Source organism: Nasonia vitripennis, chromosome 4, assembly GCF_009193385.2.
Source record: "Nasonia vitripennis strain AsymCx chromosome 4, Nvit_psr_1.1, whole genome shotgun sequence".
Lineage (NCBI taxonomy): Eukaryota > Metazoa > Arthropoda > Insecta > Hymenoptera > Pteromalidae > Nasonia > Nasonia vitripennis.
The window spans coordinates 5,203,752-6,331,340 of record NC_045760.1 but is presented as its reverse complement, the minus strand read 5'-3'; the positions used below and the strand labels follow the sequence as shown (position 1 = coordinate 6,331,340).

At 46.1% G+C, this 1,127,589-nt stretch overlaps 78 protein-coding genes, 8 long non-coding RNA genes and 5 other non-coding genes across 182 annotated transcripts; 49 read left to right on the top strand and 42 right to left on the bottom strand.

Annotated features, from left to right (window-relative positions):
• Positions 1-4,490: 4,490 nt before the first annotated feature.
• Positions 4,491-127,302, top strand: LOC100119924 (homeotic protein ultrabithorax-like). Of its 2 annotated transcripts, XM_031928695.2 has the most exons (4): positions 4,491-6,096; positions 46,844-46,885; positions 104,117-104,518; positions 124,347-127,302. In XM_031928695.2, exons 1-3 carry the CDS (start codon positions 5,373-5,375, stop codon positions 104,425-104,427), a joined length of 1,077 nt encoding a protein of 358 aa, XP_031784555.1. In that variant the 5' UTR covers positions 4,491-5,372; the 3' UTR covers positions 104,428-104,518; positions 124,347-127,302. The 2 variants fall into 2 exon arrangements, with proteins under 2 accessions (XP_031784555.1, XP_008205485.2); XM_008207263.4 differs by lacking the exon at positions 46,844-46,885.
• LOC116417150 lies at positions 6,123-18,714 on the bottom strand. Its single transcript, XR_004227423.1, has 5 exons — positions 18,484-18,714; positions 11,036-11,377; positions 10,529-10,641; positions 10,146-10,442; positions 6,123-7,135 (listed from the first exon to the last, which is right to left on the bottom strand). It is a non-coding gene; the product is annotated as an uncharacterized LOC116417150 (long non-coding RNA).
• A 25,258-nt stretch (positions 127,303-152,560) lies between the features above and the next one.
• On the bottom strand, positions 152,561-162,605 carry LOC116417245 (putative uncharacterized protein DDB_G0271982). The gene is made up of 4 exons (XM_031929472.1): positions 162,566-162,605; positions 162,131-162,264; positions 157,283-157,303; positions 152,561-152,656 (listed from the first exon to the last, which is right to left on the bottom strand). The coding sequence occupies exons 1-4, from the start codon at positions 162,603-162,605 to the stop codon at positions 152,561-152,563; spliced, it is 291 nt and encodes a 96-aa protein (XP_031785332.1).
• LOC100118060 (antennapedia-like protein) lies at positions 161,875-286,203 on the top strand. Of its 5 annotated transcripts, none has more exons than XM_031928440.2 (3): positions 161,875-162,702; positions 272,288-274,044; positions 285,041-286,203. In XM_031928440.2, the coding sequence occupies exons 2-3, from the start codon at positions 273,210-273,212 to the stop codon at positions 285,292-285,294; spliced, it is 1,089 nt and encodes a 362-aa protein (XP_031784300.1). In that variant the 5' UTR covers positions 161,875-162,702; positions 272,288-273,209; the 3' UTR covers positions 285,295-286,203. The 5 variants fall into 5 exon arrangements, with proteins under 5 accessions (XP_031784300.1, XP_031784301.1, XP_031784298.1 ...); XM_031928441.2 differs by lacking the exon at positions 161,875-162,702 and adding an exon at positions 225,274-225,624; XM_031928438.1 differs by lacking the exon at positions 161,875-162,702 and adding an exon at positions 243,484-245,521.
• Positions 286,204-286,371: 168 nt separating this feature from the next.
• On the top strand, positions 286,372-300,541 carry LOC107981024. The gene is made up of 3 exons (XR_001729102.3): positions 286,372-295,287; positions 296,078-296,464; positions 299,992-300,541. It is a non-coding gene; the product is annotated as an uncharacterized LOC107981024 (long non-coding RNA).
• A 2,606-nt stretch (positions 300,542-303,147) lies between these two features.
• On the bottom strand, positions 303,148-324,005 carry LOC107981078. Its single transcript, XR_004227480.2, has 2 exons — positions 323,925-324,005; positions 303,148-305,854 (listed from the first exon to the last, which is right to left on the bottom strand). It is a non-coding gene; the product is annotated as an uncharacterized LOC107981078 (long non-coding RNA).
• Positions 324,006-372,873: 48,868 nt separating this feature from the next.
• On the top strand, positions 372,874-375,731 carry LOC100110062 (fushi-tarazu-like). Its single transcript, XM_001603620.3, has 2 exons — positions 372,874-373,974; positions 374,132-375,731. Exons 1-2 carry the CDS (start codon positions 373,185-373,187, stop codon positions 374,686-374,688), a joined length of 1,347 nt encoding a protein of 448 aa, XP_001603670.1. The 5' UTR covers positions 372,874-373,184; the 3' UTR covers positions 374,689-375,731.
• Positions 375,732-381,599: 5,868 nt separating this feature from the next.
• On the top strand, positions 381,600-403,436 carry Scr (sex combs reduced). The gene is made up of 2 exons (NM_001134924.1): positions 381,600-382,467; positions 402,131-403,436. The coding sequence occupies exons 1-2, from the start codon at positions 381,600-381,602 to the stop codon at positions 402,433-402,435; spliced, it is 1,173 nt and encodes a 390-aa protein (NP_001128396.1). The 3' UTR covers positions 402,436-403,436.
• A 13,331-nt stretch (positions 403,437-416,767) lies between these two features.
• Positions 416,768-424,267, top strand: LOC107981081. Of its 2 annotated transcripts, XR_001729165.3 has the most exons (5): positions 416,768-417,093; positions 417,397-417,870; positions 418,037-418,310; positions 422,123-422,483; positions 423,781-423,891. It is a non-coding gene; the product is annotated as an uncharacterized LOC107981081 (long non-coding RNA). The 2 variants fall into 2 exon arrangements; XR_004227482.2 differs by having other exon boundaries at positions 417,397-418,310; positions 423,781-424,267.
• Positions 424,268-424,407: 140 nt separating this feature from the next.
• Positions 424,408-427,112, top strand: LOC116417242. The gene is made up of 4 exons (XM_031929460.1): positions 424,408-424,414; positions 424,489-424,504; positions 424,898-425,141; positions 426,664-427,112. The coding sequence occupies exons 1-4, from the start codon at positions 424,408-424,410 to the stop codon at positions 426,757-426,759; spliced, it is 363 nt and encodes a 120-aa protein (XP_031785320.1). The 3' UTR covers positions 426,760-427,112.
• Mir10 (microRNA mir-10) lies at positions 426,839-426,938 on the top strand. The gene has a single exon (NR_039020.1). It is a non-coding gene; the product is annotated as a microRNA mir-10 (primary transcript).
• A 21,132-nt stretch (positions 427,113-448,244) lies between the features above and the next one.
• Positions 448,245-457,421, top strand: LOC100120050 (homeotic protein deformed). Its single transcript, XM_008207275.3, has 2 exons — positions 448,245-449,106; positions 453,817-457,421. Exons 1-2 carry the CDS (start codon positions 448,245-448,247, stop codon positions 454,530-454,532), a joined length of 1,578 nt encoding a protein of 525 aa, XP_008205497.2. The 3' UTR covers positions 454,533-457,421.
• An 11,259-nt stretch (positions 457,422-468,680) lies between these two features.
• Positions 468,681-479,127, bottom strand: LOC116417166. The gene is made up of 4 exons (XR_004227464.1): positions 479,024-479,127; positions 473,086-473,296; positions 472,996-473,003; positions 468,681-469,069 (listed from the first exon to the last, which is right to left on the bottom strand). It is a non-coding gene; the product is annotated as an uncharacterized LOC116417166 (long non-coding RNA).
• On the bottom strand, positions 468,864-468,982 carry Mir993 (microRNA mir-993). Its single transcript, NR_039048.1, has one exon. It is a non-coding gene; the product is annotated as a microRNA mir-993 (primary transcript).
• Positions 479,128-494,530: 15,403 nt separating the features above from the next.
• On the top strand, positions 494,531-498,120 carry LOC100120081 (putative uncharacterized protein DDB_G0277255). Its single transcript, XM_001603708.5, has 4 exons — positions 494,531-494,760; positions 495,206-496,102; positions 496,827-497,409; positions 497,502-498,120. The coding sequence occupies exons 2-4, from the start codon at positions 495,532-495,534 to the stop codon at positions 497,917-497,919; spliced, it is 1,572 nt and encodes a 523-aa protein (XP_001603758.2). The 5' UTR covers positions 494,531-494,760; positions 495,206-495,531; the 3' UTR covers positions 497,920-498,120.
• Positions 498,121-523,249: 25,129 nt separating this feature from the next.
• LOC100120119 (homeotic protein proboscipedia) lies at positions 523,250-546,092 on the top strand. Its single transcript, XM_001603738.3, has 4 exons — positions 523,250-524,534; positions 541,786-541,928; positions 542,030-543,309; positions 543,381-546,092. Exons 1-4 carry the CDS (start codon positions 523,895-523,897, stop codon positions 544,072-544,074), a joined length of 2,757 nt encoding a protein of 918 aa, XP_001603788.1. The 5' UTR covers positions 523,250-523,894; the 3' UTR covers positions 544,075-546,092.
• Positions 546,093-554,886: 8,794 nt separating this feature from the next.
• On the top strand, positions 554,887-556,842 carry LOC100679339. Of its 2 annotated transcripts, none has more exons than XM_016985381.2 (5): positions 554,887-555,164; positions 555,360-555,563; positions 555,639-555,689; positions 555,765-555,858; positions 555,929-556,842. In XM_016985381.2, exons 1-5 carry the CDS (start codon positions 555,059-555,061, stop codon positions 555,972-555,974), a joined length of 501 nt encoding a protein of 166 aa, XP_016840870.1. In that variant the 5' UTR covers positions 554,887-555,058; the 3' UTR covers positions 555,975-556,842. The 2 variants fall into 2 exon arrangements, with proteins under 2 accessions (XP_016840870.1, XP_003426115.1); XM_003426067.4 differs by having other exon boundaries at positions 554,889-555,164; positions 555,968-556,842.
• Positions 556,113-578,287, top strand: LOC100120176 (homeotic protein labial). Its single transcript, XM_016985380.1, has 3 exons — positions 556,113-556,192; positions 565,421-566,628; positions 575,746-578,287. The coding sequence occupies exons 2-3, from the start codon at positions 565,632-565,634 to the stop codon at positions 576,309-576,311; spliced, it is 1,563 nt and encodes a 520-aa protein (XP_016840869.1). The 5' UTR covers positions 556,113-556,192; positions 565,421-565,631; the 3' UTR covers positions 576,312-578,287.
• A 65-nt stretch (positions 578,288-578,352) lies between these two features.
• On the top strand, positions 578,353-579,067 carry LOC100679449. The gene is made up of 2 exons (XM_003426070.5): positions 578,353-578,710; positions 578,798-579,067. Exons 1-2 carry the CDS (start codon positions 578,594-578,596, stop codon positions 578,993-578,995), a joined length of 315 nt encoding a protein of 104 aa, XP_003426118.1. The 5' UTR covers positions 578,353-578,593; the 3' UTR covers positions 578,996-579,067.
• A 58-nt stretch (positions 579,068-579,125) lies between these two features.
• Positions 579,126-580,891, bottom strand: LOC100118104 (mitochondrial import inner membrane translocase subunit Tim17-B). The gene is made up of 2 exons (XM_003426069.5): positions 580,609-580,891; positions 579,126-579,772 (listed from the first exon to the last, which is right to left on the bottom strand). Exon 2 carries the CDS (start codon positions 579,761-579,763, stop codon positions 579,272-579,274), a length of 492 nt encoding a protein of 163 aa, XP_003426117.1. The 5' UTR covers positions 579,764-579,772; positions 580,609-580,891; the 3' UTR covers positions 579,126-579,271.
• A 251-nt stretch (positions 580,892-581,142) lies between these two features.
• On the top strand, positions 581,143-584,432 carry LOC100118140. Its single transcript, XM_001603345.6, has 4 exons — positions 581,143-581,255; positions 581,509-581,746; positions 581,816-581,899; positions 581,989-584,432. The coding sequence occupies exons 2-4, from the start codon at positions 581,561-581,563 to the stop codon at positions 582,544-582,546; spliced, it is 828 nt and encodes a 275-aa protein (XP_001603395.1). The 5' UTR covers positions 581,143-581,255; positions 581,509-581,560; the 3' UTR covers positions 582,547-584,432.
• On the top strand, positions 583,693-584,289 carry LOC103315970 (speckle-type POZ protein-like). The gene has a single exon (XM_032599056.1). It carries the CDS (start codon positions 583,693-583,695, stop codon positions 584,287-584,289), a length of 597 nt encoding a protein of 198 aa, XP_032454947.1.
• Positions 584,433-584,801: 369 nt separating the features above from the next.
• LOC100120237 (speckle-type POZ protein B-like) lies at positions 584,802-585,538 on the top strand. Its single transcript, XM_008207354.1, has 3 exons — positions 584,802-585,093; positions 585,151-585,352; positions 585,442-585,538. Exons 1-3 carry the CDS (start codon positions 584,802-584,804, stop codon positions 585,536-585,538), a joined length of 591 nt encoding a protein of 196 aa, XP_008205576.1.
• Positions 585,539-587,166: 1,628 nt separating this feature from the next.
• Positions 587,167-590,272, top strand: LOC103315965 (speckle-type POZ protein-like). The gene is made up of 2 exons (XM_016985287.3): positions 587,167-589,102; positions 589,231-590,272. Exon 1 carries the CDS (start codon positions 587,463-587,465, stop codon positions 588,495-588,497), a length of 1,035 nt encoding a protein of 344 aa, XP_016840776.1. The 5' UTR covers positions 587,167-587,462; the 3' UTR covers positions 588,498-589,102; positions 589,231-590,272.
• On the top strand, positions 587,260-591,752 carry LOC100118179 (insulin-like growth factor-binding protein complex acid labile subunit). Its single transcript, XM_001603593.6, has 3 exons — positions 587,260-590,598; positions 590,685-591,074; positions 591,161-591,752. The coding sequence occupies exons 1-3, from the start codon at positions 590,571-590,573 to the stop codon at positions 591,583-591,585; spliced, it is 843 nt and encodes a 280-aa protein (XP_001603643.1). The 5' UTR covers positions 587,260-590,570; the 3' UTR covers positions 591,586-591,752.
• LOC103315971 (speckle-type POZ protein-like) lies at positions 588,939-589,997 on the top strand. Its single transcript, XM_008207355.1, has one exon. The coding sequence runs from the start codon at positions 588,939-588,941 to the stop codon at positions 589,995-589,997; it is 1,059 nt and encodes a 352-aa protein (XP_008205577.1).
• Positions 591,753-592,286: 534 nt separating the features above from the next.
• On the top strand, positions 592,287-593,775 carry LOC100679541 (carboxypeptidase N subunit 2-like). Its single transcript, XM_003426071.5, has 2 exons — positions 592,287-592,867; positions 592,935-593,775. The coding sequence occupies exons 1-2, from the start codon at positions 592,534-592,536 to the stop codon at positions 593,501-593,503; spliced, it is 903 nt and encodes a 300-aa protein (XP_003426119.1). The 5' UTR covers positions 592,287-592,533; the 3' UTR covers positions 593,504-593,775.
• Positions 593,776-594,160: 385 nt separating this feature from the next.
• On the top strand, positions 594,161-595,464 carry LOC107981064. Of its 2 annotated transcripts, none has more exons than XM_016985288.3 (4): positions 594,161-594,446; positions 594,532-594,570; positions 594,980-595,106; positions 595,193-595,464. In XM_016985288.3, exons 1-4 carry the CDS (start codon positions 594,345-594,347, stop codon positions 595,261-595,263), a joined length of 339 nt encoding a protein of 112 aa, XP_016840777.1. In that variant the 5' UTR covers positions 594,161-594,344; the 3' UTR covers positions 595,264-595,464. The 2 variants fall into 2 exon arrangements, 1 of the variants encoding a protein (XP_016840777.1); XR_004344923.1 differs by having other exon boundaries at positions 594,231-594,446; positions 594,696-595,106; positions 595,193-595,460.
• LOC100679235 (protein AAR2 homolog) lies at positions 595,140-599,520 on the bottom strand. 6 transcript variants are annotated; one of them, XM_001603921.4, is made up of 11 exons: positions 599,309-599,520; positions 599,050-599,253; positions 598,679-598,980; positions 598,311-598,600; positions 598,059-598,243; positions 597,851-597,989; positions 597,174-597,741; positions 596,976-597,091; positions 596,734-596,887; positions 596,391-596,663; positions 595,140-596,307 (listed from the first exon to the last, which is right to left on the bottom strand). In XM_001603921.4, the coding sequence occupies exons 7-11, from the start codon at positions 597,359-597,361 to the stop codon at positions 595,899-595,901; spliced, it is 1,140 nt and encodes a 379-aa protein (XP_001603971.1). In that variant the 5' UTR covers positions 597,362-597,741; positions 597,851-597,989; positions 598,059-598,243; positions 598,311-598,600; positions 598,679-598,980; positions 599,050-599,253; positions 599,309-599,520; the 3' UTR covers positions 595,140-595,898. The 6 variants fall into 6 exon arrangements, 5 of the variants coding, with proteins under 5 accessions (XP_001603971.1, XP_031785294.1, XP_032455623.1 ...); XM_032599732.1 differs by lacking the exons at positions 595,140-596,307; positions 596,391-596,663; positions 596,734-596,887; positions 596,976-597,091 and having other exon boundaries at positions 597,338-597,741; positions 599,309-599,515; XR_001729142.2 differs by lacking the exons at positions 595,140-596,307; positions 596,391-596,663; positions 596,734-596,887; positions 596,976-597,091 and having other exon boundaries at positions 597,626-597,741; positions 597,851-597,958; positions 599,309-599,515.
• TRNAV-AAC lies at positions 595,623-595,695 on the top strand. The gene has a single exon. It is a non-coding gene; the product is annotated as a tRNA-Val (tRNA).
• Positions 599,521-599,677: 157 nt separating the features above from the next.
• On the bottom strand, positions 599,678-601,345 carry LOC100679639. 2 transcript variants are annotated; one of them, XM_003426072.4, is made up of 5 exons: positions 600,926-601,345; positions 600,591-600,853; positions 600,339-600,513; positions 600,158-600,262; positions 599,678-600,078 (listed from the first exon to the last, which is right to left on the bottom strand). In XM_003426072.4, exons 1-5 carry the CDS (start codon positions 600,987-600,989, stop codon positions 599,975-599,977), a joined length of 711 nt encoding a protein of 236 aa, XP_003426120.1. In that variant the 5' UTR covers positions 600,990-601,345; the 3' UTR covers positions 599,678-599,974. The 2 variants fall into 2 exon arrangements, with proteins under 2 accessions (XP_003426120.1, XP_008205509.1); XM_008207287.3 differs by having other exon boundaries at positions 600,339-600,447.
• Positions 601,346-601,537: 192 nt separating this feature from the next.
• Positions 601,538-620,444, bottom strand: LOC100120375 (multidrug resistance-associated protein 1). Of its 11 annotated transcripts, none has more exons than XM_016985348.3 (22): positions 619,933-620,444; positions 618,320-618,625; positions 618,054-618,191; positions 617,873-617,980; positions 617,562-617,761; positions 617,353-617,369; positions 617,072-617,270; positions 616,353-616,989; positions 616,134-616,280; positions 615,966-616,050; positions 615,680-615,879; positions 615,105-615,606; positions 614,994-615,002; positions 614,411-614,588; positions 614,209-614,335; positions 613,909-614,128; positions 612,580-612,800; positions 605,280-605,569; positions 604,998-605,124; positions 604,402-604,924; positions 604,066-604,312; positions 601,538-603,983 (listed from the first exon to the last, which is right to left on the bottom strand). In XM_016985348.3, exons 1-22 carry the CDS (start codon positions 619,975-619,977, stop codon positions 603,866-603,868), a joined length of 4,644 nt encoding a protein of 1,547 aa, XP_016840837.1. In that variant the 5' UTR covers positions 619,978-620,444; the 3' UTR covers positions 601,538-603,865. The 11 variants fall into 11 exon arrangements, with proteins under 11 accessions (XP_016840837.1, XP_016840836.1, XP_016840834.1 ...); XM_016985347.3 differs by lacking the exon at positions 612,580-612,800 and adding an exon at positions 611,563-611,783; XM_016985345.3 differs by lacking the exon at positions 612,580-612,800 and adding an exon at positions 610,351-610,571.
• A 2,815-nt stretch (positions 620,445-623,259) lies between these two features.
• Positions 623,260-658,785, top strand: LOC100120402 (protein 4.1 homolog). Of its 6 annotated transcripts, none has more exons than XM_008207290.4 (15): positions 623,260-623,909; positions 645,772-645,937; positions 646,019-646,166; positions 646,238-646,532; positions 646,613-646,951; positions 647,033-647,205; positions 647,344-647,483; positions 648,072-648,152; positions 648,921-649,172; positions 649,483-653,154; positions 653,808-653,915; positions 654,242-654,352; positions 655,060-655,164; positions 656,210-656,419; positions 656,493-658,785. In XM_008207290.4, exons 2-15 carry the CDS (start codon positions 645,785-645,787, stop codon positions 656,670-656,672), a joined length of 5,967 nt encoding a protein of 1,988 aa, XP_008205512.1. In that variant the 5' UTR covers positions 623,260-623,909; positions 645,772-645,784; the 3' UTR covers positions 656,673-658,785. The 6 variants fall into 6 exon arrangements, with proteins under 6 accessions (XP_008205512.1, XP_003426127.1, XP_008205514.1 ...); XM_003426079.5 differs by having other exon boundaries at positions 647,320-647,483; XM_008207292.4 differs by lacking the exon at positions 655,060-655,164 and having other exon boundaries at positions 647,320-647,483.
• On the bottom strand, positions 634,267-634,859 carry LOC116417290. Its single transcript, XR_004227587.1, has 2 exons — positions 634,528-634,859; positions 634,267-634,441 (listed from the first exon to the last, which is right to left on the bottom strand). It is a non-coding gene; the product is annotated as an uncharacterized LOC116417290 (long non-coding RNA).
• On the bottom strand, positions 658,777-660,533 carry LOC100120431 (protein phosphatase 1 regulatory subunit 42-like). 2 transcript variants are annotated; one of them, XM_008207289.4, is made up of 7 exons: positions 660,294-660,533; positions 660,115-660,222; positions 659,744-660,049; positions 659,447-659,681; positions 659,239-659,358; positions 659,026-659,163; positions 658,780-658,955 (listed from the first exon to the last, which is right to left on the bottom strand). In XM_008207289.4, exons 1-7 carry the CDS (start codon positions 660,312-660,314, stop codon positions 658,825-658,827), a joined length of 1,059 nt encoding a protein of 352 aa, XP_008205511.1. In that variant the 5' UTR covers positions 660,315-660,533; the 3' UTR covers positions 658,780-658,824. The 2 variants fall into 2 exon arrangements, with proteins under 2 accessions (XP_016840843.1, XP_008205511.1); XM_016985354.2 differs by having other exon boundaries at positions 658,777-658,955; positions 660,115-660,533.
• A 626-nt stretch (positions 660,534-661,159) lies between these two features.
• LOC100118244 lies at positions 661,160-662,362 on the bottom strand. 3 transcript variants are annotated; one of them, XM_032599728.1, is made up of 4 exons: positions 662,284-662,362; positions 662,025-662,203; positions 661,477-661,644; positions 661,160-661,389 (listed from the first exon to the last, which is right to left on the bottom strand). In XM_032599728.1, exons 3-4 carry the CDS (start codon positions 661,637-661,639, stop codon positions 661,316-661,318), a joined length of 237 nt encoding a protein of 78 aa, XP_032455619.1. In that variant the 5' UTR covers positions 661,640-661,644; positions 662,025-662,203; positions 662,284-662,362; the 3' UTR covers positions 661,160-661,315. The 3 variants fall into 3 exon arrangements, with proteins under 3 accessions (XP_032455619.1, XP_008205515.1, XP_016840703.1); XM_008207293.4 differs by having other exon boundaries at positions 662,025-662,284; XM_016985214.3 differs by lacking the exon at positions 662,284-662,362 and having other exon boundaries at positions 661,719-662,031.
• A 123-nt stretch (positions 662,363-662,485) lies between these two features.
• Positions 662,486-667,613, top strand: LOC100679961 (serine/arginine repetitive matrix protein 2). The gene is made up of 5 exons (XM_003426080.5): positions 662,486-662,766; positions 663,300-663,395; positions 663,477-666,233; positions 666,308-666,443; positions 666,869-667,613. Exons 1-5 carry the CDS (start codon positions 662,742-662,744, stop codon positions 666,963-666,965), a joined length of 3,111 nt encoding a protein of 1,036 aa, XP_003426128.1. The 5' UTR covers positions 662,486-662,741; the 3' UTR covers positions 666,966-667,613.
• A 102-nt stretch (positions 667,614-667,715) lies between these two features.
• Positions 667,716-669,092, top strand: LOC100120480 (diphthine methyl ester synthase). The gene is made up of 3 exons (XM_016985213.3): positions 667,716-668,016; positions 668,228-668,729; positions 668,795-669,092. Exons 1-3 carry the CDS (start codon positions 667,882-667,884, stop codon positions 669,007-669,009), a joined length of 852 nt encoding a protein of 283 aa, XP_016840702.1. The 5' UTR covers positions 667,716-667,881; the 3' UTR covers positions 669,010-669,092.
• Positions 669,093-669,103: 11 nt separating this feature from the next.
• LOC100679261 (titin homolog) lies at positions 669,104-679,829 on the top strand. Of its 3 annotated transcripts, none has more exons than XM_032599718.1 (5): positions 669,104-669,481; positions 669,814-673,646; positions 673,737-673,831; positions 675,172-677,780; positions 678,793-679,829. In XM_032599718.1, the coding sequence occupies exons 2-4, from the start codon at positions 669,839-669,841 to the stop codon at positions 676,306-676,308; spliced, it is 5,040 nt and encodes a 1,679-aa protein (XP_032455609.1). In that variant the 5' UTR covers positions 669,104-669,481; positions 669,814-669,838; the 3' UTR covers positions 676,309-677,780; positions 678,793-679,829. The 3 variants fall into 3 exon arrangements, with proteins under 3 accessions (XP_032455609.1, XP_003426151.2, XP_032455610.1); XM_003426103.5 differs by lacking the exon at positions 678,793-679,829 and adding an exon at positions 677,937-678,147; XM_032599719.1 differs by lacking the exon at positions 678,793-679,829 and adding an exon at positions 677,937-678,147 and having other exon boundaries at positions 675,172-677,857.
• Positions 677,598-678,975, top strand: LOC100120532 (abnormal spindle-like microcephaly-associated protein homolog). The gene is made up of 2 exons (XM_001604118.3): positions 677,598-677,780; positions 678,793-678,975. Exons 1-2 carry the CDS (start codon positions 677,598-677,600, stop codon positions 678,973-678,975), a joined length of 366 nt encoding a protein of 121 aa, XP_001604168.1.
• A 1,830-nt stretch (positions 679,830-681,659) lies between the features above and the next one.
• Positions 681,660-684,398, bottom strand: NV_30142 (neuroparsin-like peptide). Its single transcript, NM_001167724.1, has 3 exons — positions 684,231-684,398; positions 682,316-682,471; positions 681,660-681,857 (listed from the first exon to the last, which is right to left on the bottom strand). The coding sequence occupies exons 1-3, from the start codon at positions 684,396-684,398 to the stop codon at positions 681,660-681,662; spliced, it is 522 nt and encodes a 173-aa protein (NP_001161196.1).
• Positions 683,468-686,189, top strand: LOC100680105 (ERAD-associated E3 ubiquitin-protein ligase HRD1B). The gene is made up of 3 exons (XM_003426082.5): positions 683,468-683,767; positions 684,602-685,001; positions 685,393-686,189. Exons 1-3 carry the CDS (start codon positions 683,731-683,733, stop codon positions 685,889-685,891), a joined length of 936 nt encoding a protein of 311 aa, XP_003426130.1. The 5' UTR covers positions 683,468-683,730; the 3' UTR covers positions 685,892-686,189.
• On the bottom strand, positions 686,138-687,604 carry LOC100120606 (39S ribosomal protein L40, mitochondrial). Its single transcript, XM_001604494.6, has 5 exons — positions 687,248-687,604; positions 687,097-687,180; positions 686,846-687,016; positions 686,566-686,764; positions 686,138-686,488 (listed from the first exon to the last, which is right to left on the bottom strand). The coding sequence occupies exons 1-5, from the start codon at positions 687,280-687,282 to the stop codon at positions 686,366-686,368; spliced, it is 612 nt and encodes a 203-aa protein (XP_001604544.1). The 5' UTR covers positions 687,283-687,604; the 3' UTR covers positions 686,138-686,365.
• LOC100120630 (RNA transcription, translation and transport factor protein) lies at positions 687,088-688,911 on the top strand. The gene is made up of 4 exons (XM_001604201.6): positions 687,088-687,762; positions 687,882-688,103; positions 688,173-688,268; positions 688,363-688,911. The coding sequence occupies exons 1-4, from the start codon at positions 687,702-687,704 to the stop codon at positions 688,725-688,727; spliced, it is 744 nt and encodes a 247-aa protein (XP_001604251.1). The 5' UTR covers positions 687,088-687,701; the 3' UTR covers positions 688,728-688,911.
• LOC100120652 (AN1-type zinc finger protein 2A) lies at positions 688,898-691,607 on the bottom strand. Its single transcript, XM_016985459.3, has 2 exons — positions 691,383-691,607; positions 688,898-691,298 (listed from the first exon to the last, which is right to left on the bottom strand). Exon 2 carries the CDS (start codon positions 691,291-691,293, stop codon positions 690,664-690,666), a length of 630 nt encoding a protein of 209 aa, XP_016840948.1. The 5' UTR covers positions 691,294-691,298; positions 691,383-691,607; the 3' UTR covers positions 688,898-690,663.
• A 269-nt stretch (positions 691,608-691,876) lies between these two features.
• On the bottom strand, positions 691,877-692,468 carry LOC116417258. Its single transcript, XM_031929576.1, has 2 exons — positions 692,150-692,468; positions 691,877-692,077 (listed from the first exon to the last, which is right to left on the bottom strand). Exons 1-2 carry the CDS (start codon positions 692,319-692,321, stop codon positions 692,004-692,006), a joined length of 246 nt encoding a protein of 81 aa, XP_031785436.1. The 5' UTR covers positions 692,322-692,468; the 3' UTR covers positions 691,877-692,003.
• A 147-nt stretch (positions 692,469-692,615) lies between these two features.
• On the bottom strand, positions 692,616-699,960 carry LOC100120677 (bromodomain adjacent to zinc finger domain protein 1A). 4 transcript variants are annotated; one of them, XM_032599721.1, is made up of 14 exons: positions 699,764-699,960; positions 699,511-699,649; positions 699,217-699,431; positions 698,938-699,148; positions 698,628-698,857; positions 697,861-698,534; positions 697,273-697,749; positions 696,727-697,190; positions 695,873-696,646; positions 695,571-695,791; positions 695,325-695,488; positions 694,992-695,099; positions 694,312-694,669; positions 692,616-693,787 (listed from the first exon to the last, which is right to left on the bottom strand). In XM_032599721.1, the coding sequence occupies exons 1-14, from the start codon at positions 699,874-699,876 to the stop codon at positions 693,592-693,594; spliced, it is 4,344 nt and encodes a 1,447-aa protein (XP_032455612.1). In that variant the 5' UTR covers positions 699,877-699,960; the 3' UTR covers positions 692,616-693,591. The 4 variants fall into 4 exon arrangements, with proteins under 4 accessions (XP_032455612.1, XP_016840706.1, XP_016840707.1 ...); XM_016985217.3 differs by having other exon boundaries at positions 692,616-693,775; XM_016985218.3 differs by lacking the exon at positions 694,992-695,099.
• A 255-nt stretch (positions 699,961-700,215) lies between these two features.
• Positions 700,216-705,194, top strand: LOC100118284 (26S proteasome regulatory subunit 4). Of its 2 annotated transcripts, XM_032599726.1 has the most exons (6): positions 700,216-700,514; positions 702,704-702,824; positions 703,149-703,253; positions 703,461-704,409; positions 704,509-704,744; positions 704,825-705,194. In XM_032599726.1, exons 3-6 carry the CDS (start codon positions 703,251-703,253, stop codon positions 704,957-704,959), a joined length of 1,323 nt encoding a protein of 440 aa, XP_032455617.1. In that variant the 5' UTR covers positions 700,216-700,514; positions 702,704-702,824; positions 703,149-703,250; the 3' UTR covers positions 704,960-705,194. The 2 variants fall into 2 exon arrangements, with proteins under 2 accessions (XP_032455617.1, XP_001604655.2); XM_001604605.6 differs by lacking the exon at positions 700,216-700,514 and having other exon boundaries at positions 701,824-702,824.
• Positions 701,163-702,786, bottom strand: LOC100120702 (probable DNA-directed RNA polymerase III subunit RPC6). The gene is made up of 4 exons (XM_001604259.6): positions 702,515-702,786; positions 701,819-702,437; positions 701,579-701,740; positions 701,163-701,503 (listed from the first exon to the last, which is right to left on the bottom strand). The coding sequence occupies exons 1-4, from the start codon at positions 702,571-702,573 to the stop codon at positions 701,426-701,428; spliced, it is 918 nt and encodes a 305-aa protein (XP_001604309.1). The 5' UTR covers positions 702,574-702,786; the 3' UTR covers positions 701,163-701,425.
• Positions 704,973-706,629, bottom strand: LOC100313522 (uncharacterized). 3 transcript variants are annotated; one of them, XM_031928458.2, is made up of 3 exons: positions 706,564-706,629; positions 705,973-706,180; positions 704,973-705,896 (listed from the first exon to the last, which is right to left on the bottom strand). In XM_031928458.2, the coding sequence occupies exons 2-3, from the start codon at positions 706,057-706,059 to the stop codon at positions 705,525-705,527; spliced, it is 459 nt and encodes a 152-aa protein (XP_031784318.1). In that variant the 5' UTR covers positions 706,060-706,180; positions 706,564-706,629; the 3' UTR covers positions 704,973-705,524. The 3 variants fall into 3 exon arrangements, with proteins under 3 accessions (XP_031784318.1, XP_008205428.1, NP_001161252.1); XM_008207206.4 differs by lacking the exon at positions 706,564-706,629 and adding an exon at positions 706,258-706,563; NM_001167780.1 differs by lacking the exon at positions 706,564-706,629 and having other exon boundaries at positions 705,973-706,196.
• A 71-nt stretch (positions 706,630-706,700) lies between these two features.
• On the bottom strand, positions 706,701-710,378 carry LOC100120735 (dihydrolipoyllysine-residue succinyltransferase component of 2-oxoglutarate dehydrogenase complex, mitochondrial). Of its 2 annotated transcripts, none has more exons than XM_001604973.6 (9): positions 709,883-710,378; positions 709,432-709,456; positions 709,292-709,343; positions 709,150-709,223; positions 708,954-709,081; positions 708,538-708,873; positions 708,288-708,463; positions 707,755-708,205; positions 706,701-707,678 (listed from the first exon to the last, which is right to left on the bottom strand). In XM_001604973.6, exons 1-9 carry the CDS (start codon positions 709,955-709,957, stop codon positions 707,544-707,546), a joined length of 1,452 nt encoding a protein of 483 aa, XP_001605023.1. In that variant the 5' UTR covers positions 709,958-710,378; the 3' UTR covers positions 706,701-707,543. The 2 variants fall into 2 exon arrangements, with proteins under 2 accessions (XP_001605023.1, XP_008205526.1); XM_008207304.4 differs by having other exon boundaries at positions 709,150-709,220; positions 709,883-710,184.
• Positions 710,379-710,508: 130 nt separating this feature from the next.
• Ptc (patched) lies at positions 710,509-724,179 on the bottom strand. Of its 5 annotated transcripts, none has more exons than XM_008207197.2 (11): positions 722,907-724,179; positions 719,923-720,115; positions 717,132-717,321; positions 716,971-717,040; positions 716,800-716,894; positions 716,467-716,686; positions 715,102-715,515; positions 713,280-715,022; positions 712,704-713,195; positions 712,482-712,605; positions 710,509-712,357 (listed from the first exon to the last, which is right to left on the bottom strand). In XM_008207197.2, the coding sequence occupies exons 1-11, from the start codon at positions 723,141-723,143 to the stop codon at positions 712,206-712,208; spliced, it is 3,930 nt and encodes a 1,309-aa protein (XP_008205419.1). In that variant the 5' UTR covers positions 723,144-724,179; the 3' UTR covers positions 710,509-712,205. The 5 variants fall into 5 exon arrangements, with proteins under 5 accessions (XP_008205419.1, XP_008205420.1, XP_016840300.1 ...); XM_008207198.2 differs by having other exon boundaries at positions 710,509-712,354; XM_016984811.2 differs by having other exon boundaries at positions 710,509-712,360; positions 722,907-724,178.
• Positions 724,180-728,174: 3,995 nt separating this feature from the next.
• Dcst1 (DC-STAMP domain containing 1) lies at positions 728,175-731,660 on the bottom strand. Its single transcript, NM_001129800.1, has 6 exons — positions 731,265-731,660; positions 730,859-731,074; positions 730,471-730,775; positions 730,211-730,398; positions 729,624-730,150; positions 728,175-728,837 (listed from the first exon to the last, which is right to left on the bottom strand). Exons 1-6 carry the CDS (start codon positions 731,658-731,660, stop codon positions 728,175-728,177), a joined length of 2,295 nt encoding a protein of 764 aa, NP_001123272.1.
• Positions 731,661-737,407: 5,747 nt separating this feature from the next.
• Positions 737,408-742,359, bottom strand: LOC100120782 (transcriptional adapter 2B). Of its 2 annotated transcripts, none has more exons than XR_004344922.1 (9): positions 742,039-742,359; positions 741,817-741,914; positions 741,314-741,373; positions 741,083-741,224; positions 740,557-741,004; positions 740,247-740,478; positions 739,505-739,594; positions 738,905-739,250; positions 737,408-738,830 (listed from the first exon to the last, which is right to left on the bottom strand). XR_004344922.1 is itself a non-coding variant. In XM_031929563.2 (9 exons), exons 1-9 carry the CDS (start codon positions 742,043-742,045, stop codon positions 738,726-738,728), a joined length of 1,488 nt encoding a protein of 495 aa, XP_031785423.1. In that variant the 5' UTR covers positions 742,046-742,359; the 3' UTR covers positions 737,408-738,725. The 2 variants fall into 2 exon arrangements, 1 of the variants encoding a protein (XP_031785423.1); XM_031929563.2 differs by having other exon boundaries at positions 739,505-739,554.
• Positions 742,360-742,431: 72 nt separating this feature from the next.
• Cox7a1 (cytochrome c oxidase subunit VIIa polypeptide 1) lies at positions 742,432-743,482 on the top strand. 2 transcript variants are annotated; one of them, XM_032598816.1, is made up of 4 exons: positions 742,432-742,729; positions 742,848-742,979; positions 743,059-743,205; positions 743,267-743,482. In XM_032598816.1, exons 3-4 carry the CDS (start codon positions 743,059-743,061, stop codon positions 743,405-743,407), a joined length of 288 nt encoding a protein of 95 aa, XP_032454707.1. In that variant the 5' UTR covers positions 742,432-742,729; positions 742,848-742,979; the 3' UTR covers positions 743,408-743,482. The 2 variants fall into 2 exon arrangements, with proteins under 2 accessions (XP_032454707.1, NP_001165816.1); NM_001172345.1 differs by lacking the exon at positions 742,432-742,729 and having other exon boundaries at positions 742,875-742,979.
• On the bottom strand, positions 743,447-747,881 carry LOC100120808 (probable Dol-P-Man:Man(7)GlcNAc(2)-PP-Dol alpha-1,6-mannosyltransferase). The gene is made up of 8 exons (XM_031929560.2): positions 747,563-747,881; positions 747,104-747,236; positions 746,848-747,021; positions 746,621-746,774; positions 746,410-746,554; positions 746,106-746,332; positions 745,779-746,027; positions 743,447-745,704 (listed from the first exon to the last, which is right to left on the bottom strand). The coding sequence occupies exons 1-8, from the start codon at positions 747,686-747,688 to the stop codon at positions 743,910-743,912; spliced, it is 3,003 nt and encodes a 1,000-aa protein (XP_031785420.1). The 5' UTR covers positions 747,689-747,881; the 3' UTR covers positions 743,447-743,909.
• A 162-nt stretch (positions 747,882-748,043) lies between these two features.
• Positions 748,044-758,371, bottom strand: LOC103315966. Of its 3 annotated transcripts, none has more exons than XM_031929558.2 (10): positions 757,941-758,371; positions 757,024-757,104; positions 753,025-753,186; positions 752,413-752,787; positions 752,026-752,336; positions 750,091-751,405; positions 749,876-750,013; positions 749,502-749,686; positions 749,101-749,278; positions 748,044-749,034 (listed from the first exon to the last, which is right to left on the bottom strand). In XM_031929558.2, exons 2-10 carry the CDS (start codon positions 757,054-757,056, stop codon positions 748,732-748,734), a joined length of 3,000 nt encoding a protein of 999 aa, XP_031785418.1. In that variant the 5' UTR covers positions 757,057-757,104; positions 757,941-758,371; the 3' UTR covers positions 748,044-748,731. The 3 variants fall into 3 exon arrangements, with proteins under 3 accessions (XP_031785418.1, XP_031785419.1, XP_031785417.1); XM_031929559.2 differs by lacking the exon at positions 757,941-758,371 and adding an exon at positions 757,253-757,523; XM_031929557.1 differs by lacking the exons at positions 757,024-757,104; positions 757,941-758,371 and adding an exon at positions 754,732-755,435.
• Positions 758,372-760,942: 2,571 nt separating this feature from the next.
• Positions 760,943-857,787, top strand: LOC100120851 (neurexin-1). Of its 8 annotated transcripts, none has more exons than XM_031929553.1 (26): positions 760,943-762,022; positions 767,550-767,600; positions 788,636-788,780; positions 789,500-789,559; positions 791,447-791,590; positions 792,618-792,778; positions 797,023-797,049; positions 802,258-802,416; positions 803,280-803,432; positions 807,684-807,758; positions 812,563-812,670; positions 813,565-813,757; positions 815,985-816,176; positions 817,846-817,989; positions 818,313-818,530; positions 820,587-820,695; positions 825,650-825,972; positions 827,338-827,629; positions 827,714-828,007; positions 828,091-828,269; positions 828,371-828,542; positions 854,146-854,387; positions 854,502-854,625; positions 855,812-855,997; positions 856,892-857,072; positions 857,300-857,787. In XM_031929553.1, the coding sequence occupies exons 1-26, from the start codon at positions 761,414-761,416 to the stop codon at positions 857,736-857,738; spliced, it is 4,980 nt and encodes a 1,659-aa protein (XP_031785413.1). In that variant the 5' UTR covers positions 760,943-761,413; the 3' UTR covers positions 857,739-857,787. The 8 variants fall into 8 exon arrangements, with proteins under 8 accessions (XP_031785413.1, XP_031785411.1, XP_031785412.1 ...); XM_031929551.1 differs by having other exon boundaries at positions 813,565-813,772; XM_031929552.1 differs by having other exon boundaries at positions 760,944-762,022; positions 813,565-813,772; positions 854,502-854,619.
• On the bottom strand, positions 817,275-817,356 carry TRNAS-CGA. Its single transcript has one exon. It is a non-coding gene; the product is annotated as a tRNA-Ser (tRNA).
• Positions 857,788-862,699: 4,912 nt separating the features above from the next.
• LOC100120877 (dedicator of cytokinesis protein 9) lies at positions 862,700-871,821 on the bottom strand. Of its 2 annotated transcripts, XM_032599717.1 has the most exons (27): positions 871,531-871,680; positions 871,341-871,457; positions 871,086-871,255; positions 870,937-871,018; positions 870,422-870,859; positions 869,706-870,343; positions 869,472-869,633; positions 869,313-869,392; positions 868,974-869,227; positions 868,655-868,896; positions 868,473-868,569; positions 868,029-868,400; positions 867,751-867,951; positions 867,530-867,676; positions 867,276-867,462; positions 867,176-867,205; positions 866,601-866,782; positions 866,325-866,506; positions 865,829-866,251; positions 865,446-865,746; positions 865,204-865,363; positions 864,962-865,122; positions 864,550-864,879; positions 864,064-864,468; positions 863,632-863,992; positions 863,258-863,552; positions 862,700-863,178 (listed from the first exon to the last, which is right to left on the bottom strand). In XM_032599717.1, exons 1-27 carry the CDS (start codon positions 871,627-871,629, stop codon positions 862,941-862,943), a joined length of 6,354 nt encoding a protein of 2,117 aa, XP_032455608.1. In that variant the 5' UTR covers positions 871,630-871,680; the 3' UTR covers positions 862,700-862,940. The 2 variants fall into 2 exon arrangements, with proteins under 2 accessions (XP_032455608.1, XP_008205538.1); XM_008207316.4 differs by lacking the exon at positions 867,176-867,205 and having other exon boundaries at positions 862,780-863,178; positions 871,531-871,821.
• LOC100120951 (uncharacterized MFS-type transporter C09D4.1) lies at positions 871,767-893,472 on the top strand. 4 transcript variants are annotated; one of them, XM_031929565.2, is made up of 11 exons: positions 882,324-883,342; positions 885,565-885,814; positions 886,406-886,627; positions 886,697-886,921; positions 887,949-888,090; positions 888,337-888,542; positions 888,624-888,727; positions 888,866-888,976; positions 889,198-892,804; positions 892,871-893,023; positions 893,233-893,472. In XM_031929565.2, exons 2-9 carry the CDS (start codon positions 885,755-885,757, stop codon positions 889,457-889,459), a joined length of 1,332 nt encoding a protein of 443 aa, XP_031785425.1. In that variant the 5' UTR covers positions 882,324-883,342; positions 885,565-885,754; the 3' UTR covers positions 889,460-892,804; positions 892,871-893,023; positions 893,233-893,472. The 4 variants fall into 4 exon arrangements, with proteins under 4 accessions (XP_032455616.1, XP_031785425.1, XP_031785427.1 ...); XM_031929566.2 differs by lacking the exon at positions 882,324-883,342 and adding an exon at positions 883,411-883,677; XM_032599725.1 differs by lacking the exons at positions 882,324-883,342; positions 885,565-885,814 and adding an exon at positions 871,767-872,362.
• A 668-nt stretch (positions 893,473-894,140) lies between these two features.
• Positions 894,141-915,313, top strand: LOC100121050 (la protein homolog). Its single transcript, XM_016984885.3, has 9 exons — positions 894,141-894,409; positions 894,570-894,750; positions 912,851-913,356; positions 913,430-913,780; positions 913,866-914,005; positions 914,089-914,173; positions 914,249-914,485; positions 914,568-914,685; positions 914,904-915,313. The coding sequence occupies exons 3-9, from the start codon at positions 913,129-913,131 to the stop codon at positions 914,987-914,989; spliced, it is 1,245 nt and encodes a 414-aa protein (XP_016840374.1). The 5' UTR covers positions 894,141-894,409; positions 894,570-894,750; positions 912,851-913,128; the 3' UTR covers positions 914,990-915,313.
• LOC100120976 (probable G-protein coupled receptor CG31760) lies at positions 894,809-908,799 on the bottom strand. Of its 4 annotated transcripts, none has more exons than XR_004227554.2 (14): positions 907,501-908,799; positions 905,550-905,733; positions 905,320-905,443; positions 905,079-905,222; positions 904,404-904,604; positions 904,194-904,262; positions 903,259-903,368; positions 899,689-899,903; positions 899,245-899,383; positions 899,053-899,158; positions 898,623-898,793; positions 898,276-898,490; positions 897,543-898,202; positions 894,809-896,411 (listed from the first exon to the last, which is right to left on the bottom strand). XR_004227554.2 is itself a non-coding variant. In XM_016984880.3 (13 exons), exons 1-13 carry the CDS (start codon positions 908,486-908,488, stop codon positions 897,932-897,934), a joined length of 2,937 nt encoding a protein of 978 aa, XP_016840369.1. In that variant the 5' UTR covers positions 908,489-908,799; the 3' UTR covers positions 894,809-897,931. The 4 variants fall into 4 exon arrangements, 2 of the variants coding, with proteins under 2 accessions (XP_016840369.1, XP_016840370.1); XR_004344921.1 differs by having other exon boundaries at positions 898,276-898,466; XM_016984880.3 differs by having other exon boundaries at positions 894,809-898,202.
• LOC116417295 lies at positions 914,757-914,869 on the top strand. Its single transcript, XR_004227599.1, has one exon. It is a non-coding gene; the product is annotated as a small nucleolar RNA U6-53/MBII-28 (small nucleolar RNA).
• A 78-nt stretch (positions 915,314-915,391) lies between the features above and the next one.
• Positions 915,392-918,434, bottom strand: LOC100118395 (adipocyte plasma membrane-associated protein). 2 transcript variants are annotated; one of them, XM_032599724.1, is made up of 6 exons: positions 918,237-918,396; positions 917,952-918,104; positions 917,644-917,766; positions 917,351-917,556; positions 916,984-917,269; positions 915,392-916,898 (listed from the first exon to the last, which is right to left on the bottom strand). In XM_032599724.1, exons 3-6 carry the CDS (start codon positions 917,751-917,753, stop codon positions 915,866-915,868), a joined length of 1,635 nt encoding a protein of 544 aa, XP_032455615.1. In that variant the 5' UTR covers positions 917,754-917,766; positions 917,952-918,104; positions 918,237-918,396; the 3' UTR covers positions 915,392-915,865. The 2 variants fall into 2 exon arrangements, with proteins under 2 accessions (XP_032455615.1, XP_001605615.1); XM_001605565.6 differs by having other exon boundaries at positions 917,952-918,434.
• Positions 918,435-919,047: 613 nt separating this feature from the next.
• LOC100677977 (unconventional prefoldin RPB5 interactor-like protein) lies at positions 919,048-923,044 on the bottom strand. 2 transcript variants are annotated; one of them, XM_032599723.1, is made up of 8 exons: positions 922,907-923,044; positions 922,233-922,432; positions 921,627-921,876; positions 921,206-921,355; positions 920,973-921,120; positions 919,888-920,896; positions 919,661-919,809; positions 919,048-919,570 (listed from the first exon to the last, which is right to left on the bottom strand). In XM_032599723.1, the coding sequence occupies exons 2-7, from the start codon at positions 922,290-922,292 to the stop codon at positions 919,678-919,680; spliced, it is 1,749 nt and encodes a 582-aa protein (XP_032455614.1). In that variant the 5' UTR covers positions 922,293-922,432; positions 922,907-923,044; the 3' UTR covers positions 919,048-919,570; positions 919,661-919,677. The 2 variants fall into 2 exon arrangements, with proteins under 2 accessions (XP_032455614.1, XP_003426138.1); XM_003426090.4 differs by having other exon boundaries at positions 922,233-923,023.
• LOC100118434 (translationally-controlled tumor protein homolog) lies at positions 923,038-924,956 on the top strand. The gene is made up of 5 exons (XM_008207325.4): positions 923,038-923,250; positions 923,591-923,661; positions 923,736-923,923; positions 924,001-924,268; positions 924,608-924,956. Exons 1-4 carry the CDS (start codon positions 923,223-923,225, stop codon positions 924,230-924,232), a joined length of 519 nt encoding a protein of 172 aa, XP_008205547.1. The 5' UTR covers positions 923,038-923,222; the 3' UTR covers positions 924,233-924,268; positions 924,608-924,956.
• LOC100118473 (retinoic acid receptor RXR-alpha-B) lies at positions 924,701-929,560 on the bottom strand. 4 transcript variants are annotated; one of them, XM_003426091.5, is made up of 5 exons: positions 928,971-929,180; positions 927,995-928,841; positions 927,686-927,916; positions 927,437-927,604; positions 924,701-927,366 (listed from the first exon to the last, which is right to left on the bottom strand). In XM_003426091.5, exons 3-5 carry the CDS (start codon positions 927,787-927,789, stop codon positions 926,436-926,438), a joined length of 1,203 nt encoding a protein of 400 aa, XP_003426139.1. In that variant the 5' UTR covers positions 927,790-927,916; positions 927,995-928,841; positions 928,971-929,180; the 3' UTR covers positions 924,701-926,435. The 4 variants fall into 4 exon arrangements, with proteins under 4 accessions (XP_003426139.1, XP_032455618.1, XP_001605819.1 ...); XM_032599727.1 differs by having other exon boundaries at positions 928,975-929,172; XM_001605769.6 differs by having other exon boundaries at positions 925,246-927,366; positions 927,686-927,812; positions 927,960-928,841.
• Positions 929,561-929,762: 202 nt separating this feature from the next.
• On the top strand, positions 929,763-932,049 carry LOC100121099 (solute carrier family 17 (sodium-dependent inorganic phosphate cotransporter)-like). 3 transcript variants are annotated; one of them, XM_031928447.2, is made up of 8 exons: positions 929,763-929,978; positions 930,046-930,238; positions 930,304-930,537; positions 930,626-930,928; positions 931,001-931,152; positions 931,200-931,476; positions 931,538-931,658; positions 931,739-931,852. In XM_031928447.2, the coding sequence occupies exons 1-7, from the start codon at positions 929,833-929,835 to the stop codon at positions 931,622-931,624; spliced, it is 1,392 nt and encodes a 463-aa protein (XP_031784307.1). In that variant the 5' UTR covers positions 929,763-929,832; the 3' UTR covers positions 931,625-931,658; positions 931,739-931,852. The 3 variants fall into 3 exon arrangements, with proteins under 3 accessions (XP_031784307.1, XP_016840301.1, NP_001123273.1); XM_016984812.2 differs by having other exon boundaries at positions 929,777-929,978; positions 930,052-930,238; positions 931,001-931,124; positions 931,739-932,049; NM_001129801.1 differs by having other exon boundaries at positions 929,926-929,978; positions 931,001-931,124; positions 931,739-931,924.
• A 349-nt stretch (positions 932,050-932,398) lies between these two features.
• On the top strand, positions 932,399-934,586 carry LOC100679450 (beta-1,3-galactosyltransferase brn). The gene is made up of 3 exons (XM_031929570.2): positions 932,399-932,643; positions 932,722-933,491; positions 933,573-934,586. Exons 2-3 carry the CDS (start codon positions 932,798-932,800, stop codon positions 934,133-934,135), a joined length of 1,257 nt encoding a protein of 418 aa, XP_031785430.1. The 5' UTR covers positions 932,399-932,643; positions 932,722-932,797; the 3' UTR covers positions 934,136-934,586.
• Positions 934,587-935,587: 1,001 nt separating this feature from the next.
• Positions 935,588-938,984, top strand: Atg4 (autophagy-specific gene 4). Of its 2 annotated transcripts, none has more exon segments than NM_001129802.2 (9): positions 935,588-936,318; positions 936,474-936,645; positions 936,729-937,077; positions 937,172-937,251; positions 937,336-937,487; positions 937,559-937,637; positions 937,710-937,864; positions 937,944-938,115; positions 938,203-938,980. In NM_001129802.2, coding segments are annotated over 9 exon segments (1,218 nt in total). In that variant the 5' UTR covers positions 935,588-936,297; the 3' UTR covers positions 938,241-938,980.
• Positions 938,985-939,055: 71 nt separating this feature from the next.
• On the bottom strand, positions 939,056-942,163 carry LOC100121125 (protein phosphatase 1L). The gene is made up of 9 exons (XM_016984891.3): positions 941,790-942,163; positions 941,416-941,725; positions 940,853-941,089; positions 940,593-940,784; positions 940,229-940,525; positions 939,995-940,157; positions 939,779-939,909; positions 939,390-939,697; positions 939,056-939,318 (listed from the first exon to the last, which is right to left on the bottom strand). The coding sequence occupies exons 2-9, from the start codon at positions 941,449-941,451 to the stop codon at positions 939,237-939,239; spliced, it is 1,446 nt and encodes a 481-aa protein (XP_016840380.2). The 5' UTR covers positions 941,452-941,725; positions 941,790-942,163; the 3' UTR covers positions 939,056-939,236.
• Positions 942,164-942,502: 339 nt separating this feature from the next.
• LOC100121149 (leucine-rich repeat-containing protein 49) lies at positions 942,503-946,302 on the top strand. 2 transcript variants are annotated; one of them, XM_031929561.2, is made up of 8 exons: positions 942,503-942,611; positions 942,714-942,874; positions 942,951-943,300; positions 943,385-943,740; positions 943,816-944,872; positions 944,945-945,318; positions 945,389-945,628; positions 945,713-946,302. In XM_031929561.2, the coding sequence occupies exons 1-8, from the start codon at positions 942,552-942,554 to the stop codon at positions 945,911-945,913; spliced, it is 2,799 nt and encodes a 932-aa protein (XP_031785421.1). In that variant the 5' UTR covers positions 942,503-942,551; the 3' UTR covers positions 945,914-946,302. The 2 variants fall into 2 exon arrangements, with proteins under 2 accessions (XP_031785421.1, XP_008205582.2); XM_008207360.4 differs by having other exon boundaries at positions 943,385-944,872.
• Positions 946,303-946,431: 129 nt separating this feature from the next.
• LOC100121170 (putative GPI-anchor transamidase) lies at positions 946,432-948,686 on the bottom strand. The gene is made up of 4 exons (XM_001604708.5): positions 947,975-948,686; positions 947,290-947,895; positions 947,111-947,221; positions 946,432-947,029 (listed from the first exon to the last, which is right to left on the bottom strand). Exons 1-4 carry the CDS (start codon positions 948,035-948,037, stop codon positions 946,787-946,789), a joined length of 1,023 nt encoding a protein of 340 aa, XP_001604758.1. The 5' UTR covers positions 948,038-948,686; the 3' UTR covers positions 946,432-946,786.
• LOC100121191 (transmembrane protein 179) lies at positions 948,462-950,404 on the top strand. The gene is made up of 3 exons (XM_001605864.6): positions 948,462-948,698; positions 948,774-949,101; positions 949,213-950,404. The coding sequence occupies exons 2-3, from the start codon at positions 948,992-948,994 to the stop codon at positions 949,778-949,780; spliced, it is 678 nt and encodes a 225-aa protein (XP_001605914.1). The 5' UTR covers positions 948,462-948,698; positions 948,774-948,991; the 3' UTR covers positions 949,781-950,404.
• On the bottom strand, positions 949,845-954,142 carry LOC100121214. The gene is made up of 2 exons (XM_001604756.5): positions 953,104-954,142; positions 949,845-950,889 (listed from the first exon to the last, which is right to left on the bottom strand). Exons 1-2 carry the CDS (start codon positions 953,212-953,214, stop codon positions 950,437-950,439), a joined length of 564 nt encoding a protein of 187 aa, XP_001604806.1. The 5' UTR covers positions 953,215-954,142; the 3' UTR covers positions 949,845-950,436.
• A 14-nt stretch (positions 954,143-954,156) lies between these two features.
• LOC100121237 (dimethyladenosine transferase 2, mitochondrial) lies at positions 954,157-956,313 on the bottom strand. Its single transcript, XM_008207331.4, has 5 exons — positions 956,029-956,313; positions 955,160-955,914; positions 954,771-955,075; positions 954,524-954,698; positions 954,157-954,435 (listed from the first exon to the last, which is right to left on the bottom strand). The coding sequence occupies exons 2-5, from the start codon at positions 955,898-955,900 to the stop codon at positions 954,328-954,330; spliced, it is 1,329 nt and encodes a 442-aa protein (XP_008205553.1). The 5' UTR covers positions 955,901-955,914; positions 956,029-956,313; the 3' UTR covers positions 954,157-954,327.
• Positions 956,314-956,489: 176 nt separating this feature from the next.
• Positions 956,490-960,976, bottom strand: LOC100118513 (ATP-dependent RNA helicase DHX8). The gene is made up of 2 exons (XM_008207336.4): positions 960,694-960,976; positions 956,490-960,370 (listed from the first exon to the last, which is right to left on the bottom strand). The coding sequence occupies exon 2, from the start codon at positions 960,334-960,336 to the stop codon at positions 956,608-956,610; it is 3,729 nt and encodes a 1,242-aa protein (XP_008205558.1). The 5' UTR covers positions 960,337-960,370; positions 960,694-960,976; the 3' UTR covers positions 956,490-956,607.
• A 439-nt stretch (positions 960,977-961,415) lies between these two features.
• Positions 961,416-963,568, top strand: LOC100121277 (3'(2'),5'-bisphosphate nucleotidase 1). 3 transcript variants are annotated; one of them, XM_031929550.2, is made up of 6 exons: positions 961,467-961,711; positions 961,824-961,866; positions 962,273-962,656; positions 962,752-962,971; positions 963,055-963,139; positions 963,213-963,568. In XM_031929550.2, exons 3-6 carry the CDS (start codon positions 962,299-962,301, stop codon positions 963,468-963,470), a joined length of 921 nt encoding a protein of 306 aa, XP_031785410.1. In that variant the 5' UTR covers positions 961,467-961,711; positions 961,824-961,866; positions 962,273-962,298; the 3' UTR covers positions 963,471-963,568. The 3 variants fall into 3 exon arrangements, with proteins under 3 accessions (XP_001604882.1, XP_031785410.1, XP_032455592.1); XM_032599701.1 differs by having other exon boundaries at positions 961,488-961,711; positions 961,785-961,866; XM_001604832.6 differs by lacking the exon at positions 961,824-961,866 and having other exon boundaries at positions 961,416-961,711.
• On the bottom strand, positions 963,468-966,425 carry LOC100121299 (4-coumarate--CoA ligase 1). Of its 4 annotated transcripts, none has more exons than XM_008207338.4 (5): positions 966,027-966,425; positions 965,464-965,611; positions 964,406-965,378; positions 963,922-964,335; positions 963,468-963,841 (listed from the first exon to the last, which is right to left on the bottom strand). In XM_008207338.4, the coding sequence occupies exons 2-5, from the start codon at positions 965,581-965,583 to the stop codon at positions 963,720-963,722; spliced, it is 1,629 nt and encodes a 542-aa protein (XP_008205560.1). In that variant the 5' UTR covers positions 965,584-965,611; positions 966,027-966,425; the 3' UTR covers positions 963,468-963,719. The 4 variants fall into 4 exon arrangements, with proteins under 4 accessions (XP_008205560.1, XP_031785409.1, XP_032455585.1 ...); XM_031929549.2 differs by having other exon boundaries at positions 966,134-966,211; XM_032599694.1 differs by lacking the exon at positions 966,027-966,425 and adding an exon at positions 965,902-965,998.
• A 662-nt stretch (positions 966,426-967,087) lies between these two features.
• LOC100679542 (titin) lies at positions 967,088-989,061 on the bottom strand. Of its 4 annotated transcripts, none has more exons than XM_016984893.3 (18): positions 988,185-989,061; positions 985,680-987,392; positions 983,665-985,409; positions 976,089-982,809; positions 975,756-975,998; positions 975,407-975,649; positions 975,101-975,331; positions 974,732-974,980; positions 974,419-974,613; positions 973,854-974,348; positions 973,332-973,532; positions 970,381-973,247; positions 969,450-969,656; positions 969,139-969,255; positions 968,789-969,046; positions 968,579-968,695; positions 968,423-968,494; positions 967,088-968,342 (listed from the first exon to the last, which is right to left on the bottom strand). In XM_016984893.3, exons 2-18 carry the CDS (start codon positions 987,133-987,135, stop codon positions 968,259-968,261), a joined length of 15,501 nt encoding a protein of 5,166 aa, XP_016840382.2. In that variant the 5' UTR covers positions 987,136-987,392; positions 988,185-989,061; the 3' UTR covers positions 967,088-968,258. The 4 variants fall into 4 exon arrangements, with proteins under 4 accessions (XP_016840382.2, XP_016840381.2, XP_032455579.1 ...); XM_016984892.3 differs by having other exon boundaries at positions 988,443-989,061; XM_032599688.1 differs by having other exon boundaries at positions 985,680-987,389; positions 988,185-988,435.
• A 2,251-nt stretch (positions 989,062-991,312) lies between these two features.
• LOC100121354 (synaptosomal-associated protein 25) lies at positions 991,313-1,024,831 on the top strand. Of its 6 annotated transcripts, none has more exons than XM_008207346.4 (7): positions 991,313-991,787; positions 997,730-997,883; positions 998,208-998,249; positions 1,014,321-1,014,369; positions 1,017,037-1,017,154; positions 1,017,805-1,018,078; positions 1,019,689-1,024,831. In XM_008207346.4, the coding sequence occupies exons 2-7, from the start codon at positions 997,785-997,787 to the stop codon at positions 1,019,749-1,019,751; spliced, it is 645 nt and encodes a 214-aa protein (XP_008205568.1). In that variant the 5' UTR covers positions 991,313-991,787; positions 997,730-997,784; the 3' UTR covers positions 1,019,752-1,024,831. The 6 variants fall into 6 exon arrangements, with proteins under 6 accessions (XP_008205568.1, XP_001606157.2, XP_031785193.1 ...); XM_001606107.6 differs by lacking the exon at positions 1,014,321-1,014,369 and adding an exon at positions 1,012,227-1,012,275; XM_031929333.2 differs by lacking the exon at positions 1,014,321-1,014,369 and adding an exon at positions 1,007,977-1,008,025.
• LOC116417234 lies at positions 1,009,305-1,011,233 on the bottom strand. Its single transcript, XR_004227531.2, has 2 exons — positions 1,010,923-1,011,233; positions 1,009,305-1,010,821 (listed from the first exon to the last, which is right to left on the bottom strand). It is a non-coding gene; the product is annotated as an uncharacterized LOC116417234 (long non-coding RNA).
• Positions 1,022,635-1,029,104, bottom strand: LOC103315967 (photoreceptor outer segment membrane glycoprotein 2-like). Its single transcript, XM_031929321.2, has 7 exons — positions 1,028,676-1,029,104; positions 1,028,095-1,028,398; positions 1,027,803-1,028,022; positions 1,027,447-1,027,599; positions 1,026,788-1,027,084; positions 1,026,518-1,026,654; positions 1,022,635-1,026,452 (listed from the first exon to the last, which is right to left on the bottom strand). Exons 1-7 carry the CDS (start codon positions 1,028,980-1,028,982, stop codon positions 1,026,374-1,026,376), a joined length of 1,497 nt encoding a protein of 498 aa, XP_031785181.1. The 5' UTR covers positions 1,028,983-1,029,104; the 3' UTR covers positions 1,022,635-1,026,373.
• Positions 1,029,105-1,029,395: 291 nt separating this feature from the next.
• Positions 1,029,396-1,070,285, bottom strand: LOC100121394 (hypoxia-inducible factor 1-alpha). Of its 3 annotated transcripts, none has more exons than XM_031929307.2 (14): positions 1,069,135-1,070,285; positions 1,056,382-1,056,569; positions 1,053,091-1,053,239; positions 1,052,656-1,052,841; positions 1,051,673-1,051,899; positions 1,051,162-1,051,268; positions 1,048,797-1,048,944; positions 1,036,167-1,036,407; positions 1,035,914-1,036,094; positions 1,035,473-1,035,813; positions 1,034,771-1,035,006; positions 1,034,561-1,034,700; positions 1,034,011-1,034,483; positions 1,029,396-1,032,033 (listed from the first exon to the last, which is right to left on the bottom strand). In XM_031929307.2, exons 1-14 carry the CDS (start codon positions 1,069,149-1,069,151, stop codon positions 1,031,713-1,031,715), a joined length of 2,955 nt encoding a protein of 984 aa, XP_031785167.1. In that variant the 5' UTR covers positions 1,069,152-1,070,285; the 3' UTR covers positions 1,029,396-1,031,712. The 3 variants fall into 3 exon arrangements, with proteins under 3 accessions (XP_031785167.1, XP_016840589.1, XP_032455582.1); XM_016985100.2 differs by lacking the exon at positions 1,069,135-1,070,285 and adding an exon at positions 1,057,721-1,058,256; XM_032599691.1 differs by lacking the exon at positions 1,029,396-1,032,033 and having other exon boundaries at positions 1,032,992-1,034,483.
• A 1,615-nt stretch (positions 1,070,286-1,071,900) lies between these two features.
• LOC100114909 (C3 and PZP-like alpha-2-macroglobulin domain-containing protein 8) lies at positions 1,071,901-1,083,087 on the top strand. 2 transcript variants are annotated; one of them, XM_008213471.4, is made up of 7 exons: positions 1,071,915-1,072,125; positions 1,079,808-1,079,944; positions 1,080,021-1,080,145; positions 1,080,218-1,080,357; positions 1,080,511-1,080,540; positions 1,081,778-1,082,022; positions 1,082,101-1,083,087. In XM_008213471.4, the coding sequence occupies exons 1-7, from the start codon at positions 1,072,116-1,072,118 to the stop codon at positions 1,082,326-1,082,328; spliced, it is 915 nt and encodes a 304-aa protein (XP_008211693.3). In that variant the 5' UTR covers positions 1,071,915-1,072,115; the 3' UTR covers positions 1,082,329-1,083,087. The 2 variants fall into 2 exon arrangements, with proteins under 2 accessions (XP_016840720.2, XP_008211693.3); XM_016985231.3 differs by lacking the exon at positions 1,080,511-1,080,540 and having other exon boundaries at positions 1,071,901-1,072,125.
• Positions 1,083,088-1,083,877: 790 nt separating this feature from the next.
• LOC100678974 lies at positions 1,083,878-1,086,948 on the top strand. The gene is made up of 8 exons (XM_003427484.4): positions 1,083,878-1,084,074; positions 1,084,645-1,084,829; positions 1,084,945-1,085,079; positions 1,085,160-1,085,357; positions 1,085,432-1,085,542; positions 1,085,644-1,085,760; positions 1,085,838-1,085,951; positions 1,086,023-1,086,948. The coding sequence occupies exons 2-8, from the start codon at positions 1,084,662-1,084,664 to the stop codon at positions 1,086,407-1,086,409; spliced, it is 1,230 nt and encodes a 409-aa protein (XP_003427532.1). The 5' UTR covers positions 1,083,878-1,084,074; positions 1,084,645-1,084,661; the 3' UTR covers positions 1,086,410-1,086,948.
• On the bottom strand, positions 1,086,607-1,093,873 carry LOC100679425 (zinc finger protein 62 homolog). The gene is made up of 9 exons (XM_031929444.2): positions 1,093,581-1,093,873; positions 1,093,069-1,093,463; positions 1,092,850-1,092,993; positions 1,092,688-1,092,768; positions 1,092,567-1,092,616; positions 1,091,001-1,092,149; positions 1,090,018-1,090,731; positions 1,088,613-1,089,602; positions 1,086,607-1,088,012 (listed from the first exon to the last, which is right to left on the bottom strand). The coding sequence occupies exons 2-9, from the start codon at positions 1,093,456-1,093,458 to the stop codon at positions 1,087,004-1,087,006; spliced, it is 4,527 nt and encodes a 1,508-aa protein (XP_031785304.1). The 5' UTR covers positions 1,093,459-1,093,463; positions 1,093,581-1,093,873; the 3' UTR covers positions 1,086,607-1,087,003.
• A 117-nt stretch (positions 1,093,874-1,093,990) lies between these two features.
• On the top strand, positions 1,093,991-1,097,661 carry LOC116417233. The gene is made up of 3 exons (XR_004227530.2): positions 1,093,991-1,094,100; positions 1,094,698-1,094,902; positions 1,095,033-1,097,661. It is a non-coding gene; the product is annotated as an uncharacterized LOC116417233 (long non-coding RNA).
• A 13,138-nt stretch (positions 1,097,662-1,110,799) lies between these two features.
• On the top strand, positions 1,110,800-1,123,661 carry LOC103316926 (centrosomal and chromosomal factor-like). The gene has a single exon (XM_031929320.1). It carries the CDS (start codon positions 1,112,092-1,112,094, stop codon positions 1,113,703-1,113,705), a length of 1,614 nt encoding a protein of 537 aa, XP_031785180.1. The 5' UTR covers positions 1,110,800-1,112,091; the 3' UTR covers positions 1,113,706-1,123,661.
• A 667-nt stretch (positions 1,123,662-1,124,328) lies between these two features.
• On the top strand, positions 1,124,329-1,126,291 carry LOC100679019 (mitochondrial intermembrane space import and assembly protein 40-B). 4 transcript variants are annotated; one of them, XM_032599714.1, is made up of 3 exons: positions 1,124,329-1,124,701; positions 1,125,020-1,125,347; positions 1,125,438-1,126,291. In XM_032599714.1, exon 3 carries the CDS (start codon positions 1,125,445-1,125,447, stop codon positions 1,125,913-1,125,915), a length of 471 nt encoding a protein of 156 aa, XP_032455605.1. In that variant the 5' UTR covers positions 1,124,329-1,124,701; positions 1,125,020-1,125,347; positions 1,125,438-1,125,444; the 3' UTR covers positions 1,125,916-1,126,291. The 4 variants fall into 4 exon arrangements, with proteins under 4 accessions (XP_032455605.1, XP_008211177.3, XP_031785195.1 ...); XM_008212955.4 differs by having other exon boundaries at positions 1,124,346-1,124,701; XM_031929335.1 differs by having other exon boundaries at positions 1,124,573-1,124,793.
• Positions 1,126,292-1,127,589: the final 1,298 nt, after the last annotated feature.

Genomic DNA, 1,127,589 nt, shown 5'->3' with positions numbered 1-1,127,589 from the left:
GCGAGAAGAACTGGAAAATTCTGCGCGCTGGGCATTGGAAATTCATTAGGACGCGGGGGCAGCGGCGATTGAAACGTTCCGCAACAACTTTTCGAAATCGAGATACAATTGGGCGAGCCGCTGAACTTGCTTCGATTGTTTCCCTTACGGTGCATTAACTTTTACGATCTGGATATCGAGCAATAGCGACGCGCCGCGGTAGTATACCTTGCTTTGGCACACGCCTCGAAAAGTTACGCAGACTCTACACAGGACTGCTCTCGGGAGAGAGAAAAAAATAACGGAGAAACGCTTGACGGAAGGTTACGCGCGTGTATCAGCCTTGCGAGATTGAAAGAAAAACTTTCTGCTCGGAGAGATTCCGTAAAATTAATCGAGCGGTAAACAAAATCGTGCGTGTCAGCTTCGAACGTCGTGACGAAGGAATGTACGACGACTGATGCAAAAATGTTCGAGTTTGATAAAAGTGTAGTCTGCGATAAAGTAATAAACGGAGACTGCGGGAACAAGATTTCGTGAATAAATCAACTGTTCGATGATGTTTCCTCTTAGATTGCGAGCCTCGCGTCACATGAATGCTGCATTGATGATTCGTATATTTCAGTCGCACGCGCGTTGGTTTCTTGAAAATAATTATATCCGACTTATCTCTTGAGTGACTTGCTTCATGAAAAATTGTTTCAACGTTTCATTTTTATTCACCCGAAAAATCATCGAACTTTGAAGTTATTACAGAGATCAGTAGCTCATTTGAATTTTAATCCTCTTAAAACTGGTACGTTTACTCCAAAAGCAAGACTATACAAAGCCAATAGGTTCTGAATACCCCGTAGGCAAATCGGCAAGAGAGAAAGAAAGAAAGGCCAAACAGTGCGAAGGGATAAGTAGCGAGCCCAGGCTGCTGATCCGCTCGGCTTGAGGCCAGCGCAGCAGCACCAGCACCAGCAGGCATCAACCTCTTAGCAGAATTGGATTGGCGCGTGAAATAAAGACCCCAACTTGTTGGCGGGTTATCTCGGGCTAAGAGGCGCATTAGGCCCATTTTGGGTTAGCCGTCGAAAGCATAGTACACACTGCACTAAAATCGCCCCCCTTTGCCTATAATAATACAACCTCGTCTCATTCGCTCTCTCTCGAGAACGAGCCTCCGCCACTCACGCCTCCGCCATATCCGACACGCGCCTTGCTACACACACACACACACACACACACACACACACATACAGACAGAGAGCCATAAGCTTAAAGGCCCCTGACTTTTACGATTCTGTTCAAGTGGTCATAAAACTCGAGTTTACTGCCGTCATGATTTTCAAGCAAACGGTCTGCCACCTGTCGGAGCCCCTGCATGCGAGAAGATGGGCCCCATTGCCAATTGCCGTCGACGCCTTGTGTATTGTCTCGGAAACAACTCTTTGATCATTAGGCTTGATTATACCCTTCTTGTAGTAGACTGGTGCGCGCGCGTCTCTCTTTCCGTCGGCTCTCCGGTGCAGTGTGGTTGGTGTCCCTTTGCGCTCGGGAGGAGTCCATTCAACGGCTCGCTGCGTGAGCTCGACTTTTACTGCCTACTTTTCCTCGCCCTTTTCCTTTCTATTATTGCCTCTGATTTCGCGCTCGCTACTGCAGCCGGTTGCGCATTTCCTGTTGCGCGATGAAGTTATTAGTTAGAGCCGTTGACGCATCAATTAAATCTCAGCTTCCGTATCAGCCAAAGTGCAGCATCACGATTGCGATAAAATTAATATTCTCACGGCCGCAAAGCCGATGAGAACGACTGCCGTGTGTATGCCGGGTCCGCGGTATGGGCCAATATAAAGTCATGTTTATTTACTCGTCGATATCGTAAAAATCTTTTACGACCGTCATCATTGAAACATCAACTGGATTTTATAACCTCGTACTCGAGCTCTCGGCGCGAAGACAGTTTATCGGTCATTCGCGCAAAATTATAGGTAAACAAAAGGCACGCGCTCGCGTCAAAGCAATGAAAAATGACTTTCTTCGAGTATACATTATGTCCGTCGATATTCACTTTCCGCGCCTCGTATAAGCGGCAGTCAAAAAATCGTAAAATTCTCCCTACCTCTTTTCCACGCGTTATATGCGTATATGAGCAGACAGCGGTCGAAATCGATCTCACTCCTATACGCGGCCGTGGATTTTACGGCCGGCTTTAAAAAAGATTATGCAACGAAGAGATCGAGCGAGTATCGTTAAACATTCAAAGCAACGATTAAGAGAAAGACGACGACGTGCGGGCGAGGCATGGCCGGGTATACGCGGCGGCAAATGGCCGAGCGCCGGGCTTATGATGGGCATTACTCGGCTCGTTATGGAATAATTTACGAGGTGCAAACCGCGGGGGCGATAATCCAACGACATTTACATCCCAATAAACAGTCCGATACAGCGGAGGAGAGAGCTGCTAGAGCAGCGCTCACCCCGTAGTACTCAGCTCTCGCTCGTGTGTGTGTGTGCGTGCGTGCGTGAGTTATACGTACACGGCTGCAGTAGCCGCGGTATGGTATTAGCTATATAGGCGCGCAGCTCTCCTCGTTTTTACGACATTTTAATTGTGCGGAGAGTCTAATTGGCCCGTAAAGCGCCGAGAGCTCGTAAAGCAGTTTACGATAACGCGCTCGCGACTGTGTCTACGCGTTTGCGAAATCTCAGAGAGCTTGCATTCCTTTCGCTCTCCGATAAGTGTCCCGGCCGGCGTCTTCCTCTCTCGCCCGAGGAGTGAACTTTGACTTTGGCTTTATCGAGAAGTGTGCGGAGTGCGTTATCTTTGTTGGTGTTCATAATTAAATTTTTATGAATGTTATTGCTAACGACGCAGTAGGCGGTTATTAATGAGCTTTGCAGATGTACAGTTTTATGGTGCGATAACTGATGAAAATTAAATTACGTGCCACTAAAAATTTAATTTTAAAATATACAATTTTACGAAGTACTGAAAACTGTTCAGGGAAAACGAAACACCCGATATAATCAAAAAAGCAAACAAACCGCACCCGAAATTCATCGGCATGTCGTAAAAGCCACAAAAAAACAGCCAACAGCCCCATACACGCCGACGAGCCTCTCCAGCAGCACACAGAAGCATCTCATTCTAATCCATCGTCCCATACGCGCACGAGTCGAGAGAACGAGAGAGAGAGAGAGAGAGAGAGAGAGAGAGAGAGAGAGAGAGAGAGAGAGAGAGAGAGAGAGAGAGAGAGAGCCCCATCAGCACTGGTATACATACACCTACCCCATAAAAATCTCCCGTAGCGGCCGCTCGTCTAATAAAAAGGCAATCGGACAAAACGCCCGGCACTCAAACGAAACCGCGCGGGCGCGCGCAGTCGATGCTGGTCGTTTGAAAGTCGCGAGGGCTCTGCCAGCGGCCGGTTCGGCCGTCGGCCCAGAGGTGGCGCTGCTCTGCACGCGCGCTGCCGACTATCCAGCTCTGAGGCTCTGGTGTGCTGCCAGGCCAGGCGCGCGCGTGGAGCGGCCGCGCGAGGGCGGGGCTTGAGCCGCAGCCCCCGCAGGGGTGGGGGTAACGGTACCGGCAGCAGTAACGGCTGCTGGTGGGGGGGTTGCAGCGCACTACTTTCGCCGGGCGTAGGAACGCGGCGCGGTACTCGTGACGAATTCAATTCTGATTGGTCCTTAAGCATAACCTCCCCCTTGGCACCTCGCATCTTCGCTCCAAGATCCGCGTTCTCTCTCTCGCGCTCACGTGAGCGCCGTCTTCCACTCCCCCACCCCTTTCGTCGCGCGCCAGCTCCGTCCTGCTCTCTCTCTCTCTCTCTCTCCTCGCGGGCTCCTTATCTGAGAGCGAGCGAGAGAGAAAGAGAGAGAGAGAGAGAGAGAGAGAGAGAGAGAGAGAGAGAGAGAGAGAGCTCGCGGGCTGTACGAATTTAATCCGGCGGCACGTCGTTGAGTTACTAGAGCGCTCTACAGGGGGCTCTCCTGGCCGAGCCGAGAGGAGCGCGAGCGAGCGAGCGAGAGAGAGAGAGAGAGAGAGAGAGAGAGAGAGAGAGAGAGAGAGAGAGAGAGAGAGAGAGAGGCGGTTAGAGAAGGAAGGGAGTTATACAAAGGTGGGACAGAGAGAGAGAGAGAGAGAGAGAGAGAGAGAGAGAGAGAGAGAGAGCGCGCACGCGTTCGCTCGGGTTATCGCGCACGCTATACTCTCGGGCCTTTATAGCGAGCGTGGAGAGGGGCGAGCGGAGAGCGCGCGCACACAGAGACGCAGGCACGCGAGAGAGCGAGAGAGCGAGAAAAAGAGCTCGAGGGGGAGAGAGAAAGAGCGAGCGGAGTATAGGCATCGGAGCAGAGTGTGTGCCGCGCGCATTATACTCCCGTGGCGCGCGCGAGCGAGAAGGAGAAAGGTAGAGTCCGACGGCTCTTTCTCTCTCTCTCTCTCTCTCACTCACTCACTCCGGCTCTGTATACACACGGCGCGAGTAGTGTGGCAGCACACGGGGCGCGAGAAAAGCAGTAGTGTGCCGTGGACCAGCGCACTGGCATACCGTACGGCATTTCGCTCGTATAACGATCCCTCTCTCACTCGCTCTCTTCCCGCATCAGTGTGCGCGCAGCAGCAGCGGCAGCGGCAGCGGCAGCGTTTTATACATACGTACACACACGGAACAGCAGTCTGATTGCGCGCGCGGTGCGGCGGTGCGGCAGTGTTCCTTCCTCGCTCCTACCGCCCCATCAGTCGACGCACGGCTATTGCGGCTGGTGGTGCGTTTTCTCCCAGCGGCTCCTCTCTCTCTCTTTCTCTCTCTCTCTCTCTCTCAGTGCAGTTCGTGCATACGTACGCGCGATTACACAGTGTGCATCCATCGTCGTCGACAGCTCTCAAGGACATACTCACCTCTTCCACGAACAGAGCGATACCAATAACGGGCTATTTAAATCTCGGCGGCAGCAGCTGTCAGCGATCGACGGCGGGCCACGCGCTGGGCTGTCGCGTGCCGGGCAGCTTTTATAGCCCGTCTCATTACCCGCTTTACTGCGTCGTAACGCTTTAACGATCATCGCCGCTCGCCGAGTGTTTTCATCGCGCCTCTGAGCAGAGAGACGAGGACAAGTGGCGAGAGAGAAAGTGGCCATAAACCCCGCGTGCTACTGCTGGTCGAGGATGCTCTCGACGTGAGTCCTTGTGCCGGCGCCTCTCGGTCCCTCTGTTTACTAAGCCAGTGAGTTCGCGTGCGAGCGAAACCTGCGGTGCGCGACCAGATGACTTTTACGGCCCGCTGCCAGTTTGCCGCGCTTTTCGCTCCAGTCTGAGACAGCGCGAGACAGGACAGTCGAGGCGGCTCTCTTCCCGCTGACTCCAGTTCTAGTGCAAGTGATCCAAGATAGCCGGAGTAGCGATGAACTCGTACTTCGAGCAGAGCGCGAGTGGCTTCTACGGGAGCCACCACCACCAGAGCTCGGCCGCGGCCCAGCACCACGACCCGGCCACCGCCGCGGCCTACCGCAGCTTCCCGCTCGGCCTGGGCATGTCGCCCTACGCCAGCAGCCAGCACCACCACCACAGCTCCTCGAGCCTGGGCATACACCCGGGCGGCGGGACGAACACGCGGCCGCCCCAGGACTCGCCGTACGACGCCAGCGTCGCCACGGCCTGCAAGCTCTACTCCTCGACGCCCGAGGCGAGCGGACACAGCACGTCCTCGTACACGGCGGCGGCCGCGGCCGCTAGCAAGGACTGCAAGCAGCAGGAGCAGGCCGTCGCGGCGGCCCACCAGAACGGCTACGCCGCGGTCATGGCGGCCGCGGCGGTCAAGGACGTCTGGCAGACGGCCTCGGCGGTAGCGAGCGGCCAGAGCGGCGCCGGCACCGGGGCCGGCAACTCCGCGGTGGTGCGCCCCTCGGCCTGCACCCCCGAGGGCTCGAGGGTGGGCAGCTACTCGGGCCTGGTGAGCGGCGGCGACGCGGCCTCGAGCCCCGGCAACAACGGCTCGAGCCGCTCGCTCAGCTCCTCCTGGAACACCTGCAGCCTCAACACCTCCGCGACGAGCCAGCCCGTAGCCACGCAGCTACACCAGCAGCCCACCGCCAACCATACCTTCTACCCCTGGATGGCCATAGCAGGTGAGTCTCTCTCTCTCTGATCTTCATTATCATACAAGTGTACACAAGCGCGGCCCGCGAAAGTCGCGTGCGCTGCAGACGGACAGACAGTAGCCGGAGAGCACGTGCTCGCTCGCGCGCGCTGTCTGCTCTCGGTGTGTTTGCGTACATTGTTCGGCTCCCTCTCTCTCTCTCTCTCTCTCTCGCGACTATGTGTGTGTGTACAACGTGTCTTCGCGCCCTTTTCGAGGGTCCGCGCGCGCGGAAATGTTACGGAGCGCCGGGGAGGGCGTGCGTATGAATGCGTATTAAGTGCGCGATACACACACGCGTTGCTGTATTCTCTCTGTTGCCGAGGGGTGAACCTGCCGCGGGAGAAGCCGAGGAGTTAAATTGAGAGGCGGGCGATTTTGCTAAGTCAATTTGCCGAGCCGCGATTTGTTTCGAGCTCGTTGTCCTTTTTTTTTCGTGGCTTATGTCCGTGGTGAGAACGTTACACGAGGGGAGAGAATTAACGCTTGTATACGGAGTTGACAAGTATGCTCGCAGTGGAAGAGTCGCATTATTTTGATGTACTGCATGAATATAAAGTGTATCGAAAAAATCTAATTTTCCCGCGTGGAAAATTCGAACGCGCTGACGCGTCGAAGCGCGATTTTCGACTCCGATTCCCGCACGCAGCGCATTTTCGAGCTCGATTGAAATATACGAGAGCGTTCGTCATGCTTCTCTCTTTCCCTCATTCTCGCTTCGCAAGCGCGCGCGCGCGCGCGAACTTTAGCGTGAATTTATCGGCGCTCCAAACTAAAAATATTCCATCGGCCCTGCCTCCGGATGAATGGACCTTGCGTGAGCGTGCGTGTGTGTTATTCGCCCGGGCCAATAAAGTATAGACCTCTTCTCTCTTGCGAATGCGTCGAGCGTATAGTTGTTTTGCTGCTGTTGCTGGACGAGTCTCTCTCCCTCACTTATGTATACCTGCCTCACCGGCTACTTGCGCCAGCAAGAGGTTTCGAGATAACGAAATCGTTCCGGTAAGGTCGCAGCACTTGCTCGATACCTTGAACAGAAAAAAATAAACTTGGCTGAGTAAAAAGTATAAAGCGGAAAATTTTTACGAGCTACTCGTTTCGAAATCAAATCTGAATAAACGTTGTAGAATTGGGAAATATCGTAGCGTATCATGGGAAAAAAGGAACAGGCGAAAATCTAGATATTCGTAGGTATACCAGACCACGCGACTGTATTAGCCGTATGCGCGAGAGCGACGTGGAGATTTATTCGCGAGCGTGGTTTGACGAGCCCGGGACACACTCGCGTGTGTGTATCGCACACGCGAGACGCATGAAAATCGCGCGCGAGACACGTCGTGCTTTATCGCGTTCCACATATCTCGCGCGAACGCAACTCTTTATCTGCGGGAAAATCAGAGAAAGACTCGACAGGCTCATATGTGTCTGTGTGCATGCATACGCGTGCGCGTGGACCAGTGAAGCACATCGGCGCGGGAACCGCCGTTTCTATACGTAATGAGCGAATTCAAGGTATTACCCGCGGTCTTATTGAAAATTAGCTCTCTATCTCTGTTGAGATGTGTAATAGATTGGGGAAAAGACTGTGGTTAAGGCGGCGTAATTGAAAGCAACGTGCACTGTCACAGAGTGTATAGGCATGTCAGAGGTGTTATTACGGAAGAAATTGACAATCCAGCGCGTCTAACCGTAGCCTGAATTTTACTACTTAATCGCTGTAAACAATGCCGTTGCGTCGCGTATAATTTTTCTGTTGTCGTTCTCCATACACAAAAGCTATGCTATAATCCAACAGCCATCAATTCCACTCCCTTTTACCGCCATACAATCCGCGTTACAAAATGTTTTCTCAGCTCCGAAATCGCGCGAGGGCATTATGCGCAGTGCTTCCTCATCTAACCCCACCCATCAATTTCCCGGATCCGAGCGGTCGCGCGTGCGATATGAATTTCATAGGCGCGAAAAGGGCTCGCAGGCCCAAGAATAGAGTCAAGTGCGTGTAAAATCGGCCGGTATAAGGCACGAGCTCGCGTCTATAATAATGGAGCGAAGAGGGTTCGCCGCGCCGTCGACGTTCCCCGATTAGGGTTCAAGTGGCTCGTCGTCTCGTTCCAGTCTCTCTCTTTCCCTTCGCGCGCGAGCGAGCGCCGCGCGGCCGTGTAGCGGCTTTGACACACATATACACAGAGATGAGAGGCGCACATACGATCACCCCTCCGGAACCCAAATTCCGGCAGCAGTAGTCAGCTGTTCTCTCCCGCAGAATCTAGAGACCGCTTTCAGACTCGTGTAGATATATATAATCATCGGTCGGCCCGACAGAGAGGGCACCGTCTCTCTCTTTATCTTGCTCTCTTGGCTTTGCCTTCTCAGCTGTTCGCTCGTTCTCGGAGTCCGTATGAGATGTTTCGAGTTTTGTTGTCGTAGCTTGAAAAATGTTTCAGGAGAATTGAATGAAAAGTGTTCGCATGAGTTTCTCGTAAATTTTCCTAATCTCTAATTCCTTCAAGAAAAAAATCCGTAATCAATTCTCGAATCTAAAAAGAGTCTCATTCATTACGGCTCTCCCCATCAATATCGAATAAATCTCGCGACAGAGCTTAAAAATCGCGGAGGAAACTCCCCTCGCGCTCCCGTCAATTTATATCCATTAGCGTCAATATTTATGCGCGCATCGCCTCGCCAAAGGAAGAATAAAAAAAATAACGATTTTCGCCTCGGCGATGCGTATCGCGATAAGAATTAATTACGCGCGCTTATCACGCGCGCTCTAGCTCCTACTTTGAAAATCAAAAGGCAAGAGCGATCGCGGCGCGCGTATAAATCTCTCGGTTAATTCGGTTAGTGTCGACGATCGCGCGCTACTGCACATGTACGTACGCGTATCCGGAAAAACGAGTACAACTCCCGCGAGAAATCATGCTGCGGACGCGTTAATATAGACGGAAAGCTTGAATTATCGATCTATCGAACGAAAGCACGCCATACAACACCTTTGCGGAGAACCTGTTCGCTTGTATTTACCCGCGGACGTATACTCGGAGTCATTGACTCAAATCGCGCACTACTGACTCTTCTAGCTATCATCGCGAGTTGGTATAACTCGCGCCGCGAGCACTCAAAGCGAGGATAATCTAATCGAGCCGAAGATCGATCTTCGTTTCTATACACACAGGCGACCGTATAGTCATCGATATCGCCTGCGCGCGTTGATTGTTAATCTCTCGCGGAGCTTTGAGCTTCCGACTGTCGAGGATTGAACTGTTGCACCGAGCTTTGCGGGGGTGTACGTGTACTTGCGTCGCGGCCTGATAAGACGAACGTGCATTACGCGTGCGCGGGTGGTTGCATAATGGCACTGCGAGAAACTCCGATCGATAGCGTTTCTTACGGCCGCGACGGGCATTTAAATCCTTCTCTACTCTGCGTTGTATTATGAATATAAATAGAACGTTTTCGTTGTTGTGACTAAAAAACTTATCGCGGCGAGTTTACGAGCTAATCTATCGATTAATTAAATCTGTGAACGCGTGTGCGTACAGAGCGAATTTATTCGCTCGAGAAAGAGAGATTAGAAGAGGCTGCTTTATCTCGCGCCTATAAATCACGATGGGAAACATCAAAAGAAACGCGAGAAGCAAGAGCTTCTTCTATACGCTTCGATGATAAAATTATTTTTGTCCTGTACGCGCGATCGACGGCTTGTTTATGCAATCATGCAAATGCGCTTCAATAATGATGTGTCGTTGCCCCGCGATTCACGACTCAATCCGATATATTATTAAAGCTATATAACACAGCGCGCAATTTACAACCGCAAACGAGATCAATAAAATTCCCCACGACTCTATTCCAAAAGAATAATCACCACATTAAAAGCTCCTTAATGCAAACCCGTAACATACACTGCACACACAGCGCCATGCGAGAAAGAGACAGACGCGTATTCTCAAATGACCGGGTGTATCCCCGCGCTCCCTTTATCGTCCGGCGAAATCTCGTAAATTTGAATGGCTCGCGTCGAGGCTCGTTTTTTACCTGCGTGCGCTCGCAATGCATCTTTTATCTTCCCTCCCGCTTGCTCCTCTTCCTTTCTTCGCTGGAAATGTTAGAGGAGGCGACCACGGAGAAAATTCGCTTTACTCGTGCGACACAAAGCTGTGCGAGTAGATCACTTTCTCTCACTCTCCGCAGATGTTCCGGCTAGATATTTACGATTTCTCATTGAGCCAAGGGGCGCCGCGCGGTAGACGTCGGCCTGTAGGGTAATTAGAGGGCGGGAGAGCCAGCGTTACCCTGCGCAGTCGTTTCCCTCTTCTGGCGGTGCGTGTATACCTTGGAAAAAAGAGAGCAAAGCGTTAGTCCGTGTGTATGCTTTTTAGGATGCGTTTTAGAAAAGAGAGAGCGTGGCCGAGTTTCACCTTTTTAAAAGGGCATTAACGTGTGTCCTGTGCCCGGCAGCATTGTACTGGATTTAGTCAAGCTAAATGCCAGTGGACTCGTTTTGGTTTGACTGATTTATCGCTGCAAACCCCTTTAAAAATAAAATATCGCAATTTAATGAGCTTATAACTTTGCAAAATCGCGTGCAGTTATGGATTGTAAGACGTTAGCGCATTAGAATTGCACTCTGCTAAAATTAAACGCGAAAAATTATGCACATATTCATTTACTCGATACTTGTATGATATGGCAAAAATGCATAATTCATCGCACTCGCATTACGTCTTTTAACAACGCCAACAGAGATCTCGAATCGCAATCAAACAGTCTACCGCTCTTCATAACGAGAAAGAAGAAACCAAAGCGCGCGGTCGAATCAGTTCCCGCGTAAAAAGCCGCACCACGTGGTTAGCGCGCACGAGGTTTTCAAGTCCCGCCACACGGAGAGAGAGAGAACACGAGAAGCAGAGAGAGGTGTTACGTACCTCGGGGAGTAACTTCGTTCAATATAAACCAGCTACGAAACGGCACTGTAACCGTAACGTTGACGTTTACGACGACGAAATCGCAGCTTGGCTCGTTTCCTCGCCCCCGCCTCCGCGCCATCCCCCTCACGGCACCGGCTCGAGACTGCTGCTGCTGCTACTACTGCTCGTGCACATTCCGCCGATAATGCAGAGACCACTCTCGGCTCGGCTATTTCCCTCCTCCTTCGCTGCTTCTTTTTCTTTCTCGCCTCGCTGCGCGTAGCTTCGTTTTTTTCGCTTCCTACGCCACTGCCTCCGCTGCTGCTGCTTCTGAGTTTCGAGTGGCCGCACGGCGATCATCTGCAATGCGAGTTACATCGTTTAATCATTTAACCAGGCGTAATTTATGGCAATCTTCTTATCGCTATCGGGGGATATTTTTATAATTTTAATGCCGGCGTTTAGATTGCACGGTGGCGGGCTCGTAAAAACGCTGAACAAGTGTACTTTTGCAGCGCTCGATGATAATTTTTCCCGTTAATATTGTGTATACTGGCTGCTCGTCGACTTTTAAAGGTAATTGCCTACTGAACGGATAGCGGGTTATAAAAGCTTATCTAAATCACCTGACAAGCCATACAGTTTTAACTTACATAAACGAATGCAAGCGCCGCCGCTCCAGTTTTTAAGGTTTTACCGCGATAAGTGTATACACACGGAAAGCGACATTTTACGACTGTAAATAGCGCGTAAAGTAATTCTGAGAGTGTATGGAAGAGTAATGGCACGGGAGCCGAATTTCATCAAGGAAGCAAAGTTCAGAGCACACATAAAAATAACATATCCGACTGCACGGCCAGCTATATAGTTTATCATGGAATCTCGGGTGTAATTAATAACTGCAGCCGGCCAGTCCTCGAGGAATCAACTACTCCACGCCATGCGATGAAAGTAACGCTCTCAGGCGCCTGCTCACTAGCGCCCTCCTCTCGGCCCTCGCTTCCCCCCGCCATCTTCTCCCTCTCTATATATGTATACAGCACGCGCGCTATATACGAGGCAGATGAGCAGCAGCAGCGCGCTTCAATCAAAGTAATTGAAAACGACGGAGTAGAGTCGAGAGCTTAGAAAACGAGCCATTTTCGGAATCGAAAACTTTGCATGTGCCGCTGCAGTTTCGACGAGCCGTGTGTATACACACCATCCCTTCGCCGCTCCACTTATACGGCGCCCGGGCAGGGATGGTGTATTAGATGGCCTCGAGATACCTCGCAATCGACTAATTGCCACCGAACATCCGATCGCGCCCGCTCGTCCGTATGCAGTATCTCATGCGCTGCTTCTGTATTGCTTGTAGTGTTTCCGATGTTATGACGAGCACGTGCGCGAGCGATCGGTATTGGAGAGGGGTAGTCGAGGCTCGTGTTTCTTTTTTTTCACGGAGGAGTTGTGCGTGCACACGTGCACGGGTGGAGGAGAAGCGAAATTTATTTTTCGTTGCGGTCTGCGTGATGATGTGTTGAAAATGGCGCTTCGGATATTGCCCCGGAGGAAAATTGATTTTTTTTGGGGGGGATACACACCGTATATCTATAACTTTTTTAGTTCATATACCGAAAGATTGTAGTATACGTAAAAGATGACATCGCATCATCATCTCACTCTTGTGCATCCGTGGATCCACGGCGCGGAATATAGGCGGGTACGCCCGCGATTCGGTGATCGAGTGCAGCCGCATACACACACACACGCGCGCGCGTTCTCTCTCTCGCTCTTTCCGGCCGGCGATTCCTACAAGGCTGCCGGATATACCGTATAGACTTGCGCGCGCTTGACTTACGCGCTCGGTTGTATACGCCCTTTCGGCTTCTCCCGCTGCTACTGCCCGTCCGAAAAACATCCGGCAGTCGCGCCGAAAAATATATAATCTTATGTAGCCCTCGAGGCGCGAGAGCTACCGCAGACACACACAGGCCCAGCTCTCGCATTCATGGGAGCACTTTAACGCGGCGTCGAATCGCTCATTATCTCTCGCTTGCCGCTGCTGCAGCGTGTTGCATATTTTTCTGCGACGCTGCCGGCGAACTCGTCTGATGTTGAGCGTATAGTCCGATCCGTATCGCTTTTGTTCGAGTTTTTGGCTGCGTACGTGGCGAGTGGCTCGTTGATGCGGATAATGAGGCACGAGCGCGCGTGTAATTTATTGGGTATGAAAATTGTTTATTAATTCCGTGAAAGAGAGAGTCTAATGTGATGTCCTTGATTTTTACGATTTTTTTTCTTCCCGTGTGTTTTCGTCGCCGCGGGGGGGGGGGGGGGGGGATTGACGAGGCCGAAATCGCTGCGGGTATAGTGCGTCTTTAATATTCACCGAGGAATGCGCTGTTCTTCTGCTGTACACTCTCGCTGTATACTTAGAGCCTTGCTCCCACTCTCTCGCGTAATTGCGATTGCATTACGACGCGTCGTCGTTTTACAAGGCGAAAAAAATTGATATCAGGTATAGGCTCGAGGACGAGTGCCGGTATATTAAAGAAAATCGAAATCTTGTCGTACGGGAAAAATTCTCCTCATTAAAATAGCACGCAGTTTGATCGCCGTTTAATTGTTTCCGCAGAGCGCGCTTATATACAATTAAAATAAAATATCCACCATTCTCGCGTACATTCAATCCATTAATTAAGCTGGAAAAAGTGCGAGAAAACGAGAAAAACTGCACGCGGTAGTTTTCCTCCAAAGCAGGAAAACTCCAGCCGTCGCGCGATGAATCAGCCGCAGCTCGAAATATTCGTTATACACACTTTCAACAAATCGCGTGATTCGCCTGGCCAACAAGCAAACAAACCTAATTAAACGAATAGAATCGCGCGCGCTCGCAGCAGCGGCGTAACACGCGAAGCCCCGCGGAAATTTGCATAGAGCAATAAGCGTTCGCTCGGAAAAAGAGAAACGCAGTACAGCAGAGTGTGAGGGCCGCCGGCTCGGAAAAGAGGAGCAACAAAAAAAGAGAGAAGGAAGCTAGCGAGCGAGCGAGCCCGTTGAAGCACAGCGCTCGCGAATAAAAACCCATGCATAATCTTTTCCCCGTTTCAGCGAGTTTCTCGCTTGTGTTTTATGGCCGACGCGCGCGCGCGCGAGCTAGAAAACAAACAGAAGCAAAGCGCGCTGCAGCGCCAACAGCGAAACAAAAGTCGCGCGGAAGAGAGCGCTGTGTGTGCTGCAACGCGAAAAAAAGGGAAAAATCAAAAAACAAACGGACTGTGAAAATGCGCCACCCACTCGTGTGTATACTTATAGCTTTCTTCTATGCGTCGCGCGCTATTGCGAATACAATTATACGCGGGCAGCCGTGAGGTTACCTACGCCTTTTCCGTTTGATGGACGAGCCGTTCGCATGAGCTTCCAGCTTTCTCTCCCCTCCAGCGTTATCTGGCTGTTTTGCAAATTTCACGCGGCGACGAGTTATCGCTCGCGCGATTAATTTCCTAGCTGCCGTCTGATTCTCTATCAATTAAGCGGACGCTTCTTTCTGGCGCTGCACCTGACCGATAAAAGAAGCCCGCGTGTGTTGATCGAAGCGAGGAGAGGACGCCGCGTTGCGTGAGCGGAGAGCTTTATTGAAAGATAGTGTAGTTTTTATCTGGAACATCATGTGATCACGAGGCATTTCCGGATTTTACGAGGCTCATAATTTTTATTTGCGCTGATGATTCGGTCTACTTATATATAGAGTGAAGAGCGACCACTTCTTCAAACAGCTGCTTCTATGTCGATTTTGCTGAGAAGGAAGACTGTCAAGATAAAAAAAAATTAGAAAACACGAGCTTCGCATATAAGTACCCACCTAAGCAAGCTTATGTTTATCCCTAATAAGAGGTCGCACACATGCGCACACGAGATCCTTGAGCTCGAGCATTGACATCGTGGGACTTAGCTCGAGGATGAGCAGCAGCATAGTAGCGCAAGTATAATCAGTCAGTGGCGCCTATGCGGTCGCGTCGATACCCATTTATTTGAATTAATATAACAGTAGCCATATCGTATGTGCGCTGCACGAACTGCACGTCGAGTAAATGCCACCGTGCACGTTGTGCCTACTTTTTCCTCCGATAATGCAGCACTTGCTCTCTTTGCGCGTAATTCCCACGGCGTCTTAACTCTCGAGTATACGACGTGTATAGGTACCTATATATTTATAAGTATGCAAAAAAGGGACAGCTACTTCGTCGCCGCGACGCGTTTTCAATTAATGCGAACGCGCGCGCTCGCGAGAATATTATTGCAAATAGATTTCGAAGCTCGTAACTCACGCCGCGGACTTTTTGCGTCTGCCGTCAGGCACGAACCTGCTCTTTCTCTCGTTCGTTATGTTCTGCGGCGGCGAGTCGGAGAGAGAGAGAGAGAGAGAGAGAGAGAGAGCTCGATGGGCGGCCATTACGGCCAGCACCTGCCTGCCTCCTTGGCGACCTGGCTCTAGTAGCCTCGTCCTTCTCTCTTATTGCCCTGACCGCTGCTGCTTTCTTCTCTCCCGACCGTTGCACACACACGTACACACACACACGAGCTCATCTTCGCACTCCATTTTTTCTGCCTGTGTTTTTATTCTTCGTTTTCGCCTCTGTCCCGGCTCTTTTACAGTTGTAATGGGCCTCTGCCTCGGTATATTTAGCTATAATGAAACACTTCTAATTCGCTGCAGTTCTCTCTCTCATTATAAAATCGTAAAGTCGCCGGCGATTCATGCGCGCGTAAACGACTATCGATTATCCGCGGAACCGAGGTTAGAAAAAATTTCAATTTCGCAGCTCGCACCGACGAAGATGAAAAAGTCGTCTTGCGGTGATACGCACTCTCACACCGAGGGGGGTATAAATTTCCTCGCAACTGCGTTATACACTGTCGACGACGTAGCTGCAGTCAACGCCGCGTACATAGCGTTGAATTACCGCCTGCGCGCTGCACCGCCGCCGCTAATGATACAGGATGGACGACGGCTTGTACGCCGCAGCCTAATATCTCCGCGAAGCCGCAATAAATACGTCGGCGCATCATTGCCCGCCGTTCCGTCATAACTTTTGCCGGGCGTATAAGTTAACGCCACCGGAGTTACACACTGTGCGCCTCTATTGCAGCGTTGCACTACTGTCCGCTCTCTCTCTCTCTCTCTCTCTCTCTCTCTCTCTCTCTCGCGATCTCGATGCCGTCGGCTTAATCGCGATACAATGCTCGACGTGCGCAGCGCGCGCGACTCGCATATTGATAGAACGTACAGAGCAGAGCGGAGTTTGATAGATGCGCGACACTTTCGGGAGGGCCGAAAAATTTTTTCGAGCGGGAGGATTGATTGATTTCTTTTTTAATTTAGTTTTTTGTCGGCTCTGTTCATGCGCGGCTGAAACGTGCGCGCGAGAGGCGCAAAGAGATGGATGCGCGGCTCTTTTGTTTCAACTGCGTAGGATTTCGGAATTGCTTCGGAGGTATACTTTTACGCCGATGTACGGAGGGATTTGAATATTTTTCTCGGCAATATATCACTCGAAGACGTAGCGGTATTTCATAAAACGCGCCTTCTCGGCGTCGGCACGTTTTGAAACCGAAAATGTGAAATATGACGTAAATCTCGCTTGTAAAAAAAGGTAACAACTATATGAAAAACGTTGACAGTCGAATTGCGGGTTTATGATCGAATTGTTATACAGCCTCGGTCTTGAAAATTTTTCGATTTTGTGATCGGCCAATTGAGCCTCGGCGGTATACCTGCACAGTCCGAGGGACGCCTCCATTTCCATTCGCCCGTAATAATATCGATTCCAAGGTGAAACCGTCACAAAAAAAGGTAGAGGGACGCGCCCGAGGCTGCAGGTGAAAAACCGTCTTGAAAATTCAAATTCTCAACCTGCGACGGTCGTTACACCGATATACAAAGGTCTGAATCTTTCCTCCAAATCTTCCACTTCCTCATGCCCGTCAATGCCCCGTTTCACTATCGCACACGCTGTTGTATCACATCGCATCTCATCCTTCCTCGCCCCCGAGCCAACCGCCCCGAACCCCGTGCGTCGCATCGCGGCAAATAATACACGCAGGGGAGATCTCTCTCGCGCGCGCGAGTATATAGCCGTAAGGTTACATAAAGCAATCGCATTATGTCGGCGCATCGATCCCGATGCAGTTCCGCCGCGTGCAGTGTAAGTGATTCGCGAACGGTGGATCCTCTCGCGCGTCTTATACCCGCTCATTTGCTCGCTGGACGTGATCCTTTGGCGCAGGTTGTGCCATTCGCTGAGAGCGAGAGAGGGCTGGGAGAAGGAGAAAAGGAGAAGCAAGGAAGGAAATAAGTTTCGGCCAGTGCAGCGCGAGAATGAACTCTGCCGAAAGTTTATTTCATTTTGCGAAGGAGCCGCGCGAGTCATTACTTTTCCATTACGGATTTACCGTTCCGCATTTTTGCGCTCGCGCGCGCATTGTTTTCTCTTTTTTTTCTGCTCTGCGCAGCGTAATTGGATGTGTGCTTAATTGCGCTGCTTTTTTTCTCTGTTGCAGGTAAGCTGGATCACGAGAGCCGTTCGTCTTCTAATTCCACAGGGTTATGTAAGTTACAACGAGCAATTATCCGAATCGGGAGGAGAAACGAGTACCATCGCGGTATCGCGTTACACACGGGCAGCAAAGCCTCGATCGGGTCTTAAAATAATTCCCGATAATGACACAATATCCAAAAGACCTGTACGTATCCGCAGCGCACGAGCGTGTGTGTCTGCGGGCGGTGGGCGAATTTGCATAAATCGTGGCGCACGGAAATCCATCATTCTCGCTCGTTCCCCCTCTCCCTCCGAGATGGGACTCTGTTGCATATGAACGTTCATTAGCGTATACTCGCGCGCGCGTTTCCTCCGCGAGCTTCGCAGTGTCTCTTTTTCCTGCTCTCTCTCTCTCTCTCTCTCTCTCTCTCTCGCTCGCGCGGAGGAACAGGTTTCCCCTAGGAATGCACGCCGGCCGTCGTTTGTTCGATTTACGACCGGTTAAAAGTGGTCTTGCATCTAACCGCACATTATATATTATACCGGAGCAGTCGCGCGCGAGCGCGCGAGAATTGTGAAGTATCACATGTCCGAAGCCGCGCCGCCGCCGCGAAATATCTCCAGATGGAAAATCCGCGAGTAGCTTCCCATAGCTGAATGTGAAGAGAGAGAAAGAGAGAGAGAGAGAGAGAGAGAGAGAGAGAGAGAGAGAGAGAGAGTTACCCAATGATCATTTCAAAACCGCTTCATAACCACACTACGGCCGCTAAGTAGGATATGGCAATTTCGTGAAGCAAATTGCTTATTCGAGACTCTCGCTATATATGTGTGTCACTATGTATAGTTTAGCCGTGCGGCGTGCGAAATTGCGCTTTAATTATTTCGACTATACAATGTTTGCCTTTTCTTCCAGAATATACCTCTATTATACATGCGTGTACTTACGTCATTCGCTACCTCGAACGCCGGCAGGTTATTTTTGAACGCGCAAGCGATTATGATTTATACCGGGAGGGACACGTATGGTTTCCAAGTCTAAATTCTGCGCGATTTCTCCGGAATCGAAATTTGCCAAAACATTCACTGTGTATACTCGAACTGCTCCGAAACGACACTCGAGTGGAAATAACACTCGGAGCAGCTCGTGAACTCGAGCATCAGGTAAAGGAAGGAACCTTCGAAGGAGAGGCGTCGAAAAGAAGTTGCCGTCGTAATTTCGAGCCGCCGCCGCCGCGTCGCCGGTGCAATAAAACTGGCGAATCTCTTCTCGGGGCACGTCCGAAAGCGAGTCCACTACGTGCTCCCTTCTCTGTCTCTGTCTCTCTCTCTCTCTCTCTCTCTCTCTCTCTCTCTCTCTCTCTCTCTCTCTCTCTCTCTCTCTCTCTCCTACTATACACCCATACCGATATACGCGCGCAGGGAACCTCTCGACTGTACAAAGAGGCAGCTCGGACCGTTAGCTTCTTCTTTTTTTGCGGAAAAAGTCATAAAACGCCGGAGAGCTGCCTAAGGCCAGAGAGGACGACAATGGGACATATAACTGTTAAGTTTCGGGCCCGTCGGCCGAAGGTTTTATATTTGCCCGTGAGGCCCCCAGCGGCGGTGTTTCTTGACTATTTTTCGCGGCGGAGGTTCCTCGTCCAGTTCTTCCGCGTCCGTCGCAACGTGACGACTGTCGTCTTCGCTCGACAGCTGATCTCCGTCCCTGTGTGTTTGTGTTTTCTGCTTGTGAATCACTCTACTCGGATAAGATCGATCGGTTTCTCTTATCGGTCCTCATTGCGAGTGTACTTTTGGAGGGCTGTACTCTGGTGTTCTCTCGTGAATCATCGTGTCGTGCTGTGGAATTTTTTGCGCTGATTCATAATACAATTTCTTGTGTACATACTTGTGAAGGTTTGGATTGAAATTAAACAAAGCGGAAAGAAAACGAGTGTTTCCAATTATTCCTAAACCTGCACCTCGTTTGCATCGCAGCGAAAGCTAGATTAAAAACTCGGCCATAACTTATCCGCACTTCCGATATAGCAGGCGAAATCCAATAGTCTCCTCTCTCTCTCGCTCGACTTCTCGCTACGAAACGAAGCCAAAAAGATAACGCGAAAACGAGAGCGTTCCGTCGGATAACGAAAAAAAAAGAAAAAGAAAAGCAGAAAGGTAAGACACAATGGGGAAGTTTCGATTATGCGAGGAACGCGTCGACGAGACGTATACGCGCCGTGTATTTCGAGTTCGCGCGTGTCTGCTCGGCAAGATTTATATCCGCGTACAGGGCGCGCGCGACTCTACTTCGGAAAGAAACGGGTTTCGCAAACGGGATTTGGATCGCTGCTGCTGCTGCTGTGGCTGCCGATAATCGGTTCGAGAGAATCGTCGGCCGGGCCAGGAAGGGTTTCTCTCTGCTCTCGCTTTTCGCGCTCTCGCTTTCTCGTTTCCTCTTCCTCGGGAGAGAAAGAGATAGAGAGAAAGACTGCACCCGGAGGGATAAGAGAGCGCCGGAGCTTCGGCGATGCTGCCCCGATGCGTATCTTGACTCTCGCTTTTTTTCACTGTTTGGATTGTCAGGAGAATCGGGCTTCTTTTTTTGGCGATGATAATTTTCGGCAGATAACTAATTGAATCACTAATCGGCGGGCTCGAGCGCTTTAGGCGAGTTTCATAAATTATTTCGGCCTCAGTGCGTAGCTTCGTTTTTAAAATTACTGTTCGTGAATTTTTTTTCTCCTCGTGTACATTCGAGTGTTTTTAACGCATGAAAACTCGAATTCTCGGCCAAAAACAAAAGGAAAAACTCCCGCGCGTCCATTCCGAGTATACCTATGCGTGAGCGCATGCACACAACGGAGCGTCAGCAGCGGGAGCGCGGTCAGCCCATGACGAGCGTGGAGAGCCTCCTGCGCGCACTTTCCTCTCTCTTTCTTTCTCTCTTCCGAGCTGTAGCAGCAGCAGCGGCGGCGATTGCCTCGCCTCGGTCCGAAGGTGGCCACTTACGTAACAGGTTGGGTGGTCCGAAGGACGGCCGAGACACCTCTGCCGCCATTAGCTGCTTCTTCCATTGTGGCACGCACAGTGCGCGATCGCGCGCGGAAATCGATTGCGCGGGGCCGATTTCGGCGATTATCGAAGCCGTATTATACTACGAGGCTGATGTGCGCGCGCTTGCGTGCAGGTACCCCCGCAGCGACTGCCGGGATTCGAATCTGCCGACGATGCTTCTTATTCGGAGGTCGTAAAAAAAAAAAAATGAGCGAGAGAAGATCGGGATAGCGGAGGGAGTGAGGCCGCTGATATTTATCGGGATTTGTATCGGCTGATTTGAAACATTATATAGTTGGTAATGTGCATAAATTATACCCGGATTCATAAATCCTCATGGGTAACTGCTATTATATACGAGGGCATGAGGTACCCGGCCGTTCCGATCGAGTTCGATGAGTCGCCCGTGTGTGTTTTGAGGAGATGCGGGAATACGGCCAGCTGGTTTTTAGCTGACTGTTATGCATAAATAACGTTCCGAAATTTTTAATTCCTCGCGGCTTTCTCAAATTCCCGTGTACAGGCTATCGGTAGCTCGCGGCCGAGCACGACTGCTGAAATTCGCGACTGCACGTCTTCCTCCCTCTCACTCGCGCACGCGCTCGATATTACTCTCTCATCAGAGCTCGTGGGACTCGCGGTTGCGACCCATTCTCTCACGTTTTTCGCGGCGCCCAGCATACACTCGCCTCCGCGTTGACTGTCCTTTCGCGCTCGAGAGATTTTCGCTCGTGGACATCGCGCTATGCCAGTAGTATAGTGGTGTGCGGTAACAAGGGGGGCTTCACCTCCCCCATAACGTTCTCGCCACCCCTTCCCTTTCTTGCGCGGCGGGTAATGCCAGGGTCTGTCTTTCGCGCTTTTTTTCTCTCTTTCTCTTTCTCTCTCTCTCTCTCTCTCTCTCTCTCTCTCTCTCTCTCTCCGAACCTCGGCAGCGGCGGCATCGCCGCTTGCACCTAGCAATTTTCGATCTCGGAAACTAGAGGGGACCGCTTTGGCTTTGCACGATCTCGGCTTTTACACGTAGCCGCCGCGGCTGCCTCTGAGCAGCTCGCGATGAAAGAGCCGAGAGTTTTGCGCGCGCGGCGTTTTTAGAAAATTGCGAGAGAGGGAGAGAGAGGGAACTCTCGAGAGCAATTTTTTAATCAATACACTATCTTCGCGGGAAGTTTTTCAGTTGCTTTACAGGCGTATAAATACGTTTTATTACCCTCCGAGCGCATTAATACGGTTTACGGTACTTTACGCTACGCCGGTTCTATCAGCTCCTGCATTCATGCTCGATCTTAATTTGTACTCCTTACACATTGCCAGAATAAACTAATAAAGCTCGACGCGCGCGGCGTTCGACCTATCTGAAATCTATTTCTTCCTATGCGCGCTTCCATCCCTCCGACCTCCATTTATCTGCCTCTCCCAGAGAGATGTATCACTTCACGGACGGAAAGCGTCGAAGACGCGCCGTTCAAAAACACACACACATACGAAATGCAAAGCAGCAGCGGCGCACGCGCCCCTCCGTACGCTCTTTAGAGCGGCCGAAAACTGCCGGTGCTTTTATGGCGTCGATCCGTCTTGCGGCGCTAAAACGAGTTCGTGACTCGACATAATGCCACGATAACCCCCGAAACGCCGCTCGGCCAAATGAAAAGATGCTAGGCTTACTCGGTGGGCAATAAAAGCGAGAGAGAGAGAGAGAGAGAGAGAGAAAGAAGACTACGTATACTAATGTGTGTGTCGCGCGCGCGCGCGGGTGAAAAAAAGCAACGGCGTCGAATGTCGGGATTTTGTCTGTGTAGGTGTGCGTGGAGGGGAAGCGATAGTGAAATAAAAAGGAGCATAAACGTCCTCAAAACAAACGTCGTTTTCTTGCTCCTCGGTTTATTTTGAATTTCCCGCCGGTATCTCGTCCCGTTTTAATGGGCTCGACATTCGCACCCCTACTGCCTCAACCCATTAACGACTATTGATGGGATCGCTCGGCACTTTACGCTGTCCTTAGATCTCCCTCGAATGAAAATAATGAAGCTCCGAATGGGAGGAGAGAAAATACCGTTTACACTTAATATTTATCAGAAACGGAGAAGATTGAGAAAATTCCGTTCGTATCGCGATTCGCCATCGACAAATTCTCACCTATGGGAGACAAAAAACCCCGAGCACTTCTTAACAATTTCCTCGGAAAACCCAGCACTTAATTTAAGTACAGTCGCCGGCAGGAATCCCTCGCGCAACAATTTGGCTTCCCCCTCTCTCTCCCTCTCTTATAAATTGATTCAACGATATAGGCCTCTTTGTTAAACCTTCCGCGCGCGCGACGATCTGCACACGGAATCATCGTACTTAAATTCGTCTCATTGTTACTTATATTCTCCGGGAGATTTCCTCGCGTAACCACACATTGCACCAACTGCAGCCGCGAATTACAGAGAAAGGGAGAGACGCTCGTGCGCGGTGTTAGACGAGCCCTTATAGATCCTTTTTCTGCCTTATTATTCGGACGGCGCGCGAAAGAAATTTTCAATAACCTGCAGCAGCAGCGAGGCTTCTTTGATATTCCGACAACGGGGGAGAGAGGCCGGTTCTCATTATACACACGAGTTTATAAGGCGTATATTTTATCGCGCGCGCTCGCGATGCCCGGACTGCAATTTCTCCAGCGCGTAGTTTTTTAGAGCGGTTAACGGCCTGAAATTGTAAACACGGCAATTTGGCCTCCGGTCGAATTGAAAATTCTCGGGGAAATTTCATGCAAATATTCATCGCGCTCTCTCAACATCTAGATATCGATTTTTTCACCTCTTTCGTGTAAAAGTACATTTTAGCTAGCGCGAGAAAACGCAAACGCGCGACACGCGGACACTTTGCGCTGACAAACAGCGATAACTCCCACTTATCGAGTATACGTACGCAAAAAGACAGAAAAAATAAAAAAACAACTCGTCCACTCAGCGCAGCTAGATGTCCACGTCAGATGCGCGTGGTCGTGTTCGCGTATACGTGCACAAAGAGAGATTTCGCGTATAATACTACCACATGCACTGCAGCCGCTGCGCTGCAACGCCATGTCGCGCACAGCGTAGTAACTCAGCTGACACGGGCCGCGCGTGCGCAGCTTACGCTCGCTCGTCGTGGAGAGCCTTGGCTCGTTCTCGTTTTTTTTTGCTCCCAGCTGTCCCTCTCTCGGCGTATAAGTGCTCGCGGTTTGTTACATTATACGTACAATTGAGTAGGGAAAAAGAGACTGCGGGTGAGGAGAGCGACGTTACGCGCATCGGGATTGAGATGGACGACTGGTGTCGATCGTGCATGACAATGCGCTCGCCGCGACTTGATAATCGAGTTTGTCGGCGTTTAACCTTTTTTACTTCGGAAAGATTTTATTTTCGGAAACTTTTCTCCTCGAAATTTATGTAAGATTTCCAAAATCGAAGGTATCGGGAAAAAACTTCCTTCAAGTCCCATAAATTATTTCCCAAAACATACTTTCACCGGGCCCTCCATCTTCTCCTCTCCCTCTGCCGCTCTCTTACATCCATTCGTGCGCCGCGCGGTGTGTTCTCTCCGGGCCGCCGCCACCGAAGCGATCGAAATAATCGACGTTTCGATCCTGTGCGCGCACGAAGGAGTAACTCGCAATCGAAGAAGGACCTTTTCAAGGTCATGCGATGAGTCAGCTGTATACGTATACCGAGATGCCTCGAATCGGATGTATCGATATTCATCGCGCGTTGACGCCATGCATCGACCGCGTGAATTACGAGCGTGGCCGCAATGTCTGATCGAATTATATGAACGACGCGGGTTGGTGATGAGACGCGTATATAATGTATAAATATTCATTAGATCTTCCGTAATTTTGTCGCGCGACATGCTTTCAGTTTTAGGAGTTTTAACTTATCGCCCGCAGCATTAACATAGGCATTTTTCCTTCAATCTGACTTGTCTTTCGTTTGAAATAAATTAAACCGCGGTATACACTTCGAGCTTTGAATAAATTCACTTTCTCGTCGCCGCCGTTAGAGATGTGTGAGTATGCGTAGACATATTTATTTACGTACCTCTAAGACTCTTGATATCGAGCAGAATCTTCAATGGGCTCGATCGACCTTCAGCCCATAGCAATTTTCAAAAGTCATGTTCTCGACCCTGCGGCACACGCACAGCTCGCGTCCCCGTCATTGGAACTTGTTTGTTTCTATGCTTTATGGGTCAAGCGAAGAAGAAGAAGCAGCAGCAGCATACCTATCCGCGCCTTTCTCCTCCTCTCTTTCTCTCGCCTTTCTCCGGAGCGCATCTCTTCTCCGGGCTGCTCCTCCCGATGGCATCACACAAGTAAGGAAGAATTCCCACGTTCGCCCTAGAATGAAACTTGTCCGGAAAATTAGATTCTCGAGCCTATATTTTTTAATACTATTCTTCCTACCGTGTCAGCTGTATAGCACATAGGATATTCCTCTCTCTCTCTCTCTCTCTCTCTCTCTCTCTCTCTCTCTCTCTCTCTCTCTCTCTCTCTCTCTCTCTCTCTAGTTGAAGAAGAAGCAAAGCCGGAAAAAATGGCGGATATCCGGACTCGTGCCTCCGAGGATATACATATTTTTATCTGCGTACGATCGCTATGTAGTTTTCGAGCGGTTCTCGGAAGGAGCTGCCGAAGAAGAGCCGAGCACTAGGGGAGTGTGTATAAGCGTATACACACACAAGTCATTTGCTCACACGCGCCTGTGTGTATAGGTTGGGGAGCATCGAAATTAAAATTCTATCTATGGAAGAATTATACGTCGGAGTGAGCGATCTCGTAAACAACTCGCCTCGCGCGATAACATTATTTTCTCGGCGAATCTGTTATTGCTGCACTGAAAAACACGTCTCGCCTTTGCATTATACGATGATGATCGATTACACCTAGATTTTGCGAATGTAAAATTATACCGTTTACGCGTCTTTATGCTAAAATCCCGGCGCGTAAAAAGTCGTAATGCGATTAGAGACTATTACGGAGAGACTTCACATGATTGTGGTAATAATTCTCGGCTCGACGAGTTGTTGGTATATAACAGTACAGCGAGAACACTCCGTGTTCCAGAAAAGTCGTGGACTGCACCCTAATTACTGACGAAGCTTCACCAGAAATATATATCAAAAGCTTAAACGCCGCGCTATAAATTCCCGGGGCTCCTCGTAAATAGCGATGTGTATTATAATTTCGGGATTTCGAGAGCTGTATGCATGCCCGCTCTTCGTGCAGCTCCGAGTGTATATAGCTTTTTCGAGTCTCCCTCTTTCTCTATAGCGAAGGAAACACCGTTCGGCGCCTTATCTCCGCTTTCACGCCGCGTCAGGAGATTACGCACGTCGCGGCGCTTACACGTAAATTTTCCCGATCGTTTCCTGCTCGCGAGTTAAGGTAGGAAAAAAAAAATACTGAATGGCTCCTCCAGCCCGTGCGCACACACACACGCAGTATAAACGAAAAGAGAGCTAAAGGAGTCGAAAATAAAATTGAAAACGCCGCGGCGCGTATCCGATATTATCTTGCAAGTATATCGTCCGCTAATCGCGATCGGAGAGGAAGCCGAGGCTTGCGCAGCTGCAGTTACCTTACACCCTTCAATCTGCGCTCGCGAGCAAGTGCTACACACGCGGCAGCAGCAGCAGCGGCGGCGGCGTTTGCATGATTGCACGCGACGAATGCCCCCTCGTACTACTATACACGTCGTCTCTTCATCCTTCATCTTGCAGCTACTCGTCCGAGAATACTTGCGCTTCCTTTTGGAGAGCCGAGCTCGAGAGGTTTTCTGCGGCTGGCTCGTTTTTATCCGGTTTGCGACGCGCCCGGATAGAGCATAGCACGTTTGCTCGTTTATCGCCTATTGGACGGTGCTATACGAGAGTCGTGAGGAAATCCGAGACCAATCATGGCTAATCTTTGGCTGGAATAAGGAGGGAAAGAGGTGGACGGTAATAGGCCGATTGATTACACATTAATATGTAAATGACGAGTTTTCGAAAAAATGCTGTATCAGTCTCGGATGTAATTGAAAACTGATGGATTCTCGAATGAAAGAAATTTTAATGTCGCTGTTTAAACGTGTAGGAGGCGATACGAGCGGAACAGCCGTGACCGCTTCGCTGGAAGAGAAGAGGAAGAGAAAGGAGAGGAGGTGGAGAAACGTCCTTTTGCTCGCTTTGGAGATTCCGCCTGAAACTTTTGGATTTCTTCTGACTTACTATACCCGATAACTTTTGTATTTAAACGGAAAAAGTACTATTGTTTCAAGTAAAGTTGAAAAAACAAGTATTTCAAATTAATCCGATGTCGCAAAAGATTAGGCTCGCAAATCCGCAGGGGAGAAATTAGAGATCGCGAGATGCGCAATTAGGATCGCGCGGGCATTTCTGGATTAAGAGCGTGATTTGTGCTGATAAAAAAGAATCGCAGTTGCATAAGTGGCAGCGCGAGCAGTGAGCGCGAGGAGAGGCCGAGGTGGTATTATCAGCACGCGCCGACCTTGTGTGTGTACCCGCTAAATCTACCGAGTGTAATCGCCTTCTCTCTCTCTCTCTCTCTCTCTCTCTCTCTCTCTCTCTCTCTCTCGTGTGTATGCACAAGAAAGCTGCGCGCACGGGGAAAAGGCGCGAGTTTTAATGGCGTTTGTTCAACGCCTTCGAGTATTAGACTCTGTGTGTGTACTGTACAGCGCGTTGTTAATGCCGTTGAATATAAAAGAGATATTATTGTGATTAGCATCGTTGAGTTATTTTGGAAGATGTAGATTTCTCTGATGAGATCACCGATTCATCGATTTATTGACGTCACTATCGGTTACGGTATATTCGCGCTTGCCTATGGGTCTATTCTTTTTTTTTTTTTTTTTTGGACGGACAGTTCGAAGCCACAGTGAATTGTGTATTTCTCGTAATTACGCTATTATATTGGAAAGCCCCTTCCGAATCAAGATTTATAACTACCAATTTTGCCCTCAAAACGTCTCCATTCTCGCGTAAAAAGCCTCTCTCGCAACGAGAATTTATTTCCGGCGTATCATTCGTCGCGTACAACACCACCGTTTAACGTCATGTCTTATTCAGCCAAACACAGAAGGGTCGTAGCACCTCGCACCGAACATCAAGTCGGATATAGACGCGGAAAAAAGGGGAGCATCGGTAGAACGAAATGGCCAACGAAAGAAAGAGAGAGAGGGAGAGGGAACTCGATATTTTACTCTTTCGGTCACAATATTGAGTGCGACTTTGGCTCGCGGAGATTTAGGTGATCTCCCGAACGGCGAAGGGTATAAAAAACGCAGTAGCGCAGCAGCGGAGGGAGAGAGAGAGAGAGAGAGAGAGAGAGAGCTGGAAAAGCGGATATACGACGAGGGGTTACCTCTTCCGAAATTCGCTCTCGGAGCTCCGATACAGACTTTATTAGGACGAAGAAGGAGAGAAAGAGTAGTCCGCCGGCGAATCGAGCGCGCGAACTTCAATCGGCTTTCTCGCGCCCCCGACGACGACGATTTACGTCCGGAAGTTGTTATTGCTGGGCAGTAAATTTTTACACCTCCCGCCGCGCGGATCAAACGTGAATAACTCGGTTAAAACTTGGGGAAACGCCTGACGCATCGGCTCTGCAACTTTTTCTGTAAATCCAAACGGCTGCAGTATCCATATTCAGCTCCGCAAAAACCCTCGATTAACGTGGCAATTCGCGAGGACAGCTAAAAAAGGGGCGACTCGATGAAGAATTAATAATTTTCCCATTACACGTCGATCAACTCTCGGCCGGCCGAACCTGTGCTCGTGTATGTGTATACGCGAGGAATTACGTGAAGACGGACAATGGCTGCGGCAGCGCATCGGTGCGGCTATTACGCTCTGGAGGTCGGACAAGAGTCGGCGCGGCCGTCCCGATAACAATAATTTTTGCGGTTAAACGTTTAAATTGCTACACGACCCGCGGCTTTCTCAGCTCCTTCTCTCCCGCTCGCGCGCTCTCTTATGTGTATACTCTCTCACGCGCGTGTTTTCGTACACGGAATATGCGAGGATTAAAAATTCGCGAATTATAGGGTCATTGTTCACTGTTTTTGCGTTCGGAATCTCAGGATCGTCGTGATGACACCCATCGATCGGCAATTTTAACTCGGCGCAATTTACGGTTTTCCGCGAAGTCTGCACCGTTACGAATGCTGTAAATATACTTCGTACTCGAAAACATCAGCGTCCGCAGCGGTGATCGAAACTTCAAACCACAACGAGTTGCGAAACCACAAGCTTCAAACCGTTTACAAATTAAGATTCAAGCCGCCGCGCCTCTACTAAATTACCCCAGCGCATACTTTCACCGTTTTTCGAAAACGTATAATGTAGAATACCTCGTATACGAGATAGAGAGAATCGACAGCGTGTACTGCAGGTAGCACAACAACAACAACAGCGGCATAGCGCTGAGGTCAGGTTCGTGCGAGCTCACCGCTACGGATTACGTGTAATTTAATTCAGTCAGTCATCACTGATGATTATGTAGTGCACACCGAGTGCATAGCGGCGCTTTAACGCTGCAGGGGCTGCGAGTAAAAAATAAAAAGGTTCAACAATTTTCGTCGGAAAATAATTAATTCGTAAACCCGTGATAACGACGACAGTGTCGGCGGAAGCGTCTATTAAAATTAGGCTAATGGCGATGAAAATAATAATCGAACAACGGCGGAAGTGCGCGCGTGTAATAAGTCACCGCGGCGGCTGACGCCGCGAAATTAAACGCGCTCAAAGGTAGCAGCTGAAGAGGGCGTGAGATAAACTCGATACGATCAGGCGATGACGAGGAGTAGTGGGAGGAGCGGCTTCTTCCGTATACGGTGTGTGCATGGCGTATATGTGTGTATGATATTATATCGTGCGAGATCCCCGTTTGCCGCGGGTTTTCCACCGCAATAAAGTTAGGCATAAGTCACTCATCGTTGCGTCATAAGGTCTCTCCCCCTACCCCGGAGAGCTAGAGCGCGATCCCGCCCTTAGAAAATTCATCGGCTACATCGTTCGGCCATTTGGGCAACGCGCCATCTACCTGCGAGCGGGCCCGCGCGTCCCGCGATTTATGGTTCGGAACATTAGTGTCCTGGTTATTTCGTGAAAAAGGACTCCGACGGAGAGACTGTACTCCCGCCGCCGAGGAACAATTCGACGTCGCTGATCCGGAGGGTCGTCCTTAACAGCGCAGTGCGGCGGCCACTTCCTATATATAGCTTTGTCCTCTTCCCTCTCTGGCTTTTTGCGATGCTCTTTCGTAATCGCTCCGTCCTCGTTCCCGGGCTCTAGACTTGCTCGTCTCTATTGAGCTGTTAACTGCGAAATTATTGCGGCACCACGGTCGTCCTTTTCCTTCGAACTCGGACCCGGCGCCCTCTCTCTCTCTCTCTCTCTCTCTCTCTCTCTCTCTCCGGACAATCGTTTATTGCTCGCTTCGGGAAATATGAAGGACGAGGCGCTTTATGCTTCGGAATTAAAATAGACGCAAAAGTCACTCTCGAGCTTATTTTAAATAAAAGAGCGAGAGCTTTTCCGAGCGCGTAAACCATAAAAGTGAGATTAAAGTGTCGCGGCCGACTGCGCTAAAAATTATCAAAATCGAAAGTATACGCGTAAGCGCATTCGTTTGCCCGAAAAGATCGGGGCGTCGACGCGCGATTCAAATGACGCTGATTTATGGCGCGGCCGCGGTGTATCTGATATTTCGCGTATCGCTGCCTCTTTCTCTCTCTCTCCTCTTCGCATCGCGCGCGAGAGAAAAAAGGAAGGGGGCAAGCAAAATAAACCCGCGGCGGTATAATACGCCGAGCCTCGCGAGACAGAGAGCGAGAGAGAGAAGAGAAGATTAACTAAATTGGCCCTCGGCCCCCGAGACGCAGGAACAACGGGGCTTTCGGTGAAGAAGCCGGTGATTCGGCGGGAGCATAGAGTTAGAGGGCTGCAGCAGCCTCCTTAATTCCTCGCATGAGAGAAGCTAGTCGCGTCCTCGGGCGACGAGAGCCAGCGTATGCTCAGCTTCCAGGGAGATGTATATGCATGCGAAAAGAGCGTCCGTGTGTGTGTATGTGTGTGAGGGAGAAGGGGTACGCTGTATAGAGCCACAGGGGCAATGGAGGATATCAGACATCCTCTTGGTCGGGGGCCGTCTCATTACCTCCGCTTCCCGAAGGTACCACGCTGTGCTTGCAAGTCGTCGTATTATTCCTGTTTTTCAATACGGCTGCCGGGTGCTATGTGCACACGTGGGAGCGCTGCCGCCGCGTTGCCCTCTTGACCGCGTCGTGGATTCTCGCTTTTCGCCTAGAAGCATATTAAACAGACGGATTTTTGAAATTTGTTCTCCGCCTTGCTCGCCGCATCGACTTCTAATTCCTACACACGGCCGAACATTCATTAGGCCTCTCTTGCAAGAAACAAAACTACATCGTCCTACCTCGTGTTATACAACACAAAATTCATAACGAAAATCGATAAAATAAGCCTGTACACATACCTATATATACCTCGCCGACCTTTCTCTTTCCCGGAGCGCGCAGCGTCGGCCACATAGGCAAAGCAGCACACCCAGCGGTGGCCTTTGGTCTCCTCTGCGCGATCTCCCTGCACGTCTCTCGAAAAAATGATGCATGGCGTTACACGCACGCGTTCCACTGCTCGCCGGGCTGCTGCTTCTTTTGCTCCTTCTTCTTCTCCTCTTCCTCTACCTCCGCCTCCATTAGCCGCCGCTGCTGCTGTTGGGCCCTTTCGCTGCGGCCCAAAAATAATCACGACGACGACGACGACGACCCCGCGCGCAACAATAAGAACGAGACTAGAGAGACTATTGCTCTTTTGGCTGCTGCGGTGCTGCATTCCGCGAGAGTATGTGCGCCGTGATACCGGCGGACCACCCCGGCGAAAGCGTTGATCGCTGACTCAGATGGTTCTCGGATTTTTGCGGTTCCGGAGATTTAGGAGCTTGCGCGAGTTACGATGTGTTGACGCGTCGGCTGAAAAGAGAGATGAAAAGTTGGAATGAAATTGGAGGGCAGATCGAACATCGTGAAGTTCGGCAATCTTTCGAAATCCAAATTCGAAATTTCACATCGCACGCACGAAAATACAAGCTTGACCTTCGATCTCGGTCCCTCTTTCTCTCGTCCAGCGATACGCCGCACGCGCTCCAATAAAGCCCGAACTACGGATAGGCTTACCGCAGCTCGGCTCGCTCCAAGAAAAGCTTGGACCCTGCCCAAAACTCGATGCTTGGAGAGCTTCCAAAAAACGGCTAATTAATTGCTTATCCGTGGAAGGAAACAAGCCAAGCTCGTCATTTTCCGCGATACGGCTCTCTCCCTCTCTCTCGGCTTCTTATAATTCCTTATTTGGACTGGGCTTTTTTTCCTCGCCCCCCGAAAATACACTCGACTGCCAAGATAAACCTCGATGCCGCGCTACTAAACGATCAGATCCGTTTATTATCTCGCCTCTCCTGATTAGCCATACGATATACCTAATAATGCACGTCGGTCGTTTTTAGCGCAAAAATATATAAAGTAAAAGCTCGAAAGCGGATGAAAAAATAATTGACGCGCTCGAGTCGTGAAAAGGTCATCCCTAACCTTCGGTCAACCGTCCATAAATCGCTCCGATGCGCGCTCGCTCGCGCACGTGATAAATCCCGCTTGCGCGACCGCACAAGTCTCTCTCTCTCTCTCTCTCCCCAACCTCTCCAGGGCGTTTTGTTGCACTTGCAGCAGAGCGAGAGAGCGAGAGAACGTCCTCTCCCGCGATGCCCACTGACTTTCTCTCTTCCGTATTATTTATAACTCCGCGAGAGCGGCCCGCGCGACTCTACACGATCACGACAATGGGAGATCCACCCGATATGTGCAACCCAGCGCCGCGCGGCTGTACATGCCATTTGAATGTATACCCCCGTGCGTGTGCAGCCGAGCTATACAAGCCTTATACATATATAGGTATATGTATACTTGATACGCGTGTGCGGCTTTTGGCCCCTGCACGCGCGACCGAGTAATTTTAGTCATTTGAATACGTCGCCGGCGGTAGTAGCGCGTGCTGCGACGCTGGTAATACAGCCGCCAACTCTGCGTAATTATATCAATGAAGCAGAAGTGCACGCGAAGCGTCCGGCCTAAGTGAAAAACTGCGGCGCGGTTGCGGCCTTTTTCTTCTGCGATACATCTCTCGCTGCTCCACTCGCGTACGAGGAAATATATCGCGTTAATTCGCATCACGTATAATGGGTAAACGAGATGGCCGCGTGTTTTCACTCGGAGTGTTTATAAGCGCCACATGACCGCATCGAAAGCAAAAGCTTCATGGGAAACCGCTTCGGAAAATGATACACTTGTCTTATTTACATTGAAGCACGTCGCATTAATCGCACCTCGCAGTGATACCCGTTCGATACGCCGCGCGTGTAACAAAGATCGCATAATAGAGCTACCGCTTCTGCAAAATCGACACAGGCTAGCTGCAGGCGCGTTAATGTCGGCGACGGCGGCGCTATGGCATAAATTTGCATCGGCGTATCGCGCGCTCTCTCGGCTCCGTATATAATCATCCACTGCCTTTAAGCGCATTTAACGTCGAGCAGAGATAGAGAGAGAGGGACGCAGCCGCGTTATTCGTAAGGTATAGAAGAGTGAGATAGCCGTCACAATTAACGCTAATAACACAACGCGCGCCGTATACGTTAGCACTACATGAATCGTAATGTCATACACGGCATATTGTATTCGCAATAATAACGATACAGCAACGAGAAAACTGCTTATCTTATTCACCGCACAATCGTAATAATAAACGGCTCGCTCGTTATTTTCTTTTTCGTTATGTCTATATCAACTCTCGCCCGACGGGCAAACGGGAAAGTCCGTCGCGCGCTTGCGCGGACATGTAGTATGCGTGTGCATCCGTTGACTGGCCTGCACCAGGCAGCCACGCGAGTTTTTCAATATCATATCGGTAGATCGCGCGGTAGCCGCGCATATATGCAGGCTGCAGAAGGAAGGCAGCGCAGCATTCATGTGTAAGTCGAGCACGTGCGCATATGCGCGGACACGTGACACGTAACGCAGCGGCTCGCCGCGCGGTGCGGCACACACGCGAGAGCGTTGCTCCCGGTATAAATTATGGCGATTTCTTTCGGCCAGTCAGAGAGAAGGGAGAGAGAGCGCTTGGTTTATGGGATTGCGCCCGTAACATTCGCCGTGACATCAAAGGGCTCACACACGCGGGGCAACAACGCGCAAGAGACTCGAAGAACGTTTCGTTGGACCTTCCTTCCTTCCGTCCTCTTCCTTCCCACCCTCCGCTGCTTCTCCGCGCTGGGTAATGCAGCCGGCTTGTGCATATTTGAACGTGGGTAGGTCTGCTGCTCGTGTTTGCGCGCTCGCGGGTTTGCTGAACGTCCAGTTTACGCCCACTGCTATTTTTCTCGCTCTCTCTCTCTCTCTCTCTCTCTCTCTCTCTCTCTCTCTCTCATCTCGTTAGCCCAAAACGCGCATCTCTCTAAGCGTATAACTGATTTTTCTGCCCTTTTCGCAGCGATATTCGGTGAAAATCCGCTTACGACTCTTCAAAGGCCATTAAGTTAAGGCCGCGCGCGAACGCGAAGCGCAATAAATAAGTGCCAAGACGATTCTTAGGCTGCTGCTGCTGCTGCAGTGTAGAAATCAAGCGCGATAAATAAATCACTCTCGCGGCCTAAAAATTGCCCCTCGAACTCGCGGCTTCGAACAGTTGGCTGCGGATCGTGCAAAGAAACAGTACAATGAGTGGCGAATTATTTATCGCGCGCGAAGCCGCTTGTAATTGCACCGGACCACAATGCGATTCGCACAGAGCGAGTCTTAATGGCGAGTTATTACGCGCAAAGGTCGCAATCCGGCTATCTCGAGAGGTCATGTATACAGCCTTGTAGAGAGTCATTAAGACTCTTTTCGAAGCGCCTTCAAAACAGCAAAGAATCCACGTGGCTGCTTCATAATTTGCCACACGTACATATTCGCGGAGTGTTATGATACGGGGAATATCGAGGGTGAGCCGAGAAGGGAGCCGCGTGTAAGCCTGGGGAAGGTCAGGGATCAGGCGTTGAACGAACAAACGACCGAGGCCCGCGGAATCCCCTCCCGTGTATACCCTCACCGCTGTGTATACACACGACGATGCGACGATATCGGCCCGAAAGCACCGCTCTATTTTACGTTTATGAGCGCTAAATTTCGTGGAGGACGTCGAAGGTACCGCGTAAGCGCGATTTTCGCTCTTTCCGTAACCTGATAGCGCTCCCGGAAAAGAAGTCCCGGTGATGGATGTTTCTCTTTCGCGAATAGAATAAAATAATCGCAAAATCGTATCGAGAGCAAGGAAAAGCCTGAATATTCGTTGGAAAGCCTGCAGGGAGTGGGAAAAAAATTGCGGCGGGGATAAAAATGCCCGCGCAGTAAAGCACGTTTGAATTACGGACGAGGAAGAAGAAACAAATGAGAAAAAGGAGCAAAAGCAGGTGAAACACTCGCGCGAGCGCGCCAGCGGCTGAGGGAATAATAAGGGAGGGTTGAAGAGTCGGAGAGAAAGGATAAAAATAATGCACCAAACCTAGACGGGAAAAAAGAAAAATAATAAAACGCGAAGTCGACTGCGCACGATAAAACAAAGAACGAGGAGAAAGAAAAAGGCAAATCAAGCGACGTAGGAAGATAGGCGAAAGAGAATGAGAAATGGCTGCAAGGAGAAAAAATTCCTTACTCTCTCTCTCTCTGCACCAGTGAATAATTGCAGCCGCTGCTACTCCTGTTGTGTAAAAATTGTAATTAGTTTTTTCCCAGCACTTCGTACTATGTATATTAATGAAACATACGCATCACAAAGTTTTAAATTGAAATAAAACCTCCTTTTCCAAACACACCCCATTGTCGATCACTCAGCCGAGCGAAAAAAAAACGAAGAATGAGCGTTGGCGAGTTTGGTATGCGCGCGAGTGGATGGCCGGCGTCACGCCACGCGCGGGCCCCTCGAAAAATTATGGTCACTGCCGTGAGAAGGACGGCCAAAAGTGAGAGAGGGAAGCAGTACAGCGAGCGAGAATAATATAGCGCCCGCTTGCGGACAGGCCAATTTCGTCGCGGATTAGAAACGCGAGGCAAGGAGCTTCGTTAGTATTAATTGCACGCGCGAAAGAGCGAGACAAGAAGAGAATTGGTCGCCCAGTGCGGCAAATTGATTATGACAGCCGCGCGGCGACGAAAAGACAAAAGACGTGCCGGTAGCGATGGAACGAGTACAACAATGTTGCTGCTTTGTTATCTCTCGGGTAGGTGTTGACGGACGGGTTTTCTGTTTTGGCAGCTGCTGCAGGTGCTTCGAGTTTTGAAACACATTCGCAACAATGTTGCTGAAAATAACGCGAGAGGGGATTTTAAGTATTAATAAGAGTTAAATTTACGAGCGGAGGCATCGACTGCTAATTAAGAGTAGCGATCGAAGTTGATTTATTTTATGCAAAGCCGAGTGCTCAGCACATTGTCTGATGTGCTATCTAGTAAACCACGATTATACGTGACAGTTATGGTTGTAACTTTATTATTTGACTCTAGCGTAGCTTTGTATGCATTTTTCGAATTGAACAGGTTATCTCCGAACGCAACGCATGATAACGCGCATATGTCAACGCGTGCACTTCTGAAGACAAGACAAACGCTAACTTCGACGCAATAAAGTCATGTTCGATAATTGCGCTAATTAAGCCTACGCGCACGCGCACTTCGCGCCGCCGAGTCTGAGCCTTGGAAGTCATTAGATTAAACGACCGGAAGACATTCGTCGAATCCTACTCGTAATCTCTCCGATCGCTCTTGCCTTATTAAAGCAAGAGAGATGGCTAGGCAGGGGCGAACTCGCGATATTATATATAGACCACCGCGTGGTGGGGCGGGTTATGCATACAGCTATGGGGGACGAGTTTCGAAAGGAGTATAAACAGCCATTTGGAAATGACCGAATGGCCTAATGCCGAGGCGGCACTGGGACAATGCCTGGGATGCTACCGACAAGATAACAGCCCCGAAACTCGATTACGCATTCAAAATGCAACATTAAGCGGCTGCTCGCATTATGCTCGCACCTCTTCGCGTCGAATTAACAGCCGTGAGCGTTCACCGCCATCTCATCGCGTCTCGTCTATTAATATAATTAGATCATGTATAGGCATATATGTTCGACTCGCGAGAAGCCGTAAAAAACTAATTAAACACAAGAGGTACAAATGTTGCGGCGGTATTTTTTCTTGTCTACATGTAGCTGCTCACGAAGAGTCGATGGACGTGTGTATCCAGAGGTATTTCCCTGGGGGAGTCCCGGCTACTGCTTATATACCATTGTTCCGACGCGCTCGCGAGCACCTCCGGAGCGAACGGATGTGTTATAAAGCCGCTTCGTATATAATGCCAGCGCGAACAAGCGCGCAATCGTGTTTCGCCGAGTGTCCGGAACTTGACTCTCGCTCTCTCCCTTGCGCGCGCTCTCTCTCCGTCGTATATACGTATATCGAAATTCCTCGCGGCCTACTTTCGCATATAGTACGCGTAAATGTACCTACACGCGCGGCTGACCTTTAAAGGACATCCAACATTGTCGACACCTGGCCAACTTGCAGCGGCGAGCTTTTATCTATGCGATTCGTGCACGCCAAAGAACTAAGACGGTTTGTTCATTGTGTCGTGTCATCTGCTATTCGTCGGGAAGAGCAAACGTTTACGTGAAAAAGAAAAAATTACACAACGCGAGCGCGCGAGAAAAGCAGCGGCTCCAAAAATAAATTCGAAATTCCGTAACTGACGTAACAGCTCGAGTCGAGCCGAGCCCGCTCACGCGCGCAGCGGGCGAAAAAAAGCGAAATAACTCACCGGCTCGGCAAAGAGGTCAGTAGTCTGAATTCCTCTAGGCGGCATCGTCGGGGGGCCACTAAATTCGAGCATGATCGAAGCCCGGGCGAAAGAGCGCCGTATATTACCCGACTGGGCACGCGCATGTGTGTTTCAGTCTCGGGGCGTGTTAATCGGGCCGCGCAGTGTTTAGTCGGGGAGCGACGAGTCTGACCCAACCAAACCCAGCGAGAGCTTCATGTATATACCTTCACACACACGCAGGACAAGAAGAACCGCCAATATCCGAGAGCACGTGGTAGGCTCAAGTGTAAAGCGGCCTCGGGTGTGGCATGCGCGCGAGCTGAGCTGACGCCACCTGCCGGCCGATGCTCGAACTCGCGGAGCAGTGATGGGCGTCGGTAAGGCAGCGCCGCGCGAGGGCGCGACCTGCACGTGAGCGCGCCAAGGGAAGAGAGTATGTACTGGCTATATGTATATAGGTGAAAAGTTGGGGAGAGAGATGGAGGAGGTACTATACGCTTTATTATCGCGAGCTCGCTTATACAGCGCGCGCCGAATCGCTTCATTTTCGTTTTTATGCCCGTCGTCCTCGTCATTTGCCACGCCGCGAGTAATTTTACGAGCGAACGTGAATTATACGCGGGGACGCAATAATATAAAACGCGCCGCGATAATCGCTCCCGGGCATATAATTTTGGCGCCACGGACGATGAGCTCTCGTATAGTTGTAAAGCACACGCGCAGGCCATTGTATATTATAGTACGCGCTCGCGGTTATCGCGCTTTTCAATTAAGCGCCGCGCTGATTGTCTTAATAAAACGAGATTTATCGGGCAAGGCCGACCGGTATAGCCTGAATGCAATCTAAGAATTCAAACGGATGACGACTCGCGGCTCCGTTTGAAGAAGGAGACGTACAAAAAAAAACAACGTGTATACGACGACATAGACGCATCAGCTGATTGTAGAAGGAGCCTGAGGCCTGCACGCACTATAGCAAATCTCGAGGACCGGTATACACGGAGATGCGAGCGCGTAGAGGGAGAAAGCGAGACTAAGGGGGATGCATTCATGGGTCCCATCAGCGCCGCGCGGAGTGAAAGTAGTGCCGCACAGACCGAGGGGCAGGCCCTGGCGTAGCGAGGACCACCCCAGTGGCCATGTTGAAAGCATTATGGTTCTCTCGTGCACACGCACGCTTTCTCTTCAGCCGGGCAGCCCGTTTCTTTCTCATCCGCACAAAGAGGCCCCCCTTTCCAGATGCAAGATCAACGCAGTATCAACGAAAAAAGTTGGGACCGTTAGAGGGTTCCTACGCGCGGGCTAGACGATAGTCTTGAGCTGACTGCGCCGCGAAATGCCACGAAAACACTCGCGTCTCGCGCTATTTTCTGTCGCGTAATTTTGAGTTTGATGAGTAAGTTTGGTGAAATTTCTGTGAGTACTATATTATGCGCTTGGTGAGGATCTCTTCGAGAGTAAGAATGACGCTCGTCGAGCAAATGGTAATACGCAATTAATAATGCATATCTTCTATTAAAATCAACGTTCTAAAAAGACATCACCCGAGTTCATCAAAGTAAGTTTGCTCCCGTAACGGCCTATAAACTCACAGCAGCAGCAGCAGCAGCAGCAGTATAGAGCGCGAGGGCTGTGTAAAAAAGGAATCGACGTTTCGATCGGGGCGTTATCAGCAGCGGGTTTGAGGCGATCGCTCGCTTGGGAGGTCCGGGCGTTATCTAGCCCGGGAACTGCGTGCCTCGCCAACGCACTCGGCCGCGCAGGTATACACCCCCGCGGCGGCTTCGCGAACACGCTAACTAACTAACCGGGCATTTACATTGCTAATTGCCAAGCCTCGTGGCAAGTGGTAATGCGCATATCCTTGACGCAGACAATGCCGCTGAAATTAAGCTTATAAGAGAGAAAATTCATCGATAAGTACCTACATCTCATCCTTTTACTGCCGTATTCGCATTAACGGCGAGGCAATTAAATTCATTCGGCTCTTCCGGTAATAATTGTCTCCTCGCGACACCCTCAAGAATTCGAAAGCGGGCAAGCTCCTGTATATACACCCTCCCGCGCATGGAAGAACGCCAGGACTATAGTACAGTGCAGTATAGGTCCCGAGCGAGAGAAGACACAGGGAGTTTACGACGAGGCGTAAATAACTTCGGCGCGTGTACAGAGAGCGACCCAAGTTTTACGAAAACCCTACTCGCAAGACAAACACGCGGAAGGGATAACGTATGCGCGATAAGAAGGGAAACTCGCTTAATTGAATTCCGCGTAGCCGAGTGAAATGGGGACACGATTGGCTCTCTCCGCGCTGAATTAAGCTGTTTTTTTACCTCCGCGACGTCGATGTATTCCCGATGATAAACCTACGAAGGAAGAGTCGTACCCTTTTCCGCGGGAGAGACGCAAGAAACGCGTCGAGCTTTGGCTAAAAAGCCGAACGAAGAAGCAGCGGCGAGGATAGCTTGCGGTGGGCGCGTCCCTTTATTATACACTCGTGGATCGTCGCTTTCTCTTTCCAGCGCTAGCTTTTCCTTCTTTTCAGCTGCGCGCGCGTGTGTATAACGCTGCAGCCGCCGCTGCGAGGAAACTTGCTTTGGTATATACATATATCTTTCTTTTTGTCGGTTCTCTCTCGCGCTCTGCGTCGCCTGCTGTTGTATATAGAGTATACCGGAGTTTATATAAGAAGTAGGATTTTTCGCTCGGTGTAGGTAAAGTAGCTCGCGCAAAAAGCGCGAGAGACACGAGATGATTAATTGTACTTTTTTGCTCAGGCTTCACCATTATTCCTGAAACGCGCTGCGTACACGGTATGTGTATTCCGATGAAAAACAAATAAAAATGATACAAGTATCGCTGCATGCATGTGCACACGCGAAACACCGCTCGCGTAAACAATTTTCAATGGTCCCCGCGGCAACTCGCGCAGTAAACTTTGGGAAAAGTTTTCTCGCGCACGGTAGAGTAAAAGCACACACAACATTATCGAGTCGGACGATATAGCATCGACGCAGATCGCGTACAGCGAAAGTCCTCCTCGTCGCTCCTCTATACTGAAAGGGACATATAGCGAGAGCGCGCCGAAATGGCTTTCCGTCGTTTTCCAAGCAAACTCGACTCGATGTATACGGCAGCTATTTTTCTCTCCTTTTTGCGCGAGAGCTCATACACAGGCGGACTTTTACGTACAGCCGCGCGCAGAGTATACGTCTGTCCGCATTATAATACACTCACTGCCGCTACTGCTCCTTATGCTCGTCGCCCAAACTCTCCGCCCTTTCGTATATAGCCCAGCACACACATACGCGCGTATAACGGCCGCAGCGTCGCTTGCCAAAATAATATCGATCGTCGCGGCGCGATGCAAAGCTCCGTTGGCCTGACTTACGGCTCGGTCTGCTTTTTCATGGCGCACACGACGTAATACAGCACGACTGCAGCAGCAGCCTATGTGTTTTTGCCGAGAGCGTGGATGTGAAAGAAGACGCCGGCGTTAAGATCGTTTCCCGTCGTCGTCGTCGTCGTCTTATCGTCGATGAAACAGGCTCTATTCAGCCGGAGGGAAATTTAGAGGAGGGAGGACTGTGTGTAAGCCGTTCGCGCTCGACGTAATGCGTACTTCTGCGGCGATTTATCGGGCCAGGAAGTCTTTTGTGTACCCGCTGTGGATATTTCCTCTCTCTTGGACATTATTGTGCGCGCCTCCTTGGATTTATCGTTTTTTTCCCTATCTCTACGGGTCAAGTCCGTTGTTATTAGATTCGCGATACGATTTTTACGCATGAAAAGGCGTCGGGCAAAAACAAACATTACCATATCAATCGGTTTTCCAGTCGAGAAGTCAAACCGAAGTTATAAATATAGCCAAGCGTAGATAAATCTGAAAATACCAAGATCGAATCGACCGGCGCGTGTAACAAAGCATTGTTCCTCTCTCAGCCGCGACCTAAGAGATTGCGCAAATCAGGCCTCAATCATCGAACACTGATCGAGCGTAACGCGTTCCGATCAATGCCTTTCTTCGCGTCCTCGAGGCAGCGCACGATCTCGCGCGGTTGACGTGTCGCGATCCACATCGACTGAACTTGAAATAGATACCGGACTTGGCCTATACAGACCATTAACGATCTCTCGTATACGTCATAGTCGTTGCACAGCCGTTATCTTTGGCATTCGCTTATAAAGCCGCTCTAGAGTTGAGATATTAAAGACCCCGCGCCGTCGTTATAATTGACCGAGTGCCTCTCGCGCATATATAATACGGTTGCGCAAAAACTTTCTACATACAGTGCTCGCGGAAAACGTGACCGCGCGACAAAACAGCCGCGCTGCGCGAGTATAGAGAGCAGAGCGAGAGGAGTAAGCCCACACGTGCGTTATTTTCGCCTAGGTCGACGTTTCCGCGTGCGGCGCCCGGCTTTCCGCGAGGGCTATTTTCGGGTAAAAACAATCGTGACGGTTATCATGCGCGGCCCGCAGGAAATTCACGGCTAGGTTGAAAAACAAAATCGAGAGAGAGTGAGAGAGAGAGAGAGAGAGAGAGAGAGAGAGAGAGTTGAGTGCGGTGTGACGCAATTCCAGCTCGGGTAAACATCAGTTGCGAGCTGTCTATTAATACAGCTTTTCCGCTAAATATTTTGCGGCCGCGGCTCGTTCGGCTTTTCGTAACGGTTTTATGGCTTTTCTGAAACGATTCTGATAAAACGGTAGCTTCGGGAAAGAAGTCACGGGACGCGTACAAGAAGTAACGGGAGAGAAAGAGAGCCAAAGGCACGTCGTTAAACTCGAGGGTGACGTCGCCGCCTGATTAAGGAGGCTCGCGAGGCGCTCAAGAGTATCGCGCCGCGCAACATTGCTCCATTCGACCCTCGAGGGGCTGCTGCCGCACGCGCGAGCAATTATACCGCTGAATTAAGGGCGAGGAAAATTTGGTAATTAGGGGGGGGGGGGGGATCAAAATGGATAAAGTGTACATTATGGCGTTTCTTTTCGCGCTCAGCTCCGCCGAATTTGCCTCGCTGACTTACGAGCGAAACTTTTAATGGCCTCTCTAGTTTTTTATTCGTTCCTCCTAATCAAAGTCGACTTTCGCCGTAAATCTTTACACCGCGCGCGTCTCGATAAACATCCCGACGAACCGAGCATCGAGCAGGTAAATTTCCGGCCGAAAAAGCGCCCCATCGTTCGAGCTCTCTGAGTAGAGCTGCCTTAAAGTCGGCCCGAGCCCGTTTTTCCGCTCAGTCGGCCGGACGCGCACCGTTTCGCCGCCGATTGATCGTGTCGCCGACAACTGTCGACTACTCTCTCTCTCCCTCCGTATAAATATCCACGCACACACGGACAGGCCGAGCGAGCGAGAGAGAGATAGAGATAGAGAGAGAGAGAGAGAGAGAGAGAGAGAGAGAGAGAGAGAGAGAGAGAGAACTACTGCTGCAGCGCAGTGCACCGGCGTAGGGGCTTTACGCGCTGACGCGGCGTTGTCCGTCACTATGGGCGCCGCCATCCCTCCTGCGTGCAGCAGGATGCACCATCGAATAGCGAGCTGCGAGCGCGCGAGACCGGGAATATATATCTCCGTTTGGATTACACACGGCGGACTACTGCGGCAATAGGACACGAGTCCGCGCGCTCGCACGTGGACAGTATAGTGCACTGCGCAGAGGCTCGTGTGATGTAGCTATATAGTATACGTGATGGGAGAGATGGATGACACTGCGGAGAGATAATGTGATGGACAGGTTTCTAGGGGGGTAGCTGCTGGAATGTCGGCTAGTTTTGAGCGTTATTGCAACATCGGAAAATCACGCGCTCGATGGTATATTTTATAGTTCCTCTCTCGCGAGCTTCGATTTTCCGAAGGAATTCGATTTCGCAAAACGTCAGACAGAGAAATCCAGCGGTTCGGCGCTAGCCCGAAGAATTACTGCCTCGCTCCGGAGTGAGCACACAGCAGCAGCAGCGAAAGCCCGACATTGCGATCCGTCAGAGCGAGTAAACCAAAGGCATAAATTTAATAGGTTTCACTCCCTTCTTCGCGAGCTTTATGGCACCGGCGAATTTCCCATTAAATAAACAAGCTCCCGTGTTCATTATACAGCCAGGGGTAGAGGCGAGAGAGGGAGGGCGGGATAGAAAGTCTCCCCTCTCCAATCGGCTCTTTCTCTGCGGCGCAAGAGATACTGTGCTCTGCGCCACCGATGTGCAGCAGCAGCAGCAGCAGCAACACTAGCACGCCCGGATGCGTCTAGGGGCTTAGACCGCGGCTGCGGTTGCCGGCCGGGCTTCTTCCTGCAGCGCACGCCCCGTGTAGCGAAAGTCTGGCTGGGCTGCCGCCGCCGCTGCTGCTGTAATCGTCGGACGTGCTAGCTGTGTATATGTATGTATGTATACAGTACAGGGGGTGGGTTAGGGTTGAGCTACTGGTGCATGCGAAATTAAACATCGCTGCACTGGCGGCGGGTGTGCGCCCGCCGCGGTGTGTAGCAAGTGTACGACCATGAAATTCGATGGATTATGCATCGGAATTTTTTTTTTTAATTATCGCAGGCCGAGAATTATTGTTTACTCTTATACGCGATCAGCAAAGCAGAGAAAGCTATAACGTTACTGCTCGCGTGCGCGATTACAAAAAAGAGTAGCGCTGCGTAAAAGCGAGGGCTCTGAATTATCGCCCGGCAATTAACGTTTTCCGCGAATTCATCAACATAAAACGTTTCGCTCGTTAGCTCTCTCGGGCCCGTATGCGCGCGCGCGCGACGCACAAAAACGTCACTTAATTCAAATGCTCGGAAGCTCCGCCGCTACTGCCGCCGCACAACGAGCCTCTTTTTATTCGCATTCATTAGCGATAATGTTATAATAAACTCTTTCATCGCTCGAGCCGAGCAGTAGACGCGATGCTCCATTTCGCGTTTTCCGCCCACGCAAATATGCGGCTTTCGTCTAGCCCGAGTGAGAGCCGAAATACTGTAACTCCTGCTTGCTGATAATTAGCGCATCCATCAGCCGCAGCAAGCCGCCAGCTAATGCCGATCGTACGTTATCGTTATCAGGGCCTCTCCATTTTGTCGTCCCCTCCACTGTAGTCGCTCTCTCTCTCTCTCTCTCTCTCTCTCTCTCTCTCTCTCTCTCTCTCTCTCTCTCTCTCTCTCATCCCCCGAAAACCAGGCCGTTCGCAACGCCTCGTTCTCCCCTGCCACCCCCTCGTATAACGCTGCAGGTATCGGAACGCGTCGGTAGTAACACTGTCGATACGACCAATAATCTAATAACCGGTCACCGCCAATGCGTCGTAAGTCATAGGTCGACCTGCAGATTTTCCGCGACGCTTGTGCGTCGATCCTACAGCTGCGCAACCCTCCCCTTCTGGATATATTGTCGGTGACCAATAAACGACGCGTTCGATCAATCTACTCTGTAGCCGCTATAAAATTCGTAAAAAGATTTTAAAAAAGCTCGATCTCTTTACGGTCCATAAAAACGTCGGCGAGCGCAATTTATTCCTTTCTCCGATATCAGAGATCGCGCTGAGATTCGACGTCCCGGAGAAAAAGAGCATAAACGCTCTTCGCTTGCGATTCTCACCGGCTCGAAATGAGAGGCATATCTGATTTTCGCCTGCACCGCTGCGCCATTATCGCGATGCGAAAATATTCGGGCGAAACGGATTCGCGCAATGGCCGCGGTGCGCGCTTATACCGTATGCACAGAGATGTCGGCAGGAACGAAACACATCTCCTGACAGCCCCCGACGCCCGAGGGCTATCTACACACGTGCCGCCTGCATGTATGCATCGGAGGTGAACACCTACTTAGATGATATCTCGACGAGCGCTGCAGCGGTGTGGAGATTCGCGATGGAAAATTTCGAAATTCCCTCTACAATCTTCGTTCTGACGAGAAAATAAAAATAATTGCACGTATTATTATACTCGTCTTGAAATTTAGCGCCTCGGCTATACGCAGCCAGTAAACAATCCGAGCGAGAGAGGGATAGAAGGCTAGAGAGGATCAGAGAGGGCTCAGTCGCGTAGTGTGCTATGTATACATACAGCTAGAGTAGGGGGTGGGCACGTATACGCACGCGTATTCGACCACGGCGCAGCGCTGATATAGAACTACTAAACAGGCCATAGATCAGCCGGGTTAGTTATAGCCGTGCTACCCTCGCAAGCTCGCTCCATTGCCGAACCAATTCCCACCGGTGTTCTGGATCATTTGCCGGCCCGCGGCCGAGCTGCTGCGCGAGCGCGATGCGACACACTATGTACGCTGCTGCGCCGCTATCGGACCAATGCACGGCTCCCCCGCGATAAAGCCCCCTGATTTCGGACTTGCTTTTTGGTGTTTTATATGCATATTCGAGACGAGGCGACCACGGAAGAATCTGACGAGATTTTCTTGCGCGTTATCAATACACAATAGCTGTCGTAATAGAAGGTTATAGGGCTTTGTTTGCGCGTGGTTAAATTAGCTGCCCCGCGCGTGTTATCTAATTGCAGCCGGGGGTGGAATTGTATAGAAGAGAAATTTATCGGCGCTGATAAGCTAGATTCTAATTAGATTATGTTTTCGAATCAGAATTATTGCCGACTACGACCGCACGCTGCGCGCGTTTGCTTCTCCGGCAGGCAGGGCAAATATTTTCTTCCCCGTCGCACTACTGCATGCGCGCGTGGCGAAGATATAAACTTGGCTCGCTCCGCACCTCGGGATCAGAGCGTAATCCGCCAGCCGGGAATTTATCATTTCGAAAATAGGCATAAAAGCCTTTGACAAAGTGTATCAATAAACAACGAGCTCGCCGTACACGCACGGACACCTCGAGCGATAGCATTTATTTAAACAAGATAGGAGGTCAGCGATTGAAGCGAGAATAGAAAGACACAGAGCTGCGTCACTTGGAAGTGAAGTTCGCGTGCGCACACGCAGTACGGCGATCGCCAGTATAATCTCGCGGGACTTCAGGCTTTGCTGCTATACGCGGCGGGGATAGAAGATTAAACATTCAACGTATCGCGCTCGGCGCATTTACCGGAGGCCATTTCCAATATTTCGCGCCGGAGCTTTGACTCCGAGAGCGAGATACACGTACTGCACACGCAGACACAGCGCAAAAGCGATTTATCGGGCGCTGTGAAAACGAAAAGTTCTGCCTTCGAATAAAATATTTATTCGTATACGCGGCCTCGTAACGTCTGAATTAAATATCGTGATTTGATACGCGGTCCTTTTTTATGCTGGCGGGAAATGTCATTAAATAATGCAGACTAGCGTACATACGACGATATTTTAAACGAATCCTCTGATTTCTGTTGCAGGTAAGGACGATATGGCTAAGCCGCATTGGACCTGGTTGCAAGGTGAGTTGTGCTTTTTTCGTTGAACCCGACATCATGAAACCACCAAAGACCCGAATATCCTCTCCATCTCTCTCTTCCCTCTACACGCACGTCATATAATACTATAACACAGTCACATATCGAGAAAAATCCCCTTTCCCCCCTTTAAAAATCCCGTCATATGGCAAAAACTGTCCAGCTGTATAAGCGTGCGCTCGCGCAAAACTTTATCTTTTCGAAAGCGCTTAATGTAACTTTAATCTCCGCGCGCGCGCCGGGCCCGAGGCGAATGAAAATTTATAGCCGTTTTTCTCGAATAAAAGCCCAGTCTTGAAGCTCTCTCTCTCTCTCTCTCTCTCTCTCTCTCTCTCTCTCTCTCTCTCTCTCTCTGCTGGCGTCCTCTACTCCGGCTCGCGCAATATGTTTCGAAAAGAGAAAAGAGCGAATCGAGAACGGAAAGAAAGAGAGAGAAAAAATGCGACGCGCAGAGGGAAAATTCTTCATATACGCGTGTGTGTTTCGAGAAATAATATAAGGGATGGATTTCACCCCACATTCTCCGCGGCCCGCTTTCCACGCGCGCGGAAAAACAAAAGGCCAACAGCTGCCGCCACAGCGAGAGGCAATGATTCCGCCATCGCCCTACGTCTATCTGTCCCTTTCTTGCTCTCTTTCGCCTCGTTTTTTGACTTTTTATATATAACACACACATATGCACGATATACCGAGCACGGCGCGGAGAGAAGCAGACTCGCGCGCGTGTGCCTTCGGGGGGTGATCAATAAATATTGGTTCTCGGGGGTGAAATTGGGGGACGGCGGGAGAGAGAGAGAGAGAGAGAGAGAGAGAGAGAGAGAGAGAGAGAGAGGACAGTCGTGCTGCGGTTGCCGCCCCCTTGGACCTCCCCCCCCCCTGGCGTCGCAGCGCACACACTCTCGCGAACGTTATACGGCAAATATAACCACTTCTGCTCGCTAGAACCGATGGAAAATCGCTCACGTACGCGAGCTGCTCTTGTGCAGCGAGAGAGTATGATGTGGCGCGTGTTCTCCTTTCGCGCGACCCATGTCCTCGTGTGCGCAGCATTGTGCACTTGTAGGAGCGTATATGTTGCCTTATGGCTCTCTCTCTCTCTCTCTCTCTCTCTCTCTCTCTCTCTCTCTCTCTCTCTTGGATCGATCAACACATGTCGCTTTCTTATTGCCGCTGCCGCCTTCGTACGTGTTCCTTGTTCGAGCTGTCTGTGTATGAAACGCTGTACGCGACGAAAAATCGAATTAATAAAGCAAGTCAACGAGCGAATTCGAAAGTTCAAGAGACGATCCGCTCGCGGGCATATCTATACGCTTGCGAGCATCGCGTCGCGCCTCTCGGAGCGTGAAATGGCCGAGTTAAGCATCTGCACGGCCCCGGCTCGCGGACCGCTGATCCGTGTAAACGGTCTACCAAAAATCGTTTATTCCCCGCTACTATGCTCCCTACTCCCGCTTCGCTGCGAGGAGCCGACCGAAATAAAGGGATTATCCTGGCCATGATGCGCTCGCGCTATTTCTGAAAACGTGTCCCCGGCAAATAGAAATTCCCGAGCCGCGCGTTTCGTGACTTATGTATGTGTGTGTGTGTGTACTCGCGGGGGGTGTATACAGGAAGGGTGCAGAAGAGGGTTTGATGAGCGCTCGAAGGAGATATCGGCTCGTCGCTCTCTCTCTCTCTCTCTCTCTCTCTCTCTCTCTCTCTCTCTCTCTCTCTCTCTCTCTCCAGTGTGTCGTTTTATTCCTGACGCTATACTGTGAGTGGGGATAAATCCGGGAAACGACCGGCCTGTTGTTCATTTTAAAGTACTTTGGCGTCGCGACGCAGCCTTCGGTAAACCTAAGTGTGTGTATCGGGGGAGGAATTCTTTATGGGGTATCTGAGGAGGATTAGAGAAATTAAAATATACTGTAGTTGTTCGAGGATTAGAGTGTGTTTTGAAATATCGGTCTAAACGCTGCAGGAATTGATTTCGTGATATCGACCAAGCACAATAGCGCTTTATTACAAAAGCAAAATCCTTCGCTCTCAGCCATCGCGCGGAATTTTTTCTCCCGGCGTATCTTGGCACACGGCGGGCAAATCCCAGCGGGGGTGGATTCGGCCAGAATTCGAATGAGGCACGCACGTACTACTAGACCAGTAGACGCGGCGGCAGACAGAGAAAGATGCTTCTCGAGGCGTGAAATGGCTGCGTTAACCACTTGCACGCCGCTCTCTCGCGCGCGCGCGAGATAGAGCGAAAAGAGAGAGAGGGGGGCGGACGTTTTCTACGACCCCCCGGCTCGCGTTCCGAGTGTTTGGAGGCGCAGTGCCCGGTAATATCATCCCGGATCTCCCTCTCTCCCTCTTTCCCTTCTTCTCTTTCTCTCGCGGCGGCGAAGATCTCCGAGAGGTAAGATAAAACTTATGCGCTCCGCTATGCGCGAGGGAGTCGTACATCACGCGCACGACGCGTCTGCGGGGACGAACCTCCTTCCGGCCTCGCTGAGTTATATCTATATATATATTGTACACGGGATGCTGCCTATGTATGTGTGTGTGTACACACCCCGCATAAATATGGCGCTTTGCGCCCGCGTGTGCTCGCTCTCCTCCGCCTCCTTTTTGCTCGCGCCGTTTTCGCGTACGAAAAGCGGCAGCCTCTCAGTTTCGCTATCTCCACGGGAGGAGATTCCATCGAGCGTACTATACGTTATATCATCTTTTCAGATCCCGAGGCTCGATGCAGCGGTTGACGAATATTAAGCCATTACCAATTACGCGACACAGCTGTCCATCCGGTGTCGCTGCGTATACAGTCGGAATTGAGACACAACGATTCGTCGAAAACTACCGCAGTTCCCTCGAGCACGCGATATACGTTATGCACGCACAACAAGAGCGAGAGAGGGCGTGGCGTGAGCCGAGGGCATTATTATTATCTTTCGTGTGCGCAGCGCCGAAGACGTCCGGCGAGTGCAGTGCATACTTGACGGCCTGTTATGTCTCCGCGCGATGAATTACTCGGGAGATCGAGGCGCCGATAGAGGTGTGACGCACGGCGACGATTCGCGAATATACGTTTCATGGCTACTTCAGCTGTGTGAACAGTGCCGCGTAAAAATTTTATTTTTTTTTGCTTTATTATAGCACCGCGCGGTCACATTTTCGAGGAATTAACGAGGATAATTATCGCGCGATTGAAGGCCGCAATGCGTATGCGTGTGTAATTACTGTGCGCGATGGCAATTTCGTCTTTTTTGTCTTGTCGTCTGCGTCGTGTGTAATTACGCACGGCTTCACTTTGCAATTTGGCTGAGAAAGATAAGATCTCGAGTAATTCGACGTGTATATCGTAAAACATAATAATGCCGCGAATTATCTGCGTTTCGACATTGTACACATATTTATTATTAAAAAAAAAGAGAACGACGTTTCGCATATTATTCAAATGAGGAGCGAATTAATAATAAACATAATCCGTCGCGAGGCAGTATATTTTCCCGCGAGAATATATAGCAGAGTCGAGAGGACGAGAGATCAGCGCGATCGGAGTAATTTCCGGGATTTATCGACGGAACTCCGTTAAACCGCTTAAGCGGAATCGACCAAAAAGTCCCTCGGATATGGAAACGCCGAGCGCGCACAGCCGTGTATGTGCGGGGAAAATTCGTCAAACGCCGCTGCAGCAGTGGTAGACGCAACTCGGAGAACTGGCCTCTCTCTCCTCGCGATTCGCTCCGCTACTTTTTTGTCTTTTATCTCAGACAAGCGCGCGGCGGTGGGGAAAGTGCTGAATTTCCAACTCTGAAGGGCCATAAATCCGGCGGAGATTACGCGAGGATTTACAGTCGCCTCCTGCAGTAGTCCTTCGCTCTGACGCGAGAGCGCGCGGGAGAGAGAGAGAGAGAGAGAGAGAGAGAGAGAGAGAGAGAGAGACGGAGAAAGATTCGAGCCAATAAAAATACATCACGGATTATTGCGATCTTTCTCTCTCTCTCTCTCTCTCTCTCTCTCTCTCTCTCTCTCTCTCTCTCTCTCGCTCTCTTTCCGATTTATATATAACGCTCCGCGCGGCGTACGCCCTTGGGGCTATATTGCCAATTGAAGATCCCGACTGCCGGTAGCATCAGTTTTGCGATTTTCGCGACAAAAATGCGCGACCAGATCCTGCCTGCTCGATTTGATTTTGATCTGGACGCAGCTCGTACGCCCGCCTCGATACGTATATATTAGGGGGTGGCTATATAGACACGGGTACAGCAATTCATCGGGATGAGAGCTACGAGCTATAACGTAGTAGTATAGTGGTAGCAGTACACAGCGTCGATGCAAAGGGGTATATGGCGAGGATCGAGGAGGATAACCCCCAGACGTATTATAAACGCACACATAAACATCCCTCGCGCTCGCGCGCGGCGGCGGCAACGGCGTTATCAGTTGTCGGACGCCGGGGCGTCGGATATTGTCGCATCCTCCGTTTGTCTCTCTCTCTCTCTCTCTCTCTCTCTCTCTCTCTCTCTCCACGGCTATCTCTCTCTTACTTTCGCTTCTCTGTATACATACTGGCTTTTGCTCTTCGCGCCGTGTGTTTACAGTATATACATACACATGAGCTCCCGCATGTGTTTGTACCGGAGGGATGGCGGATTATTGTACGGGCGCGAGGGGCGGAAGGAACATTTTTTTCCCTCTAAAATTCAAGCCGAAAATAGACTCGAATGTCTCTTCCTCTGTAGCGTCTAGCTGTAAAATCCTCGATGACCTAAATTCGCTTTTTCCCAGAAGCGAGTCACTTGTAACGACGCAACGGTACATCCATCGGTGTTTGGGTAAGCAGTGCCAAAACGTGTTTCCCATCTCGGAAAATCTCAATATTTGCATGCAGGTATACAGAGCGGATCCGTGACACACGCGAGCGCAGGTATATGCAACGTGCCGAGTCAGCCCCGCAACGTTTTACAGACCGACTACCCTCTTGCGAGTCGCTGTACGGGAGTCTCTTTTTTTACGACCGCGCCGCAATCTCGTTCGGACGACAATTTTCACTTTTTCCGGCGCATTCCGGTACTTTCCTTTTTACAGCCCCGTTCTCGGGGCTAGTGGCGCAGTCGGCCGGCATGAAAAGGGCCTGCTGGAAAACGGTGAAAGTTTTCCCGCTACCCGTGGCGGAGGCGAATGAAAAAATAACAGACACCGAGCGAGAAAGAGAGAGAAAGAGAGAGAGAGAGAGAGAGAGAGAGAGAGAGAGAGAGAGAGAGAAAGTTGGGGACACGATTTTTTTACGACGATTCGCTGCCTTTGTCGCGAGGACGAAAACTTTCTCTAGAAAAAAAATTGGAGATACGCGAGCGACACTTGCGGCGCGGATGGACAGTGTGCTGCAGTCTTAGCTAACGGTCGGAGGAAACGTCGGGAGCTCTGTGGCTGTGTTTATACTCGCGAAGTTCGTTAGCTCCTGAAGTCTTGCGTGTGGAAAATGTGAAGTAAAGAGGTGTGCGCTTCACGTGATCTCGGGCGCGTGTGAAAATCGTACACAGAGTCTTACGGTGTGCTGTTTGTTTTGATAGTCGCTGTGCGCGCGCGTGCTTGAAAAAGTATAATTTCCCTACTGTGGATAACGATTCCGATAACGCGTCGAACGTTGGAGGACTGTCTCTCGGGCCTCATTTGCATGAGCAAATGATAGATCGAGGAGAGATCTGTCAGGGCCGTAAATAAGCATCGAATTAGAATGCGGCAGTAAAGCAAAAGTAATTGGAACGTTATCTTATCTCGTTAAGACCGTTAGCATGAATAAACGGAAGAATACTCGCGTATAGGAGGAAAAAATCTCGATACACTCCCGATGATATAGGGATCGGTGCATTAACATATTATTTCGCTAAAAAAAAAACGCCCCATACATCCCCCGCGCGCATAAAAGAAGTACATTATCTGCGAAGAAGCCATTTTCGTATCCATTTCTCTCTCTCTCTCTCTCTCTCTCTCTCTCACTTACACACAGTCCCAGGAGTGATCCCGGACCTACGCACTAACTTATACAGACAAGTATACACATCTATCTTTAGCTCGTTCCTCTCTCTTGCTCGCTCTCGGGGTTGTAGCGAAAACTTCAAACGAGCGCCAGGGGCCTAGCCCCGATAACATAAATCATGGCGGCCGACGCCCGCGGAATGGAAGTTCGGATCGAGCGACTGCGTGTATGTGTGTACGCGAGTAGTCGACAATCTGCATCCGTAAACTCGATCGCTCGCGCTCCGGTAAATAGTTTTGGAGGCCGTGTGTGCAGTGCATTCCATCAGCTTCGATCGGCCGCGAAACACGCGAGCTTGTATATAACCAAATCGTTCGATGTCACGCGCGCTTGCGGTCTCAACCCGAAAAGTACGACGGGGAATTCGAGAGAGTCGAGGGAAAAAAAGAACGCATTTCGCCTGAGCAAACACGGACTACTTATAAGGGCGCACGCAGAAATTACACGTTGAATAATTCCGTCGGCAGCGGGACGTTCCCAGAGAGAAAAAGAGCGAGAGCTTTAATTGAGACTTCGTTAAAGCAAAATTGCGATGAAGAATGCTACCGGTACTCTCGAAAAATTTATGTGGCGAGATTCGGGGTCCCGGATCGCAGCGAAAAGAGAAAAAAAAAACAGAAAGAAAGAAACCTCATTCGAGGGCCGCTCGCTTGATCGAATCTCGTCGCCGTTGAAAAACACCGTTATCAGACCTCGAGGCTGTACGCAGGTCCCTTTTCAGCCCGCGACGAGCAGCAGCGGTGGGAGAAGAAGAAGGAGGAGGAGGAGCGACGAAAAGAAAAGGAGAAGAACGACGAGCGGGAAAAGAGTAAATTCTTAATACAGTCAGGCCGTTCGATTTTCAGGAGGAATTCGCGGCGCGAGCACGAGTTATCTCCGTCCGATCGTAATTAGAGCCTGCGCGCGCGCAAAGTCTACTTTCGCGAATCACCGCCGGGCGAGCTCGTTCGAGCGGCAATATTACCGTCGACTGCCGAGAGATATTGCGCGCGCTGGAGGGAGGGCGCGACTGCAACAGCAGCAGCAAGAGGTCGAAGGGGCGCCGGAGAGGAGGAGGGAGTCAAAAGAGTTAAGCCGAGGGAACGGGCAGCGCGCAACGAGCAAATAATCGAGTTTAATTGCAAAACCGTCGCGGCATGATTTAATTACGCCGCGCTGCAGCCCGCCCGTGTAAATTCTATCGAACAGCTGAATAAGTGCGCGGTCTGGGTGTCGACGTCGGGAGAGGGCCAGGAAAAAAAATACGCCGTGTTAATTTGCTTCTCTCTCCGAGGATATTTTCGATGCGCGTGCTTTATTGCCCGTTATTACGTTTACGGCATTGACGTCGTTATTACGTTTCGGGGCGCGCGCGGGCGTGAGCGCAATTAAAATATTGTAAATGAAGACGTTGCGACGGCCGGTTTTTTGCCGCTCTCTCTTTTCCGCGTCGATGCGGTAATAAACGCCTCGCGACGACTTTTAATTTAGTACCGTTGACTTTACGATTCCTGAAACTTGTGTAAAAAGCGGAATAGGAATACGCCCGAGTCTCTCGAGAAGTTCGCAGACTTGTTAACCTGAATTGCAATCTTTTAATTATCCCGCGCCGAGCACACAAAAATACAACCGCCGCGTCGCGACAAAAAACTCGTGCTTAAAAACAATAAGAAACAATTAAATAAGTATTCTCGGAGTGTTGGCCTGCGCGAGCACATAATAAACTCCGCATTCTCCCCCCATCCACCAGTTCCTTGTTCGTTCGTTCGTTCCGCACTCCACCGACTATCCGGCGAATAATTAGAGCTAATAAAATCTTCTTGCCCCCGGTCGCGCGTTCTCAAACTCCGGCGCGCGCGCGGCGGCATAAATTCTTCCGCTCGAAAGAACCGCGGCTCTCTCTCTCTCTCTCGCGGGCGCGTTTCTTCCATTCTTCGAGTAAGAATCGCGGCGAGTAAGTTTCTTCGAGTGGACTCGTTTTCCCTCTAGCTGTATACCTATACGTACGTACGTAAGAAGCAGCAGCAGCAGCCACGAGAGGGCCCTTATCTCCGGCTCTCTTTTTGCGCGGCTGCTGCACGCAAAGTCGGGCGACACGGGAGATTCTTCGCCGCTGATATCCTAACTACGCGGACACGCGAACTTAAAGTCGAGAGAGCTTAGATCAATACGGTACGATCCGAGCGTATACACGGGGCCCTTGTATTTATACTCACTCGAGAAGGCGAGTATGGCGGGGGCTTTTCTGCAAGAGACTCGTTATCCCTTTTGCATTTATTACTCGCGCGACAAACTCGACGAGAGAGAGAGAGAGAGAGAGAGCGAGTGGGACACTTCATGTTTAATGCAGGGGAGTGCGCGTGGGGCACGTCAGCGGAGTAAACGGCATAACGTGGGAATCTTATTGGCAGTTTCTGCGCGATATGTGCGAAAAAAGAGCGGAGAGAGTCGTCTCAGTATGCGAGCTTTTATTCGAGGCTCGTTTTTGATCCTCGGCCATTTTCGTAACGCCTTGAAGAAATAGATATACACCTCTGAACGTATTCCAAGGCGACGTTAGCTCGTCATTTTCGAGCGATAAAATTACACAATTCCTCGATACACCGATGAGTGAGTGAGTAGCTTATGAAGAAATAAATCCAGTCTCGAAATAAAGCCTTCTCTCCCGCACACACGCGCACACACACACGCATCTCCCCTTTCCCATTTCGCGGCGCATGTAAATTCATCCACAAATCGCCGAGCTCCCGCTCACAAGCCAGTTCTCTTTTCTCCTCCCTCGCAGCAGCAGCAGCAGGAGGTCAATGTCTCTCGCATCTCCTCTCTCTCTCTCTCTCTCTCTCTCTCGCGAGCACGCGGGCTCCTTAAAATACAGCGCGGCTTCTTCTCCGATATTATTTCTGTCCCGTTCCCGCGGCTCTCTCGGAATATAAATCGAAACAGCAGCAGCAGCAGCCGCAGAGCCTCGTAAATCGCCGAACGAGAGAATTCGCGCGCGCGAGAGAGAGAGAGAGAGAGAGAGAGAGAGAGAGAGTGCGTGCGCGTATTTATTATTGCCGCGCGTGAAGTTTGATAGCGTTACAGCATTGTACCGCGGCCGCCGTAGCCGCGGGGCGTAAAGCTTTGCTGCATTGCGGGGTGGGGCAGCAGCAGTAGCAGCGGCTGATACGAGAGGCATGCAGGGGGTGAACTGAGGGAGTAGTAGTAGTAGCAGCAGTAGTATAGCGAGGCCAAGAGAAAGGGTGCGGGGGAGGAGGAGGAGGCCAGGCGCGCCTGCACCTCATAAACTTAAACCCTAATTAACCGGCGCTACGGCTACTGTTGCACGCGCTGCGCGCGTTCCTCTCTCTACCCTATCCTCTCCGTGTGTATATGCGCGCGTATGCTTCTCGTTCGTATACACACGAACGCACTTTGTCTCGCCGGCTCTCCTGCTTTATATCCAACGCTCTACGCTGCGTGCGTGTTATATGTATTGTAGCGCGTATAGTCGTTTCTTTCCGCGCACGCGTGTTTTTGCCTCGCTGAACGATTATTCTGCATCGTCGCTACTGAATCGAGAGCTTTTTCTGCAGCGCGCGCGAAAAATTAACATTTTTCAACGCTCGCGATTGATTAGCAAAAGCAGCGCGCTATTCTCCAGCGAGCCGGCCGCGCTTGTTTATCGGCAGACTCGGCGTAAATTAGCCCCTCGGCCGCGAAACTATCCTCCGGCGGTGCGGCTTTCGTTTCGCGGCCCGAGAGACTCTCCGAGTTTCGGCCGAAACAAGACGTGGCTTCCTGTACAGCAACAGCGGCACCCGGGGATTCTCTCTACGTACACCGCGCACGCAAAGCCCTCGCTTATGGCTGCGCGTCTCGCGTGGGATTACGAAAGTTGATTGTGCGGTACAAGGCTCGCGCGCGTCTGTGTGTGCGTGTGTGTGGAGCTACAGAGGCTCGCCCAGTTGGATCAGCTCTCTCTCCTGCTTGCGGAGTTTAACGCGCGCCGTGTGTCGCCGCTCGCTTGCACACGTTGCGCGTCTCGTCGCTGGTGTAAGCTTCTAATCTGCGGCCGCGCAGCTGACTTTCGCGCTGTCGAGGTGTCGGGAATTTCTTCGGGTCGCCCCTGGGGTGAGATTATTTTAACATCAAAGAAAACGGCTATTTGGAAATTTCGAAGCTTCTTCACAAAGCCTTTAATCGCCCGGTGCTGAAAGCGCTCTATTTTTATTCCGTATTCCCAGAGAGATTTACGAGATATTTTTGGAGCCACTGTGTGTGTGTGTGTGTGTGTGTGTGTGTTTCCTTCTCTCTCGCACTCAGCGGATAAAATCAACAGAAACTTAAAAATTCACGGACGCGCGCCCGACACGGATATCTCCTCGGATGAATAACTCTCAGCTGTTGAGTAGCCGAACTCTCGATTCGTATTCTGAGTCACTACGTCATCTCGGCCTAGTGACGCATCCCCCCACACGTGAGAGCTTGCAAACTAATTACGAAGCTCCGGAGTCGGACGTGGATTAATTTCATATGCGCGAAACTGCCCGCGCGACCAGTCTCTCTCTTTTGCGATCTTTATCGAAGGAAGTCACATAGCCGAGAGACTACACACATTTCGGAAGGATAAAGCCGAGAGATTTACGATTCCTCGCTCGTCCTCGCGTGTCTCGCAAGTGTCAGCTCTATGCTCGTACATGAGAAAAGGCTGCGGCCAGAGGGCACACACATAGCCGTTGCGCCTCCAGTATACACACATACACACGCATACATATCCAGCGGCAGCAGCAGCAGCGCAACGCGGAGGGAATATTTATGGCCGCTGGAGCTGCGCGCCGCGGAGCTTCGGCTATGGCTGGCTGTACACCAGCCGCGGACGATCGATTCTCGGGAAGATCTTACGCGATACTACTAGCCCTCCCCGTGTCGTCTCCGCGAGGAATTCGAGGGAAAAAAGGCGAGAGGGAAAGAGAGAGCAGAGAGAGAGAGAGAGAGAGAGAGAGAGAGAGAGAGAACCCCGGGAGACTAGGATTTTTTCCTCCGCTCGCGCTCTGCCTCCTACTTCTTCTTCTTCACTCCCGCGACTGCCATGCTGCTGCTCTTGGCTCGAGAAATCAAAAGAATATGGTATATGGGATCGCTTGGAATTGAATTTCGACTGTGTGGACCGTTGCACTTTGTAATGGTATACTTACCGTTGATTGTATTCTACTTCGAGTTAATTTACGCATTCCAAGCAGTAATTCATTCATTAATCTCATTCTCCAAAGAATCCTGCATACGGCTAAAGATAAATTTACCACTTAAATGATAACGTGCTTCATCGATCACAAGCGAATGCATAATTCAACAAAATACAATTAATACATCAAATCAATGGCTCTCGGACTATTCCTCGAGTAAGATACTTACACAGACTAGAGTATACCGAGTGGTGCACTCGCGTCAAAGAGTGCAGCGAGTTCGCAAGAAAAATTCCTACCATCATCAACAACTTTTTCCGCGTCCCGTAATACACCGAGTAAACCGACGCACGCGCACATCGACCGCCATCGCACACGTGTGTACACACAGGCCTAGAGAGAGCCGAAAGAAAACAAGAGAGATCAAGCGGGATGCCATAGACTATATGCAGCGCGGGTAGATCGAGAGAAAGAGAAAAAGACGTTCAAAGAAAGATCAAAGATCCTACGAGTGTGCAGCAACAGGAAGCAAAGAGCGAGAGATAGAGAAGGATCATTGCCGCGCGCCGATGCAGCGACGTATCGCGTTGCACACGTGTGCAGGTGCGCGCAGGGTATATCCTTCCGCGACACTCACACACACACACATGCCATCCGTATACACAATGTGTAGAAAAGCATCCCACAAGGTGCGCGAAAAATCCTCAAGGCTCCCGCGAGAGATATGATCGCAACTGCGATCGATCTCGCAAAAACCTTGAGGACCTTGAGAGAGGAAGCGAACCTTCTATTATATTATACACACATGCGACGCGCGCGCGCACATATACGCACACGCTGCTCTCTGACTCAGCCGCCATTACGCACACTCGAACCCACGCAACGACATCGACTATATATACACACAGCGAGCGACGCTTTCGTCAGGCCCAACAGTGAGACTACGATCGTACCTGTCTCGATAGATCTCAAAAAGATGACGGACCTGTGCGAAATTCCAGCGTAGGCGGATGACGGACATTTTTCAGACACACAGCTGTACCGTGCGTGTTAATACAGGCGAAGGCGGCGCCGGGCGCCGCGCGCGCAGCCAGCAGCACTGGCCGCAACATGGCGACGGGTTATACCCGCGCGCGCGCGCATAAGAGAAAGGCCGCAGAGCAGAGTAGAGCGAGCGAGAGAGAAAGAAAAAGAACCGGTCGATCTCGCCGCGCAGACGCAGCGGCTCTCGCTCCAGGGATCCAAGCGAGTATACAGCACACACAGGGTGGGGCGAGAGAGAGAGAGAGAGAGAGAGAGAGAGAGAGAGAGAGAGAGAGAGAGAGAGAGAGAGAGAGAGCGCGAGCTACGGTGGAGGCAACATGGCCGACGGAGCGTCCGCGTATAGCCGGGGCTAGCTCTCTTTTTTAACCGCGTCTCCTCGTGTTTTCCCTCCGGTTGTGACGGTCGCGCGCGATCCCGAGGACGTCGTCGAGGACGAAGCTCAGGACGATGGCTATGGGCTGCTGCTACAGCCGACGCTGGAGAAAGGACGAACTGGGTTGAAAGGATGCCACGCGAGGCTGCCATCTTAGGGCGAGAGAGACTGATATTCAGCACGTGTGTGTCTGCGCGATGCGATGATGCTCAGCGTCTGTACTCCTATGATGTATGTTTGGTGTTACTTTTTAAGGCGATCTCAGTGTTTTCTATTATTGCTACGTACGTCATGCTGCTTTGAGATTCATAGATAGCTGAGTTTTTATTTGCAGTCGCTGCCTTATGTTTTTGTTGGTTAGGGGTGCCGTGCGCGCGCGAGAGAGAGAGAGAGAGAGAGAGAGAGAGAGAGAACGGCTGCGGACTGTTACTATTGTGCGATTTTTGTTTTGCTAGTGCTTGATTAGGCTGATTAAGTTTGCACGAGGACGAGATGCAGTTTACTTTTTTCAGACTTTTTAATAACAATTAGTGGCACGCTACTGCGAGGTTTCTATTGCACTTAAGATAATGTTTCATTAATATTTTTATGCTGAGCAGTAGCTTGATGTAATACGGCTTGTTTATAATTATATATGATGTAATAAATTATATAATTTAGACAGCCAGCTCATTACGGAATAAAGCTACTTTGCACCTAGCACTTTTGTTATGATGCGGTTTACGTTTTTTACAGCGCGTTAACACTACAGTTATCATCGATTATTCAAACAGATTGCCGCATCGATTGTGGTAAACTAAAACGAACAGTTTTTATCGACGCTGGAGAGGCGAAAACTAATCGTCGGCGTTGAAGCTGTCGACATTAGAAAACATTGTGATTTGTTCATTCAAAGATACCGAGTTGCACGAATTTTATAAAAGCATTTTTCTAATATCAATTAATTCAAAATTATTCAAAACAAGAATGTAAAATCAAAGGAATGAGCCCCAACCGGATGCGATTCAAACGCACAATCCCATTAGCAATAACAGCGGCAATAAATCTACAAAAACGTCTATCCCGCTCATTGTTCAATACACGTTAATTTTTCACCTTTAATTAAAACAACACGAGCCGACCGCAACGAGAAGAGAGATAGAGACAGAGAGAGACAATTAAAAAATCCAGCAATCAAAGGCGGCTCCGGCGAGCAACAATTGAATATTCCCGAGGCGCTCGCATCCGGCGTATCTTGCGTTGTCCTCCATCGAGCCTCTCGTGCCATACACTCTCTCGCATCTGCAAAAATCCCATTGTATAATTACCCGGCGATCGTAAATCTCGGCACTCGTGTCTTTCTCTCTCTCTCTCTCTCTCTCTCTCTCTCTCTCTCTCTCTCTCTCTCTCTCTCTCTCTACACTCTTGTCTGTGCCGTGTGGGTCTGTGCGCGCGGTATATAATTGTACAGTGGAAAACAAAGTCGAGTCGCGTGCCGCAGCGCTGAGTAAGATCGCTACGCCGCGACGTATTTATTGCGACGCAAATAGGTATAATGCTCCTCCCTTTCTCTCTATCAGCGCCGCTGCTGCTGCTCGCGTGATACGGAACAGTGTCCTGGAATCTACGTAACAATCGTACGTGCGAATGTGTGTGTGCGAATGTGTGTGTGTGTGTGCGAACGCCGGTTTCTAACCGCTGATATTTCATTACTGGCGCGCGTATGAGTTCGTGATTTTTGCTCGGCCGCGGCGAGTAGCTCGTAAACTATAAAAGCGAGGGTTCTCGAGAGAGCGAGTGCGCGGGAGGTGATAATTGCTCTATTTCGTATACGAGGCTGATATTCGTTCGTCGATATAGGCTCGTTTCTGATAAAGTTGTCCGGGACTTCTATTGAGTTTGCTTGGTTGTAAATTTCAGTGGGATAAAAATAACGGCTGGGATAAATGAGTGTAACTCCTACGACTTGTACAACAAATTTTAAAGTGTATATTTAGTTGTTTGAAAAAATTTTACAATCGCATGAATACGTGTAGTTGTATCGAAAACGTTATAAGTTAAAGATCAGTTCGAAGCAGTGTTATAAGGTTACAATGCTTGGCGCGTCCCTTGCAGCAGCGGTCCGACGGGCGGCGAACGCCACATTGGCTGGCGTTGCGCGTGCGCGTCCGAGAGCAGCTGCCGTATACATTACAGGCTTGAATTCCATTTTTATTTTCAAAAAAAACGTTCTTCGCATCAAAAGTACTGCATTATGCTAAACGAAAATTAAGTAACCTTCAGCTCATGGTTAAATTAATTTTGATGATTTTAATTGCAAATTTATTTATTTACTTAATTTTACGCACAAAGTGATACATCAACAGTACGCGAATATTGCACTCGGCGTGCTAAACGCTCTGAGTAGATCCTGAAAAGAAGTTTTGGTTAAGTCATTAAGGCAATAATGAAGGGTTTATTGCCCGGGATTACGGACCCTACTCACCAAAACTCGTTATGGCTTCTCTCTGGCCTTATATCCCCGTGCGTTCTTCTTCTTCCTCCCTTGAAGTGCAGAGGCCTATATTCGCGCGATATTACCTCCGGTATTCAAATTATACAATGCGGTTTCGAAATTGTCGGTTCTCAATTCCCAAGTGAAATGGCAAAACATTTCCATCGCGTAAATCGCGATACCGCGTAATCTATCGAAAAATCCCTGCACCACTGGTTTATGCCGTAAAAATTTATGTTTATTCGAAATAAATTGCTTAATTAACACACAAAACCGCAACTCTCGCAATCAAACTTATCTGTGCCTGATGGCATTCCAAAAGCAAAACCGAGATCGACGCGCAGCAGCAGAAAAAAGAATCCCGGCGTGTCTATCTCTCTCGGCCTGTTCATTTATGCGTTAGCCAACGCAACGGAGCGTATCGCACAGCCTCCATAAATCCGCACCTAATTGAAAGATTGATCCGCGGCGTCGGCGTGTTGCCATATAGCGGAACTAAAAGTGCGCTGCCGCTCTCGGGACGATACACGCGCGCTGCTTTGCGAGAGAAACTCACTTAAAACTCGTTAGAGAAATAGAGGAGAGAGACGGCAGCGCAGACTATAATGGATAAAAGCTGATACGTAGAGAAGAGAGGGACCATATAGCTAAGGGACGCGTCGGGCGAGATAAGGGCTCTTCCTTGAGGGGGACTCTCTCGGTATCTAAGAGAGGACCTCGAAATCAATTTGGGAAGCTCGCACAGCCTCTTCTCCACACACACACACCCACACACACGCACACACACGCACACACACACACACACACACACTTACGTGCTTCTATCGATTACCCCGTCCTGTTATTTTTTTTTCTTCTCTACTCCGTCTTTCCTCGATCAGGGCAGTGAAATTGAAAGCTCGTGATTGGCTTTTCAGAGGTGGGAGTCTGTCTCCCAAATCCCTCCCCGCCACAAGGTTTATACATGAAAGAGAGGCGTCATGATAAAAATTTATCGCACGTTAAATTATAGTTTCAACACCTACGAGTCTTCGCGTGCACGCATGCGACTACAGAGAGCTACGAGAGAGCCTATCGCGATTTACCGGCGATGTGTAATTAAATTTTATAATGAACTCTTCGCTCGTCCATAGTTTTGCGCGCCTATGCGCACGTGTATATTATATACGAGAGGGGAGAGTAGATTATTATTATTACTATAAAGCGAACGAGCGCGGCACGCGATTATAGTTCCGACGAAAATTACCGCGCCCCGCATGCGCTGAAAAACTACATGTGTATAATACGTGTACGCTCGCGGTGAAATGTGTAACAACGACGACGACGAGCGACTGTGCGGTGTATATGAGCGCTGCCGCGCAAAATTATGCGTCGCGCTGACTTATCGCCCCGGCGGTATCAGACCGCGCGCGAGCGCACTGAGGTTTTAAAAATTAAAGGGTGCGAGAGAGTCGAGGGACGCGCGCGCTCCTTTCTCTTTGAGTGATACACGACTTAATTGCTTTTCGCTTACGCGCCCGCTCTTCTCTCTCTAATCGTTTGCGTTTTGCGCGCGAGTGTGGCGTGTTTCCTGCTCGTAAAAATATTCAATTTAGATAATACAGAGACGCGACTGTGCACGTACATTAGGCGCCGGGTTATGTTGGAGAAAATATTGTTCGTATTTATAGGCGCGAGGCTAATCAAATGTTTACCGGGCGCGGAGAGACGGAGAGTGAGAGAGAGGAAATGGGATTTAGACTTTATAAACTTCAATTATACCGAAAGCTCGTACACGCGCGCTCGTTATTATTATAGCGCTTGAAAATAGACATAAACAATAAGCGGAGAGCGAGTGCGCATACACGCTCGGCGCGCGTCCGAATGAAAACGTTTGCGCCATTAGCATCGGCGGTAAATCTCGGGGATACGCTTGTAAATCCCGGCTTTTCATTACCTCTCCCATGAAAAATCTCGAAACTCATATTTACACTCGGCCGAATAAAGCACATCCAGGTCGTTACATGCCGTAGGTACACAGCGTGTACGTACGTACACACAGCGCTGCACGATTACCTAATTGCTCGCGGAGCCGCTCGGCGCGTCCATTATCGCATTATCGTTTATAACAAACCCCGGCTCGCTCTCGGAAAGACTTACGTCTTCCTGGATAGATCGCTCATCCGCGCGGGCACGTGTATCGAGAGCGGTAGTACACTCGTTTTTGTTTTTTTTTTAAGGCGAGCGCGTGGGTGCGCGCGTGTACCTACGGCTATACGTACGCGAAACTCGAATGAGAGAGAACAATGTATTACTCTATTTTTTCTATGCGTTATTCCGAGCGCTCGAAGGCCGGCTCTGGACTGTCTCTCGCGGCTCTACTATCCGCGTAGCTGCTGACAAGGATAGAGAGATCAGAGCCGCCTGGTGAAAGAGAGAGAGAGAGAGAGAGGGTGTGCGCGCGTGTGTGTATATACTTTGACGAAAAAAATCGTCGGGGAGAGAGGAAGGGAGGGAGGAGGAGACGGAGAGGAAGCGAGTACATGCATAAGGAGAGGGTCGAGGGAGAAAGAGCCCGAGGGTTCTTCCAGCAGCGCCGTCTTCGCTCTCGCCGCATTGAGTTGTAAAAGCGTTCGGTCTCTCTCTTGGGCTCCGCAGCCGCCGGGCGGCACGCTCGCTTGTGCAAAGGCGGCTACACGCCGCGTGATGAGTGGATGCTGTTCCAGCGTTCCTCTCTTTCAACTCTTTCCTCTCTCGCTCTCGCTCTCCCCCGGTAATGCATGCGTGTTCGTGCGGGTACTTATACTCGCGGCTTGTGTCCCCTCCTCTACACTCATTTCTTTCGTACATGTACAGTGTACACACTGCAGTACGTAGAAAAATGCCGTTTTTCTGCGCGAGAGCGCTGATTGCTCTCGACTCTCTTTGTACTATTTATACTCGTCCTGAAAATTAAGCCATCTCGCGAGCGAGCTCGATAAATAGCCGTCGCGTCTTCCATCCCAGCGGCGAGTATGCCGCTTCGAAAACTCGAAATAAATTCGAGATTCTTGCTTTTTACACGCGTCCCATATCCCGCGTCACTGCGCTCTGCTTTGTGCAGAACTCATGGGACAAAAAATCCACAGCTTGAGATCTCTATATAACGTATACGAGAGTGTCCCTCTAGATCATTTCGAATTCGCTTGAAATGTATCTCCCCCTCGCAGCTCTCGCGCAGAAAAAGAAGCCCGGGAATAATCGAAAAGGGCCGCCGTGCCATCTGCAGAAAAAGAGAGGACGAGATCGAGAACTCGAAATCGTATTCGCGCTGCACGTCCTCTCTCACTCAGCACGCGTGTGTGTGTAACAAGTAGATCGAGTCCCGCAGAAGCCAGACTCGCCGGAGAGAGAGAGAGAGAGTATATCTCGCGGCTGCGAATTTACGGCCTCGTCGGGGCGCCGATTATCGGAGTAATTACGAAAAGCCGATATCTCTTTCGGCACTTTAATGGAGCATTAAATGTATGAACTGGCTCTTCGCGGCAGAAGAGTCGCTCGCAAGATTTGCGCTGACGACCGGCGACGACATTAACATTTAATTATTCCTCGTCGAGGGAGCTTCGGCTTATACCGCGCGTTATCGCAAACGTGTTCATCGAGCAGACTCTCTCGCGGTCTTAACGACGCGCTAGAGTAGTTTTCTCCTCGCTCGCTTGATATTGACTAACGCTCGTATTTCGTCTGCACAGTGTGTACGGGAAATCCTCGGATTCCTGAACCGCGCGTAGGCGTAAATTTATAAGCCTCGTAACTCACCTCCCGGCATCACAGAGAGAGATTCGTTCGCTGAATATAACAGAGCAGTGGGGGGCTTACAGCTCCTTTGAAGTAGCAGCTCGGGCATTAAGATTGCGTGTCCGCCGTTAACGAAAGAGAGATATACAATGCAAATGCGATCAATTATGCAAAGTACATACGTGTACACGGCATGGCCATAATAACGAACGGCCAATCGAATGAAAAGCCCCTCCGCGAATTTTTAATGGATCCTGTGCCCGGGCTCCCGACTAATCAAGACCGCGCCGCTCGATTGATCTATACAAGAGCCGTATACGTGTTGAACACAGCACGCTTGCAATCAGCCAAAAATTCCTCCCGCCTCGCTGTGGCTCTTGATATACACGTCTCCCGGAGGCGACCGCGAAATTAAAGGACGCAGCGAGATGCCGCGCGAGATCGCGCGAAAATCAGGCACCTATATACAGAGGCGTAGTGCGATCATAATCCGAAGCTCACACTACTATGGACCAAGTTTCGGCCTAGGCGTATACACATATTTGTGCACTTGCTCTTTCGAGCTAAGCGAGTAGAGCCAGGTATATACATGCAGGTCGGAGGAGAGGGTGCGATGACGAAGAGGATAAAGAGCGAGAGAGATGCGGGGAACCGGTTATGGGCGAGGCCCTTCGCTTCTCGCTCTTCTTATTATCCCGGCGCGGACTCTCGCTGTGGAAGGGGCAGCTCGGCTTATACCAAGTATGGTGGCAAAGAGGATGATGGGGCACGCAAAGAGCCGCGGCGCAAAAAGAATATAAGGAGAACAGGCCAAGAAGAAGAAGAAGAAAGAGGGCACGTCGCAGCTCGCGTCTCCCCGGCTCTCTCTCTCTCTCTCTCTCTCGCTGCAGAAAGAGGAAAAAGAGGCCGAATAAGCGAGAAAAAAGAGCAGCCGCTCGCGCGCGCGAGTACGAAGGAGTAAAAAAGAAAATGCCGCGGACGAAGGAGGAGAGCGAAGAGAAGGAGGAGGAGGAGGTAAAGAAGCTAAGAAAAAGGAAAGGGGAAGGCGAAGCAGCGCGCGCGGCATGGGATGAGGAATTCTCGTTGGCTTCGCTTCGATGTCTTTATACGCGGGCGCTCTCTTGTATGGCCGTGGGACATATATCTGTCTGGCCTCTCTCTCTCTCTCTCTCTCTCTCTCTCTCTCTCTCTCTCTCTCTCTCTTGCTCTCCGGAGGCGCGCCGCCAAAAAATCAGATCGAGTGTAAAAATCGCATAAACTCGTCCTGGCAGACTCTCGCCGGCGAGCTATGTCCTTCTTTGTTGCAGCGCGCTGCGCACGAGCTCCACCTTAGCCTATATGCTGCGGCATACGCAGCCGGAGAAAGAGGCCGATCACCTCGCGTATATGTTTTCTCGTATTCCACGGCGTTCTCCGTACTCGAAATAGGCGAGAGTCACTTTTTATCGCTCGAGCGTTCGGCTACTTGCTCCTTATCTATCTATCCGCGTTGTACGCTCTTGTACCTCTCGTTGCTCGACGCAGCGGGAGCCGTTGCGCTTGTGTGCCAGACATTAATGAAGAGATCAAGATTAATAAAGGAAAGGCCAGCGATCGTGTATACGCGATTTCTCGTGCCGATCGATGGATCACTCGCACGCGTATTCGTAAATTTCGGAGCTTTTTAAGCTCGCGTTGAAAAGGATGAATTTAGCCAGCGGATACACATAAGCAGCGGCACCTGTTGAGGATGGGATTTCGCAGATGAGCCTCGGTGGCGGCAGCGGCAGGCCATAACCGTAGTAATAACCTCTCCTTCGACGACGTGCACGATGAGGTGAAAAAGAGAGCTCGTTCGGAGAGAGAGAGAGAGAGAGAGAGAGAGAGAGAGAGAGAGAGAGAGAGAGAGAGAGAGAGAGAGAGAGAGAAAACGTTAACGTTTCGCCGCGTCGACTTCATACTCCATACGTTATACCAGCAAGTCTGTGTGTCTACTTGTGCGCTACCATGTCGCGGAGAACGTGAGGCGAAAAGCCAAGTCGCGGGATTTCTCTCGTCGGCATGAAAAATAAAAGGGGAGTCGACCGTTGCGCTCGTTACGCGTAATTGGCGATCGATTATTTTGGAAGCTACTATGGTGATCGATGGGAACTACCTGCGTCGATTCGTATATTGTTACAGCTGAATGTGTAACGCGTGTATCGATTGGGTGATGGCTGCCGATTCTATGAGCCATTCAAGGACACGCGTCGGAATGGTTTTTACGAGGATACATGCGAGAAATTTACGACGGTTGGAACATGGGAGTGGGGATAGAGGAGACACGTCGTTTTAGGAGCCGTCGGAAAGCACTTAACGCGATTTTTATGTCTAGTTGATTGCGATGACTGTCGGAGATTTATTCATCCGTGATTTTTTTTTATTGGCGAAAGGAACGTTTGTACATAAGAGGTTCCTGTCTGATAAGCAGGAGTGGGGGGTCTTTCGTCTGATCTCTTAATTGCTATGAGAATTTTAAAATATACGATTTCATATTCATACCGCGTGGTGTTCGAATGACGTCTAATTCCAAAAATTCCTTCGACGCAAAATATCTCATAAAAGCTCAGAAAAAGTATAAGACAAAAGAAAAGATTCTTGAAAAAATTGTCAATAACAACAACAATGAGGAGCAGCAAAATTTTACGCCAAAGCCTTTCTTCGAATCGTTAAGAAGTCGCGCGAAGCATCCCATTGTATCCCCCCTTTCTCTCGATCCACTTCCCGAGAGAGCGGCGCATCATATAAAATATCACGGCGTACCATACACGGACTCATCTACTTAACGATGCGAGCGCCATTGTTTAGCCGGCGCACGTTCGACAGTATAGTCTCCCTCTCTCGCGGATGTATTATTTATCCGCAAAAGATCGACAAAAACTCTCAAATCCGCTGCCCTCTCGAGTACGGCGGTAGCCCCTGAAAATAATTAGGCTCTGCTAAATAAATCAACATTCGCGCGGCTTTTTTCGCGGCTGGTGCGCGCAAAGAAACTTCGAGAGAGCGCGACCGTTTATATATGGAATTTCGAAGCGGAGCCCTCGCGCATCCCCAAAAGAGAAAACGCGAAAGATTCGTTAACGATTTCGCGTGTTTTCGCGCAAAAAACTTGGCCGAGGCAATTCGCTCTTTGTCCCGCTTTCTCGCTTGCGTTCTCCGAAAAAAAGAATTGCTTATCGTATGAGCGTGTGTGTGTTGGCGAAGCGCTCTCGGCTATACCATACGCGAGCTCTTCTGGCTTTCCGGGTTCGATGCGACGAAGATACTGCGCGCGAGTGTCTTTCTCTCTCTTGTGTGCGGAGGCGAGCCCCAGACTACGGGGAGTCGCCGAGGCAATTATCCGGCTCCCGTAGCCACTCACGGCAGCAGCAGCGACATACGAGAGAGAGAGAGAGAGAGAGAGAGAGAGAGAGACCGAGTCACTCGCCGATGGAGCAGGATGTGCAGAGCGAACATATTCGAGCTAAGAGAGAGAGGGAGAAACGGCAAAGAGCACAACAGCAGCAGCAGCAGTCGTTGTGATGCACCTCCTAACGAGCTCGCTTTGTTTTGCAGCGCACATGCAAGCGCGCGAGAGAGAGCTCTCGAGACTGCGGCTACATGCAGCTCCTATATAGGTATACGACCTACGTGCGCAGAGGCGAGTGGCTCTCTTATAGCGATATAAGGTGGTCGTTTAAAACGGCATCGTAGAAGCAGCTGACCCCATAGAGCCGGAGAGGGTCACCTAAAATCCCCCCGTAACGAGCTTTCATGTCGCTCGCGTGCTCCTGTGTACAATAAAGGATCTAGCTAACCGGGGGTTGACGCACTTGGAGGATCGACGACGAAATCCGTCGAAATTTTATTCACGAGAGCTTGCAAAAAGTACACTCCGTACAGCTCGTTATTTCACGAGTCTCGAGAGCATAAATCAAGCGAAAACACCGTAATTTCTTCATACCTGAGCGAACCCGAAAAAAGCAGATCGAGCTGCATCTGCGGTCAGTGCGCTTCTCTCTCGAAAAAAATTCTCAAGCCTCCAATAACGAGCCGGCCGAAAATCAAGCGTATAATAATACGCTTGTCACTGCAGCAGCGGGGAGAACTCTCGGCGCATTACATAAATCAAGCGACAGTGCAGCCGCATCATGGAACGCCCCGCATAATCGTGAAAAATCGCCTCGTCCAGAGAAAGAAATTCCTCTCGATAGCCGCGCGCGATGTCACCCCCTTCTCCCACTCTCTCCCTCTCTCGGTATTACCTGCCTACGTACATGAAGTGGGCCCTACCGAGAGCGTGAGAAACTGTCCGCACCAGGAGAGCGGGACAGAGAGAGAGAGAGAGAGAGAGAGAGAGAGAGAGAGAGAGAGAGAGAGAGAGAGAGAGATGGCGACACCCGGTATATGCTGCATGAGCTCTCTCATATAAAGATAGGGGATAGGGGGACCGGATCCATACATGGCTACCGAAGGCTCCCTCTTCTCTTCTCTGCTTCTTCTTCTTCTTGCATCGAGAGCTCGCTCGCACGCGCGGACTCTGCGCAGCTCCTCTAAGACGACCCGCGAGACAAGCATCAGCTGCTGCTGTGTTTCCCTTCGCTAATGAGATGGAATTGGAGACGTGGCCGAGATTTTTCTAGAGCTCCTCTCCCCTCCACTAGTTCGCGACATTCCCGCGAGCCGCGGCGGCGATTCTCTTTGATACGAATCGTTTAATTGCGTCCCATTAGCCCTGGACGGGGCCCGTTCCTCTTTCTCTCTACTCCCCCTCCCGAGAGAGAGAGAGAGAGAGAGAGAGAGAGAGAGAGAGAAAGAGCATATAGCGGCACGAAAAAGGGGATCCACCTCCTTCGACTCCCTTTGCTCCTGTCTTTTCACTTACCCTTCAAGCAGCCCAGCAGCTTCTTCTTCTCCTGCGCGCTTCTTCTTCGCTCATCGATTCCACGCGCGCGCGTCCAACTTTTTCTCGCCGCGCGACTTCGTTATACGTGCGGCCGCAGCCGTGCTCCCTTTTTCTGCTCCCTTTCGCGACACGTGAGCCGCGTCCCAATGGCTGATGCCGCCGCCGACGATCCGTCCACTTTTTCCTCCGAAAAGAGCAGCGCGCGCGCTTGATTGGAACGATCCCTCTTTTACTTTATAATCGTCCTCCGCCTCGCTTATTTCGCGAATAAACGCCGCGTCGTTCCTCAAATGGCCGCCAGAGCGTTTCTTCTCTCTCTCTCTCTCTCTCTCGCGTGGCGAGCGGACTCCAATTCTCAACACGTAGCACGTCTTTTCTTCGGCAGCGGAAAAAACCTCGCCGCGGTGCCCGCGCCAAATTGCGCCCTGGAATTCGGGGGACGATGGACGGGGTGCGGCTCCGGAGATTTTATGCTCTGCAACTGGATATAACCCACACACACGCACACACTTTGATTCTGACCGCTTGTAATTCTCTCACTATATGGCTGCTGCTCTCTCGCTCTGTTATGTTTATGTATTGTTATGTGTAGCGCTCGCTCGCAATGCATAAGGGACATGCGTTTATCTGTTGCATATTATAAAGTAGATTAGAGAACCGCTCGAATATTATTATTATTGTTTTACTAATTAACGCCATACATCGATATTCGTCGCTTACCTGCTCTATTATACGGATATCGATTATGACTCTCTGTATAATGCTTGTGATATGACGATTGTGCAATGCGATGAGCCAAGTTTGACGCATAGCGCGTGAAACTTGGCGACTTTGACTATATTGTACGATAGTAGTTACTGCCATTTTCCACTTGCTCCTACGTTCATCCTCTACGCTTCGCCGCCATTTTATTTTACATTTACGCTGCTTACGATTGTTTTGCACTATATACCAAATCTCAGACACCCGACAACTGTGTCTAACCAAATATTTCATTTTTTCTGTTCCAGGTAAGGACTGCATTTGTTATAAATCTGCGTAAACGAGGTACTCGATTCCACCGAGAGAAAGTAAGTCGATTCATCCAAAGTTTTGATTAACGAGTAACGCGCGATCTCGCGCGATCAGCCGCGTAACGGCCTCGATTTCCTATTCCCATAGGCTGTGAATTATGAATTGCAAAGCCGGACGTTTAACGAGTATAGAGAGACTGCGAGCTTCGCGGAATCTTCGGAGCGAAGCGCGACAGCTGGCCATTATGCACGGGGGCTCTCCCCTTTAGAGACGGACACACGCGCACCCCGTTACGAATCGATCATTAGAGGCTCACGGCCTCGTAAATACATCCCGAAGCCTGGCAGCGATCCAGCGCGTCTCCGAAGGCGAATCTCCTAGGCGGCGTCTAATAGAGCCTCCGGTAGCCCGATGCAGCGCTCTCTTCTCTCTCTCTCTCTCTCTCTCTCTCTCTCTCTCTCTCTCTCTCTCTCTCTCTCTCTCTCTCTCTCTCGTGACGTCGCTTACGCGAGAGAGCGGCTAGTGAGGATTTATGCTCCCTTCGAGCGCGCTGCTCTTATACACGTATCGCATCTCCTTCTCTCTCGTGGCAATGGGGATTACATCGCCATAAGCGCAGCTCGTACACAGGAGCGCCGCAGCTCCTTGTATCGCGCGCGGGCTGCAGATGTATACCTATAGATAGCGCGAGGCTATGCTGCCGCTATATAGATACTTTTTTCTCTCTTTCGTGCACGCCTCTGTATGACTATAGCTAGGTGCACCGTGTGTATAGGTGAGAGAAGGCGAGTCGTGCCGCATGAGTTCCGTGACGCTCGCGTTGCTGCAATACGAGCGCGACTGTACTATAGCCCGGGACGCCCGTGACTGCCGGCTATTTCAGCTCTTTTATTCCGCGAGTTCGCGCTCGATTCCGGGAAGCTTCGCGTGTGCTCGCGCGCCTAGCGCTGGCTCGCTCTGTAAATATTGCGCGGATTTTTCTCCCGCCGAGCGGTTCAGTTCGACTTCCGGGTACTCTAATTTTATCTCATCGCGGTTATGGCACCGTGGTATTATTCTATAGATAGCATAATTCTCGACGAATTCGCAACTGGAAAAAAGCGCACGCACGCGTCGGTCGTATAAAGCAGGCGGCTCTCGCGCTGATTTAATTGCCCTCGTCGTATATATTCCGCGTACATAATTCTCGAGAACCCCGGGCCGGCAAACACACAGCCGCGCAGCGAATAGAGAGAGAGAGAGAGAGAGAGAGAGGGACGTGTATAGCCTCATGCGGTGCAGCGGATCGTGTCTTGTACCTCCTCTCCCGCCATTTTTCATACGTCAATATAGATCTTGAGCATGTTGATCACGTACTCGCCGTCGAGGTTTTCATTTGGCCCTTTTTATTTCCCCTCCAGCGAGGAACGAGTTCTGCGCGACACGATCGCCTTATCCGCGCGCTCGAAGATGATGGAGAGCCGGCGGTCCTTTCTCGGAACGAGAGAGGGCCTGTGTGCGCGAATCACGCGACTATGTGTTCACCTATACCTATACAGTTCACACATGCGAGAGAGAGAGAGAGAGAGAGAGAGAGAGAGAGAGAGAGAGGGAGAGGAGAAGCCAGCTTTTAATAAAGTCATTTTCGCGCGTATACCCCCCTTTTAATTAATGCCCCGGCCGGCGAGCGGGCGACGGATAAATAATAATAATTCAGCCGAAAAAATGCCGGAACATCCCTCTCGATGATTATCTGATCGTAAATCCCTGCATAAAGATATCGCGCGAGTAAATTGCGAGTGTGTAGTGTTGCGACGGTGCAGTATACGCGAGAGATATAGGGGGGGTCGAACGCATTTCGGGGTGTATAGGTGTACACTACGCGCGCGAAGGAATACGCCGGACGGGGCGGCAACAGACCAATCACGCGCCGGCTACTAATTTGCCCGGCTCAAACAGCTGCCGTGGTCCGCCGCCTATGCGCTTTTATATGTATAAAACCGAGATCGCGAGAGCTGCGCCGATGGCATCCGCGAAAGAAAGCGCGCTCATACCGAGATTCTTATTTTCTTCTCTCATCCTCGGCCGCCGCCCCTTTTCTGTCGCAAGACTTCTTTTTCTCCTCTCCTTCTCTCCCGATTTCAGCGACTCGGCCGACGGCTCTTCGTTTTTCTCGCGCGAGCGAGCGAGCCACCCTTCGTCGCTCTCCGGACAAAACATTTCTTAATTGGCTTTCTCGAGCGCGCGATGCGAACTCGCTTTCTTTATACGTATCCGATCGGCGACTTTTTTGCCAGGCGACCGGTACCGAGAGAGAGAGAGAGAGAGAGAGAGAGAGAGAGAGAGAGAGAGAGAGAGAGAGAGGACGGCACGAATGTTACGAATTTTTAAGTGCTAATGAGAGAGCCTGTGTGTGCCGGACTTATTTACGTGGCCCTCTGTTACACGTTAAACGGACAAATGAGCCCGCGCGGTAAACGTGTCTCGCGTAAGTGGTGAACGACGCGCGCGGGGAAATCATTTGTTGAAACATAGCGTTAATTGCCAGCAGCGCCGAGGAGATGCAAATTTTCGATGCTTATTTTTCTCCGTTGCGTCAACCAGCAGTCGGGACGGCGTTGGTTTTTTTTTTGTTCGAGACACGAGGCTCGATTTTCGGGAGAAATTTCCGGGGACGTACCCCAATTTTCTCTTCTTTTTTAGAAAGCTACTTTCACCCGCCGCAGACCGTTTTTCCCTTTATACTCTTCGTTTTTTAGACGCTGTACGCGTATAGGGTGTCCCTTTTTTAAATCTCTACCCCGTCGCGCGAGCTGCTTTGTTTTGCCCGACTTTCACTCGGTCTTTAGCTTTAGGCTTTCTCTTCTCTCCTCTTCTCTGCGCGCCGCGTATAGTAATACTACTGTAGGAAAAAAAGAGCAGAGAAAAAGATATAGGTGAGGAAAAATTTATGAGGGTTCGAAAGCGACCACTGACCGCCTGAATCTTTGAAGCTCTCTCGCTTCGATGTAGCCTCTCTCGACCTAATGCCTATAATTTGCTCTGATTACATTGTTCGACGGGGGGCAATTTTTGCGATAGAGCGATTTCGCGTAACAGTAATGCCGATTTGATGATTTTATCAAGAGACTTCTTCACCTCTCCCGCGTTGGGTGTATCCAAAGTTTGCCGAGCAATATAAAAGGCGATCGGTATGCGTTGCATTTCCGAAACTTTGGAATAGTTTAATGAGGGTACGCGGCAGGTCAACGGCCGGCTCGATAATTACTGGTGGCGGTGTCTCTTTATTGGACAATAGATCACACGCTGCTTCGGCCTGGAGTGCGACCCTTCTTCGTCGCACGGGTCTTACTTTAATCACAATGGCTTTAAGAAACATCTGGAAATTAACCCGGGGGTGACCTGCGACCCTGCGGGGGTGCAGCCAGCGCGATTCTTATATGATTGTTATTTGGCTACCGTTCGCCCCGCAGTTTAACGCTTCTTCCCGCTCGAGCTCTCGAAATTCGAATATTCAAAATATTTCCTTGCGTATAACAATAATTGCGTCGAACGATCTAGCAAAACGAATTCAATCACATTACCGTGAGAAATCGCGTGTGTCCCGAGCTTTTTCTCTAAATTATAGCCAATTCCGAAAATGCTCAGCAGCCTGATTTTAGAGCCGACGGTTCTTCCCCTTAGAGAGAAAGCTACACACTCTCGATATCGATGGGCGCCGCGTAATGCCGCAGCGCTATGCAAATCAATCCCTGCCCAACGCGCACTTTACCCAATGATTTATCCCCGGCGCGCAATTCGTTTAAGTGTATCCCGATTTCGGGCTCAGTCCCTCTCCCGTTTATGCGTGTGTGTTTGTTCTCTCGCTCTACATAAGCCGCTGCAGCCACTTAGGCAAGTTGCGAATGCATGGAATAGAAAGGAGAGAAAGAGAGAGAGAGAGACAGCGGCTGCATATACGCCCCTTTCGGCGCGAATTTAAATATAAGTAAAAGGTCTGTGGCACACAATCCCGGAATAGTGTTCGCCTTCTGCAGCTTGATTTGCCTTGCATGAAGCTTAGAAGAAGCGGCGGCGGCCGACTGAATGTCGATCCTCGCAACCCTGGGGCTATCGTCGTTTTTTCGCATCTCTCTTTCCTCTTTTTTTTCTCTCTCTTCCTTTTCAGGTTTACGTATTTCGAGCCCCGCGGGCTTTCTCATAGCCGGAGTGTATATAGATACAGGCGAGTTCCGCCGTAGGCGCCGCGACGCCTCCTACTTCATCGACTTTTTCTTGTTTTCTCAAACAGCCGCCCCCGCGTGCGCTCTGCCCCCTTTTTCCTCGCCTCGCCGTCCCTCTCCTCCTCCTCTTCTTCCTTCTTCTTCTTCTTCTCCCCGTTAGCTCTATCTATCTTTCTCCGAGGGCGTTTTTCTTCGGTGGTTTGTTAGCCCACGAGCTTTCCCTTTGTACGCGAATGATGTGTGGCGCGTCTTCTTATTTATACAGGGCGTGGACGGAGAAAAATTTCACTCGTCGTCAAGTGTTACACGCATGCGAGCCTGCGGATCCGTTAATAAATCTCTCCCCCGACATTTTGTTTTTCCTCGCGGCAGAGGATGTGGCCTGTCCGTTCGTGCGACGAAAATATATATGGATGATATTTTGTTTGAGTTCCCGGCGCCATCGCACGTATAGCTTCTTGGTATACGCACTGGAAAGAAATCATCCGCGAAGAGAGAATAATTAGAGTGAACCGAGAAAAACGACGTCGCCGAGATGATTAATAACAATTTCGCTCGCGAGCATATAACCTGCCCGCCTTGTGATAGCAGACGTAAAGCTTGTTTTCAGGGGTAATCGTTGCGGCGGCGAGTATGTGTAATCGACTGCTATTATTTTTCGTAATTGTGCGCAAAGCTCGGCCGGTCAAGTGTATCGATCGTAACTGCGGCAAAAATATAGCTGTGTTCCCTTATCGCTCGTGCATGATGCACTCGCTCGCGAGAAGTAAAGCACAACCGCTCGGTTCTCGAGCGAATTCGCTTTAACGAAAACGCCCTTAACAATCCACTCCGTTTTGATAAAATTCTCCAAATTAAGCTGTTAAAATGCCCTATAACAGGCTAAAAGTCGGCGCTCGCTCATCCATGAAAAATCATAAACGCAGAGGAAGCTCTTCTTTACCTCCCGACGCACTTAATCGCCGAATCCGTGTTTCTCCGATCGTCGCTACTGCATACAATATAGCTCAACGTCGGCGATCGCGCTCGCGCAGGAAACTCGCACGGCAGCAAATGGCCAGCCGTATAGCCGAGTTAGTCCCGCCTCTCTCTCTCTCTCTCTCTCCGAACAACACGAGTGCACGCTCTGTAAAATCTCCGACGACGACGACGAGTCCTCTCTCCGTGTGTAGCAGCGGTAATTGGAACGACCCCGTTTGACCGCGATAATGGCAAGCGAGCGAGAGCACGAGGATTCTGCTGCTGCTGCCGATCTAAAGTAGCCGTGCGCAATGCTCGTCGCTTCGATCTAACCTTAACGATACGAGAATTTAAGGCAACAAACTCGGCTGTACCAGAGGAGCGTGTAATAGGCGAGCTCGAGAGAGATCGGCTTCTAGTTGGCTAGCTTTACCGGCTGTTTTATCGCTGTTGAGGAAGAGATAATTGCTGGAATTAGAATCGGAATCGGCTTCGGCGCACTCTTTAAATTGAATTAGTCACGGGTGCGACTTTTATAGCGTTTTTTGCTTCGACGATGTGAGAACGCCGCGAGCGAGCAAAGAAATAATACGTGCAAAGTCGGGCTTTTCGCCGCTTCGATCGCGCGGCCCGATCCATATTTTCCCCGCCGCGAAGATCGACGATACCGGAGTCCTTATATATATCCCGTCACCCTTGCGAGAGCCCACGTAGTATACACGAGCGTGCAAGGTGTATGATTTCCGCACATGCGGGAGTCATCCGACTTCGGAGCCGTCAACATTGTTATTCGCGCCTCAATTTATCAAGATCCTTCCTGTGCGCGTGTAGCCGCGGCAGGACGACGTTCTCTCTCTTACCGAGAGCGCGCGGTCCGACTCCTTTCATGTATTTACGAGCGGCGTCCGTTTCCCTCCTCTATATGCGTCCAGCGAGTTCGTAAATCTTGTCATTGTTACGTAAAACGTGAATCGCGGGGAGAGAGACGGCAGCGTGATTTCTAAATCCAGCGAAGAGGGGACTATGCTGACTGCGAGGATGAGACGAGGGAAGCGAGTCAGTGACTCGGCGGACGGCGACGTTTCGTCGATCCCCGCCTGAGATATCGATAAACAGTATGCAACGAGCGGGCCGAGGATTATCTCGTGCGAGCTGCGAGCGGGAAGGAAGGAAGCGGGCATTATATTCAAGTCGATATCTCGATAATTGACACGCGAGAGAGATCCTAATGCCTCAGCCGTGCGGTTGATTAAATTGGAATTTTCGAGGCTTAATGCTTCTCTCTGTCGTCGTGCGTCGGCATTTTTATCATTTTTCGATGCAGCGCGGCTCTTCTCTCTGATGCAGCGACGGATTTATCAAGGGAGACGTGCTTAATTGGCAAGCCTCGCGCCGTGATAGGAATGCTACAAGAATGCGGCGACTTTTTACTCGGCCTTCGAATACCCGAGCGCACTGCATTTTTTCGAGAAAAATATCCGCCCCGTCGTCGTCACGCACGCACCATGTGCATCAGAGGTAACGCGAAACTCTTGAAAAACTCGGCAGATCCCTTTCGTCATAAACTCAGCGGCAGTCTATCTCACCGCGCACTTTTATCGTCGCGCGCCAATATCCCCCGACAAGCCCCCAATTTTATCGACGAAACGGCCGCATTCCGACACGCGAAACCGCAGGAGTCGACAAAAATTTGCCAACATATGGCGTCTCTCTCTCTCTCTCTCTCTCTCTCTCTCTCTCTCTCTCTCTCTCTCTCTCGATCGAACGGCCTCGTGTAATTGGAGAGGCCACTCTCAATCGGGAGTAAGATAATACAGACGCAGCAGTTTCGGTAGCGCACGGCCGGCCGTAAAAAGTGTTTCTCCCCATTCTCTTTCTCTCTCCCTTATACAGCAGATGCACCCGGCGCAGATAAAGCCGAGGGACACGAAAAATAAAAGCTACTCCGCGCGTTTCCGCGAGTAGAGAGCTCGGTCGCCATACTCGCGCAGGTGATCGCTCGCTCGCGCACATTTATTATCGGCAATTTAACTACTTCAACACACACAGCCTGGCCAGGCGATCGTAAATATCCCGTCGCTACCGTACTGCGGCAGCAGCAGCAGTGTCGGAGAACGATCGTCGTCGCGATAGGGATGCACTAGATCGCCGGGCGACTCTCCGCTGCTGATGCGAGAGAGGCGAGAGACAAAGAGGATAGGGAGGTGTCGCTTGTCTCGGCTCTTTGTGTAAATATGGATTTTGTTTATTTATCGGGTTGACGCCATCGAGGTGTTAAAAGCTTACGAATTTCGGAATTATAAACGAGCGAAATTTTCGGACTCGAGCTGACGCCGAGTTACGAGAGCTCACTATCATCTTTATACTTTTTGACGTAATCACTCGTTTCATTTTTAACCCACAGATAATATCGGCTTGTTTAAATTTCGCCAAAGCTGCCACTGCCCCCGACATTTCCACTACTCCGTCGCGTGTGCTGCTGCAGCTAGCCCATACTCCCCGCATCCGGTTGAATTCGCGCATGCAGAAATAGCTATATGCGGCGCTCGCAGACAGATATATACATATATCCTCAGCGAGAGAGAGAGAGAGAGAGAGAGAGAGAGAGCCGGTGCATGATGGTGTGTGCCGTGGTGCGCCGCTGGCGCAGTAACTCCGGAATCCGGGGGGCTTAGTAAGCCGGGCGAGCGCGAGAGCGTCGAGGATCAGTGGGAAACTTCCCGCCGCGGCTTAAAGGCTTGGTGGTTGCTGCCGCCGCCAACTTTTGCGCCTCCCCCCTCTGCCAGCGTTTTAACTCTTTCTCTCTATCCCTCTAGCTGGCTATATAGCTATAGTATTATGCATCTTGCCGAGAGAGTGAGAGAAGCGTTAAATGAGCGCGGCGAGGAGCTATCGCGCGAATTTCGACATGCGTCGCGCCCTATCTACGCCGCGTGCACGCGAGTGCGTTGCGCGCCTCGAGCCTTTTATCATCCGCGCGAATCGTGCGCAGGACGCAAGAGCAACACCTGACGTGTCCCGTCGTATATTCACCGGACGATAGAATCAAACGGCTCCGCAAGAGACAGAGAGAGTCCGAGAGTCATACCAATTAAGAGGCGACCAGCTCTGTGTGCGAGAGAGGAGAGGACGTTGATCCTTCTCTCGTGTGTGCAGCACACTCGGTAGAAGTTTCTTTTTAAGCACAAACTTTGTCCTGGGCAGGTTAGGTGTGTTTAATAATCGGCAAAACTATTGCGCGATTGCGATTGTCGGAAACTGGTTTGGTATCCGTGGGTAATTTCTAGTCGTGTTATGTCTCAATCGCCGTGAATAATGTTCGGTTATCGGCTGTCTGATTGTAGTAGTAGCTCATTGACTCTCGTAATTGCTATACTCTCTGCCACAAAGCTACAATTTTAAACGCGAGCTAGCTTCTATCCTCGTGCCAGAAAGAAAACGTTATCGGTTTCTCGCATCGGTGTACTACTCATGGGGATAAACAATTTTCGTAAAAGTGCACGACTCGCATTCTGCATACTAAACGCGTAATCTCTCTCGGCTGCAACTCGCGTGAATCACGAGCTGGCCAGTATAAATACATCTACGCGCAGAGAGATGTACGCGAACTTAATTCGCGATTCAGCAATTTTCGAATTTCCTCTTGATTTATAAGAATGTCTGAAGTCAGCCGAAAGCTTGATTATCAAGCGCGAATCCGGTTTCTCATCTCGAGACCGGGCTTTTTTCTCGCGAGGAAATTGCGCTAGATGGCCGATAACTCTCAATCGGCGCTCGGCTAGTTTCAATCGCGAGGGCGGCGAGATAAGCCGAGGCGATTCGTCGATGTATACAGACGCGCCCTTTGCCTCTCCTCCTACTCGTCGGGAAGAGAGAGAGAGAGAGAGCCAGTGCATTCGTTGGTGAATTTTCTTCTCCACCCACACGTGCGCTCGACGGGTGCTCGGCCGCGGCCAACCAGAGCCTGTGATTCTTCCTGTGCCCACTTTCTATACGGACATTTTTCACCGACGAACCGTACATCTAAAAGTTTTCAAACGAGATGAAAGCTCGATTCCGCGTCTCGAACGCCGCAGCGGCGCACTTCCCTTCGCGGTATAAATCTACTGACAAACGAGACTTACGGCCGCGGTCTAACAGTACTCTCTCACCGGCTGCGCGAAATATTGTATATTAGATAGGAAATCGCGGAAAAGAAAAGCCGAGATACGAGATATGCCCTCGCGGCGGTATCTTGAAATAGCGAAAAAAAAGAACGATTTCGAAACACGCGGAACATTCCCAGCGCGCGCGGTGTTGTTACTCTCAGCCGCTTTCAACGAGATACGTACATAGAGGTAGAGGCCGTAGGAGGGATACCCCTAATAAAGACATTAATATCGACGTCAGAGCCGCGTATATCTAGATGTAGCGCTGCAGAAAGCGCAACCGCGACGGGAGTGTATGGTATACACAAGAGGGAGAGAAAGAGGAAAAGGGCCGTGCACGGCTCGCTCGCGCGCGCGGAATCACGTTTGGGAATAGATTAGACGGTCACGACTGAAAAAGAGCTGCTCTCGCGCGCGCACCAAGATCATCAATATTTATAGCGGCGTGCTTTGCATGCACACGCTAGACTAGAGAGAGAGAGAGAGAGCCGGCATAGAACACAGTGACTTTTATAATGAATAATATATTCATTTAGATAGGCATCTATACCTGTCACGCCGTGTTCCGCCAGGCTTTTCTCTCGCCGTGGGTCGAGGGAAAATTCAAGGCGGTTATAGTATAAGTACACGGTAGCCGAAAACGACTCGGTGTGTGTGTGTGTGTGTGAATCGATCTTGGAAGTGCGGCGAGTATACGAGTACAAAGATTTTCCTTATAGGTCGTTGACGTCGTATGCGCTATTGTGTGTCCCGTCGCGAGAGCGGAATTTATGAAGAGAACGCGCGGAAAGTCGTACGCGAAATACTTTAAATTGCAGATTTTGCATTCGCCGACGAGACTTACGGTTATTGACTCGCTGCGCTGCGCGGTGGCTACCGTGTGAGAAACTTTTGATCGGTTGTTGTCTAGTCGCTTACAGAGGAGAAAAATGAGCTTCAACGTATAATACACTGTATAAATTGTGTGCTAGCTTTCTTTCTGCATCCAGTTTTACGTAACAAACCGATACGAATTCGGCTGACTCGGAGACTACGACGATGACACACTTTCTTTATATTCGTGTATAATCGAGCGATCTATAACTACGGACACTGTACTCGAGCCATCCAATTACCGAGCATAAACATTTTCCGACGCTGGCACCCTTAACTAACACATATCATCAAAAGCGCGTACCATAAATATACCCACGTTAGAGCTGAGAGAGCCTAGTTCTCCGCCGCCATCGTTATTTAACGAACGGGAAAATTCGTCCACCGGCTCTAATTGAAGCCTACACTGCAGATCGAGGGCTGCCGTTGATCGATCAAAGCGCCGCATCCCGATCCTCGGCAAATTAAATTTTCCCCGTTGCTACTGGGCGCGCTGCGACTATCCGGTGCGATTTTCTCTCTTTCTCTCTCCGCAGAGCAATAACTCACACCCCGCTCGTCCTCCCCTCGCCGCTTCTAATTATATTCGGCGCGTGCAGCGGCAACTTTCCACGGAAAAGCCATCCCCTACTACTCCGCAACTTTCCCGAACTCTCGCTCCGCGCGTTAGCGAAGAAGCGGAAAAAGGGCGCGCCGGAGCTCCAATTGTCTGCGGGCAGCATCCTCCTTCAAAATGAACGACAGATGTTAAGCGCGACGCCGCCATGTCCCGAGCAGTAGAGAGAAAGAGAGAGAGAGAGAGAGAGAGAGAGAGAGAGCGAGAGAGAGAGAGAGAAGATATCCACTGGGACGAGCTGCCGGCCCGCTGGGGTTGCGACATCCCTGCAGCTTTCACTCTCTCTCTATTTCCTTCTTTTCCTCGCTTTTTTCTCCCTTCTTTTCCGCTCCTCCGGAAAAACCGACGACGGAGTACACCTTCGTTTCGAGTTACAGCGTTACACACAATAATACACGAGGACGTGTAACGAGAACGCCCACATCCGGCGCTATTCTCCTGATTAGCGCTCGGTCTCTCTCTTGCGCGGAGGCGGTAGCTTACGATTTGCCAATTTACCCCAAAAACTCGTAAAGTATCGGCCGCTGTCGTTGCGCGGCTAATACAAAGAGAGGATCGCCACTGCCGGTACACACGCAGCGCTGCGGGTACTTTCATATCGGCGATATGCCATATGTGTGCAGTCTCCGCGGCTTCATCCCCTCTCACTGATGCACTTTCATCCCTAATGGCTGCTGTTGTTCTCGCTCTCTCATACACCCGTACACACAGTGCACTGTATACGGGCGGCGGGCTCTTTTGTCATTGGCTGTCTATTCATGCACGCACACAGCTCTCGCGATTGCAATTCCGTAACCAAATTAATCTGTTCCTAGGCCATCAATAATCCGCGTTAATTTGCTGCCCAGGCGCTGAAAGCTCGCTCATGCATGCGCCCGCGCGCTTGTATGTGTGTACAGTGCAGTATATACCGCGGCGGCGAGCGTAGATTGCAGCGCGTACATCAACTTTCCTCTGTGTATTTTTTCGCGCCCCCGCGCGCGCGCTCGATTGCACAGCCAAGATTCGCATAACGTTGCCGATGCTTTACGCTGCGAAAAGTGCGGCGTTCGTAAATTTTAACGAGCTCAATTTCCCGCCAGCGCCGGGCTGTTTGTTTACGAGCTTGCGAATCGTCAATTACACCGGAGGGGGGAGGTTAACAATGTTAATCGCGAGCCGCTCGGCTCTCGTGAAAAATGACGCCCATTATATTCGTTAGGAATTAAACGAAAACAGTGTGTATAGAATCTCATGACAGCGAAAAAAAACACAATTATAGAAGCCGTATTAGTCTCGAGAAGCGCTGATGGCAACTGCGGAAAAGTCGTGTTTGCCGACTATGGCGGCCGCGTATAGTCGTACAACACACAAGCCGCTGCAGTGCGGTGTGCCATCGATTACCCCAGCAGCAGCAGCAGCAGCAGTAGCGCAGCCTTATCTTTCCCTCACACGCACACGCGCCGGGATCGAAATCCCGCAGCCGGTGGCTTCCAAATATTCTCTCGTACATCCCCGAAATTAATATCTGTTAGCTCCAATATCATCTATCGTCAGAAGCGCCTCGGCGTCTTATAGATATAAAAGGCGCTCGCTACTCTCACACAGTGTGTGTACGCAAGTCAGCCCTCCCCATAGGCTTTACTACCCTCGCAGCGCGTAACGCACACGGCAGAGCTTTCTTCCAGCCTCGTTCTCGGGGACATTACGCACCGGGGAAATGTACAAAGGAACAAATTACTCGCGCCCGCGCGTATACGCGCAGCTTTATTAGACGACGTGACTCGAATGCTGGCTGAGGAGAGGAGCATAGTCGGCTCTAGCGCGAGCGTTTGCAACTTATACGTGACTTTATTCGAGAGATTTCGCTGAGCTATCTCCTCGCCATCGGCGACGTGTGCCATTAGAAAATATTAGAACTTTCCTTCTCGACGTCTGTGTATCGCGCTGAGCCCTGCAGCAGCTGAGATCTATGCCTTAATACATCAGGCCCTTTTTTCCCCCCGGTGCAGGATCGAACTCGAGATAAGGAAATTAAAAATATTTATGTACAATGCTTCGTTTCTTTGTATAATATTCAAGAGGCAGAGGACAAATCACGAAATTAACGGTACACGATAAAGCTGATCAAGTGTATCGGGCTGCGTGGAAGAGGAAACGACGGCCTGTATATTTAAGATAATGCCGCCGCTATACGGATAATTTCGCGTTCACCTCCATCAGCTGCTGCAGGGTCGCGTGCCAAATGTGCAGTAGCCCGCCGTCAGAGGATGGATGTCGTGCTGAGCGGGGCACGATTTCAATTTCCTGAACGAGAGCTCAGATCGTTATATTCTCTCCACTGCGCGGACGTTTTTAATCTCGCAATTTGTTTCTCTTCGGCGGCGCGTATACCGCATCAAGCCCGTAATATAATTCACGTAAGTATTTTCGTATTCCGTGCACCGCAGGCCTTCGTCTCTTTTTTGGACTCGACGAAGCCGATGAGGCGATCCTTTGCAATTCATCAGTCGAGCCGAAATTGTCGCGGAAAGGAGAAGCAGGCCGAAAGTTTAATGCGATCGAAGCCGGTCGTGCGCGCGCGTGTGTGTGTGTGTGTGTGTTCGACAACGACGAGGCCCCGATGATGATGATCCGCCATCGCAACTTGGGAGGTCCGCTCTTGATATCCCTCTCCCCTCCCGCCTCACCTGGCCGTCCAACCATTTCTTCTTGTACATGCTCTCCGCTCTCTCTTCCTCCTCACTTCCATCATCCTCTCTCGCTCTTCTCCGCGGGGCTATTCTTCTTTCTCCGCTCACAGCAACCAACCCTCTCCGCTGTATCTCTCCTTCCCTGCCTCTCTCTCTCTCTCTCTCTCTCTCTCTCTCTCTCTCTCTCTCTCTCTCTCTCTCTCTCTCTCTCTCTCTCCTCTGAGCTCACGATCTCTCGCTGCTGCTGCTGCTGGCAGGTAGTGTCTTTATCCTTTTCTCTCTCGTCGACGTCCTTTTCTTTTGCTCGCGAGACGTGCCCATGGGAGTTTCGCGAGTCCCGCAATCATATTTTTTGCATCGGGCCCCCGACTCCGTGCACTGTGTGCGAGTATATGTATATAGAAAATAACAGCAATGAACGGCCTCTTTTGCCGGGCAGTCGCGTCGGGTAATGCGAAGAACTTTCGAGATAATGTCGGCTACGTGATGGAAGCTGGATAAATAGACACGTCGTATATGAAATTGTCGTTCGCGTGGCGAGATGAGAGCGCCGGTGGCGCAGTGTATTCATTACCGGGGAACGAGAATGACGTGACTGCAGTTAGTTCCTACTGAAACGAAGTCCCCGCAAATTAATTCCGCAAACGGTCCCTTTTACTCGAGAGTGGTATAATTCTAGGTCTTTTCAAACGACGCGTTTATAGTTTAGAACAAACACTCGAAATTCTTACACGACAAGTTTCGATCGGCGCGTACAATATCATCTGGCGGCAGCCATGCGCCGTGTAATTTATTCGCCATTACAAATCGATCTCTCCCCCTCCTCTCGCTCGCTGGCATGTCGTACACGTCCCTGCGCATAAACGCCTGCATATAAAAGCCTCCCGTGTCTTTTCCCCGCGATCGTCGCGCACGCGTTGGGCGGGGTAAAGTCGCATCTCTCGCGATGCATCGATAAACGCGCGCGAGAGAGCGGCTGCTCGCGCGCCGGTAATAACCGGCAATTTGCGAGGAGAGGACTTTTAGTTAGGCCGACTCTTTTCCGCGGCGTGTATACACACACTCGCACAGCCTCCGGGATATGATGGCAGGGTAATTGCGGCTGCACGACGTCGACGGCAGGAGGAGGCTGCACTTTGCTGCGCGCAGCTTATTTACCATCGCACCGCGGAGACGAGTATAGCCGCGATAAACGGCGGGCGGCAAGCGGAGAGAGCCCGGAATCAGGGAAAGTAATCACCGGCGTCTGGAAAAATTGATCGTTGTAATATGCGAACATCGAGCTTTTAATTGTTAGTATACGAACAGCAATTTCTGCGCTGACTCCAGAGACGGGCCTTTTTACATCGAGAGTCAGGAATTCGCTGCTAGTTGAACTATTTATACGAGGCTCGTCGCGCTCTTTCATCGTAGAAAAACAGGAGAAGCCGTGCGCGCTCTATAGCACAAAAAATCAGCGACGAACAATCGCTTATACCAGCAGTCTGCGCCGCTAATAGCGTCAGGTTTCGCGGCGGCGCGTCTGTTATACGCTCTGTCGCCGCGTCGTTAAAAGCGCATACGTGTGCCCCTCTGCCAGTGCGTAATACGCGCGCCGAGAGATGTTATATATACTCATCGGTGCGAATCGGCAAAAAGCCTTGTACCGCCGCCGCTTGGCATATCAAGATGCGCAAACACGGCGGCGCAGTATAAGAAGCGGTTGCGGAGCGTCATTGCGGCCGGGGATAATAAACGAAAGAACACAAGAAGGGCCCTTCGCGTATAATGCCGTGTGTGCCACAGTCGAGAGAGTCGTTTTGCGCGCTTGAGTTCCACCTGGGAAAGCGAGAGATTCACGAACTCGGAACGAGATCAAAGCGGCTTCGTTCGCTGCGGCTATGCATGTATATTGTATATGCTTGTGTGTGTGTGTGTGTGTGTGTGTTGCTGTTGAAAACAACGAGTCAGGAAGAAGGGAGAGGGAGACATGTATCCGCGTAATGAATTATTGATTCCGCGTGCGGACTCGCGACTCGCAGTCGCGCATTTGCATTGCTTTATTAAATTCAGATGGGCTTTCTTTCGCGTTCTGTGTTGTACTGCACTGTGCGTTTGGGGCGACGGGAGATCGGATACATATTTGATGTTTTACTTCCATTCTGAATCCATCAAGTCCGGAACTCGAGTCGCCGCGCAACGGTTTCGTGCGTGTGTTATCGGGAATGTTATCGACGCGTGTTATGCGGAATAATAATAGAGTAATTGAGCTGTGCTAAAAAATAACAAACCCGACGCGTGGAATTGTAATTAAAAGTTTCTTGAGCTTTTTAAATTAAACTCAAATAAATGTATAATGAAACAATTAAAAAGTTATCTTCGATCGAGTGAGGCCTGAAATATCTTTATAAGGTGCAGCGCTAAATGTACTGGGCGTGGATAATATAATGACTACCTACCATAAGATCCTCTGCCCTGTATACACGCACACACACACACACTACTGTTCCTCGGGAGATAAATCTTCGCCGAGCCTCCATACACAGGGCTCGAATCGCGTATTAAAACATCTTGATCGAAAAATATATTTACATTTTATTTAAATATTGTTCAACCTATACAGTGTCCAGCACGCTGCATCGGTTATTTGTCCCGAGGATTTTTTGCTCCCTCAACGAAGATGAGTAGTTTCTGTGCCAATAAAACGCGGCTATCTAATCAAAGCTCGCGGAATTGATGGCGTGACATTATCACGTACGGGATCCTCCGGCAGCGAATCGATCAATCGCGCAATTCGGGCCGCGCACGGAGAAAAAAAATGCATTCGAATATAAATTCTGACTTTATCCAGCTGAAAATCTGCTCCGTCAGAAGTATTGCCGCTACGCGAGCCGCAGAGGAATACGTACGATACTCGCTGTATCGAAAACTTTGAAATTCCCGCTCGCTCTCTTCTAAACGGCCGGATAAGGGAGCCTCGCGATATGATTCATGCGCATAAAGGTTCTGGAGTAAATAAACTATTTCAGTCACTATATTACCTTCCCGAGAGCAGAGCAGAGCAGAGAAGTAAATAAACATCTTTTTCGCCCGGGCGACTAATGAAGTATCGTTAAAAATATATAGAGCGCGGATCGTTAGAGAATTCTTCGAACGCCTCGCTCGCTTCCAGCGGCGTATTTCAAAATGGCGTCCTTCGAAAAAAGGTCGCCACGACGAGATGAAGCAAGAGAGCGAGTGAGAGAGAAAGAAAAAAAGAGAAAAGCGAAGAGGCTGAAGCGGGAGGCGAGCTCGTCACGGCAGCCGGTCTACGGGGAGTAATTTTTATTTCTCTCTTTTTTCCCCGCGCGTAAGTGCTCCGCGCCCGGCGCGTCCACCTATTTCTCATAAATTTGAATGAATTTACATGAATTTGAATTTAATGCACCGCCATGCTTTATCGACGCAATTAAGCTTTTAAGCTCGCATTTGCATTAATCCAATGTTTACAATTACGGCCGCGTAGAGACTTCGGAGTATGCTAACTTTTCTCTCTCTCTCTCTCTCTCTCTCTCTCTCTCTCTCTCTCTCTCTCTCTCTCTCTTCTCCTCTCCTTTCTTTCTGCTCTCTATAACTCTTTCTCGCGTGTACGCGCGCGCAGAGGACTCGTTTTTTCGTCTAATTAACCTATGCCTCGCTACAAATTCGAGGCCGGTTGGAGTACGCTGATACTCTCCGCCAACAATGCTCGACTTTGTGCTGAAGACGCTATAAATAAGCCCTTGAGAACCGCGCGAAGTATTTTAACGGCCGAGCGGTGCAGCATTTGTGGTAGTTTTTCCTCTCGGCGCAGCGTGAAGAAATTAAAACTCCTTTTAAAGAGCTACTGGACTACTCAACCCGAGAGGGAAAGAGAGCTACGCATTCGTTAGCTTTTTTACTCTCCTTCGCTGCAGATTTTCTCGGAAAGTTGCCTAACGATCGTTACGTCGTCGGTTTGTGCACACAATGGCTTCCTTATAATCTCTCTTTCGCTCTGACTTTTGGACGTAAATCTCCCAAACGGCCATTGTACAAATATTTATCGTGAATATTCGAAAAATGTCCGGCTGATCGCGGAGGGGCTATCGGGAAAAATTCTTCAAAGCTCTTAAAAACTCGTCCTGAAAAAACCAAAGCAGTTACGAACACCCTGCGCGCGGCTCATTATAAACGCCCACGTCGCGGGGAAGATAGTCGCACGGGCCGAAATCTCAGCGCTGGATTTATGGGGGTGTTCCGTTTCAAAAGCCGCGCGAAAAGGGGGCCGCAGTAGGATAGAAAAGAAGCGACTCGGTATACACATAAGCGAAGAATAATAAGGCGCGAGTGTCGTATCTATGCCACGATCGCCGAAGGTCAACGGCTTAGGGGTCAAGTGGCGATGCTCGCTCTTTGCACACACTAAGCGAAGCTCCGCCATTAAAGATTCTCTCTCGCCGATGTTATGTATCGGCTTAATTAAACTTCACTCGATCTTCCGTCGTAATTGGCCGGCCTCCCCCTCTTTTCTCTCTACCGGAGCCGATCTCTCGTCGTCGTCGCGCATACATACCCCTCGAGTGAGAGAGAGGAGGGACCTGTGCGCCGCAATCGCTCGTCCGCGAGATAAACGCGAAGCAGCAGCAGCAACTCTGTACATTGTGCCGGTGCGCGATAACCGAGCTTGCTGCCGTGGGGATCGATGATAAGGGAAGTACGCGCGCGCTCCGGGCAAAAAAGAAGGAATGTCCGCGGCACGATGCTGTGCCGTTGCTGCCGATCGATCGATAGATCGATTTACGCTTCTTAACGAGCGCCGGTGTATTACGTATGTGTGTATGTGCGCGAGTGGGAGAAATTTTCAGTACACTGTATACACGTGAGAATAGAAATGTTATCGCGAATTTATGCGCGACATCACTATTCATTCGATTAGCGGAAGGCCGCGCCGAGCAACTGAGTGTGTATAATGCGTCGGAGACGGACGCCGCGAGATTCTCTATCTCTCCTCTCTCTCTTTTCTTTATACAGAGAGAGGGGGCTATATAGTAACGACTTTAGCCCGTGGTGCTGTTGCGGCGGAGAGCGCATGTGAGAGATCGCGGCCGCACGACGTCGTGTAAAAAGGCAATGAGCTTCGGTGGGTGGTCGATCATCGCAGCAGCCGTCTGTGTACTTGTTAATCGTTTTAATTTCGCCGGTGCGCTCTCTGCACGACGTCGATTGTCTCTTATTTCACTCGTCGCTGTAGTCCGATGTAGTCCGTACGTGTCTGTAAATTGAACGATTAAATTTCGAAATCAGTTCGAAGGCGATAAAGATGTAGAAATAAAATCAACCGGAAAGGTCAAAATAGCGCAAAACAGCTGCTGCGGGAGTATAAGGGGCGGTCGGTTGGCTAGAAGTCGTCTGAAAACTCGTGCAGCGCAGCGAGTACCGCCCCCCGCGCGGTAATTAAAGTAGCGAGTATTACACGCTCACACAGTGTAGCAGTTCGATCGGATCCTTTACAGCAGTACTGCACTGTATACATATATTTAACACACAGAGCACACAGAGACGTAGAGCGCTTCCTCGAGAGTTGCGAATATAAGCCCCGGCGCCATTGTCGGTATGATTTATGCTGATTAAGACTCTGCCGCGGCGCTTCAGCCCCTCCGCAGCGTTATCGCTTACCTGTGTGCGCATCTCTGTGCAGCGCTCTCGCCCCCGACTTTGCTGCGCGCGAGCTTTCGCACCTAGGCAGCCAGAAGACAGAGGAGAAAAGCGCTTAACTTACTGCGTATCGCGAGAAGCGGGGCTTATACCTATACACGTGTACGGAGAGCTGGACGTGGCAAAAGGGTCCAGCCGCGCTGCTCGCGTACGTGTGCGTATTGTACGTATAGGTGTATAATATAGGGAGCGAGGAGGAGAGGCTGCCGTGTGCCCTATTCAAAGCGGATGATTCAGTGGTCCGCGCACTCGCTCCGCTACAGCAGCCCTGGATAAGATCTCCGGCTCTGCGTTGCCACCGCCGCCTCGTTCGTCTTCTGCTCTCTCCCTTTATAAGCGCGTATAGAGGAGAGAGAAAGAGAGAGAGAGGATCAAACTGTAACTACGTAACAAACCCGCGGTTTCTCTCCTTTTCCACGTTTCTCGCCGCTGCAGCACAGTCGATATTCCCTCTTTCTACCACCACTAGTAGCTCTGCGTGCATAGCAGCCGGAGAAAGAGCAGACTCGCGCAATCTGGTTCAGCGCCTCGGATTCTTCGGCTCTCGAGAGTTCCCTTTTACACACTCGCGCTACGGCCTTATTCTTGTTCTCGCAGCAGCTTTGTGAGCGCGCGCGAGAGAGAGATAGAGAGAGAGAGCCGCTCGCTTTCAATGCTGTTCCTCGCGCTGTTTACCTTGCCGCACGATTCGATTCGAGCACGTGTATTTGATTTAAATAGAGAGTCCCGATCGCCCCGCACACTATATACGCCACGGATTGTTTTACTCACTGGGGGAAATAAACAGCAGGTGTTCTGTATACCTAATGAGCCGCCGCCGAGCCGTTTCTACTTTGTGCTTTGTGCGACTTGTATTTCTCGTTGCGTCGATGAAAGTGTGTATAATGTCTTTGAAAAACGAGCTCGGCTGGCTGAAATTCCCGGCGAAAAAGCGCAACGACGTGAACTGTACGTTACACTCTGGCGTATACAGCTCTGTGTGTAGTCATCGTGGACAAGTCGCCGAGGGAAAAAAAAAGAAGTCGAGAACGAGTTTGACACAGGCGGAGAGGAATTTATCGCTAACGGAAGGATTTAATATGCCAGAAAAGTTGCGACGGCTCGGAACATTTTTGGCAGAGAGAGAGAGAGAGAGGGCAGCGTATATCGCTCCCGCGGATCGCGCCGCGCTGAATGGAGTAGCTTGCGCGCGCGCGAGGAACTAGTTTGCCTCTCTTTCCGAACTTTTCTGATTTATGTGAGTTCATTATTATTTTCGCGCGCGCGCATTCGCGGAATAATCGCGCCCCAAGCTGAATAATGGACGAGCCAATTCTAATTTCTTCGTCTCGCCGCGAGTACAGAGCGAAGAAATAAGCGTCATATCGCGAGTGCGTTCAACTCGCTGGCTTATATTCGAAAAATTACGCAACACCTTGATTTTCGAAGCGAATTGAAACGTTCCGTTATCGGATGCGCTTTCAACGAGGATCGAGCCAAAAGTTCGGCCTGCTCGAGATTCGGGGCCCCTGATTAATTCCCCTTATAATTACGCTTTCAAAGCGAGGCGCGGATCGCAGAACGTTTCAATCGGCCGCTCTCGCGTAATGATCGGTCATTACTATATCCCCTTATACTGACTGCATCGCTCGAATAAGCGAGCCGCGCGAAATTTTCGAAAAAGAGAGGGACCCGCGCACACATAATCACACGGGGCATTTCTCTGCAGCCGAGAGCAAGCGTGATGGCGTCGTTCCTCTCTCTCTCTCTCTCTCTCTCTCTCTCTCTCTCTCTCTCTCTCTCTCTCTCTCTCTCTCTCTCTTGTGGTGGACGAGAACCGGCTCTCATCCCCACCACGGCATAACGCGATCGTCGGCGATACGCGAACCGTGGGCCCCCCGGGGCTCGAGGAGGGCAGCGTGTATACGGCACCATCTTAGCTGTGTGTGTAACTTTTTGCAGCCCTCATTTTCTTGTACTTCGTCCGGCGCGCGGCTCTTTATACGCTTTTAATATCTCTCTTTGTCTCTACTTCAGCATCGTGCGAGATCTGCCCCTTGTGGTTAGAGCCGCCTCTGCGATGTGTACTCTGTACTTCGCTGAAGTGTAGACTTCATTGCGCAAAGTACTACGCCTACCTCTTTATTAAGTTCAATTTTCGTCGTTATTATCGTGTTTAGAGCGAAAATTGAAGTCCGTAATAACGAAGTGAATCGTAATTCCATCTCTCCACGCTGCACACGCTCAACGCGGCAGCGTCTACGTGTTCTTCAGTATCTCCCTCCGATCGGCCTGTTTTCTCCTCGACCGGCTTCGCACACAGCTCGCGGAAAGCTGCTGCCGGGGCCCATGGTGTCGATATCGCTCTCTATAATCCGCCCACGGGGCCCTCGACTCTCGCTTACACACACACACACACACACACACACACACACTGCACGGGCTCGAATTATCAAATCATCTAGCGCCGATACTTGTTAACTCGGCGCGCATATATATACAAGTTAAGTCATTACGCGGGAATGTAGTCGCTCTCGGCGTAATATCCGCGCCGAGAACTAGGTATATCGTGCAGTGGGCTGATTACTCTTTCTCTGTCTTGGTTATCCTTTTATTTTCTTCGATGCAAACTCGGTTTCTACACGCCCTCGCTCTGGATATTAAGAGAAAACGCGATCGTTCTAGTATAGTAGCGCCGGACATTGTCGAGTAATTAATAGGCCTATCTCAAGCGCTTGTTTCTATATTATGCGGGCGCGCTCTGTTTTAACGAGCGCAAAGCAGTTTAAATGGACTTCCGTTCGCGTGTACGCGCTTTATGCAAATGCTCGTTCGGTGTAGTAGTGTAGCAAAAATTCGCCAGCCATTGACAATCCATAAATACGCGCTACGCGAGCTTTACATGAGTCATATGAGGCGAAGAATTATCGTCCCTGCGGTTTCTAGACTGCAGTGTGTGCGTGCATTTCCAAACGCGAGCGTAAATTCAGCCGATCAGCCGATAATTATTCAAATGCCGCTCGCGCGCGAATGGAGACATCATCGTGATATTCGCACCGTGTAGTGCGCCCGTATAGCTATACACGCGAAATCGTGAATTTCGAGATTTCGGCATATCCGGGAAAATTCCTCGGTTAAATCAAGACAAATCGCGCAAAATCCGGCGTAAAAAACAACCGTCGCGTATATTTCCATAGTCCGCTATAAAGCACATGCAGCGCGAGCCGCGGCAAGTGGGAAAAATCGATCGGTTCGCATCAATCCTGCTTTCGACGCGAAACCCAGCAGCAGCAGAATAGCACCCTCGCCAAGCGCATGCAGGTATACTCGCCGGTAGCCTCTCCTCTGTCGACCCGGTTATTTTTAGGCCTCCTCCTTCTCGTTGGCTTTATTACGTTATTCTTATTTCTCTCCCTCTCGTCCCGAGAGCCGGCGTCGCTCGTTTTTTATTTATTCGCTGATACGCTCCAGCGGACCACTCTCCGCGGGATTATCGTGCGCGCACAGCGTGGGGAGAGAGACTGAGAATGAGAAGGAGAGACGAACGACACGCGATGGAAATTAGAGGTCTCGTCGCGCCGGCTTATCTTCCAAACAGGTGACACGTACTCCGCGAGGAGTCTCTCCGAGTGGATTGGATACAGGGAGGGAGAGAGAGAGAGAGAGAAGATTCTTCTTTCTCTGCGGGTCGTCTGGTGCGCGCGGAGCTGTACGGTTTTTCGATCCTCCTACTCGTTTCTTCGCATTCAACGAGAGAGGAAGATACACCGAGAGATTTATAGCGCAAAGATATGTGTGCGTCTGTGTATTTTTTTAAAAGTTTTTTTTCTCTCTTCCGGGGAGAGTCGATGTCATAAAATTAGAGGGTCATCCATCGTCTGATTTATGGGCGCCGAATGGTAATTCTGAGTAACAAAGGAGACGTGCGCGCGTCGCGTCGTGGGTCCTTTTTTCCGAGGTGGAAAAAAGCAGTAAAACATTGACGGTTTGTTTGGAGAGCACTTGAGTGGCCTCATCATTACGGCTTGTAAATCAAGCGGACACATGTTGCCCCTGCCTCATGGTATAGCGCTAAGAAAGCTCTGCTTAACTTCACGGCTATGCAAAAACGAAAATCATACTGACCGCAAACGATTTACTAAATTGAGCACATGCACTTCCGTGCGCGACTTTACTTAACTTCGAGGGGGCAAAAAGAGCGAGAAATCCCGACCGCAAGCCGAGAAGAGAGAGAAAACGAAGAGCAGGGCAACCGAGAGTATATAGTTGGAGAAATAAGGCGGCAATAAAGCATATGTAAAATATATTCTGGAATTCCTTTTTGGACGCTGATATACGGCCGCGCGGCGTATCCGTGTGTCGTCATTGTCGTACTCTTGCTCCTTTCGCTCGAGCGCGAGCAAGACGAACGATTCCCCCGGATATATCTCTTTCACTCGTTATACGGGGGTGTGTACTCTCTCTTCCTCTCTTTTCCTCTCTCTTGCTCGCTCCCTTTGCCCACCTGCGCGGAATGCTGTACATACTCGGGCCTTTGCTTCTCTCCTTCCTTTTAACATCTCGCCTCGTCGTTTTTCTCCCTTTTCTCCGCGCAGAGGGAGAGAGACGACTGTGCAGCAGCGGCAGCAACGCAACGGGCTCTCTTTTTCTCGACATGCTCCTTTTGGGCCAGAGTCGAAGAACGGCTAAGCTGCGCGCTCCGCGCGCGACTGAAATCCTGACTGAGATTTATACGAGCCCCGGCGATACGTGAAAAATATTCTTTTACTCCTCGCGCTCGCGCGCTATACCGGGGAGAGACGTGTCCGGAGAGTGTATTCGAGAGCTCGGCCGCCGAGACAGAGTGATTAATTTATTGGGGCTCGGTTAGCGCCGATATTGGACAGGCCAGCCGGTTGTAAATTATTTTTCGCTGAATTCCCAGTGATTAATTGCCCTCCCCGTTTGCTCGGATTGAAATACCGCCGGTAATTATGCTCTCTGTCTCTCTCGCGAGCTCCATCGGGATAAACACTTCGCCGTGAGTCATATTCGCGAGGAAGAAAAGTGCGGAATTCCTCGGTGTGTATCAACCTGTTTTCGCGAAACGCGGAAGAAATGACTAAAACGACGAATCGTACATCATCTCATCAGAGAATGCAACGGACACTAGACGCGAAAAAAAAGAAACTAGCGCATACGCCATCGAGTGTATAGGGAAAGGGATGGTCTAAGGCGGGGGATGGGGATGACGAGGCGAAGGAAAGAGAAAAAGGCAGCAGGACCGTATCCCAGCGCGCAAAGGAGAGAAAGAGAGAAGAGAAGAGAGAGAGGTGGGGAGCGGTGCGAGGTGTCGCCTTACAACCGGCTCGCTTCGCTTATATACCTACGAAAGCCTCTTTTGCATGCCATCTTCTCCATCATCTACCTTCGCTTGCTCCTTTTGCCTTGCGCGCTTCCCTTCGCCTCTCTCTCCTACTCTTCTTCTTTTCTTTTCTCCTCCTCCATCTGCTTCCTCCCTACTCCTTCCCTCGCCGAGAGAGAGAGAGAGAACTTCAAAATGCGCGAGATGCACCGTCGCGCCTTTGGTCTTTGCATATAATTATATTAGGGTTACCGCGACGGTGAAAATAGCTGGAAGGAAAAAACGAGGAAAACTACGAGTGACGAATTTTACTCGAGACGAAAGCATCTCTCTTCGGAGTATGCATAACGTCGGAAGGAAGGGAGGAGGGCTGCGCTCCGAGATATATGGAGCCCTCTGGGGAAATTTCGACGGAGTCAAAAAAAAGCGTTTGTATCGCCTAGACGGTAAATATTGGGCGAATGCAAATCGAGAGACAACAACTTATTCTGACGCCCGACTAGACAATGCACGTGCGCATGAATACTGAACACCTCGCCGGGCTTATTTACGACAGTAGCCGAAAACTACGCAAGCGCCTCCCGCCGATTAGATTAAAAGTGTATTATACCAACAAAAAAGAATTTAATGCCACTGCGCGTCTAACTTTTTTCCCGCTCTCGCAGTGTGTTAACATTCGCCCAGGGCTCATTTGCATAATCAGCACACACAGACACACAAGCGGATATAAAAACAGCTCATCGAGCCTCAAAGCGTCGTTCGCCAATAAACAAACGATCTTGCGCGCGCGAAATAACCGGTTCGCGGGGAGATCTGCGCGCGTTGACCGGTAGCGGCGTGCGGTGCGATTACGCCGGACAATAAGCGAAATAACGACGCGGCTTTGGCTTGTAATACGATTTCGCGTTGAAAAAAAAATTCGCGGCTCTTTCTCCTCCCGAACACACATACGAATACACAAACGTGTAGGAGGAGTCCTTTCTCGCGGCGTCGTTCTTTCGATGCAAAAATGCGACGCGTATGTGTGTGTATACTTATACACACATCGAGTCAGCTCGCATACACACGCACACAAAGCCGGACCGATATCTTATTCAAGAAAGTTCCATTCGTTCTTCTTATACGCGCGCGGTCGACTTATGCTACGCCCCGCCGGCTACATTCTTGTCCGCGTCGCGCATAACTCCGCGCGATGGTCCGCCAGATTTTTCGTTGGACGGGAGAAAGAGGGAAAGGAATATGTATAAAAGCTGCTGCTGCTACTTCTCCTTTTTCTTCGACTCGTGCAGCTGAGGCGGACGTCGGGGTATTTCCGGCGTTTCTTCGCCGTTGCGTAATGCAGACTCTGTGCGTGTGTATAATGCGAGGCTCCTTTTTCGAAGGGACTTTTCTATGTGACTCCTTCACGGAATACCAATGGAGGGAAGGCACACGTCGTCGGGTTAATTATTTTTGGATGTTTCAATCGACCCGACGGTGTGTCAACGCTTCAGCTGTTGAAAATTTCTAGGAAGAACCTACGGCGTATTGGTGAACTAACTGGAATCCACGAATGATTAATTTTGGACTAAAAAAAGCGTTGTTTTAATCGGCTCCGCTAAATTAAAATCGTATTTCTCAAGTCGTTTGCAGCCCGATGCGTGTTTTCGATTAAAAAGCAAATTTCGGCCCGTAAAAACGTCGAACGAGTGCGCGCGCGAGCACGCGGCCGATAAATCGGTAGATTTAATTTTCTGTTAAAGTCCAATTTAAAGCAACAACACCTTTTGTAATCAGCGCTCTTCTGTGTATATATAGCTCGCGCTAAACGTGCATTATTTTCACGCCAGCCTGCAGCAGCAACCCAGGAATTTCCCTCTCGCATCTCTCGCTAAATTCACGCTCTCGAGTCCATACGCGCGTTTTTAACTGCACAACGCAAGCTTCTATCACTCAGACAAGTATAACAACAATAGCGATAATAAAAGGGAAGAGCCGATGACATGGCTTTGTCCGCGATCGATGTGTGGTATCGATACCTCGACGGCAGCAGCAGCCTTTCACTTTGTAAACGAGCTACAGCCGTTTTTCAAGATCGAGAGATCGGAGCCGCATTAGTGATAAAATGAGACACGACGCTAGTAGTAAGTATACTTCAGCCCTCGTTAGCTCCCGCAGTCTATACGGAGTTGTCTGTATAGGTGCGCTGCAAAAAAAAAAGTCCGACGATGGGATCTTTGCGGTTACGTCGCCTCTAAGTAGCCAAGCACGTTTGCGAGAGAGACGCCGATATACCGTTGCTTAGCTTTGTTTATATCGCGAGGATTAACACCTATGCAGCCGATAGCGAGGTTATAATGTTATCGAATAATATTCCGCATTATTGCGACAGCTATAGTCGCTTGCAGCAGCTGCGGGCTTATTGCGCTCCTCGAAGCCGGCATTCCCGAGACAGAGACACAAGGAAAGACGAAACTCGTTCGCGTGTCGTAATTCTGCGCGACAGCCTCGTCGTCTTCCTCCCTCTCTGGGTGCGCGCGCGCGGTGTTCCGACGGCAGGACTGTGCGGGGAGAAACCGGCGCGCACGCGAGCCTTCTCGCAACAAACTCTCGTGTTTGCGAAGGAGCAAGCGAGAGAGACAGAGAGAGAGAGAGAGAGAGAGAGAGAGAGAGAGAGTTCGGAGACACACGGTATGAGAAACGCGTAGCTACGCAGCGAGCCCGTAGCTCAACTCGGCTGTGTGCTTCCCTCCGCCTCTCGTTCTCCTCCTCCTGCTCTTCCTTCTTCTTCTCTCTCTCTCTCTCTCTCTCTCTCTCTCTCTCTCTCTCGTTCTGGCAGCGGCGCGAGCTAAGGTAGGTAATCCTCTCGGGGGCGTGAGTTACTGCCTGGCGTCCCTCGCTACATTCTTCCCCTTCCCGACGGCCCCCGCCACTCTCTCTCTCTCTCTCTCTCTCTCTCTCTCTCTCTCTCTATCTCTCTCTCTCTCTCTCCTTCTAGTTTCGGAGTCGCTGCTGCTGCTGCTACTTCTTTGGGCTATTTCTTTCGCGCGCGTCTTTAAACTTTTTCCCTCGTTCATCCTCTTTCTTCCTTTGCCGTCTCTCTTTTGGAAAAAGGATTTTCGTCTCTCTTTTTCCCGCCGCGCTTGATCCATGAGAATAAGAAACGCAGCGCGCCGCGAGCTCGCCGAGAGTTATTGGCCTTTCTTTCGCAGTCCTTACTTCCTCGCTAGCGCTGCTATACGCCCCGTTCCGCTCTCTCGCGCGCTTTTTTCCGAGGGAACAGGCTGCAATGTAAACGCGCAGGAGTATGACAAAGTTCAAACCGCTTTACGGCTCCCTCACCTTATCCGCCGAGGAGCTTAAAATCCTCGTTAATCAGTCTGGCGAACTGCTGGAAAATTTCTCCGAATGCAAATAAAATTCGAAAATCCCCCGAAACTTTCTCTTTCTCTCTCTCTCCACCCGCGATTCTTGGTCGCGCCCCTTTCACGCACCGACGCAGCCGGCAAAGAATAAGAATCCGGAGCAGAAAGTTCCCGGGCCACCTCTTCTGTATACGTATATACATAGAGCCCCGAAGAAAAGGGAGGAAGACTTCGCACGCGCGCGAGCGCACAGCTGGAGCAGCAGTAGCAGTTAGTCAGGCGTAATTAATAACTTACGACGGAGTTAACGAGGAAAGCAATGGTACTAGCGCGGTATCGCCGGGCGGTTCCTTAACTAAGGAAGAAGACTACCACGCGGAGGGAAGAATTAAGGAGGCTGCGGGGGTGGGGAGCGGAGACGCGCCCGCCGCCGCCGCCGCTGATGTAATGCCGGCGCATAAATACGTAACGGAGAAAGGGCGAGAGAGAGAGAGAGAGAGAGAGAGAGAGAGAGAGAGAGAGAGAGAGAGAGAGAGAGAGAGAGAGAGAGAGAGCGTAGTCGGTATGTAGAGAGGAGAACTGTTTTAACTAGAAGGGACGCGACGGGAAAATAGTCGAGCTTTGCATATCGATGTCGGCGGGAGAGAGCGAGCGCGCTAGCTTCTCTGGATACTTATAATAAAGCTTCGGGAGGAATTGATGATTGTGCAGTGTATACACTGTAGCGCTGGAGGAAACGCTTAATTCTGCATTTACGGAGTGCGAACTACTCCCCGACATTTATCGCTGTGAAAGTATTATTTTTTTTCTAATGCAATTTGTACTTTTCCTAACAGCCCTATCAGCTTTTATATAATAATATGCCTCTGAAAAAAAAACAGGAGAGCCCTGCGGCAATCAAAAAATTCAAATATTGATGAAAAGCCCGCGATAAATCTCCCTTCAGCTCCGCGCACGGCCGTTATCCAGTAATGTAATTGCCGAACGTCTCCCGATCAATTTTCCATGCACCACTAAAAACACCAGGCAGTATACTACGTCGTAGGCACACAATATCTTACATAATGAAAGCCGACGCGGATAGATGGATTCTCTCCTTGGTAGTCGTCCCCGGCGCGTCTTAATTCAGGGAGAGAGATCTGTAGCTCGAAATTGGCCCGGCAAGAAATTTGTAAGCTCGGCCGATCGCTCGATTTATGACAGCCGCAATGGGGTGTGCACGAGCAAAAACCGCGATACACGCACGCACAGGCAGAGAACTGCTACGACGACGCTGGAGCCAAATCCCGCGAGAGGGCCTTTATATTTCGTTATCTTCCTCTCTCGCTCTATCCCCGGGCAATTCACTTACTTTGATTTGATTGGCTCTCAGGGTGGTATGATCCGCTTTAGCCTTGGAGTAAGAGAGAGAGAGAGAGAGAGAGAGAGAGAGAGAGAGAGAGAGAGAGAGAGAGAGAGAGAGAATCTTCCCTTGGGCCGTGGCATAGAGAGAGGAAAGAAAACGTGTGCGGGTGTAGGGTATGCGCGCTTGGCGCTGCTTGTGTGTACAGATACGCCTCCCCCGCCGGCAATCAACGTATTGGCTTCACTTATTGGACTTGGCGGCGAACTCTGCTGCTGCCCCTGCTGCGGTATCTCCTGTGCGTGTACTTTTACGTGGGGTTGGTCCTTTTCGATGATTGTATACGCGCCATTTCCAATGATTCTTATTGCATGGCGGAGAAGAAACGCGCTATCTCTTCCAATAATACATCGAAACGCTGACTTACCGAAAATATTCAACGCTGCGCGATAAACGCAGCTGTCGCATAAAGGGTATACGATACAAGCTTGCAAATATCTTGCGAGCCCCACTGAATAATCGACTCTCTTGCGGATCGGTCGTTAATTTGCATGCAATGTATTAAAAACGCCGACTCTCAGTCTATGTAATATACATATACATACACCGCGCAGAGTTATCCGTAATCGTTTACGATATCAACCCTCCTCAGCGCCCATTTTCGCGGCAAACGACCGCTCGTAAAGCCGCGGGGAAGCTTCTCTTAATGCCCGAGCGAATTATTCGAACGCGTCGTCGCCACCTCTATATAAATACACACACACACGCCGAGCTGCGGGAATCATTTCGTTCGCGCGAAAAATTCCCAGCCGCGCAAGAAAGATCCCCGCAAAGCCGCAATAAAACAAAAAAGTCTACATTCACACACTCTGGCGCAGCCATTTTTCTTATATCCAGCGTGAAATTCGCGCCACCCCCGCATACGTTCCTATGGCTCCCGTCTCGTCTTACATTCACCCTTGCGCGCGGCGCAATAATAATGCACGCGCGCCGAAGTTTTCTCTCTTCTTCTCCCGCGAGACCTCGACTCGGCTAAAAAAATGTATTATATACGCGGGGGTGTGTCTCGAGTCGAAAAAAGGGGGAGAGAAAGCGGCTCGAGGGCGTAAGCCTCGAAGTGGAGTAGTATCAGAGAGAGAGAAGGTATATAAGGGTGGCGGGACCTGTCACATTTTCTACTTTGCGGAGACGTATGAGGACGGCTTAATTGGGAGTAGAACTCGCTCCCCCGGCCGCTAGACTGCTCTCTCTCTCTCTCTCTCTCTCTCGCTTTTATTTATAAGTTCGGGAGTCTATCGTTGTGCCAGCATCATCCGGAGGGTGCGCCAAGTTTCTCGTTCTCCTTCGCGCGCGGATATGCGGCGAAGGAATAGCTTTGACAAATAACCCTTATAAACAGCGCGCCGTGATAATCTTCCTGCCCTGAAATTGGTTTCTTGTATTATTAGCCCTTAATTTTGTGCGACTAAAGCGACGAGGGTGGCTAAATTCCTCTTTCGAAAAAATACGAGATTAAAGCGACTTCAAGGCGCGAAGAAAGAAACAATGAGTTAGGCGCACTTGATCGCGCGGCGATAATAAACATGACCGCGCGGCCGATATGAACTCCGTACTCGTAATATTTCGCGCGATCCGCACAGAGAGAGGCTCTCGTACGTGCGATTGCGCCGCGCGCGCGTTCCTCTCCGTGCTCTATGGCATTCCACCCTCGCAATTTCGCGTGTACCGCGTGCCAATAACAGATCGGCCTGGATATACCACTGTAAATATGACGGGGCGCGTTCATCGCCTCTCTGCGCTGCACCGCTGGCCACTCCACGGTGATTCGTCTACATTTTTTCGCCCTTTGTTTATATCATGTTTGCGCGTGCCTGACCCTCTCTATCCCTCGCCGCTGAGTTTATGTGCGAGGCCGAGGGACTAGTATATAACGTGTTGCTGTTTTTTACGAGCCGGAGAGCACCTATATGTATATACGTATAGGGACGAGTATTTTTATCGAGTGCCGCGCGATTCAATGCATCGATCTTCGTAGTTTCCTCGTTAAATTACGGAATCACGAGGGTATATTAGTCGCGCGGATAATGGGGGGCCATTGCTTTTCGAGTTCTTCGCGCCGATTTCCGATTCCGCGTGTAGCACTAGCGCAGTATAGCTCCCCTCGTACTCTGTAATTAATTGTTTTAAAAGGGGTGATCGCGCTTCCTTTACGGGCCAATTGATATACGCGCTTTAATATAATGGGATAACGGCCTGGCGCCAGACGGTTCTTTTCGAAATTCCGTTCGTTTGCATTAAAGCAAAAATAATCAACCGCTGATCTACGAGAAAACGCGAGTAAATCTAAAAGCAGAGTGCGATCGCCGAGGAAATTGAAGGGAATAGACGTAATCGCGGCAATAGAGAGGTTTCTCCGAGGGAAAAAAAGTCTAAAAGGGGTAGTGTAGCGCCGGCGGTACAGCCTCGACACACGTGGCCATACGGTCTCTCAATAGCCCGTGGCATGCACCGGCAGGCTCACAAGCTCTCTTTTCCTCTCCGGGCTCGAATCCTCGCGCTCGGGCGCTTTACGAGGCAGTAACGGCCGATAAGGTGAGCGCTCGCTCGCTCGCAGTTCTCCCCCCGTGCCGGTGCGGCTTATTCCGCTACTGCACCCAAGTGGCTGTTCAGAGAGCTATACACGCCCGACACCACACATTTCTCCCGGTCTCTCTCGCTTCGCTCTTTTTCGCACCCGAGAGCCGCGGCCCGTACTGTGCCGTGCCACTTCTTTCTGCGTTTTTTTCTGCCCCGCGCGATATACACTTTATTTAAAACCGTTTGCACTCTCGCCGGGATTTTCGCCGGCTGCGCTAGGTGTACTCAAAAATGTTCGAGCTTTTTTTAAGAAGGACCGCGCGGAGGGCAATTAGAGAAATTGCAGTAGCTCCAATAAAATGTCGAACGGTCCCCCGGATAAAACGTCGAGAATCCGCCATTAGAGTCACGTAAACAAGCCTCGTCCCCGAAAAGACAGAGCCGGGGTATTATAACGAAAGTCCTGGCCTGTGGGTAGTATGTAAAGATCGGCGCTGGCTCGTCCGCTACTCCCAGAGATAATCTCATTGCCATAAATACGGCGAGAAATTAGCCGCGAGGATATTTAGCGCGGCTACTGCACAGAAAGAATAAGAGAGGAGAGAGAGAAAAAAGCTGGAGATCTCTCCCGGTGGAATCGAGCAAACTCCTCCCCGTCGCGTTAATGAGATCGTGTCCTAATGGAGCCGGCGTTATCATTGTCTCCGCAGCAGCACTAAAGTTTTTCTCATTTTTGTTGCAGGAGCGAACGGTTTGCGCAGGCGCGGCCGGCAGACGTACACGCGCTACCAGACTCTCGAGCTCGAGAAGGAATTCCACACGAACCACTACCTCACCAGGCGGAGGCGAATAGAGATGGCCCACGCGCTCTGCCTGACGGAGCGACAGATAAAAATATGGTTCCAGAACAGGCGAATGAAGCTGAAGAAGGAGATACAGGCGATCAAGGAGCTGAACGAGCAGGAGAAGCAGGCTCAGGCGCAAAAGGCGGCGGCGGCTGCGGCCGCGGCGGCAGCGCATCAACAGCAGGGGGGGCCCGATGGGGGCAACTAGGGGTACGCCCTGCACCGGAGCCCCCCCGATCACCCCACGGCCAATCCGCACCACCCTCTGCTAGCAGCCCAGTGTACACAGCTGTATTAAGGTGAGTGACTTCCTGATTTTTTCGCTTCTTCCTCCAATTTATTTCCCTATCCGCTCGGCTTCAGTCGGTCGAATAATCGATTAGATGCCCCATAAACAAGCCGCGTGCGGGGGGAGAAACCCGGTCAGCGGAAAACTAGCGGCGAGTAATAGAAAAGGAAAAAAATTAATCAAGCCTCCCATTGTAGTCGCCGCGATAAAGCCGAGCGCGCGTCTTATCTTCTCGCTCCATGGAAGGACGCGCGGCCCGCACGAAAAGGGGGATCTCCTCCTAGATTTCATCTCGAGCGATCCTTATCGTTTCCGTGTGCTGCGTATACGAGGCGGGGCGTATAGAGAAAAGGAGAAAAATAAAAGAAGCGCTGACTCGAGTCCAGCGGAGCTGAAGCGAAAGTTTTTTTCACGGCGAGTCGCATGTGCTGGATGCGCGTGAGAAGCGAATCTAATGCTATACGGGGTGCACGAAACGGAAGCGGATCGAGAAAAGAAACGCCGTAATGTCATTCCTTCGAGCAACATAACCGACTGAACTAAATTTTTTGCCGCGGAATGGCTTCTTTGTGCACCGCGGGCGCCGCTATGGCGTGCGTTTATGAATGTACTGAGGGAGAGCTAGCGTGTATTATTTATTAACGTGCACCTCTCCGCGCAATTAAAAATAATAACTCGCTTTTTGCCGGGGGATCATTACGAGGCGGCGCTTAAGAAGCGTATGCGGCGACGTCGGGCAAAAAATTCGGCTGCTGAATCGATTTCTCTCTAACGGTTGGGAGCGAAACCATACCGCGTGTGTGTGTGCGCGCGCGTGTGTGTGTGTGTGTGTGTGGCGCAAGGATCGATTTTAAAGCGCACGAGTACAAATTCATAAATTCAGCAAAAACTCTCGCTGCAATTTTCACCTATAAATCACGAGTATAGAACACGGGCTTTTGTTGGAGCGCACACGATCTTAATCTCGAAAGTCTCTCGCGGATATTTTTATTTCTCGCAGTGTTCGTGTTATTGTTAATCCGATCTTCGAGGCATATAAAAGTCCGCGCGCCGTAAATTCCTCGTCCTCGCGCAGCGGCGAGCTATATCTTTACGCTGAATATTTAATAAGGCGCAGACCGCGGGCGAGTGTGTTTTCGTAATTCGTTGAATTATTCCGATCGCGTTTCTCGCGTTAACGGGGAAACTAGTTTAACGCTTCGAGTTTGAAAAAGAGAGAGAGAGAGAGAGAGAGAGAGAGAGCGCTAAGGTTCTTCCGGAGGTATAGCTGCAAAAAAAACACATTCGCTCTCCTTCCTATTTTCATTTCTCGTGGCGCTCTCCAAGCACGACTTCTTCTTCACCACGGGTAATTCGCAAGGCGTGCGTGCGTCTGCTGCAAATCCACGTCCGTTGCATTGGCTCCGTAGTAAAAAAGAAAATTTCACCTATTTTCTTCTCCCCCGCGCGCACCTTTCTCTGCTTTCTCGAGGGGTGGATTCTGTCCCCCGGAGAAAGTAGAAAGTTCGGCTGCAGGTAAAAAGGTCTTTTCTTAGCGACTTATCGCCTTTTAGAATGCGTATTTTGGTTTAGACATTCGTCTCGGAAAAGCGAAGAGCCCTTCGACGCAACGCAGTGTTATATTGAGGGACCGTAAAAAACTGAGCACGCGCCGAGCGTGATTTTCTCTTGCGCGCTGCGGGGACCGTCGTGGGGACACTTGGCATTCTCTGTCCTTTTTTTAGAAAGTTTGGTGGGTCGCCCGCTATCTCGAAAAAGTGTGACGCGAATTCGCGTGGATTTTTTTATGAGGCAACTTTTATTTGAAAATTGCTAGAGCCTGTTGGAAAGAATATTCATGATAAACGGTTCGTTAGTTATATAATTATTGGGTTCGAAATGACACAATTACGCGCTTGGAGTGTGTTGGGCCTGATCATTATGGCCGGTGTGTTTGCATAGTAGTTTTTTAATCTATGCGCGCTTGAAATTTGCATTTCTCCGCCGGCGAGACTGATTTAAATACAAATAGTTTAAATAGCCCGGTAAACACAGTTCCCGCGTGCGTGACGAGGAGATAGTTAGTGTGAATTTCCCTATTAAGACGCCATTAAAATCACTTCCAACGTTCAACAGACTGCAATCTGAGCGTACATTAGCCGCCGTAAAAAGGAAAGCTCGGCTTTGAATCCGCAATAAGCACGAAAGAATCCTCTCAATCTCAATTACAAGCGAGGAGCGTATTTCATTGTTTATACTCGCCGGAGAACGTTTAATAACGCAATAAACACATCAGCGCCCTGCGCGAAACGAAAAAATACCAGTTTGTTTTATTTTCCTCCGCAAAGGAATTATTGCTCGCACATATCGCGCCGTTAAAATGCGATATCCGAGAAGGCTTAATTAGGTTGTAAAATGAGTGACGATAATTCCGGTTATATCTCAAAGAGCGGGGGCCGCGATTATTATACGAGACTCTTTCGTCGAGTCCTTGAGCCCTCTCGCCTTGTGTCGGAAGTGGAACGTCGCTTCCAGATGTTCCCACTCTCTAAAAAAAAAAGAAGTAACGCTTAACTCTCGACAGCTCGACGATAATCTCGTTAGGCTACGAGCTAGAAGCAGAGAAGCCGTTTCACCGTCGGCCGGGAACCAACGCGCTTCCTCCACTGCTGCACCTGAAATACCAGATGCTTTCGTCGAAAAGTAGAAACTTATCACGCGCTGACGTGAAATCGGCGGAAACGTCGCTCGACCACGAAGGTATTTTTTCAACTGCCCGAGCTTCGATACGTGTTGTAACTCAGGCGAGCCACGGCTTTTAAATATGACTCGATTCTCTCGCGACGCGCGTATCTTTCTTCTTGTTTTTCGAATTAATTCCAAAGTTTCTCCCGCGAGTACTCGCGCTGTAGAGATGTCGGAGAGAGAGAGAGAGAGAGGCTCTCTCGATTCTCTTAAAAGCGATCTGCCGCCGGATGGTAAATAACGCCGAGCGGTGCAAAAGAGAAAGAGAAAAATGCCCTAAGGATAGTGCGAACGTTATTTTCGTCGCGACGCGCTGATTCATTTTTTTTTCTGCTCCGGGCTGCGCCATGATTAATCTCGCCTTGACAAAGAAATTTAAAGATACTCTGATTGTAAGTTGTGTAAAGCTCGATTTATCGCGTATGCGTACGGAGTTGTAATAATGCGCGGAGTAAAACAATTATTTATACTGCTGCGCGTTGCGCAATTAATTGAGTTATATTTTTGAGAGAGCATACCTTGGGTCCACAGCCGACGAACGATGAAATATTCCGAGTTTTCGGAACGAGTTTAAAACACCGAAATAAAATTCCCCAAACACAAATGAATCATTCCGGAATACCTGCAGCACCGAAAATATTTCGTTCTTTCAGAACGCGTATTCGGTTTCAGCGAGGAATCTTAATGCATTTTTAATAGACGTTATTTTAAAACGGATTTTTAATTATAGTACCACTTTTAACGCAGTAACGATCTCGATTGTCAGCCAACAAACCATGACTCGCCGAAATCGATGAAAAAAATCCAGCCAATAAATATCCCTCTTAACGCGGCGTAATTGGCTAAACACACCGAGTATCACGTCGTTCGAATAATACAAATATCAGCGAGAACGTATATCCACGGGCTGTATGAAATTTCATCGCACAGTAGCATCACGTATAAGCGCGTTGGATGGAAAAGTAAACGATCGCTGCGGGCGCGCGGAAATTATTCAATGAGTTTAGAGAAACGGCGCGATGTAATGCGCCGGTAGTCGCTTTCGGCTGTATGCGAGCTTTAACGAGCACTATCCGCGCAACGTTCAGTTATCGGCTCGTGTGCAGTGTATAACGAGAGTGTAATGATCGATTCCGATTATGGAGAAACGGCCGTTTCATTAATGCCGGTCGCCGTTTTCTCGCCGAAAGCTACGACGCGCCGAGGCGGAGAAGAAGGAGAACACGAGCGCCGAGCGACGGTAGTTAGTCTCTCTTCTCTCTGTCTGCCGTCGGGAGAAGTTTATGCGCGCGCGGCGAACGAGCTGCCTCGCTGTATCGATTTCCATTTTGTCAATTAAGCTTTAGGGCTTCTTGTTAACTTTTTGCCGCGTTCTCCTCGCGATTCGGCGACGTAACGGTGATTTTTAATTAATTAATTCGTTGGAAAAAATTTCAAGCTTTTTTGCCGCGCTTCCCGGGAGATTTTTCGTGCACTTATACTCTGTGTGCGCCAGTAGGTCCTTTAATAATTCATCGAAGGATATTTGAAATTAAGATTCTCCCGCGAGGCTTTTCGCAGGATTCATTAATGAGAGGAATCGCGCATAAATCTTGATTTGGGGCTACGTACAAATTTGCGTAAAAATCGTCGAACGTGCTTTTTAAAATGAATTGTGCCTTAACTCGGTGAATTAAGGATTCTTGTGTGTAGGAGCTTCCATTTTTTACGGGACGAAATCGCCGCGATGTAAAGTCAGATAAATTGCGATGATAGAGGAAATTAAGATCCTATCGAATGCCTTAATTGCGGATGTTTTTTTATGCACGGAGCGTTGCGGCCATCCTTTTCGTGTACAGTCGTGCGCAGTCCCCGGCTTGATTGAATCCAAGTACGTGCGTAAAATAATTATGCGATGATGAATATGCCGATACGCGCGTTTGATAGAGCCCCAGGCGCATATAGGCAGTTTAATAATTCAAATTTTTTACCTATCAATTTTGACTCGACGTACAACATAAAACTAAACCAGTACATTCAGTATGCGAAGGATTAAAAACATTAGAGTAAAAGTCGTGAGCTCTTAATTTACAACTTGGCACAGCGAGATATTACATACAATGTAACAACCTCAGCAGATTGCACGCAAAAAATATCACCCGCGCCATAAAATCAGTACAAAAAGTGTATAATCCTAAAATACACATGGCAATAACTAAGGCAGGATTGATTTTATAGAGCGTTTAATTGCGGTAAAGGCATTCCACGCTGCGGAACTCAATATATCCATTTTCGAAAATTACGGCGGCATTTAACAAACGACGGGCATAACAGTCGCCGTAAGACATTTGCGCGCGCGAATCGCCGAATGGTCCCGAGCGAAGAGCTCCAGTGAAGGAACCAATCTTTCTCTCTCTCTCCCTCGCGCGAAAGCGCAATAAAAGCTTTTTAACGGCGCTGGGCAGTTATTTATACATATCGCGGCTTTTTGTTGCCGTTTGCGTTATTAACGAGTCAATTTCACGGTCGGACGGCGGTGGCGGCAAAAACCGGGCCCTTTTGGCTGCGCGGGTGCACGTTATGCGATGAGAGGGTTCGTAATTGATTTGTATAGTCCCGATGTATCAATTAACGTCTCCCGGGCACGAACACACACACACACACACACACCCATATGCACGTATGCGCGCACGCAGACTCGTCGACCAAATCAGCCGACACGCTATAAAAGTCGCGCACGGTGGCATAAGATTTGCGGCTAGAGGCCGCCGCCGCCGTTTTCACGGGCTCTTTCTCACTCTATCTATCTCGCCGGTATCGGGCGGTCTCGCTCTCCCCGCGTTATATACGTACACCGGCGCATAAATGCACGCACGATTCAGCGAGGCTATTACAATACGTTAGCAAGAGGTACGGCAGCAGTAGGCCCCGCGCCATCTAGCGGCCGACGACGCATTTAGCGGGGCTTAGTTATGGCTGCTCACCCCCACTCTGCTCGCGCTGGGCGTGGCTTCATCGCCAAGCTGGCCTGCAGGGCGGGTACTAAATACGCGTTTCAGCGGCATACACACAGCGCGCGCGCGTGGGCTCGTTTCGCGCAAATGACAAATATTTACCCTCATTATCACGCTCGCGATTCTCGCGATCAGCCGCCGCGATTTTTGCCGGCGCGCGAAAAAAGTGAGAGAGAGAGAGCTCGCTTGTTTATATACGGCGTATATACTTGCGCCGTCTGCACAGCCGGACGCCGCGCTGTAGACTTCAAACGTCGCGACCGCCGTTTCCTCGTTTCGCGTGCTGCAGACTACGCGCGCTCGCTCGCTTGGGCGCACTACTTTAATTGGCTTTGGCTCGCTGCCAACAGATGGCGACAATGCCCGAGGTCCGGTCCACTGACCGCAGTCGGTATGTATACCTATATATAGAACAAGCCCTCCCTACCTTACCGACCGCTCATCGGTAAATCGTCCACTTTGCGCGGCGTGTATCGCCCGGCGGCACACTTTACTACCCACCAAGCTTGACGTATGGCCTCGTGAGCACGTAGTTCGATGATCGTCCGTAATGCGCTTTATGGTTTGTTTTTATCGACTCTGTGCTGCTTCTTGGCTATGCTCGCTCGCTCTCTCTCTCTCCTTCTTCCCCTACTGCGACTCCCCACCACCTTGGCACACACACACCACGTTTTTCTTTTCTCCTCCCTTGCTGGTCTCTCTCTAGACTTCGGAGCCAGGACCCAGTCCAGTTCACATGCGTACGCGCCGACTGTCGTCTTCGTTCTTTCTCGGCTGCGACTCGAGAGAATTGTCTAGCGCATTTTCGATTTTCCTGCGTAATGCCTTTTAGCCATACATTTGCGTACGCGTGCGCGGCGCTCGATAATAACTCAACGAACCTTAAACTGCTACCGCCGACTTGTTTACGGAGGTGTATATAGGGGGCAGAGGGGGGTGGGCGGGTGGAGCTTTTGCAAAAATATATATGCGCGGGGAAAGAGCGATTATTCACTCGCGCTCGGGAGCCCAATGAAAGCTCGGGCTGCGCTCGCGGATTTATATGCTCGTGCCTGTGCTGCAGAGCGGATCTTGCGTATATAGGTGTGCAGAGCTGCTGCTGCTGCAGAGCGCCGGCGGCAATTGAATTATGCCTAAACGAAATTGGGATACGCGAGAGACACCGATTGCTTCCGAGTTATTTATCGCTCATAGACAGTCATTCGCTAATGGTGCGCTGCACTCGTTTTTCCTTGCTGCGCTTCTCTCCGTTATCATCGAGAGAGTGCGCTTTTTGTTCGGTAAATTGAACTCGTGTAGATTTTTTAACATTTTTGTTTTACTATTATTTTCACGCTGTTCATTGTCATTTCCAAAAAATAAATGAAAGCTTCTTCCAAAGCCATCGATCAAAGCAAAGTACACACGCGTCGCCGGAGATAAAGCCCCGGCAAGTGGCTACTAAAGTAGGCGCGAAACTCCGCATTACGGAGCGTCTCTCTCTCGCGTCATCTCGTCAATCGGGGGAGCGCTGAATACACGTACACGTATACATAGCTCTGCGCGGCACGGCGGCACGCGGATCTTTATCGGTTGTAAAGGAAGACATTTACGATCCATAAAGACGTTGCTGCTGTGGCGAAGCCGGTGCTGTTGCTGCTGCTGGTGCGCGGCTCTGCTCACTCCTACGACCATTACCCCTTCCCGGCGGGCGACTTTCAAGGGCGACTACTGGCACGCGTCCGCCCGGCCAACTGCACAAAGCACAAGAGAGAGAGTGAGAGAGAGAGAGAGAGAGGCGCTCTTGAGATTTACAGGTTACGCTCTCTCGGTAACACCTCGTAAACTTGGCTTAACGACTTTAACCGGGCCTAACTGCTTCCTTCCTGCAATCAAACCCTAACCTGCCCCCTACTGATGCTTGCGCGCCTCCTTCTTTCTATTCTCTCTTTCTGCTTCTGTTCTCCAGGCGTGTCTCTTATATTTTCGGGACACCGATTATCGTCCGCGTGTGCGGTGGCGAAACCGTGAGACTTTCTCGAGAGAGGGCCAGCAGGCAAATAATTTAGATTTTTTGGCCGCGCGAGAGCATGTGTGCAGCGGCGAGGAAACGCGAAAGTCGTTAAAATTCAGCCAAAAATGACATCAGTGCCGGAGCTGAGGACTACCAGCGCTCTGCTACACGGGGAAATTTATGTCTAGTCGGTAAATTTTTTCCTCTCACTGACACTTGATAAATTAATTCCCCGGCGTCGCAGTAGTGTTCTCGCGCAAATTTGACGAGTTGCTTTGGCTTTATTTGAGTAACTTCTTAAGTTTAAATTATTGCCACTCGCCGAAATTTATATTCCCGTATAAATTCTCCCGCTAAAGAGAAAAGCCCCGGTCGCGCACACGCTGACGTATCTACCGACGGATATATAGTTATATCACGTCGGCCTTGACTATGAAGATACCGTGACGCCATCGTAAAATATCTGTGCCGCAAACCGAAAAAGCCGTGGTCATCGATCGCCGCCAACCACGTTCCAATCAGTTTTATAACGCTCCGATTAATCAGCGCATGAGTATAACAGTGCACGTAATTAGCAATACACGAGGCGGTCTATTACCGCACTGATCAGCCCCTATCCGCGCGCATACGATTAATAAGCTTTCCGGCAGTGAAGTATCAATTCAAACTCGATAACGCATTCAAAACATAACGAGCGAGTAAGCGACATTCCCCGAAAAACGACCTCGCCGCGAGATAACCGCGACAATCTCCTCGGCGCGCGGAATGCGCTCGCGCAAGATACATCGACCGCTTTATGATTTGTTTTGATTACGCTTCATTACCATTTCACGCCTTTCGCTGTTTGCGAGAGTGAGAGGGAAAGAGAGGTGCCGCGCTTGTAACGACTGACAGTAAATCCGGCCGTTGATTTTATCGTGACGTTTATGAGCGTCATTATCGGGTGTGATACAGCACGAAGCGCGCGCGCGCTCTAAAGCCTACGCCTTTGCGAAACGGGGGCGGGGTGGAGAGAGAGAGAGAGAGAGAGAGAGAGAGAGAGAGAGAGAGAGAGAGAGAGAGAGAGAGAGAGAGAGAGAGAAAGCGAGAGAGGACGGGCGGCGCGGCAACGGCATGCCTCTGCACAGCTGGTGTGCGTAGTATATGTATAGCTGGGTGTGTTGCGGAGCAGCCGAAAGAGAGACGGAGAGAGAGAGAGAGAGAGAGAGAGAGGGGAGCTTCCGAGTTGAGCGATCGACCGATAGGTTGCGCTCTTATGAATTGTCTCGTTAAATCATTGGTTGCTCGTGTTTGTTGCTGAAATGGAATGTTTATTTTTGTAATATAGGTAAAGGCATTCCTCATAGACAAATTTTGGAAAAGCAGAACTACACAGAAAACTGCAAAAATATTCAATTTCTCCAAACTAATCCGGACGAGAACGAAAACCGCCGAAAAATACATCGAAATCGTGTTTACCAATCCCCCCGGCAACGGAAACGTCCAAAGCCATTCGACTTCCGTGTATATTTCGCATTTCTCTATCTCTCTCTAACTCCCTCTATATCTCTATCCGTGTGCACGCTCGCGCAAAATCGTCCCGGCACGGGCTACGCGAACCATCCCGGCAAAATTCCTGAAATCTGGTTTTCGCACGATGATATTAGCATTTAAAAGCGACTCGCGCTTACACATACACACGTACAGAGAAAGAACAGAGAGCGAGGTCCCGTCTAGCGGCGCCATTGGTCTGCATTTACACAACAATGAGGGGCCGCGCACTCTAAAAACTTCCAGAATCCCCGGAGAGAGAGAGAGCTGCAGCGCGTTGCAGCAGCCCGGCTAGAGTCGAAAAAAGGGAAGAAAGAAGAAAAAAAAAGAACAGAGAAGCGACGTAGGATAAAACGCGTAGGAGTAGGGAGTGAAAAAAAGGCGAGAGAGAGAGAGAGAATGAAAGAGGACAAAAACACGAGCGAAAAGAGAGATGCGATTTCGCATATAACGTAGTGTGTGTAAGATGGTCGTCGTCTTCTGTGTCTCTCTCTCTCTCTCCCGTGTAGTTATAGCTTGGTATACGCAGAGGAACGAGAGAAAAAAAAAGACTCGACGGGGACAGCCAGAGAGTTTGGGTTCTTGGGTCGCTCCACTCCGTCTATCCTCGGCCGCTTTTTTTGTCCCTTTTTTCGACCTCTCTCTCTCGCTCCTCGGCTAGACTCTCGAGCTCTAGCATACGCTCGCGTGGATATTTCTAACATTACGCGGCCCGACTCCGCTCCTTTCCTGCCGAAGCTCGCTGTATAGGCAGCAGCATCTCCCGACGCGACCCCATCCCACGGCGGAGCTGCGCAGGCATAAAAGAGAGAAAGAACGAACAGCGGCAGCATCTGAGCAGCGGAGAATGAGAGAGAACGATGGCGACGCTACTGCGACGTTGCCAAATTATCTTTCTCGCTCTTCTAACCACTTAATATATTCCTCGTGAGAGAGAAGGCGATACTTCGATTGACTGCGCGCGTTCGATCCGATCGCAATGCCTCTTCCTCTTCTGCTGCGTATAGAGCTCCAATGGCCTCGTTCTCTTGTCGGCGGCGATTCATTATGGAGGCATGCCCCCTCGCTTTATTGTGTGCGCCCGCTCGCTGAATTAATTTTTCTCTGAAATCTAATGAAGGATTCTTTGAACGCTGCCAATCACGCGCTGCCGCGATTTGAATTTCGGATCGATTTTTATTGGGCAGGTCATTTTTATTCGAACGCGTATTTAATTGGGCGACTTGAATTTTTTGCGTGCTTGTCAAGTGCCCCATTCCTAAACTTCAAAACGATATTTCAATAGCGAACCTCTATATTAACAATAATCAAAACGCTGTATGCTCGGTGGCACCCTCAACGAACATCAAACAGCGATTCACTTTTTGCCGCATAAAATTCCAGAACAACGTGAATCAGGAGGCCAATTAAAACGTATCCGCTTTAGAGGCGCGTATAGCGAAGACAAGAACATAGCGCGCACATAAATACGAAAGTACGGGCTCTCTCGCTGCAGGGGCAAGGTCCGAGAGAGAGAGAGAGAGAGAGAGAGAGAGAGAGAGAGAGAGAGAGAGAGAGCAGCATAGGGACATTTCGCATTTTCGCGGTCGTTTATTCTGCCCGCGCGAGCTCGCGAGAGGGAGTGAGAGGGAGAAGCGCGACGTCGGACCACCCGTAGGACCATTCTGCTTAGAGTTAAGTGACGCGAGTTTAATGTTTCTCTATAGCGACACTATGCGCGAGGCGCTGCTGCACTCAATAAATATCACTCGTTCAATTTATTGCCTGGCTACTAAGTTACTCGCGACATGCCATTAACACGCGCTCAATCTCTTCTCTCTGCTTTCTCTCTGGCTTTTTGCTCTTGTTCCCTATTATATACAGCGTCGAACGCATTAAATCGTCCCGCGATCTGATGGATATCTTCGAGGCGGGCTTTCGGAATCGAGAGCTGAAAATTTTCGACTAATATCCCGAATTTATCGCTTCGGAATATATTCTCCGTTTAATTTCTGCCGCTGCTGCAGCTCTGCGAGCGAAAACAGGCGAACTCGGGGGGGAAACTACGGAGACGAGGGGTGTACGAGCGTCTAAGGTATGCGCGCGCGCGCGCGAGTGTATAGTGTGCCGGGAGGGTGCGAGAGCTAATTGTGATACACTCCGCGGGGAGTTGGCCCGGGCGTACGTATACACATCCTCCGGCACTATGTGTATACCTTCGTCTTTGCGCGAGAGAACTCGAGAAGAAGAGGAGCGACTCTGCGAACGCGTGTGTGTGTATAGTTAGTTATACGAGTAGCGAGAGGAAGACTAGGCGTGCGCGCACACCGGTGTTTTTCATTTTCTTTATATCACCCTTGACGCTCGTAAAACCATTACCCATGACCGAGAGAGAGAGAGAGAGAGGTTTAGTCTCGCGAGTCTGGGAAAAGAATAAGGAGAGCTTTGATGCGAGTACAGGAGAGAGGAACTTGTGTATCCGTTTCCTTCGCGTGCACTGCTGCTCCGAGAAACCCAATTTCATCTTGCGCTGGTTTGATGGCTGTCTCGCGTGTGCTCGGCAAGAGAAAAACTGATTCCACTGTTTTTGTAAAGGTTCGAAAAAACAAAGCCTCTCTCTCGAGTCGAATTAAAATTACACTGCTACACTGCGCGACTCAAGATTTATCTCGCTTCCTTCAAAATCTATACGTGTCAGCTAAATCAGCTCCGATCTATAAATACGCCATACGGAGTGACACCGAGAATAACAGCCGGCGCACGACAGACAATCCGATGAGCGCCGCCATATCGCTTATATATTTTCGTCCGTCGTCGTCTCTCTCTCTACTCCTAGTGTCATTTGCATATTAATTGCTTCCCTCGATCTCGCACACATGTGCGCGTCCCAAAATGAAGTCTCGCGCGGAAGTCGTCGAACTCGAAGGGGGGTGCAGCCATCGCTTCGTTTTCCAACGACGCCCCGAGGGAGAAATAAACTTTTCTCTTGCGCGATCGGCGATTCCTTGCCGATTCTCGTCTCCTCGCTCGCGACGTTATATATACGACCAATCGGAGGCGAGAACTGCCACTGTTTTCACCGGCTGGTAATTTATTTTCCCGAGACGGATTGCCGCACCCTCGCGCGTCGTCTTCCGTGTTATACTATTTTTCTCTCTCAGCTCCAGTCGCGTTTCCGAGCTAAAAAGAAAACGTCACGTTTCATTAAAAGCTCTCTCTCTCTCTCTCGCGCGCGCGCATGCGCGCGCAAGCCCGGCACCTATAATTTATCGACGTTGGGGAAAAAATCTTCCCAAAGTAGAACGAAACCAGCCAGCCAGCAGCTCTCTCGCGAAAAACAGCGAGGGAGAGAGAGAGAGGGATGGCGTAGCGGTATATAGCGCCGCAGTAGTGGGGGCCAGCGAGAGACAGGAGCGAGGGAACGATCCGTCTCCCTTGGAGATTTATCGAGTAAACAGACGTGCTCAAGTCCATTCTCGAAAATATATTTGCCTAGAGATTTCTGAAAAATATAGTCGACTTTTTTACCGGTTATACGGGCGTTAAATGAATATTCTGTTTATTGAATTTTGCTGAGCCTCCGGATTATTATATTTATACATTGGCACAGGCCGCGTTGAAACAATTAAAAATAGCGCGCTAATTCACACCACTTTGTTACACACGCCATGAACGAGCGAGTTCTTTTCAAAGGGCAAAACATTTTCAGCGACTGCGCGCCTACAAATCACGCTTTTAAAAGTCTTCATTGCTCTCTCGCCCGCTCCCTTCCACTGGTTCTCAGCATTAAATACGAATATTCCCATGTAAATTCACTCCAAAGCGATCCCTCCCCGCGCGGCTCATAATACGCGCGAGATTTCAACGCTCAAGTTTACACTCTCGTAAAAAGCTGCTATCGTAAAAAACGTCAAAAGTAACGAGTCCGCGAGGAGAGGCGAGCGCAAAAACATTGATGAAAATAAACGCCTGTGTAAGACGCTCAGTGCCGCGCGCGCGCGCGCGAGGAATAAAAAGTCGGATAATTAATTAAGCCTTGGAGGTTATTCGTCTTCTCGTCCATTTTCCTTTTTGTATCAAACGCGTTATATTCTCGAGTAACGCGGCGGCCTCCCGAGCATTTTCCACGAAGAATATTCTCGGCTTTTCCGGGCGGTCGTCGTCGCCGTCGTCGCGCTCGAGATTCTCCACGAGGCTAGAAGCAGCAGCAGAAGAAGAAGAAGAAGGTGGAGGCAAGGCGCCCGATCCGTAGATAAGTCACACACACACAGAGCGGTCTGACTCGGTCTAGCGCGCGCGAGTTGGCTATTCGTCTTTTTGTCTTGGGCGCGTCCTCTCTTATTGCTTCTTCCGCCGTGTGCGTGTGTATAGAGCGCAGCATCTCTCTCTCTCTCTCTCCCTCTCTCTCTCTCTCTCTCTCTCTCTCTCTCTCTCTCTCTCTATCACGTTTCTCCGCAGCGCTCGCCCTATCTCCTCTCCTTTTTCCCTTTATCTTGGCTTTGAGCGAGAGAGAGAGAGAGAGAGAGAGAGAGAGAGAGAGAGAGAGAGAGAGAGAGAGATGGAGAGTGGCCAGGCCGATGCATCATCCGCCACGTTCTTCCCGCGGCAACGACTTGGGCATCTCTCTTTCTGTTTCTCTCCTGTTTTTCGATGCTTCTTACCGCCTCCCTTCCCCGTTCGCATGTGCGTCCGACTCTGGCTACGCGGTAGAAATAACCAAAAGGAAAATAAATGTATTCTATATTTAATGGAGTCGAGCGGAATTAAGGCTCGCGCCGATATTAATGAGCGCGCACGCGCCGATTTGCGCTGAGTTATCGCCCTCGACGCTGGAGTTAATGATAACGCTAATAAGAACAATAGGCGTGATGAATTTCGGCGGATTTGGTGTTGAAATAACGCCGTGATCGCGGGTATATTTATTAATTCGACTCCGCATTATTCAAACGAACGTGTTAATCGATACCGACGCGCTCGGAAAAAATCCTCCTGGCAACGTGTCATACAACTCGAGACACGTGCAGCGATCGAAAAACGAAAATTTCTTCCAGTCGAACCGCGAAGCTCGCGTATACACGTTATTCCACTCCTACACACACTCGGCTCTCTCATGTCACGGCGAAACCTCTGGCATCTCGACGGGGCGCCCGCACACAAGTTCCGATCGCGCAGTAGGTGAAAACGTATACAGCGCGCCTATGGCTCCGAGGAATACGTACACGCTCTCGTGTATCTCGGCTCGTACATCACTCCGCGCGATATCGCGAGGGCCGCTGAAAGATACAGATACGTATACGCGGCTCGCATATGAATTGCGATTTTTTCGAAGACGCGCGCAAGCACAAGAGCGTGTAACGAGACAATCAGCGCACGAGGGGTACACCGGATTTTTCCCCCTTTTGCTCGCAAAGACGGCTGAAATGACGGCTCTCGTGTAGCCCAGCTCCTTTTCTCTCCTCCGATTATTCTTTTTCCCGAGCGACGCCTGAACGAAATATGGATCGCGATAAGCCGCAGACGCGCTCGGGCCGTGTACGCGAGGTATCTCTCCGATAAGAAAGTCTATCTCTGGACGACTGGCGTGAACTCGTGGGAGTAGTATAATTTTCGTCCGAAAATCTCTCGCCCGATCGAGTAGAGCAAGTAGATCGCTGCACTTTTTTAATATAAGTCGGCGATGCATCACGATCGCGGAAGCGCCGACGATAAAAAAAAAGTAGCGATCCGGAGGCTCAATTCAGAAAAGTGTCTCATTCACGCGCGCGCGCCAGCGTCGATCGATTTATCGCCCTGCACGCACGCCGGACTCATCTCCATGCCGCGCGCCAATACGTCTCTCCGCTCACACACACAGACTCGGCTCTTTTTTCTCCCTCTCTTTTTCGAGCTGCATCGTTCGGAAAAAAGGTGGCATTCCGGTAATTCGGTCATGGGACTGCGATGCAGCAGCGCGGCGAGGGGGGAGCAAGCGGAATGGTAGGAGGGTACATATCCAGTGCACACAGCGCGAGAGAGAGGGGCGTTCCGACGCGGGGGCACCCCGCATGGGGTAGCTCGCAGCTCGGCCGCGACACCAGAGCCATCTATATCCCCGGAGATTTATGGGCTGCGCTCGCTGCAGCGGCGGCGGCAGCGCACATACATACACACATACATGCAAGCACGCGGCGCGTCGCCGCTGGTGCCCCCTGTCGCGACGCGCTGCAGCACACACACATCCCCGCGGGGGTTAGCTCGCGCGCCGCGCGCGCAATTCGCGCGTTATACGGGCCGACGAATAAAAAGTAAAACACATAGAGGCGCGCCGCCGCCGCCGCCGGACGAGATAGAATGGAAATAAAAGAGAGCGAGCTCGGCTCGGGAGATGTTCGATCTCAATCGGCGCGTTTCTTGAGGTTTCGCGAGGGATTTCCTCTCGCTCTTGCGTGCGTTGTTGCGGCTATACTGTTCTCTCTCGCCGGGTGTAGAGGATGTATATTTCGAGACGAACGTGAGAATTGGATGTGCGTCGAATGATGAATTATTGGCCGCGCGTTTTTGTTTTATAGCGCGGATCCGCGTTATTTATGCGTTTTAGGTGCGCGCGCGCGCAGAACACGCACGTGGAAGGGCTTTTTGATGGCTTAATTTACGAGCGGATGGAGCTTGTTTCGCTCCGCACTCTCGCACTCTATCTTTTTTCTCTGTTAATTTTAATGCGGGAATGTCTTTATAAAAATGATGTAGTGCTTCTTTGAAACTTCGATCGCGCGCCTTTCCTTATATTCCACGTGTGTGTTATACATGCCGCACTGTAAAAAGTATCACAAATACGCGACTACCTTTTCACTTTAATTCGGGCCCGTATTTCATCCGCGTAATTACGGGAAGCGCTCGTACGTATTCATTAGTTTTTCCGAATTTCGTTTTAAACGCTCGTCGGAGCAACTAAATCCGAGCCCGAAAAGTTCTCCCCGACCCGTATAAAACCTTTAGTCGGCGACGACCCTGCGCCGCGCCGTAAAACGATAAAACCGAGCTCGTATACAGCGTAACGGCACTGAAAAATCAACCTCTCGATAATAAAAGAGTTTCTCCCGTGTATACGCGGCGCAAAACAAAAGATCGAAACTTCGCGCGCCGCGACCATATGATCGTCGCGGGTATATCGCTTACGGAGCCGAGGTTTTGCAGCCAGGAGGACGAGAGAACGGCCCCCTCGACGCGGCCGTCCATTCGCACTCGGCGGCGGCAGTAATGTCCGGGCTCGCTCGTCGGGGTGTAGTTACCGTTCTTCCGCTCTCTCGCTCTCTCTCTCTCTCATACTCCGGTGTATAGGTATATACCTAGGCGGCCCGTTATGTGCGCTCTCGCTCGCGTGCGGAGTGTCCCATCCCCCGGCCGGAGGTGGTAGTAGTCGGGCCGCTTTACGAGCAACCTGTGGTAACGAGAGCGATAGATAATAACCGTTGCTCCCTCTCCTCTCCTCTTCTCTCTCTCTCTCTCTCCCTCTGTGTCTCGCACTTTGCCCAGCGCTGCATTATTGTACCTAGCTCTCGTCCCCTGCTCCCTCCCGCTGCACCGGCGGGGCCTCGTCAAAACTTCCGTTACTGTTTTTCCGCCCGGCCTCGCACAACTTCTCTCTCTCGCTTCCTTCTCTTTTGGCAGTTTCGCTAGTACGGCTTTGCATGCAGCTGCGCATGCACCGGCTTTCGGCTGTAGGTGTCTAGCCCGTCGAATTCGCGAGTTATTTGTCGGAAAGTTTCTACGTGCCGGGAGTTTTTGTGCAGTGCGTGCGATGTGGAATTTTGGCGGACGTTTTTAAATGTTTCTATTCGTGTCTTCGAACTCACTCAGTATATCTCGCGTCGTTCCTATCGACAGAGACCCTAAATCGTCTCATAATCCCGCTCGCTTACGTGAAAAAAAAGGAAAGAGCGACCAAAAATATAGAGCCCACGGCCAAATGCAAAGAGAGCAAGCTCTGTCGCAACGAAATCCAGACTTATTGCTGCGGAATTGAAAGGAAGCGAATGCGTCGCTAGGCACTTTTCCGCAGATTCCTCAGAGCAGCAATCCCCCACCCAGTCTACTCTCCGATCTTCAAACGTCATTAAAGCGACGCCGCTTTTACTCTTCTCCTCGCAAGCTCGCCGCCGCGCTGAATTTATGGCGCCGGCTTAAAAAGTCCCGGGCGCTCTTTTGAAAATCCTGATAAATGCGAGACGCGAAACGAAGCCGCGCGCCGGCGCTCTGCGACTGCTGCTGCCGCGAGGCGGGGAAACGCCGAGGCTCGTTCTTCTTCTTTTCCGTCGCTCGCTAGCTCGCGCGCCCGTCTCTAGGCCGAAGAGCAAATAAAATCGCGAGAATATATAAGTTTCTCCCGGGCGCGCTGCGCAAACAAACCCGCGAGGGCGTGTATAGATAGGCCTCGTCTTCAATTGGCTGGATCTAAGCTTGTGTAGCCGGGCGTTTGTTTGCACAGGCGTTTCCGCCTGTCTCGATGACGGCTGCGAAGTCGCTGCTCTCGCGAAAATCGCGCTATCCCGGAGACGTTTTCTCCTTCGTCTTAAGGAGGAGGGCGAAGTTGGCCGCGAAGCTCTCTGAAGTTTGCGCGGGCCGGGCGCTATTGATGCTTTTTTGCTCCCGGAATTATTCATTGCGCAAATAAGATTGTCCTCAGCGGCCATTCGTTTTACTCAACTGCCTCGAGCGCGAGGCGCATTAGTGCGCCTTGAAGTCGCATAAATTAGCCGTGTTTTTCAAAACAAATTCTCCAGTTAATATTTCAGAGTTAGACGTTCAGAGATGAGATTTAATATACTCGATTGTGTAATTCACGCGAATATACGCGAGAAAAAATTCATTCGATCATTCCCGCGCGTAAATCCCGAAAAGTTTACTCTCTCGCGCTTGCGGAAAGAATTTCATTAGATGAAAGGCCATGAGCGGCGGTAGTCAACGACGATGAACTCTCCACTCTCGCTGATGCTCGTCGCTCTGCTCTCCGTTCGAAAAAGGACGAGTACGTATACACAGAGAGCTCTCGGGATAGAAAAGAAGAAAAGAGAGCGCGCACAATGAAGGAGCGATATAATGGCTCGCTAGCGGCGTATATGAAGTCCGACGCCTAACGCAGTCGCGTGCAGTTGCATCGCTCCGTGCGCGCCGGAGCTTTTCGTTGCCCAGAAACGAGCGAAATAAGGCGAACGCGAGAGCGAGAGAAAGAGAGAGAGAGAGAGAGAGAGAGAGAGAGAGAGAGAGAGAGAGAGAGAGAGAGAGAGAGAGATAAGGACGAGTAAATAAAACGAGAGAAGGCGAGCTGAGTCTGGCGCAGCCCGTAGACGGGTTTGCCAAGAGTTGAAAATCTTGCCTCCAGAGCTCCTTCCCGTGTAAGAGAGCGAGAGATGCAGGACAAACAACTTTTTCGCATTGCTCTCTCTCTCTCTCTCTCTCTCCCCGTGGATGAGTTACGGTGTTTCTACTTTCGGGAGGATATTTGGTCGCGGTCCGTTTGGCGCGCCATGCCACGTGAGAGACTCGCAGCGGGACGGAAATAAAAGGAAAAAGGAGAACACACGCGCGCGCGAAAGCGCCGACTTCATCCTCTCTATCTCTCATCTTCGGCTCCGAGAATATCGCTCTGTGTATAGAAATCATAAAAGCAGCATCGAAACTTTTCCTATTTAAATATACATACGCGCGCGCGTGTCCCGGGCTTTTTACTTTTTTACGGGGGCCCGCGCCGCTGAATTATCGACGGCCAGCCGTAAATAACAATCAACCCTGCCGTTACGTGCGCGCGAGCTATTCCGAACGTATGTGCGTCCGTCCGGCTATGCAAACTCGTTAATTTCGCCGGCGAGGCATCGGCTCGATTATTTTTTCATGCCAACGACGATAATTATATTTTATTCACGCATCGATGATCTATCCTGATTATTATTGTACACCGAGGAATGTCATTACGGTGGATAAAAGAGCAGCCTGCCCTCCTGATAAAAATCAGAAACAAACAAACCGCGCGCGTCTCGGCCGAAAGAAAGGACCCGCTAAATTGGCGCTCGCAACACTCTCCTGCAATTCACCCCTTTCGATCGGCGCAGCGACTTTTTGCGAAAGCGAGACAGGCTGCGCACGAACACGAGGCAGTGGCGCAACGTGAGTGTACCGGACAGAACAGCACGTGCGTTCTCGTCGTCCTATTAGAGGGCGAGACCAACGGCAAAAGCTGAACACGCACACAGGCTGCTGCCGTCGGAACGTACCCTATACTGTGGCTCGCTATACTGGACCTTTTTCGCAAAGCTGTCACGGTCGACGTTCAATAATCTCGCTGGAATATTTCATCCGGCGCAGGTTCTCGCCGACGACGATATTCCGTCTTTCTCAGCCCGTGCGGGGGAGGAGAATCTCATTTTATTGCCCGGGAGCGCTTTTTTTGCACCTCAATATGTCTCCGAAAATACAATTTTAGATTATTGCCGAGATCTCGTGAATCTTTATCCTTTTTAGGCTGGGCTGTGAGCGCAGATTGTTTTTTGAGAAATGCTTCCCTCATATGATATATTAACATTTTTTTCTAAATATTACAGCGACTCGGAATACATAATCTCATTTGTCCCCGTTTTATGTTGCAGGTGAGTGGCAGCCAGCAGCAGCCGTTTCTGTAATGCCAAAAAGGTATGGATGTGCGTAACTGTCGATGGTGCGCCTCTCCGCGCGCTTATCGGTTGTGCGGCGAACGGAATATGCTGCACCCGGTGAGTGACGAAGTACCCCGGACTTTCTCCCGTAGCTCGCATCCACTCGCCCTTGAACTAGACTTTTTTCAAACACACCATCACCACCATCACCAACCAACTACTCCAACACCACGTCGGAACGTTAGAAAAAAAAAACAAAATCAGAACGACACCACGTGTGCGAACTTTTTGTGCGAAGCTATACTTTGCTTTGTCTCGTTTAGCATTTTTTGTTGCGACCTTATTTATATATAATAGCTGCGCCGTCGAGAGAAGCCTATGTTTTGTTTGTAATAATCCGGCGTTTCTTTTGTGAATTTCCGGCTAAATCATGGGCGGAGAGCGACCGACGGTCTGTAGTTGCGACTCGAGAGAATCTGGTGCGTCATGCGGCTATTTGTAAACGTATAGAGACTACAAAATGGAGAGAAAGAGAGGAGAGGCTCTGTACCCGCGCGTGAACGAGAGAGGCATGCATTTTTTTACGCAAAGGCAGAACAATGTAGGATAAATCGAACCGGGGGTTGAGGAGGAGCTTGCGGTCCGCGAAGGCGTATATATATAATATATATGATACATAATATATATATATATATATAATTTTGCAAATGTGAAATAACAAAACAATGAAACCTAAAATACGTAAAACTAGAGCTGCAAAAAAGTGAATTCTAGACGTTAAGGTACGTTTCATAGGCTAAGCGAGAAAAATGAAAATTGATCATCCGCGCAAATGCATGTAATAATACGATCGCTGCAATCGAGATGGAAGAAAGAGTGAATAATTGCTTATATATAATTAAAATACACACATGATGATATTATAAATAGTCGTGCGAATCTTGGTGTACAAATTTTGTTCCCTTCTTCTTCTTTTTTATTTTCCGTACTCATTAAGTTTATTATTAATATTATTTTTTATCATTATAAATTTGATATTATTATTATTACGATTAATTATTGTATTTTGCTCTAGAGACGCAATAAAAGTGCAAGTGTGTGCTCGCGGTGTAAGCGTGATGCGTTCCTACGAGCGAGAACACGACGACTGCTGTTGATGTTATATTTTTGTTATTTTATTATATTGCCTATATACGATCCCGAGCCGACGCACGACGCGCCTTCACCGCGAAAAATGCAAGCTTGTGACACAAGAATGATAAATTTAAGTAAAAATTAAGTACTGTACAATTTCTGAAACCGTCGAACCCGCGGTGAAGACGCGTTTCTCGATCGCGATCGTTGAAAAAAATATATATATACAGAGAGACGAATGAATGAGTAAATAAATAAATAAATAAATATATATATATATATTCGTGTTCGAAAATTTTGTTATTATTGTAAAGAGTATGACGATGTATTCGCTCAGTACCTGCAAAGAGGGTAACGAGTTGAAGCGCAGTTCGATTCGAAAATGCCTTCTTTGAGAAATAAAAAAAATAAAAAGAAACCGTAAATAATTGAATCAAGCGAAACGATCTCTTTCTCTCTCTCTCTCTCTCTCTCTCTCTCGACGTGCACCGTACGCGGGTCAATTGAGATATACAATACACAGCTATAAGCAAACGATAACTTCGCTCATACGTACGTTTGTCTTTTTCTGAAAGAAAATAAAAATGGAAAACAAAACAAAGCAAGATTACTATATATTAATATGGTATTCGATCGGATCTGTAAACTCGAAAGTATATAATAAAAGCGGGCGAGAGATGCGACTACGCGCACGATAGATACTTATGTACGTAAACTACGTAGTACCTAAAAAAAGGCAAGAGTATAAAGTTGAAAAAATTAGCTGAAAGAATAAGCAGAAGCCTGATAAAAGTGAACGGGGGCGCCCGCCCCGACTCTACACAGCCGAGTTAAAGTAATTTTATTCTAGTTAGAAAATGTATACGACTAGCGTTTAACTGAGAAGCAAAGAGAGCAGTTATAGAAGCGAGAGGGAGAATATACCTCTTACGCTGATATTACGACGATGAAAAAGTCGCGTCGCTGAAACGTGGCGCGAGCTCAGTATTTCTTAAGAGGAATATGTAATATTAAGAATTATTTATTTTGTGGATCTCCGTGTACGATGAAGAGTTGGAATAAGATAAAGAAAAAAAAATAATAAGAGGAATGTCCGCGCGCTCCACTGTGTACTATACGATTAAATATAATAGGTGACGAGTAGGAGAGGCGCGAGATGATGATGTGTCGTCGCGTTATGTAATATCGCGCGTGAGTACCCGCGCGCGCGCGCGCGCGTAGTGCTATATATATAAATATAAATGATGTAGCCGTGTTTTTCTCTTTTCATACTTTCTTTAATGCGTATAAAACAACAGAAAAAGGGGGAATAAATCTCATTCATTCTCCGATTCGCCCGAGCCTTTTTTAATCGGTCTATTATTATAAATATGTGTGAGAACGTTTTTGATCCCGCTGCGTGGCAAAATTCTCTGTCTCCTTTTATCCTTTGTAATATAGTAGAGAGTACCGTATATACGTAAACGTATATTTAAAAGAATCATAAACGATTTTTTGTCGGCGACGAGTATAAAAAACAAAACCTCGAGGAATCTCTGGACGTGTATTATTATTATTATTATATCATTATTAATGTGTATAACCTGAAGCTCTCCGTTTTTCTCGCTCCGATCGATGACGATGAGGCGATGGAAAGAGCCGTCGTCGGGGTTGGAAAAAGTCGCCGGAACAAAAAATAAAAAAATTATCCTACGGAACGGCTGGCGTTCCGCGATTTTTGTCATTGTAAACATTATACCGATTATACGATTGCTATAAAATGAAAAAAACGAATAAATGCGATTCGAGTGCGAATCATGAGAAAAAAAACAAAAAACATTGGCTTTTTTATTCTTTGCACGCTCGGTCTCGGCCGTGGCTGCAGACGCACCTTTGTTACATGTCCGCCATTTCCTCATCCTTGCCCGTTACCAGTATTTTTACTTTTGATTTGAGTCATGATGCTTGCGCTTATTTTTATTTTTATTCTACTTTGTTATTTACATACAAACCGAGAATGGCTTTCGTTGCTTGCACTACATTTTACTCGAGCGCACGTCGCACACTACACACGAGGTAAGAGTCCCCTGCCGACGGTATAACGTCGAGTGCTACTTACAGCGGTAGTCGAATCTGAGGTGAGCTACTCTCTCTCTCTCTCTCTCTCTCTCTCTCTCTCTCTCTCTCTCTCTCTCTCTTCCTTTCCGACACGCAGAGAAACAGCAACTCTTTCGCGTGGAGAAACTTCTGTTTCTCATCAAAAAGTTGCGGGGTAGAGCGGGCGGGGGTGGCGCATTATTCCAAAACACGCCTTGCCACTTGAGGTACGGCCGTGTCAAGGAAGTTCTTGATCCCTTCCTGCTCTCGCTTTGCGTGTTTCATCCCACGCAGGAAAAACTGCGCGCTGCAGCCAGAGAGAGAGAGAGAGAGAGAGAGAGAGAGAGAGAGAGAGAGAGAGAGAGAGAGAGAGAGAGAGAGAGAGAGAGAGAGAGAGAGAGAGAGAGAGAAAGAGAGAACCAGCGTGGCGTTGTATAACGCAGGATTAACAACCCTCCTTGGAAACTAAGAAATACACCGACTTTTCAGCTGGTGCTTGTATCTTGTAAATTTTAATCATATTTTTATTTGCATTCTTAAGTCAGACGCTGCGCGCGCGAGTGAAAAATTACATCCTCGCGTTTCTGCGCGGGAAATCCGTCTTCGGAAACAACGAGCGTCCGATAATTTTTTACGAGCCGGCCGTAAAATCCGTTCGCAAGAGAAGAACGAGCTCTCTCTCTCGCGGAGATAAGAAGCGCGCGTGATGAACAGCGCGGCTGATTGAATCTCCCGAGCCGTGCGCGTTCGGAAAAAATTTGATCAACGCCTCGAGAGTAATAACCATCAATACAGTCGCTCTGGTCGATTGAGTTGCCGTGCTTTTTATTTCTCTCTCTCCATCCGAAATATCCGGCCGTGTTTTTATGGGGTGAGAAATCGGCCATTTCACGCGCGTTATCTCTCTCCCGGCGACGTTATCAATTTCTCCCTTGGCCTCGTCCGCGGCGCGCATACACAGGGACTATATGCGAGGACAATACGTGCGATGCTCTCTTTACGACTCTTAAAATCACGACGACGACGGAATGTAGTCCGTGCGGTATAACGACTACATACGCTGACCGGAGCAGCTCGTGAGATCCAGGGTCGCGAAAGCTCGCGCAAGCTCACTTCGACGCGCGGCCATAAGTCTCAGCTCGTCGGCTATCCGGGATATTAATATGTTATTGCGGAAAGACGCCCTCATGAAAGTCGACAAGGACGGCAAAAATATGTCTCTTACTCCGCTCGCGTACGCGCTCTCCGTCTCTTATTCTCTTCGGCTTCGTGCCGTCGTTGTCCTATGCCATATAGCTAGAGACGATTGGATCTAGGGGGCGGGGGGGGGGGGGTGGAGACCGTGGGGATGCTTGACTGGATCCGAGGGATGCATGGCCGTGCGCGCACATGTCCGTGTACGCTTGCTTCATCGTCTCTCTTTCTGCTCTGTAGCCTAGAGGGGGCGCCTGACGGGCAGAGGGGGATAAGCTCGGCAGGAATTCAGCAGACGCCATTTGTATTAATGAAGCCGCGCACCGACAATGCTGCTGCGAGCTCGCAAGCTCGATGAATTATGTACCTGCGATCGAACTGCGTATATACGTATACGCCCGCGCGCGCTCGCGGGAAATCGAAGCGGCGTATATAGTATTACAGAGTCGTTGTGGCCCGGGCCGAAAGCGAGAAAAGTTGCGCGCGTTTTCCGGGATGGAAAACTTCGTTTTCGAAGTCGTTGAGCGGGGGGTGGATCGAGGCCGAGGTTGAAGCTTAATTCCGAGGGGTGGGTTTTAGCGGTTGAGCTCGTAAGTTTGTCGATAAATTCGCGGTGTTCGGAAAACATACACGCGTTATTCTTTTTTCAAATCGGAGGCTCTCCCCGTATTCAGAAGCAAAATTATGACGAGTCCTGCGCGGGCTATACCCAACAGATCCGCGCTCGCGGATAAGAAGGGGGTGAAGCAGCAGCAGCAGCAGACTGTACGGCTTAGATATATATAGGAGCGCGCGCAGCTAGGGTGGGCTTTGCAAGACGTAGCGAGCATTCGTCTCGTCGTGGCGGCGCGGATAAAACGAGCGCTTTACTTTGGATTACAGGGGGCGCAATTTACAGCGGGCCAGACACTAGAGCACCTGTTCGTTCGTTCTTGAGGAGATGGAACGCGCGCTGCGGGGAGGGATGGATTTTACCAAGGGTGTGGGAATGGCGTGCTTCGCAGACGTTGCGGTAATTGAATCCCGGTATAAGTGCCGTCGTGTGTATATAGTAGCTGCTATCTCCTCTCTTCTGGCGCTGAATACGTATACGTGAGAGCCGGCTGATCTCGTAAATTCGGCTGCGCGTCGTCTTCTACTTCTTATACCCGCGGCCTTTTTACTCGTCCTCTTATAGCTGTCTCCCATGACTATGCGGGCGTTTGAACTCTCTGTGTGCGCATTATATCACGGATAAGACTGCAGGCTGTATACATAGGTTCGTGCTACGAGCGGACAGCGTCTTTAATTAATTTTTTCAATTAACTCGCGCGTACCCCGTGTCTCCCCTTTCCCCCGCAAACGGTTCGCTCTGGTACTGTAGCGGATGCATCGGTGCGGAAAATTCAGTTCATCCGTTGGCTTTTCGTTTTTTGCGATGTGAATTTTGTCTGTAATATACAGGCATATATTAATTCCTTTTTAACACGGGCAATTAAATCGCAGCACCTGGCGCGTATTTCTAATCCGGATTAATTGTTAACTGGAATTTAAATCATTAGGCCCTTATCCGCAGCGTAGTTTATTATCGAAATAAGCGGAGAGGAAGGCTTAACATACGAGCCTCTCGGCTCAAATGAGCGCGAACAAATATGTTCCTGCCCACTCGCAGCAGCTCCGCCTTCATATAATTACTTCGGTCTCCCCGGCTATATTTGTGTAGGGCACCGTACACGCGCATATTTCGTCAGCTCATTTGCTTATCTAAAAATCCAACCCTTCGCTCTTCCTCTCTACTCTCTCTCTCTCTCTCTCTCTCTCTCTCTCTCTCTCTCTCTCTCTCTCTCTCTCTCTCTCTCTCTCTCTCTCTCTCTCTCTCTGAGCCTTGTCTATTATTTTTCGAGGAGCAATCCTCGCCTCGATTTTTCATCCGCCTCGATCGGACTATCCACACACATAAGCGCATGCACTGCACATTTCGTCGCCGGCGTGTACACGAGGCCGGTTATTAGGCAGCCTCGGTGGCGGCGCTGCGGCACATCCCTCATCTGCGCCGCAGCCTGTATTATGCAACAACGCGGAAACGAACTCCGTAGCAAACTCGCGCTCACACCCTCTTTCTCTCTCTCTCTCTCTCTCTCTCTCTCTCTCTCTCTCTCTCTCTCTCTCTCTCTTCTGCGCGCACTGCGGATAGGACACCGCTGTGGATTTTGCTGGGTATTGTTGCGCGAGCTTCTCTCTCTCTCTCACTCTCTCCCTCTCTCTCTCTCTGGCTGGTGCTGCGCGTTCGAAATAAGTGTAGCCCGTGCAGTTGTAGCCAGGCCGCACACGTAATTCCAGGAGCGCGGTTATTTCGCGCGCTGCGCATACTGAGAAATGAACTGGCCCGCCGGCTTCCCATGGCAATGATGAACGAGCTGCGTTGCCGCCGGAGAGAGCTGCGCGCGGATACAATTTCTTTGCTTAGCTCGGCTACTCAGCTCTCTGTACGCAGGGGTGTGAGGCTTTTTTTAGCTGTACAGTTTGTTCCGCAATTTTACGAATTGAAAATCATCGTCAGATGAATTAGGAAAGAGACACCGAGATCCAGCTCATACGTAGTTGCCTGACCTCCCCCGCGCGTCCGACCGCAGGGCGACGTTCATTCTCGCGGCCGCTTCTTTTATTCACCGGCGGGAGAGGGGGGCGAAAGGGAGCCCCGGAAAGCCTCTAATTTTGTGCGGGTCTATAAAAACGTCGGACGACTTGACGCACGAGGTCCGCTCCAAGTATTTCTCTCCTCTGCAGCGCTGCTACCGGCGAATCAAGACGCCGCCGCGGAATATGCTCCTCTTCGAGCTTAAACACCCGAAAGTCAATGTTTTTGATGTAAATACCAGGCTGGAGATGTGCCTCAGCGACACCTGCAGGGGGAGCTTTGATCTCCTCTTGCGCGAGCGTAGTTAAGACGTCGGCTCTCCACCGGAGGGGGACTTATTAAAATAATTCCACGGCGATGAGTCGGCCGTCTCGCACCTCTTTATTTCTGTCTTTTGCTTGTACCGCGTACTCGCGCGCGATCGTATTGTGTTGACCTTCGTCGCGTCGAGGGAAAGGGAGAGAAAACACTCGCGAGAAGCTAATTATAATATCTCCGCGGTGTGGAAATTTTCGGGCGCACTGAATCATCCGCAACTTCGTACATCTCTCTTTAAATACACGCCGCGCTATCGGCCTCGCGCGCACATACATAATTTGGAGCGCGCTGAATACCGAAATAGAGCCGGGGAAATCGATGTCCCTCTGCGAATCAAGAGAGCTCCTCTCTCTCCCGCATTATAATATCTCGAGCCAAAATTTCGATGTCTCTCCTATAATAATACAGCAACGGCCGCAGTGGTACGTATGCGCGCGGCAGCTAGCTCGTGTCGTCCGGAAGAGAAAAAGCGAGCCTAAGGCTCTTTGGCAGCTGGACCTCGTCCTTGTCGCGCTCGTCGAGTCCTTGCTCTCGCGAGGGTCGAAAACGTGCTGTCTGTATATGTATGTATGCGAAAGGAGGGTGTTCGAGCGTGGAATAATACAAGTGAGGGTAGAGACGCACACGTAAGCGCGAGTCAGGGTGTACGTGAGCCACCCCCTTTGTACCATCCGCGAGTCGCCGCGCAGCCGTCGCCCGCAGATAAATCTTTCCGCCCTCTAATTGGCCTTCCCACCGCCGTTTCCTCGTCTCTCTCTCGCTCTCTCTCTCTCTCTCCGCTGTGCCCGTGCGCGAGCGACCTATTCTTTCGTCGTCGTGTCTCTTTTCTTCGTGGGCACGGCTCCAGGAAAACGTAGCGCTCGCGCGCGATGTCCTTTTCTTCCTAGTGCTGGGTATAGCTCGCAGAGTCCTGTGCACGTCAGCTCGAGCTTTCGCGATTGGCTAGCGCGGGAACGAATTATATTGAAATTGTTAGAGATTATATTGGCCGCGCGGCTGTATTCTCGCGGCTCTACGCTTCTCACGTTAAAAAATTTATTTTCCAGTCGACACACGACCTCGCATCGAGTAATCCACAAAGAAACCGCGCGTGAAAAGCCGATCCCGTGACTAAACGCCTCCCAAAACACACACGCGCTCCTTTCCAGCAATAAAAATCACAAAAGAATCTCGACTAAACAACCTTGCAGCCGTCTTATCTCTCGTACCCATAACACACAGCGCTGAGTTTCAGGTATAGGAGCAAACGTGCAAAACATCCTCCGGCACCTCTCGGCGGGCTCCAGAATACAACACACTGCGCGCGTCTACCTGCTGCGACAATGAAGAGAAGTAGAGCAAACGTGATACGCCTGCCGAAAGAGTCTCCTCTCTTTCTCCGACTTTCTTCCAGCGTGCGCCGCGAAAAATTTTCCTCACAAAGCGCCGCGTACCCGCAAAAAACCTTGAGCAGCCCCGCCGGAGAAATGTATGCGAGGACAAGTGCAGCGTCTCGAAGACAATCGGGAGGACCGAGGCGGCGACGACGATGACCTAACGGGATCGGCTGTTTGCGGAAACGCCGCCTGCGGCCGGCGCGACTTTTATCTCGCTCGCCAAAAAACCTAGCGGGACTTTATTGTCGGGCAAGTCGGGGCTCTTTTGCCGAGCGCTCGCCTTGATTTTTCCAATAGGTGCGATGCGCCCTGGAACCAATGCCGGGTCGTAAATCTTTGAAAGGAGACTGCTCGCATTTTTTTCTTTTTCGTTGGTTTCGTGCGACCTTGGAGGCAGCGATGCTTCCTTTTTGGGTGGACAATTTTTTCGGTGCTACGGATTATTCTGAAACCAAAAATTAAAATAAAAGTCATCGGTTCAATCCCGCCAAAGTCGAAACTCTCCCGAGTGTACGCCAGCAGGCAACTGTGCGTACCGCAGGTCTGATCACAAACCATCCAGCCCTTATTTACGAGCCACCCCGCCGGCGCATATCATTGCCGAGGCTTCAAGGCTGATCACAGGTGCTCGTTTCATCTCGGTGCGCCCTCGTCCATTCTCTCAACGACACAAAAGAGAGCAATAAAATTTCTTCCTTACTGGCGCGCGCTCGCGTAACCAAATATCCTCTCCTCTCTCATTTTCCGTCTCTCGACTATTCATCTCTTCAACTGAGCGCGCGCGCGCGCGCGCCACGTCGTAAATAAGTCGCAGGGAAACGCGATACTCCATGGTGTACACAGTCGAGTGTCTCGCGAAGGGTGAAAAAGAAATGGAGTCTCCTCGCGGAGCGAAGAGAGTTCATCCGGCACATCCCCTATAGCTAGCGCGACGTAGACTAATACAGGAAGGAGCTAGAGGCGCGAGGACGAAACAAAAGGCGCAATAATTGTAGGCGGCCCCTCGGGAGAAAGGGAGAGAGAGAGAGTGAGTTAATAATGACTGGCGAAAGAAGCGGCGCGCCGAGTTAATTTGTAATCGCTTCGCCTTTTTGCTCCCTTCAGCAGTTGTCGCGCTTCTCGGCGGGATTTTCGCGTAGGAGTGTATAGCACACCGAGAATAGACACCAGTAGATATTTCCAACGAAAAGAAGAATAGAGCCCAACCGCTTTCGTGTATTACAATACGTTTTCAAGCGTTCTAATCTTGGTCATTAAACTCGAGTCAACAGCGATTACATTAGCCATACAAATACCTTAAGACGAGAGCTTCCGTGACTGGGAATCCCGCAGCGCGGAAAGGGCGTAAACTCTCCGCAGACCAAAGAGAGAACGGAGTATAGAACGTTGAGTCGAGCGGGGCAAGCGCCATACACGAAGAAAGGGTGTGGGCGGGGGGTCGAAAGTATAAGGCCGAGAGCGGTAGGGAAACCATGATGGTTATGCAGATCGGCCGCGCCGCCGCCGCTGCTGCTGAAAAGGGTAGTGCGGTCGCCTGACAGCGGCATAATAACTCGAGCTGCTCTCTCACTGCGCTGAAATAACGCCAAAATAAAGCATAACCCTTCTTCCGTGGGCGCGCGCGCGCGCTCGCGCAACTAGGATACGTCGGAAAATAGGAGGAGAAAAAATTTGCTTACAATGAAAATAGCATCTGAATTTCAAATATAACCTCTTGAATTAATTCGCCCTCTCCGCAGGGAGCAAAAAGCGAGCGCGACAAAAACGGGCAATCGAGCGCTCTATCGAGGAGCTGCGATGCTGATGAAGTTTTTGAGCGGAGCTCTCTCAGCTCTACCGTATTATTCTTGTGTCTTCTCCACGTATAGCAATCGATTCCTCACTCTCGAGTCCGTCTCTCCGAGCGATACAGCCTATAAACGTATACACACACTCGCCATATCGCCGTCTGGCAGAGTTCTGTCTCGCGCAAAAAAAGCTGGCTGGGTCAGAGAGACCATTTCCCCGGCATCTTGCCAGGCTCTCGACGCCTGGAGGAAAAAGAGGAAAAAATTTTCCGCCGAATCTTCCTCCTCGCCGCCATCGTCGTCGTAGACCGGAAGAGACGAGAGCGAGTCTGCAGAGCGATAGGCGCCGCTTCCTACGCCGTACAACGCGGCCGATGTGATGGATCGCGCGTAGCGAAAGAAAGGGAGAGAGAGAGAGAGGGAAAAATCCGGCATGAAAAGAAGCTGACGAAGGGGGTGAGAATTGTAGAGAGCTAGATAAAAGTATCAAATGGCTTTTTCTTCGCTCGCCTGCTACCGCCGCTCTTGTTGTTGTACGTGACGCTCTTTTTGTTGCCAGAGCAGAAAAGAGAGGCAGAAGTCGAAGCAACATTTGCAAGTTACAGTCGGAGTTTCTCTGAGGTGAGGACGCCATTGTGCGCTTATTGTCATTCAGCCTCAACTTTCTCGAGTAAATAATTTTCGTTGAAAAAAATAAGCTTATTTCGCGCGAACGTAAACTTCAGCATTAGCTCCGGCAACGTCGCATAGATAACCCATCTACTACAAGCCCGCGCAACTGCACTTTTCGGAAGCTACACGGAACGGATCGACGTATACGGCTTATACTTCTCGCTCGCCAACATCGTCGTCGTAGAGAAGACGACGAGAAAATAAGGGGTTGCCGTCGGCGCCGCCTCCCCGTGCTTGGCTTGCAAAGCGACTTCCGTCTCTCTCTCTCTCTCTCTCTCTCTCTCTCTCTCTCTCTCTCTCTCTCTCTCTCTCTCTCTCCGTAAGCTGGCCCCGTATACGCTTTTTTTCCTCACACCAGAGCCATCCCGAACACGCGGTGCCGCAGCGCCCGCGCGACAAAAAAACTAGCGCCGATGTAGCGATTTTCTCGCTCGCTGAGCTCCAGACGGGGGCGTCCATAATATATCTTCGGACTACGCGACCTTATCTGCGCGCAAGCGAGTTCGCCGCCGCCGCCGCCGCCGCCGCTGCTGTTCTCCGATAGACTCGGCTGATATAGCAGCCGACTATTCTTTGCGTCACACCGGATTATATTCGGCCTGTACACGCACACGCGCGGCTGCCTCGGGTCACGGAAAAGCAGTTTCGAAAAAGAAAGAAAAAAAAATAAAATTCTACGGGATACCTGTCGCGCTGCGAGTGATTTAAGACGCGTATACGCGCCGATGCTTTACGAGGGCACACACACACACTCGCGTCAGGTAGATGCTGCGTTTTAGGGGTAAAAAGTTTTCCGAGAGACGCGTACACGCAGACGCGCCGTTTTTCATTCCGAGGACGAGCTTTTCTTCGACGCGTGGGACTCCGAGAGAGAGAGAGAGAGAGAGAGAGAGAGAGAGAGAGAGAGAGAGGTATTCACTCATAGATTTCCAGAGTTTGATAAAGATTAATTGGACTTTCTAGCGCTGTTTATCAAGCCCACCGCGGCTTTTGGATGGGAAAATGATTTGTGGTGACGTTATCGTGCCGCGAGATCCTCTTGCCGAGTTAGATATGTACTAAGGAAACTTTCCGAGTGACTGTGTGTGTTATGTGTGTGTGGATATAAGAAGTTTATTGAGATACGCGGGAGAGTGCTTTTTGTTCGGCCTCGTTTATTTTTCTGAATTATCGCTCATTGATTAATTTCGCCACTGATGAACTTGCTTTGCTAAGTAGGCAAGGATAGAATCGTTTCTAGCGTAAATCATAAGCGATATGTTGTGCAAGAGACTGAATTGAAAATTGAATTCCCTCCAATAAATTCAAACGGATAAGATATTTAATCAAGCATCCGATAACATCGCCGGCTACTTGCTATGTAGGCTCGATTTTTTTTCGTAAAAATAATTTTCTAATGTTCATAATTAATCCGCGCGTTGATAATTCCGCGATAACATTACTCGCCAGTCTCTTAACCACACATTCAAGCCGCGAGGAATAATCACCGCAAAACAAAATATTACGCACTCTTGCATTACACGTAAACCAATCAGCGATAAATCTCGATGCAGCTCCAGCATTAGCGAGCAAATGAAACAGAACGTCGAGCCTTATAAACTCAACGCGCGCGCTAATAACACCGTCTCTACGCGAGCAACTTTTTCCGCGTCTTTTCACACTTGCTCCAGAATCGAGACTCGCGCAGCTCCGAGAAATCGCGCTTTTATTATTCCAAGCCGGATTTTTGTTCGAAATAAGAGTCGCCGACTGCTCTGCGATTCCCAGGAGGTGCGAACGCGAATTAAAGCAGCGGACGCTGTGCCTGTAAAAAAGCTCCGAGATACCTGTTGGCTCTCGCTTTATATAGGAGTAGTATGCGGGGCGACGATCGAGATGACCGATTTCTTTGGCGCCCGCGCGATTACGAAGTAGGCGGCAGGTGCGTAAAGAGCATAACTCGGTTTTCCTGAAATTTCGTCGCGACACTGGATTTTTCTCGATTCTCGGACTCGCTGACTTGATTGCGTAGCGTATACTTTTTATAGTTTCGAATTTATTCATCCGCTCGCTTGGTTTCGGCGAAGAGAAGCAGTAACGCTTGCGAAAAAGTTGCGCACTGGCGATCACTCCCACGGCTGGATGTTTTGTACGAGCTGTATTATACGCCGTCGTCGGTAAACAGAGAAAATGAGAAGGCGGTATATATGTGTGTATGGATACTCGGCTGGGGTGAGTATGGAAGGAAAAAAGCGGCAGTCCGCCCGGCATCAAAAGATATACACACACACACACACACACACACACACACACACACACACACAGGGGCAGAAACGTTACGCGCGCTGAGCGAGTCCTAGCTCCCGGAACTTCCGCTTCCTCTTCCTTCCGGCGTCGGTGGCTCTGATTGACGAGGCAAGTTTTCGACTGTGTGTACACTCTTCCCTCTTCTTGCTGCTCGTATTTGGGTCGGGTTATTCTTCTCTTTCTCCGGCGTTTCCTCTTTTTCGCCGCTTCTTTGCAGCGCGCGTCTTTTAGCGGCGCGAGTATACATCGCGGAGGAGGCGAACTCATGAAAATTTCATGCCGCGAGCGAAAATCGAATTACCGGAGAGAGCGAACGAGTTGCGATACGGAGTTGTCAGAAAAGTTTCGCTACGGAGTTATATCGGCGAAGGCGACTGAGCCGAGACGTCAGAGCGCAGCTGGCTTTGTCCTCGGGGCGAGATGAAGGAGCCTGTTGTTGTTGTTGTGTTGCCTGAAAATTAAAGAAATTTTGATCTCAGGCGAATCAATTTCGCATTAGGAAAAAAGTTAGTAAAACCGAACGTTGTAAAAATTAATACAAGAGAATCGTGAACGCGAGAGCGAATAGTCGGCCATTTTACGACGTGGGGAGAGAGAGAGAACAAGGGTGGAAGAAGTCAGAGTATCTCCCCCCAGCGCCGAGCGTTTTCGAGAGCAGCTGTCGTTACTTTGTCGCTTCTCGGGGCCTACTGCTGTCTCGCTCGCCTAAAAATCCCGGAGGGGAGCGCAAGACCTGAATGAAGGCGCATTGCTCCCCGCTCCGTAGCGTTGTCCGTTTTGCGCCGAGTGGTCTCACTTCCGCGTCCAGTTATAGCTGCGAGCGGGGCCCGACGCGAACGCGCGTCGCTCGTCGTTGCGTGAATCGAGTGCAATATTATTGTCTGTGTGATAGCTTGATCGTTGTTCGTAGTAGCGCTGTGTGAAAGTGAAAATTACACTGCAAAAGCCAATTCCGAGAGGAGCTTCGAACGCGTGGATGAAAAAGGTGAACAATGTAAAAGATAACCATAGGAGCTAGGCGTCTAAACCGAAAAATCTCCTATACATCGATAGGTAGAGAGGCTCGGAAATAAAAAAAAAATGATTCACGAAGGTTCGAGGAATGATAATATACGCATCGGATGAAATATGGAAGCTCGCGGAGCGAAAGTGGCTCGTCGCGCGCGATCCTTCATCGGCACAAAGCCCCGCAAGCGCTCTCCGATAACCACACGTACGCTCTCTCTCTCTCTCTCTCTCTCTCTCTCTCGCGCGCGCGCGCGCGCTCGCTCGCTATTGGAATCTCGATGGGAAAGACGGCCCGGAGATCGGATTTGAGGCTATAGACGCTCCTTATACCCCAAGCTCCTGTCGTCGTCTTCTCTCCATACCTATACGAACACACACACGGCGGCGGCACAAAATGTAGATGGATGAGCCGCAGACTTATGGCCAGCCGCGTAATATCGCATCCCCCCAGAGGGGGTGCAAGCGTCCTATGCTATACGGCACACACACACATGACGCATGGCGATCAGCTGCTGATAGCACGCGCTCGCGCGAGGATTTATTAAAGAGGCATTTACGTGCGCGCTTCGGCTCTTCTTTTTGCGCGTACGTACGTACGTGTGTGTGTGTGTGTGTGAGGTCAAGTCATCTCCGTAGGAAGACGCGGTCGAGGTCTCTATTTTCTTAAGTACCCCCGCGCTCTCTTTCTCCCGGCGCCACTTATCGGCCTAAATAATAGGCCTGTAACTGATGGCTCCGGCCCTTTATCGCGGCGCGGAGCCTCTAACTCGTCGTGCGCGCGCTCGGAAAATATGGAGATAATGAAAGTTGGTGGAATTAACGGGCGCGATCGCGATCAGATGCTTTTGATGTATATATCTTTGTTGCCGCGCGCTCTGTAATTCTGAGTCGTGATTTCCGAATGGAAAAAATTTACGAGGCCGAATCAGCGGCATAATTATAAAAGCACGAATAATGTGTAGCCGAGGGCGCAGTGCGGAAAGTCATTGAAAGAGAGGTTTGTCGGGACGCCGGATGAGTTTCCGCGAGGGGAGAAGAGAAGAGAGCCGGAGTCAGATGAAACGAGCGAATGAAAAAAAGATTGAGAGGAATACGCACACGGCTCGCTAGAGCGCGAGAGCGAGTTAAAAAGAGTATAGAGGATAGGTCAGAGCAGCAGCAGCGGCAGCTCATAGGAGATAGGAATAGAGAGGAAGTGAGTGTGTGTGTGTGTGTGTGAGAGAGAGAGAGAGAGAGAGAGAGACGGGGGCTGCAGTAGAGGCACACGCGGGGGTAGGGATGCCAGAGAGAAGCAGATATATATCCACGGCCATGCGTTACGGGTTCAGCTAAATCCGCCATGATGAATGTGTTGGCGGGAATAAATCCGCAATGCACACCCCCACCCCTTCTCTTCTCTCCTCTCGCTCGCTTCCCTCCTCCGGTCTTTCTCCTCCCGAAAGCTAGCTCTAGCCTCTCGCTCTTGCCGTCTCGCTGTCTTCACCAACCCCCTGCTACTGTGGTATGCAATACCTTTGCAACTTATTATGGTTCCTAAAACATTTCCTTCCAATAAACGCATCTCCCAATCGCAAGCATCCGACGCTGTTGAAAAACACCGTGTCAAACGCCTCTCGCGCAAAAATTTAAAGGCCACTTTGCCAGTCCAAGAGCGAGAGCCTCGCGTCTAAGTTTATCGCGTAGTCCATGCAGCCATTTCGCGACGCATCCAGTGAGCCGCAGCAGTCTAGCAAATCATCCAGACGCGACGTCTGTACGCCTCGCCACCTCGTTATACAGGTATACACGTGTGCACTGAAGCCACGCACCAAGAGAGAGAGAGAGAGAGGACGGACGCGCGAAGTGGTTATAAATTTGCAGCTGCTGCGTGTGCGTACCACAGTCAACTCGGCGTTTAACTCGGCTGCAGCGATCGCCGCTGGATCAGCGCGGGATTTTTCGACAGGGAGAATTGAAAATTTTCCTCCACAGTGGATTGGTCAACGAGGATCTAGAGCTGAAATGACGGATCGCGATCGTAAATCGGTGTACTTATCAAGGCGAAAACAGCTAGTAGTCTCTCGAGCCGGGTGTCGGTGGACGATAGCCAGAGCGCGCGAACCGGCCGGCACCGATAGAGAGAGAGAGAGCCTCTCACACACTGCCGAAGGAGCGGCTGCTCGAACACGCCGGATAATCCACGTGGATTATTGCGGTATCACGTGGCTCCACGCGCTGCCCGAGGAGACACACAGGTACCGCACGTGTATCGCCCGCTAGAGAGAGAGAGAGAGAGAGAGGACTCCATGGAAAGCCGGGGAGGCCGCGATACCCTAATTCCTAAATCTGTCGCCATAAGTCCTCGTTACAATAAATATCCTACCAGCGTCGTCTGGCTATACCTCTCTCTCTCGCTCTCCACTGCGCTGGGGGGCTTTGGTTGGCTCTTTCTCGGCGGTGCAGTGTAGTCGCGCTGCTGTTTTGGATTCTCCGTCTCGCTCGCTCTTGCGGCCGTGAATCTTCATTCAATCGGGCTAATCTCGTCACAGCTGCAGCTTCGCCTTTTTACACCGTCGGTCTTCAGTGAGCTGCAGAAGGGCTTCTCGCGCGGCGATTCTCGGAATGTCCTCGGCGATATGATGCACGACTTTGCACCTGACTTCGCTATCCGGAGACTTAAAGCATGAATTTAGTAATAAAATGCATACTGCCTATTCTCAATATCCCCACATACGGCGGATTCTCCCATAATAAAGCCGTAAACTCATCAGAGGCATCTTGAATATTCCAGCGCGGGGGACGTGATCCGCGCACAGTCCACCCTCTAGGCATATTTTATTCGACGAAATACCAAAGTTAAGTAATTTTCACGCACTCGCTCCGCGTGTTACCATCGGAGAGAAGTTATAGCGATATGATTCGGAGGGTCGCGCGTATACTACGCGGTTAGGTTTAAATATGAGCGAGAGGGGGAAGCGACGAATGAAGGGATTCGTAATTTCGCGCGAGCTTATTGCCACCATTTATTTATCCCTCTCGTCGGTCCTCATTTCATATGCGGATCTCGTGCCGCCGGGCGTCGACTATTTTCATCTCCTCGGCTTATCAGCCGCGGCTTGAATCCAATTTCATCGAACGTTCCGTGCCACCGTTAAAAAAAGGGAAACATTCCTTCGGATTCATCTCAATCGGTCATCGGCTTTCTTCCTGGCGGCGCAACAATGCCTCGTCGTCGTCCCTCCGATATTTATCGCTCATAGAGAATTCCCGCGACGCTCCTGGCGCGTGCTCTCTCTCTCTCTCTCTCTCTCTCTCTCTCTCTCTCTCTCTCTCTCTGTACCGCTGCAGCAGCGAATCCTGCGCCAAACTCCTGAGTGAACGAACGAACGAACGGGGGAGACAGGAGAGGCGGAAGTGACGCCGGCGCCTCGACGGAGCCGCCGCGTGGGCGCCGGTCTCTCTCTCTCTCTTTCTCTCCCGCACTGTGTCTTCGTTATGTCCTGCCGCTGACTACTTCTTTCCTACGGCAACTAATATTTTTGCGGGAGAGACGCGCAGGGGGAGTGAGGATTCTGGCCGCGAGAGCAGAGCGCTTTAAATAAACTTTAGATCTATGCGAAAATTATGGGGAATTATACGCGGAGGATGAGGATTTTTCCGGCGCGACGATTTATCCTCGTGTTTTTGGTATACGGCGCGGCGACTAAAAATAACGTATAGAGTGCCGACGATCAAAATAAAAGAAGCCGCTTCGACGGGCTCGAAAACAAACAGTATTGCAGTGTCGCGCGCGTTTAGAATATCCGGAAGCCAATTAACGTTAATCTATTTATAACACGCGGCGACCTCCTTCAAGCTTAAAAGGACTCGCTCGTACAACCGATCGTCGACAATATCACGTACGCGTCCTTGAATCGTCGATCACGAGCGGAAGTGTCTGGCGCCTTCTCCGAATGCCTGCGTGTCTGCTTCTCACTGGCGCGTAATTTGAAATTCGAATTTTTCGTCACCGCCGGCTGCGCGAATACACGGTGTATACATCGAAACGTGTCATCGGAGTACCGCGGGGGCATATACGCGCGAGTTTGCAATATGTACACGCCAGTGCCGTCGTTTGACGCGCGGAAGATTAACAGCGACTGCGCAGGAGCTCATCCGTCTATCTCGCGGCGCGTGTAATCGCGCGCGCTCGGCTAAGTGCATCGCAGGAGTAATCAGTGATTAATCGAACGCAGGAGGTACACACAGTAAGAATGAGTTGTGAATTTTTATAATTTTTGCGACTTCGTAAAATCCATAAATCCCACGCGCGGGCATAATCATGCTAATGAAGCTATTCCGTCCCATTTAAAACTCGCCTATCATAATCGCTCCACTCGCAAAACAAAGCTCCCGATTCTCCAATTACACAACGCGCATTCCGCCACACCGGTTATTAACGACTAATTATTTATAATGGAACAATGGAATTTTAATTAATAGTTAGGCCACATTAATCACGCGGTATAATTTCGGCTCCGGGTATACCTCTCCGAAAGCCCCTAAATAAAATAGACCCTATACCACACACACAGCAGCGCCCACACCCCAGAGCGCGAGCAATGGAAAGAGAAACCAAGATACAGTCGCACGGCGGCGGGCGCATAGTAGCGAGGCGATAAACGCGAAAGAGGATGCATCGCGTGTATATTACCGGCCTGCGGAGTAATGTGCCCGCGCGCGCTGCATTGCAAAACAGTAGCCGCGTGCACAGGCCAGAAAGAGCGCGTCACGTCTACTGTTATAAACACGTGTGCGTGTGTGTGTGTGTACGCAGGAGAGAGAGAGAGAGAGAGAGAGAGAGAGGCTGCACCGGCTTGTCCACTATCAAGTAAATAATGGCGCATTAAGCTTTTTCATTCGGCTGCCGCCGCGAGAGAGTGCCGCGCATATTCGCGCGACGAGCATTACCGCGAGAGAGTGTTGTGTATAGGTGAGGTAATAGGTTTAGTTGGCGGTGATGCGTTTTACTTTAGTTTTCTTTAATTAAGAGGCACATTCGTGTGAGAAAGCAATGCGTCGGGATTAGATAAAAATTAGCTTCAAAATTAAAAAAAAAGAAGCCAGCGCAGCAGCTGCCGTGAAAAAGAGATCCTGCTCGCGCACGCGAAAACAATTAGCATAAATAAAATTCATTCTTTCTCGCCTCTAAATCAGGCCGCGCCTCCTAAATTCTTTACTTTCCTTCTTTATCTCTCCACTCAAGTCTCTCTCTCTCTCTCTCTCTCTCTCTCTCTCTCTCTCTCTCTCTCTCTCTCGCTTTCCCGGCAGCCGCTGCTTTTCCTTTTTTCCCCCCGCCCGTAGCCAGAAGGGATTTTTATCTGCTTAAAGTACAGACGACGCGCAAGAATGAAGGAGATAGCGGAAAGAGGAGAAAAGAAATAGAAGCCGGATCGCGCAGCTGAGAGAGAGAGAGAGAGAGAGAGAGAGAGAGAGAGAGAGAGAGAGAGTACAGTGGCGCGCGGGAGTGTTATCTGGGTGGCGAGCGAGCGGCTGCACATAAATATTAGGCTGCTCGTTAATGCCTCTTTCTGCACGGGCTACCGGCGTTACGTTTCGCAGTAAGTAAATTACGCGATATGAAATTATTAGTGCCATTAAAGAAATTTATACTCGGCGCGAAAGCTATAATGCACGAGAGCGTTGACGATTTTTCTATTTTATCAGGCGGCGCCTCTCTCTTACACATTTTTTCTTCTCTCCCACCCGATACACGTGGAAGATCTCGCCCTTCGAGTCGAGAGGAGGAATATGAATCCGGGGTGGTGTCCCACACCGCTCGATGTAATGCATTTGCGAGAGAGAAGCCAATTGCCGTCGTTATACGAACGAGCTGACGAACGTTCATGGCGTTTTGATCGTCGCGTGGCTTTGTGTGTATGCGCGAACCCTCGTTGCCCCGTTTAGGAGTCTCGGGGGTTGGAGTCGTCGAGTTTCGATGATGGAGGTTTACCGGAATATTAGCTCGCGTATCGAGGATGAGCGCTTTTGTCTCTCATTGTTCGGGGATTCCGTTTATCGTAATTTTTAATTTTGGGATTGTAAAGGAGTGCGCGTAAAAGCGACTTTACACGGCTTTACATAGGCATTCCGATAAAACTCGTTTAGCAGCTTAATTATGTCACTCCGCGCGCTCCGCATAAATTAGCTGATTCATATAAAAGCAAATGTTTCGAAAGAGTCCGCCCGATAAGATACATAAATTTACTTCGATTTAAATAGCCGATCTTTGCATAAAGACGCGGGCCTCGTCTATTATAAGTTACCTGTATGTTAATTAACGTCCTCAACTACAACCGTTATATCCCGTTCAATTTTATATTATTCTAATCGAAAAATCGCATAAAATTCTCATTGCAACCACACTTTGATAAAACAAGCTCAGGTTCGAGTATACATCTCCGAAAGTTCTAAATTCAAGAAGATCGTAATCTCCCGTAGCGAGCTGCGCAGACTTTCGAGCCTTTCGGCCGTGCGGGCACAACAGGTACTTTATGCGGAAACTCGTTTTCGAAGATCGCGAGCTGTTCTCCTCTCTTGTGCAAGAGATTTTTGAGCCGGACTGTAGGCTACATTCTTGCGCCGCGGGCAAATAAAACGAGCCGACGAAGACAACGTTATTACGGGGAGGCAGTGTGGCTCTCTCGCTCCTGCAGTCATTGCTCATGCCCTGCTTTCTTGTGTACGCGCACCTATTTTCCTCTTCACGCTATAAGCCTCTCGAATTTCTGCCTCTTCGCCTCTACGAATGGCTTGTGGGCCATGGGAGTCTAGTAGGTGAGGAAAAGAGTGAAGCCCATAATTTACGCGTATCTTCCTTGTTACCGAGATAGAGAGGAAGAAGACGCAGAGCTCTCGATAAAAATACAGTTAGCGTCTATTAGTCAACGTCGCGCGGCTGCAGGACGTGTATTAGTCGACGTGAATTTGAATAGTTCTGCGTCGGGGGATATATGGGCGTGAAAAGGCGTTTTCGAGAGTTCCGACATTTTGGAATGTAAAACCGCTCGTGCTATGGTAAATAGTTCTCATCACAAAAGGTGCTATAATCTATAAATTCAAACGTCAGAAAAGTGGCCAGGCAGAATCGCGTACAGGAAAATTAGCGCGTAACGAATAGGTCGAAAGTAGAGCGGTATGTTCTATATCGAAGCTCGAGGGTCCTACACTGCGCCTTTTACACAAAAAGCAATATACGCGGCGGCCCGTGCGCGAGCGCGAGAATAAAGCGCGGGAGTAGGCGGTTACAATGGAGTTGGCAGCGATTCGTGGTCATAGAATCATGGCTGTCTATTCAATGAGCTCGAAAATGGCCCTCTCGCTCCTATACGGATATCTTCGACTCCTAGTTCTATAGCTCTTCGCTCGCGCACTCTTCTTCACCACCCCCTGAACCCTGTGTTTTATGAAGCCTCCTATGCACTGCCCTGTACTCGGGACATATCGTGTTCCGATTTGGTACAGCTCAAAGTGTACAATAAGGCGCAGGTGTGGCGAAGTAATGATTTTTTGGACAAAAAAGGATTCTCGACGTATACCTGAAAATATGCGACGCACAGATCGGGGTGCGGGATATGGACGGATGGGAATTTATAACGTTTAGCCGCGAGAACAGGAATTTACTCTCAAGCTGGAAAAGAAGCGCTATAGCCTAGGACGCGCGGAGGCGACTCTCTCAGAAAAATGTTTTATGGAAATAAGCCGTAATTTATAGGCGTGGAGCTTGAATGGGAAGGAGCATTTGGACCGGACACAACTTCTACGTCTTTGGAGTCTTTGGTTAGATGCGGCATTAAACTCCAGCGTTGAAATGAAGAAGCAACGCCTCATTTCATAGGATCATTCGAGATTTAGAAATTTCTCACGAAAATCCCGCATTCGCTCGTAGAAATTTCCGCAGTGGCCCGAGTCAATACCTGCAATTTTTTCGCAACTTTCTTCCGTCTATAGCTTCCCACACTCGCGAGTTTCCCAACTAAAGGAGCCATACTCGCGCGGCAATAATTTACTCGCTTGCCGCGCGCAAAAGGTGCAGCGTCAGCTACTGAAAATTTGTAAAGTCTAGCTTTCTCTCTCTCTCTCTCTCTCTCTCTCTCTCTCTCTTGCTCTGCCTCCACTGGATGAAAGCTGATACGAGGAGTTTCGCGGCGCAAGGTGGAGGCGCGAGAAGGTGGTAGGGTCGCGCGGGAGGTCAACGAAGGAGTAGTGCAGGAGAGGGATGAAGGTACACGTATAGGGTGCGCTGCGAGGAAAGGGGGTGGACCGAGATGGAACACGGGACACGGAGAGGAGGGGGTAGAGGGCCAAGAGGTTGCCCCCCCATGAATCACGACACAGAGGCTGATTTAGGAGCCCAGAAGTCGCTGCTATGGGTACACTAGCGCTTTTGCCTCCTCTAGCCTCCCTGTAAACTTGTCTCTACTCTATCGGATGCTGGCTTATAGCGCGAGATTTTTATTAGCCTCTGATTAAAGTCAGATCGAGCATTATGACGGCAGAGGCTCAACTCTGCGTCAGTCGGATTCCCGGTATAAGCGATGGATGAGGAATCTGCGCGATAACTCAGCAATTTTCTCGGGAATCCAAAAACGCAGACGTGTTCGCAGATAAATTCGCATTTGTCAAACTCTCTCGGCGATCTTTCACCCGCGACGAATTCGCCTCTCGAAGCAAACAGACGATCCGGCATCTTCCGACTCGGCGCATTTCTAGGAAATAAATAAGCTCATCCAGCCCGCTTGTATCCGAATAAATTCCACGTGCTCCGCCGCCAGGCGTGTATTTTACATTCTCAATTCGGCCTAAAGTGTTACCACGTGGCTTCGGGGGATGATAGCGGCCCTTCCTGTGTGTGTGTTACAGTATATACACACAGCTAACGCACAATCAGGATTCACACGCGGTATGCGAATGAAGGCCGCTTGGATGGAAATCCGATTGGCGTCCGCGCGTGCACTCCGGTATGCGAGAGCGCGATAGAACGAAGAGAGATGGGGGCTAAGTGGGTGGAACAGAGAGAGAGAGAGGGAGGGATGCGGGGGTGCCGCTACTACTGTAAAAGGGAGCGAGCGCAGAGGTGTGCGAGAGAGCGAGTGAGTGAGTAAGTGCGAGTGGCTCGTCGCTTCTCCATTTCAAGCCTAAGCGCGGCTATTCATCAGGATTTCGGCGCGCAGACGTGCTTTATTACTGCTCGCTCGAAATTGCTATCCTACGACTCCATTCCGGCGGCAGCGGCGCTCTCTGTGTGTCCGTGTGTGTGTTACGCGCGTTTTCTCTCTCTCTCTCTCTCTCTCTCTCTCTCTCTCTCTCTCTCGCTTGCTCGCTCGCACGAGTAGCGCAATGCATTAGGCGAGAACCTTATATAAGGCTCGGTCACGCTTCTGCTGATCCAATCCGTTAACCGAGTCGAGCCGAAATTCTCTCTCTCTCTCTCATTCCCCGTTTCCACCTCTAAAGCGAGATCGGACGGCCTATAGCGCGCGAGGGTTATCGATATTTATACGACTGCTAGGCTGGAGATTTTCGAGAATTTCGAGCGACGCCCGGAAAAGGGCTTCTCCTTAACAGAGCTTTCAATTGCTGTTACGGAGCTGTTATTTCGCCGTTTCCACGGGGTGGAAAGGTGGTCGAGCGATTCCGAGGGTGATTTTTTCCACCGGATTTGTCTCGGACCCTGTAAGCGACTAATTTAATTCGAGAACGACATCGGCATTCGAAATCTGAATTTAAACAGAGCCGAGCAAACAAAGAATAATCATCAGGACGGCGACTTATCTAAAAAGCTCCTCCTCCGATCAAAGCGCAATATCTCTTCCCGCAGAACACCCCCACACGAACTGAAATTCCTTATCAGTAAGGACCGTTCGTTTGCTCTAGCTCTCGGCGCTACCACGCCACAACGAGGAAAACAGGGGTGCTGGAAAAAAGCTCCTCTCGCGCAAGCCCCTTCGTGAAATCGCGAGCCGAGATTTCATGCCGCGATATCCGTTCCTTCTCTGGGGTGTGTACACGCGCGTATGCGGAGTATCAGGATTTTTCCCGACGGCCATGACTCAGTGTAGTGTACCGAGTCCCGAGCTGTTCATGCTCCTGCATCATCGGCGAGTAAAAGAGTGGAGGGTGGCACTACTGAGAGGAGGGGGTGTATACGCGGAGAAAGATTGCTCTCGGCTATACACAGCGAGATAGATAGAGAGAGAGAGAGAGAGAGAGAGAGAGAGAGAGAGAGAGAGAGAGAGAGAGAGAGAAGAAAGGCGGCGCCCGCTGGAACGTGTCGCTGCATACGTTTAGACGAGAGAGAAGGAGGCCCCGGGACCTTCCAGAATCTACGAGTTATGTATACGTAATGCACGCGCACCGAGACGACGTTAGCTGCTGCGTCGCACTTACGGAGATAGAATTTACTGAGCGCGATGAAAATAGCTTTACTTATTTTTCGCTGCTGCTGCTCGCGAGAGGAGGGCTTTTAACGAGACAGTTATTTTAAAATCTTGAAGAATCCGCATTGTTTTACGTTTATGCTTTACGAGAGAGAGAGAGAGAGAGGTAGTGCGCGAGAGGGCGAGTCGTTTGTTGCTCGTAAAGAGCTGAGCGATGAGCAGGGAAGAGACGCGTAAGTCTGGAGTGCGGAGATTGATGGCATTTTTTCCCAGAGGAACGAGGACGACGAGTCGTGCTTTTTGCTCAGGATGGATGCAAGCGCTACTCGGAAGTTAATTGCATATCTGGAATAGCCGGATCTGAAAAATTCTCTAAGGAAGATTCAACGTAAAGCGTCGAAAATCAACGTTGCGCATACGTCCGCGTGAAATCGAGCGAAAGGACGACAGATGTGAAATTCCCGATATAACCATATCTCGCGCGTCACGTGGTCTACTGGAGCATCGAAGCATCTCTCCGTGATACTCGAGCTCGGGACTTTAATGTGACAGCCGGCACATTTCGCGGGACAATAAACGCTCGCGATCGACGGCAGCCGCGCAATGGTCCATGCCAAAAATCCTCGCCTATATGTACACGACATATAACGCATGCCAAAAAGATAGGAGAGAAAGAGGGCCGCTTCCTTTATAGAACTGGGTGAAGAATAAGATGCTCAGCTCAGCAGCTCTCCCTCCGAGTGCGTATTTCATGCGCGCGCGACGAGCGGACATTCTGGCGCTGCAGCGCTTGAGTTATCGAAGCGCGACTTTCGCCAAAAAGCTCGGTTTTTGGAAAAGCTCGCCGATAGAAATTCACTCTTACGTGTGTATACAATCTCGCGCTTCCATAAAGACGCGAATTTATACGCGGCAGCGTCGTTTTTGCTGCTTTTAATTACATAAACTTTCGTTTCTTCATTCGCTCGCTCGTTCACGCAATTCCTTTTGTTTGTCGGTTTTCACCGCATGCGGATTTCGCGCTTTGCAGCGAACGATTTAAGCGCGGAGGAGCGCGCGCGAGTTACGAGATCCTCGGGAATTAATCTGCAGGATTGCAGTCGGCGCTGCTATATAGTGCTATACCTACTGCTGCGAGCTGTATGCCCGATTTCACGATTGAGCGAGCGGAGAGAGAGAGAGAGAGAGAGAGGATATCCGCGCCGCGGCTATGGAGAATGCGCTGCGAGTACACTTTGGCTCGATAATCGAGCTGGCTCAGCGTTTTGTTGTTGTGTTTTTTTTTTTTGGAAAATCCCGACCTCCTAGTCCTCGTGCAATAATCACGAGCGCGCAATAATACATCGTATCTGCGCGTTAAGAATTCAAAGCGCGCGTAATTTACAGGAGCCGAACTTGAATTATGGAGGTGGCAGCCCACTACACGCGTTGCCTTTTTCATTTTCCTCCAATTCCATGGGGGTCTCTCTTTCCGAGTAGTATACATCCACGCAACAATGCCCTCATCCGTTTTTCCTCGAGGCAACGGCTTAAATAATCTAACGAGGGCCATTTTTCTGCCTTCAAAGCCGATAGCCGAATCGAAGATAAGCAAATTTACGACGACACACATGATTTTTTCCCGGCGGCTTCGCTGTAGGCTTGCATACTCTCCAAACATCGGCAAGTTTCTCTCGGCTGAGGAAGGAAGTGCTAGGAATGTTAATACGAGCATTATATGATTTATCGATGCGGCATCGAGGGAGGGTTGCTTGCAAAGCCAGCCGGTCTGTGCGTGAGCTGGTGCGGCAAGAAGGTAAGAAAAACGCGGAAAGAGAGAGAGAGAGAGAGAGAGAGAGAGAGAGAGAGAGAGAGAGAGAGAGAGAGAGAGAGAGAGCTACGCGCCTCTCTCACCCCAGTTGCTCTATCTTTTTCCAAGACGCGCGGCGCGGTACTGGCCGAAGAAGAAGAAGGAGGAGGTGGCGGAGGAGGGCGACATTTTTCTTAGCCTCGGCTCTGAGCCGTCGGAGATTTATTTCCGGGTCCCGCAAGACAAATGGCGAGATTGCGTCCAAAATTTTAACAGCGCATTTGGCTGAGCGCACGTACAAGATACTCTCTCCTCCCACGCGCGGCGGGCTTTCTTTTCCTCCCTCTCGCTCTCGAGGGGAGTGTGCGTCGCTGTACAGATACAGAGCATCGAGCAGCCTATACCCACCCCCCCCCTCCTGAGTCGCGGAGAGAAGTTTTCTAGTTACCACCCCTTGCGCGAGCGGGAAGCTCCATCCACGTGAGACATCGGCTTTCTCGTGTGACAGAATCGAGCCGTGAAACGAGATCCGGAGGCAGAGAGACAAGTTTATTCCAATTATTGGACCGCCTTCGGTCTTCCGCGGGCGGACGGCACGGGCAAGCCAAATAACGCACAAACGTATCTATAGTATACACGCTGGGAGGGCAACGCGCGCGACGACGAATTTTTTTACTTCGACGTCGCGACGGAAGGAAGGAGGAAGGGAGGGAGAGGTGGAAAGCAGCAGCAGCAGCAGCTCGATCTAACTTTTCCAACTAGCGATCGTTCCAGGTCCCCGAGCGATAATTTATTACCGTGGCTGTTTTTTCCTCTGGCTCCGAGAGAGAGACTACGTACTTTCCTTGGCTCTGAGCAGCGGAGGACGTCGATCTATGGAGCTTTTTTGTTGGGTGCGCTCGCGCGCCTTTTTTCTGGACTTGCACGTAACTTTTTCAATTTCAATGCGTATAATTGATTAGCCCTCGCTCGTAGCGCGCGCGGCTTTTTCGGGAGCGATTTATTCCGGGCCGTTGATGCAGATCTTTCTCGCGAACGATGATCGCTGATGACAAAGAGAACAAAGTCAATCTAACGGGTCACCGAGCACCGTCACAACGGTACCCCGCACAAGACGCACCGGTGCGTGCCCGGCATTCTGGGCAGCCATTTCTCCAGCGAGATAAATAATATACCGGGGGGGGGGGGTGGTAGCTCGTCACGCGAGAGCGTACACTCATTCGCGTCCTCGTGTACGTACGGCACGAAAATTAGATTCCCTATCTATCAAGCGCGCGGACACACACGCAGCTCTCGGAGGACTCGTCGGGAAAGCCTGGTATACACCCCCCTCGGCTTGATTGCCCCGCCCGTTCGCGCTGCGAGCTGACCTCTCTTCCTGCTTTTGTTGTGTCTCGCGCTCGCGTATTATACACGATTCGTGCGCGAGGGTGGCGTGACCTAATTACTTTCCACGCTCTATTTCCCGCGAGCTGGCTTTCATTATACGCTTTTTCTCTCTCTCTCTCTCTCTCTCTCCGCGTGCGTCGATGTTCGCGCGAGCTTGCGGGATATTTATACGCGACTCGCAGGCGATTCGTCTTGCTTTTGTTTTATATCTCTCTCTCTCTCTCTCTCTCTCTCTCTCTCTCTCTCTCTCTCTCTCTCTCTCTCTCGTGATTACGTTTTTCGATTCTCTCCTATGCGTATACGCACACACGCGTGCTCTTATCGAAGATTATAGCGTGAGGGAAACTCGCGGAGGGTGAGGGAAAATTTATCTCGCGTGTAATGTATATTGAAAGTCAGCCGGCTCGGCGAATGAAAATAAAGTGCTTCGTGCAGTCGAGATGGGCCGGCCTCGCGAGCATGGGGATGAAAGTCCAATGACACTCGGCGCCTCGGGGGACGCGTGGATGCGTGTAAACACACACGGTCTTAATATTCCGCCGCGGAGACAAATGCGAGACGAATGTTTTATTTAACGACTCTGTACACGGCCTTGTGTGTCTCTCTCGCGGCAGAGAAAGCGGTATAACTCTTCGGTCCGCGGGTCCATTAAACTTTCACCACTTTTTAATAGAGTATTGTAACGCTGAGCGGTGTAAGGGGACTGAATTATTTTTCGCTTGTACCTCTCGAAAAATCTAAATATGTTCACCACGAGCTGGAAATAATTTCACGAGAGTGTATAGCAGCGGGCGCATTATCCATTTTGTCGTCGGGGGTAATAATTGGAGCGGCGCTCGTGCAGGTAAATAACGGGCGGCAGAAACGCAATGTCCTCCTGTTCGTACGTAACCCTTTTAGTTCCCTCCCTCGCGCGCACTTTCTCTTTTTCTCTCTCTCTCTCTCTCTCCTATATTCTCATTTGCTCTTTGTGTGTGTTTTACAACTCGTCCGTCGTTTCGCGACCGCTAAACTCGACGAATGATCGGGGAGAGAAGTCTTTTTACGAGCGCGCGTAAATCATCGCGCGCTTTAGACCCGGCGACTTGAGGATCTACGTGCTTTTTCCTTTGCAAGCTCGGCGAGGTTGCTTGCTTAATTCATCCTGAGAGGTTGACGTTTGTTTCTACATTTAGTAAAATTGACGCGTGCGGTGCTAGTTATTTCGAAACAGCCGCAGACAAACTGCAGGAACGAGGTGCGAAACGCATATAGCTCTTCTGGCGCGTCCGTCTCTCTCCAGTCGAAAATGAGCATAGGCAGCCGGCCGTTTGCGGCCAGTGAGAATTAACAGCGCGATACGTCCCAAGTTTCGTTCTCTCTCTCTCTCTCGCGGTATAATGATAAATCTCGCGGCTTAAGCGGTTTAAGCATTCGGATCAGCGCGAGATCTCCCCAATGAATTCTCTCTCTCTCTCGCTCTCGCTCGCGCCCTTACCGAGCTGTATAGTAAAGCGGCAAGAAAACCAGCAGACGCCGAAACTTGGCAGCCGTGTGCGGAACTTTGCGAGTTTCCAGCGAGTCCAGAGAGAGTAGCCCGCATCTTCGGAGGGTTTGACGCGGGTGGGATGTGCGGCCGCAGATGAGCTCGGTGGTAAGACGCAATATGCGCTCGGCGGTCGCGACGAATAACCGGTCGAAGTAACGACGATGGTCAGTTGCTGCTCTCGATGCGAACTCGGTTGAGCCGGGGAGTGAGAAAATTTTCCATTGTGTACACGATCTCTCGCTGAAGTGAAATATCGCGTTGTGTTATTTTAAACTCGCGCGCGCTTTCGGCGTGAAAAACTGGATTTATAGCCCCGAATCCGCACCTGCACAAAGGACTTCTTAATAACGTAATACATCTGGAATCGAAAAAGCCGTGAGTCTCTCTCACACAAAAGATCGCGGGAAAACCCAAAAATCTCTACGGCTGCTCTGCCGCTCGGACATTTTCGAATATAGGTATATCCTACCGCTGCGGTGCTCGCGGACAAAGAGTTTAAAATTTGAATATATATATCCTCGTCGTGGCAATGGCTCCTCGCGCGCACACACACACACACACACACACACAACGGCGCCTCCCACCTCTTTCTCATCTCCACAGAGGGCATCGGCGAGGAAGAAAAAGAGAGGCGTGCAGACACACACATGCGGGTTCATAATATCAAGAGAGAGAGAGAGAGAGAGAGAGAGAGAGAGAGAGAGAGAGAGAGAGAGAGAGAGAGAGAGAAGAAGAAGCAAAGTTCCGTAGTGGTGGACGTTGTGAATGTGCACCGGCGCTGATGCCGCGTTCTGACGCATACGTGGTCATGGACCAGGTATGGCGGCGGCGGCGGCGTGTTGGTAGCGATAAATCATGGGTTACCACATTGTAGCCCAGTAAATCATCGGACGCGGGGAGAACGCGAGAGCTTCCCAGCGTGAAATGAAACGAATTCATCTCTGTCAAGGCCCCCACTACGTGCCCTCTCTCTCTCTCTCCTTTCCTCTCTCACCCCCTATATACCTCTATACGTATACTCGTTCTTTCTCTCTCTCTCTCTCGGGCGTGTGCTATCTCGTCGCGGCGCGAGTTTTGCCCCGCGGCTTTCTCTCTCCTCCTCCCGCAGCCATGTTTTCTATATCCTCCTCACGCACGAGGCTTACGCGCGAGCCGTTGTATTATATCCACTTTTCTAGACCCATACGTGCGTGTCCCCCGATATATGTATGCGTGTCAGGAGCTCCACCCTCTCGTCGCGCGTAACCCCGGACTCGTCTGTATTCGCGGCTTTTCTTCTTCTTCTTCTTCTTCTTCTTCTTCTTCTTCTTCTCGTATTACACAGGCGTCGCCACCCCCCCCCTCCTCCTTTCTTTCCCGCGAGCGTATGTACCGAGGCGCGTATTATCGATCGCGGCTTTGATGAATCGCGTAGGTGGCGGTGGTTTATATTCGCGGCGATCCTTTCGGCGGGAACGATTTTTCTCCCGGGAAGAGAGAGAGAGTGAGAGAGAGAGAGAGAGAGAGAGAGAGAGAGAGAGAGAGAGAGAGCGTCAGGCTGGGAATTGCGTTAACGAATATTTATGCGCCAAGTTCGAAGGGAATTTTTGTTTAATCGTGGATTTTCAAATTTACTGCTGATGCGGATGAATTTGTGGAGTACGCGCGAGCGTAAGTTCGCCGCGCGAAACTTTGCGCCAGCCAGCGGTCTGCGGGAAGCTCGTAAACTTCGGCGGAACTTATTTTTTAATAATTACCATCGCTGTTTGACAGGTTGGCTTACTACGCGCCCTGGAAATTACTCCGTGGCGTGTAAATTTATTCGTTGGTTTTAGAATGCAGTCTGCAAAAATTCGTAAACGAGGCTCGTCGAAGTAGATCATCTTTGTCAAAACGTTCGAGGCGTCGAGAGTAATCTTCGTCCATCCATCGTTTTCAATGCGTATAACGCGCGTGAGGGTATACTAGAGAGAGAGAGAGAGAGACAAATGTGCGTGACACGCTTCGCGCTTTTGACGTACGAGCTTAATATTTACGAGCTTTGAAGTTTATTTATAGTTCGTCGGGTGACAAAAAGTTCATATACGAAAATAATCGCAGTAAATTACCGAGTTAAAAAAACGAAAGAATAAAACAGCGCTTTATCAACGACGACGAGGATAAATCTTCTTAGAAATATATGCATAACAACTCTATTGATAGCGAAATTTTCGAAATCATCGGCGACGATTAAGCAGAAGCGTTACAAAATCTCCGAATAAATCAATTCCTCCTCGGGCAATAAAGCAAAGGCGGGAACGAGACGCGCTTAAACGAAAAAGAAACAAAAGTGCATTTTAACAAGTAAGCTTACAAAACCAACACAGAGCCGCAGAGTCTCGAATTCGGCAAAGAGAAACCGCGCGTATTAATCCAGACAGTCGAGTTATATGAATTATGCCTCTCTGCCAAGTGCGAGTTTCGTGTGTACGCATTTCCCTCTTTCTCTCTTTCTCGAGGCAGAGAGAAAGGAAGTGTAGGCGCTCCCGACGAGGTTCAGGCGTCAGCCGCGCGATATTTATCGTAATTTGATACGAGCGCGAGCGGGCTACGCAAAAGACAAAAAAATTACTGTGTATCGAGCAGATACGGATGTACGAGGGGCTTTGATGCTCGTATAAGCGGCGCGAGATGCTCACAGCCGCGCCTACGTTGTCTTCCCTCCTTCCGCTGCTGTGTGTCTTCTTATTGTGGCTCTCCCCCCGGGAGATGAGGAATTTGCGAGGTCGTCTGATCGGTTCTAACCCTTGACTACTTGAGCAACTCGTTCCCGTCGTATTAAAATTCAATAATGATATCAACTTCAGCGAACTCGAAGTAAGCGTAAATCACGATTTAATTTGAAAAAATAAAACATAGATATCGCCTGCAGCAATGTTTACGCGGCGAACTCGCTCCGCGCGCAGTTCATACATTAGCTATATATGCGCTTTACGTTTTCATCGCATAAATCTGGCGGGGCAAGCGTATGTAGCGATAAATTCGCCAACTGAAAATAATGGGGACTCATTTTGTAAATGGCACGAAACTTCAACCCTTCCTCCCACCCTGCGACCACTGCCTTCTCTACACTCACACACTCACACACACACACACGCGCGCGCATAGCTCTCCGGTTTTCTGCGTATATTTTATGGATGCCGTGACGCATAGCCATCAATATCGCTCTCTCTTTCTGCTCCCGAAAAGCAGCGCACAGACCCTCGCGAGAAAGAAGAAGAAGAAGAGGAAGAGAAGCATCATCCTCGTCGCGATTCCTTATTTTCTTTATCCGCGCTCGCTGCTATAGTATAGCTCGCTCGTGCGAGATATTGCCTCGCGGCGATAACTCAGCGCCAAACCTTCTTCCGCCTTTCTCCATTCTATTCGGGGGTGGCAGCAGCAGAAGAAGAAGAAGAAGAAGAAGAAGAAGAGGAGACTAGGGAGGAGGAGACTCCAATCAGACAACCCTTTCTCGCGCCCTTTCTTCCCCAGCCCCGCGTGTACGGAGAACAGTGTCGGTGAACTCGATAGAAAATCATCCTCTTTTCTACCTCGGCGAACGCGATAATTAAATAGCTTTTCCTGCTTAATTCTGCCTGACGACGAGAGTTATCGATGCGACCGAAGACGAATAAATTTTTCCACGTTTATTATGTGTAATTTCACATCGCGATCGGAATTGGACGAAGCGAGATTATTATTATTATTTTCTCTTGGCGCCGGGCGTACGCTTCCTGTTTACAAAATTAACCCTCTGATTTACGAGCTCGACAGCCGAAAATGCCGCGCGCGGGCTGCTTTGTTTCACGCATCGCAATTCCGAGAATTATTATGTCCTGGCTTGAGAGAGTAGATCTCGAACGAGCGATAACGCCCTCTGCAGGACACGACGCGCAGAGAGCGAGATACGTAGAAATTTTATTTTTATGGAAATCAATCTCATATAAACCGCTGTGATATCTAATTTCGCCCAGCGTGATATGAATTTATGGGCCTTTGCTTTTCTACTAATGACTTATTTCTCGCGCCTGGTGTGAATTATGGGAAAAACAATTTACGACGCTGAATTCGATCTTCTCGATTTTTGTCGTCAAATGAGCTTGTTTCAATGCGCAAACCCACAGATTTTTTTCTACAGAAAACTCGCGCGCATCCAATAAGAGATAAAATTCAGCCCCGGCACGAGGGGGTGTTTATTCCGAAGCCGTCGTCCGGAAGATTGCGCCGCTCGCGCTTTTCACCGTGCTGGCGACTCGTAAGTCGAGCCTGAATGACGGAATTCACGTGGCAGTATAGTCGCAGTACAGCGGCTACAGCGTGAATAGAGCTGGCGGAAGGCCTTCGGAAATTAAACGTCCCAGGCGCTGTGTTCTTTTTTCCTCGCGGCTGTAATGTACGAGCGCAGCGCCCGACAAGCCAGCAGCAGCAGCAGCAGCAGCAGCAGTAGCACTATTACTCTCTCGCTTCTTCTCCGTCTCTGCCATGCTTCTTTTCTTCTTATTTTGTGCGTTTTTTTTTCGTCTCCCGAGACCTCGAGCTTGGCTGAATTTTCGCTGATAAAAGGTCGAGGAATGTCAAAGTATAATCTTGATCGAACTTTAATCCCTGCATATATGCACTGATAGAATCAATCGAATAGTCGCGTCTATATTACGCTCGCTGTTTACCTGTTCGATTCCTCAATAAAAATCGCAGCGTTAATTAATCGCCGGAGCGTTTAATTCACTCCGAATAAACGATATAAACCGTATAGTATCTCGAAGAATGCCCGAGCGTACATAGCTCCGCGATTGCACGCAGAAGCTGCATGTATGAGCGGGAGATATAAAGTTCCGAGCGCAATCGATCGGCTCCAGCCATTTATAGAGTCGCTTGTACGTATCTATAGGTATACACGCACGCGGCGAATCGTAAAGCCACTGCGCAGCTTATATGGGAAATTTCTATGGTATGCACGCAGACTTAGGGAGATCGCACTTGGTATCAGCCTTCGTAGTTCATTTTTCAAGCGGTTCGCGCATTCCGAGGAGAAAAGTTTGTGTGTGATCCGGTTTAGCGCGGCGCGATCGGAGCTACCACGGCACCACACTACGAGAGAGCCTCGTCCGCGGATTTATGGGCTGGGTTCTGTAATCTCGATGTAACTCTCGCGCGAGATTGCAATCGCTTTAATTTAAGGAGATGTTTGCGAAAAAGTCAAATTATGTTTCTTAAGTAGCTGCTTCGATGAGTTATGCGTGCGCGCGGCGGGTTGTGAGATGCAGGTGCGACGTAATCGTTGATTAGATTAATTTTTAGAATACTCATCTCGAGCTTGCAAGCTCGCAACCGTGAAATATTACCATCTCGAGCTATACTTTTGCGGATCAATAAAAAAAAAGAGAAGATCCCCGTTTAGCCATTGTTTCCGTTGGATATCACAAAGACGGGGGTCTTTATTGCCCCGCGGCGCGTAATATGGGACAATGTCAGCCGGCCGGTCGACGCGGAACACTGCACTCGCTCATACACACGGACACACGTACAACGTAGGCTTGTTCTCGAGCACCTGTTGGCGCTCGCGACGATTATGACCGCAATAACATTCCGTCAAACTGCGAACGCGCCCCGGGATCTCGGCGACTATAACCTAACTCCCCTCTTCCTGTACGCCGAGCACATTCGCGTATGCGTATGATATACACGCGCGCGCGCGCGCTTTCACGAGCCACGTGATGATGGCCCTGCTTCATTCGGTTGAATTATTATTTACGTACTTCTGTGACCGACGACATTGAACTTTTTTCGACTTGGCTCTCGGTAGCTTGGAACTGCGATTTTTGCGTTGATTAATAAAATCAATTATTTTCCAATAAAACGCTCGAATGAAATTAATTTTATCGTGCGCAAATTATTTTGAGGTCCTAAATTCACACGACCTGCGCAAAAACAGACTCGGAAAGGAAACGCAAGTAACGCGGGCGCGATTCATTGATTTCACGTCGAGGTCGATATAATTTATCGGCCAATATATCGCCCGCTTGTCGATAGCATTCGCTGCGTCATACGCGCCCGGCATTATAACGGTATCTTCCGCAGAAAAAGCGCGTACATAGAACTACTGCCAAGGTCTTGCTTTCGAATTTTCGAAAATTTTTTTAAAAGGTGATTAGAATCGAATAAAAAAAGCTCGCGATTTAATTAGACGATTCGTCTTGCGGGCTAATTTTTGGATTTAAATTTGAAGTAAGCGCATCGCTCGAGGCCCGCGCGGGGAGAAAGGAGGAAGAAAGAAGGAGATATATGAAGAAGAGAAAGAGAAGAAAGACGAGGGTAAAATTGGTTGGTGCGGTGAAACACAATTTCGTGGCGAAGTTAAGGCGCGAATCCAATTTAAAGTACTAGGCATATAAGAGAGGGAGAGCCGGGATGAGAAAAGGAGACGGGTTGGAAGAATGGGACGATGAGATCGTAGGAAGAGAAAGGAGTGTAAGAAGTGAGGGATGTAATCCGAGTCGATATCAATTACGTAATATATATTAACTAAGTGCATGTTTGTTGAAAATGCTTCACAAAAGCACTCATATAAAAATGTAACGATGCGAAAACTTTCTGTAACCTTCAAAAATATAACCTGAGATCATAATCATGAACATCAAATAGCTGCTGCATGAATGCATAAGCCCGGAGCACGTGGAGTGCGCGCAGCGAAGACAATCTTGGCAGCATATACGTGCATACGAGACAGAGCAACGTGTGCGCGAATCCTCCCGAAGCGAGAGCGCAAGAGAGGTCGCGCCACAAATCACCATTACTCGATGCGTATCGCGACGCTATATAATTATACCTATAACGCCAAGCACCAGGTAATGGCTCAATCCCGCACGTGTACGCGATGATAACCAGTCGCGAGAGAGAAGTTATTGCAGAGAGTTGCAGCGCGCAGCGTCGTCCCTCGAGCGCTTTCTCTCTCCCTCTCCGTCCAATGCTCAGCGCGGGAGATTTGAATTCCCGGCTCGGCATTGGCCGTCGGGCGGTCACGTGGTCCGTTGCGTCATCGACTGCACGCCACGAGGAAAATCGCGGGTTGGAGGCTCGCGCGCGCGCAGCCAGCGGATCTCCTCGTGGAGATGGTAGCGGCGACGGGGCAACAGGCCCACGAGAGCGAGCGAGAGGCCTGCGCCCGTTCGCGGCTCAAGACGCGCGAGCGACGAGGACGGAGCGCTCGTGGATTCCCCTCCGAGCCTCGTCCCTCTCCGCCGCCATTAACAACGCCCTTGCGCATAAATCCCGGGGAGAGCTGGCTGGCTCGACTCTACGTCTCTGTGTGTGTGCGCGACGGTCTCCTCTCTCTCTCTCTCTCTCTCTCTCGCGCTCGCTACACGGTCGTTCGTCTCCTTCCTGTCAGCGCGAACTTCCTATATAACTCTCTCGCTCTCGCGTCTTCTCTCCCCGCCCTCGAGGCCCGCGTGTTTCTCTCTCTCTCTCTCTCTCTCTCTCTCTCTCTCTCTCTCTCTCTCTCTCTCTGTCTCGCTCTACATACTCGCGCGCGAGGGGAACCGCTGTGCAGTGAGCTAGACGAAGATGGAAAACGGCGCACACGTGAAACGGAGCAGCGGGAGGAGAGGGAGCTGCTGCACACGCGAGCATGTGTGCAGAGCAGTTGCCGAGCGAGACGGAAGATCTGAGCTTTGCGATGCTACAGAGCGAGATGGCACACATTCGAGGCGGTGTGTGCGCACCTGAATGAGCCGCGTGCACCGGTAAGAAAGAGCGCGAGCATCGCTGGCGAACGCGTGAAGAAACGAGATCGGGAGACTCACATGTATGTGTGTGCGAACTGGACTCGCGCGCGGAGGAGGAGGAGGTAGAGGACGGTGTACAGGGGGGCGACCGGGGGTTCGAGTCGCTGGAGGAGGTGGCGGCGGAGGAGGGGGTCGACAGCAGCAGCAGCAGCAGCAGCAGCAGCAGTGGTAGCAGCCAGCGCACGAGGAATACGAGTGTATACGGCGGCAGCGGTTGCGGCGGCGTCGGCTGCGGCGGTACACGGCGAGCATAGAGAGCGTTGAGCACAGCAGCAGCAGCAGCAGCAGCAGCACTGCAGCGCCGCGTGGTGGCCCTAGGTGGGGACTATCGGCCGTAAACCATCCGCGGCGCGGCCCCGAACATTTAACTCACGTATTGCCATCCGACAAGTTTGCTTTGGCCCGCGAGAGAGAGAGCGTCACCCGTTGCTCACGAGAGGAGGTACGCTGCGCGTGCGAGGGCCACGTCTCGCTCTCTTTTCCTCTCTCTCCTCTCTCTCTCTCTCTCTCTCTCTCTCTCTCTCTCTCTCTCTCTGCCTTTCTCTCTCTCTGTCTATCTGTCTCTCGTCCGTCTGTTTTCTTCCGTCACTCGCACCTGTGCCCCGTCTCTCGTCATCGTCGCCGGGAGTTGGACGGGGCGCGAGCGCGCGCACCCCTGTGTGCCACCGGTGTGCCGATAACAACGCTGTGCGGGTCCTGTTCCGCGAGACTCCTGATGCTCTGCAGCGTCGACTAGACGTGAACGTCGAGAGAGAGAGAAGGACATGTCACTGAGGTGTTGTTGCCCGAGTTGTTGATCGCACGCAACGCGGCTTTTATATACCAAAGAGACTACTTACGCTTCGTATACCCACTTACGTAAACACAGCGGATGATGCAGCGGCCACAACGGACTCATCTTCGACAGCTTCTGACGGATCGTCGACGTCGTTGAGAGGCACTACACACGACCGGCACAGTAGCAGCTCTTCGCGGAGACAGGACAAGCCGCTACGGTGAGTCGTCATCGATGATCGCGTGCACTGTGAACGATGAGCAATTTCGCGCGCGGATGTTGGTAGGAAAATTAGACTGGGAAAACCTCGAGGTTAAGCGGCCTGTCGGTTCGGTCGGATTTCGAGCGGTTCCGCAGGGTTATTTTGAGGTTACAAAGCGGAATGGGATGGGCGATGGCTGCCGCCGCCGCGCCTGCAGCGTATACACTCGCTGTTGTGGGCTCCCACGTGTTCCGACGGATGGCGAGCGTTCAGCTGTTCGGAGTAGGGGCTTTATTTCTTGCATGGCCGGTTTCTCGGCTAATGAATCCCGCTTTTTTGCGATGAGGTTCGTCCGTGTGTCTGAGAGCTACATTCTACACTCGATTGCAGTGACTTTTGCTGTTTAATTCGCGAGGAAATGACGTAAACAGAGAGGTGGTGGACGGAACAGTTGAGAGAAAAGTTGCCCGCAATGTTTGTGACGTGTGTATTGATGATTGTTGTTGGACAAAGTTACGGAAAATTTGTTAATAATGATGCTTATACATGTGTCGACGTTTGGCAAAAAATTCGATTCGAATCAGGCGATTATTAACGTTGTTATTCGTTGGTTTAGTCGTCGTGTTGTGTACGTATGTGTAGAGCCAGCACAAGTGTGTTATTTTGCTTCGTGCGTTTGTTGTTGTTGTTCTAAATTTATGTTAGCAAATTAAGCGTTATTGTTGCCAAGAATTGAAAGTATTGATCCAATTATTTGCTAAATTCATCATTAAAAATTAGCTTTGTTGAACAATATTAAAGATTTTTACAAACGTTTACTATGTATTAATCACAAATTGATAATTCTCCACAGCTCATAACCCACCTCTGATCTCTTCCCGCGCATACAACTTTCCGCAAACTATCGGGTGCGATAATGCAAGGTCCGGCCTGCATAATCATCGCCTCATTCCCAGCATTAAGCTCAAACGCTGCAAACAAGCAAAACCCTTAATCCGCACTTTCTTCACTCGGTTCGATTCTTCCGCACAATTCTCTCATAATTTAACGAAAAACGCCGCTTCCCTCGCATACACACACGCACACTGTATTCCGATACGATCTTTACGGCTCTCGACGGGTCCCACTCGAAAACCCGGAAGTTCCCGCGGCGGTAGGATGATTTTCCGTCGTCGTCATGGCACCATATAGCTGTATACAGTCCTCGGCTTCTTCTTTCGTGCTTATGGAGCGAGAGGGACAGGGTGGCGGGGGGGGGGGGACGAGACCGACTTGCCCAAGTCGAATTCCGAAAATAAAGCAAATGCGAGCCGGTCGATGCGCGCCGCACCGATGAAATAGAGCCGATTGCGGCGGCCGAACGTCTGACTGAGGCCCATAAATAAGGATCCGAGCGACCGCGACGCGAGGCCTGCAAGCGATGATAAGCGTTCCTTTGCTTCTCTTCTCTATACTTTGCACTATACCGTCCCGCTCGGCTATCGGTTTTGGTTGTACGTTATTACATTCCCGGCTCCTCAACGACTTTGCTGTATTTTTATCAACCGCGCATATTTTTGTTAAAAAAACAACGCTCGATCGCGATCTCTTCCGCGTGGAACGCGCGGCAATACAAGAATACAAGCCAGCCCGACTATATGTGTGTAACGAATAGGTGGCCGACGCCTTGGTCCCCTGCGGCCAGCACGCCGCGGCCATTTCTCATATCAGTATAGCCCGCGACACTTTCGAGAAGTTGGCCGTGCCCTATGGGCGCCGCCGCCGCCGCCGCCGCCGCGACGATGTCAGCCGATGCCCTGGCGTACACCTTTATAGGTATATAGAACGCCGCCGCCGTATGCGTGCGACACCTTGGGAGAGCCAGCCGGTGCCCTCGGGCTAGCAAGATAAGTGACGCCCGAAACTTAACGAACCCGCCCCCGCACTGTGTGCTCGCGATGATAAAGCATGGCCCGTACTCGAACGCCGATAGCGCGGGATATTAAAATGGATGGCGCAGTGAAATGTGTGTCGCTTGACGGACGTTCGACGCATGCTCGAGAGCCAGGTTTGCGTCAGGTCGCGAAGGAAAAAAAGAATCTTCACTTTTTGAACAGGAGAGGGCACTAGTTTACAGCTTCAATTAAAAATTATTCAACGCCATGCAAACTCGACCGCGTTTCGACTAACGAGCTGGGCCGTAGTATCGTTAATCACGCTTGATTTGCAAGTTCACCGCGCTGAAAGCAGTATACGACTGACAGCAGCGGGTGTGTTCTTCGAACAATTTATGAAAGCCGCGGTGTCCCTCTCTCACTCGCTTACTCCCTTTCGGACTCTCGACCCCAACCGCGGTGTCTTTCATTCGGAGATTTTCCGGTTGATTGGCATTTTTCGAGATTCATCTCCACTCCTGCTCTTCGCCATCTTTTTTTCGAAGCTCGTGTGCGTGTTATATACAGTCCGCGTTTAAAAGCGAACGTTTCCCTGGTTGCCTCTCTTGATTAATCGCGATATAAATCATGCCGCGTTGTAAATTACGTTAAAAATAAAGTTTTTCTGATGAATTATTTCCACGAAAGTCCATGCAGTGAATAACGTATTATACATTATTTAAGTTTCCATGAATAATACGACTGAAACCGATCCCCCCGATCGTGATCTACATCTCTTTCAGCGGCTTGATTTAGCTGCGCGCTTAGCATAAAGCAGTTCGCTTTTCTCCATAAAAAATTACACAAAAAAATTGTCTCGTGTCGCTCAATTTTTTTAGTCAAAGGCGGACGATCAGAACAAAAAAAAATCGGTTCGAATAAAACGCGCGTAAATCACCGCGATCTAAAAGAATCCCACGCACGATCGTACGTGTAGATCAAATAAGCGAAGAAAAGAAAAAAAGGTAAACATCGATCAGAGAGAGAGAGAGAGAGAGAGAGAGAGAGAGAGAGAGAGAGAGAGAGAGAGAGAGAGAGAGAGAGAGAGAGAGCAGCTAGCTATGACACGCCGCGTTACATACAGTACACAACGCGAGCTTGTACGTACGTAACGTACCAACACACACGGCCCATCCTTCATTGTAATTGATTCGTAAAGAAAGCGATTTTATCGGTTTCATGAGCCTCGACGTGATGTATCGCGGCGCGCTCACGCTTATACATACTCGCGCCTCCTCCTCGATTGTATCGGGGATCTATCGGAGCTAATTGTAAGTCCGATCGGGCGCCAAAATTTATGCCCTCGTGTGCGCGATGCACGTATGAAGAAAAGGCTCGCGCGCGAACTCGTCAAAAGGCAGAGTACATGACGCCGGCGCTTTGGTTATAGCCCAGAAAAGGACAGGAGAGAAGAGAAGAGAAGAGGCCCCCGACACGATCCGACAATTGGTTAAGAGCGATAATAGAGCAATTCCACTCGCTTTAGAGGAACTTTATGACTCCGCTCGCACCCCGCTGCTATGCCGGCAAGCAAGCGAGCGAGCGAGCGCCGAGAAGAGGGATGAGGCACGCGGAACGGTTATGGCTGCCGGCGGCGCGACGACACCCTCTATACTATACACGCTTGCACGCGCGCTGCTGCTGCTACTGCTGTACACGCCGCGCACACGTATAACATTCACACTCGCTTCTAACGGCCGTGAAATAATTTTTCTGACACTTTGCGCCCTCGAATCGGACGGTATCGCTTGTTCATCTTGATTCGCTGTCAAAACAGTGCAGACGATTCTTTTTTTTGGGACAGACCGTCGGGGGGTCGGTGTCGTCGATGCCCCCGATGCTGTACTGCCGCTGGAAGTATCGCTGACTTATTGCTCGGTATGCGGTGATTTCTTTACGCAGGAATTTTTATCGTCAGATATAAGCGAGTTCACATAACAGGACAACGCGAGAAAGATACAAATGAAGCAATTTAGAATAAGGTCCTAATGTGGACGACCTCGTTGTTGATATCGTACGCCGCTTGTTATATGCAAACGCAATTTAAATCCTAGAAAGCGCCGTAAGTAGGCGCTAATTTTTTCCTTGATTTCTCAGAAATTGTATTCAGAGTGAAAAGGAAGCCTGTACGCGTTATGCGAGAGCGTAAGTGTGTGAGATATTCGAGTACGCGCTGGACGCCGTAACGGCGCACGCGGTTGCCGTCGGAACGAATCGCGCGCCTTCGTATAGTCGAGCACAGCCGGGCGCTTGGTTTGACTGCTTGATGTACTTTTTATCGCTGCTTCGCCATGCTTAGATAAAAATAAATGAGCTTTTTTTCACTGACTGTTTAGCTGTGTATTCGAACACTCTTGAGTTATGGTGGGATGTGCTTTTTTAGTGATTTTCATCGAATGTTCCTTTTAAAAAAAGTAAGATGAAAATTTAATCAAAGACATAGAGAACGCGAGAAAAACTTTTCAGCTCTCAACAAACACTGTAAATATCCGCCAGAATTTCACGCCCAAAATTAAATCCCAAAAAATCACAACCGAGAACGTGCACAAGTTCAAAAACCAGAGCACACACTGTCTCCAAAAAAAAAAAACGTAAATCTTCACCGCACGCAGACCACCGGTGAGTTTCCTCCACACACATACCGATTGTCTATCTCCAAAGAGGCCTAGACAGTTCTGAGGTCACGGAGCATTTGCTTATAAAGCCCATTTCCGAAAACACAAGCCCCGGCTCCCGCGGCGAAAGCGTAGCAAGGCCGTAAATATATATACGAGGGTGCGAAAAGCCAGCAACCGATACGCATTTTCCGGAGCAAGGTCATGCCCCCGCGCGGGATGCATTGCGTCACCTGTGTGCCCCGCTCGCTCTTTTTTCCGCATCAGATCGCTTCCTCGTCTTCCCCCCCGATTCATATACCTGTAGGACTCGCCGGCTACTTTACTGCGCACAACACACAGAGCGAGCGGCCCTGACCGCTCTCGGGCCCGGAGCTGCCCTCGTAAATTACTCCCGGAGGCAATAAAAAAGAAGCGTCGTGCCTATCGCAAAAAGCCAGCTCGGCTAACAAAGTGCGTTAAAACGTAACGGAACGTCGCGCGTGTCCTTCGGGGGAGGGGGGGGGGGATGATGCAGCTACGAGAAGGAGGCGCAAGGTCAGCGCACCGACGACGACTGTGAGCTGCCTCGCTTACGGCTGAGTTTTTAGCAGCGACGGCGGGGCTGTGAGGGAAGAAAGGTGCCCCCGTCGTTTTCCTTTGATGTCCCGAGAATTTCCGCAAACACTCGCGGTTTTCACTCGCTGCAATTCCGAGCTGTACATGTGCGTGTGCGGAGACTTCTTTTTTTGGAGCACATCAGAGACGTCAGTTGCCTGGCGCTGCTGCTCTGCTTTACGCAATATGTGCTGCCGCCGAGAAAGTATAGAGCTCGAGGAAATCTGATTCTGTTTTTGCAAGACTGTATTTTTCTTATTTTACAATAATTTGCCGTACAGTGAAGTATCATCGTCGCGTGGTTGAAATAAAAATACGCGCTTTTCGTGAAGAAACATCGCGTATATTTCACGTGTACTCGCGGATGCGTAATCGCACATTAATTAAAGCCGATTTCAAAACGGCTTATCAAGGCTTTTTGTACACGCCTATACGTGCGTGTGCGCAACGACATAAATTCATCCGCGATTCATCGAGCGACGTCAGCAAAGGAGTCTCTCTCCCTCACCTTATACCTGGGAATTAAAAAAGCTTGAAAAGTCCTTTCGAAATTTCGAGTCGTGTATACAGCGACTTTGTGTGTGCGCGCGAATTTCACTTGATATTATTTATGGTGTTCCGAAACTTAAAATTCCTTACGCAAATTTTGCGCTCGTCGACAGCGCGCCGCGACGTCCAGCCTCGCGGCTGCCTCGAAGGTTAACAATGAGCACACACAAGCAAGCGGCCGCTTGATTTATAAGTTCAACTCTGCGCGCACGAACGACGACGACGAGCAATATTTTGGTTTTAATGCTCGTTTTGGGCCCAAAGGTACGTGTACGGCTTTCCGGATGGGCTGCGAGGTGAACATTGGCGACCGATGATGTCACTGCGGTCTGGCGCTCGTGTGTGGCAATTGTATGTGTAAGGTTTGCAATAACTTTTGCTTATGCATTATTTTGCAAAATACGATTTTTTCTACATGCAAAATCCTACGCACCTCTCTCGATTCCTCGCCATCCGACTAATCTACACGTTTTTCTCCCATGACTCGCAGCATCTTTCTCCCGCGAGATGACACAGAGAGATTGCGATATACCCTACACGTGGTCGTATACAGCAAAAATTCGCCATCAGGTTGTCGCGCCTTTGCTCGCGAAGATGCCTGGAAGATAATGGTATTCAAGCGGCGACGTGCCCAGCCGCTAATGGAGAAGCGGTTCCTACACACAACGCACACTCTCTCCCAAATAAATTTCCAGCCCGGACACGACTAATGATAATTCCAAAGCGTTTTTCTCTCTCTCTCTCCTCCTGCTATCTCCGAGAATTTTAGCCGCTCGGTCGAGGTGTCGAGAATGCGATATTAAGAGTTCCTATTAATAACGCGAAAATTTATTGTTCTATAAGAGAAGCAGCGAGATTTATTATGGATTGCACACGTCGATGTGTGCGCGCTGCTTACACTTATGTACAATCTATTAGGATATTCACTTAATAATGATTTATACGCGCGCGAATCCATCAGTTTCGAGCGCGATAAACTAATTGCTTTTGTTATCTTATTATGTTTCAGGTGAGTAATGGCACTTTGGAGAACAAAATAATTCCGACGAGCAAAGACACAGTCGTCTCAGCAGGTATCGAGTATATTTCCGACTCGCCTTCAGGTGAGAATTCATAAAAATTTAACAACGTCATTTACGCCTTAAAAACGGCTTTCAACGCTCGAAGGAGAAAATTCTCAACGTAAAAATATATTTCCCCCTCATACAGTCGCGCGTAATTATTCAACCCCGTCGAAATTCAGCACACTTCCTACGCGCCGCATACTTGGGCGCAACATCGCGCCGCTTTGAATATTCATCGCGTCGAAGCGGCGCGGCTGCAGCGTCGTATTATTTTCGGCACTCGCGCGCCAGGCGCAAGAATCCGTAACGCGATCGAGATATATCAATTCGTCGCGAGAGAGGAGTTGGCTTTTGAGAAAAGCCGACGACGCTGCTGCCGAGACGTTCATTCGTCATACGCCTTTAACGAGGGTCAATTGCCGTCGTCGCGGAGTGAGAGCCGCCGCCGACGACGGCTCAATGATAACTGGGTCAGCTTTATTCGTCCCCGATTTCGCGCGAGCATATGTGTGTGTGTGTGCGAGAACGGTTAGATTAGGATCTCGCGATGGCGCGCGTGTCCCGCATAAATTCGCCGAGTGTACGCGAAAAGTACAACCGCTTTCGAGACGGTATTACGGTGTTATTTCTTCGCCAGAGTATGACAATCTCATTGTGGAGAGATAATGATGACAAACGGCTCGTCGCAATAGCACTGCTCTTCCGACTTCTATGGGATCGTCGAATCCCGAGTCGACTTTTGAATCTTCCATCTTATAACTATCCGAGTGTGATATCTCCATCACCAGCGAGTCCCCAAAGAAACCAACTCAACCTCTCCCTCCCTCACAACCACAACAAAACGAACAACACCCACAACGATCGATAAACTAAAAAAAGAGCCACTCCGATGTTTATCAGCGCATACACTCCGTCCGGATAGATTTATGCTCGCGGATAATTCTTGCGCGGCGCGCGCTCGAGGGACTGTTCTTCTCTCCCTCTCTCCATCTCAAGTTTGTACACAACGACGCGCGGCTTATGAAGTACGGCGCGCGCTGCATGCGATCGACGAGAAATCGAAACAGGCGTTTTCGGAGCGTGCGCGCGATTGAGTTTGCGCTTATCGCGCGGGGGTTGCTCGATCTTGATCGCGAATGCTCGTGTACGCGAGCCTGTCTGCTTCTTTTTGCGTGTGTAGGAGGTGCTTCGGGCTTGTACGAGCCGCGAGTGTGTAGGTTGGTTATGTAGCTTGATGATTGTTTTGTTCAGTGCGTCAGAGGGAATTGAATGCGCGATTTTTTAGCTTGATATCTTAATAATGCTGTCTGTGTACGGCAGCATTGAAATGTCTGCTAGGGTTGGACCGACACCGCATTCGAATAATTCAATTAATTTACGGTTCGTTGGAATGAGATAGTATAGAACTAGTTGCATGAGCATTTTTTCGGCGATTGTTTCGTTTTCGGCTGAGCTCTATCTGCGTATGATAGTGATGTAATAAATAATCAAGCTGTACAACTCATATAGAATAACTTTCATTCCTATAGCTTATCACTTCGTGATAAGGCAAAATACTCGCAGACCGGTTCTCACGGCGCAACAAATCTCAATTAATCTGGCAAAAATGCGACGAAATATGCGCCTTGTTGTTCTGATTGAGAAAGATCGTGTCTGATAACTAATTTCAGCAGTTGATTCAGATGCAGTTGTAGCATGCGTTGCCCAAGTATCAACAAAGCATTTCTGGTATGAGTAGTGCATCGCTTATATTTATACATTCCGCGTGTAGATTGTGATGAGAGAAAAGAAAAAATGCCTGTATGCCACCTATCTTCACTTACCAGAGACTAATAGAGAGTTGCGAAAAGTTCCAGTGGTGGGGAAACGACCAGTGTCTTTCAGCGCGATTCGATTATAATTGTAAGACCCTATCAAGATAAGACGAGCATCCAAGCTCGCGGGGAAAAATTCAGACAAACGCTGCCGCGCATAATACAATACACAGAGAACATATTCCGCCGCGGCTTTTCCGCGCGCTAAAATCGGTGTTGCCGAATAAACGCGAGCAAAAGCCCCTTCCGACAAAAGGAATAAATTTAACGTGTATAAAGCACCGCCGCTCGCCTTTCTGCGCTAAGCCGCGCAAGTACAGAGATGCATTTGCATACGTGTGTTGTGCCCTCTCTCTCTGCGTATAAGCCCGCTTTACCCGGGGTAGCCGCGCGCTCTGGCTCTCCTGATTAACATGGAAGGCCCTGAAACACCTGCGTCTATGCCTCCCTCTCTCTCTCTCTCTCTCTCTCTCCATCAGTATGTAGCGTATAGTCCAGTTTCTTTGCGAATACAGAGCCTGCAGCGTGGTAAACGCGCCGTATACAACGTGGCTTCATTCCTCTTCGACTACCGGCTCGGCGACGACAAAATATACACAAAGTATTCAAGTGCCCGCGATGATAAAACTGTCCCACGCTAAGCCGGTATAGAGAGCCATTTCACGCCTCTTGAATTATTGATTAAAATCTACGTACGGAGCTACCAGCTCGAGTTTATGTATTTAGGCGGCGCGAGCTGCAGGACCATTATTACCGGCGATTGCCACTGCATCCGATCCAGTTTTACACAAGTCGTCGAGCAGCGCTATAACGGATATACGCTTTTAACGAGAGCGTTAAACCAGATATTAAAATTTTCCAACGCATTATATAGGCGTGTACAAACGACTCGGTATACTTTTCGATTAATTTTCTAATCGATTCGCCGGCAGTAGCCGCTGCGACTTTCATTTATTAATCTCGCTCGCAGCGCGCGCACGATACTATCTGCGAAAATTAGCTGCGTTTTTCCGTCGTTCTTCATTCACCGGCGCTGTGATTTACGAGTTCGGAGAAGCTCGCGCGCGTGTGTATACAAAATTCAAATGAAAATTTGATGCATGTACGAAAACTGAAAACAAACACAGAGCGCGCGTGCATGATTTACGGGCGAGAAGTGTAAAATTTAACCTGTGGCTTTGAACATTTCGTGTCTTCGCGACGTTAACTAATTCCGATAAACCGCTGATAAAGCGAGCAACAAGCCGTAAATTTCATTTTTTTTCCCGCGCGCGCACTCGTACAATCTACCAGGCATTATTCACATTTCAAGATTCCGATGTCGTTCCGTGCAGAAAAAAAAACCTGAACAATACTTTCCAGGTATAGACTTTCCCCCTGGAGACGAGATCGAGAAGCATCACCTGTGCGCTCATTACTCTATCTCTCCCGTGCTCCGGTAATTCCGTGCACCAGCTCCTCTTTCTCCTCTATCTGCCGCGGATAGCCAATAGCAGTGCGACGCGGCCCAACTCGTGGGTGCCTACCTACGACTTTGACCAGCGCGCACGGCGCGCAGGGCATGATTAACGAGGGGGACCCCGCGTGTTGTGCCGCGGATAGTCTCTCTCGCGATAAAGCCGTTAACGATAACGAACTCGAAATGCTCGCTCTCTCTCTCTCTCTCTCTCTCTCTCTCTCTCTCTCTCGCGGGGTAAAGAATACACGACGGGGTATCGATGTCTCTGTCTCGCTCGCGCTGCAAGGACCCTCGCTTTCATTGCGGATTTACGTGCGGTACACGCGAGCCCGTGTATACGTACACCACACACACCTTGCTTCTCTCTCACTCAGGAGAGAGCGAGCACATGGGCGTGTGTGTTTGTACGCGCGAGCGAGCGATCGGTGCAGCAGCTTAATTAAGCGTTTAAGCGATGAAACTGGTTCTCTCTCTCTCTCTCTCTCTTTCTCCGCTGGGACGTTGGCTCTCTTTATTTATTTTCTCTCTCTCCTTGTTCCTGTATACTCGGCTCCTCGACGCGATATCGAGCGTCCGCCTTTCCGAGGAACGTCGTCCGCTTTGCGGAGGCGGTGTGGCTCATAATAACATATACCTGTGTACGAGGAATCGATGAACTTTGATGCGCCATTCCGACTCGCATTCGCGATTGCGCAACGGTTGGGATATAGAAAGGAGGGTGCATACGGCCGCGGAACGAGGACGAGCTGTCGCGCGACAAGTGTTCTGCGGGAAATAATGCGCGGGATCCTCGTTAGCTGTGGAACTCGGCTGTTTACATCGTGGCTTGGTTCTCGTGTTTTTTTCTCTTCTGCATCCGTTACTATGATGAGGCGGATAGTCGTTATCGGGTATCTTTATCCCCGCTGTTCCCTTTCTCTCATTCGGACATTTTAAAAATTGCAACTCTATCCGCCTCGCTCGACGAAGTGTGTTCATAATGGCATGCAAATGCTCATTTTTACAAAATACAGCTACGGGCCATTTAAAATTCAAATGAGCGAGTAATTGATAAAAGTGGCGAATTACAATAGTCCAGACAAAAAAAGAGCGCGAAGCCAAGCCCCGCGTTGTCGTCAAAACGAAAGCGTGGAAATTTCGCAAGGCAAAAAGCTTTTGGATTTTGTAAATATAAGCTTTGCGTAATTCTCGAGCGATATCCTTCCATTGTGCGTTAATGGCGTCGCAGTAGCAGCAGCGCAGCAGCAGCAGTGCAAATATGCAAATACATCTGCGCGCAGCGGCAACAGCGGTATAGCGCGCTGTACACACGAAGCAGCCGGGGGTGCATTAAGGGATTTATACGCCGGTAAACACGCCTCGGTTATTTACGCTGTTTTTTACGTATTGTTGTTTGTTCGCCGGCGCGGCGTATACTGTCTCTCGGCGTTCCTTTTATTGTTGTTTGTAAATTTAATTTTTGTTAGGTTTGCCGCCGGGGGTGGCTTACGTTGTGTATACGAGATCGGTAATTATGGGAGAAAGAAAATCTTTCGAGATCGCAAGTAGCTTTTATTTATCGTTCGAGGAAGCGGGAGTGAATTATTTTCAGTCGAGACGTCGCCTCTCTGTATATAATGAATTTAATAGTCCTTTTTCTATGATGAATAATTCAAGGAGGGGAATGAAAACATTGTTCGTAAAACTCGTGATTTTAATTGACAGTTTACTTGGCCTACAGTTCATTCGGATATAAACACGTAGAAAGTAGAAAACCTATTACACGTCGTCAACGAACGTTCGCAGACCATCGCGCAAAATATACTTTCTAACGAAATTAACGCGTCTTCTAGTTCTCGTTCTGTAAACTCGAGCCTCGACAAGACTGACCTAGCTTTTACGAGTAAAATGTTGTACCTGACAGAACAAGCAACACATTTTGTAACAATAATATCTATGCCCAGTCAAGCGTCAGTCAGCTGATCCTCAATCGCAATTTTTCGCTCGCACCTCGCGGCGATTCCGCCCGGCAATAATACAAAGCAGGCATGACGGAGAAAGTGCGAGAGCTGCGGCTGCTGTTCGCGTATGTATACACATCGCGCGCTTATAATCGCGCGGGATCTGCGCAGAGTCGTATACACTCGCGTCGAGGAGGTAAAAAGCGTCGACGAGAGATAGAGCGAGTGAGAGAGAGAGAGAGAGGCCTTGGAGAGCAAGCGAAGACGGTTCGCTGCGCTCGAGAGGAGCTGCTGCTGCTGCTGCTGTGGTGCAGCGAACGAGCAAGATCGACGTCCGAGATTATCATACTAAGCGATGCTGTCCATGTAACACTTAAAAGGTAAAAAACGAGAGAGACCAAGGTCGAGCGATTTTAAAACTTGTATAAGTTTACGCCATTGCACTCTCCGAGCGACGCGACTTACTGATATCCCGCTATCACAGATGGTAATTCGCGGTGTTGTAGCGGTATCAATGAAGATTCAGTGTCAATCGTGGGTTCGTTATGCTGAAAACGTTCGACGCAGATTTTTTTTCTTCGTTTCGAGATAAAAATCGCGGTAAATATAACATTTTCTCACGCCTGCTCTTATCGGTGATTCATAAACGAGTACGTGTGCGAGAATAAATTAGATTAAAAAAAAAAAAGAAAATTTATGTGACAGTTTTCCGTGTACGGCTAGACAGCAATTTCAATTTTGAACGATACTGTTTGAAAAAAAACTGTTCTCAGAAAAAAATTAAACATTGTAGGCAAAAAAAAGTGCAGTCATAACAAGCGCATACTCCTCGTCGTCGTATAGGTGTAAAGCGAGCGCGATCGACTATGGCAGAGGGGGAGTGGTCAGATGTGTTGGAGCCACCGTTGCTCCGATGCACGTCTCCCTGCCGGCGCGTCTCGCCTGTGCATTATGGCCGCTCGCAGCTCACTTTGACTGTGCATATTTCGTATTTTTTATGTCGACCTTGTTCGATCTGATAATGCTTTCGAAATTCGGCAATTTTTTTTAATTTTCGGCTGTTGTGTATTAAGAATTTAACAACGAAATAAATTGAGGAAATTTTTTTTCTGTATTTTTTCAACAATTCATAAATATTTCACGCATCCAACTTGAAAAAAACAACCCAACGGTTAACTCTTCGATAAAGATTCAACTAAATTCCCTCGCTCTCTCAGCGCACAGCTCGCACCAAACGCGGGCCATAATACGGTACTCTCCCTGTCTTAGGGATTCCCGAGGGACCATATGTATATCCGACCCATATAGAGCGTACAACGCTTTCGAACCCGTATACTAACGCAGGCACACGCGAGTATCGAAAGGCCGGTATACGGCGCACAGGTGCGCGGGAAAAATGTGAGCTCGTGAAAGACGGAGCTGTGGACTGGGTCGCCGAGAGAGTTTTGTTCAGCCCTGGCACTACTCGCTGCTGTATATATATATATATATGTATATATATATATATATATATATATATATATATATATATATATAACGCGACTACGGGCGCCGGCAAGCTTAGAGGAGCAGCCGCGGCAACGGCTGCCGCCGCCGACGTCGTCGCGCGCGCGCGGAATAAACCGGTTCGCGGCACTTTCGTGCCGGCGCGCCATCTTTGTTTCTATCTCTCTTTTCCTCCAGACACACACACACGCTTGGCCGTTGCGCAAAATGACGAGGTGTATTTTTTCCGTGTACCGTTTATCCTTTGCTCAATCACTGTGAAATCTTTATACTCTAGCTTTAAGAAAATCGCCGGTATATTGGGAAATTGTTCGATTTTCTATTGCTCGCATATTTGAAATCGATGCATAAAATGAGAAATGCTTTTACTTGCGAAAGGTGTGTATTCCGGGAACAGAACGCTCTTAGTCTTCTTTCTATACTCACTTATCTCGACACTCACTGAATTGAATCGATCTAATTTATATTCTATCACATCGCGAGTTTCCGAGAAGCTTTAAATCTATATCGAAATAAATTGAGAATGCAAATCGAAAGGCCTGCTGTACCCGCGTCGGTGCAGCGGAAAAATCCTCGAAATTAATTCAAAGCTTACATAAACTTGGACAAAATTCAGGCGTATAATATACGTCGAACGTATATACACACAAGAGCAAAGGGAAAGTTGCGTTGGCGCGAACTCGCACAGAGCGAAAATTATCATCGGCCCTCGTTGAGATGGACATAAATTAATCTTCGAATAAATGCACACACATCTCGGCTGCCGAGATTCCCATCGAAATTGCAAATCGACTTTTCACTGCTCAAATCCTTCTGCAATGCAGTGGCTCGAAACTATTGCTCAATAGTACTATTCCAAAAAATTTCGAAAGATACCGATCGCGCCAAAATATAAAAACAGAAAAAAATCCACTCGTCGCATAAATGACAGCCGGTCGCAGAAAAACATCGAGATTGAACGGTCAATTATGTAATGACCGTTACTCACTCGCGTGGATAGAGAGAGAGAGAGAGAGAGAGAGAGAGAGAGAGAGAGAGAGAGAGAGAGAGAGAGAGAGAGAGATGACTAGCGTGTACATAATGCACGCACAGAGGCGCAGTCGGCGAGGCGTTGCTGCGAGAGATCGGCGGCGTACGTATACGCTCTCGCGCGCCTCTCGAATCGACTTTGAAAACTGGCTATTAGCAATTTCATTCAATTACACGATTCGCGTTTCACCGCGTGCGCGATATTTACACTCGACAGACTCTCTCTCTCTCTCTCTCTCTCTCTCTCTCGAGATAAACCCATACGCTCGCACGACTCATGCGCGGCGGCTTGTGTGTGCCTGTGTATAGAGGCCGAGAGCCGGAATTACGGTAACCTACATCGTGTCAACCTGCGCTACGCTGCCGCTTCCTTTCGCACGTATCAGCGTTATGCGCGTTTGATAAAGACGCGCGCAGCTCCTCCTTTGTTCGTGTACCCGAGCGCGTATGCTTTATGGTGCTGCTGGCACACACACGGGGTGTATATCTGATGTATACGTAGGCGGTAGAGGCGGCCGTAATTATCCTTTGTGGAATTAATCTTATGAATTCCATCCGAACGAGTGGAAGGTATGCCAGAGGTCTCTCTAGCGAGACGACGCGCGGAGATGCTTTCATCTTTATGGAGTTATTTCCTCTCGGCTTTTTCGCTCGGGCTTGCGCTGCTCTTGCTGCTCTTGCTGCTCGAGAGATCGTTTTTATTGTTATCATTCAGTTATACAAGTGTTTAATAGCGGAGCTACGTTGTTTCTTGCATTGTTGTACATCGGCGCTTTCCATATGGATGAGAGAGGCTGCGTGTGCGCGTGCTGTTTGTAGTTTTTTAGCGGCGGCCGATTTCACAGCGAGTAAGCGGGAAAATTACTTATTGTCTTGATATTTTTATTGCACCGGCGCGTTAGAGATCGCTTATCGGGAGCTGTGGCGATTGCGTTTCGGTGTAATGAGAACTTTCTCTCTGCAATTCGTATTTATACAGAAAAATCGGCTCTTGTATGAGATAGAGCCGTTGTAGGTGTCGAGAGATCGACGTGTATACGGAGTAGAAATTTATAGAAGCTGACGTTTTTCAGAGAGTGCAGTTCATTTATCACTTTGTAAAGTAAGACACATGCAGGTAGGACATAAATACGCGGGTCATTAGTCTTCCACGCGGATGAGAGAGAGAGAGAGAGAGAGAGAGAGAGAGAGAGAGAGAGAGAGAGTATGGAGAAAAAATTCGCATTGTATTATCGTGACAATAAACATCGATATTTTATCGGCGTAAGTGCGATATTTATTGCTTTTCATATTTGCCATTTCGTCATATACGCATTTACATACACACGCACACGCAGACTCTGTCTCGCGCGCATATTCATACGGGACATTACTCAACATCGATTGTTTGGCAGCGCGAACAAAGCGTTAAATCCGATGCCACATTCATCTGTATTGCTAATAATCGCGCGCATCCCGTAAAAAGACAATATTATCGCTCTTGCATTAGACTCTCCACGCAACACACCCATCATAACTCAAAACATTATGTCAAGCAATTAATTTGCCGCCTTCGAGCGAGTTGTCTAATGTTCATAAATCTCTGATCCATGTGTTAAACAGCCCATTTCCACCGACGACCCGATCTTCGAGGAGAAACAAGTATATACAAAAAGCCTCGATCGCAGCACTGGCGAAATTAGCCTCACGTACGGGAAGGCCGATTAAAGCTGCGTAACGCGTGCGCGTGCCACTAGAATGCGAATCTTCGCGCGGCGCCCACCGGGTAGTTTCTCTCTCTCTCTCTCTGCTATCCGCGTGTATATAACACGCGCGAAGAGTACATATAAGAGAGAGAACGACGCCATAAAAAGGTTGCTGCACGCAAGCAACGCCGTTGCCATACCGCAGCCCGCATATTAAAATCGCGGCGAGTGCATACTGCACACGATGCGGCAGCGATCAATGTGCTTGCGAAGTAGCGAACGAGATGTATTGGTCGATCATGTGCCGCGATAGGCTTATCGATCCCGTCGGTGTTAATGTGGGAAAATCCTGGGATATATCGATTTCTTTCCGCGGTTCTCACACACGCGCGATAAACACGTCAAACCGCGGTGCTGGGCAAATAAAGCAATAAAGGGCCGGACTCGAGGCGGGCGCAACAATAAAACAGGATTGGAAATTCCTTCGATGCGCGCGTTCAATTAAGATTCAAGGCCGATAAGGCAGAAACTGTACTTTTTGAACAACTTAATTAAATACGGAACGACGCGACTCGCGCCGCCGCAGCGAGAAAGAAAACGGAGGAGAGAGAGAGAGAGAGAGAGAGAGAGAGAGAGAGAGAGAGAAAAAGGAGGAAAGAAACCTACACAAGACCTGACGAGCGTTCGTAAATCTAAAGAATGAAAAATAAAACGAAGCGAAGGTTTAACCTTGCGCCATAGGATTATTATTCCCTCAGCGTATCCGCCCCCTTTAACACGCTGCAGCACATGCAAATATGCTTCCTCCTTGCGCGCGTAGAGCAGAAAATTTCGAGCACATAATCCGAAAAGGACTCGATACTCCCTGTACTCGCTTGTTGTGCACCGCGCGTATAATTCCAGGGCGTCTCGCGATTAAAATCCCATAAAGCTCACGCGGGAGCGTTACACGGGGATTATACCGCGCACGCGTGGACAATGATTCATGGCGCGGTTAATTCGCGACGCTCTCTGCAGAGAGGGCTGCCGCTGAGGTTGAACAAAGTGTGCGTTGTCTATCCATCTCTCTCGCGCCGTCTCTCTCTCTCTCTCTCTCTCTCTCTCTCTCTTCGCTATTCATCTTTCACTAGAGAGTGTGCGCGCGGTTAGGTGAGGCGCGCAAACGTATAATTGCATATTGCACCTTTAACCGGGCGCTGCATGCGCAATACGCCGGATGCTCGCGCGCGATTCTCACGATGAAGATGCGTCTGATTCCCCGAGTGGCTGCTCTCGGGCTTGCAGATTGCTATCTTGCGCGAGCTGCGTGAATTTTGGAGAGGGTTGTGGAGGGTAGATTATATTTCGATTACATATAGTGTGCTGAAACATTTTGCGCGTAGTCCGGCTTTCTCCTCCGAGACAGCGCAAGTGTATAAATATATTCTCGAAAGGCACGTAAGAGTTTATTGTCCTTCGCTTAGCCTTATCTCGGCCGGAGCATACACTGTGTCTCGCGGCGGCTTCGTCGCGCTCTCACAGGCCCACGGCTATTTTTCATCTTCGTCGTCGTCGTTGCCGTGTCTCGCTCGCCCTCTCTTTCTCTCGTCCGGGCCGCCGCCGACACGCAACATGCAGAGAGCGAATCGAGCGCCTAGGCTATATTCACCTGCCAGAGACCGAGGCCGCAACCGGCTTGGCAGCATGTCACCCTCTGCGCGGGTGACTCCTCTCTCTCTCTCTCTCTCTCTCTCTCTCTCTCTCTCTCTCTCTCTCTACTATGCGCTGGTTACTCCTTTTGCTCGGCGAGTCTTGTCACGCCTGATTCTCTCTTATGCTCTGTTCTGCAGCGGTTGCTGCATACTCTGGCCGCTGAATACGGAAGCGTCATCGTCTTCGCTCGACCATATTTTCGTTCGCTCGTTTTGTCGTGTAGAGGTGCTGCGGGCTGAGGGTGAGAATGAATAAAAACTGCGCTACACGACTTAGGTGTAAATGGATTTAAGCATAGCAAGTTTTTTCTCTAGTTAAAAGAGAGCAGAGAGTCGACGACTCCAGTTTTTAGTCAGTCGACTATCCAGTACTGGAAGATAGGATCGAATGTGGGACACGTTCTGTCTGATAGTCGGTTAACTTACTTCGCCGCACTCATTTTCTCGGAATGAGGCGGGGTGTTGAGAAAAAGCAGCGCATGCAGCTCGCCTTTTACAACACACAGCGAAGAATCTCTGGTATTCGCGACTTTTGCAGATTTTCACTCTCGGCATCCACGCATTACTATTCATCGGCCGTGAGTATTCATCGACGACCATACATTCTCGAAGTGTATATTCTATCAGCGGATTATGATACTTTAAAATCTACAAGCGATTCCCCGTACACTTGAGCGACATACATCGGATGCAAACGCTTCGGCGAATCTATATCGAATATACATGCGAAAAGCTTTCTTTTTTCAAACGCATAATTCTCGAAATGCACAGCGCGTATGCAGGGCATTCCCGCCTCTTGCGCGCGGCGCATATGAAGACGTAATTCATTGCTGCGCCTACTCGGGCGGCGTTAGCATATTGCATGAGATATGGCTTGTCCGCGCGACGCGAATCGCTCATCTCGCTCTCTCCCTCCCTCTCTCTCTCTCTCTCTCTCTCTCTCTCTCTCTCTCTCTCTCTCTCTCTCTCTCTCTCTCCGCGAGTGGGCACAATATTTACAGCGCGCCTTGAGCGAGAATGCGCACTGAATAGCTTTAATCGGGCGTGAATTTATGCACATGTGTGTAACATCTCGTCTCGAGAGTCGAGTCCTACGTTAACAATAATCCAATTACGCGCTGCAAAATACACGTGGTTCGCGCGGTTTGATCGTGCATCATTCGGTCGCAAGCGGGGATCGGATTTCATGGATCGCGTTTATCTGATCGATTACAGGAGTGTACCGGCGAGAGCGCGAGATTGATCAAATTTATCGCGCTTCTGGTCTTGCGGATTATAAATTCCGAGTCCGAGTGAATATCCGTTTATTGGCTCTCCCGAAGCTCTTCTCGTATACAGCGTATGAGGTGAAAAAGAGGACAGGACGTCATATCGCTGACGGCAGCTGTTTTTCTCCTCCCTCTGCAGCTCGTCATCGCGCGCGGGACAGCAGTGCGCGCTCTCCCTCCTGTTATAAACTGCCAGAGTCTCGGACTCGCGGAATATACATTCCTTATCCGCAGTCCCAATCTGTCAAGCGCCTCCCACTGGCCGCGAGCAGCGCAAAGAGCTGCGCGTCGCGTCGTCGTTGTTATGTAAATATGGAAAAGGTTGTTGATTCATGCATGAGCCGAGCATGAATCTCTCTCGCGTTGTCTTGTCCGGCGAGCCGTGAAACTGATGCATTCGAATCGCCGCGCGATCCCCCGTTGAGCCCCTCTCTCTCTCTCTCTCTCTCTCTCTCTCTCTCTCTGTGCATGCTCGCGCGGGAGAAGTGGCTACAAGGCCCCGTGTGTCGTCGTCGTCGCCGCCGTCTCTCCGCGCCGTGTGTAAGTACGCGAGGAGAGAGCAATAGACGCTTGCGCTCGAGCGCGAGAGAGAGGACCAATAAAACATTTACCCACGCGAGAGTGTGTACCGCGCCTATATATAAGCAGTTGTGTATGCAAGGGCCCGCCGAGAGATACACTCGCGTTATGTGCGCTCTCGTGCATGCAATTGCAAATATCGCGCGTCGTGCCGCTGCTGCTGTTGCTTTGTATCGGAGCTGCGGAGTGTATACGTGGACGCCGAAGGTGCCGCTTGACGAGCTTTGCTTCTACACGAGATCGTAATACCGCTGTAGTGTCTTTGAGTGTAATTTTTTGATTGTTTTATTTTACGAAAAATTAAAAATAAAAAAAGTCGCCGAGCAAATCCCTTAACTCTCGAAGATGCTTTCTCTCTCTCTCTCTCTCTCTCTCTCTCTCTCTCTCTCTCTCTCTCTCTCTCTCTCCTTGAAAATACGAATAATGGCAGAAATTTGCAAACTGCGCCAACTAGGGAGGTGCGCGCGGAAGAGAAAGGGAAGATCGGGCCGAGCCGCGAGGAGGGTTGAAACAGTGGCGCCGCGCATAAATCAACATTACTCTGTATTAAGGTGAAGTTCGCGGCGGCGCGCAAGCCCCTCTGCGAGTTAACCGCGAAGCAAAGGTGAACACGACTCTCTCGCGCAACAAGGCTGTACACCGCGCACTGTTTAGGCTCTTCACTGAACTTTCGAGTTAATTGCGCGCCGACGCCACTTAGGGATTTTTGCTGTTCCCGGTGTGATGTATGCTGCAACGGGGACTTTGTTTTATTTTGACTGGGCTTACGCTAATTTGGCTGCGAGGGTATGAGAGGCAAGTTTGCATACACTCGCGTTCGCGATCAATTTCCGCTCTCCTCACTGCATGCGCTGCGAATTATCAAAAGATAAGCTCACGGAAAAACTCGCTATTGAGATATAAATTTCGTCGAGGAAAAAAAGGCGTATAACCTTCCTTATCTCTCGTCGGTCCTGTTTTTATCCTGACTATGGAACACTCGAGCCTCGTCAAGGGGAGAAAACGTTAGATTCCAGCATCGGAGAGTGGGCTCTCTATCCTCCGGCGCTTCACCTGATTCCCCTATAATCAAGCCTCGCTCGGCCTCTCGACTTTGTCGTCACGAGAGAGCCGATACGCGGGGAAAAAACTCGGCGCCCCTCGCTTCCTCCTCCGTATAGTCGCGCACGAAACGAAGAGAGCTTTCCCTCGTGCACCCGAGGCCGAAAGGATACACACAGACAGGGAGGAGGAAGGGATCGAGCTCGCGATAACTTGTAGGTGGCGAAGCCAGGGAGAGAGAGAGCTGGAGAGAAAGAGGAAGGGAGAGACGCGCGGGCAAACGGAGGCTGAAGATAGGCAAGACCCAAATCCTTGAGCTTAACTAATACCCGTATGAGTTACGGGCAGCCGCGGCGTCGCCGCTAATTCCGAATAAATATTCGGAATACAGATTATGTTAATCGGCCCCGGGCGGATGCAAATTAGACGCTACACTCGCGCGCGACCAGCCAGAGAGGAGCTCCCTCGCGCTATACGAGTGAGCTATAGAGACGAGAGCGTATAAACGCGTATACGTATGTGTATAGCGAATATAACTGGCCCGCCGCGTCATCTGCCCACGCCGAAGCTTCTTATCTGCGCGCTGTTCCAGCTGACTTTGAGAAACGATCGCCTCCAGGAATTCTCGCGAGCGACGATGATTCGGCGGCACCCTTACGTAACTGGCGCGCGAGAGGTGGAAGTTTCCGATATGCTGAATTAATTCAGCGATTGATTCGGCGTTAGGTGTGCGTGCGAGTAGGTTGTTTTTGAAACACGCTTCCGCGATATACGGCGGGACGTATGAATGAAGCGCGGATGAGGAAAGATTAGGTTTTCGCCTGATTCATAGGCACTCGCGTGTTTCGAAACTATACTAGAAGGGGCTTATCTCCAAAAAAATATCTCAAAATCATTCTCCCAGCCAATTAAAATCATTCTCAAGCTAGCTCACAATCGAAGTAGGAAAAAAACAAATTTCCTCCGCCTCCCTCGCGGACTTAGCATTCATGCCGCGGCTGCGAAAAATACACGAGCTCCAAGAAAAGCTGCACAGGCTTTAATCGAGCAGCCATCTCCGTCTCTCCGGCAACAAAAAGCCATCGATCTCAATAAGAAAAGCCGCGTGACATTTGACGTGCTCTCGCGAAGCGCCTTGCAAATTCCCCGCCATAAGGCGCAGCTCATCTCGCATCGCTCCTCTATATAACAGCAAGAAATCGCGGATTCAAGGCAGCAGCGGCGTGCTCTCATTAGTCATTTCAGATATGCCTGCGATAGCGACGTGCGTGCGCGCGCGTGCATTCTCGGCTCTCCTCTATTTTCTCAGCCCCTGTGTGTGTGTGTGTCTCTCCGCTGCTGCAGTCTTTCTGGAGGATCTCGATTCTGGGATCGAGGCAAAGAAGGCAGAGCCAAGTAGCTGCTGCTATACCGGGGGACGATCAATCAATGTTGGCCGTCCGACGGTAAAACAATACGATGTTGCCTCCATAATTGACGGGAATCCATCATCGGCGTTTCGCCAGAGACGTCCTCTCGCTTTCTATATACCGAGAGTCGAGCGAGCTACATGCGCGCGAGCGCCGCGGACTTTCCTCTCTCTCTCTCTCTCTCTCTCTCTCTCTCTCTCTCTCTCTCTCTCTCTCTCTCTCTCTCTCTCTCTCTGCCTGTGTTTTTCTCGAGGGCGCGCACGCAAGCAAGCAAAAAATCGGCTTTTATGCTAAGTGCAGCGCCGAGACGATGGGCTGTATTTGAATAGAATGTCATTTGGCCGCAGCTCTCGGAGTTTCTTGCGCGTGCGCGCGTGAGTAGTGCTGTGCGGGCTTTTTGTCGAGTTTTCAGAGGACACGACGACGGTCCTTGATTAAGGAATTATCGATGAGGAATTTCGTGCTACCGCCGAAGTCGAGTATCGTTTGGTCGAGCCGCGATTGATACGTTCCGCATCCAATCATTACCGGCGGTTCTTTCGTCTCCCTGCGCCGAAAAGAATTGTAGACTGCATCGGATGCACGCACCTTTTCTCTCGAATCCCCTCCTTGCTCCCTGCTTCGATTTCAAATCATATAATCAGAATCAGCATCCGAGCCGCGCCGTAATCGGAATCGCATGAATAGAGACAATGGGACTAATTCTAATCGAGCGTGCGCGCGTTCACCGTTTCGCGATTTTTGCACGCCGATCTCAATGCACCGCGCAAGCCCCTCTATTTCCTTATATATATATATATATATATATATATATCTGGTCATTCGTCAGTCTTCGTTTCAGGCTCTCTTTCTCTCTCGTCTGCCGACAAACGCGAGCGGGTCCAGCGTGTATGTTCTCTTAAATCGCCTGTCAAGGTGCCAGGCCTCGATAAATATCCGCGCGGCTGACGCGCGCTGCTACCGCGCAGCAGCAGCGTCTGCCGCGATTTGCGACAGGGCGCCGTTAAAAGGTCTTATAGCAGAGAGTCGCTTTCTGATCCGCTGCCGCACGGACGAGATCCTCTCCTCTCGCTCTGTACTGGAGTCACAGTCGTTGCGGCTGCATATTTCCGAAGAACAGAGCCGATCTCAATTTTCCTCTCTCGCTATATCGCACGGGACGACGACGGCTTGTGTAACACGAGAGGCATCCTGAATTATGACTTTCCCAGGCGGAATGTAGCGCTCGCCGCGCGCGGGGAAATTTATGCGACGCTTCGGTTAGACCAAGCTGAAGAAGAAGGCGCTCTTTGTTTTCAACAGTTCTGGCTCGCTGCTGCACGCTGTGCCTTCTTTCGCAGTATCGTTCGCGGATTATAATTAAGGAAGCTTCTCGCCAGCTCCGCCAATTAAAACAATGGATAGGGATGATTTCGAGGTATAAACTCGATTTTAATTTCGCTGTAAACGAGCGATAGAGTCATTACACCGGAATCCGACGATCCGTCCCTGTATTCTCCTCTCGCGAGAAGCCGTCCCCGCGCACGCATTCTAAACTCGGCTGAGGATTATAACAGTTAATCCTCGCGCGCATTGTTTCCATTTTTAACCGCGAATCACGCGACATTTTTTCCTCCAGCGCTCCTTTTACCGTTCACCGTGCGTCCGTATCCCGCTTTGGTAAAACGAATGCGCGTTAACATATAGGCGTGTCGGACAGACACAATTAGAAATAAATTCCGCGGCTGCTAACAAATAGCAGTTTATTCCTTTTGCGTAAAGCTCCAGTCCTTCCGATGCGCCGCGGTTGTTGCGCGAGAGAGATCGTTACCTCGTGCACACGGCGGTGAGAGGGAAAAGTTATATTCGCTGCGATGGTCGAGCCAATTCCGTATGTATGTGGGTACGACGGACACAATGTACCGACGACGACGAGGAGCTCCTGGAAAATAATTCCTTTTTGAGAAACGCCGTTTCGCAAGGCTTTCTTCATCGATATCTTCTGCGTTTGTTTTTCTTCTATTTTCTAATCGAGCAAGCGACTTTGATGGATTTCGTTGTGCAGTATGTCTTTGCATGTACAGAATGAAATAGTATAATAGATTTTTAGGAAACAATCAAGGCTCCAAAAGAGGCACAAATTCGCCGTACAAGGCTAAATTAGAATAAATCCCAACCCAGCGAAGGAAGCAGAGGAGAAGAAGAATTAAAGTGTGCGTTGCACTCACGGCAGCGTGAAAATGCATTTCGATAGTCTGGCCGCCGAAAAAAACAGCCGCGCTCGCATTCTCGGGAAAATGCTCGTAGCGAGACGGAGTCTAACGCAGCTCTCGCGTGCAAATACATTTCCATAACTTTGCATACATGTTTTGATAATTGGAAGCGGCGGCGGCGCCGCCTATTATTAATGGAGCCGCGGTAAGATGGGCGCGAAATATAAGCGCGCAAGAATTAAGAGCGTCGTTAATGCCGCGCGCGCGCGAGCATTGTTTTGTTGCGTTTCCTATATTTTGCATATTATAATACGCAACAAAGCATCGAAAGATTAACCGTGCAGCTGCGCGCTCGCGGTTTAAATAATGCATTCCACTTCGCGGTTTATTGTAAGGCAATATGAACGTCCCGGTTTTGCCATACTCGCGCACGCGCTTTGTTTAGCCGAGTGGAATAGGAGCGCAGCGTTGTAATTTCTGCGAAAATTTTGCCGTCGTGAAGTTGTATAAATTACGCTTCACACTTTTCACTAGCCAAGAGCCAAAGTGTGCGTGTCCGTCGACACGATTGCGAAATTCAATTCAACTTGTAAAAGAGCGGCGCAAGGCATAAATTCAAAAGGCAAAAAGTGCCTCTCGCAATAATTGTTTCGTTTATTATTCGTCCGGTCGATCCTTGATTTCACACAGTACACACAACGTTGTAAATCAAAGGTCCGCTGCGGTAATGGAGATTTAATCTCGATGCACTGCTGCGCGAGCGCAGAAGCCATACAAAAATGCGATCGTTAACTGCGAGAAGTATACGTATAAGTTACGCACACGTGTGTGTGTGTACTCGACGAAGAATCTATATGGAACGACGTCGTAAATCCTACCGAGCGCAGCTTCTTCGGGGCGACATGTTTACCGTAGCCTTTTCGGCGTCTTTTCCCTATTCCTCATTCGGTAAATACCATTAAGAGGCTATATACGCTCGCCGAAAAAGCTTCGCCTCTGGAAAAAGAAACCGCACAGACGCGTACAGAAGTTTCGGTACACATCATACAGGGTATACGTATCGCGCGCCGGCGATATTGCGAGTATAATAATGCGCATGATGCAGTGCCTCCCGAGCGTATTCTTGGCAGCGGAGAGCTATACTCTTGTCTCTTTTCTGCGTTTTCCCCCAAAGAGCGAATGGGTCGAGAGCGATAAGTGCGCGCGAGGCCTCTTCGCTGCACGTACGGCATCGGAGAGGAAGATGTATGTGTGCGCAAAGCGAGAAAGAGAGATACAGCTCCTTTGCCAGAGAGCCGAGGGGGAAAAGCGCGCGAGAGACGTATAGCGATAAGAAAAATGAGAGAGGAGGGAAGAAAAGGCTGCGCTGCTGTACTCGCTCCAAAAAGTCTCCTCTCATCTGGGCCTTTTCTGTATACTCGCGTCTCGACGTCTTCGTCGCCTTATAGCTGGTATATCCGTCGTCGTCCCCGCATTCGAGAGAGAGAGAGAGAGAGAGAGAGAGAGAGAGAGAGAGAGAGAGAGAGAGAGAGAGAGAGAGAGAGCTGAATCAGACTCTCTCGTCGGTTGAAAGAGAGACGGAGGGAATAATGTATAAGATGGCTGGTGCGTTCCGCGGAGAGCAAATATTTGGAGCCTCGCCACTAAAAATTCGAGCGAGCCAACAGACGAGTTGATTTGTTTTTCTCTCGGTCTCTCGCTGCGCCGCTCACCGTTGCTTCTTCGAATTCCTCCCCTCTGCGCCTAGTCGCCTCTCGCTTCTCGCGAATATGAACACGCGCGCGCGTGCTTATCTCTCCTCTAGTCGCTTTTTTTATCTCCCCGCGCCATTTCTCTCTTTCGGCACCGACGTGTCGTCGTCGAACTCTTCCGGAGACGACGCTGCTGAGCAAGCTCTCCACGTCCCTCTTGCCGTTTCTTATGCTGTTTTTTTTGTTGCGCTCGCCTCCCTGCCTCTCTCGAGGACGCGTATTTTATGAAATGCAAATTTTTCTGCTCCCATATCTCATACGCGCGGCTTTATCGAAGTCGCCCGCCGGGGGCGGCTCCGGAATTATTTCGCTTTATCAGCGAGCGACTTCTTCCTTCGAGTCTCGGGCGCGACGTGTTTCTTTTACTATCTGCGTTGCTTGGTCTGGCTGTTCGGCGTCAATTTTAAGGGGGACCTTTCTGAATAGATTTTTTTTAACAAGTGACCTGTATTATTGAGCCCGAAAAAACAAACAAGTCGCCAGAAATACAAACCGACCAAGAAATAGCCGAAGAATATTTTTCCAACAAACAGAGTTATATAGACTTTTGATTTCGTCACGAGTTTATATCTGGAGTATAACGGAACTTCCGTCACCTCGGAAATGGCACACACTCGGTTCTCCGAGCGCGCGAGTGCGGCAAAAAGAAGGAAGACGCACCGCGAGTTATAGAAGGTGGAAAGCGAGGCCTTTGATCGCAGGCGCGCTGCCGTGTCAATGACTGTACACCTACTTCTCTCTCTCTCTCTCTCTCTTCCTCCGCGACTGTGTCTTCGCGGCGCACCCAAGTATATATGCCCATTACCGCTCGGCGTGTAAAAAGAGAGGTAGGAAGCCTCGGTGCGCTCGTGCGCGGCGCGTGAAATTAATTAGTTAATTAAACGCCGCGCGACGACGCTCACTGTCCATCCAATTAAACAGCACACTGCGCGCGAGCCGAGCAAAAGACTATGCCAACTAAACGCGCTTTTCCTATCCTCACCTAATAGCGTCGTCTTCAAAGTGCATATATTTTCGCATCGATTTTGATCTTATTGGCTAGTTTGTTTCCCGTCGGATCTCTCGAGTAATGAACGAATGCTAATGACGAGCTTTTAGATTTATTAATTTAACTGCGATTATTCCATTAAGTCTTCCCGATAAACGATCGTCGATGCCCATATAACATAACAGTAAAACAGCCGTTCGCTAAGAAAAACTCGTTGCAAAACACGTGTAGTAGCTCTCGGGTGTTCGTTAGCGCCTCTGCGCACACAACACGCGGCTATGGGCGCTAACGAACCGATTAATGTGCGCGAGCGCGGTCTCTCCTTCCAGGCGCTTTTTACCATAGCGCGCAACACGCGCTTGTGTCGAGACGTGAGTTATGGCGCGCGGAAGAAGATGATCGCGCGAATCGCTCGTTGCGCGGAGCCCTTTTCTTTGGCACTTTGTCGTCGGGGACACGCGCCGTCCGAGAGGCAGAGGCGTTAATGACTTTTCAACGTTTTTTCGCCGACGCTGATGTAAGCTACTGCGACGAAACGTTTTCATTTCCGCAAACTGCTTTCGTTTGGATCTTGCATCGTTTGAAAAATTCGTTATTCTCTTAATACATAGGCGACTGAAGGTCACAGGAGTGATAACTCAGTCCAAAAAAAACCTCTCCGAGCAACAAATCCCCGTCGATTAGTAACAGCGGCTACCGGTCACACACACTCTCTCCTCCGCAGCCGTGAAATGCGTACCGGACCGAAAAAAGTGCAACACACGCGGATCGCGCTGTGTACAAAAAGGGCGCAGGCGCGCGAATCGCCGGAGCGATTTGTCCCGTCTGTTAATTAGTGAAAAAACGGAGTATGAATCTCGAGCGATCGTATATTACCGCTCTCTCTCTCTCTCTCGCGCGCGCGCGCGCTGCCCGTAATGGATGGGATTACAGCTGCTGTGTTAAATTAAACCGAGAGAGCCGCCGCGTCTCTCTCTATCTCTCTTATTCGCTCGTTCTGCAGCTATATCTACGTGCCCGCGTGCGCGGACGGAAAGAGTGAGAGAGAGAGAGAGAGAGAGAGAGAGAGAGAGAGAGAGAGAGAGAGAGAGAAAGAGAGAAAGATGGACGCTATGCAGCGCAGAGAGAGAGGGCTTCCCCCTTTTGCGGTGTACGTGTGTGTACCCCCGGTGTACAGCGGGTACAGTTAGCTATGCGCACAGCGAAGGAGCTGAACCGCTGCGGATGCCTCTCTTCTTCTTCTTCTGTTCTCTGCCGCTGCCGATCCCCTCGCGGTTCTCCCTCTCTCTACTCATCCTTCGCTCGCTCTCCGTTCCTTAATTGTCTTCTTTCGCGTGCGCCTTCTTCCGCCGCGGACGATTCAATCCCGCTGATCGGCTGTCGATTGCCTTACTGCTCTTCTTGCTGATCCTCTCTATCTCCGACGCTCTTCTCTCTCCTTCTCTGCGTTTTAGATATACGCCGAGCTTTTTTCTGTTTCTCGCGAGAATGTAATTTCATCGCGGCTGAATTATTTTTCGTGCGCGGAGGGGGAAAAACTTGCTGGCGATAAATCGCGCGGAATCTGGCAATACTGTTTTCCTCGGCGCGCAGTCAATGATTAATCAGGAAACAAGCCCATCCATAGCGAGGTACTTAGTCCTCCGCGGGTAATGAATTACGGGATATCCCTCGAGCCGGTACAGAAACCAATCGCTTCCTGACACTCATCCCCCGGCGTCATCGATCAAAATAATTGCTCCACCTCCCAAATAATAAGTCAGAGAGCGCGCTCGTGCGCGTCCGGATTCAATAAGCCGGAAGAAAAACGGCGGCGGTTCCGAAAAACCATACGCACGTAGCAAACACAGCAGCAGCGCGATATCTCTCCGTGACCGGACGGAATGTTTCTTTGTTTTCCGGATCAAAGATCCCGGCGCTGGTGGTCTGCGGGGGCTACGATAGATCACCGCGTTATCTGGAGAGGACAATTAGGCCGCCTCGCGCTCTCTGTCTCTATAGCATCGCCGCTCGCGAGAGAGAGGGAAGAGAGTGAGCCCCGGACAAATCCCCCTTTATCTGTTCGCTGCCCGAGCCGCTCGCCACACTCGCACACGGACGCTGTACACAGCGAATTTTCTTCCGTTGAGCTGCCGCCGCTTGAAAAAAGGGGTTGCAGACGAAGGTGGGGCGCGAGGGAGTGAGAGAGAGAGAGAGAGAGAGAGAGAGAGAGAGAGAGAGAGAGAGAGAGAGAGAGAGAGAGAGAGAGAGCAGTAGCAGCCCGGGAAAAGAAGAAGAAGAAGAAGAAGAGCGAGCTAGCAGCAGCAGCAGGAGCGCGGAGGCAAGGAGAGATAGATTACTCCGCCATTCTTGCAATTTCCCTGTCGTATCGAGGCTCGTAAATTCCCAGTGAAATATGCGAAGGGGCGCCTGGTGCGGGCAGCAGCAGCACGCTGCTCTCTCTCTCTCTCTCTCTCTCTCTCTCTTCTCCGCCACCCTCTCGACCCACCTACAGCCAGCTTGCACCCTATACGCCGCCGCTGCTGCTGAGCGAGCTTCTCTCTCTCGCTCTCGCTCCCCACGTCTTTCTCTTTCGCCCAGTGGTGTGCGCACGTCTAGCAGACGTGCCCGCCGAATCACCTTCGGAGCTTTGGATTTAGACGAGAGAGAGAGAGAGAGCCGATATAAGCTGTACACGCGGGGGCTGGATCGCGTTTCTATACCTATACGCAGACGACGTGTGCGCTGCTTTATTGATTTATGTGCCGCTGGCGCTCATATTGATTTTCGTCGCCTCTTGTATCTATGACTGTAATGGCTCTCTCTCTCTCTCTCTCTCTCTCTAGAGGGGGTGGCCTCTCGCAGGCGAAGCTTCTCGTGAATTTTATTTCTTTTCCGGAAGAAGAGTCGTTGATTTTTATGGCTCGCTTAACATTCAATTTAACCAATTGCGATTATTGCGCGATCACGATCTTCCTCTATGGTGTATAGAAGATTATTATCCTCGGCTCTTCGAGTCCATTATTCTATAAATGGAAATCGAGATCGTATGATCTACCCCGCTGCGGCTATTTTCACTGTTTACCCAGAGTCTATTTCCGAGAGAGAGGGAGCCGCTGTTTTGAAACGACTCCTCGCTGTTATTCGCGAAACAACACCGCCCGCACGTATGCGAGTATCACCGCGGCTCCGCGAAACGCAAACAATTTCGTGTTATATATATTCGAACTCGAATGAAGCTTTTCGCGAGTCCATATAACTCGCCGATGAAAAATCGCGAGCCCGCGAATAAATCTCGCCAAAGCTGCATTATACTCCAGCACGGCTCTTTATAGCGACCCTCCCCCCTAAGACACTTCCGGCACCAAAAGCGCTAAGTATATCATCGCTCAATGAGGTCGTACACTCTGCGAGCCCGGGCGAGAAAAAAGCCAAAGTTAGTTCTGGCTCGTATTAATAGAGAGCACACAGAGCGCTATAATACTCTGTCGATATTTTCGGCCGCGGCGTGAATCACGAATATAATAAAGTTCGCGCGTCGCCCTTTAATTCTCGTTTGCGCGGCCGCAATCAACGCTTTCTCCTCGGGGTCTCCGGAGAGTCGTATGGGCGATGCTGGTCGCGCGCCGATGAAACGAAAGCATTCCGAAATGGCCGCTTGACACATGCGATGTGTATAGTGGCGCGCGTTTAAAAACGCTCTATACGCCCCTCACGGGTGTACTCGAGCTTGCACGAAATTGTGTATCTCCGGCGACTATGTTCGCAGGCCATTCCTTTCGAGTGCGGATGTTTTTCGCTTCTTTTTTTTTCATGCGCTTGGGGGCCAGAGGCTGTATCGTGCGCCGGCCCCCTTATTCTCGTTTCACGCTGTCTTCGTCGCGGTGAAAAACTGCGCTGAGGATGATCGCTGATGAATGGTTCTGTAATATTTTAAATGTGCTTTTAAAACAATATAAAATAGTATTTCAAGAATCAAAGTCGAATAATCCTGAGGATCAAAAAACTAACTTCTTGACACACTTTCAATACAATTACGAACGAACTTCCCTCAGCAATTTTTTTTTTCATTTTATTGCGTGTCACATCTGATATCCTCCCGTCCCCGTCACTTTTCGCAGCCACTTCTCTTGCGTCCGGGTCGACATGCGTTCGTCGGAGCCGTCCATACACGCAGCCGCGCCGTGTCTCGGCTCGACTGCAATTAAATCGTGAAACAAGGGTCGCCGGCTTGAAGGGGGTGTTCAGCGAAGCCTGAAAGCTTTCGGAGGGTCCACGCAGCTGTCGTCCTCGCGCATTGCCAGTCATTTTGTCGATTCCGCTCTCCCTCTCACTCTCTCCGCGCACTATCTCATTTCGTACAGCCGTGTGTGCCTTGGTGAATGATAAAGCCCAGATAAGCAATGGTTGTCTGGCAGCTAGTGTAGCGTGAAAGCCCCGAGCCTGAATAATTCGACACTCTCGCGAGAGGCATAATATAGCGTGGTGTGTAATGTATGAGAAAATGCCTGTCGTATAGAAAAATTCTAATTTTTCGAAAGTCAATTAAGATACAAATGGAGACGTTCGTTTCAAGTGCTCGTAAATTATTTTCCGGAATGGAATGGAGAATAGACGGTGTGTGTGTGTGTTGTTGGGAGACGGATGATAAATCAAGCAGTGAAAATTGCGTGTTTTTTGACTATTTGAATATAAAGCTCGAGCCTCGTGTCTGGCTCTCGTGGGTTCACGGAAAATTTACAGGACGAATCGATAATTTAGCGGATTGGAGGTGCTCTCCCGCACGAAATAGATACGAGAGAGAGGAACCAGCCCGGAATTATATTCCTGGCCTAGTAGTCTATAAGCATAAATTTTGTTGTATCATTGTTGAAAAAGAAAACATTTGTTTTCAATTCGAAAAGCCACTAATCAAGCGAACGTCCGAAGGTCGTCCCGTGGTATAATACGCATGCCTATTACAAGCGCGATCTCGGCGCTTCCCGTTTTAACACGCTAATTACGCGCAATAGTGGTCCAACCTGTTTTTATCGTCTATCGCCCCTCTCCCCTCTTATAATCGGGTTATGAAGACGACAAGCCTCGAGGCCTGCGCTTGCATTATCGACGAAGCTCGCCGCACTTATTAAGCGCCTCTTCTCTCGATCCCCGAGACGATCGCGCGTATTAAGAGAGGACGTCGAGATTTACTCGTTTCGCGAGAAAGAGCCGCAGCCCGATAAATTACATATCGCGCGGTAGCGCCATTCCCCCCACTTTTTGCCCGCGTATTTTTAATATACTCCGGGGACTACTGATTGAAACAGCGAGAGAGCGTCTATAGAGAGGCCTGCGAAGGATCTCTTGAATGAACAAGCTGCCTTATACATAATTTATCGGCTCCGCGATGAAATACAGTTACGGGGCAGCCGAGGGGGTAATTTTTAGTCTGTTCTTCTGATCAATATACGTATCGTTGTTGTTATTCTCCGCGGCGCGGCTTTCTTCGAGGAGTCCGCGGAATCCCGATGGGAATATAACAAGTATGCGCGGACTAATTCTCCTGCGCGAAGCACACTGCAGAAGGTATGATGTTTGCCCTGGCGACTTCATGATGTGCACACGTCAGCCTGGGTATATACGCGAATTTCCCACCATCACTGTGTAACGGACATTCCAGGCAACAGATTTCAGCTTTCGATAGAAAGCCCAGTCACGAACGCGCGTATCTTTGGCAACACGAGTCTTTGGCGTGCGAGCTGTCGAGGGGAAAATTCGAACAACAAGCGAAAAAGAAGAAGAAAAAGCGATAACGCGCAGGGGATCGGCTAAACCAGAAGAAGCGGGAGGGTGTACACGCAAGAAACACGGGGGTGTGCGTTAGTTTGTCGAGTCTCGCGCACAGAGGGATGAAGCAGTGGGAGGCGATAGCAAAGTCTGCGGTGGCAGATAAGAGTGGAATCGGCTCGAGGAGAGAGGGAGTCGAAGTGGCTGCAATTCGACCCCCTATATTTAATTTCGTGCGAGAGAGAGAGAGAGAGAGAGAGAGAGAGAGAGAGAGAGAGAGAGAGAGGGAGAGAAGGATGTAGAAGAGGAAACTGCACGAGTGTGTGTGAGAGAGAGAGAAAGAAGCCTCGTCGTCGTTTAATCTGGACGCGCATTGCCGTCGAGATCCTATCTCGGAGGAATTTATCATTCGATAAATTGCTGCCGCCCCGGTGTATATCAGCCACTTCCGAGAGAAAGAGAGAAGGACTGCGCGCAGGCTTGTCGGTGTGCATACTCGTACCGAGTGTGTGAGAGAGAAGGATGCTTTCTATGGCTGCGACTGTGCGCAACGGCTTGCGGTTAATTGTGAGCGACAAATTAGCCTTGTGGAAGATGACTGCTGGTTTCTCGTTTGAATTTTAAAACTTTTATACAAATAATTAATCCTGTTAATCTAATGAATTCTTTTTTCTCTCTGTTCCAGGTGAGTCAAACAGCTTAGCTGCTATTCCCCGTAACGTAAGTCCAATCTACTAAGCTCTCGCGAATTTTAATAATCTGATTTCTCGATAACCGTTCGAGAAAAGAAAAGATTAACCTACCCAGCGAAATCAAGATTTCTCATATCCAACGCTCGCGTGGTATAGAATAAGCCAAGTCCTCCGTGTCCTCAAGGGAGGATATCGAATTTCGAACGACGAGCGAAATCCATTTCCGCGTTTCGTGTTATGGCGTCGTTGACTTTGCTGCCATTTTCGTGATCGGCTCTATACGTCCATCGCCGGCGCGTATAAACCGATGATCATCGAAACAGCTAGACTATACTCACTTTCGAAAAGCGAAATCGAAAACGACCGCTGACGATATGTAGAAACAATAGTTTGCGCAGTGGGACAACGGCCAGTACAATATTCTGTCACTTATCAAAAATATATTTAGAATTCAATTACTTTTCCAAAAATCTTTCACTACAAAGTCCTTCCTACGCCCATCGCAGCACTCGACCACAAAGTGGCTCTCGCTGCACAAGTTCAGCAAGCTGCTGTAAGGTCTTGCAGCAACGGCTCGGCGCAGTAATTGCTGCTTTATGAATCGTATCCCCCCCTGGCACTCTCGCTCGGCGTTTTCGCGTACAACATTCTGCCGTACACACTCACCCCTTTCGTTCTCTCTCTCTCTCTCTCTCTCTCTCTCTCTCTCTCTCTCTCTCTCTCTCTCTCTCTCTCTCTCCGCCGACACTTAATGCCGTTTCCCACCGCTACTCACTCCATTAAGAGCCCACGCACCGATGGCGGCGGCATACTCGGCTCGTTTCACTCGCACTTTGCGGTTTTCGCGACTCGCCGCTGCTTTGCGGTCGAGAGAGCCTCGCAGTTTTCTTCTACGGTAGCTTGAAGCTTCAGACGATCGAGTAGATCCATTACGGCCTCATTACGGGATTAAGGCGAAGATGGATGACGTGTGCGCGCGCCGCTCAATTGAGGCTTATTTGCCTCGATGCTCGCGAGGAGTTTGCGTATTATGCACGAGACAAATTTTCATATAAAACGCTTTCGCTTTAATCGCATAAGCGCAGATTTGTCGCATGGCCGCGAAATGGATATTCATATTCATCGCGATGTCTCACAAAGACAAATCTCGACGACAGCCCATCCGAGCTCTCCATCATCGTTCATCAGCCGGACGAATCCCCAGACGCCGCGTTGCTACAGCCTCTGTATATACTCCTCCGGGTCGCCGGCCCGGGTGATATAGCACACGCTACACCTTGGCGCGTCGTCTTCTCTACAAGACACAGAGCTGCTCTAGTGTTGCGTAATACACTGCGCCGCGCCATATTATACGCGGGATATAGGGTATCAGGAGGTGGGCACCCCCCGCGAGGTGCGCTCAGGAGTGCTTAATATACTGCTCGTTAGCGAACGACGACGAGGACGACGACGGTGTCTGTGCAGTGTATATATATGTATAGCGAGGCCGAGCCGCGTCAGCGGCGAATTAATCGAGAAGGGCCTTTGGATTATGCGTATTATACGCGGCTATACGGTGTACTGTTGCCGAGGATCGTGAAGAGGGATTTGCTCGGGTTTAATGACGCGTTGATTGATCGGACGCTGATTTGTGTACTGTGTGTTACACTAACTGGCGTTCGACGTTTGACGGCTTTGTGCGGGCGATGCAGAATTTTTGCTCGTTATCGCGCACGAACGATGGAATATAGATAATCGCTGATTTATTTCTTTTGATATATATTTTAACAACTTAACAAACAGACACATAAATTATGCTGGCGTCTAGCGGCGCACCGATATTTTACGCGCGGCTGAAAAGCGGGATCGCGAGAAGCTCGACCGAAAAAAATCCCGCAGACACTATACTGCGCAGCAGAACCGAGAGGTATTCCCGCCTCTTTAAGAAAAGAACGAATAGAGTAAGAGAAAGGACAAAACGAATCAGACTTTTCTAACCTGCTTATAATTGAAAGCGCGCGCGAGGCGCAAGAAACAAAACCGGCGAAAAGAATTTACAGCGGGGAGAGGGTTCCTCGAAAAAATAAAAAAAAAAGTACACACGAGACGAGTGCGCTCGCGGTAAATCAAGGTGCGCGCGAGCCGTCATCTCACGTGCGCTAACACGATTCATTTCGCGTCGCAGCAGAGTGAGAGAGAGAGAGAGAGAGAGAGAGAGAGAGAGAGAGAGAGAGAGAGAGAGAGAGGAGTGTGTTTTGCCATCTCGCGCCTCTCTCGTGGGTAATCGGGCATACATGGAGATTGCGATAAGGCGAGGCCGCCAGCGAGAGGGAGAGAGAGAAAAAGGGCAGGGGAAACGCTCGTCGCGAGAGAGGCGCGCGCTCGCGCAGGTATAATATAAGTAAATGCCGCTCACGGGCAAAAGTGCGGTTGACAAGCGGTGACGAATGGGCCTCTTGCGTATATAGGCTCTCTCTTTCTCTATCCGAGAGCTATGATTGCTTAATTCACATGCGCCGGTCGGTCAAAGCCAAGTCCTCTCCGCTCTTATCGAGATCTATTGCTGCCCGGAATAACAAGCAACAATGAGCGTATGTGTATAATAAGCCTCGCGCTCGTGTATTATATTATGCGGCTGCATGCGCGTATGGGAGACACGGCTATACGTATATTATACTCGATCGAGTCGCGTGTGTGTGAGAGGGAATGAAAAATTTACCGAGCGTCGAGAGCGCTGCGCGCGGCTTGTGTAACTATCGCGCATTCTTGCGCGATAAAAAAGGAACGTTCATCATCGGCCGCGGTGCCGCTGCCGTCGTGGTCGGAAAAAGGGAATTAATTAGCGTGACCTACTGCTGACCCCGCGATCGTCAACTGTTGTCTGTACGATATTATTGCTGCTCGAATTGGTTTATGCATCGCACACCCATAATTTTTAATATTGAAGGAATCTCCGAAATGCCAAAGGTTTGCGTAGAATGGGAGAGAGAACGAAGGACTGTCTCTCGAAAAAAACTCGGACCCTCATTCCTCCATTTGAATTTCAACGAGCGAGCGAATTTTTGCTCCCCCGGGTGTATCGTCGCTTATACCGCCAAATAGTTTCTCTCCTCTCGAGTCCCCGCAGTAAACATTCCAATTTCTCGCTCCAGTACGAATCGCCCTCGACGCGCATACTATAATACAATCTATGCATAAAGAAACTAAGGCGAGAAGAAGCCGCTGCCGTCGCATCGACACAAAAAGAACAAAGCGATGATAATACCCGCTACAAACGAAAAGAGCGAACACAAAAAAAAGAAACCCAGTAGTTCGTGCCCTCGCACGAGCCTTGCATTATATACCCACGGTAGGCATTATATAGTGCATATATCGCGCAGTCTCAGCGCTGCAGCCCTGCATAAATTCACGGGATTCGAGGAGCCCGCGCGACGCCATTCGTCATGCGCGCGCGCGCGCGAGGCCATTGATATATAAACGCTATTAATTTCCACGAAAGGAATTCACCCAGCCGTGAAAAGCAGCAGCAGTAGCAGCTCGACGATGCCTGCTCGAGGCAGATAAAAATCCAGCGCGTATGAGCATCAGCGACGACTGCATACCTCTCTCTCTCTCTCTCTCTCTCTCTCTCTCTCTCTCTCTCTCTTCCACTCGAGAGCTTATTGGCATGCACCCCGGGCCTTTTTTTCTGTTGCAGCGGTGGCGGCGTGCAACCCTAAATTTCCCGCGTCTGAAGTGCCCAGAAATTAGACTCCACCCCTTCGTCGACTTTCCTTTCTTTTCTCTCCAACGTGTGCATTCGTAATGCGAATAGCTTTTCTGACGCGCGTGCAGTATTCGGTTATTTATGGGCGCACGCGTGCTGCGTCTGTCTATTGGTGCAGGCTCGCGGTACAAATTAAAATAAAAGCCGACGCTATACCATTCGGTGGGGCGTGAGGATGGAGGACGCGGGCTTTTCGCATGACGGGGAGAGAAGAATGCTATAGAGAAATGCTGTGTGTGTGTGTGTGTGGATGCAGGGTGAGAGAGGCTTTAAAGCGTGTAGAGAGGATGGCTCTCGCGCGCGATTTGTTCGACGTAATGATTTTTTTATTGTTGGATCAGGTAGTCGCTCGAGAGCGATTATGGCGTTTTAAAGACTGTTTTGGTACTTGTAAATCACCGATGCGTTTTTTATCCTTCCAGTTGGGAAGCCAGTGTGAAACGATAGGGTGTGTTGTGATCGCGATCTGACCATACGTCGCTCTATGTAATTTGCCGTTGACAAACGATTTCGTCTACGAAGCATCGGTAAAATATTTCAAATGCTCAAATTCGAAGAAATTAAAAACGCGTAACCCTCGCGATGAATCAAAGCAGCGGACGATATTTTACGAGCTGTTACGGAGGCGAAAAACATTTATTAACCTAAGAGCCCAGGCTCTCGCTCGCTCGCGTGTAAGCAGAGGAAGACAAGAAACGACAGCGCGCGTGCTCGGGGAATCTTGAGGAGATAAACGCGCCCATCGCATCTCGGCAGGCAGTCATCACCTTAAGAGCTGGTCCTGCGCGCATTCACTAAACGCCTAATGACTATCGCTCGGCCGAGCTCTGCCGGCAAATTAATTTAAAGCACACGGAATATGGGCAATAAAACGAAACGACGCAGAACGAGAGAGAGAGAGAGAGAGAGAGAGAGAGAGAGAGAGAGAGAGAGAGAGAGAGAGAGGAGCTTACCTCCGAATTAGTGTCTCCGCAAGGATGTGCCACGCACACTGAGACACAGAAACGAAGCCACAAATATCTCTGCCCCCCTACCACTAGCAGTAGCAGTGCGTAGATCTCGCGCGAGGATCAGAGCGCGTCAGTAGCCGGTCTTCATTGGTGTGGGAAGTAGGATTAGCAGCGACGCCCCACCCCAGTGTGCCGTAAGGATGCTGCGCGCATAACCCTCCTGCGTGCGTGTGGCTCTAGGCCGTCCCCCCCCCCCTTGACACACGCACACGCACACGTATAGGCAAAAGAGCGAGAGAGAAGAAGAAGCAGCGGTTCGGAGGTGGGGGTCGAGGAAAAAGGGGGCAGGCATAGAGGCTCTCTTCTCGCTCTCTGTGCCTATACGCACACGCATCACGAGCGTTATTCGGGCAACGCACGGCAGGTCCCACGTCCCGGGGTCCACCATAGTAAATCAGACAGTCGCAGGCGGTCCTTCTGATCTATCCACTGCCAAGAGCAGCAGCAGCAGCAGCGGCAACGCACGAAGCAGCGCGCGGAAGGAGAGAAAGAGCGTCTCGGCTCCTCTCCATCAGCTCGACGCACACAGACAGAGAGCGGGGAAAGTTAGCCTCGTAAAGTCGTGGAATAACTCTCTAAGTCACTCTATCTAGTCCCCGGAATCGCTCATGGCTCATAAACGGCTCGTAACTTAGCCCAGAGCGAGAGCGGTGGCACGCGCCTTCTTACTACCACTTTTGCTGTATATACTACACGTATACCGGCTACCAAGGCCTACGTACACGTACTTGCAGTCGTGTTGGTGAGCCGTCCTCGTCGTTCGGGCGCGGACTGGAGAACTGTTGGAGCGAGAATTGAATTCGGCCACTGATCGTCGGATTTTCGAGAGCGGAAAGAAGCGGCAAAAGTGCGCGCAAGTTCGCGGTAAGGGATCGAAGAGCGAGAGAATAGAGAAAAAAGTTTCGCGCGCGAGCAAGTGTGTGTTCAGACGTGAAATAATGCTGTCAACATGACCTTCTGTGTTCTTCGGAGAGGATCAAGGTACGGTTATTTAATGTGTTTGCCTGTCGTGCTACTGTTATGCTCTCTGTGGTGTGCTTTCTATATCGTTTTCACTTTTTTTCTTCAGGCTAAGGTAAAATATACGTTATTGCGTGCGGCTATCGCGACGACTGCCAGACACGCGGCTTATTTGCCCGAAGTGTAAAAATTATTTTTATCCCAATACACGATAAAAATTCAATACGCGACGAATAAAACCCAGAGTAACACGGACAAATAACAGCTCGTTAGCGCATTACCCTCGACACGCGCAGTATAACAGCAAACCCCAAAATTCGCTCTTTACCACCTAATTCGGCGGCCGCAGCGCGCATTTCCCAAATTATAGCGCGCACTCCTTCGATTACACCCGCTAACAACGCCGCGCGTTAAATTTAGAATTAAAGCGCGCTGTTGTTTTAATCAAAATTCACGCTCCCGCACCTCCTGAAAATCGACCGGCGGATTGCACGTGCCGCGCTCCGCTCTCTCTCTCTCTCTCTCTCTCTCTCTCTCTCTCTCTCTCTCTCTCTCTCTCTCTCTCTCTCTCTCTCTACATATAATAAAGCCGGGAAAACGCAGCCAGATCAGCGAAAATGGTCGCGAGTGCATTATGGACGCGCGCGGACATTACGAGAGAGGGAGAGCGCAGTGGTAGCAGCCTTGATTAATGCTCTCGGCGGCGATCGATCTCTCTCGCGCGACCTGCTAATTGCGCCGCGTCATAACTCTCGAAAGCAACCCTCCGCGTCGCCGCGCCTCTCTACTCCCGGCGCGATATATGTGCAGCAGTAGCGCGATACACGTGCATGTACGCGCATACGCGGTGTGTTTTGCGCGCGTGAGAGTATGGAGAGTCGGTGAATGAGAGGCGAGGGTGCACACGCGGTTTATTAAGCTCTAAATTCTTCGGGACAAAAAAGCGCCCGGGCGATCTTTCACCACGGTGGGAGGGAGCTGTGCGCTAGTGGCGCGGGAATTAAATTACACGCGATTCGTCAAAAAGTTTTGACGCCCCTACAGGCTTCGGGATTGTCGTGTGTGCGCGGTGATCTTATTTTTTCGAGGCTCTGCGAGATGTATCCGAAATGAATTTTCTCATGCGTATAGCTCGGTGTTGTTTGTATGTTTAGGAAAATCAGTCGTACACGCCGAGATGACGAGCTGCGCGCCCTCGTATACAAATACGCGCTATAAATAACGCGCTCAAATAAGCGTTAACTCGAAATTGGTCGTATTTTTTCCGGCCTCGCTCTCTTTCTCTCTCTCTCTCTCTCTCTCTCTCTCTCTCTCTCTCTCTCCGTGTTTACAACGCGCTCCGTGTTTTTACGAGCGATTGACGATCAGCAGAGCTGCAGCGCTGCAGCGCGTGTAAACGCGCGGAATTACAGTAATCTACCCTTTTTTTCTCCCTTTCTCTCTCTCTCTCTCTCTTGCGATGGCGTGAGCGGGTAAAATTAGGAAGTCCGCGCGCTCGATGGAGGGTAATGGAAATTTATACGTCCAGCGGATCGCGCGGAGAACTCATTAAAAATGCGCTCGAGTGTGTGCCTGCTCCTCCTTTGAGAAACTACACCGACGCTCTGCTTTATGGGACGCGGGCTCTTTTTACCGGAACTTTGCGCTACGCCCTTGATGGATTCGCGGTAAACATCCTCGCCGTAAAAATTTCCGCGAGCTGCGCACTCTAGCCTCTAAGTCATCCGCTAAAATACTCTATTCGCGCGGGGTAGTTTTAGTGGAAAAAGCGCGCGGTAGAGTGGGCGGGTAAAGAGCTTTATTAGCATTTGTAAATCTCTCCCACATAACTCATCGCTTTAAGGAGTCGAAAGAAAGAAGTGTTGCGGGAGATATCGCGTGCTTGCGGTGTGCCCTGCGGAATTGTTTTCGCGTTTTTATCGCGGACATTAATGGAAGCGCATCTCGAAAAATATCATCAGCCAACCCCGCTAGAGAGAGAGAGAGAGAGAGAGAGAGAAAGAGAGAGAGAGAGAGAGAGAGAGAGAGAGAGAGAGAGAGAGAGAGAGAGAGAGAGAGAGAGAGCGAGGAAAAAAGAAGAAGGAGCAGATAGTAAGAAGTTGCGCTCTCTCGTCGACGCCTATGAGGCATCGGGCGCGCGCTCGCGTTGCAGATAGGAAGAAAAAGAGGGTCGTCGCTTGCTCGCGCGGGCGAATAATAAAAATCACCCCCATAACTCAGGCGGACAAGCCAAAGGGGGGAGGGGGGGAGAAAGCAAGCGCGCGCCTTGAGCTTCTTATCTGGCCACGGTCGAGAGGGTGTGGGTGGGCCGCCGCTGCTGCTGCCGTAGGGGCGGCCTGACATTAGCGTCGCCGCGGCAATTCTCCGCGCTACTTAAGGCAAGCGCGCGTGAGAGCGTCTGCGTCCTTGCTGTCTTTTCTTTTTTTTCTTGGACTTTCTTTCGCCCTTTTTTTTGTCGAGCTTGCCGGGGCGGCTATTTTCTAGTGTACAGAGCGCCTGCTGGTTTATAAGCCAAGTTGCGCATGCGAGAATTTAATGTGAAAATGAAGTTTTATTCTGCTTTTTCGCTCTCTCTCGCTCTCTCTCTCTCTCTCTCTCTCCGCGCTATACTCGCGCTGAAATGTTTATGGGAGATTTGGCGGATGAAATTGTAATGGGGTTGGAAGTTAACGCGCTCGGAAATTCAGATGAAATTTTAAGACACGTACTAATTACGTTCAATTTCATTCAAAATATCCTATCGACGCACGTCAGCTCGCTCGACCGGAGTATATAATCGACTGAACGAAATCACGACTCCGGCAGTCGGAATGAAGCGATACATAAGAAGCGGAGGGCATAAATCAGCGCGCGCGGCGTCGGCGGCAGCTATCTCGCAATTATATCGATAACGGCGAGCCTATCCGGTATCGGTATGCTCGCTCGCGAAGATATCTTCATCCGAGAGTTTGCCCATAACGCGAGCTCTTTGCTAGACGCTATTATCGCGCGAAGCGCAGTGTTTACAAACGTACGCGGTAGTAATTATCCTTCATTTGCCGCCTCCTCTTCTTCCACAACGCATCTATCGACTATTCGTAGTGTGACTCGTTTATCGTTCCCGGAATAAAAATTCGATTCGCTTCACTTCGGCGCATCTCTCAACATAGGTCGTAACTCAGCAGCCGGCGCTCGTCCACCGCAAAAAAATCTGTGTACGTATATATCCTCTGTACACACACTTTGAAAAACACGCACGTAAATTAGGATTTGCCATCGATACTTCCTTCATTCCCATGCCGAATAGCCGCATGACAAACGATTTGTGTACATCGAATCCCTCCGCACACGCACAATATAGCCAATAATGGCTCTCTCTGCGAGCCGCAGGCCGCGTAGCCGCAACGTACCCCACGCCGTTTCCCTAAATATTTATAAAATACGCGCGTAACTCTCCCGAAGCAATAGATCTTGCTTTATGCCTTTTCCCTCTCTCTCTCTCTCTCTCTCTCTCTCTCTCTCTCTCTCTCTCTCTCTCTCTCTCTCTCTCTCTCTCTCTCTTGCAGTACACGCCTCTCTCGATCGCGTGTGAGAGAAAGAAGAGCGCGTAGGAAGAAAGGTGACGTAACAGTCGGGGAAACAGTAAATTTTCACGTGCATTTGTCGTGCAGCAGTACCGAATCGGCCCCACGAAGAACTGCATATAAGAGAGAGAAGGTCCCCAACACACACACACACACTCATTCGGTCTTCTTCTTCTCTTCGTGCGAGCGCGCTCCCGACGGACCGCATTCTTCGCCGCGACGCGCATTGTTCCATCTCCTCCTTTTTTTCGCCTCGTCCTCGTCCCTCTCTCTCACCTCCTCCTTGCGTCGCCGCAGCCTATAATACTCCGACTGCTGCTGGCTTTATAACAAGCTCGACTCTCTTGCAGCCCGCGCACGCGTGTGCCTCGGGATTTTCTGGCCGGCTTTATTTTCTCTCTCTCTCTCTCTCTCTCTCTCTCTCTCTCTCTCGAGTCCGAAAAACGCCTGCGCGGATTTATGGTTTCACGGTTGACCGACTGCGGTCTTCTCTCTCTCTCGCTCCGTTTCGTGTACAAGCGTTGACCTTCGACTGCAGCAGCGGCTCATCGGTGCAGAGGAGAGAAAAAAAGAAGAAGACGAAGAAGAAGGAAGAGAGGGAGAGGCTTATCTGGCTCGCCAATCCCCGAGGATTCGACCTTGCACACCAGAGTATGCAGCATAGCCTGCAGAGCGCGGAAACCTTTTTTTTTCTCGCTTCCCCCCCGCTGCATCGCTGCCCTCTTCTTCCTCTTCCGACATTTTTTTCTCCCACCCGCGCGCCGGCTCTCTTCCCGGACAATAAAGTAGATTGCAGCGAGAGCCTAACGGTCGCAGCGCGGGCCTTTTCATTGAGAGACGCGCGCACGCGATTCGACGGGCAGCTGTCGTCGGAAAAAAATCGTAAAAACATAAGCCAGCTCGTAAAAGGGCCCCGACTCGACTGACTTTTTTTTCTCTCGACTTCCACTTCTCTGTCGCGCGCTGCGAAGCTCGTAAAAATTTACGATCGCTCCTTGACCGCGCTGTGTGTCTCGGCGCATATTTCGCACATGTGGAAATTTTTATTTCATTGAGTCGCTCGAGGAATGCGCGCACGCAGAGGCTTACTTTTTACGAGGGGAATATAATATACGAGGCGTCGTGCAACGCGCGGGAATTTCTTAATTTTTAATTTTATGGTGCGTATTTGTGCATTGGTGAGATTTTTTCGTGACACACTTTTCGACGAATCAATTTTTCCTCGTTGCGAGCACGCGCAAATCCCATCACTCGAGGATAACTGCAGTTTAAGAGCTGCCGACCGAAGGGGAGAGAACTCGGCTCTGCTGTCGATCGTTACGGCGTGTCCCGTCGGCATAATAATGCCCCGGCGCCGACGCATAAAACTCGCACTCTCAGTGTTATACTACACCGCGAGGATTGCCCCTAATATAACGGATGTGTACGTATAACGGGCCACGAGGCGCGAATTTCGGCGGTCGTTTGTCTTCGCCTGTGTATACTGCACTAGCTGATATTTAATTCGTGGGTATGTCTGCTATTGGATTCGAGATTTTGTCGTTTACTCCGCGCGTCGTTATTCAAATGCTCCGCAAAGTAGTTTAAATCTCGCGTTAACGTCCTACATTGCCTCGGAGTTTTTTTTTCGTATTGAAAAAGAGTCTCCGTTAGAGCTGGTTGGCGTGGGAGGGGGGGGGGCTTTTGCATTCTTTCGCTTCTTTGTCAGGATCGATCGCGCTCCGCGCACAGCTGGACTGATTTATAAAGTAAGTTGAATGAGAAAAGTTTTTGTTATCTCTCAAAGGCCAGATACGGATGGAAGTATTCCGAAGTTTCTTTTCCCGCCGCCACCACCGCAAAGTTGAATTTCGAATTTTAATAGATTGTTCTTTATTTCGCTTTTTTCCAACTTTATCTGCCTGATTTACATTTAAATAAAACGGACGCGCGCTCTGTTGTTTTAAGGCAAAAAAGTAGATGCAGTACACTCTTCGGTCTGAATAAATAAAGTTTCTCTCAAGAGCTGCGGAAGAACAATAAAACAAAAGCGACAAATACTTCACAAATATCCGCTGTAAATCGCAATGGCAGCGTCGGGCATGCGTAATCCGACGCGACGTATCCCGAAAAAGGAGCGAAATTAGGGCCCGACGGGAAGCCGCTCTCTGGCTTCTCTGCCGTCGCATCGATTAATCTTTCCTTGCAGCAGCAGCGGCTGAAGAAGTAGCTGCTATACAGCCTCCTCTCTCTCTCTCTCTCCCTCCTCGACATTGGACACGCGTTTCCGGCCCTGCGCATGTATCTCCCGCGGCTGCATTGTCGAATTTGCATGGAGTTTATAACTTCGCCGCTGGGAATATTTTTACAAGAAGAAAAAAATTTTTCGTACAGTATGTATCTGGGTTACGGACCGAGAGCGAGCTCTTAATAAACATATTTATATACGGGTTGATTTCGTCTTAATTTTTCGGAAGGTTGTTAGCGAAACTCGCGCCGGTTAATTATATATTTAAACGTCGCTCTCGCTTGCTTTTTAATTGGCGGATTTATTGGATACGGAAGATAACGCTGTTAATGTTCTCTCCGGAGGAAGAGATTTTTTCTCTCGAGAGCGCATGTAACGCGCGACAGAAAACCAGTTCTGCTATATGGCTCTTCACGCGTGTGTGAGTACGCGAGAAGTGTGTTGAATTGCACAGCGATACGCACGCGAGCGATTAAGTTATTATCTTTTGCGTAATTCGATGAAATAGGTATTTCAAAGGGAATAATTTCCGTGTAAATCTGCCGCCTCGGTATAAAATTAAAAAATCGAGCGTAATTTGTCCGTCTCGCGCGCGCACACGCTTACGTAAAACACACAAGCGAATAATAATTTAATCTCGTTGCAGTACGCGCGCAGTAGAGTATAATGAAGTATTATATACACAGCGAGCTCTCTCAGTTCTCCGAGCTCGGGCAGGCAAGCACGCGCGTCCTCTCTTCGAAATTTCATTCGCAGCAGCGACTCGGTAACCAAGTCCAAAGTAATTAACTCGAGCCATCCCAAAAATTTTCCATTATACTTTGCAACAATTTAAAGGGTCAGCGCGCGCGCATACTGCTCTGAGAAGTTTCCTGCACGGCTCGCTGAGAGACGAAGGTGTATAGGTGTTTGTGTGTGTGTGTGAGCGAGAAAAAAAGAAAGAAGCGCACTTGCGCACACGCGGGTATAATAAAGAGAAGAAGAGGAGAAGGAAGAAGCGGGCGAGAGCGAAGAGTATCGCGCGAAAAAGAGACGGGGAAAGCGCGAGCCCGCGGATTAAAGAGTTATTTGAGTCTCCGAGGTGGCCATAATTCTCCGTGGCTATTCCCGTCTCGCTGTTCCTCTCTCTCTTTCTTTGCTTCCTTTCTCTCTCTCTCTCTCTCTCTCTCTCTCTCTCTCTCTCTCTCTCTCTCTCTCTCTCAGCGCCGCGTATGTTTTGCCCGCGGGGACCCTCTCGCCAACTCGGAATATTTGAAGATTGGGGTGGGTGGCTTCTCATATACATACGAGGTGCTGCATACAAACACACACACACACACACACACTCGAGTCGGGACCCTAGGGGTATACGAGAGCCGTTGCGCCGTGTACACGAGAGGAAGCGAGATAGTCTACTACTACTACGAGCGCATGCACGCAGAGCTGACAGCTGTTCCCTCGGTGGGCCGGCGGCGACGGTGGGGAGGATTCAGCCTAGTCGCGCCCCTTCCATAATGGCTCCCTTTTCTTCCTTCCCCAACCAGCATGGCTGGCCTCTTACTTGCTCCCTACTACTCTCTCGCCTTCGCTCCGTCTCTCTCGCACACTCGCCTAGTCGGCTGTGACGTCACGAAAGAGAGAGGTTCTCTGCGTGTATTCCCCTATATGTGGGTGTGTGTGTGTGCCTGACGTCACAACTGTCTAGCCACGTGACGTAGTCGCAGGTTATAGCGGCGAATGAAGTGTGTGTGTGTGTGTGTGTGCGCGAGCGGTAGATAATTTTACGAGATCGGGGACTTTTATTACCCGGCGGTTTAGCGGCCGCTGGATTTTTACGATGTGTTGATGTTTGCCGAGCTGTTGAATCGGCAGTAAAGCGGAAACGACGTCGATTAATTATCGGCGAGGATTTTTTCTCGCTAGAGTCGATTATCTCATTGAGTTCTCGTGATTTTACGATTTGTTATTGATTTTTTTTAACGAATTTACGGGTTTGAAAATTTATTTCGTATTCACCTAAAATACTGCACATTCAGGCGGGTTATAAATTTGAAATTAACGAAAACGGAGTAATAGCTCTCGCGGCTAAATCCGCGTCTCTCTCTCTCTCTCTCGGCTCCTTGACTAACAGCCGAATGAAACTCGACTGAGCGCAAATTCATTCATCGGATAAAGCGGCACGTAACGTCGTACATGCAAAATACGAGCCACTCGATCGAAACTCTTAAAGTTAAGCTGTATCCGCGCGCGCGGTAGTATCGACGAGGGACCGAGGGTCTCTCGATCGCTATAGAGGGAGAAGAGAAATCACGAGCACATCGATGTGCCTGCTTGGCTTTGCCGCTGCAGTATACCAGACTGAGAAAGAGAGTGTACAAGCTCGATCTAGACTCTCTCTCTCTCTCTCCCTCGCACGCGCGAAACAGCTCCGAACGGTGGCAGCACCGTCAGCGATAGAGGCGGCAATCGTAAAACAAGCGGTTTTACGAGCTGGCCGCGGCGGCGAGAAGCACTGCCGAACGCGAAAGAAGGAAAGAGAGAGAGAGGGAGAGAGAGAGAGAGAGAGAGAGAGAGAGAGAGAGAGAGAGAGAGAGAGAGTAGGACAGGGGTTCGCTTTACGAGCGCATAACAGGCGCGTTTATGGCCGACGATCACATGGCCCGGTCGCATACCTTGGCTGCTACTACCGGGACTGTATAACCAGGTCCCACACCACATAACCCAGTGCGGGGTAAACAAATCGTAAAGCTCGCCGCATCGCCGGCGCTGCTGGATTCACTGACCTCGCACAACCGCTCACACGCACACACACACGAGTGAGCCTCTTCTCTCGCGAGCAGCAGCGGATAGACGGGGGCTGCAGCGTGCTCTCTGGCTCATTTCATTATCGGATTTACGTGCATTGCATAAGGCGCGATTAACGACTTTATCGCGAGCGAGCGAACTCCGACTCACTTTTTTTTACTGTCGCGCGCTCGCTTTAATTGATGTCGAGGAGTGAATCGCTTTCTTTTTTATGCTCGTTTTGATTGGACTTTAATTGATTGGGATCTTTTTTTGCCGGACGATGATTGTTGAGGCACACGTTTCGTTCGAGTTATAATGCGTGCACATGTGACGCGTTTTCTGTGGGTGATATGAATTTCATGGTTATTACATCACTCGTTAATTTCTTTTTAATTTAATTAGGTTGAAATTGATTGAAAAAAGCATTTGAGTAGTATAGTAACAGCCAACGAATAGTACAGTTATTCAGAAGCCTCCGGGTGGGGACGCTAGGTGGCGTAAAGGCACTTTTTCAATTCCCATTATCATTATCCGCGCAATTGGTCTAAATATAGCGGTGCATTGCCTATGCCAAAACGTACGTTGATAACTTCCTTTACAATTTTCTTATATAGAATCACGTGTGTGGTTTTGGGTGTCTTGCCTAATTAACCTCGTGCGTGGCTCTTTCGTACGAAGACTATAAGAAGGTCATCCAACATACATTGCTCTAAAATTAAAAAAAACTTCGAAAAGTCGAATTTTGAGGACTGTCGTTGTAGAACCTGTGAAAAGTAAAAGCTCTTTAGGTCTTTCCTGCCCCTCACGTCGCAGATAAAACGCACTCGTTTTTCATGCAAAATAGTCGGTCGCGCTTGCTGCTTCGCGAAGAAACACGAGCGATAAACGATAATTTTACGAGGAGTACTTGTTCGAGCAAAACGCGGGTGCGGAGAGAGAGAGAGAGAGAGAGAGAGAGAAATTCAGCAGTGGCATTGCCGTCGGGGCAGACGAGAGCGAGTGAAGTGGGGGTAGTCGTATAGCTGGCTGCGCGAGGCTTCTTTCGATCAATGGGCTGCGCGAGTGCGCACGCACATAGCTCTTTCTCTCTCCCTCTCTCGCTCTCTGTGCTCGTCTTTTGCGGTCTTGTTTCGTTTCGCGCGACTCCGCTGTCTCTGTGTGTGTGTATGTGTGTGTGTGTGTGTGTAGTATATTTATATCCATGTGCCGAAATACACACGATACACGTGCGCTTGTAACGCTGTATATACGGGCATTGCCGGGACTACTAGGGATAGGCAGGCCGCAGCCCAGATGCCAGCACTGCTTTATGGCTTCCGAAATGGCTGGCGGCTTCTGACTCTTCGATCGTTTTACGTACGTGTCTTTGGCGTGGCTAAAGAGTACGTCTGACTCGTTCGCTGTGTGCGTGAGATACATAAACGTATGAGGCGCCAGTCGCGCGACCCCATGTAAGCTTCTTTGAACGTCGACGCGTTAGCGACGGGCGGTATGAGACCTATTTACGGTTGCATAAAACAACTTCAAGACTTTTTTGCAATTGGCGGTTTGCATAGACTCCAATCAATTTTTTGTTTGAACGGTTGATTTAAAAAGGCAAACAATGGTTCACCCTCTAAATAAACACCCCAAGCTTGTATGAGTCACGAAACGAGTTTTAAAATTAAAATTCGGTTTACTCCCGAAGATAAAAGACAGAAACTGCGAATAAAAAATTAACACCCCCGTGAAACATCTTGAACACATAAAAGTAACACAAAGCACCCACTCGCCGAGTGGGCTTTTACATTAAGCAGCGCCTGAATTTTTAACGCAACGATTACCAGAAAAAAAAACACACTCGAGAGAGTACATTATAATGTACACACACAGAACGGCGGAATGAAAGGGTTGAGAAATACGTCAGAGAGAGAGACCGCGCGCAGACTTCGGCCAATAAATTCAGGCGTCGTGGTATTTTTTTCATAGCCGTCATTAATATGAGAGTTCCTTTAGATTACTCGCCCCTCTCTCCCTCCTGCGGCCCGGCTCTCTTCCCGAGCTAATCCCGAGAGACACGCGCTATTATTGTAACGGAAGAAATTTCAACTCGCGCGTCTGCGAGAAAGAGAGAAAGAGAGCCTATACACCGCAGCTCTCGAGTTGAAGAAAGAGCGAGAGCTGCGGAATAAGAGAACCGACTCGCTTTCGCGCGCGCACAAGTCAAGAGAGGAAGAAGAAGAAGAAGAGGAGCGAGAGAGAGAACGCGCGCGCGAGCCTCGGGGGGTGATTTATTCGAGTTAATTCCAATTCCATTGGAGCCACGAGGTTACAAGAGAGAGAGAGAGAGAGAGAGAGAGAGAGAGAGAGAGAGAGAGAGAGAGAGAGAGAGAGAGAGAGAGAGAGGAGGACACCGCGGCTCGAGAGGCAAGGAAAAGACCAAGCACAAGCCAGCTGAGTAAAAGAGAGAGAGAGAGAAGAGGAAAGTACGAAGGAGGGAAGAGGGAGACAGAGAGAGCGGACAGCGCTATATAGGCGAGAGGAGGGGGTGGATATTCTTATGCAATTTGCCAGAAAGGTTCAAGAACCCGGGAGATCCCGCAATTTATCTTGCCTTATGTTACGCCGAGCCAAGGCAACGGAAGATAGATGGCGTCACTGCCTCTCTCTCTCTCTCGCTCTAGCTCCCGACCAACCAACCAACCAACCCCCTTCACCCTACCTACCCCCTGCTGCCTCCGCTACTGCTACTGCTACTGCTGCTACCTCACCCCCTCGCTCGCAGCATACAGCAGCTAGTTCGTTCTCTCTCTCTCTCTCTCTCTCTCTCTCTCTCTCTCTCTCTCTCTCGACCACCCCTTCCCCTGGCCAATGAGGAACGACCGCGGTGGCCATCTTGGATGGAGAGTTATTGAACGAAAAAGATGAGTAAGAAACTTGTTATGGGGGTGCGTTGTGTATGCCTTCCTTTCTCTCTCTCTCTCTCTCTCTCTCGCTCGCTCGCTCGCGACTCGGCAAACTCGGCTATCTCTCCTTCGCTCTCGCGGCTCATACTCACACATACTCTTCACGCATGTGTACGTGTATCTCGGGCAAATTCGCATTCTCTCTCTCTCTCTCTCTCTCTCTCTCTCTCTCTCTCTCTCTCTCTCTCGCTCGCTCCTTCTGCGCGTTATCGAAGAAAGAGGGAGACGGATAGATAGCAGCAGCAGCAGTATAGGTGGGAGTGGCTGCCGGGGGTTTGGTGTAGTAGACGTGCGCGCAGGCACAGCGCGCGCTATATTGATCAATTGCTTTGCCGTGCTTTGCGCTACTTTCCACGGGGCTATAAAGTATAGCGCCGCAGCCGAACCGAGAGCTCGAGTATGGGGAGACGGACAGAGAGCCGGAGAGGCGCTGTACCGAGACTAATTATATAACGATCGTGCGCAGCGGACTTTCGGGGCTGGAATGTACGTAACAGCTGAACGAAGGACCGCGAGGACGATGTTTCGGAAGACGCGCGTGCGATCGTTAGCCGGCAAATTAATAGCCTCCGCTGCCGAAGTATTAGCGAGCCTTGTCGCGTCGATGCCTTCTCTTTTTTCCTACTCGAGAGACCTTTGCGGACAATGAGAGGCCGTATACGCTGTAGAATTCTTAGGTGGCTCGAGTTCCAGATGCATGTGTGCGCATCGCGAGGCATCCGACGGCAGACGCGCTAGGAACGCGCTGCTTCGCCGTTGGGAGCACGAGAGGCGCATTTACGTACATTTTTTGGGAGCTACTTCGAAAATGCGCTAAGTCGCCTGGAAATTAAGCGGGTTAAAAATAATAGAAATAAAATAATAGAGAGTATAGGGTGGGCGGGATCGTTCGGAGGATAAGGCTTCATTGTGCCGAAATATCCTCGAAGCCCCGGAGTTGTATTACCGGACGTCAATACGGCAGATTTATGATATCGACCGAGTCAAACCGAAGGAGGGTGATAGTTCTCGACCTGCCTGTCCAATCACGGACGAACTTTTCTATTCCCGTTTTTAAATCCCCTTATTACAATCGTCATCTATTTAAACAAATTCATCGCAAAGCTGCAATCACGGCCAAGAAACTGCGCAGAATACAAGGCGAAAAAGCGTAGTGTTCGAGGCGGTGTGTTTACATTCGTAAATCAGTAGCTAATCGACAAGCGGCCGGCATTCGGATCGAGGAAATAAATTAGCCCGGCTCGCCATAACTTTCGCTAACCTCCTCTCTCGAATCGTGCGCGCAGCTCTTATCCTCACACCACAAATCCACGTCGACTCTTTTCGCTCACTTGTGCGCGCGAGCGGCGCTCTTCACTTATGCCTCGCGCGTCCCAAGTTTATGGGCGCGTGCGGCGGTGGCTTCGAAAGCGAAATTTCGCACGCGAGGGCCGCCGCAGCGCCACAGGCTTTATGTGCGGCAAAATGCGCGTCGATCGTGAGCAGCCTGTCAACGTGTGGATATACCCATAGACACTGCGCGCACGGCGCGTATGTCTAATTAGTCGCTCGGACCCCCCGGCAGAACGAATCTGATACGGGCGGGATGAGCATCCTTCCGCGATCGATTTTATCGCCGATTGTATTCCTATCGTGTATGACGCATGTGTGCTTGTGCGCGCGCCGGCTATACCGGACGAAAACAATAACGCCAGCTCACCGGCATAGCGATGCACACGCGAACGACGCTATATGTATATACCGTATGTACACAGGAGGACGCGCAGTTTCGATGGAGTTGCGCGGGTATAGGAATTGCTCTTGATTGCCTTTGGCATTGAGCCGCGGGTGGAAAGTTATGGAGAACGATCGCTTATGCGGCTGGAGTCTCAGCTGTTATAAAGCTCTGACGTGGGTGTGAATGGTTGTGATTTCGCTCTCCGCAGCACTGGGTTATTGGGTTGATGAATGTTGTCGCATTCTTTGAATTATACGTGCCTTGCATGGTGAGTTTTTGCCGGCCCCGCAGAACACAAAAGCGATTGTAGTATAATTTTCGCTACGACCTCGCGAAATTACGAGCGCAAACAGCAGCTCTCCTACGCCCTTCGTTCAAATCTCGAGCCTTTCCCGCCGCGCCCTTCGTGCCACGACGAACTTGGCGGTTCCTCCGCCGGATGGCGCGCTCCACCCTTCGACCCTCGGCTCCATCTACGGGAATTCCGGCGAACTGTCCGAAGCCCGCGCGCACCACGTGCTCGCTCTCCTCCTCTGCGCAGCTTCTCTCGCGCACGCAGGGGAAGCTGCAGCTGCGCGACGGAAACGGAGAGGTAGGGGAATCCCGGCAGTGCGAGCGAGACGGAGAGAGAGGGAAGAGGGCCGACTCGAGTGGCGGAGGGGATGCCCGCAACGGCGCAGAATCCCATCGATCATTCCCCGCGGTGTTTCACGCGCCGTACAGCACGCGACGGAGAGCCTGCCTTCGGCTCGCCCCTCCCGCCTCGTTCTTCTCTCCACATGGTTCTCCGTTTTTCTCGGGGGGACCACCCCACCCCCGCACACATCCAGCGTGTGCTAGCATGCGCGTGTATATATATATGTATAGGTGTGCGCTCTCCCCCGCCACGCGGCTGACGCGGCCGGGCAATGCCGAGAGACGACGACTATCACGAGGTCTCTCTACCTTCCTCTATTATATTTATGCGCCGGCTCGCGCCCGGGAAGGTTTATGGTTCTCTCTCGCACGCGCGCGCGCTTAGTTCGTTCGCCGCCGCATCATCGCCTGTTGTTCGCCTTCTGTCCACTGTCGTCTGTGATCGTCGCGGTTACTGGTGGTGATGATGTTCGGGAAGCTGTGAACCGATCGCTCGGATCGTTATGAGAAGAGGAAAGATAAAAAAAAATGAGTGATCGCGTCGCGAGGATAAGCCACGTGCCGCGGAGTGCTGCGACGAGTAATGAGTGAGTGCTTTTGGCCGCTCATCCCCACCGCGAGCTGCGACGAGTGAGAAAGAGAGACAGAGCGCAAGAGAGCGAGGGATGCTGCTGGAGCGAAAGTACTGCCGCCGATGACGAACGCCAGAGACTGGTGGCAGATGCGCGGAGAACGTCAGCCGCGCGACACTTCAAGTAGACAAGTCCCGCGTTGATCAGCCGGTTCGTACGATGTCTGCTGTTTATTTTTGGGTTGGTTGTGAAGGGAAGAGTTGCTTGTACAAGGAAACCGATTTTTCGTTTTGATCTTTGAGAAGATTTTTAATTTGAAAAAAAAATTATCTCAATATATACACAAACGTAACCCACCACCAGACTAAATTCAAGCATGTAATTTCTCCGGATCTACATTACACACCTCCTATAATACACGTCGTCCGTCAATCAACTCGGAAAATTCCTCTCGTTCGCCGTCGATCGCACACTACGCGCGCTCCTTAAAGCGCGTTAATGCATAAAACTCGTGCGTGCAGCGCGCGAATCCACGCGTATAATACGCGCTCGCGCACTGCACGCGTATGGATATTGCAGTCGCACCGAGCATAAATCAAAGCGCGCCTACGTACATGCATACGCGAGAGAGAGAGAGAGAGAGAGAGAGAGAGAGAGAGAGAGAGAGAGAGCCTCCGTGTATACGTGTATCTATAGTATAGTATATATAACCATATGTGTGTGTGCAGTCTGTAACGGTACGTAATTTATTGTTTCAGGTAAGTGACGTTGCGGAGCAGCTCCAGGGTCCTCCTGCAGCTTGTGCATCATCCTCCTTTCCTGCGCGCGGGCGCATAATGTAAGCACCTATCAAGCATATTGGGCGACAACAATGTCCAAATGAGAATATCTCGTCCGTTCGTATATAGATACAATTATAATATCCCAGTCGGGGACACGAATGCGAGCATTATGATACCGCTGCGCTGCGCAGCCGAGGGATAGTGAAAGTGTCGCGACGTACATTTATATGCGAGCGCCAGTTATATACGAAGAATATGACGAGTGTGTGATGCAAGCGGGTATTTTTGCCGTTTTCTCTGCTGCTCCACTTACCTATTCGCGCGAACGCGTTTGTATTTCGTATTCCGGTGCGTTAAGATATTTCGGAATGTTTGTGATCGGGGAGAGATATGCATACGCGGAACGCATTCTCGTACGCTCGCGGTCTAGATAAAAATGTCGAATGAATAATTAATGAATGAACGCCGAAACGTACCGGTATCCAGTTTTTTCTTCTTTAAAGTCTGCTCTATACAGGAGACGTGCGAATAGCGTAGAAGGTATGCGTTGGTATTCAAAAATAAATCCAACGCGAAACGATGGTCTATTAATATACCCAACAGGCTTACCATAACAGAAACTTTTCCCGGTAGCTACAAACGATCCTCGTAAACATTCAATTCCACCGCCGTAAAAAGGCGTTACCCGTTGGCGCAACCCGTTCAATTACCCGGAATCGCTCTTCATTCTCCAAAAGCACGAGTGTATCGCTCATAAGCACACATACACAGCTCCTGCATTATACATTCCAATAGGCCGGGCGTCGGTAATGCCACTATATTACCGTAATGGCGTTTTGAGGGCATAAGATAAAGCACGCGTGCGCGAAACGAAGGAAGGAAGAAACCACCTCTCTCTCTCTCTCTCTCTCTCTCTCTCTCTGTCTCTCTCTCGTACACAGGTGTAAACGGGTTTGGAGAGTGTATACAGTACGTGTACGAGCCGCGCGCGGTTATTAGCCGCCATACGTGCACTAACACACTCTCTCTGCTCTTCGCGAGAGGAAGGACGGATGTGTAGGAGAAGAGTAGAGGATGATAAAGAGCGAGAGTAGCAGACGTGCGAGAAAAAGAAGATAGGCGCAGTGGAGGAGGAGGAGGAGGAGGAGAGAGAAATCCTCGTCAACGCGGCCGGATAGAGCCGGCCACACAGCGTCGGCTTGTAAAACACGCGGCGAGATTAAATGCTTCATTAATGTGATTAAAGTAAAAAGCTGCCTGAGTAATGAGCCGCGCTGTGAATCATCCGTGTCCGACGCTCTCGCGAGACTCGCGGGGATTCCCGCCTGACGCTGTTGATGCGCGTAAACGCGTGTGTATCGGTACGGTGTAGGGGATGCTATGTACTACAATGTGGTTGACATTTTTTTTTTTTTTGATTAAATTTTTTCTTGAAATTACAACGTAACGGCGCCGTCGGGTTAATTGTCGGATTCGTCGGTCATTCCGCTGGAATTAACGCTTCTTACGCGGCGAGTTTTTGTTTCGTTGCTGGGAATGGGCCAGACGCGTGTGCAATGCGCGCGCTCGCGCGAGTTACTGGAATTTTAGTGTGCCATTGACACACCGTTAGAAAGAAACTTGTTGCTCGGGGTAATTACTCCAGTTTTCTAAAAATCGTTGGCAGTTTTTAATAAACCCGTGTACGCAGGTCACACTCGTCTAGTTTCTTACTTTCGAAAATTCCAATATACTCGACTCGTGTAAATCCGAGCAAAATTACTAACGAACAATTATCGCGCAAAAAAATCCTCCGCAGTGAAATCATCCGGGGGAGCACATACTATGCGGTTTGACGCATCACAGCCGGAAGCGCGCACGCGGTGCAGTATATAAGAACAGGGTCGTTCGAGGAATCGGCACGAGAGAGCTCTCTTACACGGCGTACCTCCTCTCTTGCCTCCCTTCATTCTTCTCTCTTCGATCCTCTCTTTTTCTCTCGCGGCAAAGAGCCTCGCCGCCGCTAAGGTATAGAGCGAGAGGGAGAGAGAAAGCCTCAGAAGGAACAAGGACGGGATCGAGACCGGTCGCACGGAGCATATACACACCGCTCGCGCGGCTCTTTCTCGCATACCGCAAAAGTCTCTCCCTCTTCTGCAGCAGCAGCAGCAGCAGCAGCAGCTCGGGAACGCTGAATGCAGAGGCTGTGTGTGCCACCTATACATGCACACGTGTAGCATCTCTCGGCGTGTCTCCCCTGCTCTCGAAGAGGCTTAGACATTTTTCCGTTCCCAAGAGTCCGCTCGCGCAGAGACGTATCCCTCGGCCCTCTTTCTCGCGCCCGCAAAGAACGGATTCGAGTTATACGGTACAAGCAGATATAGGCTCGGGGAAGAGCGACAGGGGCGCGTCGGGATATGCAGGGCTATTGTGCCCGATAGAGCTGCCATCGTCTTGCCATACAAACGTCCCCGGCGATTACATATGCCCCGGACGCGCGGATACGTGTGCTTCTCCTCTCCTCCTTCGCTAAATACACGAGCGCGTACATAGGCGCGGGAGGGTGGCAAGTCGCCTCTTCCTCTGTCTCGCGCCTTCGGGACCGATCGGAAATATGCGCACGAGAGAATCGGTTTTATCGGAGAGCCAGCCTCTTCTTCAAAGGAGCCTGCGCTAGCGCGTTTTGTCCTGAAACGCTCGGCGGGTATTGTCATTTCGCTGATTCTTTTGCGCGATGCCGTGTGTCGGTCTCTGCGTGTATAAGTATTGCTGTGCGCGGGATCGAAGCGTGAGAAAGTTATTGTTTCGCTGGAAGTTGCGTGTGTGCTTCTGTATTCACAATGAGCCGGTCTTTTTTAGCCCTCTTCCCTTACGTGTATGTAGATTGTGAGAAAATTATGAACGATTGTTGCTCGGCGTGTGATAAGGAGGAACGGCGGCGGTATAGGCAGCGGGCTCCGTTTGATCTCGACTTTTTTCTCTCTCGACGCGATCTTATTAGCAGGGAGATCCGTTTCCGCGATTTATTTCACGCGAGATTGGAAATTGTTTATAAAGTTTGTGTACGAGATCGATCGGTTTCGTGAGAAATGCCCGAGGAAAACGCGCTGTATAAAATAGGGGTAATTAGTCGCTGGAAAACGCTTCGAGGCCAATTAAATATTCAGGCTAATAAAATAAACGTGTCCGGCATAAACATCCGATAGCAAAAAAAAAAATCTGCAATTCTCCGCTTACCGATACCGATCATAACTGTAAACGCGATTTTCTCGAAATCCCGCATCGCGCGTACACTCTGCAGAAATAAGAGAAAAATCAAGCCGGACACGCGCTCTCGATTTCGCGGCTCCTCGCGGTATACATTCTAGGCTCGTGGCCGCGGTCTCCCCTCGCATCGTCGGCAAAACGCCGCCCCTCCAAGCTGCCGCGCGCGCTGATCGCGAGAAAAAGAAGGAAAGGGAGAAAGAGAGCAAGAAAGAAGGCCTGGCTTTTGCACACTCGCTCTCTCGCGAGTATCCTGACGCAAAGTGCAAGCAGGCAGATGCGATCGGCGATTATGCACTTACGGCGTTAGCCTGCCTCGGCGTACATACCTCCGCGCACACATTTACACGCTCGGCCTGTTCTCTCTCTCTCTCTCTCTCTCTCTCTCTCTCTCTCTCTCTCTCTTTCTCTCTGCAGCGCCATATAACGGCCGGCCGTGCTCGAGAGCAATGCATCTTCGCGGCGTGACATCGAGCTCCGCCACTAATCGCGCGACAATCTTCAACTCGCGCGCGCGCCCACGGAAAGAGTTTGCGCGCTCGCTGCGCGTGTGTGTGTGCGCGCTGCAGCCTTATACTCAGCACGGAGCTGTGGACGAGTGTCCGATATCGTACGAGCGACAATCGTATAATTAGGTGTCCCGACGCCGATGTGCGGCCGCGGGTATACAGACGCACAATATCTTAAGGAGCGAGTGCTCTCGACGACACATTGGCTGTGTGTTGTCTCTCTGCTTCGCGGCACTGCAGGTACATCCTGCAAAGATGTAGGGGGGGGGGGGTCCACTGTGCGTATAGAGAGTGTTGCGAGCGCGTGCGAGAAGTAGCCGCGCGACTGGACGCTTTTTGCGCTATCGGCGCTCATCTCGCAAAAGCGCGAGAGACATTTATGCGCGCGGGGATGTGTGAGTGAAACGGAGTTTTTTATGATTTGTAGTGTTTGTATTTTGGAATCGAATCAAGAGTATTTGCTTTTTAGCTGTAGCGGGTGCCACTTACCGCCTCCGAATATAACCGATCATTACTCCGTATGCCGACTCGTGCAAGCTTCGACCATTGTAATTACGCGGCTCTTATCCTTCCCTCACAGCGTTTGATAATTGCCATTTTATACATACACTGTTGCAAATTTATACTGATTCTCGTATATGATTGCCTCCTCAAGATCACATCTACGGATTGTAGTTTTCGAGCAACAAACAACACGCGAGAAGTCAAAGTCAAAACTAAAGTCGCGAGACAAGAAAAAATCGACCGCGCAGAGAGAACGAGATAATTAATGACGCGGATTCGACTCTGTGTGCACGTATAAGCGGCCTTTTCAATTTATGCGCCGCTGTGCCGGCGAAGAGGAGTGAACGATCACGTGCACATTCGTACGCGTACTCGTTATTCCAGAGAAAGATTTATTCGCGCGAAACAAATTTGTCTGGCGCTTAATAAGCGTCTACTCGGACGATCATCATCTCGTGATAATTAATTTTTAAAGGATTCCTTCACGGTTTATTATTACCGTATTTACTCAGCCAACAAAAGGAATTCTCTACACTCGCTGGTTCATTTTTTCGCGTACAACACACGAGCCGGAATAATTTCGCCGAACAAACTATAAATTCGCCAGAGGCTTGCCAACATCAAGAGCGAATATTCTCATGCCGAAAAAAAGCCAGCGCTCGCGTGCCGAACTAGGCCAAACATGACAGCGGTAGTCAGGGCAACGAAGCTTCCCAACCTCGCATACCCGCGTACATACAGGCAAATCTCTCGAGGGCGTCGAATTTTTCGGCCTTCTCTCGGCCGAAAAAAATGAACTAATTGATCGCGTCGGCGGGAAAAGCCAGTGTGTATGTACAGCGCGTGCGATGGAGAGAGAAAAGGTCGACGTCAAAGTCCATACGCGCAATACATAGCGTGTAGACGTCGCGCCGGTGCTTTTAATGCGCGCGGAGCACGACACACCCCCGCTGTGTTTGTCGCGCTCTCTCGGAACGGAAGGCGAACGTATAAGGACAATCTTGTAAACAGAGTGGTAGACAAGAGGCGCGGTATGACCGAGGGGTGGTTTTACTATAGAATTATACGCTTCTTATTTTTCAATACACCGCACCATTCAATCCAGAGGGTTGAACCAACTGCCGGCGAACGATCGAAATTACCATATACACCGGCGTCGCACGGAATAGGATACCCGCAGCCGCGGTAGTAGTTTCCTATCCGCAACACACCGAGTCCTAAAATTTACCGAATTTCATTTATACAACCGCGAGCAAAAATGGCATTCCGGCTTGCTGGATGTGTCCGAATAAAGTCACGCGATCCCGCGTTGCGGCTAGCTTATACCCTCGAACATGTGATGTATATCTATGTATACGTGCATACACACAGAGCTGCTCACCCTCACCTTATCCGCGCGTGTACCTTCTTCGGGGCGCGACCCTTCCCCGGCGCTTCCTATGATTAACCGTCTGGCCAATGGGAAGCGATCGAGAGCAGGAGGGAGACGAGCGATTTCAATTAGCCGCGAGGCCTGATAAGGCTTGGAAGCCAATTTCTCTCTGTTTTTCCTCTCTCTCTCTCTTTCTTCTCCGTCGTCTATTTTTTTTTTTATTTCCCGGTGCTTTCTCCGACTGCACACAGGTGCGTTTCGTCTGGTATACATTTGTTTTTTTACTCTCTCGGCTATATAGCTGCTCTTGTAATTCGATAGAGGATTAAAATTCATACGCCGAAAACTAAAGCGAACATCGAGTTATCGCAGTCTTCGCGCGCAGAGCACAAACAAAACTACACCCGCGAGTACAAAAGGGCCTCGACCGCGTCCGCCGCCGAATGCGGTAACCGCAGCCGCGAATAGGCGGCATGGCTTATAGCGCAGCTATATAGCTATATACCTTCCTCCGCCTTCACCTGCGCGCATAGATATATAAAGCGACGGCGGCGGCGGCGTCGTGACGCTCCTGCGCCTCAGAGTTACGGCCACAAATCACGCGATTCGTAATTGCTACTATAGCGGAGCGACTGCCGCTGCACGTGTATAGGCTGTACGGCTGTGTTCAGGGGTCGAGGGAAAAAGACTGGAGTAAGAGAGAGAAGAAAAAATGCAACGGCGGCACCCCGCATCGGTTCCGAGAGACGGACTAATACGACGAGTGCGCTGCTTGTACCTGATAGCTCGATGTATAAACATTGATGGCTATCAGATAGGTGGCACGCGCGTGCTGTAATGTCCGGGCAATTTTCGTTTCTCTGAATTTTCTGGAAAAAGAGTAATGACGAGCAGGCAGTCATGTGCGTCGAAGCTTCAATTACATTTGTCGTGAGAAGGATCAGGCATATAGTTTCGTGTAATTGTATGTAGAGTACAGAATTTTTTATTTTAATAAAATAATAAAGTTATTCGAAGCACTCTTCCACTTTTCGGAAAAAATTTCCTTTGTCATAGAATCCAGGATTTATATACGAGGCTCATGTGTTCTTCCCGCATTTCCGTCTCCTCGTTCTTCCGTCCCTTGACCGGCTGGCAGTAGCAGCAGCAGCAGCATCTCGAGGGCGGACCGTTAAAAGCATTCGCCGCTTCTATCCCGCTCGTAATTACAGATATATGGACGCCAGACTTGCGGTTCCGAATCGAAGAACACTTGCCGAAATGAGTCGGAATTGACCAACAAACAATAATGGCTCTCTTTCTCTCTTCTCTCTTCTCTCGCACCCTACTTCGAAAAGGGAAATGCTTCTATGAGTGTAGGGACCCTCGGGGCTCGAAATCAAGAGGAAAAGGGCAGTATAGAGAAAAGAACACAGGGGATAGTGATACGCACAATGGAAATAACCACGAGGCCTTTGTTTTCTCTGAAACGTCAGTGTAGTACTTCGTTGTTTCAATAAAATAGAACGGATAGTATATAACCGATTTTTTTAACGATCCTCCGCGAAAAACAAGATAAAATCAATCAAGACTTATACACGAGTACAGGCCATAACAATCCTTCAGCCGATCGTTTCTAGACTCGCTCAGTACTGCGTATCACAGCGCGAATGTAGCACACGTGTGTGGGTGGCAGCAGGCGAGCCCTCGCCGGGAGGTTTCACTCGCGTACACGCGGGCTTGCCTTCTCTCTCTCTCTCTCTCTCTCTCTCTCTCTCTCTCTCTCTCTCTCTCTCTCTCTCTCCTCTGCGCAGCTATCGCATCAACATCGCACTTCATAACCCTCCCCGCAGCGGAGTTTCTCGATCCGTTACCACGAGCGCACCGCGTGTGAGCTCGCCGAGCTCTACACACGAGAGACTGTTTCCTTCCTTCCGGCCGAGAGCCGCGATCGATCTCTATGCGCCTATTCGCCTAATTTTCCTCTTGTCTATTAGCATTTTCATTTTCAATTTGTGTGTAGTCAGCTCTCAAACTATATTTTCTAAATACCGTATAGACGGAAGATTCTCTCCGCGCGTTAGTTGCACAGAAATAGCTAATCGAATTTAAAAATATTCACCTCCAATTTAGCGTCTATCGCGAAATCTCCCGCGCGAGCATTCATGAATACGAATGCACTCGCAGCAACATCGCATACGCGAATCCGCAATTTGACGAATCGATCCTCATCCTCACCATACAGCATGTATCCGTAAGTATACCGCTTTGATCTCGCACCGATCGGTGATGTCAGTCTCGGGCGTTTCGTAATCTCGAGCGCGCTCGACGATCGGCGACCTTCCCTCGCTCGAGTATACACACACGACTGCTTGTGTATATACCTATATATACATCGCAGCGCACGGGAGTTGCGATCGATCCGAACGCGGCAGCGGCTCGTGAAAGGTAAATCTTATAGCACGCGTTTATACGCGGCGGCGCTATTATCGCTATCGAAGTATAAGCTGCCGCGTTGGCGAGGATATGCACAGTGGTAGCGAGTCGATCGCGAGACGACGATCGATCTGCGTCGCGCGAGATATCCGATTTGTTTCGACGATCACCGCGCGACTCGGCGATTTTTGGCGGAGCCTTAATGCGATTTATTCGGAACGCCGTGTGCTGTGTGCCGCTGATTTATAGCGTTGGGGGTGAGAGATCGAAGCGGAAAATTCGATTTCGCAATTTTGTTTTGGTTCCGTGCAATCGTGTAGCTCCTTGTGAAATACGTCCCGAGAGTGATTTTTAATTGATGTGTGTTATTATCAACAAAGCCCTACAAACATGAAAGGAATCAACGCGCTCTTTCCACGCAGACGCAGGGAGCGATCGTGGTTCAAGGTGAGAACGGACAGAACAGCAGTTTTGTATTAAACTTGAAAAGTGCAGTGCATTCAAAGCAAAAGCAAAACGTATATTTCTGATTACTATGCGAGATCCTCGCCTTGATAGAATTGCTCATTCGATAGCGCGGCAAAAGAGCCGCGAGTGCGTACGCCGCAGCTGCGGTGGCGATTATTCCTACACACGCGCTGAATCGAATGCAGGATGAAATTCCCGTGACCCGGAGAACTTGTGACCATATACGCGCTGCGTTTTGCATACGAGAGAAGAGCGGCGAATCTTTCTTCTTCTTTCCTTTTTAAGCCTTTTTTTCCTCTCGAAATTTTTCTCTCGCTCGCTATTTATCTCCTGGCAGTTTTGAAATTCAAACAATTGTGACCGGGATATTTATCGCGGGCGGACTCGTTCGGAACTCCTTGCTGGAAATTAATCCGCGAGGATTTAGCGGCGAGTCGAATGCGCCTTATGCCCGTGTGGGCGTTGAAAAAAAGGGAGGCTTGAATGAAACGATTAACTGGATATTGTATAGTACAGGCTCTTCTGGGACGGAGTAATTGAAAGGCTCTCTCTCTCTCTCTCTCTCTGCCACCGCGAAATTGAATCTCGATGTGTGTTGCGTTGCGAAATAGTCAATTTTCTTAAAAATAAAAAAAATAATGTTCTTGCGAAAGACGATGCCGTAGCTAATAACATAATTTGCTCTAGCCGAGAGCCGGATCGTGGGTGGCTGCACGACTCGTTCCTGCGTGGCTTAGGATTGGTCGGACGTCTGACAGTTGACGGATGACGAGGCGGCCTTTCGGCCCGGAGAGAGTTCCCCCTTTTACGCCCAGCAGAATTCGCCGCCCTGAGCGCCGCCGCCGCATGCATATATACTATCTTTGTATAATACACTCCGCGTATAGTCTGTGTGTTGCGAGAGCCGCATATCCATTATTTTCTTGATGGCGAAAATATGAAGCGGCCACGGAAGGGGTATAACGGGATTATTAACTGAAATGGGCGCATAACTCACGCGCCTCTTACCTTTTCGGGCGCGCTCGTGTTCGCTTTTTTCTGCGCCTATTCGGGGGATCCCTACCTCGGAATTCATCTATCAAGCCGAGAGAGGGAGAGCGGCATTTTTCGGTCATTAGGCCGTTGTCGTGTAAATTAGTCTGACGCACTGTAATTTCAGCCCGCGAATATTAAAACGCAGCTCCGATGCAATTCATACAAACCCGCTCGGAACACGGCCGTTCCAATTTAGATCGGGATCTCGAAATTGCACTCGGTATATTTATCTAACCTTGATTTCTTTGTCGCGAGAGTGTCTCCGACTAGTTGTCCAAAACTAATCACGAGAAAACTGCTGCTCCGCGCTGGTAGAGAACACTGGCGGCGCTGTTATCGAGATCCGTGATCGCGCGCGCGCTCGGTGTGCCGCCGAGTGCGCCGTCAGATGAGAATCTGGAAGGCATAAGGCAAGACACGTATAAAAGATCGAGCGCGCAAGCACACTTATATACACACGGCTCTCTCTCTCTCTCTCTCTCTCTCTCTCTCTCTCTCTCTCTGTGCGCGCGAGTGTATGTGCGCCAAAGATCTCGAGAAATCTAGCACCATCTTGAGCTACACTTGTCTCCCTCAGCTTATCATACCGATCTTGCAAATTAACGTGACTTTCCAGACTCGAGATTTCCTGAAAGTACACGGGGCATAAATTATTCCGTCTACTAAAAATGTTTAATTACCGCGCGGCGAGAGAGCGAGCGCGAGTCTGGGTGTATTTTTTTCGGGGCAAAAAGTAACTGTTAAAATGTTAGATTTTATTGCGCGACCGTGCACGCGTACACCGCTTGTATTATGAATATACACTTTTCGAGCGCTGAGCTTATCGCGAGCGGAGCGGCTATCAATTATTCCAGCGATTTGTAACAGCTATACTTTGTAGCGCGTAGGTATATCTTTCAAACGACTCTCTAATATTACACCAAAGTTGATTTTTTTTTCAAATTCTCAGAAAATACCAAAGTCTGCAGGAACGATGAGTATCTCCGCGCAGCCGAGTGCAAAAAGCAGATTATTCATTATATCACCTCTCCTGCGCGCTTACGCAGCCGACGAGAGAGAGAGAGAGAGAGAGAGAGAGAGAGAGAGAGAGAGAGAGAGAGAGAGAGAAATACCACGTGGTGCAGCATATCCCGATAAAATCTTTCTCTCTATGCACATACTGCAATAACGTATTACGGTTATACGCGCGCGAGCTAATTGGCCTCGTGCCTTCGCCGAGCGCCTCCTTCTTTTTTGCGAAGGCAAACAAGCGCCGCTGCAAGTTCATGCAAGCGTGGAAGCTATGCGCGCGGACCTCTTCGTCAGATTCCTCTTCTGCAGCCCTTCCGTCGAGACTCTTTTTTCAGCTCGGAGTGTATATGAGTTACAGCCTCCACGGAGAATATTACTACCTGTCCGGAGAAACGGCCGCATCCCTCGATGGAGGCATTATTTATTCGGGCCCTCTGCCCGTAATCGCCGAGACTTCAACCGAGCCCACGTCTTTCTCTCTGGCTCTCCTCTCCCGAGAGGAGCAGCGGTCTCGAGGCTTTGTTCCTGCGAGCAATCGGGAATTTTCGCTCGATCGTAATAACGTGGCTTTAACAGTCCTAATCGGCTGTTTCTCATGCCGACGGTGTATACAATTTCGATCGAGCGAGATCTCGGTTCGCGTGTACGAGGTTTTCGATGTTTTTGACAGATTCCGAGGACTATCATTAGGGGTAATCAATTTTGTCCTGGGAATGTTTCGATCTTTTGCCTGAAAAGGCACCATAAATCGTTGTATATTTTGAAAGAATAGTGAGAGAGAGAGAGAGAAAGAAAAAAGATATCAGCTCTTTCGCGATCAATCGGCGTACGCGTGCTTCCTATCGACAAGAAATCGAGAGAGAAAAAGAGAAAGCTCGATAGCATAGAAACAATCTTCCCTCTTCTTCCTCCATCGCAGTGTGTATCCTATTATATACGTGCATGCGAGGCGCTCGACTCTTTTCCTAATCGTTATTCCATCGATGCGATCGCGATTTCGCGCGCGCACACTGCTATTGCTGCTGTTGAGGTTACTCGTGACTGTTATTCCTCTAATAATAGACTCTAGGCACCTTGGCGTATCAGACCACCCAAATGCACGGCGACGCTTCGACATTAGCCTCACGTTCGAATCGCTTCCATACCGCGAATTCTAGATGCGCGCCCGATGCGTGTCTTTATCTAGGCTATCGATCGTGCTTTCGGTCTGCTGTGATCTGTAATCATAATTTCGGCTAGACGATGCAAAGAGGTGGAGGTATTTTTTTTTTGAATTTGAGAAAAATCGGTTATTGATGGTAATCGCTTGGTGCAAGGGTTATAAGCGGCGATCGCTTCGTTATTTGGCAATTTGTTCGGTTATGCATATAAGGAGACCACCCAAACGCCGATGATATCACCGTACGGCTGAGCGCTTACTCATTCGAGTGGTGGAGGCTGATGGATTGCGAATTCGATATGACGAAAATATAAACACAAGCAACTCCGATACGTTATAAATTATTAAACGAAAACAAAAATATTGACGAGTGCGATAATCGGTAAATGAGGCATCGATAACTTTCTGTTCGAAATTCTAAAACCACCTAGTCGCAGCTCCAAAGTCCCATGGATATGAGCCAGTGTAAACGCTGGCGATCGGCATTGCAAAAACTCGCGGCCGATCGAAAGGCGCGTCGATTGCGAGTGATTGATAAACAGTGCCGCACGCGTCCGCGGGACAAACGCTCGCGGAAAAGGCGACGAGTGTCGACCGCCCGTGGCGCCAATCATCTATATATCGCGCGCGAGTGCAATGCGTGCGTGGTCGGTAAATTGATTAGAACTAGCTGCGACCGACCAGTGTACTACATGCTCCGGCTCTCAAGGTCCTTTTTTCCTCTTTCTCCTTGCGCGCTCGCAGCTGACTGTTAATCGAGAAATCGTTTTGCATTATATAGCTCTCGCGCGACCGAGTAAACAAATGGAATAATTTTCTAGACAATGCGCGCTTCGTCATTAACATTCATCAGACGCTTTGTGATTTATTCATGATTGCATGATTTAAAATTTGAGTTGAATACTTTCATCAAAGAGAAACCTATATCACTGACGCAGAGACGATCCCTGTTTTATCAACAGCCCACCCCGACGCAGCATCCCGCTTGCGCAAGTTCGAATTTCGATTTTCCCGCGGCGCGACGACGCTCCCTCTCTCGCATCTCGGCCGAACCCTTAGCAACGGGATGCTGCGCGGATTCTCTGCCAGATGGCGACTCGGTGTCATTCGTCGGCTCCACTCGCCGAAAATCTTCCCCTCTCGCCCCTCCCCAACTGCCCCCCAAAAGGGGTGGTACACATGCGTGCGCCGTGGGGTAGGGATGCGTCTCTCTCTCTCTCTCTCTCTCTCTCTCCGCCGCAGCGCAGCCGGCGGCGGAAGCTGCGCCTCGGCACTCTGCCTCTCGACTCCCAAGCGCGCGGAACTGATCTCTCTCTCCCGTCTGTGCATGTGTACCTGTACGTGTGTGTGCTTCGTTGTTGCAGCAGATCGGCTATGGCAAAGTGCATAGAATATATACGCGCTCGGATTTATGGGCGACGCTGCCTCGGGGCGATATCGCGCGGCGGCATCTAAAACGATGATTCGCCGTTAAACGCGAGAAGGAGGAAGAGGAGGAGGAAACGCGAGAGAGAGGGAGAAAAAAGAGCGAAGCTGCATAATAGAGTAAATATAGGCCCGAACGCGAAGGAGACTACACAGCGGCGGTGGTGCGCGCCGGGCTGCGCGATTTATAGGTCCACTTAATGTGCCATTGATTCCACGCGCCGCACGAGCTTTATCGCGTATTATAACTTTTCCCGAAGGCGCTTCCTCCTCGGCAAGGGATATGCCAGAGAGAGGAGGTGTATCGTGCGCGCAGACGCCGTCGGGATTTTGACTGATTGTGAGAAAACGACCTCGACTCGAGGAAGGAGTGGACTTTTCTTGCTGCTTTTTTTCATTTTAATTCTATAGGCTCGTATAGATAAATTGGTTAAATTAGCCGGAGGGCTTTTATACACCGTTCGGCGGGGGCTGGGCTCTCTCGTGCGATTATCGTGAATTTTGATTTTTTCGACGCTGCTTAATAGAAACCTCTGTGTGTGGGAAATTGAGAAACGCGATTTTACGCCGAGAGAGGTTGTGCTCGTGCCTTTGGAATCACTCAATCCAACGGTTATTCTCGCGCCGCGATTGATCCGAAATTTTCAATCGGTGTTTATGATTCGTTGCACCATTACGGCACACGTACTCGAAGCAAATTATGCAAAACAGGTACGCGCTGAGCAGTGATTCTACAGCGTACAATTACGCGCAGCGCGTCTAACAAATGAATGAGCGCCTTAATGACTCCTCTAAGCTCTCCATTACTCACGTAAAGCCAGTTGCGAGTGTACATGTTTTGCGCGCACCGTATTCCGACTTATTACGCTCGCAATAACAACGTATATGCAACACGAAGAATACGAGAATAAGCGAAAGAGAAAGGATGCGCTTGCGCTTGCGCATATTAAATCTGCATGAACGATCGGCGTAATTAGCCACACCCGTATAATGTTGTCATCGGATCTTCGTTTATTAACGACGCGTTTAGGGCCTCGGCGAGCCTCCAATAAACAGGAATCGATAATTTATCGCGTCGAGAATGCGCGCGCTCGGCACTCTCTCCCTCTACTCTCGTCCTATACTAATGTAGTTTCCCGCGCTCGCTCTCTCTCTCTCTCTCTCTCTCTCTCTCTCTCTCTCGGTCGCATTTGAATAACAAACGATATGCAAATTTTCGCGTATCCAGCGGTTCGCGACCACCACTGCTTTATGCGTATTTGAACGAAATTGTGCCTTCGACGCTTTGTGTATTTTGCGGACGCCGCGCTACCAGTGTTGCGCGTTCGATGCTCGCTGCAGTCTTCCGTCGGACGGCGTACGTACGGGTATCCGTTGCGGGACTACTGTTGAGGAGAAATTGAAGCGCTGCGCTGTTGCTTTTCTTCGCGCGGGAGCTGGGCGATTGAATCTGTAACAGTAGGAGAGAGAATAATTGTGGATAATGGATGATGCTGATTTTATGTTTTTTTCAGATAAATATACGATAAGAAATAGGTTAGATTTGGATGGCAAACCGACGTCAAATAAATTCACAATATTCTACTTAAAAAAAATCATTCTATGTTCCTGTCTGATAAATTCAGCATTTCCCTTCGCAGAACAATGCAATACTTGGACTGAATCCGAAAGGCGCGTCTCGGCGTTTCAATCTTAAATCCAAGGCTTCGCAACAGCTCCGATAGGCTCGGGTCCCCGAGCGACTTGCGACTACTTGGAAGCGATTTTAATTAAACACGCCCTTCCAATGTTGCGTCTGATTGGGCGAAAACACGCGGCGCAACGAATTCGGCTCTCGCTTCTAAGCTCTCCGCATTATACTTGCGACTAGCTTTGAATTTTTATTCGTCGCTTTGATAAGTCGAAATCCACGGGGGCTTACTTTTGCCCGCGTTTCTAATATATATTTAAATTGCGGTATTAAGCAAAGGTGATCCGATTCGCTGAAATTATACAATGTACACGCTACGATGCACAAGAATACTTCGATTTCTTCGAAAAATTGTTCGCCGTGATTTATCGTTGCCAAGCGAGCGAACAAAACTTTCGCTTTTTTTCATATAATCAGCGTGATATTTGCTCTAGCTCGCAAGCGTATACACGAATGAGACGTATCCGCAGCAATAAATTAGGAATCGAGGACACTAAATCACAGCGTGCGCGAGTTTACCTGAATCCAAATATTTTTCGCGTCCGCTACACACAAGTGTAAATAGCGCTACCCCGAAAACGAGAGCGAAATTTCTATAGAACTTTTTCTTTCTCCTTATACGAAAACTGAAGCAACAGCAGCAGCGGCATATAAATCAACTGTTTAATGCGCACGCGGAGCAAGCGGGAGACATCTCCCTCTACTCCCATTATAAAACTCGATACAAGAGAGCAGCGGTGCAGCGCACGGAATAAGAAATCAAGCCCGAAACTTTTTTCCCGAAAAAAAAGAAGTAGTAGAGAGAAAGTAAAACCGCCGCCTATACGTCCGTCATGGAAAAGTCCGTTCGAGCGCGACTGTGACGAAGGAAGTGTAGGGAGGCGGCAGAAGGCGAACGGGAGTCGCGTCAGGGGGATGATGTCTAAATCTCCCTTTTGCGCTTCACGCTGACTGCCCGCCCGCCGCCCTTTGCTATACTCCGATGGCTACGGTCTTAGAGGTCTGCAGGCTTCCCCCCCCCCCCCCCTCTTCCTTACCTCGTCCTGCTTGCCTGCCCGCTTTCCGGCTTGCCGAGTAGTGGTCGTATAATAGTAGCTTTGAAAAGGGAGGCGCACAGTACAGTCCCGGTGAGAAGTTTCGACTGCGGAGAGGCCCTGACGCCTGCCAGGGGTGTCCATTTCTGTGCGGAGATCGAATTTTCCAGACGAGGATTTATCGGTACGCTCATGCCCCGAGGTGTTGGGTCGAGGTGGATTATGTGATGTAAATCGGGATCATTGAATTTAATTTCCTTGCGGGAGATTGGAGTGAATTTTTTATGTCGATGAACAATTGAGTGGGTACGTCTGTGCGAACAATTTTACAACAATACGTAAATTCTCTGGGTTTGCATGGGTCTACTGGAAAATTGTTTTAAAGTAATTTAAAGAATAAGCTAATGTGCACGATTAGAAATGTATGGAAAAATATAAATAATCGTTGTTATAAATATTACAACTATTGCTAAATCGTTTTGAATTGAGCAGACGGAAAAAGCCAACGGATATCGGCTAAATTACTTTTGCACAAAATAATTCACACAGATCGAGGTGTTGTAAATTAACAACAGCATCCGATCTGCGCTCCAAAAAAAAAATCCATTGACTCCGAAACGTCCAAATCATAAAAGTACAAAATCCCCACACGCTTCCCTTCAAACTTTCCTTAAAACGAACATATCAATAAAAGCAATAAAATCAAGCGCGCGCGTAAGCCATACACCAGCAAATGTCCAAACCCTGCAAATGACCCTCTAAGCGAAGTTGAAAAGAGAGCTGCCAATGTCGCAGGAGACCTCGCCTCTCAAAAATCGGCGCATCTCACAACACAGCGTACGTCTGGCACATGGAGTCGTTGATCGAGCTCGGAATCGATACATAAATATTTACGGCGGCGTTCACGTTACGAGTCATTTCCGTAAATGCGCGGCATCCTCTCTCTCTCTCTCTCTCTCTCTCTCTCTCTCTCTCTCTCTCTCTCTCTCTCTCTTTCTCAAGGCTCTGCGTCTATACCTACAGCATTCAGCGGCTCTCTTCCGCAAAAGGAAGAAGGGCACAAAGATTTAGAGCCCTCGATTTACGTAACAAGCCGAGACGAGCTACGGAGAGAGAAAAAGGGGCTCCGACGGGTCGAAAGGTATAGGCGGTCGGGGTCTTTAGATTTTTATGGAAGTGAAAGTTGCGAGAGGGTCTGCCGATGCAGTTTTCACTCGAGCCGCCGGAAAAATCGGAGCACGCGCTAAACGCGTTTGTATAACAATGCCGCGCGGAGTTTCACTTTTTCCCTACTATATATGCCTCGGGGTGTCGATGCGGAGTGAAAACCAAACGGCCGAAATTAGTAAGCGCTGCGAGCTCCGAGACTCCACATCGTACATCCTGCGGTTTCGTATTTCTATTTTTTTTAATCGTCAGTTGAATAAAAGAGAGATTCGCTCTCGACACGGTAAAGCCCCCGAAATTCCATTTCCAAAGTGTTAATCGGCTGCAATCGCGGGGCCCGGCTTTTTCCCGCTCGTATACACAACGGGAGGAAATTCGCGTGTTTTTCCTGCTCGACTCCTTTTTTCGCGTCCGCTCGCGTTCGTTTCGTCGCCGGCCGGTGCCGCCCACTCGTGCACGTGCATCGTTGAATTCAGCTGCCTCGTTCGGTTCACGAATGAGTTATCGCCCGTCGAGGCTGCTCTTTCATTTCCAGGCTCGCTCGCTGCCGCTGCTGCTGGCGGTGTAGTTCGGCGTATCGCGCGCGCGCGCCGTCAGCAACGTTTTCCCGCCTCGCTCCCCTCGTCGCTTTCGTTTCGTGCTTTACCTCTCTTTCTCTCGCTCTCTTTCACTCTGCGCTCTATACCTTTCCTTCTCTCTATCTCTTTTGCTTGCATGTGTACGCGCGTATGAGCTTCACTCTCGCGCTTCTTTCTCTCTGCGCTTTTTCTGCAGTTTTTAGGCTATTATTTCCACGGCACCTTTGTTCTTATCAATTTTCCGGCATATGAAAGTTCCGAATCAAAATTCTTATTTTCATAAAATTCCAGAAAGCAACTCCAATTACAAGAGAAACACGCATAGCTTTCCCCGGAAATTTTTCAGCCCGCACGCAAGCCTATAATCCCACCAGATAAGCCCCAAAATCATCCGAAAAAGCCCCCAATCAATTTTTTTTCTCTTTCACTCTCTCTCCTTCTCATAACTGCCATCCATCTTGCCTTCCCGCAGCAGCAGCAACTGTTGTGTGTTTCATCCTCCTCTTCCTCCTCTCTCCTTCTCTCCAACCGCTGTATAGCACACGCGGTCCGGTCGTCATTCGGCAGCTATATAGTTGATCAGCGGCAGCAGCCGTCGGCCGTGTATAGTTATAATATCGAGTACACGTATAAGCGAGAAGGGTGCGCCAGCTGCTTCTCCCGAGGCCTCGCCTCGAGAACTTCCACTTCCTCTGCGCTCTGCGCGCGCGCGCGCGCGCGTGTATATTATATCGCGAATTGAACATGCCGAGATAACGATCGCAATGGTCGCGACGATTATCGGGGTAATTTCGGCTACCGGCGATTCTTCATGTCTCCGAGGTGGCTCACTCTTTCTACTCGCGCTGACTTCATTATCGGTTGTCGTTCGCGCGCGCGCTTGATGGACTGCTTTTATTCATCGCCGTGATACGCACTGATATTATAGTGCTCGAATATTTTTCGCTGAATTGAGGGAAAGTTATGCGGTCGTTCTAGTTTGAATGTATTCATAGGGCAGCGGAGAAGCTGCAACGGTCGCATCATTATTTTCGCATTAATTTCCATCAACTCGCGATGCTACATTATGCATGTGCCCAAAAATCAGAGTGCGATGTAACGCAGTGTGAGATCGATCGACGGCCCCGATTGTTACGTAATCGTCGATAAAATATAACGGGCGGCTATTCACTTCCAAAATCAGAAACGGATCTGTGTGCGTTCGTGTGTGTGACCTTCGAGAGTTTGACTGGCATCGGTGTACGTTTTGGCGAGCCGCCAATCTCTGCCGTCGCTTCGTCGCTCTTTCGTCCGCTGCACATGCAACGATAATATCGAGCGATATTCCCTCAGACGTGCGATGCATTTGACCTTTCGCTAACCCTGCGTAGTAGTAGTAGAACTTCAAGAAGTGTCGCTTTGAAAATACCAAATTTCACTGCAAAATATACGTAAAATCGAGCTGCAAGCTCCTAAATTACGTACAGTTAGCAGACGACATTCGGCGAGCGCAGAACATTCGCCCAATGTCGATCAACGCTCGACGCGTAATTTCGAGTATTTCCTGGCGACGATTCGCCCGTCGGCCAGGAATCTCTAATATTCCTTCTGGAGGCTTGACGGCTTGGCAATTTCCTCCTTCTAAAGTTTTCCGGAAGCTAACGCGGGGATCGTTCCCGAGGGAGACGCCGTCGCTGCCGCCGCCGCCGACGACGACGACGACGACGTCTCTCGCCCCTCTCCTCCCTCTCGCCTCTGTCCCCGTTATCCCTGTCTTTCTCTCTTCTCATGCCAGCTCGTCTTCGTCCTCTTTTTTCTTCCCCTCCTCGCTGCGCGTCTTCGTCCTTTTTTCTTGGCTGTTTTCGTCCTGCCTCTGCTTTCTCCGACTTTGACGTTTATTTGTCTTTCGCTTCGGCGACGAAGCGACGCTACTCGCAAACTTGGTGCAGCAATATTTGCGCGAGTATTAAGTTGCCGAGTGCAAGAAGACTGATAGCTAAGTTTCGCGATAGGTAAACACACTACACTCCTCCGCGGCGGCTTTTTTCGGTCGCGGCGATAAATCAGCCGAGTCTTTATCGTTCGAAATTATCGTAACTTTTTCCGTCCGTGAAAATCCCTGCGTTTTTCAATTATTCCGGGGTGAGGTATAAATCAAATCCATCGGGATGAGAAAAATGACTAATCTAACGCCGCGAAAACCACTGTGTATGTACAGGGAAAGAACAAAACAGCGTATATGCCGCCATATTCCTGCCACAAAATCAACACGCGCTGCTTTTATCTTCCTCTTTCTCTCTTTCCCTTTCACTCACGCTTTTGATACATAGCTTTCCCTCGCGCTCTTAGTCACACTCGCCCATACACACATACACGCGTAGTGGTATAGTAGCAGAGGGTGACTTCCAACCGTCGACTCTCTCGCTCCCAAAGAATATGAGCTCGGCGGCTTCGTGCAGCGACAGTCGAGCCTCCGCCTCGAGCACACATACATACACACACACACACACACGAGAGCGTGGCGTCACGGATCCCATTACTGTAATTGCGCATCGATCGCGCGTCTGTCTCGCTCTTATTTTTCGGAATGAAGTTCGGCGCGTGAGATCGAGATCGAAAATTACAGGTTTGCACACGTGGCTCGCTCGCCGCATTGACACTCGCTGCTCGTATATTTCAGTGATCTTTTAATTCTCGTTGGGGAAAATTACCTCGATGTTTTCATTAATTACACGGCGGTCGCTGCTTTCTCGTGATTTTCTGGAAATTTACCCGGGGCGTCGGCTCTCGATGCGCGTCAGGATTTTTCTCGGTTTTTACAACACTTAAAATTTCACGTCCGTTCGCGTAAAAGCGAATTCCCGACATCCCTCGGGGCATCTCCAATTACTCAAAGTCTCCTAAAATTAGACATTCGAAACGCAAACTACTACCATTCTTTTTTCCTACTCTCTCTTGTCTCTCCTTTCCTTTTTCGTAGCAGGTATCGTTCCGTCTCCCTCTCTCTCTCTCTCCGCTCTTTCTAGTTTAAATTGAAAGAGAAAAAAATACAGCAGATAGCGGGGGCGCGCAATCAAGCGGATGCTTTCATTTGAAAGTGCCGGGGGCTAGCTCTCTCTCTCTCTCTCTTTCTCTCTTTCCCCGTCTCTCCCGACTGCGAGCGATCGAAAGCGTTATAGGACGACTATGAGAGAGGGTAAATTGGAATTCCGCGACGCGACGAGAGCTATTCTTCTCCGCGCAGCCTGCCCTTCCAGCTCTTTCCGCCGAGCATCCGTCCATTTTTGTGCGACAGTGCGAGCTAGTCAAGGATAGAAGCTTTTTAATTTGTTTTTGCGCATTCGAAATTTTAAACGAACATCCAATCCGAATAGAGTAGACATTCGCTAGATGCAATGGACACAGAGAAAGTGAAAGTAGGGTTCGAATTTGAGGAAGAGCAAAAAAAAAAAAAAATAAATAATATAACCCCGCTTATACAGAAAAAGAGGGACGCAGACAGAAACGGATAGCGGCGTGCTGCTGCTGCGCGCGCGTGGTATAGGAAGCCGGGAATATTTACTGCCATCTTCTCTCCCGCGAGCTCTTGCTCCTCCACTTACCCGCAGCGAGATTCACTGCGGCGGAGTTGTAAACACCTCTTAACGGTACGAAGATACCATCTCCGGGGCTCTCACTCGCTTGCTCTCCTCTCCAAACGCGTTGTCGCCTTTGACGAGGATTCCGTCGATCGAGCGATAAGCTTTTTCCCTTTTTTTCGAATTTCGCGCGCTTTTTCACATTGGCTATAGAGGCGAGAGAAAGAATGGATAAACGAGCGACTTTTATTATATAGCGGGCGAGAGAGCGTGTTTATGAGCTCGTTCCGATGGCTCTCGTGCCGCCGGGTGCTTTTACGGCCCCGCATATACATGTGTGCGTGTGTGTGTTTACGTAATCGAGCGATTGTAATAAAATGTTATGGGACACCTGTATCGCGCTCTACGCCTTCTCTCGTGTTCCGCGCCCGCTCTCGGGCTATCAGGCCGTTTTTTATGGTTTCTGCGAGCGGCGATGATTCGCGCGTAAAGAGCTGCTAAATGGCTTTATTATCGAGTGCGCTGAGTGAATTTAATACCTCGCATTGATTTAAACGGCCCTTACCGTGATTTACGCAAGTCTCGGGGCGCGTGGTGGAGAACGAAAAAAAAAAATCAATGAAATCGGAAATTCAATTCTCCTCGTGTGCGCGTATGATAAATCGATATCACTTAAGAGCTAGCTAGTATTGGCGAAAAATTTCGGCGTAATATTCTCTCTTTCCATCGTGCGCAACAATAAAAACCGCGCGCACGCACATCACCGCGAACGGCGAATATAAATCCAGCAAAGATGGATGAAAGGCGCGATGGCGTCGGGCGGAGATCCTGAAAAGCCTGGGCTATATGCGCGCGCGTGCGGGGGCGCTAGACGCGCGAGACGTAGAGAGATGTAGAACGAGAGGGACAAATAGAAGGAGAAGGTGAAACCCACTAAATCAATACTCTGCCATCGCTCGCTCGCTCGCGCCGCCGTCGGCTCATCCCCTCTCGCCACTGCTGCTGCTGCTGCCCCCCCCCCCCTATAGCTGCCCCGTGTACGTGTGTGTGTGTGCGTGAGCCGCCCTTCTTTCGCTCGCGCTTCTCGTGGCTCCCCTTTGCTGTGTGTGTGTGTGTGTCTGCGAGCTCTGGGCTCAGGGTCGCGCTGAAATACCGGCTGTATATCCTATAAAATAATTCACGCGCCTACGAGATAAATGCTCGATTTTCGCGGTTTAATGTAATCGACGATCGATTAAACGTTTCTTGGATTAGTCAAATTTTGTATCTTTCGGTGTTTTTGTCGCGCGTATACACTCGAAACGCTCGCGAAGAAACTTTAATTTTCAAAGTTCCGCAGCGCAGCAAACATCCTAGACAAGCGCGGCCTTACTCCACTGTCTGCATCTCTCCTCGTTGATATAACCGGAGCGGCATGCCACCCTTCCTTAGTCCACCCCCGCGCAGCCATCACGGGCTTCTCCTCCGGAGCGAAACTTGCCTGCAGCAGCAGCTCGAAGCTTCTATATACGAGCCGAGTTTCGCTTATATACACAGAGCGAGCTTCTCGCGTTGTGCTCTACGTGTGGGTGTCTAGACTTAGCGAAGGCGCTCTTGAGACGTCGACGCTCGCGCGCGATGTACCGGGAAATGCGAGCCGCGACAGCTATGCAACTGTGCATGTGTAAACTGAGAGAATACGTTTGCGTATATTTTTGCGAGCAATTCTCTTCGAACTCGCAGTGTAAAACGTAGCGCGCAGCCAATTTGCTTCTCAATGCGAACGCGACAATCGATGTCGCGTTGCGAAACGAGAGAACGCGAGATTTTCCCGGCGGCTGCATTCCTCGGAAAACACGCATGACAAAACTTGATCTATTCCTCGGAGCGTACATAGCGCAGCACGTAACGAGTAGCCAATGAATATTAATGAAATCCTTCACAAAGCCGAGGCGCGCGCTGCGCGGAGAAAAAAAGAGGCTGTCGAATCAGAACCGCTGCTCGATCATTGAACAACCTATAGCTATACACAAATACACATCCATCCCGAGGGCATCGACTGCGCAGTTTCCATACGTCTCGTTACTCGAGCGCCTCCTCTCTTTTACTCAGCTTGCGAAAATCCTTGAAGCGAAAACGCTCTATACATCGGCTCGAAAGTAGAAGTGCTGCTGTGTGAGAGAATCGCGCGAATGCTGATTAAGAGCGATTGACGAGTCGATCATGCCACCACCGCAGCGCTGGACTCTGTATACACGAGCTCATACCCATTACACACGACTACGTCACGACGGGAGAGCGAGAGAGGATGAGATGCGACCGCGGCGAATTGGGTCACGTCGGCGGCGGTGGCGTTGCTAGGGCCCCCAGCTCTTACGTAGAGTATACCGTGTATATACATGTGCGCACACGATCGTCGGGCCGATCGTGAGATAGTGTGATGCCTATATAGTCGCTGTTGTCGGCGAGCGATCACGAAGAGAACCGCTGCCGCTTCTACTCGAGGGGAGCTATATATATATATGTATGTGTATAGGCCTACGTAAGCTGAGGTCGGAATTCGCGACAGTCGAGCCGCCGACGAGGATCAGCGCGGCGTCGGCGACAATCCAGCGAATCGTGTTTGATCGCCACGGCCTGTACACGCTCTCTCTCTCTCTCTCTCTCTCTCTCTCTATCCGACTCTGTTATCTCTCTCTATCCCATTTGTGTATGCGTGCGTTTGCTACTCGTCGTCGTTCAGCGAGAGGGACGACGATGCGGAGAGCGACGCGATCATTAGTCCGATGTGTCTCGGGGAGCTTGAGCAATTGAAAATAATTTACTCGCTGTTGTTTTGCAAAGTGGAACGGGCGGCAGCGCTTGATTCTAGATTGATTTTTCTCCGCGGAAAATCGTTTTCTTCGACGCCGCACTCCAGATTGCTCTAGATCTAGATTCGCTGTTGGCGAACAGTTGATTGATTCCAAGGAATAATTTTTTTTTCTAAAAATAAATTTTATCACGAAATATGATTTATGTTGGGTGGGACTGACAGCCAATGCATGAAGCAATTCGAGTGGACCAATCAGGCCGCGGGAGATTTGGAGCGCATGCGTGGAGCGAGCGCGAAGGGGGAACGCGCGACGAGGAGGGGAGACGGACAGCGAATCACGGTCGCGCGTTTCAAATTCAAAGGTTGACAAATTATACCTACTGCGGCGCTCACTTGTGCACCTAAATTTGTTGATAAATTAGATAATATTATAAAATTCGGTTAAAAATACCCTGTCCCACTCGAAGACTGTACTCTCTGCATTCAAAATTGCCAATTAAAATTCAACAGGGGGATCGATCCCCGGTGCAAGTCAAATTTCCGAAAGTCAAAGTCGTTATTAAAAGCCGATCGAATGAAATATCGCTCGAGCGCGCAGCAGACGATAATCGAGCTTGTAAACCCTGCGCATACGTACACACAGGCAGCAAATTAAAGTAGCAGCCGTCGCGTCGATTAGCAAACAAGCGAGGGCCGTCCCTCATATCCTCCGTCATCAGATCATCCAGCCAGCCGCGTCTCTTCTTCGCAACACGCGCGCACCAAGTCAAGCTCGATGGACAACAACAACAGCATAGCAGCAACGACGACGACTCAACGTCTCGGAAAGAAGAAGAAGCAGCACTTGGCCGCGCAAAAAGGCGATAGGACTGATGGAAAGAGGCGCGGCGAGAGGGGAAGTAGTCCAATTACACGGCTGGCGGCTCCTGCTTTGTTTCACGGCCGCTGGACTTTGGCTGAGACTATAATACTACTATACTGTATACTGGACTTCCGCCGCCGCTGCGCAGTTTACTCGTATGTGTGTGACTCGTACGAGGAAACCGCGAGCAGTCTCCGGTTTTTCTCCGCCCGTACGCGTGCGCCTATGCGTCTGGCTCTTTTCTATGTAATGCGCAGCCGCTAATTTCTTGCGCACGTCCGACGTCCTCGAGAAACGATTAAAGCGCTCGCTTCTCTGTAACATAATCCATCTAGCACCGCCCTGGCGGTAGAAAAAAGTGTGCGATCTAATTTAAAGCTAATTACGAGAGCGGCGAAACTCTTTTTGTGCGCCGCTCTCGAGACTAGCAGGCGAGCAGCGGACTCGTTAATTTTTCCTAGTTACCTGTAAATTGAGTACTTTTATTTATTGCGTTCCGGGTAATAAATTCTTATTTTTCTCTTTGTTTGTTTCAGGTAAGAGACTCCCTGGATTCTTTTACTTCTCGAGAGATGCTATTTGTACGCGAGAGAGTTTCTCGGGAGAGCTGCGCGTTCGGGTGACGATGATGATGATGCAGCCGAGTAAGGATGTGTAGAAATTAGTTGTTGGAATTTTCAGGATCAGAGACTCGAGCTATTCATCACCCTCGTGATCAAACATCCACATTTTCCATTACAAATAATAGACTGGATAGGAAAGAGCACCAACTCACTTTTCTCCAGCTACTCGCGGGCTAATCTCCAGCAGTTTATTCCCCGCTCGCGGAGCCCTCATAGTGAGGCGAACTCTCACGTAGAATTTAACGCGGCCAGAATTTACGACGTATCCGCGCTGCTCTCCGTACTCGGGGCGACGAAAGCGGCGCGCGCGCAGGTGGAAAGAGGGAGAGAGCTCTGCGGAGCGGGATCCCCGAGTCGATTTCGTTCGCATCGACGACGCGCGAGCACGACTACGTGTGTTGCTCTCTATCTCCCCGACGCGTACGTGTGAGTTGCTGGAGAGATGCGAGACGGAAATTGCTCCGAGCTGCGTAGCCCCTTGACATTGTAGTTCTGAGGAGCCTCGAGTATACGTACCCGATCGATCGGATGTAATTTACAGGAGCGATAGCAATAAAAATACAGCGGAGAGTCAAGGTGATAACAGCAGAGAGACGCGCGCATAGCCAAAGTGTGAGAAGCGCAGAGCTCGCCGGGCGCGCGAAGCTCGCCCAGCGCAGATTATAGGCTGTCGAGGCGCGCGTGCACGTTCCTATACGTGGCCACTATTTATATCATTTCCTGCCTAGTGAACCGCTGCTGAGCTTTCGAGAGAGATATATCTCCGGCCGCTCTGCAGCTCCCGCGTACTTTTATAAAAGTAGTAACCCGTCCGTCCGTTCGCGCTCCCGGCGTCTGCTGCTACTGCTGTAGGGTTCTCTCTCTCTCTCTCTCTCTCTCTCTCTCTCTCTCTCTCTCTCTCTCTCTCTCTCGCTCTCGCTCTGATAGCTTTACGATGGCCGCGCGCTGAAAGATTGACGGCGGCGCGTCGGATTTTTCGCGCGATTTTCTGCGCTAGTGAGCTTCGTCTGTCGATTCGCCGCCAACGTCGTGCGGAGAGAGTTTTTCGTCGGTGCGTCCGCCGGCTTTTTTCTATTGCCACCGAGTGATCGACTGGCTGAGCCTTATTGCTTCTCGATTTGACGTTCGGGGGTTTAGAGCTCCAGGAGACGGGATTTAAAGCGCGAGCGCGGAATTCGGTATTGTATCGTTTGTTTTCCGACCCACGGAGCGACTACGATTTATCGCGTGTTTTTGGGGGAGGGAGAAACTTTGATTAACAAAAATTTCAGCGGTAAACCAAGCTCGATTCGAGCCAAAATCTTCCTCCGACTGCGTCAAAAGCGTATCCGTCCTTCTATAGACACCCGAAAGCACACGTAAGCCTGATCTCGCCCGCTTTCTCCTCTCGCACACCCGCGCACCGGATCGGAGGGAGAGAGCGTGACGACTACTAGCTCCTCTCTCACCAACACACACACAAGGACGGCGCGTGCGACATTGCATTCTTTCACGAGCAGCGTCGCGCGCGGTGTGAAAAACGCACGCCAGGCCGCAGAAAAGCGAGAAGGATCGAGAGAGAGAGAGAGAGAGAGAGAGAGAGAGAGAGAGAGAGAGAGAAAATACAATAAAGCAGGAACGAGAGAAAGGGCGAGAGAAAACGGGGGCGCGAGGAGGCTCGGCCGGATCGCCGGTGGGGAGGTCGTTACTCGTTCGCAGCGCGTGCGAGCGAGAGCGAGAGAGAGAGAGAGAGAGAGAGAGAGAGAGAGAGAGAGAGAGAAGGCGGCGGTGGCGGTGACGTGGGGGGCATCGCGCAACGCATGTGCACAGGGCGCCGCGCGTCGCGGCGCTTCGGCGGAGGCTGCGAGAATTCGCGGATCACCCAGTCTCGTTGCACATCTCCTCGGGAAGATACGCTCGCGCGCGCGCGCACTCTTCCTCTCGTTCTCTCCTCCGAAGTGTGCCGAATGAGAAAGTTCGTCGTCGTGCTAGGTTCTTTTCTTTTAACCTCGTGCGCGGTCATGTCCATCCCCTCGTGTGCTTAGTGTGTTGTCGGAAAATAGACGAAAAGAGCACCGCCAGAGATCGCAGACGAGTGTCGAATGCCAAGACACGTGCTGCCGCGCGAGAGGCAGAGATAGCGCAGCAGAAAAACAGAGGCCGCTGAGAGAAAGAGAAGAGGCATATTCTCGGGAGAGAGATATGCGAGAGCATGCGTTCCTGGGCAGCTGCCGATGACGGGGAGAAGAAGAGCCTACCAGCGTCTAGGGCCTAGAGAGCCGCGAGCTTATTTTTTTAGATATTTTTGTGCCGCGCAAGGCCGTCGACTGAGAGAGAAAGCTGCGAGTTCGCGAGTGTGAAACGATTATACAGTGTGCTCCGAAGATCGAGGATGACAATGCCCGGATACAGCTAGATTGTGCATCCGTACAGAATCAGCTGGTCGGTGTCCGGCGCTGCAGCTAGAGACGGACCGTCCGTGCTCGAACGAAATCAGAGGGGGTGATGTTGAATGGAGCTTGCAAGCACAGTGCGGTGATAAAAGCAGAAGCAGCAGCAGCAGCAGCAGCAGCGGGCTCGCCGAGGTTGGCAGATGCCGAGGCAAGGAGCTGCAGCCCGGAGGAGCCGCAGACGGTGACGCCGAGTAGGTCGTCGCCGCGACGAGACGACGGAGGCGGTGGTCGTGAGAGTAGCCGTGGGAGTGCTTGCAAAAGGACAGTCGGGAGGAGAAGCGGGCGGAAGCAGCCGCCGCCAGCACGACGGGGCCCGGCTTGGGGCCGGAGAAAGGGCCCCCGCCGTTGCTGCAGCGGGAAATCGAGGAGGCCACGAGCCGCAGCTGCAGCGTAGCAGCGGCCCTGAGAGCAGCCATCATCGCGGCCTCCTGGGGCAAGTGCCGTGGCAGACGAGGTGGTTGTGGTGCCTCACGCAAACGGAGGCGGCGAAAAAAGAGACGGCGCAGGAGGTAGGACTGAACGTTCGGTTATTTATTATTATTTTTTTTTTTTCAAAAGTGCGATCGATGTTATTGATTAGATTGAAGCTGCGATTCGTTAAAACGGCGCCAGCTCGAGTGACGGACGGTTAAATTTCGTACACGGATTATCGTGACGTAAAATCAGCGAACGTCCGGCGGGCTAACGCCTGTGCTGACGTCGTTTGAATTTGCCGAGCCGGAAAAATGCTGTATTGACTAAAAAGCTCGCTCGCGCGAAACGAGAGAGAGAGAGAGAGAGAGAGAGAGAGAGAGAGAGAGAGAGAGAAAACGAGCGCGCAGACCGGCCAATCAGTTTTCTATTAGGCGGATATTTCGATTATTTATAGTTATCCTCTATATCGTTGTTTTCCGTTTTAAATTAAATTCGACTGCACGACGTGCATGTACTGCACGCGAGCCCGGAATATTAATTAGCAAAATTATAATTAGCCCGTGCGCGCGCCTACCTGTCATTTAATTTCGTCCGTCGGATAAAATTACGCGCACTCTGCCTTATCGCGTATTGCCCCGCGGGATAATTAACGAGTGTGTATCGACCCCAACGCGAAAACATATTCGCTGAGTGAATCTTTCCGAAAACGCAAACTCCTCATCGGCAACAAAATTCACATTTTTCAAAAGTCTCTCGAGCACGATGCAGTAGCTTCTATACCCTCCACATACGCGAAATCCTCCGAGAATCCGTCCGCGATACGCGGAATCCTCGCGAGCCGCGTCCGCGTGCCAGAAATGTTCGGTAATTTGCTAACCGCCTCTTAATTGCAATCGTTGTGCACCGCAGTAAGAGCCGGGATTCCGCGAGCAGCGGAGAGACAAAGAGAGACGGCACAAGAACGCGAATTCCCCAGTGTTAAACTATAATTCAGCGGACTTTCTTCTTATGCGAGCAGCAGCAGCGCACGCGCGCCTTTTTCGAGCGCGGCGAATTTAAAGACAAACACACGGGATTCTCCGCTCCCGCGCGCGTGTATGTGCATGTGTGTGTGTGTGTGTGTGTGTACCTACCTCGGAAGTCGTCGCGGCGCCGCTCAGAGAGCGAGCGAACCCGTATGAATTATGTAATTGGTTCGCTGGTGCTTTCGTCGTAAAAAGCCACCGGCCCTATACACACTCCGAGGGCCAAGGTCAAGAGCGTCGTCTTTCGATTTTCTCGTCGTGCGTGAAGTTGTTGGGGAATTATTTATGCGACGAGGCTCTTATCGAGATGATTCGGTTAGTAGTTTTCCTGTAGGGATGATACATTGTAGTGCTAGAATTCTATTAATTTTTCCGTTTCTATTCTTTCCTTTTTATTTTACTTTTAATGATTCGCTCGAGTCGCGACGTACGTGTGCAAACGGCGATGCATCATCCAGGCTCACTGTCACGGGGCGAGTCCTCAAAACAGCCGACTTTACTTTAAAGTGCGATAACACTTGTATGCTCTCACTAATGCTGTTTACAAGTGATTTATGCACAGGTTAACCGATTCCGTAAACACATCGCCGCCGGCTATCATCAATGAGTAGCAATATTTCGATCGATAACAACACAGAGAATCAGCCTTTTCCAACGATTTTAATTAAAATCTAGTAACGCTAAAAATAGCGCACTTTTAAATTTATGTACCTCAATAAGAATAATGATCATTCGTGGGTGTCGGCCATTACACTTTAATCGAGTACACCCCTCTGCACGCACACGCGGAATTAATCAACTTTTCCTGTTGTTATACCGCGCTCACAAAACACGCATCGAGCCAAGTTCACGTGAAATCGGCGTAAGGGGGATTAGAACACGGGATATGGCGGACGTCTTAGTGGCAAGCGTGTCGGTTGGCTGACGAAACCCCCCTCGCGTATGGTTCCTCGGTTGCATTAGTCGAAAAAAAGCTATACACAGGGGGGAGTAGTCGTCATCGGCGGAAATGAAAAGGGGGTACGACGGACGAGGGGGGTGATTGGAAATTTTGACGGGGAGGTAGGCTCGATGGGAGGAGGCTGACTCTGGCTAAAATGTATACGTGTTTGTACGGCCGCGCTATCAATGCCGCGTTAAAGCCGGGAATGTCAAACGTGGATGCATCTGCCGCGTGTATAGTGCTGCACGTATTATCGCGAGCGATACGTCAATTCCAGGCGCGGCTGGCTCGATCATTACGTGGATTGCATTGTTTTGCTGTTTCTTCTATTGTCGATGACGCGTATGCTGATGTATAGTAGAGAGTCTTACAATTGAAAGTCACGTAGTCAGAAGCAAATCCACGATTTCCCAAATTCGATTGTACGTATAGGTATGAATGTCTTTATGGGTACATAAAAGGCCGGCGGCGGTGTCGGCGCGCACAGTCTTATCTCGGCCGTGTCATCATCGCCGTGTAGATGTGGATAGAGAAAGAGCGAGAGACATGTGTGTGCGTTACTCTCCGCGGCGTTATGTGTGCCCACCTGTGCGCGTAGCCTGAAAGCGCGGAAATGCTGATGGGAATCGCGCGCCGGGGTCTATTAAAATGCGCAATATACGAGACTTTAATAGGGGGCTTTTAATTAAAGCCTTACCGCTGCGGAGGAGCGCCTTTTTGTTTCTCTCGCGCTCTCTTCCTCCGCGCAGCCGTCTGCTGCCGCCGCCGTCGGTGTAAGTTTTTCTCTCCTTCGTAGATTCGGTGCTCTCGGACACGTGGAATTAAGGTCTCCTCAGCGTATACTAACGAAAGCAAACAGACCATCGCGTCGTAAATCTCTCTCGCTTCAAAATCAAGACAAGAAAGCAGCTCTATTATATCGGAAGCCGAATCGGCGCATCTCTCGAATAAATCCGCGTGCGGCTTGACAAATAGCTCGTCGGCCACAAAGCTTCTTCAACTCGGGCAGCGCCGGCTGCTGCAACAATTACCCGACACACACACACCGGCTTCTGTGTGCAAGTGTCGCCGTATAACACTAAAACACTCGGTTAAGTGCTCTCTCTCTCTCTCTCTCTCTCTCGGTTGCAGCCTGCCGAGGAGCGAGAGTGAATATAAACGACGTGCCGCGCGCGGCAGTAGTGGTTTTTCACAGGCGATTAACGCGCCTGCTAACAAGATCGCGGCCCGAGATACATGCGTATAAATCTGGCGGCGCGCGGTCGCCCAGGTAAGGCGTGCGCTTTGCTCGTAAAAAAGGAGAGCGAGGAGGAACGGCAAAGGAGAGTTGCTATACATACTGCGGAGAGGAAGAAGAGACGAAGGTTACACAATGGGGGGATGCGTGTCGGTATCGATGAGGTGTGGTTGGTTTGTGGCTTTGTTCCGGATGCTGCGTGCGAGATAGTAGCTGAAAAATAATTAGGGCTGCGGAAGGTTAATGCGCGAGCGCGTAGAGCGCTGTGATGTATGGCCTCGATAGATAGCGCTCTTTTCGCTCGACGATATGCTTTTTTAAAACACTCCGGATCATTCCTTCGTCTATATAGCGTAAATCACGGGCGCGCTGGATTGAATCGTCACTTGCTTTCCAAACACGCGCGTGCGGGCACGGATCGCGCGAAATTCAAACAAGTCGTATACGCGCAGCTCACATAAATTATTCGGGCGCGCTAAAAAGCGGGCCGCTGCAACGGCTAACCCTCCGCGACGAGCTTCTTCTCTAACGGCGTTGTTACGGGCGAAGCTCCGATGTGAAAAAAAAGACAGGGGAGCAGAAAGACGGCTGAAAAGAGCGAGTCTCGAGCTTTTTACTCTCTCTCCCTGCGCCGAGGTCGGGGAAATCGGGGAAAGTTTGCGCAAGCAAGAGAGAGATAGAGAGAGAGAGAGAGAGAGAGAGAGAGAGAGAGAGAGAGAGAGAAAGAGAAGAAACGTGCGCTGCCGGCCGGCGTTGCATTGTGGTGATCCGGGCCAAGGAAAAAAGAAAGTTAAAACCTCGTGAGAGTATTGTTACGTTGCGTCAGCGTGTGTATAAGGGGAAGCTTCCCTTCCGTCCTACGGCTCTCGCTCTTTTCGCCAGCGCAAGCGCGCGCGCGCGTATAATATCGAAATTTATGGCCCTGGCCTTTCTTTCAACTCTGTGTGTGTACACTCGGAGGCCTCTGCGAGAGAGATAGGGGGCCCGAGGCTTCTTCTTCTGCTCCTCGCCACTTCCCTTCTTCTTCTGCTCCTTCCTTATTATGTTTGTCCTCTTTCTTCTGTCCGTCCCTTTTACACGCTGCATTCAGAGCCGCGCGCCGAGTCGAAATTCACTGCACAATAACCAGCGCGGTGACAAAGAAACTCACCCGTGTTATCACTGTTGTGATTGTAATGACGAACAACGATTTTTTTTTTCATATCAACCTGCCCGAAAAATAATTCGAGCTGTACAGCGACGGCCATTCTCGGCCGCGAGCATCCCTCTCGCGCTCGGACGCCTCTCGTGAGCATTTTGTTCGTGCAGCGGTCGTGCCGACGGCCGCGTGTATTTTTATTTCGTTATGCCATCCGGCATAGCCGGCCGAGAGAGGCGTTCCGAGAGAGCAGAGCCAGCAGATAGAAGCAGCAGCAGCAGCGGCAGCGCAGCGACGGCGGAGAGTACCTCTCTTCTTCTCATTTCTCGTATTTTCCATCGCGCATAAATCACGAGCGTGTCGGCGGAAGCGGGAGAGAGAGAGGGAGACAGGACGCGCGCGAGCGCGGCAGCGGACGTGTCACGTGGAAAAGCCCGAGGTTAAAGAAGAAGCGGAGGAGATCCGAGCGACCGCATGGCCGTGTTACGGATTCGAGCGCCCACTCTCTTCTTCTCTCTCCCTCTCTGTCTGACTGTTCTCGTTTTTTTCTCTCTTTCTGCGCGGAATTCTGAAGCCCCGGAGTCTTATTATACGCCCGTTGTGTCTTCTTCTTCTTCTTCTTCTTCTTCTTCTTCTTCTGTACCGTTGTCTTTTTCTTGGCGCTTTTTTGAGCTAGGCTCGCACAGCGGAGAGAGAGATTCCTCGGATTAGCGAGGATTTGCTGCGTGGTCGCTCTGGTTAATTATTTTCCGTTATAATTAAACCAGTGTAGCCGTCTACATCAAAACCAAACTTTTACCACGACCGCGAGAAAATTTGTCTTTTCTTCCGACGAGCTTCCAAAAAACACGAAAGCGTGTGTACAGCAGCTTGTTGGTCGGCTCTTCTTATATTCCACGTGGGCGCTTGCCACTTGATTTATCGAGCTTAAATGCACTCCCACACGAGGGGAAATCGAAAATCCGCAGCGAGCTTGCAAGCTGCACCATTACGCAACACGCGACTCGGGGGTGAGAGAAAAAGAAAACTCCTCGTCGTCGCGCCCGCCGGGCATTGTTTTCGGCCGCGCGTGAACTGCTTAAATTCGAGTTATTTTCGTCGGAGAGAGTGTGTGTTTCTACACAGAGAGCTACGTCGACGCCGAGCGTGCGCTCGCGGCAAGATGGATCGCCCGAGCTTTTCTCTCGGTCGAGCTTTCCGGATGTATCAGCCGCAAGAGTCCTGTTATGGTACTTGTATACTAGCGTATACTTAGACTAATATATCTATATCTCTTATACGTATTATGTGAAAAAAGAGACACCGTGAATAAAGTTCCATAGATTTTCTTATACGCGCGCGTTTCAAAGCGCCCGGTAATTTTAGCAACGACGAACAAAAGAAGGGCGAAACTCTAGGCAATATCAAAGCTCAGAGACAAAGGGACGCGCGGAGGACGGCGCAAGAATCTGTCAGCCGGCGAGAAGCTCTCGAATATAAGGGAAGAACTTGTGCCGCGCGCCTGTACACGCTGTGTGTATAAGGCGAACTTCTCCGAGGCGAGAGCTGGTGGCGCATAGTTCAGGAGAGAGAGAGAGAGAGAGAGAGAGAGAGAGAGAGAGAGAGAGAGAGAGAGAGAGCGCGAGTTGGCGAATACAGCCGCGTTTTCTCTCTCCCGCGGGCAGCGGCAGCCCTGTGACGCCTTCGGGGCGCCGCGCCGTCGTGTCTCGTTATCCGCAGGATTTATGGCGCGCTAATTGCACTGCCGCGCCGCGCTCTTCGGATAACTCGTCGGAGCTTGCGGCTCGCGCTCGATGTGTATACTCGTTTTTTCGGAGACTCGCGCGATGAAAAAAGAGATATCGACTGGAGGAGCAATAGTGTCGGGTTGTACGGACGAGGGATGATGAGCTCGGGCCCGTTAGTTCGAAGGAGTAGAGCCGAGTGCTGTGAAGCGCAGAGGAGAGCTTGCTCTACTTTTCATTTTGATTCGGATTACATCGTCGATGTTAAATACTCGTAAATCGCAATAAGAGTCTTCGCAAGACGAGGGAAAAGTAGCTAAATCACACACTCGTCGAGATGATGATGGGTCTGCGCGCTCATAATGACGGCTTTCCACTTGAGCGCGACTCGCGCCAGTAGCACCGATCATTATCTAAATGACTCTTCGCGCACATACTCCTTTACGCGGCTCTGCCATGCTGTTCCCGGAAAAGCTTATGCGCGCAGCTTTGGAGAATTAGTTCGTAAACGCGCTATTGACAAATTTTTTGCTTTGTTTTGTCTTGCTTTTGAAGTACTCGTATTAAAATTTTTTTGAAAAGATACAAAATAAAATAGCAGTAACTGTAGTATACAAGTTGAACAATGCCGATTCAATGCAACGCACGATCGCATCAGAGTCAGCGGCAGCGGCAGTAGAGGTCGAGAGAGAGAGAGAGAGAGAGAGAGAGAGAGAGAGAGAGAGAGAGAGAGACAGAGAGAGAGAGAGAGAGAGAGCATGTATGTGTACTCGAGTCGAGGACTGCGAGCCGGGGCTACGAGCTCATTGGGTACAGTCGGAAACGGGTCGTCGTCTAGTTGGCCGGTCGGTTATGCTAATGATGCCAGCAGCTCACTCACTCTCTCTCTCTCTCTCTCTCTCTCTCTCTCTCTCTCTCTCTCTCTCTCTCCCTCTCTATCTCTCTCCATCTCTTGTAACAGCACATGCGTGTGTATGTCATGTACACATAGCTAGCACGAATTGCAGGAGGCAGGGCTCATACGCGTCATATTATATGTATATAGCGCGTGTACGAGAGAGGCACCGATTTATTGTTGTAACAGTCGCTTGAACCTATACTGACGTAACGCCGCATTAACTCGATGTCTCAATCGCCGCGCAAAAGACAATCCCGATCGCATACGTGCATTGTTGTGGCTGCAGAAAGCTATATTATATAGGCTTTTCACGTTGTACAGAGCAGTTTTGGACCGGCGTATTTTCTCACCTATGCCTGTTGGGCCTTCTTGGGCATCATTTCTCGCGCGAAGCGGTTGCCAGAAAAAGCGAGTGATAGCGACAAATTCTGAACCGTGCGTACTTTGAAACACTTGTGTTAACGTTTATAAATAGAAAGTCTTGCGGGTGATACGTTCGCGTGAGCCAGATTTTCGTGCTCTTTTTCACTTCGTGCTAAATTCCTCAAATTTTATATCGAGCGCAAAATTAATTTGATATATTCTCAAAGCTAAAAGCCAAACTATAATACAGCAATCCAAATCGAATTTATACGTGCTGGATAGCGTTTCCTGCGAATAGCGGAGAAAAAGGGAAAGTAACTCCAGCAGGAAGTGCGTATAGTTAGGAGATACTTAGATGATTACGGTGTCCGTAAGAGAATCAGCGTAATAGGGGTTCCCCGGGGTGTAGTAAGAATAGCTTCTCTGCCTTCTGGCTGCAATATTTACGAGCGCCATTGCTTATAGAAGAAAAAAAGAGAGAGAGAGAGAGAGGCGCTCAAGTGTGGTGATTTTCACGGACTCGGAGCCGCTTTTCTATTCCGTAGTAGTCTGCACTCCGCTTCATCCGTTACATGTGCGGATGCTGAGATTGACCGGGAATGGATGAGTTGGTCTTTTTTTTTTTTGAGCAAATGAATAAAGTCTTCGGTGTAATCTCTATCGACGTAATTTATGAATCTATAATAAGAAATCGAAATACCCGTGTCACTATTATCAGTATTCTATTTTGTTCGCATTACAATGTCGGGCTTAAAATTAGGTCATTAACTTGAAGTGACTTTCAACTGACAGTGCTTGAACTTTTGTGCTTCTTCAAACAACTCCTATATCCCACCCATCCGAAATTCATATCTATCGCCCGCGTGTGTACACAGTTGTCTATTTCGCCACGAGTTCCAGGTAATCATCGAAAAAAATGACCATTTCATCAAACAAACTCGAAAAGTTTGAGGGTATAGCTTACAGAAAAATTCTCGACCATGCGCTACGGTCGATCCGGTGAAGAAGGAGGGGTCAAACGTACACAGCAGTCTCTCTCTCTCTCTCTCTCTCTCTCTCTCTCTCTCTCTCTCTCTCTCATCCGATCGATCCGTTTGTAACTCCCATAATTTAAAGTTGAAATTATGAGACCGGATGGACGCCGCGCACAGACCCTCTTCATACTCCTGCGCGTCGGCCAGTTGTGCGATGCTCTCGCGCTGCAAGCGCGCAACAAAGGCCGCTCGCGCGCCTCTGCGTGCGTGTGTATGTGTGTGTGTATGTGTATCGAAACGATCGGAACAATCAGTCGTTGCTGCGCGAACAACTGCGCGGCCTTTTTCTCTCTGGTCAGCAGCCACGGCAGCAGGATATCATCTATACATACACGTCTCGCTACTTTTTCACCTATACCTATACACAACGTGTGTAGAGTACACGTGCGGGTGGGGGGAGTGCAAAGGGGTCTTATGGGGGCAGCATATAATTATCGGGACTGTAATGGCCGTCGTAAATCATAGGCGCTTCTCTCCTTCTCTCCGTTTTTCGTTCCCTCGATCGCTGCTGCTTTCCTATCCTCCCTCGAGTCTATATACTGCGGGCCGGCCCACGGAGGAGGATGAATGCGGATGAGAAATCGAGCGAGTCGATTGGATAGAGTCATCACTCGCTCGCGCGCGCACCTCTGCTTCAGGGGCTTATGGGGCCGACTTCTTCTTCTGCTCCTTCTGTGGTGGGTTTGTAGACCATTGGGTCTAGGCGCGATATGGGAACGGACGTTTTTCATTTATTTACTGTACGAACGTTTTGAGAGAGAGGGAATTTTTTTCGGTGTCGGATGAAAGGGCTGCCATGCTATATTACAGCGCTTAATCTTGCGAGACGTATCGTTCCTTCGCGAGATTCCAATTTGAGATCGGTTCCGCCGGCATTTGAATATTCATGGATTGTTCGGCCGATCGCCGGCTATTATTGTTTGTCTGCGAAATTAATTACCCGACGAGCTATTCTAATTTATTTTCGCTCTGTGAACTTTACCATCGAAGCTTCTCTATAGACGCTGTCCAAGCCGTTCACGGTTCACACGAATTATCCAATATACCTCTACGTATACACTGTAGGCCCCGAACAATGAGTCGAATACGTGTGGAGCCTCGTAGGCTTGCGTGTATACAGTTGCTCGCATTCCGAATTAATGTCGGCCGAAACAAAGACGTCAGATAGTACAGCTCCCCACATTTTATTCCGCTGCCGTCGCCGCCGCCGCCGTCGCTGCGTCTGAATGCTGCACGGGCTATAAATATTATTTTTTCCCCGAGACACGCGGCGCGTTTGTTCATTCATTAATTTCCATTCTTTTCGCCATTGTGCGCAGCCGAATTCTGCGCTCGACGAGTGATCTTGTTATTTGTTCGTTTGCCCCGATCGCGTATTGTATTCCAGATCTATTTAACCAATTCAGAGTAGCCACTCTCGCTTCTTCAGGCTTGTTCGTTAACTCGGATATCTCGTATGGCTTCTCCGTCAGCGCGGCAGATGTGTTTCACTCGAAAAAACCTCTCTCGCTCCCGGCTGATGTTCGAAAAAACACCTCTCCTAACTATTTTCGAAAATTCCCTCCGCGCACGGTACGTCTTATTTTCTCAGTGGCTACTTCCTGTCGAGCTCCAGCAGAGAGCAAGCGAGATGGAGAGAGACGTAAGGGGGTTGGTCCAGGCGCTGAAGAGGTGGGCACTGGCTAGCGGAGCGGCAGCTCGTGAGAGTTATGTATGACGGAAGGGGCTGCTGCAGACTCTCTCAATCCGTGCGGCACGCGAATCCGCCGGGCTCCTTCGTATATCAAGTTCGCGGGACTTTTGATTTGCCCCCGTCATTTTTTTTCCTCCCTACCGAGACTCGCTGCTAACCAGCCGAGGGTGGGCTGCTACATACGCTTGACGAGCGAGCGAGAGAGAGAAATAGGAGAGAAGGATAGACGAACGGAGAGAAAGGTCGCGATGGTGGGGAGCAGCGGAGTATAGAAACGAAAACGAAACTGCAAGAGAGAGAAAGAGATAGAGAGAAAGGAGGGGGCAGCATCGAGGGGTTGGGTCGTCGGCGTATAGCGGGGTTGCGCTGACAGCTCCTCGGTATACGCGCGCTTGCGGAGGATACGCTTCTCTGCACACATTCACTCGGGCTCACGCACACGCACGTGTCTCTCTCTCTCTCTCTCTCTCTCTCTCTCGCTCTTTCCTTCCCGCTCCTTTCTCCCGCCACGCGCTTTGTGCGCGCGGCCGTGTTCGCCGGGCTCTCTTTTTCCGTGTGCGCTTATACTAGCCGTATAGTCTCGTCACATTCCGTGCGTAGAGCTCTACGTTTCTGTCTTCACCCGCGAGCGCGAGCGCCGCCACCGCCAGACTCGACTCTGACACACGGCAGAGTCGTCGAGCGCGCGCGCTTCTCTGTTGATGACTGTGTGCCGCACGCACGCGCGCGCGCGAGTGATCGAGTGTTTGTTGCAGTTCTTCTTCTTTTTTTTCCTCGTTCAGCTCTCGCTGCTTTGCATTAAACCGCCGAGGCTCTTGGAGAATGAGGCGGATCTTTTACGCGAGTGATGTGGTGATGCTGGTTCGCGGGACCGGTCACGTGTGACTGTTTTTCTATTTTGTCTTGCGTTGATCGGTTATACGGACTCGAAGTTACGAGTGATTACCAGAGTGGCCATGCCTGTCATTAAGGATAGGCACAAAGCCGAGCAAAGATGAGACCGACGAAAGCTCCTGTCAAGGTAGTTGTTTGCTGCAGCTTCGTGTGAAATCATAGTAGTGTTAAGTGCCGAATTTACTTTGAAAAATTCCGGAGGTACTGTAAAAATTTCATCTCAACTGTCGGCTAAATTGCTCGCGGCTGGCGGCTAAAGGAGCTAACGCGCAAAGTGAGTTCGAAGGTCGCGTAACGCGTCAATCTACCATCACGTGTACCCGTTATCAAACAGGGCCGGTACAGCGCGCGCTCCCGATCGAAAGATTGGCTCCTCGTCGTCGTCGACGATTATTCAACGCCACCTGTGCACACTTAATTGCGCCGGCGCTGCGCGTTTGCACAGGCGGTCGCGAGCTTGCCAACGTCCTTCTTTGCATCATCTCCGCGGTCTTCCATTTTTTCTTTTTTTTTTGCGCGCGTGCCTTGAAGAGAAGCCGCCGCTGTTGCTGCTGAATTCGCGTGATAACGCGGCGAGCGCAGGCGCGTTATCGTGATGAAATTTCTTACAACACGCCGGGGATGCTAATTAGTCTATATAGGTCGCAAGTCGAGGTGTCACGCAGTTTCATTGTGATGGCGCGATGCCCTTGATGTGCGATGCGCCGAATGGACTGCGGGAAGGTCGCGAGTGAATCAGTTTAAGAGAAGGGTGAGTGAGTTTGATAATCGCTGCTTGATTATGCCTGTTATACGTGTACAACTTTGCGCGACATTTTGCTTTTGTTCGGAAAGCTGCGACGATTTCTTCGCGAAGACTGACGGCTTTGAGATTAGTGAGACGATGACTCGATATGGCTTAATCTGTCGGCATTATCTTATTATTTTTGAGGAAAATAATGGCTTTGAATAAATTTACAGTCGATTGAGATCAAACTGCGTTGCGTATAATGTCAATTATACTAGAGCAGGTTAAGTTGTGTGTCAAAATTCTGTTTTAAAAAACGTACGCGAATTCAATATACGGTATAGAAATCCATTAAAAATAAAACGTTGATAATGAGTTTCTGAGAAATAAAAATTTCAAATCGCGCAACCTGAATCAATATTGGTTGGTAGTCTCCTAAATTGGCATTTTTAATTTTTCAAGCTCGGTATCCCAGATTTTTAAGCAAACCTAGAAATAGTATTGCAACACTCCACAGTGTAAAAATACATATTCTACTCAAATAATAGACTTCATTTGAACAGCAAGCCTATTTAATAAAAAAATGTGCAATCGGCTTATTTTAATAAACGATCGAATTTGAAAGTAAGATTAGCTCGATAACAATATACATTGCCCCAATATTTGCCGAACTTTGACGCATCTTCTCCTGATAACGACGAGCAGAGCGTGATCATCTGGACTTCTGATTCTATAGAATCAAGACGAATCCATACCGAGAAATCTGTGTTATATATACTCATCTAACGTATCAAATCACGTGAATTCCAGCAACTCGGATATAAATAGACGAAGCCGCGAAGTGGAGACAACGAACTCTCGATTTTCTTTAAGCTCTCCCGCGATCGATTTCGAAGTTTCGCTGCTCTCGCACACACACGTTCACGCGATTGTTTGTCTTCGGGGAGGAATGGATTCGCAGCTAGGAGACAAATGTGCCGCTAAGCGCGACACCCCCGCATTATCGCCGAGTGAGATCTTAAGTATGGCGCGAGTCGTTAGACGTTTCAGTGGACCTTCTTCCAACGCGTGCTCCACTACTGTGTGGTAGTCTTGTTCTCGGAGGCGAAGAAGACTCATGTCGGATTGCTTCATTAACCTGGCAGTCGGGGCATTTGTCTCTTTTAACACACTCACGCATCCGATGTGTATAACGTCCGAGGCGGATTATTAACGACGGAGTTTAGTTTTTTTCTTCTAAATTTAATATTTTCGACGATGGGAGATATTAATCGCGAGCACTTGATGGAGTGGGATATTAATAGGAATTATAAAATTTATATGCGGAATGGCCCGAATTAGTTACGAAGATTAGAACTTTTCTGGAAGATTACGATCGCGCACGGGTTTTGAATTATTGTTTAGTGTCACGACGGTGTGTGTGTGTGTTTCGAAAAAAAGGAAAAAAAAATTGTAATGCGCATGAAATATCAGAAACCGGAATGCTTTACACGTATACCACAATGGCGACGAGCTTGTAACGAGTTCTCGCAGCGAAATCAAAATGCGCGTCGTTGCACATTGTTACCAAACACGATTTCGCTCGGCGATAATACGCAGAAGCGCGAGCGACGACGAGTTCTCTCCACGTCGCATATAACCGCCGAATTACGTGAACGAAAAGCTAAAATAGGCGAAAAAAGGAATGTCGATCGTTTCCTTGTTTTCGCGCATTTTAATGCGTCAAACATTCATATTCGTCGTGGTGCTCGTGCTGTGAAGGAATTTTTTCTTTTTTATTATTGTATTTTTCATCACGCGTGCATACGCGCGGTTACTTCGGTAAGAGGAAACGAGTTTCTTTCCTGACTCGTATTTTTTCTTTGCCGCTCTTGGAAAGTCACCGGTCGGGAATCCTACTTTGCGGATTCTATTAAAAGCGGTCCGACGGATTCTCTGAAAAAAAAGAAGGAGCCGCCGACCTAATTATGAAGCCGAGAAGCACCGTGGAATATAAATCGGTGTAATTACGTGGCGTTGTGGATGAGTTATGCAAACTGTCTGGTTTCGCAAAACGCTATCGCTCCTCGTATAATTATTTAACAATCGCGTTACGTGTGTAATAACCGAAATCGAAAAAGATAGCAAACGTCGAAGCTGTTTTCATTGGTAATCGTGCTCCGGCAAAATAAGCGACCTCCGAGATTACTATCAGAGTCCACGGGGGGATTGTCCCCTTTTTCTTTCATCGAATCGCCGAAAAGTCGCCTCCACACCGAATCGAACGAGTCGAACTTGATTTTCATCGTCGATAAATCATGAGCGCTCGCGCGACATTCTCTCTCTCTTTCTCTCTCTCTCTCTCTCTCTCTCTCTCTCTCTCTCTCTCTCTCTCTCTCTCCTACGTGTCTGCCATTTCTATACAGTCCGCGCGAGCACAGACAACGAAAATACGGGGCTGCATCGATCGAAGGGAAAAAGGGAATCGAATGCCTCTCTCTTTCTCTCCTTCACGCGCGTGCGGTTGGAAGAGGTGAGATATTTATTGCCGATATCGGCGATTATTTCGATGGAGTTGGCCATTGTGGAAAATCGCGAGGCGTCTTTCCGCGAGCCCACCTTTCATTATCTCTTTTTTCGCTCTCTCGTCTCCACGGCGCTTCTTTTCAATGAGCGCTGCGCAGCCCCCCTTAGAAATTTGAATTATGGTCTCTCCTCGCGCGCCCGCGAGAGAGAGAGAGAGAGAGAGAGAGAGAGAGAGAGAGTGCATAAATCTCCTCAGTGCAGGACGACGACTGGGTGTATGTTTCGGAGGTGGCGCGGGGAATATCTCTCGCGTCGTTTTTGTACACCGGCGGGCTATTGTTGCGCTTGCGGCTCTTTTTGAGCTTTCCCGTCAATCAGGAGAGCTAAGTACGCGTGCGTTATTTATTGCGGGGGAATCGATTAATTTCGTATACAGCGAGGATGTGCGTTACTCCATTGGGTGTGATATTATGGACGGGCTTCATTTTTTACGCTTTGTATTCGTCGATTCGATTGACTGCGTGTAGTGATGTAACGGTAGGGGGCATGTAATTATTGTCCAAAACATGTATCAGTAACGCCATGTCGAGGACGCATAAATCAAAAGTTTTTCTGCGAGCCATATCCCGCTGCTTATCGGCGCCGATGCCTAATGATCCACGAATTAAATCCATTAACTTTTTTCTCCCAGTGTATAACCCTCTCGCGAGCCCTTATCGCATCTCGAAACACATCGCATTTCACAGCTGGTCGACTGTACTCTCCCGTAAATACCAAATCCGTCTCCTCTCTCTCTCTCTCTCTCTCTCTCTCTCTCACTCGCTTGTTTCTTCGGTGGCTTATCGCGATACCCTGATTTAATTAAGCACGAGTCACGCGGCGGGGGGTAAAAGAGGTCAAGCTCGCATAGCGCAGCTCCCTTGGATAAACTTTCGATATTAGACTCTTGCTCTCTTCCTCCTCTTCGCCTCGTCCCTATAGCGCGTCTAGGCTCACCCTCTTTCATCTATACCCGATTACACGGACTTAGTTCGGTGGCGGCGATATCCCGCCCCTGCTAGCTTCTGGCTTTCGCAATTTCTCTTTGTTCGCGTCGATCGAGCGCGTGTATGTGGATAGTCGCGTGGGAGGCTGGCGGGGAAAAATTCGCACTTGCGCCCGGTGATCCACGCTCTTTTGTGGGCCATAAAAGCGCATGAAGATCCGTTTTAAAACTATTTCCTAAGAAATAATGCAGCTATATTCCAAATGGTTGAATTAGGCAAAGTGCGCATCTGTCTGATGCTCGACGATGAAAAAAACAATAATTCTAGCCAACAACGAGGCATAACCTCCTTCCCCGTGTATACACACGCACACACACACACGAGCGCGCGCGCGTATAGCTATATACAGAGATATCCGCGCGGCCATGCATATTCACGAGCGTGTACAAGAGACAGGCCGAAGGGAGCGTCAGCTCTTCCCCCATCCCTCCTTCTCGGCTGCAGAACGTCGCGACGCCTCCTTCCCCTATGCTGACGGCAGCAGCAGCGGCGGCGGCGGCGTCCTTTGTGCTCTTGTCAAGTTGTCAAAGTTACCCCACCCCGGGAGCCCAGCCCGGATCCAATACCCCGCCGTCGGCATATACCCCTCCTCTGCGCTTCCTCTCTCTCTCTCTCTCTCTCTCTCTCTCTCTCTCTCTCTCTCTCTCTCTCTCTCTCTCTCTCTTGAGCTGACTCCACGAGAGGGGATGAAGCCCTCAGGCAGGAGAGAAAAAAAGCGAGAGACGAGAGGAAAAAAGAGGAGCTGGAAGCTTAGAAGAGCAGCTGCAGCTCGTCTCATCGTGCGGGCTATATGGAAGCCAAGAAATCGCGGCCATGCGAATTATATCCTCGTGCGTGTGTGTGCTGCAGCGCGAGGGGAGTACAAGAGAGTTACTTCGAAAGGCAGCGCGACGAATCTCTGTGTCTCCGGGCAAACAAATGAAGCTAATCGACGACTGGGCGCTCTCGAGTATGCGCGCAGGGACTCGACCGCGCGCTCTGTGCAGAAGCAACAAGAGAGAGAGAGAGAGAGAGAGAGAGAGAGAGAGAGAGAGAGAGAGAGAGAGAGGAGGGATGGAATATTTATGGCGGACCGAGAGCGAGAGTAAAGGGTGTTGCGAAGGTGGACTCGAATTTGCACACGACACGATTAGGACTGTGTTTATGTGCCATTGTGCACTCGAGTGCGCTCGGGCTTTGTCGAGCCTACTGTGCAGCTCGAGGATAGGGAAATTTTAAATTTATTACCGCCGAGAGATTATAAGCGCTCTCCGCTGTGCTGCGGATGACTTTTGCTGGTATTTTAATTATCTCTCTCTTTCTCTCTCTCTCTCTCTCTCTCTCTCTCTCTCTCTCTCTCTCTTTGTCGTTCGGGAAAAGTCAGTGCGGGCGCTTCCTTGATTTATTGAGCTGCTTCGAACGGGTTGCAGGTTCGATGGCACTTTGCTTCGCTAATTTTCTATTATACGTTCTTGGGAATAGTGCTATAGCACAGTATCCGAACTCGGATTGTAAAAATGTAGCGGCTAACGCGAGCCTTTGTACAGAATAATCAAGGTTTATAATTAACCCAGCAACTCGGTACTTTTATGCACGCCTTATCGGTCGAACATGCGCGCGCACTTGTAACACTCGCCTCATTCGACTTTCATTTTTCTCGCGACTGTATACCAAGTCTCACGCGAGCCCCGCCGAGCACACGAGTCTTACGCGATTATATAAATTTTTGCAATTTTTCATCTCTTACACGCATCTGCGAGGAATTCGTATGCGAGATAAGAGTTGCCAGGGAAAAATAATTGCTTGTTAACGATAACGCGATAATAACCGAGATGTACAATGGCTTGAGAAGGCTGAGTACACAATTGATTGTGTTTTACATTAGCAAAATAAAATAATAGCTTTAGATGTGAGAAGATATGCTATCTCCATCTTCCGCACAGATCAACACTAGATAAAAATAATAACCATCAACGCACGGCTTTGTAAAAAAAATTCATTGTTCACCTCGTCGCGTCCTAAAACGAAATAATTAGACTCGATTTGCTGGCAAAACTTCTCACGCTCTCGCGTTCCGAGAAACGCGCAAACGAATATTCTTAATTAGCCGTCCAATTTTCACGGACGAAGCGCACTCGTCGCCGTCCGTCGGAAGGAAATTAAAAGAAGAGCAGTAGAAGATGGCTGCACACGCGGCGCGATCGCGTCAAAGATTTAATTAACGCGGCAGCGCTCCGAGCTAGGCGACAATTTTAATTCGAGTCAAAGTCGGCCAATCCCAGAGAGCGTGTATACCCGGCAATTATTTCATCGTTCCTAATGCATCACGCGCGCACTCGGCCCGTAATTTTTGAGGTATGACCGCGCCGAGATAGCCGACACGTGTGCGACTGTACATGGGTGTGCGCTCGTATGACCTTAGCCGACGAGAGGGAGATTTTCGCTCCGGACGTATAACGCCTTAATTAAATTAAAAAGCTCTGCAGCCTGAATTTCAGAGCGTAATTCGAGGAGATTGTTATTATTCTAGCGAAATATTCACGCTGCTAATTAACCGTGACGCTATTTCGAGACTATAATTCATCTAAGCGCACACACATCAGACCACAGTGTATATTGCGCGGTCGTTAAGGCAAAACTATAAATAAAAATAATTAGTTACGAAATTCTTTTGTAGCAGCATATTTTCGGTATACGCAAAAGAGCGCGATAAATTTTAATTAAAAGCCCGCATGGATGCGTATTATAACGATCGCGTATGATGGAGGTGCCACACGGGTACGCGTCTGGCAGGACATACGGCGAGCGCGCGGGAGAAAGAAAAAGCGGGAGAAAGAGCCTCGAAAACGCTGACGCGGGAGATAGAGAGAGCGAGTGAGAGAGAACAAAGACGACGTGGCGGGAAAAAAGGGACGCTTGAAAAAGGGAAAAAGGAGAGCGAGCGCAGGACGGATAAGCCGGAGAAGAGAAAGAGGGAGTAGGAGCTGCCGAATCGATAGTCAAACTTGTAAGAGATAGGATGAAAAGTAGGCTAAACAAAATTGCAAGATAATAACGGACGGAAAGGAAGTTTCAAGTTTAAATTGAGTTTCCAGCCCGAGACGCGTATAATTCCCGGAGTAGCTGTGCGATTCCCGTACCAGGGGATTATTTTTTCACTATACTTCCCTATATATTCTGGCGAGGTGCGAACGCGGAACGATATTCTAAATTAGCTCCACACGATATTAGACTAAAAGAGAACCGGAGCAATAAAAAGCCGAACAAACAATCGAAAAAAGAAACCGCGCCGCGGCACAGAGTATATGGAACTCGCCGAGAGAGAGAATTTCAGAGAGAAACTCGTTCCGTGAGCGGGAGACAGCGTCGCGCGCCGCCGCCGGGGCTGATTTACGAGACGCCGTCAAAACTTTGCACTCCGCCGTGTCTCTCAGGCCCTCTAGCGCGCCAAAATAAAGCTCGTCTCCTATAATTTTAGGGAGAGAGTGCGCAACTTGTCGGGAGTAACGAGATTCGCTGGTGCCGCGCGTCCGGAGCTTAGCGAAAGATTCTCTCGAAAGGTTCTGGAATAATTAGCTAATACGCCGAGAGAGAGAGAGAGAGAGAGAGAGAGAGAGAGAGAGGGAGCGGCCTTGAGGCTGCTCAGTCGAGAGGGAACATTTCTGTGTGATTTGCGAACGATTGCGCAAGAGTGAAGCGGCACTGATTGTGCCTTTCGGAGTGTGTTTGCGCAGCGAGATAATAATGGCGGGTGTATTGAACCGTTATACTTTATCCTAATTTTAAGAAGTTCGAAAGTTTGAATTGCGAATTTACATAAAGAAAGCTATTTAGAGAACGCAGTGGAGCATTAACAATGTCAATGCGCAGCGCAAGAGATGCAATCCACTGCAAAGCCATAAATTTTAATTACGAATCACGCGAATTAAGCTCCGGTACGTCGCAGACGAATAATTAATCGCGGACCATCCCCTCAAAAATGTCTCCGTTTCACAAGACTATAATAGATAAACACATCCACCGGGATCATGCGCGACTATCACGCGAGTCATTGCAGCGCAAGGTCAAGTCTCAGTACGCGTTCGCTCTTAAATTACGAATTATCCCGCAGGCGAGTCGAGTCCTCCTCTGTGCGAAGGTGAAAGGCGACAGGGCGCGTCCCTCTGTGGAAAATAATCATGAATTCCAATTACTCGAGCCAGTGTGCTCTAGAACAGATTCGAGGACCGAGAGAAAGAGTCACGCTTTGCTGAGCGCGCGTAACCTACTACCGATGCTTTACAATAGCGCCCGAATCAGAGCAGCGAATTAGATAACGCGCGCCCTTTTTTCCATCGCTAATTGACGGACATTAGCATCTTACAGGCGGAGCGTGATTTTATTTTTCTTTGTTGGAGATAGATAGAGAGAGAGAGAGAGAGAGAGAGAGAGAGAGAGAGAGAGAGAGAGAGAGAGAGAGAGCAAGCGCGGGAATTTTGAATTTGTTTTAATTGCGCGTCGTAGGCAGTGGCTAACGCTTGTTCTTTACGCGCGTCGGAATCGAGATCTTCATTTGATTTGTGTAGCTTCGCGAAAAGTGCCGGAATGAAGCCATTAAATAATGCTTATATTATGCATTCGGATGTCTCTAATAACTTCAATATAATGGACTTTTAAACGCTGTGTGTGTTATACAATATACATATAGAACTCGCTTGAATAATTCATCGCTCGCGTGTTAAGTTCAAGATCTCACTGCATAATTATTATCTCCTCTTCCGAATAAATATTTATTACACTCGAGCAATTTATTTTATCCGCGAGCATTAATTCTCGATGTTTTTATAATAAGTAGTCCGCGCACAATCCCACAACTATCGGATCGCACCTTGTTCCAACCGAAGATCCAAACCACACACGCACACACGGCCAAAAGCCATCGAGCTTATCATCGCGCGTTACGCAAAATGATCTCGAGCCCGGCACTTGTCGGCTAATCTGAGAATAGCCAAAACTCTTTTCTCCTAAATATGGCTGAGAGGGGAGTCTAGGCTCGGATTAATAGCACAGTTCTCTTTCTCTCTAGCTAGCTCTTAACCTCGTTGGAAAGATATCTCGCAGTTGGCAAGCTTTCAGGCTACGTCATTTCTGACACGACGGCTGCGTGTAGATATCACGTGACCCTCTCGCGATTCGCTCTCTTGGCATACGTATCGTGGCAGCTTTTGCCAGAGCAGCATTTGAAGTCTCGCAGGCTTTGCATTTGCTCCACTATACGCTACGATAAATTTCGCCTAGTTGTGCCCCTCGCTCTCTCTCTCTGTGATGCTCCGCTGCCGTCGGACCGATGATGCTTTGCTTGGCTGTGGACTCGCTGCTCTTGGCTCGAGTGTGTACTTTCCGGGGACGGAAAATAAGTCTCGATTCTCAAAGTTTGAGAAAGTTCGCTAATTCTGCTGATTCCAACGCGATTAACAAAGAGAGCTTCGATTCGACCTTCGCTTATACATTCCAACGTTTTTTTTCAAACTCGTATCATGTGTGTGACACCAGGCGCGGAAAAAACACGTTTCACTTTAAACTTTTTTTCACACGCTGTGCAGTAGGGAACACCCGCGCCGCGTAAGAAGCCTCGAATAGCGCGCGGGAAGTTTTTCCACGGACGGACAGCTCTAGCTGGCGAGCGAGAGGACGAAAAAAAAAGAAAGAGCGAAGGACGCACGAGAGTGAAAAAAGAGAGGCGTCGCGTGAAACTTTTACGACTAGAGCAGCGAGAAAGGGACTTTCCGGTGAAATCCTACGGAGATTCGCCGTGCTGCAGCGCCGGGGAGAAATTCGGCGCGCATACAGCGAGAGAGAGAAAGCGGCGGCTGTTTTGTCCCAGCCAGACAGGCAGAGAAAGAGAGAGAAAAAAAGCGAGGAAGCTTTCCGAAAAAATGTGAAAGTCGAGGATGAGCGCGCGCGCGCGCGCGCAAGGTTACGTCTTGAGAGAAAAGACGCCGCTGCAGCAGCCGGGGTTACAGCAGCAGGTCACTGTGCGAAAGGTGTCAGACTCCCGCTGCGAGTCACGTAAAATTCGAGCAGTGCAGCGGCCGGAAAAGAAAGTTTCTCCCTTCTGAGTATAGCATCTCGGATTCGGTGTATAGATAGGAGCAGTGCGCATGCGAGGGCATCTCTTCATTGGGGAAAAGTCGAGATTTTCGTATTGTGCGCGTGCCCGGTCGTAAATTTTTCCGACAATGCCGAGACGTTGATCTTTCTTCACCGAATGTACAATAACGCGATCGTCCCGAATATAATTACCGTGTAGGCATACCTGCGCAATTTTCGGCCGACGAATTAATAACGGTGTACGAGAATACCGATACCCTCAATCGGCGCTCGGAGAAAAAGAAATGCACGTGCGCGCAGAGATGCGTATATATATATATATATATATATATATATATATATATATATATATAATTAAGCACTGCACCGCTTCTCTATATGCCGACGTTGCAGCCAGAGGCTTGGGAGAGAGAGAGAGAGAGAGAGAGAGAGAGAGAGAGAGAGAGAGAGAGAGAGAGAGAGAGAGCGAGCTTGACATGCGCACGTTTCGCAACGTTACAACATTGTACCGGTCAGCTCTCTCGCTCTTGACGAGTTGGTTCTCTCTCTCTCTTTCTCTCATTCTTGATCGAGATATGGAAATCCGCCAGCGGACCTTTTGCGGACCGGCGCTCTGTGTAGAGAGAGAGAGAGAGAGAGGGGCTTATAGCATGCCTGCAATGTGTATAGCCGGAATTGCAAAACACGCGCGCGCACGATTCCATCCTCTGTTCGAGAAGTGTATTTTTTTTAACTCCGAGCGCGTGAAGTGTTGCACGTGTGGGATGCATTGATAGGTATATGCAGTGCTCTCGTCGAAATACATTTATTTATTTTTTTCTTCCTAAAAAAAGTTTTATTTGGAACGAGCAAGAAGGTTTTTTTTCCCTCGAATCGTGTAATTTATTCATTGAAATACAGAACTGGTTCACTCTCTTGTTCGGAGTAATAACTGCGCGAGTAGTGTCGCATACGAGAAAGAAATTCAAACGAGTTCTCCGCGTTGCGGCTACATCGAACGTTTGAAAGTCAAAATTTCGGCTAACTTTTACATAAACATGCAGCCGTGCGTGTTCCGCTGCTAGGAAATAAAAAACGATTCCCACAACAGCGAACTGTCCACTCTTTATCTCCGAATCTGCGTTTACCGTTACTGTATACCCATATACTCGAGACTTTTAATCTAACTCTCAGCTGATGCGTCGCCGCGTTACACATTCGCGCGCGAAGGGAAGCAGAAGTGCAAAGAGGGAACATTAAAGATGCATCGAGCGTGCCAGAGAAAGATCGAGCCGCGGCATAAGTAAGCCGGCTATAACGCTCGCGTCCTTGCGCAAACTGGTTTTCACGCATAAGCGCGCGGTTCGATTATGCTAATAGCTCACTCGCTCGCACACATTCACGCGCGTGTGCAGTGTATAACAGAATTTCGGCGAACGACCACCGAGGCGGTATCGGCTTTTTATCCCTCCGTTCGAGGATGAGCCGAAATCCGTGAGGATGGTACGGGAGAGTATGTGTGCGTGTATGGGAGAGATGGTTTTTATATGCGTGTGAATCGGGTATTATGTATTTATTACCATAATGTTTGGGTGGAGCGACTTGGCCGCCGCTCTGTTGCGGAAATACCGCGGGATATAAATTTTCGGGAATTTTAGCGGGAGCTTGAATTTTGCCGAGATTCTCGGGGATGTGTACACGACGACGAGAGGAGAACGGAATTTTTATCGCAGCTGCTGCTGCGTTGAGTTTGAGATTCGACCGAACGATTTGGAAAGTGAATTTTGTATCTTCGTCGTATGTGCGATTGTATGAATCATGTATTAAGCGATCCTTGCTTCTTAGTTCACGAAACACAAATAAAAATAAAAATTGAATTTAGATCTTCGGAAAATCGTCGCGTTCAAAAATCCGGGGAACCGTAACTAAACGACACACCAAAAAAAGCCTGGAGTAGGAAGCGCTTACACGTGGGTAGAATGTCGTCGCGTCCGGCGGCCGGCGGGATATTCTCAAAGAATCCAAGGGCCCAAGGTCACGTCTCGTGCGTGCAGCTTTGCGGGATAAGGAATCACACGTATTAGAGCGAGGAGGTAAAAAGAGAGCCCGAAAAAAGGGAGTAGGCTCCCCGAGTCACGTGCTGCCGCTTCTCTCTCTCTCTCTCTCTCTCTCTCTCTCCTTCCGACGGCTAGCGTGCGCCGGGGCTACTTTACGAGGTGCTTGCTTTACGACACCGGCTATCAACGCGCGGCTACCGCCACACACATACACACGAGTTCTCGGCGTCCCATAACTGTCACATCCCATGTGCCGTTTATACCGCCGATAGAAGAGGTCGTATAATACCGCCAACGCGTTTTAGCTCGTCTTCTCTCTCTCTCTCTCCTCTCTCTCGCTCTCTCTCTCTCTCTCTCTCTCGCTCTTCTGCGCGAGCGAGTACATCTTCGTGATATTTACGAAGCACACACGCGCACTCGGCGAGTCGTTTTTACAAGCGTTAAATATCTTTATGATTAATAAAGCCCGCGCGCGAGTGTGCTCGTCGGGAGATTTACGAGAGTTAAATGATGACGTTGGGCCCTCCGAGGAGTGCGGCTGATGCTCTCTCGCGCGCATTCTTTCTTTGCCGGAGCGAGAGTGATCAAGCGCTCGGTATGCTTAATTGTTGAACGCTCGAGTCGATTGCGATGGGAATGGTTTGTTAACCTCGTTTTTGATCTCGAAGTCGGACAGTGCTGGCTGTAGGATTTTATTTTGCTACGTCGAACGTAATTTTTTTTAAGTTATATTTTTGTGTTTCTCGTTTACAATTGTTGATTTCATTAGCAATATATTCCGCAGTCCTTACATTCTCAGAATAGTTCGATAACAACAACGCACAGTCCTAAGGAATAACGATCGATACGCGCAACAGCCTCTTTCACCGTGAATAAATTTTCGTTACGCAAGCCCACGAGACCGCTCGCCTCGTCACAGGCAATTTGGCCCATCACAAAGCCTCGTCGTCGGCTAAAACAAAGGGAATAATTTTTCTAACTGCGCCGCGCTCTCGGCGTTGCGAGGCCATAATAGAGGCCATCATTGTGTCCCGTGACGTCAGACTCGGCTATGGCGTCACGTGACTCCACCCTCTTTTCAATCACCTTAGAGCGGAGAGCCCACCCAGCTGTCAAGTCGGCGCTTACCACGCTCCACCCCATTTTTTCTTCCGGAGTATGGCTGTACAGCATGTCTCTCTCTCTCTCTCTCTCTCTCTCTCTCTCTCTCTCTCTCTCGAAGCGGGCCGATATCGCTATCGCCATCTGTCGAGCGCCGCTCGAAACTTCTTAATCCTTCGGAGTTACCCGATCGACTTATGGGCTTCGTCGAGCCTCCTTGGGATGCCGCCACTTAGCAAGGCCCATTAACGTGTACCGGGTGTACCTTTTCGAAAACTACGAGACCGATGCGTATGCGGACTGCCGAGACTCTCGATGTTTCTAATACTACTTTTAGACTTCGCGGACTGCTGGCTATCTTTAGCTTCTCTCTCTGATGGAGACAAATTTACGCAACTTTCTATAAATAGTTGTATGTATATTTTAGAAATACTCGAGAAAATAATTATATACGTAAATAAATAAATTCATCAACCTTTATACCCTCCAAGAAACATACCGAGCATCAGGCGACCCTAGCAGGGCCAGCCGCGAATAATTATTCGTCGCACGAAATTCCGGTGTACGAACGAACGGCAAAGTTGGATTTGTTTTAGCCCGGAAGCCTACCCAGAGGTTCTCTCCCCCTCTCAAGTCAATGGGTATATAAAGGCAAAGTTGGGAAGCAGCAGCAGCAGCAGCTACTGCCGCAGCAGCAGAATTGAGTTCAAATCCTGGCAAGAGAGAGAGCGAGAGAGAGAGGAGAGAGAGAGAGAGAGAGAGAGAGAGAGAGAGAGAGAGAGAGAGAGAGAGAGAGAGAGAGGAGAGAAGGAGAGGGAGCAAGCGAGAGAAAATTTATACGCGGGACGTATAGCCTCGGCATAGAATCGCTATCGGCGGCCATTCATCAATCCGTGGAATCAATACGCTGGAATTAATGAAAGCGCCGCGCGAACAGCGAGCTAGCGGCCGGAATGTTAATCGCGATCGTCCCGAGCCTCCCGCTCCTCCATGTCCGTGTATATACACATTGCGGGCGGGCGCGCGCGAACTCCCAAGAGTCCTTCCGCCATACACTCACGCGCACACACGTACACCCCCGAAACGCGGCATCCTCTTCGAGCAACAGAGATGGAGATATGTGCAGCGGCGTCAGCCGCGTATACACATACGCAGGTCGTTATATTCTATATTCGAGCGCGAAAGCTCGCTTATCTCTCGCCGTGTGCATGTTTCTTCGCGCGTATACCAGCTCCTCTCTCTCTCTCTCTCTCTCGTGTATACAGCAGCTCGGAGTGTGACAATGGCGAGGGGCATTCAATTTTCGCGCGGGAGCTTATCGTCCTTTTCAATTCATCGAGTTCTTGCCGGCGCAGCCCCGAGTCGCTCGATGCTTGTTTATGGCGCGTTTTCAGACTTTATCGAGACAATGCCAGCGTTTACCGGTGGGGGGGGGGGGGGGGGAGGGGAGTATCGACGCTTCTTGTCGCTTGCTCTGCTGTTATTGGACGGGAGTAAGAGCATCGCAGTGTCGTTTCGAGTTTTGAGTAACAGTTGGCAGCTGGCAGTGACCTGCGGTATCGAGAGAGCCTCGCGTGTCCTGCAGGGAAGGTATACGCAGCTCGAGAAGCAGGATCCATATAGGCGGTCAAGGGCTCTCTGCAGTCGGTAGGGAAGAGTGTTGTCCTTTTTTGCCGTATCGATCGATTTTTCGTATCGACCGGTAATACGCTTTTTCCCGCCGAAAACAAAGCTCTAAAAACCTTCGCTAGGCGCGTCATTCAAGCTCGCTTCACAAAGCGACGCGCCGATCTGCGCTCCAAAAATAATACTCTCCCTCGGCCCGTCCGCACCCTAAAAATATTTACGTAACAACCGACATTCTCCCTGCACATGTAGTGGGCGCAAATCGCGCGTGAAAAGTCGCTCTCCGGCCTTTTGGTTCCTACTCATTACCGGGCGAAAAAAGCGTGAAAGAGTCGCGCCGACAAGGCTCGCTCTCACTGTATTCACAGACTTCTCTTTACTTTTTAGCGAATTCAGCGATCGTTCAAGTCCGCCCACACGGAACGACGTGTCGCGGGTGTGTGTGTACGTACACACATCCTCTCTTTCACGACGATGGCCGTCGGCATGACGGACCGCACGTGGCTCTCTCTCTCTCTCTCTCTTTCGCTATACTCCTCGGGCCCGCTGTCACTCGTCGTCGCGAAACCTTTGCTCTCGCGCAGTCGACGACGAGATCGGCTCGACGCGATATGCGCGTCCAATTAGCCGGGCTCTCGTCGTCGTCGTCTTCGTAATATTATTACACTCGAGAGTCCGGAGCGCGAGATTCCGCACGCAGCTATACACTCTCTCGCGTAATATTATAAGTGATATTGTATTCTACGTGTGTGAACATTTCGTAGAGCCATAATTAACCGGTGCGTCTCGTGTCTGATTACAGGTGCGGCGTAGCGTCGTCAGCGAGCTGGACAGAGGCAGCAGCAGCAGCAGCAGCGGCCCATCGACAGAACGCCTGCAGCGGAGCAGCGATTTTAACTCACGCTGAACGAGCTCGACAACTCCTCGACAACAACAACCCCATCGCATCAGCAGCAGCAGCAGCAGCAGCAGCAGCACCTCGAGAACTCTGACCTAGAGCCAGCGAGAGATCCACGAACGACGTCCCTCCTGCGTGAGCTCCCGACGTTGTTTTGCAAAATATATAAATACAAGTACACACGAACCACTACACACACACAAACAACACACACTTGTACATGAGAAATCCCCCATTCGTGCATACACTTGTACGCATCGCATAGTCCGAGTTATCTAGTGTGCTCCAGTTTTTTGTTGTTGTTACGTATAGTGCGGTGAGAGAGTAAGCGGGAAGATTAATAAGAAGAGCCCAGTGTGATATAAATCAAATGATCATTGTCAGGTGATCCGCAGCAACGCAGTGTGATAGGTATATATATATAAAAGTATATATATAAAAAAAAGATATAAATATAAAGTATATGTATACAGAATAATGTACGGTGTGTCGTGTCCATGAGAGAGAGAAAATTGTCCGAGTGGTGATATATATACACATACGTACCGAGTGTCGTCGCGCGAGTTAAAAAAAAAAGAGTGCATCGAGCGAGTTTTAGTCATCAGACGCAAGCCGAGAGAAAAAGAGTACAAAGGAAACGCAACAAAAAAAAAACAAATACGTAAGAGTTACTAGAGTAAAAAATTGTACAGAAGAGTAAGGCGCGCGAGGAAGAGAAGGAGAGGAGAATTTTCTTCGTGACCAGCAGCAACGATAAGGCCCAAAGCTGTTAGACGAGGAGTGCGCGAGTGACTGGCCGCAGCAGCCACACACACATAGCCATAGCATGAGTTCGTACTTCGCGAATTCGTACATCCCGGATCTGCGCAATGGCGGGGTGGAGCATCCGCATCAGCACCAGCAGCACTACGGCGCGGCGGTCCAGGTGCCCCAGCAGCAGCAGGCCGTGCAGCAGCAGCCCCAGCAGGCGAGCGACCCCTGCGACCCGTCGATGCTGCGCCAAGGCGTGCCGGGCCACCACGGCTACGGGGCCGCGACGGGCCAGCAGCCGGGCATGCCCTACCCCCGCTTCCCGCCCTACGACCGCATGGACATCAGGAACGCGGCCTACTACCAGCAGCAGCAGCAGGAGCACGGCATGGACATGGCCAGCTACCGGGCGAGCTCGCCGAGCGCGGGCATGGCCGGCCTCCACATGGGCCACACGCCGACCCCGGTCAACGGCCACCCCGCCAGCACGCCCATCGTCTACGCGAGCTGCAAGCTCCAAGCGGCGGCGGTCGACCACCAGGGCAGCGTCCTCGACGGGCCCGATAGTCCGCCGCTCGTCGACGCCCAGATGCACCACCAGATGCACCCCCAGCACACGCACATGCAGGCCCAGCAGTCGCACCCCCAGCAGCAGCCCCAGCCTCAAGCGCCTCACCAGCAGGCCCACATGCAACCCCAGCAGACGCAGCAGCAGCACATGATGTACCAGCAGCAGACGCAGCCCCAGCAGCCCCAGCCCGCGGCGATGCACCCCCAGCAGCAGGCCCAGCAGCAGCAGCACCAGGGCGTCGTCGCCTCGCCGCTCGGCCAGCAGCAGCCCGGCACGCCCCAGAGCGCCGCGCCGACGAACCTGCCCAGTCCCCTCTACCCCTGGATGAGGAGTCAGTTTGGTGAGTAGTGCAGTCTATACTATATAATATCGCGCATCCGAGTGCTCGGAAATAGGCGCGATGTCTCCAGCTTTCTACGTAGGCGCGCACGTACGGCAGCCGGCGGCGCGTGCTCGAGTTATTTATTGCCCCGACCTTTTAGCCCGACTCCGCGCCGCGGCTGCCGTGCGTTTCACCACCGCCGCGAACCAGTTTTGCGAGCGCGTTAAAGTTGCGTCGACCACCGGTGCCGAAACTATGGTTACGCTCTCTTTGCACGATTTTCACCTCAACCCCGCATGCGAACGAACTGGATTTTTCGAAAATTGCGCAACGCGCCTTCGAGCAGCGCCCGAATTCCAGCGCGAAGGGCTGCTCGGCTTCAAGGCCGCTTTAATGTATCCCGGTCGGAAATCCCGGCGCGCTGGCTGCGTACCGCATACGAACCGGTGAATGATCCCTCGTCGGCACAATGTATGCAACAGCGGCGAGCCTCGACGCAACGAGCTCCGGGATTTATGGCAGCCATAACGAAGTGATAATAGGCCGGGCTCGTAATTTATACACGCGCAGCTATAGCCAAGCGGCTGCAAGTATCGGCAGGAGAGCCGGTCAAAGAGGTGCACAGGTTGAGGGACCCCCGCTGACTTTGCTCTCATTCCGTCGCTCTCCCCGCTTGCGTCTAAGCCGATGACTCTATGCGCTCGTAACCCGGACGTAATTTACGCTATGAGTGACTCGACGGTTATCCAGAGATTTTCGGGTATAGGTAGTGTCTTGCGACAGCGACGGGGGCTCTCAGTCGCAGTTCGATTTCCGCCGGGGTGAGATATGCGGACGCGAAAGTTTCCGAGTTGCCGATCGTCGTGCGAGTGTTTGCTGCGCGTTCGGTTTCGATCGAAAAGTTTATTTAACTCGGTGCCGAATATTGTGATTAAGTGAGTGCGTTGGTGCTACGAAAAAATTTCTCCGATCACGAGCACCTCGAGGATGAGAAAAATCGGTACGGCATTTCAAGCTCAAACGCGATCCTACGCCACTGCAATTTCCAAATTCGAATCTCCTCAAAGGGAAAACTTCGCTCGTCCCATCTCTCGGCTGCTCTCGGAAGCTGCGGGCCCCGCTAAAAGTGCCCTCCCGGTACACTCGCCGATCGTCGATCCGTATAGGGCCTACATACCGGCAAGCGAGAACGTCTGCACGCATTCCCTGCATAACGACTCTCCCCACACACGGCCCCCCAGTATAAAACCCGCCTCGTCTGCACACACGCCGGTTAGTTCTCACATATACCAACACACCGGCCTTGCCAGTCGAACACCCGTCGAACTCGAGCGGGTTCCTGCATCGGCTCACAGATGTCGGCACCTGGACTTTTAGGACGAAAAACCTGCTTCGATCCGTGTGCGGCCTCACCTTAATTTTGACTGCAGCGTGTATTTTTCGTACATATATACATACCCGGGTAAATTCCTCGGGCAACGCGATAATCGCGAGAATCCCGCGGCGAGACTCTTATTGACCAAGCATCCCCCATGAATTATGCAAAGCCCAATTTCCTCCACGTATCGATGCGCGAGCGCGTGTGTTTATCCGATATACGTGTCGGGGCGAGGTTTTTGGAATCGACCGGTCGTTGCGATGGGTGGCGGTGTTTTTTCTTCTGTTTTCCTGTTTTTATACTTCGCCACGCTATGCTTATCCGAGGTAAATATGTAAACGCGTGGGATAATGCGTGACTGTGTGTGTGTGTGTATATACGTAGCGAAGCGACGGCTTTAATAATTAGCGGATGAACTTCCGAAATGGCTGTTTCACGTGATCGAGGAAGGATTGAGCTTTCTATTTCGGCTCTGTACTGCTGATTCGATTAGGAAATTATTCATGTCATCGAAAAACTCCTGAACACACACTTCTTCGAAAGCAGGAAGCCGCGGCGTTAAAAATCAATCATTTCCCGTGCGCGGCAACGCCCGGCGCGAAACAGCCGCGCACAGAGATATCGCACGTGCCTCCTGTATCCATAACAAATCGTTACTTAACGTGTATTAAAAATCAGATATCCGCTCCGCCTTGTGCTATACACACAACGAATCGACTTTTCCATTAAAATTCACGCCGCTCTCCTTTTTGCGGCCATTTACCTCGACGAGCGAGAAAGGGAAGAAAAGCCTAAACGCGCATTCGAATCGAATCTCCGCCGGCAAAACGAGAAAATAATTTCGCGCCTTATCGCGACGCGATATCGGTTCTCGGGGCTGTAAAGCCGGGGCATTATACAGGCCGGCACGCGAGTCGCCCATTACTCGCGAATACACCCCGGCTATAGATTAATACTTGAAATATACGACGAGCTCGCGGTGTAATTTAACGCGACATGCGCGCACCTATTCCAACTCTATACGCACATGCCGCATGGGGTATAGTGTATAATAATATGCATTAACGACTCTGAGCGCGATGTACAAAAGCGACGACTGTCATTGGGCGCTGACGGACGCTCGAAGAACTGCCCCCCTCGATGATGGACGTCGCCGCGACTGTCATTATGTCGTACTGTACCGCGTTCTCCGTATAATATACCGTAAATAAATCAACAAACGTCGATTTTTTCACATCGAACAGAACTCGATCTCGCGCGTTTAATTTAAATTCGAAAACCCGCGTGGCATTAAAAAATCCGATATCACAGCGAACTGTAAAGGAACCGCGTCGGCGTCTTCTCGCACACACACACACATGCACACATACATACATTTAACACACAGAGCGAGAGCGAGAACCTGCAGCAACAACGGTGCTTTTAATATGCGCGAGATAATTGCGATGTGCTTCGTCGGGAGATTTATGGCATCGCCGCCGCTCTCATAAATATAAGTGCGCGCGAGCTTGGCTCTCTCGAGAAAGCGATATACGATCGGAGCCGCGCGTCGCGGCTACCGTTAACGCGAGCCGCACGGCCGATTTCGCGGATTTCACGGATCCTTCGTATTACACGCGCGCTTTTCATATACATCGTGTTTCTTTCATTTTTTTTATCGTTCGATGCGTTACTTTTCGCGCGCGGATTAATTTTATCGCCGCGCACGCTTATTATTATCATTATTATTACATACGAATAATGAGCTTTCGCGCGCCGTTCTCTCTCTCTCTCTCTCTCTCTCTCTCTCTCTCTCTCGATCGGATATTGAGATTGATATAATTTTTGGTGAAATTTTTCGGCGCGCGCGCGTTTATTAAAAGCGGATTTTTGAAATTTTGGCCTTCGCAGCTCGCTTCGAGAGATTAATCATTATTATTATGTCTGACGCGCTGCTCTCTCGCGTCGTATCGAGAATTATGGTTTGCATTTTTCACGAAGATTGCGTATGCTAAACTTTTGTCAACAGTCGTTATTGGGGTTATTCATTTTTGTCGAATTTTTCATATAGAGAGCAAGCAGGATGATTCAAAGTCGTCCCTTTACAATATTACAGGCCGAAACTTCTCCCAAAAACACAGCGTTCTTCCATTTTCCTCGCATACGCGCGCCGCATACGCATAGCCATCACACGTAAAACCACTCGCGGCGCTGCACCATCTGTCCCTCGGCCAGCAGAGCGGGGCTGCGCACAAAGAAGGAAAAGCGCGGTCGGAACTTCTCCCCCGAAAACTTTCTAAAAATTTTCCCTCGATATTCCATCCCATAATTACAACATCCGCGCGCTCGCAGCCGCTGCTCTATGCTCTCTCTTTCTCTTTCTCCTCTAATTATTTCCTCGTGATTCGGCTGCTGCAGCAGCAAGAGAAAGGATATGGCTGCCGCTGCATCTCTCTTGAGAAAGGGATGACGGGGAGGAGCGAGCGAGAGAGAGAGAGAGAGAGAGAGAGAGAGAGAGAGAGAGAGAGAGAGAGAGAAAATGAGCCGACCTGTGCACGGAAGAGGGCATCGCATTAGAGAGAAAGAGGGAAGAACAAGACGAGGAGCGGCAGACGTAGAAAACGATACACACGCGCGAGGGAGGAGAGAAAGGAGGGGGAGGGACAAATGACGATGATGGATGAGCCGCGCACGAAAAGCTGCCCCGGGAACGTGTGTGCGCACTTCGCTTTTTGAGAGCCGCCATGTCTGCAGCGAGATGCTTTCTTTTTGTTTTTCGACTTTTAATCTTTAACGCTTTTTGAGAGCCGCTTTATCTCTCTGTCCCTTGAGTTCCTGTTTTTTTTCGCCGCCTGTGTTTCTCCAGAAGGAAGCAGCCGTTAATAGCACGTACGCGCCGAATATCTAATTGTGTTCTTTCGGTTCGAAAATAAGCTGACGCCGGAAAGTTTTCGCTGAATCTCGAAAAGTTGAAGAGAAACAAAAAAACTCTCCGATATCCCATAATTCAAAAATTCTCTCGAATTCCAGTAAAACTGATTCGTGGTAAAAATCTCCGGTATTCCGAGGGGCTTTTTCCTATTTTCTCTCTTTCTCTCGGCCTGCCTGCCTGCCTCCAGTCATTCTTCCTCTCCGGCTTTCAGGCAACGCGGCGACTCGCCGCCGCACGCGATATGGCCAGCGAGATATGAGTGCAGCGCTCGCGCGCGCGTGCAGTGAAAGCTTCTTTTTCTCTTTGGCGACGACGACGACGACGACGACGTCTGCCTCGAATTTTTCTCTCTCGCTCTCTTCCCGGGACGAGCCGCGTTACGCTCAGGCGAGCGCGTGTACATATAGGTATATATACGCGCTATCTCTTATTTTCTCTCTACTCGAGCCCCCCTCGCGCGCTCCGTCTCTCTCTCTCATCTTTTTTATACGGTTATCCCTCGTTTCTCGTTTCTCCTTTTTCCCAGAGAACGTCCGGTTCTCTCTCTCTCTCTCTCTCTCTCTCTCTCTCTCTCTCTCTCTCTCTCTCTCTCTCTCTCTTCTCGTCTCCCGCCGCCTCTCGAACAAAAAAGAAACTTTCCTCCTCTATTTGATTCGAAAGCCTGAGCTGCGCGCGCGCGAAAGACAGTGACTGCTTTGTTCGCAAATTTAATTAAGGGGCGCGCAAAGCTCTCTGCTGCTGCTGCTGCCGTTGCTGCAGCGAGAAGAATTTTCAGCCCCGTTTTTACACGGCCTTCTCTTCTTTGTTCAGCCCTCAGCTCTCGCTCTCTCTCTCTCTCTCTCTCTCTCTCTCTCTCTCTCTCTCTCTTGTAGAATCTTTTTGATGAATGCGCGCCCCGGCCCTTAGAGCATAAATAATTCAGAAGATATTAAAATAATGCACGGCTGAGATTTCGACACACACGCAGAGATAGAGAGAAAAAAACACAACGTGTTTACGTATCCGAATAGCGGCGTTTAATGATAATACGAGAGGGCTATTTCTCGTATACGCGCGAGCGTTTATAATAAAGCGATGTTTTGCGCGTGCGACATAAAGTATCAAAGGCTGGGCAGAAATTAAAGGAATCCCTTTGCAGTCGCGCTCGCTGGGACGATGATGGATCTGGTGAGCAGCCCGCGCGCTCACTCTCGCGAGCGAGCGAGAGAGGAGGAAGCAGACGTGAAAGAGGGGCACACGTGTCGCGTCTAAAAATAATTCGCCGCGCGGCGGCCCAAGAGAGCCGCACGTGAAAGGAAGTGCGCGGAGAAAGCTTTTCTCTTCGCTCTCTTTCTTCTTTTCCCGATGTAGGAGGAAACTCGCCCATCGGAAGGCAGGACCGGGCTAGGGTCGTGTGCACGGAGCAGTCGTGCGCCGTGAAAAATGAGAGATCGATCCGCCTCTGAACTTGCGCGTGCAAGCTCGCGCGGCTGCCATCGCGTGTTTTTATCTGGCTTTAACCGCGAGAGCTTGCAAAGAGGGATGCGTAACACACGATAAATTAATAGAAGCTATGCAGTGGTACACGCGTAGGAGAGGTTCGCCGGGCCTAATTGGACCAAGCCGCGCCTTATTAGCGGTTAACATCCGGCTAGCTGTTAATCTGAAAAGTATATCCTGCGTATCCTGTGGCAGCTATCCGATGCTACTCGCCTCCGAGATCGGCAGTGACTTTCATAGACAGAGGGAGAGAGAGAGAGAAAAGTCGCGGCCTATAATAAGCCAGGAGAGTGTGGGCAGCCGATAGGTATACGTGTGTGTTTTGTTCCACCGCGCTTGCCTTGCGCTCCGTTCCTTCGGGTGAGAGAGAGAGAGAGAAAGAGAGAGAGAGAGAATAAGGTAGACCCATAAATCTCTCGACATACTCCAGGGGACATTTGATCCTTGCGTAACCCAACGCCGTTAATTTATTGCCCCGCGTTTAAAGTCACCTTTGTGCAGTGTATACCGTCCGCGAGAAACCAAGTGCGAGAGAGAGAGAGAGAGAGAGAGAGAGAGAGAGAGAGAGAGAGAGAGAGAGAGAGAGAGAGTACGTAGAGGAGAGGAGGCAAAGACAAGGAGAGGCGAGAAAGAGCGCCGATCTCAAACTCCACTCATTTACTCGGATAAACAAGTTTATCTCAAAGCGGGTGAGCTTTTCTCCGAAGCGTCGTCACTACAAAGCTGCAAGAAACAATATGGCGCGTATAATTACCGGCTCTAAAATCGCACGCTCCGAATCTCCACAATTCGCATCGCTCGCACTCGAGAGAACGACACCCGAGAATCTCAGTCTCTCCGCACTGTGTGACCCAGAAGCATTTCTAAAATCCGACGATCCGCCGTGGGCCGCAATAAATTTCAGTCAAACCGCGCATTCTTTCGCGCGTCGTTAATCTTTATCGCACGCGCCGAGCGCTTTTATTGTTAACGAGATAGCTGCTTCCTCGCGTATATTATAAAATGCGTCATCGCTTGTTGGCATACGTCTCTCTCTTGTTTGCCGCGGCCGAGACAATGTTTCCGCTGCTGCACTTGACTCGTCATTAAGATAACGCGACTCTTGAGACGAGCACACTCGAGCGGCTGAATTAATCGCCGTGTTTTGTGGACGACGCGAGTGCCGTATGTCAATAGCACGTGTGAGGAAAATCGATCCTGGAATATATTGTCTCTCAATGAGATTGACGTCAAACACTCATAAATAATGCTGGCTTCTCACAATGCATACAGAGAGCAAAACAGTCGCGAGCGTCGCGAAGATTGATGCCACGAGTCAGTCGGCGTTACGAAAATATATTCCTGGAAAAGAGGAGCGAAGAGTCGCGCAGCGCCACACTGCATCACGCTCTCGCGCAACCTCTTTAATTAACCCCGCGTGTGCAGCTCTCGGCTCTAATCTCGGAGCGAGCGCAAGAGAGAGAGAGAGAGAGAGAGAGAGAGAGAGAGAGAGAGAGAGAGAGAGAGAGAGAGAGAGAGAGAGGTAATAATAATACGCGCGAGACTGTCCGATCCGTCCGCGCACGTCTCTCTGATGGGATTTTAGACTCTGCTATAGCAGTCGGTTTTAGGAGATTCCGCGCGGAGAACGATTTACGAGCGCAACCTCTCGGTTTGCTCTCAGCTCGGATGGTTTATCGCAGTTATCGACTATTTGCTTTTCTAATGCCGGCGGTTTGTAAACACTCGTGCGCAAAAAAATTATTGCAGCTGTAGAGTCGTCGCACTTTTTCTTTGCGACTTTTTAAGCGTCTCTTGATTTACGCCAGTCGTTCAGAGCATCTTCCGGCACGTGTGCGAATCGAATCTCGTCAATGTACTTTCATTTGGGATAAGGTAATTAAACGCGATTGACACGGCTCCCTCGATAGGATTTATTAGCTCGGATCCTTTCTTAAGGTACCCGCCTTTCTCGCGCCCATATTTATGGAATTTCTAATGCCTCTAAATCATTTCGACTCCTGACGTGGTCGTACGCGTACAATGTATATCGGCTCTACTGTAAATATAGTCTGAATAAACATTTCCAAGCTTACGCTTCGACGAATGCGCGCATTATAAAAAGCGGCTTATAATCTCGTAAAAACGTGGGGTATAGAGCTTTCAAAGAGCGCATGCATAATTAATTCTAATTGCCGCCACAGCCAAGACACTTTTCTGCTCGAGAGCTGCAGTGTCTTGACATTCGGAATGTCCGTGTCCCGCTTGATGAATACGTTACCTCGCACCGTACAGATCTTGGTCAATAGCGACGCTGGATCAAGTTTTCCTCGTGTATGCTCAGAGGAAAATCGCATTTTGATTTTACCGAGATTCTTCGAATTCCGAGAATCTCATCGTGGTATACCAATTAGCGTGCTGTATTAGCTTTCCTCTTCCCAAGTTTTCTGGGGCGCGGATAGGCGCTAGAGATAGAGCTCGAACCGAATCAGGGATTCAAGCATATAAGAAAAGAGCTCTCTCTCTCTCTCTCTCACACATTTCTCGGTATTTTTTGTCGCCGCTCTCGACACTCCGGCCTTGTAACCGAAGAAGAAGCGCCTAGAGAGATTGTTAGCCAAGGAGGGAGCCTATAGGGAGATCGGTATGTTGTTAATTTGAGAGAGATAGAGAAGGAGTAGAGACGACGGCCCGAGGGAAGGCTCATACACACACACACACACACACACAGAACGCGTTCCCAGAGAGCCTTTAGCCCAGTTCGCGCTTGCGCCAGGCTATCTTTTTCCCTCTTTCTCCGCTCGCCCTTTCTCCTTCTTCATTTTTTTTCTCCTCTCGGCCGCCGCCGCCGCCGGGAGAAAGAGAGCGATATTCTGAAACCCCGAAGAATCTTCTCCGTCTCGCTCGCTCTTGCGCGTGTAGAGGGAGAGAACCGCCATCCGTCTTCATCGGCCGACAGCGCGACGGGCGGCGTTTGCCTCGAATGCTCACCAAGGAGTTTTCTTCTTCTTCTTCTTTCTTGCAGCTTTTTTCTTCCGCCGACGTCCTTCTTCTCGCCGGCTCATCCCACTCTTCGAATCTCCATGGCGCTGTGGGCGCGCGTATCCAACCCTTTTTTTCGTATTTATATACGTACACGGGCAGGCTTCGCTCCGGCGAGAGTATTATATTATATGCGTGTCATGCGCTGGAAGTTTGTTTGCGTTACAGACGCGTTGCGCAAATACTGTAATTACTCGATTGCGCTGCGTAATTATTGTTCCGAGAATGCGTGTAAGGTCTGCTTTGGTTTGTACGAAGCTCGTGGATTGAAAAACCATCGCGTAATAAGCACGTGTCGACGGACAATGGCTGCGATGGGTGTGATTAAGCCGCGGTGTGATCATACGGAGTTTTGGGTAACGGAAGCTTTACTTAAAATCGCATTACACTCGAAAGAATGTTTTTGATTTTGTAATTTTGTTTTTTTTTATCATCGAATAAATTATCTCTCAGCTTCTCTTCCCAGCAATCGCAAAACGAAATTCGCGAAATCAACATTTTAAAAACTCGTCTTACGCTTCTTCTTCTTCTTCTTCTTCTTCGGCTTTTTCTGCGCATACTCGAAGATTAAACTCGCAGCGGCTCCCCTCTCGGCGCAATTAATATTCCGATTCGAATATAAGACTCTCTCGGAGAATGCGGTCCGATCGCCGAGGCGATAATACGTCATACGCGAGCTCATACGTCCTCGTCGCATTACACGGCTAAATCTCCGAAAAATGGCATTATTCAGTCGGTGCGCGGCGATAAGGATTATATACGCAAAGGCGAGGACGACTCATCGCAAATAAAAGCTCGCGAGGAACAGCTTCTATGCAAATACGCCACGGGGATAAGGAGAATTTCGTTTTTGCAGGTCGCTTTTTTCGTCGAACCGTAAGCGAACACGAGTAACTCCCTGCAGTCTTGGAAACGTCCGCTGTAGTTATATTGATGAGCTGCGATACATTATCGCGGGAATCGCGCTGTTTTGCGATTCGCTCGTAAACTAACACGAGTTAGGATATAAACATTTAACGAAAATTCGCGATTTAGACGACTATAATTCACGAAGTTTGATTTTGTATACGTAAACACGGCTTTGAGCGCAGTATCCTATTTGCAAAACAAAGCGATATTAATGTAAGACAAGCCGCTAAAAATACTTTCCTCGAAAACCGTAACGTCTCGGAAATTTCAACCGTCAAGATTGAGTTGGAGCGAGGAAAAAACGTCGAGAGATAGGAGAGAGAGTGAAAAAAGCATTTCTCGGACTTTTTCTCGGAATATTCGTGAGAGTACGAGATTCGAAAGAGAGCATTATTAATGGGACCTCGGAGGAAGTGACGGCCCAGCGAGGCTCGAAAACACCGAAGAGCGAGAGAAAGAGACGTCGCGCGCATACAGTCGTTGCGTTGGATTCCCCGACTCGTGTCCGCAGCAGCGACTATGATATATAAAGTCCTTGTGGGTCGAATGACGGTAAACAGCGGTAAATAAACGTCCGCGATAGAGGATGACGCCCTCTTACCTGACACTTTCTGAAATCCCACGCTCTTCGAGTCTCGGGAATGTTGCTTCTTTCGAGCGATTGTTTAAAGTATAGTCGAATTCCCTAAATCGGGCGAGCGAAACGCCAGGCTGCTTATAGTGTCCATAGTGATTTGCGCGCGCGGCTGGATGCGAGAGGGTTATTTCTGCCTCGAGTCCAAGAATAATTGTCAATTACGAGGCTCTGATTGAAATGACTTGCAAATTGAATAACCTGTGTTTGCTCTGCGCGGCGTCGGCTGATAAATCGCCTGGCGGTGGCATATTGGTGTTATTGCCAGTTTCTCATACACATAACGTATGTACGTGTGTACGTTTAGACCCACGCGCGCAGGCTCGGATAATTTTAACCGCGTCAGCCGATATCGAGTATTATTATACGTCTTATTAAAAAGCGAGAGTGTGCGTGCCATAATAAGCTTATAAATTATTTTTACCGTCTCTCAACCAGCGCGGATCGTAAATCTTGTCGCGAATCGCTAGAGATAATCAATGATCGCTCGCCAAGTAGCAGCATCGTTACTTTGATCAGCTCTTATAGCTATATCTCATAGGAGTTTAAATTTACGAGCGATTCAACCATCAATCCGCGTTTGCTCTGTAAACGAAATCTCCTCACTCAATTATACATCGAACGATAATATCATTATACGATGATGACTAACGAGAGAACCTTCTTTTCGCTTGTTTTCCAGAGAGGAAGCGTGGCCGGCAGACGTACACGCGATACCAGACCCTCGAGCTCGAGAAGGAGTTCCACTTCAACCGCTACCTGACCAGGCGACGCAGGATCGAGATCGCGCATGCGCTCTGCCTGACCGAGCGCCAGATCAAGATCTGGTTCCAGAACAGGCGCATGAAGTGGAAAAAGGAGACCAAGACGAAGGGCGAGCCGAACTCGGGAGACGGTGACACCGACATCTCGCCCCAGACCTCGCCCCAGGGTTGAGCGCCGCAGACGACGACGACGAGGACGACGGCACCGCGCGCGCAACGTATACGTGAGAAAAACGCAAGAAAAAGAGAGAACTCGAGGTATCTCGTCGCTATAAGCAGAGAACACACCGGCCGTTGCTGATGCCTCCTTTTACTACCTCCTGATTATCCAACCATGTACCCTTCCCCCTCCCCCCCTCCCGAGAAAAAGATATTTAATTCCTTCAACGCGATTATTACTATTATACATGATCCTCGTCCCCAAAACACACAGTTATTGAATACAAACACACACACACAAACGTAAACCGCAATGACGCTTATCTTGTCGTGTTATTAAACAGAATAAAACAAGCTGCTCTTACCAAATACGCGAACGAAGAGATGAGACGGACACGGAGAGAATAATAGAATTTATATTAGTTTCGGAGACCCAAGGCTTTTTTCTACGCGACGCGGACGCACGCGCGTACTACTATAATATTATATACATACGCAGTGTGTGCATAATCGGCGTGCGCCTGTCGGACGGACAGAAAGAAAGAAAGAGAGAGAATAAGTTGCATAATGATATATAGCTACTGCGTGTGTGCGGTGTAGCCGAGAAACAGAGCGAATGGAGTCGATACGGGAATGCGCAATTATTGTAACTAATTGTTTCGAAAATAAGAGAAGGAGGAGGAGGAGGCAAAACGAAAACACTAAAAGATAATAGATCGCATAATGCTAATCAGAACCGCGTTAACCTCCATATATATATTACGTTTAATCGAGTGTAATTTACTAAAGCCTACTTTGAGAGTGCGAGTGCGACACGATGACATTGTGTAACTTAAAGCAGCGCATGAACGTGAGCGAAAGATTCCGCGTGATTGGGTCATGAGAGCTGATGTTGCGATCGACGATGCGAGATTATATTATATATATATATATATATATATATATATATATATATATATATATATATATATATATATATATATATATATATATATATATATATATATATATATATATATATATATATATATATATATATATATATATATATATATATATATATATATATATATATATATATATATATACGATGGAGCGCGCGCGTACAGGGGATACACGATTGGCGCGATGCGATGTGTAGCGAGCGAAGCATAGATGAACGTCCGTATGTGAATCCAAAGGATCCAGAGGAGCAGGAGAGGTTTCATTATTTATTATTATCTTATATATATCGGTCGGCATAATGTAAAACAAAAAATTGAAGATTATTATTAAAGAGAGTACGCGCTTAGGGCGTAAACGTTGCGCGTAGCGTTTCTTTTTTTTGTGCTAGTTGTAGATATATTATTATATATGCAGAAAAGATGATGACGAGAGAGGAATCATGCATTATTATTGCGTCTCTATTTAGCGATATATATAATATATGAATATAGTTAGGACACACCGTTTAGTGTTTTTATTTTATTTTATAATAGGGATGTTTGTTTGTTTTCTTTCCTCGAGCGGAAGAGAATCGAGTCCCAGTTCGACGCGATATTACGCGGTCGCGGTGACTCGACGCGCCACATGGCTTTTCCCGACTGCGCAGCTGCCAAGTCCTCTCACGAGATCACAAACGTTCGAAATTGAAAAAATGCACGGTCAGTCCTATACGAATTACGGGTATAACTATGTATACAAGATTCAAAATCGGTATGCCCGTATGTGGGCTTCAAACCTCTGATGACTCGTGAGAGAAAGAGAGTCTCCGTGTCGGGAAAAGACGCGTCGATTGTATATGATCGTACGGAGCCTGTGGCACGTCGCGTCGCTGCGCTTCGTATGCAAGTCGAATTGAATACGACTCGCGACCTTGATCTCGGTTCCATTGAGTCTTTAGAGAGACGGTAAGAGAGTACGCGCGGGCGTCTGTCGGTATATAACGAGAGCCGATTGAGAGATATTGAGAAGGACTCCTTTGTGCTCTGATTTTCGATGGAAAATTCTCTTTTGGAATTGGCATACCTCGTATTACACACACACTTTGAGAACGAATGACGGACTTGAAGTTACACGGATTCAATGGAGTACAATTCCGTGGAATTGTACTGCACTCGAGCGTCTCTATCAGTCGTTCTCAACTGGCTGCTGTGCAAAGGAGTCCGTCGAGTCGTTCCACAATCGGCCAGAGGATTTATCGACTCACGCCTGCGATTCTCCGTGTAAATAACGCGCGTAGTACGGACGCGAGATAATCGACTGGTCGACCGCGATTGTTCTCTTGTAATAGACTTTTTTTTCTCGTTTTCTCTTATAGAAGAATCGACCCTTAACTGCTTCACGAACACGTGGCTAAGTTACCAACGATACGATCGTACGCTTTTTTTTCTTCTTTTTGTTTTTCATGTAAACGTGAAAATTTCCTATCGCATAAGCAATCTCGTTTATACATTTTTCTTTCTCGTCGAGCTCTTTCTTCTCTTGTCGGGATATTCGGAAGCGCGCGGCACTAAATTGAATGCTCACCTGATAAAATACCACAGACGAACCGTCCGAATATACTGACAAAAGATGCTCTTTTTGATATACGATGATTATTATATACATACATAAACGATGAATAGTGTGTAACGTAAATACGTAAAAACTTCGTGATGATTGCAATTCGAAGAGGAGAGCGGTTTATATATAAATTATATATGTACACAGTCAAGTGAATGATAAGAAAGCAAGAAAGATAACCCGGTGAATATTTCCTGCAGCGTTTCAAAAGTGCCGCGGGGCTTCTTGAATATTGTGTAAGTCGCGAATTTAATCAAATATACGGAATTCTAATATTTACGCTAGTGGTGTAGTGTATATCGAGTATTATTAATCGGTTTTTTGACTTCTTTTGATCTTTTTCTTTATTCTCAAAAAGAAAAGTCGAGTCGGAGGGACAGGGGGGATAACATACAAGACGGCGCTGACGACGATTGGAAACGCATAAACAGTAGGACACGATTAGGGATCCCGAGGTCGCCGATACCGCGCGACGAATACTGTGCTGTGTTGTAAAATTAGTTCGACGCACTTGAAGGTTTTTACTAAACGAGTATATTATACGAAAACGTAAAAAATGAACCAGAGGCGCGTACAGTAAACGATATACGTAATTGAGATAATACATTATTATTATTATATATACACACAGAATAGAGGGCGAATTTTTTCGAGAGACAACGCGAGTTATTGTCCACGCGATCCACGGCTTCGTTAAACAAAAAAAGAATAAAATTATAAAGGTATAAAACGAATGATAATAAAAAAATAATATGTAACGGTGTAATGCATCGAGGAACTGGTGGTACAAATCTGACTCTATACTGATTTCATCGCATCCGTTATGATACAAAATGTTTGAATTATATACGATACACACCGAATAACCTAATTTATGGCGACACGCTTTCTTTCGCGAAAAAAGAAACGATTTTAATATAAAAAATGAAAGAGGAGAAGAAAAACTGTGTATAAAATATTTCCTTTCATGAATGTATATGTAAAAATATATGTATAAATCAAAAAGCAAAAAACTTTCGTATGTATATTACAACATGAACTTTCACTACCCACAGATTTGTCCCAGCTTCCTTACTCCTCGATGTATAGACGCATCACAAACACACATACACACCGATATACGTAAAAATTGTGGTCTAGCGCGACTGCAGCCTTTCTTGCTGAAGAGATTTATTTATATAATTATATTCCACTTTGGTATACAGAGAGAACGGGAGCAATGAACTGTAAAAATGGCAGAGCAAAAAAAAAAGATATGTCCAGCCAAAACAATCCGGAGCTACAGCAATAAACGCACGTTGAAACGAGCCTCGCGTCGATTTTTGATCGAGCGGAGAGGGAGCTGATGCCTCCCCCGCTGTCGATAAATCACGCGTGGCGCACGATGCGTATCACACGCGGCCGGCCCGATGAAAGTGGATAACGCGCTCGCCGGATTTTCAGCTCGTACGCGCGCTCTCCTGGACTTCGTCGGCGCTCATTTTTTTGAAATTTTCTCGAAGCAAACTCGTTCGTCAAAAGGCTATACGTTGAGAGAAAGAGAGAGAGAGAGACACACTCGTCACGAGTGCTAATTGTGCATTAATCAGTCGGCCAATCTATATGGGTCAGTTAATAATGGCATCGAAGTAACGCGCGGGGCGCGGCTGCACGAGACAAAGCCGAGAGAGCGAGAGATTTATAGCCTCCTCGCGCCGTGTTTACTATTGTTGCAACACCTCGTCGTGCGGCAATGCACGCTATATATATATGAAAGCTCGGCTCAAGTGCAGCGCGTGGTGAGCGTAGCTACTCGTGCGCTTCGGATTTTTCGCCTTTGAAATTGCGAGGAAAGAATTTACGTTGAATTTTTTTTAAATTTAAGTTTTCATCCCGAGAGTGTGGGAGACGCGCAGCGCGAAGTTAAAAAAATATCTTATTTTATACCTATAATATAAAACGTGCAATTATCCCGTTTCCTCGGCGTCACCTCGTGGGAGACCGATATGCGATCGTGAGAGGCGAGTCGACGCGGGGCCCGTTGATGATTGCGTTCGCCCGTGCAAAAATTCATGCACATACACACCCCATGTATAGGCATATAAAGAAAACAAAGAGCTCGGCGTTGTATCTCTCGAGTATACGAAAAAAGTTGTAATGAAAAAAGGACTCGAGGAGTATAGTCTCGAAAGAAAAAATAATTGAGAGAAAAAAAAATTGCGAAGAAATTTTGTATCTACTGGATCTTTAATAAAACTATACTTACATTAGGTAAACATGTGAACGCGGTGGAGAGATATGTGTAGGCTTAACTATGTATACATATAGGGGTATAAATGCAAATTATATATTTTATCTCTATTCGTATCTATACCCGCGTATAAAAAAAAGTTGGAAAACTCGATGAATATGACGATATACGTAAACAAAAAAAAAATTAAATAAATAAATAAAGGAAGTACCGTGGATGTGTATGTAGAGTCCGTACGTATAAAGTTTAAACAGAAATTTAGTGCATGCGAGAGAGTGTGAGCGAGAGCGATATGCATTGCCGAAAAGAAAAAGCGAGAAGTGTGTCACTGTAAGCTAGCCCCTTTATTAAGCAAGTAAGCTGTATAACGTCTTCAAACAAAAAAAATCTATACAGATCCTTAACGATTAAGCGAATTAAAATAATAAGAAATCATGTTATAAAAGTCGGTTTCAGCGGGCGGGGGCGATGCGGCGACGAAATCAATTGTTCTGCTGTACTTTATCCGACTCACACACACTTACACATTACAAACTGTCCGGTTTTTCATTGGTGTTATTATATCGATGTCCTGCGGGTCATGCGTTGTATGAAGAAGCGACGAGGAATATCGTGCTCCACGAGACATTATGTATACCTAATTGCGTGAACGCACGATCTTCTCCTCGAGACGAGATTATAGCAGTCAAAAACAAAAATAAAGAAAGAAGGAAATAAGACGAAAGAGAAAAAGAGCGATTAAAGTTAAGTGGATGCGAGGAAAAAGAAGCGTATGAAGAAACGATGAGATCGTGGACGTTTGCTGAGAGATGTAAATACTGTAACGCTATATATAATGATATACCGAGAATTGCCCGCAAAAGCCAAACGAAATGTCTTATGTGTATACAGATGCATATATTATATAATGGTCCGTATAATGATATTATTTAGTTGCGTAGTATTTATTGATACCATATTATTATGTGTTATATTATATACGTGAAAGGGGACACTATTTGTTTTCACCGAAATATGTCTAATAAATATTTTTCACAATTGCAAAACAAAAAAATATCTGAGAAATTCTAAGTATACAATGTTCATGCCCCTCAACACACTATTTTCAAACTTTCTTTCTTTTTCTCTCACACGACTTTTCTTATACATGCGTCCAGATGCCATTCCGATGGAGAAAAACAAAAGAGCAAGAATAAAGATTTGTATACTGTACCAAAAGCGAAAGATTTCTCATTTAATTCTCGACTAATCGGTCAAAAAAGTATATGACCATACGGATATATATAAGTAAGAAGCCACGAGCCTCGTCCTCGCTCGCGCAAACTCCGAAGAGTTCCTGGCCCCCTGTCCTCACGACAGGCGTCATTATGTAGTCGCGTGTATAGTTTATGGCTCGGTAATTTCCCCAATCACCTGATAAAGATTCGTACATTTATCTTTCCGGTATACGAGAGTAAAATGAAAAAAAAGAAGAGAAAAATAAATTATTCTATCACCTGAAAGGAACCCCGAAAATTCATTTCGAGACCTTGATGAGATCACGTTGATCACTCGCGTAATTATAGCCACTTGTTCCAGTAGGAAGTCGCGTCGGATTATCGTCCCAACACACACACACACACACACACACACACACACGCACACGACAGTGTAAATTTGCTATGCGAAACGCCGGGGAAATGTTCAAACGACGAAACGTGATCTCACCAACGGATCTCCGCCGTACGAAGACTGACAAGCCTGAAAATTCGCGCAAACTTGTAATACGGGAAACAAAACCGGTGGCAAAAGTTCACTACCGTCTCCAAAGTAAAAATGTATGATAATATGCTAAACTGCAGAAAAATTAAAATAAATAAATGATGCGAGTACAAGTATAGGACGTCGAAGGTGTCTCACTCAGTATCTCGTTCCTTCCTCTCCACGTGTGCGTGAGAGCCTCAAGGTGCACACTCACACGTTCGCGAAACCGGTTGCCGCTGCATTCTCTCGCGATTATCGGCAGTGGTGAGAGAGTGAGAGTGAGAGAGAGAGAGAGAGAGAGAGAGAGAGAGAGCGAACGGCGAGCCGTCTGACGTCGCGGCATCGAATCGCGTTAACCGCGCGAGCCCACTTCTCCCTTGTATACGATACCGCGTAGGTAAAGTAGGCACCTGTTTAGTATACTTAAAGGGTTAACGAGAGATGAAAGAAACGGTAGAGCGCAGAGATTACTATAAAACTATACGATAACTATTTATTACACGGCGTATCTTTATCTCGGCGTAAACTCGATATTATATTCCCCCACCGGATGAAAAGAGAAAAAAAGTTAGACGAGTATAGTACACATGTATTTACACGGTTCATTCATGACGTAGTCGGATTGTGCAGAGTCACGATGCAAAGTTGTAGTGTAAAAAATGACAATATTGCGTGAGCCGCGACGTTGGGACGAGCCGTTATATGATATCCATCTGTTGGTAGCCTTTGCTTCATTAGAAAGCACTTCTCAATTCGGTTTTTCAAGTTTTCGTAAATACCTTCGACGATCTCGTATGTGAATACTCGCATCAAATCACCGTAAAAATTTGGAGGCCCTTGGCTCTTTTGAAGCTTGAAAAGCACCAGGTGAAGCACTTGCGTATATAGATGAGAGCTTTTCTCGAATACGACGCTGAAATGCATTGGGGAAAATTATACACGACGCGAAAACTGCAAGCCCGCGAGTTTTAACGCTGATCAGTTGCAATTTTTGCCGTCCTTCTATAGCGTATAAAAGTATATATGATATATATGCGTAATTTATAAGTACCAAGGCAAAGGCACTATGTATCGAACGATTGAAAAACCAAAAGCTTTTTTTGACGAATAAAAGAAATTCAGTCGCTATATATTGATTCACCAAAAAAGAAATAAGTACCTAAACAGACGCGCAAAAAGAAAAAAATGATGCGAAGTGGTATAAATAAAGAAAACAAAAGAACTATATGTATAAATATTGCAGATACGAAGAAGGTATATATTATAAAGGTATAAATACGATTATTATTATGATTATCATTATTATTATTACCACACTAAACGAAACGTAAAATTAATTTTGTAGTGTCCAAGCAGCATGTAAACTAAGTGTACACACGTACGAGTATAATGCGTATAAAAAAAGAGAGAAAAAGAGAGAGTACGACGACAAAGACGTACGATGATTGTGTGATTGAGAGGACGAAGGCGGCCAAAAAGTCGCGCGCGATGCTGTATACACATGATATAAGTGAGAAAGAGAAGAAGAGAAAGACACATTCACAGGTGAAAAAAAAGAATGAGAGGAAACACGAACTCACACACAGAAACACACGCGTATAAACACGACGAACGATATGATTTATATGTATTATGGGCGCCGGCAATGGCTATAATGATAAATATAGTATTACCTGCTATTGCGTCGACGAGTCTAAACCATATTGTATTATATATAAGAGTCTGTCCATATTAATAATAATGATATTAATTATAATAACTGTGTTTGAGAACGAGAAATAAAATGTGGTTGAATATGAAAATGAATATACGTGATCTCGTGTGTTGCAAACAATTACATTCACGCATGCATCACATACTTTTCGTTTTTCATTCGTTTTGTTATACAATATATTTTTACTGCTCGAGCATATTCGTTTTACAAGAGAAATCTCGAAGAATCTTGGTCAGTTCGTTCGTTGGCCTCGGGCAACGCGACGAGAGAGGGAGTGCGAATATCAGCGGCCGCGAGTTTCGTCAGGTGGGTATACGGCCCTGGGGGGTCCAGCAGTCTCTCTCTCTCTCTCTCTCTCACTCTTAATCTCGAGTTTGCATTCACACGTTATATCGGCACCGCGGAAGGAACCATTGTATAATCCAAGATGGCCTCCACCTCGGAGAGGATTATTATTGGCTAATACGAGTCGAGAGGCTCCGCCTTGGCTCATGGCTCGTGACGGGATGATTTATTGGCTTTTCTGTCTGTTCGCGTATAACCCGTGCAGCAGCAGCAGAACACGCTGCTGCAGCCTCCTCTCTCCTCTCTCTGTATACCTATCTCTATTCCTCTCCTGCGCCTTGGCTGTGCGCTCGGACTGCCGTGAAGAAGCTCGGAGTCGGTCTGCGCTCGCTTCTGATTGTGACGTCTCGTGCAGGGCTCGCTCTCGATGAACTTTCCATGCACCGCTCTGAGGATGCTGCTCGGAGGCCATTGTTCCCCCGTCATCTGCGTGATGCATTGCGCTGGGACCTATCTTGGATTCTGCGTCAGAAGGAATTTTAGTTTGTTTTATTTTTTGAATTTTTGCCCCGTATCGTTTGCGATTCGCAAAAATTTTAAGTTTGAAAATTCATATAATTTACGTATTACCATATTCGAAATTATTCCAAACTCCGCCAGATATCAAGATCGCCAGCTCTCACGAAAATTGAGAAATATCCTTCCCTTCACTTTATCAGCAAACGATTTCATCCGATTCCGCTTGTCTCTCCCCATCCCATACACTCCGCAGCTCAGCGTATATAATCAATACGCTACATACACATCACTTGTTCCGGCGTATACGTTTTTCGCAAAATCGCGCACGCATCATCATCATCATCATCATCATTTCTCTATACATTCGCTCGGCGATGTATCATTAAATCGCTCGGGCTTATTATATCAGTGGCATCGACTCAACTATTTACCCCCTCCCCCTCCCCCCTCCCTCTCGATATATACATATACATATTTTCAATCTCGCAACTATCGGTTGGCCATCGCCATCGGGGCTCCGCACACGCCCGAGAGATGGGAACACGCAAGAAGAAGAAGAATAAGAAGGAGACGAGGACGAAAAGAGCCAACGTCCGATTACCAACATCGAGAGAGAGAGAGAGAGAGAGAGAGAGAGAGAGAGAGAGAGAGAGAGACCGCTCAACGTCTCATTACGTACTACACGCTCGATATTATCTTCATCAAGACAGCTCCGAAGAAGACGAGTCGAGTCGAGCCGATCCGCCGGTGAAAACAGGTGTCTCGCAAGCCTTGCAGTCCAGCAGCGCAAACTGCGTTATAATACAGCCAGCGCACGTCTGCCCATACGCTGCAGTGTATGGATAGAGCGATCAAGTGCTAGCCCAGAGGATCGCACGATCAAGCGGCTGTAAGCTGATGGAAAGGATGCGCGCGTGTGTACGACGACGAGCTGCTGATGACGACTTTCTGCCTTGGCCTTGGGACGACGCGTAAGTGAAACACAGTCACTTCCTTCGGGAGTATTAATTATAGGATATAATGCTCGCGCGCCTGTATTTTTAGAGCATCGATTATGATTATACGCGTGGCGCGGCCCGGAGGAAATTGAGTGTATAGGTGGAGCTTTTTTTGATGTTGTTTTATATATTGTATAGAAAATTTATAAAGCGATCGTCGGGATATTAATGGGATTAAAGTTTTAATTTCGCTCTCGATGTGATCGAAGAATGGATTTCGAGTGAAACGCGATACGGCTTTGGAATTAGAGAAAAATGCAAATTACGTTTCGTCCTCTCTGCTCGCGGTGTGAGTTTCTGGCCGATAAATCACCGCGGCAGTCGCCAAGAGAGTTCCTTCTTAGCTCGAGTATAATTTTGATTGGAAAAAAGAAGTAATTTCGAATTAAACCGCAATAACATTAAATATAGGCTATACGCGAAGTGTGCGCGCGCGCGTGTGTGTGTGTGTCTCTGTCGTGCAAGATAAATTATACGAGCCGCTACGTGCATAAATCACATTTTAATTGCATCGCGCTCAAGTCAGCTCCGCGCCAGAAGTGAGAGAGGGAGTATATAGTAATAATCGCGAAACAATCTTCGCGAGAGCGGCATGACGCGGAAGTGATTCCCAATTAAACGATTCGCTATATCTCTTTCCGAGCGCGACAAATGTATAATAGCGTCGTAAGAGCATTCGATATTAATTTTTATCCATAAACGATTCAATTGACTGGAGAAAAGTTTCGAATCCTCAGCTCTAATTCGCCCGATATTCTTTCAGCCTCGCAGGTGCAGCAACGGCGGATGGGTAGTGGCACAACCTTACCGCACGTCCTGCACAGCGCAGAGAGGAAGAGCACTGGCTGCTCCACATTTACGCGAGAGCGAGACAGGCTGCAGCCCACGAAGGAGGTGAAACTTACCTAGCGAAGCATAGGCCCTTGCCGCGAAAGGAGAAGAGAGAGAGAGAGAGGACGGCGGTCAGAATTTATGGGCGCTTTATCACTTTTCCGGCCTTGCCTCGCCTCGTCGTCTACTTTAGCGGCCGCCAGTCGACGAGGATTTCGGGATGAACTTTGGCACTAGCACTCGACTACAGCGTAGCACGCAGCGCCGTCTGACCTACAACGAAGCCCGTTGTTCGGTGCACGGGGGATGCACTCGAGAGGTGAGTCGTCTCTCGTCTTTCTTCCCTGTTCTTATAGCAACTTTGGCTTTGTTTATTATTATTTGAGGGGCTTTTGAAATTCGCCGCCACGTGTGAAAGGGATGTTTATCGCGGCCGAAAAATTAATCTCGAACTTTCGATACCATAAACGAAGTATCTCGAACGTGAAAAATCGGAGATACAGATACGAGGTGCGTAATCGCGTATCGATAGAGAGAAAGCACAGATATAGAGCTTATTCGTGTTTCTCTCGCGCGCGCAGTCTTTCCTCCGCGTATACGGCGGAGAGTCGGTCGTTTAGATTTATGAGTCTGCCCTATGGTCGCCGCCGCTGCATGCTAACTCCCCACTTGATCTTTGTATGTGCGGTCGCGTGTCGAGGAGGTTATTCAAGGCCAGCCGCGGTATGCTACTTACGTCGATGGAAAAAACATCGCTTCTTACTCTCTCTCTCTCTCTCTCTCTCTCTTTCGAGATCGTCCAATTTTAATATTTATTAGCCGATTAATCGAGCGCTTTTACGTAACACTTTCTATGCCCCCGTATCTAATGGTTTCTATCGCGCATCGCGCATAATTCAGCGACGATTTGAATACATCAACTCTCTTTTCGAAAAAAGAGCCAAGATACGTAAATCCCTCGCAGCACTCAAGACGAATCAGGCTTTATTATCCACAGCAGTAACCGCCGCAGCAATACAGGTCCTCTTCCCTCTCCCTCCCTCTCTCTGGTCGTTCGTTATGCATGAGCGTCGTTAGCGTTAATAGAGTGTTAACTGTTTCCTCGGCGCTCAACCTCAACCTAGAGGGACGAAAGAGCCTCTGCACCGCTCAATCGCGCGCATACATCTCTCGGCCGCTGCTCCGCGTACTGCAGCGCTCACGTCTGTGTGTATAGTGTATACCTATATGGACGCATCTCGGTGTCCCGCTGCTTTGCAAGCGCATCAATATCCGGCGCGCGGCGCGGTATACAGCGGCGGCAACGTCGCGCGAATGCCAATTCATACCGAAGGTATAATTGAATGGCCCTCGCCGCGCGATTTGTGGAGGCGCGCGCGTATGGGCCGATGAGGCCGCTTTCGTCGGCCGACGCTCGGGATTTATGGGGTTCATGCGGCGCGCACACGCGGATACGTGCAGTATCGTTGGGCTTTTTCAGCGGGATATTCGATCGATACGTAGTAGGGGGTGGCTTTTTCGGGAAAGTGTGTAATGATTTTAATTGGGGGGATCGTTTGTCGTTGCGAATTAAAAGCGCAGAGCGATACCGCTGCCGCTTTTGTGCGTTATAACGAAGAATAAACATTTTGTTACGCTGTCGGAATTCGTTGCAGGCTTTGTCGTCGAGTGTGTAACGCGGGAGGAGCTTTTCATTACAAAAACGCGTTTTACATGAAAATGTCCGCGCGCGCGTTCGATTGCGCGATAAATTATGCGTGGCGTTATTTTACGTGCGTAAATCGTCAGAAAATATTCAATATAAAATTTAAAAATAACGTCGCTTTTACCGCGTATAAAATCTCGAAATCCCATTTTCCCAAGCAGCAGCGGCAGCTAGATAAACAAGCCGGCGAGGCGCAGATACTCGCGAAGAACAAACAGGTTTTTCAGCCTCAAACCACTCGCGCTCCCTCTCACAGCCTCGATAGCGATGCACTTCGCGGCGGCATCATTCGCGCGCGCAGCCAGCAGAGCAGCTCGCGCAAGCACAGAAACGCTGCGAGAGGGTGCGGAGGTCGCCTCCGCCGCCGCCGCCGCCGTTGGATACATAACGTGCCACGGGACATAAATCAATAATATCGCCTACCCCCACTCGTCGGCGGCGCGGCCCTTTCGTCGTCTCTCCCTCTTGCCCCCAAGTTATAAATGTATATAGCTATATAGTAGCGACTCCGGCGTCTCTCTCGCAATCAATGTTCGCGCCGCGGCGTCAGAAATTTTATATAATAGAGGATGAAAGGGAGAGAAAGAGAGGAGAAGCATCCCTGCGAAACGACGCGGTCGAGACTTTTAACTTCGGAGCGGGAGATGAATTATGTCGCGTTTTAACGCTCGGAAGCTAATGTCGCCGCACGTATAGCTGCTCCTTTTTTAGCTTCCGCGTTATATGTGATTTTTCGCGGGATGGAGATTGGACGCGTTCTTTTAGTGAATTTTCATAAATTCGATTCGTATAAGAGTTAAATCAAACAAGCGCGTACAGTTGGACTGTTATTAGATTGTTGGAAAAACTCATTTTCCAAGCGTCATTTCACGTTTCTCCGAGGGATCTAATGTACGCACATGCGTACCAGTTCGAGCGTAAATACCTTTTAATTGAACGTACATTGCGTGTGTAGGAGTGTATATAGTCTATAGTGGGCCGTTCCCCGAGCCGAGAGAGAACTGAGAAATGGCCTAGCCCGAGGATAAATATTACATGTGATTCGAAATTAATAAGTTGCCGACAAAGAAACTTCAAACGTACAATTTTAACGTGTATACTTTCTTCGTTATTTTTTTAAGAAAAATTGCTCTCGCTGTGTGTATATTCAATAAACTCAATTATTTCGAAATACGTTATGATCCGCGTTTGAAAAACGAAGCCGCATATCCCGGCTAAGTAAATCATCTGCGTTGAGCTTACCGACGGCCAGCAGCAGCAGCAGTAAAACCATGAGGGGAAGTAAACTCGCACGGCGTGAAATACATTCTATTTTAAAATGGATATATCGTATCGGAGGCGCGGGTAATTTTTGTATGCATATTGCTCGAATGAAGTGTGTTTTTTGAAATCCAATTACAACAGAGAGGGACGCATTAATCCGAACTCGTAATCGTTCATCATCGCGTGTTATTTCACGCGGAATTCCATCGGTCAAACTTTATTATGTAGGAGAAGGGCTAATCAGAGAAATACCAGAAATACCACTCTGGCGGTATCAGAGCGGAAAAATATATAAATTATATCTAACCTTGAGAAAGGGCTGACGCAAAGTCGACTCTCCGGTTAAATGCAAAAGCTTGTTAGGTCGGATTCGCCGGTATAAGGGTATTACGAAGCAGTCTCGCAATTAGCGGACTCGGCGTACGTATGTATACGTATAAGCATATATAACACGCGATGACGCTCCGCCGACGGTACAGTGTTTTTAACCCTCGGGGGACGCAACGCGCGCTCGGACGGACCCTTTTCCGTCTTTGTTCCTTTTGACTCGCTCCTCTCGCTGTATACAGCCGCGCGGAGAGGATCTCTCGTGGGGCCTGACGCTAAATAATAAAAACTCGCTCGCTCGCGCTCTCGATATACCTTTCGCGCCCCTCGTGGGCACAAAAAGAGGGGACGACGCGAATTGAAAAGTCGAGGAGGAGTGTCGGAGAGTACAGTCCTGTGTGCACGTGCGGCCCGAGAAATAATTGCCTCCGGCGGGCGAAACTTTTAAATTCGATTTATTTTTCATTTTCCGAAAAATTCTTTCCGAGTTCTGTACGCATTTTCTGTGTGTGTACACGTATCGAAGGCAGCTTTTTTCTTCTCTGTTGCAGATTGGCACGATGATGGATGTGGCCGTCCCAGATGGGATGTCGAAGTTTTTCTTCGGCGAACGTAGTTTAATCGAAGAGTGCTACTACTACTACTGCTGGAAAAGGAAATCGAGAGATTTGCATTTGTCTCTCGTGTGCTAGTTAATTTTTTTTCGAACATTCTCGGAGGCGTACGCGTGAATTATTTATGTAACACAAAGCACGATTTCTCGCACGTGCATATGTTAAGCGAGCTGTGCTTATAATACAGCGGGCAGCTTGTTTATGGAGGAAAGAGTGTGAACTCGGTGTGACTCAGTGAGACGGAACATTAAAATTGATGTCTTTCTTCTAGCTGCAACTTGGAACTGCCCGTCACAGCAGAAACAACTGAGCTATGTCCAAGTGTGCGTGAATTTGATTTTCAGAGATTGTTCGTCGAGAAATGTGTATTAATTGATATTTATCCATTTTAATTTTCTCACAGTGTTACACCACTAAAAACTCATCACTCTGTATAAAAGTACTAGAAAAATAAATCATCCTCTCTGGGCAGTAACACAAAAAAAAACAATCGTGTACAGCGTTCTTGCCCTACACAAGAAAAGTCCCATCACGACTCAGCAGCCAACAACAACATCCACGGCTATAACAAAGCAATTAGATCGACATATACGTACACGCGTCTACGTACAACACGTACTTTCTCTCTCTCTCTCTCTCTCTCTCTCTCTCTTTCTCTCTCTCTCTCTCTCTCTCCCTTGTATTTCTCTGCTCTCGGCATCTGAAAAATCGCGAACGCCGTCGCCGTCTCGCATACTTTGCTCTTTTGAAAACTGGCGCCCCGTGTAGGTGTGGGCCTTCGAGTGTGTGCGTACGCGGCCATCAGCCCCCTACTCCCCTTCCACGCGAGCGAGACAGAGGCATCGGTCCCCTTTCGAGAGCGAGAGAGAGGCACAGTCGAGCGCATGATGGTCGTCCGCAGGCGGAGTGGGTCGCTCCGAGGCTGAGCTCCACCCAGCCAATCAGTCAACGTCGCGATCCTCGGTCCGGGACAGGCCGAACCGGTGCGCCGGGACCGCCCCGTCATCCCGAGCGCGCTCAGCCATTGGCTGGCCCATATCTCATCGGGACCATCGACGCCCGCTGCGCGCGCCCCCTTCCCTGCTCGGCTCTCCCCACCACTTTTCCCCGGAGAGAGAGAGAGGGAGAGGCATCGCTATGTGAGCTACAGCCATGTATCGAGCGCGAAATCGCGGAGAGGTGCTGCCGTGAGGTGTTGGCGGCCAAATTGCGTACTAAAACGGTCACTCCGCATCGATTTTTTCGAGAGTCCGGTCGCGCGCGATTACGCGGTTTGCCGATCTTTTTTAGCGCTCCTTTTGCCAGGATTCTGAGTGACCGATCGGGGTGGGGCCCTGGGAGTCTTTTGCACCTTGTGGTCTGGCGTTTTTTTGCTCTTTCGCTGGGACCGGGGGTGATATTCGCGCGAGATAAGCAGCAGAGAGAGAGAGAGAGAGAGAGAGAGAGAGAGAGAGAGAGAGAGAGAGAGAGAGAGCGAGAGAGGTGCTTTGGGAAAGTAATCGGTATACGAACTCTCGGCTGGAGTTTTCTGAATCGTGATTACACCTCGTGCGGTCGTAAAGTCGTTGCTGAGAAAATTGAGCTAAAGAGTTAAGAGAGAGACCTGCACAGGCGGAAACAATTATCCTAGTCAGTGGCTCTGCCGTGGGTAGACAATTGTCGCGCGAGGTAAGTTATGTGTGTATCTGTTTGTTTTGTGTAATGTCTCTCGACACCGTTAGATCTGTCGCGCGAGAAATTGGGACTTGGATTGAGCGAGCTTACTGTATTCTTAAATTTTGAATCTGATGCGCGATGACTTTGAGATTTAGGCGCGTGTAGCGGTACAGGTATTTTGTGCTACTGACATTTTTCACGTCTTCTCACCTATGCTGTTATAATTATTCGTCTTATAATATAGCAATTATAGAAGATGTACTTCTAGTGTAACTTAACTATATAAGATGCTTTTATTTAATTGTTCGTTTTTTTTTGTTAAAATAATATAAAGTTCTATCCTTGAATTTTTTCTCGTTGTTCTATGACAAAAACTTTGCTCCTAACAGAAAAACAGCAAAGTTGCAGCAACTCTAGCGTTCCAACACCCGGTATAACGCGCTTTCGACCGCAAATAAACGAAATAAAACATAAACCATCAATTTAGAAAATTAGATAGCCGTATGAAATTTCAAAAACCGTAAGTTCTAACGATGCCCAGCGACCGCATCCCAAAAGCCGAGAAAGAGAGCCCACGTACTGAGCGGCGCAACGGAAGCGTTTCGTGGGACCGTCGGGAGCCGTCGCGTTGCGCCAAGGCCATAAATTGCTCCAGTTTCGAGAGAGAGAGAGAGAGAGAGAGAGAGAGAGAAAATTCGACCTCCCAAATAGATACCACGTGTGTCGTCCTAGACGATACGTGCACGAAGGCATGCAAATTTTCGAGTGCCCCGCGCTTTCCTAACGAAGAAAGCAGAGCAGGAAATCGGAGAAATGCAGCAGCCACGTCCCTAGTCTTCGGTTACAAAAACCACTCGGCGCTGGCCATGTGGAAAGTTCTGAAAGGAAATTTTTACTATCTCCTTATGCTTTCTCCTCGGGATGCGATTTCCTTCCGAGTCCGTCGCAGGCCTCGTGAAATCCTGGGCAGCAGATGATTCTAAGGCTACTGTCTGCCTGACCACTGCTGATGTGTCTCGCGTGACCTTTATTTTATTTCGTGAAGCTAATGAACACGTCGACGCGCGCGTGATGATTAATAACCGATATGAAAGTAAAGTCCAATAAGTATTTTTCATTATCATCGAAGAAACAATTCATAGAACTAGGACGAGCCATTAAGTTCATGCGTCTCGCTGCTCATCCTTGTAATTTGAAGCGTGATTGATGATTTCTTGATGATTTCCAACACTAAAACTATGGCTGCCTATCTTCGAGATGTCTTTATTAAGCGGTATAGAAAACTATGCGAGCCATTAAAACACATACATATACAGAGTTATCATCGCCAACTGAATCGTTTTTTTTTTTATAAGAGATAAGGGATTTGTATTTTCGGCTCTGGAAGGCTTCATAATTTATTACAAAATTGAAGTTTTGAAAAAAAGAGACGATAACTTTCCAACTTTATTCAAAAATATTTATATTATACCACAGAGTCTCGTACTCCACGAGTACACTACATAAATCACATAAAAAATCACAATTTCAAGTACAACGAAAACAATCAAATTTTTGAAGCACACAGCCAAAAAAGAGCAAAGCTCCAATTACCAGGGCAGAAACAGTTTAATCGCTCGCCGTGTGTGCTCTGCAGCCGCGCGCGCCGCTCAACGGAATTCTGAGCCGATGCCGACGGCACACGGATTTCGACATTACCGCCGCGCGTTCGCTTCTGCGGTGCTCGACGCAATTTACAAAATCACACTTTGATCGCGCTAAATTTACGACTCGTCATAAATCTCTACGCGCTATATCGATCGGCTGCTGCAGGTAGCGCTGCTGAAATTGAATGCTTGGTCGTCGCTTGTAATGAGCAAAAATATATCGGTTATATTCATCGAATTTCATTATTATTACACGGAACTTTAAGGATATCACATAGTATTTTTATAGACTCGTTGCTTACTCGTAATTCGAGTCAAATTCGAACAGCACCTTCCGCACTCTCCTCGCATCGATTCCTCCCTTTCAATTTGAATTTTAATTAAAATTTATATCACTCGTCGTTAGCAGCTGCCACGCGAAATATTACTCTCACGACTGTCGTGCTCCACATCCTACACACGAACGACAGATATAAAAAAACAGCACATCAACATTACGCGCATTTTAACTTCAGCTGCGAATTTGACATCTTAATTAAGAAACGCGTAAAAAGGCGATAACGATCGGCTCTTTCTCTCTCGCTTCTTCGTGCGCACTACGCACACCAATATATTTTCAGCGGAAAGCTGCCGTACGCACGAAAATACCGCGCGTAAGCATATAAGTACATCTCGCGGCGGGTTCTCCGCTTCGCCGGAAATTCGCAAGTGCATAAACCGCCACAGAGCAGCGGCGAATTAAAGGGCGCTACTCGCGGGCAGCGCGTGCTCACCGGCTATAATAACAGTCCGATTAACAAGAAAAGGGCGAGAAAGTTGCGAGCGAGCGAGATAATGCAATTAAAGGACGCGCCGCGCGCGATCGACAGGGCCAGCTTATATTCCGTGCATAATCACTCTATACAGACTTCTTCTTCTACCGGGCATAAACGCGCGCACGGCTTTCTTAATGAACACGCCATAAATCTGGGCCTGCAATCAGTTTTGCCGTGCGCAGCGTCGCGCGCTCACTCGATGCGTAAGGAGATAACATAATTTGAGCTCTGCATGAGTGTGTGTGTGTGTGTGTAGCTGTGCGCGCAACGTATAATACGGCTCCTTCCTGTCGATCCGTGAATTTCGCAGAGCAGCTCGAGCGTTTATTTGCATATTGATCGACTTATCGAGAGAATAAGAGAGAGGGAAGAGGGAAACGAGCTTCGCGTGTCGGCGGCTCTCGATGCAATAGAGAGAGCCCTACACTCGGAAATTTCTTCTTATGGCTTTTATAACGCGACGCTGGAAGCGCGAGTATATAGCCTGCGCGAGCGCGGATTCCTGTTATTATTTAATATGGCTTTCGCACTCGGGGCTTATTAGCTACACACCGCTCGACTTGTGCAATTTACTCGCTGCGAGCAGCTATATAGCGCGGGGCTGCTTATTTTTGACAGTTTTGCAGTCGCTGCAGCGCCGGTGCATGGCTAACTGGCCGGAAAGTTATGGTACGCACGCCTGCGTCGAGCGGGAAGTATTTTATTTAATTTTTTGAGTGTACCTTGTGGAATTCGTTCGTAATTATTGTTATCTACTCGCGACCGCGGCAGCTGTTCTTTGGAAAGTGCTTTATAAAATTGTAATGATAACGTACGCTTATGCAAATCGCGGGAGAAAAGTTTAACGTTCTTCTTGTGTTCTCTCTGTAACCGATTGCAGCTGTGCGAAGACTGTGGTCTCGGAACGAGTAAAAAAATGATTCGCACAGTTTCTAACATTAGTACAGTTCTGAAATCCGATTAAAAGCGATCCATTACGCGTGAAGCACAGTTTCGTAAGATCCATAGATTAATTGTACGGAATTTTTAGCATTTCACGATAAAATCTCCACGAACTTCACGCGAGAGAGAAAGAGAGAAAAAAAAGGGAAACGAGAAGAATTTGAGAAACCTTCCACGCGCCGATTTTTCAGTGTCTTAACAAGCTTTCGTAACACGGTTTTTCATCCGAATCAATACGCCTTCCTACTCCTTTTTCCCTCGCTCGTTTAAAAACCTCCAGCACACATGTACGAACACACACACACATACAAGCTCGCATTGGAGAACACGGCTCGCTCGCACGGGCTCATAAATCGCCTCGCGCCTTGACAATATACTAATCGTGCAGCGAGCGGCGGCCGCGACTCGCGCGGTTAATACAGTTCCTTTAAGCAGCTGCATAGCAGCTCTCTCTCTCGTACCTCATCTCGTAGGTGTTCATCTCGCGCTCTTGGCTTTCGAATCTTTTTTTTTTCATTCGTTTGGTGCCATTAATCAGCCTTCGGCAAGGATGAGAGTCCGTTGTCGTGTGTAGCTCGCTCGCGAGTCCGACAGATTTTTCCCGAGGCTTCGCGAGAGAGGAGACTCGAGTATTTACTCGTTAGTATCTTGCCCCCCCCCCCCCACGCGTCGGCTTTAATTTCGTCCGGATTACGCCGGACGACGAAGCTGTGTTGCTGGATAGAGAGACGGGACGAAATTCTGAAACAGAAATGAACAGTTCTTAGTATATGGTTTAAGCTTTATGACGTGTTTAGTGGTTTACAGAAAATGCCGGCTCGGTACACAATAATTCGGTTCAGCCGCGATAAATCATGGCGCACTATGCGTTGTATACCCGAGGAAAGATCTTGTTACGAGTTTTGAATGCGCCTGTTCAGGGTTAATACAATGGATTCTCTGTGTGGAACTCTAACTCCGTTTATCGAAAAGAAACCACTCTTAAAATTTGCCGTCGACTCGAGGGTGTTTGTTAAACATATAATTTTCAAAAAATTCTAACAGTAAAATAAAATTCCAAACGCGTCGCATCGAAAGCACGTTAAACTGTGCTCCCTTATTATTCAAGCTGTCTATCCCGGATCGATCGTTTCCCTCTCGCAAACACACAGCCCCGCCGCAGCTCACGCATGCACGGCACGTCAAACATCACGCTTGCTCGGCAACAGCAGCAGCCGCGTTTCTTTAAGAAATTCCAAGCGGAAAAACATCAGTCGGGGCATTCTTCATCCGTCGCAGCAGCAGCGAGAGATTTGATTCGAGGCGACACGCGGCGGGGCAACGGAGAGAAAAATACACACGGGCTGCAGCGACATGGGGGATGTGCCTCGGTGTATACGGCAATATCCATGGACGCTCGCACGCATACACACACACACACACACGTATACGAAGGGACGGGAAGGAGAGAGAGCGGGAGAAGGGGGAGAGCCGAGGCCGGAGAGACGGACGATCAATCAAGCCGGGCAGCGCTGCCATGCTTCCACGGACCTCATATCAGCTCCGGCGCAGAGTAAACATTTTTTACTTTGCCACGTTATTAATATTAGTTGCTCTCGCTCTTTTCTCCTTTTTTCCTTCTCCCTCGCGCAGCTCTAGTCCCTCTGTTTTTCTTTTCGTTGCTCTTGTTTTCCCCGCGCTGTATGCTGCTGCGCAGCCCTCTGTGTCTTTTTCCTCGTCGCCGGGAGCCGCCCGCGCGCGAATTTTTTGCGCGTTGTTTTTTTTAAGCGCAGAGGACCTTTTAACGCGATTTCGGTAGCGGTAGGGGCGAAGAGAGACGTTTGCGGAGGAGAGACCGTTGGAGTAATGCAAAGCGCTCGGGCGATTGTTAAGCGGGAGATTATCGCACTCGTGAATAGAGACTTCTGTCGAAAAGCCGAGCTCATCGGCATGCAAAATTATGCGCGGAAATCAGCTTGCAAAATCAATACTGAGTAGCGCCATCCATCATCATCGTCCGCGAGACGTCCTAATAGCCCGTTTTCCCTCTCTCTTACTCGTAATAGGCTTGATCTTTCCGCGCGCAATTCTAAGCAACTGGTCGCGGCCTCAGAGCGAGAATTAGCGATTAATCTCCGACGGGTTCGAGCTAAAAGGTCGAAGAATCTCGAAAAGAAGACCGGCCGACGAAGGAGAAAACGAGAGGGAGACGCAAACGTGCAGTTACACTGCAGACAGAGCCGGGCATTATGCAAACGACGCAACAATTAGAGCGTGTGCTTGCTGCTGCTGCTGCTGCTACTCGACGGTTGATATAATTCGCTGCTCTCGACGAGAGAGTATAGTCGGTGTAATGGCGAGATTCGCGCGCTGCATATATTCAAGCTACTCACGCACGCCCAGATCGCATGTAAATCGGGTTTGAGAGAGGGACGAGTATAAGCACTTCATCGCGCTCGCGCAAGCGGATAAATATTTGAGATGCGCGCGACGCCGGCGTGTGAGAGCCTCGGAGGTAAACGGCCTAAAATTGAAGGATGTCTGACCATCGCTGTAACTTTTCTTTTGCGCGCGTACATGAGGGGTGATTAGTTATTCATGTAATCGATGAAGACATTTGTCAGTCTATTTTTGAATAGCTCTCGCGTGTATAATAGTTAGGAAGTTGCGAAGAGCGAGAAGCTATAAAATTCGGCCATTATTCCTAAGCGCACGAAGTAGAAGTATGGTAAAACGGCGGTGTAAAAAGTCCCGATTCATCGGCGCAGAAGACGTATCGACTGGCAGTTCTGTTAAACAATGCTCATAATCGTTAAATTGATCACTCCGACAACTGTAGCTATCAGCCGAAGCACCGCTCCGAAGCACATCCCATCAACAACTCTGCGCGCAGCCGAGTAGACGGAACCGACGACTATACACACCAGAGCTATCCTTCTCATTTTCCACTTATTTTTGATTTCAGCCAATCTCTCGCGATCTCCTCTCTCGGGGGACAGCGGCGGTCGCGTCTTCGGAAAACAGCTCAATCCGCAGCGGACGTCGCGCGTATGCGATAATCACCTCATCCTCGAATTTCGGCCGGTCCGAGTCGTACTCCTGGGAGAGCCACACACACACTGCTCACGCACGAGGTCCCTCGCTATTTATTTTCCAGGATTTCAGAGTCCGAGGACATTAATCTCACGTCGTCGCACGCGCAAAATTCCGTCTTCCGCAAGTTGGCCTCTACGTACGGGGAAAATCGGCGCAGAGAGCTTAGTCGCGACGGCCTCTCTCTCTCTCTCTCTCTCTCTGACATATGGAGAGAAAGAGAGGGAGAGAGAGTTGCGGATGTACGGTAGCGATGACGCTCTTTCTTCTCGGGCTGGCGGCAGGCTACCGTAAACAAAGAAACTGCCGCGAAAATGTCGCTTTATCAAGCGGGCACGCGACGCAAGTTTCTTCTTGCTTGATTTATGGACGAGTATAGTCTTCTTCTGGCGCGGCGGCAAGGGAAGCAGTGCGCGCCGCGCCGGCAGAGAGAGAGAGAGAGAGAGAGAGAGAGAGAGAGAGAGAGAGAGAGAGAGAGAGAGAGAGGAGATTCGCCCGCGACGTTGGGCTATATAATCGGCTGCAAATAGAATATACCGCCTATTGTGGCCGCTGGCGCCATGTAGGAGCAGCTCTTTTTTTGTCGTATCATTTTTGCAATCCATTAAACTTTAATCAACGCGCTGCGCGTATACACTCTCGCAGCTGAAATTCCAAGGCGATAATTCCTAAAATTAGATCTCGCGCTGAGCGCAGTCGAGAGCGGTTGCGCATTTTACTAGGAAAACGCGCGCGCGCACAATGGTCTTATAAATGGCAACATCGGGACTGCCAGATGAGAGAAGCAACAAAGCTGCGCCTTGGAGTCGACATAAGCTGGAAGGTCTTGTCGCACGCGGACATGCGCCCACTCCCTCGATCGAGAGCGGGAATCTCGTTAATTAAAGCAAAGCAAGACGTCAAAAACGCTACTTTTCGAGCCACCCCTTAATCGGTGTCCGGCCGCAGCGCAACCCTTTTCTCATTGTTTGCCCGCGATTATTATGCGAGAAGAGCGATGGCGGCCCGGCTGCGATGATGAAACGAGCGCGGTCGCTTGACATTCTAATCAACCTTGTTGATTTTTCATCCGGAGGAGTGCTTTATTGCTGTCGTGGGAGAGACGAGTTGATCTCGTTCTTATTGGCTTCTAATTAATGCAAGCCTGTATCGTGAGCAGGTTTGAAGCGTATTTTTCGTGCGAAATTTTTGTTTATCTTCAAAACGAGCGCTTCGCCTCAGGCTCTTCTTTGAAACTTCGTTATAGTCCGCCGACTTTGAGCTCTTATCCCTCGAATCTTCGATTATCGCCTCAGTTATACGAGTCCGAGATTCCTGAAATTCCAAGCTGCATCGATAATTCCGGCATTCCACAGCCTTGTGCGAATGAAAGAAACGACACACGCGTCGTATGACGTATCGACCGTAGCGAAGACAAATACTCGCGGAAGAGGCGTCTCGAGCCTATGAAATAAAGATCAGCTCAATACATATACAGAGGGTGAGGCCGAGCCCCGCGGAGACTACGACTACTACAAGCGCCTCGATATTATTACTATGTAAATCAGCTCTAGCTTCAGCCCGACGCCTACGGTGACAGCCCCCGGGTGAGAGCGGCGTCGGATGGATGTGCCTCGGCAGCTCTTATTAGATATTCCTCCTTCGAGCGAAGCGCGCCCCACAGCCCTGTGCGCTATATAAAAAAGAGAGCTAGTTTTAGCCGCCTCGAGCTCTGGTGCATCGCGCGTTTTGCTAGCTTGATGAGTTTACCCGTAGTGTTCGAATTATTAAAATTTTCCAAAGAAGAAGACGAATCCATTCGTCGGTCAATGTAATACCGCGGAGGAATCCGCATCGAATCACGCCGCCGTGACAAGCCTCCGTAATTTCCCGCAATAATCGCCGAAAATTCCCTTCTCTCTTCTCTCATCGTGTCACTCCTTATACACGCATACACGTACACACTCCGAGAGCCAAAGCAATTCCGGGGGCTCAGGGGGCCGCCGCGGCGCCCTATACTGCAGCGCGACGTCTTTCGCAGCGCAGCAAGAACAAAGAGGGTGGAATATCCCACTCTTCTCTTTCGTTCGGGGGCAGCAGCAGCAGCGGCGGCGGAGTGACTGCCGACATTAGTCCACTGACACCATTGACACTTTTATTAATGACGGCCTCGGGAAACTCCCCCTACGCGCGGATTCGCTCTGCTCGCTGGGATTCGCTACTCTCGCGCCGAGGCGACCTTTTTTTCGGACATCATTGTGCTCTCTCTCTCTCTCGCTGTCTGCGCGGGAAAAACATCGGGGACCTATATAGCGCTCGTCTTTTTCCTACTTGCAGCAGCAGCCGCCATCGTCCGCTGGCTCTCTGTACAGTATTGCTTTTTCCGGGTTTCACGGTTCTTCGTCTCTGTCGCTGATGTCGATAGTGGCCGTCGCTACGTTTCCGAGGCGCATCTGCGCCCCCTCTTTTCTCATTTTGATCGCGGCTGCGAAAAGAAAGAATGTTACACTTTAATTCTCATCACGGAAAGCGCGTGGGGGTCGCTCTCGGCTTGTTTGCGAAAAGATCGAACGAACAGACGCCACCGCGTGGAGGATGAGCCTCGCTCTGACAAATGCGCCGAAAATGTAAATGATTAAGGCATTTTCGAGAGAGAGAGAGAGAGAGAGAGAGAGAGAGAGAGAGAGAGAGAGCTTATCAAGCCGCGGCATCGATAAAATAAAAACTCACTTCGTGACAAATCGATGATACTTTTACAAAGCCCGAGCACGGAGATTCGGGCTCCCGATAATTCCTCGAAAGAAGTTCTACGAGTCCCGCATCACGTTCGACGGATATCTCGAGGCTTTGCGTGAGGGGTCGGGATAAGCGAGCCTTTCGAAGGAAAAATCAAGCTTTGTCATTACACGCGACGCTGTTTCTTATTTCTCAACGATTCTAATGGATCGCACTGCGGCGTAATTAAACGAAAGACAGCGCGAAACTAATCGCCGGCAATCAGCCGTTGAAAAAAGCATCCTCCCATATTCCAGCAGGTGACAGAACAAGCTTGTTTCTAATCAAAGAGCCGTTATACACTGCAGAGAAAAGCCGTCGCAGTAACAAATGCTCGAAAGCGCGTTCTATCAATACTAGCCGATATTTCATTAATCCACACAGACAGGCGCGTAGGAGATCGTTTGTTCCCTCGGATCAGCCGATCGGTCACTCGCCTCTCCGAAAATAGCTCCATACGCGAACAACAAAGAATAGAAAAACATTCACGAGAGCTCGCACAAATCATTTTCCCTGTCTCTCGCCTATTATCCTCGCGCGCACATATAACGAAGCCGAAGCCGAGCGATCATTAAAGAAAGCTTTTCGCCCGGAGCTTTCATTCCGCGCACTGTCGTCGTTCGACATTGAGGAAGGTCGCAGAAGCCAGGAGGCAATATCTGCGTAACAAGCAATATATATACAAGCCAGGAGATCGTCGGCTCGTTTGTAATGACGACGTTTTGATCAGCAGAACGTGCGCGGGATTTCTGTGTATAGCTCGTGTGGTCTTTCTAGGCGCGCCTTGTACAGAGAGAGAGAGAGAGAGAGAGAGAGAGAGAGAGAGAGAGAGAGAGAGAGAGAGAGAGAGAGAGAGAGAGAAAAGAGAGGAAAAAGAGGCGCAGGAGAGCGAAGCGCCCGCGGGGCTTATCCGTGGATTTGTGGCCATCGCCCGTATCGTGCGCCGCCTACTTATGAGACTTATCTCGTCGCGAGCGCGCGAGAGAGCCTTTCACATCCGACTCATGAGCGTCCAATCCGAAGGAGGATCGAGACTCGCTCGCTCTGTCCGGCCGCGGGAGGAGGCGAGCTGCAGGTGAGCCTGTGTGGATGCCCGTATGCGGCGGCGTTCGAGAGAGTAAATTTGCTTCGCGGAAAGTGTTATGCGCGCAGATGCGCGATTACGTGCGGCAGACGTGGTGCTTTCTTTCATTCCATTTTGTGTGATGCAAGAAGTCGAGATTTGATTTTCATGGGATTTATTCGCAACGAAAGCTTGTAGATCTCCTTATTCACCTCGACTCATTAACGGATCTCCTCGTCCGTTTCTTTTTCTTCGAGCGCGTTATGCCTCCGTGATCCTCCTGAGAGAGAGAGAGAGAGAGAGAGAGAGAGAGAGAGAGAGAGAGAGAGAGAGAGCGCGATCGGTATTTATACGCTGCTCCGGAATTTACGTAACACCGTTTGTCGGCGAAGAATTAGGAAGTGCTATTACTATCGGCGATAACGCGCTGGGAGAGGGATAAAATTTATGAAAGCGCGGACAATGAGCGCAGATACAACGAAAGTCGCCGCGGGCCGCGCAACTCAGCTGATCGAAGATTAATGCGGCGTTGCGGAGTACCGTTATACGAGCTTAATAGCGGTACGATCATTTTTTAATTCGGATCGCGCGGCTGAATTCAATCTTTGAATACACACCTTTTCGAAAACGACACCACCGTCGCGTATAGGATAACATCATACAATAATGAATATTTCAAAAGCATGAAAACGCCATATTCCTTCGGAACTTTCCGCACCGAGGTCTAGCCGGATGAAGAATCCGGAGACTCTGCTCCTCTCGGGGGTGGCGAGCGAGAGGGAAAGAAAAAGCCGGCAGAGACGAGCTTCTCCTTCAGAGTTCGCACGCGCGGGCGAGGGGAGGGCTCTGAGTTTTTCTCGTTCCCAGCTTCCGTCTCCCGGGACGCGAGTGAGCGAGCAAGCGAGAGAGAGAGAGAGAGAGAGAGAGAGAGAGAGAGAAAGAGATCTTTTTGCTCTCCGACGGCGGAGGATCAGACGTCCCACTTTATCTTCTCTCTCTCTCTCTCTCTCTCTCTCTCTCTCTCTCTCTCTCTACCGGGTCCCCTCCTCCCGAGCTCGATCACGTATAGGAGGAGCCCCTGCACCGGAGTGACGCGTCGTGGAGGAGCCATTTGTCATCCATCAGCTCTCTCTCTCTCTCTCTCTCTCGCCCTGTGCTCTCTGGCAGATACTGTGCACCGAGCGCGACCTCTGCACCTCTCTTATCTGTCTCTTCCTCTTCTTCTTCTTTGAGAATATTCCTCGCTTTTGTGCGAACGCGCGGCTTCCGAGACGGGGGAGTCGACTATCACGATCCACTCATAATTTCCCCGCGTGAATTTCTTTTCCGCTTTGCGATTATTATGTTTTGCCCGGGCTCTTCCCGAGGAATTTTCAAATTGCGTTCTCCTCCCTCCCTACGACATACCGGTTTTAATACTCAATTTTCTTGTACAATGTTTAAGCAAAGGAACCATGCATCATCGTCCTATTACCACACCGCCGGCGACACGGCAGAAGCGAAAATATTTTCGGTTTCTTCGAATCTACCGGTAAACAATGACCCCGGCCCACTCGAGAGAGAACAGGCGTCACATTCATCCACCGAACTCCTCTCCTTTAGCCAAAGTCGATTTTTCATCCGGCTAATCACACGCGCTCGCGCGCGCGCGCGAGAGAGAGAGAGAGAGAGAGAGAGAGAGAGAGAGAGAGAGAGAAAAACAGCACACTGCATATACCCGCACACAACGATTTTGCCGTTCGTTAAGAAGCAGCGCGAGCGAAAGATCGATGGCCGAGGCGCGCGAGGGTCTCCATCATGAGCGACACGTCAGCCGTTGCTCCGAGAATTCGACTTGATTGCGGGCCACATATTACACACGCCGAGCCACCCGCTACGTCCATCAAGCATCAGCAGGAGAGTCGTCGCATGCCAACAAAGCGCGATGCGTGCACTGCTCGTTATTTAGACGCGTGAGCGCCTTGGCCATAATCGATCTTGCACGCGCGACGCGAGACATCACGCGGCGTTTTTCCGCAGCGGCGTCGCTTGAAAAATCGAGGAGTGCTGGATTTATTGGGATTCCTTCGAGATTGATTTTTCCATTGATGCAGTTGCGAAATTATATATATATATATATATATATATATATATATATATATATATATATATATATATATATCCATTTATATGAAACTAGCCGCGGACTACGCTTCGATATACAAACCAGAGGCTTTTTATCTCTAGCGCTAGCTCGGGTCTGTGTAATGGTAAAAATAAATACCGCGACTTCCTGTGTAAAATATCGCGCTTATCAATTGCGCACACCACTCCCTCGTCTTTTTATTGTATCATACACGTATCTCGACTACTACAGCGCGCGACCGTTAATAGATTCGATATACGATGTCAATTACGGCTTTTTCACAGCCACGAGAGAGATAAATAACACGGCCGTGCGGCTAGCCGCGCACAATCAACTGCGCAGCTTTCGTTTACGCCTCATCGTACTCTCTTCGCGCGATTATAATTGCGCCGTGTATGAGAAAGCCAGAAGGAGGAGGAGAGAGACGATCGGAGCTCGCGATGGCTTTAACCTACTCATTTTCGCCGCCCGTATAAACTATTCATTTATACGGTCCTGTAATTTGCCGTCGCTGGATCATTATCTCGCGCTTTTGGACCCGGTATACACACACCTACACACTCTTTAACCTCGCGCGAAAAACGTGTTTCGAGCGAGAGGGCCATTTTTTTCGCGTGTTCTTTTTGCGCAGAGAGAGAGAGAGAGAGAGAGAGAGAGAGAGAGAGAGAGAAGGTGATTGACTCGCCGATTGGATTGCTTCTCTGGAAGCAAAGCCAGCAGCTGAAACGTTTTAATTTAACAGTTCATTTGTGCGGATCGGCGCACTATTACGCGGTAACGAGCTGTTCGCTTCGCCGAATGCCCTTCTAACTCGCGCGCGATAATGCTCGCCGTGTAAATTACTGTATAAGGAGCGGGTAATTTATGCAAATAAGTGAATAAAATTTAATTAGCTGGGCTCTCGATTTATACGTGCAAGGCTGTTTTAGATCCTCGTACACGAGGTTTTTTCAGTGGGGGAAACGTCAGATCTCATCGTGGTTACGGGGTGTGTATGAATATTTATTAAAAACGAGTAGCCCTCGTCTTAATATCAAATTAACGCTAATAACTTTATTAACAATAGATCGCAAAACTCGCTCGCGCAGAAAAATACCGCACAGGCGAAGGAAGAGCGTACCACAAAAATGGCCGCATCAAATTACTGTCCCATAGGCGTCGTTTTCGATTCTCCGCCGGTGCAGCGCGCTTCGCAGACCGCCATAGGCTCTCACTTAGCTTATTAACGAAATTGCGCGCGAGCGCACGTAATAACTCGCGAGAAAGAGCGCGCAAGCGTACAATTTCGCAAGCATCTGCATAATACGAGCTGCTCTTTTTATTAAGCCTTTGCTTCGTATCCCGAAAGAGCGGTGAGCTCGCTTTTATGTATAAACACGAGAGACGCGATCGCGCGCCTGCTTTTCGACTCGAAATTATACACGCCGTCTAATGTCTTAACTGAGAGCGTTTTCGGAATCATTATCATAATTTCGGTACTTGCAGCGCGCGCGGAGAGAGAGAGAGAGAGAGAGAGAGAGAGAGAGAGAGAGAGAGAGAGAGAGAGAGAGAAGAGTTCGGCGCAATCATCTTTCTGGGTGGCGAATCATTGCGGCTTTTCATCGCGCGGAATTGAGATGTCGAGCGAGGGAACGAGAGGAGAGTTTACGAATGTAAATATAAAAGGAACAACAATAACGCTTTTTGCGAGCGCGCACATCCTTCGACTGAAATTAATAACGTTACATAAGTCTTGATTATCTTGTACCGAAACTTTTTTTGTATCGTCCGACAATTAATGGTGCGCAAAAAATCTAAGTCACCTATCTTCGAATCCCTCGGCGGCGAAACGAGTTTTTTTCTTTATCCTCAGCTCTCGACGTTCTGTTATGACATATACGGAACGAAGGGTCCGGAGAAAGATCCACGAGATAAACTTTACATAATTTAAATAATACAAATGACTCTATGCGCAGCGACTATCCTCGCTGCGAAAAAAAAAAGAAACACGACATCGCGATAGCGAATTTATTCCTCATTATCATGTAAATCTTAATAAAACAATCCATTACGCGCGCTTCTTTTCCTTTTCCGAAGCGATTTTACGATCCACCGCCGCGGATCGAAAGCTTTTTGCCAAATTCAATTTAATCTTGGCGCGTGGGTCGATCCTCGAAAACGAAAGGAAATTTCATTTACAGCAGCTCGAATAGCTCCGGCAAACAAATATATCGCCGGCAATCTCAGACGACGTCGGACGCGTCGTCCCATTCTCTCTCTCGTGCTATGCAAATCCTCTCCGTCGACGTCGTCCTCGTCCGACCCTCAGAGTCTCTCGTCCCTTGGCAAGTCTGGCAGGCAACATGATTAAACACAGAGCGCCGTTGTTCTCTCCGCGTCCCTCTGCCGCGCTTGGAAGTACCCCCCTCTGATACCCAGAATCAGCGACTATCTCGAAAGAGAGGGCAGCATTCAGCGATGCGCGGCTTTAATCACTAGCCGAAACCCACGTGGTCCTCTCTCTCTCTCTCTCTCTCTCCCTCTCTCTCTCTCTCTCTCTCTCTCTCTCTCGCTCTGCCGGCGCTTCCTTTATGCCATTCAATAATACGCCGCCACAACCAGCGCTCTCTCTCTCTTTCTGCCCCTAAATCTCTCATTCCGGCCCCGACAATTTATTAACTGCTTTGTTTTCGTTCCGCCGCCCCTGTGCGAGAGCGCGGAGGGAGAGCGAGTATTTCATTATGCGACGATTATCTTCGCGGCGTTGAAATTTTCGAAAGTCGCGCGCGCTTTTGTCGATACAGGATGCGTGGATTTGATTTATGCTCGGACGTGTGTGTTGTATACGAGTTTTTGCGATACTGGATATACACGGATTTTCTTGCTCGTGAATCGGAGCATAATTTATAATATCCAGTATATAGGTGGAAATAGTTTCGTTGCGCTTTTTGCTATTATACGATTAGCTTAACGATCGCTTAATCGCCGTCTCATCGGCGTAAATTATAATTATCAGCGAACCGGCCGATAGCGCGTACAACTCAATTTCGTACGCCTTTTGGCAAAAGACTCTTGCAATAATACAACGATTCGAAGCTTACAGCACACGCGGAATAGCAGTTCGCGTTATACGTGTTACGCGCTCAGCTCTCTCGCGCGGTGCGCCGCCGCGGTACATCCCCTTATAGCATCACGTTTACGTTTACGAGCAGCACCGCTGACGTTTACGAGCCACCGGCTGACGTACGAGCCACTTGCTGCTGCGTTTGCTTGCTTGCTTTCATTGCTCGCGCTCACGCTCTCTCCCACTCGCTCTTTCTACCGGCATTATACGCTGCTGCTACCCCCTGAGAGAGAGAGAGAGAGAGAGCCGCGAAATGCAACCTTGATTTTCGCCCATTTCCTTTCGACACTCGCCCTGCGGAATCTTTATCTTTCTGGCTCGGACGTTCGCGCATATCGGGCGTTCTGAACGAATTGAATTCTATATACATATACGTGTGTTCTTAGGTCCGATATGTTGTGTGATGTGCTTGCGGTTATGTATACCAGCGAGGACAGGGGAGTCTCGGTTGGAAAACAATGGAATATCGAAGGAAAAAAGTCAATAAACCGACACGACGCCGAGAGCTATACGCGGCTACTACCCTTGGCCCATAAAACATCGTAAACCACCGGGAGGTCTGTATAGTATCCACAAGTAACAAGTGAATGGAAAACTAATGGCGGGGAATTTCTTTATTGCCTCAGTTTTTGTGTCTACTGCGACCCTAATTTGCCTAATTATGCGCGACCGCTAAAAGAAGCTAATTAGCTTTTCACCATTGCTTATTTATCGCCGCGTTATTTATCAGCACCGGGCGATAGATCGCTCCGCGATTAACTCGTACGCGCAGCGAATGGAAAGTTATCCATCAATTTTTGCATCGAAGAGTATAGAACGCACGCCTTAAACTGAAATTCCCGAGATGAAAGCAGCCGACTCTATGGATTCTCGCTGCAGTGCGCGGTTTCCGTTCGAGCGATTTATGGCTCGGAGTCGCATTGTCTTAGACAGTCTCGGTGCGTGTGAAGTGACGTTACGCGAAACTGGGTCACAGCGGCAGCCCCCGGTTTTATAATGGGCCCTAACCTTGGGCCTCGCAATGTACTTCCACGGAACCCGCTTCTGTGCAACGGGAGGCGAAATTTATCGCCGGTAGCTCATGCCGACCGAAGAAGAAAGGAAAGCGTGCTTCTGTCTCTCGATATGCACTTTCCTTCGGCAGCTCAGACCCAACTTCTCGACGAATTGAAAGAGACTACGTACGGGTAATTTATTTTTAGCACCGCGTCGTGAGAGAGTGTAAAAATTAAACGACTCACTCATTGCTCTCGTCGCGCAGTTTTAATGAAGAGACGACAGGTATATCTCGCGTGACGAGGGGCCGCGTCTTCTTGGCTCAGATGATGAGCGCTATGCTAAGGGTTAATTACTCCCTCCGCGTGCGCCAGAAGAGTGAAGCTTGACGAACGCGTCATCATTCCCATCACGTCCGATGATTCGTCGTCGCAGCTCTCGCTCCCTTCGCATCAAGCGGCGCGACACCCTCCATTTTGTCGTTAGCTTCTGTGCGCGGGACGTGAGGACGGGTACAATGCCGTGACGGGCTACATCGCATACGTGCATTGTTTTTCTTTTCTCTCACGTAGCTCGGATATATTTTTCCTCTCGCTCTCTTCTTTTTTGTTAATTTGACAGACTTTTTTTTCATAATGCATATTATACGCGAAACTCATCCAAACTGCAGTTTCTCGTTCAACTTTGATATTTTCCGAAAAGATGGATCGAAATAGCTTCTAAATTTTGGCAATAACGCGCACAGTCCCGTCATCAAATATTCATTTCGAGCGAAATAAATCGAGAGCATCAGTCGAGCCTGCGAGGAAAATCCGAGACACGCCGTTTCAATATTTACAAGCTTACGTACTATACAGTGGCATCATCTTGGCTCTGCGGAAATAAAGCGAATCATCCCCCGCATGTAGACCGATAATCCCAAACGCTCATCGCACGCGTGTGCCGTGTATAATACAGAGTAAGAAAGAGAGTCGTCGAAATGACGCATCGAGGAGGGCTACAAATACACACGGACCCGATGAGATATCGCAGAATCGAGAGATGTTTTCTTTCGCGCAGCAATTTCCACCCCATCATCTGCTCCGTATCTATACACTCGCGCGAAAAAAAGAAGCAGCATCAGCAGGCTGACAAACCAAACAATGAGGGCGCTCCGGCGGCTGCGGTCGGTTTTATTTTTGAAAAATGGAAAAGCGCCGGAAGGGCGGACTTCCTCCCTCTCGCTGCCTCCCTCCCTCTCTCGAATTCTATCTCCCCTATATATATGCCTATATACACACGTTTCTCTCTCGTGCACGCGTTTATATATGTATATATATATATATATATATATATATATATACGTACGCGCGGCTGGATAGTGCTCTCATGATTCATTGCTGCCGCGATGGATGATCCATCTCTTCCCCCGTATATAGCGGCCAGACCAGAATCCAGCTATGGCGGACCGGTCCCGCCGCGGACCTGCTGCGCTATCTTCGTTCCTGCTGCTGCTGCTGGCTTTTACCTATACCAACGTGGATCTCTCTCACCTTTCTCATTCGTCTGTATACGTGTGCGAGTCGGATGGGTTTTTCGTTTTCTTTCGGCTGCGCGATGCTTAATCTACTTATTTTCTTGCCTGAGCCACTACTATATACGCTTTTTCCCATCATCCCGGCGAGAAGTGTGTGATGCCGTGTTATGATGTACGAGCTGGCGGTTAATGATTTTCAGAGCCGATGGTGAGATTTTTCCGAGGAAGACTGTTGAATTTCGAAATCGAATGAGCCATTGTCAATCACCAGCTCCTGGATCCACGAGAGGCTACACATACTGCCGATACCCACGCACATACCGAGGACTCGTCTTTATTTATTCTCTCTCCCGCACTGGACGTATTATTCCCGTGTCTTGTTATTTCCCGCTCTCGAAATTGCAGCAGCAGCAGCAGCAGTCGGGAGAGAGACGATGTTGCAGCGCAGCGCGCGATGTTGCATGTACCAGCGCGACCTGCCGTGCAACTTTTCATCCTCTTCCTTTTGCCGGTGCTGCTGCTGCTGCTGCTCCTTTTCTCCTGCTATCTCTCAAGTGTCGCTGTTTTAACAAGCGAAAAGAAGCAGCTGCTTCTCCTTCCTCTTGTCGAGTATTCGCTTCTCTCTCTCTCTTTCTCTCCTCTCGTTTGCTTTTACTTCTGTTTGCGCGTGAGTTTCCGCAAGAGGAACCGACTGTATAGTCGATAGCTAAACGCGCGAGCGCGGGATATTTCCCCGATGATTAATGCCGACCGCGCTTGCGGAGAGAGTAACGACGATAACCGGCAGTTAGTACGTACTTAGATCGGCAGTTACGCGAGCGCTACGTGCGCAGAGCGGCAGCCGCGACGGGCCGGGCTTTAATAGCTTCGAAGATGATGTTTGAGCGTCTGCTGTTACCTTCCACCGAGATTCTGGGTCCGCAAGCAGGATGAGAAATATTCGAAAAGCTTGCGTTATAAATTTATCATTTGTGCAGGGCTGCTTAAGTGATTTTGTACATTAATTACACCTGTATACACTCCTGTGTATAATCTCTCTCGAATCGCGAGAAATATCTCACGGCGCCGAGGAATATACTCAACGCGTCGATTGATACGCCCGGCGACGGACGACGAGGAGAAGGAAAAAAAGGCCGAATTCTCGCTATTTTCGGCGCTCGTCACACTAGCACAAGACTCATTTGTCCCTCGCGCTCGCGAGAGAGAGAGAGAAAGAGCCCAGGAAAATACGACGGGAATATTTCACTTTTCGTATATAACGCCGCGCGCGCAGGGCTCGACGACAGCGTCGTCGCGACGCCCGTTTCGTCGAAACACACGCACAGCGCGCCTTTATAAATGCGGGGACATTTTTTAAGCCCGGAAAAAACTCGCGCATGCGATGTATATCTGAAAGCCAGCGTCTGTGTGCGGGTCTATGATCGCGAAGGATTCGCTGCGATATGTGCTATGGAAAATGAAGAAAATCGCGGCTTTGAAGTAAAAAGCTTCGCCATATTATTCTATATTATTTCCTCGTCTTTTATTATTCCAACCTCTCATCATCGTCCTCTTTGTGCAGTGTGTCTTACGGCGCACCGCAAAAGAGGCGAGAGTCCTAAATTGAGTTATCCGAATGATTACAGCCTCGCGCAAAGTAAAAGCCTGGACGCGGCGATTATTCGCGCGTTTCGTCATTTTTATACTCGTGGACGCTTACACACATCCTGCGTGTATGCATCTCTCTCTCTCTCTCTCTCTCTCTCTCTCTCTCTCTCTCACTCTGAAAAAGCGTTGCACCTGCGTACGCGCGGACACTTATCGGCGCGAAACGACTGCATCACGATTTTGTTCTAATACTGGTGTTTATATGTAAAATACCGGAACGAGATAATTCGCAGATATCGCGCGATCGTAATCGATTGTAATAAAGTTTAAAGAGGATAAGGCTGCATGGAAATTTCCGAGAGCCTCTCGAATATCCGCGGAGCCGACCGAAGGGATGTGTATTGCCTTTAAGTGTAATAAGCGCGTGCTATCGCTTGAGCGATTTTTTTATTTCGTCGTCGTCATTGCGGCTGTCTTGAAGGCTCTTTAAGCTACATGGTTATTCTTCGTTCGCGAAGGATCATGAAAACGCTCGCTTGATAGAACCATCATTTCTCGCGGCCGGTGATGTGAGATGATTTTTTGCTCGCCCGGCTGCAAAAAGCCCGCGTAAAACTATAACAGTCGTGCTAGCCACGCTGTTCGATCATATGGCGCGAGGTAGGTTCTCTTCTCCGCTGCGGCGTTTTGCGCTTGATTTTTCTACTTCGCGTTCTATGCTTATTACGGCGCGAGAGCGGTTTGAGGAAAGAAAGGCTCTTTATATTACACCTGTGTGTTGTATGCATGGATAAAAAAGTTAGGGTTTTTATAGCTATATACTCGTGGAAAATATTCCGGTCGAGTAATGACCGTGCGGTTTTAATTGAAAAAACTCGAGCAAAAATACGCACAAGACATACACCTCGTTTGCTCGAGCGCCTATATATAAATGTTGCATCAGTTATCGGCGGTTCGATCGCTGAATATAAGCTACCACCCCACAGCTCTCGCGCCGTATCTTCTCCTCTACCAAGAGCGAACGGGTTTCTTTGGCGACGGCATTTTTACGAATTTATCTTATTTAATTGTAAAAAGAAAACAAACCCTAGTATGTATAGCAGAGAAAGGCGCTCGCGCGGAGGGTTAGTTACTTTTCAAAGCCGGACATCGCTCTGATGCAAAAGATAGAAAATAAATAATGGGAAACTCGTTAGAGCGTAGGACACAGAGCAAAGTGATTAATTTTCGAGTAGTTACACAGAGAGCGAAGTGTGTACGGCTGAAAGAGAAGCTGCTGCTGCTTCTAGCTCTCGAGTGAAGTGTGACAAAAATAGACGTTGCGCGCCGCGCCCGTACGCGTTTATTAATAGAAAACGTAGGCCGCTGGCAACGTCGTCCGTCGTTTTAACGAGCCACGACCGCTGAAATGTATCAATTTTTCAGGCGGATTCGACGAACGAAAGCGTTTTCCGCGACTATAGTGGGATGTAGGCGAGGAGACGCTCGGCTGCTGCGATCCGACGGCCGTCGGAGCGCGGCAGCCGCCATTTCGGAGCCGAGAGAGCGCTCGCTCCAGCATCCGTCGCTCCATGACGCGCTGAGGAGATTTGTTTCGTTGATTTTTTATATTCTTTATTGAACGATTCGAATGGAAGTGAGCTTAGAGTGATTCTGGGGCTGGGTACTTTTCGTAGGTGTGCGATGTGAATCTATCGATGATTGATTTTGAAAGAGAGATCGCATTGGGAAAGCGCGAGATTAACGAATTATTCACGTTTCTGGCCGATGAATAAATTGTCCTCGAAGTGAAATTACTTCGAGTGGCTTAGAGCGAAATGCGGGCAAAATTCGGACGATTAAAACGCGTCAAGCCGGTTAATCAAAATTACAGTCTATTCATGCTCGCTATGTGAAAATATGAGCTGTATTAATTTTCCTATATATCTCGATTCAGTTCTTGCGCCGATACTAGCTGCATATTTCGGCCTCTTATGTGCGTTTGCTCTTTGGAAATTATGACGAGCATCGATCACTCGGCTCGTTTTTATGGATACTGCAATCATAACGCCACTTTCTTTAAGTACTCGCTACTACTGTTTCCTTCCCACAGTTCGTAATTGCACTCGCCGACTTGAAAATTTGCTTTTATTGAATACGTGATTTTCGTTGCGAGTAACTCTTAATTTTTCAAAATTTGTTCATCCTGCACCTACGCGAAATTTAGGTAATTTTTGTTGACGACTTCATCCCATCGCCACACGTTTATCGCAATTATTGCTCGATACAATACATCGGACATCCCGTAACTAACCTGCAGCATGCAACAAAGGGAGTAATTTGATTTATGCCTCTATGCGGCAATAAATTTGAAAGAGCTTACGAAATAACTGGCTTACGATTCGCTATAATTTTATTTCAACGACGAAATCATTTCACGCATCGATATTTATCACTAGAATTTTGACACATGAAAACCCGCTATCGAAGACCGTCGAGTAGCCCTCACTCGTCACATGCGCACTTGAAACTTCCAAGACTCGTATCTAAGCACTTGAACATGACGCCTCGACCCATCACCGCCAAGCCCTTATCACACTCAAAACGCCGTCCTACCATATATGCCAGCCAATCTTCTCAAAATTCCCAACAGCTCGGAGATGAAGATCCATTCGCGAAGCCACTGCACTTGCAACTGAGTCAGGTATCTCGGCTACCGAGTCGTCGAACCCCCTTGCGAGGAAGTGAGGAAACCAGAGCGTCCTTGAATCTCGCAATTTGCGTATACGCACAGCGAAGAAGACGCGTTGTGTCCGGCAAGCCTTTGAACGGGGAGCTGCCCTTTCGGCCGTAAATCAGAGCGAGCTCGCAAGGGGTATACGGGCAGAAAGAGAGCATCTCTCTCGCGTTGCGAATTTCAAGGCCTAAAGCGCGCAGGTATAGAGAGAGAGAGAGACCGCGGCTCGTTTCGCATGCAAAGTGCTTGCCGGCCGATTTTCCGAGAGCGCCGCGTATTCTTTTGCACAAACCGACGCAACCCTTATAATGGCCCGAGGAAATTCGACCGGGTTAAACGGCCGACTGTATGCGAAGGTCAGCCGCGTTTGTGCTACAGTTTTGCGGCAAAGGCCGTATACACAGACGTACGCATATAGCCGCACGCTCGTCGGCTCTCGGGCTGTAATTGATGAAAAGCCGATCGGGTTTGCGGATGTGGTCGCTCGCGGGCATTGTGCTCGCGAGAGAGAACGTGTGAGGTCGCCCGTGAAGTTTCAAATTGCCTCGAAGGATGCGTTCGTGATGCGGTTTTTCTCTGCGGAGTTTCACGCGTATATACACGCCGCGAGCGAACGCAGGGCATTGTTGCATCGTCGGCGAAGCGTCGGTCGTGCCGCACAGCATTTTCCAGAGAGACGTGTCCGGTCTAATGGATCGTGGCGAGTTTCTTTTCTGCGCGCGGCCGTGTGCGTAGGATATACTCCTCGAAATGCATTTATCTCGCTTAGATCCGCGCGTATTATACTGCGTGTGGCGGTTGAGAATTTTTATTAACGCTATATTCTGCTTCGAGGAGCGTTTAGTTGCGGTGCTAATGGGAAGAGTGTATAACGAAATTATTCGTTATTTCGGGAGAGGGATAGATGCGATAATTTATATCGTTTTCTCGTTTCGCAGGCCCGAGTCTTGGGGACAGACGTCTGCTTGGTGACCTACACTTCAACAAATGGCGCAATGCAAGAAGCGGAAAATTAGTCTACGAGTTTGGCAGGAACGACTTATCGGCATTGGAGCCTCGCCACGATGCGGAGGCAGATAAACAAGAGTTAACTAGAAACGAGAATTCGCAATTAGTGGATGGTCCGATTTTTACGCACTCGTCCCTAATTTCCACGAGTGTATTTATAAACAGTGTGTATGCACAAAAAGCGCGCAAGCGATTACTGTAATTAGGTAAAAAGTGGAGTCGCATTTTTCACTTCCGCTTATACAAATGCCTCGCATCTCTTGTACGCGTAAATATACATAAAAAGCAATGCAGCAGCTATATGCCAATTAAAATATCGTCACAAAGCGCGGCAATGACGTTTTGCAATGAGCATAATATATTTCTGGCGTTTTACAAGCGGAACAGACAGAAGCTCTCGCTGCAGTATCGTGGCACACGAGAGAGTGTATATAGAAGACAGAGAGCAGTATAAGCAGAGCCGCGTCGGGAAATGGACTTGGATCGAATCCAGGTACAATAGAGGCTCGCGATATTCGCAGGCGTAATAGCGCAGCTAAGTTAAGTCCATCAAGCGTGAGATTCGCTTACTCAGTGCGCTGCCTGTGCTCGACACTGTTTGCCAAACGTGTATATATATATATATATATATTTCCAAGTAGAACATCTGTTAATACACGCGCTTGTGCGAGTCTCTATTTTGGCTTTATTAATAACCCAATTTCACGTGTATATTCGAGAGCAAATGATCGCCGCGCGCTTGTGGAATTGTATATAAAAATTTCACCCGATACATAAATTAGAAAACATTCATCGAACGCGGCTCGTCATTTATCTCGCGAGAGACTATTACACACAGTGTATCCCATTGGAAATCAATATAAAATACTTAAGAACTTGCTCGTCGACAATCTTCGGCTTTCTCGGCTCGCTCGGGGCGAGAATTTCTGTTCGCGGAGGAGAACAAATACACGCGCGCGTCCGTGTGTTGCGCAACACGCCACACAAAGCTTCGTTCCTCAGAAAGGCAGCGCGCGCGTAGACGTTATTAATGAATCGTTGTTTAATATAAACTGTCCGAGTCTCTCAAAAGGCCATCATTCAAAATCGATTTTCCGCGCGCGCTGCATCGAAACGATTAAGCCAAAGGCGCGAAGATCGTCCTCTCTCGGCTCACAAGACCATCAGCAGTCAAAACAAAACGCTCCTGCCGTTAAACATAGCCTTCCAATTGCCTAATAGTGATTGATGGATAAGTAGCCTAATGAATTTTTGCGTTCCTCCAATGCAGCCCTGTCCTCCCACGTTTTCACGGCGTATACACTCACCGGTTGATCGATGGTCGTCACGTCGATGTCGATGTCGCACAATGCGCGCTTTTCGTGTTGCGAAGGCGGTTATTAATACGCTCCTCCGACACACTCTCGTATGCGCGCAGGGGAAGAATCGAGAGACAAGATGGCGAGCGATCGGGAGATGGACCACCTGGCAGGTAGTGGATTTAGAAAAATAAAAAGAAAACACAGCTACAGCGTGGAGAGACCTTGGACGAGAAAAAGGGTCAGACCTCGTATATGTGTGTGTGTGAGGGTGTGCCGACGTGGAGAGAGAGAGAGAGAGGGCATAGAGTTGGTGCAGCGAGTCGTAAATCACCGCCGAGATTATGTGACTTTTCAGGCAGGAATGCGTTGCCGCGCCGCAGTCGTGTACCGCTGCTCCTGATGTGGGATCGTATAAGCGCGCGGACGTGTGTATAAGTGAGAGCTGGATAAGCGCTTTGACCGGTCAAAGGAGCATCGTTAATTACCGAGGAGGATTGTTTCGGCTCGTTAATGTGCTCTTGTGCGCTGGTTGTTATGCGACGAACGTAATCGACTGGTTTTTGGTCTCGACTCTTGGTGAGCTTAATAACGAAAATATCACAAAACTATGAATTTATATTTTCCTCAAAATTCGATACATTACCAATATTTACACTGTACGCGCGATGTACACAGCTATCTCCCACTAATAAAGCCATAAAGTACAGCGCATTACGAAAACACATAAACTAAAACATCTCCCCATATAATACACGCCCGACGCGTAATTCCTCAATCTTTACGACCCAACACACTCGGCACGAAATCACACCAATCAAACGGCCCCGTCCTTCTCGCGCACGAGCTTCGAGTCTGTCGAGGCGCAACAGTAGCTTAATACGCTAATAAAGAAGGAAATAAAAAGGAGCCGGTGCGAACGAGCGGTGTGACATAAGCGGCGTCATAATATCCGTCGTCGGCGCAACACCTCGGCTCTAATCATCGGTTATTTATTTGCGCTACTTAAATAACCATAACGCGCTAATAGTCGGCAATAACGCCGCGCTCGCACACAACAGTCCCGGGATTTATTGATGGGACGTATTTGTTGTCGGCGCGGAAATTCCTTCGGCGACTGCTACTGCTGCAGTTACAAGGATCGTCGCCATCTTTATGTTATACACCGCACGACGAGATCAATTGGCCCACGGGATGACCCTTGCGCGCGACATCGTCATCCGCTCTGCGGCGGAGCTCGCGCGATTATTATTAGCGCGCGGCTTTGGGTGAGCGGGTTATGTTAGAGAGATGCCGCAGGTATACGTATACAAGAGAAATGATCGGGAATTTTTCAGGCGGATGAGCTGAGAGAAAGAGAGAGAGAGAGAGAGAGAGAGAGAGAGAGAGAGAGAGAGAGAGAGAGAGAGAGAGAAGGAAGGTTGAGTCATCGTGTGAATTTCGTTGCGATGGACATTTGGTTTGTGCGCGAGGATGGCAGGTTGCGACTCGACTTTAAAAAGTGGTTCGAGGGAATTATGCTAAACGGCCTCGTCTAATTTGGAATGAATTAGCCGAGCTTTGAATTTATAATGTGTAACGGATTCTGATGCGCGTGTACACATCGTATTATGCACACTGATGCAGGAATGTATAGTATTCATCATTATTTACCGCTTTCGAAATACACCCATTGCGAAATCGCTCCGAAGGCATCGCGCAGTGCCACAATCCCTGGCAAAAATCCCGCTCAACTCAACGAGAAAATTATCACCGCGAATCCATCTCGGCAAATTAAATCACGTTCTTCCACACCAGCCGAGAAAAAAAAGAAATCTTTGTTCAAACCCCACCTCGCTCGCTGCACATGGCTTTTCTAGCGTGAGAATGAGTAATAGCTATTCGTTGTACAGCGGCGGCGGTTGTACGAGAGAGTAATGCAACACCGATCTCCGAATCGATAATCGCGTGGGCGATCGGTATTATAAGAGCCGCGAGGAAAAGGCCGGGCCGATTTTGCCGGGGCCCTGTAGTATTTGTATGTGTATATGAATCGATCGGACCCGCCGTGATGCTGCGCGCGGCAATTTATAATTCGCGCGGGAATTATTAATAAGAAGGACGCGCACGCGTGCGCCGAGGAGAATATATATTATAAAGTAGTAGACGCGCGCGAGTGGGCGGTCGATCGTGGGGTGGGCTGACGCGTTTTTTAGATTACTTTTTTTTTCGAGTTAGTAATAATTTTCACGGTATCGCGGGCGACGAACGGGATTTTCACCGGCCGACCTACATGTTATTGAAAAACGTGACGCCTGTAAAATTCACTTATATCACCGGAAATCACCCTACGAGTCATTCGCGTTGATGTTCTCGCTCATTGCGCAACATCAACAGGTTTCCTTTGATAGCCATTTCCTTGATACACCTCTGCACTACACCGCAGCTCGCTGAGCAATATCGTATCCTTCTGCATCTCTTGCACACACACACATACAGCACTGGTGGGCGTGACCGCGGCGTTAATGATAAATGCAAATGTTTTATATAAATCATTCATTATACTTTCGTTGTGTATTTACAGCCGCGCAGCCGGCGTCGTGCACCGTTTCTGCGCAAAACAAGATTAATCGTACACCATGGCCACGATTGTAATCTGCGGAATAAGAATCATTTATGTTATTTCGCGTGCGATTAATAATAACTCGCCGCTGTAACCCAATTCGATTACATTTACGTTCTCGCAAAAAAACGCGAGATTTAAATTTTCGTGCGTATCTCGCCCCCGCACTGTTCATCATATACATAGTGGCGCAGCCCTTTTTACAGTCGTCCGCCGGAGAGAGAGAGAGAGAGAGAGAGAGAGAGAGAGAGAGAGAGTGAGAGAGAGAAAAAATGACCTCAGGGCAGCAGACAAACACACACCAGCTCCTATACGCATATCCTGCAGCAGCAGCAGCGGAGGCTTTCCGTGGCGGAGTGATTGGTAGCGGCCGTTAGTTTAATCATCGCGCATTAGCCGCCGCGCGCGTGTGTATACCACCGCCCGCCCAATTTCGCTTCTCGGGCTTTCAAGCCTGTGCCGAGCGCACTTTCACCCTCGAATTCCGCGTCGTTCGTTTGCTTTCATTTCTAGCCAGCCTCTCTCTCTTTTCCACCGTGGCTTCCGTTCCATTCATTCGCGCGAGTCGTTTGTCACACGCGCGTGTACGTGTGTGTATAACGACAGATCGCGTCGCGACGAGCTGAAAATCGCGGGAAGAATTCGCGGGAGGGATATAACGCTGCAGAAGCGTGAATTATGACTTTTTGGAGGATGACCCTCTGTGCACACAGACACGGGCGTGCGAGGCTGTCAAGGACGTGTGTACAATAACTGCGGCCGCGAATGACGGGCTTGAAAAAGATGCATCTGTGCAGGGCGCGAATTAATTAATCAATATCAATTATGCTTGTGTGTGTGTGTGTGTGTGGTCGCGAGGACGGATTATCTTGTTGTTCTATATGCGTGTGAGGAATAGTGCGGTGGCATGATCTATTTCGTATCATATTTCGTATAAATTTATCGAAAATTATGCATCGAGACGAAATTGTTTTTCGTCCATGATTCAAGTTCGACTCGTATGCGGGTAATCGAAGATTTCATTTGAGGTAATCTACGAGAGCATGACGTCACCGGCTTGTTTCTCTTTCATTCGAGTCGTGTTATAGCCGGCGTATACGCATAGCGAAGGTTTCGGTATGATAATCTCGCGCTTGTGGGGGGCGTCTGACATTACTATACATCTCATATTGTATCCGCACTCGAGAGCGTGTAAACCTTTTCCTAGTGATTTACGGGCTTGACTTCACTTTCTGGCCCGCGTGCGCGCTATACCTACATACACATATAAGCCTAATCCGTTTAGGAAAAAATCATTTCCCTCGCGTTGCGGAGAGCGAGTAACGTTTATTTTTCAATTAACGCGAACGCTACGCAAGAGCAGTTCGTGAATATTCAACGATACCGATCATTTAACGTTATACGCGAGAAGGAGAACGTCACCGCTTTATCCTCCACTCGGCTCGAAGGAAGCGAATAAATATTTCTCGTTATAGCACATGGAAAGAAGCTGCATTAACCTCGGGCTTTGAGGCTTAGGAAGTCGAGGCGACATGGGGCTCGCGCGAGAAAGAGAAAGAAAGGAAGAACAAGCGGCGAGTATAGAGAGAAAGAGAGCTTCCTGGCCGGGGATTACAAGCCTATAGCGCAAAGGAACCTGCGGAGGATGAAGGCTGGGGCAGGACCTGCGCTATACTTCAGAGGGTGGGAGCAGCAACCAGAGCGAGAGAGAGAGAGGGAGATGGCGGTGAAAGATGAGGAGGTGGCAGCAGCGCAGCCGGAGGAAGAAGAAGAAGAAGAAAAAGAAGAAGCAGCGGCAGCAGGACGAAGCAGGAAAGGGGAAACGAGCGTCATCTGCTGGTTCCCGATCCTCTCTCTCTCTCTCTCTCTCTCTCTCTCTCTCTCTCTCTCTCTCTCTCTCTCTTCGCTGCTGTTGCACGCTGTGTGTATATGTAGAGGAAGAAAAATGTTTCGCCTGGATTTTCGGCCACTGCGGATGCGATACACACAGCCCCTGGCTCCACAACGCAGATTAGGGAGCGGCTTCTCATTATTATTTTTTTTATTTTTCGGCTGCGTGAGTGTACGCGTCTTCTTTAGTTATTCACGGAATCGAGGAGACCGAAATCCGGGCAATCGGATGGCCTCCGCAGCGATTAATCTAATCCACCTTACTTCTCGAGACCACGTCGGACTCTGGATTCTGAGGAGGCAAAACGAATAGGTAGAGCAGAGCGACTCACATACGTGGAATGGAAAATAAAGCGAGAGAGAGAAACGAGGGAAGGGCCTATCCGCACCTCTAAAGAGCGCCGCGATAAATGTTGCGTTAAATTTCGCATACGACTACCGTCCCACCTTGGGTATTTTGCAAGTCCGCCGCAAGGTGAACAGCCCGCCTTCCTTTCGATCGCGTCGCATCGTCACATCTAGTATTTTTCGAGATAAGACACGATTCGAGCGCTATCACGGCAAGACGGCAGCACGGGACATTAGCGCCATATAGCTCTCGAAAGATCTCTCCTGCGGGCGCAAAAGAGAGAAAGGAGAACGGCTGCCGCCGCGAACTCGTCGAGGCCTCGACGAACGAGCGGCGGAGCTAGGCGCGCGCGGCGGCTCACAAAAGCGTGATAAATCGACGACATTAATTCGCATTTTACCTTTGTTTGCGAGCTATACGGAATACAATATTAAATGGAATGGCCGCACAATAGATAATACCCGAGCGCCATCATTTACGCGACGTGTCTGCGCAGAGGAAGAGAGAGAGAGAGATGCTGTTGCGCAGAGTGTAGGCTGATGCTCTCTCGTGCCAAAATCGCGAGGATGCCTGTAAGTTTGTAGCATAGATGTAGGATTGCTCTGGCTTGCGATTGAGTAGAGTATACTATAACAAAGCAGATATAGCATTAGCGGCCCAAGCAGCAGAGCTAACGAGGCTATTTCGGCATAGGTGGCACACCTCTATATACGCAGTCAGCGCGCGGATTCTGATGGGGGAAACGAAGAGCTTCTATGCGCCGCCTATCGTCGGTAGCCAGAAACACGCTGATAGTAAGCGGTGAGGTAATAAGGCTAGTACAAAACTGCTTTGGTTCACGACTAGCTAGCTAATTTCGCATACCCGCCCACGCTGGGTCTTTTTTCTCCCCGTGCCAACAGAGAGCTGAAACCCGAGATAGATTTCGCGCTCGTAGAGAAGTTTGCGGATACATAGTACACAGTAGACGGGCTGATATAGAGAGAAGCGAGGAGAGAGAGAGGGAGGGATCAGTCGCTGCAGATGGTGTTGGCAGCCAGGGTGACGCATGGATTCGATTCCTGGGAGCTCGTGATTCCGCTCGGTTAGCCCCGTGTCACTCCCAGCAAACCCCATTACCCGGCCTTCCTCCACCTCCTCCTGCTCTTGTACACGAGCGGTGCGCATCGCCCCCCTCCTGGTCCGGAATTCGTTTAGTCTGGAAATTGTTTGGTTTTAGCGAGGACTCGATGTTTTTATACCGACATCGGCAACTTTTTTTTCTCCGCAACCTTAATCGCTAAAACTTTGCTATCGCACAGCGACTCTCCTCTATTAACAGCACCAATAGTAATGAATGTCAAAGCGAGTAATCGATCCATAAATCCTGCGCAAACGTTTACAGTTATTTTCAATTATTGTTGCGCGACTCGCACCGCATGCTTACAAACAAGCCAATCTCGCACAATCGCCGGGGAAAAAAAGGCCCGGTATATAACTCATACCATTCCGCGGCCGATAATGAACCGTTACGAGAGAAAAAAAACTCCGCAAATTACATCGAAACCGCGAGAGCTTAGCCAGCGAGTATAACGGTGATGCGCGCCGCGGACGGACAGGCGGATAAACTCGAGTCTATCGATTATAGGCATCTCTCCTCCTTCGGCTTCCCTCACGTTCTCTCTCTCTCTCTCTCTCTCTCTCTCTCCCCCTTGCGGAGGAACGAACGAGCCAACCCCGCGCGTCTATCCATTAGCCACAGCAATGCACAAGTAATTTAATTTGTTACAGGATTTGCGGAATGTTAATGAAAACGCGACCGACAGCACTTGCACTGCGTGTATAAGGGCTGTTCGAGCGATCCCTCGCTCACGTGAATTGATGGGATTTTACGCGCTCGTGATATCGACTCAAAAATCCGTACAATCGTAATAAAGTCAGACGTTTTATCTCCGCGAACCCATTCATCCACACGCTGCGAATATAAAGCGATATCGCGCGCGTGAAAGTAAAAAAAGGGAGAATCGTCAGTCGCTTCGAAATTTCATCGAGCTTTCCACATACGCACACATCTACACCAGCGGTGATAGATTATACGACTCGCGCTAGCGATAAGACAACAAAACGCCGGACAGTCGTCCGCGCACGTGTGAATTCGATATCGAAGCGGCAGAGGGGATGGCCCAGAGAGATAGAGAGACAGACGGAAAGCCAGCGCGCTGTACATGCTCCGGGTAATGGAATCCCTCGCAGAGCGAGCGAGTGGAGGAACGCAATCACGCTGATGCTTCGTCGGAGAAGCCCAAGGCTGCCACGAGGGATTTCCTCGGGGCGCTCATGGCCGCCGCAGATCAGAGAGCGGCCCCCGCACGCATTATTATACCGACTGCTGATTCGAGCCAGCGCGCGCTTTCAATTCGGCGAGCTTTTTTCCGGGCTCTTGGCTTTTTTCTCGAATCGATGCCGTGCTCCGTCGAGTCGAATAACGAAGCGACGGCTGCTGCTGCTGCTCTGGGATTAATGCGCGCGGTGTGTTGGCTTTTGATTCGGCTGTGTACTAGGTTGGGGGAGGGAGATGATCGATGCCGATAAGGAAAGTTTGGAGCTGTATGCTGCGGCTGCGATTGATTTCCGTGAGAAGTTTTTTCGAGTTAAGGGGGAGATTGAATTAATGCAAAATATCGGTGAGATATAGTGTAAAACAAATATTTGCAGCGATTTTCGCACGCCGCTCGGCCTTCAACAAGATGGCTCCTCGCACCGCCGCGAGGCGAGAAAAGCCCTCGACTATTCTCTCTCCTGCGCGAGTCTTCTTATCCTCCGCGAATCTCTCTCTCTCTCTCTCTCTCTCTTCCCAGCTCTATACGGCTCGTCGCGCCGACAGTGCTTTAAAGTCTGTTAGCCCCAGAGAAACTAGCGTGCGAAGCCCATCGCCGAAGAAAATAGTTTATCCAAGTGCGCTGGCGCTGAAAAGCGTAAACCTCTCTCTCTCTCTCTCACTCGCAGCGAGGTAAATCGACGCGAAGCCTGAATTCGTTATACCCCCGACTATTCGCTTCGACGACGACTACGACGAAGACGTTATGCGATAGCGATCTCTCTCCGCGCGCGCATCGAAATAATTTTCGCGCCCTCCCTTATCGCTTCCCACACACACGTGTGTGGGTCCCAGCGGGATTTTAGCGAGCGTATACGTGTGTATAAAGTTTCCTCGCGGCGAAAGTCGCCCGCGGATAAAGCGCAGTTATGAATTTCTTCTTAAGAAATCTCCGCGCGAGGCGGCGAGGAAGTTAAGCGACGAGAGGGATCACGCGGCTGTCCCGTGGATCAAGGGCCTTAGCTCGCAGCTTCCATAATGCTTCGTACGGAGGAAAGTCTCGATATCGGATTTTTCACGCACACACGCGTATAATGCCATTGTAATGCTTCGAGAAGATTTCCGCGTGTCTGTTTACGCGGCGGCTATCCAAACGGGAGATGAGCTTTTTCCTTTCAGACAAAAGAAGGAGCGCGAAATAAAAGCGTCGCCCGGAGGAACGCTTCGCAAGAGGGTGGTGTATAATAGGGGACGAAGCGCACACAGCTATACTCGGTATTCAGTCAGTGACAGTGACGCGCGTGCGAGAGAGATAGACAAAAAGGAAGCTTCGAGGAAAAAACGGAGGAGAGAGAGAGAGAGAGAGAGAGAGAGAGAGAGAGAGAGAGAGAGAGAATAATCAGATATAGAGGCGAGTAGCGTATACGCGCAGGGGATGATGCCGCCGAGACGAGATGCGCGGAGCACACGTATACGCGCGCACACACAAGAGCCGCCATGATATCAGTCTTGCTTGCGCCGACAGTTCGTCATTTGTCAGTGTCGCTGCCATTAATAACTTTGCCATCCCTGTCACTGTGGATAATACGAGTAGGTCTCGCCGTATACGCGCGCGTGTGTGTGTAGCGAGGGCTGTGTGCTATACGTGCATAGAGAGAGAGAGAGAGAGGCAGGGGTGGCCTTCTCTGTCTCGCTCTTCGATTCGGCTTTGAGTTTTCGGGGGGGTAGGCTCGAGTTGAAGGGTACGGCTCGTTAAGGGGACGTCACTCACGTCGCTGTCGCGCCCGTGTGACGACGTGGCCAATGGACTCGCTTTTCGAGACCGCGGGTGCTATGGTATGCAACGTTTACGCCGGGACCTCCATCTTTCTTTGCGACAAGGATTTTCCCGCGGAGGTGTATTCTGCCGAGATTTTCTAAGATATCCTGCGGGCTCTTGTTTGCTTGGGTGGGCTGCTCTTTGCGTTTTAACGGGAATTTTCAAAAAGAACAGAAATATTTTCCATCGCCGTAAAACAACTCCGCATCCATCCATCCGTTCGCCCGAAATAATAAAACAAGGAAAAAATTCCGCGAAGCCAGACGACAGGTTGCGTTCCCGAAAAAATAAAAATAAAAAAAAAGCGCGCGCGAAGGCATGAAATGATTGCACTTGGCAGCTCGGGCTGTCAGCGGCGGTGCGCGACCGCTGCTTTTGTTTATCGCGCGTCGCTGCGGCTGCGAAATTTCGAAGGCTGCAGCGCACAAAATAAAAGCTTTCCATGCGTCTCTCTCTCTCTCTCTCGCATGCACACGTGTACACATACATACACACACGTGGGATGTCGCGTCGCTCGTCGTTATTTCGCGCGACGCGACTACGCGCTCGAGGACGACGCCTGTGTGAGCTATTATATAAGCGGGAGCTCGACGGGCGGCCATTTCAAAAATGAAAAAAGTCAGCTTCGCAGCAGCCCTTTTTTTGCGCTATACGCCGCGTCGTTGTCGTCCCCGTGATATGCCCCCGCGCCGACACGGCTTTTTAATTAGAGCCGCCACAGCGAACCCGGCCACCTGACATCCCGCGGCGCAAGCGCGCAGCCATCCCCTTCATCAAAGTACCATTCTCATTTTGCTCGCGCGAAAGAGAGAGAGAGGAGAGAGGCTCCAAAAAAATTGTATTGCCATGCTCGGGTATTCGCATGGGTGTGAGTCAATTTTTCAATTTCGGGGGAAATTCGTTGGTCTGACGATCTGTACAAACGCTGCTCTCGAGATTGCTTCATTTTCGATGGTGAAAAATCTCTCCAGCGTCGGACGACAAAAAGGTGAAATGCGCCGGATGAAAAGCCATTCAGGTGAATTTCCTTTCAAAGAATATTACACCGAATTATGCGAGACCTTTCACCGGCTTCACGAGCCGTTGAAAGGCTCTCTGCGATTTTGACGAATGCGTCTTCATAATTTCGAAAAGTCAATCCTCCCAAAAGTTAAACACGACGTGCAATTTCCCACAAAGAAAAAAATTCCAACGTCCCTCCTCATTATGCACGCGCTCCGTGAAATCCTTAAACGCTCATCCTTTGGCAGAGCGAAAAATCGGCAAAGCTTTTCCGGGAAGAGTCATCGCTCACGCAAAACCCAACCGCTGCCATCCTTTTTAAGACGAGACAGATCCCTCTGCTCCGGTTACGTTATACACGCGCGCGCATAATACACGCACTCGGCTCTAATGTCCGTGTCCGCATGCACCGGCGTCGAATGTTTACGGTAGTGTACAGCCGCAAAGCTCGACCTTGAGTTCCGCGGCCGGTGCATAGACAAAAGCCGGCCTCATAAATCGCAGCCCGAGGTCAACCCCGTTATACGCGCGCAAAGCCTCCTTTCAGACGCGCCGCTAGACGCTGACGCGGAGGGTTGAAACCGAGAGGAGGCTGCGCGCGCGCTCTTCTTCTTTTCACTCGTCGGCGGCGGCTGCGGTTATATGCATATCTTGCCGAGACACCCTTCACCCGCGCTCCTGCGTGTGTGTGAGCTTGTGTGTCTGTAGGAGAGGGACAATAGTTCCGGGTTCCCATTGAGACGAGCGCCTAGGTGGTCGGATTACGCATAATGCGCCCTTTTGCCGCAACGACTGCGTAGCCTTGGAGGTTTTCGCGGGATTTTTCGTGAAAAGCGAGTGTGTATGGGATACAGGGGTAGGCACAAGGTACGTGCGCGTGGGAGGAGAGCAGCGGCTTACGACTTCCTATTCTTTGTCCTCGTTTTAATTATCGTTCGCTTTGAATTCGTAACGAGAGCAGACTACAACGCGATAGCCGTTTTAAAGCTTCTCTCGCAAAAGACGGATCGCGCGGCGTCATTTTTTCTTCGCTGGCTCGCGGAGAAAGAGCAAAAGCGTCGAACGGAAACTAGCTCGAAGAAATCATCGAAGCTGCAGCGCGCGCCACCCGCAGCTCTCCGTATTCCTTTGACTCGCTGCGGGAAAGAGGGAGAGAAGTTGATAGGCCCGACGGCGCGCGATGAAAATTATTGGCCGCGATTTATCAAGCGCGCCGGGAGCGATTTTCTCGAAATTTTCGCGAGATCGACCGGAAGCGAGGGAGAGTATGTGTGTGTGCGAGCGCAGTGCCCCCCGTCGGTTGCCGCGAAGCTCGCGACGCGGAAACGAAGGGACATAAATTACGCAGCGGCTAGCTGCCGGCCACTTCAGCTATACGGCATACACGACCCCCTCGATATGTGCTGCCCCCTTTTCCTCTCGTACGGGTTTGCTTTTTCTCTCTCTCTCTCTCTCTCTCTCTCTTTCACTCGCTCTTCTTCGGCCATCACATCCACCCCTCTCGGTATTATTAACGATTTTCAATTTCCAGCGGTGCCGGCCCCCTCCCCTCCCTCGCTCTGCCTCTCTCTCTCTCTCTCTCTCGGAGCTTCAGCACTAACAAATTATGCAATTAGGCTCGTCTTTCTCTCTACCCTCTCGGCGCTACTGCTCTCTTTTTCCCTATCTCGACGGCGGCGGCGGCGGTGTTCTCTCTTCTTTGCTCTCTCTCTCTCTCTCTCTCTCTCTCTCTCCGCAGGGGTGTACACGCGGTAGCATGTGCTCTCGTCTAGAGAAAGAGAGAGAGAGAGAGAGAGAGATTCGCAATCAACTTTTTTGCCGGAGCTTTAATCAGTTTTCAGATTAACTTCCGCGGACTCGGCGCCGATTGGTCGCGACTGACGTGAGATAGAAGGAGCGAGGTGTGTGAGCGTTGCGGGGATTAAAAATGAGATGTTTTTGGATGCGCCTCAGGGCAGCCTGATGGATTCGTTCGAGAGTGCGCGCTAATGCCGATGGATTCATTAGGGAGACACGCGGCTTGGTGAGGAAAAATTCTACTGCTGATTGGTCTAATGATCGGCGGAGTGTGTGTGAAAAAAGCCTCATTAACGTCGCGCATTAATCTCTGCGTCTGTATGCTTACAGTAGTTGTAGCTTTTTTTCTGCAAGCGATAATTTTACAACGATAACTTTTTTTTGTAGCTTTACAGAGGGTCGAAAAAAAATAACAGTTTTCGAGCTCTGATAACGACCTATACACCACGCGCGGAACTTTTCAAAACATCGCACTCGCGCGACCCCCGGCCGGCGCACACGCATGATTGACGTAGCCTTAATTAGACAGGCTCGAAAACGTAAATTACGAATCGATACAAGAGCCGCGCGCGCGCGCGTATGCGTGTGCGCGCGATATTTTAATACAGAGAAAACCTCCGCGACGCGTCAGTCGTTGAGCTTGCAATACACGTGTGTCGCTCTCGCTGCTGCCTCTATCATTAGGATCTCATTATTCAAATTTAACTTTTGCATATTTAATCCTCTTTTTCTCTCTCACGGGCGCTTTAGCCTGTATATAAGTATAACCGCGAGCTCCGCCACGGAGATAAAGCATAATAACGCGACTCCTGACAACCTAATGATGATGACCGGCTCTCGAGCCTAGTGTATAATACGGGGTAATGCGAGTCGAGGTGCCATCTTGTCAGTACCAAAATGGACGCGAAACAAGCCTGCCTGTATTATGTACGGAAGGAAGGGGAAAATACTTATGTAATAATATAGTTTGCCTTGCAATATCATATAGTATACCACACCGGGAGATTCCTCGACTTTTTCCTGCAGCGCGGATGCATGCTGGCTTCTCGGAAACGACGCGATGAATAAAACAGCGTTGTTATTATTTTATTATCATTATGTCCCGGGGGTTCGTTTCAATAAAGCCGTCGAGGAAGCTTCCGCGGTTAATTATACGCAAAAATTCAGTTGCGCACGGTTAATAAAATTACTATATCGAGAATTACCCCGTAGGCTTTTTACACCTCCACAACGAGCGCCAAGCGAGTAAAGTGTAGAAATAAAAAATTCGAAAATCCCGCCGTTCCCTCGGAACAATGCGCCACGAACTCGGCTACAAAATCGCCAGCGAGCTGCAGTACTTGAGCTAGGATATCTCTCTCTCTTGCTTTCGCGATCCAGAGCTCGCTCGCTCGCGCACTCGGCCATTACTCAAGCATTCACTCGGTAACGCAATCATACGTCACAAAGGCCTTTCATTTGCAAGCGCATTGTGGAAACCCGGCGATATTAATTGCCGCGGCTCGTTATCCTGCAGCAGCCCTTCAGAGAGGGAGTGCCCTCTCCCTCTCTCCATAGCTCGCTGCAGCAATCCCGCATATTACGTATTCCAAGCTCATGCTTCGGCAGTCCGGAGCTTTCGTCGTATGCACACACACACACACACACCGCACGTGCCGTGTATACGTGTATTCGCGAGACAGCTTGGAAGTCCTGCGTGCGACACATACAAACTCGCCGACTGTCGCTGCTGGAAGACGCCAGCGGATTAGCCTCGCGCGACTGTCGTACTTCTCTCTGTGCTATATACAGGCGGTCTTTGTTGTTATGTAAGCGGAGGGAGAGATGATTTTTCTTCCTCCTTCGCGCGCGCTAGCTTCTTTTTGGCGGGGGAGACGCGCACGTTTGAGGAAAAATGTCAGTTTTGATGGCGCCGCGGAGGGATGCGAGGCGGGAATTTTAATTTCCTGCCGCGAGCGGATGAGCGATTTCACGAGGATGTCACGGATTTCGAGATGAGAAGACTGGGAGTTTAGCGCGGGGGGGGGGGGATAACTCCGTGTGCGTGTTTAGAGGGTGTGTCGCTCTCGAGGAATGCTTTTAATGACGATCATGCTTTCGAGTTTCGGTATGTGTATCGCGAGCGGGTGTGGTTGGAGATTTTATTGATGTTGTTATATACGCTGATGCTCTGATTTGAAAGCAGGTTCATCTTTCCAAACTCTTTAACACACGCCGCATCGTCAAAGGTGGTTTCACGGCCCATCACCGATTTCTGTTTGTACGCTACGCGATGCATCATACACGATTTATTTTGATACGAAAAAAAAAACGATCGTCACAATAAGCACTCTATTTGCCGAGATGAATCCCCGCGTATGAATCAAGCAAACGTACGTCGTATCAACCGACAAGTCCAGGCACACACGCGGACAATAGGCCCTAAACGAACGCGTCGATACTCCTGCACTGGATCGTCGCGGAAGAGAAGAAAAGCGAGGACTCTGCGTGTGCTCTCTCGCAGGAATGAGAATGAAGAATTAGACGAAATCCGTGGTCGGCTTGAAAAATCGCTCCTTCGACGAAACACGTCAAGCTGTCAGTGTCGTTATACGCATACACGCACACTCGGAGCGAGCGAGAGAGAAAAAAGGAGGCGAGGCTGAGAAATGCGCCGCCGTAGAAAAAAAGCCAGAGAGAGAGAGAGAGAGAGAGAGAGAAGTCAAAGATCGGTCGCGCAACTGCACGCGCTCCGCTCATTCCGTTCTCTCTCTCGCCTTTGAATTGAATGATCCTCGTCAGCTCGTCCGTGGGATTCAAAATGGGCTCCATCAGCGAACGGAAAATGGAGGGCGACTTGCAGCTGGGCGTCCTCTCTCACACACGCGCGCGCGAGCGCAACGAAAAAACCGATCGCTTTGACGTTTGATGGATCGGGGTAACAGTGGGGAGAGAGAGAGAGAGAGAGGGTACGTACTGCGCTTTTTCCTCGGTCGCGCGCTAGCCTCGCCTATCTTCTATCCCGTCGAGAGCGGAGAGAGAAGAAGAAGCTGCGCGTTCTCGGTTCCAGGGAAGAACAAAGACATCAACTTGATGGATGCTCGCAGACTCGCAAGCGTCTAAGAGCGCTCATCGCCAGACGAAACACTTCTCTTGTTTTTCCGAGCGCCGCGCAGTTCACTCTCTAAGCGCTATCTCGCTTTTTCTCTCTCTAGCTCGCTCGGGTTTTAGCCTCGGCGCGAGGGTATAGGCTACTCCGTCGCCGTCGTAGTAGCAGCGTCTTCTTCGGAGCCAGCAGCAGCTAGTCGCGCAGGCTCATTGTCAAGTTTTTTCTCACGTTTTCTTCTATCTCGCTCGCCTTTATTTCCTACTTTACTTTCGCATGTAGTCCTCGCTGACAAAGCGGCGAATTTTGTTTGCTATAGGGAACTGATGATGCCGTCGCTATGCGTTGCTTCGAATTGGGTGAAAGTATTAAAACCTTTCGGAAAAGGCAAACAAAGTGATTCTCGCTGTCGAAGCTGTCATCCGGTTGCAGCGGGGGCGCGTGTAATTTATCGGATTAAAAAAGCCAGGTGCAAAACTCGTCGGCAGGTTTAAGCGCGCCTGACAAATAAATACGAGGATATCGTTGTTGTTCAAAGTGCAGCAACGAAACGCGCTTGCTTGCGTACATTCGAACGACAGAGAGCGAGAACTGCTGTACACAATCTCTGCTGTGCGCCGGCTAGTCATCGAGCATTTGTCACACACTGCACAGGGAGCGAGCCGCGCTGGTGCGCGAAGCGCAAAAATCGTAGATAAGATTTCTGCTGTCAGGCTCGCGCGAGGCGATTTATCAATTTGACGCTGAGGACGAAACGACAAGTTGAAATTTGCTTTTTCATCAGCGAGAAACGCGCGCCTGTCTTTACTCATACAACAAAATTTTCGATTCGCCGCATTAATCGCTGCACGAGCGGGCGTGTATACAGTCCCCCGCCGAACGTTGAGCGACGATCCGATATCGGCGCGAGCTTTCGCGCATGAATAAATAAATTCAACTTGCTCCCATGGTGCTACAGGCTGCATACACACTAGACTCGGTGGCGCGCGAAAAGGCGAGGTTCGCCCCGGTGCGCGCGGCGGTCTCGGGGTAATGCGGCGGGCCCACACCGACTATGAGTAATATTGCGGGGCATTTCCAACACCCCCTGAGAGAGCGAGAACGAGAGCAGCCGAGGTGAATGGGATTGGGGGGTGGTGGAAGAGAGCGAGAAAGCGCTCGCTCGCTCGCGCGCGGCAGCGGGCGGAGCACCGATCCATCAGCGTCCCTCCACCCTCGCCTTTCCGCCACTCTCATTTTTCTCCGCGTTCCGCGCTCCATCATTCCGCGTCACATCCGCCCTCTTTCATCCCTCCCCCCTCCCCGCTTCAGCCACCCACCCACCCCCTCTCGCTCTTTGCACACCCCAGCCACCCACCCCCGGCTCGAGCGCGCATTTCCTCCCTCGACGCTGCTCTACTCTCCGGCTCGCGCGCTGTACTTTCTCTCCGGAGAGCTTGCGCGCGCTCGGGAGAAGAGAAAAGAGAGAGAGAGAGAGAAAGAGAGAGCTGCCGCTGATTGCACTTTCCGAATTCATCACGTCGAATCCGATTCCGAGCGCGTAATTATCCTTGTGTGATGTACCCACCCTCATGCAAACGCCGAGAGAGAGAGAGGGAGTGATCGAATTTCTTCGGGACGAGATGGATCATGATTGAAGCGTGTTCCGGGGATGAGCGACCGAGAGGTACAGGCTGTAAAATTACGATTTAATAACGACACCCGCGGTCCACGAAATAAGTAAACGACATTTCCTCCGCTACGCACACACGCGGCAACTTTTAATTAACGACACGACTAACGGCTCGGCAAGCCGCAGGTGACATTAGATTTTTTCACCGTCAATCCCTACACACAAAAACAAACTGGAAATAAACAGCCGATAGGAATCGTGTCGTTTCTTTCCGTTCAGCCCCTTCATTTGCCTTCGAGTTTAATTAGCTCCCGACATCGTCCATAATGGCGAGCAATCAAATTAATAAGCGCGGGCATCCGTTAGTGTATTCGGAATAACGAATGCCATTCGTCTTCTGCGTACCGCCTCCTCTCCGCTCCGCGACGGCTACCGACTATCGTGTATATTCACCGAATATTGCACGCAGGCACGCCATTCACCGGCTTTATTAAACGAAATTAACTCCTTCCTTTGATCCGTGTTCTTTGAAAGTTTGTCAAAAACTTTCGACGCGATATGTTTTTCCGATCGTTAGCAACCGGCAATTATTAGGCTATCGTTGCATATTTTATTTTTAAAGTTCTCCACGAGTTCGTGTACGTAATGTCTTGCTTCATTGTTGTAAGGAAGTATGGTATGAGAAAATTACGTGAAAAAGTCAGCCGGATTTTTCGTTCCGTGCGATACACTTAGTAAATTGGACGCTGCGCAAGAGCACTGCAAAACGCTGCTGCAGGTGTGCGTACATACAAAAGATACAAACATCCCCTGCGCGCACAGCAAAACTAATTTAAACTTTGCTCTCGAAGCCGGTTATTACTCTTTATTGAGGCTGTATATATTGTTTCACAGTAACGATAAGCCTCGCTTAAAAATCAAAACTCTTTAGATTCCGGCACTATACGCTGCGCCTTTCACCAGCGCGTTTTACAATCAGCCTTTTTTATTTACCGCTGCGTGAAATTGAGTTCCTCGCGTGTAAAGGGTTATAAGCGAGGAGTAAAGCAAAAAAAAGTTCGTATAATAACCCAGCGCTCATTGTATACGAAAAGTGTATACTTCGTCAAATTAACATTCTTCTATCGCAAAAAGTCGCGTAATAACAACGCCGCCAGGATTGAAAGATTCGAAAAATTAATAACGTCGGTATTCGCGCTCCCGCGAGTGTGTGTGTGTGTGTGTGTGTGTGTAATTACCTTGGAAACGATTTTCCAGCGACTTTCACACTCCGCTGCTGCTGCAGCCGCGTTACGTGTCGTTCGTTTCTCTATAATACACAATACGCGAACGTTATAAGAAGTCGCTATTACGACAGTTTAATACCGCACGAGCCTTTGGCGCAATATTTCAGCCGCCATAATCAGTGTCTTAGACCGAGCGCATTAAGGGCCGGGGGTATATACACACAGCGTGCTCGAGAGAGAGAGAGAGAGAGAGAGAGAGAGAGAGAGAGAGAGAGAGAAAAAGTAGCCGTACGAGTCCAGCTCTCGCGCGCCGGTGAAACATCAGCTCTCTGGGCCAGTCGTGCGCAGCTCGCGAAGACAAAACAGGCTTCTCTTATTCTCGGAGCTACTTGCGCGCGCTGGCACGGTAATCATCATCAACACATGAACGCTCATCTCGTCGTCGTCGTCGTCGTAGTGGCAGTTGTAGCTGCACCTCGCTATTAGCCCGGGACGATAACCACCGGCAGTAGCGCGCGGGCAAAGTACCATCGCAGCGGTAGCAAGTGCTTCTCATCATGCGCCATCCTTTATGTACCTCCTGGACCCGATGAGTAGTGTGTTCGGAGATACGTCGCAGGAAATGACGTACCGAACTCGGTGCGTGTCGTCGATTATTTTTCGACCGACCGACCGGCTTTTTGCATTCCTCCCTCATTGCGAATTTACAAGTTTTTGCGAGGGGTATTTGCTTATACAAGTACTGCGGGTTATTTGCGATTGGCTGAAAAAACTTACTAACGACATGGCTCGTTACGCTTGATATTCGTGATGCGGTTGATTCTATTATTGCTCTCTTGATCGAGGAAATAATTGTCAACGCATCAATTTACTCGGTGTGGGTATCTCTTCGTGAAGCAATCGAAAACCCTTAGCCGATGAAGCCATCCTCTTCCAGCCACCTAAGTTCCACATTACACTCTCATCATTTACCCAAACGCATCGCGTAATCCCCGGACGAATAAGCCCTGCACTTATCTCCCCCGAAAACAAAAGAGCCGAAAATCAGCTCTGACTAAGCACTAAATTAATTCAAATCCCGCAGCCCATCTTCATCCAATGAAGAAAAGGAAGAGCTCCTTTAAACACGTAATAAGTGCAGACCCTTGCGCACGAGCTGCTGCTGCTGCCGTCGGGGGTCAAGCGGTTACCCAAAATGGCCGGTCGATGCCTCCTCCGCGGCTGCACGTCGTTCGCCGGCCACTAGCTCTGTAATCAAATACGCATTACCGCAAAGCTCCCCCTTCGAACGGCGTCGTCGTCGTCGTCGTCGTCGTTTGTTGCCCCTCCCTTCGCTCGACTATACTGCCGTCGCTGCTGCTGCTGCTGCTGTTGGACTCAACGCCCTCAAACGGCTGGACATCAGCGCGTTTGGACACCCGAGGTAGGATATGCCCGACGCTGTGTAGAGTTGGAAACTATTGCATAAAGAATGCGGATCGTTATGGTCGGGGAGAAAGTTGTCGTCGAGCAGATGGCGCACTTTTTCTTCGTTTTTGGATACGTGTGATGTAATCGATAAGTGGGGGTTTTCGGGGTAGAAGGAAACATAATATCATTTATTTTTATTATTGCGAAAATTTAATAATTATCAATTGTGATAAGAAATAATCAACCGATTCATCGATAGATCAGTAGATGCAGCCGAGATTGTTCAGACGCACACTTAGCAATCGTACGCTGTCTTTAGGCGAGTCCAAAAGCCTCTCTGCATACTCTGCACAATCTCCATCCAGAAGAGAAGAAGAACGACACGAAGAAGCGCACGCAACGCAGTAATCACGATCGCCAGAGAAGGCGGAAAAAGAGATATCGTGTGCGCCGGACAAGAGGCTCCGAGATAAGCATCGCGTGTAGCTGCGGAAAGTGGAGAGAATGAGAGGATCGATGATCTCTCTGTTTCTCGATGATTCCACTCGTGCGCCGCGTGCGCGTGTGTGCGAGTATATAAAAAATGAAGAAACAAAAGGGACCGCGCGTGCGAGCCGGGGAAACTACAAGACCGATCACTATTTATTATAAGGCCGATTTATTTTCCCGCGAGCTCGTTTGTTCGGGGATAATTTATTTAAGGAACGTTTTTTCTTATTTTCTGCTCCTTCGACCGGGCTGCGATATTTTACGAGAAAATTCTCTCGGACGAACGTTAATACCTGGTCAGAGCTATAACTACCCCCTAAGGGTAGAGAAATCTAAGCATCTCTCGCGCAGCCAATCTCACGCTAAATCATCCCCCGCGATTATAAGTCCATCAGCGTCTCCCGAGGACGCTGTTTTTACCCGAGAACACAGCCACAAAGCCCAGTATTCTTGGATTCGCGGTTCTCTCTCCGGAGAGCGATGGCGCGACGCGCGTATAACGTGGACATTTCGTGCATCGCCGCGTGATGGGATTTTAATCGCGCTCGGGGACCATAGCGGCAAGCCTCGCGTGCACCTCGTCAAACTGATTAATTCCGCGTTTCGTGCGCGCGAGCTGAATACACTCCGTTGTTTCGTGATTTCGCTGGATTTCTAGGAAGAGCGAATCATGCGTAAGAAGTGAGAAGCTTCTCGGCGTATTATTACGAGCCGCTGCATCGTGTGTTTTTTGAGAATTTAAAATCGGCGTGTCCCCCCAAAGATCCGATTAATTGTCGGTCGAATTAAGGCCTCGCGGGCATAAATAATTCATGCACGCCGCGTATAAATTTTTAAGCGCTACAACGACGGCGTACACGCTTCGGCTCGTGTTAGCCGCGCCCAAGAAAAACTGCCTGCCGTCGTACACGACAACGCGCGCTTTCGAATTTGAAATGTGCATACAACACAGACACACACTCGTATACACGGCGCTGCACATACAAGCTGCGGAAGACCCTTGAGAGAGATGTCCCTGATCGTTATATCTCCATCTCGGCGGCCGGCGGTAATACATTCGCTCCGCCGCAGCGGCACACTATACTCGGACGCCGCACATGTATGCTGTATACAGGAAGAGAGAGAGAGAGAGAGAGAGAGTGGGACTGAAAGGGGTTGCGCGCGATCTCGTGTCCCTTGGCCGCGTGCCTCGGGTTTCTATACCACTGCTCTGTGTGTACGTCGTCGTCCCACTCCTCTCTCTCTCTCTCTCTCTCTCTCTCTCTTGCTGTGGATTCGCGAGGGAGGGAGAGTCAGGGAGGTTTCTCGTGTTTCATTTCCTGAGCTCCTATATAACTTTGCGCTCAACTCGACACCAGATTAATAACGGCCCCACCTATTCTATATATCCGCGCACGAGATGAGCAACTTTGCCGCTTGTTGTTGTTGCTGCTGCTGTTGTAAGTCTTCTCTCTCTCCCTCTCTCTCTCTCTCTCTCTCTCTCTCTCTCTCTCTCTCTCTCTCTCTCTGCTCTTTTCTCTCGCGGTTGTATACGTTAGAAAGGCTGCTGAGCTTTTTGCGCGAGCGCGCGGACGTGTCGGAATTATTTCCACTTGACCGATGGGCCGAGCACGTCGATTCGCCGTCGCAATGCTTCAGTGGTGTCTAGCGGAAAGCCTCAAGGCAAGAAATAACCGCGCGTTACGGATGTATCACGTCCGCGTTGCGGATTTTCACGCGGAACGATTATTTCTCCCGCGAGAACTGTGCGGAAAGAAGCTTTGGGCTATCCGTTACGCCGGATGTGCTATGCTTTTGAATCCAGGCTTAATTGGCCCTTGAATCTCATCAACTCGGGAGATATTGTGTACTGGGAAGAATAGTTATTTTTTCGCAAGGGAGCCGATAATCGATGCCGGTATTTTTACGCTCCGCGCGTCGCGAGAATGGTAAATCGAAAAAGTAGCGACCGTGGCAGTCGCAGGAGGGAAACAGAAATGCGAAAAGACAAATGCCCGGGCCATCAGTGCAGGAGGCCATTTCTGCCTCATTGTGGACTCCATTTGCGACTCTTAGATTGCCGGTGAAATATCTCGCGACGGCAATGGAAAAATCGCTAACGCAGGGGAACCACCGGCAAAATAAAAGTAGCCGACATTTCTCAGTCCTCTTTCTCTCTCTTGCTCACTCTCTTTCGTTCGGGGGTCCCCAGAGTCGCCCAGCACTAGAGCTATTATCTAGCTGCTCCGCCGAACCTTAGACGGTTCCACACTGTCGGCTTCTCGCTGATTTTTCCACTGTATAAAAGAATTTCGATTTGAAAACGGTTATAGTTCCTGAGGTTTAGAAGCGAGCGAGAACAGCCGACCAGAGAACGAATTTTTTAAAATTGTACGCATTTAAAATAACGCCCTCTCGATTGTTGAACAATCTAATTTTCAGCGAAGAACTCGAAGCGCGATAAATCCATCCAATTCCACGATCAGACATTGTGAATACCACCTTAGAGAAAGCAGCTGGAGCACTCGCCGACTAAGCAGCAGCGAAGCAGCTCGAAAGAAACTTCGGGACATTGATGAAGTCCCCAGCGCTCGCTCGCGACAAATGCCATCCAATTGCTCGCCACCGGCAGTAGTTCCTTATACCCTCTCGCCAAATGCTGCATCTCGGAGCTGTCGCTGCTGCGCACAGCCGTTACCCAGCAGCAGCAGCAGCAGCCGATTTCGCCAGTGTGTTTTTAAGGCACGCGATATCCGCAGTTTGTTACTCGCCGAGCGAGAAAAAATCGGCGGCGATTCGTTATATCAGGAGAGAGAAGCTGCGCAGTAGCCGGGCGCTCTGCTCCTTTTTCTCCTATTAAAATTAAATTCACATACCGTGTCGGCGATTTGTCAGCGAGTAGAGATACGCGCTGCGGCTAATGGAGCGAGAGCACGCGCGAAATACGCGAATCGCAGTTAAAAGGGCAAGAAGAAGAGGAAAGTCGGTAGCTCTGTGTATATAATCCAGGACGATCGACCGAGTGTGTGCGCGGATTCGCTCTTAATGAGCTGCTCGATGATAAACGACGATTCGGGCGCTCCCTGCAGCAGCAGACACATACCTCTCGTCCAGGTGCATTTACCTCGAGCGCTGCGTGTATCCATCCTCTCCCGGTGTCTTCCATTTCTCCGCCGCCGCGTGAAGCCTTCATCTCCGCCTACGATTGCTCAAACTCGCCGCGGCGCCGTAGGAGGAATTCAAAATGGCGAGTCGTAAGTGACAGACATCCATCCTTCGCAGGAGCGCAGTTATTGTATGCCCTCTTGTATTGTATGCGCGGAAGCGAGAAGGGGACGTTTCAATTCTCTCTCTTAGCTCACTGGCGCCAGTATATAGAGGAGCGACGCTTGCTTGCTTTGTCTGCTGCGTGGGATTGCTTTTTGGAGTCGGCGTAATTAAGGTGAAAATTAGATTTCCATCTGCGATCGGCTCGCATGGGAGAAGGAGAGATTTCGGAGAGCTGGTATATACTTTTTGGGCGCGCAAATGCCACTCGACGGAGATGGATTGGGATCAGATGTTGAAGTTAATTTCGGCGGGGAAGAAAAAACGTTCGGGAATCGGACGCCGTGGCGACTGGCGGGTTTTTTTGTTGTATAACGTAATTAGATGGATGTTGATTCGCTCGCTTGACTGTGGATGCCTCGGCTCTCTGCGCGATGGACCGAAAGAAACAAAGTGAGGTCGCCGCTTATGACTGATATCCTTCTGTGACTGTGAAATATTCACTTCTTGCGGGAATGTACTTTTGATATATAAAAAAGAAGTTACGCTATAGATTTTTACAGAGCAACGACAACTAACTCGCGCAAAATAACTCGATGATACGAACGTCTCGCTGCAGCGCCGGGAATGAAGCTATAGACTCATTTGTAGCCGTAACGCCTCGATTTTTCACAATCCTCGGCATCTCTCAATCACCTCGAGTCGCTCGAGAGTCGAACGCGTGATCGCCTCTCCAAAATAAAAGCACATTAGCCCTTTGCTCTCGAGAGACCAGAGCATATGGATTAGTTCCTCAGCTCGCTGAGCGCGCGTATCCATCAATTCCAGGGAGCTGCGACGATCTTGGAAAAAAGAGCTGTCAGTGCAGGAACCCTTGCTTATTATCCACAATCTCTTAATTATCCGCTGTTCAAATTGAAGAACGCTGTTCGCATGCAGATAGAATCGATCTGGGAGAATTCCAAGGTCGGGAACGGCGACGACACGCAGCTTTATAAAGAAGAAGCATAGCGAGGCGGCGTAGCGCAAACTCGCTCTCTCTCTCTCACTGGCATCGAAAAACGGACAAATGTGCCGTTGCTACCTGGGCTCTCGCCGCCGCCGCCGTCTCTCCTTTTTCCCGGAGAGGCGCTCCATCCTTGCATGCCGCGCGTTACGTTATTAATGAGGGTTCGGGAATTATTTGGGAAATGAAAGAACACGCGCCTGCCCTATACCGAAATGACAAATGCAAGGAAACAGGGGGGCAATTTGTACGCGCCACGGCAGCGGCGTATACGCTTTTACTTCTTCTTCTTCTTCTTCCTACTCCTTCGTTCTCTCTCCCTTCTTTTTTCTCTCTATCTCTGCGCCGAGCGGCGCGAGAGAGCTTTCTATGCGGAGCGACTCGAAAAAGTCCGCTTTAATCTACCCGACGACGACGACGACGACGACGACGACGACAACGACGACGACGACGAAGGAGAAGTTTCTCTGTGTGTAAGAGAGGCTGCGCGATCGTTAATGCCGATCATCGGCTTACGATTAAATAATTACCTTCCCACGATAGCCACAGCAGCTGTGTGTGTGTCTAGACCGGGTTTCTTCCAATTATGCAAATGTCAATTGCCCGAGCGAGCGCCCGCGCCTAATTGAATACACTTATGTGTAGTCCAGTTGAAATTTCACTAATGGGCGCGGAAGTGTTTATTGAGCTAGAAATAGCTTCTAATTTTGGCCGTCGGCTTGTTCTTGGAATTGCGAATTTAAGTATTCAGCATTACATTCTCGGCTACTGCTCTTTAGATCCGAAGAGCGCGCGAATGGGTAACGCCGATAATATTATTATTAATATAGCATCGGCATATAAATTATTGCATAGTAGCTCCAATTTCCCACTGCAAATAAGCTCCTCTTGCTCTCCACATGAATATTCCGTCTCCTCCTAGAAAATCCTTTCGACTCCCATAATCGTCGCATAAATTATTCATACTTTATATCGAAAAAGGCCGACACAAGATAAATTTCAAAGAAGTAGTAGCCTCTCCGCTCGCAGATCGAGTCCTCGCCGGTTCAATGAAATTGCGATCTCCACGCTTGTGCCAAGAGAACACGAGGCGGAGAGAGAGAGAGAGAGAGAGAGAAGGTGGAATCTTTTTCGTTCCACTGAATGCAAGCGCATTCATCAAGCGCCGCGGGCGCCTGACGTCTCAATCCACGCGCTTACCTACGCACTAGCTCTCTCCCTCTCTGCGGACACCTACACGTTGCGCAGGCCTATGTAGCCACTAAATGCCTGACATGGACGCTTCGTCTTTTGTGTCGTTGCTGCTGCTGCGTGCGGCCGCGTGAGCAATTGCAGGCGCGAGCGAATGCGCGATACCACGAGCTTCATTGAAATTGACGAATTGATTTTCAGCCGCTGCCTGAGACGCCATTATCCAGGTTTAATTGAACCGCGTCCTCGGCAGCGTGTTTAGAACAGTCGCGGATATTCGTGTTCTTTGTGCGAGTGGGAAAACTTGGATGTGGATGGAGATTGCTTATTTGTGATGATCGAATCCAGATAAGAGGTAAACTAATCAGCCCAAAGCGCAATTAAATTCAGACTTCTCGCTTTGAAAAACGGCCACCTACACGCGTTTAGCTATAAATATAAATTTGCATAAGCAATCAGCGTCGTCGTCGTCGCAGATTACTCCGCGTCCAGCCAATAATCATCCGATACTCTGCTTTCCAGCCCTAATGAGCTGCAGCCGCGTGCATTCTTATCCTTAATGGTCGGCTAACGAGCTCGGACTCTCGAGCCCTCGCAAGCACCAGCAGCGAATCACGCGATAAAGCCAAGCGAGAGCGACTAATAATCAACTCGAGAGCGAGCGAACCTTCTATACAGAAGCTGATGGTAAAGTATATATACCTACTCGTCTCAAGGCTCTACACCGAGAGACATTGTGCGCTGCTCGAAGTCTCGTGGGTGTCGGACTTTCACTGCATAACGCGCGAGGCGATTGGTTAGCGCGCGGCTCCACCCAAAACCCATTAGCGAAAAAGATCTCGCGCCATTTGTACGATCGTCAGCAGCATCTCCCGCTCAGAAAAAAAGCAGCCTCTCTTCCTTAATAAGCCGCGCAGCCTTAATTGCGCGTTCTCGCCTCCTATACATATACCTTGTCTCCGAAGGATCTTTCTCTCTCGACGCGCGGAATAAAAATTGGACATGCCAATCACGCGCGGATATCTCCGACCGCCAGGCTTTTTATGCTGCTGCTTGCGGTGGAATTGGCTGCCGCTTGTAGCTCGTTTTTTATTCTGCGCTGATGTTCTCGCAAGAGCGGAGGTTTTAGGATTAGCTCTGCGGTGAGCTGGCCGGCAGCGGACGAGAAGAGAAATTAATATGAATTTCCGCGCAGGTGAGATTCTGAGAAAGGAGTTTTACGGTGAGTATAGATGGTTATTCTTTCGAAATAATTAAGAAGTGAGCTCTGCGGCCATTGCGTGCGCTTTCGCGAACTATTAATCCCGCTGAGAGGCACTTACCATACGGTTGCTCTCAATGACTCCGTAGTTTGTCACGTGGAACTCAAAATATTTAGGTTTTATTTTCTCGAGTGAATGCGACACCTCGACGCAAAGCACGAAGAGCCTCGCGTATAATAAATAACTTTCTCATGATTCCAAATTGGGTCAACACTGGTCGTCGTGAAAAATCGCGTTGAAAATTCATCCGCTAACTCTCCCAATTAGTCTTTAGTCGCGATGGAAAATATGAAAAATCGCCTGAAAATAACTTTCGAGCGTTATCATTACTCGAACATAGCAAGTAACATGTCCTGTAAATAATGAGCTAACGGCACAAGTCCGCCTCGAGTATACATCTACCAAGCAGTGGAGATGAAAAATTCCCGAACGACGTCCGAGCCGGAAATTTTTCTACAAAACAGTGCACACCTAGCACAGTCTTACCAGTGCCGGCCGTAACTACTGCGCCGATCGCGCTATGCTAGAGTTCTGACGCGCCCGCGCAGGCTCGCTCTCGAGTAAATAGCTAAAGCGAGTTAGACAGCTGTCAAAGTCTCGAGAGCGAGGATTTATCGGCTATATGTGAAGCGCGCTCGGCAAAAGGGCATCGCGTATATATATATAGTATATACAGTATACAGTGCCCGAGCGGGAGAGAGAGACGCCAGGGGGAATCAACTGGCAAGCGAATGGATTTGGATGCGAAATCGGTGGAAGGGACGCGAAAGAGAAGCCCAGGAGAAGAAGGAGAGCACTGATAAATATCCCGCCATTTCTCTTTGTGCTCCCCGGCGAGAGAGAGAGAGAGAGAGAGAGAGAGAGAGAGAGAGAGAGAGAGAGAGAGAGAGCACAAACACACACAGACACAGGGCGGCGGCGCTCCCCGTTTCCAGCGCAGCTACCTAAACCACGCTCTCTCTCTCTCTCTCTCTCTGCCGCCTTATCCGACGTTTCTTCCTCTCGTTATACGCCTGTTCCTCCAGGCCCAGGCGAGACTTTTCTTCTCGTCGGCCTTCTTTTTTTTTCGGATACACACGCACGCCTTCACCTCTATCTCGTTCTCATTTCGGCTTCCAGCTCCTTATCCCCGTCGCGGATCTTCGTCTGCCTGTGCATTTGTCCCCGTCGCTGCTCGTCGTCGTGACTTCTCACCTTATTATTTCACCGCCGCGCGCAGCGGCCCATTATCGCACCGAGATGATTCGCGGCATGCGCGAAAAGGGATAACGAGAGGAGGAACACGCCGTGATCGATCGGGCCCTCGGGACAGACACGAGGACTCGCGCAAAGAGTTTCATATCCCTCCCGACGTGCGAGTGACCTCCATCTGCGCCGGGGTTACGTCAGAGCGAGGAGACCCCTCGTGAGAGAAGAAGCTGGACTCCTCCGGGCGATCGGAGGATTTATACGGAGTACTTCGGATGGTAATTGTTTGCGGTATTTGCCTCTCGTGCCCCGATATCGTTTCGATGAGGTCGGGGCACGACGCGACTTTTCATTTATTACGCAACGCCGGGGAAAAAGACAGCGTGCGCGCGGCGCATTATGCTGTGAAACAAACATTTGTATTTGTATATACGGGGGCCGCGCGTTAATCAAAGCCCGTGGCGGAGCGCGGAACGTATCGCCCGTCGTATATATCCTTCTAATAAGCTCATTAATAAACGTTGGAATTTGCCGCTCTACGAGGGCAAAATAAAATCCGCGGCCTGCAGCAGAGTCGCAGCCGCCGGTAGACTAATTCATAAACACGTGTTACCGCGAGCATCATCAAAATACATCAGTCTCCATCAATTGCGAAAACCATCGCGTTTGTACGTACCTTGCACCGAATAAATCAACCGGCTGCCGCCGCTGGTATTTTTCCTCGCGCAACACGCGCGCGCCTCTCTCGTTTCATCTGAAGCTCCTTGCGTACGCAGGGCCATTTGTCGCGAGGCAGCTCTCGGCCAACATTGAATTATAATTGAAACAATTCTCCGCTCGCGTCCGATCCTTTGTTTAAAAATAAACGGTCGAGACTCGCTCCCAAGTCAAAACAGCAGTGTGCGGCGAGGGCAAAGTTTTTGGAAGAGAGAAACTTGCGCGCGCGAGCAGAGAAGAGTAATAATCCCGTAATAATGTAAGCATAATAAACGAGCCGGCATTAGCTCGGCCGTGCGCGGCAGCTCTCATATTTTCGGCGAGAGCGCGCGGCGCTGACTTTGACGCTAGCATTACTCCAAAGTGCGTTATACATATTGCGGCCGCGCCGCGAAATATATACACAAGCGTATACGGGCGGATGCGCAACCCCTGTAATGCGAGCAACGTACTACGCACCCGAGCTTGCGGTGCGCGCTCTGTATACTCGGTGTATGAATGCGTATTACGCGCGAATTTATAAGTGGCTTTTTCGCGCGTTTCGCTATTTTTACAGCTGCGATCTGTAGATAAGAGCTTCGTATCAGACAGTGCTGAAGAGGGAATCTCGCGAAGATTGCACTTTCATTTCGCGTCTTGATACAGCTGTACTTCGCGAAGCGCGCGCACGCGGTGAACTTTTGAAGCCAGCGCCGCGTGCATTGCTTTCATCAGTGTCGGCACATGCATCTTCCGCGTGAAGCGCGCGTATAAAGCCGGGGACTACTACTACGCGCGGAAAACGCGTCGCGCGAGATTATGAATCTAATTTCTCAGCTGGCTGTATATCCTTGAGACGCGTCGCAGGCGAATTCGGCGAACAAATCGCGGAATATTAAACTTCGCTACGCGCTGAGATTTGAACTAACGCGCTGGATTATAATTTGTTTGATATTGCGGTACTGTGTGCGCGGAGCTTTTAATCGAGTCCTATAGTAATAATGATGTTTACAACATTCGCGAGTAAATATTTTGAAGTAAACCGCTCAAAGTAGCGGTTCGATAAGCGAGTCTAAACGCTAGTGCGACAATTTGATAAACGATGAGTTGGCGGCAACGGCAGCGGAGTAACTGATGGAAAGTGATAACGTAATCAGGTGATAATGTGCCCGCCATATCTCACCCGGCTGGGATCTCAATGACCGAGAGAGTGGCAAAACAGGGTTGAAAGTATACTATCTTCGACGCTCGAAATATTATCAAACGGTATTGTGTCCAGCCGCGATTGTTGAACTCGCGTTCGTCGCAATTTCCGGAAACTCCCCAATCAGCACAACTATTTTTCATGAAAATTCGAAAAAGCAACATCACCCAGAATATCCATTACTCAGCGCACACTCCGCGATCGATCTCCAATCCTCGCCCCATACAGTCATCCAGTCGCATAACCAAAAGCTCGCGCGCGGTCATACGAGAGAGCTGGTACTGCTCGAAATGTGTAATTCAAATGAGTTACGGTCGGTATCGCACTCCTGGGAAGTAGGTGCTAAGCGCTCGAATATGCTGATAGCGAGAGAGAGAGGGTAGCGCACACGCGGAAATCGCGAAAGAGCGACGGCGCGACGGCCCGCGTTTGTAATAGTCCAGGGCCGCCACTCGCGCCAGAGGACGATGAGATGGTGATCGCTCGGCGATGAGCTCTGCGCTACTGCTGATGGTCCCGCTGCTGCTGCTGCTGCTGTGCTCGTATCCGCTTATATTGTCGATGCTCGTGTAATTTCCGCCACAGCCGAGGTAGGTGTGCACGCGGCTGACCGACGAATTACGCGTCCGTCTAGGTTTCAGCTTTTTTTTTCCGGCCGAGATTTTGATGGGAAGCGCTTTGTCGTCGTGATGGAGCAAGCGGGCGTGGAAATTGCTAATTTTATTGAAATCGTCAAACTTTTCGATCGCGATTTCTTTTTTATCAAATATACACCATAAGCAGCAGTCATTTTTCTCGTGTTAGCGTGTGAAAGTACGAGCGCATCGCCAGTCGGCGCGATCGATCAAAAGTCTGCGTGTTTCCAAAGTTTCAGCCGCCGCTTGTGAGATTAACCGGCAAGTAGGAATCCTCGTGGTGAAAAGCGCGAAAAGCGATTTCTCCGGGTTTTAGGGGAGGTTGCGCGCGGGCTATATGGCTCCCAGGCGCCTCGCTTTTCTAATCGCAGCCCATTAAGACGTGCCCTTCTTCCGCGCCCAGCTAATTGCTTCACCCTAATCTTCTTCCAACTTTCTAAACCATCAAGAGAAACTGCACTGGCAGATCTCGCTCTTCCTTAATTTTCTTCTTCTCTTTTTTCTTCTATCCCGCTCTGGACAGCTTCTCAAAGTGAGGAGAGAATAGCTTTGAAGTGGAGCGAATCTTTTCGATATGCGCTTCTGATTTCACGCGCGTAGAGCAGAGGAAGCCGGTGTCATACGTCATTTAGCCGCAGCGCAGCAGCGGCGTTGTTAAGAATAATGGCTGGAATCAGCGGGCGAAGTGGATGATCGATCGAGCGCATGTAGAACAGGATTTCTCTAATTTAATTGTAAATTTCTTCGGTATACAGGATGTAACCTCGGGTATTAAAGAAGGAGGCATTTCGCCTTGAAAAAGTTCGGTTCGCACCTTCGCAAAAATGTCGCTAATCGCCGCGGCGAATCCAACTCGAGATCGAGCCTCGTTAACCGAACAAACTTGGAAAATGTCAGGCGCTCTCTAAGAGATGTAGCCCATTACACCTATACGAGTTCGCTCGCGGCGGAGAAAAGAGCGCCGGGAATTTCCCTAATTATGATCGGCCATTAATCCGACGAGGCGTTATTATTTTAACGCGGAGATATCTGGGCTGCCGCATATACATACAGATACCGGCGCTGGTGGTGACGCTCGACTAATTTGCCCGCGCGCTCTCATAAATAATCGAGCCGCCGCGTGCTCCGGCTGCCTATGCTACGTTTTATAGAATGAAAAATCGTGCTTGCTGCCATCCATCGCTGCTGCTGATCTTCTTTGTTTACGCGGGGAAGGTGATGCTGCTGCTGCAGTGTGCCCGTCGATGGGGCGCTTTTTTTATTAATATGTTTGCGAGGAGATCGATATCTGCGGATGAGTAGCTTGTTAATTAATCGGTGGAGCTGAAAAAGTGGATTTTTATGTGCCGGTGATTGGATATCGATCGCGTTTTGAAAAATAGTACATTGAAGCCTGATATTTATAAGCTGTGTAGGATAATTTTGCAACAATATACGGATAAATCATCTCGAGTAAAATTATGCATCAACGCTAAAATAATTTTGGCAATAATAAACAATCTTCCTAGAAAAATATTTAGTTTCCCGCTCGCAAAAAATAAATATCGATCAGCTCTCGAAAGTGGCGAAAATACTTTGCCTGCGGCCAGCATTAACCACCAACCGATACACGGCCGTCCCCGGTCCGGAGTTATCGACCAGCCGAGCAGCGGTAGCTCTCTGCACCCGCTGACAGCCGAGTTTCGTGGCCCGTCCGACAGATGGCCGTCGTTTAGACGTCGTTTTCAACCCCCTAAGCTCTTCCCTCTCCGTCTATCTTTGCCAAAGTCAGCTTCTCCGTGTCTATCTTGTGGCCAGTAGCGCCGCCACTTCGGCAGACTCTGTAAATTACCGACGCGTTATGGCATCTCATAACTTATAGAACGCGACGCACCTGTATACGTTCGCCGACTGACACTGCGGCTTACTGACAAAATAATAAAATGACGCGATCGTCTCTGTATGGGTGTGTGTGTGTGTGTGTGTGTGTGTGTATTGGAGGGGGGACTGGCACTCATTTCGTCGAAATAGTCGACGTTTTGTCAAGCGACGGAGGGAACCGATAGAGACGTTGGCTCAAGACTCGTTTTTGAGAAATACTTTATGAAGCGCGGAATATTATTTTTTTTTCTACTGTTCGTTGGGGTGCGGTGCGGATTTTAGAAATAGAATGATTTACGCTGACGATTGCAGCGCTGCCGCCGCGGTCAGGGTAAATAAGTCATATCGCATCTGGGCCTTGAAGCTCTGCCGCGAGACGTAATTTTAGTGCGGTACTAAAATTGCAGCAGATCCTCATTATTTGCCAAAGTCAATAAAAGTTCTGCCAGAAATGTTTGAATATCCACCAAGAAACGATTCCAATGTATTAAAATAATATGTTTCACACGCGTTTAATTTTATGCACTCGTTACGCAAAAGCTGCCGCAGCTCGTTTCAAAATAAACGCGCGTTCGCCGTAAAACATCTTGGAGAACGCTAAACTCCTCCGAAAAGAACAACGCGTTAATTAATTAAAATTTTCAATAACGAAGCCACCACGATTAAACTCGCGCGTATAGTAATAAAAGGCTGCAGCTCAGCGCGAAGCGTCATTTACGCTCAAGGATAGCTCGATAAAAAAATATCTCCTCGCTCGATCTACTAATTAGTCACGGGACGATCTTGGCGAAAGGCGTCTCCAGCAGTAGCTGCCACCTCTCGGGGTATACCTCGTGTCCAAGTTCCTGGATCGCTCGGGAGAGAGAGAGAGAGAGAGAGAGAGAGAGAGAGAGAGAGAGAGAGAGAGAGAGAGAGAGAGAGAGAGAGAGAGAGAGAGAGAGAGAGGAGAGAGAGAGAGAGAGAGAGAGAGAGAGAGAGAGAGAGAGAGAGAGAGAGAGAGAGAGAGAGAGAGAGAGAGAGAGAGAGAGAGAGAGAGAGAAACCTCAAGATCCCCGGGAGGCGTCGGAGCGCGCGATGGCTGTAATTCCGAGTCATTACAATTACCGCTAATATCGCAGTCATTAATTAGGCCGGGGTATAAAGAGGCGCGCATTAAGCCAGCCGCGGATATATATAATGGCATTATCGTCGCGGCTCGTCAGCCGTCGACTGCGGATCGCGGATTTCCATGGCTCCGGGCTGCGCAGCAGACTTTCCGCGCGCCGACGGTCCCGCTAACGAAGCGTAATCAGAGGCCATTCGGCTAACAAGTCGAGATTCGTGTTACTTTGTTACGCAAGATTACGCGCCGATAACGTATATACAGTGAGGCTTCCCCCCTCTCTGTGTTTGTCAATAAAAATTTTTTATACGCCTTGTTGAGCTTCCTTACGTGCGAGCCCGGATCTCGTGCATGTGTGTGTGTGGGTGATGTATGAGAGACTGCGCTGATGCTCAGTCTAATTAGTCGACGTTGCTGTTCGCAAGTGTGAGGGTCGTTTGTTGAGGTTTTTAATTGTTAATTATGGATTAATCATTCGAGCGAAAATAAAAATTTCGAATCCATTTCTGGTCTCTACCGTTATGCATAAATTATGCACAAAACGTTAAAAATACTCGTGGAATATTCTTTAAACAGTTCTAGAAAATACCGACGGTTATTCACCGAGTCTGACTCATCCGGCAGTATATTTTTTATGTACACACGTTTTGCGATCGTTCCGACCAACCGATAATAATTTTATGCACAGGCATTACGAAAACACTAGTCGAACGTTCTGACAAATATCTTCATTTTTAGCAACGCACCATATCGCCAGAGATTCGCCGCATTTATCTGAGCACAAAGTGAAATAGCCGTAATTATTTTCAAACGTTATACCATTATCCAATCTGCCATTCAGACTCGAAATTTATCGAACTAAAACAATAAAGTAACATCCCAGTGATTTTGACGGACGGCGAGCATCATCGCGATATCAATCCCGAATTTTCCCAAGAAGACCACACTCGCATACACACTCGAAAAGGAAATGAAGCTTTCCCTTTTTTCTCCGAACGCTCTCCGCGCGAATCATTAATTTCTCGAGCATACAGCATTTGACTGACGTGCGAATATCAGCAACGGCGCGTTTTTTCTCCGACAAAGCGCCTCGAGAGATAAACCGAAGAAAGAGGCGCGAGCGAGAGTTCAACGTATCCGCGCACAGCACGTGGTGATATTATTATGCCACATTGTGTATATCGAGAATAAGAGGGGCCTCTCGTGCGCGCATTGTAAGCGATACGCGCGCGAGAATAAGTGCCGATGAACCTGCGTAGTATTGCTTGTATCTTTTCTTTCGGAGACTGTGTGCTCTGATGGGGAGAGCTGAGAAGCTTTGTCTTCTGAGCTCGATCAGCTGCGATCGTTTAATAAAAATGCGATCGATATTCCATACAAGCGAGTTTGTTTGCGCGACTCGACGCTGCTGCTGCGGAAAGTCGCGAAAGTATTGGGACAGCTTGTTACATTTAATTGAAAATTTACTTGAAAATGATTGATCGTTCGTTGTATGCACGCGAGAGAGCTATTTCAAGAGAGTCGAGAAGAATTTCAGTTTGATTATGCCATCAGCGCAGTACATGCGTTATTGATACGATTATTTCATCAGTGCGCAGTATATCAACAATTTTTTTTCCAGTGATCGCTCGAGTCTAGACCGAATAAATTACGCATTAGTTCCTTGTTTATGAAGTACCGACTTTTCAGAATAAATATTTCGCCGGATTCGTGAATGAGCTGAGCACACTGCATTGAAGAAGGGGTCACAGAACTCGCGGAGATCAAGCGTGAACATCACTGGTCATCTTTCCCTGAATTTTAATCAAACCTCTCTTGCCTCTGCGCTTCTCCTTCCCCGTTACTTCCGTTCGGAATCGCTAAATTGCGTTAGCCCCGCGTGATATACAAGCAAAAGAAAAGACGAAACTCGTGGCTCCGCTAATCGCGTTACGCCCGCATTGTCTTTCAATTAACGGTTTTGCGCCAGTTTTGCTCGAAAAGGCTCTCCACTCCCAATCGATCGAAGCGCGTTAGATCTGGGTGGGCCTTTCACGGTTGCCTGTTTCGGCCTTATTCTTCTCTCGTCTCCTCTCTTTCGACGCTTTTTGTTCCTGGACGTGCTTCGGGATCGGGCAAGTGAATAATTAATTTTCCGTAACGAGGACTCGGTTTCGTCTCCTTTTTGCTCAATTTAATTCGATACGAACACGCGGCAAGAAATTTATAATATTATCTGTATCTGATTACGAGCGAAAAAAAGAGCGCGTCAGTCCCCTTCTATATCCAGATTTCTTCTCGAGCTTTTTCTAAAGTAAGATGCTTTTCTAATGGATCTTAATGTCAAAAGCTTTGTGCTGCAGTTACAGATACGGCTGCTGCAGAGAACGCCAGCACAGAGTCCCGTCAAGGTTTGACACTGAGCACGGCGATTTATCAGAATAAAGTACGCGCCATTAACTCTTCGTGTCCTCACTTTCTATCAGTGCGGCGCGTGGTTTAGCGGAATTTCGCTTTTTTTCGCGGCTGCCTTTGATAGTTCGGTGACTGTTTTAGTCGATGATTGTTAGAACGAATTTCGCAAAAAAAAAAAAAAAATACTGATCTTTAGCTTCGCGAAAATTCTAAACGAAACGAATCGTTTTATTTAAAGCCCGTAGTATCATCGCTCGACCAAATTCACGAAAGCCACGCCTTATTTAAGAATCCCAAGTCCAAACAACCGAAATCGATGTATCCATTCCTCGCGAGTGTGTGTGTTGTGTGTGTGTGTGTGTATCACCCCTAATTCATCAAGTCCGAAAAATTCCATTTATATATTTTCGTAACCGGGTCGCGCATAGCCAGATCCATCGCGCGCCCGTCTCTATAAATAAAGACGCTCCCGCTTACTCTCGAGCCTCTCTCTCTCTCTCTCTTTCGAGTGTAGTATAGAGGAAAATCATGCGGCGACTGCGCAGCGGATAATATACACGCGTGTGTATTACACGTATAAAGTGGGCGCATATGTCGCGTGGCGACATTTGTCGAGTTGAGAGTCGAGCGCCGGATCATATTAATCCGCCGGCTAATGAGCGAGTCGTGCAAAAGCTTCGGATTTTAGGTGGCGGGCAATATTTAACGCGTCTGAGGCCACTTCATCAGCTTCGATATCTCGGCCGGATCAGTTGCGCGAGTGTCTGCAGTCTCGGGGCGAAAATGCGGGATATGCTCGAGAAATTCAACTTGCGGGGATTTAACGAGCTGTTGCTTTGTTTTTTCGGATTCTCGTATATCTATTGATCGCTTGCATTAGTCAATGGAAGTTAGAAAACATGACGACGAGAGAGAAAGAGAGAGAGAGAGACGGGTTTCCTCGAGCGATGATTTTTCACGAGATGCAGCGGTAATTATTCGCTCGAGAAAGTGAAACATCAGTCGGCGTCTCTTTGATACGCTGTATTTTTAACAATCGAAAAGGCGCATACGCATCCGATGTGTATAAATCACAACACTATGGAGAGAGGCAGCAGCGGCGGTGTCGCGCTTTAAAGACCAAAGTTCCGCTCGCTTTGCCCACGAGCTCACCCCCTAAGCCGCTCACGAAATATCGCGAAAATTTGTCAACGCATCCCGTGTATTAATAACTCAAACACTCTCCACGCGTGATCCCCCTCTCTCTCCCGACCTCCCCCAAAATCGCTGTATAAGTATACTCGCGAACTTTCAAAAGACCTCCGTACCAGCTTGGGAACCCATTGAAAATTCGGTGCTTTTGAAGAGCGATTCGCGCAAGAGGGAAGCAAAAAAAAGAAGCCCAGCGATCCGACATTCTTGGTCGCAAAATAAAAAAGCCTCTCGGGAAGGGCTTAGCCCGCGGATTCGGCTACGTTGAAAATAGTCATAGCGAACGGAAGCAACAAATAATGACGTACGCGAGGGCTGCTGCAAACCGCGCGTGCAGCCTTATACTTATACTCTCTCGAGTGCTTATAGGTACGTATACGTATGCAGGAGTAGACGACGTGTGTGTGAGCCGACGCGCCCCATATAATCCCGACGATGTTTTTCGCGCGCGACACGGACGCCTTGAAACGGCCGTTTCGCCGCCGCGCCGGTTTTCATTGTGTGTGCGGTGGGTTATAGCGTGGGGCTATAGATCGGCTGAGGGCCTCGGTCCAAGACAAACTTTCGGATCTGTCGGGCATTGACGATTTATCGCGGCGGCACGTGTCGCGCGGTTATACTGCAGTCGAGACCGAGATGCATATGCGCGTGTGTATGATCTTTCCATCCTCTTTCCCGCGACGACTGCTGTATACGCGAGATTGCCAGGCTGTTGTTCTGTGAAAGGATGAAGATGCGGCTTATTTGCGCGAGTGGCTTTGATGTTGAGACTCTGGCGCGTTATTATATGGCCTGTTTATTAAATTGACGTTTTGACAGATCTTCAGTAGTAGGTATATTATTTGTGTTCCTGAAAACTCTGATGTAACGTGCTTAGCTGGTAAAAATTGTTTTGACATTTAAATTTAAAAATTACGTACTTATTTTCGAATATTTTTCAAGTCAAAATAATTTTATGACCTAACAAGCAGTTTTATCCAATGTCGCATATGAAGCTTTTAATTAGAAAAAACGTTATCACGCGATAAAAAGTCTGCTATATAAGGTTAAATCAAATATTTATTCTTCTCCTACGAATCTAAAAATATACGACTTCCTTTTTATATGTAAATATATCTCTCCGCTTATAAATATGTTAATCTAAGCATGTCTGTATTATAACCTAATTAAACACCCACACCGAATTCAGCCGAAAGAACGATCTCGCCAATCTAATTACCTTAATGAACTGTCAAGAGACAAATTGATAAAAAGACAATACAAGAGCTGCCCATCCCAACATGTAGGGACGAAGGATTGAGTTTGTCTTGCTCGAGTTTGACAGAGGCATTTTTGTGCAGGGACCAGAGGAGAGAGAGGGAGGAAGGACAACGAAAAGACAGGCAGTAGAGTGCGTGCATTGGCGAGTGTGTGTGTCCGCGGTCCGCGGTAATTAATGGGCAGTTTGGCGGTCGGCCGGACAGCTGTCCCCTTTTTTCGACGCGTCGCGCAACGGATGGAATCGCGAGCGCGCGGAAATCGCCGTCCTAAGGCTAGACACGCGGGCTCGCGCAAGAGAACGGAAGGCGGAAAGACCAAGATGGATCGCTTCAGGACGAACTGGACAAGATCAATTGAATTTCTATTTGGACGCATTCGCTCGCCCGCTGCTCTCTTTTGAGATTCTGCTGCGTTTTTCTTCGAGAGTGCTAATCGCATAAAGAATACCATTGGCTTTTATTCAGTTTTGATTACTCTATAGCTGCAAATAATTGAAGTTTCACATTTAACGATTTTTGTATACGATAGACATCCATGTATTTGTAATCTTAGTAAAAATAATGGCAATTTACATTCAAGAATGATATCGTACTGCTAGGAGAAAAATCACCCTCATTCACAGTCAATAACCGATTGCTATTATCAAAAGCTTCCGTTTGTAGTTAAGCAACGGGATACAATAATAAACGTCATACTCACTTGAAGATTAAATGTTCATTACATCTAAGCGAATAGCTGGTATGGTTATCTTGCCGTTGAGCTGTTCATTAAAGTTGCAAGTTTACTAATGAGGCAAACAATGTTTGCTGATTTATATGCTGACATACTCTTATACCAATTTATCATAGAAAAAGACTATAAATATGCGACTATACCTTGATTAATATCGTTGGCATGATTATATAAAATTGTATTTTGCCCAAGCATACACGATATGTAAAATGTTTGAAACGACAGTACAAGGAAAAGAAATATCAGAAAAGTCTATAAAATAGCTTTTAAGTAGCCATTAAAATTGTTATGTATTTGATTGCACTGTGTTAGTATAAATACCTTTGAAAACTGCTGAACTAATAGTGTAGTTGACTGAATATCGGACATTTTTTTCAAAATGTTTCACTTTAACATCACACACTTTATATACTTTGTTTTTGCTTTAACTATTTGTGCCAATCTAGTTGTAAGTGAATTTAATATACTTAATAATTAATATCAAGTGTAGCAATTAGGTTTTTCACATATTTAATGTTTTTGCTTAGAGTAAGACACAGCAAGGTAATGTAGTTAGCACCAAAACTACTGAACGTAACGAACCAGCATCAGATGACCTGCCTAGCATTTGTAAGACGAATCCGTGCTTTTCCCGTGAAGTAGCGGTTCGTTGCAGGGTAAGATTATCCATATATATTTTTAGTCAAATAAATTCTGGCAAATATTCTATTGTTTCAATAATATTATTTCTCACAGAAACATAATTGCCACTTTCCTTGGGAGGACCACTTTAATAATAATCTGAACTTTAACAATTATGGTAAAAAATAAGTAACTGGTAAATACAGATTTACTGTTTATTTTGTAGCACGAAATATAACAAATAAATATAATTCACGTCTATTGTAACCATTTATATTTCATTCCTCTTAAAACCTGTAAGATTATGCACTTTATTTCCCCTTCGATCCTCTATAATTATTGAAGAATACAAATGAACATTCTTATTTTGCCCGTGTCTAAAAGACTCGGTTCATATCAGTGTTATTAATTAATTGACACACGGCCCATACAGTTTTAGCTGCAACTTGGCCACCTTCGACGTATCATTAGAGGCATGATTGTACTGCGACGGCTTTGCACACTAGCAGCGCATCTCTGCAGCCTTCAGACTGCGGGTATATAGGTGCAGAATGCGCTGGTTGAGCTATCCCAAGTTCATTCACGTCAGATGTGAGGCAACCGCGTCATTTATCTGCCCCGCGAGAGCATTCCGACTAACGATGCATTGCCGTCGCTGTTACTGCTGCTGTTGTTGAACTGTTTTGCTGGCCCGTGGCATGCATGCTTTCACTATCATAGTTCAATAGTTGCTTCTCGCATGAAACGCACACGTACTACAGCAGGTGTTTTTATATGCCTTTTTTTACGTCGATAAGATAATAGTTATATTATTTCAGATGCTTGAAAAAATCGATACTCAGTACATCGCAAAATTATTTGTGTACCGTAAACGTAAAAATAACGTTAGTAAGTGCAAAATTTCCCGTTCGGATACTCTCCGCATAACTGTTCCATTAGCTCAGCAGACTCTATACCAGCCCTTTTTGAACTTTCGCTCTCTCTCTCTCTCTCTCTCTCTCTCTCTCTCTCTCTCTCTCTCTCTCTCTCTCTCTCTCTCTCCCTCTCTCGCTTTCGTATACTGCTCAGCAGGGGTAGTGAATCCGTAGCACAGCTCGAAATCGACACGCGCGAGGATCGGCATGAGGAACCGAACGCGCGAGAAAAGAAAGAGAACGACGCTTTGCAGAGAAAACAGAACGGCATAAGGGAGAGTAAGGCGAGCAGCACCATTTATCATAGCTCGCACTGTCGATCTCTCGCTCACTCTCTGGCGTGCATTGATACGAGTGGCGACTGCTGCGGTTCGCCAACGTTGTGACGGCCGGCTGCGCGATCGAACGATGTTTGCTGTGGTGGACTTTTTTTTGTGGCTGATTTTTACAACTGTTTGGTTCTTTCTATTTATTTCTGCAAAATTTTAAAAATTAAATAATTGGAGTTATCTTGTTTAAAGAATAGATCCTCACTAGTTAATATACTTTAGATCTGTTGAAGCTACAATACACTGAAGCTTATACAGAAAATCGTAAAGCGTATTTCTTTCCAGTCAAAACAGACAACTCTCGACCCTTTAAAAGTTCGCACAGATGATCCGCTCAACTCGAGAAGTCTGGTGTTTACAAGTATCGCTGGCCATAGCCCGTCAATATTTATCCTTAGACATTCAATGACGCTTACAAAGTGTTCTCTCGGGGTGTCATAATCTCAGCTGAGCGTGGATTTGAGACACAGCGAGGGAGGGAGGACGTCCTACTGAACTACCTAAGCCGAGGGCCGGCAATGAGGGATAATCCTTTATTGCGCAGCTTCGGTATTCCCCAGACGCGGTTGTCGTTCGTGCCAACAGGACTCACGCGGTGAAAGCGTCTTCCTTTGTATTACTTGTCAAATTATGCGCGGAAAGATGAATTTAAAAGTGCCGCAGAGCTGTCGGCTCTCGAAATCATTAGCTAGAGGTGTATTTTCGAAGCTGTTGGAAAAGAAGGTATCAGCGATGCATTAGGGATAATGATAACTACAATTGTCAAAAGACGAACTCTCCACAGTATTTAAAACACTACAGCCAAATCATAAAAAAAAAATCTCCTTTCCACGAAAACACCCACCACTGCGTAGCGAGCATACTGGCTCGAAACTCGAGCAACAAGTTCTTGCATCGTCAACGTACAAAACCCTCATCCGGATCGATAATTAATTAATCGATCACCGCGCAGCGATCCATCGATAGCCAAAGTGAGACGATAACTTTTGGAGCCAGCTTCTCAACGTCAGTCCGGCCGTCGGCGCAGCGGGGGTCCGCTCGCGCAAGAAATCGCGGATTGACACATGCGCTGCTGCGCAAGAAAAGGAGGCGGATGTCGCGGTCGAGAGACGCATGACCGTAAATAGGTTCATCTCGCCTGTATAGAACGTGTCTCCTAGGTATAATACGCACCAGTTGACGCGCACGCTGCGGGTTCAACACACGGGCGACGTATACTCCTCCGAAAGATTGCTCAGCAGTTTTTGCGCTCCGCCCCGAAACGCCCGTTCGCGTGTTCCGTAAGCTTGCATTAATCTCTCGTGCGTATATGCGATGGCCTACCGCCGTTGATGCAGTGCCGACGACTACTGGATTGGGAGAGCCTTATTTGTTGCTTGATTACTTTTCTCGAGGATCGATTAAGATTCGATTAGTATGTACCGGGGTATATGGCAGTGGACATTGGTTTTATTAGTGCTTGCGATTTATTCTACAACGGTTCTTATTTATACATTCGATCGGTGGACATCTCTTTTTCTTCAGAATAACGATTTCGCGTACGGAGTCAAAAATCGACAGATCGTCACACAGATATGCCCTATCGAGATTTATCGAACTCATGCTCGGCCCCCTCCGTATGACAGAAAATCACACGTGCATTTAGATCTCACACGAGCTTGGGGAGATAAAAACGCGATTTTCGGACAATGGCCAGCTACCGACTTTCACCGCGGAGAGCCTCGCGCTCAACTCAGACGCTAATAAATTGGCGCACTGGATATGTACACGTACGCGCGCTAGCCGAGCACCGCAAACAAAGTATAAATCAATCGAGGCATAATGGTCGAGTGTAGACCGGAATGGAGACACCGTCTGGCTGCCGGCTCTCTCTCTCTCTCTTCGATATTCCCAATTTTCACGAATGGTCGACGCCTATTCCTTTGTCGCCGTGACCTGGACTCTCTCTCTCTCTCTCTTTCTCCCTTCTGCGAGCGTGTTCTCGAAGCTCTGCGGAGCTGCTCTCGCATATGTCGCGCGAGCGAGGGTCCGAGCGTGCCCAGGCTGCTTTTTCCGAGCATTTTTTCTAATGGAGTTATTTTCACGAGCACAGTGCGTTAGAGAGGGGTAAGAGCTGCTGGATAAAAGAGAAAGGATATAAAAGGTTTTGCTTCGATCGAATGAGAAATTGCCGTGATTTTGTGAGGTAATTTTTTTTAATTTTCAGAATTGACTTTTATAATTTTCTAATAATCTCCTTTTCGATGAATTCTGAACTACCGTAGGATTAAAATTTCAACCTCCAGCTTATATAGATGCTTCGCACTTGTACAAACAAAATTAAGGGGACGGATACACCTTAAATCGTCAAAAAAAAAATTGATTTTTTGTTTATATTTTTTCTAAATTGTTTAAAAACGAATTAAACTATTAAATATGTTCAGGTATAATGTAAAAAAATATATAACAATGTTTATATGTGCCATATTATCAGGTATGACATTTCTAAAAAAATTATTTAAAAAGATTTTCTGAAGATAATCAACAAAAATTGTTTTAACAATTTAAAAAGTAACAAATTTTATATTAATATCCAGACAACATTTTTAAATAATATTTTTTTGCAAAACCCCACATTCATCTGGAAACTATATGTGTTTGAAGCATATCTATCAGCATAAAAGTGCCCTTCGAAGCCCAAATCTTAAGTAAGTCTGCGGTAGCTGAAAAATGGAAATTCTGAATTTTGGCTTTCGAAGAAATGCCATACCTGATAATATGGCACATATAAACATTGTTTGATCTTTTTTACATTATACCTGAATATATTTAATAGTTTAATTCATTTTTTAAATAATTAAGAACAAATATAAACAAAAAATTGAATTTTTCATTTTTTGGTAATTTAAGGTGTATCTGTCCCCTTAAAAAAATGTCAACTCCCCGTTCCAACCAATATTTATCTCAAGGTGCACAATCAAGAGATCAATAAATTTCCATTGAAAACACGCCAACTCGGTGTTTTCTTTCCAAATAGAGGAAAAAACTTTCTAAACGGGTTCCCTCGGACATCTCTATCTCAGCTCACAGATCCGCACTTGAAGAGGCCGTGTGCCGCCGCTGACTGCAGGACGACACAAATCAGCGGCTCTCGCTGTGATGTATACACCCGAAAACTGCCAAAGAGTGCCTAAACAAGCGGCTGTAAAAATGTAAACTCCGTCATGGCATAAATCGCTGCATAACGGGAGAGAAAGAGAGAGAGAGAGAGAGAGAGAGAGAGAGAGAGAGAGACAGTTCGCATGTTCGCCTCCACCTCTCCACGTTCCCAGAGCCCTACAACTGAGATGTAAATGCATGACGACGTCGTCCGTCTCTATAGGACAGAAGTACCGCCGTTGCCGTGCTCAGGAGAGAAAGTTTTACAGCATTCGGTGCATTGTGTAAGCGCATCGCCCCTCTTTCTTCGAGTCTGCATCCTTATGCAGGCGCGTGCGCGCGCAAGCGTTTGCGTCGTCGTCTTACCTGATGGATACACAAACTGCTGTTTGAAAAGCAGACAACGAGCCCGTAACTATGATGTTGTTTGGACCAGGTAGAATATAAAAATCGGCACAGGCCGCCGGCGACTGGAGGGGCACGTGGCTGTCAGGGAGGCGCGTGTTCGGTCGGCCGATATTTCCAAAATAGAGTCGTAAAATCGACGAATAGACTGGTATTCCGGACACTCTCGTACCGGAGAGGCAAAAAATCGAGGGGGCAGTAAGTAGGACCTTAGGAGAGGAAACGGTTAAAATTTTTTTCCCTCTCGGAAGTTGTAAATATTGCGATGCGTTTCCAGGTACGCATCGAATGCATTATTTTTTTTTAGCTTCAACCTTGCAGCACACTGACACCGATTTCCCTTTCTAGATCACGTATACCTTCGTAAAGACAGTGTAGGTACAACAAAATAATAAAATTCAATCACTGGTTTTCGATGATCGAAAAAGAAAGAAGCGCACGCAGGACGAGAAGAAAGATCCAAACAAAGCGCGTACGTCAGTGGAAGACGAGGGAATAGTCTTGTGTCGGTGACGTCTCTCTTTCTCCGCGCAGAGAGAGAGAGAGAGAGAGAGAGAGAGAGAGAGAGAGAGAGAGAGCGGTGCCGCTGCCCTGTACCGATGACGATTAATCAAGCCTCCTGCGCGAACCTCCTCTCTCGTCGTCCGTTCATAAACGCGTGCGCGCGCGCCTGCGTGCATTTAGCGATCGTCCGTCCCTTTCTTACTGCCTCCACACACGCGTGGGCCCTTTGGCATTCTCTCGATTCGCCTTCTTTGTCTCTTTGCCGCACTCGCTCTCGTATTTTCATTAATCCCACTTTTCGACGGTCCTTGCGGGAAATCATTTTCTCGATTTATGTACTGCGATCGTTTGAATTTTATTTGTTTCTATAATGCTCTACGCTAATACGTAATTATTATACAAGCTCCAATAAAACAATAATCACCCGTCCGATCCATAAGAAACGATCAACAGCCACGTCGCTTGAACAACGTGTAAATAGCGAAGCGGCCGGTCTGCAGCAGGAGCCAAGAGCGAGGAAGAAAAAAAAACCGTGATTGATGGCCATTCGTCGCCGGCGCTGATGCCGCGCCGTCGATGTCCACGTCGTGGTTCTCTGTGGACACGCGCGGCCGCATTTACGTTTGTATTGCAGAAAGAGAGAACGAGAAACGGAGAGAGAGAGAGTCGTCGTCGCGATATAATTAATAATAATCGCGCGCGCGCGTTCTCGGGGAGAGAGAAAAAGGGAGAGAAAGCACGAAGGGTGCGTTACGAGAGAGAGAGAGAGAGAGAGAGAGAGAGAGAGAGAGAGAGAACGGCTGCTGCTGTACATGGGTGTTTCCGAGGGCGGTGTACGGGAGAGAGTAGACTGACTTCATTTCGACGGTTAGATAATCATTGGGTTATGCGCATTTAGCGGATAAGCGAGTTGCCCTTTTATTTATTGCCTTTGTTCGGCCTGATTGAGCTGTTCACTTTGTCGAGTGTACAAAAGGTGCTTTAAAACCATAACGCCATAAAGCGCGCGCGGGCGCTTTGCTTTTATTTGGGTTGCGTGACAATTTTATGGACGACTGTTTTCGCGGTGGGATTAGCCTGATTTCAATTAGTGTTTTGGGACTGCTCAATTAGTGCGAATTCCTAATTTAGTTTCAATACGAAATTTTGATCGACGATGTTATAACCAAACGAGTGGAGAAAAATATATCACCGAATTTGTTGGATTCAATAACCAGAGCTCTCGGTACCAGCATCCACACTCATCAACCTGATTACATTCAATTCACTATTTAATACCGATCTCCGCCCAAACGACGAGTCTCGACTCTGCAACACGAAAAAAAATCCCAGCTCCGTAAAAAGACCAACCAAGGCGAAAAAAACGCAAAGCAGCCCTTCTCTTTCTCTCGCACACGTACTACCTACACAGAAGTCCGACCCATGCGGGGAAAACCGCTTGCGCGGCACTCCGGGAGCGAGAAAAATCTGGCAGCCCGGCGGCACCGCCGAGCGACAACAATATCGTGAACACATGGTCGCTTGTCCATTGTGCTCGGTCCGCGAGAGGTCCGAGAGAGAAGGGCGAGATATGTACGTGCGCGTGGATTCAATATGGGATCTCTCTCTCTCTCTCTCTCTCTCTCTCTCTCTCTCTCTCTCTCTCTCTCTCTCTCTGTCAATAGTTGCGTTAATAGTGGGAGGGGTATATGTGTATCGGGGGTGGCAGACTCGCGATCCCGACAGCTGATATACAGGGGGCCAGTCGCTGCTGAACCCCCTCCGTTATATGGATTGAACATCGGAGAGAAGCTGCGGCACACGAGCCGCACGCGTACACCCTAGCGGGAGGCGCTTGCCGATCCCCGTACTGTATAGGTGCGAGAAAAAGAGAGACGGGGTAGTAGCAGTATAAGCAGAGTGTCGTGCTCTTTCTCTCGCCCGATGCAGCGGACGCTCCCCTCTCTGAGCGCCTACCCCCTGGCTCTCTCTCTCTCTCTCTCTCTCTCTCTCTCTCTCTCTAGCCGCCTACTCCGCCGGTGCAATAAACCGGTGAAAGTTTTCGGGGACCCATTGGCACGCGCGAACCCCTCGATACTGCCGGCAGCAGCCTACTCTCTTTCTCGGACCCAGGGGCTATATCGTCACGGGGACACAAATCATTTCGCTTCATTGTGCGCTGCTGGATGCACGAGCCCCGAGCCGCTGCTGCTCTCGAGCTGCTCCCGCAGAACCGAGCCGACGTCCAACCTGGTCAACACGCGTGCGAGAGATAGAGCCGTCAACGAGCAAGCCGACGCCTTCGATTCCTGTGCGCGAACAGTGCTTCCTAGTTCCATGTGTCCGTAGTGTGTGAAAATTGTGCGCAGTGTGCCTCAGGAACTCGAAACTCCACCAAAATGACGAGCTCGGTCTACTACCCGAGCAGCGACGCCGGCTACTGGCCCTGCAACTACTCGATGCAGGACGTGTCGAGCTACCAGCAACAGCAGCAGCCCAACTACCTCCAGGAGCCGTATCAGCAGTCCTACAACCCCTACGTCCAGCAGCAGCAGCAGATTCTTCCTCAGCATTACTCCCAACAGCAGCGATCTCCAACCGAGATAGTGACTCGTCAGCCGAGTCCACCGTACGTTGCGCAGCCGAAACCCGAGCCAGAGACAAGCCCACCAAACTCGAGTCTCCTGGAGTCGCTCCTCCGTCACGGAAAGGAAGCCGTGCCGGGGAACTACGTGAACAGTGCCGTGAAGACGAAAACGTCGCCAGTTACAATGTCAGACCCCACGCTCTCGACGTACATCCCGTGCCAGACGCCCCCGTACACGCCAGGATCGTCCTCGTCGGACAGAACGTCGCCGATGACGTCGATTCTCGGGGACTCGCAGGATCGCTTCCCCTGTGCAGCCCAGCAGTCCTCCTCCGTGGCGGCGGCAGGTTTGAATTACCCGCAGCAGAGCTATCCCGGCTACGCGCATGCGCAGAGCGCTTCTGGCTACGGAGCGTTGCACGCTACTTCGCCGGTCTCGCCCAATGCTTCTACGTTCGAGGGACACGGCTCGACTTATGCGAACCCCTATGGGAATAATAACAACAACGTTGTCAAGAAGAACGCTCGCGATGGCAGCGAGTACGAAGACGAACCGATGCCGACGGATTTTCCCTGGATGAAATCGAACTATGGATCTTGTGGTATGTTGTTTGTTTATTTAATTTAAATTTGTAACAATATGTTAGTAGTAAATAGCGTATTAAGCAATTCGCACGTAGAGGTCCAGTATTCGGAGTAGACTATAACAATGTTTATTGCTGTCATCAATTATAAAGTAATTATTTTTCTCCCAAACAGCATTAGACGTGAAACGCTCAGGTCAGAAGCGCACGCGGCAGACGTACACTCGCTACCAGACCCTGGAGCTGGAAAAGGAGTTCCACTTCTGTCGCTATCTGTCTCGCAAGCGGCGCGTCGAAATCGCGCACTCACTCGGCCTGACCGAGCGCCAGATCAAGATCTGGTTTCAGAACAGGCGCATGAAGGCCAAGAAGGACAGCAAACTCGGTTTGAGCTCTCCTGATAACCTCGGCGAAGACGCGTTGAACCCTGGCCTCGTCTCCACCCCCAACGATCAGACTCCGTCGGTAATGAACACCACCACCACCACCACCACCAGCGCGATGCCCCAGAGTAACAGTCTTCCTGAGCAGCAGCAGCAGCAGCAGCAGCTCTATCAGGACTGTCAACTCCAGCGGATGCACCACGGCTACATGAACTATCAGCAGCATCAGCTTCACCAACAGCATCAACTCCCTCACCAGCTCCAGCATCACGGCTACATCGACGCCGATTACCAGAGGGTTTACAAGCATCAGCAAGCGGCGAAGCTTGAGCTTCATACCGGCTCGTGAAACGGGAATTCCGAGCAGCTGACCCCGGTCTCGCTGCGAGTGGCCGGGGCACAGCACCGCCATCGATGATTTATGGCCGGGGCCCAAGCAGCCCACGCCAGGTAGAAGCGCGCGCGCGCGTGCGTACGGCCTTTTTCTCTCTCCCACTCTCTCTCTCTCTCGCTTCGTATATTTATCGTTATGGAACTTGCGTGCGTAGGCGCCTTTCTTCGCAAGTCCTCGAATTATTTCTGCGTTATACTCGGCGCTTCGTAGATTTTTGCGTACGTCATTCCGAAAATATTTTGACGCGAGTCGTTGCGCCGGTGTTATGGATTATCGAAAGGAGCGCGGTGACGTTGGGATTTTCTCTTCGAGTTTACCACGAAAGAGTGTAGAGGCTCGTGTGAATGGGAAAGGCTAATGGCTGTTGGGGGAGTGAGAGTTTTCACGCGTTTTTGGAGAATCATTGAGAAACGTTTCTGGGAATGTAATTCATTAATATGAAATTTTAAAGCCATCGCGTTGATGCTTGCTCGCGAAAATATTGATAAAAAATTAAAAATTTGTTTGATAAAATATTTGCTCTTACGTAATCGAAAAAAATCAACAAACGCTCGAAAAATAAGAAAAAGTCCTTTATTCATTTATCGATATCACAAAGATCTCAGCGGGCAAGCGATCTCATAAAAGTTGCCTCTTGTTCCGAAAAAGAAGGGAAGCGCGCTGCATTCGGGGCGGTTGGAAGTTTGAGGGGTTGCCGCGAAGGGGAACCTCGGGGTGGGGGTCTCCAGCGCGCAGCTGCACGCTATGCCTACCTAGCTCTCTAGCAACACGTCAGGGAAAGAAGATGGCCGTGGGTCGCGAGCGCGCGTCGCGTGGTTTTCGTCGTTAGTTAGGGTTTTTCGAGCGAAATTCGAATTTTGCATTAGAATTAAACGTGCGTGAATCGCTGGCGGTGGTGTAATCGACGAGTGTCTTAGTTCATAGTATTGCACTCGGCCAAAAATTTTTTATTCGTGTACAGGAAAATAATTCAAGTGAGTTGAGCAACGATTGCGAATTGGTTATTTTCGTGCGCGGAAAAATGTTTCAATAACAGCGCGCGTCGATTCGAAAAGATTTACGCAACGCAGTGAGCCTCTCTCTCTCTCTCTCTCTCTCTCTCTTGTGCAATTATTAATGTCAGCGCTCAAGAAAATCATTCGTTAGATGATTTAAGGCGCCTGCGCTCGCGCGATGCCGAGAAAGGGCAAGGAAGTGAAAGTCCGCTGCACACACAGGTACCTGCGCTTACGTACTCGGGAGTTCTTTGATGCTCGCCGCGTGTGAAATCGCGTATAGCTCTTCTCGTGCTTGATCGTACGGCGAATGCAATAAGATGTGTTTTGCAAGGGGAAAAAGAAGACTCGTCGATGTTTTTGCGAGAAATATGCCTTTTTTCAGCGATGAAAAAGCGACGTTATTTCTTAGTAGCGACGTGAGAATATTATATGTTCCTATTAGGTGACTTTTATTTTTGTTGTAAATAATCGAACTTGTGATTGTAAGTGAAGAGGCACAAAATTGCTTGAATGTGTAATGTAGCTTTATACGGAAAAAGTAAATTATTTAGGATACATCTTTGTATTTTTGAAATACCAGCCAAGAGTTATCGCTGAATGTACGGGTATAAAGTTGCATTTTAATATTTGTGCCTTGTATAAATGATAAGTGAATTAATATGCGTATAGTATTATTTTATAGATTTTATTTTCAAACGACAGATAAAAAATGTACAAATTGATAAATATGTAAATAATCGAATAATATCCTAATATTTATATAGAATAAGAATTTATTTTTCACTATCCTAAGTATAAAGCAAACGCGTAGTTAATACTAGATATTTTTATGCAGCCATTCCATGAACTTTACTAGTCCATTAATAAATTATAAAAAGTTTGTAACTATATTTTAGTAAAAGAATATTATATTTTATAGCAAAAATATAAAATTAGTAAATAAATTGATTGATTGTTATGTGTTTTATTACTAAAATGGTAAGTATGAATGTTAAATACTTTATCTTCAAAGCAGAACAATTATTGTAAAATTTTGTAAATGTCAAAGAAAAAAAGACAACAGATTCAGACCTACTATTTGCAAAGCCGTACACACAAAGAATGGAAGGGTCGATATTGTACTTGACTGATAGTTTCCCATAGGCTTGGCAATTTATCATGGCCAGTTCGGGGTCGAGAATTGGTTTACTTTAGCGTCTCGATTGAATTCAATAGTACTTTTCTTTAAATAATTTTGTATAAATTTTGAATTTATATAAAGTCCTTTGGTATTTGTTATGATATACCAACACGTAAATATTTTTCTGTAACAAATAAATTTCAAGACTCGGCAGTGAGCCAGTTATGCGTTTAAAAAAAACTCTTAAAGCATATATCAACATGCAGTAAATGTCAAGATAAATACAAACGCAAGCAAACAAAGTAAGCTAATTAATATTACACAAGCAAAAAATGAAGTCAAAGCATCCTACAAAAAACGTGCCCAATAGATAACAATTATATCAACATAAAATAGCAAGCCCCCTCGGTACAGAAGAAATCTCACACATAATGCAGTTCATCGCAGAAGCACCACATATCCACGCGTGCTTGTATCGGCGGCACGTTTTGTAGGACGTTTGATTCATGAGGATTTCTCTGGATGCACTCGTTTTTTGCGGCCCTCGGCGGCTTTATTAGAAATTCCGATGACGCGGGGACCGCGCGCGCGAGAGCTGCAAATGTACACCGGCACGTACTCGGGCCGGTCACTGGCCGGCGGAACGGTCCAAATGGTCTAATCATGCGGCTTCTTGCTGCCGTTTCTTTCATCTATAGGGAACTGAATTGCGCCAGGTGACGTGGATGACTTCGTTGACGGGCAGAGCCGTGAATGCAAACGGTACCTATATGGCTCTTGCACTGAATCTGTGGTGCGCGGAAAAAAGGGCCGGATATATGGATTGTGCTTATTCAAGGCGACCTTAAAAGGGTTGGATCGTTTCTTTTTTATTTGCTCGCCCGATCTTTCGTGGCCATACACGGTTTGGTTTCGACGCTTATCTGTGAAGCTTTGAATTTTTTGTCATACTGTGTACAGGTAGTCTTGGAAAAAGTATTGCCTCAATGAAAAATCATGAAAATATTCAAATTTCTACTCTCACAAAAAGTAGTTCCAGCGTTGTTCGATAGATGGCGCTTCAAGTTAAAATTCGAAATAGCAAAGAGCTCACAGAATATACATTTACATTTTATTAGGTGCTCTGAATTGTAAACGTGGTAAATTAGAGATTTTCAATTTGTAGACCCAGGACAATAGAGAATTACTAAATTATAATTTATTGCCTCCTATGCAGTTACAGTATCAGCGGTCCAAGCAGAACAAATAAAAGACAGTTTTGGCATAGGTGAGATATATCATGCACTAGGCTTGAATTGGTAAATTTTTGAACTACTTTCTTAGTGTGTTGATAATGACGACTTTCTACTAAAAAAGAAGTAATTAAAAATACATCGAGTTAGCGGTATATATGTTCCTCGTAGAACGTCGGAGAGCCAAAGGGTGCGAGCAACTGTCGAGCAAAGTATGCAGAGAAGGTAGACGACGAAGCAGAGGTGGAGAACGAAAAAGAGAGAGAGAGAGAGAGAGAGACAGGCGCGCGAGTTCGCGGCATGGAGGGGAATCCCCCGTGGCGCGCGAACTGCCGCAGACCGCGAGAGACTACCGGACAGCCGATCGAGGAGGCGGAGGGGGACAGCTTGAACTGGTGGGGGTAGTCGTGCGAGAGTCGCTACTCTGGTGGGGATAGCAAGGAGGCGGGCGCGAGTTTCAATTCAGTCGGTAACCACCACTCTCGCCTCATCTGGTGGACAAAATCCGGACTAAAAGAGGCTATCGCTGTGTACGTAGATCATTCCTAGATCACCGCTGATGCTCGGATGCAGCTGATATTTGTATAAATCTTATGCAATACGAGGATAACCTTTGCGAGGAAATTATGCAAGTTGAGATCGAGGAATCCGATTTTTCTTTCGATTCCGCGTTATTGCAGTCGTGAATATAATTTATAGTGTCGTTTTCATTATTTTATAATCGAAACGATCAATAATAATACTGGTCATACTACTTGAAAGGATCTACAATTTATAAACGTTCTAAATAATTTCAGACATCTGATCGAGATTAAAATTTTATTTCATAGAAAGAGGTATAAGATGAATTTTCAAATTACCAACTACTAAAAATATTAGTAATTCCTGCAGAATTAAAATTTTTTTAGACAACATTACAAATATACACTCCAATTTTTCACAACTCACGTGTTCTGCGCCACTTTTGCAAAAATTCTCTAGGATCCCAGGTCTCAGGGATAGAGGAGAAAGAGAAAGAGAGAGGATGAGGGCTCCGCCTCCTACGGCTGACCTCCTCCTCTCCCCTCTCCGCGTGAACGTGAACCTCTCTCTCTCTCTCTCTAGCCCCCCTTTTACACTTCGCACCTCTCTCTCTCTCTCTCTCTCTCTCTCTCTCTCTCTCTCACTCGCTATCCTGCTCTCGCTTATGCACTACGTCACGCGTATGCAGTAGTACACCAGAGTCACGAATTTCGAACGTCTACTCATCAATTCGATCACCTCTTTTATGAATGCACTATCGTCGCAATTTTCAACTCAAACCTCCTGCGCTTCAGCGGAGCCATTCTCTCCTTTCTATAGAGCTGCGGCTGCGGGGCAACAGGTTTGAATTTATGGGACAATAAAGAGTGCGCGCTGCGTTTGTATACGCGCGCGTGTCTCCGCTATATGTATGTATATTCCATCCCTCGGTGTGTATCTCTTCCGTTTCTGCTGCACTTGTCCGAAGGAAGGCTCTTACAAGACTAACTGCGAGAGGAGGAGCGCGCGGTTTAGGCCGTTCAAGAGGCGCGAGAGTAGAAAGAGAAAGAAAAGGAAGGCAGAGAGAGAGAGAGAGAGAGAGAGAGAGAGAGAGAGAGAGCGGGGCTATCAAACTCTCATAAAACTGTCAGCCGCGACCGCCACCGGTCTGACTTATGCGCTCCCCTCTCTACTTGCACGCGGACAACCCCAGGAAGCACTAGACGAGACTGCGAACTGCAAGGTGCCGTTGCGTCGGATTAGGGATTTTACGACGCCTTCGGGTTGAAAGGATTCGATTATCGAGGCTACTTACTAATTCCGAGTAGTACGGGTAAATTTTCGAGTAGCCGAGGGAAAAGGCACTAATCGCGTGAATCGAGTCCCAAACACACGAAATGAAAATAGAACCAGCGGCTAATCGCGGACCACATCGCGAAGCGCATGATAATCTCGTTGGTGACGTCCGACGAGGATGACCACGTCGAGGTGCAGCAGCAGCGTGTGTGTTGCCTCTTCGGCAAGAAGAACAAGAATAAGAGCACACAGTCCCACTCTTTCTCGCTGACTGTCCCCCACCACCCCGGGAAACTCGGCTGCTTCCCGAATATCTCTCCATTAGCCCCCCTGACGTGCTCTCCCCTCTCCTTCCCCATCTCTCTCTCTCTCTCTTGCTCCAACACACACACACACACACACCCCTCTTCACTCGGCTTGTCACTGTCGGCGAAGCGGGCGGCAGCAGCGGCTACAACATCGGCGCGACGGCGCTCTAGAAGGAAAAAGAAGGAGAGAGCGAGCGAGCAAGCGAGCAAGAGAGAGAACGGGGTTGAAGAATCCGGCGCGCCGGCGAGAGAGACCAATCAAGGTTTGACGAACGACGGGGATTGGTCGTCGTCGCCACTGCCGCGAGAGCGAGCGAGCGAGAGAGAGAGAGAGAGAGAGAGAGAGAGAGAGAGAGAGAGAGAGAGAGAGAGAGAGAGAGAGAACTTCTGACACGCCAGCAGCAGCAGCAGCAGCAGCAGCGCTCGGCACGTGACAGCTACCGCGCGCGAGCAGCAGCAGCAGCAGCAGCACACGCCGGCGGCCTCTGCTAGCTCGCCGAGGATCCGCGAGGCCTGCCTCTCTCAGTACGATACCACCGCCTTCCGCGCACGCATCGCAGTCGCGCGACGAGAGCACGCAACGCATTAACCATTCGCTGCTCCGAGTGGAAGCACCTGTGTGCGCGTCGACGGGAGACGCTTTATACGGACTTTCTTCCTCGGTTCACGCACCCGCAGCTCTCTCGGTTTATTATTATTTTTTTTTTTCATTCGTTCGTTTCCACGAGGACTTGGAGTTGCTCGGTCAAGGACTTTGCTGCGAGTTCACGAGAAGACGTACAGTGTGCCAAAGAGCTGAAGTGAAGAAATCCTGCCCGGATATTTTTTGCTGCGAGTGCACGAAGGGGTTGTTGTTCGCCTGGTAGCAGCGCAGGGGGAGATCCGACAGAGCCTCCGCTCTGCCCCACCGCGAGCTCTCCCTCTCTCTATCTCGTTCGCTAGTGTTTAGACATCGCAGCCGCAGCGCTGTCTTCTCGCAGTCTATAATTGCCGCTCTTCGCTCTGCCGAGCCGAGGTCGTAAAGAAGCGGAAGACAGTTTTATAGCCCTGTGGAAGCACGTGGTGGCGTGCGGCACCTCGCAAAGCACCGCCGACAGATACGCACACACGAGCCCTTCATTATCGAGTCGTTATTACACGGGAGAAAACAGTGTGTACCACTTGACGCCGCGCCGAGGGAGGAATCAGTGACGGGAGCCTGCAGGTTTTGGTGAACACGCGCGAGTTGGACTCGGTGCGGAGATGCCGATCTCCTTGTCGCGCGGCGGTACGTCGTGAGAGATAGCCGTCCCAGTGTCAGATAATCGAGCGACGATGACGCGGCTGCAGACCTAACGAGGCCCCATAGCAAGAACGAGTGAGCAAAGTTCGACAGTTCAGTCCTCCGACGATCACCGCCACAGCAGCAGCCATGAGTTCCTACCAGTTCGTCAACTCGCTCGCGTCCTGCTACGCGAACGCCCAGGCCCAGCAGCAGCAGCAGCAACAGCAGGGCCCTCGGGGCACCGCTGCCTCACCGGGTGAGCCCCTGCAGGCCGCCTCGCCCGCGGCCGGCGCCGACTACTACAATCCGAACACGGCGAGCACGGGCTACCCGACGCCCTGCTACTCACCCCAGCAGCACTACCCGCAGCACCCGTACGCGACCCCGGCCGCGACCATGCAGCACCCCGCGCCCACCGGCATGATCGACTACACGCAGCTCCAGCCCCAGCCCCGGCTCAGCGCCACGGCGACCTCGCAGCACAACCTCCACGCTGCCCAGCAGAACCAGCACCACCAGCAGCACCTCCAGCAGCAGCAGCAGCAGCTGCACCCGGATCCCACGAGTCCGCTGCTGCAGGCCGCTGCGGTGGCGGCAGCGGCAGCGGCGGCCGGAGCCTCGACCTCCAGCTGCAAGTACGCCGAGTCGGTGGCCTCGACGAACGTCGCCTCGCCCCAGGACCTCACCACCTCGACGAACGCGAGAAACAGCCCGGCACCGGGTCTCGGGCCCGGGACCAGCAAGGCCGGTGTCAGCGGACAGCTCACCTCGCCGGCAGGAGGCTCGTCGAGGTCCGCGGCTGCCGCGGCCGCCTCGGCCTCGTCGCCGCCCAGTGGAAGTGGCCGCGGGGGCGAGGGTAGCTCCACGCTGACGACGGCCTCGTCCGCCTCGTCGCCGGCATCCTCGACGTCCAGCACCAGCAGCACCGGCAACAACTCCTCGAACAAGGGCAACGGCTCCGGGGGTAACCCGCCGCAGATCTATCCCTGGATGAAGAGGGTTCACATTGGGCAGAGTGAGTACCGTTTGTTTCTATCCATATGAAGTGTTGCGATGAGTCACTTGAAAAAATTGCCGAACTACCGGTAGTTCAGGCGAGTCGAAAATATTTACGCTGTCCAGGAATTCCGTAGTGTATTTTTGTTTGTTTTTCCGAAACTATAATAGCTCCGTCTTACAGCGACTCGAACGCGCCAATAAATGTAGAATTCTAATTCTCTCGTTATTTGTCCTATATCCAATATATCCATTCATTGTGCGCGAGAACGGCTGATACACTTCGAGACATTAGCATAGCGCGATAGATTGCCGGCGAAATCGTCAGTCGCAAGCAGGTCGCATTAGCAAGAACACAGGTAACTCGAATCGATTAATTTCCGACGCGGCGCCGTGAAAGTTGCGAGATGAAATTGCAGAACGAGGTAAAAATAAATTTACGTAATCCTCACAATGCTCATCGTGCGATTCAGAAATTGCTTGCACAAAGCGCCTTGTAGCATTTCTTTCTCATTACTCAACCGAAGTATAATTAGAATTTGATACTGAGTAATGATCCATTGTTGCGCGCGCCTTTTCGCGCGTCCATTCAAGCGAGACCTCAGAATTTGTAAATATTCAAATCAGCCGCGCAAGCTCGACGATCAAACGCGTCCCCAAAAACTCCATAAATAAGCGCAGCCCTCGAAAAAAATCTCAACTCCGCCCAATGCGCTCTCGAGAACACAAGCACACACGAGCCCTCCCGCTTAGAAATAAAAAAGTCCGCTGCAATAACCGAGCCATTAGCCAATCCTCAGCTTTCGGCACGATCCAAGTGTCTTACATGCACCAGTTGTATAGTCTTTCGCTCTCCCATGAGAAGCCGAGATACGTGAAAAAGAAAAAGTGCAGTACGGGATCCATGTGTGGTCGACTATGCCGCGCGCTCTCTCGCACAAAGAGAAGGAAGTCGCACATGTTCTCGGCGACGGCTGCGGATATTTTTTTCTCAAGCGCGCGAGCGAGATAAAGTCCGCGCGTTTCATGTGCCGTCGCCACACGTCGCTGCCCGTTATTTATACAAAGCGCCGCTGTGCCGCCCATGGAAGCTCTCGATGTTTAAACAAAGTGTGCTCGCGCGCGTGTGGATTGAACATTTTTCGGGAAGAATTAGCATAGAGTATCTCTCGGACCTTCGCCCGGATAAATCACCGGATCAGAGCGGCCGAGCGAGCGCGAGTTCTCCGTCATTTCTCAACGACTATAAATATGCCTGATTGATGGCTGTTTTTGAATATCAACAACCGCGCGCTGCTGCTGTATACCGGGTTTTGTACAGGAAAGATCGTCTCGAGAAATGCGCGGGAGAAGGATGTGATCGGCGAGTGTCTCTTATATCGCACGCGCGAAGAGATGACTCTATGAGGTCACTTTTCGAGCGTATCGAGGGAGAGAGAGAGAGAGCGACGCGGAAGAAAGCCCGTGGTGATGGATTATTGTTTTAGAAAGGCTTAAGACTGCGAGAGCCTGTTGTTTTAGTGTTTCATCGGCTCGCGCGCCTTTTCTCTTCTTTAAATATCGCCGGCCATCAGCTGCTCGCGAATCGCTGAGAAAACTCGCTGTTGTACACGCACAGGCTTTGTTTTTCTTTTGGATTCGAGCGTTTTAAATTTAGCGAACTTTCAGCTACGGAATTACACGGCTTGCTTCAGAGAAAATAGCCGAGCAGCTCGATGTTACACGAGTATACAATAAAGTTCCGCGACATGCTAATCGTCCTCGCGAATACACGACAATGGCTTGATAAGGATAAGCTACGCAACATTTGTTTTCCGTCCTTTGGAGCGCTGTATTACAGTGTATAACATCGTTTATTCTTTCCTTCCCGATGATATTCCCAGGCAGTCTCGCGCGCGCGCAGTCAACGGTCCCAAACGAGAATGTATAACAAATGATCCCAAGGTGTTGATACACATACACAGAACCGCCTGTATCGGCGCACGTATAGACCGAAGAAAAAAAAAACTACCGACTCTCCGAACAATTAATATCTCGACTTAAACATCCATTACGCAACCCGTCACATTACGATTCAAAGTCGATTCTTTAGCGCTCGTTACGCGCCCCCGGAAAAACGAGAGGCCGAGAGAGAGAGAGAGAGAGAGAGAGAGAGAAAAGAAGAAGCCGTTGTTCCGCACACACACACACACACACACACGAGCTCATGAATCTCCTTTCGAGAATCCATCATCGTTCGGGCATTCCGGAGATTCCCGCGTACCGATCTGACCCCGTACGAAATTCGCGAGACGCACACATACGCGCGTCGAAGAAACTGCACCTGCCCCCGCGGTTCAAAGCTATACACAACGCTGAAGATAAGAGAGGGAGAGAGAGAGAGAGAGAGCGTTCACATTAGTCGTCGCGTGATTTACTGCGCGGCCAGTATGATTCAGTCAGCGGGGAATTTGACGAAGAATTAATGGTATTATGATATCGTGTGTAACTCTATGTATATGTGCGCCAGGCCATAAATCAGGGGCCGCATTGTGAGGCCGGGGGGCCCTTTCCTTCGCCGTCCTCGTCGTCGTCGTCGTCGTCTTCGTCCTCCTCATCCTCGCGACTTTCGCCGCTCGCTCGTGTGGGCCTAGAAGGGGATTCGGAGCCCGCTTTGTATGCCCGCGACGAGCTTTTGTGTAAGATCGCGCGACGCTACTTCTTCTTCTTCGCTTCGGCTGTGCATTACGTGGATGTGAAAATATGTGAGAGTTATGTGGGCCTGATTTTACACTCGGGGATTTCGAGAGCGAAGCACTCGACTGATCTCGTCGGAGCGAAAAATTCGAGAGGATTGAGGTGTTACACCGAAGGTTTGATTCTCGTGTATTCTCGAAGCAGATCGCGTGACTGAGTGTGTGCGTGTAATTAGTGTGAAAAATAAGCGTTCATTGGATTCATTATAGAATCGCTGGATTTTCAACACTAAAAAATCTTCTCGACTTCCTTCTCGAAAAACGCTCATTACTAGAATTGCACCATTGTGCTGAAAATCCAGCCTCATCCACAGCGCAATTAAATCGCTCGCGGCTGTAATAATCGCGCGCCGAGACATTTTTTTATTTTCGTTCATACCATCAGCCGCGCACCGCAACAATTTGTCAAAATCCTTGGAAGCTCGAAAAAAAAGCGTCATTACATTTAAAAGCGCCTCGCGCATAGAGTCATTATATTCATAATTTGAAAGCGAAAAAAAGTACGTATAAAATCCGCGCGAGAGCCGCAGAAGCGAGGAAAAATGTGCACATACAATCAACTCTCCTCGGCTCGCTCGCTTGCTTGCGCGGTCACAGAGTTGCGCGCTCGCTCAACGGCTCAATTATATCAGCCATTATACGTGTAATCATGCAATTACGCACGTAATCATGGCGCAGTCCCGATAAAATAAAACTCGCGCGTTGTACACGCTGTGCACAGTATATACGAAAAACGCGAGCTAGCAGCTGTATATAGTGACGAAATAAGAGGTAACACGCGAAGTCTTGGGGAAAAAAAAGTTGCAGAGAAATCGTACATCGAGAGAGTATGCGAAAATAAATATGATATGCGCAAAAGTTCAATTGATTTATCGGCTTTTCCGGCCCGACGATAATATGAGCCGCGCGCGTATAAACGATCTCTCGCTCGTTCTCGCTGGCTCACGAGCAAACAAACTATACTCGCGCACGCGACGATCGGCCGATGCTTTACGAGAATAGTATTCGAGAGCTGTCTCGGGGAAATTTTTTCCCGAGGCCTACTCTCTATTTATAGGGGCAGCGCGTATAAATCAGTATCGCGCGCGCGAGTCTAGCTTATATGAGAGCGTTGAGGGGGAAGACGAAGCGCGAGATGGCGGGAGAAAGGGTTCAGAGGCCAGACGAGATTAAGAGCTGAGAACGATAGCGAGTCTATGTAGTGGGAGAGGAATATACATGTGAGAGAAAGAGTTTGGATTGGAAAACGCTAATTTTCAATTCTCAGGCTCGTGCACTTTTGGCCTCGCGCGCGAGAGAGACGAGAGTTTGTTTTACAAAGACGCGTAAGCGCGCGAGAGATTTGTATTCGGACGCGCGAACGTTCGTTTATTGATTCGTTTCGTAAGATTGTTATCGCAGCGGTGGGATTTAAGGGAAAATACCGATATATTATTGTTGTCGAAGAAGAATGGAATTCCGCATTGCTCGTAATTATAATATACGAGAGGAAATTTTTCGGATAAATTTTGTAAAATATAACGTAATTCCATATCATCCGAGGTCAAAGTAAATGCAGCCGAGCAATCGATATTAATATTTGTTTAAAGCCACCGTCATTACCTTATCCTACATAAACGGACTCGTGCTCGGGATCATACGGCGCAAACCAGTGCTTTAAATAATTTTCGAGAAGCTCCCCCCGCAGCGTTGTACATACAACGCACGTATACACGTCGTCATTGGCGCTGTACACACTGCGGTCGCTTCTCTCTCTCTCTCTCTCTCTCTCTCTCTTAGACATAATTCCGCACCTCGAAAAGCCTGGCTGCAGCGAAGAAAGAAAGATATAATTGCGTAATTACTCGGCGATTCGGGGCCGCTCGCTCGCTCGAGCTGTGTTATATGGAGGGCAAATAAATAGGGAGAGAGAGAGAGGAGGAGGTCGATTTTCGAGGGGCCGTACCAAAGTGGACTGTACGAGAGGGGAGTTGCGGAAGGTGGTTTTCGTTCCGAGGAAGCATAATTACAGGTCGATCGTTTCGCCATAAATAAAAGCCCGCGCGAGCGAGCGAGTCACGAAAGGAGCAGTCGGAGGAGAGGGAAAGCCGACCCCAAGGGTGTGTGCAGTGCAGGATTCTCGTTCTCGCGACTATGTGTATGCGAGAGCGCGTGTATTCCCAAGACGAAGGAAAGATCCCCGCATGTGTGCGTATTACGAAATAAACGCAAGGTCAAGCCCTGCGACAACTGCTGCACATGTGCGATTGGCAATTTTCGAATGCAGGCAAATGGAGCGTGAAAAGTGTCTCAGCCGGCGTTTTTAAAAGTCGGCCGCCGACGAGACGACGCTCCTTTGTTGATATCCCGCCGAGCGAGCAGTTTCTGCCTCTCGGGGGGATGGTTTCTCTTTTATTACACACACGTATACTATGTGCCAGGCAAATCGAGGCTTTTGTGAGAGAGAGAGAGAGAGAGAGAGAGAGAGAGAGAGAGAGAGAGAGAGAGAGATTACGCTCTTTGTTAATACACACACACGCGCGAGAGTACAATCGCGCAATTACTCGATCATATTTTATGTAGAGCAGAAATCACGTCGATTTATCTGCCGATCGTGTTAGCTTGATAAATAGCGCGCCAACAGTTCATTCAAGGCGCCGCTCTCGCGCTGCAGCTTTCCTCGTATAAATGATTTTGCAACGCGAGCCCTCCATACGTTTATTTCATTCCGCGCTAAGTGCTCGGTAACTGCCTATCATTTGCGGCCGGCTCTACAAATCGGTTACGCGGCGTCGCGAGTTGCTAGAAAAAAATCGGCTCTTGGAACCCGTTGCTGAATCTACGGACTTTCATATTCCGGACTTCTCATTACGTGTAGAGGTTTCTCGAAAATTATGCAGGCTACGCTTTTTGCAGCTCGTAATAGTTATGCTAGAACCTGTTCGCTTGAAAAATTCCAGCGCGGAATCGATCGCGACCAATAATTCACTCGCATGAACAATATCGTGACACTTTCTTCGAATTTTGCATATACGCGATGACTAAATCCGCCTCACCTACTTTCCTCCTCTATCTAGCCTTAGCTATATGATTTATCCGCGCCACAATGAACACTCGCGCGTTCGCATACTTTCCTCAAAGCCGCTAATAAACGCCTTTATTATCCGACTCCCGGAGAACGAGAAAGAGGTACGAGGTCGGTACAAACGCAAGCTTCTCTCGGAGCAGAACTGGTTTTCCACACAAGATGCACGACGCGCCGGTGGCTTTTTATCATTCGCGCGAGAAGCGCGGCTCCTCTAGGTGATTTCTATCCTCGATCTCCCGGCGCGTGTTTATGCGTGTCGCCGCCGCGCTCGCGGATGTCCGACGCTAATTGTCCCCCGTGTGTACGCTCATCTTGATAGGGCGCGGGGCTTTTTGTCGAAATTTATAAGGATTTTAAGCGATCATAAAGAGGTGAGCTGGCTCTGTATCTTATACGCGGTGGCGGCGGCGGTGGCCACTGCGCGAGATTTATGAGTGGGAGATCGGTTTATGGGCGCTTCGGAGAGTCGTTTGAGGTGGCGAATACACGTGAATACGGTAGTGTGTAAGCTATGTAAATATACAGTATTTTATACTGCTGCGCGCCGGGCACTTTGCTTTATTGAGTGCTAATCGCTGCGTTATTTATTCGACGGCATTAGCATATTTTTATCTCGTATCGTGGATGGCGACCCTTTTGTAATCTGTGCTCATTAGCATCGCTTTTAATTACTTGTATGAATCCGAAGAATTTATACTTTCATCTCTCGGGAGATTCGGTTGAAGAAAAAAAAATTGGACCTCGCATGTATAAATCTCGAAGATATTTTGAAAATTTATCGAGGCGGAATTTAAGCATTTATAAGTGAATTCGTTTTTAAATACACTATACTCGCGTATACCGAATTCAACACGCCATAAATATACACTCGTGCGACGCTCTTTCACAAGCGTCGCCCGGCTGATCTACGTTCCTTAATTTCGGATTAGATTTATTTCCGAGATCTGATAAAATCGAACCCGTAAAGATTTCAAATTTTTCACCTGACCGCGAACGAGCACTACATAAATCACTTCGTTCTATACGCGCGGCCCTTATGCGATAATTTATTCGGTTTCCAAAATACTAGCTGTATACGGATCAACTCCAACCGCATTTTTCCACGGGATATTAATTTTACGCTCTCGAAATTTCACCGCGTTATACATTCGCAGTCGCAGCGCGTTGCGCAAGGCACACCTTCGGGCGCAACGAATCCTAGTCCGGCGTAATTAATAATTACGGAAAATCCTATGCGTTGAAAAAGAAAAAGCGAAAGAAACCCGTTTTCAAATCCTAGGCATATACCGATGATAATTGCGCAACGCCGCAATCCCGGCCACAAAATCGTCCGGATGGGCCCACATAAATTCTCATTGCGTAGCGTGTGCACCGGGAAGAAGAAGAAGAAGAAGACTCTGACTCTCGAAGTACATTAGAGGAAAAGCGGGCCGCCTGTTGCTGCTCTCGCCATGGGGCTCTCCTTTCTCTCTCTCTCTCTCTCTCTCTCTCTCTCTCTCTCTCTCGCTCCACGTGATCCTGACTCCGCAGACCGCCCCCTTTGGCACACTACAGCCGTGCCGGTATAGCCCCCGAGGTGGTGGAGGCTGGAAATTTACGAGCGCGCTGCGACTTGGAATATCGGCGATCTGTGCTCTGCACTGCGCGAAACAATAATCCTCATTGTCGTCGATGGGTTGAGAGACTTTTTGAGACGTACGACGCTCTCTCGCTCTGTGTGTGTGTGTGTGTGTAGGGAAGTCTGCTCTGCTTTACTTTTGCCGCGCTGATGCGGATCCTTTGTACAGTGAGAGAGGGAGCGGACGGAGATGGGTTGACTTTTGCGAAAAGAGAGCGCAGAGGGTGACACTTTGCGCGCGTCGATAAATCAAATTTCTCAAAGGGGGAGAGAGAGAGAGAGAGAGAGAGAGAGAGAGAGAGAGAGAGAGAGGATGTTTACCTTTGTTGCGGGACTCTTTGAATGGCCAAGCGTAACGTTTGCTTTTCGTAATTCTAGAGCGTTACGCTTCGGGAGAATTAGCTGATGGCTGTTGTCGATGAAGGTTTATGCTGTGTTGAAAAATTTACATTAACGGAGGATCGTTACAAGTATTTTCGAGCAATTTCAAGGGACTCCTTCCGTGATTACAGAAAATTATATTCACTCGCGTGTGTATGCACATTGCGCAGATTGTGATAACTGCTCTTTCAAGATGATAACGACGAGCCAACGAGCTGCACTTTATATAATCGCGTATAATTATATATCTCGTTATAGCCGATCAAAATTCATCCGGCAATTTTACAAGATACACAGACACGCGCGACTTTTACCGTCCGCGCGTACGTCTCTTCGGGGGCAATTATTTTTTCTTACCGAAATTAACTCACGTCGGCCATTAATCGCTGCGAGACTCGTACGTAAATTCCTAAACTAAAACAACGTGAAAAATCGCCGATAAATCCAGACGCCAGCGATATCAACGACATCCTCGCGGAATAACAATACGTCAAGCAACACACAGAAGCGCAATAATTAAGGCAGCGGGATAAATTCCTCCAAAATCTCGGAGAGCCGTGGAAATGCGATTTGCGACGCGCTGGCAGGCTAATTTTACATAAGAAAGCAGCCGCTCGAGAACAGAAAAATCAGTTTTAATCCTAGAGAACAGCCGCGCTCTCGTTCGTAATCTTCCACGTGTCTCTCAAAGCACAGCATATAGCAAGACACGAGCATTGGTTCGTCGCGAGAGCCAGAACTCGCGCGATTAAATCGGAACTCCGTTGCGGCGCGGCGGCGTGACGTAAGCGCGGAGAATCGTTGATCCCACGTGATTTATTCGCCGTCGAGTACAGCTCGTCCCTCTCTTCTTCTCTCTCTCTCTCTCGGCGCGCAAATACTTACTCGCAGCGGCGGCGGCGGCGGCGGCGGCGCGAGTGTGGCGATCGCAGAAGAAGAAGAAGAAGAAGACGCATCCTTGGGTCACGCGAGAGCTACGACGAAGAGGTGAGGAGAAGAGTAACAATCGCCGGATGCTGCGCAGAACAATCGGCGCGAGTCGCGCCGCGCTGCCGTAAGCTGCTGCTGCTGCTTCTTCTTCTTTGGTCTTTTTAGTTATACACGCTGTCTTCGCTTCATTTCTTGTCATGCCCAAGCGGCGATATTTCATGGCTGCGCGTGTCACTCGTCTCGCTAAATCGAAGATTATTTAAATCATTAGTACGTATACGTAAGCGGCGTGAATAATGGCTTTTCATTTCGCTACTCTTTTCCAAAGACGCGTTTTCAATTTGTTTGCAAATGAGAAATATTTCGCCTCGAGTTTATTTATTACTCCGAGTCGCGAAGCCGAACACAAAACGAGTACAGAGACGCAGCTGTAATTTCAACGCTAGAAAAACCGCGCTCACGATAAATTATGCATCTAGCTATATCATTCCGTGATCATTGCACAACCATCCAACGCTATTACCTGCAAAATTCAACTTACACTTCAAAACTCTCGGGTACATAAAAAGTCCGCATAATGCATTAAGCTAAGTGTGCCATAAATTCAATCTCACCGCTGCTCCCATACGTTAAAGTCGCTCCAGTCTCGATCACGAGGAAATCAAGGACGCGCGCACGGCTCCATTCGTATACGGCAAAGGTGGCGTATACACGTGGAGAAGAGTATCATACACGGGGCGGATTCCCCGGCGACCTCGGGAGCCATAAATAAATGCGCGCACGTAAGCGTATACAGCTTTCCCGCGCGCGTCCGTTTAACCAGGAAGAACGCGCCGGACGATCGAGACCGACAGCACAGAGAGCGCAGAGGGCGCGCGGAGGAAAGCTGCTGCTGCTGTTATACTCGGACCACACGCTGACGGCGAAGGAGCAAAACGAGAGCTGCTGTCTTGCGGTTTTCACTTTAGCTTTCGGTATATTGTATGCAAACAATGCTATTTTTCGCGATGGGTGTGGACGAGGTTTTTCAATGAGATATTGGAAAGTTGTGCGCGTCGGAGAATGGAAAAATTTGTCGGCGGGCTCGTCGCTATTATTGTGGAAATTTTTCTCGCTATGGGAGTGATTTATAGAGCAGCCTTACAATAAAACGTGCGAGTCGTTGAAAAATAAAATCACCGGCGTAAAACGTTATCACGCAAACGGCGATCCGATCGACCCTTGAAACTTCGACGGACGAAGAAAAAAAAAGGAAATAGTATAACGCAATAAAACTTTCGCTGCCGCAGAGCCGCGAACTTTTTCACCTTTCCCGCGGCTCGAATCAATTTTTTCGCCGATAAAGCCACCGGTGGGGAATTCCTTCCTCGCGTGCAGCCGACTTATGTTCGTGCACTTGACGCCCACATGATTTGGTTAGGATCGATCGGCAGCCGCTCGATGGACAAGGACGCGTGGGTGGATACTCCTGAAATTTTCGCTCGTTGCGCGATGTTTGATAGGAGGCAAGGAAGGAAGTATGAATGAATCCTCCCGCGCGTATGTTTCGTTTGAAAAGATCACGCACTTGTGTTGTCTTTGGTCGCCTTTCTCTTCGGTCGTGATACACACCATGAGGAGATCGGCACAAGCCAGTTTAGTTAGACCCCGAGTGAGTATTACGCTCCTCGATTCTTTGTATGTATATACCTGATGGACTTGCACACGAAGAGGAAATGATATGATTTATGATGTTTCATTAGCGTTGCTGCATGTGAGAGTGAGTATACGCGAGTTCAAATGTTTCGCTCTCGCCGCTTACATTGCGATCTCGTGTACGAGAATAAATATCAGTCGGGAAATTAATCATCCCTTAAATTTTGTTTTTTAATCTCTCGCAAGATTTTTCAAAAGTTCACATATACTCGAATTAAAATTTCAGTGTACCAGCTAGTACACGAAAAATCCGCTTGAAACGATAATCAAGTTTACACACATACGTGAGAGAGACAGAGAAAGAGAAACGTTCTTTCAGACAGCGAAAGAAAGAGAGAGAACCGAATCAGCGCACAGCTGACTGCGTATTGTTCCCGCTACGTAGGCGAGTCATTAATTTTCCCGCTCTTGTACACGCGTGTGTACGCACCCGACGTTCGAGCGCACGCCACAACGAGGACTCCGATTGATAGTCCTGCGCGAGGAGTTTTGTCCCTCGATTTCTTATCAGGTCTTTATCGGAACAGCTCGCGTATTATGTGTGTCGGTGGATCCGATGCGATCGGTAGCGCTGTTCGAAGATGAGGAATCTCGCATTCTAATTAAAAGAAATCCCTCAAATCAGCTCAGAGACAACACTGTACTCCGCTACACCAAAAACTAAAACGAGGATACGCTCGAGCTAATCCCTCATAATCGTAATGACTTTTAATAGCCGAACGCTCGTCCGATAAGCCTGCGGTCCAACAGCCTCGCGTCTATCGTTAAGAAACGATTAATTATCCGAGCCGCGCATACGCGCAGCAGCGGCGAAAACGTGGACAAAGCGTTACACGAACTCGATGCTCCGGCGATATCTGCACTCGCGAGTCATATACACACAGGCACATCTATATATATTTTAAATATACTATGGGATGGTAATGCATTCTAAGATTGTAGCCCGTGTGTATGTGTGTGCGTCGTGGCGATCGGAGAGCGACCGCAGCCGAGTGATGGATGGAGACACGGGGCATCTATCCCCATTCCCTCTTCTCGATATACACGTGAGCGAAAGAGAGAGAGAGCCATTCCATTGTCGTCTTTCCTCGCTGCTGCTGCTCCTGGTGAGTTCTTCGCTCTTTTCTGTTTTCGTTTCGCTTTTTTGTGCAGATCTCCTCCGTCTCTTTTTCATCGTCTGCTGAGCGCAAAGAGCTGCGCTGCTCCTTGGCATTTTTTGCGCATATGAAATGCCGCTTGTAAAACAAAGGTCCTACATACTATACCAGCAGACTTCTTATGTAGATGCCCTGCTTTTTACCTGGATTTTAAGTAAATATACCGCTAGCGGCCTTGAGCGATTTCGAATATAACTCAACGAGGCGCGTCGAAAGCTCTCGATGAAAACGTAAATAATTAATCAGTGTGTAGAGCGGGAGGGATTTTTTCGAAATAATTCAATTTATTACCTCCCGCGGCGCTCCGATAACACGACGCGCAAAATAAACATGCAGGCGCACTGCATTAAAAACTCTCACTCTCTCTCTCTCTCTCTCCCTCCGTATACGCACTCACAGCGCTCGGCTAGCAGAAAGAAAAATCCATTAAAGTATCTTCCACGTGCATCTCTTTTGTGTCGAGCTCTTTCTCTCTCTCTCTCTCTCTTTCCCTCGCGCGGAGCACTCGGACAGTTATAAATAGATTCAAAAATTATAGCTTTTCAATTTGAATGCCGCGCGCGCGCGCGCGCCCGCGAAGAAGTGTGCTGCGGGGGCGGCGAAAGGGACGGAGAGGAGGAGGAGAGCTTTTATACATGCCGGGAGAGTTCGCGTGCGCGCCCGGCGCCGGGATCATTTGTTATCTCGCGGCGAGCAAGGCTTTCTCTCGGGCTGGAAAGCGAGGGCTCTCTCCTTTTTCGAGGCTTGCTGAGAGAGGGAGCCGAATGTAGGTTTGTTTCGCGGGGACAATTTAAACGGCTTCACAATAATCCCGCGTGTAACCGAATTCAATTAACGCTTGTACCGTGTCGGATATTCTGCAAAGGATTGTCCCCCGAGATTCGGGATAATTCCTTTCTCTCGCCGTGAGAGAAGATGAGATATTGCTGATAGTTATAAACGCCTCGCTCTTTTCTTCGTCTTTGCTATTCTCGCGAAATCGTCGAGGATATTCGGCTATATTCACGCGGTAATATCGGCTTAATCCCTCCGTCATCAAAATTACATACTCCCACCCGAATACCTGCGCGAATGCGCAAATAGCTCCCAAAATTCTCAAAAGTCTCTCGTACCTAAGAATACCGTCGTTGTTTATACGTTCTAAATAATCGGCGCGACTAGAGGAACGTTTCGTAACAGGTGGATATCTCGTCGGGGCTTATATTCGCGCATCGGCGTTTCCGCGAGCGCTCGCGGAATGTCGACAGGTCGTTGATATTATATAGCCTGCAAGCTTGAAGCGCGACTTGAAGGTATAGCCGAGGTAAGAGAGAGAGAGAGAGAGAGAGAGAGAGAGAGAGAGAGAGAGAGAGAGAGAGAGAGAGAAAGAGAGATCTTTGGCCCGCATCGGAAACAGCTGCGAGCTCGGAGAACGATCACAAATCAGAGGAGCAAAGCTATGAATGACGCAAAACACGCCTAGGTAAATTTAAATTGCCCATGGACGCCGAGAGAGATTCGACCGCGACGCTTTGGCGAGCTAATGCGCTCGTAGAGGATACATTCTTTTATTTTTTACGACGGCGCTTTCCTGCTACACTGCCTACAGCTCCTTCTTATTTGGGTCGCGTCCTTCTATTATTCTTTCGTATACATTTCACAATAAACGAAACTTTTGATAACCGAACACGGCGACGTCTTCTCGCATCCATCACCCCCTGCAGGAAAGCCGTCCGCGGTCCTCTGTTTTCGTCGGTGTATACGCCTTCTTATAATCCCACAACGCGCTGCAGAATTTTCTTGCGCGAAATAGCTGGCCCGAAGCCAGGACGCCGAGTTAGCGTCTTCTGCTGCATTATCGCTTTGTCGCTCGGAGAAAGAGAGAATTTCGCAAATCCGTTGTCGCGCGCGCATAAATCCAGTTCTACGCGCTGGCTTCTTATTCTCTCTTTGACCCACCGCACACGCGGGGGCATTCCTCGGATGATTGGGATTTCATGTGGGCTTTTAATAGTGTAACGCGGTTCTCGTATTATGTTTTTAGGAGAAAAATTCAAAATTGCCCATCTTTTCCTCGGGCCTATCCAAGCGATCCGTGTAATCATGTGATTCGCGTATAATAACTCACTCACGACCGCGAACATTCCTCTAAGCGCGCGATAGCGATCTAGAAGAGAATGGCCACAGTTTTAGCAGAGCCGACAAGTTCTATGTGAAAAGGTCAAATAAAAATCTCGGCGAACAACGAGGGGTAATTGCTCGCGATCAATTGAAAATAACTCACTGTCTGAGAATTTTCAACGACGCGCTATATCCTTTTAGCGAGAGCCGCGGCCGCTTATCGAGCTTTTAAATCAAATTAAATCAAACGTTATTGCAATTTACCTGCGGCCCGAGCATTTCACCCGAGAGATTGTTAAAGTCGCAACAATGATCTTACGTAACGACTAATTCTCAATTTTTTCTCTCGATACTAAATTACATACGCCGTAGAAACGAAAACGGCCTCTTCTTCGCACTCGCTCTATACACTCGGCGTACAGCGAGAAATGACTCGATTGGTCGAGCGGCCCCCGAGATCGAGAGACTCGATAAAGGTCCGCGCGCTCCGGCCGCGTATCAGATAACTCGGCTCAGATATGTGTGCCAGAGGTTACACGCAGTGGGCTGTCTCGCAACTCTCTCTCTTTCTCTCTCTCTCTCTCTCTCTACCGCTGCACTGCTGCAGCAAAATTATCGACTAATTCGCGTCTGATATTTTTTTCAACAATGATATCAAATTGAACAAAAGTTATTCGCTGTAACGAAGGAGATTCGTTTGAGGCTCGCGCGCATGGAAATCAATTGATCATCTTATACACTTCCCGTTATTGAATCTTCACGGTCGAACTTGAGAAACTGTGATTAATTGTTTTTTAATATAGAAAGTTCGGTCGACGGAGCCTTGAAAATTGATTTTTTTTCTCTCTTCTCTCTCAATGTCGTGTATATAATACTGCATCGCGCACAATATATCGATGAACTTTAGCGTTGAAAGAAACCGTCGTCGTGTGGATAACAATCGCGTGCACGGAGTTTTCACAATCGTTGACAAAAATAGGCGCGCGGCAACGTTAACAGCGTTTACGTACTCCCGATAGAGATCCGACAAGCGGATAAGAGATTCTCGCGCTTGAAAATACGCGGTGGCATCTGTCGCAACGCGACGTCAGTCCGGAGGAAGCGACGCGAGTCGCAACGTCGAAAAAAAAAACGGAGCACACGGACAAAGACAACAAGTGATGATGTCGCGTATAGACGCTCGTCTATACGAGGTCATCTCGACGAGTATATGTATAAATACGAATTATTTCGTAATTAAAAGGTTTTTTATCATTATTTTAAAACGAAGAATCGCATTGTTTAATATAGTAAGCAAGAACGCAAAACACGTACCTCGCAGGCGTATATATATATATATAGCACACTCACGTACAAGTTCCCCAAAGAGCGCCTACTCGTTCTCTCAATCTCGAATCTTCCGAGTCTTAAGCGCAGGGCCATGTCGCCGTGTCAAAGGCACATCTCGCGCGCGCAATGTCAGTCGTCGTCGTCGTTGTGAGTCAGAGAGACTCTTTTCCGCTATGCCCCCCTTTAACTCTTAATAGAAACGAAACGCCGCGGGTCGGGTATTTCGCATCCAGAAGCTCCGTGTACCAAACTTGTCACTGCCTCTGCTTTGACTGACGCGCTTGTGACCGGGATATAACCTCGCGCGGATGTATGTCCGATCGATTTCGTGCGCTGTTCTTCTTTTTTTATTCTTCATCTTCTTCTTCGAGAGAGAAGAGGCTTATTTTTACCTGATGCTCGCGTGTAGCCGATTCTTATTTTCGGAGAACCACGGGAGTGTTTTTTTTTTTTGCTTCCGCGCCTCGTTTCTGGATCTGCCCACTGGCTTGTTGTTTTCATTGGAGGATCGCTCGTAGGAGTGCCTGAGAAAACACGAGAGATCTTTCAAAATCGACTCGCGACTCCGGCCATTTATAACCCGTTTGTCACAAACACCGCTCACGCTTACAGTGTAATAGCGAAATTGGCTCGGGAGGAGGAAATTTTCACGAGAGGGATAAAAAATTCTCATATATTTTTAGAAAAAGCCGCTCTCGACTCGGTCTTTTTGTTACAACATAATTCGCTAAAAGCCACGGAAATAGGCCGGAATTTCTAAATTAACAATAAAGCGAGATTTCGCACAACTTCGCATTCAAGCTAACCGCGCACCGCAGCAAAAAGCGCGTCGAGAGAAAGGAAGCCCTGTTATAATTCGCTCTTCCGGTTCGCTCGATAATCTCGCAGCAGCCGCGATTCTCGGTATGTGCAAATCCACGCACGCAGAGCTCTCGCGCGATAACGAAAAGTTTTAAGTGCAGCAACGCTCCCGCCGCTGTCGTCGTCGCGCATCAGCGACGCGCGCGATTCATCATCGCCGCCGGCGCACGCAGAAAATTCCCAGCAGCGGCAAATCCTTGTTTTGCGCATTAAAAATGAAGTGCTGAGCTTGGCTACTCGGCTCCTTTTTTCTCGTGCTTACATGCTGCACAGAGAGAGAGAGAGAGAGAGAGAGAGAGAGAGAGAGAGAGAGAGAGAGAGAGAGAGAGAGAGAGAAGGAAGGGAGTGCGCCAAATGTGTGCCTCGGGACGTTAGCGAGCTGCCAACGCGATGGGATAGCGATTAGAGCTTTGACGAGTTTTCTCGAGGAGATGAGTGGCTGTTTGGGGCCACGCGTCGAAGTTTATTTTAAAAGGAGTCGCCGGGCCACATAGCGCGAGTTTGTGAAAGAATGTCGCGCGCTGGCTTGTCTTCTATTTGTAAGCCTCTCGCGTGTGGAATATATCTCGCGCGGCGAGACGCGAAACAGGTTCTTTAAAAGCCGTTTGATGAATGATAAAAATTTTTTGGTCGAAAAATCACGCCCGTTTAATATTAATAGCTATTACGCGCGCTTAAGCATTTTCTGATCCGATCGCTGTAAACCGCGACCGGTGACAAATGAATCGGCACGGCGAGTGTAGCATCAGCGATATTATCAATAATATCCTTTTAATTTTTGTTTTCCCTCAGCGAGCGCGAAATAAAACAGACGCAGAGTTTTGAAAAATCGACAGTCAACACCAAAAGGATCAACAAAGGAGCCTGAAAATAATCGATTCCTCTTGCACAGCAATCGAACTCTCGCGGGCGACCCGTTAGTTTAGGCCGTGGGTGCAGCACACAGCGCGCGCGACGTCGTGTCCGTGAGACACAGGAGGCAATTAATCACCAACATCGTGAATCGTCGTCGTGAGGGGACTTTATACAGCCGCAGATGCTGCCGAAAAAGGCGCCGACCCTCCGATAGTTTGATAGATAATCGGATGGGATATTCTGGCTTCTTTGTGTGTAATTTGCTCGCCAGTGGATTTAGCGTTTTTTATTCGATTCTTAAGTGATAATTTAGAAATGCATAAGATTCATTAGCTCAACTGGAATGTTTAATTCCTTCGTGGCGACGAGATTGTGAGAATTTATGAAAATTAAGCGCTCACGCCAAAAATTTGCTGACCACGTGCTGCTTCACGCACAGAGTCGCAGCTCAGACAGGCGAAAACTATTTGTTAAAAAGTGGCCGCGTCGGAAGCCGGACCGAGTCGGGAGGAAAGCGATAACGCAGTCCAGCAGTCATTAAGCCGTGCACACGCACCCCAATTCGGATCTTTTCTGTCCCAGTACGTTCCCACTCCCTTTACGTGTGTGTACGTACCAGTGGTTTATTTTTCCTCTTGGAATTTCTTTTTTAATTCTTCCTTAATACTGCTACCCCTTCTCAGATTATCTTCAATGCCTCGCACTGGGCTAGGAACACATTGGCGATCTCGCAATTAAACCGAGAACATCATTCAACTATAACACATAAGAATATTCATCTCATAGATCGTTTATACCTTCGATTCACAGCAAATAAAGCACTATAGACGCTCTCCCTCGCATATCCGCCATCTCTCTCTCTCTCTCTCTCTCTCTCTCTCTCTCTCTCTCTCTCACTTCGTATACCTTATCTTTTTTAATATAACCCTCCCCTTTATTCCACTCACGATTCCCTCCTCTTCTCTCTCTCTCTCTCTCTCTCTCTCTCTCTCTCTCTCTCATTTTGTTTCTCCAACCTCTTCCTCCTCCTTCTTCTCTCTAGCGAAGATCTCCGCGCTGCTCGCCAGGCGAGTCTCGCTTTGCGCGAGCTATTAATAGTGCATTCATTATTGCTGTAAATGAGCCGCCTCTTTAATATCCGCGTGCGCGCGAGCAGCACACGACTTCTCCGCTCGCACCCACACGGCCTTTGCAGCGAGTAGAGCTTGTGTGAACGCCGTCTCCGCTCGATTCGCGCATTTGTCACGAGGAGATTTTTTCGTTCGCGACTTTTCCTCACGCCGATGGGAAATTATCGGATGGAGCAGGAAGCTTGTGTGAGCGATTAAAATGCAAATTTTGATGAGGCTGATATTAAGTTTATTAAAAAATCCTGGATTATTCTTTATTCAATGAAACTGCACGAGGAAACTCGTGGCTTCGTGTAAAGCGAGGTGAAAAATGGTAGACCGTTTTATGGGTCAAGCATAACACCTGTTATCGTCGAGCTCGTCCACCAATAATATACGCGCACGGGTATAACGGAAGCGATTCGTTCTCGACTAGTTTACATCCCAATCAGCCGGTTCTCTCTCAGCGAGCATTCAAAATCGCAAATATCCCTCTGTATATTTTACCTCGCGCGATTTCTCCGACATAAATCAAAATCGAGCGTAATGAAGACGCAGCTCGGGAAGAAATTCCGCAAAGAAATCGCATAAATAATCGAGCGCGCAGCTGTACGGAGGAATAACTTTTCGATTTTTTTCCGTTCACCTCCGACGTCAAGCGCGACACATCCTCGCGCCACACAGTAGATACACCGGCCGGGCTCGGCCATTCGCATCGCGCGAAATAACACTTTTAAATGAGTCAACGAGGTTAAACCGGCAATTTGCAGCGGAATTGAGACGCGCATAATAAAGGCGAAACAGCGCGTAGCCGAAAGCCTCTCGACTTTTCTGTATGTGTATATCTAGCTGGTAGCAGCTCGATAGTCATAGCCAATGTAAACCTCGATAAATCGGCGCTGAAACGACGCGTTTCCCACTAGCCTCAAAGACACCCTCGCTTCTTCTCTAGCGGCTCTTCTCCAGATTTATCGCCCGATCCTACTAGCGAGCGTCGTCGAAATTAATTAGATTACGAGCCAGATTCACGAGAAAATCGCGTCACGCGTCGGTTATCGCGGGCATTAGCGACACTCTCGTAAATACTGCACCGCCGCAGCGCTGCGCGTAGGTAATAATAGCGCCGCGAAATTATTTACGGCCCGCAGCGAGCAGAGAGTGTCCCTATGCCAAGTTGAAGTACCGAGCGGCGATTGCTATGCGTTACTTTGAACCTCTTGCGCGCGCGCATTAAGCACGACTCGTTGAAATAATTAACGAGCTCGTCACGCGGACCGAAGGAGCTTCACCATAAGCGAACGTTATCTGTGCCGTATTCATTCGAGTCCACCTGCGTGAGCGCGTGTGTGTATTTATGGAATCACTGCAGCGGAGATCGATAATGCAAATCGGATGAAATCGGTGCCTGGTACAAACAACGACTCGCGCGCGCGGGAGGTTTGATTTTTGTCGCTTCTCTGGGATGTGCCGCTGTGATTTATGACGCGTTCCGCGCCTCCCTTGGCGCCTTCGATAATCATCCTTCGAACGCGGACTGATTAATTCCGCGCGATAAGACGTTCCTCGCGCGAGCGCGGCGGGTAATTGCATTTTGTTGCGCTTGATTCAATCATTGAGGTACAACACACGTAACGCGAGTTTGCGTTATTCGAAAATTCATTAATCTCCGCGCTCGCGATAAAATTAGCTGTGTGAAATGAGCTCGATTAATACGAGCGCCCGATATTGAATGCCGCTGATTAATAGGCCGATTTATTTAATAGCTGCGAGCGCGCGAATGATAAAATATATATATACGACTGCTCGGCAGATGGTTAATCGATTGACTTTTCCATAATGTTCCAGGCACGGTGAACGCGAACGGCGAAACGAAGCGCCAGAGGACCTCGTACACCAGGTACCAGACGCTCGAGCTCGAGAAGGAGTTCCACTTCAACCGCTACCTGACCAGGCGGCGTCGAATCGAGATCGCGCACGCTCTCTGCCTGACCGAGCGCCAGATAAAGATCTGGTTCCAGAACAGGCGCATGAAGTGGAAGAAGGAGCACAAGATGGCCAGCATGAACATCGTGCCGTACCACATGTCGCCCTACGGGCATCCCTACCAGTTCGCCCCGCACCCGGGACAGTTTGCCCATTTGGCCACATAGGACGAGTTCTCGCCCGCCGACCTCGGAGCTCACGCTGTCCGGTTTCCCGGCATGTACGGCGAGCAGAATTTCTAAGCGGAAACTTTTGTTCTTCTTCTCGAACAATCTCATGGCTACGCTCTCTTCTCTTCTCTTCTCTTCTCTTCTCTTGCCTCCTCGCGATCGACTCGGCCTCTTCGACTTTGGCCGTTTTTAAAATCATTGCAGCAATGAGTACACTCGTACACGCACGAGCCAAAGTCGAAAAGGAGGAGACGCGTAGCGCAACGCCCCTCGGCTAAAAAGAGCGATCGAGAAGCACATCCGCGCTCCGGTTTTGCGAATCGCATCGCCGAGAGTAAGAGAGAGAGAGAGAGAGAGAGAGAGAGAACGAAGCCAAAGTTTCTGCCTGCCGTACAGCGCCACACGAGTGGAAAGTGAAAGAAAAAACACGATCCACACACTCACACACCGATAGACTGGACGCGCTCCGAGGGACTCTCGCTCTCGCGCCGCACACTGCCGCTGCCGCTCGTCCACGTAAATTATATATACGCGCGCGAATCGCGAAACGCAAACTGAAATAAAAGTAATAAGGGCGAATCGCGGCCGAGCGTGTCGAGCGCATCGAGAATCCGACTCAGCGGGCGAGGATAACCGAAACTCTAGTGATTAAGCGTATTAGGGAAGTTTATTAGATTATGCATTATATTATAAATAAAGGCAAAGGAGTACGCGGATTTCTTCTCGGCACACTGTATTCTGTACTTTTAGCGAGCTCTCATATGTCTCGATCCTCCGAGAGGATTTTTAACGATATTCGTATAGAAATTATATTGTGGTCTCGTATATATTATCTCATATTGTGTTATACGTTTTCTCCGTTTCTATCTGATGACATTTTTCGCGGAATGTGAGAATCCCTCTTTGAAAAACGCAATAAGTAAATCATAGGTCAGCCCCTTAACGCTCGACTCGAGACCCGCAAGTATTTTCCATGTTTGTAAAAAAGAAAAAGAAAAGTAAAACTAAGGCGATGATCGCGTATGCTTTCGAAAAAAGATTTCAGAGAATATTTATTACATTCGCTGTGCAAATTCTTTCCTCGTCTTGTTATCTCTCTTTTTTTGTTTTTGTATCGTATTATTATTCCCGTGTACTTAAGCGTCTTTCACTGCTGTAATATTATCCTCTTCTTTTCCACTTTCTTATGTACGTCTTATTCCACATACTTCATTTCTCTCTCGCGTTCCCTCAACTCGCACACACACACAGACAGACAGACACCCTTCGTGATAGACTTTCACTATCGTATCTTTACTCCCTATGCATAAAAGCGTGTTTATTTTCCCCCGGAAGTCTGAAATCGAGATTCGATAGATGTTATCGCGTAGATAAATAACGAAGAGGAAATTTACAAATATTATATTATGTATAGAAGAGTATACGAGGAAGAGAGAGAGATAGAGAGAGAGGGAGAGAGAGAGAGCGAGAGTAAGGGGGGGGGGGAAGAAAAGCGGATAACAATGCAATATCTCAATTTATATAATTATAAATATTGATAAATAGGGAAACGTAGTTTCTACCTGCACGATATTATTCTTATTCTTTTGCGATATACATAATAGGACGTAAGGTGCCTGCTAATGCTCAAAGTGTTCTCTTGGCATAATTGATATTTTTTTTCTTCTCGGCGAAAATAATTTAAAAGCCGAGGGCTCGACAAAAGCTCCCGACGATTATACACTATACACAGCCGTAATACTGTATGCGCGAAACGCGACTCCGCACTTATTCTCGTTTTATTATACGTTTATTGCGACTTCTTTCGGCCAGCGAAGCAAAAAAAATTGTACTGTTTGAATGTTATTTACGATTAGAGAGTATTTATATTATGACTTTGTCGATAATTCGTCGTCGTTTGATGCAAAATATGGAAAAAATAACATTGTATGTTGTATATTGAAAAAAAAAAATCAAAGATACGATTGACACACAAAGTTTGTGCTACACGTAGCGTTCATTTGTATACGAAGCGTATGTCTGTGTATCATCCACGATGCCGTTTTTGTTCCGTTCTGCACTCGAAAAGTATACAAGTACGTAAATTATATAAATATAAATATTTAATTAGGGAAAAATGCTGATGTGTATTGTAAATTATACTTTTTCGTCTCCGACTCACGTGCTTCGTCTCTATGTATATCTCTTCAATATACAAGCGCATCATCGCATAGGAAGCCCTGACTTCTTTTTGTGTACACGTGTACAGCCTAACCGCCAATTCCGTGCTTGCTAATGACGCCCAGCCGCAGCTGAGAGACACACGCTCGCGTTTTAATCGTACTCCTAACTACCCTCGTATAGATGATCCACGCGCGAGATACACACTTCGTATTACAACGATTCGTTCTAGCCCTTTGTCGGCCTTTTCTTCCTCTCGTTTCTCTTTTGGGATCTCCTCTCCGCGTACACACATCTGTTTCACTCTAGGTAAACAGTTGGCCATCAGCCCCGTTATACCCATCGAAACGACGATTCGTTAGGTATAGCTACAGCAATACGAGTCCTGCAACGCGCAGAATAAAATGTCGAATTAAAAAATTACGCGATAAAGCCGGCATTAATTCATTTATTCAATCAGCGGCGTAATTAAAACCGGCATGTTCAGTCCGAAGAACAAGCACCCGATTCTAGCGCAAAGTTCGTGAGTACAAGAAAAAGGCGAAGCTAATTGTGTCTCGGTCGGTGGGCACGTGTTGTATAAGAATCGAACTAATTGCAAGACTGCACGAGCAAAGAAGAAATGAGAAATAAAAAACACGTACATGCGAAAAGAAGTCACGACGATCGCGCGAAGGGTCCGCCGCGCGAGGCAGGTGTGCGCGTTGTAAAGAAGAAACGAGCGCGCGACGGAACGAGTAATAATTAATAATAATTATAACGATATTGTTTGAGTATGTTGTAAGACGCATATGTGATATACCGTCTCGCTCTGCGTGCATTCTTAACCATACGCTATACAAGACTATTGCCAGAGAGGAAATGAAAGCAAGTGAGAGAGAGAGAGAGAGAGAGAGAGAGAGAGAGAGAGAGAGAGAGAGAGAGAGAGAGAGATGAAAATTTAATAAACAATTACAACGAGTATGATGAATTACTCTATTGTTTAGTAACGAATAACGTAACGGAGGAGAGTAGAAGAGCGAGTAGGTCGTGTGCGATAAGCAAATTCGGAAGAATACAGGGATCTTTTAACTCATATGCGCGAGCGGTTCAAGCAAATAATGTGTTTCTTTGTAATGATCGAACGAGAGATGAATAATATGCAGAATAAGAAGGAGAAAAAACGATGATTTGTACATAATTATGAAATATGCGATAGATCGACGATGTTATTAATTATTATATTATTATATCGTGCGCCGGACGTCAGAGGAGCGTATGCAAGAGGGAGACAGAGCACATCGGCATCATCTGGAAAAGTACGGATGCGGGGAAAAGCTACTCCTCCGACGCCCGACGCGCTATAACGGTAGATTGTATTTAACAAAAACGAGCGCAGAATTTAAGGGCGATCACGAGTAAATATATATAAACAAGAAAAAAAAATTATATATATATTGCATCGACTTAAAATTATTATACTTGATTATATGGAAAGTGAGTCTGTTATGCTATATATATAAAAATGACTTGGTCCAGTGTTAATATTGTATTTTGTTTGTTTCGTTATGGATTATTTTTTTGTTGTTCACTATACTTATCGCCGCGTGTCGTCAAACACGCGCTTCTGTTCGTACCTAACCAAACCACACACGCGCGCGTGCGCGTCCTAGACAGAGAGCAAGGATCGAAAGGAGAAAAATGAAAAAAATTCTCAGCGAACACCGCTTATCGTCTGCGTTATCGTCGAGTTCGAGCTGTATGTACCTTTTTTTGTCGCTGAATTTTGATTACTCTCTATATAATTGTGACGAAAACGCAGAGAGAAACGCTGCACATCTCAACACACACATATAGAGACGGAAAGGATGAATATATTATACTGTACGAAGGTGTACGTGTCTCGTCATCCCATGCTCACGAGAATATATACACAGTTGCAGGTAAAATGCGCGCAGCCACGCGTTGAATTTAAGCTCAAGAGTATTACGTTCGCGTAGCGTTTTGAGATGTTACTTCATTCCATGTAATATACGTAATAGTCTAACTAAAAAAATACCTACATACTACATCTACGTAACTTAGAGCACCGTACGTGTAAGGCATACAATTATATAAATATAAATATATATATAAATAAATATATATATAATTTAAATTGTAATTATTAAATGGTATGACGTAAAACATCTGAGATATTATTTGTTCTCTCCCTTTAATTAAATATAAGATTTTGTTAATAAAGTACAAAAAGGACGTTTTTATTTACATCAGCTTCACGATTGATAGTTAAGTTTTAACTCGACTCTGGTATACCTTAATTGACTGATTCACTAGCTGTATTACGAAATTGATATGACACTACATGCGGTCACTCGAGGTTATCCCCTTGACTCTATGCAGAAAGTGATATTTAATCGGCCTTTGATGTGCATACATATATTGTTTAATTCGCTAAAAGCAACACGTGCTTTCTCGCGTCTTATTGTCAAATTAAACAGAAAGTTGCATCACGCGCGATATTTTGGCTTCGGTTCAAAAGAATCTCCAAAGATTTAGAACTTAAGAAACGTAGAATCATTTCAAAAATTTTGAAATATTTTTGAGATCGTGCAACATTCTCTCTCGATGATGTACGGCGTTGGTTAATGTAAACAAGACTTAGTCTGTTTTTGAAAATATCTTCTCGGATCCCAAGCCAGCTGGATACCTAATTCCTTGAGTTATATATCATTAGAGTTTCGCTTTTGCTATTACTGTTTGAATTATGCTTCCCATTTTTCGAGAGGAATTTTTAAATAAAACATAGAATTTGCAGTGTGATATTGAGCAATAATAATAATTAATCTCATCATTACTCGAGCACATCTCTGTAAAAAAAGACAACACCCATATCAAAGTTCGATTGAATCGCGTGACACCCATGGGGGGTCCGACTCGTACGACGTCCTTAACGGAGAATGAGTGCGTACAACGAGCGGGAGACAAAGAAAAGAAAAGTCAAGAGAGAGAAAGAAGCGATAAGAAAGAGAAAAGAGCGGGACCAACACTTGGCGGCCTCCGATTAGCCGAGAAGACAGGAGTCAGAAGTCAAGAGGCAAGTCATGGTACCGAAGTGGTTCAAGCTACCGACAATGACTCTGCACACCCGATGGCGGCGAGATTCATCTTAAGCTCACCTTGTTGTTACCAGTTCTGGTACCACGAGACGCGTCGATTCAAAAACGTCTCGCTTTGTACTGATTAACTTTGGACAATGAGACGTCATAATCGACATGCAATTATATTGCAGCGGGAAAAGGAGTTCTTCGCTTTCGCACAAAAGCATATTGTTTGAAAAAAAGTTGACAGCACATGTACTAACATTTCGATACCGATAACCTAATTATTAGTTCGATAAAAAATGCTCTATACTAGTGTATACGATTTTTTATCAAAACTCTCATTGACGTGTCGGTGATAGCAGCTATCCGAAGATACTTTTTTTCGTCTCGAGAGTCAGTGATAAATGCTTTGACACTATCAATAACAAGGACATTAACCTTAACTCTCGCGCGACTCTTCGCGTTGTAAACTCCTGAACGAAATAATTGCAATATAATACAAACATCGGGAGAGCGAGTGCCGAACGATCTCAGCTCGGCCAGAGTTGATTCAACAATGCGCTTTCTTGAAAAACGCGAAAAAAAGGCGAAGAAGAAAGACAGTTCGCGATAAAAGGAGGAAAGGGAGAGCGCGAGGGAAACGTCGAACAGAGCGAGGCAGAGTAAAGTCGGCGGGAAATATCAGAGAGCAGTGTATAGCTGTAGGCATAATACCTCTCGCCTGCCGTCAGTCACTCAGTCAGTCATTGATACCACTGGGTGATTAATGAAGAGTCAAGGTTCGGGATCGCTGTGTGCAGTGAGCGAACGCGAGCTCGGCTTCTCTCTCACTCTCTCGTTTAGTTGCCAATGGAGGGGTCTAGTCCGTCCTTCTCTCTCTCTCTCTCTCTCTCTCTCTCTCTCTCTCTCTCTCTCTCTCTCTCTCTCTCTCTCTCTCTCTCTCTCTCTCTCTCTCTCTCTCTCTCTCTCTCTCTCTCTCTCTCTCTCTCTCTCTCTCTCTCTCTCTCTCTCTCTCTCTGGTTCCCCGTATACTTGGCTCGCGTCGACGACTATCTCTCTCGCGGCGCTTTGGGCTCGCTCGAGTCTGCACGAAGAATGTCGATACCAGTGTACGCTATAGACGACAACGGCGACGATGAAACAACGTTGCTTTTTCCCTCTGTCCTTCTCTCGCCGCCGAGGCAACATCAATTACCGGCCTCATTCCCGGCCACCCTCCTTGGCCGTAAAAAATTGTTACGCTTTAGCGAGAAATTAGGGAATAGCTTGTTAGGTTTTTTTTATTTCATCGGCGGGGTGTACGGAAATTTACAAATTATCCAAATCCATTGATCCAAGAAGTAAAAAGTAATATGTAGAAGTACTTAATACAGCATATGCAATCCTCGCTTGGACTTCTGTCCGGCTGCGAAACGCCATCAGGTTAAGAACATCGCAGCGAAAGAAAGAATAAAAGAGAGAGAGAGAGAGAGAGAGAGAGAGAGAGAGAGAACGGTTTCTCCTGCCGCGAAGCGCCGTCCCTCTTTCGTCCGTCGAACGTCGTGCAGCTCGTGTCCGTCAATCTTGTAAGGTTCTGTCCGCTGCATCAGCGCAGAGCAAGACTTCAGATCGCTCTCGCGTGCGCACTTTTATGTACGAAGCCTGAATAACAAATCTGTCCAATTCACATGTCGACATCAAAGAAGATAATATAAACACTACATCGATACATCGTCTACAAAACCCCGGCTGATGTTTTATTAATGCGTCCTCCATTCCCGACGTTTGGGATTCTCTTGCCGATTCCTCTCGACGCGAGATCGTCTCTGCAGCGAAGGAGGATGTGGACGAAGCGGATCAGGATTGCGTTGAGAGCCGACGAGGATGCTGGAGGTGTTTCCTGCACCTCTGGTGATGATCATCTGGTGAATTCAATAAGGCGTTTAAATGTTATAGGACCAACCGGCGCGTATGTCTTTTAAAAAGATCAAGTCGTTCGGCTTTAATTTATGCAGTTGCGAATCCAGCATCGAGTGCAAAAACCGCGGAGATCGATGCATACATTTTTAGGCTTGTAAATAAATAAAATTTGAATTTACATGCGACGCTCGCTTTGCTTTCTCCAAATTAAACAGTGGCGTGTAAAGAGAAGCCCGCAATCAATTAGACGCAGTCAATTTATGCACGCTTATAGAGGAGAACCGATCAGGAGCTAGTGCAAAAACTTGATTGACAATCACAACTGCGGATATTTCGAAAGACGCCGATTCCTTCGGATGCAGCGCGGTATAATTAGGGATCGGCGAAAGTATACATTACCATTTATAATCTCTTCCGATGCTATTGCTTATTTTATATTGTTTGTAGTACACAACAATTGACAGAGACGTTTCATGCCAGGAGATATAAACATCGAAATAAAGCAATAAAAGAGGGTCATCGACACATCAGCGCTCGTCAAATAAGAAGCCCTGCATCCATTATTCATAAAAATATATTTCTCCGCGACGTCCTTCTAAAAAAAAAGACAAAAGAAAAAAATTGTCTCCACGCACGTCCGCGATCGAGCAAAAAATTAAGCGGCAGCGTCCGCGACGTACACTTATACACACCGAGATATCGCCAGCGCTAAACTAACCCAGTTACGCGCTTACAAGGCGTGCTCCGGCAGCATCGCGGCATAATGAATAATAAGAGGTCGGAAAGTGACGGGCGCGCAAAGAGAGACACGCCGCTGAACACACGCGAGCGGGAGCCGAAGAAGAAAAGCAGACGCGCTCGGGATCAGGAAGAGAAAAAGAGTATAGAGCCGCGCCGCTCGCGAAAAAAAAAGAGGCGCGGCGACGACGACGCCGCGTAAGTGCAGTGCTCTCTTTCTCGCGTAATCGTATGCAGGAATGCAGGAGCCGAGCCGAGGGTTGCGTTCTGTGTGTATAGCTGCAGGGAGGTTCCTTGCGTCGAGTCAACGACGACGACGACAGAAAGGGAAAAGAGAGAAGAGCGCATAATGGAAGGAGAGAGGAGACGATGACGAGAAAGAGGCCCGAAGAAACGGCGAAGGCCAAGCTACTGGACCCGACTGACTGACAGCGCTAACGTGGGAGGCTGCAGTGCGTGTATGCGTCCCCCGACGCTCGGTGCTCATGCACAAAAGAGGGACTTCGTGTACTTAGACTATTATGCGGGACTGTGTGGAGCAGTGGTATAGCTGAGGCTTCTATGCAAATATCGCGATTGACGGATGTATAACGTTAAATACTCTTATAGTCCGGATGTGAAGTATAGCGAGAGCTGCGAGCTTTGCGAGCTTTCTTACGGAGAAAAAATCCCGCGATCTATTAATTATGCCTTGTGTTGAAAGCAGCTGTCTGGAAGGAATTTTAATGATTTTTTTTTGACGAAAATCGATTACGCGTTTTTAATTCGTCACTCGCGGAGCAATGAACAAATTGACTTTACAAATTCGTCAAATAACTCGGGATTCTCGATTTTATTTTCGCACTCGCATCGATCCGATCCCCAGCGAAAGATCAAGTGGCAGCTGGGAAAAAAAATGCCCGAATGTTTAAGAGCGAACACTTGTTAAAGCGGCGTCAGTACTTAGCGCCTTCAGCCAAAAATTAATCACTCCTGACAGCTCTCCCAATGTCATTCGACCTAACACGTTTCCCACTCTGCTGTGCAGTGTCTATAAGCGTCTAACTCTTCTGGTCTAAATTTAAATTCGAGCTCATACGAATTCAGCCAAAAATAAAAAAAAACTACCACATAATACACCTTTCGGCTCGAGCGCAATTTCGCTTTGAAACAGCCGCATAGCGAGGATCCAGACGTCACGTCGATGTAAAAGGAGTGCACGAGGCAAACCTTTGAAACCGGCGCTTTTGCGAGTATATAGGAATCCGTGAAGTGATTTACAAGCGAAACCCGTTTGCACAAAATTTGCGCGAAGGTCGTGAGCGCGCAAATCTAAAGCGCCATTTGCATAGGTTGACCCTTCAATAACTTTACCGCGCAACGCTGTCTCAAGGTCTCGCTCGAGTCTCCGCCTATATTCTCGCAGAAAAGTGAAAAGGGTTTTCGCTTACGTATACGTATACACACGGCTGGACGGCTCTCGGTCCGTTTTACCGTTAGTAATTTAGGGTAACGGAGATCCGAGTGCTCGGGTTTGTATACCTGATCTCCGGGGCGAAGCTGTGCGTTATTGCGTGGCGACTTGCGGAACTCAGCGTAACCCCGAAGCGGCGCGTTTGTATGACTGCGCAATTACCGCTTTATGAGCCGTAAATTACCGCGGGAGTGTTTACAGTTTAGATGCTATGATACCTTTTGTGAGTGTGAGAAGTGCGTAAATACGTCGACTTTGAAGTTGGATTTCGGGATTTACGAGATTAACTCTTTAATTTACGAGTTTTGCTTATGACGTAATGCGAAATGTTAGCTTGAATCGCCCGCTTTACTCTGCGGCTGCAGATTGCTGCTATAAATAGTAGATACGCACGGATCAATTGAATTATAAATTACAATACACATGTCGAGCAAAACGACCACCTGTTGAGAGAGAGAGAGAGAGAGAGAGAGAGAGAGAGAGAATTCAGGGAGAGAGAAGTGCCAGGCGGAAGGGATAAAGGGTGAAGCGGGCCGCCGCTATCTCGTAAATTCCGTTCGCCACACCTCACTCCTGGCGCACACGTTCATGTGTGTGGCGCCACCGCTCCGAGTCTCTCTCTCTCTCTCTCTCTCTCTCTCTCTCTCTCTCTCTCTTTCTCCTAACCGGTCTACATTCGCGTAATTCTCCCGCGACATTTATTTCTTTTACGTCCACGCGCTCTCGTTGTTTCCTGCTATCTCAGCGCACTGCACTGACCGTGTATTTCGGGAATCTGTCGATTCGATATCTCTATTTTGTCTCTGAAAAAGTCGACGCGACTCGATCATAATTAGCCAGAAGCGCGCTTACGTAATAGTGGAAGCTGAATTGAGTAATTAGCCGTTGACGAGCTTTTAATTTTTCCCCGCTGTAGGCGCACTGCGGAAAATTGCGCGAATCTGAATAAGAGACGCGCGCGTGCAGTCTCGTTTATCAGAGCGCTTTATCTAATTGAAAAAATAATGCCTTGATCAATTTGCGCTTTCATCAGGGCACTTTGCACTCGCTCGCGATAAAGCGCAAGGTAACGTTGTCAACCGGAATGGCCTGGTCATTAAGTATATCGCAGAGATAGCTATCTAAAGCACTCGCCTATGTAATAATAAGCCTCGATTAGACTGAGTGCGCGAATTAACGTTTGGAAAGAAAAAAAAAATAAAAATTTCCAAAAAAAAAAAAACAAGAACGTGAGAGCTGATCGACGCGAAAACAATAAACGCCTCTCTCCGCGCGAGTTCTTTTTCCTCTCTTTTCTTTCTCCACCGGCTCCTCTCTTCGTTTTTTCGCCTGCGCTTACAACAGAGCAGAGCAGAGCCCTTTCCGAGTGTGACGAGTGACTCGGAAGCACGTCGACGGCGTAGCCCGGCCTGTCAGCGGCTCGGGCGTATAATAAGGTGGCGAAGTCGCTCGACGTCTACTCTATATAACGCGCGCTGTGGAACGCGAGGAGGGAAATGTGCGCGCGGAAAGCTGGAAACGGCCGCAACGAGTGACGAGAGCACTTTGCTATTTCGCTGCGCCTTTTTCTTCGACCCGTGTACGTATACGCGCCTTATAGAATTATATTATTATACAGCGACGAATTTTTTCCTCATACACGTTGAAAAATGATCCCGAGAGTTTTCCAGCTGATGAATTGACAGTCGGGAGTTTCTGTCTATACGCACCTCTAAAAACACACCTCTCGATCGCGGCGTTTTTATTCTCTTTGAATCAACCCCCCCCCCCCCCCCACACACACACACAGAGGCCTTTGCGCGCATTAGCTAGTCCCCGGCTCTCTCTCTCGTCTTCTCTCTCCGCACTCGAATTCGCCCTCTCTTTAGACCGCGGCGCCGGTATTCACCCCCGCGCGCTAGCTCCTTCTAGCACAGTCGAGGAATTCGAGTTGCTATAAATCTCCCTTGACGGGCGCGATGCCAGGCAGCCAGGCAGACTCGAGCGTCGAACGGGGTGTGCTACTCTGCTGCTGCTGAGCGCAAGTCTCTCTCCCTCTTCTATATACCTTCGCGAGCGAGCGGCAGGCGCGAGGAATTGTAATAGTTTCGCGGCCGAGAGAGGTTAACGCGGCTCTCACTCGGGCTCGCCTCGATGCTTTCTATGCGCGAAGGAGACTCCTCGGAGAATGGGAATAATTGAAAGAATGGAAAAGCCAACAGCTGTGTGGAAAATTCTGAAAATTAATTTGAAAAATAATCGTGAAAGTGATTTTCCGTACAAATTGCCCGAGAGAATCGATTCGGATGTGCGACGCGTGTTACGCAATCTCGTCCGCCACCTACACACGGCGACGATTCAATTGTCCCTCGTATACTCAGACAGTATAGCCGAGAGAAGAAAAAAGCGCGCGGCACTTCTTTTTCTCTCTCTCTCTCTCTCTCTCTCTCTCTCTCTCTCTCTCTCTCTCTCTCTCTCTCTCTCTCTCTCAAGCCGGAAATCGTGCGAATGAAGAAAGGAGCCCGGTTTATCAATCACGCGGTCCGCGCGCACTGACAGGCTAAGATTCGGCAGTAGCGTATACACACAGCTGGACGGGAGAGAAGACTTGGCTATATACACACGCACACAATCGAGGGTCGCGAGCTAGAACACACGAACAGAAGCTTCGCTGCGGCTGTCATTATTTTTCGGGGCTATTCCGATTCTCCCGCGGTTATCAGCCGCGAGATTGCCGATAAGACTGTATAATGTAACGCGTAACGCGCGTGTGGTGTCTGATGCGCCCCTCTCGGATTTATCGTGCGAGCGTATAAGTGCTGTGCGTATAAATTGTTTGTGGTAAGTATAAGCTATAGACGGGGATGGAACACGCGGCTTATCGTGTATTCGGTTAGCTGGTGCGTAAATACGGGCATATCTGACGCGTTTTGTCGATGCCTGATGGATCGAGTGACCTTCTTATTCTCCGCTGAAAGAATAGAGAGACTGATACTCTCGCGCGACGGAATGTGACGATTTATCTTGCACTACATGCATTATCGATGGAGAGAATTATGCGTCGAGAGAAAAAAATCCATAGTCCCAAATTGAAGCGATAAACATATACACTATATTACTGGATGTATTATTTTCGGACACTTTCGGAAATTCGTCAGGGCACTCGGAAAACAATTTTTCAACTCAGCCGCGCGCGGCGGTGTGTCGCGTTCGCTCAGCGCGTCCGAAATCGTGTTGAATAAGCCATAAACGTGACGTACGGCCGCGTTTTTCGCAAGTATATACCATACATCCTGCTTCAGCCGGTGTGTGTATCTCGGAAACGGAAAAAGCCCAGAGGCGCGTTGTTGCTGTCGCTGCTCTCGGCCCGGAATTCGAATAGACAGCGGACACTCGAGCCGAGCTCGACGTCATCTTCAATGAAGCGCGAAAACCGCGCGTGTGTATACACCGCTGCTTCCTCTGGATCTCGAAGCAGCTTATATACACCTCTGCTAGTGTCAGTTTCACGTGCGATCTTGGAAATACTCGTAATCCTGCTTCTGAGAGAGGATATGGTAGGCTATAACAAACGCTATCGAGCTGCGCTCGCCGGATGATCACGCGATGTGACATAGTGGGGCAGCCCTTCTTTTATTCTTTGTATGTGTTTTTTTTTTGTTGTTGTGCAGCGGATACAATTTGCGCCTCGTGCATAACTTGGTCATTACGGCAGGGGATCCGCGCTAATATGCCATCAAATGTCGCTTCCCTCGCGTTGTACTCTCTCGGATATACGCTTTTGGGCTCGCGTGTGATGAACTTGATGGATTGTTTTTTGAAGGCACTTTGTGTATAGTGTTGGCGACGCCTTGAGGTTTTTGTGGATTGGGTAATCGGTCGATCTTGTACGGCCTTGAACAGTATAACATCGTATAGAGGAAGTTTTGAATTTCGTGTAAACTAAAATTATATTGTAAAAATAGTAAAATTAATAAAAGAAGTAAACTTGAGAACAGGAATTATGTTTAAATATTAGCCATTCAAGTCATCCACAGTCCTAAGAAACACGAGTGCCAAGGATAGTCAAATTCATCCAATGAATTATTCATGAGTCCTCGAGGCCGCAAAACTGTGCCATCTACGGGAAAATCTCCAAGTTTTTCACCAAAATCCACGACGACTCCTCGAAAACACTCAGCGCACAAGTTACCAGCCGAAGAGTCACTTTCGAACAGTTTGCCCAGAGCTGCGCCAGGTGGCGCGTCGATCGCCCGGCGGCCATCATGAATCAAATTACACCGTCAGGACTGGAGTAGGGATAAGCCGACAGGCAGGATGACGCGAGGGAGGGACTTGGAAAAGGTTTCAACGGAATAGAGGTGGAGCCGAGTTACCTTCAAGCGATACTGACTCCATCTGCCGACCGGTTTTGTTGATCGGATATTTAGTTTATCGACTCACAGTAAGCTTACCTGTTGCGGCTAATTAGATTGTTGTAGTATTGGCAGTAGACGGAGTATTTTTGTCGATAAAAATACAATGTGTTTATTATATAATACTTTTGTCGAAATCGTGCTTAAACTTATAGTTTTATGGTAATCTATAGTCTTGTTTTACGCGTTAGGTAATCCACAGTTAATAAGGTAGTTTCGGTCGACGATTACCAATAAACTAATTCACCCGCTTCTATAACGAAATTTCTAGGAATGCAACCTCTGGTTATTTGAAAAAAATGCACGCGATAATATGCTGGTTCAATAAACTATAACTTCGCAAAGCCTCTCACCTTTGTGATTTGCATCCGGTAAAAAATCAAGTACCGATCACCGTTTCAACAAAATTCCTGTCCCCGTAACCACCGCTAACTCGCTGCACAATCGACGATCGGAAATCCTCCCGATCTTACCAATAGCCGCCGTCGGCATTCTTGCCCTTCGAGTCTATCCACTTGCCGTCGCTCGCACTCGCGCGCGTTCACCCAATCAGCTCTCTTTTAAACTCTGTATCGCATTCATCCGTTGGTTTCAGCCCAGACAGTGTACGGCGCTCACGCGCCTACTCTACAGGGGGGCAATTGGTGCTTTTATACATACAATTAGCAAATAGTGATAGTACAGTGCCTGGAGCAGTGACTCGAATGTAGGCGATGACGTGGCGCTCCTTAACTCGCATTACGTACGTATACTGACCAATCGCACCTCTCACTTGTGCCGGTGAACCGAGTTCCTTCGATCGTGATTCCTCACGGTGCTCTCAAGTTCAAGGTTATACCGGGGACGTAAAAAGTGAAACTGTATATATTTGTAAGACGAAGAGGATCGACGAGGCGACGTTTGTGCGTAGGATGTCTCGATGATTCAGGTATCGATATAATACTATTATAACAAGTCATTGTAAATGTAATAACTGTGAAAACGGCTGCGATATGAATCTTTCTCGGGATTTTTTCTCTTATCTGACGTGCGATTTATAAGGAAATTTATCGATGCTACAAGAGTAGTGCAACTAGATGACGATATTTTCTGGTCTGGTTCACTATTCAGAAGTCGCAAACAAAAAATAACGTTTAAGCGATTCGAATTTTCCGACGTAAAATCCTACTACTAGAAAGCATCCGCAGGCGGACCATTCAAATTTACGGATTCTCAGGTACATCTTTTCCAGATTTCAATTAAGTCGAAGTGCTGGCTTTATGGCTCCGACTGGAAGCAGCCGAAGCAGAGAACGAGAACCGAGGCTCTTTCTCTCTCTACAAATGGGAGAGAGAGAGAGAGAGAGAGAGAGAGCAAGCGAGAAGGAGAGAAACGCTCTACAGGGACAGATAGAGAGAAAGAGGCGAAATGGTCCTTCCCGTTTCGGTCGTTCTCTCTCTATCGCAGCCGCGCGCGCAGACAGAGCCGAGAGCGGGAGCAGTAGAGTATAGCAGTTCGCGCAGAGCGAGTAGTGGTGGTAACTGTCACCAATGATAATTTATGTTAATGGCAGTTTACACCGGCGCGGCTGGGGTAGAACGCCAGCTACGCGCGAACCGAGAGCAGTAGTCTGCAGGTCGTCGCGACGCCGAGAGGACGCTTCAGACATCTCCTGCATTCTCCAGAGAAGAATACGATCGAGAGAATTTTTTCCATCAACTCGAAGGTATGGAATAAAGAAAAGGAATAAACACGCGGAAGAGAAAGTGGAGGCGCTATACACAGCGGCTCACCCCCGGCATCCCCTGACTTTCGGCTGCGCGGCGGCGGCAATGGCGACGCCCAGCCAGTCTCTCTCTCTCTCTCTCTCTCTCTCTCTCTCTCTCTCACAGGCGAGCGAGGCGCAGACTCGCGCGGCGACGTGCAGCAGCAGCGGCGGAGGAGCAGCAGCCCAGCCTGACGCGGCGTGTATACCTGTACGTGTGTCCCGGATTTTCGGGATCGACATCGGCTGTCTCGCTCAGCGCCGCCGCCGGGACACCCGTTGAATGCCGCCCCCACCCGCATACATGAAATTTCGCGCTAGACGAGCCCGGACTTTCCTACCGACGACATCACCGCTAGCGCGCTTGGGACGTGCATACGAGTATCGTCTGCTACGTGTACGTGAGTATCGATTCTTTTTTGGATACATACTTTCTTTGTGTTTATGTGTCTCGGTGATATGGCGAAGGGATGCGTCGCGTTGGGTGTATGTAAGGGGTAACGTGGTTGGATGTTTTTTAGCTCGCGAAGGGATGACGCTGGGAAGAGAGGATTTTTGGAAGTGAACTTTGAGCTGACACATGCTCTCGAGTGTGTAGTCTGGCGTGCGGTTTTTCGATAAAGATGGCGCTATGAACGGTGTTAGACACTTAGTATTTTGCGCGAGGTTTTTTGTTGTCAATGAGTTGTTTTATTAGAAAATTTCTATCCGTGGGAATTTCGATTCTTCACAGGGTTTTTCATTTTTGCGCACGAGTGAATTATATTTACTAAAGTTTCCAGTTGGTAAAATAGTTTTTCGAGTATCCGTCGATACAGTAAATCCTCGAAATCAATTCAAGCGCTCACGAATCTAATGAAAAATTCTTAATCAATTACAAATCATCCAAAAGAAATGCTCGACCAAATCTCTAAATTTTTCAAATCTTCCCAAAAATTTCAAATTTCAAAATCAAACCACCCACCCTACAGAGCTCAAAAAACTGAAAATCTCATCCCTCTTCGCGAACGCACGATTTTCCAAAGCCCGAAACCGAATAGAATTTTAAAACCCAGCACCGAATGAAAATTCTTCACGCAGACACACTATGTACGAATTTGTAATGGCTGCGCGGCGATTCAACGCCGCCGCGCGTACGAGATGAAATTCACAGGGGTGGCTCCAATATACACACACAGCGAACGAGGGTCAGGAATATATCCATCTGGGGCGTTTATGAGCATGCGCACTAGCATCGTTCAGACGCTCCCATGATTTCTCTCTTTTTCACCAGTGTATCTCGCTACTATCACGTCCCGCAGCTACGGCGTGTAATTAAAAAATTCCGAGCGCCAAATTTATCCAGCAATAGTACAGCACGTCGCGGGCATACGTAATCGTTTTCTACTCGCTCGCGTAAAAAGAGGTGATAATGGCGCGGCGATATTGGCCGATAACTCGCGGGAGTAAATTTTATCAGGTGATTCGTATGTATGAGAAGACTCCGTTTTGGAATATATACGGGCGCGCATAGAGAGAGAGTCTGCGTGCGGCCGAAAACCGGCCATGAGAGGAGCCCCCAATCAAGGATTCACTCCGCCCGCATTCCGTGGCCGACCTTCCGATCCCTAAAACCTGCCGGCGTCTCGTAGTCGCCGGGCAAAAAGCCCATTTTTATGTTAGACCGCGAGCGGAGCAAACGGGAGAAAGAGTAAGAGAGAGAGAGAGAGAGAGAGAGAGAGAGAGAGAGAGAGAGAGAGAGAGAGAGAGTTGATCTATGGCCGAACCAGCTCGCCTTTGATTTTCGAACGAGATATAGCTATTGATCCCGGCCCGGAATCCTTTTTTATTATGCGCGATTTTAATTTATCGCTCGGAGGATATTAAAAGTTTTCATGACTTATCTTTCTATATTGATCTCGTTATTTGGAAAATTGTAGAGCACCTGTTCCATATCCGACCAATAAAATCCCTGCAATGATTCGCAATCACCGATCGATCTCAAATCGTCAACGTTTAAAATCGATTTCCGTACAAAATCGCCATGATGACACTCGAGAAACCGATATTCCCAGTGCGGACCCCCTCTCTAAAAAACCGATCATCGATCAATCTTCCTCTTTCTTGGAACAGTGTCTACGGCCCGGCGCCAGTCGATTATAATTCAATATTATGACTATTCGGAAATCAGGCGCCGATATAAAAGCTCGCGCCGAGCTTTCCAGCTAATGGGCCCCGACCGCGAACACTGCACACATCTATCTTTGTAATAGCAGTAAAGCGCGCATATCCAGCAACAGCAGCAGGTCGCGGTACGGGAGCGGTTAATCGATGTCGAATCGATGGCTGAATGGGGAGAATGACGCGACGAAGTTAGCGGTGATCGATGCGCGCTTCCTCGTCGTTAAACATACGCGTACACATTGCAGAGCAGACGGAAATTGAATTCTAATTTATCGCCCTCTCTCGACGTCTCTTATTCGGCCAACGGTACGTCGAGAAATAATATCGTCGTGTGTACACCCCCGTGATCGATCTTCGTTGCCAAACGCTACACGCGCAAATTGACATCGCGAAATCTATGCACATATGCGTGTATATAGGCTGGTGTGCACAGCGGCGTAATAACTTTCAAAGTCATATGAATTAGCGCGTTTCCGCAACAAGTGACGTGTAGTCAAGCTCCGTGTCCGGGTGCAGCCGCGCGAAAGCGGCTCGTTTATCTCGTTGATGCCTTCGCATATAGCCTGGCTTACAGTCGCTCTATGTGTGTCAAATGCACGCTTCGCTTGCCTCGAAGACAATTCCCGTAGCCGCTGCAAAATTACAAGCGAGTTGCCACTGCTGCCGTTGCAGTGTCTCTGTACTGTTGTCCGTGTTTGCTTACACCCACGATTATCGCGCCGACGAAAAGCGATTTTGCGCAACTGGATATAAGCCTGGTTAGTCAGTGCACGTTTGTCCTTTTGCAGTTGTTGCTATTATTTATGGCGCGATTGTTGTGTATATAGTACGATTGCGCTGGGTCTTTTTTCAGAACTCGTTCGTTCTTGCAAAATCAGCTTCCAAAGCAATCTGTACTGATACCTCTTCGAACGCGGGTCGTTGAATCGTTCGCTCGTAAAGCGTACGTGAAAATCTAGTTTTTTCGAAGTAGCTTTGGCGAATCACGTAAGTTGCTAACTCGCTTGATTACTCAGGCTCGCTTCGTTTTCTCTTAATGGCGCGGTACTTTCGCTTCGGCTCTATTCGAAATTAGATCTTGAAAAAAGTCGCGGCAAGAAATTTACAACTTTGAATGACTTTCGGATTATTCGCGCGGAGATCGTTACCGGCGCACAAAAAATCTGGATTCCATTCCATTACATAAGTTTATCGCGAATGAGCTTCAAAGTTTCGGCAAAAGTAAGCTTCAAGCGTTAAGATAAGAGTGGTCATTTGGCGAGAATCGATCTACTTTTTTTCTTGGAGTCCGTAAAAGAAGCCAGCAGAGTGAAATCGCATGATCGGTCCTTTTCAATGGTTTGGCAAAGATTTCGGCTCTTCTTTATATTATACGCGAGAGGATAGCCGAGTTGGCGCTGAGCCAGGCAGACAGAGCCTGTACTGTCGTAAACTCAGTCGGTGCACTCGCACAGCGTCTGACCTTGAAGCTCGGAGAGATTTTCTCCATTGTTCTCCCGGAAAATCTTGGAATGCGCTCGAACGGAAAATTTCGAGAGACTTCTTCTCGCATTTAAAATACTTATTTTCCGACCGCTTTTTAGTATATGTATGCTTCAGAACGAGCCATAATGAATCGCGCGGACGATTGTGACACGCGGCGAAGAATATTCATTTTTACACCCGAAAAATTCTCCCGACAAATTATGCGCGTAAAAAAGCTCGACCACGAATTTACGATTTCCAACTTATCCAGTAGAATTATAATTTCTCCCCCGCGCGCTATATGGAACCTCTCTCCAGCGCTCTAATAAAATATTTCTCACGCAAGCCGTCGGCGAGAAAAAAAAAGAATTCCACTTCGCTTCACGAGCTCTCCAGTTTGAGCGTAAAAACGTCGCTGCCGCGTGCGCGCAAGAGAGCAGAGAAAGAGCGTAATAACGAAGCCGGAAAAGAGAAAGAGAGAGAGAAGCATAAGAAGAAGATGAAAAGAGAGTCAGCTCGATAAAGAAGAGTTCGTTATGCGACGACGAAATAGAGACGCTACTGACTCGTGTGGCTTTCATTTCAGAGTCACATAAAACGGCGGCGGCGGCGGCGGCGGGGAGCAATCTCGCGCTATGACGAGGGGCGTCCAGAGAGCAGAGCGAGCGAAAGAGAGAGAGAGAGAAAAATACATGCCGGCTGGTGAGCAGATGGTTGCCCCGTTTATTGGTTTATTCGTCGGCTCGGCCCACGTCTCGCAGTCCCCTTTGTGCCGCTGATGCTGCTCTGAAAGAGCGAGAGAGAGAGAGAGAGAGAGAGAGCTGTGTACGCGCGAACTAGGGAGTGCCGTCGTCCGGCCAGGCTATAGTGTGTAGCCCCGCACCTTTTGCCGGCTACTTTTTCCTGCGCAGCGAGGGACCGACCGACCGACCGAGCGTACACGAGAGGTACGTGAGCACAGCAATAAAAATGCTAAATTCCGAGGGATAGAGTCCAATGAAAGTACCTAACGTGTGTAATAATGATATTCCTACGCGCGACCCTCTCTGTACACGAGCGAAGAAATTAAAAACAGTCGACTTTTTACCGGAGCGATTATTTTTCTTGCTCCTTTTTGCGTTTTCTATCTACATCGCTTTTACTCCTCGTTTTATTCGTAGCCGAATATCTCGTCCACTATATACATTTAGTTGTGTAATGCGCAACTACTTCGGGCCATAACTTTTTGTTATCTCGGAACACGGTAGGTTCGCATTGCGGCGGTGGTAGTTTTACGTATGTGTATGTACTAAAGCTACGCCCGCGCGAGCGTGTTCCACCGGTTTTAAAGTCCAAATACACGAAAAACTCAAATTCGATGTTCTTCGCGTGTCCAGTTGCCAAAGATGTGTGATTTATCGCGTGCTTGGCTTCAGTTACACTGGCCTCCGCTGTACATCTACATGTATAGACCTCGAATTCGGCATTCGCTTGTATATACACCTCTCGGATCACGAGGATAACAAGATTCGAGCAGTGTTCTCGCCGTGTATTCGTGAATACTAAAATTCGGCGGATGGCAGTGTCGAGAAGCTCGAATCGTTGCGAAGCACGCTTGAAAAATATCCATTGGCTATTGTACAAGCTCGTGCTGAAATTACAACTGACAATGCATAATAATGGCGCACGCAGTCGTGCATTACCCGTCAGCCGACACACCTAAATATCGGATCAGTCGTCATTGTGCATACAGATTGCGCGCCGAGAGAATAAGAGATGTAGATAGCGCGCAAACCGCATCGTAAACAGCGATGCAACATTGTATAATAGTACCGTTTATTTTACGACTTTTAATTTAACGCAAGAATAGATACGCGGTTAATTTGGCTTGTGCAAAAGGCGGCTAGCGCACGCGATAATACAGGCCTACGTGGTCTATATTCAAGAAGCGTGTTCCATTACAATAACTTTTATAATTAACGATAAATATACTAGCATTGATAGCCGAGTTATGGCAGCGATAAATTCCCCGGCTAATTGCATCGCTACGCGTCTCGAGTAATGATCACGTTGTTTTATCGTTAAAGTTGTTTCTGCATAAACTATCGCCTGCTTGAAAATAATTTAACGGCAAGCATTTCCAATCTCGCGACAAAGCATAAAGCACATCAGAAGTTAATATCTCATCGCGCGCGCGCGCGCAAAAAAAAAAAAAAAAGAACTCGGCTCCAACCAATATATAACTAATGGAACTTTGATTTTCAGGGGCAGACTTACGACAACGCCAACGACGTCGTCGCGGCGGAAAATGCAGTGTATATAGCGTCTGGCGCTCTCAACAGCGAAAATCCCGCCCGACGAAAGCCGCCAGCACCAGCCAGCATCAGCAGCCACCCTCATCCCACCCCCACCCACACACAGACACAAAGCGAGCAACCCTCGCTATGGCGTCGTGGGCGTAAAACGGCGGGTCGATAGGACGACTCCCCACCACGATCTCTCTCACTCACCCCTTTGCTCGATAGCGCCACTATCACCCCCGGACTCTTCTCCATCCCGAGGGAATGAAAATTACACCTCGCCGAGCAGCAGTAAGCAAGCGAGTCCGAAATTTCCACGGGGAGTCGCTCGACGTGTGTGTATGTATATCCATGGACGAGTCCGACGTGTGTTTTGACGCGCGAAGGGGCTGTGTGCAGCGCAGGAGCTCTGGACGCAGGATTATCCGAGAGCCTGGAAAGGATTTAAAAGGCAAGTGGGTGCGTCGACGGCTAATTTGTCGACTTGCCGGATCATCCGGCTAAGATCAGCGAAATGAGAGGATAATCTCGCCCGGTTGTAAAATCCAAGGCTACTGTAGTGTTGTATTAGGAGATAGCGAGAGAAAGACGCATGCTCAGTTGGTAAAGTCAATATTTGGATGCCTCGGGCGAGGATTAAGACGCGACATCGGCTGCGCCGTCTCGTAGAAAGGGAGGAGCGTCGGTAGGTAAGCGACCTGTAATCTTCGGGATAATCGCTTGACTTTTCGACGCTAAGCAGCTTGATGAGTTACACTTGTTTTCGGCAGATCCTCGGATATAGGCTTGACGCGGGGGTGTAAATTTCGCTTTGACTGAGACCTTTTGCACAAGCTCCATTGTATCATAATCTTATACTCGAACAATCGTTTGACAGCGTAAATGTATATTCTTTCCTTTATCAGCGATTCTTTCACACGACACTCAAAAGAAAATTACGTACAATCAAACACTCTTTCCTTTCTCTCCCCGCGCAACTTTTCTCTGCAATATAAAAGCCCGCGTCGGGTCACCCATAGAAAGTAGGCAATCGCGCCAATAGCCCTCGTCCTCGCATTGACTAACGCAAAAATGATTTTCAGGAAGAAGACGCGGCGTCACATTGACCAAGTAAAAGCTCATCGGCCTCGCAGATATAATCCCATAGGAAGCGAGCAAGAAGATCGCAACAAGAAGAAGGAAGCGACGAGGGGTCGAGCGCGCACGACGTCGGCTTATAATACCGCTACGGCGCAACGTATACACATCGACCGAGAGAAAAGAGAAGAAGCGAAAGACCAATATCGGCTGTGTCATCCTCGGCCCGTTAAAGCCACTCTCTCTCAGGTGGTGGTTCCTCCTCGTCCTGGAGACGTATACGGCACACGCGCGCGCCTATATGCACGGCCTATCAATCAATATTGTCGTTGCTGCAGGTGTAATCAGTGCCACCGTGTCGGCCGCTTCTCTCTCTCTCTCTCTCTCTCTCTCTCTCTCTCTCTCTCTCTCTCTCTCTCTCTCTCTCTCTCTCTCTCCTTATTCCTCCTCTTTCTTGCTTTCTTCATCTCTCTGCACCGGAGTGTGACATAACGAACGGGTCAAAGTTGAGGCGGAAAAATTGCTATGCGTGCGCGCGAGATTGTATATTATAGACTGTACAAGGATCGATAGAGCCGGACTTTCTCCAGCGGCGTGCAGAAAAGTTGTTTGCTCGTTTTGCCTTTCTATAGAGCACAGCGTATAATGTATATGTGTCTGTAAGCGCGAGATGCACTCGCGATGTAAATACGCTTTCGACTCTGGTATAGGCTCGTACGTCAATGTAATTGATCGTCGGACTTTTTCTCGAGGTTATTTATTGGTATTTTCCGATGATGATCGAACGCTCGATGGGTATCGAGGTTCGCGCGACGCGTATAATGGACTTTGAAGAAAATACGCCTCGAGCGCGAGTGAATACGCACATGCGGTCGACGTGCGGATACTTTTGCTGAGAGAGAGAGAGAAAGAGATTAGGTCGCTTATTCTTGCCAAAGCTAGTTTTTACTCGCGTTGCGAATGCTCGAAGAATTTTTTAAAAAACCCACGCTTTGTCGCAGTTTTCTACTTTACCGACTGCCTACACAGTTTTAAAAGCTTTGAACGCAAAAGTTTGCTTGGTAACGCCATTTCATCGTGATTTTTCTTGAACATACTTATCTCTTTAAATTCAATGCAGCCATCTTGCTTGATAACTCTCATAGAAATGCACACGAGCAATATAATTCTAAAAGCGTGTAATTTGCTCAGCGCATTTAGCGCAGCTCACATTAACGCGTCTAGCTTTTAACCTGTCAATCACTCGAAGATAAAAATTATAAATATAATCCCGAGGCGCCTAAACCTCGAAGCAGCAGTTAGTTAGCTGAGGGAGTCAGCGCGCGGACTCGAGTGAAAACGTATTACACGCGGCGAGGGGCCTTGACTTTCTTCGATTAGGATCTCGTTCGTGTGCCTCGCGCGAGTCTCGCGGGAATCAGCAAAAACTTCGTCGGTTTAACATGAAAAGAGCCTCGTCTTCCTCAGCAGCTCTCGCGCGAGCTCGCGCAGCGTGTTGGATGACTCGGCGCTATATAAGCTGCGCGCGCCGTCGATTCCCCAATGACTCTGCGGCTTCGGAAAAAATTGCAGTCACGTTGTGCCGCGCACTACTGCCGGAGGCTTGTTTGCCCGTCGGCTAATTTGTACGATGTGAATTTAATGTAAACGCTGTATATACAGTGCCTGGCCGTCACGCCTGCACGCGACAACGTTGCTTATAAGCCGCGTTTGTATCAACAACGTCGACGAGAGGGCTCGTTATGTTAAATTTTTGTTTTTTGCCTTTCAGGGGAGAGCGATCTGCTTATTGATAGGAGATCGATCGAGAGGATACGGAGATCATGATGCGATGATGATACTGGGCCGATATTTTTTTCAAGAGTAAAAAGCTTCGAGCGTCTTACATGGCGCTTGAGAGAAGTGTCAGGCTGGTGATGGCGACTCGAGTGATCCGGATTTAAAGGCCCAGTTAATGCTCTACATCTACCCTGTAGATCCGAATTTGTTTGAAGTCAGGCGACAAATTCGGTTCTAGAGAGGTTTGTGTGGTGCATACAATGCTACATGGTCTGATTAAATTCTAAATTAGCAACGAAATTATGTTGTCGTATTTAGTTTCAAGTTCTTAAAGTACGAAACACTGTTTGAGTTTGGATTTGCGTTTTTACAACTATTTGTAATGGTGTACTGTACAAAATTTTATTCGAGTTTGAACAATAAATATCTATGTAAAGTATATGTCTTTCGTAATTCATTTTCAAACGAGAAACGTTAGCGATGGAAAAAATATTGACTAGAATATTATTGTACAGTGGACTGCCCCACTCGGTCGGTAAAGTAGGTCTGTCTCATATGCTAATAGCATTGAAAAAATGTTAGACATGAATAAGTTTTTAATTTTGAAGAAGCATTTATGTATCTCTTATAAATGCAATCGTAATATACTCGTGCTTCGCAAGAGCAACAAATGCAAATAATTGTTCTTCTAAAAAAAAAAAAAGTATTCAATCATTCTCGATAGTGACCGAACGTCAAATTATTGAATAAAAAAGAATCGTCATTATACTTTCTTACTAGATTAAGGTATTGTTCGCGCGAGCTCCTATGAAGTGCAGTGATGCACAACGATCAAAATACTATTTTTATCGAACGTCGTGCGCGGCGGCTTACGTGTCCGATTTTGACGCATCTCAAAAAGGTAGCACAAGAAAAATATCGGTGAAGATCATTAATTTCGAGAAGTCAGATACATCCGTGACGGGATGCTGCCGATCATGAACTGCGTTATGGCCTGTGACCTACACGTATATACAGAGACTATAAGTACGTGTCAGTCACGACTGCACACTTTCATTGTCCGAGCCGCGCACTGGGCATGTGCAACAAAAAACAAGGTTGTAATAAAGCCCTGGAACAGATTCATTTTGAGATTAAAAAGATAATTAGAAGCGTCGCACGATTTTTCATGCGTTATTATCTGCGACCATCTTGAATTCCTGCGTGTACTGAATTCATTTCGTTCGAGGATCCTCGATACTTTAATACAACCGTACAAAATATCAGTCTACTTGTTTTTCAAAAAGTGTATATAGGAATCGAGAAGCAATTTCAACTAGATGATTGTATGTAGATTTTCCAATCAGTTATGCTACATTTATCTTGAAAATTTTTCAATTTCAAATTACTTAACGAATCGGGTACACTCACGCCAAGAGGCAATAAATATGTTAATTTCCGAGGGAAATTTTTTGAGAAATGTAATTTCAAAAGCGGCTTTCGTTTTGATGCGCGAACTCTTTAACCCTTCTGTAATACTCAAAGAAAGATCATTAATCTCCGATCGAGCAGGAATAATAAAACGACATACCGTATATACTCGCTGTTATGTAATGCAGGTGAGCGCTAATGAAGTGCATACACCGGCGTAATTACAGCTCCAAGCGGACTACCCACTTTTCACGCTTCTGTCTAATGGACAGAAACAGTAATGATCTATGAAACGAAAAAAGGACAGGTATATGCGGTCTTGTCAGGCGGTTTTTAAAAATGGCGCACTCTGCATCAACAAATACGTCTCTCATTTTTCGCTCCAATTTATCCGCGAGAGAAATTAAACACGCTCTGTGTGTGTGTGATTTAACGCAACGGTGTATTTTTCTAACGACCAGCAGGGATTACCTTGCGAATTCTTTTTTTTAAATAAAACTAACAATCGAGTAAAGAGGTTTGGATAAAATTGACTTCGCAACAACAAGACGTTGAACAACTTTTTTTCACAAAAGAGAGAAAAAAGCAACTTTCCTCGACAGTTTCAGGGAGAGAGAGAAAATGTATCGAGCGCACTTTTCTAGTTGCGCGATCCGATAGGTTTCTTGCGACTCCGCGTCTAAATCCACATCTGAGTGTGAGAGAAAATACGGCAAGATTAATGATTTACGTGACAAGGGAAAGAGAGCGAAATAAGAGGGAAGCCAGAGAGAAGAAGCGGGTGGGGGAGGTTGCGCTGCTCCTGCTGCTGCTGCCGCTGCTGCTGCCTGGTCCTGTCGGCTATTCTGAGGGGAGCCGCGGGCGAGGAGTGGAGAGCCAGCCCCGTCTCTCTCTCTCTCTCTCTCTCTCTCTCACTTTCTCTGCGAGAATAGCTCGCTTTTCTCACAAAAATGCCCCCGAAAGCTTCGCCGCCTCGGCTTCCGCGCGCACACGACAAAGGAGAAATAAAAAACGAATTACTTTGCTATAAATTCGGACAATGATTGAATGAAACGGAAAGTTTACGCGCATATACTATTTATATGTACGCGAACGGGGGCAGGTGTTTCGGGATAACAAAAAAATTATTTAAACGCTACTGCCGGTGGATCGAGCCGACAGTATAAAACTCTCGAAATTGAAGTTTGCGCGATAGCATACCCAAGTAGCTATGCAGCCCTTCGGGTGGCCTAACCAGGGATTACGACAAGTTGGAGCATTGAAAAATGAGGCGAACCCGGAGTAAAAGACGGCGGTGCACGCGAGACAGAGACAACAAAAAAATCAAATCGTTTGAAAGTATTCAAATGAGAGACGCGGCATAAGCGTCTCGCTTACGCGTCGTCACGTCGAGAGGTGGGCCGCTTTGCGCGAGGCAAAGGGGTTATATACGTTGCGCTGAAAAGAGAGAGAGAGAGAGACGCGGCTAAACGAGCTCGTCGCGCGCAAACACAGAGCGCGGCAACCCCCGCGGATTCGCGTCTCCGTGACTGATGGCTTCTCCTCGATCACTGCTCAACCGACTCTCGTTCTCTCTGTCTCCTCGTGACGACGACGGCATTTCTGTATGGACAGCAACGGGGGAAGCGATGAGATTGGAGTATGCGGAGGCACGGTTGACGCTATTCGGTACTATGCAGTCACGAGAGGGGCTATATAAGTGTATGTGTGTACGTCCGGAAATGAAATTATGCTAATCTGCAGCAAAATCGGTCAGCGAGATGCGCGCTCGGCCGCGAGAAAGAGCATTATTCTGCGGGTTCTGCGGTCTACGATTGCGGCGCAGGCTTATCAAGTACTTTGGGTATTGTGGAGATTCGACATTTTCTAACGAAGATTGCGTTTGTTCGAAGATTTGATATAATGCCGGTCCCTTAAAATGAAAAATCGAGTGCTGTGACAGAAGACGGCGCGACTATGTGCGCGACGCGCATCGGGTTATATATTATATTATATATACACGAGCTCGGCGCAGCGTGCGTAATTGTAGCTTTTGAATTTCATGCTGGAACCTCGGATTAAAGAGAGTAGAGGTCGGCGTAGATCTGACGGCGCAATATTAATGATAGCCGCGACCGCTGCTCTCGTCCTGTCTCGAATTCCAGCTCGGTTTCTTGTGCACTAGGAGGGAAAAAGAGAGAAGAAGGAGAGAAGGATATATACATAGGAGAAAAAAAGCTCGTCGTGCTACGTATGTGCTCTCGCGAACATAGCCGAGAGCGGCCAGCGCTACAACGCATACTCCGCGCAGGTAATTTTTCCTGATGAAATAGCTTTGATAGATTGACTTATGTGTGGCGATATGTACGACCTGACGTGTGGACCGTGCGCGCGCGGCGATCATTTTCTCTAAATGCGATTCGAAGAAAGATTTCAGACACGAGAGGCTATTACTGTGCCGCCTGGATATTGCTTACGTCGGATAATTGAAATTGTGTGTAACTGTGTATGAGAAACAAAAAAAAAATTACTTGTTGTTGTTGGATTCTCGGTATTGTTAAACACGTGAAGAAGCTTGGGAGGATTCATTAGGACTCGAGAGAAATAGAAAACTAATAGCTTCTCTTAATAGCGTTTACTTCCTCTTCTAGTTTCGGAAATCGGCAGAATAAGCGGAGCACGACGTGCCCTCCCAACTATTACGTTACCGTTTACTGCTATGTGTAGCACATATCGGCTTCTTTCGTCGTAGATCATCAATTATGTGAACGAACGTAATTTATTTTTACACAACACTTTAGACTGAAAATGTCCCAAAATCGGTATGTTGAACACGAAGAATCAGTTTTCAAAGCCATCCGACGTTCTGCTTATACTACAGAGTTAATGCTTTTTTAATTTACTATCCTCGAATCAACTTTTTTGGCTATATGATATATATTTTACTGCTTTCAACAACCCGGGCAAAAAATTCATATAAAATTCATAGATATATCGAATCGTTTTTACACAAGCGGCCATCAAACATTAACGATCACAAAATAATAACACGCAATCATTCAAATCACTCGGTAAATACCGGACAAATGAGTGTAGCTCGATGAAAAAAAAAACAAAATGAACGTAAAGAATCCATACGGAGTAAAATGGCGGCGCGTGATACGGCGTATGAAATTAGTAGGAAAAAGCAATTAATAACCGCGTTTAGAAGCCGCGGTCGGTCGCCATGTTGCTCGAGGAGTGGCCGTCGACTAGACACGCCGGGAGAACGCATTATACGCGCGCCAGAGAAGTAAGGGACCTTTGCCCTCGGGCTATCGTCCTCTCCTTCTCCTCTCCACTATATGCTCCTCTCGATCCTTCGACCACCTGCTGCCCCTTTGATACCGAGCCGCGCGCGCTGAATCCTCATTTGTGGCCTTGTAATCTCGATATTCTCAATTTCCATTGATGAGTGATCTCCGCGCGCGTTTGACGGACCAGACGTTCCGCGGCGGATATCATTTATTATCTTCTTCCTGCGCCGCTGCATTTTTGTTAAAGTTTGTAAAAAATTGAAGGGTTCGTCTCGGGCTTGAATGCTTTTATTTTGTACTCGTGCGCTTGTAATTTCACTTAATTAACACGTTAGAATATGCTGCTTGTGATATTGCGTTCTAGGTTTGGATGGTTTGTTACGGCCCGGTACGAAAGGCAAAGTCATTGTGTACATGGATTTAGAAAAAGATTCTACTCGTGAAAGTGAAAACAAGTTGTGTACACTGAAATAGATTAAGGAAGCTGAATGATGAATTTTGAAATGATGTATTTTACTTTTATAAATTTTCCATGCTATCAAAGTTGCTAATCAAATCATCTGAATGTTCTGCGAGCTCTTGTACAATGCCATTAATAAAATTAAAGTGCATCTATAAATTCTAACGATACCATCCGAAGAACATGACGCATGTTTAAAATACACGAAACGCATTATTAATTGTGGCTCGCAACGTGTCATGGTAAAAATTATGTAAACTTGATTGCTAATCAGCTGCTGCGATAAATACTTCCAAGTATTTTACTATAATGTTCTTTGGAGCTTAAAGAAATTCATGAAATTAAATTATTAATTTCCTCAACTCAAAGCCAAACCAAGCCATATACTATTCTTCACTTTTCAATTAATTTTCTCCCACAACGCAACGTATCACCATAACATATGTATACAAGGCTAACAAATGACGTATCAGCATCGAATGCAAGCACAGCAGATTAATCAGGATCCCTCGTATGAAAATCAAGCATTCCGGTAATTAAGGCCTGCCAGAACAAGCGCCTCGGAGTCACGCCTTTTCATTTATTTCACCGCGCTAAAAGCACACGAATCGATCGGAATATAACGCATCGCAAAGCTCCTCGACTCGACTTAACGATCGTTTCTCTCCCCGCAGCTTTTCCCGACTAAATTCAATGATTACACTCCCTCATCCCGTGAATTCATCTTACGCACGTCATCTGCTCCTCTTATCCGTTTCCCCCTTTTGATCAACGCGTTCCTCTCTCTCTCTCTCTCTCTCTCTCTCTCTCTCTCTCTCTCTCTCTCTCTCTCTCTCTCTCTCTCTCTCTCTCTCTCTCTTGAAGTAATTACGAGGCGACCGGATATCACACACGCGGAGAACGGTACTAATGAAAATCTAGATTGCACGCACTAACGCCGGCCATGGTTTCTCACGTGCGGCAATATAGGAGAGAGAGAGAGAAAGAGGCCTGCGGCACGAGAGCGATCAAAGAGAGACTTTACAAATTGCAGGGAATTACCGGATAATTATCGTGTGCGCACGCGTGCGGGAGAGAGAGAGAGCTCTTCATGCTAATTACGCTGAGTGGATAAATTTTAGTCTTGTTGAATTAACGATTTGCCAGAGCCTACTTCGAACCTAAAGAGAGTGCATTACGCGTTTGCAGTATAATTATCTTCATTAGTCATTTTAGCGGCTCGCTCGCTGATTGTTTTCGTCTTTTCATTAACTTTCCGCTCGCTGTTGTAAAGCTGCGTATTATACACACATACACACGTGGAAGATGAATGTTATCACTGCTTGGACAACAGTCGACAGAGTGGAGTAGTTCGTCATATTGATGTAGCCGACGGAATATAGGTTTGGATAGTCAGCGGATACGCAATTAGCGAAAAGTAATGATTATAGATTGGAAGAATCGAAGTACTCGCGTTACTTCGATTCAAAAGCGTTAAAAGCGCACAGCTGCAAGACTCGACGTTTAGCCAAACAGTCGCAATTCAAACACGTATAAGCACCGCATTTTTAGCCAAAGTCCGATGCCCGTCAGCCAACATCAAACACATTAGGCCAAGCGCGCAAAAGGGGGTTATTCGGAGAAAGGTCGAAAAATCTATTATTACGCTCGCTACGCCCGTGTGTGCGAAGCGGAAGTCCGTCGCGTGTGTGTGTACACAATACGCGTATGTGCGCGCCGGAGAATGCAAGAGAGAGAGAGAGAGAGAGAGAGAGAGAGAGAGAGAGAGAGAGAGAGAGAGAGAAAGAAATGGCTCCCGTTCCGGGGGTGAAAGCAGCAGCAGCCGAGCGACAGCAGCCGTCGAGAGAGAGAAAAGTATAAGCTTTCCTTTTTCCAGCGAACGGGGGCTCTTCTCTTTTCTCTCCCCCCCCCCCTTCCGCGATAGTCGTATCCCCTACCCCGAGGGTGTGGGCTCTCTCCGCGTGTGCAACCCCCCGATCCAACGACGAGAAAGAGAGAGAGAGAGGAACGACGGAACCGAGGAACCGTCGCTTCGCAGCGTGGCATCGCCGAGAGAGAGAGAGAGAGAGAGAACTCGCGGCGCTGCTGCTGCTGCTGCTGCTGCCTAGTCAAACCAAAACTCCGGGGATGATTAATGATCGCGAGCGAGCCGAGCGAATGCCGCTGCCGCCGCTGCCGCCGCTGCTGCTGCTGCTTCAAACAACAAACTTTTCCCAAGGAACGCGAGCACGGGCGAATACAAGAAAAAATATATAAGAAAAGAGGGAACTCTCTTTCTTCGCATCCACCCTTCAAGTCGGAGCTCTAATACCCCGGCCCGGGCTCCTTCACTCTCTGACAGCCTTTCATTTCTTTTCCTCTCGCGCTCGCCTTTCTTCCTTTCTTCCTCGAGCCAAGCGATTCCGCTAGTTTTATTATATGTATAGCTATAGCACACGTAATGTAACATACATTTGAGACGAGCTTGCGCGCGACAGGCTGCGTGCGAGCGCTGCTGCTGCACACGCGAGTGGGAGGAGAGGAAAAAGGGGGCTGAAAAAAATGGTCCCATCGACTCCCCTTGTACTACTGCACAGGCTCTGCTCGTGTATACCAGCGCGAGAGAAAAGCACGTTCGTTGCACGCGATCCAAGTTTTTCTCTCGTTTGTGCGCATCGCTAAATATTCTTTTGAGCTCGGAACTGCACCGCGACGACGACGCGTTCAGAAAGTCGGCTAATTTGTAAGTCATGTGCTCGTTTTTGCCGCGTTGAAAACAGCTGGCATCGTCTTCCTTCGCCTCGTAAACAGATTTTCTCTTGTAGGAGCTGCCTTTGCCGCCGCTGAAAGAGCCCTTCAACCGAGATCGAAAAAAACCTTCTCGTCGCCGCAAAAAACTCGGTCCTTTTTACGCGTACGACTTCGCGTATCCATATACACGAGTATGTACACATAATAGAATCTTCGGATGCAGCGCGCGCGCGCGATAATAAGTCGACCGTTACGCGGCCGAGCTTCTTTTCACACATATGCGCGACGTATAGGCGTACATTCCGAGAGGATGATCGTTTCACCGTCGCGACACGAGCCAGCGAGCGCACATAGACGCGGAGAAAACGCATTACCCGCGCTTTTAAGCTCGCGTATGCGCGGAGAAAAGAGCAGCCGCCGCCGCGGCGCGATAGAGTGCAGAAAGCACTCTAATGGGCATCAACCGTGCGGTGATGTGCTCCGAGATCGCTCGTGCGCGATTATATAGCGGCGGCTTGACGTGCGCGCATCAAGTCCCGCGGAGGCATTCATCATACGGGAGAGAATTTTTTTCTACTCTGGCTTTGCTCGGAATCTCAACCTGTATTACACACAGTTTTGTATCGCCTGGTTAACTCAAGATTAATATACGGCGAAGATTCAAACTCACAAGTATAGAACGTCCACCTTGCGGGTCTCTCCCGAAAAAAGACCGGACATCGCAGAGCCGTCGAAAATTCCGTGCATAATTCTCCTCGTTTTTCCCGTCTGCGCAGGCATCTCTCGCTTTGTTATACAGCAGAAAACGGCTGCAGCAGCAGCAGCGTGTCGATCGAGCACACGCGTGTCCTGGCGCGGAAAAAGCGCCGAGTCATCGATTCGACCGCAGTAGGGAAGCCGGCGGCGGCAGTCGTGTGTCCCGGTGCGCCGTGAGAGATCGAAAAGAACGCGAGTCGAGAGAAAGGAAAGAACTGCGGTGTATACACGTATACCTGTACACAATATTCCGTCAGGATAATGCCGACTTATTAGACAGAGAGAGAGAGGCTACTATTTACGCCCGATTCAGTCTGATGAGCGACATTCGAGAGAGAGATTCGCACTGCAGCGGCGTAATGAGGATCAATCGGCAGCTCTGCTTCTTCTTCTTCTTCTTCTTTTTCGCTGGTGTAAAGGGTGGTAGCTATATAGGTACACATCGGGAGAAAGAGAGAAGAGAGAGAGAGTTGGTTAAAGAGAGAGAGCGAGCGATGACTAATGGCGCCGCGCTCGCAGTCCAGCAAATTGAATTAAACGCGTCTCTAAAGCCGTGACGCTGCGCAACGATGATAAGCCATTCAGTGCATTGGCTCTGATGGCCTGCGCGTTATATATATACGGATGTGATGCGGGAGATCCGTTCGAGCCCTGCAGCGTTTTATTGTTTCGCGCTGATACGCCTGATATATATAGCATACAGAGGCAGCTGGAGATTTCGGATTTACTCTTTTACGGAGGCTGGAAAATAGAGTTTTTTGTTTTTCATCATCAATATCTCGTCGGCATGGAGCCGTTACCGCGAGACATCACATCAGCGTGCGATTAGGAGAGAGCCTCATGCATAGATATTGGAATCGGCGCGGGACCCTCGAGAGATGAAATTTCAAAGTAGGCACCCCTAAACTGCGTTGTATCAATTTCAAAATTGAAAAATGATTATACCATTCGGCAGAAATAAAAAGCGAGATTCCCAAATCATTAGCGCGAATTTCGATTCTCCATCATCAATTCACGCGCGTCTCCGGTAGTTCTCTAAATTCCGAAAACCGCTCACACCTATACGTAGCGCCTCGCCTCTATCCTCGAAAACATCTTCGCGACAAGCCACCACCACCGACGATCACAAAAAAATAAATAAAAAACCAGAATATAGCGGAATGTCTCTCTCCAACACCGCGCGATAATGCATCGTACGCTGTAACGTCGTCGTCGTCTTGGAGAGAATAAGAGAGACAGTCGGACAGATCCGAGCGCTCGTATACCTGTGGCATCGCACTATAGGCTGCATACGAATCTCTCTCTCTCTCTCTCTCTCTCTCTCACTCTCGCTCTATACCTTACGCCGAGGCACATCCATATGCACATCTACACAGTGAAGCGCCTTGAAAAGTTGAGGTCCCCGCGGCTGTGCAGAGGCTTGATTAACGATGCGAGTCACCTCGGCGAGGTGGGTGGCGGCGAGCTGCGCGCATGCCTTTGTGACAGGCCGCGTTTCTCGCGCTCCTGCAGCAGCAGCCACTACTGTTATGCCTCGGATTATTATATCGCGAGAGATATCGTGCGCGAGCTCGTAATATAAAAAGCTATAGCGCGTTTTGGGATATTTCCAATTATATGTAATACGCACGCGATATCGCGGTGAAATGTGTCTCAAAGCACGTCAGTCGCGCGGCTGGCAGACGGACAACCTGCGCTGCGAGATTAGTAAGCATATTTTTTAATAAAATCCTCGCAGCAGAGAGCTGAACGCAAGCTTATGTAAGAAAGCGTAATTATGATGGATTGCCGCTTCGACAGCCTGCTGCCAGCGCGCTGCAAGTGAATCTTCAAAATCAACTTAACAATCTAATCGGGAGTATTTGAATAAAATATTCCGCGCGCGCCGCAGTTGTATTGCAAAGTGCGTACGGATAAGATTTTCACACTCGTATGCGCGATGCCGCAACGACGAGCTTGTATTACGTGCGAACGTTTGCGAAACGCGGCTTGTTCCTGCATTTGAAAGAGAAAAATCATCAACGACGTTTCCAATTACCGAGAAAGCATCGTCTGGACGCCATTATATTCCGGCGATCGTTTCTGGAGCACATGGCGCACCCCCGGATGAAATTGTCTCCTCGTGTGCGTGTATACAGCGCGCAGAGCAAAGGGCAGAAATCTCTCGAGGACCGAATCATCGACGCCAGCGCGCGTAAATTAATCTCCCGGGAGCTGCTCCCGTATATACGGCAGCGAGATGCACTCGAGAGAAATCCCGAAATCAGGCTCACTCTCCGGTTGGAGTCCATTTTGGGAAATGAGATCGGTCCCGCAGGCGGCGAGTCCACAGAGGCGGGTAAAAAGGGACACAAGGGTCGAGAGATGCTGACGAGGGTATACGGTCCATACCACGCGAGCCAAGCGGCTGAGAGCGAGAGTGTGTGTGTGTGTGTGTTCTGTATTGGCAGGCGTGGCTGCGGGGAGCAGACGAGCGACTCGCGCGATTGGCTCGGGAACTCGAGGGCGAGTCGTTCGCTTCCTTTCTTCTTTCCTTCGCTGTATATGTTGGGCTCTCTGCGCTCGACGCTGCTGCAACGACGATGCCTAATGAAATGCGCATTCGCGTATAGATATAGAGGTCGGGAGATTATACGCGGGCCGAGATATTGCAGCAGGAGGAGATTGGCGGGGAGGCTTCGTTATCGAGATTTATCGAGGAGAAAGTTTGATGGTGAAGGATCGTTGCCGATCTTCGACGCTGGCCGAGAGATAGAGCTTTGAAAATTATGTTTTAAGCTGGGTAATGATGAATAAGGAGCGATTACGGAAAAATAAAAAAAGCGTCGGGTTACACCAATTCCGAGAGTGTAAAATCACACGGGCGACATAACGATCATCCTCGAATTAAGTCTCCAAAAGCCTCGAGCGATTCATCAAACACCTCACGCCCTTTCCACGCAATGATAAATCTATCAATTCCTCCAATAAGGCCGAGGCGACATTACGAAGGGCGTCGCACCGATAAAAAAATCTCCGAATGTCAGTTGCTCGCGAAAGACAAGAAAACCCGATAGCTCCCTCCGAACTGATAAGCTCGTTCGCGACTATAAGGGCTGCTGCGCTTGGAGTATAACAAAAAAGAGAGAGAGAGAGAGAGTCCACGCGGAGCAGGAAGTTTTCCGAGGGTAAAGAAGGCTGAAGGGTGACTCGCGCGATTGCAGCTAGCGTCGGCTGGATGGGTGATTGATTTACTTTGAATGATTAAAGAATGCTGCGCGCCGTCGAGCTCTCGCCGTTATAAACGTATATAGAGGAGCGTCGCCGCCGTCGAGGTATGGAATAATAGCGTTCGATAGACTCATCAAACTTTGCTCCTGCGGCGGGCCAAGTTTAAAGTTCTCGCTCAATGGACGCGCCGAGTATAGACAGCCGGGAATTTGAATTCCAATTTTTATGCGCGCGCGCGCGCGCGGAAGATGGATATTTTTTCCTCGGTGAGTTTGAAATAAAAAGAAGAGAGAAAACTTTTTCGTTTTGTTGCTCGAGTACATTCACTCGAAAGCTATATCCTTCATCAGGCGTAGCCCGCACATTTTCTCCAGAAGGAAATCCACCCACGCGGGGGAGTTAAAGCGATGCCACGCGATACCGCTGACTACTGGCCGTGTAGTAAATGCGAAACAACCGCGCAGCGGTGTAGCTGCTACTCAACCGTAAAGGGGTTAAAGTCGAGAAATTTGAATAATTTACAGCTCGCAAATACTAGAGTCAGAGAAAGAGAGAGCAAGATTGCGATCAGCCGTCGGAACCAGCGGGCATTGTGCGGCAAGCGCGTCGGTCAAGGGGCACAATGCGCTCTGCACAACGTCGACGGTAGCCGTGTACCTCTACTTTCCTCTCTCTAGCAGCATAGACTGTCCGCGCAGTCGAAAGGGTTGCTGCTGCCGGGCATTGATTTATGGCGACGGCGAATCGAATTTTTTCACGCAGAGGAACGTGCGCGAGACAGGGACACGGAGAGAAAGCCAGCTGGAGACGAAAATTCGCTAGAAGAAGGGTTTCGCACACTGTGCCCGCGGGAGAGAGAGAGAGTGGAGTGCCTACGAGAGACGCTGAGGAAGTAGGTCAGCGGGAGAGAGAGAGAGAGAGAGAGAGAGAGGTTGCAGCTGGGAAAACGAGAATTTTCGAGTTGCGTTTCGAATTGTTTTTGCTCTCCGAGATATCGTATCAGTGAACATAACACACGCACCGAGTGTATTGAGTTTTTGTGTATACACCATTATTATACTTTCCTGCAGGCGTCGGAGCAGTGAGCACTGACCTCGACACTGGTGCGTAATGTAACATTTTGAATTCGCACTGTTCCCTTTCACTATCGTTCACTGTTCAGCATCTCATATCTGGGTCGGAATGACAACAACATTCACTTTCAAGTTTCACTTGTAAATGTCTGCGTCACGATATCTATACGCTCGCGAGAAATGTACTTTGGCTGCGATATATGTGTCGGATCAATTGTGCGCAAGGCAATGTTCGCTTGATTGAATACACGGGAGAGCGAGGAAGAAAATGCCGATTGCAGTCGAATTATTGAGGAATCGACCTGTTTGCGCCGTTGGCTCGCGGGCAACTGACTTGTCGGGTCTGAATGTTCTCGGCTATGGTTATTTGTTTTAGGTTTTACGACGGCGATAAGTGCGCGTACGCGGAAAAGTAGTTAAACTCGAGGAGACTGAGCAGGCCCCGTGATATTCGAGACTAACGTGAGTAACGAAGTATAAGGCTCGACTGCGCTTTTTTCGTTAGATTGTATTACACACTCGATATTCTTGAAAACGTTCACACGAGTGCGTGCGTCCGAAGCGCAAAATAAAAGCTCGCGCAGCTTCTCGCGAATGCCGCAATACATCCAGCTCAATGCAGCAAAGGAATGGCGGATAGCGGTACTCGTTAACGGATGATTATTGTGCGGCCATCGGTTACGGCTCATCATCAGCTGCTGCAGCAACAAACCTTCCTCTCGCAGTCCCAAGGCGCCAACTATGTCTATATCCTCGCCTCCTCCGCCTCCCGCCGTAAATCTTCAAATTAACAACAAACACCGCAAATTGCTCGACGCATTGAGACGCAAATGAGAGTCAGGCAGTAGTAGAGGTTGCCCTTTTGAAGAAGTTGTGAAAGCGCCGAATCACACGCGGGAATAGGCGGAGCGGGCGCGCGCATCCTTTGACTCCGTGCGTCTATATTAAAACTCCCGGGGGACTTGTAACCCGGGATTTTACGAGATCCAATCCTCCTAATAGCCTATGCCGCTGCATAAGACGTCTTGGAGGATATGCATAGAGCGACTCTCGGTTTCGGAAGGCCTGGTGTTGCTCATGCTGTACAATATTTTCAAAACTTCTCTTCTTTATTATATAGTAGAGTTGACGCCCAGGCTCGTCCCATTAATTGTGTGTACACCCCGAGACTCGATGATTTTGTCCTCGGACAATGAGCCACGGATTACTCGACACGCTGACAAATAAGTCGGAAAGGGTTTAGCTGCTCGATGGGATGGGATTTTCGGCTAAACGGGGATAATAGCGAATAATGCAATTACAGCGGCAGGTATAAGTAGTTTTCGCAATTGTGGGCAGAATGCAGCCACGAAAAAATTCCTTTGGAACAACGGCTTGCTTGTTTCGCCTAATCAGTCAACTAATGCTCACGGAAACACAAGCCTCGGGCACTCGACTCGCGTTTCACGCACCTCCACAAAAGCCGTGTACGACAAGCGTGTACAGGAGTAGTTCATCGATCGTCGGTCATCGCCGATAAAAAAAGCCTCCTTGTGCGTGATGCCACGCGCGCATCGACGGCTATCTTTCGTTCACCAAACCCATACATAACTCTCGTTCGTACCAGCTTGTAGACCAGCGTTTACCACGAGCGAGAGGCATATCTATCCCACGAAAGATACTCGACTCTCTCTCTCTCTCTCTCTCTCTCTCTCTCTCTCTCTCTCTCGAGAAACACGCTCGCGATGCGTTCTTTCCTCGCGGCTCCACTGTCATCTCGAATGATCGTCACTGCAGCGGTACAGCGAGAGAGAGAGAACACAAAGAAGACACATAGAGCGACACAAAAAGGACCTTGTCATTTCTCGCGAGAGGAGAGTATATAAGCTGTGCAGCGAGGCTAATGACAGTGCAACGAGAGCCGGTGCATATTCGCGCGAATAACTCTGCGTCATGCTAACGGAACATCGTCGGCGCAGCAGCGGCCACTTGTCGAAGCGGGCCGACTGCAACGGCAGCGGCACATCACCCCGTGTGCGCGCGCTCGCACAAAGTGAGAGAGAGACGATTACCATCCGAAGGAGGTAACGAGGTTAAGGTCGACTTCCTTCCATCCGTGACCTCGGGCAATTACGAGCCGTGCAGCCATTAGGCGCCTCTCCTCTCTCTGCAACACCACTCTATAGAGCATCGCAGAGCGAGTCGAGAGGAGAACTATTAGAGCGCGTTTTGCATGCGCTGCTGCAAGGGGGTGGCCGCGCACACACATAGCTCAGCCGTCCCTTTTCAGGCGAACAGACGCGCGCTAATGCGCTACTGACCATTGACCCACATACGGATTTTGCGACGGACTAATCGTTCGTCCGCGCAGTTGTGCGCATCGGCTGCGGCGGCGGCTGCTCTAAAGTCAAGGCTACCCGCAGCAGCTTCTGGCTCCGAGAAAGAAGCTGTGTATACGTGCGCAGCGAGTGCAAAGGGATGTCCAAGAGAGAGGCAAAGAAAGGAAAGGAGTGAGAGAGAGAGAGAGAGAGAGAGAGAGAGAGAGAGAGAGAGAGGAGACGCATAGAAGCGCGCAAGAGCCGAGGAACTACTACTAAGATTAATGGTTTCGCATTGTCGGTATTTTTTCAGCCGTTTTAGGAGCACTTTTCAGAAGAGCGCCTCGCTCGCGCGCACGCTCATTTTTCAAAATGTGGACCCGCCGCGCCCCGCACCGAAATCGCGGCTCTGTATACGTAGACAGTAGACACACACGCACACAAGTGAGAGAGACTCGACGCTGCAACAGCAGCCGACTTCGGGCTACTAATGGTTTCGAATTAAACCGGAGCTGAGCGCGTTCGACGCGTGTGTATGTGTGTCGATAGGTATGTAGGCTCTTTCTCTCTCTCTCTCTCTCTCTCTCTCTCTCTCTCTCTCGGCTGTCTTTCACGCGCCGGAGAGTCATGTGAAAAAAATTTCCTCGATGTATATGCCGATTGTGCATTGTGAGCGTACACGAGGTATGCCCTACGTCAATAGCTGCATATTATAGCCGATCGAGGAAAGGGATCAAATATTGTAACATCAGGCGTGGAAGCATTCGTGTGTTTGCGCAACTGCGACGTCGTTAAAACTCGATTCTTCGAGAGGATAAAAATTGCCCGCAACGTATCTATATCGCATCTCTCGAAAAAGAGCTGACGAGAGAGAGAGAGAGAGAGAGAGAGAGAGAGAGAGAGAGAGAGAGAAGCATGAAACGCAAAAACCGAGACACACTGCATTTCATTCCACCTGAGGCGCCGGCTGCCGCTGTATATATAGGTATATCGAGAAAGAGAGCCGCGAAGACGCGCAAGAAAAGTGTACATCCCACGAGAGACGACCCCGCGTCTTCTCTCTCCTCTCGTTTTTGGCGCGAGCCGCGTGACTCAGCGCAATCGACTCTCTCGTCTCTCTGGAGACTCATCGCTTTTACCCTTCGCCACCGACGCCTTTCCAGCGGACGCGACACATGCCTCCGAGCGCTATGTGTATACGAAAATATTTTGAGCCTTTCTCTCTCTCTCTCGAGCGACAAAATGTGCATCTAATTCGTTATCCCTCGAGAGGGACGACTGCATTTGAGGAAGTATAGATGCAGCGCGCGAGGGTCAAATATTTTGGCAATTGTGTGGCGCCGGGAGATAAATCGCCGGCGATCGATCATCCGAGAGTGTATATAAGTGATCGGAGAGCGAAGTGAATCACCGATTTTGTCGGGATATTGTAACGCCCGGTGCGATGAGCTGCTTGTCACAATAAGCGATACGAGTCACGACTGCCGGATTCGAGTCGCGTGTGCTTTTTGTCATGCGGCGCTTTTTTCCCTCGGCCCAAGAGGATAATCATTGCGGCGTTAATTGTTGCGGATTATTGATCGATCGGGGATCATTAACTCTTGTACACTGTTATCTAATGTTCTAGTCGAGTATATGCGCTGTGACAATTAATAAACCATTAGCTGAGGTGTACCGTTGGTTTTATATTTGTGTCTCGATTTTTTCTGGCGACGCGATTGAAATTGGATTTTCGTCGACGAAGAACTCGGAGATTTCTTAATTAAGCAAGTTTTCATTCGCAAAGAAGAAACCGAGCGAGCGATATCAACAAGTTATAACAACTGCTTTAATAAACCGTGAAAGGGATGATAAATCGCGATATCCCCCGCACCTATAAATACGACGACGAGAGACGACTAAAACCAATCCGCGCCGGAGGCTTTTCCTCCGCAGCGCTGAGCGCGTTATTAAAACCTTATATACCCGCTGATGGACTGTTACAAGCATTACCGGTCTGGATTTTGACGTTATACAGCGCCGAAGCTGAAATTTCAAATAGCCACTCGCTTTCATATCGATCTATACCTCTTTCCGTCTCACTTCGGGGGCTCGCTCGCTCGCGCGATCATTATTTTCGTGTCAATCATCCGACTGTCACGGCTATATGCACGACGCAGAGAGAGAGAGAGAGAGAGAGAGAGAGCACCTCCTTCGCTTGTGTTCTCCGTTTTTTTATACGGAGCCTTTTATACTGGAACTTAATTGCCATTTCTACGATTAAATATTAATAACCGATGGGGTAAAAAAGAGCTGCATATGAGATCCGTTGCTTTTGTTCTTTGTGGCTAGTGGATGGACGTGTAAAGATTTATCGATGTAAAATTAATGTAACATTTCTTTGAGATGATACTTTTTTGGTGATGCGCGAGACACCGACGTACCAGAGAATAAACGCTAGAGCAATAATTATAGAATGCACTCTATATTCCGAGTGTAAAAATGAAAGCCTCGCACGTGGAAAATTAATTAGAGCAAAGCCCAAATAGAAACGTCTAATCCAGCTTTTCAATTAATCTCGTCAAACTCTAATACCATTCCACTCCTCCGCAATATTTCCTCCCGCAGCACAAACACATTCCCGCGTATACAGAGAGTCGTGCAGGGGAGCAGCTCGAGGAGAAAAAGACAGGAGTAGCTCAGTACAGCGCGCGGGCGCAATAATAATCAGAATGTGTCGCGTATTAGATCGCATTCCGGAGCGATATGCCGGAGATGGAAAGACTAGTATATACGGAAGGTGGCTCTCTCCCTCTCTCTCTCTCTCTCTCGCGAGTGGGAGAGCTAGAAAGAGAGCGCGAGCGAGGGGGTGTCACGCTGCCGCCGCCGACGACTGCGCCGCGCGCGCGGGGAGAAGTGATTGATCGTGTTTCGCCGGAAGACGCGCGAGCAGCGAAGGGAGAAGACGTGTGCGATGGTATATACGCAGGCGAAGGAGCGAAGCTCTCGCAGAAGCGGCGAAAAAAGGAGCAAAAGAGACGTAATAAGGTGAAAGGGAGCGAGAGCTGCGCGAGCTGAGCTGAGAGAGAGAGGGATGCCTCGAGTGCGAGAGAGAAAGAGATAAGAGGCGCAGATAGTCGCGCGCGACCGCGGAATGCGGAAAAAGAGAGGATGTACGATGTATGCCTGAGAGAGGGAGGAAGTGCCGCCGCCGCCTCTCTGGTGTTGATAGAGACGAACGGAGTGCGTACAGCTATATACTACGGTGAGGAAACGAAAGCTCGAGTACCTCTATACTTCATTTCGTGTGGGAGCTTGGCTTGGTGGCCGATTGTATGGGGTAGGTTTTGTTAGTGCACGTGGCGTGAAGTAGTAGCTTGTGGGACGAGGTATTCGAGCGTTGAATCGCGACGATTTTGCAGGAGCATCGAGCGCTTGAGATGTCGTCAGACTCTGCGTCGGGAAAAGTTTCGAACTTGTCTTATATACTCTGTAGAGAAGGGTGGATGTCTGATATTTCAACTGTCCGGTTTGAAAGCTGAAATTAATGTTGCAATATAGTTAATAAAGGATTCAAAAGGATTCCTCTGCTTCACGAAATAGAGGGAAACATTTTTCATAGCTTGCATAAAATTATCGCACCTTACTCTTGACCTGATAATAATTAGATAAGAAATTGAATAGGTATATCAATAGCACATTTGCTGAGTAACGAATGTTTACATACCATTAGCCAACCATATTTCCAATTCCCGATCCCCTCGGCCGTGTACAACACAATCTATAATACTCGAGCTCTCAGCTCACAAACGGCGCAAACGAATTATCGATTTCACGCTTTAATTTTCATCAAACGGCAAGACGTATTTTAATTGCGACTCCAGCTCTCTTATTAGTCTCCCTCTCTCTCTCTCTCTCTCTCTCTTCTTTCCATTCCGCAGTGATAAATGAACATCGCCTATCTATATACCAGAACAACAACTGGCCACACCGTCGCCTTTGGCTACTAGCACCATAGCTTATACACACGAGATCCTCCTTGCGGAAAATCGATCCTCCATAGACGCGCGCATGATGACGCTCTTCACGAGTCACCAATTTTTCCCTTCTGGCTCGAGTCGATTTATAACTGTTATTCACGGCTGTCTCGGCGCGTACGTACCAAATAACAATCGCCGTGTCTTTTGTGCGCCGCACGCGTTATACGCGCATTGTGCGCGCAGAGCGACCCCGCCTTGATGGCAGCTTTCGCAAGAGCTGCTGCTGCTGCTGATCTCTTGATTTGCGCGAATTTCCCCTCTTTATGTGCGCGCGATGTGCAGCGAAAGAGAGAGGTGTCGTTGATGCTTCGGACGACCTTATGTCGCGCGTACAGAAGTATCGTTTGGAAATGAGAGATCGTTTGGCTGAGAGAGAGAGAGAGAGAGAGAGAGAGAGAGAGAGAGAGACTTGAATTTAATGGTCATCGGCGTTTTTGCGCGTGTGCTACGAGTGGACCGGTAGTCGGTAAACAAATTTAATGATTCGAGATGTGTTTACAGGGACATGAGTTGTTTTTTGGGTACGTTGCTTGTATAAGGGTTGTCATTGACGCAAATATAGTTCTTACTGCTGATGGTGGATAAAAAAGAGAAAAGGAAACTCAAGACAGATATAACAATTTCAAGCGTATTATACGTTCAATCAATTAGAAAAGAATTTCATCGGATATCGAATGTTATATTACGAGGACAAAGCTTGCGAAATCATCCATTTATATCGCATCACCGCGGAGAGCTAATTAAAAAAAAAGCTTACATAGAGCGCGATTTTGTTTACGCGCTTCTCATTGTGTCTATAGCGAGTTAGCCTCCCACGAATTTGCCGCAGAAACTTAATGCGAGCAACGTGTAACATCGTGAGTGTGTGCTTTTCGTGTGCAATGACTGGCAGCTTTATATACACATGTGTATATCCAACGCGTGTCCGCCGACGCACACCGGTGCACGCGCGCTCGTTTCCCTGAGTTAATGTAACAGCGTTCGATAATGTTCAATGCTCTCAACTAAAATTTTGAAAAATCCTCGTTACAACTTCTCAATCGTCTTATACAATCTCAATTTTCATAAACACACAGCCCGGTTGATTCCCTCGGACAGGCCGACTCTTCGCACTCTCTCAACCCGTTACCGATTTCTCTCGTCGCGGCCGCTATCCCCAGCGACTTTTCCCTCTTTCGCGCAAGCCATACACAACTCACACCGCATACACACATTACGAGGAGAGGCGGGCGAGAGAGCGACTCCCCCGTCGACACATCCCAGGAGCCGTATATGTATACAGTCGAGCACAGTCGCGGGTATGCGTGTACCAGGGTATAGGGGTTGGCCTCGCGCGATCGAAGAGCGGAGGTGGGGAGATCTGCAGCCGATGCCGTGGTGGTGGGGCTCGAGCGAAAGAGAGAGAGAGAGAGCCGTGCGCGCAGCAGCTGAGCTGCTGGAGGGAGCCAACCGACTCGACAGACGAGTTTCTGCCGAGCCACGGCGAACCTCTCGCTCTTCGGGCTCTCTTTCTGTTCCTGCGAAGAGTCGTGGACGTATATAGATATACAGGCTTGGCTTCGAAGTGACGTTCAGATCTCGACGGTGTTTTGCAATCCAGGCGAGTCGTTTTATTTTTGAAAACGAACCCAGTGCAAAAGTGCGAATATTCAGCCTCGAACATTGTTTAAAAAATTTAAGGAAGAAACAGTGACACTATCGGCTAATGAACACTCGGTACCAACGGCGTAGATAGATAGATGAAAAGTACGTACTCGAAGTGGTGAACAGTGACGCAGAGAGAGGTGCAGCTCGCGATCGCGAGAAGAAAGTTTAGTGCACCTGCCGCAGGGGGCTCGGAGCGGCGCCACACTCACATGTTGAATGCTCCTGCGGCCATCCATCATGGTTGCGGACGGGCCTCGGCTCTGATTGGCTCGCTGCGCGGTCACGTGCTATGGTAATTGGCCACGAGTGGGCGGGCACCAGCAGCTGGCAGTCGGCCGCTCTCTCAGTCTCCGCTCCCGTGTACTCGTGTGCGCGCACACACACACACACACACACCCAAAGTGCAGCCACGCTGCGCGACGGGAATAGCGCAGTAGCAGCGCGCTCGCGTACTCGCGCGGCGAACAGTTGTGTCTCCCGCGGACTGTCGGTTTTGTTTTTGCGTTCGGAATAATATTCATCGTTATCGTCATCATTGTCAGATATGCAGTGCCGCGTGTGCTAGACCCGTGAGAGCGGAGTCATGTGAAAAGCGGGAGTTTGCGAACGACTCTGTTACAGCCTGGTTACAATCGAGCAAAGGCAGTTCTGCGACGTCGTTTCGGAGCACTCGGACACGCGAGTATAGACTGGAGGATGAGTTCGTTCCTGATGAACCCGTCGACCGGCGGTGGTTACCACCACCAGCACCAGCAGCCGGTGGCACCACACATGGTGGACGTGATGGACCCGAAGTTTCCTCCGAACGAGGAGTACAGCCAGAACAACTACATTCCGTCGAACGGCGCCGACTTCTTCGTCGGCGGTCACCACCTCAACCACCCCCAGTCGCACCAGCTGCAGTACGGTTACCACCAGCACCACCACCAGGCGGCGTCGACGCCCTACGGTGCCGCCTCGGCTGTTCAGCTGAACGGCGGCTACGCCGGCTACGGAGGCTACTACGCGCCCCATCACCCTCATCACCAACACCCCATGCACCACGTGCCCCACCACGCGGTGGGAGCTCTGGCGATGCCTCCGGAGGCTCAGCAACCTCCGCTTACCTGTCCGCCGTCGATGCAGAATCCGCAGCAGCAACAGCAGCCCGTGTCCTCCTCGACGGTTCTCGGCTCGACGGCCCTGTCGCCGTCGCTCATGCAGAACCACGTCCCCCAGGACAATCTTCAGGCTCACGGGCAGACGCAACAACAGCAGCAGCAGCAGCACGAGGGTAACGTTTGCAGTCCCGCGGGATCGGGTTCCATGCATCGCGACAACTCGCCGGAGCTGCAGAACCAGCAACAGAATCAGCATCAGCAGCAGAGTCTACAGGCCACTGGTCAAACGCAGAATCAGCAACAGCATCATCCGGATGATGGCTCGGATCAGGATGACTTGGAGGACGACCAGATGATGGACGGCTCGCCGGGGATGGCCGAGGACGAGGAGGAGGACGAGGAGAACGGCGATCGCGTCATCTATCCTTGGATGAAGAAGATACACGTTGCCGGAGTTGGTGAGTTCTGACGCTGCCTCGAGGTTGATAACGAGATGATTTTTATAAACAAACATAAAAAACCTGTGGACAAATCATTTTTACCAACATTTCCCCATGCTTATTCGAAATATTGCATCAACTCGACGTAACTTTATATAACACTCTCTCGCGCGCGCCTTTAAAAGCTTCCTATACACATAAAAAAGAACCATTCAACTCAATTTCCTTCCAATCTAAAGCAGAATCTATAAAAAGAAGCACATCCAAGTTGCAAAAACATCTCCGAAAAAAATTGATTAGCAAGTGAATAACTCGTTGATTGCGTTCGCCTGCTGGCTGTCATGTACGCACATCGTCTCGCACAGCCTTCCGTCGGACGGCGCAGCTCCGAACACACACACACACATTCACGCCGTCGCGCATTTTCTTCCACGATTGGAGCAATTCCAATGCGGCTGTGCGATTGCGCAAGCACCTCATCTGCATACAAATACAGCTAATCAGACTCGATGATCAGCAGCAGCGTCAGTCTTTCGTCCGCTGCATCACAGAGCGAATCGGCGTTTCAAACTTTTTTCCTCACGTTCCCACGACAACAGAGAGCGAAGGTTAAGAAAATCCTCAAAAACGCGTCGAAGCGCTTCTCCTCTTTTTCTCGTCAACTATACACACCCGCGAGTAAACAGAATGTGCTTAGCAGAGCAAGTTACAAAAGTGGCGGGTTGATTTAAGCGTCGCATTTATCTTACGCCGGCGGCGCTCGGGATCCAGAGGGAAGAATTATGGCTGCGAATCAGCGTCGAAGCACCTTGTTGTCACCTGCTAAGCACTGCGCTCTTCAGAAAAACCGAGAGGTATTAATGTACCGCCATTTTTCACGATCTTCGCGTGTGTTTGTGTGTATAGAGAGGTGTCCCCTGTCGGAGATTCGTAGTCGGCGATTTCGGCTCGGCTTTAATGGAACGGCTGAATAAAAATAGACGAGAAAAAGAGAAAGAAACCTTTCGAGTATAGAGGGACTGTGTTGCGTCGAGACTTCTTGTGCGAGTATGTAGACTCTGCGCGTGACAGTCTCGCGGAATTAGTCACGCCCACGAGTTATTTATTGCTCACTTCGCCGGACCGAGCCGACAAAGTATTTTTTTCTCTCTGCGAGCTATGCCGTCCTCCGCGTGCTTCTAGTCGTGAGGAGGAGAGAGATGTTTGATAGATCGCAACATAAGCACTGGTATATGGTGTATTTTTATGTTATTAATGCTGTTTCTGCATAAATCATATCATCAATCATATAACGCATTTTTATGTCGGTGCGCGGTTTTGAGGCTGTGTTTAATGCATTATATTTTCTCACGTTGCACTCGCGCCGCGGTCATTACGATTTAAACTTGCGGTTATTACAATGTGTATATAATGATAACCCTTGGAATTTACATTTTAATAAGGACTTTAATTATTACTCTGTGTGTGATGAATGTTTACGTTCATTAATTAGCGATCGTTATAGCGCACTATTCCAAGGATGGATTGCGCTTTCTTTTGCGTACAGCTTCTACTTTTTCATCGTCCTGATTACGGCTTTAATATACTGATTCTTCGAGCATAAAAATCATCGGCAGACCTACATCAGAGATATATATTCGCAAAAGCCTGGGTGTCCCAGGACGCAACAGCTCTCACTCTCCCTCCTTCGAGTCTTTCTGAAAACGAAGTTTCGCCTAGTCCAAATTAACAATGCCAAAAATACCGGTCATGTACAGAGAGCCGACAAAAGTCGCTGCTATACAGTATAATACGTGGTGTGTGTTGCACAGGGCTCTATGGGGGCTATTTTGAAAAATATTTTCTGCATCGTAACACTCCTCGGAATTGGCCGGTTGGCTTTGTAATTCCGAGCTTCCCCTCTCCTTTGACCGCGAAAACTGCAGCTCATTCCAACTTGCAACTATTCCCCGTCGTCTATACATATATACGTGTATACGAACGAAACGGTTCGGCATCAGCGGCCCGAGAGGCACGAGGCCTAGATAGGACGTTTGTCCCTAGCCGCTTTGCTATTTCTTGTTTTTCAGGTATACACATCCGATCTGTACACAAAGTTATCGAAATGCCCGATCGATCCGCTCGATTATAGTATACAGCACGAGGGGAGAAATGATTTCGATCGAGATGCCAATATTAAATAACGTTTTATATTCTTGTATCGATTATAATTGGACGTCTGGACGGTATTATTTTGACACGGATTTGGCGAATATTATACACAGCGTTGGCTTTTGTATATTGTCTCGATATCTCGTTGGATAGGGACACGCGGATCTACTGCGCAGGCTCTATTGTGCGAATCTAGGCCGAAGCCTTTATTGTCTTATTTTCCGAATTTGAGTTTGCAACGGGAACGTTCGCTGCTGAGGTCATTTTTGTTAGAAGCTTCTTCCACGCGGAATGTTTGGACTGTGTTGAAAGTCCCTCTCGTTGAGCTCGTTTATACCGTGGATATTTTAACACTTAAGAATTATTACGGAGGATCGAATACTGAATATAGTTTAATAAGCGATTGAGCTAATATTCAGGCCAACTGGGGTTCAACTACACGATGTGTATACGCTCGATCGCTATTTAGAACGTACATCTCGCGTCTGATAAAGCTGCGATTATATTACAGATTTTCTTTTGCAAACGAATATCTCCATGTTCATTTTTCAAAAACGTGTTCCCCACTGCAGATCAAAACATTTTTAAATCTCCGAAGCACGAGGCTGAGCCCGATAATCGCCGTCCACATCGACGAGCAAAGCCAGTAACGTCAGCCATACAGACCGAGAACTTTGATTACGGGATGCGGTTGGTTCGCGCTTCTCTTTCCCTCCGCACACGTTCACACGTACACATCTACACACAGAGTCGCAAGTACGTCAAAGAGCAAGAGCGAGACGAAGCGATATCTCCCCTCGCGATGGCCAGCCAAAGCCTCCGGTTCGAATACGTATGCAAGGAAGGGTCAGCAGCGGCAGCAGCTCTGGAATGGAATGTGCCCGCAGTGATTCGAATCCTACGCGCGCCTCTCTCTGTCCGGCTTGTATTTTACGTGTGCGTCCAGAGAGACAGACCACCGGGCCTTGCTATTCCTCTGTCTTTCTTTTTTTTTTTTTTTTTTTTTTTTTTTTGTTGACTGGATCGGGCTTATTCGTTTTCTGGTGGCACGGAAAAACACGACCCCCCACACAACGGGAGATTACAGGACCGAATCTGTAGATATCGATGACGGTTGGCTGGATACGTATATGTATACGGGTCTCCGGTTCGTTGTCTCTTTGGTTGTTACACAACGAGCCTCTCGTACGGGGACGCTCTTTTCGTTGGCGATGCTCGAGAGGTTGATTGAGAGATTGAGTACCACTATGTAGTGTTTGAAGAGTATAAAAATGACGTTAGTGTGAAAAATCGCGCTCGAACAGCGTTGATGGAACTGTTGGAGGGGAACGATTTTGAAAAATACGCACTTGATTCGCTTTTCTCAAATATAAACTATATCAGATAATACCGGTCGCTTTTCTCATGTCGATTCACTACCAAACGATTCGCCGACGGGCGAATCCATTGTCGCGAGCCTGATACATCCATAATGGCAAGCGCTTTCGTACTCATCGCACAAAAAATTCATTCAGATGCAGGAATTTAAAGTAAAACGGAAACGCGACACGTCGCAAAGTCATCCATTACATCTCTGCCATCGTCTCCGAACACCAAAAACACTTTCCAATCCCCGACGCAAAAAAAAAACAAAACTATTTCGAGAGTAAAATATAAGTGTATATAAAAATCATCTCGCGCGTCTAGACGCCGTCGTTCGCGCGCATTCCGAGCTGATAGCCCATTGTTCCGGGCAATAATAATTGGCTCGTAATCTGCGTTGCTGAGGTAGCCGGTCACCTCACTAATTGAATTTCCGAATTCCCATAAATCATATTTGACACCTCGCTCGGGCTCTCGCGAAGAAACGGGAATGGAAGTAGTAGCCGCTAATAAGGACGGATTTGTGCCTGATACGTGTTCGTCCCCGAGGCATCGCTCGCGCGACATTTTCGCTCGCGTATATGTATATATATTATAATGTATTCATCCCCGCGCGTAACTGATCACCGTGTCGTCGACGTCGTCGTCGCGGGAGTGTCGTCGATTCGGACCACCGGGTTTCTGGTTTTAGGAAGCCAGCAGAAAACGACCAGTCGAACGACGACGATGACAAGTATATACCGAGCAGTAGCTCGAGAGATAGACCGATCCTGATATTGAGGCCAGTTCGGTAGCTTGTTTTCACATCCGCTGCTTTTCCCTCTTCTTCTTTTTCTTAATCCCGTCAGCGCTGCGTGACCCTTTCAGTAGCTCGTCCGCAGATAAGGGAGTATCGCTTCGGGTAAAAAGTAGCCATTAACACGAACTCGAAAGACGACGCATTCCTCCGGAGCCTCGTAATGTGGAGCTTGGTCGTATGGGTATAGCACCAGAGAGTATTCCGTGATGTATTCCGTAGAGATAATATTCTTCGACACCTTCGAGGCTTATAATTTTAAATTTATATACGGCACCTTCTCGCTTATATTATCGTGATACATTTGAAATTCAAATTTCGGGTATGTGCGCAGGAAACTCGAAAACCACGTAATCTCAATAAATTAACGTGCGAAAACCTACCTAACCTAACGAGACCCCGAACTCTGTCTGTTTCAGCGAACGGCTCGTACCAGCCGGGCATGGAGCCGAAGCGCCAGCGCACGGCCTACACGAGGCACCAGATCCTCGAGCTCGAGAAGGAGTTCCACTACAATCGCTACCTGTCCCGTCGTCGTCGCATCGAGATCGCGCACACGCTCGTCCTGACCGAGCGCCAGATCAAGATCTGGTTCCAGAACCGTCGCATGAAGTGGAAGAAGGACAACAAGCTGCCCAACACGAAGAACGTGCGCCGGAAAAACGCGAACGGCCAGGCGCAACCGGCCAAGTCCAGCAAGTCCTCGGCCAGGTCCTCGGCCAAGAGCAACAACAACAGCAGCCAGCGCAAGAACAACAACAACTCGCCCCAGAGCTGCATGGAGAGCAGTCTCGACGGAAGCGTCAGCGGAGGCATGCCGGCTCTCGGGGACGTGCACGACGTGAAACCGCCGGCGACCGACGCGTTCGGTGGTCTGGGCTCGCACATGCCGCCGAACGGCTTCCAGGGTCACCCGGCCGCCGGCGGACAGCACCCGCTGGCGCACCTCCAGGCGCAGCTGAGCCACTGCCACCTCAACGGCATGATGGACCCGACGGCCGGCGGACCCGGCGGTATGCACATGGGCTCGGGTAGCATCAGTCCTCTGGCGCCGGCGAGCACGAGTCCACCGGGGGTGTCGTCCAACATACCTCCGGCGGCGATAAAGTCCGACTACGGCCTCATCGCGCTGTAACGACGGAAGCATCCTTGGAACGAGGACGACTACGTCGTCGAGGAGATCCTGGAGCGGAGCGAGGAGCCTACGGATCGTCGTGGCCGTGAGAAGTAGGAAATGTTTTCTCTTCTCCCGTTCTTTATTTTTTTTAAATCGTTGTTATTTTTTTACTTTTTCTTCCTCCGAATGGTGCGGTAGTAGCGTCGACTGAGAGATGGACAGTTCTAATGGCCGCGGAAAATGCAGATTTTTTCCAGATGCGGTGCGCGCGCGTCGCGGAATAAGTGCATTAATAATGCCGTAGAGCTGCAGCGGCGGCTTATCAGTGAAATGTTTCTTGCGCGGCTCTTGCATTAGCATCAGCTGCCTCGGAACGATTAATCAAAAAATATCTCGCAACTTGGTCTAAATTCGCCGAAGATACTTTTTTTCATGCTCGCCGGCAAGATCGAGAGTCGTTAACCAAGCTTCTTTAGCGGTTTTAATTAATTGCGTTGGGAAATTGGGTGCTCATTGGCTTTGAGTACAATCAATTAAGGAATTAAAAAAAATTGTCTGGTACACGACTAAATAAGGAAAACGCTCACTTCGAGACAACGAACTGTCCATTTCTGACTACAACGCGCGTTCTCTCGTTTCCTTGTTTCTTTTTTTAATGATGACGGAGTAACCCAGTGACGTAACTGGTTATGCGGAATTTGCCAGTCAATAATCGTTAATATGTGCCATTCGTCTATATCGCTGATGTAAAAGAGGAAAGTGCGCGCATTTTGATTTGCATTTCGTTCGTAGCGAGGCGGCTAAGGGAGGAACTTTACATTATGTAATACAATACAGTTACGATGTTTCATTATCATTATTATCTCTATCGTGTAGATTTTCAGATGTTTTTTTTTTATTATTATTATTTCAGAAAAATACGCTCTCTATAAAGACTAAGTTTTGCGATGATTATCCTATTAAGTGATGTACATATAATAATTATGTTAAAACAATGGTGTGTGTATATAATTGTAAAGAGATCGTTAACGCGCGGTGAAATGATGAAAAAAGTGCACTCGTTCACTCATCGTCTATCTTAAGTGTCTAAAAGTGTAAGGCAACAAGAAAGAGAGAGGCATCGATAACACAAAACACGATTCTCTCTTTCTTACGTAAGCCGGTGTCACGAGCGAAAAATCTGACACGGCTGAAGGTATAGTTGCGACAGGTTGTAATAAAAAAAGAAGATTTCACATTTAGCGCTGCCGCTTCTATTATACATATATAAAAAACCATATTGAAATAGCAATAAGTGTAAATCGCGTACGTAGAATATTAAGTGGAGTATTCTATCATTGAAATTGAAGTCGACTTAAGGTAGTTCACCGGAATATTTATTTTCTTAGGATATCGCTCAAACTTTGTTTACATGTTCAATTAAGTGTCCTCTACAACGTGGTATTTTTTTTTACCCCCCCCCCCCCCCAAGCGACATTATTTTCTGAGATATTGAACTTGAAATTTTGTATTTTAACATGGGAAGCCTATACCGAGTCCGAATTTTGAGGACGTTTAGTTGAATTGCGAAGCGAGTTTTCTTAGAATATTTTTTAAAAACTAGCTTATGATGTAAAATAGCAATACAAATCATGGAGAAAAAGTTGGATCGGGCAAGCGAGGCTTTTTTTTAAGATACAACAATTCAAAGTTTTCATCCCATGCTATCAGTATATCTATATAGGTGCGCAGTGTTCCTCTCCCTTACAAGTTTTGAGAGTATTTTGTCTAAACAATTTATATCGCCATTCTAATGTTTGATACTATGAATTGTAAGGTTTTGACATTAGATAACACTGCATAATATCTTAAAAAAGGAATTTTCTAATAAAAACCCTGATTGAGCACCACTGTAGCCGGCGAACGACCTTGAGCTCTGTTACGTTGTTGTGTTCAGAAATATGTATATCATAAGTATGTAGCAATAGGAAAATTCATATACATAGCACACGTATGTTTCAATTTGATAATCGAGGTGAAGTTTTAATTCTATACACTGTATCTTTCGATAACGCTCTGTATGTATATCCCGTTTCACTTTCATTATATTTATTCGAAATATATATTGCCATCTTCGACGTCTGTACTTTAACTGAATGAAACCTTTTCGTAGTATAATTGTACCATTTACATTGCATTATTGAAAAGGTTCGTCGCCTCGAAATTTCATCTAACGCATAAAACCCCTGTGTACATACATTATACTATATACTTTACGAGATGTAGACGTGTCTATATTTTTAACGCAAGCAAAAAAAGAACAAGTGGAATGACAAAACACGAAAGACCAATACGACTCGACGCGCGCGTGGGAAAATATTAGATAGAAGCGCGATACGAGGTAAAAAAGCACATACCGAGATATACCATTTGTATAAGAGAGTAGAAATCAAACGATTCATGCACAGAGTCGCTGTGACGATATACTAAAACAATATTAATTATACTGTACGAAAGTAGCATTTAAGCGAACAAAAATACTAATAAAGGCACGTAATTCTAAAAGTTCTTGTATAAAACAGTCAAGCAAAGACGAAGGCGACGCTCGTGTATGAGACTTATTTGAATTTGCAACGAATACAGAACTCGACTAAAAAGGCGAGCGTCGCTTTAGTCTCCGTTGGCCGACGCTAATTTTAGGCGATTGAATTAAAAGAACAAAAAAAGGTGTACGAGTAAGCAAGTCGTCGTATAAGTGTGACATTGTGTATACTCCTTATCTCTGTGTATATAATACCCTGTATAGTACCGACGATGATCTATAATTATTACCGACCTACGCGATAATGCTTATGTTTATATCGATGAAACCGATAAACACATTATGAAATAAATAAAGAGAGAAAAATACAAACAATGAATAATCAATTCTTCTGTGCTTCATTTCGGACGCTTATATATTTTTATACCTTTCTTTATGTCATATATAGCATTGAATAAATAATGAATTTTTCAGCGTTTGCTTTGGCCGTTGCTCACGCGACAAACGCGATATTCGTTGCATCGCGGCTTGGCTAACGGTGAGTCCCGGCGAGTCGAGATCAATATTCTTGCGTACAAAGGGGGATCGCTTATCGAGGCTTGCTCGCGCGCGCGCGAGAGAGAGAAAGAAAAAAACCAACGGGAGCATGAAAGGGAAAAGGGGATGACTGAGCAACAAAAAGGTCGCTTATATTCGTTGCTGGCTTTTAGCCTATACTATTCTTTTTTTGTTCGCTGTTTAGCGCTTCCTCATATAATTCGTATAGATTTCACGATTTTCGGTTGCAACAAACGCAAAAAAAAACCAACATCATCCCGTGAATCTCCTCCACAGTACAAACCTACACTGCGCGTACATTAGCCGTGTATACAATCTACCTCACACAACTGCGCGTTCGCGTGCCGCACACCTCCCTCAAGATACCGCTATCATCCACCTCGTGTATACCTATATATACTCACGCGATCATCCGCGCAGCTACACGCCTGCGCTCCTCGATACACACACACACACACACATATACATGTACATCGGCAGAGAGAGAGAGAGTCGAGGTGTGTTCGATCCCCCCACGAGAGAGCGGCGCATAGCGAGTATGCGCCCGAAGCGAGCTTTCTCTCGAGAGGGGTGGCTACCGAGAAGCGAATGGGAGACGCCCGGCTCCGGCTTTGCCACCGCCCATAGAACTAGAAAACCAGCGAGAGTAAGGTTGCGCGCGCGATCGAGCGGTTATACATTGCGGCTTCTCTCGCTTCTCTGCTGAAAATGGAGAATATCGCCAGTGTGCGAGGAAAGAAAGAGAGAATGCGGTTGCAGAGCCGCAAAAACTGCGGAGAGAGGATTCGAGTTCAGTCGTTCAGTCTTTCAATTTTTCAGGTTCTCAAGCCCCGAGTGCGGATCTGGCAATGCGCTTTTTCCTTACTTGGAGGGGATTTATCGACGAGGCTTCTGCGAGATTATGATGGATTTTTAGTGTATTTGTGGCTACGGTCTGTATTTTTATCTGCATTGTCTCTTCGAAAGAATTATCGTTTAAATCCAATCGTTGCGGTTTCTCATTCGCATTTACATAATGCATTTTCGCCTCGTCGAAATCTCGCACACACACACCCACGTAAACTCACACACAGCTGCATCGCGTAGCTTTCGCGGGACCTTATTTTCTGCAGCAGCAGCGGCGCTTCATTATCGCCGACAACTTCTTTCAAGACAAATGACGCTGCGGCTCGTTGGTCAGTTCTCGCGCGATATATCCGGCCCGAAGATCTACATACGCGCGCGGTAGCGGCTATACTTACATCTCTTGCCATCCGAGGCAAACGGGTGGTCGTGTCCCGCTGTCGCCCTCGTTATATATATATATATATATATATATATATATATATATATATATTCCTTGCGTATGGTATTATAAGGCGGAGATGAAAAACTGTCACCGTGCAGTCGAATTCGACCACACAATCCGCGGACTCGGAGATAAGATCGCTCGGCGTGTGCAGGTAATTTGGGATCGTTATTATTATGCCACTGATTTTCTGCATGGTCCGCGCGATGGCTATCGGGCGGAAACTCGCGGTTGAGGAGTCACGCTTTTTAGTTGCAATTATCGCGTGAACGATAGTCGTGTTTGGTGAAAAAGAAACTGTCATCTCACCATTCAGCATCCCCTGAAAGTCAACCGAATCAAAAATTGAAATCCGCCCCCGCGTCCGTAATAGATACAAGACAGTAGAAGACGACGACGGAGAGTAGGCGCTAACTCGGCGCGAACGGGGCTTCCCCATTAGGTGTAATTGGGTGGGGGATTAACGAGTCGTGGCTCCATTTATCAGAGCCTGTAATTACGAAGCATCCCCCATCGTTCGCGCGAAACTACACTCTATACTCCCGTATATACGATGTAGTATCTATCCCTCGCTCTCTTGCACACCTCTGGCGTTTGGCGCCCAAGCGCTGACTGACGTCCCCCCGAGGGACGAGTTTCGCGTCGTCGTCGTCGCGCGCGCGCGCGCGAGCTTCACTATACCACGGCTGCTAAAGATAACGGGATGTTTCCTGTCGTCGACCCAGAGGAAATTGGACCTCTCTCGCCTGCCCTCTCCTCGAACCTCAAACAAATGGTTAATTCGTACGCGTTTCGTTACCGCCGCTGCAGTCGGTACGGAAATAGTGCAGCGAGAAATCATTAAAATTTCTAGCGAGCTGAGCCGCATATACACTCTGTACTAATGATACGAGATCGCGCGTCGACGCGCACATGACGTGGGCGGTCCGAAGATGTCGCACACATCATTAAGCGCCGCCGGGAGCTCGACGCGCAGCTATAGAGCTTTGTGTACTTATTTTCGGTGCCGCTCGAACTTGCGGAATCCGCAAGGGAGCAAGGATCGAGCTTTTTGCGGCATTGTAACGTTTTCGGCTAATTGACGAGGAGTTGCTGAAAATGCGCTTAATTGCGTTGCGTCGCGCAAGCTCGAGAGAGAGAGAGAGAGAGAGAGAGAGAGAGAGAGAGAGGGACGAGCGGTTGAAAGACAATTGCCGCTAATTTAACGAGGGAGATCTTAATCGGAACTGCTGGATCAAGAGCGGCTGCAGGAGTTGTTCTCGCGTTCCTCGTACGCGGCGATGGTAATATAATATTGGAGAAGATATAGACTGTGTGCGGGTATAATATAGAGAAATTGAATGTATAGAGTCGCTGCGGAATCCCATCGGTTTAATTCCATTGGGATTGCCTGCCAATCTCGCCTCCTTATAATTCATTAAAATTCTTTTTTGCCCCCTGGAAACGTGATGGATTCTACTTTCAATTTGGCCGAGACCCTGCTGCGACCGTCTCTCTCTCTCTTTCTCTCTCGAAGCTATAACATACCGCGTCTCTTTCTCTCCGCGCAGCTCCCCCCTCTGAATAGCAATGAGACTCGATTGCCGATGCGCGCAATTTCTATTGCGATCGATTATAACGGACGTATTCTTCTCATGTCTCTCATTGCCTTTTTCGATCTTTTTTGAAATCTCTCTTCTTCGAAAAAACTACCCAGTACCCAAAAAGATCGCGGACTCCATAGAGTAACCGCCATAAGACACACAACAGCGAAGAAAGCTCGCTGCCGCAGAAAGAACGAGCGAAGGAAAAGGCAATAGGACTCCGCGGACAGTTGGCCGGGAAAATAGAAGGCGAAACGAGCGCACCGCCGCGAGAAAAGAAGCAGCGGCAGAAGCGAGTTGATGAGAAGAGGGGCAGCAGCAGCAACGACGGCGGGAGGGTTTCCGAAACAGCTCGCCGCTATCTCGACTGATCCGATCAAGATTAATGAACGCCAGCGGTGTATATACGAACCTTTGCTCTTTCTCGCTCGCGCGAGCCGCCCAGTAGACTCTCTTTTTATTCTCAGACTGTATGTGTATAAGTGCGCGCGGCGCGAGTTGCACACGGCAGCTATAATACTCGAGACAGGTATACTGTGTGTGCACCTCGAGTCTAATACTCGCTTTAACTCACTGGGTTATAATATTATACAGAGTTGTTTTTTTTTCAGAGCTGGCAGACTCTCGCGGTGTAATTTACGCGGAGAAGCATATATTATTATACGTATCAGCCGCGAGAAATTACAAGCTCGTGTGTATACCCGCGGGTGAAGGCGCCGCGGTTTTCATTAGCTGCGGTAGCCGGTGAAAATGCGCGCGCTCCGCGTTTTGATTTATTGCTGCGCTATCTAGATTGATTTTCGAAATTTTTACTTTTGATGTACGAGTTTACACATATGCACCGTTATAAAAAAAAAGCAGAGTTCAGTGATCTCCATATGCCGCTGACCGATACAAGTAATTTGCAAACTCGATTTAGTTTATACAAATTTGCGATTACACGCGCCGTTGAACGTTAAAAAGCGCGATTTATTCAATAGTAGCCACGGCAGGAATATTATGACTGCTGATATTAAGCTCCGCGTCCACGCCTCGGCAATAATAAGATCCCTCTCTCTCTCTCTCTCTCTCTCTCTCTCGAGGCCGTCGGAATCGAGCATCAGCGTACCCTACTCGTGATTAATCCCATAATCCCGGCGTTGTCCACTCTAGTTGCGTGCCAGAGAGCCGCGTGTACGTGAGAGAACCTCACTTATGAGCTTCTTCAGCATCCGCTTCCCGAATAAGCCGGCCCTCGTGCGAGCGATGAAGTGACATTGATCCGTACATGATATTTTATTCCTGCGTATAAGACAATGAAAAATACTGTTCTCGCTATTAATAATTATTGAAAAAGTGCCTGTTTTCAGCCAGACCGGCAAAATGTAACGACGCGAGCGCGAGTTGAAGTGCAGGGAATCGCCATTTCAAGGTCTTTCTCTCCTTTTTCTCCTCGAGCAGGAGGCGTCGCTTTTTCAGAGCGGCTTTTTTGCGCCGCTATTTGTTCAATGCCTGTAAAGATCCTGCAGGCACGAGCCATGATTATCCACGCTTTGAGCGATTTAACAAAGCCTTGTGTCATCGCGTAATTCCTCTTCACTTTTTTCTCGCTATTATCATCAGAATTAACGATATAATTCAAGTTTTCTCGAAAAATTCACCCTCGTGACAGTAGATCAGACTTTTGCAAAAAAGATTCGTCGAGCAACAACATATGACAACGGAACAAAGGGAGAAAGCAGCGGGCATCAGCAGCCCGCACACAAGTTATACCCCATTGGAGCATCGAGAGACCCCTCTCTTTCTCTCTTTGTATCCCTTACGCTCTTGCTCTCTCTCCTTTCTACGCTGTAGGAGGCGCAGAGCCGAATTCGTTCCCAGAGCCCTGCCTTTCTCCACAATTCCTAGCAGCGAAGCCTCGCATGGCCGCCATGGCTGGGAGAACGAATTTTCCGAAAAAAAAGCAGAATTTCCTCGATTGAAAATTCCTCTCTCCCTCTCCTCGTTATCCTCAAAAACGAGGCTTGATAGATGCGCGCTTCGAAGCCAAAGTCGCTTAATTGAATTCACACTCAGTCAGTCAGTCGTTCTTAGCTGTGTATACGAACGCGAAGGAATCGCCGAGTCATTGGACGCTGATTTTCTTCGAATTCCCGCATCCGAGGCCCCCGCGCGTTGTCTGGGCTCCGTTGTTCTCTCTAAGCAGCGCTTAATTAATTTATTCAATGCTGGAAACGAGGAACGACGCCACCGCCGCCGCGAGAGACATTTAGGAGGAAATCATTGCGACGACGGTATCCGGCACGGCTAATGCGAGTTTGATGAAATCGTTCCTCGTGTAAACTGCTGAGATTAAGGTGATGATCATGTAGAATCGGAAAGTAAGCGGAATCGTTTATTTACTTTGAGGATAAAATACGAAAATATCTTCGTTCTCCTTTATACCGCAGACTCTGCAAAACAACTTTTTCGCTTCTCCTTCCCCGAAGCGCACATATATAGTATATCTATAGCCAAGTATGAAGGAGGAAGCGTATTTTCCATGATCAAGCGAAAAGTCCGTCTTTGTTCGCCGGCAAGGACGCGTTTATACCGACACACACACTGCAGAGAGCTCGTACACAGAAAAGCACTACCACCAGAGCGCGGTACTCGTGCGGGAGGGCAAAATCAATAACTCGAGCGAGAGAGAGAGAGAGAGAGAGAGAGAGAGAGAGAGAGAGTGGGTGAACCGGCGGCGGTCGCAGGGGGGCCAGAGAGACGAGCGCCGCGCAGAGCTTTTAATCCGAGCGCTCTCGTATAAGAAGACTATACGCGAATGTAGGGCGGGTCCGTGATGCTTGTCAGCGTCCCGCCGTCGCCAGGGACGTCCCGGTCCTCTATCGCTCGCTTCCCTTTTTTCCCCGGCTGATGCTTCTTCTTGCGCGATAGTCTCGAAGATGTCGCGGGTATTTATCGCGTCTGCGGGAAAATCGAGCAGAGGAAAATAATCATTTTTATTATGTATAGTTATAATTTGTGTGCAATACACTTGCATCGCGGGACGATGATAAAATAGAGTGATGCGTTTCTTGCGAAGCGATTTTCTTCGACTCATTGTCGAACTATTCGTTTGCCGCGCGGGAGATCGAATGGATAGACGGAGTTTCCGGTAGCTGTCGGCCGGCGATTTGTACACGTTGATGGGCCAATGTCTCAAGAATATCTGATGTATCGAGGAGACTTATAAACGCCGGGGCTTCTTGAGCGTTATGGAGAACGTTTTAATTGACTTTTTGACGCGCCTCGATTGAGTGGGCACATCATGGGCGGGTATTACACGCGTTTACGAGTCACGCAGATAGCTTATATACGTATTTGTTTCTTTATTATTATCCCATTGCCGGCATACGCTCCTCATTTTCGTACGTGAAAAATCTTCGCGTCGAAAAAATTCATCGACGTGCACAACTTATGTCACCTGGCAGCAGATTAATTATTCAAGCTCTAGCAAGAGAAACGCGACCTATCGCAACGTGACTCGGCATCGAACCGCATCATTACAAACGTTCGAGCCAACGCGTCAGATATCGATCATCGTAACCGCGAGCAGTGGCACATAAAGCTCTCTATCCGCACTTTTTTCATTTTTTCATTCAGCAAGCATCGCACGCACCTCGGGAACGAATTCCATAAGCTCTCGGCCACGAGAACAGCAACTAAAAATTCATTTGTTCGGCTCGACTCCTTCGCGCGTTTAATAATAATCCGCGGCGTTTACTGGCGCACAATAGCCGCTGCGCGAGCGCGAAGAAAGAGCAGCAAGATGAAAGCTTTCTCCGTTCGCCGGCGGCGAGATCGTCGACAGTTGTGCCGGCGGCGGCCGGGTTCTACTTACAGTCCGGGGGTTGCGTGAAATGGAGAGAGAGAGAGAGAGAGAGAGAGAGAGAGAGAGAGAGAGAGAGAGAGAGAGAGAGAGAGAGAGAGAGGAAGAGAGAAAGAAAGAGAGAGACAGGAGGATCGAAGTTGGGCGAGCGAGCGAGACACGCGGAAAAAGGGAGAAAAGAAAGTGCGTTAAAAAGGAGATGGAAAAGGGTGCTGCTATACGTATAGGAAAAGAAAGAGCGAGAGCGAGAGAGAGAGAGAATCGAAGCGAATAAGAGTAGAGAGTGGATCGTGGAACGAGAAGCGAGAGAGAGAGAGAGAGAGAGGGAGCTATATACGAGCGCTGCATGGCTCTCTCGGAGAAAATCATTAATCACCTTCATGTCACGGTGCTAGCACCGCACCGCCAGGGGTACCTTATACCGAGGGTATACAGACTGTGCATCTTCTCTCTCTCTCTCTCTCTCTTCCCCTCCCCTCTTACTCTCCCTCGCTCTGTTTCTTTATACAACTCGGCCGCGGAGATGCGCTCCCGTTCGCGCTGCTGCAGCGCGCGATATGCCACTGCAGTCGGATGCGCGAAGGCGAAAAAACGAGGAACGAGAGCCGCAGAGCCTGTCCCGATATCGCGCGCGTGCATGTGTACGACTGTGTGTATTATACCCCCCAAGAAGAGGATGATAATTCCACGCGAGAGCTGCTCCTATATATGATTCTCATGTTCAATAAGTATATGGCATTACAAACTTGGTAGTAGGCACAACAATGATACTCGATTTTTCAGCGCTGCAGCGTGACTGGAAAGTTTTCATTGACGCGGATATGCGCGCGCACACGAGCTTTGTTGTGTGGAATCGCGATTAGCTTATCTCGATTGCGTAGATGAATCGTTAGATCCTCCGGTGCATATTGTTTGCGTAATTACAGGATCGAACGGATAATCGCGTAATGAAAAAGCATTGTCCTTCAGTAGGTACGAAGAATATTCGCAGTAGCTGTGTAAGACGGTCGATGCGTCGGGGGCAGTAGCTCAACTCAACGGTCTCCCTTTGCCGCGCATACCTGAGCGAGGAGATTGCGCTGGCTACTGGAAATCATAAATAAGTCAGTCATTAGGTTTTAGCATACAGGTAGCTCATAAATTTTTATGACCACGTTGGCGTGCAGCGCTCTATGGGAGCTGCCTCCGGGGAAAGCTACAATGTGCGCGAGCGGCTTATCTCGGCGGAGTTATCGCCAAAGAAATTGCTCGTTGCTTGTTGTTACGAACAAAAGTAATTAATATTTTTATAATACAGTATCCTACCCAAAAATCGCTTATCCCTCTCGATCGCTCATCCTCGCGCATCTTTCGTCAAAGTCATCAACTAGCCTATACCTATTAATTAATTTCTCCTCTCGACTATCATCCACGCTCGCAGTAAGAGAAACGTAGAAACAGAGAGTCGAAGATTACACGCCGTCGCGTAATTTTTCCGCGCGAAACGAGAGAAACCCTACGCGGCAGCAACAAATCATCGACGGATAAATTACAGAGACGCGCAGCGGCGAGGATCATCCATACCGCGCTGGAGGTGCAGATATAGCGTGCGCGAAATCGTATATATAAAGAGAAGCGCGAGCCTAATTATCCCTCGAGCTGCGGAGATGGATATCAGCGGCTGTATACGTATGTACACCCGCAGCGAGAAGGTTGATAGGTCGTCAGTCAAACGCGAAAAGCTACTGCTGCGTTACATTGCGGCGAAAGAAACGCCGGAGTGTAATTAGCTTTTCGGGATGGATTATACGCGTTTTCATCGGTGTGCAAGAGGAAAGTGAATCCGATCGTGTGTGTAACCGACGAATGATTTATTTTTGCTCGGACAAGTGGTTTCTGTTATTCCGCTTTTGGATTGTGGATGGGAGAGGGGACTGATTGACACGCGTGTGCGCTCGTTCGAGGTGTGTGCTATTTGAATAGTTCATTTATTATTACACGAGAGTTGCGTCTCGCCGCGGTTTGTTGTCTATGTAAACAGCTCGTTGGGCTTAAATGGAAAAACTGATTAATTGCGAGAATCTATTTTGCATCACGAGCGAAACGTATACTCGCCGCTGTGTGTTTGATATTCCTCGGTATAATTTATTGTCGTAGCCTATTTGGGAAATCTACGATGCAACGCGTTGTATTTATTTATTTTAAGAAAATATAAGGTATGCGTTGGAAATCAACAATAATACATCCGGCGAAGATTCACTCATCCTTGCACGAAAATAAGAAGTACTTATATACTACTTATGACGTCTCGACGTCAAAACGCAGACGCGAAAAGCGAACGACAGGTGGATGTTTCCGGCGCGTAAGATATTGTTCTCCCGATAAAATTAATAGCAGAACTGAGCCGAGCGATACAACATTAATCCTGCCGTGGCATTAGTGCGGTATAAGCGTGCACGGCACATCGGGCAGGAAAACGCAAGAGAGAGAGAGAGAGAGAGAGAGAGAGAGAGAGAGAGAGAGAGAGAGAGAGAGAGAGAGAATGTAACCGACGGAACGAAGGAAACGAAACGAGAAGCGGATTCCGTGCGTTATGCGGAGAAGTTTGCGCAACCCTCGTGAGAAGAGCTCTAGCCGAGGAGCAGGATATTACCTAGAAAATGGTGGACAGAGCGGAAGACCCTCGGAGATGGGCGGACTCGCGAGTCTGTGTGCTGCAGTAGTGTAGCGGGGATTGGAAATGCTCCAGAATCCAGATGTACGCTTCCGGACATGTGTATGTGATATGCGACCTTGTCGCGTTGCGCTAATTGCATAGTTGCGCGCTGGCCAGCTGTAAACATTCCGGCTGTCGGTATCGCAAAAAGAGGATTTGCTAAAATATTTCTCACCCGAATCTCTTTAAATATAGAGATCCTCGTGGTTTATTTTCGAACTAACTCTTCTCACGGAGCTGTGGGGTTTATTTTTATACAAGTTTTATGAGGATTGGAATCGTAGAAGGCTTATAACGCTCGGGTGTATTATGGCATTGTGAGAGGCGGAAAAAAATGATGGTCAGACTTCCTTAATCATCAGCTTGATATTTTACGCGAGAACCCATGAATAAAAATACGCGTTTAAAAAGCTATTTCGTTACATCGCGATAATTACTCGATTATCCACTTCTACATCGACGGAGGGTACATTACTGGCAAACAGTCGTATCATGACACGTAATCAGCCGCCGCGAAAAGTAAGGTAAGCTAATATAAGTAAGCGTCAAGGGCGATATTACGAGGAAGCCGGTAGTACCAGGAGAACGATAAGGAGACAAGACCATGACAGCTGATGGGGACAGAACTGCGGGGACGACGATCAATATCTGGCGCCATCTTTCGCGACTCCTGATCAAATATTTTACTTGCTCGTTACACACATTCATTTTGCGCCGAGTAAACGTGTTGAAATTTTCATTAGATTTGCTCGTTACAGCGATGTGCTTGTGCGATATTTTTTATTGTTGAAAATGTGACTGTAAGTATCCTGAAATGTACAAAATTTATTCAGTTTTGCATGAATGCATGAATAAAAGAATAGAATTAGACAGAATTGATGCATGTAATAGAATTTTAAAGGGTTTTAAGTTAAAATTTAGTGCGCATTAGTGGTATAATGATTTCAAAATTGGCGCTAAATATTTCGGCCATGCGTCATGCGCAGTAGTCGACTCGATCGGTAATTCTCCTATCACCTCGAAGACATTTCTTGACCTCATACTGAAGCCATCTATTGAAAACCTAACTTACTAAAACTTGTTTTCTCACTATGTAACAAATCACATAAAAAATCAATGGTAAAATACTTTTGTTCGGATGTTATAGTTTTTACTATATTTATCAATGCTTCCAGTAAATAAATCTCATGCTAAAGAAGTGGACAAGTGACGAGATAAAGCAGAGTTCTTCAGTTCAACGATTTTCTTCCTGCATTACTGTTCGAGCTTCTCACTTTCGAGTAAAACCCGGCAGAGGCGCTAGCAACTGGAGGCGAAATGTTTGCTATATTGATCTTTAAACACTTCCGAACTTTGCCTCAAAGTTTAGAATTTATTGCGTCTGCTCCCTAGATAGCAATATAGCGAAAAGTTTTGTATTGCGAATTAACGCGAGGACAGAAAAGTACGAAACATTGCTCGAACTTTGGAACTTTTAATGAATTCGTTAATATTTTCTAATTTGCATTTTAAATTCAGACTGTTTTTGCGTGTTAATAAGCGTTTTGATCAGATATTCTTTTGACGATTAAAAGTATAGTAAATAACTTTGAGCATATCATTTGGAAACGTTCTAAATTTGTGGGACAAACTTACAGGATTCGGATCAGGATTATTTTATAAATAAATTATATAGAATAAATGTATATTTTCGTTCTTTATTCTCTCCAACATAGAATACACAGGACATTTACATCGTTTTATTCTCCAAGCACAACAGCTACATCATCAATTACAGTCGCAGACGTATCTCGGCGATAAGCCGAACTCATTAAGGGGGCGACGGGAGGGATCAGCATCTGCGATAAAGAGTCGCGTGGCATGTCATCCGTAAGATACCTGTAGAGACGAGCTTCTGATATCTACAATTCTACAAAAGCCCGGATCTACAGGGTAGATCACGAATGTGCCTATCTTTCGCAAACACCGTCGTCTCTCGCACCCCTCGCACCATCAGCATCAGCGACGCCTCCGTTGTCGCTGTGTCGTTCTCGTGGCCGTTATCAGCATCAGCGCCACCATGCAACCTGAAATTTGCAACAGTTAGAATTCCCATCAATAACGATATCGCCTTGGCTCTGTACACGCGGAAAAATAGTACAAGAGTCGTCGAGCAAATGTTTGCGTATATGGTTGGGACAACTTGCGTGTAAACAGCGTAACAGCTTAATTTTATATTTACAGTACACAATCTCATTCATCATTCAACAATTTCATATCTCAACTCGATCACACTCGCGAATATCCACCTTGACTTTCGCCGATCTCTTGGACCTATGAAAAAGCCCACCACAGCCGAAGCGACACTTGGCGTCAGCGTCGAGTATGTACATAAAAGGCTGGATAATACGGAGCCGGAGTCGATCCGCGCGTATATACAGTAATAACGTCTATAACAATGCCAGTGTAGCCGGGCACACGTGTCCAGGGGGGGAGAGAACGTGACAACGACGACGAGGTCGATGAAAGCCAGGACGTGACCTGGCATGAACATCCGCGCGATGCTCCTCGAAGGAAGTCACGAATCGTGACCTTCCCTACCTGATCCGACTGCGTATTCCGGATTTAGCGGCTAGTTCCGATTCGCAGCTGCCTTTTTTTCGTTAGAGGGCCAGGGAGACCAGAATCATCCTCTATATATGACACAAACAGCGAAGCCCGAACTTTAAAACTCGACGCGCGCGAGCTTCGTACGCGCAACAAGCGAAAGGAGCGAGCGGGTAATATAAGTGTGTCATCGCGCGCGTTGAAGATGGCGTCCATATCATACATATTCATATAAAATACATAAACGCGTCCATAAAGAGAGAGCCGATCGCGCTCGGAAATTCCCGAGCGCAAGCGTCACTCGACAAGTGCGTATAAGTAAGCGCGACGCGGAGGAGACAGAGAGAAGAAAAGTATGAAAAACTGATACAACACACCAGTCAGGATGTCAGCAGAGTCGAGTCGTCGAGGACAAAGACACGTTGGTAAACTAGACGTTCTTAGCTGAGGGGTCCAAGTTGAAAACTCGCGACAAGCAAGGCAGAACGTAATATCGGCAGCAGTCACTTCTTGTCCTTCGGAAAAGGACGGCCATCGGCGCCGACACGTCGCTGGCGGCGAGAGACGCGCGAGAGAAGAGACGGAATCCCGGAGAGTCGCTCTCGGCAAGTCGCGGGGCGGCGGCGGCGGCGGCGGCGTCTCGTTTCTGCGCGCGCGTCTGCCCGGGATAGAAGAGCGAGTGCGAGAGAGAGAGAGAGGTCTGCGTGTTGGGGGTCGGTTCCTCCGGATTCTGCGACGATTGGACCATCGCCGCCACCACCACTGTACGCAGCTGCACGTGGGGGATGACTCGAGAGACTCAGGGACGTAGTTGCGTGTGTGCGCGAGAGAGGGTTTTTTCGAGGTGCTGATGGCTGGTGGTTCGAGGGCAACTGTTGAGCTTGCGGAAAGTTTGGTATATAGTTTTTGGGATTCTTTTTGGGGATTTAACATGTACGCGGCGCGGAGGCTGTGGGGGTGGAAATTTTCGCGAAAACGAGCTGTTGTTTGTTATGCATAAGTGTTATTTTAGTTTGACAGAATCGTATTACTTTTCGAAAATTGTCTGACCAAACGCGGCATATTATCACTGGTAAATCGCTTATCAACGTCGAACAAAGAAAAAGGCGAGTCTCGAAATCCGGGCACCATCTGCTCCTACCTCCGATCCTGCAACCTCGTCCTCGTTCGGCCGAGCTCGTGCCGTTCCGCTCACCTCTCTCTCTCTCTCTCTCTCTCTCTCTCTCTCTCTCTCTCTCTCTCTCTCTCTCTCTCTCTCTCTCTCTCTCTCTCTCTCTCTACTGTCAACCCCCTTCGACTACATCTCCTCGAACTGGCTACACACTCACACGCGCGAATCTACCCTTGTACACCTCTCTCTCGCGTCTCATCATCTTTTCGCCTTTACTTACACAAATACACACGGAGATAGCGAGTCCAGAACAGGGAAAATCGGGCAGCTCGAGAAATTCAGCCGCGCGCGGCTACACTATACACTCGCTTAGCGAAACTCCCCCTCTACTTTCGTTACTTGCACAGTTTGCCGGCTTATTGATCGGAGTCTGCGGCGGCGGCGGCGGCGGAGTATACACGCGGAGGCTGTGCCACTGGAGCACACCAGAGACTACGACGACGAAGAGGGGATGGATGGCTCTGCGATCGACCGACGCGCGTATCGTCTGGGTGTATATACGTGTATATATGTATGCATGTATGAAGGCGAAAGGCCAATCTCTCGCAGAAAAAAAAAAGAATTGAAAAGGAGAATGGCGTGAGTAATGGCAGCGAAATAATTTCGATCGGACACTCGCCGCGCGCAAGCGAGCGAGCGAGCGATGACAACGCCGATTTTATGGGAGAGTTTACGCGACGGCGACGGCGGATCGGACGAGTGTTTATTTATGGCTGTAATGAGATTTAGTGGCTGGCGTCGATGAGCGTTAACGGCCGCGTTGACGCGATTGTACGAGCTGGGGATTATGCCCTGTCTCTCGCGATCGGACTATGGCGGACGGCGAAATTGATTTTCTTCGTAGTATACCTCGCGTCCTTTTTTTTATGCAACAACAACCTCGTGATTTATTCGACGACGGATGAAGCGATGCACGTGGCAAAGACGAAGAAAAATCCGCGCTCGCGCCGGAGATGAAAAAGCCGCCGCGCGCGGAAGATGACAAAGGAAAATAATACGAGGATAAGGAGTGAAAATGATAAACGAGAAAAACAGAATGCCTCTCTCTTCCAGCAGCGATAAATCCAAGCTCTCTCTCTCTCTCACTCTCTCTCTCTCTCTCTCGCACTTGACTCGTCATAACGTCATCCCTCTTTCCTCTCTCCTCTCGCGGCCGCTTCCGCAGCTCCAATACGTCTTCCTTAGATATGCGATGACGAGTTCCGATATCCCGCCACCGCCCGCGACGTAATTTTTATTCCGCGCACCTTATCAGCCGCGGCGAGCAATAAAAGCCGCGAAGCCATATTTTCGTTTTATTTCTCTTCTCTCTAGTTCGCGATTGGTGGAAGAACGTCGATAACGAAGAGTTGTGTCGCGTATACCACGAGTGTCCTCCTTTTTTTCGGCTTCGCGGGCTCGTTACTCGGAATTTTTATTACCCCACTGGGTACGAGTCCTTATCTCCGGGAACCGCGCGCGTGATTCATATACAATCGCGCGAGTGCGCGAGGGAATGCATGTAACGGAGAGTGAGTCGTGCCAAGTGTACTGCTGGAGGAGAAAGATATCGATGCCGCGCTGTACAGTGCCAAGTGAAAATTGCCGGCTGAATTCAGTTCGTCGTGTTTGTACTATATTGTACAAGTGCGTAAAACGTTATTATAAGACACGCGGAATATGGATCGCGACAGAGCGAACGGCCACACGAGCGATAAACTTTACGCTTCATCGAGGCCAACTAGAGAGAGAAGTATTAAAGCGCACGCAGGCAGAGGAATATAAACCTTATTAGCACTGAAATTTGAACCGGCTGCCGAAACGCTCGCCTGCGACTTTTTACGATTTAAAGCGGATCTGCTCCGAACAAAAGTTGCACAAACCGTCTGCGTTCCCAGACGTCGTTTATGACCTCGCGAAGCTCGTGTACGCCTGTACATGCACACAGCGTGAGAGAGAGAGAGAGAGAGAGAGAGAGAGAGAGAGAGAGAGAGAGAGAGAGCTTGGTTAAAGCCGCGAGTGCCCATTTATTGATTATAACGCCGGAAGCCACTCGCGCAGCGTCCGCTACTGCGCGCCGCGAATTTTCATTCGCGGGGCGGGAAACGCGCACACCGCCACCCGATATGCTTTACGATAATTAAATGAACTCTCCCGAACCGAATGTTTTGAATCCCGATAAATGCCCTGATTTATGCCGCTCGACTCGCGCTCCGAGCTGTATAATTAAATCTCGCGGTTTCGGAAGAGACTCACCGGTTTATCTGAAAGTTCAAAAAGAGTGTAACGGTTACTATAACTTTGTTAAAAAAAAAAAAAATAATAACTCAAAATCGAAATCCATACCTGACGATGCGCTGAACTCGTGCACGAGACGACGGCTACTGCGACTGGAAGGAAGGAAAGGCGAGCTGCGACTGAGCCGAGGCGTATACGTAGAGTGTGCCGATCGTACGTGGAATGCGCGCTCGGCAGAGGAAGCGATGAGCGTCCATCCGGGCGTCGTGATCGGCATAGCGATCGATTTCCTTCGCGCTGTGCCAACCGCTATATACTCCTACGGAATAACATATTTTTATTTTCTCCGCGGCTGCGTCGTATAAAACAGTAATTTCTCTCTAAACTATATACGATAATTTTCTAATTAAAGCGTAGCTATACACCCGACAAATTTAATCAGGCGAAACAATTAAGGGACCATAGCCGCGGCGAGTATCAAGACTCGATGCAAAACACAGGCCGCAGTAGGATCCAGGTAATAAAGGCCGGAGAGCTAATGTTATTGAGATGAGCGCGCATCGGCCACGCAGAGAGAGAGAGAGAGAGAGAGGCGGAGCAGATTTTCCAACAAGGGTTTGCGATTCCGCCCTCGCTCGGAATTTAGCTGTCCTCTTCTCTCTCTCTCTCTCTCTCCAGCTTTTCGCGCAGCTAAATTGAATCGTGCCGGTCGCCCGCGCGACAACCTCTAGCGCGATTATGCTAACGGCGAGCTAATAAAATCCCGAACGGACTGAGGCGGTTGCATTTCTAGCGGCTCTTTTTTTCCGCCTCCTTATACGCGTGCGTAAGCTTAGGCAAGTATGAGTTTGGCTTCAATCGTCTCTAGCGGAGAGTACAGTACCGCTGCGGTGCGCAGGGTAATGAATATTAATTAAACGATAATGAAAATGGCGCTGTTTTCTTCTCTATACCTATATGCGCCTCTGCGGCTGTTAACTCGGATGGGAGAAATTTCGTTCGTCGATCCGCGTTACTTTAATTCTCCGGAAGCTTATTTCGCATCGACATCCCGGCGTGTGCAGTGGTATAAGGTAAACTATTAGGGCGCGTGTATTTCACCGCCTAATTCCACTTATCTATGCAAAGATTTTTCTCCGGGCCGCAATTCCCAGCGGAGTTTATCCGAGTACGAGGACAACAGCAACGACCGCATCGATGTCGCGCATAATATATCTAAAAGCCGAGCGCTCGCAGCCATTTGCGAGCTTTTTCGCTTTGGAAAAAGCTGTGCGTATATAGCATGGTACTGAAAAAGATATACTACGACACCTATAGCAGCCGCGCCTTCATCACTTATTCACCGAAGAAGCTCTCAGGCTCGTTATTCGTTAAAAGCTCGCCGCGGCGAGAAGAAAGCCCGGCTTTTAGGGAATATTCGAAGCGAAAAGAAAAAAAAATGCGCCGACGGGATAATTATCGCAAGTATTATTATAATTCATTCGTTCGGAAGGGCCGCAACAGCAACAGCAGCGCTGCCGCCGCGGCATTAGCACGTAAATTAATGTTCGCCGGTGCTGGATTTGCATAATACGCGTTGATTATTATCCACTTATCATGCGCGGGCTATAGTGCATATTCATCGCTTGCAAATTGAAGCTCATGCCCGCGCGCTTGTGGGTTTTTCAGATTCAAAATTCGAAATCCTTCGGGCGCGACAAGAACGATCGTCGGCGGCGGCACTTATTCCGGATTCAGAAAATTCAGCGGCACTTTAGCCTGTGTACACAGAGAACTTTAGTCGCGCATACGCTGGCTTGTACATACGCGGGTAACTCCTCTCTCGCCAAGAGCAATTCTCGCGACGGCTGTCAGGTCGCATTAATGCAGTCATAAATCACGCGCGCGCCGAGCGCGGAGAGAAGAAAGGAGAGCCCGGGGATTCGCTGAGCGAAGTGCCACAGCAGAGAGAGAGAGAGAGAGAGTCTAGCTGAACCGAAAAGAGAGAGAGAGAGAGAGAGAGAAGATACTATGGCTGACTGACGTCTCGTAGACGCGGTTCCTTGTCGACGTCGGGAAAAGCGTCGCCCCGCAAGTGCAGCTCGAATGGCCGAGAGAAAGATCGACGCGAACCTCCGTCCTCTTATTTTTTTCGAGTAGATTGGAGCGATTCCTATAGTTATTCACGATACCTCGAGATTTCAATTCCGTTGGAACAAGTGTCGTCGAAAGCACAGCGGTGCCGATAACCCCATAACTATACATACCTTCAGCAGCGTCGAGTCTCAGAAGAGAAAACGCGAAAGACGCTCTCTCTCTCTCTCGGATCGAGCGACGTCGCGCGCGGCGAGCTATAGAGCAAAAAAAGTATAGCCGGGCGAGAGGAGCAGAACATTTCCCGGACGTTGACGTAGCTCCCGCGGGGAATTTTCGCGAAAACGGGGGGTCCGACCAACCCTCTATGCTCCACCAGTCGTCGTCGTCTTCTCTCTGTTTCTTTTTCTTTCTCTCTCTCTCTCTCTCTCTCTCTCTCTCTCTCTCTCTCTCTCTCTCTCTCTCTCTCTCTCTCTCTCTCTCTCTCTCCGCACGTCGCATATCTGACGCTCGATGGCGCGCGTCTTACGCTCGAATCCTATACGTCTGCCTCCTTTCGATATACCTATACACACAGCTGGACGCGCGGGCGCTTTTTTCCTTCCCAGGCGCAGTTCGTCCCTCGAGCTCTTTTTATCCCTTCATCAGATACGAAACGGTCAGCGTAAGAAGCGAACTTTCGCCCGCGCGTGTGTGTAGAGAGTGGGAAAGGACGTGGAAAGCTCGAGCTGCCGTGTAAAGGGGATGGGACGGAATGAGAGGGCATTTTTCTCACCGCCGAAGAAAGAACGCTGCGCCGCGGATGGAAAATGCTTGTTTCTATAATTTTTCGCTCCGGCTTCTGCGCGCGTGATTGTCGTGCTCTTATACGTGCCCAAGTGTAAGAGGATCGTCGCTCTCTCTCTCTGCTTTTCGAAATTTATATAGGATTTTCTTTTTGTATGATACAAGATTCATCGCCGAAGATAAGCCGATGTTTATTCGCGCGGATTCGTTTTTTTTTTATTGCACATAATAATATCAGCGAAGCTTTTGAAACGCGCGATAAGCCGAAGGTATATGGAGATAGGTACTCCGAGTCGAGAGAGAGAGAGAGAGAGAGAGAGAGAGAGAGAGAGGAAAATCTAATCATAAGTTCCGATCGAGAGGATAGAAGAGCAGATAAAGCCGCACAGCCGAAAATCAATTTGGCATATTTCACCATAGAAAGTGCCTTATTACACATACCCTCGGCTCTCGTCTCACCGAGCTCATCTTTTCTCGAGCGGCACTTTTTCTTCAATATTTATCAACACAAATCCCGGACTATAACCGCCGAGAGGACCTCCTTCGCATGAGAGAAAAAAACAAAGAGCAGGAAATTTACATACGCTCCTCGCACCGCTTTAAAAAACGCAATTTCCCGCGCTTAAACGAATGTGCGACCGCCTCCCAGGAAGCATAAACGCGCGTGTCATAAACGAATATAATCCCTCTCGCGAAGAATGCGGTCATCGCTGCGAATTTTCCACTTGCGGACATTGTGTCTGCAGCAAGAGAGACATATACACACACAGTATATACGTTGTGCAACAGGAAGTCGTCGTCGCTAAAGAGAGAGAGAGAGAGAGAGCCTGTGTATCCGACTATGGACAGCAGACGTGCGCGCGGTGCTAATAGCCGAGGCACGCGCGAGCGAGCGCTCATACGTCTCCGGAGTTGATTCACGCTTGCCAAGTGGAAGAGGCGCCTATATAGCTCGAGGAAGCGCTGAGCGCGGCGAATTTCACCGTGTGTGCTCGCAATTCCGGAGTGGCTAATCGCACAGGTGGAAGCTAGCGGCCCAGATTTCCGGATGCTTTGAAATTTCTCGCTTCTGATTGTAATCAATAAAAAAAGTCGATGAAATTTTTATAATTCACGTAGACGTCGAAAAATCCAGCCTCGGCTGATGCTCACCGACGGCGTTTCAGGCTGATATTCAGAAAAAGCTACCCGCCGCCTTTTAATTAAAGAGGAACAGCCGCAGGCAAGACAGAGACATCCCACAGGCGGCCAGACGAGTAGAGGCGGCCCTCTCTCTCTCTCCCGCGGAATATGGATAAAAGGTGGAGGGGAAGTTCGCCGGGGTGTACATATAGGAGGGGTTATACACGAATTGAAGACTACGGGGGGTGGCGCTGAAAAGAGGGGCAGCAGCGCAGCGCGCGCGGCAGAGGGTAGTTTTGCGCTCTACCCCCTCGTCGTTTATACATACGGTATACCTATATACCGTACTGTATATATATATATATATATATACAGTATCTACGAAGGGTGATGCCTGCCAGCGAGTTGCGATTCCATCTGGCTTGCCTGCCTGTCTGTCATTCTGATACTGGGCTATGGCAGAATATGTCTGTCGGAGCTGCCGCGGCAGCGCGCGCGCACACACACACACAGAGCGACGGGAGCTGAGCGCGACGATCAATACGTTGCAATCTATACAAAATGGCTGTGTGTGAGTGCGCGGTTCTCTATTTTGACCGCTTGTCTCTCGAGCGAGCGAGCTCTATGTATACGTGTATACAAGAATAGACGTAGGTGTTTATTAGGTACTGAAAAGCTCGAGAGGAGGGATATATTCCGGCGACGCGGACGCGACGCGCGGTTTATGGGTCTTAAAGGGAAGCTGCGAGAGGATTTTTTGAGCGCAGTTGTGCGGAGGCTAAATTTGTGTTATTTAAATTTTGAGTTGAACTTTGCTATAGAATCGATCAGGTGTATCGCGTCGAGAGGAGTAAATAAATTCGGTTGAAAAATTCCGAATAAGCTGTTAAAAATTCATGAAAATATGAGCGAAATGGCGTTTCACACTCAGTTATATGAGGGAGGCATTTTTTTTACAATTTCAAATTTAATGACTGGAATAACCGGTATATTCGTCACATGCTTTCGAACGAGAGCTGAAACAGAACAAAGCGTTATAGTTATTAAAAAAAAAAAATAGAAACTCGTGTTAATAACTTTCGAAATTCGATAAATATTGCTTATTCGCATCCGAAGAATATTCGGAGCGCAGAGGAGATGGTTTGCATGGCGCCACCTCTCATGCCGGCGATATACTACGCTGATCCTTGAGGATTCTAACAGATGGCACCATGTATACCTCCGCCATAAAACTTTTGTGGCCCGCACACGCGCTATTGTTTACAGCACGGATACACCCATCGAATATTTCGAACAAATCAGATGCAGAGAAATATGCATCGCGTCGTAAAAAGGTCACACAGCTCGGTATAAACGCATCGATCCTTTCCTTCCAGCAGCTATATATTTTCCATCGATCACACGTAAAACAACCGTCAGAAACCAAACCATCCTTGAATCACACCAGCGCAACGATAAACTTCCGCAATCCAGCCGAAATCTCGGAGAAATCCGCAGCCGTACGAGTCCCAGACGCAACTAAAACGGCGCGCAGTTTTCCCTCCAACCGGCAATAAAGGGGGATGATCATTTTGAATCCGTGTGCGCACCGAAATTTATGATCCCGCCTTGCGTTCGCCCCTTCGGACACTTATACACAGCCCTTCCCTTTACCGGGCCAGTAGGTGGAAGCAACAGTATATACACACACACACACACACACACACATAGCGAATAAACGGCCGGCCATTAATTTCGCGTTTTGCTCGCGCTCGAGAAGCCCTAGCGCGCTTGCGCGTCGATTTTCCGGCGCCGGATCCGCGAACTTTCCCGCGCGGCTCGCGCTCGCGTGATAAACATCGCGCGATTCCCGCCGGTAAGCGGGCCCGATTTATCGCGAATTTATGCGCGCGGGAGTGAGTTACGCGCGCCTGCGGAATGCAGCCATTGATTGCCGTAAGCGGCGTTTTATTAGACCGCGCCGAGGATTTATACAATCTGGTATATGCGAGATTTTGAAAGCTTCGAAATATAGCTACAAACTAACAACACTGATAGTCGAGACAGAACTACGCGCACGACTTACACAGAGCAGCAGCGATTCCCTTCTCCGCATCTGTCCTCTCCTTCTCCAAGTTCATTACGAGGGCGAGGGGTCCGCGACGTATGCTCCAGGTGGATGATGTTGGCTGCTCGACGGACTGGGATACTATGGTGAGCTCCGGCCGCTCCCCGATCCAGCCAGAAAGACACAGCGTAGAGAGAGAGAGAGAGAGAGAGAGAGAGAGAGAGAGAGAGAATGAGGGGATGCTGTGTAGCCGCTGCTGCTGCTGCTGCTGCATCGCACGCGGGGAAATGATTTATGAGCCCGGGCTCCAGGTATAGGGCGCCCCATTCACCTCTCCTCTACTGTTCTCGCCCTCTCTCTCTCTCTCTCTCTCTCTCTTTCTCTCTTTCTCTGGCTGCTGGTCTGGCCCCGTTGTTGTCCGACGACGTGCCAGTTACCTTATGCCCGCGGGAGTATCGAAAGTTTATACCGGCGCTGCTGGCCCGGTTAGTCGAGTTCCGAGATCGACCTGCCGAGGATCGCGATGCTGCTACCAGCACTCAGCGACGAGGAGGACGACACCGGAGGAGGCGATGGGAGGCTGCGACCGCCGTGAGAAAAAGGATGAGGCTTGAGGATAACGTTTTTCTGACGAAGGTAAATTATCGCTGCGTGTGTGTATTGAATTACCAACAAGCACTGCAATAACGCTTGTCGAGTTTTTTACGCCTCATAACGCGCGCGCGATAATGAAAATTCCCGAGAGGGATAGTTTAATATACGAAATCTCGCGGTTCTCTCTAATGACACGACTCTCGGCTCTCGAGAAAGCGCTGAAAAAAGAGCGCAAAAATGTGTGTATACACACGGAGAAAAATATCGCCCGCGGACACGTAAGAGCTCGCGCACAATGTTATCTCGCGACGCGCGCGAGAGGAAAACGACTGGCGCGAGAAGATACGCGCGCGAGAGGCGAACCGGAAGGTGTATGTACCCGAGTGAGCCTATATCTCGCGTTGCTCCTTTTTCAGCATAACCGCGAGAGATCCAAGACTGCTGATGACGACTCGATTTCGAGAACGGCTTTTTTTTTGTAAAAATCGGATTTGAAAAGTTAATAAGAGCTCGTAAAACGCGCAGGCAAGTTTACGGGCAATAAAGCAAATAACTTTTACGCGAGTCGGGGCCAAAAATTCGCTCTAAATCAGTCAAACGTGCGCCGAGAAGCAATTCTCGCGAGCTCGTGAAAAATTCAACTTTTCTTGAAAAGTCCCGCCGATAAAAAGCTCTCTCCTTACTTTTCTATTTTTGCGCGACTGCTGTACCCGCCTCTCCTTTCTCGCCGCCGCCGCTGCTGCTGGGAAATCGACGAAATTGTCGGAAGCAGGAAGGAGGCAAGGAGGGAAAAAAGGAGGGGAGCAGCAGCGGCAGCAGCAGCGGTAGCTACCCCAAACTATCATCAATCATCAAGAAGCGAGACAATCGAATACTGTGCCCAACCGGAGAACAGCTGTCGCTCTCCGTTGCGCTATGTACCTATGTATACGCATGAGCTCGCTGGCTTATGTGCGAGCGTGTGGCTCACAAAAAACCAGACGATTTTTGAGAGGAGATGCCAGCTCCGTGCATATGTGTAAAGCTGGCCAAGGCCGTGAAATGAATCGGCGAGATTATGATTCGCTGCGGGATTTTCCGACCTATAAATTGTCGGATCACTTCCTCCTAATCGCATTATACCTTTATTCCTGCAACGAAGCTTGAATCCGTGATTCGTGTGCGTTGTAGCTAGTAAATATATACGATTGTTAAAATCTGCAGAAAAAAAAGAAACTGCAGCGATGCATCGCGTTTCTCTGCTCCGCCCATCAAAGCTAGCTCCATATCCAAGAGAAGCAGCGACGGTGACGGCGTTCGTCCATACACATCACCCTATATTACCCTCCTCTGGCCCGCTATATATTCACGTTTCATAAATAACTTTCGTATTACGAAAGAAGAGCGGCGAGAGAGAGAGAGAGAGAGAGAGAGAGAGAGACAGGGAAGGAGAAAAAAATAAAATTTCAATATTACGTCCGATGGCGATATTGCGCGGAGAGAAGAGAGAGAAGCAGAGCAGGACGTGTGATAGATAGACGAACGTTATTGTCTTTATAAAAACATAACCATTTGTTTTGAGAGAACCCCCATATTAAATGCGAGGCCGAGAGTGCGAGAGCTGCTCCTTATTGTGAGAAAAGAAGCAGAAGAGAGTGAGGCTGGCTTGACGGAAGGCGATTTTTCAATTTTGACGTATTCGCCGCTTTGACTCGAGAGGCTATACACTCGAGAGAGAGAGAGAGAGAGAGAGAGCGCCGGCTATACAAATGTGGGTGTATATTGAACTATACCTGGCTCTTGCTTGATGTCCCGTGATTTATTGAATTATTATTTAATATATTCTCGCCCGAGATAATGCCCTTCGGGCTCGGATTTCATTTCACGATGTGTGTACCGAAATAAAAAACGCCAACTTCTTCGAGCGATAAAACGAACGTACGGCGCTCGTGAAAGTCGCGCTTTTCAAAGCAGCAGCGTCAAAACACACCCGACAGCAGTAGCGAATGAGAAAGTTGGATGAGAAATTCAGAGCGCGCGGGAAGGACAGGAATGAAAATATGGAAGCTTCTCTCTCTCTCTCTCTCTCTCTCTCTGCGGCCAGAATTATATTAATAATGCCATACTTTCCTTCCTATCTTTCTCTCGCTCTTCATAGAAGCAGAGCTGGAGAGCCCTCGCGCCGCACCGTTTAATTAAATTTCCGAGAATTTTATATCGCGCGCGCCAGTCGCTCGTTCTTGTCGTTCCCGCGTCAGATCTCCGCGGCGAGCCAATTTCACCTGCCCTCGATTATTAATCATCCGGCAATTATTTAAACTTCTTCTTCTTCGAATTTGGACGGGATTTTTTTGACGAGGATCGGCGCTTGTTATGAAAATTATACGGTGAAAAATGTCGTTGGAAACGGTGTTAATAGAGGAGTGCGAATATTTTCGGTTGGTAAATTTTCTCATCGATTCGGGCGGAAAACTAGAAGTCGGTAAGGTAGGCTGCTCGCTCGGAAAATCCGTTTTACCTGAGGCGGTGCGCGCTCGGCTTAGTTCGGACTGTCGGGCGACAGAGAGCGCTGTGAAATTCGTTTCGGAGGTTTCGGTGCGATGTGCATTATATTGATACGAGGGGTTGATTGTTGATAAAGTTACAAATTTCGAAATATTTATGGAAGACTTGTTTTTCACGAACCATGACACGCTCAACTATACTTACACGTCTACTACATCGAAAAGTCAGTTTCATCATACGACCCGACTACTATACAGTATGTACATATAATTACCTTGAATAGCGTACAGACACATCAATCGACAATTATTTAAATAATCATATCTCCGCAAACAGCCAACAACTGTTTCTATATACTCCGCGCATCGCTTCCGTCCACAAATGCATAGTGTTGAATCGCTGAAAAAGCAAGCCTATATCCACACGCAAACGGAAACAAAGCACCGAGATCATATACAATTTAACTCCCTCTGCATCGGGCGTATAACTACACACCGTCGATTTCCGGCCTGACGTAACTTTACTAAACCTAATTACCTACACACTGCACATACACAATAATATTCCGCGCTTCGCGTCCCACTACTCCAAGACCAAACGGAATTTTCCTGCTTCTGTACAACAACTATATTTACTCGATAGGCACAATACTGTACAGGATACGATGGGAAAACCCGAAAGATACATCGATTCTTCCGCTCCGGAATCCAAGTTTTTCAACTGGCGCGCGCGAACGCTTGGGCTTACAGAGGACCAGCCGCCTCGGGGCCACTTATTTATGCATCTCGTCGTCGAGGAAGAGCCGCGCGCGAGGGATATGATACGCGCGGCCGGGGCTTTTCCGATCGATCTGTGCGCCACGTGCTGAAGTGAGTGACGTGCAAAAAATATATTCCGCCTCGGAGCGTACGTAGAGCGACGCGTGCGTATGTGTGTGTACGGGGAGAGCTTGAATGTGGGTGTACGTATTCGAGCTTTCATCCAGCGCTTATTTTATTCCCTGCTTGTTTCCGTGAAAGCAGACCTGGGCTGTTGTCTACTACTACCGCGCGGCTTTGTACGAAAGCACTTCCTGACGTAATAATTCTGCATTAATGCCTGTGCGTATACGAAGCGATGTGCGGCAGTGTTTACTATTTTATTTATTAACAGCGATATGCAAACGAAACTTCTTACTTGAAGAGCGACGTATTCAATAACGCCCTCGCGAATAATTTCATCAGCGAAATGTATAACCCTACCCCCAAAGCGCCCATATATTTTATTCAGCTATACGCGCGCGCGCGCGCGCGAGGATTATTTAGCGATTGCGGAATAATGAGCTTTCGATATCCTTATAAATATTTATGCCCTTGACGGGTCGATACACCGTCGCACCTTATTCAGCACGTGTCGTTCGAGCGACAAATCAATCGACTGTCAGAATTTTCATCGTTGCTTTTGAAAACCGTAACTAACTTTTTTCGACCGACTCGTATAAGTACACGGAGAGAAATGTATCACGAAAAATCACTATACTGTATACTAAACGGGGAACGAACTCGGACCTATGCAGAAAATTTAGTATGTTTGTGTGAAAATTTACTATACATTTATCAAAAATTGCTATACTAGTATAGTAAAAATTGCAATTCAGCAACAGAAATTCGCCTGTTCACTTACTGCCGCTAGGGGGTGTCTCGTAAACTCCACTAGCAAGTGATGAAAAACTGTTCGGTTAGTATATAAGGAACTTCCAGATCGGAACATTATATATAAATATAAATGCGATTAATCTAGCGATGTGTTGTTAGGTTGCGACATGTGAAATGTGTTATCATATAAGAAGTTCTATGCGATGCGACTTTCGTTCTTAAACTGCGAGATTGAATGTGACAAATAAATAATGAAATTTCTCCCCTCCAACACGCTACAAACATATATAAAAGAAGAAACATTAACAGACGACAAAATGAAAGGGACAAAAATATATTTTTAAAAAGATTTAGTATCCACAAAATTGGGTATGCGGCATAGTAAAAATTGCTATGTAGTATGCTAAAATTTACTACAAGTCGAGTTTGTGACTCTTTTCTATATTGGTATAGTAATTTTTGATGAAAATTGTAGGAATATTTAGTGATACATTTCTCTCCGTGATATACATACAAATCGATCCGGACAAAGCCACAGAATTCGAGTTCACTTTTCCTAGCGCGCACCTTTTTCACCGCTATACTGCTTATCGGTTCCTCCCTCTTTTTCCCCGTCCTTCTGCGCGAACAAATAGGATTTGGAGACGCGACGCTTTTTACCAGGGTATATAGCTAGGCCCTGCAGTCTTGGCGGTAGAGACGCTGTACAAGGTAGTGACACATTGCTCGAGATTGATACGTCGTCGATCACGAGCGTAGGTGTACGTACGTGTGAGTATACGGATACACACGAGGACGTAGACGGATCTCGGATAGTCACGTGGCTGACATCAGGAAAAGAGAGCCGCGCGCGGCCTTAGCCGGCTGTCACCCTATCTGCGTTTCCTGTTTTTATCCCGGCCGCGCGTTCTTCGCTTTTTCGCCGCGCGTTGAGGAAACTGATGCTTTTTCCATTTTATATCTTATACACTGTGTACAGAACTCGCTAAGGAAATTCTAATGCGTAGATGCAAGCGAAATGCAAGTATATGAGCGTCCGGCCGAGCGACACCTTCCTTATATTATGTACCCCCCACCCCCGAGTATATTAGCCCTCATTGAAGCGGTAGAGGGAAAAGAGAGCGCGCCGCACGTTTCCAGCCATCTTTGAATGATGTATGGCGTTGGTTAGGAGGTCGACTCGACTACTGCGGCCATCGCTCAGACTGTACTTACCGGCGTCGCCGCCGCCGCCGACGTCGAGACGACGTCGCGCTACTTTGGCCTGTCTGCTCTGTCTCTTCAGCGCCTGATGCCGTCGCCGCCGTCGTCCTCTCCCCCCTCTCTCTCTCTCTCTCTCTCTCTTTCTCTGTGTACCGTATATAGAGGGGCTGTCTATATACCTACGCGGCCGCTCGAACTTGCGAAATTACTTTTACGCCGGCGCTTTCACGCGCCGCCGAGACACGGGATTCTAATTCCGTAATGCCAAAGTTTCACCGCTCTGCGGGGAAAAGAGGGGCAGAGAGCTGCCGCGCTGGATTTTATTGCAATGTAGAGAGAGAAAGACGGGATCATTGCATTATTCATACACTTTGACATGTGTTTCGGACTATTTTAATCGTTTACGCGCAAAGTTTTTGCGCCTGATGAAGCTCGCGGCTTTTATTGAATTATGCTAATTTTCCAGAGCGCCGCAGACGGCGCTGACGATTGCTATGTTTCTATAAAACGAACGAATGTACGAGATGATCGAAGCTGCCGAAGCTTTTAACTCGTTAAGACCAAAGGAAAACAAGCCGCTGCCGTTAAATGTATCAATCACCCACGAGCCTCGTGACTACACACACACACACACACAGTCTGTCGGCGTCCGTAATCGTTGCCTTATAGCTTCATGACAAACGCTCTCTCGACTCCTCGAGAAAAAAATCAGATTTCGCGACGATAGAAAAATTACACCCATATCGCAGAAAAAAAACCGCACAACACGCGAGACGCCATCAGGGACAGATAAAGATAACGCTGAGTCTGCGAACGTATCATTTGCCGTAATTAGCTTCACATAGGCTACTCTACGGAGCAAAGAGTGCAACGTCGCTATCGGTATAATCAGCGCTAATTGCGGTATACGTCATTTTGCCCCCGAAACATGCGTAGAGAGAAAAATCCGAGACACGCGCACATCCCGTGTAAACGTTGTATATGTGTGTCGTTGTCGTCGCCGAAGTCTATTATAAACGCTGGCGCGCAGATCGGGATCGCTATACATTGGAAAGTCAGACGTCGAGGACGAAAGAGCTGCAGAAGATAGCAAATCATTCCTCGGCGACGTTCGGCAGGTTCGCACGGCGAGTCTTCGCTTATCGTGTGTTTTAATGACTGTATGTCTATGCTACGCTAGATGGGGTGGGTAATTGGCAATTGGCGAGGACGACGAGGCGGCTGACTTATACAGTCGTGTCGTGCATCGGAAAAACTGGAGACTTAATGCTTTTGGGGCGGTCTGCCTCTGTAGATATAACTCTTTAATGCTGTGTTATATTGTACACATTAGCCGAGCTATCGACGAGTCTATCTTTCTTTAAATTGTAACACTTTCGAATCGTTAGAGAACGCGGTGAAAAAAAACACGGAGTAAATTAAAAATATAGAAAATATACATCCTCCCCGAAAAAGAAAATCCATTGATAACAACAAAAAGCTGTCGGGCGGCTCGCGAATAATAGAAAAATAAAAAGGCCCGCAGAGATATACCCTGCGCGCACACACACACACATTACTTCCAGTCGATTGACAAAGACAGAGCGCAGTTCGCGCAGTTCGCACACATAGAGAGCGAGTCGAGGCCGAAAAAGAGAGTCTCGCTCTCGCGCACGGCGCTGGCAGTAGCGTTTCCATATGACGGCCTGTCAATGACAGAGGCCCGCAATCAATAACCGCATCGCGCTTATACACGTATTGCTTCGCACCCCTCGCGCGCGCAGCCCTTTCCCCTCCCCCCTCCCATCTCTCGCCTCTCTGCAACTGTCGCATTTAATATGCGCGCACTCGCGGGCGGGTATGACGGCGCTGTCTTCATTTTGAATCAGTCTGGTCCCTCTCTCTCTCTCTCTCTAATAAAATTTAGAGTCGATTTGTTATAAGCGTTCGATAGCACCGAGCGCTTTATAAAGAGCGGATTCCGAATATAATGAAGCGGCATTCTTGTGTACGCGGAGCGCGGGCTTTTCAAAATGGAGCTCGACGCGAGTGGCGCGGCTGCTCTCTTTGCTATATACGTATAGATCAGTGGCGACCCGCTTTTGTATAATATAATCTGGAAGTTTGACAGCGTCGAGAGAGAGAGAGAGAGAGAGAGAGAGAGAGAGAGAGAGAGAGAGAGAGGCTGAAGGAGACGACGACAGGCGAGAGAGAGAGAGAGAGAGAGAGAGAGAGGAGGGGGTCGTGGGGGGACAAGAGGATTGGTGCGCCGGAATACGGGGAGATAGTAGGCACTAAGCGGCGCAGGGACGACGAGTCTGCGATTTGCGAGGGTGATGCCTCTCGGCGGGAGAGTCTCGCGCTGACGCCGATATTTAGATGGAGAGAAACAGACATTATGCTCTTCCGAGGAGCTTGAACTTTTCAATGCCGCACTCTTTCAACGAGTCAAGCATTTTCCGTGCTTATATTTATAAAAGCCGAAATTTTTAATTTCACGCGAAACGACCATTTTAACAGGCATTTATCTCGCCTTATTCCAATTTCTCTGTCTCTTTCTCCGCACATGCATACAAAGCAAAGGAAAGGTCCCGGCGAGCGTCCGGGGGAGGGTTAACCAAAAGTGGGTGGCAAATTCGGGGGGTCGCCGCTGCAGGCACTAGGGGAAGAGAGAGCGCCGAGCCAACCCCTGCACCGATGACTCGAAAGCTCCTCGCCCGCTCGCGCGACGCGCTATCCCGGAGATAAGATCGCGGAGCGGCCTCCGCAGTCAGGAAATGAAAATCGCGCCGCGGCACTGTTTAATTTAGATAAAAGCATATGTTACACGCCGACGTCGACGCGAGTTTGCCCGCGCCTGTGTAACGGGGGCTATATACCTGCGACAAAGCGAGTTTGTTTAGTCACCGCGTACGCAGCAAGCTTGTTTTGATTTTCGCTGCGTGGCTATGGGAATTACGCTCGATCGATTTCGAGGGTGAAAGGCTTCGATGTAGATTCGAAGCTTTTAATACGATTTTAATGGTAGGTGCGCGTGAATATGCGGCGCTATAAATTTGTCGAGCCGCGAACGACTCGGCTTATTGTCCACGTAATTATACGTACTGTAGAAGTTATAAGAAGTACTACATGTTTTGTAACAGCTTCGTATGCAAGGTCTATTTTGATTCTAATATTGAGTTCATGCGACAATTCACGATGCCCTGGCACGAAAGAATGATGTTGTCTCTTTAACGGCTTCACAGTTCTACAACAATCGTGGCAGCCCATGTGCACACGCGCGATGCGTGATGCCATGCCTGATATCTGCAAACCTGTTTCTTGTTTGATCGGCGTGTATACTTTACTGAAGATAGGCTAGATTCAGCGCATACAATACAAGTATATAATCACTCAAGACGCTGCGTAGTTCGGGAGGCTTTCCACCAACTGACCGTTAGGCTCGTGGCGGGCCCTGTCTGCGGGAGAGCTTCCCATTTCTTCCGCTCTGTGCGCATGCTCGCCCGCGGGATTCTTCTGCAGGGAAAAATACGCAGTACACACGCTCTCTCTCTCTTTCTCACTCACTCACTCTAGTATCGCTTGCCACACCGACGTCTATGCCCACTATACTCTCATAGTGCTCTAATTGCACACCCTTTCACTCCTTTATCAATGTGCGTAAAACCAAAAATGTCACTAGAAACATTCTAGGATAAACATACCAATAAATAGTTTTGCCTATGTAATATACTACACAAATAATATGTAATGAGCGTTTACGTTTTCCGAGTTTTTTCAGATACCCCTATCTGAATTTCTCATCGCCAGAGTTTTTCAGTTACAACTATCTGAATTTCTCTTTCAGATACCAGATAAAAACTGAATTTTCAGATACAAATTCTGTCTGAATTTTTAGACAATTTCTAACAGCGTGGTCAGTGTCTCTGGGGCCGATGAGATCGAAAGAATACAGGATTCTTGTCGATATTTGGCGGAACTGGCTCGAGAGTTGTCGCGACAATAACAATAAAACCGTAGCGCATAACCTCCTGTTGGGCCGCGGTGCTCCGGCGCGGAATAAACATGTTATTTCGTGGTCTGCCGTCTCGAGCGCGAAGAACGACTTTGATCTTAATTTCAAAGAATGTTCGGATCAAGCTCTGTATTGACGATTTGGTAGTAACGAGAGTTTCTTTGTTTTTCGGCGTTGGGGACGAAGCCCTGGACGCGTTTGATCGGGAGCTGATGTATTTTGATCGGATCAATAAAGTCTTTATCAAAATATAAATCACGACGAGTCTTCCTTTACACATGCAGTGTGTGATATTTTTACACAGCTGTATATAAAAGCCGAAATTTCCCAGAGAATAATATATTTAAACCAATAAGAGCACGATTAACAAGTAAAGCCTCGGGGAGTAAAGCCCGCGCGGAGGACATTTATCGAATGCCGAGAGTCTGAAAGATTTGCACGAGCCGATAGAAAACGCAGAGAAAGAGAGCAAGCGCAAAGCCACGGAGAGCGCGCGCACTTTTATACTCGCGGGAGTTTAAAGTTTCGGAAGTTATTTTGACTTTCGCCGCGACTGAAATGCCAGGAGTCGCGTCACGCGAGCCCCTCCACCCCTCGAGGCTTGACGTTTGCGCGTCATCCCCTTATACTCGGCTCTCTATCTGCTCTCCTCCTCTCTACGGCGGCAAAAAAGTTCGCAATCTTATAATAGAAGTTCGCTGAATACAAAATCAGCGAAGACCCTCGCGCAACTTGTATATATACCGTGTAACGGAACGTTCGTAAATAGGAAAAGGGGCAGTGCTTCGCTTTCACCGTGCGGGTATGGGTACACACGGGAGGACGCGTGACTGTTGCTTCCGTAATGACATAATGACGATTGGCATTACGAGAATGCCTCGCGATGATGCGTCGTCCTTTTGTTTCGCGTAGGGGAGATAGTGCAGTTTTGCCCCCGAGACCGGCTACCGTCTGGAGAGAGAGAGAGAGAGCAAACGCCGCGTCATAAATTTTGCGGCTGTCTGTGCACGTAATTAGCGTATTAGCTTAAAGCGAGAGTATCGGTTACAGAATAACAGCCGTCATTGCAGGAGGTAGTGTATATAGAGCTGTTTGCTTGGCATACGTGATTTTCAAGTGAGCTGCATGGAGTATCGCTGCGTGTACAAATATGTGAAAGTTTTCAGGAGGATATTTTCTGGGGAGCTTATTGGAATATAAAGTTTCTCTCGATCATAAAACCTGCGCGCGTTATTACAAATGATTTTTAAAATATGTGCGAATCTACGCGCGCTTGTACAATTACAACGAGTTAACTACGTGCACCATTAACAGTGTCAAATGAACGTCGCACCTCCTTGCGAACGAATTCATTAACACATCAAACGATATTTAAATAGTATACACATTATAGTATACTGGCTGGTTAATTGAGTGCTGGTCTGTTAATTGAGCGACACCTTCGAAGAGTGCCATATTACGATACGCCCAGTTGTATAATTGTAATATAACAAGCAACCGTTCGGCACATAATTTTGCATAAATACGTAACAGCTCATTTACTTTTCTTCGATTAAACGCACTGCGCTATCGTTAAAAAAAAATACTCACTTTGCTAACGAAGCCTTGCAAGTGCCTCAATCCCATCAAGAAGCAATAGCATCGCAGCATCCGAACCCTCCGCAAATCGTGCGAAAAGACGCGACAGCCGAAATAACATCTGATTTACAATGTCACGGCGCTGCACCTGATGACGTCGCGACGCTGCACTTCACTGCACACGACGAGAGATCTTCTCTTAATTTACAGTGGGTGGTATACGCGGGATCTCTCGATAAGGGAAGGTATATAGGTAGAAGGCCGGGTATTCCCGGGGAAATTCGGACCGACCATCGGAGACTGCACGTCGAGACGTCGCCAAACTTATACGGCCTTACCTACTCTAAGCTGTCGCAGTGCAGGATCGGATGAAGATGTAATCCGCGATACAACTTGAGAGATGGCGACTGTCCCCTGCGTCGGCGATCGGGGATGGCCGATGTGCCGAGGACCTGGCTTCGGTTGAGGGCCGAGCAATCGCCGATTTTTTTATTGCCGCCGACGAGTGGATTGGAGTTTTCTTTTATACGGTGACTGGCACCGAGCGTGTGATTTATGAATCGCATTCGCTTGGTGCGTGTTACCAATGATGAGAAGATTATTTGAAATTTTTTAAAATTAATAAAAACACGATAAAAAACGCACAATTCTAAAAATGGTTCCGAGCACTTATCAGTGAAAAAAAACGCATTAGGACAGACGAAAAAAACACGCTATATCGGGCTCATCGATGACTATCGAGGCGTACTATTAGCGTTTCGTCAAAAACACATAACACACACGCTCGATCGACGGGATAATGCCAACGCGTACCGTCCGAGAAATTTGCGTAACGATCCCAATAATGTATACATAATCTCGAGTGAAAATCGAAGGGCTCATTTACAAGCACGCGCGCATTGCCGATTCGTCATAGCAGCGATGCCGCGGCGATACATACACATATTAGTCGTCGTCGCCGTCGTCGAGTCGAACGACGCACTAATGTCTGATATATCGTATCAAAACGAGTTTGCGATTTTTATGGGGTTCCAAGCGTACATGGAGCCGAAAACTCTCGCCGGCCACTTAACTTCGAAATTAGCCTGCTCATTAGCTGCTGTTACGCATAAAAACGTACACTCGTTAAATGAAAGCCAAGCGACTCTGCGTATGACTGTGCGCGTGTATACTTTAACGCTGGCTCACTCTCGAGCTCTCCTGAGCTGTGCGCGTAGAGACAATCGACGTGCGTATATGCGTTTTTCTAATGACATCCTCAGAAGCTATGAAGCTATATATACGAGGTAAAACGACGATGGCCGTAATAGCTTTCCAGATAACGCGATCTTCTTTATATTTTCCGCCTTTTCGTTTGTTGTTTAACAATAGCTATCGATTCCAATTCCGATCGAAGCGATAATCGAGACACCCTTCGGGATTCATCGCGGTGCAATAAAATGCCGACACATAATCGCGCACATCGTCGATCCACCTGTGCGCGGTCAATCCATTACGTGGCAGTCACCCTCTCCGTATATAGTTCGTAGCCCCATTCAACGCGCGGCGGTCATCGAGAGAATAAAACGTCACCGCCTCCGAAAATCAAACCGCACTCAATCCTCGCGACCGACCCCTGTTCCGCAAATCATCGAGCCCTGCGCGCCCACTCCAGATCCCGCACCTTATCGAAACAGCACAAAGATTTCAAGGTCGGGGGTGTCGCATCCCCCGCGCGTTGTCATCGTTATCTGCGTTTATCCCTCACCCCTTCTCTCTCTCTCTCTCTCTCTCTCTCTCTCTCTCTCTCTCTCTCTCACATTGGCCCTCTAACCTCGCGCGCCGCAGCGCTGTCTTGTCGCGGGGCTGTCGGCGGTGCGTATAGCTCAACCCAAGCTAACCGGGGGTCGTCCTCGTCGTAGTCGGTGGCTGCTTGCGCAACGGATGATATATTATCGGAGGCTGTTTGCACTTTGACAACATCGCGCTCGCTCGCTCGCGGGGCATAAAAACGCTGACTCATTTAAAGCGGCCCCCGGGATTGCGTTCCATCTATCTGTCTCGCTCTTTATCTCGCTTCCTCTCTCTCTCTCTCTCTCTCTCTCTCTCTCTCTTCGCGGAGCTTGCAAGCGCACGCGTATATAGCTACGCGGCTGTATATCTATGTATATACATAAGACAGGCAGAGCTCGCGCTTCGTTTTTTCTCGAAGCGAGCGAGCCTCGTGACTCTCTTTTCTTCCGCGCCAACGGCGAGCGGACTCATCCTCTCGGGCCGCAAGCTCTCCTTCTCTCTCTTTCTCCGTTTCTTCTTCTTTTTGCGGCTTTCTTCGTCGGCTTTTTCCTCTCTTTCTCTCTCGAGCTTCCATCGGCCTCTACGCCCCGCTCGCTTGGACTTTTTCCGGAGACCCTACTCCTTCGGTTCTAGCTCTATATCTCTCCGGTCGAGATTCAACGCAGCCCCTTCGACTTTTCTCTCGCTCCCGCTTATAATTGCGATTCTTCCTATAATTTTTATTAAGACTAATTAATTGCAATGGCTTGTATAATTCAGTTCGGTAACTGCGCGTTATTTGCTCGGTCGGCAGCCGCGCGCAAGATAAATTAGTAGACGGGCCCGCGCTCTCTCGAGTTTATTTTTTTTTTGTCTTCTTCTTTTACTTCTTCTTCGCGAGGAAAGTCGGCGGTGTCACCGCGCTGGAATGCTTTTGAATAATCGTTGTTGCTTAACAATTTTAAGTGGTTTCCGCGCACTGCGCGGTTAAACTCCAAAAAAGAATTATACGCATACGCCGTATATCAATCAGTTCCGTTGCCCATATAATCCAGAGAAATCCGTTACCCTTCCGAGAACCAGCTCGATTTTTTGTCAAAGCAACCGGCACAGTGTATATATCAAGCTTAATCATACAGCATCATGCCCCGGCGCTATTTTTCTCGCGTTCGCGCTTCCACGTACATATACAGCCTCGAACCCCCTCTCGACGTTCGCTCTATATAGTAGTAGATCCAAGCCGAGAGCGGAAACGGGATCACGAACAAAAAGTTGATTACTGGAAAAGAATTAGCGGAAGAAATGCGAAACACACACTTGCGCTCGCAACCGAGTGTATCTTGGCTCGCCGATCTTCTCGGAATTTTTTTTTCTTGTTCGCATGAGTGTATCGAGCAGTCGATCGAGAGATGAACTGTAATGCAATAATTTATCCATAGTACACGATAAAAATCACCATCAACCGTAAAACTCGCAGCTCGTCAAGAAAAACTCCGTATGAGCGTATACGCAGACTCGAGCGGCGCGTCTCGGAAAAAAGAGTGACAAATAGAGAAAATGCAATAAGAGCGCGAGAAAAAGTCCCGGGGACGGAAAAACAGACATAAAACTGCAGGCGAAAGAAAAATAGGCACGTCGCTATAAGAACGAGAAAATATACGAGCTATATGTAAGCGAACATATATATATATATATATATATATATATATATATATATATATAAGTGCGAGAGCTACGGCCAAGAAACGTCCTGACAGGATGACGCCGATCAATCTCCCAAGCGCGCGGATCCCGCGCGCGAGAACTCATCTAACCGTCGCTTTTTCCCTCTTATCCTCCTCCTCCCTCTTCTTTCTTTCTTCTTCTTCTCTTCTCTTCTCTTCTCGCCACGTCTCGTCACCCCCGCGGGCAGCGATTGGATTGACAGTCGCGCATCGTCCTCTGGCTTTTTGCCCCGCGGACACTGTACCCTACTCTTTTTTCCCTTTCGCAATCGGCCCTCGGCTATATGCTCCTCTCTCATACACACACGCCAAGGAAAATCCAACGCTTCCTCTTTTTTACTCGTCTTCTTTCAAAATAGTTCGACGCGGCTTATCGGCGCGCGTTGCGAAGTCGATCTTTCCTCAAACGTACGGCTGTGGACTGTGACACGCTGTCAATGTGTATATCGAAACGATGGAATAAGCCCTCGGGCGACACGTCACGATACGGAAGATTGTGAGGGGGGGGGGGGTCTTGAGACAATCGAACGTTTCGGGAGGTGGAATAGATGCCACCGCGCGGCTTTGTCTGTATAAGCCGATGCATAGGTGAAAGCGGAATGCGGAGAGCTGCGGTTTTCGGAAACGACTCCGCGGGCTTAGTTGTCGTCGAATTTTCGAACTTGGAGCAGTCGCGCGATGTGTTTGTAAGCAGAGTTGTGAGCGAGGATAAGTTGGAGGAGTTTTAGTTTCGGAGCTGAGGGCACGTGGCTCGGGAAGTTGTCGGAGCTGTTTGTGCCGCGAGTGAGAGAGGTGAGTAATGTGCGAGTTTTTTAATTTTACGCTAAGACTCGAGTTATTCATAAAATCGGTATCGCAGCTGTCCCAATTTGTCCGAGAAATCAAGCATCATTCATAAAATTATTCATCTTCGAACAAGCAACAGAAAGTAAACAAACGCCCGTACAATCGAAATTATTTATATCATTGGATCAGCTGCAGAACGTAAACAAACGCCTATACCTCTACAGCACGCGTCGGCTCGCTTACACTCATTAGGCCCGGCGCCAATAGCAGCCGATTCCTCTCTCTGAAACTAATGACGCGCAAGATTTACAGTGTCCCATAAAAATGTTCACACCACCAACTCTCCCCGTCTACGGGAAAAGACAAGAAACAGCATCATACAAACATGCCCCTAGCCGAGTAGGCCGCATCTATCCGCATAATCGTAAATCCTCTGCGGGACAATTTTCAGGCGAATCCGAGTGTCCAATCCAGTCTAGACTCGGTCATCCTGCTCACTCCCAGCGAGCGCACACGAGCCATCCCCGGCCGGCGCCATCCACCTGCTGTCGTATACCGATCCCCATCGTCGTTGCGTCGGACAGTCGCCGCACACGCCGCTTTCCAGGGAGGGGGGAGACACAGACATCTCGACGCCGGCTTACCTACAGGTAAATCCCAGAGTTTGGCTCGTTTGCGGATTCGGGCCCAAAGGCGGTCCCTTTGCCGGTTATCAGCCGATCGGCCGATCCCTATTGGCCGACTGGCCCTACAAATTTGCTGCGCTTGCACTGCGAAATGTCAGTTGAGGAGCAAACGAGCAGTCTAGCACAGCCACTCGTGGTAACCACAAGTTCGTCACGTGCCAACGAAAACAGCAGTAGTGCGTCAACTGAACTCGATCCAGCGCCTGGGCAAAGCAGCAGTTGTGAGACGGATTCCCAAGAAGAGAAGAAGATGACTCTTGGAAAGCTAAGCCAACACGCGGTTGCCGTTCACCAGGAGCAGATTAGGAAGGCCGCCTTCGAGGACAACGTCTACCCGATGTCGCCGTCGAGCGTAGACTCGGCCAACTCGGTGTCGAGCTGGCCCGGGTATAACGATCTTGGAACTGCTACGCTAATGCTGCAGCAGCAGAGACAACAACAGCAGCAGCAGCAGCAGCAGCTGATGCAACAGCAACATCAGCAGCAGTACTGGAAAGTCGAGGAGGAAATTAAAAGGATGACTTACGAGCATCAGCAGCAGCAGGCTCCCGTTACTATACCGCAAAGGACTTACGTGAGGGATTCCGACGAGGAACCACCGCTGAAGAAGCAACGCGTTATTGCTGTACGCACCGATACTTCGCCTCTGCCCACTGCTCAAGGTAAGATTTTTATAAATTTTTTTTCACTATTTTCAATATTCTCGAGAACAGATAAAACGGCTGCATTCGTGTCAAGCTTATAGAATCTGAGAATAATAGAAATACACAGACTTGTGCGTCAAAAGATGCCCTGAGGCAAACGTACATTAGAGGCCACACGGAGTTCGAATTCCCGGAGAGCGGGGAGAGTGATATCACGAGCAGTGTCACAACAGCCCGCATCACTATACTGGCCAGTCTTGCAGGACAAAAGATTTCGACATTCCTGAATTCCCCGAAAAGTTCGCTCTCTTATCTCTTTACTCTACTCGCCTTCCAAACATATTTTTTATAAAATTTCGATCTCGGAAAAAATCCGGAAAATAAATCCGGCCTTTTTCCAATTTCGCGGCTTTCCACTCCCCCGCGCGAGAGAGATTACGTTTAAGTAATCGTTTTGCTTGTAAATTCAGGGCGAATCGTTTAATCCGGCGTATCAGTAGCGCGGCACTCGGGGCTTTGAGCCTCGCAGCGGGAACAGAAGCCTCCTCCTGGGATAGCAAGTCTCCCGCTGTGAAATCCTCCGCAAGTTTCGTGCCGCCACCACCGCGACATTAGTGTATATACCTCTCTCGGATTCTCTCACCTTCCTTGAACCATCTGTGCTCTGACGTCTCTGTCGGAAAAAATATTCTCGTTTTTTCATTTTCAATAAGACTGGCTAAATAAATTCCTCTCTTTGCAGTGAGCCAGAGGAAAAGCAGCGGCAAGCGATCCCGCACCGCCTACTCGTCGGTGCAATTGGTCGAGCTGGAAAAGCAGTTCAACCACAACCGTTACCTCTGCCGTCCCCAGCGCATACAGATGGCCGAGAACCTCAAGCTCTCCGAGCGCCAGATCAAGATCTGGTTCCAGAACCGTCGCATGAAGTTCAAGAAGGAGCAAAGTGGACGTGGAAACGGTGCATCTAACAACAATAATAACAACAGCAATAGCAATAATAATATCAACAACAACAACAACAGCAACAACAACAACAATAATAATACCGCATCTAGAACGCCTGAACACCTTAACTCGCCTCTGGAAGGAGCCGATGCTTGCGATCTTCTTCAGGCCAGCAACGCTTCGCCAACGCAGCAGCTTGCACAGCAGCAGCAGCAACAGCAGCCTATTATGAACTGGACGATGCAGCCGAGAGTTGCATCTGTTCCTGAGTATCCTCTGAGCCACCAGGCCAACAGCGAAGCAGTGTCGAGATCTTATGGAAGCTACTTCTTGCCTCAGAGTAGCTCTATGCCGAGCCAGGTCCAATTGCAAGAAACGAGGTAAATATGCGTTTGATATCACTTTTTGAACTTTTTTAAATAAATATGAGAAAATAAAACATCGCTAATCACCGCTTTCACTCGATTTACAGAACCAACTACCCAGAAGCCGATGATACTTTCTTTCCATGCGCCCAGCAAACGAGCTACGCCCCACACACGATCAAACAAGAGGATGAGCTCTTTTCGCAACAGCAGCAACAGTACTGGCAGCCCCAGCAGTGCCAGCCCTGTCCCCAGTACTCGGTGCAGAACTGCAACAACCAGTACAGCCTCGTCGAGCAGACGTCCTCGCAGCCGACCTACTCTATCCAGTCTTCCACGAATACTCAGCAGGATTCGTTTGGATTGAACTCCGTCCTTCCGGAACTCCTGCCTTGGCTCAACCCGGGACCCTACAGTTCTTCGATCGAAACGGCTTCCACAATGTATCGCAACGTGTTCAACGACGAACCGCGCGTTATCGTCGGGGACCTTCCGGAAAGTCAGATTGATCTGACGAATTTGTAAAATTTATACGTTCGCGAATATGACGTAGATCAGAAGTGTTTGGTGAATTGTATACATTGTACAGAATTTTTACATACATTCGTTTTTCTTTTGTATTTTAAGAATATTATTTAGAGTTTATAAATACCAATGTTTGTGTTTGATCGTGTTGAGTCGGCGCTATGCCTTTGTGATGTTCAGCTGAAATTTTATATATATATATATATATATATATATATATATATATATATATATATATATATATATATATATATATATATATATATATATATTATATATATATATATATATATATATAAAATTTAGACAATATTAGTGTAAGTATAAGAGTAAACCGACGCTAGCAAGTTTTAGAATTTACTCTTTTATAAAGTGTAAACCATCGTATTCAACTTTATAATTTAGGAATTTTACAGTTTCGAGATTACGTAGACGATGTAAGTGCCAAAATGAATTAGTTATAGCAGATTTTTATTTTTTGTACATAGATAGATATAGTTTATGATCGACAGACAATGAAAAAATGAATAAATGACAATAAAATTAACATCTACTCGTGTCTTATAAATTCACACAAAAAAATCGTCAGAAATCTGGGTTACCAGTTTACCCGATCCGTCACGATTTCAATAATGATCGAGACTCTAAATTGATTTTTTTTTTGCCCATCTCGACTGGACAAATTACGCTTTTTCCAGTCAAAAAGCGCGCACATTATATCCCGGCAGTCGTTTATACATAGCAGTGCAGTGTAACAGTTTGTTGCGGCTCGTGAGCAGTGATACAGGCTGCGGGGATAAATGCGCGGCGGCGCGTCATACACATGTGCAGCGTGAGAATGCGAATTAACGGAACCGTCCGACTGACCGATCGCACACGGGATTCACAGTTATGAGTCATGCGGAGATTCGATTTTACGCTCGGCGCGGTACGCTGAAGTTTCGCCACACGCTACACGGAGAGAAATGTATCACTAAATATTCCTACAATTTTCATCAAAAATTACTATACAAATATAGTAAAGAGGTCACAAACTCGACTTGTAGTAAATTTTAGCATACGGTATAGTAAAATTTCAAATCATCAAATTTTACTATACTACATAGCAATTTTTACTATACCGCATATCAAATTTTATGGATACTAAATCTTTTTAAAAATATATTTTTGCCCCTTTCATTTTGTCGTCTGTTAATGTTTCTTCTCTTATTTATATTTGCAGCGTGTTGAAGGGGAGAACTTTCATTATTTATTTGTCACATTCAATCTCGTAGTTTATATTTATATATAATGTTCCGATCTGGAAGTTCGTTATATACTAACCGAACAGTTTTTCGTCACTTGCGAGTGGAGTTTACGAGATACCCCATAGCGGCAGTAAGTGAACAGGCAAATTTCTATCGTCGGATTAAATTACGACGTGCAATTTTTACTATACTGGTATAGCAATTTTTGATAAATGTATAGTAAATTTTCACACAAACATACTAAATTTTCTGCATAGGTCGAGCTTGTGCCCCATTAGTATGTCCATTCTCTCAGTGTAGCTCCATTACAGACCTTTACAGTTACGCCGATTTTTCTCGGGGACTTTCTCGTTTTCTTCTGAGAATCGACGTTAGAGAACTGGCGAATGAACGCGTACAATATAGTCGAACCTAGATTAAGAAAGAAAGTTCGGGTCGCGTTGAAAAGTAAAAAAGTCCTCCTCGCTGCAAATAAGCTTCTAATATGCTGCACAGCCCAGTTTTCGGATATATTTGTCAGGGCGGAGTGAAGGGAGAAGGATGATATGAAAGAAAAGTGCGCTGGCATCGCGCTCGGAGCGGCGGCGGCGGCGGCGGCGGCGAGAAGGGAGCGCTATGAGAAAGAGGCATTGAATTCGCGAGAACGCGAGGGGTGGTCGGATCGAGCGGGGCGCGCAAGCTGAAGCGAGAGAGAGAGAGAGAGAGAGAGAGAGAGAGAATCGAGGAGTGGGGTAAGTTTCAGCCATGATTTCCATTCGCCGGCCATCCATCTTGTTTGAGACTGGAAACTGACAGATAGACGTGGATCCGAGTGCCGGTGACGTAGCAAGTCTTCCTGTGTGACGCCTGTATGTAGATATTGTTCGAATTTCTCCACTTAGTTTTGCGCTCTATCTACTTCCGAGCTTTCGCTTGATCGCGTTTTGTTGTCATATTATTCGCCGAGCATTTTCCAGCTTAAGCTGTATTTTCAGAATTTCCAGCGGACGGAGCAAGAAAACGCGAAGAACTCCGGGAGTTTTTTGCCGCCAAAAGAGAGAAAGAGACACGCGCTCGCGTTGAGATTCTTAGCGCGCGGTCGAGAGCCGCAGCGGGTGGAGCGAGCCTTCTCTTTCTGGTTAAAGCGCAGAAAAATTGAAATGGGAAAGGGCAAAGAATGAATAAAGATCAGCAGACGTACACATACAGAGAGCGGAGAAACACACAGCACACGCTCTTGCCGTATAAGCCGTGCGGAGGGTCGACACGTGAGAAGAAGAAAGTCAGCTGGCGTTATACAGGCGAAAGAAGGACGAAAGCGCGAGCTGCTGCTGCACGCCAGTGATATTAGGTAGAAACGCATGAACTTTGATATATTCGAGAAGGGGCTCCCTGCCCTCCCCGACAGGCGCCATACTGCGGCAAGTATCCGAACTATACGTGACCTGCAACTTTCCACTAACACCTACTACTGCGCGCGTATGTGGCGGCACAGCCTGGAGCACGTTCGTTCGATTGTAAATGAGCCGATTTCTCTCTCTCTCGCTTTGACTTTTCGCGCGCACTCGCTGAATATTCAACAATATCTCTCTCTCTCTCTCTCTCTCTCTCTCTCTCTCTCTCTCTCTCTCTCTCTCTCTCTCTCGCTTCTCCGCTTATTTACGCTTTTTTCGCGAAGCTCTTCATGCGCAAGAAGCGGCAAGTTCCCGCGGATCGCAGGCCCGACTTCTCGCGCCTTCGGCGCAGGGGCGTGCAGTTGTGTGTGCCGCTGGCGGAAAACAACGCCGGCTTTCTCTCTCTCTCTCTCTCTCTCTCTCTCTCTCTCTCTCACTCAGCAGCGACTTGGAAAACAAAGCGAGAGAGGGAGAGAGAATCGTCGTTCTCTACCGCGGGAAAAAGAATGAGGGCGCTGTCAGCTGGTGGAAATTATTCTGATTATGCTAATTCCGCAGTTCTGTTCCACTCCTTTAACCTTCCCGGCCGCTCCTCCCACTCTGTATACTCGGCGCTGCCACCACCACCACCACCTACCTCCTGCTTCTGTCTGCGCTATCTTTCAAGCGGAGCGATATTTATAATATATATAGGGTCTCGCGCAGTTTCGAAACTCTTTCGCGCGCGCGATTATATATAGCTCTCCGACTTGCTCTCCAACCCTCCGCGCTTCGATGCAGCGCGGGCGCGTAAACGTACGACTATATGCGGCTGATTGTTAAATTCGAAGTTTTTTCCAACGATATTGACGCGCCGCTAAAATCGAAGAGTATAAACTTGACGAGCTGTCGATAGGACGGTGTGCGCCGTGTTCGATAAAATTTACGAGACAGCTGAATTAAAATTCATGGGCTCTTTTGAAGCGCGTGCAGGGACATTCGCCGCGATCGTAGCTCTAAATTTACCTTCCATTAGAGTCGTATATTAGTCGAGCGACGATTAAGGTTCTCGGAATGGCCAGTTTAAAACGCCCGCGCAGAGCAGAGCAATAAAAATAACGCGTGACTTTTAAGCGCTCTATCTCTAGTCGTTACGTCCAACCCTTTGCGAGATCTTTACATCGCGGGCTATGTGCTCGTGATATTATGGCCCGTTACGATCGGAGTTTTCTTTTAATTGGGACTAATTCGAGCCCTCGCTTCGCTGCATGTTTTCACTGTACATAATCTATGGAACATTATGACTATCGTGACCTTATCCCCATTTCACAAAGTAGCTCGCGCACTCGACTGTATACTCGAAAGCTCTCAACGAGTGCAAACAGCGACTAATGCCATCGGTGACATATGTCCTCTTCGAGCATCATACTTATACGTATATAAGTCAACAATACTATAAATAAAAATTGTAAAAAACAATAAAAATCAATCAGTCAAACCACTGAGAACAGAAAAAAAGATTCATTACACCAGCACTAAAACGTAAATATCTCGCACAAGCCCACTTGCCGCAACAGAGGGCCATTTAGCGCTCGACAAAAGGAACCAAAGCAATTAAACATACGCGCGCGTTCGCGACGTAGGTGGGCGTCAGCTCTCCTCCGCGCAGTAGGCTGCAGCGCTCGACATACACGGTGTGCCCCATACGCGTCGATTAATCATCTCGCGACTGTATTATTTCCAGTTCAAGAGTTGCGCATTTCATTCGCGCTCGGGCATTGTCGAATAAACGCTGCCACCGCTGCTGCTGCTGCTGCTGCTGGGCCTTATTATCCGCGGCTGCACACAATGACGAGTTCTCGCTCTCCTTTATGCAGACAGCTCTCGCTCGGGCGCATAAACATGTCAGAAGGAAATCTCGAGCGAGTCGTCGCCGTCGTCGTTCATCCATCAACGAGCTTCGCTGCTCTATGGGCCGTGAGCTGGTATACACTTCTGCTGCTGCTGCTGCTTTTGGCTCGCGTGAGAGAGGAACCGGTAAAAGCTCGCGAAGGATGAATGTTTAGATGACGCGTCTTTGAGAGTTCTGGGAAGACGTTTCATCAGTCGGGATTACGTTCTGTGCGCTGATCGAATTCAAGTTCACTTCTCTTTCTTATATGCGTGGAAATCCAGTGTCTCTCGAAATTCCAGGACGATTATACGCAACTCGAAGAAACACACGCGCGCGCATCAATCCTCAGCCGCCAGTGTATACAATCGCGAACGATAAATCACGCGGGAAAATCTCGAAACGCAACAGTCGGACAATCGCGCGCGACGGAAAGAAATCCGCGTAGCCGAAAAAAATGCCAATCTTACGAGAGAAGAAAACGGCGCAGGAGGGGTGCGGCTGTTTTGCAGCTTGACGTATGGTTCGGCGCGTCACTGCGGCTCCTAAACGTGACGACAGGGCTAAGACCGGCGCGTCTCTCTCTCTCTCTCTCTCGGCGGCGGCATTGTTGCCAGGGAAATCAGACGAAAAGACGCGATAACTAACCGCATAATAAATGAACTGTTCAACGGAGGGGTATGTGCATCAGCGCTCTTTTCCTGTGTGACGCTGCGCGCGAGCGCGAAGAGAGAAGAGAGAGAGAGAGAGAGAGAGAGAGAGAGAGAGAGAGAGAGAGAGAGAGTTGCTGATAACGCTACGCGGATGTAGATGGTGTTCGCTGTCGTAAGTCGCGCGGCGTGTTCCTGAATCAGCTGAAAACGCTCGTTGACGTAGTAAGCTTGAAAGTATTTTAACATTTGGTTCGAATAATTCTATCTTGTACATAGTTTATGAAAGTTTGAGGAGCCAATAAATTTGAACTTCATTCCCGGTCTGTACGCTCATCATCATCGTCGGGCGGCAGTAAAGATGGCAGGTCGCTTGTGTACGGTATGGAGCAACGACGTTTCGCTTGCTTATACACCGATAAGAAACGTCACGCGAGAGCTACACTGAATGCTTGCGCGGCTGTATGCTGCTCGTATCTCGAGCGACTTTGTGCGAAAAAGCGTCGGGGTATACAAAACGTCGCGCGGACGATGCATTCGATGCTCACTACTTTCCAGCTTGCGATATTTTTTATCCAGGCCTAGTAAAATATTTATTTAAAAGAAGAAGAAGACACTCGGTCGGTTGGAAGCGTCGCTCGTAGAGAAGAAAAAAAAGCGAACATCCCGGCGGGCGCTGCTGCATATCCAGGAGATTTATTAATCGTGGCGGTATAGCCCTTTTCCGGAGCTCGCTCGCCACCCACTAACGGCATAAAAAGCCTAAATCAAGCGCGTGATTCAGTGCGCGAAAAAAGTGACTCCACTCCCCCCCTGCGTTTTCCTCTTCGTATGTAAATACAGCTCGCCTCGTCCTCTCAAGAAAATAGACAGTAAAAAGGGAGAGCTCGTTCGACGTCATTATTTCATTCGACGCGTATACACACCGCCGTATAATTCGCGCAAGAGAAAGAGAGCGAGAGCGAGCTAAAATAATGGTCAACGTTTCCTCCTCGTATTATTTTTCGGGCTGCGCGAGCGCGCGTGGCAGAGCGGAATTTACGGCGAGCGAATGGAAGCAGAAAATTAACGATTCCGCAAGGAAAAGAGGAGGCGGCTGCGGCCGAGTTTTTCTTAGTGTTTTAATATAAATGCGCGTGCTGCACGACTCGACGCGAAAGAGAGAGAGAGAGAGAGAGAGAGAGAGGCCTGATGTATATAGTGCGCTGCAGCGCGGCTTGTTCGCGGCAGTTCGTGCCAGGGCTAAATGAAGAATGAAGCTGAAATTATTTGTTGGAAAACAGTGAAACAGGACGTGGAAACGACACCAAATGGATTTACAGAGCCTGCCGAGCAGGGGGGAGTGTATGTATAAAACACGTCGGCTTTTTAGCTCGCACGACGCTGACTGCCGCACACGCCGAGACCGATTTTAAATGCTCGGAAAATATAATCTAAACGAGTTGGCCCCGTGTGTAAGAAAATATATATTCGAAGAAGGAGAGAGAGAGAGAGAGAGAGAGAAATTTAACAAACGTATCTCCGCGCTGCAGGCATTTTTTACTTTCAGCGCGGTAAAAGTTGCTCTTCGACTCTCTTCTGCAGCTATACGTCTTCCTCATTTATTTTCTCTCTTTTTTCGCCGTAGGAAGCTCTCTCTCTCTCTCTCTCTCTCTCTCCGCGCGCGCACTCTTTTCCATACTGCGGCTTCTTCCTAGCGAGAGAGAGAGAGTGCGATATCACTCGGGGCATTGCTCATTACTCACGGCTCGCGTTATCAGCGAGACTCCCGCTTGCCGCTCCGCAAGGAGAGCACTAAGAGCCCATTGCAGATTTCTTCTTTACCGCCGACGTCGCCAACGACGACGACGACCTCTATCGGGCCGATTTATTTTTGCGGGGGCTTTTTGCTAAGCTCGTTTCGCGCGAACTTTAAGGCATGACCTTTGCCTTGTGTGATATTCTTTTGAAATTTTACATGAAGCAAAGATTGCAAGTAACCGAATTCGGTAGATTATTCATCCCTCCAATTCTTTCTCTCGGACGCGCTACTCATTCACAGCTCGCTATCTCTCCCATTACCAGATTTCGTTAAAGCTCGCGTCTGAATCCTCTCGCGCACTTCCTCCTCTCTCTTTCTCTCTCTGCTCCTCTTCGTTCTTTCTTCCTCCTGGCGCAAAGTCTCTCCGTCGCCGTCTTGCCGATAGATCAATTGACAATGTTAGTACTAGTACGCGCGAAGGGGGGCCGGGGCTGCATTACCGAGTGAGAGAGCGGTGTTACCGCGGGGGCCGTTACTTCGCCCTATCGCGGCGTATCACATTAAATTTACTGCGCCGTTGATAGGAAAGTGGAGCACGCTACTGCGCGCTGCCGCGGATTATCGGCTTCGCTCGACTTGTCTTCCCTCGACAAATTCAATACCGAGAGCGCGCTCTCCGCCCTGCCAGTGTCTTCGCAAGCTTCGCGGTGTATATATTGCTCGCGAAATAAGAATTTGTTGTACGAGCTAATGGCATAGCTCGCTATTAATCGCTCGTGTACGTGATATCTCTCGAGTAGAGGAAGGAAACGAGTGCAGGTGTCGAGGCTCTGAAATCGTGCTGGTCACCGCATCATTAGAGCATGTTCGCGTGTGCCATCGCGCGGATTCTCGCGTTATATCCAAACCCGACAAAAAGCATACACACATGTAACAATGCGCGCGCACAGCTTCTGCCGCGTCATTTCGCTCTTATGTACCCTCTCGAATTCTCTTTTCTTCCCATACGTCCCCGCATACTACAGCTTCGCGTGATTGAGTTGGAAAAGCGAGCGAAAAAAATAAGCCGTCCAAACACTGTCATTCACCGAGGGCGTATCGAATCTCGCCTCACAAAATCGTCAACCTTCGCTCGCCTCTTCCAAAAAGAGTATACATATACGAAAGATGAAAGAAACAGAAGCGGTCGCATCGCCCGCCGCGCGTATCACTCTACATTACGTTTCATTATACCGCGCATTCATCCTCTCGACCTCCACACCCACGCACCTGTATTATAATCCCCGAGTTGAAAGCGCGCGCGCGCCAAGTCTCGGAGCTTTCGCCGAGGCTATGTGTGTGTGTGTCTGTGTGTACACACGTCCTACCTGTCTTCTTCTTACCTACCGCGGCGCGCCGCCAGGGGGGGGGGAAGAAAAGAACCGCGGTGACGCTCCAGCTCTCGAAAGGACCGTGAAACTTGATAAATGATTCGACGAGCCCAAACGCGGACGCGTAATCGTTTTCTTCTCTCCGCGTGTTTCGTGTGTGTGTGTGTGTGTGTGTGTGTGTGTGTGTGTGTATCATCGGGCGATTTTGTTTGTTTAATAATACGCGCATCTCAGCGAGATAATTATGAAATTTGCGCGACTAGGTATACGCAGCTTGATTGATCGTCGGGAGAGGTTTTTCGAGCTTTCCACCCGATAAAATTGTCCGCTATTATGTTCGACACGCAATGAAACAATGTTTTATCACTTCCTCCTCCTGGCCCGATGGCAAGATTAACGAGCGCCGCGCGCAGAGGACAAAAAGCTCGTCTCGGACTATAAGTCACGAAATTAATCTTCGCAATAAATTTCTTGCGGCAAAACAGCCAATAATCGACGACGCTCTATTCCAACGAATCCGCAGGGCATTTAATGAATTTAACATCTCGCCGTAATTACAACCGGAGAGAGAGCAGGCAGGGCCTTTACTTACATATTCCTCTCTCTTGGCGGCGATCGGTCCAGCGAAGAGCGATGATGGGGCCGCGGCGGCGCCTGTTGCTGCACCGATCGCGCGTACGTGCGCAGAGAGCCTTGACTTTGATCCTGAGCTCTCTGTTTGAGCGATGTTCGCGCAGGTACACGGGGGAGGAGCGGGATCCGCACTTGACTAATCGAACGTCAAACGCTAATAAGCAAGCGCTCTCTCTCTCTCTCTCTCTCTCTCTCTCTCTTTCTCCGCTGTCCGGCGCGCGCATTGATTGCTTGATGCTCTTCCCCGGCCAAACCAATTTCGAATCTCTTATACGTTTTTTTTCGCCCCTTCTTTTCATTATCAGTGCGCACGATAATTTACTTAGGATTACAGCGGAGATCGCCAGGAAAAAAGGAAGTAATATCAAAATAAGAGAAAAGATCGTCGCTTACACACACGTTTCGCTTCGCTCGAGGGCCTGCGCAATTTTTCGCGATTCCGCAGCGCTCGTGTTTCTAATTACATAATGACCGCGGCGCACTACTTGCGCGAGCATATCCCGCCGGTTTATTATTCGAGCGCCACCGCTGCGGCAGATGACGAGAAAGAGAGGCTGCGCAGCGAGCTCGTGACGTTTGACAAATATAAGAACGGCCGAGCCGTATCATTACCCATCCCTCGCTCGTCGCTTGCACCGCAAGCGGACATTCGGCCTCGGCTGCGCTGCAGCTCTCTCCCTCTCAAAAACTATACCTTCGCAGCCCCGATCTAATAACGCCGAGGACGCGCCGCCTCATTAGTCAAGCCGCTGCTGCTGCAGAGCCTTACGTGCTTTCTTTCCGACGGCCGTTTCGTTTCTGAAGGACTTTTTGTTGTATATTACACGGAGGTGAGAAGCGTAAGCCGGATTTTCTTTAACGGGAAATCATTCTCTAATCGGTGACGCGATACCAGTTGGCGACTTCGAGTTTGTCCGTCATATAACCGTCCAATAAGAGGCAATCAAGTCGCAAGCTCGGCGATGAATTTCCGAAGAGCGACCTTATACGTATAGATATACAATAAGTAGACACAGAAACGCCGCCTACACTGCTCTCTTCTCACGTCGCTTGATGGATGGGCTCTGCACGTTTTCCGCTTTTCCCCCCCAATTAAACCATCGCATTCGCATCCATAACCGCGTGTCCGATACAAAAGAGAAGGCGACGACGAAGGCGAATTAAATTTCGCAATATGTGTGCAGGCGCGCGGTGTGACGAGAAAAAGAGAGAAAAGTCGTCGGCGTACATGTGTAACGACCGGCGAAATTGAATCTGAATGCGTTGTATGCGCTGACTTTACGAAAGCCCGTGTGTGGTGTATTGGAGTCGAGAGCTTTTTTTGGCGCTGAGGACGTGCGTGCGGTATGGCTTTTATTAGTGGTCGTGATTGAATCGTTAGATTTCGAAGTCTGGTTCTTGGATTCTTGGCGTTTTTGCAGATATACGGACTGGCCTATTTTCTACCACCACCGCACACTATCGTATTATCGATCAGATCGAATCGAGCTTTTTTTAATCAAACGCTGCAAGCAAGCTAAATAAAAAAAGCCAGCAAAGAAAAAAATCCTCCCCATACCCCGTTCTTCCACGGTATATGTATATATAGGTATACGTGATATCCGACACTCGCGGTCCGCCACGTCTCTCCTCGACGTCCATCTCTGCGGTCGGGGGGCGAAATCACGCCTCGGCTCTGGAATTTTATGTAAAATCCGATGCGCCTGTTAGTTTATGCGGGTGGCATACATTGGCGCCGGTTCCACGGACGTGCCTCACGTACCAAGCCCTCGTTTTCTCTGCTGTCTTCTCCTCCTTTTTTCTCTCTCTCTCTCTCTCTCTCTCTCTCTCTCTCTCTCTCTCTCTCTCTCTCTCTCTCTCTCTCTAGCGAACCCTCGGCTATTCAATGCTAACATACAGGAGGGAAAAAATATCTGTCCCTCGGGCGCGTTTTTCGTAAAACGCCGCGCGTGTATCATGATTTTTATGGACTATACGTATATACTCTCTCTTGGGGGCTTGTTATTTGTCGGCGAATGATTTTTCATCGCCTCTCGAGTGCCCTCTTATAAACACAGCGCAGTAACCACATCAGTATCTGTAGAGTGATCTGTTAATCTAAGCTCATTATTCAATGCGCTACTGTATCCATCTCGAGGCGCAACCTACACGGAGATAACGATCCGCGGGTGTATGCCTATATAATGCAAGAAGGAAAGAACGCGTGTAAGGGGCTGCGGTTTTCGCGTGACGGAATCGCGTGTTTATCAGCCTCCCAAACTCTCCTGCGCGCGATGATTCTCTTTATCCGGCCGTAAGTAAGTATATACAAGCCGGAGATCGCCGACTCGGATAAAAAGCTCGAAACTGCGGCGAGTGACCCATGAAAATGAAAAATGATAGCGGCGCACGTCATTGTCCGGGCAACGACGCGCACGCTATGTTTCCTAAGCAGCGCAACTCGCTCGCTCTCTCTCTCTGATCAATATAGGCTGGACAATGGGAGTCGGTGCTGTTGGAAATGAGCTTTTGTATCCGATTTCCAAGTATCAGGCGCGAGACTCGCGAGGATGAAAGCGTATTCATCATTTTTGGAAAGATTCGCGCAGCCAAGAATCCTCTCAGATGCATTATACACAGCTACTTATATTCCCTAAAAGCGAACATCGCTCCGCTGGATTTCTGACTGATTAAAGCCGCGCGGTAATAGCTGCGCCAGCCCTTCCCCCTCTCTCTCTCTCTCTCTCTCTCTCTCTCTCACGATATCGCGATATTTGCATGAGAAATGCATGAAAAGCAGGCTAGCAAGACGCGCGGGAGGGGTATAGCGAAGAAAAGAAAGAGGCATTACAGGAGACGCCGTGTGACTTTGGACGTCGCCGAGGCGGGCCTCCGCTTCTTGCTCCGTATATATTTATATAGAATACTCGCGGAGAGTCGTGAAAAATGATGCGCCGAGAGCACACAGCGAAGTTTTTCGTCGGTGCAGCTAGCGCACATCGGCAATAATTTCGCTCCCGAGATGAAATGCCAGCGGCGGTAGTGGCGCTTCTTTTATTAATATAAAATCTCTGCAGGGCTCCTCGCGATATTGCACATGTGCCCCGAGTATATATACATCGGCCGAATATTCGACGGCCGAGATTGGTTTCTTTTATACCTACATACGCGAGAGGAACATATGCGCGAGAGATGAGACCTGACGTGTGTAGGTATAGACGCGTATCGAATACTCGAGCGATCAGCTCGAGGAAGGAGAGAAGAGGAAGAAGAAGAAACGGTACGGGGAAGGGCTATTGTCTATAATAAAGAGCTGGCCCGACGCGCGACGAGTATCGCGCAGCGCCGGATTCGGAAATGTTGATGGATGACGTCTGACGATGCTGAAAAATTGTGATTGATCGGATGTTGTGTACGTGTATACGTGTGTTGGCTAATAGGGGCAAGGTAGGCGCGCGAACTGCACAACTTTATTTCTGGGTCAACGATCGTAAGTGATGCATTATGTCGCGGCATTGACACTGTGACCCCGTGCGGCGATTCGCGAGAGCTTGGCTTTTATGAGGGATTATGATGTAGTGTTTTTTTTATTTTTATTCAACTTAAAGAATTTGAGAAACCAAGCTCGAAGAGCATGGAGAAGCGCGTATGCAGATAAAAACTTATATCTCGAGACTCTCCAGTCCGTCATGACTAAAACATCGTAAACTCGGGGAGTCTTTCGTTCCTGTATGCTAGTAAAGCATCAGCATAATCTCGCATAAGGGCACAGCGACGGCAGCGAAGAAAAGGCAGAGAGACGGAAGGATCGAAGCGGGACAGCGAGCGGCGCAGGAAAAAAAGGAGGAGTGGAATAGAGAAATGCGCGCCGCTTCGATATGATACAAGACGCTATCGGAGACGAGCGAAGCTTCTCTCTCTCTCTCTCTCTCTCGTGGGGGCTGCTGAAAGGATCGGGATTGGCTCTGAATCGAGGGTCTCGCTGCCGTCAAGTTTCAAGCCATCCAAGCTTTCGACGGCTTTTCGCGCTGAGAGAGAACGTCTTTTCCTGTGCCGTCGCCGTCGTCGTAGTCGTGCCTCAACCCCCTTTTGACTCGGGAATCGATATATATGAGCGACAGCAGACTCTGTGTGTGACGTAAATAGAAAAATGAACTGTCTCTCTCCAATCGTCGCTTTATACGCCGCCGAGAGCGAGGTCTTATCGAAATTTACGCTCTCCCTAGTATCTCGTCCATTCACCTATAGAAGAGCCAATTACGAGAGCCGTATATACAATTTGAGTTCGCTCGAAGAATTAATTCAATCATCGACGGCGATAAAAACGGAGGACCAATCCAGCAGCGCGCTGCAATAACAATGAAAAGAGAACAAATCATCGGGGCTCTCGCAGCTGAAGTTTATGGAGCGGTAAAATCAGTCGTCGAGGCCGAAAGCTGCCCGGGCGGTCAGTTAAAGCCCCAGCAGTCTTCTCTCCCTCGCTTCGTGCGCGGGCGGTGTAGCTTTCGCAAGAGCCTCGACTCGACGAAGCAGCAGCAGCAGCAGCAGCGGCGAGAAGACAAATGAGCCTGAGGTGAGAACTTGCCCGATAAATACCGAAGGCGACACAGCGCTTGACCAGTGGCCCGCCGCGTACAAGAAATACTGCTCCGGAGCCCTTTGAACCCAACCCTCCTCTCTCTCTCTCTCTCTCTCTTTCGCGGCAGTCCCTTTTCTTCTTAACCAAAGCGTATCCACTTAGCGCATTAATTCAGCGAATTTCCTCGGGAATGCCGCTGTGTACACGAGTGTACGCGCTATTAAAGCGCACTTTTCGTTCGCCCGCTATATAGCTATGCTCTCTCGCGTGAATTAAAATCTTTGAGGATATCTCGCGGCGTTTATTTACGACCACGCGTCCGACGCGCCGTAGACTTATTCCACTTGACTTTATATTATATAGAAAAACAGGTTTCAAACCCATCCATAAAGTGACATCTCCTCGTCTCTCTCAGGAATCTCGGTATACATATAGTCTTAAAACGCGCGCGACGTGATTGCTTCAATCAGAGGATTAATTCGTCACGCCGAGTGTAGCTTTGTCGGCGAGCAGCAGACACACGATCAACTATTTGTGCTAATGAATATTGTGTATACGCTAGTACATAGCCAACCGCACCGCGTCGCCATTAATAACATCGGCTCTTCTCTCTCTCTCTCTCTCTCTCTCTCTCTCTCTCTCTCTCTCTCTCTCTCTCTCTCCTCGCTCTCCTGACTTCTCGACTCGCGATACTCGTATACGTATACGCGCGTAACCCGCGAGAGAAGGAGAATCGCGTGCGCGGCTCTTTGAAACGGAGCGCGAGATCGGGCAATCCGTCTTGGCTGGCAGGAAAAAAGCTGGGAATTGAATGCGGCTGCAGAGGGGGGGGGGGGAGGGGAGAGATTTCTTTCGGGGATTAATACGATCTAATGTATTACACGAGCTGCTCTTTTATTAAGTTATTTCTGCGGCTAATAGGCCGCGCGCGTATGTGGAATTGCGACGATAATAGGGATTTTCGAGAGTTGATTTGTTTTTTTCCTTCGGTTATTAATTCTCAACGGCGCGAGAGCTGAACGGACGAATTAAAATGTTTCAAGGTTGCGCAATCCGGAGCTCGCGCGGAGGAAGCGGAAAAATCCAAGACAGCGCAGTGCAGCACAAAGACTCCTGGCAGAAACGCGGATTGGCCCTGACACAAATTACCTCTTTAACGTAGGTTAGCCGGCCGTTTCGTCCGGAGGCGGAAAGATCGAGTGGTCCCCGGGGAGGAAGCGCCGCGCGGCCCGAAGAAAAGAACGTCCGGCAAGAATATAGCTGGCCGTATACAGCTCGCTGTGCTTCTCCGGCTCCTCTGGGCTCTCTCTCTCTCTCTCTCGCACTGACAAATAGATGCACGCGTCGATCGGATAGCCCCTGTGTAGGGGCTGGACGCGACATTGCCGTGAAATAGAAGCTTCCGAATCGCTGTGCCAGCAGATAGGGCGACTATAGTCCTGTTGTTCTCTTTATGCTGTCGTTATAGGGACGATGGATTTTTTAACGATGATTTTTCCATGCCTGCATTGCGTAAGTAAAAGCAACGCGAAAAAAATCTCGGAGAGAGAAACATACACGAGGATAATAAGCGAGTAGCGATACACACTCGTTAACTCAAATTGCAGGCTTCCCAGCGGCGCGAGTAGTAGTCAATGTCACTGTAGACATACGCGATTCTCTCGTGTACGCACCTATACACGCGCGCGCGCGGGGCTGCATAATGACACGTTGCGCGCCGCGTCTCGCATGCATATTCTCGAGCTCGTCTACATAACGACGTCGAAAGAAACGGCGTCACGTCGTCGACGTCCTCGGAAGAATCAGGCTTTTTTCCGCTCCGCGAGCACACACGCCGCTCGTTTTTTGCTTGTACGTGGGTGGTCCTCGCAGCACCTGTGTCGTCTTTCGTCCTGCGCGCGGTCCAAAGACGCGTGATATTTTTATAATTGAAATTAATTGCCGGCCTGTGCGGTGAGCGCGGGAAATTTGAAATTCGGGTCGAGGTGTCTTATCTTTTTAGACAAATTCTAAAATTCGCAGTGTATTATTCCAAAGCACTCGCATCCTATCCGCCGTATAATAATCCAAGGCGCACTTAACGGCTCAGATTATTCTCGAAACAACGAAGCGAGGATCTCTCTCTCTCTCTCTCTCTCTCTCTCTCTCTCTCAAACGATCTCAATTTCCGTGAGAAATAGGAGCTTTTTCTACGTACAAATCGGAATCCATCTTTTCCTGCAGCTCGAAGCGGCGCCTAACAAGCGCTCCTCGAGCGAGTATAGGCGGAAAAAAATGTAGATGAGAGAGAGAGAAAAGATTGCCGGTTTCGGAATCACGAGAGATACTTACGAGCGAGCGGTTGTCGAAGAGGCTTATATGATGAGATCGGCCGGCGCATAATAGAGATCGAGCTGAGGAATATACGCAGCGCAACCGATCATCAAAGTCGCATTTCCAGAGCGTAATGGGTGTGTTTATCCGCTGCTGCGAGAGTAGCAGCATATATAACTTCCATCTACACACAGCGACGAGGACGAGCAGTTTTGTGCGAATATCCTGCGGAATAATTGTCGCGTTATCCTTGAGCCGCCGCGCGGAGGGGAAGGAAAAAAAATGGTGGCAAATCTCCGAAAAGCACGATCGGCGATATAGCACCAATAATCATCGGCCGGAGCGCAATCAGCCCGGAGGCGACGACCAATCAGCCGCCTACTCTGCTCTCTCTCTCTCTCTCTCTCTCTCTCTCTCTCTCTCTCTCTCTCTCTCTCTCTCACCTTCGCGCTGCTCTGTTATTAGATCGTATTATCGCCGCCATGCGGCATGTGTTGGGCGGAGAGTGTGAGAGCCAGTTGGTCAACAGGGCCGAAGATGTCGGCGGAAAGTTTGGACTCCCGAAAGAAAAACAATAAACTTTCGAGCCGCGTCGATGAGAAACGATCGGAAAAGCCGCCCGCCCGAGGGATTCCCGAGTCGAGCTGGCCAAAAACAAGAGAGCCGCCCACGCCTCTCGAATATACACACTCGCTCGCGAAATTCCCCGCCGGCACACGCATACGTTAGCGCGCTAACGGCCTCGAAAATCTGGTTTTCCGTCTCTCGCAGCGCGGGAGAATCAGAAGCAGCGCTACGTCTCTCCGCCTTATACGTATATGTACGGTTTACCAAAGTGGAGCTTATCGCGACTCTCCTCTAATAGAATAGGTATATACCAGCCGCAGCAGGACGACGACGACGACGACGGCGGCGTCTTCCTCTTCTTCTCCTTTTCCCTCGGCACCTTTTGCGCGGGGGTAGGAAGAGGCGGCAACAAAAGGAGCGCGAGGATAAGAAGTACCGCGGGCGAGAGGGCTATATATAGGTATATAGAGCTGCGCAGTAGATATAGACTCGCGCGCGTTTTGCGGCATTCGAATTGCAAATACCGGAATGTTTGCATGTTGTTGTCACCGCGGCGAAACTCTACCCTGCGCGCACGAAGGCGGAGAGCTGCAGAGGAGGGGGTGGGAGGGGGGGGAGAGGGAGAGAAACTCTCCTCGAGAGGAAATGGAGAGGAACCGAGTCGAGTCTCCAGATAAAGACGAATAAAAATAGGCGAGAGAGAGAGAGAGAGAGAGAGAGAGGCCGAGGAGATAGAGCCTCTGCAGGATGGAGACGGCGTTTCCTGCCCGGGGAACATTAGCGCCCTCGATACTCGCTCGCTTGCGCGCCCTTCTGTCTTCCTTCGCGAGCAAACGCTTTTCCTTCGCTTTGTCGCGGCTGTATTTTCCCGCCGACGCTCTCTTATCCTCTTTGCGAGGACGGCTTTTCCGCTCGATGTTTTTTTCTTCCCGCCGCGCGCGGAGATGACAGACATCGCGCGCGATGTCCAAGAGAGCCGAGAAGGTATTTGTGCGTGAAAGGGAGATTCGAAGGTGGTGTATCTTTACTGCCTCTCGAGACAATGAATTTGACGATTCACCCGCGAGTTTTCTGTGTGTACGTGTGCCTGTTTACGATTCGTCGTCGAGAGCGACTTTTGTGGAAGAGAATTTACCTCAATAACAAAGTCACCTGCAAGAAAAAGCCGAAATAACACGGTATCGCTCCCGAATCCCCGAACTTTCAACCCCTTGTACTACAACTCACATACACCCCCTAAAAATAGAAAAAAAAAAGACAAACCCACCCCGAACCCCAGTCCCATTGTCTTGGTCACGAGATCTCTCCACTCGCCCACCGCACACACACACACATACAGGTACACCTCCTCTCCAATAGGCCCATACAGTCGCTTGGCCCTGTTCTCGCGTGCGCCAGCACGTGAGGTGGGCGTACGCCGCGACACGCTCCGTCGATCGCGCCAATCGTACGTTCTCTCTCCTTCGTGTCCAGCTACGCTACTTTGAATTCCCCGCTCTTACTCTCTCCCTCTATACGTGTGTATACACACCGCGATAAAGTCCGCGATCGCTAAGTGCGGCTTCGCGTGCGCTCGGGCTATATCGTGCGCGGCGATCCCTTCAGCGCTATACGAGGAGAGAGAGAGAGAGAGAGAGAGAGAGAGAGAGAGAATAAGAGGAATATTTTAAGACCTAGCGCGTGTGCGCACGTGGTGTTTTATTTTCACGGTAAGAGAGAAAGAGCGATTTTAGCTTCCCTTTTAATAAGCGGCCTCGCGCGACAAGGATCTTCTATTACACACTTTGTAATTACGCGGGGAGGAGAGAGAAGGAGAGGGAATTATACTATACACGGCGAGCCGCTTGATATCGTGAGCCTCTTTTTTCGACGCTCTGAGAGATGGCGCCTAGCTCGATAAAATTCTTTTCTGCGGGGAGGCTTAATGATTTCTGTACAAGGTGGGAATAAGACGGGCGTTACTTTTTTTCCTCCTGTGTGTCGGAGAGGAATAACGACTCGCCGCTTATTCTCGGGCGGATTTTCTAAGTCGCGCGCGAGTAGTGCACTAAATTCCGAGCTAAAGCCCGAGCTTTAGCGAGTATCGCTCGATTGCCTCTTCATCTCTCTATAACTGCTCTTTTGAAATGATTCACTCTAAAAGAACGAAATCAACCGCAAGAAAAACCGTAATAATACACACGCAGCCGTCGCAAGGGCAAATCATAAAAAATGAATCCTCTCACGGATCGGCTACAATGAAGGAAGGAAAAGCGTTTCGCGCATCCCAGGCCATACATAAAAGACCGGCGCCATTATCCGTAGCCTAATAGTCGGTTAATTCGCAGACAATGTACGATGTTTAGTGGCGCGCGGGCCAGCGCCGACTAAATCAATTCATAAAAGAATCGTAATTAGCGGCTCTTTTGTTAGGCGCACCCGCGCGCGCGGGAAAAGGAGTAAGAGGTAAAGAGAGTAAAAGCTCGTCCCGCGCGCCGACGATGCGAAAACTGGAACTTTCTTCTCCTGCCGCCCTCGCGCGCGCGCGCCTATATATATATCGAACGAACAATCATAATGATTCGCGCGTTTCAATGGATTGATAAGAAGCTGCGGCACTTTGAGAATTTTTTTAATCGCCAAGCGCGCAGGGGATAGGTTGAACGGTATTCCGGGAATTTTTGGTTGAATTTTTCAATTTCATTTAACAAAAACAGGATCCTTGATAACTTTATAATTCGTCCTCGCGCGATCATCCGTCATAATTAAATTACGTCCGTAAGATCTTGCATAATTCCGGGATAACAGTTATTATTCTCTGCGTGTCTGTGTGTTGCAGGGGTCAAGACGGCAGTGGCGGCAAAAAAAAAAAAAAAAGCATGGCGGCCAATTAGAAGAGTGTTTTTAATCCCAAAAACTCATCGTCAACGTCTCTCCAGAGACGTATCTTGGAAAGAGCCGCAGCCTGGGCGGAGACTTCCGGCACTCCTTACATCTTCGCCGAGTTTGACGAAGCCACTCTCATTATCCCGAAGGAAATTAAACGCTACGTGCAGGTCTCGAGATTTCTTATACGTTGTGATCTCACTGCGTAATTTCGCCAAAAAATTAAAGAATAAAAAAATCAATGCACAAATAGCTTTATATACATCACAAAAATCGTACGTATTTTTCTTCGAAATACGCGAGCCGACAAAACTCACAGTCAGCTGGCCGAATGACGCTTCCGTTTTTCATCGCGCAGCCTCTAAGCCGACCGCACGTCGCGAAGACAAGCAATTCAGCAACTGTCTGTCGTGTAAGAGCATCAGGCGGAGAGGGCCGATCGATAAATCTAAGCGATAATAGTGATGTTACGAGGAGAGTAATCCCGCGTGCTCTCGAGACAGATAAATGGATCCGAGCAGCTCTCGCTCGCGCGAGTGTTAGGGGACGACTCGCACGGCGGCGAGAAAATTCCCGCGTATCACGACCGGCGAGCGATATACGTAAACACCCACGTGTGTAAGGGGATACACGTATATATAGGCTAATAAGCGCCGAGTCATCGACGTGCTGGTCGGTTATCACGCCAGCCGGACGCTTCTTCATATATTCGTGTAATGTATTGGACGAGAATCGAGGATGTTGCCGTGTACGATGACTGGACTTCCGATTGATCGATATAGTGTATAAAGCGAGGAGTATGCGTCTTCCAGCCGGTTTTCGAACTCAATTTAGAAAAGTTTATCATTACCCACACGTTAACTCCGAGCAGTTACACGATCCCTAACGATCAGCGAAAATCGCGAAAACCACCGACAGCCACAACTCCGGCCGATTTCTCGGCGGGCAAAAGTTATGCTAATAATACGATGGGCTCGCTCGCGGTAAAACCACAAGGTGACGGGAAGCTGGCTTCTGGCTCGACATACGACGTCATTACAGAGCCCGGCGGCGGCGGCGTCTCTTGGCCTAATGTCAGAACGACGGGCTATACTCGCGCACACACCGCACTTTGTGTGATCGCCGCCGCCGCCGCCGCCGCCGCCCCCGGAAACGCGCCGTTGTTGCGTATCTACCTGCGCCAGCAGCGCTCTTAGTAAATGACAGCTTCGGCTCTGTATGAAAAATTGAAGCCAGAAGCGCACCGGGCCTATACACCGCTGCTGCTGCTGCTACTACGGCTGTGTTTACTTAACGTGTGCAGGGAGGTATGAAGTGTATAGTTCTCTTTCTCGATATTGACTCTATTTTCAAGGAACATCGAAAGCCAGAAATAATAGCCCACCTCTATATTCCCGAAAAATTCATTTGGATTCGAACCAGCCGGCAAAAACTTGGAAGCGTCCAATATCCGCGAGAGTCGAAAAATCCTCCCGAGATAATAAGAACTTTTTAAATAAAGCCCCTCGGTCATCAGATATATATCCCCTCTAGTCTCCGACGTAATCGCTCCCAATTTATTTAATCAGACAAAGAAGAAGAAGAAGAAGAAGAGCATGACAGGGGAGTCGAATTCCTGAGGGCAACGCACGACATTCCCATGTATACCTTCCAATCCGCAGAGCATCCACACACGAGCTTTCCAACGAGGAAAAGGCTTGCGAGAGCGCAAGAAAGAAGGATGTACCGGCGGACCAAAACCAAAGATTAATGCGCTGCACTTATGCGCGTGCACTCTCGAGTTCGCAGATTCGTTCTGTCCGCCCGATGATGGAAAAGTCGAGCGGAAAAACGGCCGCCTCGGAGCTGGGACTGTCCTGTCTCGCGTATAGGAAGAGCGGGAGTATATATAAACGACTATCGCTCTATTTTTTGGTCGACGAAATTAATGCGGACTTTGGAGTGCTCCAAAGGAGCTGTTTCAATACGTTTTTCAGGCTTTTAGAGTATAACGCACTGACGGAAGGACTATACTCGCGAGACCTTAATTCGATCATCGATCCATCCCCTGACTAATTCAGTCGCAAACGAACGATTCCAGGACACGGCCTGTGTATTTCACATGCATAATTAAAGCGCGAACGCTCGCTCCTCAAGGAGAAAACGTGTACACAGGCAAACCCTCGGCGATATTATAGAAGAGAAATAAGCCGAGTAGGGCAACACAAGCCCTGCCAAGGCGAGAAATAAGCATCTGGCTGCTATGAAGTATAAAGAGAGCTGCGGCGAGCAGTGTAGCGCGATATCATCCGCAGTTGAATGGTTAATTAAAACCTCAGACTCTACTCGGCTGCGCGCAGCACTTCCCCAACTGTGTATCCGCAAGAAACGCCACCGCCGGTTCGACGAACGCTCTCCTTATATACGATGTATAACTTCTTGCGAAGCCTCGGCTTTTCTATAGAATCATTTTTGCAGTTAACGCGCTATAAACCAACAGCCGAGAAAGCTCGTTAATAACACAATAGCTCGTCGTCGAGTCGAGCCGCTGCATTCCATGTGTCGACGATGTCTCGGAAGGATCCTTTTTTTCGCGTATACACACATGATGCGCGAGAGAAAGGGGAGAAAGAAGAAGAAGAAGCGCAGCAGCGGCAGAAGAAAAGGGAAAAATTTGACACTCGGACCTCTCTCTAACGAGTTCGCTTTCACCCGGTCGTAGAGAGGAGCGAGAGGGAATCGGCAGTATGGCTCTCTCGCTCGCATAGGAAAAACTTGCGACAGGCCGCCGACTACCGGCTGCGCCAGACAGACGTGAATCGTTTTGGCTGCGCGCGGCCTGACGCCCGTTGATTGACAGTCGGCCGAGAGAGAAAGAGAGAGAGGGACGGTGAACGTGCCATGCCAAAATGGCGATGAAAGATGGTTTATTTTTAATTGCTTCGTCGCCTGGTTAAGCAGCTGCGGATGTCGGGCGTCGCGACAGCGAGACGTTTAAAAACTTGCCGATTTGAGATGTACGGAGAGAGGAGAGAGTGAGAGAGTATTTAGAGTACAGCAGCGCCTGGGGACGAGAGAGTTCTCGTGTTTTTACGAGCTGTCTGGGGTGAGATTGCTTGTTATCCGCCTCGTGTGCGACTGTATCACCATAGTGGGCTTATGCAATGGAAATTCGATTTGTTCAATTTTAAGTGAGAGAGAGAGGGACAAGCTATGCTGTGGGTCAATGTCACAGCTGATGCTGATGGTATAACGTTCATTAGGAGTCATTAGGCTATGACCGGAAAGAGAGGAACGGCTGTAACAGTGAAACAATAGTGCGCTAACGCGGCCTGTCAACAGAGCGAATTGGCTCAATATCGGTGTTACGCGGTGTACTATATGCCGATTATTAAATTTAAATTTAAATTGTTTAATCCATCTTGAACCCCCGTGACCTCGATGCGGAGGAAAGAATAAGTTTTAATCTCGACGCGCAATAACTCATATACACTTCTCGAGTCACAGTGAGCCACATCTCGTCTGTGTATGAAATACGCATAGGACTAAACACACACGGGGTAGTAGTCGTTATAATGGGCGCGACATACTCAAAAGGCAATTCGAAATCCATGAATGGCAGCCGCTCCTCCGGCCCACTCTAGCCGCCGTGTATTATACCTGTCGCGGAGATATACTCTCCGTTGCGCTCTAGTGGCTGTATATTGCGAGACGAGCGTCTGTCTTCCGAGGCCCGTCCGCGATGTCAATATATATGCAAACGCCGACATAACGATCTATCGGTACGTAAATATACGGGAGAAGAAGAAGAAGAAGAGGATAGGAATGGGGCTGCGAGTGACGAGGGGGGGGGGGGAAGATGGAAAATACTGCGAGCTGCGCGGGTGATGCCGAGCGTTGATAAAAATTTATTTCTTTGGATTATTTTATGTGATATCTATAAAGATACAAGGGCCGTGTCTTTATTGAAAGCTCGTGTATAGACTTTAAAAGTTTTCCACTCGGCCCGAAAACTGCAATCGGCGGAGTGAGACTGGCGAAAAAAAAGAGACTCGACCGCGCACGGCCGAGATAAAGACCGAGGAAGCTAGAGATATGGAGAATGCAAGAAACCGATGAGAGAAAAAAGCAGTAAGTAGAGGGTGCAGCAGCGGCAGCGGTAGTAGAGAGGATCGAAGAAACACGAGAAGAGAGCGGAGGGTGGTGGGTTCGGCTAAATGGGCGGGGATAAGAGAGATTCCCGAGGAAAGAAGCGGGAGCTCGAAGCTTAATATAAAACTTCATTTCGCAATCGGCGGCAGCGGATGCGCACGAGAGAGAGAGAGAGAGAGAGAGAGAGAGGGGGGGGCTATAGGTAAGAAGGTTATATCTACTGTAGACTGTTCGGATAAAAACAGAGCAGCGGAGAGTAAGGGTATCTTGGAGAGAGAAAAAGAAGAGGCTTGGTATGAGGGAAATTTGCGCCCTCTTTGCTCTATCGTTGAATTGTGTACAAAGTGTGCGCTTAGTGTCGCCGCATCGATTTCGGTAATAAAATATTTGAAAATGTAATAGAACAACTAGTTTTACGTAAAATTTCCTCAAAGTCTCGGTGTATATAATACATAAGAAAAAGCAGCGAAGAATAAGGCGAAGAAACAAGTGCTCCGTAGCGCTGGCGCGCGATGAAACTTTTAATAAATGGTAGAGTCGATATGAAGTATAGGACTTTGACATATCGTGTGTCTGTAATGTATAGTTAAATCTCTGGCGGCAGATGTGGCACTTCACCCGCCGCCCGTTCGCTGTACTCGCTCTCTCCCTATACCTATAGATGTATACAGATATACAGGCGAGAGCAGAGCGTTCGCATTGCAGCGCAGCATCCCCGAATTTCCGAGCGCGAGAGAGAGAGAGAGAGCGGAGAGTGTTCTCCCCCTCCGCGAGGATTCTGCTCTCTTCTCTTCTCTCTCTCTCTCTCTCTCTCTCTCCGCAATCGGAATGAAAATGCAGCTTTATTAAATAATGGCTCGGCGGTGGTGGATTTCATTCCGTTGCGGAGGGATTATTCGACTTTTAATTGGATTAGCCGAGGGAGTCTTTTTTACGTATATATTATCGATCAGCTGACTTATCCTCAAAAGTATAACTTGAAATCAGTATCCGAAAGCGCTAAGTTCACCTACATATTCCAAAACAAAACTGCTGTTCCTTAAACGCCGGTTATACGCTACAACTGCAAACTGCTCAAAAGGTTCGCTATTCCTCCTGCGAGAAACCGTCATCGGCCTGCGCGCACTTCAGGAACGAGGGTAAGTAAAACGTGGTTTTTTGCCGTGGCTCGATGAACTTTTCAATCAAATCGCCTGTCCAAATGAGAGCCTCGCCACAAAGCGGATCAGGGTAATCTGTCATCGAGAGCGTTCCGCGCTGCGCTTCTGCCCATCAACCGGCCTGTCTCCGCTCCACACTGACACACACACACACACACACACACACACAGACAGACAGCCGGCGCAAACCTATTCGCCCCGAGACCGTTAGCCTCTATGCACCGCGCGGCTGCTGGCGCTGTTTTAAATATTAGCTCCGATGGGCGGAGCCCTAAAAATACCGTTCTCTATATGTATTTTTAGACGCGCGTGGAAAATTGCTTTCCGTTGAAAAATTGCGTCGAGCCGCGCCAGTTGCTCTCGCGTGTGCGCGCAGGTGACAAGGTCGCGGCGCTTCTATTTTCGGATACTTTGAGCTTTCCTTGGCCGCCGGTCGAGGATGCACGTGCTTGCGCGAATGGACGTTATTAAGAAAGTGCAACGGATAGTCGCGCGACTCCGAAATGTCGATTGAAAAGCTTCTCGAGATCGTTAATCTCTCGCTCGCGCGATCCTCTAGGCAAACAGCTCTAACAAGCAATCATCTCCTCGAGAGGAGAGAAGAAAGCCTCAGAGATGAGCTTTCTCAAGCTCTCGCGAAAGCCGCAGCGCATCTCACGTACCTGCACCAGAGGCACACACCGAGAACAGCAGCAGCAGCAGCAGCAGCAGCAGCAGCAGGAGAACCGCGTGGCCTCGCACGTGACAGGCATCCCCACCAGGCACGTCTGCGCATCGCTCGCGTCGTCCCGCCCACACTGCGCGTATACTGCTCGCTCTCTCGCTCGCTCTATCTCGAGTCGGCCGCATGCAGCGCTGCCGCGCGGTTCTCTCGCTCGCTCCTCGTATACCTATAACGCTCGCCGCCGACTGCAGTCCGCTCTCCTCGCTGCGGCTACACAGCGCTCTGGTCCCTCTCTCCGCGCCTCCGTCTAGCTGTATAGTTATACGAGGTGCCCTCTCCGCGAGTGAGGCGCGCCGCCTACGTCGGGAGGGCTGAACCGGGCCGGTACCGGCCGCCCATTGGCTCACGATCCGCCGGCGCGCGCGCGCGCCCGCCAACAACAGGGACACGCCATACGGACTGTACACTCTGGTAGTGTCTGCTCGGGGCCGGAGCCAAGCGCGCGTATAGCTGGTACACACTCTCTGCGCTCTCCGCACCAGTCGACCCTTTCTCATCCAGCTTCTGGTATCGGTGTGCGCGATCGGTATCGCGTGTCGGAGTGCTGCTGTCCTCGACGAGTGCGAATCGAAGAAATGCATCGTACATCGACGGAACGAATGATTAATGGGAGTATGGGAGTGGCTTGAGTGATCAGTGAGACATCGGTTGCGGGACAAATTGCGCGACTCCGAGACGATATGCGGGAAATCGGCAGCCTCTGAGAGACCAGAAACTGTAGAGAGGAAAGTGTCATGTGTCTTTGAGCGGTGTGCGATCCTCGAGAAATTTTGATGCGCGGCATTCACCGCGGCATCGAGGAGCCGCTGGCCGTCGGCGTCAACAGCTACTGCGCCTCTCACCTGTACGAGGCCGTGACGAGCAGCCAGCACCACCAGTCCTCCTCGCAGCACCAGCTCCGTCATTGCGAGCCGTCGCATCCGGCACTGCACCAGCAGCTACCACCGACGAGCTACGAGGAGGAGGTTCCGGTGGGTCGAGCCGTAGGAGAGGACGAGAAGACGAGGTCGCCGACGCCGCCAGCCGTCCTGGCTACCGACGGCGGCGGTGGCTTCTGGCTGGCCTCGGTGGCTGCGGGGGCCGGGGTCGGTGCAGTTCTGCCCCCGCACGGGGCCCACCCGGCCGTCATGGACGTCGGGGTCGCCAGCGCCGAGACCGGCTTCATCAGCAGCCAGCCGTCCATGGCCGAGTTCATGACGGCCCTGCCCCAGGGTATACCCGGACCCGAGGCCGGAGCAGGTGCTGCTGCCGGTGTCGTTGGTGCTGCTGGTCCCTTGAGTCCCGGCGCCCATCATCCCGGCGGCTACCACGGCATGATGGACCCGCATGGGGTGCAGGACGCCTCGGGCGTCAACGTGCCCGAGTACCCCTGGATGAAGGAGAAGAAGACCACGAGGAAGAGCAGCCAGCAAGGTAATGTTTGAGCGAATGTCGCGCGTAGGTGCGTTTTCGCTATATTCGCCCAAACTGATTTTCAAGGCTTATTGCAAATGAATATCGGTTTCTTACGTTCTCTGCTTTTGCGGTAACTCGATCTGTTTGGCCGGGTATCCGCACTATAAGCAGAAGCTTATCCCCCACAGTTCGACTTACCGGATTAGTGCATCGTTGACACGATCCGATTTGATGGGATTACCAGCCGGTGTTTGGACACCTCGGTCACTTTTAAATCTACTCTAACAACAAACTTGAAGTAAAATTATATTTTCAAAATTATTTCCCGAAAAACCACACGTGCACACAAATATAAATCACCGAGAATATAAAGGCCAAGTCATCGCGCGGGCTGCGAGTCCAAAGAGCCGCAAAAGGGTTTCCGCACGCACGTGTGTGTCATCGGTCAGCAGTCCCGAAGACGGTAGCAAATCGGCATTATTGAGTCAATTGTTACATCGAGTGTCCCCGTCGATGGGCTACTCTCCCGTTTACGACGGCTTCATTTATATACCATCTCTCTCCGCGCTCTCGCATAGTCCAGCGCCGGCACATTGTGCTCCTCCGCAGGGTGGCCCCGGCTAATGACAATTCTCTGCCACTCCTTGTTCTCTCGCATCCATCTCTCTCTCTCTCTCTCTCCCCTTTCGAGTTCATATAGGTATACACACATCTGCGAAGCATCTCCGGAAAACCGCACATTTCCGCCGACATTTGCAAACATGCGGGGCCACTTTGCCGAGTTCATGAAAGCAAATTAAGAAGTCGGCCCGGTCACGGGCAGCGTGAAAATCGACTCCCCGAGAGACGTGGCGAACACATGGTCGTACGGAAAATTCGGCAGCCCTTTGGGTGCACGAACGGGTGAAGTGTGCATGCTGTAGTGCGGTGGGTGACGATTGCGAGTGTGCCGCCGCCGTCGGATGAGTTATTGTCGAGAGAGTCGGAGCGACGGCTGGCTTCCTCCGGCGATTTCCGGAATTTTCACTAATGCCGACTGGTCAGTGGATGCCTCCGTGCGTTCTGTCGAGGGCTGTCGCATTGGAATAGTCATGGGTTTTATTGAATTATCGCGCGAGTTTGACGCGTGTTTAGGAGGTGGATTCGAGTGTTTCTATAGCCGTTGCGCTACTCTAAAAATACCATGGCTTATCTGGAATCTAGCATTATTTCTAGTGCAAATCGTCGGCGTAATGTACAACATTTATTTTTCACAAGTCAATCACTTATAACGCTATCGTGCATTAGCACACAATGTGCGGACTCGTTTGAAATAAATTTTGATCCTAACTCCGATAAGCATTTTAATGACGAGTAATGAATCAGGTGAACGCAATGACGAATTAGCGCCGCAATAAAGTCTAACACCGGTATCAAGGCCGATTGTCATGTGGCTCTCGTCGCAAGATCTCGAACCTGTATTTACTTATTACTACCTCTTCTTTCTAACGATAAATCCCAATCCCTCAACAATGCGGAGATACCTAAATAATGAACATACGCGTACAGGCCGCGGAAGAAAAAGTGCGACAGAGCCCCATTACTCGCAACCATAAATCCCTAGTCCTCGGCCCCCAAACGAGACGTTTTGTCTCAAGCTCAGCAGCAGCGGCATAACACACACTCTATATCGGCACTTCATAGACGTATTGGCGTGAACGAGAGCACACACTAACCGGCCGATCGTTTTCCGGCAACTTGTTGGCTATTGTCGAGCCATCGAGCTCTCCCATAAATCTGGAGCCCACGGGCCGGACTTCCCTCTCGCATACACACACACACACACACACACACACACGTATACATAACATTCGCTCTCGCGCCTCTCTCTCTCTCTCTCTCTTTCTCTCCAGGGGGAAGTTTATGGGGCACGAGGGTTGTGTCCGCGAGCAGTAGTCGCGAGCTTGCAAATCCGTCGACTACGCCAAGCTCAGCGAGGGAAGATTAAGTGTTTGGCAGAGCAGAGAGAGAGAAGGTTAACCGAGGCATGGCCGGAGCGGTAACACGCGGAATCATCTGTAAATTGAGCGGCCGGCCGTCGTGGCCCATAACTCACGCGGAATCCTCGCTGTGTCCTCTGTACTTTGCTGTGTACGTTGGGCGGTACCGCAGCCGGTGTCCCTGCGCGCGTCAAGCCTTATCGTTCTCTCTCCGCGTGCGCGTTTGGGGGCTGGATAGCTTTTATTTGGTGTCCGAGCGTTTTACGGTGTGGGTGCGAAAGCCGATTGAAAATCCCATCAGCCGCCTGATCAAATCTGCCGATGTGTCTAAACAGCGATCGATCGTCCCTCTGGGTTAAAATATTCCGAAAATAATTATATCCGTACACAGCGACGTTAACGAAGCCGCCGCGCAAGCCAAATGGAGTGTCTGCATCAGGCCTGGCTCTCGTATTAAATTCCAATCTGTAACGTCAACGTTGACGCGCGACGCCTCGCTCGCCCCTGCAATATCCTGCGCGCAAGGCCCAATCTAACGTCTAATCAAGCTCCCGATTATACGTTATTTGCTCGCGACCAGCCGTTCCGCTAGCTCTACAAGCTCGAGCGCAAAAAGGCGCAAGCTCGTTTTTCCGAAGCTTTCCGTATATCTATGTACAGGTCGATACACAACGCCTCGTCGTCTCATCAGTCTTCCAGCTATACTCGCTCTGCTCTTGGAGCGCGCCGATGTGTCAATTAATCCCTGCATCCCCTCGGGGATGGGCGCCTGCATGCACTTGGACGTTTTCTTGGACGAGAGCTTTCGAAGAACACCCCCGCGTATATAGACGACTTTGGTCGAGTCACCCTCCGCAGCGCGCGTATAACACTCCCTCTTTCTAGCTCTATGCGGCTCTAGCTATATAGCTTCCGACGAAATTAATCTTGGGACGTAATGATGGTTACGTATTAAACAAGGGTAGTTTGCCGGGAGGAGAGGCGAAATCTTCATTACCACTTATCGCGCGCGCGATTCTCGAGAATTGGACGAGGCGCGGTGACGTTTTGAGAACGAATCGGCCGCCGGCTTGACGTGATTTATTAGGCTTTGCAAAGGATGTAATAGGAACTTTAGGCTTCGATGCGCTTCTCGCGAGTGTAATTGCCTTTTCGTTCCGATGCATAGGCTTGGCGGTTTTACGTGAGATTTTCGGAGGATCGTAAAACTGCGAGTTTGTTGTGCGCTTAAAAAGTGCTGATTTTGATTTAACCTGGACGAGTGAGATAGCCGAAATTGAATGATAAAAAAGGTCAGGAGGGGAGAGAGGGCAAGGACCGAGTTATCGTGTTCTTGGTTGGTTGGACCCAAATCCAGTGTCCGGTCGCCTAAATCATGCCGGACAGCTCGATGCTCTGCGCGGATAACGCGCGTGCGTCCTCTGCGCACTGAAAAATAGACTCACTGTGGAATCTTTAATTTTCGCTGAATTTAATTTTAAAAATATTCGTTTTATAATTTCGCTTTTCCAGACAAAAATCACCGAAATTTTATTCTCCAAGAAAGTACACTTTCTAATTACATTCAGCTTTTATTAGTTCACAGTCGACGGTTAGGCCAACACCTCGTAAACACTTCCAGCGTATGCAACGCCACGCCGATAAGCATCTGAAATCCTCCTGAACCCGAAAAAAAAGTCTCATTACTCACCGTCTAGTTTTCCCCGAAAACCCCATCTGGCATACGCTTATATGCCACTACATTATACCCAGCAAAAAAAAAAGAAACATCCACGCGCATATGCATCGAAATCCACAGGCGAGAAATAATAAACACGGCTCCAACAAATTGATAATCCGGAAGCCCATAACGGCCTCAGCTCGCGAGAGGAACGAAATCTGTACGGCGGCCCGCGATGTACACTAAAAGAACTTTCCACGCTCGTTGTCGCGCCAAATGGGCCGCTATAAAAGCCCCCGGGGGTGGAAGCCCGCTCTCTGTGTCTTCTCTTTTTTCTCCCCCCAAGCGAGCGCAGCTTCTTCCTTCTTTCTCCCGCGATTTCCGACCTATAGGGGTGCGGCACTAGCTTATGGCGGAGAAGAAGCAGAGGACGAAGGAAAAAAAACGAGCGCAGCAGCCGCGTCGCCCCCTCCGCGCTATATACCATGCGCGCGCATTTAAAATAATAGAAGCTCTTAAAAAATCACTTCCGTCGAGCGAGCGTTCGTGGCTTCGATAAATATCGAAATTTTTTCTTTTCCAAATCAAAATAAAAACCATCCCGTTGTTTCATCAGTCCCGAGTTAATAACGCTCGTCCGGAGCGATTAATAACGTCCGGGGATATAGCGAGAGTATAGAAAAAAAATTTTTTGACGAAACGAATTAAGAAAGTGAAGGAACAGTTTCGAAAGAAAATAATTGTCTTACATACGTTTCCTCCCTTTGTTTCATCGGCCGATCGGCCAGCGCACTCTAAATAGAGCTGCGCGCGGACGAAAATCATCAATCAAAATCCATCGGCACAGAGAGGATCGTCTGCATCTTATTCTCCCCATCCACGTCTCACACTACCATCGAGGAAACTCGCTCACCTCCGTGTATATTGGTTGAAAAAAAAGCGCGGAGAGCCAAAGCGGAAGATCGTCGACGATGCCAGGAACGTAACTAACCGGGGCTCGACGACGCGCGCGCGTTAATAATAATTTTATGCAAATGTTAGAGAGAGAGAAGGAGAAACGAGACGGGGGGTCCGGAAACGGGAACCGCGAGACTGTGGTGGCGACGAAGGGGCGCTTTAGTCAGTCGTAAAAGAGAAGTAGGTGTAAAAATTCACAAAGGAGGACAATATGCGGAGAGAGAGACCTAGATTTGGCGTTGAAGAGGAACGAGAGGTTTTTCGGATCTTATAGAGCGAGCGTTTTACTCTTAATTAGAAGGAATTTTACAGTGTTTTAATCGGTGTACTTTTGTTTCATCGCTCAATAACTAGACGCTGATGCATTTTAATTTATATAATAATAATAATATTCAGCGTGCGATTTTTTACAGCCGAAATAAACCAGCGCAGAGTTTTCATACCTCTCTCTCTCTCTTCGCTCGCGTTTAATTAAACTGCGTCATGCAACGCGGTTTCTTGCGCGCTTTCACTGAATATCACCGAGTTTTCTAATCCCCGAGATCGCATACTGCACTATGTAATTGCTGATCCAATTTCAATCGCAGCTCTTTTCCAAATACGAAAGAAAAAAATCTTGCAGCGATTCATTCCAGTCAACAACGACAATTAAACAGCGGCATATTTTCTCTCTTTCTCTTATGGGGGCATTATCAGCTCGTCGCTGCGGGACTTTTTACGAGCTCTTGACATTTTCTGCCCGAGGAACAAGTTCGTGAGCTCTCTCTCTCTCTCTCTCTCTCTCTCTCTCTCTCTCTCTCTCTCGCTGAAAATCTTTCAGCGTCGTGCTGCAGCGTCTCGGCAGCTGCCGGCTAATTACCCCGCGCAGACGTACCCGCGCGCGTAAAGCCAGCGAAGCGTCTCTTTCTCTCTTCTCACGCGTTATAGTCGTGAAGGTGTTTACGTGGAATATTATTTTTAGTGGGGTTTGTCCCTGTAGCGGATTTTACTAGTAGTTTTCGTTCGATCGATTGATTTGGGCTGACGAAAGTAGGCTCGTTCTACTCGTTGAGTCGGCGTGAAAATCTGAACTTTTACGCACATTCCTATACAAAATAATCGAATCTTCCCTACCTGCCAAACATAGCAGAGTCTCTCTCGGCTTCTTTTGGCACTTCACACACGCAGCGCTGCTACCGCTAACTAGATTTTAAATTTCCGAAGTACAATGCTAATTCGCTCGTGTGCGCGCGGCTTTCATCAACGCTGCGCTCGTGGACACGGTGGTCGAAAATTTTTGCGCGTCTAGCACACAATTCGCTCTCGGCCTCCGAGAGCGAGGTGAACGAACGGAAATGATCAAGAGATGCTCGAGAGCGTGTATATTCGTGTATGTGTGTGTGTACGCGGTAGCAGCAAGCGCGGCGTGCTTTGATCGCCGCGTGACGAGGGACTTTGCATTGAATGCCGGCTTTCTGTGCTTGAATTCTCGCCCGGAATCGTCCCTGGCTATCGACCCTCCGAGCTTTCGAGTCAACCCTCAGGTGTGTCCTATAAAAAGAAATTAATAAACAGCAGAAGAAAGTACGTCGCTGCATCGAATTCGGGCATCAGATGTACACACACAAGCCTGCAGAGTCGCGACGAGAGATAATTAACGCTAATTACCGTCGCGAAAGCCGAGAGAGTGTGCGGCTCAAGGATCGTTATTATACATCTCGAGAGTCGCTGAAAGATTCGCTGAAACGTCACGCGACTCATTGAAGAATGCGTCCAAGATAAAACGCCTCTCTCGCACGTGACATGAAACGCGGGGCGCCCGCGGTATGTACGAAATTAACTTTGATTTTTTTTCTCTTTGACTTTTCCTGCTTTCCTCGTTTATTTTGCAAAAAACAAATAACCACACGCTATACGTGCAGCAGCGAGTGCAGCTCTCCCGAAGGGGCATTAGCGCAGAGTTATTCCGCATACCCCTGGAGCGCGCGCAAAAAATAATTGAAATCGGGCGTATTTATTTTACAAAGCGCGAAGAAAAACCGGTCTACACGGTCACGCTCTCACATCGTCCTCTCTCTCTCTCTCTCTCTCTCTCTCTCTCTCTCTCTGCCGGCGTCGGCGTGTTCAATTTTTCTCTCCCTCTCTTTTCTTCATTTCAAGGGAGATTTCGTTAATAAATGCTTCTCTCTCTCTCTCTCTTTAAACTTTCTCTTTCTCTCCTTCTCTTTAATTTCCTCTCTCTCTCTCTCTCTCTCTCTCTCTCTCTCTCTCTCTCTCTCTCTCTCGCTTGGCTGTATACGCGGTGGCTTCTTATTCTCGCGTTCTCACACAGGCGGAGAGCTGCGGCGAGATTATACGGCACCGCGCGCCGCAGAGAGATGATTTATCAGAGGAGGCCTGACTTACAAGTTCGCGCTGTTTGCTGAGAAACACGTTCATAGCGTGGCGAAGCGATTACACCGAGCGAGCCAGCCTTGCACGAGCATACTGCAAGCGAGTGCAATCATAATGATATGGTCGCACGATCTCTCTCGAGGGCTGCGCAGTGCTGTGTCGGCGCGGGTAAAAGCTGCTTTCTACTCTGTGTGCGCGAGTGTTTATAGGTGCGCGATAAGCGCCGCGTGATTTTTTTTATACGCCCGGCTGGTTCGAGTTTTGCCGGAGTGCAAGTTTTTTTAAAATTAAATTTCGCGATCGGCTTGAAAAATTAAAAATCTACCGCCGACAGTGAATGCACAGACCGAACTCGTGACTATATATACGTACGCGCGGCACGCATTGAATACTAGAGAGACAGAGAGAGAGAGAGAGTGTGTAAGCTTTTATACACGAGCAACGCGATCGATCTTTCGCTGTGCGGGCTCCACATAGCGCGCGAAGAGCGTGACTCGCCGAATCTCCGAAACAGCCGCTCTCTCTCACACACATACACACACACACACACACAAATGTAGGTAGAGAAGAGAGAGAGAGAGTGCGAAGTTCGCGCGGCTGGACGTGCTGACCGAACGCAGGACGGCCGAGCGCCTTTCTGATTGATGATCGCCACTACCGGGCGCATGTTTTTTCTCGGCTCCGTTCCTCTCCGCGCGCGCGCGGATGCTGCAGCCCTCTCCGTGTCAGCGTGTGTGTGTGTGTGTGTGTGTGTGTGCGCGCGCGGCATTTGAGAAAGACTGAGGGAGAGGGAGGTTTTATTCCCGCGCAGCGATTCGCTTGTTTTCCGATGGACTTGGATTTTTCTTTGCGATATGGGTAGACGCGTCGCCGGTGTCTCGGACGAGCTTGTTTTCTTCTGTTCGAGAGAAGAGATCTGTTTGTCAAAATTTCGAATATTGTGACGGAAGCATTCGACACACTTTCGCCAGCGTGTACAAAGTGTAACACGTTCCAATTAAGCGGCTAGGAGCCGCGCGTTATTTTTAAGCGTGAAAAAAGAGCTTTATACCACTTGTCCTCATAAAGAAAAGTGAAAATCCATCATCCGGAATGATTAATAGATCTCACTCCGCGGGCTTGTGAAGAAGAGAATGCCGCGCGCGTGTGCACTAATCGCACTTGTGTAAATACTTTTAAACAAGCGCCGCACACGGGAACATCCATTATTCAAACTGCGCGCGACGACGAGACCTTTTAATTCATACAATAGATATTGATATTGTTAGGATCAAAATCGACGATTCGAAATATCGAAGCCAGCTCCCTCTGAAAAAAAAAAACGGCACGACGGTATATAATGTACACACGCCGAAAGTACACGTCGAAACAAAGTTAAACTGAAATTACTTTTCACGAGGACGAGGGGGGAGGGAGGACGTCGGCAAGTTCAGGGGCTGAAAGAACGTGGAATATTCGAGTAAATTTGAAAGTTCAGAGAACTGATGCCATATTGATTGGCGGCTGGTTAAAGTTGCGCTCGGCTCTGACGGTTCGATGCCCGAGAAACACGATTGGAATAAGCTGCGCGGAAGGGCGAGCGAGAGAGAGGGATGTGTACGCGGTGTACAGAGAAGCGATGATAAGTGACGATGCAAAAAAACACGGCGAACCCCGTGATTCCCGCTCGTCACCTCCATATCAATGCGATTCCCTGTGTATAATATAGCTTGAATTCCGCCTGATTTTCCGTAAAAGGACGACCCACCGAAATAAAATTCAAGAATCTTCGAACGTCCTCCTTCCCTTTATCTCGATAAAAATAACGGCCGCAGTCGTCGAAGCATAACTAACAGCCTCTCGATTCGGAAAACGCGTTTATACTTAACTGGTAATCGAACGGACTTGTTCTATACTCGCAAAAGCTCTCGCGGTCTCATTGAGGAGGGAGGAAGGGGGCGGCGATATTTCTTTTCGACGAGTACCACCACCGCCGCCGCCGTTTTATCTAACAAGGAGCAAATCATTTCCCTATTATTTGCTCGCTATCTCGCGTGTCTGCGCGTACGCTCTCTTCTTTCTTCTTAAATATACGCCGGCGCAGCGCAGCGATTCTTCGTTTTGCGGGGTATACGCTTTCTGGAGGCCATCCAAAAACCTTATCCATTGTCGTATTCCACGCTCGAGAAACGACGACGCCGCCGGGGCACACAGCTCTCGCCACCTGATTTACAAGTATCATTTTCTCTCTCTCTCTCTCTCTCGCTCTCTCTCTCTCCGGAAAAGTATAAAGGATCGCTCTGTTGCCTCTGCTGGGAGTGTGCTTTTTGAATTTTAAATTCAACCCCGCGGCTTTTTGGGTTAATTTGCGATCCAGCCTTAAATACAAGCGCAGAGTTCGAAAATGTAAGAAAAATCACGATGTCGGCGTACAGTGTCCTTCTCAACCCTAATCAGGCAGCAGTTACTCGGAGAGAGGGCACGTGGCGAAGGCATTATACGAACTCGAGTGCGCGCAGAGAAAGGGCTGCGACTCGCGGTCGCTTTAAACAATTATCACGAGAGGGTCTCTCTCCGCGGAGACTGGACACAGAGAGAGAGAGAGAGAGAGAGAGAGAGGGAAAGACACGAGGGTGGTAAGTTATCGCCCCTGGGCTTGCTTAGAACGGTCTGCGGTCCACGCACACTTGACCGGCCGCTTGGGACACGGGATCGACGACGAGGCGGGGTGATTATTGCAGTTTGATATTTTTGCGCCGAGCGCCAACTGTTGCGCGATTTCATTAAAATTTCGTTAAGCTGCACTGAACTCGCGCTCGGTTTTGAAAAATGTCGATGCGTAAAAGTGGCCCGTTCGCCGCTCCCCGCATAAGCGGTCGCCTTGATCCTTACGTATATTGTAGAGCCACCCCTCGCTGCACGTATACGTAAGAATCGGCTGAATATAAAAGGAGCCTCGTAAATCTCAGGCGACTCCCGCGCACAGCGAGTAGTATCCCGACCGAGTGTCCTTTATAGCATTGTTAACAAGTAATGTATGCCCCGGGCCGACGAGTATCCCTCCGCTCGCGCATTTAACATTCTTTAACATTATTATACACATGGCGCCCGTCCAGAGGGTCGTCGCCGCTGCTGCATATAAGTGTGCGGCTGTCCTTCGCGACCCTTTTCCGGCCCAAGTATGTATACGTACACAGCGCGCTTCTATATCTGCTCTTTTTATTGCGCGAAACAAACCCTTTTCTTTCTTGCTGCGCCGCCGCGTTGAATCTAATTTCTTTCCTCGGGCTGCCGCCGCCGCCGCCGGTGTCTCGCAATTTCGTCCTATTCTTTCGTAATTATGAATACGGCCCGGGCGCGAGTTTTAGCGCGAGAAACGGCCGGCCGCCGGCAAGTTGAATTATAGGCTCTCTCTCTCTCTCTCTCTCTCTCTCTCTCTCTCTCTCTCTCTCTCTCTCTCTCTCTCTGCGGCCCTGCACGCTTGCGCCCAAGCGCTTGCAGGCGATGTAATGAATAAATATAATAAAGCGCACCTGCAGGCGCCGCCGCCGGTATAGTCGTCGGCTTTTATTTTGCTGCGGAGAGCGGCTGGATTTATTTTCGGTTTAAGCGCGCCATCGGATTGTTTATGCGTTTAGAATATTTTAACGGGTCGTGTGCGGAGAGTCGTGGGAATTAAGGAGGGAATTTAGGGACGTGAGACGATAAGTGGGATCACGTCGGAAGAGGTGTTTAGGAATGTTCCAACTCTCCGAGCTCATAAAAATGACCAAAAAGCGTGGAAACTACACTCGGCAATTAAAATGATTAACGAAAGCAATCACTTTATCAGGAGTCTAGTGAGAGAGAAGCCGGTCAAGCTCGAACAATTTCAATCGCATCAGAGAGCGGGAGAATTCGATTCCCTCCCGTACACTCGACGTTCGCGCATCGGCTGCTCCTCTATCCCGCGCAAAATCAATCTCGCTTCAAGCCCAAGAGAGTCGGAGTCGCAGCTCCCCGCGCTCTCTCTCTCTCTCTCTCTCTCTGTGTTTACCTAAAACTTCTCTTTCAAGATTCTCGGGAGAAAGAAACGCCCGAGAGGGTGGGGAGAGGTGAAAACTAATTTCTTGATAATTTGCGTTTCGCGAGGGATTCCACCCCCGCTTGTCGGAACTCGCGAAACTTGCGGAGCTGCCTTTCTTTTTATCCGAGAGTGAGAGAGAGAGAGAGCCTCGCGGCTGTGTCGTTCTGTATCAGCGCGAGACTTACGAGTCATTCGCGGCTACGCTTTTTCCAAGAGAGAGAAGAGAAAAAGTGTCGCCGAGCGGTAAAGTTCGTTTTAATCTGCGCCGCGGCCCCGCGCGCGAATTTTCAACTTTCTCCCCGGCTCTTTTCCCCGGGAATGTTTATAATCTCGCGTGCGTGGCTTTCACACGATTCCGCGCAAGCACATCTAAAAATACACCTCATCGCCCCGCAGCCATCGGACGTCCAATCTCGTATCTGCGCGAATTATCGCATTACTCCTTGTATTCACTCATGCAGACGCAGGTCGACCTTCCAATCGTTATCAGCACACGCGCACACAGAGAGCTGGTAAAAAGCCGGAATCGATGCGAAAGCGCAGAAAGAGCGCGCCATGCAAGTTCAACGTCCAGCTGTTTTCCATGCCAACGAGCACAGCTATAGTAGGTGTAGATGCAGAACCTGTACACACGTGTACACAGACAGGTATAGAGGTGCGCGAGGAGTGTGTAGTCCCCCTATCTCTTTCGTTCCCTCGCCCCACCCCGATGATTGCAGGTTGTTGGCCGCGCGGCGCGGCACGCCTCCGAATGAGCACATACACTCGCACCTATACGTACTATACACCTTCTTTCTCTTTCTCCTTATATGCATCAGTCAGTGTATATGCACGAAGCCCATATCCAATTTTCTAGACGGGGAAACCATAATCACAGGTTGCCGCCGCCGCCGCATCGCGTGTCGGCCAAACATGGCCGCGTCGCCTCGCGCACGGACTCGTTTTCTTCCTTCTATTCCTTTTTTTCTCTCTCCCGACGGCTATATATATATATATATGTATACGTGTGCGAGGGAGAACCGTGCGGTATCGATATTTGTCTCTCCTTTTTTTACTCTATTTCGATTTTTAAAGCCGAGCCCGCTTCTTGCGAGGCTCGTCCTTTTTCTGAGAGGAGCTGCAGCAGCAGCCTATGAGAAAGGGCTGCGCTGCTCGAAGCTGTTATTACGGCGAGGAGAGAGATTTTAAACGCTATGCTAATGCCTCTTCGGGGCCGAGGTGCAGCACGTGAAAAATAGCGGCAGGTGGATAATAGCGACGATCTCCGCCGATTTTTTGTTCTCCCTTTTGGAGCTTTTGTATACGTGTGTGCAGCTGGTTTTATTTTGCCGAGGCTGCATGCACGGAGTAATTTTCGACTCGTGCTTTTCGATTTTGCGCGGGGGGGTTCTTCTATAATGGAGTCTTGTCCGTCTACTTTCTAATTCCGTTGCATAAGCTGAGTAGCTTTTCGGTTTTTCGAACGTCGGCTTTAATCGTCGGTTATGTGTATATAGTTCACCAACGAAGCATCGATGTATAAAGCACCGAATTATTTTCAAATCAACCCCCCGTAGTTCCAAGACAACGATCTTTTAAAATTTAATTCGATAAGTATAGGTTCGCAAAATTTATTCACGAATCAACCTCGTATCGATCCATCTTCAAGCCCCTTATCAAAGTAGTATAAAAAAATCAGAGCAGCAATAATTATTTTCGATTAATCCATCAAACTTGAACCCTTTTACCCGCACAGCAAGCCGCGCGCATTCACTCACAACAAAAGCTTCAAGCGCACAATACGCCGGTGTGTGTATTTAAAATTTTCCAAGCGAGCTGCAGCGCACGTAATAACACGCGGATATAAATCACAATAGGTACAACTTCAAAGCGCAGCGATCATTCCACGCAATCAATATTCGATTCCGAAAAAGAAGCTCTTGGGTATACACACACACACACACACACGCGCGCGACTCCATAATAACTCCAATCGGCATATCGTGTTTTGCCTCCATACCCCCAGCCATATATCTTTCATCGGCCCTCGCTCAATTTCTCCGGTAATACACGCGCGTTTCCTCTTGTCTCTCGGCTATAATCTCGCCGACTGCGAGTTGCAGCGGCCCGTGTTAATTGATTACGAGGACGACCTCCACCCCCGCAGCTTTTCCGCGCAGAGAAGTGATATATAGCCCGCGTACACACCGCCGGGGCTTTAAGCCCCCAAGAAGCTCGGTTTTGTGCCGCTGCTGCTTCTCTCGCGTAAATCCGTAATAAGGTTGTTTCGTGTGTTTTCTATACAGATATAGCATATCGCTACGGCTACGAGAGGGGGACGCGAAGCGCTGTATCTATTCCCATGCCGCGTATATAGTCTCGCAGTACTGTGTATTATGGCGCCCCGTCAACCGCTAATTATCCCGAACGGAGCAGCGACTATGCCTTGTTGTTCCATTGTTTTATGAGAGCGAGCCTTTTCGACGTTCCCACTATACCTTCTTATGCGCTGCGAGAAGGTGGTGTATGTATACTCGTTCGACGGCTCATGGACTGGGAAATGCATGAGCGATCGTTGTTGTTTTCTTTGTTCGTTTAATATCGTGTAGAATAATCGAATCGATGATTTTTCGAGATCGAATTTATAAATAACGACGCCATGCCTCGGTAACGGCTAATTAGGTTCGCTTGGACAAAAATTACCCATAATGACGCAGCCTATAACGACCTCCTTCTCAATTACAAAAATGAAAGAAACAAATTTAAACCGAATGATCCGGCTCCGTGGTCAGGATAATTGCCCCAAATCGGGCAATTCGTGTCCAGAAAGAAAAACCTACTCCGTCCATCCGTATTAGAAAAATTAGAATCCACCGGATACGCCCGTACGACACACCGCTATAAATCAAATCCGACTTTAAACGTCCAATCTGCGCGCAATCCCGCATGTGACCGAATTAAGAACAAACCACGAAAATAATCGTAAGGTCGTCCCTTCTGACCGCCGACTCATCGCCTCTCGATTTTCCCTCGCGCGTTTCGCTCGCCGTCGTTTCTTCCCTATACGCCTCCCGTCATTTTTCACGCAAGCGTTTATCCGAGGAAAGAAGTCAGACTTGAGGCGCCTTTTATAGCCGCTTCTTTTGTGCGCCGCTCGCCGTCGAATTTTTCCTCGCCGCGGGGAAACAAAAGACAAATTACAAGCGCGCAGAGCCTTAGCCGCACCTGTGATCCGTCCGAGAGGCGCCAGAAAGCGGTCACTTTGTACTCTGCACCTCGTGCGCGAAGTTGGAAGCATTTTTCTTCAGGGGACTATGCTGCAGCGCGTAAAAGTCGGGCATTTTTCACCCGTCCCTCTCGCAAGGACTGCTGTGTCTTATAATTGCAGGCTTCGACGTTCCTCGTCCACCTGTTTGGTTCTGCAAGGTTTTCCGATCTCTGCGCGAGTGTAGTTAGAGCTCGAGTCGCTCGATGCATAAATGTATGAAGAAGCTCTCCTGATTTCGTTTTAATTCTTCCACACTCTACTTATGGTTACGCGCGAGCTCGGAACGAGCAAAAACTTGGTATATTTTCATCGCAGGACGAGAAAAAAGACGCGCACTGCACGTAAAAACAATATTCGTTACAAATTTCCCGCAACGTCGTGTGTTCTCCCCGGGATCGAGGCATGAAAAATTCAAATAAGGCCCGCAAATTGCAGCGAACTGCGATTACACCTTGTAATTAAGTTAGCTTTTTTTATTTTGATTCGCGACGGCGGAAGTCCCGCGTTGCGGCATCGCGAGCAGCCTAATGATTGACTGCTCGCATGTGTATGTGCGTATAATCAAACTATATACTCCTCTGCGTTTTCGCAACTGTGATGTCTCTTCGATTCGCCTTTGAGCTTTTTTCGAGTCTACCGAAATTCTACACGCGCAGGATGTTTGGTAATGCAAGCGGTTTTTCTTCGAGTTTCCAAATCGAACACAAATCTTCGTAATAACTGTAATAAGCGCCGCTGCGCATGGAAAGCGTTTTTCTCACACACACACACACATACACACACACACACACACACAAGGTTGAGCAATATATAACTCGTAGTTTTCATTCCAGGCGCGATGAAGAAACGCGAAGAATTTTTCATTAGATCCCAATACCTACTCCCGCGTGTGTACAATTCCGTAGCACTTTACATGCCTGAAAAGAATAGGCGTACATCTATATACCGCTCACGCAAAACTACTGTCGTCGTATCTCCAGCGCTGCAGCAGCGAGAAAATACACCTACTATACCCGGCGCATCGAGCGACGGCCGACGGCCGCTGCCTCTGCTGTCGATGATTGAAGGGCCTCTTTCGGCTGGAAAATAGCGCCGCGCCTCTCGAAATATAATCAGCGCCGGTTCGTCAAAAGCTCTCGCGTACATTGTTGTCTCCTCACTCTTGTGTTTCTTTCATTTTCGGAGGCGCTGTGGCGCGATGCTTCCTCGAGGGCTAAAAATACCGCGAGACGGCGAAATTTATTTTCAGTCGAGCTTGCCCGAGCTTCAAGAGAGCGAGTGAGAGGAAAAAAAGTTTAATACGTATAGCCGAGCGAGGGATCCCTCGCAAGGGGTTGACGGCGCCAGTGTCTTTTGGCTCGCGTAATTATGGCTCGCTTCCTACTAGTCTTCTCCTTCTCCGATAAAAAAGATGGATGTCTCAGGGCCGCGAGTGACAGCTGCTTGCTTTTTCGACGATTTCGCGAGGAGGCTTTTTGGAAATATCGTTTTCGAAATCTTTCAGTAGAGCTCTCTGGAGCCGAATTTTTCGAACGATTCGTAAATCGCTGCTGTATTATACGGTCGAGTAAAAACTTATCGCTCGCCATTAATCAAAGCGACGACGACAAGCGGAGCCCGTTATATACGAGTCACCAAAACGCACTGCTTTAAAGCGCGCGTATATTCATCATAATTTCAAACAGACTCGTAGATCCACACACAGGCGCGCTTGGAAGTAACAAAACGCTCCGGATCGAGCTGGCGACAATAGCGAGAGAAAGAGCTATCTTTACGCCCGCGCAGACGTTCCTGTCACTCTTCATTCCGTCGCGAATGTGTCCGACGATCCGTCATCACACTCGCCACACTCTCTCTCTCTCTCTCTCTCTCTCTCGCGCGCGTGTGTTTACGTGCCGATATTTTCGTCGGCTACGCTTATGTTCCAGCAGACTCTCGGAATTTGCTCGCTCGCTCACAAAGAGATTTGTCGTACGTTTACAGAATTCGGCTGAGCCGAAGCTCTAAATGGAAATCGATTTTACCTCGAGCAATCGGCCGAAGTAGCGGAAAAAATCGAGGTACACGGCAGCCGACTTGATTGACAGGCAGCCAATCGCCGGCGGTGAAATGCTGATGAGGTCCGCGTCAGTCATGCGAGCGTCTCCGGCTTCCCCGCCGGGGCTTTTCGGGCTCCAGCCTCTCGTTTCCTCCTTATTTTCTCCTACACGAGCGAGACACCCCCAGCGAGCAGTAACGCATATCCGCTGCTCCGTTCGAGGGAGCCGAGCTTTTTGGAGTATGGTCTCGGTGAAAAAGCGGGCCACACACACATTGTCGCGTGAAAACTGAATTTAACCCTCGTAAAGCAGCGAGTCTTTGGGGATTAAGTTGGCTGAATGCATAAGTAATCGATACGCCGGGGATAATCTGATGTGCGCGGGGGGGGCTGTATACTGTAAACATGTTTTCGCGCATACAATACGCGATGCCGAAAAATATTCATGCACACATGCGCGGAAGAGCTAGGAGGAAAATTAATTACTCTACGTAAAAATATATAAAAATTCCGAGTGGAAAGTGGTCGATAACTTCGCGGGAAGCCCTCGCGGGAGAATACACTCTGTGGGCCGAGAACTTGGCCGCTACTCCCGAGAGCTCTTCTCTCTCTCTCTTGTTATCGCGTTGTCAAGTTTCTTACCGATAACAATTAGGCGGCGCTCCCGCATCGACGCCGACGAGAGATATAACAGCGGCCGAACTTGCCGCCGAACTTTCTGTATAAGGCGAGTCAAGTATCCGCAGAATGTTGGCGCTGCGGCCCTTATACTCGCTCTATATACACTTTCTCCCTAGCGGTCTTGAGAGATGAGTGCGGCAAATAATAACGCGTATAAAAATAAACTTGCACAATCGCATTGTTACGCGTGACACAATATCGCTACTTTAGAGATCGTTAATCAAATCATTGCCGGACAGAAGCCGGGAAGAAAGAGAGAGAGATCTAATCCAAAAATTCTGCTCCACAGAAAACGGCCTGCCCAGGAGATTAAGAACGGCGTACACAAACACCCAGCTATTGGAGCTCGAGAAGGAGTTCCATTTCAATAAGTACCTCTGCCGGCCTCGAAGAATAGAGATCGCGGCGTCGCTCGATCTCACCGAGAGGCAGGTAAGAATGGGCTCAGTCGCCTAAGTTAATCTATCATACTTTCCTCTCGAGGCTCCAGTTCACGATAGAAGAAGAAAACGAAATTTCTAATCTGTTCGCAGGTGAAGGTCTGGTTCCAGAACCGGCGCATGAAGCACAAGCGGCAGACCCTGAGCAAGGACGAGGGCGACGAGAAGGACGGCGGCTCGTCCGACGGCCTGGAGAAGTCCGGCAAGAGCGAGAAGCTGCTCGGGCTGGACGAGGAGGAGAAGAAGAGCTGCCACAACTGTGATATTTCCGGAGTCGGCGACGTCGGCAGCACGTTGTCCGGCGACGTTACCGATCTCGCCTCCGTCCGCGGCTCCGTCGGCGCCAACAGCAACAACAACACCCCCAGCGCCACCAACAACAACAACAACACCGCCGGCTACAACGCCAACAGCAACGGAGCCAGCAGCGTCGGCAGCACCAACAGCGTCTCCAGCACCTTCGACAAGATGATGGTGGACGAGGACTCGCGCTCGCACGACGGCAGCGACGTCACCTCGCCCAGCCTGTCCAGCTCGAAGAAGCTCGACGTGCGGGTGAAGCTCGAGGCCGAGCACAAGAGCCCGAACGCCGGCAAGCAGATCAGCATCAGCAAGAAGTCGCCGTCGAGCGGCGCCGTCGGCAAGGACCTCTGCTCCGTCAGCAGCAACGGCGTGCTCCTGGCCCTGCCCGACTCCACCGTCGGCACGCCGAGCCTGCCGAACCAGCCCGGCTCCTCGACGCGGAGCCTCACGCCCTCCTCTACCCCCGGCACCCCCGCGTCGGTGCAGCTCCAGCAGGGCAGTCCGCTGAACGTCCAGCAGCAGCAGCAGCAGCAGCAGCAGCAACAGCAACACGGAGTCTACATGCAGCGGCCGCGAAGCTCGCCATCCTCCAGCAGCAACAACAGCCTCCTGCACGGCTCGATCTCGCCGCACAGCCGGGCGATGGGCGGCAGCCACTTTCAGCAGAGCGTCTACCACCAGCAGACGTCGGCCGGCGGCATCGACTACAGGAACGGCGTTCAGGTGGCCGGCAGGCAGCAGGTGCCGATCGGCAATCAGCAGCAGGGCGCCTACTGCGCCGGATCTTCGAGGGAGACCGCGGCCGCGTATCATCAGCAGAGGATCTCCTACGGCGCGGAGATGCACCCGCAGTACGCGCGACAGCAGGCGTCCCAGCAGCAGCCGGCGATGGGCCATCGAACCGTCGCGGGCCATCACTCGACGAGGGCCAGCGCCGCGAGGTCCATGTACAACCACCACGGGAGCGTGCAGCAGCAGCAGTTCCATCAGCAGCACAACCAGTACGCCAGCACCGGCGACTACAACGGCTACGCGCAGACCGGCGGCTACCACGCCTCCTACCACGCCAGGTGAGTACGCTGACGTTGATAATGGTAAAATTCGATGTATCGCGAGTGCAATGAGCCGATTCCCGTTCCAGAAGCATGCCGAACGCCAGCAGCGCGGGCTACGGCTCGACGGCGTACCCGGGCACGCCGGAGCACAACAGCAGCGAGGCCTACATGTCGGCGAACAATTACGGCTACCCCGCGGCAGCCGCTTCCTATCACGCCTCGCCCTCCGCCGGCGAGGCCCATCACGCCCACGCGGCGGTCAGCAGCCACCAGACCGGCTACTACGGCGACCTGCACCAGCAGCAGCAGCAGCAGCAGCAGCAACACGCGGCCGACGCGTACCATCAGACGGCCTCGATGCACTCGGCGGGGCTGGACTACAATCAGCCCCGGCAGCCGAGCAATCCCAACAAGTGCGCCGCCGGCTACTACGAGCAGCAACCGCAGCAGCACGTGCACCAGGGCGGCGAGGCCTCGAGCATCCCCGCGAGCTACGTCTCCTCGCCCGACCCCTTCCCGGCAACCACTGCCACGGCCATCGCCGCCGCGACCGCAGCCGTCATCGCTCCCCCCGTCTCCGGGCAGAGCGACTCGGCTGGACAGCAGCCGCACGAGGCCTACTCCGGCTTCGGCAGCTACTACGGCGCCGATCCCCAGCAGCAGCAGCAGCAGCAGCAGCAGCAGCAGCCCCAGGCCGACAACAGCAACAGCTCCTCGGACTTTAACTTCCTGAGCAACCTGGCGAACGACTTCGCGCCCGAGTACTACCAGCTCAGCTGAGTCCACGAGCACGACGTCGTGCAGTCGTCGTCGTCCTCCTCCTCGGCCACCGTCAACCACAACAACAACAACAACAACAACAACAACAACAACAATGGAAGCCACAACACTTGCCAGCAGCAGCTCGACTGGAACGACGAGCAGTACCTGCTCAACGAACTCTACTGACCCAGTGCTCGTTCGGAATCAGTGTCCGGTGCCTCGCGCATCCTGTGATTGTTCTCCAGTGTGATACGTGCAATTTCGCCGCGACCGGATGCGGCCAGCTGTCGCCAAAATCAACAAAGACACTTGTATGATTTTCCTTTTATTTTTTTCCGAGCGCGATTTTCGTTCCAGGTCACACGAGCGCCGCGCGCACGGATACGATGTGATTATGGGCTTTCTTTACGACAACGCATTTGCATCTTAACGCCGTACACAGCCGCGGCGATTTATGGAATCGCAAGCTGCTCGCGGAGATAATCGCGGCCGGAATATTTTTACAGTTTGGATGCAGATGAGCTTGGCTTGAGCTTTTTCTTTCAGCGCCCGTTGCGGCACTGCGAGAGGAGCTTTTAATGGGAATACACTATATACACATATATATATATATATATATATATATATATATATATATATATACATAGGCGCGACGAGAGAATCGCAGAATTTAGCGACCGGCCGCGCGCAATCGGTCGATAGACTATAATATACATAGCTAGAGAGACAATATCAAGATATGCCGCTGCGGAGTATAGTGATTTAATTATGAGACTTTTAATAGAGTATTTCTGATAGTATTGTGCAGGATGTAAAATATAGGAACGAGAATGCGATGTGTATAAATACAAGTGTGGTTGCTTGGACGAGGAGTGCGGGACATACGTGTGAGAAGGAATGAGAGGAGCTTTTTGCTCCGAAAAAATATTTAATAATTTTTCGTTTCATTCCTCTCACTCCTTCTTACGCGAAAGGGCCCTAATTGTAGATACAATAACATGTTCTGTAGTCTCGATTGCGAAACTGTTCATAATAAATAATATATATATATATAGTTTACGGGATATCATTCACGGCAATATTGTAATTCTAGTGCCTGCGCTGTATAAAGGGGGAAGTGTATAATAGTTGTTGCAATAGAGATCCTAACGGAGATTATACTTGCGATATATTGTATATGTTTATTATATCTCTACTAAAATAGTCTCTAGAGTTGCCTGCACGACTTTTTTTATTTTCGAATGTCGAATATTCGAGTCGATTTCTCGACTCGACGCGCGTGTGTGAGAGTTCGTGAGTACGATCGTCGAAAGCGTTATTGTGAGTCTATACGTATTATAAATCTATAGATGATATATCGAAGTGGAGAAAAATAAAAATCCGTAGTTATATACGTAAAAGCCCGTCTCGAACCGTCTCTTTTGTATAAATTATCTACGTCGCCTATAGCTGTTGTTGTTCATACATCGCACACACACACACGTATACATAAACACGAAGAAAACAGCGCTTTAACCCTCCTATAGAGCGAGTTTGAAAACCCTCATTGTAAATACTTGCAAAATACGAGACACACCCACATGCTATAACGTAATATAAATATTATATAAATATAAATGAAAATTAAGCGAATAATATACGTAAGCTGCGTTTTTGAGGTGAATAAGCACGCGTATACGTTAACTCATCGACACACACACACACACACATACATACGCAAACAGTTGTCGGGAATGCATAGCTAGAGAAAGAGAATAGCATAATGTGCGCGCATGATAACGAAACCGAAAGAATACAATGTAATTCACTCTTTCGCAACTTATCGTTCGCTGCGACGATGATGAAACCAAATTCGACGATTATTATAAAAGAAATTTTTGCACTAGTTCCGTATAACGAGGGTTGGAGCGGCTACGACATCTATAACTACATAGATAAACTTAGATAGTCTCCAATATGTTGTACTAAATTTCGATTTGCCTTTATGAAGGCAGAGAAGAATCAATTAAACGCCAGATAAAGCAAAACATAAACGAGTCGAGCTATTCTTATTGCACAACGATTTTTCCATCTATAATGCATTTCTTTGCAGCTGGATCCACTTACACACGTGTCCAGGTATGGGTACACAGGCATATAAACGTCCCGCAAACCGCAGACTCGAATTCTCTCTCTCTCTCTCTCTCTCTCTCTCTCTCTCTCTCTCTCTCTCAAGACAAAAGCCAAAAGAAAGAAGCGCAGCAACAGCAACAGAGGCCACGACGGCAGTAGTATAGTCCGTCGGTACCGCGGCGGCGGTGGTGTGCCGGTGGAGAGTTCGCTTCCTCGGTGACAATGATGGATGAGTGCGTGCTATGCGTGTGAGTCAGCGGCGAGCTGTGTGCCGCCGTCTCTCTCGCTCTCTCCCGTGTACACCTATATATATACATATACGTATACGCACACGGCCTATATCGCCGTCGCCGCGGCTCTCGAGCGCATCTGTGCTCTTCACCCTCGCGCGCACGGACGCATAGACGTAACGCGATCCCCGATTATAGCGTGGATGTGTATACGAAGCTCTGCGCTGCCCCCGCACCGGCTAATTTCGACGCTATTAACTTTTTTTTTTCTCTCTCCTCATATCCTCGCTCGGGGCCAATAACGAGGTTCCATTCCATCCACGAATTTTCCATCGATTAGGCGGCGGTGTACATCGAGCGCTTATTGTCTTGAGGGAACGGCTCGTCGTGCGATGATAAAGGACGAGACGCGCGAGAAAAGTGTAAGTAAGGGTTACGGGTGTGCGCTCACGACCCCTTGCTTGGTCCGGCACTAAGGATAGAGCGAGTCAAGGGTTGGTAAAGAAAGAGAGAGAGAGAGAGAGAGAGAGAGAGAGCCGACGCAAAAGGCGACCATAAATCTTGCCATCGTCGAGGGACGACTCATTCACGCCACTTCACTTTCCGGCCGATATTCAGTGAAAGAGATCCCGGTTAGCGCTAGGTATAAGGGACTCTCGTTTTCCGCGCGCGCACAATGATAACGCGCTGATACAGGGCCTAATCGAGCGTGAAATACGCGGCGTCCGGTATTTCTGCTTTTGGAAAATTGATCGATCTCGTTATGTGACCATTGCACAATACGAGAGCTGCCTCTGACGAGCGGAGGAAAAAATATTTTGATTCATGCGTCGAGCCTGCACCGTTGCGAGATTATTAATTAATACACACGGGCGTATAGGAATAAATCTACACCTCGAAGAGAAAAAAAGGCAGCCGACTACACACTCGTCAAAATATCTGATGAATACCATCAAAAGTCCAATATTTCACCCGCGCGTACGAGGGCGATTCTAATTATAAAGAGAGCTAGAAAATAATTCGAGCGCAGCCCTTCCTCCTCCCTGGCACACGGAGAAATGTTGTTAACGCTTAAACGTTAACAAATGTAGAGCGCGAGCGCGAGCGTTCACGGACAGGTAGATCGAGAGAGAGAGAGAGAGAGAGAGAGAGAGAGAGAGAGAAAGAGTATGACTGAGTGAAGGAAGAAGAAGAAGAAGAAGCGAACCGCTAGTCTCTGCGCCGGCGGCTGCTTTTGAGCTCTCGGTTTGTCATGGTTCGCATGATAGATGGGAGGAAGCGTCTCTCTCGCTCGCTCGCCGAGAGTTAACCTCGGCCATATGTATGCGCGAGTCTGTGTATAATGTAATCCTCTGCCGCGACGAGAGATGATGCGCGCCGCAAATAGAATTTATATACTCGTTTCGAGTTACTCTACGCGCGCGCTACCCCTTGAGAGGGAGTACAGTACGTCTGCTCTGCCACGTTGGGTCAAGTATTATTGCCGCCGAGCGCGCGTTTACGAGGGGTTGAAAGCGGTAGAAATTAATCTTCGATTCTTATACGGGGGATGCTCTAGGTGCAAGGTATTGTGTGTGTGCGTATAAATATAGAGCATGTGTTCTATCGACTGTAGAAAAGTACGAGGTGATTGATTGTTAACCGAGAAAAAAATACGTAAGAAGTATACGCAATACAAGACTCGCCTACGGGGCGAGTTTCTGCAATCGTTAGAGTGATAAGTGACCGGCGGACACGTGAGAACGCGGACGCGAGAGAGAGAGAGAGAGAGAGAGAGAGAGAGTGTCAGTCAGCAAAAGCCGCCTGCGGGTGGATAGTATACAGAGAGAGAGAGAGAGAGTGCAGTACAGCAATATCGCTGGCTGACCTCCCGCCCCCCGTCGACTATCCGTCTCTGAGTCTCGGTAACGCCCCGACGGAACTTGCGCAACGAGTCGCTTTTTATTTCTTCGAAACCTGCATCATTACCCGCGTAGTTTGTTATACACACACACACACACACACAAACACATGGGTGTGGCTGACTTTATCGCAAAACTTGTCGTCATACCAAAGTAAGCGCGCGAATAATTAAATAACCTTGAAGCCGCGACTCACAATAGCGGCGTTATTATCAAAAGCCGTCAATTTTTTGTTCTCTTCCTCGCCCGGCCCACACCAGCTTTTGATACATCGATCGCCGATGACCTTGTAGCTCGCGACTCCGTTACACATTCTTATATACGACTCGTTCCCGAACACACATCCAGCGCTGCGGCGGCATTATAACCCGCCGCGATGAGAGAAGAGCGAGTTCGAAGCCCCTGTATAACGCGCGGGAGGCAGCAGCAGCAGCAGCAGCAGCAGCAGCGACGAACAACGCGTATGTATAAAATGACTAATGATGCCAAAGCTCCGAGGCTGCAAAGTGAAGCGCTCGGAGGCCCATTGATTCGTGCGATGCATAAGTGACACGTCTATCGGCTACCGACGAGAGCCACCAGTCATGCTGAGGTTTTAACTCTTCGCGCGACGAGCGAGTAGCTAAACCCCCAAACTCAACGACGAGGAAGCGCGAGAGCGGGATGATAAACGGCTTGCGCCGGGCCTTTTAACGGGAGCTTATCCCACTGTTATCCACCGCCGCTCTGTATGCGCGCCAGTCGAGTTTCCAGGCCGAGCTTGTGTGTGGGTGTGAATCTAACCGCTGCTGTTTGTGATTTCATCCGCGACGTTTGTTCGAAGACACCTTTCGCTGCGCATGTCGGAGTGAGTCGGCGCGATGATTCTATAACGGAGACTTTTGATGAAAATGAAAAGATTAGCACGCGTTGATTTTACATCGGCAACAAATTCTATCGTACGCACCGTTACTACCTATAACGATCGGATGCTATACGATGCCTGCATGCATCGGGGCAATCAATTCAACAAGTTTTCCAACCCACGTTTCTACCCCACATATCCGCCCCCGCACATTCACGAGGCAATAAAAAAAAAAGGAAAACAAGAAAAGCTCTGCAAATTAGTCAACTTCCCGGACGCTACTCGCCTCCTTTGTCCTATCCATCAGATCGGACAACACGTGTATCGACTGCAGCAGCTCACGCTCTGCTCGAACAGACGGTCAATGAGTCTCCCCCTGCGGCCCGCTCTTACGCTGATCACCCTGCCGTTAAGCATCGCAGTCGTATACACCTATACGACTGCTCCTTGAACATTAATCATTATCCGTAAAACAATATAGATAATTAATACGCGCTTTAACATAATTGGAAACCTACGCGATCCTCCGCATGTGTATATATATATGGAATGGAAATGGTGTATAAGCTGGGCGAGGAGATGCGAGCCGCGCGTAGAACGGTATACAGCCTTGGGTCGATCTATCATTCTCGCGAGCGGTATAAATGTTGTATGGAAGATTCATATGTTGAAGTCTGGAGAGAACCGGCCTGCGATTTGTAAGATTAACTGTGCCATGATTTTAGCGGATGTATACCGCGCGAGCGAGTCGAGTAGACAATTCGTTGGCTTTTATTTTTCGATATTATATTGCGGCTCGGATGAAGCGAGCGCGCAAAAAGAGGAGCCGATGGAAAAATATTTCCGAGAAAAAGAGCATAGCGCGCGAGATATTAAAACGTTAGCGGATCCAATCAACGTCTCTATTTCTCCTATATTCGAGATCCGAAAATTGGGCTGAGAGACAGAACCATTGGAAAGATTAATGTTCGCGCTAATTAGTCTTAGGGTCTATCTCTCTCGGCAGAGACGTGAGTCTTTCACCATTAGTTGTCTCGTGATTTTTGCGATGACAAATAGCATTCGGACTAAATGAAAGCAGAATTAATTTTTCGACGATTAAACTGTAGACACGGCAGATCCATTGTTGCGCGTTTATCGCTGTATTTTACTTGTAAATCGTTCCATGCTTTGACAATCTTATCAATACTTTTGCCAATAGTTTGACAAAAAAATGCTCACGAGAGCGAGCAATCCATTTTCCAAGCGACAAAAGATAAAAGCAGTATATTTACTGAAAAGCTAGCAGCCGGCTGTGATGTAAACCGGTTATCAGTCAGGGATGCGCGAGAAGGTTTGTTTACGTGTGTTAACATGGCGTCGGCCTGTCCTTTCCTTTCCCTACTCCTTCCCGAGGAATGGTTGATTTATAGGCGGAGCATCTGACAGTGGATACCACCCCCGAGTCTCTCCACACAGCTGTTTCGCGCTGTTCTGTAGGGCTGTAAATCACTCGCCACCTATCGCAGCACCCCCTATCCCGCATCTACAAAATTCGTGGAATCCCCTAATGGTTGGATATCGACCGAGAAACCAGGTTTACTCACTGTCGCTTAGTTATCGTCGGACGGTAAAGCAGTTTACTGTCGCATCGGTACTTGGAATGGGAGGGAGAGTTTTATGCGGTTGACGACGCACGGGGCTGCAACCTTATCTCTTTTGAATAACAGGGGTGGCTTTCAATTTACCTTCAATGCATAACGATGAGATGCAGTGTGCATACTGTTTTACGCGCCAGGGTACGCTAGGGGCTGCAGAATGAAATTTGTCGGTCGCACGGTAAATTATTCTTTGCTAATAAAAAAAAAATAATTGTGCATTACTGAAGAATAACAACATTATTATCCTTGTTATACTGGTAATTATTTCAATTTTCTCTCGATATCATTTTTAGCTCAATCTTAACTCTTTCTATAGCAACATTAAAATAGAACATATAGTTCGTAGTGTCTAGTAGCGCAACTAAACGTCCCCTATAGAAAATTCAATTAACTTATACAAGGAAGGGCGCGTCCAGAATCATTTCCGAAATTATCCATTGATCGATCAACATAAGAGCATCGGGCTTATACGCGATCCCACGCGAAGGTCATCAAAATTGACCAGAGCGAATCTCTAAGCCGTATACGAGATCGCCATAGTAGGCGTTCGCCTAATAGAAACTTCTAGAAGTGGCAGCATCTGCAAGAACTACGTATATAAGTACACGAACCCCCTCTTTCCCTTTCAAGGCTACAATAGTGTATAAGAGGGAGGAAAAAAAGATATCCCGAGAGCGAGCGTTGTTGACGCCCGAAAGTCCCGCGATCGATCTTCGTCAGGCTTGATTTCTGCAGCCCTACAGAATCGTCCAACAAATAGAATTGTACGCGGCCCGTCGGAGCTGCTGCTACTGCTGCTGTCCAGCTCGCCTTTTCCAAAAATCTACTCGACAATAGCTTTTCCTTGTCAACGCGCGACCGGTCTCGACCGAACGCGCGCTTTATTATGTGATCCTATCATGGCACGAGAAGTAAAGTCAACAGTGCTCGGCGTGCGGATGAAGAAATCAGCTCGAGGAGAAAGGTATTTTGTAGTGTCGATATGGTAAAAATAATATTATTCTGCACGAATTACGTAATGAGTTATTAACAATGATGCAAGCTCTTTATTATCTAAAATTGCATTTATACGTATATTGGCGCCCTACAGAGCACACTGCGCAGGATAAAAGAGTTTATCACGTAGGAACGATCTGCAGCCGAGGCAGTGGCACAGCGCGAGAGCATGATTGATACTCCGTTCCGGTATTGTTAGCACGTGTATTTACCGACGCGGTCGGGGCTTCAGGCGCTTTAATTAAAACGTACACGTTGATGTACTACTACTACTGCGTTATTAGATATGCGAGAGAGAATGAGATGTGCAGATTCGCCGACACGAGATCGCTCGCTGATCTTACTTCTTCAATTGAATTCTCACAGCGTTAATACGCGCGATCGAGCTACCTTAATTTCCGAAAAGAAATTTCACTTTTTTCAATTTCATAAATCAATAAGATATACTAGAAAAATTTCAGGAAGGATGTAGCCATCATCCTTATACAAGCGAGCCCTACCCCTGCTTTATACACACTGCAGCTTAGTCCAGTGCGTCCCAACCGATCGCGCGCAGGAAAAAAAAACGCTGCAAAAGGAAGAGTCAGCGACGGCAGCAGAAGAATGTCATAGCTAGTTGTTTCTGGACGGCACATAAGGGAGGAGGTAGAGCAACTCTTGGCTGACACCTTTATGATGGATAGCTGCCGGCGCTTGTATACTCGCGGGCCGCGCAGCCACCGTTGCGCGCGCGTGTCGGGACAGACCAACACCGTCCTCCAGGACGCGCCCTGACAGTTTTCTCTCTCTCTCTCTCTCTCTCAAACTCTGGCAAAGCGAGGATCCTGTCGTGCGCACACGCGCGATTCGAAGAACCGAGCGTGAAACCGTTTGCGAGCGCAAGATGCGTGTTCGAGATCTTATTATTCCGACGTCTGTATTTCTTGCCGCTCGTTTTTCTAATTTCGAAGGCCTGTACGTGTGAAAGGGATCTCCGAGCGAGGATTTTTTTCACTCTACGTCTATTCTCGCGTCGACGCGCCGGTGTAATGAAGTCGTTGAATTTATAATAAAAACTCGGCCAGAAAGAGGATGGCGTCGATTTTCCGAGAAAAAAAAAATAAATAAACAAATGATCCGCAGAGCACTGAGCAGAGGCGTATAAAAAAGGTATATAAAAGCGAGAAAAACGGAAGCAGCCCGTGCTGAATCAAGCCAGGGACGGGAGCGTGCTAATGGCTACTGACGTGCAGTTTTGATGGATCGGGTACCAGTCGGTTCTCGCGCGCAGGAATAAAGAGCGCCAGAAAGCCGTGTATATATATATATATATATATAGGTAGTATAGGTACAGAGAGAGAAAGATCTCCCCTCTGCTGTAAACTGAAAACGCGCGCGCTGCAGCTCGAAAAGAATAGGAGAGCGAGAAGAGAGGGCGGCGATCCGTCGGATTTGGTGAAAATGGCGAATTATATTCGGAGCCGCCGTCTACATCTCCCTGTAGAGGCTTATATATACACGCCTCTCGCACCCGCGCCGTTGTCCGCGCGTTGACGTATCTGTCCCCAAGGATATAGACGCTCTCGCGGCCGAGCCCACGATGTATACGTATGCCCGTATGTATTATGCTGGTGCATACTCTCTTTATACCCGGAAGAACGAACTTTATTCGATAATCTTTTATAACGCGCCGAGCTTCGTGTCTTCGATTATTCCCGGTACAAATTTCGCTCGGCCCTTTCAATGCGCGCCGCCGCGAGCTGAGTCATTTTTATTATACATACGGGATCGGAAAATACCACCGTATGAATTTGATTTTATACAGAGAGCGCGGGGATGATTGATAGCGAGGGAGTATTGGCAGTCGATGTTGTGCCGCGGATATAGGATGATGGCCGAGTGCATTATTTTATGATTTTGAAGGATTTTCGAGTGGGGAGCGAGTTTGAAATATTCAAAATCTTCGAAATTACTCCCATCGTGTAAAAGTCAAGAGAGCGTATAAAGCAAACCCGAAAAAACTCAGGGCGTATCAACAACATAGCCCGCAGTCCATTCCGACACGCACGCATTCGTCCCGTCGCCGGGCGTCCGTCGCGCTGTGTTTTTCTCAGGACGCACGAAAACGCCCGTGACTGTACGAATCCTCGGGGAGCAGCGCACAGAAAGTGTAAGGCCGTGTATAAGCAACTCCCCAGGGACGTTCTCGCGCTCTCTGACTGACTTACCTGCGCGAAGGAGGCTCGCGCTGCCGTCGCAGTGAAAGCTTTTGAGGGAAAAAAGCGGCATTCTTTCCTTATCGAACTCACACACCGGCGACCACGACGATGGTTGCAGCTATTTCGGTATCTCGTCTTGGCCGCACATAATTAATCATTGAGTTTCGGAGCTGATCTTGTTGTGTTTTCGAGATAAAAACGCTGGGAGAGAGAGAGAGAGAAGGGACCGAAATCGGGTGGTATTATTGGCAAAAAATCGGTTCCTCTCGGGAGGTCCCTGCTGGCTTCTATTATCTGATGTTTATACGGCTTGTTTGAAAAAGGAAAAGTTGGCGGAATTCGTGGAAATTTCGAGCCTTTATTTTACATCGTAAATACGATAATTCATCTGGTAGTCACTTTTACCGCGACAATCGATAGTTATCTCGTCAGGCACGTCGCGCGCGCGCGCGTTGAATAATCGCGTATGCGCGAGCAATTATATGCATCTATTTAGCATTCGAAGGCTATCGCCACGGGAGCAGAGGTATGACGAATTTTTGTACCGACGATGCATTAAAAAAAAAAAAAAAAGAAACCGGATTATGCTGCCCATCCGGTGCAAACTTTCTCGTGTGTGTGACTCCGCGAAGAATTAATTAGCATCGAGGATTGACAGGCGCGTGCGGCGTTACACCCGAGAAGGAAATCCAGATTATTGCCGAGAGCACGCAAACGATCTGACCCACTGAACATTCTGAAGCGATGTGTATAATACCCAGGCGGAACTTTTCGTGGCTCGAATCTCAATACTTATATCGAAACTTTTAAATCGAAATTTGTAATTCGCGCCTTATGGCAGCTATAGGATTTGGAGTGAGCGAAACAAAAGGCCGGCGGCGCTTCAGTTTGTTTACATCCGCCGGCGCCAAGCCGAGTCGACCGTCAGTTGTTAGCAATTCGCACGCTGCGCATCGAATTCTCGGTTCTCCCGCTTCTCGGTCGAAATAACCGTTGGATACGAAAGGATTTTCTACTACAAAGCACACGCTCATTTCAAGTATTGTTTTGTGAAGCCGCACAGCAACGAACAGAGTCCTAAATGCAGTCGAAAACGGCATTGCGTTCGATATTGAAAAAGCCTCAAAGCATCGATGATACTACTACCAATGAAGGTAGCGTTCCTACTACTACTACCGAAGAAACAGGTAAGTACTGACAATAAAATAATAAGCATCTTTCGAATGCAAAACGTCGTTGCACGTAATTCTTACCGTTCGAATGATACATTACTTGCGTGAATATTTTATAGGTTATCATAATTTAGAACATACAAAATTCATACGTAAGTATCGTGACGGTTTGAAGTAATGGACTACTTACCATTATTGTTACTCCCACAGCACAGTCGGAGAGCAAGCCTGTTGTTGAACGTTCCACAACACCATTGGAGAGCCAGCCTGCTGCTGTTGATGACGATTCCACGGCACTATTAGAGAATAAGCCGGCTTTGAACAATCCGCGTGTGGATGAAGAGGTTTCAAACGGAGACGTTAAAGTTTTGGAGGATGTCAACGGCAGAATTGTCAAATACGACCCAAAACCACGTGAGCATTCGTAGACGACTTTGTTATTCGTTATAATTACACGGAAATACTTTAATCGATCGAAAATGTTTACAGGCATCAGAAAAACTCATATGCGGGCGATCCAGAAGAAGCACAATATAGAAGGTTGGTACGCCTGGCGGTTTGCACACATTGGATGATACAATTATAAGCGTAAAATTTTTTTAAATTTTTGCCTAGATGGGCAGTTGTTGCTGAAGTTTTGGAAGTATGCAAGCGTGCAACGCCAGATGACGAATCTGGTTACATCCAACTTTTTGCGCTCAAAATATAGGTATGCCAATCGTCAAATTATATTTTCAAGCATAACGTAATATTCTAATATAATAAGCGTACACCTGCAGCACAAGTTTCACACGCTCACTCTCGCATACACCTTCCAGCAAATAACCTGGTCTCGAGCAGCATCGTGTAGTATATAAGGACAAGCCGAGCAGAAGGAGCTGGTGAAGTAACTGCGGGCATTTCGGACGCCGTGTATATCCTCGATTCTACAGGCTGCGCACACAGCCCCCTGTCTATCCACGGAGGCTCTCGACGAAGCCTTGGAGACCGTCGAGCGAAAGGAAGATGAGAAGCGGGATGACACGGCCCGGAGAAAATGACAGGTACACGGCTCGAAGCCTCTCTCTCTCTTTCTCTCTCTTGGCCACTGATATCGCGGCCTCGTATCTGAATCCGAGACTCGCGCGCTCGAAGTCGATGTCTCTCGCTCTTCTCGGGGGAACTAACTGCAGCCTCCGTCATCCGCCTGCCAATATGCCCGGCTGTCAACACACGCTGTATTCAATTATAAACTCGCCGTGCCTGTTTAATGACGCGGAAATCCAGGCTCCGAGGAGAGAGAGAGAGAGAGAGAGAGAGAGAGACAGACAGACAGAGTAGAGAGAGTGAGACGAACTGAAGGAGCTGCGTGCTCTGGAAATCCCTCGAGATCGTTATATATAGCTACTCTTGACCTTTTGCCTTATCGCGCTGTCTCCGTCGACGAGCTGTAGCGATACGCGTTCGTTCGTTTTTTTTTCCTTCTTTTTTGTTCTCTGCTCGACTCACTTCCGTTGCGCATTTATTAGCATTGATTATGATGTTTGCTTAGAAGCAAAGTTGTGTAGTTTGTGAAAATCGATTTCTCGGAATATTACTATCTTTTTTGTCATTTTTATACGGTATATCGTAACCAATTAAGATTAATCCAGCGCTGAATTTATTAGTGTGTATCTATACTTTAGCTATAAATAAAATTCGATAAAACACGAAATAACGATCTTTTGCATGAGTATAACAGTAACACGAACGCGAGGTGACGCGAGGCTACTGGTTTTCCAGCGAGAGAGACAGGCGCATAACAAAATAAACCACTCAAAAGCCCGACGCGCGCATCATCGAGAGAATCAGAAATTGCTTTCCAGCGTCATCGCTATCATCCAGAGATACACATGCGGGCTTTCACTAATATAAAGCCGCACCGACAGCCGATTTCCACCGCGCATCCGACTGAGAATCCTTTAATGCTTTCGCTAAGTGAAAAGACTTCTCTGGAAAAAGGGGGACACGTAGTATATACGCAGGCATCGTCTTCTCCGCGAGTTATCTAGCCCGTCAACGTGTCCTCTCTCTATCGGCGGCGCACTACTGACAAGGCGCTCGCGCGCGCGCCTACTCAGCCTGTACAGCACACATCTAAGGCCACATATATGTGTGTGTGTGTGTGTGTGTGTGTATATATAAGACGAGCTCTGGGAACGGCTGGCAGGTCCTGCGCGTCTCCGTGTCACATGGATCACCTTCCGGCTGGATGACTTCTTCTCTCTTGAGAGAGAGAGAGAGAAAGAGAAGTCCGAGAAAAAGATCGCCCGGCTAATGATGAGCGCGGGGGGAAAATGATTAACGCAAGAGAGAATAGGCGCCCCGGATGTCGCTCTCTCTCTCTCTCTCTCTCTCTCTCTCTCTCTCTCTCTCTCTCTCTCTCTCTCTGCGGCTACGACGAGATTCATTCATTAAAAACGAGAAACTGGATTCTCCGTATACGCTACTCTGGATTATTTTCTGGCGTTAATATGGCGTGAATAACCCGTTTCTCTCACTCGCGTGTGTCTATAGGACACATAATATGAGTATAACGAGTCTTCTTGCTCTGCTTACGAAATATTATTCAACTTATGGGATACTCGCCCGCGCGCGAGCGTTATTTAATCCTCGTGTAGTATTTGCCCAACGAATTCCCCCCCTGATTACAGACGACCGATGTCCGCCGCGATAAGCATCTCTCACTATATACATTAGCTTCTTTAGCCAAATGCTTACGGACTTGAGTTTCAATGCGCGCGAAGGGGTGGCGGTGAAAATGTGCTTACGTAATATAGCTGTAGATCGTGAGGTCATTGCGACGGGAATTTCGTTACTTTTTTCGATCCGTCTCGCCGTACGCAGACTTATTGGCGCGTATGCTCGCGTGTGTGCAAAATTGAGAAACGGGTATAATATTATAATACGAAAAGAGTGGAAATTTTCGACGCCCCAAATTGCCTCGTCGGCGGCAGCAGCGGAGGCGCAATATGCGCGAAGGGAGTACGTATAGCGAAAGGGCGTTTGTATATCAGTGGTAATAAAGTTAGCATGTTAATTATGACAGGCTCGTTACCGGCACGTCGCGCGAGAGATATGAAGTGTTAATAAATGGACGCGCGCACGAGGGTTGTTGTATTATACGCGAGAGTGCCCTACGCGCAGCCGGTACCATCCCGTATAACTCTCCATTACTCACCAACAGCTATATATATACACACGGTCGCGCGCCCGAGTTCGCAAAGTTGTCGGTTAATTCGCGTTCGGCCTTTTTCGACGCGGCGTCATATTATCGCCGAAATATCGCGTGAGTTTGGCTACATTTCGTCGTTTCGAGTGAGAAATATATTTCAGGTATTGAATGTGAATCAAAATCGATATCAGTATAAGGTACTCGAAGAAATAACCGATACCGATTCATTTGTTTACATACAACAAATTAATTAAATACGGCTGTAAACGAAGACTTCACGTGCGTAGCATTTTTTCAAAATTCGAATCATCGTCACAATCAATAACAAGCTTTGATTATTCGTCACGATTAATTAACTTCCATCAGCTACTCGAAACAAAAAGACACGCCTGAAACTACTCGGCAAACAAATCACATCGGAGGTGCAGCAGCAGCGCGCAGAAAACTACAGGCTTGAAAAATAAATAAAACACCTATATGTTGCAACGTTTGACCGACGCGAATACGCGTATTAAAAATCGAGTATCAGGATACATCGGCAAAAGGAAAGCGGCGCGTAGAAACACATGCGCGAAATCAAAGATCGACACGAGATTATAACGAGCTCGATGCAGATATCAGCGATCGGCATCGCGATATAGAAACATTCCACTGGCGCGCGTATATCCAAAACGACAACCGGCCGCGCTCACTCTTAGCCTTATCGTTCATGCTCTAGCGATAATTGCGCGCAGGATTAGCTGCCATATAAGCGCGCAGCCGAGTGTGTAGCGAAAAAGAAGAAAGATTTGAATGTATAACCGCGGCGTGAAATCCGAGAGTCTTTATTTCCGCGATATAGCGAGGAATGTTTATAACTCTCGCGAGTGCACTCGAACTGCGCCCGAAAAACAACAACAGTTCGTGTTTCTCTCCTCGTCGGCGCTATACTGTACCTTACACTCTCGGCGGGTTTTTTTTTCGGAAACGCCCTTGTTCTCAATTATTAAGTGGTGCTTTCGTAATTATCGCGTTATCGCAGCTCTCTCTCTCTCTCTCTCTCTCTCTCTCGCGACAAATGTAAGGCTAATTACGCTTATTCGACATTTACGGAGATATGATCTCGGCCCCTCGACGAATGCTTGCTTTTACTAGCTGTACATAGGTATAACACGTTGTGCGAGGTATCGTGATGTTGAAAAAAGAGAGGGCATTGAAGTAGGCATAGTCCGTCGGGGGTTGAAAAGGGGCGCGAGCGACTTTTCGCGGAGTCATCGTCCACCGGATGACCACGTGCCAACTGTCCTTGTTTACAGCCTAGGAGCTGAACTGATGTTTACTCGTGCGCAACTCTTACTCGACAATAATAGCCACAACAAGCTTCATAATATCGTAGATCACGGGTAAATTCGAATCGCGCAACCGCGCCAAAAACTCTCAGTACCCCCGCGCTCAAATATATGTTTGCAAATGTATTCGATTACCGCGTGTTCTCCGTTTCGTCGTCTCCCAACCCCGGCGCGTTATGCACTTGCAGAGAAAGAGAGAGAGAGAGAGAGAGAGAGAGAGAGAGAGAGAGAGAGAGAGAGAGAGAGGCCTGCATCACGGAAAAGAGAGTAGGACATATACACTTATACACACACAACCAGCGCGCGCGTGCAGCAGTAGTTGGAAGCGGAGCAATCGAGCGGTGCGCGCACGAAATGATTGATGACTCCATTGTGAGGGCTGTATATGCTATATCTAGCTGCTACTTCCCGCACCTATGTGTGCTGTGCACGCGTATACATTTCCGTGTGTACGTGCATGTGTGCGGGGAGCAAAAACGGGGAGAGAGAGAGAGAGAGAGAGAGAGAGAGAGAGCTGGACACGCCATTGCCGAAATAGATAGAATTACGGAAAATGGGAAAATCCGACAACAACGTGCGCGAGGAAGATCGATCGGCAGTGCGACGGATAGAGAGTAGCGAGAGCTGCTGCACGGCTCTGGAGATTAGCTCGGATGCTCCGAATGTACGAAGCGGGTGATGGACGCGATGCAGCGATGCTGAGGGTTGATGTTGAAGGCAGCTTCGTTGTGGTGAGATTTGAAATGAGCGAATTAGTTGAAATGTTGAATTTTCATTTTAAATGAATTATCTGCTGACCTTCATGGCAAGGATTAGCGCGTTATCGTTGCATTCAGATTGGAAAGGGTGATGCAACATAATAATCAGTATATAAAAAAGAATAATCAGTATATTCGAATAACAATCGACTCCCCGACTCTCCGATCTCCAGAAACCCACACCTCGGGCGTAACGATTTCCGGGTAGACAGAAGAAGTCAAAATTCGCCGTGTTTACCTTCCCGGCTCATCTCTCCCTAAACCCTAAAATGGAAAAAATAATCTCTCGCCGACGACTCGTCCTCCCGCGCGAGCGCAGGTGGAGTGCCTAGCTTTCAGTGCACAATACAGCCGCAATTATTGTGCGCGCGGGGGAACGTCACGTCTTAAACGATCCCACCAGTGTCTTGTCAGTCAAGCGCGCGCGGTGAGGTCCAACAACGGCTATTCACGCCGAAAATCGTCTCTGTTTACCCTCTGGAAGTGCGCATAATGGGCCGGGCACCTATTGACTTTGAGTTTCCACGAGCTTCTTCTTATGCCTAGTAGTGAGCACGCCTTGTCGGAATGGAAAATAAAGAATCTCAACGAAAAACTCGATTCCCTCGAGGAAGACCTCAACTCTCGATGCTGCAGCGTGTGCATAAAAGTTATACCTCAGCTCCGCCTCGGATATGCTCCTGGACATCCTACTTCGACGGGCGAATCCTTTTCTTCTGGGTTTTCTCGGTATTTCGTTGCTGTCTGTGTAACACCGTAGCTGCTTATTTTTCGGAATGTAAAAAGGGCGCGAATTTCAAACGCGTTATTATAATCGAACGAGATTTAAATCCTAGTAGGTGGCTGTGGGAGCCAAATCGCTTCTGACACTAAAAAGGTGCCAAGTCCAACACACAGTCAGCCTAGCGTACATAATAGAACTACCTTGTTTTGCCGAGTCATTAGCTATGCCGTATACTAATGCTCAAGCGTATATATAGCTGCAAACCGGCTGAAAAAACAAGGCGCAGAATCGCGCGCGCATTATGCAAAATACATTTCGGCCGAAAAACTTCTCTTTCCCAGCCAGATCGAAGCAGGGATCTCTCCAAGAGAAGACTACACGACACAGATCTCGTGAGCGCGAGAGAGAGAGAGAGAGAGAGAGAGAGAGAGAGCCATGGGTGGTTTCTCGCAGATAAAAGAAGCTCAAGCGGCCGCGACGTGACAGTTGCGGCTCGGCATGACAATGCAGGTGCCTCATCCCACGTCAAAACTCAGCGTGGCGCCAAACGAGATTGACCGTAGCGCGCGTGAGACGCTGCAGCGAGGGAAGGAGGAGAAGAAGAAGAAGGGACGAGATCGACTGGTTCGCCAATTGTTTAAGGGGATTAACCCGCAGTTTGCGGCCTGCGAGAATTTATCCGGGCATTAGGTCGAGGATGAGCTCGAATTTGTCCGGATGATCCGCGAGGCGAGATCGGCTGAAGTGCTGTACGGGAGTTATAATTGGATTTGTTATTCTCACTTTTTTCCAAGTTTGCGCCTGTTTTGACGAGAATTCGTGTATATACCCTATTTAGCCCGAAAAAGATTTGTCAACCCGATGACGGACGATCCGCGCGAAGAAAGCGCTAATTAATCCGTAAAAGGGTTTGTAGCAACACGGCACTCGACATTATTGATTTCTCGTACGGCACATCTTCCTATAATGAAATGATTAATGGCCGCTGCCGTATAGCATCGCGCGAGTATACCAATTTGTCGTCGTCGATTCTTTTTTTTTTCCTCGACGACCTGTCATCGTTTCTCTCTATACCGTTCGCGACAATTAGTCATGCGATCGTCAACTCGCTGTAATTACTCAATACACACACACACACACACACACACACACACAGCGTATAGTCTTCATTCTAATGGCAAAAGAACCATTTATCGGTAAGACATCGAGATCTGCTTCCAAATCTGTCGCCACTCCTTTTCCCTCGTGCAGGGCCACGCTGTATAACAATAGCCGAAGAAACGAGTCCCGTCATCCCGGTGCAGTGTAACGCGTGCTCGTCGAGAAAACCTCTCGGAGAATCGCGAGAGGTATAGAGAGAAAAAAAATAACCGCATATGTATCGGGCGAAGATCGGTGAACAATCAAGCGCGCAGCTCTCGCGCGCGTCGAGAGATCGAGATCGGACCGATCATGCAGACCGCAGGTGGCGCCCACGATTACACACCATCGAGCCGAGCTCTCCTCCACCCGTGTATATATATATATATATAGATGTATATATGTATATACAATAACAGCACACGCAGCTATCTCGCGTCGCTCCGAAAGTCTCACGGTGAGGAATGTGTCATCCTGTCAGTGAACTTAAGGGGCTGCGTCAGGACCGATCTCTTCTCTCTTCTTCTATACATACTTTTTCTTCGGAATCTTCGGACTATATATACATACACGGCGCGCGCGCGAACATCTCGTTCGCAGCCATTCGACCACAGAGCTACTTTTTTTTCGTGATCGTTATTGCGCGCCGGGAGCACTTATATATATATACACAGTATGGAGTAGTCTGATCGCTTTATCGCGCGAGCGACCGGGTGTAAGTGTCACCGATCGCGCGAGCAACTGGAAATTCGTGGGGGTCGATTATTTTCGAAACGAGTTGAATATTCATGAGTCACGTGGATATGACACTGCGGGTTTCGAGGGAGAGAGAAGGAATTCTTTTGGATATAGTATATCGTTGTGAACTGTGTGCTGCAGGGTATGAGTTTCGGTTTTTTTTTGTATGTGCAGTAGCTGCGCACTTGCTGCAGGAAAATCGGTTGGACGTCTTTTTGGGTATTTCGAGCAGTCGAGCGGGTATAGACTGCTTTTCACGGCCTACGCGCTTGTTTAGAGTAGCCGCTGCCGTGGAACAAGTTGTTGTAAGTTAAGAAAAATTACGCGATGGAAATAAAACGGCTGCGGTCGTTATACTGACAAGCGATCCAAAAGTCGACTCGTTCTTTGAGTCAACATCGAATCACGTCCCCGCAAGCGCAGCTCAACTCACGATCACATCGTCGAAATCGCTTAAATACCACAATTACATATACACTTCCATAGCGACAAGGCGGGACACCGGCAATTAAAATAGTTATAAAACATTCTTCCCAGTTTCCATCTCACATATCATTTGTCTTCATCACCGGCTCACTAGCATCCTTATGAATAACACGAATGCCTTTCACGTCCGACTCAACGGTCCAACTCCGACATAGTGATCCTATCATCGCCCATATAGCGTCACGCAGCTTCACCTCGAGCTTTCAATCTTCCTCCTCTTCTATATTCCAGCGAGACTATATACCTATACGCGCACGCATCGCACAGCTGTGCGAAAAGCCGCGTTGTATCGATTTCAAATTCTCGAGATTTCGAATCTCGATTGAGCGATCGCCATCCGGGGACGGCTTTTCCACACAGTCCGAGGATACATGGAAGAAGAAAAAAACCGTGAAAAGTCTTGTATATGTATATATAGGTGGCGCCGAATGTAACGCCGAGAAAGAGGCTCGTGCGAGCAGCAGCAGCTGACTACCAAAATCCCCGTGACACACATCCTGACGGGCGCAAGATAGATCTGCGCGCTCCAAGAAAGCGAGAGAGAGAGAGGGGACTTTGCATGCGGCCCATATGTCCCGGGCGTCCCTTATGCGGTACCGGTGCGCGTATTGTCGGCTTGACTTTCCGACGACACGAGGATGATGAATTCGACGAGCGGGTATGGTGTATATAGTCGTCCGACGAGCTGATGCCCCGCGATGCTACTGCCGTTTGGCGAACGGCTGAAAAGTCACAAATTGCTCGATCTTGTATCTGATGCTGAGAGACAGAGAGATCTGGATATCGGTTAGAACAGCTGCGCGCGCGAGAAGATAGCACGGTTTTGGGTGGGAACGACGTGTTTTTTTTCACGTTTGGCTGCTGCTAGCTTTTGAAACGTTTTGTCCGCGTTATTTTTCTGCGTCAACAAACGGCTCCTTAAAATTCGCGCGATAATACAACAACGTATCTGCGCACGAGTGTATTTATAAATTATGATTTTTAATCGCCGCGATAAGATGTGACGATTCGCGCGATAAAATATATTCATCGTTGCAATATATATCGCGTTCGATTCGGCGGTAAAGTGCATTCTCCGAAAGCTTCGCGCGCGAGCGCAGCGAGAAATCTCAATCCAGAATATCGATAACATCGTCGTATACATTATCGTCGATAAAAATCCACCTCTACATCGCCCACAAACAAGACTCGTCCCCGCAAACATCGCAAAACCGGCTGGCATCGATCTCCTATTACCACAGGAGCTGAAATCCAGTCGGAGAGCCGCGGAATCGGTTGATGAACTCGTCAAACGTCGCTTTTAATTAAAAGATCGCGACACGAGCATCGCACAAGAGCTGCAAGAATCGGCTGCAGCAGCAGCTCTCATCTCAGGAGGCGCGGACTGTCTTCTCACTCGCCCCTTCCTCTGTATATAAGAAAACTCGGCTTCGATATTACGCCTCGCGAGTACACACACACACACACACACATGCGCACGGGGCCATAGAGCTACGTGTCAACTGCAGCGAGGGAGATAAAAGAAAAAGGAGGAAAATACATAAAATTCGCGCTCGACTCGCGCGATGATCCATCATGCTGACGCGGTCGAGCCGGAGCCGATTGGCCGCCGGCTCCGCCTCCCGAGCCCGAGCTCCGGGTCACGTGACCGCGGCTGAGCCCGCCCCTGGAGCCGCGGACTGCCCTCCGAGGCTACGCGAGCCGTTGGTGCGACGGAGACGGAGAGCGAGCGAGAGATAGAGAGAGAGAGAGAGAAGGAGAAAGAGTGAGCCAGGCCAGACTCGCTTACCTGCGTCACCTGCGCGCCAGTCCGCTTCGAGCAGTCGACGACGACGGTGTGACTCGAGCCGAACTCTATGCTACCCTCTGACTCGTGCTTTGTGTGATAAGGATTGTTTTCGTAGATAGACTGTTCGTGGATTGCGCAGTGAATCGGCGGGAGATCGTTCGAGTGCTCGGTATAAGAGATGCCGCGCGCTGGCACCATGGACTCGCGCTGAGTTATTTACAAGTGTTATTTACAAGAGGAGCGTGACGTCTGTGATAGTATTTCTCAGCATAGCTACGAAAGACAAATCTGATCGGCCCAGTGGTTAATGCTAATCCGGCGCGAGGATGATGATGATGGACATGGGCATGTACGGTACCTACGGCAAGCCTGACTCCTACCCGAACTACGGCTTCGCCAGCGGTCATCACCACCACCACCACCATCACCAGGCTACCGTCGCTCACCACCACCATCATCACCAGTCCGTCGGACATGTGTCCGTGTCCTCGTCACCGGAGCTCGTGGCCACCGCCGCCGCCGCCGCCGCCGCCGCCGCAGCCCACTACTACCCCCAGACCCCGGCGATCGCCCCGTACTCCTCGAGCAGCCAGAGCACCTCCGAGAACTTCCTCGCGGCGGCGATCGACTCCAGCGCGGCGACGAGCAGCAGTACCCCGCCCCAGAGCTTTTACTCCGCGAGCGGCGCCCCGGTCCTCCACGAGGACGGCACCGCCATCATCTCCTCGGAGAACGGGCTGAGCTACACGAACCTCGACTACGCGAGCGTCTCCTCCTCCTCGTCGTTCGCCTCCCACAGCAGCTGTCCTGCCGATCACCACCAGAGTTACCAGCAGCCCCAGCAGCACGTCTACAGGCCGGAGGAGCAGCACCGGCACCACCTGCACCACCAGGAGCTCCAGCAGCCCCAGCATCACCAGTCTAGTCACGAGTCCAGCGATTATCAGATCAGCCCGAGTTACCTGCACCAGCTGCCCGAAGACTCGCTTCAGCAGCAGCAACACTACGCCCAGACCACCGCCGGCATCAGACAGGATGCCTATCCAGGTCAGCAGCAGCAGCAGCAGCAGCAGCAGCAGCAGCAGCACTTCAAAGAGGAAGCTCCGGACCACACGGTCTACCTCCAGCCGTCTCCCGTCCACGCGGTCCACCCTCACGGTCACATCCACCCCCAGCACCACCATCACCTCCAACCTCACCTCCACCAAACGCAGCCAACACAGCACCACCAGCAGCAGCAAGCACCGCAACAGCAGCAGCAGCAGACGCAAGTACCGACCTACAAGTGGATGCAGGTCAAGAGGAACGTGCCCAAACCAGCCGGTGAGTAGTGTTATACGCCGCTTCTTGCGCGAGTTTAGCGAGCGTGAAATTGGGAGGCGTTTTGTTCTGGCGCGAGCGACGGTTCGCGCGAGTTACGTCGAAAACTCGTTAAGCCGCGCGCGGTGAATTAGGTGCAGCCAGTGGGAGAACCTGCAGAATCATTCAATCAGCTCGGGCTGATGAGACGGAGAAGAGACTCGGGGTTCCGCGAAAAAGCGCGCCTGGGAAGCGCCGATCGCGGAACGGTCGGAAGGTGGGAAGGTTCGTTTCTTGGATCTCGTGGCGTAAGAGCCTTGTGGGACTCGACGATTCCGTCTATGAAGTGAAAAATTCATACAAGCATTATAAGTATACTGGTAATCTTTAATCGCGGTAGCTCGATTCGATAACGAGTGTATAATTTATTGTTCCACCGGATCACTTAAAAATACACCCCGATTATACGATATTCAACTAATATATACGAACGCCTGCGTTGCGGTTATTTGTTATTATATTCTATCTTATCGTTATCGTCAACAGACGTGACAAAACATTAAAATGTCGTGAAAAGTGCGCCGTTATCAGCGGGCATTAAGCTATATGCCGGAATCTGTTGCGAATCTCTCTCTCTCTCTCTCTCTCTCTCTCTCTCTCTCTCTCTCTCTCTCTCTCTCGGCTAAGAGTGTTTCGAAATCCTACACATCCAATATAATAACATCGATTACACGGCGTACAATAACGGGCATCTCGCCTCGCTTCAACGCGATTACAATCTCGACTGTTTTCTCGCGAAGCGCAGTTCTCCTTATACTCGATCGTAAAACCGTCTGTAGAACCTTGTACCACATTCGCGCTCGCGGATTTCCTTTAACTGCGCGCCCTCGACTTCCTTCGACATATCCTACTAGCGGCTCAAACGGCGCAACAGATAAGTCGCGCGCAGCGATGCGCTTACATGCTTGAACGAAAGGGTATGTACATAGATAGATAGCTACGCGTGAAGCAACTCGCGATTCGGAAGCCACGCGCGGCGGCCATAAATCAAACGTGACAAGCGCTTGCCAACTCTCTATCTGTCAGGAGCCGCGCGCTGAACGTTACAATCGCCGTGCGCGACGTTTTAAATGTCTCGGCGCGTAGATTCTTCGATTTATCGTCAAGTCGATAGTTACGTTCGAAATTCTACGTAGCCGTCGCGTGAATTTATCTTGCGCAGAGAGGAAAGTTTGAAAATCGCGCGCGTGTGTGTGTTCCGTAATTCGAATATCAGCCGCGGAGAATCAGTATTGTCATTTCCTGTACTATATTAGTAAGCCTACCTCTGGAGATCGGATCGATCGATCTGCCGATCTTGCGAATCTCGAGTACTTACTTCGCTGAAATATCGTCTCGGTGATAAGCCGTCGGACGACGCAGCAGCCGATAAAAGTATAACGTATACACGCTGTTCGGTGTATTTTTCGGATGCCATGACATACGACGATATTCGATGTTAATTAATGGGATGTACACGCACAATTGTATCGGAGATCGTGATCTGTCGTGCGACGGATTTCGAAAGTATATACGAAATTTTCGTGCATCTCGATGGATCAAAGACAAACGCTTATCTTGGATATTTGAAAAAAGCTCGCTCGCAGTGTGTGTCCGATAATGGAACGCTGATCTGGAGATACGCCGTGAGCGGACTTTTACGCATTTGTATTATGGCTGATACGAAAAGTTATTGGGAATTCGAGCGAAGACGTGGACTTTGTTTTACAGAAAGTTTGGATTTTACGCGGATCTTCTTCCAATCAGGGCTAAAGTATATACGATGTCAAATACAGATCTGAATATAAAACCGTAAATAAAAAGTTATCTCAAGCTCGAAACTACCTGGCATTTCCATCCAACAAAAGAAATATAATAATCAGATGTAATCTACGGCTATGGTATCTCGCATCTGAGATTCGAATGTGATACAAAAGTGACATTAACCCGGAGTCGGTACACGTCACGTTCGTGAACGGAATGATTGGTCAGTGTACATAAAATCAATTAAATCTTTAGAAGGCTCAGCTATGCGCTTATAGTCTTATCTCGACAAGTATACACTCGAAAACTCAACTATTCAGACTCGCGTCTCGCCTTCACTCAAGAAGCGCAAGCGAAAATTTGTTTAAAAAATCTTCCCATCACACGTCGACTTCATCATACGCGTCAAAATTGCCAGTAATTCTCTCTCACTCTCAGCACCAGTTATATCCTCATTTTCCCCGAGCTTATCAACCGTATAATCCCACTCAGGCGTTCTCGTGTCGGCGAAAAAAATGCACCTTTTTATTCCAGCGCACTCATGCGATCGACGGCAATAAAAACGCCGCCGCTTCAGCAGCAGTACACGCGGTATAGTATATTACTACCCGCCGCGCATACAGCTCTCAATTTACTTAATAGCGTCGCGTTAACTGCCAATACGAGCCGGAGCCCCGTATCAGGGCCGAGCACGCGCTTAAAAGCTCATTATAATCGAATTAATAAAACGCCATCGCGCACGGGGGATGATGATGACGGGTACGGTAAGCGCCGACGATCTCACGGCCGGTCCGTTCATTGCGCCTTGACATGCGATAACCCGCCGGCTTTTTCGACTTTATACGGGAGCTTTTTCTCTCCTTTAACCCTTTATACGCGGCAGTCCTTATCTCCGCGTTGTCAACTTGTTGCCCTTTCTGGCTCCTCGCTGGATCATTTCGATGCTTTATCGAGCTCGGGTTACTTTCTTCTTTTTCTCTCAAGCGACTCGTTAATTTTCTACGAAATTTCATCCACTCGCGCCGCTAAACAAATCCGACCCCACCCAGCAGCTCGGGACGGGCAAACATAATGTATATACATAAAGCCGGCGAGACGAGCATAACTACAACAACAAAGCCACCGGGGCGTGGTTATCGGACGAGGCGAAATTTTTCGTAAATTCTGGTTGGCCGCGCGGCTCACAATAGATTCACCCCACCTTCGGCTCCCCTCGATCCCCATGAGCCCTGGGTCCAGAGAGAGAGAGAGAGAGAGAGGCTCGCTCTCGCATTCTCTTCTTCCCCTGTATGGTACACTCGCTGTAGGTTTTTTCTCTCTCTCTCTCTCTCTCTCTCTCTCTCTCTCTCTCTCTCTCTCTCTCTCTCTCTCTCTCTCTCGGTCCACCCTTCGCGCGCGTGCGACGTCCTGTCAGCCGAGAGCGGCCCGATCTATCATACGAAACTCGATTTCTTTTTCCCCGAGAGCGAGGAAGAGTGTGTGTGCGATACTCAATGGCGACGCGAGGCTCCAGCACGCGCGCCGAGGGTGAACCGGATGTGCTTGTCTTCTGCGCGCTCTCGGGCTGACGAGTTCTTTTGAAATCAATACATTTTTCGAAGCGAGGGTGGGGGAGCCGACGCGAAAAGTCGCTGCCGATTGTACGATAAATCGATCGCATTATCGAGAGCAGAAGCTTGAGGAAACTCATTAGGTTATAGAGAAAAAACTCGTTCGATTAGCATTATTCATCGCGACAGAAGTAGGAGGATTTTAAAAGGATAATAATATTATTAAGTACGTGCTAGCTGCGCGGAGAAACTCGAAATTTCTTCCTCTCAATCCGCCGGTTTCTCCGCTGCTTCGTAAACTCGCGGCGAGTCTCGAGTAGCCTTAACACGTGAATTATAACGTAATGACGTCAGCATTTCGCTCTCATAAATGCGCCGAGCTTTACGAGCCTGCACAATCGCGATCGGCGCATGTATACATGTACATAGCCATAAGCAAAGGCTCGACGGTGAGTTTCAGTGTTTGTGCCGTTTCATCGGTTTTACGGGTCATTATATACAGGCTTTGACCTGGAAAGGACTCTTTACTGCCTTGATTTTAAAATAGACTCGCGTAAAGAGCTTTATTACATGGGAGTTATTAGTTAATTAAACGCGAGCTGATGATGGCATAATTCGGTTTCTTGCTATACGAAATAACAAAGTGCTTTAATTCAAATCCAAAACAAAACGGATAGCCAAAGCGGGTTATATTCAAGCCCATATACGCAGTATATACAGTTCACCCCCCGGGCACGTAATAGTTGAATTAAAATTCCATTCCTACCGATCCACTACAGCACCCCCGCGTCCATACGCACAGCCCTGAACTTGGCTCGCTACACACAAACCGCTGCAGGAACAAACGGACGCAGAAGCGAAATGGAGAGCGAGAAGGAAAAAGAAGCATATATACATATATATATATAGTACTGACCGCGTTGCACATAGAGCGACGCGTGAGTGAGCGGCCGATATCTCGAGAGGGGATCTCAGAGGATCGCTCGCGTGTTTCGAGCCGCTGCCCCTTGACTCCGGCATACGTGTGTGTGTGTGTAGCGTGGACGGAGCCGAGAGCTACCCCCCGCGAACAGGCCGTACACGTACAGACACATAGATATATATATATATATATATATATATATATATATATACATATATATATATATAGAGAGAGAGAGAGAGAGTACGTCCACCACGTGTCTCGTCGCGGCTGCGGTGATTTTCATTTCCGCGGCACTTCAGCACGGCCGAGCGTCTCTACTCCGCGCGCTCTTTTCGCCCTCGCCCAGCTGCGCTGCTGCACACACTCAGCTCTGGGTATATGTATGGGTATAACGTAATCGACGACGCACGCAGCCGGAGAGATAGCTCGCGGACGGGGTTTATCGCACGTGTGCGCGCGCGATTATTCTCTCCGGGCTATTTACTTTGAAATGAGTCGAGTATATATATAGTGAAAAAATCGGCTCTTTGTTTATTTATTTCGTGTGTGCGTATAAGCGTTACGAAAGATTCTAGTCCAGCCTGAGTAGCGGTCACGCTATAACGTGTGCGAGTTCAAACGTACAGTCCGCAATAAAAACACTCATTAAACACGTTTTTCGCTCGAACTGACATTTTCCCGCTGTGTCGCGCACGCGCTGATACACGTATACACGCTATATATATATATATATATATACATACATACACTAACTCTCGATATCTAATCATCGGATCGGCTGGAAATTTGTAAAGCATAGCGCGGATTAGCTGTTTCTCGCTGCAGCCACTACTCGTTATGCGCATATTACGTAGATTTCTTTTGCCGCACGTATGCTATACTATTACAAAAAAGTTCAGCTCCACGCGACATCATAATAGCATCAGCGCACGATATAGCCCATCAGCGAATTCCTCTTCGGCCTGAAAAAATCCAGTCCACTCTCGGGAGAAAAAGAGAGATTGATAGATCGACAAATTGATTGTAAGCGCGGCCGTATACACCTCTCTCCCTCGCTCTATATCGAGCTCCTTCATCCGTCGTTATCGCGCTCTCGTGTACTCTCTTTCGGCCGCGTAAGCCCTTGTATACAGATATCGGGGGCCGCTTTACACTCGAAAATCCTCCCCGGATTTTTCGCCAAGACCGTGTTTATATATATATATATATATATATATATATATATATATATATATATATATATAACGGACGCCCCCACGCGATACTCCCCATATCAGCGCACGAATAAGGCAGCTCTAGAGCTCTGACGTGCGCGACCGGTCCTTTTTTCCGATATACCGTGACTCGGAATATTACCTATATCGTAAGGCCATTATGGGCGCGCGGCGTCGAGAGAACACACGAGGACAATAATAATATAACGCCCGCGTGCGCCGCGCGCGGCATTGAAATTACCCGAGAGTTCGAGATCGTCTATCGAGATACGGGCCGAATATTCGCCGCAGCTTTTTCGGTTCTCGTGATGTATATTTTTTTTACGCAAGGATCGATCGCGCGCGCGCGCGCGCGAGATACTTATGCGCTGGATTACGGAGGTAATTTGGTGATTATACGCCGTGTGCGATTTGGGTGGATGTATAGGAGGGAGAATATTTTCTATAAACATATGAGAAATGCGAAAACTGATCGTTGAATCGATAAGTACTTTTCTCGTCTGTGCGTGTACGAAAGAGAGATGGAAAATTACGATGACTCGTAGGATCGAGAGCCGAGATAATACACACCGCAGAGTCGATAATTTAATAAGAATACATTATATACTCCGGATTCCTTATCGCATCGAAATATACCGATCCGCAAGTTCAAAACCAACAAAAATCTCTAGTAGCTTTCGAAAATAATCCATAGTACACACACGACAAATTCCAGAAATAGAAACAAAAAAAAAAAAGAAGAAAGAAATAAGGTCGCCCGTAGATTTCTCGCTACTCGCGTTAACTCCCAGCCGCAGCAGCAGCGGCAGCTTGTACGAGAGCGTGGAAATAATAATATCAAGCAGCGCGCGGCGCGCGAGATTTAATCGGGGACCTTCGAATGAACATGAACTGACTGACATGCACGCGGCGCGAGCGCGCTAGTTTGCGGCATGCGTGTACTGCCCAGCTTCTATATATATATACGTATATACATGTATACACAGCAGCTCAGTCTGTGCCCGCGCGAGAGCCTTATACATTTCGATCTGTTCCCCGTATACACGACGCATCGTCAGCAGCCATCAACGCCTAATTGACTTTATGAAAAAGTAGTGTGACGGCGCTTTAATTAGATTCTCTGCTATACACAGATTTATCGAGAAAAGTGAAATTCCTATGCGGAGGCATGTGTATATTTCCTAGTGGAGGCATCATCGGATTCGAGTCTCGCGCGCGTGCGCCCTCGGGAAAAAGGGCGTCGAAAGCCAATCCGTTGAGCACACACAGAGGATCATCTGCCTCTTGTGCGGCAACGACCCCCGTCGAGAACCGCCGCCGCCGCCGCCGCCGCCGCGCATTATGCAATTCAAATATTATTCAAAGGCTAAAAGCCGCGGGAGCAGCAGATGATGTAAGAAGCCGATGCGGTGTAGCGTTACGAAAGAGACACCTTTGCGTATACGTATGCGGGACCCTTTTTTCGACTGCAGCGTGTTTAAGTACACTTATGGTTATTAAATTCTTGCGGGGTGATTGATAACGCTCGATTATTGCGAGCAGCGAGAAGATCTTGGCTAATTTGATTGCGTGCCTGTCGCTCAATTATTATTATATATAGTGTAATTTACAGAAAAATGGGCTTTTCCTATATTCGAAGCGTCGCCGGAAGACCAGGTGTATTTGATCGCTATCGGATTTCGAGATGCAATCATACGCTCCGACGCAGCCCGTAAACGATGTATATAGTACGTTAGTCGCCTTTTTTATTAGAGCTTTTAAGGTCCTCTCGTGTGTACACACCGAGTATTATGTGCAGTATCAATACGGATCGGTTTACGCAGTGAATAAAAGTGAATAAAATCGTATAGCGATAGTCCCATTGAATTAACAGAGAATCAATGCGCGCGTGAGCAAACATTTCAAAAAGAATTACGCGCGCGGCATGAGATTTGACGTAAAAATATAATAATAAATGGAAAAGCGACGAATCGATATAGCACCTCCCTCACTTGTATGCAGTCCTCAAAAATCATCGCTCGATTTCCTCCTCGCCTAAAAAATAAAAAAAGCATAAAACTCTCGCTAGCCCCAATCAGCATAAATAATCGGCTGCTGCACTCGGTGTGAAATACACCTCCGAAAAAGGCGGCTCGTCTCCTCCTAACGGCTGTAAAAAAAAAACTCACCCGCTCGCGCGCGATTCTCATGCAGAGATTGCGGCCGACGGTCGGAAATTATTTGTCGCGCTGACAAGTGGCCCCGACGAGCGCCGCGATAGCGCTGAGTCAAGCCGTTATATACATATATATGTAGAGTAGAGTGAGAGAGTGCTATATTATACCCAACGGCGGGTTGCAGCACACGGCTGCTAATTATCTTTCACATGCGCGCGCGCGAGTTTCGCAGACACCCTCGCGCGGACACGGCGAAATAAGAGTGTGTGTATGCGGGATGATTATATCGTCAGCGGGAGCTGCTATATACAGGTGCGGCGCGTCTTTATTAAATTTGACGATTTCGAGGAGTCGTCGTCCGTGCGCGTCGAATTGAAATGAAAGAACGGAGGAGCCATCGGTCACTTATGTATAATATATACGTATATAATAGGAGGCGAGATTCGAACTGCTTTTCTTTCGGTCTCCAGCTCTCTCTCTCTCTCTCTCTCTCTCTCTTGGTAAATAATCGAGTTGGACAAGTTCTATTAAGCGCGGCTGCTTTTTTTTGCTGCTTCGCGCTCGTTCATCAATTTAGCCTGATGCGGCTAACGCGCGGGAAAATGCAGAAGCGACTCGAAGAAATGGCTAAAGTCGCGAAAGTGAGAGATGTATAGCTATATAGTTATATAGCCTTGACTTCTTCACCTCGACGCGTTTGTGAGTTTGACGAAATAATGTAATACGGAGGCGTTATAAAGATAAATGCTCGTCGATATTCGTATGTTCCATGGGTAAAAGCTTGGAGTTATCGCCAGCTGCTCGATAATTTATTCGTCGGGAAAACGAAGCGGTCAGTACGATTAATCAACGTTTCAAGGCATATATAATAATTATGACGCACTGTGTAATAAGACACGATCGTGTACTCTTGGAGGAAACCGTTAGGTTATTTTGCTTATACGAGCGACGCAAGACAAGAGCTTCTCCCTCGACCCGGCTCTCTTATCCATTAGGCAAATTGAGGAGCGCGCACATATCTTGCGCGCAAGTGCCGCCTAATTTTCATAATGTCGTCGTCGGGAAAGAAACGACAAGTGCATTAAGCAGCCCGATGAAGTGATCGAAGACTCGAAAATCCGGCGTCATTTCGTTAACGCGTTTTCGCGCCTTAATATATCCCCTAATACCGATATGGCTAAACCGTAATACGTATAGATGCGTAACATGAAGCAATATACCGCTTATACCCTTTCGAAAAGCAAATACGGGAATCGGACAGATTTCCGCTGTGGAACCAGCTGCAACGGATAGGTCAGCGCGCGTGCGGCTGTCCGACGGCTAAGAGACTCTAATCCGCACATATTGCACCGGTCAGTCGATACACCCGCTTTTGACGCAAGGGACGCGCTGACCATCCGAGCAGTCAACCCTTTCGAACGCGTACAATACATTTTTCTTTGTCACAGCGTACTTCGATCTCGATTTAACGCACGCATCCTTTCTCATTCCAGCACCAAAGACGACGGCAGCCGTGGCCGGCGATTTCGGCAGCGCAGCGACGGCCTCTGTCTCGAACGCGGTCTACCCCAGCAGTCTGTCCAGCAGCGGTTGCCTGGGCGGCAGCACCAACCCGGGCAGTCTCAGCCCAGCCGGGGGGATGTCCCTCTCGGTAGCCGCAGCCGCGGCTGGCATGTCCGCCGGCTTCAACAACACCGGCCGCACGAACTTCACCAACAAACAGCTCACCGAGCTCGAGAAGGAGTTCCACTTCAACAAGTACCTGACGCGCGCCCGCCGCATCGAAATCGCCTCGGCTCTCCAGCTGAACGAGACCCAGGTGAAGATCTGGTTCCAGAACCGACGCATGAAGCAGAAGAAGCGCATGAAGGAGGGTCTGATACCAGCCGCCGCCGCCGCCGCCGCGGCAGCGAGCGACGGAGCGACGGGCAGCACGAGGAGCACCAGCAACTCGCCGACCAGCTCGACGACGGGCCTAGACATGGCCATGGGTCTTCACGGCTTCGTCGGCTCGGAAAACAGCCGGGATCCGACGCCACCGAATACCTCCAAGGAATGACGCTACGACTTCGCCGGCTGTTCGTAAGACGAGTGCGCGCGCGAGGGAACTGATGCGAGAATTGACTTTGACATGTGTGACCGAGATGACGAAATGTAGGATGATTTTTTTTTCCTTTCTTTGTGCTGATGATGAAGAACTCGGTCGACGATCGGTTTGGATGTGGGATATCTATACCAGTGAGTTACGTGTCGTATTTATATGCTGTAGATTTGAATTTCTCGTAGAGATAATCGCGATATTCTTATTCGTAGACGTTATGCAGGAACGATTTTGCGCTCTCGGCAACGAAATTCAGGCATTGCAAGGAGAAAAGTGAAAGCAATGATTATTGGTAGCCGAACTACTACACTACCACTTTCACCGATCACTTCGGCCGGAGAAAAACGCGCGAATTGCGTAATCTGCCAATGAAGTGACTATTCGTGGACATTTGAAATGTACAGTTATTATTAATGTGTTGCGTGTACCATAACGTGAGAGGGAGAGAGAGAAAAGAGGAGAATCGAAAGTTTATAAAAACAGCGCTTGGCAAAAACAATGTTGGACGTACACACAATTCTACGCCGCTCCGGCATAGCGTAATCGTTTATGTACGCGAGACATGTAACGACTTTTCGATCATATTTTTATTTATCAATATTGTATAGTGGATTTCCTTGTGTTTTGATGATTCCTTTTTTTGTTTGGTAAAAAATGATTGCTCGCAGCAGTGGTGATATAATGGTCTGCTATGATTTAACTGTGTAAAAAATCTGACGATTCTTTGTGTAAATATTAATTAATAGTTGATGCGAAATAATCGAAAACCTTATATTACAATGCACAATATCGATGTTTCAATACAGATAACTTGCGTGATTTGGTCCCATGCGAGGACGAGCTAGTGACTCTATTACCTACAATATACGTAAACGTATATGATTGCGAGTGCTAAATTTCAGACGCTTCGTTTATTGTACAAATCGAGATTCTGTTGCCGAGTTTTGAAAACAACGCCGATTCGAGCCGTCGCGAGTTTGTTGTATGGTCAATGAGCAAAATAAAAATTTCGTCCCGAAAGTGTTGCCGCCTTGAAACGCTCGAATTACTCGAATAACTATATATACCGATGAAAAATGGTGAACCGATGCTTATACCAAGCCTGTGGAAAAGTCCTGCTCAGAAGACTGTACTACCTATGCTTTCTTTCAAGAGAAAAGTGTTCTTTAATTTAATCGATCCAACAATTATCGTATTCGTTGATATCGACGCTCAACCAAAGAAATAAAGATGATAATGAGCTAGGTGGTAGGATAAATGGGGGAAAAATTATAGCGTAATGTTCTCCAAGAAGAACGGGAGTGATAAGAGTCAAGTAATTGATAAACATCAACTGAAATCACTCAGTGAATAATTTTTATCTATGAAAATACAGCGATATTTTGAAATTGAAATTTAATAATAGCGCGAACCGTTTAAGCTTTGACGTTTTGAAAATGTTCATTGATTTCATCTGTACTTGATCGACGAAGAATTGTGACACTTCGATTGTCAAAATAAAAACTAGCGAACTTGATAAAAGTAATTGGATATCGTAGCTGTATACATAATTTCCATTACACGATGCTCTGTGTATGTATTTATATGTAAATAGGAACCTATGCAAGTGTCGATCCTGAACAGTTTCAATGAGTACTGAGATGGCTTAATTTATGTAGTATGCATTAATAATCTTGTTCTTGTATAAAATATGGAAAAAAAATTCCTCTCTGTAAGGGCTATCGTTTGCTAAGCGTAATAAAAGCATGCATTTGCATAGGAGTCGTTAAGTAAGTAGATTCATAATTCAAAATTAAGTTTCGCCAGAAGCTTCAGTCAGGAATCGAAAGATTCGCACGAGCCTCTGTACCTAAGAATTCCTATTATCGTAAATTATTGATAGAATAATACTTCATGTAGGAGTTATAGAAAAATAAAGTATTATTGCATTTAAATCTGCCGAACAATGCTTATTCCATCATACCTGATTTCTTTTGTCATATCTTAAAAGATTTACTGAGACTTATCTTAAAATAAGTCATCAAGAAACGGCTTTTATTGGAAGTTATAAATATCATTGCGGTTTATCATTCGAATCCATTCAAATTACGCGGTTCGACGACCAAATGGCTGCTCGCGCGAATGTGAATGCGCAGGCGCTATTACTCAGTCGGTACGTCAGAGATCCACTGAATGCTAACCTTTTTTTACCGAATATACAAAAGCGTGAATTCGACAAATGCAGCTTGTAAACATCAGTCATGTCCGAGAAAGATAGCTTAGAAAAATTGTTAATTTACCAGCAAGATCTTCAAACGGAAGAAGAATGCTTGAAGAAAATAATTTCCAAGCTGAATGATCAAGTTCATGCGCTACAAGTTTGTATAAACTATTTTTTTTTTCCATAAGATAGAATGTATACAAATATTTTCTAATAGCATGTAATAAACACATATATTTTGCAGGTTGAACAGCTTCATATTTTGAATGCTATTAATAGAAATACAAACGCTAATGCAACCACTAGTCAATCTTCCTCAAATGGGAACATAGCTGAAATGAATTTGAAAAAAGAAACGGTTGATCCTGTGTCACAAGAACTGGATCTTACGATACCAAATTTCCAAAGCAGTGAAGAGGATGAAGATGATTTTGATGACTAGATAGTGAAATTGAAAAGAATATTTATTACAAATTTTATAACTATAAAAAATAAATTTTTCCAAGAAAATTAAGTATATATTTTAATTTCTTTGCGAAGGATTTTTAAGGATAGTTTAAAAATGACACATCTTAACGCAAAACAATTATTATTAATCTTTCTTAACCTAAGTACTTGATAATCTATACACATTTTCCACTGTTATCAACAAGATTTGTGTTCATTCGTTTTTCGGAATATTTACTCTAAAATAGTAAACCTAAGTATGTCAGAAATTTTACGATGGATAACCTTGTTGAGGTGGACCAAGCTGCGAGGGATCATCGACAACCAGCGAAGGGGGCTTGAATTGTTCTGCAGAAAGTCTTGTGAAAAGAATACCAACTCCTTCAATAAGGGCCAATAAAACTCCTCCAATGATTGCACTACCAGCCATCGCTGGTAAACCATTTCTTGCTGCCAAAATACCTCCAGTAGCAGCACCACTAATGATGGAATTCCAAGGATCTTCCTTTTTCCTGAAGTGAACCAGTGTGCAATCGATTGTTGAGAACATACCTCCCCAAATAGCAAAATTTCCAGCAATTATTGGTGAGCGTTGTTTGATAGCCATCAAACTTCCGGTGAACCTTTTGTTTAAACCACTTGGTGCATTACGGAAACCTTTGATACTTTGAAACACAGCACCTCCTATTGCACCCATAGTGAATGCACCACCACAGTCGTCGACTATCCTCCATGGGCATGGTTCTCTCGCGTATTCCTCCATGTTGGTATTCTATTACAATTACAAATCCAACCATTAAAAAGTTTGAAATATTCCAAGTTATATTACATAACACTATTTCTTATCCCTGACATTCTTGTCATAAATACTTTATTGTTGTAATATTATTGATACTGTGTATAATGAATGGTGTTCAATCAAATTAACTTGAAAACAAAAATAAATTATTTAAAGTTTCATCAATATTGTGACTAATCTAAGGTAATCAATACTTGTTTTATTGAATCAAACAATCTATAAATGCAATCATGCTTTATTTGATCCTTTGAGGTACCTTTGAAAAGCATAATTTACAAGTATCATAGCAAACAATATTGTTTTTGATATTTTAAGAAATGATGAATCAATACTTTATTGAATAAATAAGATATCTAATTGATGAATATAAATTCACATAAACCACTTTTCAATAAGTTAAAAATATCAATTCTAACAATTTACTAATGATTTGCAGCTTCAAAAATACGCTATACTATGCGAAAATCAAATAGAATTAAAAATTGCTCATCAAGTTTCAACAAACAAAAAGTTAAACAAAAAATTCTATCAATTCATATGAACGATTTACGAAAGTAGGTAAGAACACAAGCTTAATACACCATTATCTCTATTATTATTGGTATAAAAATAAATAGAGCACAAATTGCGCAAAAATGCATGCCTAGTTTAATCCAATTCAACATTGATTTCGAAAGTCAATGTTAGGTTAGGATGACGAAAGAATGTGAAATACTTATTGACACCATTGATTTTACACAGATTTTACGACATTAGGTCACTTGATTGCAATCGCACAATATTTTACACTTTGACCAATAAATATTTACCTAATAAACAACACTAAAACTATCTCCCTCGCCAAAGGTAACCCGCAACGTCAGTCACGATGAACAGACACACGATGAAGAACCACTCGAGTCAACGGAGAATTTTTTCTTCTGCAAACTTAGCAATTTTTCATGGTTGGCAAGAAAAATGGATTTCTCATGTGCCGAAAATCATTTACGAATATTTACATAGCTTATAGAATTGGTTTAAAACTCAAAAAATCGGAAATAAATACCGGTCGATTATTTTTGGAAGTTTTGTTTTTTTACGGAGTCGCGAGCACGTGCGCGCAACTGCTTGAAAATCGGCGCGAAATTCAAATAGACCGTACCGTCGATTTCTTTCAAGAAGGTTTCCGATTCGTTCATATGAAGAATTAATCGTCAATAAAGGGTTCCTATCAAATTACAAACATTTGTTTATTAAAATAACGGTTGTTTCAAATTCGAATTTCCACAAGACAGCTGATTTCTTATATGGCCGACGGTAGGCAAGTAGACGCAAACGTTCGAAAATAGAGTGACCGGAGGGATCCAAAAATAAACGTATTGCTCGTTAGTTCGGATCGCGCCTGCATACAGCTCATTCGTAAAGGAACTCTAGCATTCGTTGCTTTTACATCGCGGCTGCTTCTCCAGCGAGTCAAGTAAGTAAATAATTATTCATCTCTACAATTATACGTTATTTCGACAAGTCGTCGAAATTTAGTTTGGTTTTGCCGTTATTTTGGCTTTTATGACTGTGTCTACAAAAATACGCATTGCTCATATTTTCAACTTAAAAATACAACTTTATAAATGACTCGTAGTGGAAAAACAGTCGAGTGTGCGTAACGAACACTCTTGCGCCAAACTTCCAATGCAATAACAATAATAATAAGCTCATCACTCGTTCGACAGAGGTTTTCAATCAAAAAAGCTCAATACATACATAACCGGGTAGAAGAGAAGAATGTCGGAAGCACAGGCCAATCCGAGTAACAACGCTGGCGGTGATTCTGTTGAGGCGAAGAGCGGTTTGCAAGAAAATGCGGAACCTTCGCCAGCTTGTCAACGAATTCCTTTGGAGGAACCTGCTCAAAACGCAGCTTGCCAGATAGAAAGAGGAGCTGGCGGCGATGGATTAAAAATCGAAAAGGTGAAATTTCGTCTTCGATGATGGCATATGTTGCATCGCTCGGCTATAATTAAACTCTCTATATCTCAGGACAATAACGCCAACACGAAGGAGGCGGCCGAAGCTAACAACAACAACGCGGGCACAGTATTCCAGTTGCAAGATGAAGTTTTGGTGAGTGCAATGTAAGGTTATATTATTAATTAATTTTTCAATAATTCAATCATTCAAACCGAGCCGACTGGAATTGAAAAACTTGACAGAAACGAACGCAGGAGCGCGACAGCTTCCGCAAGAAGCTCGAGGAGGCCGAGCGCAAGATCTCCGCCTTGCAATCGACGGCTCAACCAGCCAACAACCTGAGCAACGGCTCCTCGATCCCCGACGAGGGCAGCCTCCGTCGTGAGCTCGACGACCTCAAGTCCAGCCTGGCCCAGACAAAGCTCGTGCTGGACGACCGCGAGCGACGCGTCGCCAACCAAGAGAACCAGATATCGGCTCTGAGCAAGCAGGTGAGCTCGCTGAAGGAGGTCGTCGCCATCACCAAGGACATGCTCAACATTCGCAACATGGAGGTGAAGCACCTGCAGGAGGACGTCGACAAGATGGAGAGCAAGATCACGGCCGAGCGCGAGAGGCACAACTCGATGCTCAACAAGATGGATGCGGCGGTTCGGCTGAACGCCGATCTCAAGAAAGAGTACCAGACGCAGCTGCAGCTCTTCCAGGATCTCAGGGGCAAGTACGAGGAGAAGGTCACTCTGCTAAGCGAGGAGAACAAGTCTTTGGAGTCCGCGGTGCAGGCCCAGCCGGCACAATGACTAGTATACAGGCTCTACAAGTCTGCCAGGAAGAACCCGTGAATGAATATAATTGATAACGTATGATGCATTCGTTGTCTATAATACATATAGGAGAGTTGTTGTTGATTTTTATACGTATACTTATTATCTGGCTTTGTTAGGCATCTTTTTTTTTCTATCCATTGCGATCGTGTGTGTTTGCTTTACAGTGATGAGTTACATCTTCAAATTTATTACATATCGCGCGATGAGGCATCTTTTTACTGGTATACATATATATATATATATATGAGTGATTTTTTACGACATAATAATTTGTATATTTCAACCCGAGCTTTAATATATTAAATTATACGTAAAATGAAAAATTGTCCTCCCGTACGTTCCAATAATTTCTACCTTATACCTTAATACTTGTTTGGTATAATGACAATATTGAATAGGGATTTATTTATATATTCTTTTGAAGCAAATTGAGCATGACTAAACGCGATTATTTCTATTTATATAAAGTAGTAATTTATTTGTATGATACGCGCCTGTTTTCACGCTACATGAGTATTATAGACTTACACCGGCAAAGTGAATTTATCTACGTGTAAATCGCGACGTTTTTGTTTTGAAAACGGTAAAAAGTATTATATCGGAATTATGCGAAATGAACATTGCACAATAACAATTTTTTTGTTCTTTGCTATCATTTAGTGAATTCATTTCTCGAGACATCAAGTACGATTTAAATTAAAGCATCTACTAATAATGTCAAGCGAAGCAAAAGATTGCGGTACGACACGCTTATTAACTGCTAGTGGCACCTATAAGTGGAGTATACAGAATTTCAAGAATTGGTTAAAATCAGATACAATTTGTTCACCTACATTCACGTTCCCGCTCATAAACTCTGCGCCATTTCAATTATATTTACAAAAATCTGCTCAAGAAGGTTATTTGCATATCAGGTTAGAATTGTACTCACAATCACCATCAATTTTCATCACATTTTTTACACAAAAAGGTGCAAAGCGTATGTGTGAACATTCGTCGATACACTCGTTCTATATTGAAGGAACTTATTATTCATACGATCACCAAACATTTCTACATGAATCATCAATATCTGATTTATTATGTGATGATACTTTAACAATATATTGCGAAATCAAAATGCAAAAGAGCGAAATAGCCTCTAAAACCAAAGCTTTACAGAATGTCGACGATCCCAGATTGAAAATTCCAATTGATTTAAAAAATCTTTTAGACAGTGAAACATTCAGTGACATAATAATTATCTCTTCATGTGGAAAGAAGTTTCAAGTGCACAAAAATATATTAGCAGCTCGTAGCACAGTTTTTTCAGCAATGTTAGAGAACAATATGAAAGAGGCAACTGAAAATTTGGTAGAAATAACAGATATAGATGCGGAAACTTTAGAAGAATTACTGCTTTTTATCTACTCTGGAAAGGTAAAGAATATTGAAAGAGCAGCAATAGATCTACTAGCAGCATCTGATAAATATGCAATCGAAGACCTGAAGATTATGTGTGAAAAAGTTCTTGATGCCACTATTGGTTTTGACAATGCAGTTGATGTTTTCGTCCTTGCTGATTTGCATCATGCTGATTTATTGAAACAAAAGGCTTTAAGCTTCATCACAAAGCATTTGAAGATCGTCATGGAAACACCAGCTTTTAAGGCTTTGATGAATGGAACACAGCCACACCTATCCGAGATACTCACAGCTATATCCAAAACTAAATGAGATGATGAAAATTTTTTTAGATTTTTATTTCAAATTTTCAATAGATTTGCAAATTGTAACTGAATTTATGGCATCTATTAATGCCTTATTAGATGTAAAAATGATGTTTGCAAATAAAGTTATATTATTATTCTTTAAAATAACACAGTGAAGTTAAATGGAAATATATAATTTATTTATTTTTCTAACATTCGTCATTTCATTATTGTAAACATTAAAAATGTTTTCCATACAGTGTCACATATATTCAACCCATAGCATAAAAAGGTCAAAGAAAGGTGATGGTAAGGTGAATCTATAACAAGGTACGCATTAGCATTTCCTTATATTTTAATGCGCTGACAGCTAAACCGATAGCTGATTCATATGGATTAGCAGAGCGCACTGGCTATACTTATAACACTTTACTTTCCGCTTGTAAACTCGTGCGGTAATTTAACAAGTCATAGTTTCCGGCACAACTTTTTCCTCGAGCGTAGTTGAAAAGCACAAAATTCAATTCACAATCGAAAATGTCAGTTGCGAACAATAAGTGGGGTCTGACGCAGGTGAAAATTAACAAGTGCAATTACATTTGGACGATAAACAACTTTAGTTACCTGTTAAAACAAGCCGGCGAGGAGCTCAAACCTCCGTGTTTGTCGATAGGCAACGGAAAAGCAGATGAGCCGAGGTGGTGCCTCAGACTCTACCCCAAGGGTATCAACGAGAGCTTCAAAGACTACCTATCGCTGTATTTCTATCGGAACTCTGGAGCCGACTACAGAGTCGAAGGTCGATACGAGCTTTCGCTGCTGAACGAGCGTAAGGAGAAGTTCGTTCACGAGCGCGAAGTGTACCACTAAAAAAAATCTATTCAAGCTGCGGCTTTTCCGGCCTTTGTCAAACGCGAGCTTATCACGGACAAGGCCAACGGCCTTCTGGTGGACGATTCTCTGACATTTCGCTGCGAAATCGCGATGATCGTCGGCAACGTCAGCTTCTCCAGCGAAGACTATGAGTCGTCGAATCGACCCTTTCGCGCTGGTGGACTACAAAGCTTGAGTTCAGACTTTGAGAAAATGTTCTTGAATGAGAGATTCAGTGAAGTCAGCTTGATTACGACGTGTGGGTAAAGACTTTGCGCTCATAAATGCGTACTGTCGGCTATAGGAGTCCGATATTCTCGGCGATGTTCGAGCACGACATGCTGGAGAACAAATTAGCGGCTGTGAAGATAGTGGATGTGGAGCACCACTATTTGATATAATCAAATCACAACGTCCAGCTGTTTACAACTTTTCACACATTATAACATGGGGCAAAATAAATAACTAAAGCTAATAATAAGAAGAAGAAGAAGAATGTCACAAACAAGGATTAAAATATTATGGTTACCAAAGTTTTTTAATTTTTCAAAAAGTCAATGGTTCCCGCTGGAATATCACGTCATCTATAATCAAAATTTTACCACAGAGACTGCGAATAAAACTTTAAATTCTCTCCATGTATATATGTCATAGCCATAGGTCTGGGTTTATCCTGTATGCAGGGAGACTAGCCCGTACGTTTACATTTTTCGTGACTACGAAAGAAGCCAGTTGAGCGTACATAGCTATAAGACATAAGTATTAACATACTCTATATTAACATTAGTATTAACCTATATACATCGCAATAGTGTCACACAGAATCAGTGGAAAATAATTTGTGATAAAGAAAATGAACGAAGAGGTTGTAGCATGCCAGTGGGGCTAACCGAGCAAAAAGTCGTGAAATTTAGCTTCCTGTGGAAGATTAAAAATTTTATCTTCATAGCAAAACCGACAGGAGAGAGATCCAGTCGCCAAATTTCTCGGTAAAACCCGATGACAAAATGCAGTGAAATTTAGAAGTATATCCGTTTGGTAGAAAACATTTCGAAAGTTTTGTTTGTGTTTTTTTTTTGCAGCAGATCTGCAATCAATTTTCCGGTAAAGGTCAACTTTACTCTCTCTCTCTCTCTCTCTCTCTCTCTCTCTCTCTCTCTCTCTCTCTCTCTCTCTCTCTCTCTCTCTCTATCGTAAACAGTAAAAATGAGTTATGCAACAAGAAGAAATTATGGAGTCAATTATCATCGAATTCTACTTACACGGGATCTTATGACTTCATAAAGAGGGATACCGTTACAACAGTTTCTAACGACTTACTAGTAAATGACGTTCTGACAATTTTTTGCGAATTCACTATCTCTAGGGAAATTGTGAATTCCGTAATGAAAGGACAATTACAATAATCGGCAAAATTTAGAACGAGAAGTTTTGGATTTGAAAAAAAAAAACAATTCGAGAACGAATCGTTTTCTGATTTCACCCTAACGGCTCCATGTGGAAAACAGCTTCGTGTGCATAAATTTGTATTGGCGTCGCACGGTCCGGTATTTTCAGCTATGATCAATGGCGATATGAAAGAAAGACGAGATAACGCAGTCGAAATTAAGGAAACGGACTATGCGTCGCTCAAAGAACTGTTGAGATTTATGTATACAGCTAGAGTCAAAAATCTTACGGAGGAATCCGTGGGTGACATTTTAGCAGCCGCGGAAAAATACCAAGTCACCGGATTGAAGAAAATATGCGGAGAGTATCTTTCCGAAAATTTAAAGACTCAAACCGAAAAGTTTATAACATGCCATGCCAATGACGTCGTTAACACCGAAGGATTAAAATCATTGGATGATCAATATTTCATATCTCAAATTCTTTATATGATGGCGATCGAATAAATCGTTCCTTTTAATAATTATACAAACAATCGCATACCGATAAGTGACTCCCTCTATACCTCTAACGAAAACTAAAAAATTTGCTACAGTCAAGGCGCCAAGCACATTGCAATGATACAGTATAATTATAATACGACGTTTATCAGTTGTACAGCGAACTGCCAGCAGTGAATATACATACATGTAAGAAAGCGATTCTTTTGTTCGCCGGGCAATTCCGATGACACATTCGCATCACATCCAGCACACGTATTCCATCCGTTTTTGCAGTTATCTCGATCTTTTGTGTGCGTATAAAAAGACGGTATCGTTTGGAATAAAGACACTCGGGTGATATATTGATATAAGTATTGTGCTCCAGTGCTATATGTGAATTGTGCCAAAATCTAAAAAACTCTGCATTTCTGTAAAAAGTTATTTCGACTTAACGATGAACAAGCCGGTAGTTGCCTACCAGTGGGGTTTTACTGAAGTGAATATGAAGAAATCTAACTTTTTGTGGAAAATCAACAACTACAGTCATATAAGCAAAGATACTGGAGTCATACTTGAATCGCCTCTGTTTTCGCTCGATGCTGATGACGAAACGAAATGGTACTTAGGACTGTACGCGAACGGTTATAATAACTCAAATTACGTAAGCTTGTATTTTATGAACAAATCATCGATTGATTTCCAAGCGGAAGCTGAAGTTACTTTATCCATGTTGGACGCTAATGGAGTTAAATGCAGCAAAAAGAAGATAAAAAAAGAACTAACTAAAGGTAGCGTAAATTCTGTTGGATTTGATTGGTACGTAGAGAAAAGTTATCTCAAGCACGAAGCATACAATCTGATCGTAAATGACGTCCTTACAATTTTTTGCGAGTACACCATCATCACCGACATAGTGAACTCGACGATGCAAGGCTTGCAAAGCCCCAAACTTTTAGAGCAAAAAGCTCTCGAGGCGTTCGAGAGACAGTTCGAATCGGACGAGTTTCACGACTTCACGCTCACGGCTCCCTGTGGAAAGCAACTTCGCGCGCACAAATTTGTGTTGGCTGCCCGAAGCCCGGTATTTTCATCGATGATTATTCGAGATATGAAAGAAAAGAATGAGAACAACGCCAACATAAAAGAAGTGGATTACGCCTCGCTGAGAGAAATGCTGCGCTTTATGTACTCCGCAAAGGTTGAAAATCTCAAAGAATTGGCCGGTGGTGTTCTCGAAGCGGCCCGAAAGTATCAAGTCGACGGATTGAAGGAAGTATGCGAGGAATATCTGTTTAAAAACTTGACCGTCGAAAACGCAGTCGAGACTCTGGCACTCGCTTATCGCTACGAAATAGAGAATTTAAAAGCTCAAGCCAGTAAATTCATCACGTTCCACGCCAAGGAAATAATCGAAACTCCGGAATTTCAATCCGTCGACGAAGCGAATTTGCTGTCAGAGATTATTCGTGTAATCGCTTCTAACAAATAAGTTGCCAATTGTCGATTCTATTTCCATCGCTTTCGCGCATATCAAATTTCTTTTTTGGCTCTTAAAACAAAATGATGGCGCCATCCATACAACTCGCCTAAGCTATAGACACAACAAGTTGCCGGGTTGCCGCCGGTTTCTTTTCTTTTGCTTTTGCTATACCTAACGAGCCACGCAGTGTTTACAGTGTTTGCAGAGCGAGCCGCGGCGCCTGTCATTTTAGTTGTGAGCGTCAGTTTGATCTCGGCAGCACGGCTCTTCAGTTTGGCGTAACCGTTGACGAATATACCTAGTTTCACAGTTTTCTAAAATAATATATACTTATTACCTACACGTTATCAGTGATCACAGGAGAATATAATAATAAGTGACTATAGTGCAAAACGGGAAAAGAGACGTACATATTCAACTCTTATTTCAAGGTTAATCGACATTGATAACATGAATAAGCCATTAGTTGCGGCTGAGTTGGGTTTCACCGAACAACAAATCATGATATCAAGTTATGCGTGGAAAATCAAAAACTTCAGATTTATCAATATGCCGGCTGGAGAGAGGCTTGAATCCCCAACGTTTAACTTGGCTTCTGATAAGACAGTAGACTGGTATTTAGCGTTATATCCATTTGGTATAGATAAGGCTTATAAACACTGCATCAGTGCATCTCTTGGCAATAAATCAAAATCAACCGAGAAGTTTAGCATGGACGTTTCATTTTCGATTTCTGTTCTAGATCGAAAAGGTCAAATCGTTCATAAAAGATCAAAGAATTCAGTAATAAACTCCAACTCATTCAACGGTTTTAACGAATTTCTGGAAAGGCATACTCTTACAGCTGAGAACAGCAACATGTTGATAAACGACGTTCTAACCATACTCTGCGAATTCATTGTAGTAGGCAAGACAGTGAATTATTCGAAACAGGAATACACGAAATACTCCGCAGCTTACAATACAATTTCAAAACGAAAAGTTTTGTTGAACGATATCGAGTGTCAATTGGAGGCCGATAGATTCCACGATTTGACGATCACTGCGCCCTGCGGCACTGAACTCCACGCCCACAAGTTCATGTTGGCAGCACGGAGTCCAGTGTTTCGGGCAATGTTTACCGTAGACATGAAGGAAAAGGCAAACAATGCAGTAAAAATCGAGGATATTACTTACAATGCTCTGAAGGAAATGATACGATTTATGTACACGGCTAAGGTCGAAAACCTCGACACATGCCTGGATGGAGTTTGGATGGCAGCGGAAAAATATCAGATCAGCGGATTAAAGGGCGAGTGTAGAGATTATCTTTTCGATAATTTGAGCATTGACAACGCTGTTAAAACATTGACGTACTGTCATCAATTTCAATTGAACGATTTGAAAGCCTTAACGCATCGATTCATGACATTCCACGCAAAAGATATTGCCAACACTGAGTCATTCAAGTCCATAGATGATCCGGATTTGTTGATGGAAATTGTTCAAAACCTGACTCTTAAATCATAAATAGTTTATTCGATATAATATTAATGTTTAAAACGCGTTACTTTTATGTTTTGTACTTACGTACCTTTACGTTCATGTTCAGCTTGAGTTTTAATCGTTTTCTGTAATACTTGTAATCAACGACGTGTTGAAAAAAAATCAATCAGTTGAAAAATCAAGAAAAGAATATTAAGTATAATCATCCGACATCTACGCTATCGAGATACAACAAGCACATCTCGCAAATTCAAATTCAAAAATGTCGAGAAATAGCAGCAACAAAGCATGTGGGAAAAGTCATCATGCTTTCGAGCAAAGCCCTCCTGGAAAAAAAATTCATCAATCAGATGTTCGAAGCTTCGAGGAACGTCCCTGACAGTGCACACGCGCAGCTGCAACGAGCTTACCATAATCCAACCCAACCACATCCACACGGCACACGGCACACAGCATCGTCGACGGTGATCTCCTTTCATCGCGGCTAGTTAGACGTCGACCTATAAATTGACGGCGGCAAAATCCGAGCTCGTCAGAGAGCGAACACAACAGCAGTAGCTACGTTGCTTCCGAGCGGCGCGCACACCTCTACTGACGATGTCTCGTGCACCGGCTTTGTTCCCAGGTAACGATTATTGCTTTTAAATTGAATTTTAAAATCATAAGCAAGTACTAACCGCAGATTAAAATTTTTGTTTTTGGTAAAAAAAGTGTTGGCACTGTTGCTGGCGTTGGCGATAAATTTCCCAAGCGCGGTAAATGCCGGTTGCTTCCTGGAACGTGGCGTCTCGAATCTTGGCGAGCACGACGCCTACACCTGTCTCCGCAGCAAGGACTTTCAGAAGGACCTGGACCGGTTACCCCTCAACGTCACGAAGCTCGTGAACATCGCCTTCCGGAACAGCGTAGTGCCCAAACTCGAGGCCGACTCCTTGAAGAAGCTCGGTACCAAAGCCCTTGGCCTCAGCATCGTCTACTCCGGCCTTGAGCAGATCCATGACGACGCCTTCCAGGGACTGGCCGAGCTCAAGGGCCTGATTCTCAGGCGCAACCGTATCACCGAGGTCAAGAAGTCCTGGTTCACGAATCTTGGCAAACTTGGTAAGCTATTGAAACAATCGAGCTTTTTTGATTCCAATAACATTTACCGCAATATTGAACGTTAATTTTCTTTCGTCTTATAACAGAAAGCCTCGACCTCAGCGGCAACATGATCCGCCAGTTCGACCCGGCGATCTTCGACCTGACGCCCATGATCCAGGAATTCGAGGTCTCGGAGAACCTGCTGACCAGCTTCGACCTCGACGCGATGAAGAGCAAATGGCCAAAACTGAAGAAGGTCGGTCTCCAGTGGAATCCCTACGACTGGATCCAGGGCATCAAGATCATCGAGTATTCGAACGCCAATCCGAGCTTGGTAAAGAACTCGTACGCCTCGATCGACGGTATCCGCGACACCTACAAACTCGTCAAAGAGTGCATGAACACCATAAGCAAGAAGGACGATCTTACGGAGCTCGACACCTGTCTCCAAGCCAAGCTGACCAAGGCACTCGAAATTCCCAAGATGCTGGAGGGCGAGAAACCAGCTGATCCGGCCAAAACCGCGTAATCGGCTGGCAATCGAAAGGTGACGATGCCTTACGCACGGTGCTTGTATGCTATAATGTATTTCACGGCTGTAAGATGAATTTACGAGAAGTGCTTTAACACATGTATAAAATATCGTAGGCGAGATTTGTGAAACATAAATAAAGATATGTTTAAATTATTTTTAAATCACTGGCCAAGTCATTCGACCAAATTTTCCTATGGTCCTCCAATCGGAAGGTCCTTTTGATGCCAAACAAGCTCAAATTTAAAAGTCACTTCGAACAAATTGAATTGACTACTTGAACTGATTTAGAAAGGTCACTATAAAATCAAAATTCATCTACAACGTAAAACGCAATCGCTACGCTAGAACTGCAATAAAAGACTTATCAAGCGGTGCATCGTTCACAAAGGCCAGGCCATCAAAACATAAATCTCGTCGTCAAATCTCCAGATAATCCGACCATTGTTCGACTGACAAAAAGAAAACCTCCTTGACCTTGATAGCTCGACAGTGCAGGCAGCTCGGTTCTGGCTGCGGGTATGAAAACACAGATGATGGCCCACATACGAGTAGTAATGACAAAATAGCTGGCCTGCCAATGATGGCACAATCACGTTGCAGCCGTATCTCTCGCACCTTCGATATGCGGATCTCCTTGATATGATAATCAGCCCATCGCGGCTGCAAGTAGGTAGTAAATTTTCAAACGCCATTGACGCGCGCTTTCAATCCGTCAATGAGCGGCAATTGCCTATAAACTGCCTCTCGGCTCAATCCAGAAGCATCGCGTACTACCTAGACCCGAGCCCTGCGTACACCGGGCAGTCGTAACCCATCGTCGCTGCTCACTCATCCACAACCGTCCGAGCTTCGTGTCCCTCGTTTGCATTGTGCCGAGAGAGTCAAGTGGCGCATATAAAACCCGGGAGGCTCCTAAGCGTCAGCTCAGTGTACGCGCGAATCATGATCGGTAAAGTGGTAAGCCTCGGCCTCGTGCTGCTGGCGCTGACGGCCCTCGCCGAGGGCTTCTGCTACCGTAAGAACCCGCCAAAGTCCCAGGAGAATGCTGAACAGTTGCTCCAACCTGGCAACTACTCGATCCTGGTTTGCGTCAAGTCGACCGATTTCGCTGCCGATCTCGAGAAGGCGCCCAAGCAGAACATCACCGAGGTCTGGTTCTCCATGTCCAACGTGCCCAAGCTGCAGAACGACGCGTTCGCCAAGTACGCCGAGAAGATCGTCAAGATCGAGATCTGGAGCAGCAAGCTCGCTGAGATCGAGGACGGCGCTCTTAAGGGTAAGTGAAGATTATGAGCTCTAGCAGTATAAGATCCACGCGACTTACCGATCGATCGGTTGCGCAGGCCTCAAGGAGTTGAAGGGTCTGATACTGCCGAGAAACGAACTGACCACCTTGAAAGCCTCCTGGTTCAAGGAAACGCCGAAGCTCCTCGAGCTCAACCTGGCCTTCAACCATCTGCGAACTATCGAGGTGGAGTTCCTGAAGCTGGTCCCAGCCTTGATCAGCCTGGACCTGCGCGGTAACGAGTTGGCCTCGCTACCCGGAGACTTCGCGAAGCAGCTGCCTGCCAGTCTGCGTCGCATCAACATCTTCAACAATCCCTTGAACTACAAGCAGTCGATGGAGATAGTCGAGTGGAGCAAGAACAAGGACGACAAGACGAACGAGTCACGATTGAAGGAGCTGAAGCATGTTTTCAACATGACCAAAATCTGCCTGGACAACAAGACCATCACCGACAAGAGCAACGACGCCATCGACAAGTGTGTCGAGGAACAGATGAACGTTGAGGTTGATCTAGTGGCCAAGAGCACGGCTGTCACCAAGACCACCGCTTCAGCTGCTGCCACTACCGTAGCCGATGCTGCTGCTGCGAGCAGCAATACCACCACTACCACGGTCATGCCTTGAAGATCCCAAGCGAGAGTACTCGAGTTGCGGAGCTTATATGCGGGTCATTAGTTTGCTTGAGCGAGTTGACGCTGGAATGTTGGAGGTTGACGTTCTGTAAAGGGATTTGATATATTGTATTTTTGGTATATCGATTTTGCGCGAGGACTGAACATCCTTCGTAACTGGGCTCTGTTTTTGAAGATCGTCAGAAAAGTAATGCATGAGCTTTTATGTAACGGATTATTTAATACAATAAAATGCGTGATCAAACGACGAATTATATTTTTAGATTTTTAATCGTACGTTGAATTATTCTCTTATGTTCTGTCCCAACCGCTTGTCCTTATCCTACACCGTGTGTCTATTACATAACTTTTATTTGCGAACTTAATTTACGCTTCAATGGAGACTTTCACCAAGAAAATAAGCAATGAACTTCAAGTATAAGAAAAACGTCAAGGGTGCAGTATAAACACTAAATTATAAGTATTACACGCCAATGCTGCAAGCATATTATGGACAAGATACGTAATAAATATGAATTGAATAATATGCAAAGTGCGAAAGTTATGTAAATTAAAAAGCATAAAACAAATTCGCTACTCGTAGTCAGTGATAATTACGAGGAAGTGAAGCTTGATCAAGATCTTATTACGCTGGATTTGCATCACCGGTAGTCGATAATGGACTGGCAACGGGTCACTGGAAATGGTATATAAAACGGGTTGAACACTGCAGCTACCGATAGTCGCTGGAAAATCGCCAGTAGTAAACTTTTGATATCGCTTTACATCTAATCTCGCTGTTACGGATCCATTTCAATTAATAAATAAAAAGTCTCGTACGAAATCCACGCATAATGAGATATACATTTCTTCTCGCAATTCTGATTATATGGGTGACGCTAATCACAGCCGGTCGAAGGCGGCATAGGCCTGACGATGAAAGCCAAGTGCAAACGGTAAATTTGTGAAAATTTTATTGCACTGTGTATGATTAATAAAATGTTATTTATATTAAAAAGCAAACATACCATTGTATTCCAGCGTCCCAGACCGCCAATACCGCATCGTCCTCACCGTCCTGTAAGTACACATTTTTAGTTTTATCTCAATTCTTATGTAAAATCAAATAAAAATTATAAAATGAAATAAAACCCTCACTATGATCCACCAAGTTTAATTAAACTACGTATATTTATTTCTTTTAGCGTCAGAAACGAGAAACAAGAATGGACCCATTCTTTGCTTCTGAACATTTAGACAACCAATTTACTTACATTAGTCAATTTCATAATTTCTAACATTTCATTAAAAATAAAGTATAATATCAATAATATTACTTCGAAAAACAAACACAATTTATCATAAAGTCGCAATTATATTCAAATGTTAGAAAAAAAAAATTATATGAGTAACTTCGTAAAATTATTCAATAACGTATTAGGATACCAGTTAGAAAATACAAAATATAAGAAGAATATGTGTTTTGAAGGAGCCTCAAACGGTGACGGCTACATGTCTCGTGAAAATTTCAGCAAAGCCCAATGGTCAAAAAAAACCTCAACCTGTACAAAAACCCGTTGAACAAGAAATGCCTGTTTCACAAGTGATTTCATCCTGTACGTTTAAATGGATAAAAAACATTTATAAAATTATGTTATGCAATTGATTGCTCAGATTTTTATATCTCGAATTTTCTTTACAGCACCGAAAAAGAAAAAGTTAACGTCGCAGAATTCAAAGTTTCTTCAGAGAATTTCCCTCACAGGACCGTAAATTGAACGTTTTGAATACACTGTAAATAAATTTTATGTATAACGTAGCGTAATATTTTACTATTTATAGTAGATTTGTGTGTATGCAATGAGCGATATTTATGTGATCTCAATATTACTTTTACAAAACATGTGAAAATTGCATATGAATCATGTGCATATTGTAATAAACAATACTATCTTTCTTTTTTTGATAAATAAAATTTCGTTGTATAACGTTTCCATGCTTGACCCATAAGCGGCTGCTTCACTAGCTACTCTACGTATACATGTATATATCAGTGGCGTTGGCGTTCGCATTACACAGTAAGGTTACTGTTACCCAATGAGTCGGACCTGTAAAAGATGCGTCCACAACGCGTTTCCGTGGTGTAGTGGTTATCACATCCGCCTAACACGCGGAAGGTCCCCGGTTCGATCCCGGGCGGAAACATTTTTTGCTTACTTGGAATTTAAACATAAATTTGTTGATATGAAGCCGATATAACCACTTTTTACTTTAATGTATTATAAAAAGTATTTATCTTTTTGAAAATTTTAGTTAAACTATTTTGTAGAAGTATATTCTCATAAATTTTATTTACGTCTTATTGGTATTTTAGTTATAATTTATATTATGATTAAAGATTTCATTAATTAATCTAACGCCACAACAACAGGGGCTTCATCATCATCTTCCTCTTGCAAATCCTTAAAATCCCATAAGAATTTTTTTGTAAGTCTGTCTCTTACCCTTATTGCTAGAGATTTTAATCTATCGTCTACGTTTGTATTTGATTCGATATTAGCAAATAATTTTCTTAAATTATGATAAACAAAATTATTACTAGCTACTATATCACAAAGAACTTCTTCTGGAACATGTGAAAGTTGGATTTCGAGCACATTTAAAAATTCAGAGAATACAGCTCTCTGAGAAGGTATTAATGAATCTGCTTTACAAATCAACGAGACAAGTCCTTTCCAGTGTTCAAAGGCTTCTAAACTTTGACCAGCCAAGAAACACACAAATGATAACTGTAATTCCCCAATGATTTCCATTGGACTAAAAAGCAAGCGTTTTAATTATTTGTTCATAGAAATAAAATCATTTTGTTTCAATATATTCAATATATACAATATACTCACTCTTTTAATTTATTGAGAAGTGTATCTAATGCATAACTGGTATCTAATGAATGTCTTGTGATTTCTGCTGGAGTTGCATCATCGGGATAAAACTTTTGAGGTAGCTCCGAAAGTCTTAGTTCTGTTCCTGGTTTGGGCTTAAGATCTGGTAATAATTCTTGTTCTTTTTCTTCAACCGTAAGACCAGCACCTCGTTTTCTTTTTCTACTTTCAGTTCCTCTTGGTCTTGAAGCATCGTCAAAGTTAACTAGTTCTAGAGCAGAGCGAACAAATCTAAAAATATATAATTTTACATATTAGCGCGTGTAGAAAATGTAAAATCTAATTAGGTATATAAACTCACCCACATACTGGAGAACATCTTTCCACAATTGAATCATCTATTTTATTTGTAAGATCTTTCCATTGATTCCACATATCAAAAGGGTACGGCCCCAAATATCTATCAAGCTCTTTTAAATTAGCTTTTAATCTTTCAACTGTTTCCTCTGGAACAGCTGTAGATTATATATTGAATATTGTATAATTCAATTATATGATAAATGATATTGAACTAGTATTTATGATTATAAATTACATACTTACGCTCAGAACTGAGGTCTTCAAGATTTTTATCCCACCTCTTAACAATAAAGTCTTGACATTTAAAATTACGGAAAAAACCAACTCTTGGTGCTGATTCTCCATATTCATCTGTAGCACTGAAAATTATTGAAATTTGTAGATGAATTTCTCGATATGAAATCTAAATTATTTATTTAAACTAATAAACAAAATATCAACCTGTAATGAACAAAATGAAAGCCAGGTGGAATCATTTTAATTCCTTTAAAATTTTCTCCACTGTTCCAAGATTTAATGTCAATGCCAAAATCTGTTCCAGTTGGTACATCTAGAAGAACTAACGTTCCTCCTTCAAGTAGCAAACGTTTAGCAAGATCTTGATTCATTTCTATACTGTCACTCGACATTTTTTTATTGCAACTTTTATTTACACGAAAAGATAGATTTGTAAACAAACTAGGTATTTGCTTCGGCAAACTCTAAATTTTTAGGTTACCTCCTCAGTCATTTATACCATTAATAGGTGGCGCTAATAAACACCGCGCAATTTTTTCACAATTTAAATTAATAATCTCATGATTACTTTTAATCTAGTTATTAATTTACTTAATTAAATTCGTGTTTTTCAAAATTAATTCAGCAGTATCGATAAAATTATTTAATATTTTAGAGGTATCATTTGGTAACGGGAATTCAAGACACGGAACCCACACTCGTGAATCATCATCGAGAATCTTCAAATGTACAGGTTGCGAAAAAAATATTCCTTGCGGAATGTTGAAAGATCCTGCAAAAACATTAGGTCTATTATCTTTTTTATTTGATAACAAATTCTAGCAAATATGAAAAATGCTTGTCTCTGTAGTATATACATATAACATATTTTTTTTATATACCATCAGATAAGATTCCAAGTGTAATAATTTCATCTCCAATTCTTGTATCATCCTTTTCATACCAAAGTTTTAACACATCACAGATTGCCTTACATTTTTGAAAATCCTCTGTTCTTCCAACATGATACATACATATTGACTTTATAAAGGATAGAAAGATTCATGTAAGTGATATCAAGCAATGTATTGATCAATATAGATCTCATACCTTGCGTTTGGTAAGAGCTTCATGTGGCTTCTTATTAAATGCTAAGTAGAAAAGCCATCTGAGCTCCGAGTATTTGATTCCTAAAGACTGAGCAGAGTCTGTATGAGATGTTAATGCTCGTTTATTAGGAAAGTAAACCAAGTAATTTTGAATAATGTGATGAACATCCACATATTGATTTATACCTGTATTGATAAGCAAAAAGTGTATATTATACACAATTATATTCGTCTATAAAATTTTCTCAAATACCTAAAAATCCCCATACAGGCGGACAACTGATCCCTTTTAAATTTACATCCATTGATTTAATAAAGTCATAAATCATTTCTAGACCATAATGTGCACTAATGACAATAACATTATTTTTATTGATTTTTGGTGCTTCTTTCACTATCACATTTGCACAAAAACAATTTGGTCCCGTAGAACAAAAGATAATTTTCAAATTTGAATTAGCATAAACATTTATTTGCTCTGACAATTCTTTGTATGCATCAGAATTTCTTGATAACCAACTTTCTGTACTTTCCTGTTCATCTCTATAATAAATATATATAAAACTATTCTTACGAAAGTATAGAATATAAATTCAAATACATGATTAACTTGACAAAAACCTGGCTATATGATCTAAAATGATCAAAATGTCACAATTTCCCAATCCATCGGATACATTTTCTAAAATTTGAATTGAGCGTAGTTCACCACCAATTGCTGATGCATCTTTAACTATATCTTTGATTTTGAAAAAATGCCCAGGTGTATCAAAAAGATTAATTTCTATTCCATTTTTACAAATGCCTTTCATTGATGCAAGTTGCATTACTAAATCAGGGCATACTGATCTACCAGCACCTGATATTGTAAAATGAAGAATGTCTAATTGCTCTTTATCATAAACTGATTTAAAATTGTCAGCCTAAAATAAGAGATAAATTTATATTAAAAAAATTTCAACAATCAATTATATTTTCAAAAAAGTAAAAACCAGTAAATAGTCATAATCCAGTGCTTTTTGTTCTGCTTTCGAAAGAACTATATCAATGCCATAGTAAGTATTTATGAATTTTTGAAATTCAAGACTTCCACCAACATAAGTTGGATCCCCACCAAATATACCAGTCTCACGCCAAATCAAAGGTGAACCAGAGTGAGACCATCCATGTGCTTTACACTTGCTTTTCATCCAGCCCTGATAAATTTATGGAAACTTTATTTTTTATAAATAATTAAAAGTACTTGATTACCTCCCAATCACAAGATTTTAAAGCAATTTTCTTCGCAGAAAAATTTGGTAGAACTTGAGATAAACTTTCAATAATAAAACAACTATAAGTAAAAGCACTATCACGTGAAATGCCAGCTACAATAGTTATCATTTCATCTAAATTCATTATATGCTGTTATTTAATTTTAAGCTTAGAAAAAATTAAACTCTGAAGTTAGGAACCATCAAAAAAATATTTGTTCATTTATTATTACATCACTTTCAAAGTAGCATAAAAAATAATATACGTATATTATAAATACTTACAATAAAACATTAAACTAAGTGTAATCCTATACATAAAAATATTTCTAGAATTTGCATACTCATTAATAGGCAAAACTAGATATGTCAATCGTTAACTACTATCACTTTTTTATTTTTTTAAATTTCTTAGAAATGTAAGTATTAATATATACATATCAGTCGTTCTTTTTAATCTAATAAACTAAATATTATAAGAAAATAATTTGTCTTTGAGTACAAAATTAAATCAGTGCAGCTTTCGTCATAAAATGCTCACAAATCTTAAATTATTAACATCCTCGAGTAGCACAGCTATTAGAAACAACAATTATTTGTGCTATAACGAAATAAATAGGCTAGATAAATTCACGTGAATAAAACCTGGATGTACTTGAATATTTTAATCTTCACCATCTGAATCTGAAATATCTGGAAGTCCAATATCATCGTAAGATGGTATTGAGCACTGCATCAATGAATCATAAAGTGAATCTTGCTCAGGATCTAAAAATAAAAAATATAAAATGTAATGGTTATAGAAGTAATTAAACGTTTAACTAGATTCAGAAAATATTTATTATACCAGAAATAAATCCTTCGTCTTCAAGAGAATTTATTGAGTCATCATTACTCCTCACAAGTTTTATTGATGCAAGGTCTTTGTTAAAAATACTCTCCATTTCTTCATCTAAAATTATTATTATTAAATACTGACTGAATAAATTTAAGTTATTGTATCAAAATAATAAGACCATTATCCTTACCCATCAATTTAATTGGATCATAATAGCCAGCTAAGGTTTCTGGTTCTGGATATTTCTTAAGTGGTTTTGGAGTTGCTGGTTTTGCGAATACAAACTCATCTACAACATTCTTCATAATTGGAGATGATATTTTTGGTGATAATTTTTTTGTAGTAATATTTGTGAATGTTTTGCTCTATATGAATAAAATATAATTTAACATCAAAATAGTTGATAAATAAGGTTAAAAAATAATAGATGAGTAATATATACCTTTGGTGTTTTCCATTTTATTGGCGAAAGAGATGGTTTCTTTGAAACATTTGATTTATCTTCTAAATTCATGCAATCCTTTGAAATTTGTTTACTAAATCCAGAACTGGTAGAAACAGATACATTGAGATCTGATTTTGAGCGAATCGAAAGTCCTTTCGGTTTAGTTGGCTGTGGTTGAGCAAATATTTTTAATGGAGTAGATCCAGTTGTTCCAACAGTCTTTAGTTTTGCTAGTTTAAGATTTTGGGATCTCTCTTTACCTATTAAAAAATGTACACTTTACTGTAATCACTTATCTAGTACATGACTTATTGAATATAAAATATATTTACCCTTGTTTAAAGATAAAGAATTACGATTTTCAGACTCACTGAAAATACTAAAATGACTAGCCATTTTGTATCCTTGTTTAATTTATATCTGTGGTGAAATTCACGGAAAATAGAATATCCAGATTTATTTTGTTTAAAATAACTCAATCTTGACGATAATTCTTGTTCGTAAGTATAGGCCCAAAATGTTGAACAATATTAACGATATAACGATCTTCCAACAAATTTTCAACGATCTTCCAACAAATTTTCTCACGATGTAACATGAAGACTTTGCAGAGGAGCAAAATTGTCAACCGCTGTTCACGAGTTTTTGACGACGCTAGGATTTAAATGCCCATACCTTTTCGACCAATGAGAAGAACCGAAAGCAGATGGAAATGTAACAAGCGTGTCTATTGGGTGTGAAGTTCCCTCGCAGCCATTCGATTTCATAACAACACCGTAAACAGCTGTTATTGGTTAGAAAACGATTAGAATTAATTCAGCGCGCACTTTTAAATAGCAAATGAAATAAAAATCTAAAAAAGTTGTATAGGTATGTAAATCATTTTTATCACTAATCTACAATTAATAATTCATCATTGGGATAATAAGTAATTTTAAAACAGATTTAACTTTTGACCTCAAATTTATTAGCATTATTTTCAAAGTAATAAATATTAGTTTTACAATATTCTAGGCCGTAATAAAAAATGTTTTTTTTTATTATACAGGACAAAAAAGTTTGACAAACAAAGCGTATGTTATTACTTTACGGATTTTTCGCTGTTTAACGCTTTACATACTTTTTTTTATGTTCAAACCTGTTAAATACATAATGACAAAGTGCCATACAGTCAGAAGACGCGAAACTTTGCAAAATATAATATTTTAATGTATACAAGGCCACAGTAAAATGATGTTAACTGATTATGTAAGGAATGTATGGTTCAAGTTAAAAATTGAAGTATTCAAATTGAAACGGTAAGGATTACTAGTATGTAAAGTTGTTTTTCGTCGTCGACGCTACCGTCTAAACTCCCGTAATTCTTTTTTCGTGTAATATACATTTTTACAGCACCGTAAAGATGCTGTAGACATCTAGCATTCGTATATCATTCTTACAAAAAGGCACTTATCCCATATATGCGCATGATGCTGCAACTTGTATGCGTCTGGTTTGCTAAACTTTTTTCTTACTGCCTACACATTCGGCTTCACATTATTCAATGCTTGCTTATTTTGTTAATTTTATTTCTTGATGAAAATAAGATGTTAACTATTTTACAGTGTAGTAAAATGCTAGACGATTACAAACCACTTGTTATAACAAAGTTTAAACTTGGAAGCATTATTTACAAAAATGTGCCATTTATTTTTATGGATTATTTAATAGCTCTGAATTTTTAACAACAGTTTCTATGTTTAATCGACAGCTCATAGTAAAATTGCTTTTCTCTTTAGCTTTAAAAGGTATTGTACGGTTGATAAAGGACTTTCAAAGTTTAAACTTTCTTTTGATCATAAGAGAACAGGGATATGTACAGTGCAGGATTTTACAGACGGCACGTTAACGCGGTAATCAATAAATACAAGCGAAGAAAACGTGAATCTCTTCGGAATGATTTTATACTAAAATGTATAGCTTTACGGGGTTTCTTGAACCATCGATAAAATCCTGAACGGAGTTTATATTACTACTTCGCCATTGATATATTTTGAAAAAAATCCTTGCTTTTTTAGTTTAGTTTTGGATTTCCTTAGTTTTATGATTTTCTCAGTTTTAAGTATTATCATTCATTTCTTAACATTTTGTTAAATCAATACAATTACATATATTAACATAATATACATTGAATTCTCTTAAATGTCAAAATATCGGCGTTGCTATAACAAACATATTAATTACGACTATTATTAAGTAACTATTGTTCTTCCCTAGAGTATTTAATGAAAACACTAATTAGAATAATGGGCATACACACTTTCACTAACTTATTAAAAATAATTATTTCAATTCTATTGTGCATTAAACAACAGCACGATAAAAAATTTCAAAAATACAATACATAAATTAAGTAGTGACGTTTCTTCTCTAAAAATGATAAACTTATTTTAAACATTGATTGCTGTATCAACCAAATTTTAATATTACTGAAGATTTTTAAGTATATTTCTGGTTTATAAAAAATTAAGTGCAGTAACTCAAGTACCTCGTATTTCTTAGGCCCAATGTGAACAGTATGAAAAATATAATTTAATTAATAGTTTTTAATTAGCTTTACATTGGGATTGAATGTAAAATAGAAAATTAATCGAAAACTGGAAATGTCGATTAGTTGCGGCATTTTAAATTTTATGCAAGTATTATTGTAAGGTAAGATTAAAAGTGAAAAATATAATACTTTTATCATGGGATTGCGCTGAGAATTAACATCCGCTTATTCATGTAATAGATTTGAAATTCAAATAATCAGATACAACATTACTAATAGACAATCTCAAAAAAAATTAAAATAAAATACATGCACATTAAGTTTTTTTTATATGGTAACGCAAAAATGTTTTCAATACAAATACGTAAACATGAATTTCAATTAAAATAATAAAAAAAGAGCCCAAAAAGTTATATCATTCTTGCAGTCATCTATCATTACATTTTCTAAGCGCAACACACCTACTTGCATTAATAACAATATAACTTGCTTAAAATTGGCAGTAGTTAAAATGACTTGATTTACATACGTGTACATAAGCAAATCTATCATAAAACATTGTTCGAACGAGACTTAAGATCTTGTCTGAAAATTCATAGCCTACAAAACTTCTGAAACAAAGACTTTCGTTTTTAAACCATAAGGATCTTATCTATAATAACGGAACATAGATGTTTGCTATGATTAAAAAGTTTCAGGCAAGATTTTACATTTATTAATTGACGGAACCTACGGGAACGATTTATGATAAAGTTAATCCGGCATCTTTCGCCATACTGTAGAACGCGCTTTCTGGTTTTTGAAGTAATGAGTCGGGCGATTCAAATTCGACAATCGCGCCCTTATCTAAGACAATAACCCTGCAAAAAATGTTTAACATGAATAACTTTCAGTTAGATAAGCGAAAAACTGAGTTAAATATATTACTATTTAAAGTCTTACCTGTCTGAATCGAGAATAGTATTTAGCCTATGAGCAATAGTAAGAACTGTACATTCTTTGAATTCTTCGCGGATTGTCCTTTGAATCAGGTCATCAGTTTCAAGATCAACGGCAGCTGTTGCCTCGTCCAAAATCAGAACTTTAGTTTTTCTAAGCAAAGCTCTTGCTAAACATATCAATTGTCTTTGACCAACGCTCAAGTTATCTCCTCCCTCGGTAACTTCGTGTGATAAACCATTCGGTAAAGCTGAAAATCAAAGTAAAAGTAAGTGAGCATCTAAATAATGAATTAGCTATGCGAGCGTATGTGTAGACATAGAAACCGCAGTAACTTACTTTGAACGAAGTCCTTGAGATGAGCATGAGCAAGCGCTCTCCACAAATCATCGTCGGAACACTTGTTGAAAGGATCCAAATTGAGCCTCAAACTGCCTGAAAATAGTACCGGATCCTGTGGTATGATGGTCAGTCTCGACCTAAGAGTGTGTAAACCGAGCTTGGAAATGTTGATGTTGTCGATGAGAATTTCGCCGCCGGCAGCTTCGATGATGCGGAACAACGCGAGGGTCAGAGAGGATTTGCCGGCTCCGGTTCTTCCGACGATGCCGACCTTCTCACCACCGTTTACACTGAAGGTCAGGCCGTTGAGTACCAAATCAAGTCCTTCCCTGTAGCGAACCTTAAAGTCGTTAAAATCAACGCTGCCGCGCGACGGCCACTCCTTGTCTGGATCGTTTTCCGGTATATCCCAAGCCGCTTCCTGTGGAGTCTCGCCGTACTCCTTTATCCTCTCAACGGCCACGATGTTTGTCTCTACGTCGGATGTCATTCGGACCAGCCAGTTTAGTGTTTGCGTTATCTGTACAAACGATGTATTGTGAGAATCGATATTGTTAAAGATTATCGATATTATAAAACGAAATTGGACTTACTTGTAACGCATAACTGATTGACAGTCCAACGTCACCCGCAGCAACATCTTCTCTGCCAAGTACTGCGAATAGTGCAGCAAAGAAGATTATAAGGTTGCCCACCATTTCCAACCGGATTGCCAACCATCTGCAGAATTGAATTAAAATAAGTCTCAAGACAAGCATCTTATAGATTGCTATAATAATAACTCGAATATCTATTAGAAATCAGTTATAATTTATTTACTTAGAAAAAAAAATAGAAAAAAATCAATGCAATCAATTATAATATTGTTTCTGTACCTGTTAGCAATGATACTAGGATAGTAACAGACTTGGTTGAAATCAACTCGTTTTTCAGATTCTTGTATGAATCTTTCCTGCATGCCATAGGCTCGTATGGTCTGGGCCCCAGTTACCGATTCACCAAAGTGCGAATAAATTGGCGACCTCGAGACCGATTCGAGACGCTTTAGCTGTCGCGAGGTGGCGACATAGAAGCGCTGGATAAAGTAATAAAGTAAGCCTGTCGGGACTATTACGGATATGAAAATTGGCGTACTGTAACTGATGACGACGAGGGTGGCGATCACCTGAAACACAAATTTTGCTTTAAATTTGCCCTTGAGATAGTCTCTGCAAAGAAACAACATTATTTTCATTATTTTAGCGTATTGTCTCGCGAACTCTTTCGCCGGCTCTGTCAAATCATCCAACGTGCTTCCGAGTAAAACGAAAAATTAAAAAAAAAACAACGATATCTTCGCTCTTGAAGAATAATTATGGTTTTTGTAGTGTTTAAAGTGACAAATTTTTAGTATAATAAGTTTTATTTACCCCAAAGCAAAGCGAATTTCATTTTATTTGTGTCAGACGTGTAATTATTCATGAGGTAAAAGGCATTTAATAAGATTGGAATGCCAATGGAATAATGATTCACATTCTCACATATCAAGAACATTTTCATTATTATTGTTGTTATTGTCGTCGTTATTGTATAATCGTTTATTACTACTTAGTTGAGGAGCACTGTATGTATATTTATTAAAATATAAATATTCACACCTAATATAATTTCTTAAAAAATCATCAGAATCTACAATGACGAGTTGCATTCTCTATAAAATAATATAAGAATGATTGAAATGGTCAAATAAATACAGAAATGTGAAAATGTGAAAAATCAAATATCTATGACACTCGTACCCTAATCATATGAACGAAACGTTTGATTGCAGTAGGCTGCCGATATCTTACACATTATGCACAACAGATTTGCATTCAAAGTTTTGTAAATTAAATATATGTGTCATGTATCCAAGTATACTGTAATTAAAAAAAAAATTTTAAATAAAATGCATCATGTGTAAGGTATTACAGATAAATAAGCACGCGTTATGATTTATGACAGTTCCTACACACACACACACACACACACACACACACATATATATATGCGACGATAAAAATAATCAGACGACATTCTATATCTAAAAGCAATATAAGAGCTCTGAAAGTCATATCGATTTCGTAATATTTGCACTAAATTTTTCCGGTGCAAGTGTAGAACTAAGCGCAATCGACTAATAATCGATTAAGCATTATCTGATAACGCTCTTTTTGATTTTAGATGTCGATATATGAATACACATATATATGTGTGTGTGTGTGTGTGTGTGTTACTTATATGGATAACTTAGAACAATATTCCTTTAATAAAAAAAATACTAAGATGAAACAGTGAGATAAGCTTCAAAGCAACTTGAAAGAAAACATCATGCTTTTTGTCTCCAAAATTGTGTAAAAAATGAATGAATGACAAAATGCGTCCTTCCCAAAAAATACAACATATATGTACAACTGAGAATTTCGCCGGCCCACCAACATGTACTTGTGAAAGTCAGTGCTTGTAACGAACAAATGTATTTTTTTATGTACAGACACACACTCTTTAAAAGCCATAATATATAAATACTGCTTACACACAAGGAAAACCAATATGATGGACACAATTATACAATTACTGATTGCTTTCTATTCACGCTCCTTCTAACATATGAAACTCCGAGATATACACATAATCGATGACACGCAAATATCAAACGTCAAAAAAAAAATCCGCCGTACAAAGCACTTTTTAGAGTAAAAAAAGCAAAAATATAACTTAAGAAAATACGATAATAACAATCAAGAATAAAGTAACGCGACTTACGATATATACAATTTTAGAAAACAATCGAGTACGGAAATTTAATGCGCGTTATATTACACAACAATATTCACGTTTAGAACGATCCTGCGTACATTATACAACTCTTTTTTAACAATATTCTAATTTTGTGCGTTTTAGTAGTTATTAATGGCATCTTTTCAATGTAATACGATTAAAATATTTAGTTTGGTAAGTTTATTTAGGTACAATTCATTGAGGATTTTTCAAGCTACGATAATAAGTAGTTCACTTTTTAATAATACACATAACAAAACTACGACATAAAAATAGTTATTCAGTCAGATAAACACTAAAAAATAGCAATACAAAAATACTCAATTTAGAATACGTATACATCTATTCAATTCACGCTTCTTACCAAACACGTTGCATTTGATTATATATAGATTTCTATGAACTTTATTTTGAATTATACTCCTGATACAAAAAAGTTGTTTTCAATGAACTACTAGCATATTCTAAATACATTTTTACAAATTCTATCTTGATTACTAATTCGATTCGTATAAAATGAAATCGCTGTCAACTTTTAAAAAATTGATAAGCCTTCATAAAACTGCCAACTTTTTCCTATCAGGACCTTCAGAGGAGCAAAATTAAATATCATTAAAAAATAACAAAGTAAAAAAGTGCCATCGCATCAATGATCCTGACGATGAATTAATCCAAATAACTACGCATAACGCAATTTGTTGTTCATTATTCACGCTGTTGTTGTCATATGGCTTGCTTGTTAGAATTACCTCGAACGTACAATAGATGGTATCGGAAATTTGTTGGGGGAGAGACGTGTCCAGGACATCGACGTCCTTAGCGAACCTGGAGATAATACGACCGATGGGTGTCGTGTCAAAAAAGGTCAGCGGGGCACGCATCACTCCGCGCAGCATGACGATGTGCATCTGACGTGCGGCCAACCAGCAGCCCAGCTGCGGAGCCAAATCACAGAAAAAGCTCGCCACCGCTACAACATTAGACACGTAGTGCTGGCTGTCATTCTTTATTCCCAATAAGCTTTTTCATTTCTTTTTCATTGTAAACAAATTTCATTTGCGTTTGTCCTCGATTCTCTGATCTTCTATAGCCATTCGAAACACTTTGACGCGACTTGTAGTCGATTATATTTGCAAAAATTTTCTTCGCCTCTGTCTCAGCTTTCGTTTTCGACAAGAGCACAAAAACTGAATTCCAAATTCTTGAGGATCGAGGAAAAAAGTCCGCGCACGAGACTATGACTTATAGAAACTAAATCTTGTACGGCCTACTTAGGTGCTGACGTATAAATACAATTTAAGATCATTTTTAACGGGCGACGGACAGGTACGGGGAGAACAAAGATGTGGAAAAACTAATTGCTTCACCAGACTCAATAGCAATTGGTTGGCTTGAAACATGCTTATTGTTACATTTTCAGATTTGTGACTTTTATTTCTAACTGTCCACACACGTCGGCTCGTGTTCTGCAAGGGGGTGAAGTTTGCTGTGACATGCTACCTTTATGAAGGTGATTCAAAAGAAAGCAAAGGAGGGAATGGGAAAACTGTCACATTTTTGTCAAAACTCATTGAATAACAAAGATCAATCTCATTAAAGTAAAATATCGCTTTCGCGTTCAACACTGAGTTACAGTAAAAATTGTAATTTACAAAATAGATTTTTCACCTCGTACAACGTTTTTCGCTCGAGCAAAACGAGATATCTACACGAGATGAATTATCTACTTTCGCACCAGTTTTGAACAAGATTTGATACCACAAAGGGCCAAAAAATATATCAATTTTTTCTGTGTACCTTTCTGTGTAAAAAAAAAGAAGTAAAAACAAAATATATGACCAAAACAGCCTTTGGTGTTAAACAAAAGTTTATAGTTCAAGACTGATTCATTTTCAAAGCTAATGGGACCAATTTCATTGATATCCAATGAAGTCATGTAGTTGAATAGAATTGCTCTTGTGGAGGAAATCGGTACAAGGTAAGTGTAACTATATAATGAAGGCAGATGAATAGCAGCAGGCATGTGTAAAAACAGGGAGACATTTCCAAGCACAAGCAAGTAATCTTCTACTAATTGACCGTTAACCGTTAAATATTAGTTGTATAATTGTGTCCTTAATTGATTCCAATGAATTTCTTGATTATTCAAAATCCGAGACATTCTTATGTCACTTGAACGACATCAAACCGAAGACGAACTTAACTTATTCAAACTGCTTTTTTATCATGTTTGATCCCTTATAACTATTATCCTAATGTCCAAACTCGACTCATTCCGTAAAGATAATTTAAACATACTATATTCATTCGATTTTTTATTCCATCTTTAAAAACTAAGACAAATAAACTCCAACTCAAAAATATTGGTGCAATTCCAAATGAATGAAAACTTTTTGGTAACAAGCACTTTAAATGAAAGATTGAAAAACAACTGCATCGTAAATAATAGTTTTACAAGCTATGCGATCTATGTAAAAATAAAACAGGTTGCATTGTAAAATCGAAATTCCGTTATTTTTCTACCTTGATTTTAAATTCCCATAATAGCAAGTTCATTAAATGCTACAGGACGTGTCATCACAACCAGGGTTAAAATCATTAATTTTATGCTTACGCTAATTTTAGAACCGTAAAAACACAACAATAAATGTATACATTATCTTAATCAATTTTAATCTTAACAATTTATCGACTGCTAGATTTTGTCATCTAATAATAGTGAATCTATTGCCATTAGATCAATCGGCTCGGTAGAGAATAAATAATACATCAATAAATCGATCAATAATTGATTATAAAACTTTTTTCGCGGCTCTACTGGGAAAGAAAGTTGACAGATTTAATAAAGTGCTGATTATCATCAAGGCTTTGTTGAACTTACCAACAATGTCTTCCATTTAGCACACAAAAAAATGACTGTAATAAGTAAAATACCGCATAGATTCAAGCAAAACCCTGATCACGACAGAACTGAGAAGTCTCTAAAACACAAGACATGAATGCATCTTTGCAAGTTATTTGCACATTGAAGCTTAACATAGCTCAAGTATGTATAATAAAACATAGTAAAGGTAGTTCTTTAGTTTCCTCTTGTGCGCAACACATGATGTTTATATATACTTAAAGACAATCGCGGACGTAGCTTACCCTAAATAAACAGGATAGCCACTGCATAAGCGACATCGGAAGCCTGTTATCCATGGTATCAATATCGGCGCCGAAACGGCTCAATATACGACCGATCGGCACCGTGTCGAACAGGGACATGGGGCCGCGCAATGTGTTGTCTAACGCCTCACGAAACATCACGGCGGACGACCTCAGGGTGCCGATTTGCACCGACAACGAGGCACATATCACGCTCAGTACTGTAACACAACACTGACTTTTCAAAATCCCATCACCTCACGCACACTGCACATTTACTCGTTATATTTTTTTCTTTTTGTCTCTTTTATTCTGATTGAAATATCATTTGTCAATAAGATATATTATATTTGTTAAATGCGAGCGATATGAATGTTAAAAACAATCTAAAGCATTAAACTATTTTTTAGCAAGACTAATATATGTAACATTATTTAATAAAAATGTATATTATATGATCACGTATATAATTAAAATAAGTAAGGGACTTGTAACTATAAAATTAATTTGCACAACCAATATTTACTTTAGATTTTACAAAAGTTTCAGTAAATCTGATATACTTTTCAATGTTTTTGTTAATTGACAGCTTCATCCGATTTGTACAAAATAATTTTTTATCGCTCAAAAAAATCTTATTCACAAACCTAAATGTTAAATAGTTAAAAAGAAATAATTTTATACATATGCATCAAAACTATATCACAAACAAATAAAGCTTATTTTCGTGTACACTGCGACCTTTGACTTTTTTGCAGACTTATACTATTGTTTTAAATACTAATTTATTTTCTGTATACATCGTAACGGAAAGCAATGCATGTATGAGTTGTACTGTTTTGAGTTGCTGTACATATAGAAAAAGCAAATAGCGTCACCTACACCGAAAATTTGTACTCTTGACCACGATTTTTCTTTGTTTATTCGATAAAATTTATAAGATGCAGTGAAAACTTCGTAATTTCTTTCTTTCAGCTAACTGCATAATCGAATCAGCTTTACGACACTGCTAAATGTTACATTGATGCTACAAAAATTCACTGTTCAGTGAGATTTCATAGAATTTATAAAGATTAACTAAATTGTGACATTTATTTCACTGATGAAAAATTATTTGAATTTAGTATGTTCGGTATGTATGTTTGCCGTGCTTTTTTTTTAGAGAATTGACATCGCCATGAAAAAGGAAAGCGCATCAAAAAAGTTGCATACCGAAAAGAAACAAGTGATCCATTGACGTAAAATCATTGGTAAGACGTTGTCAACGGTGTCAACGTCTTTGCCAAGACGATTGAGAATACGACCACTAGGAGTGGTGTCAAAAAATGACATCGTACTGCGAAGAACGTGTGTAATTAATTTTTCAAAAATTCCTTTGGAAGCAATTACAGATCCCAGTGCCACAGTTAACGACACCACAAAGTTGGTCAGGCCTAAAATTATATACAATATGCAAATTCACGGAAGCTGACTAAGATTAAATAAAAAATTATTATAAATGTTTATTATATGAAATCCTATGAAAAAAAAACTTCAAATCAATCATCAAACTTGTTAAATACTATCACATATTACTATTTTCATAATGCGTAATCAATTACGATTACAATCGACTATCGTAAATTTTGTGAGATGTGCTGCTGTGCGCTGAATATGTGAATGCTACTGCGTGCATTTTGTGTTAATAATAATACTGTTAGTACTGCACATGTGTTAAGAAAAAAAAACAAATATACATTAAACTTGACCAATACTTTTCGATTGTGAAAGTGTACAAAACTAGAACTTTTGGGACGTGCTCAGTGATATATGCATCTACTCACTACTCTAATCTAGTTCAGCTTGCCAAGTTAAAAGTTCGTTGTTTTTTGTACTTATTGGTGGACCACTGTTTTCAGCGTTTCGTGTTTTTAGTGGAATAAGTAACGAAATCTTTAAAAATCATCATTCGATCGTGATATCTGAATAGCACGTGTAAAAACGTATTTTCGAAACAAATCTGAAATTAATTTTACGAAACTGAAAGTTGGGATGACTCGTTGAAAATAAATATTTATTTATGACTAAAATGATGATTTCATAGTTGAAACAGTATAGTAACTTATACCACTGTTGCAAAAAGTTACTCTACTTAATTTTCATTTCTCTTTGTTACTTTTATAACCCGACCATAAAACATAAAACTAAAACTAGTGCTCTTTATGTGAGATCTATGAAAGTCCCACGTACCGAAACTAGACAAAATAACCAAGCTTTAATGTTGGGTGGTAAAACGTTGTCTATAATGTCAACATCTTTTCCAAAACGATTTAATATTCTGCCTGATGGAGTAGTATCAAAGAATCCAATCGGAGAGCGCAGTATACCAAACAATAACTTGTAATGTAGTAGGTAACTGCTACGTAGGCAGCCAATAACCATCGTCAATTGCGCAAGAAGCACAAATATTGCTGAAATTCATTTTCAATTTACATTAAGTTGATTTAAGTTTTTTCTTTTGTAGCACGGCAAACGGGATAAAAAATATCTACTTCTATGGCTGCTCACTTTTGTACAAACCATGTTAGTTTAGGATTATTGTAAGCAAGCTTAAATTGATTTACATATGTTAATTTGTTAAATTTTGGCTCAAATATTTGTATTTTGAAATATTGGTAACACAATTTGATCAACAGGATACTCCAGTTTTTTTCTGATATTCTGAAGTTACTTCTAATCAGGCAAGCGATGAATCAATAAATAAATATTAAATGATTTGTGAAATTGTATTGCCAATAACAGAGGGTAGATTAATACACTAATCTCATGTTCTATTTGAAAATAAATGATGAAAGGGTGATATATGCATAACTGATGACAGGACGTCATGCATGAATCAAGACATTAGTTAAAAAAACTAGTAAATGTATCGTCAAAAATAGAGTTCAACAAATATTTCTCAAAAAATGCTACTTATAATTGAACATTCTCAAAAAAATACGATGCTGTAAAGAAACAGAATCAAATGAAATTATAAAAGAAATTTATTTGGAGACACAGCAAACCACACTTGCCCTAGTTTTGAATATTAGTGTGTTATTTAACAAATGCACAGTACTTTATTTCTTTTATTTTGCTGATAGCAAAACACTAATAATCAATGCTCGAATCTATTGCAATGGCAATATAAAAAAAATGTGATTTGTGTTACATGGCTTGTAGAGAATTTGTTATTTAGGTGATGTCCACTAATTCGGCATTTTGAATGCAATTGTAACACTTCACGTACATTTCTAAATTGCCCACATAAAAATATGTTCACAAAAGATTATTTAAGCATATTTGTTTTTTAGATCACGTTATATATAAGCAAATATGTAGTCAATATACACATCAAAGAAAATAGCTGTCATCTGCAGTTTATGTTTTGACGCTTAATCAGTTTCAAGTATATTTTCGTTAAATTTTGTAATACTATAATATTTATTATAAAAAATGATGTGTTTTTAAAAAGCAATTTTAAATGCCCTCTATATTCGTAAAACGTTTCAAAAATGTTAAAATAACTGCAATACATACCTTGTCCTAAACCTAATGCACCATATACACCCAGATATTGATCACGCCCGGCTAGATCAAATGTTCCATTAGCATCTGTAAGGTTGTCACTTGACCATTTACTCAACCATACATTCGAACCAATGCTAAAAGATTGAAAAACTGCATTCATTGCAATAGTAGACAGAGACAGGAACCATCCAATTGATCTCAAATAGTGAGAATAAACTCTCCATTTAACCTGTAAAAAATAAAAATTTGATCAACATTACAACGATTTGCAATTAACTAACAAAATATACGGAGAAAAAATGCACTTACACTACCAGTTTCAGCCTTTTCAGTCTCTATTAATTTCTCTCCTGTTTTGTACTGAATTTGCTCTTTGTCTTTCACACTATTACTGCGTAAAAGACTTCCGGATTGTTGACTGTCAGTTGAGTGTTGTCTACAATAGAAAAAAAAAATAAATAAATTTCGGTATGAAAAATAAATATAAAAAATTAAAAGTTATTGGCATTACCTGCGCAAAGATCCATTTAAAGATTTTCTATCTCCAATAGAACCAGATTCACTGATGCTACCAGAAACTTTTGTTCTTGCTTGATTGATTCTTTGTTGTAATTCTTCAGTACCAATTGTGTTCTCGAGTCGCTGCTTAATCTCTATTAAGTCATCTGTGTTCTCCTCTTCAGTTTGAACTACCATAAATTTTAATTATGAATTGTGAAGTCACAAATTAAAAAGAACAATAAAAATGTATAATAATTCAGGTGAAATCGAAGGTCAAACTCACAGCCATGCGTAAAAATATAAAATATTCTTTTAATTTTTACTGCTTACTATTAATTAATAATTTAAAAAATAATGTTACGTATAATAAAATAAATGGTATGAAATCAAAACAGGATATTTTTCAAAATTAATGGCAAATATTAAAAACGCTATTTAATAGACTAGACACCAAATATTCTAAGCACAAACAACTTTGTTCAATACACTAAGAGATAATTAACGTTATTGGATCATCAAACTAAAAAATATATTTACGATACTGTCACATAATATCGCATAAAAGTTAAACTGCAATTACTTGATCGACTTACGATTTCCAACTTAGTCCCATGAAAAACATATTTACATGTTAATATAAGTAAACTTAAGTTTCAAAATTGAATTATAGTCGTATTGGGAAATTTAATTTAAATAATGTATACCTTCTTGTAAATGTTGCACCAAAAAGTCGGCAAAAGCACCACGTTTCTCTAGAAGTTCTTTGTAAGTACCACATTCAGTTATTTCTCCATCCTTAAGCACAACAATATTGTCCACCTCGGGTAAGTAAGTGATTCCATGAGTAACCAGGATTCTTGTTTTTTTCTTCATAAGTCCACGAGATCCAATAAGATTCTCGAAAATATGTTTTCCGACGTGTGAATCTACAGCACTAAGAGGATCGTCCAAGAAATAGATATCAGAATCATTGTAAACAGCTCTTGCTAAAGAAACTCGTTGTTTTTGTCCGCCCGATAAGTTGATGCCCTTTTCTCCAATTTCCGTCTGATCTCCAGCTGGCAACATTTTAAAATCTGGCGTCAGCGCACAAGCTTCAACGACACGATGGTACAACGCCTTGTCGAGAGGCTTTCCAAAAAGAATGTTATCTTGAAGAGTAGCATTCTGAATCCATGCTTGTTGCGAGACATAAGCGATTGATCCCTACAATAATAGATAAGCCTTATTTTAAGTAAATTTTTATCGTTAAAAATATTTTTAGAAAGAAAAAAATTACTCTTGTATTGACTCGGCCGCTCAGCTTTTCCATTTCCCCAAGTAGAGCAGATATCAAAGAACTCTTCCCTGAACCAACAGTTCCCACAACAGCAACTAATTGTCCTTGCTTGACCTGTAGATTGATGTTTCGTAATACAGGCTTCTCTATATGCTCTGAATCCCATGAAAAGTTACCATTCTCAATGATTAAAGGATTCGCTGAAACGTAACGACATTCAGTATTGTAAACATTTTACATAAGTACCTGTAGTGCTTGAAAATAAAATGAGAGCCAATTAACCTACCTTCCGATTCATCGTGAGTTACATTGTTAGGATCTAATTCTTCGGAATTCATAAATTTGTTTATACGTTTTACAGAAACTGATGCCTGTGAAATAAAAATAATTAGTTAATTAGATTTTGCAAATTTAAATTAAATATAATTATAAAAAAAGCAATTCATAAACTTACTTGAACAACATTGCTAATCATCATAGGTAACATAGATAGCGGGAACCTCAAAATATTAAATAAACTGAGAGAAACAAAAGCTATTTCACTGTTTAATACATTTTTTTCATCGATCAAAACAAACGTAGCAAATGAGACTAAGGACACCTGTAGGATTTATTTAAAGTAAATAATATATTATTATAATCAAATTCAATCTAGAGGGAAAATATTGCATACCAAGAACGGAGCACAAGACCATATAAAACTTGTCCCAGCATTGAGATATGCAGCTTCTTTAAGTACTTTGATTTCTTTGTTCCTAATTTTTAAAATTTGTTCTTCAAAAGATGGTTCCCAAGCGTATAATTTTAAAACTTTTATACCACTTAATACTTCGTTCATCAATTTAACTCGCTCATCTTTATTTTTCATTTGTTTGATTTGCAAATTTCTCACTTTACCGGCAAGCAATGCATTCACAGGAATTAGAATGATCATGACAGCCAAACCAGATAAAACAGAGGGTCCCAAAATCTGCCACAAAAAGTATAATGCCAGAGCAATTTGTAACGGCGCCGACCATATCATGTTTATATACGCTGTCACATCCATGAATCTTTGAGCATCTACAGACATTAAATTGACGATCTCTCCTACAGTGGATTCTTTTCTAGCGGAATTCGACATCCTTAATGCTTTTCTGTAAATGGCTGCTATAAGCGCTGTTCGCATACGCAATCCTACTAAGAACATGCGATGGAAGTACTGTGATAAAACCAGCGTTTGCAATATCGCCGTCAGAAGAAGGAGCACAGCATAAAAATAACCTTTCCACATAGGCTGATTTTTATGCTTCGTGAAGTTGATTAGCAATCTACAAAACAAATAGGTTTTTATGTATAATGATATTTGTATAATGAAATTAAGCTTATTAATAAAGAAGATAATTTGCTTACGACAAAATTTGTGGACTGACAAACGTCATGACATCTTGTAAAACTTTGAGCATGACACCAAACATGAATATAGGACCAAACGCCTTGCAAAGAGGAGGCAGAACGGAAGCAGATTTCTTATTTTTATCATTATTAAAGTCCACTTGACCCGATGATTTTCTGAACATTGCCTTTGCTCCTTGTGTGCTGGAAAAATTTTCTTTACATTAAAAATGCAATATATACAAATTCTATTTCATATTAAGTGCCAAACGTTTCATGGTTAATCAGAGATTACTCACGATCAATCCAAAATTGTCTTGATAGCAAATAAATATATTACACATATATTATAATTGTTATTGCAAAATTTTACTAGTATGCATCTAACGAACATGGTCTTTACTTTAAATAATATTTCAAGTGCTGTTTTTTCATATATGCTTATTTTTTTGTCAAATACAAAGTAGACACCATGTTAACAGACAAATAGAAGATTTAGAAGACTCACTTATCAACTTTTCTAAGACTTTTTAGCCAGTATTTGTCGAATTGAGGTACAATTTCTTTTGCCATGTCCATGGGATTCATAGACCATAAATCTGAAGTCTCCAGGGGATTTTTAAACCCTCTCCATGCTAGTGCATCAAACCAAGAAAAAGTTAGACGAGATGGGAATGAGGCACTCTGCTCTGGACAAGGTTTCTCTACCTATAAATTACGTTTGATTAGAAAAATTGTTTGTAAATAAACTAAATTAAGAAGATATTTATTGAAGATATTAAGAGCTCCTAACAATGTTTATCGTTATGAAGTACTTACAGGTGGATATTCTGAGAATTTTGGTTGTGCATCTACCAAGAAGTTCAGTAGGAACAATATCACCACAATTGGAAAGTATATCATATATGATATAAATTCGTATCCCATCTGAAAAAAGTTTATTGTAAATATGAAAATTAAGAAGACAAAATATTGTAATAACAGTCGGCTTTATATTTACATCGTTATCACTTTTCCTTAATAAGCTTCTGTACTGAACTATACCACATAAACCAAGAGCAAACCAAAACATCCACAACAATCCCGAAGTTTGCATGCCATATTTTTTATTGTAGTATAGCAATACAAGGGCCAAGATCTGTGAATGAAAAAAAAAAAAACATAATATTTTGCCAGTTTTCTGATCTTTATTATGCTAATATTATGTTCTCAAACAGATAATACAGAGTAAATATTGAAGCAAGAATAATAAAATGAATCACTTACAAATGTCAGAAGCTTTACACAAGGTGTAACGTATTCCACATCATAAACTGGATAAAAATCGAAAGTACTGTCTCGTATCGCTGTTACCAAATCCACAATTGTGAGTACAATTAATGCTGATGTAAGTAAGAATTTTGCCACAAAGAGCCATGTTAAAGGAACATTTCTTCTCTTGCTCCTTAGAAGATAGTAAGCTTCGAATGATGAAAATACCCATAAGAAAATGCATGGTGTCCAAATTAGCACTGTCTTTTGAAAACATTCTGTCAGATCTGGATCATCTGTGTACCATGACAAGTTTCGGTCCTATAACAGAAAAATTCATATTGCTTGAATTGATATTTTTTTATTTATCGTTTATCACTCGTAGCTGATAAGTGAGATAAAGTGTTCTGAGACCGAAAACAACGTGAACAGAAATAAAACAAAACATAGATATAGAAAAGCTTCCTCTTCTATTGTGTACAATGATGTTGAGAGCAATTTAGGTTAATTATGTCCAATCATAAGCACAACACTAGCTGCAGAATGATGATTGATCTTCTCACAGAGATTAAAATCTCATGACATAAAACATTTCTATTGATACTACATTGGGCATGGAAATATTGTGAAATAAGAAAAATTTGAGATAAGATAAGGAAATTGATAATAAGCTAGGGTTATATATTAACAACAAAGTGACTGAGGGCATTATTTTTTTCAATTGATATAAGTTTTTTTTTGCGCACATCATATGCTAGCATAGTGCTGAAAATTAAATTTTCTGAGGCTATCGAATCTACATCTTTTATCTCGAAATGAGTTTTGACAAATAAGACTGTTAATGATGACAGTGCTATTTGAGAATACGATAAGAAGCTTAAGGAGCTAATTATGCTATAGACTGTGTAAACACAGTAACCACATCTTTTAGTCAAGATCTGTGAACAACAGGTAAATTCACAATGTTCAGTTGTAAATGAATCGAATTGAAAAGCGGAGTCATGCCCCCATCAACGAGACAGGCCCGATTTAAAAAGTACAGTTAGAAACCGTAACTGATATACTCGGCGCAACCTCTTATACTCAATATATACTCGTACTAGACACGTGGACGGGGTATTTTCTCATCGGCTCGCTCATCGAGCCACCTTCGTTTCTTCGACCGCTGGCCGCATTCCCGGCTATTTCCCGATTTTCTGTCATAATTTTTTCGAAATCTACTCGCGTATAGCGAAGGTCCATTGTCGCATCAGCAGTCCATGTGTGCAGCGAAGCATGCTACCAGGTATATACTTGTGCGGCGATTGGTCTGCGTGGATGCGCGGCCTTTAAAGAGCCCACGCAAACGAAGACCTCGAAGAGAAAGAGCGCGAGAGAGAGAGAGAGAGAGAGAGAGAGAGCCAGAAGAGGAAGTGAAAATATATATAAAAAGGAGCAAGAGGTGCGGGGATCACGCGGTGCAGGCGGCGTCGTCGCAGCAGATGCAGCACCTCGAGAAAAGAAGGGAAAGCTACCTACCTAGCCATGCGAAAAATCGCTTCGGCATCCGCATCATCGACATGCGCTATGTAACCAACTTTCCGCACAGCACAGCACACACACACACGCATACACACACACACACTCACCCAGAACTTAGAGCCGCAAAATTGGTCCATCGTGTGATTCTCCATCTTGCCTGCACATTTATCACTCTGCGCATCTACCCCGTAGTACTCGCGAATACAATCTGGTCAGCAAAGGCTCCGGCGGAGGTATTAACAGGGCTCCGCACTCGGCAGCTCCGTTCTGGCGACTGTCGGACGGCAGTAGAGATACAGCAGCAGCAGCGCGCGCCAGCGAGCGAGAGACTCGCTTACGGTCTACGCTATTATAACGCGAACACACATATACGAGCACTTATACCGCGGCGGCAGGGTTAGAAGAGAAGAGGGAGGAGGGGAGGCACTGCAGAGATGAAAATCGACACACTTTGATCTTCTCTCTCGTTCTCACTCGCACTCGCACACTATGCGAGATGGCCTGATGCCTGCGCGGATCTGACGGGCAGACTGTCGCGCGGGAGAGCTATATAACTTTTGCTCGTGTGCAGTGCTGCCGCGGCACTGCTGGCGCCCCGCTCTCGGCGCGCATAAGCGGCATATAAGAGAGATATATGGTCGCGATGAGGAATTTACAGAGAGGGTGAAGAGAGAGAGAGAGAGAGAGGGGGGCGCGCAGCGCACGCGACGCGGCGACACACGTTGCCGCACAGCTCGCTTTTCTTTGATTCCGCAGCTTCTAATAAAGTAATACCTTCTTTACTGCGGTTTTTTTATAGATAGATAGATAGAGAGAGAGAGAGAGAGAGAGAGAGAGAGAGAGAGAGAGAGAGAGAGAGGTGTTTATCGGCTGACAGCGAGCGCGACGACCGCAATCGTATATAAGAAACGTGTGACTAACTCTCTCGGTGTGCACCTTGCATAAGATCGAGTAAACGTGCGTAAGGATAAGTATATTGTACTCGTATAATGCGGACGAGACGGACTTCATCGTGCCTTTTCGCGTCGAAGCTGTACACTCAATTATATGCTGAGTAACTGGCTTCCGTGTTTTTCGCGTAAACACTGAATTCGGAGAAATGCTTTCGGCCGGATTTATGATATAAATACACAGGCAAGCGCAGAGTTCTGTAAGGATGAGCGCGTTTGAAATAGTTATGGGCTTGAAAGTAAGTATTTAGAGAGTTGAGTTGGTTGGTTAAATCTCTATCTTCTACGCTCCCTAATAGGAGATAAGGTAGGGAAAAAGGCGAACGGACCAGGTACAAAGAATGAAGACAATGCTGAGAGCTGATTGTGACTAGATTGTAATTATTTATGTACAGGATAACTAGGTCTGTTCGACCCGGCGGCCAGGCCGTAACTGATTCACGAAAGTGACAAAGCTTCTATAAAGTATAAGCTCCCCTCGCCCTCGCCACATCGTGGTGCTCCGCTAGGCGGTGCGTCGGGCCGCATGTGGTGGTAGGATGGGACCGCCACAAGTATTCAGCGGACGGATAGAGTCGTTGGTATTACTGCCTTGTCATTCTGTCAAGGCCGTGTTGTCGCAAACTCCCTATACGCTGACATATTAAAGAGAAAAGTCAACGGCTGTTCACGCGAGCGTGGAACACGTTACGTGTCTGCTTGTTTCTGAAACATTGTGTTTCTATGGAACAAAATGTCGTTAAAAAAACGATTTTTCTTTTTCAAGCCGTGTGGAGATTATTTTGCGGGAATTGCGTAACCGAACAAAGAAATACAGTTCAATTTATGCTGATTATTGTAAAAAATTGACCATCGGCTCTTGGCTCCAAATCGGTAATTGCGAAGCGGAAAGTTTGTCGTTGAATTGAGCTGCTTAGTATTTTGAAGTTATTATTTCTCACTTTTCGATAAGAGCGATACGTGTAAAAATTGTAATAATTGCAAATATAAAAGTTTTTTTTTTTATTTTGACTAGTCGAGTATATTGACGACACAAGCTAGATGCTGGGATAAACAAATTTTCATTAAAAAAATAAAATGCATCGTCATTTTCAGGATAGGATGACGTAAGCACATTTTGAAAATCGTGAAAAATATATGAGCCATACCCGCATTACTTCCGTATACTGCTAAGGTCTTATAGATAAATGATTCTCTTTTTCTTAAACACTTGCAATTATCATATTTTTATGTACAAACATGAACTAAAAAATCGGGGCTTTAAAGGCAAATTGTTATACACATTAACGATGCCATTTTACACGAGGCAGGCATCGGCCACGTGATTTGCTACACTTATCAGACATCCTGAGTACCGTGAGCCTTCACAAATATATATAGGATATGTATGTATACATATATGTATTACCTATGTATACTATATATTACGTTGTCATTCTTTTCTATTTATAGACATTATGACATCACAATGAGTCTCATTTTTACAGTTAAGTGTCTTAAATTCGAAAAATCTTCATATTCAAGTATATTTTTCAAGAATTTTGTTATCATGCCCGATATCTATAGGCATCTGAATAACTACTTGATCGCTTCATTATAGCTTGATGGATTAATTTTTTTTTTTTTTTTTTTTCCATAAGATTCTGATTATGGTGAAATTGTTCGGATAACGACTAGTTTCAATACTGTTTGTACATGGTGACCACCATTTGCAAAATTTGTGATATTTTAATTTTGACAAACGTTGGTTGACAATTAATAATAATTGATTAGTATGATCATGTATTCCAGAGAAATACCGTGATCGAGTTGAAAGTGTCGCTTGAAAGATACATCGACTTATCAACAAACGTTTTGCAATACGCGGCACTTATTTCAAAATGCATGCTCGCGTTTACTCGAAAAAAACAAAACGAATCAAAACGCTCTTTTTAAAAATAACGCCTGCGCTGACTGCTACACAAGTTTCCATCGAGCTGTTGCAGATCACCTCAGCGGGTAACCAGGTGCTTTTAGAATAAGTTTTACCGTCGGCGAAAATATTGAAAACTACCAACGACGACCGGTAGATGTCTTCAAACTACCGTAAAAAAAAGAATACGTGATCCACTTTGCCAAGACCATACACTACCGCCACCGAAGCGGAAGCCGTATAAAATTTGATCAAACTTTGATACTCGTTTGTTTCATCTTCGAGCGTTGATTCAACACCACCTCAAGCTTTCATAGCTAGCGAGTTTCTTAGAATCTTCTTACCACGAACCGTATCATTCTAAAAATCGTAACTTCTCCGAAAACCAACAGCTACTATTAAGCCTAGCGTAGCACATCACTCCGCCGACAGTTCGAAATCCGTCCGCTCGAGCGCGCTGCCTCCGAGCGAGCCGTATGGAATTGGAACGCCAGCCGCGCGCGCACACACCTATAATACCCATCCGCGACAGAGAAAAAGCCGAAGGAGCGACAAAGACGGCGCTACGTCAGTTGTTTACGCGTTGTACGAGAGCGAGCGGTGGTGGCGCAGGAGAAAGAAAGAGCGAGCTAGCGCCATATAGCCACTCCACTGGTATAGTCGCGCGGAGCGGGAGAGAGAGAGAGAGAGAGAGAGAGAGAGAGAGAGAGAGAGAGAGAAGTCCAGGCGAGCGAGCGAGTGTAGCAAGCGTGTGCCCTGCCCAGTCTCAGGCATTCCCTCGCGCAGCGCGCATCGGTGCGGCCCTTTCTCGCCTCATCTCTCCCATACACAGACACACGTACACAGATATCCAGACTCCAGCGACTCCTCGTAATCGAATCAGTCGAATTAGCCGGATTATAAAGCTCGACGAGCGGCGCCACGACAACGACGAGCCCACGAAGGAAAGGAGGACGCCGAAGTGCGTCCTTAAGTGAGCTAGGACTGCAGCCGGCCAGCGTACGCCGAAGGAAAGGGCCACGCGCCGTCTGCCACATCGCCGTCATCGAGTGCTTCTTTCTGCCCCGAGAGAGGAGAAGAGCTGCAGTAGTGCCTGTGTAGTAGATAGTAGTAGTAACTAGTGCTCCGGTGTGTACACAACAGCCCAGAGCGGGCGTCGCGCCAGCGCTAACTTTCCATGGCTAACTTGCCGCGGTTCTAACATCTTGGAGAAGCCAAAAAGGTGAGTCTCTCCAACCATCGATATGTGCGTGAGTCTCTGCGCTTCTCAGCCAGTCAGCCTGGGCTGACCGAGAGCGCGAGCATACAGGTGTGCGCGCGTAAATAAGAGAGTAGGGAGTCCGAGAGAGAGAGAGGGACACGAAAAATTATTCAGGTGAGTCTCTTTCGACTCGCTCTTTCGCAACTTCTCGACGGCTCGAGCCAGTGGTTGTCACTACCACCACCGACGGCGAACCTGCACTTGTGTGTATACGTATACATAATGCTCGCCGCGGAGAGCGGCTACAGGCGCGTGAGCGAGGTGAAAACCGCGGCGGTAGCCGCCGTATACATACTTACGCCGCGTCGTATCGTAGTACTACTATGCTCTATCATGGGCGCGACGATGATTCCGTGTGCACACACATATGCACGACGACGCCCGTGTGTTATGTATACAAGCGGGCTTATCTCACCGGCCGATAAGCGTTGCGAAAGGTGCAGCAGCGAGCTCTCGGTTTTTCACCTGTACGTGTACTTATACCACTGCTGCGATTAGTCGTAGACTCGAGGAACGTAGGCAGCTGCTGCAGGCGAGGAAAATCTAGGTGGCGAAAGATAAAACAGTGGTGTATACAGGCGCAGCAGTGCTTGTCTTTCGCGCGATTTTATCAGCCGCGAGTGAATCAGACGTTAGCGCGGAATTGCTCTCGAGTGTAAAAATTCAATTTTCTGCGGAGTTTAGCATAATTCCGATCTTGAGCAGTGTTTCGTCGATTGCATCAGAGGAGAATGTCTGCGTTGTGGACAATAAAACGAGGATGAATTTGATTGACTCATTATTATTCTATGCACATCGACAGCTCGATACCTTCACAATAACGTACGCACTCGCATTTGTCCATCAATTTCGACGCATCCCCGCAGCTACTGCAAACACAGGCAGCCGTCCGTTACATCCCCCAGCAAGCCGGCGAATCCACTCTGTGCGAATCCCGTATCGTAGAGAGCGACATCCCTCTAGGATAAGTTCATTTTCTCCCTACGCAAACTCGCTCGCTGCTCGAAGGGTGAACTCCTCGCGTTGGCTGCTTTTTCCTCCTTTATTCACGGCGCGACCTTTTCCGAATTCCTCGTCGCCATGCACGTCCTTTGTCGCCCGAATTTTCAACTGTGCAGCGGGAAATCGGCCGTCGTCTCTTACACTGCAGAATGAGGTTATAAAACGTGCCGCCGCCGCCGCCGCCGTCGCGCTCTCTGCTGGGAAGCGACTACGCTTTGTTTGATTCACGATGCCGCCTATATACGTGTCACTTTTTTTCGTCGCCGAGGTGTTGATTCTTTAATTCCTGGATTTTTCTCGCTCCGCTTCCGTGAACGGCGTCGAGAAAGTGTCGTTGTTAGGTTGAAAGTAAACCCGTGTGTGCGCGCTCGCGACTAACGAGCGTCGCTTTTAATTAAGGATTGTTAAAATGCAATTAGGCGCGCTGAGTTTTTTTCGCTCCGAGTGCCTTTGAACGATCCGCTTTGTTTTGTTTTGTTTTGATTTTGCATGTCAACCGACTGGTGCGAAGCAGGTGTGTTTTGTGTGTGGATCGCTCAACAAGTGCAGTTTCGATATTCAAAGTATAACAAGAGCGCGCTTTTTGCGCCTTCTGTGTTTACACGTATAGAAGAGATCGATTTCAAATTTATAATGCATTAGTGCGGGAAGGCAACGAACCAATTCGAGGCTTTGTTTGCACGCAAATAGATTTATTCTTGGATAAAGGTTACTTTGGCCCAGGTAATAGCTCTTCGTCTCTCCGCCTCCTTTGGTTCCTTCTTTCTCTAAATAACGACTTCTCGAATGACACTGTGTCTGTGTGCGCTCTTCGTTGCATGTCTTTATTTGTGGCTATACAAAGACACTGTGTGACGTGATACAATTAAATAAGTTTGTCTTCATAATTTTAGATTCTCCGAAATTATGTCTACAATACCAGGAATGCTCTTTCTGCGCTGAGGTGCTTGGAATGCTAGCCGCGTACCCCTATCTAAATATAAGTTAGCAAAAATAATTTCAAAGTTTCCCGGAAAGCGGAAGACCCTTTGTTTATCGTTTGTTTTGGTTAGGAGAGATGCTTGTGTGCAACCTGTCTCGGCGCCTATTACGTCAACTAGTGCTCGGTTCTGCTAATTTTGCCTTCGACTGTGTATAGTTCCAATCGACCAGAGAGTATAATATAGACATGCGGTGCTCAGCATTATGTAAATTGTGAACGATCAGGTGCCGATACAAGCTTTTAATAATTCAACGTGATAATATAACGCTTGCGCAGTTTTTGAGCATCAAACGACTGCCGACGAAAAAAAGAGTATCGCCGCGATTTCCAGTGTTACACAAAGAACGAAATCGCACGAAGGTCGCAAAAAGCATTGTATAGGATCAATGTCAGAGACTCGTTGCGCTAATTTACAATTCTATTGCCTTTCGCTGCAAAAAAGGTATCTAATTACGCAACGAACTGCTTATAAATAGCCTCTACACAAACTCGGACTCTCTTCTATGCGATTAACAATGCAGATCTCCCTCTTCTGCAGTTTTCCTCCACGAAAACGAGAAAATATCTCTGGACCAAAAATCTTCCTTCCAAAAAACGCACGTCACGTAGATAAAGTATTCCATCTCGAGCCTGGATCTAAAAAAAACTAGCCTAAGCGCGTGCCTCGTGCTACTCGCATGCACAATACACACTTATTCTCTCGTCGCACTCGGGCGGTAATCAAAGGCCGGGCGGAGCTTTTGTGCGCCCCATAAACATCCCCTTCCGAGAGAGCGAGCGCGTGTCATCGGGACGAAGAAAAAGCGAGCGACAGAGACGGGGATATAAACGGGATTATAGCGACGGGAGGGAGACACGTCTATAGTAGCGAATGCAGCCTGCGGACAGATGCGTCGATGCGCAACGCCGCCGAGATTCCCAGCAGCCTCTGTGTTCCGCGCTCAATCATATTCGTCTGGCGCTCTAGTCTACTTTGCTGCTGCTGCTGATGCAGTGGTAAGGGCATGATTTTCTTTTTTATGGCTCCGGCTGCGTTTAATTTATAACGGGAGTTATTTTTGGCGAGGGATTTTTGGGGCGTCGGGTGATTCGTCGTGCGATTGAAATAAAATATAACAAAATTCTTGTAATATTCTTTTTCTCTTTTTTCGAGGCAAAACGTCATGCGGAACTGTGAATTTGAAACAAAAGAGCACAGGCTAAAACACATGAGCAGCGAGCACAGAACCCTTTGTCGTCGCATTACGGAATTCATTAAAATGGCATTGTTGTATCTCTAAAGGGATCTTGATTTATTCACGCCTGCAGATCTCCATTTCGATATAACAGCACGAAACGCTTCTTCCATATTAAGCAGCGTTATTTAAACAAATTCTCCGCATACCTCTCAAAAAAAAAAAAAAAAAAACGCGCAAAGCAATAAAGTTTACTGCAAAAAAGTCGTTCATTGAATCAGCCCCGTAATAAATGTTTTTTTCCTGCGTGCACTTATCGCGTCGTTAATCGCAATTCATACGTTTCCCCCATGTCGCGTACGCGCGATAGCTGCTCGCGCGCGAGCTCACTCTTTTTTTGGGCGCGTGCAGCGTATTCTCGTGGGAAGTCAGAGGGCAGTCAAATGGCGCGGGGATTTCGTCGCCTGGCATGTACAAAGAGCTGCGAATGATTTTTACATGTGTATAACGTACACCATGTATCCCAGACGGTCGAAATTACCGCCGTCTCTGCGGAGTCGCGGGAGAGTAATTAAAAGCACTTTGCTATCCTCCGAAGAGTTCGCTCGCGCCTTATGTCTCTTGCATAACGCGTACCCTCGAATTAAAAACAAAAGTGACTGTTATTAAACGCGCTTTCGACGAAATCTAATCCGGCTGATTCTACACAGAGGGCGGAAATGAAAATTCGCGGCAGCGAATGAGGCTATGGGAGAGAGAATTGTGATTTTCAATGGGCCAATCTTCGCATTTAGTGAATTAAATGTCCTCGGATGCCTCTTTGGAAATACAAGAATGCCATCAAGCAGCTATGACGTCAGTCTCGCTTACGCCCAACTATACTACCTATTCGTGAATATAATGTGTATATATAAAGCTAGCCTCGCGAGAGATTCTCTGCATATATGCATCTATATATGCAGCAGTATCGGCGAGTTTGCTTTGTTTTATCGGATCCCGCACAGTTTTACGGATTTGCGCGGTGACTCGTGCGATTTTCAAATGAAAAGAGTATGAAAAGTAATTTTTGGATAATACGTATACCGACTATAATACAGTTAAAATATTATCAGGGCTTGAAATTCAAGCTCAATCTAGTACGATAACCCAAGCCACTTGCAATCAGTGCAATCATTCCCTTAACTAGCCGCACATATTATGCACTCGGCGCAAACTTTCCTCTTGCGTGCTCTACTATACATAAATGCGAACGCTCCTTACGTTACAACCGACGTCGATCACGAGGACACCGCGAAGCAAAAACCGACTCCGAAAATTCGCAGCCGACGAACGCGCGACTATATATGCTAAATTTACAAAACCGGTTTCATTCGCGGCGTCCGAGTTTTACTCGGCCGGTTCCTCTCTCTCTCTCTCTCTCTCTCTCTCTCTCTCTCGTACTCCGATGCGTGCGTATATAGTACGCACGCTATAGTATCGTGTTTGTGTGTAAGGGCCAACATTTTTGCGGTATCGTACGCACGAGCGTTTTCTCATCGATTCGAAGATAGTGTGGGGATGAGTGTGTGGCGCTGGCAGTGAGCCAAAAGTGTATTATAACGCCTCGAGGCTGCAGCAGAGAGAGATTTTTACATGCATCGCACGCATGGAATTTCGCGTGTAAAACGCGTTGCGGGAACTGAACAGTTACGGCTGTAATTATGTCATTGCGATATCGCTGGCGCATTAGTTGGCTTGCTTGCTCTCTAGCGGTTTTTCGCATTGCTGCAGCAGATTTTTCGCCTGTTAGTATTCTCTTTTTATTTTTGCGGTCGTGTGTACGTCTTCGACATTATTACTGTCACATAAGCGTCAACAGGAAACCTGGCCGGGCGTGATTCTCATCGATGCATTTCTCGAGCTGTCGTCATCCGTCCGTGTAGTATGCCAAATGTATATTGATGCGGTCAACGCAACGAATGCTTCTTTATTTTTCGGTCGACGAGAGTTCAAGTTTCGTTCGGTTAAGAAAGGTTTGTTATACAACCGACTATTTTTTTATTGCTCCGAAGAGGTGTCTAAAATGAAACTATACTCGAGTGTGTATAAGAGTGTCCCAGGAATTTTTTCCTCCTATTGTGCAAGAACGTGGATAATCGCCGCGGTGCGCGGAAAATAATGTCTTCGTCAAGAGCATTGTAACAATTATACTCGTTTCTCAACTCCTCTATACAAGAGAGAGAGAGAGAGAGAGAGAGAGAGAGAGAGAGAGAGACGCAGTGGAAGAAAACATCGACATTGTCTCTCATAACACGTAATCCTTTAAATATTACTTTCCCGTCTCTGAATTCCACGGGCTTACGCAGAGGCAAAAAAAAAATGGCAAAATACTGTCCTGCACGAAAACTTAATCCCAAGTCAAAGCAGCAGCAACAGAAAGCTATACGTATAAAAAGGAGCAACGAACGCGAAGGTGTGGTCGCGTCACAGACACACGCGCACACAGTCACTCGGTCTCTCTCTCTCTTTCTCTTTCTCGAGGAGGCGCTACGGCATGACCGCTGCTCGACTCCGCGTCACAATGAACTTGGAGAACGTCGGCGGCGAACCGGACTGCCTACTCTTCTCTCTCTCTCTCTTTATACGCGCGCGTACGCGTATACGCGCCTCTTACCTGTACACTGTATATTGTACGCAACGAGCCGCTGTATACACACACACACACATATATATATATATATATATATATATATATATATAAGCCTACCTCTCGTAACTGTGCTCTGAACGGTATATGCAACGCTCTCTCGCGAGATGATGCGCCGAGGGGTCTGAAGTTGAACTATGACACCAGCCGCGGGCGAGAGCTTGCTTCTTTCCCTTATTTTTATTTCATTTCGCCATGCTGACGTATGAGTCTTTCGTGTGAATAGACGCGCTGCGTCAGAGTGATAGTAGCGTGCGCGCCGTGTGATTATTCATGGTAATTTTCCGGAATCTATAACGGGACATGACGATTATGAATTGTTCCGAGGAAGATGGGCTTTTCAATTTGATGGAAAATTAAGGCCCGTTTTAGTGAGCCAGATAAAAAAACTCGTGCCCACGATATGATGATTAAATTACCTCGATACACTGTTATTATACTACACACGTGTATATTTGCAAACAGCAGAAAATCTTATAGAATCATATGGCACAATCAATTACCCGAGAAGAAAGAAAATAAAGCACACGGCCGCCGTTCGTATATTATCCGGTCGTCGTACCTATACATAAACACTGTACACACACGCTGCTCACAAGACGCGTGATTCGCATCGGCAATTGACGCAGAGCTAGAGCAGCCGCGTGTAATTGACGCTCGTTGTTTTTTTAGCTTTCTTGAGAGGAAGCGCGCGAGAAGAAGCGTAAGAGCTGCGCTGCTCACTAGCATCATCAGCGGAGCAGTGAGTTCAGCTTACTTTGCTCCGTTACTACTGCAGCCAGCTGTGCTGCAACGGAGGGAAACGAGGTCGAGCCTTTGCCAAATTCTTTCACGCGTGCAGCGGTCGCTTTCTTTTCTAGGAATCTTGGGATTAGTTTTTATTGTTTTATACTTGCCCCGTGCTTTTTCATTGTCTACTTGGGAAAGTTTCGAATTGGAAAATTAGTCCTGATGGCTGAGTGTAACGTTTGATGATGATGGGGGAATAATCGAGTGCGCTTTGCGAAGGTTTACAAGCTTTATAGCTATATTGTGAGAAAACTAGTTGTTTTTTTTATCCGTCTGCGATTTCAAACGAGTTTCTGGAATAATTTCAACTTCCATCGATGAGTAACGCTTATTTTTGTTAAACACCATCCAGCTCACGATATACGAATTCATTGAAATTACAAAATCTTCAAACGCGACACAAAAATAATCCCAAGATAATTCTCACAAGCGCAGCAATCCGTTATCCACCACAACGCCCACGATAGATCTACGCAACAAACTCTCCGCTGCAGTCTACGCGCCATACGCGTATTATCAGTCTCTGCAGCTCTCGATAACCCTAATACTTCTCCTGCTGCCGCTATTGCCTACGTGCACGTGCACACTCTTCCCTATACACACTAAAAATTTCACTCTCGAGTATCATAGACCCCCGAAAAAAGCGCACATCCTCTCTCTATTCACCCTCGCACGCGTACACGCAGCGCCAAGTTCTTAAGCTTGCTTCCGCGAAAGCCGGAAGTAACGGGCGCGCGTGTTTCGTGAAAAGAGAACTAGAAGGAGAGGCGTGTCGCGCGCTTGCGCCGGGGCAAGTATATACACAATTTACACAATGAGTCGCGAGGCTCGTGCGCGGAGAGGAGCGTGTACGTAGTCGCGGTGAGCTTTGAGTGCTGTTACTCATCCGAGAGACGTTTTCGATTATTTCTTTCAATTTTTCAACGTACATGATTGCCTATCTGTTATCGAGGTGCGATCGCGTAATAAACGCGTCGCATTAGAAATAATCGAGCGGTGAATCACGTTCCCACAATAAACCTCGAAAAGCGAAACTCGTAAAAAAGCCGCTTCTCCGCTGCAGTCCTGATAAAAATCGACGGTTGTTTGCTCCCGATAATCACCGATCTGTGTATACACCGCGAAGAAAGTCAGAGATAAAAAAACTCATCCTTGCTCTCACCTCTGAATAATAGAAGCTATATAGATGGAACATTAAAAAAAGAGACCGTCGCTCCTCTCGAGCGTGCAGTCTCGTTATCAGAGCAGAGTCCCTATCTATCTATATACGGGCGAGTCATGGAATCACGCTTTAAAGGGAAAACAATGGCCCCCGTGGCGAGAGAGTCTCGGTTCGCTTCGAAATTGGCCGACTGTAGTTCCTTTCGATTTGCATCGAAGCGAGCGGCGACGCGACGCTTCCAGCCAGCGGGTAATTAAAAGCTCGGACTCGCACAGCAGCACGCGCCGCTTCTTCTTTCGGCCCCTTTATTGATTTTCTATTGATCCCTGGCCTCCATAAAAGCCGGATAGTGAATCTGGCGGCTTGATTGAGTTACTTTTGCCTTTAATCTCAATCTCGAGCTCTTTTTGATTAAGCTCGAGCCCACTGCTTTTAGTTTGGAGAAAATGATAAATATACTGACTGAAAAAAGTATTTACCTATATACGTTATTTTCAAAGCCGAGAAAGAGGCGGATTGTCTACGGCGACGAGGCGATTAGTTCGAAAAAAAGAAAACCCTCCATCTGAAAAATAAATGCGGAAAAGCACTTATTCCATCGCAGAGAGAATGGATGCAAAATCTCTTCCTCCTACTTACTATATTACTATTCTCTTCTCTCCTCCTCGTGTCACATCTCATCTCCTGCAGAATCAGCCTGGCTCGCGCCAGGAAACCGAGCTTAATTGAGTTTTCTCTCCTCCTCACCGTCGGTGATGGAGCCGAGAGTTAATTCGCCGCCCCGTCTACTCTCTTTCATTATTCTTTTTTTTTTTTTATTTCTTCTTCTCTTGGTCTCTTTTTTTTCTTCGCGCGCGCGCGTGCCTTTGTACAGCGGCGCGGACAATGCGTCATTTCTCCGGACTTTCTCGAGAGAGAAGGAAGTTAATGAACGCTGTCGCACTTTTACGAGCAAGCAGGCGCAAGCGAGCGGCTGTATAGCTGTGTGTGTGCTCTCGCGACGGAACGTTACTGTACTTCCGGCTTCTATACTCGCTTTGCTGACCGGCCGATATGCGGCGAAGCTTTGAATTTTTGTTTGATGCGTGAGCTTGGTAATTTGCTTTGAATCGGGAATAAAATATTTATTTATACAATTTAACGTATGTGCAATTCTCGCAAATGCGGTTAGGAATTATACCGAGTGATTACTCATGAATAATTCACCTCCAGCTAGCGTAATTAAAAATGTTCTATCAGTGCGCAAAAAGAATAAGTATGTAAAGAGATATCCCCCGCATGAGCCAACGGCATTAGGATCATCGAACTGTATATAGGCAACCCGCTGTCGGGTTACGATGTTTGCACTCCTCGCTCCCGCACTACCGCCCTGCCGAGAGCTGAAACTGTATCCCGATGAATCGAGCAGAATAGGAGTATAGAGGAGGAGGAGGAGGTGAACGCAAAAAAAAGAAAAAAATCGATAGCGCTTAGTCGGTGCTTGCGACGACTGCTGCCGCGCGTGCGGTTTTTCTCCTCGCAACCCCGTGCGTGCACCGGATTATTTAGGCTCGAGCAAGGGGTTGTGCATGGGAAAATTGCGAGGTTTCGTGTGTCAAGAGAGAGAGAGAGAGAGAGAGAGAGAGAGAGAGAGAGAGAGAGAGAGAGAGAGAGAGAGAGAGAGAGAGAGAGAGAGAGAGAGAGAGAGAGAGAGAGAGAGAGAGAGAGAGAGAGCTGAAAGCAAGTGCAGGGGTGCAGCGAATAAAAAAGAGCCATAGCGGTGTTTTCAGCGACTGCGCAAATTACGTGTGTGTTTCGCCAAGCACATACGGCAGTTTCAAAGTTGCAGAATGTATGTACGTGTACGTCGAACCCCTGCCTAAGGCAATTAGAGTTTTAGCGAGGAAGAAGGCAATGATGACTTTTTTCTTTTTAAGAAAATTAAGGGCGATAAAGATAAGGTTGCTGTCGTTCGAGTGCTCTTGCTCGGTGGTTGCTGCGCAATTGTCATTGCGTGCGTGCGCAGCTTTTGAAGGAGGAATGAAGAGCTTTCGCGGGTAGGTTTCGATGATCGGTTCCTGGAAGCGCTTTGAGCTTACATGTCATTTCTGAGCTGATTGCAATACTTATAACGTACAGCAGACTTTTTACAATTATAATCCCCAGCTAGATTGAAGAGGCTCATTTAGATAACCGTGTGTAAATGTTTATTTAACAAAAATACCTATCGCTAATTAAATATTTATTCGGTTAATCATCGTTACGCAAAGCAATAAGGCGCGCGTTAATCGGAAACAAAAGCATATTCGCTCAAACATGTCTCGAGCAAACATTCCCACGGTTGATCGATCATTGAATTACCTCGGGAAAGAATACACTCTGTCGCGAAGACAAGCCGTTTACATAAAAGCCGGAGTGCAGAAGACAAGCCGCCGATGATGGTCGATAATTTCTCAAAGAAGACAAGGTCCCTCGACTAATTTCAGCCGACCAATAAACCCGATGGCTTATTTTTATACTCATATTTTTAAAACTGGCTAAACTGTAGTTTTATCTTCATATATTGATATATTTTTATGACATGTGTACAGTATCTGTATTTCCATGAAACTAATTACCTGCGAAAGCAGCGATCAATTTTCCGTCCCCTCGACGTTAGTCACATTCGCATTAAATATAAGTTATAGTTCTCGAGTTCACTTCCTTCGCATATGTTCGCTGTAAAAAAAAATCTGAGTAAAAAGCAATACTCTAACCTTGTCTAGCGTAACCCACATACAAAGTATATCCTCCCGAGCCTTCACCTATATATAAACACCATCACGAGCCACCGCACCATCGAGCAATCGACCAAATTAATTTCAATCATCCTCTCGTCGTTCCACCAGCGCAGACACTTCCACAGCACACAGCGAACGACACCCACTCCAGAAAAGCTGTCCCGCATGTCGTACACACGCGAAAAACTAAAAAAAAACACACCTGTACATGTACGCACCGGAAACGACCTGCGCGAGGGTTTTCTCTGTGACCACGCGGCGTCGAAACCTTCTTTTTCCCCCTTAGCCGCGCGCTCTCGTCACGCCCACTCGGCACGAAATTATTGTAAATTACGCTTCGTAAATATGTATCCACGTGCATATCGGACGTCCATATAAGTGTACGTGTGTGCGTGGATATAACGTGACGCGACAGTGTTACGTCTGTACGTTATATACGTGTGAGTGACTCATGCTGCTCTCGTCGTATACCTATATAGCGTGGATGTGCTTATGAATGTACAAGAGCGAGGAGGGACCATCAGAGATCAGAAAGAGAGAGGAGTAAAACGTGTATCTCTCGCTGCCGTCTCTTCGTCACTCGGGAGCTTTTTCCTGCTTTTTATTTTTATTTTTCGCGGCGACGCGATCACGAGAGGGATATTTTTAGGAGTAGCGAGTTTTGATTGCAAAAGAGCTTGGTTTTCTGCTCTCTGCAGGTTATTCTTAATGCATTGTGTCACGCCTCGCGGTTGTGTATTATAACAGTTCTCGACGACGACGGAGTATGTGATAACGACGAGGGAAACGTGGCGGAGCATGATATTTGACTGCGGTCCCTCCAATGCTGTAGTTGATATAGCATACACAACACGTGTAATCAAGGCATACGATTATTTGCTTTTCCGCTGCTGCAGTAGTTTCTTTTTCGCAGAATTTTATTTTCATCAATGATTCACAAACGCGAACGTTCGTTTTCAAATCGCTTCTTGGTACATAATGTGTAAGATTAACATTTTTATTTTTCTCGTGAATAATCACTCGAAAACTTTTCTCACCGTTCGCTCTCTCTCTCTCTCTCTCTCTCTCTCTCTCTCTCTCTCTCTCTCTCTCTCTCTCTCTCTCTCTCACAAACGATCCAACTTCCTTTCACGCTAGAACTCGATATCTCGGCAGTCAAGCGATAGCACCTATATATACCGTTAGGCTCACTGCTGCGGCGAACATTTCGACTTCAATTTACGGCCATATCAGGCCCGCAAGTTCTCCCTCATCAGAAAGTCCTGATATAGACAGCCGCTTCCAAAAGCTCGACGGTATTATATTCCACTCTCACGGCGAAGAATCTGAATCGTCGCGCTCAACGTACAAAAGCTCGCGAGTTTGGACAAAAGTGAAATCCGCGATAATTCGGAAGCTATATATAGAGCTTCAGGCGAGTGGAAAAGCCCAGATGGGATATTAACTCCTATTCGCAAGCCCTTTAATCATCGCCTCGCGTCAGAAGCCTCTTGTCCGCGAAAACGTATACACTGCACACGTAGTAGACTATTATATGCTTTCACGGATACTTGACGATACACTCCCGCCCGCCTCGTTAATGAAACGGCGCGACGCGTCGTTTGATTTCGAGCCGACTCGACTCGAAGCTGCGATACTATACCTACACACGGCGTCGCTTCGTTAGTCCCGCAAATGCACGGTGATCGAGTCCTTTGAGTGTTTTCTGCGCTCTGCTTTCTTCTGATGTATGTATATACTATACTACTGCGTTAGGCAGTAGTTAGTTGCTCTTTTTTCCTTCGTGGCAGCGTCAGCATTGATGACAGCTTTGCTGGGGCGATGTGGAATCGTAACGGCGATTGTGCGAGTTAAGTGTATAGAATCTGGACGGAATGATCGTGTATTGATTGTTTTGCCGCATATTGTGTTTAGCTTTTCCTGTGGGAAATAGGGATCAGACATGGATTTGCTATATACATATAAATACTTATATATAGTAGGAAATAGCATAAGAATACGTTATGTATCAATTTTTTGATGATTTTGAAGCATTATCTCTCTATTATGATTTTTGAGAAAACAATAAGGTTATTTTATGTATTAACAATTACATGCTTTTATACATCTATATATATTTTCATCCTTCGCGCCGCCATATTGACCATGTGAGCTCTCAATCGTTTAAACGTATCATTAGCAAACCAAATTTTCAAAACCATATTACTTAACAAATATTGCAGTAAAAATCGTAACTTTTGTACTTTTGTGTAAGATTTATTCTTAACTTTATTTTAAAAGGGGTTTTAAAAATCATGTCTGTTACCTATTGCAATTCTTTTGTCCGGTCGGGTATACATAGAGATGTTTTTGTGTGTATGGATTTTTAATTTCGAAGTAGATGTAGGAATCAGCTAATTTTGTTTTTCCGTTAGAAGCCAAAGTGTGCGCTCGTTAAGGGACTATCCTAAAATGTTTTACTTCGCCGCAGACGAGCAATACACGGCCGAGTTACAAGACGCACTCAATTTCGTTTAAAAGCTGTGTTCTACTTTTTAAGCCAGCATTTGCGTGTTTATCATCGCGTCCCAACGGCTTGCCGCGTACTAAAATCTGAAAAAATACGCCGATGTAAAATCGAAACTGTTTACTCGTAAAACTCGAAGTTTACGACGGAATCGCATTGCGAGCTTTTAGTTTGATTCGATTAAAAAATTATTTTCGTCGTGTAATAGCATATTAACGCCCTTATTAACGATAAAAAGTTTCAGCGATGAAATCTCTTTTTGTGCAGCAATGAAATTTGTTTGTCTTCGATGTAGCCTGCAAAGCTCGCTTTATCTAAAGCGTGCGCGTTTAAAGCAAGAAAAAAAAACTCTTAAATCCGCAATAAAATCAGCGAGGCAAAGAAACATCAAACTTTTCTCCGCTCCCGTATACGTCGTAAAACCATTTTCCGCTTTCTCTCGCGCAACTTCGACACAGCATATCCTATACAGATTCCCGACCTACGGCAGCCTTGAAAGAGCGCTTTCAAACGTGGTTTGTAAACAATTTAATCGATCTCGCCAGACTCCAGAGAAAAACAAAGGCCCTCGAGTTGGTGTCTATATATACACATACATTATACCTTCAGCCGGCTAAAAGGTGATAATAAATCTCGTCTAGCTCTTGACATCGATCAAGACCGGAAAATTGCCGGCGTCTCGAGACGATATCGATCAAACATATACTCGGCTTCTTATACCTCGTCTCCTGTTCTGCTGCTGCACAATACTCGTGCTTCTGCTCGAGACGCTCTTTTTCGCGAGATGAAAATGCGCGCGGCTCCGTTATCGCTCGGCTGTATATAACTGCTGCTGCAGCGGGATTAAATAGCATTCAGAGAGAGGTATATACAGCCAGACGGTGGCATAGTTCGCTTTTTCATTCATATATACCGATGAATACAGGTATATGCATCAGCAGCAGCCCCCGAGAGTAGCCCCAGTGTCAATAAACCTATGCGCTTGCGCATGCTGTGCGTTTTGTGCTTATACTCTTATTTCTGAGCGAATTTCGACGATGCGTATCTCGTACACGTCAGTTGAAGACTCGATGCTATTCTGAGAAGAAGATGAGCTAGTGAAGAGAGGAGAGTGATGCATATGATTCGTATTGGAAAACAATGTGGGCGGGAGCGTTTCCCAGTTGGCTGATATACACGCTTATACTTTATGATTTCGGAAGCGGAGAGAAGACGGAAGAACGGTCAATTTAGCTTCGGGGAATAGCAGTTTTTCGCTTGGTTACTGCGCATACGTCGCTCCCCCGAGTCATATGAAATGCCAGTCTGTTTCCACGCGTTATATTGAATTTTCTGACCTTTCGATTTTATATAAATAGCACACGCTTCGGGAAGGAAGTTGGATGGAAGTTTTTATTTGGACTGCTTGAATAATAGAATTATTATTCGAATCACGTCCTGAGCTGTATACCGTATACGCGGGATGAAAAACGTGAAATTAAAGCTTTCGGCATGTATGTGCCCTCGTAACTTAATTCATCGTGTCGAATTTAAATTAGACCATATCAAACCGTTAATCCCGTGCGTCGCTGCTCGCGCCCACGGTGTACACGCGAGCTCGCACACGCTATATCATGCGCTGGATTTATTACGTATTATACGCAGAAGAAGACGAAGTTTTGCATAAATCGCGAATATTCGTTATTAATTTATGAAGCTAAATAAATGACCACCGCAGCGTGCGCCTACCTCATTTAGCCGAAGATACAAATTTAAAAACTGAAATATTACCGCAACCACGATTAGACGTATGTGCACATCCACTATAAATTGTGTCTCTAACGCCAGCGAAAACCAGAGAAAGCTTCGCGTTTATCACACGCGTGCATAAAACTCCTCCCAATTAAAATAAATTGGCCTTCACACGTCTGTACGCCGTAAAATCTCGCACAAAGGTGCAGCAGCAGTCTCGTACACTCATAGCGCGCTATCTTACCTCGAATAGCCCACAAACGCATCTCAAATCTATCCGTCCAGTCCGAAGCTCGCATAGGCGTGTTCGTCTTCCTTAAAGAGAGGCGTTTCGTGATATATATCACGAGACTTAAAGAGCCGGTTGCTCGTACGCGTGGGCGGGAGAGAATAATCAGGCGACCCTCGCTCATGACGACGACGACGTCGACAATCGCGGCCCTTTTAGCCTGGTATACGCGCGAGCAAAGAAATCGCCTCTTTTTGTGTGTCTCGCGCGAGCCATTAAAAATTTCGAGCGTGTGGGGACGGCTTCTTACCCCGCGCTATGCACTTTATCTCTGCAGTAGCCCGGCGTCTTGACGACCTTTTTAAAAAATTTATGCAAATCCCACGTTGTGTGTAGCGTCGCAATGCGCTACAGGCGAAGTTTCATCGTCTGCATCCTCATTAGTACTTCTTACCGAGTCCGGCTCTTGTTATTTACTATTGACATTGTGTTGGAAGTTTTATTTTGTGAATTTTGCTGTAATTACATTTAATGAATTTTCATTCTTATAACGAGGCTCGAAGGGTCGTTTTTTTCTGGTAGATTTCGGCGTGATAACACACACGTGGAGAAAGGCCTGTGAAAGGAAGATAATGAGATTGACGATACGTGTCTGTTATATAAATAGAAATCGATTTTTTTATCGGTTATTATTTCGTGTGGTGGAAACGTATTTCGTGTGATATTCAAGGATACCGAATCGTACGTTTGGCTCGTGCTAATATACATTATTGATGTGTTTTTGTACGAAATGTATGTGAAATTATAATTACAATTTATGTGCTGGTGATGATTTTTTAATCGATACTATATTCATTGCTGGCGTGTACGCGAGACATTTGCAGTGGTTTTAAGATAGACTATATCGTACTTTAGATTAGAAAGGGTATAGGAGTAATTTTAAAGAAAAAAGATAACCTTGTACTGATAACAATTGTTCGTTGCCATCAGACCATTTCAAACGTTTGGCAAATTCTAAATTGTGTTTTTATAGCTCAGATTCAAATTTAAACTAGCTTCATTGCAATTTGAAGATTGTAAAACACGTAAGCGCACTTACTCTCCTTTTGTCGCCACGTCTTAGCCGTATGAGTAATAATCGTTTGAACGCATCTACATGAGCAATTTGCAATATGGTCTCATGAATGCTACAATTACAATCACATCAAATCATACAGTTCATAAATTTTATCGTTTCCAGGGCCGTATAGTGTAGCTCTCCACTCCATACTATACGAGCTACTTGGCCGATGCTTATTTTTAGCCAGAAATATATTTCCGTCTGAGCGTTGCGTGAGAAATGGCAGAAACAGTTTTGGATCAGTACTTATAGATTTTGACGTATTTGATATCGATAAGCCGACGTAAGACACGGTAATAAAAGACTGATTAATCGAGCTACGATCACAAATGGAGAATAAAAATATCAAGTATGTGCATAACATACATTTTTCAAAATTCAATATCAAGGAAAATGGCAGTACCACATGACGTCAACTTAAACTTTGCTGATATTATGATGTCAGGATGAAGCTATGACATTGGGCAACATCCATAAGTTTTGCTTTTCAAAAGAGTATGAATCTTTGATGAAATGCCAAATAATCAGAACCAAGCAAATTAAACGAAGAATCTTCAAAGATAGCTCGCGGTGATAACACCTTTCAAAGACTGCCTTATCCTCCCAGTTCAGCGCAACTACCACTCCGACCAATTTGAATAATCTCTCCCAAAGCATTTCCCTCTCCTAATCAACCGCAGCCAGCTATACCTGTTCCAGGTATGCAACCCTCTGCTCGTATATCTTTCAAACTAATTCCACCACCCAAACAACGCGCACACGCCTATATTACTATCTCCTTAAGTTCTTCTCGCGCGCACGTATAAAAACGAGCACATTACCTCATCACAAAGGTCGCTGCTGCTGCTGCGGCTCACTCGCTCGCTTTCAGCGATGACGACAGCAGTCGCGCGCCGAATATCTCCATGGCGACGCCCGTCCGCCCGCACTTGCTCGCATCAACGCTTCTTTTTTTTCTGCCTCCGGCGCACGCACGATTAAACCCTCGTATATACGTTATAGAATATAACGTGCGCGATTGTCTTCGCTCAGTGCGCGATTTCCTCTCTTTTCGAGTGTCTTCTTGATTGCTCGATAGAGAATCTCGGGATTTTAGATTGGCCTGATATATATATATATATATAGATACCCGCGCAAGTGAGAGATTTTCGAGCTAATGGCTCGTAATGCAGTGGTGTAGTGATTCGCGTGGAATGGAGTGTGTGATTATCGGATAGGATAGCGGTGTATGGATTTTTGTGGTATAATTCAATTATGCCTCTAATTGAATGCGGTGTGATTTATTAGGCATCGTAATCACGAAAATATAATTACGCGGCTTTGGAGAGTAATTTTCAGTAAAGTAGAAAGCAGCCGACTTTTGAACGGGAACGACACACCCAGCTAAAGTAGTTTGCTTGCGTTATCTATGTATGCACTTTTCAGCCAATTAACCGGACGCCGTCGTTTGTTTACACACTATATATGCCGCTGCGATGTATGACGAGTCTCCGAACCCATCCTCTTTCCTGGTGCGTCTTTTTCTCGAACTCAACTGCGAATACAAGCCAAAAAACACAAATGAGATTACTCCTCCCCGGCGGCAATCTACTTATACGCATCTCTCGATACGAACTAATTTTTCTCCCTCTTATAAATCTCACGAGCATTAGCAGAGCACACGACCGACCTAGTTAAGAGCCCGACCTTGTTTGCGCCGTGTCATAGCCACGCCAGTGTCCGCTTTATGCGCGCTCGCACGTTAACCTATAACAATGAGGCTGCCGCTGCTGCGGATGGGATATGAAAAAAGTCGCGCAATGTTTTTCTAAGAGCTGATGCAGGAGAGGAGGAAGGCATTCCGAGCCGGTGAATGTGTTTGCTGTGCGGCAGTTACGCCCAGTGGACGACGTGAAACGCTTAATGTGCGATTAATTAGGCTGAACTTTTATAATTTCACTCGTGTGATAAATAAATCGATTATTCCTTGAGATAATATTTTATCCACGTTATACGGGAAATGAAGATCCGAGCGCAGTATGTAGGAAAAATCTCGCGTGTCGTTCGCAGCCCAAGATCGGAATGTTAATGACGATCGCGGGCCGGTATGTCCACGGGCTGTAGGTATACACTACGCATAGTAGCCGGTGATTCCCTCTCCGCAATTGATGCTCGCGCGTACGTGCCTCTGGCTGCGGAGCGAGAGAGAGAGAGAGAAGGAGAATTCATACAGGCGAGGCCTCGATCCTATACATTGCATAAGAGCTATGCTACTGCACGGATGTATAATATTCTCCGCGAGCATCGCTTGTGACGCTTTTTGACGGATCGCATTCGAAATTTAATTTGCAGCGCGATTTGTACACGGTGACGTACGTATATTGGGTAGGGATTGGAGAGATTCTATGGGAGATTGCGTGCGCTGCTGCTGGGGTTGTTTGTTCTTGGGTATGGCGTGTGTTAAATTAGTTCGAAAAATCTTGGAATATAGTCATTCCAAGCATATGGTATAGAAGATAATTCTTCAAAATAACGGATAAGCATTTTCAGGCTTTGAATCGTTACTGCGAGATCGTAAATCAGCGTGAACCAAACTTGATTTCAAGTCATCTCCGTAATTCGTGTAATTTCTTAAACAATCAATAAGTTCAAATACCCAAGTTCAAAATTTGATGCAATTTTGCACGCTTATTATCTAGCTGTGCAGTAAGGAAACTATAAGAGAACTAATCATATCAATCCGGCAATCAGTTCCACTAGAATATCCCTGTCTAAACCCTATTACCAGAGCCTTCGCGTCAAAATGGCGAACCTACAGCGTCTATTATCGTCTCTCTCTCTTCTTCGCCTATTCTCTCACCCACGTTTATACACGAACGTGTACAAGCTGCATGCAGTACATCCAAGAAATCACTCCAACGTGTCTCAACGTCTCTCTCGAGGGGACAATTTGCTTAAAGAACGATTTATCGTTTGTCCGTGAAGTGGATTTTTTTCTGCTTTACAACGCACGCACACTGTGTGTGTATACATACAGAAGTGCATGCGCGCGCTCGTCTATTGCACTATGGGCGTCGCATAAAAATTATAATGCGTTACATAATTGAAGTTGTTATCGTGTACCAAGACCATGCGCACGCGCGCAATCCACTTTACTGCGTAGGAGGAGGAGGAGGAGTGCCTTTTGTTGCTACGGTTTTATCGGCTGCAAGCTGCGCTTACATATACGACGGATTCATTGTTGTGATTTTATTCGTTTGATCGCGTTTTGTTTATAACCACGCGCGCAAAACGTTTGTACGAAAATAATGGTTCTCAACGTAACGATATATTCATATACACGGGCATATCGAATCATTGCCTAACGTTTTTTGCACTTCGGCTCTTCTGTCGACACTAACGCCCCTCTCGCGAGACACTCACGTTTTCAGAGCCGCGAAAGTGTGACTAAAGCGTCTCGCGCAGCAAAAAGGTTTCTCATTTAGCCGTACTTTTTTCATGCTATATACGTTCAGTTGTTATCTTGGTAAAATAAAATCGAAGCCGTGTCCCTGCGACTCGCTAACCCGATTGGCACTGATCCGCTCTCGACAAAACTCACATATTCGTCACACATCCCGTTGCTTCGGTTACACGCTGTGAAACTCCTGTTCACGTTTGACAACTGTGTCGTCGTCGATCCGACGAGTCGACGAGTGTGTTGTAGGGAGACACACGAGCAAATGACGGATGTTGGCAAAGTTTTGAAAGCTCGATTAAAACTTTCTCGTATTCTCGATTACGATTACACTTATGTTGTAGCATAGAATAGGCCAGAGAGATATCTCACGCGGTGTGTAAAGTCGGCTGGAAAGTTGGATGCGAAAATTCAAGTGCAGTTGGATGCGATAGCACATATTTATGTGGAACTTTCGTGTGTACAGGCTGATTCATAACTATTCAATTTATATAGAGCGATGGTGTATGTGGTTGGTGGTAACGATGTCGTATCACGTAAGCGTCGCTTTTAAAATACGATCTTTCACGTCTCACCATTATAGCACAAGAGTTTAATTATATTCAAATGCTCCGAGCGTATACGTAGTGACATTAAATTATGATTGACGATGCGCTGATTTTCACTGGAAGCGACGACTAATAAAACTTTTTTTCTTTAACTCTCTTGTACGTTGTTGTTTAGACGACCATTGAACGAATCCTCTCACGAATTTCAAAATCACACGCGAATCAGCAATGTACTACTGAAATTCAAAACCCGCGCGTCTATTTCCTCGGCATGTGTAACGTTTCAAAGCACCATCGTCTCCTGTACAACAAGCGTAAAAATATTATTCCAAGAAGTTTCGTCTTCCGATGCTCCGAATAATCTCGCAATCTCGGCACTTCCAACGACCGATCTAAAAATGGAACATTATAACGAGCAAAGAAAAGAAAGAAATCATGAATGAACTCTTCACCCATCAGTCCACACTACTATCACCCCATTCAACAAAGCATCGATCTATCTCGAAGCGCATAAATCAGCCCCCGGTATCAACTTCCGCAAATGCCCTCTCGGATAAGGCTCATCGTTCCGCTCGAATTTTCGCAGCTGCGAACTGGTTTTCGCGCGTGCAAAAGAGCCATCGACCCTTATACGCGAGCACACACTACGTCCCAAAGACTCCACTGCAGCAGGTCTGGTTACGCGCGTCTTACACACAGCTGCAGCAGCCGGCGGCGATGCGTCTCTATAGTGTGCTCTCTCGAGGAAATATTGATTATTTTCGCACAGCGCACTCTTCTCGCCCCCTCTATGCTCTTCTATATACATCACTGATGCTCTAGTCTTTCTCGCTTTCGCTCTCTTTTATCACTCTCTAGAGTCTCGTCGCGGTCTCCGCAGCAGCTCGAGCATTGTGTAATTTTTATCGCGCTGTACAACCATCGCGTGTCACGCAGTTTTATCTCCGACTGTTTTTTTGCTCGCCTCCGCTTTTTCTTCGCCGCAGTAGCGCATTATTCATGCTGCATATAGCCAGACTCTCTGCTACTTATAAAAATGACGGGTTTCCGCGTCGCGGAATCGCGATCATTCCGTGCATAGCTTTCTGGACACGTATTATGTTCTGTATAGCGTGAGCTTGCTTGCCATTCGCGTGTATTATTTCAGTAGTGCACTGAAAAGACTTTTGCATACTGCACAGTTGGAATTCGACTAATGGAAAAGATGGATTTTTCTTTTATCACCGTCCCCTCACTCTCTCACTTTCTTCGGCGGGTAATGATATAACGGCGGCGAGATCTACTTTTGTTGCGGCGCGGGGGCGTAATACGAAATTGTCATGCGACCTTTCCCGCGGAGCGCGCGTCACGCATGGCGAGCTCGAACGCGCGCGGAGGATCTCGTTCGTGTGAACTTTCCGTATATCGACGTAACACCGAGGGAAAATCGTTTTTAGCCTCGTTTTTTCGACCGCCTACGAGGATTTACCTCCGAGTCGACCTTGCGCCTTCGTGTACCGCGAGCTTTTGAGGGAAAGCTCGCAAGCTTTCGATTTATCGCTAGCGCTTGCTGGGGGATTTATGGGCTTGTTATTCAGCTAATCGTTTATTTTTATGTATACTCGGTCTTGAAGAGAGATGTGTGCCTGTGTGCATTAATTAATTTCGAGCTATTAAAGCGATTGTATGACTAATGATAGGATGCTCTTTGTGTTGCAGTTAAGCGTTGAAAATGCCGGAGGAACGGAAGCCAAGCGTCGGGCCGGCGGAAACGGCGAACGAAAATGGGACCAGCTCGCCCAGCAAGAGTCCGCTCAGCAAGGGCAAGCTTGCCCTCGCGAAGGTCACTCTCCTGGACGGCACCGTTAGAGACTTCAACATCGAGGTGAGTCAGTCGATTCAACTTTTTATTTTAAAAGTTAAGAGGTAATCGACATTATCTCTGATCATTTTACTCTCTTTGCAGAGAAAGGCGAAAGGCTACGAGCTTTTGGATAGAGTATGTCAGAGCATGAATCTTTTGGAGAAAGATTATTTTGGACTGATTTACGAAGACAAATACGATCCTCGCAATTGGCTGGATTTGGAAAAGAGAATCTCAAAGTTCCTAAAACGTACGTATGAAATTCTTTGCCGTTGTAATAGATGATCCAGACAAATATTAATCGTCATCCGCCTTTTCCAGACGAGCCTTGGAAGTTACACTTCGAAGTCAAGTTCTATCCACCCGATCCAGCGCAATTGCAAGAGGATATAACGCGCTATCAGTTGTGCCTGCAAATTAGGAATGATATAATCACAGGGAGATTGCCCTGCTCTTTCGTCACGCATTCCCTTCTCGGCTCCTATCTCGTGCAATCCGAAGTGGGCGATTACGACAAGGAAGAGCATGGCACGACTTACTTGAAAGACTTCAAATTCGCACCCAATCAAACACCCGAGTTGGTCGAGAAGGTTATGGCCCTTCACATAACGCACAAGTAAGTTCTTTCGCTTCTGGATTTTATTGTAAATAGATATGATGAAGATTTTAAACTCATCGATGCGCGTCTCTTTGCAGAGGTCAAACACCTGCCGAAGCTGAACTGCATTACCTTGAGAATGCAAAGAAACTAGCTATGTACGGCATCGATCTCCATCCGGCGAAAGACTCCGAAGGTGTGGATATCACTCTGGGCGTCTGCTCGACGGGATTGTCAGTTTACAGGGACAGACTCAGGATCAACAGGTTCGCATGGCCGAAGATCCTTAAGATTTCTTACAAAAGGCACAATTTCTACATCAAGATCAGACCTGGCGAGTTCGAGCAATTCGAATCGACCATTGGATTCAAGCTAGCGAACCACAGGGCAGCCAAGAAACTCTGGAAAACATGCGTGGAGCATCATACTTTCTTCAGGTGCCACTCACAATTTTATTCGTGCGACTATCGAAATTTATTCACACTCGCGTTCTAATTCTCATTCGTAATGTCTTTTAGGCTCATGAGTCCTGAGCCTGTAAAGAAAGTAGGAATATTGCCTCATCTGGGATCGAATTTCCGATACTCAGGACGAACGCACTACGAAACGAAGAAGACTCCAATCGAAAGACAACCTCCGAAGTTCGAAAGATTCCTCAGCGCACGAAGGCTGACGTCGCGAAGCATGGACAGTAAGTAGACTAAGCAAATTAACCGTCGAATTAGATTTATACGATATTTACCGCAAGTGCCTTATTTAAAATATAACCATGTCAACGGCAACGGTCGCATTAACATTGAAATAGGCTCGTCACAACCTGTGCTTTCAGCTTTAGGTCAACAGAAGAACCTTGAACCCTATAGTTCAGAGCCAAGCAAACGACATACTATGAGTTACGAACCGGAAACGTTGCCTACCATGGAGCATATCGACCAACGACCCAGTCCTATTAAAAAGCAGAAGGAAAAGGTATTACTTTCACACTTTCGAGTCGTAGATTAGGAAAAAAAGAGAAAAGTTTTCTGGTATGATTTAGAGAGCATTTTTTATAATGCAAGATTAATTGAAGCATTTGTTTATTGTCGCGTCCCGATGTTTAAAGAAATGCTGTATTAGGCGGTTTTGCCAATATTAGTAAATATCCAAACACCAATTGGCTCACTTTGGAAATTGTTGAACCTATCGTTTTGATAATTCATATCAAACATTCGTATCGACTCATTATAATCATACAAATATAAGCTCTATGGATTATTAACGCAGGTGACAAAAAAGTTTATAATCGATCATAGCAATGGGAAAAGGACTAAACTTTTTTAACTACACTAAATTTATTAACACCCACTTTTGCACTGTTGATAATTTTATTTCAATTTTCTCACAACACGAGCTTGGAAATTTTATACAAACAATACGCTGTAAATAGTTTATCTATCTTGTCACAAATCAAAGGGAAAGTTCACGTTGCGGTATTTGAATTTTATTAATTTTGCCTGTGCAATCTGTAGGGCTTTAGTCATTTATAACTTATACTGACACATAACTAACACCTAATAGCTCGCACGAAAAACAAGCGCCGGAACGACATCGGCCAGCAGTGCAAGTAGCCTGGAAGGAGAATATGACGCCGGTGGAAAGGTATAGCAGATTACTGAACACCACTGAATCATTCCCATCATGCACCATTCCGTCATCTCGTAATACATATACAAGCCTCTTAGATACTAAATTTTGAGCGAACCATTTGGTGTTTCTATCGTTTATTTCAAAGCATGTTGCAGTATTTCTTTCGTTGTTCTTATTGTTTTGGCTCTGTAACAAATTTAAAAGATTGATGCTACATGTCTATACAGTTAGCATTACTTTTACATTTGTTTCCAAATATTTGTGTACACGATTCACATCTTTGTATTAGATTAATGTTCATCCTATAATCTGTTAATCTTTAGATGGTTTCTTGTTTTGGTGTATCTTTTTCATTTAGTTAACGGTTACTATAAAATTTGGCTTACAATAATGATCTACTTGCGGGAATACCAGGAAATAGTATTTTTACAATATCTGTGATTCTCTTGTAAATATCATATTCTTACCATTCTAACAATCAAGTTCTTTTGTTATACTCTTTACTCTGCGTTATTAATATCTCCGTGACATTGTTTACACAAATAGTAGAAGAGCCTATAAATATACAGTCTTACCATCATCTGTGATGCATGAAAGCACGGCAAATGCGTTGTTTAGATCTATATTTCTTATATTATGATAATTCTATCTATGTTATTTATTTACATAAACGTAGGCAAAAAGAAAACTTGTAATCTTAGATTAGAAATAAGGAGAAGTAGACTGCTTAACGCTTATTGCATGAAGCGACGTGTGATTGTGAATTACTTTACATTGTAGAAACCGGCCGGAGGTATCGCAGTCCTACCGACCGGTAGTCTTTCCAAGAAGAAGAAGGATATTAAAAACGAAAACGAAAAGGAAAACCATAACGATCTCAACAAATCTGACGTAATAAATGATAGCTCGCAACTTGAGAGCATTGACGAAAAGTTGCCCGCGAAAAAGGACGCAAAAAAGAAAGATAAGAAGGGCGATAAGACCCCAGACAAGCCCGAAAAAACTGAAAAGGAAAAGAAGGAGAAGATCAAGGTAAGTTTGTTGGACGCGATACATAGCGTGAAAAATCACACACGGTCTTAGAGTGTTGTCATCGTCGGCAAAGTAGAGCCTCAGTCATCTCATCTCTGACGGATGGAGAGAGAGACATCACCACTAACACATTTTGAGACGTAGTGACACCATCCTTCTGTCAACCCCCTTATACTAACCCCCATCACTCGCGTGGAATGCACCTGTAAAGTCACAACCGCAACGACCCGTTCCTCGCTCATTGTCCTTATTTTTTGACAAAACGAAATGTTTTCTTTTTTTCCATTACTTTTTTCATCATCCACCAAAGAGTCCTGTCAGTGCCTTCGGACTGTTCGGTAAGCGAGACAAGGACGACAAGCAGAAGAAGCAAAAGAAGAACAAGGAGCTCGACGATTCCAAGGACAAGAGCGATCTCGAGTCTGATTTGTCCACCTCCGAAAGGGTCAAGACCCCCGACGAGAAATCCGACGCCGAGAAGTCAAAGACCATCCCCGATAAGCTGGCCTTCACCAAGCCATACGAATACGAAGAGCACGAGTCCTCGCCGACGAAGAAGCGCTTTACGCCTCATGGCTTCACTTATGAAGACAAGCCATCCTCTCCTGGTCCTGAGAATCAGCAGTCGCCCACCTCGGGCAGTCGCAAAGCCACTGGTTTGGCCTTCAACTATGCGCCCGGTGAGAACAAGAAACTCGAGGAACATGCCGAAAAGTTAAAAGCCAAGGAGCCCGAGCAGAAGCAAACTCCGGTAGTCCTTCCTACTCTCACTCCAGTGGGACTGAAAACTCCAGGAATCAACTACGTTGAATCCGCTGGACTGAAGGAACAGCAGAAAGGTGTTGCCCAACCTGCCGCCGTAGCCACGCCTGCGCCGGTGGTGACCAAACCGGTCGTACAGCCTCCAGCACCACCTACCTCGACTCCAGCAGTTCTCGGTAAGGACGCCAAGAGCGCATCTGCAGCGCTTATCAAAGGCGAGGCTAAAGGTCAGGATATCCAAGTAGCGCCCGGTGCTATTATCCCCGGTACCGAGAAGATCGATTCCGATTACCACGTGCTGCCTCTACCCGACGGTTCGCAAATAATCGGCGGCGTTATCTTCACCAAGGAGGGCAAACCTCTGGACCAACACAGTTTGGGCCCTGATGGTTCCCGCGTCATCGACGGTAAAATCTGTTCCAAGGACGGAAAGCCTATTAAGAAAGCTGATTTCGGACCCCACGGCACGCACATTGCCAGCGGCATCATCACCGGCAAAGACGGCAAACCTCTGTACCAGGAAGTCTTGGGAATCGATGGCAACTCTATCAAGAACGGTATCCTCTACGGCCCTGACAACCAGGTTCTAAACCGACGAGGCCTGGGACCAGATCACGCGCTCGTGAAAGATGGTAAGATCGTGAACAAGAATGGCAAGCCCCTGCAGTACAACAAACTGGGAGCTGACGGAACTTACGTAAAAGAAGGCCTGATCTTCGCCCACGACGGCAGACCTCTGACCCAGGGTTCTTATGGAGCCGATGGTAACTACATAGTTGGCGGAATCGTCTGCAAGAACGACGGCAAGCCCCAACAGCAGATCGCCCTGCTGCCCGATGCCACGTACATCAACGACGGTCTTATCTATGGTAGGGACGGAAAACCCCTGGCCAGTGGAGATCTCGGCCACGAGGGACACTACGTTACAGAGGGCAAGGTCTATGCGAAAGATGGTAAACCCGTGAAGCATGTGACCTTTGCCTCCGACGGATCTTCAATCAAGGACGGTGTGGTCTACGGCAAGGACGGTAAGTTCTTGAACCAAGGATCTCTGCTGCCCAACGGTGCGCACCTTCAGAACGGCAAGATCGTTGGAAAGGATGGCAAGGCCATCAAGCATGCATTCTACAAACCTGATGGCAGCTTCGTCAAGGACGGTGTAATTCACGGCAAAGATGGTCGGCCACTTAACCAAATTCCTCTGATCGTGGATGGTGCCTTTGTCAAGAACGGTTTGTTGCACGACAGGAACGGCAAGCTCTTGAACCAGAGTCTCTTCAAGTCTGACAATACTGTCGTCAGGGATGGAGTGATTCTGGACTCGAACGGTGCACCGCTTAAGCAGGCCATTTTGGGGCATGATGGACTGACTATCAAAGACGGAAACGTCATTGGCAAGGACGGCAAGCCGGTCAAGCAAGAGTCTCTTGGCTCGAATGGTAGCTACGCGAAGAAAGGACTAGCGCATTTCAAGTCGGGAAAACTTCTGAATCAGGATAGCCTTCTGCCTGAAGGTCTGGCCATTAAAGACGGCAAAATACTCACAAAGGACGGCAAGCCCATCAAATTCAGTTTCTTCAAGCCCGACGGAAGCTACGTTAAGGACGGCCTAATCTACGGACAAGATGGTAAACCCCTCAATCAATGCTCTACGCTGCCAGGAGACAGCTACATCGCCAACGGCGTTATTTTCGATCACTCGGGTAAGCCCCTGAACCGTGACGTTTTTGGTTCAGACGGCTCCTACGTGGCTGCTGGTCTCATTCACGACAAAGACGGAAAAATCGTAGCCGAAGGCGAGTTTGGACCTGACGGCAATAAAATCAAGAACGGCCTAATTATCGGCAGGGATGGTAAGCCTTTGACGCAAGACGACAATGGTCCCGATGGTATTGCCATCAAAGACGGAAAAATCGTAGATTCTCAAGGACAGCCAAAGAACCAATCGTCCCTATTGCCTGATGGATGCTACATCAGGGATGGAGTTGTATATGACGTGAACGAGCGACCGCTAAAACAAGGTGCCTTTAGAACCGATGAAACCTACATCAGAGATGGCCTTATCTACGGCTGGGGAGGACAGCTGCTGAATGCTGGATCTGCTTTACCTACTGGCTACTATGTAGAAGAGGGACGACTGTTCGGCAAAGACAACCAGCCTCTAAACCACAGCTCGTTCGGATGCGAGGACGGTTACATTCAAAACGGCTTCATTTACAGCAAGGACATGAAGCCTATGAAGCGCGGAACCTTTGGTGACGATGGAAGCTATATTCAGGATGGCTCTATCTACGGTCCCGAGAGGACTCCCCTGAACAAGAGGCTCTCGATTGTTACCATCACCTATTACCGGTACGGACTCGTTTGCGACAAGGATGGCAAACCCATTAAATCAGCTATGTTCAACGAGGACGGTGCGACCATCAAGAATGGGCGAATTTACGATCGCAGTGGCCAGCCCTTGACTCAAAGCAAAGCCAACCCCGACGGTACTATCGTCAAGAACGGTCTAATGCTGGGACCCAACGGAAAGCCACTACTTCAGGGAACTCTGAGCTCCGAGACGTGTTACGTCAAAAACGGAAAGGTTTACGAAGCCAACGGACAGCCCCTGACTCAAGAAGCCTTTGGGCCTGAGGGTCTCAAGGTAGTACAGGGCGTCGTCGTCGATGATGCTGGCAAGCCTTTGAAAAATGCTATCTTTGATGCCGAGGGCAATGCTGTCAAAGACGGAGTAGTCGTTACACCCCAGGGTAAACCACTGGAGAAGCATTACACAACGATCACGATAACAATGATAAAGCGAGGCCTAATCTGCAACAAAGATGGAACACCCGTAGCCAGTGGTACGTTCTCTGAGGATGGCAGCTTCGTGAAGGACGGCAAGGTTTACGAGAAGAATGGAAAACTCAAAAACCAGGAATCGATCGACGATAGCGGTGCCTTCATCAAGGATGGTGTCGTCTATGCCAACAACGGTCAGCCACTGGAAAAAGTGGATGTTGATCTGAGGGATCTGAAAGGTGCTGCACAGAAAATAAACGTGCCAAAACAGAAGAAAGCGGCCGTACCCGTCAGCACGCCAACAATTGTCAAGTCAACCACGAAGCAGTCGGTGATCAAGGATCAGGGAGGTGTTACCCAGAACGTCGAAGAGAGAGTCGAGGATCTGACACCCGGTGGTACCGGAGAGGTTACCGTTTCTACGCATACCAACAAGGTGAAATTTTTTAAAAGAATCATAAAACGCACTTTTCATAAAAAACGAAACAATGTTGACATTGGAAAGAAAGTTCCCGCAATTCATATAGGTAGTAGAGGAGATTCAATTAATTGACTGGTTTCGAGAGTAAACCACACAGTACATGAATTATTGTAAATTTGTATTTTTACGTATTTTATTTGTTTTGAATTTTTTGGTGCTTGAGAATGCTAAGTAAACTGTGTTCTTTAATAATTATTGTATAAATCTTGTATATTTTCTGGTAAATTTTTTCTAATCGTTCTGTAACTTATTCTTTTTTCTTGAATATTTTTGATTTTTTGTCATGCAAAAGCTTGGATGCATGGTTCTTATTGTTTTTATTTTTATTTTTTTTTTCTCTACTAGTATAAACTATACATTTATCATTGTGAAACTGTAGAAAATTATATATAATACGTGAATCTTGATCATAAATCACAAAAATTTCAATCACCATTGTAAACTGTAATCTTGCTAATTATTTTTTATCAGTTACACAGTAAAACTTATAAAAATATAATACATGATAGCAAGTTTTATAGTTGTAACATTGCAAAAGTAGGATCATCACCTTTAGTTATAATCATCATTTGAAACATTGCATTGGTCACAAAGTAGTTGTAATTTAGGCCGAGGCACCTAGTGATGGCACAGCTCCATACATATCAGCTACAGCAGTGACAACTCGAACAGCCACGATGCACGAGGATCTTGAAAAGAACCAGAAGACCAGTCAGGTTCGTTTGTTGAAAATTTGATATCACCATAGATTACTACGTATCGCATAATATGTCGTATATCGTAACGTTCACACTTGTTGATTGTATTTAGTATAAATATAATTGAACAACTTTTCAATATTATTACATTAGTAATTATCGCAAATACCTGGTTAGAAAAGCATATCCTTAATTTTGAAAGTTACCAAAGACCTTTATTTCTGTATTATTATACTATAAAAATACATCATTTTTCTTTTAGATCTTTCGCGCTGAACCCTTAATTTTCTAATCAGGACTTATTTAGTGTAGTTGCTTGTTACCGTTTTTATTTTTTATATTAGGTTGAAGAAAAGACTGTAGCGCACACAACCGCGACCAGCGCCACCAGACAGGAACAGCGCACCGTGACGCAGGAAGTCAGGACTACGAGTCACGTGCAATCCGGAGAACAGGTAATTTTCATACTCTCGCTTTTTAAAGGTATTATATAAAGTGCTCGTAATTTTAAATATACTGAGAGGCATGCGTTGTTGCATTTGATCGTATTTCCGTATATACTTATTGATTAAGTGATTGACTTTCGCTTTGATGTTTTTTTATTCCTACATATATCTTATAAAGTATCAATAAGTGCGTAAGCTGTGTTTTAGGTGTTTTATTGATGTATGATGTTACTGTACTTAATAATAATTTAACAGACTTAACTTTAACAAACTATAAGATCGCAGTAAAACGTTTCCTCATATTATATAGTGTCTTGAATCTGTTTGGTGTAGTGATGAGGGAATCAAATTTTACTGCCATCTTTTTGTAATAACAAACTAAAGCACAAAAGCCAAACACTTTGCTAAATTGATGTAAAAGATTACACACAAAATTCACTTATGAAACTAACGTTTATTAAATGATAACTATGAGAGAGTGGAAATGTTTAATAAGCTGACTGCTTAAAACATCTAGCGTCCATCAAATTAAATTAACGACCATCATTAATAAATCTTGCACGTGTCTAAATTATTAAAAACTTCTCGGTTAGAAAATTACATTATACGAATTCATACATAGCTCAAGTTCGTGAGTTTTTTTATTTTGTCGAATTTTTTTTCTATTTATTCCAACATTTATTTCGACGGCTTGGCTAACGCATTGCATGATGTAGCTGTTTTCACGGCGTCTCAGTACATCCAGTTCGAGCAGTTGCGATTCCGGAACCCCCATCGATCTCGATGACGATCAACAGGCATTCTGCAATCAGTATTATCAGGTAATTTCACCAAACTAACTAATCAGGTGGTATTTATTCATCCGTTGACATTCTGTGATAAAGTACTGTACTTTGGTAGTATTTCAAAGCAAAGTATTGCTAATAGTATTTTCACTAGTTTCTCACCAATTTTTTTTTCATAAAAAATTCATAAGATTTCGTTTTGAGACAAATAACATGATTAAAGGTGAGCAACAGCACATTATAAAAATTCTAATATTCATGTATGATTAGTAAAGTAAATAATTTCACAAAAATGATTCATACGATATAACTAGCTGAATTATTTAAATACATAACAAACACTGACTTCATCAACTCACATACTTAATGTACCATACTACATTGCTTATACCACTGACATCTACTCGTCAACACCCTACAAACACATTTGGAAAAATGAAAATGTCAACTTTAAACAAGAATGGTACAGTATTTGAATGTTAGTATGCAGATGAATATACGAAAATATATATATTTTTTTGTGTAAAATAAGTATATTGCTCTGATTAAGTTACATGGTTACACTCAGCTAAGCAAAAGCTGGGACGTGAGCATTGCACTCAGGTAAGCAATGATTGATCGCTCATAACGGATCAACGATTTTGTGTGCAGTACATACACTTGTTCTATTTATAACCCAGGAACGATAACATATAATTATACATGTATGATTTATTGTGTTCAGTATACTGCCTTGATATAAGCAAATAATGCATGAATTTTATAGAACAATAATAAAATTCAGCAAATCTATTTTGATTTTGATCTTACAATTATCCACAGTGTGAATAGAGTTGTATTATAAAAAAAAATTAATTTTACTGTAATGTACTCATCATACATACATTACAGATAGTCTCACGTGATTTTGCAAAAAACCTGTCACAATCATATATCTATAATTAAGAAAAAAACTAGACCTAGTACCTGGGACAATGAAAACGGAATTTTGACAATTTATAAATGATTAAAAAATATCCATTTTGAAGAGTTGATAAATTGAACATGACTTTATTGAACGATGAATTTTAATGACTTATAGGCAGATCCGGGGGTAATAGTCGCGACTGAGAGCCACGTTTATTCAGCTGAGCCAGAGAATAATGTAACAACGACAACGACGGTGCCATTGGTGGCGACAGAATCAAGGAAGGTAGCTGTCGAAAGCGAAGACGGAAACTACAGCGCAACCGGCGAAATCGTTAGTTCGCAAACCATCTCCAGCAAAACTCGTACTGTTGAAACCATTACAGTAAGTTTTTTCATAACCTTCTTGTTTGTGAATTCCAATATCGGATTGATATAATATAAATGTACCTTTTTAGTACAAAACCGAACGAGATGGAGTTGTGGAAACACGAATGGAACAGAAGATTACGATACAATCCGACGGTGATCCAATTGATCATGACTTAGCCCTAGCAGAAGCTATTAAGCAAGCTACTGCAATGAACCCAGACATGCAAGTCGAGAAAATTGAAATTCAAAAGCAGACAGCGCCGTAATTTTGTAAATCGGAGTAATCATTAATGCATTAGGGTGCCCTGCCTGTAAAATAATAAAAGTGCACGTCTTGATCCGCGAAACTTGACTGACATAAAATAATGTAACTGTAAATCTTATCAATTACGATATGTGTTCATGTTAACTTTTGAAATGTCTAAGAAGAACAATCTTATAACTCACGATCGCGACACTAATAGTAGAATATTGCCAGTTAAAAACATGCGGCAATAATATGTTAGCTTGACTCTTGATTAAAAATCAAGAATATGTGAGCATCTGGTTCTTGACTATATAGAGTTTATATACGAGATCTATAGAAACTGCGTGCATGGCAAACGTGTGAACAATATAATTATATTACCGCATAAACGTACTATGTATACAAGTTGTCAAATGTGATGTATTGGCTTGAGAAATAAAAGCAAACAGGGTGCCCTACGTTTAATACTGAGATGACAAAAATAAAAGACTTTTGCGGACGTGAGCAATAGAATTGCTAGCGCAGCGTTGATATACATAACCATCTGAGAGCATTACTTTAAAATGGATAAAACAAGTGTCGCGATTTAATCCAAGTCCATCTTTTACTTTGTAAATTCGTTCTTCATGCATTAACTCTTCCGAGCTTCAGCATTTTCTTTTAGCATTTTAAAAGTCACTACATGTATTATATCTGTAAGTGACGTGCGAAATCTGATGTGATGAGCGAACGTAACAATTGTAGCTTTGTTACGAAATTGCCTGTATAGTACGATTACTCTGATACAGTAGATATTTTGACACTTAAACAGATATTATATACTGGAGTAAATAAATCTGGATATAAAATATTAATATATTATATATAATTAGGCAATAGGAACCCGTGAATCGACATCTTTTTCAAGAAAATGCATAAAAACAAAAGAAAATATCAAAACAATCCAAAAGTAAGCTTGATAGAGATTGAGGAAATTATGTGGATTTTACTGTTTCATGCAAAATATTAGCTATAACTATTAATTATAATAGATTAATAAATTATAAATACAATTAAATACCAATAGCAATGATGCTTTGGTCAGCGTATATGTCTAAATTTAGCTGTAGAGTGTGTAGCTCTAGGTCTACATATTTTTTAAGATTTTTGTTGATTTAAATATATATTTTACTTTGTTTTTAATGTAATCCATCCATTTGAAGAAGCGGCAAAATTTAACAACCAACTTAATATTCTTTTCACTTTTTATAGTAAAGATTTAAATAAAAAGTTATAAATTGAAAAACAGTTCAAAAATAATAAATATATTTCATGCTGCAAATAAATCTTGTTAACCTGTATTTTAATTGCAATTCTTCTCATATAAGTCATATATTAAGGGTCAGTGCTAATTTCAATATTTTTAAAATTGTTTTGCGCTGTCGATTGGCTGACTGCATAAACTTTGAAAGTATGTAATAGAAATGAGAAGCTTGCATTAAACAAGAAAATAACATACAATTTTGAATGTAAGCCAATCGATCAAATCGCTACCCAGCATCTCCAAAGTGGCCTTTTAGCCTTGCCCCCGGTAAAATAATTACCGAAATGATTTTATATATTCTTCATTCATGTTCTTTTCATAGTAGCACCATTCCGCGTTCGTAGCAATTTTGTATGATAATTATGTATTGTATTATTGAGTTGTATTGTATTTATTAGCTTGCATTTTAGAGATCCTCTCGCTTCATTAAAATAGTTTAAGCGCTGCTACAGTTAAGATTGCTAAAAAGTATTTTATTTTCTGTCATAGCATTTCATTGGACAAGAGTTTTTTATATGTATACTGTGGAGGTAACGATGCCGTTATCGTTAAATGCTGTAAAAACGTCGTTTGTAAGTTTTTACTTTCGTATAGTTTTTGTTTTGTCCTTCATAGATTTTAATAACCTCTATTTTAATAACAATTTATTATGTATCGTAATAGATAACTGTATTAAATAAGAAACCTTTTATTGCGAGACTAATATCTACATTTTGTACGAACATTTTAGAAATCCAGTCTCCCATGTATGCCTTTTTTCTTCATTGTAATATTGTGATTGATTTTTTCTACAACGAGTCTATGAAACTAATAAATCCGATTATACATAGTCAGCTTTTTATTTGTTCTCTTTTACAAGTTTTATTTTTTAAATATATGATGAAAATGCAACGTTCTGCTTGTACGAACAGCTTTTTTGGTTTTTTGAGTCAGTAGGTTTGTTTTTCCAAAACGGTCGCGGCAAAACGTGATTATCTCTTTCTGCTTTTATAGTTGGTACTAAATAAAAAAATTTTAAATCAATATTGCAGTTTCGCTGTCATTATGAGAAAAAATTAAAACGAATTACTTGATTTCCATGACGGAAAAATTTGCGGTTGTGAATCCCCTACTATAGAAATTCCTGAGAATGAAAATTTCGGATTAATATTTTGAAACATTGCCCTTGAAACCGATCTTCTGAAAGCTGGTGGTAAATTCAATGAGCCTAAAATAATGTAAAAGTTATGATTAAGAAACTGCGCAATAATTTAATGAATGGTCAATATAATGATCTACTGACTAGTGATATCTTCGCTTAAAGTCATTTCTACTTTTTTTCGTGATTGTTGAAGTTTTTCCGACTTGAATTTTTGTAAGAAATTCTTTGTGTTATCCGTGATTAACTTTTCATCTAACGTAGCTTTATGTAAAACAAAATACAAATATATACATTAAAATCAACCATAAAATAGAAAATCCGGAGTATACGAAAATTTGGATCAACTTGCTTAAGGAATAACTGTTTGCAATAAGATTTTCTCGATATCTGTGAACTTTCGTTACCGGATTCCCTTGTAAAAATAGATTCTTCAGGCGGTATAATCTACTAACTATTTCAGTTATGTCCTCAATGTCGTCGATTAAGTTATCTTTTGCTTCAAGCGTAATTAATCTTTCGAAATTTTGTAAATCGACCAAAGAAATAATTTTGTTGTCTGAGATATTTAAATACTCGAGACAACCCTTGAAAAGAAGAAAATATTAAGTTTTAATATGTGCATACCTTATTTTACGATTAAATTTACCGATAACGTTCTGACAGTCCTTGGATCAAAGCATAATCTTTCTCCAACGGCTAATCTTTGTTTTTCAATGTGAAGTTCCGAAAGATTCGTTAAATTTTCTAAACCCTCAATCACTGTGATATTGTTGTATCCCAAAAAGAGTTTTTTTAAATTGATCAAATAATCTAAATTTTCAATTTTCATGATTTCATTGTGCTGTAGATAAAGATGCGTTAAGTTTTTCGCAAAATCGAAATTTTCCAGTTTTTCAATGGAGTTTCTTTGAAGATAAATAACTTTCAAATTTTTGCAAACACTAAAATCGTCCTGCATAAAACAAAAACAGTGCGTGAAGCCATGTGTAGTTAATAAAATGAACTTTTTTTACCTACGATTTCATCTATCCATTGTTCGTTCATGAAAAGATGCGTAATTTTTTTCAGGTGATCTTTCTCCATTTCTTTTGTCAAAGATTTACTTGATTGTTGCTGCATACATTTCTTTTTAACCAAAGATGTATTTAATTTAACCATTTTGAATGTCAAACGATTGATAAAATCTTAATAGATACCAGAACTTTATTTGTCAACATCACTTCATTGATCAAACTGGATACAAGAGCTACTCATGAATCCTGTGCGTTATTCTCGTAACCCAAAGCAACCAGGAATACATAATTGAAATTTTACATTTGCATAAACGTTTATATATATACACTATATTTATCGTAAAAGAATCGTAAAAGAAGTTACTAAAAAATGTTAAAAAAATTAAAAAGTCGTGAATTCTTCCCTTGTTATTCATTAAATTTATTGCTTTAGATTAAGATGAAAAATTATTCTAATTTTTTTTTCAACATTATTGATTTTATAATAGTACATTACAATACGTGTGACTTAAATGGTTCTTTTTTACACGGCGCAGTTAGCACCCAAGCGTAGCGAGGGCGCTAAGCGCCGTGTAAAAAAGAACCATTTAAGTTAATAGTCTCGTATAAAATTTTATAGCACAGACTGCTAAAATCCGCAAGTCTCGCTTATTCGTGACTAAAGTAGTCCTTATTTGCACCGTGAGGTTAGCGCACGAGCGTAGCGAGTGTGATAAACACGGTGCAAAAAAGGACTACTTTAGTCACAGAAAGGCGTGACTTAACAGCGGATTTTAGCCTATAAAAATTATATATTTTGAATGACATGCGGTACATCTGTATATATAATTGGATTGTGACGGTCTTAAATTATGACCGTCTCAAATCCAACACTATCGTCACTGATTGACTGATGGTTTCTACTAGATTTCCAATTTTGTTAAGATGAACCTTGGGCTGGAACTACCCAAATTTAAAAAAAAAATTTGGACATTGAGCATAATATTGTACAGCACAATTAAAATCATTTGTAATGGATGTATGTTTTATATAATTAATTTGATAATAAACACTTTCAAAATCAACAGATCTTGATCCTTTATTATCACTCCCGAGACAATAGCAATTTTATTTTAATTTAAAGACAATTACATTTCTCAAGTTGATGTTTTTAACATGATTCTATTTAGGATCATTATTGTACTAGAACTTCAGGAAATATACAATTAATGATGGTCGGCGCCAGAGAATTCTTTTCTATGAATCTCATCCCATTTCTTGACGTTCTCTGGAGAATACGCTGTAGCAAAATAAAATTATATTTCAGTTAACAAGTAGAAATGATGCAATGTATACATTTTTGTATTATTAAAAAGTGTATACTTACACATCTTTTGAATTTTGTAGAAGATTGGTAAGCAGATGATAGTCGAGTAAAGGAAGTACTTGAAAGCCCAACTGTGCTTGTAGTAATGTTTGTATGGGAACTGCGCAATTTTGGCTGAGAGGGTGTAAGGGTATTTCATTGGTCTACTCACTTCGTCAGCCATGTTTACTAAAAACACAAAGTATTTATTAACCTTATCATGTCTCTTTATAGAGAAATCGGTGACCATCATAATGTATTACATAAATCTGTAAGTTGAGGTTAATTTGTGAAACACTTTGGTCTTTGGTCTTAGAAATTACAATTTTACTGGAATCATTTAATTTTGTTTTGACATGACGTTCAGTATGTAAAATTAACTGTATACAGAACTTATTGTCGACATGAACAGATTGAGTACGTGTCTAAATCTTATTATTTATTAAAAATTATGAAAGCATAATTTTTCATTACTTGAACTTGACATTGCGGTGGATATTAAAGTAAAAAAATTAAAAGCAAGCTGTTCGGCAATCTAGTCGTAAAAATAAATGCAAATAAGTACTTACCGGATTCTTTTATTGCAATTTAGCAACAAGAGCAAAATATGGGAAAATTTTTAGGAACTCGCTAGCCAATGATTCGCTGAGATAGGAGAGGGCGAGCCACCATTTGTGATATATCCGACAACGTTCTACATCTACCTACTCCATTTACGTAACCGCTCGGTTGATAAAGTAGTTTATTACTAATAAATGCAAAAATAATTCATAAATTAAGTTGGAAATATAAACCTGTTCGTAACTCTTAAATAAACAAAACAGAAACCTCGTATTCTTTTGCACAGCCAACATCTTATTCCTCATTTTTGGCTTTAATATACCACATTCTTAGACGTTATAAAATGTTCTAATTCCTAAAAACATGGTAAAATAAAATTGCTGCGTAGCGATATACGCAATAGCGAAAGCGTAATATTACGCTATATAAACCCAAAAACTTCTCAAGTGGGTCAGTTTTTCATTGATCGAGTTTCAAAAAACGGTTTGGAATGTTCAGCGGCGCTGTCAGCGCCCCTTTGTGTCTAGTTCAAACTTCAAACGCTTGCGGTTTCCTCCATCCCTCGCTTCATCAGGCAGCTTCTTTTGCCACGGTTATAATAGACTTTATAACGTTCGTTCTCTTGCCGGATCCGCTTGAATAACAGAGAAAACTGATTCCTTCGGGACAGCGGCGCTCGTAGAACAGGTGGAAAGCAGAAAACGGCCCCAAGGAGAGCCGGCAGGATGTCGCCAAGAAGGACAAGGAGAGGTAAAGAGATGCTTTTTTACTTTCGTGTCGCCGGTTCGGAGAAAAATGTTTGGGCGGGCATGGATATACTGTAAACTTAAACATGGCGTGAAATTTGGCGCCTAAACAGAATGCACGAAAACAATACGTGAAACTCGATCACTATTTCGCAGCAAACATGCGATTTTATTACTGAGGCTTCGAGAGGGAATAGCAACTGTGCAGATTGTTGATGCTCGCGGTTATCGAATGCTCGTATCAGCGGTTTTGCGTACATCACAATTCACATGAGAGGCATTACTTACTTACAAACACGCGAGTGTATGACGATTCTGATAAACGTTACTAAAGGTCGGCGTCGGAGTTTTCAACACTTGCGTTACTCTACTTGTTAATTAATACGTCTCATGATTAGGCTGATTTTTATTTGTGAAATGTACTTGCTACATGTAGCAAGAAGATATTATGACTCACATAAGTAAATTATGCTAATTGGGGAATCGATGTAAATATTGTCTATACGTATATGTTTACATAGAATTCGTCAATTTTAGGTACTATAAGGGAAAGTAGTGTCATTGACATATCCGTTGACACTAGTACTAAGTCAGCTAATAAATCAGTTCGAAGTACAAGACGAACTAGAAAAAGTAAGATACTTTAGTCTGTCATTCCTATATAATATACGTGTTAATGTATTGCATACTGTTAACTATTGTCCATATTTATAGATCAAAATGCTAAGGGCTCGGATGAAGAGAATGATAATCCCAGGGAGGTGAATAATTTAACAGATAATGTTACTGCTACTAGTTTTTCAAATGACAGTACATTAAGTACAAGGAAACAAAGAAGGAAAGTCCAAGAGTCGGTATTAAGTCAAGGTATTTCTTTGTCAGTGACTTTAGATGAATCCAAACAGAAAAAAAGTAATTTGAAAACCCCCAATGCCAAGACACAGTCTAAAAGCAGTAAATCTGCAAAGAAAGAAGGTGATTCTCTTATAAGTGAGGATGAATCTTTCAACACTAAAAGCCAAAAGGACAAAAAGAGAGTATTTTATGCAATGGACAATTTGATAAGTGAAGATGAAAGTGTATCGCAAGCATCATCTAGCAAACAAGCAAAATCAAGCAATCGTAGGTCCAAGACACCAAATAAACCATCACCATCTAAAAAGTCAATTACTGTCAAGTCTACAGGCGGCAATGTCACTCCAAAAAGCAGTCCTATAAATGTTTCATTCACACCACATCGGTCAACAAAAACACCGAAAAAGTCTCCTATAAATTTGGGATCTCCCAAGACCCTACCACGCAGTTCTCTGAAACTTCTTAATGTACAAAGAAAGTTGTCTATTACAGATTCACCACCTTCTTCAGAAAATTCTTACAATCTAGTTGAACCACAAGATTCTGCCTCTCCTGCCAACAAGTCTGCAGAGAATACCAGCATGTCTGACAAAAAGTCAAAATCAACCAAAATCAAATCTAATTCTCCTACGTTGAAAATAAGACCAAGATTTTCAAAGTCTCCAAAAATCGTTCTTAAAACTCTGAAAGCAAAATCCAATAAATCACCGAAAAAGTCGCTGAAGGTTTCACCGACAAAATCTGAAAAATCGCCAGCAAAATCTGTAAAGTCACCAGCAAAGTTGTCGACATCACCAAAGAAAGTTGAGAAATCTCCAACAAAAGCTGTTAAATCAACAACAGATACATCTTTTAAAGTCGATGATACATCAAAAGATCTTTCTACAGTAAAAACTAAATTGCCAAAATCTGAATCTCCACAAAAATTTGATAAAACTCCTAAAGCTGATTCATCTTTCAAATCTCAAAAGTCATCATCAGAAAAATTATTTAGGTCACTTCTTAAAGTTCCTTCATCAACGGAATCACGCAAATCGTTTTTAAATACATCATTAAAATCTAAAACATCATCTCTCAGTACATCATTTAAATCCAAAAAATCGCCACTTCTAAACTTGAGTTCAAAGAAGATGCCGAAGATTGTTTTGAATTTAAAGTCTAATAAATCACCATTGAAATCATCTAAAAGTATATCACCATCAAAAGCGAAAAAATCACCCGTAAAAACACCTAAGCTTAAATCATCAATGAAAATGAAAAAATCTCCTAAAAGTGTTTCACCAACAAAGAAACCAAGTACAAATTTGATTTTAAACAAAAGCATATCCCAGGATACATCATTAAGTCCAAGAGTAGTTATAAGTAAGCTTACATCACACACTTCTACACCCGGAATCAAAAGTTCTGTATTAAATATTACAGGAAAACAGCCTAGTATAAATTTAATTCCAATAGATCATAATAATCAACCATCTATACTTCCTGTTAAAAGCCCCAAGTCACCAAAATCTTTGGCAAAGCGATCTACAATCAAATCTGCAACTCCTGCGAAAACTGTTAGAACTTCAATGAGTGCCGCCAAAAAAGTGAATGCAATTAATACACCATCTCATGTTATGGAAAAAAAACTCTTGAATATGCGACCAGCAAAAACTTCAACACCTAGAGACAGAAATATGAAACGTACTCTAACTTTAGCTTCCAATAAAAAAATTACATCACCTAAACAGGTTAGCAAGTCTATAATTCTGAATGGTTCACCTAATTCAAAATCAAAAGTTATCAAACGCTTAAATAATACATCAATTCAAGCAGATAATCCATTATTGGAAGATGAATCAGAACCTTCATTAAATGGTTCTTCACTAATTCATATGAGTGATGTTTTTGACTCTGATAATTCAAAAAATAATAGTACATTTTCAATTGACAAAAGTGATTTAGGTATATCACGTAAAAGGAAATCTATAAACAGCCCAAACATTTCTCAAAAAGGTAATAAAAGTAATACATTTGAAGTGAAAAAGAACGCTTCTAATGAATCAATTAAAGAGATATCAAAAAAAGATAATACGTATGAACTTGAACATCCCAAAACTCCTGCTCTACAGAAGAGAGCCAAAAAACGGACACTAGATGAAGCTGAATTAGGTATAACAGAAGAGCAAGAATCTAAGAAAAGTTGTAGAGTTACTTTTGCCAGTCCTAATTTGGGAAATAAAGTTCGATCAACTGGTATTACCAGGATGGGCACACCAGGTCATGCCATTCAGCAAAAAAAGTCACCAGTATCAGTGAACAAAAACAAGACTCCTGTGAGGAAAGTAGAAGCTAAAAGAAGACTAAGTTCAGTGATGAAATCACATTCAAAAACAGTTGCAAGTACTGTGGAAAAAAGATTGTCACAAATTGCTTCAGTTAATCGTCTTAGCAGACCAAGGGGGATTACAGATTCAGAGAAAAAAGTAGCAAAAACTCCAGTAGCTACAAAAATTCCTAATTTTAAAGAGATTCATCAGAAAAACTTTGCTAAAATGGAATCATTGGTTGATTTAAAAAAGCGTGTTGAACAGCGACATGAAGTTTTAAATACAGCAACGTCTAGTATAAAAAAGAGTGAGTAAAATTACTTGGATTTCAATTTTTTTTATTTTATAAGAATGAAAAATAATTATTTTTTAATTTTTCAGAGAAACCAGTGGAAAGTGTAAAGCCACTTCCTCTTGATTCAACAAATGGTGCTTATAGTAGATTTGGATTTAAGCTGAGAAAGAATGAGGCTGTTGATATAATTTCCAAGAAACAGACTGGTGGTGTAGAATCAAGGTATGCATTTGACATTTAAATTGTAAAATAATGATTAATAATGTATCGTCTTTCTATGCACAAGTATAATAATCACGCTTACTCTTGTGAATATTTTTTAATAATAGAATAGTACATTACGATACGTGTGACTTAAATGGTTCTTTTTTACACGGCGCAGTTAGCACCCGAGTGTAGCGAAGGCGCTAAGCGCTGTCTAAAACTGAACCATTTAAGTCAAGAGTATCGTATAAAATTTTATAGTACAGACTGCTAACATCCGCAAGTATCGCCTATTCGTGACTTAACAGCGGATTTTAGCCACACTGTGCTATAAAAAATCTTTTCTCGATAATATTTGTAACGTGCTAGTTCTCGCATGGATTGTCGGTATGTTACATTGAATACCATTGATAAACATAAAAATAACTTTTGATCTGTTTCAGGGAGAAAAAACGAGAAAATGCCAGAAGTGCTTTGAAAGGTGTACGAATGAACAGGCGGTTTGAATTACAGATGAAATCGCGCATGAAGAACACGTAACAAGAACTGATCTATATTTTTATTTTATTTTTTTTACTATGTAAATACAAAAAACTATTTACAATTTTTCGTACTTCTATTATTGAAGACTTTAAAATTTTTGACTTGAAAACTAAGATATTACCAATATAAGGTAGCTTTTTTTGGGAACAATCAAATTGTGCTAATCATTTAATTTTAGATACAATGTTTTTAGTTTTTTAGTAAGATGAACTTGTGCGTAATAAGTGACTTTGAACATTATAAGATTTTTTTAAAATTGATTTTTCTTTCGACGTGGCAGAATCCTAGAGTGATTTATATACATACTTTACGCATTAGTCTTAGATGTAAAAAATAAATAAGTTTACTTTGTATCTGTTGATAGATTGACTAAGAATTGTAACATGTAAGAAAGTGCATTATATTCTTATCTCAGTAGCACAGTAAAATACTTGTGTACTTGCATGGGAAGTACAATTTTGTTTTTTATAAAAAGTTGATAGAAAATTGAAAAAATATAATGCTCCTGAATTGGTCAAACTATTTTGTGGTATAAATAAAGCCAATTTTAAGAACTCTATCAGTTAAAAGTTGAGGCTGACTGTACATAAATTTAACAGAAACAGATTACTGCAATAAAGCATAAATTGTCAATCAGAAATATAATACTTGTTGTATTTTTCAAAATATCCTAACTTTTTTCAAGCACAAAAAAATATTCCTTCATTATCAAGTGTTGGGATTCGCCAGTAGTAGTAGCGGTGGATCACGTGTCAAAAATGGCGCCTTACCCGCTGGAACGAGAGCGCGAACGAGAGTAAACACCGGTCAGCGCACGTGCTCGCAAACAGTTGATATTGCATACAGCTATTCAAAATATTTTATTGCTCACTGTAAAGGGCTATCTATTCTAAGAAAAAAAAATCAACGAAAAATGTTTTATGTAATAGGTTTGGGTCTGGGTGACGCAAAAGACGTGACAGTAAAAGGTTTGGAAATTATTAAAAAATGCGATCGAGTCTATCTGGAAGCATACACTTCGATTTTGACAGTTGGGAAACAAAAACTTGTAAGTTATTCAAGTCTTTAGATTAAACTTTTTTTTCGGCATAAGCATTTGATATAAGTTTAATTTTAATAAAACGCAAAATAAAAGATTCTAACCTAAGTAAATAAATGGTAAAATATTTGACTCGGCCAAGTTCATTTTTGTGATTTTTTTATTTTATAACACCATTTATAATATTCAAGGTTCTGACTATTATTTATTTTTGACACAGGAAGAATTTTATGGGCGCAGTGTCATTATAGCTGACAGGGAACTTGTTGAAAGTGGAGCAGATGAAATTCTGGAAAACGCAGAGCAACAAGATGTTGCATTCCTAGTTGTTGGTGATCCTTTTGGTGCCACAACTCATACTGATCTAGTATTAAGGGCAAAAGAAAAGAATATAAAAGTTCAAGTTGTTCATAATGCTTCTATCATAAATGCTGTTGGATGCTGTGGCCTTCAACTGTACTCTTACGGAGAAGTAGTTTCAATACCTCTATGGACAGAAACTTGGAAACCAGATAGTTTTTATGATAAAATTATTGAAAATTATCAGAGAGGTTTGCATACTCTTTGTCTATTAGACATAAAAGTCAAGGAGCCAACTCTCGAAAGTATTTTGAAAAAGAAGAAAGTTTATATGCCACCCAAGTTTATGTCAGTAGCGGAAGCAGCAGATCAACTATTGCAAATTATAGAGAATAAGACAAAAGAAAATGAGGACAAATCATGTAAGCAACTATTCATCTATTATAAGTATTTACTGTAATAATAATTTATATGCATTTCTTTATAGCTATTAGCTCTTCAAGTCTTGCTGTCGGACTTGCAAGAGTTGGTTCTGATGATCAAAAGATATTTGTTTGCTCATTGTCTAAAATGAGTAAAGTAGATCTTGGCCCACCACTACATTGTCTTGTTATACCAGGACACAGCCTGCATCCTCTTGAATCAGAATATTTATCCCAGTATGCAGATGACAAAGCTGAACTGGAAAAACTAAATCATTAGGAGACAAAGTAACAGCAAATTTTTTTTTGTATTCAATGCATATAAAATCAAAATGTACTTTGAAAAAAACTTGATGAACGTTACTTTAAGTTATTAAAAAAAATATGTTATAAATACGTACAAGAAAACGCGCGATATCGCATTTATACTTATCGGATTGAAGAGTAGTACGTGTGCGTGTGTGTGAGTGAGTGTTACCGCATTTGCATGTTTGTGTGCGTAACGACTATGGTTCCTGGTTCGCCGTGCCGTCGTCACGCGGCCATAGAAACTACCTAATCGATGGAAAAATATCGATCGACCCTCGGCGAAGGTGAACCTTACCGAAAAGTACGCTCAGTCGAGTAAAGAACTCTCCACCTGTCACGTCGAAATACCAGTCGTCAGCTCGAAATTTCATTTTGCGATTTTTTGCAAGATCCACGTACCTATAGGATTGTGCGTTCTCTTTTCCTAGTTATTAAGCGTAAGGGTATGTCAATATTATTTTAACTTGAGTACAGTGAAAAACTTAATAATTATTATTTTTTTAAAACAAACAATTCCAGTTCGACTATTTTAAATTCGCTATTTTTAGTTTAAAATAAGGTTGAAATATATTGTCGCTTGTTCTGTACATACGAGTAGAAATCGATTTGAAAACAAGTTTTCCGAGTACACGCAATTTAAAAACGCAATCATGCTCGACATTTTCAATATATTGGTGTAGCAAATATAATTTTTTTGCTTCAAGTATTTATCGTGCATGTAAAATATGCATATGAATTCAATTTCAAAATAAATACATTTTTGTGGCATTTTCAGTTCGCTGCCAAGATTGTAGAATAAAATGACAGCAATAATGTACGACTCCAAGCCGAACAATCACATTTTTCTAACTCCTCGAGTACCTCAAGGACTAGCAGCAGCTGTCGAAGGATTGACTCGGGAAGTCATCCGTCATCGCCCAGAAAACATATACATCTTCGCCGCTCATCACTTTGAGAAGCTGTTACGTCTTCGAGAGCAATACGATGACACTCCGGTAAACAAGAACAACATGAAAATTCTCCACGACATGAACGAGACGATAAAGGAGCGACATATCTACCTTGAGTCGAAAGATACGAATAATTATGTTCAGCACAGTGGATGGTCCCTAAACGAGACAGCAAAGGTCTTGGAACGTCATCGAAGTATCTTCGGAGAGAGCAATCAGAAGATCACTACCGAAGAAGTGCGAGAGCTTGCTAATGAGAAAATTTCACCGACATCGAAAATTCCGGTCACCAGTCCCAAGAAGTCGAAAGAAAGATGGTCGGGTATTGAAAATAAGAATATCACAAGTAAATATGCTGCAGCCAGTTCGAGCAGAAGAAGAGAGTCGCCGAGAGTCGGGACGCAAGATTGGCACAGCACTAGTAATAAACACGACAGCAAAACTACTCCGAAAATAATATCCCAAATACCTCTAGCAAAAGATATCAAAACAGAGTTGAAGAAAAATCGGATGAGCAGTAGAGAGAGAAAAAAGAGTGAAGAGAAGAAGATTCAAGTTGCTTGCGAATACAGCAAAGAGACGATAATCGAGAAAACGTCGAGGAGGTCGGTGGAGAAAACCAAGAGAAATTACGAGACTCGAACCGAACAGCGCAAAACCTCCCGAACGGAGGACACCACGAAAAAGAGAACCGAAACTACAGATTCACCGAAGCTCAAAAAATCTTCAAGATCGGTCAGTATGGACCACGTGAAAAACTACGTCGTGCAGAATTTCGTCGGGATGACGAGTTTGGACGAACTTCAAACGCCGAGCTACGTGGAAAAAGTCCAGGAAGTGATCGACGAAACGTCGATGATCATCAAGGAAAAGGTAGAAGCTTTGAAAACCGGCGTCGTCAAAGCATCCCGATCGAAACACTCGAAGAAGGACAGATCTGCTAGTAGTGACGAACATTCGAAAACTTCGACCAAATCCACTGAGAGCGACAAGCAATCGCCTAAAAATGTCGACAATGATAAATCGGAATCCAAGAATTCTGACAATTCGGAAGGCTCAAACGAGTCGAAAATTTCGTTACCAGCAGTAAGGCCACCTTCTTCCAAATCTACATCCAGAAGCTTATCGGCTCGAAGCGATTCCGACGGTTTAGTTTTACCACCGATTTCACCCGAATTCACCAAGTCGGAGAAAGTGAAAGAAGAGTTGGTTCTTCCCGTACTGTCGCCGCCGCGTAGTACCACTACGTCACCCGATGTTCCTGTAAATCCAGTCGTCACAGTCGAAAAACCTGCGGATACGAAGGATGAGAAGAATGCGAAAGATGCGAAGGATGCTAATCACGAGGAAGAATTTCAAGATAGTCTAAACGTAACGCCAGAGCCAAGGGATCCAGATCAGAGGCCGGATTCTCTTGAGACTTCCGAAGTCGTGGACAAGAGCGACAGCAGTGGACACGTCAGTCCTCTCGAGACGTTGAAGGATAAGCTGCTGGAGATCGAGGAGGTGCAAAAACGCATCGAAGGAGTCCTAGATGATACCAAAACTACCGATGAGAAGGCGAACGATGACGCTGGAATCGCTTTGAACATCCAAGATAAACTCTTGAAAATCCACGAGTCGGAGAAGCGAATTGAAAAGATTTTGGATTCGCAATCGGCGGATGCAGATGAACGTAAAACTGATATAGAAAGAAAATTGAAGGAGTTGGAAGACGCCGAGAAGAGAATAGAAAATATTTTCGTTAGCGAAAGCGATAGGGAAAGTTCAAACAAGACAGACGTGATGGTGGTTGAGCAGAAAGACAACGCTATTTTGACAACCAAGAAAATTGAGAAGGAAGGTGACAATGGTCATGAAAAAGAAAGCAGGTCTGCTAGTAATTCAGGAAAAAGCACGCAGAGCATCAAGGAGGAGAAAACTATTCCAACGTCTGCAGTAGACACTCGCGTTCTGTCGCCGCATTCCTACATCCTCACCGAAGGTTCTCCATACGATATTCCAGACTCGGTGACGACCGTGATAATACCCGACAGAAACCCATCTCCAGACTCTGACACTCTCAACATCGAGATAGAAAACGACAAAATTTACACGACGCTCCTATCGTCGAAAGAACTAAAAGAGGTACAAGCGGACGATTTCTCGGCCGAGACATCCGAGGACCAGACGAGCAGTATTCACGACGCTTTCGGCGAACCCGTAGAAGACACAGAGAACGTGGAAACTTCCACCGTCGACGTAGAACTCATGCGCGGCATCAAAGCCAGCCACGACATAATCGTGTCACGCCAAGATCTCGATCTTATACAGGAGGAACGCGACAAGGAGGAGGCAATCGATTCCGAGGACGAGAAAGTTCTAAAAGTCGTCACGAGCTCTCTGGAAGAAATTCTAGACAAAAGCGAAGTGGAGTACGTGTCCAAGGAGGAAATACAGAGCGTCGTGAAAAATGTTCAAAAAGAGGAGCCTGAAGAAAGTTCTCCGGAGGCCGCGAAGACGGGCGAATACGTGTCAACCACCGATGAAACGAAGGAGAGCAGCGCCGACGACAATCTCGTTGAGACCGCGGAAGTCGTCGAAAATTCTCTGGATATCGAGGAAATTACCGCGAGATCGGGTGAGTCGTCCAACGAATTAAAAGAAACCTCCGCGTTGACCGACAGGTCAAGCTTGTCGTTCGATCCAGCCGTGCCCATTGTACCAGAATTGAATTTGGATTCTCTGCCGGACTTGACGATCTCGTCATTCAACATAACCGACGACGAGCAAAAGATCAATCAGACCGAGAGCAAGAAATCAAGCTCGTCGGAGGCTACTCTCAGTTTAACGGACGGAACAAAAGAACTTTCGAGCGACGATAAAAAGTCTCTCGGCGATAAAGAGATGACGAACCTTGAGAAAAACGAAGAACAAACGCGACAATTAGACGACAGCGGTAAACAAGAAAATCGGGAAGCCATGGAGGAGGCTGCAAACGATTCCACAGAAAAATTAGAAAGCACCAGCCAAGTCGTAACAGACGACGTGGCGGAGAAGCTCGAAACGGAAGAGTACGAGAAGCTCGAGAAGATTTTGATATCCAGCGTAGCGGCGGAAGATAAAAAACAAGCGTCCGAAAACACTCATCAGAGTGAGAAAATCGGCCTAGACGAGGCGGCTTCTGAATGGAAAGCTCGGATAGTGAATCATACCGGCGACGACGAGGGCGTGCCAGATGATATTAATAAATTTGTTTGCGACGACGAGAGCGGTGAAAATAAACAAACAATTCAGCAGCAATCGGCGCATCAGAGTGACAATGCAGAATCGTCATCGCGGGTCGATATCGTCGAAAACGAGCAGCAATTGCCCGTTGAGTCGTCGAGTCAATGCACGGACAAGCTGGATGATCTTTCAATCAAGACAAATGCCGATGAAGTCGCGTCGCAGATTGATAATCAGAGCCTCGACACCAGCTCAAAACCAGAAGAAGAAGAAGAAGAAAAAGAAGAAAAAGTCGATGCCGAGAAATCTTCTGGAGACGTTGCCACAAAGGAGGAAACGAGCGACGAGAAGAAGCACTGCTCCATATATGTACCGGAAACGAGCAAGGACCTCAGCACGGAGTCCACCGAGTCGAGCACCTTCATGTCGGCGGCGACCAAGATTCAAGCAGGTAAGGCATTTTTCGTAAAAATAAAGAAAGCGTTATTATTATCCGTGCGAAAAAAAACACATGCAATCATATGTTCCCCGTTATATCAAGGTGTTCGTGGCTTTCTGACGCGGCGTCGCCTGCAGAGCACGCAACGTCGCAGTTCCACTTTGGACAGCGTTCCATCGATCCAGGAGAGCTTTGCGGTGAGTCTCAAGGAATTTCCTTAAGCGACGACTGGCCGCACACGCTATACGTACATTTCCTCGACTACGTGCGTAAATACAGGCCGCTTAAATTCACGCTGATGCAGCGCACGTAGCCCCGAAGGCGTTATTTTCTCAAAGAGGGACGATTTCGAAACTCTCGGCGAATCATCATTACCGTTATTATTATTATTATTATATCGATTGAATAATTCAGGCTATTTCTACGTTATAATAAATTCACGAGAATCTAATTGAAAAGCACTCTGTTCGATTTACCGCGAGAGAGCGACGATGTCGGCTGACGTCACGTATAGGCGCGCGCGCGTACTACACACATGTTAATTTCTATTTCGGTCGGAAGGCCAGGGTAATTTAAAATCGTGGATTTTATTATTTTCGTTGAATGTTTATTGCCTTTTCGCTATATTATTAATTTTTCTCATATCCGCGTGTAGCGCCATTAGCTATACTTTTAATTCAACTCGAGGAAAGTCGCGCACCTGTGTTTGTTTATTTATTTTTTCAAGCTCGATCGTATAGTATAAGGTCGAGTAAATAAAACGCGTGCAGATGCATGTTTATCGCTTTTTCGTTCGGCGCGCGCTGCGCGATTCTTACGAGAGCGACGTTAGGTCGATTCGACGCTGTGTAAGTTTAGTACAAATTGACTGGATTCGGGGGAGAGACAGATGGTACCGTGGGTCGCGCTGTAACTGTTTGCGGCACGCTATCCCACGCTCTATTTTTTTGATGAATTGCGCATAGAACGCCACATGGCATAGCCGCGCATTTTTATGCGATGTTGACTACTGTATTATATGAAGAAAGTTTTTGCTTCGCCTATTAATTTTTCGTTTGATGCCTTCTCGAAGTTTGTATTTTATTTTGTAAAAGGCACGTATAATACAGACGCACAACGACAGAAGCCTGTCTATTTACCCAAGCAGCTAAAATAAAACGAAAGCCGGCGTGAAAGCTGACGATTCAGAAATACCCGTCGACTGGCGACGACTGGCAAGTTCATATACGTTTCATGTCAGCGCGGGAAAAGGCCTCGGCTGAAGAGCAACAGCACGTTTCTGACGTCGTGTAAATTTAACCGGGCGCATCTTGACCTTGTGATTGACAAGCTGATGCGCGCTGCGCATTCGCCCCTCGAGAGTAGCCGTATACCGCACACACTCGCTTTTTGCTGTCTTTCAAAATCCACTTTTGCCAATCGACTGATTTGCTTCATTTTTTCACTACTTATGATCCACTGCAAATAGACACAGAAGCACTACACGTTAAATGACAAAAATGATGAATTTGACTGAATTTTTAAAAAACTTGCTCAGGTCGAAAACTCAACTCCAGCCGAGATTCGGAGCATACCGTCAACGACGCACCTGATACCGATTGTCGAGAGCGCCTCCTCGATATCGGATGCGCGCTCTCGAAAGAAACTCCGACGCGAGGACGCTGTTCAGCGCACGACGCTATCGGTGGAAAACGCCTTCGCGGAAAATCAACTGCAGCACACCGGCGAGTTCCACGACTGCATTCCGCTGCCGGTGCTCGACGCGGCCGGTGTTCTCGCGTTGAAGCTTGCGAGACAACAACAGCAGCAGCAGCAATCCGACAGGTCGGATAACGGCGATGTATCGGTTGTCGAGGAAGTGAAGGACAAGACGAAGGATGACGAAGCCAAGAACGTGGAGCAGCTGCTGGGCAAGATCCTGATGGAACACGCGACGATTCCGGGTCCCACCGCCAAGCTGGGGCCGTTCGTCGACGTGGTACTCTTACCCGGTGACACCGAGGCCATGCTGCAGAACAGCTACCTGAACTTCATAACCAGCGTAGAGGACGTGGCGAACGAGCTCTTCCCGGACCCGCTGATGCGCACGGGAACACCCAAGGGCGTCATCATCGAGGAGATCACAAGCCTAGACGACATCAAGAGCGTTGGTCCGCCCACGGAGAGCGTCAGCTCGGAGATCGAGACCGAGTCCAAGAAGGATGAATCCAGTAGTAAGGAAGCTCCGGCGCAGAACACCGAAAGCTCGGAAATCAAACCAAGCGTGGAGCCTGGAAAAGCTGTAGCCGTGGAGGAACCAGCGAAAACCAAGCCCGAAGCTCAGGAAAAAGAGGAGGTATCGATCTCCACCTCGGAAGAGCCCCTCTCTATGAACATCGACGAGGTACTAGGGCTGGGCGACGAGGACGAAAACTCCCGCAAGCCAGTCCGAGCCATGACCAAGCTCGCCTCGGCAGAGCTCATACCAAGGACGAGCAGCCTTTCGCAGGAGAGCCACTTGAGCGACGAGCGAACCAAGTCACCGGTCACCATGATGCAGATAGCACCAGGTGCGAGCGTCGAGGAAAAGTCCGAGGACAAAAGCACGGATCTGACCGCCAAGGAGGGCAGCAGCACCGAGGAAAAGGAGCAGGAGAGTCCCAATACCCAGAAAAAGTCCAACGACACCGCTTGAATTCCCCGTAGCGTTAGTGTCATCGCGCGTTTACATACTGTATACATTTATTATCTATTCAAATCTGCATAGGCTGTAATCACGGATACCGTTTATCGCATATCGTCTGCATTAGAAATAACGTTTTACACAACGCCGCACTGTCTGCTCCGTAACAAAATCGAATCCGCGGGTAAAAGCCGCCACAGCATCGCAAGCTCGCGTTAACTCCTTATATAAACCGTCGGCGGCGATCGCCCTCGTCTGTCTTTTTTCCTCGCTTCTCTTGCGCGCTCGTGAATCACTCGGCACACAGCGCCGTATTTTTGTACTTACCGCAGCGCGCAGCTTACCCGGCTCGCGCGTTAATTTATAAATACCGTCTGCATTTTTATCGGCCGGCGAATCTTGCGGGCTCCGCGGAATGCGATCGGTATTTCGGTGCTACTTGGCGGCGGCCTATGGACTATGTATACTCGCTTGCGTAATTCGGGTGTGAATGGGGCGGCGAAGCTCTCTCTCTCTCTCTCTCTCTCTCTCTCTCTCTCTCTCTCTCTCTCTCTCTCTCTCTCTCTTGCTCGCAAATTAGTCGCTGGCGGAAATCCCTACTCGCGCAAGCCCGCTCGCGCTCCTCAAAGGCATTTTCATTGACAACGCGTATGTGACGCAAGTCGACATCCCGTATACGTTTATAGGTGCGCGCGATGAGCGCGTATTAATAGCGAGAGCGAGCGCGCCGCCCAGTGTACAGCGGATTTGCGCGTAGCTGCGATTATCCGCGCCGTATAAATAAATGACTGTACTCGCCGAGTCGAGCTTCGAGTTTCTTATATAGCTGTTTACAGCCGAACGGAGAAGAAGAAGTTGGTCGGATCTCGCACGCGCGCGCGAGATGAGTCAGCTGCCGCGGAGATCTCGCTCTCATTTTCTTGTTTGCGCGATTCAATTGAGCGCTGGCGACACAATTGATCCTCGTCATCTCTCTCTCTCTCTCCCGTGAATTGTTCGCGCATATAGTCGGTCTCTCCGATATACGTCATTCGTTTATAAATCGGGAGAGTCGGTGGTCGGTTTTGTTTCTGCCGCTTGCGCGCGCGCGCGCGCGCTGCGGGCGTATGCGTATATAAAAGGAAGCCAAGCGCACGATACAACACACACAAACGCTGTATATTTACTCGCGCGCGAGCAAGCGCAGTTGAGCGAGATAAACGCATGCGCAGAGTCGAGAGCGCGCGGTCCGATAGTTTATCCGAAAAATCATCGACGAGCGCAGTGTAGTAGTGGCGAGCGATCGAGACGTCGAGGCGATCATGTCCGAGGACAAGTCGGTCGAGGAGGTCCAGGGCGCGGACAAAGCTGCGGCTAAGATTCAAGCGGGATTCCGGGGCTACCGGGTGAGGAAGAGGCTTCAGGAGGAGAAAAAGGCCAAGGAGAAGAATCAGAACGACGAGGCGTCCGCCGATTCCGAGGAGGAGTCGCACCAGGACCACATGGTTGGGAGTAGTTTTATTATTTTTCTTATAAGTACCACTGTGCTCGAAACGATCTCTGACAGGCGCCTGTACCAAGTGTGTGTGCGCCTTTTTAATGTCTTGCGGAAAATGTCAAACTCTGGTCACCTCATGTGTGCGTTTTGTGTAAAATTACAGATTTGAGAGGAGGATTTTGCCGGTATGGTGATCATGACTGAAAGAAAGTTCGCTCGCCTAGGCGACTTATGTAAAAAGGAAGATTTTTCTGTATCACGAGATGGTGAATACGATTTGGCGAACTGATATATAAAATAGTCGTGCGGCCTATACACGCACTTGCGGAATATGTATAAAATTAGCAATACACGAAGAGTATATACGTCAGCAAGCTGAGCATTTTTAACTTTTCCCCTGTCTATACATCTATTTTTTTCGCTCTCTCTCTTTTTCGGACACATTTGAACGCCCGCACAGGGCGGTTGACTGACCCGCGCTATGTATAATAATAAATTGAAATCATAAAAAAGACTCGCTAGCGCTTGTTTTTCGTGAGAGAGAACAAGCTTTCGGGCGTCGCGCGTAATTCTCGGAAAATAATGCCTCTAGGCAAGTTAATTATAGTCGCTGCTAAATCAAGTTATCTAACTTGTAGGGGCGAGTATATAGTATATACCTACGAACCAAGTCTCTCGAAAACCGTTCGAGCGCGAATCCTGCACTCGCGCGATTGGCATAAAAAGTAAATACCCTCCGCGCCAACTTGCATGCCCGCGCGTGCGGTAACTATATAGATAACGCACAGGAGCCTCTCGAAGTTTCAACAGTTTATCCATCTCCTCGTCGTAAACCAACGAAATATATTCCTTCTCAAGATGTCTAAATTTAAAGTAGCTTTAGAACAAAGAACCTCACACGTACGCGCACACTCGCTAATTTGCATAGCGCACTACAGAGATCGTTTCGAGCTTGCGCCGTAAAAAAAAAACTCGCTCCACATTCCAATGTCTCACCGTCTCTCTTTCCCTGCACACAGGAGAACAGCAACAAGTCTAACGACGGCCTGTTGGAGGACAAGTCGGCGACCAAGATCCAAGCCGGCATCCGCGGCTACCTGGTGCGGAAACGTCAACAGGCCGAGCAGGCCGCGGCGACGCGGATCCAGGCGGGCTTCCGTGGCTTCAGGACGCGCAAGCTCCTCAAACAGAGCGGCCAGTGACGACGGCGAAGAGTGATGCGATTTAAAGTGCGCGCCCAATGGCACCGACCCAGATACCTGACAGGCCAACTTCCGCCCTGTCTCTATACGTCCGTGTGCGCGCGCGTGTGTACGTTGATAGTTGGCAGCGCGGTCAGGCTGATCACGAGGTGTGCTACTGTTGCGGCCGAAAAAAAAGTATGCGAGGGAATATGGGTGTACTGTGTGTAGAGGTATAATCAATCGCATTTTGGTGGTGGTTTTTCGGAGGTGGTGTGAGTCTGATGTGTAACTCGTATTTTTTTTACATTCTACAGTGTAGCCTGTGTGTCATATGTATTTTAACGTAGGAGGATACGTTTCACGAGAGATAAATTTGTATATTATTTTCTATGATATATATTCCAGAATGCGTGTGTATTTTTAGAGGTTTGAATGATGATATAATGCAATAAATTCTGTTGTTGGTCATTTACGATCGAGATTTTGTACACTGTACTCTTTGTGTGTTTCGGAGAGTAAAGTAGGAGAACAGGCAAGGCCGATTCGTCAAAACTTCTATTATAGGCTATTTTAACGTTTATTTCAATGGCCGCTGAATATCATTGTCTCCGCGCTGGTACAATGAGATTGATTGTGCAAAGGGGAACAGCAGTTTGCGCAACGAGTTTTAACCGTCTCCGCGCGCTAATTAGTGTGTATTCACTGTAATAATGAAACTTGTTTACACGAGTGTTTGATCGATTCTTCAATGTATTTTTATATCCGCGAAATGTTATAGTTTGCTGTCAGTTGGTATATAAGAGGAAATTCCTCGCATATGCGGATTACTCATTAGTTGCATAAATAAACACACTCGTGTGCAATTGTACATACATCATTGTATTTCTGTAATTTCTCGAAAAAGTTTATCAACGTTATTTTTTCCTCTGAATTTATCTCGAAGATAACGTCCATGTCTGCAGATATTTAAATATTTATATTACTCAAACAAACGAAAAATCAATAAACCTATATTTAAATACACTGAATGAGTCAAGTGTTCCGAAATGCACTGATAGTCACAGCCCTTGAAATATTTCCGAGATCTCATAAATCATATTTTAACTAGTGCTATATGCGCGCGCGCGCGCGCGCGAGTCTAGTGCATCGTTCTAAATGAGCTCTACAATTGTGTAAACACACAGCTTAGCCTTCTCTTCCAAGTGTTCGATGGCAGCACTTGTTTCTAAACCATGAAACGTCGTAAAAATTTTAAGCGCTACTCTGTAGTGTGAAACATATATAGAGCTGGTTGTTTGTGCATGAAACGCTGTAAAAATAAATTCATTTCTGCAATACATCTTAATTTTATCATTTCGAGATTCGAAATATGGCAATGAAAGCCCCAATCGAATAATTTACTACATATTGTAAGAGGAAAATAAAAATTCTTAAATCATGCGGCAACTTACATCGCACTGAAAAAAATCTTTGTTTTTCAAGCGAGCGAAATTGTTTCGTGACTGGACTATACCACGATCGAGTATTATTGTTTGTCGTCAAATTCCCCGTCGAGTCTTATCTATTGCGAGTTTATGACTCTTACTTCACTATAATAATTATGAATGAATCTCTATGGAAAAGTAAGAGCAGCGCGCGGTAAACAAGTTCAAATAAAACACTAATAGCCGGACTCTCGCACGACAACATCGACGATAATATATATACGACTCACAGATTTCTGCGGGCCAATTAATAACAAACATGAATTCGATATTTGTAATCGTTTATTTGAAGTATCAAGCTCGAACAAAGAAGCGCCTTTCAAATAATTATACAGTCGAAAAAAAAAAGGTACAATATTTTCGCCAGCGTGAAATTATTATAACTGAACTTATAATAGTTTATATTATATAAATGATGACAAAAAGGATACGTCGGTCGATCGTAAACCGGTACACATGTACAGAGTAGTAATAGCTGTTTTTATATAGTTGTTTTTTGTTTATTTTTTCCTTTATTCATTGATTATAAATGCACACTGGTTGACTAGTCAATTGAGAAAAGCGTTGAATTGCGCGCACGTGGCTTGCACGGCGACAGCGATCGACTGCAATACTGATATCCCCTGAATTCAACTGTGCAACGCCGATATGACTCTTTCTTTCTTCTCTCCGTCTCTTTCACTCTCACTCTACACTTGGACAAGCATCATGGCAAACACATTTGTTTTCACGGCTTGTTTATCGCTCTATCAAATGAAATCGACACAAGCATTAGGCTCGTCTCTTTCTCTCTTTCTCTGGTTCTCCGTTGCAAATCTCACTCACAGCCAGTAAAATGCGCGCGTACATACAATAATAATATTCATCTATATGTATATATGGATGTGTGTGTGTGGGTGTGTGTATGTCAGCCTCGGAGAATTATACATTTACATATAAGTATAACATAAATATTATAACACAAAACTTATATATGCGAGCAGACGGCGCGTCGCACGCAAAAATCATAGCTTCGCTTTTCTTTTTATCACAAAATCGCTATATATGTATATATATATATATATATATATATATATATATCGACGCAACGCAATGATTTTTCATCCTTTACCTATTACTGAGATCTCACGAATGGAATGGAGCAATAAATAAAAATAACGATCAAAATGATAATCATGATCGAAAAATAAGCGATTCCAGCGCAATCGGCCGTGCAGTTTACTTGTCGAGCTGAAGTCCGTGCATGCTGTGGTCCTGGTGGCGCAGCTGCATCTGCTGTTCGAGTATCGGACAGAAGCCGGAGAAGCACTCGAGGGTGTCGATGCTGCAGCCGGTGCACTTGTTGCATCGGCAGTACATGCCGTCACCGCATTCGCCGTACTTGTTGCGCACACCGCCGCACATCTCGCCCGGTCCCTGAAAAACCATGCGAATTTTTTGTTACGCACGTGTGTCTGACTCGATCGAGCGATTTCTACTGGTTTGCAAAACCGAGGCTAACCGGTTTATATATAACGTAAAATTTCGTTTGTAGGCATTATACTCGTATAGCACCGATGGGGCGATTAGGTCGAGGAAACTTTCGACGTTTCTTATGCGGCGGACAAAAATTGACGATTCTAATTCGCACTATTCCAATAGACGGCTTTATTATCGGAAAACTATTTACTTTAAAACTCCCCGACGGCTGGTGACCTTAATCCCAATCTGCGAGAGAGGCTTCTTGGTAGACGCGAAAATTAGCGATAGCGCAAATTGCCGTTTCGCAACATAACTCGCGGCCGAAAGGCCGGCTATAACAAACAATCACCCGAAAAAAAATTTGAGGGAAGAGCCTAAAATTAAAAACAAAAAAAAAAAAAGAAAGAGCTTACCTTGAGACACTCGTCCAGTCCGCACCAGAGCGAATAGGCCGAGCCGTACTTGCACTGTTTGCAGTTGGCTCCGCAACCCTCGCACTCGGATCTCTGCACGGCGCGCTCGATGATCGTCGGATGCCCGAGGAACCTGTCAGCCGAAAGCACGTCGTTCTAAGCGATGATATAAAGCTTTTTTTTTAAAAAATAAAAAATAGTCTACTCACATCGGCAGCGTGTTTAGCAGCAGCAGCAGCACGAGGACTTGGACAGTCTGTGTGGCTCGCATCGTGTTGTCTGGATCTATGGAAGAATGTACACGTGCGTGAGTATATATTCAAATGCGGCGAGTCCTTCCTTGCGCCAGCTTATCCATCTCGCGCGCGCTCCTCCGTCTTCCGAGTCGAACTGCAGCTCCGAAAAGCTCAGCCGGTCTCTCTAGCTCCCTTTCTCTCTCACACGCTTACGCAATAATCTACACTCTCGTCGACTATGCACATATAGGAGAGAGAGAGAGAGAGAGAGAGAGAGAGAGAGAGAGAGAGAGAGAGCGAAAGATAACGAAACACTGACCTGCTATCCGCCGGGGCCTTATCGAGCGGCTTATCGGACCTTTTTTACCTCAAGTGCGTTACCGAGTGAAAGAGGATTTTTAGGCGGCAGAAAGAGATAATTTTGTATTTATAAACGATGAGACTAAAATTTTTCCACGGGGGCCCTTGAGGGAAGAGCTGAACGCGCGGCGGCGGCGATGAGGAAAAGCCAAAGCGCGCGCGCGCGCGAGAGAGAGAGAGAGAGAGAGAGAGAGAGAGAGAGAGAGAGTTAATGAGCCTAGACTATGCGCAAGCTCGCTCGCGGTCCCTCTCCTGGCGAAAATAGCTCCTTTCTGCCCGATTACGCATCTGGGCTAATGACGAGAGAATATCGCGGGTCTCCGCGACGAGTGACGAGCCGTATTACGCTCGAAACTTTTCCTCCTCCGAAATAGCAGCAGCCTATTCCGGACCTTCCACAAAGGACGACTTCCATACGTCTACGAAGCTTCCTTCCTTCCTTCCGAGAGCGCATCGGATAGCCAGAGCTTGCGTCAAGTTACGCGCGCTGTGTAGTGCGGCGTTATATCGCGAGCTTGCGCTTATTAATAGAACGCCGCGCGACGAAGTTCATGCGCCAGAGAGAGCTTTTCGTTTTTCGCGGCTAGTGTCAGCGCGAAATCCGGGCTATCCGCACGTCGATATTTCGGTTCTTACCGATCGCGCCTGTGTTTTATGTATATATACCGATTGTATCGCGATAAAATCGTGTCGGCTTGAGGCGATAGACGCTCGTAGAGAGGAGAGGAACGAGCAGAGCTAGATCGAGTTTTCTAGAAACACCGAGAATATATATACAAGTAGTCGAGAGGAGTCGGAAATTCGCCAAGTTTATCTGCGATGGAGCCTACGCGCAGTCGAGACGCCGAGGTTCAAGGTAGAGCGAGTCGTATAACGATATTGAGTCGATTTTATAATTGACTCTGGCTCTCGATCTCGCAGCGGTATTGCGTTAGCTTGACACGCAAACACACTCGGTGAACTGTGTATACTATACTGTGGGAAAAAAAATCGGTTCTTCATATAGTCCGAACAACGTACAAGTCCAAAGTTTGTTTATCCCCGCGATTTTTGAGCTCGAAATCGTTATTCAATAATTTAACGCGTATTTAACTTTTGTTGTTTTTTTTTTCCTCTCTCTCGAACTTTATAACTTATCTCTCGCGCATAGTTTACATAAACACGCAGCCGTGTATAAAAATAGACCCGAACTTTATCTCCATCAGAAACGTGCGCGCGGCGAAGGGTCGTGTGAGAGTAACCGATAAGAAAGCCAAAATACAGTAAGATATAGGGCTGTATATATGTATATAGAGCGAAGAGAGTTGAAGTAAGCTCACCTTCTGGTCAGAGCTGTCTAGGCCTGGTGCTGTCCTGCGGTGCTGCGGACGTTGTGGAGGAGTCGCTGTTCCGCCGGCCGGTTTTATACCTCCCGCGAGCTCGTTCAAAACTTGCCGAAGGAGTATAAGCGTTGCCATGCAAAAGATGTACAGGGTGTCAGAAGCCATTTCCCCTATAGCGCGTCTCCTCCGGTTAGCCAGTCAGCTCCTTGACTGACAGGCCGTTTATTAGTATGCAAATTCTCAGCTTTCTCTCTCCCCCTCTCTCTCTCGATTAATAATATGACAGCTGCCCTCGCGTCGCTCGCTAGCCTCAGCTTGACCAGTATGAAGCAGCCCCCTGTAAGAAAATTGCGTTTTTCTCCGCGCAGGATCGAGGGTGGCGAGGCGCGTGTTGGCGAGGATGTTCGGCCCGCTCGACCGGGCGGAGAACGGCTTGCTGAAGATGAGAAATTTCTCGGCTATGGCCGAGCAGCTGCTCTTCTTCGTCCTGGCGGACAAGGTGCTGCTGCAGCCGAGACAGAGGATGACCGGCTTGTACAGTCTGATGTTCTACAACGTCATGGCCTACTGCGTAAGCTACGCGAAGGAGCTGGTGAGCAAGGAGGACTGGTCGCCCTACGTCACCCTCACCGAGACCTCGCAGATCAAGCATCTCGCCATGTCCGCCACGAAGATCGTCCTCGAGTGGACCAAGGCCGTCACCTTCGTCGTCACGCTCGCCTTCGCCCTCCTGCTATTCGGACTCGAGCAGGGCCTACAGAATTACAAGTGAGATTCTTATCGGGCGCTGTTATACGATTATACAATATATAGCAATAGGGCTGGATCGGCTTTGCCGACGGATGAGCAGCTGTCGACGATTGACTTTAATGGCCTGATTCGAGCATGACGGGGCTTTGAATAGATTAGGCATTTTTATTAACCCAGAAGATACTCTTGTCAGGCTGCGACACGCTAACGTGCCGGAGTTATAATGAGAGTTTTTGTGAAAAATTGGAATTATTGCTTTATCTAGTTCTTGCGCTGCCAAGTAGTAGCGGTCAGATTTCGGCGAGACGCGCTTAATTTTTTCCTCTATTTGAGAACATTCGATAATTTTTTATAAATATAAATTAGCAGTTTTCGTTGAACTAATCAGCCTTTTTACGTGTTAACGCAGACCATCGATAATCTACACAGTCGTCACCTCGGCCTACTACATGGCAACCGAGAAGGTCTTCATCGACATGTTTGCCAGCGTGCTGCGATTCTTCGAAATCGAAGCCCTGGAGAGCCTCGAAAATCTCTACGGCCCACTGATCCTCCGAGTCTTTACGATAACTCTGTCAACGTTATTTATTCTCCTGATAGTCCCTGTCGTCGTACCCTGGCGTCTGCTCTTCGTCGCGATCTACTTGAACGTTTACCTGAGATCCAAGGAACTGGTACAGACTCACTCGACTGCCCTGAAAAAGGAGTCGGAGATCCTGGCGAGGTACAGACACGCGACTCCCGAGGACATTCAAAATTTCGACGACGTCTGCGCGGTTTGCATATCCCCGATGAAAAGGGCTCGGGTCACGCCCTGTCAGCATCTGTTCCACGCCAGCTGCCTTCGAGAGTGTCTCAAGACTAGCGACTGCTGTCCGATGTGCAAACGATTGCTCGCCTTCGATTGAGAGACGCGTCGAGTGGTCGGCGATTTTTTTCAATTTTCGGCGCTTCTGGACACGCGGTATATCTCTTATACGTACTGCGTGTCGCTCTGTGATATTGTTATACGAAAAGCAGATTTATATCCATTCTCGTACTCGATTGTCGGATCGTTTTTATGATTAAAGCTACGATGAGATGATGTAGTTTTTATTTTGAATTTAGGCTAGGTTAATTATACGCTTGGCGAATCAATAATCAAACGTGTACAATTTCTTTATAATAATATTTAATATATGTATTATAACGAAATGTTTGTATATACAAGGATAATAGTTTTCTTTTTACCCATAAAAAATAAAACGTCGCTAGAAAAGGGTGAGTTGCTTTTCTGGAAATTTATGCAAACTTGAACATTTTTTTTATAGCAAAACTCAATAATTCATGAACCCTCTATTTGTATGCAAATTGTTTCTATTTTCATTATTCAAATTTTTCTATCATGTTTCTCCCTCGTACTTTTTGGTTACATCTTGGTAATCGCCATCTGGAGCTTCAAAGTCTTCTATGGGTGCTGTGTTAAGAGGGCCTTTTCTAGAATATGGCAGCAGATCAGGATCAATCTGCAATTGAAATTCGTCATCAAACATTCATTTTCATTTTTTTCTCATTCTGAAAAAGATTTTGTTGTTTAATATACCTGAATCGCTGCTTCGTAGAGTTCTTCCGACACTTCCTTCAGTTCTGAAATTGCCTTGTCCTGAGCAAACATGTACCTATCTATGAGTCGCAGAGTTTGGTAATGTTGCTTTGTTTTGTACTTATTCCATTCTTTGAATAATGCTGCCCTTTCCTCTAATGTTTCTGTTGTCAAAGCTGGTAAATCTCTTTTTCTTATTCTGGAGAATTGGGGAAATATTGGTTTCTTGTAATTTTATTTACAGTACCTAACAGCAAATGTATGAAAAAAAAATATTTACCCCAATTCCTGTTTCAGTGACATAGGAACCTCCATTTCAAAGATGGGCTTTAGTTGTTGAGCGTGTTTTTGCAACTTTCTAATGAATTTTTCCAATTTTCTTTTCCTACGCTCTTCTTTTGCCCTGATGATTGCTGGATCCATTTTTTTCTTCTTCTTCAATGGTTCTGCACTGTTGAAATAAGTGACAGTTATCTAATGCATATCGCTGAATATGAAAAAATTTTGAAAAATTACAATTATTCAACTTACAATAGAACGTTCGTGACGTTTAAACCTAGAGGTGCACTTGAAGAAATATTTCGAGTTGGAACAAAAACATTGTTCACCGCCAACCTGAATGAACGTCCTCTCATAAATAGTTGCAAAATTAAAATCGATTCAAATAATAAATAAAAAATACCTGGAAAAAGCATTTATAATCCCAGTACTGTACATGTTTTCTTAAAGCTAATATTCAACTAGAATTAACATATAGTTTTTAACTTATGACATCAATAATAACCATTATAACAAAACGAATATCAAAAAGATTTTCAGAATAACGTAACCTCTAAAATCTGTGTGTTTTGCTCACGAGGGATAAAATTTGTCAACTATAAGACATTTGTCCGAATAGATGATAAGTATTATATAAGATAAGATGCTTTACTCTAACTGACGACGGTTGCACTTATCTAACCCCCAAGATATCTCGGATCATCTGTACTTATGTCATCTACGCAAGATAACGAGCAGCCTACAACATTTCAGTCAATTCAGTGCAATTGCCGGATTCGGCTTGCATACTATCAACGAATACTATTTTAGCTAAATTACATACAAATATCAAGCTATTTAGATTAAAAGCACTGAAAATGTTTAAGCGAAAGTTAAAGGCTCTTGACTACTTCGATTGTGACAAGTTTAATGGAAATGGTAACGTATACATCCAACTCCCTAATGGATCTTAACCTGTATATTTTTCAATATATTTGTAATACTTTAAATGCTTGCATACATCTCTCTGATTTTGATTTATTTTTTTCATTATGTAGATCTACAACACGTTAAAAAGTTAGTGCCATGGCTGGAGGATCAAAAAATTCGGCAATATAAAATTGAAGATCGCAAAGACTTACAAAATATCAATTCTGATCAATGGCCAGCAACTTTTGAAAAATATTTAGAAGATGTTGGATGTCTACCTTTTCAAGCTCTTTTGGATAAAGTGGAATGGCTTATAGGTTTAGCAATAAGATTGGAGTTTGAAGATAATTGTGAGTAAATATTTAATTTTGGTATGCAAATGCAAATGGTACAATATTAACATCTTTTCTATTTCTAAGGTGAAAAATACAGGGCAATCACAAGCAGTAATGCAAAAAGTAAACACGAATCTGCTCCCAGTATTAAATCTTCAAATCCGCTAGACAATTTAGATTGTAAGTATTATTATTATTTAACAAAAAAGTAAAAAAAATGCCTATTTGGATTTTGTGCATGAAACTTGTTTACATTTTATTTCTCATTTTACAGTTCAAAGTAATGATTTCAAAGATGGAGTGAATGCATTGGCAAAACTATTAAATATACCTCAACATCCAAATCATCTGATAACGCTGGAAGCATGCAGTAAACTTATTTGTAAAAGACTGAATCCTAATGCAGTACAGAATCCAAATTCTGTAATAGTACGAGGAAAACCATTTCCTATTATGGAAACTGAGGTTGGATATAACATGGGTGATGCAGCATTAAACAAAGCTGCTAAAGTCTTAAGTTTGTTGTATATTCAAGATCTAAGAGATCTTCAAACTAAAATTAATGAAGCCATTGTTAGTGTACAAAGCATCACAGCTAATCCAAAAACAGACACAAAATTAGGCAGAGTAGGAAGATAAATTTATCGTATTTAATTACACTTAAATTAGGTTTTTGTAATATTACCGGAAACTCTCACGGAAAATAGAGTTTTTTACATGGCAGGAGTCCGAATAGACACTTCCAATATTACCACTTAAGTTATTTCACAAATATTGTATAAATTGTGATGGCAATAAAAAACCATTGATAATTTATAAATAATGTTGAACTTTATTTATTTTTATTTATAACCACAATTACATTTCTCCAAATTTAAAAAAAATGTTTGGAATGTACAATAAGTAATGCTCAATCATGTCACAACCTTCTACCTAGCAGATATCCAAGTTTTTAATCTCAGTAATAATAAAAAGATTTGTCTCAGCATTTATCTTAGAGTAGTTTTTTTACAGTATTTATAAGTTATATTACAAAGCAGATCAAAATGACATTGTAAGTTCTTAGTTTCATAAATTAAACATAAGATACTTATTTTACAATATTCGTGAATTATTTTATTTTTTTCATAAGTATACAAATATAAATGAATTATAAATTATTTGTGTGTGTAAATTAATATATGTATGCCTTTGTCATGTTTGTATCATCATTCTTGATTTGTTTAGCTTGTGCATACAGTGAGTAAAATTATTATTTTAATGAGAGATTAAATTGCTTTCTTCTATTACCGCTTGATTGGTAAAGTTTTTGAATTATACAACTTACTAACTTTCTTCTATTATCGCTTGATTGGCAATGTTTTTGAATTATACAAGTATCGTAAAATTGGATAATGATCATTGATATTCTAAGATCTGTTGATCTCACAAATACAAAAATAAAACTGTGAGAATAATAGATTTTATAGCACAGTGTGGCTAAAATACGCTGTTAAGTCACGCCTATCTGTGACTAAAGTAGTCCTTTTTTGCACCGTGTTTATCACACTCGCTACGCACGTGCGCTAACCTCACGGTGCAAATAAGGACTACTTTAGCAGTCTGTGCTATAAAATTTTGAGTGTGTCTCCGCGGCCGATATCGCGTACGCGAAAAAAAATGTAGCGTACGCGCGAAAATTTTAGCGTACGCGAAAACCACAGACAATTTCCCGGAAAAATTTTCGCGTACGCTACTAATCAACCTTTCGCGTGCGCTAAATCTGTCGCGTACGCTAGAAAATCAACTTTTCGCGTACGCTACAATAGTATACTATACCACGGGAGCCGAAAATTGCAATTAAAGTTTGCATTTTGAGGTTAGAGTGGTATAAATGAACTTTTCTTTTTTTTTTTAGCAATTCTTTCGCGTGCGCTAAAGTGCTCCAAATTTTCTTGTATGAAGCGAACGGAGTACTTGTATGAGAGATGGAGCGAGAGATTTTCTTGTTTAGGCAATTCTTTCGCGTACGCTAAAGTGCTCTACATTTCCTATATATAAAAGAAGCAACAAGAGTGACTTATGAAGGATGAATGAAACATCTCTATGTATAAGTACTCCGTTTGCTTCTTATAAGAAAATTTGGAGCACTTTAGCGTACGCGAAAGAATTGCTCTTAAAAATACTAACGTTCCTGAAAAGTTTATATCTAGCGTGCGCGAAAGATCTAGCGTACGCGAAAGGTTGATTTTTCTAGCGTGCGCGACAGATTTAGCGCACGCGAAATTTTCCCGGAAAATTTGTTAGTTGATTTCGCACACGCTACAAAGTTTTCGCGTACGCGATATCGGCCGCGGAGAGACACTCTAAAATTTTATACGATACTCTTGACTTAAATGGTTCAGTTTTACACGGCGCTTAGCGCCCTCGCTACGCTCGGGTGCTAACTGCGCCGTGTAAAAAAGAACCATTTAAGTCACACCTATCGTAATGTACTATTTTTTTATATATTTATGTATCAAGTCTTTTTTTGTCTTTATAAATATAAGCAGAAATCTTTGCCTAGTCAAATTTTTTGGATTATGAAATTTCCAATCTAAGATAATCTACACCTGTCTCGAGTGGCCCAAGGCACTGGCTCCTGCACAGCAGGTCTCTGATGTTCGTCTTGAAGAGAAGCTTGTAATGCTCTAGCAAAAGCTTCATCCTCGCTCATTGTACCTTGAAGACTTTGAAAAGAATTGGAATTGTTCCCACTACTGTTTTGCGCTGGCCTGCTCAAGGCATTCAACCTTTTTTGTCTAATAGATTCTTCTTTTCCCGCACAAGAATGGTCAGTTGGATGTCTATGCTTTAAACAATAATTTTTACCACAGTCTGTACAGTTCACCTGAACTATCTCTTTAATCTTGCAGCCTTTGGACGAACATTTATTGGTGAAAATTTTTCTGCGGCCTTTTCCAAAATCGGACTTGCAGTCGTTGTCAATATGCAAACTCACTGCTAAATCTGGAGGATCACCTCGCTTCGATGGGACTGGAGCATTGCACAATGGACATGTCGGTACTTGCACATCCTTTTTGTATGCACTAGGACAAGTGTGACCCACGTAGGATATGTGGTCGGTACAGAAAATCGATGCACAAGCATCACACTTGAGAGGTAGAATATCTAATCTGTTGCAGGTGTTCTCAGAGCAGTGTTCTCCAAGATTTGGAAATTCCATTGTGCCTAAAGATTCGTGAGAATACAAAAAACACTTAATATCTTGGTGCAATCATTGATTTGTTATGAAGCAAAAAATGAAAGGTTTACCTTATTTATAATTTTCTAAGAGGTAACTAGGTTTCGCTATATGTTAATGATGCAGCAAGGAAGACTTCAACAGACTGAATGCCACGTTAGTATTACGAAAAACTTTATATAGGGAAGGAATACGCACAGCCTTCCACTCCTTGCGTCATGTCATGACTGATCAAAATATGAACATCACAATTCACACATAGTGAAACGACCATGAGATCAGCAACCTACAGGAACACAAACTATAGAACACTATATGAGAGTAAATGCGCAATAGTAGAATAATGAAATCACTACAAAACGCAAACTTACTAAATCATCAAAAAAGAAATATTTTTTACTATTTTGCATGTTTTTTGTTTTTGTTTGCCAACTTTGTTTAAATTTACATGAAACCAACTTAATTTTTTATTTCACTGTGTAGAATTTTTAGGTTTTTATTTTAGAACAGGCCTTGGATCTCTGCTATATCGGTAAAAACGGGATTGAAAGCATCATACACAAAATGCATTTTCAATTGGTTTCTTACGATATTTTTAATATTAATTTATGTTACAATTTTTTATATACATACTTTTTATACAACAAATAAGACAAAAATAATGTAGGTACCACTCATATTCAAGAAAATTTTCAATTCTTATGCTCGAACTGATGCCGAAAAGGTGGTAGGTCTAAAATCCTTGCAACTCCAAGTCCGAAAGTAGCTAAGCAAAAACATACAAGCATGATGAAAATGAACCGTTAAAATAGGATAAACAATTAAGCGCGTTTCTTACTTCCTGCTATACACAGCATAATTGTTTTTCCAACGGTTTTTTGAAGATTTTTGGAATGATATCCGATGTAAAGTCCCGCACCGACTAACCCAGTGCCGCTTACAAGTCTGCAGCTAAAGCATTCTCGATCTCTATTAGACACAATACTGGTTGCCTCTGACAACTTGTCCATGATGGAATTATATAGAAATTATTGCCAAATCCGATGCAAAAGCCTGATAAACAATACCGCACAGGTTATGTAGATAATAGCAGGTATTTATTTGTAGAGTATTCTGATGTAGAAGCGCCTGTTGTAACTATATTTTCGCAGCTAAAAGATTTGTTGGTAAAACAGTGCAACTAGTGAAAAATCTTACTCAAGGCTCGTCTAAAATGAAATTCACCAAATAAAAACCAATAATATTTAAATTAAAATAAAAATGCTAATATCTCAAGAGTAGTGATAATAAAGGATGAAGATCAATTGATTTTGAAGGTGTTTATTACCAAATTAATTGTATAAAACGTACATCCATTACAAATGATCTTAATTGTGCTGTACAAGATAATGCTCAATGTCCAAATTTTTCTTAAAATTTGGGTAGGTCCAGCCCAAGGTTTATCTCAACAAACTTGGAAATGATCAAGTAGATCTTGCATTATGGCAAACTAAGTACTGCTACTATAATAACAATTTGAAAAAGAATCAAAAATCTAAAAACATCCAGTTAATAAGATTCTGTACGAATAGTTCTGGATTTAGTTTTAAAAAATTTAAAGTTTTTTAAATAAAATATAATCTAAAATCTTAGCCTACACGAGCTCACGTACCCAACTCGTGAAGAGATTTAAAAATTTGTTATTAAGACGACAATTGGTATATGAAATATTTTCTCTGATCTACTCTAAGGTGTAAATCTATAGTTAATTGAATAAATAATAATTTATGAATCAAGTGGATCATATAACAATATTATGGACCAATAAGTGTAGAAGTGCTAAATTGGTTACTTAAAGTGGGATGTCATAAATTAAGTCTCCCACACTGGTTCATTTAATAGCAAAGCTATTTGCTGAGAAATCTGAGTTTCATTGAATAATACTTATCTCAGCTAGGCCCAATGAGAAATTTTACGAATCAAACTTGTGCAAAACTATCTAAACATTAAAAATAGCGTTTTGATACAGACTTAATCAGTTTTCAATAATAATAATCTCTACCGATCAGTCAAGCCCTTGTACTTTTAACGATTTATGAACTTTTATAATTTGTTCAAACTAAAATAATTTTTGCTGCAAGATTAACTCCAAGAGTTTGTCTTGTCAATAAACAATCGACTATGCCGATGATTTGCTGCGTTATAATTCACACGATTTGCAACAGAAACTTATTTTAATTCAAGATTTCAAGGAAGGCAAGTCGCTGTATAAATATTACACGATCAGATATAAATCTTATTCTAACTATCGTTCGAATCATTATCATCATCATCATCTTCATCACTGTGCTCCAATCCATTTTGATCACCATTTCTTTGAACTTTTTGTATTTTGACCTGTGGTTGTCGAACGGCATCTTCATTGTAATTGAGATTAAGATCTTTACACTTCTTCTCGAAAAATTTCATTAGCCTCATGCCAGCCCTGAAAACGTAACTAATTAGGTGAAGGTAAAAACATTCTTTTATCCAATGACTCCAGTGTTCGGAAGCCAAAGATTATGCATTTCACCATGAAAGATGCTTATGGACAAATGACTTAACTTATTATACCGACTTCCGTTAGTGCAATCATGCGTCACCCGCTTTATTATAATATGAAATTTTAACAACCCCATTTTTAATTTAGAAGCATGCGCAAATAATAATAAATTAAATGATATTGATGTAACTTAATCGTAATGATGATCAATATGATTGTTATAATTCGATGCCAATGGTGATTTATAAGCACACAATATTTGAATTAATGTCATGCAAGAATTGGCGAACAATGTATTATATGAACATATTATATTCTAAAGCCAAAATAATCAAAGGCACCGTGGAGTTTAATGCAAAGCATTCAACGTGAATTCATATGAAAAATTATGTTAATTGAACACTGAAGATATTTATTACAGACACCTATGAATGGTCTCTGGCGTCCGAACCCAAGCATAAAACAAAAAATTTACTTACTTATACACCTCGCTGTGTTCTGTGTTATACGTTTGGCAATTATCAAAGACCAATAAGCAATCGCTGTAGAATTCTTGGAGAGTGCGATATTCATCATTTTCGAACTTGGTCTTGATAGTGCCAAAATCCATTGGATGAGATATATAGTCATGGTAGTCGGGAACCTCGTCTTTTGTTACAGGTGCCATGAAAGGCCAAGAATCCTTATTTTTCTTGATTTCAGCTAGAAGTTGTGTTAGCAAATGTTTACATCCTTTGACAGTATGCTTTATTTCTTCTTCGTGCTCGATTTCAGCTGCTCTCTTGGCCGCCCTCCTTGTTTGCCTTGGTTGTTCAGTTTCTTCTGAAGCACTACTGTCTGTAAGATTGAAAGAAAAAAAAAAATTAAAAATATAAATATTTTGCAGGAAGTACATTGATTTTATGTATGTATAGTGTGGAAAATGCATTATGAAAAACGTGTAGATGGTTAGATAATTGAATTTAAAAAACTCAACATTTTTGTTAAGACAAATAGTTAGAGTAATTCAAAAAATAAAAAATTCTAGGGTCAGTATTTTCTAAGCTATTATAAATATTTAAAAAATTAGTTATCAGAGTGATTCGCGAATAAAAGGCTAACAGTCTTTCGATGTAATAGCAGAAAATCATGAGTGTAACACGAATATCTTAATACAGACCATCCCAGTCTTTAGATTCTTTACTAAGAAGGCTCTTGGCGAAGCCGTGGATGCGAGAACGTGCCATTGCTGCGGATGATCTTTCTGTCTCTTTATCCTTTTCACGACCTTTTAATAACAACATACCCAAAAGCTAGACCTTATTCTATTCTTTTTTTTCTTCTAAATTTGTTTACAACTATTGTCAGGTATTTTTGCAATTTAAGAACTAAACTTGAATTTGATAAAACGGAAAATGTTACGCTTATACATTTGTACAATATTTTACTCTCATATGGATTCAAGTTTAGTAGTTATCGCGTTCTAGTATTGAGGTTGATGAATGTATATTACCTGGCCTGGGATTACTTTTCCGAGATTTACAAGTATTACAGGACCATCGGCCTCGAGGTGCCCTTGCCAATGGAGGTTCTAGACAATCAGTGTGGAAAAATTTAGAACACATATCGCATTCTATAAGTTTTCCATCACTCTCACAAACTGAACAAAGTTGTGTCCTAAAATCGAAAGTAGTGATATTATTGTTCATATAATGCGCATATTATCAAGTAAAAATTGATGCCAGATCAAAAATCTTACGTTTCATGTTCCATTTCCTCATCTTGATTTTCATCACTATCAGCTTCAGCATCCTCGTCACTCTCCACAACTCGTTTTGCTCGGTTATGTCGAGTTTCTTTTGTAAGCGTTGTATCTTCTTCGATTTCGTCTTCGAATTTTCTCCTCTTTTTCGCTTTTTCTTTTGCTTTGGTTTCCCTGGGTTTACAGAGATGACAGAACCAATCACCAGCTGGTACAGACTAGAATATAAATAATGAAATTTAATGAAAAAATCTTATATTTAAAACAGCATGAGATTTAAATTTGTCGCGTATACTAACGGTCAACTTGGGTTTCAAGCAGTAAAGATGATGGCCCTTATTACATCCATCACAAAGCAGCATATTTTCGGCATCTCGTCGTTTTCGACAGATGCGACATTGTGCATTGAGTGCACTTCTACTCCAAGCAATACTATTGTCCAAGGTATTCAAATGTACAAAAAGTTGAGACCAACTCGTTGATGCCATAAGCGAATGTTCCCATCTGTCTCTGGCTTCTTCACTAGACCATTTTTTATCTTTATCATCGATGCCTAGTGGCTTTTTCAGGTACTTGTGTTCAACAGCATGATATACTTGTAGTATAGCGCACGCCATTTGTTTGATTGCCGTTTGTTGCGTAGAATCTGGTACAGATTCACCTTTTTCTGGCGGACCCAAATATATTCCTGGATCACGGTAAACTTTTGTATGAGAATTACCTGCGTCGGAATCAGGGGTGCCAGACCTACTACTCTTGGTTTCTGTTTTGATTTTATCCACCGAAGTGTTGGCCGAGGAATCAACTGGAGTTTCATTTAAACCGTACACCAATTTGTCGCACTGTTTATCGTACTTGCGAGTGTTAATAGCATTTCTCCACGATTCACGACTATTGACTTTTAACGAGCCCAAACAACCCAACTTAATCTTCTCCTCCAAGTCCAAAAGATAATCGCGTAATGTTTGTTCCAATACATCATCTATTTCCATGTCAGAAGGATAATTACTGTGAGTATTGTCAGCTTTACTTTTTTTCGTGCCTTTGGATGTATCTTTTACTGCTTCAGTAAACTGGAAGAAATATTAGAATGAACTCAATACTTATTCTTTTTTATTTCTAAATAAGCAACAATTATTTGTGGCATACTTACAACTTCTGGATTCAATTTGTGTTTTGGACAATTATTTATAACTGATATCAAACTATCTTTTTCGCGGATAAGATTATTTCTAAGTTCTGATTCACGAATTCCCCTCTCACTGAGTGCATTTATTAATGTATCAATATCTTGTTCGTTGCCATAAAAACTCCACTTGGGACCAGGTCTATTTACATGCACTGGACACTCTTTGCTACCAGTACAAGCCATCAAGCTTTTACGAACATCTTTCTTAACATCTTTACGAGGAGTTTTAACTCCATTTTTATCGGAAAAACTAACTTTTTTAGGGGACTTATTTTTCTTAAAGCTGTTCTCCTTATCGCTACATTCGTCTTCAAATAAATTTTTCAAGTAGGAATATAGTGTACTGGTATCTGAAAGTTCTGGCATATACGGAGTACCCTCTGGTAAACATGTGCCCGACCACAAATCAACGTTTTCCACAAATACACCTGTACATAACGAAAATGTTAGCAAAGAGGAATATGAATAGTAGAATATTAAAATAAAAGTTAAATAATGAAAATTTCGTACCTGGTATAGATAGTAAACGCCAATATTTTCTGAATGCTCTGTCTGTACCTAACAGTACCATCATTTGATCATCCCTTGATGCTAGTTGCAACTCTTTTAATTTTGCTTCATACTCTTCCTTTTTTTTTTCTTCTTTGCAGTTATTTCGTGTTATTTTCTTAGGCTCAGGATCTTCTTCCTCTACTTTGCCTTCTTTTTCTTTTTCTTTTAGTTTTTCTCTTTCTTCTTTTTCTTTCTTTTGTTCAGCAATAATAAAAGATTTTAATTCTTTCTTTGCTTGGAATAACTTTTCGTACCTTTCATCAATAACATCTCTTATAGAGGCAAATGTCAGTAGTTGATTCATTAAGCAAATCACTACAGTTAAGCGATCTTTTAAATCAAATTCACACATATTACGATGACTAAGGGCCCGCAGAATTCGTGGTTTTTCAATTCTCAGCAAAAGTGCAGGATCATCTTGATTTGTATAGCCACCTGAAAATATTTATTTTTTATTTTTATAGGTATATCAACGAACTTAACGATATTTAATTCATACTTGAATAGACGTCCAAGTATGAATAAAATATTTTTCAAGATATTTACCTCTCTGAGAGTATCTCCACTTGGAGGCTGCTTCACTTATACGACCACCAGAACTCAAAAGGTGCTGTCTCAAAATTTCACTCACTGAATAATAATCTAATGCAAGTTCTGATAATTGACATCCTTGGTGAGTTTGACACCAACTCGACGCCATTGTAGCTAACTTAACAGCATCAGCCATAGAAGATACCCTTTGATCAGTATTACTGTCAGTAACTGTTTCTGATGATTCTGCATGAATTTCATCTTCTTCTTCTGCTTGGTGCTTAAAAATGTTGGCGAGAAGTAACTGTACAAGATCATTAAATGTACCAGTGGTTTCTTTTTCAACCATTGCCTTTTCCAAAATTTCAAGGGTGCAGCCACTTGAGAACCAAGTTTTGACTTCAAGCTCATCATGGAAAAATTCCAAAAACTCCAGTATCATGGCAAAATCGCCAAAATTCTCGTTAAGCAAGTCACTTTTTAGGGGAGTTGCTTCAGGAAGAGGTTTAAGATCTTCACACTCCAGATCTTCTCTGGGTTTATTCCATTTTCTGACATAAGCTGCTAAAGCAGCTTGCTTCGTTTTTTCTTCCTTTTTGCGTTCCTTCTTTTCTAGACGCTCTTCTTGTCGTTTTGCTTTTTCTTCCAAAGCTTTTGCTTTCAATTCTTCTTTAAATTTACCATTAAGCCTTGAAAATTAGGAAATTTCAAAATTATTCAGTTAATTAATATTTATATATTTATAAAAAAAAAAATAGTGTTGCTTTATTTCAAATACATACCTGGGTTTCTTATATTTTTTCATGACCATACCAGAATCATTGATTTTCTTTAGAGGATCTGGTTTATTGAAGGCTCTGTGCTTAGATACATCAGAAATAAGAAACTTGTCCAAAGATTCTTGCTTCTGCTTGACTACTTTTCTTGGTTTGGGGGTGAAATCGGGTAGAGGTCCAGCAAACAAAGAATCAAAACGAGTCTTGGTGATTCCGTACTTTTGTAGTACACTTTCCTAAAAAATCAAATAGATAATTTTAATTTTAAATTTTAATTTTTCCAAGTTCTAGAAATGGAAAAACGAAAAACACTCACCTTTACAACCCATACTCCAGCACTATTCTGTTCACAAAGCATTCTGAGGAAGATCTTATTGCGCTCTCTGCTGTATTGCTGTTTCCTCCTACGAACTTGTGATGCCTCCACTATCATGAGTTGGCTAACATCTGCGTCACCACAGTCAAGCTGCTCTACTTCATACCGAAACAGTTTGGCAGGAGGTTGATACTGTCTATCTTGAGGACTTCTACGAGACAAAAAAAAAATTAATCTTGCATTCAATGCATTTCATGAACTTGAAAAACAAGCACTCACTTGGTATTTTCTGCATTGTATGCATTGACCTGAGCTTCATTAGGCTCGATTACTTGCAAAACATGGCATTCACACCAAGAATCCTCTGTGAAGCTAGCTTCAACCATTTCCCCAATGAAGTATCGCTCTCTGGCATACTGGTAAACGTCCTCAATCATTTCTCCAAACGAAGTTCTGGATGTCTTGCTGGCCAAGTAAAGAATCGGAATCCGCAGCTAATAGTTAATAAAGCAAGTAAATAAATCAATAACAATCATCAAAAGATCAATTTGCATCCAGCCAAACATTGTTTACCTCCATTGGAAACTCCTTAAGGCTTTCTTTTGCGTGCTCTTCACATTGTAAGGCTTCCTCGTAAGTCATTCCAGACTTGCCTGTTATGCTGCACGACCATATCATCGAATTGCACAAGATGATTCTCTCGCAAAACTCACTGCAAACAGAGAGGAAAATTGAGTTTAGGAAAAGAAAATAACAAGTGACAGACGAAAACGCGGAGGGGACTGGAAGCGCGCACGGTAGCGTGCGTCGCGGTTATAGCGCTTACTTGTAGTCCTTGAAGATTTCATTGGTGACCGCGCAGTGAAAGACCTCGTCGTCCTCTCGAAAGTCCGAGGAGACGTGCAGCCTTTGAAAAGGCTTCTTCTTGAGCAGCGGCATGCTTTCGATTTACTCAACGGGGAGCCCCGCTCCCGACGACGACGACGATGACGACGTCGTCACACACGCTTTCGGAAATCAATCGGCCTCGACGCGCAGCGCGCCCGAGTACTTTCCTCTCCGCGCACAGCACAGCTATTGGCACTGGCGAATTGCTGTGCTACTACTTACTTGCTGCCTGCTCTACGCGCGAACTTGGCGGCGGCGGCGGCGGCGGCGGCGGCGGTGGCGGCTTGCCGCGCTCGCGCTCACACACGAGTCCAAGTCCAAGTCACGCTCGAGTGCCGCTACTCTACGTCGCCGCGCGAGGATGCCGATCACGCGCGGGGACCGCTGTTTAGTAGACCGCACTCTGAAAAAGCAGCTGCCTCGTACTGTCCATACTCCGCGGAGTGCCGCGCTTTCGTTCACTCACACCTGTGCCAGGCCGATCAGCAGCTGCAGCAGCAGAGCAGAGAGCAACAACGCGCGCACGACTCACACACACATACTACTGCGGAGACTCTGTCTGTACTATATGACTTCTTTCTAATGGCTCTCGCGGCTCGCCGGAGAGTGGGGGCGAGAGTAGTATACTCGCGCTCTTGGCTCCGCGATGCTACTGATGGCCAGAGCTACTGGCAGAACAGCGGAAACAGGTCTGCCACCAATGCTTACGATTCTCCCGCCAGCCGGCCTCTCGACTTGGCCGCTTTCCGCCAATTTTTAAAAGCGCGCTTCTCGGTACACCGTTCGAGTGCGTGCGTGCTCTCGCGTGTCTCGCGGCTCCAGCTGTTCTATTGTTTACTCTGGCGACGTTTGGCGGCTAGTCTGCTACGTTCTGTTCTCGAGAATTTCGACCAACTTTAGATGTCTGTTCGCGGCCGAGCCGACCCTATTGCCGTTTTGTCTTGCACTGAATTGCACAATAGCTCGCACCTACGGAAATGGGATATGATGTGCGTCTCTCACATAATGCACCGCAGAGCCGCCATTGGAGCGTACCAACACTTGAACGATGATCTCGGTCGCGTCGAGATAATTTCGTAGCTGTTTATCGAGTTGACACTCTCGTTGCTTCGACGTAGCGTGAAATTTTCTTTTTCTCGATAAACTGACGATTCGTAGGAATCGCGATCAATTCGTCTCGTTTGGAACGTTGCCGAAGGTGACGCGAGATGAAAATCGCGTGATACGTAAAAATTGAGCGCGCGCTTTTTTTTAATGCTATTGGCAACGCCTGTTGGAATGCTTGGTTTTTAGCGGGAACTCGAGGGCATTACTTCGAGAATTTGAACACTTGGATACTGTCGGTTTGATCGCGAGTTTTATTGCAAAAATCGCAGTAGTTGCAGTCGACGAATACAAATAGCAATACTTCTTGAACGAAATATTCGTGTGTAAACAATAGATTGTTCGTAAAAATTTGTTTTTATCTTTTTCTTCTAACATTTTTTCGTAAATAATAAAACACAAGTTGTTGATAAATTTGTTAATCGTATAAATCAACGCTCACGCACGCATACATAAAATTTAAAAAATAAACTATGTACAAAAAAAATTTTTGTAGCTACATATCCAGCCACTCAGTTATGTATTGGCATTTGAGAGGAGTTGTATCTCCAAAATCACAGCAATTCTTTCTCACCTGCAATGATAAATTACAATGTCATAAACGTTTACAAAATTATTATTGTTGGCAAGCAAAACAGTTCGAACTTACAGGACAGACTCCACAGGAACTTTGTACAAGTCCTGGCGAATTGAGTAAAGGATTGATTGCTCTGTACAAGCTGCTTCCATCGCTTGAGACTGTTCTCTCTACCTTTCCGTCGTAGATTAATGTATTTAAAATCATTTCTAAATCTTCAACACTTAGTTTTACCTAAAAGCAATTTTTATCTTGGATAAGTATTTTTTTAATGAATGCAATCATGCAGAATTGATTGATGAAAGTACTTACTTTACTTATACCTAAATCAGAAATAAACTTCCAGACTTCTTTAGACGAGGCAAAAGTAGCATTCTTCTCGGCAATAGGTCCATTTATATAGTTCTTGGTACTCTCTCGTTTTTGTTCTAAAAATCTATAACACTGTTGGTTTAAAACATCAACAAACTCTGCTTCAAAGTCTTGATCCTGATACCATGCTCCACCGGTTACTGATCTGTCCGGCTCCAAATTGTACAGCATAAATACTTTTTTTTTACTCGCAGCAACAGACTTGACTGCCTTAATGATTTTTTTTGTTTCGAGACTCTTGAGGATTTTGTTCAGTTGAGTTGGCATCAAATTGGATTTGAATCTTATATCTCTGGTCCAAATTCCTTTGTTGCCAGCTTCTTCTATAATGGTATACACAATTCTCTCCTCATTGTCAGCTCCTTTTGCTGTTCTAGCCTTGGTTGGATCTTTTAATTTGTACAACAATGTTTCACCCTGCTTGAAAAGGTCAAAATAACCCTGTGTTAAGAGCTTATTGAGGGATTGTGCTTTCTGAATTGGTGTCAGGTCTGGCATTTCCGTAGAAATGTCTTTATCAGATATACCCTTAGGTTTCCCTTGTGCAAGGTTAATTATCCTGCAATACGATTCAAGAGTTAACAAATAATTTAGTAGATATTTTATCATCACTTGATAATAAAAATAAGTACATACTTTTGGGATATGGCATCATGCTGTTCAGGATTGTTGGCTTGTTCCGAATTTGTATCCATTGTCACGATTTAATGAAATACATCTGATTCAACTATTCATAATATCAAGTAATTGAACTGGACTCCTACAATCCAAATAACCCAATACTTGATTATTCTACAGCCTTTTTTTTCTTGTTTGCCTTTCTAGCGAACCTAACCTATAGATAATCACGTTGACCATCAGCGTGCTGACGGCTGACGGGCAGGGGCAGCATATAATGAGCATCGGCATTACTGATCGGCATGCAGTAACACCTAGTCACCTAGCGGTGAGTTCCAAAAGCGCTATTGTTATGATAAGAACGCAATTAGGCAATTACTTATAATGGAAATTGAAAAAATAGAGAAATTATATATAACAGACATATACGACAAGTTTTAGTTTTTGCACCTTTTCAGAAGCTGGTGAAAAAACTGGAAAAGCCCGCTAAAACATTTTAAAATATTTTCAAGATTTATCTACCTCAATGTAGTTTTGCATCATTATTGTTCTATCCAAGAGCAATAATACAAAAACTATCAAACCGATTTACTACTGTTTCATTACTAAACTTTTTTTTCAAAAATTGTTTTTGTTTGTTCCATTTCGATAGCGGCAATCGCGTTTCGAATCGAAGTATCGAACGAAAAGAAGATGGCGGGCATGATCAGCGAATGACTTTGTGATTTCTACGGCTTGTCAAAACTTTTAAGTAATGGTAAGTAAAATAATTAATAAACACAGTTTTTTAAAATAGATTTAATAGTTTAAATGAATAAGTGTACTTTTAACTATCGAACGGGATTATTTTTATTAGATTTCGTTCGACATTGGAGTAAAACTTTAGAAACAAAAAGTTAACCTAGTTTTGAAATGAAACTGCTCTTGGTTTACTTTTAAAAGTTTATTATCATTTCGTTTTCAGGGTCAGAATCAGTCAGGCCCAGGAGGCGCTGGCGGGGACAAAAAGGATGATAAAGACAAGAAGAAGAAATACGAGCCACCAGTTCCTACAAGAGTTGGAAAGAAGAAGCGTCGCACAAAAGGTCCTGATGCAGCTCTAAAACTACCTCAAGTTACACCTCACACAAGATGCAGACTGAAACTTTTAAAACTTGAACGCATCAAGGACTACCTTCTGATGGAAGAGGAATTCATTAGGAATCAAGAGCGCCTGAAGCCACAGGAAGAGAAAAATGAAGAAGAAAGGTCCAAGGTAGATGACTTGAGAGGAACCCCAATGTCTGTAGGAACATTGGAAGAAATCATTGATGATAATCATGCCATTGTTTCCACCTCTGTTGGTTCAGAACATTACGTTTCTATTCTCTCCTTTGTTGATAAAGATCAACTTGAACCAGGATGTTCAGTACTGCTGAATCATAAAGTTCATGCCGTAGTCGGAGTATTAGGAGATGATACTGATCCAATGGTCACTGTCATGAAGCTAGAAAAGGCTCCACAAGAAACTTATGCTGATATAGGAGGTCTTGATGTCCAAATTCAAGAAATCAAAGAATCAGTTGAGCTTCCAATGACTCACCCAGAGTATTATGAAGAGATGGGTATAAAACCACCCAAAGGAGTTATTTTATATGGTCCTCCTGGTACTGGCAAAACTCTATTAGCAAAAGCAGTGGCTAATCAAACATCTGCAACTTTCCTCAGAGTTGTTGGTTCAGAACTCATTCAGAAATACTTAGGAGATGGACCAAAACTTGTTAGAGAACTTTTCAGAGTTGCTGAAGAGCATGCCCCGTCTATTGTCTTTATTGACGAAATTGATGCTGTTGGAACTAAGCGGTATGACAGCAACAGTGGAGGAGAAAGGGAAATTCAGAGAACTATGCTTGAACTTCTGAATCAACTCGATGGTAAACTTTTTTTTTATTTACTTTTAGTAGTTTTAATCGATTTTGTGATTAAAAAAAAATTCAGGTAATTAATGAATTTTATTATTTCTTATTATTTAGGTTTTGATAGCAGAGGTGATGTTAAAGTAGTCATGGCTACAAATAGAATTGAAACCTTGGATCCTGCACTGATCAGACCTGGCAGGATTGATAGAAAAATTGAGTTCCCATTACCAGATGAGAAGACTAAAAAGAGGATCTTTAGTATACATACTAGTAGAATGACTTTGGCGCCTGATGTTAATCTTACTGAACTGATCATGGCTAAAGATGATTTATCTGGTGCAGATATTAAGGTACAGTATTCAAACTTCAGTTTATGTTTTTTATGCTAAACTTTAATTTTGCAAAAAAAAAAATAAATTTATGATTTCAGGCAATATGTACTGAGGCTGGTCTAATGGCACTGAGAGAGCGTCGTATGAAAGTCACCAGTGAAGACTTCAAAAAGTCAAAGGAGAGTGTGTTATATAGAAAAAAAGAAGGTTCTCCGGAAGGTTTATATTTATAAAAATTCATATTTGTATTTTATATTCGCCAATAATTTTTTTGCAATTATTATTGAAAATATACTCGAAATAAAACGTGATTGAAATTCTTTTATAAAATTGTTACATCAGTCATTTATTAACATTTCGATAACCGAGATTGTACATCTGTATAATTAACAACAAACAAAGCAATCGTTTTCTTTTTCTAATTTTATTGAACAATGCTTAATAAAGTAAAAAAGCTGTAAAAATCAACATTACTCTTGTCTTATTTAATGATAGTTCCTGGATGAAACCTATTAACTTCAAAAAGTAGTCAAAAAGTTATTATTTATATCATATACTAAGGGTTGCAGCATACATTTGCATAATTTACAAAAAATTTAAAAATAGCTTAATTTCATGATATAATTTCCGATACAATAAAAAAAGTGTAAAAATCCATGTCCCAATTCAAGCTTTTAGCAAGTTCCAAGATAAAAAATGACATTATATACATATATTATTAATACAAACAACTTACTTAAACTGTATAATAGAATCGTATAAAAATATGTTATTATTTTTAAATGAAATTGTTTAAAATCACTTATGCAAGTCTAACAAACTAAGGTCAATATTCTGCTCTTGAAATAGAGGATCAAAATAATCTTTTAAAATTTGCAAAATCTTATCTGGATGATCTTTTTGACAATTTTCTATTTCATCTATTGATTGATCGGGAGCTACTGTAGTTCCTTTGCTTTCAATTTCACACAAGTAACATAATCCTTTTTTAGATTTAGACAGAATATTTTCAACTTGAAGAGGAAGCTGAACATCCTTCATCATAGAATTAGCAAGACCCTTATAAACTCCTAAAAGAAATGTAACCCTAAAAGCTTGTTTATAACCTCTATCAAAACCATCTTGAAAAACAGACATTGAGCCATCTTTAATGCCTTCTCTAAATCCAGTCTGAAAGTAGAATTTTATAATTTTAATCATAATGTAAGTATTTAATTATGATTTGAAGAAATCAAAATTGGCTTACTTTGGAGGCAGAGTCTATCACCCTATTCCATGTTTTCGACGCCAATTCCAAAGAATCTTCATCATTATGATCAGTTAAGTTCTCCATGAGGTAGCTCTTATGCAAATTAAACTTGATGCACTAAGTCTGTCACCTGTTATTTAAAAGCAAACCAAACGTGCAGAGCAGGATTCAATCACAGCTGATTTCTCATCTGCTCACGCTAAACCTATAAGTATATATATATATACTCTGTCTCATTGTTGCGTACATATATATAGATATATGATTTGAGAATACTCTAACCTCCATACACCACTATATACTATAATTACTTAGTGGAAAAAAACATTTGAATTAACAGGCAAATGCCATAACTATATGTCGGGGAGGACATATTTGACGTATGACAATTTGTAACGAATGTAATAATTTCATTGAATTTTTCATCAAATTTTTTATTATATTATTAACTATTTGAATCCGGGATTTATGAGTTATTTATGAGAAATCTATAAAGATGCAGATTAAAATTTATCAGTTAATTGATAAAGTAAAATCTACGCCACTTTTTAAAAAAAGTCCATTTATGGCCTTGCCTTGTATACTTACACGTGTATGTTCTAGTCTATGTGATTCTTTTGGCTACCTCATTCTAGTTAACGACAGTCAACAAATATACTATTAGCATTATCTATCGCGATAAAAGCATATATTATAAATAAGTATTTCAATGATGTTAAAAAATGTTTTCAGCAATTTCTTTGTTTTTATTCAGACATAACGTTCACTATATTTGTTATTATAATTTCAAACGGCATTTAATATCGTAGAGTATTTAAGTACAATAAATCCATATTTTTATTCTTTCGTGATCTTTGTGTAATAAGTTGAACGTAGCCTGTTCTCGTTTGTCGATACGTCAACGTATATTGCAATTGTCGTTTAACATTGCTTATTATTTACAATTTTTTATCGAGGAACGTTAGTTTAAAGTGCCCTTTATTTTTAACGGAAAATGTACATACGCATCATACGATCAACTCTTGAAGTTCGAATGAAATTCGGGAAAATAAGTTACAAGGACATGTAATAAGTAATTTTAAGAAATAATGTTTTTATGACAATGATTACAAGTTGGATGATTTTTTGTAATGCTAATAATACATTTTCTAGAATACTGAAATCACTATACTATCATAGACAAATTATTAAAACATCAATGCACAGCTTGATATTTTAAAATTTAGTAGTACGCAGATTATAAAATTAAGTAAAAGTTACATATTGCGACATTTATTTCAGTATTCAAAAAAATGTATTATCAGGCGAAATTAAACATATTTTGATACAGAAATAGTATTAATAAATGAAACAGTTGATTCTAGAATTAATTCCTGCAATTAAAAGTGAAAATTTTTTACTTTCTTTGAATCACAGCTTTATGGTAAAATAATTGATAACGTCCGAGCTTCTGTTGGGAATCTTCTATTGGAGCAAGAAATAAATTATTATGATATGACACTGTACAAGTACGTAATTCTTAAAAAGAGAGGCGCTTGAAGCGATTGCAACAGATGTCTTAGAAGTTTTTAAAGACCAGCTAAAATGATTCTAGGATCTTCCACTGCATCCTTGATTTTTCTCAAGAACATCACAGCTTCACGCCCATCGATTAATCGATGATCGTACGTGAGCGCCACGTACATCATGGGTCGAATAACAACCTGGAACAATACAAAAAATTAGATATTCCAATTTAAAAGTAAGACTATAATGCTTGTTCTAATTTTCGTCTTATACCTGTCCTTTGACAGCAATAGGTCTATCAAAGACACCGTGCATTCCCAGAATGGCACTCTGAGGAGGATTAATAATCGGAGTTCCCATAAGGGATCCGAAAACTCCACCGTTGCTTATCGTGAAGGTGCCGCCGTCCATATCTTCAACTGAAATTTTTCCTTTCCTAGCTTTGTCACCCACAGCAGCCATGGCTATTTCGATCTCAGCAAAGTTCTTATTTTCTACGCTTCGCAGTACAGGCACGACTAGACCTTTTGGTGTGGCTACAGCTACGCTAATATCGACGTAATCTCTGTAAACTATGTCAGTACCGTCGATGACGGCATTGACAACAGGCTGATCTTTTAGAGCATAAGCAGAAGCAGCAATGAATGGACTCATAAAACCTAATTTAAGGCCATACTTCTTCTGGAAGGATTCTTGATTCGATTTACGGAAATCGATCAGGGCGCTGAAAATGTATTTAAATCGTAAATTAATAACAATAAAGTTAAAATATTAAATATATATTTTTAAATTTCGTATATGCTAACCTCATGTCGATTTCATTGAATGTTGTCAACATGGCATTGGTGTTCTGAGCATCCTTCAAACGCTCTGCAATGCGAAGACGCATTCTGTTCATCTTGACTCGCTGTTCAGTTCGGGTGCCGATGATCTCGCGGGTGTAGTCTTGCGGTGGCAGTTGTACTTTTGCACCTTCCAGAGACTTTAGATATTTGTTCATATTAACTTATAGGATAAAATATTTTTTTCTCCATTTTTGTTGCATTCAAATATTACCTGTGCATGTTTGATAGCTGCTACAGGCATGGATGCCTTGGGAGCTTGAGGTGGCGGTGGTGCAGATGCCGGTGGTGGCGGTGGTGGCGGAGGAGCGTGAGATGGTGGTGGTGGAGCTGCAGCAGCTGGTGGTGGTGGTGGAGGTGCTGCTTTTGCTGGTTCGGGAGCCTTTGGTGCCTCAGCTTTTGGAGTTTCAGCTGCTTTTGATGGAGCTGCACCACCAGTAGCACCAACATCAATTTGACACAGTTTAGTTCCAGGAGTTACAGTGTCACCATCCTTTTTGAGAATATTCTTGAGAACTCCAGCAGCAGGGGATGGAACAGGAACCGATGTCTAAAGAAAAATAAAGTTTAGATCGACTGATCATGGAGTAATAGAGTATAACCATAGGTACAATAGTTTGCCTGTCATACTTTGTCAGTTTCGATTTCACACAAAACATCATCCTCCTTCACTTGGTCTCCTTCTTTCTTTTCCCACCTTACATCTCCTTCGCTTATACTGTCGGCAAATGCAGGCACCACGACATCTTTCATCTCCCCTGGCAAATTTATGAAAGTTAGTCACATTCTTCCAGCTGTCATGTAACACTTTTTTGACAATACTTACATAATGACGAAGTTGATTGTATATATCTGGACTGAATACTCCAAGATTGGATCACATGGGGTTTGGTCTGACTGCTGGAAATGAAAGACCATAAGCAAAACTGTCACCTTCTAGCTTAACTAACATTTATTTATAAACTCACTTTTGGACATGTCTGTCCAGAACCCTTTGAGCTCTAACACAAGAAGTTGGCCCTGCAATGACGCATTGATAATTTTAAATTGCATCTATATTAGGCAAATTTTCAGAAAAATTTCTACTCAAATATGCTGGCCAGCTTACCTCCTTGATACAGCGTCCGGACTACCTGTAAAACACAGAAAAAAAATCCGAATGTTTACTTTGATTTCGACATCTCTCGCTGTTATAAAAATAATTGTCCCATTGACAGCAGTCCCGATAAATATGGTGCAAGCGCGATGAGAGCGGCGGCCCTAGCAGAAACTTTTCGTCTAGGTCACGTGCTTCGTAAGGGCGAAAAGTCGGAAAAAAATTGTCTAGTTTTCCAAGCGCGGCATATCGGCAATTTTTCTCCGCCTATTATGTAACGGAGCGCTGGGGGTGTAAATCTTCGCGGTCGCAGGCGTAAACTTCTGTCGAAAGACGGATTTTTTTATCGCGACTCCCGGGTCGTTCGATAGGTGGAAATGCAAGTTATACACCGGGTCAAAGATAGCGAGTGTCTTTCGTTCGTTGCTGCGCAAGAAGTCGGCGACAAGGAGGTGAGCCTTACCTTGGATTGCAGCAAGGTTAGACGTCTCAGGGCGCGTGGGGCGACCCGCGACGAGTTGGAAAGTATTCCGACCATCCTCAGCAGGCAGACACTCGGACTCCGTAGCGCCCGTTCTCGTGACGGAGGGACACAGGCGCACAGCACAGCACACAAAACTGTTCCCGTGCACTATCATATAGCTATGTGCACACACTCTCGATGTGGAGCGACGGGGTGGGGTGCTGCGCTCTCGCTATATATGTATATATTATTGCTCTCTATACTCGCTCTCCTTGTCTTGCACACGTCACTGAGCTTCGCCGAGCTCTCTCTCTCTCTCTCTCTCTCTCTCTCGCGCTTTTCGGTTGCTCACGCGACTCGTCTGATCAGAGCAGTTTTGGAGGTATGTTTCGTTTGCGAGCGCACTGCGTTTTTATCCTTGTCGCGCTTCTTCGCTGACGCTTCCTAAATTTTGTCTTCGAGGAAATGGGAATACACCCGAGGAGAGGTACACGCTCACACTTCGCTGGTCAGTCGCGCGACTTTCGGACTTTGAAATTATGCGCGGTCGAGTGTCACTCGTTCGGGATTGCAAAGTAGTTTCGGGATTATTACGCCCTGGTTTTGCGGTAGTCAATGAAATACAGTTTTTTGTTTTAATATAAATTGTACGTTACATTTATTACAACGTCATTTTATTTATGTACAAAAGAGAAATACGGCCATAAGCGTTAGGAATAAAAGTTGATCCGTACGTTTGGCGCATATAGAATTTCATTTATAGTTTTTAGTCTTAATTTAGGCGGAGTGCACTTGGCTGAGGAATAATTGACTATTTTCCCCTAATTTTATTATTTCGACGCAACGCTTTCTTCATATACATTATCATAGCGATTCTATGATTAGTCTTATCGTATAGGACTTTCTTCTCGTTAAATATCGCACTTACATACTAAGGATTGTATACAAAAATGACTTGACATTACATCAACTTTTCTTATCCGATTTACAATTTTTTTTAATCGAGTTTGTTAAAATAGAAACGAGTAATTTGTTTGTCATACAAAAATGCACATTTTACATCGTACTATGCGTATTATATATCTATCTATATAGGTGAATATATTACATTACATATTTATACATTCTCAGGTGTGCCTAAATGCGCGGTTGGCCACACCTGATCCGATATTCATTTTGTTAAATAATCCATCAACATTACTCTAAGATATTTTTATGGGTACAACATAAATAATTCAAACTTTTTACAATAAGTCGCCCCAAGCGCAAAACTGAGATTTTACAGGATGATGATTTTTTTTTAAATACTCGTGGTATTTAGAGAACGGCATCCTGAATTGTGAGAAACGCAATTCAAGCATCCGACAGTGTAGCACAATTAAAACTTTCCTCACAATTCAAAATAGTTATATAAAGAACTAAAATAAATAATAAATAGATCAAGATTCGTATCTCTGGAATCATTCACTCACACACTGCACATTGATTATTGTTGGCAAAAAATAAATATGGTGCTCGAACTTGACGATTCTTCGCTTTTAAAAAATCGATCGATCTTTTTTATTTGGAATCTACCATAGATGTTAAGCTGGGAGTTTCAAGTAAATCTCACACTGCCATTGGTAACAAATTGAACTAGTTTCGCACCACTCCTTCGCGATTCGCGATAAAAAAACTATGTACAAAAATTGAGACAACCTCAATGTCAAATGCGTTCAAACATTGGCCACTTTATGGACCATGCACGATTTAAAAAATTCAGGAACTTGGATTTGGCCGGCTATTTTTCTAGCTATCCAAGATGACTATCGAACACGAAATCATTTAACCATCTTGAATTGACAAATTTATTCCTAGTCACGTAATACTTTTTGTCGATCAACTAGACATTTTCGTTCGTGTATAAAATTTGTTATAAAAAAAAAAAGAAAAAAATAGAGAGAAGGAGAAAACTCGAGTTTTTCTCGTAACATAATTTAATATTGCAACCGGCTTATCGATTATTCTCTCCCGTCGTAAGAGAAATTTTTAAATGCCAACAGTAAGTACAGGTAACATATTATAAACTATAATAATAATTAATATATGATGCAATTAAAAAACTCGAATTTCCGTTATATTATTTCAGTCGTAAGTTCTCAGCTAAAGTAAGAACGTTTGTATCGTTCAAGTAAGATGCGTTGGTAAAAGTACGCGCAAGTTACTCGAGAAAGCATTAAAATGTTTTTTTTTTTAACTATAACCTAGTCAGCCTTCTGGGTGTTCCCGCTTTGCGCGATATGTAAGTAGCAGCTGCCGGTCGTTTTGCTGCGCAATCTTCCTTTTACTTGCGTTTGCTGTTCGTGTTCGTATCAGAATCCGGTTCAGAACTCGAACCGGAAGACTCGGTCGTATTAACCGAAGTACTGCAACGCGAGCTTCGCCTGCTGCTGGAGCTACTGTGTCGGCATTTCTTACTGCGCTCGACTCCACCTACAACAGTTGTTTTAAATTGTTGATAAAACAACTATTTTTTTGTATAAAATAAATCGAGCAATCACGACAAAAATCAATGAAAAACTTGCGCTTCAAGCTGCTAGTCGTTCGACTTGATACTTACTGGTTAGTGGCGTGTGAACCTCGACCTTGGCGGTGAGAGTGGCAGTGACTTTAGTAGTGATGTGTGACGGTGGTGGAACTGGAGACGTCCGACTAGAGCAACTTGTGTCTGATCCACTGCAGTTCTGTTAGTAGCAAAATAAAAACGCAGAAAAGCACTCGTTAGTTGAATTCGGGAACAAACTTGGGATCACTTAATCTCGTGGGAGCAAATTGTACAAACCTGGTTGCCACACGTTGAGGTCTCGACCTTGACTTCGGGCTGCACAATGATGCAGGACTCCTGCTGGCTGTGCCACGAGTTCGGCTCTTCCGTAATGGTCGTGAGGGACGGCTCGGCATGCAGTCTTGCGTTCTCAATCTTGTGTGGTCTTCTAGGCGGTGCGGGTGGCTTGGACGATGACCGTCGTACAATGGGCGAAGATGGTGGCGTTGGGGTTGATATACGGTCGGGATGTTCGTTCGGTATGACTTCGGCCGACGGGCCTATGAGGGAAAGAAGGATCGGGAAAAAGAACAGGCCGTTGACAAGTCCTACTCCAATCAGGCAAACCAACACCAAAAAGAAGTAACGGACGATGAACTCAAACTCTGAGAAGGCTAACATGAGAACGGCCAGGAGGGTGGTAAGAGCACCGTGAACGACTGGCGCGTACATGTGTTCCAATGCGAGACGGACTCTTCGGTCCCGACTGCCTACGCACGTTACGAAGCTCTGCAAATTGAAAGAAACCAACATTAGTATAAAGCTTACGTTAGAAAATGACTACCAAGTTTACGCAATCAAGCATCAACTTACCAAGCATATGTGGACAGTAAAGTGTACAGAGATACCGACGCTGACGACCAAGAGCACGGCAGGTACCGCGCTTAGCTTGATACCGCAGAGGCCCATGATCCCCAATAACTGAAGCACGACTCCAGCTAGCACAGCGCCGACGAGAATCGCTGCCCAGGCATTCAGCAAGAGTATACCCACAACGATTATACTGGCAATGAGTGCAACCAGGAGGGCGATACCCAGACAGCTTCTCAGATCCATATACTGTTCCCAGAAGATGAAGGGTATCCCGGAGGGAAAGTTGGGCAAACCTTTCTCTTCGAATTTACGGCAGAGCTGGCGCACACTGGTAATAAGTTCAGTGATATCAGCGGTTTCGGTGAGCTTGTGCAAGTAGAACGGCATCTGGGCGTAGGTGATTGGCATGCTCTTGGGAATTTTCAGTTCTTCGTCATCGCCATAGAACCACTGTCGGGGCTGGGGACGAAGGTTGGCTTGAGAGGCACCATACGCAAAAGCGTCGTTCGTGGCCCAAGCGCTCAAATAATTGTAGAACGCTCTGGGATTGATAATACCTTCCGAATTGACTAGGCGAACCTGCGTGATAAGGGACTTGTCAATTGGGTTGTCTACGTGTCCAGTTTGCGCAAGTAGCTTGTAAGCTAATATGCCTTCGTCGCTAGCATTCCTGAACCAGCCCTCAGCATTGAGACAGTTGTTCTTGTAGTCGCGGTCGAAAGATTCTTGAAGATTTCGCAACCAGTCGCGGAAAATGGTAAGCCAGAATTCCGGAAGACCTCCATCGTCATTCTTGATCACGTTCTTAATGCGCATGAATGATTCGTGATAATCGAGAAGTAGCTTTTGATTGTTGGGATACTCAAAGTCTCGGCCCGTTATGGCGAACATGTTGTAGAAGCCAAAGTGTTTAGTCTGCGCAGAGAGGAAGGCGTGCTCATCTGATCTCAGAGGCACGAGGTCCGCGAGGTCGAGTCCGTCATCGAGACGCAAGGCCTGCCAGGTGCTGGCAGTAAGCAGAGCAGCGAGCAGCATGACGCCGATCACTTTAGTGAATGGTCGCGTTACGAACTTGGCGTAATGCTTGGCCACAAGTTGGGTTGGCGAGAAGCTGTAGCAGTCGTTAGAACTAAACCCAGTGAGGGTCTCTTCTTCTCCAGCAAAGCTCTCGTTATTGTTGATTGATGCTAGTTTGCATCTGGAATGCACCTGGGTGCAGGCCTCTTGGGACTCAGAGTCATTGGCTCGCACACAGCACATAATGTCGTACAATCCGGCTCGTCGACGGCGCAGATCGAGACTAATCATTGCCGGGAAAATGAGCAGCATGGCACCCAGGTTAAAGAGTAACAGGACAGCTGCTTGCAGGGAAAAGACGCGCAGCGCCGGTATCGGGATGATGGCTGCAGCAAAGAAGGAAACGACGTTGCAGAGCCCCGTCAAAAGAATTGAAAGTCCGGCGCGCTTGAGGACGACGCCGGTCTGTTGGTTTCTCGGCAAATCATAGACCGAGAGCTCGGCGTAGGTGTGCGTCAGCAGGAACATGTCGTGGATTCCGAGACCAAGGATCAGGAATGGCACGATTTGAGTGCTGGTGGCATTGAAGGGAATGCCGAGAAGGGCGCAAAAGCCCAGTCCAGCTGCAAGCGACGCGATAACCAACATGACACCAGCAATGCCGATACCCGACTGGGACTTGACTCGGTCATTCCAGCGGATCAGCACCACTCCTGCGTAGAGGAACTGAAAATAAAAATTCGAGTTAGAAAAAAAATCCCAGTAGAAAAGAAACAACGAAAGATGGTTACAGTTCGAGACTCACCATGAGGCCAGAGCCAACGATAATCCTGACGAAGGACAGCTCGCTGTACTTTCCGAGGATGTCGTTCATACTGGTAGTACTGAAGGCAAAGAGATTGTACGGCCGGGAGTCGGTAGTATTTTGCTGCAGCTTGACCTGCTTGGTGAATTCCCGCTGCCAGGTCTCGAGGACCTGCGTGGCCTTCTCCTGGGTCCAGTCAGTGTACTTGACCTTGTCGGTATCGACCCTGGCATAGTAGTCGTAGAACTCGCGTTCACCCATGATCTGGATGACGGTCTGGAGGGCGGCAGCACGGGTCAGCTGACCGGTCTTATTATGCTTGGCGCCACCGACGAGCAACTCCTCGGGCCAGTGCATGAACTTGGCGGCGAAGCCGTAGCATCCGCCCGTCAGCTCGGCTCCGATGTCCGGCACCTGTGCAACAAACATAGCAAGCATCGTATTATAGCAGCGGCAATTAAGGCTCGCTCGTCGTATTATTATAGGTCGAATTCATCATCGAAATGAGAATGTAGCGGTAATGGAGCTGCTCGCTCTCTCTCTCTCTCTCTCTCTCTCTCTCTCTCTCTCTCTCTCTCTCTCTCTCTCTCTCTCTCTGTTCCTGCAGCTAATGTATGCCCAAGGTGTGCTCCCTCCCGCTCGCTCTCTCTCTCTCTCTCTCTCTCTCTCTCTCTCCGTCTCCCTCCCGTTCTTCCGCTGCGTGTCCGACCACCGGCGTAGCGCAATAATGACGCACATCTCTCGATTTTATTATTTTAATGCTGAACGCGGCCCACGCGACTCGCATACTCATACGACGACGTCGGCGGCAGCGCGGAGGGAGAGAGAGGAAGAAGAAGCGGGAGGAGCGTCCGGCTTCGCGCAGCCTCGGCTCTTTATTTCATTCAACGTCTTTCTCGCTCCTTCTCTCTCTTTCTCTCGTGTTTCTCGAGGCTCCTCCGATGCACGGGGCCTGCCTTCTCGCTCTTTCGCCCGGCCGACTGGATTATACACGAGCTAGCTGCTGCCGTCTCTAACCGCCTACGGTGGGAAGTCGAGTCAAGTCAAGCAACAACGCGAGCCCATCAACCAAAGCAGCCGGCTCTTTTTTCTCACTATTCTCCTCCCTCCCTCTCTCTCTCTCTCCGCTGCTCTATTCTCGTTGCATAACGAATCCAAGTCCTTTTTTCATTTAGCCCGTGCAAGGCGCGCGTTATAGATACAATTAGCTCGAATCGAGGCGCTCGTAAAGGAACGTTGAATTCACCGGATTACGCGTCATCTTATTATACAGGCTTACCATACCCCGGCCCCATACGTGAGCGGTCATATCAGCCGGCTACTTGCGACGGAAACGTTATGCATAAACATCATCATGTTCCTTACCTGCAGACTGTGCTTGTTGGGCGCGCTTTCCGGGCACTCGGGATCCCGAGGATCCAGACAGGGCTTGTCCAGGTAGCCGTTAGTGATACCCGCTCGCTTCATGTAGTCCTCGAGGATCTTGTAGGAGAAACTGTACTGGGCGAAGCGCTTCTTCATCTCCTCGAGCATGAGCGTGGGGTTCAGGCTCGTCCACTTGAGCGGCTCGTTCCATATGTGGCTCCTAATACAAAAGTCGATATATTCGTAAACACGATCGCAAGAAATTTCGTAACGTCTCTTCCAGGTACGAGCATAATCATCAGAGGGGGAAAAGAAGTCGTGAATGGAACTTACGGTACATAGGCAACATGGGCCCCGAGCATTTTGCTGCCTTCCCAGAAGCAATCGAGGGGTGTGATGATGGCGCAGGGAATGATGTTATCGAAAATCTGCAAAAACAAGGCCAAAAGCGTTACATACAGGGCTGTCGCGGGCAAAAAGAGCCGCTAGGAATCTCGGTCTCACCTTCTCGGTCATGCTATTCTCGAACATCGGTATGCTGGGCTTGTAGCACAGGTCTTTGAGCGTCCAGGAGCTGTACGCAAACAAGTGATCAAGTTAACGCACTGCGCTTTTTCATACAAGTATAAGTATACAAGAAGAAAAGTAAAGCTCAAGGGACTCACGTGTCGAAGAGACTGACGGTGACCTGAGTGGCATTCCTGAGCACCGCGAGATGTTCCTTGAGCGCGGCCGTGTGGAGGATATTGGCCCCGTGATGCTTGGGCGCCTGGATGACGAGCTGGTGCGTCGAGGCCGGGGTCTCTCCAACCGTGTCTGCGATGTACCTGAGCTCGTTCTCGAGTCTGCCGCCCTCTGGAAATTGAAAAATAGCGCACTCGTTAAATTCAATCTTTCGCGCATGTGTGTGCGTGTGTGTGCATATTATACGAAATGAAGGGAAAAAAGCGAGACGAGTCTAGCCGGCTGCGCGTTCGTTCGCTCTCTCTCTCTTGAGGGGGGAAAAAAGAAATAACTCGAGACGCGGCGTATCTGGTCGTTCCGCGGCGGTCCGAGCTGAGACCACCCGAGTCGCCGGCATCGCTCGAAGGTTCTCAACCCTCTCCCTCTTGTCCGCTTCTTCTTCTTCTTCTTCTTCTTCTTCTTCTTCTTCTTCTTCTTCTTCTTCTTCTTCTTCTTCTTCTTCTTCTTCTTCTTCTTCGTCTTCTTCTTCTTCTACTATACACGCTCGGCTCTTCTCGTCACTCCTCGTCCGCGGCGCCGGCTTCCTTCTTCTCTGCCGCCAGAGAGCCGATGCCTCTTGCTTACACAGCCGCCACCGGATGTTTATGGCTCGCGATCGGCCTCTCTTTTATTCTCTCCGCGGTCCCCGATAGTCTTTCCGTTAGGAAAAGTCACTCCATGCTAATGAGAGTGCGCGTGTCCCCCGAGACGGGGAAACGCGCGCGGATTCGCTACGGAGAGCCTACAAGTGAGCTTGATTGCTCCGAAGGAGCACGAGAGCTCAGAGAAAGAGAAAAAGTCGAAAAATGAGCCGAGAGCCGAGGGCTAAGGAATTTCTTGATTTATTATCGAGCCGAGCGACGGGACGTCCCTGTAATTATTTTTCTCGACTGGCCTTCGCATCTCGCTCTCTCTCTCTCTCTCTCTCTCTCTTTCTTACACGCCATACCTACCCTTCCGGCTACTGCGCCGCGCGAGAGCTTGCGCCCGCGCGAGGGATTCCGTTAACGTGTTATTTTTCAAAATTTTCCGACGACAGTGCCGCGGACGCAGGTGTTAGCACGAAGCGCATCCTCCGCTCTCGGCTTTTCCCTGGAAGCGAGTGTAATTGGAAGAGGGAAGCGAGAGACGATCGCACACGCGGAAGCGGCATGTGAAAATACAACGGGGTGTGTGCAGTAGCGAGCGATGCATTTACATTTCCGTTGGAAAAACTGCGCCGAGAAAGGGGCCGAGTCTTTCCAGGAATCCGTCGCTTGAATTTTCAGCAGCGCCGCATGATGCGGCGGCCTTGCCCCTCTCTATCTCTCTCTCTCTCTCTCTCTCTCCCGAGGCTATTTCGGTACAGGGGAACACAAGCTGTGTATAGTCGTCGTCGTCGCGCAACGGGCGGCACGCAAGGAGCGACGGAAAATTAGAAACCCGCATTTTTTGGCTTTGTTTTCTTTTTCCTTTACTTTTCAAGATCCGCGCGCGCTCGCGGTCATTCACCAATGCGGCTTTACGGTGTTTGCGTTCCATCGCCGCCGCCGCCGCCGCCGCGGACTGTGTCACGGTTCTGTGATCATCCACGGCGGCGAACTGGGAGCGCGCAAGCTAGAGAGCGAGAGAGAGAGAGAGAAAGCAACACAAGGAGGGAGAGAGAGAGAGAGACTCAGGCACGCAGGCCCACCGCTGCTCGACTGCCTCGCTGGCGCACGGAGAGCCGAGCGGCCCACCCACGGCGACCATTCACCGGAACCGAGCTCTCCGTCCAATCTCAGTGACGCTCAAACATAACCGAGGGTGAATCTTCGGCTTGTGTATTGGCGTATACAGTCGCGATCTAAATCAAGTTAGGCGGCCGGCGTTTTAACGGGCTTTTCTCAACGGACAGCCTTTACGGCTAATTAATCGGAGCTCGCTGCTTTTCCGCGGACTAGCCAAGCATTTTAATTGGCCGGAGGATTTCGTCCGCTAATTACATCTGGATTGAGTAATTACGACGTGTATCCGCTTTCAAAGAATTTTCCGAAACTCCGCCGCGCGTTCCAAATTGGATGCTCGAAAAACTCCCGACAGTGGGTCTTATCAGTATCCCCGACTCTCTCTTCCTCCGATGGGTGCGCGCGATTTTTGCACGTGGGTTCCGCAGCGGGAAACGGTGTAGCGTTACGAGCTCGTATAAAATTTCATCGGTGCGCAGAGGGCGGCTGAGAGCCACTGCGCGAGAGCGAGAGAAGGCGCGCGGCGGCCGATCGTCCGTCCATACGTCCGTCGGTGCAGCGCAGCAGCAGCAGCAGCCAGCAGCGGCAGCAACAACAACAGATTCCCGGTGGGTCTTTGGACGAGGACGCTTTTCTGAGCGCGCGCGCGCGCGCGCGCGAGCGGTCTCCCCTCGCTCTCTTTCTTTCCTTTTATTCTCTTTCTCCGCCTCGTTCGCTATCTCTCTCGGCAGCATCTCTCTCTCTCTCCGGCTGCAGCTCGCGCGCGCGGCCACGGAGGCCTAATGAAGATGTAAGCAGTCGGCCGGCTCTCTCTCTCTCTCTCGTCCGCTGCATTTCTCTCCGTACTCTATACTCTCCCGTGTGTATGTATACAGTGTTGTTGGAGAGAGAGAGAAGCTCCAGGAGAGGATGCACAGCCCGCATCGCCGGATTTCCGGAGAGTATGTTACCCTATATAGGAGGGTCCACTGTTGGACGCCGTTCGGGGGTAGCAGAATATGGAAGATTCGTAGAAAATAAAACTCACCCTGAATCCATAGTTGGTCGACCTTGGTGTGGAATTGCACGGCCCTCAAGCCCAAGCTGATGGCCGCCAGCACGCAGATCGCCACGAAGAGGACCTTGCCCGCGTTCCTGTAGAGGAAGTAGCCTAATTGGCACAGCTGGTCCTGCAGGCGCGCTCTGACCCACACCGCCCACTTCTGTCCATCGGCCTTGCCCTGTTCAACAACAAATCAACAGCTTGTATTATCGTCATTGTCATTTATTATTGTACAATATATATATGCATATGTGTGTGCGTGTGCGTGTGTGTGTGTGTGTACAGGAGGGAACTTACGCGCATAGGCAGCGACGTCGATTAGCGCGTGCGAGGGCGAGTATCGGATGCCCAAGCTTTTCCACTCAATTAACTTGGCGCGCTCGCGAGTAACCTTAGACGACCGCATGTTGCCGATGCTGAGGACTAGTCCCGTACGCACACACACACACACACACACACACACGCGTATTCTCTCTCTCGCTCTCTCACTCTGGCCCACATGCCCCGCAGCCGTCCTTCCGTCTTACGCGCCGCTCTCTCTCTCTCTCTCCCGCCACCCCCTACTACTCTTCCTTTCTTGACGCTTCTGCTGCTGACCAGAAGGTTCTCTATATACTGCGCGATGCACACGATTTTACCGCAAATTAAACCGACGACTTGGTTTACATCCATTCGCTGCTGGAGAGCTGATCTAAAGAAGGGGATTGTTGACTTTTTTTGCGCATCGCTCGGCGAGTGTGTAAAAGTGAATTGACCGGGTGTACTATACACAGTTGGCGGTTTGTTTTGGATCTTGGGTTATCTTTATTGATTGATAGCCTTTTTCAAGCACAGGCGATAAACAGAGAGTCTGTTACAGTTTTTAAATGCTTTCGCGTTCTGATGTTTGTATACGCGGACGTGTGTGCAGGAGGGAGCGCGGTTGGCGCCGGTTGCTTTTATGCGGTGTATTTTTACGTTTCAGTTTATCAATACGAGCTGGCTTATTGTGGGAAGGTTGAGTTTAATTTTTTCTTTTTCGATCGGTATTGCCGTGGCGCGTTTGAGGTGAAACGTTTATGGCTTGATGTATACACAACTTGGACTGACATATTAATTGAAACTATAGTGAGTGCAGATTTACCGCAAAATCGCGATTCGATAACGGGTGTGCGTCGGTAAGATAGATCCCGTTAAAATGTATGTAACAGCAATGTTATCCTTCCATTCATGATCATTTCAATTAGCGGATCATTGACTGGATGAACATTAATTAAACATTATTAAGTCGAATCTCTCGGGAAAGTATTTACTTAAATTAATATGCGTATTTCTTGATGGAGTGAACGCGCATTGACATTTTATCCGAGAAATGTCGTTGAAAAATAATTAAAATCCATCAAGACAATTTATCGCTTGTTGAATTATTTTGTTAACGATTTTTGGAAATAATATAAAACACGCTCTGTATCTGTTGCCAATAAATCAATAGTTCATCAACAAACTAAATTCTCCAAGTCATAAAATTTCTTTCACACATGATCACGCAGCACCCCTCATCGCTACCGTGTAAACCCATAAACGCATCGTGAATTCGCGCAACATTTAACTCTCGTCAATTGAGTCTCGGAAATCTTTCTCTCTCTCTCTCTCGTTTTGAATAGCTTTTCTCGGACAATGCCAGGAAAATATTTATTCGAAGAAAAGAAGAAGAAGAAGCAACGGCATCCAGTTATATCCCAAAAAGATGTATCGCCGACAGTGTTACTGTACCTATACACAAGTATACTAGCGTGACTGCATTGCTCCGTGTATGGGGACCTTTTTCCTTTTACGTCGTGGCATTACGACCCTGGGCGAGCGCGCCACCACCACCATCATCATCATCATCATCATCATCATCATCATCATCGGTGAAAAAAAGAAGATGCTGCGCGACTTTTCAAGAGACTCTCTTTCGGGCATCATCGGCCAATCGAGCGAGACGGAAGTGAGCAATTGATGCTCTCGTTATATCCATCATCGCGCACGTCCTCAGCTCCGCACACGCGACATTCCCACGCGAAAAGTCGCGAATCGGCGCGCAATCGTCTGCCAAACGTTCGCCGCAGCAGCAGCAGCATCCGAGAGAGAGAGAGAGAAGAAAAAGAGCCCACAGAGAGGAGGAGAGGAGAGAGAGGTGAGGTGAGCGCAGGTAGGTACAACGCTCCAGTCGGGAGAGCGAGAGCGAGAGAGAGAGATAAAAAGTCCCGAGACTTTTGAACTATGGCGCTGGGCGTGTTCATCCCGGGATCCGCATGAAAAGAGCGTCCCGCGGCTTTTTCCAGGCATTTTCCACGGGCTACCGCCGAGCGCGCGCGACCCTCCCCCGCCGCGCGAACACAATGTACACAGTGCGAGGGAGAGAGAGAGAGAGAGAGAGAGAGAGACCTGTTCGTAAATGGCAATTTTCCTCGGAGCTTTCTTGCGCAGCTCTCCTTTGACACTGTGTAGCTGCTGCTGTGTGCGCCGTAAAAACACACTGTGCCGCGCGGCGTTTCATAAGCGCTCTCTCACGACTTTCTCTCCACTCGAGCAGGCAGCGGAGGCAGCTCATGGCCGGGGGTATTTATTATTAGCTAGGAAAGCCTCTCTCGCTGCTCGCACACGTCGTCGGCGCCCTTTAATCTTTCTCGTTGCGTCGCTGCAGCGGCGGTGGCGGTAGCAGCAGCAGCAGCAGCGCCGCGAGAAGAGAGCACGTGTGTCTCTGTGTAAGTGCGTATATATATATGTATATGCGCGCGTGAGGCAGATGCAGCTGTATAATACGCTGCAGGTACCCCCGTGCACGTACGGTGACAGCGACGCTTGGCAGGATGGGTCTTATCGATCGCGAGAGGAGATTTCAATGGCTCTCGCGTTCTACACACGAGTTTTAACAGGCCTGGGGGAGAGAAGCGAGATGACGACGGCGCATAACTATGCGGTATAGAGAAAGAGGTTAAACGTACCTTCTCGATCTGATCGAGAGCGAGCGCGGCGTCGGTCCAGCTGGGCCTGATGTACAGGTCGGTCTCGTGCCTGTGCTTCGGGCCATTTCCGTTCTTCTTAGTCCTAGTTTCCTGCTTCTGCTGATGCTTCTTGTTGCTGCTGCTGGTGCTGGCAACGTTCACCTCCAGGCACTCGGTGGTCGGAGAGGCGGAGGGGCGTCCCGCTAGGATCCCTGTAGGGCCGGACGCAGCGACCATGATTCCTCGTGCATTGGCCCGGCGGGGACTTTTAACCAAGCGGACTTGTCACTGCCGCCACCAGTATACCAGGTATACAATATACCATACAACCGCACACACGCACTCAAGCTGCAGAGAATTATAACCTTCTCTCGCTCTCCCTCTGCGATGTACTAAATACTGCTCGTACGCTGTTGTGAATTACATACGCGCACGCACGTGACGGATAAATCCCAGAGTATAGAGTGTTGTCCTCTGCTCCCTTCACCAGGAGAAGAGAAGAGAAGAAGAAGTAAGATGAACGCTCCGGTGCGCGCGTTGCGCACTGCTTGCAGTTCGGCTCTGCACTGAGTGATGAGAGAATGCCAGAATGCCTCGGCGGCTCGCGAGTCCACCAGTGCCGCGGGCCGCCGCGGTGCTGCTGCTCTTCCCCCACCACCGCGCACTGTACACTGCCTATAGTTCGCGGCGGCAGCAGCGCCGCTCCGACAGTGCCGGCTCCTCTCGCGAGCCCGGTTCAGTACACCCTCGAGCCCGACGGGCCCACGGATTCTTCTTCTCGGGGCTACCCGTGGATACAGCACTGTCGGCGTCGCGCGCGCGTTGCTAGGATACGAGGGCCCGACGGAGGACCACACGCGCGATCTCCTCTCCCCTGACCCCGCGCGCCCCGCTCACGTATACCACCGGGGCCCCGAAAACACGGGCCATGCAGCAGCAGCAGCAGCAGCAGCAGCAGCTCGAGGAAGGAAGAGAGAGAGAGAGCGAGACCGAGAGAAAACAAAGACGCCATGCAGATAAGCGGGACCAATTTTCTTCTTTTTTCTTCTTCTTCAACTCTTCGGAACGCGCGCGCGCCAATTAACCTGGATCATCCGGTTAACAGCTGCAGCGGCGTTTTCACTCGGATCCGAGGAAAATGGCACGAGCGAGCGGCGCAGGTTCAATGAAAACTATACTCTTATGGCGCCGAGTAATTACACGCCATGCGAGAGAGCCCTGCAGGAAGGAGGTAGGTTGTGCTCTGACGACTGTCTTTTATTTCACGAAATTTTCGAGCAATAAATCTCGCTCTCCCCCCCCCCCCATCTCTCTTTCTCCTCTTCCTCCCTTTAACTACCTGCGGCTCTTTCTGCATATTATACGCTCCCCCCGCGAGCGGGAGGGAGAGAAAGAGAGCTCAAGAAAATAAGGTAAATGCTGCTTTTCTGCTGTGTATTACATGTTTACAATTGCAATTACCGATAATTGCCCCCGATGCGGCGTTTTCTCTCTCTCTCTCTCTCTCTCTCTCTCTCTCTCTCTCTCTCTCTCTCTCTCTCTCTCTCTTTCTCTCCGCGGCACACACAAGACCAATGTTTACTCGCGTGTATACACAGCGCGATGCGCCGCTTTTACGAGAGGGAAAATAGTCCGGGTAATTAAATCCGGGCAATTTTCGTTCAGCGAGACTGCAGCAGCACGCGTGACAATTCGAGAACAGCGTGCGGTACGTCACTTAAATACACTTTGTCTGTACGTGTGTGTACAGTATACCGCACGTTAATTATCGCAAACACAAAGCTGCGGTCTCTTCTCTCTCTCTCTCTCTCTCTCTCTTTCTCGAATGGACGTTGATTGCTGTATAATCAAAGCTCTCTCCTTTTCGAGCTGAAGGAGAGCTCGAAAGTTGAGCGCGAGTCGCAGCTTCTTCAAAGGAGATCCCTCGGATTCTCCGAATATAAAGCTTCCCATAAAGGAGCACAAAGAGGGCTGCTGTGCTGCATAGTGTAGGTATTGCGCGGAAGGTGAAAAATATTTACACGCCTCGGCGTTCAGGGAAAACCTGCAGCGCCGCAAAGGGAACGATCAATCTTGTTTAGCATAGAGAGAGAAGAACTCGCACGCTCACTAGGCGTATAATTTTTCGGGAAAAGGCATTCCTTTGAGATTCTTCGGTTTTGTTTGTTTTGGCGGGCCGAACTACGCAGCGCATAGAGCATCGGCAACGGAAAGCGCGCGCGGCGATTAGGCTAAAATGTAAAAAGAAAGGGTGGCTCCTATGCGCAAACAGAGAATCTCTCGGAGGATCAGGTCAACCCACGCTCGGAGCTTGTTCTCTCTCTCTCTCTCTCTCTCTCTCTCTCTCTCTCTCTCTCTCTCTCTCTCTCTCTCTCTCGTTGCATGTTGTCTTGAGAGTAGGTAGGTAGAAAACGGTCGAGCGGCGAATTCCAAGCTTTTCCGGACGAGGATCGCCTGCGTGCATGTGTACTGGGAGACAGGCTTGATAAGGCTCTCTCTCTCTTGCCGCGAGGTGCGGCTCCTCTCGTTGGCAGCAGCAGTGGGAGGGAAGGGGGAAGCGGGAGAGCCGAGTTTACCGAGGAAAGGAGAGAGACCACCCAAGACGATGGGCGCTCTTTCTCTCTCGGCGTGTCGTCGTCGTCGGACGATTTCACGCGTGAAAATAGAAAGAACGCGCGCGGCGCGGCTGTATATTGCCGCTGTTGGGCAGTTTATATACCTTCTCTGCGTGAGAGATTGACAGCAGCAGCGGTAAGAGAGAAAATGGACTGCTGCGGAGCGTTTTCAGAAAGACAGAGGGAGAGAGAGAGAGAGAGCGCGCGCGCTCGCTCTTTGGGTGGTCGGTCGTTCTCTCTCTCTCTCTCTCTCTCTATCTCTCTTCGTGTCTTGCGTAAGCGAGTAGTCGCCGTCGATCATCCTATATGCAATTTCATCGTCGCGTATCTGATTTCGACTTTACCTGCGAACACATCGCGTAGAGCATTGCAGTGTATACAGTGTGCGGAGACTCGCGCGCAAGCGGAGCGAACTAAACTTGCTCGATTGAGCATCACGCGCGCGCGGGCTACCGTTCAAGAGCTGACTACCTATTGTCGCATCGCCGATTTCTTCTCTCCCTCTCTCTCTCTCTCTCCCTTTCGCTCAATATGAAAACAGTGCAGCGCAGCGGCAGCGGAGCAGGCCACCCACGTCGAGCTAAGCCGGGCCCACCCAAGTCGCCGCAGCTACTCGTGTCCGCAGAGCAGAACGAGAGAGGGGCAGCAGAGCAGCACACACACACACACACACACACGGGCACTTGCGCTCTTTTCAAATTAATCCGAGGAGAGGAGAGCGTTGTCCTGCAATTATTGATTGCTCGAGAGCCGGCGTGTCGTCCGCTCTCTCTCTCTCTCTCTCGCGCGATCTGGGTGGTCGCGCGAATCTCTATTCGCCTCGCGGCTTGGGTGGTCTCTCTTTCTCTCTCTCTCTCTCTCTCTCGCTGCTTCTGCTACACGGCGCCTATACACACACACACACAAACATACACACGGGGAGAGAGCGAGAGCGTTTTGCATTTTGACGAGGATGGCGCTTCCCTATCTATTTGTACGTATATACACTACACCCGCGCTGAAAGCTTTACGAGGGCGCGGGTGGTCTTCGCGAATTCTCATTAGTCAACTTTTCTAATAAACGACTAGAGGCCCGTAAACGATCGATATAGCTTGCGCACACACAACACAACACACCCATACACGCGTGCGAGAGGGCCGGACCACCCAGGTCGAGTTCCGAGCAGCAGAGAGAGAGAGAGAGAGAGAGAGAGAGAGAGAGAGAGAAAGAGAGAAAAGAGGTATATGGATATCCGCGCGCTGCTGTTGCTGCTGGCCCATAAACAGCCGGGGACCACCCAAGTCGCCGCGATGCTCGTTCCCCCATCAGCCAAGCCAAGCCCACATCTCACTCGCTCTCTTCTTTTGTTCCTTTACCTACGATACAAGGCACACGTGCGCGCTGTGTGGAAGCGCCGAAAAGTGCGCGTTTGTAAACCTTTTGATTCTTTATTTTTCATATCCTTCTCTTTACAGCACTGATAACGCGGCGCGTGCAGAAATCTACTTTAACGCTACTGCTACGATACTGGAGTGTCCGGTTGCAGATTCCAAGGAGCGCATACTCTACTCGTCCTTGTTGCCGTCTTCGCGAGAGAACGACATCGAGGACTCGCTGTTCTCGGTACTGGCCTTGCCATCTTCCTCGGCGAGTCTGTCCATCTCCTGGGAGTGAAGATAACGCGCCCGATAGTCGCCGGTCGGATCGTACTTCTGCTCGAGCAGGTCCCAATCGTCGGGCCGATTATCGATCAGGTGGTGACTCAGTCGGTCCGAGATGCGCTTCTGCGCTTCGCTACAGCTCGAGCAGTCGGTCGCCAAGGCGTCCGGTAGATTCACTGCAATGATCAAGGCTCGTTATTATTATACGGAGTTGCGCAATCGGTAGTGACACGCGCTGCCAAGAAAGTATTATATAGGTATGAGGAGATTCGATCGAGCCGTGCATTTTATTCTACGATTGTTAGGTAGTATAACGATCCATTTTCGCTTAATTTGCGGAATAAATTGACGAGCGCTTCCGGCGATTTTTCGTATATACCGATCTAATTGCCGCGCGCGGTATTCTTTTTTTTATCTCTTCTTCCCAACGATGTTTCTGGGTGTTCTCCACGCAAGCAATTAGAAAACAGTTACAGGACGTCGTTCTAGGATTGATCGCGCGCGCTTTTAGGAATACTCGGAATACCTTTTTTTTCTTTCTCTCTTCCGAGATCGTTATTCGTATAATGCTCTCTTCTCGGTATATACGTGTATCTCCTCTCGCTGCGCGGAGAGCGTCGATTCGTGTAATTTTAATCAACAGAGTCACATCCGACGATTAATAAAATGTGTACGTACTTTTCAGCTCGGCGGCATCCGGAGAACACGGCTTCCTGTCGAGCAGACAGCCGACGTAGCTGTTGAGAAGTCTCTCGTTGCCGATCACCGACTCGATATCGACGTCGTCGTACTTGGTGGTGTACTTGTGCTCCTCGCCGATGGCCAGGCCGAGGAGGAATAGGAGGCAGCTCGCCCCGAGCCAGCTACTCGTGCTCTTCATGTTGCGTTGTGCTCGAAAACTCGTGAGCGACGTACCTCCCGAGCGCAGCTTTATAGCCCGGATCGTTAGCGATTCGCGTGCGCTAACGAGCTTGATTACAGAGTGATCCCATATAACGCGTAACGAGATCCATCAGTCGTCGTCCTCGTCGTACTCGGTCTCGACGGCCGTTTCCTCGGCTGCGGAGCTGTCCTGCAGCCGATCGCAAGCGAGACAGACCTGTCCTACGTCGGTCCAGCACTCCTCGCAGTAGACGGCGAAGCACTCCGGCGTCTGGCACAGCCTGTGTTCCGGACCACTTCTGGGCTCGGTTTCCCCGCAGACGACGCATCGGCGCCTGGAGCAGGCGAACCTCTGCAGCCATGAGAAGTACTTGGGCCACCTGAGCCTGGCCGTGAGGAAAGGCCTGGACTCGGGCTCGAGCTGGTGCGCCCGAGCGAGTTTAGCCACTCGAGCTCGCGCGAATCGCAGGAAGCCTAGGCGACGGCGCAGCGTCTCGTTGTAGAGGTAGAGCACGCGGCGCTTCTCGCGTTTGCGGTAGAAGAAGGCTGAGATGGAGCGACGGAGACGTTGGCTGTAAGCCTGGCAGAGGAGCATCAGCCAGACAGCCAGGTAACTGCCGTAGATGCGGAAGAGGATGGAACCGGGAAGACGACTCGCTCGAGGAAGACAGGCTTCGTTGGTGACGAAGTTCTTGATGCGACGCTTCACGTTGAAGCCCTTGACTAATCCGCGGACCATCTTGGCTACCACTCCGGCCCCGAGGATCTCGAGCGACATGTCGTGGTGACCTTCCTGGGAGAAGGTGTTTGCAACGAGAGATGTTCGAGTTTCTCTACACCGGGATATTTGTATATAGGCAATAAGCTCCGTAACGATCGAGTTACGCGGAATCGCGCTGGCGCGAGCAAGAGGATTCGCCGATAAATAAGGCATCAACGCTGAGGTGTAATAAACGAAAGGCGGGACTCGCAAGTTTCAAAATACCCCAATACAAACGTTTTTTACCCGCAGTGCTCTCAAGAGATCCGCCTCGGCTATCAACAAGTGCCCATTAAATCGTGTATCCTCAATATAGCGGCTTGTTTCTCTCTCTCTCTCTCTCTCTCTCAGGACTATAAGTACAAGCAAGCAAGTATTTTCTTGTCGAACACAGGCTCGAAATCGCATCGAAATTAATTTTGCCCAAGTACTTGCAACATTCAAATCACTCTCGAGGCGTCCATATGCTGTATTCGCCAAAAAAGGAAGAAGAAGAAAAACGCTGCAGACTCGCCTCTATAGTAAAAGCGTGCGCGCGCGCGCAAACGAGTTTCGAAAGGAAAATTCGAAACCGAAAGACGAGAAGAGGATGATAATTGTCTAATAAACACGAAGAGGGTAATCTCGACGAGGTCCGGCTCGTTGCGAGCGCGAGGCGAAAAATTGCGAAAGCTAATAAAAATTTTTACTGCGCCCGCTCTCTCACAGCACAGCCTATAATATAATATTCCGCTGCCGAGTGTAATTTCGGATTTCAACGATCTCGCGCAGGAATTGCCTGGTACAGGCGGACTGCGTTGCGAAAAAAACAAGTAATACTTGGGTGATTTCGAGGCGCGCGTGACTCCTTACGACGTCGAGAATCTCGAAGAGCAGTCTGTCCAGAATGACGAACATCGAGGCGGTGATGACTTCCAGCAGAAGCTTGGCCGTCTGCCCGAACAAGTTCCTGCGCTCCGTCCTGCTCTGCTCCCAGGCGTAAGGATCGATGAGCTTGGTCCTCTCGAGCTTCTTCAGCGGCAGCAGCGTCAGACTACCCCGAGCTTTCCGTCTGGCGTCGATCTTCCGGAAGTAGGCCGTCATGTAGACGTTGTCGTGCTCGATGTCGCGAAGGTACCTGTACTGGTACCTCGAGGCGTCGAGCAGGATCTTTACGAAGATGACCGAGAGGCAGCGCTTTATGAAGGTCACGAGGCCGTCGAAGAATCGCTTGCGGGCCTCGAAGTCGCGCATCACCCCCGCGGCGACGCGAGCAGCGTCGCTCACACCGACCATCACTTGCTTCGGGCTCATTTTCACGTTGACCTTGACGTCCTTCAGGCTCTCGTTCAGCTTGTCCCGCGTTTCTGGCGTGTAGTTAACGTCCCGTTAAGCGTTATTGCGCGCAGGGAAGAAAAATAGCGTACCTAAAAGGCTGGCGTATCCTTCGCCGATCCCGACGTCGATCTTCCCGTCGGGATTGCAGATCTTCCTGCCGCCGAGTGCCTGCACCAGGTTGCACACGAAGGTGAGCTTCATGGGCCAGCACAGCATCCAGGCGGCGATCCAGGTGACCGTCTCGTAGCACTGGTCGTACGCCTTGCCGAACGACTCTCTGTGTGCGATGTGCGCCGAGTGAATTTTCGCCGTCGCGAGAGAATGTAATAGAAGCGGCTAATCTCGGCACCTGCATCTCTCGGAGCCGTGGCTGAGCTGCTGCTCGCAGCGGGCCGTGATTTTCTCGCGATACTTGGCTTCGTAGTACTCGGCCTCGGTCTCGGCTTGCTCGATCTCTTTGTCCGCCTTATCTCGGATCTCCTGGCTGCGTCTGTCGCTCTCCCCCTGGAGCTCGTCCAGCCGATCGTTCTCCTCCTCGAGCTTCTCGAGCTCGTCCTCGTCCTCGATTTCCCGGGAGATCGGCTCGATCATCTCGCCCACCGACGACAGCGTTCGCTTTATCTCGCCCGCGCTCTCTTGCATGTTCGTCACGGCCTGCGATGTGCTATATTATACTCTATATACATTATCAAAAACTAATCGTCCATTTTTTTTTTCCTGTCAACTATAGTGCGCACCTGGTGGAACGGCCTGAACATCAGGTCGTACTTGGTCTTGGTCAGGTTGAAGGTGAGCTGGCCGCTGCAGGCAAAACTGCGCATGACCTCTTTGGCGTTGTAGGTCAGGTTGAAGACCGGTCCTGCGATTATGTAGCCGAGCACCAGGGCCTTCAGAACGCTGCGACCGGCTCGGCCGAAGAAGCCCGGAATAGTCAGCAGACAGACGCATCGGAACTGCGATAACGATTTTTTTTTTGTCGCTTGATTATTGTACCGGCAACAGGACAAAGAGCAATTCAGCCGAACGTACATGGGCATTATATTGCGCGCATTATGTGTAGCATTACGATTTCGCGCAAAAAGAATGAAGAATAAACAAAAGCGGGGTTATACGAATTGAGGTTATTACGACTAACGACCTTACGTGAAGAGACAATGCGCATCCGAGGGACAGTCCGGCGGTGAACGCGGTCCCGCAGATTAGGCTGGTGTACGGGTTTAATTGCAGATCCTTGATGATAAAGGTGTAGAGGAAAAGTCCCAAAACCGAGCCCAGGAGGAATCCAAAGGCCGTTCGCGCTTTGCGGTGTGTACCGACGGGGTCATAGCAGATGTGGAATAGGGTAGGGAATTTTTTCAGGTAGTACTTCACTAGCTTCTCCTCGTACCGCTCGAGCAGACGTTTGCTCTTCGGCTCGGATTCGCTCGTGGACTTGTTTTTGAGCTTGTTTTTGAACTTGCTCGCGTAGACGCGAGTTTCTTGTAGGATTTTTTTGAACCTGTTGAATAATGCGAGTATCGATCGCGATAACGATGCCATGTCTATAGAGGACTGTTTCGATTCTGGTTTATCCGGGTTTCGTGTACTGGCGTGAAAAAACAATCGGCGATCATATTCACGATTCGTATTCGTCTGTCTCCATAAACATTTATTCTTCGTATTGACGTATTGAAAAAGTTTACTCTTGTAAAATACAGCGCTTACGGCTCATCCGTATGCAAAGCGACAGTATAAAGTTAAAGCGCTTTTAAAGGACTATTCCAAAAACCTTTTTCACCGATTCACAAGCGCGCTCGAAGATTATTTATTTTGCGGTTGCATCATCGTGCACTTCATATCGAAGGCGTAATTAGCATCGAACGAAACTTTTTCATACATCGATCCGACACATTATATCGCCGACCGTTGCATCACGACCAGCTTTTTTTTACAACCGTCGATATAACGCGGGAATATTTACAGTAAAAAATGCCATCATAAATCTTTGATGATGTTTTTTTTATTATTATTTTTTTTTTTTTAACAGCTATTATTTTCACACGGTAACAAAAAGTACAAGACACTTAACGAGAAGCGCGGGAGAATATCATGTTTTTACATTTAATTCAATAAGTAAACATGCTATAAAGCAGCTGGATAGATTATAGTATAATTGAGTGCTCTATCGAAGAAAAGGAGATGGAGGCTTTTCACGTATAATATCGTTCACAGCGCGGGGTATAGTGTGTCTAGACGGGGATTCCGCGTTTCCTGGCCTCGTCGGCGTACTTGGTCCTGTAGACGTTGTCCTTGTCGTACTTGGCCAACACCTGTTCCCAGATATCGGGCTTGTTCTTAGCAATGAAAGTGATGACTTTGTCGGCGCCAGCCTTCTGCTTCTCGCTGCACTTCTCGCAGTTGGTCACCAGAGCGTCGGGAAGGACACCTGTTACGAATGTAAATAAGATCGGTTAGCTTTGAAAGTTAACGAGCTATAATTTGCGAGTCGCGAACTTTTTGAAACAGTAATAGATTGTAATATCGTACGATATTCTAATGGATTAATAATTACATATTTATAAAGATTTCTTGTAGACAAGAACAATATAAATCTTAGAATAAAATTGATGATTTTAATAAAAAGAAAAACTTACGTTTCAGTTCCCTGCCGTCAGGAGTGCATTGGGTGTCCTTGAGCAGGCAGTTGACGTAGGGCTTGAAGAGACGTTCATTCTGGAGGATCTGGTCGACGTCGACGTTGTCGAACTTGGTCGTGTACTTCTCCTCGGCGCTGCAGACAGCGGCGAAGGCGACGCACAGGGCGAGAGCGAGAGTAGTCTTCATAGCTGCCACAAAAGAACAACGATTAGGACAAATTCAACTAGAGCCGCGCACGGAGTGAACGAATCAATTTCCCGAGTTATCCTCGTTTCTCGCACTGTCTCTGTGTTTTGTTATGAGTTTCCAGAAGATTCGAAATTAATGCTGCGAAGATATCGAAAGCTAGGGTACAATCCTTTTAATTAAAAATCGACCAGAGGTCGGCGTTAATTAAGAGGATCGTTGAAAACAATGGACTAGCTACAAAACAAGTTACCGATAGAGATTCTATAGTGTAGATGACAGTGCGGGAGCCGAGAGAAAAAGTCACACAGCCGTGTTATGCTCACCTGAGTATTAGTCGTACAATCAGGTGCAACTACTCAGCAGAGTCCACGACGTGTGCTTATATACGTTCTGACCATGACGTCTTATTACGCAAAAAAGCCCGGAGGCACCGGTGGCGGCAAGCGAGAGTCGCCAAGGTGGGAGTAACTCACGCGGGCATCAACACATACGAGGCCTATACACGCCGCGAACATTTGCAAAACTCGCACGATTACCGCCTGATCCTCGTATACCTTTTTTACGGGGATTTTCAGGATCGAGCATCTGCTTTCGGTTTTCCTCGTACGCTCGCGCTCAAAGTCAAGCGACTCGTTCGTTATCGGTCAATCGATCGCTATTGACTCGTATATGGAATCGGTAATGTAATATTACGGTTTATCGCTTGAAACGATTTAGCATTTTAGCACTTTTTAGTGCTTTTTCCTGTTAAATTTTTTACGAATTATGACGCGCTCGCAAGAAAGTTACTTTGATTAATAATACAGTTTTGAGTCATCGAAGCTTGAAGAGTTACTCGTCGAATACATTAACGACGCATCTTCGCAAAAAAGAGCGAATCCATCAATCGTCCAATCGGTGAAAAAGAAAAGAAACAACCTTTGTTCAAACTCAAGCAAACAACTTGAAAAATCTCTCGCGTATGCGCGTCAGCTTCGTCCTGTAGCCTACGGGTCGCCTGAAGTCAAGGTGCTGCGAGACATTAGATGGAAAAAAACTAGCATTTCAATCCTCGGCTCTCGACTTTTTGGGCAGAGAAGCCCAAAAAACGACGTCGCATTAGTATTCAATGTCCTTCTCGTAAATACACACGCGACGATTCTTTTTCAGTCCTTCCTCTCGAGAGACAATGGGCTACAGGTCGATTACCGCGCGCGATTTTTTTACAAGTTCGTTTTTCGCGCGCGTATGTCCCTATATCGCAGTTCTATGCAAAAAGAACTCTATAGGGTGTAAAAAACGAGCAGCTGGTGTTTTGAGGAAATCGCGCGGGTTTTTCTCGCACCCTCGGTACGTGTATTTACTGCAAGTGACGTAGGCAAAGCAACATAAACAAGCGCTAGATATTATGATGCTACCGGTCGCGTGCGCGAGTATCCCGTCTTTTGCGTCAGAGAGAGAGAGAGAGAGAGGAAACGGGTTCGGTTCAAGAAACGCTCAACACATAAGCCGACCTTTTCTCAATAACGAAACTATAATTGCTATTCTCCTATAAGATTCATACTTCTTTTCGTTACGAGCGTTGTGGAAACAACCACATTTTTTTCTCGTCGATCCTAATAGTTGCGTGAAAAATTAAATCGTCCGCGTGTTTTGACGTTCCTTCGAGATTGATGATAGGAAGCTCGACCGTATAACCGTCAAAATGAAAAAAAAAACCTCGAACGCGTCACGCGGACACACGCGGAAATCAAATTTTGAATGCCATTATGGAAATGGCCGCTTTGTTTTCTATATACGTGAGCAGCTTGTGTTATATCCTAAATTTAAAATCCTGCGCGGACGCGACTCTTCAAATATACATGTATAGGCTCGCTAGACACATACTTCCATATACACAGGCCTTGGATGAATTTACTCTGCGCCGTAAATCACGCGGTAATTAGCGGTGTGTGCATTCTGCTTGAACTTCGCGCGTAGTGTGTTTGTACTGATGGGAAAGAGGCTGAAAGAAGCGATTTCTTCACCGGCGCGTTGTGTCGGCTGAAAAATGTAGGAGCTACACCGTATTAAATTTCCGTAATTGTTGCGACGTTTACTGGTAGTTTCGTTTTTTTTTTAGTCAGTCGAGAACGCTATAACTCACGATAACGATTCGAATTACGACTATACTCCTTCGACAGGACGAGGCACTTAATTATCTCGACGATTATTATTATGCGTTTATTTATCGATCTGCACACACGCGACGTGTATTATTGAGAAAGCGTGTATCCAAACGAAAACTACGGCGGGTTTCTTCGAAATCGAAAATAAAAAGAAAAACACGGCGCAGAGTTCATCAGCCCAAAAATCACGTCTATACCCAGATAACATCTCCGACGGACGGGCATAATCCGGGCGAAGAGAAATAAATAAAATTACACTCGCGCAGCGCGGCGCGCGTCAGCAGAGCGACTGTTTTTCTACATTCACTTTCGTGGAAAACGCTCGCGCGCGGAGCGTATAATATAACTTTGTCACTTCTTTTTTGCGCTCCACTCTCTTTTTTCGCGCATTCGCACGTGTATATGCTTTACATTATAATTTTTAATATTCGGCCAAGTGAGATCATCCGCGAGATATAGCCGTGTTTTTTTCTTCGCTCCTTTACATTGTGTTTTTAATCAGGTCCAGGTCGTCCGGATCGGTCTTTCAGCGCTTTTTATCCTCGAGACACGCGCATCGGCCTAGGCTTTCGTCACTCGCGCGTCCTGCGCATAATTTTTCACTCGCCGGTAGTTTTCCAAGAGAGCCGGACTCGGGACTGTGCATACGTACGAAAAATATTGTACGGCGTTTATTTGTTCGTTTATATACGTATTTATGTACATACGAGCTAAAAGCACTCAACTCATTGCGGGGACATGGGAGGCTGATTACTGTCTTTAGTTGTGCGATGCGCCGCGCGCGTGGAAATGTACGTACGATCTGTTGTGTATACAAATCGAATGGCGTTTATTTGCGGCTGCTTTTTCTCTCTCTTTTTCGTCGCGCGCTGCACCGCGGCGATGTTAATCGAAAGGTCGCGAAAGGCGGCGGATCGGTGCAGCGACAGAAAACAAAACGCTGCCATTGAGGGGCTCGACGCATAATTAGTAACGCGCGATCGAACGAAACTACCATGCTTATGTACTCTTCTCTCTCTGTTTAATTCTGCGTTTGATAAGACTCGAGATAAAAAGCCACAATGCATTCGGCATTTTTCTTACTCGTCTCGTCACATAACTCTGCGCAACTGAATCGTAACATTCTCTCGCGAGACATATTATTTCCTTCTGTGCTCGTCGGCTTGCATGATAAAAAAAACGCTCTCTTTTTTGCCATAGAGCCGTCGCAATTAGTTTGACGAGATCGCACGAGCGTGAATGAGATACCATCTTCCTTTTTTCCCTCTCTCTCTCTCTCTCGTCGCTCTCTTTCTGAGCGGGCTGCATAAAAGTATAAAGGATCCTCGAGTACAAAGGACTGCGCGGAGAGAATTTATTGCGCGGCTCGAGGTTTTTCACTTTGGCGCGTTTTCGCCTTGTCTGCGATGCGCGTGTGCAGGGACTCCTTCTCCAGAGTTGACTGAGAGAGATATGTTTATGCTCTATACCTACGGTCTAACAGAAAATTGAATAAAAAAGGAGGAAGGAGAGAGAAAGACAAGAGGACGATGCGATGAAGGACACGCGCAACGACACATGAGAAATTGTTAATCACGAGGTGAAAGAGATTCTCGCGGTCGGAGATACATCGAAGAGGCGTTCGCTCGAAATTCACGCGCCTGTAAGTATGGGAGACGACATCAATCACCGTATGATTTACGGCTTAGAGCAAACCGGTGTCAAGGCGATAGTCGATCTCGTATTTCTTCTCTTTCTCTCTTTCCTTTAATTTTCGTATAACGCGCGTATCTCTTCTTCTTCTTCTCTCGCTGGCATATAATGTACGCGCGCGGCTCTCTATCCTTCGGCGCGATTATAAATTCGGGGAATCTATTTGTTTTGCTCGACGTATAGCGCAGCGCATATATGCATGGGCGGTCCGTTTGCCCAACCTGGAACTTTTTCGCTTCGTTTTTTCCCTTTTCGCCTCTTCTTCTAAGTCTTCATACGATTTCAACGCGCTCGACGCTGAAAACTTCCTCCTTCGAACCTTGACTCTCGGGGCGTCTTTGGGTTTTTGAAGAATTGCGCCCGCTCGGAAATTAATGTGATATATGTGCGCGAATTCGATCCTGAGAGAGCTGAATGGATTTTTTTGCTCTTCATTGCATAATGAACGAGGTGAGATGGCGGAGTCGAATAATTTTTCCTCTTAGCCGGGCTCATTAATCAATAAGATCCGATGATCAATGGCTTCGAATTTTCGAGCCGCGCGATTGCTTTCCGGAATCTTGAAGCGCTGAATTATTGCGCTGGCGATGAGGATTTCGGAATTATAACAGACACAATTGGTTCGTTTTAACAAAAAAAGTTGTATATTCATAGTTACATACATCAGTAAACCTCTTCGTGTGTAGGTTTCGAATTATGTACAGAATACAAGAAAAAAATTTCGATGAATGCGAAAACCCTTTCGATAGGCGTACTTACTTAAATTAATCACTTACTGTACATAAGCTATTTCGGAGCCACATTTATAAAAAGTAGAAAACTTGAAATTTCGAACAGATCGATTACTCGTGACGGTATAATTTTAATTTTCAATTAAATCAAGTCTTAATGAAACTTAAAGAAAATAAGCAAACTGCTTATCAGCAATTAAATAGTAGTGAAAGAATGTATACATGTTCGCTTTATCACACATCGCATCATTCTTCAATGAATACTATCGTTTACCTCATTTACAGAATTACTTTTTCACATATATATACAAGGTGACTCTACATAATCGATAAATGTTTCGAGACGAGGCAACAACGTGACCAACCAGCAGTATAACTTTAGCCATCTTGAAGGCATTTCTCATATACATCGACATTATACCGTATTCCCCTCATTTTCATTAATTATTAAATTATTTTATGTTTATATACTACAAGAGAAAATCACGAGAAATGGAGTATCTTGGCTAGTCTTATTACTGTTACGCACAGTAAGAGCAAACATGTATTTCTTGTGATTTTAATAAATTATTTACAACTACTTCATACGTGAAGAAAACGTCTTTCTTCAAGTTATAATGCTGATAAAATTAATTCAACTAATTAAGAAGAATTTGTAAATCCTACGTTTATACATACACGTCCAAGCAACGTACTCTATTCAAAGGTTTAATAAATAGTTTAACAATGATTGATTGACTGAAATTTATGCTTTGATTAATTTTAAAAAGAAAATACAAGCTACTATCAAAGTAGCTGTATAACCAAGCTTCCATTTACATGTACAAGTTACTTTACTTTTCACGTTTATAAAACGAAAAACGTGGCTACTACAAGAATACGTTGACACGTTTTTTTTTAATTTTCATAAAACTTTTCAAAAGTACTTTCCAGTAGAATGCTTTGTCGGTAGACGCACTTATCAACAATAGGATAAAATTTTTCATAGAAAAGTATCCTTTCTTTTAACTATACTAGTAATGGAATCAAATATTTACAAAAAAGCAGATTAAAAGTTTACGTTGCGTAATGTGAGATTTAATAAAAATGTTCACCAATTTTAAAACCTGTAATATATGGCGGATATCCTCTTAACATAGTTTGAAGTATGACTTAGCTTAAAGTATGAGTTGACTTAGAAAGAGAGACCTTTAAATTTCGAAAGTGAGTTAATTTGCGGCAATCCAACCGTTGGAGACCAAATAGTTTAGAATTTTACTTTCCGGTTCTGACTGAGGAACTATACTGGATTTCTTATTGCCGTTCAAATATTCCTGTGGAAAAAAATCAAGATTAATGTTTAACTCAAAGAGAGCAAACCAAATACAAAGAAAATTCATTTAATTACCTGTAGTAGAAGTGCTTTTTGTGTAAGGTACTGGGTTGGCTTTAGATCTAGCTGAAGACATAATGATTTTTCCTGTTTGGTTAATAAGTGCGAAGCGGCTTCGACTTCTATATCTCTGGTATCGCTTTCCCCTTGGTTCCCTACTGGCTTTCCCGATGTGAAAGAATTGTTGCCCCTCTCGAAGATTGAGTTTGAATTGGTTGACTGCTGATTTGAGTTGCTATCCTGCTCCCCCCAATGACTGGTTGGAGTCATCGTCCGACTGGTGGTTGAGGAACTGCTGCTGGCTGAGTCTGTTTTTGCAGTGGACTTTCGGTCGATGAAAGAGTAATTTTTTTCTTCGTCTCTGAAATATTTGAAACGAAAAAATATTCGTTTTAGAAGACGACTTTTCATACGCCACTTGAATAGATTTTACCGTATTTGTACTTTGTTCGGCGGCTATTTAATCTGACAGTAATTATTTTTAAAAGAAAGATTTCATGCATAAAATGTTGAAAATGTATGCAACGTAAAAACTAAACATTGATAGTAAAAAAACAAAAATACTTGGATTGAAAGATGAATTTCAGCGATAATGGAACTAGATGAAAAACTCACCTTCTTCTTGAGACTTGGCGGTGCATTGCTTTGGATGACCCACTGCTGCCCTAAGTGAAACGCAAACTGATACAATCTGTTCACAAACGCCTGGCAACACGCACCACAAATAATAGAATTAGTCAATGACAAAGCATAAGCAATTTTTATACGAAAGAAAACCCCTGCTTAGTCATGAGAAATATTTCCATGTTATTGTTTGATTGTTGCGTGTATTGCCGGCTTCTGTTTTAACATATAGTGTACATAATCTAGGCGATAGGAAAAAAATTGATGGCCAATGGAGGTCTGACAATCACCTGAATTGCCTATAAGAATTTCAAGCTATTAAAAACAAATCTCAAGGATGTTTTTCTTTGTAAGTGGTCAGAGAAAAGATGTTTTCTCTCAGAAAAAAACTAGAGATTTGTAATTGGTAAGCCAAAATACGTTTAGAGAATTCGAATGTATGATTGGACCCTCATTGACCACAAAACCATTCCTGGCGCCTAGATTAAAAATTTGATGGCGCGCCGATTGCGATTTGATATAAACAAGTAAGTGATTTATAATAGATAAGACAAAAATGATTGACGAACATATAAAATTAATATTATTAGCTAAAAACAATCGACACATGCAACAACCATTGCCATGAAAGTTTTAGCTAATTTGAACTCAAAAATAATAAATTTAGTTCTATGAAATGACTGGAGGTAAGGCGATAGATTTGCATTCTCTTGTTGTGTAAAAGGTAACTTACAGATTTTTTATCTGACCAATGATCCGCTGCATCTGCTTGTCCTTGAGCCTGGGCCAATACTTGCTCAAAGTGAGTACACTCCTCGTGCTTTGTTATACCGTTTTCTCGATAACGATAAAGTTCTGAAAGACGTAGCCGAAGCTCTCGTTCCCTTTCAAGACTGGTTAGTAACTGTTCATACTCTTGTCCAGTGTAAAATTGCGCAAATACCCTCATGCGCTCCCGAAAGTCTCTGCAGAAAATAAATGACTTTGTTAGCAATACACGTACAAATATTACTTAGCAATAACAAAGGTATGATGGTACATACTTTTCCTCTTTGGTTTGCTTCTTTTTCACACCCTTTTCTTTCCGAGAAGCAGAAAAAAATGCAGACACAAGTTGATAATCTCGAACAACCCGTTTTCTTCTTGCTCTTTCCCTAAGATTATTTGTGTACATGTCAACTTGTGCAAGTTTGAGTGCAATGTCAAGATCATCATCTTCTGCTGGATTTAAAAACAAAGACGACACAAGAGATTCTGCTTCGTGATTGTAATCACGTTCAAAATCATCTCTTTGTGGCATATAACCAAGTTGAGTAGCTTCGTCTGGTGTTATGTCTAAAGGTGGTAAACGTGATGTCAAGTCTGGTGATAAAGGACCATGGTCTAGGGTTGTATGGTCTGTGAGGTTTGGACTATAAGTTTCAATAGAAGGCCAAGTGAATTTTCCAATGTTTCCATCCAGATACCTGGCAATGTATTCATCTTTTGCCTCTGCAAAAAATTTGAGTATAAGACTATCTGTACTCTAGTTATTTGCTAAAAAATAACTATGAAAAGAACGATTCTTACCCTCTGGTGTTCGAGTTTCAATGTGTTTACTGATGTCTTCCCAATTTCCGTAACCATATTGTTCGAAGGCATCCAGTAGCCTGAGATGTTCTCTGGCAGTCCAATTGCCACGTCCGTTGAAGATACTGATCGTACCAGAGTCCTTAAAAATTAAAATAATTCCAAGATGATACCCAATTTTTTAAATCAATCGCATTAATTAAAATTGCTCAAAAGAAACGCTGTACTCACCATAAACTGGTAGGAGTGATCGTTTTTGTGTTGTCCTATTTCTGCTCCAGCAGAAAAACACTGTAGAAACAAAAACACCAAAATTAAAAAAATAACTCAAGTGCACAATTAAATTAAAAAAAAAAAAAAAATCAATCCCGAAATGTAAAAAACAAAAATTCTTTTAAAAAAATGAATGATAACGTCGAGTAAATAAACACTTATTCACAAATAAACACGCAATAGTGCAATCAAGTCACGTGAATGGAGGAAGGGACCGGCGTTTCGAACACTATCGCATACTATAAAGCGTATTTTCCACATATATAGTAAATGTACGTAGGAGTCGATATAGACATGGCACGAGTCATTGGAGAGAGAAGGAAAGCACTATTAGCGGCGCCTCGTACGACGAGCGTATATATATATATATGTGTGTGTGTGTATATGCATATGTATACACATAGCCAAGCCCAATCTTCTCTCTCGCTCTGACACATCGCACGCAGAAGCACTCTTCTCACCTGCAGGCAGAGGTCGAACTCCGGGCACTCGACACACTTGACTCGTAGACCCGAGATATCCTCTTGGCAGTAGGTACAGTTGTACTTGGCGTATAGATCTAGAAGAAAAAACGAATGAGCGAACCTTGTTTAGGTGGGCGTAGCCAACGCGGAAAATCGACCGCGGAACCGCGGCGTCGCTTAGCTCGTATACAGAGTGTATATAGACGCGAAATCACCTACCCGCCATCTTTGTCCTGCGGCGTTCTCTTCCAGAACGATCCGAATCTTGACGTCACCGCATGCCAATCGGCCAACAACTGGGGCCCGGATCGAGCTCTCAAGGCCTCTGGACCCCCGCGAACGCTCCCATTTTCCTTGGAGTCGCCTCTTGCAGCTCAATGTTACGCCGCCGCCTCCGTTTGCGCCGACTTTTCGAGCTCTTGGCCAGCCCTCGGTATATGCGGTGGAAAATATGTTTACCCGTTTCTCCGAATCGAGGCGGTCAGTGCGCATGCTCCAACTACATAGTGCAGTGCAGGAGCAGGGCCCGCAGCAGAGGGCGCACTGGCAGGCGGCAGTAGCGCAGCTATATCCCCCCCCCCCTTCCTCCTCCCCTCGTCTTCCTACTGGTAATGCAGCGTTCTACTAATCCCTGATGGAAGCGTGAATTTCGCCAGCTAACAACGCCCGCATACCAGCAATATAGCCAACCTCAGCTACTTAGCTCTCCCCCCCCCCTCCCTTTGACCGTTACCTCGCGCCGGTTTCAAACTGTCTGTTCTGATTTTACGCTGATTTTTCGAGCTGACTTTTCTTGGAATTTTATATCCTCAGAAGACTTGTCGTTTTATATGAAATATGAGAAAGCAGAGGTTTGACGGTTGGACCCGGGGCGGATGTTTTCCAGCCTTTATCTTGCGTATAACAAAAGGTAAGTGTTATATATTCAAGATAATAATTTGTGGTTTTTTGCAAACATCGACAATGGTAGTCGATGAAGTTGACTAATGATGAATTCCATTATGCGGCATTATTTTGTTTAACCTGAGATTTGGGATAATCTTTCGCAAATGTACACACCATACCTATGCGCGAAAATAAACGGTAATCAAGTGGGAAGAGAGTAATTCGTTAGAAAATAAGTTGTTGAATAAAGGAAATTTGGAGTCTGCATAATTATCGTGAGTTTATTAATGGTCGTTAAAAAGGAAATTCCATCTCGTTCTCTTTATTGTAATGAGGAACATGTTCATTATATAGATGCAGTGCAATAAAACAGTCTTTCAAGTTCTGAAACAAAGATCATTTTATACAAAATCCCTTTTACGCAGCCAGGAAAACCAAGCCAAGTTTGTTGATAAGCCATTTTGGCTCAAAAAGTTCAAATTAAAGCAAGCCGAGATGCAGGTATGGCAAAAAAGAGCTGTAATACATATTGCTACATGTGAACTGTGAACTAATTTTACAGAAAGATGACGATGTTCCAGTTTTCATAAAGAAGGGTTTTTTCGATAAAGTTTTATACAATATCACCTTGGGACTAACTGTGTTTGGACTGTTTTGGTCTGCTAAAGTCCTTCCTGAACTTGACAGCGCTGGCAAAAACTAATCCTAGGTTCGTTGATTTGTGAGAAAAAAAATTCAGTAATGTAATATCAATAAAATATTTTTATTCAAATATTAACATGGTATTTGATAAAAAGTTATAGTTTTATAAGGCACATCTGCATAAGTGATTTTCAGTTCTTTCAATACATTGTGTATTTCAAGTGTTGGATACGTGCTTACACTGACTCAATTCTTGAAAATGTCAATATAACATCAAATTTGTGTTAGGCATGTAACACTATTATCACAGAATCAAGTATATTTACAATGTCTATCATTATAATCTATCATTATAAGTAATTATATTTTGCAATACAAAAATCTATCCCTACTTATTTTTTGTACATTTTCAATATTGCAAGTTCGAAGTCTTTATTTATATTTTAAACTTGCATTTATTACTGACACTTATTGGGATGAAAAGTCAATAATATATTTTTTTTTTCCAAGAGTCAGTAATTTTTGTAAGTCTTGTGATTTCTCAATAATTAGTTTCAAAAAACTCATTCTACTTGAAGATTTGAATTTCCTCTTTTTTGTTGATTTTCTTTAGAATTAATATTTGCAGCTTTAATTTTTTTGTGTGATTGAGATTGTAGCTGATCATCTTTGCGTGTATTACTTAAAGATTCAGTCAATTTGAGCTTTCTTTGTTGAACTAATGTTCTCAATGCCTCATTGAAAAGCATCAGAGTTTCAGAAATAGGCTGTTCTAAATTTAAATTCGTAATATCATCAAATATGGTGTCTTCTTCTGAGACCAATTCTGTTTTCAGTTCTTTAAATAGCTCTAATATTTCTTTCAAGCTTTCTTTTGGATTTCTGGTCCCTTTTTCGTCTTGACTTTTTGAAACATTTTCAGTTTCAGGTAAATTTTTATCATTGGAGTCTTCAGTCAAAATATCTGTTTCATTATCCAACCACGTTTTCAAGATATCTTTATCTTCTGAAACAAAATTATTTTCAAATTCTTTAAATTGATTTATAATATTTCTAATTGTTTCTTTGACATTAGACACTTTTTGATTTTGATTTATTTCGCTCTCAACTGATTCTGCATTGACAGTCTTATCCATTTGTAATATTTTTGTCTTGGGCGGACTCTTCTTTTTTTCTTGGATTATTTTTCTCACTGTTTGTGGCTTATCAGTATTAATGTCAATCTGTACATTACTTTCGGATTTTAATTTTTTCTCATTTTGCTTTTCTTTCATAAGTTTTTTTACTGCATCTTTTACACTTATAGTTTTACGGCCATCGTTCAATATATTTTCTTGAGTATTAATATAATCCTTGCTTGGTTCTTTTTGCTTTTCTTGAGTACTTATACCATCCAGAATTTTTGGCTGCCTATTTTTTACAAGTTTTTTTACTGCATTTTTAATATCATTTAGTTTGATATTATTGTCAGATGATTCTAGTGGTGAATCAATATTGTCTGTTTGTAAATTAGTGGTTTCGTTTTCATTTAATTCAGCATTTTTCTTTTTGTTGATAGTAATGGACTCTTCTGTTACAGTCTTCTTTGTCGTTGACTGCACTATTTTCTTTACAGCAGCTTTGACACTAACAGTTTTTTTGGTAGAATCTAATTTCTCAACTTGCGAAGCAACTATGGTATTATCTGCATTAATTTCATTTTCCTGAGATTTGATATTTGTTTCAAGATTTTCAATCTCTGGTTTTGCTTCACTTTCTTGCAAAGATTGCTTTGGAATTTTTACATTATTGTCATTTGAATTTTCAGATTCTGGAGGAATATTATTAGACGGCGATTCTTGTGGTTCATTATCATCTTGAGCTTGAACATTTGAATTGAAAGTATCTTTTAAATTATTTTTTGAATATAAAATATCGAATATTCCTTCCACTTGTTCATCACTCTCTGTCATGATGATTTTAGATGATTTCTCAATTTCTTCAAAAAGTACCGTTTCTTCATCTATTTCTGAAGAACTGTACATTAAATTTTCATCGTACATCATATTATTCGTATTTTCTGTAATGCTCTCATCATTGGCAATTTCATCTTTATCTTTGGCTCTTTGAGGTTCATAAATTATGTTTTCATTTCTTTTGAGAATGAAAATTGTTGGCTTGGTTTTTATCCTAATAGGAGGAAACATGGAGTTGTAATTGATTTCTATATTCGAATAGGCATCTACCGAGTCCAAAATATAATGAGTTTTCAAGTAAGGTTTGATGTTTGGAGAATATTTGCTTTTGGCTTCAATTAACAAATGTGTAAATTTCAACATCTCTGGGTCATATATTGTCAAGTTTTCTTGCTTTGAATAACTGAAAATAAAAACAATTATCATATTTTAATGCTTTTACTACCTATATTTTATGTGAAAATGCATTTTACTCACATCCATGAGGGATTAGTCTGTGTAAATCTAGAAACTCCTGTTTGTGCGGTCAAAACATCAATATGAACATGAACTGGTGTGGGAGAATCCCTTTCAAGCCTGTGTAATCTAGCTATTGCCTGGCCTCCAGGATAATTTAAACCAGCCAAACATAGCAAGAACATTGAGAACATAGCATTAAAAACTAGATGCCCAACTATAATTAAAGCTAACAGACTATTCCAGGTTGATTTAGCTCTGTTTTCCCATCTGTATTGAGAATGTAAAATGAATACTTTCTTTCTTCAATTTTCATTGGATTTGGTAGTAAAAAAAATTTTAACTTACATGCGGTGGCAAACTACTGCAGCACTGACATTCAGTAGAGGGAATACGTACATTATGAACCTTAATTCTTTGTGTGGCAAAAAAGAAAAAAGAAGAACAAATGCAATAGCAGGTACTGTCAAAATTCTTACTCTAGAATCCCATAGCATTCCTAGTGGCACCAGAAAATATGAAAGTGCCATACCCCTGGGAAGTGCTGAATAGAAATACCATAGAAAAGGTGAAGTCTGAACATTCATTAAGGATGAATAGATGTTTCAATTTATCATAATCAATTTGATAAAAATTTATTTGATAAGGATACACCCCATTCACTACTCTTATTGAGGATGGTATTAAAATATAACACCTCCCCTTCAGGCCATAGTGCTCGTTTCCAGAAATAAGAGTCAACTGTGATAGTCAAACCCAAGAGAAATATCCCAGTGGGTATGATGATTTTCAATGCCCTAGAATAAAAGTATGCATATTTTATCAAAAGTTCAATACTTAAGAAATTCATTTATCAGTCTTACCTTGGTATCGTTAACTTTAAGTAAGCAATATCATAAAGCAAGAATAATCCCAAGAGCATAGCAATTTCTGCTCTAAAGATTATTATAGCTGCTCCTGATGAAAATATGAACAAAACATGATTCTGTTTTAGCCATCCGTATAGAGCCAGTAGGACTGTATAATATAAGCAAAATTGAATCATCAATTTTCTGTGCATAATTTTTATACAAGTCTGCGAATGTCTTACCAAGGGGCATAGCCATTGTATTTGGCAAAGGTCTGCTCAAGTAGTACATAAAGTGATACTGAGTGACAGTGATGATAAGGAACCACTTTGCTAATTTAGCACCAAAAATTGATTGCAAAGCACTTTTATATAATTTCAGAGTTGCTATCACCGTCAAGCCTAGAACAGCTCTTACTGAAAAAAAAAAACAGAAGCAAATTATTTCACAAAATATAGAAATATATTTTTTATTATGCAATGCGAGTCAAACATTTACCAATGTACTGAGAAAAGAATTTATTAAGTTTCCAATATTTGACAGCAGCAACAGCTGGTGAAGCAACGGCTGATATTACTATTGGTCCCAGAAATGTTCTTGGCACCACCCCAGGAAACTCATGATGGTCATACTAAATTGAAAAAAAGTTTTGTGATTATTTTCTTCACGTGGCATTATTTTGCAGATGAAGCTTGTGCAAATATTTACAGAATAATTTGCTACAAATTTTCAAGTCGCAAGCTAGTATCATTGATTGGCAGCATTAGTTAATATTAGTGAAAGAGAGAGAGAGAGAGAGAGAGAGAGAGAGAGCTTCTGAATTTATTATTAGCAGCTTTCTTGAATACAAGCTGGACGTTGAAAACCTGTCGAGTGTAGAGTAAATTTGGCATTCAAAATACACCAAATCTTGGCAAAAGTCATGGCACGCGTCTATATTAATTTGAGACACTTTACCTCGTTTAAATTAGAACCATGATACAAAAGGTCGTGCATAGCTTGGAGATTGAAACTTTCTTCGACTTTGGTGAACGGACAGTAGAGCAAGTGTATCGCCGCTATCAATATCACCAGCTGCTCCATGACTCGAGACTGTTGCGTTCAGCAGTGCAGCATCAAAAGTGTCGGGCAGATCAGTTCGGCATTTGCGTAGAAAAGGAGGAATTTCGAAAGAAACGTGCGTGCGGGTGTGTGACGTTGTTGGAAAAACGGCGATGTGTCTTATCCAGAGCCAAATCCACACACGACGGCGGCACGTCGTCGTCTGCTTCGAAGCGAGCATATGCTGCTCACTTCCCACGACATTGTTGCCAATTTGAAGAAACTCGCGAGGGAAACCGCGTATTCGAAAGTACAAACGCGCGAAATCAATTTTCGTTCTTTTCTTTTTATCGTCGTGATGAGAAGGAGTGTGCGGCGAAAGGACACAAGGCTTGTATATACGAACGCAAAGCAATCATTTATTGTGTGTTATAAACCGATGTATTACGGTCCGAGTATATAAATGCTGTAAAATTAATAAACCGACACGCACGCAATATTATCTCTCAGCAGCAGCAACGTATCAGGCGTACATACCCCAAACTGTGTGTTGTGTTTTATATACTTAGTATCATGAACAGTAAATACATATCTTTACGTTTATTTAGATCACAGGCGTATCAGGACAGTACATAATATGTATATAACAAACTCGGCGCGTGATTTTCTCCATTTATTGGTATATACGTGTAAAATGACACACTCTTCGTTCTAAAACACAAAACTACATACTCGTTTACATTATTGCTCAACTTCGTCCACAATATATCGATCGCGCAACAATGGGATAAAAAAATATATATAATTCAGTTTTTCTCCTTTATTGCATAATGTATCATCGTCGTCGTCGTGAGTTTCAGTCGTATAGCAATAGCACAACACGCGGCAACTTCAAAATTTCTCATCATCTTTTCTTTCTTCACACTCTTTACAACTAAAAGGCGTAAATCGTTATACATCTCGCCACGCCAGTACGAAAATACGGTGCGATGCGCGTGTGTGTGTGTGAGGCAGGCGTTAGTGTTGCGAGGGAGAGATAGAGATAAAGCTTTTTTTTTTATATATATATATATAGTACACAGCGCTCAGCGTCTGGACCTGGGTGGCGCGCGGGGATTGGGCTTGTTGTGCTGCATGTTCGCGCATTTGGGTATGTGTCGTTCGGCCGCGCCTTGATTGAATTTTCGCGAGCAGTGAGGACACTGGATGTAGTCGCTGGTGTCGCTGGGCGGCGGTGGGGGCAGGTCGCTCAATTTGCCGCCGGACGCCAGGTGAGCTTGCATCTGCTTGGCCGAGCGGATCGCGTTTATGAAGTCCTCGTGCTTGCGACGCCAGTTCGACTTGCTCGGTTCCACCGAGGCGGCTGCAGGTTTCGCTGCGGCTTTGCCCTGGTGCGGAATGAACGTTATCGTTATGATTATCAGTTATAAAGTTACGGGTTGAGGATACTGTACCTGTTTTTTGACGGGCTTTTGGACGAAGGACTCGAGTTCGGTGCCCTTGACGCGGTGCGTCAGCGCGTCGAACTGCTTGCGCTTCTTCTGAGAGGTTTTGGCACAGATTTGCTCGTGCAGGCCTATGCGGTCCGTCGCGAAGCGCCGATTGCAAATCTTGCATGTGCTCAGCGAGTCGCTGGGGGAGGGGGGGGGGAAACGTTAATGCATCGTATTATACGCTAATTATAAGCATATCCTTATAGGCGAAACCGGTTATTCTATCTCTCGAGATGCGCAAATACGAATTTTTAATTCTCGTTTATTTCTATTTCTAGTCCGTTGAAAGAAGGCCTGTCTGGCATTTTTTATAGGCTATCATAAGACTCTCAAACAAAACAACGAATGGAAATAACGTTTACTCATTGCTTGCAGCGCTGCCTTTGGACGAAGGCGTTGACCTGGCGGCCGGAGTCGGAGGAGCAGCTTTCGGTTTGCCGGTGGGACGACTGGCTGTGGAGCCATGGCTTCGATTCGTACCTACGCTGGAGTTGGAGGACAGAGACGAGGTCGTCCGTGGCGCCGCAGCGACGTATCCACTTTGCTTCTGCACAGAGGGTAATTTCTTTAAGCTTTTTAGAACCATGTTTAACTCGGCAATTTTTCCCACAGTTTTCCGAAACCAAAATACAAAAGTCGTCTACGGAGAGAGAGTCATGACGATTGCTATAGTCTCTCTCTGTGTGTGTGTGTGTGTGAGCGTGAACGTCGGCGCGAGAGTCGCTTGTTTTTTTACCTCGTCGTTGTCGTCCATGAGGCCGTCGACCGCAGACACTTTGGACTTTCGAGCTGCGGTCGAAAATCCATTTTCCAACTCGCCATTCGAACCGCTCAGTCGGCCCAGAAATTTCAAACTGCCGGACGCTCGGCTCTTCTGCGGAAAGCATCAACGTTTGTTATACACAAAAAACTGAAGAGCTGGAGAGAAAATATGAAGAGAGATATACGTACCTCGGAGAGATTGTCGGGGCTCTTCGAGGAGGGATACGGAGCGACGTTCTTTTTCGCCTTGTAGTCGCTGGTGCTGTTCCTCGTCGTACTGGGGGAAAAGTCATGATTTTTAGGTGTCTGTTCTCGCGAGAAAAGGCTCTTCAATCGGGCCACTCGGCCCTCGCGCGATCTGAAACTCTGGCTTTTTACGGGCGCCGTATCATCATTCTCAGCTGGTCGCGAATTAGACACGAGCAGGATCTTCCTCCTGCAGGCCGGCAGTTTCGTCTTGACCGGAACACGAGCCAACTCTATCGAGTCTCTCGCTTCCAGCAGCTTCTTTCCCCTTCGCGCAAAAGCCCTTTTCGCGGCGACCGGATTCTTTACGTGCCGGTAGGCACTATCCTTTAGCGTTCTTATCGACCAGGCGCTCGTGTGCCGTTCGAATCCCCGTCCGCTGTTCTTTTTTATGGCGTCTTTGCTGCAGAGTCGAAAAGTCGAACGATCCATTTGGCTGTTATCGGGTTCGCGGGTCAGAACCGGTTCCGAGCCGACGATCGAGTCGAAGTGTCGCAGGGCCGACTCTACGGAGTCGTACCTCTGGAAGCTTTCTCGGCCTTGAATCTGCTCGAACATCATGCGCTTCAGCTCGAAGGAAGCTCGTCGAACGCGTTTCGGTCGATTTTCCGCTCGCTTCTCGATTGTCTGATTGGCCACGACGATCTCTTGGTACTCGCTCGGTTGTTCCACTGAGGATTCGCGCTTTCCGCGGATCGACAGCAGACCGTCGCCTTCATCTTCGCTCTGGATGTTTCTCAGCAGTATTTCTCGGCTGGTGGCCGACACCTCGATGGCTTCTCGCGCTGCATCGGATTTGCATAAATCTGAATCGGTAATCGCCGACGTCGACGGCTGTTGTTGTTGGTTGTTGATGTCGGCTTCCGTCGAGCTTTTCTCGGCGGGTTCTGTATTTCCAGCCGCTTCCGCGTTGGCGTTCGACGTTGAGGGAATGCTGTTCTCGATTTTCGTCACTATTTTCCTGACCTTGCCGATCTTGTCGCTGTCGCCGCCGATTTGGCCGAGTTTGCTAGCCTTGCGAATCATTTCGAAAATCAAGGACGTCGATTTCAGAGTGTTCCAGTCCATTTCGCGATCCCAGCTGCCTACAGATTTCGACATTGCGTCCTCCTGCTTCCTCGTGCTATTCTTCGCTGGATTTATCTTACTCAGCGAAGTCGATCTCGGTCTGCCCTCCAGTACGGTCTTCCTGCTCAGAGGCGCCTTCTTTCGGATTTTCAAACTTGCGCTTTTCGTCGTTTTCATGACCGTCGATTGCCTGCGGCATCATCAAAACTCATAATGCATCCGACGCCTGTTAGTCATCATATAGTTTCGTTAGGCGAGCGAGTGACTTGGCCTATTCTCTGCGGACGTTTTAGTAGTCACGCGGCGACACATATATAGAGGATTGGTAGAGCTCACACACTCAAGTTATTGATGATGATGATGCGATGCCCGAATTCGTTCGAGCTGCGCTCGTTCTATTTACACACACATTTTTTATTTCTTATTTTTTTCGGTTCAGCCGTTAATCACCGAGTGGATGACGTATATTTACAGACACATATAGAGCAGCATCGAGTAGACACATATGCGTATACTCCGAGAGAGCTTATTTATATGCATTATGATGCAGCGAGAATGATGATGCTAGCGAGTAGAAAAAACCAGAGTTCCTGATGAGGTAAAATATTAATGTTCGATTCGCCGTGTTAAGAATCGCGACGCATTTTAAAATTATTAAAATACACACATGAGGAGTAAAAAAAATTGTTACAAGCTTTTATATCTTTTCCAGATTCTCGTATACACATGTATGAAATGCGTGCGCAGCAGCAGCAGCAGCAGCGGCAGCAGCGGGAGATAGATTAAAAGAAAATTAAAATCCTGGCTCACCTCGCGCCCGTGGGAATCGCGGGCTTCTTTGTCGCATTGACAGCCGCAGCGACGGCCGCAGTGACGGGTGCCACCGTAGCCGCGGTGAGTGCGTTGCTCTTCCTCGCATTGTTGTTGCTCTTGAGTGCGGCAGCGGTGTTTCGAGGCGGATCGAGGGAAGATCGCCTGCTGCCGAAGTAATTCTCGTCCCCGGGGATATCGTCGCTCTCGATATCGAAATGCCGGCGCTTGTCGACGTCGACCTGGTGAAACTTGGCCAGCAGCCGATTGCGCTCCATCGCCTCGTTATCGATCACCTCGTCTATGTTTATCTGCGCAGATATTCGCTGGAATTGTATTGCGAATTCGAGAGGAAAAAAATAATGCGTAATCGATGGAAGAGCGAACCTCGTAGTGTTTGGCGTGACCGTTGAGCTGTTGTCTAGAAGACTCGTTCGGCTCGTCGTAATCTCCGCGACTGGAGGCGTAGGATTCACGCGTGAAGCTCTCCCGTTGGATGCTCGAGTCCTTGTAGCTGTTGCTGCTGCTGCGACTCGATGCGTAGGATTCGCGCGATACGGCGGCCGCGCGATTATTATTGGCCGCCTGCACCGTCCCGTTCGTTCTCGTCGTGCCTCGTTTCGCGGGCTGCGCATTATTGCGACGGCCGTTTACCGCTTGTCCGGTCGGCTTCTTCTTCGATCGTAAGGGATCCAAGGGGTAGCTCTTGTCGATGCCCTTCACGTTACTCTGCTGTCGCCGCTCCTCGAACAATTGCCTGACCTGGAATAAAATACGCTGTATAAAGACGCTATAGCGCGGACAGTGACCCATATTTGTTTCCGGGTCAAATATGGGAATGGAATATGCTGCGGCGATCGATTGTATAGCTAGCGCGGTTGGACTACTTGTGCTTCTTTGTTGCAGTACAGAATATTTCTATAAACGATATGATGCCATCAAAAGATTTATCGCTTGGATGTAAAGTAAAGTAGCGTGCAAAAAAACTGTGAATCATACACTGCCTGTCGTCGTTATGATGCTATTTTTCCCGGAACCAGTAGACCCATTGGAACCAGCGCTACCCCTTTGCGCGACCTGGTGAGCTCTCTGTTGCTGCTGGTCGTAGAGCTGAAGCAGCTTCTGCTCCTTCTCCTGGAGCTGCTTCTGCTGGAACCGGGCCTGCAAAATGTAAAGCTTGTCGTGAGCCGGTTTCCTGGCCACGATTGGATCGGCTTTCGCACTCCTGGCTATCGCGATCTGCGACATTATCGGCGCGAAATCAAAATCTCCGAGCGTACGTGTGTATACCGCACAGAGCCCCGGGCAGGACTGAGCACCGGTCGCCACAGCAGTCAGACACCGGCGAAGCAACCCCATCGATTTCTGCGCCGGCTAACCTACATCGAGCGAAGACACGAGGTTACTAAACTCATCGGCTATGCACCAAACTAGCGCTACTACTGCGGCTATTCGAACTTTGACCAAAGTTTCTGTACCGGCGTTTCGTTACGCCTAGTGCGTAAATAACTTGCTGTAATTAATTAATAGAAGGCTTAGGTAGCTAATTATTGCGTTTACGAATCGCCGAAGTAAATAAACAATATACGCAACGTCGGCACGTGGAATACATAAATTCGTCGAAAGATTCGCGCGCTCGTCGTCGCAGTTTTGTCACACGTCAGCAACGGTTTTAGCTGTATACTCGGAACTCCGGGAGAAATTACAGTCGGACGCTTGTGACTCATGCTAGGCACTTTTGCTGAACAAATAAACGCTCTCCGTACACAGCGGCTTGGAGAATTAATCGAATTTTATGCTATACCACGTATGATCGTCGGCGTAGCTCATGCTCTATGCATGATAAATAATAAAAATTGCGCGCTTTATAAATAGCGACAAATGTATGCATGACAAATGTGTATCGCGATGAAACGTAATCTGATGGACTATGTGTAACGCCGTCGTGTAAAGAAGCCCGCGCGTTCTATAGCTGCGCTAAACGAGTTGCGACTTCTAGAAATTTCATTAAGTAGACGAGCGATTAATTTAACAACGGCGGAGAGATTTCGTTCGATTTCCATATAACGCGTATTTGATCGGCCGCTACGTTTACCTCGGAAACGCGCGTAAAGGTCGTCGATTAAATCCATCCCAGCCCTGCTCGACGTTCGGCGATGAATTTATTCAAAGGCAGAAAAAAAGTAGGCCAGCCGATAATTTATATAAAGCTCAGAGACGGCTATCCGCGCGATAGTCGCGTTTCTCAGAAGCAGTCCGAGTAATTTACCGCCCGGCTTGTTTGTTTAACAACCATACGCCCCAGTCGATTTATCAGTCTATTTGCAATTACGATCGAGCGAGGCGTGCCGTCGCCGCCGCCGTCGTCGAAATCTTCGTCCGTGTCGAGCTTCCTCGGCTCGTTGCCTCTCCTCGCGCGTATAACATAATAATCCGCTGTACGTGAGCGTGTATATAACCAAGGCGTTTAAGCATCGGAGCTAGCCCGTATCGATCGGGGCGACTTAATGATAGTCCGCGCGCAGCGACGGCGTTGATCGATTATTCGGATGCAAGCAGCCAAATCTGCGCGTCGATTTAGCTCTGCGCTAGTATAAAGGAAACGGATTAGTTGCGCGGAAGGCGATCGCGCGTCGATCTTCCGTCAAGGCTCTTTTCCGAAAATGGTCTCGCGTGTATCGCGTCGTTCTTTTTTTTCAATCTTACCAGCTCTTCGAGATTGGTGCTGCTGTCGGGTGGTGACATGAGCCTCAAATTCTCCATCATCCATTTGCTCTTGGGGTTTAAGGACACACCTGGCGGCGTATCGTAATGCGGTCGGGTTACCATTTAACGGAATAACTCGCGGACGAAAGGTTGCACTATCGCAGTAGAGTATAGGATTATATTATCCCGTGTATCTCATGCGGCCTCGCTCGTAACGATTTTGCAGCAGCAGGAGCATTCTGTTCTCTCGGCGGCTTGTCGCGACGGCGGGCCGCGAGTAACAACGCTCGAGCGAAGCTATCATTTAAACTGCACAGAGCGAGAGAGCAGCGCGGGCTATATCGAGCAAACTGAATTGCGCATCAATCAATCGTTATTGTGGTCCACCGCAATCGAACTTCTCGAGTCTCTCTCTCTCTCTCTCTCTCTCTCTCTCTCTCTCTCTCTCTTCGACTGCTGCTGCTGCTGCTGCGTTTTAATGACTCGGCCACGTGTTCTCGAGGGAGAGAGAGCTGTGTATGTATGTACTATCCAGAAGCGCAGGACACTCCAATTAAATTCGACCGGGGATTTTCCTTATCACGAGTAGACCAAGTGGCACAACACAGGAATAGCACGTCGAGTTGTTTGCCAAGTTCGAACGTAGCGCTCGGAGAGAGCAAAAAGTTGTCAATGAGCTTACAGGACAGAACTGCGCCTCGTTCTCGCAAGCCCTGAAGGAATGTAGTCTGCCTTGCTCTTATCACGCATGCGCTGTATATATGTAAGTACTGTCCATTACACACACGCGAGCAGACACGGTACAGTTACGAGAAGATCGTTAATGCTGCACGAGCTATCGGCGGTGGTGACGGCGGCCGGCACTTGTTGCCATAACGTACATCTATACAGTGTGTTATAACACGCGTGAAAAATCATGAATTTTAACGAGAAATCGTGTATGCGTATGTATGTACAAGGAGGAGACACTGTATACACGTAGCTATACCGCCTGCAGTGTAAAGCTCGCGAGCTTGCGTAACACACGGCCATTCGCGAGCGGAATCGATTTGATCGACATTGGGCGAGTCGGGCGCATATATAAATCTCGTCGGATGTTGAATGGTCGCGGCTCACTTATTCATGGAGGGCGCGTTACGACGGCCTTGCGCACGTGCATCGCGCGAAATGGCTCCTCCTTATTTGTTTTTGTAAACATCGTTACCCGACGATTGTAAATATACACTAAGTATACGTTTAATTTAACGCGATCCTCGGCGTCTAACGAGAAAACGGTATATTCTCGCGCGTTAGCGGATAAATAATTCAGCGTGCAAAATGCGCCTCAATTTGCAGCGGTGTAATTCATTAACGGCTTGCGCGCGCGCGCGCTCGCCTGCCGGGCAATTACGCCGCGGATGAGCATTTAGGCCTGCAATTTGTATCGCGTGCGATGCGTCCATGTAGAATAGCTCGAAACGAGCGCTGTGTGTGCGTATAAAAGTTGACTTTTAAGGATTCACCGAAGGATCCTCAGACATGTAGTCTTGTATTAAAACCGGGCTGCGATCTGCAGCCCACGCAATCGTGTGCGTGCGCAGACTCGCGGCCGTCTCGCCCACGGTTTTTCAAACTCGAATGTATAACAGGCGCGCTTAGTCTGTTGCCAACGGGAGAGATAATTAGCCATGCGGGTGCGATGCCGATTCGAGGTTCCTATGCGCGCAGAGTGTTTAACAGTTGTATGCGCAGTATATACAGCGAGTATAGAACGGAAAAGCCGAGAGCAGTCGCGAAAGAAAGCAGAGAGCGCGCACTAGACGGTGGCAAGATGCAGGAAGTGACGTCAGAGAGCGGCGGCGGCAGCGTGTATATTATGGTTAGCCAAGCAGCCGAGGAAGGTCGCGGTTGACAGGCCAAGCGTCTCTCGGTACCTCAATTTCATTCCACTTCATTCCTCGAGACAGAGAGGAGGGGGAGAAGAGCGAATAATTCAACGATATTGCTATACTTCTCCGGCTAATGTATATTTCGTCGTTGCTTGATTCGATTTCGCGGATTATTATAACGAGGAAGAGATAACCACCTCACGCGCGCGTGTCGCAGCTGACACACCGAGTCGGAGCGCGACTTTGAGATCAAGGCAAGAGAGTTGACACTCTCTCGCCTTGAAACACATTTCGCGCGCGGCAGCTGATCTTGAAGCATTGTTGTCTTCGATCGTATTTTTATTATTCCGCGAAGCGCTGAAAATCCGCAGCCGATTACCATCGCACGTATAACACGTATAGGATATGTTGTGTACACTCTCACCTGTAGTAGCTGAAGCCGCGAGGACGTTGCCATTGTTCGCGGGCGGTACTCCTTCGTGTGGCAGCTCGGCTCCTCTCCCTCCTGAGGGCAGAGAAAAAAATCCCACGATTCAACGTTTCATTACAACACTTCGAAGCTACACAGCTGGCAGAGTTTCTCGCGCTGTATATTGTAAACAAAATTGTAACGAGCCCGAAGCATCGATTTTCATATGTATATGTACACTTACCGCTCGCTCGCTCGTTTATACCAACTCGACGATTATTTAAACGAAAAAGAGCGGCTTTTCACACACGCGGGAGAGCAAACAGTCGCGCGCTTATCCGCGCACAAGATCTTTATACCGAACTTTTCGATCGCCCGGCGAGCTTGCATGTGTGTCACTTATACGTAACGTATATGTATAAATTCACTTATGCTCGAGAGCGTAGAACACGTGTAGTTGTCGCGCACGAGCGGTGCATTATTAACGGCGCCGCGCGCGCTGCGAGTGAATATTAAAGGCGAGTCGGTGCAACTTTAATGAGACAAGCTCTCGAAGTGAATTAAAGCCGTGCGATAGAGCGATCCTTCACTCGAAATAAACACCGCTGCTGCACACACCCGCTGCCTATTCAAAACAGTTTCGTATCGGCAAGACGCAGCGCAGCCGCGTGACTCATAAGACGCGTGACGCAAGCGGTCCCCGACTCGCTCTTTATGGTCAAAAGTTCACAAGTTGTTCGCTCTCGCGCTAGCTGTCTCTCGGCGCGACAAATTACCCGCTGAGAGAACGAGCAAAGTTTTGTTTATACCTGTGCTGCAGTGCAGAGCCTCGTATAATCCGCAGTTTGCAAAATTTTCTTAACTCTATCAAAAAAGAAAGAGCCGCGTGTACGGACACTGTGCGCATAAACGAAAGTATAGCGTGTACCAACCTTATATCGAACGAAAGCGCGCAGCACAATCGTCCTCGCAACGAGAGGACCGGCGTTGTACTGACTTTAACTTGGCTTCTCTCTCTTTTTCTCCTTAGTCCTTCGCGCTCGAGAGGAGCTGCTCTCCTCGCTTCGCGGCGCGCCGTTTGGGAGGGAACACTTGTACACGGCCCACGCACACGCTCGCGCGCGCACTCCGATGTATTGTATATACTCGAAAGAGTGTGCGCATAGAGCGGCGCACTTTCTTCTCTCTCTCTCTCTCGAGAGAGAGAGAGATTTTTGTCAGCGCTAAAAATAACCGTGACTTTTCTCCCCGACGCATCAGCATTGGAAGCCCGGGAAAATTCAAACTATGCCGGGAACTTTGATTATAATATCGTTCGCGCGCGCGGAGGGAGGGGAGAGAAGTAGTTCGGAGAATATTAAGGAAAGAAACGAGAGCGTCCTGTATACCGTGGAATGATGACTAAAGGCGGAAAGTGAGCATCGTATACCAAGTCTCGAGCGTGGGCGACTATATTCGTGTCGTCGGAATATTAAGCGCGCATCGATCAAGTCCCCAAAGCGCTGCTATATCTCCTAGACAACGCGCTTGTGTGGACATTCGCGCGTTGGAAAATTTCACGGAAGGTACCTGACGAGTCGATCGAGCTGCTTGACTCGTCGTTACAAACATTGCACTTTCGATTAAGAGATTACTCGGATCTTCCGGCGGATGGCGCTGCTGTAGCTCGTCCGAGCGCATTGCACCTTTTCCACTTGCGCTGTATACATACATACATGCGCGCGCGTGTACTCTTGGCTGACTAGACTCGTCTTTTATTACTGCGACCCCTACACGTGCGCTTATACCTGTGTGTCATGCTGTAGCTATGTATAAGCTGCTTCTTTTCTCAGCAGAGAGAGAGGCAATCGGGATCAGGTTTGAAAAATTCACTCTCTCGCCAGGTAGACTGCGCGAGAATTTCATCAATTTTTCCTCGAATGCAGAGAGCGCGTGTATGTGTGTTTGCACGACGGAGTTAACGAAGAGCGGTTCGCCGCATCAGATGCGGCTATTTCGACCGACCGCGGGCAGATAATTCGCTCGGCGCATTATTCCTGTTCTGTAATCTTATTCCGCGCTGCGATTAAAAAGCACCGATGCGTGCAGCGTATGCTCCGATTAATATATTAGTTAAAGCAAAATAATTTTAAAAGTTCTTAATCTCGACCCTTTTTTCTCACTGCAGATCTCTTTCTCAAAGTCATCCTTGATCCAGAAAAAGTCGTCGCACGATCGAGCACAAGTCGTCGCAAGTAGTGCGGAAAATCAAACGGAGGAGGATCTCTCTGGACGTGACGGGAAGATCGGAGATGTGTGTTTGCAGCCTTGAAAAAGGACTACTCGTATAAGTGTCATCGATGTCGAATGGCTCGACGCTCTCTCGCGGAGCTGGCGGTAATGCATCTCAATTACGATTATTCCTACGGAACTCGATCACGTCGTAGGTACGTATAGTCGCAGTGTTTGATTAGCGAGTCGAAACGCGTTAATTAAGTGAAATGGTAATTTTTGCAGAGCCGTATACTCTCCTCGACCTGCTGCCGCTAATTTTCATTAAACTTTCATTCGACGTCCTACATCGAGAGGTTGAAGAAAAAAAGGGGAAATTCGATGGATCGGTGATGAATGATTCGTGGGGAGAAAGTTTGCCGCGAGAACAAGATGAATGGCAAGAGTCGAGGTCTATATAAGGAGATAGCGGAAGCTTAGGGACGAGCGAATTGGTGCTGATGTACGTATGTGTGTGTGTGTGTGTGTGTGTGTGTGTGTGTATGGACGAAAGAAGGTGTGCGCAGGCCCCGAGGCCTTCTTGTCGGAATCAGACTTACAGATGAGCTCAATTCTCGAGGTTTTCCGCGGGTCACCCCGAGCTGCAGCAGCTCAGAATGCAGATGTGTCCTAGACGCCAACACTGCAGCATCTACTAAAGCATCTGGGTCAGCGAGCGGAAGTAGCAGTGGCTTTTCAACCGCAGCCCCCCGTGTTTTGTTATACGTCTACTCTCCGCATCATTGTTGCGGCTCTCTCCCCCTCGAGTTTTCCGGCAAACTTACGCGCGCGCTCGCGTCTTATTCTCATCCTTCACTTCTCATCCCGCGTCGGTTCTCCTCTCGCGCGTGAAAACTTTTAGCGAGTAGCCAAAAAGGATTTGCTTTTCTCCCTGTACACACGCGAGAGAGAGAGAGAGAGAGAGAGAGACAGGAATATCTGCATTCGGCTAAATTCTCGATGAATCTCGGCGTTTGAGAGAATTTTTCAATAGCCATAGCCGCGGCGAAATTCCATCGAGTTTCGCTTCTCTATTCACGCGGGAAATACCGGGCTACAGTCCGGAAGTAAATGTCCCGGCGTATACTCTTCGTTATTCATAGCGTTCTCTTCTTTCCGCGCGCGCGAGAGCGAGAGAGAAAGCGGGATGAATAATATGAAGTATCCCTGTTTTTACAACAAACTCGAGCGTCGGGGCAAGAAATTAATTTGAAAAGTTTCCAGTTTCCGCGGAGTTGGCTGTCTTATATCCTCGCGCGCTGTGCAACGAAAAAGCGGCGGCGGCAGCAGCAGCGGAGAGTATCCGTTTTCACTCTCGGCTCGCGTTATGGTACTTGTATATTTTTTTTCCGCCACGATGAACTCGCCGCTGCGACTGCCTTGGACGCTCTCCCGATTCCATTAGTCTCGCCGGTTGCGCGCGTTATAAAATACGCTCCTCAGCTCTCGCGCGGCGAGTATCAAAATGTCTAATTGAAAATAATTGTTCCAGATTGGCTGGAGAAAGCAACGGCAGCAGCAGCAGAAACGCGGATAGCTAAAGAGTCGAGAGGTCGCTGCGGAGAGCGAATCAAGAGGGTTGCGCGAGAGCCAGAGTGCAGAGAGTCCGCGGCGGGGGTCGGGGGATAGGGTGGCCGCGTCTGCGCGGAGGGCAGCACTGGCGGCGGCGGGCTCGACGCAGCGCAGCAGCAGCAGTCCAGACCAGCAGTCGTCGTCGGCGGCTTGGCAAGACAAGCGGGAGGCTCGCGTGCGGAGTGATGCCCAGAGCGCGGTGGTGCTGCCAGCAGGACACGGAACACGACCGCGACGACGAGCCCGAGTCGAATCCGTCCAGGTCGCGGCAGGACAGTCGTTGTTGTGTGTTTGCGCGATACAGTAAGGACTGCCGCACGCGATAACGCGATAGAGCAAGATCTGCCGAGGGGGCCGCAGAGAAAAAATGGGGCGTACGCGAGTAGGCGGCTCGGCAGTGCGCATCGATCGGCAAATAACCTCGTCGCGGCGGCAGTGACGACGCCGAGGAGCAGCAGCAGCGCGGCAGCAGGTTAGGTGCGCGCAGCGACGACACGCGATATGTCGACGGAGGTGGAGTGATCAAGTGTGGACGAGCACGACGACGAGGACGACGAATCGAGAACGAGGCCGTGGTGTAAACATGGGAGAGGGAGGACTCGAGTGGCTACCGCCGCTGCTGCTGCTGCTCTCGATGCAGCTCGGGGCGAGTAGCGGCTTCCTCCTCGACGGCTCGGCCTCGAGTTACGCGCACTTCCCCAAGTGGAACGCCGGCCTCAACGGCAGCCTCGAGCTCGAGTTCAAGACGGAGCAGGGCACGGGCCTGCTGCTCTACACCGACGACGGCGGCACTTACGACTTCTTCGAGGTCAAGCTCGTCGAGAGCGCGCTCCGGCTGCGCTACAACCTGGGCGGCGGGACCCAGCTACTCACCGTCGGCCGGGACCTCGGCGACGGCCACTGGCACAAAGTCCACATAGCCCGCAACAACGAGAACACGACCCTCACTGTCGACGGCGTCGCCGCGACCTCCACGTCGCGGGGCAAGGAGTTCGAGTTCGGCAAGCTGCCCGGCAACTCGGACGTCTACGTCGGCGGGATGCCAAGCTGGTACAACAGCAAGCTCACGCTGCTGGCCCTGCCGAGCGTCATCTTCGAGCCGCGCTTCAACGGCCTCATCAGGAACCTCGTCTACGCCGACGGGGACAACGTGCTGCCGAGGCGGCAGGAGCTCAGGAATCGCGAGCTCAAGGTGAGCGAGTCCTTGCGTACCGACCGAGCTCAATCGTCCTTCACCTTTCCCGCATCCTTGCATGCTCGCGCGATTAATTAATCATCTTTTTGTCCCGCGAGTCCTCCAAGCTTACACGTAAGCGCGCATAACCTCGTCGCAGTCCGCTCCAGCGGCGTCGGCTTCGCACTCGTTATCCCTCGGCAAGCTCAAGCTCCGATGATCCCTCGCTCGCGGTGCATGCGAGATTAGTCAGTGGAGCGTGGCGAGGTTCATTAGCAGCTGACCGATCGAATGGTCGCTTTATCGGCGGAGCAGCGCCGCGAGGCCTTCCTCTCTCTCTCTCTCTCTCTCTCTCTCTCTCTCTCTCTCTCTCTCTCTCTCTCTCTCTCTCTCTCTCTCTCTCAAGTTCAACGAACGCTGAACGAGCTTTTCCGCGGAGGCGGCAAAACACGCTGGGATTTTCCAATAGCCCGTACACGCGTGTATAAAGCAAGGCCATATTGCTCACACTTATAACGAGCCGCAGAGTCTACTCGCGCTGCATCAAACGCAGGCGCTTTTTTCTTCTGTAAAAACCGACGCACACGCGCGTGCAGTGTGTAATCCGGCCGAGGATTAATGTTTTTCGTGACATTTCCGGAATTGCCTGCGCGCGCGTTCCTACTGCAGCCCGCATAGAGCGGATAAAAACGCCGACGCGACGATAAATTCGGGTCGAGCGTTTATATTGCCGCGGCGGAACAACGACGGATTTGAGATAGAGCTGTGTGCGCGCTCATGCTACTGCAGCTGCTGCTGCTGCTGCCGCTTGTTATTGTTGAGCCCGCGATAATACGTCGTTACAGCTGCGCAAAGTGCCGCAAGCTCCGCGCTTCATCGTTATCTCTCTCTCTCTCTCTCTCCCGTCGATTTAATATTCACCGACGAGCCTCGCGCTATGCGAGGTATCGCGCTGTGTATTATATACCGTGCTGTACGGACACTAAAACGCACTGAACTTGCACGGAGTATCGAACAAACACACGCGCGAAGCCTTATTATCATCGTAGCACCTCGGCGCGACGATAAAACGCCTTGTATTTAATGCGGAGCGTAGAGCTTTGCTGATATGCGCACGGATTCTATACACGCGGAGCTTTTGTGTATAGAAGCAATAAGGGTAATACACATTGGCTCCGCGAATTTCGATCGGCTAATCTTTGATCTTTCGGCGGTGCACAGCTTTTTCGTTATTCAATCGTGGCCTGGATTACCATGCTTTGTATTTGCTTCTCTTGAAACGTTATGTATTCCGCGATCGCGCTTGCGTTTCCATCGCTGCTGCTGGCAATGTTTGATTTCGAGGGAAAAGCGCGCGCCTAGCTGCGCTGCTCCGCAATGCTTAAAAGTAATTAAAGTGCCATTTTCGAGGCTCCTTTCCTCATTCAATAAAATGACGCGGCGGCGAGCGCGCACTTTACAGCGGTTCTTTTCACTACGAGGCTAGTGAAGAGCCTTGGATGTTAAATATGTTGTCGACAGAGATTGCCTCTCTCTCTCTCTCTCTCTCTCTCTCTTTCGCTCCGCGCGCTATCTCCAGGTGCATTAAAGTTTCAACTGACGAGCAGACGTCGTCGCTTACGAGCTCGCGCAAATATCGAGCGGCGCGAGGGCCTCCAAAAAGCTGAAAAGTTTCTTAGCTCGAAAGCTCGCATTAGATTCTCCCCTCGTATATACACAAATGTGTATATATGAGGGGTAGGGGGCAGACGAGGAAAAGAGGCCGAGGAAGAGTCGACGCACATATGACTCTATTTCGGCCGGCGCCTTTTTTCCCGTCGCTTCACGCACGAGCGCCGGGCAAAAGTGCTTTATTCACGGTAGCGTCCAGCCTTTGCCAGATAAACTACACTACACTATACTCTCGCCTCGTTCGCTCTCTCTCTCTCTCTCTCTCTCTCTCTCTCTCTCTCTCTCTCTCTCTCTCACTCCGTGCGCGCCATTCGTCGGGAGGCGAAAAGAGAGAGACGAGAGTGTGTATGTACGCTAGGATGGGGAGGGAAAGAGGGGCAAAAAAAAAAAAATACAAACGAGAAAGAGCTTGAGTGCACTGCATACATTGCGTGATACGTCGCGCGCGCGAGCGCGTAAACTCCCAACGACATAACGACGCGGCGGCGCTCGGTTTATACGCGCGAGCACTGATCTCGAAAGAGGAAAGAGCCAGTGGCAGCGCTTATTTCGGCGATTCAGCGCGGTGTGTGTGTGTGTATAATGTTTCGTCGAGATGCCTCTCCCGTAGCGATAACGTTTATGTATATACATTCTCTCTGTGCTATACTGTGACGGGATGATTTTTCGCAGTTATTCCAATTCGACGTTGCAGTTGGCGCGAATCGATTGAATTTCAAATCGCCCTCCGCGCTCTACACACGCGCGAAGCGGCTTTAATAGGGTTGATTTACTTGCGACAATCTTCGCGCGACGAGCCTGCATACCGCGTGTATACATATACTTTCAGCATTACACTGCACGCAAAATCGTTGCCGAAGCGAGGGCCATTTATTTTTTATCGCGCGAGACCGAAACGCCTATATACGAAGAAGAGAAGCGAGGAGAGAAAACATTTATTGCGCCGCGCGCGAGCGGGAGATTTAAAAAAATATGCAGATTCGAGTAATTGCGCTCAAATTGGAAACGTCGATAGGAGTATAGAGAGCGCGCGAGAACGAATGTTTGCAATTTTGAATAGGGTCGTGGCAAGAGAGAGAGAGAGGGGGAAATCGAACTGTCGATCTATCGGATCAACCCGTTTCAATTTGACAAAGGATGCAAATACCGCCGATGCCGAGAGAGAGAGAGAGAGAGAGAGAGAGAGAGAGAGAGAGAGAGAGAGAGAGAGCCAGCGCGATGTACGGCGCTATATGGGCCCGCGGTGTATGTACGAAAATTGAAAAATGTACATATATCCCAAGAAGCGGCTGAGTATAGGCAGAGCGATTCCCGTTGATATATATATAATTCTCCGATTGACAAACTGTCGCGATTCGGAAAAAGTCCGCGGGGAAAACGAACCGTCCACCTTTGTGCGCGCGCGGGGCCATATTTTTTTTCTATTTTTCACTCTCAACTGTTTCGCGATACTAACCCCTGTCAATGCGCGAAACGAGTAAAAGGAAGCTCTGCAGTGGCGGTATTCAGGAGCCAAAGCGGAATGGCATATAACGAAGTAAAGTTTGATCATTTTCCAAAGACTGGCTTTACCCAGCTGTGTGTGTATAGGTTTGCCGGCGCGGTCGTCGATGCTGCACACAGCAGCGCTTTCCTCTGGGACTCTGCGCCGCGAACTTTCGAGTCTGAAATTTGCCGGCGTCCTTTTACACTCTCTACTCTCGAAGATTAACTCAAGCGAGCGATTTATTTTTCATAGGCCAGAGCTCTGAATAACTTATCGTCGTCGGATAACGCGCACGCGAGTGACAATCAAAGCTCGCGCCTGTACGGGAATAGTCTAGCAGAGAGAGAGAGAGAGAGAGAGAGAGAGAGAGAGAGAGCAACTGGTCAATATCGATCTATTCCGCAAAGCTGAAAAGAATCGCCTAATACTTTCTTTTTTCTCTCTGCTGTATACACACTGCACACACAAGCCAAGCCGTTTTTTTTTCTCGCCCGTGTCACTCGCGCTGGGGGAAATTGCCCGACTGCGGAATTACAAAGTAAAATAGGTCGATGCGGGATCACCGGCGCCGTTCCTTCCAATAAAGATTTTCGTTTCCCGCGCGCGGGAGGCGAAGAGAGTTAGCTCGTAAAATTCCGATTCGCTCTCGAGGAAATATAATTTATCAGCTGTTCTCGCGACGCGCGAATGTTAATACCTGTAGAGCGCGACGGTCTATTCTTTTGTGGTGTATGGAAGGGAGTTGACGCGTGGCTTATGAATTATCTCCCGCGCTGATGAATAATTCAGGCCTGTTTACGGCGTCGAACTATTTTCGTCGAACTCGCGGAACTGCCCCGAAGTGGAGAAAGAAAAAGAAGAAAGGAGTGCGAGGGAGTATAGGCAGACGAGGGTATAGGGACTTTAAGATGACGGCTGAAGAACTTAAAGGGTGTAAAGATGTTCAGCGCGCGCTGGCGCGTCTTGGAATATTTATGATCTGGAAAAAGTCGCCGCTGAACTTGCTGCCGAGGCTTTGCATCGGATAAGGGGCATAGCGCGCCGAATTGACTTTTTCACGTGGAAATAGCGAGTGTGTGTCTTTTAATTCTCTCTTTGTATCCCTACGCGTGTATAGGAGAAGTCCCTCGCGGCGCCGTGGAAAATTATGTGCGACAGTTCGTTGCACAGAATTGGCCTTTAAGCACTGTGGAAATTCTCTGTTTTTCCAGTATCCGCGGTGCATGTATACATTCCCTCTGCTTTTCTTTTCCCCAGCAGCTCTCGGTCCCACAGGGCGCAACGGAAGTTCGTAAATTCTCTGCCGGTCGACCTTCGTCCGATCGATCTTTCTCTCTTCCGCACTGTGTAGAGCGTTAGCTCTGCCTTGGGATCGCGCCGAAATCCGACTGGAATATTAAAATTTAACGATTCCCGCGCCTCTAATTTTTTCATATAAATGCTAAGCCGCGATCGCTATCGGCACGAATAAAATTTCACCCGCGGCCGCGGAGATAATTCTTCTAACTGTGTGCGAAATCCGATTTAAAGTATTTCCGGTTCCACGTATATATATATATATATATATGTATTTACGACTTCGGGAGGGATATAGAGGCAGATCGACGTGTGCTGCGTCGCGCGTGCCATAACCCATACAGTTTGTTCGCGTCGTAACGCGCTATTGCTTCGACGGATTCGGGTGTCGATTTCCGGGGCCATTCCGAGATAAAACCACTCGCCCAGCGGCGCTTTGCCTCGTTTTCACAGCTAAGCAAAAGCTGCGGAGTGTGTGTATCTGTGTATAACGTTTGGAGATGTCTGATGATTCTCTAGATGTAAGATTGTGCAAGTGGAGCGACTGAATTTTTTTCCTCCTCCTCTATATGTATAAGGAAAAATCAATATCGCCTGCAGCTGTGTGGAAGAAGACGACGACGACGACGGCGACGACGTCCCTTCCCCCTTTCCTTCGCTGACTGGCTCCCGTCCCTCTGAAAGTTATTAGTCACCCCCTCAGGATGAAGATCATCCTTGGCTGTGTGTAGTTAACGAGATGGAGAGAGAGCGAGCGGGATTGACCTATATCGTGTCATTAATGTTTGACGATATCTTTATCATGCATTCAGGGCAGTGTATTTACGCCGTTTGAACAATTGGATCGCTTTGTAATTTACAGAGCATTTTCGGAGATCGAGTGCGCTCGAAATTAGCGAAATCCGAGCGTAAAAGTCAAAGCTGATTTCCTCTTGCGGATGTTAAAACAAACGCGTTCGCGCCGCTGATTCTGTATATGGAATTGAGCTATATACGTAAACGCATAAAACGAGATTTCGCATTTTCCCGGAAAATCCAGTTGAGTTTAACCAGATGAATGAATATAACGTCAAATTTTTTTTATGTTCACAGTGCGGAGGACTGCCCTGTTCAGACAACGCCATCACGCGGAAAACAGCGAGGGTGAGTCGAGAACTTTCGCTAAACACTTCCGAATTAACCCGCCCAGCAGGCTCAGCACTGACTGAGCAGTTTGCGCTTTTAATTTTCTCGTTAATCAATTAAACGAGTGCGCGGGGGAGAAAAAACCACGCACGTTTATTTCTACAAGCGCATCGGGATTAATCTCTTTCTCTCTACGCGCTGTACACCGTTTTGGCTGTGTATATGAGCGACGACGGCGTTGTGGGTGTTCTTTGCGCGCAGCGCTTGTATAATCGAGTTAGACTCAATCCAATTGTCGGATTCAGCAACAGATCGATACTGCTCGATAATATACGAGCGTCTTACACATACGCGCTGGCGATTACAGCTTGTATTAATCGTTGCTCTCGCACTTCTTCCAGAGACATCGTTAGCGCGTGAAGGGCTTGTACACGACGTATCGCACCAACGCGTGTAATCACAGCTATTCTACGCAGAGACGGATCGGTATTCGCCTGTGGTATTTTATTACTAAACTCTACAATCCATTAAACCGGCACAGAGAGAGAGAGAGAGAGAGAGAGCGTGTAGGCGGCTGAGCGCGAGCTAGTGTGGGAATAAGCGGACGCAGAGCCGGTCATTGCTACCGGCCTATAGCTTCGTATCACGTAACGTACGGCTAGCCTATCGTAAATCCGACTAACGCTCTGCTTCGAAATGTCATTATTCGAAGGCTCAGTCTCGCTTTCAACCGGCGCTCGCTGCTCTCAAACGCATACGTACGCGTGCACGTTCCCGGTGCTTAGTTACACTTTGAGAGCCTCTCTCGATCCCTTTTGATTTTTCGTTTGACCAATTAATCGCGCGCCTCGGCGAAACTCTACACCGCGGACTATATGCCTCCGCGTACAGAAGGCAAATGCGGATGTATTATATTTCGTAGGAGGGTGCGCGTATAAGCCCTTGTAAACAAGAAAAATTCGCTCGACGTATAATGCAGGGGGGGGGGGGGATAAGGCTTTTACGGCTAAAGCCCGCGCTGAAAAGGAAAAAGAAGAGGATGAAGGAGACGCATATGCAAGGCGTGGCGCCGGAGCCGCGAAATCGCGGCAAAGAAATGAAAACGAATTGCCTCGAGGCGAAAGCGTGATTTAACTAATGGTGGGGCGATAAAAGTAGCGGCTTTGTAATAGCGCTGGCGCGCAGTCGTCTATTTCATTTTCGCGGCGCTGTAAGCTTCGGAAAGGCGTGTAGCTCTTGCGCGGCGGCCGGAAATAACAATTTCTCGAAGCTCGTGTGCAGTATATTATGCAAAATTGCTTAATTTCATCGAGAGCGCGAGTACACATGCGCGGTTCATTGACGCGGCTATTGTGTCGCGCAAAAAAGTGCTGAGCCGTGCGAAAAACAAGCTCTCGTCGGACTCTCCGCATTTGAATTTCGACGGCCATTAAGAGTGCGTCGACCCGGTGAAGCCGAGTGCCGCCGAAGACTCTGCACACATATTCAAAGTAGCGCTCGAGCGAATTTTTCGAGAATCAACCTCGACGTTTTCAATACACACAGGCGTAAGCTGTCTGCGCGACTACGTAATATTCGCCGGATCCGCAAGTTTTAAAGGCGATTTGGAAGTTACCCATCAGAGAGAAAGGAACGATTTCAGCGTCAGCTTCTTGTCGACTGCAGACGAGGAAGTTAACGAAATCCTATTATCGAGTCGAGAAAGAAGAAGAAGAGGCTGAAATCGAGAGGCGGTTGTGCATCGCCGCGCGCTATATAGAATATACCGATAATGAATCTTGGGCCGATTTTACGAGCGGCTCGGAGACAGAGGGATACGTTTTTTATGCGCCCCGTAACTCTCGGCCCTCTCGGTGTATAAAGCTATACCGCAAGCCCGGGCGTATATGATATCGATTCGGCGAGAGCACAAAGAGTTGCGATATAACCGTCGAGTATGCTAACGACGATAGGAGTCGTAAAAGCAAGACAACCTCCCTCTCTCTCGCGGTCATTAGCGCGTTTATTCAACGAATGGGAATATTGCTCTCGATCGTGCCAGTAAAACGCGGCTCGAGCCCACTTTCATCGTCGATGGCTAAAAAAGCGCGCGTATGTAACTGTACTACAGAGGGAGAGAGAAACGCGCAATAGCAGTTGCAAACGGCCCGCACACGACACGCACTCGTGACTTACGATCACAAACTATATAGTTGTTCAATAGCTTTGGCAGAGCTGCAGCATCGTAACGAGCAGAAATATGCAACGCTCGAGTTCGATAATCAAAACGGCTCGAGGGCTATAGTTTTGACAACGGCTTTATTAAATCTCCTCCTCGACTATGACGCAAGCTCGCGAGCGCAACGAAGCTCCTTACAATGCAGCGCTAGTGCCACTCTACGTCGGGGAATTTCTGCGATTATCGTGGAAGCAAGCAGTACGGAGGAGACGTTAGACAGCCGTCGAGGAGAAGATTCGATCGCTATTATATACGCTTACGGAGGGTAGAGTAGTAGCGCGAGTTCGAAAACGTCTTGGAAGTATGTGTGCACACTGCAGCAAAGATTCGAGCGATTTGCATAAAGCGCGCCGGCGATGCGTGCGCGCGCGCGCTTACCGCGAGAATAATGCATAACGCCAAGATAACAGACGAGTTAACACAGTGACCCGTGAAATTCGCGCGCGTTAACAATGGGCTCGGGAAATTTTCGCGCTCGGAAAAAGGAAAAGAGGAGGAGGGGGGAAGTTTGCCTTGCTGAAAAGAGCGCGCATTTTTAACGAAGAGAGGAAGAGGGAGGGAGAGAGCCAATCGACGCGGCTTCTTGAGAGCAGAGCAGAGCAGCAGCTCGTCTGAATAGCACTTCCCCGGTGCGAATTCCTTTTCACAGAGCATGTGCTCGATCGATCGCTCGCTCGCTCTCTGAACACTGAAAGTCTGATAGTCGAACAATTGATTGACGTTCCCATTGTTGCCGCGGCGGAACTTGGACGACGTCTTACGGCTCCGTGTCCTTAACTCGGCTACAAGAGGAAATCGCCTCTCGACCTCCTGACTCTCTCTCTCTCTCTCCCCCTCTCTCTCTCTCTCTCTCTCTCTCTTCCAAGAACCAAAGATTGCCCCTGCGCTTTCTCTCCCTCTCTCTCTCTCTCTCTCTCTCGCGGAAAACTCCCTCCTCTATACCGGTGTGTACACACACACACACACACAGCTGCATGTGAATGCACTCTGCGTAGATATAGGGAGTATTTAGACCGTGTCGGGGAAGCACATTATTCGCACGCGAATTTATTCCCGAGAAAAATGGCCGAGAGCTAGCGCAGCAGTTCTCTTGCTCGCTGTATACATACACACAAAAGAGCTGCCGCATGCAACAAGGCAAGCAACGCGATCAGCGTTTAACGGGCGTGTTCTCCACTTTGCCATATAGTCCTATAGCCGCGGAAGGATGCGTATAAAACTCCAGTCAGTCGGGGGAGTTTTAATTTCCTGACGAGAGCACTCCGCAGACGATCGAAAAAGACGGGCTCCCTGTCAGAGGCGACTGGCGGAATTGCCGAGAGAAGGAGAGGGATTGCTTTGAAATTCATAGAGCGAATGTGAGAAAGAGGCTTCGTCCATTATCGGAGCAAATCGGCCGGGATTTTCATTTCGGGGATAAGCGTTTTTCGCTAATGAAAGACGCTTTAAACGAGGCGATAAGGCGAGAATTCGCGCAATATTGTTCTCCGCTCGCGGAAAAGCGAGATCGTGTGAGAGAGAGAGAGAGAGAGAGAGAGAGACACACAGAGGGTATAAGTATTGCAGCGTCTGCGCAAAATCTTTTGAGAGAGAACCCGAGCTCTTCAGCGTCGCTCAAAACAATGGCGCTAGTAAAAGAGAAGCATTAACGGCAAAGAAGGACCTTATAAAGGAACTACGACTTTATACTGCTTTCAACTCCGCCCGCGTTAGTTTCAGCTTTCGCGCAGCTTTCATTCTCTTCGTTTTTACCGCGTTTCTTTCCCAGCCGTCGATTTTTTCCTCTCTCCTCGCTGTAAAACGGATTTCGGCCATTTTTTAACAAACCTTGACTCCATCTCCCTCTTGTTCCGCGAGAGCAGGTCATTACGCTCTCTCGTTATACGAAAGCTGCGCAGCAGCCTCTTTTCGTAAACAATTGCCCGTGAAATTTTCGTTCCGAGGAAAAGTATACGCGACGACGCAAATTGAAACGCTGATGTATACAATGATATACGCGTGTACCGGTGGCGCATAATGCGCGGCTTCTAATTAGCGGCGGGTCTTTGATGTGGCCGTGCTCTCGATTGACCCTATATCTATACGCGTTATGTATCGCGGGCGACTAGAGTTTTTCAAAGCCCTTGTCTCTGGAGCCCCTGTTATATGCATATTACATATTGAGCAAAACATTTTCCCCTCTCGATCCTCGAACAAAAGTAGGTATCCGTATATGTATATTCTATGCGGCGCAAGTGCGCGGGTGAGGGACCTGACGGCTGCACAAAGGGAGAATACATATCCGCGACGCGTCCGTGTGTGCATCGCAGAAGGAGCCGCTTCTCCTTCTTCTTCTAGACTCTTGAAATTCTAACTCAGCCTATCGCTGCCTCTCCAAAGATTTCTCTCGATATTTCGGCTTTGAGCTATGTACGAGTGTGTGTGTGTGTGTGCCACTTTCTTCTCTCTATTTTCCCATCCCTCGCTATTCACTTTTAGCCCGGGGCCATTTTTTCAACTACAAAAGCTTCCTGATGCTTCTGCTCGTCGAAAAGGCGATTGCCGGATGGCGATGTGTATTATATCGATCGCGTGTATCATCGAGCTCCTCTGGAATTATCCCCGTCGGAGAGTACCTGTATGTCTGTGTATTTCGATGCATCTCGACTCTTCTTATATAGACATACAAAAGTGCTCTCCCTTCGAGAGAAGATCAACTTCATCTGATTATACCGGGGGGCTCACGTATTTTAAGCCCAATCCCTTCACCCTGAAAATCCGGTTAAGAGAATGTTTGTATCTATCCCTATCTCTCGCCGCTCTCTTTTTCCCGTTGCTAACTTGATAATGCTTTGTTTTCGATAATTCGATATCCGGCCCTGCTGCAGCAGAGAGAGAGAGAGAGAGAGAGAGAGTACATCTCTTTTTCCTCGCAGAGCTGCTGCTGCCCTCGAAACCCGATCGTCGCTCTCTCCTGGTCGGGGGAAAATTTTTCATTTGGCCGCGCCCGGCAAATGGAATAGAAAAAAGAGTGTACGTATAACCGATATATAGCGAGAGCATATACGCATATCAGCAGATCGTCGAAACGAGTTTTTCACGTGTAGCCCCGGCCGTGTAGGTTCAAACCCACTCACCCAGCCATACTCGCGTATATAGTCGAGAGAGGAGGTGGGACACACAAAGAGGGTAATTGGGAGTAGGATTTGGAGCACGAAAATAATTGGTTTGCTGCAGCCGCGCGCGCTGCACACACACATACACACATCGTTGCGCGAATGTGTCTGCGGTATAGCGCGAGTTTTTCCCTTGTACACCTTATACAGATCCGAGTAGACAAAAGCGAAATATAAAAAAATCGACATCAGCCATTCATCGCACCTCTTCGATTCCGGCGCCGCTACTCCGTTTTATTTCGACCTGTGTGTGTGTATGTGTCTTATAGCCCAGCGCTAGACTCACACAGAGAGAGAGAGAGAGAGAGAGAGAGAGCCGCGGCTCCAACGACGCCGGCGCACCTGCGCACTTATACATGACTGGCTGAATCAATACAATTTCACGCGCCGCGAAGATGCCCGCTTCGCCGTGTGCTGGATGGATTCTTCGACGTGTATAAAAATATATACCCTTATACACAGCTCTTATATCCGGGTATAGAGATCGATCGCTGGCTCGTGTAATGACCGATGCACCGTCGCGTCTGAAGGTACTCGGCTGTGACTACTCGTATAGAACTATGCCGACAGTGTGTAAAGTTCCTCGAGATAGACTCGACGCGGATGATAATATCAGGTGCGCGGCGGCATATGGAGAGAAAAAAAGAGAATCATCGCGCGCGCGCGGCAATATCGATGGAAATATATGGACGAGTGGTAGGCTAGCTCGCGCTTATATTAGCCCCGAAGCAGCGCAGAGAGAAAGCTCAAGCGGTTCTCTCTGTGTTTTGTCTTCTTTTTATCGGGCAATATTAAAGTTTTGACAGGATTCTTTATGGAATAAGTTCGGCCGAGCGCGCCTCTCTCTCTCTCTCTCCGTATATAGCTATGTATATACGCATTCGAATAATAAAAGTCGGCGAAGAAGCGGAGCGAGCGAGCGCGTCGCCCTTTGCATATCCCGTTATATTAATAAAAGGACGCGCGCGATGGCTAGGCGGGTCATCTTTCATTAAAACTTGCGCTCGCCGTGTTCATTCATATTTACGCTGGCTATAGCCGCGCGAGTAGAGCTGCAGTGACGTCGAATGTTGATTGTCTCCTCCTCTGACTGTATACGTGTATACAGAGTCGGCCGTGGTTTTTATTATTATCCGCGTCGTCGTCGTCGTCGTCGTCGTCGCCAACAAGAAGCAAACGACGTGGCGCTGCATTTGCATGCAGAGTGCAAATGGAGTTCGAGGAAGGATATCTGCATATGCGCGATTCTCTGCGTATGTGTGGGTACGTCCTCGCCGGTCAGAGCTATATTCTATATCAGAGCGTATACGTACAGTGGTGTCATATACGATATACGATCGATCGATGACGCACGCATCGCGTATGACGATACTGAGCTCTCCAGCATCTCGCGTAGGCTGACCACGCGCGACTCGTACTACTGGCGCGTGGGACGACGCGACGGTGCATCAGCGTCGTCGCATTGTTGTAAGGAGATGTGTGTGTGTGTGCATTGTATTTTTGGAATATGCGCGCACGATCGAGGCAACGAGGCCACGAGTTATAATACGTACCGCTGCTGCTACGCTTCATCTTCTTCTTTGCCGCGCTGCAACAAACAAGCCGTGCTCGAGTGCCGCGCGCGCACTCGGCACAATTTCATCCGCCCAAACGACACACTCGTCGTTCTCTCGCGCTCGCGCGCCCTGCAAAAACCTCAATTAATTATGCTTACTCGAGCCACTAGCTCTTCCTCCGCTAACAGGTGGCCCCATGCTCCTTGGCCCAGCTCCAGAGCTTCGCTACGCTGCAGGTTTTTACACGCGACAGCAGCAGCAGCAGCTCTTCCGAAGATGATTACGCGCTGCTGCTGCTGCTGCTGCTGCGAAGGCTCTGTGATGTATGTATAGCTATAGGGAAAAGGTATGGTGCGTTTCGGTTCGCAGCAAATTGCCCAACTTTTCCCCTCCTCGGCTGTGGGAACGTAATTTTCGCTTTTTTGGGGGCCAGACGGGGTGTAATAATTTTCCGATTTGATATTTGCGGTCGACGGTGCGAATTCAACGGTGATGTGATGCATTGTACTAACCGGACAAATCACGATATTCAGAACTTTTGTAGCGATAGTGCACATGAATACGAATGTAAAATCCTCGTCGCAAGCTCGGCAAATAGCGAGATAATCGCTCCCGAGAACTTGAACAATAACAGGATCAATTCCAAAGCTCGCGAAACAGCGTAGGAATAATGCATCTCTCGTCCATAAATACAGATTCGCTCGTATATGAAAAGGGAAAAAATCGCACCCCCGGCTGGAAAAATTAATGGATAATCCATGAAAATAGAGCCGCTGCTTTGTTTTTGATTTTGCAGGCGCGTCGATAGAGAGCTCCCTTTGTCTAATCGTCGGATAATCGAGAGAGAAGCCGCACACCGGCCGGCAGAAAGTGCAGATCACGTATATAGAGAGTGAGAGAGAGAGTGGAGAAAGGCCGGGGCGTGTGGCAGCTCAATGAACGTCGATGCGAGACTAATCGGCATAGTTGGCAAGCCGCTGGTGTTACCGTCGGGAATTCGGCTAACCGAGCCCTCCGATCTATACATACGGAATCACACACGAGCCCTCAAGGCTTGCGGCTCTTACACACACACACACACACACACACACACATATACACTAGCGCGAACGAGGCCGCAGACTTTTCTATACACGCGTGTGCCGCCATTAAAAAGTCTAACAAGCGACGGCGACCTGTGCTTGCGAGAGCTTTTTCTTATACTCTAATTATTTCCTCTCGGCATTGTGCCACTCGTAAACATTCCTTGTTTGCGAAAAGATACTCTCGCGCGAGCGCGTGCGGGGGAGGAGAAAAAACGAAAAATTAATTGCAACTGGGTCGCGTGTTTATTATGCATTCTCATACCGCGTCTGCGTATGCGTGCGGGTGTACGTATATATTCAGCTACACGTGCCGTTTCATCGTTCGGTCTCGCTTTGCGTGCATCAGCGTTTGATGGAGAATCATTATTCATGTACGGTGGCCGAAAAAGCTCTGATACACTCGCTGCGTACGACGGTTATCAGCGGCTTTTTCTATACTTTCTCCTCCTGCTTCGATGCACATTTAATGTCATTATTACTCGAGTGTGCAGCGATCGATCGACTCCGCCACGAGCCGATCGGATCGATCCCGTCGATTCGAAAATACCCCAGTTTATTTTTAGTAAACGCCACTCTATCTTTTCTCTACTGAGCGTTTCTCTGAATACTTAAAACGGCGATCGAGTCGTACAACTGTGCCACGCGCGCGCATCACACGAGAGCTGCTCGAAAAGTTGGCGGACGACAAATAAAACGTGCACACACACGCGCGCAGAGGAGGAGGAGTAGGTAGAAGAGTATGTATATATAGAGGAAATTACAGACTACTGCAGCGGAAGGAATGTAGGTCGAAATTCAAAGCGCTGCTGCTGCCGCTGCGCTAAGCAGCCCACGCGCGCGCAGCTCTCTCACGGCAAAGGTCAGCCCGTCCTCCCTATGTGCGTATTATGAAGTATGGCTGCACGCACACATCGGCCTTCGATTTCCCATAAAGCGTTAATTCGCCATTAGGTATTTTTATAATACCCCTTGCGTTATGTTTCTGCTTGGTTATTACAAAAAATCGCTCGATGCCCATAATACCTGCTGTATAATATCGATCGGCACTTTTCTCTCTTTTTTCCTCTCCTTTTAACTCTCTCTCTCTCTCTCTCTCTCTCTCTCGTATTTTGCGCACGGCTGCGTGTAGTAGTTATAATTCTCTCCTGTGCGGCGACGGGTAATTAAATTTCGCCGGCGCTTTTCGCTCGTTAGAGGAATAAATAACGTATACCCAGTGTCTCTCTCTCTCTCTCTCTCTCTCTCTCTCTCTCTCTCTCTCTCGCTCTCCTGTGTATATGGGCAGAGAGAGAAAATAAAACCGCCACGAGCGAGACTTTATTCGCGGTAATTCGGCACGTGTGCTCCGCCGGCGCGCCGACCGAGATAAATTATTATTTGGATGTGCCCCGCGCGGCGCTGTATTAGAGAGCGAGAGAAAGTAAGTCATCGACGGGAACAACACGCGCGGATTTATGTGTTTCCCTCGGTCGATCGGCACAATGCGGGACTCCTATATCTATGTATACATATAACGAACTTTCCAAGAGATCTGCCGCGCGCGCGCGCGCGACACATATACATTATATAGACGGCATACAGCCGCTTCCTATTGTTTGCGGAAGGAAGTCGGGGCATTAGCAGCGACGGATGAAAACGGACCGTGTGCATGTATGTGTACGTATATAAGCATACGCGCGATCGATCGTTATATGGAAGAACTTGTACGCTTATGCACGTGTGCGCATTTTTTCTCTCTCCGGCAGCTCGCTCTGCGATTAAGAAAAGAGAGTAGGTAGACATAAAAGACTACACGCGCGCGTTTGCTTTTCGCGGAAACAAAGCTGCCGAGAGAGAGAGAGAGAGAGAGAGAGAGAGAGAGAGAGAGAGAGAGAGCAAACAATTTAATCAAGCCGTTTGTCCATTCGGCTTCGCGAAAGACGCGCCGCAAAGGACTCGCGGAAAAGAAAAGCTCGCAGCTCTTACTCTCTTTTCCCTCTCCGCGGTGCTGCACCACTGCTGCGGCGGCTATATACGCGTATATACACTATCTCTTCATTCTCTGACCTGGTTTTCTCACTTTGTGTGTTTCGGCGTTGAGGAGCCAAACGTCGTACACGGCACGTACACATCATAGCTATACACACACGCATCGCCGAATATCCTCGAAATCCGCATGGTCACGAAGGCGTTACAGCATAACACGCAACTGCAATATAATGAAATCGCGGGCAGGTGAGAGAGGCTCAAAATCGAATCTCCTCTGACATTTTCATTCCTCCGGCAAATCGATTTCCCGCCGAAAATTCACCTCCTCATAATACAACTTCTTCTCCTCGCTCCGATGTCCTCCGGCTCTATATAAGTATATACACCTATATACGCGTGCAAAGATAAAATCGCACAGGTATAAGAGAGATAAGACAGCGCTGTTGCCGCGCCTCGAGTGAGAGCGCGGGACATTTGAATGTTCGTGTACGTTTTTGCGGGATCGAAGCGAGTCCTGTGCTATAGCCTCTTCTCCCCTCGAGCGAAGTAGCATGGAAATCGCGCTGTCCGAGTACACACACACACACGCGAGCGAGCCCTTGCGAGAGCTTGCGAGTGTATATACGTATATAGTTGTGTGTATAGAAGGGAAAGCTGGCAACGCCGCGCGCGCGGGCGAAGAGGTGGCAGTAGGAGGGTCGAGGGGGGCGCCGATCAATATGGCGACTGGAGAGGGTGTGGCAGGGGATCAAGGGGAAGTTTCGAAACCGCACGACGCCAGGTGTATACGCGCTCGACGCTAGCAGCGGCAGTGGCAGCCACAGAGAGAGCGAGCGAGCGAGTCTGACCTTGAGCTTTTTCTCCGGGAATAAAAGCCGCGCGCTCCACTCTCGCACTCAAAACTCGCACTCTTTGTTTCTGCCTTCTCCAAAGTCCACTGTACTATCTTTCCATCTCTCGAAGTGACTAGTAGCTCGTCGCTACTTTTCTCTTTTGTCATCGCGCGCTCTATATACTCTATAACGTGCGCGAGCTTGCAAGCTCTCTATACATCAGCGAACGCGAGAGACGGCAATGACAATGACGGATCGCTCCATTATGTTTGAGCGTTATATTCGCGCGCTTTTTAAAGCCCACCCCTTTTTTCCTGCCCGTGTATTGTCGAATTCTTTTTCTCGGCTGCGGCGAGCTCGAGCGCGCGCGCGCGCCAAGGCCATTTATCCTGGGAGAGAGAGAGAGAGAGAGAGAGATCCTCCGCGGGGAGTTGGAGCTCTCGCTCTCGCTCAGATAAGTGTAAACTAGACAAGACGTCTTCGCCGGGAAAAGTTTCCAGCGGAAAGAGAAAAAAGCCGAGCCCCCTCTTGTATCCGTACCTCGCCGCCACGCGGGAGAGGAACTCTTAAAGGACAGATTAACTCGGGGTGATGGATGACCTGATAAATCGATAACGCGGCACGTTTATATTAGAAAAACACTGATAAACTGCACTTCCGCGATGGCGCGGCCGAGAGAGAAGGAGAGAGGGAGAAAAAAAGCATTCCGAGGATGACATAAATCAAGCTTCTGTACGGCGTTATTAACCGCGAGCTCACGCGTATATACACACACACACACTGGGCTCCATGTGTGTCTTTCTTAAGATCCGCTTCGTCATCCGGCCGCATCAGCGCAGATAAATCACGAACTTTTCTCTATCCGCAGCCAAAGTCCATAATACGCGACGCACACACGACTCTTAACTCGGTCCTTACAGAGCGCTTTTAATACACCTTCTTGCTTTCTTATATCGCTGTCACCTATAGAAAAACACAGCGCGAGAGATGTATATAGAAGACGTTGAGGTTCACGCGTGATCGATTTCAGATCGAGCGGAAGAGAAAGAGGCAGAGTATATAGCTCTCTCTCTCTCTCTCTCTCTCTCTCGTGCTCGTCAAAGAGTCGCTCGTCCGGATGAATATTGGAGGAGTAAAGGGGGCCAGCCGACGCGCGCGTCTGCGCTTTTCCCGCAGGCTGACTGCTATATAGACGGAGGAGGACGAGAAATCGAGCGATGCGCGGCTGGCATTCCAACGACGCGAAAAACCCACGCGCGCGATTCTTTATTCTCGCGCGCTCGGGAGATGCGCGGCTGCGGCGTATTCTTCTCCTCCTCTCCGAACTTGAGGGATATATTGGCATTCTTGGCGTATTTCCCTCCCCGAGAGAGAACTTTCGTAACGAGCTTGCAAGGAGAGAAGTTTGCGCCTCCATGCAGCCTCGCTGCAGGAACGAGAGAGAGAGAGAGAGAGCCGCAATTTCCCGGACGGATACCGTGCGCGGCGCTAATTTTTCCGATACAGCTCTCGTTCTAATTAGCGGGAAAAATTATACGGCCGGAATTACGTGTGCTGCTGCTGCTACTGCAAGCTCTCCCGGGGGAGATGACCGACTCGCGAAGGACCCGACTATACACAGACGTTAGCTCGTAATCCTGAGGAGTCAATCAGCTCTCGGCAGTTTCTCGCTCGCCTCTCGGCCCCCGCACGTATATATATATATATATATATATATATATATATATATATATAGTTATAGACGCGCGCTTAAGAGGGAGAGAGACACTGTAAGCAGCTTTTGCGCCAATAATCGAGAAAGAGAGAGACTCTTTTCCGCTTCTTTTTTGCTCCTGCCTCGGAAATTTTAATCGACTTTCAATTAGCGCGCGGCAGTCCAACTGATGGCGGCGTTTCGCGGGTTAGACTGATTGCGCCTTGGGGCGCCGGCGGCATTCAACGAGGGGAACAAAGCGCGAGGCCAAGGTGCAGCGCGAGAGCAGCCGAGGAAAATAATCGAGAGAGAGAGAAAGAGAGAGGGAAAGCTCTCTTTGTCGGCGGGAAGACAATGCAAACGCGCGGGAGCGACCTTATGAGCTTTAAATCCTCCGTTCCTTTTTTTCTCTCTCTCTCTCTCTCCTCTTACAGACTATAACGGTGTATATACGATGACGAATGCGTGGGTGAATATTCCCACGCTTTTCTCAAGTATAGCGTCGAAAAGACGCAACTCGATTATACGCGTACATCCGATGCTGGAGAAACTACGCCGGGCGCGTTACACTCGAGATAGAGATAGAGAGAGAAAAAAACGAGAGGGAGATGGAATGGAAGTAATTTCCGGGCTGAAGGAGAGAGAGAGAGAGAGTCTCGGGAAGCGACTGCAGTAAAAATATAATCAACCGGGACGTACACGCGGAGAGATTCAGGGCTCATGACTTGATAACGACGTTACGCTCGAATTCATCATCGTCCCTATGTGCGCGCGAGCGTTTTCGCTTTGCCTCGAGTTTTTCGCTGAAATAAACACTAAGTATACACAAGCTGTCTAGCTGCCACGTATATATATATATCGATTCCCCATTAAGCGCGAAGCAAACAAATACAAATAGTCTAATCCCGCCGATCGGAATTACAAATCGAGTTTTTCCCGCCATTTCTATCGCTCGAGTCGCATGCACAAGACGAATGGCGATTAGCGTCATTCCGTCGTCGCCGCGGCGGGAATTACCGAAGATGCGTCACCGCGATAGTAAAATTCTCGCGATGTATAATTTGTTTTCTTTTTCGTATAAACACGTATACATACAGACATAACGACGCGTTTGTGCCGCGCGCATTTGCAATGCAAAATACACACAGACGGTCGAGCGTAGCAGCAGCGACAACGTAACGACGCGTGTGCCCCCGCATTTCCGCCTGTCATTTGCTCTGTGTTCGTCCCTCTGTACACGTTCTAAGCAGTGCGTCTCTCGCTCGTTTGCATCGGCTAAGAGCACACGTCCGCGTCCCTCTCTGTACCGGCGGCTCGCGCGCAGTAGCGTCGATCATTAATCAAATGAGCCCAATCATTTGCGCCTCTGTCTCCGAGCGACGTGTCTGTTTGTCCGAGCCTCTGCGCGATCAGCGACCGACACAAAGCACCCACACGTCGAATTGAAATCGTTCGGAAATAGTGACGAGATATAAAGTTTATACCTCGAATTCCGAATCTCACCGCTCAAGCGCCCAGGTAAATCCCTCGCGGCTCTCGTATATTAGCATTTATGCAACCGCGCGCGAATACATCAGGATGTATCGAGAAATATCTTTCGTACGGTGTAGCTATCGCTCGGTATAAATGCACATCGGATCCGACGCTTCTCGCTCGCTATGTGCTCGGATGCAGCGATCTAGCTGGCTATAATGTGCATAGATGTGCAGCCGCAAGCCCGGCTATATTTCACAATCTGAGGATTTTTCCATGAGATTGCGCAGTCTCTCTCTCTCTCTCTCTCTCTCTCTCTCTCTCTCTCTCTCTCTCTCTCTCTCTCTATCTCGCGGCGAGAAAAATGGGCCACAAGCTTCTGTTGACAAATATAGCTGATAGGGAAAAAAGACGACGATCGAAGCGACGATGCAGATTTCGACGAGATATTAACGCGAAAACATTTACCCGCTCTCTCCCCGCGCGCATATATTTTTGCCGACAAAACACAGCGCGAGGAGGGATGATAGTCGAGTTTGCGGAGAGACTATAGCCGTGAGGACGTATGCGCCGCATGTGTATAGAGTTGATTCGAGGTAAAACAGCGCGTTTGCAGAGCTGCTAGAGCCAGATAGAGACGCGCGCGGGAGTGTGTACACACGGCAGTTTGCTGAAAAGGTGCTTTAGCTCTCGTATTCTTATCAAGAGACAGTAGAGAGGGAGACAAAAGAGCTGATTCGTCGCGCGCGCGCGAACGCGAGGGGAAATTCAACGCTGCACCGCAGGGGGAAATAAGATAGAGAGATCGTTGTCGCGGCTCAAGGCCGCTGGGCTTCTTAATCTCGCCGCCCCCGAAATTTCCCTACACAAGCGCACACACGTATACACAGTCGAGAGAAAGAGTAGAATCTCACTGCGCATAATTGAGCCAATTAACGTCGCGATGCGCAATGCGAATAAGAGCGAAGAAGGCCGGGTGATTATGAGGCAGCTCTCTCTCTCTCTCTCTCTCTCTCTCTCTCTCTCTCTCTCTCTCTCTCTCTCTCTCTCTCGGAAGAGCTTGCTTTCTCTGGCCCTCGAGGCTTTCCGAGCTAGCGCTGCAACGAGATCGAGTTACGCTCGCGTATAGCCGATAGCGTTGACAGCTGACTCGGCTACTTTCCCGTCTTTTCTGACTCCGCGCGCAATAACTCGTAGCAGCGGTCGTAGAATTTGTCCTCCCTGCCCGCGCTAAGACGAGCCTCTCGCGCGGAATTCGTGTCAAGATTGAATTTGCGCCACTTTGTCCGCCGCGCGCGAGCTCCCATTGTCCGAGCTTTCTTTCTCTTCCTCTACTAGTTCCTCCCGCGGCCAGCGAATACTTTTCTGAATTTTAAATTCCAGACGCGGGCAAATGCCGCGCGCGGCTTTTCTTTGAATTTCAAATTAGCTCGCCTTCGCTCTACGTGTGTCAGTGGAAGAGAGAGAGAGAGAGAGAGAGAGAGAGAGAGGCTGTATTAAATCCTCGCTCTCATGAAAATTTTTCGAGAATTAACTGCCACCGCGCGGTTGTATAATTCATTGAACGTCCACTAAATGTTCTTCCGTGGAGAAATTCCGCGTTGAAAATAAAAGACGGCGCGACGACGACGGTTTCGAGGTAAGAAAGCCGCGAGAGCAGCCAATTTCGGTGAATGCACGAGGCGCTCCGCAAACATACACTGAGAGGAAGAGAGAGAAAAAGAGAAAGAAAATAAGAAGAGGGAAAAAGGGGACAAGAGTAGCCACGCGCGCGGTTTTGCGTTATCAAGAAGAAGACTCATCCGTTCTTGTCTTTGCGGACAGTGGCTCCGAGCTTGCAGCGCAAGGACACAATGACGAAGTCGTCGCTCCAAAAGAAATACCTGTGGAAAGACAGAGAAAGAGAGAGAGAAAAAGTGCGAGGCCCTCGAAAAAGACACAAAGACCGCACGAGAGAGCTCTTGTATCTATATACCTGCCACAAAGAAGCTACCGTTCCGAAGGAGAGAAATGACCGAGACTTACACAAACACACATAGAGAGAGAGAGAGAGAGAGACGGAGTGAAAGATAGCGGCTAATAATAATTGCGCTCGCTTCATTAATCATCGTTTCTTTCGTCCTCTTTCTCCCTTTTTTTATATACCCTCGAGTACTGCACCGACGCGTTTAATTAAAGACCGTCATTGCTCGCGATTCGAAATACGATCTATAATCGCGAAGCAGTAGAAATTATGGATCGTCCTGCTCGCTGGCCATCAAGAGTGAGTTTATTTTGGCCGACACTGATGCTAGATGTGTACACGGTAAAGAGCGAATTCTCTTTTCTCTCTCTCTCTCTCTCTCTCGTTCTCTATTGTACGAGTATAGACCTGTTAATAAAGTATTCCACGCGAGCGTTGCGCTCTCGAGCTTTCAATGTTTAATCAGCCTCCTCGATAATCTCGAGGCTGACATCATTTCAAGACGCGAATAGCCCGCGGAAACTAGGGCGAGCTTTCGGCACACGACTGACGCGAGCTGATTCTTTTTCGCTCATTCGGTTACACGTCGCGAGAGAGAAAAAATTGCGAGCTGTGTAAACGCGTCAGCGTTTGTTGCGCTGCATGCACAGAAAGGATTTTATACCGCGGCCGTCCGGAAGCCAAAAATATTTTGCCAGAAGAATAGTCGCGCGTTTTTCACGGCGTCCGTCTGCTCTCTGATACAATAAACCGTTGCGATAACGGTTTTCTCCTTCGTTTTTTTTGTTTTTAATAATATTTCTGTCCGTCAAAAATTCAGAAAATATGTCCCAATACGGCACGTCACAATATTCGCGTATAGAGACATTCGAAAAAGAAATATACTCACACACATCTGCGCGCGTCCATCAAAAAGCGCGAGCGCAGTAGTACAGGTCAGCGTGTACACGGCCGTTGCTCATCTCTGCAATAAATCGAAGCCATTTCCGAAAGTATACAGCGAGAGCCCCCCGACCACAATGGATTACGCGAAAGAGCCGACGGACTGTGTATCGAGCTATATATAGATATAGAGAGGAAAGTGTACCGCTGTAGGAGGCAAAAAAGTGATAAAGAGCCGCACGCGCTCTCGGCAATAATGCTTCAGATGTGTACAAGCGTTTGCCGCCTCGTTGCTCTCGGCGGAGGCGTTTTTCCGATTTTTCAATAAACGCCGCATACCCCACTGCGTACATCGGGGCATATAACGAGTTTCCCTTGCAAATGCACGCCAAGGAATGCATTGTAGGGATATAGTGTACTCGCACACGTGGACGACGCAACGAGCGACGTGTTCGGAAAATTACGTACGAGTGAGTTAACGAGTTTCTGGCGGGAGTTCAACATGCACACACGTCGGCCTGTAAATACGGAACTATTTATTATTTTGGATGTTGTAGCTGTCTTCGAGTTTTGCTATGTACGCAGCGTAGTGGGTTATTTAGCGGGATGGCATTTTTTAGTGATTTGCTTTCGGAATCGAATTTTTCTTCTCGAAATGAATCTTGCATCGCTCTGAATACTGGAAAAACCCGCCTGAGCCGCGAACTTTGCCTTGTACATGAATTTATGAAAAAAATTCGAAATTCGATAAAACCGTCGGGCGTCAAATCGTCAAAAAAAGTTAGCATTTTTCACATTAAAACCGATCACGTCTCGAGAGAGACATCTCGCTCGCTCGCTTTTTTCCATCCAAAGATCGGAAATCCCACTTTTTTTTTCTCTTCTCCTCCCTTCGGGCGTTGCCGAGCAAGAAGAAGGCGATTCCGAAGCTCGACATGCAGGGAATGGCGTAGCGGAAAACGGTTCTCCTCTGTCGAGAGAGTTTACGGCCTTTTTAGGAGGGAATATTCCAGGGCCGCTGCGCTTGGAAAATAAATATTAACAACGGAGCCCGTAACTCGGCGTATAAATGACAGGCTTCTCGCGCGCAGTTGCATGAATACGCGAAATCGGACTGTATATACATAACGGAGCGCTTGCACGAGGGAGAGAGACCTGATCTCTATATTTCCTCCTTTACGACGCGCGTAAAATCTCAAACTCACTCGTAACGCCAATAGGAATGTGTCGCACTTGCTTTCTCGACTTAACGTCCTCCTCCCGATATCGTCCGCGCAAATCGCGCGCTGCAATGATACTTCTTCTTTCGCGCGTATAAAACTGCTGAATTTTATCATCCTCACGCATACACGAGCGTTAGCTATATGGTGCGCGATCATTCGCGAAACACAAAGGCCGCGCGCGATTTCGACAAGCGCGAGGGCTGTTGTCGGCTGTTATTTTCGATAAATTCAACGCCGGCCATAAATCCCCGGCGCCGCGGTGTGCTGCAGGCGGCGAAAGAGCCCCGGGAACAAGGACGTTTAGACCATTAAGGATCATCGGGCTAATTCTAGGGGGCTCTTGCTGGAGATTACGCCGCACGTTGGAGTCGCTCGCTGCAGCAGTGTGTACTGCAGAGTCTGCTTGTATATCTGTGTGAGCTGAAGAGAGAGAGAGAGAAGCGACGAGCGGAATATTCAACGGGCTGCTCTATATTAACGGCCCTTCACGAGACTTTGGGGAAATCTCAGAGGGACGTTAAACCGCCGCCGCGTCGTTTTCTCTCTCTCTCTCTATCCAGCAGTCGATGCACACAGTAGCACACGTGCGCGCGTCGTCACCTTGAATATCCGTTACTTGTGGTGTTTATGCGCCTGTACATAAGGTGAGAACTGCAACACTGACTTCGCACACTGCTTTTGTTCTCGCGCCGACTTAGAAATTGGCCAAGTTTCGGCTCGCGCGCCGGGAAATTGCGCGACGATTTACGGCCGTCGGACGATTTAGACCTATACACTACTGTATTATACTGCAGCCATCAAAACTCGCGCGCGCTTGTTTCTCACCGAGAAGTGCGTGAACTACTCGTTATACATTACTGGCTTTACTGCAGCTTATTTTTCTCTCAGGAGAGCTCCGATTTTGAATTAGATTTTATTATACGACGAGCGCGCGATTTTCCAAGATATAATAATTCGTCGAGTTATGCGTATATGAATCAATTAAGTCCGTTGCAGCGGGGGAGATTTTATTACGCTAATTATTTATTTACGGCCGCGTCCCCGGCCCGTCGTCGTCGTTCCGTAGAGCAGCTGAGTGGAGTTGCAGGTTCGATAACGACATAAATTATTTCGCGGGCCGGTAAAAATCGAGCGCGGATGTATAAAAGCTTAACGAGGAAAATGGAGTCGCTTGCGCTAATAGGTATGTACTTGGGCTCTCGTTAAAAAAAAGGGTCACGAGCAGCGTTGCGTATACAGCCTGCAAGTTTCTTGCTTTTCGGCCGAAACGGCAACGCAGTGTTGATCAGTTTCTCTCTTTCTCTCACTGCGCGATGGCTCGTAGTTTTATTCGTGCGGGGGAGGCCGAAAAGGTCGGGCGGCGGAAATGACGCTTTATTGATTGATTACCGTGAGCTGATAGCGGAGAATTGCTCCTTTATTCTTTGCTTGCGCGCGCCCGGGATATTGATTTCCATCGCTATACCGGTGAGAGAGAGAGAGAGCTTTTTTATTGGATGAAAAGCTCGGGTACCCCTACGCTTATATGCACTATGCGTCCTCGTCGTCCTCCACAAGCGACTCTTTTTTAATCATTATGCGCCGATTGAGCATTAAAAATACTCGATCCCTATGCGACGAAGTTTACAGACAGCGCGTATCAGAGGCGTCGTGTGCGCTCAATCGGGCTGAATGAGCCGAAAGTGTGATTTAGCTCGTCGAACAAATAAAAGTGTACTACCGGCGCTACGGTGATTTCCCGCAGCCGATCGGCCCGAAGTAATTGAATGAGGCAATAAAAAGGTCCTTCGCCTCTCTCTCTCTCTCTCTCTCTTGCTGTGTCTGCGAAGCACTGCCACTGCTAACGAGATTAGCCCTTTTCCGAACGTAAGATGCGCCGCTCGCGGCGGTCAAGGCCGGTACCTTTCTCTCTCTGCATACATAAGCCGCATCGCGCGCGTCAGGGAGCTTCGGAGTAATTCGTACCCCCGGCAAACAGCGCCACTGCCGCGTTTATTGCTTTAGTTTCCGAGCTTGCGCGAAAACTTCCTCCTAATCCCGCGCGTCACCCGCGGCAAACTCGGCTCGGAGACAAACAAAAAAAGAAGAAGGAACCCGAGTGTAAATTCAGCCTATCACTGCTTCCGTCTAATTTCAGCCGCTCGATGCGCGCGAGTTATAGGCTGATGAATCGGGCCTCGTGTATTGTGGAGCGAAAAGGTGAGCTTTGACAAATAGTCGGGGCGAGGAAACAAGTGGCAGAGCCTCTCCGTCGAGTGAAAAGTCTTATCACACACGGTACATATATGCTATAGTGTGCTGCAGCAGTAGAGTGGCAGCGGTAGAAAGACACACACGTGTCGCCATCTCGAGCGAGTTTAGGGGAACTACGTGACGCGTGCGGAAATGAGCCTGACTGCGAGGAGAATGTGAGCGCGCGCAGTGGGGCTATAGCTATTGAAAACTTTGCGCGCAACTTTGAATGCCAAACAGACCCTAATCGCGTCTGTTTTAATTAAACCCTGGAGAGATTTATTCGGTCCCTTGCTATCTTCTTTCTTTTTTCTCGCCACACCGCGCGCACAAAGGAGAGAGTACCAAATGCGATTTGGCAGGTACACACACACACGCGCGCGCGCGCGCGGAAAAATGACGCGCACGTCCGAGCGCGCGTGAATACACATCGGAGAAGAAACAGTCCCTATTGATCGTCTTGACGCCCGAAGAATTCGGAATGAGTCTAGGCGCGCCTGTTTCGAATTCCGCATTGTCGCCCGGAGAGAGAAGCTAATAAAATATTGCCGCGCGCGTTATCATGCGCCGAAAAGCGTTCGAACTGATCGCTGCCGGGGTCACCGGGTCGCGACCGTCTATAGGCTATATATGTTTTTTGCTGGCTGTCGGCCCGAGCCAAGCCTGAAATTTTTAAGCGTTACACCTGCGCTGATGCTATTTTCTCGCGCAAGTATAAGAAAAATTAGAAGAGCAATTTGGTTATAACGATTCGTTCTCTTCTGTGTTGCAGAGCTTGCGGAATACGACGCCGAACGCAACGGACGCCTGCGAGACACGCGACCCTTGTCAGCACGGGGGCATTTGCATCTCCACCGACAGCGGTCCCTTCTGCGAGTGCCGGACCGGCGACTACGAGGGAATCTACTGCGAGAAAGGTGAGCCTATACTCTTTATTTATATCCATTCACAGACACAAGTGTATGCACACCTGCATGAGCGTTTATTCGATCAGAAATCTATGTACGGAATACGTATACACACACACGCGTATAAGACGAGGTGTACGGAGTGTCAAGTCGTTGCACTCAACTGTACTCGTTAAAAATGGATTCTCTCACAGACGAAGCGGAAGACGGTGCGGCGGCGCTTCTAAGATTGTTGAGTGCTGACCCAGTTTCCGGAGCGGCGCCTTACAGAAATGCCGCATACGAACGAGATGCGCTTATACACACACACACACACACACACACATACACACACACACGTACGATGCGCGATGCCTATAACGATCGGAATCCTCAACTACCATAGCGCATATATGCTGTCGCCGTATATGCGCTACTATACAGTTATATAGAGGGAGGGAGGAGGGAAAATACAATTTTTCGCTAAAATTGCCGCGAGCTCCGCTGGAATTCGAGCTATTCGCGCGAGCTCTCGCGTGTGCCCCGACTTCTGCATTTTCTTATCCGTCTGCTGTCGCATGGGCCACTGTGTGTGTGGGTGTGCATACGTAATCCGAGCGAGAGACGCATGACGCATTTTTGCATACAATCGCTCAATTTCAACGAGAGGCATGGCTTTTTCACTCTCTCACTTTTTTTTTGCCCTCTCTCTGTCTGTTATTTCTTTCTCTTCATCTCGGCGCATGAAGAAGCATGGAGCACGGTTCTGCCGACGGTGAGCGCCGACTATTACTGGTCGAGGGAGTACAGTGAGTTTGTTCATATTCGTTTTACTATATCACCTTTATACGCTATATGTATGCGTAGGCTTGTGTCCGCTTGCGTAGCTGTATATAGAGCCGCCGCTGGTACGCCTGGGTTCGGCATTACCTACAGCCGCCAAAAATATTCCCTTCCTCCGCAGCAACTCGCTTATTAGTGCGCTTTTTCGTCAACTCCCGGGAAATGTTCGCATTTAATATATATAAGCGGGACGAGCTGCTTCCGAAAGAGAAGCGCCTCTATACTCTGACGAAAGTTTCGAGAGCCCGGTGTGTATATACAGCAATATGCACATCACAGGGTGTCTAGTCGCTTTCGGCTCGCTCGTTATGCTGCAGGTTAAAGTTTTTAGGTGGCGCGCGGGATTTATACGCCGGCTACTGCTGCCCCTATACACAGCCTACATTATAAACGGTTATTTTATCGCGCGCGCGCAAGTCGCTGCAGATGTTCCCCGCGCTGCACAGCCGGCACTTTTCTACTACTACTACTACCCCCTACCGGGCTGTACTACGTTCTCTCTCTCTGCGCTGCTAATTAACTTTTTCACGCCGGCCACGGCTCGCTCGAGACAAATCGTTACACGGCCCTCTCCCTCCTGAAAATTAAGACTTGCCATACCGCGCGGAGAGCAAATATTTCTTCGGGCCAACTAACTAACTAACTAACCCTCTTCCGTCTCTCTTTTTTCCATCGCGTCGCTGTCTCCGCGAAATCCGGGTTAAAAAAGCCGCATACGCGCCGTGTGCTATGTATACGTTTATCGACGCTCCGGATAGAGGAGAGTGGAAAATATGGCTGGGGGAAAATATTGTTCTCGGCAATTTTCGGCTGTCGCTTCCGTTGAGCGACGTGTTCGGCTCTGTATTTATATACACTGTACACAGAAGCTAGTGTGAAATAGGCCAACACTCGCCGAGGCGGAGACCTCTGCTTGCGTCCCGGGGGTGTAAAAGTCTTCGCGGCCGTTTAGCGCGTGACGGGCCAAGGAGTAGTAGACAAAGATGATTCCCGATGGAGCTTCGGAGACGGAGAGACACACCGCATACGCCAACCTCTCGCATTAGCATGTATATTGCCGGCGCTGAGTATCGGTATATATACATACAGCGAGCTCAAAGCCGCAGCGCGAATTTTCACACTCCACCGAGCCGCTTTTTTTCTCACATACGTCACCGCTTGGCCGAATCTCGAGTCCGGCGATTAATTACCCCCGATAAGGAGGAGCATTTGTGTTTATCGGCTTCTCAGTGTGCCGATTGATTTGCGGGGCACGCGCGACTGATCGGGAGGAGACTCTCTTTCTCTCTCTCTCTCTCTCGCGCGCGCGCGCGGCGGACACGATAAGAAAGCGGGTGATAGAGTGCGCCGGCCCGGGCGAGTATATCAAAGCCGCTCGTGTGAAAAGTGGCCGATAGAGCCACGTCAAGGGACGCGCGCTCCTCCGATAAGATAAAGTAAAACGTCCGGAAGGAGCCAATCCTCGCGAACGCTTTCAATGGCCGAATTCTATATGTGTGTGTATATATATATAGCTCATTTCGGCGCGATGAATCGATTTCAATCGACGCCGCGTCCGGCTTTCGGCCAGGGAGTACAGCGCGCCATTAAGCCGCGCGCGACATTTTTTCGAGAGAGCTGCGCTTTTGTTTGCCCGGCCCCGCGCGCGTGCGATAACAATGCCGGGGGTGGACAATAATGAGGGCTGCGCGTCTGCATGTATAGCTATGTATATATACGCGTATGTGCGCGCGGAGGTAGTGTAAATAAGAGGCGAGGGAAAAACACGAGCGTAATTATGCGCGCTAGCTCTTGGCGCTCGTCGTTATTATTCTATAAATTGAAGGTAACCCGAGCGCTTCTCTCTGTTGCAGATAAAGCGCCCTCGGAGGCGTCGTTTCGAGGGACCGAGTACCTGACGATAGAGCTCAGCAAGACTGGACCGGTGCACAGCAACCAGGAGGGCATCTTTCTTCAGTTCAAGACCAAACAGGCCAACGGACTGTTGTTCTACTCGGGTGAGTTGCAAGGTGTAATAAAAAATGTAAATTTCCCGACGTTATTCGCGCTAACGCTGCGTTTATTAAAGCGAATATATAAGGTACGCAGCACGTGGTAAACATTTTCCGCCTTATGAGAGCAGCGAGCTAATTATCCCTAATGGCTTTCGTTTTGGAAATTAGAGTTTTCGGCCGTACTTTAGGTCAGAGCTCTTTATATACCTATACAGGTTCGAAAAAGTGCCATCAGACTTTTCGGTCCGGTCGCGTATATAAAGACTCGCCGTTAATTATCCGGAAAATTGATATCGCCCACGCACAGTCGCGCATACAGCTGGCTGCAATTAAGTCACGCCGCGCGCCTCTGCATCTTTTATTACGCGGAGAGGAGATAATTAGTATGCGGTCTCTAGCGCCAAACTATATATACCGTCGGAAGGATTCTTTGCTCCCTCCCGTCTCACGTGTATACGTATACCGTAGAGAAGCGAGTTGCACCGGCTGATTTCGTAAGAGGATCAACGGATTTTCGCGAGAGAGAGAGAGGCGATACCCGCAACACTGCGCCCTCTCGTTGATTGGCTAATTACAAAAGTCCGGCGCGAGAGGATTATTCGTCGGGCTGTTATGTGTGTATACTCTTTTACTTCTGTAAATATAAACCGCTACTGGCTGGTGACGAGTGTCCGCCGTTGATGGAAAATTAATAGCGGCCCTTTCTGCGCGGGCAAGTGAGAGCTTTTTGATTCCGAGGGCATTAGCTCGCTCGCGCTCGCGCGTCATTAATAATTATCGAGTTCGCGAGAGAGCGGGATTATCCCTCCCTGCCTTATCCGCTCGACTGATTAAGACCTCTATATATAGACGCGTTTATTTTTAGTGTAGCGCGTTAAAAGTTAGCTCGACTCCTGTAATGGAAGCGACGTATACCCGGTATTCCCGGAGATTATTCTTTCGCTTCGTATATAATATAATATAAAAGCGTATTAATCGAGTAATGAGCGAGTAATAAGGACGTATTTCGTCCTCTGTCTCTGTGTTACAGGCCACGGACAGGACTATATGACCATATCGCTGAGGGACGGCGGAGCGGCTATTGGAATGACGCTGGCCAATAGCAGGCTCGACCTGCACATCAAACCTACGAGGGTCCGCTTCGACGACAATCAATGGCACAAGATTATCGTTCATCGGAAGGTCCAGGAGGTGGGTAACCTCCATTTCAACGAGACTCTATACTCAGAGAGCAGAATAGCTCCGAAGCGCGCGCAAGCGAGAGACGAATTATCAAGCGCAAAAATTTTCCTCCAGTCCCACTTTTTATGCGGAGCCAGTATAATTCTCGGAAAATTAACTGCTGCGTTTCCCTTATCTTTCGCCGCGTGTATACCTGCAGCTCTCTCTCTCTCTCTCTCTCGCGAGCTTTTTTCCCTCCTATATTTTAAAGGCGAAACGACGTTAAAGTCGGCGTGCACTGTACCTCGCGCGCACGCATTCTTTCGCGCGCGGCGCATACGTAAGAAATATTTAGATTCGAGAAAACAGATTCCGACGAGCGCGACAGCAGCGTAATAACGCATTGCACGCGAGTGTGTGGCTGTGTGTGTGTGGGTGGGTGCACCTGCCGGAGTGGAAATAAAACGCGAGCCCCCAGGTATATAAGAGATTTTTATAGCGCATCGAGTCGAACGGAATTTGCCGAGTGAGAAAAGTCGAGCGATAGAGAAGAAGAGAGCTCGAATTATGGAAGAATATAGAAGGCATAACGAAATCTGCCGAGGAATATATGCGAAATTTCGCTGACATGTAGGATTCGCTCTGCGCGGTGCACGTTTTTTCATCAACTGGGAGATTACTCTTTAATCGCTCGACGGCGGGCCGCTGGGCTGCAGCGTGAACTTTCATTCGGAATGAAAAATTCGTAGCTAAACGTACTTTCGCGCGAGAATTCGCGCGCAGCTGACTTTGATAAATCGTCGAATAAGACTGAAGTATCCCCGACGTGCGCGAGTCGCTTCGGCTATCATAAATCTTTGAAATCTATCGGGTTATGTATGGGCGAGTTTTAGCCTCGCTGCGAAAATATTCCCGCTCTTTTATAATGTAGCGCCGCATCGATTCGCGTCGATAAAACCACTGGATGTAATGTATTATACTCGAGAAAATTTCGTCGCATCTTTCGCATCAAGAAATTACCTCGGAAAAGAAGAAGCAGCAGGTCTTTTCTCCGCGGACCCATCAATTCAGCGCGCCTGGAGTAGGTCAGCAGCCGCTACCTTCGCCGCGCTATTTATCGTATAAATTAAGCGCGATGCATCTTGGCGCAAGATGTATCCCGCCGCGGCGCGGAAAAAGCTCGGGACGAAATTAATGCCCGGCTTATATACACAGGTATATAGCTATGCGGCCGCTGCCGCGGGGGAGAGGAATCGTTAAGGAAAACGTCGAAGAGAAATCTCGAACGACGTGTCTAGACAGCGCCCGAAGGAAGGCGTAGCAGCAAGTTTGACAGTTTCAATCTAGCCGATTCGATATGCAGACGAACTCCCTCGCTTGCTGCTCCCGTTCGCTTCTGTCAAGCTCGAACATTCGAGCCTTTTCTCTTTCTCACGCTCCAATCGCTTCGGCTATCGTATAATATAACGAGAGAACAAAAAGCCATTTTCGCCCAGATGTCAGATTTTTTCTTCTATATCTGTACAAGCAGATCCAGAGGATAATACGAGAGACGATAAGGCGGAAGGGTACGATATCTCTGCTTCTGCCTTTCTTTCTTTCTCTCTCATCCGCTTTATGCAAGATTTATCGTATCCGTCTGGAGAGGGCCGATTATCAGTGGATTATTCTCGGATTTTTGCGCAGCCGCGCACGTCTTATTAGTATTCAGAAAAGAAGCCAGACATCCAAGTCGCGTATCAGGGACCATCGCGTCGGAAGCTGGAAGAAATCGTCGCGGACTTTTTGCCGAGGGAGGCCCTTTGAATTCCCGATCGTAGACTAAATATTTCACGAGAACTCGCATAAAAAGGAATTCGCCGCGCTACGTTGACAGGGAGAATTTCAGGAGCTCTCGCTCAGCAGTGTGTACCTATTTAAACGAATCGAGAGAATCAGCTTACGAAGCGCATCATAAAAAAGCGAACTAGCTCGGGCATAAAGTAGGTTTTTCCACTCGAAGGAATTACCGCTCGCTGCGCGGAGTAGCAGCGGCTCTTGTTCTGCATTGAGCCTCTTAGCGCGCTTTATCAATCCCAGCCTTCTATTATGCGGCTGAAGGAAAAAAGCGCCGGGGCGGCTCTCTTATTTGCTCGAGAGTTTGCGTACCTCTGCTCAATCCACTCGATCTCCGCGCTCGCTTTTATTTATTCGGCGGCCTTTTTTCGCCTCGGCGTTCGAGTAAACATGCAAATCGAACGACAGTTTCGGAAAATGAGAAAGTGCATCGCTTTATACTCCTCTCGATTCGCGACAACGACGACGACGAGGATCGATACACATATAGCCGGCGTGAAAAATTGAACGTCCTTTGAATATTTTCGCGACTGCCGCGAATAAATTATGAGCCGCATTTTCCTCGGGTTATATACGTCCGACCTCTTCCCGTTTGCGAGCTTGTCAATTACTCTTGATTTATCAGGCTCGCGGGTAATAACGACGCGCGGTGTGTCTCTAAGGAGAGAACGAGACAGAAAGAAACGTACACGTGACGGAAAGTGGTTTAATATTTGAAAGAATCTCGCGGGAACGTATTTCATACACATACAGGAGCACGTCGCGCTCGGGTGCAGGTGTGTAGGCAGAGAGAGCTGCAGCCGCAAGCGCGTCGATACGCGTCAGTGCAAAAGGAGAGCTGGCAGACAAGTTGCATTAGCACCGCGTCCATATAAATTGCCATCGGATTGTCATTAGTGTCTCTCGCGTGGGAGAATTTTTATCGCGGCCGAAGATTCATCGACCACCTGCGCCGTAACTTCCATCTATCTATCTATCCATCTATCCCCGATGTGCACGCAGCCCCCGCGAAGACACTCATTCGCGCGTGACGATAAGTGCATCAGCGCGTTATTGCATTGTGTGGGTGTAGCGCCGTGGAAATTCGTTATCGATTCATCGAGGGATTCGTTAAGGGTCTTGACTTGCCAAGTTTCTCGCGCAACTTGCCTCTCTGGCCGCAAAGCCATAAGCTTCGCGTCTTCAATCCTTTGATCTCCCTCGGCATCGTATTTGCCTCGACGGCGTTCTCTCTCTCTCTCTCTCTCTCTCTCTCTCTCTCTATACGCCGCCGCGTCGGAGATTTCCCGTATATACACACACGCGCGCGCTTGGGAGAGAGGAGAGAAACTTGGCTTGTTCCCCGAGGAGAATTTTCACTTGACACGTCTAGTAGCTGCTGCTGCCGTGCGTTTGTCGAGCAACTTTTTCTCGTTGTTAGCGTCGCACGAAGGAGTACACAACTCACACACACGGGCTCGCGTGCGAGGGAAGAATGCAAATGTGCCGTCAAAGCGAAGCGCGTGTAAACTTTAATCTCTCTCTCTCTCTCTCTCCCTCAGTAGCTACTGCTGCGTCTCGAAGAAACAGCAACAGAAGCGTGTAGGTATTAGCTCCTCGCAGCTTCTCACGCATCAGGTTAAAGCTACACCCCCGCGCTGTGTATAATCGAAAAGTCTCGCGCGAGCGGAGAATAATGCTGCAACTGCAGCGCGAATGTTTAAGCGAGCAGTCGAGTGGTCGCGTAATTTTCCCCCTGAGTGTATACACAGTGCGCAGACATATACGTTGGGCTCTATGCAGCGAAAGGCAAGCTGGCGGGGGTGTCTAGACGAGCCTCTCCTTTCGTGCAATAGCTCTCTTAGCGACAGGCAAACGTGCTGTAACGCAAGCGCTCGCAACGATTGCAAGAATCGCACTCGTGTACTTAAGCCTCTTAGCGTTGAGTGAGCAGTTTCTCTCTCGGAATATAAACGCAGCCGCACACAACGAAATTGTCTCGATTCGAGGATTAAAAATGCCACACAGCTCTTCTAAAGAGCAGTTGTACGTATGTACAGAGCTTGTGGTAATTAAACTCACGCTTTGAGCTATCGCGCTCGATGCGAAAAAGGGCTAATTAACACGTTACCCGTCGCACTTTAATTACTTCCTTTAATTACTCGTCGCGCGCCCCGAGAAATGCGTCTCGGATATATGAACAGCTGCTGCTTCAAACGTAGCTTCTGTTTGCGCGCGCGCGTGTACGAGGGCAAGAAAAAAAGCTCCGAATAAACGTCGCCCGAGAGTAAGTACAAGATGCGCGAGCGCGAGGGACCAAGTGAACTAGTTAAACGGACCGAAATTTTAGACGCTCTTTCTGCTCTGCATATTACGGAGGGACTTGAGGAAAGACGGATCTATGATTTTTCTTTTTTTGAAAGATCGTTTTTTAATGCAAGGCATCTTTTGTGTTTCAGATTTCAACGGTAACGAGCTTCTGCAGGGTAAGTTCCAGCGGAGAAATAAAAAGCTCCGACCATCGAGGATCTCGGATATATAAGGGTTGCCACGGTGAAGCATGAGGCGAGCGAGGTCCTCTCTCTCTCTCTCTCTCTCTCGAGAGAGAGAGAGAGAGAGGAGTGAGAGGGGAGGCAAAAAGACGACGTCGTCGACGACAGGTCGGAGCATCACTCGCGGAATCAGATGGCCGAGAGCTTGTTAAAAATGATCGTCATTTATCCCGGACACGCCTCTCGAACCGAGCTTTAAAAAGATAAGAGCAGCGCTCGTGGCTCATATTTATAATCGAACCGAGGAGCGAGAGCACGAGGCTCTTGTTTCTTTCAGCTATTTCAACCGCTGCGAGTCCCGACGACCTTCTCTCGCTCTCTGTCTCTCTCTCTCTCTCTCTCTCTCTCTCTCTCTCTCTCTCTGCAGTCCCCCGAGGGCGCCGAGAGAGATAAAACTCGAGGATTACACTGAAAACTTAAGAGAAATACTCGCGCGATGGAAATTTTCCTCTGCTACGTGACGTCGGGGCTGTTTTTCCAACTAACCGTTCCTCGGCCAAATGAAATCGGCTTGCCTTCTTTTTTTCGTCCTCACTTTTATTATTTCCCGGCCGTGCAGCTCTGTTGTTCCAGGAAGAAGAGAGAGAGAGAGAGAGAGAGAGAGAGAGAGAGAGAGAAGGGTGCCCGAGGAGAAAAAAAGAGGAGAAGCCAGTAGCAGCAGTAGTATAGTAGTATAGTAGCCAGGAAGAAAGAGCGAGGCAAATTAGCGCTCGCGCGCCGCCAGGCCCGTTTTGCCGCCTTATGAAGCTAACGTGATTAAGCGAAAAGCTGATTGGATTGGGGCGAGTGCTTTTTTTCGAGGAGCAGCGGTGCGTTAATGCGATCAAAAGCCGATTAGAGTAATTACGGCGTCTGGTAATCAGCGGGCGACCCACGAAAGTACCTATCGCACTGTACAGTCCGTCGGCATATACATACGACTCTCTTCCGCCGTCATCAATCCTAAAGGTTACACTCGTAATTTCTGTTTGCCGATCGCGCGCGATGCGATGCGACCAATTCCCCGTCCTGTCGTTATACATCCAGCCGACGAGTTGCGCCACTCGATAGAGAGAGAGAGAGAGAGAGAGAGAGAGAGAGAGAGAGAGAGAGAGAGAGAGAGTATCGACGAGAGCCACCACCTCGGGTAATTGCCTCGAGCACGCGACAGAGAAGGCTCATTTCTCGCCAACGACTGGAGTGTGCTGTATAGAGAGCGCGAGAACGAAAAGAAAAAAAAATTTCGTCGAATGCTAATTCCGGACGATTTGTAGCCTCGTTGCAGGCGCTGTCGGTGCCGGGCTGCGAAAATTTCTTTTCCCGGAATTGGCTTATGCATATTACACGCGAGAAAAACACAACGCGCGCGACCTTCGCGAATTGCACCACTCAAATTACGAAAACACGATGCGAGAGAGACGAAAAATGAGCGATGCACGCGACGGCGATAGTATATACACAAGCTGCATAACCGCGGAGAGGATCGATAAGCAATTTACTGATTTCATACTCCTGGGCGAGTGTATTACCGGGCGGAGGGACGAAAATTATGTCAATCGCTGATTGCGTGCGAGCTTTCGCTTCACCTTTTTTAACGGACTACGAGTGGCCGCTTACATGTCTACTGTATAAATATAGCAGTCCGCTCGCTGCATTGATCGCAACTAGTCGCGTGTGCTTGAAGGGAAAACGGAGCTAGCTCGTGGCGTGTACGGGATATATAGTTTGAGAAATTAGAGGAGAGCGCGAAACTTTTCGCCGCGCTCGCAAGTGATTTTTCTACAACACACACACACACACACACACACACACAGGGCTCGCGCGAGAAAAATTTAACGAGCGCTATCTCTTTGAGAGAAGCCGCGCTTGTTTACCAAAGCGCGCCGCGAAAAATCGCCCGAGCTTAGGGGCAGAAAAAGAAGCAGCGCAGAAGCAATTAATTTGCGGGCTCTGCGCATATAGGTATGCACGTAACAGAGCAGACGTAATGAGTGTAGAATCGCGCAGGGGCTGAATGGTGCCGCTTTGGTAAACGAGGTCGAATGTCAGTGTGTATTAATGCACGAATGCGCCGATGTCTGCAGGGCAGGTTGAAGGTACAGCTCGCGCACGGACACATTGATTCTCCTCTACTCCGTATATACGTATATGTAAGGTAGCACACACACACACACACACACACATGTATATAGAGGCAGTGTATTAGGGGCGCCGCGCAGGCCCGATGTAAGGAATGTCGACTCGACCATTACAGGCTGTTAGTAGCTCTCGAGTATACGCTAACTAAGGGCGCGCGTGAAAATTAATGAAACGACTAAGCCCGCGCGCGCGCGCGCGCGATACATCGCTAGTGTAATTTAGCACCTCCGCTGGATCATATACGTTGCCCGCCGCTCCTGCTAATTCGCGCAGTGCGGGCAAATTCACGCCTTACCACCTTGCATAATCGTCTCTCGCCTTTAGTTTACTGCGCTGCGGCCGAAGGAATGCACGTCATCGTCGCGTTGATGTTTTAGTTACCGCGCGAATCTCCTAAGAGCGAGCCGGGAATGTTGTCTTGTCCTCGTTGCTAAGAACTCGCGGACGAGCGTTTGAAGCGGTCGGAAACTCGGTTATGATTAGGACGAGTTGTGAGAGAGTATAAACGCTCGCTAAAAGTTTTTAATTTTCTTCACTTTCTCATTAGACTCGCTGCACTAATGGCCGCGTTGAAGCGACTATTTTTTTACTCGGGCTTTAACTTTTTCATCCTGCGCAGTGTATCACGTTAGAAGTTGCGAGTCTTCCATTCGTTGTACCCAGCGACGAAAGACAATTCTCCGCGAACGCTTCAATTTTTCATTTATCACATCTGCATAATATACAGCGGAGCAAAGGGCAAATCGACTCTCGTCGGCTCTTTAATTATATCCAAAGGTATATAACTACCCGTTTTTCACGATTCCTCCAATTTCCGTCGCACGCAAAGATACTCAAGCAGCGTCGCCGCCGCTACTATCTCATCCGAGGCAGGAAGTGCCTCTCTCTCTCTCTCTCTCACTCTCCTCTCGTTCTTCATAAAAGCCTCTCGCGAGAATATCAAGCAGACGGAAAAAGAAGGCTCGCGCCCGAGAAAGAGAGATAAGAAATTAATGACGTTGACTTATCAAGTCCGTGGAAAGATGCGCGTCCTCGAATGGCCCTCGTATTTCGCGTCGTTTATCTGCAGTCGAGCAGTAGCGTGGGAGAAAAAAGTTGAAACTTCGAGCCTCGAAAGTTTGCCGAGTCGATGAAAATTTCATGACGTTGTAGATATTCCTTTTCGTAGTTACATCCTCCGAGTTTATCTAATAAGGCTTATACGACATTCGAATCGCGGAGCTCTTTCGGCTCCTTACAACCCCCAGGGAACGCGAATCGGGAATGCGGCTGCAATTATATAACGGATTCTAATTTACGTCCGCCGAAAGTATACTGTAATATTAAACGAGAAAAACGCGAGTATCAAGTGCTCTCCCCCAAAGCTAACTCTCTATCTCTTAATTTCATCGCGATGATTACATTCGCTCGCTGGCGACCAAAATCCCGGCCGCTCGCTCTCGTTATATATATATATATATATATTTGTTCGCAACTCTATCTCTCTCTCTCTCTCTCTCTCTCTCGCGCGCGCGTGCACAAAACTGTCCGCAAATCAAATCCAACTCGGCGCTCTCTCTCTCTCCCTCTCGTCCCAAATTAAAAACCGACCCGGCTCGTGCACTCGATTTAATTGAGAAGACGAAGAGATAAGGAGAACGCGGAATCTCGGTCGTAAAAATTATCATCGCGTCGTAAAGAGCGAGAGCGAACAGTGATCAGCGAGTTTAAAATTCGAGTGGGTGTATAATATAACTGCCTACGGTCCGAAAAAGTCAGAGACCGCCGACGCAATGTTTGCGAACAATTACGGAGTTGGGGAAAAAACGCGCAGGAAAATCTCTTCGTTTTTTCTCCGCAGCGGCAGCACGCGCAGCTGTCTAAATGCTAAGTTTATAGTCTCACTAAAACGCCCGCATGATCTCTCTCGCGAAAGGGGTAGAAAGTTTACGGTCGAGGAAGTCGCGCGCACTGGAGATATTCCCGGGCGAGCTGCAGGCTTCTTCTTCCTCCTCTTCCTTCTCTCTTTTGGTGGAAAAAGAAATCGGAAAAATATCGCCGGCGAGAGCTTTTTTCTACTCTCGGCTTCTAAATGAAAGCACTTGGAAAGCTCCGTGAAACAACGCGCGTCCCCCTGCCCTTTTTTTTACTCCACCTAACAATGCAAGCACGCGATGTTTTAATTTATATTCTATTTGTTTATACATGCGAGTCTAGCTTTTTGCCCGTTATGGTGCGTACAAAAGACCGCGCGCGCGCGCGCGCGAGGTTTTGCTTCTCGGGGCCATTAATTACCGCTGTTTTCCCGACGGATTTCAGAATATAACAGCGCCGTCGCCATAACTCAGTCGTCGCGCTCGCGCGAGAGAGAAAGAGCTTGTTTCGCGCAGCTGCCGCGAAATGGAGACTGAAATTAGGCGATTTTTTCTCGGCGGAAAAAACGCCCCGGTAATTATCAGCCGCGCGAGCACGCAATCGATATCGCGTGCGGATTTTCGCGGCTTGTATAGAAGCGGATACGAATAAAGAAAAATCCGTCGCGACGACTACGCAATTAAAAATTTCTGCCGCGACGAGGCGCCAACGAGCACGGAACAAGTCCCCTTGGGCCTTTCGACGCGATTACCCGGCTCTGCAATTATGCCACCGCTCGCAATTAACTTTTTTCCTCCCTCTCGCGCTTTCTCGAGCCTCGCGTCGCATCGGTATAGTGTCTTAGCCCCAGAGAGCACCTGTGGCAGAGCACTACCACTGTATACTCGTCGGCGCATAATTTATAGAGCTCGGGCTGTGTAAACGAATCCGCGCGGCGCTATTAATTAGAAAAATGTCTGTTTTTCCATATTTACAGCACTGGCGCTGCAGCGGAGGATTAATTGGAAGTTGGCTCGAGTCGCGCGCGGGTCAAACTTTTAATTGCGCGTCTTTTCTCCTCCCCGCGCGCGGCAAAAATAGCCGCCTCGCATATCCGAGAGAGAAAGAGAGAGAGAGAGAGAGTTTAGTTTTCCAAAGGAATGAGAGCCTTCTTCTCGCTTCTGATTTCAGCTGTCGGCGACGGTCGACGGACTCTACACCGAGAACGGACACACGGCTGGATCGTTCACCAAACTGGCCAGCGAGAGGCTCTTGGTTGGCGGCGGTGCCGACGCCCGCGCACTACTCGGCTCCAAAGGCATCAACAACTTCGTCGGCTGCTTGCGCAAGGTTATTATGTTATCCTCACTCGGCTGCTGTTTCGAAGAGCTAATTACACCGTCGCTCGAGTATATGCGACGTTTGTTATCGCGTCGCGGCCAGGCCCTTTCTTTATTGCCGCGCAGATAACCAACTTGACGGTAGAATTCGCACTTGTTTTCCGAAGGACCGGAGGCTTTACGAGCGACGCCGTAATTGCGAGCCTGCCGCCGCTTTTCTTCCAGTAAATCAGGCTATTTAGGCCGGTTTTAACGCGCGAGCCGATTCGCGCCCTCGGAAATGTATGCGCCTTTTTTTCTTCGAAGGGCTGATTTTTGTCGAAAGCGCGCGCGCGAGGTAGTTGGAAATTCGTAAAAGTTGCTTTGACTCCGCGAGAGCGGGAAAAGTTCGTATTAATGATGCAACTTTCGCCGGCGTTTGTGTATATCAAAAGAGGAATCCGTTATACGCACCGGCGGAATAGCGAAATCTCGTATATATTTGAAATCTCAAAGCTAAATACGGAATAATAAACCCGGCTCGAAAATTCACTCGAAAGGTTTTCACTTTGCGCGCGAATTTTTTTTCCATTTGGACGACCTCTGCCGCCGCCGCTGAAGAATGTTTAAATACGCAAAGCAACCTACATCGAGTATTAACTTTACAAATGAATGAAGAACGGCGATGTTATTCCAAACAATGCTTGAAATATTCCCTGAATACGTTTATTGCTGGAACTGAAACGTCTATCCCGTTAAAACATTTACGATCTTTGAAAAAAATACGAATATAATTGAATTAAAAACAGGGGTTATATTACCGTACAACGCGGAATTCGATAGCGTCCGAAATTTAAAATTCACAAAATATATACGTAATTTCCCGTTTCACAGGTGGAGTTTCAGGCGGAGGGCGTGCGCATGGAGTTGATCGAAGCAACGAGAAGCGGCGCCGCAGGCACAGCCGCCTGGGGCAAAATGGAGTTCCAGTGTCCGGAGCCCCGGGTGAACGACCCGGTCACCTTCACCACCAGAGACTCGCACCTCGTAAGTGTCCCGGTCTCTCCTACATCTGCACCGCTACGACCCTCACACGCCGACGTGTATATCTGACCGTCTCCAGCACCAGCCCCCCTTTCTCTCTCGACTGACCAAGTCGGCTCTTCTCCTCTATATACTCCACTTCGTATACACGTATACGAGCGAGTCACCTTTCTCTCTTTCACACACCAGCTCCATTCTCTCTCTGGCCTGGCTATTACTATATATAAGAAGAAACGCTTATCCGAACAATTGAATATTACATGAGAGAGCTAGCGTGCCAGTGGTCGTATTTTCGCGCTCTTTTTTCGGGCGCGTGCTACTACAGCTCCCCACACGTCGGCTGCAGCTGCTGCTTTATCGAGCGTTAAGTGTTCCTACATAGCGGGTCGCACAGCTCTCATAATCGTTTGCTGCAATCGCCGAGTAGTTGCAGCAGCAGTCCGACGCGTGCGATAACGAGCTCGTTGCGACGGCGATGCCGGTCGTTCGCTCTGCCGTAACGAGATTGCGAATCGAGACTCTCGGGACGGCCGGGCTTCCACGGACAGTCGCCTCTCTCTCTCTCTCTCTCTCTCTCTCTCTCTCTCTCTCTCTCTCTCTCTCTCTCTCTCTCTCTCTCTCTCTCTCCAGTATCGTTTTCCTATATACACATGTGAGCACGCTAGGAGCGAGTCTATATGCATTATATAAACACCTATACGGTGCCGTCTGCGAAAGAGAGAAGTCGGCCGAGCAGCAAATCGTTCGTGTGTGCATCAGTAAATATATAACCGGCGCGAAATACTCTCTAATTGAGGCATCGATTCGCATTAGCCTTCGTCGTTTAGTCGGGGCTTGTTTTGTAAATTCGCGGCCATTATCGCGAGAGACGCTCCCGTTTCTTCGTGCGGCCTTTGCTCTTTCTCGCTGCACACATAGGCGCACACATACGTGGAGAGAGTGCCGCAGAAGCACCGCAAGGCGGAGGAAAGTTTCGCGCGGGGCTGCTGCTGCAGGAATGCCGCTCCAATTGGCCAAGTTTCTCGCCCGCGAGACTTTTGCTTCCCTTTCCCGATTCAAAGTCGCTCTCGCGACATCGATTCTCGCCGTGATTTCGATTAATATTCTCCTCCTTTCCACACTCGCCGAGAGTTTAAGCCCGGCCTGTGGAACTTGAGCCATTTTGCGATTGGATTTGCAAATATCGGCCGCTGCAAGCTCCCACGTGTGTGTGTATACTCGGGCATACGGAATTCTCGCATGTGAGAAACTTCTGCTTCTCAACGGCTCTACGCGCGTACGTGACGAGCTTGCCAAAAATTCATTTTCGCTCGCTTAGTTTCTCTCTCTCTCTCTCTCTCTCTCTCTCTCTCCTCGCTCGTGGCTATATACGCCTATACGGCCCCGGAGTTAACTTTCGCAACGAGAATTAATGACTGTCCGAACAATGTAAACAATGGCCGTAGGTGTGTGAGGGGGCAAACACAGATGAAGCCTAAGACCGTATAACGAGCAAAAAGGAACTCGCTCACTCCGTGCGAATTAACACATAATAGCCGAGCCGTCGTAAAATCCTATACGTGCGTGAGAGCCGCAGCCACGTGTGGAATGCATCCGACCAATGCAGTACAGCAGCCATCCTCACTCCCTCTCGGTTTATAGATATTTTACGAGGAGACGAAGCACTGCGTATACGCCGTCGCGCCTCGCACTGCCTCTATACTTTACTCCCGCAAGAATTTCCATTCCGAAATTGCGCAATCCAGCACTCGTCGATCGAGAGCCGCACAAGTGACCGCTGCGCGCGTCGTCGTCGTCGTTCTGTTACAGCGAGCTTTTCGCGCGTTTCCTACGAAAATATACATTCGCGGCCGGACGTATAATTCAACAGAGTGGCAAGTAGGTCACCGTGGGGGGCTCTCTCTTTTTTTCTCCCTTTTCCTTGGCGAAACGCGGCGGCAAAGTGCTCCGCTGCTGCAGCCGCCGCGAATCGGAAAGAAGTTCATCCCTTCCCTCCCCGGGCACGTTATAGGTACAGTAGCAGCAGGCCGAGGAGCTTATGCGGTGCACACGCGAGCTCGACTCTCTCTCTCTCTCTCGCGTTACACGTATTAGTCCGCCGTGCTACTCGACCCTTTTTTTGCGCCAGCCCAGGAGCTTTTAACCTGTGTACTTTAAGCCGAACCGCTCGTATTTTAATAGCGCCGCCCGCGCTACCCTACTGCAAAGAGCTGTTTCCTCTTCATTAGTCCATTACACATTCTCTGCAGCAGCGCGAGCGTCTTGCTGTGTTATTTTTTTTTCGCTTTAAACGGCTTGTATCTTCGGCGCAGCTATATCCGCTTTCAATTTTTTACCCGTCGCCTGCTCCGCTGCTACACGCAATTAATCACGAGTTAAATATAAATTAGCCGCGCGCGGATTCGCGAAAAAGCGAGCGCGTGAATCGGAGGTCATTTTTCACGTACGCGAACGCTCGTGTGTATTAAAAAAAAAAAGAGCACCGAATTCGCACTCTCGCAGCGCGTACAAAATTCGAATAGCGTCGCGTACAGTGAAATCAGTCGGGCGATTCATAATAATTAAAAGCCATTAATTCATATTTACGACTCCGTTATACAGCCGCGCGCGCGCAACCGCGAAAATATTTCCCGACGCGAGATTATACCGAGAATATTAATCGGTATTTACGGCGCACAGGTATATTCGTTATCCACGGCGTACAGCGGCATTACGTAGGTATATCTTCGAATTTCCTTTGGAGTTATAGTTCTAGCAAAAAGGAGGAGCGTAAGCGGCGGCGGATTTAGCACGCGCGCGCACACCGCGGAATTCGGCAATCTATGCGCGGAATGCGAGCAGCAGTTGGAGAATCCAAGCGGCGCCGGCGTTGCGCGGCTTAATAAGCAAAACAGCCTCTGGAATTCGGTATAATCCAATTAGCCGAAGACGCGGTGTAAAAGGGGCCTCTCATTTTCGAAATCTCTCAGCTCGTCGTCGCGTCGTTATACGCCGCCGAGTGTGCAATACGAGGGAAATAATCGATAAGCGAGGGAAAGGCAGCTCGTTTAGCCGTTATTACTCGCGAAGAAAGGGAGCGAGGGAGAGAGAGGAAAAATGTCGAGCGAGATTTTTGAGGCCGGAGAAATAGCGCGAGCGCGCGGGGGGGAGGTTAATTAAAGGAACAAAAGAAGGAATCCGAGGACGAGAAAGAGAGAGAGAGAGAGAGAGAGAGAGAGAGAGAGAGAGAGAGAAGCGCCGCTTAATTAAGAGCCAACTTTTACGAGGAATCCGACGAAATGCGGGAGGAAAAGAGATATAAGGAAAAACTTGGGCCGTTCGTTCGGTTTCTCGCAGAGGACTGCAGGCTGGTGTACGCTTTAAAATTCCATTTGCGTGGCTGTATAGAGGTAGAAGGGAAGAGAGAAGAAGGTGTATTGTCGCGACGCCCCGCGGGGGTTCGCGCACGGGTTCGATATCGAGATTCGATTCGACCGCGCGCCGTTAGCGCCATAAACGTGCCGAATCGTTAAACAGACCCTCGCGCCGTTAACTTTACAGTCGTCCCTACGGCTTACAGTGCTAAACAAGCTCGCGCGTATAGGTATGTCTCTGTGTATATCGTATTTTTTCTCTCTCTCTCTCTCTCTCCCTCTCTCTCTCTCTCTCTCTCTCTCTCTGTATGCATTCGCGGTTCGACGACACCTGCGGCGCTCTCGCATTAATTATAGGAATTACGAGGATTTGCCTTAATTAGTTTTACGCGCAGGTAAATTGAGGCTCCCCAATGTTGACCCACTTTTCTCTCGCTCTTTTGGAATCGGCGCGATTAGGTGCGCCTTACGAGCAAAGTTTTGCTAACGAGTAAGCTCTTTTAATTGTGGTAATATATTCATGCATTATTCGATTGTTCGGATGAGCGCAGCAGCTCTCACACTATGTATACTCCATATGCGCACACTTTATGAACCCCCTCAAAGAGCAACGAGTCAGTCGCGGCATTAGCAAGCACAACCACCACCACCACCAGCACGTGGATCTCTTCACCGTCCACGAGCCCTAGGCGTTTTAGTGGATGCGAGCACGAAAAAATTGAAAAAAATAAAAAAAGATTATATACTTTGGAGATGAATATGTAGAACATATGAAGTTGGAGAAATGCCATATCTAAAGAGAAATATATCCATGTTATCTGTGTGTGCTCGTGATCGATGATCTGCTGCGCTGTCCGACACGTACCTTCTCTGTCTCTGTGTGTCGGGGGGTGTGTCGCAGGCGGCATCGGCGACAGTGAACTCTCGGCGACTTCACGGCACCGTGGTCACCTTTACCAGCCCAGAGTCCCACCTGGTAAGCGCCTCCTCTCTCTGAACAAAACCGCAGCTTTCTCCACCAAAAAAAAAAGAATGAGCCGTCGACTGTGTTCTTTGAAAAAAAAGCGAGAGCCTTTTCTGCGGAGGATAGCTCCATTGGCTATCGCTATATGACTGGCCGGCCGTATCTCACTGACAAGCACCTCTGATTGGCTACAACTCACGCGAACTTAGCTTTTAGCGAGGAGCGATATGCACCGTCCCAACCAACCAACCAACCACCAACCGAACCTCGTGTGTGGCTGTATACACACACACGTGTGTCCAACTCTGAGATATACATCGCCCACAGTCCTCCCCCCCTCTCTCTCTCTCTCTCTCTCTCTCTCTCTCTCTCTCTCTCTCTCTCTCTCTCTTTATCTCTGTATCCTCCACACCGCGGCTATTCACCTTCTTTGCTGCTGTGCCGCCGCTCCGCTACGCCTCTGCGCTGCTTTGTCTTCTTTTCCTTCTAGTCTGGAGAACGTGAATAGCCGCAGCAACCGAACCGACGCTCCTCCTACCTTCACTCACTCTCACTATGTACATACACCACGCGGCGCATATATCTATATATGAATATCACCTTATGTATTAGACTACACACACTATATATATATATATAAAACACTGATGTTATCACTATATACACCAGCACATGCACGCAAACTCACTCTATCTCTTGATTTCTCTCTCATCTCATTACTTGATCGCTCGGTGTGTACTATTCGATAACGCCCGCGAAGAAGATAAAGCCTGTATACGTTGGAAATAATAAGTTCCAGATGTTTTCGCTAAATAAAGGAAAAGCCCCGGTAATATCGCGATGGAAAGAAGAGCCTGCAGTGTATTTTTCATTTTGTGCAAACTTTTCTTTTTTCATCTCTCTTTCTGCATACGAGTAACTCGATATTCATACTGCGTATATATACGTACACCGGCAGCGATTCGACGGGAAATTCGGCGTGTTGTCCTGACCCAAATGAACTTGCCCGATATCGAGAGTAAATATTTTTACGAACCATCGACGCCGCTTTTTTTCGCCCATACTCTCATATACTCATCCGTCTGTGCGCGCGAAATGAATGAACCTTCTCTCGCTCTCTTTCTCTCTCTACAGCTCTCTCACAATTTATCTGTATATATCACTGTATATGCGGCGATAACGATCAATTTGTATATGACTAGAACAAGCACCAATTTGCATGCGGAAAATATATCGTCCATATAGTATGAATGGGGGATATACTCACGCTGTGTGCGTGTGTGTGTGTGTGTGCGCGTATGTGTAATATGAAAAGCGCTGCCACAGTATATAATACTAACTGCATGAGTCGACTTGTGAATGGACTTTTTTTCGCAGAACTGATTTTTTGATACATAATGTGCCTTTATTGTATTTTTCTAGTTTTAGGAATACTCGATCAGTACCTACCCTCCTCTGTATGTGTATCATGAAAATAATCGACACGCACATCGTTCTATGCTACAGATATACTATATACGCACATCATGATCGGCGACACGACTACTACTACTACGACCACATTTTATATCTCTATATCTTTATACATCACTATATATTATATACTTCTACGAAACATATCACCTCTCGCGAAAAGGTCGCTCTCAAAATTTTCCGCTCCGAGAATTCTGCACGATGGGGCTCTGGGTATAGGAAGCTGTATCTTCCGCTCCTGGGCTAGCTCTCTTATACATCTACTTTTTTTTTTTTTTGTTACCCCACGTGTGCTGCGAAGAAGTGGACGAGCAGCAGGAAGAAGAAAAAAATCTACTTCTTCCTGCCTCTGTATCTGTCTTATAATACGTTCTATACTCCTCGCTCGTGTCGCGATCGCGACATTACATTATTTTACACTTCCAGCCTCTTCCTCTCTCTTTCTCACTCGTGTGCAGTGCGCGGCACGTACGAGTGGAGGCATCTCTCTCCGCATACTCTACCGGCTCAAAAAGCCGGTTATAAGCCAAGTAGCTCTGCAGCTACTGTGTGACGCTTGTGCATCAGCACCTCTAGTGGAAGAGCTTTACTCCAGTGTCCTACTACCATACACACGTCTCTCTGCTCTGTCTGTCTCTGTATACGTGCTTTCTCCCGGCCCTTCTTTATCAAGCCTATATAATGTATCTACCTTATATACCACTGTGAATGAACTTTATACTATAATTGCACTATGTGGGTGTGCATAGCCCTCTCTCCCTGCATTCGCTCAGTCTATAGACATCACCGCCGATATCACACGCAAGTGTATAGTTCTGCACCGACGGCAATATTCTCACGACTTATTTCTATTATGTATTTATGAAAAAAAAGATGCGACTCACGGAGGTGGTACTGAACCCCTCTATTTCTATCTCTCTCCACTGTATGAATCTTCTATATTGTATATAGACCTGCATCGTGTGCAACAATCCACTGTAAATATTATTTATATATTTATATATATATATAACCACCGACACGTAGATCCTTACTCTCTGATGATGTCTAGTACGATGATAATAATAATAATACAAAATTTCAATTTATACCGTAAGTACAAAGTTTCGAGAGGAAGATTGGATAGCGTTTTATTCGCAAAACGCGGGCGGCAAGAGCGACGCCGGAAGGAAATCGAAGGAGAAAAAGCCCCGGCGCTCATTTCAACGAGCTCTCACCGCGAGCGCATCGAAGGGAAAACAATAATTTTAGCTGCGACCTCGTTTTCCGTATAATACGTTTCCGAGAATACCTCTCGAGGAACGAATATATTCATTCACTGACTGGATTAATATCGGATCCTTACGAAATAATCTACACGCTATATACATACCGCATCAGATGCCTCAAGAGTCCAAAAACAGCAACTGCCAAAACACTACCCGCCCGAGCAAACTTCCAATGGAGATTAATTCGAGCAACTCTCTCTCTCTCTCTCTCCGGCCCGCGGATACATGCTTCGACAGTAAAGGATTCGCCGAGGGATATCCCAAAGGATCTCCAACGCCACCGATACACCTACACGCAGAGCTTATCATTTCAAGCCCGGCGCGGCGTTTTTTTCTTGTACAGCAGCTCACCGACTCTGAATATCCGCGCGCGGCAAGTTTGTAACGACGTTAAACCGCGCAGAAGCTACTCGCGGCCAACTTTTCCTCGTCGAAGCTCCGCATCGCACCACAAAAGCCGCCGCTGCGTGTACAGAGTTGGCTCACTCGCTGCCTTATGTATTAGCCGCTGCTGCTGCTGCTGCTGCTGCTGAAGCAATGATTTCGTGCCGTATATAATGTACACGAGCCTGGATCGATCTGGCTGCGCGGAAAAAGAGTATAGAGCTGCCAGTCGTCCGGGAAAGAGTTTGAATTTCCCATCAAGCCGAGGAAATTCTAAACTTAAAGGCTTATTACTCGGAACTAGACTCGCTAAAGTACCGGCCGGTAACAAGGGAGCATCCGCATCATATACGAGAGAGAAAGAGAGAGTCGGACACTTTTGGATCTCGTTACAAAAAGGGAAACTCGTACGTAGAGAAGAAGAAGAAGAAGAAGAAGAAGAAGAAGAAGAAGAAAGGGGGCGACTAACGGCAAAGTGGGAGCTTTGCTCCCCACGAAAGTCCACTGCGCCTTCAAACACACAAGCTGACCGTCGGAAGAAGCTTTGGCCCCGGAAATCTCGGCGATGCGTATCGACGAGGGCAAACTTCTCGCGAGTGTGTGTACATGTATACAGCTTTGGCTCTCTTGAGACTAATGGCCTACGGAAGATTCCTCGCGGCGATGACGAGGACGGCAAGCCAGCCGCGGAATTAGCAAATAATTTATTTCAGCAAGTAATTTAACTTTTCTAATCGAGGAGGAGCTGCACGTCGATAGGATGATATCCTCCTCTCGAGATGAGCGAAAAACGAGTTTCGAACTGGGTACGGGCCGATCAATCTCGATATTCCTCCGAAATTACTCCTCAAACATAACAAACCTGCAGATAGCGGAGGACCGCGCATATTATATATATAGCTGTGCGCGGGCAAAATGAAAATCTACATACACCCGCAGCATGTATATCTACGAGCCCCGCTCGTAAAAGGGCTAAATGAAAAAGGGGCCGCGCGCCGCGAAATGGAGTCCGCAAACGAGCTCTCTCTCTCTCTCTCTCTCTCTCTCTCTCTCTCTCTCTCTCTCTCTCTCTCTCTCTCTCTCTCCCTCTCGCTGCTGCAGCTCTGCTGCAATTGAATGTGCGCGCGCGGGGCTAGGAATTGGCTGCTGCTGCAGGCGCAGCGTTATATATATATACACCGCAGGAAAGTGCACGTGTCGCTTCGCGCGGATATAGTTAGGCGAGTTAGGCGCGCGAGGAAGAGGACTACGACGACGAAGAGGAGGTAGGAGCAGCTCGCGCATCGCTCAAGTCATTTGGAATACTAATCCGCCGCCGCCTGGGGGATTAGGTAATTCGAGGAGTGAGGAAGAGAGAGAGAGAAGCTCGTTGGTAATTTCGCGACAGGGAAATAAGAGAGATGAGCGGCTTTTTAACGAAATTCCGAGGGATTTGCCGTCGAGAGACAAAGCAATTTGATTACACCGGACGATTAAGGCACTTCTAAGCTGTCCGCGTGTGTGTAGAACGGCGAGCGTAAGTATATGTGTATGCAAGAGGGGGGATGCGATGAGAGATCGCGGAACAAAAAAGTGCATCGTACGATTTTTTCCAGTTCACTTTTCTGCGGATTTAGAGACGGGGCTTCCACAGCTCTCTCCCCGACGCCATGAGATCCCGAGTAAGAGCCCTGCGCTTTTCTTTGTTTCAGGTCCTGCCGCCCTGGAAGGCTGCCAAGTCCGGGAGTATATCTTTTAAAATTCGTACGAACGAGCCCAACGGCTTGGTCATGTATAGTAGAAGCGGAGCGCTCACTCGGGTATGTAAATCATTATTTGAAAACTTTCAACGGCTCCACAACGAAAAAAAAAGCACGCTGGAGGAAGGAACTTTTCACCTATACCTCTGCTCTCGTTCCTTTCCACGCTCGCGTCGTCGTCGTTGTTGTTGTTGTTGTTGTTACATATACCTTGTTCTACGTATTATACGCTAGTCGGTCCGACAGATTGAAATGAAAAAAGTTGACGAAAATTTCATTTTTCGGCCGCGCGCAGCTCGTGTGTATGCGCACAGGCGTCGGTGAAAAATTCCGCGCGCGCGTTTTTTTCTCGTCGTTTTATTTTATAAACACTCTAATGCGATTATCTCGTACACGGCTGACTGGCTCGTCGGCGGCTCCCGAGGCGCGCCCGAACGCGCTTCGCTCTTTTTTGCCTTTTTATCGTCGCGCGCGTGCGAGCGAGTTTCTAGTCGCGCGGCGCGAGCGTTGTTGTTGTCGCTTTTGAAAAAAAGCTTCCGTTGTGTGTACACGCGCAGGTGGAAAAAGTTCCGCAGAGGCGAGGAGTAACGCAATTATAACAATAATACGTAACGCTCGGCGAACAGAGCTCCAGTCGGATTATTATCGCTCGAAATTCGCGGCCGATTCGACTCGATGCCATTAGAAGTTGCGGCTATTTTCGTAGCCGCTTATAGAAATGCGAGCGCGGAATTATAATTTCGCCGTGGTCGAGCCGCCCGGCTCTCCGTGAGTGCGAAAACACGATGGAATCCATTTACCGGTAAAATATACATATGTATAGTGATAATTCCTCTCCAGCTCGAGCGCGCGGGAAGAAGCTTATTTTCAAAGCGACAATGGAAAAAGAGTCCTGCTTACATAGCTGATACCGGGCTGTGCCGTGTGTGCTTTGTTTGTTGAAAAACTACGCAGACGGACCTGTTCGCGTTCGAGATCCTCGGAGGCTACCTGTACCTGCACATGGACCTGGGCGAGGGTCCGCTGAAGGTTCGAGCCTCGGACGAGCGCGTCGACGACGGCACCTGGCACGACGTCGCCCTTCGACGCGTCGAGCGCGAGGGTCGCGTCGTCGTCGACGGCTCGACCTTTGAATTCCGGCCACCGGGTAAGGATGATAACTGCAAGTATCAATGTTTTGTCTATTTTAAAAATCGATCGTGCACCACCACCACATCCTCCCTTACGTAGTGTGGAATGACTCAACTATATCATGTCATCTCACGACCATCGACTACGGCAAGTACTTTCTGGTTTTGTGTTTTTTGTTCTCTCTTTATCTATTCTCTCTATCTACTGGCTCTACTTTATACATACACGAGAGAGCTGATGTGAGGAGCCTCGGGGATAGAAGGATGTGGTATATTATCGACGCTGCAGGTTTCTGCCTTATCCGTGTACGTACATCAGCTTTTTTCGAACTCGCTGCCCATTATATATTGATCGACGCGGCGAACTTCAATCGAGAGAGCGATGAAAACATTCGAGGCTATTTTAAAAATAGCCCCAATTTATTCTGCGACTGCCTGCACTGAGAAACGTGGCCGAGCGGACTTTAGCCGTTAACTTGATCGATCGAACTTGTTCGGGCGGTACAGAATTTGCGAAACTTGAAAATTCTCTGGATGGCAATCGAGTTGTAAAACCGACCCAATTCAATTCACCGATATTTCTAACTTGGCTGAATTCCGCCAATCAATCAGGTTAACGAGTATTCTCTTTTGCGGGGCTCGAAAAAAAAGCTGGCGCGCGATCGTCGGTGAGGCAGAAAAAGATCAATTCTGTATAAATGTTATATTTACTCTCTTTGATAGATAAAACTCATACACGTTCTACCTCTCTGTCGATTATTTATTTATTTATTTATTTATTTATTTATTTAATTATTACTTTTAATTATAACGATCTTATTGTTCCGAAACGATCTCGATGTCCATGTTAACGAGTCCGACTCTGATCCGACGTCATAATCGAGCATTTATCCAGAGCAATCGCTGAACGATTTCCCCGGGACACATCGAGTAGCGGCGCTGCCTTTCCATCACAAGTCGAGCGTGAAGCCGGGCGATAGTAAAAGTTCGTTAATAAAGCTCGATCGATTCGCTCCTCGATCGAGCTCAAATGTAAATCCGCTCGTTAACGAAGTCGCTCGCCGTTATTCCCCTCATTAACGACTCGTCGCGTGCGCGATATCTTCTATCTCGCACCGAAAAAACGATTGCTTCTGGTTACGTATTATAGCAGCGTCGACTCGTCTGACATTACGTGTATATGTATATGTGTATTCTGTTCTGCACTTTGCATTGCCATTCATCTCAACTCCAAAGTGCATATAGACAAGACTCTCTTATTCTCTCATGTACAGCCCGTCACGGCGCTGTATACAATGTTACGTATCTGACCAAAAATAGCAGTGTATACAGTGGCCGTACAGGGCGAGTCGCACAGAACGGGGTAGTGGACGAAAAGAAAAGCTGCCGCTGATGTAAATCTCCAACCGCAGCTCTGGCCTACACTGTATATGCATAGTTGTATGCATTCACGCATCGTCGGCTTCTTTCGCGGCTTCGGTCCAGTGCTCTCTATATCGCGACGGTTTATTACACGTTCGGCCGCACTGCAGCAGTCCGAGAGTACAATACACGGCGGAAGAGAGACGTACGCGCTCATAATTCAGAGGCGGTTACACGCGCTCGAGAAAACAGAGCTTTTTATCGACTACTATAGCTTATACTATGGTGTCGTCGCTGTTTGTCTTAGTCGCGGGATTATTTGCCAAGTCGATACAGCACGTACGAAAATTCCACGAGTCGTGTGTGCGTTCCCTCTCTCCGAAATTCAATTTTACCTTCGGACACACTCGATGTTGACGTTGCTCTCGCGTGTGTCGACTCGCGCTTGCAAGCTCAAGCAAATCGCGAGCTGTTAGAGAGAGAGAGAGAGAGAGAGAGAGAGAGAGAGAGGCGAACGATTGCAGTGGCCGATGAAAAACAACACACATACTGCTGCAGCGAGAGAGTGCGCTAGACTCCTCGTCCCTTTCCAACTTACAAACATATCCTCAAACGAGCGCAAACACGGCCGCGATTCGATTTCCCGCGCTCGTCGTTCAACGAAGCTCGTCGAACGGTGGCGGTCGACGCTCGTTACTCGCGCGCGATAATTCATTTTCGAAATTTCAGCCCCGGGACTGAAAAAAAAAGAGAAAATAAAAGAGCAAACGTTGATTGGCCGACGAGTGTTTGCGGCGGCAATGGATATACATCAGGGATGTACTACGCGCAGAGATACAGAGGTGGGCTAATTTTTGCCTGTTGTGGGCGTGATTTTCACAGGCGACTCGACGCAACTGGACCTCGACGGCCTGCTGTACATCGGCGGTGTCGGCGCCCCGTTCGCACCCCTGACCATGCCACCAGTGCTCTGGACCGGCAGCTTGCGCCAAGGATACGTCGGCTGCATGCGCGACCTCGTCATCAACGGCCAGCCCGTCGACATCGCTGGCTACGCTCAACAGCAGGATTCTGGTGAGAATTAATGTTTTCCGCGCTATACATATATAGCTATACAGGTCTATGCATATAATATTCTCTGCGACTGATGTGTGGGTGTGTGTGTATGCATTATATGTATTATATGTGTACACGGCTTTTAGTTCTGGCGGAATATTCTCGGGAATGTGTATTTTACATATATACTCCAGAGATGCGAAAACGTCGATTTTGATTGGTGTCTGACTGCTGCGTGAATTTTTTATCGAATTTCATAACGCTTGCGCTCGACGTCAATCGGAAGATTGACTTTTCTTGCTTTCGATGCTCCCGATTCATATTTTACTCGGGAGCGATCCATCGGAAGCGACGTGATAATCTTCATCCGATTATTAAAAATAAAATTTCCTCTGCCTCGAAATTACAAAATCTCGTCCGCGAGTGGTTTGTTGCATAAGTAAATAAAAGCCTTTTCAAGGAAAGAATTATATACGCGCGTGAAGAGGAGAGAATAAATGCACTCGTGTATTCCTGTATATCAGAGGTACTAAATTCCCACGCGATAAGGTAGGGACCTACGGTCGGTAAGCTTTTATCTGTAATGCGATTATGTAAAATGGCTTTGTATTCGCTTCTTAGCCTGTACCTCGCGCTCATCTCGCGTGAGATTAACACAGTTGCATATAACAGTACGTGCTTTTAACGTTTTTTTCCCTCCCGCTTTCTACGAACGTGGTCATAATAAATAAACAGTCCGCTGCTATAAACACGTCAAAGTGATTGGATATAGAAAAAAGCGCGCTCGCATGAAAAGCATAATATTGGTTTAGCTGGAAAATGGGGTAAAAATTCGGAACACAATGATTTTCCGGTTTAAAAAAAATGATGTTTTGCTTTTTCATCGAACGCGACATTACATTGTACAAACATCGGAAAATCGAGAGAATAAACGCAAATGAAAATCGAGAGAATAAACGCAAATGAAAATCGAGACGCAACTCAGTCCAGCAAACCGACGAATAAACAAATAAACGCTCGCCTTTAACCGCTTAAAATACACCGGCGAAATTAAAATCCAACGCTCGGAGCGAAGCAGGTGTCGCGCGGGGTCGAAAAAAAGTGATAAAAAAAATTCGCTGCGGACAGGATTCGAACCTGTGCGGGCATAGCCCATCAGATTTCGAGTCTGACTCCTTAACCACTCGGACACCGCAGCTGCGGCGTTGGAACGCTTAGTAGCGCTTGCGGCACTTTCCCGAGGCTCTCGCTCGACTGCGACGCGATGCGCCTGCGTGTACGCCCTCGGCACACGCAAACGCGATCGACTCGAGCGCGCTGGAGCATCGACTTTGATGATTTCTAAAATGTTTCTCTGAATCGAGTCATCGCGATGCATCACAGACGGCGATATATCCCTCTCTGTAATCAGGGTCCGATAAGCCAAGCTCCGAGGCTCACGACAATATTATCCTAATATTATATGCTCAGCGCCTATAATAATCACCCTCATACCTATAGACACGCGCGGAGAGCGAAGCCCCTAATAAGCCTACAGGGCCCGATTCGCGGCTGCAACAATCGATTTCCGCTCCGCTAAAGGCATACCCACGCAGTATATATAGCCGACGTACGACGTCAATAGATTGCGTGGTATACAGAGAGCGTAGTCAGGTAAAATTGAGAGCCGACTAATTGTGCGTTACAGGAGCTGTGCGTCCCGCCTGTCACGTTCAGGGCGCCCACTGCAGTTCCCAGCCGTGCATGCACAACGGCCAATGCGTCGAGGGATGGAACAGATTCCACTGCGATTGCTCAGGCACGGCTTTTACGGGCGCCACTTGCGGCAAGGGTAAGCGAACAAAACAATAACTCTATGGCGTGCAGTACGCGCGCACGCGATGCATATCGGACCTGTCCGTATATACGACGTCGCCTCGCTCAGCGCGATTTACTCGACAGATATTGCTGCAGACTCGTCGGGCAGCTGACCTTTCAAAAAACACCCTCTGCGCGAATACGCCTTATCGACGCCGCGGCTTCTCGTTCGCCTCCCTTCGCGAACTTGAGCTTGAAAAGCTCCGTGATGGCGTTTTATAAATTTGCCGTTACAATAAGGATCCGATTTAACGGGGGTGGATGTATTCAATGCGATTTTTTTTTTGTTATCGACAGACGCCTCGACGCTCTATCTGAACGGCTCGCAGCAGATGACGGCGCTGATGCCGGAAGACTCGAAGACACAGGCGGAGGAGCTAGTCATCAGGTTCAAGACGACGAAGCCACGAGGATTGTTATTGGCCACTAGTCTGGAGAATAGCGTCGATCGACTGCAAATTTCCCTTGAAGACGGCAGCGCCAAAGCCCTCGTACATATCGACCATCAGGAGAAGGTCAGTTTATTTCGAGATGTGTGCGAGCAGTCGAGTTTGGCATCTGGAACGTGTCTTTTTTCATAGAATATGCTTTATAAATTCATGCGCAATAAGGCTTCGTTAACAATCCATCATTGTACGTATGGCTATTGACCGAAGCTCGATTTATATAATAACATCGTCGATTAATCCGATGCTTTCGTATAACCGCGGATCAGTTTCGCAACGAGCGAACAATGTATCCGGATTAAGCTCCTTTGTCCTCAATTATTACCTCGAAATTCGACGACATAACGCCGAAAAATCGCAAATAAACGGCTGAATCTCGAGTTACGGCGAAACGGAAAAAAGGGAAGAATATAACCGCGTACGGCGCGCAATCGCAGGAACAGAAGTGCCGAGTCGAGTACAGCGATTCGGCCGCGGAAAGCTTCGGCGCAGAAATCCTCCCTCGCTCACGAGAGCGAGAGAGTTAAGAGAGTATATATACGAGTAACGCGCGATAAGAGAAGAGGGAGAGAGAGAGAGAGAGAGAGAGAGAACTGCGCGCGTGAGAAACGAACGATATAGAGAGTAGCATATCGGAGGGGGAGCGTAGAGCATTAGCGGTCGGGCCGAGGTAATTTGCGAGAATGTTTCAATCTTGCTACACGGGCTCCCGATAATTGAACGGAATAATTAATACGGGAATGCACTATCGCGATTAGTAGCGCGGACTACTGCGGTCCGTGAACGGCTCGATCGTACCTCGGCCTGAATCGCTCAAACCTGCAAGTCTCTCTCTCTCCGCGTATATCGAATCGTTATTCCCGCTCCGCGATCGAATGCACTTTATTCTTCGCCGCTATACTGCTCTCGATAATTTGATACGCGGACAACGAGATATCGGCAATCCGCGACCATACGGCTATAGTACACGAGTCGTGCATCGACTCTCTAAGCGCGAGTCGCGTCGAAATTGAAAAAGAATCCTGCAGTCCAGTGAACGTCGCCGTGGCGGCCGAAGAAGATCATCGCGCCGAGAACTACGTGACGCGAAAATCGAAGCGCGAGAGATACGTTCGTCGTTCAGCTGCAGCCGCTGCCGCGCGTGAATTATTAGATTAATTTTCGCGGCGCGCAAACAAAGACCGATTGTTTATTCGAGGGCGCGCTCGTTAACGCTGCGTATAGGGACAGATAAGCGCAGGCATAAGTCAGAGAGCGCGTAGCAACAGCGGCGTGACTAACGGATCGGCATTACGCTGCGGCTAATGAGCGCCAGATCGAATCGACCAGGGATTCATTGCTCGTCGGCCTCGAAACGCTCGGGAGGATCCGAAACGACTTTCTTTGCGCGATTTGATTAAACCCGCTCGTCTCTCTCTCTCTCTCTCTCTCTCTCTCTCTCTCTCTCTCTCTCTCTCTCTCTCTCTCTCTCTCTCTCTCTCTCTCTCTGCGCACATAGATGCACACAATGCAGCCCTGCGCCGATGAAACAGCGACACGCTGGCGCGCGTTGTTTACACCGCGAGCTTTTGACGCAACCCGACGTAGTTTGCCAGAGGCGATAATCGCGCGGATGTGTGATTTTATTTGCCGCGATGCACCGAGAGCGATGTATGTGCAGTGTATATCGTCCTTTTTTCCGATCGCCTCCGGCTGCTGCTGCATCGATAATCTCTCTCGCGATGTGATGTATGTACGCGCAGCCGTGATTATTATTCATTGGCGTGGAAATCCTAAATCCTAAATTAATTCCAAAGCTCGCCCTTGGCGATAATGATTTCCGCGCACTCGCACTCGTTTTCGGGACCCAATTGAACGCGGGGAGCCCATAAGTGCAGCTCGTTATACGCATAATGCGCGAGCGATAATTTCATTCTTGCGGACGACGATGTATGTATATTGCGCGCTGCAGATTTTCGATTTGCACTGTGTACACATGCGCTACTCGCTGTGCTGCTGGCTGGCTGGAATTCATTAAAATTATCATATGTGCCACATCGCTGCGGTCGTCGGATTTTGGATTTATATCGCTGGAATGATTATGTAACGTATATGTATACTCATGAGAGCTGTGTCCCTTTTTCAGGTCATCCTCACCGGGCAAGGACTCAACGACGACATGTGGCACACCTTGAGGTTCTCGCGTCGAGCCAATTCCATCAAGTTCCAAGTCGACGATGAGGCTCCGATTGAAGGTACGAAAAAAAGCAACCTTTTATACTCGCAGTTCTCTAGTTCTGGCAGAGTAAACGTGCGCGGGGCCGACATTTGCATGCCAGAGAGAGCCTTTGTTCTGCTGAAATATCGAAAGTGAATAAAATATTTCCGAGAGACAAAGGCGTGGAGAGGAAAAATGTAATATGTATTGGCGCTGTGCGTCGTCTTGAGAATACGGACGAGGTTGAGCTAAAATATATAGGGGAGAGATAAAAAAACGAACGTACAAAAGCGCCGGATCGACTGCTCGCGCGTGCATATAGCCGACCACTTTTGTGCACATCCCGGAATTTTAGCATATTTATTAGTTTCGGGTCAACTTCCCGGCTGCGGCCGCGGCTTCAAAGCTTTTGTGCCGTTTGCCCTTATATATTCCGGAGTTGAAAGCGAGATAGAGGTCGTCGAAATATTTCAAAAGCGTCATTCACGCAGCCGAGTTCGCTGGGAAATTTCTATCTCCCGACCCGCGCGCGTGACTCTTTTTTCAACGGAATGAAATCAGCCGTTATTTTCGCGCGCACGTTTTGTCGACGACGATCAGCTCTAACGGCGAGCTTTTGCAGAAATTAGAAAGAAAAAAATACGGAGATCGACGTTATGTATTTATCGCACGGGCAAGCTGTTGCGATCGGTCGCTCCTCGTCAACGAGATAATTGAGGGCTTGAATATTAGAATCGTCGCCGTTTCGCGGAGTTTCTAGCTCTCCATGCGAAACTTTACGCGACGACGATGTGTCATGCGCGGATAATTTTATCGGCTGCAGCCCGCGAGCTAGAAAGGAAATCATTAATTTTGCCCGCGACGAAGTCATTTTCGGGCCGACAGTATAAACTTTTTGCTAATTGCGGCTAATTAGTTGCGCGAATTAAACTACTTCGAAACTTGGCGAAACCTTCAGCCTTGTGTATACGAATGATGCTCGGAATGGTGTCTTTTACGATTTCGACTAAGCGGCGTTTCATAGCCTGCGTTATTGCTCGTAAATAATGAATTTGGAAGACAATATCTCTAATGTTGAGTATATACATTTGTGAATTGTGCGAAATTTTCGATGAGGAAGTTTCGAGCTTCATAGCTGTTTCAACTTTACGTGCGATTGTTGAAATTGCCTTCGTAAATTTTAAAGCCTTTGACGTCCGCGCATTTTGTAGTTCATTATCATTATTAGAATTTGAACTAAGTGGCAGCTTAAATGAGAAACCTTTCGAGTCAAGCAGATAAACTTTTAATGAACAGGGCTCCGCTATTCATTCAAGAGCATATTTTGGAATCATCTGTAATTCAGAGACGCTTCAGTGCCCTGTAAAAGTTGTGAAAGTCAACGCTTTTCAAAACGTGTTCTATTCTCGTATTTAGATGTAATCTAATTTCACGTCAACGTTAAGAATGCATCGCGATAACGCTGCTCGGAAATTTCAAAAATATCGTATTCGATCACGCGCGATTAAGCACAGCAACGGAGCTCGTTGCTCGAAAGAAACTCTCACCTGCGCAAACTTATCGCTTAGGAAAAAGAGCCCGCGAGAGAAAAGTTTAGATTGGGCCGGTGCGCTCGGACGACAATATAAGAAGGCGAGTAATGAATACAATTCCTCGCTGCTTACCTCTCCTTCTATGCATAAGTTTATTGCCGGCAGCGAACCGAAAACGCTCCGGAGTGAGAGAAAGGAAAAAAGTCGGCCTCGGTTTGTTTGTTCGCCATTCGAACGAGGAGAAAATTGCCGAGTGAGAGAGAGAGAGAGAGAGTATAAAAGGGTAGAGGTGAGAGAGAAAAAAGAAGCAGGAATAAAAGAGCGTCTTCTCGCCGGTCTAGGTATAAAGGTCCGCTCGTGAAAGAGACTAACGGCAAAGTTTAATATCCTTGTGGCGTTCGCAGCGAGTTCCGATTGCTTTTTAATTGACGGAGAAGGAGCTCTCACGCGCGCGAGCGCAGAGTTTCCTATCTCTCCTCCGATGTATAACTGTATAGATGAAGCACTAGAATTCGCATTGTGAATCTTCTCGCGTGTGTGTATAAGCGTATAATAGAGACAAAAAATTAAGTGCAAAGCCCGCCTGTATAGCCTCTTAAAGTAGCTTTTCCAGCTCCGATCCGCGACCATTATCTCGAGTTCAAGCTCCGCGTGCTGGAGGATTACGCCGGGGAGGAAGAAACGAATAGCCGCAGGGATGGGCATAGCTTTATCTAGCTCGTGCGCGCGCGGAAAGGCTAACTCTTACCCTATACATACATATATACGTATATATAAGTGAAAGAATCGGCAGGGCGCGCACTTGCCTTATACTCGAAATTGGCTTAATGTAGAGGAGACGGGATTTACCGGCCGGGATTTGCCGGGGCGATAAGCATTTCTTATTACTCCAAGCGCCCAGCTCCGTTAATGCCGCGCACACGCGAACGCGCGGAAAAATATTCGCCGGTTGGATCTTTGGGCGGAGGCTATATCGTAGACCATAGTCCCCGTCGTTTCAATTAGCATGCACGGGAGGCTTGTACACGACCGGCCATGCAAATGACCGTTTGAACGTGACGCTTCGAAATTCTTATCGCCGTGACGTTTACGTGCGCCCCGACGTAGGTGGTCGATTATTCTTTTGGGAAACTTCCTTTTTTTTTTCAATTCTCCTCTATGACTATAGGCTGGAAATGACGGGTAAACGAGGGCTATACACGTATACGTGTACGTAATTCATCAAATTGTAATATTCCAAAATTGAATTGTGTATACCATACGCGACGATGAAAAATTCTATATACCCATCCGTTACACGTTTATATCCGATATCCATATATACAGTTGCAGATTGCAGCAGACAGCGCAGCGGCATTATCACTCAAAGCGGCGGGCCATTCAGACATAGATAAAACCCGATTCGCCTGCAGTTCCACGGAATAAAAAGGACGCGTCCCTTTTGCGGGCAACCGCGGAGATATGTAACAGCCCGCGACGCGAATGGAATGTACACCGCGCGCATCGCCAAAGGAATAAAACCGCGAACCGGCTGCTGCTGCTGCTGCTGTGCATTCAGTGCGCGAGGGCCGCATATACATAGGGTCGGATTTTCGGCTCGTCATTTATCAGAGAGCCCTCTCGTGCGGGACGGAGCGCATGAATAGGGGATCCGAACTCGATGAGCGGAAGAGTTATTCGCCTGCGATATTTGCAGCTCTATTTTCCATTTCCGAGCAACGCCGTCGCATCGGCTCTCTAACTCTCATTATATCTATTTCCTATCCTGCTTATGCTCTCTCTTGAGTCGTCGGCCACTCCTCCGTTGTATTATTGTGGAATTCAGAGAGAATATCGTATATAACGCTCGATGCGAATTCAAGGCAGTATAAATAATCGCGGAAGGTATCCGCCCCGTTTACGACGTAAGTTGCGCATAAAGCATTGCAGAGGAGGATAAGTTATAAAATTTTTACAACTCCCGCTGTATATAGTACACACGGCGAGATGATAAACGGCGCCTATTATATTCGAGTTTCTGATCGATCGTATAATGCTCGGATAAATTTCGTCGCTCGCGCACAATGCGCGGCCTTTTATTCCTCTCTCCGATAATTGCGCGGCTGCTCCGTGCTCGAAAACATTGGCGCGCGGGTGTAAGCTCGAAAAATATATGTACTATATAGCGCACTGTACGAGAGTTTAAGCGATAGAGGCGCGAGAACGTGCGCGTGGCAAGCTTCCAATTTTTCTCTCTCTCTCTCTCTCTCTCTCTCGGTCCTTTCAATTTCCCGACTATACGCCGCTGCTGCTGGTGCTGGGCGAAAAGTGCCTTCTTCGCGAAATGAGAAAAGGCTCTGGGATAAATCGCAACGCCTTGCAAAAAGCATCGCGAAGTAATAACTCTATAGCGCCGGCTGCAGCGGTAGCACTCACGGCCCTCTCGATGTATATATAGAGAACGACGCGGCCCGAGAGCTTTTAACGGAAAAGCCAGCCGCTGCAGCGCGCGCAGTAATCGCGTTTTGCACGATGAATAAACAAGCGGCCGACCGGAGGCAGATGATGCTGTATACGTCGATGTACACATAGACATATAACGTTGTATACGCGAGAGATGCGCCTTATACGAATGTCTACAGCTATACTACACGGACCTTAGAAAATTTGAAGCCCGCCTGCGCAATATCGATAATGCGATCGGCATACGGCTGGTTTGCCAATCAAGTGTGCAGAGCTCCGGATCAGCCCCATTATATGAGCGGCCGATGCGCGCGCGGAGAGTGTAGCATCAATATTAAGTTAGCCCACGCGGCAATAGCCTAAATTGCTGCTCCATCTCCCGACGCATCGCCGCTGCACATAACAACTCTCGGCTGTACGACGAGCTATAGTTCTCCTGCACACTATGTACGTGTATGCTCGCACAAGGACGAAAGAGGATGACTGGTATACAATGACAAGTAGGTTGTCGCGAAAACTCGCGATAGCACAGTCTCCGCTTGCGAAGCCCCTCGTAAGCCGCGCATAGGTTGTCTCTCGGCAAACAATAGGCCTCGAGCGTACAATGGCAAATTGCAGAGAGACCGGGAGAGAGAGAGAGAGAGAGAGAGAGAGATAGAGAGAGAGAGAGAGTCTGCACACACCGGCCGTATTTTGAGGCAGTAGAGAGAAGGAGGGACTACTGCCGCAAACCACCGCCAAGGCTGCTGCTCCGCTGCTACACACCGAGGCCAATATCGACATTCAATCAAATGACCTAGTCGCTCTCTCTCTCTCTCTCTCTCTCTCTCTCTCTCTCTCTCTCTCTCTCTCTCCCTGCAGATTCGCCGTCTTTGCCGAGAGTAGCTCTCTGATTAGCCACCCGACTCCCTCTGTGTGTGCTCGACGCACAAACATGCCCGATGATGCTCTATGTGTGTGTGTACAGAGAGACAGAGACGCCGATGTGTATACCCCGTGCTTTTCATTAATTTCCAGCCGAGGCGATACTGGGCGAGAAGAACACCCTGGAGTTCCGGACCTTCCACGTCGGCGGCTACCTGCACTCCGGCGAGGAAATCCCACACTTCGTCGGCCAGCTGCAGCAGATCTGGTTCAACGGGTATCCCTATCTCGAGATAGCCAGGAGCGCCGGGACGCATCAGACTTCTCATCAGGGCTACACGCCGATCATCAGGGTCACCGGCAAGTTCGGCAAGCGCAACCACCCGGTCCATCATCCGGTCACCTTCACCTCCAAGCATACCAAAGTCGGCCTACCCGTTCTCAAGGCCTACGTCGAGACCAACATTTACTTTCAGGTATACGCGTATGATTTTTAATTATTAAAACCTATATAACGCTGACGTACATACGGTTATGGGCGACATCAGCGCGCTAAACTCGTCCGGCTTATATTCGCTATTATAATGTTTAATGAGGCCGTGCGGTCGTGCGGCTATCGTCCTACTCCCTCCTATACTTTCAACTTTTCATATCGTCCGCGCGATCTATTGGATTACTGCTCCACTTTCGACGCGCATTAATTTGTTTATTGGATTTTCAAAAGCATATAGCGCGCGTATAGCTTTTATCGCTGTTTTTTTAATCGCGGAATTTCCCCTGGTAGAAACGGTATCCAAATTATTTGTAGTAGTTTTCTTTGTCAGTTTTTGTTACAAGATGTAACGCTTTTTATCCTAGTTCTTTGGCAGTTTTTAGATTGAGTATTCTTAACTATTTTCTTCCGAAGATAGTTGGTGAAATAATACGATTCAGGTGCACGTGGTTAATGGCGATTCTAAGGTTAGAATTGGAAAATCATTACTAGCAGGCTTGTATTCGAGTTTTTTTAACGAAAGTATATAGAATAATGATTTGCATGCGAAAAATCATCCGAAATATTTCGAGCGACCGGGTACTCGAACCCGAGCCCTGCACAAGGATAGCCGCGCGCCTTAGCCAACCGAGCCAAGTAAACGTTGTCATTTGACCAACTATCTTGGGCATTACTTTTCAAAAACAGCTCGATCTAAGAACTGCCAAAGAAATAGGATAAAAAGCGTTACATCTTGTAACAAGAACTGACAAACAAAACTACCAAGTTCTTAGCTTTTTCACCATTTTAAATCGGCCAATTTCTACCAGGGTCACCACCGGAGAAACTCGTATAATTCCGTACAACGACGTGCGCAGTTCCGAAGCGGGCGATGTATATTTTATTCGTTGAAAATTTGAAAATACCCATGGGCTCGTCGAGGAGTTTACTCTTTATTGAATGATGAGAGAAGAAGCTTTTGAAACTTGATAAATCCGCGCTATTGTACGCGAAAACGACGGCGGGCGCGGCCTAACGTAAAACTCGACTCTCTCTCTCTCTCTCTCTCTCGAAGTATGATCAAATTTGTACGACTTTGTGATTCGCGCTTGAGACAGTTTGCCGGCGAGTTTCAGCCAGTAATCGAAGACGCTTGACTTTCGGCTTTGTTAGAAAGTTAGCCAAGTACAGCTTCTGCAATTAGGCGCGCTGCATTCCCGCGCAACCTGCGGTGAATAAAGCTGTGAAAATCTTTAATTACGAAAAGTTTCACGCGCGCTGACGTGTTTTTAACCTCTATATAAGTAACATAAGACTTTATATAACTTTCTCACCGATGTACTAACACGCGCAATTTCATACTTTGCAGTTCAAGACGAGGGAGGCGAATGGACTGATCCTGTACAACGCCGGTCGCGAGCGTGACTTCATAGCCGTGGAACTCGTAAATGGCCACATTCACTACCTCTTCGACTTGGGCGATGGACCGGTGCGACTACGAGATAGCACGAAATCGCGACTTAACGATGGAAAGTGGCATTCAGTCAGTATCGCGAGACCAGCACCCAAGAGGCACACTCTGGCCGTCGACGATCACGTGGCTGTTGCCAATAGTCCGGGAAACAACGAAAATCTTGACTTGGACGGACTCCTTTATATCGGTGCGTACCTATATAAGCACTCTCTTTTATGACTCACTGCGAAAATGGAATTTCCGCTAACATATATGTATTTCTCTTCTCAAGGCGGCGTGGAAAAGGAACAATACTCTCTACTGCCAAAGCCCATTATGAGCCGACATGGTTTCGAGGGATGCTTAGCGTCCTTGGATCTCAGCGGAGAAAGTCCTGATCTCATTTCCGATGCGGTCGTACCGAGTTCCTTAGTAGAGTCTGGATGCGATGCTTATGCTAACCTACATCCGGGCAAAAAGTGCACTCACGACATGTGCGCGAATCACGGGACTTGCGTTCAGCAATGGAACAGTTATACTTGCGACTGTGATATGACTAGCTTTTCCGGGCCAACGTGTTCTGACGGTAAAGCCGAGAAACTTTTATCTCGTACTGGCACAGACACTCAAATTTCAGTACTAATGAGATGACTTTTATTTTTTACACAGAGGCGGTATCATACGAGTTCCGAGCCGAGCGAGGACTGATAACCTACACATTCCCACCTGACAGAAGGCCGGAAATGAAAAGAGATACTTTGGCAGTGGGATTTATTACAACTGTGAGCGATGCTGTGTTACTACGGATAGAATCCGCTTCGAGCAATGATTACCTTGAAATCGAAATTGTAAGTCACACGCATAAATATACATTCACACACACACACACACACACACACACACGATTTCTTTCGACACTTGATATTACAACTCGCTCTCTTATTTTTAGGTGGAAGGAAACGTATTAGCTGTATATAACATGGGAACTAGCGATCATCCGATTGGCGAAATCGGCGTAAAGGTGAACGACAACCAATATCACGTTATTAGATTCACAAGAAGTGGAGCTAACAGCACTCTACAAGTCGACGACTACAATCTGCAATCCAACCATCCACAAGGTAAGTTTGAAAAATTTCGAAACTAACTCTTCTATCGCACCGTTGCAAGAAAAGTAACAGATTATCAAGAAATAATTCAACACCTCAACGAGTCGATTATAAATAAGAACGAAGCTTCTCTGCCAAATGCACATGTTACTCGGACAAGAGCTACCGCAGAACTGACTGCTGCACGAGCCTCGCGTGGGGCTTTTATGCTCTTCGGCTCTGGGAAAGGGAATGAGTTCCGTGGGAACAAGAGCGATTGGGCTCTTCACGAGTCTCAGGGTCGGTATACGCTTTCATTGGTAGGGCGCTGGAGAGACCTTCGTGGGAAAGTAAATTGCATTTTTTGGATGTAGACGCTAAAGTATCTTCGCAAACGAAATAAACATGTGATATTGATCGACGAGTACGATTAATAATTATGTGAGAACTTTAAGGTCTACGGGCTACATGATATTAGCAGATAAAAGCTAATAAAATGAATGTTCCGGTTTATTCGAATCTTTAAAAATGAAAGCATTAAAATTTCAAAAATGTCGGTATATTTAAAGTACCTCTTTAAATTTCATTTTAAAAATTTAACAACTTTTCGACGAATATCTAAAAATAACAAGCATAAATTTGAAAGACCTCATTCCAAGTTGTACATGCACTGCACACACTTTTCAAGTATTCCTATCATTAATATTTTTATATAAACGAACCGCATTGAAATAAACTCGCTTATGAAAACGCGTATTTATTTTGATTTTGCTAGCTATACTCTAAAAGTTGAGAAACGATGTAACATTTATTATTATGCATTATTTCCAATTTCGAACCGTGTTAAAAATATTCGATTACCAACGCTGGTAATAATCAAGAACACCAAAGCGAGAAAAAATTCAGCTTTGTACACACGCAGCCCGCATCTGGACACACTCGTATATATAGGTATAGCATTTCAAAGCCTTGACTTTCGAGCGGATGCACTGTCATTCGTAGGCTTATGGCCGTAGGAATGCTAAACATGCACCGCTGTGACTATATACCGAGTCGCGGGCGGTCCCGAAAATTCCTTCAAAAATAGACCTTCTCTTCTCTCCTGCAAGCCGGATGTTAGAAAGCAAGTTAATTGGCTTCGTCTTTTCATTGGAACCACAAAGTGGTCGTCTTAGCGTGCAGCCGTGCTTAGTCCTTTTGAGCCTCATAAATAATGTTGTAGCCGTGAAATCGAGAAGGTCTTTAAAAGCTGCTTATTCAAATCCAAGAAACCTATCGTCCTTTCCTACAAGCCTGGTTGGAGAAAGCGACATAATTGGTTTCAGATTTTTTTTTCGGTAACTCGAAACATCCCGTTTCCAAGAATACAGCACATCTTTATAAGTATTTCTTCGAAGACCTTTTTTATATTTCGGTAATAAAGTTGCCTTGCAAGCTGGTAAAAGTTGCTATTCGCAATATTTTTGCAGTTAAACGTATTAAACATCGCTTGTAAACTTTTACGGCACGAGCAATCTTGCGACACAGTATAGATAGATTAAATTCGATAAGAGCAATGCAGTATGTCTTTCAAAGTACATACGCTATATTGCAGAAATTCCAAATTTTATTCTCGCTTAATATTCTTCAACGTATATAGGCTCACTTCATGAAGATATCGCTATCGGTTTAAACTCGTTGTCGCCCTTAATTAGTAGCCGACAGCGCGGCGGTTTGCACATTAAATACTATTAACAAGATTACCCTGCACTATGATTTATCACCCGGCGTATTTTGCTTCCGCGTAAACGCATTACAGCCCAGCGCCGTCAAACTCCATAGCCGTATTAATTCATCATCAAGGCGCGGGAAAACCTTCTCTGTATAATAAAACGTGAATTTCCATTTCATACCGATCCGTCGGCCCGAAATTGTCCCCGGCGCATATTTCCATTTCCATTTGGGCTTTTCGAAATACCAATTTCCATTTTCTGTTTCCCTGCTCGGTGTCCTTGCCATGATAGCTTTCCCTTCCGGGGTCAGATTTCACAGTGAAATTTGGGAAAATCGACGAGCCCCTTGCCGTCTATGCTTGCCTATTACAAAAGTAAACAAGTTTACGAAAACGATTACCTTCACAAAGCGCGCGAGATTACGAGCGCATCATCCTCTAACGACGTTCGGTTTTCCCGAGGTAAAAGGAAATCCACGGGGCTTTTCCGCGTCCGAGAATATGCTTACGCCGCACGCAGGGCAACGACGGCGTCTCTTTCGCTATACAACACCATACCGATTTTCCGAAGCGACGACCCCTCTGTAACCCTCACAATTGGGCGTCGCTCGTAGATTTTCCGAGCCGAGAAACCCATCCACGCAGTCATGTTCCCCTAGACTAGGAAAAGCGTCGATGCAGTTTCCCCAACGCACCGACACTGCCCGCACGCGCGCCAGGGGGGAAAAGCGCATTGCACCGGGAAAGAACGACGAGCCGAGGGCGATTTTCCTCATCAAAGGTCAAATTCCTCCGCAGCGCTTTTCTAGTCTCCTAGTAGAGAAAACCTTGAATCGCCGGAAAATGCCCCAAAAATTCGTGAGCTCCGGAAAGCTCAGCCGAAGAGGGTGGGGCGATTTTTCCGAGAGCCAGCTACGAATTTCTACGATCCTAATACAGTCCAAGACGTTAATCCACCTCATTAGACCCCGCGGGGCATTACTTTATGAGCAGCGGGAGTCCGAGTATAAGTATAAGAAAAGATCGATGCGATGCTCCTCCTCGAGACGCTCGTGCATAGTTGAGAGCGCGCTCGTTCAGGTATACGCGCGCGCGCGGACGAAAGTACCAGCAGCGGCGCGCGTATATGGAAGAGAGTGGCGAGCACGGACCCATGGGGAGAAGGGGTCTTCGCAGAGAGTAAGAGAGAGAGAGGCACGCATATACCGGTTTCCTTGTACACTAGAGAGCGGAGAGCGGAGAAGGGACGGGAGATACACATCGGGGGCCTCATCGCTGGCTCTTGCCCACTCATGTCGGCCTGCCACTCGTAGGGGATTTCTCGATCTTCTCCTACGTAATCCCATAGCAACCGGCCTCTTCTAGCCGGCGCATTCTTTTCTAGGAGGAATGCGCCGCTCGTTCGCGCTCCTGCGCGTCTTTTATTCGCGTGCCTGTCTGCCGCCTCCTTCTTCTTCGATGCTCCGCGGCTGGTTCTCGCGCGCTGAGAAAACTCGACTCGCGCGTTCTTGGACACACTCGGGCCTTTATATTCTTATATTGGCCTTCCTTTGGCTATTTTTCCGACGAGCTTTTGCGATATCGAATTAGAGGATAGCCTAACGTGGCTCGTAAAAGTTGAATAATCTCGCAGGGGCCAGCAACGAATTTTAGCAACATAAAGCAGCCGCAGCGGCGATAGAGAAGCGCCAGTAGAGAATTGACACGGGGTGTCTAAACAGCCGGGCGTGCAGCTATAGAGGGGAGAAAGTTTAGCGGGGCTCTCTAAGCCAAGCAAAAGAGATAACACTGCAACAAAGCCTCTATAGCAGCAGCGGCGAGAGCGAAGAGTAGCATCACGCAGCCGCCCCCTGAGAGATCGAGCCGTACGCCGGGCAGCTCGTATAGGGTGAATCTGATTTGATTTAATTAGAATACATTTGCCTGCTTAAAAGTTTCTAGCTCCGCGCGGGTATATCAGCCTGGTAACTAAATTTATCAAATTATGCGTAGAGAGCCGAGGAGAGCAGCGGGTCGCCGCATCGGCATAATAATACCGACGAGCCGCTGCTGCTGGACTGGCCGGTGCTCGAGTACCTATATGTATATACCACTGCTGCGTGAAAGGCCCGGAACGAGATATGGGCGTGGTAGGCTCGGCCCTCCGATTTTTAGGGTGGGTGGCAACGACGACGACGACTACCGCACGCCGCAGGACGAGGACCTCGGCTATATAACGCTCCGAAAACTGTCTGCTCCTTCGCTCTCATGTTCGCCTACTAACAAATCGCACTACTTTACTCAGATTTTTAACCCTTTCGCGCGGCTGACTGAATTATCTGGAGCACGCGTGCGCTGCCTTGAGTCGCTTCGATGTGCGACGAACGAGTAGAACGGGTTGCGTGCGTAGGCGCCGCTTTCGATGCCGATGCGGTCTTCGACGAGCTCCGATGAACGTTGTATGCGTGAGCGTGTAATTTTGAATCGATAATTACAGCTTACGTCGCGACATTGCCGGACTGATACCAGTCGTCGAGTACTTGACCTCCTTCGCGTGTAATCGGACGCATTTTTCACGTAGCACTTGCGAGACTGAGATATCCCAAGGAAGTGTACGAGTTCCTCTGAACTCATACTTCCTTGATCCTAAAGTGGTGCTAGTTTACTCAATACAACCATCAAAAAAGGTCTCTAGGACTGTTATTTCGTCCCCCAGTGCGGAGAGATGCGCGCGTACAGGCTCGCGTCGCTTTGTTGAGTCAGCTGATAAGAGTTTGCCGTCAGTTTCAATAAGTTGGTAGAAATCATTTCTGAAAGTAGCGAGATCGAGCCGAAATAACTTAATGTTTGATATATATTTTTATTAAATCTCTCGATGTAACAACCATACCTACGGACGACTTATGTTACCCTAGTCGGCAAGTAGCACTTCACAGCTGAGATTAGTAATTCTTTGACACGGATTGGACAGAAACCAAGCCCGAAATTTCGTATCGCGATCGGAAATCTTATCTCTTCCCAATCGAAAAATTTCAAGCGCTTCTTCCATTTCTAAACATTTTCTTCGCGCGTGCTTCGCGTTTCGTTATCATTCCATCGCGTCATTTTGTAAATAACGTAAAAATTTGTGTAAATTAATCCATTCAACAATTAAAAACTAACAACGCACACGCTCGGCGTAAAAACTCGATCGCCGAGTAATACTACGCACGCGCGGTAGACCTCGGCAGAAACGAATCCGGGGCCATTTTGTTTGTTATAATAATAACGAGTTATTTAATACGGAGCTCGGAGCAGAGCTGCACAGCTCGGCCTCGCTCCTGCGTTCCTGGTAGCGTGAATCCTCAACTCTTTGTGACGAAGCTAATCCGAAGGGTAACCCTAGATCCGAGGGTTATACGCCGGTCGGGCATTGTGTGTGCGCGTGCAGCTCCCCTCGCTCGCTCTTACTACTATTTAGCCTCCGCGAAATTTGAAGCAAGGAGACTCCTGGTATACTTGCTACCCTGATAAGTTTATGGCCCTGTTGAAACACTTTCAAAAGAGATCCTCTTATGTTTTTCTAATCATAAGCAAATACCTACTGCGCGACTCGGGCTACAATGCTTTCGCGACGCGGGCTTTGCGAAACCGGCGAAAAGCGGCTGCAAAGCGCGTTTTTTTTTTTCATCGAAGCGTCGCTCGATGATCTCGTTAATGGAGTTGGTTCAGGTGTGGACGATCAATGTTGCTGCGACCATTAACATTTTTACAAGCGAATTGTGCAATCGGCAAAAAATGCAGTAGCATAGCCGAAAAAAGTTTCTCCTTCGCGAAAAAAAGTCGCGAAACACATCGAGCATTCAGTTGAAAAAAAGCAATGCTCGACTGAAAAAAAAACGTCCGAAAAACGCGAAGAAGCAACAACAAATCTCTATACTCTGTAGAGGAGTCTGCTGCATCGCGCTGCATAGCTCAGCAGCAGCTGGTGCAGAGCCAAGTCCTACTACCCTGTTCAGTAGAAATTCGAGAGCGTTAGAAACTCTCTAACCCTTTCGCGGGCGCAGCTTGGGGCTGTAGCTTAGCCGGCGCTAGCTTCCATTCGGCCCGCCTCCTATTCCTCCGAGTTCACGAAATTCTCTCTCTCTCTCTCTCTCTCTCTCTCTCTCTCTCTCTCTCTTGCCAGCTGTGTATAGCCGCACACTGTAAACACACGTTCACCACATAGGGGTCCCAGACGCACATCACCCTCGCTCGCTCCCGGGACGTGTACGGAAACGTGTCGAACTGCTCTTCGAACTTTCTACTTCTCTGCTTCATATGTGGAGGCTAACGTGTCCCCAAGCCGCGTGTGCTCTCACATGTGTGGTATTCTGGGCAGACGACGACGACAACGATCCGAAAGCTGTATACACACACATGTGTGTCCGCTGCTCGACGATCGATATACGTAGACGCGGCGGTTGTGCACTGCACGTGGGTGGCCGTCAATTATAAGCGACGCTTTTTTGCTGATTTCCGGCTTATTCTATCGGTACATCCTCTACTGTAGTCAATAATCATGGTATTCGTTTGAAATAAAAGCGTTTATTTATTCAGTAGGCTTTGGCAAATTATAGCTTTGCTGCCGATGAATTTCTGCAGGGCTGATAGATTGTTTGAATCCTATTAAATGATGCACGTATACTATTTTGAAGCAAATACATTTACTGCTTTAATATTGATTATTCATTCAATTATTGAATAGATTCTTGATGAGTTATTGATAGCTTTATGAATTGCTCGATGAATCCTTCTGTTTGCGTATTAAACGTACTTCATGCATCAGTAAGCAATCGCTTTCGTTGTAGAATCATTTATAAAATTTTATTCGTGAATAATAGCACACGAATTTCAGAAATTCACTCTTATCATATAACACCTGCATCGCTCTTCTATTATTTACTTACAATTCGAGGCGTTCGCTTCGTTCGTTTAATAATACATGTGCAAGCTTGAGTGTTTTTTTAACATCCTCTTTTTGGCTTTGCATTTTCAAGGAACTCTTACACCCTATACGACCCTAGTACAAAAGCTCATATCACAAAAGATTTTTTTTCGACGCGGGGGCTTGTGTAGGTTCGAGCGCAGGGGGTTACAAGCGTAGGGGTTGTAAGTATGACGCGCCTCCGCTGATGATACCCGGATGATGGAATACTTAAAATAAACCTGCTTTTTTTTAGAGATAAGTAGGTGACTGCAGTAAAGAATCCTGTAAAATTTTTAAAAAGAAGATTGCATCCGTTCTTTTTCATGGCTATGTACGCTGATACGCGTTCACTTTAAGAGTTTCGCATTTGCATTTACACTTAAGGAGTTTAGTTAATTTTTTAAACCGAATTTCCATGAAAATAATTCTATAAAATCCCTGTTATACACACAGGCGGAATTGAGCGGGAAGTCATTTTGAAAACGACACTTTCACTGTATCACGCATGTAAAAGCCCTTTCCACGCGGCAACTCTTCGCGCGTTCTATTCTCCTATTAGAAACGTCACTTATCTTTCAAGATTTATGCCTATGACACGAAGTGTCTACGAAGACGAGTTTTTGCATCTCCTCCATGGAAATTCCTATCGACGGACGTCTGTCATATCATCCAAGTACCATACATACGCATTCGGCATTCTAGACTCCTAATGATTCGAGCTGGCATCACGGGGCACGCCACCGTTCGCCAAGACGAGTTCTCGAATCCCCGCCTTCGAAATGGCTGTCAAAATCTAAAAGCTACACGTTACGTGCATTTCTAATCTCCTAATGATTCGAGCTGGCTTTACGGGGCACGCCGTCATTCGCGAAGACTAGTTTTCGAATTTCCTTCTACAAAATGACTGTCTGTCAAAATCAAAGATACACGCGTTACTCGCATTCCTAGCCTCCTAATGATTCGAACACGCTTTGCGTGGCGCGACGCCGTTGCTTCGGAATGTGCCAGCTGCGCACGCACGTGATTCGGGCGTCAATGTAGGAGGAAAATTGTGATAGTTATGCTGGGAAAGCCGTTGCAGTTTCTCTGTATCAGTGGTCAGAGTGGTTATGATCGACAACGCGAAATGTCAATGCGATGAAGAAAATCGGGAGCTCAATTGGCTGTGTACTTTACGCGATGCCGAAAGAGTATAATTGACCAAAAACCTAGATAGGTGCAAAATTTATGCCCGTGACACGAGATAACTAGGAAAATTAGTTTCTGCATCTCCTCCGTCGGAATGCCTATCGGAAAACATCTGTCAAAATCTGGTATACCGTATAATACACGCTAGCCGCATTCCTAGACTCCTAATGATTCGTGCTGACATTACGGGGCACTCCGTCGTTGCCTTCGGCTGTTGAGCACAAAATATCTACGAAGACGAGTTTTCGAAGCTCCCTCTTCGAAATTTCTATCTACCGACATCTGACATAATCCGACCTACGTCATACACACACTCGCACTCCTATGCTCCTAATGATTCGAACACGCTTTACGGGACACGTCGACGTTACTCCCAAACATGCCTTCACGCACGTGGTTCACGCGTCAACGCGTAGTTTTTTGAAGTAAACCGAAACTTCAAACTTGTCTTCAAGAAGTAGGAAATCAGACGCTTCAAAGAGCGACGAGAAGCTACGCGAAATAACAGGGTAGTTTAAGGTTTACCCGTAGCTTTCTGTTTCCCTAGTCTCAGCGTTGGTCTGAAATCCAGAATTTAACGCTTCGGTAGTTTCGTGCATTGGTCTTCGACTCGGAGATGTACTTATGCCAAGCGCAGCGGGTGATACATCCGAGAACTGCACAGCTTGAGTTCGCCGCGCAGTAAACTACACCGGCAATTTGCGATCTATACGACTAATGTGCCAGTTCAATTACGTCTACAAGGGCGATAACTGCGCGAATGACACACTATATATTACGATCACCGATCTCCGAGGGTAGTTCGACGCGGTTCGAGGGCTGATGGTCCCTTCGTCCCTCTGCAAGCCTAATACCTCGGGTGTGATTTGACCGACAGCTCGAGCTCGGTTCTCACGCTGTGGCCGGAGGTGGTGCATCGGCTCTCTCTCTCTCTCTCTCTCTCTCTCTCTCTCTCTCTCTCTCTCTCTCTCTCTCTCTCTGTATATATGCGCTTGCCGAAGGGTCGTGGGAGGATTGATCCTCCTTCGCTTTTTTCCTCATAATCATCTCCGGCTTAAGAGGGACCTTTGAACCTCTCTGGAATTTCGTTACCTGTCTCTTCCTCTCTTTCTCTTTCCCGCGGCGCTCGCATGCCGAAAGAAATTTGACCTGTAGCGCGCGCTGAGTGCAAGTCGAGTAATAATTTGTATTTTACGAGAGAAAGAAAGAGAGAGAAAGAGCGTCGAGCCGAAATTCCGAGAATCGGCAGAGATGATCGCACGAATATATAGGTATACACGAGACACTGCGGTGGTGTGCAAAGAAGGCGTTGCGCGCCCTCGAGGGTCGAGGTCGAGGGAAAATCCGTTGGCGTAGGTCTTTGCTTTCGTGGAAGGTCGTCACCGCGGGAACGGAATGTTTGTGTTCAGTGCGTCGCCTATTTCTCAAAGATCAGTCTCGCGAGCCTCGCACGCGCTCGCGCAGTGTGAGAGAGAGAAAGAGAGATTAAAAGCGGCTCGAACGTCACTTTATGGGAACACGAGCTGTCGGCGACGCGCGAGAGCTTTTCGGCCGTGAGAACCGAGTCTTCTCGAGAGAGCAGATCTTCTCAGGCTTACTAGGAGACCAGTCCGATGCAGAAAGCTCTCGTCGGGCTCGAATTATCCCTTTCGCATTTTTTTCTCACATTTCGATGCTTTCGATTTCGAGCCGCCTGTATGACCAACTGCTGTCCCCCTGAATGCCCCCAGCTGACACTTGCATTCACTGGACTAGCAAACTAGCCGTTTCCGTGTTACACGAATGTAACCGCTGCGAGAAGCCATGGGCGTGTATCCGTCCGAATTTCAAGTATTAGCTCGTTTTTTAATTATAGAGCAAATTAAAAATTCCGTCTGGTGCAGAGTATAGTCGGACTGAACGAGCGACTGGTATATCGGAGTCTCGCGAAGCCTCGCGTCGCCTCGTCAGCGCTTTCCGAGAAGTCGAGAGGAGAATCTCGCTTCTCTAGCATTACAATCAAGCCCTATAAAGACGAGATAGCGCACGCGAGTCCGATGACAGTTTGTGCATTTCGTGTCGTTTCCTCTTTCCCCCGGCCTGGTCCATTCGGCGAAGCTCTTCGCGCCTGCTGATCACTTGGTAGGCCTGAGAAAGCGAAGTCTTCTTTCGAAACTCGGTTCTCACGCTTGGAATCTTAGGGGCTCTATCTCTCCCGTGTATATATATACGCGCTCTCTCTCGCTCGCTCGCTCGGTAGCCGTTACTCATTCTTCTTCCCTTACAAGGCTCGAGAGCAGCATCCCCCCCTCCTCTTTTCTCACCGGCTTCTCATTCTCTTTCCGAAAATTCCTGCACTGATAGATTATTCTCCGGCATCCGTGTACCTTGTATTATACGTGCGAGCCGCACAGGTACAAACGGCCGCGGCGGCGGCCTCACAAGGCCATCGCCGCCGTTCACGGATTTCCCAGATCGTTGCTTTTGCTGCAGCGCTTACCTGCGCGACGGCCGCTTTTTTTCTTGCGCTCGCGCGGCGCTTTCGATTTCCATTATGGAGAGCGAACGTCCGTTGAGAGAGAACGTCCCATATTATGCTAACTGCAACGACGACCGGAATTCCTGCAACTGTCATTCCATGGGAACTCGCGACGATTATTCTAGTTTATACGAGAGCTGCATATAATCCGGTGCACTTCCGAATTTCGTTCTTTTTTTCTGTACGAACCCCGTGTGACCGGAAATTTTCGAGAGCTCCGAGAGCGGCGAGGTGATAAACGCTTCCTTCTCAGAGTCGCGAGAAACCGTCGCGTGTGTGTATACGTTGCAGCGATGTGTAAGGCATTTTTCATCTCGGGGACCTGACTCGAGATCGGAATGCGTTTGAATTTCGAGTTACTTGAGAAAAATAACCGAACGTCGTCGCGCGCCGGCTCTCTCGGCTCACGCGTTCCCACGTCTCGTGAGAAACATCCCGCCGGAGACTGATTTTTCTGATCGATCCTTACCAGAGGAACATGTCGCGCGAGGAGCCGGTTTTGCATTTTGGATATTTTGTTGCTACTCTGGGGGGTTGACAAGAATGTTGATACAATATGCAAGCGATGCTTTGAATTATTAATGCTTACCCCGATTGCTGTGAAACGTAAAACGAAGGATTTCCTGTCGCTTATTTAACTCGCGCGCAGAGCGGATGCCTTCATTTAGTTGTAAATAAAAAAAAAATCATCTCTCGTAATGCTGCACACGTGAAATTTAAATGCCCGGTTTAAAGCCCGGCACCCCAGATTTCTCAACTTTTTCTCACAAGTATCGGAGAAGAATAAGCCGAGAGGAAGTGGTGACTTCTGAGAATTTTTACTTTCCAACTCTCGGCCTATTCACCCTACCCTCATTAGCAGGGGACGTTATACCTGCTGCTTAACGACACTATTATTCGTTTATATGTCTACCTGCGTTCGGGGCGACAATTCCATTTTCTAAGATAGAGCCAATGATATTATTCGTACACCAGCCACGCGACACGTGTGCAATTACGTTCGTTGTTAAATAATTCAATGAAACGATGGCCGTTCATTGCCACAGCAATTTATTAATCAAGCATTTCCGGGGTGATAAATAATTGAGCGACATAGACGAAGGTATTCAATGTAGAGAAGATACAAGCCGGGTAGATTGGAGCGAACGTTTTTGAAATTTGATAAATTGCCTCGTTGGTATTTCAATGAAAATTTCATGCCGGCATATTATTCGAAGTTACTGGCTATCCTGGGAGTTTCTCGCTGAGAATGTTACTCCGAGGAATTTGGAGAAGCTCTCAAATATCACATAACCCCGGCAGGAGGGCGTATTGTGTGGGAACTTGGTGCCAGGAAAGGCTTAATTTTCTTCTCACAACTACCAGAGGGACATAAAGCGCAAGGAATGCTTCGATTTTTTAATGAAAAACGAACGAAATTCAAAGTAAAGCCCTTTTATGTAGTCTCACGAGTTACGATTACTAGCTCAAATTTCATGATTGAAATAATTTAATTGTGTTTATTGAAATCTGACGACTGCGATCAATATGTAGGTATCGGCACAACGCTGCGAACGGAATGGGTCGAAGTATCGTATGGTATAATTATGCTGTTTAATTACAAGAGGTGGACATAATTAAAGCTAAATTGTGTACGGCATGTTTTCTGGGGTTTGGATCTTATTTTGAATGTATCTAACAATTCTCGTGTAAATATATGAATGATAATATTTTCAAATATGCGGAATCCGGAAAATATTCATAAATTTATCATAAAATTTTCACAACTCATAATCGCGATAAAGAATTTAATAAATATAAATAAACGCGATAAATAAATAATCACTTCCAGCAGTTCAGCATAGCTATCGCTTATAGGAAATTTCGCACTATAGACTCGGGGCATCATTTTTGTTTGTCTCGTTCAAGAGGGTTCTTATACCTGCTCGGCGGGGACCAATTGGCCGTCTTCGGTAGAAGGCGTGGCCCATCTACCTGCCCAAGGTCCTCTATCTTGAAAACCTCCCGACAACTTTCTCGGCACTCCTGAGTCCCTAATGCAAGCGGTACCAGATTTTTCGACAAGTGTCAATCCTTTCATTTGTTGGTCTCGATCCGCACTGACTTTCACACAATATTCAAAAGAACAAGTGCAAACGGCCTCGTGCCAAACGAGTTCGGCGAGTCATTCCAACGCCCGCCTTGACACTGGAGAACGCGTAAACGCTTGCGGCTTGCCATCTTCGGAGGATGGGCCTCTCCTCCGAGACTTTTCGGTGCATCGGCGACCCCCTTGGTTCCCATAGGATCCTAATCTGGGCCCAAAGAAAATCAACCCTACCGGCCAAAAGGAAAATGTCTTTTTCGTTTCTTTCATTCGTCAACGTCTTGGGGCCCTCTTGAGGCATTCTGCTTGCCGGATGAAAATTCTTCGATTAATTCGCATTCACAATATTCTTCACGCCTCGGGCATTGTGCTTAACTTGCACTTATGACCAAATAAAATAGGATGATCTTTTTATTTGTTGTCATTAGTCCATCCCGATACATTCCCTCCGACACTCTCTTGAGCCGTATTCTTTCTTCGAAATTATACAAGCCTGGTAAGTTGAGGATTTCAAGTTTCCGTTAACAGATTTTTGAAGGCCTCGCTGGTTTGGGGAAAACGATTTTTTCTTTTCTTGAAGACAGCCATTTAGCCACTCAGCTGTAGAATTTTGGGCGCCCGGGCGAAGGTCCCATTCTCAAAATCTCACGACCTCTTGGCCGACTCTGGTTCCTTGGTACAAAATCTTTAACTAATTTGTATTTACAATGCTTTTCACGCCTGCGGATGAAATACGATTAAGTTGTAAAGGGATACCAGGCCTGCGTTTAACCGCAAAGAATTCATCAGCTCGGTCATTGTGACAAATTGAAGAGGATCAGTATTATTAGCTTCTGGTAGGCTTAGGCCTACGTACGAGATACTCTTCTCTCCGTATGCTGACCTGCTCTTCTTGACTCTCGAACAACCTGTGGTGAACACGTTTTGCACTTGTACATACACACCGTACCTTCTTACTCACTCTGGGCTTGTGCGTATTATCAGAATGAACGACTGTTCGTTTAGCTGATAAAGGCTTTTTTTCAGGTATGCTTGATGATGTTAACAAATCAAACTATGGTTATAACATTGTTATACAACTATTTTATTGACAAAAATGTATTTTTTAATTTAATAACTGTACGTGAATCGTTTGAACTAGCTTTTGAAGAAAGCTAGGTGTTCCGAAATAAAATTCACAAAATTATTTTGTTTGCGTTGGATTTTGCACAAGTATTAACAAAATGTTATACAGCTATTAACGCCAGTAGATAATATAATAACAAAAAGTAGAATAGCAATATACGTGCTAGTCATGCAGGAAATCGTAGCTTCGAGTTTTACGGCATTTGAATATAAGTTTCGGTTACGTTTTGCAGTTAAATATTATACATATATCTTTCCGCTCGAACTCAATAACAACATTCAGATTGGGCCGTTTTGGAGTACCAACGCGCAGTTCATGCTGCCCTGTGACGAACTCCGGGAAAAATGACTTTTACTCAGAGAATTCAATGGGTGCAACAGCACTCACAAAGGGGATTATCTGCGAGTAATGACTGTACCCCCCGGGCTCTTGGGCGTCGTTTCAAACCGAGATTTACAACTGGGCCGCTGGCCCTTTTCGAGCTACCTCCGAAATTCTTCTGCTACCCTAAGAGATATGTTTACTAAAGTCATTTTAAAAATTAAAAAGTCATTCAGAAGTGTGAAATAAAATTTTAATGATGCCTAATCCGTGTTGACAGAGCTAGCTGGTGGCCGTATAGTATAGCGTTGCTGATAGTATATTGTACGATGCCGCGATGTGTATAGGATCTGACACATGCGAGCGACGTTTGCTTTGATACACATGTCCGCATACGCGTGTTTCTCGTGTATAGTTTACGTTTACGTGACTGAGCGATAATTTAAATAATTGAACTATTTGTCACGCAAATGCGATGCGGTACAATGCGCCAAAATTCCTCGGTTTTTGAAACACCTTCTTGCATATCCTGTTTTCCTAATGAACTTGTTGACAAAAGACACTTTGAAGAAAAGAAAATTTTACGAGCGTGAAATTGGGTTACAGGATTTACTGACCGCACTCTTTTATTACAGACCGCAGAGTCGACATTCAAAGCCAATCTCACGGCCACCAGTCGTAGAAGACTCTTATCCTCGGAGTTTGGAGCTTCTAATCGATGTTTCTAAATTGCAGTAGCAACAAGCCATATTTGTTTATTTATTGCGAATTCGCGTAAATGTCAATATTGCAAAATACAACTTAACAATGCTGTGCTCTGCATCCCGGTGCTCCATTCCTATTAGTGGCTTTGTCAAGCACCAAATCCTAAGCGGCCTGTCAACGCCTCGATTTATGGCCCAAAGGGCCTGCCTACCTACTCCTGCAGTCAGTCCCGAGTCCCGAGGGAGGGCAACTCACAAGTCCTCCGTATTCGTAGACCTTTCGGTTACTTCCAATTTTCTCTTGCTTTCCTGTTTACAAAATCTTTACAAAGACCACTTTGATGAATAGAAAAGATAAGTGCTGTTGACATAATCCGATTATTGACCTGCTCTTGACTTGGCGTGAAATTTATGATTTTCACACCTGCCTTGTACACGCGCCCAGGCACGGCCATAGTTATACAAGCGTCAAAGCGTTATTTGCGATGCCAGCATGTCAGCATCGATACTACAACGCGAGTAAATAACGCAAAAAGCAACGTCGAAGCTTAACAACATTTTATCAACTTTCCAGCGTTATTTAAACATAGTTTAAAGAAAAAAATCCACTTCCATCGTCCTCCTGCTCGCCTAAGATTTCTGTTTGCTTTGTTGACTTCGAAGAATAGAATCGTAAACGAGGATATAATGAGCGCCTGCTATGCTGGTATATAAATCCCTCCGTGCGGGGGCGTGTACAGGACTCTCTTCCCTACGCTCGGTCATCAGCTCGGCCTTACTTCACTTCCACGCATCTTCTGCTATCCTGCGAAACTTGTTTACAAAAGTCATTTCACTGAATAGAAGTTCAAGTAGCGTGAAATCGTTTTGAATTCCACAGGGCTGACCGCAAGAACTGGTATACGTATGTAAAGGCTCATTATAATGTATGCATCGGAGATCGGCGGCTCTTCGGAAGAGAGCTCCCGAGCTCGGCTGCTTTCCTGATCGAAACCGAGCTCAGTTTCCTCGCGAGTCAGCGTCATCTCATCTACCTTTAATCTCGCGCCCGCTCTTACTCGCTCTTCAGCTATCGCGTAGGAAAACTGCTCGCGCGCGGCGTTCGTTTGCTTTTCTAGGCGTCGTTATCGCTGATAAGCCGAGAACTCGCGCGTATCGCGTAGTTTCCAACTCGCTTGCTCTTCCATACACACGGATAAAACGCGGGCGATCGCAGTTAAGCGTGTAAAAACGCAACGTTGATTGTACTGCAGAGAGCGTCGTCGCTCCGATTGCGGTAATGAGCGGGTGATTTAGAAAAATGCATCGGAGCTACTCCCGCGCTTCGCCGCCGCAGCTCCTCCTCTCTCCTGCAGCCCTGCGAGCCGAGTTTACAAAAGCAATTTTCTCAAATAGAAGCAACTAATCGAGCGTAAAATTGGCCTATTGATCCCCGCTGTGTGTTTGGGCTCCGTAGCCGCACGGCCGCACCAGCAGCACCGGTAGCAAACAATGAGGAGAGAGAGAGGACTCGAGAGAGCCCTACGAACGGACCGGTTCTCCTGGAACATGCTGCCCTGCTAACGAACTAGAGCAATTTGTACTTTTGGTCCCGCCACTGTGAATTCCGAACGTCCCTCTCCAGCGCGAATCCCGAGCGAAAGAAAGCCAGGCCGCCTCGGCCGCTTCGGCGCGAAAGGGTTGAACGCGAGCCGCGAAATGCGCGCGCAGCCCTTCGCGATGGTCGCGAAGGAATGCGCCGTACCTTCTCGCCTCCCATACCTCCCTGCTGCGTGCATTTGCCTTGGATTCCCCATGGGATTCGCGTTCTCACGCTGCCTCTGCTTTCTCTCGCTCTCCGCAACCGCCACTTCGCGCTGCACCGCCGTCAGTGACATTCGACCGTTTAATTGTATACACTTCCACAACCCCGTCGCGCAACGTTTTTCTCGATATTTATCCGTTGCGACTTCCTCTTTTTTCCCCTCGATATACAGTCTCACACTCGCATTCGGCTCGCAGATGGCCGTGGGATTACGGCGACTTGATTGAAATCGAGCGACGCATCTCTTTCTCCGCGCGCGGCCTTGAAAGGCTCTCTCTCTCTCGCGGAGGTCGTATCTGTGTGGGTATGTTACACTGCAACGGCCGAGGCTATGAGAAAGATCCCATAGGTCCCGCGAAGGTCGCGCGCGCGCGCGAGCTAATGCAATGCCGTGAATTTCGCAACAACAACGCGGGGCTGTATCTTGTTCCATTGCCGGATCTCAAACGACTCGGCGATTAAAGTTAACGTATGGTGCAGCTTTCGAACGACCGTAATTTTCGCGATTGATATAGAATAAAGCGTGCGTTCGCGTTATGTATATTATTGATTTATCGGTCGAGGATATTTTCGTATTCCTATATTTATCGCTGTTGAGTAGACTAACAACGTCTAACAGGAACTTTCCTATCTCTCTCTCTCAATCGCTATCCACGTCTATCCAGTTATCGATAACGAAATTCCCAGAGTGCAGCAGTGCACTCTCAAGCGTATCGAAGCCTATGACGTGTAGGTACTATACCCACGCGGCCGGCGTGCGCGAGGAGGTTGCGCAACTCGACGGCGGGGGTGGTTGCGTGTGCTGCAGCACGGCTCAGAGTCGGTACCTCTCACACACACACACACACAGACACATACGGGAGAAGCGTGTATAACATAGAAAGAGAGAAAGAGAGGAGAGAGGGGCAGACATCAGGCGCACCGAGGCAGCTCCTCGGGACTCGTGCACTCCTGGTATTACAAGCGCCATGCGCCTTCGCGGTTTTCCCACGCGCCCTCGCTCGGTTCTCACGCGTCTCTCTCTCTCTCTCTCTCTCTCTCTTGCCGACACGTACGTTATACACACACGGACTCACGCGCGCGCTTGGCTTTCTCACATATTCTCTTTCTCTCTTTTTCTCTCTCCTCGCTGCGGAGCGCTCGGCTTTTTAAACGCTTTCTCACCCTCTCTCCCCCGGCGCGCGCGATCGCCACCTCTGCATTCTTTCCGAGAGCGTTATGACCTTTATTACAACCGGCGCCGATTGTTGTTCGCGGCAATGATTCGCCGGGCTCGTTAGAGCGGCGGCCGCTTTCCTCTATATTGTACTACTCGAGAACGAGATCGTTGGCGAGCGTCGCGCGGCTCCTTATCGCGTCTAAGGTTTCGCGCGCGAAAGCGAAACCGCTCGCCCGCGGAATGCAGAGCGCGAGGCTGCGCTATTTAAAGCGCGGAGGAGGAGTGTGTAAAGGGGGCAGAGAAGTGAGTGGCGGCAGTGCGGAATCTCGAAAATAGTCCAAGATCGCGGAGAGAGAGGGAGAGTTTGGCGGTGGCCAGAGAAGCCGAGCGACGACTTCTTGACTCGGCATGGAGTCCTGGCTGACCAGGGTTTCAATTTCTCGCGTTCCCGGAGACTCTCCCACGGTTCGCTCCCGTGGGAACGATTTAATTGGCTGTGAAGACGCGCCGCTCGCGCCTCTGTGTGTGTGTATATATGCTAGAGACTGCGAGAGCAAGAATCTTATCTCCCTCTCCTCTCGGCGACGCTGATCCTCTCGCAGCATCCCGGAATCTCTCTCTCTCTCTCTCTCTCTCTCTCTCTCTCCCACAGCATCTCCCCTGGGATCTCAGCTCATAATACCTATGCCTAATAAGCATCGATCTTTTCTCCCCAAAACTGGCATATCTGCGAAAAACTCGCGCGAAAAGTCGACTTCCCCGATGCGTGTGCGCGGAGAGAAAGGGCACTGAGAGACAGGATACGTCGGATATTCCCATAAAGGTGAGAGAGAGAGAGAGAGAGAGAGAGAGAGAGAGAGAGAGAGAGCGAGCCGCGAGTGCAATTGTGGGACTCGAGCGTGGGACGATTCCCGTCACTCCCGATCGCCGCCGAATACTTCATTACGCGAGCTTCGACTCGTCCTCTCATTCCCACGGGAACTTGCAGTATGTGTGTGTGTGCGTGTATGTGCAATGCTCGCCGGCGCCTCCTTTGCTCTCGAATCCGGTGCACGCAGGTTTCTTGCCCTCGAAATTCGCACAGGCGCCACGCACCGAAGGGGGGAGGAGGGGACATTTCCATGTAAGTAATGGATCTCGCTTGTATTACAATACGGTCACGCGCTGCGCCGCTCGAAAATAGCCGGGATTCTGGGAGGGAAACCGGAGATTTCAGTGCGTGTGAGCAAGCGAGAGAGAGAGAGAGAGAGAGCCTGGGATACTCGGCGAAATTCCTCCGGCCTTATCGTGAGAATCTTCACAGCTTCAGGGGAAACCGATTCCCAGCCTGACTAGGAGACCAGAGCGCCAGAGCTGGTGGCCCGGGACTCTTCCAATTTACCCCTCGCTCGCTTCTCCGGAGATCCTCCGTCTACCTTGTTCTACATGTCTATCGAGGATATCTTGCCGAATTACCGCTTGATTGGACGCTTCAACAATCGAACCAAGTATTCGACGCTACGGCTAATGCTTCTAACGCGCCGCGACGCTTCGAGAGATCTTCCGCTCTCCCCCGACTGCTTACGGAGTCTCAGAGCTAATCCTAATCCTAATCGCAAAAAGCTCGCTCTTCCGCACCGGAAATCCCCGATATCCCCAAAAAAAGCACATCGGCGACGTTTCAGCGCTAAAACAGCGCGACCTCCACCGCGCATAGGGTACAAACGCTCCGCGACCAGCGTTTGCCTGATAGGTGCCTGATATTCTCGTCGCCGGACTTGCTCTTCAAGTTCAATATCTTCTCACGCTTGGCACACACTCGCGCGTATCTTTCTCTCTCTCTCTGTCTCTCACGCGCACAGCGACTGACCGAACGTCGCCCGCCGAGTCGTGGCTTTTTTTTCGCCGTGAGAAATTCAAGTCTGGGAAAGTTTTCTATATTAGGGCCGCCGCCGCCACCGCCGCCACGTGCTTTCCCACGACTTTCAGATTCTCCGATTGCGGCAGCACACGCGGCTCTCTCTCTCTCTCTCTGCGAATATCCGTTTTCGCACAGTCGAGAGATGATCCCCGAAATTTCGGATGCAGTCCTCGTCTCCGATTATATATTGTAATCAGCGCGCGCTGCATAAGTATATCAAATTATAACGCGCAGTGGGAACGGAAGCTCGAGATTAATCTAATCGCCGAAGTCGAGACCGAGAAAGGGTGTACGATGAGGAGAAAAAAAAGAGAATCTTCCGCGCGCATGATGAGCTTACAGAATAGACTTCTATTCCTTGGGAGAGCGAATAGGCGATAGGTTAGGGCAGAGCCACGCCGAGTGTTTAGAAGCATCAGGCTAGCATGGGACCGCAGCAGATGCTCGGAGAGAGAGAGAGAGAGAGAGAGAGTAAGAGAGACTCGCTCTCCTCCTAGGAGAAGGAAGGAAGGAAGAGGGCCGGCGCTGTACACAGGAAGGAAGGAAGGGACTGGACTATCTCCTCTCATTCGCTCGCGCGCGCGCCATGCTTGCAACGCCCTTTCCTATACACTAGCCGGCGCGCGGCCATACCGTCTTCTTCTCTTCCTCTTCGTCGTCGTCATCGTCGTCGCCGTGCAATTTCGTATCCGCTGATATATTCGGCTGCGTGCGCGCCCCCGTCGATGGGAATCCCCTGTCTTTCCCATACCCGCGCGATAGCTCTCTTTCCCAGCGGCGGCCGCCCTACGTGTGTGTGTGTGAATCGCGGACGTTCCCAAAGCGACTTGTATTTACGCGCCATACACGTGAGAGACTCCCGCACTCGTGCGCGCGGGGCGATGTATATAATACGCGAGGCCGCGTCAAGGCCGCCCATCAATCATCTCGTCGATGAAGCCACTCTCGTGTCCGAGCTACTAGGAGAACAGAGAGCTGCCAGGCCGCACCGGCTCGCGCCTGCGCCCACTTTGATAGGCTACATGTGTACGCGCGTATGTGTGTGTGTGCTAGACCAATGCACATATACTTATATGCAAGTGTGGTGCTCTTATCGCGCTGCGTCGTGTTAGGATTTTTGAAAACGAAATGTCAACGACGCCAAGTGGAACGCGCCGTGGCGATTGTCGCATCGGTGCAAGCGCGCATGTCTGTGAGAACGGCGGCCTTCTCTCGTGTGTACCTATAAACGTAAGAGGAAGTGGGAGAGAGAGAGAGAGAGAGCGGTATTATTAGTGAGAGCTCGCCACGTGCGCGCGATTATACAATAATGCATAATGGGCCTTATTTCGAGAACGACCCTCCGCGCGAGACGTATACGGTACGTGCGGCTCTTGTGCTGCTGCTATATACTGCTGTATTATATGTATGCTCTTTTATTTAACTTTTCTCGCTTGCCGAGCCAGCACTTATCGTAATTAACGAGGGCTCTATTTACTCGTGCGGAATATAATGCAGGATGCTGTTTGAATGCGCTGCTTGTTTTGCACTGGCGCGCGCGAGCTTTGAAATTGCGAAATTGTTGATTTTATGCACTTTAGTGCTGAGTGAAATTTTCTCGGCAATACAGAGGATTCTCTCTGCTTTGAAAAAATATTTTTCATAACAGCGTGCGCGGAGCTCGACTTTAGAGTCATTTGTTTTGGCGCTAAAGTCATCGACTTAGGCACGCTCTCTCACAGCGAACGCGGGAACATTTGAAGCGTGCGTGGGGAAACCTATCCTGTCGCTGTCATTTGTTTTACATATGTATGATTGCGAAATTGTGTATCATTAGTGCAAGACGTCTCGTTTATAACCTATTGGTACCTAACCGAAAAGTAAACATGAGTGATAACAGTTCATGTGATACAGACGATATATCCGATTATGGAAATGAAATTCCACCCGAAATCGCATACCGCAGTGTGACGATCAAGTAGCATCTACTTCTGGAGCAGAAATTACAGTTCATCAACCCAAAAAATCTGTAACAGTTTCGTTAAAAAGAACCAGATTTGATTCAGAAGGTCGAGATGATGATAATGAATCACACGCTGAGGATGAATTTTATCGATTAACCGAAACACAGCAAGCTACATGTGGTTCACCGTTGAAAAAACGTAGACAAAATAGTGATGAAAAAAGCGAACAATCATTTACTATTGAAAGCATCGACAAAAATATTTTTTTTTATTTTAATAATTGTAATGTTACAATTAATGTACATAATCATCATAATTAACTACAATGTACGATACACTATATTTGTGTTTTAGTTTAATATTTTTTGATAAAAGATGTACTAATTTTCCATTAAAAATAATTCATTTTTAAATTTGCAAAAATATTTTAGTTTAGTATAATTACACTCGTATATAGCGAGAATGTGTGATTTAACGAATTTTTTGTATGAATAAGCTTTCACAGGAGCGTGGCCTATTTCGCATTATGAAATAATTTTAATTTGTATAATATACTAATTTAGTATAATGTCGAGCTCCGCGACACTTGTTATGAAAAATAGTATACGCAACTCGTGCGAGAGAAACACGACTTAGCGAACTACCACGCGTGCGTAAATCGTGTTCCCCTCGCACTAGTTGCGTAATGTACTGTTAAAAGTTATATAGGAAACATCTCAAATCGAAATTACACTTTGAATCGAAGCAACGAGTACTCCTTCGACGTTCGGCCTACTCATCGAGCTGCTATTTATAATTTCAGCCCACTAACATCTACGTTACACCCCAGAATAACAAGAGGAAAACCATATCGGCACCAACACCTGATAGGAAATCGATCGTCCGCGGAAATCGAAGCTACATTAATGCAACGATCGACACTGTCCACATAGCAGCGCAGCTGCACTCGGCCCGGTGTGCGGCTCTCTTTCGAAAGCCCGGTGCGGCTCGTGCGTGCGCTATACATATACACGGCGGAGAGGACCCAAGATTAGGCAGTTTTCACCGCTCGCCAGCTTATCGTCCCCTGTTCCACTTTGCCCGAATGCGCCACTTGTCGGAGGGCCAGCTGACGGCGCTGCCTTGACCGACTTTTTCGACGGACCCGGGCGACCCACCTCTCTTCTAAGCATGCTTCCCTGCGACTTTACTTATTAATTTAGATTATGTCGCACAAGAGCTAATTGCCTCAAAAAATAACATTTTAACAAATTCTCGCCCGATCGCCGATCACCGATCCACGCGACCGAGTCGTTAAATCGGCTCGGATATCGATTCGTCTCGCTTTTATAGCCACGATTGTCTTCGAAGTTTCGTTCGCTTTTATTTTTATAGATAAATAAACGTCGAGTCCGACGTATATCACTCGGCGATCGGTATCGAAGGCCGCGTTCCCGATTGCTCCTCGACTTCTGTACAGCCCACAAGAAGTATACGCATACCGATACGTCGTCGATATTACATACAGATTTCGAAAGGAGAGCTCGGCCGTTGACAAATCGAACGTAAAAACGTTTATCGAGCTGCCGGCGTCACGCGTCGTTGACCGATTTCGACAACAACCAGGCCGCACAGCTGCTCTCGCAGCACTTGTGCAGCGGCTGTATATAGAATATACGTATACAGAGAGAAGGCGGAGGAGGAGAGACGAGCTGCGGACAGTTGGTTGGGTCCGCCGACTCGGCGTGTAAACCCAAAGGGCGTGGTCTTGGGGCTCGGCGACAGGCCCCACCCGTTATATACATGTATACAGCCGCGGAAGCGTCGGCGTCGCGTGTACTAAATTACAGCGGCAGCGCCTGCCGCCACATGCTCTCCTAGTCGACTGATACAGTTTATTGGTCTTCTTCAGATCGGAATGCGGCGGAGGCGTGCACGTGTGTCTGCAGCGCGACGAAAGGGGTGAACGAGTAGTGTGCGTTAAGCGCGCGTGAAATGCGACTCGGAGCACCAGCTGCATTTTTATGCATCGCTGTTACGCTTACTATGTTTGCGCTACGAGTGCCGGACGAGCGATCTCGACTGCGCTCGGTGCGCATTTTTCTTTCAGCTGACGCTGCTGCTGATGCGTGCGCTTGCGCATAACGCTTGCTTGCGGAGCGCAGTTTTTTGGGCGGCGATGCGAGCGTATGGTTTGGAAATATTAGGTGTCGAAAGTGAAATCTGATTTTCCGACCTTTCGGCGTACCGATCGCCGATTCGAGGACACGTTGTACTCTGCGCTTTATCGTTCAGCCGCGATCGAAAATGGATTCTGCTTATCAAAGCTTCAGCGGCCTTAATTTCCAGAGCACACGATTCGTTCTATAAAACCTCAAAGCTCGATCTATAAGCGGTAAAAATCGTATACACCGCACTACAGCGATAACGTCGCATTTAAGCGGAGCTATATATATACGAGAGCTAATAGTACTCTGGCGCGTGCTCGAAAGCATTAGAAGCTTCGCAAAAGCGTCGGCGCGGACGAGGCGCTGGCACTCACGAGGCGAGCCTAAATTCAGTGTAACGAAGCCAGCAGCTATTGGCTTCTGCTCGCCTGGTACGACTGTCAGGCGGTCTCATTTTTTCCGGGCTCGACGAAAATTATTGCTCCTCTATATATACTCGCTAGCTGACACGGATAGCCATGTATATACGCCTTTGGAATCGTGTGCCGATATATAATTGCCGTTTAATTTCACTTCATCAGTCGTTCGGACTTTCGAACGAATTACTAGCCATAATCGTTAATCCGTAAATAAATATTCGACGGCAAAATGACCATGTCGCAACGGCCCTTGTCAGGCGGCACACAGATGTATATAGGTATATATCGGTTCTGACACCTATACGTGGGCCGTAAATGGCGATGGCTCTCGGGGCCCCCGCTTTCTCGCTCTCGCTCTCTCTTCCAACCGATTTTTCTAGTTGCTGCACGTTCTAGTCGCCTAGTATAAAAATAGCCGGAATATCGATTTTTTCCGATCAAGATCTTTCGAGAGAGGGCCCGGCGAGCCTCCTCTCCTCGAACCTCCAAGGCCGCCATGGTGGCCTGGTCGATGTCACCGCTCAATTTGCATATCTAAATTCTCGCCCGACGCCCCGGCGCGCTTCTTTTGAAACGTGTACTTTTTGATTGTTTTTTTAACGTACTTTTCGTGACTTTTTTTGCGCTGATCGCTCGGAGCAACAATATAGGTACGGCTGCTGATGCGAAATTCAAAGCAAATCGTATTTTGTTTTCAGCGGCAGCATAAACGAACTCCGATCTGTTTATTATACATCGTATTGTCAATTCGCGTTCCATATACGAAAATAGACCTTATTTTACAACCAATGTTAAGTGAATAATAAAAGGGAGCGAATTAACCATCTTCGCCGTACTAATTTACTCCACCTATAACGAATATTTCAAAACTGTCCATCAAGCGTTTCTAATTGAGCTCTCCGCTAATAATACCGAAAAGGCAACGACAAACGTGATAAGAACTCGCGGCCGAATCACACAAAGGGTTCATCCCTACAGACCACGAGTCATACGAGTCGTCATGCTCGCCTGCTCCCAAAACCGACGAAATTCCGACCTTACAAAGGGAAAGGGCCAGCGGGAGATGCCCAAGGCACGATATACGGTAAAGAAGGAGACCTGCGTTCGGCTTCTTGCTCTTCTCTTTTTTATTCTCTCCGCGAGAGAGTCGAGCGCGCCGAGCACTGACCAATGGTCAATCATGCCAGTTCTCTCTCTCTCTCTCTCTGTCGGTAGTAGCGGAGGGGATACACTATAGCCTCTCGACTCTCATGTTCGCCTGATCCCTGGTCAAACGAAAACATCCGTCAAACAAAGAATCGACAAAAACGTTGATCTGCCTTTTCATGTCGTCTGCAAGTATAGCGGCGGTAGCTGTCCGACCGGTTTGCTCCCTAGTCTTCTTGGGATGATTCGCTTGACTCTGATGATGCCGACGGCGATTAAAGTGAAAGCTATACCTGTAAGCTAGGGTCACAGGTCAGGAGTTTTTTGCGACTTTTGAACAAACCGTATGGTCAATTACGCGTTTGCTAGAGAATGTTTTGAAACGTTGATGTAGCGAGTAATCGATAATCTGTTAATTGAGCAGACACTGCACCGGTAATTAAATTACACCGAACCAACGAGCAACGCGATCGATAGCCAATCTCATTGTACACGTAAAACTAAACATTATGAATTAACTCGCAAACCTCGTTCCAGGTAACCAACACGGGGTCTTCAACAGCCAATCGTCGATCCAAGTGGGCGGCCGATGGAACCGGGGCAAGAGCAGAGTCGACAAGCCCTTCATGGGCATAATGTCGGGCCTGGTGGTAAACGGAGTGCGAATCTTCGAATTGGCAGCGTCGAAAGATAACCGAGTGACGGTGAAAGGCGACGTGCACGTGATGCCGATAGGAAGTCTCGCCGATCGTGCCGCGCCGCTTCAGAGAATGCAGCAGGTAAGGACGATATAGTATATCTCTATATAGTTACTATATAGTCACGATTGTAATCAAGCGGAAAACCTGTCTGCGTGTGACCCATATTCTGATACGAGTAATTTCGTTACGCAGACTCCGGCTTCTGGGTCGCCTGGCGTCGCCGACGACCTGATCTTCTCCGGTGCCGGAAGCGGCTGCGCCGGCGACGACGAGGACGAGAAGTGTACGCCTATTTATGATAATGGTTCCGGTAAGTGTAAGTAAAAGTACTCATCTAACGAATGCCAGACTTTTCTTTATACTGGTGCTATGTTTGTTATACACACTGTTTACGATTATTGCAATTTCCCCTGAATACGGTCTTTTACACGCAATGCATGCGGTGGATGAGAAATCGGCTGTTCGAGTGTTATACAAAACAGCGGCAATCTGCATAAATTTAAAAATTTCCTCCCGCGCTAACGTTTTTATATACAAAAGCAGCGCTTACTCATACTGCGCATTCTTCGAGGTACTTTGCAAAAATTACTCGGAGCAGAGAAATTCCTTTGGAAATTTCTGATATCGCGGGAGGGTGGGGAGGGGGGGGGGGGGATTTTTTGCGAGCAAAAGAGAAAAATTTCGGTAATATACAAGCGCATCGGGAGATGAATTCATGCAGATCGTGTTGCATAATCCCTGGGGCATGAACGAGCCGCACAGCCGTCGCACGCTACCTTTTCCTCTTCATGTTCGCCCGATTGTATCTTCAATTCATTTGCATATTTAGGACCCCGTGTCCGAACACACAGAGACTTCGAGAGCTCATCCTTTCTCTTTCGCATTGTACCTCCTCTCCCGTAATACGTCCCCGGTAAAAAATCTTCTCCGACTGACTAAAAACTGAATTCGATGATCGACGTCTTTTTCAGTCAGTCAAAAATCCCGGCTCAGTCATTCGTCTCTACGCTGATGCCCTGCTCGGCGGCATCTGGAGCACGGATTTAACTCGCGCGCGCGAAATGTAGAGCGTGCGGAGATTATGCATAATTTCTTTGAGTGTTCCAAGGGAAATTTTTCTAAATGTTGCATTTAAAACTTTATTGTAACAAAATGGTAGGAAAGAGATTTTTAAAGAGAAAATAACTCAGGCTTCGTAATTTTGCATATCCTTTTCCCTCGACTAATTGCTGCAGTATTATTATAGTAATAGCAGCTTTGGAAACGGGGTCGGTTATAATTGGAATTTCCCCGTTGGTTTTCAACAAGAGAGAGAAAAAGCTCGTTCGCCGAATCGAAGCTAAGCTCTCATTACGGGGTGCGAATGAAAATCGCCGCATGCCTCCGTCCGAAAATAGCACATATTAAATCCAAAACCAGGCACACACGTCACTACAAAAAGTGTCATTGGAGGAGGGGAGCCTCAGCTGAATATTAATGCGTGAAATTTGTCGATTTTCTAGATGACCTCATCACGCCGGTGTACGTTGCGCCCACGAAGTCGCCCACGGTGACGAGCAAGCCGAAGAGCAGTCACAGCTCGAATCTCCAGGAGAAGAACATCCCCTGCGACGACGAGGAGGAATGCAACGAGGAGGGCTCCGGCGATCCAGGCACGACCGAAGAGATTTTCGTTACCTCGGCCACGGGTGGGTATCTCGCGAGAGGGATGAAAAAATCAGACGGCAGTTCCGCGTATAATCAGCGAACCGCTCGGCACGTGCCCGTCGTATTGATCTTTTGGTCGGTGCAACCTTCCGCCTCCACATTATACATATACGCTCGACTCTCGTCCTCCACTCTCTCTAGCTTCACGCACAATTGTTACTGCATACCTCTCGCGCTCTCTGCCTACGTTGGCTCACTATAGGCTTGTACTGCATGGAATTTGCGGACGGAACGATGGTTCGCGGGGCTTATTGAAATATTGAATTGCAATGGAAGCCGAACCGCAAGAGCGTGGATCAATTTTAAAAGGGAAGCCCTCGTCGCGCGCGCGCTGAATTCGTATTTTAAAATTATCGGCTGATTCGAGGGAGAGGGAGAGGGTGAAAGCTCGCTCTCCAGCGGGCAATCAATAGCTGCGTAGTTATCGCATTCGCGCGCGCGGAAGGGCTGCGTGCATACCAGAATCGTCTTCGATTTTCCGGCGCCATCTTTCTCTCTGGCTGGTTGCGTTGTATGGAGAGAGCGCGCACGTTGCGGGCTCTCTCTGCGCTTGTCAGTGGGTCGCGCGCGCTCGTGGAACGAGAATATGCGGCGCCGCGCGCCGACGACTCGGCCAGTAATGCAGAGCTTTTTGCGGCTTCGCGCGTGTCCCCGTTGTCGCGCGCGCACCTCCGACAAGAGCTGAAAGATATTAGACCCGCCGTCGCCGCTGCTGGCGCATGCAACAAGCGGTTGAGCCGCTAACGGCATAAAGCTCCGCTACTGCTGCCGCTGTCGGGGGGATCAGTGTCCGAGTAGAGCGCGTTATCTCTGCGCGTCCGCCGAGTGCGTGAGTGTGCGCGTAGCCCTTGATTTGAGAGCTTCGTTGCTTGCAGATTCGAGCTCCTCGCTGAGCTACACGACCCAACGCCAGCTATCGTCGACCAGCCAACAGACGAGCAGCAGCACACAGTCGAGCAGCACGACGATAGCTACCACATCGTCGACGGACCTGCAGACCACTGCTTCCACGCAGATCAACGTTTCCAGCAGTTCCATCGAGAGTACTCATTCCAGGTGAGCTTGCGCGTATCTTTTTTTAAACGCATCTACTGCATTAGCGCTCTTGCGGATTTTATATTTACATATCGGAGAATCGATTTCTGCCCTGGACTGCGAGAGCTGATAATTTTACTTTGCTATCGATTCCAGCGTGAAATTAATTTCCGAGATGCTCGGATTAGACGACTCACGTTGAACTTTCTTTCGTACGTAGATTTGCTAACCTAATCGTTGTTTTTCAGTATATTGATCAAAGAGGCGTCGACTAGCAGTACTACCCAGTACACGACCACTTCCAGCACCGAAATGTCGGAGATGCCAACGACGACGAGGATAATCTACACGGTGATGAATATCCCACCGAAGAACACGAACAACAATAACAACAAGCGCATAACATCGGAGACAGCTGAGAACGCCGCGTTGATCATCGGCATCATTGCCGGCGCTCTGATAGCCATAGTCCTGATAATCCTCATAATTCTCAAGTTCAAGAGTCGACCCGAGGCGAATTACAAGATCGACGAGGGCAAGAGCTTCTGTCAGGATCCAAACGCCGCTCTGCTGGGAGGCGCACCGGGCACTGGACAGCCCTACAATGGTGCGCTCAAGAACGGCCAGGGCGGAAGTAAAAACGGTAAGAAACGCGAAATCAAGGACATTAAGGAATGGTACGTGTAAAATACCGGGTTGGAATGAAGCGAGCCAAGACTGACTGTGTTACATATTAAAAAAAAATAAATAAAGAAAATAACAAATGAAAAAAAAAATTAAAGGACAACACGTTATAAAGTTGAAGATACATGCGTAAATACTCAACAATTATATTCGTTGCGCGGTATATTATAGAGAAAATGTCTGTGTGCGTGGTATTAGCGAGAGTGAGTGCGCAAGGGTATGATAGAGAGAGAAAGAGAGAGAGAGAGAGAGTGCGACAGAAGCGGAGAGGGATGAAGAGAGTGCTACGAGCTACTATTATATATATATATATATATATATATATATATATATATATATATATATATATATATATATATATATATATATATATATATATATATATATATATATATATATATATATATATATATGTGGGCATCAAGTCATACATATACCGATGCAAGCGAGAAAGTACGTATTCAGTTCAAGCGAGAAAAAGAGAAGTATACTTCGTGTAGTTGTGACGACAAACTAGGGCATTTTATTTGTCGGAGACGTACACGAGCGTGGTTTCAGTGCTTTTTGTACTGCTCTCTTTTCCGCGCTGTATGTCAAAAGATACGAAGAATTCAGCAGTGTACCTCATAGCCGCGAATTCTTCTCCTTGTAGATACAAAAATAAGCAGTTTGAAAATTAATTGTTGATATGAATTGCGTTGAACATTATTAATTGCTTACGTTGTCGTGTGAGTTATACGTGCACACATTCGAGCAAGCTCATGTACTTGTAGTTGACAACATATTTTGCTGCGGGTCACAAATATGGTTGTATTTGTGTATCTCACGTTTAGAGAGAACTCACACCTAGAATATGTATTCGAAGTCGAGAAGGTACAAAAAAGCATTGAAACTATTGAAACTACATCTGCGATGCGTACGATCCTACTTAGTAATTATGGCATTTATTGTTGTATAAATGATATATAAAACTATTTATAAATTGTGTTATATGTGTACATTGTTTATTGAATTTTAGATTTTATTAAGGCGAGAAAAATTAGAAAAAGGAATGGTTACTGGCATCGTTATCGATATACATAAACATAAACAATACATATATATCGGGGCTATACTACTAATATACATATAAATAAGTAAATGCGATTTCAAGCGACCGAGGCTAACCCGTTATAAAAAAAAATCAAGTTCTGCGTTTGTAGTGCTTGTTTGCTCACACACAGGGAGAGAGTGCAGCATAACGCTATAACAGTAAAAGCGAGTGTAGTGTCTATTAAGTAAATGAAAATTACGCAAGAAAGTCAGAACTGTTCCAATGCACGAATGCCGACCGCACGCATTTATTACAAATGCAATTATGTATAAATAAAGTATTGACTAGGCATATTGAAAAAATGTTCACTTGTTTTCACGTCTAAGTGCTTCTTTTTTTGCGGGATGCCTCAAGCATTAAGCGCTGATTCTAGTTGAACAGTTTAACAAATTTGCTGTAGTAATAGCATTGGCAGATTAAAACAGAAGTTCGCGCGAAAGATAGTCAAAATTTATTTACATAAATTTCGAAATTGACAAGACATCTGTACATAATTAGATGTCTCTAAACAAAGTAAAGTATAAAATTTACTTTTAGATAGATAATTCAGCGTAATTAGTTTTCCGTTCGCATATACATCGTACTTTTACAATTGCAATAGCAATATTAATCTAAAACGTTTATGATTGCTTAGAATTGTTCACTCTTTTAAAATATTTCATTTTTCAAATAACTCATTTGCATTCAAGATCATTTTACGATGTGGCTTGTTAATAACAAATTTTACATACAAGATAAAATAAAAAATTTTTCGAAAGTTACAACAAAAACAATTTTAACGAATTTGTCCAAGCAATAATGATTGATTAATAGTGCAAGCGGTTCGAGCATTATATAGTTAAACTAAAGGCAAAAGACGAACGTGAATGCCGTCTTTGTAAGAACTTGTTGTTTATATTTTTAGAAAATTGTGGAGACAAATGACTGAATGTTTAAGAAAACTTGAAGATCTGTATAACTATGATCATATGACCTTCCTTCTACGGACAAAATTAGTTGCAGTTGTTAACTTTTCGGTCATTTGTCTGATCGATGAAAAGTAAAAAAAAATAATTGTTTTGTAATTCATATGGATGTCAACGTTTTTTTTATAAAGCCATGTCACTTAAGAACGATATAATGAAATTAAGCTACTTGAAAGTTACGCTTTGATGTGCAGAAAGATCGTATAGTTTAAAATTAAAGAAAAAACAAAAAAAGACGTATATGAGAAGACACGGGGACACTGATTCACTCGCATATCAATTGAGAAATTACTAATGAACAAGTACAACGCGTTATTTCGCCACTAATGATAGTGTTTATTGCCTGAACAATTTTCTATAAACATTTTTCTTTACTCTTAAAGTAAAACTGGTTAATGTATTGTAGCACTTTCTCTAGGAAAGCAGTAAAGTTTTCAAAAAATTCAAGTCAAACGCACCAAATTACAATTACTTGACACTCTTTCAATTTTCTTCTCAAATTTGTATTGTGGCACACATGCACTTAAACGATTTTCACGTTGTTCTGTAAGCGATATCTTAACTGCTCGTTCATTGATTGCTCTTTAAAGTATTCAACTAATATGTAATGAGTAACCGTGATTTTTTAGGTTACAAAGTATCAGATTTTTGAAAATTATTACATTTTCACACATCGAGTTTTTATACAAAAAATAATCCAGTCAAATCTTAAAACAAGTTAGCACACGATTTACACAATTTTATGATGATTTTTGAAATAATATAACAGTTATGTTCGACTAAGTCATTTGTCGGTTCTTGACGGTAGACGTACAACTGAATCTTAAAAGTTATTCACCTGTTACGTTTGTAGCACTTATATCACTGTTATTATTATTGTTATTATTATTATTAGTTTATGCGAATCTGCGGATTTTACTTTAACTACTCTATCAACTAACTATTCTAAAATTCTTTATTCAACTGCAAACAACTATTGATTGTAACGCTTGTTGATTACGTATGTTTCTAAACGATTTTTTCTAGGAAAACTTTTTATGAATTTAAAGAAACGCCCTCAGTGAATATAATAATTACACCGACTGCTGATTATTCAAACTGCCGCAGTAAAACTTGACTGCAAAAATCAGAACATATTGATCCAATGAGATGCTGTACTAATTCTTTGCTCTCAATTGACAAATTTTCAAACGCAAAAAATACCTGGTGTAGAGATGTATAAAAAATACTAAGGACTACAATCGCGTGGCTAATTTAGCTCCGATTATCGTCGAGATGCTTATCCTTTACACCTACAATGTTGATGAAAAGTTTCTCGTTGGTGCATCGCATCTTTTATCTGCATATCCCTCAATGTACTGAAAACTGATGTTTGTACTAATTAACTTCTATGCGGTATCTATGAACAGAGATGTTACTCTATACACTTAATCATGCATAACTTGAAATATGAATGTATCGAGTGGACATAAATTGACTAAATATAGAAAAGAAGACCTTGAAATTGAAAATTCTATAGATTTCGAAAAAAAAAAACGTTATTCGTCTTTTCAAACAAACCATAGAACGTTGTTGCCATTATAAAAATATGTTTAGTATAATATCAGTAATAGATTTTTTTTTATAAAATACAGAACGCTCGAAAGAGTTGAATTATCAAGGTCTTCTCAGTCTCACCTATTCCCTTACCCTATTATCAGATTATGGTAAAATAAAAATAAAGAAAATAAACGTAAGGAAAATATGCGCTCAGCCGTACCCAGAGTCGCTAGCTAGATGGAATTATATTTTACATTGTACAGTTACCAAAATCCATGAATGCACTGTATACATAGAAATTATATACGCATTTGAAAAACTTATGTTAGTTATTCCATGAAAAATTGAAGCGATGCGAGAAGAAATTTTATTACTGCTGTACAATCGTGAGTTTCTTCGAAAAAACAACTTTTACAATAATTTAATATTTTAAAATCATTCGAGTATTTGATAAATTTGTTATTTTTCTACAAGTCTAATCATATTTGCATTTGTTAAAAGACCATGCGTATTTCAGCTATCTAAAAAAGAAAGTAATCATTTTTCTTAACTCAATCATATTATAATACAGAAAAACTGAAGTTGTTTTAACAAGCTACTAAAAAATACTTATGCGTAATAAGATACGACACCTATTTAGATTTTTTACATATCAATGAAAAGTAAGAATTTCAAAGCTTCCTATACCTTTTGTTATAACCGATTTAATGATACTCAAATAACTAGTCTGAAATACTTGAGGTAAGTTGTCTCAAACTCAACGCGAAATTACTCTAGCGTAGAGGAATTTAGTTATTGTGATTTTTTAGTGAGCAGTTCTATATTTTCTCTCACTGTTACTTAGTCATTTTTGTTAGTGCTGGCCCCTTTTACTAATTGCTGTGATTGTGTTTGATATACGTATGTAGCTTCCTGCGCCTCGTACTATTAGCGTAATGTACATAACATACATCATTATGTTCCGACACATCGAATAATTTTTGCAGAGGCCGACGAAAAGCTGTGCAACTCCAATTTAATGACGCATACATAAAATACACTGACACTACACGTAAACAACACATGCGTAAACTTGTACACTACATTTCACGCAAATGAATGCACGCGTAAAAAAGGTAATAGAAAGAAAAAGTCATGTAGTGCGTATATATCATAGCCGCATTACAGTAAAAGCCTATTACCAAGGAAAATGGAAAAAATACAGTGACATGTAAATACGATAGAGGTATTAATTGCTACAATTATAATATTACGAATAAAAATTGGAAAATGTAATTGAGTATTCCGCTTATTTTATTCGCTGAACATCCCTATCCTTTTCTATTTCTGTAATAATTTATCGAAAGAATACTATGTACACTGCAGTGTAGACATACAAAATTTGTTTATTAAAGATCGTTTTATTACATTAAATGTTATATAAAAGGGATTTAAGATTATATTGAACTTAACATATAACATCAGTATATTTAACATAAATTTTGAGTTATTTAAAATTAATAGATTTAAACAGTTTAATAAATGCTTTTTAAAAGAATAAAGAATACAATTTTTTCTATGTCCGTATAGACTTGTAAGAAATTCTTAAATATCAGTCTTGATCTTTTGTTAAGCTGTACTAGAATGACTGTTCGTCGTACCGCTAATGGCATTAAAGAGAGCAGCGCTATTGCGCTTAAAGCTCGTGATTTGCTCGTCAGGCCACACTGGTTGTCCCAAAAGAGACGAGAGATTCTGGCAGAAGATCTGATAATTTTCACGTAACACTTCTTGGTATTCGTATTGATCACATGCAATCAGCTTACTATTAATTTGTAAAGCCGTGTAGCAAATTTTAACAAATTCTCTGCAAGAGGTAAAATTATTCAATTAGTCATTGTCATATTAATATAAACTCATAATTATAAAAGACAGTGAATATGTACCTAAAAACATCTTTCAACTCTTGAACTAATTCTTCGGGATACTGATGAGACACCTCAGGATCCAAAAATGCTGAAGCATACGCTAAAGGTCCCGAATTGACCGTTACGCAAACACTTCCTTGCAGCTTCAATTGCAGTTTTTTAGCATCCGCGGGCCCACCGGTCAAAGCAACGTCTTGTAGTTCTTGTACTCTTTGTCTCATTTCATCCAAAGCTACTTGAATTGGACTCAACTCTATAACTCTTTTTTCAACTACTTTAATACGTTTCGTCACGTATGGGAATGAGTATTGTGCTAAAACGTACAATATTAATTAGATTCTTTTGATAAACTTTGGCTATCTAAAAATGAATTATTAATAATGTGATAATACTTGTCAATATCGTTCTTCGTTTCCATTGATCTTTCGGACTTCCTCTGGCTTTATTTCCTTCTTGAGTAAAAGGAATTTCAAACATAAAACAAGATATGTCGTGATTTCGTTCAAACTCAGTCAATCGAACATCTAATTCCATTTCATCAAAATACGGCACGACGTACGTCACTTGTATGTGAGCTATTTTGGGATCTAAATCAGATATTTGAACGGGTCCTGAATCCATAATTAATTTAACATTATCACTTCCAAACTTTTCCGAATAAAGGTTCCGCAAACGTTCGGAGATTTCAGAAAGTGAAGTCACTTTTGGTTCTTTATAAATAAAATCTACTCCATTCTCTTGTTCAAAGTAAGCCTAAAAAGAAAATAGTGATGATAGAACATGGTTACATGCATTTTCTTTAAAAAATGCGGTATTAAACTTACCGAACCGAAGAAAGTAACTTTATAGAATCGCCCAAGTAATCGTTTTCCACTTTTATTGACTTGTACAACTTTGTTACACGCTTGTGTCAGATGGGAGTAGCAATTGGATAAGGCTTGATAGTTTCTCTTTCTTTCGTACATAGGTATTATTAAGCGATATAAATGTCCAAGAGATTCAAATCTTTCTGCTTTATCCAACATTTCAGCACAAGATTCTAATTGTTCTAATAATATATGTTCAGTATAATGGACATCTTGTGCTCCAGCATCTAGTTTAAGACCTTTTTCGTCTCTGGATATATTCTTAGATATTTTATCAAAAGCCTCAGCGCCCCATTCATTCAGCTCTTTCAGTTTCAAATATTCAGCCATTAATGCAGCTATGTGTAATTGACAACAGGCAGCCTATATTTTAGAATATAAATAAATTTTAATAATTCAAATAAGGTAAGAGAAAATGTTTCATAAATGAAATTAAATACTTACTTCTGAATAATTCTCATCTCGTATGTGGTTTCGAGCCATTGTTTCTAACCATGTGTGACGTAATTCTGGCGTACTAGCATAAGAGTTTGCTAAACTGTGTTCAAGATCGAGCAACATTTCTGGATCATTGTTATGATCTCTCATTTGTGCCGTTGCCATCAGTACAGTCCTAATTCTTTTATTTAAATCTTGAACCTCGTGAGGAAAACTAGTACCTTTCATCACCTTATCGGAACAGGCATAACTGTTTATAAGTGAGAGAGATTCTTGAAACCTTGAATTATTCAGACCAATAATGTTTCCCAACATTTGCGAAACCGAAATCATAACCTGGGGTTTCAGAATAAACAAATATGTAAAGACAGTACAGACATCCGTAATTAATTACGTCATATATTGCGTATAATCTTACTTGAAGATGAACTCTTGTCAATCCCTTTCTACTAGTAAACTCAAAATTACTTCGCATAAGTAAATACAACAAAGCACATGATTCTTGTCTAATAGAACTTAATTTACTGTTACAACATCTTAGCAGTTCATAACATAGTCGTCCACAAAGTACAGTATTACCTACAATATACAATAAGAAAACGTAAACTTTTTTCTTTTGTTTATGTCAAATAATGTGCATAAAGTAACATCGGTATTTACCTTGAAATAAAGTTACGGAAAAGTTGTTTAGAAAAGCTCTCAAACTAGCGAAAACGTGTCGAAGTAAATTTTCCGATTGCCCAACTTGCAGGAATGTTAAGTAAACATTCATAACTTGTTGTAAAAGCTGGTTATCCTTGGTACCGTCGAGTAGCAAATCCTACAAAATAATACAATTTTCGTTTTACAAACCTCTCATGAACTTTTAAAAAATGATGTCTTGTAAGGATTGTTCATAGTACCTTAAAATGAAAACTAAACAATCCTAGAGAATCGAGTACAATAAGACCGACTTCAACAGCCAAATTAGCTTGTGTGGTAATGTGATGAAGTTTCTCGTGATTATTTTCTAACAAATTCTCCCTAATATTATTGTGAGGCTGCAGGGTGCCAGTATTAACAGAATTGTCATTGGAAAAGTCAGGTGGTGCCATTCTGGCTGGCAATGTCAAAGATTTGATAGGCCTTAGCTTTGTGATATCTTGTTCAATAACTTTTGGGTATTGTCTTTTTCCGAGATATCGGAAATGATGTAGGCTCAACCTTTCAAAGTACAAAGTGTTGGTAAAGTAATGGAAGAAAGTTAATTAGAAAAATAAAACTTTTAATATCTAATTTTACTTACTCAAGAACTGACAAAAACTTTTGAATTTCGATTTCATTGCATTGTTGCCACCAGAGTATCATTCGATTGTCTTCTAAATATTTGACTATAAATAGGAAGCAAAGTAATATATCTTGCACCTCTAAGGCTTGAAATTTATCACATCTCGACGAAGAAGTAACTGTCTGAGAAATACTAACTGAGCGCGAATGTTTTTTGTGCTTTCTTATTTCATCATTGATATCTGACGACTCACAATTGTAAATAGTAGTCTCTTGAGAAGCATTTGATTGAGTTATGCTAGATGCGGTCGATAAATCAGATTCAATACTTGTGCAAGAATATCCGTTAACCATATCGTGGCCAGCAATAGCCGACAAGTAGGTCGAATCCCTTATATGGGTAGATCCTCGTAATGGAGAAGATTCTATGTGCGGTGAGCATCTGTAAAATTTATAAATGAAAATCAATGTTTGATTGTGAATCGTGGTTATTTATTGTTTACAAAAAAAATTACTTGTGAGGAGTTTTTATAGGAGTACTCGTGGTAGTGGATACGCTGTTTATAATGCTAGTTCTGTTCGCTAAGTTGTGTTGTAAATCATTTTTCAGACTATTTACAGCCTCAAAGCGATCAAGATTTTCTAGTACAATACCCAACCATGGTATATACAAAGACGATATTCTATTTATTCGACCCTTGATAAGTTGAAGAGACAAAAACGAGTGAATATTTAAGATAAGAAAATGCGATGCTATATAAAAGTTTGAGGAATAAAAATGTATAGCTTACCTTATCTTGATACCTATCATCTAATTCATGTTTGGCCAACAAATTTCGTAAAGTAGAAAGAGCTATTTTACGAATGGGAACAATTTCGTTTAAAGATACTTTTACTTGTTTTAATATAAGCCCAACTAGGAAATGATACTTGCAAAAATTATCTGACAAGTAAAACTCAGTATTGGGTATGTCTGAAAAGTAATAAACGTGTTTCATACTCTCGTATTATGCAATTGCACAATCATGATATATAAAAATGTGCAAATACGAATTGATATAGTAAATATAAATGTAGAGTGTGATATTTATAAACTTAAAAAATGCAAAGAGTGTTTTATGCTAAACTTAAATATGAATTGTTCCTTTTCTGGAGGGGGGGGGGGTGATGTATGTACCAACATAACTAAGATTTTGACCATCTACTAGTTAAATAAAAGGAGCTAAATCTAGATAATATTGATTAACTTTTTTTAGTGATATTGCATTCTCTTTTGTGAGTAAACGTGCCATTAAGGTATTTTTTAAAACTATTTACTAATTGAATAAAAATAGCTAACACTGTATGTAAATCAGTATTAACATACCACTGTTATCAAGTTCATCATCGTTTTCTTCTTAAATGTGAATAAATACAGTACGTTTAATATAATATTCGAATAATTGATAAATATAATGTAATTATACCTTTTGTTGCACTCCATGATTGCATTAATGGCAAATTAAAAGAAATAAAATGTTCGTGAGAACATACGATTTGAAGAAAATCAAATTTCATGTCATGTAATGTCCGGGAACCTCCAAAGGCGAATTTTTCCACGTATAAATTAATTAATTTAAAAACGAATCCACGATCCATAAATGTGAGACAACGCTGAAAGAACAAATAAGCTTAGCAAAATTTTTCACTTTCTGATCACTGAGATATATTGATTTTTTACCTTTAAAAATAATGCAAGACTTTTATTAAGAGCATACGTTTCAACTGGTGTTTCCTTATATTTATTCATTATCTGAGGTATGATTAATTGCACAAAAGATTCTATTTGTTTTTGATATTCATTCGTAAATCTTTCAGATCGATGCATCTGTAGTGCGAGAAAATAACGTATTTAACAATTTTCATAGAATCTTTTAAAGAAATATGATTTGATTCTTTTACCTTTATTCGGCCACTTGTTAAAAGATGTTGAGCCATACTTTTAATCATTATATCAAAAAATAGTCCAGAATGGAACATGAATTTATTTACAAGTGACAAATCAGCACTACTTGGTTGTAAGAAAATTGGTAAATATTTAGCAAGTTGTTCGTGAACTGTCAAAGCATCATTATTTTTACTTGCTGGTTGCACAAAAATAAACTAGAACATAAAATTCCATAATAATAATAATATATTAAAGATTTTGATATTTTTCATGTTTTATAACAGTTTTGTACCTTAATGTAGGCCAGCAAAATTTCTTGTCGTCCAGCTTCATGTATTAAATCTATAATGTGAATCAATAATCTAACAATACATTGGTTTACTTCGTCATTGACTTTACTTGTCAATAACGTGAATAAGAGATTTAAAATCGTTGGTAAAAATGTTATAGTAGTTGTTAATTGAATTTCATGTGCAGCTTTTAGTATTTTACAAGTTTCTGAATTCGATGGTATAGCCACGCATGTCGGGTCTATAATTTTTTCAGCATGCGTAAATAGATTGTGCAAGTGTAAATCTTTAGTAAAAACAGTTGAACTCATTTGAACAGAAATTGTAAAAATTGGCTTTTGAGAGTCGATCCACAATATTTCAGGTCCAGCATTCTGAAACATAATATTTTTTCATAAATAATTGATTTTTTTATTAGTTGATTGAATTTTTTAACTTTTACTTACACCTTTCCCTAAACCAAGTGGTTGAATAGATAAATATCCATCAGGTAAATGAGTAGCCACTGGCAAAACTTTTATACTTTCTTCTATGAATGCAAGACTAAATAAAAATAAAAATAATGATGCTTAGTTAGAAGATACATTATTCAATTGCCCTTTATTAAATTAAATTAGATAAAACCTACCGGCCCTTAGTCAATAGTGGCAGCCAAGCATACCCAAGGCAGTTTTCAATTCCATTCTCTTTTTTCTTATTTATATCACAACTTATATGATAAAAAGTAAACAGGAGATGGTGTTTATAGTGAAGTTTCAGTGGTAATCTTATTTTGATTTCTTCGTACCATGATGGTGTTGTGCTATGGTGTAGAACTGGACATGAGATTCTCGAGATTAATAAGGCAGTTCCAGGTCGACCGTAAATACACTAAAACATTCACAATATTTTAAAATCTTGTAATGTGTGGTAAATCAAATAATTAAGGTCACGGAAATAATACTTACTCTTAATGGTTGTGCGTTTTCAGTGTCATTATCCTTCATTTCTACAATGCATGCAATATTTCTAGCTCTACTAAATATCTTTTGTGTATCAAATAACAGATTTTGTGGATATACATATAAATGGTTCGTATATGTTGTGTAAGGATGAACATCTTTCTCAGATGAACTCTCAAATTCTGCTATTTCTAATGTAATATCAGATGATGGTGGTATGGGAAAAGGTTTTAATGTCGCTAAAGACGTCGTTAAAGAATCTAGAATAATCAAGATATTTCGTTTTAAATGACGTTTGAACAGTTATTAAGCACGAGTTTTCGATACTAGCTACTTTCAACTTACTCTCGGGAACTTCTGTGGTTGCTTCAATTTTAATTTTTATCCAGCCAGGTATTATTGTCAATTTATTCAATCTATCAGGCCTGAAACAAATAATTAAGTAGGTCGGTTAGTTTTTTGCTTCAAGATAAAAACAGTTAATGCACATCTTATCAGGCTTACTTTCTATATTCTAAAAGTAATTTTAATAATTCTTCATCTTTCATCTTGTTTCCTTCTTGTCGATAAATTGCTAAGAAATCTGAAGAAGTATCCAATTCGTTACTATACAGCCTAAATAATGGTCTTGCAGACCAAGCAAATGGCATTCTATAACTCCCTAGTCTGTAAAGCATTGAAAATATCGCTTAGTAAGAGTAAAAATAGAGAAAGAAATTTAATATGACATTTAAATACCTTTGGCAACAAGCTTGAACTTGTTTGTGCGCTTTTATACTTATGCGAGGATCTTTTGCTGCTTTTATATACTGTTCACAAGTTTGATAAATACTACCTTGCAAAACCTTTTCTATCCTCACTACAAGAAATATATCTGGATGTGGATTACTTATGCTGAAAATAGCTTGCTTTAACTTGCTAAGCCAGGTAACTGAAATATTTTTTAAATCATCCGGTAATTCTAAACCGTTTTCTTTTGAGCTTTCTTCTAGTTTGATCATATTTTGTACAGATTCATGATTGGTGTCAAAATAAAAATTTTCACTGATTTTTTTGTTATTTCTAGCATCAAATACACTTAATGTCGTGTAGTATGGCTCTACTTGGCACAAAGATTCCTGTTCCTCTATTGGAGCTTGCAACTTAAACTTGATGCTCTCACATTTTACAAATATTCTTTGGTTGAATTGCTCTTTATATGGCTCAATATTGTTTTCATGGACTGATAATGATTTAATATTATGCAAAAGATTCACTTGAAATAAATGCTTCCTGTTCTTCTTCCTAGCCAATGAAATACTAATATCTGTTTCTTGAGAATACCTAATTAACTGTGGATTCATACTCTGTTCTAAACCTTTTAATGTCCCATAAACCTAAAATGCAATACAGTGTGAATTATTCTTGTATTCTTTAATAAATATCTATAATATTGCATTTTGGAGTATACGTACTTGATGTGAATTCACTGTTGATGATTGAGTGTTAGAAGTTTTCTCTAACCAGGCAGCGCACTTTTCCTCTTGCTGTTTATAGTGTTGCAGTACGGTATTTAACTTTGTGACCCAATCCTGCAAATCGTTTTCAGTTTCAGCAGCTAATGTATAAGATTTTTGAGGACCATTCATTTTGAGTTCAAAACAAAATTTTCCTCTTTTTGGATTTCTCACTACTTCTGTACAAAAATCTAAATTAGCAATTTTAACATCTCCTTTCTTCTCATCTTTAAAAAACTCTAATATATATGTGCCATCGACTTGCTGTCGCAAATGGCAAAAGCGTCTCTTGAATGATTTGGATCCCAGATTTGAAAACATACGATCACTGTTTCCAATTTCCGGTCCTTTCATCAAATAACCTTCCTTTGTTATGCCTTCGCGTTTCATAATATCCTGTGGATAATTTCTTCATATAGCTAATAACTTAAGAACTAAAAATAGAATGAAATAATTAAGAAACTAGTATTTACCTCGTCGATTTGATCGACATCTACGTCAATTTCATATATCTCATCTTTTAATTGATCAGTTTTCTCTTCGTTGTAACCATTGCTAAAAAGACACAAGAAATGAATGAATAATGAAACCTTGTACTCATCCAAACAAAAGATTTACATACCGAGGAAGCTCAAGATATGATCCGCTATAAGCTGAATACTTGTAATGTATTGTATTCCAGTCCGAGGAATAACTTTTAATACATTCTTCTGTTAAGAGATTCACTTCCTCCAAGTTTGTTTTGGGTGTAGTCAGGTTGGTTGTACGATACTGCCTAGGCATGACAACATGCTGAAAAAGAAGACCGCGATAAATCTTGGCACCTTGAACTTACACTGACTGCAGGAAATGAGAATCAACAAAAGTGTCATCTTACGGAAACATCATCCGGGGGGTACAACAGCAGCTCTCGCTGGGCATCGTTGTGTAGCAGGGTTTTGTTTTTCTGAATAAAACTTTCATAATCCACAGGTTCCACCAAGTGCAGCTTACTCTGCAAGAAAATCCGCACAAACGTCAAATTTCCCCGACAGCAGCCTGGTGAAAACACGTAAACAGAGCCTTACCTGCACAGTACTTTCACGGACAACCTGCGACACGGTTTCCCGCAGTTGCGCAGCCATTCCGGGTTTCCCCAAGGCTCGCGTGAACTTTCTCTCGCTCATCTTCGCTGCGCTCTACTTCCAAAGTTTCGTTGCGATCCTCACCGGCGTCCACTACTTCCTCTCCTCGTCGTCTTCACGCGTTGCCGACGACGCCGCTCTGCACCGCATATTAGCATGGCATTGACAGTCTCCCATTCACTGGCTAAAAACGAGTCCGTCAACATCAAACAGCCGCACACGACTGACACCGAGGCCTCCTGGGAGCTGAGAGCGCGATAGTGAGTAGTAACCTCGGTATACTATAACGTAAACACACATCAGCCGCAATTGATTCAATACCGTCGCGGCGCGGCTGCGACTTTTTTTTTGTTTGTTTGTGCAGCGCGACTATAACCTATAAAGGTTTAGGGTGCACTCGCAGTAGAATCGCTCGCTCGTTGTTGCGCCCCCGAGTACTCATGCTCCTATACGTTATACCGTGTGCCATGTACTTTTTTGCATCGCGCAAGGACGGACGCGCACAGGATGTTCCAATAATTGCGCCGGACTAGCCGAGGATAAAAATATAAGTAACGATCGCGCTCTCAACCGAGATTCAAATTAAACACGCGAGTGAGATATATATATATGTGTGGTGTGCGTGTGCCTGGCCTTGATAAGTCGCCTCGAGAGCGTTTTTTTTTCGGATAGATCCATCAGCTACGATGTGTTTTTTTCTCAAGTGAGAGAGCGAAGTCGGCAGTCATCTTCAACGCATAAACCTGTTTGGAAAAGAAGATACAAGAGGAATGAGGTAACCGTCTAATTCTGTAATACAAACCGTTTCTCGTTTTTATTCTCAAGTATGCATAGACTTAAATTTACAAATGCACTTTTTTGGGGGAGAGTTTTATACACAAACAAGTATAAAGGAGTATAAAATTCGTCGTGCGAACATTTGATGATTACACTTCCGTCTTGAGTAAATATACTAGCTTACTACTTCGTCTTTCTTTACACTTTCTTTGGAACGCGCCGCAGCCCCTCTCGGAATTCTCGCGACAGGGACCTCGCGGTCAAGCTGTGCAAGTGTAACTGCGTTCGGCGAACGTGAGTCGTCTCGACTTGTTCGTCTCCGCTCTCGGATTTGTACGGCGATGCTTTCTGAGGCTGCGAAACGAAAGCAAAAATTAGTATGAAAATAAGGCAGCTCGGGAGACATTTTTTTTCACGATTTATCTGTCGAAAATTTGCGGAAAGTTACCGTTAAATTATTACTGGCGAGCGACTTTTCCTGAATTTTTTCATTGAACGCCTGGACGATTTTTTTAACCGACGGCAGCGCTATTATCTTATCGTCGATGTTGTCAGCGTCAGCGTCAGCGCAGTCATTACGCTCGACATTGCTGCTTAATGAAGCTTCTAACGGCCTGGAATTTTTCAAAGAGTTCTCCTGCCTGACGCTTCTCGACGTTTTCTTCCTAGCTCTATAACCCTCGGCATTTTTTCCCTTTTTCGGACTGACGTCTCGCGTGTTCTCCTTGCGCTCGCCATTCTCGAAGTAGCTCTTGATCAGCTGAGTGTTCGAGAGGACATTTTTCGGCCGATGGCCATTGGTCAATTCGCTCGGCTGAACTCGTGAGCCCTCGGTAATTTCAATTGGAACGTCTTCGAAATCCCTTGGTTTATCGGGATTCGCGATACTCCTCTGCAATTGATCGTTATGCAATGCGTCAGGCGATATTAGCTCGTTATTGCTGTTTGCTTTGCTGACGTTTTCAATTTCTTCGGAAATTCTCGCGCTATCTGGCGACGAGACTTTATCTTCTTCTCCCAGCGCGTGGAACTCGCTTCCGTTGATTGCCATATCGTAGCTGCTGTAGAGTCGGAAATGGGATGTGAATAATAATAACCGTTGTCTATTTTTAGCCGCATGAATAATAGACGGCGGATGAATTCCGTCGGTTTTACCTTGGCAGAACGGTGGAATAATGCCGTTGGACCAGTCTTTTCTGGATGTTTTCCGTGCTGTAAGGATTGTTCTCGATGGGCACGGCGTTCTGCCACTTTTTGTGCTCCCGATCGGCGATGGAACCTTCGGAAGGGCGTTAATCAGATCTAGGATGGAGGATAAACAGTGAATTGGATAACGATGGATATTATACCTGGCACAGGCGGAGCGAACAAATCGAAATCCTCCACAAAATCGTCATCTGCTCGAGGAAGACCATCGGTATCCCCGTTCATCCGAACAACCTCGCCATTATCGACGCTTCTGCGAAATGATACACTCATCATTGATTGCCTCTGAAATCGATCCGCGAATCAAAGCTCTATACATTACCCGCCAGTTGTTTCCTGCTCCACTGCGTCATCCTGCAGCGATGCGGAAGAAATATTCGCAGCCTCCTGTGCGCCATTGCAACGTCTCCGTGGTACGAGCGTATTGTGTTCTCCGCACTCTCTATCTCTCTGATCCTCTTTGAAAACGTCGTTATTCTCCGCTTGAAATTCAGAAGGCTCCTCCGGAATTTCGCGTTTCAGGGATGAAGAATGGCTGCCGCTGCCGGGCTTGAAATTCGAATTGAAATTTTCATCCGTTGTATTTTCGGCGACGTTGAATAATTTATCTTCGCTCCTCGGGATCGATTTCAAGACGGCGAAGGCGGAGGCTGCAGAGGCCCCGCTCGATTGTGCTCCGTTGCATTCGGCGAATGTATTTTTTATCGTCAGCGCCAAGTCCGTCTCGACTTCGTCGTCGGAATACGTGGAGTATTCCGAGAGGTCGGATGTTTCGTCGATATCTTTGTCGCCTATTAACGCCCTGTACTCGGCGTTTGAATTAGGAACGAACATCGACACGGCCGCTTTCGTCCCGTTACTGTTCCTCTTGCGGAAGTACCAGTTCTCCTTCCAGGAGTGCGGCAGACTGAGGGTCTTCGCGTAGCTCGTGTCGATCTCGTCGTCCTCTAGGAAATCTGAGCATTCTGGAAATATTTTACGGATTGGTACACGTTTATTTATTTATTATTTTTTTCTTTTATCATCAAAGTTGTATCATATTGAACGTACGGTTAATAATATCGATCCCCAGCTCGGGAAATGGCACTCGGTGAGATTTACAAAATTCTAAGTCGTCGTAGGAATCACTCGTTATGTACTTCTCGGTGATGTACGACGCTACCTCCTCGATCCTCTCTTCGTACTGAAAATTTCGATGGCAATGCTTTATTTAGGCCGTTTTTCGCATATAAAATAAAAAAAAAGTCGTAAAAATACCATAAGAGACGAAAGTTCGGACGGTTGCGTCTGAGTGAATTTCGACGCTGCGCTAACGGCTTGCAGATTTTTCCGAGGTAACTCCAAGCCCCTGTCGCAGCTTTGGCTCTGTCCGTCCACTCGACTCGTCTCTGAAGCTTCTAAAAAGCATCGGCGAAAGCGTAAGAACAAGAATATCCAATAGAAAGTCGACGAAATTTTTGTACCAACCGAAAAAGTGATTGTCGGCTTCCTTGAAGTTTAAAACGCTTCCGTTAGCAGTCCGCTCGGATCGGCACTTTGCGATGACCTGAAACGTGATCGATCGAGTAAACAATTGAATTTCAAACTAAGCAGTAGAATGGAATAGTACCTTGTTGGCGATAACCGTGGCGAGAAGATTGTCCTGGCTTTTTCGCGAGAAATCTCGATGCGCATCGTTGCCGGGACCAGAATTCTCCAAGCTCGGCAATCTTTGAACCTCATCCACCGCATGGTCGACGAGTTTGCGAATGGCCGTGTACACAGCGGATTTCGCGTCGGCTGCTGCGTTATCTGCAAAAGTGTAATAGTATGATGTTTTCGTATATGCTAATATTCTATAATCCCTCGAATATGACATTCGGTGATCGATGAATGTTGCAATTTGAGTGGAAGCGTTCAAAATAACAGCGTTCGATTTCAGTAACCAAATCGCAGCTGGTCAAGGTTACTTATCGACTCTTTCGAAATAGTCTCGTCAATTTTTAAGCCATCGCGGCGAAGATTCCAGCGTCGAATAAAAAACATCAGTGGGTTAAGCGCGCGTCTGATATTTCAGGCAGCGAAGGCTGACACCTCTCAACTTATCAATAAATCAGCTCTGTCGGGCATTATTTTCGTCCAAACCGCAAGCCCGATGAAAAAGTTTTCTTTTACGAAACTTTTCGCGCTAATTACCATCTCTCTGAGTGACGATGATGTACACGAAATAAACGACGAGTAGCCCTCCGATCAGCGTCAGAATCTCTTGCATCGTCAGCAGTAGTATAAACATTTATCTCGTTGAATTCACACTCCCACTTCCATCATTTACATGTACCAAAGCACAAACAACTCTATACAGAGTATATCAGTGTCACATTGTTTGCGTCTTTTACCTCCTCCCATCAACCGTCCACTTTTTCCACTTGCCTATCACTGCCACCTATAAACACGCACCGTTTTTACAGAACGATATAGAATTTAGTGGTTACGGAACTGCGCACAGAACCGAGAGCAGAGGCCGCCGGGCGTTTGAAGGCAGATTGAAGCGAATAGCACTCGCGGTGTTTGTCGCGCCGCGCGCGCCGACTCATTTAAGCGGCTTTATCTTACGAAACTCCTATGAAATTTAGTTCTGAGTACATAATCTTCCATGCGACTGATAAGCCCAAGCGGTGTATGCGTATATACCTATGTACGTAACATCGAGGTATTCACGCGCGGAGGAAAAGACAGTATACGTATGGCTGTAAAGAGGCCTACATAATGCCGTACAATTCCGCGTTATGAAATTAAAGCGTAATTCGATTGACTGTAGGGGTTCCAGGAAGTACAGCATCGATTTTTTCGCACATCTCACTTTCACGCACGCGTCTTATAGACATATCCGCACGGTACAATTATCGTACACGTATAATAACAAACCGTACTGCGGCGGGAAGACCGGAAAAACGCTGCTAACGATTACTTATTCGTAAGCGGCGTTTACACACACACACACACACACACACACTCGCAATCGGCCGAATCACTCGCGCGTTGCGCGGCGCAGGATCAGAACGAAATCGCAGCGTGGTCGGATTTTTTGTGCAACAACCGCGCGGCGATACTTTGGATTTGCAACTGGAATATATACTGAATCTTGTACGCACGAGCGCGAGCGAGAGAGAGAGAGAGAGAGAGAGAGAGAGAGAGAGAGAGAGAGAGCGCAAGAGTCTTAAAGTCTCGGCTCGTGTGACGTAATCCACATACGTTTCCAAGGCTTCTCTCACTCTATCTCCGGCTGGTCTCCTTCTCGCTCGTTAGCGACTCCCTCTACTACAGCACTCTCCGCTGCTGCTGCAGGTGCGCAAGATTTGTTACCGCGGGTATACGATGTATACACGACTGCCGGGTTATGTACGAGCTTGTAAATCGCGTCCGGCGCTACATTGGAAATCTGCGAGGGAGAGAAGCTTATCTCGAGGCTTATCGATCGGGCTCTCGCGTCTTATCGATTGACTGCATGGCTCTATAGTGGCGTTTCTACCGCGCAATTATAAGTCGATTACGCCGCGTAGAATAATAATAACAAAGAATTCATGAATAAATTACCTCCGCAGCGTAGTGGGTCAGTCTTCGGGGTAGCCAAGTTTCTTGCGATGTCAGACTCAGAGTTGAGCCTGTCGAAGACGCTGATCCAGCGAGGATTGTTCCGCAGCCAGACTCTGAGCATACATTGTAAACGGACGTGAAGAGAATTTTTAATTGATCGTTTGACGTAAAAAAAAAAATACCTTTGCTGATAGCAGAAGAGACAGCACCAGCCGAGTCGTTGATCCAAGCGCGAGCACTTGTTCTGACAGACACTAGCCCCGCAATCGCAGCATCTGACCGTCCGACTGAGCGCGAGTGGTTTCAGACAACAGGCGCAGCAGCGATTCTCGCTCTTATCAGCGAGGATCGAAGCCACTTTTTTCCTCAGCTTCTTCGACTTTCTCCTGGGCTTCTTTCTCCCTTTAGTCTCTTCTTCCTCCTCACCATTATCCGCTGGTCTGCAACGAATCAACCGGTTAGAATGGCTGAATAAATCGTGCGATTCAAGCTGGCCACCTGAAACTTAATCTTTTAAAGCATATCGTACGTTATCAGTACGAATAAAGGAAAAACTCTTAGTGTTACGTAGAAATGCGCAGATCTTCCTCGCTGGGCGAAATCTCGTTAGGATTATGGAATTAAGAGCGTCCGATAATATAGAGCGCGTCAGAATAGTCAAAGGCACGCGCGGGAATCGTTTTGGCTCAGTAATCGTCCCTATCGAAGAACAAGGAAGCCTCCCTCATTCCGGGACTCTCGTCTTCTCTCTCCGATTCAGCGGTGACCACCTTAACGACCATCACTTCGATCGTTATGAGCAGAAAGATCACCATGAGCGTCGCCAAATTGTATCTCTCCTGACCGCTGACCACCCGGTCGCTCTCCAGCAGCATCGACGTCAGGATGGACGACGCGAAAGCGATCATTGTTTTCCCCCACTGAACAACAACTGAAATTCACCTGCGATACACACTTCGGCGACACTTAATACGCGTAATCCGCAAACATTTTTCGCGCACTCTGCAGTGTCAGCGCTAATGCGCGCACTGAAATTCCTGCGATACTACTGGAATTGTTAAACAACGAAAAAGGACTCGCGATCGGCGCTCACAAGTAGAACACACTGTTACAGCACTGGCCAGATTACGTTATACGCGCTCGGCGATTATGTCAGATTCATCGAGCAGCCGAGCGCTCGATTGTGCAACGCAGATCTTTCAATTCCGCCGCTGCATTTTCAACTTTCTCTTCCAATAAGTCCTCGGTCGAGCTACGCACTGATGCCGATTTGAAATCTAACGTCTCGAAAACTGGAATAGCTGCACGGATGACCATAGAACGTCGAACGAATCGTCGAATTTCGCGCAAAGGAGCAGCCGCGTGCAGCTCGAGCGTCCCGATCGCCGGGCAACTAGTTGGAAAGTGACAGTGCGGTGTTGCGAGCGAGCGAGCGAGCGAAGAAGCCAACGTGGTAGGAGAGTTTGCTCTTATGTCATAACAGCTGCTGTTGGACCGTCTGGCTCGATCCTTACTTTCACTATTTCGGCCCGCGTAATTCGTGCGAACGATCGAGATACAGCGTAACTCGCCGCGCGATGCCTCTATGTATAATGTTTTTGCCTTTACACGTTAAATCGGATAGGACACTCACCTGTCTTCCTCGCGTCCTCCGCATAAGCCTGTTCCGAGAGCGTGGATCCTCATGGATGCAGCAGTGCAGCGCTTTTAGCGCGAAGCATGTTATTGGAGTTATATTTTTTCAAGAGAGAGAGAGAGAGAGTTAAAAATACACAGGCAGAGAACGAGCGAGTGAGGTGTGCGACTCGATGTGGATGAAATAGCCGACTGGCTGCGTGCAACGGTATAACCTTTTTAACAATGAGAGCTGCCTCTCTCGGCGCTTGGATGACTCCCCCTATATGCCATCGGCCAACTGACACACGCCGGAGAGTTTCCGGCTTCCCTTTTGTCGTGCGTGAAACGCCATTGTTTTATAATGCGCCTTTGCTATCGACTATTCTAAACGCTTTCAAGGAGGGGGGGGGCGTATAACGCGACGAGCATCCTAATATCGCCAACGCGCTATTGCTTCTGGTGTCCGTTAGGCTGTATTTATTTCTTCGAGTCATAGCGACTTGGTTTGAAAAGTTGAGTTTATTGGTATTACGTATAGTTTATACTCGAAGAAAATCTAATCTAAAAAATACAGCGTGACGAGGATTTGAACTGATTAGAAAGGAGATCAATCGTATAATCGCGTGCGGTACGCGATGGCTTTATCCAATTAAGATCTTATTAAGATGTAACGCGCGAATGTGTTACGGATGATCCTTATCTGGAAGGTATGTATGTGGCTAACGTTTTGTTTTAAAAATAGTTGTCTTTTTAGGTATCACACGTGGAATCTTACGTCGATTTAGCCGGTCGTATTTTCATTGATATACCAATAATCATCGATCGTTATTCTTTTACGAGCCTCTGACTAACTTCTTCCAGATTTATCGTCGCTTCGGAAATTTCTGCGTGTTTACTGTAATTTTCTCCACTTAATGCGCAATTATCTTTTCAGAGTTTTCAGGAAAATTCTTCAAGTACTAATCATCGTGAAAATGTGCTCGCGCGAACGTGCATCGGATAAACGCTGTAATCGCTTCGCTTGTATTCTCAGGTGATAATGTACCGCGACGACCACTCTATTCATGAGGACTTTTTTGTCTCCGATCCAACTCCAGCAGAAGTCGGGCATCCATTTGAATAAATGCAATTGGCTAATCTAATTAAGAGCTTTCTACACAGACATCGATACGCATACTTAGTCTCACTGGACAATGCCATTTTTTTCGCGGAATATGTATGTCGCGGTAGTTTATTGCTTCAAATATCGTCACGAGTTCATCATCGACGAATACGCGCATGACATAATTCTCATTTAAAAATCGCCCTATCTCGAATCGAGGTTTATTATTTATTTATCAAAGCGTAAATCATTCAATCCGATGCGTTAATTCGATTTTTATTAATTTATGACAGGGGAACAATTTCGTAACCGAAGCCTCGATCGAAATCGAATCGAATCAACCTTCGTGACATTTGCATCGCGAGGGATCGACAGAATAATAACAATAATAATAATAATAATAATAATAATAATAAATTTAGTGCAAGCGACGCAATTTCATCGAGAGGGAGAGGGATTAATTTCAGCTGAGCGCAGTCGAAAATCATGTAGGTCGCGGCTACTTGCACACGCAAATGAGAGCGAGTTTCGGGCGATTCTCTATCGATCGACCGAGCGCAATTGACTCCGTTATAAACGGAGCACACACGGCAGAGCTCTCGTGGAAAATTGAAGTTTTGAAATTGCGCCGGAGAGCCGACTCTTATAATATACGTACATATGACACCTATAAGCTACTCGCCAACGCTTAGCGCAAACACGTATACACATATATCGGCACACGTTTTTTGCGATGTTTAGACTCGCAGCGCGGAACATTGTTGCTCGAGTTGACCGTTCGTCCTGTATACTTTTCAGTGTGTTTCCGCGGCTCTCGCGCTGCAAGTCGCGGTTCGCGCAAAGTTCGCCGCCGTGTTTAATCCTTCTCGGAACCAGCTGGTCCACCGACACACGAAAATCCGCGTTTATCTGCGCTGGTGTAATACGTGCGGCAGATAAAGTATAAGCTTTTATCGCGACGCTCATCAGTAGCCATAAAAAAAAAAAAATAAGCAGCTATAGAGGAAGTGAGAGGGAGAGACGCTGTCTGAAGAATCTTTAATAAAGATGCTAATCAAAGTTCGCGGGTGATAAGAGTCGGCTCGTCGAGACATGAAAAGAGCGAAAATCCGCGATTCCGAGCTTATTCGCTGCGAATGGACGTTGATTTTCGCGTTTGCTTATAAACGGATCCGTAGCCTTATCTCGTAGCGCAATTAATAATCTTCGACGCGAGCGCGTTGTGCAGACAAATAGTGCATCTCTCAGTGCATCGTTCGCCCGACGATCGTCGTAACAGGCATCAAGAGCGCGGTGACCAGTTCGTCGTCGGTGAGTAATTTTCAGTGGCGTTGAGGATCGATTGATTTTAGAACTGAATGTGCGAGTGACTTTTCCGACGAGACTATATAGGATTTGACTATTTGAGAGTCGTCTCTTTTCGATTTTAATCCGGAGACGTTGTACATCATACTCGGAAGTCTGCAATTATATAGAGTCACGTGAAACGGACAGCAGAGGTGCGTGTTGCGTTGTTTGTATCTAGCTTTACGTCATTTTTTATCCTCAACCTTTCGCAAAATTCAACTTCAAAACAGCAGCTCGTGCAGTATAGCGATAATACAAAAACGTCAATGTTGCTTCGAAGCGCGCGTTATATAAATATGTGCTGTGTATAAAAGATAAATATTTTCTTTCGCGTTTCCCGATCGGGAAAGAGGCAAGAAACCGCTGCTCCGCCGAGAGAATGAGTTACGATCGGTTCTTTTTGCGATTATTTACATTTTTGTTTCCCGCTTCGCTCTCGCTTTTTGTAAATTTCACGAATGCACGAAAATTCAAATAGTTCCTCGAAACGTCGAGCTCGGTCGGCATCCGAAGCTCCGGATTATCGACCGGAATCGATTCTCGATCTTGCCGATCTCACCCGGTACATATAATACAACAATAAAAAAGGCGCAAAAACCATTTCATCGCGACGGCCGTGGACGTATTTTCTCCCAATTCACACGCCCACGAGCAATGAGCGTTACAGGGCCGAAAATACAAAGGTCAAGCCAATTACTCTTTTCGCTCTCCGCTTCGGGCTCTGATTTTAACGATCTGAGTGCGCATACACACATCGCTGCAATTCAGCGGCTTTTTTTAGCACTTTCTCAAGAGCGCGAGTGCATTACATAGACGAGAAGAGCGAGACAGAGAAAGCTGCAGCACACGGTATAAGCTAACGACGTGTAAGCGCATATGCAGCTGGCCTGAAAAGAGATTCAACGACCCTTCAATTAGTTCCCCCCGTTTCCGCCGAAATTGATTCCGCCTCTCGCTTTTGCGCATGAGCGCGAAAGCTCTCTCTCTCTCTCTCTCTCTCTCTCTCTCTCTCTCTCTCTTTCGTCACGGTCCATTCTCGACTATAGGTCGCGCGAGTATATAAGGGAGAGAGAAAGACGGCTACTGATAACTCTCGTAAATAGCGCAGCAGAGATCGCACAATAAAACAATGGCCAAGTGCAGCTCGTTGAAAAGCCCTGCATCTGCGCGAGCGACAAGCGGCTGCAGGGAAAAAAGCTTCGTCTGCTGTTCCCTTTGAACTGCGCCTATACTGCTTTTTCAAGCGCTCGTCCCTGCGCAGAAGCAGAAGAGCGGCAGTGTCGCGGGCAGCGCAGCGCCGAGAGACGGTATCTGTATATAGAAGACTAGTAGTCTAGCAGCTGTTCTGCGGGCAGCCGGTCTGCCAGCTCGTCGTCGTCGTCGTCGTCGTCGAGATCGCGCGCGCAGTTGACGTCCGACTCGCGGCCCCTCGTGCAGCCTACTACTGCTCTCTATTGCCATTGTCACGCGCGTACCTACAGACCCATCCACGCGCACACACATACTCTCTGAGCCATACGCGGATTACGTAGACACTCGCAGCAATCGATAGCCGTATACACAGCTATACCTGTATGAACGACTGAATCGACTCTGTGTAATACACACTAGACAGATTCACGCAGACGCGCTTGCAGAGTATACACACATACGTCGGAGCTGGGAGAGCACGTGGACTATACTTACGCATCGTCGCCATATAATACCGCTATATATGTGAGCACTCGAGCGCGAGACGAATGAAAAGAAGACGCTTGTTTGCGCCGAGATTTTGGTGCGGCCCAGCGCGCCGACTGAATTAAAACGATACGTATACACACAGACAGCGCGCGCGAGTCGAGCGACCGAGTAAGAGTGCTCCGCAGCGCGTTTGAGCGATAAAAGAGGGAGAGAGAGAGAGAGAGAGAGAGAACGGCGAGAGTCCACACGCATACATACATCCATAGTACAAAGCCGCGGAGAGAGAGAGAGAGAGAGGGGGGGGGAGAGAGAGGTGGGAGGCGGAAACTATCGCGTCCAATATACTCCAAAGTGCCAAGCTGTATATTTACAAAAGCACACGAATGTTAGCAGCGCGTGATAGGATCGCTCGAGCGAGGCTGCCGACTTGTATTTCATCTCCGTAGCACGAAGGTAAGTCCAAAATTGCTGCTTACACATATACTCGTACATTCTATCCATAGTTCACTCGATCCGTGCAGCTGTGCATCGGACTTCTCTCTCGCTTTTCTGGCATCGCATCTCATCGAAAGCAGACAAAGAGGATCATCGCATTATACGTGTAGAGACGCTGTCTGGGCCGGGACGATAAGAGAATTTCGGAGGATTGCACAGAGCGCTGCGCTGCTTGCTTTTGCGTTTCGCACTAGAGCTGATAAGAGCCAAATGCGCGAATAATTCAACGTCGAGTCGTCGTGATACGCCGCGTGACTGTGTCGTTTGTTTTCACCGGGCTGAGCATTTCGTGTGTAAGTATAACCTACGCGTGTGATAGCCGGTTGTTGATTCGAAGCGCGCTTGAATTGAAAGCTCTCGGGATAGAACGATCGAACGAGATTTGTGAATTAATCAGTGAAGAGCTTGGAGTATACGACAGTGTGCGTATCTATATATACTAAAAGATAACCGAGTGTTTACTACGAATGGGGGGTTTCACCGCGTAACACATCCAGGCTGAAAAAATCGTAATGTGCAATTCGCACGCGGGAAACTGGTAATTCGACTAATCGGCGATCGATCGTCTATAGAATCTCGTAGGTAAACAACTTAGATTCCGCTTGTCTAACAAGTGTATTCCCGAAGCTGCTCAACGGGCCGCTTCTTTTGAAAAACCCTAATACACGCGCAGCTGAATACAGAATCCAATTAGCCGCGGTGAAAAGAGCGAGAAAACATTAATTGTCGCTTATTTTCCGCTGGCCCCAATTTCGAGCGTAGATAGCGCCTCGCGCGATTTTCCATAATGCATTCGAAAGCGCATATAAATGCCGAGATGATTCGATGTTCGTCGAGGATTTTTATTGCGCCTCGTTAAAAAGCTCGCGCGCGATTCATTTCGAACGCTCGTATTGTATTTTCCCGCGCGACTTAATTCGCTCGAATCATATAGTCGTATGGGAATTAGCGAGAGAAAAATCAGCACACGCTACGAGTCTTAGGATATACGCCGATCGCGGCTGTGATAAGCGATATATTCCATCGAAAGTATGTAGTCGAGCTGTACGAATATTTAGTAAAGAATTTCCGAGATAGATAAGACGTCTCTGTTGGCACAAGCTCTCGCGATCGGCTCTCGACTTCAGAAAGGCGAAGTAGTATGCAAACGACGAGCGCGGATAAGATGAATGTCAATTGACACACTCGAGCCTATACTATATAGATATTCTTAATATCGACGCTCTAGGTGTACTCGCGAAGCACTTATTTCTAATAGAAAATTTCCAGCTTTCATATTCGATTAAAAGCCCGAACCCGACGCGAGATATTATATACTACGTGTAATATAGTTCGCGAGCGCGGAGAGAGTTTATTTATATATTCTATCGATTCAAACGCGGCGCCACTCGCTGAATATAGAGCGGAGAAGAGGCGTCGTAAATCGTCGTGTATTTGCCATTCCCAGTGCACACAATACACCGTTTGTACCTCTATATATATATATATATATATATATATGGAAAACTGCGTATACGCTCTAAATATAGATGATAATAGATAAGGACACAAGTGTTTCCTCGATTGTTCGGCGAAGCGCGAAAATACCATGGCATAATGTGGCGCGATGAGAACAAAGGTCGCTTTTAATCTTCAGGGAAAAAGCATATATACGAAAGAGAGACACTCGACGATTACGCTAGAGACTCGAGCAAACATCGCGCCGTCGCGGCGATGCAATCGGGCCGGCTATTACGTTGATCGATTGTTTGAAAAACTCACTACCGACGAGCTTTATCGAATTAATTTCGAGCCCGTTTATTGCCGAGTTCAACGGATCGATCTCGAAATAGCGATATATCCGCGACGTCATTCACGTACTATATAATATATACTTCGAATTCGCGTCGTGTGCGTGTGTGCGATTGGAAAAAGTTGCGGGAGTATAGTCGTTTCTCTCAAACTTTTTTCCCTTGGCTCTTGATTGCTTTCGCTTCATATCGCCGCGAGTTTTCGCCCTCGCGCTTTCACGTGTAGAAAAAACAAATCGATCTCACATTCTCATCCGATATCCTCTTCCGCGAGTGCACCAGCGGCTTCTTATCACGCACTGCATTTTCTCACCGAACCTCAGCTTCGACTTCACTTCAAAGTACACCTAAATTCTATATTAACCGAGACCGGGACCGTTTCTTTTGCAGATTTTCCAGAGTCGAATAAAACTGTGTGTGTCATTGTGCCAAACCAAATAAAAAAAAAAAACTATCCAAGAGAGACTGACATTCGATAGAAAAGTATATAGACTCGAAAAAAAAAAAAAAAACAATATACTCTCATATGCATCGTTATTACTCGAGTCGGCCGTCAGTGTAGAGAGTTTATCGTTGCAAGATGGTTAAGAGTTCCTCAGATTACGTCAAGGCCGTCGAAGGTGGTATACAGCCTACTCAGGTATACATCATACACAAGCACGAAAAGAAAAAGAAGAAGAGAAAATGATATACCCCGCGCGCGTCACTCGACACCCCCGCACTTGTGTGTGTGTGTGTGTGTGTGTATTATTACACACGCGCGCTACTGTACAAAGAAAAGCTGCGCATCTGAAATCGCATAACAATTGCGATCTTTTGTATAGCTGGAGCTTTGATTGCATGCCTTGCCCGGGACGTCGTCGCGAGCACGCTGTGCAAGTCACTTGCCCCAGATGCTCTCTTGTACGTAGTACGTACACGCGGCAGCAGCAGCGATTAAACGTATTGCACTTAAAGTTTCGCTCTCTTGCAGCAATTGCCGTATCGCGCAAAGAGGCCTCGCTCTGCAGATGTCGGCGATGCCGTTTATATTCTCTGAATTTTTTTTTTCCCCCCCTTTTTTCGTTGACTTATGATACTTGTACACGCGGGGCATGATATAATACACTTGTTGAAAGCAAAAATTTGGTCACGTTTATTATTATTTCCTTCTTTGACTTTGAGTTTCGAACCGATTTCTCCTATGACTACACCGATCGTGTACCGATTGTAACTCTTTGGTGGTTCACAGGCGATAGAGACGAAGATCTACAAGCGAAGATGGCTGGTCCTGATAATCTTCGTTCTGTACAGCGCGAGCAACGCTATGCAATGGATACAGTACAGCATCATAACCGATCTAGTCGTCAAGTACTACGACGTCTCGAGTTTCTCAGTCGACATGACCAGTATGATTTACATGATCACCTACATACCCTTTATCTTCCCAGCGAGTTACTTTCTCGACAAATTCGTAAGTATAATACTATTATATACAAGATTTTTTATCGTCAAATTTGTTAAAAAAAAATCTCATCCACAGGGTCTCCGATGGGCCGCGATCCTCGGAGCGCTCGGCACCTGCGCGGGTTCGTGGATTAAGGTCTTCAGCGTCAGTCCGGACAGGTTCTGGGTGTCCTTCGTCGGGCAAACTACGGTCGCCCTGAGCCAGACGTTCATCCTCTCGGTACCAGCGCGTCTGGCAGCCGTTTGGTTCGGACCCGACCAAGTGAGCAGCGCTTGCAGCATAGGAGTCTTCGGTAACCAGGTAAAGTGGCTCCTCCAACTCGATTAATATTCCCAAAGTGGATGGAGTGGAAAATTCAAATTTTTATTTACTATACTCCATCGCACGTGTCTCTCTCTCTCTCTCTCTCTCTCTCTCTCTCTCTCTCTCTCTCTCTCTCTCTCTGCGCGTATACTCGTTGAAATTCGCTGACACGTGTCAGTTGCGGCTGACGCTGCGGTATTCGTTATGTGCGCACATATATGCATATAATAGGCGAAATTACAGCCATTTATAGTTGAAAAAATCGCGGCAAATAAAAACACGGTCGTGACGTCGAGATGGGAAAGCGCGCCCGATTGCACACCCACGAATATATAATAATTTATGACTTATATAGTGCGAGAGCATGCGCGCAGGGGCTCGCCCCCCCCCCCCCCCCACAGGCGCTAGTCATTCAATTTAGCCGTAATGTGCGTGTATTATGCTTAATTGCAAAATTGGTACAGGCGCGCATATGCATGCGCAGAGCCGGATTTGTCAACGAAATCAGCTGAAGCCACAACTACTTTGATTTTCAAATGCCTGACTGATTTAATAACCCGCGATAAAACAATCGACTCCATTATACGCGTGTTTGAACTATATCTTGATTAGCGCGAGTCGAGGAAGTATACAAGCTTATCGTAAAAAGCGCGCGGAATACAAAACTAACGAGTTTATAGATTGGACTAGACAGCTGAGTGTGCAGAGTAAAGGCTACCGGTGTCCATCTATCACGTTGATTGCGCTTTAAATTGTCCTCGCCGCGCCGTTTCAATGAAAAGATTGCTCCGTTTAGTAAGCTCTCGGCGTGTACTCTCATCCGATTTAAAAACGTTTAAACGTCGAGCCTTTCAAAATAACGATAAGCCGCGAGTATAGGGTCGAACACACTGTCATTGAGACTGATTACACGTGTGCGGAGGAATTTTTCCGAGTATGATCCGCCTGATCGTATTTTGACGCAGGAGGAAAGTCGTCGATTTACATTATCGTTTTTCACGCTCAACTTTCTCTTTTTTCCCAGCTCGGAATCGCAATAGGCTTCCTCTTCCCGCCGATGCTCGTGACCAGCAGCGAAGACATCAACGTCATCGGTCAAGGTTTACAGCTGATGTTCTACATAGTCGCTGCAGTCACCTCCGTCATCCTCGGGCTAATCCTCCTGTGTGAGTATATCCTATCTGCAACCCGCGCCGAAACGAAACGCGAAATATAAACGGATTAGCCTCGTTATCGCGTGCAGTTCCTATGTACCTGTATCGCTCGAGTCGGCAAACACGAGAGATTCCATGAAAAAATCTCTCAGGGCCGCGCGGCTTTAGATTAGAAAAAGAAGATTACCACGCGCGCTATTGTTCAGCGGGAGATAAAAAGAGAGGCGTCCGCTGTAGAAGTAAAAATTTCGTCAAAAGTTTTCAAGGACCAGCCACCCCTACCGCCGAGTCCAGCCCAGGCTGTCCAGCGGGAGGTCGACTCGCAGGAGAGCTTTTTCTCATCGATCAAGCGATTGGCCACCAATACCGGCTACCTACTCCTACTGCTCAGCTATGCCATCAACGTCGGCATTTTCTACGCCATCAGCACTCTCCTCAATCAGATTATTCTGAAGCATTTCCCGGTAAGTGTATCGAGAGTATATAACGTATAAGAGAGTCGATATTGCACTTGGGTATATTCACTGAAGTTTTTCTTCCTCAAGGGCCACGGCATGGATGCGGGAAGGATCGGCTTGACTATTGTCTGCGCCGGAATGCTGGGCTCCGTTGTCTGCGGCGTCGTGCTCGATAAGACGCACAAGTTTAAGTAAGTCAGAGAGAGAGAGAGAGAGAGAGAGAGAGAGAGAGAGAGAGAGAATATTTTCCGGTGTTGCGCGCACGAATATTCGGCATTGTTCGCTCTCGGTGTATATAATGGAACGTTTTTGGTGTGCTCTTTTTCTAGGGAGACGACCTTGGGCGTTTACGTATTCTCTTTTCTGGGAATGATACTGTTCAGCTTCACGCTGGATCTGCAGAAGATCGTCGTCGTCTACGTGACCGCGGGACTGTTGGGGTGAGAAAAACACGCTATCGTTATATAAAACTACACAGAGTAAAGACTCGTTTTCTCCAAAGAGCCCGAGCGGTATTTATACGACCTGTTTTAAAGTCTGCATTATCGCGCGACATCGCCCGATAACAGTCTCTTAGCATGCTATATCTCTCTCCTAAGTACGGCTCATCTCTGGAACTTGAAAGCTCTCGTTAAAAAAAGAAAAATATTCCCCAACGCAGATTCTTCATGACGGGCTACCTACCCGTGGGCTTCGAGTTCGCAGCTGAGCTGACCTACCCGGAGCCGGAGGGTACAGCAGCCGGACTCCTCAACGCCATGGTCCAGGTGTTCGGAATAGCGTTCACCACCTTCTACGGCTACCTGATCGGCGTCTGGGGCGACTACTGGGCGAACATCGCTCTCTGTGCCATCCTGTTCGTCGGTGCTCTTCTCACCTACATCATACCCAACGATCTCAGAAGACAGAACGCCAAATTCTAGACTGTAGACTGCGTATAAGGCCGCTTTTAACCAACGTTGCATTCCGTCTTTTTGGGACATTCGTTATTGTATTCCGAGTAGAGGGTATATGTACGTGTACTGCAATTTTCAGTTGATCTAGTCAAGCGATGTGTACAAGTGTTTGCGAGCCGTTTTATTTTTGCTGCGCTGAGAGGGTACAATTTCAACGCTTTTACGAGGTGATGATTATGATGTCGCTCTCTTGTCCTTGTGTCGATATATGTACCTGTATACATAATACCAGAAGAATACTTTTTAATGTCTGTATATCTATACTGTTGAACGATTTCCGACATATCAGTATATGTATATCATAATGCTCTGTACAACCCTTCACGACGAATCTTTTAGGATCTTATATTGTGAATCTGCGATTTTATCTCTGATCAATGCACATATCTCTTAATTCTGTCGTGGAGGGTCGGCGAACTGTAAATGTTATACACGCGTTACAAAAGGAAACCTGTTCTTTTCGCGGAGTAGAGCTGCATTCGAGTTTTATAAAAGTTATATAGTTAACCGTGTTGGCTCTCCGGATTATACACAACGACGGAATACCAGATATGATAGGCTGCAATGTACACACGTAAGTAGTGGGAGAGATCCAATTCGAGTTTAGTTGAAAAGTCGGCATAAAAGTTGTGATAATTTTTACACTTGGCCTAGACGTGGATATATATAATTATAGCTCTTTTAAATATATTATTCGCTGCCAACTATAATTGTTATATATAGATATAATCCATCTAGCGTTTATAAGTACGCACACAAAGTAATCCACCGACAATAAGTAGCGTCTGTAATTTTAGTATTAAATGATTATATCGAGCGTTATTGCGATGTTAGGCTGATGAAAGTATCCGATTATAAGATGGAGAAGGAAAGAGGGAAAAAAAACAAGGTTCTGATCTAGGCATTTTTGCAAAGGACAATACTTGATACGCTTATGCGATGTATTTTACATAGTTGAAATTGTATAAAAAGGCACTTTATTCCTCTTGTGCAAACAGAAAGTTGTAAAAAACTCTATATCTCATGATCGTTTGGCGTTGAAAAGTTTTCGAACTTATACAGCGCGTAAATTGATTACACAGTTGGGCAGGCCGAGGCATCTCCGAAACGCGGAGGCGTAAACCGGACCGAAATAAGTCTGGAACGAGCGAAGTTGGCAGCGAGATAGAGTCTGGACAAAGCCGCACTGCTATAAAAATATTTACTCTCTTTCTGACTGTTCGAAAACACGAAAATACTTTGTTTGTCCAAGAGGGAAAGAGCAGACAACAGAATGTTCGACGCTGTCTGAGTATAAACTTCTGTAGAGATAAGCGAACAATGTATTTATGTAGATTATTATAGATCGTGCAGTTGAAAATAATTGTTGAACAACGAATAGCTGACGTATATATATATAGCGTTAACCGATATGGAGCGAGGAGCTCGGTGATAAACTGACTCGATGTTTTGTCAATTAACCGAAAATTTTGGAAAGTATAACCGCGAAAATTCATATCACTAACTTTACACAAGTACACCGAGTCGCCTTTATCACTGCACGCCCCTTTCCCGGCAGTACAATATTCTATTAACGTTCAATGGAAAGTATATGAATTAATGTAGAACGTTTAATATTATATAATTATACGTTGATGTTATGCCTCTAGGCTTTAGAGAATACTCGAAGAAAAAAGTCATCGCGTTATTTTTATCGTTTGTTTAAAGATGATTTTAAATACGAAAATAAGGCCAAGTATTTGATCAGTGATCATATAGAAAGCCAATCGATCGACTTGTAGACGACGAGGAATTGACTTTTAATTGCGCGAGATAAAAGAGATATAGTGTGCGAAGCCAAATGTATAGTCGAATTTTGAAGGATTTACTCGAAAGTGATTTTGAAAAATTATCAGTTTCCGATGTGTCAAACGGCGATGCTGTTTCGTGAATAGCACAAGAGTGCGCTAAGTAACGTGTAAAAAAGTATCAAAGTCAATTAACACGTTAGCCTATAATAATGCCTAACTGCAAAACTTTGTCCATTCGTAAACAACTCTAACTGTCCGTGTAGACTGACATTATTTGTTCATTCTTTATTCCTCGGACTATAAGCAACAGTAGTACAATAACCTTTTCAGCCCAACTACCTCGAGTATCTAATGAGCACACTATGAATTATTATAGCGTCAAACTACTTGCGGTCTAAATAAGCGCTCCTTCCACAGTACTCACTAACTGTTTGATAATAAGATACCTGTCGATTCTTTCGAATCGTGAGCAATTTTCTAAATCAGCTCTTGAGACAATAACGATATTAATCGTGTATACGATCGCGCTACACATTGTATACTTTTATGCATGTCTTTTATACACTAGATTACTTTATCTTCCATCGCGTTGTTGCGGATTATGAGAATAAGTCGATTAAAATTTCATACCTCGTCGTCTACAACAGATTTCTGATTGATTAGCTTTCTATAAAAATAAAGGATGATTGAGTGTGATCGAATGAGGACTGTTTATATAATGGGACCATAAGTATATCATGCAGGAGTCGTGAATTCTGATGCTAGGTAGGGTGTCGATAATGATGTGATGATATTCGTCATTTTTTTTTCTTTTAATTATATGAAAATATATCACAAAACGAATACGGCCGTTTTTAAATTTTAAGAAAATTACGTAGAGCATAAGTATTTTTATAAACGAAAAAAAGCCACGATGCCATGTACAAAAGAAAACTGTCGTGGTACGTATTTCATTGTTGCGGATTATCTGAGTAGGATTCTGAAAAATTGTTATTATTATATTTTTGATAGAATATATCTTTCATAGAACAACAATTCGGGACGATTTTCTTGCGTTCTTGTTGTTATCTATAAATTTTATGTAAACCTATACATTTTGAAGAAATAAAAATTAGCATGGTGAGGGAATTATAGTTACCTACTTTTTCGAATTTTCATTTCTCCGCACTCTATTGACTATATTGTACATATAACATATAGCCCTCGCGAATACATATAGCTCTAGCCTTGTAAGTCTGCAGAACTTCGCTAAACCTGTCAATATAGCGATGAAGGTTATATTATTCAAATAAGCGGCCAAGCTAATCATGGTCTCATTTCAAGCGCACGCAAACTGTTGATTTAGTGTCATGTTCAAAATTGAAAGTTAATCTTCATCATTATCCAACGCGTTAAATGCCTCATTTCATCCACCCCGGCAACCATGACACTAAAATTGCTTGCCATTACATCCGCGACTGAGGTTAAAAATTGAGGAAATAATTTTGCGTCAACGATATCTCCAAAAATGTCTTTTATATGCGTAAGTGTCTATACCGAATATTTTTACATTCCCTATACTTGGATGAGTTGCTTAATTCAATTTCAGATCCTGGGAATCGTGTTCCAATTGATAATTTTGGTAACATTGAGCGGAACTTTGGTTGCCTTTGCGGCGTTCTCCAATTTGCTCGTTTTTACAATATCCATCGCGACGCCAATTTTCCTGCTAGTAATACGACACACGAGTAAATTTCTATTCGTAAGTAGACGCTGATTTTAAATACTATACAAAAAACGTACGATTACCATTATACACTATTCCTGAAAATCAACGCTGTCCGATTAAAAATCACAATTTAAAAACCAGTCTACATCGATCTTAAAATAGTCGCGGTTATATCTGGGTATTGCGAATAACGCTAACTGCTTCTATATTATCGACGTCAACGAGTTGTTTGCTGTTTGCAGTATTCGGTCAGTCTATTACTCGTGCGGACTCGAAGCGTGCTCAAGCAAATAGATTGTTCCTGGCTAGTTTTCCCATCAGAACCAAATCAAGCAACAATGGTAAACGAGCGCCCATCAAATGAACCAATTGCTACGACTTAACCGAATTACCCTGCAGTTCAAGATGAACTTCGCTTCGAAATGACGCTCTCTATTTAAATTATACAATTATGAGACAATAAAACTAAATTTAGAAGCGCAGTGTACGTGTACATAGAGAGTGACCTTATTTCGTAACCTTTACGTGGAACGACGTTTAGAGAAAACTCATTTATTTTAATTTTGAACTCCCTTTGCATGGCTTGACTTTACAGTAGCGCTGCTCCAATTTTTTGATCCCCTCAGTGTACGGAGAAAATTGAAAGATGTGAAAGAGACGCGCGGAGGCGCATCTACCTCGTGCAATAAAACTACTCTTTGTACCGGAGTTTCGAAAGTAAACTTTGAAATTAAAATGATATACTTGCTAAACAGCTCAAACAAAGAGTAAGTACTGAAGCAGACGACTAAAATTGTATCGTCCAATGGATCCTGTATTGCACAAGTTCGGAACGATAGCGCTACTTTGATCAAGTGAAGCGCTTTTCACGTGAACCATCTTCTTTAAACTCGAGGGGGATTAAGCTCTTTTTCGAGATAATTAAAACGCTAGCAGCTTGTTCGAACTTTTTTTCATAAAAGTTATCTAGCAGTTCGTGAAAAGTTCCTCCCAGAGTTTCATTTTGAAACAAACTCACGTGTATGAAAAATTCAGCAAATTAAATCAGTCGGCTCGGTGCACTTCAGACAATTTTTAAATATAGTTTAGCCTATAAAAATTAGCGAACCGAACAATTCGAATTTTCTTCTATACAACAGTCAATTGTTCTCAATACACTTTCGGCCAACGCGTCAAAATTAGTAAACAAATGTAAATTTTAGTGGTACTCGTCGAAATTAACAAGGTTACATCAAAATTCGCAGTCGATAGGTTTATAAACAATCCATAAAAGTTTTGAATTATTCTCGCTAAATGGAAAGCTTCTGGTCACGTCGTCCACATCAGATGCGTTACTTCGAAGAGGGAGAGCTTGCGCTCTACCTCAAGACAGCCGGCACAGTTCTTCTGGGATGGATCATCGTCTCATCGATATGGCATGTGCGTTCAGAAATGATACAAGTAAAAATAATTCGCTTCCATCGGTCGCACGTGTCTATCGGGTCGAACTCTTTATTTATATTCTTCCTAGAAAATATAAGCAAGCTCGAGATTGATACGTTTTTAACGCGTTCAATAAGCAAATATTTATTTTCGTCAGATCGTACTGGTTCTCTTTGCGCCGGCGGCGGTTAGCGCTCTGGCGGTATTTCTGATATGCCCGACAACTCTGCAGTGGTTTTTCAGCCAATTGGGACCAACTTTCGAGAGCACCACTTCGGCTCTCATGGAGAAATTCGACCTGGCGGCAATCCACATGATGGACTTGCCCTTCAAATGAAGTAAATACATATACGTCTATCATTATTCTGTCGACATAAGCAATAATAACAACATGTATACGGTTTTCAACAATTCACTTTATTCCTTATGCGCACGCGTGTTTAATACGCTCTCAAAATAGCAATATAATAGTATAATGGTCTATAGTTATGTTAGTCGTATGAACACAGCTATGAGGGATTTAAAACACATACCGGTAGAAACGAGAATGTTTCACGTCACTTTTTATTCTTTTATACACAGAAAGTTTTTTCAATAATCAACCTTAATGTTCGGCCCTCGCCCGTTGGCGTATTATTCCCGTTGGAATAACACACGACACGATAAATGCGCATACTTCAAAATGGGATATAATATACGTTACATTATGTTCCATAGGTTATCCGTCCCATATCTTAGAATTTGTTAATTTGGAGCCTTTCGTAGTATCTATTATCAGTACAATAGATTTTTGTACTATTATTATTATACATGACAGAACACCGGTCGTCGTCGTCGAAGTACTTAACGTCCTGCGAGTATTACGTTGCTCTCTCTGATGCAACCACTTTTCTCTTGTTTATTTGTTATAACTATTATAATATTATAAGGTTTTATCATACGATGCGACTGAAGGCCTCGCCCAAATGAGTGCACACGTTATCAAGTATAAAAAAAGCTGCTAAATTGCTTTGGCGGAATATGACTCATTTCGAAAAGAATTCGTCGGGGATATAATTATAAGCTATATATCATTTACATACACAAGTATGCAGCCAGCACAACCAAAAACTGCATTACAGTAGTTTCAAAAACATTAAAATTCATAAAAATTTAGGTCGATATAATATATACGTATCGTTACAAAGCTTCTTCCTCGAGAAGGTGATAAATGCATAATATTAGCTTTTTTTATCTTATAATATATGTTATGTTACATAGGGCTATTAATATAATGTAAGAAGTAAGATTAGTATCATTGTAGGATAAAATTTTCCATATAACTTGTTAGTTAAATAAAGTTTTTGAATTTTTCCGTCAAAATTCGCTATAATGATGCTTTTCAGAACTTTCTTGGTATAGTTTCACCTTATTGCTTCGTTTCAAAAATTTTCAATATGATGTGGCAGAATTCAAATTGTAATATAGATTAAAAAATCTAACAATATCTTGAATGTATCGTAAAAAGACGAGGTAATCGTAGATTCAAAAAATAAAAACGTTTGCCATGCATACTCGCTTTAACAAAATATATATCATCTTTCATTGGTATTTTTCTATGTTAGGAACATGAACGTTAAACTGATTGCAAGCATTTTGTATATCGTATGAAATATATTCTTAAGTTTTTAAAACTTTCTATTGCTGGTATAATTTTTACACTTATTTTTCTTTTAAAAAATCACACATTTACTCACAATTATAAGCTTACGACTATTATCAAATGAATTGAACTGTAAAATGCTGGGTATATAGTCTGACGTTTGCACAACCTTCTCTATAATAACCTGGTGTTCCGACATTTCTATTCTAATTAGTTGACCAACTCATTTTCATAACTTGGCAGCGAGTTTGTTCAATGAAAATCTTATAATTTGATGTCTCAGCGTTTTAACAAGCGTGGAGGATTCAAATGATATGGCCTTCCAGGAACGTAAAATCGAGTACTGGATACTTCATTCTATAACGAAAACGTAATTATCATTTCTCGACCTACAATGCCTGCAACGAAAATCTTGTTTTCAAGTCTTGCAAATATCACAATCTGTACATTTATTTATTTTTTTTTTCTATAGAAGGAATCGATTTTTTCATCGTCATTTTCAATGACCAACTATATATACGAACAAATGAGAAAATCAACGACTTTCACAACCAAGTGTTTTTTAAATCTTTTTTACCATTTTCAACTTTTATATAATATCGTAATTTTCATAAAAACATTTTATATACTATTAGGATTATTTTACGAGCACCAACTGAATTCTCAAAAGATTGGGCACCGATAAAATTCCGTGACTTTGAATATACTCTTACATACGCGTAAACTATGTCGACAGGTGGACGGCTGTAAAAATTTGTGGATGTATTAAAATGGTTTTGGCTGCTGGTTATAAACCGACGAAAATCATTATACGTAACCCTCACGAAACAAATTCGAACGAAGCGTGCCGATCTCGCGTGTTTTCATGAAGAACATAAAACTCTTTTTTTTTCATGATTGGTCAATTTTTGGCTCGTGATATGCATCATCTATCACGTTTAGTTGTAGCCCGATTTTCACCATTTGAGACTTCTTACACGAAATAATACGAGTTCACATGTATATATACTGTTCGTATTTACAATGTATTTACAAGAAATGCAACTTTAGTGTGTTTGTGGCGCTATTTCCGTTAAAATCTCGCTCTGCTTTTTTATCACAATTATATACACATGAAATAATATTTTAACAGTAGACACTGGACAATGCGCATGTATCAAGTAACAATAATAGCGTGCAAGGAGCAATAAGAAATTTCTCTGGTATATCTTTAGCCCGACGAGAGCGAACTGTTTAACTTTTTCCTCCTTCAAGACTGGTATTATTGGACCGGTAAAATTAGACAAATCGATAAACTATCGATAACTATACTCCAGACTCCTCCAATCGCACTCGAGCGCACTTGATACAAGCTTACTGGCAATAAACACTGAATTCAAGCATTGTTTTTTTTTTTTTCAAAATAATCATGATCATCATGCATATTATGAATTTTACCGTACACCTCTATACGTGTATATGATAATATTATATACAACAAGATTTCACCTAAATAACATCGAAATTAAGATGGGCCGTCGGAAGCGTCGTTCTCAAAACTCCGGGAAGCCGCAGTCGTCACAAAATCAATCACCATGTCAGCGATGAAAAGCCACTCAATCTTCATCTCTCTCAGAGCGGAATCCGGAAAAGCACGTTCCCAACCGCGTCGTGTTATGTAAGACTTTCGATGTTGTTTGGTCATCGCAGACTCGGTATTATATTTATTGGTGTTTGTATTTTTTTTCTTTCATTCACTCGTATATATCTCCTTTGGCCTCGCATTTGACTAAATCACTCGAGTGTTTTTCTCTTACTCTCTATTATTATCTGCTCTCAGCATCGTCTTAACAGAGTGTCTATATGGAAGTCATCGGCTAGTGTCCTTAGTCAATCCCTCAAACGGTCACCTCCTCGGAGAATCTCGATTTGTCATCGAGATTAATGACGATGGCGTGCGTCCTCGCGTGGCCGGATTTGCTTCTGCTCCGGTCCTTGCTCTGCTCGTCGCTGCTCTTTGGCGTCGGGGCGATTTCGGGCGTCGTTTCGCTACTTTGCTCCGGCTCCTTGTCTTTGCACTCGTTAACCACCACGACCTCCTTCTCCGTACTCTTGTCGTCGGGTGGCTCCGCCTTGATGGGCGCGTCCGGAGACTTGGAGGCTGCCTCCCTGTATAGAGACAAAATCGATGCGGCTCTCGTTATTATAACGAGACTATACACGGGCGGCTCGAAGCACATACCTGCTGGACTCGTGCTTGAGCTCGTTCTCCTGCAGAGTCCAGGATATGGCGTTGATGGTGGAGAGCTGGGTGCCAGCTCGATTGGCCGCCTCCTGCATCGCCGCGATTTTCTCGACCATGTTACGATTGCCGAGTCTCGCGTTCTTCTCCTTCAGCAGCTCGAGCTGCGTGTACAACCTGCGAAACTCCTCCTGCAACGCAAACGACATACACATCTGCGTATTGAAACGCACACGAGAGCAGAGCGTTATTATTTCAAAGCGAAAGGCCTGTGTGAGCGCTAGGTAAAGTAAAGATCTATTCAGGCGGAGCTGCGCAAAGTATATCGTGACGTCTATCGGCATTACCATCATTCCGTCGCTGTCCTCGGTCAAGTTTGCCTGCTGCAGCGAGATGGAGTTGGTCTGGTTGCTGGTCGCCGGAGCCCGACAGGTCTTGCCGCTGATGAACTTGCTCGTAGTGCCGACAAGTTTGCCGTTAGAGTCGTCCTTCCCGCCACCCCGAAACACCACGTAGGCCTAGACGCGACGACAAGACAAGAGGATAAGAAGAATAAGAAGAATAAGAAAGAATAAAAGAAGAAGTCTGCAGCGAGTTTCCGTACGTTCCAGTTCGCGACAAGTTTGCCGGGAAATTTTCGCGGAAACACCGGGACAACTGGGTCATCTGTGTATCGCGCCCGGCGGGCTGGGACGGGCTGGGACGGGCTGGGACGGGCTGGTTATACACATATATACGATGAATTATTTAACGATCTTGCGCGCGTGCGCTATATACCTTGCTGCCGAAGATTAGGCCGAGCAGAAGGGTGACGGTGAGTTGCGTGTGGCAGAAGAATATGATGTAGAGCAGGTCCGGATTCGCCGGCGACTGTAGGAACAACCTATGGGAGAACCCATAAGAAAGTTTTCGCGTTAACACACTCTAATCATCATCCTAATATTATGGTAAAGTCTGGTAAGAACTCACATGGAGACGTTGAGGAAGACGGAGAGGAGAAATTCATTGTAGATGGCCATGGATATGAATCGGCTCTCGTTGAACTCGGATGGCGCCTTCCTCACGACTATGCAGAGTCGTATGCCCCAGACGAGGAACATCACTTCGACTGTAATCAGAGATACGTTAATCCATCGTCGCGGCGCGCGCAAACATATCCGGCTGTCTTTTCGCTCGATAAACGGCTCGAGTCCATATCAATTTCTCTCCGCTCTGAAAAGTATAGCTTGACTCGCGCATATCTATATAGACCCGTGGAAAAGTCCTCGGAGGGCAATTCTCAAAACGTCGTCTATATGATAATGTGATCTCCTCTCTCTCTCTCTCTCTCTCTCGGCCTATCTCTCCGCGAGCGAGCAGGGAAGAAGAAAGAGAGAAAGAGGGAAAAATTACATAAAATTGTATAAAACTCACGTGTCGTAAAGCTGTGGTCCCACCAGTCGGTCTTGCAGAGGTAAGCCTTGAGGTCGTCGGCTGTGCGGGCGACGATGACGACGGGCGGCGCTACGAGTGTACGTATTCCCAGGAACACGCTGAATACCGTGACGATGATGCCGAGCCGCTTGAGGAGATTCACGTCGGTTATCTTGACGGCCTTGGCCGAGCGGACGCGAAATATCACAGAGATCCTGCAATCAAGCGCGCGCTAGACGTTAACGCCTTCTTCGCTGGCAATAATTCCGGGACTTATGGTTCTCTCTCTCTCTCTCTCTCTCTCTCTCTCTCTCCGCAGAGAGATTCGTTCATACACGCTAAAGTTATACTCGAGAGTCGAACGTACGTCTCCATCATCGCACGCGTCATCGCCGCACGCAACCTCGTTTATATACGTCGTGCGTGTGTGCGCGGGGGAGGAAAAGAAGCAAGGAAATCTTTTCGCCGCGAGTCGATTTGAGTGTTAATAAGAAAGCAGAGAGAGAGAGAGAGAATTACAAATTTAGCAGGCGTTTTTTCCCATAGGCGCGAGCGAGAGCGCCGGAGAAAAGCTCGGAGAAAAGCCATTCTCCAATCGATACATCTGCTCTTATAAGCCGGTCTCGGGCGTAGTATTGAAAAATAAAAGGTCACTAGTAGTAGGCAATGGGCGTGAGCCGAGGAGAGAAAGAGAGATAGAGAGGGAGGAAAGGAAGGAAGGAAGGAAGGAAGGAACGAGCGACGAGAGAGGAATATCGCCAGCTCTATAGAGGGAGAGCAGAGAGCAGGGGTAGCAGGGGAATGCTAAATGGAGCCGAGACAAGTAGGGAGAGAGAGAGAGAGAGAGAGAGAGATAGCTGAAGCTCACGCTCGCGGGGGAGAGATATCCAGCCAGCAAACTAGGATACACGCAAAAGGACGACGTACAACTCGACGCAATTTCGGAAGAGATCCCGGCCCTCTCTGCCATATACTTACTCCATATACGCGCTCTCTAACGGCTCATTCCTTCCGAGCGAGTTCATTAACGATTTTAGCTCCTTATACGCTCGCAGTGAGAGCCTACCTATAGCTATTCGCGGCTCCTATTTACGCGGGCCAGCACGTGCTGCTGCAGTCGAACTTCTCCCACCCGCTCGCGCGAAGATTTGTCTATATCAAAAGCTGCGGTACAAGCTGTCTCTCTCTCTCTCTCTCTCTCTCTCTCTCTCTCTCTCTCTCTCTCTCTCTCTCTCTCGCGCGCGCTAATTCCGCGTCGACCTATACGCAGAGTATTACACACGCGGAGGAAAAAGTCCTTGCGCCGCGACTATATATATATATACTGCGATGCATTGCGGCCGCTAGGGTTAATTTACGTGTGCGACGGACGTTGAAATATGTCCCACCGGATTGAAATCTTCGCGTTTATAGTAGTGACGATTCGGGGGAGAGAGGACGAGATTACCCGTCGCTTGCGCGCGATTTCCGCGTATACTTCCAATTTGCTCTGATGAGGCGAATTTTATTACCGCCGCACTCGTACAGAGGGATCGTTCCAGATAGAGGAGTGTTTCCGAGAGCCGAGCCGTCTTTGACTGGCGCGTTCTTCTTCGCAGTACTGGGATGTCGCTTAAGCTCGCTGAATACTTTTTTTTCCGTTTGTATGAAACAAAGTTGTGTCAACTTTTATTTTAAGTCGTAAAGTGGGAAACGTTACACGCGGGTACGAGATACAGAGTCCACATTGCTCGGAATGCCTTTGTCGAGGTGAAAAAGTTGTTCCGAGAATCGCTCTTTGAATTGGAAGGAAAAACATTTTGCCATTAGGCAAATTATCCATCTAGTCGTAAACGTTTCGAGTTTTCTAGTATAATAGTTATTTAACGTTATATCATCCAAACTTCGAAGTCGATGTTCCCGAGAGGATGATCACGAGTACGGAAATTTGAAATTTGAAATTCGGCGGATTTTCCGATTTATTATGAACAGCAATACCATACACGCACGACGTATATATTTATAATCTGATTTAATTCTATCAAGTATTTGGTAGTTGTTGGATAATGTGAAACAGCGCCCTCGTCGAAAAAGCAACGCACGAGTAATTTTCATTTCTATTAATTAGACTATATAAACGCCGACACAGCGCTGCTAAATTAATTGGACCAATTTCCCGCACCGACGCAGGTATGAATTTTGAAAAATAACATTTAAAAGAGCTCGAGAGCTGGCAACGTATGTATCATAAATTGAAAGTATAGGTATATACATAAAATATATCCGTAAAAATGCGCGGCAAATACGTCGCGTTTATCGGAACAATTTATATCCCGCTGAATTAATGATTTTCCGCGTGTGCGCGCCTTATATAATATGTATCCAAAGTAAAAATGAGAAGCGTTTATTTTACGTTTTGGTAACGACAAAAAGCCGCGGCACATCTCTCTCTCTCTCTCTCTCTCTCTCTCTCTCTCTCTCTCTCTCTCTCTCTCTCTCTCTCTCTCTCTCTGTCTCTCGTCTTTGTCGAGGCGAAATTATTTAATAATTTTCATGTAACATACGCGTAACAGCCGCTTTTAACCGGGAACAAAGAACGTTGATCGTATAATTTCGCTCTTTTCACCGAAAAGCAAACAATGCAGTAGCCTCAAAACAAGCCCGCGAGAGAAAGAGAACAGAAAAGCTAATCTAAATTTTCGCCGAGCGAAACTCGGCGCATATCCAAGCAGCGCGCCGAGTACAGGCTCCCTCGAGACCCAAGATTTAAAGAGCCAACTCAGCGAGTTATATCTATATATGTAGGAGCTAGTAGAATATAGTAGTAGTTTGCGGCTGACCATATGGCCGTCGGCGTTGTCCCCCGCGGGATGACTCGGGCGTCAAATTGCATTACAGTCTTATACGATCTCACAGCTCTCGGCCGACTAATTGATCGAGCCGTAGCCTCGAGCCGTCCGATACTTTTATATCCTCTCCAGCTGTATATCCCCGACCAGCAACTTGGCAATTAAAACTTGAAAATTATTACGCCCTCGACCCGATCCCCTTGATCAGCGCAGACGAATCGTATAATATATACCCTCAAGTCGGCGAGCTGTTTGCTCGAGGGAGTGTCGAGCGTCGCGTATAATGTGTGAGAGAGAGAGAGAGAGAGAGAGAGCCGCGGAGCAAATATATAGCGTTATACTGTGTATCTGTGTGAAAGAGACAACGTGAGAAAATACGTACGGATTTAGAAGAAAATCGATTACAAAACAGCATCGCGTGATGACTTTTTGCTTCTCCTCTGTATAGCTCTGTATACACACGCACGAAAGTTTGAAATTAGCCGAGCAGCAGCAGCCGGTGTGCTTTTTGTCCCGCTAATGCGTGCACAGGCTCTAAAATCGCTGTATAAAAGTATAAGTTGCATCGCGCAAAGAGGCCGCCTCTCGCGCTTACAAGGCTTTTCCGAATTCGAAACTTTCGCCGACGAGCTGAAAAGTTGCGCCAACTTGGTGCCGCGTCGTATTGTTTTTAAAGCAAACTGCACGGAAAAAACAGACGTGCATGCAGTTCCGAGCAATATTGTTATAAACAGAGACTCACCTCCATGTTTTCAGCATGAGAGCACCGTAGGTCAGCGAGAAGCCAATTTCCCGCAGCCAGACTCTCACCGTGCACGTGTATACGTTCGGCTGCGGATACATGACTATAGTCTGCGAACAAGAGGGTGGAGGGTATATAAGATTTTAAAATTCGCTCCGCGACCTCCTCCCCCGCCAGCGCACGATCTATACTTTGTCCGGCCCGCAGTAGTAGAGTTACTTATAGATGTAATATATAGGTATGTCCTGTGAAGCCTATTATCATCCCACACACGGCCACTTTCGCTAATTAGTTTTTATCCCTCGTCGTCGTGCTCTCTCTCTCTCTCTCTCTCTCTCTTAACGAGCTTTCATATAAACGGCACGTGGTCTACATTTTTCATGTATCGCGCGCTGCCGGCGGGTTATCCCCGAATTTTCTGACTGGCTTTTTCTCCTATCTGATGATAATAACGCTTTTGTATAACTTGTGTATAAGTATATACACCCCCCGGCGTGTACAGCCCTGTATTATCAAACGGCGTTTCGTGCAAGCGATACGTGTGCGCGTGTGTGTGCATGAATAATTATGTATTTCGAGGAGCCGCCCGTGACACGCGCGACTGTCGTGATTATTTCACGTGAAATTATAATAAATACGTTACGAAGAGAGTGAGAGCAGCAGCAGCAGCAGCAAACTCGATATTTATTGTCGCACAAACGAGCTCGCGGAGGTGTACAGCATTAATTTGCCAGAGGAAAACCATAACAGAGAGACAGCGCCAGGAGTAATTAAATTACCGCCTCGCCTCGCGAGCGTTATTACTCGCCCGTGCTTCTGGATCAGCTGCTGGAGCTGGAAATTCTGCAATCTACCCATCAACGGCGATTTTATGCGTCGAAAAAATGTCCCTCGTTACATGTATATATGCATGCGCATCGGACACACAGACTCACCGTGCAGTAGATGAAAAAAGCTCCGAGAACGATGACGCGCAGCAGCACCGGACTGGCAGCTCTGACCACCTACACACAGAGAGAGAGAGAGAGAGTGTTTATTAAATTCGGCCGCAGAAAAAAAAACGACAGACTGGTATACGTGAATTATCACACGTATAACACTGTATATAAGGCCTGGTAGAAATTGAAATTCAGCCTCGAAATTACCTTGACATTGCCGTACTTCCACGTGAAGAGCACGACGGCAGGGAGGCACGCGATGACGCAACATTCCAGGATGAGAATAGCTGTTCGCATGAGCCAGTTGAGGGACACGACGCAGGGTGAGCCGTCCTCGCAGGATTCGCAGCCCTCCGCGCAGGGCAGACATTCGAAGACGCCGACCGCGGCGTATTGACTTTCTTTGCCCTGTAAACACACGTACAAGTGGTGTATACAGACCCGTATGTTCTCGCTCTCTTGCGCTCTGTGTGACAAATTGAAACAGCCGCAAGCTATATATATATATATGTGTGCTTCTATCTGGGATATATTGGATCGCGGGATAACGGCTCGATTTTTGGAGGTGGATTACGATTTTTTTTTTTTTTTTTTTGCTACGTGCCTCCTCGAGAGGAACGTGCTTTTGTCAGGCTTGCGAATTCACGAGGCGTCGAAGCTGCGATTATTCAGAGGGATTTCACTCGCAGGCGCCGCGTGACAAGTTCTGCGCGAGCGAATTTTGAGGCGCTGTAAATGTCTTTAAAAATCCGATTCTCTTTTTTACTAAATTGCACGGAATAATTTTCCAACGCGAAGACAAAGGGATCCCCGGGCGCGTTTCCTGATTACTTTATCAACGAACCGATATTATTTTTCAATGTCTCTCGCTAATAACGTTACCAGCATGAGCTTCTCGTACTCCTCCTCGATGACGGTGCCGTTGTAGTACCTCTTGGTGGACTTGGTATCGGGGTAGTAGAAGCCCCTCTTGCAGATGCACCTATAGCTGCCTCTGCGAAATCCCAGTCCGGAAATCGCGACACACTGGAAATTACGCTTGCATTATTGAGCTCGAACGGCTCGATGCAGTAATATATACGTGCTATAACATATAGTAGGGGATCATATTCTATTTCCGAACCTCCGTCGTTCGCTTCTTGCACTTGTCGCTCGCCGCGAATATATTGAGCTGCATCGATCCAGGAGGCAGCGGGCACTGATCGATGTCCACCCTTCGTAAATCGATGTCGATTCCGCTCGTTCCCCTGTAATGAGACACGTATATATGACATATCTTAGGTACCACGTGTCTGTGGCTTCTTGGCAAGCTGCATTATACACTCAACGAAGCAAAGAGCGCTGCACACTCACTTGAAGTAGTAGGTATCGTTGGAGTAGCCGAAAAAGGGCACGGTGTAGGTGAGCATCCAGATGTTGCCGCCCCCGCAATCGTAGTAAGGCTTGGACCATCGGCCGTCCTCGTAGCGCACCGTCAGTATCTCGTCTTCGATTCTTTCCGTGTGGCTGCTCTCGTTGTGCGTGTACGTGTGATAACCTGCAATGCACACACCCTCTGACTATTTTCAAAAGCAGACAGACAGAGATAGGTATTGTATATGGGATTATAACGCACGCGAGGCGTTTCTATACGAGCGCTTATATCCCCCCCCCCTCCCCCGCCGCCGCCGCCGTCGCTGCCCCCGACACAATAGCCTCCAGGAGACAAAGATGCAGTGTGCGGGTGTATATAGCTTCTTATCTCTCTGTGCTCGCGTTTCGCGCCGGGCTTGCGATACATACATAGCGTATCCGCCGTGCGCAGAGCCCTGGGGGTTAAATCCCCTTATACGCGAATGTCACTTTTTTCTTTTTTTTCTTTGTTTCGCCTCACCGACGTGGCGATTAAGGTGTGTAAGTATAGGGCGCGAGATTTACGCCGTGTACGAAATAACAAAGCTGGAACGTCGGTCGTTGTAAAAGTGTAACGCAGCTGAAAAGACTCGTCCGCTGCGTTGAATAATACACTCCGCTGTCGATTCCCCGAAAAAAAAAAAAGTGGGCGCCGCGTTAGTTTTAACGACGCACACCGCGAGCGTCGTCGTTGTTGCGCGCGAGACTATAAGCTGGGTGTGTTATAGGATTTTTTTTTTTAAAACGGGGTTAGCGAATAAAAAAAAAGTAGCTTCTTTTAAGGATGCCGAGAGGTCGGAATTCCCAAGATGTGTAATTTCCCGAGCAGAGGCCCATCGCATTACTCGCATCATCGACTCTTATATACATCGGTACAGCGGCGCTTACCTGTACCTAGTACTACAGAGTGCAGACGTCGAATGACTAATGAAAACCGACCGCGGCATGGCAAAGCGTATAAATTAATATAATTGAAGTGGCCCTGTTTATCGGCGAAAAGCTCAAGCATCAGCTTTCTCTCTCTCTCTTCTATTTGCCAATTTCGATAAAAGGCCGTTCATTTCGAGCGAGGAGCGATTGTGTTTGTACTGCAAAAACACAAAGAGAGAGAGAGAGGGAGAGACGCGTGCAGTTTTAAAGAAGCCAGTCTATCTCTCTCTCTCTCTCTCTCTCTCTTGGGGAAGTAAGTAATTTCGCGGCAACTTAGAGCAGATCGATTCTCGCTCGCTCCGCATGGATTATTCAATGCACGCCTCGAAAGAGAAAGACAGAGCGGAGGCGTTGATGCGTAATCGAGTCGAACCTCATCGACTCTCGATATATCGCGAAGGAAATCTGCTCTAAGCCCGTTACGTAAGATCCGCAGTGCCTGCGCTTATCCTGGTACGATAGCGCGTATACGGAAGCTGGTGAAAGCGTGCATATAATCGACGAGAGCGCACGTGTGTGCGTATATGCTCTCTCGCAATCTGTTGCTGCCGCCGCTGCCCTTTGTCTCGAGCGCGCCCAGATAAAGCTCTCGTACGGCAGCAAAAATCGAAGGTAACAAGTTGCAGCCAAGAGAGAGAGAGGACAAAGGCACAGAGAAGAGCGCCGCGCATAACGACGAGCAATAACGCGCGCGCGCGCGCGCGCGGGGAAACTCAATAGCCCAGAAGAGCGCCAGCGAGCGAGCGAGAGAGAGAGAGAGAGAGAGGGCTAAATTGAAAGCAGAGGGAGAGTTCAAGGCATTCGAGAGAGAAACTGGCGCGCGCGCGCGCGCGAAAAAAACGTAATCGCGGAAACGCTCTCATCGATTCGAGGCTTTAAGCTCTCTCTCTCTCTCTCTCTCTCTCTCTCGGCTAGCGCGCGCGGCGGGTCACACTGCATGATCGATTCCCCAGTGCTCTCATTACGAATAGGCAAATCTTACCGCGACTGAACTGGTTGTAGCTGGCGATCCGGCGCTCGGCGTTCTTCCTCGCGATGTAGAACCACTCGCTGCTGTTGCTCAGGTACTTGTACTCGACCGCTAGGTCCTTCACCAGCACGCCATCCTCGTCTTGCAGTCGATGGGCGAACGGACAGTAGAGCCAGCGCTCGCGGTACTGGAGCTTGTCGTAGCAGTTGCCCGCCGCGAATATGTCCTCGTCGAACTCGACCATGGAGAGGACCGAGGCGTGAAGCAGGTACTCCGAGCCCGACATCACCTCGGGCGCGTACTTCCACAGCCGGGTGAGCATGTTGGCGCGGTTCACCGCGAGGTTCGCCTCCAGTCGGAAACGCTCCTGGGCGTACTGGTCGACGACGCCCTCGCCGAGGTTCAAGTCCGTGCCGGCGGTGCAGTTCTCGCCGAGCAGGTGCTGGTTCTCGATTATCCGGAGGAAGCGGGTCACTATGTCGACCTTGCCGCCGCTGGCTATACCCGGGATGGACTGTTGCTGCTGCTGCTGCTGCTGGATAGCCGCGCTCGAGTTCTCGGCGGACGAGTCCTGCTCGGCGAGCTCGTAGACGGCGCCGCTCGAGTTCCACAGCTCGGACGGCTGGTAGAACATCGGCTGGAGCAGCAGCTCGTCCTCCTCGACGGTGGGCAGGGCCTCGAGCTCGAGGTGCCTGCCGTGGTTGCGGCCCCGGGAGCGTCCGTGCCTTATGCCGAGAGTCGTTTGCTGCTGCTCTTGCACCGCATCGGCTGCAGCACCCTGTTGCGCCTCGTGTTCGCGTAACCTTCGCTCGATGAAGGATGGCCGCTGGTTCTGCTGGTGACGGAGTGGGGCGGCCAGTGTCACCTCCTGCTGCTGCTGGCGCTGCTGTTGTTGTTGTTGTTGTTGTTGTTGTTGTGGTTCCGCGAGCGCGAGATCGAAGGGCGACGAGGACGACAGGAGCAGCAGCTGCAACAGCAGCAGCAGTCGAGCCGTCGTCATGATGACACCAGCCGCGCGGCGGACATCGGCCTGCACTGTAGCTACTTCTCCCACTGATCGACGATGCTGCTGCTGCTGCTGCTGGGCTGCTCAGCTGGGATGCTGCAGCGTCGCGGCCCGAGGCACTGGCGGCCTGCTGCTGCTGCTGCTGCTGCTGCTACTACTACTACTACTACTGCCGCTGCTACTGCTGCTACTCGAGGGCATGTCTCGCGGACGGTCTGCGCTTCTGTGCAAACGCTACGCTGCTGCAGGACGGCTCGCGCGAGACTGCCGAAAGCTCGTACTCCAGCTCCCTGCAGGGGGTTGCGCGACTAGGAGCGCGGCGCGCGCAGATGGCCATTCAAGCGTGTTGCCTGTGTACGTATATATGGTTGGTACCTATGTGACGGCGGCAGAGCGCATGCCCGACTTTTGCGTCCCCAGAACGCCGCACACCAGCCAGCTTCCTGTATATATATATATATATATATATATATATATATATACGCGATGCATCAAAAGCTTATTACGACTTTCGCGGCGCTCGCGAGCGGATTGCAGCTTTCACTTGTGGAAGGCCGTCGACGCCGTCCGCCTACTGTAGCGACTTCTGGCCCCGATACAACGCATCTCGCGCACGTATGCACCTCTAAGGGGACTGCAGGCTCTAATGAACTTGACAATGGCTGCGCGCGCGCGCGCGCTAAATCGGGACGGCGATAGCTCGCACGCGCTTATTGCCCTGTGTGCTATATATGCACGATCCACACATGTAACGCGGGCTACTTATGTGTTACGCCAGCCTATCAAGCGAAATACGAGACGATTATTCAGGCGAGAAAAATTAAGGGATCCTCGCCCGCTGTACATTCTCGGCCAAGCTTAGGGAAAGAAAAAGTTTAATATAAGAGTATACAGCTGCGACAAGAATTTTCGGAGATCAGCTGCTGCCGTTTGCGCGCTTTTTAGTTAAAGGACGCAAAAATAGGCAGGCCTGAACTTTGGGCAGCTGATTTTTTTCGTCATTTCTAATTGAAAGCTGCGCGTGTACACGCTAGCCTTTCTACCCTTCTAATAAACTTTTTGCGAATATAACACTCGCGTACGCACCGGAGTAGAAGTGAAAATTCATGCTCTCGCATCGTTAAACGTCATGCGACGCAATTGACCTGTTTTCCTACCCCTAAGAGCGCGAGCTCGAGCTCCGTAGTTCTAGATGAAATTATATATGAAAAAAAAAAATACAATAAGAATGTTGGATACATGGAAAAAAATTATTGCTATCATCAGCCTACATCAGAGTCTACACACCCGCAGCACCCTCAAGGATCTTATCGATTACTGATCGGAATGTCCAATTAGCCGATTATATTATACAGCCGTGAGATTTTTTTTTTATTTTATTTTGTTTTTCTTACCGTCACCGAGTATATACTGCACGCTTCGGACAATGACAAATTCGCGAGCGCCCGACGCGATTTTTTACTTCATCTATGCAAATAACGACGCATTAGACACGGACAAAGCGCGCAGAGCCGATAACAATAGAGCGACGCTGCTGGGAGTTAAACTCTTATCGAAAAAGGGTTGGCGTGTGTGTGTGTGTGTGTGTAATGAGAAAAGTAATTGGTTTTAGATGAGAAAGAGAGAGAGAGAGAGAAAACGCGAGTTGCTTGTCCTGCGGTTGGACGTATGCTTTTTTTCGACGAACTTTTCGCGTAACTCACGAAGCGTGATATCGATTATCTTTACGGGAGGGAGTATTCCACGAGGGAGCTTCGCCAGGGCATACCTATCGGAGGCGGTTATAAATTAAAAGCTGATACTATATAGGTTTTTAATCAAATGGAATTTTTCTCTCAGCTCTCGCAGCGCTGCTGTAACGCTCGACGAACTATATTGCAGGTGGGAGAGAAGCTTTCAATTTGATGGGTGGGCTAAAATGGAAAGTAAAAATTGATTTGGATACGTGGATGCAGCACAGTATACATAGAGGCGTTTACATCTGCACTCGCTACGCGAAGCAAATACTATTTTCCACACAGGTTTTTTTTTTTAAAGGGTAGCTCAAATTTCACGACCCTTTTCCATAAAAGGCTAACCAGAAACGCGAAAATAAAGTGTCGGCCAAGTGCATGTATGCGATAACCATCCTCGACTGCACTCCACTGCGCTCTTTTTGCCGACTTCGTATGAGAATAAATTTTCAACCTCCTGTGCAGTGCACCGCATGGAATTTCGGTACATCCAATTTTTTCCGCGCGTAAGGGCCGTTCATCCATTTCGAAAAGTTTACGCGCCACGGAAACTTCTCGCACAATAATAATTATTGGTTAAAAAAAAAAACAAAAGATTTTTTTTATGTCCACAATGTGTAATATAGCCGCTAAATATCGAACGTAATCGATGTCGCGATTAGCGCGACACCTCGTTTATCATAATCGCATTTCGATCTAGCACGCATATCGGTTTATTATGCATTATAGCTATGATCTCAATATTCTCGGCATCAGCCTTCATTACCGCGGAAATTCGGACAATAACAAGAGCACGGCACACAACGTCCAGCCGTTATGTTATGACTGCGGCAAAAATGCGGCGAAAATTCGTACGTTATAAATGAATTTTCGCCGCCTTATTAATATACATGGATTGAAAAATAACACCCGTAAACAATCTGCTTAATAAAAATACTTTTATGATTTTTGGATGATTTTAAAAATTAAAAAATTAACGATCAATCCAGTGATTTTAATTATGAACGTTCTGGTAACTGAACATTTCCACAAAGCAAAGAGCCGCTTCATCGAATCGTAAAATGGACATTTTTTAATAACGTAAACCTCATTTTCTATAATTATACGCCAAGCGCATTGATTTAAAGCTTATATTTGAATTAATTGATACTCGACTTCCTGCGATAAATCAGAGTAGGAAGAACTTTTGCAATAATACTTATTATACCGATGCGGACGAATGGCTGGTATAGCAAAACGGCGACTTATAAGCCGTTCCACTTCAGAATCAAACTTTTACGATAAAGTCGCGTTTTCGTCGCTCCGAAATGATAATAACACATCCCACGTATGAAGAGGGCTGTGAAAATTGTTAGCCAGCAATGATTTGTGCCTGAAAATGGCCCCAAGTCTTTTTTGCTATAGGGTACGCGATAAATTCGCGCTTCTCAAAATTTATTGCTCGAGCTATAGTCCAAGCGGCGCATTGAAATATTTTTGCTTTTCGAATAAAGGAAAGATAAGCAAACAATTGCGTGTAATTTACGCGCGCGAACCACTGTATAAACTCGCGTCGTTTAGAGGTATAGCGCGTTATGTAGCGACGAGAATCATACATCTCTGCCTCTCGACAATTCGAGCTGAATAAAAACACAAGAATGTCATACTCGCAACATCAATTACTCCGCTGAAACGTGCGAGAGCTGAAGAGAGGAAAAAACGGTTTTCTTTTCCATTTATCAGCGAGCAAAGCTTTTAAATCTGAAGCCTGAAAAAATCTGAAAAATATTTATAGAAAAGCTCGTTAAAATTGCTAAGCGAGGCCGTCGAGGTGAGAGATTTAAAAAATGGCGGGAAGTGTAGAAAAAAAAAAAATCCAAAGAAAAAGTCATAAATCAGAGTACAACTTCCAGCCCGTTGCCTCCCCCCGCAAGCGTGTTCTCGCCGACCCTCGGCTAGTAAGTCCTATAAAGTATTATGCTTTAACCCAATGCCTGCTGGGATAGCGTATATATCTATATATGTATACTCGCGCTAATGACCGTCTTTACCGCGCTCACCGACATGCGAACGATTATTCATCGGCCTGTGGGTATTTTATTGCATTTTTTACACTTAGGCTGCTACACGCACGTTATGAGCTATTACACATCCGAGAACGTATTATTTCTGCCTATGGGGTGCATAGGTAAATACCTGCGCGTTAGGATACTCCTGTCTGAATAATGCAGGGCCGGAATATTACGGATTAGGACAAAGTGTACCGCGAGTCGACGCTCTGACGCCGCTGCTGCATGTCTATTTTTGCCGTACGTGTTATTAAGTTGTGGATTAATGTTGGATGTATAAAGTGGGAATGTGTAACGAACTTATATTCTTCAACTCTTTACGAGCCATCTTTCGCTGATGTTCATTATTTAACTTCGTTATGTATTCGTAAAATTTATTTCTGTCGCCCTGCAGATGAGCCAATTGCTTTTAAATCGGGAAAATTATAAATAGGTTTTATTAGGAAAAACAAAATACATTTATATTTATATTCATTGCCTTTTTTACTTGCTTACAAATTTAATGTTATAATTTCATGTAAAATTCACCGTTCAAACGGACGCGGCAATCCCACGCATGCGCACTCCCTCGCCAGAAGCTCGCTTGACCGAAGTCACGCCATTGGCTGCGTTACGCTGTCAAAAACACACGGCCGGCGCGACCTCACTTCCGGATTGTTGCTCATGCACGCACACGCTTGCAACGACGGGACCAGAGCAGCTTCTGTCTCAGCGCGTCCACCGAGCGTGATGAAACGGTCGTCAAACCACGTGTAGCATAACGATCCAGTCATTAGCTCTTGAAGCATCAACGCCGTAGCTGTAGCTTTATTCGCAAATATCAAACTGCTTGTTAAATAAACGAGCAAAAACAATGTCTGAGGAGATCAAGAACGACGCCGCGGCGCAACAGGAGGAGACTCCCGCCAAGGAAAACAATGGAGTCGCCGAAGAGGTTAAGTCCGAGGAAAACACTGAAACCGCCGGAGAGGTTAAGTCCGAGGAGAAGCCGGTAGAGAAGAACGGCACCGAGGAAACCTCCGCCGAGGCTAAAACCGAGGTCACCCCCGAGCTCCTGACGAAAATCAAGAAACAAGTCGAGGTAAGTACGACAACGACGCTTTTCTGGTGCAACCCACGCGCACGTGAGCGTAACGCTTCACCTCGTTTTGCAGTTCTATTTCGGCGATGTAAACATGCAGAAGGACAAGTTCCTCATCGAGCAGACAAGACTGGACGAAGGCTGGGTCCCGATGACCGTAATGCTGAACTTCAAAATTTTGGCGTCGCTCAGCAAGGACATCGAGGTAATTCTCAATGCATTGGAGGACAGCGATCTCATCGAGATATCCGAGGACAGAAAGAAAATTCGTCGCTCGCTGGATAAACCCCTGCCTGTGTATAACGACGAGTACAGAAAGGCACAAGAGGCCAGGACTATTTACCTCAAGGGGTTCCCCATGGACTCGACAATCGAGATTCTGAAGAGCCACTTCGAGACCACGGACGACGTTGAGACTATTATCGTAAGTGTCGCCTGTGTACACCGATACCACATGTTGGCTGTGTTTCATCTTCTAATAATAATGGTCTTTCTTTTTTTCCATGCAGATGAGAAGGTACAAAGTAGACAAACAATCTTTTTTCAAGGGATCGATATTTTTGCAATTCAAAACCCTGGAGGCTGCCAAAGCTTTTATGGAGCAAGAATCTGTCAAGTACAAAGACACAGAACTTATCAAAATGTGGTCGTGAGTAGAAAATGAAGTTTATTTTGCTGTATCTTATTTTCAAACATTGTACGTTTCTTTGACATTTGTGTTGGTATTTACAGCGCTGACTATTCGGCTTCGAAAGAAAAGGAAAGGGAAGAGAGGCGCCAAAAGAAGGCTAAGAATCAACTGGATAAAATGGAAAATGTAAGACATTTTCTCATTACCTTGCACATGCAAATATCGTGATTCTTTCACTAATCTCTTCCTTATTTTTTCCAGGCAAAGGGAAATAAAAATAAAGAGCAACACCAGAAATTCAAGGTTCCAAAAGGTTGCGTATTACATATTTCAAATCTGGAAAAATCAATTACCAGGGAAAAAATCAAGAAAGCACTGGCTGAATTGGATAGCGAGGTAGCTTACGTTGATTACAATATCGGAGATATCGAAGGATACATCCGCTTACAAGGCGAGAATTCCGCCGTTGAACTGTTGAAAAAATTGGAAAACAATGTGGTCAGTAATATTTATCCAGTTGCTTAGATTCGCAATGTTGGTGTGTCATTGTCAGATATTCTAAATTTATTTTAATTTTTAGCTGAAAGTCGAAGAGCGCGAATTTCCTTGCAAGCTGCTGGAAGGTGAAGAGGAAGAGACTTACTTGGCTAAGATCCAAGAAAACATGGCTAGTCACAGAGAAAAGCGATCTGATAAAGGTAAGAGTCAACATTTCTTTTTATTTACTTCTATACAGATCATGCATCTTTGCATATTATGAAATATTTTTTTCAAATGATGAATTGCCATGCTAATACTGAGGGATCTCAAGGATCTCGCTGAGTTGAAACTCTCAATAACTGATTTTTTTTTTTAATTTCTTTTAACTATAACTTAATGTATACGTGATTACTAATCCCGAAATTGCTCGTTGCAGGACGTCATCATGGAAGGAAAGGATTCAAGCGACGTCACAGCCCTCACAGAGATGGAAATGCGAAAAGAGCAAACAAAGATAATTAACATTATTTGTTATTACTAAATATTATTTTCCTTGTTAACTGACATTGTAAAAAAATGTTTAACCATACTAAAATTTAGTATTACTAAAAAATACGGAAAACGCAAAATTGAAAACGATCAGTTTTTTTACTGTATTGCGTCAAAATTTTCAATTAGAAGATTGCTTTTTTACTTCTACACTTGTGTTATAACAGACGTTTTATATGATATAAATTTTTTATTTTAGATTGAATACCGCTATTTAATTTGAAGATTAATTATAAAAGTATAATGTAAAAACAACTTGTCGATATCATTTAAATAAATCAGAATATTTTTTATTTACATACGATCTTTTCATAAAACCCTCTTATAGTAAGTATAGATTCCCAATATGTATGTAATAAATAATAACAAAAGGTATTTTTATTAAAAACTTTTATTCTGTAAAAAATAATTATAGATGTTTTATAATCTGACAAACTGGAAAAACTTTTCCACATTAACCCAAATCCTTAACAAAAATAATCGCTTTGTTCAATTAATGCTAATTCCAAAATATTCTACAACATTGTTTGGAATATTTTTAATAAAGTATGGAAGCCTTATCTTTAAGCATCTATTTACATACAGAATAGTTTCATTTTTTCACTCTGGTACACTTTTACACAATACTGGTATGTACCAATTTTAGATGCATATTCCATTGGAATATACCTACAATAATTTCATTATAATTTTTTCTTTTATTCAAAAAATAAATGCGAATTATGTACGTTTCACTTGTTTATTCTAAATGAATGTTCATCACCTGGAAAATAAATGCGAATTATGTACTCTTTGATTCTTCAACCCAATAATTTTAGTACTGTCATCTTGACATAATTTTGTCAGCACTTATTTCTCTGAAGAAGTTTTTTTATCAGGTTGACTAGATTTTTGTTCTTTTGTAGTCTTTTTTGCGTTAGGTTTAGTAGTTGTCTTAGATTCTACTGGTTTAGTAGTAGTTGTCTTTGATTCTACTGGTTTTGCAGTAGTAGTCTTTGATTCCACTGGCTTAGCAGTCGTTGGCCTGGACTCAACTGGCTTAGGAGTCACTGGCTTAGCAGTAGTTGGTTTGGATTCAACTGGCTTAGCAGTAGTTGGTTTAGATTCCACTGGCTTGGGAGTGACTGGTTTGGTTTCAACTGGCTTAGGAGTTGTGGTCGTAGTGCTTGGTTTTGGTTGTTTTTCAGTGTTTGGTACACTATTCTTCTTTACTTGCTCAGTGCTTCTGGTACTTTGGGAATGTTTCTCTTCGACAGCCAAATCTGGGAATGCCTTCTTCAATGGTACTCTAGCAACGTACTCAGCAAACGGTGAGCCCAGCCATAAATATCCATCATGGATATAAGCTGAACTAATACCTGAGATCTTTTCATCAGTACTGTAGGCTGCATCTACTATATTACCCTTATTATTTATTCTCAATACAACAACAGTTTGTGAAGTTAAGCCCTTCATGCTTTCGAATCCTCCAATGAAATGAACGATTTTTTCAGCATAGGGATTGGGATAGTAAGTATTCAAACACTTGAAAGGTGCCTCTATGAGTGCAAGCAGTCTTGCAGCCATACGCCTAATGAATGGATGAGGCATTAAAGATGTAGATATAATGGGATTTTCTGAATCTCCGTAGACAACAAGGCTAACCAAAAATCCATTTCTATTGTCAGAGTGTACATTATCAGGCATTCCTGGGAGACCTTCAACAAAGATCTCGTGTTTACCTGCCTTAGGACCTTTGAGGTGGTATTTGGTAATGCGGGAGGCAATAGTTTCTAAAACAATGACAAAATCTTCATCTTCACTCAGGGCAACACCATTGGCAAATGCCAAGTCTTGGAGTAAAACTTGATTTTTCTTGGTAGCAGCATTGTAACGTATAAGCCTAAAATAAAAGAATACAACAATAGGTAAAAAAGATTTTTTTCTATCATACCACACATTCTTTCAAAAGAGAATATATAACCAACCTTCCAGATGGATTTGACAATGTAGTATAAGATCCATCCTCAAGGCTAAATTCTGTACTCGAGTCAGACCAGTATATATCACCATTACTTGCAATATCCAAAGAGTTAACAATCATTGGAACTTTTCCATCGATTGGCTCTTCCTTGCTAACAAGCTTCTCATATTTGCCTGTTTTTACATTAACTTTGAAAATTCCATAGTAAGCGTCGTTGACAAACAAGACACCTTTCTTGTCGAATTTCAATCCCAGAGGTCTGCCACATTTAGACTCTTGCCAGAGTCCATCTGTAAGTCACGCATATATTTGTCAATGCCACTATTTTATTTGAAATAATTTAAATCCGTGAAGCAGTAATAATTACTCACCGCAGTCTTCTCCGAATTTAACAACAGGTATGAGTTTGTTCTTGGTAACCTTGACTACGTAGCCACCATGGACACCTGTGTAGAGTTCACCGTTGTAAGAAGCGAATGCTTCTGCACCTTTGACCTGCCCTTCGAATAAAAGTTCCGCATTGTTGAGTCTATCATTTACAGCGAGTTTGCCAGTCAGCTCCTTAGGCGCGACGACGCTGCGGAAAAAATGACGTCGCACATTAATCAACGAAACCCAATGCAAAGACCAAAAATCACTTTTAAAAGATAAATTAAACTCGTACCTGTACTCCTCGAACTTGGCATCCGGAGGTATTCCAGGGATGAAGGTGATCGCGGCAAGGAATGCGCCGATGTAAATGACGCTCGTGCCGACGGATTTCAAGTAGCCCATATTGAATGCGTATCTGCGATAAAAGCGGCAAAAAGCGCGAGAGCATATAAGTATATGTAGGTACTGTAATGTATTATGAATAGCGATCGGTCTGGCAAAATCTGCCGAGTCACAAGTCTAAGTTGAACTGTCGCGCGCTCGAAAAATGATCTTTTCGTTATGGTAAGTACCCGTATATAATGAGAGCCCCGCACTTACCTCAGAGACGACGCGGCAGCTCCAGCTCCTCGACTGAACAACGGCGCGGCTGTTGGTTATGGCCGCGCGGTCTTCTCTCGACTCCACTCCTTTCTATTATGTAAATCCGCCGCAGTCGTCGTCGTCGTCGTCGTCGTCACCGAAAGAGCCGATCTAAAATATATTCGCCAATTATGCCACGACGATAATGTATTCGCAGACCCCAACTCGGCAAAGGTCAAGTTTGCGCATGGCGCACTGACTATACACTGTGATACTTTTCTGCCCCCCCCGGTGTATAAGTACTTGTACGTATACTCGCTGTTTGTAAGTATGTGTGAGCAGCCGAGGTTGGCTAATGGATATATAACAGGTTTCTGAGAGTCTGGGTGTGAGTATATAAGTATACTGGTCATTGGTCTTGGACCCGTCGCGCCAAGGAATATTGCGCTGTATACGTGTAACTGGAATCTGATGATGCCTGCGGATGCGCACACATACTTACACACAATCAGCCAGTGCGCGAATAGTTTTTTATACCTGGAATAACAGCTTTTTTTTAGCCGAGTTTTTTTTTTTTTTTTTTTGCTCTCTGGCATTTTTTGGCAATAGGTAGGAAAAAATTCGATCGCTTGGAGTTTTTGGAAACTGCTGTTTAGATTGCTATTTAAAAAACGACACGATGGAAAAAATACGGTTACCGCTATGAGACGATTCGTATACTTAAGTCTAGACTTTTTAGCTACATCTATACGATCGCATGTTTCTTATGGAATGTTCGCGAAAACATAAATCGTCAAAGCGAGATTTATTAAGAAAAGATGAAGGTGCATTTTTGCAATCATATCCAGTGTACAATCACGCAATCTATGAAAAATAAAGATTTGCGGCTGTAATATGAAAAGGAAACATCATCAATGCTCATTTGCATAGAATTAAAATTCAAACCGCCTAATAGTTTTTTTTTTAAGTATACAGTTAATCCGGAAGCGATTGAACGTATAAAAGTTTCTGCGTATTTTTGTACGTTTGTAAGTATTATGCCGTTCTGATGAAAATACATGTGTATAGTCAGCTATTTATAAAAGATTTACGTATGCAAGCAAACATTGTCGGGTAGATCGGCAGGTAAATAATATTATTTGCATCAACGATACAAACATCGCAGTACTAGAAATACGCGATTCGCCGGTAATTAATGATTCTTATACTGCTCGTCAAAGTGCAACGTTGTTAGCACACATGCTCCACTTTGAAGAGTGACCTCTCGCTGTAATAAAAAAAAACTGCGGCCACTTGCTGAGACTGCGAACGGCCGGAAAGATAATGGAAATTAAATACTCTTTCGATTCTTTTTAAACGTTGGACTGATTAGGTTCCAATCGAAGATTATAAAAAAATATGCGCTCATTTTATAACGAATGAAGGGAATTTTTAACAAATATTTCCAACATAATTTCATACTGAACAATAGTTTCAAAGACACTCTTTGATAACATTCCTGTTCTTGAATAGAAATATAGCGACGTTTTTTTTTTCAAGAGAATGAATTTCATTCGAGCATAATTCAGTACCATTGGTATGCTATACTGAATTCAAACAGTTATGTAATCACAGTAACTTAAAATTTGATGCACTACCTAAAATAACGATTACATCATTGAAAACGATTGTAATAAGTAAAAAATAAAGATCTATATTTTGCTCAATAAAGTACTTTGAACACAAACCATAACAAGATTTTACATCATTTTGATATTTTATTCTTCAAGTTTGTCCGTTCGAGCTTAAATCTACTAACTGGCCTTTTCTTAGTTGTTGGCTCATTAGACTCAGTTATTTTATTTTCGGGTTTTCTTTCTTGTATATCTTGAACCACCTAAAATTTTAAAGATTTTTCAACAAAACCATACTTTTTGTTTATGATTGAACTAGAATATCTACCCAAAATACTCACCATATTATACATTGATCTTACAGCACTATCAGGTTCAATCATACTATTGGTTTCGGGCTCTTCTTCTTCTTCTTCCAAAGTCTCAGCTGCTGTTGCAAAATTAGAAGGATAACACCTATCCAAAGGTCTTTTAAGGATTGATTTGGGCTTGCAGAAAATTCTATGAATATCTTGTGGACTTGAAATTATATTTTCAGTACCTTCAAGACTCAAAGAATCTCTTTCAGAATGTTTGAATTCTATTTGTATAATATTATCAACATCATCATCATCATCATTTATGTTTCCAGATTCTGCTGAGCTGCAATTCGTTGTATTTTCTACTTCTGAATCATTATCTTGATCAGAAGAAGGCTTTACTGTAAAATGAGGTTCAGCAAAAGATACCCTTCTCCCTGAACTTTTTGTTTTTCTACTTTCAACATCTGGTTCTGCACTATCCGAATCCTCAAAAGAAAATGTTCTTATACGTCTTCTCTTTTTTCTACTGGTCTCAAATGTGACAGTTTTATGTGTTGATGTACAGGAATCCAATGATACACTTGGTTTTCCCAACATTTTCTGTACCTCATCTTCTTTTATAATAGACACTTCGAATTTCCCGTTTATTTTATTATCCTTCATAACAGGTATAATCCTTTTTTCAACTACTTTTGGTGTTATCTCTGCTATTTCTTTCATCTCTGCTTTCTGTTTAGTTTGGGTTATATCTGATAATTTTACTTGTCTATTTTGATCTATTTGTACAATGGAGCTTAACTTCTTATTATTTGATATACTAGCTACTATTTCTTTTAATACATTACTCTTTTCTTCTTCCTTTTCTGCTATTTTCTCTTTTTCTTTCTCTTCTTCTTTATCTTCTTCTTTTTTCTTTTCTTCTTCTTCTTCTTCTTCTTCTTCTTCTTCTTCTTCTTCTTCATTTTCTCCTTCTTCTGATTGTTCATATTCAGCATCTTCTTCATCTCCTAAACTTGTACCATAAAATTTTTTATGCTCTTCGTCTAATCTATAAATAGTAGAGATAAATTATTATTTGTCTGCATTATAATAGTTACAATAACATGAAGTAGTAACAATTATACCTATTGAACTCGTCAGCCAGTTCTTCTTCAAGTTCTAACTGATCAAGTCTGTTGAACAAATCATCTTCTGTAACAATTTCTACTTTTTCAGTTTCTTTTAATTCAATTAATTTTTTTCTATATTCTTTTTCTCTTTTTCTGTGTTCAACTAACAAAAATGAAAAGAAAAATATATTAATTAATATCATCTAAAAATCATTAGAACTTTCTTGAATAAAAGAATATCACTTTACCTCTCCAGTCTTCTATTTTCTGATCATCCCAATGTTCAATTACTTCCTTACAATCACCTAATTCAAATGCACCATAATCTAATGGTAGCATCTGACGTATTTCATACAAATTTCTTTCCTCCTCATACTTTTGCAACATTTCTTCAGAACCTATTTAAAATCACAATAAGTTAAACAAGTAATTAATCAAAATTTAATGTATTGTATTCATTGAGTAATAAATCTTATAATCCTAAAATAAAAATATCTTGAAACCATGAGGCCACTGTATCATATATATATATATATATATATAGAGAGAGAGAGATAGAACTTATTGCTATACAAACTGATTAGTTCTATAAGATTAGATAAAGTTTGATGTAATTTAGATGTGTCTATTTCTGGCATAAGGAAAAACTGCATTACTACTACTTCTTACGTTTTATCCTACGATTGCATAACTCAATCGCCTGTTGAGCACTGTATTTTACAAAGTATCCATCGCCGATGCAAACAAGTATTTCATTTGTGTGCGTCAATTTTCCCTTCATTAATGCTCGTTTTCCTAAAGGCACCATGCAGTTTAATGTTAACTCATGTACAAGTGTTTGTAATCCTTCAATAATTTTGACATGTTTATCTTTGTATTGCTTCCAAGTTTTGATGTTTTCTTCATTTTGTTGGAGTTTCTGAAAATGAAATAGTTATCTGTGCAATAAAACTGCATATTTCTTAACATCATTTTAAATGCATAATTCTCTTTGAATCTGTTAGAAAGAAATCTCAAGTATTTTTTACACATCATTTTGTATCAGATATGACTGGATTAAAAGTAACCAAAATTACGTGACGACTTAATTTAACTTTATAATTTAACACCTGGCTTTATTTTTAATCTTAATTGAACAGTAATGACAGAACTAAATTTGAAAAAAATAACTCTGACAGGTTATGTAAAACTAAATATAGCAAAACTGTAATTTAATTAAGCAGTAAAAAAGTACAGGACGAACAAATATGAGCCAAAAAAGTATAAGAAATCTACCTGAGAATACACTTGATTCAATAAAACTTGCTGATACGACTTCAGTTTCTCCAATTCCATTGCAACTTAACAATAACACATATACAGCTATCAGTCCATCAGCTGATTTCCAAGCTCTCGCGTTAAAGTAGGGTGGGGTGAATCGCACTTGACTCTCTACAGTATTAATAGAGACACTCGTACGTGCTTTTCATCCAGTGCTGTAATTATGACGTTAGCCGTGTATTCGCTTATTCGCTCGATTCAAAAATTGGGTTTATTAACAATTGACCTATCATCATGATCATGAAAAAACGTCATGGGAAATTCGTATAAAAGTATGGAAAAGTATGGCGTTTGAAATATTTGGCGAGCTTCGATGACCAATGCTAAGGCTTATATGCGCGTTAAGCCGAGTTCATAATGACAAAAGAGCGAGGTATTGTTCGAAAACAGCTGCGAGACACCTTAATGTGGACACTACTGTGCACTTTATTTTATGAAAATTTTGAAAGCAGAGCCGCAAAAACGCGTCCTGTCAGATTTATCTACAAGTTTATCAACCATACATAACAAAGATAACCGATTTAATTCTGCTGATCAAAACAAAGATCAAGTGTCGGAGCACTTTCGGAGCAGCTCCGAAATTACAACTGACATTTGTCGATTTTAAATTTCTTGTCAAGTAGGCTCACTTTTTTCTAATTTCGGTCTATTTGAACCATCAATTAAGCACAAGTTTAATTCAAATAAAAAATTTCCCAAGATATTGTGCACGATTTGTCTCTATACGGAACACCGTACTCGAACTTGTCTCACGTAGTGATCTCCCGGTCCACGGCGTCCGCACGGCCCACGCTGGCGGCCGCTTTGCGACGCTTGAAGTCTCCGTTCCTCTGGTTCCTCATATTCCAATTCTATCCTTTTTCGCCGTTCCTTTCCGGTTGCTTCTTTTGGGTGACTGAGTCGTTTTAGTTTTAGCTCTGATCAAATCTTTTTCCATCTTCCAAAATGAGGATCTACAAGGACATTTTCACAGGTAAAAAAAATCCTACGATTCTGGGCTTGCTCGTGGATGTTGTATTTTTTTTCCTTGCACTTAGAAACCTTTAATTTAAAGAATTTCTTTGACTCCGAAATCTGACTTTTCGTTACATTCTCACTCTATCTGCTATAGTATACCATCTCTCTGTCTCTCTCACTCTCTCGTCTGTCTTATTACCTATTTTTGAGGTTCTGCTATAAACGTTTCGTATGCATTAAAATAATTGCCCTTCCTAAAATGGTAATAATAACTCGATTCACAAGTATATCTGTATAGAGTTGTTGAAATCTGTCACAGCTATGCATCATATTAAAATTGCATATGTTTATTCTAGGAGACGAGATGTTCTCCGACACCTACAAAATGAAGCTGGTGGATGACGTTATCTACGAAGTATACGGCAGGGTAAGCGACTTTTTCTCTACTTTGTTCAAATTTCATACATAGGAATAGTTAATAAACAGTGAAATTAATTTTAGCTGGTCCAACGTAAAGCTGGAGAAATCGAGATTGCCGGATTCAACCCATCTGCTGAGGAGGCTGACGAAGGAACTGATGAGGCAGTCGAATCTGGTGTTGACGTAGTTTTGAACCACAGGTTGCAAGAAACGTATGCCTTTGGTGACAAGAAGTCGTATACCTTGTATCTTAAGGATTACATGAAGAAGTAGGTTATAATTTCAGAGTACGTTGTAGTTTCTCTAGCTTTATAAATAGATTAATGCAACTCTTGTATTTTTCTAGACTTGTAGCCAAGTTAGAAGAGAAAGCTCCCGACCAGGTTGAGGTTTTCAAGACCAACATGAACAAAGTTATGAAGGACATCTTGGGCAGATTTAAGGAACTTCAGTTTTTCACTGGAGAATCCATGGACATCGACGGACTTGTAGCCCTTATGGAATACCGTGACATTGATGGCCAATCTGTACCAGTGCTCATGTTCTTCAAACATGGATTGGAAGAGGAGAAATTCTAATGTATCTTGATTGTGCAACGATTTATCGAAAACTTTGTAAGTAAAATTATAATTGTTTCTCTTAAATTCAGAAATGTATCTTTAGCACTTCACTATCATAAATGATCTTACATTTTTTAAATTACAATTTGTAATAATTTAGAAAAATAAGATCCATTATTTTTTATTAAAAATACATTAATTGTGTTAATTAATTAATGATAAGAAAAAGATCTGACTCTTAAAAGAAAAAAGTATAAATTTCAACGAATAGACAATAATTGTCTTACACTTTGAATTTTTGCAATAATACGTTTATTTAATTTCTATGTATAACTTAATATATACATTATTCTATAATTTTCACTGATTTTATTTTATGTATTTTTATTATAGATAACAAGAATCAAGACTGCTAACTGACTGCGAGGAACCATGAAATTCTGTTCAAGATCTTAAGTGAGCGTTACTTCCAGGATTATACAATAATTTATTTTTTAATGTTATCAATATTTTTATGAAAGTCGATGGTATTGTAAATAATGTTGATGCACAAGTAGAATGTGAAAATCAATGTCCAGCTTTTTATGAAAATTGTGCTCTACAGTTGTGTAATAACTAAAGGCTCAAACAATTTGTCACTCAATATTAAACAATGAGAAAAGGAAGATGGGACAAGAATAAATGATCAAGACAAATCTGCCATGCTGTCAATAGCTATGGAAATAAAAATAATAACTACTTATTTGTTTTTTAATTGAATTGAATCAGTCTAAAATACAACAAAAAATGACAATTTTGTGATTGCAACCGATATTGGTTTTTTTTTTCAAAATATATTTGCTAATTAAATTGATTTTTAGTTCAAAAAGATCCTTTATTATTTTACCTAAATTTAAACCATTTAAAGTTGATCCTTAAAAAAATGATACTATTCCAATTTGTAGAAAGTAAAATGATTTAACGTTAACGAAAAATAAATTATTAATATTTCGATTAAATAGTCATTTATTGGCAATTGAAATAATAAATGGTTTTTATTGTAATCTATAATTTTCTTTATTGTACATTTTACAATTTATTCATTGCTATTTTGAATATAATATTTAGTTTGAACGATAACACTCATAATCTTTCCTTGAATCCTCGATTTTTTAAATTTGTACCTCAATTTGTACATACATGCTTTTCTCAATACCGCGTTATCTTTTTCTATATTCCCTTTATTTAACGTATTATTTTTTCTTAGAAAAATAATACCATGTTGGTAGATGCTATATAAATGAAATTAAAAAAACAAACATATTTTAAGTTTGTATTATTATTTTACAGTTTAGGTACGTTGAATACCTTAAAATTCAAAAGATTATTTTAAAAGAAAGTGGATTTTAAAGTCTCATTTGATGTAAACAAGAAGTCTAATGTAGTTTATTATAAAATAAAACGCATGATTATCTATATTAATAGAAAGTAATAAAAGTCATTAGTGTTTCTCACACGATTTCCATAATATATAAGTTAGAAATCCTTTCACTTTCAGAGGATTAGAGATAAGCCGCCTGTCTTATCTGCTATGCCTATTTTCAAAGGTCCTTTATATCGTAACAAGGTAAAAGATTTAATATTTTTTTTAGCAACAACTTAAATTTAACAATAAATACATGTTTCTCTGGCATTTTAACAGACAATATGACTTTGTTTAAATTCCAATGTCCAAATTGCAATGATAGAATGAAATAACATTTTTCTTTAAAAAAAAAGATCAAAAAGTCCGAAATAAATTATAAAATAAAGTTGAATGTATGTTCGTGTACATTCGAAGCGTAAATTTCTAGTTTAATATTGCAAGCCATTCTGATGACTAATAATGTTTACTAAAGTTAAAAGCACGGAGAAAAATCATAGCAACACCTAATAAAGCGCAATGAACGGATCAAGTACTATGGAAATTGGTTAAATGCATAACAATGGGTTGGAATAGAGGCGAATCATTAGAACTCTGTGGATAAAACTTTGGACACTGTACACGATCTCGCGGGTATTGGCTAACTAAATATCACACGATTCCCATCAGTTTACTAAGCAAGTTAGAGAGGTATCCATTACTATTTTTAATCTCCGTGCGGAGGGGCCTAAAATTACTTAGATGCAACATTGTTGAATATTGTGATTTGACCATGTAGTCTAGACACAAATGAAGAAAAGAGTTGAGAGGATGGAGCAACTAGGAGTCAGAAGGCGCCTCGAGCATATCGGTGAGAAGCTCGTTCAGCGGCAAGTCTCCTAGCAATCGGAAAAAGAAGAGGTGCTCGGTGCACTTGAGGCCAATGGAGCGCAGGGCCGGCAGCCTCAGAAGAAGCTTGGCAAAGCGACCAGGTTCATCGGGTCGGTGGAGCCGCGTATACTCGTCGAGAGCCACGTAAACCTTTTCCCTGAGCATGTCCACCTCTTGATGTGCCTTCAAACCGCGCACCTCAGGGTTGAAGAGGATGATAGCGCGCAAGCAGCCCAGCTCGGTCTTATCCATCTTCATGCTCTTCATTTTGTGCACAAGCTCGGTGAGAACGCGCTCGAAGATAGCGCCGACACCAGCCTGCTGGGCCGAGTTCTTGTGGAGTGTAAACCCCGTCATCAGAATGATACCGTCTTCGATGTCGATCGAGCGATGCGAGAATGCCGCGATCTGCAGCTCGTTCCAGCCGGCACGTAACAGCCGGGCCTGATCTTCGAGGGGTAGAGAAGTGAATTGTGGCAGTCGTTTGGCCCACTCGACCATGTAACGCATCTGTTTGTTATTGTGATTGTCGAATTGCTCGTAGGACGCTTGATTTTCGGCAAGATACTCGAATCGTTTCTCCGCTTCGAGAATCAGCTCGACGGGCATGTCAGCGTGCGAGCTGCTGGTGGAGCTCTCGACGGCTTCGGAGCCAGCAGCTCCACCACCGCCCGCAGCTTCGCGCTCCCGCTCCTTGGTACGTTGGCGTTCTTCCTGCACGGCTTCGCGCTTCATTCCCATCGTCAAACATTTCTGATAACGGCAATACTGGCAGCGGTTTCGCTGTCGCTTATCAATTAGACAGTGTTTCTCTTCTCTGCAGGCATATGTCAGATCTTTGCGAACAGTTCGCTTGAAAAAGCCCTTGCAGCCCTCACAACTGGAAAGTACATACAATTTTAGTTGTGTCCATACAATGAACAATCCCTTGAATATTTGATGTACCATACCTATACACGCCGTAGTGCTTTCCACTCGCACGATCACCACAGATTGAGCAGAGATGTTTGCTGCCAGAGAGTGGATGATTGGGAGGATAAGGCGAGCCTGCGCTTGTTTTGTTTTGACCTCCGGGAGATGTAGTAATCATATTGCTGGGACAACCAAGGTTTAAAGACCTATGTATAAAAACACAGTTTATCAACAATGCGGTCAAAGCATTTAAAAATTATGCATTTCACGCACAATAACAAACTCACCCAGGACTATTAGGACCAGACGGACTGAAGTTGCCAGTATTAATCAATCCAGTATCCGGTTTGATATCAAGAGGACTCTGTGGACCGATGGACGACATTGACATACTGCTGTTGTCAATATTTAATGCTAAAAAAATGTAAAGGACCGTTTAAAGAATGCCTTGCACAACCTCTGCATGTAGACGGTTGAGCACACAAGTGGAATCTATCATATCTTCTACCCCTACACCACTGTAAACAAAGCAAATACCTGCAGATCCGCAGCAGAACTAACCTCTATCATTAGAATCCATTAGAGAAAAGCTTCACCTGCACATATATAACCTGAATCAAGGATCCTCTGAAGAGTCGCTATCCTCTCACAAAGTCCTCACCAGAGCCCAATAATACACTCCACAGCGACGATTATTATCTCCTCTTCTACTCTCTGCAATCGCGACTATCCATCATCACACAGCAGCCACACACACAAACACACACATATACGCGCAAAGGTTCTCTTCTCTGCTCGACCCAGTTTCGGAGTCGACTCCAAGTTCAAGTATGTCCCTCGTTCCTACCAAGCTGCGACGTGTATACGTGTATGTGCAGATAGGGAAGCTGCGACTGGGCTAGGCTCGGAAAAAAATTCAGCAAGTACATAGGCACGTCAAGTCGTCAACATAAATAAACATGGCCGGTGCAGTCAGCAGTGTGTGTCTACTGTATAGACAGTCTACGCAGCTTCGACCTGCACATATAGTAACTGTATGGTCGAAGGTCTACATTAGGCCGTGACGGCGGGAGAACGACAGTTCCATTTGTACCTATTTGTTTCTGAACTCGTATCTTCTGTTGCATCACCAGTTATTAACACCAATTATTGCAGTCTCGCTTTTGTTTTATTTTTCTTGAAAGATAGAACAAATTTTAATTTTTCTGTTTATAGGAACAGCATGTATGTATGCAATTTTAAAAATTGAAGTTTTTGATAACTCTATTGCATCAAGCCATCTCGGACTTGGTATCGATACTAAGTCCGTGTTTAAATGCCAATATCAGGAAGACAGTAGATAAGGAGTGTCAACGCATAATTGAAAACTTACGATATAAGGTGGCGCTCTGATGCGTACATTATTCTATGACGTCATGTTCGCGCATGCGTAGATGCGTCTAACTGCGAAAATATAAAGGATTGAGAAAGACGTATAAAATATCCAAGACTTGAGTACTCTCAAGTACTTATAAGTAGCTTTGTGGGTTTTAATGTGAACCACACCGAAGGGCAGCTAATATAAACTCATACCAACGTTCTATTATCTCGCTGTAGATCCCTCAATTACCCTCTGTTGATGTCCAAGAAAAAAAGGAGAAAGAATAATATCTTAACAATAAATATGTGTCTATTTTCGACGACTTTTCCAACTCAACTTTTCTAGACTTTAGGCTGCTAAATCTGATTTTCGAGAGCTCTCGGTCAAGGAGGCGTTTGCACCTCTCGTGCGCAACTGTTGTATCGTCATGGGTCGATCCTATACATATAAGTATACGAGCTTGGAACGAAGCGACAGGTGGGCAAAGGTTCTCGCGGATGTGAGGCTGTCTTTGTCCGCTGTGTCCTTGAGGGGATCTGACGAATGCGGGCTCTTTAGAATTTCGAGATTAACTTTTGCGGTCGAGTAAAGCTTTGTGTAGCGTAAAAAAATGCACGCGCAACGCATGATATTTATTTTTATTTTTTATTTCTTTTTTTTTGTATGAATATATCGCAATTAATTTTTGATAGCGTAAATAAACTGGATCGTTTTATTTAACGTGATTTTTCTTTGTTCGCGCGTTGCATGTTCCCGATGATATCATTATCTACAGTTAATTATGTACGGTTTAAGCGTCCCGGCAATTTGTTGAGAAAAAAGAAATGATATACCTTGTTAAGATGAAATAAAATAGAATACTGCTCTAAGAATATAGAAAGTCTGTGAGGATTAAAAATAAACTGAGCTCTTAAAAAGTTAAAAAATTGAATCCCTTAACAAGCGTATAAGAGAAGTTTTTTTATTGCGATAAATAAGATAAAGATAAAGATAAAGATGTAATACAGCAACAGTCAGTACGCGCTGACTTTGTTTTTTACAAATTTTTTGTCGGTTTCGTAATTCAAAGTATAGATGATTAGAATCTATAACTCAGTGTCAATTCGTAATCAGCTCCTGTCGCGATCACACATCGGCGCATCAACATTACAAAAATTCGCTTCAATAATGGAAGATAGCAAGATATCCGAAGCGTCGAAAGAGACGATCGCCGTCGACGCGTAAGTTTCAAACTTGAATAAACGTGTTAACATGAAAATAAAAATCCATAAATAATACCGATTTAAGATATAGCTCTCCCTGCGGAAACGACGGAAAAGGTTCGTGCATGTTTCGGCACAAAAGAAGATACCTCGTGGCGGTTTTGGCCTTTTTCGGCTTCTTCATATCCTACATCCTTCGCGTGAACTTGAGCATAGCCATCGTCAAGATGACTTCCAACCGCACGATGACCGACGAGCACGGCGAGCTCCGCCGCTACGTAAGCTAATTAGTCTGATAAAATACGCGAACGACGCACTTTTTGAATAAAAAAAAATATTTAAGGGCCAAGAATTCGACTGGGACACGAAACTACAAGGTCTCATTCTGAGCTCCTTCTTCTACGGCTACATGAGCACCCAACTACTAGGCGGATGGATGGCATCGCGAATAGGCGGCAAAAGGGTGTTCGGCTTCGGAATCGCCGTCACGGCCTTCTTCACGATCCTCACCCCGCCGATAACCAGACACAGCGTCTACCTCTTCATCGCGGTGCGGGTGATCGAGGGAATCTGCGAGGTAGGATGTATAGGATTAAAATTAAAAAAAATAAATAAAAATCCCCAAAACGCCAATTAAATAATGGTACTATAACAATCGTATACAGGGGGTGACGTACCCCTGCATCCACGCGATATGGGCCAACTGGGCGCCACCGCTGGAACGTTCGAAACTGGCGACCCTGGCATTTTCCGGGAGCTTCGTGGGTACGGTGTTCGCGATGCCCGTTTGCGGGATGATGGCCGAACGACTGGGATGGCCGAGTATATTTTACGTGTTCGGGGCATTGGGACTTGTTTGGTACGTCTGTTGGTGCGTCGTGGTCAAGGATCGGCCCGAGGACGACCCCTACATCAGCGACTTCGAGCTCAAGTACATCAAGAGGATGCTTGGGCCAGCTGAGCATCGGGTGCGTTATCACAATTATACATATAGTTTTAAAAGTATTATTTAAGTAAATATGCATCGAATCGTTTGCCAGAGGATTTCGCATCCGTGGAAGGCCATTATCAGCTCTCCAGCGGTTTGGGCCATCATCGCAGCCCACTTCAGCGAGAATTGGGGTTTCTACACGATGCTCACGCAACTGCCCACCTTTATGAACGGTAAAACCATCGAAAACTCTATATCCAGGTATCATATAAAACCTATATATATATACTCATTTGTTCTCTATACAGACGTCCTGAATTTCAAACTCGAAAAAACGGGCTTCCTCTCAGGACTCCCTTACCTAGTGATGGCAATAGTCCTGCAAATTTCGGGCCACCTGGCCGACTACCTGCGCTCGAGGAGAATTTTAACGACGACCCAGGTGCGCAAGCTCTTGAACTGCGGAGCGTTTTTGAGCCAAACGATTTTCATGATCTGCACGGCTTACATCCTAACGCCGACCGGAGCCGTCGCGTGCATCACCGTCGCCGTGGGTCTCGGCGGATTTGCATGGTCTGGATTCAGGTAATTGAATTTCTTTTTCGCTCAATCATACCGCGGCCTTGATATTTCTTTTATATTTCAGCGTCAACTACCTGGATATAGCGCCGAAGCAGGCGAGCGTGATAATGGGAATCGGCAACACGTTCGCGACTCTGCCGGGGATCATTAGCCCACTTATTACGGGATACATCGTTCAGGATAAGGTTGCGAAATATAAGTCGATCGGTATTGATTATTACAATCGGGTGTATAATTTTCGGTTCAATTGTTCGACTATATATAGACGAGCGACGAGTGGCGAGTGGTGTTTCTGTTAGCTGCGCTGGTCTACTTTGTCGGGGCTGTTATTTATGGAGCCTTCGCTTCCGGGGAAAAGCAAACCTGGGCTCTCGAGAACGAACATCGGGATCAGGATCGGGAACTGGAGAACTGCTACGATAATCGGGCGATGGATGTGGATGGTTTATAATTTGTTTGTTTTTTTCGTTTTTTTTCACAAGGCAAAGAGCGAAGCGTTGCAATGATAAATGTATAGAAAATATCGTAGGATCTCATTTGTAAAAAGTTAAATTAATAAATTATTTTGGTACTGCAGTGTCGTTGTTACGACAGCCAATCACATCCCTCTTCAGGATCTAGGACACTGCGGAGAAGGCGAAAAGCGCGAGGCATCAGTCTAGATCAAAAAGCCTCACTTGGTAAATCTTTGGCTGTATTTCAAGACTTATGCATAAAGACAGCTAGTTTCAGTCAAAAACTAGCTTGCGTTCACTATTTTTCTAATCGAGATCCCGCTTTTAGTGAAATTCTTGCGATAAGTAGTCTCTTTTAAATCTGGCGCGCGCATCTCATGATAAGTATATATATATATATATATATATATAGGTGTGTAGTCCGCATGGTCCAACGCGTGCAAATGTAAAACGAGCCTCAGGTACCGACATTTTTAGCGTACAGGTTATGTTGCTAGAACGATGTTATTGTATTTCACTACTGTTTATAAATATACAATGAAATCGATCTTAGTTAGATAATCGTAAAAGACTTTGTGTTTTTTTTATGGAATTCACCGATTTAAATTCAAATTGTAGATTTTTAAAAATAAGTTTTTATAATTGACTTATTAAAATGATTTTAAATTTAATTAGTTATTACCTATGGGTATATGTAGAAGTATAAAATTACAAAGTAAGCCTTAAAAACGTTATTATTAATTGCTAGTTTAAAAAGAAAGCATGACATAACGAATGTCATATATGTTTACAGGTGGTTGTAAATCAATGTTATTTAGATGTTGTGGATAGGAAAGTAAAAATATCACTGATATCGGGACACGGTCAAGATGTATTGTATTTTGAAACCATGCATTCGAACGAGTTTCATATTAATATCTACAATCAAATTAAAGCATATCCTTGCTGGAGTTGGTTTAATTTTCGGTCTTGATTTTTTTGGAGTGTTCACACATATTTTTGAAGTGCCATTTGATGAAAATTTCACCTATCCGTATGAAGGAGATATTCACGAATTTATAGTTTCATTACGTCATAATAAAAAACCAGATGTGCCACCTATTAATGAATACAACTATACATTTGTACATGATATTAGAGACAAATGTTTAGAACCAAGTTCACGTACAATACGTGTAGTGTTTTTGATCAAATCTGCCGTAGAACACTATGAGAGAAGGATGGCTATTAGAAATTCATGGGGCTTTGAGAAAAGGTTTTCTGATGTAGCTTTCAAAACTGTGTTCCTTTTGGGTACGCATTATCATGATCATGAATTGAGGACTAGAGTTAATTCAGAAGCAGTAAAGTATCGGGACATTGTGCAAGCAGACTTTTATGATACATATTACAACAATACTATTAAGACAATGATGGGATTCAAGTGGGCTGTCAACTATTGTTCTAACTCTAAATTTTATATGTTTGTTGATGATGATATGTACATATCTGTTAAAAATGTGTTGAGGTTCTTAAGGAATCCATCTTTATACCCAGAATATTTAAAAGACTCCATAAAATTCAGTAAGAATAGCTTAGTTTCCTTTATATACTTGAATTGAAAGTTAATTTTCCAAAATTATTAAAACGTTATTCTTCTTACAGAGGATCTAGCTCATTTGAAAAATAGATATAGGAGATCAACCATAGAAGATGAGAATAAGGTGAACAATATTAGCAACATCAATAAAACAACTGCAGTTTCAGCAAAAGAGAATGTCAAATTAATAGAAATACCAAAAATGAGAAAAAAACGTCAAGTATTTGATTTTGAATTACCAGATGATGTGAGATTATTTGCTGGCTTTGTTTTTGTTTCCTCTCCTCATAGGCATAAAACTTCAAAATGGTACGTTTCACTGAAAGAATATCCTTATCACTTATGGCCACCGTATGTCACTGCAGGAGCTTATATTTTATCAAGAGAAGCATTACTTGATATGTACTATGCTAGTATGTATACGAAACATTTTAGATTTGATGATATATTTTTGGGTCTAGTTGCAAAGAAGGCTGACATAGAACCTTTTCATTGTGAAGAATTCCATTTTTATAAAAAAGATTACACAAAGTATAATTATAAATACGTTATTAGTTCTCATGGATATGGAAATCCAGAAGAACTTTTGAGAGTCTGGAATGAACAAAAGGCAATGGGTAATGCCTAATATTATTTGCATTTCGTTAAGTTAATGTTTACGCTTTTAGAAAATTCATTTTTCTTGATATTACATTGTAATACAAAATCATCATGCGTTCATAACAATCATGTCCACAAGAACAAATGTGTAAATATATATATATATAATAGACATCTTTAGAGTTATTGCTTATCACAATCGTGTATTAGAAATCTACTATAAAGTGTTAAAATTTATATATATATGATAGCTAATTCAAACTATTTTGGAATAAGTAAAAGTTAATTGAGTATACATTTTACTCAATGTTGTTATTTCTCCTCTATCTCCTTACAATTATAATATAGGTACTGTTTATACTACTTACGTGTTACAAAATCCTTATAGAAATGTATTATGACGTTTGGAAAACGTGAAATGCGAATTCGCAAAAGGATACCTTACTGAAACAAACAAAAAAAGATTTTGATTTTCTATATACATCGTGCTTATTTAACAACTCAAGTTAACCTAAATATAAATACCCTTCTTTCACATCGAGAACAGCGATATTACATCAGATGCGCCTTGCAAAACATCGTTGACAGAAAGAGCACACTTACAATAAGCACAATTCGAATCGAAAAAAGTCAACCGCGAAAGTCGAAACACAGAACAAATTTAGTGGTGGGCGATATTTGCAAAAATATCGATATTTCGTATCGATAGTTATCAAAACCTCAAGTATCGATAACCCTGATATATCATTTACAAAATATCGTAATCGATATTTAAATTATATAAAATTTTTCACAAAAATTTACATTGGTTCTCTTAATTTAAATTACAGTACTACTTTTTGGAAGGCATAGCCAAAAATAACATAAACTGAAAATTTGTTGGCGTACATTGTATTACATTTATTCATTAAAATTGTTTTTGTGTAAATGTAATTATAGGTTCTACTGTACAGTTATTAGTAACCATTAGCACATTCCGACTCCTATCCATACAAGTATACAACACACTACGCAAGTACATAGTACGCATACCTGTACCAAAATCAATATTTTATCATAAATAATTTATTTATACAACATTTATTATTTTAGCGATATTATCGGAAAAAATTGAAAAATATCGATTTAAGTGATATATCGTTCCGCATATATCGATAGAAAAATATCGAATATCGAGACTATTTCTATCGATATTCTAAGTATCGATAAAATATCGCCCGGCCAGCACTGACATGAATGGTCGATGCACTCGGCAGTCTGCAGTCGGCACTTGACTAGACGTCAACCTGTTCAATCCTGTTCCAACATCAGCTGTTTCACCGTTCCGCCACGCTCTCTATCTATATATATGTATATACATATATAGTTATAGCACTGGACCGACGCCCAAATTCATACCGACGGATGGTAAAGCAGTGCGGTGTTGACAGTTGTGTTGTAAGTTTATTGTAGAAAGTCCCAATAAGCTGTCAGTTGTCACGGTCGTTCCTCGCACGATCTCGAGTATTGCGTTTGCTTTGCTTTCCGTATGTCTAGTCCACGTCTCTCTGAATCGTACAAAGAATCAAAGATAAAAGCCAGTCGTATAGTTGTAACTCGTCTACTGCACAACGCGGAGCTATAGACGATAATCCCACGAAATCGCCCTCGAAAATGAGAAATCAGTGATGGAATGAGGTGATAAAAGAACGAAACGAGCATTGCAACTGCACCAAAGTCGAGAAGCATTGTCGGAGCGTGGAAAATGATGCATCAGTAATTGGAGCAGTTCACGTCTTCGAAATTTCGGATTTTGGGAAATGATTCACGGCAATCAGCTCGTTCAACACATGGGCGAGAAAAGTTCGTCAATATTTTGAATACGAAAATCGGAAATCGCTGCTGCACTTCAGACACTGCAAGACTGATAAGTTATTATCAAGAAGTAACCAAGAAAGAAGACACTCCAGCAACATAAGAAAGTGGCTGTCAACACAGAAGGATATATCAACAAATTTCATCGAATAACCAGTGGTTGTTTAACTAAGAGTGCATTGTTTGGTGTCAAACAAAATTAACCGCAATCAGCCTATTCGTAATGCGTTGACAGCCCATCTGCATCTCATATGCTCTGGAGGAGCTTGATTGCAGACAGTTCAAATAAATGAAATTCTTGATTTTTTAATCTTCAAGTACACAGTGCATAATCCAATGTTTTCTAACTTGTTCAAGGTAATTTATTTTGAAGAATTTTCCTACGAGTCATCTTGTCTTAACCTAATTTTAATTGTTGTCTCTAGAAACAAGTTTTATTTACGTTCATTTTACAGGTTTTCCTTAAACTAACGACTTCAGCGGTTAAATCTATTTACTTATTTTTATTACAGTGTTCTGGTGTAATTATTCCACATGAGACGTTAATAAGTCTGCCCGAATTGATATATACAAGGATTGCTATTATGGATAATTTGTTCACGCAAAATTCAGATGAAAGTGAAGATATACCACAAACCGAAAATTCAGTATGGGTATTAGGTAAAAAATATAACGCCAAAAAAGGTAAATACTGCCATCTTGTCAATATTATGAAGTTTTTTGTTATGTATCACAAACTTATCAACGTTTTTTTTCATAATCTCCAGATATAGATGCTATCCGCAGGGATATTAGGTCAAGACTGTGGTTTACCTACAGAAAAGGATTTGTTCCTATTGGAGGATTTGGTTCTACATTTACTTCTGACAAAGGATGGGGCTGCATGTTAAGATGTGGTCAAATGGTACTGGGTCAAGCTTTAATTTCTTTACACTTGGGCAGAGATTGGAGATGGACACCAGAAACAAGAAGTAGTACCTATCTAAACATTTTAAGGAGATTTGAAGATAGAAGAGCTGCTCCATATTCAATTCATCAAATAGCGTTAATGGGAGCATCTGAAGGAAAAGATGTGGGACAGTGGTTTGGTCCCAACACTATTGCCCAAGTATTAAAGTAAGCTGATTTTAAATTTGATAATCAAACATGTCTTATTTTTTAATATCACATTTAAATTTGTAAAATAATTGTTTTCTTTGATCCTTCACAGAAAGTTGGTTGTATATGATGATTGGAGTTCTATTACGATTCATGTTGCTCTAGATAATACATTGGTTGTAAATGATGTTGGTATGTAAGATTATTTATACTTTTTATAAATATTGTAAAGTATTTTTGGACACTTGACAATTTGCTACATTCACAATTTTGTAGTACAACAATGCCGCGTGGAAGGAGCGACAACAGCAGAAGTAGACGGAGAGAAACCATTAAAAGCACCCAGCCAATGGAAACCACTACTGCTTTTGATACCATTAAGATTAGGATTAAACGAAATAAATCCTATATATATTAACGGTCTTAAGGTAAAAATTTATATCGAGTTTATTCAATTTTCAGAAGACAAAGTTATTTTAATTAAAAATAATTCTTTCAGACTTCTTTTCAATTTCCTCAATCTCTAGGTCTAATAGGAGGGAAACCAAGTCATGCTCTATATTTCATAGGATATGTTGGTTGGTATTTACAAGCACAAAGTACTAAAAAAGTATGACATGTAATAATAATCTTGTCTTACATTTTATTAGGTGATGAAGTCATATTCCTAGATCCTCATACCACTCAAAGAGCTGGCAGTGTGGATCAAAAGTCTGATGATAATGAAGCAGAAGTAGATGCTACTTACCACTGTAAAATTGCTAGCCGTATACCAATAACAGGGATGGATCCATCTGTTGCACTGGTTAGTAAAACATAAATTAATTGAATAAATTAGGTGTGTGATGATAAAAACATTATTGATAATCAACGTGATATTTCAGTGTTTCTTCTGTGCCACTGAAAAAGATTTCATGTCTTTATGCAGGCTAATGCAAGATGAACTTATTGGGAATGAAAAACAACCCTTATTTGAATTATGTCAAGAAAGACCAGCAAGCTGGTCTCCAGCTGAAGATGTTGCAGCAGAAGCTCTAGGAGCTACAGCATCAACATGTAAGAACATACTTTTTATTGCGCAAATAGTATATACTAATTATGTAATGCAAATTAACTAATAATACATTATTTGTTAAATTTTAGGGCCCGCATCCGATGAAGGTTTTGAGTTACTTGGTTGACAATCAACAGATTTATAAATTAAAAAATATCTTGCTGTTCAGTACGAAAGTGATTGTACTATTCTATTAATTTGTTACCTTATGAAATTATTGCAAATAGTAATAGTAATAGTTTTAGTGGGATGAAAAAAATAATAAATTTTAATAGAAAAACGAAATAAAATTTTATCGTCTATGACATAACGACACGTTGTTTTTAAAAGATTCAGACAGTTAATAACCACTGTAAAGGAAAAAATGCTTAATTTTTATAAAATACGAATTGTTGAACTATTTTTGAGTTTAGAGAACAGCATATTGATGATGAAAATTTATCTTGATTTGCAAATGTTTTAATTAACTGTGTATATATTTCTTATACTTAAATATTTTAATGCATAATACATTTATCTTTAATATGATATTTATGAAAACTGTAAGCTTCATATAATACAAAAACTGGATTATTGTACACTCCATCAGAAATTGTCTCACGCAAATAAATTTGTATTTTATTGTAAAGTATATCGTACATCATATTATTGAGAAACACATTATCTTTTTTTTATACTTAGTGAAATTCTAATTGTTGCTTCAATGATGTTTGCTAAAGTAAATTTAATTGTATATATAATAAACTATTATTACAAAAGAAATTTTCTACTTTCCATTAATGGATAGAGATCATTAAAAAGAAAACAAATGATGATGCGTTTATCTTGTGATTGTGATTTTGTATGATAATAATAAACGAAAAGTTAGAAATATAATGTATTTCACATTTATTCTTTCCCATAGTGAAATAATATTATTAAGTGATAAAATAACTAATAATATAAATATTAGCCAATATTAAAATAATTTTATTTATGAAAAATAGACAGTTACATGTTACAAAAGTATCAGGCAAAGATTTGTTAACTTTATGAGGTACAAACAATCAATAAAATATGACTAGACCACTTTGCCAAAAAATCCTTGTTTACTATAGTAACTATCTAATAATTATAAATTGTATTAAATTTTATTCAATTTCAACTCTGATATTTTGCGATCCCTCAAATTTATTACAAGAACAGTGATATTATCCAAGGATCCTCTGTAAAAAAAATCATTGATATAAATAAAACAGATTTTTATCAGAATTAAACATCTAAGATAGATGATCACCTGTAATAACTTTGAAGTGTAATGCTTTTGGCTCCAAAATGCGGTTCATTAATGCGTTCTTTTATAAAAGCTATAGCTTCCTCATTTGAAAACGTATCCCATAATCCATCTGATGCTAATACAAGGAACATTGGATTGTGATCATCAAGATCAAAAGTCAAGATATCTGGCTCTGCAATGACCAATTTTTTGTCTTTGAGAGGGTAATCTCCTAACGCTCGTGATGTAGCTAAAATTCCAGCAACCCTCCATACGCCATTAAATGTTACAACACCACCAGCTTTGTTTATTCGATTTCTTTCTCTTTGCTAAAAAAAGTATTTAATAAATTCCCAATGATCCTTGTTACATAGATTATTGCAATTTATAAATCTTATTTCATTGAATACCTGCTGAGGTTTATGATCAAAAGATAAAGGTATTGCATTTCCTTTTCCATCACACATCACTCCTCTAGAATCTCCAACATTTGCTACAATTAATTTGTTACCTTCTAAAATAGCTATTAGAGCAGTAGTACCTAAAAATAAAATGATTATTTTCCTTTGTAACAAGTTGAGCTATTTAAATTACCCTTAATAAGCATCTCAAATATAAAGACTTACCAGCAACATCCATATTTTTCTTAGCAGCATTTACCAACAGTCTATCCACAGCAAGAACTTGATCAGTTAATAATCTGCCATAATTTATTTCACGTCCTTCAATATAGCTAGTCACGTCAATTTTAGGAAGGTTTTCTTTTTCATTCGGTCTACTTGGTCTTACCTGACACAGAAAATATATTGAATATTAGAGTCAATATTTAATTTATGTTAACAAGTTTTTATTCTAAATACCTCTCTTGTAATAGTTTTTGAAATACTGTCTAGTTTTTCAAGTAATTCAGGGTCTGTAATACCAATATTATGTCCTTTGGCATAGTCATCAGTGCTTGAAGTTTTGCGCCATGATTTTTTTCTTTTCATGGCACTTGTTTCAGTCTTCGTATTTTCGTCTTCTTTTTCATTAATTTTCTCATTAATTTCACTTTTTTGAGCATTTTTTGGTACTTTTCCAGTTATGATATCTTTTAACTTAACAACTTGTTCACTGATGCTTGGTATGAGTTTGTCTCGGGCATAGTTTGCTGCAAACTGAAGTTTCACTTCGTAGTATTATGAAATACCATAACAATGTTTTAGACATTCTTTAAATTATTACCTCTCCCCCATGACCATCAAAAATAGCAAAGAGTGAAACACCAGTATTATTTATATCATTATTCACAACAAAACGATCTTCCATATGTGCTCTATGACCTTGTACTGCATAGGCTGCTATATAATCTTGCTTAAATTCCCATCCAAGTTTTTCGACGGAAGAACTGTTTACAAGAAATTGTAATTTAGCTACCTAAAATAAAGTAAAATAATAAATATTTAAAATGAAGAGTCAAATTATAAATAGTTCTAAGATAAAACCTTTGATGTTGTGATTCCGAGTGTATGTTGAATTTTTTCAAACAAAGTTCGGCTCCATGCATCCACAGCTTGCATATATAGAAATATAATGAATATTATTAAGCCAAATACTAGTACTTCAGGTTTAAAAACATATACACGGGCAATCCTCCAAAAATAATTCAAAAATGTGTTGATTCCAGCAGTGGGTATACCCACCGCAAACTTAGACATCAACTTCATATGTGATAAATAAGTCTGAAAAAAAATTTATCCTTAATTTCATACAAATAATATCATTTTTTAGAACATTTTAGATTTAAAAATAAATTTGTTTAAAATCAGTTATATCAACTTTTTATTTTTAACTTAGCTTTTCGTAGAAAATTTAATTTAAATCTCATATTCATAATAGTGAATAGAAAAAAAAAATAGTTTATCAATTAGTAAGTAAATTGAGCTATTTCAAGAAATCTTGGAGTTTTAAAAATAACGTCGATCTAATTTACAAAGAGGCTAACCTCAAAATACGTTAACAACAATGTTCAATTTTCAATACAGTAGATATCGTTAAAATACATTACCTGGTACAGTATTTTATCTTCCAATTCGTCGTCCATATTATAATAATTGCTAAACTATTTAATTAGTTATCTTAGTCGCTGTCCATTGTAATTTGCTAATCTCAGCTGTGCTCCAATATCTTTTTAGTACAATTATAACTCTATAGGATTACTTTTACTGTTGAAAGCCGTGATTACGTGTACTGTCTTTTTTAAAACCGCTATTCAACCAATTAGAGACTTTTTTGGAATGAACAAATTGAATTGTAGATACATATTTTTGTCACAAATTGTACGCAATTTTGTAATTTTGTAACGTCTAGCTCTAGAACTATAAACTGATGATGTAGGCCTTGGATCTAGAAAATACCCTACTGGTTACTACTACTACTTACTAACAATAATATACGCTAGTACTTCCACCAATCGGGATGAAGTGTCTAAGAGATCAATTTTATAAGAACAATATTTATAGCTTTTACATCCCTGTACTATACAACGTTTTATTTCGTTTTAAGGGAACATTGCACAATTAATGATCAGTTGCGTTTTTATCATTTTTCCCCTGCACATTTCGAATTTCACTTGTTGCTTTACGGAATATCAACCTAAAACTCTGCGCAATTACCAATATTTGTTTTTGCTTCTATTTTTGACAAAAAGAATCCGTGGCGTATCAGAGTCATAGGTGTATAATGTAGAACGATCGTTCGAGGAGATCACTTTTCAGGCCTGGCTATATTTTGTATACACCGATATATCTATATTTACATACTGCCGTCTACTGCCACTGATCGTGGCGACTTGTATACAGGTTTGTGTTTTGTGTATTGCAACTAGCAGACGACGTTATTCCACGCGTTGCGATGGCGGGTAACTCTTGAATCGATCAAATATTGTTATTACAATTTACCAGTGGCTCGTTCCAGAGATTACATAGAATTCCGGAAAAATGTACAGGACACATCGTTACTAGGAAATGCAAACGCTAATGTGATCGAAAAACTCGCAATTCAAAGTCTTAGTCAATTAAAGTATAGATAAATATATAACTATATACATGAGTATTAGGTGAATTGAATCACGCGATGTGGAGTGATCCAAACATGAAAGTATCTGATTCTGAAAATTTCCGCATGTATGACTGAAAAAAATCAATGTTCCTCGAGTTATTGGGTTGTGTAATGCCCATAAGCAGTACTAACACAAGTACATCGGTATAATACTTTTCTTTTCACAGATATTGCTTGTGTGCTTTTTGTCATGATTCACACATGGATTTATAGAATGTAAGATTTAATTAAATATAAATATTTCAGAAAAGAAAAACATCATTGTATAGGAGAGGAAAATCTGCCCAAGTTTCAAACAAGGAAGACTGTAAAGAAAGTCAATTCTTAACTATCGCACCAGCCTTACCAGTTTTATCTGGAGCTCCTGTGTTGCAAAAGCTATCTAAACGTTCTTTCAGTACATTTGGGTATATATCAATAGTAAATAGGATATTATGACATTGAAAAATATAAATGCATTACAATTTTAAATGTATGTCACAGATCAACGAGTTCCTCTTGTCAAGCAGAAAATGATCAAGTCGGAGGCTGCAATGTTGTTGCATTGCAACAAACTGAAGAGGGCAAGGCTGTGGTGGCCAGCCGAAGTGCTGCAGAGCGAGAGAAAAATCCTGATAGAATATGCTTGGATAGGAGGGGCTTGACAACATTTCCAAAGATTATCGATGAACCAAAGCTCCGATTAATATCACTTCAGCACAATTTAATATCAAAAATAGAAAGGGAACATCTGACTCAGCTGACTAGATTAGTATTCTTAGACCTATATGATAATCAAATAGATAGATTTTGCAATTTTGACTCACTAGAAAACCTTCGAGTACTGTTGATGGGTGAGAAAATATTTACAAAAATTTTTAATCATATTAATGATCAATACTGCATGTGATATTGATTAAATTTTTGTTGTTTCACAGGTAAAAATAGAATTAAAAAAATTGAAGGTTTGAAGGGACTCACAAAATTAGAAGTTTTAGACTTGCATGGGAATCAGATTATGCAGGTATCGGGATTAGAAGAATTAAATTTATTGAAAGTACTCAACTTGGCTGGTAATAATATAAAAATCATCGGCTACTGTGACTTTCAAGGACTCTCTTCTTTGAAAGAGTTGAACTTGAGACGAAATAAAATAAAGAAACTACTCGGCTTTGAAAACACTCCACAGCTGCAAAAGTTATACCTTAGTTTTAACGACATACAAAAAATTGAAGATATGGGCAGCATAGCAAAAGCATTGCAGATTAGAGAAGTAACGATCGACAACAATCCTGTATGTTCTACTGCTGAGTGTCTGCATTTCCTAGTGTCATATTTGCCAAATCTACAAGTCTTATCTATGATGCAGGTGAACGAACAAATCAGAAGAACAGCAATGGCTTGGAGAACTTCGAAGGAACAATCAAATTCGGCTTTTCTAGATCTTAGTACACAAGTTTGTGTGAACGTGCGCCGAGAGGAGGTAATTTCTAACGCAAAAACTAACTGGGAGCTTCTCAGAACTCAAGCGAAATGCTTCAACAGCAACGCGAGCAAGATGAACACCATCAAAAGTGATCATTTGAGAGGCTTCACTTTCCAGGCGCAATCCAATGCCGTAGACGTCTCGAAGCTAAAAAGCTTGAATAGGTCAAAATCAAAAGACTTTGGAAGCTTATCGCTGATCAACGAAAGCGTCGAGGGCAAAAAGAATTACAGAAAGAGAAGCAGCTCGTCCGACAACCTGCTGCTGAAAATTGGTACCACAAATTCCGTCGACGCTCTCGATTTCAAATTGCCACCGATTCTAGTTCCTATTATCGATAACTTGACGAACAATCAATCGAGCGGAAACTCAGTGATTTCCACAAAAGCAAACTCCTGCACTCAGGACTGCAGCGACTCTTCGAGCAGCGAAGAATCATCCGAGAGCCATCAGAGTCTGAAAAGTGGCTTGAGGAGCCACTTGCTGGTAAAAACAAACGGACGCGCCATGTCAATGGACGGCGATTTGACCAGCATCGATCAGGCTCTGATAATACAGAACAACAAAATTTTCCAAGATGCCAATGCCTTCAAGCAAGATTCTCAGATCAAAGTTCGAGATTTTATAGATAACAAAAGCTTGCAGAATTCGAGTACTCAAGAGAGCGAATCGGAGTATCCGTCGAATAAATCGGTTACCAATCGTACCAAGTTCAATTCGGCATCGAAAGGCAGTAGTTTGGATAGTAACAAGTCGCTCCTGGGCGACTCGAGTAGTTCCTCGATTTCGAGCACTGATAAGAGTAGGATAAGTAGTGCACATTGCAAAAAGATGGTTTACTACAGGAGTAACAGAGCAGCGACGGCTCGAGCGAAACACAAAGCGATACCGATACCCAGTCCTCCGCCTCATCCTCTTCCTCCCAAGGAAAGAGAACAAGGTAATATAAGTTAAAAGACATAATATTTTATAATTTCGTATTCAACGATGACGATCCTATTATTGAATTCAGGCGGAGACTACTTGCTGGAAATCGTGGGACGTTGCTTAAATATTTACGGACAAGGGGCCTTACGTTTTATCGACAAGCAGTGGGATTTGACGAAAGCGAACGAGATAAATTTTGTAAAATTCAACTACGTGCACTTCAATGGCATAGCAGCGATATTGAATAAATTGAAGCATAGGTTTCCAAATGCCGAGCATTTCTTTTTCAAAGAAACGAACATCAGTCATTTGGGACAATTAAACGCGCTCGCCGAGGCGCAAGGACTCAACAGTATACAAATCGAAGCTGAAGGCAATCCTATAATATCGAAAAACTGGAAGGTCTACGCTATCTTCCGATTAGCTCACTGGGGTCTTCAGATAGTTAACGGAACGCAGGTAATCATCAAAATAGTATGAATTTTAAACGTGATCCAAAATGGTTTTAACGGTCGCGCCTATGTCTCAGATCACCGAAGAGAACATAAACGTAGCAAATCAAGAATATTCCGGCCTGATTGACATAGTAATGTGGTCACTGCCTGAAAGTTTATTGCAACCGTTGCTGCATCGACTTCACTTGGAGCGAGTTCAGAAACAGAACGGGGAACAAATAACTGCCAAACAGTTTTTATTTAATAGCGATCCAGCTTTGAGAAATGTCGTTGCTAAAGAGGCTCTACAGTGGCGACGAGGAAACGTAACGCAGGTGGGTGGATTTTTTTCATTTTCGAATGAATAATTGATTATCTTAACACAATGAAAACACAACGGACTAAAATTTTCGTTATAGGACGATCTCATTTGGAGGCACAAAGGAAAAATCCACCTTTCACATTCGATCGAGCAGACTGTCAATGCGATTCAGAAGCTGCAAATCTTGAACACGGAGTGGTCAAGTATTTTGCACGAACTAGTTTATAATATTTTAGACGATTACTCCGACATGTGCGGCTACATGAAACGTTGTATGAGAGATCTCGAGAAAAACTGAAAAAGTCAGCCTATCTCTCCCTTTGCTTATATCTGTTTATCAAATCATTTGATATCTCATTGATTATTCTACAGACTACTCTCAATTGTTACTGTTTTTGTATAAAGTATATTTATCTCAAGTTGATACCTATTAAAATGTAAGTGCAATATTGAGACAAGTAGACTGATTTTCATTTTTACACTATAGAAAAGTTAGTATGCAAAGAACTGACACAATCCAAACTGTTGTTTAATCTCAGCTTATTTTGCAGTGATTACTTTTATGATTATCAAAACTCAATTTGAATCAATTGATTTAGTAATAGAACAATAACTTTTCATTTGAAAATTTTTCTATAATGTATATAGCAATGTCAATTACAATGTTTAATTGATAAATTAATTTATCATTTACAACATTTCTGCAAGAAAAAAAACTTTTCAATGCCATTAAATCCAACAGTTTTAAATTGAATATGTTAACCTTAGTTAATTTATGAACTCATGAGTTCAAAATGATTTAATATCAACAACACATTATGTTAAATACCAAGTTTATACAAAGTATGTTGATGTATAAATCGCAATTCATACATTGTGTTCATAATTTACACAAAGTACATATGTAAAAATTTTGATTATTGAAATATATTATGTATAAACTATTTATTGCTAATGGCTTCACTGATTCGGATATGACTATTTATTTACAAAACACGCATCACGATTGGTTTATCATTTAATGAAAAAAGTTTAGCAAATCACAGATTTACAAAATATAACTTTAAATGAAATAAAATATATATAAAAAATAACAAAGTATATCAATATAACTTTGTTATCTTTTAGTTATAATTTATAAGTTAGCAGCTTTTTAAATGTTTTTTACACACTAACTGTACTGAGCACCACTTGGAAATTGTGGAACAAGTCTGTATTTTTTTCCTGGGTCATCCTTTGAGACAGTTTGGTTACCTAATGAAAAGTCTTCTATTTCTATAATATTAGTAGTAAGTTCAACTGGTCTCAATGACCCAAAGAAATCTGTTACTGGAACAGTTTTTGGATCTCTTCTGAACAAGTCTTCTCGTACTCCCACTGTTGAAAGGCAGTAATGCTTCGGACACACTTTCAACTGTAACATTAAGTATAGAAAAAAAAATTGTATTGTTTGTATGTAATTATTTAAACCTCAATACTGCATATTATTACTTACAAATTCACTCAATGTTTTAGTACTGGAAGGTTCAACAGTCTCGAGGAATTCTAATGCATAATAGGTATAACGATCTATTATGTAAACTCCAATGGCAGGATCAACATGATGCTAAAGTATAATTGAAATTTTTTTAAGATGAACCAATACTAATAAATGATACAAAATATTTAACTTACAGAAAGTGAATCTTCTCCAACAAGACTAGATGCCACTGCTAGAATATTTGGTGAGTAAAACTTCTCATACATGGAACTAGCTTGACATGTATCAACAATAAACAAAATTTCGTGATAACGCCTTTTTTGCCACATTTGCTCCAATGCATCGCTCAGTTCTTGACTAGTTATTTCTTCAGAGTCTTGAAATTTGAGGAAACCGTTACCTCCATGACCAGTCAAATAAATAAGAATATTTGATCCTTCATCTGTCAACAGCTTTTTTGATCTGGGTGTTTCTGGTGCTAATCGACCTGTAAGAAGCCTGACAAAATTTTCAACGGTCACTTCATAACCTCTGTAATCTACTTCCACATCATCACCATAAACGTTTATGTGTTGTTTAATATTATTAAATACTGTTGCAGGCCTTGGGTTTCTAGGATTACATGCCATATCATCAGCAATCATCAAAATTATCTGAGAATCAGGTATACCAAGTCGCTTGACACTTCTGTAAATTGACAAGACATTTGCTACATGTCTATAGTTGAACCAAAATCTTGAAGTATCCACTAGTACTGCCCAGTTATTTGAATGACCTGTTTTGCCAAAGCTCTCTGGAATCTTTACAAAGATCCAATAATTCAACTTGTAAAAATCAATAGTAATAACTTAATTAATTGAACAAAATTTCCATATTTACCTGAAACGAGAGTACACTAATGATCTGTGCTGCCAGTAGGCAGATTATCCAATAGAGATTCATTGTTGATGGTGTTTTTTTTTCGATTGTCTTCGAATTTCAACTAAAAAGCACCATTGTTCACTTTTGTTTTTGATTATTAGAAAAGCCTTGTCCGAGTACGGTTATGTTTGTATGTATGTACAAGAAATGTGATTCTTGAAGGCGATTCTAGCTACTTATATGAACAGTATTTCATACGTATCCACGTCCATCAATTACGTAGAGCTGTTCTAATAGTCTAGTGCATCTTTACAAATTCGTAAATTAACGCAGACCAGGCGTGGAAGACTGCATTTACGCCACTATTGTAAATGCACCTTCATATATATGTATTTACCTAATCTAAAAAGAGATGGAGATAGCTATGTTTTGCCTGTTTCTCTCTTTCTCTTTCACATATATAGGATCTATATCTATATAGATATATATGAGATATAGGTATATACTTTTAGATCGCGCTTGCGCATATCCGCATATTGTTCTGTGTTCTGTCCTTACTCCTTATTCTTATTATACACACTTTGTTCTCTTGTGCTTCAAAACGACGCATTTGTCAACGCAAATAAGACTGTTTATACCATTATAAATCGACAATCCGGTCGAAATATGTAGTTTTGTGCAACAAAGCAGTACTTGACATCTCCGCGCAGTATTATATTAGAACATCTCCGTGGGAGAGTCGGTGAGTATTCGCTATCGCAGTAAAAGAAAAAAACCGAATGACGTTTGACTCATATTCTGATTATCTGGGCGACAGTATGTACGTCGTCGGAAGTGGTACTCTTACAGCTGTGCAGAACTAAAACGGGAGATCGTCATTTCTCTACCGAAAGGATTGAGAAGAGGAAGAGAAGAGGATAACGGAATACTCCGCCCCGTCGTATGGAAGCGACGAGAATTAAGAGATAACGTAACCTTCAAAACCGTGGATCATCTGTCAAACGTCAGGAGTCCGCAAAGAAATCGGAACCAAACATGGCATTCACAAATGTTTTGTTATTGAGTCAAATAGCGGGCTACGTTGTTGCCCTTATTCTATCGCTATGCATTATTGTACCAATGAGTTTGCACCAGGATGAGTTCAGGTAATTCCTTTTTAATTATTTGTTTCGAATTGGTAATTTCAAACAAAGCAAACTAACAAGAATTATAATCGCGCTTTCAAACATTTTCTGACATCTTGTTCCTTTTTAAAGGGGTCACTGTCTTCTGTTCTCCACTGGCAATTGGAGAGAAAGCGATGGCCAGTTTGTTCCTGACTGGGCATCCCAGATGTACTGCAACTACACTATATTTGTTGGTTTGATACTATTCTTGACTGCTGCTGTGCAAATCTATCGGCTGTCTATGCTGATGTACAAAGGAGAGGACAGTTCATTCTTGTCAGCTTTCGTAGATGTCATCACCTCGGTATTCTTGACGAGTATAACTCTTATAGCTGCTGTGATTATAACTCTAGGATTTATGACATGGTGCCAATGTATGACCAAGAGGTTCCCCTCTTGCGAACTGGCAGCAGGTAATGATATTGATAAAGCAGACAATATAGATACAAGTGGCTTCCACATAGAACTAGGAGCAGCTCAATTTGGAACCTGGAGTAGTCTTTCAATTTGGGTGGGCCTGTCTGTGTTTGCTACACTGAAATTGCTGCGGTATCACCAGCTGGAGAACATGAAAGTTTCCATGTACAGGGAAAGACAGAGATTGATCGAGGCTGCGAGTAGTAGCAGTGGCAGCAACAAGCACCCAGAAATTGGTTAAAAATCACAATGTCTTACCAGCGATAATTATTTTTTTAACTAATTTTATTAAGTAATTTCTAATGTTATTTATGAAAAAATTTATTATACTCGAACAAACGATTATAGCGCAGTTATTACTTTACGTTTGGTTGAAGTCATTGTTAGTCGCAAACATATCACTCACGTGACGCTAAACGCGACATCGACGTTTAAGTGCAAATCACATTGCAGCGATGAGACGGATAAAGAGGCGGGAATTATAAACAAACATTGATTAATGACAGAAACGAGATGATTAAAAATATAATACATTTTTTATTTTAGCGAATTTTGTAAACTAACTTTTGTAAATACGCACAGAGCACTCGCGTTATAATTTTTCGAACGTCGTCTCTCTAAAGAAAATTCTCTAAATACAAATCGTCGTCTATATATTAAATATAAATTAAACAAAGGATCTATACATATATATATATATATATATATATATATATATATACCCTTGTATATTTTACAAGTAACTATTTTACAAAGGAGGGAAGTTTTATGTATACTTGTTATTTTACAATCGCAAGTATCGCTTGTTTATACAGTAAAAACGAAATAAATATTTCACAAGAGTGTCAAAAGAAGCAAAAAGAAATACTCGTATTTATTATACTCATACTCCGACTCTCAGAGCACGAGCTTACAGATGCCAAGGTTGTTGCGTCGGCTGCCCTTGGGACAGCTGCGTTTCGGCGCCTCAATGATGACGAAGGGCACGAGGTCGACGGGGATACACTCGAGCTGGAAGGTTGTCTCGTTAACGCCCAGCACACGATCGTTGCCACAAGGTCCACCAGGAGTTCGCAGCTGATGACACAGTCCACCGAAGTGCACGAGACCTTCGCTGCTGCAGGGATTGTTGACGCATCTTGGAATGGTGTCGTTCGGTGCCAGATAGACGTAGTGGTGCAACGGACAAGGACCCTGGAGAAAAGCCTCGTGACAGCTGTCGGTCTTGGGGAAGTAGACGAAGCGCGGCTTGCAGTCGCAGACCCATGTACTTTTCGGACCATCGTCTGGATAGAGCAACATGTTCTCGGGGCACTGGTCTTGGACTTTGACCGGTTTGCGCTCGGTTATCTGCGGAAGATTTAAGAAGAGGGCAAACGTTAGTATTATGGTGTTTTTATTTAATTTAGATTGACAACGAGAAGAAAGCTTCGAAACTTTGTTAGAATCTGTTGATAAATGCGATGTGCAAATTAGCGGGATAACTGCGCAACTGTATTTTCGCGAATCACGTATTCAAGGCTTTCTTGAGGTATTATGTTTGAACAGTTCTCTATCTTTGAATTGCCGGCTGCACTCGCGATCTTAAATAAATTATGCGAGATTGTTTGTATAGGCGGAAGCGCGAATCGGCGCGAAACGTACACAACTGAACACATTTGTGATAAGTATTTTTGAATGAAAGTCACTTGTATGAATCCGCAGATAACTTTTTTTTTTGGTAGATGAACAAGTGTAAGCAATGCATACATTATAATTGTCAGCTGTTGGATATATCGGTAAATCAGTAATTAACGTAACAGAGAGTTAAATAAGAAGCCAAAAGGATATCCAAGTACATGACACATGTAGACGCTATGTAATATCATTTCGAGGGCTTATCTGATATTTTATTGCAATTTTCACATGATTTTTCACTTCGAGTGACAGTAATGATTCCTCTGGGAATCCCAGATTGAAAAAATCGCGTCGAACGGATGTGATCTAATGGGTTAAACACTAGTCTACGTATACACTTCTATACACCTTAATCGTTTTTACTTTAATGCATATTTATATCATTTTCGTCGTAAATTACGTCGAGTTTCGATTGCGTAGTTGTTCTTTTCCTGCTAAGCTCCTCTAATTACTCTGTGTTTATACCTTTCTTATTAAACAAATTTTAGCGCGCCATAGTTTAGCTTGAAATGTAAAAATTCGAATCACTGTGATTTTTCTATTGATTCTTCGATTTATAATTAGCGCAATCACCTAACGTATAATTTGACTACAAAATGCGCGCGAAACATGAATCTATATTTTTTGCAAACGATTCAGTATAATGTATACGCTCATAAATCAGAGGCTTCGGCTAGCTATGCTGAATTTCCAAATTTATAGTTTCTGCATAAAAGCAGGTGAAAACGCTCCTCGTGTTTGCACAGCTTTATATACGAAACTGAAAGAGAAAAAAGACTCGCTTATACAGATACGGGTAAACAGCGACATGTATCGCGCGCTTCGACTATATGGGAAGAGATTCGCCGTTTGCGATTTATCATCCGCTCGAATTAGGTCATAACACACGCTTTTATTTATTATCACAATTGCATATAATGCCGCTCGCGCGCAACGTGTTTCTCGCCGGCGACGACGTTCGCAACGATGCCATTAATTTCAAATGTAGAATTTTCAAAATACAGGCCGCTATAAGATTTCAAGGAAATCTCTGTGCATCTAGAGATTGAGCGCATTCATCGCGTCATTATTAACCTCGGACATTAGGCCTCTATACCATTGTGTGTGCGCGATATTATAAGCGCGCGCTATAATTGGTGCATTTATTGTCTTACGATTTAATAATGCGCGTGAATAATTTTCCATGGAATATTTTTCTGGCGCGCGAGACTATTTATTCCGTATAGTGTTATTTAGCCCGTGCGTCTTAAGAGGAAGCGCCGACGTTATTGCATGTGAATCATTGATTTTGTTTTGGACATGGCTATATCCTTATTTGAATTTTATACGTATACTGATCCTTCGATGATGCATAGGTATATTTACAAGAGCCAGTATAGAGGATTATTCGAACTATATGTTGCAAACGATGAAGTTTTAATATGACAGCGCGTGCAGGTATAGTAATCGCGGCGACTTCTTTTTTTTTGGATGAAATAATCGATTTTTAATAAATTACAGTTTATCGACCCGCCAGATTTCACTCCGGCACTTGTGCAGTTTTCTTTTTCGAAACTACTGTATACACAGCGGCGGCCACATAGAATTTTAAATACTATACAACTTTTCCTCGTAAGCTATATACACACACACACACACGCCGAACGGAATACAATCGCATCTCGCGAATCTTTAGAGATTCAGCACATGTCTGCTCACGATGCATTTATAACTCCGCGCATCGTTTTTATCACGTCGGGTGCTCTCTTTTTTCTCTCATCTCATCGGCGCGATTACCGAGCGATCACAAAACGCTTCCGATAAACGAACTCACCATTCGCTATATGATATACTAATTTACAGACTACAAACAACCGGCGATTCGAAAGTCGAAAAAAATATACTTGCCGGTTCACCGCCGCTGACGTACGCGTTGGAATCGTCGTCGTTCGGGAAGACGATGTCCTGAGCCAAGGCCAGCGTCATCAATGCGCTCATCAGAAGAATCGGGAACTTCATTTCGCTTGCACAAAACACGATCCAGTTACCCGCAACGCGGCCGCGTGAGAGGATCCGATTCGTCGCGCGCGCGAAAAAAACACGCACTCGCAACGCTGTCAAACGCGCGAAGAGTTGTACTTCTTCACGAAAGCTTGTTATTATAGCGAAGTATAGGTACGGCACATGGGACGAGCGATTGGATTTAGTGTATAGGTATATGTCGTATATGTGGCTTTTCTATGCGGCCGATAAGCCGGTGGCGGTGCTTATGTGTAAACGCTTGACCTTGGAAGAGAGAGAGAGAGAGAGAGAGAGACGACCTACGTTCAAGGCAAGCAACGACGTCGTACTGAGAGAGATTCGGCGTCGCAGACGCACTAAAGTCGTTGGCTGATGCGTGAGTCGAGCGGGAGAGAGATCGAGACTGAGATCGAGGAAAAGGATCGCGTGAATTATTCATGAGAGCGCGCGCCGATCATTCGAAAAAGATCCAGCTCTCCCGCGCTTGACCAGCCCGCCAAATCCGAATTCGTCCAATATAATATAATAATTACGTTATTTCGCACGCGAGCCTTATTACACATGCGTATGCTAAGCTTTTGGTGCTCATAAAAGTGGAGACGAATTTTTAGGGAAACACGCTTACATCACCATCGGTGTCTGCTGAGCTGCGTTGAATTTGAAATTGATTTATATTTCTTCAAAGTATCGGCTAAGTCGTGTGTTATGGATTTCATCGTTTTTTTAGAATTATGAAATCTAAGTTTTCTTTCTCATTTACAGCTGATTTGTTTGATACGACTTCAAGTGCGAACGTCGAGTTCATCAACCTCGTGTATATAGCAGGCTTGAATGTATGATGAATATTTGTTACGCCCGTTTCGCTATTTTATGTTTTATAAAGTGGAATAATGACTGTTAAAAATCGAGTTACAATGTATGCAATTAATATGTAACCGATTGACTTCTTATCCAAATGTCAAGTTTTTTTATTATAATTTATAAAAACGTCTCAGTTATTTTCTAGTTAATTACAAAATTTACATTTTACTGGTAAAATCCTTAGTAATTATTTTACAAAAATTGCTTACATAATAAAAGTATATAGAAATGTAGTTCTTTTTTCCTATCTCACACGACTGACGAATACCTCATAGTACTACTGTTGTCTTGAATGTTATCCTTAATCACATTTTCTGGCTCTGGTTCCTCTAATTCGATTTTCTCGTCATCATCCTTCTGCCAAAGTAAATTAAAATGCATTACTTAAAAAACGATCGCAATGTATCATTTGATGAAAATGATATTAATGAGAAATAGATTATACTTTTATGTCATCAACATATCCTGTACTCGGTATAAAATAATTCTCGTCATACTCTGGCCAAGTACGAAAACATTTGTATAGTTCAAAAAGCTGGGTAGGGGACAAATCCTTAAATTTCGTACAAATGTCCAAGTCTAATGCAATCAACTTGGGGCCACAACCAGGGATCCAATTTCTACAACAAGAAGATTATTAAAATTTCTGTGCTAGAAATCATTTGTACAGTTTCAGAAATATTAATACATACTCCATTTCGCTTATAATTTTAATTTTTTTTGACCTCATACAATATTTGAGAAAAAACCAAAATGCTTTCAAATCGTCTTTACTAATCAAATCAAACGTGTTACTTTTGGGCTCTAGTTTAATGACTTGCATTGGTATGTCAATTGAATGGATATTATTTATTAGCTTCTTTTCTGGCCAAGGTGCAAAAGCTTTCCTGGGCACTTCACCAAGACATTTAAATTCAAAAAACAAGTGTAGAAAAATACTCTGCTGATTGTAATATCGCTGTAACTTTTTATCATCTGTGTTACATACTTTTACTCTCTGAAAATACATTAAAATAGAATACATTAATTGGAATATTTACACCAGTTACTAAATCAACCATAATCAATTACAAAAACATACCTCCCAAATTTTTGATGGTAGAATTAAAAAAAAAGTAACTCGCCCGTGCTCATACAATTTTGTTTGTTGAAAAAAATTATGGATTAATAAAGATAAAAAATTTCTGCTTGGGCAAAATGCTATTATTTGTGCACAAGGCTCATTTTCCCATTCATGATATGGTATATCAGTAAGGTAAGTATCGCTAATATCATCACCAGTATGTTTATCAAGAAGTAAAATCATCCATGCATCAAAAAAATTCAATTTCCTTAAATCAAGACGATTATTGTGTTCTGCAATTAATTTTCCTAAGGGGCTCTGTGGACTGTAGAACTTTTCATATTTTTCGTATAAATGGATAGAAGGCACACCAATTTTCAATAATTCCTGAGTTAATAATCCCAAGCCTGGGTTACATTCTATAACAAAAGAAGTATTCTGCATCAAATCTTCTGAGATCATCAAAGCCAGTTCCTTAGCAGTCTTGGGATCAAACAAACACAGTTTTGACGTAGAACTACATTGTTTTCTCAATAACTTCTTTGGTATACTATCCATAAAGTATTCTAAACCAACATCTTTTAAATAATCACGCACTGCAGTGGATACTGAAATATTTTCAGGTGTTTTACTATGCTGTTTCACTTTTTCTGCGACAACTATATCATCATTTGTAAAATACACATTCCGAGCAGTTGTCAGTGACCTTTGAAAATAGCTTGTTCGATTGAAACATAGTAAAAATTTTCTACCTAACATTTTAGTTGATTTATCTGTTACATATGAGCATAAAGAGCAAAAATATAAAAAAATAATTATTTTGAAAATTTATAAAGTAGGATTTGTGACAAAAAACTGAATGAATTACGAATTTTTTTTTAAAGCACCTTATAGCTTTATATATAATCATTGACTCTCGTTGTTTCGTAACTGATTCGTTTCATTCTGTTTAGTCTTGTAAAATAAAATAATAATCGTTGATCAACAAATTTCTTTCTGTTTCACGTGCTTACAACTTTAGTTTTTCTTTTTTTCCTTCGGCACATAGTGCTACCTATCTTTTACTAATGTGTAAGTATACATCAAATGTGCCGATATGAACAAATATTTTGAGGTTAAAACAGAATTCCTATAGGTATAGATATACTGCACAAGAGGGCGACATACACATATATATAATAGTCAAGCCCCTTGAGCCATCTGTTGATGTCTTATGAAAATGAACACGGCGAATAAAATCTTATTCTCTATTCAGGGACAGGGAATTTCTGTATTACCTGTATGGCTGTATATTGTTATAAACTTAAAACTTATATAAACTATAGAAGCAAAATAAAGTATACAAGCAGACATTTAGAAAATGGGTTATTTATTTACATTTATATTACAATGTTGATTCAATTTGATAATTCTAAATTAATTTATATTTTATTATATATCATGATATATAAGTACCATATATACATTTAATTTCTTCGTCTTCGGACTCGAGATATTCGCCAAGCATTAGGTTCTTCATACTTGTTATAGAGGGGTTCAAGTCGCTGATTCTTTTTGAATTTACTTAATTTAGTAGGATCACTAAATTTGAAAAATGCAGGTGCAAATTCAACAAGCCATTTTGGATCAATCGTCGTAACTTCTCTCATGTATTCTTTTGTTGTTTGCACTAACTCATGGTAAACTACCCATTCTGGTTGTCGATTAAACAGTGCACTACTTGGATGAATATATACTACTTGGCTGTCCACAAGTGTGCGATAACCTTCTTGAGGATCTTTCTTAGCAGCATTTCTAAAGAAACCAGAACATACTGCTTTTTGAACCCGAACAGTATTTTTTGCAGCAGAAACAACATCAAGTTTATGCCTGTCCATAATGCCAAGCAATTGCTTACGCACATCTTGAGCCCTTTTAAGTGTCCGAATTTGTACGAAATTCTCATAACACCAAGCATTGCTAAATTTATTATTTCTCCATGAATTATAAACAGCCAAAAGTGTCAAATGATCTCCTTCTGCTTGATTAAATTTGGCTTTTTTCTGATCGGCTAATGCTTGTTTATCCTTCGGTCTGTAAAATACATTTTGAACAGATAGCATGCTGACAATTGTCAATATTTCGTCAGAACACTGTAGATGAACACTCATGATAAGCATTTTTGAAAGATTTGGTTCCAGAGGAAATTCTGCCATTCTTCTGCCAAGACGAGTCAAAAGACCTTCATCATCAAGTGCACTTAGACTATGAAGTGATTCTAAGGCCATAATGAGCGATTCCACTGGTGGGGCATCCATAAAATCAAAGTGTAATAAATCATTGATGCCCATTGTTTTTAGTTGTAGAACTGTAGTAGCTAAATTTGTACGCTGAATTTCTGGCACAGGTGTAGGAAGCATTTCATCCCTGTAAGCTCTTTCTGTGTACAATCTATAGCATTTTCCAGGACCAGTTCTACCAGCTCTACCTGCTCTCTGTTTAGCTGCGGCTTGACTGATCGGAGTAACAATGAGGCTATCCATACCCGTCTTAGAGTTGTATACCTTTTGTTTGACAAAACCTGGATCAACTACATAATAAATGCCGTCAATCGTTAAACTTGTTTCAGCAATGTTAGTTGCAATAACAACTTTTCGAGAACCAGGTGGTGCAGGTTCAAATATTCTTGTTTGCATTTCTGAAGGTAGCGCTGAGTAAACTGGCAATATAATTAATTCTGGAACATCAGGTCCAAGAGTTTTCATGCGTTCATACAAAATTTCACAAGCTGTGTCAATCTCTTCTTGACCAGTAAGAAATAGCAATATGTCACCAGGTGGTTCGCGTAAATGGATTTGCATAACTGTGATAAGTGAAGCATCCAAATAGTCTGTTTCAGGTTCTTTAGTATACATTACTTCTACTTCAAATGTTCTTCCAGGAATTGTGAATATTGGAGCTTTAAAGAAATATTGAGAAAATTTCACTGCATCAAGGGTGGCACTAGTCACAATTAATTTAAGATCTGATCGTCTTCCTACAGCTTGTTTTAGTAACCCAAACAGCACATCAGTATGTATGGTTCTTTCATGAGCTTCATCCAACATTATCACGGAATAAGATTTTAAATCTAAATCCATCAAACATTCTCTTAACAACATACCATCTGTCATGTACTTGATAACAGTTTCAGGACCAGTACAATCTTCGAAACGAATTGTATAACCCACTTCTTGACCAAGACGACAACCAAATTCTTCAGCAACTCTATTTGCCACAGACATTGCAGCAACTCTTCTAGGTTGGGTGCAGCCAATTTTTCCTCTTGATGTAAAACCCATTTCTGCTAAATATTGTGTTATTTGTGTAGTTTTACCTGAACCCGTTTCACCAATAACAATTAAAATTTGATTATCCGTCACAGCTTTAACAAGATCATCTTTTAATTTATAGATGGGCAGACTTTGACGTTGCTCTATTAAACTCAGGTTAGTTTTCTTTCCAAATGAACTCTTTTTACCACCTATAACGTGTTTTTTCCATTCAGGTAAATCCTGTGTTTGTAAGCCAATTCCTCGCATACTAGCAGCTGCAGATGTGGAATTATCAGCATCAGGAAGAGGATCGATCCAATTTTTGTGCTGCCCAGCAGGAAGGGAATCTATTTCTTGTTCTCTTTGCAGCATTTTTTGTTCTCGACGTTCTTTGGCTAAAGCGCTTTGCATCATAGCTGCTTGTGCAAGAGAACCATCAGGATTTTTCACAATCCTAACTGGACTTAAATCACCAAGAGCTCTTCCATGCCCATTCAGGAAAGGAGGCTCTTCTTCTACAAGTTCGATCTCAACATCTTCTTCCTCATCATCCTCTCGTGGTAGAACACCAGTTTCAGTATCAAATTCTGGTAATTCACTTCTGTCAATACAAGATGCTGCAAGCATTTGTTTGATCTCCCACTTTTCAGGTGATGATAACCTTTGTACTCTTTTCTTTGAATACACTTCGTCCTCATCATTATTAGCCTGAAATTCTAGCAGTGATACTGGACGATCTGGATTTCTCAGAACTTGTTCATCTTCTTCCCGTTTACTCAGAACTGGATTTGGATTAAGGTCACATCCACTTTCCTGATCTACATCTTTCATGCTTAATGATACCTTTTGACCAGTGATATTTAAAACTTTCACAAACACTTTTTCACCACGCGTAACAACATCACTAGCATTAACAACTCTTCCTTCTCTTCGAAGTTGAGAAATGTGAACCAATCCTTCCGAGCGTTTACGGAGTCCATCTAGTTGCACAAAACATCCAAAAGGTACTACGTTAGCTACTTTGCCAGTGTAAATTTTTCCAACTTCAAGTTCTTTTAATTCTTCTGAAAAATTAGATCTTGTGTTAGAATAAGATCGTTTCCGCGAATGAGATTCGTCGCGAGAGCTTTCACGTTTTTGTCTAGGACTGCGACTGGATCTTCGTCTGGGACTACGGCTTGATTTCCTCTGTCTAGGGCTGCGACTGGACTTCCGTCTGGGACTCCGGCTCGATTTCCGCCGTCTAGGGCTTCGACTCGACTTCCGCCTAGGACTTCGACTCGACTTTCGTCTAGGACTTCGACTTGACTTTCGTCTAGGACTTCGACTAGACTTTCGCCGTCTAGGGCTTCGACTCGACTTTCGTCTAGGACTACGACTGGACTTTCGTTTTCGACTTCGAACAGAACTATCGTCATCGTTAGATCTGTTTTTCCGTTCAGTTCTATCTTTATCCAAAGAGCGGCTTCTTCTTTCATTTTTTTCAGAAGTTTTTGATCCACCAAGATTCTTAGCATCTAATTGCATTAACATGTCATCCACAACATCACTTATATTCGTGTTTTTGTTGTCAACAACATTTGCTGGCTCCTCATTTGGAAGTGCCAAGGCAGGAAATTTGTAGGCTAAATCATTTTGTTTAGAATTTTCAGGTTTATTTTCTTTTACTTTTTTTGGTTTCATATGCTGAATGATTCTTAATAAATTTGCAATAAATGAGTCTGCAAATTCTGCACCTTTTTGAATCAGTACAGCCTTGAAACTGTCAAATGTATTATTCTCTTCTGATAAATCAATTATAAACTCAGCCAAATCCTTGTCATTAAACCCAAGATGATTTTCCAGTTCTGTGCAGATTTTTGACACCAATGAAAGGTGCTCAAGTTTCTGGACTTCGTCCATGTTTAACGTTTTAATTTTTGGTATTCTCGATCGACTAGAAGAAAAATATAACAAGATTAACCATCACTGTATATGAGGACATGGCATACTTATGTATTTACTGTAAATAGCGTCCGCGTGTTTACTGGAGTTGTATATCTATATATGAAAGTTATATTTGTACATTCTCAATAAAATGATAGCATTTTTTCACAAACAAATAATTTATATTGTAAAATAAGAGAAAACAAAACTAGAGATGTTATATTAAACTTTAAGATAACCAGATAAGCAATCAAGTGAGAAGCACACAGTTATCGGCCGCGGAGACAGACTCTTATATGAAAGCTAGGTTATAGTTGATTCAACAATACTTACATTAAGCCATATGTATTCGCCCAATCAATGAAACTTGAGTTTAGTAAAGGTTTTCTGTCGCAGTAGGCCAAATGGTCAAAATCTTCATTTTGCAATAATATTATATTTACTTATAGGAACGTCACTATCAATGTCCACTTCGTGTTCGCTTCGCTAATCGCTATACCGCACTGCTTACATATGGGCAATATAGGTATATAGGTATTATAAGAGTCATAGGGGGGGGGGGGGATAAATGAGGGCGCTACCGGTCACGCACCCGCAGCCTATACTACCGATAGAGAGACTGAGACTACTGAGAGTGAGAGAAATCCTTCGCAATATATATGTATATATATCCGATCGATCGGGCACCGTCAGAGGGCGCTGAAACCGGTCGCCCAGTTGATACCTATAATAATTGTTTAAAATATAGAAGTCCTGATTAAAAGTTAATTAATTGTTTCAGCTTCTATAATAATATGACGAAGCGACGCGGGATTTTTAAAGATTTGAATGAGCTTAAAAATGCTATCATGCGCAAAATTAGTTAAACGCAATATTCATTAGTTTATTTAAAATTAAAAAATAAATAAAAATATAATATTATTTTCCAATTTTTTATTTTCTTTGTATAAACTTGTATAATTGCAATCAATAATTGTTATTTTTCAATATGATCATCACACACATTATATCTATATACCTACATATATTGAAAATACACTACTTGTATACATATATAGTGTAATAGCTGATAACTATAACCTGCGTGTAATTTATATATAGGTATATGTATAACTAGAAATCAGCTGACTTGAAATTGATTTTCTTTATACACACTCAGACCGAAACATGTAGTGAAGATTGTATTTTTTAAAATCAAGTACTTATAATAATATAATAATAAGGCCTTTAGTTATGGATCTGATCGGCTGAAAGATATATATATATAATTTTAATAATCAGTTGGTATATCGAAATATCACAACAGCATACTGCAGATAACTGTAAAGATTTTCAATTGATATCAAATAAGGTATGTACACAAATATACATACATATACATTTGCGAACACATATATCAACGTGAGATAACGGAAACTTTCCAGTTTTTGACTACTTATGCCGTGTATTATTTTTTGCAACAGAAGTTAGATTATTAATCGATTTTTGCCGTGTTTACTATAGAAGGTACCTATATCATGAACATTGTATTTATTTATAATATTAAAAAAAACGCATTTCATTCATAATTTTGATTATTAAAGATTATTATCTTTATCTGAATTCCAATTTTTTGTATTTTTGTTCTTGTTTGAGTGAGTATTTAATTATAAGAAATACAGCAATGAAAATTTTCTAAAGGCTTACTCAAGCATATCACCTTGAGCCTTTATGGTTTTTGTAATAGCCTTTTCATGGTCTTTTATCCTCAGTAGCTTTTTTGTTACACTATTGTTCTTTTTACATCCAGTGAATAGAATACAAGCTGTTGAAGTTGCCATTGTTGAATTTACCATCAATCATTACACAGTTAATTTGGATCTAGGACTTTGAAGATATTGTATAGAATTTGAAAATCATACTTTTGTTACAGTTAAATTTATCCCATGTTATAAAAAAATGGCACAAAGCGGAGCCCTGATAACACGTCTAGTGGCGTCTTCTGTAACAGCAGCAACAAGAGCTGGTAAAATAATCAGAGATGTAATGAGTCAAGGAGAACTGAATATTGTGGATAAAGGGACAAATGATCTACAAACTGAAGCAGACAGGTCAGCTCAAAGATGTATCGTCACTTCTTTAAGTCAACAATTCCCAGGTGTTACTATCATTGGTGAAGAAGAACCCTCAAACTGTGAAGTACCATCTGACTGGGTCGTCACTGATATGGATCAAGAAGTTTTAAAAGTAACTCTTCCTCAACACTTGGAAAATGCTAAAGCTGAGGATCTTTGTGTTTGGGTAGATCCTTTAGATGGTAAATATTCAGTTCCATACGCAAATTAGTTTTTAAATCAATTTTTAAGTTTTAAGTTTTAAATAGGAAATACTACAAATAAATTCAAATTCCAGGAACTTCTGAATATACTCAAGGCCTTGTGGAGCATGTGACTGTTTTGGTTGGTGTTGCTCTTGGGGATAAAGCGATTGGAGGAGTGATACATCAACCGTATTTTAAAAATTCTGAGAATGGTACCTGGGGTAGAACAATATGGGGAATCGATGGAGTAGGAATCGGAGGTTTTAAACCAATTCCACCTCCTGAAGGAAAACGAATCATAACTACAACACGGTAAATTATGCATCGAAATTATCAACTGTAACTCGTTTGAGTTTTGAAGATTTTTTGATATTAATGAATTCTATTATTTTCAGTTCACATTGTGATAGTACTGTACAAGGTGCTTTAGATGCTTTGCAGTCTGACGAAATATTGAGAGTTGGTGGAGCTGGTCATAAAGTAATAATAAACTACATTCTAAATAAAATAATTCTACCTATTTTTTAAAAAATTATATATTTTCTTTATTTAGGTCATGCTTTTATTGGAGGGAAAAGCTCATGCATATGTTTTTGCTAGTAAAGGTTGCAAAAGATGGGACACTTGTGCTCCTGAGGCTGTGTTGCATTCAGTGGGTGGTACTTTAACTGACCTTCATGGTGAAAGGTATGTTTATAACTCCAAGACAAGTTATCCCAATGTGGGAGGCGTCTTGGCTACAGCTCCAGGCCAACAACATCAGTGGTACCTTGCACGCATTCCAAATGAAATAAAGCAGAGACTAGTGTAAAAACAGTTTTCTACGACAAACTTTATTGCTACAGTAAAAATGGGTGTATATATATTATATATTATACATGTATATAAAGAACAAAATATTTCACTTTAGAACGGTCTTAAAAGCCTTTTTCACTGTCATTGCACTGCCTAAAATAGCAGACACACCTACATATATATAGCCCGTTTAATTGATAAAAATGACTTTCATTTTCTTATTTCATTTCACCGGATTTAAAATTTGTAATTAAAAACAAATTATTTACAATTTAGATTTCAACAATTGCCGCAATTCTCGGCGTAAAATTTTTCCCGATGGATTCTTTGGAATATCTTGTAAAAACCGTACTCCTCCTCGAAGTTTTTTCTGATTTGAGACTCGTTCTGAAGCATAAAATAAATTTCATGTTAGTTGAATAATATTCAGTAATGAATAAAACAATTTCCAATGACGTAGAGCCTACCATTAACATATTTTAGAACGCCATCAGCAGTAACTTTTGCATTTGGTTGTTTGACAACAAATGCAATAGGTAATTCACCAGCTACTTCATCTGGCAAACCTACAACTGCAGCATCCTTGATTTCTGGATGCGTTAATAAAATGGCTTCAAGTTCAGCAGGTGGCACTTGAAAACCTTTATATTTGATAAGCTCTTTTAATCTATCAACAATATAAAAGAAACCATCATCGTCATAATAGCCAACATCTCCAGTGTGCAACCATCCTTCTTCATCTATTGTTGCAGAAGTGGATGTTTTATCTCCACAGTATCCTTTCATTATCAAATCACCTTTGAAGCATAATTCACCTTCTTGATATGGGCCTAAAGTCTTATCTGACCATTTGCCACTGTAATCTACTGGTATAACTTTGCCTGAAATTAAAATATATTAGCTGCTTTCTTAAAAAGTTAAAAAAATCATTATATTATAAATTATATCTACCTAAAACGCCTGGCATTAATCTTCCAGCACTGCCAGGTTTATCACAATTCTCTGGAATCTTTACTACAGTCAAAGTTGTTTCAGTCATTCCATAGCCCTGTCTTATTTCAGGATTATTTAATCTCTTTTTGACTGCATCTTCAATTTCACGAGAAAGTGGAGCTGCTCCACACCAAATAATTTTTACAGATGACAGATCATAATTATCTACAATAGGATGTTTAGCTAAAAATACCATAAGTGGTGGAACCAAACTCAAAACCTGAGTTTTGTATTTTTCAATGGTTTCCAAAAATGCTTCCTCCTTAAACGTGGAAAAAACGATTGCTGTGCTACCAGCTATAATTGAAAAGATAAGAACAGAGAAACAGTAGGCATGGAAGAATGGCAATAGGCATATTATGGTTTGATCTTGCATCGCTATTCCTACAGACCCATCTAGCATAGTTTGTATTGTCGAGAGATAATTTTTATCAGTAAGCATAACTCCTTTAGGCATCCCAGTTGTCCCACTTGAACATAATATGGATACCACATGTTCTGTCACTTTCACATTTGTAACTTGAAAGTTTTCAATATTTTTCGTGGGTATGTTGGAAATCAGTTTCCCAATACTTGGTACATCTACATTTGGCTCTTCTAGCATCAGTATTATAGTTGGAGTCCAGGAAAGTTCTTTAACATAGTTTTTGACAGATTTCAATACTAATGGCGAAACAAAAATAAGTTTTGGCTTTGAAATGTTAATTGTGTGTAAAAATTCCCTCTGCGAATACATAGGATTCAAGGGGCACACTGTTGCACCCACGAAAATAGTTGCACATATCGAAACAGCCCAGCCTAGATTATTTTCACTGCAGATAGCTATTCGGTCGTTCAGTTTGATACCATGATTTCTCAAATAAACAGCTAACTTTTGACTTCGAGTTAGAATGTCTTTATAGGTGAGTTCTTCCCCAGTCTCTTTTTGTATCTGAGGAATTGATTAAAATAGTAGGATTGACACGAACTATTTTATCAAAAGCTTTGGTTCTTAACTTTTTTGTTATAAACATTACCTGAGCAATTTTAGTCCCATGTGTTTCTAGCTGATTATGTATCAGCTGTCCTACGGTCATCTCCTCCGGAAACACGAACAGATAATCCGGTCCACGGAGAATATTAGAACTTTCCTTCATCTTCTCAATTTTTTAATTCCTAAACAATCTAGCAAAAAAAAAACTTAGATAAAATCAACTAACTAAATGGCTTAAATACGTAATTGAATCTCGTCAACTCTCTGCATTACGACTGCATCGAGCATAAGCAGAAGCGTCAAGAAATCATGACTCCGCAATATTCGCAAAGTAAAAATGCCTTTGATAAAAAAAGCAATGTCGGCGATTAAGTCGAGTAGATACCGCTGATTAGTGCTTATATATATAAACAAGCAGCTATAGCAGACGACCGATGAAGCGCAGCGGACGCCACAACGATCGGAATGGAAAGTTATATACCTATACGTTACGTTACGCTTCGTACTTTATGCGTGTATATGTATGTCTCGACTATATATATATATATATATACTGGCTGCCAATCGATCGCAACTTCACAAATGCGTCGAGAAAAAAATACTTACTGGTAGAAAATTCAGAAAAAAAGTTAGCCTTCGCCCGCGTTAATAAGCGCGAGATGACTTAATATTTGCTTTTGGCAAAAGACCGGTTTTGCCGTGTGTATACATACACATACAGTACCGTAGAAGAGAGGCGTGTCGGCCGTTTGTGATGGAAATGATGCGCCGTGCATAGGATTTTCTATGTACCTACAATACATATAAGTATAGGTAATTGACGATTCTGCGCACATACTTCTAGCAGTGTGGAAATTCCGGATTGCTTGGGGGGTTGAGGGTTGCGATCATTTTGATTTTGCCGATTTCACAGCAAGTAATCAGAAATATTTTACGCTTGTCTTATACGGCTGGAAATTTTTCTTTTATCAATGAATGCAAATGATGAAAGGAAAAGAATTTAATTATGTAACTTCAAAAACTTGGTGTAACAATGAAAATAGTCGGTTTTTATGTTAAAAGCGTGTGTGAAATTAAATAAAATTACAATGTAAAACAAATGCAATTGTAAAAAAGTGATAAGCTTGAGGCTTCAGTAAGTAGTTTTATCTTATTATAATTAGTGTATGAATTCACATATGTATGTGCATACATTAACATGTTTTATCAACGTTACAGAGCAGGTAATTAGGTATGGATGGAATTAATTTAAGATAAATAATTAAAGATAATATAAATTTGAATGTGAACGCATTTATTTAAAATATTGTTTAATTTTGGAATTGATACAATTTTTATTCATTCATTAATTTTCATATCTAAAATATACAAATTGTGGAAAAAAAATTATAAAATGAATAAAAATCATGTTTTATAATTAGTTTACAAATCAAACGCGCAATAATGGCTTTAAGAAATGACTTAATAAAATTTCACTTTGATTACTTTAACAAAAATTGTTTACAACATTTACATCAATTAATAAATGTTTATGTGAAATTCCGATATTCATAGCACAAATTTGTACGGTTTAAACTTTATCAAGTTGTCATTCCTTAAGAAACAAACAAACATCTTGCTTGATCGATATATCTACTTATTACTACTAACAAGCAAAAAGTCATGTATAAAAAAAAAACAAATCACTTTGCTTTATTTAGCTTATCTTTTTTACATGTTCTGAAATAATGTAGTTAAACGACTACATTATATAAAATACAACAATGCACGAGCAAATGGTACAAGTCGTCATTTCACATCTACAATGTGCCTCTTTTTCTACTTTTTTAAACTGTATAAAATTCGGATACACATATTATGCCGTCATTGCATCTTGACGAAATTGATTGTTTGCAAACTACAAAACTCGTACTTTGCTGTAGTTCATGCAAAGCCAAATTTTTTCCATTATTATTATTAACGTTGTTCGCAACGTCGAAGCGAAAAACGTTACTTTTTATTATGAAATAAACAGTGTAAATGGAAACGACAAATTTTAAACATACCCACTAACTATGTATATTCAAGTCGACATCATTGATCGCTGCCAAATTACTTGGTATTTCTTTTTCTTGTTTTATTTATGAATCGAAGTATTAACAAAGAACTTATATAAAGCTTTTTTAGTAGTAAAGTGACATTTATAAAAACGTCGTTTTTACGGCCTAGTAACATCGCCCGTTCTTTCGATTTATCGCGTACCGAGGATCTGCCAGTTACTTTGCATTGTATGGATCGCTTCAGTCTCATTCCTACGCTTGGATCCGATTTCGAGAGAACCAAGTCGCAGTTCCGCGATCGCTGTGCAGATCCTCGTATTTGATAAAGTGTAAAAGGAAAAAACATTTCTAAACTCGATTAATTAAATCTATAGATTAAGATTACATTTTATCGCTGCTAAAGTTACATTGGCTAGAATTAAGGGCACCTCGAGATGCGTACTGTATAGTTTACGCCACTGCTTTAAAGTATGATTCGTCCTCCCGATCCCTATCTGTACACTTTGCTCTGTACATGTTTTTTGTTTATCACTATGGTGCGTTATTATTTACATTTTTATAATATCGGTTTCGATTAATTCCTTGCCTTTTGTTATATTCATGTTTTTCTTTTTTTATACACATTTATTTTTACTCATGGAAAACCACTTCTGTTTAATGCCGCTATTTTGCGAGCTATACGACATGCGGCAGTAGTTTTACTTCTTGCCACAGTTGATGCTGGATTAAAATTTCTCTTCCACTGATTTTTTTGTGAAGAGTTTTTAGATGACTAGATTCACTGTCTGCGATATCTTCGTTACAACTGTTCATCCAGCAGTTCCTGTACCTGTTCCGGCATATCCCATACATGTAAATTTTTGTCTTTGCTTCCTGCAATAATCTGTAATGAAAAAATAGTAATTCATTAGAATTTTATTTAGTTTTTATGAAGATATTACATCAAAATTATTTTAATCTCACTTTTCTGTCAACAAGTTCCATACTGAGTAACATATTTCCAGGTCCGGGTATACTGCACACAAGATTGTGAGTCTGTAAAAAAATGAAATTTTAATTATTTTTAAGAATTAATACATATATGTTTCGAAATATAATTATCTGGATTGTATATTTTACCCTCGTGTCAAACACGTAAATATTGCCATCGTAACATCCAGCAAAAAGAAGTTTTTTCGTCAAGCACATACACACAATACCGACGCTTGCATTATATTGTACTAATTGTTCTCCACTCTGTAACGCGAAAATTAAGACCGAATTTTTTTATGTAAAGTCTAAAATTCACATTTTAAGTTCTTATTGTAAATATGCATATGTATTACTCACAATAAAGTCAAAAACTGGAATTGATACACTACTGGTTCCACAATAAATTAAACTGTGATCCCTCAAAAGACTGTAAATAGTGTAGTTTTTCTGTCCGCTTATTGTACGTAAAACGAGTCCCGTAACAGCGTCTCTGATAGTTAATTTTTGATTACGAGAAGCTACTATAAGCACTCGTCTCGCGCCTTCGTTGGTCGCTTTTAGAGCCATTACGGACTTCTCCGAACACTGAATGGAATCTGGTTTTAGATAGCCAGACTAAAACAAGATTAAGTTATAAAATAATCGATTAAACTGAATATTGTACAATTAATTTTTTGTAAAATTCATGATGATCGTTTTTATTATACCTTTATATTAAAACGTGATATACTTCCAGATTTGGTGCCTATAAAAATTGTACCCCAAGATTGGTCCATACACTGAACCGCGCTTCCTACCTCGCTTACTTGCATTTCTAAACTAGTCTGTAAAATAAATTGATTTTAAGTCTTTTATAGGAATCATAAATTAATCATGTAACAATAATTATTAATAGCGTTAATAAAGATAATTAATTTTTTCATATTTATATAGTCATACGTTAAATAATTATAAAATAGTAATTTTTCCTTAATGGATTAATTAAAACTATATTTATATTTAAATACCAAAATCTTACCCTTATATTGTAGCAGCGAAGACTACTGTCTAATGATCCAGAGTAAAGCAGCTCTTTCTTAGTATCGCCAGCATCGAAACGTGCTATACAAAGACATGTCACAGGAGCAGAATGACCTCTGAAGATGTTTAATAGAGTATTGGTGGCAATTTCATAGCGATAAACCGATCCATCTTCACTCGCCGCCAAAAATGTGTCTTCAAAAACCTAAAATACCGTGCGAAATTTTCATCGAACCAAGTTTTTTAATTTTAATTCCAAGTTTTTTGTTAATTACTGCTTGTCACCAAATTATTAACTATTTGTTAATTTTTTTAAATTGCTGTTAATAAAAGTTACGCAAGCTGATAAATTTCTGCGAAATTTTCCTGATCTTTTTTTACGGCTTTACTAAATGTTAATATTGTTCTGTTTAAAAGGATAAGGATAAAGGAGTTTATAATGATTTAAAGCTGGAAATTCTACAAACTCGTGAACTTTTATTAAAAACTATACTACGAACATGCTTCGTAATTTAAAACGTCGATCTACAAATAGTCAAAATGAACATAAAAGAATTTTTTTTGAAAAGGAAACAAAAAATATAACTTTTAGTTTTTCTTTAAGTACGTCAAATAAAGACTTGCTTGCAAAATTTCTACTTAGTAAGAAACAACATTATATTACATATTAAACATTTAAGTTTTATAAACCTATATTAGGTTTTATATTTTACTCTAAATGAGGTTTTGGAGATATCACATCCAGTTATAACTTTAATCGCTTTCATAGTTTGTCACAGTTGTGTTCGGTTTCGTTTTCTTTAATTAAAGTTCGTCACCGTTCAGTTAAGCATTAAAGTTTGTAATTGGTAAATTCAGTGATAAGTTAGTCACTGTCATATTATTATTTTGCTACATTATTTTTTTATCTTGCCAGATGTCTTCTTTACCTTAATATTCAAGATTGGACCCTTGTGATTGGTGTAAGAAGTCCTCTTCGGTTTGTTTTCCTCTGCCTCAACACTTGAACTGGGTTTTTCGGTCTCGCTGCTGGATATTTTTTTGGACATGACCATTTTTTGCACTACTACTTGGGCACTTGCCATTAAAGACTCATTTTCTCGCAGAGTTGCACTTTTCTTTTCTTCGGCAGAAGTATTTGAAATGGAATGGGTGCTGTCAGAAGATGTGATCTCTTTTGATCGGACTTTTTTGGTTAATTCGTCTTTTGGTATTTCTATAACTTCGTCATTAGAAACTGGGATTTCTACGATGTCTTCGTTGTCAATCGGTTCAGAAGAACTTGTTGTTTCTTTATCATCTATTGTAATTTCCTCGATCTTATAATTGCCTCCGATATTGAGTGGTGTGGTTGTGGACTGTATTTCTTTCTCGTCAGCTTTTGTTGAATGCGATTCTTTATCTTCTTCTTCGTTATCATCTGAAGTTTCCATTTCTTTCGAGTTACGTTGCAAGCTTTTCTGTTTAGATTCAGTTACATCCATTTTTTGTTTAGAACGTTGTTTTTTCTCTTTCTTTTTCAAACTCTCAACGCTAGTTTCTCTTTTTGGAGAATCTTTAGGAATTTCTCTCTCTATTTCTTCTTCAATTGGTTTGACAATGGGTTTCGCATTCTTCTTTTTACTCTCTACACTAGCTTCTATTTCAAGATCGACACCGATTTCTTGCTTCAAAATTTCTGCCTTGGATTCTTTATGTTTAAGATTTTTACTGCCTGAAAGAGCCGATTTCAAGTTTCTGATCTTTGATATACCCTCTTTACGCAAAACACTCGGATTAACATTGCAACGAAGCAAAGTATATTTACAGTCTACAATACGAACTTTACATGATCTCATTTCTTCATCCGTTATTGATCGTTTTCTCTTTGCGTTTCGTTTATTCTGCATTTCAATTTGTCGATTTTTAGTAGATTGTCTACCTCGAATCTTCTTCTGTACAGGAACTTCATCGTCGGATTTTTCTTCCTCGATAATTTTTGGAGGACGACCTTTACGTTTCGGTGCAGATTCCTTTCCGTCTACATTTCGAGAATGTCTTTTTCTTGTTATTAAGGGCCGCTTCTCTTCATTAGATCTCTTCCGTTTTCTACCTCTTCCAACCTTAGTCGTTTTTTCGGAATTCTCCTCTTCCTCGTCAGACAGATCAGACTGACTGTCAACTTCTTTCAATTTTGATGATTCCTCAGATGCGCTATCGTTGATGGACTCTTTAGACTTTATTAATTTCTTGGACTGTTTATCATTATCTTCAATAGATTTTTTGCCTTTTACCTTTTGGGGTTTCTCAAATGACTCTGATGTATCGGTAGATTCTTTACGAGTTCTCTTTGCATTTTTTTGAGAAGAAGATTTGGCTGTTTCTTGTTCAGTTGATTTTTTAGATTTTTCAGAATCTGTAATTTCTATCTCATCCCCTGTTTCTTCTGCTTCATTGTCTTTACGAATAATATCAGATTTTTCAGTAGGTTTACTGCTGTTGTCCGTTATTACGTCGATTTCAGATTCCTCATCTGAGATCACTTTATCAGCATCATTCTGTATGGCACTAACATTATTATCGACATCTTTTTCAATTTTATTTGTGTGAACTATGTCTACTTGACTTTGGTCAATATCTTCTTTTTTCGTTTCTTTATCAACATGCTTTTTTGATTCATGTTCTTTGTTAGTTTCTAAAGGTGCGTCAACAACTAATGGCGAAGCGCTTCCCACAGAGGAACTGCAGCTGTCTACAACCTCCTTTGGTAATGGCATGCCTTCATAAGTGAATGGCGCTGTAACTACATCTTCTTTGCAGACATTTTCTTCTGGAGGGAGTTCATTTTCACCGGTATCTTCGATCTTGTCTAAAACAACGTATGGCGAACCTTCGTAAGTAAAAGAATCGTCGAATTCAGGTACATCTTCTCCAGCTATAGATTTATCATCATTGTGTTCTTGCAATTCTTCAGTTGGAAGTTCTTTTTCGTTTAGTGTTTTCTTTGCTGAATCTTTTTCAGATAATTTCAAATCTTTGTCATTTGATATTTTTGTGACTGATTCTGGTTTGTTACTTTCAATTACAGGTTTTTCAGACTCCAGTTCGTCCGTTCCCATGGCTTCATAATCTAATTCTTCTTCCGACAAATCATCTAACTTTGAAACGTCTTTCTTCTTTTCGGAAGTGACTTCACTGGACTTATCAGATGTTAAATCAGCTTTTTTATCATTGTTTGCTTTCTCATTTGTTACAACTTCGTTTTTATCATTCTGCGGTGTGAGCAATTCATTTCTAATGCGCATAACAACAGCATCAATAGCCTCATCAACATGCTTCAAGATTTCTTCTGAAACCTTAGTTTTCGATTTAGTTTTGGACGTTCGTACTATTGATTCATCTTCTTCTTCATCATCAAGTGAAGATAGCTCTGATTCCTCTGCTGGATCTTGCGGGTTTAATATAAACTTTAGTGATTGTTTCTTCATCTTGGATTCTTTTTTAAGTGACTCTTCTAGAAGTGCCAAACCTTTACCCGACGTTTTGGTTTGAGTTGATGTTTGATCGAATACGTCCATAGTACTATCATCTGAATAGATAATAGATTTTTGTCCATCTTTCACTTTTTCTGTATCACTTCGCACAGCAGTCTCGGAATTTGGTTTTGATTCTACAATGGATTTAATTGCATCAGTGGCTGCTGATTTGGTTTTAAGTGCCTGTTTTGCTCTGCTCTTAGGACGTTGGACAGGCTCTTTTTTGAGTTCATCAGTTTTCATTGCTTTAGCTGCTCTACTCTTTGGTCGAGAAACAGGTTCTGAAACAAACAATTTTTTTATTATTAATATATTATTGTTCATGAAAATCAACATCAAAAGTTTGCCCTTATTTGATATTTCACCTTGAGCACCGTCAGCAGTATCTTTTTTCTTATCGACACTTTTAACGCCTTTACCAGCACGACTTTTAGTGCGAGATTCTGTTGATAAAATCGTATCTTGTTTGTCTGTAATTTTACATACTTCTAAGTCATCTTCCGAATCTTCGATTTCGTTTTTAGTATCTTTTTCTATTTTACTGGATAGTTTGATAGTCACATCAACTGGAAAAATTTACAAGAAATTTATTTTACTTTACAAATGCTAATAAATTGCTGAAGTATACTAGAGGTCGGAAATAATATTTTTAAGTTAAAATGACTTCAAGTTATGAAAAATATAATATATGGCTATCAAACAGTAAACTTGACACACACACATACAGTATACACTTTTAAAATATATTTCTATTTTATCCTATTCTTACTGTTTTCAGGTTCGCGGGTATATAAATATGCATTGAAAGTATCTTTATATTAAAGGACCTTTTGAGCCTTGTATGTATTTTAGTAAATATATATATATACAAATAAAATAAAAATTACCTGATTTATCCTTGGATTTTTTTATAGAATCATCATCACTTCCCGATTTTTCTTTCAGATCTTTACCAACTCGACTTTTCGTGCGAGAAATTGGTTTAGGACTGGTCGTACGAGATCGTGTAATACCCTCAACTTCAGAATCACCATCAACAGTAAAGTCTTTGCTAATTTCAGAGACCTCATTAAGAGCGTCTTCCTGCCTTTTCTGAGGTGACTTTTGCTGGACTCCCTGGGACAATTTCTCTGGGGATCTACTCTTTGATTTCTTCTTTTGTTCATCCTCGACACTGGTTGAAGAGTCCCTGGAGGATTTATCCATTCGACTTTTTGGCCGAGACGGTCGTTTAGGACTAACGCTATGTTTACGCGTACTAGCATCTGTCTTTAATTCATCATCTGATTTTTTACCCAATTCTTTATCAGATTTGTTCGTAGTTTCGTGTTTTGCAATCATTTCGCCTACTCTACTTTTGGGTCGACGAGAAACCTCAATTTCTGTAACATACGTTTTATTACTTTCTGAGTACAAGTATTAAAAATTATTTCCTTTTTTTAATCACACTACCTTTTTTATGTTCATCTCCACTATCCAACGATCCTTTTGAAAATTTACCTGCTCTGCTTTTTGGTCTCTGCACTGGTTCATTTTCCATTTCAGAATCACTGTCTTTAACTTTTAACGTCTTGGAAGATTTTTCAGGTGATTTACTTTTGATGATTTTACCAATTCTGCTTTTTGGTCTTTTAGCAGATTCAATTTCTATAAATATTAATTTGTGGATTAAATTAAAAGTTCAGATACAAATTATACAACTTAGCTTAATAAAAAGAACGATTTTCACTAAAACTATTATAATTAAAATAAAATTTATATTTACCCGTTTTGCTGCGACTAGATAGAGATTCAGAATCAGACTTTTTGTCATCATCATTATCACTATCAATCAATCCTTCTGAAAATTTACCCATTCTACTTTTTGGCCTATGGGCTAGTTTAGGACTAGTATTGCGTGTATTACTATTATCTTCAGTATCACTATCTTTATCTATTATAGACTTTGAAGATTTCTCTGGTGATTTACTTTTAACCATTTTTCCAATTCTGCCTTTTGGTTTTTTAGATGATTCTGTATATAAAAGCATTTATATATTAAACACATACAAATTTTAAATAATATATATACACACACACACACACACATATATATATATATATTAATTTAAAAATGTGAAAATGTATAGTTTACCATATTTGCCTCGACTAGATACAGATTCAGAGTCGGACTTCTTTTTATCATCATCCTCACTATCCAACAATCCTTTAGAAAATTTACTGGCTCGACTTTTTGGTCTTTGTATTGATTCACTTTCCATTTCAGCATCACTATCTTTAACTTTTGCAGACTTTGATTTTTCTGTTGATTTGCTTCTGATGGTTTTACCAATCCTGCTTTTTGGCCTTTGAGAAGACTTAGTTTCTACAATAAAACATTGGTAAGTTTCGCGTATCAAAATATGATAAGTATACAAATTATAGCATTAAAAAAATTTACCTGTTTTTCCACGACTAGATACAGATTCAGAGTCAGATTTTCTCTTATCGTCATCATCACTATCAACTGATTCTTTTGAAAGTTTACCCGCTCTACTTTTTGGTCGTGCAATCTTCTTAGGACTAGGACTACGTTTTCGTCGGTTGTCATCATCAGAATTATCATCGGAATCCAAAATTTCTTTGCTTTTATTAGTTTTGGATTTATTCATTTTGCCTATTCTACTTTTAGGTCGTACAGGTTCTAAAAAAGTATTATCACAATTAGAATTTAGATTTCTATTTAACATCTTTGCAAAATATTTTGAAAGATCAAATTAATTTTTTTATCATGATTATGAATTTTTTACCTGTATTTGATTTTTGCTTTTGGTCTTCTTCACTGTCAGAAGATTCTTTAGAAATTTTACTAGCTCTACTCTTAGGACGAGCTGTTTGTTTCATATTCAATTTTAATTTAGTTGCTAAATCAACATCAGAATCATCAGATGAATCTTTTGAAATGACTTTCTCATCATCTTTATCTGATTTAGTTGATGGTTTATGTTTTGCACATTTATCCTTTCTAGTTGGAGAATATTGATTGGATTCAGCTGCTCAAATAACAAAATATTAGTGTACATTTAAAAAAACGTATTACATTAAGTAAGCTTAATATTCTAATTATTATTTTAAGTTCTTACCTGCGGTTGATTTCTTTTTGTGGCTTGTTTTAGCATCAGAATCTTTACCCGATTTGTTAGATACAGTCTCAGACTTAGACAGATGTTCTGGATTAATGTCAGATTCAGATTCGTTAGAAGAATCTTTCGAAGCCTTTTGAAGTCTACTTTTTGGCCGTGAAATAGTTTTAATAGCACTGCTTTCTTTACTACTTTTGTTTAATACCTTGATCTGCTCAGCAGACTCTTTATGCAGTTTAACAGCCTTGCTTTCAGGTGTCACTTTGTGAGGTGATTTTGATTTTTCTGTAGACTGTTCTCTTGAAGCTGAGTGCCTGTGACTGCTGCTGGATCGATCCTTGGACTTCTTTCTTTTCTTTTTCTTGTCTTTACTTTTTTTATCCTTCTTTCTACTTTCACGATTATGTTCAGACTTATCTGTTTCCTGTTCGCTCACACTAGTTTTCTTGTGACGACTGTGGACTTTCTCCGGAGTTTTTTCTTCTTGATTGCTAGTGCTGGTGTCATCTTCAGAAGCATCGTTCGAGGGCTTCTTTCCATGTACATACAGAGGGCTAGTTATCAAGTTTGGCATCATGGGAGTCAGAAAAGAACTAAAAGCTGATCCCATGCTGGATGGCCCAGCCAGTGGATTCATCATCATCATTTGTGATTGCATAACATTTGCCGCCGAATACTTGGGCTCGTTACCATCCTTATTACTGCCCGAATCAAAGCCTTCAGTTTGCATTCTTTGATACAGAGTCATCTTTTCATTTAACAGACACATCATAATCCTATCGATTTCAATCAGTCTTGCGGTCACACTGTCAGCCGTGTTCAATGGACTTGGATTGACAATGTTCATATTCATGAGGTTTGCTAAGCCCATCGTAGTTGGAATCTGAGCCGGAGCATGCTTGTGCTTTGTCTTTTGTTTCTTGTGTATCTTATGTAGTTTCTTATCAGGATCGCGTTTTTTCATCTCGCTCACCATGTGCTCGACGTTATCGGACTTTTCCAACAGAACAAAGGGCTCCTGCTTTTCGGACTCGACTGTGACCTTGGTAGGACTCGTCTTCGACATTTCGTCCTCCACTGGCGCCTCGTTCTCGTCCTTATGTTCCACAGTTTCGGCGATATTCTCCTCGCTTTTCTCGACGCTAGCCGCAACATCGTCACTCGCGGCGATTACCTCAACTTTGGAGTCGGTGCGAATTTCCTTCGTCTTCGACGCACCGCTGTCGCTTGGAGCAGCCGGCGAAACTTTGTCCTCCACGTGACCCGCCATCGTCGCTGGCGCGCTATCACTGATCTTATTTACACTTTTTGCAGGTCTGTACTCCCGTCCGCGCTCTGTTTCCGCAAAAACGTTAGAGTGCACTTTGTCTTCGACACAGGCGGTTTCGACCTCAGGAGTCGATGTCGTTTCCTTCTCGTTGGCGCTCAGCAATTGTTTCGCTTCGGCGTTGACGCTCGTCACCAGGGAACTCGGCATCTCGACCAGGTTGAGCTTCTTGCTGCCGTCTTTGTGCACGTGTATGATCGTAATGGGAGTTTTTAAAATTGTTTCAGAGATCATGGTGGGCCGAGCCCGCGGAGACGTAATTGTTGCCATTCCAACGGCCAGCGAACTTGTGATAGGCTGCGCGCCGTCGGTAGCCGCGCTCTCTGACTTACCGGCTTGTTCGAAAGTTTCGGCGGCAACGCCGACCACGTGTTTGCTCGATGTCACGTCGATAATGTCTGGCTTGGCGTCTGAGTCGAGCAGAAGAAGAGACTTTTCGATCGGGTCGTTGAGATCGACAGCGATCGGGACTTCTTGCTCCAGCATGTCGGCCTCGGAAGCCAGCAACTCGGGTATTTCCTCGGGTTTCGGGTCGCCAAAAACTTCGAGAATCGGCACTAGCTCTTCGATTGGCGCTATTTCTTTGTTCTCCTCGAATTCCTTTGTATTGATATCTTCGGCAGCCGGTGGTGGCGAAGGATTTTTCAGAATGCGGTCGTTCTCTTCGTCCGAGTTCGGTGTTGGCGAGGGATTGTTCTCGTGGTAGAGCAGGTCCTCGTTGTCGAACTCGGGTGGGGAAGGACGTTTCAGCAGGCTCTCGATGTCTTGGATGTCATCGGGTTGTATGGTTTCTTCCGGCTCCGGAGAGAGTGGAGATTCCAGTTCTTGCTCGGGCTTTTGTTCAGTCACAGGCCGAGGCGACGGTTTACAAATAAGAAGGTCATCGTAGTGCGTGTCCAGTTCTAATGCCGATGATACGCTTCCTGAATCTTCTTTTGATTCGCGTGGCTCATGAGAACTTGTTTCTTTCGGTTGAGTTAGAGGTTCTTTGTAGTTTTCAGAGACTTCGTAATCTAAGTGAGGATTTGGTGAATTTGAAATATCTTCGTACATCGGCTCGCACACTTTTTTCACGGGCTCTGGCACTACATTAACTGGCACACTTTCAGGCACGGATTCGTCTTTCTTGTTATCTGTAGAATCAACTTTCAGAGAGTCTAACAGCTCATTAGCTTGCTCAGCGCTGAGTGCCTCTTGAGTATTGTCTGCACTTTTTCCTTGATAAGTTTGTAGATCACGCAAAAGATTCATTGTATCATTTCTCTCCGATTCAGTAGTAATCACTTGACTAACCGGTGGTTCTGGCAAAGATGTTGATTCTTGGGAAATGTCCTCCACGATAAATGCCTCAATGCTGTCGCTTTTAGTTGGTGCCAAAATTTCTATTTGATTTTCATTCTTTAGCAACTGTTTTTCAAGATTGCTAAAATCATGCATAACCGTAGAAGGAAAAGTGGTATTATCATTATTGCTTTGAGATCCATCAATACCACCCACAAAATCGTCACGAGATTTAGAACCCTCTACTTCATCTATAGTTTTTACATCTGACAAATTCGACAGTTCGTTCGATTGCTCCATCAATCCAGCTTCCGGTTTATTATCTTCAACAATTGCTTTGTTCTCTTCTCGATTATTTACAATTAATCTTTCCACTTCAAGATTTTTTACTACGTCATCTTTCACAGATTCACCAACGATACTTTCGTCCATGATTTTCGTATCATCCAGATCTTCGTGATTTGTCGAAGCATCGCGTTCATCATTTTTGTTTATGTTTTCTTTATTTGCCTCCATTTCTTTTTCAAGGGCTTTTCGTGCTTCCTCCCTTTCCTTGAATTCTTCCGTGATCACGTCAACAAAGTCCTTTATCATTACGTCTAAACTTTCACCGTCAACCTCGTCGATAACTTCATCCCCAGACTCGCCCAAAACATTGCTCTTCTTCGAAACAGTTGCTTGCATCATACTCGAAGTAGACGAAGCATCCATGCTCGAAGTCTCTCCAAGATCGAAAATCTTAGAAGGCAACTTGTTCGAGGATTCGTCGGGTGGATTAAATACTGGTACGTCGACGAACGCAGCGGTTGGCCCTGTGGTCACGATTGCGTCAGTTAGCACGTCTTGCAGTGCACTGTCAATCGGGTTAATAGCCTCGACTTCGAGAGCGGCGCATTCGCTAGATAGTTCGATCTCATTGACGGTAAATATGCCATCAGTTTTGAGCTCGTCCTCCTCAGTTATGGTCGCATTCTCGAAGAACGGGTCCTTCAACGAGCAGGGGTTATCGGTACCACCAAGCTCGTCGATGCCGATATCGATGTACTTGTTGATTTCTTCATCCGGAACTGTATCAGGCAATCCGTCACTGGTAAGTATCGGCCCTAGAAGGTCGACCGCTGCTGCATCTGCAGGCACGGCTACCAAAACATCGTTTACGATTTCCATTGGCGTATCGACGACTTCGGTCTCGATGCAGCTGCTGTCAACTGGTATCAAAGCTGTTGCATCTGTCACCACAAGACTGACGTTAGGCGCAAGAACTTGGGCGGCATGAGAATGAGTTAATCGTGGATCTCTAGACTCGAAAACATTGATGTTGTTCGCTGTTTTTTCGCCAGCTACAGTCTTTACTTGAGTGCCAGTAGCGACTGCATCGGCATTTGCATCGGTCGATTTTTCGTCCTTATCCTTAGGCGACTTTAGCTTCATCTCCCTACTGCCTTCAGATTTAATATTCTTGAATTTGTGACCATCAGCTTCGCATGCTTTACAAACTTTTTTCTTCTTTTTCGATTTATCCGAGACTGTTTTATCCGACTTTACTTGCAAATGACCAGCAGCACACTTTTCGGGACTCGATGGCTCTACGTTCGTCGCCTTGGCTGCATCCTCGGCAGCGGGCTTTTTCGAGGATTTCTCTTTAGTTTTTGCAGCATCCTGCAAACTAGTGCGTCTCAATTTTATTGCTGGTTTGACATTGCTTTTGGCAGTAGCAGCTGTTTTTTCGGGTTTAGCTGCAACGTCATTAGTAGTAATTGGTTGTGGTTTATCGATCACACGCTTCTTTGTGGGAATGTTGAGGAGATCATGAGTTAAAGATACAGGATTATTTTCAATCTGCTTGAGTTTTTCCTGTTCCTTCTTTTTTCGCTCGAGTAATCGAGCTTTGTAAGCTTTGATGTCTAATTTCTTTGGCTTATTTGGATCATGCGGCTGTGTACTAGCAGTTTCGCTTTCGTCCTTTTTCTCTGTCGCCTCTTTACTTTCAGCGTTTGCTTCTGCAACAGTATCTGAAACAGGGGTAGCACTGGCAGTTTCGGTCAACTCAAGACTAGCAGTCTTTTCTTCGATGCCTACGATTTTCTTGATAGCTGGGTCAGCGGTTTCCAAATTATGCTTGCATTCTTCTTCGATGCTCTTAAGAACTTCACTTTCAGAATCCTTGGGTTGCTCGTTTGTTTTTGCAGCTACCGGTGCTGCTACTTCGGCTATTTTGATAGAAGTTACCGTTGTTACTTCCGTCGTATTAGTTACTGTTGACTTAGCAGCAGATTCTACAGGTGTTTTTACTGCTTTCTCAGCTACTGGTTTCGTAGGAGCAACAGCAACAGCTGCAGTTGCCTTCGGAGCAGTTGCAGCAGCCTTAGTTTTAACAGTTGCAGCAGTCACAGTTTTTGTCGTTGCAGTAGCTGCCTGTGTCGTCACAATTGAAGATAGAGCGGTTGCTGTTTTTGCAGTAACCAGTTTAGTAACAGGTTGAGCAGCCACCGGAGCTGCTTTAACCGCTGTCTTCACAGTCTTCAATCCTGCTGTTGAGTTCTTCAGTACTGACTGTGTAATTATAGCTGCTGGAGTAACGGCCATAGCTTTAGCCTTGGCTTCTGCTGCTACCTTCTTTGCTATAGTTTTGTCTGATATATCGTGTAGAAGCACTTTGTCCGAGAAGGTAACTTTTCTCACGTGATGCTCGATTTCTCCAGACATTTTCATTTGAGTTTTAGATTTTAGAGGGTATGGTCTTGCAATGCCAGTTTTTCGGACTGACGGTGTATTCTTAAACAACACCGTACGGCCGCCAACGACAGCCAAAGTGGCGGCTACCTCGGGCGCGATATCAGGTTCCTCTTTCACCTCTTTCTTAATCTCGTCTTCAGTAAGCAGCTTTGTAGGCAGATCATCCTCGGAGTCTGAGTCGCTGTTTCTGGAGCGCTTCTTATGTTTCTTACGGCCGTGCTTCTTCTTCTTCTCCTTCTTATCCTTTTTTCTGCGAGCCCGTTTCTTCGCCTTGCGTTCTTTCTGCTTGTTCTTTTCTCGCCATTTACGCTCGATCTCCGCAGCAACTTCATCTCGTATAGTTTCATTGATAGACTTCTTCTTGGCGATCTTTTCGCGTTCTTTGATGACCTTAAGCAGCTGAGTCACGTCCGAGGAGGTCTCATCTTCGCTATCGCTAGATGACGAGGAAGTTGATTCATCCTCGCTGTTGGACGAGTCTCTGCTGGCATGATCGGGTGCTGCTGGCTCAGTATCTTCTGTGAGTTTGAGCGCCTGCATTTTGTTAAACTCGTTGAACGTGGTTTCGAGCTCGCGCTCGAATTCTCCTCTGTCCATTGTCTTTCCGTACTTGGCGTCCCATTCTTCTTTAGTGAGGTTTCTGTATGCGTCTATGTGCTCGCGCTCTTTTCTCATCCATCGTTCCACTACGTCTGTTCCAAAATCTGCGACCTCGCGATTTGTGATCTTAGAACCTCTGTCCTCCGCTGCAGTTGTGCTTGCCGCAGCGGAATTTCCAGATTTGGCTCTCGCAATGCCGGCTGAGAAGATATCGTCCAGATTAAAGGTTCTCTGTTCGTGATGATGATGGTGAGTCTCGGCAGCCTTATTGTTTCGGTCGATACGGCTGGCGAGCCTACCCGCCACACCGCTGGTGGGCGGCTGTGGTGAGGGTGGCTTTGTGGCCTGCCTGACCTTGGCAATACCCGCCGAGAAAATATCATCAATGTCAGCCATGTTGACTACCGGGTTCTCGGTCTTCTCATTAGGAATGTTTACTTTGGCATGCTCGCGCAGAATGTAATCCTGCGTTGCCGTGTACTGATTATATTCTGTGTCTATCTGAGTGGCAGTCGATGTCATATGTGCGCGATAGAGATGGTTACCTGGTTTTATGGCTTGGCGTTGTTTGACAGATTCTTGACGCGCAGCTACGGCTGCTGCGGCCGCTGCCTTCTTCTGTGGTTCGTCGCGAATGACTTTGACAGTGACTTTCCGCTTTTCCTTGTGATGAGGGACCGGGGCTTCAACCTTAGGCTCTTTTTTGCGGCGAATTTCATGATGTACGGGCATCTCGTTTACGACTTCGTGCGCATAGGTAGGGTGCTGTACCTGTACCTGTAATAAATACGTTATCGATCAAGCAGAGTTAAAGACAATTTATCAAAAAAATTTTCAACTTTGGACACTACTTATGACTTTGCCAAAGTTCAAGGTTATTTACGTTTCATTGAACCAATAAATTTTATAAGCTAATTTTATTTTTAAACGTCAAAGCTATTATTCGGTCTGGAGTACCAGATCATCCCTTGCTCTTTAATCTATTTTCAAACAATGCTTCACCTTCCATTGAAACCATGCATTCATACACTCGCAGCACTTAACGGATGTTTACAATTCGAAATCGAAATTATGTAAATCATTTTCTGTAAGCATTAATATTCAACGAAATGCTAACATCTAAACGGAACGTTTGTCCTTATGCAAAAAAAGCTGAAACATTCTCAAATTTGCATCGAAAGAAAAACTAGAGTCTGCGATGCGACGACAAACAATGCAAAAACGATCGAGATGCTTATAAGAGAGATCTGCAGATAAGCGCTGACGCGGCATTGGATCGATGCTGAAAAAAAAATATATTTTCGACGCCGGTTTGAGAACGTTGCAAATAGATCGATTCCCAAAATAACGCGTGCAGTGAAAGTGGCAAGAATTGCGGATGCGAGTATCGCATGAGCGCGCTGGATGATCGCTCCGCGAAAGAAAGAGAGAAACGTTGAATGAGTTTTCAATGACAAACGCGTTGCAATGCAAGTATACTTTCGGTTTTTAATTAGATTCTCTATTGTTGTGAAAAATGTTCCCAAGAAATTAAAATCCGTTGTGATTAAAATTTGATTATCCTATTCATAAAAGAAAGCATATTAATTAATGTAAAAGAAGATAAGAGTATATTCCGACACTATTACGAACCTCAGGCTGCAGAGTAGTTGTGATTCCGAGGTCAGCTAGGCTAACCTGCTCTCCAACGAGTATGGGCTGAGTAATTACCGTCGAAGTCGTAGTTGTCGTCTGGTTTCCCTCAAATTGTAACGGATCCAGCTGTAGTACTTCATTGAGGTGGTGGATAAAGTCCGTAGGCAAATTTTGAATATCCACCGTGGCATTAGGATCCAGCATGGCGTTTAACTGATTCATAAATTCTTCTCGGTCGTATTCCCTGATACGTTCATCTTCGTTGATACGTATTTCCTGGTTAATCGAGCTCTTTTGTTCTTTCACCAGGCGATTCATAGCAATATCGAACTTCCTGAGACTCGAGTGATTCAGCATGTTGCGAATCTCGTTTTTGCTCATCTTAAGGAACCTGTTGATGACGCGATGCTTCCAGGATGCCTCGTTGCCCTCCTTCTTCGGTTTCTTTTCCACTGGTTTGGCGTGCTTCACTGGGGCAGCAACTATTGCAATTTCACTGGGTGATTGGATACTGGTCCCGGGGACGGCTCCTAGCACAGGAACCGTCAGCGGCACAGTAGAGGTTCCTGCTACAAGAGGAAGCGTACTACTCGTCAGCGTCAATGGTACACTAGCCAAAGGCAACGTTGTTGTCTTAGCAATTACTTCGGCGCTATTGAGCAGCTGGGTGTGTCGTAGCAGGTCCTCCGTCGTATGCTTATCCATAAGTATTTGTTGCGAGATCTTCAATATGTCCATACCAGGGATCATTTGTGCTGCCTTCTCAAGAGTAGCTGGTTCAATGCCCAGCGTCGTAGGGGTAGCAGTAACCGTGGATGTTGTTGTCGACACTGGAGCCGTTGCCGTCATGCTAATGATCGGCGTGACCAGCGGTGACTGATGCAGAGAGTCCGTCGTTTGGTAAGTCGATGACGAGATGGGCGCTGTAGCGACTGCGGCAGCGGCTGCCGCCAAAGTCGCAGGGTCCACGACTAGAGAAGCGATCGTACTGGCTATGGGTGCGATCACAGGAGCTACCACAGGCGCGACAACTGGTGCCGCCACTGGTGCGACAATTGAAGCTCCAACTGGGGCGGCAACTGGAGCGGCAACAGGAGCAGCAACAGGAGCGGCAACAGGAGCGGCAACTGGAGCGGCAACTGGAGCAATAATCGGAGCTGCCACAGGTGCAATGGTCGTGGGGACATCTGCAACAGGAGCGGGAACAGATTTTTCTGGCGCGTCATCGTTCATGCTCATAAGTTGTTGTGCAAATTCCATTGCCTCCTGCATCTCTTCCAGTCCATCATCGTCGCCCAAGCTAAGCGTAGGCATGGGAGGCGCCGTTAGCGTACTGCTGCCGGTGAACGGTGGCGGAGGTATAGGCTCCGGATTTGGAATGGGCGGTACGGGCAGCGGTGCCGTGTGACTGACTGGAACAGGCAACGGGTGAACCGGTGGAAAGCCCATCTGCACCGGTGGCACGTAAGCCGGGAAGGTGGGCATCATCGACATTGGTGGTTCGCGGCTCGCGAGCATTAGAGACGAACGCTCGGTCATCGAGAGTCGCGGGTCAAAGATAAGTGGTGGCTGTCGCACTTCCTCTTTCTCTGGAACACTGCTTATTATGGGTCTGCGAGGGTCGAAAGCCGGTGGAGGTTGGAGCACTTCACTACTGTTGGTTAAACTGTGATCAATCGTGCTAGATCCTTTCTTTTTTCCGGGTATAACAGGCGGTGGCTTGCTGAAGTCTGTCGGCAGTTCTGTGTGGAAAACGATTTCGAATTAGTTATTATGATTATTAAATTAGATTGAATGATTACTTGAAAAAATATTTACAATGGCAAGCATTTGAATATTGCTTTATATAATAGTTTTATAAAGAAGGATCATAATTTTTATTATATAACAGTCATAGTACAACTATGTTGTATTAGTTGTATTAGTACATATGATTTTCACACGCAATAGTGAGCAATTTAGGGAATTACAAATAAAGTTTTTCGCACGTTTGAATAAGCGTGAATTCTTACCAGACCAAGGCGTCGAAAGCCTAGGCGTGTACCCCAGGGTCGGTGCATTCGTCGTCGTGAATCCGACCGGTGGTGGACACATCGCAATGGTCGTCGCGCCGGTCGTCGTGGTGACCGTCGTCGTGGTCGTAGTACTCGTTGTGCTGTGACTGGGATCGTAGTAGGAGGTGTGCTCAGAGCTCTGATCTGACTTGGACGACTTTGACGACAGCTTGGATGGGGAGTCGTCTTTGTCCGAGGTCGCTTTCGTCGTCGCCGTAGGTTTGGTTCGCGGCTTCGACGACCCCTCGGCGGAATCACAGATGCTCTCTTTATCCATGCTGTCCTGGGACTTTTCACTGGCACTGACGCTGTTGCCCGCCTGCAACATGTGCATGACGTTATCGAAATCGATAGGGTCCTCGAGCGGAGCCGACGACGTGACCTCCTCGACGTTTGCCACAGTGTGTTCCGCACCGAAATCAGTGTCCAACACATCGAAGGTCATCCCGTAATCGTCCATGTCGGGATTGCCTACACTGTCCACTATGAGATGCTCTTCATCAAAGGGTTCCTTAGAAGATAAGGTAAATTCATTAAAATCAACCTTGTTGGCAGAGTCATCTCTACGGCCAATGTCCTTAATGTCATCGACGGTTAACTTTAACTCCGGAGGATCATGCCTCAGTTCAGGTATACCTGCACTCACACCAATGGCAAAATCTTCTTTGGTAGTGGCAGAATTGCCAGATACACCTTCCGTACCTGAGGTAACGGTTGCCACTCCCAAATCTTTTTCCCAAAAGTTCACTCTCTCCTCCTCTGTGATACACGACAGAGACTTCTTGAGCTTAGCTGCAGTCTCTGTTATCTTCTGTTGACGTTCCTCCTCGGATCCCAATAGTGGCTCCTGAGGCTTCTCAGGAGGAGGCGGCGATGGGCTCTCACTCCGATAGGGGGATCGCCGGCTGGAGGAGTAGGAGTACGGCCTGCCAGGGCCTGGATAGCGCAGGTTGGCTCCCCTGGTGTTGTAGCCCCTACCCCGGTAATTCTGGTAAGGTCTGCCATCTCTGTCGAACTTATCAGACCTGCTGTCCCTATCGGAGCGATGGTCCCTGTCCCTGTCACGGTCCCTGTCCCTGTCTCGGTCCCTGTCTCTGTCCCTGTCAGAGCGGTCCTGGGATCTGTCGGAGAGCCTGTCATTAGAGCTGGTCCTGTCCCACTCGGAGTGGAACGGTCCGGGTCTGGGGTACTTCTGGAACTGCTGCTGCTGATTATTGGGCCGGTTGTTCTGCCGCCATGGTTGGTAGGGCCGGTCGTTGGGACCCCGGTCCCAGCCGTCAGCGGGTCTGCCGTTGTTGCCCCTGCGGTTCTGCTGCTTCACGTTGGGGTGAGAGAAACGGGGTCCGCCGAACCCATTGGCGGTCGGCCTCGTGCGTTGTCCAAAGCCCCGACCACGGTATCCGCCGCTACTCATCACACAGCGTTGTTCTCGAGCTGAGCGTGGCCCAAGGAAAGCTCAGGGCAGAGCTGGGCGCTCCTACCCACAAGTAGCAGTCGGCGGCGGCTTCTCTCTTGCCCGAGCTCGCGAGGACGCGCTCGCTTACGGCATGCTGCGTCCTGGTCGCTCCAGCACTGGCTCGGCTTCGTCGCTCTCGTCGTCTGTCACAGGGCCGCGTCGAGCCAGCTGCTGGCGAGCCCTCGCATTATTGTCGTCCTGAGCCCGTGATTCTGCTGTAACAAAACAAACGCGCGGCAGACGTTAGTTCGCAGTCTCCAGCACTCGTACATAAGCGGCTCCTCTCTCTCGCACTATAGATATACGCGTACTACACACTCGCGCCGTCTCCGTCTATCTATATCAGCTAGCGCACCCGCTCCGATATATTTCGCCGCCGTCTGTCTCTCTCGGCTCCCGTGGAGCTGCTGATGGCTTGCAGGCTTGCGCGCGCGGCCGCGTAGGCGCGATCACGTTTCGACGCCACACGCACACACACACACACACACACACACGGCCGAACGCGAGGAAGTTCCGGAGCACCGGGAGTCAAGTCGTTTTTCCGCGATTGATTCAACGACTCCGCTTTTCACGACGACGTGTGAATAACGCGAAGCGACAGCAGAGACGGCGTTGCATCGTATTTTTAGCCTGCGCGCACCGTATCATTCTCTCTCGCTCGCTCTCCCCCGATCTCGTTTTTTCGCACACAACACGCGCAGCCGCTTCTCTCTCTCTCTCTCTCTCTCTCTCTCTCTCTCTCGCTCTCTCTCGCTCTCTCTCACCCTCGAGTCGTCGTTCACTTCCGCACTGTGGCCAAGACACACAGTGTACCTATGCCTATAAGTATATGTCTATGCACGTAGAACACCGTCCGCTACAGCGGAAGCTATGCGACTATACCCACTCCCTCGGGAGTCACTTGGCTGCAGGCGTCGACGAAGGGCAGATCGAAATCCGCGAGAGAGACCGAGAGTGTACGAGCTGCGAGGGCAGCGGCGCAGTGTGTGCGAGCTGTCTCTTCTAACCTCAAAATGCGCGTTGCTCCTATACATGTACTGCCTCCTCCGCTCGAGATCCAATCCGTTGCATCAGCGGCTACACGACACGAGCTACCTCGTACACGCTGAGCGGGGCTAATTGAGAAAAATGACACTCGCGAGGACTGTTTCGCGAAGACGGAGAGAGAGAGAGAGAAAAAAACTTTCGAAGCACGCACTCTCCGAAATACCGCACGAACATACAAAATCATGCACACACAGTAGCTAGTCTCTTCATCTACTTACTCTGTGTCTCAATAGAGTCCGCGTGTTGTGCGGCGAAGTGGCTTTCCTTCGTTAGCACTCCGCACTGGCGCAACGTATATACTTAGCGATACAAGTACGACGAGTAGTAGGTGGTCGATGCTTGTCGCCTCGACTCCTAGGTGAAAGCTCTCTCTCTCTATCTCTCTCTCTCTCTTTCTCTCTCGAGTACTCTCTGCTCGCCCGCGACTCGCAAGGGCGGCGCAATATCTCTCTCTTTGGCCGAGGGACTCTACAGCGGCTCGCCAGCGAGGACTGAGTCTACATGGAGATCGACGACGCTGTCGCGCGCGCGTTCGATTATTCTCTCCAGACCAGGCTGCTGCACGAGCGAATCGATCCGTCGCAACTTGGTCGCTGCCGCCGCGTGTTTTCCCTCTCAGAGCGCGCCGCTGATAGCCATCGCCATGTTGCTTCGCTGCCGCGAGAGTGCTATAGTGTGCGAGAGAGCTTATGCTGCTGCTGCTGCCGCTGCTGCCGCTATACCAGCAGTCACTCTCCTCTCTTTTTCTCTCCCCCCACTATACGGTTGCCGGTGGCTCACACGAAATCTCCTTTCGTCTGCGCGGCGAGACGGCAGCACCGAACGCAAGGAGATTTCCAGACTGCGTGCGTTTGTGTGAGTATACGTAAGAGAGCAAGAAAGACGGAGAGAGGGAACGCGCAGTTGTCTGCGGAATGAAATCTCTCTCTCTCTCTCTCTCTCTCTCTCTCTCCGACTCGGCGACGTTGCCGTTCATCTCGTTTTCCCGGGTCTCGTCTGCTGATGCCTGCGCCCGTCGCGATGCTTTATTCTTTCTTCAGTGAACGCATCGCACATTACCTATCCATACCTATGCTATGCTACTGCTTAATCAACTCGCGCGATTATCGTGCAGTTACGCGAGTTTGCGAAACGCCCCGCGAGTTCTTGGATACCCGCGTTATATAAACATGAACCGCGGTCGCCGGGAACGGGTTACTTAACGCTTGTTTTCTTTTTTTATTGTTGTCATCCTTCGTACTCGCGTACTGCACGAGCAGCTCTCTTTTTGTTGTTGCAATGCTCGCTTTACTGCAGCTGTAACCGAAGTCGCCGGCTTTTCGAGCTTGTGCCTATATATGTATAGCAGAAAGGGGGATTATACAGTATACATACATAGGTAGTCTGCCCATTGTTTACCGGCCGGGTTGACGTCGGGCAACGTTGCAATCGGTCGCGCGCGCGCGCATGGTGCAGCAATATATACATCGCATTCCCACATATATATACATAATATCTTGTACATACGTTGCTTTTTACCTCGAGTCGCCGCGCTGACGAAATCAACGACGAGAGCGCGGTGCGGTGAAGGTTCCTGCGGGACGTCGTTTTGTGCGGCGCGTGAACAGCAGCAGGGCCCGACCTTCGACTACTTTTGGAGGCTGCTGCTGCTGCTGCTGCTGCTGCTGCTGCTGTTGTATAGAGCCGAAGGCCAATCGTGCGTTATAATGATGAAGCCCCACTAGCGCTCTCGCGCGTATATTCTGACTCATTCGTCACGATTTATTCGAGTGGACGAGAATTATGGCGTTGGATTTCACGCAATCTGGAAGGGCTATCGAGTATTCGCGCTGTATGTTTATTTACTGCTGGGATGCAGGTGATTATACAACGATGCTCAGCGCTACCATAATCATTCGTAATCGGATGAGACTCCGTTGTTGACTTAGCTGCTGGTACTACATATTATTATCGTCACAGCACACTCAGCACTGCTCGAGTTCACCCATAATAACCGCATGAATGAAACAGCTGAGTTGCGCTGCTCTGAAATTTCGAAAATTCCCGCCGTTCCGAGATTTTGCAACGTCGCAGAAAAGTCACTATATAGTTGCCGGCGCTTTGTTCTCTCGCACCGCTAGCTCTTATCGCGCATGTCGCTATATTTTTCCCCGCCTCGTGATGCGGTCTATATATTTATTACCCGCGCAGGCGAGACTGACGTGAGCCGCGCGCAGGTTCCTCTAAGAATGCGTGGACTGACGCGCCTTTCACGTAACTGAGTTATCAGCGATCACTCGTGCGCGCAGGGCTATTTGCTCTTTGACACGACTGATGCAGCGTAGACACATTGTTTGTACGTTGTTGGACATTATGTAAGAGCGGAATAGGTTGCCAGTCTTCGAGCGCTCGGTGTCCGTTATCACCGGCTTCGAGTGTCAGGTTTTTATCATATAATGACGGCGCAGCACTTGTACGTGTGATTACGTAGCTCGAATAGCCGTTGTCACTCTGTTAAACTGTTGGAATATAGTCAATTTTAAACTACGACTAAAATTAAAGAGCTCGAGCGTATCATTAAGGAGAAAAGAATTTTTTCGGTAATCCACGTAAAAATAGTCGAAGCTCTGTGCCAATGGGCGCACCAAAAATAAAAAGAAAAGAATCGGTATAGCCCGCCTATTCCGAACGCCGCAAAAAAAGCAATAAGTATTTCAAATCGAAACTCCCGCTGAAACAGACGGAACGCCGAGCTCAACTGACTTCCCGCAGCCCGACACCTTCCCGCCTTTCCCCGGTGCCCCTCGTGAAAACCGTTAAAAGGTCCCCCTCGAAAACGAGGAAAACTCGTTGTCGCTCCCCTAAAAGGTCATCCCCGTCATCGGTAGCCCGGCAACAATGCAACATCGAGGAAAAACCCGGCGAAAGTCGCGCACACTTCCGGTCAGCTGAGCGACTCGCGCATGCGTGCGCCGCCCCCCGAGGAGAGCGAGCTGTTCCCCCCCACCGAACTTCCGGAGCGAAGCGAAAGGAGTAGAGGTTAGACGCGAGAGAGAGAGAGAGAGAGAGAGAGAGAGTCAGGTGGTGGGGGATCTCGCTCGCTCAGTCTACGTCGAGCGGTGTATCTCTAGCGCTCTCCATAACCTACGAGTCTCTCTCCCTCCGCAGGCAAGTGCACTGTGCAAGTACAGCACGCATACGTTAAAGTACACGCATCGCGGACGTATCGCCGTCCTTGTCCCCCAGTAGAGTATATAGAGTAGAGCCGGAGCTCTCGGGCGCAAGCGCGAATCATCGCCGCCCAGTGAGTGGGTAGCTATAGCGATAATCGCGCACGGAGCCCACACTGTGCACATCGCAGAGTCAGCCCCGCGTGAGGAGTCGGTCTCGCCTACCCGACAACAATAGTGTCCCCGACGTTGGGCTGCTGCCGTCACGTAGCGCACGATATCGCATCGGTGTTACTAGTCAAGAAGAGCCAGAGACACACGTCACGTTTCTCGCAAGAGGAGGAGGAGCAAGTGCAACGTGAGCCGAGCAGCTTTCACCTGGGAGCCGCGCGAGCTTTGAGGAAGGCCCACCAGGTACGCGACCTCCTACGGCCTAGATCCAAATCTTCGCGTACATATTCGTGGGAGTGTGTATGATGCCGTGTATGCGCGAGTGTGTCTGTGTGTGCCAGCAGCCGAAAGCAGTAGCAGCAGGTGAACAAACACAGGAGGAAAGATCGACTCGCAGTGGGCTGCAGTGGGTGGGAAAGATGGTTGACGTGCCTCACGTTGCAGCTAATCTATCGATTTTCCGCCGTCGCCTCGGCACACGCATCCTGCTGCTGCTGCTGCTGCTACTGCTGCTACCATTCTCTCTGTCTCTTTCTCTCGTTCGTTTTACAATCGTCGCTGCAGCGAGTAATTCGCGGCCGACGATTGATCCGCCGAGCTGTCATCGGGCGTGTGCGCGCCGGAGCAACGGTAAACACGGCGCTAAGAGAGCGAGCGAGCGAGCGAGAGAGAGAGAGAGAGAGAGAGAGAGAGAGAAAGAGGAAATGGAGAGCAGTGTGTTGAGGGCAAGGCTGCGATTGTGAATTCGCGAGGGAGCTGTACGCCGATATCTGTCTGTGGGGATCGCGTCCACACTCTCTCTCTCTCTCTCTCTCTCTCTCTCTCTCTCTCTCTCTCTCATCCTGGCGTGTATAACAGGAGGACAGTAGTGAAAACGTGCCGTGTTTATCGAAATTACCTCCTTTTTTTATCGCTGGCGGTAAGTAAGCGAGTCCTGCGATCGGGAGAGCCGCGATGCGGAGAGATAGGACCGTCCCAACTTGGTTGTTGGTAGGGAAGGAATTCGGGAGGCGAATTTACGACGAGTTCTCGTTAGACTTGTATTCGCCGAAAGTGCGTTGATTGTCGGTGAATCATTCCTGGGATTTCGCTCAAGACTCTCAGGTTGTAGTGGATTTAGATGAGGTTCGATGAATTTTGCATCGATTCCGGCTATTTATAGCTTCCTGTGTACACGGGTTATGACTGCGCGGCCCTCTTTTTATAAAAATAATTATCGATCAGCCAGGCAGCTGCGGACAAGCGAAGCGTGAATTTTTTTTCCGCCTCTTTATCGTAAAGTTAACGTTCGAGAGAAACGCTCCTCGTCGAAATGCAAATTGCTGATAAGCGACTGATAAAAATTATAAATATACGTATGCGCGCGTGAGAAAAAAATCAATCTCTAATTCAAGGCCGATAATATTTACAGTAGCGCAAGAGAGAGAGAGAGAGAGCATTGGTATTATTGCAGCGGTTGTGAAACAAAGGAGTTTGAAAAATCGGCGTTCTTTTCGATGTCAGCGAAGGATTTCGAAGTATGACGCCGACCGGCACGCAATCCCGATAATTTTATTATTTTTTATATTTTCGTTTCGCTGAGGCTGTATGCAAATTACTGAGTCACGGGGCTATCGCAGAAATCCCTGCGCAACCGGTTCACTTCTAAAAATACACAATGATTTCCGCCGCGGCAACGTTGTAGCGTAGATCAATATTTATAGACAAGAGCGACTGAGAAAACTGAGCGATTGTATAATCCGCTTGAAGATAAATTGTCTCACAGTCGCGGAAAGCAGTGGCTTTATTATTTTTATTGCGGTATACGCTCGAAATTCCCATATCGAGAAAATAACGCCGTAGCGTACAACGATTCGAGGAGTTTGCTTCACTCACAAAAACTTCAAGGCTGCGTAATGATGCGTTTTGCAAACTCAACGGAGATACATAAAACAGAGCAGTACACGTCGGCGCGATAATTAGCTGCAGCAATTGCTCGTTAAATTTCGAATCGGCTGAGTGTTTGCGCGCGTTATCAGTGTAATTATCAAAACAAGCCCGAATTAATGTTCCCTTCCGTGTGCGGCGCGCAAAAGTCACTCGGTGCGTGAATAAATCTATCGCAGTAGATTCACTCGGAGACTAGCCAGACGCGATTGATTCATCGCGCTCGACGTATCAAAGAACGAAGAGTTTTCCAGCGTAAGTAACAATAGCGTCGATGGTGAAGAAAAAACTTTAGCCTCTATAAATCCGTGCATCATCCCAAGGAGCAGACAACTATCTCACTCCAGTACACAGAGGAGACCGTGAATCATCCTCGGCCAATCTCGCTCGATTCGCGGCGCTACAAATCAAGCTTTCTCTCTCGCAAAAATTTTTACCGACCACTACGCGAATTCGTCCTCTCTCTCTCTCTCTCTCTCTCTCTCTCTCTCTCTCCTCTATATAGACCGCCACAAATTAATGGACGGGAGGATACCTCTCTCTTCCCCTCGAGGTTCGAAGAATTATGGCTGGCTGTGTTTTTGTGTGTGCGTTCGGAAGAAGGGATGATGAGCTCGATCGGTTTACATTTTTCCCTCCTCCTTCTTCTTCCTGGGAAAAGAGTCGCGCGGTTCTGCGAAGAGATACATGTATATTCGGTGTATCGATCCTTGGTTCATACTCTTCCCTCTTTTCCACGACTGCGACTCTCACTGGCAATTCCTCCAATCTCCCGTTTATGCAGGACAAATCGCGTTACAGCTCGAACTTCCGAAAGAAACTTGTATACTCGCTGCACAGTAGTCCGCGCTGTCGATATACCAAGCCTCTCCGCGCAAGATAAGCAAAACGCGCGTAGCGTAAAGGTCGCGCGCGTGGGTGTAGCTCAAGGTCGCCGTGAAGAGAGTCTTTCCATCGGAAAAGTAAACCCCCTCGCCACGAGATTCACGGCCGAATCATCGTCGTATTGCACGAGAGCGCGGCAATCATATTCTCCGGCGGGATCGTCATCGCGAGCGAGATAAACGCGCCGCGCGCAGAGTAGTAGGGGATGTGCTTAAATAATGGTCGATTCACGCGCGCCGGTGACCCTGGCCGCTCGCGCCCCTGACGCGTATGTATACGTTTGTACGTGTACGCGCACGAACGAGCTTTTCGGGGTAGGGGTGGGTGGGGGAGGGGCCTTCGGCTGCTGCGTCGGCCAGGACCTCGATTTCCTTTTATTGCGACCTCCTCGCTCGTTACCGCGCGCGAGTGCGTAGGTGAGCTGGAGAGAGAGAGAGAGAGAGAGAGAGAGAGAGAGAGAGAGAGAGAGAGAGAGAGAGAGAGAGAGAGGTCCTCGTGCACTGCACGAGGGGTGTGAAATTTCACGAGTGCACGCTGACCTATATGTGTATTAATAGCTTTTTCAGGTGTCTCGCGTCTATTAACGAGACGGAACACACCGCCGTTTACTCCCCCCTTTTTGGCGCAACCATCAGCGAGAGGTATAACCTTGAACGGAGTTAAGCTGCGTAAAGCGATCGTTTCGATTGTGCAGCGGCGTTTGTTTCTTTTTCCCCTCGGATCAAAAATAAAGGAAAAAGCTCGCGCGTGACTGCGGAAAATTAAGGGCTGCAGTGTAGGGAATAAAAAAAATTCAACGAGATACCATCTCACGCACGGACGATAAAATAACTCTCGAAGCTTTTATACGAATTAACGCGTCTACGGGACAAAGCTCGGAGCTTGCATGCGCCTATATCTTCAAAGCCTCGATAGCAAGCCCGGCGATTTTAACAACAATTTTTTCGCATCCCCTCGAGCATCAATCATCCCCCTCGGAGCCGAAGCAAAAAAGAAAGAAAAAATTTACTCCCGAAAAGCCAGCGGGGGCTGTAGGGACGCGCGGATCGGCCCTGGACTACTCATGCGCAGCTTTCCCGCAGCAGCCCCTCTCTCTCTCTCTCTCGGAACTCTTTTTTTTCGGCGCGCAGGCCCGGCGCCGCCGCGCGCGACGATTTCCTCCCGCAGTCGCGATCTTCGACCCGTCGCGCGAGCAGCTCTCTTTCGGAATCTTCTCCCGATTCACCGCCGGTAAGTGTAACAAGAGGCTGACGTGTTTCGCCTGGAAACGCAACATCGTGCGTGCGTGTCTGTGTGTGACTGCCTACTATCCTCTCGAAGATTTGAATATACACCGCTGCACCGATAGGAAGATCGTTGCGTGCGACGTACCAGTGGTGGGATCGGCTTTTTTCTCACACGGAGCTTGCGCCTATTTTTAGAGCTTTTTTATCTAAAGCGAAGTAAAGTTACACGATACGCCGAAATTCCACAGAGCTTTCGTCGCGGAGGCCCCTGTACATACACGTATATATCTCGATCGCACGCAAAGCTCTCGGCAAATATATATAAAGGACCGTCGAGTCCGAGGGAAAAGAAGGAGGAGGAGGAGGAGGAGGTCCTCGAGTAAGCCGCAGACACGACGGGGTAAACCTTGAAAGTCGAAAATCCTCTCTCTCTCTCGCCGCCGCCGCCGCGTGTTACACACTCCCCCTCGAACTCTCCGCGGGGGACCTCCCCAAATGGTCGAGCTCCTCCTCCTCTTCTCTCTCTTTCCACAATCCGGGGGCGCGCTTTTTTCGTTTTCCTCCCTCCCCCTCCCCCAACCGCGAGAGATATCCTCGGGAAAAGCGGAGCAGCAGCAGCAGCACGTGGACGGCGCAGCTGCGCAGAGACGTTGGCGGCTGGCCGCCACTATTGATTTTCCCGTCCGCCGTGTAGCTATATGCACGTAAGACGGCCGTATATAGCGTATACTCGCGTGTGTGTGTGTGTCTGTATACACAACCGCCCCTTTCACGCTTAAGCCCTCTCTCTCTCTCTCTCTGACGTAGGACTAGCGCTGCGGCTGATTTTTAGCGCGACGATGACTCGAAATATAAGCTTTGTTTATTTGCCGCCGGCGATAGCGAGAGGAGAACGGATGGGCTGATTAATTATATTGCCCTCTGACACGAGCTACGGCTCTTCCACTCCTTTCCTGCGCGAGTGACTGAGATGCGGAGGGGGCGAGATCGTGTGCGGTCGTTAACGATCTCGCCGCGTCCTTGTGTGCTTTTTTGCGCGAGAGACGCAGCCCTTTTTTTTATCGCTCTCCCCAGCATTGTTCCATTGTCGAATACACGCGGGCGTATCGGGATTATCGGGGCCGACGGGGCGAGAATGGAAAATTATATAGCTGCGCCCTACCCCAGAGGCTGGTGTGTGCAGTTTTTCAATCGATGAAATTTCATTGTTCGGGAGCTTGCGCCAGGGATTTTGAATTGCTCCTGTTTACAAAACTATTCAGATATTATACCGTGTGTATAATAGGCTAAAGAATCCGTGACAAACTTTCCTGGCATCTTTTTTCCTTCGCGGCCCAGCCAACCGATCCGCATGAAAGATTGAACGACGACCCTCGAGTTACGCGAATTAAGATTGCAAGATAATCTTCGCCTGCCTACTCTCGGGCTCCTCATCGCGAACGAGATAAAGCACGACGCGACGAGCTTTTAGCGTTAAATCTTTCGAGTGCGCTGTCGCTTGAAAAATTAAGCCCCGGGACTCGCCGGCTTATATACACAGCGCGTGAATGATTAATTGCAAAAGGCTGTTCTCGACTTTCAACGGCTTTGTGTGTGTGTGTGTGTGTGTGTCTGTTTGAGCGAATCCGATTAGCCGTAAAACCTGAAACGAAACGTCGCAAAAGCGTGTATTATATGTGTGACGAGAGATCGACTAGGAACTTTTCCAACGAAGTGTAACGTAAAGTTTACGTTATTATACGTGTATACCTGCGCTCCCCGTTGTGCCGCTCGAGAAAAGTTCGTTTGTATAAAGGATAGAGATAGTCGAGAGCTTTGATCGCCGGTATGGAAAATTGGATCGAGTGCTCGGAACTCGAAAGTTGGATTGATTCGGCGCGGGGGAAAAAAGTTCTCGCGACTTTCTTCCTTCTCCTCCGCGCTCGTTTTGCGTAATAGCAGCAGTTTTATATTTCCCTCGTTTTTATTGATTCCCCGACGAAATTAATCTACCCTCGATAATCGCGTCGAGAGAAAAGAGCAATAAAAGCTCGTGGTGAAGAGTCATCGAGCTGTAAAAAGCTGTAAACATCCCACGCTCTCTCGTTCGTTCGATCAAATTTCCCTTTGACGATGAGGCCCACTCACGGATTTTTCTTCTGATTTCAGGAGCCGAGCGTCGTCTATCCCCCTGTGAGGCGCAGCAGCAGACGCAGAAACAAGGATGCCCGCACCGACGTCAGCCGCCGGGGCGGCCGAGCCTGGCCCGCCCCGTACCGAGCTCCAGGAGCTCCAGTTCAAGGCCGATCAAACGACCGATGAGGTATGTACAAGCTTGTTTTCTGCTTTTATATCCTTGTCGAACGAAACTTTCATATTAGTTTTCTGCTATAATAATTAATACCTAATGTACCGTGAGAGATTCGATCGTAGCGTCGATTAGCCGACCAGTCGAGAGCAGAGACGGTCGAGCCGATAATGACGCTGTTATGCAACGTAACGCTGGATCTTTTTGAAATTTCGCGCCGTTATACACAGTCGCGTACGCGATGTTGCGCAATGGGACGCAAACGTTCGAGATACCTATATATAGGAGCGAGAGAAGAAGAAAAAAGTCAATAACAATAAAACTTTTCATCTGTTTCAGTCGCTGGAGAGCACGAGGCGTATGCTGGCGCTATGCGAGGAGGTAAGCCAATCCACTTCCATACACAGGCCGCGTTATTGTAGCCATTATTATGGAAAAGAAAGTTTAATAATGAAAAAATGCCCCCAAATGTTATAGCATACGATAATATACAATCTAACGAGTATGTGTAGCCTGGCGTCGCGGACTCGTGCGCGGAAATCGAGCCGCTGCAGAATTAAGCGTCGTCTCGATTTCCGCACACAGTATACCTATATCTACAATCGGAGCTTTTCTTCGCCGCGCGAGAGAGAAAACTAGCAGGAGAAAGGCCGAATATAACAGAAAAGAACAAAAGGAAAGAGAGAAATACGCGCGTTAGGTACATCAACGAGAGTTAGACGCGAACGTCATCGCAGGAGCATCGAGTGTCTGCGCGCGGGCGGCTGTGTGTGTGTGTGTGTGTGTGTGTGTTTAAGAAGAAGAAGAAACGCGAGAGTCAGCATCAGCGACGGACGATGCAGCGGTGGAAGGACGAGCTTTTAGAGAAAGATCAGCAGCCAAGAGGAGGAGGAGAAGGAGGAGGAGGAAAGAGAGCAGCGCAGAGCTTCAAGGCCGGGTCCATTGAGCGAGGCCTGGGCATTGTCGGGGTTGGATTATCGATTGTCAAGGTCGCGCGTGCCGATGCATCGTCCGCCGCCGCCGCTGCTCTCTCTCTCTCTCTCTCTCTCTCTCTCTCTGTCTTTCTCTCTCTCACCTATACACGCACCGAGACCGAGTGGGGTTTCTTCAACACACACACATGCGCGCGCGCGCAGCACCGATTGTGTGCAGCTTCTTCTTCTTTTTTTTTTTTTTTTTTTTTGATGTAGGGGTGTCACCTGGTTCGAGAATTTTTTTATTTGCTATTGCTGGTATCCGTTCTTAACTATGTATACTATATGCGATTGGTGAATTGGTCGAGAGGAATGGGTATAAATCGCGAACGTAGTCGTCGGTCAGTGTTTTATTCGATATAGTACATGCATATACGCATTGTTTCATGTGTTTGTATAGTAATGTTCTCCGAGAGCGAGCCGTTCGAGTATGTATATGGAAACAATGCGTGACAATCGCGTTTCGGAGAAAGGAATTCATTAGGATCCGATTGTCGAGCATTGTCGCTGTAAATTTTCGCCGCGAGGAGCTTTACAATGTGTCATCACACGCACACATTTAGACAAAGTGTATCTGTATTCGTGCATGCATTCGTTGTGTTGTGATACTCTCTAAAAGGACGTAAACGATGTTGGTATATTTATTTAATGATAACTGTATGTGTATTTAACGAGTATATACTATACTATCTATATATTGTACACACGTGTCTGTGTAATCACTGTGTGGAAACTCTACACGTTCTGTGCCTATAAATTCTATACGAATTAAAACAGCACACAATAGCCAGATACGCTTATCGATTATACTCTCCTTCCGACAATTCATCAGTCGCATGTACAGCGAGCAGTCTAAAGAAGAACGATTAACGCCTACGGAACGCGATGCAAGTAGAACGAGCCGAATACGGCCAGACCGAGCGCGCTGTTTTTCGTTAAAAATATCCATCGGAAACAATCGCTCCTCATTCAAGCGACTCGGCTCAGTCAAAACGGAGACCGACAAAAAAGCGGATGAGCCTTTTACAGGCCTTCCCCCTTCGAGATCGATTTTCCAATGAAATTTTCCAGCCAGGCGAGCCGTCGATAGGTATATACACAGGCGATGTAGAGAGATATCGCTGCAGCAGCGAACGAAAGAGGGATAAAAGCAGACGTATGCGATACATATAGCGCGGCTGTGTCTTCGGAACGATGTACGTCCCTTCTTTCCCTCGTCATCTCACTTTTCTCATCCAACTTCGGGTCCTCCTCTCTCTCTCTCTCTTTCTCAAGTTTTTCGTGTAAGCACACACGACGACGAGGAAGGCGAGGATCGCTCGCTCGAGGGTCCAGAGGAGGCCAGCGGAGCGCATTAATGTTTGCACCACCCGAAGCCAGCCTCGAAAGCCTCTCCGTGTATGCGATACACAATGTCTCTCTTTCGCTCTACACCCATTTTAACCCACTTTCTCTCTTCTCTCTCTCTCTCTCTCTCTCTCTCTCTCTCTCTCTTTCTCGTGTGTCGCGTGATGCGATCACCCGTGGCCAGATATACCCCCCCGTGTCAGGATGTCGCTCATTTCACCTTGAACTTTTCACGCCCCGTCTCTCTCGCAGGACATACATTACCCCTACCACTCCTGACCTACACACACACACACACGTTATGCAAACGAGGCGTCTGTCGTGCGCGTATAAACCGGTGCGGATTATACGATTCGCGCGATTTTTTTTCTTCTTTATAGTCGTCCTATGCACTCGCCGAGCTGCAATTATTAACGCGATAAATTCTCGGTCCACGCCGGAGGGGTGAGAACAATGTTAATTCCCGCGAGATTGGAAACTGTTTCCACGTCGGCTGCTGATTAGCGGATACACCGGGCCGAGAGCGCGCGTCCTGATTTACGACCCGGTCATCGTCGAAATTATTGATCGATTTCTGTGTATACGCGCGGCGCGACGATTGCTGTGAATTTATATATATAGGTTGGAGGCTATGTTCGATTGCTTTGCGATGCGTATGGAGGGTAGAATCGAAAAGAGAAAAAAAAATTGTTTTAGAAGGATAGAGGGGCCATTGAACGCGGCTGGGAAAATCGCACTTTCGATCTCCATCTCGCCGTCGCGGCATCATCTCGTCGACGAGCCGCACGGACGACGCGCATGTAAATCGACACCCCAGGCCGTTTACGATCGAGTTTACGACAGACGTTCTCTCTCTCTCTCTCTCTCTCTCTCTCGCACCCTCTATATCCCGCTGTCTCTCTCTTTCTCTCTATACTTTCAATCTATCCGCCAATCAATCTACTGTCTTTCTGTCTGTCTCTAAACCCCAGGACTGCTGTATATTAAACGATATACACCAAGACAAAAAAACTATGTGTGATGTGTGCGTGTGTGTGTGTGTGTGTGTGTGTGTGTGCCTGCCTCCACAGACTCGCATCGACACACTCGAACATGAATGTCCGTCTCTTTTGTCTCTTTTCTTACATACAGAATCGTCTCCACACGACCTAACAACTGTATACAGAGTACATACGCGTGTGTGTGTGTGTGTTTGTGCGTCTATTCGTGTACACGTCGAGCTTGAACATGTACTTTGTGTGTGTGCGAGCTTTCGCTGCTGCATAAAAATGGGCCACGTGTGGGCGCAGCCGCTCGGGAAAGTCAATCAGCCGCAGCGCGCAGAATAGAACCGTCGCAACTTTCTTCCTTTGATATTTCGCAACACTGCGTAATCGGAAAAGATTCTCGATTTTTCCCGGCTTTCCGAACAAACGACGCGAGCACTTTCATTAGCCGCGAGATATTGAGATGTGAGCGCGGTAGAGTTTCGTCTCTCTCTCTCTCTCTCTCTCTCTCTCTCTCGTATGAATTTGACCCTAATCCGGCAAGCTCCGCAGTTCAACGCTTCCTTTGCGATTCTCTCCGCGGAACCTCAGCGGATTTCGGAAACAGATCAATAGCTCCGCCACACATCCACACACACACACACACGCACGAAACGAAATTAATAATTCCCGGCCATAGCTATACACGCCTAAGTAGTACGAATCGGTTACGGCGAGACGCCTCCGAAAACTTCTCGATAATACACCCGCGCCGACGAGCTTAAAATAAAGTAAGGGGGATGAAATATTTGCTCTGGAAATGCAGCGGAAGACAATAGCCTCGGGGCTGTAGCGAAAAAGCAAGTCCAGTAGCGCGCGCGCGCGCGCGTGTGTATTCCGAGAAAAGAATTCCAGAAGACGGCTGCGTCGCTTGGCTTTTATGAGAGCGAGAAAAGAGAGTCTATACGTCGGGGGGAGGAGAGTCAGTGGACCCTCCGGCGATTCTAGGATATTGGCTGAGAGATGCCGACGACGCGATCTCACTCTCGTGCGTGCGCTGCTTTTTTCTTTCCTCTTCTTTTTCTTTATATTCTCGACGTCGGGAAAGTTTCTTTCGAGATTCCTTTCATCTCTTCTCGAGTCGGTGAGAAATGAGATGCGAGGGAAGGTTTTTTTCTTCGGCGCCGAGTGTCTGTATAGAACACGAGATAGGATGTTTCTCTTCGGGGCGAAAATTGAACCGCGAGATTACACATTCAGCGATATTGGCGCGTATTTTATTCAGAGCTCATTTTGCCAGCCCTGAGAATTCGGGGGATATAGGTATATACGCGCGAGATTCGAAATCGAGGCTTTAAAATTTAAATTATAACGGATTCAATTTTACGAGGCGTAAAGCGAGGGCTGGCGATAAAGTTTCCGTAACGACGCCCTGCTTCCACCCCCGCGCGGTGTATAATTGAAAGTTTCAGCTGCGCGCGTTTGAGAAATTATGGATAGAATTAAGTCGAGGGGGGGGGGGGAGAAGCTAGTCGGTCTTATATTGATGATAGGGACGTGATCGAGTGCGTGCGGGCATGTCTGCGAATTTATCATATGGATATGCGTACCGTGTGCCGCGCGTCCCTCGAAGTTCTGCCTGAAAACGTTAATGATTTCGGAATTAACGAGACATTCGCTTATAGGCATGACATTGGGGCTTGCGACGTCGATTCAGCACATGTTATACGCTTTGCCATAGATGTGCAATGACGAATAGAAGTTTTACGTGTATAGACAGCACCGTGTCGTGTGTCGCACACTGTTTTGAAACGCCGCACGCATTATATGTGATGTTCTCTTTCGGTACACTCGCACCGGATCTACTACTCAATTCGAATTTCCCGCGCGAGGATCCACTCTTAATTAAGGCAGTAGACAGGATAATCGACGCGTGTGTAAAAACGCGCCCGAAACGACTAATTAACGCGCTCAACTCGTATATAATTGCCCTCGTGAACGTTTTGGCGCCACCTACACACTAATACATATACATCCAGCGCGTACGTTATCATCGGGATTAATTGCGAGAGATTTATTTTTATCCCCTAATTGCCCGCGCTTTTTCATAGCCTTTTCGACGCTAATTAAAGTACATCTGTTTACTTTCGCTTCTTATTCTTCTTCTTCTTCTTTTTGAACTTTGACGCGATTGGCCGTCTATAAATAAAGCGCGACACTGTCTCTCTGTACATACATACACCCCCGCGACGACGAACCGCAGAGCAATTGATCGAGCCGCGCGTGTGCAGAGACCGATAATTGAACGCGCTACGTTGTATGTCTCTATATACGTCGAACGTTCTCACCGCCGCGTCGTATATTTATAACCCGTTGTGCGGCCGAAACGAAACATTCCGCCGCGCAGAGCCGATGTCCAGCTGATGCGTCATTCGCGCCGAAACTGACCGTTAGCGGCGGGGAACGAAAGAAGCGAATTCCGCGTCGCTGCAGTGTGTAGATTGTATATGAGACCGATCGATGAGTGACTGGGGCTGTGTGTGTGTGTGTGTGTTTTAGTGCAGCGAATGACCCATGTATACTTATAAACTCGTATACTAATCGCGAGCACGTTCAAGCGACATGTATAGACTCGCATATATTCTCTATCTCTCTCTTTCTGTTATACATACTATGTATGTGGCGCCTTGGGCTGCTGGACTGATGCTGGGCATATTATACTAATTATTGTACTAATTGCTGATGCCGCTGTGTCTATAATCTGTCTATACTCTATCTCACTCTCTAACACCTATACATATACTATATATTATACGACTATGACATATTCTATATACTGCTCTATATGCATAAACTACATATACTCTACTATCTGTCTATCTCTCGAAAAACTAAAACGTCACACATCAACACACGACACGATTGTGTGTATATATAGCTCTATACTACTATTATACTACTCTTGAGTGTGTACAACAATTGACACGCAACTGTGTGTATACTATACCTTTATATATATATATAATTTATTTTTCTGTGACGCTGACGTTGCTGTTGCTGTCATTGAGATGTTAGTGGCTGACCTGTCGCGCTGTCTATGTGTTTATTATATATAAAAATAAAATAAATACCTGTGTCTTAAACAAACCAAAAAAAAAAAATTTTTTTTTTGAATCGATCTAACAATGATAAACAAAAAGTAACGAAGCAAAGCTGCTTCAAAGGAGGGAAAAAGGGATGCATTTTTTAAAGAAAAAAAAAGAGGGAAAAAAAGAAAGGACGAAAAAGTCTGAGCACGAAGAGGAGGCGGAGCAGGAGTGGCACGTCGTCGACAACGACGACGACGAGGACGACGACGATCGTCGTACGTGCGAGTGTACAAACGGAGAAAGGATACGGCGAGGGGATGAAAAAAGGAAAGGAAGGCAAGAAGGGCTGTGTATATACACGACGGGCCTTTATCTCGCGCAATGGACCGATGTGTATGTGTGTCTGTGTGTGTGTGCGTGTGTGGAAAACAGTATCGCAGTGTGTATGCGTCCATTTTCTCCCCCCCCCCCCCCTCCCTTGAGCCTCTCCTCATTCCATTAATCGAGGACGCGCACTATAGCTCTCGTTTCCCCCCTTTACTCGCTCATTTTTCAAAATCCTCCTCTTTTCCCGCGCGATCGTGGCGAGCATTTCCGACGAGCAGGCGCACATCTTCGACTCTAATTTTCCGCTTCTGTCTCCTACTCCTTCGCTGCTTTTTTTTTGCGCGCTCGCGATGTCATTACGCTTTATGCGGCGCACGTCCCGGAGACTCTCTCTCGAGTCGTTGGCATATTCGCGCTGCCGAGCTCGACCGATGATATACGATCTCTTGCGAGCGTCGGTATAAATCACGCGATTAACGCGCTGAATCGTCGTATGTATATAATATACGTGACCGAAATTTTCCGCCGCGTTTTTCTTTTCGCTCTTCGATTGCTGAGTATATATCGAGCGGTGGTTACTGTGTGGACTAATTGAGGTCGGTCGCGCGATGTTCGCTGAATAAATTATGTGAACGAATTAAACTTTATGAAAATTGCGGTAATTGCCCCCTGCGTATGTGTAAGAGTCGCGCGCGCGCGCGCGCGACGACTCGACACGCGAGCTGTTATTTTCTATAGTTAACGACTTGACGTGTGCCTTATTCGATAATGGAAAATCGACTCTGCAGCTGCTGCCGTTCGGTACAAGGACGTTATAAATTTCATTCCAATAAATATATAGATATCCGCCCGCGCAGGGGAGAAGAAGAAACGCGAAGGCAGTCTCGAGAGCGAACGTCGTCGTCGTCGTCTACGACGAAATCGATACATCGGATGTATGCAGTCTGTGTATATAGAGCTCGCGTTTTCGGCTCCCCGGGTTTCCATCGATCACGTCCGCGCTATACCTCAGTCGAACTTTTTTTTCGCAACTTTACACATAAATATGTATGCCACTCGTACGTGCATTATGTTATATGCCGCCTCGCTTTCCTCCGATACACCACGGCTGTTTTCCACTTTCTCCGCGTTTCCTCCTGCCTCGATCTCTCTCTCTCTCTCTCTCTCTCTCTCTCTCTCTCTCTCTCTTTTGCTATTATAATTATCACAATTACATCGTACGTCCAGCTTGTGCGTCTCTGCCACTGTGATTAACGCGATTGTCTTCCACGAACTTTCTCTGTCTTTCTCTGTGTCACTCGCTGTTTGAAACTGCTCTATGTACGTTTATTATGCGAACTACCCCCCTTTCAGAGAAAATTATCACGTGTCTCGAGACAAAGGCATGAGCACACCTATTGTTACACGCGCGCAAATATAACTGTGCGTGCGATCGACACGCAAGTTTTATTTTTATCCTGTATACGTGAAATCGAAATTTCTATGATTTTGCAGTAGCGAGAAGTACACGATTTCGCGATTTATTAACGCACCGCCAAACGAGCCGCGCTCCTCCATTCAGCGGAAAATTTCGTTTAACCCATTTACGAAACGGCGCGCGGTCTAATAAATTTTACAACAAAAGGTGCCCATGTCCACGCACGAATACACATGCATCAGGCTTTGCTCTGTTTTATTATTATTATTCATTTTTGATCTACTTCGATCTATATCGTTTGTAATTACCTCTGCCTACGCTCTTTCTCTTCTTCTCTTCTATATATATCTCTCTATATCTTTCTCTGTCTCGCCCTATCTCCCCAACCCCTTGCACGTCAAGCTCGAATTAAACGACTCGACCGAGAACCACGAGGAGATACATCCCACTAATTGCACTTGATTCACTCTCTCGTTCGCCCGATCCCGCCCTCTCTCCACACACACACACACACACACACACACACACACATCGGGTATAATGAATACATAGATATACATGTATCGATAACCAGCCAGCCGATCACTACTCCCCAGGCATATCACTCGGTGACGATTCACCAATTTTATATATATATATATATATATATATATATATATATATATATATATATATATATATATATATATATATATATATATATATATATATATATATATATATAGCTGCGTGTAAATATAAGCGCTCGATAAAACCGTCCTCGCAACAATATGCGCTATTTTACTTGCGTATACACTATTCTCAAATTTATCCCACGCGCGCGCGCTTTCTTTCTTCTCGTCGTACCTCCTTTTTTCTAATCTCTCTCTTGCTCTCTTATCTCTCGGATAGAGCTCGGCTGTTTACGAGAAAATTGAAAGAAACGCTGGGAGCTGCTCTCGAGCATACGCACGCGACGGGAATGGAGAAAATTGGAAACGAGGGAAGAAATCGAACGAGCGCGAGGGTTAACGATTTCGCGTGCTTCGAATCCGAGAAAGCGTCGAATTCCGGACTGAATCGACTGTCTCGCTGATTTTTGCGCGGTGCGTTGAACTTTGAACGGCAATAACGACGTGAATACACCTGTGTGATGTGATGAAAAAAATTAAAGAAGCGATCAACGATCCCGAGCGCAGCCTCTCTGTGACTTATACATGTTATGCATGTAGATGATAACTCGCGGCCACAACGACAATGTACAACACAAGTACAAGTACAAGAACAGGGACAACTTACAAGAACAACAGTCACAACGATAACAACAGCAACGACAGAAATTTTTATTATATTTATATAGAGTAGATATATACCAAACTTTTTGTCTACATGAGAATACATAGTCACGCTTAAGATGCAGATATATTCTCTTTCTATCTCCTCTCTACAATTTTTTCTCTCATCTTGACGAAACGTCTTCCGCCACGTATTTTTACAACGCCAGACAATGAAGATAAGCTCTCTCTCTCTCTCTCTCTCTCTCTCTCTCTCTATCTTTCTCTCTTGCTCTCCCCTCTGACCATCATTATACAAAAATGCGAATGCTAACGGCGCTTAAATGGTGCTTGACGACGAACATATATATAAAAACGACTCTTTCCTGTACCAGTCCACAGTTCTCGTCTCTCAGTGCATAATTCCTTCGATAGTGCGCAATACGTTGAACAGAAATACGAGATATAAAACGAACAATGAATGCGAATCGCCGCCGATATATAATATGTATATCGATTATATACGCCAACCGTTTTATACTCTCGCTTATACTAATGCGATAACGCCATATAATGCTACTAATATACATGAATATACTGAAAAACCCATATATACTTACTAATATTACTTATATACCATATATACGTATACTTAATACTCTCTCTCTCTCTAACACTGGTGGTGGTTCTCTTTTTTTGTGTGTGTTGTCGCTGCTGCCTCTGTCTGTCTGTATAGAGCAAGGAGGCCGGCATCCGCACTCTGGTCGCACTCGACGACCAGGGAGGTGAGTTTCAATCCGCTCTCTAAATCAATCAGTTCAATCAATATCAGTCAATCTCTGTCAATGTATCTCTTATTATCTCAATTTGTCCTTATGGATATATATTTGTTATATTTTTACGTAACATTTGTGTCGCGATTTGTCCGGAATTCTGTATCTTGTGTTCTTATTATTTTTCGTTCATTAAGATGCTTTTTTTCAATATTGTCTGATTATGCTGTTATACTTTTTCGTTTCTTTTGTTTCTTTGCTGTTGTCTCGTTTTTCGTTTATCTACTGTGTTCTTTATACGTTAATTGGTGCTTATGTTTCGTTTTTTTTGGGAGGGGCAAAAGTGCGATATAGTCACTGCCTGCGAGAGAAGCGAAAAGAAGATATAATGGTTTTGAGAATAAAAGTTTCCTTATCTAAATACATCTGTTTGCTGCGGCTAAATTTAACTTTTCAACTTTAGTTTGCCGGCAGTTGAAAGGGAGAATTTAATTTAAACGCATTTTTTGCCAGCTTATCTCGTTTAAAGTTTAAAACATTAATGAATTAGAATTTGCTTCGTTTCGGGACTCTTGGCACATTGTGTATCCAGACGCATGTATATTGCACAACATCCCTCGCAATTACTTAAAAAAAGACAATTAAAAGAGAGAAGAAGGGCGTGGGAATACCTGTGGGAAAGTTTTGTTTTTGCACATGAACATTTTTTTTGTTCCAAGTACCGTAGATATATCCACACGCTCACCGCTTGTTTGCGGTTTGGTTGGTTGATAAGGTGTTGGTTAGCGTCGTTTCCCTGTATACTTTCACTTGCAAAATATAAACAAAAAAATAAATGAACGTGAAATATATTATACTACCTGAAAGACTTATGGATATATACCTCGACACAAGCGATGAAAGAACCGATTTCTATATAATGATTCGACTATTAAACCAATATATATATATATACTTAAACAACGACGATAGACACGTATATACTTGTATATAAGAGAAGGTGCGCAATAGGAACATGGCGGTAACTCGCAGTTTAGCCGCACATAGAAGACAACTTTATTTTAATAATATTTTTGTCAGTCAACACTCGGAGAACAAGGTCGGGTCGTTTGTTCACTGATGAGCAAGCTTTGTGTAAGGGTGATTTATACAAAACGATATAGAATATATAAGAGATTAAATGAGATAAAGAGGAAAAAAATGAATTAAGAAAAACATAGTGGACAGTGCAGCAACAAGCAAAAAGGTCAATTATCGAACAAAAGGCAACAGTAACTTTTAATCAACTTTACTCTACTACTTGTCTACTATACTAGCTGTTTTTTACTTCATACTTTATTTATTTTGTTTAATCGCTCTCTACTGCTCTTTACTGCCATTAACACTGTCGTATTTTAACGATGAATAAAAAATGCATACTTCCTGCCACTCTATACTTCGCAATTTGTATATTGCATAAACAAGCTAATGTATACCAACGACAAAAAAAAATAAAAGAGCTATAGCCGAGAAATTTTTTTCTATCTTTGTCTCTGTCTATCCTCTGTCTCCGTCTATTATATATATATATATATATATATCCTCTGCTACTGTAAAGCTTTCTCTCAGCCACGAGTGTATCCGAAAGAGCGAGGAAAAACGAGGGAGAAAAATATATGAGAATGTAATGAAAACGACCAATCTCGGACTCTCGCTGACCTCTTAATTTAATTCTTCATATACTAAAACTAAATAAAAAATAAAAACTTATAAAAAAAAACGAATGAAACTGTGTACATATCGCACTACGCTTTGCGCTTGTCGTGGGATACAGGTGATTTTTTTTCTTTTTCACATATTTCTAGTTTTCTAGTCACATTTTTATACCAAGACATTTTCCTTTGTTTTGATTTGAAAGATTTGCCGAAAGCGTAGGTATGTATATTATTTATATTATACCGCGTTTAACTATTCTGATTAACGATGATTTGTACTTTGGAAAATTGTCTGAACGGAGTTAGTATGTTTTTACATTTTAGACAAAAGCATTCGTTGCGCTTGTAGTCGCATTATACTTAGTACGATATTGAAGATGAATTAGTATATATGCTTTTAAACCGGCTTTATTTGATAACCTCTGCAATATGCATATCTATTTCTAATTTCAACTCTTTCTATACTTTCATGCTCCTTTTCTTTGCTCACGACAATTTTCCTCTAGCTATTAAAGTGATGAAAATTGATTTTCTTCAAAGCAGAGTGTATAACATAGTTTTTTTACGACAATTAGATAACCTAGTTTGCCTTACATATAGCCAGATATATGTATAACGTACAATTAATATACTTTGTACATACTTACGTATATAGCCTCACCAAAAGCTTCTAGCTGTGTCGCTTTCAGTCTGCGTATACATAACCTATACTCTATATATATATAGTGTAAAACCGTATTATACCGTAATTGTTGCGTATATTTGTTTTAGCAGTAGCTGTCTGTCCGTTTATTAATTGAACCTACAACAATACGAAATATATACTCATTCAGACATACCTTAGAGACCCTATCTATATATTTATATCTCTCTGCCCTTCATCACTCGTTTGATTATGATTTTTTTACTACCCCCGTACACACTTTTCTCTTTCCTTTTTTGCCCTATCGACATCAACTGTATTTACGTCCACTGATCAATTTTTCTTTTCTTCTCTCTCTCTCTATTTGTCTCTTTCTCTGTTTTACGATCCCTCAACTGTATCCCTGTATCGGTCCTTCGTAAATTAGCTCTGTAGATCAACCTCAAGAGTTATGTTTTGTCTCCCCTTCTCCTGAAAATATAGCACTTAATATATACTCATTTCATTAATATATATTCATTTCGTTCACTCCTGAGTTATACACACCGTCACAATGCCTTCACGATTATTACCTTACGTCATTCGCAGCTGTTACTCATCGCTCGGCAAACGTAAGCAGCAGACCTCTCCCTTTTTATTCCCCGTATACCGCACCTCGATCAAGTTTTATTATTCCTTAATTCTTCATGGCGTCGAATCTGTACTGCCGCGCGATCGACAAGCATTTTTTATTTTCTTCCCACGCGAGTCGCGCAGCACAGCGACAGAGGAGAGGATGTACAAGAGATTCGAGGTGTTCTCGCATCAGGCTGACGCAATTACGTGCGAACTCCGCAGTAGCGGCTCTGATCGAATGTCTTAAATTAAGCCGCGCGAAGTTGCAGTGGGGGAGGCGGGCTCCTGTAATACACGCGACAGGCTGCTGCAGGTGCGGCTGGGGAGTAATCTCATTAACTCTCACGTTGCCGTTGACACGCGATACACGGGATGCCGCCCTTTTATTTATACACAGTACATACGTTGGATATGCGTGACCCGGCGCGCGCGATTTTCTAGGAGCCTCGTCATCGAGGACTGTCGTGCGCACTTTTTTATTTTCCAAGCTAGCTCGCTCGACTGGAAAATACACGCGCGATCGACCTTCATCGAAGACGTAATCGCGCAGAACGACAAGTTTTTTTTCGGTCGCGCGTTTAGTATTTTCAAGGACTTTTTAAGCGCCACCGCGAGGGAGCACGTTCTTCCGCATGGCGCAGGAGCATCGGAGCCTTGATCTAGATTCGGAGAGAAGAGAGTGTCCTTTTGTGCTACCCGCACGCGCCGGGGTATCTGGGTCTGGTTCTTGGATAATTGAAATCCTCATTCGAATAATGGGCCGCGAAAAGTCGTTTATACTTAATTTAGCCGTTTTTCCAGCTGGGCAATTTTATTTATTCACGCGTACTCTCTCCCTCTCTCCCTATCTTTACTCTGTGCGTATTTTATTAAAACCCGTACGTTTTGTCCCTCGCCGCGCCGCTCACACGACCATTATTCACTCTCGGCGCTGCACAGGCTCTTTTTATCTACGTGTAAGTTTCGAGAGAGAGAGTAAATGCGCCGCGTGTGTGTGTACAGGGCGCGCGCACTTTAACCGTCACTGCCTGCAACAGAGTGTGTCCGTTTTCCCTTATGATTTATTGCGCTTTATTTTCGGAGTTTTGCGCCATTAGTGCGCCTGTAATTAATAAGCCCCGTATAATCTCTTGTGTATGCCTCCTCTTTTATTATTATTGTTTGATTTTACATTATTTTTCTTATTTACACGCCGAGTCTTCGTCACGATATCGTTTGGCCTCGTTTAACCGTCGTGGAATATATTATGTTGTTCTTGTAGAGCGAGGAAGTTGGAGCGAATACACTGACGATGCTAGATCATCAAGGGGGTAAGCAGAACATTCTTGGCAATGGAATATAGTGACGGAATGAAACGATAACAACAATGAATTATATTAACTCTGGGTCTTTTTGCCTGATGGTGTACTAAGATTACTAACTCCATAATCCTCGTTCGAGTTTGCGCAATTTCGGCTGGATTTTGTATATACATGATATGGTAAACGCGGGTATGTAGAGATGATTGCGCAAACTCTCTCGAAAGTATTGTATACCGCATACAAAGCTCGTGAAATACCGAGCGGTTTGGAGGCGACGACGATAACTCGCGTAGAATCGCTTGACGGGATTAAAAATAAAAGCTGCGTATTATATTACATAATCAAGCGCATAACATATTGCTAGTCATAAAGATGCATATAATATACAATATATAACATGCCTGTACGACATTGCAGTGCACTTTAACGATCCAAGCCTTTCCCGCTTGCTCCTCCAAACTCTCTGTCTCGTGTATACGAGACAGCAGCTCCTCCTTTACATGCGCAGCCATTATAACCCCTTCTATATCTCCCTCTCTCTACTTACTCTCGCTCTCAAATCCGATATTTTCATACACGCAGCTGTTCTCTCCGTATTACACAGCACATCCTCTATACTCCTCGTATGCATACATACGAGAAAAGCTTTACTGCATATACTTATCTACATACACATGCGACGACAACAACACAGAGCACCAGGTCCGAATTGTATATATACACGCACACTGAATGTATGTGTACAATTTTCGGTGTATCACACAAACACATCTCTTGCGCTCCTTTAACAGACGAATAAGCGCGCACGAAGATAAAAAGAAGATCTAGTTTACGACCGCACGTACATGTATACACACACTTACCTATATGTGTGTGTATATATATATATATATATATATACACACACATCATTCACGACGCGAACTTGACCTGGAAAAAGAGAATCCTTTATTTCTTTGTGCACGTGATGTGTATACATATATCTGTGTGTGCATACGTGCGTGTGGCCCGAGGATCCGGAGCCCAGTTTTTTTCCTTTTGCTATATCCTATATATACGCTGCTCTACTGGCACTCGATTAACCGAGCTCCGGAACTTTTCGTAAACTAATTACAAAGATTTCCTCATATCGCACTCAACCCCGGCTCTCTCATCCTCCTTTTTACTATATACCTTGTATACGGAATTATCGATCGTCCTGCAGCTGGATTTGATTTTAAGTGTTTCACCGTATTATTATACAACGATCGTCATTACATCATCACCGCATCGTTATTATTATTAGTATTATTTTAGTATATGCTCACCGGGTTTATCGAAAAGCTCTGCGTGCTTTACATACTTCAAATTACGAATGTTGGCGTGCGTTTCGTTACTTTATTCATCAATCCCTGCGAGTATTATCATGGCGCTACATATAGTAGGTAGATTGTATTATTTACATATATTTATAAGAGAAAGCTTATATATAATTATGTATACATCTCACGGTAGTTGTCATAGGGCTCCATTTATAATATCTACTGTGTTAAGAGTTTATAATGTATTTTGAAAGCTAAAGATGAAGTTTTTTTTCTAGTTAGATGAGTCGATTTAGCGACGGCGCAAAAAGCTAAAGCAGAATTGAAAAAAAAACAGACGCTATAGCGAGAAAAAAGCGAAAGAGCTTGAATATATAAGACGACGAGGAGGAGCGACGCACTCGACGCGACTCTCTCGCTCCGCGTGTCTTTCGCGGATTCATCGTGTAAATAGACGCAATAGTAGACTTTTCGGCCTCTTTTCCGGCTCTCCGATTTCCTATAGAGGCTTCACGAGGAAAGAAGTGGCTGTCGAAATCCGCCGAGCCGGAAGGAACTCGCTCCTTTCTTTCGTTTTAGACTATGCGGAGGTTCGTTTGTACAATAGATCCTTTCTTTTATTTATTTGAAAAAAATTCGCGGAGCGAAAAGTCGCGGCGTGGTGTATATAGCTCTATCTCTGACTGTTTCGATGACGATGTCGAGTAATGCCTCTCTATCTCCCTGTCTGATTGGTCGGTTGTGCCTGTTTAGAGCCACGAGGTCGGGATGAAAACCCTCGTTATGCTGGACGAGCAAGGCGGTAAGCCAATCTATCTCTAGCCTTTTCTCTATTAAAATAACTTTTAATACAAATATATTTTTATACAGACTACTGATATAATTTTTGACTCTCTGCGATGTTTACACTGTTTTTCTGATAAATTTTTAGTAAAATAATTAAATATAAATTCAACTTTCAAAAGTTTGCTACATAATAGGATACTGCATTCCTTTGTTATTGCTCTTCCGCTGATTTTTCATTGTTTTTTTAAACTCGAACTAACGCATAGAGTCTCTAATGAATAAACCGAATAGACAACAGATCACAGAGTAATATACGAAATACAAACGAAATACAGACGACATAAAGTCCAAAACAAGCGCCGAGTTCAATGATTATAGATGAGAAAAAAAGAAATGCACTGACGACACAGTATGAAAACGCACCGTTTTATTCACACTATACGTTTACAGATTCATATAAACCAAGTCGTATATTGTATATATGCGATTTTTATCTTTTATCGATAAGCGAATCGTTCGCAACACGAATAAGGGGTATACACGACGTTTTTTTTTAAGGGAAAGTCAAGCAACAAAAAATTTTTAGTTTCATCGAAGATAAGTGGTTAAATCGTATTTGTTTTTGATGTCGTTCGTAATACGTCGATGGGAAATCAACGTAACTCTATAACGAAATATAAATATACTGCATTAATGTTTATTGCATCTCTGATATATAATATAACACAGCCTTTTTTATTTTGATATTTTATATTTGCTGTTTTTTGTGTGATCAAAATTCAACGACGGTCGCATCACGTATACGAAGAATCTTAAAATCCAGTACTTCCCGACTCTTTCGAGAACTTGTATAACAACCACCGTTCATATACCTTAGAATTAACAAACGACTAATAAACAGCTAGAACCGTATAACAAAAATAATGATAACAATAACCAGTTTCTCTATTCTTTTAACAAACTGTCTCGCTCTGTCGATATAATAATAATAATAATAATATTAACCGAAGGAAAAAATAAGAGGAAACTAAAAACTGATATACTGAATTCATGCTCACTGACACCTTAACGGCCAACGCTCAGACTTGTATCTATATATAACCGTAGCTCACTCCCTCACTTACCACCACCACCTATTCCGTTTTATAGATTTATGCGTCATTGTTGTCACTTGATATAAATATATTTTTTTTATACTTATATATCAATATATTGCTACAACATATATATGCCATAAGATTTATATACTCTAGGAATATTTTTTTTTCATATATAATATATGTTCGACGTGTGCAAAGGCCAGCGGGACATACGAAGCAGAGAGCGAGAATATTCCGCTCCTGTGTGTGTGTGTGTGTGTATTTGCTTTGGATTTTCGAGGTCCAGCTAGTCGGTGCGAATTTAACGAATCGTTTAACGAGATTATAACTGAATCTGCACATTCTCGCAAGTGTATGCTAAGTGTGATGGACTCTATACGTATTATATACATATATATTGGTGTTTTACGCGCAATGTAAATTCTGCATGGGTATTATACATATTTTCACGTCTCCTACATATATGCGTCAAGTTCAATTCCGCCGAATTTTCATTTTATTAAAAATCTCCCGCGTATGCATAATTGGCCTCGTTCCAGAGTAGCATCGTTTTTTTTGCGCAGTAGTTGAAACTTTTCACCCGAATTGAAAAAACTGCGACTCGGGCCGCGATAAAATTAATCAGCGCGCAGCTGTTCTCTCTCGGCGGAAGTCGTTATGAAACCGCTTTCGATCTATCTCTTATACACTAGAACGATGAAAATTTTCGAAAAAAAAATCATCGTCGTTTATAAATCTCTCGATTCGCGCGGTATAGCAGCCAGCAACAACGAAATCTCGGATAAAAGTTAATTAGATTCGCGAGTAGAGCATACGTCAAAAGCCGGCGTGGAAAATTAATCCGTCAGCGCGTTTGACGGTCCGTCGAGCTCGAAAGCTCTCTCGTACAGACATATAACTCGTTTATACGCGGACGGAAGCTTCGAGCTCGCGGTTGTGTAATTATATACATATTGTGCTCGGCAAGATGCACGGAAAAGCTTATGAATGGTCCTCTATGTCAAATATGAGTGTCCGTTGTTTATATATATTATATGCTCTGTATATTCATCTCGATCGGGGCATCGGAATCGCAGAGGACGCTGACGTTTTTATTGACGAAGTGATGTTTACGCGTTAATTACGCGTGTAGAGCTGCTCGAGGCTGATTTGCCATTAATGAGGACATCGTGGCTTTGACAAGTGTACATACGCGGCTCTCCACATAAAAGTGGACTCGGCCTCTGCGATTCCGATGGACCGCTATCTCGTGGTATCTCAACGTGCTGTTTTCAATATTGTAAAATGATGTTGTGCAACGAAACGAACTACGTGACTCTTTTAATTTTCTCTCTGGAAAACGACAGTTAGCTTCCCACAGCGTCCGGCCGACCTTTGCACACGTCTTACATACCAACGACGTCGCTGGTCCCTCGAAGCACGAAATCCGAATATTCCACGTATAACACGCATTTCGTGCTTCGGAGACGCAGCCCTTAGACAAAGCTTAGAGAGTGTGTGAAGCATTGAAAAAAAATTAAGCCTCTCTCGGAGGATACGATTCGTAAGAGGGTATAACATTGTCGTATGCTGGTGTAAAACAGAGCAACTCGACCGCATCGAGGAGGGCATGGACCAGATCAACGCCGACATGCGCGAGGCTGAGAAGAACTTGACGGGGATGGAGAAGTGCTGCGGGCTCTGCGTTCTTCCCTGCAACAAGTATGTTACTCGACCTCATTGTCTCACATTAATGCAATTCACACATATATTTTTACCATATATTTCTTCGCTCTCATCCCCATTACTCGCTCGAGACTATACGTAAATGCAATATCGATACCGAAGGCGATGTATATTTAATAAAGTTATACATGGAACGCTCGCGAGATTCGATTAAAAAACAATCCGTCCGTGAAATGTGCGCAGAAAATGAAATTTGGCCGGCGTCCAACTGCTGCGCGAGGTCTCTGATGTGTGTGTGTGTGCGTGTGTACCGGCCTCATAAACGAGGTTAACGCGTTGAAGTTCCTTAAGCGGCAGGGGGGGATGCGTTTATTCGATTCCGATAGGCCCGGGCGGGTTCGACGCGACAAAGCTGCAGGTACATCCTGAATACTTAACGATCTCGAATAGATTTTCCGCGAGCGTTCCGCAAGTCGACATCACTCGCACATACTATCACATGATACATAGCACGTCGCGCACCGCCGAGACGGTGATGTTTATTCCAGCGCGTATGAGAGAGAAAGATTCGGTCCCCTACGAAATGAAAAAAAAAATAAATAAATAAATAAATAAAGATCGAGGAGGAAGGGAGGAAAACAGTTATCTCGGCTTTGACATTGGCTCTCTCGGGTGATGGCACTTAGGGGCGCGAGCTTCAAGGAGGACGAGGGCACGTGGAAGGGCAACGACGACGGCAAGGTCGTGAACAACCAGCCCCAGCGAGTGATGGACGAGCGCAATGGACTTGGGCCCCAGGGCGGCTACATCGGCAAGATCACGAACGACGCGCGCGAGAACGAGATGGAGGAGAACATGGGCCAGGTCAACACGATGATCGGCAATCTCAGGAACATGGCCATCGACATGGGCAGCGAGCTCGAGAATCAGAATCGCCAGATCGACAGGATCAATCGCAAGGTCAGGCATCTCTCGCTCTCGATGTTCTTTGCTCATGTTGTATGTGTCCCCACCTCCGAACCCGCAATGAGTATTATCTCTATATCTCTATCTATATATGTATATATACCTCGCATGTGTACACCGAGCGAAACTCCCAGCGAGCTCGAGCTCATCACGGTGTTATAGTCTTATACCCATTATCCAGTGTGTATCATTTGTATTAGAACACCACCTCAGTTTTGCACGCCAGCAGCCAGCTGAGCATCGGACGCATGCGATATCGCTGTCACTGCTGACGCGTGTACACGTGCGACGAGATATCTTATATATATATATATATACATATATATACTAGCAGCGGTTCGCCGGCTCCGCGAGCTATCAACTCGTCATCGGAGCCCCGAACTCGCGTCTACGCGTCGATCTTTGTTATATACTATGTACATATACTGACCAACCGATTTCTACTGTCCCGTTGTGTAATCCGCTGTATACATATGTCATCGACACGAGATATGTTATATACATACGTATATTATTACTATTGTGGAATGTATTATACAACGTATATACCGTGCAATATTATGTCCTTTCCGTATATAATGAGCAAATCGAGGTTTGTGGTAATCATTGTTGTTTAAGTAGATTTAGTCATTAGTCCTAGACAACTAGACTAGCTATACTACGTAGATGATGATATAGTTATATATAAACCTTATAAATCGGATAGCGACACGCTTGTCCGCATCGTTCGGGTGACGCATGACCTTACAGCGACGAGCCTTTCTGTCTCGCTCGTCGCTCTATCGGCATAAACTCGCCACTAGGTGCGATGCGATCGTCGCGTGTCACTCTCTCTCTCTCTATCTATCTCTATCTCGACTGTGTGAAATGGCCTATTTTTAACGACGTCGGCGCCAGCTCGACTATCGTTGAATCCGAGGTCTCATTTTGCAAAGTAAACTCTAGGAACACTGTAAATGTTTTAGCGTTATGTTGTGCAGTGCTGTGTTATATTGTTGACGCCCTGTTTCTGTTCGTATGTTGAAATTACAGCTGCGCACCAACTGCAGTGCGTATGTGTGTGTGTGTATGAACGACAAGAGCTTCATGTGTGTGTTACGCTCGCAGTAGCTTTGCAACGTGAAGAAATGAGCGAATTTCAAATTTTTTTTTTAATTCAACTTTGCACGAGGATGTCGGTCGTGAATTATTAAACGATACATCGTGGCCGGGGCGATTGATTTTCCGTTGATTAAACTTCAAGCCGCGCAAACTTCCAAGTAATTATAAAACGCGCGAATTTCACATGGCATGTGATACCGGGAAATTTAAATGATCCTCATAGTACATAATTATGCGAGCCGTCGATCACAGTAGTCGCCCACACGTATGCATGCGATTGATGTGTAGCTTATGTATCGTAATCGAGAATACAATATATAACATGCGTACAGTGATTTACCGTTATGAAACATACAAACACGTGCAAAAAAAAAAAAAAAAATAATAAATAAATAATTTAAACACAACCACACGAAGCATTTACAGTGCCCCGTGTAAGTACAGAGCAAAACGTCCACGACTAACGAGGGCGCAACCCCCCCTTTCTTCTTCCGCTTTTCCAGGGCGAGTCGAACGAGACGAGGATACAGGTAGCGAACGAACGGGCTCACCAGCTGCTGAAATAAGTCGCCGACGTCCCGATGAGATCCAAGCGCAAACCCGGACGACGATGATGATGATCAATGATACACGACACACTAATGGATCCGCGCGGACGAAAGCAAAAATTCATGAAATCTATATTGTTATTCACGCATTACATCGGTAAAAAGAACGCGTGCGCGTGCGCGGGCCTCCGCTACTTACATCCAACAACAGCAACAACTATCTAATGCATATAAAACACAGAGATAACACACGAACTGTGTCTATACCACAATGCTATCTATATACTCTACTACTATCTCTACTACAGTGCGTTGATTTTCGCGTTTGATTGTACCTTAATTATATCATCACGTCATTATGTGTACCGGAAGATTTCGCGAGTATGAAAAAACGGAGCGACGGAGAGAGCGCCACCCTTATTGCTGTATACCGTCACAGACGCACGCCCATACACGTACACACATACACACACACACACCTACTGTATACTTCAAGCGAATAAAGCTCAGTGTCGTCGAGCCGTGAGAGCGTCGACTTTGATTATACGAATCCGTTATGTATATTATACACGTCTATTTATCGAGTATACGCAGCCCTTGCAGTAATTACTTAAATGTATACATTGTACTGGTGCATCATGTATCATTGCGAGTTAGTTATATAGTACGTTGTCGCGACGTCGACGAAGGGTTTTTGCGTAGATTTATCAAGGGAGGAGGAAAAAAAGGCGTCGCGTCGCTTCGAGATTATTAGTTTATTATATAATTATTATTATCTATATACATTGAAAAAAGACAGCGCAGGAGAGAGGAAGAAACTCGAGCTACTGAACTTTTGCTGCGGCAGCGTTTCTCTTCTCTTTCCGCGTTGTTTATCGCGACACATACACAGACACACACACACACGCGCGAACGCTTAAGGGTCTTACGTAGTTGGAGCAGTTTTAATCTCTGACTTTTTCCTTCACGAGTACAAAGTGTATCAGCCGTTTTTTAAATTTCCATTTTTACGGATATATGTGTAAAGTGCCCCCCCCCCTATACTCCTCCCTGCAGTATACGTCTTTGTCTCTCTCACACACACACACACACACGTTATAAAAAAGCACACGAGACGCTCGCGTCTCTGCTTTTATGTAATAACAACGTGCGATACGAATCGCGTATAGGATTTATTCTATAGATCGTATACTTGACCACACCCCACCTCAGCAAACGATGAAAAAAAAACAAACGTTTAAAGGATATGCGTATTTTTCCCCCTCGTGTACTTACGCCGCGTTTAGTACATCGCGGGTTTTTTCGGAGCAGCGTTAAAGAAAGTAATGAACGGATTGAAAAAAATAGAAACAAAAAAACAAACGATTTATATACATAACGATACGATATAACGATATATATATATATATATATTTGTAATGGCAATGAGTCGGTTCAGTTTTACGTGCCTTTGATCGTTCTCGTTTCTCATTCGTAAGACCCTTATCGACAGGAAAATTGATAAATTATAAAATCCATCACTTCGGTCCGCGCATCCACGACGACACTAATATTATACTCTCTTATGACTCTCTCTCTCTCTCTCTACATGTTGTAACGAAAAAAAAAACATTAATAATAATAATAACAGATTTACTGTATACTCCCCGTCTCATTATCGTTCGAGCGCGTAATAAGCGACAAATATACAACAAACCGCAACCTCAAAGCATGTGCAAAGTATTGACGAGCAAGCAAACGAAAAAGAAAACAAAGTAACGAGTAATAACAGTAATAAATAAATAATAATCAATTACATACAATTATTGTAAAAGCAAAGTATAAAAGAAAGCCGTTTTTTCCTCTACTATCCTAGACATTTGTCTCTGCATAGAGCGACGATTTTTCTAATTAGGGGCGCGCCTAAGCCGCGCCTGTCGTATAGTTTTTTTTTCTCGCGGAACGATTATCAGAGTTCTATTAACGATAACAGACAAACTCACTCACTCACACGTACACACACGCACACCCTCTACCAACGATGTAATCCTGCATATCAGGCGTGATGCGGACGGTCCGCGCGTCTCTCTACTTGACTCCCCCGTTTATAATATTATTATTAACGTATTATACGATGATATTGAGGTGCCGCCGTTAGTGGCGCGGCGGAGTTTAACCGACACAGGCACACGAGTCCTAGAAACATTTCGAGCGATCTCGATCATTTTGTCTCTTATATTATATCGATATTTATTGTAAGCGAGTAAAAAAGAGGAGGAAAGCAAGCATTACCGCAAAACAAAGAAAAAAATGTTGAAAAAAAAATGGAAAACACACAACGATCTTTATAAGTGCATTGATATCACAACACGGGTTATGATCGTCGGTGGGACGATGCTCGAACAACGCGCGACACGTGTCCACCGCGTAATATTATATTCTGTACGTATGTATCGCGAGTGTATAACTTTTTCGAGCGCGTTTGCACACATGAACACAGCGTAATTTTCATTGAGTTGTATAAAAAAAAAAAAAAAAAACGAAGGTTGAGGCATTACACACATTATAGAGAGAACGGATGATGATATGACAATGATAAATTAAAACGTGTCTCGAGCATCTTGCCTACCGTCGTTGTACCATTGCTGCTCAGGATAGTAGAGGAGTATGTATTAACTTATAATAGGGGAAAATTTTTGCCAAGCGAGAGAACGAGAGAGATGAAACGCAGGTGCTACTTAAACAGTCCCGCGTATAATTTCGGATGCTAAGTGTGTCGAGGAACCAAGAAGCGGACGATGAAGGGGGTGTACAAGGGAGAAGCGTATAACGAGAAAAAGCCGAAAGTACGAGTCGAGTTTTAACGAGCGGAGACTCTCCTTTAGTTCGCCTCCTTTCTTTCTTTCTTCTCTTTTTTTTTTGTAAGACGAACAAGTGCGGAGTAAGAAGTTTAGCGATGTTTGCACGAGGAGTTTATTACTTAAATGAATCAAGCGAAGAGCGCAGCGCAGCGAGCCGAGAATAAAGTAAGAAAAATGACTCGCAGCAGCACCGCAACCCCCGTGTCGCGTACATAAGCTGTAACCCTCAAGAAGGAGAAAACGAGGCGTTTAAGAAAGAGAGAGAGGAGTAAAGAAGACACGTGTATACTCGCGATCGCATCAGAGGTCGCGAGAGAAGCTTAATATACTTACAACTGGAGGATATTATGGAAGGACTACGTCGACGACAACACCACCAGCGAGATAGCGGCGAGAGGCGACGACGATGCTGATGATGATGATGATGATGAAAAAAAAACTTGTACATTATTGTATTTACACAGAGGCTTGTACATGTATTGTAGAGAAACAAATATTGTAGAACCGATATAGCGAGAAAGCGATGTGAGCGAGCGAGATTATAATGTGCGAGAGAAAGATGTAGGAGCGCGCGACAAGTGATGATTCGATATGTGTATGTTGTTGTAGTCCCTGCGCGCCAATTTCCGAGGTGGAACTCTTGCGTAAGGTGCGGCTTCGGGAAGGGGAGAGATTCCGCGAGCCTGGGGGAACTGTATACGCGATTTCCTTGGTTTTTTCTACTGTTACACTCACACAAACACACTGACACGCGTATACATATTTACGAAACTTGAACCGTCCTGCGTTTCCCCTCTTAGCACGTATAATCTATATGTATAGACGAACGATGGAGAACGTTGTACTTTAATTTCCGCGGGTCCTGATTTCAAAATCGAATCACGAGCATACAAGAGCTGCTCTTTCGCCTAATCTCAGTATTATTCCACGCCACACACAAACACACAGCGGGATCGATCGCACTCGTGGCCGAGAAACTTGTCATGTGTCGCGAGAGCGCGCTGAGAGGAGAAAGAGTGCGAGGCCGAGCTCGTTAAATTTTCACGAGTCGCCTCGAAATTTTTACGATGCTATCCTCCACCTTCTCTCGTTGCTTCTTCTTCTTCTTCTTCTTCTTCTTCTTCTTTTGCTCATCTCACGCGACTTCGTTTTTCGCCCCCGAGCTCTCGTTCGCTCTTGACCCACTGTTTAAAAAATGACGATCGAGCAGCGGCCGCGAGAAGAACGTGTCCTGCTAAAGTTTATCTCGGTTATGATATGTGCACAGCCACACACCTACACAGCACGCACACACACACACATCCACAGTTGATATATGATATATACAAAAATATAATACGTCAGGCCTATATACATAATTGACGATGTATAGAGCGACGATGATGATTTTGCCCGCGGGACGCTTATATACGCGATATACAAATATTTTGCGAGAGGCGGAAAGCGGCGTTATAGAGTTACAATGTTATTGAGTGCGCGAGAGGGTGCAAAGCGAACGGCTGATTCGTTGAATGAACTCGAGAACGATTATTATACAAGTGCGTTGTAGTTGTGTCCGTATACACATATACATATTATACACAGGCGACGATATATAATATATAATAGTCGGTACGGTGCAGCTGGGCAGTATAAATGTGAATTGCATTATTACACACACGCGAGATGGAGCGCGCGGGGAACTGGCCTCGTTTTCAATTTTTATTATGTTCTCGCGCGCTGTCGGCGGATTCGACGCGATGTGTGCCGAAGGATAAGCCCAGCCGTTTTTCTTACCCCCAGCCTCGAGGCGAAGAGTAGGACTTTCTTTTGAGAGGGATATACTTTTTCTAGGATAAACGTTTCGACGGAGAAGGCTGCGCTTTCGGTTTCTTGTTATTGTAAGCTTCGAAAAATATATATACTCGAAAGTATCGCATTTACGGTGTAGAATGAACATATCCTTCGCGTGGGCGTCGATTCGCCGGCAGCGCGCGCTGGCTTTGCTGTCTTTTAATATCGCACACATTTAACGAACGAAAAAAGATGAAGCGCGCGTATAACGAGGAGTAATGGCTGTCAGTAAAGCAAGCGAGGCAGAGAATTTCGATAACGAAGCCATTTTGCCGCCGAAGCATATTATAAAGCAGAAAAAAAAACTCGTAATCCGTAAATGAATCCACGTATAAGAGCTAATAACCGCATAGACGTAATCGAAAAAAGTTTGTGATAAACACGAAGGTGCAACAGAAAATAATAAAAAAAAAAAACAACAACAACAACACGTATAAGTTATTGTGTATATCGGGTCTCTGATACGTGCGCGTCGGCGATGCTTTAGCAGCGAAGCGATTTCTCGAATCTGCCGTTCTTCGGGCAACTCGACTGTGCAGTGTTGTCACTTTCTCAAAGAAAGGAGTTTCAAAATAAAAGTTTTGTTATCGAATCGATTTATAAAAAAGAACCCAAAAAAATAATAAGCGAGGTGCGATCGGGGTGTTTTATTCGCAGAATATATACGTAGACGTATAAGTGAGGAATTTTTTGAATTTATAAAATGAATTTCTAAGGGTATAAAGTTTGTATCGGTGTAGTTTATTCGCAAGAGCAAAGTAATCGCTAATTTCTTCCATTTATTGCTCGTTAAACTATTAAAACGTGAGACAAATTCATATTTATTAATCGTTATAATATGATACTGTATAATTATTGTTGCTAGAAGCAATGAGTAATTAAAAAAAAAATCTTTAGTCTTAAATGCCTATAGTTAAATGCTGTAAGCGATGCTAACTTTTCGATCTGCAGATTCGAGGACTGTTCGACAAGTGCAAAAAAATAACACACACGATTATACAAGATTCATTGCGACAAAACATATGTATCACAGATTTAGAAAATCCACAGAACCGTATAGTTGCGTACATGAAATTAAAGCGGTATGGGTATAAAAAAGAGTTCGACCTCGAAGGTCCGGGAGGCGTATATAGAGAAAAATAAAACAATATAAACCAGCAGACGCGTCGATCGATCGGGAAAGATCGTGCATAAGTAGAACTACGAAAGAGTAAAAACAAACAAAACTAACAAACAAACTCGTCCTCCGCCCTCCATTCGACTTTTTCCCGAAGGATCACGGGGGGAGGACGTAGGTGGGGGCCACATTATTTAGGTGAAACAAAAGATTACAAGTATAACAAAAAATAAATAAATAAATAACGATTAGCTAAGTAAAGAGCGCGAGAGAGAGAACGAGAATGAATGAAGCGTCACGGAGTGCGACATAAGAGCGTGCGGAGTAGAGCAAAAAAGTAAACACGCGAATTCTGAGAGGCAATTGGCTTTCCCTAGATTTCGTCAGCGTCACTATACATAATATACAGAATATACATAATGAATATATAAATATAAATATACGTATGTTAATAAACAGAAATTAAAAGGATGAAGAAGGAAAGAAAAAACAAACGATGAAAAAATGGCAGACACGATCTCGCAGATTCTATATATTGTAAATGCATATGTATTTACTTCTCGATAATAGAGAATTAAGGATTGTATATTAAAGTACCCTCATAACTGAACTGTCTCAAACAAGTTTTTCCCTTCATTTTCTTTCTCAGTTGCTTTGACCTGTACATTAAGAGACATGTATTTATCTTTCCTATGTGCTGCAAATAAAGTTTGTTTCTTGTTAATCTGCCACAGACTTACTTAACGATCATCGCCACGAATCAACATCCAGAAAAAAAAAACGCCACTTTTATTGAGAAACTTACTCGAACTTGAACACCTATCCTCTGTACAATCTAGCACTAATACTCTTATCTATTCGCGTCGCCGTGTACCGGACAGCAGCTGGGCTGGATCCTCTGGTGAACCGGACACGTCCTCTCGTCCCGCCTGCAAAGAGAAGGAACAATTCACGCAACGACTCTCACTGTGTAACCAGGCTCTGTAATACGAACTGGCTCGAGCTGCAGGAGGAGTTTCGAGTCTCTTTCAGAGTCGTCGCCCTCTTGCCTGGCAGAGGGAAGCTGTCGCGACGATCGTCGACGAACTGCCAGTCCTGGCACTGTCTCCGTCGTCGTCTCTCCAGCGTGTCCTTAAATTTCAATGACGTCCCCGACTAATGTATGCGTATCCTGATTCTCCTATATTCTAATGCAAATATCGTCCTCGTCCGTCCAACTTTCATCCCCCCACCATCACCATCATCATCAGCCGAGAAGAATCACCTGCAAAGTGCCGCGAAATCTCCCGTAGAAGTCGCTCGCATTGAAATTCCTCTCGAGCGGCGCCTCCTCCTCCTCCTCATCATCATCAGCGTCGCTCGAAGGGTTCCGTCGAGCCGTGGGCCGCATTTGCATGCGAGGACTCGTCGCGCCCCGTTTCTCTCCCGGACTCGACGACGCGGCGTATAGGCTCTCGTTCGACGACGACGACGACGTCTCGGCCGCTTGGCTGCTGCTCTCCGACGTCGTGGATGCGTTACGCTGGCTCGTTAGCACAGAGGGTTGACCGAGCCGTCTGGACTTGAGGGGGCGAAAATAGAACGCGATCACGCGCTTGTTTGGATAGCCATTGGAATATTAGCCCGCTATATCGTGATTCGGTAAACCGTTCCTCGTCGGAATTTTATTGCTATGCTTGTGTTCGTACAAGGGATCCGAGGCTGCGAGGGAGATAAGCCGGGCGACGTGTACACCCTTTGCTATCTTATCGGCCAAGTTTCTTCTCCCTCTTTTTTTACTACAGACGAGTCGCCGCTGTATATCTCCGTCGTCGCGAGATTAAATTCAAGCGGGGGACTCGAGACCGGAGTACATAGTTTTCTTTTATCGGCACTTGGCGGATAGGAGCTTTTTTTTTTTCGAAAAATATATACACAACGAACTTTTAGCGGCTCGAGTTCTTCCTCCCGGGGACGACGGGACGTAGTTTTCGGTCCTCTGCCGAAGATCCAGGCGTCGGAGCTTTCACCCCTTGTGTTCGCAGAGTCGCTCGGCTTAGCCGCTCGGAGGAGCCGCGACAGAATCGACAGCGTCAACTGTAAATCGAAGGCTACTGCTTGAGTGCCCGGCCTGATAAGGACTATATACTTTGCGCCGGTGAAAGGAGGGATTTCCATCCCGAGTGATGCATTAGGGAGCTTTTTTGGAATCGGAACGGGGTTTACGTCGGATTTCAGTTGATTGATTTCGCGTCGATTGTCCTCGTCATATTTTTCAAAGAATGTAAATGAACCGCCACCTGATAAGCCGAGATCACTAGCAGACAGATGAGCAGTCTCTGGCCGGCCCGATCAGCTCGATCCAACAGCTTGTTCCCGCATCCCTCGCTGGAGATCGTCAATTGATCATCGGCTTCCGGCTCGCCATTAACTCCGGCGATACTCTGATGGACGCAAGCTTGCGACGCTTCCGACGAGCAGCACGAGTACGGCACATCCGCCGAGACCATGTCTCTGGGTCTGATGGCGTTTGCATGTAATGCGCTGTACTTAGCCAATAAAGTTCAAACTAATACAAAGTTTCTCACTCACTCCTCAGCGAAGTAATCCAACTCGACATACTCCCCGTCATCGGGTCGCTTCCAGTCGACGAAGAACCAGTCGACGTAAGACTCTGCTCCGCAGCAACGAAGTTCGATCTGTAGCCTGTCGACTCTAGTCTTGATAATAGGCTCGGCGGGATAACGACGTATTGCCCGGTGTAGTCCTGGTCTGACCCGACGTCGGGACAGACTCCAGAAGTAGGCGCTTCCAGCACATGCCCCCAGAACCAGCAAACCCGACAGGCAGCTCAGCAACGTGTGCAGGAAGAGAAGACGGTCCAGGGATGACTTACCTGCGATACGAGCTTTAGTTTCTCATTTGCTGTTGTGTTTTTTTTTTTTTTTTGTTTTTACGACGAAATTAAATCGCGACAATGATAGCTTCGAGTTTGATTTTATTAGCTTATGGTAATTTTATCCCGTAAATCTTTTTGGAGATTAAGCTTGGATTACGAGTCTTATTACGCCAACAAATTATTTTGCTGCGTTTGTATTAATTTTGGAGATTTCTTAAGTGCCTCTACACTTATGACGTATTTATAACGACAAAAAAGTCGAAAATTTATTTACTATTCTCCCTGCACCTTCCGCTCAAGCTCTTCCGTCCAGCTTCGAAATCCTTGTTGACTCCGGTCCTGACAACCATCAATCCCAGCACGTGCACCGGTGCCACGAGGACAACAGCCAGTCCAGCTGTTCCAGGCCACAAATAACCCTCTCCTCCAGGCACGACCAGATCCACGTGATCCCCGACCCTCATCTTCAATCTCAATGCCCAACCCAGCAAAATCACCGAACTGACGATGCCCAGCAGACTCAGCCAGAAAACAGCACTGCTGAGCCTGGACAGTCCGCAGCGCAATCGCGGACAGCCCATATAACGTTTCCTGGTACTTCACGTCACGGCGCATTCTCGATGGCTCTAATGCTGCTGCTGCGTCGACGCTTCTGGCATTTGTGGGCGTTTGCGTGGGCGGAGTATTCTCTGCCGATGAATTGTTCGAGAGGAGCTTTGACGGGCGCTTTCGTCTCGCGGTTATGTGCGCGAGGAGAGATGGAGGACGAAACAAGTGACGGTGGAAGTTGTGCTTGATAGGAATTTTTTTTTTTTAATAAAAAAGGTTTTTAGAGATAAAATTTTTAGCGCAAGTATCTAATTTGATACGCGAAATTGGCGTGCAGCTGAAAAGGCTTTTAATGGAACGACTTAATTCGTTTAAGTGCTTCTGAATTTTACTACTAGGATGTGGAACGAGAGAAGAAGGATATCGTAAATAATCGAACGAAACGTTGTTTTATAATTGTGTATTTTCTTCAAATGCAAAATATAATTGTATTAACATTAGTAAATATTATATAACCTTTACAATAATATTCTTTCATCTGTATCATTGTTACGAACCTTCGTCACGTGAGATACTCTATGCTCCCTTCGTATATACTGTGTGTGTGTGTGTATACACGAAAACCTTGGATTCCTCTCAATTCAACTCTCGTCATTATCATCATCTGGTAACATTAATTTCACTCGTGTAAATAAAGACATCTAACTCGTCGCAAAAATGAAAAATAACAATTTATCTAGCTGTTCCTCGTGAAACGTTTCAAGAGAGAAACTCAAAGTGTAGGTCTAGACACGCTGTCACATAGATCACGGTACACGAAATCAAACGTTTCGAGAGCGTCGCATTTAAATTTCGACTCTGTACCTCGAATATACATAAGATTCTACGCACCTCTATACCATCCATCGACTTTGAATTGTCCACACTCATTGATTCATATATATGGCAGTCACTCGAAAGTGTCTTTGACGCAAAGTTATCATTTCATTTATTATTATTTTTTGTTACATGCATCATATTTATTTTTTACAAATTCATCGTTCATATTTTATTTTATTAATCTTACGCTGACTGCTAGCATACGGTTTGATTTATTTACTTTTTAGACTTTCTTTTTTTCGCACAGATTTAAAAATTACTCCTTTGCTTCATATCATCCACGCGACAAGTTTTGTAATTTGTATAATATATTGCAGTAATAAAATTGTTGGTTAAACAATTGAGAATAGTCTTTAGTAAAAATATTGTCACACCCTTGTATAAAATCTTTTATCCAAGCGATTCTTTCAACATTACAGCTCAATGGAAACACGCAGTAACACAAGGTTTGTATATTAATTCAAAAATTATCCGTTCTGCAGGAATCCTAATAATTGCCATCGGTTAGTGAGTCATTTTACGTCAAACATCGTCGCTACCAAAATCGCACCGACACTGTCCAACAGTAGGACAGATTTAACATGGATACAATATATATAGTGCAAATTCTCAGTTAAAATCCACTCCTATCAAACTTCAGAATAATACAAAATCAAGGTACAATCGAGGTGTGATTGTAATTCTTTGTTTTTGATGCGTACGTCAAAGCAATACTAAGTATAGTTATAGTATTTACCTCTTCTACGACATTCACTTAGTTAATAATAATATTATAAAATATTCTGATAACTAAAAATTATACATATATATATATATATATATATATATATATATATATTTAGTAATGCATATAATTTTTGTTGCTCCATACGGCAATCTGCTTATTAAGCTACGTCAATTTTCAAAAACATGAATTTGCATACACAAATTGACACAGATCATTGCCTGAATGTGATGTATAATCGTAAAACGATCGATACTTCAGGACATACGGTCCAGGTGGATATTAATCATTAAAGACTACTTAAAACCGAGTGATTACATGAAAATATATTTCTAGACACCTTATTTCGTATTTCCCATGACAGTAAAACATTAACGCAATAAAAGAGAATAAAAATACAGAAAAATTATACGTAAAACGAAAAAATGCACTCATCCTCGTCTGCGAAAGTTGTGTACGATCAAAAGTATTATTAAGTGACAACTATTAAAGATCAACCGAAGTCCACTGTATAACAGGCGTGGACTTGACAGCACGGAGAAAATATTATACGATGACACAAGCCTTAATGCTCAAATTACATGTCTAACGCTCACATCCACTGTTGATTGTTAACATAGTGCATACACCTTCGTGACACAGATATTCCGTTTCATAATCATCATCGTCATTATCATGCGAAGCTCCTGCGAAGCCCACCGTCAATTTCATTCAATAAAATGCTATCCCCAACAATTTCATCTTACAAAATTTGCATACACGCACGTTATAAAAAGCTACGTAATTATCATTAAAATCTGGTAATCTATCATCATCGAATAATAATGGCTTAACCATCTAAACTGCGACTGTTATATATGTGTGTGTGTGTGTGTGTGTGTGTGTGTCGAAAAGAAGAAAAAAACAAAGAAACGAATAGACTTCAACCATCTGCTGATAGGTGATATAGCAATCGGAAAGCACACGTCTCCTCACATAGCATGTACACGCATTTACAAATACAACGTGCGAGAAAAAAATCCTTGCGACATAAAATTTCCTCCGCGTCACATATAATATATTTACACGAAAACTACTCCGACGTCCGATCGCACACGATGTATACATATAATTAAAAAGGCCCCAAAAGAGAATCACCGTCGTCTCGCGGCTCGACTCATCAGACGAGACTGGAGTCGAGGGCGCGGAAAAGATCGTCGTTCTGCGCGTCGCTCATAAAACCGAGGTCGTCGTCGTAGCCGAGAGCCTCGAAGCCCACCGTCGTCGGTTGAGGAATTTGTTGCTTGTCCCGCATCAGTATGGGACTGAGATGTTGATGGTCGATGCCGATGGTCGACGAGTTATTAGTCCATTGGGGAACGGTCTGAAGCTGTTCCTCGACGCTTATCTGCAGAGGTGATATCTTATCCTGGTCGAGGAGGAGCGGTGGGTTCGATAGGAACGACGTCGGATCTTGTAGCTGGCTTTGGGTGTTCTGCATCTGTGGGACAGAGAGATGAGTTAGTATCCTGATTATTTCATTATTTAGACTTGATCAGAATTGTACAACAGTCTTTCACCGAGATCCTCTGAACATAATTACGCTATTTTCATTGCTACAAGATAAAGACTGTCGGCTGCAAACTTTTTTTATAACGATCGAGATCATTCATTCGTTGCATAACAAGACATCATCTCACACAGAATAAAAAAATGAGGAAATGCTGCACTTCAAAAGGATTAATGGGATAACGCGCTAGGAAAGAAGAATAGCACGAGAGGTTGATGCAGAGCCGCGATTTTCCCGCTCATTTGACTCGTTCCACTCTATAGTCTCTCTCTCTCTCTCTCGCGTTCAGTCGAGCGAGTGAGCAAGCGCGCGCGAAAAAACAACGACGACGGCGCAGGCGCCGTTATTAAAAAGCCAAAAGGAAAGAGAGCAGCAGCTCCCGCCGCGTAAGATTAATCTTCGCGCAAGTCAAAAATAAGCGCTTGAGAGCTTTGCCAATGTCGCGCGAGTGAGAGAGAAGGGAAATGAAGGCGATTCAGCTTGTACGGCGAGAATTTATTCGAACGGTTTGCTTGTTGGGAATTTCATTGCTGGATACGATAATGGGGCTGATAAGTGGTCACTTTGTTGGAAGTTAGTGTCGCGTTGGCCGGCTTTACGAGCGCATTATCCGTTAGTATCGGCTTTTTATTGAGGTCGTAAACTATATTTCAAATAGACTGTGAATTTGCTTTTTGAATTGGCGTTATCTTTCGCGCCAAGAGTCGCGCGATGTGAAAATAAGTGAAAAAAATTTTGTAGCCGAGAACTCAATCGTCTGTAAAGTTGAAACTTTGTAATGAAAATAAAGAGGTAGAACGAGTATAGGATACCACACCAAGAGTAGAGGAAAGTGGAGAAGAGAGAAGGAATTGAAATGCAGCAAGTCGTTTGTTCTGTAGATGATCAATTTTTTTTTCTTATATCATGTATTTCAAATCAACGGTGGATCAACAATTCCATATATACTTCTTCAATATGTACACAGTAATAACTTGAGAGCCGCTCTCTTCGTTAATTAAAATTTCTGTAATTCACTGTTAAATCATTTTTTTGTTCGTTTTGTTCGCATCATCATAATCATATTATAATAATCGTTAATCTCGTCTCCGACAGTCTTTATTTCGTATTATCATTAGCAGTATCATTAATAACGACAGCTTTTCATCAGACCTGCGCTAGTTTCTACTACTACTACATTTTCTTCGTTTAATGTACTTCATGCTCGTGCTAAGACATATACATTGCTCTGTGTATGCAAGTGTGGGTGTGTTTGTGGTCGTACGTGATATACAAATACACGGACGGGCGCGCGAGTGTATAATATAGTGGTGTGTACCGCGTCGCGCTCGTACAAACGAATCTACGAAACACAGCTCCGATAGAAAAATACAGAAACACGGTAGTAAGCCTTGTAATTAACTCGTACGCGTAATATCGACTTCGCAAGCTCAAGCGTGCGGGAGATTACACACAGACGTCAGTTTATCGTCTTTATATATCTTCGCGTGCACGTATATAACACATATACCTCAACGCGTTCTTACAAACGTCAACAGCTCGTTCGTACTCGTCGGCAGTATCGATAGTTAGTTTTATCCTCTTTCTGCGTAAATACATATAATTCATACATACACAAAATACGCGTGTGAATATATATATTGTCCAGTTACCAGACTGGCGCTCGATCTCGTGTTTATATTCCCAGAAAAAAGAACGCGACTACACATTCCACGTACTCTACCCCCTCGCTCGTTTCGTTCTAGCTTTGTACGTTTGTGCGAGGACCTCGTATCGTATTCGTCAGTGATGAGAAAAAGAAAATTGTCGCGTGTCTCAGCGCGCGATAGGATTCAGAGTTCATTTGCTGAGTATGCCTTTGGAGGATCTCGGGGTCTGTTTCGTCAGACACACGTAGCCGGCACTCACGTCGCAACCAGAGACCAGCAGGTTCATCAGTACGCTGTTGGACTGCTGCTGTTGCTGCTGGCGTTGAGACGTTGGTCTTCCGCCTCCGTCGTGCTCGAAGACGTTTTTGCGTGGGTTGCTCAGACCGACGCTTTCGTCATTCAGTCGACAGAGGTTCGATTCTTCGTACAGGTTGTTGCCGTTTACATTGTTGCTGCTAGTTCGTTGTGACTCCTGCGTCGTCGACAGCTGATCCGGCCAGCTGCGATTCTTCGGTACCTGTTGGGAGACCAGTTGCTGTAGAAGCTGACTGCTCTGTACAGAGGACGAGAGTATATTCTCGAGACTGGAGATATTGCCGTTGTTGTTATTATTGTTGCTGGATGTAGGTACGTCGTTGTGCTTGACGCGTTTGCTCTCGTGGCTGGATTTGGAGTACGCGTGCACGCGCTTATTCGTGCGCTCGCGATCGGCAGTGGTGTCTTTTGTGGTATCTGAAAGCAAGAACGTCAGGGGGAATGATTCATTTTTTCGGGGACGACGCTTCCTCGCGAGTGGCCGATGCACTCACTTTTTAAACTAATCTGTCCTAAGACATGCGTGGGATTAACGAGGATTCCGGCGTGGTCCTTCATCTTCTTCGAACTAGATTCGTCGGTCAGCAGCTGTGCTAGACTGGAGTTTGCGTTCTCTTCGCCGGCGTCCGTTAACCTGCGCAGAAACAAGAGCGTTATGGCAGCAAAGCTCGCGCGACTCCAACAGCCGGAGTCGAGCTCCCTACCATTTGCATTTTTTCTCGTTGGACTGACTGGGTCCCCACATGACCATGTCGTCGCTGATGAGCATTTGCAGCGCCTCGTCTTGATCGGACATGGGTATGTACGGTGCTCTGAGCGCGAGCTCGTCGTCAGCCATGACGTCGCTGATGCTGAGCATCAGCATCTCGTCCTCGGACAGGCCACCGCCGCTGTCGTTGGGACTGTTGAGCGAGTCGCCGATACCGCTGCCTTCTGGACTCTAAACGATTTTAACGACTGCGTTAGTAATTGCTATATCGTTTATACTATACTCTTCACTGACTCGTCGTCGCATCGGGGAAGAGGCTCTGTGATTCGATCGCGTATACCGTCTGCTATTTGCGTCGTCTAGCAATGAAGAACGCGATATTGTCTTCTATTAGAGAGATAAACTTTTTTCATGCGCCACGTTTTCCGAAACTGGTAAATTACACGGTACAGAGGCACGGATACAGGTCGAGCGATTAGCCGCTATCGTTTCACAAGAGAGCATGTTTCAAAGCGGTGAGGGACATTGCGCAAACGTTACTCATAAAAGCGTTCGCGTGCGCAGATTATCGCATTATCGCATACTTTCCACACCGGCGATGAATCATAAAAAAACGTCTTCGATATCCGCGCGCGTATGCAAACCGGCGGTCTTTCCCCGACACAACAACGAGTGCACACACAATCACCGCACGCACTTTGGTGAGGGTCGGCGAGTGGAGGTCCGTGCCGAGACTGCAGCGGCTGGGCGAGTCCCTGTAAATGAAGGGATCCCCGTCGGAGGAGTTGCAGTCGTCCCTCCTGAGCGCAGAGTCCCCGAGGATCGTCTGCTCGACGTCCTTGCCGCTGCTCTGGTTGCTGTTGCCGCTGGTGTTGCAGACGACGTCGGTGAGCTCGGGACTGAGCAGCGGGCAGTAGTTGGCGTTCAGGATGAACTCGTCGAGCATGTCGCTGAGGAAGGGCGGCTCCTCCAGAGGTACGCACACGTCGCCGGCTGTCGGCGCCAAGTGGGTCAGGTCCTCCGGCTCGTCCTTCAGCACTGGAATGTAACGTTCGCTCGTTACGAAAAATCACAGCCTAATAAGCCAGCGAGAGTCTAAGTATTATCTATTTAGTATCGAAGGAGGCGGTGTACTGACTGGTGAGGCCCGGTTGGTCTTCGCTGAACGTGAGGAAGCCCTTGTTCATATCCTTGGTGCGCGGCGCGAAGATGCTCGCAGTCGCGGTCTGCGGCGCCGGTCTGTGGAGCGGCGGGTCCGGAATCGACGTCTGCTGCTGTGGCTTCGGCTCGACCTCGCAGACCGGCACGTTCGCTTTGGCCTGAAACGAGAAGGGAGAGAGTGCTACTCTCGAGAGACTCGAAATTACGCGAAACTCGGAGCTATACAATACCTTGGCGCTGTCCTGAGGCTCGTCGTTCTCCTTGCCGACGTCGACGACGACGTTTCTGCTCTGCTGCTTGGCGGGTCTCTCCTGGAAGGACTGGAAGAGCGAGGCCGTCACGGACACAGGCTTGTCGGCCAGCGGCTTCCTCGGCGGCACGACTGCCGTGGGCTTGGGCTCCTCCTTCAACTGGTCGGCGCGTGCCTCCAGCTGGCGCACGCTGTACACCTCATCCTCGCACTCGACGCCGCTAAAATGCCAAGATAACCACAACGCTCGACCATTTGCTTTCTCTCTCTCTCTCTCTCTCTTATATTCGCTCTCGGGCCTCGTCCCTGATTCACTAAGCGTACATAATATCGCGCGCGTTATGTATTCTCGGCGCGGGACGATCGGGAGAGCGAAGCGCAGCCGACTACCGGCATATAACGCGCGAAATATATATATATATATATACCGGGAGTCTTCTCTCTCTCTCTCTCTCGCACACTCAGTCAGTCAGTCCCGATATAAAAATAAAGCCTCGAAGTAGGTATCGCGGACGTTCGCGATGTTACTGCCACACAGACTCTCGCGCCGTCGCTCAATGATGCCTTGGTAAATATACGAGTGTGGCTATTAGTGCGCGGAGAGGGGGCAGATAGACAGAGAGAGAGAGAGAGAGAGAGAGAGAGAAAGAAAAAGAGGGACGCGTTACTTATATGCGCGCGTGTAAGCGTATATACATACTGGATGTGTGTAGCTATGTATATATATAAGAGAGGATTATAAACACGCGTTTTTGGCGAAAGTTCGTTTACCCTCGCGCGGAGTACACCTATGCGCACACGTGCGCGTACGTGCCGGTATAGTCGCGTGTGGGTTTTACCGTCGCTGACTACTTAATCCTTTCGAGAAGAAACTTTGTCTTCTTCCTGATCACGGGGGAAATGAATGAACGCTGAAGAGAAGAAGCTAGTGCACAGCGAGACAGAGAGAAAATATGCTCTCGCGCTCGTTCAAATCAAAACATTACGTAAGCCGCCGTGTTTGCGAAGGCAATTTGAAATGCTTAGCACTGTTGGCAACAATGTGCCATTGCACATATCCCGCTCGCATACACGCCGAGAGGGCGAGAGGCAGCTAGCGGCTGCACATAATACGCCGAGAATAAATTTTCGCTCTCTCTCTCTCTCTCTCTCTCTCGTGCGAAGCTTCTATGTTACAGGCATATACTTATGCTCTTTGGGGATAGAGGGACAAGAATCCTATTGATGGTATATGGAGTGAGAATTGAAATAAAAGCTGTGCAGACCTACCCTTACGACAGGCACCTATAGAGGTATAAAATAAAATTTCAAAATAGCCATGACAGTGATGAATTAATGGAAAAATTACAAAATAAAAACAGGGCCGCCCTCGCATCAGTTGCACCTCTCGATCATCGATATCGCGCTATGATAACGGCCTGAATCGAATCAGCTGATGTACATCGGAACTGCGAAAGCCCACCGCCACTATATGTATATAGGAGAGAAACCGTAGCAGCGAAGGTTCTGACGCAAGTAATGGGCCTAACTGTCTTTAACCGCTCTCCCAACGACTCGATAATCACGTGAAATTGACCTGCAGTCCTGTGTAGCATTACCACAGCTATATACCGTCTAGACTCCTACATCAGTCGTAGCTCTCAACGTATAACTTTTCGCGACGCGAAAAAGAAACACCGCCTCGTCCTATCCAGCTCTCCATCTATCCGGCCGGCCGAAAATGTTGAATAAAAAACTTTTCCTTTTCCCCAGCTCTCCAGAAAAACACCTGCGCAGTAGTTGCGCAATAACGCGGCGATTTTTGAGAGACGTTAAAAACCGCAGTACGGCCGCGTCTTATACAACCCGTTCGCACCTCGTATAAGCGTCGAGAGCTTGTCTATGTATATCATTCACGAGTAGCCGCAAAAGACAAATCATCGGCCGCTGATGCTCGTTTCGGGGAGGGATCGATGGTATAACTCGTGTGCTGTGTCGGAGGGCAGTGGAAAATGTGGGTTAATGCCACTGCCAATAATACCGGGGCTACTTTTAGAAAGTGGAGTTCAACGCAAAATCCGCGCCATGACATAAGACAACTCTTTATTGCACGACGCGATGCATTATTCAGCGAGTCGGCGGATTTCGCTTTGTGCAAGTTTTGTTTACTATTCCTCGGGCTCTTTCCAAGGCGAAGGTTCCTCGTTCAATTACGCGAGGAATGCGTAGTCACCCTATCGTTTTACGCCCGGCGCTTTGTGCTTCTCTGTTATTTCCCTTAATGTACATTCGGCCGAGGGAAAACATTCGATGTATCGATTTTTCGCGCTGTCCGCAGGCATTAGAGTACATTGAATTCTCTGGAGATACCATCAGCGAGTCGCCCCGAAGCTTCTATTTATAGAGGCTGAATTAAAGAAAAAAAATAAAGAGATCTAAAGGATCATCCCGAAAAAATGCACACATAACGTGTCGTGCGTCAAGCGCGCTGCGCGACCACGTGCTCGACAATACGGGCCAACGTCCGACGCGTCCGACGCGTCTTCCGCTTATTGTGTGCAGCTATATACACTGCGCCTAATTTCGCGGCCGCCTTGAATAAAATCGTCCTTTACGCGCAGCCGTATATTTGCGTCTTGGCACAACGGCTGATTTCTGCGACGCGAGTCGGCGATTTTTTTCTCGCACCTATGCAGCAGAGCGAGTTTTCATAATACCGCTGGTGCACTGGAGATAATTGGAGGTATTGAATTTCAGCGTATGATTTTTTTGTTCTCTTGCCGGCGCCGTGATATTATGCGGGCAATTGGCAATTACAGCTCGCTCTTTTGTCGCGCACGAACCAGAATCCGCACGTGGGCTTATTAAAATTTAACGGACGATTAATTTCGAGCTATTTCGAATATCGATCCGTATGACCACCGGTATCCGGTTCTCTCAACGCGTTTCTGTCTGTGTGTGCGTCTATCAAAGCAAAATTGACGTCGAAAATTCCATCTGAAAATAGACCCGCAGCGGGAAAATCAACCGGTGCAAAGCTCGAAGGACATGTTACGTGTACGTGAAAAGCCCATCGGCAGCAGCAGCGAAAATCCGGAAACGTCGCGAATTTCGCGGGGGTACAGATCTCTGGTCGGTTCTGCAGAGAGATGAGAGAAGCTACTTCGGCTGAGGTTAGGCCGCAGGTTAAATATGTAGCGGCGGTTAAAAATAAACTTGACGGCCGCCCGGCTCTCTGTCTCTCTGTATATCCTTGCGCAATGGTCACTGCGAGCACGTGGACCGAACCGTATTTTTTTGGCTTTGCATCGATGCGCTGGAATGAAAAGGTGTACACGCGGAAAACGCAAGCTTTCATCGAATGGAAAAAGCCGTAGAACGGGCGTAGGCGTCGAAAAAATTCCGCACGATTATCGAGCCCTGCGTGAATGATATTATAAAAATCGTCGTGATATTTTTATACATAAAGGGGACGCTTCCAGAAGCGCCCATAACTCGTCGCGGTTTGTATTTTTAGAGTCGATCGCCGTAACGATGTACATCGCTCGAAAATTCGATGCGAATCGCACAATTGACGGTATAAAAAAACGTTCAGTCCGAGAAACGACATAAACCGGAATCATCCAGGTCTCCCGGGTCAATTTTTATGTCCGCGTCGTTAATCGCGAGAACGAGAGAAGAAAATCCGGGGGACGCTTATGTACGCGACGCGGAAGTAAAGGTCCAATTTTCGGCTATAATACTCGCATACAAGCCTAATTAATGGCTCTAGAGAGACAAACTATGCCTACACTCGACGGAAAAGTTTCGGCTTTGGAAAGAGAGACGACAATTAGCAGGAGCTCATCGCTACACACGTGCGCTGATACGACGCAAGAGCAGCTCGTCACGTGCATCGCTGCAGCGCGCGCACGAAATTTCGAACGGCCTATCCTTGCAGCGCCAATCGATCGGAGCCACGGCCGCAGAAGGGAAATCGGAACGTGCAAGCGAGGGAGAGCTTGGCTAATCGCGCGAGGCTGCAGCCAAAATTGGTTGTTTCTATACTCGAGATGCGCGGGATAATCGATGTTTTAGCTGGTTACATTGTTTCGAAGGACGACAGCCGCAGAGCGACTTACGTAAAACTCGTCCAGGAGACGCGACAATTAGCCAAACAAAGGGAGCGGAGGGCCGCGTACAAAATTGCGTATTGCGTCACGCGTTTCTCGTCAGATTGTACAAGCTGCAACGGCGGATACTTCTTTCGCGAAAGTGAACCTTTCTGTATAGCATCGCGCCGAGTGACAGCATAGGTGCGTTTGCGTTTCGTTATACACAGCCCCGAAAAAGGTCTCGCTCCTATCTACCCTTGATATATTTTTCGAGTTATCGATCGCGCACATGACGAAACTGTTGCATCCGCAGGCGTGGCGAATTCTCGCGCGGATTATATATTGCGCCATCTCTATATACACGGCCTGTACACTATATAACGCACACAGAGATAGGGATTATTTTTGCCGCCGTAATCTCCGTATAGTCGGGGATATTTTTCAATCGGGAGCTGACGGCAATGATGTAACTGGCTTATCAGATCCGACGACGCTCGAATTGTAAACAAAGCGCGCGAAGACGTCGCTCCTCGTCGAATAAAACTAATTCATCGCCGAATCGCGGAGAGAGCGAGTACATAAATCCATCAGCGCGAGCTAGTTTGCCCAGGCCAAACATGCGAGAGGCTCGGGTATAAAAGACTTGTCGGAATTTCGCGCAGCGCTGGAGGAAAAACGCCGCGGAAAAATCGCGTGACGCGGAGAGTTGGGCAAGGCCTGGTTATATCGGCGCAACGTGCTTCAATGTGAACGCGACGATTAGATATTAGATAGGCGCATCGTCGACGTGTATATGATCGTTGTTGTCCGGGCCGAGAGAAGCGTCTCTCTGCGATGTATATAGCGACTCATCGGCGAATTATGCGCTGTATCGGAACGAACGAGCGATGAATGGCAGGAGAAGTTGCACTTTGGACGCCTGGGAGATACGGGCTATCACAGAATTTCACTGTCGAGTGTGTATAATTATAACGCACTGATTCGTACACTGTATATTATTGCAGACTGCGTCCCATGTAACTCACACGGAGTGTATTATCACTGCGAACGTCTATAGTAGAATGCAGCTCGGAGAACACTGGATATGCGTGGGTGGGTGGGTGGATGAAAAAATTCGAAAACTGTCTTGAGAGCTCGTGCGCCGAGAGTCAACGATCCCGCCAGTTGTCCGATCCACGTCGATTTAAACGCGCACCACACGCTCGAGATCTTGTTCTCCCGCGAGTATAAGCGCTTCTCCCTCTCCTGCACTCGCCTCTCTCTCTCTCTCTCTCTCTCTCTCTCTCTCTCTGTCTGCGCGCGATTTTTCGCTCGCTCGCTCCCTCCCGCCCCTCGACTAAATTTAAAAGTACCCACGCGCTCTCCTCGGGGCCGATGTCTCTCACTCTCCGCTCTCGTTTTATATTCGTATGGAAGATCCCCGCTGTCGCTGTCCAGGAGTTTGGCAGTGTGCTTTCTTCTCTCCCCGAGTATAATACAGTCGTAGCTTCTTTCTTACATCGTAGCTTTTGGAATCCGGTGTACGAGCGCAGCACAGCCAGGCGGTTCGGCGAGTACGACAACACTAGGCGAGGGAGCTTACGACCGGTCCAGCGATAGGCTGCACGTTATACACGGCGCGTCGTCTCCCTCTCTCTCACTTGCTCTCGGCTCTGTGCGTCTCTCCCCCGCCGTCGCTGCTGCTGCTGCCACAACGGACTTATGTAAGCTCTAGCGACGTTTGCATCGCGCGATGCGTCTCTCTCTCTCTCTCTCTCTCTCTCTCTCTCTGTCTATGTAGTTGACGCTACGTAGTATGCACTGGCGAAATTTCCTCTTGTCTCTTCTTCGATGCCTGTGTCGTTCGACGTCTCACGGGTTTACGCGTTCGTTGATATTCTCCCGTAGAGCTATCAGCTGATGCGGGTATATAAGCGCGGACAGTTACGAGCTGCTGCTGCTGCTGCAGAAAAGCTCGACAGCCGCCAGCTCGGAGCAGCGACTAATACTGCGGGCCGAGTTGGCGAGCGAACGACTGACAGAACACAGAGAAGAGAGGTGGCGTGCGTATGCGAGAGGAAACTACGCCAGAGCTGAGTGTGCAATACGTAATGTTCGAGAGGGACAAGACTCCGACGCGTTGATATTTTTTTTTCTTTTGTCTCTCGGTTTTACGCGATATTTTCGTAACGATGACATAAAGCTCTCTTCCGAGAGACTATAATTCGACGGGATGCCAAGCGCGTTATTATTTCATTATATTTTATAGAGCGAGACACGTCGCGCAGGTATAGCTTGCAAACGAGCTCCTCTCTCTCTCTCTCTCTCTCTCTCTCTCTCTCTCTCTAATGTCACTCTCTCGACTCGTGCGGCAATTCCTTACCTATTACCGCGAGGCGTGCGTGCGTTTATCTTCCATTATTTGAGCCCGACTCTCTCACGCATACTGCACAGTGTGTCCCCCTACTCCCGACGCTCGCACGTTTGTTTCGACTGCGCGACACTCACTCTCTCTCTCTCTCTCTCTCTCTCTGCGACGAATTTCGCCGTCAGCCGAGAGCAATTATCTCGTTGAACGATTTATTTATTACGGGGGAGCAATCAATTCCCTCGAGAGCTTTCGCTTCCGGCATCTTATTTTAAATCTCGCTCGATTGGCAATGCGAGTTATGGCTTTTTTATTGGATTTTTCGTTGTATACACAGAGGCGAAGAGTAAATTTGCTAAGCAATACGGCTGATCTTGCGGAACGGTTCCGAGATACGGGGCCGACCGTTTCAGCATTTGAATGGCAAATATCCGCGCATCGGGAAAAATATGCGAAGCGCCGAGACGGAGAGAATTAGCATGGGTAATGAGCCCGTGTAACTGTTTTTATTTTTTTTATTTTTCTTTTAGCTTCGGATTTTCGAGATCCGAGTAGCTGCAGACGTGACTCGACGCCGCGATATTCCAAATAGCCGCTTGTACAGCGACTGCTTTCTCGACTATCGCGCGCGCTTGAGTAACGTTGACTCTCTGCCAATGTTTACGCGAAAGTTTAATGAAATGTCTTTGCGCCTCTCTGTGTATGTAGACTATACTCCATAGCGTCTCTGCCTCTGATCTTAGTCTTGAGACTGACTTTTTATCGATTGAGTAATGCGTCTTTTGCGAAAACAGAATATTATTTCCTCTCTATAGCATTCGCGCTTGGGTAGTTTTCTCTGAAAACACCGCTTCAATTCCTAAGAGTCGAGAGCTTTACGGAGCGTACTTGATGTTTCTCCAGTGTCGGATTGAATAATCTCTTCTTGAAAAGAAGAAAAAAAACGAAGCGAGAAACTCTGAAGTAATTTTGTGCCGAATAGCAAGTAGCTAAAACTGCACTATCCGATCCCTCGCTTGATTCCATTTCACGGGAGCGATTCGTCCGTTTGTTTTCGACGCAGGCGCACATCCGATAGACTTATATATTTTTTAGCACACAGCACATACGAAAATAAAGCGAATGCAGGTTTACGAGCGCGAATTTTTAAATATAACCGCTCCTCGCGTTTCTCGGGAGCTTTGTACGCAGGAAAGCTCCGCTTGTAACCCGAATAAAGCTGAGCTTAGCCGTCGTTGTAAACACGCAGACATCAGCCTTTCAAATCGAGAGACAGATCCGAAGCGATAAGACAGAGCTGCCTCGTGCATCGCTCGCACCCACATAACAAGGCACATGCTATCTCCATAGGTAATGAAACGGCCCGTGACTCATTAGTCGCGTCCGCGTGCGATGTTCCCCGGTGTGTATTATATCCGCGTCCACCGCGGCTTAGCGTAATGGTCTAACTCTGCAAATTGATTAGCACATCTGTATGGTATAATGGATTATGCATTATTGCCAGTCCTCGTCTCCTTTTGGCCACAGGAAAAAAGAAAGTGTATCTACAACCCGAAAGAGTGTATTTTTATCGCGGTAATATTCCGCGAAATTTTATCGCTCCTCTCAACGACACAGTCGGCTTGCGTGCACTCGAGAGCGCGTTCACGTGAAAAAAAAGAAACCTCAAGCCGCTATCAGCAGCCGATCATTTTCGTACCGTTCGCCCGTCACGTGCTGGCCACACCATGGCTAGGTAGACTCGTACGTGCTCTCGTCAGCTGTCTATTACACGCGTATAATAGAGAGGGCCACAATCGCGGTTGCGCAATGGCAGAGCGCGCGAGAGGAGAAAAACATTCCTTCATTGAATCTCGGAAGTTGGAGGAACAGACTTATAGCCATGCGCTTCGGCTGTGGACCTTTTTTCCCACTCGAGTGTATCCGTGCAGCCTTGAGAGCTCGCGAGTGTGCGAATATCTTATCGATGCGTAAAAGTCGGGATCGAGCGCGATAACGCGCGCTGACGTATTTATAGCGAGCGTCTCTCTCTCTCTCTCTCTCTCTCTCTCTCTCTCCCTCTCTCCCTTTCTCGTGTTTACGAGCGAGTGAGACAGAAAGAGGCAAACAACGCGTATACGCGGCTGAATTATTCAGTGCGATGCAAAGTAATGGCGCTTTTATCACCGGTTAATATCGCACTTTTCATTTCGTTTATGAGCCGCGCGGCGGAATATCGAATAAGTCTCTCCGCGCGTCGATAGATAGACGCGTTGAGCGAGAGCTTTTACGTAACGGAAAGAGAGAAAGAGAGAGAGAGAGCTGAAGCTGCGCGCACGTAAATATAGATCCCGCGTGCTTTGTGCTACAAGTGTGTTAAGTTCGACGTATTTTAAAAACGCAACAGCTGAGAGACGCGCGAAGTATTTTAAAAATTTGGACAACCACCAAAGTGCGTACGTTTCTTTTTTCGAGTAGCCGCAACTATTTTACAAGGAGATAAACTCAGCGAATTGGCAGCACCGATCGATATACGAAGGAGACCCTCCTCGTAAAATCAGCTTTACGTGCAAGTCCTGGACGGGAAAAAAAAAAAAAAAATAAAAGGAAAAAAGCTCGTCGCGCAATATCAAACTCAGTCCACAGAGCGCCAGTCCAATTGTCGCCAGTTGACGGAGTAGCTCCATAAATCGGTCAATCTCGTATATAAAGCGGAGCGGTCCTTGGACTCGCGCGTCACGTTGCACGTGCTCCTCGAGCGCGTGCGGAGATGGAACTTTGACCCGTGTGCGTGCGTGCGTGTCCACAGGACAGCTGTTGTCGTATGGTGATGATATGTATAATTGTGATTTTGCGACGGCGTTGTTTGTTTGCAGAGGATTCGAGTTATGCATAGTAGCCTTTATCTGCTTCTCTGCGGTCGATCGGATCGCGATCGCCTTGATGTTGGTTGTTTATCTCGGCGGTGCCTCGAGAAGGAAGTTTATTACTAGGTGTACAAGCTTTCAGCGATCAAAAGCGCGTAAAATCGATTTCTGTTCGATGTATCGGAGAACCCATACAGCGATGACAAACGCGCGATCAAACGATGGCCTACATCGTCCCGAGCCTCACGATCGCATTAAGATTATTACTGCGGCTCTCGCGTTCCCGATTTCCACGAGCGACTCTTGCAACATTTTCCCGATGCACGAAAAATCTATAGAGAGGCAGCCGAGCGAGAAAAAAAGGCGCGGACTGACAGTTTTATTCTTCGGCTGTAGACAAAAAATTCACTACCGGCTCTCAAAGGGTCTCTCGATAGGCCCGCGAGCTTTTGCATCGATACGTACATTTTCCACGGCGGAAAAAAGCTCGCGGTTGCGAAACGAGCGCCGCGCGCGTCATATGTGCGAAACTGTGTACGCGCGTCTCTCGTTATAGACACATTCTTTTTCCGCGGAATCGATACGGCTATACAATGTTTACGCGCGATAAGACGTGAACTTCGCTCTCTTAATGTCTCTCGACTCGTACATATAACTTAAATTGATTTTTTCCGCGGTATCTTCGAAACGGAAACTTTGCTGCTAGTAGCCTTCAACGCGGCTCAAGGTGTACGTACGTATAAAGGCGGAGAGCCTCCTAAACACGAGGCGCGTCTTCCGTCGTTTTAATAAACGAAGCGCGCGCGCGCCGTGACGTCCCTTTTATGCTCGTAACGCGATACAGCGTGAAAGAGAGCATCAAGAAACGCGAGATTTGTTTCTTGCAAGCTCTCGGGTTCCGCGCGTATATAGAGAAGAATTTTCGCAGTGATATGACGAGTTGCCTCTTTGCGAGTTTCGGAGATGATGTATTATTTAAAGAGGGATGGAAACTTTCGAGATTATTACGCTCGAACACGTGAATTAGACTCGACGAAAGATTCCGGCCGAACGTATATAGTAGGCGGGGGTGTACAAGTGCTCCCGAAATAGAAGCTTTTTCCGGGCTTAATTGAGCTCTCTCCACCCCCGCGTCAGAGCTTGCAGCTGAAAAATTATGTAATGAAAAATCGCATGTGCACGACATTCCCGTGTAATCGCATTACGAGCGTCTGGTATAATATGTAACGAGTTTGGCATTGAGCGAGACAAAAAGCTGTGCAGCACAAAAAAAAAAAAAGAACGACGGGGGATCGAGTACGCGTTGCGTAAGGCCCATCGCTCGCGGAATTCGCTAATCAACAAGTATTTATAGCGGGAGCAGTAAAGCGCGCGCCTCAATTGAGACTCGCGCTTTCTGCACTTGGCAAATGCAGCTGGTACATAGACGTGTGTACGTGCGCGTGTGTCTGTGTGGGGGGCAAAAGTGAATTATTGGCCAGAGAGCGCCTGTCAAAGCTCGCTATAGGGTGTTGGATTTCCTTATGAATGAAGGACTTTATTAGCCGGAATGTCTGCTTAGTGCATAAACAAATAAAGGAGTGGAAAAAGCTCTACGAACGCCCGGTGTGTGTATGTAACGGAAAGCGAAAGTGCCGCATGTGCCCGCGTACGCAGACGCTGTACCGCCCTTTCAACTTGTGTTTTACCAACCACCAACCCATTATTAGTCCTACACGGAAAAAAATGGTTGGTAACAGTAACAAACCGCTTGGCAAAATACGCACCAACTATTTTTTTTTGGTTAACCTTACCAATAACTTGATAAATGTCACCAAAAAAGCAGGTAACTTAGCAGTTATTTTACTATACTTACCAAGTTTTGCCAAGCGGTTTGTCGTGTGTATACATCCAAAGCCTACACCTATTAAAGCAGAGCTTCGTCGCAGCTATATCGCAGACTCACCCACGACTCCGTAAACACTTTTTGCGAAAAAAGCACACAGCCGCACCTCCACTTGGTTCCAACAGCAGCAAAACACACGCGACGACTCCCGGGTCCTCCCGAGCCTGCTTCGTACACGTCCAAACAGCAGTAGCAGCAGCCTCGTCGGCGCGACTCTCTCCCGCGCGGGAGGAGAGGGAAGTCCAACTCACCCTCGCTTGCGCGCGCGCGCGCGCGGAGGGTATAGCTTTCGCTTTCGCTTTCCCTTTCGCCGCGCGCGCACTGCTAAAGAGGGAGAGCGTAGAGTATCGACCGGGAAGATGCGCCGGGAAGTAGGAGGAAACTACGCCACCGGGTCAGGGAGAGAGAGAGGGGGAGTGAGTTTGTGTGTGCTTTCGGAGGAGGACTGTATCCGCCAGGACTCTTTTCTAGGGATATGTATAGAGCGAGCTGACGTTTTATTGAATTATTGGGGCTTTCGATTGTCCCGGGGGGCTCGTTTTGATAATCAGGCACTATTCGCGCTTTAAACGACTCTATTATGGCGCCTGTTTTCTCTCTCGTTCTATGGACATCCGTCGCTTTATCTCTAGCTCGGGGGATCCCCGCTGGAGAGAAATCCCAGCCGATAGTTTACTCCCCTAAGCAGGATGAGGTTCAGAGGTTGAAGTTCGAAAAGGAGCGCGCGCGTGCTTGAGATTTTCGCCGAGTGAAAAATTAGCTCCGAATTACTCTCGTTCAAAACTTTAGACGAATCGCGCGCAAGATCCCCTACTTGGCGCGATCGTCATTCCTCACACTCGCACCCCCGACACACAGAGCTTGCAATAAAGCTCCGAGAGAAAAGCTGGCCTTCCGCGTTCTCTAACGGTCTTCCGTAATACGCGCAATGACACACATCAAAAGGAGAATCTTCGAGAAAGCAGGGAGGCGATGGCTGTCTCGGGACTGCGGAAGCTGGCCGGGATTAAGGAACTTTCGATTTCTTTTTCCGGCTGACTCCGTGCGAGGATATCCGCTGCTATGCTCCTAGGATTAATTTCTCTGGCTTGCCAAGCGTTGTTGACTCGGCGAATCGTGTGCTCGGGGATTACGCAGTTCCGTATGAGATTTATTATTATTCGCTTATTTGCCGCTGTGAGCTTGAAAATTGAACGTCGGCAAATCTAATACAGCGTGGGATCGTTCGATTAAATTTTTATCGTACACGGAGTATCCGTGGGTCGTCAATTATTAATTTCGCTTCTTCGCTATTCATAATTCACGAGGCTGTGAATTTTCTGCCAGGGACGATCGAAGCAGTATACGTCGAGGGTGCAACTGGTAAGATTCTCGGGGCGCTTTGTGATTTCCATGGGCAACACGTGCGGCCAGGTATAGTGGTGAATTAGAGAAAAAATAAGTGTCGCAAAAGGCTTACCTTAGCAAGTAGTTGACGCAGACGACGGATAGCGGCTTCTGCAGACGGGAGCAGTGAATGAGCGTCGCTTGGGTGACTACCCAGGCGTAGCCACCTTTCTTGTTCAGGAAGCGGTAGGCCATTGTCTCGCATTGTCCCTTGTGGAACACTAGAAGAGATGCAACAAGACGGGCGGGTTATTAAATGGCTGCGCATTAAATGGTGTCGCATTATGTTAGTGTATACGTGTGTCTATTTGTTGTTGATGCGCGCTTTACGAGTGTCTTGTATGGAATAATAGGTGTCTGGTGAACGGGCGATTGTTCGATTAATCGATGAAGAAAGTATATACGCGCGCAGTCTGCGTTTCGTTCAGCTCGTTTGATTAGTTCTGTTTATTCCCTGTCGTGCAGCTGATGCGTCCATTCGTTTTGGCTGGACGAAGAACAAAGCCTAATGATATTTCGACCGCGAGAACACGAGAATTTAAACAGGGGAAAAAGCTCGAGCGGTCACGCGAGCCTAACTGACAAGATCTTTCAAGTGTAAATCACCTGTGACCGCTACTTTGTAAGCGTTATGCGAGTTGTTTGAATTCGCGTTATCGGCTGCCTCGTAAACATGCCGCTCAAAACTGCGTATTTACGAGAAAATGGAACAAGCGCGAAAGTTACAAAGTTCGAAATAACTGACAAGCAACGATTACAGCTTTTTACGTCTGACCGCGTCGGAGGCTCTTTCTACTTAACGCGAGTACATTTCCACGATTCACAATCATTTTGCAAAGTCTCGCAATTTTTGCTACTTCTCAGAAAATAACCGAGCACCGAATGTTGGGACAGAACCGAAATCAAACAGAGAGTTCTCTGTCTCTCTCTCTCTCTCTCTCTCTCTCTCTCTCTCTCTCTCTCTCTCTCTCTCTCTCTCTCTCTCTCTCTCTCTCTCTCTCTCTCTCTCTCTCTCTCTCTCTCTCTCTCTCTCTCTCTCTCTCTCTCTCTCTCTCTCTCTCTCTCTCTCTCTCTCTCTCTCTCTCTCTCTCTCTCTCTCTCTCTCTCTCTCTCTCTCTCTCTCTCTCTCTCTCTCTCTCTCTCTCTCTCTCTCTCTCTCTCTCTCTCTCTCTCTCTCTCTCTCTCTCTCTCTCTCTCTCTCTCTCTCTCTCTCTCTCTCTCTCTCTCTCTAACCGAAAGACATACATAGCGATGGCTACCGAAGCGCTTTACGAGCGAGTCCTAAAAAGATGGGCAAATAGGAAACGACGGCAGTAAATATGGAAATCCCTAGTATAACCTCATCACGCCGAAAACATCCTCATATCCCGAAAGCCTTTACATTCACGTGCCCGCGTCTCCTGATAATTATTCCCATTTCTTCCCCTCCGGCGTCATATACATCAGCGCTGCAATAGCTCTAGGGTCTATCCTGTCCTCCTCTCGGCGAACATTGCGTGAGAAACCCTCGAAAACGACGACGAAACTTGCAAGCTCCCTCCGAAGGAGAAGTAGCCCGGCGAAAAAAGCCGGAAGCGATAAATTCCCGCGAGAAGCCCCTGCGCTTTCCACGCACGACCAGCCACGCCCTTGAGGGCTTCGCCGCACGGGATACGAATTTCGCTGTACGGCTCCTCTGAAATTGAGGACGCGGAAGGTGCGAGACGATTGCATCGACGTAAATTGACTTTTGTGCGTGTATGCGGGCGAAGAGAGAGTTTCCGGGAGACGTGAGCGGGGGAAATGCGATGAGGGCATGGGAATAGGTTTGTTTTTTTCGGAATATTGCGATAACGCCTTTTGTGCAAACAGTTCAACGTGATGCTGAAAAGCGTGTAGGTGAAAAAAGTTAGAGACGCTATTTTCCTGTTATCGGGGTTTTATGGTGATGCGATTCACAAAAATGCGGATTTCCTTGTTGATGCGAACGTTTATTGCGAGACGTTGTTTAATTCCCTGATCGAGAGATACGAAATCGGAAAAAGTTTAAAAGCACAATTATGGCTATCTTAATCCATCATCGCATTAGATCACACGTATTATCGGGCAATTTATTTTCAGATAAAGCATCTTGTGTATTGATAAAGGACTCGAGTCAGCCTAAAGGGGATGTCTGGCCGTGCGTGTTAGATTCTTTAATATACATCGACGGGAAGTCTTATTTCCTGAATTAAAGCAGAGCTGTTCGTTGACAGTAAGCTAGTCGAAGGTTACAGTTTAGAGTTCAAAAACTGTTTGCGCAAACTTTGTATTCAAGCTTTGGAACGATAACTCGACTGCTTCCTTACTTTTATCATTGTTATAAAAGCGATTGAAGGTTGTGATTTCACAAATTGTAACGTTAAATATTTGATGCATGATCGCGATTCTGATAAATACGAATGCGAGCTTCAACTTACGTGATTTGAAGGACTTGTCCAGAGACGAATTGTCCAGAGCGTGATGAAAATCAAAAACAGATTGACCCATTAATTCATTGCTTTCCCATCCGAGAAATTCGGCCAATCTAGAAGAAAAATTACCTCGGTCAATATTGGAACGATTAAGTGTGATCAAGTCAGACCAAGAAATCAAAGCTTGAAATTTCTGTCATAAATAGTATCTTAATCAAAATTTTGATGAAACAATTAAGGATTTGACGTCAACGAGAAATATTGGCTTTATGTAAATCAAATTACCCAAACTCGCAACTTTCAATAAATAATAATCTCGAAATATACTACTAAAAAACCGAATTACGATTAACCACGACATCGTTTCTCTCCGTTATCTATCATTTTACAAAGAATTGAACTAATCGTTCGACTATTTACAAGGCTGTTACTGAATCGTTCTCTTGTTGACGGTTCAAATCTTTTTTGTACATTTTCAAAAGGCTCTACATTCGAAAAATAAAAGCACGTTACTAACTTATCATCGGCATAGGTGAATTTCATATTAAGGTTGTGCTTCGAGAGGAATGTGTATTTTCCAAGCGGTATCTCAATGTTGCTTGGATGTGGCACAGGCGAAGCGACAACCACCAAGGAAACACCTGGTTCTCTTTCGCCATTCTCAGCTTGTTCCTCTGATTCTGACGCATTTCCACTAACGTTGTTGACTGTATGGGCGAACAGACGTCCAGTGCAATGTATCACCTGAAAAAAGGATACAAACATCTTTAATATTTTGCAATTCATTATATTTAGACAAAAATATACCAGATTTGCTTTTATCCATTGTCGACGTGCCCACTGGCTCGTTCGACAAAATTATGAAACTACACGAAATACATGACGTTCAACGTCTTCGAAGAAATGCTCGCGTATCCTTATCATATGAATTGCGGCCAATAACGAGGCATCGAATTATCAAATTCAACCAAGAAAAAAGAGAGCGAACAAATCGTCCGATGTACGGTCTTCGCTACTTTTATGTTCAAGTCGTAAAATCCCAGACACCCGTGGCAGTTGATAAATCACGATTGATTCAATGAATGCATCGATAATAGTCAATACATACGAGGTTAACGGCCCACTTGCATAATGCAAGATTCGAGGCGACTCGTGTCGAATGTTTGCGCAACGCTATCCGCCAGGATTCGAAACAATGTATTTACTTGGACGTTTTCCTCGTTTGCACACGCGTTCCACTTCCATTTTTATGTCGGCTCGATAACGACCCCAATGCTAATTATCAAATAATGAAGACATAAGACTAATCTGTTAAAAATACTTTTTGTCAGTCAGACATAACGAGCGTTTCCATACTATCAACAGAGTCTACGAAAATACCCGGCTTCTACTTTTCCATTCGCGCGCAGTTCTATCATTAACAATGTCGCGTCGTCTTCTTACGTCACATACTTTAATAAATCTACGACTCGACAGAAACAAAGCTTTGCGACTGCGCACCTTGTAGGATGCACTCTTGAGGTTGACCTTGCGACCCTTGCTCGTCAGAGTGCACTTGAGTCTCAGGAAAAAGTTGCAGGGGTGATCCTCATTGACTTCTGACGCTTTCAGCGAGAAGGATTCGCGGATCTCGTCGTGGTCGCATGGATGGCTGTAGTCGAAAACGCTCTGGCCCATCAGATCAATCTGAAAAGCGCAAAAAATGCATTAGTCGAAGAGTTTCTGATAAAGCAACAAGTTCGGAGAAAAAAGAGCGCTAAACGGTTTGAGAGAGATGTGATAAATTTAACCCTGATAAAAAGTGTATCACTCGGTGAAAAGTCAAAATTTATTAGCATTCATTCTTTGATAAAGCTTCGGTAAACCCAATAAACGGGTGGAAGAAGCAGACGGACATTTAATAGTCAAAAGTCAAAAGAGAAATGCCAACTTTACCTGAGCGATGCCGAGATAATCTTTGACGTTCGGTGACAAATAGACCATGTCACCGTTATTGTCCAGTACGAGCACAAATCCATCCATAGCCTTGGAGAAGAGCTCGTCCATCTCCGGTGAAATTTCGGGTTTGGCCAGCGGCTTTGGAACTATAATTAGAAAGAGAAATATTTATGTAGATATTCGGCTATTTGCTCGCGAGAGTTGGGAGGACATTACCGCGAGAAACTTTCCTATGCTTATATTGTAGCGGCACACGTATAGGCTTTATTCGATTTGGTCTATAAACGTCTCTTTGAGTTGCGAACGTGTCTACGGCAACGTAACTGTTCGGTATATAATTATTTTTTTGATGACTCAGAAAAAATAAAATATTGATCTTTCGATTTTTTAGATCTACATAAAATTGAATCAAGGCTGCATTGAGAAATTCTTATCTAAAAACTTTCATAATTGCAGCAGTATGCAACTGCGCTAAAAAAAATTAACGCGGATGATGCAAATATTCTTGAAACAATGTTTTGAAATGCAAATGACTCTATCTGTACAATTCAACAGCATGATTAATATTCCTCTCGCGTATACAGCTTTGTGATTCCGCAGGCCAACATTATATCTCCGCGTTTCAAGAACTTTTTTGAATTATCAACATAGCTTATCAAAAATTTAATTTTTTTATATTCCAGGTAGCTTATTAAATTATAAACAGGATAAAAAGCTCGCGACTATATTCCAAACAAAACATAAGCGAAAGCTATATAACGCGCCGCCTGTCATAAATCAAGTGTATTTTTGATTCGATGCATCGTCGTACACTTTTCGCCTGGAATTCGTGACAGCAGTTCAATTTTTTACTCCACGGCATATAACGCACGGTTTAGAACACGAAGTTATGGCCAACGCGTCAGAATTTTCGGCCAGAGAATATCATTCATCCGCGAACACAAAAGGCTTTGCGGTTGCAACGGCGTCTCCCGAGGCTCGTGAAAATAAATCAAAAGCCTCGTGATAAAGATTCACACACACACACACACACACACACACACACACAATCGAGCGGATAAGCCTGTTGAATGGTGTATACTATATAAAAGTTCGGGAGTAGGGAAAGGGAAATTTACATGAGACAATAAAGAAAAAATCACGAAAATAATGTCTGTTTAGGCACGTAATTCTTATCGAAAAAACTATTCATGATTTATGGCCCAGCCAACGCATGTCGATAGCAACGGCTCTGAATCCGGCAACAAGGTCTTCTTCTTTTATGTACCTGTGCGATTCGCTATCGTACTACCGCTTTCTTAGCATTTGAAATAAAGGTTCGAGCCTATGATTAATTTTTAATTTGGTATGCAGTATTCTAAAAATGTATTGAAAAAATTGCGATGAATCGTACGAAACATACCGGAAATTCGAAAATTTACAGCTATGGCTTTTACAACAATTAACTCGAATAAACAACTAAATAAGATATTGAAAATTTGGACAGATATTAATTAGCGGATACATATTCAAGACGATGAATTTATTATTTTCGGATGTCAGTCCGTGGCAACGTTTTTCGATCCATAATCGTACCGCGAATTTCCAAAGTAATCTCACGCAGAGTCATAAATCTCGCGGCGGCTGGCGCCTGATCTCGCGTGATATATATCGAAGCCTAATCCAATATAACTATAATAAGTCATTTTAACAAATATCGTGCACAGTCCTCAAAATGTATGTAAAATTAGAACGATAACGAAGACAGCGGAGAATTACAGCAAACGAGTTCATCGAACGGCTCTAGACAAAAAAAAAAAAAAAAAAACGAGAAACCACATCCCCCCAAGTTATCAACAGGATATCACGCCCAAAGCACATCAGCCTCGCAACAATACACAGAAATATAACAGCAACCGGCGCGACTACGTGGCACTGACATTAATTCAATCTACAGCTCGGAGCCCCTCCGCTGCAAATGATAACCATTCAAGGATGCTCCGATCCAGCCGATTAAGTCATCGGTGATGCACGATGCGACGAGACGCGCACCGTATGGACGTATATCGTGCACTATTATAGGCGCATCCGCACGTTTGACACGTGCGCGCGGCGAGAGCCATCCCGACCAACGCGTTGATGCTTCTCTGAGTTTTGTCTTTCTCTTGAGGAAAGTTTCCTGCTCGACTGGTGTGTAAGTATTATTTTTGGCTGGGTATTTTTGCGAAATTTTTTTTTCCCGCTCGAAGGTTAAACTTGATATACTATATGAGTATAGCGAGGAATTTAATAATTAACGACTCGATATCTCTGCAATATTCCAGCGTTAGTAAATCGAATCCAGTCTGTTTATATTACGAGGGTACATATACGGTGTATAAAAAGTTGCGAACGATTTGAATCTTAATGCAGCGCTGCAGCAGTCAATGATTATTTTTCAACGAGTCAACGTAAAGCGGACACACAAGGCTGCGCCTGCCCATTAGCATACATTGTGAATAAAGCCACGCGTTATACTTTTTGCAAAATGCTCGATCTAGCTCTATATAAAGCAAAAAACGTTCAATCGATCGAAGCGCAGCGATTTTTCTGAAAAATCGAACGATTCATCGCGTCAGTATTTCCATTAGCCTCTCTAACGGACCGCACTGAAAGACATAACGGCAGTGACGCGCGAAAAGTCGCCGCTCACGTCACAGCGCTGCACATAAAAGCGTAACTGGCACATTCTCATTTCGCGCGCGCTCTCAACTCTCTCAATCCGCTCGATTGGTATATCACATGCAGCCGTCTCGTGAGAATCTTCGGAGGGTTCATGCTGCACGACTAAGCGTTTGACTTATAGTTCGTCAATGTCGCGACGTTGAGGGCCGAGGACGAGCTCGGTCTTCCATGGCTCAAGGATCGTCATCAGCTGATCGAAATGGAAAGTGTATAGCCCGCATTGTGCGTGAACGCTTGTTTTATAGATGAAAAATACATGTGCCTGAGGTCGGTTTTTGCGCGGGCTCCGTGAATTCGGTCGAGCGGATCAATCGGGCTGCTTAAACGGGGTCGCCGTGGCTCTGAATTCGAAAGTTCAAAGATATAGTACGAAACAGAGTTTTAATCGACAGATCCTATACTGCATCGGATCAGAAATTAATATTCATCAAGCCTGTCGCTAATAGCGCAGGGGACGCATTAATGAATTGAAAATTATAAAACGTTCTAGAACTATTCTCCCCGGCAACAAAGTCGAAAGTCCGCTCCGAGAATAGCGTCTCTCTCAGCGCGAGCGGGGGACGGTTTGCGTATGCCGATGCTCACCTGCATCCATGAGAGTGCGGGTCTTGAGGTAGGCGATAGCGAGTCTCATGACGCTGGCCTTGTCGAGGTGGGCGGCTTCGCACGGCGGCACCGGAAGCGCCGCCGCGAGTTCCGTGAAGATGTCCGTCTCGCGGCTGCGCCGACATCGGGCTGCGTCCCGTGACTTCTCCTTGCGCTTCTCGTTACTCCTGCAAAACACAAGCGTCGCTGAATTAGAATTCAATTGGAGGGTCGTTCCGCGTTTCGTAAGTGCAGCGTGGTATTGGGTAAACTTTTTTTTTCAAATCTACAAAAGGGCTTGGGTTAATTGATGGGCTAGAAATTTATATTAAACGGTGGAACGAGTTCTGTGGATACGAGCATGTAAATTCGCGTTGAGGCAGATATAGAAAAATTCTAGCTTTATCAGTTCCTGCTCTCGCGTTTATATAATCAGCGTGAAAACCGGCTTCCGCGCAAGATGTCTTCCAGACTGAGAATTATCGACGATGACGATCGCTCATATGCATAAGTCCACGTGGCGGATGACGAACAATGACCGATTGGAAAAAGAGCGAAGAGAACTGGTGTGTAAATCCGTTTGTTATAAATAAAATACGTCGCATGGAAATGGAGAAAAATTTAAAAAAAAAATATGTATCGATGATATCATTGCAATGGTACTTGATAAAGAGGTGCTTTAAGTTTATGCGCACGTGCATAAATATTTATAGCTGTAGATGCAAGAAGTAAGTAGAGAAACTACAAGGAGTGAATTGCCGGATAAAGAGACCTTTTAAAAAATCATTAATAAAATGTATACTTCGAACGAGTTTTATCGTCGTTGTCTGCGAGCATGTATATCAATCATGAGTATATCAAGATAAAATTAATTAAAGGAAAGTATTTTTCACTTGTACACAGTAAAAATAGAATTCTTTCTTCGAGCATAGAACTCGCGAAGACAAAGGTATTTCGAATGTCGCTTTATCAAAAAATCATCATCCATACAAAGTGACACAAGCCTTTACATAACCACCCCAAACTCCAGCACAACTACAGACCCAAACTATTTCCACCAGAAACAGCACAGAGAGTAAGGACGATTACATTATCTTCACCAAAGCGCATCGTGGTAAACACGTCCATCAAATTGCAACGACCAGCACCAATGCAACCTTGTTTAAAGCAAATTACAAAGGATCGTCGTTGCGAAGACAGAATCGCAAATCGGCAATTAGTAGCGGAACCGTATCGCCAACACCGATCACACCCACACACACGCACACTGACGCGAGTCTAATCTCGCACACAATCGACACACATGTACACAGCAATTCCAAAGCATCGTCACACGCACAGGTACTCCTCGAGAGCGTCCTCGTCGGTCATGTAGTAGCCGCAGAAGTCCTGGGCACAGGGTAACGCCTGCCAGGACTCGAGGGGCTGCTGGGACACGTCGTACAGAGGGCAGTAGCTCGTGGCCGGACACGCCATCCACCTGCTGTCGGTACAGTAGGCGAAGGCCGCCTCCTCGAGGTTCATCGGCGCGTAGTACGGCTGGCCGACGACTTCCTGATGCATCGGCATCTGGACCTGCATCGGACCTGGTGCAGGTACTTGCTGCTGCTGCTGCTGCTGCTGTGGTTGGACGTAGTCGCAGCGGTTCGTATACTGGTTCTGGGGCTGGCTCGAGAAGTTGCAGAAGCTGCCGAGGTCCTCGACGTCGACGGGCCCGGTCATCATCTGGCCGCAGCCGGACTGACCAGGTCCAAGGTCGAAACACGAGGCCAGGGTCTCCTCGACCGCGCGGGAACAATAGAACGAGGCCTGCTGTGCGCCGCTGCAGCCTGCAGCGACCTGGTGCCGCTGTTCGGACATGCTGCTAAGGACGTCGTCGTCCGGACGCGGTCGCGGTCACACTGAGCTTCTTCGGGAATCCAATCGGCGATCGGCTAGGATCCTTATCATCGTCCGCGGGCCACTCGCGCAAGCGGTCGCTGATAACGACGCGTTGGACGTCGCCGAACTCTTGTGGACGCATTTGTGTATATACGTATAATATACACTCGGTGGGTTGGTATGCGAAAAATCAGTGCGTGCCGACAGCAGGTATATACGAGGCGATAATCGAAGACTGGGCCTTTGTTGGGTTTGGAGAATTTTTCGTAAGTTGGCGCTCGCTGCTGATGCGGTTTTCCATCGCGATTTCGATCGATTGATTTATTGGCACGAGACTGATGATGTCTACGAGTTTTTGCCGAGAGGCTAATTTGACGATCGCGTGGACTATTTTTGCGAGAGACATGAGTCGGCTGCGCTTCGAGATGCTTATGGGCGATCTGGGAATTTTCACTGATTTCACAAGACGCTAAAACTTACGTAACGCTGTGATTGCACGAAATTAGCGGATATATTCCGTACATCTATTTGCCTATGTGAGATTATCGGCCATTAGTTTGATAAACTCCATCGTTCCTGCTTAGATACGACTATTCAGATTAGATCTATCAGTTTTAAAATTACAGTTCGGATTGTCAGCGGGTATCGTTCGAGAGTTTTCTATTTAATTGTCACTTTTCGAAGCAGTTTTTTTTTAATCGTTTTAGCAAATTTAGCATAGAGGAAGCATCGCAGAGTCGTGATTGCATAACAATAAATCAAAAATATTGACCAAGCCTTTACTATTATCCACTCGTCACATACACGGTATCAGCGGCTATTATGAAAGCCGACATTTCTATTATTAAAGCACTTTCTATTGCGAACTCGTTTCTTTCAATACACAATCCACGCGTTATGCATACGTTCACGTGTGCATAAAAGGCCATGACTCTCCCGTGTGTACAATCACAAAATTGGCTGATAAATAGGCTACTCAAAAAAATAAGTATCACAGTAAATAAAAATAAATAATCATCGAGGCTCTTTCTCTCTCCCTGCAAACAAAGCGTCGCGTCATTTGTAAATTGCGTGCGCTGAATCTTCTCTCTCTCTCTCTCTCTCTCTCTCTCTCTCTCTCTCTCTCTCTCCGGCGGAATTATCCATTCCACGCATATCCGGCAATAAAAAGCTTACGCGGGTAGTACATGTGCGCTGCGCAAGCGAGGATAGTTCGTTAATAATGTATAGCTACCGGGAATCCGTCTGCGCGCGCGAGTGAGAGAAGAGTATATAGTTGGTATAATAAGGCGCGCATAAAAATTCAATATGCTATACAGTGTATCGATGAAAAGTGTCGTATATATAGTCGAGTGCGCCGTCGACATTGTCACATGCGGGAAGACAGCAATAATTATTGCCCGTTGGACAGACGATAAGCGCTTATCGGAAGACAGCAGCTTCCGTGGTACTCGATATTATGCTGTCTGAGAGGTAAAAATCGGATTACAATGTTGCGGATTCTTCTTTTTTTCGAAGAGTTAATCGCTCGATGATCATGATTTTTGTTTTGCAATGGCGATAGAGATTATTTTCGGTGAAGTAGGTCGGTGCATCTCTCCTTTCCTGGAACCACGTATCTTCAGTGCGATAAGTGAACCGACGATTTCCCAAGTTTAATAGCAGCGCGATTGATTCTAGTCCGGGCTTGTATGCGCTACCCTACTTTTTTTGATTGTCTCAATTAGGCGCAGCTGCAACAACAATTTTTGCGCGTCTTATAGACCCTAGAGCTGACGGCTCTTAAATTTTTGAAAAATTTAATTTTATTGCTTGGCCGAGTACACAAAGCGAGATGGAACGAGATCAGACAAACAAAACTATGGCCATCCATACTTCAAGTCTGGGTACGATGACGCATACATTATCGGCAAAGGGTTTTGAAGTCGCTTCCATGTTTACGGAACAAACACCGTTCGGAGAGTAAACAATAAATAAGTCCACACAATCATCATATCCACAGGAAAAATCTTCAAAGCTAAATATTCCATTCCGCCAGAATATATTAAATAGTCCAACAACAATGTCCAATTTAAATCAAGCGCCAACAAGTGCTCGCATAAATTTTTACGAGCTCGTCCAAGTGGCTCTTAAAAACAATCGAGCGTCGTCTCATTCACACGAATAGAAAAAAAAAATTCATCGGCAGCACGTGCGCAAACAATCTTGGCGCGCAAGCTCGGCAGTACAAAGAAATCCGCGTTTCTCCGTGAAAACAACGACGTTTCCCCTCGGCGCAGTCTTATCAGTGGAGTACGGCAAAACGACGCCGACAGAAGCTAGACCCACACAGCGATGATACGAGCTGTTCGGAGTCGGTGGCTCCGTCGATCTCGGCCATCGGAAAGTTTTTGGCGGCGCTGTACTCCGTCGGTAAGGTCGAAATCTAGCTCGTACGGAAAGCTTGATGGCGCGAAAGAGCTAATATACATAGACTATACAGTATACGATATCGGGTTGTTGACGCGTGCGCGGATTATCGACGCGAAGGGCTTCTCTATGGCGCGCGTGCGGAAGGTTGGGCTGTTTTTCGGAGCTTTTTGCGTCGTAGGTAAAGCTCGGTGGGTTCGCGTGCAGGTGACGGGAAAAAGGAGGAGTCAAGGGTTTGATGACCGCGTGTTGGAATAAACTGAGAATAAGGAAGTATTTTGTTAATTAATTTGAATGTTTACAATTTTATTCTGGGTATATCCGCGGATATATAGCACACGAAGAAATTTCTTTTAATTGAAGCGAGTCCCATAGGGCTGTCTCTAACTCGCAATAATTCTTATCTCGTGTGTACACACAATAAGTCAAATTAACCAAAGTTGCTTCAGTCTGGTTTCACCCGCTCATTAAAAAGTAAAATCGGCGGAGCGGTTCTCGGAACTGGGAGAAGAATAATACAAGCAAATATTGACGGGAATATATTTTATACGAAGCTTTATGGCATCTTAAAAGATTATATGGTAGTAGTTTTATAGTGTTATAAATTTTAAAAGCTGGCGAACAGTCAGAAACTTGTTTTGATTCGATATACATATATGGAATATAGCATGTCTGCATCTAAGTATAGTCTTCATGATTTTTTTAATTTCGTTGGCTTGCAAAAATTTTGGCATCCCTGATCAAAGATAAGGCGCTGTTTCATCAACCGTCAACACAAACACGGCCAGAGAGTTTTTCACTCATAGCGGCCAAAAATAAAGTTTGAGATAAACCAGTCGGGGATCGGGGATCTCGATATTTTTACAAAACAAACCATACACGCGTAAACCAGACTAAAATAACACTCTCCAACTATTAATACACCGTTTTCTCCAATAATAACAGACGAATATATTATTCCCACTCATCAGCTTCATCAGTTGACAATTGCAGCTTTGAAGAACGAGAGAGCCGCTGATGGCAATAAACGTATCGAGGATAGCCACAATCAAACGGCGACAGCAAAAATAAAACGCTCGTCCATCCGAAGAGACGAAGGCTCTTCAATATTGTCACTGCAGCCAACGGGTCGAGGTCATAATATAGTGTCGCAGACTCATGCAGCGTTTGAAGCGAAAGGTCACTCAGGAGATTTCTCGCTCTGGCAAGATACCCTCCGGATGCAACAAGTTTTTCCTCGTATACCTCTTAAGCATCGCGATTCGCAGTCGTATACCATTTTTCAATCCGCAACAGTCACGAGGGCCGTGTATATTTATTTACGATCAATGGAGTCGCGGCTCCGTTTAAGCGAGTCCTACATTTCGGAATTTATTTATACCCATATATACTCTGTATAGCATCGAAATGCAGCGTCGCTCGATTTTGCATGTGGTACACGGCGAATCGCTCTCATATTCACGTCCAGAAAAAAAGATGCAGACGACATAGACGGAGAGAGAAATAGAGAGAAAAAAGCGAAGAAGGAAACTTTTTCGATAAATTTAGCGGGCTCTGACCTACATAACGACACACGCGGCAATAGTATGGCTCGAGAGCGCGACAAAGGAAATCCTGCTTTGCGAGACGCACACACACACTCGAGCATAAGCGAAGAGAGAGAGAAGGAGAAAAACGTAACTCGGCTTTATGTGTTTTTCGACCTTAGGAAACGCGCGTTGCATTGTGCAGACGATGATGCACCGGCACGCGCGATATCTTATTGTGTGGCTACTGTGCGTTTGAATGCGTTTATTCGAATTTTTCATTTCCAGTGCGTGAGAACTCGTTGAAAAAAAGAAGATTTTGGAGGACCACGAAATCTTGGATGTAAAGGCTGAGTTCTGGAATAGCAGCTTTGATGTCGTTATACGTGAAGTACAGAGATATTATTTGTTATTTCATTCGTTTCGGAAAATTTAATCTGCGACTCGCCGCGGGAATGACAGAACGGTTATTATATAGCGTTTGAATAGAGTCACTAAATATACCATTTGCTGGACAAATAAATCGCTTTAGCGTGATGCAGGTGTAATTATACGAGGCTTAATTGAGTCTTTTCGAGAAAACGGTCACGTAGTGATTCTTCGATACTTTATAAATTGGATGGAAAAATTACCAGGAAGTAGCTTGCATCTGCATTAGTGCTTAAACATAATTCGAACTTTCTATTATATCGCAATTAGTTTGAAACTAAATCATCTTGTCAATAACAAGCTTATGTAAAAAAAGCCGAGGCCAAGTTCACTCTATACTTTGCTCCGCCATCCGGTATTCATCGTTCCCATGTCATTCACTCTCTCCCCTCTCTCTCTCTCTCTCTCTCTCTCTCTCTCTCTCTCTCTCTCTCTCTATCTCTCTAGCTGATTATCAATTCGTCAATTTTTTCTCTAATTCCCCGAAACGTAAGCATGCTTTGACGCGAGCACGGAGCTGTACGTGCACTTGTAATCATCGGTTGTGGACGAGGCACTTGCGAAATTGCGCAGATGAATTATGCAATGTCGATAATACTAATGCAGAGCCACGATTTTTTCTCTTTATTGATCAAGCGGTGGTTGAACGAGATCCCGCCGGAATCCCTAATTAATTTCTCGACGGTTTTTAGGTACATTTTAACGACATAAGAGTAGGGACGACTAGTTTGTGATTATACGAACGTTAATGGCGACGACGATAATTGTACTTTTTTTTTAATTAGAATAGAAAATGGGGAGTCGTAAAAGTGTCTGGGATGAAAATTCTGTTTTTAGGTAAATCAGAATATGGATGAATTTTTACTAACGTGTATATACTATACGTTTAGTAATCACGCTGCCTAAATCTATGAACGAAACAGGTATGAACAGATAATATTTGGGCGTGACGTAGGCAGAAAACTATCGCGCTCTTTACGGGCGACGTCTGTCTTTGTCTGCAGCCTATTAACGTCGTAAACAAGTTGAAAAATACGTATTTCGTTCGGGTTGTTTTCAATATCTATGTAAATTCAGTGAAAAAAAGCCAAGGCAATGGCTTATCAGATTCCTACTAGACAACAATTTTAACGAACAAAAAAAATCAAGAATATTGTTCTTACGCAGAATGGAAATAGAATAATCATAAAAAGTGGGTTCACCGATCTATATTTTCGCGCAGTTGTATAACATATGGTGTAACTGATAGCTAATCTGACAGTGTTATTGCGATAATTTCAATTTTTTTTTTAAATCGAGTGGGGACGAACGTGTAGGCTCAATAGACGATCGTCCGTCACGCCTCCAAATAATTTCCATTACAACATCGTCGCCCAGACAATCCCAATTTTAGATAAAAGGCGACCCCGTACGCAACAGCCAAACGTCTGTACCGTAACAGGCCAATCAAAAAGCCCTCGTCCCATTATAAAACCCTCTCCTACACTCAATTGGCTCGATTAAACCCAAGAGAGACACTCGAACGTTTCAAAATCCCTATCCGAATACAAGCCGCTCTCGTATCAGCGCCCGTCCATTTCCCGGTATAGAACATCAGCGCCCGGCCGGGTCAATAAAATGGCAAATTAATTTTCAGGGAATACCGGCTCTCTAGACTTCGAATTCATGATATGGATTTATACGGCGCGCAGTTTCCGCGCGCACGCACGTCCACACACAAACACAAATACATCATTCTCTTGGCGCGCGCGAATCGAACCTCGTGACGCAGCGCCGTCACGACAACGTCGACTATAGCACCACGTGTCAATGAACTCTCCTCCTCCTATCTCGGCCCCTCCGGGATCTCTCTCGAGCGCAGCTCGCTCCCTGAATTTGGCGCGTGCCGGCAGCTTCAACAAACATTTTCTCATATAAGTATTAATATAACGATGACGCCGATGAGCCAGGTTCACGCGACTCCTCGGGACTAGTTACGCTCGGTCGTCAGGGGCTAGCTCGTGACTTGAGAGCTATGCCAAATTTTTGGACCGCGATCGGGGGTGTGAATCACTTGTTAATATACATCAGAGTTACCGTATGTAACGTTTAGTGAGAGCATTTATTCGACTGTCTCGGTGGCCTCATAACGCGCGAGAGAGAGAGAATTTTCGTCGAAACGAGTACGAAAACCGGTTTCGATGTTTACGCAACGACATCCTTTTACTTGGACTTTTTTTATTGTTTTATCGATCGAGCAAGAGATTCGCAACAGGTATACGCGCGAGGAATTACCTCTGATCGAATTGCTATCTGCGAAATATCTTGTCCTCGTTCGCACACGTGGCGGAAATCGATTATTACGAATATTCAGCCTATACACATACGAGCAAATAAAAGTTTATCTCTTAAATATCTCTCTCTCTCTCTCTCTCTCTCTCTCTCTCTCTCTCTCTCTCTCTCTCTCTCTCTCTCTCCTCTCTCTCCTCTCTCTCTCTCTCTCTCTCTCTCTCTCTCTCTCTCTCTTCTCTCCTCTCTCTCTCTCTCCTCTCTTCTCTCTCTCTCTCTCTCTCTCTCTCTCTCTCTCTCTCTCTCTCTCTCTCTCTCTCTCTCTCTCTCTCTCTCTCTCTCTCTCTCTCTCTTCTCTCTCTCTCTCTCTCTCTCTCTCTCTCTCTCTCCTCTCTCTCTCTCTCTCTCTCTCTCTCTCTCTCTCTCTCTCTCTCTCCTCTCTCTCTCTCTCTCTCTCTCTCTCTCTCTCTCTCTCTCCTCTCTCTCTCTCTCTCTCTCTCTCTCTCTCTCTCTCTCTCTCTCTCTCTCTCTCTCTCTCTCTCTCTCTCTCTCCTCTCTCTCTCTCTCTCTCTCTCTCTCTCTCTCTCTCTCTCTCTCTCTCCTCTCTCTCTCTCTCTCTCTCTCTCTCTCTCTCTCTCTCTCTCTCTCTCTCTCTCTCTCTCTCTCTCTCTCTCTCTCTCTCTCTCTCTCTCTCTCTCTCTCTCTCTCTCTCTCTCTCTCTCTCTCTCTCTCTCTCTCTCTCTCTCTCTCTCTCTCTCTCTCTCTCTCTCTCTCTCTCTGAAACCGCAGAGTCGTATACTCTCGAGCACAGTCTTTTGACGACTTGCAATCGTCTCGAAAAAAAGAGAAAAGTTAATTTCTTCCCGGAATATCCATATTTTTGCAACTACACACGCACGCGCAGTTATTCAATCATCTATACGCTAATCCTTCAGACGCTCAATCTCAGCTTTCCAAATTTTAGAGCCAACCTGAAATTCCGTACGCATACACAATCTAAAAATATCGCCGTCCCCCGAGAGAAAAACACTTCTGAATAATCTATAATAATACAGAGCGTTATCGATGTGCGCCTATAAGGTCTGCACTTTAATCTCCAAGAGACACACGAAAGTGTTTACACGGGCATTTTATTACGCGCGCGTGCGGATGAAATCACCCGGTGTCCCGCACTGGGAACACATTATATTCGACAGAAGAAAGAAAAAAATACGCGTAGTTTACAATCGTCCTTAAACGTAAGCCGGGTGACTTCTAAGGACGAAATAACCCGGAAAAAACGCTGTAGCACGAAACGCGAACACAACCAAGCGGCAAATAACGCATATACTATACATCGAAGGATCGTGTGCGTTTAATGAGAACAAGCGCGAAGGCCACGTGCACGCTACATGCGTCTGACTCGATGTACATGTTTTCTCCCTTTCGTCGGGAACTGCGCGTCTCACAAACATTGATCCTCTTATTTTTTTCCGTTAATGTACGAGAGATCGGTACAGGCACGGACTGGATGGCTATATACATAAGACCTTATGGGATGCGATCGATAGGTTTCTTTTGGTTTTGGACGATGATGAGCCAGAACGACGCTTGGACTGCCTTTACATCGCTGGTTTTCGGAGCGTTTATCTTGGGAGAGTGCGTTGTGTGTGTGTGTGCGATGCTTCTAGAAGTTTCAGTGAACGGAGTAAAAGCCTGGTATGGCCCGTATGTATGAATTAGTCAGTTATATGTACAATGGATTTTTTTCGTGTGCGTGATTATAATCTTCTAAATGTTGGTGATATGATTTAGATGTTTATTTTTTAAAAATTTTCCTGATTACTTATTTTTTGTTTGTTTGTATGAAATTCACATGAGTTTAGTACACCTCGCCATATGAATCTAAATCAGCATACATTTGAATATGTTTTGGTCGAATTCGACTAGCTTTCATATGTGATATGCATAATGCAGAATCTAGTGTCTTGCCTTAGATATATACTACCCATAAAATTCTTATGAGCCACGCTTGAAAAAAGGTGTCGACCGTTGCTTACAAATTTGTAGTTTGTTCGTATATAACTTTAAAAAAGGTGCAGGTTTCTAATAATTTTTAAAATTTTGATTTTCGAAGCTGAAAATAATTGCTTGTAAAGCTACTCAAATAGTAACTAGTGCAAACGCTCTCGATTGCTGGGTAAACTTCGCGAAGATAAAAATGCATGATATTAAGAACGAGACGATAAATCGCGGACATGCATCAGAGTCGAGGGATCTTTTGAAAAATGAAAGAACAACGAAGCAGATAAAAAGCACACGTGTGCGCCGAGTTTGCAAGACCGGATGGCTGAGGCGCGTCAAAATGAGGAGTCGGGGACGAAGGAAAAAAACGACGCATCAGAGCGCGAGATAAAAGTCTCGCAAATAAAAGAGAAGAGAGAAGAAAGTAAAATTACGGACGCGCGAATGATTAACGACGCCCGTAAAATGGACGTTAGGGAAAAATTCACCAGTACTGAGAATCGTTATAAAAAGTATGTATCGAGACTGATACGGTTGAATCGCGAAGTATATCCACGGTTAAAGCCTTATAATTGTGATGTTGAATGCAAGTGCTCTGTTTGTTGGCCTCGTTTCATAATAATTGGCTAACTATGTATATTAAATACGAGGAAACCAGACAGCTGAAATGGCATTTTTAATCGAAATGATAATTCGAGTATAGAATGCAAGTCTGTTTACTCGTTCTGGGGGTGTCTGGAAAATCCGAATATGGAAACGGTTGCGCGTATTATTTTTTCGATGTTAAAAAATTATATCGATGTAACTGTACACGCACATTTATAACAAAAGCGATGGACTTACAAAACATACTTTTAGTTTAGCATTCAAGCATTGGCTTGTGTTGCAGTGTTGCTCGTCTTAAATTACTCGAAACCTTAATTATCGGTAGGGGACTGATAAATAGATAATACTTTTCCCACGAGATATAACTATATGTAGGCAATTTACACAAGGAAAAACGGTAGCCAATGGTCTCGTACAATAAATAAATAAATAAATATATATATATATCGATTACGTTTTTAAGAAAGTGACTTGCATTTTGATAAAAGATGCACGTGTAACAATCAAAATCAAAGATATTGTTCAAGACCAATAGGAAATATTGTACAAAATACGAATCTTCGATAAGCACGACAAACAGTGGACAACCAGCGTCTGTCAACGGAATTCATTACTGTAAAATATCTCACGCCCCGTCTCAATACATTATCCATCTGACGTACGTCAATGTCGAGAAAGAAAAACGCATTCGAGCAATCGATGATGATAAATAAAAAGAGAGAAGGACAATTTAAACGAATTCTTACAACAATTATTCTCACGCCAAATCGAATCGAACGGATAAATCATCGCGGGGCCATCGGAATCCGAAGAACCTCGACCGAAAAAAGGAGTCAACGAAGCGCCCGAGACACTCGGGGCCCGAACGCCCGAGTAGAGAAACTCGGAGAAAGCGGCGATTAATGTTCCTCGCCAGCCAGTCAGCCGCGGAGACGAGCAAACACAGGCTTACATTATACATACCCACACACCGCATGCGACGTCTCGTGCTTATGTCCCGAGCGCGAGATAGGATTGCATCACCTCGTACACCGCCGCGATTCTTTATGACATTCGAAAATCCGTGCGCGCAGCCGTCGATTATGAGAATTTCGAAAGCAGCCCACGATAGACAGAGACGGATACGAGGAAAAACGTATGGAAACGATACAGCTACCGCATGTTTTTCTCCGCTGCGCATTATTATTCTTATTCTTATTATTATTATTATTACGGGACTGCTGCTCACATCCCCCGCAGTGGAAGCGCCCTCTTCACCTCGCCGTCGCAGTTACCTACCCAAATAAAGCAGAGTCCCGTTACGTATGTGCGCATGCAATACAATGCACTCTGCAACGATTCCCTGTAACAGGCCCTCCGCGTTACGCGTGAGAGCTTCGAAAACGCATTTCGGAGCACTGTAGGTAGTTGGTAAACAAATCGACGAGGGCGGCGCACAGGAGGGAACTACGCGGCGAGTCGTAAACAAGTAACGCAGCAGCAGCATCGAGCGGCCGTGATGCACGGAGCTCTCCCTCTAGACATGCAGGAACGCGCGACGGAGTTCACGAGGGCATTTAAATTTAGAGCTGCCGATGCTTGCACATACGCGATTTCGATCGGTCATCAATGAAAAGTTCAAGATCCTTACCTCCGTTTCTCCTTCATGTTGCTCCTTCCCTGGTCCTCGTTTGCAGCTCAAAGATGAAGCGAAGTTGCTCTCCGTATCTCTATCTCTCTCTCTCTCTCTCTCTCTCTCGCTCCTGTGCGGAGAGCACCGTGTTCCGAAGAAAACTCACACGCACGCACCACAACACAGAAACCAAGAGATTGTCGTGTATATAACCTCGTGTGTATACTGTCGCAACGTCGATCGTATGGTTAAAAGTCACTCGGGTACACGCGTGTAATCGTTTCCACTTGGTATTCGCGCTCGGTTATATGTCTGTATAGAAAGTCGCTCGGGCTCGGAAAAGCACACACACGGAGAAAATAAAGGCCAGGCGATCGCGGCGCGCGACTCACGAGACTCCTCGTCGATGTCGTCGTCGGTCGCCCTCAAAAACTGCTGCTACTGCTGTTCTTCTCTCTCTCTCTCTCTCTCTCTCTCTCTCTCTCTCTCTCCTACACGGCAGTAGTGCTCAGACGGCGCGTTGTGTGTGTGATGCACGCGCCACAAAGAATTCTCGCTCTCTCTCTCTCTCTGCCCTCGAGTCGTCTTCACTTGCCGTTCTCTCTCTCTCTCTCTCTGGATATGCCTGACTCGGCCGACTGGAGTCGCTGGATTTTTGGACTTCTCGAAGCACTCAATGCTCGTGTCTGGTTATCGGGATAAGGTGCGCGGCTGTCATCGACAGCGGGCGCGAACGCATTGCCGCGAACTCGGTGATTGTAGCAGAAAGCTGCACTGGTTCTCGCATCAGCATGAGCTGCTGCTGCGTGTACGCTGAAAAGATTCTGTGGCACTAACTAGTCGCCGCCACCGCCGCCGCCGCGCTGTTGAGTTCGATGATGACGATGGTAGTAGTGGTGTGGTCTTGGCGTGCGCGCACCGTCCAGTGTTTGTGTGAATCGCTACTTTTACGTGAGTCTGTTTACACTTTACCAGCGCAGTCCCGCAGCTCTGTGTGTTGGTGCGTGATTTTGTGTGCGTATATACGAGAGGAACTTGCTCTCCGGGCCGTGAGCGTCGCTGCGTTCCACGCTGCTGCCGAATGTCTCCTCTCCTTGTTTTTGTCTCTCTCTCTCTCTCTCTCTCTCTCTCTCGCTCGCGGCGCGTTCGAGTAGCTTCGTTGGCGCAGCTCGGCAATCTTCGGCTGTTACTTTCCAAAATGACAGAGAGAGAGAGAGAGATGGCATTGACGTCAGGCGCGATGACGTCGTTCATCTGGGTCGGATGTTTGTCGACCGAGGGTACGTTATCGTGCAGTCTCCGACTGAGTCAGATGAGCCGGTGCTGACATCTGGCGGCGAGGCGAGGAACTACGGCGTCGGCGGTGCGACTGGAAAAATAGGAAACGTCGGAGCGGGCCGTTTGAATAACGGTGTCAGGTAATCAAGAATTATGGATGGTAATCTAATTGGGACGAGATGATTGGTCGGAGGTGGTGCTGTAGGCGTGTAATGTGGATTCTGAATGTTCATGCTGTTCTGTGCAATGTTCTCATCGGTAGAATTTGAATTTTAAATTTTATGTGAATTCATTTTTTTTTTTCATTTATCGAAAGCTACTTAGTTTTTCTTTCTTTTAAAAATTAATATTCTACAACCACGTTAATCATATTTACAGTGGTACACTAACGAGGTCGACTTTATCCATCCATGAATCTGATTATTGAAAATTGGTGAAATAGTTTTAAACTCAACTCGGTATATTACTGAGGACTGAGGGGTCCGGAAAGCTTAAGAGTGCTCCACACTTATGCTAGAAGTTCGAATTTTTAGCAGCGCCCCCACGTTACGTCTGAATAACCATTAATAATTTAAACAAACTTAAAGGTTGAAAAGTGGGTATTAGTGAGTTTCAGCAAGTGTAGTATCAAGGAATATTACAAAATTAAGTTTATTAGGTTAAAGTTTAAATTCACATTTTATTCCGTCGGACAAATTTTAAGAAGCAATGGCCATTTTCCTAACTACAGTTTGACTTTTTCCGACGAAATAAGCCGTTATTATTTAATTGTAATTGCTTAATTATTTTTTTTCTTCAAACATTCCTTAATACTTATTGCAAGTGCTGAAACTCGATTTATGATGATAAAGTTAGTCAATTAATTATAATAAACAAAAAACTTTTTCTTCGCTAGGTGGCGGGTCACTCGAGGTGTGGAGCACTCTTAAGCTTAAAACAATGGTCCCTTTTTTTTTTATAAGTACACGCAGACTCCAGATGGCTGTACCCTTCGATAATCGGAGACGAGCGACGAGCTTATTGTCGTAAATGCGACGGACTAGGAGGGGTTATCCTATTCCGTCTCATAAACACATAAAACTGAAAAGGGCCTTTCCTTCATCCAGCCTCCGCTTTCTAATACATCCGTCTTCAAGTTTTGTTTTCGAAATCCAAAGCTAGCGTTTCCAACACTAGCTCATATCGAAAGCTCGATCCTTCATTCTCAAAAATCCAAACAGCCTTCCGCGCAATCATTCCCCCTTAAAAAAAAAAAAAATCATAATTCCACAAACCTAAACACCGCACTGACGCAATCTCGTACTTTTGACTTTGGCGCTAAGCCCACGTATCCCATACTCAACTATCCCTCGTATACAGCCGCCTTCGCGCGTGATGGTATTCGCGCGACCCCCACCTTATCCGACACTGTCTCTCTACGCTTCTCCTCTTCTTCTTCTACTTCACTGAGTCAGAGGCGAGAACTGCATATATATATATATATATATACTCACACCGACACATCCGCGAGTCAGCGGAACGACGGATACGTATATAGGATAGGTGTGTGCGGTTGCCAAGCGCTCGCTATGTAGCATAAGAAGTCGACTCGGACGACGCGGCACTTTGCTCACTCAGTTCGGAAGCGACTCTCGAGCAGAACACACACACACACATACACGCACCGGCGCGCTTCGTTTTTATCACCAGCCTTCCAAGGAGAATCAAGTTGGGCAGTGATCATGGCTCTCAGTGAGTACTACAGTAGTTGTTTTATTAGGGGCGTTGTCTTTTATTTTTCTTGTCGTCGTACGTTGTGTCCGCGAATGGCGTATAACGATCGGATTGTATAATTGAAGACGCCGGCGATGCCGGTTTTTATTATTAGCTCGTTTGCGATTCATAGGATACGGCGGCGTCGAGCGATGAGTTTGCGTGGCTCGTTAGCGCTGCTCCAAGGCTTGTAAACGTGTTTGGTTATAGTTTTAGTTGGTAAAATTCGCGAAATTCCAGCGAAGCTTCGACCTACTTTCACGGCGACTGCCGGCTGCGCTGGTCCGAATAACAAGATCGGCCTTGGAAGATTAGCTCGTTTTCGCAATATCGCGAAAATAGAGGTACAGTAGCAATCGGTAACTGTCAAAAAGAGTGGCATCTTTATTTTTAACCAAAGATCCTTTCACTTCGGGGCGCTCGACGATTGATAGACTAGGTCGAGCGCAGCGCTTGATTTCCGGAAAAAGTCGGCCTATAACGGTGACTATATATCTGCATCGTCGTTTGAGCGTGATTTTAAAAAAAGTACCGTTAAAAAAAAAAGAAAAAGAAAGAAAGCGCTCAAATTTCCCATTCAACAATCTAACAAAAGAAAAACGCCCTTATTTCCCATCCCATCGCGCGGGACGCGAAATCGACCGGCGCCGGCGGATGAATCACACCGGTGTAACCCTAACGCGCTTCGCAACATCCCCCCTTCGCTCCGCGCGCACAGAATCCGCAAGAAAACGCGCAAAAAAACGAAGAGAGAGAGAGAGAGAGAGAGAGTCGAAGATATACGACGCATTATGTCAGCGACGTAAGAGCCTATAGCGAGTGTGTCTGAGCGAACGCGCGTGTCTAGTAATAAACGAAAATAACCGTTCTGCAGCCTATATACGGGCTTAGTGAGAATTCGCTCGCCGAGTTTGTATATTTGTTTGTTCGAGGGGCGAATCGACCTGTGCAGCGTTTACGATTTTTTTTTTTTTTTTGTGAGGCTCCCTGCAAGGAGATAAAGATTCTGTCGATGACTGCTTTATTTTTCTGCGATACGATGAAACATTATCGAAATTATCAATTATTCCGATGACCGGGTGTGGACGGGAGATGAAAATTGCAGACGTTATTCGTCGTCCGAATAACGACGGAGAGCTGCTTTAATTAAGTTATTACACTCGTGCCAGCGCGATTTATCACCGACCAGTTCAGAACTCCGCTGGAAAATTTGACCTAGTATGTCAAACGACTGCGCTTTTAGGACGAACGGTCTCTCTCTCTCTCTCTCTCTCTCTCTCTCTAGTAAACAGATTTGTTTTTCGTCGCGACGCGCATTAACCATGGATTTGACCTTGAACGTCGGAAAAAAAAAGCTCTATTCGAATTTATACTGAAAAAAGCTATTTCAAAACGCCGCTTCTTTTTTCTCCGGTGAATATACTCGTACTCGCGAGGCTATCTCGCGCTTAGAAACGAGAATTAAAAATAATACCCGGAGCAAGAGCTGTTGCGGATAGTTATTTTTCTAAAATCCAAGCGCGGAAGAACACATGTTCGGAAATCCCCCCCCCCTCCGGATCAGCTGCAATTCACTGTATATAAGTATAATACGGGGTGACGCGCGAAAAATAAAACGACGATGGTCTCGAGAGGAGCGATAGAAGAAGAACGGCTTGGTGTTAAAGGTCGACGGTACAGCGAACGGATGTTCGGTCTGATGGACACCTGCGCGCCTTCCTTATCCTATTACTTCCTTTGAATCTCCCGCGCGTTTTCCGGTTTTGTACTCGTATGCAGTGCCGTCTTTAAGGCAGGGCCCGCAGGGCCCTGGCCCGAGGCCCCGAGGTAGGCAGGGGCCCCACAATTCTGAAAATTTTCGATATACAACAACAAATTTTATAACATAATAAGAAAAATATCAAATCACACACTTGGTAAAATAGAAACAAGATTTAGAAAATTTGTTTAAAAATTTATTTTTGCACTAAAATAACAGTAATTATATACAGCTTAAAAAACTTTTTTTCTCGATTTCTTCGCAGCAAAATTAGATATGAGTTCATCAAAATCAATCGATTTTAATAAGTCCGATTCTATACTCATTAAACTTAGATGATTCAATCGTGACTGTGACATTGTGCTTCGATGATCGGATTTTATCAACTTTAATCTAGAAAATGATCGTTCACCAGCACAATTGGTGATCATTAGGGTAAGGAATATTCGGAGACTTATTTCAATATTTGGGAATGTAGACGTCAGAAATTCTTTCTTCAGTTGCAAGTATAGATCAGGAATAAATAATTCTTCGTTCTTTCGTGTATCACGAAGATAATGTTTATAATGTAAACATTCTGATATTAAATTTTCTGCAGAAATGTCTTGATCATATTTTCTGGCAAGCTTTTCGCAGCATTCTTTTATTCCTTCGTATGTCATGTTTGGTAGAGCAGTAAAAAACTTGAAGTTATCATTCACCGTTTCGTAAGCAGTTTTTCTGGTTTTCAAATTGGAACAAAGTGAATCGATTATCGGATAAAAAATCTCTATTTTGAGCTTTTCATCTCCAGTAAATTGTGTATGTTCACTCTCTCCTTCAAAGCGAGTAAGTTTTACGCTTCTTCTTCGATTTCTTGGCTCAGATGTAGATTCACTTTCGCAGATATCAGTAAAGCTTTTTGCTTTTTCTAAAAACTCATCGAATTTATCCCTGATATCCAATAAATACAATTCTAAGGAATTTAAAAGACTGCATGCTATATACAAATCCATATTTTCTTTTTGTAAATTTTTAGATGTATCATTAATACGTGTCAAGATTTCGTGCCATACCACAGTTATAAAGACATTTTCAAATTTTGTAATTTGCTTTAAAATGGTCTTAGCTTCAAGTCTAGTCTCGTTAGACTGCGTATCATCCTTTGATAAATCATCTAGAGCTTTCGTAATATCTGTATGACCTGTGAAAAGAGCGATGATTGCATCAGCTCGGGCTGACCATCGAGTAGCGGATAAAGATTTAACGACTTTTTTTTTTCGTTCCTAAATATGACAATAGTTTTTGCCATCTATAAGTCGATCCTGATAAAAATGTGTACAAATTTTGTACGATATAGAAATACTTAACGACTGCATTAACACATTCAGCTGCCTTAACGCCGACTAAATTTAACGAGTGCCCGGCACAAGGAATATAATCAGCATACTTATTGATTTCCCTTATCCTGGTTTGCAGTCCTGAATAGCGTCCAGACATATTCGATGCGTTGTCATAAGATTGACCTCTACAGTCATTTATATCAATATCATTATCTTTAAAAAATTTGACTACAACCTCTGTTAAATATTCGGCATTATGACCTTCTATAGGAACGAACATTAAAAAACGTTCGATAGGCCCCTGATCCGTAACGTAGCGCACGGTGAACGTTAATTGATCTAGATGAGTGATGTCCGGCGTAGAATCCACAGAAAAAGAATAATATTTTGCCTTCTTCAACTCACTTATAATGCAAGCAAGAACTTTTTCCCCCATAAGGCCTATAAATTCCTCACAAATATTAGCTGATAAGTATGATGTTACTCCATGTCCTTTATTTCCGTAGGTATTAATGTGCTCTTTAAGGAAAGGGTCATATTCGCTCAGTAATTCTAAAATACCTAAGTAATTGCCATTTTGACTAGATCTGAATCGTTCGTTCTCCCCTCGAAAAGCGAGACCTCGTGAAGCAAGAAACTTTATAGTGTCAGTTATTCGACGTAATACTTGAATCCAATAATTTTTCTCATTTTTTTGTTGAATCGTTAATGCATTTTCTAAACTACCAGTTTCTCTTCTCCGTTTAGAATAAATAGTTAAAGTTTGTTTATGAGCTTTGCTTTGCTCATGCTCCGTAATTCGCTCTGGGTGTTTCCAATCATTAAATCCGTAAAATGTAAATTGATCTTTTTCAGATGAAAAAAGTCGACATACAAAGCAATATATACGTCCAGTTGATGGCGAATACGATAACCACTCACGCTCTACTATTTCATTATTTTGTAGTTTCAATTGAAATAATGATTTGTTTAGAGTTCTCACTTTTTGTTTATCTCCTTCTTGGTAAATCCGTGCAGATTTTGAGAAATCTTTATCCTTATTGCTGCATAAACCTGGATTTTTTTGCAAACAGTATAATCGTAACTTCTCGTTGATTTCGCCCCATAACGCAATATCAGTCGAATAACTTTCATTTTTTTCTGACGTGCTTCTCAATGCTGCCTCCTCTATTAAAATAAAATATATTTTTGTAAATCGCTTTTAATTGAAAAAAATATTTAAAATTATTCAGCTTTTTTAGAATCTAAATATTTACAATTTGAAACTCTTTATTTACCTTCTGTTCTATGATTTATAAGAACTTGTGTAGCTACTGATAATTCCGACTGTTCTGAAGGATTCAAATCGACTGATTCGTTTTGAATAACATTTTCCTGTAAATCAGCGGTACCTTTTGGCGTTTCATCATTTTTGCCTAATAAATAAAATGCAATGATCTTATTATCATACTGTTAGCACGGTTTGTTTCATAAATTAATTTCATAAAAATGATATTAAATCGACTTTTCATAAAAAAACTTTTGCTACATGCGAACAACAATGAGGTTATAGGACTCAATTAATGAACTAATCACTCTTAATTCAAATAATATATAGTATTACTTACTAGTAATGTCATCTTGTTTTAAAAATCCAGTAATTTTTGGTAACTTGTCTATTTTCTTTTGTTCTTCTTTCGCTTTTCGTTTTTTTGCAGCACCACTTTCATAAACACGATTCATGATTTTGATGTACTTCAAATGATTCGATAAACAATACTAAATTAACTGTTGCTACATCGCGTGAAAATCTGGTAATGAACCTGCTGGCTGTTTCACGTGTCGAAACACGGACGTTGACTATTCATTTTCTCACCAAAAACAAAAGCAAGCTTAAACAAGTTTCTTTCAAAACAATCGCGCTTCTGCTTGCGCGCAAGAGCGCGCATGCGTAAGAATCCGAATGAAGATTTTGGCGCGTTAGTTTGAATATTGTAATTGAGAAAACGTTTACATGGCATTATAAACATTACATTTAATCGTTTGTTTAAAGAAATTAAAATATACGAAAATTGTAAATTGTAAGAAATTAAATGTATGCATGGCTAAAATTACGGGTATTTAAAACAAAGCAAATAAGTTAATTGTAAAGTAAAAATGAATTAAGAAATAAGTTGAAATGCCAAGTGTTCGTTTGAGAAGCCATTGAGAACTGAGGTCGATCCGGAACGACGAAATATTGTAGTCCGATCTAATACTGCGGGGACAGTTTACGGCACTTCCTCGAAGAAAAACCGATAGCCCTTGTTTATTAAACAAGATTCGGCGCAGCATCGCGCTGTAGTTATAGACTTGGTATGCAGTGGCTCGCTAACCAATGCTGTTATAGGCTATGATGTCACGGATGACGTCACTTTCATATATTTGTATATGAATAAATATAAGTATTGTTCTTTGTATAGATTATAATATATGGTTTTCATTCAATTTTATTTAAATTAGAATTGGTGGGGTATTAGTTTTTTAGATTCAAAAAATTTATTTATTGAACTCTCATATGTGGGGTGTTAAGAGACGGGGTTACGATTTAGCCTATTGCGTTATTGTAAACTGAAAAATGATAAAGTTAAAATTTAAGGATTTTCCATCCCTTACATAGGCCCCAGCCAGTACCTTGGCCCATAGCCTCGTTGATCCTAAAGACGGCACTGCTCGTATGCAAAGAAGATATCCCGCTGGTGACAATCCGTCGCTGCATTACACTTAACTTCCTCGCGATGGTTTCGTTCGTCGAGCTTATTGAGAACCGCGTAATTTGCGCATATTTCGCATAACGTATATATATGTATATATAATAGAGTCGATAATTTCGAGGCGCGGCCTTGTACGTAACCGCCGTCGTGTCCGAATTTACGAGGCAGGATCGAAGAGAAGGACGCTTCGAAAATGAAGGAAGCCGGCGCCGCTCGGCTATTTCTGTTGCGTGACCGAAGTACAAAGCACTGGAAGTGCGGAACTATAGTAGATGCATATCCGCTGCAAAAAGCGAGGAGAATTTTTATCGCCGCAAAGAAAAAACTTCGGACGTGTACGAGTCAGCCGCTCAATTTTCCGATGATGATCTGTTATTGTCACGTTTAGACTTTACGAGATTTCAGAAAATTCGAGATATGTCGCGCGCGTGACTTTCCCTATATACAGCACACGATAAAACATCGCACAAGTGAAATCATCGGACCGGTTGCGGTAAAGTGCTCGGACGCTTCACGCGACTATTTCAGAAGCTAGCTCTCATTAGGCGCTACTTTTGTCATTCGCGTACGAATGAATGGTGATGATCTAACTCGTGTATACGCCGAATGTTCTAATTACGCTTAATTTTAGCGTTCTCCCGTTAATCGTTGGATCGAAGCGCGGAACGCGAGCCGCGCGTCGGATGAATCGATGCTTTTGTTATCATGCTCGTCGAGACGCTAAAATTTAACTCAGACACGTCTAATCTCGAAAACAGCAGTGTACGAGCGAAGGAAAATTAAGAAATAAACGTAATGCAAGGCAAGCTCCGAAAATTTCGCACGTCCTGGATATATATATATATATATATATATATATATATATATATCCCCCGCGCGGCTCTAATCTGATCTAGATCGAGGCCGCGAGATTTTAATACCTCGAATGGAGAGCGCACCGCGTGTGGGTCGCGATGATATATTATCGCATCCAATGTGTATGTATGTGTGCGCCTCCTACGATTTCGCTCTATAGTCGTCTTTGCCAGCCATGTAGCTTATTGGTCTAAGGCGTGCGCTCGAGCGATGACATAATGAAGTGAGTTATGATTCGGTAATCCCTGCGCCGTCCTTAATCGCGTCAATCAAGTTTTCAAGTGGCCCGGCGTGCATCTTTCGGCGAACGCCCTGATTGGATGACGCTTCTCTATGACGGTGCGACTCGTATACTTGATCGATCGTTTTTCCTTCGAGGAAAGGCCTCTCCCGTACGATTAAACCAAAGTAATTTAATAAACTTTGTTGTATGGGTACACTTTGGCGAGTATAGCAATAAGCGCGGAAAACGATATACACGCGCGACGTCATTGGCGTTGAAAAAATGCCGATGACCTTAGAGGAATCATCCGCGCGCGGAAAAATAAGAATGACCTCGTATACTGGCTGTCTGCTACTGCATTTCGCGCAAGCTTCAAGTATAATTCTTCCGGCTTTCTTGAGGTGCGCGTATATTCGATATCCGCGACGCTTTTTTTTTTATAATAAACGCACTCGATAGATATTGCATTGGCTAATGAAACGAGCTACCGGCGGAGATGTTTAATTCGTTCGTCGCGTCTGTCGTAATTACTCGATGATTTCGCACATACGTCTTCAATTCAAAACAATACGACCGACGTAATCTCAATGCTATACCATGTGTTAGTCAGTCGTTCGCGCGTCTGTTGCGCAATTACTTTTATGTATCGACAGACTATACATTTAGCAAGCGTTAACGATGTTTTTTCTTTATTAAGCTTGCCTCTGAAACTTCTTTCTCAATCGTGAGACGATTGCAAATTTTTGTTTAAATGCCTCGTTCGTTTGCAGCGCTTACAACCGAAGATAAACTGGAGTACCAGTGGTACCCCATAAACGGCAGTCAGATTCAGTTCCGCATCAAGGCACCGCACGATGCTCACATCGCTTTGACAACGGGACCCTTCGAGGGTGACCCCATGTGGGAGGTAAATATCGTCGTTTGCCTACTCTGCGCCTCAATCTCGAAATCACTAATTTGATTAAAAACGAATAAATGTGCAGGTGTTCATCGGCGGCTGGAAAAACACGAAATCAGTCATCCGCAAGAACAGGACGAAACCCGATGTCAGCGAGGTCGCCAGCCCCGACATTTTGACCGCCGACGAGTTCCGCGGCTTCTGGATCAGGTATGTACCGAACTCCTTAGCGTTTTCAACAGACGAGCATAATTTGGCAATGAGCCACGTTTCGTTTCGCAGATGGAACGGAGGATACCTGACCGTCGGCAAGGAGGGCGAGCAGGAGCCTTTCATCAGCTACGTCGATCCCGACCCCTTCAGCGTCACTTACTTCGGCCTCTGCACCGGCTGGGGTGCTAGCGGCGAGTGGCTCGTCGAAGGTGATACTTCTCTTCGTTATACTGCGTGATTGAATCGAAAATTAGTCGATATTACTAAAATAGGTCAATTGTCAAAGTATAATTATAACACATGACTCATTTCATATATCCTCTTGGAATGGTGACGTCCTCGAGGAAATTGCAACTCTCTAGCAAGATGCATTGCCGGTCAGGGTGGTGGCAGTATGTAAACTATTCCATTGCGGATGATGCGTGCTGCTAATTCACCTTATACTTTGGAACTCGCACACGTGCGCCATTGTAGCCTTGCATGTCGTGTTCGATTTACTAACACGCGTAGAAGCTGAAAATTCACTCAATCGCGTACAAACAAAGCGCGAGGCGAAGCGCTTGCAGATGCTAACGTGTGCAACGACATTATCCTTTCGCGTCAGGAAGTCCGCAGCGTGTAGACCGAAAATCGATTCGCAATTGCTGCCAGCAGTGTTATTTTCACCCGAGGTCAGACTCGCGTAAAGCACAGCTTGCGAATGGCGTAATTTCGTGGAATTATTTTTGAGACTCGATTGATCGCCTTATTCTATGATGATAACGTTCATTTCTGTCGCCTTATTTCGGGCTAAAGCAATTTTTGCAAAAATGCACGCACGTTGAATCTCTGCAAATAAAAACTGCGAAATTTTTACTAGTCGATAAGATAAGGCACGTCTACTTGGCGAAACGAGTGTCATAACTATTGGTAGAACAGCGACAAAACTTTGCAAATTGTATAAAGCTTATCGCGACTCGTTATTACTTCCTGCATTTTTTCATTGTTAAAGCAAAATTATCGAACACGTTCAAACTTTTCAACTTAAAATCGTAAAACCGTTGTACGATTCGAAATGCTCGGTCGCGATAAACCATACACGAGGTCAGTCAAATTATTAACTCGCGCACACGCAATTTCTTCCTGCTCTAGAAACGCGAGCCCAAGCCGATGCGATCTCGGCTATCCAGATAAAGGCAAAAAAGCATCCTTCCGACACACACACACACCTGCAGCTGTCGTGCATCGCGCGCTGGTAAACAAGGGCCGATCGCAATCTCTCGTTTTTTCCTATTCCTCGGGGCTGCTATTATTGAGGTCGCGTGATATGGGGACGACTTATATACATATAGGTATACCGACGAAGAAGCGTCCCTGGCGTTTGAGAACAAAGTCCGAGAATTATGCGCGCCGTGGGAAATAAAATCTCGAAAAATTTAGCTCGATCGATTGATCCAACGTCCGCTGCAACTTAATTCACGCGCTTTCATCGCAGCATCGCTTGATCGCCGCGAGTTTTTATAAACAATTATGTTATAACAGTTTTGTTCTGTGATGCTTGTCATTAATCTACCCCGTTGCGCGTTGACTGCACTCTGATGTGCAAAAATAACAGCGCAGCTATTAACGATTCTCTTGAATTTTTCCCAGACACGTCGTCAAACTCCGTCCAGCCATCGGCACCAGCCGACTACCAGCTGGGCAGCGTCTGCTGGTGCGACGCGGCCTCCGGCGCTCTTCCTCCGGGTGCCGTCGTTGGTGGCGAGGACGACGAGCCTCTCTACGTCGGTAGGGCCAACCACGAGGGTGCGCTGATACCCGGTAAGGTCAAGCCCAGTCACGGCGTCTGCTACATCGCCTGGGGTGGCGAGGAACACGCCAAGCCCGAGTACCAGGTGAGAGTAGTCTAACTATAAATATGCTCGATTTTGAGAAAGGATTTTTCCAAAGCCTCCTTACGCCCGATTTTCCAGGTGCTCTGCGGCTGCAACCCGATCTGGGTACCGGTGAGCGGTGGCAACCTGCCCCCGAACGCCGTTCCAGCCGGTCAAACCGAGGACGGCGAGCCGCTGTTCGTTGGCCGCGTTAACCACGAGGCGAGCCTCACCCCGGGAAAAGTGCATCCCTCCCACGAGTGCCTCTACATCCCTTACGCCGGCGAGGAACTGAGCTTCAAGGACTACGAAGTCCTCACCGGCTAGACGCGCGACGATTTTCAAGCCTGTATGAAGCTGAAGCTATGCCACGCTTATACCGTTAAAGCGCACAAAACTTTCTGTCTATCATTGTTATATACATATTTGTGTCGATGTCCCCTGTTCACTCGCGTTTTTTCGCTTTATGTACAAGTGCAGCAGCTATCGATACATGCATAATGTAGAGAATATGATTTTATTTATTTTTATCTGTGTATAGCGCAGCGACCCGCGTTTTTTGATATTATCTATTTCAAGTGAACAACGTGCGAGGATTTGTAATATGATTGTTTACGGCACGAATGAAATTTTTGCGATTATTAATACGTATATGTATGCATATCGCGGACTGCTGGCCGTTCGCGGCATTATTTTCGAAGCTGATGTCTGTTGAAAAATTCGATACACATACTGCAGTGCTTTTACGATACGCTGTGATTTTGGATCTTATATACACGAAAAGTCTCCTGCCAAAAATTATTATTTCTCATAAGTATGTGCATTTTAACGTTAAACGATAATCAAAGGAATCTCAAGATGCTCTCGCTTCGGTGAACGAAGAATGTGAAACAATCTATAAAAGATATTATGTACTGGATGCAATCGAATCGTATTTTATGAAATGTTGCATTGATAAAATAGAGAGATACATTTTTACGTCTCATCTGTAGACTGTATTATATGATACGAATGCGCAAATATTAAGCTTTACCACAAATTATATTTTCGGATCACGCTTTGAATAAATCTTATTTCTTGAGAGAAGACTGACTCCCTTTTATTCGTCATTAAATCCCGATTACCTGGTAAATTTTGTTAAAGAAAAACAAACATACTTTTCCGTTATTCTATGAAATTATCGATCCCCTTAGTCGTATAAAGTACAAGGTGACTCGGTGATTGCATAAACGACAATAAGATAAATACGGGACTTATACATGGTCGCGGTGATATTTAGGCCTATATGGGACTCACTCTGCACGGGATAAAAGTTCAGGAAGTTGAAATTCACGAGGCTCACCGAGAGAGCTGTTACTTGTATGCTTTTCGGGCTCCTCGCGAAAAACCGCTGCTAGATAGACTCTTCCAACTTTCGAGCTCCACAATCTCAACGGTTTTCCCGCCTATGCCGAGTATTTACAGCCGGACGAGATCAACAAGGCTGTCCGTTACATATTTTAGCCAGGTGGTTCGTTGCCCGTTCAGTGCCTTGTGTCGAGAATTCGCGATGCAAAAAAATTCTCTTACTTTCAACCCTCTAGAGGTATAACGCATAATTACGGCTGGAATATGATAAAATTTTGAAAATAAAAATTCTCAGAAGTCTATACACAACGATTTACCTAATGTCAAACGAAGCGAACCGCTTACCTCCCCATCATAACAACACACGTATAGGATAAGCATAAGTAAGTATAAGTATACAGTACCCGCAGCGTCGGTCTCCTATCGCTCCGAAGAAATGTCAAAGCTCCGCATCTCTCCCAAATGTCTTTCTTCTCCCCATTCTGCGACGTTGCCGGTATACGCGACACTTAAAAGCGCTGTTTGCCCGCGCGCGCTCGCACTGTTCAACCACTCTTCGAACTGCTCACATTGCCTATAGCTGCTCCACGCTATAAGTCGCCTATACTTATAACTCTCGTCTCCTGCGCAGCGCTTGCCGGATCCGTATCGTCTCATCTCTCCAATTCTACTGAGTTTCGTGCTCAACTCATCAGCGATTTTCACTGCGGCTTTGGTTCAACAGAGGTAAGTAATTTATCTTGTTACGTTTAAATTTGCGTTTTGTCCTTTCGTCCCGGCAAGAAGGAAAAAATCGTCGCTCTGAGTGTTAATTGAAAGTCGAAATCGACAGTTTCTTTGTTTGAAAGTATACGAGCAACAGGTCATCCGGTGCGCAGCGCGGGAATCGCATTTCGCCGCCGAGTCGGCGATTAATGTCAGTTATTTGTTGAGGCCGCTATAAAAATCCTGTAGTTCTAGTTCCAAAATCGAGGATTATTCGACGATTTTAATTTTTAATTCTGTATGTATCGGAAGTTAAATTATTTGAAATAGGTTAGCTCTTTGAGAAGCGTTAAACGAGGCATACTGAAACGTGTTGATGTCTTTCATAGGCTGCGATGTAAACACTCGGATTGTATTTGACCTATAATGACTATAGCAAGATCTGCAAACAAATGTCAACAACTGTTTGAAACTAAAAGTCTTTACCGTTCTGAGAAATATTATTAGGATGCTTTGTTTTGCATAAATATTAATTAAGCTGCTAATACAATAGACGTATATATTTTTTAATGAGAATCTTTTTCTATTCAGAGGGAATCAATATCGTCATGCTTGTCGATCCAATAGAAACTTGTCCTTACAATCGCGTCCACAGGGTCAGGAAATCCTGTATGCCATATCATTTACGCAAATGCCTTCAGAATCCAGACAATCAAAAAAAGCTACTAACCTGCCCTTTCGATGCTCGCCATCACGTGCATCCTCTTGAATTTCAAGTAAGCTACATACATATCATATATAAAATTTATTTTTTTTTCTTTTTATGAAATCCAATAAACAGTAAAATTATGTATTTGAATTATATTTTTTACAACTTGTGTTTTTATCTAGTGCCATATCGCTAATTGTCCAGCAAGAGAAAGCGTGATTCAGTACAAGTTGATAAATTATGACGATCACGCCTACAATAATATATTACCAATCGAAACAGAATCAATTGCCTGTTCAGATGAAAACTGGGATACAGTAAGTTGATGTCAATTCCAATTGTTCTTTTCAAGTTAATCATAATTCCATTCAAAATATTAATGTCTTGAATAACTAAGGAACCTGAAGTAAAAAGTTATAATCCTGAAAAAATCATTCAAAATCGAGCAATTGTACGCCAGTCAATAGGTCTAACCAAATCTAGAAAAAGGGAATTTAAATATAATGAGAGACGAAGAATTCAACAATTGGAAGCAAATAATGAAAGTCAGGCAAAAATGACTGCACAAGTCCCAGAAGCAGATGATAATAATAATGTAATATAATCGACATTTGAAAATATTGTATTTTTTATTGGACTTTAATTGCTTGATTCTGCATATATTTGTAGGAATACAAACCTTTACGTCGTCCGAAAAAGCTGTCTGATACACTGAACTCATCTGCATTATCATTAAACAGTTCAATTGGCCCAGCTGCAGGAGAGAAGTCTACACAGCAGGTAAATATTTTATATTAATAACCATATTTACACATACATATAAATAAAGTAATTCAAAAAAATTCTATATAACATAATAACAATAATAATTACCACTTCAGAAAAAGCCAATGCATCAAAATCAAGCAAAAGCAAACACTTCAGAAGAGTTAAATGTAATAAATGAGCGAGAAGAAAAAATTCCTGGAAAAGCTCAAAAAGAAAATGCTAATGGCAATGTAATGAACATATTCGATATTGTAAATATGTTCAATAGTACGCAGATATACTCAAATTTTGAACATTTATTTTACAGGAACATAAACCCTTACGTCGTCCGAAAATGCTTTCGAATGATACGTTGAACATGACTGCTTTATCATTAAATTGTTCAGTTTCTTCAATTGCAAGTGAGAAATCTACGCTGCAGGTAAATTGCGCGCCCCTATTAAAAATAAGATAATATAAATTAAGTAACACTGACAAGTATTATCATTTCAGAATAAGCCCACTTCAGCTAATGCAGGTGCTTTATGGGCTTTGCCAAAATATACTCAAAAGGCCAATACATCTGCCCCGAGTAGTTATGCAGCTGCATTGTCCAGAAATGCCAGTAAAAAGTCAGATAATTTTAATCCAATCTCCGAGAATGAACGTTATGAATATAACAAGGAAAACACTATAAACAACTCCTCTTTCTGGGGACATAATAGTTTAAGTAAAAAAATGTCAAAAACGGTTGAAGGAATTATTAAGGACGATGCAGTACACGAGAAGAAAACTGAACTGTTGAATCAACAGATGGAAGAGTTATCAATTTTTAAGAAGAACTCAAAAGCAGACAAGAAAATTGTGAAAAGTGCTTCTAATTTTCCGGCATCAAAGTAATATTTAGTACGACTTCCAAGTATTGATAGACAGAAATTTTCATTTTTAATTATAGTATGTAAGTTGCTTTTATTAAACTACGATTTCCACTAGAAAGATTAATTTTTAAAATAAGATGTTTGTTTGTCTAATAAGAATCATTAAGAGGATCGTATAATTATTTGTTTTATGTAGGAATTATAAACTATGAAAACAGCTTAAGGTTTTCAAAACTAGAATTTAGTTTACATGTGTTACCAAGCTGTACCAAAACATAAGCAAGTTATTTGCTTATGAAAGTATGTGACACGAAATTTTATGTTTGATTAAAATATGATAGACTACACATAATTAGTAATTGCAATGTGTAAATAAATTCTATCAAATAAGCTATTGTAATGAACTGAAATATGACTTGAAAAAAAATGAAATTGTATTACATGTAGCACTAAGAAAGAAATCTCAAACTCGCATTAAACATAAGGAGCACATATATTTGTATTACAAAAAGTTTTATATACAATTTGCAAATAGAATAAATTCACAATTTTAATGATGTATAAAATTAGTATTAAATATAACTGATCTCCTTTTCTCTCAGTCACTATTTTACAATTAAGAACTGCCAGCGACCTTCGTCTTGTGTCGCGTTCGATTGTGATTAGTCAGATATCTTTTCTGCCCGAAGCTGACGCCGCACTTCTGGCAAGTAAACGGCTTGTCCAACGAATGGGTCCGCCGGTGCCTCGTCAATTCGTTCTTCACTCCAAAACCCTTTCCGCAGATATCACAAATGTGGTTTTTCTCCCCCGTGTGAGTCGTCTCATGACTGATCATCTGTTGCTTCCAGCGAAACAGCTTCTTACAGTAACTACATTTAAACGGATACTCGTTCGTGTGAATCTTACTATGGATGTAGAGCGAGGCTTTAGTTTTGAAGGTCTTGCCGCAGGAGTCGCAGACGTAAGGCCGTTCGCCCGTGTGAATTCTACGGTGGTCCTCCATAGCTGTTTTCATAGCAAAGCACCGGCCACAGATATCGCAGGCATGATTCTTGACGCCACCGTGGACGTGCTTCAAATGATAATACAAGCTACCTGTTTGACCGAATTGTTTTCCGCAGATGTGGCAAGTGTAGGGTTTCTCTCCTGTGTGTCTCCTCATGTGGATTTGGTAGCTGTTGTACATGCGGAATTTCTTGTTGCATTCTGTACACTCGAGGTTGCCAGCGTTCGAGGCGGTAGAGTTGTCAGCGCTGAGCTTGCGCCGGGACTTTTTCGTTTTGCTCGGTGAGATGTCAGGCGTCAGCTCGAAATCTGGATCGTCGGCGTCGTGGTCGTCGACACCGTCGGAATGTGGAGATTCAGGCTGAACTTCCGCGAAGATCGAATTTTCCGAATCTTCCAGAGTATCTTCTTTTGGGGTTGTGCAGTGGTTTTCCGATTCCATTTTTATCTTGGCAATTTGTTTTACTGATTTCTTTTTTATTGTACGGCTCGTACGTTTCTTCGCTGATTTGGGTGGTAATTGAGCTTTCCTCTTGATTTTGGAAGCTGGAAGGGCGTGTTTGTAAATCTTTTGAAACTCTTTGAAGCTGGCGCAAGTTCGCTGAAGTTCCTTAGATCTGCAATGTTTTAAGCTGTACTTAGTGAAAAGGCAATTTTTTTATAAATAATGATTACGTATACATAAGGGGAGACTTTCAATACAAGAGCGAAAGCTTTTCACGATTTGCAGTAAATGATTACAGCCGAATATTCAATTATTTTATAAAAACGTTTATTTTCTAAATACATGTAATAAATTATTACAAATATACATTGTTTTCGTTCATATCGAGCAAGTGAACATTCAACAAAACGTCCGAAATCAGTTTTATAATTTCAACGTTATTCTCGACAAAATGGAATGAAAAAAACAACATGGCTAATATAAGATATATTTGACTAACATCGTATAGCAAAAGTAAACATAAAGAAAACTTTATTTATAATTGAAAACGTATTAAAGTAAAAATAGAAAACACAAGTATTTAGTTAGCACAACTCTAACGTAATCGATTTCCCAAACTCTTTATCGCAAAAGTTTTTAACACAGAGTAAGACACAAGGTAGGTTATTTCTTTAGCAAAAAAATAACCCATCATCTTCATCATTCCGTCAAAGACTTCAACAAAATCTCAGCTTTATCCTCGTGGTGCATCCTGATATGCGTTTTCAGATACCTGTTCAGCCTAAAAGCTAGTCCGCACTCCGAGCAGAGGAAGCGCTTCTCGTTAAAGTGAACAGACCGGTGCCTGGTCACCTCTCCTTTAGCCGCGAACAATTTTTTGCATATGTCGCATGGATACGGTCTGATACCCGTGTGAATAGCCTCGTGCGCCTCGAGCTTTTGCTTTGATCGGAAGGCTTTCTCGCAAGAATTGCACTTGTGGGGTCGATAGTCCTGATGCATCCTTTTGTGTACACCCAGCAGGCTGACAGACCTGAAGAACTTACCACATTCGTTGCATTCGAATGGCTTCTCCCCCGTATGAATTCTTCTGTGCGCATCTCTCGTTCCCTTTGCCGCGAAAGACATTTCGCACAGGTCACAGGGAAATCTTTTGATCTTTTCGTGCACGTCATCCTGGTGTCGCTTCAGATCTTGCTCCATGCGGTAGGACTTGCCACATTTATCGCACACGATAGGTTTCTCGTTGTTGTGAACTCGAATGTGGCGCAGGAATGACTTTGGGCAGGATAAAACCTTCATGCAGATATTGCACTTGTACACGGACCCCGACACATGCGCCAAACGGATCTTGGACTCGGCGAGGAGCTTTTCCTCGCCAGGCAAATGGGTGGTACCTCTATGTTTGGCCAGATGTCTAATCAGGCCAATTTTGGTCTCGTACGAGCGACCGCAGATGCTGCACTCGTAGCGCATCGGATTGAACTCAGAATCACTCTCCTCGTGGGCCTTGCGTATGTGGCGCATCAACGCATCCTCTTCGTCAAAAAGTTCGTCGCAGACTCCGCACATGTAAGTGAACCTTTCGACAGTTTCCTGTATCTGCTTTGCTAAATCGTCGGTGTCTGGCGGTTTATCAATTTTCAGCGGGTCGACAGCCTCCAAAAGCTTGGTACACTGCTTGGCTGGACGAAAGCTAGGAAGAAGCTTCTCTTGCTTTTCTTTCGTGCAGGTTTTTCTTTGTACGTTGCTGCTGGCCTGTCTGCAATAAAAGATATCGGGATTGCCCTAGGTAGAGTTGTCATGTTTATCATTTTTTTACAGTTTTCGGGTTGTCTTTAAAACGTTCGACTGGGCTTTTGAGTGCGTTGTTCGCTGGTATTATTGACACGCAAGGTGAACATTGAGTTGTACTTATTGTTAGCTTTTCGCAATGGACATCGACTGATGTACATAATCGAAATTACACGTTCTGAGAGAGTCAGTGTCCAGTGCGAAAATAATTATACTATATTACATTATTTACAGGTTAGTCAATCTCTAATAAACAGTTCGAAGCAGACCACACTTAATCGTCCTTGTGCACTTTCTTTTTGTGATTCTTAAGATATCTCTCTTGATTGAAAAACTCGCCGCACACATCGCAGATGTGTTTATTGTCGTTATCGTGAGTCGACCGATGCCTTATGGCCGAGGCCGAGCTCCTGAAAGTTTTGTCGCAGACCTTGCAGCCGTAAGGTTTCTGGTCGGTATGAGTCAACTCGTGTCTCTCCATGTCTTGCTTCCTGGGAAATCCTCTGTGGCAGAGCTTGCAGTTGAACAGGAAGCTCTTGGAGTGGAACCTTCGGTGCACCGAGAGCGATGCTCGCTGTCGGAAGCTCTTGCCACAGGTCTCGCAAACGTGGGGTCGTTCGTCCGTGTGAGTGCGCTGGTGCTCGTCTCGGGCGACCTTCGACGCAAGCCTGCGGTCACAATAGTCGCACTTGTAGTCCTTGATCTTTTGGTGGACGTCGCGCACGTGCCGGTTCAACGACGATCCCGCCGTGAAGCTCTTGCCACAGATCTCGCAGGTGCACGGCCGCTCGTGGGTGTGCACGCGCTTGTGCGCGATGTAGTTGTACGGAGTTGACAGAAGCTTGGGACACTCCTCGCACTTGTAGTAGATGGTGCCATCGACGATTACCTTGGCTTGGATTATCTCTTGTCGGCGTTGGCCAGTGCGGTTGGCGGATTTCGACTTATTTGAGCCCTCGACATCCAGAGAATCCCTCTTGCTGCGCTTTCGACGTCGAGGCGTTACGGCAGTCATGGCGTCGATTTCACTAGCTGAAACCATCGTCGGCTCTGTCGTGAGGATGGTGATGACCCCGCCATCTTCGAGATTCAAGCATCTGGAAAGAAACGATGTTACGATTCGCCTTTCCTGATTAGTGGTAGTGGTGGATGTGTCTTATATAATTAAACGCGACAAGCTTTTATAAAAAAGAAGAGAGATTTTCTCAACCGACGCTGACTCTCGGAGCTTGCGCAGCTGTTAGTATCAGTTTTTCATCTTCGATGTTACGACGTTACAATTAATAACGAATAAGTTAACAAAACAAAACGAAATCGCACATCAATCACACGATGCTAGTTTAAGTCCACTACAGGTATTCTTCACGTGCTAGCTCCTTCGTATGGTGTTTTCTCGATCAAGCTGTGCTTGTGCTTCACGTGATTGTTGAGATACCGCCTCTGCTTGCATCTGAAGTCGCACAGCTCGCAGACGAACGGCTTGTCATCCGAGTGGCTGAGCGCGTGCCTTCTCAGCTCCATTTTTATCCTGAAGCTCTTGAAGCACACGTCGCATTCGAAGTTCTTCTCGCCAGTGTGAGTCGTCACGTGGGCCAGCAGCTCTTGCCTCCTCCGGAAGCTCTTGTCGCAGTGGACGCAGAGATGTGGGAATAGATCCGTATGGATCTTGGCGTGAATGTAGAGTGAAGCCTTGGTCTTGAAGCTCTTGCCACAGCTATCGCAGATGTAGGGCCGCTCGCCCGTGTGAGTGCGTTCGTGGTCGTCACGAGTCGCCTTTGATGCAAAACTCCGGCTGCATCTGCTGCAGGGCCACTTCTTCACCTTGGCGTGAACGTCTCGGACGTGGCGGCATAGTCCGCCGGAGTCGCGGAACCGCTTTCCGCAAACGTGACAGGTAAACGGGCGCTCGTCGGAGTGGATGCGCCGGTGCCGGGAAAATGTATCCTTGAACTTGAAGATTTTACCGCAGTCGTCGCAAGTGTACGACACTGGCATTCGTTTTTGGCTCTTGACTTTTTTGTCGGTCTCCGAGGATGCTTTTTCGGGGGCGTCGACGTCGGAGCTTTCTGAACTGCGGTCTAGGCATTCGTCGGCAGAACTGGAGAACTCGGCTATTTTCATTCGAGTTTCGTCTTCGACCTTTTCGGACTCTTCGTGCTCTAGAAGATCTGCTACGTTGGCGGTTGCCGTTGTGATTTCTTCTTCGGATAATTTCCTATTTTTCGTAAGATCGCTGATTTCATCCGTTTCTCTCGAAGTACGTATCTCAGGTGGATTCAGCACTCTCGTCATGATTCGAGTTTCTTTCGCAACAGCATCGACTGTCCCGCTTACTAGAGAATCTCCTTTCTCAACAGGTCCGTTAAAATGTTCTTTTTCAAGATTCTGCGTTAATGTCACGACACTCAAACATCCACTTTCATTACTATTAGAAAATTTGAATGACTTCTTTTCATCAAGATGATTTTTTAATTTGTGTGATGTATCTGTTTTTGGTGTCTGTGAACTTCTGGACCTGCAAAACAGGTGAAACTTGACTCGAGACATGCGTTTCTTACACACAGGGTGTATAACATGTCTGTTATTTTGTGTTTTACAATAAGAATGTCTATCAGATCACGCATTGCTTGAAGGACGATTAAGTTTCGGTCGTTGTGGTCGGAGATTACATTTTAAAACGCAAATTTATGGATTAATGTATGTCGCTGATTCATAGATTTTTATTTTTATTTTAAACCCGTTCTTAAGATTAATCGATTATATCTATTCATTATATTTGTACGTAAGAAGAAGTAACTTGGGAAATTAGAAGTGATATACTTATGAGTTGATAAAATTGGATATTGAAATGAAGAACTGTATGTTAACAGACATCCAATTTTAGTACTCATTGCCCTACATATGAATAGTTAAATTAAATTTTTTAAATTACCTGTTAGGTTCAACAATCTGCAGTGTTTCCAAAGAGTCTTTGGCTGCCACCTGCACAGAAAAGGAAAACATTAGATTTAAGCTTTCTGGGTGATAACCCCAATTTATGGTTCTTCATATACCTGAGGTTCCTCGTGGTTAGTAGTTTCGACTTCTAATACTGTGCCCATATTTTCTTCCTCAACCGGTGAGTCATTATAATACTGTGAAACAAACGTCACATTTTAATATTACATAACCCACAGTAAAATGATTAATTTATCTTTATCAAATTCAACTCATACCTGCTCTTTCAGATTTAATTTACTTTGTAGTTCTAGAAGCCGCTGCTGAGCATCCATACAGCCTTTAAATATCTCATCCCATGCTATCATCGTTGCTGCGCAATTGTAACATACTTGAAGAGGAAGTGTATCATTTTCGGAAACCTAAAATGAATCACACGTGTGAGGAAACTAAAAATGTTCAATCAGTGAATTAGCATAAGGATTTGTTCTGCATACCCTCATAGGCAGATAGGTATGAATTTTACTGCTCAGATCGTGCTCTAGTCCCTCCCCAGAGAATATCGGAATAAACTCTTTATCGCTTCCACTGTTGGCACAAACTCTGCAGATCTCGTTCCACAGTATAACTTCCTTGTCCGGTATTATCAATTGACCAGAATCACCAACCTCCACCGCGACAAAATGTCCATCCTGTTCGCTCTGAACAGTAACGAACTGCGTGTCGTCAACTTCATCTCCGTCGCCTTGTTCTCCAACGTCCAAGAAGTACTCTGTCGTCTTGATCTCCTCTCCCTTATCGGTTATCTCCTCTCTGTCCCTTATTATTATCCCCTTGTTGTTAACATTTTTTATGACAACCTCCACATCGCTTGGAACCTCCTCCATTGTACCTAGAAAACAAGTTCCTCCAGTTCAATTTCATCGTTCTCACAGTCGCGACTTTTGTAACAACGAGCAGCTTCAGAGCTTCGGCAAACAAAAAGACATTTGTTGTATAAGGTACTCACAGTTCTCCAGCGTTGAAGGCACGCCACTTTGCTTCGAAAAAAAGGTTGGGATACCCAAGTACAACAAAGCTGGGCTTGTCGTCTTCACGTGGTGTAAGCACAAGTCGCTCCGACTTTGGCGGCAACTCTGGTAAACATCGTGACGACGTGATCGGTGGAAACTTTGCGCGAGTTTTCGAAAAACCGCAAAATTTTTACGCCAAATTCGGAAATGAAAATACGGGACGCTCGTAAAAATAAAAATTGCCACGAACGCTCGAAATGTGTGCAAGACGGTCGAGTGGACGAGGGCAAAGTTAGCGTAGGTGGCGCTACCTGTTGCTTCATGGAAACCGGCGTTATCGTCGTCGACGCTGTAAAAACGGGGTCTTACGAAAACAAACGCCGGCGGTATTTGCAGTATACCGGCTTCGAGAGGTGAAGATTCCCGAAGTCTTGTGCAAAATTATGTTTATCGAAGAACTGCGCGTATTTACAGATGAGGCTTCCTGTGGATCGTGTAACCACTCTGGCGTTCAAGGTAACCAAGAAAATTAATTTCCTTCAACAATCGATCGCTGCTTCTTTGTTCCTCAATCCCTAATTATCGGCGAAGCTTTATTAATCACGTTTAGACGTGGTCAAAAGCGTACACGTACGTAAACTGAATTTAACGTGATATCGTGATTATAGCATTGCGCAACTGCATAATATAAAGTCGAGCAAAAACCGCCAACCTTGCGTGTGTCGGTAAGCGCGTATGTGTAGAAATTTTCCAAGAACCTGCAGACGCGTAAACAAAGCCTGCACACATCAAACAGCAGCGATATTTTTTAACCTCCCGCGATGCTCGCTCACGACAAACGCGCATTGTTATTCCTCTGAATTATTGAAAAATCGTGACAATAGAGAGTCGACAGCGGCTTTGAAGCGTAAATAACAAACAGCGACGTTGTCGTGAAGAAAACTCGCGCACGTTCGTTTGCAATTTTTTCTTCCCCAGTCGCGAGAGAATACTTAGACTTACCAATTTTTTAACATACATATCCAGGCGGCGACGTCACTGCTGCACCTGCTTCCGAAAAATCATCGTATCCTCGCGCACCTGACCTTGACACGACTCTCTTTCTCTTTGCAGCCGGGATATGCACTTCCCGTTCCGAGAGGATTCTCTTCGCTCTGTCTGTGTGTGTGTGCACACATACGCGAGAGAGGAGGCAGGATACGCGCACGTGGGAAAGGTGCAGATAGTCGACCCAATAGAAAGAAGATAGCGATTCTGCGCCTGCGCGAGTGACCGGCACTGCTGCTGCAGCCCCCTGTAGGATATCAGCCTTGTGGAGGTAGGTCTCGGGAGTATTAATGAGTTTTTAGCTGGGAGGTGGAGCCTACGGAGGTAAGCGTAAGTCTCGGTAAAATTAAATCCAAAATTTTTCACAGCCATCGCTAATTAGCCATCTAATACGTTTATAGGTATTTAAGTATTTTCATTCGCTTCGACCACCCAACGATCTATCGGAATCTCGACGAATTCATCGGAGAAATTAAAATCTACGAGAGTCTCGTCGCACACGAGGCACCCACAGATTAGAAAACGCTGACGCTACGAGAGAAGCGCCGGGACAGCTGAAGGAAAAAACACATCGTGCCCGCTGCGATTATACAACGTTCTTCTTTCATTTATCAATGATAGCGAGTGCTAGGGCGCGATGAACCAGCGAGACAAGCCTGTCCCTCTCTCTCTCTCTCTCTCTCTCTCTCTCTCTCTCTCTCTCTCTCTCTCTCTTTCCACAACGATCTCCGATAAAACTCGCAGAGAGCCTCTCGTCGTTCGCCGAAAAACGTTCGTCTCTACTCTATTTGCATGCGGTTTACGCTCTTAAAAATAGCCGCGAAATTTGAATGGTAAAAAAGAGCACGGCACAACAATGCGCTCCAAGCTGTCAGCTGCGGGAGGAGCGAAAAAGAAACACGCTCTTTCTCGCGACGGCTAATTAGAAAAGTCGTTAAACAGAAACGCGCGCACGGCTATTGCTAAAAATACGAAGGTCCGCGTTGCACGTAAGAATATCGTTAAGAAGAGCATCGTTTCTCGAAAGGCCTATATTCTATTTCACCGCGCTTCGTAGAACATATAACGCGTCCATCCCGAAATCCATCATTAATTAAAATGTACACCCGCGCGCGTCTCTCCTATACGTGAGTCTTTGTGTGTTTCCCTCTTCTTCTCATCTATAGGCCAGCTCTTTCTCTCTGGGCTGCCTTTTTTCTTCCGCACGACGAGGCGCGTGTTGTCTCTCTCTCTCTCTCTCTCTCGCGCGCAGAAATTCAATATTCCCAGGCCATACCTGACGAGGCAGTTACTCGAGCCACCCCGTGTCGCGCAGCCCGTACAAAGATTCCTGTTGTTTCAGGCTGCGCCTTTCACGAATACACACGCAGTCGCCTACGCCCGGCACATGTGTCTCTCTCGCTCTTACTCTCCGCGCACACGTTTATATTCTGGAAAAAGAGACACACAGGCCTGCAGGTATACCTGCTGAATGGGCAAACATTCGTTAAAACAAGCGCGAGTCGCGCTGAACGTGTCTCCTCCGAGTTCCAATAACGTATGTACAGACTGCTCGAGCGAGTTTTTCAGAATTTCGTCGCGTAGATTGTTGACTTCTTTCGCTTGTGGGACGTACGCGGAGCGTCGCCTTTCGAGAAAACCTCGTTTTTCACGGATGTACCAAAAAAGGCCGGGTTCTCGAGAGAATAAAAAAATTAAAATCGGACACAAGGGAGGCGCTTCCGTAGTAAAAAGGCGCAATAAAATTTTCGGAGCACGCTGGGGAGACAGCCGCGTATAATTACCGCACGCTTTTACAGCCTCCTCCTTTTCCTGCGTTTTTACACTTGTACATGCATACAGAGAAAGCGAGAGAGGGAAAATTTTACGAGCCGGCGGCGAATATTCTATTTAAAAGTTAATCATTTACATTACGCTTTCTGGCCCGGCGACGTTTATGATTTAGCAATTTGCTCGGCTCCCTCTCTCTCTCTCTCTCTCTCTCTCTCTCGTAGCCTCGAAATTCCATTAATTCTCCGAGATTTCGCGCTACGCGACGTGTACGCACGCATCCATCATCGCGCGCTTGCGAGTGTGCGTCTGCAGGGCTCTCTTGGAAAAATTCTATAGCTGCGCACAAAAGAGCCTCGGCGACTATGTTTAGACCCGTTCGTAAAAAAAAAAGAAAAAAAAGAAAAAAAAAAGAAAAATCGACGAGCCTCCATCTCTCCCACGCGCAGTAAAAGCTTGATTTAAGGTGTACGGATGACTGCGAGAAGGACTTTTCCGTTTTTTGGTCTATTTCGCGCGTGCGACTTTTTGGCAGCAATAAACCTTTTCTTCATACCGTATACATAATCTCGAGACAGAGAGGAGCAGCAGCTGTAATGCAAAATCCAAAGAAGCTCTCGCGGCTACGTAGGTACCGTAATAAATTTCCTCTCGGCTGCGCTTTTTTCCGCATCCCTCGTCCTTTCTCTTTTTCCGCGGTTCGTCCAGCTCTGCATCCTTCGCTTCCTGCCTTCCGCGAATAGAGATAGAGAGGGTTTTTCGCGGATTGCCGCTTTTCTCGACAAAGTTGCTTAACCAATTTGATTACAACTGTCGCGCGCGCAAGGAAAAAAATCCAATTCCGTTAATATCCGGCGGCTCGCTAATTCCTACATCCCATTACCTTAAAATCTCGCTCGCTCGCGCGTGTAACGAGGACGATGAAGCGGGCTGCACTTTCGGATTAAAAAGGCTTCCCTCCTCTCCGCGATTAATAGACGCACGCAGGTCTGAAAATCCTATGCATTAACTTGCGCGATTCGCTACGTGAGCGTCCTCGTCGTCGTAAATTTCACATAAAATTATTTCCATCCATCAATCACCATTTCCTCCTCTCTCCGTCTATATCTCTCTCTCTCTCTCTCTCTCTCGGAGCGAGCGGCTCTGTTCCTCTCGGCGCTGCGCGCGGCCATCCTTCATCGACCTTCTCTCCCTCCTGCTTTTCCTTTCAAAACCTCGAGAGAGAGAGAGAGAGAGAGAAAGAGACAGAGAGCAGGGTCTTCGGGATACAGAGAGCCGCGTGTGCGAGGGCCTCGACCGCAGCGGCGGCGGCAAAAGTCGGGATGCTGCATCAGAGAGAGAGACGGAGGAAAACCTAAACGAAATTGTGGCTTCGCTGCTGCAGCGCAGCGAGAAAGACGAGACCGGGCTGAATACGATACTTCCAAGCCGTCGATCGTCACTCTCCGCGTTCGAGAGAGGAAGAAAAAAAGAAATCGTGCGAGACGGGGAAAAACGAGGAGGAGAGTAGGCGGGAAATGCGTCAGCCTTGCCGAGGATTTTCCCGACCGATCGATGGGTTTCTCCTCTGCGTTCGAGAAATTGTAAATTATACAGCCTCGGCACAAGTCACAAGCGACTATTGACAGTCGGAATGAATTTTCGGAGAACCTGTGCACACGTGCACGCGTGGAGGAAAAAGCCTCGGTCATCACGCGACGACTCCTTCTTTTCGCTTGCGCAAGAGCCGGTATTCCACGTATTCTCTAGCGAATCCGCCCTGCAACGACTCTCGGCGATACCACACGAATATCCGCCGAAACGGCTCTCTTCCAGAGCGGAAAAAAAAGCGACGAGCCATCTTTTCCTCGCGAACAGAGAGCGAGCAGGTTTCGAAAAACGGCATCCGCTCCTGTTGCCTTCTGGCGCGCCACTTTGCCTCCTCCCGTCTCTAACTATATATACATCGCAACAGCTAACATTCCACGGCGCAAACAATGAGCCTCGTTGTTTCCCCTCCGACGCGAATTTTTCGGCTGCACGCATCGCTGGGAACGAGAGCTTTCCTGCAGCATTCCGTCATCGAGCGCCAGAGTGCAGAAATATATATATATATATATATATAACTGGGCCCCGCGCGAGTCTGCAGCACTTCTGCCGGGCGTATATTATGCAGTTTCGCGGCGGCGTAAAAATTTTTTTACGCCGACGCTGGGAAAAGTTTAGAAATGTATAAACTTTTGGCTCGAGGTGTGTATAGTAGTACTGCAGGCTAGCCGTGTGTATTGTATATTATGGTGCAGGAAAGTTTCCATATATATCCTGTATCTCGAAAAGACGATTGTGCGCAGCTCTGCACGGGACGAATTTTCCGAGGGTATACAGCGTGCCATTAAGAGGATCCTTGAATCGCGTGAAAGCGGCCGGGCAACGTTCCAAATTAAAAGGCGAGAGAGAGAGAGAGCCTCCTTCTCTCTCTCTCTCTCTCTCTCTCCCTCTAGGGAAGCGTTTTTTAATGACGCGACGCGCGGGAGATTTAAAAGCGCGCAATTTTATCGTTTTACTCGCGGTAGGGAAAGCTGTGCAACGTCCTATATGTATTATAAAAAGTAAAAATTTTACAACGCTCGAGCGCGTCCATAAAAAGGAGAACAAAAATTCGTATAGTTGGGGGGTATAGCTCCCCGCGAAAATCAAAAGCCCCGAAAGAAACACTTAGCGCCCCTCTCAACCCCCTTCTGGGATCTATAAAAGCCAGTTTCTCGGGCCGTCGGGCAAATAGGCTGTCGAATCTCGCGTCTGTATACCAGTCACACACGCGCACACAGATACACGGCGATTAGGGAGCGGGCGGGCGCGACATCGTCGCCCAGCAGCTGTGCCGCCCATCCGGGAAACAGACGGAGGAGGGGACAGCGCGCTACGGCCGAACTACTGTGCGTTAGATAGCGACGACGCGACGGTTGAATCGATTTCTTATTATACACACGCGCCCGTTTCGCCGTGGAAAATTTCGTTACGTATATACGTAACTCGCAAGGCCTTTCCTCGCGTCATTCATCCTCGGCTCCGGACGTTTTTTTTACGCTATAGCGAGAGTCTAAAAGGGAATCATTCTTGCAAATCGCGCGATAACGCGAACAAGTAAAATGCCGCGTGCGGTGATAAAAATATACGTACGTTATGATGATGGCTATATTTTCGGATGTCGAATCCCTACAACGACGTTGTCACGTCTGTCTACAGCTTTTTCCAGGTCGCGCCAAGGCACATGCGTACATGCAGCGCGTAATTAAGCGAGTCGGCCGGTTCGAACTTGATTAATATTCGGGTCGACGATAAGACCGCTGCGCGTGAGAAAAGAAGAACCTCCACGGAGAGAATAATACAAGCCAGACTCCTATCTCCAAGGGTGCAGTATACGCAACCTCGCGATAATTGCTGCAGCGAGACTCGAGTCGTATTAAGTGCAGCAGCGCTGCAGCCCCGGCTCCCGCGGAGCATAAAGCGAGTTACACGTCGCTTGCGGGGCTTCTTCCTCTCTTTCTCTCGTCGAACCCTCTTTCTTTCTTTCTTTCTTTCTTTCTTCTCTCCGGCTCTCTTCTACGACTCTCGGAATATATTTTAGACCAGCCGGGCTTCTCTCTGATGTAAATCAGTTTCAGGAATTTACGCGCATTTTTGCGCAGCGCTCCGGCCTTGCGCGTATACGCCGGAAGAAAAGAAAAAAAAAAAATAACGAAAGATTTTCCACGCGCTTAGGTTCGGGCTGCTGGATAATGCCTCTGCGTCGGCTGACTTTTGGATCAGCTGAGTATAGGCTCCGAAGCTGTATTGACGCTGCAGCATAGTATAGGGACACGACTGTTGGCCCTGCGGATCATACGGAAGGGGGATTTGGACGGGAGCGTGGAATATTGTTATTGCTTTTTAATGCAGTCTGTCCGGGATTTCGGGCTACCCGTGCGCTCTCTCGTGTAGAATTTATGGATCCGAGTGCAGGCTCTCGAATAGATCGTAGCGCAGAGCTCGAACAATATACAGCGAAAAAAAAAGAAGAAGAAGCCACTAGCTTAGAACCGTCCTCGATACTTTCTCCAATTCTCCGGGAGATACCTCTCACGAATGGCCCCCCCCCCCGTATAACCCGCGCGGACGTCTTCGCCGTCGGCGCATATTTATAACTCGCTCTCTCTCTCTCTCTCTTGGGCACATTGCAGCTGTTAAAATGAGGCACACTCCAAGATCAATACACACACACATACACACATTTTCCATAGCGGCCCGCGTATTCCACTGTAATCCCTTTGGTTCGGAGAATTTTCGAAAACACGACCGCCTTCACCCCGTTTTTATAACCGCCTCCTTGTTCTCTCTCTCTACCCGAGCTGCCGGTCGTATTTTCGAAGCGATCGAGCGCGATGTCGAGAGATTCGTTCGCAGAGGAGTTGTTTCTCTCTCTCTCTCTCTTGGTATACCTGCGTGAGAGAGAGAGAGAGAGTATAAGAGGCTCGGGCTAATGGTCCTAATGCCTGATTTAACGCTGATACTCGAAAGTCTGCTGCCTCAGCGTGGACGGATCTTTGTAGGCTCGCCGAAGTCTAAAAACGCCCCGCGCGTCACGTAGCTTTGTTGTTGTTGCTGGCTTCGATGGTCGGTTGAAAAATGTGTTTTTTTTTTTTCTCTCCTCCGTTCGCCGTAACGCTGTATTATTGTACATACCTTGTAAAAAAGTCGGAGGGTCGCAATTAGCCCCGAAACGCGCTGCGCAGTGCAATCGGCGAGTATTGCGAGCTTCGAGATGAAATAGAAGAAAAGAGAGAGGGAGGGATCGCCATGGGCGTATATGGTAATTACACCGCCCCTTTCGCTCTCCTACGGGAGCTTGCACTTGCGCTGCCCGGATTTTTCGGGACCTCTATAACACTACGGGGGCAGCGCAGCGTTTAAAAGGCCTGCGACCCAGGCTTACTGGGCTCTGAGAAAATCTTAATAAAATCCCTCTCTCTACTCGGCTTTTGTGCCGCTGCAGGTACCTGGTGTGTGTCGGTTGCCAGCGGCGCGGTCTTATAGCGTGTATATGCGCCTCCCCGACGGGTGCATCGGTGTGTCTCTTTGTGCCTGTGTGTGTGTGTGTGAGAGAGAACAGCACGTTGCTGCGGATGGAATTTCAGGCGGTCAGTCCGCCCCCTGAGCCCCTGGACGGCGAGAGAGGTGGCTGTGCGCGCAGCTGCTGCTGCTTTCTGCTGTGGGTAGAGAGGGGGGGGGGGCACTATGGTGGAGCTGATAGCGAGAGAGAGAGAGAGAGAGAGCGGAGAGCGACGGAAACCCGCTGATAATCTCCTCTGTTTTTCGTCGTCGTTCTTTTTCCTCCTCTCTGATGTCCACCAGTGTGTGTGTGTGTGTGTGTGGGTCTAGCCGTCGATGCTGCTCTTTTGCGAGCTGATGGCTGCTATATTACACTTGTGTATTTTTGCGCTTCCTTATTAGCCTAGTGGCTGTATAGGAAATTCGAAAAATTAAACGAGTATCGTGACTAATAGCGCGACGATGTCTCTCCGTGAACGGAAAAAATCACCGCGTCACAATAACACACACACACACACAGAGAGGCGCGTCATCGTAGAACCTCCGCTCTCGGTATAACTCATCACCGATGATAAATCTCGAATCCACGCGCGGAGAGAGAAAAAATTCGAAAATCCCCTTCCTCTGCTCTCTCGCGTGTGCTGCACTTAAGCCTATACTCGTACATATACCGGAGACACTCTGTGTATATACCTATGGAAGAGACATACACGACGCCAGGAGAGGTACGCATATATACACTGCACAGACACACACCAGAGAGCGAGAGAGAGAGGATAAAAGAGGAAGAATGTAAAGGAAGTCGGTTCTTTCGTGATTTACGTTCGCGGACGAGGGAGAGCGAGAGAATCGAGAGCCGTGACCCGATGCGGCAGCGCATACGACCCTGCGCGCGCGGATTCGAGTTACACGGGCGCGCTCGAGTGGGCTTTTCCGAAAGTTGTTTTTTTTTTTTTGAAAGAAAAAACCAGATGGTTCACGTTCTCCGCGCTATTGATGGCAAATTTTCGAAAATCGCGCGGAACGACGACAACGGATCGAGGGAAAGTTTTTCAGGCTTATAGCTACACAGCGAGCTCATTCATCGCCGCGGCTCGTAAAACTGTGCGCGAGACCAGCTCCGGCGCCGTCAGCCGCGGGGATCTGCGAAAATCGCCTTACCGAAAAATCCTTACCGTCGATTTTTTCCTCTTTTACACGCACAAGGCCTGCATCGACGATAAGCGCGAGTAATCTCTCTTTCTCTCTCTCTCTCTCTCTCTCTCTCTCTCTTTAAATTGATCGCCATCGCGCGTGTGTTTGCAGAGGTGGGAGTGTACGCTGTCTCTTATCTCTGGCCCCACACAAATGTTAACGATGATGAGCGCACTGCACGGGGCGACCCTATACACATCAGACACACACGGCAGGGTGCTATATAGAGGGTCGTCTTTCTCTCTCTCTCTCCCCTATTCGTAATTTTCTCTCATTTCTCGTTTTACACACTTTTTCATGGCCGCGTAATTTTCTCCCTCTCTCTCTCTCGCTCGCTCGCTCTTTCGTGCAGCGACGGCGGCGGCAGAGAGCTGCGGGCGGCTTTGCATGTCTCGGATGACTCTGTCTCTCGTGCGCGCGTATATCCCTGTCGGCTGACGGGCTTATATGCACACGTACGTGTGTGTGTGTGCGCGCGTGTGTGTGTATTCCCGGAGCTGCGGCGGCTCGTCATGCTACAGGGCGAGAGAGACCTCCCAGGCCCGGATTCCACGGTATCGTCACCCCGAGAGGAGCGAGTAACGCGTGTGTGCGTATGGCCCTATCGGCTACTTTTCCTAGCTCGAGTGTGCCGAGGGATAGAGCTTTTCGTATTAACGGCCAGGGTATCGTTCCTGGTTTAATGGCTGCGTTGCGCTGTTTTATGCCCTCTATAGCTCTCTCCCTCTCTACGCTGTAATTATACAGTCGCCTGGAATTTCGGATGGATTTTCGCTGTTCCTCCGCGCTATATATATATATATATATATATATATCCCCGTGTTATTTTTGGAGCTCTCGGAAAATGTCGGTTTTAATTGAAAGAAATTTCATTATACCTTTAGTACAGAGAGGCGCGCTCTGAAAATCCATTATTCCGAGTGCGCAATCGTAAAAATTCTCATATTCGACGGCGCAGCGCGGGCAAATTAATTTACGAGCGGCGGCGCGCGATTAACTTTTTCATCGCGAGCGAGCGAGAGAGCCGATTTAATTAACCTTCCGCGAAGACGCCTGCCCGCGAGTATTACATCCGCGACGAGAGAGAAAGAGAGCTGTATATATGTATATATAGAGTCGAAAAGGCGCGTGACTAAGCGATCGTATCGAATCGTGGCGCGGCGGCTTCGTTAAAAACACTCGCGCAAATACGTTTAGCGCAGGCGCTAAATGCGACGGAAGGAGAACTCAGAACACTGTATGTATATAACGAGCGAGTGCACGTAGTTAGTCTAGACGTGTCTCTCTGCGCCGTCCAAACACATTAAAGATTTACTCGTTTCCAATTTCCGCCTTCGACTTTGTACTGCAACTGCGAGTGAGTGAGCGTGAGTGTGGCTATAGAGCCTCGTTAGCGGATACTTGTAGGTGCAATCATCGCCTGCATTATGCATAGCTTATAAGTAGGTCCGATGATTCCGCAGCGACTTATATACACGTGGAAACAAAGGCCACTGTAAAATACAGGAGGCTGAGGGATCAATCGTTTCATCCTTCGGCTTTTTTCTCCCCCATACTCCTATCCTCTATTCGCATATATATATATACGCATAAACCGCGCATCTCTTCCAGTCGGACGCTCATTGATAAAAGCTTAATTTCCGTGCGCGAGGCTGCAGCCAAGAGAGAGAAAAAAAATCCGAGAATCATCCGGCGAGATAGAGGCTCCATTATAGCCAGCCAGAGTGAGCGAGAGAGCGAAGGGGCGCCGAGGAGAAGAAAAGACGAGCGCATGGGATCAACCTGCGGTGCATCGGTCGTTCCGGCCCCGAAACTTTACGACTGTGTGCAGCAAAGCGAGCTTATTCTCGAATGAAAGAGCGAGAGCGAGAGAGAGAGAGGGAGAGAAAAGGGACCTGCCCTACCTGCCTGGGCATTGCGAATTTATAGGCTTTATTATTATTGTGCGCCGGGCTCTCTCTCTCTCTCTCTCTCTCTCTCTCTAGGCGCCTGAGGAAATTCCTCCCCTCCCCTCTCTACGGGTAATATAGGTATATCCCATTCCCTCGTGCTATATACACGTGGTATGCACAGAGGAGCGGAGCTCTCGGGAACAGGCCTTCCTTCCCCGGAGAGATTTTCGCGACAGCTGCCGCTCGCGCGAGCGCTCGAGTTTCTGCTTCGCTTCTTCTTCTTCTCCGCTGCCGCCGGACGATTATTATTTATTGCAACACCCTCGCCTCTCTCTCTCTCTCTCTCTCTCCTTCCTGCAGCTTTGTGTTCTCCGTATAGCAGCAGCGCCGGGATATCCTTTGCTCGAGTTTCCAGGAGACGGATTTCAAACGCACGTGGGATCGACTCCGAAATATAATATACGCTAGCAATAGTCAATTAGGTTCAACGGCTGTGATTAATACGGCTGTCGCAACGAGCGTATATGGATATATGAAATTTTCTTCAAAATTCAGCAACGATCCACCCGCGCGGAGCAGCTGCGCCGTGCGTGCAGCCAAGTATACAGCAGCGAGCGAGAGTCTCGAGATTACGGGCCAAAAGAGAGAGAAGCTCCTAATGGGCCGCCACTTCGCGAATGTAAGGAGGAGAAGCGAGCGAGGATTTCGTGGAAGGCTTCGCTCTCTCTCTCTCTCTCTCTCTCTCTCTCTCTAACGTGTCTTACGTCATTTTCGGCCCACAAGAGAGCGAGGCAGCTTGCTCGCCCGGATTCCGCGGAAGGATTAGACTCTCCGCTGCTGCTGCCTCTGATGTGATGTGCGCAGTCTCTTATATATAGATATACGCGTCGTCTCTCCCTCGATATTCTTCCGCCGAGGGAAATTCGTTTATACGACGGCTCTCGATATGCGGGTTTGCGGAAATTTACTGCCCCCTCTCCCGCTGCGGTGTATATAGGTACACAGCTATAGAATATGCGAGCACGGCTTTGTTTTATTGGATTACGTCCAGTAATAAGGGGCGGTAATATCCGGCCGGGTCTTGCTGCACCTGACGACGCGAGGGCTTTCCCCGAGGCTTGTAAATTTTACGGACTTTAGTCGCTCTCTCTCTCTCTCTCTCGCTCTCTCTCGTACCGTTAAGCAACGCAAAGTATATCGCGAGTCTTTGCATTAATATTGTTACATCCAGGATACATAAATGCATATGGGCGATCGACGTCTTTGGGAAAAAAGCCCCGACGACGACGCGCCGTTTACAAGAGAGCACGTAGCGAGCATTATACCGCTTCCCTTTTAAAAGCGTCCGGCTGGTGCATCAGCTCGATCGCGCTCTGTATGTGCACCATGCGGAGAGTCTCTCTCTCTCTCTCTCTCTCTCTCTCTCTCGGCACCGGCTGACACCGTAGCCGATCTTTTCACTGCGTGTCGTGTGATGTACCCTTATACGAACGAATTTCCAACCGACGGCCGGCTAGAGCTCGTTAGTCAGAGGGTGTGTATATGCTCAGAGTCCGTATGGCCGTAGAAAAAACAAGCCACCTGAGAAGCCAGCCAGCGCAGATGAAGAAAGCCAGATATAGAGAGAGAGAGAGAGAGAGAGAGAGAGAGAGAGAGAGAGACGGGGAAAATGCCGCCGCCGCCGTCTTTGTGAATATTCGAGGAAGCACTACAAATGTCAGGCACGTAGATCGCCCGTATATACATATATACACGTACAAAGCTTCTTTGAGCCCAGGCAGCAGCAGCTCAGCGAAAGAAGGACGGCCCCGACACACCCGTATAGGAGCGCTTGCGCGCGCGTTCGAAAAATGTCTTTGACGCTAGCTACATAGCCCTCCCCCCCCCCCCTCTCTCTCTCTCTCTCTCTCTCTCCTTGTAATCCGGCCGTTTCCGTCGCTGCTCAGCCCCGCGTGTATATCGCCCCCTCCTGCTCGCATTAAGCGCGTTACGTGTTATATAGCGCGCACATGTGTGTGCGAACGTTCGACTCGCTGTGCTGCACACATGGTGCACTATGTGCGTGTATACCCCGTGTATATATACGTATTCTTCGCATGCGGGGCCCTAATAGCTCCGATCCCTCTGCGGCGGCGCGCAAGTGGAGAAAAGAGCGCTGCAGCGATGCACAGAATGGACCGAGAGCTGCTGGCTCTCTTTTCTTGTTTATTAACAAAGAGAGCCCCGTGCGTGCAGAGAGCAGTGCGGCCGTAAAGGCTTGGGAAGGGAAGCCCGACTCTGCTGCGCGCGGAGGAAGTGACGTGTGCGAGCACGGGGTACTTTTGTAATTAAGGTGCTTCTCATTGGATTTCACCTCGGGGTTGGGAATTGTGCATTGCGCAGCGCTCAGATTTCCACAAGTATATTAGAGGAGAGAGCGACACGTATAAGGAAATTCGCGAGGAGACTCCCTCAGCTCCCTCTCTCTCTCTCTCTCTCTCTCTCTCTCTCTGGCTGACTGTGTACTAATGACGGGTTCGTGTATGGAAAAAAGCGCGCAGGGGGCAGATCGCGATGTAATTACCGGCGCAATTAAAAAGCGCTTAAAACACGATTAACACCGCCGTAACCGCTGTGGACCCGTCGCTCGGCTCCTTAATATCCTCGCGATATTTTTATTCGTTAACCGCATAGAGCGAGTAAAAATATTTTTCGGTATGACTAACACGGCCTTACTGTGTATATACCTACGCGCGACCTTTGCCAATGCCTGCGTGCGTACGTATGGTGTATATACTCACTGGCATTGCGCAATCGTCGCATTCTTGAGGAGTCGAAGGAAAAAAAGCGCTGCGCGGACGGGAAATTCTCGCGAATACGCGCGTATGCCGATAGAGTTGTCGCGTGCGAATTAGTTCCTCTTGCGAAAGTCCGAGAGAGAGAGAGAGAGAGAGAGAGAGTCGCGATTCTTCATTTTTGCTTTCGCGAACGACCAGCGGAATGTACTTTCGTCAGGCGTAAATACGTATTATACACGTTGCGAAAATATGTGCCTGTATATACTTCTCCGAAATCGTCACCGAATTTTCCGTTGCCGGAGAGAAAGAGTATCGCGAGCGTGGTATACGCGAATCTTATATATTATTATTATCTCGACTGCGGCGCGAGCACGTGCGCGGCGTGAGAGACTTTTTCGACGTATTCGTCTATACGCGCGTGAGCGCGATAAGCCGGCGCTGTATATATATAGCTATAGTCGTTTCTTAACTGCATGCAATCTCAATGACGATACGAGTGCTCAATAATTCCATCGGCTTCGCCGAAGCAGAGGATATAGTCTCTCTCTCTCTCTCTTTCTCTCTCTCTCTCTCTCTCTCTCTCTGACGATCGATAAAAATACATTGATTATTTTGTTTTCGACTCCGGCTCTCGACGGCGTTATATTTTTGTTTTGACATAGGAGAGAGCGAGAGACGGAACTCATCGATATTCGCGTTTTAATGGAACGATTATGGAAAAGTTCACAGCGCGCTCGAAAAATCCATCCGGTATATACGGAGGGCCAATTTATTTTTACGGCTGTATATATATATAACAGCACAACGCAAACCCGCTTCGTATACGTATTTTTGTTTAATAATCAAGCTTAATCAGCCATTTCAATCAATCTCTCTCGCAGAGCGTTCGCGAGAGGCGGAATAAATTAAATCGACGAATTTCCAGCGCAACGAATATAAACTTTCCCTAGTCGCGCGCGGCCGTTCGAGCTTGAATTTAAATATCTCGAGCGAGCGCGCAAACTCGATGATTGTTCCCCCGCGAGTCGCCTCCTAATTTCCGACCATATCGCGCTGCACCTGGACTTTAACGCGCGCTCGGCAAATATTTACGCCTAATCGACGTCGGTAAATTGTATTTTTTCCTTCGCTGTACAAACACCTGCGCCGACGCGACGCGGACGGTTGATAGTCCGCGACGAGAGGGAGGGGAGACAAAATAAGCGCCTATAGCATCTGCAGCGATTTTCAATGATTTCAGCCTCGCGCTCGTAAACGAAAACCTCATCGCGCAGATAGGATCGCGTGAGCGCTCGACGGGGCGCGCGAAGGGAAAAAGAAAAAGAAAAAGAAAAAGAAAAAGAAAATGTCGCGGCTAAATTTAAATTCTAACCGAGAGCCGTCCGACATCCATCATCCACGGAAGAAAGAATATACGCAAGGATAAGGTCTCTGCGATGCGATGTATATGGGGGAGAGACGAGACCGCCCAAAAATTTTCCTCTCGCCGCATTGGCAATCAACGGCTAGCCGGTTGTATAGTGGGGGAGTATTTTCCATCTCCGAAAGATAAATGAAACGTAACGAGCCACGTCTGTCTGTCTTCCTCCACCTCCTCTCCTCTTCGGCCTCTTAAGGGAGAGCTTCTCTCTTTCTCTCGGCGGACGACCCATATAGTCCCGTCCAAAAGTTTCGTCCTCGTCATCCTTCTCTCTCTCTCTCTCTCTCTCTCTCTCTCGGCCCGCGTGAATATAATATAGCGTACCATACCGAAGATTCGCGTCGGAAAGCTCAGGGGCATGGAATTTCGGTTATATATTGTTCCGAGGAATAAATCCTCCGTAGGCCTCTCGTTAACGGCATTGTGCCCAGCACTCGGTCAACGCTTAATTGTCCGTTCGATTATGCTGATTATCAACGGCAGGGACTCCTCGCCGCCCATGAACTTTTCTGCGAGTCCGCGCGGATCTATGGTGATCTTTCTCGGAAAATTTTGCCAGCACAGTTGACCCTCGGGAGACTATGTATACGACTCGGATTTTCCCCGCTGCGTTTATATACTGTCCGAAATTTATATATCGCGTCTCATGCGCACCCGATAGTGGAGGCATCTATAGCTATATAACACCGGCGCGCGTAATCAATTCGGCTCTCTGATTGAAATTTCAAAGTGTATTGTTCGTAATGCAGCAACGACTTGTATTCATAAAGGATTACTTTTTTGCCCGAGCCAATTTCACGCCGGCTTACGAGGCCGACCGATCGGGCAGAAAAAATGCCCGAGACGCGCGCACAAAGCGGCTCGATCGAACACATCCATATCCGTGTTTTTTTTTCTTCTATTTTCCATAACGCGCGAAATTCAAAATCTATCAATGTACGCCGCAGGGACTAATATCGGAACAATGCGTCCCGAAATAACGCGAATTATATGTTTCTATTATAAATCGGCGCATTGATCGCGTATATTTCAGGCATAAAGGGGCTTTCAAATAACGCGGATCTCTCTCTCTCTCTCTCTCTCTCGCTAGCGCCGCTGCAGTGTCAGGTGAAGTATGAAAAGCTCAGGCGCTCGGCTCATTAGAAGGGGGTCAAACAATGCCATTATCCCGGGGAACAGGCATTTCCGCGAATGTCTCCCATACACACCCACACGCACACACACACACACACACGAGCGCCGTTGCGCAACTCAGCGCCGCTAATGACACAACGCTCTTGTATGCGCGCGAGCCGAAAAACGAAAAAGAATCCGAGAAATATCAAGGGACTGCAGGCGCTCGCGTTTTAGCCGTGAAATTCTTAATAAGCTCGCCGACGTGAGTTTCCCGCAAAAAGGGCGCAATCAATCAAATCGAGAGCGCGCCGTACAAAAGTTAAAAAGCCAATAACGGCCAGCGAAGGCTCTCTCTCGGCGCTTGCGTTAAATTACTGCAAAATCCGACTAGCCTCTGCGTGCGCTACTCCGAGACCAAAAAGCAGCGGCGCACACCCTTAATAGTCCCTGTCACATCCTCTCCCCTCTCTCTCTCTCTCTCTCTCTCTCTCTCTTTCATAATCGCCGCGAGTAAGAGCGAGTGAGAGAGACGAGGCGCAGCGAAACGTCTGCGCGCACTTTGGAGAGAAGAGCGCCGACACACACACATAGAGAGAGAGAGAGAGAGAGAGAGACGGGGGGCCCCGATATCCGTCCCTGGCCTCTCTCAGCGGGGCTACGGCTGTGTATAGTCTGCTATACTCGCGGACGAGGGAGAGAAGGACGGGCTCAGCCGAGAATTCCACGGGAGAGACGGAGAGAGATAGAGCGAGCGCGAGCAGAATGTGTGTGACACGGTGGCAGGGCCAATACTCGAGAGAGCGAGAGAGAGAGAGAGAGAGAGAGAGACAGACAGAGAGCCGGCGGCGGCGGCGGTATGAAGCCAGACGAGAGAGAGAGAGAGATGGAGCTAGGCGTGCGTTGGCGCAGGCCTTCCCTCTCTCTCTCTCTCTCTCCGCCGCCTGCTGGAATCGACGTCCCTCGGCTCAGTCTACACACACGAGCGCGCGCTGCTCGTACACACCGACGAGCCGGAGAGAGTGAGAGAGAGAGAGAGAGACGGAGCGAGCAGGCAGCAGCAGTCGGAGAGAACCCGGGGACCTCAGTTCTGCCTCGACGCTGGCTGCTTCCTTATCGCGTGCGCCACCGAGAGCTTTACAGTAGTGCACAGTGCGTACATAATACCGACCTCCGCACGCAGAACTTGGCTCGTGCAGTGTGAGTGTCCAATGCGATTCAGCCTATACATATATAGCTGTATTCACGAGTGTGTCGATCTCGCAGTAAACCGACGATCGTGGAAAAATTTCGGGGAGTGCAGCGACGACGGTGAAATTCTCCGAAGAGAGAGAGAGAGAGAGAGAGAGAGAGGGAGAGCGCGAGACGTCCAAGTTTGAAAGCTCGTGCACGCCTGCGCCGAGCCACGGGCGACGATTCGCTCCCGAGGACGCCTCTCTCAGCGCAGTGTGCCTGTATAAGTATAGCTACCTAGTGCGCGTGTACCGGAGGAGGACCGCGAGAGGAGAGGAGAGACGGAAGGCGAGGCCCGAGCTCCTCGAGCTTATACTCGCTAATATACGTGAAATACACGGCTGTGCGCGGTGTCGCAGAAGAGAAGTTGTCCGGAGTGCGCCAGGAACGACCGAGACGGCTGTCCAGCCGCGCTGCCGCTGCCAGCGCCGCGTGAGAGGGAGACAGGGGGAGAGAGAGAGAGCACCGCGAACCCCTCGGAACTAGTCCCGGCGTTGGATAAACTGTCCCCATGGTCCGACGCCCGGTGTGCCTAGAGCCGTCGCTATCCTAGACTGGAGAGTACATAGCTTCTCTCACTCTCTCTCCCCTGCGCTCCCTCGGCCCGGGGCGGGTTTAAAGAGCCAGCTGTGTGTGCCGGCGCGCGCGCGACTGTCCCGGATCGACCGGAAGGAGAAGCAGCAGCAGCCCGAGGGAGAGAAAGACAGGCCGAGCCAACGAGAGCGGGAGAGAGAGAGAGAGAGAGCGAGGAGGCGGTTGCCTGTCGCGCGCATCGATCGGCGCCGATCGCCCGGCACTCTGCAAGCACCTATATAGCCGCACGGAGAGACGGAGCGACAGCAGACCCGCCTCTCGTCCGGCATGAGAAATTCTCCGCACGCTGTCCAGCCCCGCCGCTGCTGAGACGCGCGACTGCTGCAGTCCAGCCCCGGCAGCTCTCGCGGAAGCACCCGTACACTCACACACACACACACGCGCGGATAACCTGGCAAACATGGCCGCAGCCTGCTACGAGCGCAAGATCGTAGGCGAGGTCCTCATGCAGGCCTGCAACGTCAAGCCCACACAGCAGCAGCAGCAGCAGCAGCAACAGCAGCAGCAGCAGCAGCAGCAGCAGCAGCTCAACGCCAGCAGCCTGCTGCAGGACTACAACGAGCTCCAGCTGACGCGCGACTCGGTGCTGAACGTCGTCGCGGCGGCTGCCGCAGCCGCAGCCGCAGCCTCGAGCGCCTCCAGTCCGGCCGCGGTGCTCAGCTCGCTGTCGCCGGTGGGCCTGCCCACCCCCCTACCCAGCGGCTCCGGGAACAGCGGCACCGGCTGCCTGTCGGCGCCCACGCCCGCCTACAAGGACTACTCGCAGCCGCTCCACGTCGACTGCAGCGTCGAGTACGAGCTGCCCAGCCAGGCGAAGCCGCCGCCGGGCAACGGGGAGCCTCTCCTCATGATCCACCCGTGCTACTACCGCAGGGCCGAGCGCGAGAGGAGGACCCTCTTCGTGAACAACCTCCCGCCGCGCTCCAGCTCCTCGTCGTCCTCCTCGTCCTCCTCGAGGCGCAGCTCCAGGAGCAGAGCCGCCAACACGGCCGCCGTCGCCGCGGTCGTCACGTCCAGCAGTCAGCAGGCGGCCGCCGGCCAGCAGATGGTGCCGAGCAACCCAGTGATGCCCGTCGCCGCGGCGGCCATCGCCTCGAGCACGCACCAGCAGCAGCAGCACATGGGGGCCAGTGCGCCGGTGGCCATCGTCGCGCCCATGCACGTGAACAACACCCATACCGCGATGCTGCCCTCGCCCTCGCTCGCCTCCACCGACGTGCTCAACGCCCCGGCGGCCGTCGCAGCGGCCGCGGCAGCGACCTACCACGCCGCGCTCACCGCCGCCCTGGGCACCAACGAGCCCAAGCAGCAGCCACAGCAGCAGCAGCAGCAGCAGACCAAGTCCAGCGAACTCGACGACAAGGTCCTCGCTGCCGCCGGCCTCTACCCGCAGTACTTCCACAACGTGCAGCAGCAGCAGCAGCAGCCGCAGCCGAGGCAGCAGCAGAGGCACCACAGCCGCCAGCCAGGCGCCATCATCCACCAGGCCTACCCGAATCAGCAGCAGCAGCAGCAGCAGCAACCGCAGCAGCAGCAGCAGCAGCAGCAGCAAATTCAGCAGCCCCAGCCGACGTCCTACGGCATGGCGATGATGGCCGGCGGCGGAACGTCCGGCTCGCAGAGCAGCAGACACCACCAGCAGACGATCGTCGGCTCGACGGCCACCCCGACCATCCTGGGACACCACCCGTACCGACGCTCGAGCGCCGCGGGCGTGAGCGGCTCGTCCAGCGGCTCCCGGAGCCTCAAGCAGTCCAGCTCGTCCTCGTCATCGACCGGCTGCAGCTCCGGCTCGTCCATGCAGTCGTCTGCTCTGCCGACCGGTTCCGCCTCCTCGTACATGGCCGCCGCGGCAGCAGCGGCGGCGGCGGCCGCGGCCAACAACGTCTACGCGAACGCCCTCCAGAGGCACCATCACCACCACCACCACCACCACGCCATCCACGCGCTCCAGGCCGCCCACAGCGGCTTCTACGAGGCGCCGGTCTATCACGCTCTTCTACCTCAAAGCTAAGGGACGTCACCGTGGCCATCGTCCGCAGCTACGACTACTACTACTACTACTATTATCGCTACTACTACTACTACTACTACTACTACTACTATAGCCACTAGTACTACTACTACCGCTACAATTACTATTACCATTATTATCGCAAGTACTACTACTACAACTACGACTACGGCAGCAGGAGGAACGACAGCATCACCGGCAGACGTTGCGGTTTACAACCCCTTTTGTTCTTCTTCTTCTTCTTCTTCTTCTTCTACCTTTATCATTATTATTCTTTCGTTGTTGTATCATTGTTACCGGGTTGCTTTCCTTCCTCGTCGCCGCTGCTGCTGCTGCTGCAGCCCATTGTACACAGCGCCGTTGTCGTACGGTCACGCGAGCGCCGCCGGAATGAAAATATCTAGTCGCGACGCGATCCTCGCTCGCAGATAAAAAAAGCAATTAGGGCCCGAAAAATGTAAGAAAAAAAAAAATAATAACTAGCGCGCACCCCGTATGTAATCCCGCGAGCGAGCGAGCGCACATTCGAGAGCGGTCCGCGGTAATTACCGAGGCTCCCCTCTACACCGAACGAACGAACGAAAGAATATAAACTCGAGCGCCCAGCACTCGCCCCCCATTATCGTCGCATTATACATGCCGTATTATACGCGCCGCGCTGATTTCACGGGCCTCGCTCTCTCTCTCTCTCTCTCTCAGCGGCAACCGCATTTTTCTATATCTATATATATACTGTAAGCTACACACGGGAGAGAGAGAGAGAGCGGGCGCCCTCCGGGCAGCGTTATATGCGGGCCCCGTCGCGGCCGATTATTCCTCCTTCGGCCGCCTGTACACACGGCTGCTGCTCTTGTTTCGGAGAGCTGCAGGCGAATTTATCGGGAGAGGACGGAGGAGAATTAATCGACGCCGTCGGCCCCACCATCTCTCGCTCGCTCTCTATGTGTATCGGCTGTTCCAGAATCGCAGAATTGAGTCTTTCGCGTATGCTAGCGTCGGGAGCTTCCAATTCTCTCTTCTTCTTCTTCTTCTTCTTCTTTTTTTTCAATTCTTCCTCCTCGGCTACGGATCAATGTGCAGCCTCGCGCATCGTATTACGTTATGCGTATGCGGAGAGTCGCTCTCTCTCTCTTTCTCCCGTGTATAGATATATTCGCGAGCGCGCCGAAATAGCCGAGGACGAAAATTGGAAGCTTCTGGCGCGGCGAGAGGGGCTTTTTCCAAATCCGCTGCGCTCGGCTCGACTTTTTTCCCTGCGCAGCGTCGCGTTGAGAAGAAACAGCACAGCGCACGAACTGACAAAAAGCGTCGCACGGCTATATTTTCAGAGTTGCGTCGCGCGTTGAATAATTTATCGCCGCTTATCTCGGGCCTCTGCTGCTGCTGCTGCTGTAGCGGAATCGTTTCTCACTGCAGCCCCGAATCCACCGCGAGCGTAAATCACGCGCGTAATAAGAGCGAGTTGTGTTCTGCGTATTTTTTTATTATAATTTGTCGCGCGGCGAGTCTGCGCGTGTGCTTTCGGAAATTTCGGATAATCATTATTATTCGCGGGGGACGAGTCTTCGGTCATATTGTGATACAGCAAGTGCATACGTGTGTGTGAGTTGCTTTTCCTTCTCGGCGCAATCGATGTGTGTAAGCGCGATGATGGATAACACGCGCGGAGCCGTCGCTTCTTTTTTCCGCCAGCGACTCTTCGTTCTAGTTCGCGCTCTAGTCGTTAACGATATACAAAGTGAAATAGATTCTATAGATTGATAGTCTTCTCTCTGCAGCCCTCGAATATGTGTAATACACACACGGCAGCCTCTCGATCGATCGGCGCGCGCTGTTTGTATACAGTATTTTTCTTTCGGCGATCCGCGTTTCTTCCAAATATTTATGTGCTCCGGCGACTTGAATTGTAACTTATTTTTCTCGAGGGAACAATCGACGCGCCCGCTCCACCCTGTGCGCATATGTATATAGATATAGAGAGAGAGAGAGAGAGAGAGCGAATTTTTCGGCTTTGTTGCGACACGAGACGCGACTGTACATTAGAAGGAGAGCTGCTCTCTCGGCGCAAGGATTTTTAACACAATGGCCCTGCGCGATTCCGACGAGAGATTCGCTCTCGCTTCCATATACTATATACTCACACAACCCGTACTGTTTTGTTGTTGTATATAGTGGCCTATAGCCTAGTGGTACGTAGCGCGCGAATGGATTATACGTGTATTTTTGAAACGAATGCGAATAAGTGAGCGAGATCAATTGTAAATATGTATACGTGTATATGCGAGAGAGGTGAATAAGAAGCGAAGAAAAAAAAAAACAAAGTACGCGAAACGCGCGTCCATGTACATAGATCGTAGCGGTCGTTATAATTTCGAAGGAAACGCGCGCATCACAAGTGATTAATTATTTTTTTTTTCCCTCTTGTTTCCGCATGCTACGAGCGATTGTTTTACACGTCGTCATCATTATTATTATTATTATTATTATTATTATAATTTATTTATTAGTTGACGAATAAATTTTTTATACCTCAAACAAAAAGAGACTAGCAAGTTCTTACGTGCGTTCTTTATTTATTTGTCATTGTACATTATACATACACACATAATACTCGCATACTCATGCATTCCACGTATATTTTTCTCAAAATTCCGATCTCCCGAAGCGGCCCGCGCACGCGCGTGTATACGCACGCGAAGAGATTAGATTTTCAGCCTTGTTAAGAATATGAAATTCTACTCGTCGCCGCGGCGCCGAGAAAAGATTCCGGGAGATTATAACGAGCCCAAGAGAGAAAGAGCGGAAGATTAATGGAGGGAGACGCGCGGCTTTACTAACATTGAAGTAACGCTCCGAAATCGTCCGTGCATGCGCAGCTAGAGCGTTGAAGAGAAAAAAAGGACGATCCTTTCGTGATTAATTTTCGCGCGTTGCAAGCTTCGATCGTCGAGGTACAGAAGAGCTTTTATCGCGCGACGTATCACAATCCCCCGCGGCGGTTTCGAAACCCGCCGAAATTCAAAAGTAGACGAGCGCTCGCTTATTAAATTCCGAACGTTATTGACCAGAGGCACGCACGAAATCGCGCATAATTACGCGCATAGTTACACGCTCGGCTCTCCCCCCCTCTCTCTCTCTCTCTCTCTGTCTCGTCTGTAAACGCATATTCGGCCGCGTAATTATTCCGACCGGACCTAAGACATATATATATACATACATATCGATATGCGCAGCGCATACCGACGTCTTTGATTATATACGCATATATACATCCCCGAATTTTTAATCGTCGCGCTCGCTATTCATTTGTACACTTCGTAATTATCGCTCAAGTCGGATTAAAGCAAGCTCTTTGCGCTCGCGCGTCTAATTAGTCATTTATTAAACCGGCGCTGATAAATTCAAGAGCTGACTACATTATTCATCGGCGAATGGAATAACAATGACGGTCGATATTTTATTTAAAGCGGCGCGGACGAGTCTCGGCGATAACGCGATTTCGTATGACGCTGCGGAATCCGCCGCCGCGGCGTTAGAGAGAGAGAGAGAGAGAAACTCGTTCGTGAGTAAGTATAAGTATATATGTGTGTACACGGCCTCGGGGCGCGACTCTTTACATTTCATACGCGCGCGTGTGTATATAGCCGTTTCGAAAAATTGCCGACGAGCCAGCCAGGCTTAGAGAGAGAGAGAAGACCCTTAAAAGTGCTGAGGCGGAATTTCGAGAGACGCGAGCTGCCTCGTCCATTATCGCCGAAGGCCATTGTGTGTGCGGTTGGCGTTAGAGGCTCTCTCTTCTCTGGCCGTGGAAAAAAATTTTTTTTTTCTTCCGACGAGGCTTGTCCAGCGAGTTAGAGAGAGAGAGAGAGAGAGTGGTGGAAGCTTCTTTGTTTTCCGCTGCGGTCGGGGCTGGTTTTCGGTTTCTTCTTAGTCGACCTCGTTTTCATTCCGCATACGCTGATGGCTCCGATGAAAATTTATAACGTTTTCGCAACGATACTTCCTCGACTGACGTTTCCAAGACTCTCATCCATAGTTGCCAAACTCCGAATCGTGTATGTGTCCCTCGTATGGACTGTGTATTCCTATACGTATATATTAAGCGCATCCTACAGTAATGCATAGACGCAATCTCTTCCGCGACACACTCACACACACACACACACACACACACAGCTTTAATAATATACAGAACGATAACGCGAACTGCCTCATTAAACTATTGTAGTCGTACATATAGCGAAGTAGTCTAGTATATACACGTAGCAGTGCACTCACGTAACGACTGTATAAGCAGTGTGAAGGAAAACCTATAGGTATGCAAAAATAAAGAAGAAGGAGTAGAAGAAGATGCAAAACCGCTGAACTAAAAGAGATCGTAAAGCATCCGCTTGTGGCTTCTCTCGTCGTCGTCGTCGCGCATGTAACGCGCGCGACACCGAAACTACATTATACACTTACACTACTACGATAATATATTTTGCAACGATTCTTCCTCTCTCGCGACTGTAACGCGTGTGGGTGTATAGTATTTTCTTTTGTCCGTATAAAATATTCGTACAAGGCGAAGTTTCAGGGCTGTTTAGGACACGTATTAACACGCGGTACATTACGGGTATGAAGCGTGCCTATTTATATACCTATAAATATATATCCTACAGGCGCGTGTTAAAGGCTTCCTAGTAGCACATTTTATCCTCCTATACCTGCTAACCACTACTACACACGATTATTATTCGCCTAATGGCAATAACTCGCTCTCTATATCTCTCTCGGAAAAAAAAAAAAAAAAAACAAATCTAGGACTTCAGCTAGCTGCTCTGTACTCGCGCGCTTGCGATTTTTCAAAGTCTTCATCTTTTTAAGACTAGCGCGCTGAACGTATACGTTGGCCGTAATAGGATTCAACCGGCGCGGCGGTAAGAAGATTTGACCTGCGACAGTTTCCTCTTTCGATGATCCATTTAAATTTCGGTCTCACTTTTGATCTCCCACGCCGAGGCATTCCCGATGCGTCCGCGGAACGAGAGAAAAAAATCAAATCTCTCCCCCGTCGCTATGCAAAAAAGCCGAGGCGCACAGCTGTGTGCGCGGGGGGGAAATTCGCGATGTAGAGAGAGAACTTTGAAAATGCCCCGCCGGCTCGTAAAAGCTAGCCGGTGTAATTTCTCTCCCTTCCATATGGCGCTCGCTCGCTCGCAGCAATTGCCGAGGATGATAGGCGCTTTCCTCCCCCCTCTCTCTCTCTCTCTCTCTCTCTCTCTCGCGCGGGGGGAAAATCAATGGGGGCGAGAGAGGAAGGAGTCGACGGGCCCCGTGGAGCGCGACTTGCTTCTTCTTTCGAGCGTTATTTCGTGTAAGGTTGTTTTTTTTTTTTATTTCAATAAATTCAATACACTCGAGATTTGAAAAACGACGAAAAACGCGCTCGATTGCGCCAGCGAACCGCAACTTCCTCGTGCGCTCTTTTTTCTTCTCTCTTTCCTCTGAAACACGAATATAACGCTGCAGCCGGAGCTCGTTCGAGCACTCGGGGCCGTCGGACTTGATTAGATTCTAACTCGAGTCATTAAGAGACGGAAGAAGCGCAGAGACAATTGATCGCAATTTCATAGGACTCGAGCCAACTCTCTTACAGCGTGTCTGTATACAATATCTCGCGTATTGAAGCGCTTGCACCGACGAATATTGACGCTTAGCTGTTGGATTTTTCGCGTGATCTTCCCGGAAAGATGCGCGCGGAGATCCCGCACAAAGGAGAAACCGCGCGCGGTCGATCCGGACGCGCTAATTACCCTCGCACACACACACATGCGCAGTGCATCATCCGCCGCGGAAAAATTAGGCTCGCTAAACGACGCCGTAATTTTCGTTAATAAAGCGACGAACGGCCGGTTGCACAATGCGCATCTCTCTCTCGCGTGAAATTTTATTAAAGCGCTTTGGAGGGGATAAAAACGCATAGAATATCATAAAAGCCATACAGAGAGCTGCACGTGTCCGGACGCGCGAGACGGCGTTAGGTAACGTTTCCCGGGGCCCCGATTGTAAAAAAAGAGACGAGAGAGAGAGAGAGAGAGAGCGTGGAGAAGTAGGATAAGTCCCGGGAGTCCTTGGAGCCTTAGTGGGATATACGAGCCGCGTGTATATTCCCATTTTTCTTCGTCCGCGCCTCCGAAATTCTCTGCCTCTGTCTCCGCGCGCGTGTAATTATAACGTTACGCGATTCTGATTACGGGAGCATAAATTAGCGAGACGCGCAAGCACTGCATATATTGATTTTGTCTGCCACACACACACGCGCGCGCGCTCGTCCAAGAGCTCTCTGCAGCGTCTATATCTGTGTTATCGTTGCGCGCACGTAGACGGCTCGCGGTGCATAAGCGCCATCCTCTCTCTCTCTCTCTATGTGTATACCTATGTCCAATTATATGCCCGAGCGTTACACACGGGCCCGGTATTCAGCCAGGGCTAATAACTCGATTTGCATTAATTAAACATCCTCCCGTAAACGCGCGCGGAGAGCATAGTCTTTCTTCGCGATGCACTTTCAAAAGCAGCCTCTAGTCGGCCTAGACTTAGCTACATCAGGGCCGACGGCGAAAATTCCTGTCAAGGCTCTCTCTCTCTCTCTCTCTCTCGATGACTGACTGACTCGATTTCCCGTTTAAGGAACGGCATATCGCGCCGCTCGTCGAAAAAGCGCGACGAAGGATCCGTAGAGCGTTTCGCCGCGCCCCGAAAAAGCTACGAGGGGAATGGAGAGAGAAAAAAAAATTATACTTTCGACGCTGAAAATCTAGTCCGAGATCGAAGGGAAAAAAAGTGTGTCGCTTTCGGCGCGACTACTCGGCCGTGTAACAGCTTTTGTGTGTACTGTAGTGCAGCACACGATTGAAACGCTCTTTTAATGAAATAAATATCGCGTGAAAATACAACAGCAGCAGTAGCAATATCGACGCATCATAAAATATGTACAAAGGCCGACGAGATATCTCGTACACTTCTTACATTTCCACATTCCCTGCGTTACACGCGCTGCTCTTCTTTTTTTTTTTTATTTCATCCTCGCTGATGCACACACGGAGAGTCGAGCGTATATTACAGAGAGGATCCAAGCCGACTCGGAAAAAAAGAGCCCGGTCGTACCACATCCGCTGATCCGCTTCCTCTTCTCTCTCTGTGTCCGTCTCTGTCTATACCTGTATGTGTGTGTGTGTGTGCATGACTCGCTGCGCGAACGATTTTATTTTTATCCCTCTCTTTCGTTTTGTCCTCGAAAAAGCTTCAAAGGTGAGAAACGATTCTAAAGCGCCCGCATATGTGCGTAATTGCGATGTGACATGCGATGCTGTGTGCATGCTCTCTCGTTGAAAAGAAAGCCGAGAGAGCGTTTTTTCTTGTGTGTGAGCGAAAAAAAACCAGTTCAGTTGTTGTTTTTTTTTTTTTTATTTTGGCGAGTGAGTGGGGAAAATATTTAAGAAAGAGAGAAAATAAAATAATACCAACGCATTTTGTAAGATAACACGTACAAGCCTAGTGTGATACATTTTTACGCTTATCGTTCTTCGACTGTAGCGGCTAATTCTCTTTAGCGAATGAACAAGAGAATAATAATAACGACGATGCGAATATTTATTATTATTATTATTATTATTGTCATTATGATCATGATTATTATTATTATTATTATTATATAGGCGATAAAGCAAGAATAACGATAGCGATGCGTGAGAGAGAGAGAGAGTGTAACGATAATAATCGAAGCGAAAAACGATGGAAAATGAGCAACAAAAAAAATGAAGAAGACGACGAAAAGCATCTCGTAGAACACAGAGCGGCACCTCTCTCCCTCTATAGACTGTACTACCGCGCGAAAATAAAGAGCGAGAGAGAAAAAAAAAATACCGAAAAAGGCTGGTAAAAGACGCGACGCCGATTGGAAAAACGCGCTGCTGCTGTGTGCTGGTTATCATTGCCGTTAATTGGGCCAGGCGTTTTTTTCGTCGCGTCGCCGTCGCCAATTAACGGCTGACTCTGAAAAAAAAGAGCGAAATAAGGACTCGAGGCTGCCGCTGCTGTACGCGGAAAAAAACCTCGAGTCTGTATATACAGTTTCTTGCCACTACACGCTATAATAACCCTCGCGTATGTACATGTGTGTGCGTGTAATCGTCGAGTGCATTGTCTCGCTCGGATTTCGCGGTGTGTACAGCGGAGAACGTATGCACAGGCTGCTAATGCTACTTTTGCCTATATTTTTAGTAATTTATTCTCGCGCGACTATACGACACTACGTATATTGTTATGTATATATATATATATATATATATGTATATTTTACTTGTATTTATTGCAGTCGCGGCGAGATAATGCACTCTATGCGTGTGCGCGAGCATGAGAGACGCGATGAGTGTGTAATCGAAGAAAAAAAAAAAAGACTATAAAATGCACACTTGCGCCGCGCGCTGACGCAGAGGATGAAAAACGCGTCAATTGCGAAAACACACACACACACACACACACACAGAGAGAGAGAGACGCAGAGGCTGTATTTGTACAATCGTCGTCGCTACTTTTTCCAGCAGCGAAAATTCGTTCGGCTCTAGTGTGTATTATGCGGGAGGGAAACCCATGTGAAATGTAATGTATAACTCGTACGAGGGGCCGCGAAATCTATAAAAAGGAGAGAAAAAAGGTGGAAAAAAAAATTAGGCTGCGCCGACTCGCGTGCGCAGTGTGTACTGTACATACCAATAGCGGCTCGTATATATATATATATATATATATATATATATATATCTCGCGAAATGAAAAACGACGTATAAACACACACACACACACACAGACACGTATATCACATAGAGAGAAAAAAAAAACTGTACTCGTAAGCCTGCGATATCCGTATAGCGAAGAGAACCAGAAACGCGAAGGAGTTTCTGCGCGCGTGCGTGCAGCGCAAGAGCGACGCGAGGAGAGTTGAAAAAATTATTTCTTCTTATTATTATCGTTTCGTACGCATTGATGTGCGACCGCGTGAGAAAAGCAGCGGCGAAAGTTTTATTTTTCGGCTGTGTGCCATCCGGGTCAGGAGTTTCCTTCGCGCTTCGGCTAATTAGGCCGTATAGACATACGTTTCGATTTTATTATTCCTCTATAGAAGACTGATTTCTCGCGCGCGTGTGTGTTGAATCGAGCCGCTGCTTTTCGACTGTAAAAACGAGAGTCACACACGTATACAGCGAGAGAGAGAGAGCAATATAGAGGCAAGGAAATTCGCGTTATTAACGTCTGCGCTTCGGCGGCACGTTTATACAGGGGGAGAGAGAGAGAGAGCACATAGCGCGGCCGCGATTGGTTTTCTCCGAGCCGTGCGATCATAATCGAATTCGACGTAGTCACGGGCATCCTTTTTGCGCCCGTTGACTTTTCTCCTCCTTCTCCTCCCCCTCCTCCTCGCGTGTGTGTGTATACATATATATATATATATATACGTCTATACGTGAGCGGACGATATCGATCGTTGCTGCACCGCTCTTGCGTTACACGCCGATACGTACTATGCTATTCTCGTTATTTTATTTTAAATATTTCATTTTATTATTATTCCGTTCTTCTCGATGTACATACGACGACGATCACTATATACGATATGACGATGCGACGACGATGATGATAACGATGATGATGATGAAACGTACTGCTGCGAAGGAGAGTCTTCCGGACACGGACTTTCCGGAGAGTAACGAAGAGCGATCTCGAGGAGATATCAAAAGAGAGAGAAAAAAAAAATGAATCAAGCGTCGACACACTGATGATGATGATGATGATGATGATGATGATCCACACGACTAGGGATTGCGATTATTTTTAAACAACAACAAATGTAAGGGATAAGACTGTAACGATGTATATATTGTTCTGAACCTGAATAAATATTATTATTATTGTTAAAACACGGCCTCTGGCTCTTTTGTTCGTGCTCTTTTTTCTTATACACTATGGGCAGCGACTTCTTTTTGTTATTTTCCTACACACACGCGCGAGACACTCGTCGTCGTTGCATTCCTCGTACGTTCACCTTTCGTTTATTGTGTGCGCGAGCGCAACGAGAGAAGCGATCGCTTTCGAGTGTAATATTTTGAGACGTCCGCTGATGTCATGTTTCGTCATATTAAACGTTATTTTTCGAGGATTTTAAAACAATGGGCAGAGAGAGAGAGAGAGAGAGAGAGAAAGTTGAAGTTTCCTTGTAAATGTTTACCGTTTCGATCGTCGTATATTCTCGGCTTCGATCCGAGTGTGCTCGCGAAGGAGAAATTGGGACGTAATTTATGGAGAGGCTCTGTAAATGAAGCACGAATATATCGAAGTGATCGACGAACGGTGAAGAATACAACGCTGAAACGATGAATTCGCATTGATCCTCAATGGAAAATGCTAGTTTCCGAGCGTTTTATCGCGCACTTTGTCTGGCGGCAAACTCGTTACTTCAAAACAACGAGGAAATTACAGTTATTTTCGAAACAAGCATTGCATCATTCAAATTTAAATGCCCCGAGCCCGCCGATGTCAGAGATGGCAGCACAATGCAGGTGTATAAGCTCGTCCAGCGATCAGTCGATACTGCAGTTGTCGACAGTAACTACGTTGCTCGTAATTTCGTGCAGAGCTCTGATATCCCACGATTTCATTTTCTTTCGAATAAAAATGATAAGTATTTTTATACAGCTGGATGAAATTCGAGCTATTTTTGAAACGAGCATTGCGTAATTCAAATTTAAATGCCCCGTTGCTTGTCGCACTTACGACGACGCAGATGGCAGCACATAGCAGGCAAGTATCGCGAAGCCGACACTCTCTTCATGTGGCTTTACATAATCCAAGCCAGACCTCCAGTGTTATGGTGGATTCTGCGGGACAGTCGTGAGATATCAAGTTTCCTTCCGAAAGCTCGTCGCAGCTTCGCATGGCAGAGGAGAAGGACCTTAGCGAGGTGCGATTAGCTAAATACGTGCAGTATGCACTATCTAGAGGTTTCTCTGTTAGTATTATCAAGTATTCACTTAAAGATACTCGGCTCGCCTCGTAAGATCGATTTCTAACCTAACTTTTCCGGCGATTCGCGCAGCACGCACACACGCACACACACACTTTTCCATGTGTATAAACGTCATCACGTGGTCTCGTCGCGACTCGCGACACACGAAAACACGGGGAAAAGAGGAAACCTGCTACTTATTGGCGCAAGATTACGAAATCGTTCCGGTTCTCGTACAACTCGTAATGATCATCGTCGCGTTGCTTTTTTCAGGGAACTGTACAAGGAACCTGACAATCCTGTAACAGCAACGACAGTGAAAACACAGCTGCTGATAGCAGTCAGACAGTTGCTGGGTACAGAAGGTGCAGCGCATAAGGTTGATATACTCAAGTACGATCAATCGGAGAGAAGATTCATTTTACGCTGTGATTCCGACCACTACGTGAGACTGAGAGCGGCATTGACTTTGGCCAGTACTTTTGAAGGAGAGCCTTGTAGCTACAGTGTACACAAAGCTTCTCCTAACTTGTTGAGCTTTACTGCCAACAGTAGAACATACAAGCATTAAGGGTGTTAATTCCTTTGTAAAATAATACAGGTTGGTGCACTTTTTCTAGTTGCTCTTTATAGTATAATTGTTAGAATTGTTTCATAATGGAAATAATGTAACTTGCTTTGTTAATTTCAGAGCAATCATGTCCATTGTCAGGAAGGAAGGTAAAGATACTATTATCTTTGCAACAAAAGAGGATCATGCAACACCAAGCAAAGTTACCTTGCCAGCACCAGAGCCTAGTCCTGGTCTGATTCTCCCAAATGGAGAAATAAACTGGAACTGCCCGTGTTTAGGAGGAATGGCAACAGGGCCATGTGGAGTTGAATTCAGAGAGGCCTTTTCCTGTTTCCACTACTCCACTGCCGATCCCAAGGGATCAGATTGCTACGAAGCCTTCAAGACGATGCAGGGTTGCATGTCCAATTACCCTGCACTTTATGCCAATAAAGGAACAGATATGGATGATTTGGACAACGAGAGTGGTGAACTTGAAAATAAATCCGAAGACAGGAGAGATCTCAAAGAAGATGAGGTTCCTGAAGTCAGGAATGAGAGTAGTCAAAGTGTCACGAGTAGTAAAAAGGAAGTTGAACCTGCTAAAGCTCAATAAAAATAGTTAGAGAAAGTTTGTTGAACAAATAGTTTTATATGATATCTATTAATATTCCACTGTCAATCTCGCCAATTTTTGTGGCGTGTTTTCTGCAAAAATCAATCATATTGCCAAAACTGTTTTTAGTTTAAATAACTAGAAATATACTTTGCATCTAAAATTTTTGTACTTGTTTTGACTTGATGATTGCGTTGATTATGAGTTTTACTTTTTTTTTTCTTATTTTATTCGGCAGAATAAAAATAAAACGGATCAACGCAATTCTGTATGTATGTAAATGTTATGAAAATTCTTTTTTATAACTCTCTATGCTATGATAATGATGAATAATAAAAAAATGGTTTACGTTGTTGAATCATACACAAGAGAGTAATTTCGTCTGTTAATTAAAGTAACTAGTCTGTCATTATAGGAGAAAAATCAAGCTTGTACAAAGAAATCCAGCATTTTGCATCACATGCAGTAATGAATATTCATAAAGGCCTTTCTCAAGGCACAGGCGCGTGCATCGCTCAAGATCGTCGAACCCGATACTCGGCGGCCGCAATCGATTATGGCATTATAGTCAGCTGTCTTGTGTCAAAAACTCTCCGTCTCTCTCTCTCTCTCTCTCTCTCTCTCTCTCTCTCTCCTGGCGTGCCAAGAAAACTACTCGGATTCGAAAGTCGAACTCCCCCAAGATTCCCAAACCCGATCCAGCTGACATGCTCTAGGAAGTCCCGTTCTCGCTCCCTACCCACCCTCCTCGACTCCCCGCGAACAAGATCTACAAAGGGCAAACGCAGCCGCACACGTCGGCTCAAGGAGAGAGAGTAGTGAGCAGCAGCTCCGGGGGAGCGAACAAAGCGGAGTCTGTGTGAGCAGAGACAGAGCGCGAGATGCATGTGTGCATATCGAGATATTATATACATATAGCTGTACCCACACTGCGAGCTGCGGAATCCCGTTCGTCTATCGTCGCTAGCCGATATATACGCGGGGGGTGGGGGGGAGACAAAGACGGAATAGTCCTATTGTAAACTGACGGCATAGGAGACCGTCAGGGCGAGTAGCTCCCAAGTTTCGTCTTCGCGAGTTTGCGTATAACATACAACGATTCTCCGTCGTATCAGACACGTTCAAGAGGGTTCAGGGCTGTATAGGTATGCGCACACATGTCGAGGCCAATATAGTACAGAATCTTATAGGATCACTGTTCTATTAAATGTTTATAAAGCCGCGTTCGATGATAGTGGAACGAGTTTGCAAACTCAAATAATCGGCCCAGCTGTTCGGGATTCGAATTTCGGAATTTTATGAAAATAGCCGAATTCAATGAATATTCAATCGATAGAGCGGCGGAGCCAAATATATCGATTGAAAATAGATAAAATATAAGCAGCCATTGAATTTTACGGCTGTCGTTATGGAATTACTCCAAAATCGATCTCGGAGCAGTGAGCGTCGATCGCTCCACTTTGGAAAATTACTTATTGAATTCCTATTAGACCTCGCGTGCGTTCTATTTTAAACGAGCAGCGAGTTATCAATCACCGCGTTTCCAAGAATCCTTTTTTTTCACCACACACAGCTCGAACATTGTTGCTCAGCCGCGGCGGCAGCACACGTCTCACACATACACATACACATACACACACACACACACACACGCACGACCCCCCTAATCCACTT

Coding starts and splice junctions, on each gene's coding strand:
- LOC100119924 (XM_031928695.2), top strand. CDS start 5,373: ATGAACTCGTACTTCGAGCAGAGCGCGAGTGGCTTCTACGGGAGCCAC. Junction 6,097..46,843: donor CCCCTGGATGGCCATAGCAG/GTGAGTCTCTCT, acceptor TTTCTGTTGCAG/GTAAGGACGATATGGCTAAG. Junction 46,886..104,116: donor GCATTGGACCTGGTTGCAAG/GTGAGTTGTGCT, acceptor TTTTTGTTGCAG/GAGCGAACGGTTTGCGCAGG.
- LOC116417245 (XM_031929472.1), bottom strand. CDS start 162,605: ATGAGTCCGTTGTGGCCGCTGCATCATCCGCTGTGTTTAC. Junction 162,265..162,565: donor GCATCATCCGCTGTGTTTAC/GTAAGTGGGTAT, acceptor GACGAGAGACAG/ATAGACAGAGAGAGAGAAAG. Junction 157,304..162,130: donor CCTCCTCTCGTGAGCAACGG/GTGACGCTCTCT, acceptor ACCCCCGAATAG/AATGGAGAAAGGCGGAAGAA.
- LOC100118060 (XM_031928440.2), top strand. CDS start 273,210: ATGAGTTCGTACTTCGCGAATTCGTACATCCCGGATCTGCGCAATGGC. Junction 274,045..285,040: donor CTGGATGAGGAGTCAGTTTG/GTGAGTAGTGCA, acceptor CTTGTTTTCCAG/AGAGGAAGCGTGGCCGGCAG.
- LOC100110062 (XM_001603620.3), top strand. CDS start 373,185: ATGACGAGCTCGGTCTACTACCCGAGCAGCGACGCCGGCTACTGGCCC. Junction 373,975..374,131: donor ATCGAACTATGGATCTTGTG/GTATGTTGTTTG, acceptor TCTCCCAAACAG/CATTAGACGTGAAACGCTCA.
- Scr (NM_001134924.1), top strand. CDS start 381,600: ATGAGTTCCTACCAGTTCGTCAACTCGCTCGCGTCCTGCTACGCGAAC. Junction 382,468..402,130: donor GAGGGTTCACATTGGGCAGA/GTGAGTACCGTT, acceptor ATAATGTTCCAG/GCACGGTGAACGCGAACGGC.
- LOC116417242 (XM_031929460.1), top strand. Junction 425,142..426,663: donor TTAAAGCCACTCTCTCTCAG/GTGGTGGTTCCT, acceptor TTTGCCTTTCAG/GGGAGAGCGATCTGCTTATT.
- LOC100120050 (XM_008207275.3), top strand. CDS start 448,245: ATGAGTTCGTTCCTGATGAACCCGTCGACCGGCGGTGGTTACCACCAC. Junction 449,107..453,816: donor GATACACGTTGCCGGAGTTG/GTGAGTTCTGAC, acceptor TGTCTGTTTCAG/CGAACGGCTCGTACCAGCCG.
- LOC100120081 (XM_001603708.5), top strand. CDS start 495,532: ATGTCAGTTGAGGAGCAAACGAGCAGTCTAGCACAGCCACTCGTGGTA. Junction 496,103..496,826: donor GCCTCTGCCCACTGCTCAAG/GTAAGATTTTTA, acceptor CTCTCTTTGCAG/TGAGCCAGAGGAAAAGCAGC. Junction 497,410..497,501: donor GTCCAATTGCAAGAAACGAG/GTAAATATGCGT, acceptor CTCGATTTACAG/AACCAACTACCCAGAAGCCG.
- LOC100120119 (XM_001603738.3), top strand. CDS start 523,895: ATGCGCGGCATTCACCGCGGCATCGAGGAGCCGCTGGCCGTCGGCGTC. Junction 524,535..541,785: donor GAGGAAGAGCAGCCAGCAAG/GTAATGTTTGAG, acceptor TCTGCTCCACAG/AAAACGGCCTGCCCAGGAGA. Junction 543,310..543,380: donor CACGCCTCCTACCACGCCAG/GTGAGTACGCTG, acceptor TTCCCGTTCCAG/AAGCATGCCGAACGCCAGCA.
- LOC100679339 (XM_016985381.2), top strand. CDS start 555,059: ATGCAGTCGAAAACGGCATTGCGTTCGATATTGAAAAAGCCTCAAAGC. Junction 555,690..555,764: donor GAAGAAGCACAATATAGAAG/GTTGGTACGCCT, acceptor ATTTTTGCCTAG/ATGGGCAGTTGTTGCTGAAG. Junction 555,859..555,928: donor TTTTTGCGCTCAAAATATAG/GTATGCCAATCG, acceptor GTACACCTGCAG/CACAAGTTTCACACGCTCAC.
- LOC100120176 (XM_016985380.1), top strand. CDS start 565,632: ATGATGATGATGGACATGGGCATGTACGGTACCTACGGCAAGCCTGAC. Junction 566,629..575,745: donor GAACGTGCCCAAACCAGCCG/GTGAGTAGTGTT, acceptor TTCTCATTCCAG/CACCAAAGACGACGGCAGCC.
- LOC100679449 (XM_003426070.5), top strand. CDS start 578,594: ATGTCCGAGAAAGATAGCTTAGAAAAATTGTTAATTTACCAGCAAGAT. Junction 578,711..578,797: donor ATCAAGTTCATGCGCTACAA/GTTTGTATAAAC, acceptor TATATTTTGCAG/GTTGAACAGCTTCATATTTT.
- LOC100118104 (XM_003426069.5), bottom strand. CDS start 579,763: ATGGAGGAATACGCGAGAGAACCATGCCCATGGAGGATAGTCGACGAC.
- LOC100118140 (XM_001603345.6), top strand. CDS start 581,561: ATGTCGGAAGCACAGGCCAATCCGAGTAACAACGCTGGCGGTGATTCT. Junction 581,747..581,815: donor ATGGATTAAAAATCGAAAAG/GTGAAATTTCGT, acceptor TCTATATCTCAG/GACAATAACGCCAACACGAA. Junction 581,900..581,988: donor AGTTGCAAGATGAAGTTTTG/GTGAGTGCAATG, acceptor AAAACTTGACAG/AAACGAACGCAGGAGCGCGA.
- LOC103315970 (XM_032599056.1), top strand. CDS start 583,693: ATGCAAAAGAGCGAAATAGCCTCTAAAACCAAAGCTTTACAGAATGTC.
- LOC100120237 (XM_008207354.1), top strand. CDS start 584,802: ATGTCAGTTGCGAACAATAAGTGGGGTCTGACGCAGGTGAAAATTAAC. Junction 585,094..585,150: donor GCTTTCGCTGCTGAACGAGC/GTAAGGAGAAGT, acceptor AATCTATTCAAG/CTGCGGCTTTTCCGGCCTTT. Junction 585,353..585,441: donor AGTTCAGACTTTGAGAAAAT/GTTCTTGAATGA, acceptor TGTCGGCTATAG/GAGTCCGATATTCTCGGCGA.
- LOC103315965 (XM_016985287.3), top strand. CDS start 587,463: ATGAACAAGCCGGTAGTTGCCTACCAGTGGGGTTTTACTGAAGTGAAT.
- LOC103315971 (XM_008207355.1), top strand. CDS start 588,939: ATGAATAAGCCATTAGTTGCGGCTGAGTTGGGTTTCACCGAACAACAA.
- LOC100118179 (XM_001603593.6), top strand. CDS start 590,571: ATGTCTCGTGCACCGGCTTTGTTCCCAG. Junction 590,599..590,684: donor TGCACCGGCTTTGTTCCCAG/GTAACGATTATT, acceptor TGGTAAAAAAAG/TGTTGGCACTGTTGCTGGCG. Junction 591,075..591,160: donor CACGAATCTTGGCAAACTTG/GTAAGCTATTGA, acceptor GTCTTATAACAG/AAAGCCTCGACCTCAGCGGC.
- LOC100679541 (XM_003426071.5), top strand. CDS start 592,534: ATGATCGGTAAAGTGGTAAGCCTCGGCCTCGTGCTGCTGGCGCTGACG. Junction 592,868..592,934: donor CGAGGACGGCGCTCTTAAGG/GTAAGTGAAGAT, acceptor TCGGTTGCGCAG/GCCTCAAGGAGTTGAAGGGT.
- LOC107981064 (XM_016985288.3), top strand. CDS start 594,345: ATGAGATATACATTTCTTCTCGCAATTCTGATTATATGGGTGACGCTA. Junction 594,571..594,979: donor CGCATCGTCCTCACCGTCCT/GTAAGTACACAT, acceptor TGTGTTTTGAAG/GAGCCTCAAACGGTGACGGC. Junction 595,107..595,192: donor TTCACAAGTGATTTCATCCT/GTACGTTTAAAT, acceptor TTTTCTTTACAG/CACCGAAAAAGAAAAAGTTA.
- LOC100679235 (XM_032599732.1), bottom strand. CDS start 599,455: ATGAATTTAGATGAAATGATAACTATTGTAGCTGGCATTTCACGTGAT. Junction 598,981..599,049: donor TGGATTATGACTATTTACTG/GTTTTTACTTTT, acceptor CTCTTATTTTAG/GCTGACAATTTTAAATCAGT. Junction 598,601..598,678: donor ATTTTAGATCATATAGCCAG/GTTTTTGTCAAG, acceptor TATTTATTATAG/AGATGAACAGGAAAGTACAG.
- LOC100679639 (XM_003426072.4), bottom strand. CDS start 600,989: ATGGCTAGTCATTTTAGTATTTTCAGTGAGTCTGAAAATCGTAATTCT. Junction 600,854..600,925: donor TTCTTTATCTTTAAACAAGG/GTAAATATATTT, acceptor ATTTTTTAATAG/GTAAAGAGAGATCCCAAAAT. Junction 600,263..600,338: donor TGATCCAATTAAATTGATGG/GTAAGGATAATG, acceptor TAATAATTTTAG/ATGAAGAAATGGAGAGTATT.
- LOC100120375 (XM_016985348.3), bottom strand. CDS start 619,977: ATGGAGAATCACACGATGGACCAATTTTGCGGCTCTAAGTTCTGG. Junction 616,281..616,352: donor GGTCTTGTGCTCCGTTCTTG/GTATGCAATATT, acceptor TAAATCCTACAG/GTGTCCTTAGTCTCATTTGC. Junction 614,129..614,208: donor AAAAGGCTGAAACTGGTAGT/GTAAGTGCATTT, acceptor TATTTTTTACAG/GTTAAATGGAGAGTTTATTC.
- LOC100120402 (XM_003426079.5), top strand. CDS start 645,785: ATGCCGGAGGAACGGAAGCCAAGCGTCGGGCCGGCGGAAACGGCGAAC. Junction 648,153..648,920: donor AATATGACGCCGGTGGAAAG/GTATAGCAGATT, acceptor TTTACATTGTAG/AAACCGGCCGGAGGTATCGC. Junction 655,165..656,209: donor TCTGCAATCAGTATTATCAG/GTAATTTCACCA, acceptor AATGACTTATAG/GCAGATCCGGGGGTAATAGT.
- LOC100120431 (XM_016985354.2), bottom strand. CDS start 660,255: ATGGTTAAATTAAATACATCTTTGGTTAAAAAGAAATGTATGCAGCAA. Junction 659,359..659,446: donor TGCAAACAGTTATTCCTTAA/GCAAGTTGATCC, acceptor TTTTACATAAAG/CTACGTTAGATGAAAAGTTA. Junction 658,956..659,025: donor TTTTCCGTCATGGAAATCAA/GTAATTCGTTTT, acceptor TTTTTTATTTAG/TACCAACTATAAAAGCAGAA.
- LOC100118244 (XM_032599728.1), bottom strand. CDS start 661,639: ATGGCTGACGAAGTGAGTAGACCAATGAAATACCCTTACACCCTCTCA. Junction 661,390..661,476: donor CTACAAAATTCAAAAGATGT/GTAAGTATACAC, acceptor ATTTTGCTACAG/CGTATTCTCCAGAGAACGTC.
- LOC100679961 (XM_003426080.5), top strand. CDS start 662,742: ATGTCGCCAAGAAGGACAAGGAGAG. Junction 663,396..663,476: donor TACAAGACGAACTAGAAAAA/GTAAGATACTTT, acceptor CCATATTTATAG/ATCAAAATGCTAAGGGCTCG. Junction 666,234..666,307: donor AACGTCTAGTATAAAAAAGA/GTGAGTAAAATT, acceptor TTAATTTTTCAG/AGAAACCAGTGGAAAGTGTA.
- LOC100120480 (XM_016985213.3), top strand. CDS start 667,882: ATGTTTTATGTAATAGGTTTGGGTCTGGGTGACGCAAAAGACGTGACA. Junction 668,017..668,227: donor CAGTTGGGAAACAAAAACTT/GTAAGTTATTCA, acceptor TTTTTGACACAG/GAAGAATTTTATGGGCGCAG. Junction 668,730..668,794: donor AGAAAATGAGGACAAATCAT/GTAAGCAACTAT, acceptor ATTTCTTTATAG/CTATTAGCTCTTCAAGTCTT.
- LOC100679261 (XM_032599718.1), top strand. CDS start 669,839: ATGACAGCAATAATGTACGACTCCAAGCCGAACAATCACATTTTTCTA. Junction 673,647..673,736: donor GGCGACCAAGATTCAAGCAG/GTAAGGCATTTT, acceptor CGTTATATCAAG/GTGTTCGTGGCTTTCTGACG. Junction 673,832..675,171: donor CGATCCAGGAGAGCTTTGCG/GTGAGTCTCAAG, acceptor AAACTTGCTCAG/GTCGAAAACTCAACTCCAGC.
- LOC100120532 (XM_001604118.3), top strand. CDS start 677,598: ATGTCCGAGGACAAGTCGGTCGAGGAGGTCCAGGGCGCGGACAAAGCT. Junction 677,781..678,792: donor AGTCGCACCAGGACCACATG/GTTGGGAGTAGT, acceptor CCCTGCACACAG/GAGAACAGCAACAAGTCTAA.
- LOC100680105 (XM_003426082.5), top strand. CDS start 683,731: ATGGAGCCTACGCGCAGTCGAGACGCCGAGGTTCAAG. Junction 683,768..684,601: donor TCGAGACGCCGAGGTTCAAG/GTAGAGCGAGTC, acceptor TTCTCCGCGCAG/GATCGAGGGTGGCGAGGCGC. Junction 685,002..685,392: donor CAGGGCCTACAGAATTACAA/GTGAGATTCTTA, acceptor GTGTTAACGCAG/ACCATCGATAATCTACACAG.
- NV_30142 (NM_001167724.1), bottom strand. CDS start 684,398: ATGGCTTCTGACACCCTGTACATCTTTTGCATGGCAACGCTTATACTC. Junction 682,472..684,230: donor TAGACAGCTCTGACCAGAAG/GTGAGCTTACTT, acceptor ATCATCGCTTAG/AACGACGTGCTTTCGGCTGA. Junction 681,858..682,315: donor GACTGGACGAGTGTCTCAAG/GTAAGCTCTTTC, acceptor ATGGTTTTTCAG/GGACCGGGCGAGATGTGCGG.
- LOC100120606 (XM_001604494.6), bottom strand. CDS start 687,282: ATGTACAGTACTGGGATTATAAATGCTTTTTCCAG. Junction 687,181..687,247: donor ATTATAAATGCTTTTTCCAG/GTATTTTTTATT, acceptor ACGTTCATTCAG/GTTGGCGGTGAACAATGTTT. Junction 686,765..686,845: donor TCACTGAAACAGGAATTGGG/GTAAATATTTTT, acceptor CCAATTCTCCAG/AATAAGAAAAAGAGATTTAC.
- LOC100120630 (XM_001604201.6), top strand. CDS start 687,702: ATGTTTAAGCGAAAGTTAAAGGCTCTTGACTACTTCGATTGTGACAAG. Junction 687,763..687,881: donor TGACAAGTTTAATGGAAATG/GTAACGTATACA, acceptor TTCATTATGTAG/ATCTACAACACGTTAAAAAG. Junction 688,269..688,362: donor TCCGCTAGACAATTTAGATT/GTAAGTATTATT, acceptor CTCATTTTACAG/TTCAAAGTAATGATTTCAAA.
- LOC100120652 (XM_016985459.3), bottom strand. CDS start 691,293: ATGGAATTTCCAAATCTTGGAGAACACTGCTCTGAGAACACCTGCAAC.
- LOC116417258 (XM_031929576.1), bottom strand. CDS start 692,321: ATGGACAAGTTGTCAGAGGCAACCAGTATTGTGTCTAATAGAGATCGA. Junction 692,078..692,149: donor TATGCTGTGTATAGCAGGAA/GTAAGAAACGCG, acceptor GTTTTTGCTTAG/CTACTTTCGGACTTGGAGTT.
- LOC100120677 (XM_032599721.1), bottom strand. CDS start 699,876: ATGCCGCTGCTCAAGAAGAAGCCTTTTCAAAGGCTGCACGTCTCCTCG. Junction 698,858..698,937: donor CTGGAGTATGGGTTGTAAAG/GTGAGTGTTTTT, acceptor TTGATTTTTTAG/GAAAGTGTACTACAAAAGTA. Junction 698,535..698,627: donor AAAAAATATAAGAAACCCAG/GTATGTATTTGA, acceptor CTAATTTTCAAG/GCTTAATGGTAAATTTAAAG.
- LOC100120702 (XM_001604259.6), bottom strand. CDS start 702,573: ATGGATACAAATTCGGAACAAGCCAACAATCCTGAACAGCATGATGCC. Junction 701,741..701,818: donor CTGATTTAGGTATAAGTAAA/GTAAGTACTTTC, acceptor AATTGCTTTTAG/GTAAAACTAAGTGTTGAAGA. Junction 701,504..701,578: donor GTTCCTGTGGAGTCTGTCCT/GTAAGTTCGAAC, acceptor TTATCATTGCAG/GTGAGAAAGAATTGCTGTGA.
- LOC100118284 (XM_032599726.1), top strand. Junction 704,410..704,508: donor ACTTCTGAATCAACTCGATG/GTAAACTTTTTT, acceptor CTTATTATTTAG/GTTTTGATAGCAGAGGTGAT. Junction 704,745..704,824: donor TATCTGGTGCAGATATTAAG/GTACAGTATTCA, acceptor TTATGATTTCAG/GCAATATGTACTGAGGCTGG.
- LOC100313522 (XM_031928458.2), bottom strand. CDS start 706,059: ATGGAGAACTTAACTGATCATAATGATGAAGATTCTTTGGAATTGGCG. Junction 705,897..705,972: donor TGATAGACTCTGCCTCCAAA/GTAAGCCAATTT, acceptor TTCTACTTTCAG/ACTGGATTTAGAGAAGGCAT.
- LOC100120735 (XM_001604973.6), bottom strand. CDS start 709,957: ATGGTCGGAATACTTTCCAACTCGTCGCGGGTCGCCCCACGCGCCCTG. Junction 709,457..709,882: donor TAACCTTGCTGCAATCCAAG/GTAAGGCTCACC, acceptor TGTGTTTTACAG/GTAGTCCGGACGCTGTATCA. Junction 709,224..709,291: donor CTGGACAGACATGTCCAAAA/GTGAGTTTATAA, acceptor TTTCATTTCCAG/CAGTCAGACCAAACCCCATG.
- Ptc (XM_016984811.2), bottom strand. CDS start 723,143: ATGGTCGCTGCGTCCGGCCCTACAGGGATCCTAGCGGGACGCCCCTCC. Junction 716,895..716,970: donor AGAATAGCATGACCGAGAAG/GTGAGACCGAGA, acceptor TTGTTTTTGCAG/ATTTTCGATAACATCATTCC. Junction 712,361..712,481: donor GGTTCACACGCCACTAACCA/GTAAGTATCAAG, acceptor TTAAAACAACTG/TTGTAGGTGGAGTCGAGCGC.
- Dcst1 (NM_001129800.1), bottom strand. CDS start 731,660: ATGGCATCGTTATCGCGATCGATACTCGCATTATTCAACAGGTTCAAA. Junction 730,776..730,858: donor TGTTCAGGCCGTTCCACCAG/GTGCGCACTATA, acceptor AGCACATCGCAG/GCCGTGACGAACATGCAAGA. Junction 730,399..730,470: donor CACGGCTCCGAGAGATGCAG/GTGCCGAGATTA, acceptor CATCGCACACAG/AGAGTCGTTCGGCAAGGCGT.
- LOC100120782 (XM_031929563.2), bottom strand. Junction 741,374..741,816: donor AGTTCGACCTCTGCCTGCAG/GTGAGAAGAGTG, acceptor TTGTTTCTACAG/TGTTTTTCTGCTGGAGCAGA. Junction 738,831..738,904: donor AAAAAGCACTTCTACTACAG/GTAATTAAATGA, acceptor TTTTTTCCACAG/GAATATTTGAACGGCAATAA.
- Cox7a1 (XM_032598816.1), top strand. CDS start 743,059: ATGCAGTGCAATAAAACAGTCTTTCAAGTTCTGAAACAAAGATCATTT. Junction 743,206..743,266: donor TAAAGCAAGCCGAGATGCAG/GTATGGCAAAAA, acceptor CTAATTTTACAG/AAAGATGACGATGTTCCAGT.
- LOC100120808 (XM_031929560.2), bottom strand. CDS start 747,688: ATGGAGCAGCTGGTGATATTGATAGCGGCGATACACTTGCTCTACTGT. Junction 746,555..746,620: donor TTAAAGTTAACGATACCAAG/GTAAGACTGATA, acceptor CTTTTATTCTAG/GGCATTGAAAATCATCATAC. Junction 746,028..746,105: donor GCAGTAGTTTGCCACCGCAT/GTAAGTTAAAAT, acceptor TTCTCAATACAG/ATGGGAAAACAGAGCTAAAT.
- LOC103315966 (XM_031929557.1), bottom strand. CDS start 754,854: ATGGTAACCCGACCGCATTACGATACGCCGCCAGGTGTGTCCTTAAAC. Junction 751,406..752,025: donor GCGATTCCCACGGGCGCGAG/GTGAGCCAGGAT, acceptor ATGATGCCGCAG/GCAATCGACGGTCATGAAAA. Junction 750,014..750,090: donor GCCCCGACAATCTCTCCGAG/GTACGTATATCT, acceptor TGCTTTCCGCAG/AAGAGCCGAGCGTCCGGCAG.
- LOC100120851 (XM_031929551.1), top strand. CDS start 761,414: ATGGGAGAGGGAGGACTCGAGTGGCTACCGCCGCTGCTGCTGCTGCTC. Junction 788,781..789,499: donor GGGAATCTACTGCGAGAAAG/GTGAGCCTATAC, acceptor CGGCGCATGAAG/AAGCATGGAGCACGGTTCTG. Junction 817,990..818,312: donor GGGCGCCACTTGCGGCAAGG/GTAAGCGAACAA, acceptor TGTTATCGACAG/ACGCCTCGACGCTCTATCTG.
- LOC100120877 (XM_032599717.1), bottom strand. CDS start 871,629: ATGAGCGAGAGAAAGTTCACGCGAGCCTTGGGGAAACCCGGAATGGCT. Junction 865,364..865,445: donor TGTTTAGTTTTCATTTTAAG/GTACTATGAACA, acceptor ATTATTTTGTAG/GATTTGCTACTCGACGGTAC. Junction 863,179..863,257: donor GAGTTGAAAGATGTTTTTAG/GTACATATTCAC, acceptor TACCTCTTGCAG/AGAATTTGTTAAAATTTGCT.
- LOC100120951 (XM_031929565.2), top strand. CDS start 885,755: ATGGTTAAGAGTTCCTCAGATTACGTCAAGGCCGTCGAAGGTGGTATA. Junction 886,628..886,696: donor GTTACTTTCTCGACAAATTC/GTAAGTATAATA, acceptor TCTCATCCACAG/GGTCTCCGATGGGCCGCGAT. Junction 886,922..887,948: donor TAGGAGTCTTCGGTAACCAG/GTAAAGTGGCTC, acceptor CTTTTTTCCCAG/CTCGGAATCGCAATAGGCTT.
- LOC100120976 (XM_016984880.3), bottom strand. CDS start 908,488: ATGACGACGGCTCGACTGCTGCTGCTGTTGCAGCTGCTGCTCCTGTCG. Junction 905,223..905,319: donor GCAAGAAGCGAACGACGGAG/GTTCGGAAATAG, acceptor CGTAATTTCCAG/TGTGTCGCGATTTCCGGACT. Junction 899,904..903,258: donor CTCATGCTGAAAACATGGAG/GTGAGTCTCTGT, acceptor GCTTGATTGCAG/GATCTCTGTGATATTTCGCG.
- LOC100121050 (XM_016984885.3), top strand. CDS start 913,129: ATGTCTGAGGAGATCAAGAACGACGCCGCGGCGCAACAGGAGGAGACT. Junction 913,781..913,865: donor ACGACGTTGAGACTATTATC/GTAAGTGTCGCC, acceptor TTTTCCATGCAG/ATGAGAAGGTACAAAGTAGA. Junction 914,174..914,248: donor AACTGGATAAAATGGAAAAT/GTAAGACATTTT, acceptor TATTTTTTCCAG/GCAAAGGGAAATAAAAATAA.
- LOC100118395 (XM_001605565.6), bottom strand. CDS start 917,753: ATGGGCTACTTGAAATCCGTCGGCACGAGCGTCATTTACATCGGCGCA. Junction 917,270..917,350: donor TAAATTCGGAGAAGACTGCG/GTGAGTAATTAT, acceptor CGTGACTTACAG/ATGGACTCTGGCAAGAGTCT. Junction 916,899..916,983: donor TTGTCAAATCCATCTGGAAG/GTTGGTTATATA, acceptor CTTTTATTTTAG/GCTTATACGTTACAATGCTG.
- LOC100677977 (XM_032599723.1), bottom strand. CDS start 922,292: ATGGAATTGGAGAAACTGAAGTCGTATCAGCAAGTTTTATTGAATCAA. Junction 921,356..921,626: donor ATGCAATCGTAGGATAAAAC/GTAAGAAGTAGT, acceptor GATTTTAAATAG/GTTCTGAAGAAATGTTGCAA. Junction 920,897..920,972: donor CTGGCTGACGAGTTCAATAG/GTATAATTGTTA, acceptor TACTATTTATAG/ATTAGACGAAGAGCATAAAA.
- LOC100118434 (XM_008207325.4), top strand. CDS start 923,223: ATGAGGATCTACAAGGACATTTTCACAG. Junction 923,251..923,590: donor CTACAAGGACATTTTCACAG/GTAAAAAAAATC, acceptor TGTTTATTCTAG/GAGACGAGATGTTCTCCGAC. Junction 923,924..924,000: donor CTTAAGGATTACATGAAGAA/GTAGGTTATAAT, acceptor GTATTTTTCTAG/ACTTGTAGCCAAGTTAGAAG.
- LOC100118473 (XM_031929571.2), bottom strand. Junction 927,605..927,685: donor TCTGGTCCTAATAGTCCTGG/GTGAGTTTGTTA, acceptor TTTTATACATAG/GTCTTTAAACCTTGGTTGTC. Junction 927,367..927,436: donor AAGCACTACGGCGTGTATAG/GTATGGTACATC, acceptor TGTACTTTCCAG/TTGTGAGGGCTGCAAGGGCT.
- LOC100121099 (XM_016984812.2), top strand. CDS start 929,833: ATGATTAGAATCTATAACTCAGTGTCAATTCGTAATCAGCTCCTGTCG. Junction 931,125..931,199: donor ACTGCCCACCTTTATGAACG/GTAAAACCATCG, acceptor TTCTCTATACAG/ACGTCCTGAATTTCAAACTC. Junction 931,477..931,537: donor TTTGCATGGTCTGGATTCAG/GTAATTGAATTT, acceptor TTTATATTTCAG/CGTCAACTACCTGGATATAG.
- LOC100679450 (XM_031929570.2), top strand. CDS start 932,798: ATGTATTGTATTTTGAAACCATGCATTCGAACGAGTTTCATATTAATA. Junction 933,492..933,572: donor AAAAGACTCCATAAAATTCA/GTAAGAATAGCT, acceptor TTCTTCTTACAG/AGGATCTAGCTCATTTGAAA.
- Atg4 (XM_031928453.2), top strand. CDS start 936,298: ATGTTTTCTAACTTGTTCAAG. Junction 937,252..937,335: donor ATTGGTTGTAAATGATGTTG/GTATGTAAGATT, acceptor ACAATTTTGTAG/TACAACAATGCCGCGTGGAA. Junction 938,116..938,202: donor AGGAGCTACAGCATCAACAT/GTAAGAACATAC, acceptor GTTAAATTTTAG/GGCCCGCATCCGATGAAGGT.
- LOC100121125 (XM_016984891.3), bottom strand. CDS start 941,451: ATGGACGACGAATTGGAAGATAAAATACTGTACCAG. Junction 941,090..941,415: donor AAGATAAAATACTGTACCAG/GTAATGTATTTT, acceptor ATTTTTTTTCAG/ACTTATTTATCACATATGAA. Junction 939,319..939,389: donor ACACTTCAAAGTTATTACAG/GTGATCATCTAT, acceptor TTTTTTTTACAG/AGGATCCTTGGATAATATCA.
- LOC100121149 (XM_008207360.4), top strand. CDS start 942,552: ATGTTCCTCGAGTTATTGGGTTGTGTAATGCCCATAAGCAGTACTAAC. Junction 942,612..942,713: donor GTACTAACACAAGTACATCG/GTATAATACTTT, acceptor TAAATATTTCAG/AAAAGAAAAACATCATTGTA. Junction 943,301..943,384: donor CCTTCGAGTACTGTTGATGG/GTGAGAAAATAT, acceptor GTTGTTTCACAG/GTAAAAATAGAATTAAAAAA.
- LOC100121170 (XM_001604708.5), bottom strand. CDS start 948,037: ATGAATCTCTATTGGATAATCTGCCTACTGGCAGCACAGATCATTAGT. Junction 947,896..947,974: donor TTAGTGTACTCTCGTTTCAG/GTAAATATGGAA, acceptor ATCTTTGTAAAG/ATTCCAGAGAGCTTTGGCAA. Junction 947,030..947,110: donor CTAAAACATTGAGTGAATTT/GTAAGTAATAAT, acceptor TTAATGTTACAG/TTGAAAGTGTGTCCGAAGCA.
- LOC100121191 (XM_001605864.6), top strand. CDS start 948,992: ATGGCATTCACAAATGTTTTGTTATTGAGTCAAATAGCGGGCTACGTT. Junction 949,102..949,212: donor TTGCACCAGGATGAGTTCAG/GTAATTCCTTTT, acceptor TCCTTTTTAAAG/GGGTCACTGTCTTCTGTTCT.
- LOC100121214 (XM_001604756.5), bottom strand. CDS start 953,214: ATGAAGTTCCCGATTCTTCTGATGAGCGCATTGATGACGCTGGCCTTG. Junction 950,890..953,103: donor ACGTCAGCGGCGGTGAACCG/GCAAGTATATTT, acceptor AATCTTCCGCAG/ATAACCGAGCGCAAACCGGT.
- LOC100121237 (XM_008207331.4), bottom strand. CDS start 955,900: ATGTTAGGTAGAAAATTTTTACTATGTTTCAATCGAACAAGCTATTTT. Junction 955,076..955,159: donor TACCATCAAAAATTTGGGAG/GTATGTTTTTGT, acceptor ATGTATTTTCAG/AGAGTAAAAGTATGTAACAC. Junction 954,436..954,523: donor GATATGTTGATGACATAAAA/GTATAATCTATT, acceptor TTACTTTGGCAG/AAGGATGATGACGAGAAAAT.
- LOC100118513 (XM_008207336.4), bottom strand. CDS start 960,336: ATGGACGAAGTCCAGAAACTTGAGCACCTTTCATTGGTGTCAAAAATC.
- LOC100121277 (XM_001604832.6), top strand. CDS start 962,299: ATGGCACAAAGCGGAGCCCTGATAACACGTCTAGTGGCGTCTTCTGTA. Junction 962,972..963,054: donor CGAATCATAACTACAACACG/GTAAATTATGCA, acceptor TATTATTTTCAG/TTCACATTGTGATAGTACTG. Junction 963,140..963,212: donor TTGGTGGAGCTGGTCATAAA/GTAATAATAAAC, acceptor TTCTTTATTTAG/GTCATGCTTTTATTGGAGGG.
- LOC100121299 (XM_008207338.4), bottom strand. CDS start 965,583: ATGAAGGAAAGTTCTAATATTCTCCGTGGACCGGATTATCTGTTCGTG. Junction 964,336..964,405: donor ATTAATGCCAGGCGTTTTAG/GTAGATATAATT, acceptor TTTTAATTTCAG/GCAAAGTTATACCAGTAGAT. Junction 963,842..963,921: donor CGTTCTAAAATATGTTAATG/GTAGGCTCTACG, acceptor TTTATGCTTCAG/AACGAGTCTCAAATCAGAAA.
- LOC100679542 (XM_016984893.3), bottom strand. CDS start 987,135: ATGAGTAGCGGCGGATACCGTGGTCGGGGCTTTGGACAACGCACGAGG. Junction 973,533..973,853: donor AAAATCCAAGGATAAATCAG/GTAATTTTTATT, acceptor AAATTTTTCCAG/TTGATGTGACTATCAAACTA. Junction 968,495..968,578: donor TTTACGTGTTTGACACGAGG/GTAAAATATACA, acceptor ATTTTTTTACAG/ACTCACAATCTTGTGTGCAG.
- LOC100121354 (XM_008207346.4), top strand. CDS start 997,785: ATGCCCGCACCGACGTCAGCCGCCGGGGCGGCCGAGCCTGGCCCGCCC. Junction 997,884..998,207: donor CCGATCAAACGACCGATGAG/GTATGTACAAGC, acceptor CATCTGTTTCAG/TCGCTGGAGAGCACGAGGCG. Junction 1,017,155..1,017,804: donor TGCGTTCTTCCCTGCAACAA/GTATGTTACTCG, acceptor GATGGCACTTAG/GGGCGCGAGCTTCAAGGAGG.
- LOC103315967 (XM_031929321.2), bottom strand. CDS start 1,028,982: ATGGGCTGTCCGCGATTGCGCTGCGGACTGTCCAGGCTCAGCAGTGCT. Junction 1,028,399..1,028,675: donor CGGAAGGTGCAGGGAGAATA/GTAAATAAATTT, acceptor CTCGTATCGCAG/GTAAGTCATCCCTGGACCGT. Junction 1,028,023..1,028,094: donor TTGGATTACTTCGCTGAGGA/GTGAGTGAGAAA, acceptor AAACGCCATCAG/ACCCAGAGACATGGTCTCGG.
- LOC100121394 (XM_016985100.2), bottom strand. CDS start 1,058,241: ATGTCCGAACAGCGGCACCAGGTCGCTGCAGGCTGCAGCGGCGCACAG. Junction 1,051,269..1,051,672: donor TTCACCTATGCCGATGATAA/GTTAGTAACGTG, acceptor TTTTTCTTCTAG/ATTGGCCGAATTTCTCGGAT. Junction 1,034,484..1,034,560: donor AGGACAGATTAGTTTAAAAA/GTGAGTGCATCG, acceptor TCTTGCTTTCAG/ATACCACAAAAGACACCACT.
- LOC100114909 (XM_008213471.4), top strand. Junction 1,080,146..1,080,217: donor TTCCGCGGCTTCTGGATCAG/GTATGTACCGAA, acceptor TTCGTTTCGCAG/ATGGAACGGAGGATACCTGA. Junction 1,082,023..1,082,100: donor ACGCCAAGCCCGAGTACCAG/GTGAGAGTAGTC, acceptor CCGATTTTCCAG/GTGCTCTGCGGCTGCAACCC.
- LOC100678974 (XM_003427484.4), top strand. CDS start 1,084,662: ATGCTTGTCGATCCAATAGAAACTTGTCCTTACAATCGCGTCCACAGG. Junction 1,084,830..1,084,944: donor TGCATCCTCTTGAATTTCAA/GTAAGCTACATA, acceptor GTTTTTATCTAG/TGCCATATCGCTAATTGTCC. Junction 1,085,543..1,085,643: donor GAGAGAAGTCTACACAGCAG/GTAAATATTTTA, acceptor TTACCACTTCAG/AAAAAGCCAATGCATCAAAA.
- LOC100679425 (XM_031929444.2), bottom strand. CDS start 1,093,458: ATGGAGGAGGTTCCAAGCGATGTGGAGGTTGTCATAAAAAATGTTAAC. Junction 1,092,769..1,092,849: donor AATTAAATCTGAAAGAGCAG/GTATGAGTTGAA, acceptor TTTGTTTCACAG/TATTATAATGACTCACCGGT. Junction 1,088,013..1,088,612: donor CTAGCTTTTAGGCTGAACAG/GTATCTGAAAAC, acceptor AAAACATTGCAG/ATCTAAGGAACTTCAGCGAA.
- LOC103316926 (XM_031929320.1), top strand. CDS start 1,112,092: ATGGCCGCAGCCTGCTACGAGCGCAAGATCGTAGGCGAGGTCCTCATG.
- LOC100679019 (XM_008212955.4), top strand. CDS start 1,124,490: ATGCCCCGTTGCTTGTCGCACTTACGACGACGCAGATGGCAGCACATA. Junction 1,124,702..1,125,019: donor AGGAGAAGGACCTTAGCGAG/GTGCGATTAGCT, acceptor TGCTTTTTTCAG/GGAACTGTACAAGGAACCTG.